The sequence below is a fragment of the Camelus bactrianus genome, chromosome 4 (genome assembly GCF_048773025.1).
Source record: "Camelus bactrianus isolate YW-2024 breed Bactrian camel chromosome 4, ASM4877302v1, whole genome shotgun sequence".
Lineage (NCBI taxonomy): Eukaryota > Metazoa > Chordata > Mammalia > Artiodactyla > Camelidae > Camelus > Camelus bactrianus.
In genome coordinates, this window is record NC_133542.1 from 100,643,400 (window position 1) to 101,666,161 (window position 1,022,762).

General features: G+C 35.3%; 1 long non-coding RNA gene and 1 other non-coding gene across 4 annotated transcripts; one reads left to right on the forward strand and one right to left on the reverse strand.

The window, feature by feature from the left end:
- Positions 1 to 309,074: 309,074 nt before the first annotated feature.
- Positions 309,075 to 850,632, forward strand: LOC141577564 (uncharacterized). 3 transcript variants are annotated; one of them, XR_012506821.1, is made up of 6 exons: positions 309,075 to 309,296; positions 416,276 to 416,365; positions 590,967 to 591,038; positions 654,727 to 654,852; positions 829,946 to 829,980; positions 845,175 to 850,632. It is a non-coding gene; the product is annotated as an uncharacterized LOC141577564 (long non-coding RNA). The 3 variants fall into 3 exon arrangements; XR_012506819.1 differs by lacking the exon at positions 590,967 to 591,038; XR_012506820.1 differs by lacking the exons at positions 590,967 to 591,038; positions 829,946 to 829,980.
- TRNAV-CAC (transfer RNA valine (anticodon CAC)) lies at positions 478,955 to 479,026 on the reverse strand. The gene has a single exon. It is a non-coding gene; the product is annotated as a tRNA-Val (tRNA).
- Positions 850,633 to 1,022,762: the final 172,130 nt, after the last annotated feature.

The window sequence follows — 1,022,762 nt, forward strand, 5'->3', positions numbered from 1 at the left end:
TCATAAGATATGAGCACCTACTATGAAAAAAAACAACAAACAAAATGTTGATGGGGCAACATTACAGGGAAAACCTGTAGAGGAGAGAGAAAGTGAGTATTCCTGGCAAGAATGGAAGAATATCATCTTTGGGGTGGCTGGAGCTCTGGAGAATGTTTCCCTGATTCCTGACAATACCCAAGGCAGACAACCAAACCTGAGCAGTGATGGCTGAGTGGGGAAGCAAGGAGACAACCTCCTACCTCACAAAAAAATTCCCAAAACTCAGAGTTCGGGATTGGTGAAAAAGTGGTGGAGAGTCACTTAAGTATGGGCATTATGTTTTATATAGTACAATACATTGCAAACACAGGAATACTGGCTCATGGGTGTGTGTGTGTGTGTGAAGTGAAATGGAGATTGTGAGAACATTGCTTGTCAGTTTCAACCATTAAGAAAATTTAATGATTATTATTGATACTGTCATGATTTCTTGTTCCTCTGGAATGGATCTTACTAAAGAGTCAAGGGTCAGCTCTTTTAATCCTCTGTATCTTCAGATTATAGATGCCAGTACTCCTTACATTTCTGTATGTCTTATATATTTATCATGAAATTTCCCCCCCATTTTTGTGTTCTTCCTAGACTATAGTTAGCAGTCCAGGTGCAGCCTGAGTTTTGCAAGAAAAATAGCACCTAGGTTAGGATGTAGAAAAAAATTTTTGAGAGACAGTAAAAAATGACTTCTATTCTTCATGCTTTGTGCTAAGTCGATGTCTTTGTATTCAGTGGTGATAAACTTACTTTTTTAGTGGTGCAGTTTCTGTCCAATTAAAATATGCTTATTGGCATGTGCTTGAGTTGTGTGTGAATACATACATGCATACACGGCTCCCATTTGTTCTCCTTACAGTGGATGAAACTGATAGGAGTACCCAAAGCAGATGAGAAACAGTCCGGCTGCAGTTCAGCCACAGAGAGCAAAGCCCTAATGTCGTTAAGCTGTTATTTATTGATCTGCTGTCAAGGGCAGCAAAGCAGGGTAATTTCACAGCTCAGAATAAAAATAAATAAATTTTAAAAGTCACTTTCCTGATAGATTGTGTGTATCCAGTGCATTCCATTTCCATATCTTTGCAGTTCTTGATTTCCTTATACGTCCAGAAATAATGAATCCATAAATAAGATGAATGTATGACAGTATCTTCTCTTTTTTTTTAATTGATGGTATTTTGTGTTTAATTCATCAGTCAAATGTATTAGGCTCAGGAAAGGAGGAAATCTGGGAAGCCAGTGCCACTTAAAAAGATGATAAATGCTTAATTTTATCTTTGGTATCAATCTGCTCCTTTTTTTGAGGAGGAAATTACTAACAGAAAAAATAACTATGATAGTGATTACAATTATCTGTTTAACCCCCATCTTTGTTTTATTTTCTTGTTTTATATGTTCTTTATTTTTATCTTTAAAAATAAAGGGAACAGCCAACATCCTATGAACTGACTCCCTATCAGTTTGGAAAGGGGGCGTTTTGAAGTACAGCAGTTGTGAATTACAATGTGAAATAGAGGAGTTGCATGTGAATTGTATGTGGTGGTTTTTCTTTGACTGGGGTTTTTCTCTTGTATTCCTTACTATAACTTTCTGTGCAAGTTTTAACTACAGTTTTCATTTAGGACATTGAGTCTTCTTCTAGCTTGCTATACGGTACTGCTAAACCGCACTGTTACTTCATTTCCCTGTGTGCTCAACCAGGTATTGAGAGTGCTAAAAAATGTAATAGATCAGCTTTACATTTTAAACAGTCCCTGAGTTTGCTACAAATGTGGCTTCCTCGTTTTCCTTAATTGTGGAATGATGCTATGCTTCAGTGCTCTTGTTGGCATGAGCAGTCTCTTAGATGGTGAATCCAGAACAAGCAACTCCAGGTGGGAGATCTCTGCCCCAGGGAAGAACCAAGGTGTGTTCCTTGGTACACTTCTGTACTCTGTTAGTGCTTGGTAATGATGGGTTTGCGGACTTTCTCCAAATTTTTCTGCTGATATGCAAGTGTCTCCTTCCCTGTAATCTGATTCTTACTGAGCCAGTGGATGACTTCATTACATTTGTCAAAAACCTTCTGTGTGTCCTCATCATTGACATTGCCTTTGATATTTTTACATTCAGCCACAGCTTTCACGTTGAAGATGTAGGATTTAAGACAATATTTAGAGGACACTTTGTCTCTCTGCTTCGTGTTTCTTAGCCTCCTGAATTGTGCCCTTGATGTCTTCCTTGCTCAAAGGACCCTTGTCATTGTTGGTGGCAGCCTAGTTCGCTTTTCCTGTGCTGTGGTCCCCATGCTGTGATCTGAGATATGCTGCAGAGAACAAGAGTGTGCCTGTGAATTGGAACTTGCCAAGCAGGGTGTCAGGGCACATCCACTTTATAATCCAGAATAAGTGCGCTGAGCTGGTTGTCTGAGCAAGTTGTGAAGGTCTGTGTCTGCTTTGTGAGCACGCTGATACCGTGGCTGATCATGGTGATTGTGATCCCACCAGGAGTCTCAATACCAATGGAAAAATGAGTGATTTCCAAGAGCAGCAAATCATCAACATGGTCACATTTGTCCCTAGATAAGATCACTGCCTGGGCAGGTGTGTCATGAGCAACAGCTCCATAGGCGCTGATGTGCTTGTCAGTTGTCTTCCTCTTAAGAAGTCTTGCAGAAGTTTCTGAGTACTAGATATGTGTGGATGATCACCCATCAGGTGAGGGCAAGCATCTGTGACTTGTCTAACCCGGCACAGTGACTGGCTTTCTCCGCAGAGTCTAGATAGAATGCCACAAAACAGGTCAGCGTTCCTTTTTCCAATTGGCACAACTAATGAATGCATGGAAGTCAACCCTTTCTGGGAGAGAATCAATGTCAAGTTTGACCTGATAGTTTTTTAAAGTACGTTGAGCATGTTTACAAGCAGCACAGAGACTATAGTTGGCTCTCTTGTTCTAACACATAGCCTTCTGACGCCTGGACTTGAGATCTGTAATCAGACTTTCTGTTTGTCAAAGTCTTCTTCAGTTAAACGTTTGTCTTCAGCTATAGCTTTGACCCAAAAGATTCCATTGTCAATAGTAAGGATTTACACATTTAAAGTATACCTTCTAAGAAAAGACTCAACATATTTATTTCACCACCAAGATCTTGTTCCCACAGAGCAGCTGTCAATGACTCTGATACTTCCAAGAGTATTGAGTTGAGTAGTAGGTTCAATATCTTTGGAAACCTGATGTTTACAGCCATTAATAAACTAATGCTGTGACAATGGTATTTGTAGACTGTCCTCCCATGGTAGGCTTCTTGATTTCTCCGTCTTTGCTAGAATTGTAGATGGTAGCTTCTCTGGTCAGAAGCCTGTGGGCCCTCCCTTGTATTCCATCTGGACCATAGGCTTTCCTGCATCAGTTACCACCAAGAGGGGCCAGTGGTTCTTATCAGACCGGACAGCAGCATTTTCAAAATCTGCATTCCAACTAATACAGTCTGATTCTTTGAAACACTCCACAGCTCAATTGTGCAATATAAACTAAGGTGACAGTTTCAGGGGATCCCCCTAGTATTGGCAATTATCTCCACTTCCCATGGTGGAAGATACCCACACAGGAATCGATGGTACCAGTGTCAGTGGCAACTGTGGGTACCACAGACGTGCTTTCAGAGTGTCGTGCAGGTCTAGCTCAGCTTACTGGAGAAAGTTACTGAAGCTGCTGCTATGTTCAAGGAGAGCTCTCTCCTTTTTAAAAAAGAAAATATAAATGCCATTTTCTTCTGAGAATGAGGATAATATTTATTGTAAAACAAACAGCCGCTCTATGACAAACTATTCAAATTAGCACTATCTATAAATGCTGAAGTGAGGTTTTTGGTGATAATCCTTCCAATTATTTCCATCTGCACTGCTCTGGAGACATCGCAGTATGAAGTGAGTGTAATGTCACATATATGGGAACACGATATGTTGCTTTTTTTTTAAATTTTTATACACAAAACATGTCACAGGGAGAGAAAAAGAGAATTTCCTTACTCAATTTAATTTCTTCATAGTACAGAATTGCATTTTTTTGTATATATATTTTTTTATTGAAGTATAGTCAGTTTACAGTGTTGTGTCAATTTCTGGTGTACAGCATAATGCTTCATTCATACATGAACACACATATATTCGTTTTCATATTTTTTTCACTGTAGGTTACATTCTATGTGTGCACTGTTTTATCTTGCTCTCACTGATTGACTTTTTTTATATTCTAATTTGGCTTAGTATAAACAATAAAGAAATGAAGTCGTTTCACAAGTATATCTGTTCACTTGTGTAATTATTTTCTTAATATTGCTTCTTCAAACTCTTATTGCTAAATCAAAGTATATTTCACATTTCTATACTGAATGCATTGAATTATTTAATACATATTGCCTTAATACTCCAAAGAACAAATCATAAAATATTTTTTTCTTCAGAATATCTCCAACACTAGATTTCAGTGGTTTATTTTAAACTTTACTAATCTGATAGCTGAAAAATTATACGTCATCATTTTAATTTGTCTTTATTTTAATACTAAAGATTTTGAACCATTTTTTAACATTACTTCAGTCATTTTAATGGCTCCTTTTGTGAAGCATATGTTTATGTACTTTGAATATTTTCTAATTGGATGATGAACTTGAATGTGTGTACGTTAAGGGCAGCAACACTTTTTGTTGCTTTTTTGGGGTTTTGTTTTCCACGCATCATTTTCTCCTAACGAACTCAGCTACCAATGTAGAATTAAAATACTCATTGTATATAAAATTCCACTATTTCAATCTTTATTTTTAGATTAACAGAAAGTCTCACTTTTTGCTCTTGCTATTTATATTTTTAAAAACGTTTGACTAGATAAGCTTATAGTCACTGTAGATGTTCTATCTGATCATGTGTAAGTATGCGTGTGTCTCTTTAAAAATTACAAGTAAACTGACACCCAAAGGAAAAATAAATAGAAAGCCTCATGCTATTTAATATCATCATAAGATTAATTTTTGTAGGAAAAGGACACATCCTGGCTTTCCTTTCCTCTTCAACTATCTCACTTGCTTCTCTTTAGGTATTTTTTGTAATCCTTCTGCTGTGATCTGCTGTGCCAAATGCTTTTAGTTTTATAGGATCCAGTTTAAACTTTACTTTTCATTAGTATATTTTCCCCCTTTATTTTCAAAAAAAACACTGCAACACTTTTAGCTGACCATTGGCTTTAACATTTTATTGCAAACTGATATAGTCAGTGTTAAATTGGTTCATGAGCATATTATCTCCCTAAAAGAAGTAATATTCCTGATGTCAGAGTTCAGACGTCAGCCTTAAGCATTCAAAATAACTAGAGTAATACTAGACAGAGAAGAAGTGGGCACCTAATTTAAGGCGTAAAAGTATACGTTCTTCATGGTTTCAATCACATCACCAACAAAACAGCTGTTGCATTATATGTTCCCTCCTAATTCTAACTCATTCTTCATCTTTCAAAGTATTAAATTAAAAAAAAAGTGATAAATATGGAGGAAATAGTTTTATGACTGGTTGAGAAATGACAATAGTCATTAATTGGATTTAACCAAGAAGGATTTCTACAAATTCAGCTTCATTATTTTCATTTTAGGCAGCAAAAATTTATCGAAGTATGCATAACACCACAAATTGTCATGTATCGTAGAAATAAATCCTTATTGTTTTATCTAAGATGACATAATATTGCAAAAGGGAAAAGCAATATGAGAACATCGGCTATCTTAAAATTAAAGTGAATTTACAATCAAATATACACCAGAAATTTGAAAATTTAATATTTTCTTATCATAAGGAAAGGATAATTGATAGTAATGTTAGGGCTAGTATCTTAATTTGTACATTATTGTAAGTAAATATATCATGTTTTCTTTATTGTCACATAAGAAACTCAATTTTATTAAAACTAAGTTAAAAGTAGAAAAATTAAAAAATATTGTTTACAAAGATTTGCACATTATTATTAAGTCTTAACTTCAATAAAAAATCTTGGATACATCTATTTGAACATACCATACAAATGTCAAAATATTGACTTGGAGACAAAATATATGAAAGGGTATTTGGGGCATTAATTTCTTTTAATTTTAATTGACTCATAGACTGAAAGTCAAAATATTTGTGTTCAGGATAAGAAAGATACTGCAGTTTTGTTCCAGTTTAGTTTATTTTGAGTAGAATCCTCCTGCTTATGAATGGGTTGTTTTCTAAAAGGTCTGTATAAATCAATTATTTGAAAAGTGGAATGTTTTTTCCATTGCTGTAATAAAATAAACAGTGATTTGGTTACTTATGTAAACAGCTCCACAAACTCAGGGTGCAAATGTAGTTCATTTTGCTTTGAAATATTTTTCCGTATTCATTAACAGAATAAAAATCTGCTCTATTAAATGGAGCACCTGTGTGGAAGATCCTTTAGAGAAGATGAGAAAACAGGACAGCAAACTGGGATGAAACATTGGCAAATCACATATCTGGGAAAGCTCTTTTATCTAGAATATGTAAAGAACACTCAAAACCTAAGTTTAAAAAAAATCCAGTTAGAAAAGCAGCTAAAGACATGTATAAACATCTCACCAAAAAGGAGATGTGAATGGCAGATAAACACATGAAAATATGCTTGGTACCATTTCCCATTAGTGATCTGCCAGTTCAAACCCCTATGAGATATCCCCACATCTTTATTCAAGTATTAATTTTTTAAAAAAATATGACAAAACCAAATGCTGATGAGAAAATGGATAAACTGGATCTTTCATACATTTCTTTATATATTTTTATTGAAATATAGTCAGTTTACAATGTTATGTCAATTTCTGGTGTACAGCACAGTACTTCAGTCATATAGGAACATACATATATTCGTTTTCATATTCTTTTTCACCATAAGTTACTACAAGATACTGAATATAGTTCCCTGTGCTCTACAGTATGAAGTTGTTATTTATCCAAACATTTCTGGTGATAATATAAAATGGTACAGGCACTCTGAAAAATAATTTGGCAGTTTCTAATAAAATTACGTGTAACTCAGCAGTCATATTCCTGGGCACTTAGCCAAGAGAAGTGAAAACATACATTTACATTAAAGCCACTACATGCATCTTCATACCAGATTTTTATAGTAGTTCCAAACTGGAAGCATTTGAATGTCCTTCAGTGGGTAAATGTTTAAATAACTGTGCTACATCCATGCCATGGAACCCTCCTCAATGACAGAAACAAACAGGATACATGTGGTAATTTAGATGAATTCCCAGGACATCATTATTGGTGGAAAACTTAATCTCTATAGGTTAGATACCATATGTTTTCATTTGTGTAACATAATAAAACATTCTGGAAACTATAGTGGTGGAGTCCTTTGTCTGGAAACAGGGACTAGGCATAGACTTGTAAATGTAAAGGTCTAGCATGAGGGAGTTTCCTTGTGGTTGTTGGAAGAGCTCATATATATGATGGAATTGGTAAGCACTATGAACACGTGAGCACACACGCAGAGTAATGCATGTAAAATAGTTTTAAAATCTGAATAAGGACTGTAGTCTACTCAACAGCATTATACAGAGGCCCATGTGCTGGTATTGGCATTGGTACCGTACTGCAGCTGGACGAGATGTCACCACAAGAATTTTGGGTGGAAGGTACACAGGACTTGATGTATAGTGTTCTCTACTTCTTGACATCTACAGTATTTCAAAGTAATAACTTAAAAAAAGGGAAGAGAGCGTTCATTATCTCACTTTGTGATTTCTACCATCCTCTGACTTCCCCAGGAACCCTTCCGGCTCATACATTTCAGGGAGAGCATCGACGCAGATGCCACACACAATGGAGAGAAGGCTTAGGTCTAGCTAATATGTTGCTGCCATGGCTTCTTACCAGTGTAAGGTGTCATTTTAAAACATTGATCTTAACATAGACTCAAGAGGCAGTTTTTTTCCTCCTCTGCTGATGGATAGCAGGTTCTCAGGTTTTCTTTAAAAAATTAACACTCTAATAAACTTAGCTAAAATATGTCCTCCTTAGGCCCCCAAATAATGTTGAGCTGCTTTATTTCTCATACATTGGCATTCTCAGGGTGTCTGGTATTCCAGAATGATGAAATCACGAACACGTTAGCTTCCTGTCTTTCAAAGACCCACAATTAGCATTTTATCAACCAACCTAGGGATCTCCTATGTTTAATATTTTTAAAATGTTCTTTATACACATCTACACAGAATGTCTATTATCACTGTCTTTCTAACAATGCGGCTATTCACGCATTCATCTAAGGAGACTTCAGTGTGACGTCATACAGTCTACCACCAGCCTTATGAGAGCAGGCTACTTTTCTCCTAAGACACACACAGATGGTGTTATTTTGGTTCTTTACTCTTCTAGAAAGATTACACTCATTAAATTATAGTGTGAATTTATAAAAATATGTCTGGGGGAGAAGAGAGATACAACCAAAACTTTAACAGTTTCTTCACTGACACGGTATGCTGCTATAATCAGGATCCCAGGTGAATTGACAAAAACCCATTAAACCTGGCTCCTTTGAGACTATTAAACAGGCACCAAAGGGAAAAAAATTAATTATGACTTGATTTTATCTCAGTGAAGAGGACTGAAGACAAAAAAAAAAAAGAACAAAACTTGCAGGAGACAGAGTTGAGTCTCAAGTTGAAGGTTTTATAATGGAGAAAGCATCCAATAATGTAAACTGTGAAAAGGATTGGACGACTGATAGAAGTTCAAAGAGATCTTGTCTGGCTCTTTCTATAATCAGAGTTTGATTCCTTTAGCTTCCCAATACCTCATGAAGATTTCTGTGCAAATTAGACTTTTGAGCTTTGTGATAAAATAACCCAGATGGAATATGACACAATTTGAGAAAAATTATCCCCAGGAATACTCAGACTGTGATCCCATATTATTAGCTAAACTTCTGACTGATGGCTAATCCACCTCCCCCCGTTACATGAAATCTGATGTTACCAATCACTGTCAGAAACATTCATCACTTAAAGGTTTTGGTTTTTTTTTTCTCCAAATAGTATACCTAAGTCATCTGTTATGGTTAGAGAGCCTTTCCATTTCTAAATGTTTATGTTTCTTGGAAAAATAAAGAGATCTTCACAGTTAGCCTAAATCTGTTAAAATATATATATCTTACTTTTTTTCAGTTTTCTATATATAGTGGGCTTCTTGACTAAATTGTAATGCCTACAATTAACTAAGCAATTTATGACAGCTCCGTGAATAAATGTTTAGTACACAATTATTATAATCTAAGCAAAAACAGTGGCAGAAAATTTCTTTATAATACAGAAAAGAAAATTGAAAAGCTACTCTTTTCCTAAGTATATAGAACTTGCAATATTACATTGTTTACTATATAAAATAGTGTTGCTTTAACGTTTTTATTTATATGAAAACTCAATTTTTATAATATGAATATATTTGTTACATATAAATTAATAGCTATTATTTATATTAAGATTTTGATGAATTGTTACAATGATCTTGGAAAAAATGTTCAATTGTTAACCATAAATTCTTGACACAGCAATAATCAATTTTAGCCATTTAAAACATACTCCCCTGGGTTCTCTCTCTGTCAAACACACACACACACACATTTAAAAATATATCATGGGCATCTTTTCTAGGTCAAAACTTATAAATGGTATAATCATTTTAATGATCATGTACTATTTTTTATATTACCATAACAGTGATGGAGATTTGAATTATGGTTTTCATTTCACTATTATAAATTGCTCTGAGATGAACATTCTAACATGGCTATTTTTGCATGTGTTCTACTATCACTTATGCACATAACTATTGTCTACATTTTGGTCCATGTCCTTGTGTAGTGACTGCCTAATTTCAGCAGTCTAGCTGGATTTCCACTCCTGCCAACAGAGAGCACCAAGCATGAACCTCAACAATGTGCAGGTGGGTTTAAAGTGGAAAGTCTAGGAAACTGTCCAAATAACCCTACGAACAGGCGATGATGATGTTGACTAAAGCAGTGACCGCTAAATGAGACAGGAGAGAAAAGTCAGAGAAGCATCGTGGACATGTGAAAGGTTCTCTAGCTTAAGATTTCCTTGAGAACAAGGACTTTGGTTCTCTATTCTCCATTCCCAGGGCTTATTGTAGTGACCGGCACATACCAAGAAATCAAAACATAAAAAAGCAAATAGGATAAAAAATTTTAAAAAGAGTATTTACAGCAGTGGAGGTCTAAATTGTGTGCATACTGAGTGAGAGCAAAAAAAAAAATGAAGTCTGTATTTATTTGAGTTTGTTGTGAAAATGGGAGGATCAATGCTCACACTGCTGTTTCCCTTTTGAATGCCATTTTTTTTTCATAACATGTATGCATGGAAACACCTTCTAAGAATCTTTCTCTGCTCTTCAAATCATTACCTTAGGGGACATAAATTTCTTCTCTTTCAAATGATCTTAAACATTTGCTGCTAATGTCTTCTCTGTGCTACAGAGCCAGCTTTTATCTCCTCTACTTGATGGTGATGTAACTGCCAAGTCCCTCACTGCTTCACACTTACATCTCCCCTGCTGCTTAGTGTAATACTGTGTATATTATAAATATAATGAAAGGAAAGTTTGTGTAACTGCATCCTATATATTAACAAAAGTTATTACTGATGTTGGTTATCTTGCACTAAATGAGCTGGTTTATTTACTCACTTTTTTCATTTTGTGAGTCAGGGAACTGTGTCTCCCACACACTCACCTGCTGTTTGATTTATGGCACACTGAGTCCCATGAAGACTTTCCACAATCTGTGCTCAGGCATCTCTGTAATTGACTCACCAATCAATCTTATTTAGAAGCTAGAGGAGTAATAATAAAGCGTGCAAGAGCCAAGACAGGGAATAAAAATGTATAAAAGAAAGACATTCTGTGTATTTTCAATATGTTTCTTATGCTAAACATTCATTTTTAAAATCGGGTAATAGCCATGGAGGTAAATAGGCTTTTAGTGTGAGATTTTATATTGCTCTCACTGGGCCCTGGACTGTGTTTACTGATTACTGTAGCTGTAGGTGGCCGAGGCTTCAAATACAAGTGTCCTTACTTTTGTGTCCCCTGTAGTCTGTGGCTTCCATATCATTTGTTCCTCAGATAGACTCTGCGTCTTGCAGTGTGTCTGGCTGTCAGCCACCGGAGCCCTGCTGGTGGGGGGTAAGGTGTGAAGGATGGGACTGATCCTGTAATCCTACGGTTGCATCTCAGTGTTTAGGGGCAGCCTGTGTACTTAGGCTGTGAACTTCACACGGGCTTCTTAGTTCTCCTTAGGTGAAACAGGAAGGCTGAGGGGGGGTGGGGGCTGAAGTTGGAGAAATGCCTTTCCTACTGGTGAGAAAAGGATGTGGTAAAGGCTTTTCACTTGTAGAGCAGGCCTTTGTAATAGAGAACACTCTGGGCATGTTTTAATGGTTACGTTTCCTCCGCCCCTGCCAGTGTCTTTAGTGAATTGTTCTTGGTTGTTTATCTTTAAAACCTGGTGGAGTCCCTGGATATAAAAGCCTGGAAAATGTGGAGGACCTCCTCAGGCTCCAGGAATTCCTCACTCTCAAGTCAGCGCACAGCAGCCTCCAGCAATGCATCAAGAAAATTTCCATATAAACATTCCTACAACTTCATAGGTGGGTCTTCTCCCCCCATGAACAGATCTCAGCTGTGACTCTAGATTTGCTCGTCTCTCCAGATTTAAGGGCAGCGATTTGCCCTGTGACCTCAGTCCAGGAAAAGTCATAGGTTTTCAGTGACTGTTTTTTTCCCCTCCTTTTCTTACTGTAGGAACAGGAGTAATGACTTCTAAGCTCTTTACATAAATGTTGGAGCTGAAACCAAAAGCTGTATTGAAATGATGCTTCCCCAAAGCTTATACATGGTTTGGAGATAGGCTGCCTGTGTTCACAAATTCAGTCTTTATCACATACTATGGGAACTTGGGGAAGTTATTTAACTTTCTGTGCCTCAATTTTTTTTTTTGATCTGTTCTTGAGGGTAATTATAAGACCTACCTCACTGAGTTTCTATGAGGATTTAGTGAAATAACACATAAGCAGTGCCTGGTGCATTGTGAGTGCCATGTGTGTATCATTTAATCCTGTGATAACCCCCTGAAATAAATATTCTGTTAAAGAGAGGAACACAGCTACAGATGGTTTAAATAACTTGACTAAGTGATCTTAAGTAGCCAGTCCAGATTTGTAAACTATACCTGTGATTTGGAGATAATATAGAAGAAAAATAATCCCCCATCCAAATTCCCATAACTGACCATACAATTTTTATAACTTAAACTACTGATCCTGGCCTGCAGAAATGGGTTAGTGCTATTTAGAAATTAATTTTATGTGTGTGGAGTCCTGAAATTATAGATGAATTAAATGGATGTGAAAGACCAGCCTAATCTGCCCAAGTTTCAAGTGTAGAAATAGACCTTCCTGTCAAACAAAATGAAACAAAATGACTCCTGCAGAGCCCCAATCCTTTTCCTTACCTGACTGAATATTTGTTTTTCACGGGGCCACTCATTAAATACTGAAATGATGTTTTGAAATAGCAAAATCATGCAGGGCTTATAGAAGGCCAAGCATTCTCAAGCCCTCCATGCATGCCCATTCAGTTCCCCAGGGAACCAAAATATTTACTGTTTTCCTCTGACTTTTCTCTTGCTTTGGAAGTTTCCTTCCCATTGTTTTATTCTTCTATTTGGCTGAGACCAGTACCTGTGCTTCAAATCAAGCAAGTGTCTTTTTTAAAACCTCAGCTTGTCCTGGCACTGGGAGTGTCAGTCAGCAGCATGATGAACAGGCTGTATGAATAATCAATATTTACAGCATGAGAAGCTTTCCATTCTTCCAATAATGACATATGCCATTGACACACTGATGTGTTAAAACGGGGCATGAGAGGATGGCCAAGTCCCAGGTCCCAGGTGAGTCCCTGGGATGTGCCCTGCCAACTGACTGTCATTGGCTTCATATGGGAAAGCATTCAGGAGTGAGCCATAGTAGAGTAAAAGTAGATTTATTCAGAGAAGCACACTCCATAGACAGAGGTCAGGCCTTCTCAGAAGGCCAGAGAGGCCATGAGGTGTGGGGTGGTGTTTAGTTTAAAGTACAAGTAGATACACACTCCATACACAGAGTGTGGTCTGTATCACTTAGAAAGAAGAGTGGCCATGAGACATGGGGGTTTTTAGTTTTTATGAGCTCAGTATCTTCATATGCTAACAAGTGGGAGAATTCCCAGCTACTTTGGGGAAGGGGCTAGGATTCCCAGGAACTGGGCCATCACCCACTTTTTGACCTTTTATGGTCAGCCATGGAGCTGCCATGGTGCCTGTGGGTGTGTTACTTAGCGTGCTAATATATTACATTGAGCATATAATGAAGCTCAAGGTCAACTGGAAGTCAGATCTCCTGTCACCCTGGGTTGCAAGGCTTACTGAGAGTTGACTTTTCCACCACCTTGGTGCTACTTGCTGTATCCTTCCTTTAATGGCTGTACCCTGCCCCCGTCCCTCCTGTCTCAGCGTGAGAGGCCTCTTCACCAAACTTGGCACTTGCTGGTAGATTTTAGAGGTTGTTCTGCTTTCCCTAATCTAACAGAAACTAAAAAGTGTGTTTTTTTCATTTTCAGGCAAACCATAAAACCCACAGTAAGAAGGAATAAAACTGCCAAACTCTTGTGAGAGGGATTCCCACCTGGTGAATCTTTAAAAGCCATAAATCCAGAATTACATTGCCTTTGCTGCAGTTCCAGGGGACTCACATCTTCCTCAGTCTGTTAATTATTGCATTAACCTTCTTAGATAAACTGCACCCCATTAGAATGTCCCTGACCTTTGGTAAAATCCCAACATACTAATAGGTCTTTCACTCCAATGGATATTCAGAGATCCCTAAGCATTCTGCAGTCCTCAGAATTTGGCCCCTAATCCATTATTGTTTCAATGTGTTTCATAATAACTTAAAGAAGACACAGTATTTAAACAGTTTTGTCTTCCTGCCTTTCTTTTTTTTTCCCCCTGCCTTTCTTTTCCCCTTCCAGAAAGCATTATTCCTATTCAAAAGAGAAAAAAAAAAAAAACTAGTTCACACATAGTATTGGCTGGGGGGCGGGGGGTGGGGTTGGAATGCAAGTGCTTTCAAAGTGTGTCTGCACCAAATAGGGTGTTTTGCCTGAGAGGGATGAGACTTTAATTTTGTTGGTGTGTTAAGTTAGGTACCATTCTTCTCCCAATTAATTTCAGTCAGGAATTTTATTAGCACTAATGTGCCCACATGACAGCACGTCTTCCTTACATATATATTTAAATTCATTAATTTGTATGGTGAAGCTTGGAACTCCCCCAATGGATAGTCTCTTAAATACTTACCTAGTTAGGATTAAAACTTGTCAAAATAAATGCAAATATTTGCTGTGGACAAAGGCGGGTGGGCACTCTGGTTGGTGCTTAAGGATGTTTCATTGAAGATGAGTGAACCCAGAATGTTATAAAGGGGGAGTCCTGGGAGAGAGCTGGATTCAGAATTAAGATTCTTTTTTTTTTAATTGAAGAATAATTAACTTACAGTATTCTATTAGTTTTGGGTGTACAGAATAGTTATTCAACATTTTTATACACTGTAAAATAATCACAACAATAAGTCTAGTCACCATATGTCACTATACTAAGTTATTATAGTATTATTGATGATATTCCCTATGCTGTACATTACACCCTATGACTTACTTATTTCATAAATGGACGTTTGTTCCTCTTAATCCCTTTACCTATTTTCCCCATCTCTCCAGCCCCCTCCTTCTACCAACCACCAGCTTGTTGTTTGTATCAATGGATCTGTGTTTCTTTTGTTATGTTTCTTCATTTGTTTTGTTTTTTTAGATTACACATTTAAGGGAAATAATATGGTATCTGTCTTTAACTTTCTACCTTATCTCACCTAACATAATATCCTCTAGGTCCATCCATGTTGTCACAAATGGCAAGATTTCATTCTTTATTATGGCTGAGTAATATTCCATAGTGTGTGTGTGTGTGTGTGTGTGTGTGTGTGTGTGTGTGTGTGTGTGTGTACGTACACACTTCTTCTTTACTCATTTATATACTGATGGACCCTTAGGTTCCTTCTGTATCTTTGTTAATATAAATAATGATACAATGAATACTGGGCACATCTAGCAAAGATAAACAAATGAAAATACATCAAACTAAAAAGATTTTGAACAGAAAAGGAAACTGTCAACAAAAAAGACAACCTACTGGGAGAAGATATTTGCAAAGGATACACCGGTATACCTCATTTTGTTGTATGTCACAGATGCTGTGTTGTTTTTAAAAATTGGAGTTTTGGGGCAACCTTGTGTGGAGCAAATCTACAGGCCACATTTTTCCAAAAGCATTTGCTAACCTCATGTCTCTGTTACGCTTTGGTAATTTTCACAATATTTCAAACTTCTCCATTCTTATATTTGTTTTGGTGGCCTGTAATCAGTGATCTTTGATGTTACTGCTATGATTCACTGCAAGTTCATGTGATGGTTAGCTTCTTTTAGCAATGCAATATTTTTAATTAAGGTATGTACATTATTTTCTTAGGCATGAAACTATACACTTAATAGACTACAGTATGTGTAAATGTAACTGGGAAACCAAATAATTCATGTGACTCAGTTTATTGCTGTATTTGCTTCATCACAGTGGTCTGGAACCAGACCCTCAGTATCTCCGAGATTGGCTTTTATCTGATAACAGGCTGATATCAAAAATAAATGAAGAACTCATACAGTTCAATGTCACAAACAACCAAACTACTCACTGAAAAGTGAGCAGGGAACCTGAACAGACATTTTTCCAAAGAAGATACACAAATGATTAACAGGTGCTTGAACAGGTGCTCAGCATCACTCATCATCAGGGAAATGCAAATCAAAACTATGATGAGATATCCCCGAGCACCAATCAGAACAGCTATTACCCAAAAGACAGGAAGTGACAAGTGCTGGTGCTGATGCAGAGAATAGGGAATCCTCATGCACTGCTGCTGGGAGGGTCAGCTGGTACAACTACTATGGAAAACAGAATGAGGGTTCTTCAAACAATTAAAACAGAACTACCATACTGTCTAGAAATTCCACATCTAGGTCTTTACCTGAAGAAAACAAACACCCTAATTTGAAAAGATATATGTACCCCAGTGTTCATTGCAGCATTAGGACCTAAGAGTCAAAGGATTTATTGTTGTTAACAACAACTAAAAAGATTACACCTGTTTCCAGAACCCTTCTTGAACTGGTTACCATGAATGTATATGTGTGTGTGTGTGTGTGTGTGTGTTTAAATTAAAAGAACAGCAGGGCCTTTTTAGTATCTCAACTGATGGTAATGATGGCTACAAATTTTTCTCAGTATTTAACAGTATTTATTTTGAGTTATCAATTCATTATTATTGACTTTTGAGCAATTGAAAGCACTGTTATATTTTTGAAAATATGTGAAGGTGGTTATTTCAGAAAATTATGCACTGTGGGATAATCAACCAGGAGAGAAGCCTGGAGCCATTGGAAATGGAGGTTTTAATAAAGAGGTGTTCTGAGTTTTATTCTTAAGGTTATAAAGCCAGTTCAAACCAGTTGTCCACTGGTGATATTTGAAAGTATAATCCAAAACACCATGAGAAGAAAACATGAGTTGAGTATTGTATACATGACATTTATCTTTGCTCTTGTGATTTCTAGCAACTTAGAAAATCCACTGGGTGTGTTTTCATGTGTAAGTTCACTGACGCTGCTGTCACCTAAGTAGTGACAAGTGGACAGTTCATTCTTTGCTCACTGGTGTCTGAAAGTGATTCCTTTTTCTAGAGGAGAATATAATTTGCAGGAAGACAGCTCAATCGTCTGCTGTCTTGGACTGTGCTGTCCAGGCATCAGTTTTCACATCACCCAGACTTGAATTTAAACCTCTGTCCTAGTCCAGCAACACTGGATGCGTTTCTCAACATTGTTGATATGCCTGCTTCTCTGTATACAAAGAACACAGTGGAATGAAAATTTGTAGAATGCAAGGGTGTCATGAGGACTGAAGAATGAGCAAACCGTGGGGCAGTGAGTGGAGTGCATCGCTGTTCACCTGCTTGCCTCTCTCCTGGTCAACGTTATTCCCAAGATTACTGTCCTGGCTACCTATTAGCTCCACGTGACAGGTGGTTGCAATTTTACACAGCGAAATAGGGCACCCAGATTTGTTTGTTTGTTTGTTTATGAAAAGAGATAAATCTTTTTATTCTAGAATTTTTCTGAAATTCTGCAAGAGTGTTATTAGCAACTCCACACAAAACTGTGGTAACTTACATATCATTTAAGTCCTACTTAATTTTCTACTGTATTATCTAGAAAATCTTGAACCTAGCTTTATTTGAGGCAGATGAGCTGGTTCAAACTGCGAAGTCATCAGATGGGGGGAGGGGGATGTTTTTCAAATTTAACAAAAAGCCATACAATTTGTATAGGAAGCCAGGGTTAAAAAATAGAAACAGTTGCAGTGTTTTCTATCCTTATCAGAATTAACTGGCGAATGCCTTTGAGCTATCATATATAATGAGGGGAATTTTTCATAAGAGCTATAGCTGTGAAGAAAATTACTTTAATAGGTTTTTGAATAATGGACTTTTGGTATGTTTGGCAGGATTATTTTACTAATTGAGCTTTCTTGTTTTTTGCTCACTGAGATTGATTCCTTAGATAGAGAAGCTTCAGTGATGGACACTCTTTTGCACATGTTACTTTTCTGTATTTACCCCACCAGCACTTATTAAATACTAGCTGAATACAAAGAAAACCTACTAGATATTAGTTGATAAAGTAGAAAGATAATAAGACAGGTGAGATAAAAATTAGCTGTATGACAGTGACAGTGCGTATGAAAGCGGCCAATTTTGGATGGAGTAGCTGTGCATTTAAACCTGCAAAAGCATATAATGGATTCAGGAGTATGAATATAATTCGATTTAGCTACATGTATTAAAAAACTGGGGCATAAATGAGGCAGGTTATTTTTGTCATACCTAAAATATTGTTGGTTAAGGGCTGCTTTGTCTCCCCAATATCATCAGGAAATAAGGCTTTTTAAAAAAATTTCTGTTCCTTGATCATGAATTATACATAGACTCAATTCTCAGAATGATTGTCTACAAAAGGTCACCAAATCAAGGCCCACAAGCCAGATCTACTCTCTGCCACATTTTGCGTGTAAAGTTGCTCTGGAGCCCAGCCACCCCTGTTTGTCATGTGCTGTCTAAGGCTGCTTTCACGACCCTGTGGCAGGATTGCATAGTTGTGTAGCCAGGACAGAGAATGTAGTCCTGCAAAGCTACATGTTTGCTTTCTGGCCCTTTATAAAAAAATAGTTTGCTGATTCATGATCTAAGACACTGCTTTCTATTAGAAGTCATACATTGTGAGTGATGTATGTAATTTATATTTTCTAGAAGCCACATTAAACAACTAAAACTAAACAAGCAAAAAAATTTTTAATGTATTTCATTTAATCCTTTATATCAAAAATTATCATTTCACTCTGTAATACATTTACAAAATAGTAAGCTATTTTTTTTAAGTCTTTGATGTTTGGAGTATATTTCACTTTGAACTGTTCACACTTCAAATCCTCCATGGCCACGTGTGTCAGATGGCTCTCAAACTGGACAGCAGAAGATGGTTATCCCAAAAGGAGTACACCCATATCCTTTGCTTTCTCCATAGAAAGAGGGAGGAAGGGAAGAAGTTTTGAGTGGAACAAACAAAGAAGGCAGACATAAAAGCAACAGCAAGATGGTATATGTAAGAATACACTCATATCAGTATTTATACTCAAGGTGCATAATTTAAAGATCTCAGTTAAAAGGCAGAGGTTGTCCAATGGATAAAAACCAAGAAAAAATATTCTGCCAAAAAGAAAACAATTTTAAACAGAAGACACAAGTGGGCTAAAAGTAAAAGAATAGAAAAAGACAAGCTATGCTAACCCTCCTGGGGCGGCTACACCGACACCAGGCAAAGCGGGTTTTATCACAGAAACGCTACCCAGTGTAAAGACGTTCATTCAATGGTGAGAAATGTGCCGCTTCACCATGAGAACATGGCGGTTATACATGCTTTGCTGTCTTCCAGCGGAAGTTTTACTTTACTGGCATGTAGAGAACATTCCGCCTGAACCGTATTATTTTCAGGTACACAAAACTAAATTTACCAAGACGGACCATTAAGCAAATTTAAATAAAGTTCCATGGGATCAAATCACAAAAAGTGTTTCAAGTTAAATTAAAATTAAAATTAAAATTTTAACAAAATTAAAAACTGGAAATGAATAACAGAAACAAATTTGAAAAATGATGAAATAGTTAGAAACTAAATGATAGACTTTTAAACTGATAGGTCAGCAAATCTATCAAAACAATGATTAGAAAAATATGTCTAACTCAGTGAAAATGCATATACTACACACCCAAAATTTGTGGGCTGTAGGTAAAGCATTATATTGAAGAAAATTTATAGCATTAGAAGCCTTTATTATAAAACACAAAGATCTCAGACTAATTTCCTTCCATTTAAAAGAAGTTAAAAAAGGATTTAATTAAGTCCTAAGTAAGCAGCAGAAAGTAAATAATAGAGGTTAGTATGGAAATAGAAAAACAGAAAAGTAAGTAAGTCAGTGAAACCAAAAGTGTGTCCTTACAGACAAGAATTTAAGCTGATAAGCCTCTAACCAGACTAGCCAGGAAAAATAAGAGAGGGGACACATATTACTAATGTAAGGAATGAAGGAAGTGAAAATTCTTCATCATCTACTAAGAATATATGAATGGAATATTGTCAATAACTTTATGCCAACAAATTTGACAGCCTGTATAAAGTAAACAAATTCTTCAAAAATGACAAATCCAGGCTTACTCAAGAATACGTCAGCTTAATAAGCCTCTCTATATTTGTAGTGGAAGAGATAGTCCAGGGGACTTCACTGGTGACATCTGTGACACTTTAAAGAATTTATATCAATTCTATATAAAGTCTTCCAGAAAAATGAAGAGAAGGAAGCACTTGCCAATGCCTTCTATGAAGTCAGTGTTACTCTAATAATTGACAAAAGGGACACTTTTTCACAATGGTGCTGGATCAATTTGACATACATGGATAGACAGACAGACAGATACATGCATACATACATATGTGCACCAGCTTTGATCTACACCAGTACCACATGCAAAACTTAATATTGGCCTAAATGAAAACCTAAAACTATAAAACTTCTAGATTATGTAGGGAAATATTTTTGTGGTATTAGTAAGACACAGATTCCTTTGATACCATACCATACCATGATCTCTCAAAGATGGATAAATTGCATTCATCCAAATTAATAATGCTTGCTCTTCAAAAGGCACTATTAGGAAAATGAAATAACAAGCCAGAGACTGGAAAAGATCACTTGTAAGTCACATGTCTGACAAAAAGGACTTATATTTGGGATGAATACAGAAGTCTCAAACTTAATAAGAAAGTACTTGAAAAATACAAGGAAAGATTTAAACATACACATTATAAAACAAGATATATGGATAATAAATAGCACATAGTAATATATGGAGGAGTATTAGTCCTTAGGGAAATGCAAATTAAAACTACAATAATATATCACATCTAACAGGTTGTCTGAAATTGAAAAAGATTAACTGTATGGAGTTCAGGAGCGTGTGGAGTAATCAGAACATAGCATGCTGGTGGAAATGTACATGGTACAGGATCTTGGAAAAGAGTTTGATTATTTCTATAGAAGTTATATATACCCCTTCCATACTAACCAACAAATCAACTCCTGTTTACCCAAAGGAAATGAAGGCATCATTTACATAAATATTTGTATGCAAAATTCATAGCATCTGTTTTTGCTAAAAACTGGATACAACAAATGTTTGTCAATAGCCCTGTTGATAAATTAATTGTGGTATGGCCATAATTGAAGTACTACTGGAGAGTAAAAAAGAAATAAACTATGGATATGTGCTAAAAAAGTGGATGAAGCTCAGAGTAACTTTATTAATTGTAAGAGGTTAGACCCCTCAAACTGTATTTGTATAAAATTTCACAAAATGAACTATGTTGACAGAAAGCTGATCAGCAGTTGCCTTGGGATGGGGGCATGAGGAAAGACAGAAGTGATTGCACAAAAAGAGTCATGAGAAAGACGTTAAAGGTGGTGAATATATTGCTTATCTTGATTGTGATGATGGCTTCTCGAGTGAGTGTGTGTGTTGTCCAATAAAACTACTGAGAAACTGCACAATAGCTTTGACCTCACCATTCTAAGTGAAATGCATTTGAATATAAAAGTGATACAGGACAAGTTAATGCCAGAATGCCAGATATCCAAAAGTATAAATTCAGGGACTGGCTGAAAAAATTATATTTTTGTTTGTGTGTGTGTGTTTTACAAATCATAGAAAATAGCTAGCTGGCTATATAGATGCCATGGACTGGACTGTCTTCTTTTCAAGTTAATTTGTTGAAGCCCTGACTGCCAATGTGACCTCTATCTGGAAATGGGGATCTTTAGGAGGTATTGAAGGGTAAATGAATCCATAAGAGTGAGACTTGAATCTGACAGGACTGTGACCTTATAAAAAAGGAAAGAAATCCTTATTTCCCTTTTTTTATCTTCTGTCTCTCTCTCTCTCTCTCTCTCTCTCTCTCTCTGTTAGGGGTAGGGGAAGGAGGTGTGTATCTGTGTCTTTCTGTCTTTCTCCAGCGTATGAAGACATGGGGAGAAGTTGGCCATTGGTAAGCCAGGAGAAGAGCTCTCACTAGGACTCAGCCATGTTGGCTCCCTGACCTTGATCTTGCAGACTTCAGAACTGTGAGAAAATACATTTCTGTCATTTAAGTCACCTAGTCTGTGTTTTTTTTTTAATGACAGTCCAATCTAATACTATATCTATATCTGTATCTATAAAGACCATGGTCTCTACAAGTCTGAAAATTAAATTTTAAGTTCTACAATGATTGTCAGATTTGAGTGAATGTCTACAACAGAGACACTTAGCTAACATTTATTTAATTTGGGCACAATTTTATATCAAAGAGTAGAACATAATTATCAGTTGGCTTTTACTAATTTATTATATATTATAAACCTGAAATTTATTCATCATCATCTATTTATGTACTTTATTAAATGTGGTTTTGAGCATCTGGTGAAATGCCGTGGCTGACTCACTTAGCTACCAAGGGTTTCAGATGTCTTCTTCCTTCTCACTTCCATGCAGAAGATGGAAAGATCGTATGCTTGCTTTCTTAATCCCAGAAGGATTATATGCTTGGTTTCCTCTCTTAAACCTCTGGGTTTCTGTGAAGCAGTTTTGTCTCATTCAACGTAAGTGACAGTTTTCAGGAGCTTCTGGAAGGTGTTTGCTTTTCCTGATAAAAAGGAAATGTTTGTCCCCAGATCTCCAAGTTTGTTTGGCTTTGAATACAAATACACTGTTTGCTGCCAGAGAGACTGTGTTGCAATAATGAAGGAAAGGAAATTTCATTAGAGTTATACCAGTCCTAATATCTCTGAGCACATGAATGGACTTCAATGTACACTTGCCTCTATGCATCTTCTTATATTAAAAAAAAAAAAGTCAGTGGAGAGGGGATAGCTCAGTGGTAGAGTGTGTGCTTAGCATGCACAAGGTCCTAGGTTCTTTCCCCACTACCTCCATTTAAATCAATCAGTCAACTTAATTGTCTCACCCCCACACAAAAGAGTCCAATATTTAAGCTATTGAAAGTTTTCTGTTTAATGAAGAATACTGCATAGATATTCTTAATGAATAAGCCCAGTGTATGTTAAAAAATAATTTTTGGCTTTAGGATTACAGAAATGGCAAGTGTTGCTTTTTGATTGGAACAGCTTAGAGTCTCATAAGGATGATAAACAAGTAAAGAAAGGCTTGGTGAGAGTTGCTTTTGGAAGAGGAAACCACAGTGCTGAGGGATAAATCAGAAGACCATATAAGGCTTTTTGCACAGCTATCATCTTGATTGTAGGACATTTTTGGAAACATTTCCAAAAACAAGAAGAGGTAGAAAAAGAAAGAAAACACGCTGAACCAGTTGCCCTGAATGGCATTAAGCTCTCAGAGTGTGTGGGGTGTGAAAATGAATCTGAATTAGGGAATTATTATTATTAGGGAATCAGTGAAATGGCTTCATGCAGGTTAGCAGGAAAACCTGGGTGGTATGCCAACATCGCTGAAAGCATTTAGATGAAGGAAAAGCCAAGCACTCCCTAGTGTTAGACACACCATGATCTGCTGTCAGACAAGGGTCTGAGCTGGAAGCAGTTGGGAACAGAGAGAGAACAAAGTCTTTTAACCGTGACTTCACGCAGGTGCTTTGATTTTGAAAAACCTTTGTCACTTTTGTCTCTAGAAAGGTGCTGAGATTTTAACTCCATGCAAAATGAGTAAAACAATACTTCACAGAGGAATGTGTACAGTATTTAGATGGGTTAATAGGTTGGCTCCGCACACGGATGACTCTCACAATACTTCTTTGGCTTAACGTGTATGCAGGGGTCTGGGATCAAGTTACAAAGCTGCGTTCTTTGTTTTCCGGTTGATGGAATGGTGACAGTTGCGGCTGGGAGGTGGAAAAAGGGACAGACCAATTATGAGAAAGTTATGAGACCTTGAGTTTATTAGCTAGAGACCTGAGTACAGCAGGTCATAAATTACCAGAGAATGTTCCCAGACCCCTTTGATTTTCTGTTACCAAGAATGTGCTGTAGTTGTCACGTGTACTGATGTGTATTTATTCATCTCACTTTAAGTGAAATTTTGGGCTGGGTACAATACTCTGTCCTGGTGTTTTCTTGGTGTTTTGTCCTGGTGTTTCTTTCCCTTAGAAAGTTCTTGGTCCAGTTTGGGAAAGGAGACAGTCAAACACAGGCTAACAAGTGTTGGGAGCTCATTTGCTCAGACGGCTGCTGTTGGAGCATTTGGTTCAAGAAAGGAATAGTGATCATAACTTTGTGGGAAGTAAAGGAGGGTCCGCAGAGGTGGTGCATGTAAGACAAATACTGTGATCAAAGTTTGAAATGATTTTATCTTCATGTGTAGCAAATGATAAGTTAATATGAGAATGTTAAGAAAAATACTTTTGCTATGTATGTAGGCCATTGGTGTTTTTTTCTGCACCATAAATAACTTTCTATTTATAAATAGCTCTGCTTGTTGAATTATTCCATCCTCCAAAGCTCACGTGCCACATGGTCAGCCCAGATACAATTTTATTTTACATTCTATTCTTATTTACACTTAATGTGTGATTTAAACATCATGCGTACATAACCAAATATCTCTCAGTTCCATAGAAAAAAGCAACTTTAAGAAATTAATATGTAGTTTTACTGTCTCCTTTGTGTATAGCTAAAATATTTATATGCTAAGCACACATGCTTATTAACAATATAGCAATCTCTGAATCCATATTTACTATTCCTGATAGCGCATTGCTTCCTAGATTGCTTGCATTTTGTTACTGGCCTGTTTTTCCTTTCCCCTGGTGAAAACATGTAAGCAAATTAGTTATTTACCTGTGGTACATTTGTATGCATATATCAAAGAAGAAAAATGAAACCTACACTTTGTAGAAATGAAATCATTCCAGTAGGTCGTGTATTACTTGTGAGTCTAGTCAGGTGTCCTCAGTCACAGCACTGCCTGACACCTCTTCCTACCATCACAGAGTGAGGTCTGTGACCGATGATGTATAACTCATAAGGAAAGGAGGCAGAATTGATGGGAATGGAAATTCAGATTGACCAAATTTTGATTCAGGCTCCTAAAAATTAGGCAGCCATGCTGATCAGTTCCCACTGTTACTAGCAAGGTTACAGACATAGCCGACTGTTGTTAAATTCATAAGAAATAAATTTAATATAACCACAGTCCAGCAATCACCAGTGAGGACCAAGTGTTCCCACAGGACACAGAAAATAAGCAATTGTTCAGATCCAATCTTTCAATTAAGGAGATGGGAGGAAATCTGTTGTGTTGAGCAATTCCAAACGAATTGAGAGAGTGCTTTAAAGTGAAATAAATTGGCTGAAATGCATGGACAGTTGCATCAAATTCAGTCTTAACTGCAATATTTGACTGGTAGGATGTCGCGGGATAGAGTTACAGATGGGGTGATGAGGTCTTCAGAGTCGTTACAGAACTGAGATAATTGAGGCCAGTTTCTTCATCTAAGACATGGAAATCACAAATCTTATTTGTAGATCAGTGAGGTTAAAATGAGGAAAAAATATATGAGAGATCTGAAACGTTACTAGAGTGCTAAATAAAAGGCAGTTTCTTCTCTCTCTCTTTTTTTTTTTTTTTTTTTTGCTCAGTTCCTTAGTAGTAATTGGGAACAAGTTACTCTTAAGAACTTTGCAGCAATTCACTAACTTTAGCCTGTTTAATAAGTAAGTATGAAATTGCAGAAATTAAATCCACATAAGTAACTGGAGGAGAAGTGTATGCTGGAATTTCCATCATTCAGAGTAATTTTGAGTTGATCATAACCAAAACCGAGTCTCTGGTATATTCAATGAAAAGTAAGCAACAGTTTCTTTTTTTTTTTTTTTTTTTGTATTTTTTTTATTGAAGCATAATCAGTTTACAATGTTGTGTCAGTTTCTGGTGTACAGCACAGTGCTTCAGTCATTCAGTCATACATGAACATACATATATTTGTTTTCATATTCTTTTTCACCATAAGTTATTACAAGGTATTGAATATAGTTCCCTGTGCTGTACAGTATGAACTTGTTGTTTATCTATTTTATATGTATTCATATCTGCAAATCTTGAATTCCCAACTTACCCTTCCAATAGTCCCTTCTTAAGTCTTGAAATAGGTAAGAAGATGAGAGTGGAAATTATGGTCCAGATAGTGATTATTGCTCATGCAAAAACATACATTTCCCTAAGTGGGGAAACAGAGAGTGTCTGAAGGGAGTAAAAAAAGCCTGTAGTAGAGTTCGATGAAATTAAAGAAATTAAGAGCTGAAGGATCCGTCATAAAGAAAATGTGTCAAACATGGTCATTGACAGCAAAAGACCTTACCCAAATCATGTAAATACTCAAGAAGATGAATGGAATAAGAGTTCCAGGATTTGCAACGGCAGAGAAGCAGAACATTTAGTTCAGTGTCATTCACCAAGACTGTATTAAATATTTATCAAATGGGAAATACTGCACTGGGCACGGAGTGATCATAAGACATTTTCAGTCCCTGCCCTATAGAAGCTAATATTTCAGTGAGGAATAAAGCAAGTCAGGAGATATTTCCAATGTCATTTCATTTTAAGTCTGCCAGGTAAAGCCCCAGACTTTAAGCTCCATGGAGCTAAACATTTTTGATGTTTTAATTTTGTATTGATCTGTTTTATCTTAACTGATGAATCTACAATACCTCAATTTATATGTTGGGTACATATTAGGTATTCAGTATTTATTGAATGAATGGATAATCAAATGAAAAAGGAAGTTCTGTTTAAAGGGAAAGAATTTTGATTTCCTATGGAATTACCCTTCAATATTTATATCATCAACCCTATAAGTGAAAATATAGGCACATACATCCTCACAATATATACATATATATATGTGAATTTTTTATACACGCTGCTATGCTGATCTATTTAAGAACATTAGAGAATGAACAAAATAGAGTTGAAAGTAAGATAAAAAATATACAGATATATAAGTTCTGATATTTTTCTTCCCGTTCACTTGTAACATTTTTGTGTGTGTCCCCTGGAGTGCATGAAATCAGTTTGTTTTACTTTGTTTTGTTTTGAAGAAACAAATATAGGAGTAAAAATGTTATCTGACATTTATATGACCCAGTGTAAATTTAGGGTGATCCACACTTTTTTTTATGTCTATAATCCTAAAAGTGAGGACTGGAGGAAGATGTGCTGTATAATTGGTAAAACGGAGTAAACAGTCTGGTACGTTTCACTTGGGAAAAATCAGTCATGGAAAGAACACATGAAATGACAGTTACAATGATATTGATTGGATCCTTGGGTGAGTTAATTCCCAATTTGTAGGTAAAACAAAGCCCTTTCTGAAAATAATAGAAAAAAATTGTCCTCGCAAAACATACTCAATTTTTTAACTTTAAATATACTTAAACAGTTTTCTCTTTTACTACAAATTTCTCAGAGCCCAATTAAATAACTGATACTGAAGACAAGACAGGAAACAACAACAGATGTATTTTAAAATTAGTGGAACTTTATGAGCAAATATAAAATTATTCCTGAATAAGTTACAACTGTGAAGTTTTCTGTTAAAAAAAAAATCTGGTTAACTTGTTTCTGGATCCTTTCCAAGGTGATATGATTGACAGAATGTGGCCAACATGCAGCAGAAAAATTAAAACGAGTTACCTAAACATAGGTAAAGGATGTAATAAAGTATACAGTTACTATATCTCTATAACAAAGGCCAGGAAACCCTGTCCTTTGAAGTCCCCAAAAAGAAAACTATGTAAAACTTGTAATGCTGTGCATAGCTTGAGTGTTTGTATGTAAAGCTCTCCTTACTATTCTGTTGGAATTGTTCGTCCCTGCTGGTCTCTGTCATCTGTTCTGGAGAACCCGTTGGCCTTTAGTTACGTGTGCTTGTTATCATAATACTTTTAGGAATGGTTTTAACCCAGCTCTGAAAATGAGCTGGCTGAAGGGATTGCAGACCTCAGAAGTTGACATTGGAGTCTTCCTGAAAGAGAGTTCTCAGAATGTCCAAGGACAAGTGCAGGGAATAAGACCAGCACATGGTGAGTGTTCCCTGCATGCAGGAGTCCAACATCAATTTCCCAGAATGGCTATCACCCCAGCCAGCCTACACTTAGGCCTGACTAAAATTTATCCTGATACATTATGATACTTCTGCACATGAGTGAAGTTGGCCTTGGGCATCTGCGGCAATAGGATAGGTAGAATTTCCCGGATGGATCAATAGACACAAAGGATGTTTATCTACCAGGTTGTGTTCACTTCCTTGCAGTTGTCTCAAGCCACACGTGGTAGTGCCAGCACAGTCAAGCTTCCACCACCTTTATCATGAATAATAAATAGTCTTTAGAGATAGTCTCATTAACATCATTTCATAAAACTCCCATCGTTGAGGTTTATAGGCTTCAGTTAGGTCATATGTACCTCTTTGAGCAACTACTATGGCCAAGGAGATACAATGCTCCGATTATCATGAAAAGATTTCCAAAGTTGAATGTGTAGAAGTCAGAAGTGCTGTTTGATTCAGGGAGGGCTATTTCTCATTGAAATATCATTGTCTGTCATCTGAAGTCAAAATATGTGATGGACAATTAAAGTTATCAGATATCCTGTACAAAGTAAAATACCAGGATGCTTCTCTCTTTGGGAAACTGTCTTCTGAATGGCATCTACTTTTATTGTAATAACACTCCTCGTGGGGAAGGAATCTTGATGTAGGCTGGTCTGTGCCCAGGTAAACATTATCTTATGGAAGAGTTTTTTCTAAATGTTCTTTTACAAAAATTGTGTTCTATCTAACAACTATTATAAAACATCCCTGTTTTTCAAATGCAATGGCTGTTTCATTTTATACAGTTAGCATTTTCATCATTATATAAAACTTAATACTTGATATACTTAAGAAATTGAGTTGAGACTCTACCATTAGACATAAAATTTATGAACATCTAATAAAGAATTTTTTCCTGCCCAAGCTATTTTTCCTCAAGGGCCATCCTTTTGAGCTAGGAATTAGCAAAGCCTTCATGCTTCATGGCAGTATATGTTTCTGAAATTCAGAAATCACAGCAGTTAAAGATGAAAAGACCTTAAAATGACCAGTAAGTCAAGCTCATGACCTCCTGTGACAGCAGGAGACAGACAGTGAAAGAGACAGAAAGTGAGAGTGTTCCTTATCTTTATTCTAAGAAAATGTCTATGCTATTAAAGTTCTAATGCAGCCTTGAAATATAGAATTATTTCCAGTTGCTGATAAAAGCCAACTTTTCAAACATTTTTAATTCAAAAATAGTTGCATTCCTACCATGGTAGATTTTAAAATTCATTTTATTTTATTTTTTATTTAAGTAGAGTTAATTTATAATGTTCTGTTAGTTTCAGTTGTTACAGCCATGTGATTTCAGTTATACATATATATATTCTTTTTCAGTTTCTTTTCCATTATACATTATTATAAGATATTGAATACAGTTCCCTGTGCTATACAGTTGATCCTCGTTGTTTATCTATTTTATATATAGTAGTGTGCATCTGTTAATCCCAAACTCCTAATTTATCCCTCCCTCCTACCCCTTTCCTCTTTGGTAAGCTTAATTTTGTTTTTGATGTCTGGGAGTCGATTTCTGTTTTGTGACTCAGTTCATTTGTGTCATTTTTGTTTAGATTCCACATATAAGTGATATTTTATGATATGTGTCTTTTTTTTCTGACTTCACTTACTATGATCATCTCTAGGTCCATCCATGTTGCTACAGATGGTGCTATTTCATTCTTTTTTATGGCTGTGTAGTAGTTTGTTGCATGGTGTTTTGATTTGTATCTTCTTTCAAATTCATTTTTTTTAAGGATGCAGTTTGAATTACCCAGGAGCCTTTACTTAATAGCAGAAATGGAGAGTACCTAATGGGATTTCAAGCAGTTTATTTAGAGAAATTGTAAAGTTCGTGACACATATTTGGGAAAAAAAAAAACCCTGCTTTTCTATGTGTAGAGCATCTTGATTGTTTTTACATTATTGGGAAAGCAGTTTAGTGAGAATTTTATTATTTCCCACTGGTACTAAGTACATTTAATGGAACATTATTATGATTACATTTTCTTTTTAATCTTTGTTTTCTCACCACAATGTGAAATTTTCATATCATCTAACTTTAAAACTGAAGAAAACAAAAATTAATACATAAGGATAAAATAATGTAAAGTTACGGAAATATGTATAGAAGGGTATAATTATAATGCATCCAAATCATTTGAAAACTTTCTCAAACTAAGATTGTGAGTGGGAACCCTGAGCAATAAATCAATATCATGTTCCATTGTGTCTTAAAGTATATATTCCTATAAAAAGTGGAACAAATTTTAAAAAACAACTAGTCTTTATAAGTAGTCATCAAGTGTTACCAAACCAGATTTTTTTCATTTGCCAGATAGGCCTCAGGTGGCATGCTGAGATACTGGGGTTTGCAGCAGAGAAAAGATTTATTCACAAGGCAGCCAAGCGAGGAAATATGAGAACAAGTTTCAAGTCTGCCTTCCTGAAGGCACATGGCTTGAGATATTTATGGGATGAAGGACGAGGGTGGTCTCAGGGGTGGGGAAAGACGTTTGTGGTGGGAAATGAAAGGTAATTGGGGTTCTGCACAGGTGTATCTGAGTTACGTGCTTCTTTGTGGGATGTATGTTTAAAAATGGAGGCACTTACCATGAGCTGATGGTGGAGTTTCTGACTCTCTGTCAAATTGTCATTCAGTGTACATGTTAAAAGGTCCAGTTTTAGGGTCCCTGGTCCCAACCAGTCTTAGCCAGCTTGAGCTAGAGCTAGACACAGCCAACTCCAAGTTCTTGGAAAACAACTCAAGCAAGTATCTTCCTATTTAGGCTCCATGACGCTTGGAGGATACGCAAATTGCAACAAAATAATTAAGGTGAGCTTGCTCAGTGGAAGCTGGCTACACACAGAAGGGGATTTTAGCAAGCTGTAAGGCAAGCTCAAGAATCTCTGTTCGCCACTGGTTTCTGTTAACCCTAAAGGGCCTGGTTTCATAAGAATCAAGAAGGGGTTAAAAAAAGCATTTTAATGATTAAATCTAGAAGCATTTTTTTGTGATCTTCATTGCAGTCAGAAATGCCTTTTTCTTTTAAGTCCTCACTACCTTATCACATTGGAGTTTTTCTAGGCAAAGTGAATAAAGAGAGAAAGCATTTCAATATTTTTTCAAATGTGATAATTTCCCACCCTTGCTTCAAAGCTGTTGATGGCTCCATTTTGCTTCAGTTGTGATTTTCAAAACCATTAGATATTTTACTCCATCTCTCCCTCTTATTTCATCCAGCTTAGTGTCTCAGTCAGCTGTCTAGTCATAGAGGGTTACTGAGGTTCCCAGAATTTACTCTACACTGTTTAACTTGGCACCTTTGCAAAACTGTTCCTTTTGACTTCCACAGCATGGCTCAATTCTGCTCCTAATTTTTGTAGACATAATTCCTATTTACTTCTCAAATTGCATCTTAGACATCGCCTTGTATGAGGGCCTTTGCAAATGACTCAGTATTGTTTTATTTTCTGCTTATATACATGTCCAGAGTGCGTGTATCATGGTGTTTACCATATGCTATTAAACATGACCGTAAACTTGCACTCTTCCTTATGTTATCTGACTGAGGACAGGCCTGTGTCTCATTTATTATTTTATTCCCAGAATCTAAACCCTGCTTAACACATGTTATGGGCTCAGTAACTGGATGCTTCCATACGTTTGTTGTGTTTCCCACACATTTGTGGAATAAGAGTGAGTTATTTGAAGACAATGCCAATTCTTCAAAAGGATCTCAAATAAATTACAGTTATTTCATCTATAATCATATACTAAATTTGTTTTCAATCTGCAAGTGATTTAAATCTTTTAAATTCATTATGAGCTACATAAAAATATTCATTTTCCCAGTAACTAGAGAAATATATAAAAAAGTTTTTAAAAATCTGAACCTCCCACTGACTTTCTGGAGTTCTTTCACACTGAAGTCTAAAAGATTTATTCAGAATAATGATCATACATCATCATAGTGTTTATTTGGAATGGATTGCACTATATATCTCAGCAAAAGTGCGTGTCTCAGCATAATGAAACTTTAAGTAATATTTAACACAGAGTAGGGTGGATTCAAGGGGTCAAGGAAAAGGTTTAAAAGATACGAAACTTTATGAAACAGATTATCATTTTTTCTCCTAAATTTCAAATTTCGGAACGTGACTCACATTACAAAAGTTGATGTGGTACGTTATAAAATAATAGTTTCTGCTTCTGTGGACTGACTAGCTCAGCAGGTGTCACTTGCACAATATTTCACATTATCCTGATGATCCCGTACGGGTTTTTTACACGTTGGCAATAATGTTTGTGATGGTTGTGCTCAACAACTTAGGTGATACGGTTGTGATGTGGCAGTGCTTTTATACCAGGTATTCCTCATCTTACCTGTCATGTCATTTTCAGCAAGAGGATTATATTGTCGTTTCCTCTTTGATGACACTATGGCTCACATGACTTAATTTGGCCAATAAAATCGTGAGCATGAGTAGTGGGCAACATGTCTTTTCTGAGCAGAAGCTTTCTGAGTTACCTCAGCTTGTCATCCTCATTTTTCCTCTGTACTAAGGTTAATAATGTCCCAGAGAAGGGCCACTACAGCGCTGTGAATTCTGGGGAGGTGGCATGAAACAGAGATGCAGTTGATCACTCGAGATGCCGCCTTCCTTCTAGCTGTGCAAACTTTAACTCATGACTTAACCTCTCTGAGCCCCAGTGTTCTTATCTGAAGACATGAGTGATGATATCTTCTCATGTCATTTTTATGCATAATTAAATGAATATGAAGAAACCAGTTAAATGCCTGAAAATATATGTATAAGCAATAAATGATGGAAATCCTAGTTCATAATCTTTGATATTTTGCTGGAAGAAAGTCCTTCTAGGCTCTCTTTTAGTATTAGAATATAAGCTTTTAATATTCAGAAAGCAATGGAAAATAACAAAGAACCCCCATATATGCATTTAACAAGAATCAATATTTGTTACTGATAAAAATATTGAAGATTATTGTAATAATGAGAATAATCACGTTTTTCTGCTCCACTTGTATCCAAAATAAATTGTAAAATCAGATCACCTCATCCCCAAATGTATTTCTAAAATTAAGGGCATCCCTGGTACATTGCAACTATCATAGCTAAACAAATTAGTGATTCCTTAATTTCAGTTAATATTTCATACTTTAAAAAATTTTACTAATTTTTTACATAATAGCTATACAGGTTTTTTTAGGACCAGGATTCAAATAAGGCCTTCATATGATCTTTTCTTATGTTTCTTAAGTCTATCTTTTAGTGCAACTTTTGGGGACATTTTTTACATGTAAAGATAAGTAGAAACAAACAAGATAATAATAGCATCTATTTACCTGGAATCTAGATTCAATTGCTAGTATTTTGCTATATTTAGTAAATCTTTTGATCTATTGAATCATCTGTCTAACTGTATTGCTAAACTATTTTAAAGTGAATTGCAGAGGTCCTAACCCTTAAACCTTAACGATTCATAACACATTTCAAAAAAAAAAGTTTATTAACCAATATATTTTATGTGGTAGACACCTAAAATCAATATTCCTAATATTCAATACCAAGTTCATTTTAATATTTCTAAGATGTTGTTCCTTAGCTGGGATGAAAAAGCAGAGAGTTATATGCTGGAGAGTAAGTGATTAAAAAAACAAGCTCATACAGGGGAGGGTATAGCTCAGTGGTAGAGCACATGCTTAACATGCATGAGGTCCTGGGTTCAATCCTCAGGTCCCCCTCTAAAAATAAATAAACCTAATTACTTCCCCACCCCCACAATAAAATAATTCAATAGTAAATAAAATATTAAAAAAAAAAACAAGCTTGTATATGTGTCTACCTTCAGCCTGGTTCCAGAGCACCCATGTGCATCTAGAGACATGGAAAAAGTGGCTTTCAAAAGACAATGTTAAAATGAAATGAATCCATGATGCTCCTGTTTAGGGAGTGTTCCTTCCTTCCTGGTGGATGGTAGCATAATGGGATTCCTTAGACACTGTTGGAAGTGGCAGTGCGTGGGGATGGCTGCTGGTGTATCACACGAATACTAGCACTATTGATAATGAATTATACTAATATTGTGGGTTATCACATAAGAAGAACTCTGATGATGCATTACAGCAATACATCATCAAAGCATTTGTGATCATTGTCTTTCTCACCAATCTAAGTCAAGTCAGAAATTCCATTAAAAGGGTAAAATGTTAAGTCCAGTATGCCTTTTAACCTGTTCATCCAGGTTAAAAAAAAATAGAGTCTTTGATTAAGGGCACAATGCTTGTAGTTTCTATCAAAAATGCAAATAACTACAAATCATCATTATTTTGTTTAGTGCTTAACATTTGCACCTCATAAACTCACTTTAAAAATCATAGTATATATGTCATGAAGTTTTGCTTTGTATTGACAGAACACAATTTTATATCCTCTGTATTTACAATAACTTTCATGCTTGATAGAATAGTCTGAATGAGGCTAACGATAGAGACAGTATTATGTAATTTAGGGACGTTGAATAAAATAAAGTCGAATTGTTTGTATTAATCATCTTACTTAAAAAAACCTAGAAACTACTATTATACAATGAGGAATTAGCACCTGAAATTTACTCCAGGAACCAGGAAAACATTGATACGGATGGTGATGTGATTAAGAGAACTGGAAAGTAATTCTGAATATTGGAGAGAAACAGGTTTCTTGGTGGGGTGGGCATTGTAAGAAGGGCAGGAGAAGAAATAAAGGAAAATTAGGGAGTATTAGAAACCTCTACCAGCAGGAAGTTCAGACTCTTAAAGGATGTGTAATTGTTTAATTTTAAAATAAATTATGTTTCTAGAAAAAAAAAGTTATAAATAAATCACAATTCAAATTTAATAATTTTATGTTACAGAGAAGTAGAACGTTTCAGACCAAAACATAATGTCATAAATCTTGATGCTCTTGCTAATAAATCTAAGTTGTGCTTCTATATATAAAAATTTTTCCAATAATGACAAAAATATACACACTAGAAAGCATATGTTTGGTAGCCAGTTCAATTATATCTGTTGCCTTCAATTGATTTAACTGATTTAAGTATTAATCTAAGTGTGTGTCAGATAAAGGCTTTATTATTTCATACTTTTACCTTTTTAAATTACAATCCCGTAAAACACAATATTATATAGTAATATATCATGTAATATCTTATAATAATTCAGTGAGTGGGTGTGACTACTTGAGCGTGTATTAAGTTAGGAGAATTGACAAACAAGAACTAACAAAAGTCATGGATCTTGCAATTAGCATACTTATAACACACTCAGTAAGCCAACTAACAGTAACACTGCTACTACTACCAATTATAAAAAGCTTTGCCTCATCAAGTGCAGCAGTGTTTGAAGCCTCCCTTTGTCTTCATATTGACTCCAGAAGGTGAGTGGCCCATGGATTAAGATCCTGGACTTTGGATTCCAATAAATCTGGATTTGAATCTCAGCTCTTTGATTTATCATATATGTGGATTTGTAATAGTTAAGTGTGTAGATCTCTTAATATCTCTTGTTTTCATCTGAAAAATGGAGACTAGAAAGAATATATATGTATATACATATATATATGTATCTAATAAAGAGTGTGTGGAACTAAGGAGATAATATGGCTTTTGTAGGCTTACTGCAGTATTTTAAAGGTTGGAAGTACTCAATATACCACTATTATCTGTTTCTTTTACATTTTCAAATTAGGAAAACTAAGGACAAATTTTAATCAAAGCACTTAGAAAGGAAAAATGAATTGCAAACTTGTTTCCTTGACTCTTTTTGATACACAATTCTTTGCCTCATAAAAACTTAAATCAATCAGTATTGGGGTTAGTAGCAATGGCTTAGTTTGTCCATTTGTTTACTTTTCTGAAAGGAATAAAGAGCTCTATGAGCTTGTTGGCTGTATTAATTAAGGAAAAGCTTCCTAGACAAGAGGAATTTTCTCTTTTCTAAGAATTGTGGTAGGATAATGTATTGAATTAGTGATTAAAGTTGGCTTTTTCTTTTTGAATATAAAAACCCTCCTTCATTGGTGGGGATGAAGAAGAAATGCCCACAATGATGTGTTTTCCCAGCTGGGCTGGAGCCCAAGGCTTGGAGTGAAGCCAGAGCGGTGAAGGGAAGCTCAGTATTTCTGTAGAGAAAGATGTATTCATTTCTGAATGGATTCGCACACAGCACACACACAGTGGCTTTCCTCTAAAAGATTTCTGAAGATGGGAGGGAGAGGTGGGAATAAACACTAAGAATTATGGCTCTTGGGTGCCTTCCAAAAACAAACAAGCACAAGAAAAGGGAAAGCAGGGCTTTGAGGCACCTACCATTCCATCCGTGTCTGTGTTAACATGAGCGTTGACCCCTGTGGACCCAGGCAGCAGAGGGTCCCACCCAGTTCCTCTGAACTGAATATATTTTTTTCATATATATACATACATATATATTTGTGTGTATATATATAATTGTGTGTATATATAATTCATATATACACATGTATTTGTATGTATGTGTATATATACAGATATATATATACATATACAGTTGCACCGAAGGAGGCACATGAACCCAAAAAACCACTGGATTCAAAGCAAGTTACATTTGAATGAGTAAACAAGTTTGTTTCTTATACATTGGGGAGGGTGGGTACCTTGGTGGTAGCACAAAAATCAATTGCCAGTTGGCTGATGTTGAATTCCCATAAGCCATGGCATGAGCTTGGACAAGTTGTGTAACCTTCCTTCACTTCAGCATCCTCAGCCATGGGATGGTATTTACAACACCTGTAATATAGATCTGATGGGATAATAAGTGAATATAAAAATATAAATTTAGTGCAGTCTAAGTTTAAAAAATATTTGCATAATTATGTGGTTGAAATAAAATAATTCTTACTGCTTGTAAGAGTAAAATTGCTATGGAATACCCAGTAATGATAAATTATTACAAGTAATAGTGAGTGTGAACTAGGACTCAGGGACACAAGGGGTGTTTCTCAGAATTACTTATGATAATTTGGAATAATTTAGTTTTTAGTCTAGTCACTGTGTACCTCTATATTTACAAAACTAAATACTGCTTGTATAACAATAAAAAAGAAGCTACAAACCAAGCTGGAATATTTGCATGATTTTTTTAGTAAAGATAAACAGTTATCTTCTCTATCTAGGATATAGCTTCTGTGGAAACAAAAGATGATAATTCAATTTAGACAAATGTAACCCTGTGTTTAGTCTGGGAATTTTTACTTACAGTGTAGAAGTATACAATCACTGTTGATAATTATTATAATAACAGTAGCCTGTTTAAACATTTTGATAATATATATGATCTCAGACTATGAAAGTTTTTGTGGTAGATTTCAAGATAAAATTTCTTTCTAAGAATGAACTTACACATATGTATGTAATTTCTTCACCTCTAAATTGATTTACCCTCAATAGCTCCCAAAATAACTGTCAAATAATTAAAAATAAAATATTAATAGAGAAATAATAAGCATGCTTATAAAAAACTTTGATTAGGTAATAAAAATTGCTTACTCTTATGTTTCTTTAAAAATGCCTGCCTTTGAATACTGTTGACAAGCCTTATATATCAAGTCTTTTGATATCTATACTTTCAATTACACAGATTTTTAAATATTTTAGGAGTGAATATTTATTCCAAAATACAATTCTTAAATTGAAAGACTATGCAAATTAAATTACACTTATAAAATTATGAGGTCATTTTTTTCTCTCTCCTGATATACTGAAGTGCAGTGTTACATTTTTTTCTTTTCCTCTCCAGATCATAAATAGTGTTTTAATTTCATTAGGAAGGGCATACGTTACATGTAGGGGAAGGCCATGTTTTATTCTTTTAGATTACAAAAAGGTCATGGAATATTTGGTTTTGAAAAGGACCTTTACAGTTATTTCATCCACCCTCTCCACTTTACAGAGAGAGGGACCACGTTCCCCAAAGTGACGTGCAGAACGTAAAACTAGCCTTTGGCAGAGCTTGAAATGGAACTCAGGCCTGTTTTGTTCTGTTTCCTTCTGGGTTGTGAAAAACATCGTATTCATTTTATAGGATGTACGCTTCTGACATTACTTACACAGTTGTCATGGAACACCTTTGGAACGGGAGTGTGTGTGGTCAACCGCGTTGGGCGGGGCGGTGGGGCATCTTCTTTAATGCGAGTGGGCTTTACTTGGGCCTCTGTGAAGGCGACAGCTAAAACTGATTGCGGGTTTCTTCACTGCCAGCCTGCTGTTTTCAGCCTCGGGCTAGAGACAGCGGAACGTGAAAGTAACAATACTTTGAAATCCATTAGCTTCTCATGAAATGAGTTCTCAGATAAGTCTTATAGAGAGTTAGAAACAGAAATGAATAAATAACTAGCTCTGCATTATAACAATGACGTTGTATGGCAGGTAGTAGGAAATGATAAACAGGAGCCTCAGTAAAATGCTCTTCAGTGAAGTAGGTCTCCGTCTGGCATTGAGCATGCCTCTATGTTACATTTGTAGCATGAACATTATATTTAAATGAAATATATCAACACAGCTCATAGTGTTAAATGTAACCCCAACACTGCAGTTGTGTAGTTATGTGAGAAATCAGATGTGACCTAAATTCCGGGAAATGGTCTGCTTTGGCACACATTCTGAGACGGCATGCTCTGCTTCTCAGACTTTGAGGCAAACGTTAATGAGATTAGACAGAAAAGCCTCATCAGTTTTTTCTCTGGGGCTTCATTTTGGTTTTGTGTTTTCTTAGCTTCTCATTCAATTGTCTCCAGTATCTGATCCTCCGAATCGTGTTACCATCCAGCTTCTAGGGTAGTTTTATTTAGTTTGTTTATTTCTAATTCTGCAGCCTGCAGAAGTCCTGATTTTATGTAATAGTCAAATAACATAATCGAAGTTTCCTTCTTAGGTGCCATAGGGAAATATAGTAATTGATCAGGTTCTTTTCCCACTAGGATTTCTGAAACTCCCTGGAGAGTACTTGAATGTTCCATAAAGACTTCTGTCTGCTTGAGACCTGTGCTTGCTTCTACTCTAGTTAAAAAGAGTGCTGATGAGTGACATGTGGTCCAGCTCACCTCACCCACTTAGGACGCGAAGAAATGTTAGCACGACCTGATGCTTGAACTTGTCTGGAGGATCTGCTTGCCAACCACATGAAGATTTGACAACCCTGATTTGTCCTGAGCTCTTTTTTCACAGACAGAATTAAGAGAACACCACAGAATGTGCCTGTAACTCTTCTCTTGACTCCTATTCCTATCTTGACCCCCAGGCTCTGAACTTCTCATTCTTGAAAACATGTCTGCAAGTTTTGAGCTACTGTAACATCACTGCCATGGCTACAGTTTTGCAGGCAGTGGAGTTTGGTTCAAATCAAATATTATTGTGATTCATATAACCATAGCATGAAAGTAGGCCAATTACAGAGTATTGAATTCTTAAATGATACAGAAAATGAAGTGATCAAAACATTGTCTGGGGTTATTGTTAAACCCGCTGAGTAGAAATGATGCTGCATATTATTGAGCTTCCACGGAAGAATGTATTGCTGCGGGGGCAGAAAGACAAAATGATAACGGGATTAGGGTACAGACAATGAAACACACTTGGTGATAATACATTTTTTCTCAAGTAGCTCTAAGGAGCTTCTCTTTCTTTTGTCTAATTAATAGTTGATTTTCTGGTCAAGTGCACTATTGATCAATTTGCACTGAAGCCATTTCTTCATCATTAGCTTTCCAGACTTTTTCTTTGCCTCGATTTTCCTCAGATACCGAACCTTACAAGATTATAGAAGACTTGCTGCTTAGCAACAGTCTCATTTCTATAACTGAAATGGTTGAGTGCACAACATCACCTTTCTTGGGGAAGAAGTCAGATGTTTCCCTGTTTCCAGTGTTTGTTCCATTTAGTTACTGATGTAAGATATTTAGTTATTTTTAATTGTATCTTTCCTACGTGAGTGTTTCCAGTTTTTGTAATTGTATATAGCTGTGTTGGGACAACGATAGTTTTTGTCCTTTACAGGTACACTCAGAAACTTATTCCTGGTTAAAAAAAAAAAAATACTAGCAAGAAAAAAGACAAAACCCTATTCATTTATTCTCAAAAACTCTTTTCAAACTTGAAAAGAGAAATTTGGGAACTTCTTATATAATAATGGCTATCTACTCTTCCATTCTGAACGATTAAGGAGTACAGACATTTATAGGTAAACAAGTTGCCTGTAGTAAATTCCTTTAACAAAAGAAAGTTACTTTTCATAAATTTTCTGTTTTCCACCCACACCTGGATGCCAATTATACCATTTATATCTGCTTGATATAAAGTATCCTGTGTGTTTTGTATATAATATTTAAACATAATTTACAGGTATGCAAAGACATGGCTATTGTGATGTTCTAAGACTACAGTGTAATTTTGTATAAAATCAAACACACCAGGAGTGGGATGTAGAAACAAGACCGAAAAAAGAATAGGGGGAAATAATATATATGGTTGAGTATAGCACAGGGAACCATGTTCCATTCCTTGTAGTAAGCTATAATGGAAAAGAATCTGAAAATATGTATGTATATGTATAACTGAATCAATTTGCTGTGCACCTGCAATTGACATTGTAAATCACCTGCAATTCAATACAGAAATTTAAAAAGTTAATAAGTATTAGAATTAGGGGCACAGATCCCTGTGCAGTTGAAACTCCTAGTTTCACTTTTGTGGGACCTTCATATCTGTGGTTCCACTTCCATAGATTCAACCAAGAGCAGAATGTATAGGGGAGTAGTACGTAGTTACTGAAAAAATATCAGCATGTAAGTGGACCCACACAGTTCAGACCTATATTGTTCGAGTCAACTGTACAGCCCTTTCAAGGAAATAAAACATATTCTAGATTAGAAAATATCGTACCTACCACTGGGGACAAACCAAAGTAGCCAGTGTGTTCTTTTTCCATGTTGCAAAATAAATGTCAAATAATTTAAGTGTGCAGAATTTGGAGTAAAAGCCCTCTACGCTTAGCCTACCATTGCAGACCTCAACACAGCTCACTGGAATGTAGAGAAACTTAGAAAATGTCATACTTATTTATTTAGAATTTTTTTAATAATTTAAGAGAGAAGTCAGTTGTGAAAACTTAGTAAGTATCCTTGGTGGGAGATTCTATATGCAAAAATCTAGAGTCCCATAATGAAATGTGTTTTTTAAATGTTCTTATCAGTCACTTTTACAGTTATTTCCTTGAGTATGTTTGCCTGCTACAGTCACCAGGTGGCAGAGGGTATACACAACTGTGCACTGAGATTGCTCTTGTCAGATGACTTCTTTGTATGTTGTGGGATGAAATTCCTGTGAATCAGTCCTCAGAGCTGCCTACCGAGCAGGGCATAACTTTTCTCATTATCATCTTATTTGTTAAATTTAGTGGCATTTTGGAAGAGAAAGGGAAATAAAATATATATTCCATGGTGGTACTCAACTAGAATTCCACATTCTTATTTTAGAGGCAAGGATTAGATCGATTTTGTAATCAACATTGAAGAGCATTTATATAGAGATCTGAAGTTTAGTCAGTTACTTTTTTTTTTTTTTAAATGCTCCTGTTACAAGGTGGCTGAGGAAATGTACTTTTGTACTGTTGTGCGTGGAAAGGAAATTGGTCTTGTCAGATGTCTTCCTTGTAAGTTGTGTTGAAGAAATTCATTTAAATGGTACCACAGAATTGACTGACCACAGAGCCAGCTATAACTGATAACTGAAGCCTCTAAATCTCACTCATTGCCAGTTTCTAAGATTTTGCACATTTGATGTGAAAAAATGTGCTCCTTAGGGATGCTGAAATGAAGTGGCTCAAACTGGGTGACTTAAGACAACAGAAATTTTTCTTTAGCAATTCTGGGGGCTAGAAGTCCAAAACCAAGGTGTCAGCCAGGTGGCCCTCTCTCTGAAGTCTTTATAGAAGGATGCTTTCTTGCCTCTTGCATCTTCTGGTGCTTCAAAGCTTTCCTTGGTTTGTAGCAGTGTACCTCCAGTCTCTGCCTTTATCTTCACATGATGTTCTCCTAGTGCTTCTCTGTCTGCTGAGAGCCTTGTGAACCCTTGTGAGTTTTGTGTAGAATCTCTGAGCATAGGATGTCTCAGATCATCAAACTAGTCATGCATGTTCACTGGATAGTCAACTCAAAAAATGGAAACTCTAGACCTAGCTTTCCTGATTTTCTCACCCCATTTCCTGATGAAGGATGTTTGTCTTTGCTTACTAATAAAATACTATTATAATTTTATTACAGTAGAATATTTATTAATCCACACATTTTTTGCTCAACATACTTCCATTGATGCTGGCTATTCATATGAATAGTACTCTCTCTTTTTTTTTTTTGCATTTAACTAAACTGAATATTCATGCATGAAGGACAAATGCACATAGATAATACAAGAAAAGGTATTCATGTCACAAGAACTGAATATTTCTGTATCCTGTTTAAAGAAGGAAATGCACAAATTATTGACTTAACTGTACATCGAACTAGTACCCTAAGAGATTGAGGCTAACTTATGCACTTATATTTCTAGGAATAAATGAATGGTTAAATAGATGGATTGATGGGTAGGTGAATGAATGGTTGGATAAATCACATATTTATAGATTTACTTAGTCGTTGCCAATCATGTATTTATATTCTAAATAGCATGTTGGAGGCTCACACTTTAACAGATTTCTGCAGGTGGCATTAACAGTCTGGTGCAAAGATTTTTATAAGAATATTAAAGTGAGTTTCTAGTTTTGCTGTATCTAGTAAAAGTATACATGCTTAAACATATGTCATCTATAAAACATTTATTTTGAGGTCAATAGTGCCATAATTCTCATTTACTTTCTCTTACTACCTGTGTGCTTCCTAAGGGTATACAAGGTTTATAGAAATACTCATAAAATGTATAAATTCTGGGAATGTAGTAATAATGCATTAATATGTCCAAGCACTCCTTGTACCGCCAGTGTGCTTTGGAGGATTTAGAACTCCTCTGGAAAATTTGTTTTGCTAAAAATACATAGCTTAAAAATTCAGGCCACTAATGTATTGAACTTTTCTTCATCACATTTTAAAAATAAATTCTCTACAGACATAGAGGTTATGAAAATCTCAAAGTAGAGCCATTGAAATGCTTTCAAAAGTCATCAGAATGTTTCTTCCTGCACATTCTTTACACTTATTTTGAATTGTGGATCAGAGTAACAGTCATTGAATAAAAATTGAATTCCCCTTGTGCACACAGGACCATTTCATTCAGGGCTGGAGAACTTGAAGTTTCCACCCAAGGAACTTACTCTCTAATGGAATGAGCAGAGCTGGCCTGCAAAATCTAGGAGACGAGAAGGCAGTTCTGTGATCAGACCTACAGAAGTATTCTTCAAGGACCAAAATACAGGAATCTAAGGAGTCTCAGGGAGGCGATGGGGCTTTTACTGACTCTTGAAAGTGAGAAAGCATTAGGCAGGGTGAAAAATAAAAAGTAAATCTCAAAAGCAAAAATAAATAATGAGAACATGTTGATCTGTATAGGATTAGAGTAACACGGAGATCTATTTCATCAAAGGGAATGACGTGGTTTGGAAGTTAATGAGAAATAAAGCGGGGCGGCTTTATGGAGGGTTCTGAAGGTGAGACAAGACGTTTTCGGACAATTAGGATATATTGGCTTATTGAATGACCTGACTTTAGCATATGTAATCTTCTAAGTATATATAATATATGAAAATTTTATATTATCATATCAATAATATTGTGTTGATATTCAATATTAATTAATATTGATTTATCATTATATCAATAATAATATCAATATGATATAAAGAATATAATAAATAAAGACTTTTTGTAAAAAACACAAGCTTATAGGTACAGAGAACAGATTGATGGTTGCCGGAGGTGGGGGTTGGGAGCAAGAGAAATTAATGGACTGTTTTTGTTTTTTGAATTTTAAGTAATTAAAAAAAAAATATATATATATATATGAAGCAGAACTTTATTTTCCTGTAACTATAAATTCAAACTTTAACAAAATTCTATTTCTCACCTATGGTTGAAATAATTTTAGACACGTTAATTTTTCCATTAGCTTTCTGCATTATTAACAGTCTTATTTTTGTGTGTATTATCATGGCCTCACCTTTGGGAATGCACTTTGGTGATTTGTGAAGGCATGTTAAGTGTGTGTGTGTGTGTGTTTGCACGTGTGTATGTACTGTTTTGAATGGTGTTTTTATGTCTGGACCATTGCTTAGTACACAGCATGTTCCTTAGTTCCTCCCAGCATGAAACACTTTATGTGGGATGTTTTACGATGGCTCTTGGCTGGTTGATTGTATAGCTGGGGAAGATGCCTGATCTCTTTCAGTGGAGGCCTAGCACAGGTCACTCTAACTATAGCCTGTAGCTCTTAGATGTTATTCCCAGGACCAATCTCTCTATCTTCTAAATTTCAAAAGATAAGCCAGACTCTTCTGTTGGTTCCATGATGTTACTCAATTTGCCTGGGAGTGGTTGGAGTAGACACCCTGCTCCATCAGTATTCTAGCTGAAAATTGGAGCTACAAAATTTCTGTGTATTTAAAATATGCAGATGACTTCTTAGATAGTCCCAGAATGGAGGTAAGATAACACTGCCATGACTGCCTTTCGTATCATCTGTGAAAACATTTTGCCTGTAGTGTTGGGATATATACCAATATCTTTTTTTTTTTCAAATCGAGGATTCAGACAAAATTCTAGTATTATGCATATTCTCTTTTATCTTAGAGTTACAACAGTAGGGAACATTCACGGACGTTAGAGCAGATTACAGGTAGAAAATTTGACTGGCCATGTTATATGTTATGAACTTGAAGAAAAAATAACATCTCTTAATCTGGAATAGTTCCATGGTCTTTCTTGATATTTCATAATCTTTATCTTTCTGGCAAACGGTGTATGTTTGTAGCGTGAGCCTAACTTTGGAGTTGCCTCAGATCTCCCCATGTTTAGACTCTGCTCACCCGTTCTTGGTGGATTGTCATAGAAACAGTGCTGTGTTCTGCTCAGCGCGTCATATAGGGAGGCACGTGATTGCCCTTATCACTTGTGACGTTCACTTTGCCTCCTGGTTGGGGATTTGATATTAGATTTCTCCATGGAAAAGTTCTTATTTTCAATTTTTAAATTAATAAGCACTGTGTGAGGATACTCTTTGAATACAAACTAGTATCTTTTTCTTCATCCACCTTTTACTCGCTCAACTTACATTTGTTGATTTTTATGGTCTAAGTTATTATTGTGTTTTGTAACTTCATCATTTATTATATGTTGACCAGTTGGCACCCTTCTGTGAGCCATAGGCTTCCATTCTTCCCTATGTATTTATTCACTGACAAAGTTCAGCTCATGAACTCTCCGTTGATTTGTTGGGATGGTCAGATTGTCACTGATCTGTCTAATGAGAGTAACTTCAAGCTGGCTCCTATGATTTTTTGACATCTCTCTATCAGTATTTGAGCACATTTTAAATTTCTGGCTCTCTGTATTACGTGTCCTTTTTATCCTTCCACTTCACCAGCCCCACAATCAATCATTTGTCCATGGAGGCCTGTTTCTTTTAATAGTAAACATTATTTGGGAATTAAATCTGAGCACTAGGTGTGCTCCGTGTCCCTGGGCATCACTGTTTCTAAGCCTGTTCAGTGGAACTGACAGAAAATAAATGTATATACGGACTGGCTTATGTATTTGTGCCTGTGTGTATGTATTTCTCAGTCACTCTATCCATCCATCCATCTCTCCATCCATCCGTGTATTTATCCATCTGCCTATCCATGCAGTCTGTCTCTTCAGAATACATACAACCTGTATTTAAATCAAACTCTTCTTAAAACTAACAATAGTACATATTAAGGACATAAAATTGATCCATTTAAATTAACAAGTATTAGTGCAATTAGGTAAGAAATCCTTACAGTCTGTTCTCATTACTCATTGTGGTGATGTTCTAGAAAGTCACTGTGAACACTGAATGGGTGGATACTGACACGTTGCACCATGGTGAGTTACCAGTTTAGGTTCCTAAAAGCTTCTGGTCACACCACGGTTATCAGCTGGTCAATACGTATGTTTAACATATGTTTCTGTTTCAAGACACTTGTTTTTAATACTTTGTTGACCTCATTAACATTGACTCACAGCCAACAACTCTTACAAATGTATTTTCTCCATAAAGCATACACAGCCTTCTTGCACTTGAGAACATTTTAGGAGTACACTTTGAAACAGATCATTTGAAACAGAAAGGTCACAAATAAAAGCACATTTCTTAAATGGCACTAAACAGACCATGAACAGGACACGTATTTATAGGCTAAGGCTGGAAACAAGAAGGAAGAGCACTGCATTATTAGATCTTACACAGAAACATGCATGAATGCACAACTCAAATTTTCTGCCACTCTATGCATGTCTGTGAATGACTAAGAAAGCTCTATGTGTGTGGATTCACAAAAGAACTGTAGCATGTAAGAGAATTCTCAAATATGGAATCTGCAAATAATGTGCATCAACCATACAGTTATCCATTGACCTGTGTGCTTTTCATTTGCCAGGTATAGTAATACTGTTCCAGAAAAGAAGCATAGGTAAAACAGAAGCGGTAACTTAGCGGGGCACGGAGGGCAACAGAATGAGTGCTGTGACCGATAGCTCTGTGTATCACCTTAGCTGGGCCATAGTGCCCAGAGGCTTGGTCAAACTTCTGTCTAGTTGTTGCCTCCAAAATGTGCATGGACTTCATCTAAGAGTGGAAGGCTTTGGGGGAGGGCATAGCTCAGTGGCAGAGCCCGTGACTAGCATGCACGAGGTCCTGGGTTCAATCCCCAGCACCTCCATTAAAAAAGATAATAAATAAGTAAATCTAATTACCTCCCCTCCTCCAAAGAGTTGAAGTCTTTAAGAAAAAAAAAAAAAACCTGAGGGACCTCCCCACCCACCCCCCTCAAATAACTTCTGCCTCCAGACTGCCTTCAGATCAGAGCTGCAACTCAGGTCAGTTTTTTCCTGGGTCTCCAGCTTCTAGGCCTGCCCTGCACATTTCAGTCTTGCCAGTGAGCCAATTGCTTAAAATAAGTCTCTATGTGTAGGCACACGTACATCCTACTGGGTCAGCTTCTGTGGAGAGCTCGGACTACTACAGTAGCCGATGTCAGTTATCATGTTATAACAACCTGTTTTATATGCAAAATATAGCAAGTGCTAACAAAGCAGTGGCCGTTGTCCTTGGTAAGCACTCAGTTGGAATAGACAGATTAAGTTACAGGTAATTCCTGGGTTAAAAGAAGAAAACTTAAGAATTTGATCTTTAATTTCAGATACGCGGACACATTGCACACTGCACTGAAGCCTCCTTGCCCAGAATGAGCTTTGCTTGGGTACTCTGACTCCATAACTTTGCTCTGATGCCCACGTCCTCACTGTGAGTAACCAAAACCTTTGTGCACCAAGGATTCATGGTCTGTAAATTCTACACTATCAATTACCTTCTATTGACTGTGCTTTCTTGGTGACGGGTTCCTAGAAGTTTATTTTCATTGAGGCCTGTGAGGCTCATTTTGTAAGGGAGGAGGAAATTATGACCTTTTGCTTAGAAAAAGCCAAGAAACATGACATGGTTAATCGCACCCAATTCTGTGCTATGACTTGCTCAGCCCCGGTGTGACTGTGAGGCATTTCCTCTGAGCGGACGAAGGACGTGGATCAGTGACACCGATTTGTGTTGCTGCTGCTTTGTTGAGGAGGGTGGTCTATTTTCAATAATTTATAGTCCTCGAATTGATATCTTCATGTCCAAAGTTGCCACCACTTACAAGGGAGCTCTGAAAAATCCATTGATCTACTTTACTGCTGAATATGACTTCCTGTCTGATTTATAGCAGAGCAGTGGATTGTGAGCGTTCACTTGTAAGTAGAGGTGATCACTTACATAAGCAGACTGCACCCTAGCTGTTAACCGTGATTGGCTTTGGAGTAGCAATGCTGGCATTTGAGCTCCTCTCAATCGTGTTTTAATTAGCTGTTTGGGAGCAAGGAATGGCACCACCCGTCACAATGCATAGCTAACAATGTGCACCTAGTAAACGCTAGTTAAATATTAAAAAGAATTAACTTATTGCCAAATGGTAAACTGCACTATAGAAGTTTGGATCTGAAAAGGATATAAGAAAGACTCGAGGAAATAATTGTAAATTTTGGCGTCTAAAATTTGATGCAAGTTAATGACTTGCATAGTATAAACCTACAGCTTCAGAAAAGATGTAATTTTGCAGAAAAGATATAACAAAAAAAATTCCCTAAGAATGTAAAAAAGTACAAAGTATTGAACCTGTCGAAATGGACAGAGAACTACCCGGGACCAGACATTAGGGGTTCTCGATTGAGCTTCGTTAGGCAAGGTAACTGATTTGGGAAGCCAAATATGAGGTGAGTTTGGACAGATTTATGCAGCAAGAAGAATTAAAGAGCACACCCACAGAGAAAAATGAGTCATCATAAGAAATTTTTTTGATGTATTGAAAGGAAAATGTATACCATTCATTAAAAAAGAAGAAACAATGTTAGAGAAAGATTTTAATAAAAAAGTCTTAGAAGCTGGCTTTAACATTCTTCTTTTCTCAGACTTATGAAATAATGAAAGGGAAAATGTGAGGCTTAATTAAACAATGTGCCCATGAGTCTACAGGCAAAGACAAGCCCACTTAGAGCTTAGCTTGTGGTTTTGTTTCTTGTGAGCACTTGAAATTCATCTCACTTCAGTCTAGTTTAGAGAACTCCAACCCGCCATGAGAAAATTGCTTTAAATCATATTCTTAATAAGCTAGACTGTGGTATCTCACTGCTTAAAACAGACTAATCTTAGAACTATCCCAGGGGGTGGGTGTTGGAAACCCACATTTTCTCTACTTCAATATTTTCCTTTACAATTTTTATCAAAATGTTGGCTCCCCTAGTTTATCTGATTGGGAGAGATGGCCAAAGTCCAACACAAATGAATAAACAAATTGTAATTGTGTCCCCCTTAAAGATGTGGGAGTCCTAACCTTTACTCCTGTGAATGTGACTTTATCAGAGATAAGATCTTTGCAGATGATCAAGTTCAGATAAGGTCATTAAGGGACCTCATAAAAATGGATATTAAGGGGTCATTTGGGCTCAGAGACAGACACCCATAGAGGAAGCGTGATGCAGTGATACAGAACGCCATCTACAAGCTGATGAACACCTGAGGCCATCAGAAGTGAGGGGAGACTCATGGAAAAGATTCCTTTGAAGGAGTCAACCTCAGTTTCAGAGTTCTAGTTCTCAGAGCTGTGAGATAGTAATTTCTGATGCTTAAATCACCTGGTTTGTGGCACTGTGTTATGTCAGTTCACACATGTCGATGTGCAGGTACAAATTGTTGTACAATAAAATATTTCTTATCAAATAGAAAAGGTTTAAAATTACATTTGCTGGGCTAACCTCAATTTCTGTCAACCTTCCATACGTATTAGCAAATGCTTATAAAAGGACTGTCAAGAATTCTAGAGAAAATATTTTCCTATTGAGGAGAAAAACTGGAAGATTCGGTTCAGTGCTATGTGGAAGTCTGGAGTCTATTTAAGTTTATGTAATCTGCTTATATCGTTTTATTTCTGAGCAAGTCTCCAGATAAAGACATTAAAGAAATAAAATAAAAGCATTATGCTAACATATCTTCATCTGTTGTTTGCACCGAATCCCTTCCTCAGCTTTTACATAATACAGCTCTGCATAGGAACCTCTGGTTTTCTCAGTTGTTATTTCAGGAACCATGGCCAGTTTGGCTTTGTATATAATGAGTCAAACTGTTGTTCATTATCTATTTATGACACACATTCTTCCCCCCCTGCAAACTAGAAATATCTTTTACATTTCTATTTGTTCTTTCATACTATTATTTAACATTTCATTTTTTGCAATTAAAATGGTTCTTCATTTTTGAAGTATTGTTTTCCCCTTATCAAAAAAATGCCACCCATCATCCTTCTGCAGCCAAAGCTTTAATGAATGTATTTCTGAAAGTATGTGGTACTTCCACTTGGTTAGTTTCTGCTTTGAATTTTTACCTCCTTAAGTTTTCATTTCATTCCCTCTGGAGGTTTGCATGAAGCCACTGACAAGTGTTTTGTATTTTGTGATTCGGTGCTTGGCAGCGACCATAAGAGTAAAAGATAAGCAGGTGGAGTGGGCTGAGTAATGGTTCCCAAAGTTATCCAGATGTTTATCCTTGGAACTTGTGAATGTCACCCTATGTGACCAAAGCAACTTGGCAGATACCAGTAAGATACAGATTTTGCAGTGGGGCGATTATCCTAGTTTAGGTAGGGGCCCCTAATGGGGTCACAGTGTCCTTATAAAGGAGACAGATGCAGATCTGACTACACAGCAGAGGAGACAGTGTTGTGACCATGCAGCTTCTGGCTCTGAGCCTGGAGCTGGGGACCACAGAATGCAAGGAATACAGCTCCCAAAGCTGGAGAAGGCAAAGCTTAGATTCTACTCCAGAGCTTCAGAGGGAGCTTGGCCCTGCCGACACTTTGGTTTAGGCCTAGTTAGCTTTGTATTCATTTGAACCACCAACTTGCGTGTTGTTTTAAACACCAAATTTGTGGTCATTTGTTACGCACCATAGGCAACTGAGAGAGCAAGGCTCCTCTTGGGAGGTGACCATTACTCCTATGAAGGAGATGGGGTCTCCCTGAACAGCAGACCATTCATGTACATCTGCTCTGGGTGGATCTGAGTTAGGAAGAGGGATGTGGAAGGAGCTGGGGCTGTGAGCTGAAGGTTAGGGATGAGGAAGGGAGAGCTGGGAGAGCAAGAATGGAATAGTGGGCATATGACAGCTGGGACCTTGTGATGGCAATCCCTCCCTTTCCTTCTGCACTCTGAATCTCCTGTGAAAACATTTTATTAGCTCCCAGGAGAGTTCTTTTTAAATCACAGATTTAAGTGGCCCAGGGATTATAAGTTTGATACTCAAGTGACAAAGTGCAACACAGAATAGAAGAGAAGTTTATTCTGTCCCCTTGGTCATGGAAATGAGCACAGTTTAAGTCCAATAAAAATCATAGTGAATAAAGTCCCCATCTGTCATCATAAGACATCTGCACTTTCGGTTCTTCAGAAGACTGATCGTTGCTGCTCAGTCCTGGTTATGAGTGGGTTCCATCCATGGCAATGGTGAAGCCCTGCCTCTAAGTGGATTCCCAGCCTGAGCACCTTTGATGGGACCTGGAGCCAAAGAATCTTGAAAGTCTGTTCCTGATCTCAAATGTGTCAGATTTAAAGACTGCAAATGATAAACGGATGAGATTTTTAAGGGAACTTGGAAGTCCTGTGTCACCAAGGCAGGATTAGAGTACAGCACGAGGACTCAGTCTGAAGTACTTAACTCCTCTTTCCAAACTCACAACTAAGGCTTAGGGTCCAATGGACCTGGAATTGCTGTCGAGCGTCTCAAGGTCTCCTTTCAAGTTGCTTAGTGGGGAGGGAGGGGCACACTGTGTTTTTCAATCAACTCCATTCACTCCTCAGATAATTGTCCATGCTGGAAATACTTCTATGAAGTTAAAACAATAAACTTACTTGGCTCCCCAGAGATTCTGATGAAGTATGGCCAGGTTGAGTTTAAGGAGCATGTGGCTCATTAAGCAGGAATTTTTTGCTCACGGAGGTGATTTCAGAAAAATAGGATGCTTGGCAGCCATCCAACTTTGTTGTCTTTCCTGCCTCATCAAACCCTTCCCAGCTGAAGTCATCAGTACAGGTGCTGTGTATCTATGTGGTGGCTATTGTAAGCAATCAGGCAGTGAACACAGGGTGGATATATCTTTTCCAATTAATATTTTTATTTTCTTCAGATAAATGCCCATGAGTGGCATTGCTGGATCATGTGGTAGCTCTATTTTTAACTTTTTGAGGAACTTTCATACTGTTTTTCACAGTGGCTGCACCAAATTACATTCACACCAGCAGTGCATGAGGGTTCCCTTTCCTTCACATCCTCACCCCATTTGTTATCTGTTGTCTTTTAGATGATAGCCATTCTGACAGGTGTGAGGTGATATCTCATTGTGAGTTTGATTTGAATTTCCCTGATACGTTGAACATCTTTTCATGTGCTTGTTGGTCTTCTGTAGGTGTAGTTTAGAAAAAAGTCTGTTCAGATCCTCTGCCCATTTTTTAATTGGGGTGTTTGGGTTTTTTTGATGTTGAGTTGCATATGTTATATGTATTTTGTATATTTACCCCTTGTTGGAAATATTGTTTGCAAATATCTTCTCTCATTCAGTAGGCGGCCTTTTCATCTTGTTGATAGTTGCTGTGCAAAACCGTGTTTGTTTGATGTAGTTTCATTTGTTTATTTTTGCTTTTGTTTCTCTTGCCAAGGGAAGATCTCAAACAAGAAGGGGCCTAAGAACGATGGCAGAGAGTACTGCCTCTTTTCTTCCAGAAGCTTTATGGTTTTGGATCTTAGAGTTAAGTCTTCAATCTATTTTGAATTTACTTCTGCCTATGGTGTGAGAAAGTAGCCGTGTTTGATTCCTTTGCATGTAGCTGCCTAGTTTTCCCAACACCATCAATTTAAGAGGCTTTTTTTCCCCCCATTGTATATTCTTGCCTCCTTTCTTGTAGGTTAGTTGACCTTGAAAGTGTGGGCTTATTTCTAGGTTCTCTGTTCTGTTCCATTGATCTGTGTGTCTGTTTTTGGAATAACTCTAGCTGAGGAGGCAAGAGACCTGTACTTAGAAAACTATAAGAAGCTGATGAAGGAAATTGAAGATGGCACAAACAAATGGAAAGATATATCATGATCATGGATTGGAAGAATGAATATTGTTAAAATGTCCATACGACCCAAGGCAATCTACAGATTCAGTGCAATCGTTACCAAATTGCCAATGCATTTTTTTTCACAGAACTAGAACAATTAATTCAGAGTGTGGGAGACATTTAAATGAGGTAAAATGAGGAAATAAAGCATCTGAATTATAGGTGTAGGAGGTATGGGCTCAAGAATAGCTCACCATCGTAGACAAAAAAGAACAGAACACGTGGAACAAGTATTGGGGTGCTCATTTTTTAATGATTGCTAACAATAGATTACATTTTATGCTAAGGGAACTGTTTAAAGGGAGAAGACTGCTTTAGGATGTAGGGGAGAGCAGGGACTATCAAAATAATATGTATTAAAATTTTTTTTATTATGAAACATTTTACATGTAAAAAAGTACAGAGAATGGTACAATAAATTCCCCTGTCTCTTTAACCTGGTTCAAAGTTTTCAACATCTGGCTAATCTCATTTCCTCTATACTTCCCATGCTTCCCCCTTCTCCTACTCTCAGCTGTTGTCTTTAAGAAAATACCAAAATCTTACCATTTTCCCTAAATACCCAAAGGAGTAAAATCTTGAGAAAGTAAGCAAAAAATGAGATTTAGAGCACACATAGGCTCTGTGCATGTGTAAGTGCCTGGTCAGAGTTTGAAACAGAACAGTGTTCATGGGGGAAGCTTAAAGACGATAGAACAATTTTGAAGCAGATACTTAGAGAATAAAGTAATCATAAGAGAAAAACTATACAACAGTCATTTAAAAGAACACTTCTATTACCTACATAAAAATAAAACTTTATCGTTATGAAAAATAAAAACAGCAAATACAAATAAAACTAGCTTTCATACATTCAGAAGTGAAAATAGTGTGTGTGTGTGTGTGTGTGTGTGTGTGAATAGACATCTGTCTATAGTGTAAACATAGATAAGAAGAGAATTGATGATTGTGTTTTCTAGAATTTTCCCTCACTTCTCTGAGAGTTTAATTATGTCAATGCATTTCCATAAATTTCAATTAACCTCTGTCCTAATTACCTTCTTACACATCTTATAAATTAAATTGACATTTGCCTGCCTTTCATAAAGATAATCACCCTTTTAAAAAATAATGATTAAGAAATGTCTTTAAAAAACATTTTTTAAAACATGAGGAATGACTCCTCGCCAAAGTAATGAGAATGATAGAGACAGAGATATATAGGATTCACTGAAATAATATTTCAAATCAAATGTGATGTTTGAAGAAGGTATATATAAGTAGATATTGGTATATTCAGGATATTTTATTGAGAGAATACACAAATGCTGATTCCTAAATCAACTATTATTCTAGTTTTACTTTTGTCAGTGCCTGTACTAGGTCTGCAAAGGAATTAAAAACTTGGATAACCAACCATTGACCCCTCAGTGCATCAATAAAATTTGTTTTATTTTCTGAGGGCCCTATGATTTTGCTAAATTGCTCAATTATATATATTATATAATTACACAATTTTGTTAAATTATATACATTACAGGTATTACTAAATTATATATGTGTGTGTGTGTATATATATATATATATATATATAATCACTGATTATGGTAATATTAACTGTAGAGAAATTTAGCTAAGAATGAATCAGAAATACAAATGGTTTTGAAATGAGCCACATGAAAAATAATTTCATCAAATCTGTGATCTGGAATAAGATTGAAGGAAAATACACACACTGACACTTTGATTAAATAGCAGGTGGAAGTTGGCTATCAATTTTTGAATGAAAACACTATAGTAAAGACAAGTGGGCTGCTGTAAGTTGGGGGTCACTTAGCGTACCTTGATGTTGTATCACTTTGTATATTGCCTCAAATAATGTGTGTGGGTGTGTGTGTGTAAATTTTCAGGATAAGCAGAAAGAAAATCACAGTTGTATTTTTAAAAGTTCTGTATTACTTTATAAAGTGTGTAGTGAAGTCATTTCAGTTGTTTCTAAGTTGAATGTTCTAGAAATCTTTGTAACAATAGTAAATTTCATTTTTCTACTGTATGTATAGAATGAAAATCTTAAAATATTTCCAATTTATATAATGAGAATATTTAAATAATATTGGAAGTCAGTAAAATCGAGGGACACATGTAATTAGTTAAAACCACTCTGTGACAACACATGTCACATAATCTGTAAAGAGGTAAATTTGTCTCCAATTTTCCCATTTTTCCTTACCCCACCTGGGACATGCAGACATAAGGATTTTGCCCTTTTTATCTCAAGGTATATTAAGAATCATAATGACTGTCATAAAGAATGTGTGTGAGAAGCCAGCAGGGAGGAAGCACATCCTCGTGATTAACAGCAATCAGACTTTGACAGGCCAAGGCTCAAGTTATGACCGGGTCACAGTTCAGGTTTTGTTTCAGTCAGCCCAGAGTGGAGACTGAGAATCTACCTTTGCGGCAATCTTCCGGGGGCTGTTGATGGTGTTGTTGGAGAGACAACTATGTGAGTGTCAAGACAATCAGGTTAAATGGATTTGAGTTTTGTCTTTCAGTAACAGAGGAACAGCCCCTGTCAGATAAAACCTACCAGTGATAACATTTGTACACTTTGGACAAAATATTAAAACAAAAAATAGAACAAACAACTGAGGGCATCATGGAGAAATTATAAGTGTGTAGACACAGGAGCAGGTGTATATGGGAAAGAAAGAAGTAGAAATTGGTGACTTGCCCATCTTTGGTGGGTGTTCCCACAAGGGTGAGCCCCAGTTAGTACTCTGGCTTCACCTGCGGAAAGCAGCAGTAGATGTGGATGTAAATAATACTTCCCCAGTGTTCTAGGGTGAATGGTCACCTCAAAACTAGGTATTCATATCATAATCCCTCAAACCTGTGACTATCACCCTATATGAGAAAAGTAAAAAGGGTCTTGGAAGATGTAATTAAGGATTTTGAGAATTGATCATCCTGTAAATCCAACACAAATGTCCCTGTAAGGGACATATAGACCAGAGACACACAAACACACAGAGAAGAAGGGATGTGAAGGAGAAGGCAGAGACAAGTGGTGTTACCATCAGCCAAGGAGTTCTTGGGCGTATGGGGAGCCGCCAGAAGCTAGAAGAGCCAGGGACTGGGTCACCACTCAGAGCCTCCTGGAAGGATCGCAGCCCTGATCGCACACACCTCTTCCCGTCCTGTCCTCTCCTGCTGCAATGTCCAGAGCTGTCTCCAGCCTTTCTCTGCTGATTTCTGAGTGAGCCACACTCGTAATAGAAGCCCCAGCCTTCCCTAAGTTTGATGTTTCAAAGTCATTAGGAAGCAGTGTTCTGGCAAAGTTTTCCCACAAAACCACTGCTGCCGCTTGCTTTTCTCTGTTCATCTGTTAGGTCGTCCAGTTGGTGGCGGCCTGAGGTTGGCTTCTGTGTATGGAGGAGAACGCGGAGGTTCACTGAGGCAGATGGTGCTACTGTGGTTACTCAAGAACCTTTACACTGTGAACGATTGCTGAATTCTTGATGAGTTGAGCATGTTTTTCTCCCTCACGAACTCACTTCTTTTGTGATCTAATACAGCTGGGGAATTTATAACCAGATGACCCATTGCTGAGCTCCTCCTTGCCGTTCACTGCCTGTATAGACATGTTAAGTGTTTCAGTGTCCTTGGGATTCAGTTCCTTTATCTTTAAAAAAAAAAACAAAGGTGAAAAGAAGAGTATTTTTCTCCACAGCATTTCTGAGGATTTTATGATAAAAAAGTGTAAATTTTAGAATGGTATATGCCAATATGCTAAATGGAATTATAGCGTAGTACATGCCAGTTATTCTAACATGGGCCAGAAAACACAGTAAGTGATCCTTCCCTTATCATTCTTATAGGCAATTTCTAAGAGGTCTGTACTTTGCACGTGTATTTCCTTGCCTATGTTTCGCAAGTTACCCCACACGGCAGCCTACTGTTTGTTCACACTCAGTCAAACCGATGGCCCACTTCATCTGTCTCTGATGCAAATATCAAGGGGGCGTGTTGTAAAGGATCATGCCTTTCCCCTCTGCCAGTGACTTCAGGAATGTGGCACACATGACCAAATGTTGCATTTTATATCAGTGAGCCGTTCTGGTCTCAAATATAGGAGTTTTTCCAAGGTCTTATAAATCATTCCTTAGTTTTATCCTATACTAGATTTACAGGGTGTTCATTGTAGTGAACCTTTAATGAAAGTCCACTTGTTATTTACACAAATTGTCCATTTCAATATCAGATTTGCCACTTACTATAAGCAGCTGGAAAGTTTAGTCTCTTTATCTATAAAATGAAGATAATCCTTCTTACCTCAAGTGGTTATGGTGAGATTTGGATAATTAATCGGATGTAATATCTGACATATGTTTGTTGTTCCAAAAATCATAGTTATTTTTAATCTGTGGTTATTTAACTTTTTATTTTTTTCAAGTAACAGGTTTTTTTCCTGCCTTGTGTTGTTTCAGGATTTTGCTTAAACACATGTTTATAGTTTAATGGATTTAAATCCTATCTTCTTTTAGTCTTTTCTTTTAGGCTAAAGAAATGGCCCTTTAAAGTGTGTCAGTCTTATGTGTCATAATAAATCATTAACAAATGAAGTATTGTCACAGTATAAAAGCAGCAGAGATAAAAATTACAGATAAATCAAGGGCAGAGATGGATGGACATTTAGATATATAAATAGCAGATAGATTGAAAAATAGAGTCTAGCCTGTAGATAGATGATATATATGTAAAAACTAATGAAAGGTTACATGGATAATTGATAGTAGATTGACTTACAGATGATAGGTAGAAAAGGTTGATAGTAGACAAGAGAACTAGACAGTAGACAGATTAAATACATGGTAGATAAGTTAGCTGGAAGATAGTGGAGAGGAGGGAATACTACAGTTTAGTTCAGATTTTCTAGTGATTTAAATATAGACAATATGAAATCATATAGGGTATACTTACATCATAATGTCCATGGGGTAATTAAAATCAAGTCTCTGAGATAGCTTGGTTTTATATTATTTTTATGTAATGATTGCATTAGTTGAAAAATGTGGACACTTACATTGGAATTTTTAACTGTCACTGCAATTAGGAGAAAGGCTACTGGGAAAAAAGGGCTTTCCCATCACAAATTTAGTGGCATTTCCTATTTTAGATAGATGAGGCATGTATAATTAAGTGATCATTAAATTCCAAGTTTAGGAAGCAGAAATATTCTCATTAAATTACTGTTAATGGCCTGTTATTTTTTTACCATGGAGCTTTGTTTGGAAACCATCACAGACATTTTTACAATCATCAGAGGACACTTAGAAGCAAGTGGCTAAGTAAGGACTGAGCACAGCACTGATGTTAAAATATTGCCATGGCTCTCCTTTTTGTGAGAATATAAAATATTGACTTAAAAAAAAAGAGAACTGTTAACTATTGATTTCTCTCCAAGGAGAAGTATTTATGTTCCTTGTTTCATCTGCAAAGACTTAAAAGTCTGAATTCTGCAATTTACAGCTTGAAAAGAAAACACACAAAAAAATCAACACCCAGTAATAAGTGCCACTTTTTATTCTTATCATTAAGTTGCCTCTTTCTTCAGGCTGGCAAGACCCTTCCATATCATGAGTCTGACTGAGCTGCTGACCCCGCTCCTCTTTGCCAATAATTATTTTATTTTATTTGGTAAATCTCTATGACAGTTTTATTGCAGGCTGAAAGCAGGATTGATCTTAGCCCCTGTTTGCTTAGACTATCTTTTCAAAGGATGCAGATATTCCTCATTAGTGCAAGCTTTGAAGAGAAATAGAATCAAGTACCATATTAGCCTAACCCCAAACTCTCTGTCTATCCTGGAGCAATTTCTACTCTTGTTATTTCAACATCAACTCTTCAGATTGAGGTGTCCATTAAAAATTAAAGGGACTGTCTTTTAGAGTAAAACTGTATTAAATATCTAAATTTTTTACTTGCCTAACCTCAAAATGATTTAATATTTTCCCATTCTGTTTCGAATTCCGTGTTTTAAAACCAGCCCATATGATATGGAATGCCATATCCTAGGACATTATAGCATTTGCAGGGAGGGCAATCTGCTAACTTCAGTGAGGCTAGCAAATCCGACAGCAGTCACGGTGTATCTGCACACTTACTACAATGTGACAGCAGGGTTCACATCTTTTAAAATACTTTTCATAGGAATTCCACAGAATGCATGCTTATCCTGTTGCAGGGGCTACATTAGAAATTAAAGATGCATGTGTCACTATCCTTGACTTCAAAGGCTGCTGAACGGGTATTCACTACTGTGATTAACACTTCAGTAGACGTATGAACAGTGTGCTACTGAGACATCTTTAAGCAAGTAACCTAGGTTGAGAAGGCAGTTAGCAGCTTTCTAAAGAGGATGGTGGACTGCAGCCAAACACTTGAGTGAGAGTCTGTGAGATGCAGACCAGTGTTGGGAGATAAGGGCTCAGGTCCCGGCCTGAGTGAGAGCCCGGGGCACCATGTTAGGTTTCAGTAAAAAACATACTGGAGTAATTCAGTCTAAGAATTACTTGTGCTTGAGCTAAGTAAGTAATAATGATGCTACAATGATGGGACGCTATTGAAGAAGCATAAAGAGAAATAACTGATAGAATTTTATGACTGGATGGAGGCGATTAGACAGAGGAAGCAGCCAATGGGAGCTCAGTTTCTAAGCAAGAACAACGTGATAGATGGGATATCATTCAAAGACACAGAAATCAATGAATGTGAGAAGTGGAAGGTAGCATGGTCAGTTTGGGAACACACAGAAGGAGTCATTTAATATACATCTTAGGTGAGAAGTTCAAGTGTGACACCCAGGCTAAAGATAAATGTAAGTCATTTATTTAAATATGGATGATAATTTAAGCAATGGGGTAGTGTATGAATAGAGGGACAGGAGGAAATATAAAGAGGGACATCTAGAAAACACAAAAATGCAAGGGTCAGGGGATGGGAAAGGATGGGTTTCATGAAGGATTCTGGAAACAAAAGCAAGAATAGGGCTACCAGACCAGATAGGAAATACAGGAGGAAATAGAGTTTCAGGAAGAAATGGATGGTCAGTCAGGATCCTGAAGTTGTTAAGAGATAGATGGAAACTTGATAATTTGAAGATACTTTAGTAAAGCAGTAATTTTAAAAGGTGTGGCGATGTGCAGGAAAACAGAAGGTGCAGTGCAGCCTCCCCGGTTTACACACAGTGCAGACGGGGCCGTTATTAACACCAAGTCCTGTAACTCAGAGGGACCTCTGAGGAAGTCATCACCTTAATGCAAGAGGAGCCCCCTGAGCATCCGTGACTTGGTCTCATTCTCCCTCCTCCAATCTTCACTGGGGACCTTAATGAGGGTGATTTGAAGGGGCTGCTTTAGGAGGAAATCCAGCTGCAGTGAGTTGAAAAGTGAGTACAGATAACCTCATCTTAATTAGCAGTTTCTAGAGAAGTCCATTCAATAAATAAAAGAAACAGTAATTACAAAAATATCAAATAAAGGAGGCAAATGGAAGCAGAGAGCACGCTGAGAACGCTTTCCTTCACCATTATTAGAAGATTGATATAACCAAGTCACCTCCATCATACATTCAGTAATGGTGGTAAGGTTTTCTTAATGTTTCCTTGAGGTTGGAGTATGGTAACCAGAGGGAAATTGATACATCAAAACAAAAGGACCTGGGCAAAAAGTATTCTTAGATTAATATCCTGATTCTGAATACTATCAACTTTCAGGAAAATAAGTTTAGTAAATGTCTTGTAGTATTCAGTCCAGTTTGACCTGCTGTCAGCCTGTTATTGTCATTCATATTGGGTTTGCATTACGGGAAACAGGGATAAAATTGCTAAGGTGTTTTGTTTATGTATATGCAAACAAATATGTGTTACACACACACACACACACACACATGCACAGATACTGGCATTGCTTCTTTATGAGAGAATTTACCAAAGCTCTGTCAAAATGTAACAACCTTTGAACAATTTAGATAAAAATGGCTTACCGATTCAGTCAAATCATCAGTCAATTTAATCAAAATGTTTTAAGTAATACCATTTGCAGACAGAAAAATAACCACTACAACTGGAGAGACTCCTATTTAGAAAATTTAATAGAATATCCTTGTTTTTCTTCCCTGGAGATCTCAGCCACATATGGTTTTCCAACTGTAAGCAATTTTTAAAGATCACTTCTTTATTATAAGTTTGTATGCTGAGAAACAAAATTATGCTTTTCATCATTATCCTAATCAGAGTTATTTTTCAGTTTTCCTAAAGGAGAGCTATTGTGGTATATAGAAAAGTTGAAAAGAGAGATACACTTATTTTAAAACTAGCTGAGAACAGCAAAGTGGTAACGAGAAAAGTAGTCAGGTCTCTCTCTTGATCCTTGTAATTCACCTCATTCTTGCTCTTCACTGACACCATGTGCATGTTCACGCACAAGGTCCCACCTGTTAAGTCTAAAGGAACGCGTGCCAGAGGAGCCTCACTGGCTGTGGCTGTGTTGCTGTGCTTCTGAGGCCGTGTGCTGCTCTACTTGGAAATACACTTGTTCACATTTATCTCACTTTGCATGTACTAATGTATTTCTCTCTAAGACTTAATAAGAATGATCAGAATCTCTGGAGACTAAGGAAGTCCCTCAGTCCTTTAATTCCCTTGTTGCAGAATTCTTGATTCTTCTCCTGAGATCCATTTTTAAAGGCATATGTTCCTTCATAGAAATCTAAAAGAACTTTGGACTCAGACTTACAAACTTACTGTGCCCCCAGTTAGAGGTCTTAAGACAAAAGCAGATATCGTAAGGAATACTGGGGAAAAAACACCCAGAAAATGACTTAAACTTGAATTTCAAGTCTTACACTTGAAATCTGAAAAATGTGCACACAGAATCCTTCAAGTTATATCCACATAATTGTGCAATGGAACACACACACACACTACACACACACACACACATATATAATATATATGAAGCTTTGTGCCTTCTTTTTCTTTTATAGTTATGTATAGATTAACTGAAATATACTGTCTTAAGAATGAGAGCAAGAATGAATTATTAGATCTACAATGATAATAAACAACTCTCTCTCAGAGATGTTAGTACCAGTTAAAACGTATGTAAAACATTTTATACAGTTCATTTCATTGTATACAATGTATACATTGTAAAGGCTACTATTCCTATTTTTATTATTATCAATATTGTGATTTCGTTGTCATATATAAATCAACATCATTCATTTATCAACAAAAGTTAACTGAAGGAAGCTAGATGTAAAGCACTTCTCATGTATTATAGTTTATTCTCCCAAAGGACTATAGCTTTTTGGTCTCTGTTGCATGGAGAAATTTGAAAAAAAGCATCCAGAACCCTTTTACTCACATTAATTTTATGGAAGATGTAAGCATATCCGAAGTACCCCTGTCCCATTGTGTGTCTGCTTACGATGGGAATGGAGAGCTGAACATTAGATAACGAAAAGAGATAATGGTGACAGATGTGAGTTTTTCTAGGGAGAGTCTGTTTCTTGCTAAGATAATGATTCTTTAGAAGGTAAAAGGAGGTAGGAAGGTATGCAGGCACCAATCCACTTATTTATGTAAGTATCCATCCATCCGTCCGTCCATCCATCGATCCATCCATCCATCTGTCCATCCATCCATTATACAATTTCTGGAGCATAAACTCATACAGAGCAGAAAAAAAAATGAATGTCTGATTTCATTTTATGCAAAGTCTAGAGAGTGGTCATTCAGGCAAAAACAAATAAATATGATATATGATAGATAACCTCGTATGGAAGTGTGAAATTCAAGTACATGGAATGAAAAACAGCTTAACGTTGGAAGTAAAGGGAAGCTTTTTAGAGAAAATGGCATCCAAGATGAGAATTAATGAACTACCAGGAGCGAAGCTGATGGCCCTATGTGAGGATAATGTGGCAGGCAAAATAAACAACATGTCCTGGTTTCAAGGCTGAAAAATAAAAGATCCTGGTACAGTAAGAGGTCATAGTTTTCTCTTAGTTTTCTTTGTTCTTAACCATTTTTGCTTTTTTTGTTTTTCCTCCAAAAGAGGTTTCAAACACTTCTGCGTTGCATGCCTAGCTCCCTTCTTCTCTGTATTCTGCATCAGTTTTACTTTTGAAAATAAATAAGTTTGTATAGTAAAGACTTGGCTCTAACCTCTTGTGGACCCAGAAAATCCATTGGTGAGTGGTGTAAGGCCTGATGTCGTAAGCTGCTCCAGGGTTGGAAAGGTGGGCTGCTGGAAGCAGAAATGTTCGCCATTAAAAATTAAGAGCATACAGAGCTTCATGGATTAGACAGGTCAATAGTCACACAAATTATTGAAACATATAAAAATATACACTTTTTAGATATTATAACAACTTTGTTGTATACGTAAAACTAATATCATATTTTAAAAAAACTATATTTCAAAACCAATGATAAAATATTTAAAATTATGACACTATTATCACAAAGGCCAATTATACAATGATTTAAAAGTGGCTGTGTAATATGCCAAATTACTATGTATATAACTTGGAAGAGTTGGTGTAGTTTTTAAACTACAACACAACAAGATTTGGAAGTGAAGTCTTTAAAAAATGAATGAATGTTGCTGTCCTTGTCACAGAATTTTGAATTTCCTGAGAAAACAACATATAAAAAAATCAAAGCAGATCATAATTAGCATTGAAATGCTAGTCTGTGTGCTGATTTACAGTAAAATTGAACAGAAGAAATTGTTTATTAGTAGATATTTCTGTTCCTTGTTACCATTATATTTTTAAAATGCTAATCAGTAAGATAAAACAGAACCATTGAGCTTATAAACTTCTTGTTTTAATAAAAACTTCCAGAAAAATATAAATTCCATTGAAATGTGTGAGACCAATCCACTTGGAAGTTAGGGCTAACAGGAAACGTGGGCTGTGCTCTTGGTACCATGTATGGTTGTACCTTTTTTTAACCTTTGGAAAGAAGCAATAATGTATAAATCATAACAATGTTTTAAAGGTTATAGTAAAAATCTTCAAATCTTAAAGGGATTGCATGGAATGAAATTACTTTCCTATCTTGAGAGTTTTAGACTTACAATAAGGTAAAGATAACAAAAAATTAAATCATGGAAGCTAAATGTAATTGATTTTTTATAAACATAGGTGAAATTTAAAAGAATAAGTACAGATTTTAATAAGAATCACTTTCATTAGAGAAATGTATTGATCTCAGTATTGAAAAATACCAGATGTGTACACTATTTGTCTTCATTAGCATGGTCAATCTTTAGATTGTTTTCATATTCAATATATTTAAACAATGTGCTGTCTTCTCATTTTGCCATCTTGTGAAGGTCTCATTGTCTAGTTAAAGTCTTGTGAGGTTTAGATAGACAACATTGGTAAGGCTTAGCATTTGGAAGAAATTCAGCTTAGTATAATTTTTAAAAATAAATCACAATCCCAAAGAAAAAGTTAAAAAAATGAACCTTAAGTCACTAAGTAAACATGAATATCATTGTTTTCTTTCTTCTGAAAAAATACACATATAATGTCAAAACATAAAGATGTAGGACTTTCAGTGAATGTGATGAATCATGCACATGCATAACGACGCTGTTTTGTTTATTTCATGGCAAGAAGTAAAGGTATTTCATGATCTGTATTCAAACTTCTATTATCATCTTTTTAGTAGATTTCTTACTGTTTTTATTTCTAAATGTATTCAGAAATGCCTTAACTTTATGTTTTTCTTCCAGTTTTATTGAGATATAATTGACCAACAGCACTATAGAAGTTTAAGGTGCACAACATATTGACTTACGTCATGAAATGATTACCACAATAAGTTTGGTAAATATCATCATCTCATATAAATACAAAAGAAAAGGAAACATAAGTCTTTGGGCTGAGAACTCGTGGGATTTACTCCCTTAGCCACTACTCCTAGCCACACCGCAGTAACATTGCTCATCATGTGGTACATTACATCCCCAGTGCTTATTTATCTTCTAGCTGGAAGTCTGTATCCCCTTTGACTCCACCTTCCCCCCTCCCTGCACCCCTCACCTCTGGTAATCTCAAATCTGGTGATCTCACTGGATGTGAGTCTTTTGGCTTGCTTGATTTGAGGTGTATTTGAGCTACAACACTGGTAGCTCCTGGTGTACAACATAGGGATTTGATATTTTAATACATTACAAGATGATTGCCACAATAAGTCTGGTTACCATTTGTCACCATACAAAGAAGATTTCTTAAACTGTACCTGCAAACTCTTATGATCTGCTATCAACATTATTATTACATTTTCACCAAGAGCAAAAACAAAAACCAAAAGCATATATCTAGATGGTTAAATAACACCTAAATATACATAACACTGTCTAAATACACCTACAAACTTACCCATCTATACACAACAGTGACAATATTAAGACACCTCATTGGACTCCGACTGCCAATATTGGAGTTTTGATTCTTTTACTTACTAGATTCTTGAGGCCCAAGACAAACTAGATAACTTGCTTCCTTTAATTTCTTCACATATTAAATGGCAAAATTATTAACATCAACTTCTCATTATTACTGTCAGAATTAAGAATGTTAATATATATGAGGTAATAAAGAGCTCAATAAATAATAACTTTTATAATTCATAAATATATAACTAGAAATAAACCTTTACTGCTGAATTTTAATTCAGTTAATATCCCCCCAAAAAAACCCTCATCTATGTACATAGCTGAAAATCTTGTTTCTTATCCTAAGTATTTTAAAGTTGCTAAAAGAAAGTGAGTTTGTGTTTCAACGCAATGTCCCATTGTCACTAAGACCCTTCCTATATATTCTTAGATGTTAATCCGTCCAGGGAACTCATAGTAGTGATTATAGGGAATTAGCTAATCATTAATTTTCATACCTCAGTTGTAATATAGCATTATTTCTGAAACTAACCTTCTGCCTATTATTGTCAATAAACTGTTACATTAAAATTATTCATTAAAAAATTCATTCCAACTGGAGCTCAAAATCTCTGATCTGGATCCCTCCTGAAAGCAGGAAACTGTCACTAAGAGTGAGATCCTTGAGGTCAAGCAGAGTGTCTGCATGGTGACCTTCCTACAGTTTACCTGACACACAAAAGTAGTCAATTAATGTTTGCTAAATGAATTAATGAATATTTAATTAAGGCACTGAATGCCTATTTGGTGCCTTACTAGAGTTTTTATATATGTTACAAATGAAAGGATTTTAGGCAAGCTTTCAAATGTTACTTGGATCTCTGTTATGAACCTTTATTCTAAGATGAGTGACTCTGCTTAACCATCTGAATGAATTGATCCAAATGTTTCCTTATGCTTCTCAAGAATCATATACATAATTAGAGTACAGATTTTACCCCAGTTGACATTGATTCTCCATATAACTCCTTCCAGTATCCTGTCACCTTCAGTAAGGGCATCATCACACAACACAGTTTCTGATTAACACTAGCTCTAGGATATAACTGTTCTCATATCATATCATATCATATCATATCATATCATATCATATCATCACTAGTCTGCAGGGTGCTGTATATATGTACGTGTGTACAATTGGTATGGTAAAATGCCAGGGAATCAGGTCTGTGATTATATAAACTTGTAAAATAATGGATTAAAAAACATTGCTAAATACACATACATACACATATATATTTGTTTGGAGTATGACATTTTACTAACTTAACATTACCTAAGAATTAATTTATTGTGAGTCTATTTTCCAAGCATATCAAGGTGTTCCTATTGTTAACATTTATTGGTTTCCTAGGAATCAATAAATTTGCTAAGTTTGAAACCCAAGGTGGGGTAAAAAAAACTAGAAGTTCCTTGTGAATCTTACTTTGGAGACATATATTTGATTTTATTATTACATGCAAGTAATACTTACCAGGACACATTGAAGACAAGACATAGATTTCTTTTTTTTCTCTAAAACCAGCTAACAGTGAAGATAGATTCCACATTTTTGTTATAGAAATTTGTTTTAATTTGAAAAGATCCCAGTATTTTTAGATGAGAATGGCCACAAATATTTAATACCTTTTCCTGGGATATTTGTCCAAAGGAATTTTATCAGGAGAGAAAAACAAAACCATATAACTGGAATCAGTAACCATACTCATTCATCTGGATCCCATTCTCTTTCATCAATCAGAGTTAGCCCACTCCTCTACCCAGTGTCACAAGGGCACCATCAATCAAAAAAGGATGTTTTATCGAGCAGGGAAGTATCACAAATGGCTACTCACCTGAGAAAACCCTTCACAATATTAGAGACATGGAAGTTCCTGTTGAAATTTTTTCTTACATCAGGGTTAAAAAACCAAGACTTCTGATATATCTAAAAAGAGTGAAAATGTTTTCTGTCACAAGATTTTGAGCCTTATTGACTGTTAGGCTTAAGACTTCAGGGTCATGCTTTGAGGCCCATTGAGGTCAACACCAAAGATGGTCAGCTGAACCAAGTTTTTGCAAATTTGGATTAATTTCTTTATTTTTCTGACATCCCTAACCCCTGATAAATTATGTAACTTCTATTATGAATTAGGTAATATGTGTTTTGTGCTCTCTTTGAGAGAACTTTCCGGAAACCAGTGTTACTCCTGAATATGAGTTACACAATGAACAATGAAGGAATAACCAGGAACCTTCCTAACACTGCCTGCTTCTTTGTACAAAGGTTAAAGTTGTGAGCTGACAGTTTTTTACTACACGTGTGGGTTTCATCTCCTTTGGTTCCACTGAGTCTTTGACAGTTTAGATGTTTTTCTAAGGAAAACGTCCAAATCAAACTTTGTCAAAGCAGATTTTGCCTTGTGTTGCTGTGTTGCTGAAGTTCCAGATCATTGTTTCTCATCCAGTGAAGCATCACATTAATAGATGATGCTGTTTTATTTTGTTTTCATATGGAGAGATCTTCAAATTTTGTGACATTCTGTTTCTGTGGGACTTTCAGTATCTATCACTTGCTTTCTTCCTTCATTTTGCCAGTGGTCCTCCACGAGATCGCTCCTCTTCCAAGTTATTTTCCTCTCATAAAACATCACCTTCCAAGATTACATCCTCTGGCCGCACTCACTTTGAAGTCCTTTCCTCTGAGGTTGCTTGGCTGACACTGATCTGATCTGTTGGATCTCAGACTCATTCTCGATATTTGATACACAGGTTGAGACTCTCTCTTTCTGAAGGTGACTGTTACATCTGCGTTTTTCTTTGGCTAGGATTCCACTGCCCTATCCTATTCTCTGCAGAGTCTCTCGGACTACTTGTTTGCTGTGAGCTCTGAACCCAGTTGTGCAAATTTCAGGTGTTTCCTTCACTTGTGTATACACTGAGATTCTCCAGTTATGTGTAGATTGAAGTTTAGTGTTTTCTCTCTCTTAATTATACTAGAGATACAATTATTCCAATCTCTTGTTGTATATCTTTGTTTTTGAAAATTTAGGCAGTCAGTATTATCTCATGAGAAACTGGGAATTGAAGGAATATATGAAATCATTATCCTTAGAGCCAAGAACTGTAGCCCAATTAATCAGCTTCATACATTACCATTTTCTTCTGTAATGCTCATCTCCTTTACTGCCAAAATGCATAAGTGTGAATGTAAAAATGGACACATGTATGATTCAGAACCTTTTGAAATTTATCTCCCCTGTGAAGTAAGACTATTTTTTGTATTTGTTGTATTGACTTGACTATGGCTCCAACTCTTTATCAGTGGTCCTCAAATTTAGTGATGTGTCAAATTTAACTCAGAGGATATTTTAAGGTACAGTTTCCAGGATTACAATCCTAGAGACCTAATTCCATAGGTCTTGATGGGACAATATCATTTATGTATTTGAAAATGACTGCAAACTCTTTTTGATATAAATATTTCACAGACCATACTTTGAGCACTGGAACAAGGAGGTAAATTTTGATGTATTTATCCAGTGGTGTGAACTATAGATGGATGGCTGGGGGAGGGTAGTATTCCAGACACTGGGAAAAGAACTGAGGTTAGAATGCGCTAGTACTTTGGAGGCTTAGTGATAAAGCCAGTGCAGATGGGGTTGAGTGAGTGAGGAAAAGGATATCAAGAAATGAAATCAGGAAGGTAGCTCAGTAGGTACAGGTTATATAGGGCCTTGGAGGCTGTGTAAATACACCTCTGATTTTATTCTGAATAAGGTGGAAAGCCATTTTCCTAGTCCACAAATACAGGGTGTCTCACTGTTTACGTAGATCTTATTTAGTTTGTTTCAGAAATATCTTGTAGTTTTCAATATAAAAATCTTGCACTTTTTTGTTACATTTATTCCCAGGTATTCCTTTTGCTGCTGTACAAATGGGTGGTCTTATTAGTTCATTTTTGAATTGTTTGTTACTAGTGTGAAGAAATATGATGATTTTGTATAGTTATCTTATATATTACCATGTTGCCAAACTCATTTGCTAGCTTTAATGGTTTGTTTTTAGTAGAGTCCTTATGATTTTGTGTGTGTGTGCATATATATATATATATATATATAATCACTTCATTTTCAAATAGAGATTGTTATAATTCTTACTTTTCCATATAAATAATTTTTATTTTTATTGCCTACCTGTCCTGGCTAGATCTTCCAATAGAATATTCAATAGTAAGGGCAAGAATGGGCATTCTTGTTTCATTCCTGACAGTAGAGGAAAACCATTGTCTTTCTCCATTAAGCATAATGTTAACTGAAGGTTTTTCATAGATGCATGTTATCCAGTTGAAAGCATTCCCTTAGAGTCTTGGTTCAGTGAGTATTTTTAATCAAGAAAGATATTGGATTTCATCAAATTATTTTCACTGTGTGGATTCAGATGACTGTCCAGTGGCCTGTCATTTCAGCCCGAAGTACTTCTTTAGTCTTCTTTTAGGGTAGTTCCACTAGTGACAAATCCTCTTGATTTTTATCTACCAGTGTCTTAATTTATCCATTCCTGAAAAAGAGATTAGCTGGATGTAGAATTCTTGATTGACAGTCTTTTCGTTCAGTGTTATAAAGATACATCTCACTGTCTTCTCACCTCCAAGGTTCATAATATTCCGACTGAGGATGAGTTACACACGGTGCATTGCTATTTTCTTGCTGCTTGTACATTTTTCTCTTTGTCTTTGATTTTTGTCAATTTGACTATGATGCGTGTAGAGGTGTAACTGAATTTAACCCTTTTGACGTTTGTTGAACTTTTTAAATGTGTCAACTGACATTTTCCATCAAATTTGGGAAGTTTTTGGCTGTTGTACCTTCAGATGTCTCCTGTGCCTCTCTTCTCTGGGCTCTGGCTATGCTCACGTTGATACCCATTGTGATGCACACACGTCTAAGAGGCTCTATGCATTCTTCTGCATTAGTGTTTCATGCTTCTGATTGGGTCATAGCTATTGAACTGTCTTCATGTTTGCTGACTTCTTCTGGTTTCTTCTTCATTGGGTTACTGCTTTTCCCACTGCAGGATTTTGTGTGGTTAATTTTTACATTTTCTGTCTCTATAATGGGATTGTTTGTTTTGTGAGACACTGTTGGCATATCTTCTTGAGACATCTTTTTTTTTTTTTTTTTTAGTTCTTTGGGCATGTATATAAACTTATTTAAAGTTTGTGTCTACTAAGTTAAAAATATGAGCCTCCTCAAGGATATGTTGTTTTTTTCCATCCTATATATGTGGCATACTTTCCAGTTTCTATTAATGTCTCATAATCTTTTTTGTTCAACACTGGATGTTTTAGCTAATGTATTCTAACAACTCTGGTGTCAGATTCCTCAAGTCTCCACCCAACCTCTAACGTTTGTTGTCACTGTATTATTTTAATCTATTTTTTTCCTCTCCATTGTTCCTGATTATTTGGTTATCAACTCTCCTGAATTGATTCTATAGATTCTATATTTCCTGTAATGTGGCCACTGAGTTCTTTATTAGCTAGTTGTTCTGCTGCTGCTACTGCTGTTGTTAAGTTCTTGTTTTTATTTTTAAGCCTGGCTTCCTGTGGGGCACATAAGTCAGTATAGTTTAGTGTTCAGCCAATGGTTAGTCAGACGATTTCTTTAATTACCTTGCCTATGATTTTTCTACCCTTTGCAAAGAGATTTGCATGAAAAGAACACCTTCTAACTTCAAAGAGATTACAAGTCAGCCTTAACTTTCACTGTCTCCCGTGCAATGTCTCAAGGTCAGCCTTCCCCTTTTTTGTATTTTTCCTGGGCATACACTGAAGCCTTGTGCATATACTGAAGTTTTAGACCCCCAGGTATATGTTGGACTTTTCCAATTTCTCTTATCTTGTTCTCCAGTACTTTTCCTTTTAAATTCCCAGCAAAAGTACCCCCACTGAATTCACAACTGTTGACAGCTGAGATGATCCCAGCAATTTTATTTTGTTTTAGTAATGTCTGAGAAGTTGGCTCACCCTACCTTGCTGATCTGAGGTCTGCATCCAAAGAAATGGATACTACACTCTGAAAATAGAGGTTTTCTAGGAATCTGAAAGCTTGGACAAAAAATGCTGACAAAATATTTCTAGGAATGGTGCTATTAATAGAACTCCAGAAGTTACTCCCATCTTCTTTGGCTAAAAGACTGATGGCTTTCCTCAGCTACCACACCACTGAGTGGCAGAGGGGGTGAAGTTATAATGTCACATACCCCACTGCCTTACCAAAATTAAGCATTTTGCCTTGCATAAATATTTTTTAGTTCATTCTGTGACATTGGTTCCTTTCCAGAGTTCTGAAAAGATTACTTTCAGGTATTTTGTTTATATTTGTGTTAATTTTGTGGGAGAACAAATTTATAAATATACCTCCTTGGTCATTCTGGATATCAGTTGCAGCCCTGCTCCTTTAAAGCCACAGACACTACTTCAGCTGGTTTCTTGCCTTTTATTAGGTATCTCTGTGTCCTAACAGGATCTAGGTGACACAGGCCAGGCTTTCATTTTGGTACACATGAAGCCCTCCTGCCTCAACTGAAATCAGGGTGATTATCATCCTGTCTCCTGTGGGCAGATCAACAAATTTCCTAAAAGGGATTTATTTTCTCAGTCACTCAAATCTCATCTTTTTGATACCAGTGTTGATCACAATGAACTTGTTTATGCTGTGGTAATGATCTGCAATTTAATATCATTGCACTTTATTTTTTAATTTACACTGTTAGGTCACTTGGGTTGATGTGGAGGTGTTCTGTCCCACAGAGACACTCAGGGACCCAGTGTAACAGAGACTCCCCCCATGAAGCCGCTGTGCCATCTGGGACTTGCAGCATCCTCATGTGCCGGGAGAAGTACACGGAGAGCTCATCACTTTCTCATGCTTCAGGCTAGAAGTGCTTCCTGCCAATTTCTCTCACAGCAGATTGGTTGGAATTAGTCACGTGGCTTTACTTAGCAACAAGGGGATTGAGGTTTGTCTTGCCTTCATTATGACTAGGAAAGAAAAAACCCTACAATCTAATACCCTACTCTTAAACTGGCTGCTGGTTAAATGTTGTAAGATCAGGTTTACACCACTTTCTGTTGGAGTCCTCTGTGGGTGGTCTAGCAGTTTACTTTTGAACTGGGGCATACTTGTTAGTCTACTAAAATATTATTTTATTGTTAGTCTACTGGTGCCTCAGCTGGAACTAAAGAAGGAAAATCTCATTTTACCCTTCTTGCCACACAGAATAGAATTTTTTTATAGTTATGATATTTTCTTAGATGCCTCTTCAAAAATGATCTCCACAAGTGCCAGGAAGAACAGGCACTCGACCCAGTCCTGGTCCTCGAATGAGAGCTGCTTTCTTTTCATCTTTTTTTTCCCAACTGGCTCAGAGAACAAGAAGTTGCACTGATTCAATCTGACAGTCTGTCCGGCAGTATCCACCTAAAAAGAAATGGTTTTCAAACATTATTAACAATAACTTCTGCATTGCTTCTCTAAAATTAATATCTGGCTTTAGATCAGCTGTGCTGCCCAACATAGAAAGTTTAATCCAGGAAGGCTGTCCTGGCTGAACAAGCCTGCTTAATAACACTGCACACGGAGTGTCTGCCACTCGCCTTTCAGAAATACCATAAACAGAGGGGCCTTGTGTTTCTTCTGCAGTCAGTCTTCTGCATCCACACGTTCTGTATCTGCCCATTCAGTCTACCACAATCCAAAGTTGGTTGAACTCCTGGATGTGGAAGCTGCAGATACAGAAGGGTGACTGTACTATGCCAGTAAATACAAAGGACTGGAACATTCACAGATTTTGTTATCCCTACTGGTCCTAGAACCAGCCAGATACAGAATGATTGTACATGCTAAGGACTGAGCTAAGACCTTAGAATATAGCAAGTGTGTGAAACATACATGCTTACTTTTCACATGCAATTTTTAATCTATTAAAATGAAGATTAGAAAATAATTATGGTCACCTCATTCACTCAGTGATGCAGTAAATGTGTATCTAATATATTGAATATTTGTTAGATGCTAGCTACTGAAATTTCAAAAGCAAATGGGGCAATGTCTGTCCTTCAGGTTTAAAAATTATGAAAATCCCACTGATTTATTCATTTCTACTCATCATAAAAATCATATCAGGATTTAAATATGTCACTTAAAATTTCCAACGTAAGTCTGTATTGATTCTGTTAAGGTCTAGTAATGGTGCTTCAACGTTAACTTCCCTAGTATAGCCTAGAGGGAACAGAGCTTCTGAAATGAAAGAGTAAGGAGATTGATAGACTTTTTTCCCAACCATCCAATCATTTAACTAGACGAAATTATAAAAATATCATGTTATGTTCCTAAAAGTTTTCCTAAATGCATATAGAAAATGGAGAAGCATTTGTTCAACAAAATTTACTAAGTCCTGTTGAGAACAGAGAGAGTCTGGCATTTCAGCTCTCACCCACTCTCTTCCTCACCTCCCAGTTTGGTCTTGTGGGTACTCTAGTTTGAATGGGTTATGGCCAAGAGTATCTGGTGGGACTTAACAAGTTGGATAAACAGAGTTTATCACGGCATTCCAGAGTGAGTTCCATACCCAGATACATCTTAGCCAAAATGTTGAAAGCAAAGATAAAGAAAATCTTCAAATTGGCAGGAGAAAACCAACATTTCCCTTACAAGGAACCCCAGTAAGATTAAGAACTGATTTATCACAGAAAAAAATGTAGCTATAAGGCAATAGGATCATGTATTCAAAGTATTAAAAGTTAAAAAATCATGGACGGAAAATACCAAGTGTTGGATGAAATATTCAGTATCAGTAGCTTTTAAACATTTCTGGTTTGAGTATAAATGATGAAACCACTCTGAAAAACTGTTTTTCAGTTTCTCACATATGTTAACATGTACTTACTCCAACCCCACGGTTCCCTCCTAAGTGTGTATCTAAGAAGTGTGCTGAAGTCCATAAAATATTTTGTATAAGAATGTTTGTAACAGTTTTATTCTTCATATCCAAACCAATAAAAATTCCACATTTTTTTCGGTGGGGGAATAAACAAGTTGTGATGTATCAATGTAATACCGCAGTGCATAGCAGTAACAATAAACAAGCTTCTGTTACGGGTGACAGTGCAGGTATGTCTCAAAACACATTGGGTGGAATAAGGTAGAAACAAAGAATGCAAACGGTGTGGCTTTGTTACCACACAGCTTGAGAACTGAGCAAGTTAGTTTATATTAAAATGAGCATGAATAGGGTTACCTCTGTCAGGAGGTGGTGCTGTGCAAAGACATGAGAAAGGTACTAACGATATGGGAATGATCAGTATATTGATTTGATTAGTGGTCGCCTAGCATATTAATATAAACAAAGTAGATTTTTAAAATTAATTGGAAGTAATAAAATATTTTTGAATACATATTCACATATCTTCAGTTGAAATACTGCAGTCTGAGATTCATTTCCTCACCCATTTATTCTCCCGTTATGCATTAAATATTTATTAAGGATTTTCTGTGTACCAAATAAACTTAATGGTGGGAATTTGAAGTCAGGTATTAACTCAGCCTTCAAGAATCTCCCAGTCTGATAAAGAAAATGAATGAAGAATTCATCGTATATGATTAAATCCTTTTTATATCAACAGTCATTTCACTGCATGTGGTATATTGTGTTTGAGATTTATGATTATTATGGCAATGCCACAGAAAAAGCAAGGAAGCGCACATAAAAGATTCCATCTTTAGTCTTACATTACTGTTATTACCACTACCTAAACCAGCCCCCCTGCAGAGCACAAATAAGAGGAAGTAATTTGGCCAGCAGACTCAAAATTAACCCCTTTTCATTCTAACTCCCGCCACCAGGAGAAAATGAGTTACTATGGAGTGGCAGTTAATGAAGTTCCTTTTTTAGACCCCTCATCCCCAAATCTTCATTGGAAATGCTAAAATGGCATGTAGGGAAAAAAAATCCCAAACTGAGTTAGAACCTGAAAAGTTAAGAGAAACTCTCAAAGGAAGTATCTAAAAATTTTACCTAATTTTGATACCTTAAGATTGACCTCCCTGGCCTCTCAAAGTATTCTTTCTTTTTAAAAAACAAAAAAAAAACAAAAAAACAAAACAAAAAAACAAAACAAAAAAAAAAAACACCCTTACTGTGGTACGATTCCTGTAGAGTAAACTGCACATATTTCAGATACACAATCTGATGAATTTTGATCAATGTCTACATCAATGAATCCACCACCACTGTCAAGATAACATTTCTATCACTCCCCAGGATGTGCAAAATTCAAATTCCCATTTTGTCCCTTTCCACCCCCGCTACCCACTGGAAACCGTAAGTTTGTTCTCTATGTCTGTGAGTCTGTTTCTGTTTTGTAGATAAGTTCATTAGTAAGTCAGAAAGAGAAAAAAAAAATATGATATCGCTTATATGCGGAATCTAAAAAAAAGGACACAAATGAACTTATCAACAAAACAGAAACAGATTCACAGATTTCTTTCTTGCCATCAGTATTGCTTCCTTCCATTCGGAAACATAAGGCTCACTTGAAATTGTCTTTTTTCTCTACCCTCTGCTAAAAGCATCCAGGTAGTCCCACCCCCTCTTCTTGAAGTGGATTCCTCCCACAGATTTTGCTTTTCTAGGTGTTTTCAGTTCCGGTGGAAGCTCTCTCATACTGAGTTACTGTGAAAGCTGACTCGGTACAAGGAAGGAGTGTTGACAGTTCCTTTCCAGCCAACCTATGATTAATGTGTAATATTTTCAATTCCTTTGTCAAAGAGTAGTTTTAATGCCTTATTGTTCTGAAATAGAATAAGAATATGTTGTTTATGCCAAATATAAGCTCTCTCTTCTTAATTACAGCATCAGTAACTTCCATGAAAAATAATTGAGCTAAGAGTTCTAGCAGAGTAAGGATTAGGCTTCATTTTGAAATTTCCTTGTTAAAAATCCAAAGTATTAAATTGCATGGCTGTAAATTCACAACTCAGATAAAAAAAAATCAAGTCATGCAAGGTGAATATTATTCTTATAAAAAAAAAAGTCACATAAATAGAGAAAAGCTGAATTAAGTGGAAAACTTGGCAAATATGTAAATATGCTAAGAAAAGCTATTTTCTTACCAAAGCCAGACTGATGCTCCCTGCTCTTAAAAAACAAATCCTATTACCACCTAAAAATCTCAAGCTTTATAAAAATGTATGGATAAATAATGATCTAGGCAAATCAATGCCCAAGTTGTAACATAAGCTGAATTTTATCTAGTGATAAAAATTGAAAAATTTAAAAACCAAACTGGGAAGAGTTTTTAGACACAGAGCCAAGTCTGTTTATTTTGACCATTGCCAGGTGTATTGAGAACACTAGATTCTGCACAAAACACTGCCATTGTCCCACCAGAAACATTAAGAGGTTCATGTGGCTAGGACTGGCAGGGAAACAAGCCAGTTAAAGGCATGCATGATTGATGGAGCTTAAGTACAGCACCTCACCAAGGAAGAATTCACCTCTCAAGTTGTTCTTTCAAGAGATGAAGTGATTAGTGCATTACCCTGGGGACAAGGATGAGGAAGTTGGTCACAACTCTAAGTAGCTAGATCCTGTCTTCAGTACTTTCTTGAGAGAATAAAACTGTCAACCTTTTACCTCTTTCTTAAAGAGAAAGCCCTCAGTTCTCACCTGTCACCCACATATGCAGGCTGGTCTACGGGCTTCGGTGGGAGGGTGGGGTCACTCTAATAGATGTGGGTACGTTCATAGGGGGATTTGCTTGAGGTAAGTGGGCTTTACATTTTCCCATTTGTTGCCTGCTTCTCTAAGAATGCAGGGAGTTGTCCCAATCATTTTTCATTGTCTTTTTTCTCAGTGCAAAAGAAAACACAGGTAATATCTCACTGGAGAGGAATTGATTCTAGACTTTTGAGCTGTTTCTTTCAAATTAATTACTTTTTTATCCTGGGGAAAGCTTCCATCATTTGGCAGCATGGATAAGACGCTAGGCTGTGCAATGGAAGTGCGGTCTCCAGGAATTCTCTCATCTTCTCCAATCTTGTCTAGCCAAAGTGCCTCCTTTTATTCGAGCAGGCTCAGAGAAAGGCTGGAAGTGCCCATTCAGCCTTTTTCAGAAAAACATACAACATAATATAACTCTTCTAAATATAAAAACAAAGTTCGTGTCCTTGACAATAACCTTCTCATTGCAGTTCAAATTAACATTCAAGCAAAAGCTTTCACTTATTCCCTTGCCTCAGGGGCCTTTCTTTTTCTCCCCTTCTTCAATTCTCTGCCAAAAAAATTCACATCTGAAGAAAACATAAATTTATATTGCAGCACGGAATCATTGCTGTAATGCAGACTGACATTTTGCCATGGTGTGCCAAGGTCCTTCTTATAATGTGTTAGTAAAACTGAACATCGGTTACTTTTCCCATGTTCAGTTTAGTAGAAATTATAACCTCTTTCACTTCCATTCACTGTAAGGATCACCTATACATCTTCAGCATCCCTCATCTGCTTGTTTATTCTTTCATTATGTTAGTATTTTTTCCTTAACAGTTTTAGATATTTTTGCCTTGAAAGCAGGGATTTCCTGATAAGGCTCGTATCCACCCCTGTTTATTTTCTCTAATACTTGATAACTAGATACTTTTTTAAAGTACTTTAAGCATGAATAGTAATCACTCTCACATAAGGATATGTGTTGATTTTCTAAATCTATTCTTATTTTTATCCTGTAACTGTTTCAAATAGAGAGATCATTTTGATGGGAGGTAGCCAAGGGTTTCATTGGCTTCTATATAGTGAATTTTGATGGGGTGGGACAGTATCATCAGTGACAGCTCCAAATTGATGTGCATAACTATCATACATTAAGTAGGGACAGTACCAGACTTATAGACTTGGTTAGATTATTCTTTATATTTCCTCATGGTTGGGGGGGTCATTATATAACAGCTAATTTCTGATGACACACCAAATGATACTCATATCTATAACTTAATCCATTGATCTCATCAAATCACTCATACCTTCCCCATTTTAACTGTCAAATCTAGTATGAATTGATGTGTATACTATTTTGCTTTTTTTTTTCTGGATGAGTAGAAAATCCAATAGTTCTAACTTTATAAATTCCAGCATTAAATAGTACAGTGAACCCTTAGGATCATTTATTTGGCATTGACCCTGTCAACCCACTTTCTATCCATAAGTAAATTTCCCCTTGCCATCTTTGTCCTGTTCATCCAGTAGGTAGTCAGTACTCCATCATTAGAATAAGCACTCTTTTAAAAAAAAACCCTTAGCTCTCTTCCTTCTAACCTTACATTTTCCTAATTTAGCAACATGTATCCCTTAGAAAACCACATCTTCAACCATGAAACTGAGCACTAATTTGGCAAATTCTGCCACTCCAACAATAGAGTCAGGGCCACAAACGTACATGAAATCAAATGGGCAAACAGAAGTGACTCTCCCAGTTCCCAAGAAGATTGTTTCGCATTGTTTGTTACATCTAAGTCTCACATCCACCTTTACTTTGAGCCGCTTGCAGCCTTACAGCTTTACTTACCGTCTAGAAGTCACCAGGCTTCGGTTCCCAGATCTTTCCGTCTGTAATCCCAAGCTGTCCAAGAGCATCTCCATGCTAGCTAAAATGTAAGCCCTTTCATCATTTGAGCACCTCCCAACTTTTACCATTTCTCTCCACCCCGTGCATTCAGAGGCCAGCAGTTTGTTGGCACCTTGAATTCAAAGACAAATGAAACACAATCATCGAGGGGCTGCTAGTGCAGAATCATACTGTGAGCTCGGCCACAGAAGAGGCCACAGACTACTTGTTGAAAGAATGCATGAGTGAATGACTCCACGATTAAAGAGAGCAGGCAAAGCGTTTTAATTTGCAAAGCTGTTGGAGAAGCATAGTTGTGCCACTTTAATATGAGTTATTAAGGGATAATCTGTTTACCCTTACAGATTTCTTATTAGCTTTTATTCATTTGAACAGATACAAGAAAGACTTCAAGTAGTAACGCAGCTAATGGAAAATTTTGGCATATTTTGGCTTAATGAGGAGCTACATAAAGAATAAAACCATCAGCAAAACCAAGAGCTATCTTATTTTTTATTACTGAAGTATTTAAGTCAGTCACAGTGCAAAGTGTTTTGGAAGTATTAAGACTTTCCTCCACTTTGAGTTGGTCATTTTCATTAAAATTAACCACCCCACCACCATTTTATTATTGAAATAGTTGATGCTTAGAGGCAGTGTGCAATTTACCCAGGATTATTCCATGGGTATAAATACATGCAGGGTCTTTGAGTCCAGAGTCCAGATTATTAATGGTCACCTTTTCCTTCCCCAGAATAAAATCTGAAATTGCCATTTCAATCACATGGAGACATAATTCCCACTTTTATGTCACGTAGAAAAGACCTACATTCAGATTAGATAGCAATGACCACTATCTAACAATTGCTTGTTTTTTTTAATGTCAGCAATTGCTATATTCTTAATATACCCAGTGAAAATTAACGTATTCAATACTACTTTATTCTAAATAATCTGCTGTCCTAAGACAAAAAGACTTGCATGTAAATATCCACGTTTAATGTTATCACCTCAGATAGGTTTCACTTTAATCTGTTTCATTTATCTGTTAAATACCTAGGGATCCATGTCTCAGTCAATACTCCAATCTATTCAAATTAAATTAACCTTCTTGAGGGAGATAGACTGATAAAAATGATTTCAGTAACTCAAGCAATTGGAGCTCATTTCCTTTTCCTAGTTTGAATCTTCTAAAATAAGTTTCTTTTAAATTCCTATACTGAATTAATGCTACCTGTTGATGCTGCTAAGAACTAAAATTAGAAAAACACATTAGCTATTTATGTAGTTACTTTTTTTCTTAACCTAGTGTTTATTCCTTAAAGAATGCTAGTGATTTGTTTATTTTCTTTTATCCTTTCTTGCTGTTTTAGTACAAATACTTTACGATTTTGTGAAACCATGTTTCTAAAGATATTATACATAAAATATTGCAAAGTAAATCTTTATTTTAAGTTTAGCAAATTTTGCTTGACATGTGGAGTTGTTTTGTGATGAACTCTTTTCAGAAGTGGAAAATATCTTGTAATAAAAATAATCATCACTAAATATAGGTGGTAAATTGAGACATACTGGTTTAGTCAAGACCATGTCAGATGGATTTTTGACTTGCCATGAATAATACATTTATTAGCCAATAGTTTCTGCCACATGTACTTAATACATAGGGCAGGTTCATATTGTTAGTGGAATCACCTTCAGATTTTACCATTTAATAAATGAAGATGATTTAATTGTTTAATGTCGAATGGCAAATAGTGACATATAATTTTTTTAAGAAGTATATATTTTTTAATTGTAAAAATACTAGATAAATAATATTGAAGACAAGCTTGTCATGATATAATTAAAGGGACATAATTTCTACCCAGTCATGTCTTGCTAGCAACTTTTATTCCCATGCATCTTATTTCTTTTTTTTTTTTAACACTGACAGTCAAGGAAAGGATTGTTAACTTGAAACAAAAGCACAGAAGCATGCAGAAATTGTACACATGCACAAATAAAATGTACCAAATGGATTGTGTATTGAGGCTTAAATTAATTATGTTAAAGATTAAATTACCTTTGTTTAATGTCTCAGATTTTTTTTATAGATATAGATAGATAATTTGTTTTCATTTAAACTTTCAGAGTTATGTTCATTTAATTCATTTCCCAAGAAAGGAATTCTCCAATGAACAATTCAAACTCTGACCATACTGACTTATATGTCCCAAACCCTGACATATTACAAAAAACACAAAAAACAAAAAAGTGTGCATGAACATCAGTGCAGACTGTTCTTTTCTTTCCTTCTAAAACTCTGAAGGTTACACTTTAAAGCAAACACAAATCTCTACCAAATCATAGTGGGATAGATTAAATTAGTAAGACTAACACTTTGTGTCTTAAAACATAGCAATATTTTTGAATCTAAGGATATGCATGACTATAAACACACATTATACTGATCATAAACACATAAAATTTAGAATGGTATGTGCTCTACTGAATTGATTGCCATGTCTCACTCGAATTTTGCAGTTGGTTGAAAAATTTTGTTTAAAAGAAACTAGTTCTGTAGCAGGAACTTTGTTTTTCAGGATGACTACATTTACCTTCCTTTACATGTTTTATGAGGTCTTTGTGAGCAAGATATGGGTTTCAGCATTTTTAGAGGCCAAAACTCTGGATGCTCAAATTTATGCATACATTATTTTTATTTCTGTATATTTTGGTGAATGGGTGACACAAACAATGGTAACTCTGTGCCCAACCTAAAAGAGAGTTGTGGATTTATCAGTCCATTTCATAGTTAATAGGGCTAATTTAAATCCTTAGTAATTCCTTTTTTTAATTATTTTTTTATTGAAGTTATTCAGTTTACAATGTTGTGTCAGTTTCTGGTGTACAGCATAGTGTTTCAGTCATACACATACATACATGTATTCCTTTTCATATTGTTTTTCATCATAGGTTACTACAAGATATTGAATATAGTTCGCTGTGCTATGCAGGATGAACTTGTTGTTTATCTACTTTATATATAATAGTTAATAAACTGGCTTTCTGTAAGGAATGCTAAGTAAGTGAGCAAAACCCATTTTAATTTAGAAATAAGAGTTACCATCTTGACTAATTATTTTTACCAATGAACAAATCATATGTATCCCTCACACCCATTCCCTACTTGTAAGACTAGTGCTAGTGATTTGCTTGGTAACATCTATGGAACCTCCCCCTTCCTTTTATCCCACTGTCACTGTCTTACCTTATGATGCCGTCGCAAATGTCCTTGTCCATGGTATTTTGTCCTGACTTCTTCCTCTAAATTAGAATCATCTGTCTTCTGTCCTCTATCCTACTTCTATTTCATTCCCCATTTCATTATTGCAACAATATTTTTAAGACCTCGTTCTTCATTCTTCTGGAGCAATAAAAAGGAACAAAATTTGCCTCAGCTGCTCATCAGTGTCTAGTTCCTGCCATCCGCCTACCTAACGTATACACAGGCCCTGCTCAATTATTTGATATTCCCCAAATATACCCCTAAATGTTTTATTGCCTTTTCATGGCCGGCCACTTTTCCAGAAAAGCCCTTCCCCTTCATGTACATAACGAACACTCTTTGAGACACCTCTTGCCTTACAGTTCTCTGGGAACTTTCTCTGGTTTCTGTTCCCCTCATGGGAAACTTCTTTGAGCACATCTCTGTTGAATTGATTATAATGTGGATCATTGGTGTCCTCACCACTGTACCTATAACAGAGTACATGGAACCCGGTGGGTCATAAGTGTTTAAAAAAATACTGGTAGAATTAAAAATTTTGTTAAAACTGTGTGTTTACATGGATATCTGCTTTATTAATATGAGTTCATTGAAGACTGGTACCAAATCTAATTCACTATTATCAAAAATAAATTTTAAAAGAAATGTCTCTTTTATTTTCTCCAATTAAAGCAATATATAGCTATTTGAATTAGAAGTAAAAATACTGCATTTTCCCATCCAGTTTTGCTCACCATCCCTATCTCTCACTCAGTCATCAGAAGTATTAAGAGTTAAGAGTTGGCACAGCATTCCAATGGCTTCTCTGCCTATTCAAACAAATATTTAAATGCACACACAAATAATAAGACATTTGTTTTATTTAAAAATAAATTTCATTATATATGTGTGGGTGCATATATACAGATGCATATATATGTATGTGTGATTCTGTATCTACATATTTTATTATTTTATTAAATAATACTGGACACATTTTTCCATTCTACTCTATACAGATCTACCTCATATTTTTAGGGGCTTCCCAGTATTAGATTATTTGAATATGCCATGTTGCACTTGTCCTGAGTGACAGTGGGGATCCAATAGCTTTTTCAATCATTTCTTTAAGATGGTTGAAGTCAGAAGTTTATTTGGAAGTTATTTTTAATAGCCCATTTCAATATTACATAATACCCCTTGGCTCCCAAAATGAAAAACTAAATTATTATTCTTTCTTATTTCCCATATTTTTTCTCCACCTTCTGTTTACTGTAGTTTGTAATATTTAATTTCATCTGCAGCCATAATCTCTCTGTTAATTTTTTTTATTATTTGATATTTAGCCAAAACTTCTTTATTACTTTCCTTTAAAAAAATAGACTTACAGGCTTAATTTCATCACTGAGTACATTAGACAAGAACCATCCCTGAGGATATTCAGTATAGTATATATTTGAAACACTCTCCCCATTATGACAACCTTCTCCAGGCTTGCTGACAATATCTATAGGTCACACTTTGACGCTGCAGAACTTACTGACATGGCTTAGTTGTACTGGGTCTTTGAATAATGCCTGAGTCTGAGGCCAGCCTCATGGGTAAGTTGTTTGACAAGCTGGATGACTGAAAAATCTTTTCTTTTTTTGAATGTGTCTTCATCAGAAGCACATATATTATGAAACAATTAAAAATTAAACTTCAAGTTCGCTCATTAGCAATGTTTTTCCTGGTCCTATGTTAGTGGGAAAAAAATCAGAAGAAAGAGATTTTCTCTTCAGTCAGTTAAGACTCGCACCTTGCTCCACTCAGACGCCCCCTGTGGGGTCTGAAGAAAGGCTGATGTGGCTTTAGGTACTTGGGGAACTGGATAAAATAAAAATTGAGTTTACTTAGTTGCAGTGATATATTTATGTGATTTAACGTCACATTTTGTATGTTGTTGGCAGCACAACAGTGTCAAAATCAGTTTCTAGAATAATCCCACCTCCCGTGCTGCTGACCAGACATCAAGTCATCAAAATACAGATGCGGTGATCACAGTACAACAGGAGTTTACTGTATGGCACCCTGCAACCGAATTCCGTAGGTAGGAAAAGGCAGCTTGAAAAGTATGCAGCAGAAGCTACACGATGTAAAACTCAAATGTTATGGGGAGGAGCTACAAATTTTACAAGAGGTTTTCCTGAAGTTGCCAAAAGTCCTAAAATATGCAGGATATTACTGATGAAATGTTGAAAAGATGAAATAAATTTTTCTAAATTATCAAAATTACAGAGTAAACTATACTAAAGGAAATAATTACCATTCCATCTTTTTGAGAAGGAAGAAAGAATGGCAATATAGTTAACCTATCTATCAAAGGCAATAAAAATGCTATCAGTAAGTGTAGGCGAAAACAGTATTCTCATACTGTAGTAAGGAACTAATGGAAATACAATTTTTCTTTTTGTATTTTGTGCTACTAGTGAATACAGCTGAATTTCAATTTCTAATTTTTTTTAATCTAAATATTTACTCTGAGACCTAATTTTCTTCATAATTTTGTATTCCTTTTCTTGGAGAGAGACATCAAATTGGATAAGCTTTAAGTCAGCCCCCATCTCTGTCTTTGTATCTTTCCTCCTGAGTTCAAATTTCCTGTTTTAATGTTTGATTTTTCATTATGAAGGTACACTTTTTCATTCATTTCAATGAAATGTCTCTTCTTTAAATCATCTCAACACTCTTTGATTTTAGTTTCATTTAATGGGCATTCTACTTTGGGAATTATTTTTATGGTCTTTGCCCTTCATATATTTTACTTTTTTCCTGAAGTGTCTTCATATATTTGTTTGTATTGTGTGAGTTTATTATGATATCTCTAGTTTTTTTCTCCATGTCCGATATTGAAATTTGAGCCTCTTCTAATGTGTTCCTGGGCAATATTGCCAAATCAGCAATTCCAGGAAACTAAAAAAATTGGAAAAACTTTACCAGCTCTCTTGCTTTAGCTTAGGCTTTGTTGTTGTTTTCTCTTCACCAGATGGTGAGCAATCTGGCTCCTAATTTGGGTGTATCAGTGAGAAATCTCAGGATTTGATTGTCTTACTTTGCTTTTAAAAAACTGCTTTGTGGTATACAGGAAGAAGTTGGAAATTTATCACGCCACAATTTCCCATATTTTTGTTTCTTCGTTTGGCTACAAATATTCCAGTTGTTTAAAATACATTGTTTAGTGTGTGTGTGTGTGTGTGTGTGTGTGTGTGTGTGTGTGTGTGTGTTTAGGTTATTAAGAAGTAGAAAGTATTTGATAAAACTTTGTTACATGAAAATTGTTTAGTTGTTTTTGTATGTTATCTTATTTTTCATGTGATCTTGTTCAACCATATAGGATATTTTTCACGTGTATGAATTTGTGTGTAGGAAAATCCAGAGAATAAACTTTTTAAGACTGTTTGATTAGCCAACTTGAGAACTTTTACAGCATGTTTAATGATTTTATTTCTCTCAACTAGAAAAGCACATTGAGCACATATTATGCATTTTGTCCTGATTTTGCCAACAGTTATACATGTGCTTTCTTCTCCGTGTCTTATTATGAGGCAGGAAGCCCCATAAAAATACTAACAGGACCCCTAGGCAGTGCCGGTGCTCTCCTCCCAGCACCATCCAGTTCCCTGACCCAGAGGCTCTATCTCACTTTTTGCCTCTAAAGCAGCTAACTTACACCTAAAATTCTATTGGTTCCCTGAGCTCATTTCTGATTGGTTATTTCCTTCACTCCTGATTGGCTATTACTCTCACTTCTGATTGGTTCACTTCCCTAACTTCTGGTTGGTCCATTTGTAGTACTTCATTTGCATGGAGCTCACTCCTGATTGGTTAGTTCTCTCACTCCTGATTGGTCTATTTCTACAAAGCTTGTTCCTGGTTGGTCAACTTCTATTATACTTTATTTGCATATGATGTTGCAAAGTGAAAAACTGGCAGCCAATAAAAGGCCTGTGTAAACCTGCAGATGGGATCCAGAGCTTGAAGTGTTAACTCCTCTGGGCCTGCTGGCATAATAAACCTGAGTTCTCCAACTGCGAGTGCTGCTTGGTCTCTCGCCCGGATTCAGGTTTCTGTCACAACTGATCTGTGATACTGAGCTGTAACACTCTGCAACTTATCCATAGGTTAGAAGAGTGATTTTTCCAAGTACATTCTGGTTAAGAAGATGATGAGGCTTTGGATTCATGTTAAATCCGTGTCAGTCATATGTGTGTGTGATTCAACTACTGCATTTCTGTAACTAATTTCACAAAAGTATTGAGCTACTGAACTGCTCATTTTTCATAAGTTAAACATGATCTAAACATTAGATTTGCAACAAGCATTCTCTTCTTTTCCATCTATGTACTTAGCTTACATGTCAGGTAGGTTTTATATGTTAAAAAAATCTTATTCTTGATTTTTTTCTTTCTTATAATTTTAACATACAGTTATTTTTACTCAGGTCCATGAACTCTTTTACATGACCTGAACTCAGTTTAAGAACAAGGAGAGTAATAAATGTTCATATTACATGTTTATTAATATTAAATTTTAATCAAACACACATGAAATAAACAAGGATATGCAACTGTCTCCCATTATGATCATATCTCCCCATGCCTTCCTAATTCAGATTGCAAATTCTTCCTGCTGTTCAGTAGGACTTTTTTCTAATATTTTCTGTGTGGAAAACTATATTTTCTTAGCTGATTATTATCAGAAAACTCATTTTACTTATAGTTTAGCTACTTGACTAGGATAATGTAAGACTCTTACAATTTCACTCGATAATAACTTTGATATTATTGGTCATGGCTGTTAAAATGTGTGGAAGCAGCTGAGTCCGTTCAGATATGCGTAGCTTGAGTTGGTCAAACAACCATTACAAGGATGTTTGGCGACTTCCTATTTCAACTCTGAGGTGTGTTAGATTTCACAGTAGATGTGATGACATATTGGTACATTTTTTGACCTAGGTTTATTTTGGTGGAATGCTTTCAGCATTCTGATTTTCTTAAACTCTTATCCTCCATGATTTTAGAACAATAAATTGCCTCAGTGGGTTTGATGAAAAAATTTCACTCTCTGCATTATTTGAAAGACTTAATGGTTCACAGAAAATCAGAGATACATTTTATGTTTCTGCATTTAAAATGTCCACTTCATTGGAAATGAAGCTGGAGATAAACCAAGATCTTATTATATTAGTGACAACAGTAACTGTGATAGTATAATTTAGATTCATTAATGCATTTAGTTATTCAAGGCATGTATTGAGAGCCTGCTATTTTGCCAGGCATGTGGAACCAAGCAATGAACCAGTGGATAATCATGCGTATCCTGCTACAATGGAGATAGTATTTTAGGGTGTGAATGCAAACGTGTGTGTGTGTATGTGTGTACGTGTGTGTGTATGTGTACTTGTGTGTGTGCACACGCTGTGTACATGAACTGTGCTAAGAAATGATAAATGCTGTAAGAAGAAAAATAAATCAGGGGAGTGAAGAGTGAGTATTTGCAGAGGGAAATTAATTTTTAAATAGGTTAAGAAGAGCTTACTGAAAAATTTGTGGTAGAATTTAAGTGAACAACATGAGTGAGTGAGCAATGAACGTCTATGGTAGAAATCCCAACTACAGGGAAGAGTCAGTTCAAAAACAATTATGTTGCAATATATTGGGGGACTGCCATAGAAGTCACTACAAATGTAACTGAGAAAGAGAGGGAGTAAATAGGTTGAATTCAAAGAGGTAGTGGGGGACTAGATTGCGTGGATCTTGTGAAAAACAGTGGCATACTATGGCTCATTGTTTAAAAGGATAATTTTGCTGCTATGGTAAAAATGACCTAATAAAGGACAGAATTAGGGAAATGAGTTAGAAGATTATAATAGTACAGCTAGAAGATTATAATAATGTCAAAATGATGATTAGATCATCTCTGTAGTGTTAGAGTTGTTGACAGGTCCTTGAATTCTGTATACTTTAACACTAGAGCTAAAATAATTTTTTGAGAGATTAGATACGAAATTCCTGAAAAAAAAGAGGGGTGAAAGATGAAATACAAGAATATTTTGACAAGAGTAACTGAGATCTGTAAGAACTTCAAGAGGGTAAGATTTTTAGGTCCCATTTGTTTATTTTTACTTTTATTCCATAACCTTAAATTTAAAAGCTATTACACAACAATGGAAACCCTTGATAAAATGGAAAGACAGCCTACTGAATGGGAAAAAGTATTTACAAATTATATGAATAGTAAGGGATTAATATTCAATATATATAAGCAGCTCATACAACTTAATGCCAAAAAACAAAGAAACAGATTAAAAATGGGCAGAAGTTAAAAATAGACATTTTTTCAAAAGATATACAGATGGCCAACTGGCAAATGAAAAAATACTCAACATTGCTAATCATCAGAGAAATGCAAATCAGAACCATGATGAGATATAACATCTGTCAAAATGACCATCATCAAAAAGTCTATAAATAACAAATACTGGTAAGGATGTGGAGAAAAGGGCACCCTAGTACACTGTTGGTGGGATTGTAAATTGGTGTAGTTACTGTGGAAAGCAGTATGGAGTTTCCTCAAAAAAGTGAAAATAGGACTGAACTATGACCCAGCAATTTCCACTCCTGCATATATATCCAAAGAAAACAAAAACATTCATTCAAAAGATACAATAGCTGAGATATGGGAGCAACCTAAGTGCTCATCAACAGAGGAATGAATTAAGATGTGGTGTATCTTTACAATGGAAAGTTACTCAGCCATAAAAACAGCATGCAATTTTGCCATTTGCAACAACATAGATGGACCTGGAGGGTATTATGTTTAGTGGAATAAGGCAGACAGAGAAAGACACACACTTGTCACACAAAACAACTTCCTAATATGTGCATCATCACTGGAAGTGTCAAAAATATTTTGAAAGTGACAGAAGCCAGACACAAAAGATCACATACCACATCTGGCCTTTGATCAACACAGGGGGTTAGAGACATTGATGCTCCAGGTAGTCAAAAATCTGTGTACAACATTACATTTGCCCTCTGTATTCATGGTTCCACATCCATGATTCAACCAACCATGGATTGTGTAGCACTGTAGTACATACTTATTGGAAAAGAATCTGCATTTAAATGGACTTTTGCAGTTCCAATCCAGGTTGTTCAAAGGTCCTAATGGACATGATTCTATTTTTTTTTTTTTGAAATTCTAGAAAAGACAAAACTATAGTGAAAGAAAGCAGATAAGTGGTTTAATGAAGCAAGGAGTTGGGGCAAGGGGATTAACTGCAGAAAGTCATGAGGGCACTATTTGGGGCAATGGGAATATACTCTGTCTTGATTGTGGTTGTGGCTACGTGACTGTATATATTCAAAAAGACACATCAGTGGATTTTTAATGTTTCTAAGCTATTTCTCATATGAATTACTGTTGGTCAAAAATGCATTGCACTGTATCTTTAAACTACATGAAATTCATTTTATGGAAATTAACCATTAATATAACTGAATAAAATTAAAATAAAAGGAAATAAAGAATGTAATGAATAAGCTTATGCCATAATTAGCAATTTGCATACAATGAATAAAATCCATTAAAAAACATAATTTAACAAAATTAGTCAGGGGAAATAGAAAAATCTAAATATTCTTATACCTATAGGTAAGCTGAATCCTAAATAAAACTTTCCAACAGAAAGAATGCCAATCTTAGGTACTTTACAAGTGAATTTGTACAAATTACTAAGGCAGAAATATTGCTAACCTTACACAAATTCAGAAGGAGTAAACAGAGAGGAACACTTGTCAACTCATTTTATGAGACTAGTATTGTCTTGATAGGAAGACTTCACAAAAAAACTACAAAAAATAAAAAATTTTAAGACAATTACTGAATAGACAATCCCATGAATTGGAGTCAAAAGTTCCAAATAAGTGATTAGCCATTCAAATCCAGTGACATATTAGAAAATATAACTCATCATGCATAACTAATATGATGTGTGAGGCTATTATGCAGTTATAAAATATACTGTATTTGAAAATCAATGAATTATTCAATGTAATTTACAATATAACAAAAGTGTTCTCAATGAATGCAGAAAAGGATTTAATAAAAGTCAGCACATGAATGATAAAAATTAAGTCTCAGCAAGTTCAGCACAGATGAGAACATTCTTAATCTGATGTCATATCTACAAAAAGCCTCCTCCTAAAAGATGATAGCTAACAGTAAAGTATTTTAGAATCACTATGAATGTGACAACAGTCTGCCACCTTTGTTTTCCCTTCTTGAATGCAGGTGTTTATGGTAATTGTCCTGTCCTTGCTGTACTGATGTGTATTGGGTGGGTATGGAAAAATAACTTATCTCTTTAGTCATATTTCTCCATATTTAGTAAGTCATACTTGGAACTTGTATATAGAGATCATAATTCTTGATTTTGAACCTGAAGCTCTCATCCCATGAAAACTTGATGGTTCCTTCTTTGTGTGGGGAGAGGGTATATATTTTGCATATGGAAAGACTGAAATTGAAAATTTACCATCAAGAATGACGTGTTCTATTGTGTCATTCACAATTGCTGACTTCCTCTTTCTCAGTAAGAGAATTATATGTTACCACTCATTGCCGTCTGACTTTTCTGCCTACATAACCTTGGGCTTGGCCACATGACTTCCTTTGCTTCTGTAACATGAGCAAAAGTGACATATGACACATTTAGGTAGAAAGTTTCAGGAGCTCTTTGTTACTGAGCTCAGCCCTGCTTTCTTCCCTTTTGTCGTGGTAATTGGTGTCTCCCATAAGGGCTGCTCTCCTTCTAGAAAGAAAAAACAAATAGAAGAACTGCCAGGGTAGCAGTTATAGTCGAACTACAAATCATCATCCAAATTAAGCAAGAAATAATCCCGCTTGTATCTAGCTGAGTTTTGGGGGTTATTTATTATGAAGCAAAGCTGACAAATACAGAATCTGTCTCACTCATCAAACAGTTAAAATTCCTCCATTGTAAATGGAGTCAGATATTCTGAAAAAAGAGTTGAAGGTCAGTAGAGAGAATTAAGCCTCAAGAATCCACATTCATATAATTCAACAAATATTCACTGTATTCTTGTTTTAAGGAAGCGTGCTGGGAGATACAGAGACCAATGAGGTCCATTTTCTATCTTCAAGGCATTGACACTCTTGTGTGGAGAAAATTCACAAATATAATTACTCTGAGATGTGATGTTGTAGTTTCTACAACTGAAGTATAATCATGGTTCCAAAGGAGTACTAAGAAGGGAGGAAGAGATTACCTCTGAATTTCCCATCAAGGGGGGATCCCATGAAGTAAAGAGGATTTATGAAAGCTGAGAAAGAAAGGAGAAGAGTGCCAAAAGGGTCGCACTTGCCTTTACTCTGTGGACCTAACTCTCTCTTGCCGCATATCTCAGTGTGAGTCTCACTTCCCTGGTGTGCTCTGCCTTCATAAGTAAATGTGATTAGTAGGAAAGAGAGCCTGCAATCTAAAGGCAGAGTTCAGATTTCAACCCAAGTCTTGTATTGCCATTGGAATATTATATTATGCATGCCTTAAAAATGCCAGAGCAATCCAAATCATATAAAATAAACTCTGGACTATTCATTCTTCCTAGAAATGTTTTTCTGATTTAGTATTCAGTGGGAAAAAGCAAACAAGCAGACAAACACTGAAACCTAATTCAGAGAAAAGGTCTTTTCTTCTCATGTTACAAAAGCTGGTTGACTTAAAGTTCCCCAGTTTTTCTTTCAAGAATTAATGAAACATGTGAATAGTTACATATTTGAATAATTCATTCCTATAATTCTGAACATATTCAGTACTGACAACACTGTGTCCATTTCAAACAATGATGAAATGTACAGCTCGCCTCTCAGCATCTTGGCTGAATGTGTGTATCAATTTTTGAAGTCACTGAATTTACAGCATGATTGCTTGTTTGGGTTAAACAAATCTCTGATATAAAATTATGTTTAGCATAATAACACCGTCTGCATTATTCTGATATGCCAGGGGCTTGACAAGTTAATTTATGGAATTGAAGATTTGAAGAGTTTATTACAAACAATCTTTTACAACCACATCTCATTAGAGGTTAGGAAATTGAGTATTGGGGAAATTAAATTACTTTTTCAGAGATGTAGAGGTAATTAGTATTATAGCCAGCTTTATATCTTCCAATATCATTGTCTTTTCACCATATGTCAAGTGTAGATGTGTAAGCTACTCAAATATTTTTCTGTTTTGCCATAAATCTAGCTGGTTACAGGGCAACTCTAGAAGATGGACCCTAACCAAGATGGCCTTGGGGAAGTTCAGTCTTTTTGTAGTGCTTCCAGTATCTTCAGGTCACGTCTGTCCCGTTTCATCTCTGCACTGGAGGTAATCACTTCAAAATACTTCTTTACCCCTTTTAAAAGGAAAAAGAATTCTCAGACGTCACCAGACCAATTCGGACTGAAATATTTTGTGACTATTTATAGAAAAGGAACACAATCACAGTTTGTACCTACTCAAGAATATGTGAATGATTTTATATGTGACTCATAGATGTAGAAAATGCTAACGTGAAATGACCTTGCTTTTGTTAGCTGAAAGACAAATTTGGACTTTCAAGGAGTACCCAAGGCTTGACCTATCAAGTGCATGGAAATGTGACAACACTATCCAGCCATCTTAATGACAAATCTATAGATTTGTAGTCATCACTATGCCCAATTTATGAATTAAGCTGTGGGGGTTTAAGTAATTTATACAAGATGACATAAATAATAAGGAATTACTTTTGACTTTTTCTTTCTTTCTTTCTTTCTTTCTTTCTTTCTTTCTTTCTTTCTTTCTTTCTTTCTTTCTTTTTATTTTTTTTTTACTTTTAGACAGTAAGTTTGCAACACCTTCTGTGTTCAGTGCTCTCCTGCATCCTCAAGTACATAAGACCAATTAAGTCACTGAAAATTATTAAGTGATATCAAGATGTCCTTTATTGCTAGTTGTCTAGTACGCTACTGCTAATATTTACTTTCATGAATTGTTTAATACCTACGACCACACGACTGTAAGTGTTCAGAATTTCTAATAGAGAAAAACAGGAACAAATTTTGGAGACATAATGGCTGTCCATTGCTTTATTTTCTTGGTATCTCTTCTCTTTTCTATATGGTTGTGATCCAATCCTTGACAATCATGTTGTTTAATGGTTTTTGGTAGTATGATACAAAATGCAGACTTACAGAGTAAAGAATCATTTGTTCATTCATTCCTTCTTTCACTCAGGCAGTGTCTCATGCAGCAGTGAGCAACAACAAAATGCTGAAACAGATGTGCCCTAAAAGAAACTATTATAAAAAAAAAAAAGTATTTTTTTTTACATCCATCAGCTAACTAATAATACATGGAAAACCAAGAAAGTGCATATGATCCTTTGTTAGTTCCTCCCTCAGGGTTTGTGAAACATGAGAACAAAAAAAATGGAAAGTATAACATCGCTTTCTGGTCCTCAATGAAGCATTTCAAGTATTTTTTTTCCCATCAAGTTATTGTTTCTACCACAAAGGAAAAATCTTATGTAAGTAGTATTCATTTACTATCTAAAAGTCAATACCATCCATGGAACTGGGATGAAAGGAACCCCTAGATTTGTTTCCAGACTGCACATCAATGGGCATAAAGATTGTGTGGAGAAAATTCACAAATATAATTACTCTGAGATGTGATGTTGTAGTTTCTACAACTGAAGTATAATCATGGTTCCAGAGGAGTACTAAGAAGGGAGGAAGAGATTACCTCTGAATTTCCCATCAAGGGGGGATCCCATGAAGTAAAGAGGATTTATGAAAGCTGAGAAAGAAAGGAGAAGAGTGCCAAAAGGGTCGCACTTGCCTTTACTCTGTGGACCTAACTCTCTCTTGCCGCATATCTCAGTGTGAGTCTCACTTCCCTGGTGTGCTCTGCCTTCGTAAGTAAGCTCCCCTTGCTGGTAGATGAAACTGTATCACGTGTAACTCATCTACCACAGGTTTGTATCCCCAAGCCCTTGATGGATTAAATGTTTATTGTCTAAAATTGAATGGGTCTGCTTTGAAAATTTAATCTAAATTATCTTCTAATTTGACTTTAGAAATACTGGGTTTTGTTATATTCTTCTTACGTTCAGGCTATGGCATACTTTGTTCCCAAAAGTATTTTTCAGAGATGCCAATAAGTACCATAGAATAGAATAGAATATATTAAACCTGGTCCTTTAAATTAGAATAATATCTTTCCCATTTTTATTATGTTAACCTTTTTAGAGTGATAAGGAAATGGATTTTGCTACAAAATCACACACATCTGTCAGAATTGGAGGTCAGATAATTCCAATAATCTTCACCCCAAACATGCTGTAGTAGATGGTGTATTATTTCACAAGTACTTGTTTCTCTTACTTGTGAAAATCTAGACATAAACCACTGATTTCTAAGGTCAGTGGCTTTATTTTTCAAATGAAACGATAATAAAATGCAGCTTTCATTTACACAGAGCTTTTCATCAATCAAACATTCACTGATGTGTTTGCTTTGAGATGAGTTTCACATTTACTCCAGTGCCCAAGGGTTAGTCATCAATCCATTTTTATTCATGCAAATTTAGGCTACCTCTCTTCCTGCTTTCTTGGCATGGATAGCAATCAGTACTGCCAACTCTTGATTGTCTATGTTAATGAAGTGTAATATCAATGCAGATAATCCAAAACAGTGTCCAAATATCATGTGGATGGCTGTGGAAGCTTGTTCCCACAATATTTCTTCCATGGATCCTACTTCACTCAGTTGAGGATGTAAATGAAGCTTCATTCCCTTAACACAGACCAACAGTGCATATTAGACTAGAAATGCTCTGTATGATTAAGACCTCCAGTATGAAATTAAAGTGTCTGCATATAAACTGGTTTAAAACATAAACCTTTAAAATGTGCCACTTCTATATGATAAACCTTGGCATGAAACATAAAATTTTTGAAACATGTATCAGGAAGCGAAGAGGAAATTATTTAGAGAGATGAAACTCTTGACTTTTTTAACTGATCTCTTTTATCCCTGGGACCTTCTGAGGCTAAAGGAAAACCATGTTCTAAGCATTTATTCACTGTGATCTGTCCTCCCCTAGCAACCCAGATTTCATTAAATAGCAGCATAACACACGTAATTCCCTGCTCCAGAAGTACTCTTTTTATTTTATTAAAACTGACATTCTCAACAGGTCTATGATTAGGAATGAATCCAAAAGTGATGCTTGAGTGACTGTCCATGATCATATTTCTACCATGTTTATTAGAGTGCTCACTTCACCCATTGGTTGCCTACACAAAAATAATTGGAATCCATCCCGCAGACATGAATGGACTCTTCGTGTCCTGTCACAATCAAAATTCTGAGTCTAATGGGCCTGAGACTTTGGCAAATTGATCAAGTTAATTCAGCACTGGGGTTAGGTAGGGAGCTGGTTGTCTTTCCCCAGTTAGCACGTACCTGATGAAACGCAGAGTCTACATAACAGTTTGAAATACATAAATAATTGTAGTGCTATACATTTAATTTTGTACTGAGAAGGGATGTAAAATATCAAGGTATTTAAAAATTAATTTTCTTTAAAATGATACTATATATAGTGGAATTAGTGTTTCTTGACATTTGATTAACCTTCTACAAATAACTCAGCATCATGAGCCTTTGATAATGTAAATGATTCAAAATTACACTACAATCTATTAATTAGGGCATAAATTAGTATCATTGTGATGGGTAGCTTAAAAATACCTATGCTTTTTGACCCATGTAATCTTTAGATAGTGATCTTTAGGGAAATAAAGTATATACAAAATGATTTACCTGTAAGAATGTTCAATACAGTTATGTTTAAAATAAAATTTTAGAGAAAAAAATGAACATTCAACCAAAAAAAGATGGGTTAAATAAATTACTGTTCAAGGGAGTATTTTTCAACAACAAAAAGAAAGAAATTATTTTTTGTTATGCATTTTGATATATGAAAATCTATTTTGATACTTAATATTTGATAGTGACTTTGCAAAAGTAATTTTGGAAATAGTTTACATATTATGGACTGACTCTATACAAAAATATAAACATGCACAGAAAATAGTCAGGAATGATAAATACTGTATTAGAATGAGTGATCATTTCTAGATGATATATTTCTTCTTAGTTATCCAATGTTTGAATAATACAGATTTATGATTTGTTCACGGTAGAATCATATCACATCTGCATTTAACTAAAACACATTTAATGTACTTAACTTATGCCCCCAAGATGGTCTGCTGTCCATTTTTGGAATGTGATTTTCACAGTGCGCATTTTATCAAAGTTCACTTGATAAATCTACCACCCTTGACACCCGTTTATCATTGCAATACTAATCATATGAAGTAACACATATTCTGAAACCTGGGGAGTGAGATGTAATTGTCCAGGTAAAGGACAGTAGAGATATTGTGATCTATAAGATATTATACATAGGGCCAATCAGGTGGTAAGGAGCTTGGCTCTCTCAGAATTAGAAGAAAATCATACAACGGTAGCTTAGAAAATGAGTCATGATGTGGGGGTGTGCTTACAAAGTGGCAGATCACACAGGACCACAGAGACAAGGTTAGTGAATTGGGATTTCACTCCAAAAGGAACCTCTAAAGGGTTTTTAAAACAGGAGTCCAAAAGCAAGTTGAATTAATTGAATATATATATTTTATATATTTTTATTGAAATATAGTCAGTTTACAATGTATCAATTTCTGGTGTACAGTATAATGCTTCAGTCATACATGAACACACATATATTCAATTTCATATTCTTTTTCATAAGTTGCTACAAGATATTGAATACAGTTGCCTGTGCTGTACAGTATAAACTTGTTGTTTATGTCTTTTATATATAGTAGTTAGTATCTATAAATCTTGAACTCTCAATTTATCCCTTCCCACCCCCTTCCCACCCCCATAACCATAAGTTTGTTTTCTATGTGAGTCTGTTTCTGTTTTGTAAATAAATTCACTCGTCTTTTTTCTTAGATTCCACATATGAATGATATTGTATGGTATTCTTTTTCTTTCTGGCTTACTTCACTTAGATTGACAAACTCAAAGTCCATCCATGTCACTGCAAATGGCATTATTTTATTATTTTTCATGGCTGAGTAGTATTCCATTATATAAATATACCACAGATTCTTTATTCAGTCATCTGTCAATGGACATTTAGGTTGTTTCCATGTCTTGGCTATTGTAAATAGTGCTGCCATAAACATTGACTATATTTTTATTCACTTCTCTATAGAGAAGGAATTAAGAAGTCAAGACATGATACACAGTAGGAGACATTTCTTGTGGTATGAACGGGAGATGGTGCTGAAGCAGAGAAATTGGTATTAGGGGCACTTTGGATAAATGACTAGATTTGAAGTATATATAGAAAGGAGAATAAAATTACAGGTATTTTTATTGTTATATTTTAATATCCAAAAGTTCAACTCATCAAGCCATATATTCAACCAAAAGCTTATTTCAAAAATATGCCACAAAACTGTGTCAGCCAGGATCCTTGAGTTGACAGTTTTGAGGAAGGATTGAAGACAGATTTTACTTAATAATTCATTTAGTAGGGGAGGGTACAGCTCAGTGATAGAGAACATGCCTAGCATGCATAAGGTCCTGGATTCATCCATCAAGAAAATAAGTAAACAAATAACCTAATTACCCCTCCCCCCACAATTCATTCACTAAATTTTACTAATACATTGGCATAGGGTCATAGATTTAAAAATGTAGTAAATGCAAAGCTTTATAGTCTTTTATTACAGTAATAAGTTGCATTTTTAAAATGCCTTATTCCTATCGATTATTATGTGAGATTGCTCATTTACTCTAGATGATTTCTGCTGTATAATGGAGGCACTGGTCTTCATTTAACTTTTCCACTTCAAAAGATAGATCGATGAGTGTTTTCAGGGTGATTGTCATTTAAGACTTGTCCTCCACCTCTGTGTGAATAAATTTAATTTAGTTCATTATATGGAATGTTGGGTAGCATTATTTTCTCAGTTCTGCTTGGATTATGACAGAGTAAATATAATATCTAAGCCACATGTATTATAAGGTAGACTTCAGCTTGTGGTTGTGTCCACTGGGATAGCCAGATGTATTTTCACGACTGATGTGATTGGAAGGTTGCCCAGCTGGTGTGGCCAGCTGGCTCTACAGATGACTGCCATTGCTCCGTCTCCTGATGCTCACACTCTTGGGTCCTCTCCTCCCCTTAAGGATGTGAAAGTTTGATGATTTACATCTAACTAGTAGAATACATTGGAGGTGACAGGATATACCTGGTTATGCCCACATGGTTACAGAGTTAAGACCATAGCATTCATCTTGTTGGAGTCTCTTATTCTCCTTTGGTTTCTTTGAGGAAGCAAGTGGCCATGTTGGGGAATCCAACATGGAAAGGAACTGTAGGTGGTCTCTAGTAGCTGAAAACATTATCCAGTTGAGAGTCAACCAAAAAAAAAAAAAAAAAAGAAAAGAAAAGGAAGGCCTTCAGTATTCACAAGAAAATAGATTTTGCCAACAACCTGAGTGAACTTGGAAGCAGATCTGTCCTGAGTTGAGTCTCAGATGAGACTCCACCCTGGCCAACACCTTGACTGCAGCTTTGTACAGGACTCAGCTGGGCTGAGCTCAGATTTATGAGAATCTGAAACTATGAGAAAATATATATGTTGTTTTCAGCAGTTAGGTTTGGGAGGATGCTTTTGCGAGGCAGTAGAAACTGATCGAGATGGCTTGTGAGTATCCTTAAGGACAACTACAATGAAGGGCATTTATCCTCCAGCACAGTGACTCTACCTTACAACAAGGTGCCATCAGGCTGCCAGTCTGGAGAACACACCAAATATGCTAACTTAGCGTTATCAGAGAAAACAGGCATTGATCTCACGCACGCTTGTCACATTTTCTACTGCAATGGTGAGCACTCTAACTTGCAGGCTGGCTTTTGATTAAGATGCTCCTTAAGTGAATAAATAAAAAGTCAACTCTTCTTATTTAGCATTATCCAAAATGAGTAGCAGCAGGGATTTCTTTATTTAAAGATGATTGACAGATCACTTAGATGTACTTAGGACAAACATCAGTTCTACATAAAATGTTGTGGTTTTTCTTTTATCATAATTATTAAAGAAAAAAACATAAGCAGAGGAAGATGAAAAATACCCCCTTTCTGCTAATATGTCAGGCTGTACTGAGAGGATGGGTAAATCTAGAATACAAAAGCAGTAAGGGGTCATTTGCCATGTGTTCACTGTAGCTTGTTAGTCTGCCTGTGTGTCTAAAAATGTCCTCACTCTTCCCTTGATTTATATATATTTTTCACTTAAGTTACTGGAAACTTTGATGATCAGGATGCTACCCATGCTTCTTGGGTTCACCATCTAGTCCCTCTTTTACTCACACTGAAATGAGGAGACCTGTGTCTGATCACTGGCACCTAAAATGGATGATAAGCATTGGATTGGCGTCATTATACAGTCAAGGTTAGGGAGCAAGCCTGTGCTGGCCTGCGCAGTACAGAAGGCGGCATCAGATTACAGGACACAGAGGGCAGGCAGAGGGCAAGTGGCATTTATAAAGCACCGGGAGAGAGCTGGGCTGTGTGAAGAGCTTAAGGATATATGATGCATGACACGGTGCACACACCTCTGTCCTTTTCAACATGCCCTTTCTGCTTCCTGGGCTCCTTTCTGCCCAGTATTCCACCTGATAAACAGCTGTAAAAATTAAATAAGTGTTTCCAGTTTTATTCAGATATGGTTAGTACGTGTTGTCCCATGTGTCTACAGAAATTTACCCTAAACTCATTCCAGTATTTGGAACAAAATTCTAATTTTCAATCTCCCTTCCATGTAGGGAAGAGGGAGCTTCATGCTTTCAAATCTCTGCTTTTAACAGAATACCTGGCACTCAGTAGAAATTGGTGGTTATTCACCCGCACTCTTTCTGCCGTGTTTCCCTTTGGCTGACTGGGGTGAGCCGGGCCACAGCAACCCTGGAAGTCACATGCTGAGTGGCACCCTGGCCAGCCTGGTTCCTGAATGACCACATGGAGTGGAACCTCCCCTCTGACAGGAACACCTGCTGTGGGCTGTTAGATATGAGGATTAAACTTCTACTGGGTTTGCACCACTATAAACCCTCGGTCAATCCATTATGGTAGCTGGATTTAAAATACTCAATCTAGTGTTTCACTAACTATTCACTTGTTACAAAGAATATCACTAAGCCGTTGGTGAGGTTTCCATCTGGGGAAGGATGATCTGAGATGGTCATAGCAATTCTTGGAGTTTTATCTTTTTTTTCAAAGAAATCACAGTAGATTGAAAAAAGTAGTAAGTAGAACTGAAAAGAATCTAGTTAAATAGTGGGAATTAGGCCAGAATGCCAAGGTTAAACACTCTTCTCTTCCATGTGAGATGGCAAAAAATTACAGTGAGAATTTTATTAGCAGTTTAACTAAGAATGAGAGCAATTTAATGGCCAGAAATCATGTTTTATATGTTTATTTTAAGACTACCCTTCACAATTCCATCTGTACACTTTATAACCTGGCCATAAAATTAGATTTAAAATTTGGTCATTCGAAAGAGAAATTCAGTTCTTTAGTCCATTGCTAAAATTAAAAGCTTGTTCTCAAATGCCCCTGCAGAATGCCCAGCCATACCATAGTCATGGAAATAGGAGACTTAGAGAAAAAGGTACTTTCAGAAAGCTATGTCCACAAAGAATGAACCAGAAAGTTTACTTTCACATTACTGGAGGAGAGTATGTTCTGAAGATAAATTAATAGGATATATATCAATAAAGCTGGACAGTCCAGACGTAATGAGTTTATTCCACGTGAAATGAAGGATGTGTGGGGGAGGTTGCTTCTATACATTAACCTTCCATCTTCACTTTTCATTAAATGCAAGATACAAAAGTAACACTAAGGAATATAGGTCTTCAAAATTAAATAAAATTGACTGTATTTACACATCATTTTAAAAAGTAGCTCAGTTAATTAGCCTGATACTTTTATAGTAATGTTTTCAGTAGTGTCACATTTCATATCAATCTTCAATTTGATAGTTACTTTAATGTCTTGAAAAAGAGAAATAAATTCAAGTTTTACTTTAATATCCTTAGAAAATGCAGTATATGCTACTATGCAGTGTTTTAGATAATCAGTCCAGTGAGTCTCTAATTTCTGAAATCTTCCTCTATTTTATTTTTCATTTCTCTCATCACTCACGTTACCCTTTTCCTATGTGATGCATCACCGAATCTTTATTCCAGAAACCTGTTGAAAATAAAAAGGGGGAGAGGATCATTCAAGGACAAACAAATAGAATCACAACTCTGATCTTTGGAAGATGACTTGAATACTATTTCTTCATTTAAAAATGAATAAGCAGCAATGAGACAAAATGAAGTCAATAAAAAAGACACTGCAGCACCGCTAATGGTGGAGTGGGGAAAACCACCAGAACCAGGAAAAATTAAAACAATACCTCTGCAGAAGAACTAAGATGGAAAATGAGAAGTTTTAGAAAAGATCTGCTTTGAATTCTCAACTTGTGCAAGGTGAGATTGCTTCTGTATCAATAAAACAGTATAACACAGGAAGAGAGCAAATAGAAATGTGAAGATATAGATCAGAGAAGCAGGTTACAAAAAGAGAAAGAACTTGCTTAATTAAGAACACAATGCAGGGAAGTGAAAATGCAATAATGTTTATAATTCTCATTGGAGGCCATAAAATCTTACATGAAAACTGGAGAATAGAAATTGTGGAAGGTAAACTTTATTAATTCCCTTAGAATGACTGCAGGAAGAAGAGAGACAGATTAAAAAAAGGGAAACTAATCAAAACTAAGGATGAGTAAGAAAAGATCCCAAGTACAAATAAGCTAGCCCAATAAATATGCAAATAGATAAAATAAAGAAGAGTGAAAAATAAAACAAAAATGTCTATTCTAAAATAATCTGAAGCTATAGGCCAAAACTACTCCTTCTTGGTAATATTAATAGAAATTAGTGGACTCTGGCAAGATGTTTGGATTTTAAAGATTTAGCAAATAAGCTTAAATAATCAGTCCAACAGGCAATGGTTTAATACACATAGTAATAGAAATAAAACAGAATGAATTTCCTTTTTTCTATGAAATATCAAATGCTAGCCATCAACAGCCATAAAAATTGCTTTTAATATTTGTCGACAAGATATGGATATTCAAACATAGATATCAAGTTCCTGCTTCTGCCCTATCCCTGTTCTCCAAAAGTCCTATCAAGTGTAGCAAATACTTCCTTGCCGTTGAACATGTCCTGCATTTTCCAGCCTCATTATCTTCAAATCTTTAAAATTTTCCTTTCTAAGCTGAATTACTCTTTGTACAAATATACGTATGGCTCATTCAGGCTAACCTTTCTGATCTCAGCTTAAATGCCACCTTTGGAGAAGTCTTTCGTAAGCCTCACTCTGAAGAGCGCCCCGTCCCCACCAACTCATCATTCATAAGGTGGCTTTGTCTTTCTTCCCAGGACTTATCAATAACTATTATTCTATTGAATGTAGTTTTAATTTCTCTGTTTCACAGATACAAGATTTCACTTCTCACAGTTCTACCATCAGCACACAAAAAACTGTCTGAGAAATAGGACGGCTCAAAAAATCTTGGCTGGATAAATAAATGAAGAGGAAATAGGTGGATGGGAGAATTTAAACACATACTGACCCAGAAGATTTCTGTTTTGCATAAAAAGTAAATAGATGACTTGAAGTTATGCCAGCATGCCAAATAAATACTACTAAAATAAAGACCCTCCTGGTTAAAAAAAAAATAGATAAAAGCATGAGTAAAAGTAATTCACAAATTTCAAATAAACTACTAAGCTAGCACTGGATTGAGGACTCTAAACAGGACTGAAATGAAGTAAAGTAGGAAAGCCAGGGGTTAGATATCTTCAAAGCAAGGTCAGACTCTGGAGACCTTGAGGTTGTACTGAAATATGTTAACTTTAACACATTTAAACATTTGTGTTCATGCAGACAACATTTTCTGAACAAAGACAAATAAGAGATTGATTTTTGAAAAAAACTCAAAATACATATTTGAAGCTTAAAAATGCAACTCTAACCTCAAATGAAAAAGCATAATGGGAATTAAGTATTAAAATTAGTGACAATTAAAGTATATATCAAAATGTTGGAGAAGTATAGTATTTAGAAGGAAAGATGTAGCTTTGTTTTTGAGAAACAAGAAATATTATAAAATATTCAGCTGGGTCTAAAATAAGATATTAATTAAAAGTGAGTCAAATAAAGTCAAAGACACTCAAAAGAAGAAAATATCAAAAATGGAGCCTGTGATTAATGAAGTGGGAAGGAAAGGAAGTGAACAAAGCCAAAAGTCGGTTCTCTGAAATGCACGGTAATGTGAATGTGCATTTCTTGAGACTCATGGAAATTAAAAGGGAAAACAAAGATAAACAATAATAAAGAAAGAAAGAAAAAATACATAGCTAATTTTAAAAAAGAATATTATGAAGAAATTTAGGGCAATAAATTTGAACTTTTCAAAAACAGAAGTACTTTGAAAAATACAAGTTTCTGAAATTGACTCAAGGAGATAGTGAAAACATGACAAGCTTTATAGCCATTAAAGAAACATTATGAGTGATTAAGAGTCTTTCTATAACAGATATACTAGGTTTAGCAGCTTCATAGGCAAATTCAATCAAATATTTGTAGGGCAGATATCTTTTACACAAAATTTTAACAATAAAAAAAAGAAAAAGTAATGGCTTTAAACTAAAAAATGGAGACCATTTATAATGAATCCACACATATATCACACTTCCTGTTTAAATAATAAAGCCTTTTCTTTCCCTATAGAGAAAACTCTTTACAAGATACCCGTGATCTACTATATCTATGCAGAATTGTCACTGGAAGAAAATAAAGGGTATAAAGTTTGAAAAGGAAAAACAAATGTACCAGGATTTTTAAATAATAGGGTTATGCATGTAGAAAGTCCAGAACAATTTAAGACAAATTTTTAGCTTGTTTTCTCTTTTCCAGTTTCCATATATTTCATTGTTTTTCTCTCATCAGGACTTCCAGTAAAATGTTGACTAGAAGTACCAGTAGTGGCTATTACTGTCTCATTGTTAATCTCATAAAGAAGGCTTTTAACATTGGGTCTTTAAGTAACTCTGCATCAGTTTTAAGATCTCTTTTATCAGATAATATCGTTTCTTTTTTTTTAGTATGGTACTTTTGTTTGTTTGTAATGAATGGGTATTGAATTTCACCAAGTAATTTTTTCTGCATCTTTTTCAAAAGCTTATCTGATTTTTAGCTTTATATTGTTAATATTATTCATTAAATGTCTTTGTTTTATAATTTAAAACTGTTTTTCATTACATAGTAATGTTGAACCTGTGGTTCAGTAATAACACTTTTAAATGTATCCTGGCACATGATTGTACACCTGTCCCTGGAGACATAAAGAGAAATCTTCACTGAAATATTGCCCTTTTTGCTGCCCCCCCAAAAAATTGGGAAACAATTCATTGTCTGTCAAAAGCACAGTGGGAAAACACAGTTTTGTTGCACAGGAAAGCACGAAAACGTATGAACTTCAGCTACATATGTAGAAATGGAGAAATTGCAAAAATATTAAGCAAAACAAGCAAGGCACTGAAGAATATATATATATTATATATATATTAGTATATATATTATATATTTATATACACATATATATATGCTATGATTCCATTTTTATAAATTTTACAGTAGTGATGTTAACTATGTAGGCAGTAAAATTATGAAGAGATTCAATAGAATTAGAAAAATATTTATGACAATTGTTACCTTTGGGAAGGTGGGCTAGGTTTGGGGGCAGTACTCAAAGAGATCATCACATGTACTGGCAGTATGCTGTTTCCTAAGCTGGGTATATGAGTGTTAATTTTATTATGTCTTTGAAACATTCCTACACATTACTTACTTTTCTAAATTAATTATATAAAGCATAATAAAATACTTTAAAGTAATAATTATATGAATGTATAGCTGATTCAAATATAGTGAAGTTTTACTTACATTAGAGATAGGGGACAGATAATGTAGAAAACTAGAATTTTAAATATATATACATCTTCTCTGAAAAAATTCACTGTTTTTTTCCTTTGACATTTTATAACAGATTTTTATTATATACTATTTGTTTTAACTTGCTTTTGCCAGTCTTGCTCATTAATCTGAGGCTCGTTGATGTAGAAGTTGCCTTATTATTCAGCAAAATGTATTATGCCTATTCTGTATCACTTGGCAAACAGGAAGTGCTTGATACATATTTGTGAATTAGCGAATGGGCTAATGCATGAAAAACAGTGAAATGCAAGTCGTGAGTTTAACAAGTATTATCAGCTTGCTCTCCCATTGAGCCTTACACCTCATCACTTAGGGATGCTTAATTTGTCTCTAACCAAGGACACATGCGATATAAACAAATCGTAAGATTTGTGGCTACCGCGTCCTGTAGCCACAAGATGAACAATAGGAAATATCAGAAATATTATAGGAATAAACTAGAAGGTATAAGCTTACTTATTTGGCTGACTTTTGCATATGCATTTCATCATTCTCTTTGAATGATAGCCTAATTTAAAGCAGACATTTCCTTTCTGCAATGTCTGCAAAAATGTCTCTCTGCCATAAAACATTAAAACATCCCACATTTTCCTGGGGGAAATATTATTTCTCAATTTGTTATTGCAGTAACGGAGACCATAGCTGTGAGTGATAATCTCAGAATGGGGAATAAAATTACTGAAACTTTTTTTTCCTGCAGTGATAAATGTCTCACCAGTAGAGTGGTTTTATCCCTTTTCAACAGAAGCCTCAATTCAATTCACAGCTTATCTTTGTCAGAAATATTCATAATGCCTCTGAGGATATACCATAATTTCAATTTAGAGCCTCAGTGAAAAACCCAGAGCTTTATTTAGTTCTTCCTATGCTTAAACAGCAAGGATACAATTTCAGAAACGTTATCTCCTAATGTGTCTTTTAGTTTTTGCATTGGGGTTCTTCATTCTCCTTCATTAATTCTGTGAAGAAGAACCTACTACTGGTATACCTTCCAGCCCTGCTCTTCACTTTGCAGCATATGCTGAGTTTAGGTACTACTGTGTTGAGCCACCCAGAATTTTAAAGCTGCTTGCAACCACCACGTTAACATCAGTATTGGCAAAAAATAGAAAGTAAAACTGCATTATACTGATTAACGTATATCCTGAACATACCAAAGAGTTGGTGCCTTGTTGATGCTTTTATATTTCAAGACACTGCCCACAACTTGCATGCTCTCTTCAGGAAAAGCTACCTGGATTATAAAATGTGGATAGACATAAAGCCACAGTTAGTAATATTAGAAATTGAGTGGTGACCCAGGAGGTAGATAATGTGTATCTGATGAACTGGCACTGCACACTCCCTCCTCCCCTTAGTCATCCCCTTGCTGGAGCTGACACAATGCACGCTTTTTTTTTTTAACTGAAGTAAAGTCAGTTTACACTGTTGTGTCAATTTCTGGTGTACAGCAGAATGTTTCAGCCATACATATACAAACATATATTCATTTATATATTCCTTTATATTATGGGTTACTACAAGATACTGAATGTAGTTCCCCATGCTATACAGTATAAATTTATTGTTTACTTATTTTATATATAGTAGTTAGTGTCTGCAAATCCCAAACTCCCAATTTATCCTACCACACCCACCTTTCTCCAATGGTAACCACAAGTTTGTTTTTTATGTCTGTGAGTCTGTTTTTGCTTTGTAAATAAGTTCATTTGTCTTTTTTTTTTTTTTAACTCCACATGTAAGTGATATCATACAGTTTTCTTCTTTCTCTCTCTGGCTTACATCAAGTATTTATTAAGGGGACAACCAGTGAGGACATGGTGGTATCTCTCTCTAAGCAACTCCTCAAAATAGGTCTGACTTTTTGTAGGGAGGACTTGAAGTAAAAGCTAAGAGAGCTCTTTTTATAAAAAGCACTTTAAGATTTCAGGTAGCAACAGAATCTGCCTGAGAGTCCAAGAGAAGAATGAAGGGAATTCAGTGACAGCTCAGCATTTTGAGGGGTTCTGAATTCTTGGCTCACTTAAGGAAACATTTCCCCTGATTGCCTTGGAGGTGTCTGATAACAAAGAAAGATCGGAGACGGTAAGAGGGCAGAGCACTCTGGGAGCTTCTGCGGCATCTCCATAGAGCCTCGCAGAAGAAATAGCTACGGGGGTAGAGGTAGTAGCTGTAGGTTAGAACCGAGGTCTTGCACAAATCGATAGGAGTTACTGATAACTTTGAGCACCGACAGTTGCATGAGCTTCTTTGCACCCACAGGTCGCTGTGGCCTAGGGAGGTGTGTGGCACTGTTTGTAACCATATTCACATTCAAATGTTATAAATTCAGGCTACAGTAATGTAAATTGTGGAATAATGGGTTAGAGTTCAGTTTTACTTCAGTTTATGTATATTGTTTCTTTGTAAGTGATGCAGATTGATGCGATTCAAATGTTGCTGGTTTTTGGAATTTAAGCAAATTTCCCTTGTTATACTCAACAGTTTCTTTGATTTTACACATTTTGAAAATTCTAGAGTATTTCAAACATAAAAAAGGACAGGAAACATTTTTTAAAAAATGTATGCATTCAGTGACACAATTTCGCAAATGTTTATATTTGTATGTTTACTTCACATCTAATTTTTTAAACAATAAAAAGTAGGGATTCATTTAAAACAAATGCAACCCTTTTCCCCATCATTTCTCTCCAGAGGTACCTACTATCTTAAAGTTAGCAAGTTTTTTTTTCTAGTGGAGGTGCTGGGGTTTGAACCCAGAAACTTGTGCATGTGAAGCATGCACTCTACCACTGAGCTATGCCCAACCCCCTAATAAGCTTCTTGGTGGTCTATTCTTTTTATGCGATCCGTATTTCAGAGAAACTGAAAACTTTTACTTTTCCTAAAACTTTCCCTTAACAGTCTCAAAGCTGAATTACCAACTCCTCAAATCCTTCATAACACTTTGCCAATTTTAGGACTTATCACATTGTTTTGCTCGTTATACTGTCATTCAGAATGATGCAGGAAAACAGATGTGGGGCATGAGAAGGGCTGTGTCGCAGGCTTCAGTTGAGCCCCTGGGACGTGCCCCGCCAAGTGTTGGTCCTTGGCTTCATGCAGGAAAGAATTTAAGAATGAGCCACAGTTGAGTAAAGGTAGATTTATTTAGAGAGATACATTAAAAGGGAAGATAAAGGCCACAAGTTGTGGGGATTTGGTGCTCAGATTAAAAGTAGGTACACACTGCATAAATGGAGAGATGGGGAGAGATGGCTGCAAGGCGCTCTATTGCCAGTTTTTATGGGCTTGGTGGCTTCATATGCTAATAAGTGGAAGGACCAGTCTAAGTAGCCTGGGGAAGGGGCTGGGATGCCCAGGAAGTTGGCCATTTCCCACTCTGACCTTCTGTGGCTAGCCTTGGGACCTTCATGGGCCTGTGGGCGTGTTATTCACCATGTTCATATATTACAATGGGCATATAATGAAGCGCAAGATCTGCTAGAAGTCAAATCTCCCACCATCCTGAGCCTCAAGGCCTCCTGAGGGTTGAATCTTTCACCATTTTGATGTTAATGGCTGTAGCATTCCTTGAATGGCTGTGCCCTGCCCCCTTCCTGTCTCAGGAACAGCGCATCTGTGCTTCTCTGTCAGCTTGAAGTCCTCGCTGGTGTGAGCTGTGTCCTGGTGCTACTCTGTTGTATAGTTATTGTTTATGCTGTATCCGTCTCTTTCATAAACCACTGATAACTAAGCAGATTAAATACCTATTATAAAGAGTTTAAAACTAGTTTTATAAGCTAGATTTAATTTATTCAATGGACTTAATAAATAAATTGCAATTAAAGTTTTAAATTTAATATTGTCACTCTTCTTAATTCTGAAAAAGTGCTAAAATGTAAATCATATTGTCTGCATAGCAAGTAAATACGGTGGATTGAAAAATTGTTCATAATCGTTCATCTTTACCAATATTTACACCATTGTTTTTTGCTTTATGGTGCAGAGAGCATTCTCTCCCATCCCTAGATTGTGGGTTTAGCTATGTTATGTGCTTTGGACAAAGATAGGTCTATGGAAATGACAATGAAACAGTTATGAATTAAGGCCATAAGGAGACTCAAATGGTTTTGTTTTGTGTGTGTATGCCTCTAACATTACCAGTGTCAACTGAAATAAACGTGCAGCCTAAAAAGTTGAGAGTTATGTTTTATTTGATGGGAGGCCTCAAGCCGGGATGACAGCTTCTCAGATGGCTCTGAGGGACCGCTCCCAAGAGGTAGGAGAGGATCTAGGATATATAGGGGTTTTACAACAAAGACCAGGTAGTTGGAACAATGAAAGAGTGCTTCTTATCTCAAGAAAACCAGGCATCTCAAGTTCAAGGATTTAGTGCTTTTCTATGTAAGGGAGGGAGCAAACATTTGGGCTCATTGAATTCACTCCTTTGACAAGCACCTAGCTATCTAGGGCCAGTATCCGGTCCTTTCTTATTCTGAGTCCCCTCAGGGTGCACCATTGTGAGTGGCTGCAGAGGCCAGGCTGCAGACTTGTCTTCACTGGGGGCTGGAGGCACCCACTGATGACTTGATGGTTTCAGCATTCTTTGTTTACTGATGTGGTTTGCAGTATCTTTTGTTCACACCAGACGATGACATCCCTTAGGTAATGGCTATATCTTCGTCCTCAGCCCCAGAAGGACACAACTAAAACAGACAAAAGCCATGTAGCACTGTGTGCTGGAGAAGGGAGATCTCAGCTGAGAGCAGAAAGTCACACTTTACCGCCATAGAAATTCTAATTGTAGTTCCTATCATGAAAATAATGTGACTCTGAAAACATGGGAGGATAAAATAATAAGTTCATTGCTAATGCCACATTGCATAATTTTATTATCTGTATCAATTTTGCTTGGTTAATTTAATTATCTGTAGATTCAAAGAAGTGCCAGCCATGTTGTATTTTCACAAACTTTTTGCATAGACTCCAAAAAGATGAGTGGTTAGCTTTAATGGCTCCAGCTTATAATTAAAATTAGCAACAACAATAATATAAAAAAAAAAAACCTCAAGATATTAGAAGAGGAAAGTATCAATTATTTACCATCAACTCACAGTTACAGGTTTATCCCATAACCAGCTGTATTCTGCTCAAATAATTCCGACATGCCTCTGGCTGTGAAAAACTAATTACACTCTTTTTTTACACTTAATAAGTCCCATAAATCATAATGTTTAATTTTGCAGCACAATATTTCATCTCATATAAGGTAAAACAAAAAATGTAGTTTTTCTGGGCAGGAAAATAACATAACAAAACCATTACTAGTAAAAGAAAAGCCATGAGTCTGTACATTCACATTATTAAATCATTTCATGTTTCTCGTCCTTTGAGGTTCATGTTTATAAACCTTGCATCTTTGTTTGCAGATCCACGTCTTCACTGAAACTCAAATGGAACCATAAGTCAAAACTAGAGGAAGGGCCATGCTTAGGACTGTTACACCCACTTCCAACCAAACAGTTCTGCTCCAGCTGGCCTCTGTTGGCTCATTTCTGCATTTCACAGTAAGACAACCTAAGGCCTTGGGATGTAATGAAGGGAGCAGCCAAGCTTTTAAAACCCTCTGTGAAGGAGGCCGACGATAAAGTTTCCTGCTCTTCTGGTTTCAGTTGCATTTGAGAGGTACACAATCATGTGATGATCGAGGAGTTTCAGAGTATTTCTAGTGGAAATCGAGGAATAGTTTTACTTTTTGTGCCATCTGTTGTTATCCATATTCACGACTTTGGAAGATATTTATAAGTAACCTAAATAAAAATGGTATTGCTGAAAGATACATGATTTGGGATCATAATGTCTCAGGGTTGGAGAACTCATAACAGATCGTATTGTAAGACTCTCCTTTCTTCCTCTGTTCCTGTGCTTAGCAAGCTGCTCAGCCTGAGACCAAATCGAGGCTAGCACCGTTCTGGTTACTTTTGATGGGAACACAACCATCCTGGTTATTTCTGAATTGCCTCTGGCTGCTCTCACGCTGTGGTGGCAGAGGGGAGTAGTTGCAGCAGAGGCTGAGTGTCTTGCAAACCCTGAAAGATTTCCTCTCTGGCCCTTTATAGAATGTGTTTACTGAATCCTGCTATATGTAATACTGTTACTATATCTGCTTACTGTACAGTGGAATTGTACTCAGTTGAATGCATAAAATGAGAAAACTGGACTTTTAGAGAACTTAAGGTGTTGCTTAAAATAATATAAACTAGAGGCAATTCTAGGATGCAAGTGATGTTATGTTGTTCTAAATTCAGTGTTTCTACTCTACTGCAAGGATATGAGACCTGTCAGTTAATCTGTACAAACTAGAGATTTAAAAATAGGGCACTTATTAAAAAATATTCATTAGCCACTTCATAAAATTGAGATTTCCATTTGCATATAGGCTATATATTTGCTATAATGAAATATAATTTAGTGACTAGATCAGTTTGGCCACATGCTAATCTCCATCATGTTCTTGTATGAAAACAGCAGCCAGAAGGTCTCACCCAGTACCCTAAAGTCAAACTGTCCTGACTACCATCTTCTTTTAACCACACTTATTATCAGGAGCCCGACAATCTACCATCACTCATGGATGCTGCCTGTAAAATGGGAAAATGACAGATTTCCCTCTGAGCTCTTATTTTTCTGCTGCTCCAGATTTATTCCCTGAAAAACCTGCTCTTTTTATATCAAAAAAATGCACAGTCCTTTTGCTTTAGAAGTTTATTTCAAATCATTTATACGATAAGTTATTCTTGCCCTGTTCATACAAATCTATTTTACTTTGTAATAGGGAACAAAAGCTGCAAATTACCTAAATGCTGATAGAGAAGATAATTAGATCTTGGTATGGCTAGCTATCAAAAATAATGTATTAGCTTTTTGTAAAGTGATACCTGTAACAATGAAAAGGACAAGATGTCCGAGTGTGAGTTGCTTCCTCTGCTCAAATGCCCTCTCTTCAATGGGACTGTCCATTTGTTTAGCTTAATTGTATTGCTGTAGGCCAAGTGCTTGAGACAGAAACCCAGGCTCCTTGCACTGCCTTATCCCTTATCTACTGCTGGTCAGGAAGTTTGGTACATGTTACCTTCAAAGTAACTCTCTAGCTCAATCCCTTCCGCCTCGTTCCAGCTGTCACAGCTCTAGGTCAGGCTCTTACTCTCCTTGCTGAACTTCTGAACTCCTACAGTAAACTCCTATCCTAGGAAGCAGAATTTCTTCAAGTATTGCAATAAGATCTCCCCACTGCCTTCAAGCATTATTTCTAAAGACACTTGATTGCGCCAGTCTTCTTTTTTAAAAGAACCAGAAAGGAGATGTCAGTTAACAAAATGAAGCTGGTGGAGCACGTGCCCCATTGCATCTGGACAGCCGCTCCCCAGCCTTGGCGAGCATTGCCATCTGAGGGTGTGTGTCCAGGCTCTGCCCTTACCACCACCCAAGGCCAGCTCTAATATCACTTCCCTTTCATAGCTACCTCTGCCCAACCCTTCCTCCACCTCCCACCCAAGTTCAAGTTCAGTGCTCTTCCGTCTGTGTCCAGACCAATCCATCTGTATTCTCATGATGTGCTTTATCACCATGTGTTTTAGTTAGTGTTTGACATGTCTGTCAGTCTTTCTTCCTAACATGTGATCTTTATGAGGTAGGGAATGTCATATTTGGTTTGCATAATTCAAAAGGCAGAGGTCCTACATATATGAGAAATGAATTGACATTTGAAGCATCAAAAAGTAAGAATGTAAATGAAATGCTTCATAGACTGGGAAAAGAGTGTGGTTAATTCAGTCTTAACATCAGAGACGATGGTGAATGTTTCACTAAAGGAATGATTTTCAAGTGAATCTTGAAGAGCAAGTACGGATTTCCAGGTAGAAGATGAAGTTGTAAAGGGCGAGTGAGAGGAGGAACTCTGTGCTCAGGAGACAAGCGTGCGCAGACTCATGGGTGTGGCCTGGGCTGGGGATGGAAGGCTTTCAGCAACCAACAGTGAATCCCACGGGATGAGGAGGGGTGGGCACTAGGGAAACAGGACTATAGACTGAGTTCAAAGTGACATGCACATTCCAGGTGGCATCTGGATGGGGGGTGGGAAGTCAGGGACATTTTTAAGTGAATATTTCTATGGTTTATTTTATATCTGTTACTTAGAAAAATAGAGTTCTTTCAGCTACGTGGAGAATGGCTTGGAAGACAGAAAGACTGGTTGGAGAAAGAGCCTGAGATGACTGCTCAAAATACACAAGGTACAAAGGATGAGGCAATGCGTTTGAGGAGTGAGAGGTGGGAGAACTGTAATGGTGAATGGTGGACGTGCAGAACTTACAGGGTGTGAATTCTGCCTTCTTGCCAAAGCGGGACCCTTTGGCCAGAAAGCTCACTGTCCACCCAGTGTGCTCCACAGTCTTCAGTGCCCTTCAGGGAAGAAGAGCTCTTTGACGAAACCCACCCTCTGTCTCTCAATCCACGTCAGAGATCCTCAGTCTTCATGTGCTCCTTGCCCTTCTGCATCACTCTAGTGGCACCTGTTCCCACAGAATGTCTGTTAGTGTTTGTTTTATACTAACTAGGCTGTGAGCATCTTGAGAAGGAGCCCATGAGCTGTCTTGTAGTATCACTTTTTAACCAAGCACAGTAGGCTGCAGGAGATCATTGAATTCATAAATAAAGAAGGACTGACCAAGTCATTGTACAAAATATGAAATGCCAGAATAATTAATATAACTGGACTTATTAACATCTTTTAAATCTTTCTAGCTTTGCCTGCTTTCCTACTGTTTTGCCTCAATAATTTGAGATAATGCTTTTTTTAATGACTAAGTGTACAAAATGGATTGTTAATTTTTATTTAATAAAACACATATTGTGTTCTAAGTGCTACATCATCAAAAGCTTGATATAGATTCAGTTATGAAAATTTAATTAAATTTTCTCTCATAAAAGCTGTCTAAAAATTACTCCATACAATGTAGCTGTGTTATGAGCGCTTACACTGAAATAGTGCTGAAGATCTCAGTCATTTGAAGTATAACAGAGAACAAAATGACAATTTTAAAAGATAATTTTTATGACTGAATTAAAATTATGAAAAAATTACATTTTGCAAACAATTAAATTCATCATAATCCACATATTTCAGCTTATGTTCTTTTATTCTTTAAAATGTAAAACTATGAAATAATATTTAATTCACTTTTTTTCTTATCTAAAAGTGGTTAACTTTGTGAATTTTACCTACTTAAAGAGAACCATTTGTGTCAATTGTGAATAAACCCTTGGCTTGCATTAACATCTATTCTCCACAAGTCTTTTGAAGTAAGAAAAGTGAAATGAGAAGCGTTTCTACTATGTCTCTGTTTCATACGTCTCAGTGCTACACAAATAAAGACCATTAGGGTCAGTTTAATAATCATCTATACTCTCCTGATAATTTAAAAAATACTTACTATGGGGTATTTATAACTAGAGTGAAGTATAGACAATGAAATGCAAGGTCACCCTCTATTTTGGAGGGAGGATAAATTGTTAGTGTTTTAGAAAGTGTGGCAGTATGCAACAAAATATTTAAAGACTTTTCCCCTGGTGGGGAGTTGAAATGAATAGGCAGAATTAAGAGGAATTTTAGGGCAATGAAAGTACTCTGTGTGATATTATATTGGTACATGCATGTTGTTACACATTTGTCCAAACCCACAGAATGTACACCACCTGGAGTGAACCCTACGGTAACCTATATGGACTTTGTGTGATTATGATGTATCATAGAGGCTTATCCTTGGTAAGCAATGTACCATTCCAGGGAGTAATGTGATTATGGGGAAGGCTTTGCATGAATTCGAAAATCCATACCTCCCTCTCCATTTGGTTATCAACCTCTAAAAAATCATCTTAAAAATTATTGCTGGAATTAGTTTCTATCATGCCAGAGCTTAGAACATGTGTTTGTCTTCCCAGAGTAGCATTAAAGTAACTGTAACTTAGAGCTATGTGGCAATACTGAAGAGAAAAAGAATGAAAACCAGGGAAAAAAATGTCTTCTGTGGAGGAGGCAATAGAAGTCTTGGAAAAAGAGGGAGTGTATGATACCATTTTAACATTTAAGCCAAAGCATCGAGTCAAACTGTACACAGAGGATTTCAGAGCAGATGAGGGCTGTTTTACTCAGTCTGTTCATCCCTTAGGAAATCTTGGTTTCAGAACAAGATAAAGACATGCAGGGGCCATTCATTTCCCACCACGTCCGACGCAGCAGCCCTAATCTCAGTCACTTCTCTTGTCTGGTTGATTGCCCTTAGCTGGTGTCCCTACTTTCCTGTAGAACCCTGCAGTCAGCTCATCACAGCTCCCATGTGATACTTTACAAACCAGATCATGGTGCGTCTTTGTCCATGGTCCATGAGTCCCTGTTCCTCTCAAACTAGAAGTGACATTCTCTGAGTGACCTCAGAGGCCCTAAGTGATGCTCATGGCCCCACCTTTCTGACCTCCTCTCCTCCTACTGTGTCATCCTTGCTTCAGCCTCCCAGCTACCAGCCTCCTATCATCCTTCAAACATGCTAGAGATGCTTCTAGTCTTGTTATTTGCATTAGCACATCTGTTGGCTCGTAATGCTTTTTCCATGGATGCCCACAGGTCTAACTCCCTGACAGCATTCAGTCTGCACAGATGTTATCTTCTGAATGAGGTCTAGTCACTGGATTACAGAGAGATCTTTAGCGTTCTCTAGGCTCCTCAGACCACATTACTCTGCTTTACCTCCTTTCCTTATTATTTCTTTATCTTAACTGTTAATATATTAAATAATGGATTTGTTTATGTTTATTATGTCTTGCCTTTCTCTCCATAGATTGTGACCTCTGTAGCAGTAAAAATAGCAGTTTGCTTTATTCACAAGTGACTATCCCCAAACCGAGAACATTCTTTAGTATTATAGTATGTGTTATAAAAAAAAAACAAAACTGTCAAGTCCACTAGTGGATAAAGAGTAACTTGCATCTTTAGATTTAAAAAAAGTCGTTGAGCAGAATGAATTAAAGAAAAAGGAAAAGAGATTCATGGATCCTAGTGAAATTAATCTAAGGATAAACAGGTCTAAAAAAGTTCTTGAAGTGAAAAGTTTTATATGCAAAATAAGATTAATTTTTGGCTCAGATTTCTCTTCAACAATATATATTTTTAAGAGAGAGATAATCTCTGGTCTCAAAGTTCTGGGTCAGAATGCTTTTGAATCTAGATTTCTATACTTGGCCAGCTGCAAATCACATATGGATGCAGGATAAATATATTTTTAAGTTTCTTAGGCCTAGGTAAGTTTTTCTTCCACAGATCATTTCTGAAATGAATATTACACAAATGTATACATTATCAAAAGGAAACTAGAATACAAGAATGATCAATAACTGTAGTTCAGAAATTAGTGAGTCACAAGTAAAAGGCTGTAGAAAGAAAATCAATGATGAGAGGGGGTCAATGGACCTTCACATCAACTGGTCCAAATGAACATGAGGAAGAGGATACGCTCAACAGATTTGATGACAAAGACTGAAAAACATGAGTATTATAATAAAATACATGTAAATTTCATCATTGAAAAATGGAAAGCCTTAAAAACAATCTCTGAGGAAGACAAACAACCCGTATAGAAAATGCTGAAGATACGGAGCAAAGTCAGGACACGATTTTGAGCTACTGCAGGTTGTTTGAGAAAAGCGTCACCACGTTTCTTCATCACGCTTGCACACCTCCTTTATGTTTCACAGACAGAGTTACGTGAAATTCTATACCACTTTTTATTAATGTAATGTTATGTAATGACATTACCCGGTTCAGGAGAAAGATGTATTTAAATGATCATAATATTGGGGATGCTATTTATATTGCTTTTATTTAATCAACATTTATATAAGCACACTAAATGTACTTACTGATATACCTGTCTAAAATATATTTTATATATTACATTCATATATTTCTATATAAAATATATATATAACATGATATATAGATATATAGATATATAAAATATCTGTCTGAAACTGATATATATTAATCTATAAATGTATAGATAAGTATCTATCTATATATAGATAAATAGATAGTTATATAAAAATACATCTGTCTGAAAACTGATGTATGTGTCTGAAACCTGCATGGTAGGTAGGGAGATACTGTTTTACATAGAGGTGATCCTTTCTTCTTCCTTTGCACTCATGTGAAGTCAGTATATTTGTTTAAAGACAATAATTCAAGATGGAAATATTTAAATGTATATTTAAAGGGAACGATTAGCACTAAAAAATAAAATAACATAAAACGGGAAAGGGTGGAGCAGGCGATGTAAACTCACTGCCAGGTCTGTTATAATCCAGGGTTAACAGAATGCATCTAACTTTTATAAATTGAGGACAAGGGTCACAGATATAAAAAGTAAAGTTATGATGATAATTAGCAGAAAACCTGAAAGTGGTTAACATGTTACATGAAATCTATGTACAGCATCTGAAAAATACATTCATATAAAATGTGTTTGTGTCTGGCTTCCAAGATTTCAGATGATTTCATTGATTTTTAAAATTTTAAATATTTCTATATTTTTGCAATTCATAGCCAGGAAAAATGACAAAATTATTCAGGTTGAATGTGTTTAGTCTTATGAAAAGCAATGCTTACAGTTCTCAAAACTTTATAATTTTGGATTTTCTAGGAAATAAGTACTAAATTTCATAATCTGCTGTCAGTTGTCTAGCTTAATCTGTTGTGGTGACATAAAAAGGATACAGAAATCATGTGCCGAGGGAAACACATATATCAACAATAATTATATTTCAATGTCTCAAGTGTGGAAAAATGGTACATATACATTTTATAGATACTGAAAAAGGAGAGAGAGAGAAATCTAATGCTGAAAAGCAATTATAATAACCAGGTGTAATCAGGAGAGGCCTCACGAAGAATGTAAGACTTCACTTGTGTTTTAAAGGAAGAAAGGAACTTCATTATCAGAAGACGAGAAGAATATTCAAAAGGCCTCACACGGTAACAGATATTTACAAGCATAATTCATAGCATGGGAGAAAAGTTAATTACCAGGTTACTATGGTAATGTTTCCTTATCTTGAAAATAAAGTATTATTCACTTGAATCCAGGTCTAATTACCTGCTGGGAAAGAAATCTAGGTAATAATCCCTGGCCAAAGAAAAAAAAAAAATCAGGGCCACAGTGAGTTACCACTGCATACCTAAATGAGTAGACCACTGGATAAAACAGTATGCATACTAGCCAAATTGAAAAAAAAATCTATCTTTACCAACTGTGGATGAAGAGAAAGTAGGCTACCTCATACACGGCTGGTGAAAGTACAAAATAATACAACCACTTGAGAAAACAGACTTTCAAAGTAAAGTTAGACCATTTTTTTAAACATTTTTCCCTAAAAATGTGAGCAATTCACTCTTCCCTAATAATCATGAATAGGGAAATGATGTATGTTCTATTCTTTATATTGTTCCTATATTTTCAATCATGCAGGCATCATTTATACTCTACACAGTCAAGTTTATATGTAAATGGCTGTACATTCCACAGCATATTTTGTTTAGAAATCACCTATGTGTAGTGATGGTCATTTGAAAACCTCAATAATCTGAAAACATTATTGCAATAATAAACTTTATCAAGAATCAAAACAAAATATCCCAGCATTTGGCCAAATGTGAATAATGAGCAACTTCGGATTTGAAAAAAAAAAACACAATTATTGAATGATCTAAGAATCAGTTAGCCTTTGAGCTAGTGAGTTAAGGATGACACAGCCAAGTGACTTCTTTAGTCCCAAAAGGATGGAAAGGGCTCTGCCCTCAATGTACCAGAAAACCCGTTCTAGAGAGACAAAAATTAACGTCCCACCCAGCTGTGCCAACATCTATTTGCCTGTTCTCTGGGGAAGAATAAATGTTAAATAAAAGATGGTGATTAATAGAAACATTGCTAAGAAAACTGTCTAAGATAAATAGCCACAGCATTAAGAGAAATCCTGTTTTGCTGAGACTTGTGGTAGTTTTACAGGTGGGTATGATTTACTGATTTAAACTTTCTCCACTGTGTAAAAAGTGATATGAATGTAACACATTTTCTTCCTGATTTTATGATATATAGCGAGCTAAAATTTTTGCTTAACCCAAACTCTATCTTAGTGACAAATTATGTAACAACAATAATACTTAGGAAAGTAACATGAATATTATGCACAAGTAAGATAAATCATGTGTTCTAAATAATAGATTTCTTACTGATAAATAAGCCAAAGTACTTAGCAGCAAAAATAATACATCAGAGATGATATTAATTCCAAATAATGGTGAATCTGCGTCAGGATTAATAGTTTCAATAAAGATAATCTAAATTTTTTTCAATCCATGTAATTATCTATGAACAATACACACGATTAACTGTATAAAATGAAGTGGAAAGGAGAAAAAGTTTTGCTTCCATATATTAGTGATTATGGATTTCATTCTTGAATTTGCGATTAATCCACAGAGTAATTTTTATCTCCTTTTCTCTACACCTGCAGGTTTCTGATAATCTTATATTGCTTGTCTGTAAAGTCAGTTATTATGAGCTAGTTTTTCATTATATATTGGAACTCAATGTAATATTTAATATATACTTAGCAAGATATAGTTTTAATAAAAACTAGTTTATCATTAAATCAAGTATTAAACTACATAAACAATCTGAAACCTGTCTTAATGCCAAGATTCTGTGCAGCTTACTGGCTTAAACTCTGTCTTGCAGTTTGAAATGCTGGAGAGATAAGAACAATTATTATCAGTTTTAAAAGCATGATCATGTCACTGTATCCAGCTTGGCCCATTTATAGTTTTTAATTCTTAAGAAACTCACTCTCCATGGGTAACACTCTATAAAGCCAATTCAAGGGCCTGAATTCATTCTTTTCACTTAAAATCACTACACATCTAGTTTACTGTTTTTCTGCAATAGAGGTAAGACTAATATAAAGCAAGCTCTGCAAATTTTTATTTTTCTATGACTTCCTGGGCCATTACCATGATCTATGTATAGATAGAATAATGGACCAGGCCTCTGATCCACGGCAAAGACCTCAGCACATTACATAATAAAAAGCAGTTCATAGCTTTCTTACAGCATATTTATTTTAAATTAATATTCATTAGCTTCTGAATCCTGAGCACCCAGAAAAAGCGAGTGCAAAACTCAGTTGCAAATAAATGCTGTTATGTCTTCATTAGCATATTCACATTTACTAACGCAAAAAAAAAAAAAAAAAAAAAAAGATGATGAGAAATATCCCAGGTTCTAACCATTCTCATTTGGATATTATGCAGATAAACAGCCTGAATTTTATCGTGAGAAATAAGTTAGTTTGTTTGTGCAATAAGATATAGTTTCTAACCATAAATAGGGAATAAAATGTACTAAAAAAGAAAATTCAAATGTGGAATCATTCTTATTTAGTCCAGCAAAACCTCATTGACCCATGCCTCCTGAGGGAACTCCTAGTCAATAATGGTGAAGACAAAAATTATGATATGGATGGTAAATGCATTAGTGAGACCCTAATACTCATCTTTTATTTGGGATATCTGAATAAATAAAATAAATTTAATTAACATATTAAACACTGTATATATGCATATATATGTGTATATATATGTGTATGTTTTATAGAGGGAATATACATTTTCTTAGCAAATTTTCCTACATGTCTACTAAAAATTCCTACATGAACACAGTTGTAAATTATGAGAAATTTTTAATGAATAAGAATTCATGAGATTCCCCCCCTATAAAATATCAAAGTAGAAAGATATTCAGTGCTTGAAGTAACAGTGTTCTAAAATCACTATGTATCTCAGTCGAGAAAGAGGGGAATTTTACAAAGTAAAATGTATGATTATAAGTAATTGTTTGGCCTTAAGAGTCTTGAGTAAAAATTTTGGTCTGCAAATAAACTTTCTTATTCTCGTCTCTCTCACATATAGGAATGATGGTATTAGCCTTCTGTTAGGATTGTGACATCTAAAAGATAACATGTGTTTAAGTGTTTAGCATATGTCTGGCAAATAGGAGACACCAGACAGTGCACAGGAAATATAACTACAATGCTAACAGAATAATAATGCTGAATGTAGGGAGTGGTAATAGCATACTCATAGTTGTGGTTTCTTAGATTTGCGATGTTGTCATAGTTTGACTCCTGTTTTAATGCTCAACCACTGACTTTTCTTTTTTTTTACATTTTTCTATTGAGTTATAGTCATTTTACAATGTTGTGTCAAATTCCAGTGTAGAGCACAGTTTTTCAGTTATACATGAACATACATATTTCATTGTCCCTTTTTTTTTTGCTGTGAGCTACCACAAGATCTTGTATGCATTTCCCTGTGCTATACAGTATAATCTTGTTTATCTATTCTGCATATACCTGTCAGTATCTATAAATTTTGAATTTGCAGTCTGTCTCTTTCCACCCTCTACTCCCTTGGCAACCACAAGTTTGTATTCTGTCTATGAGTCTGTTTCTGTTTTGTATTAATGTTCTTTTTTTTTTTAAGATTCCACATATAAGTGATCTCATGTGGTATTTTTCTTTCTCTTTCTGGCTTACTTCACTTAGAATGACATTCTCCAGGAACATCCATGTTGCTGCAAATGACATTATGTTTTCGGTTTCTATGGCTGAATAATATTCCATTGTATAAATATACCACTTTTTCTTTATCCAGTCATCTGTTGATGAGCATTTAGGCTGTTTCTGTGTCTTGGCTATTGTAAATGGTGCTGCTATGAACATTGGGGTGCAGGTGTCATCCTGAAGTAGGGTTCCTTCTGGATATATGCCCAGGAGCAGGATTCCTGGGTCATATGGTAAGTCTATTCCTAATCTTTTGAAGAATCTCTATATTGTTTTCCACAGTGGCTGCACCAAACTGCATTCCCACCATCAGTGAAGGAGGGTTCCCTTTTCTCCACAGCCTCTCCAGCATTTGTCATTTGTGGGTTTTTGAATGATGGTCATTCTGACAGGTGTGAGATGATACCTCATTGTAGTTTTGATTTGCATTTCTCTGATAATTAGTAATATTGAGCATTTTTTCATGTGCCTATTGGTCATTTGTATTTATTCCTTGGAGAATTGCTTGTTAAGGACTTTTGCCCATTTTTGGATTGAGTTGTTTGTTTTTTTCTTATTAAGTCATATGAGCTGCTTACGTAATCTGGAGATAAACCTTTGTCAGTTTCATCTTTTGCAAAAATTTTTTCCCATTCCCTAGGTTGTTGTTTTGTTTTGCTTATGGTTTCCTTTGCTGTGCAGAAGCTTGTAAGTTTCATTGGGTCCCATTTGTTTATTCTTGCTTTTGTTTCTATTGCTTGAGTTCTAGAAGAACATTTTTGAGATGTATGTGAGATAATGTTTTGTCTATTTTTTCTTCTAGGAGGTTTATTGTATCTTGTCTTATGTTTAAGTCTTTGATCAATTTTGAGTTTATTTTTGTGTGTGGTGTAAGGGAGTGTTCAGCTTCATGGATTTACATACTGCTGTCCAATTTTGCCAACACCATTTGCTGAAGAGACTGTCTTTATTCCATAGTATATTCTTGCCTCCTTTGTCAAAGTTTCATTGACCAAAAGTTTGTGGGTTCATTTCTGGGCTGCCTATTCTGTTCCATTGGTCCATATGTCTGTTTTTGTACCAATACCATGCTGTCTTGATGACTGTAGCTCTATAGTATTGTCTGAAGTCTGGGAGAGTTATTCCTCCAGGCTCTTTCTTTTTCTTCAGTAATGCTTTGGCAATTCTAGGTCTTTTGTAGTTCTATATAAATTTTATTATGATTTGTTCTAGTTCTGTGAAATATGTCCTGTGTAATTTGATATGGATTGTATTAAATCTGTAGATTGCCTTGGACAGTGTGACCATTTGGACAATATTGATTCTTCCAATCCAAGGGCATGGGATATCTTTCCATTATTTTAAGTCTTCTTTAATTTCCTTCATCAGTGTTTTATAGTTTTCCATGTATAAGTTTTTCACCTCCTTGGTTAGATTTATTCCTAGATATTTTATTACTTTGGGTCCTGTTTTAAAAGGGATTGTTTGTTTACTTTCTTTTCCTGTTGACTCATCATTAAGGTAAAGTAATGCAACTGATTTTTGTAAGTTAATTTTGTAACCTACTACCTTGCTGAATTCTTTAATTAGTTCTAGTAGTTTTTGTGTGGACCTTTAAGGGTTTTCTATCATGTCATCTGCATATAGTGAGACTTTTACCTCTTCTTCTCCAATTTGGATCCCTTTTATTTCTCTATCTTGCCTGACTGCTGTGGCTAGGACTTCCAAGGCTATGTTGAATAGGAGTGGTGATAGTGGGCAGCCTTGTCCTGTCCCAGATTTTAGTGGGACGCTTTTGAGTTTTTCACCATTGAGTACCATGCTGGCTGTAGGTTTGTCATATATAGCTTTTATTATGTTGAGGTATGTTCCCTCTATACCCACTTTGGCGAGAGTTTTTATCATAAATGGATGTTGAATTTTATCAAATGCTTTTTCTGCATCAATTGAGATGATCATGTGGTTTTTGTCCTTTCTCTTGTTGATGTGATGTATTACATTGATTGATTTGCGTATATTGAACCACCCTTGTGTCCCTGGGATGAATCGCACTTGATCATGATGTATGTATAATCTTTTTTATGTGCTGTTGGGTTATATTTGCTAATATTTTGGTGAGGATTTTTGCATCTATGTTCATCAGTGATACTGGTCTATAGTTCTCTTTTTTGGTAGTGTCTTTGCCTCATTTGGTATCCAAGCTTGTATTTTGAATGAAGAAAGAACAAAATACTTTTCTGACAAATCCCATTTTATAAATATCTTCCCTTTCTCATGGTTGAAATTTTTTAAAAGCCTTCCCACACCTATTAATTTACCATCTGTAGAAGGATGTGACACACGTAAACAGTGATGGCTCTGTCAAAATCTGCTTGTAGTTAAGGTTGAAAAGGCATTTGTAATGTACTTTAATTAACTAGTCATGGTTTGTGGTAAAATTTCCAAAAATAACAAAGACTGAATGGTCACATTTTTCACTCTAAGAGTGTATAAATTTAGCAAAATTCATCAAACAGCTGCTGCTTGTTTTCTGAATCTCATAAATCTTAATAAATATTCTATTAACATCAGCAGATTTCTAAATTGGACTTGGTACTTTGTTAACTAGTGAAACTTTTTTGAGATCTGTATTATTGGTATGAAGCATCACTTTGACCAACATGGTTGTATTTATTCTTCATAAATTTTCAAATCTCAATCACTGTGACAAAAGAGTACCCACCCACCCAAATTAGGTTAAAAATATATCCCCAATATTTCTAATCATCTATTATAAGCATCACACAGGGAAGTTATTTTTAAACATTAAAAGCAATTTTATGATTTTCTTGACACATTTGCTTTATTATTTTATAGCAAGCTCATTTCAAAAGATAAAAGCATCCAAATAATATTATTCTCAAGGTGAACAATGTGGCTGCAATAAGCCTCTATAATTAGTACCTTTGTCATTTATTCGATGGTCTATTAAATTTGAAAGCTAGTGTTATAATGGACTGAGATAATGACACAGCACATGCATAAATAAAACCTGAGATGAATAACTGATGAAATTACGGTAAATTGCTTTTGAGACAACAGTTGTTGGAGAATCTTTTTAGTGTATGCCTCTGCTAGCAGGATTTCAAAAGGAAGATGAATTAAGTCTGGTTGAGAGTCTTGTGCCTGTTAAGAAAACACTGTCAGATAAAAGGATTGCTTGATGGGAAATGGAGATCCAGAATGGTCAGCTCTAGTCTGTAGTGTGACATGGCAGCCACTTAGGCTCAGCAGATATCCCATCTTCTCCGTGATATGCCCTAGTCCCCCTCCCATTTAGAGTGAGACCATGTGACTAGTTTTGTCCATAGATGGAAGGCAGAAATCATAAGCATCTCTTCTGGTTTGAGATGCTTAAAAACAGTTAAGCATCCTCCTCCATTCTCTTCTCTTGCTGCAGTAAATGAGGAATCCTCAAGCTCAGATGATGACATGAAAAGATGAAAGGAGCCTGCATCCTGAAAGACTGGAGAGAGGAGAGTCCCTGTGGACTCACAGTGCAATCTGAGAACATATGGAGTTAATTCTTGTTGTTTTCAGTCACCCGTGTAGAGATTTTTATTTTGTGGCAATTAGTGTGCAAGTTTTCCTGAATACAGATAATTCAAATTAAGTAAAAATATAAATAACTAAAATGTAGGCCATCCTAGGAAAATTAAGGAAACTTTTATTACTGAGTCTACGCTCTTAAGGAGCTGAAACCAGTTAGAAGTAAAAATGATCATAATACGAGCATTTGGTGGCATTGGTTAGTTGAATGTGCTATTTGTGTTACAGCTAGCTCTGTTTGTTAAGATGTAAAAAATGGAAGATGCTCTCAACTCAGAGCCCTCACTGAAACATGGAAATACAGATTCTGAGGAATCTATTGAACTTTGAATGTTGTTTAAACATTCCTGGAGACAAAAGAACGGGACAGCATGTATGAGGTAGCATCTCATATCATCATAGACATAGCTTCAGCTTTGTCTGAACTGTAGGATTTTAATGACAAAAAAGTCCATTGTGTGGTTTGATCTGGTGTAACACAGATCTCATGTGCTAGCACTCAAATTAAAAGAAAAAAAAAATTGGAGTTCCATGTGAATAGATTCCCCAGAAGTTGTGCAATGTGATGACCTTGACCACTGATCCTCTCTTTTTAACCCTAACAAGCTCTTATGGGACAGTGCTATTGAAGGAAATCTATCCACTGGGGAAAAAAAAAAAGAAACACTAATGATTTAATTGGTCCAATTCTCTCATCCAAACAGTATGAGTGTCCTCTGAGTTCATCACCTTCTTTCTTATTATCTGTGTGAATACATCCCCACTGACAGCCTCAACCACTATGCTAATGACTTACAGCCTGCATTTCAGACTAGATCTGTCTGTAGAACATTAGACTCATTTTTCTGCCTGCCATCTGAGTATTTCCAGTAGGCTGAACTATTGGACAGAAAACCCAACTCAATTATACTTACAGCATCAGCATACAAGTCTCACATGTGGCGTGGTTTCTTAGCTTACATTGGGCTGTTGGCTATGGAATATTCCCAATAGAATTCTCAGGTGCCTCTTGGATATCTGGCCAGGATTTTCTGTTTTTGTCATTCTCTAATAGACATATTTTTTTTTCTATATCTGTTTCTAGGCTTCTAACAATCTTCAGCAAAGGATGTATGAATGAGATCAAATTCCAAGGATGACTTATCCAAAAAAGTATCACTGTAATAGTGATTAAAATTTCCATTTGACTTCTTAAAAAAGGCATAAGACTTTTGGTTTGGAGAGACAGGGTTTAAATTAACCATCAACTTAAACAGTATAATGCTTCTAAGTACGGCCACTGTCCCAGTAAAGTTCTGATTGCTTGTTTTTAAATTATGAAACAATAAGTTTATAATGGTATATAGAAATCTTATTTATTCTGTTAATCAATTGGTACACAATAAAGCTAGGGTTTTCATGAAACGGCTCTAAAGAAAGAAAAAAAAAATATTTTTCATATCAAAATTATCTTAAATTTGTTCATTTACCAAATACATTTCATCCTACACCCAACAACCCTGACGTCCATTGCCGTGTTTATCATGGAAGTTTTATGTTGCTGTTTCATATTATCAACCGCTATTGGGACTCTTGCTAAAATTTCTTCAAAATTATCTATAAAATCTTATGTCTACAAATCCTTTTGAAGTTTATAACACTGATATATTTGTCTTAGATTTTATTTGGCTGTTTACAGTATAGGTAATTATAGAACATATAAGAACTTTGTCTATTAAATTACAATATTCTAGCTTTAAAGTTACAATGGTTATTTATATTCCAGTTACATATATTCTGGAAAGCTTAATAATAAGCAGTTACGTAAATGTAACCCTCTTTAAGAAGTGAATGCATTAGTCTTTCTTCACTGTTTTATTTCCAACACCTCGAAAAGCATCTGTCATTTCATATAAGTGTTTAATAAATAAATTGTGAACACGTGAATGAAAAACAAATAACTTCTCCCTGTAATAAGTACAGCCCTTGTTTTAAAAGCAAATTATATTATACTTGACAAAGAAAAATATAACTCCTATAATTGTGAGAACTGGACTGTGCGTACCTTTCTGAAATAAAAATAGTTACCACTTACGTTGCTTTCTCTAAATCAAATGAAAACAAAAGTAACACTATTACAAATTCCATTCACTGTGTTAGAAATATTAGCTACTATAAACACAGGAAGGACCTCATCTGAGGGCGGCAATTCAGTCAGAGGGACAGGTTCATCTTGCAGGGTATTTATTTGGTTTTGGTATATTCAGGTCGCCCTTTGGTGACAGATATTTGAAAGTAGATTCTTACAGCAGTCTTTGTAACAGCCTCATTTACCAGAAGCTGGAAAGGGAATGTTCAAATTTCAGTCTCCCTGCAGCTGGGTTGTCCATAAGACATCACTGAGGCTAAATAAATGAAGATTTTCACGTGTTCCTTTTCTTGCTCCCCGGAATCTGAGAAAAATACATATAAAAATAAATGCACATGGCGCAGACATCACATGCTAATGATGATGGAGCAGAAAGGTAGAAGAAGTCTTATTTTTATGACTTCCTTCAGCCAGTACATCATCCTTAGGATTCCTGCCTTCAGCATTTTTATTGTATGACAAAGATAAAAACGTATCTATGTAATCAATTTTTGTCAGATTTTCTGTCATTTGCAGCTTAATGGAACTCTAAATATTTCATTTTTCTGCATGAAAGATAATATTTGTTTTTAGCATTTACTTTTATCAGAATATACTTACAATATATTCAATATAGCAAAATATGTATTGTATTGTGCAAAATTTCTTTGTGTCAGTCTTAAGAAATATCTGTTTACTCTCTAATCTGATGGTAGAAAGCCAAGTTAATAAAAGATTTGGACAAAGATAGCATTCTTAGCATAGGCGTCTTTCTGTATCTTTCAATTCCCCCCCTTTTTTTCAGTCTTACTGAGGTATAATTGGCAAATAAATTTTAATCTATTTGAGCTGTACAAGGGAGGTGATTTGGTACCCATTCTGAAAATATTTTCAAATCAGTAATACATTCATCACCTTTCATACTTACCTTTTTAAAATTTTTTGTGAAAAGTTAAGTTATACTCTCCTAGAAAATTTCAGTTATACAATATAATATTATCAACTGTCATCACCATGTGATACACTAGATCCTCAAACATTATTCATCTTATAAGTGAAAGTTTGTACACTTTTACCAATATCTCCCTATTTCTAACTCCTGGACTTTGGCAACCACCATTCAACTCTCTTCTGTTTCTGTAAGTTGATTTTGTTATTATGATTTTACATATAAGTGATACCATACAGTATTTATCTCTCTTTTTGGCTTCTTTTCACTCCATATAATGTACTCCAGTTTCATCCATGTTCTTGCGAATGACAGGAGTTCCATTTTTTAAGGTTGAGTAATATTCCAATGTGTATACATACTGCATTTTCTTCATATATTTCTGTAAGTGGATATTTATGCTGTTTCCATCCCTTGGTTATTGTGAATAATGCTACAATGGATGTATCAGCACAGATATCTCTTTAAGATAATGATTTTGTCTTCTTTAGATATATATCCAGAAGTAGGATTGCTAGATCATATGGTAGTTCTATTTTCAAATTTTTGAGGAACATCCATATTATTTTCCATAAAGATTGTACCATTTCATTTTACCATCAACAGTGCACAAGGGCTGCCTTCCCCCCACATCTTTTTCTGAGGTTGCTATCTATTGTCTTTTTGATAACAGATATTCTAACATGTGTGAGGTGATATTCTGATAGTTGTGAGGTTTTGAATTGCATTTCCTTAATGTAACATGGAACATGTTTTCAGTTACCTGTTAACCATTTGTGTGTTTTCTTTGAAAAAAATGTCTGTCTGGGTCTTCTACCTATATTTAAATTTAGTTCTTTGTTTTTGCTTTGAGTTATATGAATTACTTTTATATTTTTATATAAACTCTTTATCAGATATAAGATTTGCAAATGTTTTCTCTCATTCCATGGGTTACCTTTTCACTTTGTTTATGGATTCCTTTGCTGTGCAGAAGCTTTGTAGTTTTATGGAGTCCTATTTGCTTATTTTGCTTTTGTTGCCTTTGCTTTTAAGTCAAATCCAAAAAATGATTGTCAAGACCAAGAATTGACTGCTGTGTGTTCTTTTATGAGTTCTGTGGGTTCAGGCCTTACCCTTAAGTCTTTACTCCATTTTGAGTTGATTTCTGTATCTGGCATAAGATACAGGGATCCAGTTTCATTTTTCTGCATGTGGATATCCAGTCTTCCCAACACAATTTATTGACAAAACTATCCTGTCCCTGTTGCATACTTTTGACTACGTCATTGTAAACTATTTGACAATGCATGCATCAATTTATTTCTGGGCTCTATTTTGTTCCATTGATATTTGGGTCTATTTCTATGCCACTGCCTTACTGTTTTGATCACTATCACTTTAAAATATAGCTCAAAACCAGTAAATTTCTTATTCTCTTGTGTGGAACGTAATCCCCTCTTTCTTCATTTTCCGTGGTTCACTGTGTTGGTTTTTGCTTATTAGATAAATCAGCCTCCCTCTTCCACTCTTGACAAATTGGCCTCCTGTAGTAGGTAGACCTTGTCAGTCAGCCTGGCCTGAACTCCTTGGTCGCCTCTCACATCGTTGTGATTGTACAAGCCTCTGTCTTTGTCCTTAGTGGCTCCCAGAAGTTAAGAGTGTGCCATGACTCATCAGTGTCCCAAAGATGGTGATCATATTCAACCGATGTAGGATGATTAGAAGTGGGACCTCAGAGAGCAGTGGGACAAGTATGCCTTCAGTCCCCTTTCAGGAAGAATCAGAGAGATGGGCCTCTTTGCTCCCTCTGCATTTACCCAGGTGTATAGCCATAGGTGGTGCACTTATGCCCGTTAAAACACTGCTTCTTTGTTTGCTGTAGTCCTATGGTACTGGTGAATACAAGCCTCAGTGACAATCAGCTAGCTGATTTAGGGCCCATCCCTCAGGTGGTGGCATTAAAATCAGGACACTCAGTGTGTGGTCCAACCTTTTGCTGTTCAGGAAGAAGCTGGAAGTTGAGTGTTCTCTCCCAATTATATGCTTTTGGGCCAAGGGGTTTATGGCAAGTGTATCTCAGCCTTTATTACCTAGTTCAATGTGTGTCTTTTCTCAGTCACTCAGTGTATGAGTCACTTGGCTAATTCCTGGATTTCTCTCAGAGGGTATTGTTCAGTGTGTAGCTGTGTATTTTGTGGTGCCATCTTGGTCTGGAGTTTTCTCTTTCATTTTCTACTTTAAAAATAATATTCATAAAATAATTAACATCCTACACCATATAATATCACAGGAAAGGGGTCCAATCTTATTCTATACAACTTTGATGATTTTTAAAAGACATGGTGCACTTGGTGAAAAACAATGATATCACGTTATTCTGTACAGCCTACGAGCAGGCACCTCTTAGTGAGTAAATAGAAGTCTTGCTTATTCTCCTCCAGTTTGGGATAAATCCTAGCCTGGGATGCTGGAGCTGATAGAAAGGGGGTATCTATTTGTCCACCTGTCTCACTCAGAACCAGCATCTGCTTTATGAATAGAGAAAATGTATAGAGGGAAGCATGCCAGCCCTTCAAATCAGTTATCTCAAAAACATACAACTATGCTTTTTGATGTTTCAAAAAAATAATAAAATTTTGATTTTCAAAAGTTAGTAATTTCTCCAGGTAGCCACAGTCTGCCAAGATGAAAATGAAGAAAAACTGAGTTTTCCCTTTGTTTCAGATAACTCTTTATATCACGCAGATAAACTAGATTCTTTGAACAGTCCTCCACAAGGAAACATACATCCACATTAAATATATTCCTTCTTAATTCTTCAGAATTTAAAAACTAGACAGAAATCCTGAGCCTTGGACCCAATCATCAGCTACCAATAGTATAACAAGGAAAACTGTGTAGGAATGATCAAACGGAAAGCATTTATTAGACCAAAACAAACATCCTGCAGGCCTTAACTTTAGAAAAAATTCAGTTGAAGACAAATGAAAGCCCTTCTTATTCCACTCAAGAATCCCCAAGTTGTCACATTACAAAGATTTTTTCTTGAAGCCTACCGGCTAAGTTATCTATCCATCCATCTATGTACCCACTATCATTTAAAATAACTTATCCATTACTTGTGTACTGATTTGTCCATTCATTCTCCACTTTCCTAATGTTCGTTGAGTGTCTAATAAAGATTACACATATGACCATGTGTAAGAAATACACATATGAGTAGATCTGCTTAATCTCTGCCTCCTGATGTGTGTAGCCTGGAGGGAAAAGGGAACTTGTTCTGTTTTCTTTGTGGCATTGCCTTCTAGCAGCTGCCTTTTCAGACTTTGCTTTCCTCGTAATCTCCTCTTCATAGGGTTGGGTGAGTTGGCATCCCTACTGATTGATGCTCTGAATTTGCTACTGTGTTAGTCTGCTCGGCTTCCCTTGCTCCGAAGACCTTTGGGGTCTCTGTTAGGAGCTCTTCCTCCATCTTCCTTTGCATTGCCCATGCTCAGGCCTGTGTCTTTAACCCTCACCATTGTCCTAACCCCTGCGTTGGGGGTTCTCAATGCCATTGCCCCTGCCCAAAAGGGCCTAAGTTTAAGGAACTGTCTGTCTGTTTTGAGTAAACTGCTGCTTCAGCAAATGGTGTTTGGCAAATTGACTTTCTCAACCTTGGTTTTCAGGGAACTTATTTTTAGGGAATTGATTTAGAGCCCTAACAAATTCTTAGCATTCTGGTGCTGATGACAGTCAATGAGATTGAAAGCAATGCCATAGCTAAAGCCCTTTAGGGTTTTTTTGCCCTTGATAAGCCATTAGTAATATGAGCTCTGAACTCACACACAATTAGGCAGCGGATAAGACGGTCAGTGGGAAATGGGCCAGTAAAACTCCATTGTTTTCCTAGTATTCTCTTCTTTGTCATGAATTCATGGACTAAAATTTATCAACTCAGTAATCTTAAAAAGCAATCGGATCCCAAAAGGGTGTTCTTAGACAATATCCTTTCATATAAGAATATTTATTTTCTTTTTTAAAACCTTCTGCCTTGGATATATGTGGTTCTGTGAGGTTAACAAGAGGAAATGGATATATCAGGCTGTTAGATCTCACTAGTCTAACAACAGATTGCTCAAAAATTATCAGAAGATTTTCCAAACATGCTAGAAAACATGTGATAGATTTCACCCCAAAGGACAGATGATTGTTACATATGTCTTCACCCTACTTAGATAGTTATGGATAGTAATAATAATAATAATAAGATGATGATGATGATGATGATGACGACGACGATTGTGGTGGTGGTGGTGATGGTGTGAGGTGTTTGACAGATTTGTCAGGTATAGGATTTGATTCCAGTTTATGATGATGTCAAGGTCTACCACCACTAGCATTATACCTCTAGTCTCTTTAGATATAGGAATCAGTTTTTAATTCCTTTGTATAGGACATTATAATAATAGCCAATTACTTTACCAGCAAGAGTTTATTTGGTCCTAGTAGAGGAACTGCAATTTGAGAAATGCATGCTATTGAGGAACAAAGGCAAATCCAGAGAAGGAAGGAGGGGAATTTTGAGTTGTGAGGGGCTATGATAACCAACTAGTCCCCTGGAGGAAACTGCCAGAATCTAAAGTATGGAAGCTTCTCATTGGTTGAGCTACTGTAGCCTCTGATTGGCTGGGGTCTCTGATTGGCTGGGCTGTCACTGGGCAGAGAGAAGTTTTCTTCTTCCCGCTGGCCTGCTGGCCAGTAAAGTAGAGGTACGTTTCCATCAGAGATGTAGGTAATGTCTCTTCCTGTTTGGAATAGTGGAGGATCCATGACTGGGCATGAGGCCCCCTCCTACAGGCCTGCCCAACTCCAGTTTAGCTGAGGTTCCTTTAATTCCACAGAATAACATCCATATAGTTGTAGATTCAGTTTCTCTACCATTATTTCTAAGTAACAAAATAAGGATTTCTTAATATAGAAAAAAATGAAAACATGATGTGTTATTATAAAAGATGCACTTCTGTGTTTTCAAGCGAAGTAAGTAGAGGCTGACTTTTGAAAGGCCACAGCAATCCACTATCAAATATGGAATCTACTAACTTACACAAAGTCCAGACATGGCTCAGGAAAGGAGACAAAATTATACCCTTCTCTCTCCAGCACTCCCTGCAGACAGGTGGGGAGACTTCCTGGGAAATCGATCTGGATATCTGGCTGCTACATGTGTCCTGATGGAATATGTTTAGAATCAAGGTTCTCCACAGTCTATGTTTAGTTTCCAAAGGAGCCTATTTCCTCCAACTTCTAAACTTCCCTGCGCAAATTTAAGTCTACATTCTGCTTATCTGTTCCCGCTCGGTGCCCTTGGTTTAGAGTGGTAGTTGGTAAGACATTCACTGTTGTCAGAATGAAATTTCTTCAAGAATTGCAGATCCTGTGGTCCCACAGTCTCCAATAAGCCTATTTTTGGGTCAAAAGGGCAGGCTTGAAGTGCGCAGCAAAGGAAAGCACGAACACTTAAGATAACAGAATAAGATCCAGGTCCTCGAAGGTCTTGGCCTGGAAGCATCTCCTTATTAAATAATGGAGGCTGGGATAAGCATCGCCCACTTCACTTGTGATTCTATTTTCCCATGACATTCATTTCTCAACCCTTCTGGATACAAAACAATCCCTGGGGAAGCTACTAATAATATGTATTCAGAGGAAACAACCAGAAATTAGGTACTTGATAGAACTGTTGAGGAGTCTATGTTTATGTAAATCTACAGGTTAATTTGATGCTCGACAAATGTTGAAAGCTGAAGGTTTTTACATTCGGATCCCCTCGGCCCCAGTTAGATTCCAACTTTCCCCCGCCCAGATGTAGACCTCTTCTTTAATTCCAAATAAAGTTGTAAGTAACATTCAGTTGCTTCATCTTTGAAGATTTTGTAGACTGAATTTTCCTGAAAAATGTTATCACAGAAGGAAAATAAAACAAAACAAGAGAGACAGGGATCATAGTGACTTGTTACAAAGCACAGGTTTCGCTTCAGAGTACCTCTCCCTCTGTCTCAGGCCTCTGAGCCCTTTACAATTTCCCATTCTGTTTGAACTTTTATGTTCTGTTTATAAGAAGGCAAACCTCAAATAGCTGCTCAAATATTCTTTTATTGACCACAGGATCTGGTTCTCTGGACACCTGACTCGATACTGAATGCCTAAAGTGAGCCAGAGCATTATTCAGACCTGCCATCTTAGCCTTACTTTTTTGTTAAAGGGACAGGTTTTGTGTGTGTTTTATTTGGTTTTTGAGAGATGTGCAAAATGATACATTGAGATGGTCTCAGTCATGAAGGAGAGACACCTTCTCCCTTGAAATCATTAGTCCTTTAGAAACAGAACCTTATTTTAAACAAATTACCCAAAAATATGCCTCAAATCTGCTGTTGGAGTTATCATTTAATGTCACTTAAAAAGACCTATCAAATAAAATAAATTTAGAAAATATGTAAATAATAATAAGTCAAATTATGAATACTTATAAATTTAAAAATTATGTTTTAGAAAAACCTAGAAATAATAGAATAAGAGAATTTTTAGTTAACAACCCAACATCTTTATAATTCATAAGCATTTAGATAGAGAATTTTTATGGCAAAATCTCATTCAATACAATACAAAATTAAAACAAAAAAGTTTAATATGTTGAAAACATTGGATGATTAATAATGAAACTTTAGCTATAGACTGAAAAGAAGACCCCAACAAATGGAAATATATTATGTTCTTATATGGAAAATTACTAAATGTAAATTTCACTCAAATGTATCCACAAAATTGCAAAAATCCAAATCCAGTTTCAAACTTTCTAAATGATTGTAATATAATCTGGAAGAATTTTTAGAAGTGAAAATAGTGAGAAACATTAAAAAATGTAATAAAAAAAAGCCTTATCAAAATGTAAAATATAATATTATTTTAACTTAATAAGCATGGTTGTGATTCAGCAATAAGTTCAAGCACGATCAGTTACATATAAGAACTTTTTTGTCTGATAAACATTGCCTTCAAAACCAAAGGAAACATGCTAACTTTGATATCATAAGAGTTAAAGTCATCTTTACAGCTAGTACTACAACAAAATTAGAAGCAAAGGAAGAAAGTTAGATTGCATATATGAGATAAATTATTTGACAGCATCTACAGTGGACAAGAATTGATTAAAATCATTAAAAATATCAATTAAGATAAACATCCTGATACATGAGCAAAGGATATATGCAAGCAACTTATGAAAGTGTTCAAATTAGAAATTCAAAATAGGAATTAAAATTTTTAATCAACAATAAAAAAGACAAGATATAATACATGGTTTTAATGACCATGTGAAGAAAAAACTTACTCTCATAAGCATACTGTACATGAGCCAATCAGAAAATAAAAATCAAAGGAAACCAATTAAAAATCCAATTGGGCATTTATATCAAGTATTAAGTACTCTATATCCCTTGGTTACTATTATGTACTTTAGGACTCGATTAGTATCTTAGATATGGTATCTTTTTCATGGACATCACCATCTCTCTTGGAAGACTGATAAATATAACTATGCTTAATGAATAAATCAGCATGGGGGCAAAAGTTACAATTGATGATGTGAAATACACTATGGATATAATTTTGGCTCTCCTGATTCAATAAAAGGTATTTGGTGACTCTGAACTTATATTAATAATTCTTTGTAATGAATTTATGGTAGGTAACAGGTGTTATAAAATATAAACTCATTTCTATAAAGTATTTTTTGTTATCTCACACAGTATTCATTCCTATTAAATGATGTAATAAATAAATAACGTCCAATAGAATACTTTCCAATGCAGCTTTGGCAATTAGGCTGTTACAGCTCTACACTGAATTTTGGAAAAGCAGATAATATTATCGATGTTCTGTTGTTCCCCTTGTTATTCTTTGTTTACAGCAGAGGACAGTGAGTCTTTCTGAGTGTTAGTGTTCCCAAGTTTGCATGTACAGTTATGCACAAAGCCAGGATTGTAGCTGGTTGTCCTGAGTGCCAGTCCAGTCTGGTATTCAAGTAGCCTTTTCATTCCAATACCTGAAATGATCAAATAAAGTTAGAAATTTTTAATATGACTACAGATTTTAGCTGTACCTTAGTAAAATGGCATTGCTTAAACATACATTAGGCTCTTGAGCTAAAGGAAAACATAGTCTCTCAGTTATTTTATTCTACCTCTTAAAAAATAGCTCGGGACTTCTTTTCATGGCTTCTGTTTCACTCTGCTTTTGTTAGCATGTAGACTTTATTCAACCTTTATTCTCATCTATCTCTTTCTCAGTGAAATGATATAGCTTTCATCATTGTTATGTTTTTGAAGCTCCTCCCCCTCTAGATGTCTGTACTTTCATATAAATGGAAACTAGCTTTCAATAAAATAAATGTAAATAATACCACACACACAGAGGAATATTGATCTGTTAGTCATGAAAAACCAACTTGTCTAGCCGATGACATTTTCGTTATAAGGTCCTCAATAATGTCTAACAAACACACAGAAATAATATAAAATAAAGGACCATAAAAGTGTATTATTTAGTAGGTATTCACTCATTCAATATATGTATTGAATCCTTATACTTGTCAGGCACTCTGCTTGAGAATGAAGAGACACAAAGAAATATATCAGAACCCTGCATTAAGAAACTCACAGACACAAAGGCTCAGAGCTCTAATTCTGCTAAGCTGTATTAAAATAACCGAATAACATTTATTTCATATGAATCATAAAAGAAAATTAGAAACAACTAAATTTTAGTTTATTTTAAGTAATGATAGGAAAATGTTCATTGGAAAATGATTAATCTCAGTTTGGTATAAATTAATATGAGGGCAGCCTGGATTACAAAATGTTATTCAGATTATGCAGGGTAAATATGGTCTTGCATTTGCCAAAAGAAAATTATGTTAAGTATTTTTAGAAGATAACTAAATTTTGTTTAGATACTGAAAACCATTTTATTCTTACAGACTATTCCATGATCTTTTTGCAGATTGGTGGATAGGAACCAAGTACATAGAGCAACTGATTCAGAGTTTAAAATACAAATACTTTGGTTTTCTGAGTTACAGTTTAATTGCATTCCAAATATATGTTCAGAATACAGTAACATTCATCTAAAACATGTTAATACAAATTTTAAAAGTTAGGATTTATAAAATCAATAGCTATTAAATTTACCAAAGCATTAAACTACATTTTTCCTTAGTTAAGTTATACAGTTTTAGACCCTACTTTGCACTTTTAATTGATTGTCTGCAAGTTTACAAATGAAGCAGAATAAATATATGTGGGTACATCCTCTTTTTTCAGTGTTTCTAATTTGAATTTTCAAAACACAAGATAATATTAGTTTTATATCAGTAGGTATATCAGTAAGAAAATGAAATTTCCTTGTTATTGGAACCTAGAATAGTGCTTGTAAATTTGATTTTTGATAGACAGCAATGCAAAAAAGTACTGAAATATTTAGAATTTTTCAAAGAGAAAATTGTTGAACAAATAAGTGTTTCCTTAAATCAATTACTGATAATTATGTTTTGTTTTGTTTTAATTTTTTGGTGATCGCTGTGCAATGTAGAATTGCCTTCTTCTAAAAGCCAACATTTTATTTCCTGGTGCTTTATATAAATATTTCAAAAGATGATTTATTACCTAGTAAATTAATAGAGTTACTATCACTGTAACAGAGACTTCCTTAACATTATTTCATTATTTCCATAATAAAATAATGTTAATAACTTCATTTCATCAAGCATTATGTCATCATCTCATTATTCATGATTGTTTGCTTCCTTGTAATGGAAAATCAACTCAGACTGGCTTAAGCAATAATAGGAGAATATAGCCTTTGAAAACTTAAAATTTCATGTTGTTTTGTGAAGGAAAAACCGGGCTGGTCTAACAAGGTAACTCACAAGTCTAGGAATGTGAAGGAGAGGCTGGGCTGGTCTAACAAGATAACTCACAAATCTAAGTATTGGAATACTGATCTGAGTTCTGCTAGACTAACTTGTAAATCTAGGTTAATTAGTGTTGGTTTGCTGTTTATGTGTTTTTGCTAGCCAGCTGGGTTTTCAAAGATACATATCTGGCTTTGGAATGTTGGTTTGCTGCCTCCCCACCTCCACTTTTGTGATGATAATGATGCTAAAGCTGTTCCATGCCTATTAGCCGAATACCCCAAGCTTGTACTTTACCCTATAAAACCTCATGCGCACATCTTGGAGGTGCTCAGAGCTTTGGAGCAGAAGCCCCTCTGAGCCCACCAGCGTAATATGTCTGAGTACTCCAACCCTCCGAGTGGTGCTTGTTTCTTGACTGGCCTGTCATTTCATAACATTTTGACATTTTCATTTGGGTGAAAGCTGGAGCTCCAATAACACTATCAATTGAATGTCTCTCCATCTCTTGCTTCCTGATGCCTCTGAGTGGATTCATTGTCATGTAAGTCTCCCTACTCAGTAGCCCTCAGGTATATGAAACACATATTACTTTTATAGCTCACTGTTCCAAAGGAAATAAAGATTTTCTGTCTCAATGACTCCAACCAAATTCTTTTATTAAGTCTCTTTCATTTGACTTGGGTCAGGCAATTGTTCTTTAACCAACAAAAGAGAGCAGAGGCTCATAACATCTCTGAAAGTCTGTGATCAGCCAAGAAAGGTTTACTTCCCCACTTTTGCAGTTAATAGGGTAGAGTCAACCTCAGTCAAAATTCTTGAGTCACAAATGTGATTAGATTTTAATTTCAGCTGCATTTGGTTAATAGATGTTCATCATTAATATGCAGTACTAAGCTTATAGCATTGAGTATATGGAATACTTTGTAAGTACCAAAGGAATGAAGGTCTGGTAGTACCAGAAAAAAAAATTTAGATTACTAGTGATGCAGGAAAAACAGATGTGGGCCGTGAGAAGGGCCACATCCCAGGCTTCAGTTGAGCCCCTGGGACGTGCCCTGCCAAGTGTGGGTCCTTGGCTCTGCACAGGAAAGAATTCAAGAGCGAGCCACAGTTGAGTGAGGGTAGATTTATTCAGTGAGATACAGTGAAAGGGAAGAGAAAGGCCACGAGGTGTGGGGGTTGGGTGCCCAGATTAAAAGTAGGTACACACTCCATAGACAGAGTGCAGGGAGGTCTCGGAAAGGAGAGGGAGACAGGGAGAGGCAGCCTGAGGCACCCTGTTGCCAGTCTTTATGGGCTTGGTGGCTTCATATGCTAATAAGTGGAAGGACCAGTCTAAGTAGCCTGGGGAAGGGGCTGGGATTCCCAGGAAGTTGGCCATTTCCCACTCTGACCTTCTGTGGCTAGCCTTGGGACAGCCATGGGCCTGTGGGCATGTTATTCACCAGGCTTGTATTACAATGGGCGTATAATGAAGCGCAAGATCTGCTAGAAGTCAAGTCTCCCACCATCCTGAGCCTCAAGGCCTCCTGGGGGTTGAATCTTTCACCATTTTGATGTTAATGGCTGTAGCATTCCTTGAATGGCTGTGCCCTGCCCCCTTCCTGTCTCACTAGGAGAAGAATGAATGCCTCTGTGACAGGCCCAAAATGTCCACTATACCAATGATAAATAATTTCACCACACTTAACCATCTAAACTAATTTTATGAGTATCAAGACCTCGCAGGAATGGGGTAAGTGGTGTTTCAGCTTTTCTGACTTAATTCTGCCAACACATTTTCTGGATTTAGAGTCCTCTTTCCACCCCTACAATTTTTTATTCCTACTGTATAGCACAGATAACTATATTCAATACCTTGTAATAACATGTAATGAGAAAGACTATTAAAAGGAACACATATATATGTATGTATAACTTTACCACTACTCTGCACATGTCTACAGTCTTTAACTCAAGTGAGTTTTTCTGGTCATAATGTTTTGCATCCTCTCCCTAAGTCCTAAACTTTAAAACTGCTGAAATTATAAATGGAATCATCACTTATTAAATAGGTAAGATAGAAGCAGAGATGGGTGAGTGGAAACTTGGTCAGATTTTATTATCAGAGAGAGATTAAACAAAGATTATAGAGCAGGCTGTGGCCAGAGCACAACCTGAGATACTGAGTCTGGATGGGGTAAAAATGCGCCATCACTTGACAAATTTTCTCTCCCTCTTTTCTTGCTGTTTTCTTTACTCTCTTTATAAACTTTTCCATGATTCACCCATTATGTCCGCATATCACCTGAAACATATTTGGGGCTCACATCACAACCGCAATTCCAAGAATGGAAGATAAGCCTGCTGACTTATTTCTCTGTTCCCTTCTTTCTTCATGTGACCTGTACACTCTTTTCAAATTTATCTGTTAGTGAATTTTTAATTTCTTGATATTTTTATGCATTGGACAGCCGTTGACTTTTTCCTCCAAGAATCTTTTCCTGCCTCTTAAATACCACAAATAGGGTATCATTTGCTAACCTATATTTTAAACTGTGGCATTTTTTTAATATAGATATATGCTTAATAATTTAATAATTGCTTTAAATCAATGGTGTTAATGCTGATAATGGTAAACAAACTGATAAATTCATGTACTTTTAAGCAATACTAATAATATGGTAGTATTTACATCATATATGATTATATTATTTGGTAATTATTTAGTAATACATGTCATTTAAATCTATAATTTAAGTACTTTCACCTTTCAGGCACTGAATTAATTAACTTATACATTTGTTTGGATAATTTTCATAATTTACTCATGTAGTTTTCACCACAAAGTATATTTGATGGCAAATAATGTTTGGCAAATATTTCCTATATCACTGCCACTTTATAATAATAATAGTATTAGTAATAAAATATAAAACTAAGAATAATAAAAATGTTATCAACAGTTTTATGTTAAATATCTTGTCAAGAAGTTATAATAGACTGACTATTAAAATCCATTTTGAGATTGCTCTTGTCATAAAATTTCTCAAGCATCTACATTCTTCATTGTTACCATATTTAATTTATCAAAAGCAGTACTATCAGAATTCAAAGGCATCTATACACATATATGTGTATATGACTATGAATTGAGTGGATCTGTAAATCTCAGTACCTGTACCTTTCATTTAAAGATAATATGGAGACATTCAACCCCTTGTGTTCATCGTGACAATGAAGATAGGAGTGGATCTGGTCATCACTATGAGTTAGATACAGTTTATTTTTAGCACCCTCTGTTGATTGTGAATTTCAGTTTTGTGTCAAGTCACTTTTACGAATGTCTTTCAAATAAGTGGTACAGTGCCCATCGGTGTCTTTCCTTCAGAAATTAAATAATACCTTTTGTTCACTCTTTGAGTTACTTATTTCTCCCATATCAAGGTATAACAAGAAAAGAGAAATAAACTAGTCTTTGCAAAGAGATACCCATAGTTCAAATACTCTCTGGTTCTTTCTATGCTTTTTATCATCTAATTTTCCTCAGAAAATTGTCAGATAAAATTTCTTATCTCCTTCATTAGGAAGTCCAGGAAATGGTTCCATATCTGACTTTTTTTTTTAATTTTCAGATGATTACTTTTAATATTTCAAAAAGGGCCATTTGGCAGTAGCCAAGGTGGGTGTGGGTTGGAAATACTAGAGAAGTGTAGGGCTTCTAGGAAAACTATGCTTTAAAACTGTAATTAGTCAAGCACACGTGGAGGAGCACACCCACGTGCACCGTAAGGAAGCTTTCCAAGCAGTTGTAAACACAGAGCATGCTCCAGATATTCCTGGTAACTGCACTGCTTTCCCCACCTGAAAAACAAATACATTACTAGAAATAAAATAATAATGTAAATTAAAAAATTATGTAAAAATAATGTAAATAAAAATAAAAAATGAATATAAAATAAATAAAAATAATAATGTAAAAAATAAATATAAAATCAATAAAAATAATAATGTAAATAAAATAATTATGTAAATAAAAAATAATGTAAAAAAAAAAAGGTGTCTGAATAGTACTATGATACCTGTAGTAAAAGTTCAGTTACAGAGTAAAGTATAATAAGAACTGAAGTGTTTTAGTTGTAAAACTAAATTCTGACTTCAGATGCTCAAATATTTATCTAATGTAGATCTATAGAAAAGTATATCTTGTCCCTTTCCTTTTGTTAAAAAAACTATTTCAGGCATATGGGAGAAACTACTGATTCAGTTTCCAGAGTAACAAAGAAACTCAAGGGAGCTTGTATGACTTCTAAGATCATGTAGGATTTTAAGTTAAGCTATAACTTATAGAACATTTGCCTAAAATTTATTCTATAAAATAATATTCTATTTTTTTACTTATAATCTCCCTTCAATCTTCCAATAAAAAAGAACTTAACCAATCTCAGGTCCAACCTTATCAGAATTTCCCTGTGTATTTCTACTATTTAGGTTCAGTTTTCTCCATATGAAAAAATATATTTTACCAAAAGTGCAGTCATTATCTCATATGTGATTTTAAGAGTGAATATTAATTTTAAATACATTTAGAATTCCATCCAGTGTTATTTTGCCTGTTCTAGTTTAACACAAATACATCAATAAGACGTGATAATACTCGTATAAAAACAACCTTGACAATTTCCAACAAGTTGATTTCTTCCCAGACAGATAACATTTCACTTGAATATTCAGTTGATGGTTAGTGAGAGGGAACCACATTCCCATGTAGAAGTCAGCTGCTCAGGCTGCTCTTCCTCTCCATTTCCTGTCCCCATGCTGACAGCGTACCACGATTCTCTCGGGGCTCAGTGTGGCAATCTGTTGCCAATTGTTTCAGCAGCTCATTCCACAATGCCCTCTTGTTTTGAGGATTTCTCATTCTGTTTTGTCTCTCAATTCAAACCCATTAGCTTTATATCTTCCCAAATGTTTCAAAACCTTTAGTCAAGTTGGTGACATCTGTCTGCATCAGGGCTCTCCAGGGAAAACTTAAGGAAGCAATCCAAATGGCATCCTGGGAGTGTGGTAACTCCCATCCGTGTGCCTGTAGTCCCTCTATGTCTGGAGGTCTTTGGGAAGAGAGATGCTTTTACCTGAGGACACAGTAAGGGACCCACTGTAACTTTCAATTAGAATTTCCTGAAGGTCATTTTGGGCTCCTAATGCTAGCAGACTAGCAAACACAGAAAGCAGTGGCTACACCTTCAGGGCTCCCTGACCCTGGCCATCTTGGGAGGCAGGACTTCTTCTCCATAATGAGGTGAGGAAAGAATGTGTTCAGTGGCAATGGATCCAATGGAACATCTTTTTGTCCTCCCATTCCCCATATTTTAACTGTCAGTTGTGCACCATGGCTTGATAAGATCCAGGCAAAAAGGGGTTTAGACTACTTGGGAAGGGGGATCTCGGTTATGTCACCACAGAAATAACCTAGGGGGCAGAAGCAATCATTGAGTGTGAGGAAAATCTTGAATGGATGATAAATGAGTTACACGGTATCACCATCAACTGGAGCTCCAAGGTATATGGGTTGTGACATTAACTTTTATAATCTTCCCTATGATTATAACCAACTAGAACCACGTAGTAGCCGAGGCTAGAAGGGGTAAAATGAATATGGGGGTGGTCTGCATTCAAGTATTATGTGCGAATTTTACAACTAGCATAGGTCTTGGTATAGGGGACAGAGGAGGTTCACCGTGATATAACTCCCTTATTTTACAACCATGTGTAGATTGGGAGGGGAGAAAATGAATTTTCTGAGCCTTCAAATGCATTGAAAAATAAGTACAGATTTTAGAAAATCTGGATTTGTCAATGAAATAGTTCTAGTACTACAAAAATCAGGTGAAAAATAGTTTTTCTTAATAATACTCAATCACATGTTTGCAAAGGGCATTTATTTCTGTATCATTGAATAGAAGAAATAACTTTAATAAAGGGATGAAGATAATAGGCCATGAGAAATTATTTTCAGTGTAAGCATGATAAATTTCACAGAACAATATAACAGGCAGTAAAAAATGTAAAAATGTATTAAAGGTCATAAATGATGTATAGGAAATATATGGCTAGTTCTTTAAATGGAATAAAGCAAGTCTCTGTTTACCTAAATTGTTGAGATTATGTAACACATGAGAAAACTGAAGAGAAATTACAAATATTCCTCTTACTACCCCTGTGCCGGGAATAGAATGGGCTATCATAATCCTGTGTCCTTCGCAAGTTTTCAAGAGCTGGAGTCAGACAAAGAAAAACAGTCATTTAGTGGAAGTGATAGTCACAGCTTAAACATACTTCTCACATTTTCTCAATAACATAATCTGAACAGAGGGTCTGTGAAGGGCAGATGTGGAGCGCATACTGGTAGAGAGATTCTATTTTAATAATTTAAATTTAGCATTTCCCAAATTTTCCCCAGATTTAGTCTTTTGACGATCTGGTGTTGAAAAGGCTTTGTGATTGTTTGGTTGGTTTATTTTTCTTTGTTGTGCTATGCAAGTGTGTGCTTTGGATCTGTAAGCAGTGAGAAGTGTAGCAACGTAAAAGAAATGATTTTACACTTCTTGGCATAGGAATAGGACCCCAACTTAGGAAGGTTCAGGAGGCTGCTGCCCTTAGATGGCTGTCATTTTGCTAATGTCCATCTTTGTTGCTCAGATGGAATTCTGTACTCATGTTATCAGTAATGATTTCATTGGAAAGAATATGTCTCTTAGGGGCTGTATATAATGGAACAGTGGTTAAAACGCAAATTCTGCATTTCGTTATCATTCATCCAAGAACTTCAAGACAGGTTGTTGAAACAAGAAGATAAAAGATCCAGGAATGCTTTATAACAGAGGGCTACAATACATGATTGATTGGATTAATTAGGTGATTAATTGAGTGAATAATTAAGTAATTAATTAAGTGAATAATTTAGTAAGGTGTCATTCAAATAATTAGGTAAAAAAGAGAGATTCACTTCTCAAATCTAATTCAGTTTGGTCTGTCCCTCCAGAATAAGCTAAAGCATTTTTTCAAAAAAAAAAAAAAAAATCTATGTGGTTAAAATAGTTTCCTGAGACAGGTGTTTAAGAGCAGCTTCTTAGAGTGAGGATCATCATTACACAAAATTCTGAGAATATTAGAAATAAAAGCCTTTTATTAAAGTTCACTGACCTTCTTTATGAATATGACAGTTTCTTCTGTTGCTTCAAGGCATTCAACCTTGATTTTCCTCCAAGTAGCAGAGATTGACCATACCCTCCGTTCCTGTGAATAAGGCTTTGAATAATTCCAGTTTTTATAAATCTCCTTTTTATTAAAATATCAAGTCATACTTCCTGTTGAGATGAAAAATAAATGCATCCTCTACAAATGTTAGTAATTCACTGATGAAAACATCTGTAATAGTGGAAACTTTGGAGTTTTTCTCTTGAGTTATTGATAACATACACAACAATTTAAATCTCATCAAATATAGTGACAATAATCATATCAAGTTTCTCTTCTGGTTAAGATTTGGAAAGCCACACAGATGCTGCTCTCTCTTCTACTTCTTACCGGGAGACCCCCGCATCTTCATGGTGTGCAGACTTCTTTGTAGTAAACATTGACTACACATGCATTCTTGAAGGTATTTGACCCATGGTTGTCAATATCTTCAAAATATTGAGAAAGAAAACCCTAGAGTTCTATATCCAAATAAGACACCATTCAAATATGAAAACAAAGTAAAAGCATATACACTCAAAAATGAGTATTTTCCTCTAGAGTTCCTTCTCTGTAAGAAGTTCAAAAATGATTTTATATAAAAATGCAAAGGACTGAATAAGAAAAGCATTCTTGAAGAAAAATATAGAACAAAATCAGAATACTTATACTATATGATTTTAAAAATTATTGAAAGATGTAATAATTAATAGAGTGTGATAAGGTTTTAAGCATAGAAAACAGATCAGTGGATCAGAATAGGTTGCCCAGAAATAGATTCAAATATATGTTGTTTATTGATATTTGATCAAAGTGCAGGTCAATTCAGTAAAGAAAAAAGGAGAAAAGATTGGAATGCAGATTTAAAAAGCTGTATGAATAGTAAAAAGAGAAGCACATGAAAATATTGATGAAATTTATCATTAGGGAAATGCAATTGAAACGAAAATAAAATACTTTTCCACATATATACTAGAAAGACTAAAATGGGAAAAGACTGATAATGTCAAATGTTTTCTAATATGGGGAATACAGAAAACTTTCATTCATTGATGGTGGGTAGAAAAATGATACAACTATCGTGGAAAACAGTTTCTTAGAAAGTTAATATACACCATCCTGTTCCTCAGCGATTAAATACCTGACATTTATTCAAGATAAATGAAAACACATGCATACACACACTTGTCTTGTTCAAGAATGTTCTCAAATTTAGAAGAACAAATGTAGATAAACTATGTTTGAATGCAATGTATCGATAAAATGGAGAACCCTGGATCAAAAGCAACTCCAATCGATTTAAAAATCAATATGTGGAATCTAAAAAAAAAAAAAAAAGACACAAATGAACTTATTTACAAAACAGAAACAGACTCACAGACATAGAAAACAAACTTATGGTTACTGAGGTAAGGAAGGGGGTGAGAAGGGATACATTGGGAGATTGAGATTTGCAGATATTAACTACCATATATAAAATAAAGAACAATTCTCTACTGTGTAGCACAAGGAACTGTATTCAATATCTTGTAGTAACCTATAACAAAAAAGAATATGAAAATGAATATACATATGTGCATGTGTGACTGACACATTATGGTGTACACCGGAAGCCGACACAAAATTGTAAACTGAATATACTTCAATTTAAAAAAAAAAAAAAGGACTCAAATCCAAAAAAAAGTTGATATGTGGATCAAAGAAACTTAAACACAAAAGAGTACATACTGTAAGATTCCATGTGTTTTAATACCAGCCTAAGCTGAGATGACACAAATCGGAAAGCGGTGGTCTTTGGTTGAGTGGGTAGAAGTGACTGGAAATTGTCAGAAAGGGACTTTCTATGGTGATTATCTTGCTCTGTAGCCTGTTTTGGACATGATAAGTACAGTATTTAAATTTTTCAAGTCATACTGAACTGAGCATCTAAGTTAAGTACATTTCACTATATATAAAATATACCTAAGTAATAAAATGTTTAAAAATGAAAGAGTAAATGGTAAGTAAATCTTATTAAGAATGAGTAAAGTATATATTTTTAAGTACCAGTTCATATTATGGGGAAGATTATCATCAATATGATTAAAACATATCTTTCCAAATCTGATAATATATTGTCATTATGTAATTCACCTGAGCTGTTCAAGTAAAGCTCTATCAGTTACTGCAGTTTTATATTACATGCATACTTTGTGAAAACCAAAACCTAGTAGTTTCCTGTTTACATCTTGTTTATGTTTGATGTGGTATTTTTTTATTTTTATAAAAATAAATTCTGCCCCAGAAAGAATTTATGTCATCTAGCTGGACTTGCATTTTTTAAATGATTTAATGAGAAAAATACAGACGAATTAAATTAAAAAATCAATAGGAAATCCCACTCTCTGACAGAGGCTCCGCTGTGAACAAGCACCAAATTTTATTCTGTAGGTATTCAAGCGCTGTGTTATTTGTTACTATTATTACCACACAGGTCTTTTGTTTTTAGGACTAACTGGGATAATGAAACAGGCATGTCTCACAGCCTAGACCTTTAATTACACAGAGGAGCCTTGTAATTTCACTCTTCACCCTTCAGTGCTTTTCTTCAGAATATTGTCTTCAACCCTTCCCTCGAGATTGAAAAGCATTGCTTACCTGCTCCCTCAAAGGGTTCCCCGTGCTACAGCTGAGTCAGTGAAAATTACTTGGTTGAGCACTGTCTGATGGGCGCTTTATGTTCTCACTTCTGTCTGTCTGTCTGAGCTTCTCACACCTACCTGTCTTTAGTCTTGAAATCCTCACTGACATATGGCTTCTTGAAATTTAAGTGTAAAATCTGATTGCACAATTCTGCAAATTTTTAACCTTTACATATATTTCTCACAGTTTGGTCAGCATGGTACCTACATTCAGCAACTAATTGGGTAATTTTTATTCTGTTCATTTATGGGTGTTATAAAAATACATGCTGAACTTAGGTCATCTGATAGTTGTGTTTATGTAAAATACATTTTTTCTCCAAAAATTACATGTAGAAAATAGTGTTTAGCAAGATACTGTTTCATTTATTACATAGCCTATCAAATTCATAATTAGGATTGATATTTTCTGAATTTTATTTAAGCAATTATATGAAAAGTCTGCTCCATTAATTTCCTTATGTTAGAGGTAATACTGAGGTATCAATATTATCTATTCTTTATGATTTAATATTAAGTCAGTAATATTTCTAAATATTCTGCATCAGGTCACAAAGTATCAGGATACTCTTATTTGGAATTTTGCTATGTACAATATATGTTTAATTATATACTAGAAGTAGAATAAATAAATTTAAATGTGGTGTAGGTTGTAATTTGATACATCCCAAATACAGGAGAATGGGAGCGAATCTTTGCAGTTATCAACCAATCATCTAGGATTAAATTAAACAATGATTTAAGTGTAACGTGTCCCTTTTTAGTAACTCCTACGCTCCTGCAGGGATAAAAGGAAGGTCTCCACTAATTTAACCAAAGAATTCATATAGTCTTCAATGTAACCATAGGATAGACTATTAGAATTGAGTCAGTGAAAGTGTTTACTTCAGGGAAAATCAAAAAGAAAAATATCTCTCTTTTGACTGAAAGTGAATCTTCTATGTATATTAGGGTTTTTGTTTTGTTTTTTGATTTTTGTCTTTTTTTTTTTTTTTTTGAGGTGAAACAAATGACAACAAATGTAATGGCTTAAAACAATATACATACATTTTCTTATAGTTACCGTGGGTCAGAAATCTGGCCAGGACTTAGCTGGATCCTCTGCATAGGATCTCACAAAGCTATAAACAATGTGTTACCCAAGATTGAGCTCCCATCAGGGGCTTGACTGGAGAAGGATCTGCTTTTAACCACACTTAGGTTGTTGGAGAATCACTTTCCTTGCAGCTGTAGGACACGTGGCAGCTTGTAATCTTCAAAACTAACAATGGTGAGAGAGATTCTAGCAAGATGAATGCTACACTCTTAGGTAATCACATATGCATAAGTTAGGATATCCCATCACCTTTCCACTGGTTGGAAACCACTCACCAGTCCCATCTCTACTCAAAAGAGCTGGATTACACAGTACGTGAACACCAGGAGATGGGGAACACGGGAGCCACCCTAAGATCTATCTGCCACACTGTAACAGCTACATCTGTGTTGAAACGAGTGTGAGAAAACATCCTGATTTACTTCATTAGTGAGGTCCCCCATAATCAGAGAATTTTGTAAAGTCTTGATCACCTTTCAAAATTTAAAGTTTTTTGAGCCCTGAAACAGCCGAGTTCATTGTTACTGAGATTTCTCCATTTGCTGAACTTACCTAACAAGATTGGAGTCGGTGCTCTCCTGGCTTAGAAAGCAAACTTGCAACTAGAGCCAAAAAAGCCAGTCTTAAATGACCCTTCTAGAAATGACCAGGGTTAGTAAGCCAGTACAAAGGAAAATATATGGAAGAAGAGTAAGGGTAGATATAATTGATCCAGATAAAAGACAGTCACTCTAAGCACGTTTAAGGCAGCAAATCAAGCAGTTTAGCTTCAGCTTTTCTTAAGAAGAAAATAGGTACTGGAGGGGCGTCACAGTTCTGTTCCATCCTGGAATCCACAAATAACGGAGTGGCTTCAAAGCTGATGACTTCTCATTTGTTTCCCTCTGAGAACATCTATTCTAAAGAATCAGGTCCCAAGTATAATATGCAGCCAGAATTTAGAACACTTGTAATAGGAAGAGAGCCACAGAGTTATTAAAGAGATTTTTCTCTTTCTCACTTGCCTACATTAAAAAAAAAAGAAAAAACTTCACTTCACTGCCTGTGGGAATCAAGTAGATAAATGATAGAAGAAAACACCTTCTCTTTTTGACTTGCTTATTTTACAAAGGCCCCGTGTTCTAGAAGAAAAAACCCCGTGTAAGGAGCTGTAAAGGAAGCATCTTGGAAGCAATCTTTCCCTGGGCTAGTAGGCAAGCTTGTGTAAGGCGGATCAGGCTGTGGCTTGTGGCCTGGCCGCACTTCAATGTGGAAGCAGCTGGCATCAGCAATGTCTCGCAGCCCTGAAGCTTTGTTCTTGGCACTAGGATGAGAGAAGGGGGGAAGCTTTGACCACACCATAAAGGGACGCCATCAGTTTGTGATCACAATCTGAGGTCCGGAGTCTTCGCAGGAGTCAGCTTTGGTATTTAAAACCTCACATTCATTTACTGCTCTTTAATATGTTCATACATTTGTGCTTCTGTCATCTTGTATTTTAAAAATTTCTCAGCTTTAACTTTGAAGACTGAAAATATTGAAATAGCATACCAAGTGCCCAGAGTATCTTAGGCTTTTCAATAATGTCTAAGATGGTAAAAGGAGTTCTGAACAAAATTTGAGAAATGATGCCTTAAGGAACCAACTTAGATGATAGATATGTAAAATGTATAATTGATAGAATTTGTATAATAAGTCTAGATGATAGAAATTTGGAATTTATAGTGTATAATTTACATAAATCTATATAACATAATTTATAGGCATTTATTGTTGTTCAGTTAAGTACATTATAATTTCCTTTATATATATTTTGATCCATGAGTTATTTAGATTTTGTTCCAAATGAAATTTAATTAAATATTTTATTGATCTATAACTATGATTATCATAAAATGTATCACCTAAAGATACTTTTTAAAGTATGCTATAATATATATATTTCCCATGGGTATAGGATGTTAAACATAAAAACAGACCCTCTCAGTTCACACCAATATCTAAGCTCACTGTATATTTAATAAAGATTGCTGTCTTTAGGAAACCTTTTAAGTACAGTTATTTCATATTTTTTGAGACTTGCTTTATGTGTTCAATTTAAAAAAATGATTCACACATGCTTGAAAAGGGCATCTGTATGTGTCAGAGTTGGTGTCCTATACATGCCATTTAGACCAGATGTGTTATTTGTGCTTTGCAAATATTCTTACACCCAAAATGTTGTTTGTTTGGCTTTTTGTCTGCCTAACCTTCTTTTTTCCTGAGGAGTTTTGTATACAGTTCTGTCAGTTTGAACTTTCCATTTTATAAGCGTGATTTTTTTCTGTCTTTAAAATTTCTCTTAACAACGAGGTATAATCATATAATATTACTATCAGTATGCTAATTTGGGGGGATTTAATATTTGTGGTGCATATCCTTTTAGATTTTTTTCTTTCAACTTTCATGTATCCTTAATTTTGCCAAGATTTCTCTTCTGAGCTGCGGATGGGTATATGAAGCGTCCTACTTGATCTATACTTGACTGCTTAAAAGCACGTGTAACTTAGCATGTCACACACCAAGCACACGATCTTACCTCCAAAATCTTGCTGCTTCTTTTCAACGATAAGTTTAACTTTCCGGTTTCTCAGAAGACATCTATAATTTATTTCTCTCATAGTACACGTTCGATTTTCAGAAATACAGAGTTGCCTCTACCTTCAAAATAGATTCAACCACTTCTCATTATATTGCTACCCTACTTCAAACTACAATTTTCTTGCTTCTGAATTTTTTTACTTATTTATTAAGCACATCTTTCACTGAAGTCTAATAAATTTATGAAACACCTGCACAGATCTTGAGTCCATATATTTTCACCCAAAACAGCTAACCACATCACATATATTTCATTATCCATAGGGCTAGCTCTTGCCCTTTCTCAGGCACCAACCCCTCAAAATTAACCATTACTCAAAGTCTGTCACAATAGATTAATTTTACCTACTTATAAAATGCATAAAATTGAAATATATATTATATGCTTATTTATGTCTCTCTTCTGTTGTTCAGTGTAAGGTTTGGGAGATTCACATATTACTGTGTGAAGCATTTGTTTCTCTATTTCCATTGCTCCATAGGGTCCAGATGGATAGATTTACCACAATTCACTGATTTGTTTAACTGTTCCTGGACACTGGATTGTTTCCAGTGTTACCAAAATAGTTACGCAAGTTCATGTGCCTGACGCACAGTGAGGCCAAACAAAACCAAACATCAGAGTCTGGAGAGAAAGGTTTATTGCAGGGCCGAGCAAGAACATGTGGCTCATGCCTGAAAAAATTCCCAAATTCCCTGGAGGGTTTCAGCTGCGCATTTGTGAATGCCAGGTGAGGGAGGGGACTCCCAGGATGCGCGATCAGCTCACGCGCAATTCTCTGATTGGCTGATGGGGAGCAATCCTTAGGCGCCAGAAGGTCTGGGGGCCACGTGCTCATGATCATCAAGTAGTTAATTTCTTGCACTTGGTGGTGGTTTTTAAACCTGAAACTCAGGAACTATGCAGGGGATTCTATTATCCTTCAGGGAGGAGCTACAGCAGAGGGTATAGGGGAGGGGTCTGTTCTGGGAAGACCCCACAGCGTCCTACTCTGTTACACTGGTTTGCGTCAAATAAAACTGCTATGAGCATTACTAACCATGAACTTGGGGTACATTCCTATGAGTGGGATTGCTCACTGATGAAGTTAATTTGTATATTAGGATCCACAAAAAGGAGCCTGCCCCAGTGGCCCAGCCCTCAGCACCAATTTAAACCCAAGTCAGCCTGCACTTATGAGAAACACCTGCCAAGGAAACAACACACACCAATTACGGTCCTCCAACTCAGGTTTAGCTTATCTTCCTGTAGAAACTAGGACCTGCTAGTGTCGTAAATAGATCCCGATCTCCGTGCAGTCATGCCTGCTTCTGCATTGCCTCTTCTGCCGCTCTGTAAAACTCGCCCTTGCCCCAGACGGCTTGGGAAGAGTGCTTGCTATACTGCTTGTGGTCCCAATCCGTGGACTGTTTTCCCTTGACTGAAGGACCTCAAGATCATAACTACATTTCTGACATCAAGATGGGACACAAAGACAGCTTCCAGAGCTTCCGGGGAGGATTCCTCCCCACGGGTGGAGGGATCCACAGGCTCCTTTTGTTCCGATGCTTCTTGAGCTGCTATCTGGGATCTTGGGTAAGCGTCCCTCAGATGCCACTGGGCTTGTTTTGTGATACGAATTCTCCCAGTTTGCTTGTCGTGATTCTTCCAGGTAGAAAATTGGGCTGTGAGAGACTCCAGATTTTTCACAGTGAGACTTATGGGGCCACAGCGCTTGGTTTTGTGGCTGAATTTATCTTCAAGATAAATCCCTTTGGGAGATTCTGATAGGTCTCAGGAACCATACACAGGCAGCAGGGATGTCTGGTCGAATTGGGGAAGACTATTTCAAAGGTAAAATAACGGCTATCCCTCAATCTAAAGAAAAGACAGCAGCAGTTAGATGGCTTACAAAGCCTCAAGGTAAGTCTACAGCATAAACTCCTAGGGCACTTGGGGAAATAAAGACAAGAAATTCAGACTTTTTTTTTGACTAATGATATATCAAAATCTAAGTAGGCAGAAGATGGACTTTTAAAAGCCATGAAGTTTGCCACTATAAAGAAATCCCGTGAAAGGAATATAAATCTACTGCTGATGGGGATCTCAGAAGCCCAGGGCCACAAAATCGGTGGGCATGCCTCCAGCGTTTAAGAGCTATTAGCGTGCTCACCACCTAACTAAAACTGCTGAGCTAGGAAAACTTGGTCCCCGAACAGACTGGATTGACACTAGGTCACCAGATAACCTCAAGAAAATTTCTGTGCAATGAGGTGCACTGTGAAATACCACAAAACCCCTGACTCAGTAATGCATTCCTCCTGAGGATTCATTTGGCCTCAAGAGAACCAACACTTAGCTAAAGAATTGGGATTCTCAAGTTTCAAAGAATTAACTGCACCCCCCTCTTCCTGCTTATTTTATGTCTAAAAGAACTGTGGTCCTGGCAGCTGTAGGTAGCCACAAAAGTGACAAAAGCTTACTAAGGCAACCTAGAATCACAACAGCCATTATGGAGAATGTTTCAGTTATACAAGATTGTTCACTTAAGATGTGCCCTTGAAAGCAAGGGTTTCCATATCAGACAGAAGTGGGATACCTATTCTAACCAGCCTGCAGAAGGCTCTAAATGGCTTCAAGATTCTAAAATAGCTTCAATGAAAAATTCATGGCAAAAAACTAGTGAAAAATTAGACACAAGAGATACCTAAGACAAAGGACTGTAAGAATTACATGACTCCTACTACTCCCCTCTTGTGTGTGTGTGTGTGTGTGTGTGTGTGTGAGAATTCGGTTTTGGAGTACCTGTTGGTTGTCCATCCTTTCCCTCCCAGGAACACCTATTACCTTCTGTTGGTCTTACTTTGTGTCCTGAAAACTGAGCTTGGCCTTCTCCTTGCCTGTGTCATGCAGGCTCTTGTGTATGCGGGCAGCTCAACCGACAGGTTGAGGGCCCCAAAATACGACCAGACAGAAATGTGGGTTGCACTCCATTAGCAGACAGGGTTCTACCCACTGCTACCAGCTCTCAGGGAAATTGAGTCGTTCCTGCTTTTGACTCTCTTGAAAGCTGCTCTGGATGGTGAGAGTGCAGCATCTTTGGTGGTTGCTCGGTATTGCCAGAGATGTTTACTCTTTGTCCCTCTCAGAAATAGAGAAATGAATCCAAATGCTTTTTAGATTCACATGATTTAGGATAATTTTCAGGAAAAAAAAATTCTGGTTAGTTTGTTGGTGTCATCAAAACAAGCATGCCTTTAGAGTTATCAATATTAAATATAACACAGACATGAAATTTTATTCTACCTAGGTTGGCTAAAAGTCAAACAAGGGCATGTTATTCCTATTACAGAACTTGTCAGCAAGAAAGATTAATTAAAATTATTACTGTTTAATGTCTCTGGAAATTTTCATAAGTAATCTAAACATAATCATTCAAGTGAATTAAATAAGTCATAAAATAAAAATTAATAAATAAATTTTCCAACAATGATGCTTTAAGTAATCTATGTTTACTTAAACATAGTTTGCAAAATCTATTTGGTAACTTGCAAACTTAAACTTAGACTGAGAGAAATTAAATGTTTGACCTTCATCAAGTAGCTAGATCATTTCCAAATAAGAGAAAATACTGAAATGTTAATTACTAAATTACTAAATGTTAATTACTGAAATGTTAATTACTAAACATAGGTGTGTCCAGTTTTGGCTTCCTTTTATAGAGGGATTAAAGACATTTGGGTTTACTAAACATGTTTTGCACCACATTGAACAATTAACTCTGAGGAAGAAAATGCTTCTAGAAATAATAAGTTGTACTTAGAAATTGGCTGATTCACAAAATGCTAGTGTAACAGGCAGTCCATATAACTGCTTAGTTTTCATTAAGTGCTAAGGATTCTGTAGGTTAAGAATTCTAATCAAACTGTGCAATTAAAACTACTTAGAAATAATAAGAGTTAAAGGAAACAACTTTGTATGAAAAGGGGAATGATCACTTATGAGAAAGAAAATAAACACAGGACAAAACCTAAATGTATATTAAAAAGTTACACAATTTTTGTGGAAAAGAAATCTTGAAGAAGGAATTTTATTTGTGGTCAAGCTGGCTAAGATTATAATGGGTGTATTTCAGTTTTTTAAAAAATGAGTGCAAATATCGAAAGTACACTGATGTAAAAATAGGATTTGGTTTTTGCTGTGTTAAAAGGCCAAAATATTCCTGGAGTATTGGTCTGTTCTTGAGAGACTGTGAAAGGTTTATTTTACCTTTTTGGGGCAAACTACATGGAAAGAAAAGATTTTCGGCCTTAGCAAAATAATTTAGCATATTTCAACTTGTCTCTAACAGGTCTTTGATCACTGAAGAAAATCCAGTCTTCTCATTATTAAAAGATGTAACTATGTAACTTTGTTTGGCCTTTAAAATCTTATGTTTTTACTTCAGTTAAATAGGGAAAAAATAGATACCTGTAAAACACTGAGCCTTTTTTGAACACATGTACCACTGATAACACCTGTTTTGAAGAACAGGTGTTAATGAGTTCTTTGAAGAAAATCAGTGGCTGAGTCTATAGATGAAAATTAAATGTTAATAAGAATATAGGGAGTATAAAAATGAACTATAATGCACATAGATTTGAATCCAAAGCATACTGAAACTCTAATAGCCAAACTACATATGATCTCACTTAAGATGGCATTCCCCAGGGAATATAAATATATCTCAGTTACAAATATTGACTATAGGAGAAGGAATTCAAGTTGAATATAGTAAGAGAGAAGAGTGTCTGATGTGACTGAGGTCAAAGGGTCTGAGAAGAGTTTTGTTCTCAAGATGCATGGACTGTTCTCTCAGAATCCTGATCAATTAAAAAAAAAAAACTTCTAGAAAAGACAAAAATGTCACATTTCCCAATGGCAGACATATATGCATATGTACATATATTCATACAAAATATGAAAGAGATGAGAAAATATATGTTGTGAGAAAAATGAGAAGCACACACACACATGCACATGCAAACACACACAGGACTTGGATTCCAGAAGTATAATGGTAGAGTGAAAAAACTTAGAGAACTATGAAATCAGACACTTTCTGGATTGGACCAACTCTGAATTAGCAATTTACTGGAGGTAGAATCATCAGTTCCTGAAAATATTTTCCAATCGTTGATGAATTTCTTTGTCAAAAATTATTTGATCGCACATATGTAGGTCTAATTCTGAAATCTGTAATGTCTTATTGATATATTTATCTACCCTGACATGAATACTACACTCTTTTGACCTCAGTGGCTCTTTTGTAGTGTTGAAATTTAGTAGTATGCATCTTACCTCTTTTTTTTTCCTGAGTAATATATTTTCTTCCTGTTTTTTTTTTTTTTTTTCCCCTTCTGTTCATTCTTGCTGGAGATTGATTTTGTTAGTCTTTAGAAATCAACTTTAAATTTGTTAATTATTATTATTTGATTTTTTTCATAGATCTTTTTTTCATTTAATATAATGTCCTTTCTCATGCTTATTTTGGGTTTAATTTCCGTTTCATTTTCTAGCATCTTAACATCAAATATTAGGTCATTATTGCTGTATAGATTAGGATTGTATTTCATCTAGATTGAAACAGCTTTATACTTGCTCCCAAGAGCACCTGGATATCTGGCTTTGATTTGCTCAAGAATAGTTCTGTGAACTAACCAACCAACTAACTCATAGCGGATAATGTGTTGGGTAAAATCCAAAACGTTTCTGTGGACACCCAGGGTCAGTTTGGATGATGACTTTCACCTGGTCTAACTGGTTTGTCAGCCTGGCTTGGCTACATCAACAGAGAGGTATAAAAAGCATTTATTGCTCATTTTCTCTCTGGGAAAGTCTGCAATGAGCTCTTCCAAAACCAATATTCATCACAACGAATTTTGGCAGTTTAATCATGAGATAAAGAGTCCTTAATGAATAATAAGATTTTCAGGGTGCATATTCTATACATGTTGCTGTGTCTTATATGATCACTAGAGAGAGAGAGACATTCCCTCTTCTCAAAATTTTTATTTTCTTTATTTTGGTTCTCTTCATTTTTTTTGAGAAAGGATTTTTATAATGTCATGCATTGAAAAACAATCTGAGTTTGACCTTCCTAGAATTATTTGGAAATTTCTACTTTCCAATAGGTATCTTGCCTCAAAAAAATTTGCAGGATTTAAATATGCTAAGATTTAATCCTAAATATTTTTTAAAGAGTAAGAAATTCTATGAATAAATTTAATAATTGTCCCCTAAGTTCTGTTATAAACTAACCTTCTGTCTTATAAAATATGTCATTTCCAAAGCTGGCCTGGCATTCTTTCACATCAGAAAACTAATTTTATATTAATAGTAAAATAGATAAGAATCAGTTAGGTTGAAAAAAAATGTACAAATCAAAAATATTTTAACTATTCTTACCACAATAATGAGGTACTCTAAGCTTTCATTGAAGTATAATTTTCTTCTGTTCCTTTTGTAGACCGATGGGCTAAAAGAAGTTGATGAAGACAGGCTTCCACTATGCTTCAGCCTCAAACCTTTTGGATTTGCTGTACTCTCTTCCTGGGTCTCAAGACCAGGTAAGACAGTGAACAACCCTTTAATCTCAAAGAAGAAATAGGTGCTGTCTCTAGTGTCTACTTCAGGTTTTGTCCTTTGAAGTCTTAATAGGCAACTTCCAAGGGTCTGATCTTCAGATCAAAAGATTAAAGAAAAAAAATAAAATAAAACCAAAGAAGCTCCTTCACCCCTGATTTTGTAAAAATGTTATTTCCTGTTTGAAGCCAAAAATGTGTCTCTTTTTTTTAAATCTTTGTTTTTCTTCTGTTTGTACAGATTGATTTAAGAACTATTTACATGTGGCTTTCTGTTTTCTCATGGACAGGCTTTACATTAGGGATACAAAGTGTAAGCAAGATTGTTAATTGTACTCTTCAAGAGCACCAGGATTACAATTGAACGTTGGTTTCATGTCTTCATGGTTTGATACATTTATAGAATCTTGTGATTAGGTACAAGTAGACTTGAATCTAAAATTTATCTTGGATTTTTTTAACTTACTATCTGGTTAATGCTTAAAGTATTAACCGCTTACATATTGGAGCATCACTTTTCTCTATTTTCAAAGGAGGCAATAATACTTCCATTAAAAAGTTATACTAACAGTTTGATTATGCAATATAGTAAATTTTGAGACCTGTGGAAAGCATGGCACATAATACATGATCACTAAGAGGATATTTTAAATATATTATTCTTCATTATCCTTGTCTTCATCACCATCAGCATTAATTTCTCAGTTTTACAGTGCACAACCATTCACCTGCAATAGTTATGTTAGACTTAGGGCTTAGTACTAGATATGAGATAGATGTTGCTGCTCTTTTAATAGTTTGGTTACCTCAGCAGAAAGTAGTGTGTAGAAATACTGATTATTCATCTTTCCATCATTATAGGAAGATTGTCATCTGATTAGATCAATTTGAAAATTCTACAGAAAAATAAACTATTTTAGGTGAATAATACAAAAGTTATTATTATTTTTGGTTTTTATCTTTCTGTGTAAATTTGGTCTGTGGTAACTTTTAAGATTTGTATTTCTCTTCTGTTTTTGTTTTTGTTTTTGTTTTTTGCTTCTTACTTTAGAATATTTTCCTACTTGTTAACAGATTAAAGCTGAGGGATATGGAATAATAAATTAAATGTATACCAAAATCTCTGATCTGGAAAGTCTGACATTCACAAAGTCACTTCTGCTCTATTAGCACATATTAGCACATGCTTTTGTCTTCAGCACTTAAAATAAATAGCCCTGTCCTCTGGTAAATGACAATCCATTGATGGTAATTACAGCAGAATTCTGTGTACATATGGAGTGGTTCAGACTGCCTGCTGTTGAAGGACATGACTATTTCTTTTTCACTCTTGTACGTTTAAGGTTGTATCACATTCTTCATCACACTCGTGACAGCGCTCGTTGGACTTTCATTGTAAAGTCAGGTTCCCACCATTCCTGCCAGCTTTCCTTCCACCATGTTAATTAATACTTTTTTAAAAAATGGTACATTGCACATACATCTTGAAACTACTATGTTTTCATCGTGGCATACTTTATATACTTTGAACTGCTCAAATATTAACGGTATCAATTAATTGAATTTGGTGACTGACTATCATGATGCAGAACATCTCCACAACCTTAGAGTTTCCATGGACCCCTTACCACTCAAGCCAAACAAGAGCCATACTAAGACGAAATCCTAGGACTAATTCCAATTACCATATTTGAGTTTTGCCTCTTCTATAATTTCATGTAGATGGAATCAGAGTATATATTCTTTTTTTACTCCCAGCCTCATCTAGTCGTTAAAGCATTTGTGAGATTATTGATATTGTTATCTGTATCAGGAGTCCATTCTTCCTAGTTTTGGGTAGTACCCCCTGTGTTAATACACCATAATTTGTTTAGCCATTTTCTTTATGGTAGTGATCTCTATTGTTTCCACCCTTTGGCTCTTATGAATTAATCTATAATGAAACAAAGATCTTTTTGAAGACACTCTCTTCAAAACAGGTTTTCATTCTCTTGGATAAATATCTAAGAGTAGAGTTGTTTAGACATTAAAAAAAAAAAAAAAAAGGAAATAGTTCCAATATACGTGTAGCATTCTGTGTTCCCACCAGCCTTGTATGAGAGGGTCTGGTTGCTCCACATGCTGGAAGAGGGTAAGTGGCTGTTGTCAATTATTTTCATTTCTCTATTTTAGTGCATATCTAGAATATCATGTTGTGGCTTTGTTTGCCTTTTCATGATGACAATGAGGTTAAGTTTGGACTACTGAAGTTTAAATCTTCCACACACTGATGGATTTTTTTTCTACTGTTCTTTTTATTATTGACAGGTGTAGGTTAATGTCTTCAATTACAATTGGGACATTTATTTCCAGTTCCCTTTAGTTTTGTCAAATATTTTCTCCTAAATTTAGGAACTTGGTTAGAGGGAACATATGCATTTAGAATCATATTTTCTTGATTAACTGGCCATTCTTTTGTTAGAAAATGACCCTTTGATCTCTGGTAACACTCTTATTCTTGATTTTTTTTTTTTTTGTGTATAACATTAGTGAGTCACACTAGCTTTCTGCTGCTCAGTGTTTGTATGGTAATTTTTTTCCATTTTTTACTTTCAATTTATGTCTTTATGTTTAAGTTTGTGTCTGAAAAAGATGAACTATATATTTACATGTATTATGATGCTCTACCTTTTAATTGGGGTCTTTGATTCATATAATTATTAATTTGGATTTTAAGCCTTGGTGTTTGCTTTCTATACTTTCCATGTTTTCTTGTTTCTTCTATCCCTAATTTCCCATCTTATTTTTTGGTGAGTCACTTGTAGTTTCTCCTTTAATTTTCTCTACTAAATTTCTAACTCTTCTTCCTTGTCTTATTTTTTATTGGGGTTTTTGGGTATTACAAAATGAAACATTAAGTCAGCACAGTCTACATCCAAAGCTACTGTTTTAATTCACAAAATATTTAAGAACTTCATGATGATGTGTCTCTAAATTACAGATTTTGTGGCAATGTACGTAGCACCTTTCTGTGCTTTACGTTCTTATTTTTATATAATTTTGTTCCAGAAAAGCTATAAAAGTTCTTTATTATTCTTTGTACTTTGAACTGTGTATAGTCTCTAAGGAAACTCTTGTCATTCTTTGGATTTCAGTTCTCGCATGGGCTCAGAGATACCATTTTGTACATTATCTATTTTGATCTTACAGTTAGGTTGGAAGCAACATTCTCTTGTCACTTGCTACAAGTAGAATCTGTCAAAGATATAATTATCGACTGGCCTTTCTTAGAGGACATGTGTATTTTGCACCCATACTCTGGATGAAGCAGTGTGCAAAGGATAAAGATACAAAAGTAAGACAGAGCCTTGTCCTTTAAAAAAAAAAGTGTATATTCTCCTGTCAGGCTGGAGGTGCATACAAATAGTAGAAAGGAATTGAAATGGCAGTGACTCTCCTCAAGGCCACCTTGGCAATGTTGTATGTGTAGTACTTTTAGGAACAATATAGCTGTTAGATTTTTTTTCTACATATTGAACATTAATACTGCACTTGTGATAGTGCTTCCACTTAACATCTCTGCATGATCTTATATAATCTTTACTGCAGTCTTCTCCGGAAGAGAAGTGCTTCAGCATTTTCAGTTTAAGTTCATGTACATTCTCTCAATGGAGTCTCCAAAAAAATCTGTAGAAGTCAGACTCAAAAAGTAACTTGGTAAAATGAATAAAACTGAAGATTTTTAAGTAGCAGAGGATTGTGTCAGATTTGATAATGTTTTAAGATGGCAAAGGGTTATGTAAGTGAGAGGAAAACATTCTCTTTTCTACATTTTAAAATCTATCACATTCTTGGAAAGATGCTAGACCCTTAGGGGAGGAAGAAACTTTAGTCAATGAGTAGAATTCCTTCTTAAATATTAAAATATCTCCAAGTCTTCAAATTCAAACTATTAATTTTTTTGGATAACAGTGACTTAGATTTCTCCTTTAACTCTTCACACTAATAAGTGATATACATATATATTTCTCAAATATCTACATGAAATAAAATTGTTGGAAATAAGATTGTAATTTGACATTATACTAATTTATCAATAAATTGAAGGTAGAGCTAAAGCATGACTGTGGACTCAGCAGGTGAAGTGTTTTGCCATCCTAAATACTAGCCGTGCTCAAACAGTATACAAATTTACTTGGAAGAAAATGTGCATGAACGTGTGATATAATCCCATCATTGAATGCTAGTCATTAGCCCAGAGAGTTCTGCGGGCATTATATCCTGTTGAGATTGATGTTACTAAAATCTCTGAGGTGTTAAGTTGAAGAAGTCCTCATTGGATTACTGGCATCAGGATGCTTACATGTAAGAGAGGTTGAAATTATTTGGAAGCTTTACCAGATAGATACTTCTGTCTTTGGTCATGTCCCTAAAATAAAGAGACTTTTCCACCTGAGTATAAAAATTCGTGCCTTTGGGTTAGTTTGATGGCTGTCAATGTCATTACTTTGCTCATTATGTGTATTTCTGGTAAGTTATTGGATACTCATCGCTTCCATTTACTTACTGGGCCACATATTTCTCTGTAACACATCCTATTATAACTTTTATTAAAAGCAACAAAATAAAATGGACAATAGCAAATACATAAATAATCAAAACATAAAAACGGTTCAGTTCAACACTTTTTAAAATTATGTGCCTCATAGCTGTCCTGCTATAATAGTGTTGATCCTGAAGTTAGCATCTCAGTTGAATTCATCCTGTAGAGGGACTTTTGGGGTGTCATTTCTTGAATATCTGGAGGTGATATAACCAGAAATAGTAGACTAAGAAAGGATATCCAGACCAATGAAGTGGTCTGAGGCACTAGAGGGATATTTACAATCACGTTAACAGGATGCAGTTGTAAACGTTGATCTGTTTCTCAAGAGAGAATGGGTTAGATATAAAAAATGGGAGCAAAAGACAAATTAAGAATAAACCTTTAGGACTATCAAAAATTTTAAAAGATGGGTGGAAGAGAAATATGTAAGGACAGAGGATATGAGTGAATAGAGAGAAGAGATTCTCTGGATTTTAAAAAATATATTTCTTAACATTAATAAAATCTTATATTCTCATCTACTTTATAGCAGATAGAAGTTAATTCTTGGGTATTTTATATCTAATAATAGGTCAATTAAAGGATAGGAAGCAATACACCTCTTGCCCAACTGACAATAAAGGTATTTATCTCCATTAGCCTGAAAGCACTATGCAGTATTTACCAGAATTTGGTAACAGCCAATTAACAGAAGATTTAACCAGCTTTCAGTGGTCATGGGACAGGGTAGTGAGCATGGCAAGTTTTTGTATTCGCAGTCACATTCTCCTGTAGTCTTTTACTTACTAGCTGACCTTCCCTGCACTCCAAATGGAAATTGTATTTATCACATAAACACAACTGCCTAGTCAGACTGTCCCTTCTGCCCCTGCTCCCCCGCTGGGAAACAGAGGATTGGGTCAGATCCGAGAATTTCTTGGGTTGGTGAAAGAACCCTGCAAGCCAGGTAGGTGAGAGGAAAGCATATCCTGCTCTCTGATCAAAGCAGCAACTACACATTTTTTTCTCTGGGGAAGAAACTGAAAGTTTTAGGGAAGGAAGAAACATAAGGAAATAGACTAAGAATCTCACATACTCCTCAGAAGGAATGCTTGAATAATTAAAAGATGGAAATTGCTTCAAAATAGCCTGCAGGATTACAGCTATTTATCTGAAATCTACATTCTTAAAAGTTCCTCAAAGTGGAAAGTTGAGGACTATTGCCCACCCCTTTTCCCCTTGAACATTCAGTCATCCCACCCCTGGAACCCCTGCAGTTGCTATCAGTGTTTTATCAAAACTAGGAAAAGCCCAATTATTCTAGATTTTCTAGAGCAATGTCTCTAGGAATCAACTACATCCCCCCTCAAAATGCTGTTTGTATGTCTAAAGAGACAAAATTTGATTTCTATTCCTAGTTCACTTAAACAATGGACATAATGTTATCTGCCTTACCTGTGTTTTGCAGGGATTGGGTGAGTTACGATTAAGAAGATGCAAAAAGGGTGCTTTGTTAACATTAAGTGAAGTTAAAGTATGAGGCACTCATAATTACTGAGATTCATAACAATGTGAATCCTTTGTTTTCTGCACTTATAGGATTGAATTCAGAACCTGTAGGAGATACCACTGGCTGTCCACTAAAACTGTTCTCCCATTTTTGGGGGGGGCACACAGCTAGACATTTCCCTGGCTCTTTTGCTCTTAGGTATGGCCATCTGCTGGAATTTTAAATAATGGAACGAGAGTAGAAGAGCTGTGTGCCCGAGGGGTTGTCTCAAGGAAGCCTCACATATTTGGACTTTCACACTTTTTCTTCTCAGGTGGCTGCTTACAGAAAATGCCAAGGCTCTTGAGGAGGGTGTAGCCACAAAGTGAATGAAGTCTTGCTGACTGAATGAGAAAAGCTTGTCAGTGACAAACTGAATCTCTGCTCAGGTCTTAGGAAAGTGAAATTATAGATCTGTTTTTATCCAAAGCATAGCCATCCATCACTGATCAGGCTCTGTTATCTTAGAAATAGAGCCCTACCTTTGTAACCAGAGATTGGGGGCATTACCTTTGTACTCTTACAGATGTCAGAGAAATTATGATCAGAAGATGATTGCCTGAAATGTCACTAAAGGATAATTATCTGAGTTTCAAAATTGAACCATCCATGGCTAACTGTTGATACAACTCTACCTATGTAGGCAAATTTTGCAAATGTCTAAAAGAATAAGAAACAGCGGTCTGTGTATAGTTGTTGTATTGTTACAGTTCTTTGCTAAGAATATTAATTATCTCACTAAAGTATCTCTGTCCCCCAGCTAGGCTTAATAGTGTCATAACTGTTGGGGTTAAAATGAACAGATAACAGAGTAAAGGATGCCTTGAATGATAGCATACTTAGGTTTCTCTTCATTTTCAATTTTCTAACAGTGGTCATTCTTTCCCATTTTGTTTTAACTAGTTAAGAATGACATAATAGAACACTTTACCAAAACACATAAAAGTTGACTTAAGTGTAATATTTTATATTAGAAGTAGATGGAGAAACTCCTTGAAAATACCTAAACAGCATTGAAGATGTCAGAATGAACAACAGCTTGGACTTTGTGAATCGTGTGTATGTTACTGTAATATGTGAGAATCTGACAAATTTTCTGTGCTTCTCTCTGTGTCCCATTGTGTCTCTCTCTCTGGTCTCCCACTCACGTGTGCCGACACATCCATTGATGTCAGAAGAGCACTTTCCTACCCAATTTCTGGTTATCATTTTTTATATAAATGGGCATTTCCTTAACTGTACATAGACAGCATTTCTGATGATGAAGAATTAGTTGTATTGAATATTAAAAAAAAAATTCCTTTAGATCTCTTTAAATTCTTACTTCCCATGTTGGCTTGTAATGCTTTACAGTTAAAAAAAGAAATCCTCAGTATGACTGTCCTCAGATATAGGTCACAGAACATAGGAAAATGATACCCTGTCTCCATCACGTATTATTCCTCAGTAACTGCAAAGCACGCCAACATCAGTCTGCAGGATATTCACTCCTACTTCTCCCCACCCTTAGAAAACTCACCAGGACACAGCATTGTAAACTGACTATAACTCAATAAAAAAAAAAAAAAAAAGAAAGAAAGAAAACCCACCAGATTTCTAGATTCAGCAAATCTGAAATTTCTAACCCACACAACCTCCATAAAATGAAATTGTATTAATGATTTTACCATTCTTACATTTTATCTTATCTAATTGGGAAATTATTCAAAAATTGTAAAACTGATCCTCACTTATTCTTCTTGATAATGGGGATTTCTCTGTGACTGAATGCAGCTTCTAATGCACAGTGAGAACCTTTATTGTAATAAAACCAGAAAATGAAATGAACATAGATGGTAATCAGCAGAAAAAAAATCATTTCAAATGGGGCTAAAATAATGTTTTTCTTTAGGAAAATATTTAACGTTTCTCTGAATTTATATTACTTCCATTTCATTTCTCCTGAACAATTTGGTAAAACTTATAGTTGAAAATAACACAGTCTTCCCTGACATCAGGAACACACACGTCTTTAATAATACCTTCAATACTATTTCTCAAGGAAGCCCCTGAGCCACTGCTAAAGCTTTTGTTCATTTACCATCATTTTGAATATCTAAATTCTACTTCATAGAAGTCATGCACTTAAACATTCAAATTGATACATTTAAAAATTCACATTGCAGTATGTTTATTCAACAATGCGAGAATGAGATTTGATTAATAAACGTTTTGTCGTACCCATCACGGTGCAGACCTGTTCAGAACTACGTAGACATGCTCAGTGGGATGCTGTGTTCCACAGTAAGGGGGATGACACGCCCTACACAGCAAAGACAGACGTGAAAAAGAGTCTTGGGAGTGTGTATATGACATCCCTGTCTACAGATAGGCTAAACTGAGTAAATAGCTATGTTTTACCCCCAAATTGTCTCATCTGAAGTTTCCAAAATATTTGGCACATCTGGGCTAGTGATGAGATTTAGACCCAACATTTAACACATAAAGGGAACTTTAGAACATCATTCACATTCACATGCAAGACACCTGAATATTAAAATCTAGATCATCTTTCCTGTCTTCTCCTAATGTAGCAGAGAATCCTGCTTGGGCTCTGTCCCTTCAACTCTGCCCAAGTGCTGATATAAGAAAGAGCCCTCAGAGAAGCCTGTCTCTAAGTGTGGTACAAAAGTTCTTTAGAGAGTCTTTCATTATTTTTGCACAGCAGTTTATAGAGAGCAGAGAGACTGGAGATAAATCTTCCTGAATATAGTGTCAGGGAAAAAAAAAGTTAATATCTTCTGGTGAACAAATTTTTTTTTCTTTCCACTGAAAATTGAGAGTTATATAATTCATTACATTTATCTCTCAGTGTGTGATGCTTGAAAATTTCAGCCTGTGCCAAAAAAACTAAAGTTTTCCTTCCCTTTTTACTGTGTTCTCTTTGTCCCTACTTTTATCTGAATCTAAATTATTTCCTGGTCTTCTCTCATCATGACTTGATTAGAATCTTAGACTCTTCCAGAAATTCATATTTTAATAAGGATCATAGAAATAAATAATAACATGTGTTTATACATGTGAATGTACATACATATGTAGTTAAAAATATCTGATCAATATCCTACTTTTGCAAAGTAATTTACATATTCTCTCCTTATTTTAATTTAGACATTTTGAAATAAACTGGCATCTTTGGTTCGAAGATTTAACATCAGGTACGAAAGAAAATTCAGGGGAAGAAGGGTGGAACTAAAGTTTGAGTGCAGAAAAAAGAATAATGGAAAAGAGCCTTTAATAAGTTGATTTGTCCCTATCACACCTAATCCCTGGAAGGTAGGAAACACATCATATTCAGAATTTGGAAAGAACGCTGCTCTCTCTCAGTTCTGTGACATTAGAACCTTTGCAGCTACGTTGTGAGAAAATGCAAACTGCTCAGATTTTTGCCATCTTCCATAAAAGGTTAACTCTATCATTTTGAGAAGTGTTAACAAAATAATATCCATTTTGCTTACTTTCTGTTTTGGGGGAAAAGGTCAGCTTTCCTAAAAATACTATTTCTCATTTTGCACCCAATTTCCTTCTTTTTAATGATCCTATTAAAAACATTTCAATTTAATTAGGGGAAAAAAGATGATTAGAAATAGAAGTCTTAAATGAAGATTACAAATACCAACACACACACACACAGCATTTTGGACATAATCCTTTAATTTTAAAATGTGAGTACATTACAAAAATTTGCATTGATGTGGGAGTTGGGCAGTAAAACATGACATACTGTCGATGCATAATTAATATGAGGCAGTGAGAATTTTTACATCCCTTTCACAAATAAATGAGCTACAAAGGCAGAATTTAGACTGTTTGGACTAAGATAGGTTGTTCAAATTGTGGCTCACTATTTCAATACTTTACCACAGTACAGCTAAATGTACCTGAGAAACATTTCCACAGATCAGAAGATGAAGAGTAAAATAAGATTCCCATGTGTCATAAATTATACAAATACAAACAGATGACGTGTGCTCGGAAGATTATTTGTGTTGAATGGTTACGGGGATGTTGGAATCCTCTAAGTCATGTGCTTCTAAGGTCTTAGAAAGAAACTATATCCACTTTAGAGGTGAATTTTGTGTTTCAGTGTTTTTTTCACCTAATTATTGATAAGGGGGCTTCTGTTGATAAATACTTAAAGATATAGTAATGCTTTTGAAAATAATTTTTATTTTGTTTCTTACTTTCTGAAACCTTTGCATATTTTAAAGAGATCTTTATGTGTTTTTTTCTTTTTCACTTTTCAGTTGTGGACTAGACAAAGCTGAACCCCTCAGAGTCATATGAGTATGTCAGAATAGCCCTATTAGAGGGAAATTCCACTGCTCTTTCTACATTTTATAGAGTATGTAGATTCATACCCTTCAAGCACTGCACACTGAACTCAGAGGTCCTCGACTGATGTGGTGGAGGGGGACAGGGAAAAGGAACACCAGAATCAGTGTGGTACCTGTTCTTTAAGGTCTGTTTGCCAGGGCCCCAGATACACTAGTTCTGAGTTTCTGTATATGTCAGTCAATACTAAGGATGAGTTAAGATGGGAGAGCTTATTGTCATGGTCTGCAATAAGGATTGGCAAACCTTCTATCAAGGGCCACGTAGTAAATAATCTAGTTTGTGAAGGGAATGTGGTCTCTATGCAAATCCTCACCTCTGCTATTACAGCACAAACTCAGTCATAAACAGCACATAAAGGAATGGGCAGCGGGGCCGTGTTTGTTGGAATCATGGCCCATTTCTCCGCCCTGTCTCCAGCGGGCAGTATCTGATAGTGGTATGGGTTCCATCATGACGGGGCAGATTGACAAAGCCACAGTGAGATATTACCTCACACCTGCCAGAATGGCTGTTATCAAAAGAGGCTGCAAGTGACAAGTGTCGGCAAAGGACGTGCAGAAAAGCGAACCCTTTACACTCTTGGTGGGAACGTAACTTGGTGCAGCCGCCGTGGAATCCAGCATGGCTGCTCCCCAAAAAAACTAAAAGTAGAGCTGCCATATGATCCGGCAGGTCTATTCCTGGGCATATATCTGAAGAAAACAAACACAAGAATTTAAAAAGATACATGCACCCCATTATTCATAACACCATTATTTGCAGTAGCCAAGATAAGGAGGCAACCTAAGTGTCCATCAACAGATGACTGGATAAAGAAGGTGTGTGGGGGGGTGTGTACACAGATACACATATATACCATGGAATGTTACTCAGCTATAAAATGAATGAAATGTTGCCATTTGCAACACCATACATAGACCTGCATGGTATTATGCTCAGTGACATCTCAGAGAGAGACAAATACTGTTACCACTTACATGTGGAATCTAAAAAATAAAACAAATAGATTAATATAAAAAAATGGAAACTGATTCACAGATATAGGGAAAACACTAGTGGTTACCAGTGAGGAGAAGGTGTGGGGAGGGGCAAGACAGTTACACTAAAATAAGCCAGTTTTTAAAAACTGCTAAATATGAATATATATTTAATTAATTCCTCTATTTATCTGTTGGTGCTCATTTGGCAAACATAGTACCGGGTTTGTAATCATGAGTAAAAGAAGTACAGGCTTTTGCACTCATAGAGACAGGAATCTATTTGTAGAGAAAAATAAAACAAAATTACTTTTTTCTTTAGTATACTAGGCATATTGGTAAGTATTTACATGCATTTTAATTTATAATGATATGGTTTTTAATTTATGAAAATAATTGAACAACCAACTCATTGCAAGCACAGGATGAAGAGTGTGTACTTGCACAAGTATGAGTATGGGACTTCTGAAATGATTAAGGCAAGGATATAATATATAGGGTTTATGTGTAGTATTTCGAAGATTCTAATATGCATGCTGTTCTATGTGCTTTTTAATTTATAAGACAAGGCATTTGAATTATGACAAATAGAAAAGGCTGCTATCTATTTGTGTGTCTGTCAGATCATATTTCTTGCCATCTGGCTGAGTTGTGGCAGTAGAGAGCAGTATGATTTATGCTTTCTTATTTACTTTTCATAGTCTCAGGAGGCACATTTTCCAGTTTCCTTTCTGGGCCTTTATTCTGATGAATACTGAGTGTCATGTCTTCCACTACAAGTTTGATCCATACTCTCACGTCACCTATAGAACATAGGCTTTGAAAATTTGGTTTTTCATCTAGAAAGTGGAGTAAAAAGTCACTAATGACAAAAATTAGTACAAGGATTAATATACACCTTCAAATTGCTTGACATGGCAATTGACACATGGAATCTGCAAAATAGATTTGCCCTCGCTTTTCCTTGTTTACATGAGTGATTGTAGACCTGGACAAGTGATGATGATTTAATAATTAAATAGGATCACTTGTGGACATGCTGATAGCACCGTGCACCACTTCAGTGCTGACTAATGACGTTTACCTCGTTCACTCATTTGCAAAACCCTTCCTATTATTCTTTCTTTTTTATCTTCATTGTTCCTTTCTCAGTTAAGGTTCTCTTGTCTGAAACAACTATAACACTCTTATAACAGAGATTTCTGCCTCTATTTTTCCAATCTCCAACCTATAAATTATGCACTTACCTGTTTATCATTAATGTTATTTTAAATTTGGCAATGCTCAGTCCTGTTCTATAATGTACTCATGTAATTAACTCCTCTTCAGTGCTTAGCAAATTATTACTAGATTTGTAAAAAATGTATTTTCAGTCACAACTTTCCAGGTAATGCATTTATCAAGAGCAGTGTAGAGACTGACATTTTAAAATGTTCATTATATAACACTGTACCTATTAAATACATATTCATTTAATCAGTTATTAACTTTATACCAGTACTTGACTAAAAATACCACTTTGTGGAACTGACTTCAATGAAATATGAAAAATAAACATGCCCTATTAATAGCCCCATAGTCTTAACAGCAATACACAGATTAAAAACAATGGAAGAATTACAGTGAAATATTTTCTGGCAGCTGTACACTAACCACCTGAGTGACAGCTACCTATTTATTATGTTTAAGGCCTCTGCTTTGTGGCTGCCATGCAGAGGGTGGTACTGGCCGCATCTTTACCCAAAACAGCTTGGAGGTTGAGATAAGTGATGGAACAGATGCACTAAGAGGTTATGGAGAAATTTCTTTTTCTTTTTTCCTTTTTTTCTTTTTTTTGGATTTACAATGTTATGTTTGTTTCAAGTGTACAACAAAGTGACTCAGTTTTATATATATATGTGTGTGTGTGTGTGTGTGTGTGTGTATGTGTGTGTAAGTGTATTATTTTCCAGATCCTTTTTTACTAGTTTATTTGTTATTATTGCTAGGTAGGTTATTATAAGATATTGAATATTGTTCCATTTGCTGCCCAGTAGGTCTTTGTGGTTTATCTGTTTTATACATAGCAGTGTGTATTAGTTAACCCCTAACTCCTAATTAATCCCTCCCCGCAACCTTTCCCCTTTGACAGCCATGAGTGTGTTTTCTATGTTTGTGAGTCTGGTTTTGTTTTATAAATAAGTTAACTTGCATCATTCTTTTAGATTCCACATGGGATGATAGGATGTGATAGAGATTACTTACTCATGTATTGAGGTTTCTTCACCGAGTAGGGAAGGCACCCAAACTAGTGCAAAGAAGGGGCAGGTGGCTTGCGTGTGTGTGTGTTTGTGTCTGTGTACATATGTGACATGGAAGGTGGGGCCAAGGTCAAGTTTCCCATGCACACGTCAGGTTTGTCTGGTTTGAAATCTTCTTTTAGTTCAAGGGAGTGCACATTTGGAATTTCTCATCTGTTTCCCCAGGTGTGTGGCAAAGGAAGGATGGGTGGATTTCAAATGTGTCAGTTGTCAAACACTAAACACTGAGCAAGACTCTCTTGTGCTTGATGGTTAAACTTGAACTTGTTTGCATGTATTATGTGGCTCTCAGCCTGAGACCAGTGGTGGAAGTTAAGGTCCTTTTGAGTGCCTGGTGCAAGGGCTAAGCATTCTGCATTTTGTGATGTGAAATATGTGCCTTGGTCACTATCTCTGATGTGTTGAACAATGAAGGGGTTAAGGAGTGTCTTGTTGATACTTTGTATTGTTACTGCTTTAGAATGTGTTTGACCTTGATAGACATATATGACCTTGATACGTATATAGATATTTGGTTATTTGTAGGACAAGAAATTACCATAGTTCTTTACCCTAAAAGAGCAACTTGGATAAGAAATCATTTTCATTGGCTGACCCAGATAGCAGACCATTGGCAAAGGCCAGAGTCTGCAAAAATGTGCAAATGGGGCCCATTGTTAACCAGGGAATCTTCTAGAGCTAAGGTGACTGCCTGAAATCCAGCCAATTTTGCTGACTCTCGGGTCACTTGATCTATAAAAATAGGTTAGTTCAAAATAGATTAAAAGACCTAAATATAAGAACAGATACTACAAAACTCCTACAGGAAAACAGCATGACACTCTGCGACATAAATCACAATACTTTTGTTTTGGATTCATATCCCGGAGTACCAGAAACAAACAAGCGAGACCTAGGTAAACTTAAAAGCTTTTGCGTAACAGAGGAAATCATGAGCAAAACAAAAAGACAACCAACAAACTGGAAGAAAATATTTGCAAATGATGCTACCGACAAGGAATTAATTTCCATAATATGTAAACAGCACACAGAGCTTAATATCAAAAAACAGACAACTCAATCAAAAAACGGGCAGAAGACCTAAATAGACATTTCTCCAAATAAGACATCCAGATGCCAACAGGCACATAAAAAGATGCTCAATATTGCTAATTACTAGAGAAATGCAAATCAAAACTATAGTGGGGGATCACTTCACACAGGTCAGAATGGCCATTATTAAAATGCCTACAGATAATAAATGATGGAGAGTGTGTGTGGAGAAAAAGAAACCCTCTTACACCATTGGTGGGAATTTAGTTGGGGGCAGCCACTGGGAAGACAGTATGGAGTTAGCTTAAAAAAACTAAAAATAGAGTTACCGTATGATCCTGCAATCCCACTCCTGGGCATATAACTGAAGAAAACTTGAATTCAAAAAGATGTATGCACCCCAGGGTTCATAGCAGCACTGTCTATGATAGCCAAGACATGGACGCAACCAAATGCCCATCAGCAGGTGGATGAATAAAGAAGATGTTGATATATATATATTGATAAAAAATGGAATTTTACTCAGCCATAAAAAGAATAAAGTGATGGCATTTTACTCAGCAACATAGATGGGCCTAGAGATTATCATATTAAATGAAGTAAATCAGACAGGGAAAGACAAACATCATGTATCATTTATATGTGGAATCTTAAAAAAAAGATACAAATAAATTTATTTATGAAATAGAAACAGACTCACAGAAAAGAAACATGGTTACCAAAGTGGAAGGGGAGGGATAAGTATGCGTTTGGGATTCACGTGTGCACACTACTATATATAAAATAGGTACACAACAAGGACCTACAGTATAGAACAGGTAACTCTCTTCAATAGCTTATAATATCCTATAATGGAAAGTAATCTGAAAAATAATGTATACGTGTATAACTGAGACACTTTGCTGTATATCTCAAATGAACACAACATTATAAATTAACTATAATTAGAAATGGTTAAAATGTAAAAAACAAAAAAAAACCAAAACCAAAACCAAGAAGGTTGGTAGGGTGAGCAAATACAGCACAGAGCAGCGTAACTCCAAGTACATGGTTGCCAACGGGCAGCAGCAGAGCTAAAAGCACGTGCTACTCGACAGGCAGAGGCTTAACGGTACACGGCTACCCTCAGGCAGGTGCGCCTGCAGCAGTTTTTGTAGCTGTGTCCTTCATTCCAAGTGTGTCCCTGTGGGTTATGTCACTGGCTAATTTGACGCCCTTATATTTGATTCTAACCACCTGCCCAAATTGAAGTTTCTGTTCTTTAATTTTTGTTTCTTAAAGAGACTGATACATCAAATATTTCAATCTGAAAAAAAAAAGAAAACTGAAAATTTTTTGACAATCCTCTCATTAATGGTTGGGATTTATGTCTGCCTCTCTGGATTCTGGACCTCTGGACCTCAATAAAATATGGCAGAAGTGATTCTGTTCCAATTTCTGAGCATCTTGCATTTCCAGTGTACAGGTCTTTTAACTCTCGGAGTATTACTCGCAACTTTAAAAACTTACCTAAGTGCCCCCGTGGTGTCCTATCCATATTCCTGATAACATATTTATGGCCAAAATCAGTGTTTGCTGTTGCTTTAAGCCACCGAACGCTGGCTTTTTTTTTGTTAGGAAACAGTGAATAGCTGAAACAGAATTTGGTGATTAAAACTGGTATGCTACCATAACAAAATTCTAAACAGTGGCTTCAGGCCATTTGTTTTGTTTCTAGTTTGGGGTGATTAAAAATTAAACTGTGTTGACCGCAAGATGCCGCTCTGCTTGGCTGCTGCTGCGCTTCCGTGAGCCTAGCAGCTATGCGTCCTCATCTCTCCCGCTTCTGCCTCCGCTGCTTTATTCCCTGGATTTGAGACCTGTGGTCTCTTTGCTTGCGACTAGGTTCTCACCGTTCTTGAGCCCCTGAACAGCAAAGCTTGAGAAGGGGTTGTAGATAGCTGCCTTTAAATTGGGCTGTGGATGGGGAAGGGGGCTTGGCAGTAGGTGTGGTGGGGCGCCTACTGTCAAAGGTGAGCGGCGGTGGAGCCTCAGAGGGTGAGGAGGAAGAGTGGCTCTGTGGTGGCCCATGGGATGTGGATGTGTTTAAAATTTTTTTAAATAAAAATATAAAATAAAAAAAAAAGCGCTGTGTAGTAGGCAGAATTCTAAGATGCCTTCCATCACTCTAATCCCAGGGATTATGAAAATGATGACATAACATGGCCAAGATTATGTAAGATTACACGATGAGAGGAATTTGCAGATGTCATCAAGGTGACTCACCTGTGGACCTTGAATTAACTTGATCAGAGATTATCTGCTTGGGCCTAATGTAATCACATGATACTTTTCAAGCAGAGATTTTGCCATCTGTTTGCAGAAGACAAGTCAGAGACTTTCCAAGAAAAACTGATGCCCTGTTGAGGCTTGAAGTGGAAAGAATCACATGCAAAGACCAAAGAGTAGACACCAGGAGCTGAACAAATCCCTTGGATGACATCCTGCAAGGAAATTTGGTGGGGAGGTAGGGTGAGGTGGGGATTGGGGGGGGAGTCTCTGTCCTGTAGCTGCATAAGACTGAGATCTGTCAACAACCTGAATGAATCTGACGGTGTAGTCATTCCCAGATACTCCATAAAGTAACCTGGCCAAGACCTTGATTTCAGCCTTGTAAGCCATAGAGAGAGCCCAGTCATGCCTACCCATCCCCTGATCTTTAGAACTATGAGAGAATAATTGGAAGATATTTAAATCTGCTCAGCTTTGGGTCATTTGTTACACACTGATAGAAAACTAACACAAGCTGCATGTACATTCTTGGGCGTGCCTTTTTGTAAACATGTGTTTTCTTTTAGGTGAATACCTGTGACGGAATTGCTAGATTATTGGGCAGGACTTTGTTTAACTTTATCAGAGAACTCCTGTGTACGTGATTCCCAAAGGGGTTATATCATTTTATATTTCCACTTTAAATGTGAAAATAAGGGCTACAATTTTTTCGCAACGTTGATAAAACTTTAAATTTTACCTTTAAAGTTTCAGCCGTTGTGGCTGAGAAGCAAAATTTCCGTTTTCTGCCTTGAATTTGAATTTCCCCAATGACTAATGATGTTTAACATCTTTACATGCATTTACTGACTATTCATTCTATTGTAAATATATATTCAAAATAGTTTGTTTTCAGTTGAGTTGTATCTTTCTTATATTGATTTATTTGAGTTATTTATATCTTTATGTATATATATATATTTTTAAAAGTTCATGATCAGACATTGGACCAACATGCAGCTTACATTGTCATTTGCTTAATGATGCCTTTGAAGAACAAAAGTTTTACTTTTTTTTCCCTTAACACAGGCAATGGGGATTGAACCCAGAACTTCATGCACACCAAGCATGCACTCTACCACTGAGCTATACCCCTCACCCCAATTCTGTCCTGTGTACAGAATTGTGCCCTTCTATATCATGAATCTATTGCTTGAGAAGAATCTATAATAACCATTTTGTAGGTATGTTGTCAAACCACTTTTACTCGAAATGGCTCTGAATTTTACAAGGTCACTTTTTTGTTTTTAACAAAATCATGTTCATTGCATGAGATGTTATCATTTATAATCTTTAAGTGATCAGTATATTATATCAATTGGTTATTTTCCTGTTTCCAATTAAAGGTAACCTTTTCAAAATAGAAAATTATTACTGAAATAATATTCTCTGAATCTAATTAAACTCAAGTTAGCTTGCAAAAAAATTACAATTTTAAGATCACAGTAACATACCAATAAAGGGATACAATATAATTTAAGTTTTCTTAGTGATCAGACACCTTATTTTCATACAAAATGTTAAATAATGAAAGTTAAGAAATTTTCAGCTTTACTCTTAGCCTTCCCACTATAATTCACTTCGAACTATACTGGTTAAGCAATTTACACTCTCCACTCCCCCAGAAAATTTCTAACAATATAAAAGGGACTAAAGATGACTTGAGTCACTTACGTGATGTTAACATCCTACGTGTCAGGTTCGCGGGCATACATTCAGAACTACTGGTTTATAGATTTAAACTCAACTATCTCTCCTTAGAACATTTCAGTTTGCACTGGATAGTGTATACTACATTGCCTTGGCCATTTTGGATAGGAGAAGCCAGAGAACTATGCTTCAGGCTCATCCATCTTTGCCTAAAGTATCTTAAACACCCTACCATGTGTGCAGTTGTTTTTCCTGGGGTTAATCTATTGCCTTTTTAATTTCTTCTTCTTCTTCATTTTTTTTTTTTTGTCTTTCTCTCTTTTGCTGCCTTCTTTTGTTTTAACTGAGCTTTTTATATAATTGTTTTTTCTCTCCTCAATTAAGATATCAATTACACATTTAAATTAGTGCATTTTAGCTTGTCTAAATCTGTGTTCTAGTTCTTTGGAGCAGCCAAATCTAATTTGTGTGTGTGTGTGTGTGTGTGTGTGTGTGTGTGTGTGTGTGTGTGTGTTTATTGAGTCCATCTGCTTTGCCGCTTTAGGTTTCAAGCAGCCACAGCATGTCCCATCTTGATTAGCTTCTCTTGCCTCTTTAATTCTATCGTCCTTCACCTTTTGACCATAGAGCATAGAAAGTCTTGTAGTGTTTGCCTGTTTGATTGTCTGTTTGCTTGCTTGCTGTTTCCTTCAGGGTTTGAACTCTAGCTTTCATTTCTCTGCTTACCAGGAGCCTATCAGTTTGGAAATTTTCTGTGCAGTAAATTCACCTCTTTTTCAAGTTACTCTGTTTGTTTTAGATCTTTGGTGGTAGATAAACACTGTTGCTGATACCATGTTAGTAGTTAACAGATATCTCTGAGCAATCCTCACACCCAGGATCCTGGCCCAGTGGAACATGCGGCCACCCCATCCAAATACATGACCATTTATTGTATTTATAAGACAAACCATACATAGTTTAACATAACAGTCTTGGTGGAACTGATTTTAAAAGAAAGACAATTTTAAACAAAGTTATATTTAGAGTTTCTTCTAGCATTGGAGCAGCACCATGATGGTAGATAAACATAAATATCTTAGCAAATGGGTCCCAAAGAGCACTGGGAAGAAAATCATGATATAGCTTGAAAAAAATTTTGATAAGATGTGAATATTTAAGAAAAATAAGTGTAAGGAAAATACCAGTTTCAAAAATTCAAGGAATCACTGCCTTGCTTGTTTGTCAGCACAGTCATACCTTCCTCTATGTTGGGTGAGATCTTAGGCACGGGTATTTGGAGGGATATAAAGAAAACTGGAAGAAGAACATCACATGTTTATCTTTTTTTCCAAGGGGAGGAAGAAACTCCTTTATTTTAAAACCTTAGCATGAATGTCCAGTTCATTGTTTTGCTTTTTTGACTTCAGTAGATTCATGGATACTTTATGTATCTTCAGTGAATGGATTGGCGGTCCATATTATGTAGATCAAAGATAGTATTTATGCATGAAACTGAACATCGACCTTGCCTTGAGTAGTTTCATGGCCGTACTTCTTGGTCTTCAGAGGTTGCTTATGATAGCAAAGTGGAAATCCTAGTAACCTTGTGGATCTGATTGTTCTGGAAAAATGAACTGTACTATGATTCATCTCAACACAGGGTGTAAAGTAGAAGACCTTGATTGGTTGAAAATTCACACATACATATAACCCTAGAAGACTTCTGTAGGGGCAAAGGGTTTGAATACATTTTTTTGTTATTTCATTAAAAGTATTGACAAATAGCTCCTAATCCATGTTGACAAGTGTCTTCACATGGTGTTACAGTCTTTACTTCTCATATGACACAACTTCGTGGGATTTTGGCATATTTTATCCCCAGAGATCACTGGAAAAGTCAATGACCTGTCATTAATCAGAGCCAGTAGAGATATTTAATGAGTGCTCATGGACCAAAAGTGGACAGAGGAGACACAAATTCATAAGACTAGTGGCCTTATTGTTACTTTTAAATTAATAATAAGATATTATTTACTATATTTACTTTTAGTAACTTAGCAGATCCAGCTCAGAAAATCTGAGTTAGCTCATGAGAAGTAAAGTTGATAACTATCACTGGATTCTGAAGTCTGATTTATTTTAACAAGCCCTGTTTCTAGATTAAGAAGCTTCCATTGCTGTACAGATACTCTGTGGTAGAATGATGTTAATGACCCCAATGTTTCACTCCTCCCTATATAGATGCCCTTTGCTAGATGAGCTTAGAGAGTCCTGTTTCTCTAATATTGTATGCAATCATGGGGCTCTGCTCTAAGGGATGATTGTACATATGATACTGTAAGAAGCTACAAGAAGATTTTTCACATGTCCACTTGATGTTCTTGATATTTTCCATCTCTAATAGAAGATGATGTCATGTCCAAACTACCTCAATAGAAGAAGAGAAGAGCATGGCCCAATTAGCTCTCTTTCCCCAGATGACAGCCAAGCAAGCACTAGGATGTGAATGATTCCAAACATGGCCACAAAATTTACCCAACCAAACCTAGGGAAATTGTCTCCCTACAGCTTCATGAGCTAAACAAAACTGTATTGTTTCATGATTAGCAGTTTCTTAGGCAACATTATGTGCAGAGTGTAATCTGTGTGGGTTACCTTTCAATCACAAATTTGACCACTGTGTGAGTACGCTGTCTACATCTAAACTGTAAGGCGTTAAGAACTTGGGTACTGTAGTGCTTTATGGACTCCTCTGCTTTTAAGGTTTTCCCTAGAAAGCTTCATTTATATCTCACTTCTATGGCATACGTCTCTGCTTGAGGTATACTCATACTCCTCAGTTTGACAGCATTTTGTATATGTGTGTGTGTGAGAGAGAGATAGAGAATATGTGTAATTAATGAAGCTTGTAAACAATTAGGATAACATAAAAAAATTCTAGGGACAATAAACCTGTAGATTCATCTGTAGCCTCACTACCCAGAGAAAATTTACTGTTACTCTGTTGTTTTATCTTTCCTTATTTTATGAACACATGAAGCTAGATAAATTAATGGGAGGTTTTCTTTTATTAATCTTTGTTTAAAATGTTTAGTAATTCAAGAAATATATGTTGAGTAGCTACCACATATTAGGCATTGTTGGAGATATGCAATTCAAATGAAATTCTATATATGTATAGTTTTATAACCAGGGTTGTATTGTTTAACATGATTTCATAAACAATTTTCAAATACAAAAAAAATTTTATGCACTTATTATTTTTAAGTGTGCATCATTCATTTATACATGGATATACAGCATGCTTTATTTAACCAAGTATTACCTGCAGGTTATTTATTTACATAGTAACTAATTTGTATTGCATATAATATGTATAAATTAATGTATATAATATATAATGTTTATATATTATATTTAATTCATGTAAATTAAAAGCAAAACCATGCCTATATAGTAGGCTATTATTTACCATGATTTTATAGATCAGAAATATCTTGTTCCTGCTGCACCTGACCAGGCTGGTCACTGTCATTGTCACTTCTGGACCTGCATTGACACTGGGGCATGAGTTAATTCAGTGGGTTTACTCAAAGCAACCAAGATTGGTTGAAGCTGAAATAACTGGGAAGCATTCAGTGTAGTAGAGTCAAGAATGGTCTTCATGTCCAAAGGACTTCAAAGACCAGGTCTGAACATTAGAACACAAAGGGAGTAATGCTGGGGTTAAAATGAACAGCATCCTACTAAAGGTCCCATCTGGATATTTAGTGTCCTTCTCTATCTCTGTATTTATCAGAATCTTGTCTCAAATATGTATATGCTCACCAAGGGAACACCCATCCATGTGCTAAAGTTCCCCCTTCTCCCCATGAAATCTGCACAAAATTCAACTAGGCCATTTCTCATTTCTGTCTTGATGAGTGTCCAGTTGATTAGAGTTAAACTAAAGTTGTGATGACCGATTATAGCATTGGCAATGAAATAGGGACTCCTGGATATATTACTTGAAGTAAAAGAATTGATGTTTATTTTGGGGGTTTCCTGGCTAAGGAAAGCAGGTTCAAGGTAAATCAACCCTGAAAAAGCTACCGGCACTTAAGACTAGTTTTCCTACTTGGATGCAGAATATTTTGATTGACATAACAGTCAACTCAATCACAAAATAGCTGTCAGCTGTTTTATGTTCCTGTCCGTTCATGTAACTATTTCCCCGTGGCATTTATAGCAAATAGAGTTCTTGAGCATTAGGTTCTTATAATCACTGAGAAGATGGCAATTGGATTTTAGGAATCATTGGTTAACAAAAACTATTACAAACCATTTAGATATACTTTGCTATTTCTTTGTGTTAAAATTTCTCTTTTCCTCTGTACTTTATTTAAAAGGGATTGAAGGCAAACCTAATGGCATATTTCTGATAGTTTACCTCTATTGGCATTACGAATCCTGCTGTCAGTCTGACAGTAATTCTCCTTAGCCTGAATGATTCAAGGAATTGCTTGGAACTATAGTAAATTGCAGTAAGAATATAAACTATAACACTAGTCTGAAATATTTGTTTTTCTAGATGAGTAAGGGCATTTTAAAAGATGGAAATTAATGTGCTGAAGTCTGAGGCAAAATATAAGAGGTAAGGATAGCCCATTACATTTTGAGAAAGGACAAGGTCAGCTTTGTGAATTAACCAGATAGAGATTTATGATGAAACATTAAACTTGGCAGGCAAATAGACTACCTGGAATCTGTGATGGTCAAAAGCAGCACTACTGGGGACTGATTCAAGACTAAAGTTCTTAGTAACTGAATTATTGAATCTAAATCAATTCTGAAAATACCAAGGCATCATATTGTGAAATTACTTTTCTAAGATTATTGGAGTCAAGTTTCTTTCTGCTCTGTTAAAATTTAAACATAGCTTTCAGAAAAAGAAAATGAAGAATATATCCCAAGCTTAACCTCTTACCTAAGACCTGTCTGGAGATCATAATTTTAAATAGTTCAGGATTCTTGAAACTGAACACAAATAATTTTACATTATAATACTACAAAATATTACAGAGTAGTAAAAGACTAATACACTGTACTTGATTGTATTGAGGTGAAAATATTTGTGAATTAGACAACCACAAAATTATTACAACTATGAATAGTGGAGTATTCAATATTCAAATAGTAACTTAGAGGGTAGGAACATAAAGTGATTCATACGTGTGTTTCAAGTATGAAGACATAGAAAGTGAGCTGTCACTCTCAACTTCTGTACCAACTCCCTCCATGTGTAATGGGAGAGGAGGCAGGTAGTGAACTTCAAGCACCTTGGATCAGCAAGATGCCACAAATGCTACAATTTCACTCAAGTTAAATTTGTGACCTTGAGATTAATTTCCAAATGATAACAATTTAGTAATCTCAGAATTCACCTGACACCCTATTTATTATACCACTGAGATAGGTAATTTTAAATGTCAACTTGGCTGGGCTGAGGCATGCCCCAATAGCTGTTAGGACATTATTTCTGTGTATCTGTGAGGGTGTTTCCGGAAGAGATTAGGATCTAAATCTGTAGACTGAGTGAAAAAGATCATCCTCATGTATGTTGGTGAGTATCATTCAATTCACTGAGAGCCTGAATACAATAGGTGTGGGAAGAGTGAATTCACTCTCACTGGTTGAGCAGGGCCATCCATCTCCTCCTTCCCCCAGACATCAGCGCTCCTGGTGTTCAGGCCTTTGGACTTGGATTGGGGTTTGCACTGTTGGTTTCCCTGGTTCTCAGCTCTTCAGAATTAGACTGGAACTACACCAACAGCTTCCTGGGCTCTGCTTTGCAGACAGCAGATAACTGAACTTATTCTCCATAACTGTGTGAGCAGATCCCTTGTGATAAGTCTCTCTCGGTGTTTCTATATGTATGTATGGATATATATCTATATCTATATCTATATCTATCTATATCTATATCTATATCTATATATCTATCTCCAATTGGTTCTGTTCTCTGGAGAACCCTGACTAATATAACCACCATCATTTATGCATACTCTGATGCACAGTCATCTCTCTGAGTGATCATTTCTTCAGCCTCCTGTCTTCTCCTTCCATCATAGCCTCATACATGAAAACTTGACATTATCAGTAGCCCCCACCATTACCTAAACCCAACCAGTTATATGAACTTAGGATTTGCTGTCATTGGGCAAACATAATGAAATATTTAATTTGTTTATAATTACATTTTATTGACTACAAAGTACTCATGTGTTCAATATTTTTGGCTTCACAGTTGCTTCACTAAAATTAAAAGCTACCTTTCAAAGAGAGTACTACTTCTCTCAGCTCTCTTATATACTTAAGAACAATATTTATCAATTGTTTATCTTATGAGGCCCAGAGAAGCCTCCAGTTAACACTTGGATCCTAACTAATCTTACTTGCTAACCCTTTATAATATTTCTATTGGGAATTTTTTTTGAGCTGTTAGTAAGAACACTTGTTTCATTTATTAAAAACACATGATCTATCACACTAAATTGATGTGGACAGTTTGAATAAGTTGGATTTTACTTTAAATATAATGTGTAAATTTATTTGGATTTGAAGATTTATAAAAGATAAGGGTGCAAAGATATTTTACCTAGTTTTATGTTGGTGTATGTACAAATAACATTGTTTCATTTAGATAACGACTAGATCGCTTTTTTAAAATTGAAGTACAGCTGATTTTCAATGTTGTGTTAATTTCTGGTGTGTTGCCTGGTGATTCATGTATATATAAATATATTCCTTTATATATTCTTTTTTATTATAGGCCATTGTGAGATATTGAATATAGTTCCCTGTGCTATAACAGTAGGGCCTTTTTATTTATCTATTTTCTATGAGATTTTTACAGTTATTTCACTGAATTTTGTTAACTAAATATCAAAGATATTAACACATTTTTCATCCTTCATTGGTAAAATTTTTCAAATTTTGTTGAATTTTTTGCTTAAAATAATTTTGCCTGACTTAAAATTATTAACATATCATTTTAAGTGTTTAGGTCATTACATCTATTTATTTATAATTTTCCATTAATTTTAAGGCCTAACAGCCTTCCCTATACAAAAGTTAATTCTCTTTTCTATTTTTTACTCCTTGTATGCAATGATAACTATCGCCAATGAATTGTGTGCCTCCTTTTACATCATTTAAGAACTTCCTACATCAAGTAAACTACTTTAAACACAGTTTGCTTAATAAAATTGCTCTTATGTTAAATTTGACTGATCCTGGTATTCTTTCACTATACAGGTTAAATATAACACTAAAAATTAAATAAACATAATGTTAAAAATCCTTTCCAATTCAATGAAAGTGTTAACAGTAAGCATACTTCTGTATAAGAATCTTATATTTCTTACATTTTCTAATAGAAGTGACTAAATAGAATATTTCCACACAGAAAAATAAAAAGTAAAAAAGAATGACTTACTGTTAGAAAAATATGAAAGACTGGGACATTGTGCTGTACACCAGAGATTGACATGTTGCAATTGACTGTACTTCAATTTAAAAAAAAAGAAAATTATATAATTCATAGCAAATTAACAAATTATTAAGGACATTGGTTTCTTAACAAATTATTAAGGTCACTGGTTTCAACTGGGATATGTTTTACCTATGGATGAATACATATTTATGAAATATTACCTAAAACATGTAGTAAAACAGTGGAGAAAATCATTCGATTTCATTCTCTTAGTTAAAAATGATAAACTACATATTATGAACATAGAATAAAGAAACAGAAAATATCCAAATTCAAATACCAGGTTAAGCATGGTCTATAAATCCTAATATTTGCAATATTGTCTTATTTTGGCATATTTCTCTTTATAGCATGTCCTTGGTTTCCTTTACATTCTATGTTTATTTAAATAATAAATTTATGAGATTACAAAAAGCCATTTATTGAAGTTGACTGCTCTTATATGATGAAATAATAACATTCTGTCAAACAGTGTTACATATTTATAGCTGCACTGAAGAGACATTACCTGACTCTCATGAGTAATAGCTGGTTATTTTCTGTGAGCAGAAAAGAAAGAATTGCCTATTCAACGTGCATAAGAAAAAGACTATTTCCGATGTGTTTGTTTTGTAGGCTATGTTTCAATAAATTGATCAAAGTAGTATGCAATTGAAAGCCTCAAGTAGATCAGCAAATGAAAAAATGAGATTTCACATACATCATTTTTATTTAATTTTCTCTAGAAATCAGCTCCTATGTATTCAGGGATCACCATATAAATGATCCACTCCACTCTCCTCCTTCTCAGAAGATGGCGTTATTTGCTCTTTCAGTGGTAAAGAAAACATAATCAGAAGGGAACTTGACCAGGTTTCCTCTACTACATCCACCTACTGCCTTCACCTATGTCTTACCTACTGCCTTCTCTTTGGCTGTTATGGGTGAATACTCAGAGCCTCTAGCTAGGGACAGTCCCTAATCTTATTCAATAGAGTTCATGTTCCCTGACAACTCAAAAATATTGCTATAGCATTTCTCCTCTGTGTATTTCATATACCACTGATTTTTCCTTCTCCAATAAAATATTCTTCATAGTATATAATTCCATCTCATTAAAAAAAAAAGGAAAACCCTATCTTGATCCCTCATCTCGATAAAGCCACCACCACTTTTATCTTCTCAGCAAAACTCCTTAAAAGAGGTTATATTTGTTACGCACTGTCAAATACCTCTCCTTCTGCTCTCTCTCCACTCATTTTAGACTTTTGCCTTTACTGTTCTACTCAGAGTGCTCCTGCCAACTTACCAATGACTTCAGATTGAGAAATTCAGTGAGTTTTTCTTAACCTTCATATCATTTGACCTAAAAATAGCATTTTCAGGGCCAACCACTCTTTTCTCCCTTGACATACATGCTAAACCTATGTTTCTAGGTCGAGATTTTGTTCAATTTTTAACTAACGCTGTATCTTGCTTACTTTTCACTTTTGGAATGTCCCAGATTCTGTCTTTGGAGCGGTTCCTTATTTACAGCTGTGATTATGATGATGAATCTCGAACTTATTTATCCACTTAAATCTATCTAGACCCCTGATTCCAACTGTCCAGTCAACATTTTCCTTGCATAATTAACAGAAAGGTGAACTTTTAACTAGTTAAGAAATAAACTCTAGATGTTTTCCTCCAGACCCGCCTCTCTTACATGCTCCATCATTATGAAGTTACATAAGTTTTCTAGTTGTTCAAGCCAAAAACCTCGAGTCAACCTTGACATCTCCCTTTTAAAAAACTTATTTATTTATTTTAGGGGGCAGGTAATTAGGTTTATTTGTTTATTTTAAATGGAGGTACTGAGGATGGAACCCAGTACCTCATGCATGCTAAGCATGCACTCTACCACTGACCCTCCCCCCAAAATCTCCTTTTTAACATATCTCATATTGATCCCTCAGTGAACCTTGTTTTTTGTTACCTTCAAATTATATGCAAAATACAGCAGACTACTACCAAACTGAACCAAGCCATCTTTAATTGATGATTGTCATAGATTATGTCCTGGACCTACCTGCTTCTGTTTTACTTCTCTGTTAATGTAGACTTAAAACTACACCCCAAGAGATGGGGTACATTTTCACCATTTACATAATCATTAAAGAAAATGTAAATTGTATAATTCAGAGTCCAGCTAGGAGACAGAAACCACACAGTAAATTAAACAGAATAATTTAATACAAAGAATTTTTAACTATGTCAGAAAGACTAATGAAGTAGTGGTAAATAAGTAGTCCTGATAATTCTGTACAGGAATGACAGGTAGGAAAGATGTGCCACTATTTCTAGGTCTGAGATCAGTCACCCAGCGAAGATTGATCTCCTTGAAATGCAGACCTTGTTGGACGGGCCATGGCTCATTGGATAGTGAAGAATTGTTGAGGTTGGAATGCAAGTGAGGGAAGGAAAAAATATCAGTGTAAACTCAAATTCTTCAACATTTCCCTTGAAGATGGTCATTAAGTGTGCAGATCTCTGTTGTGATATATTCTGTCTTATACCAGCTAGTGATGAAATAACTGTTCAGCATTGTTTGATGATGTCAACTTGGTTCTTTGTTTAACTGTGTTAATTGACTTGACCATTATTTTATTCTTAATTTATGAATTATTTTATTATCATTTATTTATATTTATATTATTTATTTTTATTATTTATTACTATTTTGTTATTTTATAATTATTCTATGAATTAGCTCAGTTGACTAAGTATATAAATTATCAGTGTATTGTTTTGCAGACTCTGACTAAACTTTACCTGTTATTTCAACTGGTTTTCAAAAAGTTGGTGATAATTTGTTTATTCCCAGGGGAAAGAAATCAACAAGCAAATTATTTAATTGGTAAAAATCTAAGCAGAAGAAAAGAGCCATAAATTGATACAAATAAATATATGTGTATGATTCCCTGGAGTGTATACGCACTTGCATATACATGTGCATAGACATATATAAATATATATAGAAGATGTATGTATGTATAGAAATACGTTTATGTAGAAGAAGCCTCCTTTAATAATACTGATACCTTAAGACAGAATTTTTTAAAAATTGGTAATCAAACATGAAAAGAACAATTTAGAAATTTACATGTTAAATTTTACACTCAGTTCCTAACAACGAAAATACTATGTACAAATGTATAATACAAATAAGGAAACAAGTGTACAAAATAATACAGCATCTGAGTGTAGTGACAGACCAGAGTAGTATGGGGGAAGGATTCATTTTATTTGTGTGGTTGGGAAAGAAAGAAAGATGTTTTTTGTAGCGCTATCGGCAAAAATAATTGTAATAAACATGTGTTCAATTTTAAGTGCCAAATTCACTTTATAAATTGTGAAGGAACGCATTTATGAATAAGATACTACTGAAATTATCAACCATGAAAATAAGCCCTCCCAAAATAATCACTTTTGTGTATCTTTAAGGTGATTGTCAACATGCTACCTAATCCTTGAAACAAAAAGAAATCAGAAAAATGTATACATATATATATAATATACCTTTCTATTGTGTAGAATATACTAATAAATATTTTAGACAGTTTTATCAAATAATATGTATCTATGCATATTTTATAATGTGGATTTAAAATTCTAATACATTTTTACAAATATTTAAGATTTCAAAATTTTAAAGATTATTATTAGCATATTGAGAGCACAACCTGAAATCTAGTTCAAAAACAGCTGCAGTTATAAAAGATTATTAAATTTAATAAATAGATATAAAAACCAAAGAGTCCTACTCCAAAAATGTAACAGATAAACAATAAGTTTTTAAAATATTTTAAGATGGAATTCTAAAAGTATAATGAAGAACAAAAAAAAAGACATTCTAAGGTCTTGCATATTATGGCTTTGTAGGCCCCCCAAATTCTTGCTGAGTGATTGCATTTTCCTCCAATTTTGCTTGTAACTTAATGGAGTTGCCTCAAATTCTTACCCAATTTTGTCCCAACAAATGCTGTTCAATCTTATCTTTCAAAGAAGAGGTGAAGGTGGCATAGTTCAAATCCCAGATCCTTGGTTTTCTAGCTCTTGCTTGAGGGAAGTGCCTTCATATTACTGGAAACTCATTTGTCTCCCCTCATAAAAAGAGTATAGATAATAATGTACCCTTTGTAGAGCTTTATCAACGTAATATGTGTAGACCACTTGTTGCATGGCAGGCACTCAATTTGCCTACCATTAATTTTAAAGTTATTTTTGATATGTTAAATTTACACACATGTGTATCACATTATATTTCAGACATCAAATTCAACACGGCATTTATTCCTGTTCAGAAATCTGAGCTAATGAAAGGTGTTCCTTGTTGGAAGCTACCTTGCTATAAAAGAAAATGAAAAAGAGTTGAATTATGATGGTAAATACATTTCCCAGTGCTTCATCCATCAACAAAGTAATTAATAAATCCAAAATAGTATTTTAGTGCTTATTAAAAACAACCACTAAACCTTATCTAGGTTAGTGATGCTGTGGCAATAGAATATGGTGAGTTCTAGTCAGGAGTTACTGCTATTCTGGACAATATATTTCATATATTTCAAATTTACGGCAATGCTTTTGTGACATAAAATTTGTTTATATCAGTATGATAACATTAGCCAGATAAAATAATAAAGTTTAAATATTTCATACTTTTATCTCCTAGTAACGTACAAAGCAAAACATATATGCAGTAGTCAGTTGCTGATAATTAGAGAATGCTTAATAAGTACCAGGTCTTGCTCTAAATTCTTCACCTAGAATATCCTTTTGACGCAATGCCCTCTGTCTATTACCATGCCAATTTTATAGCTGATGGAGTAAAGTCAAAGAGAATTTATGAGGCCAAAGTTCACACAGCTAGGAAGCAGCATGTACGGTCTCACACCAGAGTCAACTCATAACCACCCACGTCTTTGCCTCTCACACAAGCAAAATGCTAACTCCTCCAAGGCTGACACAGTAGTTCTCATCCTCCTTCTCTTCCTTCTCCTTTTAATTTATTTTTGAATCCCTCAGGCTTTCAATTAAAGTAATGTCTACTTGGCTGGCATTCAAATATTCTTATTCAATTTAATTTGAACTATGAAAGGGCAGACATAGCTGTGGAATTAGGTGGTATCACTAATGAGTCTATTTGAGAAGCAATTTAACAACCCTTTTCTTTATCTAGTAGTATTTATGATAATGTGCTTCATTCTCTATATATTTAGGAGAGAGCACAGCCTAATAAACAGGAAAATGGAATGAGGGTCTTACAGACAACACTCCAGTACAACTTTACGACAAATCTGAGCAAATCATTTTGACTTGCCATTTCTCCAAACACTACATCAGAAAACCCCTTTATATTAATATATTGTTCCATATATATATATTTGGTGTAATTTAAATTATGTATCATATGTTTTATCATGTTTAAATTGGAGAAGACTTTCTGTAGTGTATAGTGTGTGGTCCTAATGTCATGAGTACTGGAATAAAATGTTGACTCTGCCAATTATTAGCTGTGTGATCTCGGGCTAGTCTCAGTCTCTCTCAGCCTCAGTTTCTGAGCTGTGAAATTCAGAAATTTTTGTTAAATTTCACAGAATTATTGCATATAATGCATAGGAAATTGCTTTGTAAGTGCATTAGACTATGTTAATATTTGTTACCGTGTTATCATTATTACATGCCCTGAAGCCCAGAGCTGAGGACCATCTAAGGAGTGAAAGTAATCTCACGAGTGCTATCTTATGTATGAAGTCACCTTGAATTACAAGTTATAGATCCCTGTCTTTTAGTGTATTCTTTTATACACACTAGAAAGATTGTATTTTTATTGCAATAGTAAAAAAGAACGTGTGTCAAAGTACAACGTTAATAACTGCTAGTTGCAAAAACTATTCAAGAAATTGCGTTTCTTTTTTTTTTTAAGTGATCTTCAGATTGTGTCCCAAAAGACTTATTTTTTTGAAATTGGGAGGAGCTCATGGGGATAGTTGTAAAATACATATCTACCCACCCAAATATAAATATACAACTTACTAACTTCTGAGTGAAAATTAATAAACATATGAAATCAACAGACAATTTATCATAAAACCAAAATACTGTATTTTTTGTGTATATGTACAAGTAGACTCTAACCATGAAACATAATATATTCTTGTTATGTTTATTAGAAATATACGTGTTGAAAGTCAAACATCAGCTTAAATATAAATTATCTATTCATTTGCTTTGGGAAACTTCCCATAGACTACAATTTTGCGATTCAGTATTTCTCCTCTGATTGTAGTTAAGTGCTAATGATAGGCTTCTGTCAGAAAACAAGTATTAGGTAGGAACCACAGCCCTGGAGAAAATGAGAGAATATTTCTGTGCAGTAGTGATAGAAATCTGTTCGGTAGAGATGCTCATTTGACAAGTCTGCAGAAGAAATTATTGCTTCAATATTTATATCTCTATTTTGCTGTGTCTACTTTAATGACTCATTTAACATGCTTGTAATTCCTGAGATAATATTAGAAATCTGTTTCATAATTATGCCTCAGTTCTTACATGGTATTTAAATTCTAGGCCATTTTATATTACTGATCTACTGAGGTTATAGTTTTGAAACTTAACTCCTCATTGACTAAAATGATCTAATGCTGAATGTATATTTATCATATTATAATAAGATATATTTTTTCATTTGGTCAGAGTATAGGATTGCCAGCAGATAATCTCTGTGTAATAGAAACAGAATGGTGATAACAAATACCAACAAATTTTAGAAACAGAGAATTGCCCCTGAAAGCAAGCTCTTGTCTGGAACACACCTTACTAGAGAACTCCATTTCAGAATTCTCTTCGGATGCATGTGTACTTTATTTGATCTAAGGTACCTAAAGTAACATTATCTCCTTGACCCAGAAAGCCAATTAAAAGACAGTGTTAGTTATAATTTCATATTTGCCCTTTGGAATAAGGAGCCAAAGCCTCCCAATTACTCTAAGTACCAGTTTGGCCAGCAGTGTTACACCAAAGGGGGAAAAAATACAATAATATAGTATTTCATGTCCTTCAGTATTGCTGCAAAATATTTAAAATATTCTAAATGTGTTATTTACAAGCTACTTTAAAAATTTACGGTTGTCCTCAATTTATGTTCAAATCATTTTTCAGAAGATTAACTTCATAGAATCCTCCAGGTGCTCCATTACCAGTTTAAAAATACTTACTCCAGAAGGGCTGCTTAAAACGATCCTCAAATTCCAGGCTCCAGTAGTAAATGAGTTTACCTCAGCCCACATTGAACCTTTTCACACAGCCTACTTTCTTATATTTACACATATTTCTGCTTCATCAGAAAAAAAAAAAACCCCTGCATTTACTTAAGCTGTAATGAATGCCAAGGTGTTATAGTACAGAAAGCCACAAAAGAGGCCCTGATTCCTTTGGGAGAAAAGAGTCAGAAGGAGATTGCCTTCAGTTGACCAAGGTATCTGTTAATAGTCTCGTAAAATAAAGTCTGCAGCATTTTTGTTTTTCTCAAGATTAGGGTCTTTTCGGTTTACATTTTGTAGGTGCTCAAGCTTCCTCAAATATCATTCGTGTTTTAAATTGTATTATTTCTACTTAGGAAAATATATTCTGGATGTAGAGATAAGGAGACAAAAAGTACCATGGGGTCTTTTCCATCTTGAATTACCATATTTGCTCTTTTTTCCCTTATTCTTTGTTTGCCTCCTTTCCTCCCTCTTTTCTTTCTTTTTTCTTCTTTCTTTCCTTCCTTCCTTCCTTCTTACCTTCCTTCCTTCATCTATGCATTATAATTTCATTTATTCTAAAATCAGTTCATCTATTCCATGTAACCTCAGAGATGTAGTCAAGCTAAAGTTTTCCTTGGAAATCAATTTGAAAGTTGCTTTGCAATCTTACAGCGTTAGTGTTCCAAAGGGGGGAAAATATAATTTTTTTAGGTGCAACAGAGACAGTTTAAGGACGAAATCACACTGGGCATTGCTGGAGAGGGAACCGTGCAAGGAACTTAAGAATATCTCTATTCAATCATTTCAAGTAAAAGTCCATTTTTTGCCCCTAATTGTATTGTTTACACAGGGTTTCATAGTTGCTCATCTAGTCTCAGGGTCATCTCTGTGAAGATGGAACAGGATGAGATCCAGTTCAGAGTTGGTATTTGGTGGGAAAATTTCACAACACATAAGGTGGGTTTACTTTCTGAAACATTGAGACCATGTGGAAAGAGCATACAGTGCAAGGATGGGGAGGTGAAAATTTACTGAAAAGTTAATGCTTTACTTGAGTTATAAATAGTCAAAAGTATAGAAGGATTGACCATGTTCCTATAAAATAGAAAACATAAAGAAACAATGTGAAGAAAAGCAGAAAAGCAAAACTTCTGAGATTATGAGGTGGTTTTGAGGAATTCCGTGATGGTGACATACAGACATACACAGATATGAAAATGGTGAGAAACGTGACTTAGGGAAAGGTGCTATTTAAGAGTTTATTTTAAAATTGTTTTGTTATTGCTATTATTCATTTTTGTAATGGCATTAGTAACCCCAAGAGGATTTTAAGCTGGGAGTGGGGAATGAATTTGAACTCTCACCCTTATTCATAAATGATCAAGAAGCATTGAAATGAAAGATTAAATGAATAAATGACATTTTAATGCTCTTGAAATTATGTGTCTGTAATTCATACACCTGGAAAATGTGGTTATTTGGCTGCTTAATCATCTAAGAGTGATTAAATCAGGGAAAACTGTTGGAAACAAAAAGTATTCATCATTTCAGTACGTTTATAGTTTTAGGAAGGATGCAAGACAATCTCTCTTGATTGAAAATTTGATTTGTTTAGTGAAATATATATATATTTATACATTCACATAATGTCTTGAGAATTATTTTTGCTATATTCTAGGTTCAAGATTATTAATTTTTCCAGTTTGCATGTATTTTTAATATAATAATGGAGTAAAACATGCATATAAAATGCAAAGAAAATAATTCTAAGTCCTAATGGATTTTCACACAATGAACACATACAGAAAGGAGAAGAATATTGCAACTAACCCAGAAGCCCGTTTTTGCCTCCTTCTAATCATTAACCCACAAGAAAGGGTACCCTCTATCTGGATTTCTGATAGCATAGATCTATTTGCCTGATTTGAAACTTAATTACTTAAAGCACACATAGACTCTTTTGTGACAGATTTCCAGTGTTTATGTCTGTGGCATTCATTCATGTTGTCATGAGTGACAACAGTTCATCTCATTTGTATTGTTAATACTATTCCACTGTGTGAGTGTATAGCTTGCTCATCTAGAATAATTTAGATGGATAATTTCATTCTCTCATTTGGGATTAATATTCATATATTGGTGTATGTCCATTCTCTTCCTATATTAATGAACAAATAAAAGGTCATTTGAACCTCACTGGAAATGGAGAGAATCGTCTTTGGGGATACATATTGTAACAAGCTTATTTCCATCTATGATGGATTGTTTTTGTGACATTTTCAAGACCAGAATTGCATTAGTAACACAGTATTTTACCAAGTATAAGAATATTATCCAGATTTCTTCTTAGCACAATATTTAAAGTACTTCTTTTCATGATGAGGATTTTAGAACTTCCCACAGTCTGACTTGTTTATTAGTATGAGGCCGGACAACATTTATTACTGTTGTCTAACATTATCTCTTGGTGCATTTAAATGTATTTTGAAAGAAATATGATGGCCAGCATCATTCTGATCTGGACCTTTGCTCCAAGTGTCTTAAATATGACTCATTTAAGTATAACATCTTTCTTGTATTGATAAAAACTACCCCAGGGTTTTGACATAGCTCTCTGTGCTTTTACAGTAATTAGTATATTGACAGTTATTTAGAAAGATCAATATTTCTTTGAGAGCCTCCAGCTGTGTCCATCCCATAATGTATTTAATAACATATGATATAATATTTAGCCTCAAGTATATTCTTTTACAAATTCCTTCATAAACACATGAGCAAACTAGATAGATATCAAAGTGAATAATGATTTCATTCCTCAGGCAGTCATCACTTACATACCAATGTTTCACGTGCTTGGATTATATGCTCAGAAATACCTTTAGAGATTTAAGGAAGAAATAAATTATTACAATCTTCCCAGGGGTCCCTTGATTCCCACTCTAATGTATTTTCTGTTGGGGCTCTCACTGATTGGTTGAATAAATCATTCATTTGTTATTTTACATTTATTCAAAAAATAATTTGTGATGTCATATTATGTGGTAGTGCTCTTTGTAGACACTAAAGTTACAAAGATCCTCAAAAGGAAGTATCCATTACTATAATTAATATTCATTGGAAGTTTAAAATAGTGTTAGGTTATGTGTGATGGTTAAACCAGAACACTAAAGACCTATAAATAATCAGAGATTTATTATGGAGGTTTCACTTTACCCAGTAGTGGAATCTGGTTAGAAAGGATACATCAGGCTATGGTCCCAAGGTACCAAGAACAGAATTTGGATGCAAACCGGAGAAGCAAGCACAAACTGGAAACTGCAAAACCACTCTGGAAAGCATAAGGACACACTGGAAATTTTGATGTAATGTCCCCTCTCCCAGGCCTCCCACTTTGTTGCCTACAGTGTTCTGCAGGAGAGGGATATATGTTGCTGACACTTGGCCCAGAAGTCAGAGAAGCTTACGCTGAAGACATTGTAGGAGTTCGAGGAACTGTGGACCCAGATGCTTTCCTGTGCCAACAAGCAGAGGGGGCCTATATGTTCACAATGGCCTGCGATAGTGCCTTTTACTCTGCATTTTCCTTCCCTCTGTAAAAAGGTGGCTGCAGCTACACTCACTCATTCTTCCAAATCTTCAGAATGAATCCTGTAGGCTATCAGCACATAAGAAGGGGCATCCTGGTCAGTTAGTTCCAGCTTAGCTGGGTTGACATAACGAAATACACTAGACGTGTGTTGTATTATGAGCTGTTATTATGAGGATAAACAAGTCATCTATGGCACCTGCTGTCATGGAATTCTGTATTATTGGACACCTTTTTCAAAGAAGGAAACCCTTAACTGTCTTCAAGTAGGCAATAATCTAAGAAGATGGCACTGATCTAACTGGTCTCTCCTATAACTAATGTCTTTAATTACAGACTGGCCATACCTCACTCTCTTCAGGTCTCAGCTCCTTGAATCTTCTGGATAAATTCTAAAGGAGTATAGTTCATAGATCTTATTTTTCCATCTATTGGATTATGGTTCCTTTATTTTGTTGATTTTCTTATTTGAATTGGCCCCCACTTGTATAATTCATTCATAAATTTTCTCATTTTCTGAAGGACTCTTTTTAAGTTTTTACCATTGCTTTAAATGCTGTAAACAAAAGTATCTTTACTTTCTATGCCAGCACGATGTGAGAAGTGAGAGATAAATATATATTTCAAGTCAGCCAAAGAAATATGATAAATCTTCAATATGTTGGTGTTGTTTATAAATATATTTCCCTCCAATAAAAGGTTAATCTCCAGTTGTTAAAATGGCAGATTGCTAGTTTTTCCAACAGTGTGGTTTTCAGGGATGAAAGCAGAATAAACACAGAGCTATAGGATAACACGTAAATGTCTATGTATGTTTATATACATATGTATGTCATATATTTTGTGAGTGGTGTAAGATGGGGGTCTAGTTTTATTCTTTTACGTATGACTTTCCATTTTTCAGCACTGTTTATTTAAAAGACAGTCTTTTTTTCTACATTGAGTATTCTTATCGCCCTTATCAAATACTGCTTGACTGTATACGCATGAGTTTGTTTTTGGACTCTTGATTCTGTTTCATTAGTCTACATGTCTCTTTTTATGCCAGTGCCATATTGTTTTGATTACTATTGCTTTGTAATATAGTTTGAAGTTGGAAAATATGAGCCTCCTACTTTGCTTTTCTTTCTTAGAATTGCTTTGGTTACTAAGGGTCTTTTTTTTTTATTTCAAATGAATTCTAGAATTGTTTTTCAATTAAAAAATGCCTTTGGATATCTTAATAGGGAGTACATTCAATCTATAGAAGGTTTTGGGTAGTATGAAGAACATTTTAACAATATTAATTCTTCTAATCTATAAACATCGGATATGTTTGTCTTCTTCAAGTTCTTCCATTGATGTCTTATAGTTTTCAGTACAGAGATCTCTTACCTCATTGATTAAATTTGTTCCTAAGTAAGTTATTGTTTTTGATGCTGTTCTAAATGGATTAGTTTTTGTTTTAAATTATTTTTCAGATACTTTGCTGTTAGTGGATAAAAATGCTACTGATTTTTGTTGATTGTGCAATCTGCAACTGTACCAATTTTTTTTATTACATATCATAGGCTTTTGGTATAATCTTTAGGGATTTTTATGTATACAATATGTCAGTTGCAAATAGGGAAAAAATTTATTTCCTTGTTTTCTGATTCTGGTGCCTTTTATATATTTTTCTTGCATAATTGTTCTGGCTAGGCTTCCAGCAATACATTGAAAAAGAGTGGTGGGAATGAACACCTTTGTCTTGTTCCTCATTTTAAGGCAAAGACTTTCAACCTTTCACCACTGAGTAGGATGTTATTTATGGGCTTGTCATATATGACCTGTGTTATATTGAGGTGCATTCCTTCTATACCCAATTTGTTGAAGTATTTTATTATCAAAGGATGTCAGTGTTTTTCAGATGCTTTTTCTGTGTCTATCCAAAGGGTCATATAAATTTTATTTCTTATTCTATTAATGTGACATATTAAATTTATCAGGTGGCTTATGTTAAGCCATTCTTGCATCCCAGGGACAAATCCAACTTGATCATAATGTAAGATCCTTTTTAATGTGCCATTGAATTCAGTTTGCTAGTATTTTGTTGAGAATTTTTGCATCTTGTTTCTTTCTTCTTTTTGGTAGTGTCTGACTTCATAAAATGAGTTTGGGAGTATTCCCTCCCCTTCATTTTTTTTTTTTTTTTTGGAAAACTTTGAGAAACATTGATGTGAAGCTTGTAGAATTGTTTAATTAAATTCACCAGTGAAACCATCTTATTTGGCAAGGAGCCTTTGATTACTGATTCAGTCTCCTTGATCCTTACTATTGATCTGTTCAGATTTTCTATTCATTATTCAGTCTTGGAGGTTTTATGTTTCTAAGAATTTATCCATTTTTCTGAATTGTCCAATGGTTGGCATGTAGTTGTTCATATTTGTCTCTCTGATGCTTTGTATTTATTTCTGTAATGTCCTTTATAATACCTCCTCTTCCATTTCTAATTTTTTTTTTAAATTTGGATCCTCTCTCTTTGCTTCTTTGGTAAGTCTAGCTAAAAGTCTGTCGGTTTTGTTTACCTTTCCAAAGAACCATGTCTTAATTTTGTTAACCTTTTCTGTTGTTTTCCTGTTATTTATTTTATAATATTTCTCCTCTCATCTTTATTATTTCCTTTCTTTTATGTTTGGGCTTAGTTTGTTCTTTTTCTAGTTCCATGAGGTGATAGAAAGAATGTTAGGGATTTTTTCTTTGATATATGCATTCATTGCTATAAACTTTTTGTTTAGAATTGCTTTCTCGGCATCCTGTAAGTTTTGGTATGTTCTGTTTTCACTTTTGTCTGTCTCAATATTATTTTTTTAATTTATTTTTTGCTATATTGATTGTTCAGGAGTATGTTGTTTAATTTCCATGTATCTGTGAATTTTCCAGATTTCCACCTATTATTGACTACTGGTTTCTTATCGTAACACAAAAAGATGCTTGGTATGATTTCAGTCTTCTTAAATTTGATAGTACTTGTCTTAATGGCTTAGCATATGATCTGTCCTGGAAAATGTTCTGTCTGTGTTTGAAAATAATATGTATTCTGCTATTGTTGGATGGAATGTTCAGCGTTTGTCTGTTAGGTCAATTTGATCTACAGTGTCATTCAAATCCACTGTTCCCTTATTCTTTGGATGACCAGCTTATTGTTGACAGTGGGATATTAACATCCCTAACTGTTATTGTATTGCTGTTTTTCATTTTAGTCCTGTTACTAGTTGCTTTATATACTTAGGTGCTCCAGTGTAGGGTCCATAAATACTTTTAATTGCTGTGTCTTCTTGCTGGACTTACCTCTTTCTCAATATATAATGACCTTTGTTTTTTTTTGACCGTGTTGAGCTTAATGTCCTTTTTGTCAGATATAAGCATAACTACCCCTGCTTTGTTTTGATTTTCTTTTGCTTGAAATGCCCTTTTCCATCCTTTCACTCTCAGTATATGTGGGTCATTAAAGCTAAAGTGAGTCTCTTGTTGGCAGGATATTGTTGAATATTGTTTTTTTCAATCCATTCAGCCATTCTGCTTTTAATTAGAGAACTGAGTCAATTTATGTTTAATTATTGATTTGTGAGTACTTTGTATTAACATTTTGTTACTTGTGTTCTATTTAGTAGACCATTTGTTACTTGCTTTTTATCTTGCTGTCTTTTTTGTGATCTGATGATTTTTATAGAGTTAGGCTTTAACTTCATCATCATAATTTTTTTTGTTTACCTATTATGAGCTTATCCTTTGTTTTCACCACAAGGCTTACACTAATATCTTACATCTATAGCATTTTGTTTTAAGCTAGTAACATTTTCATATCAATTGAATTAATATTCTCAGTGAGTGTGTCTTAGTATTATATGATTTAGATAGTCTTCTCCTTTATGCAGGTAAGTGAACAGAGCCTCAGAAGGTTAATTTTGTTCATATGCATACATATTGTTTAAATCTAAACTTAGTTTCATAACTATCAGTATAGACATCAGGGGCCCTTACTCTGGGCCCTTTGCTTCAGGCAGTGCCAGGTTTTTGAGTGGCTTCTAGTTTTCTGAGTGTCCTTTCAAGCCTGGAACTTGTACTTAGCTCTAGTAGCAGGTATTGCCTTCCACAGTTTTTTCTCAGAGCACTCCTTTGCTTTCTGGGACCAAACTGGAGATGGCAGTACAAATAGTCAAAGCTGGAAAAGTTTGAGTAACAAGATAATTCAGTGTTTGAATTATAAGCCGAAGTATAAAATAATACATGCAACTAGATAATCCTGTCTCTTGGAAGTAGAGCTTCATCTCCCCTCTACCCTTCAGGGTGTGTTGGACTTAGAGATTCACCTACAAATAACAGAATACGGGAAGGAAAAACTAGTAATTTTATAGTGGAAAACCTGGAAGACACTAACTTAACTATATGATTAAGGGTAACATAACTAGTGACAAATCATGTTGTTAGTTTGCTCCCCCTGATATGATAGGAAGAGGAAGAAACTTCATTTATGTGATTTTTTTTCCAAACACCTACCACCTTCCTCTAAACATGAGGGATTTTGAAAATGTAAGAAACTCAAGTTTAGGGACACGGTTTAAATACCTAACCAGTATTAATCAAAACTGTTAAAGTTATGGAAAACAAAGAAAGACAGAAATTTTCATAAACTGGAGAAGACTAGAGGAGACATGAAAACTAACTGCAAAATGGTCTCTTCTATGAGATCCTTTAAGATGAAAAAAGACATTAGTGTGAAACCTGGTAAAATCTGAGTAAAGTCTGGAGTTTAATTAATAATAATGCACTATTTCTTAGTTTTGACTAAGTTACCATAATAATGTAAAATGCTTAACACTAGAGGTTAATGCAAGTATTCTGTAAACCTAAATTTATTCTAAAATAAAAGTGCATTAACAATGCATTTAAAAGGCAACTGCTAAAGAAAAAGTCCTGTAACAGAAAAAAGAAAATAGGCAAAACCTTAAATAAATGAGGTGTGCACTTCTGTTAGTAATAATGAATTAATATTATAACATAAATTGTAGCTAATGTATCATACTAATATAAGATGTTTATGACAGAGGAACTTGACTGTGATGTATAAAAGAACTTTCTGTATTCCCTTTGAAATTTTTCCCGAGATCTGTTACTGTTCTAAAAGATAGTCTTTATTCAAAAAATACATAAAATCAAGATTATTAATAAAATTAAAATCTTTTACAGCTTAAAGTGCATATAAATAAACTTTCAGTGCCTGCTTCAGTGAACTTCAACTTGAAAGTGGATGTCTTCTTTTTACTTTGAAATTCTACTAAATCAAGTAAATAAAATAATTAGGAAATTTAATTACTTCAAGATAATCCTTTGAATTTCTTTTACTTATTTAAAATAAAATGTTTCCTTTTTCAACATTCAAATATGTCTGAAATACTAAAATAAGGTATAACTGACCTGTGTGTTGAATTCTGAATAAGTATATTAGGAGCTGACTATCACTGGAATTCTTTATTCGGCAAACGTTATTGGGTATGACTAGGTGGAAACCACCTAAGGAGGCTCTGGAGATACAGTGTGAGCTAGACAACGTCCCTGACTTCTTGTTGTTACATTCTTATATACTAATTTGCAATCTAAATCAGAAACATGAAACACTGAAACAAAAGACTATTTGAAGGTGACTATTAGTGAATTTACTGGATTATACAATATAATTCTCAGTTGTCAGTTTAAAATATGTTTACATATATATATATATATATATATATATATATATATATATATATATATATATATATATTTTCTTGTTAACTAAATTATAAGGCAGGGAGAAATGAATAACAGGTTAATGTAAAAATTCAGAGTTCTTTTGTTGTTGTTGTTGTCATTTGCTTGTTTTTATAAGGGAGGTATAATTGTCTGCACTGTTTAACCCATAGGCATAGTGGTACAGCAGTCACTGATTTTGAATCCATTTTTGAGTTTGCTTCTGTACTAGCAATAGATTCGTTTTGTCAGCTGAGGATTCTTTTATTTTTTTACCTCACTATCCTGTATGTGTTGAAAAAGCATCACATAAAATATATTCTTATTTGGAGAATTACAGTTTCAAAACTTCCCTCACAGAAATATATTGCAATTCACTCTCTGGTTAATTAAATGTTGGTTATGAAGAGTAGGTGCTTCTAATATTAAAGAGCTTGAATCTTGTCTGTTCCTTTTACACACATGCAGAGAAAGCATCCTAAATCTAAGTATGTCCAGCCTTAAAAGAGGCACAACAGTAGTATGTTCCTTGCAGTTAAATAGGATGGAATAACTGAGGGAATGTTCACAGGATTCTTACCATAATGTCTGGTGTGCTGTAAATTTCCACTTAAGGCATTTTAAGCCTTGACTTTTACCTCAAGTCATTAATAGTAGCCATTCCTTGGTTGTTCATTCTTCGTACTGACTTATGAATGGAACATCTTTTTTCCCATGAGGAACTAGCTGGAAGGTAATAATAATCTAACTGTTACTGTCAGAAGCCTAATTTGTAATATTGAACAGTTCCAGCAAAGTTCTGTTAACAGGATAAAAGAGGATGTCTTATTTAATTCATGAGTTTTACATGTCAGATCTTTGAGCACATGCGGAATGTCAATTGGATTTGCTAATATATATGTAAATTGTATCTAGATATAAAACCTCTTGGGTTTTTAGTTGTTGTAGCTGGTGATGATGTGGGTGATTAATATAACACAATTTATTTTATTTAAAAAAAAAGTATTTCCTTCTAGAAGATAAATCAACTTTAGGGAAACTATTGAATTTTCTATAAGAATGCAGTCCTGTTATTTTTCCTAAATATCCTGTATCAAGACTACATCTCCTCCAAAGTTATATTAAGCTTTTCAGCCCTGTGAAACACATAGGTTGAAATAAAACCTATTTGAATAAAACATGAATCAGGTAATTCATTTCTGAAGAGCAAGGAGAAGGTTGTAAAATCACTCTACCCTTGAAAACATTAGCCCAGCATTTTATTTAACAAAACAAAAATTAAGTACTAGTGGAGTTTGTCACCTCCTCCTGCACTATCTTTCTGTGAGAAATCTTTCACTTTAGTAATTTACTGTGATTTAAAAACAACAAGAACAAACAAAAATACCATTTAAAGGATTCCTTATTGAATCTGCAATTTAACTTGCAAATTAACCCTTGCAATTTAACCTGAAAATTAAAAAAATAGGCCTAAAATTATGTAAAGATAAAATAAGATAGGGACAGACCTTTCATAAAGTAGCAAACTCCTTTTCAAAACATTTATGACAACTTTTAAAATAAGGCACAAATTATAAAAAACAAATCACAAAGTACTAATGCTAATGACAGAAAATTGTTTGCTATCATCCTTTTCCACTTTTCTGCATAAAAGGGCTCACATGATACTTGAATTTTCAGGATATACTTCTTAGCTCACTGCAGAATCAGGAAATTTATAGAACTGTTTTTGTTGATCTTACTTGAAATGAAGAAGAGACAAAGACAGTAGAAATTAAGAAGGACTATTCCACTAACTGAAAAACACATTTAATTCAAGAAACTATAAACACTTGACTCCTATTAAACAAGAGATGCTCCTTGAGGGCTGGTAATAGATTCAGCAGTATATGAAATGCTCTTGGAAATGGTGGTATATAGTCAATGCACACATCTATGCATTGAGCTAATCCCTGATGGGAGCACAGCATTAGGATATCCCCCTAAGTATTTACATAGACAGAACTACAGTTCTGTAAAAATTAAGTAGTTACTGATTTATAAAACCCATAATTTACATGTATATTAAGTTCTGCTATGCTTATTGCCTCCCAAAATAGTGTTCTCAAGACTTTCTTTCTCACTTAAAAATATGCTGTGGATTAGCTTTGAAATAAAATTGAAACACATTCTAATTGCATGATTGCCCATTGTGCTGATAATGGTTAAATTGACTTACTTTTTTTCAAACACATGTAATAGAGGAAATATGTTTCTTTCTAAAATGGCACCCACTTATTTCCAAGTATAATTTTGGGGAGTGAAATCAGTATCTAGATAGGCAATTGTTAATTTTATTCATTATATCCTTAGGGTCACGTATACACAAGGCAGAACAGAACTAATTATGTCAAAGAAAGGCTTTTCCCAATGGACCTGAAACAGTGATGGAACATCTGATTTCTTTCCAAAATATCTAGTCCAAGAGGTTTAGTAGGAACTGTTTTGTTAGAAGATTTGAAGGAATGGCAGTGTTTAGACAGGGAGGACAAGTAACTTGGAACTAAATCTTGTATATTTTCATTTGAAGTCCACTTTCCTTGATAAGGTATAGAAATCTGATAAGATGCAAAAGTCCTGCTATTTACAGGTAGGAAAAATCTGAAGAAACTAACAGAACATGAAACCAGGTGCATAATTAAAAGTGAAGAGGGGAAAAAAGCACAATGCTTTAAAGAAAAAGCAAATTTAGCTTGTAACATGTAGAATAAATAAAGAGAATATAGACTCCTTCACTATAAAGCCAATTAATCTCAATATATCCAATTACAATGTCAGTTTCCGATCTTGAAGCAATAAAGTTGCACATGCATTTGATACAAAATCTAGAATCAAGCTCTAGTGTCCAAAATTAAAATATATGTAGTTTTGAGAACTACTTTTTTTGCCTCAGTTTCTCATGTACAAAATGAGAAGAAAAATATTATCTATTTACACATTGTTGAGACTGAGGTAAAATACTGAATGAAATGTATTATAATGTAACATAATAAAGTTTCTTGCACATAAGTTCAATGAATGCTGTTATCATGTGTAATTATTACCTTTGTGTAATTAAGTGCCAGTATATTTAATTAAATGCTACTAAATCAGTGCTTTTTAAATGAGCATAAATAGATTTCCCCATTGGTATTAATCTCTTTTACGTTTTTTCCATTAAAATTGACATATATTAGAAATATTACTTGGCAGATAACTGTATAGATAGGGAAATAATATACTTATGATGTGTATTTTTATGTGTATACTTTTTTGTGCTCCTCAATCTATGACCTAATTAAAGTTTTCATATTTATATTTACTAGATGGTTAATTTAATTTGTTGATTTATTTTAAAACTTCCTGTCTCCTGTAACAGTATATATGTGCCAAAATATTATGACTCCATGTCACCAAATGATGATTAACAGCTGAACTTCTCCATTAAGTATAAGTCAAACATGAAAACTACAGTTATGGATGAAAGATTAATTTCACACAATATCAAGAATAACTCCTCAAATTCTGTGTACACCTATGAGCCACAGAAGAAAATATGAAATCATAGAAGAAAGCACTAGCAGAAAGCAAAGAAGCAAGATGTTATGAACACTTCATTTTACTTGTATCTACTTCAGCACGCATATAGCCAATACAGACACAATGCTTAGTGTTAAAATAGGATCCTAATAATAAGTTGACTCAAATATATTTTGCAAGTGGGGGGAGCTTCATTAAATAAATATAATAAACTATGTTGACAGCAGGGGCTTCTCCATTTCTTAAAATGATCAGCTTAAAGAAAAAGAGAGAGAGACAGAAATCACCTGATATTCTCTATTGCCTGAGGCTGAAGGGAGTTTTGCAGCCTGTTTCAAGGTATATACCCATTTCTGACAAACCCAGTTTTTAATTTTTCTATGTAGGAAAATGCAAAAAAAAATGCAATATATCTTCAATATTGCATACTTGGTATTGCATTGAAATCAAAGATGTGTAACCCCAAACTTGAAACTTGAATAGAAATTAAATTTACAATAAAAATACAAGTCTTAATCATTACACTTCTATAACTATGACTCAAGTTCAATTCAATGAACATATGCTAAGAAATATTGCATGTGGTATTTTAGAAGCTAGAAATAAAAGTATGAATAAAGTATATCATCTATTCACAAGAATCTAGTGGAAGAGACTGGCATTCACATAAACAAAGTGCATGGTCCACACTCTGGACAGAGCAGTACTGAGAAGGAGCTTGTCATCCTGATCAAAGATGTCATCATGGAAGAGGTTAAGATTACATGGGGTCTGAATGTATGAGAAAGGTCAGAGTGGTCCTGATGATACACATTTGTAAGTCAAAACTCATCACATATATTTGTTATCAGCTCTATCATCGAACTTTTGTACAGACATGCCTCAATGTATTGCACTTGGCTTTACTGAACTTTGCAGGCACTGTGTTTTACAGAAATTGAATATTCTTGGCAACCTTACTTCATGCAAATCTTATCAGCGCCATTTTTTTCCAACAGCATTTGCTCACTTTATGTCTCCATGTCATATCTGGGTAATTCTTTCAATATTTCAAACATTTTCATTATCATTGTATTTACTATGGTGATCTGTGGTCTCTGGTGTTACTACTGTAACTGTGCTGGGGCGCCACGACCCACGCTCACAAAAGATGGTGAGCTTCTTACATGCTGTGTGCGTTCTGACTACTTCACCAATGCAGTTCTTGTTCCTCCATCTCTCGCCCTCTCCTTGGGGCTCCCTATTCCTTGAGACACATCAGTATTAAAATTAGGCCAGTTAATAACCCTGAAATTGCCTCTGAGTGTTCAAGTGAAAGGGAGAGTCACACATCTCTTACTTTAAATCGAAAGCAAGAAATGATTAAGCCTAGTGAGGGACAGGCAGAGATAGGCAGAAAGCTAGGCCTCTTGTGCCCAACAGCTAGCCAAGGCGTGCATGCAAAGGAAAAGTTCTAGAGCAAAATTAACAGTGCTCCTCCAGTGAACACAGGAATGATAAGAAAGTACAACAGTCTTATTGGTGATATGGAGAGAGTTTGAGTGGTCTCGTTAGAAGATCAAAACAGCCACAACATTCCTGAAGCCAGCGCCTAATCGAGAGCAAGGCCCCTAACTCTCTTCAGTTCTATGAGTGCCGAGAGAGGTGAGGAAGCTGCAGAGGAAAAGTTTGAAGCTAGCAGAGGTTGGTTCATGAGGTTTAAGGGAAGAAGCTTTCTCCAGAACAGCAGGGTGCAAGGTGAACCAGAAATGCTGATGTAGAAGCTGCAACAAATTACCCAGAAAACCTAGCTGAGATCATTAATGAATGTGGCTACACTAAACAGATTTTTCAATGTGCTCAAAATAGCCTTATATTGGAAGGAGATGCCATCTAAGACTTTCATGGCTAAAGAGAAGTCGGTGCCTAGCTTCAAAGCTTCAAATTGATAGACTGACTTTCTTGTTAGTAGAAACTGCATCTGGTGACTTTCAGTTGAAACCAGTGCTCATTTACCATTCTAAAAACCTAGGACCCTTAAGAATTATGCTAAATCTACTCTGCTTGTGCTCTAAAAATGGAACAACAAAACCTAGATGACAGCATATCTATTTACAGCATGGTTTACTGAATATTTTAAGCCCACTATTGAGACCTACTGTTCAGAAACAAAGATTCCTTTCAAAATCTTACTGCTCATTGACAATGTACCTGGTCGCCTAAGAGCTCTGATGGAGATGCACATAGAAATTAATGTTGTTTTCATGCCTGCTAACATTGCATCCCTTCTGCAGCCCATGGCTCAAGGAGTCATGTTGTCTTTCAAGTCTTATTATTAAAGATACACATTTCATAAGGCTACAGCTGCCATTGATAGTGATTCCTTGATGGGTCTGAGCAAATTCAATTGAAAACATTCTGGAAAGGGTTTGCCATCCAAATGCTATTAAGAACTCTCATGACTCATGGAAACAGATCAAAATATCAACATTAACAGGAATTTGGATGAAGTTTATTCCAACCATCATGGGTGACTTTGAGGGGTTCAAGGCTTCAGTGGAGGGAGTGACCCTAAGGTGGAGGAAGTAGCAAGAGAACTAGAATTAGAAGTGGGTTCTGAAGATGTGGCTGAATTGTAGCAATCTCACAATAAAAACTTAGGGAATAAGAAGTTGCTTCTTATGTGTGAGCAGAGAAGGTAGTTTCTTGAGATGGAACCTGTTCCTGGTGAAGATGCTGTGAAGACTGTTGAAATGCCAACAAAGGGTTTAGAATATTGCATGAACTTAGTTGATGAAGCAGCAGCAGGGTTTGAGAAGATTGACTCCAGTTTTGAAAGTAGTTCTACTGTGGTTAAAATGCTATCAAACAGCATTGCAGGCTACAGAGACGTTGAGGAAGGAACAGCTAGCTGATGTGACAAACTTCATTGTTGTTGAATTTTAAGAAACTTCCATAGCCACCTCAACTTTCAGCAGGCACCATCCTCATCAGTTAGCAGCCATAACCGGGGCAAGAAGCTCCACCTGCAAAAAGATTATGATTTTATGATGGCTCAGATGATGGATAGCATTTTTTTTTAGCAATAAAGTATATTAAGTTTTGTTCATTTTTAGACATAATGCTATTATGCAGTTAATAGACTACATTGTAAATAAACTTTTTATGCACTAGATTAAAAAAATTGTAACTCACTTTATTGCTGTATTTGCCTGCAGTGGTGTAGAACCAAACCTGCTGTATCTCCAAGTTATGCCTGTATATAAAGTTCTAATTTCATTGCACATTAATCCATTTTTTGAAAGATACCCATCTTCATTTTTTTTATGTGCTACCTATGGCCATATCACTCTACAACAGCATAGCTGATTAGTTGTTACAGACAGGAAAGGCCTTCAAAGCTCTACAGAAAGTCAGCTAACCTTGCTTTAAAGTCTGTGTTTATGAATTTTGACAACTACACTTTCTGTTTCATGTGGTAGAATATTTCTTCTTGTTTTGATTCATTTATGTTTCTTAATTATGATCTTTATTTACCACAACATTGATCTCTACCAAATGCTGTGTGAGTATTGCAACTGCAAAACAAATTACTTTCTGTTGAAATTAAGCACTTAACTGAATTTGAAATAGCCATTAATGTCAGACTTGTCTTTGACTGAAAGGAAAAAGAAAACCCTCCAAACCCTCTACTTACATCCATGTTTTGAATTTAAAAAAATAATGAAATTAACTGATACTCTTTGTGAGTTTCTAAGTACGACAATATAAAATTAGAAGTCATTGAATTTTTTGTGAATTCCTGTTTTTAATGAAACCAGATTAAATACGGGCAGAACTTCTTAGTATGTTTATGTTAAATCATGAAATACAGAAAGGGTATAATCAGATTAAAACTGTCATTTTTGGGATAAGTCCTGTCTGATAGAGTGATATAGTAATACATCATTGGATGTATGTATGTTTGTCATCGGTACAGCTATTTTTTCAAACATAAACAAACCCAGATAAGGTGAGAATTCATACAGAAAACTAGTGAACAAGATGAGTGCTGCTATCTCAGGAACTGTAAGTGTCTCAGAATCAAACTGAAAAATTCTTATTTTTTAAAGAAAAAAAGTAAGGAAGGGGAAGTTGACCAAATGAGAGGGAGTCAGCCAAATGAATAATCAGCATGGTTGACAGGAAATGTGTGTCACCATGGTCAGCTGATTCGGGGATAAGCTCATGAGAGGACATGTTGCTTAGGTCAGTGTTTGCTCAGGCTTGGGGGTTTGAGGGGTGACCTGAAGTTCAGAGACCTGTGGCTGTGAGGGAAACCTGACTTAACTTTGGTCAGTTGTGGACCCCTGGTCAATATTAAAATTGACTAACTGCTTTTTAAATAAGTACTAACAGTTGGTGATCAGATTGTGATTTAGGCTTTTCATCATGATGGGATACACTATCCAGGGGTTGATGATAAATTTTGACAGACATTTTGGAAATAGTATGTATTCATCATCAATTTTCTTTTGAAATAGATATTAATAAATGTTGGAGAGGAAAAAAATTAAAAATGTTCATACTCAGCATAGGCATGTAGGAAAGGCTAAAATATTCTACTGACACATTATGTACTAAGCTTTTCTATTTTATAAAGAAATCTCAAAAACTAGCCATTAGCTAAAGACCAATCCTGGCTATTAAGGCACTAGACCAGTGATAAAAAATGAAAATATAAGACAAGCACTTACATAATTTTAAATGTCATGTTTCTTTATTAACTGTAGAACTCAATATTGCAAATATATTAATTCTTTCTCATATTTGAGCTATTGATTCAGGCATTCCCAATCAAAAACTCTAAGTTATTTTTATAGATATTGACAAACTAATTCAAAATTATATGGAAAAGCAAAATACCAACTAGAAGAAGCAAGAAGTCCTGAATAGAAAGAATAAAGTTGGAGATTCATAGAAATTGATTTCAGTGTTATCTGAATGTTATATTAATCAAGATTATCATTTTGGCAAAAGGATGAAAAATTAATGGAACAGAATGGAAAGCTCAAAAGTAGATCAACACAAATATTGTCAACTAATTTTTGACAAAGGTTAAGATCAAGAAAGGACTGTCTTTTCAATAATGTTTTTTGGAATAACTAGATTCCATATGCAAAAGTTATCAACCACAACATACACCTCATACCTTATGATTTGTGTATGTATTTATTTTCATTATGATATATAAATCCAAGATTTAGAATTTTTTGCAAGTGTGTTTTTTGTGATCATCCTGGCCTTGAGATTTAAAACAAGTTTTATAAGTCAAGAAATAGAAAACAAAAGATAAAAGAACATACAAATAAAAATTTAAATATACTAACAACAGAATTACCTCTATTTTAAAGTGGCCATTTTTAAAAATAGTGCAATAAGTGTATGGGAATATTGTTAACACAATCCTAAGTATCAGAATAGCTTTCTTGTGTTCCTTTTCTAAGCAGCATGCTTGTGTATCAATAAAAAAGATTTGGACTTTATATTTGCATTAATTTCAAATGTTTCCGTATTGTATCTCAGACATTTTGGTTTTAGTATATTAGAGAAAAGTTTGGGAAGGTGAAACACATTAGATACATTAATTACTGGACTCATTTAGACATATTTCTGTAGAAAAATATGTGATGTTGTTGTGTACCATTTTCTAAGAGCAGTCACACCTGTTGTGTTTCAGAGCAGCTTCAACTACACAACTCCATTTACCTTTAACCACAATTTAAAAGAAGCCAGTAGGTACTGTGGCCCTACCTACCTCTCTCCTTTCAATGGAGGGAGTCTACTAGCAGCTGGAGAAAAAGCAAGTTAACACAGAAATGCAAGGCCGAGAGGTAAAGTGGGAAAATGTTGAGTCCTTAACTTTCTCTTCTTCTCTGTTGTTCAAGCAATTAAATGCTTTGTCTTCAACTCTCCAGCGCTGAATGCCAATCACTTTCCATAGACTGTAAATAATACTAATTTACAAATTCTAAATAATTACTAATTTTAAAGTTAGCCTCGTAGAAATTCAAGCCTTTCATTTATTCAAATTATGGAAGAATAAATAGTACACATAATAGTATGGGATCCCCAGTCCCACACCCCAATTATTTAGCAACCTAACATAATTTAGGGTGAGAAGAAGCCAGTGGAAGAGCACATAACACTAACCATTGGATTCCATTTTTCCTAGATCCATGTGAATGTTGCAAAAGATTACTGACAGAATATCAGATGAACTAGAGTGGAAGAGGTCAGGGTGTGTGTGTGTAGGGGAGGTCCCTGATTTTCAGTTTTGGTTGTTACTCTTCAGGTTAGGTTATACTGGAACAATAATATACATAAATCCTTGGTAGTTTCATCCCTCAGAGCATCACAGTGTTTGCTTATTTCTTATACAGGTCAGCATGTCCTAAGACTGGGACTGCTCCCCCATCTCTGACGTACACTGGCTGTAGCTGAACCTCATAAAACATGTAGTTGCAGGTCACCAGAGCGGGGGGAAGAGAAAGCCAAAGGGTCTTAAATATATTGCCTCAAAGGTGCCAAATTCCACTTCTGTTTGCTGACCATTGACTAGAAATAATCATACGGCTCTACTTAACTGCAAGCGAGTTAGGAAATTTGAAGGAATGGATGGATAGTCATGGACCATCGTTACATGTATGTATAATCAGTCCTTCCTATCAGAGGGTCCTGCAGTCATGGAGTCAACCAATCACAAGACAAAAATCTTCAAAGAAAAAAAATTTGCAGAAAGTTTCAAAAGGCAGAACTTGAATTTGTTGTGTGAAGGCAACTATTTACATAACATTTATATTGTATTAGGTATTCTGAGTAATCTAGAGATGGTTTAAAGTATATGAGAAGACATATGTAGGTTATCCACAAACACTGCCCCATTTTACATAAAAGACTTGCACATTCTTGGACTTTGGCCTCCCCTGGGGTCCTAGAACCCAACCCCCATGGATACCAAGGGACAGCTCTACCCAAAATCTAAACACATATTTTCAGAGTTATAAATGAAATATCTTTTGTATAATTTAGGGCTCAACTGATATTCTAGTAGCTAAAAAATATGAGTGCCTTGAGAATAATCTTTTTTATGTATTTCAAAGCTATTATGCAATTATGTAATTAGAATAATGAACTTAATTATATAATGAGTACACTAATTATATAATTAGCACAATATGAGAATTATGAATTAGATTAGTATATCAGTGTTCGTACTGTCCATACAAAAAATTTCTTATGCATGTTTCCCTTTCCCTGGAGTGTAAAATATTTCCAATTTTTTCCATGAGCATATAGAGTTACTCCTCTGTGACTCTCATAGATGTCATGTGAGTGTATCATTCCTTTTGAAATATCAAAGGGGAAATCAGAGAAGTTGATTATGACAAGAACCTGAGTAGTTAGAAGTTATTTGCAGTCATTGTATGCAGTAATTCTTGGTTATTAAATATAGACGTCATGTTAAGTATTCTGATAAATAGTTTATCCATTTCATATGCTCATTCATGATATAAAATTAATTTGAAAATATAAATACTTCAGGATTTGAAACTTAAATATTAAGTATAACATTACTTTTAGAAAGTCAAAAAACTGAAAAGATCAATGGTTCCTGAACATCCCGTCTTAAAAATCGCAGGAAGAAATATAAGTCAATTTTACAGAAATCTGATGACATTGCATCATGGTTAATAATATCAACACAACAAATAATTACTTCCAAATAAAATGACAGTGCGGGCTAATAGTAAGACTGTAAAATATAAGTCTGGCTAACTCATTACTTTTAGCTCTCATAATATGTCACTTATTTTGATGGGAAGTAACCATGTTAGAAGTGATTACTAATTAATAAAAAAGGTTAATCCATTAAATTTATTAGCCATTAATTAACTAAAATTTTGTCTTTTTTATTCTTTTTTCCTTTTCTGCAGAATGGATAAAATAAAATGACTTGTTATCTGTGGAATAATGTACAATGACTAAATAGAAAAAAACAGATTCTTGAGAAGACTAAAACAATGTTAGAGGCAATTGAGAGATTTGGGATGAGCACTGCTATTCTCGGTTTATAGGCTCTAAAGAAGTTTTTCAAACCTATTATTTTAACATTTATTTTAAATGTCACAATTATTTTAACACAGGAGGATGCAAAGAACTGTAGAGATGTGCTGTATAATATCATTTAAGGGGAACATGCAAATAATATGGCAGAAATAAGTGGTACTCCTCTTACTCTTGGACAGTGATGCTCATAAAAATATAGTGCTATCGTCTGCATTTTAAAATATTACACAACAACCCTCACTTCCGTTCCTACCTTTCTAAGTGAAACAGAATTATTGCTAGGCAGCTTCAAATTCAATCAGCCATCTTAATTTCCATGAAAGCTAATTTCACCATGGCAGTGTTATTTACTGGGACTGCCTACAGAAAGAAAAATTCACTGCATTCATCTGGGGGGAAAAAGCACAGTTGGTATTCAAAAATTATTAGCCATGCAGAAGTAAGTGATTTTTATATATAGAAAATGATATAGTGGATTAAATTTTAGTACCTGGTATCATTTTTGAATGAAGTACTAGCAAAAGACAAGCAATAAGATAAATCACTAAAGGTCTGAAGAAATACAGATATATACAAAACCCATTACCAATGACTTCAGGTTTTCAGCAACCTATACATTTATTGGAATGTAAATTAGTGTGTTAAAATGACTAATATTTATAATAATGTGATTCAGTTCAACTTGAAAAAAGCAGAGTTATTCTCTAGAGCTAATTCTGAACATACTCTAGGCCAGAAAACAGTTCTTATTAAATTAAATATATACATTTGAATATTCTTTTAAGATAATTTTTAAATGCTCTAATGGATTGTTTTGTCTGAATATCATTCCTTCCTTTTTTCCCTCCTTCCTGCTTCCTTTCCTCCCTCCCTCCTTCCCTTCTGTCCCATCCTTCCCTCCTTCCCTCTTTCCCCCCTTCCTCCCTTCCTTACCTTCTTTCCCTTCCCTCCTTTTCTTCCCTTCCTTCCTTTCCTCTTTTATCCAGTTGTGAATTCACTCTTCAGAAATATATTGTGCATCCATTATGTACCAAGGACTGCGTGAGGTCTTAGGAAGACTTAGATGAAAATATTAGCATCTCTAAGGAACTTACAAGGTAGTTGACTTCATGAATTGCCTTGTAATTCAATTTGATGAATTTTTCAAAGCAGATACATCCATGAAGCAGCACCCAGATCAAGAAACAGTACCAAAGACCCACAAACTCCTTTCTCTTTCTCATCAATATTCCAGTAGCTTCCAATTTAAGGCTGTTGGGAATAGCACTACTATGGGTTCACTGGTGCATTTTTTTTTGCACACATGTAGGCATTTCTGTTGATTATATACCTACCCAGAAATTACTGGTTCATAGGGACGTTTGTGATCAATGTTCATAGGTGCTATCAAATAACAGAATCAAGCAGGTACACTGTTTTACATTCCCACTAGCTGTGTATTAGTGATTCAGTTCAACACCTTGGCAATACATGGTGATTTCATTTTATTTATTTTTACTCCACTTTTAGTCAGGCTTCTGGAAGTATAATCACCATATGTAACATTCACTGAGTTTTGACAAATATATACAGTCATATAATCACCACCATAGTATAGATTTTATCCATCACGCCAACACGCTCCTTCAAGTCCCTGGAAGTTAATTCCATCTGCCTCTCCCAGCACTTTATAACTCATCTCCTTTCCATCCCTATTGTCTCCTTTTCCCAGAAAGTCAGATATATTCAATTCTACAGTATACAGCCTTTTGAGTGGAGTTCTATGCACATAGCACAGTGCTTCTGGGATTCATCCGGAATGTGTCAGTAGTACATTCCTATGCGTAATAACATATGCTGTTCCATTTTATGGATATACCATGATATGGTTATCCATTCTCCAAGTAAAGCAGATTTGGGCTGTTTATAGATTAGAGGCAATTATAAATTAAGCTCTATAAATATTCATATGCAGATTTGTGTGAATATATATTTTTTGTTCCCTTGGGTAACTATCTAGGAGTTGGATTGCCGAATCATAAAGCAGTGCATGGTTAACTTTATGAAAAAACTGTTTTCCAAAAAAGCTACTTTTTTTTTATTCACACCAGTGATAATTGACAGTTCATTGATCTGCATTTTTGCTAAAATATGACATTGCTAGTAATTTTAATATTATGTATTCTGATTAATACGTAGTTATGTCTTGTTTTAATTGGATTTCTCTAAAGACAGCGTTTTGTGCAACTTTTAATATGTTTATTTGCATCTATATATATTCTTTGGTGAAGTGTCTCTTCAGATCGTTTGTCCCATTTTTATTAGCTTATACTCATTGTTCCACTTTTTAAAAATATTCTAGATACAAATCAATTGTCAGATATGTGATTTACAAATACTTTTTTTTACCAGCTTCTGGCTTATCTTTTATTTTATTTAAAATTTTAAAGATGCCCAATTCATCTTCACAAAACCTAAGGTCACATATATTTTCTTTCAAGTGCTCTTCAAAATGTTTTAAATTTTGTATTTTACATGCAGGTTTCTGATTCATTTTGAGTTTGCTTCTGTGTAAAGTGTGAGGTATATGTTGTGGGTCATTATTTTGGCCTGTAGAAATCCAATTATTCCAGCACTGTCTGTTGAGAAGACAACTATTTCTTCAGTGCATTGTCTTTGCAATGTTATGGAAAGTCAACTGACATTTTTGTGTGGGCTTATTTCTTGTCTCTCCATTCTGCTCCATTGATGTAATTGTCTCCACTTTTGTGAATACCATACTTCCTTGATTACTGTAGTTTTATAGGCAAGTCTTGAAATTGAGTAGTGTGAGCCCTCAGACACTGTATTTTCTTCCTCAGAATTGTCTTGGCTATTCTATGTTTCTTTGCTTCTTCATGTAAGTTTTAAAATCAGATGATCAATTACAGAAAAAAACATTTGCTGTTATATTGATTCCATTTATGTTAAATCTGTAAATCAAAGAGCAGAATATTGACATCTTAATATTTAATCCATGAACATGGTTTACCTTTACATGTATTTATATCTTCTTTGACTTCTTTTATTAGTGTTTGTATTTATCAACATATAATTACTGCATATTTTTTCATTTATACAAAACATTTCATTTTAGGAGTGCTACTGTAAATGATAATTTTCTTTTTGAATTTTGAAATCCCACTTTTCATAGCTTTTTGTTAAAGTGTGTGATACTTGTAGTTTCTGGTCAATGCTTAGTGTGTCCCAGTATCTCCTCCCTCTTTTTCTGGGCTGCTTAAAGTGGTTTCTGTTGTTGTTGTTGTTGTTGTTGTTGTTGTTGTTGTTGTTTTTATGGATTGAGTATAGAACATCCTTTATTTTAAGGCTCATTTTGCCCATCACTTAAGATGTGACTTTTCTGTGGTTTCTATTTAATTCCCAGGTATTCTCAAGTTCTGTCCAGTCTTGATGGTCAGAACTTGGTCTGCTCTTATCCTTGAGTGAACTGTTAAGTACTAGTTTAAACATCTCCAAGATATTTCATTACCTGTTAGGCATTCTTTACCTAGTTTTGTAATACACATATAATACAAATGTACACATGATCTCCTTACTAAACTCTGGTTTCTGTCTCTTTACAATAGGAATGTTGTGGTCTGTGTGGGTGAGGGTCCCACCTTGCACCTTGATCCTGAAATTTCCTCCAAACACAGAACCCACCCTTGTTTCTTTCTCATCTCTCAGTCCTGCACTGCCTGCTGTCCAATATCTAAAAACAGATGGGTTTGATTTTTTCACATAGTTTGTCCAGTTTTCTAGTTGTTTATGGAAGTAAGATAAGTCTAATTCTATATTTTGATAGATCCTGGGGTAATAATCTTGATAATTATTTTTACAGTATCTTAAATATACATGCTGGGAGTTATATTGTATGAAGTTAATGATAGTTTTCTTCCTTTCAAATAATTTTATTTCCTTACAAGCCTTCTAGTTATCATTTTCACATCTTTTCCCTTCTAAGAAAACCAACATATAATATTAATAACCCACCATAAAGTCTATTATTTTTTCACATACTCACTTGCTATTAATTTTTCTGATTATCTTACCTGTGTGTTTACTTTCTCCAACCTAAAAACAGGTTCCCTTTTTTTTTTGAGTCAGAGGCATGCCAGGTCAAGCCATCTCTCAATGTTTCAAAGCATCAGTATCACTGTCTTACTTCTACTGTGATATACATTCCATTTTGGAAAGCATTATAACAAAAATTTAAAAATGTATGTTGTGTGTCAGCACCAATGAATTCTTCACAATTCTTTTGAGCACTGTATTAGGAAAAAAAAGATTTTGGAGGCAATGGAAACCAAGACAAAATGCCATGATGCTTTAGCATTATCTGTCATAACTGTGTCAGTAAGAGTGGTTATATATTTGCTGGTCCTACATTTCCAGTGGGTCTATCTCTAGAAAAGGATATACACTTTGGATAACTCATACATCTCTTGATTTCATGTTATTTCTTAGAACTTTTCAGCATAGTAGCCACCAGCCACATGTGGCTACTTCAGTTTAAATTTAAATGATTTAATGTTAAATAAAAATTTCACCTGCTGAGTTTCACCAACCACATTTCAAATCTTAATAGCCACATGTAACTAGAAGCTTCCTGATTGGTCAAAATAGATATGTAGGCTGTTTCTGTCCTGACAAAGAGTTTTATCACCAAGTAAAGCCTTAAAGAATTAATCTACATCTCAGTTTTATTGATCTGTAATTGGACCCTTAGTTAAAAATACAGTGTTGAGCCAGAAACTTCTTGAGGGTATGTAGTACATATCTGGTTCCCTGTTTACAAAGGTGTTTATTTCATTCTTCCTACCAAGTGACAGGATTTTTGATAGACTCCTCTACATTCATGCATATTGACTAAATATGAGAAAATTCATCAGATGTTCCTGAAAAGGAAATTGCTAGCAGTTTTCATGTTAAAGTGATAATAATACTCTCATTAGCTTAAATACTGTGCCCTGTGCCATCATCTACAGAAGAAGCTGCCTTTGTGTGTGGGTTTTGCTCTTCAAATGACATGATTGGGAAGTCCTTCCATTATACGTGAATATCACTCTGGACAATGAACTTCATTAAAGAGCTTCAGAGTATAATAAAAACCAATCTGACAAAGAAAGTTTTAAAAATGCTTTATGAATTTATAATATAGTCAATGAAAGAATATACAATATCACAGAAATGCAATTGGTTTAAGTTGAATTTTATCTGCATACGTTATTTAGAAAAATATTGTTAAATATTTAAATCTTAATGTATTCCTTTTTGACTTGATAAGTATTTCACGATTCCTTATTCTGGCTGCTGGAAAGTCTTTTGTGATGAGCCGGAAAATAGTATTGCATTTAAGTTCTCATAATTCTCTGTTTAGGTTGCTTCAACCTGATAGTATGTGAAAAATTCATTTTTAGCTTGCCAAGATTCAATTTAAATGAATTATCTTGAGGATTTTCAGTATCACTTTTTTACACTTTATGGATGGAAAAAAAAAAAAAAAGAGAGAAAGAGGGAAGGAAAAAAAAGTCCTGTGCCAGTAACACGTACTTTCCCAGTTAAGGATTCTTGTTCTGTTTTGCCTGACTTAATCACTCCAGAGCTTGTAATCAAATCAAATCATTTACTTCAAAATATGTATTGCACATTTGTTCTGCCATCTTTGTACTTACAGTTATCACATTGTCATATATTAATTTATTTTTTAAAATTTGTCAAAATGTGTTAATGATGTAGACACAGTATAATCCTTGCCTTCTCAACATGCCCTTTCATTGCAATCGAATAATGTATGTGTTGCATTGTAATATATAAAAATGGATAGGAGACATTGTTCATACATCTTTAAGAAAAAGTTAAAGTGTCTTAATTGAATAGAATCAGGTCATAAGTGAATTCTGTTTTCAAAATAGGAATAGTTTAAGAATAAGCTTCCAGTAAAAAAATGTGATACAACAGTTCAGTGCCTTCCACACCCACAGGTTGCTGCCTCCCAACAGAATCAGCTGGGTGGTAAATTACTACATGAAGGAGTAGGAATCACTTGAACCTTAAAATGCATCAGAATGGACTTCATTCATTGTTTCAGTCAATTCACAGACATTTTTTTGATATCTGGAAATGGCCAATCATTCTTTTCCTCCCCTAAAACAGACATGTATCATGCTTGTTGGCTATACACCTGAACTTCCCCTGCTCTGTTTTCTGTCTCACATAACATTCCCCTCCAGTCCCCAGTGATCCCTGGTGGCTGGATACATCTGGCCAATAGTAGGCATTTGTGGAAGATTAAAGGGCCAGAGGGGAGGAATAAGCCAAGTTCCTCTATTACCTGTCTCCACTCACTGTGACATATCAGGCCGTGGCCTCAGTCCTCATCGTGTGGCTCTGCTTTGTGTTCTAGCAGTTTCTGCTGTTCCTCCAGCATCTTCAAAGATGATAGGAGCTTCCTGCTGTTGCCAACCTCTGGGTTCCCTTTTAATTCCTTCTAGCACAGAAAACCTGTCGTTTGTATTAAATGCCCCGATAATGAAATACTTAGCATGGTTTCTGCCTTCTTTCCTGAATCATTTGTGATACATTTATACATATATATGAATATCTGTTAATATACAATTAATTTGAATATAGGTAATGAGATTCATTTCTGTCATCATTCACACAGCATTTGTAAAATAATGCTACCCAAATAAAGTTATTTTCATATCATTTAAGTCATATGTGAATATATAAAAGTCTCTGATCCCTTTATTCCTGTGTGATTAAATATAATATACCCCCTGAATATTCATGTTTTGGGTAGTATAATAGATATACAAATGAGTATATGTAATGTATGAATCAAAATTATATATTCTTTTTAACTTGAATCATGGTTTTTTGCAAATACTTCATAATATTTTTATTATGATATCATAATTGTCTGTTGTTTAATTTTATTTTTCATTGAAGTGTAGTTGATTTACAATGTTAGTTTCAGGCACACAGCAAAGTGATTCAGTTACACATATACATAATATTTTCTTTTCAAGTTCTTTTCCATTATATGTCATTACAAGAAATTGAATATAGTTCCCTGTGCTCTCCAGTAGGTCCTTGTTGTTTAAAGTGTACTATAATATCTCATCTAATTTGCATTGTTAGGTTATTTTATTTTGGTGAAAAACTAGACTAAGAAGAAGAAAGAGTAGTGATAAAAATCCAGGTTTACAAATTGAAAAATAATGATAGATGTGTTGCAATGGATGGATTTGATATCTAATTATAAACATGTTAAACATTATGCATTATATCTTGATTTAAAGAAATTTCTGAGTAAAAGGTGTGTTGTCTTTCATGAGAAATGTACGCGTTATAGGTATTATGTTCATTTAAGTAAGGTCATACTTTTGGCTGTCAGGTTTTCTTGTGCAATGATCTCTCTTTGCTGACCTTATAAAACCTGTGGAATATTAACAAGGCAGAGTGATTTTATTATGACTGGATAAAGACTTTGCATGCTTCTATTTGGGAAAATGAGTTGCATGCTACACTGTTTATTTTCCCTCTGAAACTGAAACGTCTGAGTGTCTTATTTCAGAGGTCTAGTTTAAATATGGGGAGGGTATAGCTCAAGTGGTAGAGCGCATGCTTCGCATGCGCAAGGTCCGGGGTTCAATCCCCAGCACCTCCTCTGAAAATAAGTAAGTAAACCAAATTACCTCCCCCATAAAAAAAAAATAATAAATAAAAAAATAATAAAAACAGAAGCCACATCTCAGGGGTGGTGGCTTTAAAAAAAAAATAGTCTAGTCAATATTCTGAAACACGTAAATATTGGGATGTTTTTGAGGGTACTAAGTATAAGTTTGCTTATAAAGACTGTATTGTGTAGATGTATATGTCAGATATTTGGAGCAACTTTTAAGATAAGCAAAGCCAGTTTCTTTAAAAGAAGTGCTTTCTTGAAATGCACGGCCCTCTGTATTATATTTGATCTAGTATTACAGTGTCAGGCTCAAGGGCACCGCTAAGAATTTTTCAGGCAAAAGCACATTTCTGTGCAAGGACGCCACATACGTAAATGCTCTTAGTAACGGTCAGGTAGATTTGGGAAGATTGCGTAACTATGTCATAGTCTTAGGGATTGACAATGAGTTAGTAAAAAAGTAGTATTTTCTACCTCAAACTGCGTATCAGTTAAACGTACATGCGGTTTTTATGTAAGCCATCTGTTAACTTAGGAAGAGACAACAGAAATGCCTGTTTGAGCCAGAAGCTTCTCATTCTTTTTGGTAGTGGCCAGTATGTAGTTTGGGCCTTTCCCATACATTCACCTTCCTTTGGGTCATTGGGATGCGCTATCCATCTGGAAAATCAACCTAAGTCCTCTTCTCAGAACATCCTTTTTCTGTAAAATTAGATGTCTACTGCAGTTTGTAAAATTAGAGCGCTGGAAACAAGCCTGAGTAGTCTTGATTTCTCCAGACCATGGTGATTGCTTCATAGATAGGCAGCCAAGAAGAAGAAATGAGACTTTTCTCCAAATTCGGTGTAAAGACTAATTCATTTAGCTTTTTCCCATTGAAGAAATGGAGGGATAGAGAAACTGCTGATATTTTAACACAGACAAATAACCTGAACCTAAACTGGTGCAGCTTTAGTGAGAGACCAGAAATGGAACAAACAAAGGGACGCGCGCATGCGCGCGCACGCGCACGCGCACACGCGCACACACACACACACACACACACACACACACACACACACACACACGGGGCTCTGATGCAATTATTTGGGTCATGAGTCATGGAAACCTAATGCCAGCACAACCTTGAATTTGTCAAGTTCAAAGAGCCAAGAAATATTGTTTCATTCAAGGTCATATAGATTAGGTTGTTTTTACCTTCTTTAAAGCAATGAAAGATTTTAACTGGTAAAATTTCCTTATAATTTTGCATTCTCTTTCCGCCTCCAAATATGAATTTTTATTCTAAGTCCATTTCTTTTAGTTATAGTGTACATTTTATAGAAGACCTTCATAAAAATAAATGTTTTTCAAATTATATATTCATTGTTTTCTATGATATGTTAAGGAAGTAACTTATTTTTATACATTGATTATAATTTGTCTTCTGAATTATAGATATCAATCAAAATGAGATATTTACTTTATATTTCATTAGTTCTCTGCAGGGATGATGATCACTTAAAATGGTTGTAACTAGATTGAAAGCCCAACGCCATAATCATTAAAAGATGAATCTTTGCCCTGGGAATTAAGCTCTGGTGTGTATACAGGACATTGACAAAATATACTTCACAACTAAAAATCTGTAAGAACTAAAGATAATAAAGACAATGTTTTTATATCAAGAGCAGTTTGAGCCTTGGTATATGGTGCAGGTTTTCAATACGTATTATTTTAAAAGTTGTGTTTAAAATGTAAATTGAAACCCAGAATCAAAGAAAAGTCAGGTTGACTGTAGAAGTCTTTCATTAGAAAAATTAAAATTCTGACGACAAAAATTAACAATTCTTGGGATAATTTATAATTGAAATAATGAGACCAAAAAATACTCAGATAACTTGTTCTAGAATCAAAAATGGGTCTGTAGCTGCTCCTATATACAAAGATGTAAATGCCTGAATGTAACTTCAAAATAATAGAAAAGGAGACAAGGTGAGAAAGGGGATGTAGGTAAAATATAGCAAATGGGTATTATTCTAATAGTGAGAGGCACAAAGTTAAATAATTAGAGATACGAGAGTTTGGCGTTCTCATTTGGTGAAGAATCTTCCATTTACAAGTTACAGACACCTCAAATCTGCGGAAGGAGTAAGGTCAGGGAGAGGGTTCTCTGTACACCAAACTGATTTTGATTAAAGTCTCAATAGTAAGGAGCTCAAATGATTCCACTGAGGCTCTTTCTCTGTCATTTGATGTTTCTGGACTGCTTTATTTTTGACTGTTTTATTCTCTCTTGTTCCTACTTGAGCATTCCCCCCCCCAAATTCAGGTAACATTGTAAGCAAATGTCCAACTTGATACAACGTCAGCCAGCATTTACAGCTGGGGGTGTGGGGAGAGAAGAGCTTCTCTTTCAAGAAATATATACTAATTCCAGTGAAAAATCAGAAGTTTGTGTCAGGTCCTGAGTCACGTGGCTCCCCCAGGACCAGTCGTTATATCAGACGTAGCAGGTAATATAAAGAGCCTGGCTGGAGTCAAGATTTGCTGATTCTCTGGTGGAGTGGGGTAGGGAGAGGGGGAACTGTGCTTAGTGGAAAAGGCAGAATCAATGGGAAAAGGGAAGACATTTTTCCCAAGAAAAAGCAAAGTGCTAGAAATAGTAAGAAGGGAGGCATACAGAGCAGAGAGGGAAAAAAATGTTCACAATTGGGCTCATGTTGGCCAAGATACTCTTAAGCTATGACAGGGTTTAGAAGAGAGAAAATGAGAACATGTGGAAATAAACCTTGAAAGAGTTCAACAAGGTGAAACTGTGAGGCTCAGCTGGGCTGTGCTGTGAAGTTTGCAAACACCCGAAGGAGTATTCTGCTGGAGAATTAGCCTTCCAGGGCAGGTGTGGCCTTCATCCCCCTCAACGTCTGTTCTCACACTCTGATGGGGGGGGAAGAAAAGGGTTTCAAGTTCACAAAATCCTAAAATGCCAGAAACAAAAACCTAGAAAGATTAAATAGAAACCAGAGATCTCTTTCGTAAAATGTCATTCTGTTTGAACTGAATTCACTGCTATTTCTAGAGGTAATATTACTTAGAGAAAGAGATGACATTTGAGTTAAAATTAAATATTTATGAGCAAGTTAATACTAAAGAAGCTGTAAGAGTAAAAAATTATTTTGGTAAATATGGGCATCTTACACAACTAATGGCTTTTGAAGAACAGGTGGAAAGAAGGAACACTGTGATGTGCAGGTGTGAACATGACGGGTTTCTCAATGAATTATAAAAGTAAGACAATTGGAAAATGGAAATTAAGATCAGAGAAGATGTCTAGTGAATTTTATTTTGCATTATATTTATTTTTTCCTAGGCTAAAACTCATCATATGCCAAGAACTGTTGTGTTTCCAGAATTTATTTCTGTTTTAATTCTACCCCCAAATTTTATGAACCTCTGGAAGTCTTCGTAAGCAATTCAAGATATTTATGATTGAAGGGCATAAAACTTAGAAGAAGAAAAGCAGTTGTTAAAAATCTATTTAATATTACTTCTGTATACTAAGCAAACTATAGTATGCCATTCAGGCTAGGAAACTTTCTGAGAGATGGCAGTTTTAATTTAAAAAGTCAGAAATATTTTTCTTTGTTAATGATATTAATTTACTACCATTGACACCGTGAGCCAGATATTGATTCTAAGACTCACCAAGTAAGCGTCCTGGGTCAGATCCCATGTTTGCCATTTTCATAATGAAGCCTAAGGGAAATTTGGGCACAATTTTATAAATACAGTACCTTCCCCCTCTTTCCAACAGTAGGAAGAACAGAGATCGCATGGAACATTGGGAAATGAATTTGTGATCTGATGTTCAGAATTCAAAATATCAGAATCAGGAAACTACACAAAACCATTAATGTGGTACTTTTTAATATAATAGAGCTTATCTGAATTTCTATATTTCTTCATTTCCTACTCAACAGTCCATATGTTCAGATCTCTCTTTTGTACTCATAAATCAACTGAAGTTAGCCACACAAAATCACCATTGATCTACATGTCAGTAATGACAACACTCTGTACTTCTTGTGATCAGAGTCTCAGGACTTGCAGGTGAGACAGAGCTCTCTGTCCTTGAAATTCTCTCATCTCTTGCCTTCTGTGTCTCCATTCTCTCCTAGCTTCCTCCCTTGTCTTTCCCATTTTTGCCAGCTTATCCTCATGGGCCCTCTCCTTTGGTATCTGTCTTCCTGAGGACTTTGTCCTAACCCCCTCAGCTTTACACACTCTGTATTTTTCTCTGAACAGCCTTACCCATTCTCAGCTTTGTGCCTTCCCTTCCTGAATCAATGGTACCTCAAATGCTAATTTCCTAAAATGGGAAGCTACATCTTCTATGCAAAGCTAACTTTTTTTTTCATGGTTTTTTACTATAGTAAATAAAATTACTGTTTACCAGTCTTTGATCTAAAATGGAAAAAAATTTAAAAAGTTAGAATTCATCCATGGGTTTCTCATCCCAGGCACTCATCCCATCCCCAGGTAATTTCAAGGTCCTGCTGTCATGAAACCACGTCAACAAAAACTGAGAATGGACAAGGACCCTGTGAATTCAGGAGAGGGCACCTTGTCCCCTATTTCTAAGGTTTGATGTTTAAAAATATTGCGGTTTATTATAAATGCCTGTATGTAATGTAGTAACACTACATATTTTGCATCTGTGTGCCAATTACATTTGTTATTTTAATCTTAATTTTTAGCTCATAATACATCAAGCTGTCTATAATAGTGTAACACATGGTGCTTAGGAACCCAGGGTCTCAAGTCAGACCACCTGAACTCAAAATCTTGTTTTCCTGACTCCTTAGTAGCCTGTGATAATTACACACTTCATCTTTCTGAGAATATTTCCTTATCTACAACATTGGATGCAGTCATAGTACTTATGGTTTATGTTGAAGAGCATACGAATTGCTACTTTAAAAGTTCGCACATTTGGTGAATATTACTTACATTATTCATTGTGTTGGTTATCATTACATTGTGCTGATAGACTTCTCATGTCATAAATTCAGTGATATAGAAAAAGAGTTTTTATCTTTTTTAAAGATAAATGCCTATATTTTGTCCAAAAATAGAACACTGTACTTTGACATATAATATATTCAATAACATCAGGGTTTTCTTAGTTTAAAATTTTCTTACTCATTAAACTTAGTCTGTTTAGAATTTATATTCCCTCTTTTTTCATCTTTAGGAGGTCTCTAAATTCCAGCTGCTGGGGTAGCATTATGGTATTATAGGCAAAGGACAGGAGGAGCTCATCCTCATATCTGACCATCCCTACAGGCTGGTCTTTGCACTTCTAACTGGTCTTTTAATTTATAGACTGTCATACCCCCTTGTATGTGCTTTCATTAAGATATTTTTTTATTTTTATAGAAGTAGAGTTGATGTATAAGTTACAGATATGCAATAGCAAGTAATTCACAATTTTTAAAGATTATATTCTTTTTATAGTTATTAGAAAATATTTGCTGTATCCCCCGTGTTGTACATTATATCCTTGTAGCTTATTTTATACCTAATAGTTTATACCTCTCAATCCCCTACCCCTGTATTGCCCTCCCATCTCCCTTTTCCCTACTGGCAGCCACTAGTTTGTTCTCCACATCACTGAGTTTGCTATGTTATTGTTGTTATAATCACTAGTTTGTTGTATTTTTGAGTTTCCACATATAAGTGGTATCATACAGTGTTTGTCTTTCTCTGACTTACTTCACTTAGCATAATGCCCTCCAAGTCCATCCATGTTGCTGCATGTGGCATAATAGCATTCTTTTTCACAGCTGAATAGTATTCCACTGTATCTGTGTCTATACACATGTAATATAATATATATGTATATACCACATCTTCTTTATCCATTCCTATGAGGATATTTTCTAATTCTCACTTTTTCATTTTATAAATTTACACCCTGGGAATATATAATGTTAGATCTAACCCTTTGGCCAATCTGGGGCTGTAGGAAAAATGATGGTGTTGTCTTTGGCCCTCTTTGCCTCTGACACTATCATTTTATCATTCTTTGTTCTGCGAACTGAAACCGCAGTGGCTCCAACAATTCCAGTAAGACTCCATCTCCCGTGTATCCATGTGGGGTTGAGATGTAGGTCTACTTGTGGATGCCACTTTTTTGAGAGTCTTACCACTATTCCCACAGAAGCTAATTCCCAGGGGGAGAGAAAATTCAACCCTCTCCTCAAAAATTCAGATACCATGAAATCTGCTAGTTCTCTGCTTTTGTTTTTTATCTTCCCAATGGCCCAAAGAAATATATGTGCTGTTCCTTAGCTGGAAGGAAGGCAATCAGGACAAATTACTTAACAATTTTCTCTTTAACATATTTACCTTATGTTGAGGGAATTATTTTTTAAAGTCTGATATTTGATGGTTATTTTTTATTCTGATTCTCCTCTGACTACTGACTTTTGGGACAAAAGCTTCATTCCAAGTGGCCCAGAGAGAAAAAAAATCACCAGATTAAAGGAGTGTAATGAGAGAAAAAAATGTATATATTGTTTATTATTTCATAATGCCATCACATTACACTCTTGCCACGTCAAATTATATCCTGTGTTACGTACTTTTTATCAATTTAGAATTTATTATTGTTTTTAAGGCCATTATCTGGTTACTACTCTTCTATAAAAAAAAAAACTAGTAAGCTATTTTAGACAACCCTTATTTTAAGGATAAATTTAATTTTTTTTGATTGAGATATAATTGACATATGACATCATATTAGTTTTAGGTGTACAATATGATGATTCAATATTTGTGTAGAGGGCTATATTCTTTTTTATTGAAATATAGTTCATTTACAATACTCTGTTAATTTCTAATGTGCAGCATAGTTATTCAGTTATATGTATTTCATATTCTTTTCCTTTATAGTTTATTCCAGGGTGTTGAATGTAGTCCCCTGTGCTATATATTAGGGACTTATTGTTTTCTATTTTATATATAGTAGTTAGTATCTGCAAATGCCAAACTTCCAATTTATCCTTCTCTATCCTCTTACCCATCTGGTAACCATAGTTTGTTTTCCATGTCTGCGTGTCTATCTCTGTTTTATAAATAAGTTCATTGGTGTCCTTTTTTTTTTTTCTTTTAAGATTCCACACATAAGTGGTAGCATATGGTATTTTTTTTTTCTCTTTCTGTCTTACTTCCCTTAGAATGACAATCTCCAGGTCCATCCCATGTTGCTGCAAATGGCATTATTTCATTCTTTTTTATGGCTGAGTAGTATTCCATCGTAGGTATACGTTACATTTTCTTTATCCAGTTATCTCTCAGTGGACACTAGGTTGCTTTCATGTCTTGGCTGTTATAAATAGTGCTGCTGTGAACATTGGGGTGCATGTATCTTTTTGAATTAGAATTTCCTCTAGATATATAGAGGGCTATGTTTTTAATTCAGGGTAAATCATATTGTAGCTGAAATCTATTTTCTTAAGGAATGGGGATAAATATATACAGCTGGTTTAAATTAAAATTCCATCTTATTCAAATTCTCTTTTTTAAAGTATTTTTTCCTTTTCCCCTAATATGCTTAATTATTAAACGAGACTTTGAACCTATATTTTTTTAAAAAGTTTAGAGATTGGAGGAATTTTGTTAGACTATTTGTCAACATTAAATTTGTACAGTCCCTCCCACCCCCGATAAACACATTTCTTCTTTCTAGCTAAGGTTTGACTTTTTGTTTGTCTTCACACAATAGTGATATTTTCCCATCCTTTTCTTTTGTTATTCAACACATATAAACTCAATAGATCTATATTGGAAACTGTATTTTCTTTCTACAGCTAGGGCAGCATAAAAGAAAGAAAATATTCAAAACATTCAAATAGAGTAAGTCCCATTTGCTCCCAATTGTAGTGTTTTTGACATTCTCCACAAACTGCTTTTCTTTCATAAGTGTCTCGGTGAGAATTTACTTCTGACTTAATATCTGAGTTGATTCTGCATATTCGCCCATGCTTTCTGTGTGATTAGTGATGTGCTACCATGGAGAGACTCCTGGGGTTTTGAAGGGAAAAAGCCTTTGGATAATGTGAAAATGACAAGGGACTTGGTTTGGAAGTTGGAGAAAGACTGCCATGGTTCATTACACCTCCCAGGATGTTCAGACTTGAGACTTCTTCCATTTCCCTGTCCTCAGATGCCATCTCACAATGTGAGGGCAACCTGTCTTCCCACTTTCAACTGGATTTGCTCTGAAATAAGTGGTGAGGACTAAGTACAGAGGTCAGTATGGTCTTGAATAAATGTCATTGTCATACAGGCATTTTAAGAGTCAGTGGATGTTGAATATTTATTTCAAGAGCTGCCAAAAAAAAAAATAGGACTTATTTCCACAGTTCTTCTAGATCTTCTCAGGGTCACTAAACTGAGGATGTAGAGGGATAACTCGGCATACTTGCTAATATTCCAGCAGCCAGGGCTTCTCCCCAAAAAGCAGCCAAGATTTTTCCTGAGAAGCATCAAGTTGCCTCTAATGCTGTCTCTACTCCTGACTTCCTTGTTGAACTATTTTTAAGGTCAAAATTTTGCATTTCTGAATTGCCAATGCCTGGAGAATGTTGTCACATAAAGAACAAAACCCTTACACTCATTAAAGGGAAAGCAGCTTGTCAGCTCAAACAGTAGGACCTAGGACAGAAAAACCTTTCCTTCCTATAAAAACTAAGTACATTCTCCTAGTTGGTTCTTTGGGTTGAACTCACAAATGCCCAAATGTTCAGTGACTGGAAAGTGTAATGTAGTCAAATAGGTCCTCCCAAGTCTGATTTTAATCATATATCCCAACTGAGAGTTGTCAAATCCACTGTATGCCTATTCATGGAACCTTTCAGTTTGATCTAAACATAATGAAACACCTTCCTCCTCTCTGATGTACAGGAGATACAGATGTAGACTAGGGTAGGGGAGCAAAACATCCTTCCCTCAGAATGTGTCTTGGGTGTGCAGATTATTTTGAGCTGAAAGCAATGAATGTCCAAAAGATTCTGAAGAAACTTCTACTTTTCCCCTAATTGCCTAAAAAAAAGTTCAGCTAGAGGGCCTGTTTCTGGAACAGAGCTATCACCAGAAAGACTTGCAAAAAATACGAGCTACATGTGCTGGGGGAGTGGTGTAGAGATCAGAGTCCACTCTGCACCCCACTGTCTGCAGGGCCCAGCACACCTTTGTTTACCAAACACTTGCTCTTCCACCTCCTTGCCAGTTGCCTTCCTCCCCTCTGAAGATGCAAACCGCTATCCCCAATATCCATCGTCTTTTGTCTTTAGCTGAAGATGGTATTTAAGATGAGAGTTTCAGCCATTTGGGCACATTTCTCAGTTCTCCTGGGTCTCTCACATATGCACACACTGTTACCATTTCATTTGCTTTTTTCTCCTCTTTCTGTCTCATATCATTTTAATTCTTAGACCAGCCAGAAGAGCCTGGAAAGGTAGAAGAAATTTTCTTTCTCCCTGACACTAACTTCACTCATCCTCTTTAATCTACAGAATTAACCAGAATGGAAGTGCTTTTTTCCAAAGTAGCATCTCTTTTATTTATACATATATATACATATACACACACACACATATATATAAATTCAAGCTTAATATGCATAATTGTGATTTACTTATAGATTTTATATTAAATAAATATTACTTGTATTGAAAGAGAGTTGTGATGATACATATATGTCTTTTTGTCTGTGTTTTCTGATTATCAGATAACAGTTATTTTACATTTTTATCCATATTGTTTTAACATATTTAACATCAAGTTTTTTTAAGTGTTAACCTCTTAAGTTATGGTGAAGTTTTTCAGTCCCAGGAAGAACAAGTTCCTATTACCATACTTTGTCAGAATTTTATCAGAGTACAGAAAGCTACGCTCAGTGGTGACTGCTGTCGACCACAGCCATAACTCCGTCAAAGCACACTTTCCCTGGCTTGCCCACCTCAGCCATTATTGTTTTCACATTTTAAAGATAGTGGGAGGAACCAGGCAAAATGCTGAGTTCAATAGTGACAGCAGTGGAGAGGGGCATGAAAAAGATGACGCAGAAACAAAACAGGAGTTATTTTCTGAACGTCTTAAAATGACATAGGTTTTTGGAAGACTGAGACTAGGTCCAAAGCTTAAAGGCATAACTTTGGCACTGTCTACTGACACTGAGGTCAACCTGATTAAACTCAGGGTCATGTAGGATATGTTACTCTAAAACGCACACATCAGAATCACTCAGTTGTTGTGAAGAGGCTTACTGACAACATGGAGAATCAATTACCCAGCTTTTAAAGCCAGGGATACAAACTGGACTTCAATGTATATGGCTTGTTAAGGCTTCTTCAAAGGACTGGTGATGTTTCTCAGTGGTTAACTCTACTCAGTGCAGCTTGAGAGTGTTAATTTCTTGAAGAGGAAATTAGGCACTATGATTAATTAAATAATCTCTTTTAAAGAGTAAATAGTTTATCTCAATTTATTTGGCAGGTAGACTTTAAAATAGGTTGGTGATATTTTAAAGGTTACTTTTAAACAAGTAATAGATTTTATTTAAAAATGTAGCTGAAAACAATTCAATTCTCTATCACAGCTAATTTTAGAGAAATTCTGTCTCAATACTTAGAGACAATAGCAACAATAGCCGTTAGTTCTTATGTAAAATGGTTTCTGTTAGTGCATTTACTCAATGTTAAGTAGCGTTTTAAAAATTTGATTTCCAAACAGAGCTAATTATGCAGAATAGATTTCACAATAGTTAAAGGTAATGAAAAGAAATAAGTGCCATTATGTCTTATTACTCCAATTTTCTAATTTCACGATTCCTCTCTCTTTCACAAAGTCATAACTGACTTAAGATGTCCTGCTAGTGTAGTATCAAGGTTAATTATGGATACTTGCAAATATGACAATATTCTATATAATTACTATTAGCACAGTGTATAATTATTTGATTCAGAAAGCAGGTATACCAAGTTCATGAGCATGTCTTTGACTATCATTTGTTGTCTCATTCTCTTTCTGTCCCTTCCTCACGCCCATCCCCACCCCATCCTCAGACGACTACTGATCCACCTTTAGTCACTGTATAAGGGTCTGTATTTCCATATAAATGGAATCATTGCATGTGCATGCTCTTTTTTTTTTTTTTTTTTACTGGTTTTGATCATTCAGCATAATTATTTTGATAGTCAGCTACATTGCTTCATGTATCACTAGCTCTGTCCTTAGTGCCGGGCGCTTGTCCATCACACGCACACACCACGGCGTGTTCACAAACAGCGCTTTCACCTGTCGACGGACATGTGGATTGATTCCAGTTTTTGGCTGTTACAAATAAAACTGCTGTGCACATTCACGTGTAAGCCTTTGAATGGACATTTACTTATATGCCTTCATTTCCCCTGGAAGAGGAATGGATTCATATATGGTAGGGACATGCTTAATGAAAAATAATTAAACTAACTCTTTTCCAAAGTCTTTGCACATTTTACATTCACAGCAGCAGCGTCGAATTCCCTGTTGTTCTACAGGCTCACTGATATTTGATATGGTCAATTTTTTGTTTGTTTTGTTTTTCGGAGTAGGTATACTGATATTTCATTGTGGTTTTAATTTGTATCCCTCTAATGACTAATAATATTAAGCATCTTGCCCTGTACTTACTTGTCATCCATATGTCTTTGCCTATTTTATTAAACTGTTATTATATTTGAGAGTTCTTTATATACCCTTGATATACAAGTATTTTGTCATGTGCCTGATTTGCAAATGTTTATACAGTCTGTGGCTTGACTTTTTAATTCTCCTACATTTTCTTTCAAAGAACAGAAGCTGTTAACTTTGATGAGCTTCAGTTTATCAATTGTGTTTTGATGTCAAATCTAAGAAATCTTTGCCTTAAATCCAAGTTCACAAAATTGTATCCTATGTTCCTTACAAACATTTTATGTTTTAGATTTTATATTTAGGTGTGTTATCTACTTTGAGTCATTTTGTGTGTATGATGTGATTTCTGGATTGAAGTTTATTTACTTATTTATTTATTTTTGCAACATTCGATTGTTCCAGTAGCATTTGTTGAAAAGGCTACCATCTTGCTACATAAATTTTGAAGATTTGTTATTGGACGCATAAAATGCTTTGGGTCAGTTTGTCTATTTGCTGAATGGACTCCCTAAGCATTATGAGATGACTCTCATCCCTGGTAATATTCTTTGATCTGAAATTTACTTTGATATTAATACAGCTGCTTAGCACTCTTGTGACTACTGTTGACATGGCATCTTTCCCATATTTTACATGTGACCTAATTTTGTTTTTCTACTTAAAGTGGCTCTCTTCTAGGCAGTATATAGTCAATTCTCGCTTTTTAAATCTAATCTGACAATCTCTGCCTTTTAATTGGGACACTTAAATCATTTACTTTTAATGTAGCTTTTGATATGGTTAGGTTTAATTCTATCAGTTTACCCTTTACTTTCTATCTTTCCTGTAAGTTCTTTGTCCCTTTTTTCATTTAGTTCTGATTTATTTTTTTGTTGAGTATTTTTGTGACTCGATTTTACCAGCTTTGTTGGCTTATTAGCTAATAAGCTTTTATTAAAATTTTGATAGTCGCTTTAGGGTTTACAGTATAAACTTTAACTTAGTGCCGCCTTAAGTGATAGTAAATCATTCAACATATAAAAACATGATAACGGTATATGTTTTTTTTCTTCTCATATTTTTGTGTTGTTGTCAACATACATGTCACTTCTACATATATAGTTTTTATTCTTCTTGAAATAATTATAGTTTAAATACATTTAAATAATAAAAAATGCAATTACATATTTACCTATATAGGTACTGTCCCGTGCTATTTGTTTTCTTATTCATAGCCGTACATTCATTTGGTATCATTTTTCTACGATATAAGGACTTTTTCAATATTTCTTGAAGTGGTAATGAATTCTTTCAATTTTTCTACACCTGAAATGGTCTTCATTTGGGCTTCATTCAAAAAATAAATTTTTATTATGTATAAAATACTAAATTGACAGTGTTCTTCTTGAACCACTTTAAAGACGTTGCCACATTTTCTTTACACTTTTATTGTTTCTAAGATACCTACTCTCATCTTTATCTTTGTTCTTCTGTACATACTGTGCATTTTTCTCTGGCTGACTTTCAGATTGTCTCTTCATCATGGGTTTCGAGCAATTTGATTTTGATGTCTCTTGGTGTAGTATCATTCATGTGTCTTATGGTTAAAGTTTTTTTCTCTCCCTCATATATAGTTTCTCAGAGACTCCAGTCACTTGTATATTTTGCAGCTTAAAGTTTGACTACAGTTAACTGAACCTTTCTTCTTTTTATTACCATGAGGGAAGAACCTTATTTTTTGTATTTCTTTTATTTTTGATAATTTTTCTTGCTAGGCACTCAAGATCCCTAATATTTTCCTCTGCAGTGTCTAATCTACTATTTCCTATCATTGTATTTTTCATCATAGACATTGCAGTTTTCATCTGTAGAACTTTGGTTTATGCCATATATATGAAAGATATATATATATATATATTTCCTCTACTTAATGTGTTTGATCTTTCTTCCTTCTAGTTTTTTGAAAAACTGGAATAAAGTTGTAGATTTGTTCTAATGACATCACAGTCCTGGTTTGATATTTCTAAAACCTGTGCTACAGCTGAGTTGATTTTGATGGATTGATTTTTCTCCTTGTTATGAGCTACACTTTTTATTTATTGCAAATCTGGTAATGTTTTATTGGATTTCAGACACTTTAAATTTTACCATTTTGAGTGTTAGAGATTTTTTTATACCCCTACATATTCTTGAGCTCTATTCTATAAGGCAGTTAAGTTACTTAGAAAAAGTTTAATCTTTTCAGGTCTTGTTTTTAAAATGTGTTAGTTATGAAAAAGGTTGTGCTTTTTCTAGAGCTAATAATTTCCCATTATTAAAACAAGACCATTTTGAGTCTTGTGGATTATGAATCTTGTGGACTATGGCCTCTAATCCTTGGTGGGTATTTGGTTTCCCAGTCACTGCTGGGTACCACACATGTATGTGTTGATCACCATTCTGTTGAATACTTGAGGGGTTTCTGCCACAGATTTTTCAAGTTATTACTCTGTGCACCTCTCTATTCTCCATTACTCTGCAATTTGATCTCTACTCAAATTTCTCACCAGATTATCAGTTACTTCTCTTTAACTCAGGGAGAACATCAGGCTCCATCAATCCCTGTGCCCCCAAAACACTTCACCACAGCATTAAAACTCTCCAGGCAGTAAGCCAGGGAAGTTGTTCAGCTCAACTTGTTCATTACTCATGTCTCTGGGGTCACTGGGCTTTGTTGCTTGATGTTCATTGCTTTACAAAACATTGTTTCATATATTCTGCTGGTCATTTTAGTTGTTTCAGCTGTGATGATAAATCTGGTCTCTGTTATTCCATCCTCATTAGAAGCAGACGTCTGACATCAATGAATTCCCATAATCTTTAAAAGTAAGACCTATGATCAAAATACAATTTATAGAGTGAACTAATATAAAGTTCTAGCCAGAACTTTATTTTTATATTCATGTACACATCTCTGATGATCAGTTTCATATCTCAACCTGACTAGGCTAAGGAATGCTCAGGTAACTAGTAAGCATTATTTCTGGTTATCTCTGTGTAGGTTTTCCTAGAAGGGTTTGAATCAGCCTGATTAAGAAGATTACCCACATTAATGAGGGTGGGCACCATCAAATCCCTTGATGATCTGAATAGAACAAAAAGGCAGAAGAAGAGGGCAGTTGTTCTCTGCTTGAGTTCTTCTCCTGCTCTCAGACATCTGTATTCTTAGTTCTTAGGGCTTTTAGACTCAGATTGGAACTTTCACCATCAGCTCCCCTGACTCTCAACCTTCAACTCGGACTGCATTAAGTCACCAGTTTTCCTGGTTCTCCAGCTTACAGACAGCAGATCAGGGGACTCCCTGGCTCCTGTAGTCACAGGAACCAATTTCTATAATAAATCTCCTCATGTATGTCTTTATGTGTGGATATCCTGCTGGTTCTCTTACTCTGGAGAACCCACAGTAATACAACATCTTGATCACACCTTGCTTTTGAAAGAATCAGAATTCAGGAGGAATCTTTAAAGGATTAAAGAATGGATCATGCTGAGGGATTCAGTGTGATAAAAATTACAGGTAAGTTATTGACCAGGAAGCTAAGGAGTGAAGAAACTGGGTGTGATATTAACTAAAATTAAAATACACTGGTGAAAAATCAAACAGGAAGACACACACACAGAAACTCAGAAAATTATTTCAGATTTTTGAATCTACTAAATCTATTGTCTTTGTTACAAATATTCATGAATACTCTGAAGGAAAGAGAGAGAAAGATACAAAGTCTTTTTCTAAATCTATGGAATTCTTTAGAGGAAAAAAATAGAGTCACTTTTGAAGATTGTAACAGTGTTTAATGGCACATAGTCTCAAGAATGATTTTGAGAGCTCTTCTGGGAGTGCCATTTTTAGTGGACACTCTTTTATGTGACATTTTGTGGCCTCAGGTCTACATAATGTACAAGACTGATGTTAACTAAAATGACCTAAGGAAATAACAGAAAACTTTAATACAATCCATACTAAATTTAAATGATTACTTCTAACCTATAGTCCTGACGTTGGGAGGGGATTTTAAAATAATTATTTGAATATTTATTGTTAAAACATTATTTATGTTGAAAGAAATTAATTTGTCATTGCCATGAATTCTCAAAGTATTCATATTTAAGAAATCAACATATGGTATATATAAAAGCAAACAACTACTTTAAAAAATAGAAACTCAATGTTTTATAGAAAAAAATATGTAAACCATTTAAATTTATTTGTGTGTTTCTCCAGGGATTTCAATATATATTTTAACTTACTGCAGTGACCTAAAATTCATATTGCAACTCATATATAGCGTAAAAGCCTTTCAAGTATACTTTCTATTTCTTCTCTCTCATATTCTTTACTATTTTTATCACACATTATACTGTCAAATATTATAATCTCCCCAGTATAGAGTCACCATTTTTACTGAGGTAGTCACTTATCTTTAGAATAATGAAAAGGCATTTTTTTTTAATCCTTATTTTCATCTTTCTTGCACTCTTTTATTTCCTCATGTAGTTTGAATTTCCATTTGTTTCTCTATTCCTTTTGCTGTAAGAATTCCTTTAACACTTATTTTAGTGCAAACCTGTTCACAGTGAACTCTTTCAGTATTTATTTCTCTGAAATGTCCCCATTGTATGGTTATTTTTGAGCTCTGTATTCAGTGGGTATAGAATTCCGGGGTGACTTGTTTCTTTCAGTCCTTTTAAGACTTTATATCACTGGCTCTGACTTGTACATTTGCTGACAGACAGGCCATTGTGACCTTTGTTTTTGCTTCCCTCTAGATAATGTTGCTTTTCTGCTGTGGCTGAATTCAAGATACTTTTTTTAATCTTTGGTTTTCAGCAACTTAACTATCATTATACTTGGTATATTTAATTATCATAGTAATCCTTCTTGGGGGCTCTCTGAGTTTACTGGACACATAGTTTATTTTCTTTCAATAATGTTCAAAATTCTCAGTCATCTCTTCAAATATTTTTTTTTCTATACTATTCTCTGTTTTCTCCTTCTGGATTTGAACAAAATCTATTTTATTCTTTTTTATATTATCACTCACTTCTTAAAATCTCTGGGCTTGCTTTTTTGTTTGCTTTGTGTTATTTTACTTTTATTCCCTTTATGCTTAGTTTCAGTAAATTGTGTTGACCTATTACAAAATTACTGATTTTTCCCTCAGCTCTGACTAGTTGCTCCGTCTTTGCTGTCACACTTCTATTTATTTCTAGTGTTTGCTTTAGATCTAGTTTTTGTTGTCATCTCTGCAGAAATTCCCTGTTGTTCCATGCATGGTGCCTAATTTTTTACTAGATCCTTTAAGATTTTAATCATTATTATTTTAAAGTAGTGTCATGAGATTTTTAACATCTGGGTTATCCCTGAGTCTAATTCTGTTGATTTCTTTATCTCTGGACAATTTTGTTTTATTTTCACTTGTCTATATAGGAGTCTTATAATTTCTAAAGAATGCAGAGCGTCAGCTGTAAAAAAAAAAAAAAAAAGTAGAGATAATTGATAATTATTTATGCCCAGTTCTCACTTTCATCATTATTATTGTTATGTTGTTGTTATCGTTGTCATGCTGCAAGTGTTGAGTGACATCATGTAATCATCCCGTCACATTCTTTTTTGTTTGTTTATTTTTACTGAAGAATCGTCAGTTTATGATGTTGTGTCAGTTTCTGGTGTACAGCATCATGTTTCAGTCGTGCATAAACATACATACATTACTGTTCATATTCTTTTTCATTATAGGTTACCTGGAGATATTAAATACAGTTCCCTGTGCTCTACAGAAGAAACTTGTTTTTCTAGTTTGTATGTAGTAAGTAGTATCTGCAAATCTCCAACTCCCAATTTATCCCTTCCTACCTCCTTCCCCCCCAGGTAACAATGTCTGTGAGCCTGTTTCTGTTTTGTAAATAAGTTCATTAGTGTCTTTTTTTCCCTTTTTTTTTTAAGATTCCACATGCAAGTGATAACATATGGTATTTTTTTTTTCTCTTTCTGGCTTACTTCACTAAGAATGACGATCTCCAGGTCCATTCTTGCTACTCCTGTAGCCATGGAACACCATTGCTTGTAAACTAGACATAAAATTCATGCTGGATACAGAAGGAATACTCCTGGCACTTGTGAGCCAGCCTCAGAGTCAAACTCAGATGCAGGGCATCCTCAGACCTTTCTAAGTCTCACTCCCACGGGAGCCAGACTCTACATTTTATTTACATTAGGTTATGCAAGAAATAATTTCTTGCCCCTTCCCCCTCCTCAGTGGTAACAGGTCTGTGCTCTGGAGCATGGCTGGTGTCCTGTCCCTCACGTGGGGCAGATGATTTTGCCTTTTTCATTAGGAGCCGTATACCTTTGCCTGAGACCTCTGGTTGGAGATTTCCCTACTCTCCACAGCAGTAGTCATCTCTTCATTCATTAGTTCAGGATCACTGGCCCCCAAATATCCCATCCCTCTGATGACACAGATGTATTTTTCTTCCTCACCTCCTCCCAGTAGCAGCAGTCTGCCTGGACTTGGGTTTCTGTAAATGGTGACATGTTTCTACTCCTGTGAAACAGTGGGCTTTTGCCTGAGTTCATGGTACCAGATACTTTTCTGTCCCTCCCTCAGCAACTTACAATTTCCGATTCCTGAGACAGGAGCCAATGTTCATGTGATTGCATAATTTGCTTCTTCATTTTCCTTATTTCAATAATGATGAGTTGAATTGGATCATTATTTTCAATTTAAGCCTCTTGCAACTATGACATTAAGTTATTTTTCTTATTCAGCTTGGCATTTCGGCACTTAAATCAAGTGTACATAGTCATATGTGAACAAAGTGTTTTGATTAAGAATAACAATGCAGGTGTATTAAAGATATTAACCTTCTTAGCGCCACATGGTGCTGATACAAAATGTAAAATCCTGTCTAGACTTAACAAAAATGGTTCTTCAAACTGTTGTCCCCATTCAACAGTACATCATTTTCAAAGCTTATTACCTCATGCCCAGTTTATTATAATAATTACATCCCTGATCTACCTTATTTCACATTCTCTTCCTTCAAAAACATGTCCTTAAAAATGACTTTGACTGGCTGGTCTCTTTTGAACAATGGTGGACTGTATTTTCCTCACAAACTCATCAGGGTCAATCCTGCCTTTGGATTTTTTCCAACCCTTTCAGATCCCAGTTGAGCTGAAAATTTTCTAATAAATTTGTCTTTTGCTATGGCAAGATCATCTATCATTTTCCTGTCCTTTTTGCTCCAGCTCATTTGTGAATTCTGATATTAAAACACTCATGTATAATTTTTTTCAATCTGAGTATAAAATATGTCCATCTGAGAATAGTACCCTGTCTTGGAAGCATGTTCTTCTTGGGGGAAAGAGGCTGCGAAGGGATTTACTTGGAGTTTGAGATTTGCAGATACTAACTACTATGTATAAAATAAAGAACAAGTTTTTACTGTGTAGCACGGGGAGCTATACTCAGTATCTTGGAACAACCTATAATGAAAAAGAAAATGAGAAGGAATATGTGTATGTATATGTGTGACTGAAACATTACGCTGTACACCGGAAATTGACACAGCATTGTAAACTGGCTATACTTCAATAAAAAAAGAAAAAGAAAGAAATACACTCTTCTAGAGATGCTTAAATATTTTACATAGCTTCTGTGTTCACTCCCAGCCTAGCATGAGGAGAATAACCTGTCATCAATATTATAACCCAATTTTCCTTCTTGTGTTGACAGTGGTAAATATTCACAAGAAATGACTGTATGCCAGACACTGAGTCATGTGATACACATCACACTGTAAGAACTTAATAACCAGGTACTATTATTATTCCTATTTTACACAGTAGATTATTGAGCCTTAGAGATGCAAAGTCATTTGTCCAAGTAGCATGGGGACAATTGGAATTCTGAAAGCCTCACTATGCTGGACATATGATGATAGGAAAGCAATTTCTTGCCACATGTACTTAACAAGCCATCAGAGGTGTTAGAAAGCCTCTGAGGTGCTGGGCTCAACTTGAGTGCAACTCTGAGCTTGTGCTTAATGTGGGATAAAATTTTCTGTATTATGTGCTTCACCTTATATGCTTTAATTAAAATGATATATTGAGATTTCACGTCAACCCAAACACTTCAGCAAATTGAATTTCTTTTCCGTGAATCTAAATTAGTGTTGAAGATTTAAGTGTTATACAGTAGCTCCAATGTTAGATTAACAAAAATAATTCTGTTAGTTATAATAACAAAAGGGGACACATATTTTCTTCTCCCTCTCTCCCTGCACACTCTTCCTCTCTTTCCCTTTCTCTCTTTTTATGATTTTATATTCCTCAGAATCCTATAAGTATGGCATATTTTTGGAGCTCAGAAAATGCATCAGTCCTGAGAATTAAACCAAATAACCAGAGAGACTGCCTTTCTTCAGACAAAATATTGTATTATTGCAGTCTGGGGTTAAAATAGCTAGTTACAAGTTATACTTACATGCAGGCACTTGAAGGAGAAAGGGTTCCACCGAGAACCTCTGCTGTGCAGTCAGGAAGCTCAGCCACCCGGACCCACGGGACCCCTGAGGCCACACCCACAGCCATCTGAAGAGACGCTGTGAACGTGCTAGCTTTGTGAAAAATGCCTCGGGTCCTTCAGTGTTTTCCTATTTTCCCCAGATATCCCCCCTCAAAAGGGAATTCTTGGTCAGAAAATTTCACTTGAGGAAAACAAATATCAAGATCTTCCTGTTAGTCTTTAAGAGCAAAGCTTTATTCCATGTTTAAATTATTTAGCTAATACTGTAGCTAACATTCCATACCCAACACACGTTGTGTGTGCGTGTGTTATCTTCTGAAGTTAAATCATATGATTTATGGAGAACCAGCTGCCTCCTGGGTAGTTTACAAAGAACTTGGAAAGAAATGGCCCTGAAATAAGCTTCTTGATCTTGCAAAATTCTGTCCTTAAATCGAGTTCCAGTAGCATCTCATTAAATGCAAATATGAACGGAGGTTAGATGATTTCTTTGAAGTACTTACTATGAGGTTAAAAAAAAAAAACCTGCTATAGGACAAGGAAACATTATTTGAATTACATCCTATTTATTTTTGTTTTCATTTCTTTAATGCTTGTGTGGACTCTAGGGTTGATGTTCTAAATGGTGCTTTTGCATGTTTCCATTAGTAGAAATAAGAATACTGGAATCATGATTAACTAAATTGGCTAGTTTTATCATTTTTTCTATCAAATCCGCTTGAAAAAAGGAACCGTTTGCAGCTTGCTTTCACTCTGCACTCGGAAGCCTGGGACGACCTTACCTGAAATCAGTGCTCTTGAAATTCCAAGTATATGCAAGCATGTAAAATACTATCACTGAACTGTATAAAATATATTCTATTTCTATGCTGGATTTGCATATTTTAAATTCTGGTAAAATATATGTAATACAAAATTTACTTTTTTAACCATTTTTTAGTGTATAGTTCTGCGGCATTAAGTATATTCACATTATTGTACAACCATCACCACCATCCATCTTCAAACATTCTTTATTCTCCAAATAAAACTCAGTTGCATATTAAACACTAACTCCACATTTTCCCTCGCCCCCACCTTCTGGTAACCACCATTTTGCTTTCTGTCTCTATGAATTTGACTACACTGAGTAACTCACGTCAGTTACTATCATGTCATATTTGTCCCATGACTGGCTTATTTCACTTAGCATGATGTCTTCAAGTTCCATTCAGGCTTTAGCAGGTGACACAATTTTCTTTCTTTTTAAGACTGGATAATATTCCATTGGATGTATAGACCACATTTTCTTTATTTATCTGGCAGTAGACATTTGAGTCACTGCTACCCTTTGACAAGGAACATGAGTACATAAAGATCTGTTGCACAAAAACCCCACATGTGGGCCACGCTATGGTTAGAATGGTCAGAAGGAATCTATTCCCCAGTTTCCTCAGTTGCATGGTGGACACAGAGTTTCTCACTCTCTCTTTCCATGATTTAGGTCACAGTTTTCATTTCTTGTGGTGACATGTGTGCCTTTTAAATACAAAGTGAATTATACAATGTTTTAAAAGTACATTAAAATAAAAAGAGCACAGTGTTAGTAAAATATTAGAAAGTAGATTATAGAGGAAAAAAGGAGGATTGAAACAAAAGTCAGTAATCAGTATAAGAGAATTTCAAAGGGAGGCAAGAAAGAACAATATTCAGATAGAATTAAAAAGCAGTTAGAGCAACATAGAGATAATGTCCATATGTAGTCATCTATCTGCCTATGAGCTGGTATTTACAGTCTATTATTATTCCAGTTTTCTGCAGCTTGAACGTTTTGTAATGCTATGAAATAAACTGAAACATGACTTTGACTTGGGTATATTGTCCTTGAGAGCAAGCTGAGTGGTACTGAGCATAACTGTAATTTAACACATGACACCTGAGTCAGTCTACTAAACAGAGAAGAAAAATATGCATAAACTTATTTTTGAGGCTTAATTACATCATCCACTTAAATTATCACATAAAACTAGCAATGCAGAAAAAGCGAAAAAAATTAAAACAATAACATTTACAATAGTATCAAAGTGTGTAGTGCTTAGAGATAAATCTGAAAGAGAGGAAAAACATCCATAGAGTAAAAACTACAAAATATTGCTGAGAGAAATGAAAACGACTTACGTACATGGAGTTCACAGGTCATAAAATTCAATATTAATATATCTCCTCTTCCCAAATCAATTTATAACAATCCTAATCAAAATCCTAGCTGCTTTTTGGTAGGGTTTCTATTTTTTTAAGAAATTGACAAGGTGATTCAAAAATTCACATGAGTATCCAAAGGACCTAGAATATGAAATCACTTCAAAAGAGATCATATTTAAAGAACTAACACTACCTGGTTTCAAGACTTATTATGGAGTTCTAGCCATCAAGATAGTGCAGTACTAGTGTAAAGACAGGAAACTGAGGAAAGAAGCAGCGTGGAGAAACCAGAAATAAATACAAGTACACTGATTTTCAGCAAAGGTTCTAAGGCAATTCATGGCACAAGGATATTTTGAACAAATGATGCTGAAACAATTAGATATCCATATGCAAATGAATGTGAGAGGATTGAAAAGGGGAACTAAGAAGACATTGGTGTGATGGATAAGCTCATCATCTCATTCACGGAGTGATTATTTAATGGGTTTATGCACATATTTAAATTTTTATCCTGTACACTTTATATATTGCAGTGTGTTAGTGTTATATGTTAATTATATATAAATAAAGCTATAAAATGTCCTCAAGATATACACTTAATATACATTTTAGTGCATATAAATGAAAAAGTACATAAAACACAATAAAGATATAATTTATAAAGTAAAAAACGTATAAATATAAGCGAAAGATGTTACTAGGATGTTTTTTCAGTGCGAGCTGGACTTATCTTACTATTGAGGGGCATTTGTATGTGTAGAAACAGTGAAAAAGATGAAGATTTTTGTCTGGTAGGGAAGAAATTATTTCTATCCAATAGAATAGATAACTTCCAAAGATGACAGCTTCTGGTCCTGTTGAACACTAACCACATTTGTAACTAACCCCAAAATCTTGTATTAACATTGGCTATAAACAGCTTCTTAAATGTTCACTGGGATGTTTTTTAACATGTTCCTGGAACACTCATCACTTAGTGAGTTTAATATTTTTGATATGTGCTTATTTTCATTAAAGTCATAATTTAACCTTTTAGGAAATAATACTTTAACCAATAGAATAACTACATAATACCTGCAATTTGGTCATTTTTAATGTTTCAACTGTAGCGTGACTCCTCACATACATTTAAATTCAGATTTTATGAAGGATACCTAGTATACAATGAATTACATTAATAATAAAGAAAACAATACTCTGGAAAAGTGTTAAAAACTGGACTGGATTTAGGACCTCATGCTGTATTCTTTTTGTGTAAAATATCTAAGCTTTCTTTGAACGTTATTTGAATCTGTAGCATACCAGATAGAATTTTATACTTTAGAAAAAAGTACATCATTAAAACGCACTGTAATAAAAAATATATATGGATTTATTTTTTGTCTCAATTTTGATCAGTATGAGGAATGATAATATTTTTATATTATTCTGTTTTACTCTCAAATCGCAATGCAGTAACATTTACTTTACACTTTTGGAAAACCTATTTCAAATGCCCAGCTTCCAGCAGGCTTTTTGTTACGAGTTCAACCGTAACATCTTGCCAAAAGCCACAGTCCTAACAGTTTATAAAGCATATTTTCTTTTCTTTAGGCAGATTATTTAAAGTGCAAGTAAACTCCACTTTCTCATGTTTTAAACAAGGACCTTTAGCTTTATAAATTTACTGCTAAAAGGCAGATGTTAAATTGAATTAAAATATTCTCACATAACACACGATAAAAAAAACTGTTTACTCCTTTATCCTAGCACTTAGAATTTTTATTCAAGGAATTTATTTATTCAGGCTAGTGTAGTCTAGTGGTTAAGAGTATAAACTATGAAATAAAACTGCATCTGTCAAATATACAACTATAACTACAAAAAAGTCTACAGTTTCCTCAATCTCTAATTTGTATAGTTTATAATAATGGTATCTACCAGATAAATGATGAAAATTAAAATGAATTGATGTAATATGTCTAGTTAGATAACTTGAAAACTATCACAATAAGTGTAAGCAAAATACTGGATTTTATATACTACATTATATGTTTATGTATGTGTATGCTATTTATATTTATAGATATATAAATATATGTAGCACATGCACATATGTATGCATGTAGAATACTGTTTGTGTATGTATTGTAACTCATGATGAAGGTGGTATCAAATTAAAGTGCCTATAGGACCCCCAGTACAAAGTTACAGAAACCCCTGGGGGTAAGCAAGCCTTCTAAGAAATTTTGAGATCTTGGGCTTTTGCTTTCCTGGTTGTTCACAGAACTAAGAACAGGATATTTATAAGATTTTCTCCAAATAAAGGGTTGAATACACACAAAGCTCACACCTTCAATGGAATACCTTTTCACAGGCAAGGGAAAGGAAAAATTGACCTAAATCATGGAAAGAAAGAGCAAGAAACTATGTCTCTGCCATGGAACTGAGGAAACAGGGGGAGAAATTACTCCTGGCCATTCTGGCCATAGGATGGCTCACATGCGGGATTTTTGTGCAACTTCATGCTACATGATCTGGAAAAACTCAAGCAATAAAATATACAGTTTAAGGTGTCTGAGTTTGGTAGTGCTTCCAGAAGAATATTAGAAACCAATCTTAAGTTCTCTGTGAAGTTCAACTTCCACCCAGAACTAAAAGAATTTCTATGAATAAAGTTTTAAAGACAGTAACAGTTCACAGGTAAAACAACACCACCAGCAATTCAAGATTCACAGGACTGAGGGGAGGGTATAGCTAAAATGGTAGAGTGCGTGCTTGGCATGCACAAGGTCCTGGGTTCAATCACCAATATTCACCAGTATCTCCATTAAAAAAATAATAATAAAGAAATAAATAGACCTAATGATCTCCCCCCAAAAATTAAAAAGAGAATCATAGGACAAACATTAACAAGAGATATCAGGAAGAGATTTAAAAAAGACTTCAAAAGGACAGATTTCCCAGACACTAAATAAGAAAAAAAAGTGTTTTACGTTCAAGAAATAAAAGAGAAACTTAAAAATATAAGCAGATTCAAGAGTCCATAAAGAATGACCAAGAAGATTTGAAAGTAAGAACTGATTAGAGATTCTTGGAATGAAAAATATAATTATTGTAATTAAAAGTACAATGTAGAATTCTACTTCCAAGTAGGATACAGTATATTGTAGCATTCCAACTGGAACAACTGAAAAAGTGAGCTAAATTTACAAAAATCATATAGTCCTTGGGGAGCTATGACAGCAAGAAATAAATTATTTTTAAATATCAGAGAAGAAAATCTCTTCTAAAATGATCTACAATTTCCATGTATTCCCCACCCCTGCCCCCCTTAGACATTTGCTAATTTCAGGCATCATCTGGATTTCATCTTGATTTAGGAAGAACCCTGGTGGGGTTAAGAGAAACTAGCAAATCTTCTTTTGCTTTCAAGGGACCAGAATATAAATTGTAAAAATATGGCAGTTAAGGAATAACTGACTTCCTCACTGGCCACTGGCTGAGTGAGAACTTTCATGGGAGTCGGGAAAGCTGGGTCAAATGTATAGAAAAGGCAGAATGAATCCTGAAGCTTAGATAAGCCAACAGCCACCCAGGGGAGGAGACCTGCTTCAAGCACATAGGTGGTTTTTCACTCCAGAAATCTGTCAGATTTTCAAACTGAGTGGTCAGGAGTCTGGAGAGTTGGACTGAACAATTGAATGGCAAAATGGTATTTCTCACATTTTTAGGGCTGAGGAGAGAGAAATCTGTAAATTTTTAATTAGGACCTAGGAAAATCACACACTAAAAAAGGGGTGAAGCATAAGTTCATTAGTTTTCCCAAAAGTGCCAACAAAGAGCATATCTCAATACTTGACTGTTTTGAGACTCCTCACTCTCTCCAAGCCACCTTGCTGGTTGATCAGGGATCGTCTATACACAGAGTCCAACATACAGCCTAGCGTGTCTCGACATAAAGAGGCAAGAACCTATTGCTGATAAGTCAGGTAAAATGCAAATAGCCGAAGCAGACCCACAGGTGACTCAGGTTATATGTAGCAGACAAGGATTTTAAAATAATTATAATCAATATGTTCATCAAAATATGTAAAAATGGACAAAAAATGAATACACTGATCAGTTCAAAAGAGAATTTAATTATACAAAAATAATCAAATAGATAATCTTGAAAAGAAGAGGTAAAGAGTAGTGTCTGACAAGGATGAATTAACTAGTATTAAGCTTGACCTCCTTCTCTGAACAACTAGAAAATTGGCAGAAACATGTATTTTCAAACACTGGGCAGATGGAAAGCCAAAGATCCCCTAACAACTGCCTGGAGGCGGTTTTCAGAATTCAGCTCAAGGAGGGAGAAACCGAGCAGAACAAGGCAATTTCACTGAGTTGAGGAAACAGAGTTTGCAGTTTGGAAAGCCTGAGCTAGCTGGATTTTCAGGAAAGAACACTGAAAGAAGAGAGGGGCATACAGAAAAAAAAATGTTCAGACGTATACATAGGTTCCCCTTGAGAAGCCTACTGAATACAAAGGCATAATGCCTCGGGAGAAACATCACGTAGCTCCTCAAAGGGTGCCTGGGGACCGGTAAACTGAACAATTTGGGAATTGTTTTCAGAGCTGAAAAACTTTTGAGTACTAATTAACACTTAAAATATGCTGGAACTAAGAACTACAAAATCCAAGAACATTTATTACGTAGGACAATTGTGCACATGCTTAATGAGCTGTAGATAATAAAATGGGTAAGGAAGTTTTAAAAAGGTACTTTAAAACAAAGTCCAGTTAAGCTCCCCATTAGAATATGTGGGCCCTATAAACAGGGACTTTGTCTTATTTTCTTGCTGAATCATCAAAAACTTCAATATTGCTTTGTACAAAGTAATCACTTAGAAATTATTTGTTAACGAAGCACAAATAATCGTGCTGTGTTATTTGATTCAGTATATGTATTCAGTGATGTTCGGTAACATGATGGATTTTCCTGGTCTCCATTACCAAATTCCTTAAGAGATTTTCAACTTTATTTTCAGAAAAATTAAGTGATTTACTCAGGTCACACAGATAGTAATTAAAAACCAAGTTTCAAATTCATGCCTCCTGAAATTTTACCCAGAAATGTTTCACCACATTACACTTTCATACAAGATTACAATCTATGTACATTTATCAATCAGCCCAATGCAAACAACTGGTTCACCTAGCAGACACACCCAGACCAAAATGGTATTTTTCAGCCTGTCAGTATATTAATTAAGGAACCCATGAAAACCTGTTCAAAATTAGGCATATGATTGCACGTGATGATGATTGGCTAACACTCTTGCATTTTCCATATATCCTATAGAAATAAACATTAATTTTCTTTTCAACTTGCCTGTATAAATGTGTGTTCCACTATTGAGTTAGCAAAACGTGCTTATGTTTTACTTGATAGGCAGTTACGCATTTTTATGTAGTAAATTATTGTTGACAGTTTCCTCTAATTAGGACATTAGCTGAATTTGTCCATTTGTTATTCATTAAGAAAGCACATGTGATAAACTTAATTTTAAAAATTAAAAAATATGTTCATTTTTTTCAGCAAATTATTACTGATTATTATTATTATTAATTCTATAGTCTGGTATACCTTGATAAATGGAATTGTCATTTTTCATAGCAAAATTAATTCAAATATTTAAAAATTTATATACCACTTATCAGAAAGAAAAAGCCAAATTACACTTTGATTAGCTGCATTTAAACGAATCATATAATCAAAGTTGAGAACCACCATACATATTGCTGCCAAATGACTTTAAGAAAGACACACACATAAGTAAACTAGGGAAAATGGCTCAATGCAGTTGACTTACCAGCTGTCTCTGACCATTGCAGATGGCTCTGTGTCCAAAGAGGCACTGTGTTCTTTCCACAATGATACCTTCTCCAGATAACTGCCCTAATGTATCTCAAGACATTCTTTTCTCTCTACTCTTTTTTTTCCCTATTTCTAAAAATATTGTACATATTTAAGATTTCTGTATTGCTCACATGGTTTATTGCAATGAACAGCAACATTATTTGTTTTGCCTTTAATGTTTGATTTAATAATTTACTATCTGTACAACTACTCGAGTTAACTTCTTAACGTTTATACTGTTGTTCCACTGTACACATATTTCAACAGTCTTCCATTTCCTGTAGATGGGAAGTCCAGACTTCTGGGTCACGCAAATCAGATGCGTCAAATGTCACTTCTTGCCTCCTCTCTCTGCTCTGTCTATTCTCCATTACATTTACTCTACCCTTCCACTACAGTTTTCCTGGATTCCTTAGAATAGATTATTTAATCCTGCAAGATGTAATTTTAGCTAAGCATGAAAACTAGTGACCTGAGGTGCTTGTCTGTATTTCTCTCTACTACCCTAAGATTTATTCAGGGTTAATGAGATATGTTGTTTATTTATGCCCAGAAATGCGTTTAATGAGCAGTCTACAGGAAGCACTCAGTGAAAGGCTTTTTTCAATTAAGTGATGTGTGAATATATATGCAATAAGTTGAGTATATGTGCATAACAGACGTGATCTAAACTTATTTTCATATAATTTTTAAAATAAAAAAGTGTACAGAGCAAAGTTTAAGCTGAATAAAATCACCAAAGTAAATCCTCTTATTTTAATCACTGTTTTAATGAATTACTTTATAAGACATTGAGCTGAAACAATATTAATTTTTCAAATCATCTTACCAATTTACAAGGTCACTAAGTATAGAAAGGTCTTGCAAATCATATTCTTAGGCAATACTGATTTTTCAAAATTTTCACCAAAACAATGCAGTATTAAATTCTTCACTCTACTGGCATCCTCAACATAGAACACTTTCCTCAGAGCATCATATATTCAGAACCAGTAAACCAATTATGCACATAATATGGATGGAAAAAAGCTCATTTTCTTGCATCTTAACAAGTGATTCAGCAAAGGATTGCTTATTCCAAGCAATTTCAAGGCTATAGCCAGCCCTAATATCCTTAAAATGAAGTAACTGGAAATTCAGCAACATTTAATTTGGTGATAAGATGATTTAACTTTGAATTCCCTGACTTCCGTGTCCTTAAAATTTCAAGTTTCAATAATCAATTAACAGCATTTGTTTTCTAATAGAGGATAATATTTTTTTAAAAAAAGGGAAAAGAAATATCGATACCAATTCAACAGGATAGAATTTCGATCATGAGTTTCTCGATTCGCACAAGTCCTCCGAAATGGAAATTCCCTGTCTTCCTACTTACAAAAGTATTACAAATGCTTAATTTAAATAACATACGTTTACATAGTTGCCCTTTAGAAATGTTCCACCTCATGTCAAATCTTGTCTAGGATTATATAAATGTATACATTTTAAATATAGATACTTCTGGGAGCCTCCTCTATAACTCTGCCCTATAGATTTTTAATATTTAATACATATTTTATTTTAGAAAAGTTTTACATTTACAGGAAATTTGCAGGGCTGGTTCAGCCAGTTCTCTTACCCTGACCCAGTCTGAGAACACACTGATGAGGGGGATGGCGGCCTCACCAAGCCTGGTGCTGGTTCTGCTCTTCAGAGTAGGGCTGCGGGTAGGAGAGGGAGTCGGAAGGCTGGGCTTGGTAATAGCAACAGGGGTGACAGATCCCCAAAGTAACAGAGGCTTAACTGCCAGGAGCCGTGGTCCCACATTTATCATCACAAACACAAGGTCACACGGGCTGCCATGGGGCTGCCCCTGCCGAGAGTTCTGGAGACGGTTGAGAGAACATGGTATTCTGTGTCCAGGGCAAAACACATGAAGCAAATGAAGATGCTGCTTAACATCTGCAAGGAGAAGGAAGCACAAATCTAGGAGCAAACACTTTAGAGCAGTGGCCCTAATAATAAGTCCCAATCCTGTTTTCACTCCCTTAGCTTGGGCCAATATGCAGATTTGGAGTTCATTGACTATGAAGTTAGCCAGCTACCAAGTGGAACAGCATCACCGCACTGCAGCAAGTGTATCTTATAAATACTACGCTGGCTCTGCCCCAAAGAAAGCTACAGTCATTTATTTGGCTGAATTTATTGTGAAGACAGGGAAACACCAGGACGTTAAGAGGCTGTTGCACAAGGGATCTGAGCTGTTATTGACAAGCAGAGACCTGAAGCATCTGCCTCTTAGAGGAGGAATATCTAGGGGCCAAATAATAAATGGAGCCCCAGATAAAGTCCACTGGTTCGATGACCTACCCACTTGGAATTTCCCTGGGCCCCAAATATATAATCCTCACGTTGGGTCCTTGGCATGTTGTCTAAGAGCTGTCCTAGTGAGGAAGGCCAAGCAGACGCCTTTGAATCTATTCCTCCCACCAGCCAAGATAGTAAATAAAAACAACATTGCATCGCAGAGTGGAAGGAAATGAAGATGGTGGGCATTAGGTACCACCTTTAAAGATCTGAATGGTGTGAAGATGGTTGTCCTTATCATATTTGCATTTATTGAATGAGTCTGGCTTCTGTAGAAACCAGAAGGATCCAGGAGGATGGCTTCTCAACCAACTGGCCATCCAAATCACAGCTACCCTACTTGGCACAGTACTGTTGCTCACACAGATTAATAGCACCTCTGGTATATGATATGTGCCATCGATATGATAAATGTACTGCTTTCTAATTAGGAGAGAGAATCAGACACAGTTTCCATTGTGTTGAATGGACAAAGATATTGACCCACAGTTTTGAAACGAGGGTTATGCTAAATCTCTTACCCTCTGTCATGCATAATATTCTCACAAATGATCTAAACCACTTACATATCCTAAGAAACATTAGAACATAACATTAAAGTAACATACCAATAACATCACGCTTATTGGCTAGGATTAAGCCAGAGGCGCCTTAGTGCGCTGGATGCCGAGATGCCAGATGATGGTATGAACCCTACAAAGTTTCAGGGACTTGCCACATCAGCAAAAATCTTTAGGGGGCAGGTGGTTAGAGGCATAAAAGAACAACCCCTCCAAAGTGGAAAAATAAACAACTGCATCCCTAAGTTTCTAAATGTTGAATGACACTTGATACATATTTTTTCACTAAAGACTTAGAAAAAAAATCCTTAGAAAAAAAATCCTTGTCCTTACAGTTATACCAAAGGCAGAATAAATCTAAATCTGATCTAAAAATGAATATATATGGAATCCACTAGTTCATTTACTTGCTCAATGAGATGTCCTGATTTGGATACCCAAATAACTAGATACTATAATTAACTCCTATAAAATGAACTTGATTTGATTAGGGACATTATTTTCCTGATTTTAAGTTTTATTCCAAAATTAAATTGACCTACTCTGATGTTTGTTGGCCTGATTGTCATAGAAACTCGTTTTGCAATTTATTTGAATCGCATTGTGTTTGGATATCATCATTTACTGCTTTTCAAATTAATTTAACCAATGGAACTGGTTTTCCAAGGGAAACATGTTCCGATCATTACAGAAAATTGATGAAAGCAGGTTTGCTCTTATTAAAGTAAGGGTAGAAATTAGTTTTCCCCTGGGGACTTGGGCATCCCTGGGCAATCCTAAAGCTCCTCAGGCACTGGTCAGGTTCAGTGACCCCATTTTTGTTTAAATGAAGAAACCTTCTTCATGAGAGCAACATAATGGATACTGGCAGGACTAGGCATGGAGGCTGGATTCTTGCCTTTTAATTCTAGTATTTACATTTTATTAGACTTGTCAGGTACTAAAGACTTCAAGGTGATGAAAGTTTGAGGGGACAAAAGTCAGTATTTCCAATAAATATTTCAAAATAATTCACTTAAAGTGTATTTATGGCTATAAGTGTCATCCCACACCTGTGATTCTGGTCCCTATAAATACTTTCTAATATAGCAGTCAACCCCATAAAAGTTGTTTCCATTAGTATTTATTTTACTGTGCTGCACTTAACCCTGTACTTTTCCATCATCATCTGTAGTATAAACTTAAACAACATGAAAACTATTACTTCATATTTTACCTAGCATAGAAATTGGGACTTACTTAGAGCACAAATAAGTATTTGTTTAATCCATTAATTAATTGTATAATTTGTCATTTCTTTTTATCTGGTATAAATTGAAGGGATATTGACAAGGAAAGCAATCATTATTTTTTAGTTTTTTGTTTAATTCAATATTTGAAAAATTTGAAAGAATTTTTATTTTATAGAGTCTCAATTTCATAGGGCAGTTAATCTGTCCCTCTATTCCAGCCATATCATGAGCCAAACTCTATTTTCAAACATAGTTTACGAGTACAAAGCCTTCCGTGTAAAATGCATTTTCTGAATAAATCTGAGCAGCAATGAGGCATAATTATTTTGTATTCACAATGGCTATTGGAAGCTGAACACAAAAGCAGTACATAAAAATATAGTGAATAAGCAGGTTCGATTAAATTTGTTGGCCTAAAGAAAAGATGTAATCTCATTACTGGTTATACACTAAGATGTGGGCATGTGTTTTGTATTTGAGTATGTGTAAATATTAGTTAATGTGTATGAGTAAGACTAGATTAAAATAGTGTTCAGGAGAATATTGAAACAGAAGTAAGAGGGATAAGTAAACTTCCATGTTGGTCAGCATTGATTATCACAGAAAGATGTGGCCAATATTGTCCTAATCATGTCCGGAATCAGAGTACACTCTTCTACAAGGTAGTTCTGTCTCTTGTTCTCCCACAACTTTCTTTGTTCACTATCAGTGAATGTGTGAATTACCTTTGTAATTATATAAGTACATTCAAAACTGAGTTCTTTAGTTAGTAGTTCTTGCCAATAAGTCAATTCTGTTTTTATTTACAGCTTTGTTTTTGGTTCTTTTTGGAAAAAAACCCTTTCACTGAAAATTCAAATGCATGAATAATTATAGCATGGATAAAAAATAGTTTTGTATACAATCATGACCTAACCTGTTTCTTGCATTTAGAACAATGGAGTCCCATGGTCTTAAAATGAATATTAGTTTGAGCTAAATAGCACTGTTTCTTTTTTCAAAATACCAGCATTCTTCCAATAAATTTCAATATGCATAGTGAAGTTAACCGTAATAAAGAACCACAGCCTGAAGGATTTAAAGATTATTTTCAAACAATTCTAGGCTATAAATCTGAGATCAAAGTGTAAGCAGGGTTGCTTTCTTGAATCTTCTGTCTTTGGTTTATCAGTGGCTGTCTTCTTTGTGTCTCCCCATGGTCTTTCCCCATTGAGCATGTCTGTGTCCTAATATATTTTCTAAGTTGAAGTATAGTTGATTTACAGTATTGTGCTAGTTTCTAGTGTACAGCATAGTAATTAATTTATACATTAATGTATATATTCCTTTCATATTCTTTTTCATTAAAGATCACTACAAGGTGTCGAATATCATTCCCTGTACTATAAAGTAGGACCTTGTTGTTTATCTATTTTATATATAGTAGTTGTGGTATACACACACATACAATGGAATACTACTCAGTCATAAAAAAGAATAAAATGATGCCATTTGCAGCAACAAAGATGGGCCCGAGGATTGTCATACTAAGTGAAGTCAAAAAGAGGAAGAAAAATACCATATAATATTACTTATATGTGAAATCTAAAAAAAAAAAAAAGACCCAAATGAACTTACAAAACAGAAACAGACTATCACAGACATAGAAAACAAATATGGTTACCCTGAGGAGAAAATGGGTGGGGAGGGATAAATCGGGAGTCCAAGATTTGTACATACCAATTTCTTCTTATAAGGACTCCACTCATATTGAATAAGGGTCTACTCTAAGAACTTCATTTTACCTTTTTAAAGACCTATCTCCAAACACAGACACATTCTAAGGTAGTGAAGGTTAGGAATTGAACATCTGAATTTCCAAGTTGGTTGGGGGCAGGGGAAGAGGGACAATTTCAGTTTATAACAAGAGATCAAATATCTTCAACACCCTGTCAAAGTCAGAAGATGGCAGAGCCACATTGAGCCACAAATCTTTGCAACAGTGCCTCTTGGTGATCACTAAAATATAGGTAGAGGCATTCAAATGAAGAGAAAAATAAGCTATCATTTATTTCCAAGCACACGCACTGGGGATATTTCTTCCAATTAATTAGTAACAGTTTGTGCCTTAGCGTATGCAGTTTCTATTTTTCCACACAGGGAAAAAAAATGCTAAAACAAAAGAAATTTTCTATGCATTCCAAAATAGGCCCCTGCTCCAGAAGACTTGCTATATTGAATTCTGGCTCTGATGTAGTAATTCAGGTAATTATGCAAATCTCAGTTTGTTGTTCTGCTAAAGCACTTTTTAAAAAATTTTACTATGACAAGTCCATTTGTTTGTTGGTTTTTTTTTTTTTTTTACTAAATTTTAAAACTTCATATCTAGATTGAAAACTGTAGCAGGATTTGTACACATTATAATCACATATGTATTTTTGTTTTGGTTTGTATTTTTTTCCAAATCTGTTGTCATATTGGGTGTTTTTCATTTTTGTTTTTGTTTTTACCCAGTTGTCTAATTTACCATCACCTGAGAACCACTGAGTATTTCAGGGATTTATATTTGAGTATTTTCAAGAACTGCAAAGACTGTGAGTTTTTACTTTACTTGTAAGATAACATGTTCACTTATTTCATGAATTGCTGACAAGAGACATGAAATTCCCGGGTGAGAGATAAAGAAAATTACTGCTCACTACACAGCAAGCAGCATTCACCTTGCGTTCACGTGGCTCTCCATGTGTCCTTAGTCCCATGGCAGACTCAAGTGGACATATGTGGGAACTGTGCACACAGTGGATTTGTGTCACAACTGAAGAACCTAGTGCAGCTTATGGACTTTGATAACAGGCTTTGATAAATCTGCCTGATCTTTCCCCTGGAGGGAAATACAAGAAAAACTCAGATCTGCCCTTTGGTCTGGAAAATAACACTATTTCTATCACTCAGGTTTTCACTATTCAATCGTTTCAAAAAATATATAATTTTTTAATATTTTTTTAATTTTTATTTTTTATTGAAGTGCAGTCAGTTACAATGTGTCAATTTCTGGTGTACAGCACAATGTCCCAGCCATGCATGTACATACATATATTCATTTTCATATTCTTTTTCATTAAAGTTTATTACAAGATACTGAACATAGTTCCCTGTGCTATACAAAAGTAACTTTTTTGAATCTATTTTTATATATAGTGTTTAACATTTGTAAATCTCATACTCTCAAATTTATCCCTTCGCACCCTATTTTCCCGGTATCCATAAGATTATTCACTATGTCTGCGAGTCTGTTTCTGTTTTGTAGATGAGTTCATAGTGCCCTTTTTTTTTAGATTCCACATATGAGTGATATCTTATAGTATTCATCTTTCTCTTTCTGTCTTACTTCACTTAGAATGATGATGTCTAGCTCCACCCATGTTGCTGCAAATGACATTATTTTGTTCTTTTTTATAGCAGAGTAGTTCTTGAAAAGATAGTGTTGAAGGAAAGTGATCAGTGCCTCTGCTTGCAAGATGTACATCAATGCAAGGAAACCATGGAGAACTGCGGCCCGATGTGGAGAAGCTTAAATTAATAAAAGCTATCTTGTAAATGCTCATCAACAGTCATACATTGGTATTTGTCCATTCTGAGTAAATTTGGTTCATAAATTAAATAACTTGTCCTTCATTTAATGCTTCATTTAGTCCAGTTCAGAATGATTTGAAAACAAGGTCATTTCGGAAGTATTCAACCAAAGAAGTAATATGTTACAACTCCAGTAATTGTTATAAAAAGGATATTTTATTCATGTACACTCCTATATACAAAGCAAGCAGGAGTTTCTCCATATTTCATTACTTGTGTGTGCAGTTGATGCATCATGTAATTCAACTCTTCATCTGAAAGGCAGTATTTGGATAAGGTCATATGTGAACCATTTCTGCCCAAATGGAGTTTTTACATTTAGTTAGAACAGGCTATCAAATCTCTATTTATTGATGATGTGCATCCTTATTTTGTCTATTTAGCAATTGGCTGTCATTTGTAAATAACCAAATATTTGGGAAAGAAAACTACTGTTTTCCCTCTTTCTGTATACACATACTCTTCTTTCATGTTGATTTCATAATGGGGTGCCTGTATGCCATGCAGTTAGATGCTTTCAACAGACTGGGTTTTTACTTAAAGCTTGTGAGGTCAGCAATGTAATTGCTGTAATTTCGTTGGCCAAAGGATCCAACTAATTGAACAATGATGAATGATGCAATATCCCATTATTGGATGAAATTACTTGAGGCTGGAAAAGTGTAGTTTTGGTTTCTGGTTTTCATTTGTTTGTTTGTTTTGGGAGGCCTTATAAAACTCTTTTATACCGATGGGAGAAAATTTGTTAGTATTCACTGCTGGTCTGTAGTAACGTGTGATTTTTTTCAAGTTCTGAAAAAAAAAAATCTAGCTGGTTGTAATTAATAGGTCTCAATTCTTTACCTGCCTCCAACTCAACCAGAAGGTAATATTATATGTTGACTGAGCCATATGTCAATGTGCTGCATGGGCAACTCTGTTTTTTTTTTTTTTTAATATAAAAGTAGCTGATTGTGCATGAAACTTTGTTCTGTAGGTAACTCTTTCAACAGTACTTCCAAATATTTCCTCCCATCCTTCTTACTTTATACAGCAATTTACAGATTGTGGAAGTTTTTTTATTATTACAAACCTATCCTCCTAAATATATTACACATTTGTATTATAGGTCATTTGGCTTTCATAAATTTAGATCCCATATAGAAGAAAATAAGTAGTTTTAAATTTCCCAATTTCTCTGAAAGTTCAGTTTATATTTTAAATGATTGTGACTCAACCCAATGCTATAACTTTGAGCTCAAATCTGCTGGGTTACCCAGAAGCAGAAATGTTACAATCTTTATGTGTTTTATCACATGGATTTTTATCACTTTAATATGATAATAGGCCATTCTCCACTCAACTGCTGCCAAAGCGTGACATTTTTACAGTCCCCATTACCTCTGCAGTACACTTAAATTTGATTTATAGGTACTGTTTTATGGCATGTTTGTCCTTAGGAGGCACTGAGCAATGAGATAAAGAATATTAATGTGATTGGCTTTCAGAATTAGTGAATATCTTGGTTGTCATAGTCTGGAGATGAAACACTGACAGCAACAGCCAAAATATCAAGTTGCAAAGCGAGAGAAAACCATCATTTTGCTTATTCAGAAATGTAAAAAATAGAGGCTAACACAGAAACAGCTGGGGAAAAATGAATGAATTATAAGCAGCATTTTTAAGGGAAAAAAGGAAGAATGTAAAGTGTAATTATATAAATGACAGAATTCATGTATTTATAATACATATGATATATATGTGTATGGGAAAAATCAAGAAATGAAAACCATATATGATTTGAAACTATGTAGGGTTTAAAATAATTTGGAGCGACAGTTGCCAGAGAAATGGAAGATGAGATGAGTCCACCGAGGGGGAAAAAGCCACTTTTTTAAGTCAGTGTTTTAGCCATCACACCCTCCTTCTTTCATGTTCCCCTGCTTTGTATTCATTTCCATGTCTGGTTGCTTATTGGGTTTTATCTTTACATTGCATGTTGGCAGACTTAAGGGTGAGCTGTGTATTACTGTCTGACACTTGAATGAAATGCTTGTGGTTTAGACTTTGATTTTTTCCACATGGATTCTGTACGTAAGCTGCATGTTTCCTGTAGTGAATTGTTAAAGGTTATTTTTCATTCATTCAACTTGACTGATAATCATTGGTTTCATCTTCCTAGTGAGTATGTTTAGGCATCTAATAGATACTTCTTATTTGTACTATGTCCATTTATTAAATTGTCCACTGTCCTTTAAAGGTGAATAACAATCCAATTATATTTATCAATTCACTGTAACAAGTAAATAGTGTTAAACACAATATTTTATAGAACTCAGTTCCTTCTATTCACAATTGTCAGTTCTTCCCAGAATTTATTTATTTTTATGTATTTCTTATTGAGCTGTATTTAGTTTACAATGGTATCTTAATTTCTGGTGTACAGCATAATGATTCAGTTGTACATATATATGTGTGTATATATATATATATATATATATTCATTTTCATATTCTTTTTCATTATAGGCTACTACAAAGTATTGAATATAATTCCCTGTGCTATACAATAGGACTTTGTCATTTATCTATTTTGTATGTAGTAGTTAGTATCTGCAAATCCCAAACTCCCAATTTAACCCACACCCCCACTTCCCCGCTGATAACCATAAATTTGTTTTCTGTGTATGAGTCTGTCTCTGTTTTATAAGTAAGTTCATTTGTGTCATTTTTTTAAGATTCCACATATAAGTAATACCACGTGGTATTTTTTTCTTTCTCTTTCTGGCTTACTTCACTCAGTATGACAACCTCCAAGTCCATCTATGTTGCTGCAAATGGCATCATTTTAGTCTTTTTTTGGTGGCTGAGTAGTATCCTTTATGTGTATGTGTGTGTATAAATATATACATACACCACAATTTCTTTATCCAACAGTTACTGGTGAACAATATTTAGAACTCCTGGGAGAATTGAGTCTTTGCATTCAGAGTGTGCATCTTGTTACATTCACCAAGGGTGAGTGACAAAGAAAAGTGAAATCATAACATGGGTTACAGTAAACTCATGAGCAGTTGATCATTGTTTTCCATTTTAGCAGTGATTTCAACATCAGTTTTTATATTGCTCTTAATCTATAATGAGAAGACATCACATATATCTGAATATCTTTTTGATAATTTAAATTATAATTTATAGAGAAGAGCCCCGTCCCTTGAAAAATACAGCATCTATTTAACAAGGTGATAGATATAGATATATGTAAATATATACCTATATTACTATATATAAATATATGTACAGAGTACAACAGGTCTGTGGCAACATGCTAATATTTCTATATATATAGATACAGACAGATCTGTATCTTTATCTGTAGCTATCTGTATCTATATATAAAAAGAGAGAGTCAAACAGATAGAAAAAGAGAGACAGACATCAATATACAGAGATAGGTAGATTTTGATCCATATGGATATAGTTATGTTTTAATTTTAATTATATTTTATCTCTGTGATGGCATAATTAGTTTTCCCAAATAAGACTAACACCATAAATATAAAAACATGTCTAATTTGCTTACTACTACATTTAAGTGCTTAGCACATTGCCTCGAATTTATGGACTGTCAACGAACGCCTGATACCTGAGTAAGTGAATGAATGAATGCACATATGTATGATCACTAGTATATGAAATAGCTTTAGAAAAAACAAATCAAAGACAGAGACAGAGAACATGGTTTACTACATCTTTCGGTGCCTCTAAATGGAAAGTCTCATTTAAAAAAATCTGTTTAAGAAATTAGAAATCCATCTATGTAAAGTTTTGTTTCTGGTAAACAGTGTGCATGGATGTGAATAACTGTATGTGTGTGTGTGTGTGTGTGTGTATTTGTGTGTGTATGTGTGTGTACCCATTGTGTAGCCCTGAAGAATAAATGTCTATTTAAACACAAGATATACATTATAGGTACACAATGTATGTGTGTGTGTGTGTGTCTTCATTTAACATTTTGGCTTAATTTCTGCACAACAAAACCAACCATGTCTTGCTCAAAGCAAATTTGAGATTCAAATAGAAAATTTCTACCAGCTTATCTTCTCTATCTGTGTGACCTCCCCTCCTCCGGCCCCAATTCAGGCTCCTTTTCTACCTTTATATCTAGATGCTTACATTTTCTATTTTTCTGTTTATATATGAGGTTATTGTCAGTGGCTTCAAGTCATTTTTTGAAATTGCATCTGGCATACATAAAAAGGGTTAAATATTCAAGCACAACAAATAAAAACTCTCTTGTTGCAGTTACATTTTACCTGCAGTATTATTGGAAATTACCAAGTGAAATACTATGAAATATACACTGTTAGATTGCTAGACCCTTCCTTCTACTCTGAATCTGTTTAACTCCTATTGCCAATAATTCATAACATAAAATAACTGGAAGTACTTTCATACCAACAATTTATATTGTTTTAATTTTAAAGTTTCCTGGAGTTCCTGTCTTTGATTAAAACATAACCTACCCCTCCCCTCTTTGAGTACCACTGAAATGCACTGTCTAGAAACTGTGAGGAGTAAGAGAACCCTTCATACTTAGTGTTTGCACAAGAGACTCTTGAGTTGTGCCTGTTTTCTTGTGATCTTATAGGTAAGTACTTTCATTGTCAAACGGGATTTGCATTGTCTAATAAATTATATGGTCACGTTATTTATAACAAGTACTAATTATTTTCTATCCCAATCTATTCCCCTTGCATTTTCTTGCTGTTACACTCACAGTTTACTTAATTCTTTGTTTTGGGGGGGAAGGTGTTTCTAGTCTTGATACACTGGTAAATCTTGGATAGTCAAGATTTATCATATTGGGAGTGTATCCTTATAAAATAAAAATTCTCACATGGTTTAAACTCCCAGCATCGTGACACCTAGTATGCTAAACACTAATTAGCAAAACACAACAAAATTCTTCTTTCAAGACTATTTTTTTTCTTAAGGACAAATAAGAACATTCATACTTGATTATGCAAGTAAACTTTTTCCTGGAACCATGGATCTATGTCTGCCTCAGGGACTCTGAGGTTAGAATGTAGCCATTGATAGCTCTGCCCTTTCCCGGGTCAGGGAAATGACTTTTTCTTATTATTAAAAAATAATGTTATAATTTGAACTAAAATGATTTAAAATAAATTACAGTTCCAATAAACTTTGGATTATAAAGAACTCAGAGGGGAATAAGGAGATATTTTATCTATAGTCACATGTTCTTGGTATGCCAACCAAATATCCCAGGTCCAGTGGTCAGTTTAATGCCAAGAACCGTAACAGTAGGTGGTAGATATTATGCATTGTCTGTGGAAACATCAATATAATACAGTGAGTAGTAGCCGTCACCTCCAGTAACACTTTCTTCTCAATTCCCTGCCTTATTTACCGTTATACTGTAACATCCTGAATTAACATGTAAGTTCTTTGAGGGAAACACTAAGTCCAGTATTCTTTCTATACTCTTTGTCTTGTACAAAGTAGATAATTAATGTGTTTAATTCATTGAACCCAGATTTCTTATATTCCACCCCCAGAACCCATTGTTCTCTTGTAAGGAGGGAAAACCAGTTACCCAAGTAATACCCAAGTGAGAATGTAGAGGGGTAGTGGAAAATGTATTAATAATTATTAAGAACAAATTGTAGCTATATCTTATAAGTGCTGTATTATTTTATTGAATAAATGATAATAAAATAAATGAGATTTAGAGTCTGATGACATGGAAATAATTCTAGTCAAATCATTTTAAATTTTTCTCTAGTTTTCTCATTGTAAAATTAGGGGCAGTAACAATACTCCCCCTGTGTAAATCTTTAAGTTATTATGAGAAATTGTTCTGTAATAATATTCTTGTTAAGTTGGATTTGACTTACAGTTTGCCTAACAACTTTATTTTCTCCTGGAACATTTGCGTTTTAAAAAGAAGTTACCTGTAGCAGGCATTGCTTAATTGAAAACCACAAATCACTAGACAATTAGTGAAAGACATACACCTTTGTATGTATTTTCATACGGCCAGTATTGTAGCAATGATACCACATCATTTGTCTTGTCACACTCCTGCTTAAAAGCTGCTTAAAAAATAATTATACTTTCCCTAGACGTAAGCCCTGTTATAACCTTAAGGTGCTCTAAGGCAGTGGGCCTCAAAGCGTCAGTTTACTGAGTCACCAAGAGAGAATGTTAAAACTCAAACTGCTGCCCTCATTCACCCTGCAGGGTCTGATTCCATAGCTCTGAATAGGGCCCAGATATTCTATCTCATTTCCAGCAGTTCTCAGGAGGCGCTGATACTCCTGGTCTGGGAATTACACTTTGAGAATCACTGATCTCAGGTAAATATAATCACCTTGATAAATTAAAGAGAGACAAGTATTAATTGCCAGTATTAACATTTTAATACAGTATTTTAAGAATTTTTAGTATATTACATCAGTGAACCTTCATAACATGTTTATGAAATATGCATGTAATGTTCCTACACTTAACTAACTGTCCTAATTTTACCTAGCTAGTAAATGCAAATGCTAATATTGGAACCTGGCCACTCTGGCTCCAGAATCTATTCAGAGCACAAGAACCCATGTGCTTTCTCACAACATTAAGCTGCTTTGCATGCTTCAGAAGGGTCTCTGTGAGTAAACTTCCCACTGAAGCTTTCAGCCATGTGCTATTTCTCTTCTCTCCAATATCTCTAGCTCAGCTTTGCCCCTGGTTTTCAAATTATCCCTAAGAATCGATCTCTTCTCATTCTTTGATTGACTCCACTACCTGCCTAGGGCAGTGGATTTTAAGTCACATATTAAACCTGACTGTGATCAGAAAATGATTAATTCCCAAGCATGCCTCTGGTCTTCATTTCTGTCACATTTTATTTCAGTGATTCCCAGTAATACTTCTGACCTCATATTCTGTTGTTCAACTCGATGTCCTTTTTGCTTGTGATTTCAGGACTTCTTCTCCAAGACACCATGCTGGTTGATGGTCTGTGTTTCCACTTAATCTAACTGATGAACTGCTGCTTTGCTCTATGCTGTAAATCCTGTGTCCTCCCCTCCATAAAGCCTGAGCCTTCTCTCTCAGGCAGTTATTTGCTGCTTCTCTATTCACGTTGCCGATTCTAGAAGCCAAGGACTAATGTCAGAGCAGTGTAGCAGAGAAGTTTCATAGAAGAGATTTGGTATCAAACTGGAAAGTATAAAAACAGACATGATAAAGGGTCTCCAGATTCCATGGCCTTCAACATTTGCTATGTTTCCTTTTATTAAAAATTCTCTTCTCCACTTGCTTTACTTTTGAAACTCCCCCTCACTGCATCCGAACTTTGATAAACCACAAATCTTGCCAAAATGAAATCAATAATTTTTTTCAAGTTCCTGAAGGGACTATTCTGTCACTTATCAGGATGGCATCAGGTGTCAGAGACACCAAGCAGGAGGCATAAAAAACTGGAATATAGGCCAAACGTCCAAACATTTCAACCACAAGTTTTCCAGCAGTGAAAAATGAAAACTGCCAACTGAGCTGTAAAACCGGAACAGGTACCCCTCCCTTCTCCCCATCCTATAAAAGTCCAACCTTGCTTCCTCTCAGCATTACTTTCTGAGGACATGTATGAGTTACTGGACACTCCTCTCTGCCCCCTTACATAAACACTCAGCACATACACACATAATCATTTAACTTTTAAAAAATGGTGAAGCTACTAATTAGATCATTTTCTTGAAATAAACTCATGCATCTTGTTTCTTGGGAAGAATTGAACATGTCTCAGTTAGCTTTCATCTCTTCCTTTCTGTCTCTTTTAGCAAAGAAACACTTTCCCATAACCAGCACTGATCCTTCCTGTCTTGCCCAGACATGCACAGATTCTTCATTGTCATTGGTTGGAAATTTATCACATGCTAATTTCTAAACCCATCACTGCACAGGCAAACACAAGGAGACGCAGAGGAGCACAGGGTTGTCCAAATAAAACTCGGAAGGAGGCAGCTTTAACAAGCAGGAGGAGGAATCAGACTTGCTGCAACAACACTCATCTGCACTTCCCAGTTCCCCCCAGGACAATCCCATCTCTCCCTGTCTTCAGTGACTGTGAATATCTACGCATTTGAATAATTTCAGAATCTACTTGTGAGGTGGTCATGATCCTCCTGAATTACACATTTCAGTTTCCAATTTGAACACATTATTTTATTGAAGTATAATTGATTTACAGTGCTGTTAGTTTCAGGTATACTGCAAAATGATTATATATATTATATTATTTTCCATTATAGGTTATTACAAGATATTGAATATAGTTCCCTGTGCTATACAGTAGGTCCTTATTGTTTATTGCTTTATGTATAGTAGTGTGTATCTGCTCATTTCAAACTCCTAATTTATCCCTTCCCCACCCTTCCCTGTTGGTAACCATGTTTGTCTTCTATGTCTGTGAGTCTGCTTCCATTTTGTAAGTATGTTTATTTGTATCATTTTTTAAATTCCACATGTAAATGATATTGTATGATGTGTGTCTTTCTCTGTTTGACTTACTTCACTTAAAATGATGACCACCAGGTCCATCCATGTTGTTGCAAATGGTGTTATTTCATTCTTTTTTGTGATTGAGTGGTATTCCATTGTGTACATGTACCAAATCTTTTTTATCCATTCATTTGTCAAGGGACATTTAGTTTGGTTCCATGTCTTGGCTGTTTTCTTTAACGGTTCTGAATCTGTGATTTATTAGATAGCATGGAAATAACAGGTTTAGGTTATTTTACAAAAAGAGCTCAAGCCGCTCTTACACAGCAACTGGGCTTTCTAGGGGCAGAAATTCTTCAGACCACTGCACCAGGACACAAAGGCTCTCAGCTACACAAAGTCAGTAAGGAAGGGCCCACAGACCAGTTTTTTGTAAGACAGAAAACAGAGAAATCTGCATACTCAGTAATGTGTCCACAGTGACTATAATGCACCCCTTAGGGGATAAGAATGTATTTATAGGAAGCAAACCAAAGCCATTAACATTCAGGTTTGTGTACCTTTTGGAATTAATTTGCTCCTGATAGATGCGCAGGAGTAGGTTTGCTGGATCGTATTGTAACTCTTCATAGGAACCCGTTCTTCATTGACAGTGCAGCCAAGGGCAGTGAATCAGGAAATATCAAACTTATCATGTCCAAAACTGAACTTAAACATTTCTCTTTCAAGAGTGTTCTTCCTTACAACTTATACTTGTTAAGGGAGTTATTCTAGGGGTCCAGCTAAACCTTGGGTGTCATCATAATTCCCTCTTCACTGTCCCTCAGCCTTCAATCTGCCATACTATCTGCATAGACAGTGGGTCCTTCACACATCTCCACTATCATGCTTCAGCCCTTGATCATTTCTGACCTGGCGTCTTACAGGAATCCTTTCATCAGTTTACCTGCTTACATATAAATATAACTTTACCTTTACCCTACTTCTCATTTACTGTAGTGAACGTCCACTCCCCCTCCCTCGGTCCCCTTTGGACATAGCCTGTGTTCCGGCCATATTTGTCTCTTTAGGATTCCCTGAGTGTCTTGTGCCCTTTGACAAATTATGCCCATTATGCATCATTCCCACTGCTTGGCCTGCTTTACAGTCACATTCTTTGCTGGCAAGACACTAATTACCCTTCAGGACTCGGCGTTAATGTCATCTTTCTCTGAAATCTTTCCTAGTACCCTTGGCAAGATGAGCGTTTTCTTTCCCTGTGTTCTGAGAGTGATCTGTACATACATCTACCATGGAACCTATCAGAACACATCACACTGGCTTGTTTAGGCCCCCTCTCCCTGTTTGACTGCTCTGCTATTCTCTGAGGTCTTGCCATGCATAAACTATACACTGTTTGACTTTTTCTCCTCAGGAATAAGCAGATAGCTTCAGATATAGTAAGCTCTAAATTAACGTCTAACATCTTTTCTCAATGCATGAACACAAGCATACTTTCTTGTTCCAAATATATTCCAGTGTAGCCAAACAGTGAAACTCTAGAAAATCTGCACACATTTTTTAAACTAAGAAAGTTTTCGTATGCTATGCTATGGTCCAATATTATTTCTCTGAAGGAATATTCCTCTTTATATGTACAATAAATGATCATCTTTCAGATGGAATTATATCAATCTACATTTGTCTACAATGACTTTTCACTTTTCAGACCTCTATATTAATCCATTTTCTGTAATAATATCCCAGATACAGTTTATAACCTTTTTGTCATACTAAAAGTTTCCATATTAAGTTGTGTTATTAAGGTTACATGGTAAGAAATAAAATTCCACTGGAGAAAAATTAGTTCTTAGAGTTTGATGCATAAAATTATAGAGCTATTTGCCGAGTTAGACTCCATCCCACTGGCAGCCAAAAATAGTTCAAAGGGCACACAGGAGGCAACTTCTATCCTACCACAAATGAAACTCTTTATGTACTTAGATGAGACCAGCTCTGCTGGCTGCAGCTTGCAACATCTACTGTGGACAATTTCTGCTGCTCCTGGATGGGCTGTTTTTTGATAGGCAGGACTACCTCCTATGGTCCTTCACCCTGCAGGTAGATAACATGACATCCACTAAGTATCATTCACCTCAGCCAGGAAGGTTCACCTTTACAGATGTTAAGGGGAAGACTTCTAATTTCCTTGCAGGGCACTGGTTTACCAGACTAGGTACCCTGCATTCCTAGGCACCATCACAAAGGTCAGCTGCCAATGCTGTCTTCCTTTAATGCACCTAGACTCCTGCTGAGGACCAAGAGGTCTACCAGGAACACCTGTGCGTGGGTCCCAATGCACCGTCCTGGGTATCCAAGTGTTCAGTGGGCACAGACACCAGTCTGTTGTAGGCTGCCAGCTTTCACTAGGCATTCCACTGCTGTGCAGGAGTTTTCTAGGTGCTAAGGAGATAATGTTCTCTGGAGTCTTCATTGTCCTGAAGTGGACCTGTGTTCCATAGTGAAGCAGTAAAAACCTAGCAGTGTTTATAGCCTCCTTTATGCCCCAGTGTCACACGGTTCTGTGAATAGTTGAGTAGCTTCTGCTCTTTGCTCACTGCTCCATCCTCCTGTTATCTGTACTCAGGCACACGTTCTTACAGGACTCAGTCAACAGACACATTTAATTCTTCAACTTCATGCCATAAAAAGAATCACTCCATCCTCTATCGATCAGGACAGCCGTTCCTGTACGCTGCGCTGTGACATATTCCTGACCAGATAAATGAGTTGGAATATGGCCTTCTATAGCCTCATCAAGGACTTTTATTTTAACACACACACACACACACACACACACACACACACACACACACACACACACACACATGCTTTTAGAAACCCTTGTGAAAAGCTGTAGGGGGATCAGAATGTCTGTTTCATCCATTGCATTGCATACTTTGTTCATCACAGAATGCTGTGTGTGTGTGTGTGTTTGTGTGTGTGTGTGTGTGTGTGTGTGTGTAGACCTAAGTGTATTGATAGAGTCAGTGTCTGTGGAAACACTGGACTAGGGCTTTTCTTTGGGGCCTTGCTTTCTGGACAATTTGCTCTGCTAAGATCAGTCCCTCATAGGACCACAGTTGATCTGTCCTGGAGAAAGACTTCTGAGACTTCCATCCACAAAGCTCTTCACCGGTTATTGCCTGGACATGGTTAAAACTTAAGAGCTTAAACACTGAGATTTTCTGTATGAAATTGTATGAATGTATATTCTCTCTATATACACACACACATACATGTACATGTATATATGTATTTGTGTGCATATGTGTATTAATATGTCCATATATATGTCCCTATGCATATCTTTATTTATATACACAAACACATATGCCTATACGTACACACATGCAGTGTATGTAAATATAAGCAAACGATATTTGCTCTTTGGGGAGCCACACAAAACAACAAAAGTAATTTCTTTTTTCCTGTAGTTCACCATTGCTTTAATCCTGCTGAGATGAAGGAAAGGGGGGAAAAAAAATCAAGATTCTAATAGGATTATTTTCCTGTTCAACTCATAGGATTAAGAGATGGCAACTTCAGTCCATTTAAGATCTCCGCCTTTGCTTTATTCTGCCTTTCCTCTGCCAAGCAGCTAACACATCTTTGGTTAGGCTGTGCTTCCCATCACGGAGGAAGAAGGATGGTAGCTTTGGTTCCATGCCAGCTTGGGAGGCTCAGAGTGCAGCCTTTCCACAGATGTCCATTTATAAAGTGCATCTGTCCCCACATCTCCACCTGCCAGCTGGCCTTGAGGATGCTCGCTGGCAGCATGCACAGCCTCTGGCTGCTGGCCAGTGGGCTGCAGCCCTAGTGCCCTGGCATCTCAGCTTTATGGCTCATATCCCTGAGGGACCCAGAAGAACTTGGGAATGTCACAGAAATATTGGCTCCAGGAAAGTCACTTCCCATTGCAGGAATATCAAGAAATATTTCAAGAGTGACATGAATGTTGCCACCGGCACTGGGGACAATTTTACAAAGAGTTATCCAGACCAGTTGTTGTTAGAAGGTCATTGTGCACGTATCACACTTTATCACAGACAGCATCCTGCCATGACTTTCAGGAAAACATCGAATGCAGATGCTAAACAAGGGAGGCAGGCCTGTAACAAGCTTCTGGTGCCTGTCTGACACAGACAGGTGGTGGTTCTCCAGCGAGATTTCGGGATGAGCACCACAGAATTGTTGGCTCAGCATTCTTAAGTGTGAGCCCTGCCTCATCTTCTGTTTTGCTGAAGAGCCAGAAACTGCTGAACTGGAATAAAGTCCAAGGTTACCTTGACCGTCGCATTGACGGAGGCATTCTATTAACCACCTCAGGCAGATGAATATTTATGTCACTACCCAGGTGGATTATATCCTCTTCCTTTACCCTCTCATTTACCAAGGTTACCTAGAGATGGTGTTCAAGAAACCTCACCTGTCTCTCGATCTCCTTGTCACAGGCAGGTTGGTGATTCAGTGAAGCCTGGTTGAATTTTATTCCCTTATTTGTTTGGGATATAGAATGAGCTAACTACTGCGTGCCAACTGGTGGCGGAAGGAGCTGAATGCAAGAAGCTAAATATCAGATCTCAAGATATGAGTCCCATTCCCCCTCTACATTTTCTGACCTGTTATCAAATATCACAGGAGCCTAATCTTGGTTTAGTATTAGCAACTGTGCTTTTTCACTTGAAGTGTTAATTAGCATGATATGCAAATAACAAACAGTTTAAGCAGGATCACGCTTTGGCACAGCAATATCTCTTCCTGACACAGACACAGATGTCCTCTAATCCTCTGTCTCCTTTCATTTGGCTCACATATGCCTTTCTTTTCTCAGACTTCCCTAGGGCCACAAGGTGGCTTCCTGTTTTTTTGTTTTTTTTCCCTCCCAGTTAGCAGGGACCCTTTATCTCAATGGACAAATTTATATTGCTATGTATTCCATTGCAGTTTAGTTTTCCCTTGCCACTGAGATGAGGAAAGACAGATGGACCTACTATTATCAGACAATGGCAATAACTAAGCATGTCTTTGGGCAATCTGCAGAGAGAGACCTGGGAACATTTGAAGGTTTAGACTATGGAAAATTGCATCAGAAAGAATTTAAAATAGTGCCTTAACTTTGAAAGAAAAGTTTTCTGCATTTCTTTAAATGGCAGGAACTTGGATTCATGCATCCATCTCTCTGGGCTTCTATGAAGATGACATGTGGAAATTCTTTATAGAGCATTTTTTTTTTGTTCAGCAAAATCTGCTGTATAAAACTGAGAGCTATCTTTTATTTTACATAAGAGGCCTCCAGAAGGAAACTGCCTAATCATATATTTAGTGTTTTCAGTGTAATGGGAAAGAGTATCTTCTAGTCCTAAACCTTTCTTTGTTATTCTAATATATATATGTACACACATAGATAATATATATTCTCTCTCATTAAACATCAGTCTGTACAAGATTGTGTTCCAGCTGCTTCTCCTACTCCTCTCACTCCTCCCTGAGAAGCACAATATAAATCCTAGAAATAATGCAAGAGTGAACCAAAGAAGAAAAGTGGTAAGAATTATGAAAACTGATTTCGGACACCAGGACTGGAGAAGTAACAGAGCAGCAGGGTGCCTTATAAACCCCTACCCAAAAGAAGACAGATACCCTGATCTGGTGTTTCCTGATTGCCAATATAGGAACAAAAGTCAACTCAGATTGGCTTATTTTTCCCCTTTTAGGAACAGGAGTCTCTCTGCCTATATTTATTTAGGCGAGCTGACACCACCTGAAAAGCGGATCAATAGGGAGACCTGCCTGAAAGAAATAATGAAGGAAGCTCTCCTTTCCTCACCAGGCTGGAGGATTCCCTTTTCTACTGCGAGACAAGGAGGCTGGCAGATGGAGAAAGCAGGAAGTACTCAGCCACAGTGGTAGTTGGGTTGGCCTGGATAACCTCTTTGTCGCCATGAGCCTGAGGCTTGTCTCTCATACATGGAGACAGCAGGAGTAAGAAGAACCAGCAAGATGGACTCACCAAAATGAGCATCCAAGCCTGGGCTGTCTCTTAGTCCCTGAGGTTATCATAAGATTACCTAATGCTACCAAGAAACACCTGGTGTCCCAGCCTGTGGGAACCCGTCTACCCCTGTAGGCAGCACCCGCAGAGATCAGTGGGAGCCCCAGCAGCATCAGGTACCAGGGACACCAAAATAATGCCTCAAAGACTGAAAATTAATCTCTCAGTGGAAGCACCACACACACAAGTATGCCTGTCTGATAAACTTAAGAAGGGTGGCCTTCCTCAAAGTGAAAAATTTAAACAGGAACTAGAGTCTTCTCTAACATAGTAGGGGAAAAAAAAGTCTAGTATGCATAGATAATTACTCATTTTGCCAAGAACCAAGAACATCACAACTGGCATGAAATAAGACACTCATGCAAGTGCTGAGATGAATCATATAATGGAATTATCTGACAAGAATTTTAAAGAAGCCCTCATAGAAATTTTTGAGCCATTGATTACAAACTGTCTTGAAACACATGAGAAAAAAATAGAACATCTGGACAAAGAAATACACAAAAGAAGCACATGGAAATTATGGAACTAAAAAAAATACACTAACACAAATTTAAAAAACAAAGAAACAAAAAACAGAGCTTCAGTGACCTGTGGATCAACAAAAGAGCTGACATTTATATTATTAAAGTCCCAGAGGAGAGAAGAAAGAGAATGAGGCTAAAAGAATATTGGAAGAAATAATGGCTTAAAACTTCTCAGATTTGGCAAAAGACAAAAGTCTACAGATTTAAGCTGTTGAATGAATCCTAAAGAGGATAAACCCAAAGAAATCCATGACAAGACACATCATAATTACAATTCTGAATACTAAAGACAAGGACAAATTCTTGAAAGCAGATAAAGAGAAACAATATGTCACTTATAGGCTGACACCAGTTCAGATCACTGTGGATTTCTCATCTGAAACCATGGAGTCCAAAAGGACGTTAGACAGTGTTCTTCAAGCTCTACAAGAAAGTGGAGCCTGTATCAACTAAAGCCGTGTTTGAAAAATGAAGAAGTAAAGACATTCTTAGCCAAAGGAAAGTAAAAAAGATCTATCACTAGCAGAACTATCCTTAAACATTGGCTGAAGAGAGTTCTTCAAGCAAACAGGAAATGATGAGAGAAAGGATCTTGTAACATCGGGCAGAAAAAATAAACATTGGAAGAGAGATATTTGCATATACAGTCAATGATTCTTTTTCCTCATAAATTTTAATAGATTTTATTTCATGATTAAAACAATAGCAGAAATATCATTTGATACTCAAAACAACAGTATTTAAAAGTGGGGAAGATACAGGGACCTAAATGGAAGTGTCATTTACACACTTCCCTTGAAATGGTAAATTGTTGACATCAGTAGACTGCATATAGTATATATGATGAGGTACCCTGGGAAAGTATACAAAACCATACACAGAGATACACTCAAAAATTCTATAAATAAATCATGATCACATACATGGCAGAGGAGAGTGCTGAAGTTAAAGAACAGGGAAAAGGTAACCAAGGAATGAAACAGAAGAAAAATAATGAAAGGGTGGACTTAAGCCCTAACATATTAATAATTGCCTTAAATGCAAATCATATAATGCATCAATAAAAAGACAGAGATTGGCAGAATGAATGAACACACACGAGCTCTAACTTAGTAGACTTAGCAAAATTTAGAACTGAGCCTTTTATGCACATCTGTTATTTCAGTCTTTAGCTTTTTCTGCCTTGTATCTACAATAGAAGCCCCCTAAACACTCCTCAAAGACTCATTCTACTGTCCTAGACCCTATAGTTATTGTGAATAAAAGAAACAATGAGTTATCTATATAAAATATCACGTGATCTGCAAACAGTGACAGTTTTACCACTTCTCTTCCAATTTGGATAACTTTTATTTATTTTTTGATTGTGCCTGGTTTAGTTGGTTTGGTTTTTTTCCTACTATGGTCGTGCCTAGGACCTCCAATACTATGTTGAAGGAAAGTGGTAAGAGTGGGAATCCTTGCCTCTGTCCTGAATTTAGCAGGGAGCCTTTCGGCTTTTCATCATTGAGTATTATGTTGGCTGTGGGTTTATTGTAAATGGCTTTTATTATGTTGAGATAGGTTCCCTCTGTGCTCACTTTGGTGAGAGTTGTTTTTTTTTTTTTTTTTCATAAATGGAAGTTGAATTTTATCACATTCTTTTTCTGTGTCTATTGATAAGATGGTTTTGTGGTTTTTGTCTTTCCTTTGCTGACGTGGTGTATCACATTGATTAATTTGCATATGTTGAACCATCCTTGCAACTCTAGAATGAAATCCGACTTATTCATGGTATGTGATCCTTTTTACGTATTATTGGCTTCGATCTGCTAATATTTTGTTGAGGATTTTTTTCATCTATGTTTATCAAAGATATTGGCCTTAATTTTTTTTTTTTTGTAGTGTCTTTCTCTGGTTTTGACATCAGGGTAATGGTGGCTTCACAGAATGAATTTGGGAGTGTTCCATCTTCTTCAGTCTTTTGGAAGAATTTGAGAAGAATAGATGTAAGCATAGGAAACTATGTTCAATATCTTTTAATAACCTGTAATAAAAATAATCTTATGTGCACATATACATATATCTGCAAAAAATTCTAGAGAGGAAATAGGAAGCCTGAGTTTGGGGTTGTAATCTACTAGATAAATGTCATTTCAACAGCATTGGTATCTAGACATAATGATTTCCCATAGCTAGGATGTTTGCCCCTGAAAAATAAATTCCTGTAATGTCTTTAAGGAATGAATATCAAGATATAAAGTGCCGCTTCCCTTTTAGAATTTGGCACAGTAGTGAAATAAACAGATCTCAACAGAGTATTTCTTATTGTTATGCATCTGAAGTAGAATCCAGGTCTATCGAAGACAAGCATAGCTTTCCACTTGTCCCTAAGGGAAATATGCTGAGTGGCAGAAATGGAAATGTGTTTATCCTGCTCTACTACAGGCTGCATCAGGCACATACGTTTGCATAAGTGGTAAATCAGTCCCTGCTTCTGCAGATTCAATGCACAACAGTGTCCACTGTGTTTAACATACAAAGAGATAAGGTTTAGAAGACAAAAATAAGGTGAGGAGAGAGACTAAAGGAAACTAATGGGCTTGCACAATTTTTCATACAAGTGATTTTACAATTTGAAATTTTGCATTCAGAAATAAAATAATAATAAAATAAAATAGCATGACCTTATTTGGAATTCCATATCCAAAAGCAAAATGGATGAGTATTTTTTTAAATTTATTATTAATCCAACTCAGCTTACTTGCCTAAAATGACACATCTTTACTTTTAAGTGTTTATTAAATTCTTTCTTCTTCCATTTTTAACCATTAAATTGAAAGGACACGTTGGAAACAAAATATTCTGTTGCACAGAGAAGTTGCTTATCATTTTTCATTAAGTTTCAATTGTTTTATTATCCTGCCATCACTTTTACCACTGGATGGAACAATATATTGAAAGCTCTTTTGGGGCAAAGGAAGCACGACTACTCAAATTGGATTTTAAGATGAGATAGTTTCAATTTACTCCAGATTTCCACTGAAAAGTGAATTGAGTTGCGTAAATGTGAACTTTTTAAGAAATTTTTCAAAGTGGACAATTATCACTTTTTCTGCCAGAGGCACATGGATTAGCAAGCTGTGGCCTTAGTTCACACCACATTCGGCCAAGGACCCAAATACATCTTAAATAACACACGTAACGAGCCCTCATATTGATTCCACAGGAACGGTGTGGTTGCAGTTCTAATTCTTTGCTCTGAACGTGACGTCCACCCTCCTTTTCACAGCATGCATAAATGTTGCTAATGTTTGAATAAAATAAAAATGAGGGAAAATCACTGCATTCACATATAATGATCCATCTCCGTCTGTAATTCTAGATTCACTTCCTGTGCTTTCAGCCTCACTTTATTTTGTTAGCAGATCGGTCAAGCCTAAGAAAAACTGAGCCATTTTCTTGAGTGAGGCTAAAGTTGTTACTGTTTTGTTTATGAACAAAAAATAATTTAAGAAAATTTGTAAACAAAAGAGTAAAATATTAACTTTGGGCAGTAGGATCAACATTCCTGTTTCCACATAGGACAGTCCAAGAATACTGGATTATACCAGTTTCTTTTCCATGTAGGACATGTCACAGTGTCACATTTCCTTAAATGTTTAAAGGAGAGGTGAATATAATCAACTTCTAGTTAAGATTTGTTGAGATCAGTATGGACTCTTCTCTTCTGCAAAATTTCTTAAGGAAACATCATTGTCAGCCACAGAAACCAGAAATAAACACTTTCACCACCCAATTTAGTCTTCCCTCTGTTAACAGTATGCATATTGACAGAACTGTTGCTGATGTATTTGAACAGACAGACAACTAAAGACTGTGGAAATGCAGGTATTACTTGGAAGACAATTAAATATTTCTCTTCTTTCAAGAAAGCAACAGCAGATTCCTTTCAAAAAGTAGTGTTTTTTGAACCTAGCATGAGTACTGAAACAATGGGTAAAAGAGAATGAACGTCATGTTTCTGTTAATAGAATAAAGACCTCATTAAGATTTGAGAAGGAATGGTCAGGCCACGGAGGTTCTGGAGTCCTTGCCACTCTGAAGTCCTGAATAATTTATGTGTAGGATGAAGATGTATGTGTAATATAAGTGGCTTGAACATCTGTGGAATAAACTCCTTACATGTACTTAAATTGTCTTTCATAATGTTAATTCTGTATCCAATCTGAAGCAACATATAAATCAGAGCTGGAGTTAGGGGAAGACAGAGAGAGGACAAGTTTATTCTATGCATTACTGGTTTTAAATACATGATAAAATTGCTGACATTAACAGGCCTGTTGATTTGATTTCTATAGCAGAAATTCTTGTGCTTTCATTGATTAAGTTTTATGTATTGATCTGGATGCTGGGTAATGGTGTTCATGTTCATTAAAGAAGGTTTCATTTAATTACTCCAGGAAAGCCTAAATTCTGTTCTCCAGGTTTATTACCATCCTCAATTACACGCTCTGCACAGCTGCCAGAGTGACCTTTATATAGCACAGAACTAATCATGTCACTCCCTAGCTAAAAATCTTTCCAGAGCTCCCCATAGCCTTCCAAATAAAGTGCAAATTCCATAGCTTGGCCACAAGATAGTTCACAATCTAACGCTTGATGGATGCTCTTTATTGGCTTCATGACCCCTAGGGGTGTGTTGGGAAATCTGCATGCTAACTCTGTCATTTGTACGCAGCATTCCTCAGTCTTTCCTGGACTGTTCCTATCCTTACACCATCTTCGTTTCTGCTCTGAAGTCTTGCCTTCACTCCCAGGCTCCTTCTGGTTCTGTTTTGGAATATTTGGAGCTTTCAGTGTCCTCTCCTGCATCTTGCACTGTTCTCTGTTTTGCTGTATATTTCTCTCTTGGCTTTTTTCATTGCTGGCTACACCTGTATACCTCCTCCGCCTGCTTCTTGCCTTCAGACCCCACCCCTGATATTCACATAAAGGAGCATTTTGATGCTGTCTCTTCAGCCTTATCTTTCTGCCTCCACTCCAAGTTTCAAACACGCAGTAGAGCTCGGTGCTCCTTGAATTTTGAATAGATCTCTTCACTTGTATTTTTCAACATGTGTTAATGCCAGTGTTTTGAAGACTTTTCCTCCCATCTTTGTGCAGCCTGTTTAATATCTACAATAACTTTCTTAAGCAGACACCCATTTTATCATTATTTCAAGAAATATTTATGAAGCATTTGTATGCCATACTCTTTGTTTGGGATACTGCAGCATAGACTATCTTCACTTCTCTGTGTCAGGACATGTAATACAATTGGGATAGAGATTTGGAATGAAGCTAATTATGTGTAGACCTCATGAAAAGTCTTTCCTGGTGATAGAAGCCAAGGTAGTAAAAACCTTGAAATGCTAGGTCATAATTTGCAAGCATGAATGGAAAAAAAAAAGCTATTTATTCATGTAAAAACTTGTAAATTGTGCTTATAAAAAGAAGGTTTTGTGACACATTTTAAAAATCAGAGGTTTCACACAAAAAAATTGATACCCTGAGTTCATCCCTTTAAGGTGTAGTCTTCCATCATATTAGACATGATAATGGAAGGGACATTATGCAAACAAGACAAAACAAAGCAAAATATATAATTTTCCTTCTATGTACCCTGTTTTCAGAAACCAAGTAGTTCATGTACGTCTGAAATTTTCCTTCAAACTCAATTTATTTCAGTTGAAGTATGTTTCTATGAAGAAATACATAGTTTTTGATAGTAACTGTGTTGCCTTAACTTACTGACAAATTAATGTGAATATATTTACAAACTGTTTTTCAGCATGAAAGCCATAAGGGAACAAGCCCATTTAAAATAATGGAGGCATGAAAAGATCGTTAGAGAGCTTCACTGTCCTGCATCATTCAGCAGGTGCAATCTCTCTGAGATTTCAGCTCAGATAGACGTTACATAGCAAAAGCCTGAGAGCACGGATGGTGTGCCAATATACAATCCTCAAGCAAAGACGGCGTCAAGGGCATAGCAATACCCAAGGAGGACTGAGTCAGCCAGACCTACGTTCAGACCTATTGCATACTTCTTACAACATCTGAGCATATTTGGTTAATTTGTTGCATTTCCAAACATAGATTAATGTAGCAAATAGTAACAACACTTAGCATTGTCAAGATCTATCTAACTGAAGCTCATAGTCTGGCAGGAAAAAAAATATGATTTAAATGACGGAGTATAGTTGTGATGACTATTATGGCAGAGGAATGTAGAATATTCCGATTGAGGATATGACAGGAACTAACAGAGGCAGTGCCCTGACTGCAAAATGTGTTTAATAGATGTATACACCCATTTCCGAGTGTCATATAAGGATTAAATGAAGTAATGTATGTAATGCACAGTATTTCAGCACCTTTCACTTGGTAGACACTTGACAAATTTCCAAATATAGAACAGATACATTATCAGGGATGTGAGAATCAGATTTAGGTAGCAAACTTGAAATCATCAGTTAATGACCAACACTTATGATATGAGGGTGGTTATCTCAATTTGGTAGAGATTTCTGCTGTTCAGTGAAGACTTCTGGTGCCATCACCACTTGCAGAGTTCCAACAGCCTTAACAAGGGAGACTTCTCATTACATGCCTTCATTGAGGCACTTGTCAAAGTTAGTATTCATAGAAAAATCACTTAAATGATTAATAGGAGAATGTAGGATCAATGAGGGAAAAGTTGAGAGGACAGAATATAAAGAATGACTGTAGTTTACAGTAGCTTAGATTTTGTTGTAATATATAAAGCAACTTCAAAATCTCAGTGACTTAAAATAAGAAAGATTTCATTAAGCTACATATCTATTAAGATTTGGCCATGGCTCTGCTCTGTATCTTCAACCTGGGGCCTAAACCGAAGGTAGAAAACATAAACTGTTGAGAGTTAGACCCAGAGATGAGACATAGCCTCTCCCTTCATATTTCATACCTAAGGCAATTCATATGGTCAAGTCTTTTGTCCTTTCACATAGAATATAAGATTCTCTCCAAGGGAGAGGAAAAGAATAAGTATAAACGAGAATATTCTCTACCGTGAAATGATGAAATAGAATTTTCAGGAAACAAACTAACCAAATCCAAATTTTTTTCATGAAGTTCAGAATGTGCCTTAATATTATTTCTTCATAATTCTGTTGATTAGTATTTCTTTATGATTTTAAAGGCGTTCAGAAAAAAAAATAAAACAAATCTCATGCTGTTCTGGACCCACAGAGTGCAAACATTGCATATGACACCAGAATTGTTGCTTAATGTTTGGTGTATTGGGGAGATTACTAATTGTCACTGGGCATAATGGATACACATGACCTTGAGAAAATATTGTGAGTTTATTTGCAGAAGGTATAAGAAATATTTTCCCATTGATTTCCTATTATTATCTCTTCAAATCAGTAAGGATAAATTATAATCTTATAAATAAACTGAGATTTAAGAACTAGTATATAACACTGTCTTATTGAATTCATTTGAGACTATCTACTATAAGACTGTGGGATAAATATATTTAACTGAAATTTAAATTATTTAAAAAAGATAATATAAAGAGACATAATAAAGATACAATAAAAGTATTAACTAGAAAAGGTGTATTTCAAGAGATGTCAATCAAAGTACCATTCCATATTAAATAAAATAAAACTTTCAATACATTTAGTAATGCTGTGTTTTCAAAGGATCAGGAAGCTTAAGCTAATTAATAAAACCTAATAATAAATTATTTCTAATTCTGCAGTATATGTAATTACCCACTTACTGAAATAGGAATTTCTGCACATTCCTTCACTTCCTCATTTTCATCATTTCCCATGTCTGTTTTTTCTCTCCTGGCTGAGTCCACCTCAGGAGGATGTGTCAGGTGTTCAGAGAGCCAAGGGATGAACATTATTCAGTACTCTAGGATACGTATTTTGTGTGAACTTAATTTTGTCTAAGATGATTTTAAGTCTTTGAAAATTTACTCAGCCATGTGTATCTGAGTTCTGTATCTCAATCCCAATTCTGTACTTGAATGAATCTCTAAAAATCCCTGAGCCTCAATTTGCTAGTTTAAAAAATGATTAAGATAATTAAAGCTAGGACAAATGTTAACAGGATGTTTTGAGAGTTACTCTAGAAGTATTATTCAGTAAGTGCCTGGCAAGTGATAGGTCTTTGTGAAGGAAAAGGTTAGCAGAAGACCTTCAATCCATTCTCTTCTTTGAGAGACTCTTTCTAGGAAGGACAGGGAAAGGATCCTGTCCAGTGTTCTATAAATATGCTGATGACAGATCCCTGGCAAACCCTTCTCATCTATGGAATGCCTTAGCAGCAGTTACCTAGTTTGCCTAGATTGCTTGGAGTAAATAAACCTGAATCTATGGCTTTGTGGCCCATGACTCCCTGCAAAATGTTAAGTAAGTTACAGAACTCCATATGAAATAATACTCTTTTGATAAGCTATAACAACATATTTTTACTGAACATAGGCCCACTGCTCCCCTTTCTTTAAATCAATAAGGGAAGAGGCAATGTTGATCGAAAGGAAAGTTGCTTTTAATTAGAATGCCAGCAATCTGGGGAGATGGTGGACTCAGTGTCTCCCAAAAACCATCTCTAAGATTTTGCTCAGCCCCAAAAGTTTAAAAGGAAAATGGGGAGTAATTTCAGTTAATCATTTAGATGGTGAGTGGGAGGGGTCAGGGTGATCACCATCCCCTACTGAAGGCAAGCTTGTCAATTCCTTGTGAGTTTTTCCTTAGATGCTGTCCTATTCAAACAGTTCCTGAGGTTAACAAGGGGGAAGCTAGGGAAGAGATGTGGTCATCTATTAATTACTTATTCTCCATTTCTTCTTCTTTGATCTAGGAAAGAACCAACATGTTAGACAAGGTATCAAAAGAAAGGCATGAGGGTGACTGGTTTAAGGTTAGTGGCAAGAAGAAGTAGCCTCCTGCAGAGAGATCTTTCCTGACAAAAAACTGCTTACACTATGTCAGCTAGAAATTTCATATTTTAGTCTGAGCCAGAGTACACTGTAAGCTGCAAGGAAGCTATAGGGAGACATATTGGGGATCCTAGACTATGTTGTGTTTTGTATGCACCTATAAAATACTTGTCTTTAACTGTATTAGCAAAGCTTGATCTTAGTTTTATATCTGATTCTTGTGAGGCTTATTTCACAATCTGTTTCTCTGTGTTATATCAATATTTACAAAATACTAATTATTCTACTCCACAACTGCTGTGGCCATTAAGTAAAAAAGTGTTGAATTTTGTGCTCTAAAATATAGGAGTTATGTGAATTGTTCTAATTTCTTTCTCAATTCAATTTTCTACATAATTTTAGGACAGAAAAGATAAATGTTGGAAAAGCCATTCAGGGGACGATGAGCCAGCAATATATAGCAGAAAGTCTTTATCTTCAGTCAATAAATAAGGAAAAACAAAGAGCAGAAATGTTCAGATTTTTACATCGGGCAAAAGATATATTGAGACAGGAAAGAATGGGACAGGGAACAGCCATTCAAAAAGTGCCACAGCAGTTAACACAGGTGGTGGAAAATTCAACTCCCAACAGGCCTTGAGGCCCAAGGTGGTGGGAGATGTGATTTCCAGTAGACCCTGAGCTTCCTTATTTGCTTATTGTAATATATTAACATGGTAAATGGCTCTCCCACAGGCACCAGGACAGTTCTGAGACTCACAATAAGAGGTCAAAAAGTTGGTGGTGGCCCAGTTACTGGGAATCCCTGCCTCTCCCTCAAAGTACTTGGAATAATCCTCCCAGTGGTTAGCCTATGAAGTTACACGGTCCATGAACACTAACTGCCCCCGCCTCTCATGGCTTCTTTTCCTTCTTAGCTAGATGGCCCGCACTCTGTCCACGGAGTGTGCATCTACTTTCACTTTAAACTGAGCACCTTACCCTCATATCTCATGGCCTTTCTCTTGCCTTCTGAAACAGCCTGCGCTCTGTCTATGTCGTCTGTATCTCTCTGAATAAATCTACTTTTACTCACTATGGCTCACTCTTGAATTCCTTCCTGCGTGAAGCCAAGGACCCACACTTGGCGGGGTATGTCCCAGGGGTTCAGCTGAGACCTGGGACACAGCCATCCTCTCGCCCCACATACTTTTCTCCTGTATCAATATCACATAAGATTTTGTCATTTCATTTGTTTCTGTTCCTTTAAATATGTTTATAAATTAAAAGAGGGGAGAAAATGTTCTAAATTAAAATTAACCACTTTATGAATAATGGATGTTTTTGCAGAATCAAAGTTATAAAAATAAACATCTTTATTCATATTTACTGACAGGGTTTCTATAAGATACTCATAAAGCATATGCTGTTGATATACAAAATATTACCTGAGAAGAACAATATTTAAATTTCTACTTTGCCAATAGAATAAATTATTAACTATTCAAACTGTTTATTTCAGGGAGCTTACTACTATTATTAAAAATCCAACTCCTATCATTTCTTGGCCTTTTGGCTAAGATCAAGTGTAAAAATCACACTCCTGTTAATGTTAATATTTTTGATTTATCCAAAACATATGTTAGCTGAACTATGAATGAAAAGATACTTAAGCAATTGCACATTCAGTAAAATAAGTAGTAAAATTGGTTGTTTTTATATCAAGCTAAGATCCAATCAACCAAAAAAACAGCTTAGCCTGCCATTCTATAATAGTATAAAACAATACACAATATGTCTTATTATATGATTAAGTTTTGTAATAACTTGAGAAGTTGCATATGTTACATTTTAAGGATACAAACTTGTACCTAGAAATACTACAAACTAGATGCATGGAAAAATAATGAAATACAAGAAAATGTTTAAAATGCTTCTTTAGTTTATTATTTTCTGTAATTAAAAAAAAAATATGACTTAAAAAGATTAAAACCATCGCGGTTCAGGGGAATAGCTCTGTGGTAAAAGGCATGCTTAGCACGCACAAGGTCCTGGGTTCAATCCCCAGTCACTCCATTAAAAAAATTAAAAAGAAATAAAAAATAAATTTTAAAAGATTAAAACCATCTACATTGAATACGTGCTAGCACGTACAAAGAGTTAACAAGCATATGCTAATACGTAACAGGTGAAGTATGCAAGGTCGTTATGCCAGCAGTTTTAGAATATCCAGGGTTTGTTATCTGGCATGTTATTTGCTGATCCCTGACATCTCCTGCTGCTCATTTCTTGCCCATATTATAAAAAAAATTCCCAGGGGCATATATTTAAATGGAGGAAGCACTGACTTTTGCCTTCAAAGTAGGATCAAGGAGTTAATGGTAAAGAAAGCTGGACAGGCTCACAAAACATCTTAGATTAATAGCAGTTTTCATTTAACCCAAATATGGTTTTCCTACAAACCCAAATCTTGACCTAAGGCAATTTGATGTGCCAACCACCTGTTAAACATAAACTGAGACATATTAAAAATTTTAAGAGTTTGAGAAAAAATTGATTGAAAGAGGGCACTGCCAGTAGGAAGTGGTTAGAAGGTCGGTATGTTTAGGAGTCCAGGAGACACTTTTACAGAGAAAAGACTGAAGCAAAGGAATGTATTGATTGGCAAAGTTCCAAGCCTACTTGTCTGCTGTTGGTTGACGTTAGGTTTTGATTTGGTTCCCTTGAAGCATTTACATGCTTAGATGTTGGTTTGCTTGCCTAGGCTGCCAGGGCATTAGACCCATCTCAGTCTAATGGCCTCCTTGTTTAATGAATTTAACACACTTCATGCCAGATTCTCGTTCCAAACGCCCTAAGTGTTCTCATGAAGACAGCTTTCTTCCTAAAGTGGCAAATGCTTTGCGAAGTACAGAGGGAAAACTTTAAAAGTATCTTTTGTATTGTTCTCTGTTTCATTCCTTAGAACTGGAGCTGCTCTTGTAACATGTTTGTCTCCCCAGACTTCTCTCAGATGCTTTCTCCTCCCTCATGTTTACAATCTCTCACCCTTTATACATGCAGAGTAGTAACCTCCTCTCTCCCTCCTTGTCTTTCTGAAAAAAGGTTTGGTTTACTGTTCTGCCCAGAAGACTTTCTTACCATGCAGACAGGAGTGGAATAAGTTACATAGAACAAGGGTGAACTAGGGGTTAGCATCCTTATAATTTAATTACAAATATGAAATGTATAATAATTTGTTTTTTGCTAAGGGAAAAAAATCACAGAAATCATTCCCAAACCTAACTCAGTATGATTTTACCTTGACTTTTGTAATTGATCCTGCCTATTCACTTTGGTTTAGTAGAAACCTGAATTTAAGACCACTTTAATAAGGTAATAAGACATTTATTATTTCTCTTATTAAAACTCTTATTTTGTCACTGCTTTGAATTCATTATATTCAGTTTTATCTTTTATAAACTTTCAAAACTAGTTTACATGAAGTTGGAATAAAGATAAAGCAAATTAATAAAAGCACAAAGGAAAAAAGATAATAAATTAAGGAGTTTTTAAATATATGGAATAAATAATATCTGACGTTAAAGTATGTACAATACACTCCAAATGATTCAAAATTCAAATATCAATCACAAAATACTTAGAAGAGCAGCCCTTTGTGTTAGAACCACAGCCCTCTAAAGAATCTCTTGAAAGCTCTAATATTCTCCTTAGAAAAAGCATAATGAAATTTACACATCATTCTTAAAAAAACCCCACAAATATCCAGCTATAGCTTCAATTGTGGCTCATAGATTAGCAATTAAGATCCTCAGAAGTGAATGAAGATGTAGGTAAATATCTGATATTGGGGTGGCAAGGGACAATAATATTGAAATGTGTCTCATTAAAAAGCACAGATTTGGCTACATCTAGCTCTGTGTATCATTTACATGCATCCATATGCACAGTAAGATTAGAAGAGCTGCAAGATTCAGCGTAGTGAACAAAACAATAAATAAATAAATCAGGGGCAATTTGGCCCTCTCCAATACAAACACTGTGAATTTACCAGGCACAGGGGTTGTGTCACCTTCTTTTTAATATTTCAGAAATTCCAGCTTGTTCTTTTTACTACTTACTTCAAGTAGACTTTAAAGGACACTTGTCATTAAATAATATCTAATATTAAGAAAAAGCAAATGTCTTTGGTTGGCAGTACACAGTAGTCATAGAATCTGTGTTGTTTGAAATTTCCACTCAATTTTCTGTGGAATAAAGCATTGATATTACATATATTCTCTATGTGACAAAACAAGGAGAAACTGTTTCATTTCCCATTTATCAAATAAGGAGAATAAATAATGTCGCTATGTTGACTCTTAATCCTCTCCCCCACATCATTTTTTACAGTAGATGGGATATCATAACGTTTCTACTCTCCCATGAAACTAATACATTGAAAATAAAGTATGACATTTCATCCAGAGCTACCACTTTTCAGTGTACTTAATAGAGTCTAGTATATTTGTATAAAAAACCATAATGTATAAAAAATAACCAAGCTAGAAGAACAGCTTTCTCTTCTATTTACTTTATTGCTTGAATTCAATGATCTCGTTTGTCTTCATCTACTTTAGAGAATACACTTAGCAAATACAGGGGCAATTTAGCATTTTCCCAGTTCACATCTAGTGCAATATTTAAGAAGATTTCATCTAATTGAACACATGTTGGAACAAATTTAATAAAAGTGTCTTTGTGAATACTTCGATGGCTAGATGGGAGATGAGCTAGACAGGCAGTGAAGTGAGCGTCATTCTGGTTGGGCTCTCCAGACTGAGAAGTCATTTTCAAGATGTTTTGACTGCTGAGGATGTCGGCCATAATCCGTCTTAGTGATCGAAGGAGGCTGCAAATGGGTGAGGTAGTGTTCAAGCTCCCTGAAAGATGACTAGTCATAATAGGAAGTAATGGGTCTCCCTGCATTGCCTGGAGAGAGTTTGGAGACTATTTAGGTTCACCGATGGCAAATTCCTACTTTATTTGAGGACTGAGGTCACTGTAGTTATGAAATGCAGTCATCACCCTCCAGATCTGTGTCTCTCTACCTTACACACCTTAGCTTTGGGGAAGAACACATATTCTGTAGAAGCCCACTAAATACAAACTGTCTTGATTCTTAGTAAAAATACAAAAATGATAGGCCTATATATGCACGCTTTCCCATATATCTTTTAACACCAAAGTTGTGTTACTCCTTTAGTGCTTTATTCAAGTTTCTTGTTTAATCAGATCATTCCCTGGAAGCAATAAAAAGCAGTATGTCCACCTTTGAAGGTGTAACAGGGCAAAAATAATGGAGTCTGTCTGCTTCATTAATATGGAAATGGCATAGGCCATTCAGAATATAAATAAGTATGTGAAACACTTAATTTTATTAATTTCAAGCATTTAAACCCCTACATCTGGACTTGAGTGAAAATGTTTCATGGAACAGACAGCAATGATTTTAGAATATTACAAAATTTTGTGTGTGTGTTTTGTAGAGAAGTGATTCTTATAAATTTCAGTGTGTTCTCTCAAACATTTTAAACTTTTTGTCTGCAAACATTTTAAATTAACTTACAGAGAAAGAAGTAACATTCAGAATTAATTCAGTAAGTGCACCTTGCGTGAGTACTTGGTGTAAGATACTGTACTGAGAATTGCGGATACATGGTAATATCTGATCCTGGACAAGAAGCAGGTCAGAGCATGGCCATGGAGTGATTCTCAGCTCTCAGCTTCAGTTTGAGAAGTGATGAATACATATTAATAATCTTATACTATAGAAAACTTTTGGGGTTAGTCACCAGAACCCTCTAGGTAGTTTCCATTCACTTACGCACTTAGGAAAATACTTGAGACAGACAGGGTGGGATACGGTGGTGGGTGGCAGGTGGAGGAGAAAGTGCTAAGTGGTTCTTTATTTTTTCCTCTGCTTCTTTTTCCTCTGAACTGTCTCAATAATCACAGACTCAAGTCATTCTATCTACTGTACCCTTGTCTATAAAAGGACAGAGGGAGCTTTTCTAAAGGAAAGATAACGCAGAAGCACACATTAATAAAATCTCTTCCGAAAATGATGGGGATCTTCATCAATCTACCTTGGCCTGAGAGATTGTATGTTAAAGAAACTCAGTAGTAAACATTTAAGTTTGAAAAATTCAGTGTCATTGTTTCCATTTTGTAGTGTCAAAGCCAGTTCAATAATAGTATGTATAAGTCTTACAAGTAAAACTTGCCTAAGGTCCTACTCTCTACAAACTGGAAGGTAATTAGCACATTTTCTCTACTGCTGAACAGCTGTGACAAGTCACTAGAATTCCTTCTCACAAGAGAATGACTTAACAATGATCTCCTTTAATTTGATGCTATTAAATGCAGACATTCCTCAAAATTTGTAACACTTAGTTTCCTAAACGAATGCAAGATATTTTTTCTCTATATATTTATAATTCTTTGGACATTTCCCATTTTTTCTTTCTGTTGGAGGAGGTGGCAGAGATTGAATTGAGGAAAGAGGACTTCTTTTCTTTGTCTTACTGTATTTATATTTTGGGAGAAGGAGAGGGGGACACTGTGTCTCCAACTGTACGTTATATAGAAATTACAAGCTGTGAAACTTGACATAATTCAGCTGAAAGCTCTAGCCAAGCAATCTCATCTGTAAAATGGGCTAGAAAACCAAAACTCACAGAGTTAATTGATATCAGTGATTGTGAAAGAACTTTGCAAACTACAGTGTTACTCAAAATGAGACTTTTCTTTCCTCCCTATTGCGTTATTGATCTCAGAGGAAAAAAAGTAGTTAAGAACTGTGAGCCTGTTGTCTAATCAGGTACATGCCTTTGAACAATAAATGCAGGAAACAATTGGTAGTGTAGCAAGGTATACCAGAAGGAACTGAATTCTGATGTCCTTGAGACCTGATTTCAAATTGTCTTTTGACTGTTGACTAGTTATGTGTCTCTGACAATTTATCTCATACACTTGAACTCTACTAACTCTAAAAGTTCATTCACTTGTAAAACTAGGATAATAATAAACTCCACTAAGTTTCTGAGATGGTTAGGTAATGAATAGAGTACCCCATTGTATATACTCAGTTGTTTGGGTTCGCAGTATGAGCACGATATTTTGATATTTTAAACAATGAGTATGAAAGTGTGGTCAGATGAAGAATTTAAATCTAGTACAATGGTTTGACAACCAATTTTGCTTTTTTAATCTTGCCTTCAAATTAATCAAACAAAAAATGGCATCAGCCACTTTAAACAGCAGGCCTATTACAGGAAATGCTTATTAATGGAATTCGAATTTCTCAGAAAAAATCTATATGTGTATTTCAAAAGAAATCATACTCCTTCAAGCTTATACTTTAACTTTCCTTTTTTTCCATTTGAAGGTTCAGCAACATATCAATTCAAGTTGAATATGAATGTTGACAACTGCATTTTTACAAATACAATATTTCTACCCAAGAAGAAAGGAGAGAGGAATTAGTTTTAGAATTTCATTATTGCTGTGGGACACAGAAAGACATTTCTGTGGCTGTGGGATTCCATGATGAGTCATTGCAGGAGCTGGTTGAAAAATAATACGTGAACATCCTAAGCAGGAGGAGTGGTTTTAGGGAAGAAAATATCAAAGAATGACGTAAATATTTCACTTCAGGGCTTCTTTTTTTACCACTTCTAAGATCTGAGCACACAAAAAGTAAAGAAATTCATGATAAAAAAAAATCAAAGCAAAGAGTTCTTTTTTAATGTTAACACTTTATGCAGTATTTACTAGAAAAATGAACATTTTTATAAAAATCAATTAATCCTTAAGATCAGTTATTTTGGAGTGAGCTCTCTGCTATTACAATTAAACAAAAGCTGTATTTCTTTCCTCTTTCCTCAGACAATAAAGTAAATGCACAGTTTGGGCAATATTAACATTGCTTATGGAAAATTGCATATGATTAACTAGTAAAATGGGTTTGTAAAAAGGACCATGTGGAAAATCAAATTATTTGCATTTTCCAAGGGAATGTTTACTCATTTTGAATTTTAAAAAAGATTTCTTGAAGCTCTATTCTGAGAAACTCTGTTCTCTTTCTTGCTCACTCTGTACTCTGTGCCCATGTTGAAAACACAGCTTTCTTGATATTCTGGTCTACTTTCCGTCCATAATTCTGCACCTTTCTTCTTCTTCCCCTGTATCTGTAATTATGTGTCATGGTCTCTTTCTCTAGTAGATCGTTGACTACTGTATTTCTGAAGTATAAATATATCCAATGATTATAATATCATTCTCTTTTCGTCTGTCTTAATTATAGAAGTACTATGTTTCTCAATTATACAAATTATTATAATTTTACACTTCTACTTTCAATTCAGAAAAATTTCAAGAATTTTACAAGAATATATCCATTACTTTGCCTTATATTTAGCAAAACCATTATTTCTATAAAGTCAGTATTTTGGTAATCTTGGTGGTTTAGTAGTTTTGTAGTCGATTTTTCAGGAAAAGAGCTACATTTTTAAAAGTTTGAGTTATCTTGTTCCTTAGTCATTCAGTTCATTATTTTGTTTTCTTATCATGAAATCCTTCCTTCTATTCTCTTCTACTGTCTGCCTTCTAATATAAATTACATGCTTAGATGATTAATTTTCAGGCTTTTTAAAACTACATATGATTCTGTAAATGCCCTAAATACTATGTCTCCCAAGTTTTGGTATAAACATACCAACTGTTACCTTGATCTTCTGGTTTAATATATTTTAATGTGATTGTCCTGCAAGCAGATCTGTAGGGTGGACATGGGGAATCCATGTGCTTCAACAGCCACTAAGCTATTATGACGGATAGTGAAGATTAAGAAATAATGCTAAAAACTATTGCCAAATACTTTTAGTTAGTGCTTATACTAATTTATACTCCCTCAAGCAGCACATAAAAGTTATGGTTGCCTCATTTATGATTTTCTATCTTTTTATTACTCTCAAGAGCATGCACTAGTATCAGGTTGTGGTTTTAATTTGCACGTCTCTAAAGATGAATGAAACTGACAATGTTTCATATGTTTATTGGACATTTGGAAATCTTTTATTAAGCATCTGTTCAAGTATTTCATTTTTTTTTCCTGTTGGATTATCTCTTTGTTTTTGTTGATTTGTACTTCTTGATATAGTCTGGATGAGCCCCTTGAAGGATATTTGTATTATGAATATTTTCAGAAGATGGCTTTCCTGTGCTCTTATGGTATCTTTTCTTAGATGTGAGTTAATTAACTTTAATAAGTTTATTTTAAATTAAGAAAAATAAATAATGCTAGATATTAGGAAACATTAGCTAAAAGTTTACCATTTGTCAGTAATTAACATTGTGACCATTCCCTAAGTGATTTTAACATTGCTGAGATTTAGTGTCTTCACCTGCAAAACGAGGTCTTTGGGTTGGGAGTCTCAGTCTTATCAAGTCTAAAGTGTAAGCGTCTGTCCCAACATAAGACAGAAAATTCAATATGGGATAACTCAAGGAAGGGTCATTTTTGAAAGCTATGTAGGAAGGTGTAAGTATAGGGGAATGATAAATTGGTACTAGTTGATCTGTTGCCTCATCTGGGCTTAAAGGGGGCAAATAATCAGCCACTCTGAACAGAGCAACGCTATTTGGTAACGTTAGGGCTATTTTGCTGCCAAGAAGGTAAAAATAATAAGAAATCTAGAGATCATCTCCTGTGATATAAACCAAATAGAAAAATTCTGGGGCAAAGAGTGCTGAAGAATGCAGAGTGCATCTGAGGGACACACCATGGTTTTGCTGTGGGGCTGATCTGTGTACTAATATTTTATTTACATATTTTCCATGCAAATATTGAAAACTCTGTGTCTATAGTTCTGTCTTTTTTAATTCTGTCTTTAACTTGGCATTAATTTCACAATATCTTATAGGGCTTTCTAAAGGTATCTGCCATGCAGATGGTATATTTTCAGAAATGACATTGATCTTTCTGTCCATAGTAATTGTTCGGTGTAACTGCTCTCCTTTTCTGAAATATGATCTTTATAGAAATGGCAAATTAGTCAATAAAAATATTGTTATTAATAAACAGTAGGTTTTACATTCAGGTAAAGGACGAGTTAAAATTGTGAACCTAGTTCTCCAATTGAAACAATTATAGTATTCCAGAGAAACAGTTAAACATATTTTAGGTCAAGGTTTGTTATTATATTCACTGCTATTTTTAAACCATTGGAAGTTCCAGGAGCTTAAATATTCATTATGCTTTGTAGTTTGCTCAGTTCATTGGTGTCAAGGTACTAAAAAGAAAACCTTTATTAATAGTTAAAATTCTCTAAGGTTCTATTTTTGTGTCTGAAAATTGGGAAATGGGAATCCAGGAACAAAACTAATTGATTTGAGAGACTACAGTCAGGGTAACAATCTATAGGAGAAAGCTCTCAAGAATTGACTTATCACCTGTTGGCTACCACATAAAATCTTAAGTATTTTATATTTGAAAAGAAGATCCCTAATAGGAATACACGGTATTTTCTGAAAGCCCATCTTGAATATTCTGACTCTAATGTAGAACGTTTAGGAAGCTGAAAGAAAGGAGTGGAGTCGGCTTTTTCCAGACAACCATAAGTTATCAGAAAGCTGGGTGCTTTTCAGGGAAAACAGAAAAAGAAAGTATAGAGTCTTTTTGGGTGGTAAATTATCGCTTTATATAAAAATTACTAAATGTGGAACTTTCCTTCAGAAATATTTTCTCCTTTAAAATGTAAATTTTTTCTAAGTCATGAACTTTTTGTTTCTTAATCCTTACTTCATATCTGAGATTAGTAGTATGACTGAACATAATTCACCTTTATATTTTTTGTAAATCAGGCAAAGCTTATTTGATATGCAGTATTTAACTTTTGATAAATTTTATGTATAGATATTTTACTTATACTGTCCAATAATGGTATCATATCTAAAAAATCATATGTAATTCTGTGCTCCTGTAACCAATCCTTATTTGGCAAAACATATATACATACATATACACACACACACACATATATATAATGAACATATGTTTTATGTGTGTATAAAACATACATAAACAAGTGGCAGGTAGAAACTAACAACGCACTAAGTATCATTAGGCTGTTTGCTAACCCTGATAACATACAGCAATCCCAGAAAATCTAAGAGAATTAGAAACTAAGATTTTTCTACAATAAAGTTGGAATGTGGGACCTTTATTTGGTTACTTTTTTAATGATCCCCAAATGCTACACAATGATAAATGTGTACTTGGGAAAAAAAACTCTGTCCGAAATACTTTTGTGGTACAGTATACGGAGATACTGGGAGTCATGTTTAAAAGATTATGCAAAGACAAATAATTGAATCACACCTACAACTTAAGGAAAGAGCAGTAAGAATTCTAAGAGTGATGTTCCTCCACTATACACGTGTGCATTTGCTTATAATTTTAAGATTGTACTTTCATTACTGCATTGAGGGTGATCAGTTAACATGCCTTTTCTAGTAGGTTGAATATAAATCTATAAATCTATGCTCAAGGGCTTTCCATTTTATTTTATTTTTGTATTTTTTGCTGAAAACATTCACTTATTAAATGTTAATATATGTGACACGTACATAATTTTGGTAAGCTCATTTTTACTTTTCTTCATTTTTTAAGTGTTCAAACCTAATAGGACACTCCAATATTATCTAACTCTGCTTACTCATATAAGTATTTAACATTTTTGATTATTGCTGCAATTTCAATCTTGAATTTTCAATTATGAATTCTCAAATCCTCATAATTCCACATGCAAATCAAGCAACTGGAGTCAAATATAATAATTATTCTCTAATATTGGCTATTAACTTGAGATGCATTAGCTAAACTGAAGTTTATAAAGATGCACATGTCATTTATTATCAAGTAAAGTTTAATTATTTAATTATTAACTCTTTCACAAAATTACTTTGTCTGTTTTGCATATCCTCAACAGTTACATTTTGCTTGCACACTGTTGAAAAGCAATTCTTAATGGAGTGCTATACCCTTGTATCAACTTTTCTTCAGGACTTTCTTTTCAAAGACGTGTGTGTGTGGGTTTGTGTGTGTGTGTGTGTGGTGCACGCCTGCTGTATTGATCTCCTGCAATTATATTGGTTTAAAAGATAAAGGGAATTTTCTATTAGAGGTGAAGATGCATCTATTAATCTTAAAGTTATCCTATCTCTGCACATCCTTTTCAATAAACCATTAACCCTTAAGAGAAAAGATGATAAAATATTAGGTACATATTCAACATGAAATGGTTAGGATCATCTTCTGCCTGACCTGCCTGAGTGAGTATCTTCTGCCTGTCTCCTTTATACCTGGCTTTGTAATATCTCCCCTAGTAGGAGTGAAAAGAGATATGGTATTTTCAGGTATGCAGGTTATGAACAGGTAAGAACATTTTGCTTTGCATCTTCTGTTTGCTAGAACATAAGAATAAAGTTTCTGTAGAATCTTGGATGTAAGAAATGTGTGCACTTGGAACCAATGAGTGAGGAAAGAAAAGGCAGACCTAATGAATATTCCTAATTGGTTTTCATTGTCACTCCCCCCAACATGCAGAATAATAGCTTATGGAGGTAAGGTCTGAGTGCCAAGGATGTTTTAGTTTAAATGGTCACACTGATGCAAGATGAGGAGGTATGCAAAGAAATAATGTTACCCTCTAGAACAAGTACACCTATACGTGCACCTGCTTTGAATCTGTAATAAGACACCCCAAGGAGGTTAGAGTCTCAGTCTGTGTAAAAGTCAGTGACCAGGAGCGGGCAGAGGGGAAGGGTGCTTCCGGGTTCACAGAAGCACTTAAGATTGCACATCAGTTCAAGTCAAGATTAAAATAGGAAAAAGGAAGTTTTTTAAACCCTGTGTTATTTCCCATCTCTGCTTCCTTGGGCTCCTCTGCTTGCTGTCACTAGACCCAGGGAGACTGCTGCACCTTCAGCCTGTGATTTGACCAAAGGTTCATAACCAGGTTTCAGTTACTGAAGAAGAATATCAAACAAATAATCTGAAGTTATTTTCATTTTTAGAAAAAAAAACTTTCTACATATTTTAAAATTATGATTTCTGTTTGCTATTCTCTTTCCCAAACAAGCAGTGACCTTTGTCCCAGAGAGAGCTGTTAAACACATGTTTTTATTTGCAGCTGATACAGAGGCCAGTTTGCTGTATCTCACACTTGCCAGGAACACCGTCTGACCTCAGCCTTTGCACCTGCTGCTCACTGTCTCTGGAATGATCTTTCTCAAGATATTTGCTTCGTTCATTGCCTTATATAAAACCCTCCATGTTTTGTATTCAGCAAAGTCTAAATGTGTTGTTTTATTTATTTCTGTCTCCCTTTAACAGATTATAAATTTCAGGAAATCAAGATTTTTTGTATTTTTATGTTCAAGACTTTGTCCAGAACAAGTTTTGACACATATTGGTAGATAATAATTAAACAATGGTTAATAAATAAATAATGAATGAATAATTTGCATTAAAATTCAATATCCCAATCTTTGATTATAGCAATATGTCTTGTCATCCTTTTTCTCTTTCCATTCTCATTGCTCTTTGATTTTGTAGAGATTTCAGACTCCCAACAACAAATTTTCACTAGGGCTCAAATATGCCTTGCTATTGTTAAAACTATCTGCTTGACCATTTAGACCATTTTTTTCCATTATATCCTCATTTCCTTCCTATCTATGCCCATTTTCTGTGCCAACTCTGCAAATTCCAACCCTATAAATGAGCTTAGAATTAGATGGGTAAGTGCCCTTGGACCAAAATCCACATTATACATGTAGACAAATCATGATCAAGGAAAAGGAATAAGAAAGAAAGGGGAAGGCTGACTATTGGCAGGAACCCTACCCTGCCCCCCCCCACATACCCATGTAGAATTCTCTTTAGAAAGGTGAGAGTGGGGTGTGGAAATGGTGTTTGCTAGGAACATGGTAGAATGTCTAAAGTGCATGAAATTATCTGTATCCCCACCCTATCCATTCTAATGTGCTCTTGGGGATGGGTACAGAGTGATCTATTTAGTCCCTCACCATTAACTGTCCAGGGCTCTGTTCCTGATTGTCTCCTGAGTAGCTGATTAAAACAAGCATTGGCATTTGAGGCTTAATAAGATCTTGGTAATGGTTAAATTTTCCTCATGCCGAAGATATTTCAGAGCACTACCTGAGGGAGGGTCAACAGAAAAAATGAGGAACTTCCCGGCTGTGAACAACTTGCACCTTTCTAGTTAAAAGAAATTGTAGGGAAAAAAATGACAGTTTTACAGACCACTACCCCCCCAAAAATCCTAAATTATACATTTCTATCTAAAAGTACATGGACTATATAAATGTAAAAGACTTTCTTGCTATTCTCCCCCCACCCCCCACATTCCTTCTCATCCTGTGGAACTCAGTCACAAATAATTGAATTAATTAGAATTCTTGGTGAATGACATTTTCATATCATTTATCTTATTTTATTTAAATAATAATACAATTCTATTTGAGATGTATTCCTTCAATGCTTATGATGTATGAGGCACAATTCTAAGTGTTTCACAAATACTGTATCATTAAGTCTTTAAAATAATACAGAAGGAAGATACTCCTATACTTACATTTTTAGAATGGAATCCACTTTAGCGAGATGAATGAACTGCAGGAGGATGTCTAGCTAATTAGCATAAGCACCAGGGCTTGAACCCAGGGAATGAGGATCCTGAGCATAATTTTTAAAGTACATTGCTTCTGAAGGATGGTATTTTAAATGGCCATATTTTCTAAAAACTAAACTTATGCATGCCTTTATTTTTACTCCATCATCTTCTCTCTTCTCAACAGTAACCATTATGCAGAATTTCGTTTTTTATTTTTAAACTCTTTTTAAAACAGATGTATATTCACACTTGGATCTCAGATTTCCAGGGTCTGAACATTACGTCCGACATAATCTTTTCATTGTCTAAGCTACTTAATTTGCAGTACTTTGCTAAGGAAGCCTAGTAAATGAATACTGAGATATGGCAATAGTGAATATCTGTTGCTTTTGTTTCTATGTCTTTATCTGCTTATCTCTATCTATCTATGTATATTTCTATCTACCCATCTGTCATTTATCTATCCTATTTATTTGACAAATTATAATGCCCTGGTTACTCTGTTGTTAATTTTATAATGCCAAGTGAATCTAATGAACCATTGTGTTCTACTGTCAATGTCACAGATTTTTTAAATTATAGCTTATTAATTGTTTTTCTTAAACAAATTATTTGTTTTGGAATTAAACTGAACATATGCTTTAGAAAGTTATATAATTCTACTGTTGTTAATTTTTATTCTTTATAAATAAGCTCAATTTTTTCCCCTCTTCTCATAAATCAAAGCTGTTCTGTTGTTTGGAAGCATTTTCCTTCATATGATCAGTGATTTTAAAAAGCAATTTCTATCATTTGAACTGGTGGATGTGTAGTAAACTGTCCTTTAATAGTTATAGTATTTACAAATTAAGCAGAAGCTTTTGTCATTTGGGAATGGTGAAGATGACTGTAACTGGCATGATGATCTTTGACTATTAGTAATATTTGAGAGAGGGAAAGGCAGGAAAAAGGAAGGTCCATCCAGGACGATTGATACTAACTCCTCCAATTAACTTTTTCTTCTCCAAAGCCTGTCCACTGTGTTTGCATTCTTTCAGTCAACCAGGAAGTATGGTTTGTTATACAGAAGCCAAAAAGGGGTGTGAACATAATGGATAGCGCCCTAATTTCTGGATCAAATGGGCTACTATCAAGTCCTGGTTCCAGTGCTCATTTCTTTTGAGGCCTAGAGCAAGTTATTAACATTTCTATACCTCATTTTCTTCAAATTTAGGATGTGGGGTGATGATTAAACTACTGCTTACTTCATACATTGATTGTGGCAAATCTACATCTTAGTGTTTAGCACTTAGAAAAGTGCCTGGAACCAAGTACCTACCATATAAATACTATGGAATTTCAGAAATGTTCTGGAGTTTGGAACATAGAATTGGTTCCTGACTCTTTATAATTCCACTGTCTTTTCCCCCAAATCACCTCTGGGACTCTAACACATCTATGGGAAGCCCAGCCTCACTGCTGAGGATTTTGGAGCATCCTTCATTCCTGGAACCGTAGATTTGGACTAAATCTGTCACCGGTGGTTTCCTGGCATGCTTATTAAAATAGGTACCTATATTCACTGCCTCTATGTATTTATCAATATGGACTAAAATGTATTTTCCATGCCCATTCTTCCTCTATATTAATGTCATCAAAGTATCAAAGTTTTCTCTTAGTGCTTGACATTGTTGGTCATCCGCCCTCAGTACACAGTCTGCCAATGGCTTCTATAATGCTATTTTACCATGGGTGGTGGCCTTACCTGGATGCTAATGTGTATTTTGTCAACCACAACTTAAATATTGGTATGTCTATGGATTCTATCTTAGTCCAAGTTTCATATTAATCCATATACTTCCTTTGGGTTATTTAATGGCCTTAGCTGTTAATGATTTCTATCTGCTTCCTAATTCATATCTCTCTCATGAGCACTAACCTAGAATCTAGTTGCTAAATAGATGTAGTTATAATCCACAGACTCCTTAAATTGAACTGTTCAGAGCAGAACTCATAGAATTTCCCCACAGACCTAAACTTTTTCATGTCATTCTATTTCAGAAAACTGTAAAAAATACCAATCTAGTTGAAAAGGGTAGACTCCAAGAAATGAAACTTGATTCTTCACATCATACTCATTTCTGCTACACACCTAATTTTTCATATGGCAAGGAAATAATTTTGAGTTCTATTTATAAAATAAATTCCCTACAAATATTCTTTTATTTTTCCATGTACAAGTAACAGTGAGGAAGTCAGGATCCTATGTATTTCCCTAACTGCTTAGATTTATAGCTAAATTTAAAGACCCACACAAACAATAACAACAACAAATGTGAAAGAAAATGTAGTTGCCTCTAACTTTTTGTGTAAATCAGTTTAATGTAATTAATCAGCTTTACTTCTGGATACTAGTACATGATATTTCAGATTTTTGTCATCATGTCTGTAATGAAATTATAAAGTTAATCTACATTTGAAGACTAAAAGGAGGAAAGTAAGTACTTCAAAACAAAAATTTGCTGCTAAAAATATTAATTTCTTGTTAATTTAAAAAGAGCTTTTAAAGAAACTATTAATACACGTTTTAAGAACTACGTGTTGTAGCACACAACTACACATGTGTCTGCCAGTGTTTAAAATGCTTCTTAGTGTTATAGATTATATTAAATCTCCTTTAATATTTGGATTATATCATTATGTCTTAAGGGATTTTCAGTGACCATTTCTCACTAATTTACTCTTTAAATATCCAAACTAAATGAATTTCTAGGCATATTTTTTATTATTCATGAAAGTTGTAGATGGAGTCTAAATATCTGCATAAACAAGTTAAAAGGTTTTTTGTTTTTTAGGAAAAAAATCCACTGTTATTATTCTCTGGATGTTACAACTATAGTGCTTGTATTGTAATTGACATACTTCTTGAAGAAGCAATACGTAAAAATTTACATACAGAGTAACAGTATTTTTGGTTTGTAATTCTAGGCATTATTTTTTTAGACTTATCCATGTTTACTGCTGGTCATGGAAAAAAAAGTCATGAACCATAAATAACAGAACAGCATTTAGACTCTGAAATTAGTTCTTTAGTTCCACCAAGTCAAAGGCTTGCCTGATGACATTTTATCTGTTTTTCCCTCCACCTTGTGCATTTCAGTCTGCTCCAAATTGGTATTGTTACTCTGTTATCTGATGTATAGGATATGCATTTACCGTAATCTTGGGGACATGCATACAGCCTCTCTCCTGTGTTGGATTTGGGTTTCTGTGTCTCATACTTGTCAATCTTGGTTTGCTTTCTTGTTTTGATGGAGACTAATTTCCAGTTACTTCTTAAGAGAGGCTACATGCAGGCAGTTTTTCAGAACTTGAATATTTGATGATGTATTTAACTTATCCTGACACTTGTTTGGATGTTTGGTATAAAATTCTAGGTTATAAAATATGCTTCTGCAGAACTTTCAAGCCATTGTTCCAATGATTCCTTGCTTCCAGTGTTATTACTAATAATCCCAAAGTTAAAATAATTTACAACTCCTTATACATACACTCTTTTTTTTTATTTTCCCAATATCTGTCTTTTAATTTGTGCATTTTTTATCATTTATATTTAATTTAATTATTGATATATTAATACTTAAGTCTGCCATTTTACTTTTTATATTCTTTTTTCTTTTTACTTTATGGTTTATCTCTTTACATCTATTTTCCCTGAGGAGGACCTACAAAATTCTATGATCTTCTCTTTTTTTTTTTTTCCTCTAGTGTTCTGGATTCACAAGATGTTCTATTTAATCAGTGTTCTAGGCACAGGGCACAAGGTGGGTCCTTTCTTTCTGCTACCTTTTTACTTTTAATATTGGAAAGTTGTCTTGAATTATTTCATTGATAATTTTCTTTATTCTTTTTCCCCCTACTATTATTTCTGGAATTACAGAGGTTTCGGGAAAATAATTTCTGGAAATAGGATTTATTTGATTTATTCTCTAAGCTGCCTTTTTTTTTTTTTTTTTTTTTTTTTTTTTTTTTTTTTTGCTTAACTGGGTGTTTAAATCAGTTAAAACAGATCAGTTAAATAGATCCATTACTTTTCAGTTTTCAAAAGGATACTGTTGTCCTGTTTTTCTCCTTTTCTCATAGTGCTCTCATTTCAGAAAGCTTTATATCTTTTTCTTTTGGTAGACATATTGTTACTTTTCTTGTCAAGTGTAGCTCTATGTATATTCACTTCAGCAGTTTATGAGACAAGAAATATATTTTAAAACTTTAAAAAATAGAACTGCTGGGCTTGTTTTTTTAGATATTTCTTCACATTATATTTTTCGGTTTGATATTTGGCACTCAATTTTATTTACCACACAGGAAACCATTTGTGTTAAAGAAAGGATTGTTTTTAATATAAATTTCCAGTATTTCATGAAACATTGTCCATTTTCCAATATTTCATGACTACATATTCAGCCAATAATTAAAGTGATGAAGTACAAGTTAGTTTTCCTTTATAGTTCTTAATGATACATTATTTTTCCACTTAGATTATTTTTCTAAAATTTTTATCATCAAAAGCGTAGGAACCATATGATGTAGTTATTTTGGGTAACAAAATCTTTTATCTGGATGGAAAAGCTATAGAATAAAAGAATAAGATAAACAAGAATATCTTCACTGTAGAAATTTTCAAGACAGAAAGGCAGAGAGTTGATCACATGGGGAAAAAAAGATCTAGAGAGATAATATGACTTGTCAGAACTCACTTAGCTGGGTGGTTGCAAGCTCCTGTAATAAAACCCATGTAACCCTAGTGCCACATCATCATAGTTACGTATTTTTTTTTCTGAGCTTTATACCCCTTACATTCAAGAAGAATTAGATCTGTAGTACATTCTTTTGTCTTATTAGAGGTGCTTTTATTTTAACTTGGTAATTTTTAGCCCATTGTAGCTTACTAATCAAAAAAAAAAAAAAGAAATAAAAAGAGCTAATAGGATTAAAGTCAATGTTATTGATCTTCAGGATTTCTGCATCATGGCTTAATATAAATGCAACTAACATAACACAACTTGAGGGAGGGGCAAAGTAATGTTTCCATGAAAGAAAAATATCATAATTGGTATTTATTAATTGAAATCAAAGTTATGTGATAGATAAAGAAAACATGTTCAAATGATTAAGGATTATTTTTTAATGAAAAGATCCAGTATTCCTCAGGTATAGCATGAATTGTGAATCAAAGGATCATATCTAGTTAAACAACCACATTATGGCTATTTATGTTGAAAATGGAAAAAAAAATCTCATTTTCACATTGTTAATTACTTTGAAAACATATTTTAATATCCTTTTCCTCATACAGACAAAATTAATCTGTAAGTAAAGTACAGTAGTGTAATTATCCCTGTTGACAGTGGGTAGGGATCTAAGATTTAGGAAAGTGAAGTAATTTGAGCATTAACATAACTCTAATCACCAGGGCCTGGACTAAATAATAAATAATATGATTTAAGTTTCCTGCTCTTTATAACAATCCCTTTTGAGTAATATTTGTATAAATTATATAAAAAATAAAAATAGCGTGTGCATGTGATGGGATAAAAATGTTATTTTTAACTATAAGTGAGGATGCTCTTCCCTCCTTATATCCTAAACCAAATTTTATATGGGATTAACAGGACTAGACACTGTCCACTTTAAAAAGCAATGTCTTGTTTAAAAGGTTATATTTTTCTGGTTTCAGTAGGTCATATTCCAAACATGACAATTGAATCAATCCACTCTCATGATTCTCCTGTCTTTTGTTTAACGCATATTTGTGAAAAGTTCTCCTGCTGTTGACTAATGAACCTGAATCTAACGTGAGGCCATGGTATCTTTTGTGTATTCCAGGCCTCAGATGAAAATCTTCTAGACTTGCAATATATTGTTTCTAAAAATAAACTAGAGAATATAATTTTTATTTAAAAAATACAATGTAAAGATGCAAGTATATGAAATGTCCTTGCTGAAAAATTTGCTTTATTGAATCATAATACATAGGCAAGCCTTTTACATTTCTGAAGTCTGTTTTATGAAGGCACCATTTATTGGTGACTTAGAGAGCTGTAATTAGATGATAACTATGTCTCCCTGTGGACCTGAATGATTGTTGACTGTTAAGAGTCTAAACTTGCCATCCGCAGGGACTTCCTATTTTATCTCTAACTGAGGGAGAGGTAGGCAAGAGACTGTGTACATTTCAAAGTTGTTCTTGGCTGCCTGGATGATAACTCGTCTTGATTTTGACTTACAGAAAACTGCTTCTTTTTCCAAGCATTCTTCCATTTTGTGTATTTATGAAAAGGTAGAAAATATGAAAACATAAATTCAAAACCTGGCTTTTCTCCTGACCTATCTGAACCATCAGTTGCTTTGCCTGTACATGAAGGTCATATTCTTTACTTATAATACATTTTTGAAATCATCATCAGGTCCAAATATTTAATACAAGCATGCTTTGCAAGCCTTAAAATACTCTGAAACACAAAACAATAATAGTCATAATGATGTAGTTTTAAAAATGTGCCAATGATTTTCTTCAGGACTTAAAAAAAATCCCACAGGCCTAAGGAAAACCAGTCTTCAAAATAAGTATAATAGTAGACTTTCAGGCATAACAGAAACAGAAGCCCCAGAATTTGGCCTAAAGTAAACGACTGCTGATTATAGAGTACTGGGAAATGCATCTTCATGAAATCCCAACCAATGTGCAACTTGTTACTAAATCTCCTTATGTAAGCTGCCTTCATGATTGTTTCATAAACTTGTTCTCTTAAGATTGTGTTGTTCGAAGTTTGGAGATATATTTAACACTATGCTTTGGTTCCTAGAGAGACAAATTATGAGAAAAATGAAAGAAAAGTCACAAAAATACACCAAAAATGCCAGTTGACAAAGGTTATCTACTGTGGCTTCTCACTGTAGTTTATGAAAACTCCTCTGAGCCTCTTCTGCAATAACCAACTTCTGTCCACTTCAGTGACTGATCATTAGGGAATGGCAGAGATGCTGTCACATGGTGCAAGCTAGGAATAATATGTTTGGTGCCAAGGTGATCCATGATGGTGGGTTTTGTTACCTGCCTATCCAATTGTACACTAGATGGACAAGTGCAGCAGTTACAAACATAGAAGGGCAAGGTGACATTTCCGAGGATCTTTGTCTGCATCTGAATCATGGCAAAAGTAAAGCCATCCAGTCTTCCATGGTCTAACGTAGGTACTGACACAGAGTGAAAGGAATTTATAATGATGACAATCTAGAATAATGGAGGGAGAGAGTCTGGTATCAACTGAGACACCAAGACCAGATACAGGGGTAGGGACCCTGATTTATCCACATATTCTTTCTTTTCTAAGTTTACCCAGAAAAAGAGAGCAATGTGGGTCCTGGAAGAGTTGTTCCCAGATGGATGACTTTATTATATGCAGCAAGTGGACCCTAAATCAGCCATTGGTAGAATACTGTTCAAGCTGTATTTGTTACTGAGTCCAAGCTCATACTGCTTGGGCAGGACTGGCCAATAAATTGAGAGATGAGTAGTTGGGGTAATAAATAGTGACTTTATCTGGAAAGTCAGTAGCCTGAGAAGATGGTGGGCTAGTGTCCCAAAGAAGCATCTTACCCAAGTTATCCCAGTTAGAATTTGGGCTTCCTTCATATCAAAAGGGGAGACAGTGTGGCTGTTTGTTACAAACTTCTTGGTGTCAGAATCCTTTGTTATTTCAGCTGTCCATGCGGGTCAGATCATGATGTTCCTATAAACCTCCAATAAGACAAATATTATTCTCTGATCTGCAACTTTTTATCTCTGTATGAATAGAAAAGTGCTGTATCTTTAAGGTGAGAACCTTGAGAATGGGCTATCCTGTATATTTCAGACAATGGGCAACATTCCTAACCTGTAGCAGAAACAACAGAAATTAAAGATTAAAATAAAAGAAACAGACCCAATATGGAATCAGATTTGTTCTTCCCTGTTCCATATTTTTCCACACAGATCCCACCTAAGGACAGAAGCGTTTCTCCCAGCTGTCCAAAAGTTACGTTTTATGTTTCACAACTGGGTCCTTGTGCTAAAATTGCCCTGCACAGCCTCAGTTAAAATAAATCCTCTCCCCAGAAACAGCCCACACTCAACAACCAGTCATCTGTTTTACTCCCTCATAGGTCCTATTGCCCAGAGCATTCTAATTTCCTTTAGGCAAATCACTGTCTCAGAGACCGTTTCCCAGGAGTACAAACTATGGCAAACTGCTTTCCAAAAAAAAAGCTTGTGGAGCATATTTGGCATGAATACATCTCAAAGTTAGAAATAAATCTCTCTTTCCCCTGCACACATACCAAAAATGATATTCACCATCCTTAGAATTAGACTCCAAAAATCTCTAAACAGTGAAAGTCTCCCTGAATAGTTATAACCTCATTCTATAACTAAGGGCTTGGTTAGGCCTTACCGTTTGCTATATCTGCATCCTTATATGTACTTTTATCTGTCTTCTTGTTTAGTCAATTTATACTTGTCTATTAAGTATCAGCTACACTTTCATCTCTTTAAAGTCTATACTTTTTATTGACTTAGATATCTTGTGTGTACTGAAAAATATTCTGAATACTTCTGTAAAAGCATGTTAAACATCATGGTGCTAACAGATACAGTTGCTACCCTAGTGTGATGTACATTCCTTAAGGCCAGGCACCAAATCAGAGAGAGAGAGAAATAATTATATGGTTGTGGGCTCTGGAATTTAAATGTCTTTCGCTGTTGTGAGGAAAAGAGATTTATTGGCATAAATCTAAATTCATGTGAAATAAATCTATACCTCCAAGACCTAGCTCAGTGCTTCCCAAACAAGTGATTATTTGTTGAACAAATAAATAGTGAATGACTAAGTGAATGGTTGACTGACTGAAGAAAGGGCAGACTAAATTCAAATAAAACAATAAAGAAATAATAGTTTCCCTTATGGTTATATTTCCATAAGACTAATGTGTTTATAAAACTATTGTATTTAATGTTTACATTAGATTTTTTTGGTTAGTAATTATTGCCATTTACTAGCTGAGAAAAATGCGTTTCTTGGATTTGAGTAATTTTCCACAGTTACAACTCTTAAATGGTACTTAAAACCATAATAAAATTATCTGTCAATTCTAGTTATTTTATAGATAGACAGACATACAGAAAGATAGGTAAATGTGTGTGCATTTTTTTAAAAGAATAGTGAGTTTGAGGTGCAAAACAAGGTATGAATGTTGATTGTTGCAGAGGAAATAGAAAGAATGACATGACTCCAAGTCATATTTTGAAGGAAAACTCAGTCAGCTAGATGTATTGGCTAGTTAGCTATTGGGAGAAAAAGCTATGGATTAATCAATGCCAATAACAGGTTTTTAGCCTTGGTGAATTGGAGAATGGTGATTCAGTTACCAGAACTATGAGAATCAAAGTTTGGAGTTAGTCAGAGGGGAAATTAAAAATTACTTGTAGAATGCCGACTTTAAGGTCATTTCAGGGCTTCCCAATGGAAATTCAAGAAAGGAGTTCTGGGGAGATGAGATGAGGAATCACATTAATACTATTAATATATTTACATTAGAAGTTTAAAAATGTGTGTTTTGGAAGCTTTATTGACCATAAAATGTGTGAGGCTTTATGTTCGCTTCAAATCAAAGACAGTCAATGTGATGAAAAGAAAGCAGGCTGGAGCCCAGATTGTGACTGTGGGCTCTTTCATTTTAAATTATAATAGATAATACACATGCGGTACATCTATACTGACTTCAAAAACTCGTAACAAACAGCCAGCTTCTTCTGTATAGCACAGGGAACTATATTCAATATCTTGTAGTAACATATAATGAAAAAGAATATGAAAACAAATATATATGTATGTATATGTATGACTGAAACATTATGCAGTACACCAGAAATTGACACAACATTGTAAACTGATTATACTACAATTTTTAACAACTACAAAAAACCTCATAATGTAGTGAAATTGGGTGTAAATTTTTTGTAATTTAACAAAAGAGTAAAATAAGTTGTTTTGTCATCTATTACCTTCCGGCATTTTCTAGAATCATGCTTCATGTGACCTGGATCAAAATCATTATTGCGTTGGAATTGCAACAAATAAAGCATAACCAACATTTCAAAGAAGAAAAATATACTATGTACAAAATAAATAAGGAAAACTTGCATTTTCCTTATCCCTTTTGGCTTCCTCATAAATCTGGAATTTTATGTTCCATTTTAATAGTATTTTAATAGTAATAAGACATAGATTCAGGATATTCTGCTTTCCTTTTTGAAAAGATTCCCTTGTTAAAATTTATATCAGCCTTGGGGTTTACTGTAATAGTATATGGTGCAGTGCTCTTTTTATAATTCATTTCATTCACATGACACATATACCCTCGACACATAGAATGTACATAGGCATAGGATAAAACATATCAGTTCTTCAGTGTTTATAACCACATGATGGGTTTTCAGAAAGAGAAAAAATAACCTTCTTTCCTACAAAAATGATGACTTAAAAAAAGTTGTGAGAGCTATTTTTTCAGTAACAGCAGGTTCCAGGGGTGAGCAACAGCAGAATCCAGTGATGACAGTGAGCTGATGGTAGTCATACCCGTGGCCACCATAGGGCAACCCTCCACTCTGACTGAGCTTTACCAGTCAAGCTATGGTGCCTTATACAAATCACACCTAAATCTTTTGATTACATTTTAATTGGCTACATTTTTAGTCAATACATCACTTTCTCTCTATGTTCCTCCAGACAGGAAGATTTATAGTTTGAGATGGTATTGTTTAACGATGAAGAACACGGTTGTTGGTTCCAACCAGATCTGGGTCTTCCACTTACCAGCTTCAAAACCTTGGACTTCTATTACCTTTATCAGCCAGAATTTTCAATTAATAAAATAGTAACTATAAATTAGCTGCCTTACAGAGTTGTGGTGATTAAAAGTCACTGTTCCTATAAGCATCTAATTCATGGCTGGGCCCATAGCAGGGGACCAACAAATGTTAATTATTTTTTACTAATGCAATTATAATTACTATTAGAAAGGGTATTTTATTCAAGCAAAAATTATATTGAAAACTTCTGGTGGAATAAAAATGGAAATCCAAAAGTTTTCAAAAATGTAGGCTTTCCTGATCTCTGAAAAATTAAAGCATTTAATAGACCTAAAATGATGTATATTGCCAGTTTGAAAAAAGTTATATGGCTAACAGAGTACATTAAAATAGTAAAAATATAATTTCTAAGGAATACAAATCATAGTTAAACACTCAAAAATAATACATTTCTTTAAGATTAAAAACAAATCTAACTTTATTTACAGTGGTTCATAGCTTTGCATTGTTCATTATAATTTACTGTAGAAATGAATATTAATTGAAAATTCCTATTGAAAATATTTAACATGTCTCTGGAATAAGCACTTATTACAGTAAATTTTATTTATATAGCTTTGAATTATTTTTACATTTATTTTGTTGACATAAAATATAATTATCTTATTTAGATAGCACTTCGGGACTTTTTAAAAATCTGAACATCAAATATTCTTTGAAAACATTTTTTTTCCTAAATAAAAAAAAATGCCTCTAAAATTTGTGTGTATGTGACATAGGATTCTAAAAGGCAAACATAATTTTGAGAGTTATTTATGGCATAAAAACATACAAATATCTTCTTATTTTTATTTCTTAACCATCTTAGAAAAAAACAGAGTACTTGTAAAGATGTTACAGGTATTGACCATAACAGAAGTAGTAGATTGTACATTTAAGGGAGAACAAGACATACTAAGATTTTGCTAAGGGGAATTCTAGCACATCTGCCCAATTCTAAGCTGCAAATACTAAGCCCTAGATTTTGTGACCTCACATTTGAAAACATATAAAAGTTACCCAATTTTCAGAGACTTCACTTCCACAGATGTCCTTTCATCTTCTACAAGGAGTACCGTGTCAGGAGGATAGTTCTTTTACTCTGTGGTATGTGGTGGTGGTTTTCATTTTTTGTTTCCCCTTATGTCATGATACTTTGTCAGGTGCCAGAAGTTGCACATTGATTTCCACCAGTCATATTTCCCGTGGTTCCTTCTCCCTTTGCCAAAAGTTTTCAATTGCTAGTTCTGAATATTGTCACTGTGGCTTTGGGGGCATCAGTTGTTTCAGGCAGTCTTAGAACCTTCAGATACACACCTAGACTCATTAACAGCAAATCTTTGATTTTTTTCTATTTCCCTTAGTTACGGCATCTAATTGTTCAACAACGTTGGCAGGGTATTTATCTTGTCTCCGAAGCTCCTCCTGCTTGGCCAAATACTCGAATTCCAGTAATTGGTCCTGATCAATTGTGCACATCTGCTAAGGAGAACATTCTTACACAGGGTAGCAAGCTGGAGCTCTTGCTAGAACCCTGGAGGTCGTACAGTGGACTTCTCCTCCATCTCCAACTCCTCCTCCAGGTTCTCTGCCTCTTGTAGCAGGTTGTTCTCGGAAGAGTCATCTTAGCTGTTGCCTTAAATGAGCTCGCTCCTTGCAGAGTAGCTGCACCTGGGCAGGGCCTGGCCCCGCCCCCACCCCTCCCCTACCCCGCCCCCACCCCTCCCCTACCCCGCCCCTCCCCTAACTGCCCGAGGCGTTTCCCAGCTCTCCCTGCGCCGCCCCGCCTCCTGGCTGTTAGCTCCACTCCGAGCGCCTCAGGAGGCCGCTTGGCTTGGCGTCCCGCCTTGGCTAGTCTGCTTCAAATAGACCACAGACAAGCTATTTGGTTCCAAGAAACCAATTAAAAATAAGTGTTTTGTTTTGTTTTGTTTATCCTTGCCACGTTTGGGAAGAAACACCCTTGACCTGAATTGTAAGAGCGGAATGAGGAACTGGGAGCCCTGAGGCCTGGATGCTGGGTCACGAGCTCAGGTAAGACTCCCCGTAATGAAACAGAAGTTCCTTACGTGATCAGACTGAGGACGCCAACCTTCTATTTTTTTTTTTTTTTTATTATTATTGGTTCATATGACTGAGTATTTTTCTACATCAAATGTTTAAAGTTTATATATAGATAAAAGTTTATATGTATACATATATATTTTTTATACATGTGTATGTTTGTACATTTTATGTTTTAAAAATACCTTGTACACCTTGGGCAAAATCATGGGTTTCTGAAAACACTGCTATATTGTAGAGTACAACAAACGGCAATTCCTGTGTTAAATTAAAATCGGTTGCTTTTCATGGCTTGTTATGGTAATGTGGATTCCAGTGTGAAAAAGTCTGAAGACATCACATATCCAAAACTAAGATAATGCTGAGTGGCAGTTCGGTTAGTCTTTCTCATGCAGGAAAAGAAGAAAAGGTGTATTGTTTTAGGCAGAAGTAATTAAGCCTCACTTAGCTTTTCTGTTCAATGTCTGAAAGCGCATGAGTGATATTAGAGGGACAAAAAAAGACTGGTGCTAGGTAGAGACTAAGGCATCTCCAATTTTGTGATTGCTGTAGATGGAAAAATATGTAGCTTGAGCCTCAAATTCTGAAGACTGTTTATATATGTGTGTGTATATATATATCTGTGTGTGTGTATATGTGTGTGTGTGTATATATATGTGTGTGTGTATATATATATGTATTGAACTTACTATTGGAATGAAAGACACCTCAGTGACTCAAGTCTGGGAAGATTTCATACCAAACACTTTGATGCTGGGATAGGTTTAAGTCTGGTCCACAGCCAAACACCAATGTTCTTATTCTGCGTATTTTCAAAATCAGCTCACTTTCTTCCCTTCACTTTTCTCTCTTTCTGTCTGTTGTGCTTTATTAGTATATGTCTGTTTTCATATTAGATGATGGTTTATAGACAATAGCTGCCATCTGGCAGATGATAAATTCCTTTGAGGAATGTTATAGTTAAATTTTTAAGGTTTTTAATGTAAAATTCTATTTAAATGATTATAGACAATTATGTTAAGGATAGTAAATCTTGAGAATAAAGTGTTTTTTCCTAGTTAACACCAAGTAAGATCCAAAAAAAAAAAATCAATAACATGGAATGTATTAAGTGCTTAAGAAAGTTTTTCTATTAAAAAGAAAGCAACCTTAAGTTGTAATCTATACTGGGATTCAGGTTCATGTTGTGCAGTTCTACATTTATTGGTTTTTCATTGCTGGGTGACAAATTACTAAAAGCTTAGTGGCTTAAAACAACACACATTTATTGTATCATATTTCTGTGTGTTAGGAATCTTAAGCACAGGTTAGTTAAGGGACCAGTTTCTTAAAACACCGCAGCCAACATCGCAGGTGCAGGTCCTCTTCCAAGCTCATTAGCATCATTTAAAAATAAACGAGACTTAAAGAAACTATTCAAAGAGAGTATTGTAGTGGGCAGAATACACCAATCTCAGGATCTAACATTGTCTCAGAATAAAACGGGAGAAGGCTTTTTTATAGAGATGGGAGGACAGAGCTGGAAGGAGCTGTGTGGGAGAAAGAAATAGGTGGTGACGTTAGCCTGGGACTTTAACAGATGGCATTGCTTTCGGTGGTTGGCTCATTCCTGAGATGAACTGCTAAGGGGCACAGGCAGTGTTCTGCACCTTAGTGCTTGCCTAGTCTTGGGGGCAAGACAATCTCAGGATTGCTGGAAAGTGTGGACAGACTAAAAGATGGCAAATAAGAACTAAAGAAGGTAGAAAAAGGATAAGACTATTTGTAATGAAAGTGGGATGTGGAAGCTAATAATATTTCATGAGCTTTTTAGAAGTTCCTGCGAAATAGTGATGTGAACTAAGGAAATTATTTAGGGATTTAGGGCCAAACCTAAACATGTAGGTATGAAAAATATACGCTCATGAATAAAGTGCTGTGACTGACATAATTTCACCAGAGGATGGAAATTGGAGATATTAAGAAAACATGAAAAGCTTTGAGGGTTCAGACATTAACTAACGCTGAATTCTAGACTTTGTCATTTGAGCTTTATAACACACCAATCATTATAATGATTTGAACTCTGAAGTATCTTCTCTAAGAATGCAATGATTCATTTGAAATTGTTCTCTTTAAAATTTGTACAGTGATAAGCTGTTCACTGACTATGTAAATTCTCTATGGTATAATCTAACTTTCTTCATCTCTTTCCCCCAAATACCTGGATATGGGCTGATTTTAGGAAAGAATTATGAAGCAGTACAATATTGTCTTCGAATCACTCACTAGCTGATTGTCTTTCTTGCTTTTTCAGCAAAACTTGGTAAAAGGTCATTGATTTTAAAAAAAACTTAAGGTGGCATGTTATCTATAGTCTCAGTACACACATAAATGGTACCATCTTCTTATTTTACAATATGGCATTTAATGAACATGCACAATCTAATTTTTTCACACATTTAAGTTGACAGCACATCCTGCATACATTGTGTTAGACGATGTTAGTACACTGTTTATTCAAGACAGTGGAGCAAAAATAACTCTTATCTTTATGTTGTAAGCCAAAATGGAAAATTATAGTTTCCAGAATTTAAGAGGCATTTCTCAGTGGAAAGGAAAATTAGGTTTTTTTTTTTTTTTTTTTGGTATTGTCAGTTTTTTCAGATAAAAGAATTCATTGAAATTGTCGGCAATCATCTGAGTCATGTATTTTCATAAGCATGTGAACATTAAAGTTTTAATGTACATCTGGAAACCGGAGGGATTGTCTTGGTAAGTGGTGTGATCTGGAGGGATTTACTTCTGAACGAAATGGTGGGAAGGAGACAGTCCTATTCCAATTTGCTTCACGTCGTCATTTTCCTTAGGCTAGCATGTTGAAGTCTGAAAAGTAAAGAAGCATTTCTCAGCATGCATAAACACAGAAGATATTGTACGAATTCCTTTGGAATACTAATTCAAATTGCAATCTTTTAGAATGAAGAAAATGGATATAACTTTTTGTTGGGAAAACAAGAAACATAATCTTTAGAGTTCATCACAAACAGGATGAATACATTCTTCCTTGCTGTCCAAGCATATGGAATTCTAATTTTGTTCAAAACTAATGTAGCAATCTCTGGGAAAGACAGCTTTTTTCTTAATACTCCTGAAGGTTGGGGATCATTATTTAACCTACCTATGGCCAATGAAACATACAGGGAAATCCAGTGGGAAAGTTCAGGGATAGCCTTTGGCAAATTCTAACAGAGACAGATGCTAGAGAATTCTTTACTGGCCCCATTCCTTTTCCTTTCTTTCCACCTTGTAACTGATCAATTGTCGGAATTAAAACAGCTATATTGTGATCCTGAGTTGAAAATCTTATTAATTAAAAAATCAACAGCTATTATGGTCCAGATGGAATCTGGAAAATGCTTAGTTTCTTGGTAATATTAATAAGTGATTAACTCTCAACCTTCAGACCCCTTAGTAAATATCATCCATACCGATAATAGCTCTTTTCAGTTGGCTGCTGTTGCTTCCAGCTGAATGTGTGTCACTGATGCAGCAGTTCGAGGGGAACTGGGAAGGAATCCTAACCAACTGGCTGACACAGAGATAAAAGGGCTTTAGCCCATGGACAGGTCAGTACTGAACAGCAATTAGATGTTGAGAAAGAAGGCAGAAGCCTGTGTCCACAAAGGAGTGAGTCAAAATGAGAAGTGTGTTCAGGAGATTTTGTGTATCAGGTACAGGAGTTCCAACCTCGAGTAAAATGGACGTTTATAAGAAACTATCCAATTCTTCAAACATTATTGTTGTCTTTACAGTAGCTGAGAAATTATTTAAAAAATCACATAAATTTCACGTGTGAGCATATATAATCCTGATTTCCTATAACTGAAACTAACTTGGCTGGTGGAATAATTTTGGTAATTCATGGTAAACTCAGGCACATCTCGCTTATAATCACTCTCTCTTGGGTCCCTGGTAAAGGAATCAGCATTCGCATCTTTCAGGGTGACATGTGCATTGCCAGAAGGCCTGCAGCGCAGCGTGGTGTGAGGGCTGATCTGCATGCCTGTCTGCGGCTCTGTTCTTCCCTTGCTAGACCTGCTCAGATCTAAGTCATCCTGAAATGCATGGGCAGGTCTTCCTCTGTCCCTGTGGCATTAGCTGCTTGTAACACTCATTTCTGGGCAACATCTAGTGGTTCAGAAACCTGTAAATTTTCCTCTTGTGAATGTTGAAGGGTCTTTTTTTCAGTTTTTTTCCATCTCTTTATATACCCCTTTTAGTGTTCACAGTTTTCCCTACACTTCTTAAGCAAATGGTTCTAACAGTTGAAATGTAGCTTTTAAGATCTTGTTCCAGCAATTTTCAGGAAGTTTATTGTAGGGTTCAAAAATAAATAATTTATTTTTTTTTATTTTCCTTGCCTTAAACCTAGTGCTTATATAATTACTGCTTTTTAAATTTTGTTGACAGAGAGGGATAACCTACATTGAAAAAAACACATAGCTTAATATTTACCAGGCACTTCACTCTTCACGGACTACCTCATTGCCCGAATGAGGAACGAAGTTCTTGAACTTGGGCAAAGGGAAGAAAATAAAAATGGCTTTAGTATATATCAAAATAAAAATGTGTAATCATATTCATAAAAATAATCCACTTTACTGAATCTGTCAACTTAAGGACATATGTCCCCAAACCTTCTGCCTGTGCTTTTATCAATATAGTATGGGCTGAATTCTGTTCCCCACACATTCATACATGGAAATCCTAACCCTCAGTGTTGCAGTATTTAGAGATGGGGCTTTGGGGAGGCAGTTTAGTTGAGATGAGATCATGAGAGTGGGGCTCTTATGGTGGAATTAGTGCTCTTAGAGGAGACACCAGAGACCAGCTATCCTTCTTCCCTCCCTCTCTCAACCTTCTTCCCTCTCTAAACCTCGCTTTTTCACTCTCTCTGTCATATAAGGGCACAGGAAGGAAGTGGGTATCTGCAAGCTAGAAATCTCCCCAGAAACCAACCTTGCGGCATCCTGATCTCAGGCTTGCAGTGACCGGAGATTTGAGAATGTGAGTGTCCATTTTTGCAGCTGCACAGCCTGTAGTGGTGTGTCCTGGCAGCCCAGGCTCAGTGAGACAGAAGACCCCCCCCTGCCCCGTGAATGGCGCCCCCTTGTGCCCAGTCAGGCCCTCAGTCACAGGAGCAGGCCTCGCTCTTTTGCACGCCAGTTTCACCTCTGCTGGATCATTCTAATCAGAATACAGATTTAAAAGAGCATTCATTTATATCAAACCACTCTTTGGCTTCTGCCCGATTTCTTGACTCTTATTTGCTATATTTGAAAGCCAAGCTCACTGGAAGACGTCTGTATTTGCTCATTCTACCTTCCATTTTCTCCCCAGCCCACTCTAGTCAAGAGTTTGTCTCTATCACTGTTCTGAACAGCTCATGGCAAGTCAGTGGTAACCCACAGATGGCAAGGTCTGATGTTGCTCCACTCCTCAGCAGTGTCTGGAGACAACTGATCACTCCCTGTGTTAAAACAAAGAAACAATTAAAAAAAAAGTTTCTTACCTCAGTTACCAGGATGTCATATGCTCATGTTTTTTCCTTAACTTTTGACCATTCCTCCTCAGTCTCTTTTGCTGGATTCTGTTTTTGTTCTTTCCTTCAAAATGGTGCAATGCCCCAGACTTCTGCAAATGAAGTATTTTCTCCTCTTAAGTCCAGATCTTCACTGGGTGATCTCTCATAGCTCCACCACTTTAAATATTTCTCCCCTGAGCTAATCATTCATATATCAAGCCATTTATTGCACATCATGACTTGGATCTATAATAAGCAGTCAAAAGTTACCATGCATAAAATTCAACTCTTGTTTCTCCCTACAAAGACCTCTTAGTAAGTGGAGCCACAAGTTTTTCTAGAAAAAATTGCATGATGCTATTTTAAACTCCTTTCTTACTCTCTCTCATAAACTATATCCAATCTGTCATCATATCAGGTCTGCAGTACATTTACAACATATCTGAAACCAACCACGTCTTACATCTTCTTTCAGTACCATCCCATCCTAAACCAACATGTTTGCTTTCCTAGAATGAATCAATAACCTTCTAATTGATCTTCTTGCCACCACTTTTAGCTTTCTTTGATCTTTTCTCTACAGGCTGTAGAGATCCACTTAAAATCAGTCTGATGCAGAGTCGACCAAAATGTTTTTGTCATGCTAGAAATAATATCCTTATCAAGACCTATGAGTCCCAACATGACCCAATCCATGGGTAATGTGTCTCATTTCATCTTCCATAATTATTTCTTGCTTTATGGTATCCAAAACACTGCACTCCCTATTAATTATTGAATGAGTTAAGCTCCTATCCCTGTAACATCCTGTTCCCATCAAACTAGAAACTAACTCATTCCTGACTTCGTTTGTATCACTGCTTGAAAGTCTCCTCAAAAAGGACTTTTCTCTCATCATTTTATCTCAAGCAGCACTTCCTAGACTTTTCAATTCTCTTATCTTTTAAACTCTTCATGTAACTATATGTGGTAGAGTTATATAAAGAATATATATATAATATGTATATAAAATATTCTCTTTGTCCCCTACTTCTCCATTTTTAAGTAAGATACATGAGGACATGAATGTCACCAGTTATTTTACTGGAAAACAATGGCTACACACATTGTACGTCTTGATTAATATTGCCAAATTCCTCTATGTATAGGTTGGAACCATTTTATTTGCACTATAAATGCAAGACTGAGCTGTGCAGCCTCCCCTCCTTGATGTTATGGATCACTCTTTGCTAAACTGATAAATGAAAAAAGATCTCTCCTGTGAGTTACATTAAACATTTTCATAGGTTTAGATGTGTTTCTATTTCCTTTCTTTGTCCAAGTTTCTATTTTATTATTGGCCTTTTCCTGTTTGAATGAAAGTCTTTAACTTTTTTAAAAAGCTGTAAATATTTTATTCTTGATGCTTAAAAATTAAATTTTTGGATCAACTACTTAAAGGTGTAATGTATAAAATAAAATTAAATATTGAAAGTGTGTAGGTTAGTGAGTTTTGATGAAAGTATACATCTGAGTAACCAAGTCTGTAATCAAAGTATGAAACATTTTTACTTCCTCAAAATATAGTTGCTTTAGACCGGTCAGTGTGCTGTAACAAAAATACCATCAACTGGGTAGGTTCAAAAATAAATATCAAGTTCTCACAGTTCTGGAGGCTGGGAAATCTGAGATCAAGATGGGCAGTGTGACTGGGGTCTGGTGAGGACCCTCTTCCTGGTTGCAGACAGCTGTCCTCTCACTGTGTTTCATACAGTAAAGAGAGGGCACCTGTCCCCTCCTCTTCTTTTAAGGGCATTAATCCCATAACGGACTCCAGGCTCATGACCTCATGGAAACCAAACCACCTCCCAAAGGCCCACCTCCAAACATCATGTTTGGGGTTCATGTTTCAACATAGGAATTTTGTGGGGACACAAACACTCAGTCCATAACAGTACACTTATGCTACAATCCCAAGAGTGGTCACAGAAGCTTTATTTGTAATATCTAAAAACTAGGGTAAAATACAACTCGAATGTTTAGTATACAAATTGTCAATGAATCCATATATTGATTTTTCCCTTAGCTGTTCTTCTCATTTTCCTGCTTATTTGCAAGTTTCTTAATTTTCATTGTGTATGGACCTTGGGTCAAAAATAGTAGATATTGAAACAGTTGATCAGAGTTTATGGTCCAACATTTTGAGCAAATCAGTGTTTAATATTTTCTGATGGATATGTGTGTGGACTGGGAAGTCTGCTCTGATTTAAGGCAGTTTTTAGGTCCTAGATGACTAGGGTTGTGTGGATAGTTAGATCTTTCTCTGGTCTCCCTTCTTTGTAGATGCAGAAGGTGCCATAGATATGTGGAGGGTTTATCACTCTGAGACAGGACTTTTTTTTTTATATATAAGCCTGTGTCCTCCATTGTCTCATTTTTCTTGCTGGTGGCTTGAATAGATAAAGGTGAGCATGGGGTTCTCAGCATAAAGTTCCATGACTCACCACGTGGAGAAGAGCCAGTCAGTAGCAGGAGCTGGTAGATGACTGAGAGAAAACTCCTCATCTATTTACTCTCCTCTATTTTTGGCTTCACTTGTTCCATGTCCTAGCCTTTTCTAATACACTTGAAACATATGATGTTGGAAGTTGTTTTAATGTTTCTAATATGAAAGGAGAACAAAGAGAACGTGTTTCTCTATTTGCAAATTGATATAGCATGCTTTAGTGTTAGGTATTTATGTTATATGTGGAGACTTTTACATAGAAATTTTTAATTTTATGAAACACTTTACTAGAAAAAAATTGAAACTAACAATATTCTGATATAAGTAGCATATTGTGTAGTCTCCATGTGTTCATGATTTTCACATCTTTCTGTAATTGATTCATTGTTTCATACTGTTCTGGTTGAAAAAAACTGCTTGCTATGATTTCTATTCTCTTAAATATGTTGAGACGTTTTTTGTGATCTTACATATGATCCCTTCCTGGAGAACATTCCATGTGGACTTGAAAAGAACGTGTTTTCTGCTGTTTTTCAGTAGAAAGTCTCATTGATACCCACTAAGTCCAATTGCTTTACTGCGTCATTTGAGGCCACTTTAATCACAAAAGTAAAACCGGCTAGGGGGAGATGGAAGAGCAGTCCAGAGGAAGTTGTTGCCTCTGAGATGCACAGCTAAGTGTCTTGTGACAAGCAGGAGGACACTTTTGCAGGAGGCTCAGCTGTCTGCCAGAAGATCTGTGCACACAGTGGTGGAGATCAAAGATGAGCTTTCATCCGTTAGGCGTTTCTGCATCTGTTAACAGATATAACAAGATCAGCATTCAGAGAGTACTATCTCTTGCTTTTTGTCTGCCTTCCCAATCTGAAACTAGTTATTTTGACCAGTTATAGTTACTTGGGATAGGACAGGGAAGGGAGTTCTGGGAAATGTAGCTCTCATTCAGTTGATAGTAGAATAATTCAGTCTAGAGATTGCTTGTTGTTACATAACACATCATTCAGAATCAGTTTTCTTATTAAACTATGTGCAGATGAATCCTTGTATCAATACTTAATAAATCAAATAAAATCAGCATCTCCAAAGACATCATAGCTGCTAGACCATCCATTAAAATAAAAAGAAATGCTAAGAGGGAAGAGAGACCTTTTGGAAAGTAAAAATATATTAGCCAAATTACATATAACAATAATTGCAGTGCTGAAAAATAAAATGAAAGAAATCTTCCTGAAAGCAACACCCAAAACCAGAAGATCAACAATTAGATGAAAGGGTTCAAATAATTTGAGAACAAATTCTTTGTTAATCATAATTTCAACAAGAAAGAAAAAATCAGATAGTAGGAAAGAAAGAAATGAATAATAGAAAACATTATCTAGAATGTGAGAAGTTCTTAAGAAGTTTTGATTTCTGTCTCAGTAAAAGAGTAACATAGTAATGAGATTTTTCATAAATGTTAGGAATACAGGAAAAATATTCTAAAATTTTGCATACAGTTAAAATAAATTGTATACAGTGGAAGAGAATTAACATTCACATCTGTCCTCTAAATAACAATGTTTGTGGATTCTGCCTTTTAAATTCTAAGGGAAAATGAATTTTACTCTAGAAATCCTATTCCAAGCCCCCAATTTTATGACATTTCAAGGTAAAATAGGGATAGTTTCCAACACCTGAGCTCAAAAAGTACCTCCACTCGACTGTTTCTTAGTAGCTGACGTGAGATTGGATTAAGCAAAGTGAGGAGAAAGATAAGAAAGTGCATAGCTATAAGTTCCGTGAAAAACTAGACCCAACATGGGAGAAAGGTGGAGGAAGTCCTAAATTTACTGCTTTCCAGACTACAATGACAAAGGTTGCCAACAGAGAAATATCCAGATTTAGAAGAAAAATAAGTGCTATATATTAAATGTGTTTGGTCTTGGGAGGTATATATGTGAATCTGTTAATATTATTTAATAAATAAATAAGCAGATATTATCCCCCTTGACTGAGCAGTAAAGGATTTAAGTAGGCAGATTAAGCATGATAATGATTAGATTGGAAGTCGCTTGTAACATTGTCCACCCCACGTTTCTTTCCAGTAACTGCAGCCTTCTCTCACCCACTGAAAGTTCCATACCATCAGCATTTTCAAATGACATTTCACCCATGTTAAAAAAATATCTTATTTAATCCTATGTTAATACCCTACTCATGCCCTTAAGCTTTCTCTGTATTTTCTCTGTCTCTCTGTCTGTGTCTCTTTGTCTCTGTATCTCTTCTCACTTTCAGGATTATGTATTGAAATCAGAATGTCTTCCTTCACGTAATTAATGTGCTACTTGGATGTGACTTGAAATCACCCAGCTTTGTTATGTCACCGGTGACTCCCTTGTTGCCACTTACAATAGAAATATTTCAATCTTGATCTTTCTGTAACATTATAAACTCTTGACTACTCCTTTCCTCAAATGATTCTTTTCCTTGATTTCCATAACAACAACAACAACAAAAAGCCCTGATTTTCCTGGATGTTCAGATTACCAGGGTAGGCCGTGTAGTAAATACTTGGGAGAGGAGGCTCTGAGGCCAAACCAGGTTGGGTCCTGTCTCCATCATTTGCAGCCTGGTGCTGTGTGACTTTAGGGAATTCACTTAATTTCTTTGTTCTTCAATTGCCTCAACAATGTAATGGAGATAATAGTTGTTCCAACCTAGTAGAGAAAGGTTCAACTGATTAATACATGCAAGCTATTTGATCATTTGCACTCAAATAAATGTTAAGGCTTCATTCCTCTGTGTGTGTGGCCTCTGGAGTCTCTGGTTAGTGCCAGCTAGAACAGGTACTTTTCAGCTTGTGGAATGTTAAGTCTAGGAAAGAAAGAATATAGCACCTTACAGTTATCAACTTTTGGATGATTTATTCTCTGATATTCTAAATAGGCCTGATATGATCTGACTCCAGTTCACTGTATCCCAAACATCAAATGTCCTTAGTTTCATATGATTAGGTAAGTATGTAGGTAGACAGATCACATTGTTTTTCCCATTCTTAATGTGAAACACTTCTTCAGAGTAGGGCTGTAAATGCCTACATATTTATAATCACATTTGCTTAATATTTAGATCATTTTTCTGGGATAGAATGAACTGAGGAAGCCATTATACAGAGTCAGGTAATTGAAATTCATATAGCTTTAATTAAAAATTTCTGAGTCAATTTCTAATTCTATTTTGATGTTAGAACTTTGACTGGTTATAGGTGTTCAACCTCAGTAGTCTTATTAGTCTGACTGTAGCTTCCTGATGATGTCTCTGAGATTTCCTTTCTTGCAAACCTGCTCATATCTTTAATAGCAGTTTCCTTTTTCCCTGTGGTGTCTTTTCTCTTGTCAGTCCATTCACTCTGTTAGTTACCATGTTCTCTTCTAAAGGAACTTCAGTTATTAGCTGGCACTTGGACTGCTGATGGCCTTCCCAATTTGCTGCCCAGTTAAAGACTCAGTTCTTCAAACTCATTACAGTATTTCCATGTCCTACAGTTAGTTTCACAAATTGGATAAGCAGAAGATGAGTATGTGGATTTCAAGGTGCAGCCTTAAAAGAAGTGCCGTGTTCTGATTTCTCCCTCCTGCAATCTGGGACTTGGTGTGATGTATCTCTAGTGCTCTCTTGAAGCACGAGAAAGAGAGCCATGATTTATTGAGATGATCATGTGACTTTTATCCTAGTTATATAGCATGTTAGATTAGTTGATATTTGATATGGAGTCAACATTTCATTTCTCTGATAAGTGCCACTTTCTTGTATGTATGTGTGTGTGTATATATATCCATATCCTGTTTTATATGTCATTGGATTTGGTTTGGTGACATTTTATTGAGGTTTTTTTGTGTCTGTATTAATAACAGAATTTAGTCTGTAGTTTTCTTGTGATGTGTTTTTCTGGTTTTAGTACCAGAGTAATACTAGCCTCACAGAATTAGTTGGAAAATGATATTTCCTCTTCTTTTATTTATTTATTTATTTATTTTTGGTAAGAGTGTGTGAAGAACTACTGTTTTGTTTGTTTGTTTTCCTTTAAATGCTTGATAGAATTTACCATTGAAGCCATCTGGACCTGGGCTTTTCTGTGGGAAATATTTTTACTACTAATTCAATTTCTATGTTTGTTATAAGTCTATTCAGATTTTCTATTTCTTCTTGAATCAATTTTGGTAGAGTGTATTTTTCTAGGAACTTATCTATTTCATCAAAGCTATGTAATTTTTTGGCCTACAGTTATTCAAAGTAGTAGTATGTAATCATTTTTGTTTCTCTAAGGTCGAAAATAATGTCTGCTGTTACCAACTTCTGAATTCCTTGAGATGTTTCTTTTTTCTTAATATAAACATTTTGAGCTACAAAGTACTGCCTTACTTGCACCCAGTAAGATTGTATCTACTATGTTTTCATTTTTGTTCTCCTGAATGTATTTTTCATTTCCTTTGTGATTTTGTTTTAACCCGTTGTTTATTTAGAAGTGTGTGTTGTTTCATTCCCACCTATTTGTGTATTCCAAAATTTCTTCATTGATTTCTGATTTCACTTAATAATGTTCAGAAGACAAACTTGCAGGATCATATAACTTTCACATTAATTGAAGATTGTTCTGTGGCCTACTAGATGGTCTGTTATATAGAATGTTCCCTGTGAGGAGGATATGTAGTCTGCTGTTGTGAGGTAGAGGCTCTGTGGATGCTTGTTAGTTCTGGCTGTTCTGTGATGTTTTTAAAGTCTTCTATTTTCTATTTGATCCTTTGACTGATGGTTCTATCCATTATTTAAAGAGGAGTGTTGAAGTCTCTGACTTTATGATTGAATTGAATTATTTCTCCCTTGAGTGCTGTCAGTTTTTGCTTTGTGCCTTCTGAGGCTCTGTTGTTGGGAAACCATGTGTTTATTGAGTTGTGTCTTTCTTGGAGATTGACTGTTTTATCATTTGAAAACACTCTCTAACCTGTAATAGCATTTTTAGTTTTAAAGTCTGTTTTATCCGATACGAGTATATCCCCTTGAGCTTTCATATGTTTGCTGTTTGTATGCTATCTCCTTTCTCACTCTTTTACTTTCAACCAATTTATAACATTGCATTTAAAGTGTGTCTCCAATAGACACATGGAGATAAGTCTTGTCTTTAATCCTCTCTGACAAATTCTACATTTTGTTTGCATTGTTCAAACCATTCGCATTTAATAATCCTATTGATGTTAGATTTATGGCTGCCATGTTAATTTTGCTTTCCACATGTCTCATGTTTATCCCATCTCTGATCTTTCTTTACTCATTTCTTTTCCATTATATGAATGTTTTCTAATGTAGCATTTAACTTTGTGAAGGATTTTTTCACTATATTTTTTAAGCTTTTTTCTTTGTGGTTCCTCTATGGCTTACCATATATATCTTATTGTTTAGTGTATGTCAAATTTATACTAACTTAATTTCAGTGTGGTGTAGAAAAGTTATTCTTACACAACTCTTTTACCTCTTCACCCTTTTTATTCTATTATATTATTATACCTATATCTGCTACAAATGCAAATATACATTTTTATAATATCACTTTATATAATATTATCTTTTTAAAAAGTTGAGAAAATCAAGGAGAGCAAGTGCATAACTTTATTTGCTAAATACATAATTTTCTTTATTCTTGTTGATTCATGCCATCTTGTGTCATTTTCTTACTCCAAGATGACTATGCCTCCACTGTATTATTTGTGATATATTTTTTTATCAAATATATTACATTTTTGTATATGTTATAGGTTCAACAATACAATTATCTCTTTCTATTTATTTTATTTTATACAGTTACTTTTTAAATCACTCCAGAGAGGAAATAAGAAAAAGTATGCATTTATATTTCCTTTTATGATGACATAATTACTGTTTCTGATTATCTTTTTTTAACTATTGTTGCAAATTATTGCCTAAGGTCATGTATTTTTACCCTAAAGAATATCTTTTAATATTTTTAACAGGTGGGTGTGCTGGCAACAAATTGTATCAGTTTTTGTTTATGTGGGATTGTTTTTACTTCATCCTCATTTTTGAAAGGTAGTTTAACTGATTATGTTTTATAAATAACAAGCTTAAAAAATAGAATTTTTAATATGTTGCCTCATTCTCTTCTCACTTTCATTGTTTCTGAGGGGAAGTCAGCTGTTACTCTTACTGAGGTTTTCTTGTGCAAGGAGAACTGTTTTCCTCTTGCTGCTTTCATGATTTTCACTTTTGCTTTGATTTTCAGCATTTTTACTATAGTGTGGCTAGATATGGATCTCTTTACATTTGTTCTACTTGTGGTTAGTTGAATATCTTTGATACATAGATTAATATTTTTCATCAAATTTTTGAAGTTTTCATTCATTATTTCTACAAGCATTTCTTCTGCTCCTTTCTCTCCTCTCATTTTGGTATTTCCATTACGCATACTTTGGTGTATTTAATGTCACATTTTTCTGGGGCACTGTTCATTTTTTCTTTTTTTGTGTGTGTCTGTGTTCTTTAGAATGTGTCCATTCATCTGTCTTCAAGTTTGTTGATTTCTTGGGGGGGAGGGGCAGGGTAAATTCACTGTTGATCTCCTCTAGTAGACTTTTCATCTCATTTAGTATATTTTTCTAGTTTAATTTTTATTTTTAAATGATATTTGACTTTTTATTGATATTGTCTATTTTATGAGATGGTCATCATACTTTATTTACTTAAGCATGGTTTTCTGTAGTTGTTTGAACATATTTATAATTGATTATTTAAAGTATTTTTCTATTAATTATAACATCAGGGCCTTTTCATAGGCAGCTTCTACTCTTGTTTTTTTCTCCTGTATATGGATTATAATTTCCTGTTCCTTTGCACATTCTGTTTTTTTTTTTTTTTTTTTTTGCTGAAAATTAAACATTTAAGATAATATATTGTAGCAATTTTGGATACTGAAACACACACCCCAGTGTTTTTATTGTTTGGTTGGTTGGTTGGTTAGTTTAGTGACTTGGCTGGACATGTTTAAGTGAGTTCTGTTTCCTCTGCATTTTGAAGCCTTTGTTGTCTGTCTTCAGAGGATATAGCCATGGCTTGCACACAGTCACCCAAGGATTGCATTGACCTTATCAGGGCTCACATTACTGTCTTTTTTTCTCAATCTCTATTAAACACTTTGCTGCTGTTGACATTGTACTAAGCTGTTTGTCTCCACTGACTTTCAGCTCATCACTGTGTTTTTCTTTAGTAATCTTGTCCTATTAAATCCAAAATCTTTGCAGGGGCTAGTTTTTGAGTCCATCCTTTGTGGTTTGTTATAATTTTCAGAATGGCTCTTCTTTCTCTTTTTCTCCAAATTTTATTGAGATATTATTGACATATAACTTATGTAAGCTTAAGAGGTATAAACATAATAATCTTATATACATATTTATAGTACTGTGAAATGATTACCATAATAAGATTGGTTAACATCCTTCACCTCACATAATTGCCTTTTTTGTGGTAAAACATTTAAAATCTACTCTCTTAACAATGTTTAGATATATAATACTGTACTATTTGTTATAGTCATAATGCTGTGCATTCGATATCCAGAATGTATTCATCTTATAGTTGGAAGAATACATTTGTATCTTTCAACCAACATCTCCCCATTTCTCCTACCCCCAGCATCTAGGAACAACCATTCTACTCTGTTTCTGTGAGTTCAGATTTTTCAGATTCCAGAAGAAATGATAACAATAGTATTTGTCTTTCTTTGTCTGATTAATTTCACTTAGCTTAGTGCCCTCAGTGCCCACCCATGTTGCCACAGAAGACAGGATTTCTTTCTTTTTTATGGCTGAATAATGTTTGTGTGTGTGTGTGTGTGTCTGTCTGTCTGTCTGTCTGTGTGTGTATTACCATTCCTGAGTACCTTTCTTGAATTATTTTCTCCTGAATGTTTTTGTCTGGTTATTCTCTGGTAAACTGCCTTAATTTAGCCCTTTGCTCTTGTTTGACTAACAGCATCCTCTTAATTACTTGTTACCAACATCTCCATTATTTTGGAGAGCACTCTTAGGTTTCAACTTCCTCTCACTCTTTTCTCCATAAAGTCATTTCCTTTGTGGACAGCACTGGATCTCTCTGTTTTGGTTTTGGTGAAGGTTCTGTTTTGCTGTGTTTTTTCACTTTGTTCCCTTTGTGTCTGAGCCAAATGCTTGAGTCCCTGCTCTGAAGTTGAGTATGGCATTGGAGGCTTACTTCTGTCAGATGGACACCTCTAATTGATGAGCAGGGTGCTAATGGGGGTAGTAGCCTCTGGTCTTCTTAGACTGTTTCTCCAAGTGTGAGATCTCTGCCCTATGAGTGAATAGAGCTCATCAATCAAGGCCCCAGACGTCTTGCTGTGCCTGAGGTAAAGCTTCAAACTATGAATGAGTGGCAGGTAGAAGGTGGGAGTTCTAGCGACTCAGTTATAATTACCTGGAATATAGCTTCTGCAACTCAAGATGAAGAATAATGAGATATGGTAGTAGTTTGTTTCTCCCAAAAAGATACCATAATCCTTGAGTGGACCTGAGGAGACTCTAAGCACATCTTCTTGCCAACATGTGCTTTGAATGGAGCTTCTGTTCCACTGGTTGGTGGGGGAAGGGGAGTGGGACCAGCTCATAGCTCAAGTGCCACCGATGCTCACTATTCTCACTGAGACTTCCTAGGCTGTCTTGAATAAATGTTTATTCATTTACTCTATGTCTTTAGGATGCTTTCCAGAGCCTTTTAAATTTTTTTCAAATAATGTTCACAGGTTATATCTATTTCACTGGGATTTGGATTTATGGTCTTCCTCATTCTGAAGTGGTATTTCCATAGATTAATATCTCTACCATCTGGTATTGTATTTGGTTGCTCCCTTATGATATTTTCATTTCCATAATAGGTTATGCATTTTTGAGGAAATAGCCAGTCTCAAATGACATGAAATATCTCATATAAAAGCTTTATATAATAAATATCTATGGAGAGAATGAATTCTAAGCAAGTCACTGATTTCTTTGGAAATTAATACAGAATAAAATGCTAGATGGTGTGAATATTTATGTGCATAAAACAAAGAGAAATTAGTATTACTTCAGCCATGTCACAGATCAGCTTTGCGTAAGCAAGTACTGGACACTCTAGTATCTCATGGGTACAGTCACTTGTTCTCCAAGAGGAAATGTGTTCAAGGAATGTTAATTTTCTTCTTATTTTTAGATTGCCTCAGATTCATGAATCAAAGCTAGGATATTAAAAAATAGAATATTGGTATTCTTTTCTGTCTCTCAAAAATAATTTCAATTTCATCTAGGATTTTCTCTTATTTAATTTGTAAATCTAGAGCTTCACCATTATTGTAAGTTTAGTCTAGTGATAAGAAATGAGTTACTGGCTGTGATCTACTATGCGTATTCTGTTTTGAACCAAATATCTCACTTTTTATAACAACCACATTTGAAATTATTACTAATTTTTGGAAAAGTTATGGGCCTGAGAAATTGACATTATTAATGATAGCTGGAAATTCTGAAAAAACAAAAAGAAGTTAGAATAAAACCACGAAAACACTGTACTTAAACTGAAGTGGCAAGGAATACCAATCAAAATTTTTCAGTGCACCTAGATGTTCAACAATGATAAAATTATTAAATTGTGGTCTAAGTGTACAATAGAACACTATGAGTTATTAGAATGAACAAAATAACAGCAACATGCAATAACCTTGGATGACTCTCACAGAAATTTGAGGAAAGGAGCCAAAAGTAAAAATTAATACAGTATGATGTTATTGATGAAACGTTCAACAGAAGGGAAAACTAAGGAACGTGATCTAGAAAAACATTCAGAAGCCATTTAAGTAAAAAAAACTAAGGGGAAGGTTATGAAATAAAGTGGAATAATGCTCAGTCTACAGAGTATTAGAGGACTATTTTATTACTAAATTTTTACTTTCAGTGTTTTAAATTATTCTTTGGCTTTATACAGTCTTTCTCTAGATACCACATTTTTCCTGAATATATAAAACATCTGGAAAGCAGGGGAGACATCCCTGACCTTGAAATCTTCTGCAAGAATGCATCCCTGTGAAATTGATGTCTAATGACATTTTGACACATTAACAGACATTTTTGGAAGCAAACAAGGAGAGTGCGAAATCACACTGCTCTCCTCCTTGATCTGCACTGTGTGAAATCCTCATTTTATGGCCCCTCATGTATTTGAAAGTGCAATTTTGTTTTTGTGAGTACAGTATTGTCACCATAGTTTTACACCTTTAAGTTAGAAGGTCTGTCCTCAAATGTGTTTTGTTTCCTCAGCAAGGCATCTGTTTTTATGAAATAGTACCACATTAGTAAAGCATACATACAATGAGGGCTTAATTAGGCTGTTTATTTTGTGACCATGTTCCTAAAGTGTTCTTGAGAGGATAGATCAACCTATTAAAAATCTAAGCTTTAAAAACAAAGCAGAGCTATTAGGCATCATGTTTTCTTCATTAAGTCAGGAATTGTGATTGTTCGTTCTGTGTGTGTGTGTGTTTAAATTTAATAGCACAGTGCCTTGATAACTGCAGGGACTTAAGACATGCTGTTTGAATTTAAAATTAAGTATGTATCTTTAGAGACAAAGTGAACAAAAATGCAGAGGGACATTGATGAAGACATCTTAACCTTCCACTCACAATAGTTTTTTTATCTTCTCAACATAGAGATAAGACATTTTGTTGTAGGCCACCATTGCCTAGATCAGTGCTGCCCAATACAAATATAACCTACACTTATAATTTTAAAAGTTTTAGTAGCTACATTAGAAATGTTAAAAATAAAGAGGCTCAATTAATTTTAGTAATAAATTTTATTTAGCCCAATATATTAAAATATTTTCACTTTTAATCAATAAAAAAGCTATTAATGAGTGATTTTACAATTATATTCTATACTAAATCTTTGTAATTAATGTGTGCTCTATACTTATATCCCATCTTAATTTGGACACAAAACATTGAACAGAAATATTATTTATATTTTATAAAATTTACATTTGATAAAATAGATTCAGATACTCGTTTCAGACATATATTTTTCAATAACTACATTAAGTAAATAAAATCATTCATCTTTGACATTTGTTACATTTTATAAAAAGGTAGTTTATCATTTTTAGAAAAACAGACTGATCCTTGAAGCAAAATCATACCAGTTACAAAACTATATGTGGATTGTCAATTCCCTGTTATTTTAACTCAATATTGTATTATTGAATAAAAAAGAGTATCGTATGAGTTGAAAAAAATCTAAATTTATTAATGTAGAATGTATAAAGCATTCTTCATTATTTTTACACTTATAGACAATTTTTATAATTATTTATTACAGTGAACGTTTTTGCAGTTTGGTTTTCTGAATATTGTATAAGATCTTTTGTTGATAATATGGAGTTTTAACGTGAACATAAATCTCTGTATTTTTCTAGCTTGATCACAAACAACATTTCCTTGGAGATTCAAATTTAGGTTGTTTATAAGCAGCGTGATGATAGTGAGAAATATAAACTGCCTTACCATTAGCTTATTTTCTTTCATTTTTTAGCATTTCACAAGCATATTTTGATTTCAAGAAAATCTTAAATTGGATTTAACACAGTACAAGAAACTTTTATAAAATTCTTCCACAGCTTATTTTAAAATTGAATATTTTAAAATATTTTAAAGAGAAAGAGAACAAACATTAATGATGTAAAATCTCAAGAGAAAAATTTTATATATATATATAGGCTGTAACTATGTAGAAAGCAGTCAGATTTAAGCACATCTATTTCAGTGGGATGGTGTTGAGTTTGAGGTGTGTTGAGGAGTGAGAGGATGAGAAATAATGGAGGTAGCAGTAGGTAATGTCTAATAGATTTTAAGGGAAGATTGAAAAAATGAGTTTGATAAAGAAAACTGGTGCACAGAAAGTTGTATTTTTCTTTTCTTTAAAATTTTTTGTTGTTATGAAATTTTGGTTTCTTGTTAAAAAATAAATTTGCACTGATATTATTTCTCTAAGCCTTTTTTGAAACTTTTTATAGCAATAAATAAAGGAAGAAATAAAAATGGAAGGAAGGATGGAGTGGAATAATTTTTATCTTTTCATAAACAGGAAAGGAGCTGTCATCCAAAATCATAATGTAATTTGTATGTGCCATGTACTGGAGTAGATGTATTAAAATAAAGGAGATACTGAGATGGGACACATAACTCCTCAGATATCAAACAGTAAAGTCAATCATTATACAATAAATGTCAATAAAAAGAAATGTATATATATATATCCAAAAATTATTGATTAAAACACATCAAGGAGCATGGACTAGACCCAATGCAGAGACTTAGTTCTATGTGAACACATGATAGGGAAGGGGAGGTAATACCATGTTTAATGGTCTCTGACTCCGACTTCCAGACTTTCTCAAAGTGAAGAAAGGAGAGAGAGGGCAACAATGACCATATGACAAAATCAAGTGTTTGTGGGTATGAGAAGCTTTGCCAGAGCCACAGTGAATATTTGAATACTAAAAATTGAGTAAAGATGTGCTCCTAGAGCTAAAGGAAATAATACCTGGTGAAAAGTTTTGGGGTACAACAAATGTGAATTGAAACTGTGATTTATCCTCCCTCTCTTCATCGTAATACTTTTGAGGAAAATTGCTCTCATTCAAAAAATGGTTAATAATGACAAAAGAACTTTCATGAAATGTATACAATGATGTTAAAGGGAAAAAAAGGCAAGAACAAACAATTGCAAATGGAAGATGAAAATCATTTTTCACATTATGATTTTCAGTGAAGTAGGAGCAGAGTTCAGAGACAACGTCTCTAAAATTTTGAAGAAATTCTAGGCTTAATTTTTTTTTTCAAAGAAGGGTAACATGACCTCAAAATGAGATTCTGAGAAAACAGAAGAAGTAGAGGTGAAAATATAAATGTATAGAAAATTTAAATGTTAAGAAGAGTTAAATGGTAAATTAGAAGCAATAAAGCAAATATGACTGTAAATATAGTCAGGAGTATTATGGAAAACACAGGAAATTTTAAGACTTTAAATGTGGGAGGAGCATTCTTTACAATAATTGTGAGGTAGAAAATAAATGTAGAAAACTACAAATATAAAATTAATACAAAACTGATATTCTGAAGAAGAAAGAAAAAACTGAAAATACGTATATTTAAAGATAAACAAGAAGGAAATTACTGGGAATGATGGAGTAAGGACCACTAAAACTTCTTAATAAACAAAAAGCAATAAAAATACTGGTAAAAATTGTCATAATCAACTTTTTCAAAACTTGGAAAGTTAACCAAAATGTGCAACAATCCTGGGTACATTTATTCAAAAAAAAAAAAAAGGTTAAATTTAGGTAGGAATAGTAAGCTTGGTAACTTTGTAACTTTTGTGATAGTGACATTGTAACTCTTCCATTTTAATCCCTGTCTCCTCAGCTCTGGGATAGATTTGAAAACCAACAGCCTGAAATCGTTATGAAAACCTGCAGTTTAGAAACCACTGTGGGGAACAAACAGAACTGGAGCTCCTCCAGAGCCCAGTATACAGAACCTGGTCATTATTGGGCCTTTGTAACAATTTCCTGGAAAACCCTATCACCAGGCCTTTCCTTATATGACCTTATTTAGAGACGTTCCAGAGCTAACAAATTTAGCCTTTTCTCTGGGTGTATTTTTCAAAAACAATCATCAGTAACTGGTTGACAAGTGATAACAGTTGAGGAAAACATAAGGCTGCTGGTTACTTAGGAGAAACATACAAATGCACACACACACACACACACACAAACAAAAACTATGGAAGACTATATCCAAAGGAGACTTTGAAAAGTTTCAACATACTCCTAGGAATTTAGAAGACCATGTGCATGTGTAGAAGTGTGCATTTCCAGAGATACATGTATGCTGAGCAAAGAGCTGAGTAGACCCTTAGCTCTCCTTTCTGGCTGACCTTGAGTCTCTGTGCAAGCAGAAAGTAAAATCTAGCCAGAGCCATAAACTGCCTGTCTGAACACTGAAGGTATGTCCTAAAACTCACAAAGTCCCCTGGAAAATGAGAGAAGGCTGATTTGTTTGACCCATTTAGGTAATCTGAGTCCAGTCATTAGCTGACGACTAAGCTAACTCAGCTAAAACTTCAGTAGCTACAGCTGACAAAGAATATGGACTTTACAGGATCAATTCAGAAAAGCATCCAAATAAGTAAACAACAGTGACAGCAAACCCTAGGTAGAGGGGAGAGTCTTAGTTTCAGAGCTGTCACATGTTATTTAAAATTTTAATATTTCAACAAAAGAAAAACATACATTACATGTAAAGAAACAAACTATGGCATATATAACAGGAATAAACAAGTCAATCCGAACTGTCCTGGAGGCAGGCCAGATATTGGACTTAATAAACAAAAATTTAATTCAGCTATTTTAAATACACTCAAAGAACTAAAGGAAACAACTTCAGAAGAATGGGAAAATATATGGATAATATCTCAATAATTAAAGTTATCAATAGATATACAGAAATTATAAAGTAGAGCCAAGTAGAAATTATGGAGTTGGAAGGTACAAAAACTAACATTAAAAATTCACTGGGGACTCAACAGCAAATTCGAGCCAATGGAAGGAAGACTAGCTGACCTTGAAGATGGGTCAGTTGATAATACCCAGTCTCAGGACCTGAAAGATAAATGATGGAAAAAAAGGACAGCGCTTCAGACACCTGTGGGACCATAGTGAATATACATACATATGCACAAGGGAGCCTCAGAAGGAGAAGAGAGGGAGAAAGGGGCAGAAAGAATTTTTGAAGAAATAAAGCTAAAAAATGCTAAATTTGATTGAAGGTAAAAAGGTAGGAAAATACAAAACATGCAAACATTTTAGAAAAGAGCTGGAGTAATAATACTAGTATTAATCAAAAGAGATTTTAAGGCAAATTTGATACTGCATGCTTGGAGGACATTTTTAAATGATAAAAGTGTCAGTCAAGAATATATAACATTTACAAACTATATAAGTCATAGTACCACAATATGTGAAGCAGAATTACAGAACTGGAGAAATAAATAGAAAATTCAAGAGAATTTAGTACTCCACATTTGATAACAAATAGAATAAATAGGCAGATTAATGGCAAACTAGAAGACTTGAACAACACACCACTATAATATAGTTATACCTAATATATGTATATAGAACATTCTGCACAATGTCAGCAGGGTACACATTCTTGTCAAATGTGCATGCATGGGACTTCCTTCAGGATAGACTATATGTTAGGTCCTAAAACATGTCACAAATATAAAAAGATGGAAATCATTCAGGGTATGTGCTCATATTGCAGTGTAAGGAAGTAAGAAAATAACAGAAGGAAATTTGAGAAATACACAATTATGTGGACATTAGATACAACAATCATAAAAACATGGGTCAAAAAAAATCACAAAAAAATTAGAAAATACTTTGAGGTGAATGAAAAAAATAACCCAAAACATATCAAACCATATTGAATGCACCTAACACAGCACTAGTAAGGAAATTTATGTGTAACAGGCTATATTAAAGAAAATAAATATGTCAATAATCTAAAGTCCATGTTAAGAAACTAGAAAAATAAAGGCAAAATGCAACCAAACTAAATAGAAGAAAGGAAATAATAAAGATCAAAACAAAAGAAGTAATAAAATAGAGAGTAGAAATACAATAAAGATAACAAAAAGCCAAATTTATGTCAAAAATTAAAGTTAACTGATTAATAAACACTTCTGTGTTTAAATAAATGGGATAGTTTGCAGATGTAAGTACAAATATATTTGGTGGTTGAGGGAGTTTGTATCTCACAACTCCAGACATCTGTATATAATACATTGTTAAGTAATGCAGTGCCAGTAAGAGAGACACAGAGATGGGGATCCGGATGAGACATGGAGATTTGGAGAGAATGGCTAAGCGTAACAGCCACTGCATTTTGTAATTCAGGGACCACACAAATGTGGGAGAATTTATGGACAGGTAGGTTAACGATCATGAATATTTAGCTTCCACTCATCTGTTCTGTTGTGGGATTGCATCCATCAGTACAAAACTGCCCTAGTATGAGCACGGAAAAATAAGGTATTTGTTGGGTTTTTTCCCCTTAAATTTCATTTCCTTTAAAAATTTACTTATTTACTAATTTTTGGTCAGACGAAATGACACGAAAGTAATGGTATAGTGTTGAGAAACTGAGACTCAAGGATGTTACGTTGTAGGAGTATATAGCAAGTAAGTGGTAGGTCTGTAATGTGAACGTAGAGCTAGTCTGACAAAAAGGAAAGCTGTATAATTGCCTCATCACTACCTCTCCTACAGGAAAGCTAACCTGGGTTAACCTGGCAGCTGCTGCTCAGACTTCCTCATCATGTTTCCTTCTCTGTTTCAGAACATAGGCAGCTAGTTGTTTTGACAGGATCTCTCACCCTGTCTGTAGAAACGGTGCCACTGCAGTGATTCACCTATGCTTGTCCAAGGCCACTTGAGAGCCACGATGTAGAACTATAATGCATAAAAGTAATTTTTTGAGCAGCAAAGCAAGGACATATGAATCAATACACCGCATAGGAGTGTCAAAAGGTCAGGGGTAGCGGATGTGCACAACAGACTTACCTTAAAACTAACTTTGGAGTTCTCAAGTGTAATGTAGCAGACACAGTGTGTGTCATTTTAAATGAACAACACAAGGAAAACAAACCCTACACCAAAACAGATACATCTTCCAATACAGCAGTTATAAATAACTTTGTATTTTTCATTATTTTCTGTAATAATATTACAGCATTAAAATAATAAGCAATATTAGAAGCTTTGATTCTTGAACAGTCATTTTTATAATGCATATATGAAATACTTAGCTTTTTCAGTTTTGTATTTAAATAATCAGCTAGTAATGGAGATTCTCAGTACACTGTCTTCACATAGTGATAGGTACAATGTAAGTATTAAATCAGCTCTTCAAAGCTTTGCTGAACAAAAAAAAAAGACTAAAGAGTACAGCTTGGCCGTGCAGTTATTTTTGGGTGGTTTGTTTATGTTCCAGCAGAAGAAAATAACAAATCTTTTAGCAGATGTCTGGACCAATTACTATTTTTATCCTCCTGTTTGAACCACAGCCTAGGGCATCTTTTGATTCTAATATTTTGGTACTATTTTTTAAAAACCTGACATGAATATTCACTTTAGATAATTAGAAGTAGACATGGTGAGTTTGGTGCAAAATTTCCTGTGCTCTGTATATATGATCACTTCATATGCTATCTTTCATTTTTCCCAGGATTCAAATTAAATATAGGATAATAGGACTGTGGCAAACTGGAATGGATGAGTAGAATCTAAACAAAAAATAGAGTAAAGGCAATAAAGCATTAGATGCAGGGTGTGTACTCCAAATATTCTAGTGACCTCAGTATGGTAATATGCAAATTTTATATTATAAATACTGTCAAATCTCAGTGTATCATATTTGGAGGGATGGTGCTGTGATGAAATTTTCTCTAGTCATCAGCTGTTATTGGTATCATTAAAATAGCAATGTAGCGCTAATACTTTTCCAGGTTTGTTGAGATATAATCACATATAATATTTGTAAGTTTGTTATGTACAACATGTTGATTTGATATTGTGAAATGATTACCAGAGTAGCATTAGCTAACTTTCCCATCACCTCGTATAGTTAACCATTTCTTTTTTCTTGGTGATAACATTTAAGGTCTCTTTTAGAAACTCTCAAATATATAATATAGTATTGTAAGTTACAAACACTAATATGCATGTTAGATCCCCAGACTTATTTGTCTTATAATTTGCAGTTTGTACCACTTGACAAACATCTCATTTCTCTTACCTCCGAAACCGTGGTGACCTCCATTCTACTTTCTGATTCTATCGAGATTGGCTTTTTTATTTTTTTAAAGTTCTATGTAGAAGAACATACAGTATTTGTCCTTCTCTGTCTGACTTAGAGCATAATGTGCATATTGTCACAAACGGTGAGATTTCCTTATTTTCATGGCTAATACTCCATTGTGTGTGTGTGTGTGTGTGTGTGTGTGTGTGTATATATATATCTGACATCATTTTACTCACTCATTTGTAGATGAACATATAAATTATTTTCATATCTTGGCTGTTATAAATAATGTTTCAGTGAACATGGGAATGCAATGTCTCTTTGATAAATGGAATGTCTTTTGATAAATACCGAGAAGAAGGACTGCTGAATTATATTATAGTTCTATTTTTTTAATTTTTTTTTATGTTTTTGAGTATCTCTCAATACTCTTTTCCATAGGAGTTGAAACAATTTCACATTCCCACCAACAGTGCACAAGGGCTTCCTTATCACCACATTATTACCAACACTTGTCTATTTTTTTTTTTTGATAGGGATTTTAACTGGGGTAAGGTAGTATCTCATTGTTTTTTATTGGCATTTCCCTGATGATTAGTGATGTTGAGTATCTCTTTACGTGAATATCAGCCATTTGTATACCTTTAGGAAAATGTCTATTCAGTTTCTCTACCCATTTTTAAAAATGATTGTTTATTTGCTATTGATTTGTGTGAGTTCCTTATGTATTTTGGATATTAACCCTTTGTCAGATAGGTGATTTGCCGATATTATCTTCTTTTCTGTAGGTTGCCTTTTCATTTTGTGGATTGCTTTCAATGCTTGTACTTTTGTTGTTTTATCCAAAAAACTGCTGCTAAGATCAATGTCAAGGAGCTTTTGCTGTGTTTTTTAATGGGGGTTTTACAATTTCAGTTCTTGTGTTGAAGTCTTTAATCCATTTCAAATTAATTTTTGTGAGTGACATGACATGGAGTCTAATTTCATTTTACTGCTATCATTATCCAGTTTTCCTAACACTGGTTATTGAAGATATTATCATTTCCCCATCGAGAATGCTTGACTTCCTTGTCTATTGCTTGTTGACTCTGTATGCAGGAGTTTCATTCTGGGCTCTTTCCTGCTCCATTGGTCAGTGTGTGTACTTCTATGCCAGTGCCATACAGCTTTCATTACTGTAGCTTTGCAATATGATTTGAAATCAGGAAGTAAGCTGCCTACAGCTTTATTCTTCTTTCTCAGGATTACTTTGGCTATCCAGGGTGTTGTTTTATTTTTCCATACACATTTTAGATTTTGTTTTCAATTCCTATGAACAATGCCATAGGAATTTTGATAGGAGTCACTTTGAATCTGTAGATGGCTTTGGGTAATTTGAACATTTTAATAATGTTAATTATTCTAATCTATGTGTTGGAACTATCTTTCCATTTATTTGTGTCTTCTTCAATTTCTTCCATCTCTCTTAAAGTTTTCACCTCCTTAGTCAAATTTATCAGTATTTTATTTTTTATGCTATTGTGAATGGGATATTTTTCTTTCTTTTTCAAATACTTATTTGTTGTACAGTGAACTGTTACTGCTCTCCATGTGTTCATTTTATATGCTGCAACTATACTGAATTCATTGATTAGTTTGCAACAGTTTTTTGGTGGATCTCTAGGATTATATGTGTATATATATATATATGACCATATCATCTGCAAACAATAAGAGTTTTACTTATTTTCTTCTGATTTGGGTGGCTTTCATTTTCTTTTCCTTGTCTGATTTCTCTGACTAGGACTTGCAGTACTGTGTTGAATACTAGTGGTAATAATCAGCATCCTTGCCTTATTCCTGATCTTAGGGAAAACTTTCAACTTTTCACCCTCACATATGATGTTAGCTATGGGCTTGTCATATATGGCCTTTATTATATTGAGGTACATTTCTTCTATATTCAATTTGTTGAGAGTTTTTAGTTGTGAAAAGATGCTGAATTTTCTCGTGTGTTTTCTTAATTAAGAGGATGACATACAATTTTTATCTTTCATTCTCTTATTATGGTGTATCACATTTATCAGTTTGCTTATGTTGAGCCATCCTTGTATCCCAGGGGTAAATTCCACTTCATCTTGATGTATGATCTTTTTAATGTGTTGTTAACTTTGTTTTGCCAATAATTTTGATGACTTTTTCATCTATATTCATCTGTAATACTGGCCTGTAGTTTCTTTTCTCATACAGTCCTTATCTGGCTTTCGTACCAGGATAATACTGGTATTGTAAAACTGGTTTAGGGATTTTCATTTCTCGTCACTTCTCTGAAAGACTTTGAGAATGGTTGATATTAATTCCTTAAGTGTTTGGTTGAATTCACCAGGGAAATGATCTGGTCCTTGGCTTTTCTTTGTTGGGAGATTTTGGATGACTGATTGAGTCACCTTAGTCATTATTGGTCTGTTCAGATTTTTTATTTCTTCCTCATTCAGTTTTTGTAGATTGTATGTTCCAGCTATGTAACCATTTATTCTAGGTTATCTAATTTGTTGGACTATAATTACTCATAATAATCTCTTTGTATTTTGTGGTATCAGTTGTAATGTTTCCTCTTCATTTCTCATTTTATTTGAATTTTCTATTTTTTCTTAGTCTAGCTAAAAGTTTATCAATTTTGTTTTTCAAAAGCAACCTTTAGTTTTATTGATCTTTTACATACATTTATTTGATCTCTACTGCATTTACTTCTGCTCTTACTTTTTTTTGTCATTTCCTTCTTTTTGCTAGATTTGGGGTTAGTTTATTCTTTTTCTGGTTCAGGTGCAATGCTAGGTAGTTTGAGATCTTTTTTGTTTCTTAATGTAGTCAGTTAGTGCTATAATTTTTCCACTTAAAACTGATCTTACTTTATCCCACAGTATTTGTTATGTTGTGTTAACATTTTCATTTGTTTCAACATATTTTTTGATTTCTTTTTTGACATATTGATTGTGAGGAATGCTTTCTTTAATTTTCACATATTTGGGATTTTTCAGCTTTTCTCTTGTTATTAATATTTAGTTTCACACCATTGTGATTAGAAGAGATATTTGGTATTATTTCAATTTTCTTGAACTTTCTATTTTTTTTATTAATGATCTATCTTAGAGAAGATCGTGTATATTTAAGAAGAATGTCCTGTTGCTATTGGATAGACTGTTCTGTTTACACGTGGTAGATCTATTATGGTCTAAAATGCAGTTCAAGTTCAACATTTCTTTACTGATTATCTGTCTAGATGATCTATCACTTAATCATGCACTATTGCAGTCCCCAACTATTATTGTATTGTTGTTTATTTCTCCTTTCAGATCTGTTAGTATTTTCTTAGTGTATTTGAGTACTACATGTTATATAGATATATATTTATGATTATTATAACTTCTTGGTGAATTGGCTACTTTGTCCTTATAAAATAATCTTCTTGGTCTCTTGTTATCATTTTTGACTTAAAGACTTTTGTTTGATATAGGTTTATCTACTACTGTTCTGTCTTGGTTTCCACTTGCATAGAGTATCAGTTTCCATGTCTTAATTTTGAGCCTATTATGTGTCCTTAAATCTGATGTGAGTTTCTTTTTAGGTAGCATATAGTTGTGTCTTATTTTGTTGTAATCCATCTATCTACTCTGTGCCTTTTGATTGGAGAATCAAATCTGTTTCTATTTAGAGTAACCTCTGATAGATATGGGTTTACTAATGCCTATATAATTAATTGTTTTCTGGCTATTTTCAATTTCCCTTGTTTATGTCTTCCTTTTTGCTGCCTTTCTGTGTGAATTAATAGTTTTTCACAGTGGTATGCTTTGATTCCTTTCTCTTTATCTTTTGTGAATCTAGTATAAGTTTTTGCTTTGTGGTTATTGTGGCTCTTACATAAAATATTCTATGGATATAACAGTCTATTTTATGTTGATAAAAACTTAACTTTGACCGCATGCAAAAATTCTACCCCTTTGCTCCCTCTTTTATGTTTTTGATGTCACAATTTACCTATTTTTTATTGTGTGTTCATTAATAAATTATTGTTAGCTATAGTTATTTTCAATATGCCTGTCCCTTATCCTGAACACTAGAGCTTATACTAGAGTTAAGTCATCAACACAGCACACTATATCACAGTATTAGTGTATTCTTAATTTGACTACATGCTTACCTTTACCAGCATGGTATATATTTTCATATTTCATGTTACTAATTAGTGTTCTCTCATTATTGTAAATTGGGTCTAGTAGTGATGAAGTCCATCAGCAATTGTTAGCGGAAGCCTATCTCAACTTCATTTCTGAAGGATACCTTTGCATGTTGTAGTATTCTTTATTGGAAGTTTTCCTCTTTAAGTACCTTGAATATAATGACCTACTCTCTTCCGGCCTGCCTGGTTTGTATTGAGAAATCTATTGATAGCCTATGATGGTTCCTCTGTAAGTTCTAAACTTCTTTCTTTTACTGCTTCTAAGATTTGTGTTTGTTTTAAACAGTTTTATTATAATGTGACTTGGAGAACATCTATTTAAATAAGACCTATGAGCTTCTTGATCTTAGATATTCAAATATCTCCCATATTTGAGAAATTCTCAGCCATTATTTGTTTTTTCCCATTTTTCATTGAAGTATATTCAATTTACAACATTGTGTCAACTTCTGGTATACAGCTTAATGTTTCAGTCAGACACATACATACATATATTCTTTTTCATACTCTTTTTTATTATAAGTTATTGATTACCAGATACTGAATATAGCTCCCTCTGCTGTACAGTATAAACATGTTGCTTATCTATCAGCCATTATTTCTTTAAATAAACTTTCTGCCACCTTCTCCTTGTATTCTCCTCCTGAAACTCCAGTCATTCAAAAGTGTTTTGTTTGTTTGGGGGATGGTATTCCATAGATCACATAGACTCTCTTTATTCTCTTTTATTCTGTTTTCTTTGTTCTTTGGATAATTTCAAGGTGCCTGTCTTCTAAGTCATACATTCTTTCTTCTTTTTCATTGATTCTGTTGCTTAGTTGCATTTTTCTTTTCATTTGTTGTGTTGTTAAGCTCTAGAATTTCTGGGTTTTTAACTATTATTTCTGTATCATTGTTAAACTTCTCAATTTGTTGTATATTGTTTTTCTGATTTCACTGAATAGGTTTTCTTGTTGAATTTTTTTGTCTTGTAGCTAATTGAGTTTCCTTAAAACAACTTTTGTGAATTCCTTATCAGGTAAATTACAGATCTTCATGTCTTTGGATTTGGTTGCCAGAAATTATTACTTTGAGGGTGTCATGTGACCTTGATTTTCCATGTTACTTTAAGGTTTGCATTGCGCTCTGTGCATTGAAAGTAGCAGCCACCTCCTCCAGAGTGCAGTAACTGCCCTGGGGAGAGAAGATGCCTTCCATCAGCCCTGCTGTAGATCCTGAGGCTGTCACCTATGGTGCGTCTGCTCCACACTCTTATTCCCGCTTGTGGCAGAGACCTTAAGTGTGTCAGCTTTCTCAAAACCCACTTTCACTGCTGCTGCGTGGAAAGCACCCAGGGACTTCTTGATAGAATCTGCAGTGCATCCATTTAATGCCTTCTGAGACTTTTCTCTGTCACTCTCCCAGCCTCTTCCTGCTCCCCTTGTGTAAGTAATGTTTCAGTATTTTGGATGGTATGAGAAAGACATGAGCCCCTTTGGCAGCATTCCACACAGATGGGAAAGTCTGGTGATCACTCACATTCTCACTTTTCTTCAAAGGAGAAATCACAGGCCGAGGAAATCTCTCTAGGCCCCAAGCTTTGGCATCGTGGGTTATGGGTGATGCAGATAAAATCACATCTCTCTTACCTTCTCTAATAAACTTTTTTTTTTTTTTTGCTATGTTGGAACTTCTTTGCTAGAAATTGGGACTTGTATAAAGGCTCTCTCATTTATGGGTGATTGTCTAAGACAGTTTTTGCCAGGGACTCTCAGACTAAAGCTGAGAGGAACTGGAGTCAATTCCTGGTCCCTGCAGAGTCCACTACCAGGACTGAAGTTTATGTGCCTATTACCCATTACACAGATGGGCAGGACTCCTCCCAGGTACCTTGGCATATTGGTGCTGGATCCCACAGCTCTCACACAGGTTTTGACAATGGATGGATGCCAAGTATTTGTAGATGAGGTGGGGGACATGAACAAGGTACATCCTATTCAGTCATGATGCTGATGTCACACCTCACCATTAAATTTTTTTAAGTAATAATTATCATGCACTGAATGTTTGTTCCCCCCAAATTCACATGTTGAAACCCTTAATCCCATAGTGATAGTATTAGAAGTGGGACTTTTGAGAGATAATTAGGTTTAGATGAGGTCATACTGCTGGGGCCTTCATGATGGAATTAGTTTTCTATTAGAAGAGGAAGACAGACCAGAGCTCTCTCTTTCTGCCGTGTGAGGATACACTGAGAAGGTGTCCACCTACAAGCCAGAATGAGGGTCCTCACAAGGAACCTCAACTGCTGAAGCCTTAACCTTGTATTTCCCAAGCTCCAGAGCTATGAAAAGCAAAGTCCTCTTGCTTCAGTTATTCAGTCTATGATTCGTTCTTATAGCAGCCTGAGCAAACTAAGATGATAGTTGTTTTTTATAAATAAGCTCTAAAGTATTATAGCTTTAGTCCTCTCTTGTAAGTCAGTAAATCTGAGGATGATCCAGTTTGTACAAGAACAGGAAGCTACAGTTAACTGACAATGTGCTGCTAGAATCTCTGGCCCTTGGGAATATTAGGCAATATCCCAACATACTGGGTGAGATTCAGAATTTAAAAGGAAGAATTCTTTTAAAATTTTCACTAAAAGGTACGTACTTTCCTATTCACTGAAGAGGGAAGAAGAAGTTTTCCTACATAACAGATGATAGATCACTATAGGGGAACAACAGAATGATTCTGATTCTGTTTCATATTCATGTATCTCCATAAATCACATGTGCATTTACTGTTTTTTGTATTCAGGTTTTGTATTTAATATTTATTCCTATTAACTTTTTAAATTATTTTATTTTTGAAAGAACACAACATGGGATCTATCTGCTTAAAACTTTTAATGTAAAATATATTATTTTTGACTTATAGGAACAATGTACTACAGCATATCTGTGGAGTTATTCATCTTACACAACTGAAACTTTGTTCCCAGTGATTAGTAACTTATTGTTGCATAACCTCTTCAGCCCCTTGCAGCCATCATTCCACTCTTTGAGTCTATGAACTTGACTGTTTCAGATCCTTTATATAAGTGGAATCATGTAGTATTTGTCTTTCTGTGACTGTCTTTGTCTTTCTGTCACTAGCTTACTTCACTGGCGTAATGTCCTCATGATTCATGCATGCTGTGATGTATTACAGAATGTCCTTTTTTTTTAAAGCTGAATAATATTTCATTATGTGCATATACCACATTTTCTTTATTCATTCATCTGTCAGTGGACTTTTAGGTTGCTTCCACAACTTGACTATTGTGAATAGTGCTGCAGAGAACATTGGCATGCTGATAACTCTTCAAGATCATGATTTAAATTCCTTTAGGTTAATACACAGAAGTGGGATTGCTGGATCATGTGGTAGTTCTGTCTTTAATTTTTTGAGGACCTCCCATACTATTTTCCATGGAGGATGCACCATTTTGTATTCCCATAAATAGTATGTAACGGTTCCAGTTTCTCGATATTCTTGCCAACGCTTGTTATCTTTTGATATTTTAAAAATAGCCATATTGGCAGATAGGAGATGATATCTTATTGTGGCTTTGATTCACATTCCTCTGATAATTAGTGCCATCAACCATTTTTTTCATATGTCTCAGCCATGTGTATGTCTTCTTTGAAGATATGTCCTTTGGCCCATTTTTAATTGTGCTATTGAGTTTTTTGCATTTGTTAGTTTTGTATTTACTAAATAGACATACCTTTTGTATTTCAGAGACAAACCTGTTATCAGATACATGGTTTACAAACAAATATTTTTTCCCTATGTTGTCTTTTCACTCTGTTAGTAGTTTCCTTTGCTGTGCAGGAGCCTATTTCATTTTGCTAAACTTGAGAATTTTTTTCTGTTTTAGAAACCCAGTTCTGTTTTACAGTTCATCTTTTTATTTTTCATTTGTGACTCACAAATATTTTTAGAATGAATTTTCTGCTGAATTAGTTGTTCCAGTGTTGAAAAGAGTAAGATGAAGAATGTATTTTTATTTAAAATTTCTTTAAAATTATTCTTCCCTGCAAGAAAGCAGATGTTTCTCACAGTGTTTGTTCCCGCCTCCCATTCTGTTCACTGGGCTATTACCAGGGTCAAGTTCTAGCATAACCTAGCTGTGGATATGCTGGAACTGTTAACAGAGGAAGGGAACTCTACTCCAGAGAAGCTGCCGTATGTTGGCAGCATGTACTTAAAGGAACAGCGAGGTACATGCAGGACAGGATTCTGAAGTTGCTTAATCAAAGGAGCCCAAACATAGGTTGGGGAGATAATTCTCTGAATACAGGATTTAACAGTCTAGCAGTACTTATGATACGAAATTGCTACTTGGGTAGCTCCTAGAAGATGGAAAAAGTGAGGGCACATTCTGAGTCAGGTTGAAAGACCAAGTTTACTGTGGCAGATGGTAGATGAAGGAGTGAAAAATGTTGGAGAAGTGGCCATTCTGGAGCATACCAACTGCGTAAGGCTAGAAGACACACTAGATTGCATAGAGGATTCTTCATTCACAAAGGAGACAAAGTGGGTTTTGGTATAAAATTTAATGGTGGTTTTCTTCTCTGTGGCAAGACTTTGGGTAGATGAGGCCATTACAAAATAAGGCTCACTGAGAGCAATGGCAATAATAAAACATAAAACCTTAAAAGCATAGAGGCCTTGCTATTAACCCAAGAAGTCACATGGATGCAATTATCATAAATGTTACAGAGTGACAGACAAGGGATCAAGAACTGCAGATTGTTAAGGACATGGTTAAACAAATTCTGCAAATCCCTAGAACCAAAAATGCAGTCATCTCCAAAGGGAACAACTCAACTTTTTCATCAGAATAAATCAAGAATGTATAACCAGGAGGCTTAGAGAAGTCACACCAATAAAAAATGGTGATCCGTAGCCTAGGATCTAGTCCTGAACTTGTCTTCAATCCTAGAACCTCTTTGTCCAGAGGAAGCTGAGTCCTAGGTGGAAGGACTTTATGACATCACAGCAAGTAGACACTGTAATTATACCTCAGTCCATCTCCAAGAGATCTGAAGCTGTATACTTGTACATGGGTGATACAAAGTTCTCAAACTTGTTGACATTGTGAAACATGGGATCTGAGTTGACACCTGTATTCATTGCCCCTATCAAAGTTGTTGTAAATTAGAGCCAGGTAATATGTGGAGTCCTAGATAAAGTGTGATTTACAGTGGTCTGTTGGGTGTTGAGTTCCTCTGAGTGATTATTTACCCATTTCTGAAAGTATAATTGTGATGTCTGTGCTCAGTTGTTGTCAGCCCATCCACTGGGTCCTTGGCCTGCAGGGAAAGGCTTATTATAGAGGAGAGAACATGTGAAAGCCCCTGAAACTGCCCTCTCTGGTCACTACAGTGAATGAAAAGTAGTATTTTCACTTCAGGGGTGGGTGTGAGACTCACTTTTAGAGATCTCAGTGATGCTTGGTGGTTGCCCTCATCATGGCTTCATTTTATTAACTGCTTTGGTCCCTTCAAAATCAGATGAACGCTGGACTATGACAGCAGTTACTCCAAACTCAGCCAGATAACCCCCTCACACACACCTCCCCTGCAGTGGAAGTCACTCTGGTAGATGCATATCTTCATTAGAATAGACTTAAAATGCCTCAGGAGACATGATTTGTGGCCATTAATTTGGCAAATGCATTCCTTTCCATTCAGATCAGAAAAAGGATGAGGAACTTGGCAGTCACATTGAGTGGACAAAATAGGCCTTTGCAGTTTGGCCCCAGAGGTGTGTTAATTATCCAGCTATGATGCCATAAGGGAACTGGACTGTCTGATCACTGCATGGAACTTGATTTTGACCAACTGCCTTGGTTATGTTGTGCTTATTAGGTTAGACGAACAAGAAGTGGCTAGTACTCTGGAGGACTGGGTAAGACATATATATTTCAGAAATGGAAGATAAAACTCAACAAAGATTCAGTAAGCTGCACATGAGTAAAATTTTTAAGGGTCCTATGCTCAGAGATATGCTAGGACATCCCTTCTGAAGTGTAAGTTAATTTATTGCAGCTTGAATTTCCTGTCATGCAGGGAGAAGCAAAATACCAAATAAGGCTTTTTTGATTGTGGAGGCAACACATCCCACACACTGAAGTCTACTTTAACTCATACTGGGCATTATGAAAGAGAACCACCCGAGTGGGGCTCACAGCATGAAGAGCTCTACAGCACATCCAGGGTGACGCTGTAGATGCCACTGCTGCTTGGCCCGTGCAATGAGCTATCAGTGGCTAGATAAAATGTGACCCTTGTGGCAAGTCACAGCCACAGAACCACAGTACCGTCCCCTGAGATTCCATTACAAAACTATGCTTTTGTTAGCCAAAAGATATTCATTTTAAAAAGTATCCATGGTTTGCTACTGAGCCCTAATAGAAACCCTAGGGCACCAAATAACCATGCAGCCAAGTCTGCCTAAATGAGCCAGTTCTGTCAGAAATATCAAATCAGTGTTAAGGTGGAGTCAGGGGCAATTCATTGGACTGTTAACTTTTTAACGGTGGTACTGGGGATTGAACCCAGGACCTTATGCGTGCTAAGTGTGTGCTCTACCACTGAGCTATACTCGCCCCCCACAATTCACTTTAAGTTAGAAGTGGTACATCCAAGATTGAGCATAAGTCTGACTGCGGTTTTCCTTCACGTAAGCTCTGTGAGCAAGTAATCCAAGTTCCTGTGTTATACATACTCTTTGAACCTTAATTCATTCCACTAACCACATGGTGGATTCCTTTCGATCAGCTAATAGAGATGAATAAATCCTAAAATTGGTGGATGAATGGATTTAGTCGTTAATTTCACACATCACACCACCCAAACCACCAGCCTGATGGCCTGTACCTGGAATGGCCTGTGAAAGTACCGATGAAATTCTAGCCCAGAAGTGGCATGCTACAAGGATGGCACACCGTCCTCTGGGATTTGATATGAGTGTTGAATCCCGGGCCCTCAATAGAAAGATGTGTGACCTCGGGAGCCAAAGGGAAGGAGCAGTGGAAGAAGTCACCACTTGCTTTCCCATCATTCCCAGTGACCTGCTCAGGTATTTTGTGTTTCCCATGCCCATGAATCTGGCTTCTGAAGGGCTGGATTTTCTGGTCCACCATAGCAGGCACACTTTCTCCAGGGAAACAAAAAGAGTCCCATTGAACTATTAAATACGACTGCTTCCTGAGTCCTTCAGCCTCCTTGCATCCAGGGTACCGCAGGGAAGCAGAGAATTCAGTATCCCCGCCGGCAGCACTGACCCAGATGGTCAGGATGGGGTGGGGCTGCTATTACACAGTGGGAGCAGGGGGAGGATGTGTGGCATCCAGGTGACCTGCTTAGTATTTCACTGCCTCATTTTCAGTGTGAAGAGACAAGTGCAGCATCCCTGGCCTTTAAAATGCACGATGACCAGAAGCGCAGGCTCCTCATTCTGGAGAGTCTAAGCTGTGCCACTTTTGGGGCTACAAGTACCAGCAAAAGTATTAGCTCCTGACAAGAAGAATCTAGAATGGATAATAGAATAATAAAAGGAAGTTGACCCTGAAGACTAGTTTCAACAATGGGAGCTGTGGCTTTTCTGACCAACCTCTTCTAAGTTTCCCCCAGGAAGCAAGGCTCTAGGCCCTGTTCTCTGAAAGCATGAAAAAATAAATGTGATCAAGGGAAATGGAGGTGGCCTTCCTAGAACTCCTCAGGGGTTTGGCTTAGGGCTTGTCAGGCCTGCATCCCATGTTGGCTACTCTTTCCACCCAACCCCACTTCCCTCCTCTCCTTCCAAGGCGTTAATCCCCAGTGAGCACTGTGCATGCCAAGCTTCTCAGTGTCTACTCACAGAGAACTAACTTGTAACACAGTCATGTAAGTGTTCGTCTGGAATAAGGGCTGTTCCCGTCACACCTGGAATACTGTGCTTGATTTTAGGCCACCTGTAGCTCATTTAAATGTAGTTATTCAATTAAGTAAAATTAAAGAAAAAGCAAGTTCCCCAGTCACATGTGCCACATCTGAAGTGTTCACCAATCGCATAGGACTAGTAACTCTCACAACAGAAAGAGCGTGTGTAGAACGTTTCCATCATCACAGACGTGGAATCTGTTGTGTCGGACGGTGCTGCTATAGTTGGTATAACACTCAGACCCCAACTGAGGCAGGTATCAGCCCACAACAAGATGGCTAAAAGAGCAGATTGTATTCAACCAGAAGAAGATAAGCTTTGGGAGAGGTGGTAACAAAGTACTGTAGGAGGTGAGTTTTCAAGGCATTAATTATTATCATAGATTTTCTTACTGAATTCCTGTGTGTATGTCCATTGTTAAAAATGGTGACTATCCTCCATCCTTCTGAATGCAGGTTCAGGTTAAAGGAGACATGACTCCTATGAGTTGTAACTTACATAGCTTTGGGTATTTCTAATATGAAACTGACAATACTGTAGATAGTTAATAATTTGGAGAAGTATAATATCCTGCCAAAATACATACCATGCATTATCTTCTATGTTTCATTAAATAAGAAATGTGATTTTTGAGGGATTCAGTAAACTGCCAATTACTGATAATCCTATGGACCAAAAATACAGAAGGAATTAGCCAATGAATTATGTCAAAATTACTTATGTAGTTGTGAATTTTTATAAAATACAAACCCTTATAATTTACTGAAGTGTACATCAAAGTGAATTTCCATTTAGTGTGCCTAACTGGAAATTTCATAGGGGTGGCCTCTTTAAAATAGGCTAGAAATACCGGAAGAAATTTCTTTGATATTTTATTGCTACAAATATGTAGAATAGTCTATTTTTCACAGGTGGGGAACTTAAATGGGGAAAGCCAGGTGAAACAAACACATGTAAGCATGTTACAACTGTATTTTTTTTCTAAGAATTATCACTACAAAGGGATGTTGGGTTTTGAATAACACATTTCTCACCTACAAAAGGGTAAAATTTACTTAAACAAAAACCAAACAAATCCATCAAATGAAAAGTCAAATTAATAGGCATGGCACTGTTAAATATTGCTTTAGAGTTCCACAGAGTATTGAAATCTATTGATTATATTTCACAGTATTTACAGCACAGTAAAGTTTTCAGAGCTTTTCATAGTACTGTATACAAATAAGCTCTATGCCGTTGATCGCTTTTCATAAGCAAATAATCTTCTAATGAAAAATTAGGGCTCAAACTGACTTACTAAATAGTCCAAGTATTTCAAGATACCGTTAATATCTAAAATATAACAAGAATCTGCAAGCGTATTACTATCTCCTGTTGAAGCCTGATAAACGATGACCTAATTAGGGTCAGGAATATTTTGGAAGCAGTTGTACATTTACAGAATGCAAAACAATAGCATTTGGTGTTTCAAAATTACTGCAAGAAGTGCTTTGCAAATTGGTTTACCCTCTGACATAATTGTGGGTCAATAAGAAACAGAAAAGCAAAATCTGCATAAATTAATTGAAGGTAATTAATAATGCTCTTGAAATTTGCAAAGTACTTTTGACTTCTACATGAAAATATAAATAAATCATCAAAGGGTAACACCATTATCTTAATATTAAAGCAGTAAATGACTAAAGCCCTGAGGAACTTACAGCCATGTCAGAATTTAAATTCATGTCAATTTTGATTTTATGTCATATGATACAGTGATACATACTCCATATTTAGTTGTTTTGGGAGATAAAATAATTAAAAAGAATTCCATCTGATATTATAATCTAATAGGAAAAATAAGCATTTTTTCCCCTCTCTATGCTTTGCCAGAAGCTATAGAAAGACATGTAAGGACAAAAATCATTTTGACTGTGTATAGTGACATTTGAGGAAGTCTTCAACACATATTTTAAACTGTTATGTAGAACATAAGTACACATGGTCCTCTGAGGGGGGAACAAACAACAAATAATTGATCTGTGAAAAAGGAGTTTGAGAAAGGGCTGAAAGGTTGTAAAGATATAAAAATACTCATATAATTTAATAGGAATTCATTATTTGACTTAAGAAAAAGCTTTTAACTTAAAATAATGCTGTACTCATGGTATTTTATTTCCACTTTAAAAGTGATGGACTGTCACACAGAAAGTGTCAGAGCTAGCCAATCCTACCATAGCGTGTATCATTTGTGTTAAGGAACATGCCTTTATGTTAGATTACATATTAGCTTAATATACTTAATAGATTATGTATTTTAGCCCCTTGAAAAATAATTCAGCAGGGTAGTGATGACAATTACAATAGAAGATTAATAATAAAACTACTATTTCATGATGGTGGCAGTTAAGATACAGCCCTAATCTCTGTGAGGAACCCACTTCTATCTCTAAGGTAGAAATATATTTTTGCAGTGGAGCATGTTAAAAGATTAAGTAGGTGAATGCCAAAACTATTTAAAAATGACTTGCATTGATTTGGCTTCTCAGATAGAAGAGTAATCCTCTTTTAACAGAGTTTTAACATTAATATACCCTAACTTGCACCAAGAATTACAATGCCTTAAAAATTAAATCTACTTTAAATACAATAGATGCATTTCATTCTAGCAGTGAATAGCCCAGTGGTTCTGAGGGATTCAAGGTTTGCCCTTCCCTTATCATAAATGGGCGTAGTGGAGAGATTACCTGCGAATGAAATAGGAGGGAAAGGGGGTAAAAGGCAATTGCTGTTCTCCAGTATTGGAACAGACAGTTGCAATTACCTTTCTAATGAGTCTGGAGAGAGCCTGGGAGGAGATAAGGAGCTGTGCACTATGTATGTGGGTACAGCGTTCTCACAGACAGTCATGCTTAGCCCGAGTTCATTGCTGCTTTCATTATCAAGAGGACTTTCTCTTTCCATTTGCATCAAAATGCTCTCTCCACTCCAGTCACCTGTCCTTATTCAGCTCGGATTTAATTTTAATGCTTATTTGCCATGGTGTCAAGGAGCTGTACACATGAAGCTGTGTTATTTTCCTTGCTTCCCAATAATTTAACATCAGAAGTAATTTTAAAGTGGGAAGAAAAGTGCATTTTCAGTACGATTACATTTTCACATGATGCGCTTAGTTACTCAGGACTCTCTTATTCACATTTTCCACGTGTATATAGGAATAGCTGTACTGAATTTGCCATAGAGGAGACAAACCTCTGAGATAAATTTTGTTCCATATTCTTCTATGAAAAGTACTTGTGGAAATGCAGTAATAGGTTATCTGTGTTATAAGATGTTTTTCAATTAGCACAGACATAGAATTTTGCTTACTGGTTTTATCATCTGCCAGGTTTGGATTTAAGAAAATTTGAGCCAACTTAATCTCTCTAAGAAGAAATCACAAAAAGAGGATACTTTTCATGTCTTTACGTACTGGGGAGATTTCAGCTGAAGATTTACAGTATTACAGTTTCCTTCTATTGGAAATAGTTTCTAAACTCCAAAAAGAGGCAGTAGAACAGAAATTTTAAAAAAGTCAAACAAACCAATCCACTAACATTATATGTATCTCATAGTGCTATAGTATGTCCTAGTCTTATATGTTTAATGTGGTTTTTGGTGCTTCTTATTGTATGTTGTGCTTTTAGAATCATTCATGATATTTACATTAAGCTTTAAGGAAATAAAAATGAATAGATTTTATTATAATGGGCAGGGGATAGCTTAAGTTGTTGACTGCATGCTTAGCATGCCTGAGGTCCTGGGTTCAATCCCCAGTGCCTCCTCTAAAAATAAGAAAGAAATAAACCTAATTACCTATCCCCCAACAAAGAAACAAAAAAATAAAAAAAAAACCTTGATACTGATTCCCATATGCATCCAGTCCTGAGTATCAAAGTATGACTCTGCAAAACATACTACATACTTCCTTTAATCCCTAATTAATAATATATGGAGCATCAGCAAAACACTTTTATTAATATTTGGACTCAGATTTAATTATGTAAATTTTAAAACATCATAAAAACACATGTTTAGTCAAGGAATTTACTTGACCTCTATAATGAAAACGTTGAATCTGTTAATCGCAAAGGTAGATACCAGCCTTAAATCAGAGTCACATAAAGGATTATCTCAGAAATCTCAGCACAGATTAATGCAAAGGTCATTGATAGGCAGATAATTTCTAAATACAGAAATAATTTTAAAGTGCATATCTGATTAAAGAGGTCAGTTAATTAAACTGTGATTCAGGCACATAATAGATCATAATGCAGATATTAAAATACTAATGACAATTTTAAAATACTTTAGTTTTTAAAAAATTAATTTTGTATCTATATTTTTATGTAAACTTTTAAATAGGGACTTGATAAGGAGGCATAATTTTGAGCAGGCTACAGAAACCTTATATTCCAGGTGATGCACAGTTTACCAACACTTTTTTTTGTGAATAAACACACACAAATACACACCCCCCACAACTATGCACAAGTAAACATTTGAAATGAAATGCATTGTTTTTTAAGTATTAGAATGAATATCTCTATGTTGTAGGAGTAATTTTTTAAAATTGATTCTTTACTTTTTTCTCTATCTTGTGCCTTTTACCAATGAATATATATTCATTTTGTTTTAAAGAGTAGAAAAAATGAGTTAGTGTATCTCTGAGTTATTTTTTTTTTACTAAAAATGTTTTGCTTCCATGATAAGCACTTAGAGTCTTACCTTACAAATTAATTTTTAATGAGGGCATTCTTCTGTGCTATTTTAACCATTCCCAGTGCTGATATGATGATAGAAAATAGAGCAGTGGCCCTCATTTCCTATATCTGATTAAATTGTATACCACACTTAGGCTCTGTGTCATGTGTACTTATATCCTTAGGTTATTTCTGATTGCATAAGATTGGTACTAATTTAATGTGTATGTGGATCATGATGCCAATAAAATAAAAACTGAAGTGCTATCGTATGAGTTTTAATAGAATCAACTTTGGAAAGTTACTATTTTATAAACATTACACCCTGTTTTACTTAGAGTGAACGTGTATTGTGAGTAAATATTTATTGAACTATACACCAGGCTGGGTCCTCAGAGCTAGGTACTTAAACATGAATGAGATGTACAACCTCCTAGCAGAGCTAGTTACATCAAGGAGAATCTGATAGATCAGCACATGAATTCCACTTGATAGGACATTATTATATTAATGCACAATTATAGAGGGTATGTGAGATGCAGTAACAAATAGAAAAATAGATGATTTATTCTGAGGAAGGGGATGGTAGCAGCTAAATCTGTAAGGAAATGTCATCAAAATTTCAGTTATCAAAGGTCATTTGGGCAGGTAGGGTAAACCAACATACAATGTAATAAATCATTTAAGAAATGTAAGGATATCAATGTAAAATATTAGGTATATTCCCTATCACTAAACAATTTATGCGTCTATGTTTACATGTATGTGTTCATAAATGTGTGTGTGTGCATCTGTGTTTGAAATTCTATTTATGGACTGTCTCTGCACCTGGAACTGTCAAAAGAAACACTTTATTCACATATAACAGAACTTTTCTTGCATAAATTTATACATATATTTTGGTCTAAATTGTTATAAGTGATTATAACTTGCAAAGTGAACCCATTCCTGCATTTTTACAATTTCCTTTTCATTGGAAAGAAATGATGTAATTATCCTGCAAATGTGTAAAATTATGACAAGTAAGAGAAAGCAATTTTCATAGGTAAAATTATACTCTCAATTATATGTTAGTGGTTATGCAAAGAACCCTTTGTTAATAACATTCATTTCACAAGAGAGAGTCTCTGGGTTTGTATTATCCTTGTTTGGTGCCAAAGTGAACATGTTAAAATTAGTAACGCTGATGCGTTTGTCATTGAAATAACAGAAGCACAGGACTGCAACTAGAATTTTGTTTTATTTTTTCATTTACTGATAAGAAAATGAAACAGACAATGAAAACTGAAATTAGATTATTTCTAAAAAGAAAGTAACTAGGTGCAAACTGATGCATTCTAGTACTAATTTAAAGAAGATAAAAACAATAAAATACAATGATACTTTAAAAAGCCCTATGTTTTTTAAGTAACTCCTCATTTTACCGTTTCCCTGGGCTCTGACAACCACCATTCCTCTCTCGGATGTATGATTTTGACTGTTTTAGATACCTCGTGAAAATGGAGCCATGCAGGATGTGTCTTTCTGTCACTGGCAAGTTTCATTTAGCCTGGTTTCTCAGATGTCATTCACATTGTGTCATATTGTAGAATTCCTTCCTTTTTTTAAGTCTGAGAGGTGCTGCATTGTGTGTGTGTGTGTGTGTGTGTGTGTGTGTGTGTGACATTTTCTTTATCCATTCACCTGTTGATGGACATTTAGGCTGCTTCCACATCCTTGGCTATTGTGAATAGTGCTATAATGAACATGGCAATGCTGACATCTCTTTGAGACCCCTGTCTCAATTCTTTGGGATAAATAACCATAAGTGAGAATGCTGGATCATATGATAGTCCTATTTTTTAATTATTTTAGGAACCTCAGTACTGTTTTCATAGCAGCTGCAACATTTTGCTTAAGATGAATAAGCCCTAGGGCTCTGCTGTGCAGCATTAAACCTGTAGCCAACGGTCATGCATTGTGCACTTTAAACTTTGTCAGGAGAGTTGATCTTTGGTGAAAGGGTAAATATTCAAACCAAAAAAAAAATTATGAAAAACTATAAGTGAGCGATTTGAGAAAAGAAAAGCTACCTGCCATAATCTCAGTAGCCATTAGTTTGAAGGATTAAATTATTATGGTAAAAATCGGAATTGTAATTACTCTTAATGAGCTAATTTACTAATAGTTATTTCCTGCATAAGAATATTTGTTCTCTTTCTGTATCTAAGCAGAGTTAATGAGAACAGTTTCAAAAAAAGTCAACATCTAATAATTTGTTGTATTTTTTAATGGAATAAAGGGACTCTTTTTGTTACATTTTTATTAAAGTGTGCTTACAGTGTCCCCAAATAAGTCTGTAAGTTACCCAGGACAATGATGACTTTTGCAAAGTAAATATATGCATATAACCCAGTACCAGCAGCATTCTAGAACATGCATTTATATCCCACCCCCTGCTTCTCCCCACCTCCACCCCACCATAACCACTATCTTAAGTGCCAACAGCTTGAACTCGTTTTGTCTATTTAAAAAGAAATATAGTTTTAGAAATAGAAAAGTTGGACAAGAATACACTTGGTAGAATTAAGGGATACAGAATCAATTTAGCATTCATCAAGTGCTGTACATTTGGTAAATGTAAAATTATATCTATTACACTTTTGTGTAGATTCTACTCCAAGAAGATAATTCCTTAATTCCCCTATGACAATTCTGCTTCAATTTAAAATGCATAAAACACGTAACACAAACCCCATAGGCAGAGGACAGAAATTGGTTCCCATTCATGCATTAATTTATTCATTAATCAAAACTTAGCAGGAGGCTAATTATATACAAGGGTGTGTGAATTATGAAAACACGACTAACATTCATTTCCTGCCCTCAAGAGGCTCAGAGAGGAGAGGTCCAGAATGACAGGTAAATAAATGTTTGTAATTTAAGGAACTGAATGCCATAATAGTCTAGGGATATGCAACGGATGTCAGAGCAAAAGAGATAGGTTAGCAGCAAAAGGGAACAATGAAAACCTTTATTATTTTTAAAGATATAATCATTAGGCTAACTTTTAAAATGAAATTATATTATAAGGGATATTATGTATTAAAGTATGTTGTAGATTATTAACTTACATGAGTTTTGAGCTTTAATTTTAAATAAATGCCATATACTTGCATATTATAAAAATCATAATGTGCAAAATCACCTTTGTCTTTACCAATTTATATTTTGATATTTAATATTGATGGTATTTGAAAGCCCCTTATTTTTTTTTCAGCTACACAAAACGGAACTGTAAAATTTAGGGTCAGATAGATTAGTTGGTCCACAGAGGGAAGAAAATAAAGGAATATTTTCCCATACACATTATTTTGATATTAACTACTAAGGAAGAATGAAAAGCATTTTACAGTGGGTGTTTCCAGTTGAGTAACCCTGCTAGATAATTAAATGAAGCAAAACATGTAAGATACTCTTTATGAATTTAAAAAGCATTATATTTATTTTATTCCTTTAATCTTTTAATTATTAGTAGTTATTCTGTAAATATAAGATTACCTAAAAAACAAAAGAAATAGCTGGGGACAAACCAAAGATTATGTCTTGTATGTTAAAGATAGCTGCATGCCCATGTTTATTGCAGCATTATTTACAGTAACCGACAAGTGAAAGCAACCTAAATGTTCAGCAGTGGAGGAATGGGTATAGTAACTGTGAAATATATGTATACGTGTGTGTGTGTGTGTGTGTGTGTGTGTGTGTGTGTGTGTGTGTGTGTGTGTATATATATAATTCAGCCATAAAAAGAAGGAAATCTTGCCATTTGTGACATGAATAGACTTTGAGGGCATTACTCTTAGTAAAATAAATCAGATAGAGACAGGAAATTATCGTATAATTTTCTTTATGTGTGGAATCTTAAAAAAAATCTTAAAAAAAAAAAGCAAACCCATAGATAAGCTGAACAGCTTGGTGGTTCCTAGAGATAGGGGTAGCGGGTAGGCACAATGGGTGAAGACAGTCAAAACTTACAAACTTCCAGTTATAAAGTAACTAAGTTCCATGTATGTAATTTACAGCTTGGCAATTATAGTTAATAATACTCTGTTGTATATTTGAAAGTTACTGAAAAAATAGGTCTTTAAAGTTCTCATCATGAGAAAAAATTGTTAGAAGTACATGTGCTGATGGATATTAACTGGAATTATTGTGATCATTTTGCAGTATATATAAATATCAAATCATTATGTTGTACACCTAAAACTAATATAATGGTGTATGTCAATTATGTCCCAATTTTTAAAATATCACATCCTAAAGAGTTTTTGAAAAGTAAATGAAAAGTTGAATGAAAAGGATAATGAGTTTTTCTGAGTCTAAAGCCACATAGCTCTAGCTGAAAAAGGACAAAAACATATATTAAGATGGAGTTCTATATGGAAAGATTAAATTATTCTTCCCTGAAATAAGAAAAGAAAAGTTAAACAAACCAAAATGATGGAATTCAAAATGGATGGAATCTGTGACATCAGCCGGAAAGGCTCTTACCATGAAATAGGGAGAAGACAACTGATGAACGATGTTTCTGTGTTATTTGTGAACTAACATAAGTCACCTTCTATGTTAGTTTCAGTTAAATGTAAATTTTAATAGAACCTAGTGCAGGGCTCAGCACACACAATAGTTTCTAGATAAACATGATTGTCTGAGGGACCTTGGGATAATATGACAACAATTCATCTTAGGAGCATAAGCACAAAAGTGTAGTAAGATTTTCAGCTGACAGTTGTGTGGGCTGCCATCCACTACTATATACCAATGGAGTGGGATGGAAAGAATCAAATCATCAGATACTAAAATCCTAAAGAAGCAGAAAGCAGGGAATGTTACAAAATGAAGAGTACAAGGGGATGTACACAGATACTGATTTTCATGTAATACTTAATCCCTTTTATCCACGGGATGAATGTCCTTATTAAATATTTTATGTTTCAGTAAACATGGAAATCACTGGGAAGAATGTTTCAATAGTTCATATATTGACATTTTAAAAAATGTATGTTAAGAAAAAAGTCATGCCATGTGTTTTTACTAATTAATAATCTATATTCTTGAATCAAAAATCAAGTACCCCTAATGTGATAACACAGGTACAAAGTGAGACCTGAAATTCAGACAATAAAGTACTATTGTGTGACAAATAAATACTCGATTCAAGCTTTGGTTTCTTAGAAGATACACATCATCAATGCACATGAATAAAAAGAAGTAATGGCCTTAGAACTATCAATAATTTTACTTACTAGTAATTATCATCTTTATTAATAGTTAATTATTAGTAAAATACTTGTCTACTTTTCTCTGTATTTACCTGTCTACCCATGTCTTCTGCTATAAATCTGTTTATTTTCAGTGAATACCTTGTCTGATCTCCTTTTTAGGCAGGCTCAACCCTACTTTCCTTATTAGGTCAGGTCAGTGGGTGGTAGGTTGAGGGAATCATCCATTATGAATTAAAGAGTAATTATTTCCCTATTTCTCTTATCAGTGAGAGTTGTTAATATTTCACTAATAGCTTCTGTAGGATATTCTATTGCAAATATATTGATCATATTGAGGCTTGTTTTCTGTGTCTTCATGGCATCTTCTGATGAAAAATTCTGAGTTTGAGCAGAGTCTTATTTTTCCTGTTATGGTATCAAACAATAATCATTAATGAGGCTGCAAAGAGCTTTATTTGGAGGTCTTCAGAATTATCATTTGGAGACACAGTTTCAGGTAAAACTGGAAGAGAAAGAGTTAGGAGCTTATAAATGGAAAAGCCACAAGGTCATAGACTGACAAAAAGTAAATATTTGTTCTTAAGGGATAAGCTGTCATGAAAATAAAGGGCCAAAAGTTACAGTTCCATCCAGGCTGAGATGCATGATTGCATGAGTCAAACTTCCTCAGTGGCCTCCCAGCTCCATTCTGGAGACTTCTCTTAGCCATACCAACTCCATTTTTATTTTCCTTCCACAATGGTACTGCCTTATTTCACCTGTATGAGAAAATTAAGAGCATGATGCTGGTCTTCTAAAGTTTTCTTTTAGAAACTTTACTGATTATGTTATGAATATGGAATCGTGGTGCATGGAATAAAATAGAGGTCAAAATTTATGTTTTCCATTTAGAAAATAAGTTTATCACTGGTACTGCAGTGCCATTATTTTTGTCTTGAATGCAGTGAATTTTCTATGTTCTTCGTTTGGTCTGTTGTTTAGTTTTACAAAAATATCACATTGCCTTAATTATGGTAATTTTATGAAAAATCTTGACATATGGTAACCTAAATTTTTTGGATTCTACATTTTCAATATTGCTTTAGCTGTTTTTGTACCATTTTGTTTCCATATGAATTTTAGAATCAGCTTCACAGTTTCTACAAGATACCCACTGATACTTCGACTAAGATTGCATTAAATCTGTAGATTGATTTGGGGAAGACTGTTTAATTAAACTTTTAGTATTTTGTTACTTATGGCCTTATACACGGTATTTTTTTTAAATGAAGTAAATTGATAGACTAATATTGGTGATAATAATGATTTTGGGAGAGTAAAATGTAAATCAGAAGCTCTCAGTACTGAGTAAGAGGTATAAATATGAAAAGAAGTAAGTAAAACTACAAACAGCAATAAAAAAAAATGGAAATCTGGATTGCTTCTGAATTTGCCATACTCAAGGGAGCTAACACTTTCTGTGTGCAAACATACCGTATGTTTAAAATACTAACACACACACATACACACACACACACATCCCTTTGCTTTTCTTGTCCAGTTCTTTTCCATCTGGCATTTCCATTCTAATGTATTACTTACTAAATATTATTATAATATAAAAAGAAGTACTTTACATAATTAAGAATTATTTGGTACTATGAGGCATTAATTCAAATATTCATATTTCTGTTCTACATATAATATGTATTATATATATGTATTTTTAACAAGCTATACTTTTTGAAGTGTTATAAATCTGAATGGTCCAGGAGGCTCATTTTCTTTCTTGGAATGGCTTACAGAAAGCTAATTGAGGTGGGTTAAACCAGTCTACTGAGAGGCAGCAAAGCTTTAGAATGATATCCACATTCCTGAGTTGCAAGGTGGATTCCTGGATCCCCCATATGTAAATCTTGGCTTTCAGTATGTAGACTTCCTGTTTAGTTCCTGGTACTGAAAGCCCTTGATACATTTGCTGATTCCTGTAGAACCTTGGTGCTTCTTAGCTCCCTCACAGGCTGACCTCTACATTTGTAATGCGGTGTTTGGGGGAGGTTTGTTGTCCTTGGCTGTTTTTCAGTCTTGTGTCAAGCATGCCACGGAGGGAGGGCCCTGCCTCCTACAACCTGGGCTGTATGTAGGGAAGATCCATCAATATTTACATTTGCAATGCAAACATGCATTTATGTATATCTTTTTCAGGTGACGTTTTAAAACTAAGGCTATTTTTTAAAACTTGTACGAAAATTGAGAGTTAAAAGTTAAGGTATCAGGGGCAGATTATCAACTGGTCATCCCTTCTCTCTGTTGTCTCTAATATCTGCAACCAATGTAATCACTCCAGGCTCAGTCAGTACTTTAAAAGACAAGCATGATCACGTGCTTTATTTCACATACAGAAATATTTCAGTAACAACAGATTCTTTAGAGAAAATGGACACCATGCAATAAAGCAGAATAAGCAGGGACTTTGTAATCAGACCTGACATCTCAACCTGATTGGAAGGTTAGAACCTGTTTAGAAGCCAAGTGTCCTAGATCAAGTCAGGTAGCTGTAGAGAGTATCAGTTTCTTCATCTGTAAATCGAGAAAATAATGCACATCACATAAATTAGAGTAAGAAATATAAAATGCCAGGCATAGCTGTTTGGAATACATAAAGCAGTCATCAGTAAATTATATTCCTTACTTTTTCTGAATAAATATAGGTCCCCCCAGAGGAATATCAATGTAAAAAAATATAAAAATGTCCACCTAGAGTATCTTTGATATACTAATGGATTACATTCTGACCATTTTCAGCTTAATTTACTTAGATAACATCTTTCAATACTCACATTCAAAGAAAATAACAAAACTACACAAAATGATTTACAGGCCCTTTGTTGTTTAATCTTCTTGGAAACTCATCTTTTTATTGCTTATTGATACACAATAGGAAAGCAGTAATTTTTAAAGAAATCCCAACATAAATAGAGAAGAGAGCACATATGGAAGATGGAAATATGACTCTATTTACTTACAAATTTATTTGGAAAATATTTATATTATTCTGCTCTTCCACAGGAAATGGCATCAATCAGACACTAAAAATAGCTTGGGCTATTGAGTGAGCAATGTATCCCTTATTCGATTTATTAACGAGGTGGTCCACTGTTTCTTTAGAACACAGAGATCAGCTACTCCAGTCCTTCCTCCAGCAGGTTAAATGACCAAGTCTTAGCTCTACCCATGACAGCTACTGTGGTCGGCAGAATAACAGCCCCACCAAAGATGCGCATCTCCTGTTCTGTGAAGCCTGCAAATAGAGTATATTATATTTTTTTTAAAAGGTGAATTAACATTGTGGATGAAATTTAAGTTGCTAGTAAGCTAATCTTGAAATTGGAAGGTTATCCTGAATTACCCAGGTGAGCCCAGTCTGATCATATGAGTCCTTAAAAATGGGAGAAAAGATAGAAGTGTAGGTCAGAGACATGTGACCAGAGAAGAACTCAACCCTGACTCTGAGGATTGCTTTCGTTGAAGATGGAGGACAGGAGCCCGAGTCAAGGGATGTGAGTGGGTCTATAAACTGAGAATGGCCCTCAGGTGACAGCCAGCAAGGAAGTGGACATCTTAGTCCTAAAGTGTCAAGGGACTGAATGCAGCTAACAGCCCAAATATGTAAGGAAACAAATTCTGAAACAGGAAACAGGACTGTAAGAAAAGAGCCTGGCAAATCCTCACCTATACTAATCACAACACGTTAGGAGTCCTAACCTCCAGAAGAGTCTGCACAGGGAAGTTTGGACCTACTTGGAGACTGGTCATCAAACAAAGTAGTACCTTTCATCCAGAGGACTCTAGAATAAGGCCCTGGTTGTTTACTAAAACAATGCTAGCTGGGATTAATCTGCCCTCTACCAACATTTCCCTGTCAAGTGGCCCAACTCTTTAGATCATGTCTTGATCCCTTGATTACCTTGCACTTGTCCCCAGCCCCTTGAATAGCTATAAATAGGTAGTACAGAGACCGTGGTCGTAACAGGTTAGCTTAGTTCATAATATATAGTCTTCTAAGGGACCAAGGACACATGAAAAGTGTTTCTAGTAGCCAGAAAAACAAACAGAAATCAATTTTTCTTCGGTCTTTCAAAGTCCTCCTTTACTCCTTTAGATGATGTTAATAGCTCTGCTCGTAATAGCCGGGACAGGATATTTTTGCTCCTTTTCTGTTTGCTTAGTATTTTCTATCTATTTAGCCAGTTCTCTAGGGACTAAATTGACTTCTTTCAAATCCCAGTGGTAAAACATCCTGGGGACAAATTCTCATCTTTCTCCTTATCTTCCCTTCTCTTGCCTGCGAATGCATTGTCTGTTATGACTCATGGGTCTTAAAGAAAATAAGACAATGTTGTCACCAATCTGTATTTACTTCAAAGTGTTTGACTGTCAATTCCACATCATGGGACCTTATACCTAACCCCCAAATAAACTTCACTAATGATTCAGAGGCTACAAGCAGGAAACAGACAGCAGGAAGCATCCCTTTCTGGAGATGCCAAATCTGAAGACGCAGCTCCCTAATTGCCCCTTTATCCTGCACTGGGGCTTTTAGTTTAGGTCTAACTGTGGAAAGAACATTTTACTGTGCTTGCAGAACAATTTTCTTAAAGCAAGTTTTGTTTGTTTTGTTTTATAACTGAAGGAGCTTCTTAGTTACATATTAGTTGCCATGGAGATGGGAAAGTTTTTTATGAATAATTTCCATTCTCCGTTCAGCTATGCCACGTAAATCCGTAAATTCCAAGTTCTTTGTCAAAAGTCACTCACGATAAACCAGCATAGTCTATTCCATTTTTCCCTAAAGACTGCTCGTGTCTTTCAGAGAGTGAATCCCATTGGCATGTTTTTGAGGAAGTAAGTTTCCGAGAAAGTCTGGTGGAGTGCAAGCGTTTCCTCCTGCTGCTCCACTGGAACAGCAGGAGTCCCAGTTCAGCTGTCAGCTTGTTTCTTCCCAGTGTGACAGAGAGGTTAAATGGCTTACCCAATGTCTTATAAATAATAAATGCAGGATGACCTGGGTAATCTTAATTTAGTGCCGGTTCTCTTATCTACTATTTTATGTAGCTTCTGCTCACATTCTACAGCCAGTTACTTAAAGGAAAATCAAGAATGCCAGGATGTTGAAGGCAGAGGATAGGAGGTGGGGGAAGACATGTGAAGCAAAGCTGCATGACAAACCATGGCGAACTCACCTGGTTATTGCCTGAACACAGAAGATTTTAGGAAAGAGGCAAACTGTACAATGAGTTTGAATACATAGGGGAGGGCAAGATAATGAGAGACCATGTATGATGTGCTAATACATTTGGACTTCATTCTGCAAGCAACTTGGAGTCATGGGGACTAAGGAGTTAAATCTTTGAATCTGCATTTAGAACAATAACGCTGATGGCACTATAATATATTAATGGAGAGAAAGGAAAAAACAGACAGGGAAATCAAGGAAGAGGGTATTTAAAGAAATATAAAAAAAAGGAATCTGATGCCATCAGTAAGGGCTAGTGATTTCAGCTTGTCGTTAGGAAATAATAGAATCAATAGTGCATGTGTGAGGAATGCATGTTGAGTTTGAAGGGACTGTGGAGCAAAGATGATCGATAGTTCCTAGGGTGTGTAAGTATGATACACAGAGAATGGGTTCGAGCGATGGAGATGTTTAACATACCTGAAGGAACAAGTGTTAGTTGAGGTCATGGAAGTGGAAAATAAATTTGTGAGATTATTAGAAAATAAGAGAAAGCCCAAGGCCAGAATGATGAAAGAAACATTCATTTAAGTGTCAGGCAATAGAACAAGAACCATGAAAAAAAAGTCAGAAGAGAAGAAGTAATATAAAACATGTCCAGAAATGTCAAAAAACTTAAAATTGTCCTTAAGCATCATTAGGGTAGAAATACTGGAAGAACAGTGACATGCTTTACCCTGGAAATAGAATGAATGAATAAACAGAGGTGGGTTATAAACATAGAGCAAGTTGTTATGACCTTGTTCACATTTGTTAAGGAGCACACACTGCCTGATGGTGAGCCAGGATTCAATGACTGGACATAAGAGAAACTGAAATAGAGAAGTTGATTACACTCAGGTCCTGGAGGAAGTACAGAACCTGCCTCAGGGCACCACATGGAGCAGTTAAGACAAGGTGGGAAGAGAGAGACAAAGACAGAGACAGGACCTGGGGCACAGGCATTTGTTTGTGTCCATGGCTGGAGTACTTCGGGGTTCCTGGGCTAAGATTGGATTGGTCAATTCAGACCAAAAACAGCAGGGTTTTGCTAAGTTCCACAGGGGTCTTTTCAAAGTGGCACACAAGGGGAAGGCACTGGGAGGTGGTGGCTGTTGATAACAAGGGCTGTTGGGGGAGTCACATCAGGAACTTCCATTTGCTTGTGACTATGGGCTGTTATCTAGAGAATATGCTTGCATAAGGGGACTAGTGTCAGTGTCAGGTTCTTGTGGGCCACTGGGCCAAACAAAATGAATGCCAAGGCAGCAGTACCATTGATGGCTTAGTTAAACTCTGAGCACAAGTCGTAGATAAATTTCAGGGCTGGCTATGCAATTTATAGGACTCAGTCCAAAATAAAAGTATGGAGCCCCTTTTATTTTAAAATCCAAAAAAAAAAAAAAATATATATTGTTAGTGGTACTAAAAATAAAGCTTTTTTTTCTTTCTTCCATGGCCTCTCTTTGGAACTGTCATGATGCTTTTTACTTGTTATTTAAGGCCATTCTAAGTCATAAGAAATAGCATTTTAAATGATTAGTGTGATTTTACTGTTCATCTTTTTATTGCACAATTCTAGTTTTAAATGCAAATATAAGAGCATTTCACTTTAGTGTGGAATAGCCAAATTACAGGATTTCTGTTTGTTGTTCATACATGCACACGTATTTTTTGTTTTTCCTCGTTGGAACCATGGAAATGTTCCACAAAGCTAACTCAACTGTTTCTACTTTACTTCTGGACTCTGGTGCATGCTGCCATCACTCTATATTCAGTATGCTGATGAGTAAGAAAGGATGCAAAGGAAAAGGACCCACCAGTCACTTTTCTGTAGCTGACACCCATTCTGCAGGTATCTCTTCTGCTCATGCTCTTGCTTCAGTGTCCCAGCAGACTTCATTTACGAAGCATAGTTCAGAGACTAGATGGTTAGGAATTTAAAGGTGGTGAAAGTTGAGCATTGAGTCAAATATGGGACCTCATGAGTGCAGGCTTGTGCCACTGACTAGGTACATATTTGCGAAGCTGTCCCTGATAAGGTTGGAGGGACCACGGAAAGCTGGATGATAGGACTTTTCTGAAATTAAACTGGGCAGGTTAATTTTTCATTTGCTCAAAGATGTTTATATGCAACCATAGTAGATTCTGTATCTTCAGTACATTTTTTTGATTATTCCCGATCTTTGTTCAGCTTCATCTAGATCTCTAAATTATGTTTTGATTCCAATTTGTCTTTTTTTCCCCCCAATTTGGGCCACTGATTACAGACAGTATATAAATACAATATGAATGATATATTCCTGCTTTTAGATTAATTTGAATTTCCAAATGCTTTCAATCTGGCTGAAGGAAAGAGAGCAAATGCTGATTCTAAGCTGAGTATACCATCTGGATGTTTAAAAGAATCAGCTTTTACTAGTAAATGAATAAATAGTTAACTATGATCTTACTTTATGAACAAACCTAGTGATGGAGATTCTGTGAGGTAGGTTTTATAATCAATTTCTTGGTTGTAGCAGTACTTTTGAACTTCAGTGCCTATTTTACTAAATAGAGACAGTTGTTTGAAAGCTATGCGACTAATGTAAGATTCATGAATTTACGCTGAAACTTGCAAGATCATATTTATCTATTTTTTATATTTATAGGAAACCTTTATATGTGCTGAGTATAGAAAATAGGGAAAAATGAGGCTTGTCCATTTCAAATGGTTGCATTTTACTTATTTCTCTTGTAGTTAGACTAAATTATGATCTAGAAACTTTGGTTGAACTGACTCATATATTTACAACAAAAAGTAACGTTAATGGAAATTCTTCATAGTGAGACACAATGCAAAAGATATTTTTCTTTATTTCTTCCTTTATCTCACTTAGATGTGTTTGGAAACTCAGATGTGTATGATAGAGTGAGGAATTTATCCTGTAATTTTCTCCTAAATTTTTTATGGTACTCAAGTTATTTATAAGATTTCTAAGAACTGAACATTTTTAAGATCTCAAACAATAATTGTGGAAACCAAGGTACCAGGCTTTTTCAACTTAGGGGTTGCTCTTTATCTGATATCAATGAAGAACACAAATCCACCAATTACATTGTGTTTAGTTTGTTGATTAATAGTGCTTACTAATAATATTCTCCTTTAATCTATGTACTTTCTATAATTAAAAAAAGTAGAATTAGAATTAGTATTTTCAAGGAAAGTGTATCCCAGTTTGAATATTTATTTATATATTCTACCTTGCTAACGAAAATATTGTTATTCTATAATGTTATATAAAACCAAAGGAATTATTCTTTTATTGAATATTTTGCTGATGAAGCTTATGATAAGCACTTTACATATATTATCCTGAAAAATATTCTTCATAGGTGCAAAGTAAGAAGTAAAGGGAATGGAAGAGTTAGGTCTTGGTTTCGTTCTGTTATGTAATGTATTAACTTGCATTTCTTTCTGATATATGATTTACTAGCATGAAAACATATTAACTCATAATTTTACTGTTTTGTGAACTCATCAAAGTTGGTATACACTTTATACTGTTTATGAAAATATTTTAGCTATCCAAGTCAGAAAGCATGCTGTTTGTGTCTTATTTTTCTATTTTACACTTTACTTACTCCCAGTTTGTGATCACTTATCTTCTGATGCATGTATTTTAACTGTAACTTCTATATCTACATTATGTGAAACAAACTGAAAATCATTTCCACAAGCTTGTCACTTACAAATTCTTACTCATTTTGAAGCAATTGGAAATGTTCAGTCTTGGTAATGCTTTAAACAGTTAAGATCTGACTTCTTTTAACATCATGAGAGATTATTTTTTCTTTTCCTCCTATTTCTGCATAGCATTCCCCACCTAGCAGCATTACAAGCACCAGTTTGTTCTGTAGATGCAAGAGCACAGCCAGAAGTAGGAGCGTATTCATGACAAGGATATCAAGCAACTTCTTACATGAATCTGACTTTTAATCTATTCTGAATTCCACCATTGATTTAAGCTATACACCATTACTCCCAGTTGAGTTGATATTATTAAAAGAGGCACTTTCAAGTCTACAAGCATGTGTTGTTACAGCATTTCTAGAATTTAAGAAGACTGTAAATATGAAGTGAAGGTGGGGGCTGGATTTCAGGATGACTCAAATAAATCCATCACAGTGTGGCTTTATAGTGAATAAATATATCTCTGTGTGTATGGACCTCCATTTCTGCAGTATGCCCATGAGCCATCAGCACATGCATCTCAGTGCTCTTCAAGCAGTCCGTTTGCTGAGTTTTGGAAAACAGCCAATGTATTTTTTCCCCTGTAAGTTAATGAGACAATCATAAAATCATAGAATCATAAAGAACTTTAAAAATGAGCTTAAAAACCTAGTTTTGCAGAATAGGACACCAAGGTAATGGAATGGATTTTTTAAGTAAAATTTATATGTATATATACACATACAAAACAAATGTTTTTCTTAAACTGAGTTTGTAAACCTTATTTTAGTCACACCCACAGTGATATTTGAACTTTCAAAAAATAGAATTCTTGTTTTCAGCCACAGAAGAAGAAATAGCGCTGACACACAATTCTGTACAATTTCCTTTAACTTTATAACATGATATAATCACATATGCACATAGATGGAGAGAGTATTGGTGCATAAAACAATCCAGTAAGGTTTAGAGCTCTTTACAGTCATTGTGTAAAGACATGGAAATCCACATCAGTGGGAAAACCTAGCCTTTCAGTTAAATGCGAAATAACATACAAAGTTTCATGAAAGTCATCTCAGTACGGCTTTTTTTCTATACAATCCCCAGTGAGACTTTAAGTTTAGCTGGCAACATCTACTATTTTATTTTACTTCTGGTTTGGTCAGATCATAGAATTGCCAGATTCGAATCAAGTGGCAACCTCTGTAACTAAGAAATGCTCATTAATTTTGCATGAACATAAAAATGGTTCATAGCTTTAATGTTGTCTTTGATCTAAGCAATTTTTTTAATGTTCTAATAAAAACCCCCCAAAAAAGAATGAGCTTGGAAATGGTGTGCTGAAAGGAATATGCATCATATATATTATTGCATTTATAAAATATTAAGTTGTATGAAACTGTTATGTGTCTTTTTATTTTGCATCATATAAGGTGAAATAAGCAAAATATGTATCCTGACTTCAGTAAAAGTATTTTTAGACATAAGAGAAATAGCAACCATTCTAGATTACAAAGTGGTATTTATATAAAATGAAGATAAAATATATTTGGAAACATTAGTTTAACTAAAACCAATATAAAAATATATAAAAGTACATTATGAATCTGGTGTTAAAAGATTTTTGAGCAACCAGTGATTAAATTATCACTTCACTAGATTTGGAGGGAAAAAAGTACTATTCTGATTTAAGAAGCCACTTCTAAATAAACTATGATGTATATAAATTAAATAAATTACTGTTTAGAGATAAGCCTGAGATTCTGTAGAGCATTTTACAGCTGAAATGATTGGTTAAGTATTTTGTACTTTATGTACTAGCAAACTATCGAATTAGAAGAAGTAAAATAGGCTATCATTTTCAATTTTTTTTTCATATTTATGTAATATAATGTGACTTGGCTTTGTGATTTAAAAATATGTTAAATCTGGATGTCTAATGCATCTGTTAGGAGTTAAAAGACAAATAGTTGAGGGTAGGAGAGTCTGAGTTCCTGTGAATCCCATCACATACAGGAGAGATTTTAATGGAAGCATCAGCCTTTCAAAATAAGATAGATTTTTAACTGAAACAGGAACATAAACAAAAGGATATGTAAATATAGTAAATTATATTTTCAAGAGAGTGGAATTATGTATTGTCTATATTATTATGTCTCGTTATCTAGGAAAATAGAATGAAGAGCATGATATATGAAGCAGAAAGACCTAGAGTGAAAGCTTTATGGCCACCAAAGCTCATACATGAGGCGTAATGCTGTGGACTAAAGAGACAATAGAAAATGTAATGGGAACGTTGGTTCTCATTTGCAGTAGGAAGGCATTATGGATGAGGTATGATACTTGAGGTGGCCCTGAGAGGAGGAGCAAAAGCAAGGAATAGAAGTGCATTTTGTGTGATGAAGATAATGCTAAACAGTGGAATGCAATGGGGTGAAAATGTGTCCATGTAGTACTGTTATCAAGGAGAGAAGGGGCATTGTATATACAGTTGAGAGGACTGACAGGAGAGTAGGAACATTTTAAGATTAGTGTGCTGCTTGTAAAAGTATTGTAGGGTGTAGAGTGTAGACAGAAATGAGAGAGAATAATTAGTATTTTTGTTTTTTCCATACAAACATAAACAATAAAGCTAAAGATGGCGATCTTGATGGAGGAATGGATTGAGATAAAGAGGAAGCTTCAATGAATAGATCTAGTTGAGAAAACATTCAAGGGAAGGAGTGACTAATAAAGAAAGATTAGGTGATGAAGCAAAGGAAAACTTAAATCATCTTACATCCCTAGATGAGGAGATTGGACATCTGACTACAATGGCAGAGACTGGCTTTCTGCTCAAAGCTCTTATTTGATGTCTCACCCAGCTGTAGATACAGTGCACTTAAAAGGTTTTTGCTAAACTGTATAATACAAAATTTTCAGAAAGACTTACTTTTCTTTCCAAATTATTTTAGTAGGGAGAATTCTAAATTGTTCTAGAAGGAGTTATATTTGTTCTATCATTTCAAAACATAATTTGAGTTCAAAGATCAGACCATAGCAATACTTTTGAAACATTCAAAAGAGTGATTTGTCATAGAGTCAACTGAAATGAAATGAATAAACAGTTTAGCAAATAACCATAAGCTGCATATTTGATTCTGTCTCTGGAAAAAGATGTAAAACTTTTGTTTATTTTTCTAATTCTTAATATTACATAAAATATGTGTCTATATGAAATATTGCATGTCATGGATACAGATTATATACCTCATCTCTTACTTCCTTCTGATTGTGTTGGGTTTTTTCTTTTTTTAAGGTTTTTAAAAACATACATTGTTGATTTGAGATATTTCCTCATTTATGATCTAAGCATTTAATGCTGTATATTTCTCTATCATGACCACTTCAGCTGCATGCCACAAATGTGATATGTTATGTCTTCATTTACATTCAATTCTGTGGATTTATAAAATTACCTTCAAAAATTCTTTTTTTTTTTTTGATCCATTGATTGTTTAGAGGTATGTTGCTTAATTTGCAAGTGTTTGAAAAATTTCCTGTTGTCTCTCTGATTGATTTCACTTTGGTTGATTTACATGACTTAAGATTTTGATTTTTAAAAATTTGTCAAGATTTATGAACCAGAATATGGTCTATTTTGGTGAGTGTCCCATAGCCCCTTAAAAAAAAATATGTATAATTGTTAGCCAGTAGATTACAGAAATGTTATTTAAAGTCCATTGCTTGATGATGTGGTTCTATATAATTGCTAATTTTTTATGTGCCTAGTAGTTCTGTCAATTATTGTGAGTATATTATTTAATACACTCTTCCAATCTCTGTCTTTTAGTTGGTGTATTTAAAACATTCACATTTAAGTAATTATTGATAGGCTTATGTCCCATATTATATTTTCTGTTTTGCCTGTTTCTTATTTTTCATTCTTTTGTTTCCCTTTTCTTGCTTTCATGGTGGTGGCTCTAGGGATATAATACACATACCTAACATCCCAACCTACTTTTCTTGATATTTGCCAACTTTTAGTAAGTTTAAGAATCTTATTTCCACTTTATTTATCCTCTTAATTTCTAATTTTTCTTTCTTTATCCCTGTTTCTTAAGTACAGTTGTCTCAGTATATCCTCTGAATCCATTGAACATCACAGTATATATCATTATAATTTGCTTCAACCATCAAGTATGATTTGAAAAGCTCATGAAGGGAATATTATGTTCACCATTGTATTTACCTTTTCTTTTGTTCTTATTTCTTTGCTTTCATCCCAAGCCACCTTCTCTTATCATTACTTTTCTGACCGGACAGTTACTTTTATCCATTCTTTAAAGGTAGGTCTGCTAGTGACACATTATTTTAGTTTTTGTTCTTCTGAGATTGAATTTGTCTTTTATTCCTAAAGGACATTTTCACCAAATACATAATTTCTAGATGGCTGTTCTTTTTTGTTTGGCTGTTGAAACTATTGTCCCACCTCCTACAAGCCACCATGGTTTGAGATTAGAAATCTGTTATCCAAATTGATGTGTTCCTATAGGTAATACGTTATTTCTTTCTGACAGCTTTTAACATTATTTTCTCTGACTTTAGCCAGAAATTTAATTATGATGTGTATTGGTGTGAATTATCTTTGGCTTTATCATATTTGAGATTCTCTCAACTTCCTAAACCTATGGCTTTTAATGTTCATCAAATTTGAAAAGTTTTCAGAAATTATTTCTTCAAATATTTTCTTAGTCTCACATTCTTTTCTCCTGGGACCCCAGGCATAAATGTTAGTCATTACATTCTGCAAGACCCTGAGGTCCTGTTGATTTTTTCAGTCTTTTTCTTTCTGTTGTTCAAATTAAGTAATTGATGTTAATTTTGTGATGATCTGTCATAAAGTTCACTGAATTTTCTATCATCCCCACTCTACAACTGAACCTATCTAACTATTTTTATTTTGATGGTTGTTATTATTCTGTCCTTTTTTGATTCTATAATACCCATTTGATTCCGTATTTAAACATTTTTTTTTTGTTGTTGAGTCTATTTTTTTTTTTCATTTGTTTTGGAAGAATGTATAATTGATTGCTGAAACAATCTTGTAATAGTCCCTTTAAAGTCCTAGACAATTCCAATATCAGGGTCATCTTAGTTCTAGCATTAGTTGATTGTATTTTCTTATTCATGTGGTGATTTTCCTGATTCTTGATATTATGATTGATTTTCAGGTTTCCTAGACATTTTGTCTATTATGTTAAGAGATTCTTGGTTCTATTTAATCTTTTATGTTAGTAGGCAATTGGCTTGTTTAAGTTTAACATGTCAGTTTTAACCTAGTTTGGGGGTTGTAGTTCCAGTGACAGTTTAGTTTACTGAATCCCTGTAAGACTCTTAGCACTGGTTTCACTTGAGCTCATGTAAGATTTCTGCTAGTGCAGCTTGTGAGAAAGAAGGCACTTTCCTGATCCATGGTGTCCTGAGGTTGAGTGGGGTAGGGGCTATAGGTGCGAGAACTACATGACAGAGAGTGTCTCCCCTTAGCTTTGCTCTGGGCATCCAGTACCAGTGGCCTCCCCATTCTGTCTTTACCAGTAGGACTGATACTGGGTAGAGGGAAAAAAAACAAGGGTTGGGTGAAACTCTGTTACTGGATGGGATAAAGGAGATGCTGGGAAGAATTACCTTCTGCCATTGAACAGGTAGTACCTGGCCTGCATCATTATTTTCTCCTGAATAGAGGGCTGGAATTACTGTGTCTGGGTGGCCATTACTCTTGTGTAGAGGATTCAAAGACACTGGTTTGAGTTGCCTTCTGCCACTGGGTGGAAGGCCAGAAGATAGTTGCCATCTCTAGTGCTGTTAAGAAGAGCTTGTCTTCTGCCTATGAATATAAGATATGGGTTGGTTAACAGCCCAGTTCCATTCTTGCTGCTGTTGCAAGCACACCTTGGGGCATGGATTGGACCTTGTTCTTCAGACAGAATCAGGACACTGCTGGCACTAGATATAGGTCTTCCCATTAGACATTCTTCAATTCCTCTTTCCTGTTCTTTTGGCCAGAGAGAACAGGCTTTCCCTCTTACTTCCTCTGTTCCTTTGTTTCTATGTTCCTTCATTCCTTTATTCATTTCCTCTGTTCCTCCCTTCCTTTCTTTCTTCTTTCATCTTTCTTGTTCCTTTCTTCTATCCCTTTCTTTTCCACCTCTCTGTCACATATTTTTTTTTTTTTTGGCCTATGTCTATTGACTCTATATAGTTGCACATCTCTGGCACTCAGGTTGAGTTATATATGAGATAAAAAACAAAAAAGCAAACACACAAAGAAAAACCCCACAGAACTCATCATAGTGTCATTCTTCAAGTCCTAAAATTTCCTGCATATTCCATTGTCTTCCTTCCAACTTTCACATTATTTCCACCTTTCCACATCCTATGATTTCTGAATTGTTCCCAGAGTATTAACTTGTATTAACAGTGGAAGAACAAGGGGAAGTGAGTCTACACCATCTTGTCTCAGAACTGAAAGTGCATCTTATCTTTTATATTTAAAGAAATCAGTATGTATTCTTGATTGTAAAGTTACAAACAATTCTGCATCCACCCCAAATAAATGCTATCAATGTATTACAATTGATCCAGTTATTAATTATTAAAAAATAAAACACTGGTGATAAATGTTAAGCCCTTTATATTACCTTTATCTTCAAAGATAAAAATAAAGATATCTTCATTCCTTTTACCTCCCTAGAGGCAATCGCTGTGATGAGTTAGGTACAGAGTTAGCGATTTCATATTTCTATTACAAAAACATGGATTCACATGCATTGTTATTGTTTGAAGTTTTAAAAAGATGAATCAATGGTATCCTACTATGTGTAATATCAGCCTTACATCTTCTCTCTCTCTCTTCCAAAATACTACCCATGAAATCACAAGAACTAAGGAAATCTGTATCCTCTCAAATAGTGTTAGAGCCTAAAATGGGGCAGGTTGTAATAGCCTTAGACCAAAGCTGTCTGAGGGGTGCTTGATGTCTGCTTTACTGGCAGTTGCTGTGCTTGTTAGTCTTCCATTTTCATACATCTTTAGGCAAATACTAGTCTCCATGCTCAGATATGTCTCCAGCTCCATTTATGTCCCCAAACTCCAAGAGACAAGACACTCTGTTCCCCACACTATTTCACTTTACTCTGACCCTTCCTCTGAATACAAAATGTTAGCCCTGTAGATTCCACCAAGAAAATACGTTCAACGTGAATCCTCCCACTTGACCCTCTTTGAATCTTCCACCTCTCCATGGTTTTCTTTTATGGATTGTAATGGAGTGAGTTGCTAATAGCTGGTGGTAATTAGAGTTGGTTCCATTTTAGTAAAAGGAGAGAGAAAAACCCTACCTTAATATTTGGAGTCTATCTGTGTAATGTAAATGCACGTGTGTAAGGGTAACTTTTGTAGTTCCAGTTTACAGCTTTAAAGATTTGCATTAAAAAAAAATCTGTCTGCAGGCACTTCTCTGGTTTAATAGGGTGGTAAGAAGCACGAAGTTCAAATTTTGAAACTCTGAGGTTCTAATGAAGACTTTAACTTTAAAATGACTTGCATTAAAATTAGAGCCATCACGTCTTAGAATTCCACTGGGAGATCTTGTCTCATTTTGAATGTCATGATGACTAAAATTCCTCACCTACCTCATGATCCCCACCCTCCACAAAGATTTTAAAATGAAATTTCCTGTGAATTCTTCAGCTCTTCTGACTTGTAATAGGGGAGATATATTTAGTCATCACCTTATAATTCGAGTGAAATAGCAAACTCATTCCAGGTGAAGAATACATCCTTTGTTCTTTCAGGAAAATGTCCCTTGGCAGCTGTCTGTTGGCACTAAAAAGGTCAACAGGCTTAGAGTCTTGATTGCCAAGAGAAAGGAGTTCCCTAGCAAGATACAGTGTCTCTATACAGAAATCAGTGCCTTTTTCCTACAGTTAGTTCTTTAAGTTCTACATATTTAGAAGTTTAAACAGCTTTCTTAGCCAGAGTGCTCTTACTATTTGAGGTTATTTCTGGTATAAACTCCAAAAGGCTGTGCTCGTGGAAGGGGTGATGTTTTAAAATGAGTTGCTCTGACTTCCTTTTATAGGCTTTGTCTTATATTTTGAAGATTTGTGTTCATGCTCTTCCTAGTAAACTGTAAAATGTGTCATAAAATTGTCCCCACTCTGCCACTGGAAAGGGGTATTTATGCAGCACATTTATGCACAATTTACAGCACTGTGCACTTCTAAGTCTGGCAAGCACATCAAAGGAAATACAAGTGTTAATGTGACATTTTGACTTTGTGAGTTAGAAGGTCACTTGGGTAATTAGTGCTAGATAAACCCAGAGGACATGCTGTGACAGTGTGATCATTCTAGCAATATTCACTGTGACTAACAAGCACAAAGCTGAAGAAACTTAGTTCTTTTTAAAAATTTTTTGAAACTTATTTCTAAATTATGAAAGTGTTAGCTATTTTAAAATACCTTCAGCTTCCTTAAACTTCAGCAGTCTTTAAGAGAAGGGGCTTTACCTACTTTGATAAATAATACAATTTACAAAGAGGATTATGTGCACTGAGACATGATTTGAAGGTAGTTTCAAATATTAATGGTGTGGTTGACACTTAAACCCTCCAAAATAGAGATTTTAATAATGATTTTTAGTTTAAAATCATTTTTCCTCAGCAGTTCTGGGTTTTTTGGTTTGGTTTTGGTTTTTGCCTTGTTTTTAATTCTTTTGGCTTTATGAAAAGTCTGAGAAGAATTAGTGTGCTTTGCAGAAGTAGAATAATTGATCCTAAAATTCATATGAAATTACAAGGGACACTGGATAGCTAAAACAATCTTGAAGAACAAGCAAAATTGGAGGACTCACACTTCTTGATTTGAAAATCATGACAAACATATAGGAATCAAAATAATACATTACTGGCACAAGAATAGACATACAGACCAAAGAAATGTAATTGACAGTTCAGAAATAGGGGGAAAAGAGTCCCTTCAATAAGTGGTACTGGGGAGACTGGATATCCACGTGTAAGAGAATGAAGTTGAATTTCTATCTCACATCAAATATGAAAATTAATCCAAAATACATCAAAGACCTAAGTATTAAAGCTAAAACTCTAAAATACTTTTTTAAAAAATCAGTAAATTGTCATGACCTTGAATTTGATAGTGGATCATTGATTGACCCCCAAAGTGCACAGAACAAAAGAAAAAAAAATAGACAAATTGGACTTCATCAAATTTTAAAACCTTTGTATTTCAAAGGACATTGTTAAAAAGTAAAACTGCGACCTCAGAATAAGAGAGAATATTTGTGAAATGTATAAAAGTCTAGACTATATAAAGAACTGTTACAACTTGAAAACAACAACAAAACTAAAGAATTAAATGGGCGAGGGGCTTACATAGATGTTTCTCCAAAGGGGGGAAATATATATATATATATATATATATATATATATATATATAGCCAGCAAGCATATGAAAAAAATTCTCAATGCCTTTAGTCATGAGTGAATTGCAAATCAACACCACAATGCGATAATACTTTATACCCACTAGGATGGCTGTAATCAAAAACAGTAAAAATAACAGGCATTGATGAGTATGTGCAAAAGTTATAACCCTTATATTTTGTTGGGAGGTATATAAAATGGTGCAGTTGCTGTAGGAAAGTGTCAACTTCTCAAAGAGATAAATGTAGAATTATCACATTTTCCTGCATTTGAACTCCTAGGTATATACCTCCAAAAAATTTAAAACATATTAAAACAAAACCTTGAACACAGATATTCATGGCAGCTCTATTCAAGGTAAATGCCCATCAGCTGAGGAACTTATAAACAAAAGTGGTAATATTGGTAGAGTGGAATATTATTCAGTGGTTAAAAAGAATGAAGTACTGGTACATGTTTAAACATGCATGAACCTTAAAGACATTGTGCTAAGTGAAAGGAGCCAGACACAAAAGAGCACTTATTGTCTGATCCAAATTATATGAAATATCAAGAATAGACAAATACATAGAGGTAGAAAGCAGATTAGTGATTCCCATGGGATGGAGAGAGGAGAGAACAAGGAGTGACTTCTTAATGGGTCTGGGTTACCTTTTAATGTGATGAAATACTCTAGAACTAGAGAGTGGTGATAATTGCACCGCATTGTGATGTACAAAAAACTACTGGATTGTGGAACTTTCAAATGATTAAAATGGTGAATTTTAAGTTAATTGAATTTTACCTCACCTAACAGGATGTGTGTTTGTGTGTGTGTGTGTGTGTGTGTGATTATCTAAGCTAAGTTTTATCTTGTGATTATTTTACCTTTTGTTAAACTTACTCTTGATCACTTAGAGAACCCTGTCCACAAACTGTGCTGATCCAGTCTTTCTCCACAGTGGGGCTGGTGAGGAAACAAACAGCACCGCCCCAGCAGAGTGAAGCATGGCAATTAAGAGCATGGAACGTGAATCAACACCGCTTCCGCCTTCAGCTTCCTGCCTGTGCTGGGAGTGCTGTTCCAACCATGACCTAGTTGCTCAATGTTAGGCTAGATAGGGATCTCTGATTGCCTTAGACAACTGAACCATTCAATGAGTCTGTATTTTGTAAGATTGTGGTAAGGTATTCAACTTTCTGATACAAACAAAATCTTAGAATTATTCTTGGCCTATAGTAAGTCTGTAGAATTAACTCCTGGTTTTAGTGTCTTGAAGACAGCCCATCATAATTTAACTAGTACTGCATTAGAAACATATAAAATTTATATGAATGCCTAGTGAGCTGTTCTAAAGTCCCTTAGGTTTACACACTAAAGTTTCTTCAGTGCTGCTCTAATTAATGCTCCTTTAATTCTATTAGTAATTATTACACTTTTTACTTTTTGCTTTCGCACTAAAAGCATCAAGTGATGTGAATATATCTATGTTCAAGCAATCATGGCCCAAGATGCTGAAGCATGTTTGTTTCTCCTTACCCCTTTTCCTCCTAAATCAGCCTGTGCACACACAGCCTGTGCATGTAGGGAAGCCTACATGCATGTACAGAATTACACGCACACACTCCAGCAGGCAGAGCCCTCCCTCCCTGATTGTACTTTCTGGGGCAGGGCATCGGTAGGGCTTTCTTTATTCTTATTCTCAGCCCAGACCATGAGATTTCTGTGTTCATTCATCTTTACTTATTCTATAATGCAATCTTTTAAAATTTGGGAGATGTGCCATTTTCTCTTCCACTGTCTATAGCTTTAAAATATAAGTACATGTGATTCTGAAAGAAGAGACCATTGGGAAGACAGATTCACTGGAAGACATGAGGCCTGATGTCACCCTCTCTTGTGGAATGTGACAAGACTAGTATTAGTAGCTATTCATTAATATCCCTAATTCTCCTTTAGTCGAGGTTCTCTGTTTTGTCCTTTCTGCTAGACTGTGTTAAGCAGGCCACACTGTTGCTGTCATCCAGTGGTTCTCCTGGTTATCTGATCCTATGATTATTTTATTCTGTGATCTTTGCCTTTATAGAACACTAAGGGTACACGTGCTTACAGAATTTTAGGCTGAGTTTACATATGCACAGTGGCCAACATCATATCATCATCTAGGCTTTTTCATCTACTAAAATGAAACATCTACTTCTGTTACCAAGTCCAGGCTTGTGCTGCTCGCTGCTCGCTGCACGACAGACCTGCCATTGAGAGACCAGCTGTTGAGGGAAGGCATAGAGAGTCTATTCAGAAAGCCAGCAGGCTGAGAAAATGGTGGACTAGTGTCCCAAAGAGCCATCTTCCCCAGGTTAGAATTCAGGCCTTTTTAATCCTAAGAAGTGGTTCCAGCCAGACCCCAGAGGGAATGTGTTGATGTCTTTCTGCAGCCTCTCACAGGTGGGCTAGTCAGGATGTTTCCTGTGAGCTAAACTAAAGTGTTTTAGCTTAATGCTCATTACCTGCGAGGCAGGGTTCTGAGACATAGATCACTATGTATAATTTAAGCTTATAGACAACATCCCTTTAATGATTAACTAGTAATAAAATACAAATTTTCTTCCCTATTACACTTCTGGCTTTATCTACTGATATTTTACCTGAATTAAGAACACATCAAAAATGATATTCTTTTTTCATAACGTTTTTCCCCCAAATCATCCCTATCAAAAGATCCTCTGCAACTTCTATATTATGAAAATATGTGACAGTCTGTGGAACTCACCAGCCATCTCTATTACAGGTGTCTGTATGTCCTTATCTCAACATACCTGACAGTCAGGTAATACTTGGCAGGTAGTCTGCCTAGAAATGTGAAAAGTTCAGCTGAATATTTGTTTGTTTATTATCCAAATGAATTGATATTTATTTGAATTTCAAGCAAAAGGGGAAATCCTTTCCAATAGTTCAGAATATAAACAACCACATATTATAATTTCAGTTATTGTGACTTGAATAGAGAATGTGTGATTTATTTCCCACCACAAATATTTACCAGTGAAATAAGAAAAATAAGTATACTGAGCCTACATCAACATTTTCTTTAAAAAAAAAAGTGGTAAAGGATTGATAATGTGCTTTATATACTTCAGTCCCAGCACCAGTGAAATTATTCTCTTAGACAACTTTCTTGCCAATTCACAGTCACTCTGAGCCAATTCTGAAAATTAGAGGATCTTATTCTTCATACTTAGGAAGAGAAAAGCAGTTAAGCTCTTACTTTGGTGCTTAAATTTCTTTTTTCCTCTACTTTTACTTTTATTTTTCTAATTTTATGAAATATAGTTTAATTAGAGGAGTAATATATGAATGGATTTTTACATATATAATATGCATATGTGTCTGTGTAATGCATATCTGCATGTGTAGATATAAATATGTATGTATGTATTCATATGTGTGAATACACACTCACATGTTAGAGCTAAATCATGGGTTCTTTTTGTCATTATATTTTCTCCATGGCATAGAACATTACAAAAAAAATGTTTTTCAATAAAAAAACTACCACAGCAGGGATCATGGTATTAATGACTATGAAAACATTTAGGACAAAGTGTACTGTCAAATTAGCATGGGTATATTGCACTCTGTGATTTGTGAGCTCTATATCAATTGCACATTTCTTTTTGAAAAATTGTTTTTAAGGATGATGAAATTGGTTTCCAGGTGCTATCAACATGAGTTTGTTTCTTGTTGACAATAAGTCAATAACTCCATCTGACATGACTCTTACAGTAGGAAGCATCCTCACAGTAATGCACTTTCTCAGTGACAGATGGATAGTTGTGTCTTGAATTCTTTGAAAGTGCTACTCGGATTAGATGTTGTTCTGGTGAGCATTATTTCCAATGGCCACTCATGTGATGAAGAAAAGCAGTTGTCATTTGGAAAGGGACAAAAGGAAGAAGTAAGGTCCCTGACATGCACTCCAAGGTGGAGCAGGAAGAGAACCTGATAGACTTCATTGTAATCAGAGGAGAAAATTCAGATGACAGCTCAGAACTTGGATGATTTTATTAACAAATGATAATTAGCAACTAAGAAAGGACATTACATGCATGGTCTCTTAGGTCTCTTAACCCTTTTGAGTTGGATTATATTTTGAATACCTAACCTATGAAGTTTTACCTCAGATTATAAATGAAGAAACAAGATAAATTAAGATCTCACACCCTGAAAAATGGCAGAATGAGCAATTAAATGTTATGTCTGACAACAAAAACTTTGGCTTTCTAATATGCTGGCAACTTCCATAGTTAAGATAAATTGCTTGCTAATATAGTATTAAAAAACAAGTGATTTATTCTGCACAATTAATAATTTGGTATCCACATGGAAACATTCTGGAAGATATGCTTTTTTACATGTTTGAGGTTTAAGTTATTAACACTTTAGCAGAAATAATTTTATTCATCTTTGTAAGGCATGAGGCTTTAATTATTTGACTCAAATTTCACAGAATAAAGTATATTCTTGTTTACTCCACTTTGTGTCAGGGGCTGCTCTGAACAATGTGAATATTCTCTAATAAATTCTATTTTCATGACTTCATTTCATTTATTTTCTTTCTTAGCTTCTGACAATTCAACTCTAATATATCTACAGTATATTTCTGGAAATTTTGTGTAGCTAAAGAATAGAGTCTCTTATGGAAATGTCTAGGGGAGCATATCTGGGGACCAGGAGTCATAGATGTGGTTTTAGTTTATTTGTCATCTTTAGAGCTTAATTTCTTGGTAAATATCCTAAATAGGTTTGACTATTTGTGCATTCCAAGCTTTCATCCTAGTGTAAAGGCTTTAGAGGAATTCAGTAGTGGCAAAGTCTGGGCTCATTTGGAAAATCTATTTTATTGACTTTGACCACACAGATAGCATGGCTGTTTGCAACTAGTCAACCCAAGGACAGTTCTTAGTATTAGCCATAAACATCCATAAAAATGTGTGTAATCTAAGCACTGCCCACATTAAAATCTCCTCTATCTTAGTATCTTTATCAAACAGCATTCTATAATCTTTTATGAAACCTACATTCTATAATGATCAGAGCTAGCAATTAAAATGGCTCTTGTGTGATGTTACACGTTCTTAATCATTCCGTATTATTTTACAGTAAGGATGAATTTCCTCGGGTCCTGGAGTCTGCACATTAATTGTGTACCTGTCATCATTATGCTAACTTATCATTGGGTATAAAATCCGAACCCTGTTGTTAATGTTAATATCGTTCTTCTGCTGGCTTTCTGAATAATCCAGATGCCTTCTGATTTAGAAGTGGACATCTCTTTTTTTATTTCTCATTGTGCATCCTAGTAAATTCTAACCACTAATGTCAAGTAAAAGCAGACAAGATGCTTGGCAAAAATCATCTTTGCTCTAGTATTCCACACTCAAGCAGTAAAAGCTATTCCCTGAGTATGAGTGGGACCTGCGAACAATGCTCACTGTGGGTCCCCAAAGAGATAGTAGTGACAGGAGTGAACACACAAGGGAACTTTAACAAACAGTATGGTCAAATGGGGACTATGGAAACAGACATTCAAGGTGCATGTTTTATAATACTGCTTCTCAGACTTCAGTGTACATACAACTTGCCCTAGACTTTTTTTTTTAAATGGGAGTTCTGATTATGTAGATCTGGGTTGGGACTCTTGGATGGCACATTTCTAACAATTTTCCGGGTGATACTGATGCTGCTTGTCCAAGGACCACAATATATTGAAATGTCCTTCCCATGAGAATGAGGAAATCACACTAAAATTTTCCTTATTGCTTTTTCAATCATATTAGAGAGAAATTTATTTTTGTTACATAAAGTGTCTGTCATTTTAAATCTCAGGACTGTTTTTTTTTTTTTTTTTTTTTTTTTTTGCCTATGTAACTTCCTGTCTCCTTGATCATTTTCGAATCATGCAGAGTTAATGCAAATTTCTGTAGGCTTCCCATGGACTTGAAAATATTTGAGGACAGTGAGTTTGCCCTTAATCTTAGTCTTCTCATATCTTGCTATAATGCCTGAGAGTTGCTCCAGAAATTTTGGTTGAATAAAGGTGAATAAAGCAATAGGTGAATGATAAGTAAAAATATATATATATATGTATATATATGTATGTATACATATATATATAGTCTTCTTGTTCTGATATCATTTAATACTGGTTCTTAAAATTAGTACATTTTAAAAATAGCTTTGTAAAGAAGTGGGGACATTCATTATAGAACAAGAAGATAGTATCATGTAATAAGAAAGGCAGTGTGGCCGTTAATTGAGAGCACAGATTCTGGAGTCAGATTATCTTGGTTTCAATCCTGAGTCCTATCGTTGCTGGCAGCATGACCTTAAGTTAGAAATATATAATCTGCTGATATCTCAAATTCTTCATGTATACTGTTAGGATAAAAAAAGCCACTCACACAATTAAACAATTCACACAAAATTCTTGGGAGTGGTCAATAGCGCACAATACATAGGTAATTTTTTTTATAGCTAGAATATGAATGCTTACACTTTTCAAAGATTTTAATTATGTTCAAAGATAAGGAAGTTCAGATTATTAGGTAACTTAAAAACCAATTAATAATTTTCACCAATCCTATAGAATCATTATTTCTGTTTATAAAACTAAAGATTATTTTGAGAGGCATTTCCATTGACAAAATTATGCTAGGACTTTATTATATAAAATAATAAGGGGGCAAACCACAAAATGGGCATCAGAATTTAGCACAAGTTAAAGACAGATATTTTTAGAAAGCATTCCAAATTTCAGTTACATATCTTAAACCTTAACTTTTGCATGCACATTTAATTGATTCAGTTAAGACACTTAGGTGCATTTGAATTTACATTAGACTATGAATATGACCTTCCTTTATAAACTAATTGCCCAGCATCACTACGATATATTTTTAAGACAGTTCCCTGGTGCTGTAATATAGACTTTCTCTTTCTTGTTGAGCCATTATTATAATTCCACATTAAAGAAGTTTTCCAGTTGATAACTTATTCTCAGTTTAATTTTAGCAAAAGTGTTCTTATGTGTGAGTTATGAAAGAATTATCTAAAACTTGCACACTTTTAAAGAAACTAGTCTGGCTTGCAGCTCCTTTTAAAAAGTGATGAGGAAAGGCAATGCCATATATAGATAAGTTTGAAGTAGAAATATGTTTTTTGCATAAATGAAAATTCTCAGAAGTAAGAGAGTGAAGCAAATGGTCATGATGATTAAAGGGCCTAACTGTTATGAAGATCATCTAATTCTGAGCATTGATCATGCTAGCTTTGTATCTTTGGGCAATTTTTATAATCTCTCTGCACCATTTATTTCTTTGTTTGTTTAATTAACATGGCAATGAATTAATTATTCTAGGAGTGCTCACAGGTCTTTTCCTGTAATAATGTTCACAAGTTAACTTCACCCTATACCTACTCTTCCCAATGAATTCTGTCAGAGAATTATCTGGTTCTCTCTCTAAAAAAAATTCCCAGCCTGAGAGGGCAGGGTATAGCTCGGTGCTTAGAGTGTGTGCTTAGCATGCATGAGGTTCTGGGTTCAATCCCCAGTACCTCCACTAAAAATAAAAATTAAAAAAAATAAGTAAACCTAATTACTCTCCCCCCACCCAAAATCTCAGTCTGACTCCTTTTCTTTTTCACTGTTAAGACTGTAGTTCATTTTCACCTTAAGTTATTGCAGTGAGACTCCCAGTCTTCCTCCACCTACCCTTACCCCAGAACAATTATTACCCCACAAAATACAACCATTTTTTATAAAGGTGAAGGAGATTCTGTCACTGCCCTGCATAAAACATCCAGTAACTTACCAACACATTTAGAAGATAATCTTATTTCTTATCGTGACTCAGTGTAATATCTCTTCTTGTCCACTTGTGCATTATTTCCTTTTTTTGTCTAACATTCCACTACTCAGCATTTAGTCCCAGCCACTATGGACTTGACATTGCTAAACCTTTCCTTCTCAGAGGCCTTGGTATGATGTTTGTTTGCATTGAGTACTGTTTCCTGGATCGTTACAAGGTTAGAAGTGCCTTGTCACTAAAGGTCTCAAATAAAATGGCACCTGCTTAATGAGGCCTTTCTTAACCATCAAAAGTAAATTAGTGAGAGTTTCAGCCTCAGTTCCAAAGTGTAGAGTTTGAAAGTTGGCATTCCCATCCTTACAACAATAAAAAGAAGACTTTTGGGGGCCCATTAAGGAACTGAATTTGCAGGGCAAAATATGTGCTACAAAATGTGGAGAAACAAGTAAATCCAGAGAGTCAGAGCTGAGACCTGCTTACAGAGCAGAAACTGCTGGAAAAATAAAGTGGTTGGAAAACTTAAATAATAAATGTTGACCATTGAGTGAGAAACTCCTGGGATCTCTAATTATAATTGTTGCACTTAGAGAAGAGATCAAAGGGATTCATAAGCTGCTCCATTAAAATGAGAAGGCAGGAAAACTCTCAGAATGAGTAAAAAATAGTTACAAATATGATTGTTGTTAATTCAACTGTATTATTAATTTTAATGTAAAGTGTCTAAATATGCCAATTAAAAGATGGACATTATGAGAATGAATCTGTTTGAAAAAGCAGCCAGATCCAATTAGATATTATCTAACCAGAAACTCATTATAAATACAAAGATTCTGAGAAATCACAAATAAAAGTGGGGGGAGTTACACCATGCTAAAACTTTCTAAACAAAACTAAAAGAGCTATCATAATTTCAGACAATTCAGTCTTCAGTAACAGGGTAAATGATCAGAGATAAATAAGAGAGTGACATTGTGATAAAGGGGTCAATTCTCCAAAAAGACATCACAATCTTAAATACATATATGCTTAAAAATAGAGCATGTAAAAAGCTGAAGCAAAAACTGTTGTAAAGAAATAGACAAATCTGCAATTGTAGTTGAAGAGTGCAGATCCATCCCTGATATCTGTAACTGGTAGGTCAAGCAGGCAGAAAAAATCAGTCAGTGTATAGTTGACCTAAACAGCAGTATCAATCAATGAGATCTTTTTGACATTTATAAAGTGCTATGTTATAGAGAAGAATACACATTCTTCTCAAGCTCTATTTGGAACATTCATTCATCAAGACAGACCATATATTGGGTCATAAAATACACCTTAATAAATTTAAAATGATGGAAATCAGAGAGCATATGTTCAGACAACAATGGGATTAACCTAAGAATCAATAACAGAACTATCACTGGAAAAACCCAAAACTTTTGGAAATTATACAGCACACTTATAAAAGACACATAGGTCAATGTAGTCTCAAGTGAAGTTAAAAAAAACATTTCAAACTAAATGGAAATAGAACTTAAAATTTGTGAGATGCAGTGAAAACAGTTCTGAGGTAGGAATTTATAACATTAAACACATGTATTGGAAAATAAAGAAGAATTTGAAATCATTAATCTAAGCCAGTTGCCTAATTCCCTCTGTCTTCCCAGAGCCCAGAAAATAGTCTGTCACACTAGCTTGCTCCTGAAGTCATCACACTGGCAGCAAGATACTGTTTTAATTCCCTGTAATAACCCTGAGGCGGACAACACTGTGTCTCGAAGAAAACATACTTTCTAGGGAAGCATTATTGGTTTGCCTCAAAGTGTAAATGAAGGGCATTATACCTGCATATCTGAGAGTGAAGCCATCCAATGAAAGGTATGATTTTATTCGACCGTTTTCCGTATTCACTCTTTGAATAATGCTGAGTCAGGACTGTATTGTAAACTACACAATTGGGTCTGTTTGACATTATTTTAATTACTTAGTTTTTATTTATAAATAACTTTCTTCCTTACTTTCACTGGAGCTTTATTATTATTATTATTTCTATTTTCTCCCTGTCCCAGTCTCAATTTGCATTTAGAATGCTTGTTGCATAAATACACAGACAGATTGAAATTTTGCAAGACACATTAAGCGCTGCAGTAGGTTGAAGAAATGAGGCCTTTAGGGAAAAAAGCAGAAGCTCCTCCCTAAAAAAAGCTCTCGCTATGATCCTTTTGTGAAATCCATCTATTGTATGTGAGGGGCACAAAAAGATGCTAACTGATCAACAACGTTCTTTTGAATGTTCTCCCAGATTTTCAATTTTGGCGCACGACGTAGTGATTTTTAGGATTGACGTATGTCAAGATACAGGCTCCCACCTTTGGCTGAGTAAGCATTAATTTTAAAGAGACAAAGTGAAAAAATGATGTGTACTACCCTAGGTTTTTTTTTTCTTTTTTTTCATATTCCATAACCTTCCTCAAATAAGTTCTATAGCTCAAAGAAAGAAATGCAATTCTTTATAGTGTTGTCATAAAAACGTTATTCTAAGTTTCAAGCTTTCACGACTTCTGATCCACAGTATTAGTTTTGAAGAAACTAAAAAAAGGACTCCACCAATAGCTACACGAGAGAAGTTGACAGTATCTGTCTTTTTTTCAGAAATTTTGTTTATAATTTCAAGGGTGATGCATGCTTACTTAAAAGAGTTCAGCTGTGTAAATTAAAAAGTTAAATTTCTCCTCGCTCAGCTCTGTGCAGTTTTACCTCCCCCTTCAAAGACATCCTAACACCCACCAGTTTGGTTTGTATAATTGATGATTTTTTACTATGCCTCCTTATTTATGTATGTATAGTAAATATATGTGATTTCATGCATTCTATGTTTATTCAATTATTTTAAATAGCTGTAAGTTATTCAATGCAAAAGAAGTAATTTAATGTATTTCACCGTTGCTATAAGCCACTGTGATAAATGTATAAGCTTACACACACACAAGTACATACATGTAATGGTAATGTAATTGCTGTACCAAATTGTGTATGAGTTTATTTATATTAATAGTGACCGAAATTGCTTTAAATGTATACATTGAGGAAAAAACTAATGTCTTTAAAATCATATTGTCTCAACCAGATAATGTTTGTTTCTTTATATTCTTTCATGTCCTACAGAAATTTTTGTTCCTTTTCTTATAAATATCTTGCATATGTATTTTTAGCTTAATAAAAAACATTTTAAAATTATATTGCTATGGGTAGTTTTTCATGGTATGTTCAATTTTGCTGTGAATATTTCACTTTATCACAAATGCAGTTAATAGCTGGTATACCTTAAATATTGCCCATCTCATTTTAGCCAGAAGGAGATTTTTCTTTCTAGTTTTTTTAAACATATCTTTTGATAATGTTAATTAGTGTTACTATATCATTATCCAGCCATCTACCACTAACCTATACATTTCTTCATTATAAAAGTTAGTACCTTGGGGACACCATAGAATTAGGACTTAACTTTTACCCAGAGTTATTTGAATACATATCTTTTTAAAATCTATTTACAGCAGGACTCAGCAATTATACCTAATGATAAGTTAGCATAATGATGACAGATGCACAATTAATATGAATATGCAAACTTCTCCACCACAGGAAATTGATCCCTCTCTCCAAAGTAACATAGAATGATTGAGCATGTGAAGTCATGCAGTAAGATGTTTTAATTATTAGAGCTGATCATTATAGAATGTAGGTGGATATGTGATGAAATGTACTGATAAGATGGAGGGAATTTTCGTGTTGGCAGTGCATGGAATACACAAAGTCCTCCATGAGCACAGGCCCATTGTCACACTGCATTTGCTGTGAAGTGAGTACCTTGATCAGAACCAGTGCTGTGTGGAGTAACATAATGCTGGATAAGTTATTTTGTAAGTTCAGTAGTTTTGACAGATGTGGTCTGTTCAGGGAAGGCAAATCTGTGTCCAGAGTAAGTACATATTCTGATAAGAACAAAGCATAATATTGCCCTACTGTGATGGAAGTGTCCAGTATTATCAATCTGCCACCAGGTAGTGGGCTGATTACCCTGGGGAATGGTGCCATATTGGGGACTCATGGTAGGATTCTGCTGCTGGCAGATGGGACAACAAGCAGTGGTCATAGCTATGTCGATCTTGGTGGCTGGAATCCCATGTTGCTGAGTCCATCCATTGATTGTATCCATACCTGCCATCATGATTTCTTTTATTCATGAGCACATTAGGCATGCAGAGGTGACTGGGTAAAGAGGCTGACTGAGATCCACAGAATGGGTCATCTTGTCTACTTGATTATTAAAATCCATATACTTCTTCCCTAAATTTCCATACTGCTGAATTCCAATCATGTTCCTTCCAAGTCTCTAACCATCCAGCCAAATCTTTGGCCACAGCCCATTAATTGGCATATTAATTGCATGTCTGGTCATTTCTTCTTACAAGCAAAATGAACAGCCAGGTGTACTGATGGACGCTCTCTTTACTGGAAGGATTTCCTCTACCACTGTCCTTCAGGGATGTCCTGGAAAGCAACAGGGGTGTTGCAGCTGTCCCCTTTCAAGTGGTGGCTGATTATCTTACAGAACCATCTTTAAACCACGTATATACTGCTTCCATTTGCTGATGAAATGCTTCTGTGCACACCTAAATTTATGGCTTGTTAGGGTGAATAATGGCCAGTTTATGATGGGAAGCTCAGATTGCCTGGTAAGTAGGTGATCCATGGTTAAGTGTCAGTCTCTACTGAGGCCAGTAGCAGCCAAGAATTGTTCCTCAAGGAGCTCTGGGTCTGTACACTGGCTCAGATCTGACATTTGATTAGGGTGCTGTCCCTCTCTTGTTTGTTATGATTCAAGTTAGACTTTTGCTCACTGTCCATAGGACTTTTATGCTTATATGTATGAAGTAAGAACTGAATATGCTTCCTCTGTTTCAGTTGTAGGAACAGCATGATCAATTAGCCACCACCATAGGTCTGTGTGAGTCAGATGATGCTAATTGCTACTTTGGCTCTGTAGTCCATTATGGTAAACACACCCACCTCGCCTTTGGTGACTGGGTCCTGCCACTTGGCCCCTGTCACCCCAGAATCCAATTACTCCTGTTGCATTTGGGTTTCTCAGTTCACTGGCTGCTGTTCCCATTCTAAGGTCTGGCCTACAGAGAAAAGCAATTATAGAACTCTTCACGGATTATGTGGCTCCCCTCACAAGTATATTTGTTTTGGTATTGATGAGATATGTCTTCTGATCCTCCTAGTGAGAGTGAACAAGTCTTAAATGACAAATACCTTCTAACATTCCAGTCTCCTTAAGCCTTTATATCCCTTCCTATACATTGAACCAAAACAGGTCTGACATTTTTCAGTCACTTTTGGTCTATGTTTTAACCAACCAAACACATTGTTAGAGCCCTAACTCCCAGAGTTACAACATTAAATGCAGAATCTCTGCTTAGTGAGTCCAGATCTGTCTACCTATGTCCATCATTTGTCTATATTATATAAGGAGTATATATAAGGAATTGGCTCATGTATTGTAGACTTTGAGAAGTTGCACAATGTGACATCTAAAAGCTCGAGGCCCAGGAAAGCTAGTCATGTACTTCAAGTTCAAGCCCAAAGGCCCAAGAACCTGGGGAGCTTAAGGTATAAATCTCAGTCCAAATTCAGGAGAAGACCAATGCCCAGCTCATCCAGTGAGACAGAGTGAATTCTTCTTTCCTCTGCCTTTTTATTCAGTTCAGTCCTCAACAGACTGGATGGTGTCCACATACATCAGGCAATCTTTATTAAGTCTGCAAACTCAAATGCCAGTTGCAATCAGAAACCTGCAGGCACACCCAGAAATAATGTTTAGTCAAATACCTAACTGGGAATTCAGTGGCCTGGTCAAGTGGACAAATAAAATTAGCCATCATATCCTTCTAAGAATTCAAACTAATTTTTTAGCCCAATAATTTCAGCTCTCTGATGGTCTCAAAAAAAATGTGGATTTGTAGTTCATCTTTTTTGTTGTTGTTATTTCAGGAGCAGTGCATGTTCTAGATTTTTACAGAATAGGTAGATGAAGAAATCCTGGATTTGTGTTTTTAAAATGTGTATGATAACACAACATGCCCTTGTATACAATCATCTAATGAATCCTAGTTGTGCTTAATACAAAGTTCAATTTATTACCATGATCTTGAATAATTTTTTAACCTGCCTTCTCCTAGGTCTTTTTTTTTTACCATTCTTTTTTCACTTTTCCTCAGCTCTAACACACTGTACTATCTGCAGTCTACCATCAGTTTTCTAAATATGCTAATACGTGTGTCACCTGGTGGCTTTTGTCTATATGGTTCTCTCTCAAATTCTTCCTCTCAGATTTTAAAATGTTTTATTAATTTCCAGTACTTCAGGTGAGTTCCTGGTTTAAATATCATCCTAAAAGATGTAAGAGACTTGGTGTCCATGCCATTTTGTTTCCTTTGGAGGACAGTTTCTAACACCAAACTTACAAAGAAGAACTCATACCAGTCCTTCTCAAACTCTTCCAGAAGTTTGAAAGGAGGGAATACTCCCAAACTCATTCTATGAAGCCACCATCACCCTGATACCGAAACCAGGCAAAGACACCACCAAAAAAGAGAATTACAGACCAATATCACTGATGAACAAAGATGCAAAAATCCTTACCAAAATATTAGCAAATAGAATCCAACAGCACATAAAAAAGATGATACATCATGATCAAGTGGGGTTCATCCCATGGACACAAGGGTGGCTCAGCATATGCAAATCGATCAGTGTAATAATACTTGTATTTCTTTTGATTGTGGATACTTCAAGTCTTTGTTTTTGCAAGGGGAGCATCTTGGGAATTGATATCAAATCCATTTTCCTCTACACAAAGATTTCAAGTTCCTGAAGAGTTTTCTGTGCATAAAAGTACATTTACAAATACTTATTTTTCACTTTGGTTAGCAGGGACCTTGTTGTTTTAGCAGTTCTAATTGTATACTCATGAGTTTCATCGGAGTCAAGCCTGGTCTTGAAGAAAATAACTTTGCTACAGGGTGATTCAGCATAAAGATTAACTTAAAGTACCAAACAACATGGGGTGTAGCTTTTGTTTTCTTTTACCCTGCACGTAGTATTTTGTTTCCCACGTACTTAGAGCTGTTAATTATCCCATGTCTTACTTCACTGTGTCTGCTGTGTGTGTTTATACTGCATGGATTCTCTCAGGAAAACAGGAACAGGCCAGGTGTGAATGTTAATATAATACGTACACCATACGAGAAATGGTTAGGTATACTACAATGTAGATTACATGGAAAGTTACTTCCATGCTAATATCATATATTCACCAAATTCATCTTTTAAGACAAGCCCAATGAATTATTTTTACATTTATTTAAGCCACATTCTCCAGTGGTGTATTGATTTTAATGACATTTAAACGAGGTAGAATTTCTGTAACAGTGTTATCTGTTGTATTGTTTGATATTGGTTACTTTGCACTAGGTGATTCCTAAGGATTCAGGAGGAATGTAGATTGACAGGATTTTTAAAACCCTTTGCTCTTATTTAAACTGCTTTATCATAATCTAAAACATTTCCAACCAGCGGCTAAAAGAGTGCATATCTTTTATACAGACCGTATCCAAAATTATGTTTCAAGTCGTGATACTGATCGTAAATTCCACATCCTGCAGTTTGACCCAAAAAGACTTGAAGACTTTGACTGAAACCTTATTTTCCTTTCTAAATACTTTTTTCTTGTTATTCATTTCATATAATACTACTTTATTTTCCCAGCCTTCTCCACTCTTCAAAAAGCAAGAATTTGTGTATTCATTCAGAATTTTTTCTCCCTTGTGAATCACCCTTCATTTTTATATTGAATCCTAGTGGTTCTGATCCCATATCAACATTACTGATATGCACCTGTGTCTCTCCAGCTCCACTACTGGAGAATATAAGGTGCTCATCTAGACTTATATTAGTCTCCTCAATGGCTTCACTTCCTCAAAGTTATTTTACTTTCAGTATATTTAAAAATTCTCCCTGATAAGTCTGAACTGTTTGAAAATGTCCCTCAAGTTTTCCTTTAGTCTGCAAAGTAAATATAAACATCCTCAGCTTTGCTTTCAGTGCCCATATCTATCATAATGTACATTAAGAGATTTATCTCACTGGTATGTTTTATGCTTCTTCTCTTAAAAACTCTTAAAATTCAACCATCTTGATCATAAAGGGGGAGATTATGATTCAAAAATGTAGTCTAGTATTAGTGAATTGCAACTCAGTCCTTTGAAAAGTCCCAGTTTGTATAACTAGTGTCTACTTAATTTTTCTTATAAAATGATAACTGAACTGTTAGATGCTTTCCACACTGTAATGATGTGTGAGGTTACACTGACAATTAAGATTCACGGAGCCCATGGTGCACAAACTCTATTCTAATGTGCAAAGTACTTTCCATCACTATATCATTCAATTCTAACAGGAATTCTGTAGAGTTAGGGACTATTACTTTTTCCACTTTACAGATGAAATCACAGTTTGCAGAGTTTATTTCAACTCTTATTTAGCTAATATGAAGCTTTAAATTCAGGTCTTCCTTACCCTAAAGCAAATAAAATAATGGTAGTGAATACTTGCTATGTACTAGAGAACTCGCTCAGAAGTCTTCAGAATGTCGTTTTAGCTAAACTTGACAATGAGACTGTGCAAGTTGGGAGATGTAAAGGACTTGCTGAAGGTTATACAGGAATAAGGTGTCAGAGGTGAAACTCAAGCACGGGTCTTGGGAGTCCCAAGACCATAGACTATTTCCACTCCACTCTATAGTAATGGCTATATTCAGACAGGTCTAGGCCTTTTCTTCTTTACCTTTTCCCACTAGCTTGGAAGAATTCACAAGTGTACAACTTCTTTAAGTGGTACACTGAAGGTAGCTCAAAAGGCTCTAATGATGAAAAGCTGGGAAAAAATTATGTGGGAGAAAAGCGTTGACTTCCTTTTCTCCTAACTATTGCACCTGAAGTTTGTTTATAAACCTCAGTTTTTCCTGAATTTCAAAATTTTACTGTCTGATATAATTCACTTGAAATCTTTGCCTATTCTCTCAGTGACACATATTTTCATAAGAAAGTGACAATTCCACAACAGGGAAAAATTTGAAAAACACTCAGGGAGAAGCCGTTATCAGATTTGGAGAAGAATTGTATTTAAACTAGGGTTCTTACACCGAGCCTCCCAAGATGAATTAAGTTGATTTCTCAGTTGGCACATGCGTGCATTTAACCAACGTTGGATTTTCAAGAGCAGATGCCAATTGGTTGACATCCTATGAGCACCTTAAAGAAGGGTGTGGAGATGATTAAGGTAGTTCTGAGAAGAATTCATCCTTAAGGCTGTAGAAGAATGGACTTTAAATTGTGAATTCTCAGATAAATAGCTTACTTTTTAATACATGACCCAGGTACATTTTGAGGTTAGCCTTTAACTCAAAATAATTCCTTTGATGTTCATCTAAGTTGTATCTGTCAATCATTTCTTTATTTTTATTGCTGAGTGGTGTTACCTGGTAAGGATGTAGCACAGTTTGCAACCTTTCGCCCACTGGAGGATTTCAGGGTTATTTCTGGTTTGAGGCTATTACAACATATGAACATTTGTGTACAGCCTTTCTCTTGTGCACAGGTTTTCATTTCTCTCTCATAAATGCTCGAGTGTGTTTCATTGTGTGTAGTTCCTATTGATTTTTTCCAGGCTTACTAACCTTTTCTCCTGCAGTATGCAATCTTCTGTTAATCCCATTCAGTGTATTTTTCATTTTAGACATTTTTTTCCATCTCTAAATGATTGATTTGGGTCTTTTTCAAATATCTTTCCTGTTCCTGCTTAATAGTCTCAATATTTTCCCTACCCTTCCTCTGTAAGATGCACAATAATAATAACTATTTTAATATCTTTATCAGAAAATTCTATCATCTCTTTTTTCTTGCTCTGTTTCTGTTGATTGATTTGTTCTGCGTCATACATCTGGTAATTTTTCTTTTCATTGAGTGACAAAATTGTGAATTTGATCTTGCTGGGTGCTAGATATTTTTATATTCCTGTAAATATACTTGAGATTTGTTCTCTGGTGCAGTTAAACATCTTGGTGACAGCTTGAAAAGTAGGAGAACAGGTAAGTTGAAAGACGGATCTAGACATAGGAAATGAAGGAACTGGCTTATTCAATCATGGGGGCTGGTTAAGGGGTTTGTACAAGGCCATTTCTGTATCTAACATGGGAGCTCAACGTCCACAGGTAGGCAGTCTGATGAGGGGCTTAGGAGCAGCCTGAACCCCATGAACGGGAACCTCACAAGGACTAATTAAAATTCTTGTCCTTTTTTCTTGCCTCTGACTTAGTTGAGAAAGATATCCTGCATAGGTCAGCACCCTCCATGCAAATCAACACCCCTGGCCCAGGAGTCAGAGAAACTGAATGAAGGTCCAGAGAGAAGAGTGGGCAACCACAGGCCCAGAGCTGCTCTGGGTCAAGGAAGTGAGTCAGCAGAAGCACAGCAAAACATGTGTCTGTGACAGAATGGCTGCTCCCTCCTTGAACCTGCCATCTCTCACAGGAGAATTGCCCTGGGAGCTTACCCCAACAGGAAACATACTAGAAAGGACACCCTGAGAAATTCTGTTAGAATTTCCAGAACATCCCTGAGTCAAGTCTCATTTTGTTTCACTCCTGAAGCAATTTCTCTCTGAGTACTCTTCCCAATGTTCCATGAATTCCAAGGTTTTTGACTCTTGGTGGGAGGAGCACAAATTATTCTTAAACCTGTAGAGCCCCAGGGGTAGGTCCCTGTCTTCCTTTCTGATGATGTTGGGTAGTTGCCTCACTCAAGTACCACTTACTACTCTACTGATGACTCAAGGGCTCCCTCTGCAGATATCTGGGGCTTCACTCCCTACCCTCTCTTTTCCTCCACAGTTCTATCCTCTCTAGTAGCCTGCCTGGACAATTTTAGCTCCTTGGGCTCTCTGAAATCGTAACTCAAGTCTTAGCAACTCAGCCAGATTCCACCTGGCTTTCCCATTCCCGTGCTTGTTCCTAGAAAGTCTCTGCTCAGTGAGTGGTGGTGACTAGGCTCACCTCATTTGCTTCCCATCTGTCAGGAGTGTTGACCTGGTTGGCTGATATCCAAACATGTTTGTTTCATGTATTTTGTCAACTTGTGTTAGTTGTTTTTGAGAAGAGGGAATCAGGTTCTTATTACTCCAGCTGGGCTGGAAGGAGTATTCTCTCTTAGATTTTAATATTATTCTAATTCACTCTTTCTGGAGGGCATAATCTTCTGGAAACTTTTTTAGGCAAGAGACTATTTTATGCATGCTGTCCTCTCCTATTGATGGATCCTGAACTCTAAACTTTGTTTCCAGAGCCCAGTAAAATTTCAGAAAATACCACTGTACTTTTCAGAGGTTTTTTTGTCATTGTTGTTGTGGGTTTTTTTCCCCTCTCACCCTGCACTGCTATAGAATTGATCTTTCCTGAGGAGAATTATGATGAAGTTTGTTGCTGAAATCTCCAGTGTTATCTCTTCTCCGTGAAGTCATCAGAGTCACAGCTGGTTTCCCATCCAATTACAGTCACCTCTTTCTTTGCAGAACATTTCAGCTTCTTGTCTTTTCCCTTCATCTGCACATGGCCCGGGAGAAGAAGGACTTGTTAATCATAAATCACCTCTCTGAAGTGTTATCTCTATATAGTTATTGTCCTTTTGTCTTTGTTGGCCCATCAGTTTTTGAAAAAATTTAAAATATTTTAAATACAAACTGAAGTGTTCTTAATAGTAGCTCTTTTCTACCACAACTACTCCATTTACCCAAAAGTAGAAGCCAACTGTTATTTTTTAAATTATATTTTTATAAATGTGTATGTGTGAACATTTTTGGTTATACTTATGTTTTGATAGTTATTCTGTTACAACGTAGTATTAACCAACATAAAAAATTGCTGCTACTGGGTCATCTATGCATATCTTGTAGTGCCTTCATAATAAAAATTCTTAAATAAACTTTTAAACTTTATATCTAATCAGTTTATAGCATATTTTTAAAAAATAGTGTTACTCTCCTTTCTTAGTATATGGTAATTAAGACACTTACTAAGAAACTACCAAGTTCTAGATGCTTAACTTTTGGCCATGTTATGGAACATAAAGCATAACTTTGGGCTATATTATAGAACAAATTAGCCAATGATATCTCTCACTCTGATATGAAATGGACATTATTTTCAAATTTGAAAGGAACTAGAAAAATACTCTTCTGATCCTGAACTGTATAGACCATATGCAAAAAGATATGAGATGGTTTAGGCTGAAAACATACATTTTGATACCCCAATTTAGATGAGTATTGCAAATTCAGTATATAAGGAATTTACTCTTTAAGAGGTAAAGTTGGATAATAGATGAACAAATGCACCAGAAGCATGAGGAGGTAGGAAAATTGGATTTCTGTCTCTAGTATTCATTATTGTGTGGTAGGGAGGTCCTTTAGCTCCTTTGAGCATTTGTAATAACCATAAGATGATTCTGCTCCAAGCCTTGTCTGACTCACAAGCTGTTGTGACAAGTAAATGGGATAGAGTATATGAAATCAAAATATAAACATGAAACTCTGAAAATATATGTGATTATACTTATTCAGGAAACTGAGTTTTCCAGGCTTACTCTTCATTTTGTTACAGAAATGACAGGCCAGCCAAGAAACAAGCACCACTCGGAGGGTTGGAGTGCTCAGATTTATTATGCTGGTGGGTTCAGAGGGGCTTCTGCTCTGATCTGATCATCTCCAAGACGTGTGTATGAGGTTTTATAGGGTTAATTACAAGCTTGGGGTATTTGGCCAATAGGCATGGAACAGCTTTAGCAGCATCATTAATACAAAAGTAGAGGCAGGGAGGCAGCAAAGCAACATTTCAAGGCCAGATATGTCTCTGAAAATCCAGCTGGCTAGCAAAAAAATCATGAACAGGGAATCAGCAAACCAAAACTAATTAACTTAGACTTACGAGTTAGCCCAGCAGAACTGAGATCAGTAATCCGACACTTGTTACACTTAGATTTGTGAGTTAGCCTGTTAGCCCAGCCCAGCTTTTCCTTCACAATTTAAGTATAGTGCTTTCTAAACTTTCCATTAAGATAAGAGTTCTGGGAGTAGACTGCTCTGTTGCTTAATATTTTTGTTGGGGAAAGGACTGATAGAAATCAGCTTTTTTCCAGACTGAGTAGTTGAGAAAAATTAAGCATTCATATTTCTACATGAAAATTAGCAAGGTTCTTTGTTCATGTTAAACCTCCAATTGTGCTAATACCACAGTTCTTGAAGTGTGCATGTAACCAGCTTTGCTTTAGAGCCATTCAGAGTGAGAGACTGACCATGAGGAAGGCCTGGGCACACACCTGTATTTTGAGTAGTCATCAGGAGGGAAAAGTGTACATTGGTGCTTTTCTCCAAGACAAAGTTTTCAGTTGGCTAATGATGGATAGGAGAAAACCCCCAAACCCTCAAAACTCTATTTCCTTAGTTTGTCATGGATTTGTGTGGCATATAGCCTGAAAGATCCTGATATAGAATGAATGTACTTTTTCCCTGCTGGATACTATGACTTGAAGCTCATAAGGTAGGCATAATAACATGATTGCTTCTCAATAGCCTTGATCCCATTTGATAAAAGACAAATCTTGAGGTTCCCATATTTCTAATAATGGAGCTGACTCTGCACCAGAGATTCAGAAATCCCAAATCTCAGACAAGGAGGGAAAAGCTCTCTGGCAGACTCACCTGGTAGATCAGGGCTCAGAGCAAAGGGATGTATGAAAGCAACAGAGTTTACCCAGGTTACGTCAGTTCAACAACTTAGATAAATATCGTAACATGAAAGAACTAAAACTCTCGCTGAGACCACATTTTTAAAAGATACTGATTTTCTTCTTTAGCATCCTGTTTTCCTGCTCTGTCTACCTACATTGTGGACCAGCTGTATCTATGGATAGTATATAAAGCTGATTAAGAGTTGAAGTTCTTGTGCCAACAAATGTGGTCCATAACTAGGCTCCACCAACTATTAGGGTAGATATCTTAAACTAAGTTAAACTGGCTCAGTTTCTGTATGTGCTAAAGGGTGGAAAATAATGATGTATCCCTCACAGAGTTAGTTATCATTGAGACTATGTTTCTAAAGTGCTTTACTGTGTGGCGTGGCCTGAGGCACCTCACTGATGGATGTTGTTAATGATTATATGTCTTATATGTGATAATATTAATCATTAAAAAGACACATGATCTATTATTGGCTCACCATTGAGTGACACTAACAAATACATTTAGCTTATTTGCAGGTTGATGAGGGATTATAATGAATTGGACAGGATGTGCAGGGCAAAAGCTTTTTACCATTTTGTGTCTCATTCAGAGAGACTCCAGATATTCTGTTGAAAAGAAGACCCCATTGCATGAGGAATCTCCCAAATTGTCATGGTGATGCACACAGTCGCCAAAATGTGAGGAAAATTAACCGATGATCTCAGCATTTGAAAAGCTAAGGTACTAGCTTCAAATGAAAGGTTTTGAGTTAAAATGCCTTAAGTGGACGATGCTCATTGTTCATATCCATCTTGCTTTTTACCTCTCTGTTAAATTTCCCCAAATAACATGTAGTATTCTCAGAGCAAACTAAATGGACCTCTGTATAATTGAACCCCATACTCAGGTTAAACTCTAAGGGGGAAAAAACAGTCATACTTTAATACTAATACTTTTATTCTCTGCCTCTTGTTTGAAAAATGAAATGACAGCCCAAGAAATTTATAAGAAGTTTCCTTTGTATAAACATGAGATGGCCCTTACTCAAATCCATTCTTACTTTAAGAATGGCAAAGAGAAACTTCATTTGTCAAGGTTACTGACTGGAAGGAAAATACAGATTCTAGAATGAAGATGAGTTTAAATTCTACATCTGTTAAATACTAGCTAAATGATCACAGTGTTAAATATTTACCAAATTATACATGTGCCCAGTTTCCTTATCTCAAAAGATAAAAGATACCTTTATCTTATAGGTATGTTGAATGGAATAAATAAAATAGCATTAATGGTCATTAAAATGCAAGTTGTATAAACAGACTTCTTGGAGTGTTTATTATGTTCCTGGCACTATGTTTATTCATTGAATCTATTACTTTATTTATCTATGAATGACTTAAACGGTGCCTGGAAATAAGGACTGTAGTAAATTTGTGTTACCCTCTGTGTAGTCATAAATTATTTCATATATACATGGCTCTATGACAGGGAACTGTAATGCAGTATGATTATCTGCTTTTTCTTTTCTCCACTCTTAGACGATGAGCACTCAAAGTAGGAAAGAGATTGTTTGATTTTTGAATTTTCAAGGGACATTTTGGCAGAATTATGTTATGTCCTCAATAATGTTTGTTGAATGAATGAATACAAATCAGCAAACTGTGTATTGATAAACTGCACGCAGTAGATTTAGTAAAAAAAAAAAAAATAGGTGTGTTAAAATTCAAGGAGCACTATAAGGAAACAGTGACATTGATTTAAACAGTCACATTAAATGCCACACAATTGGCAGAGAAAAATTATGAATTCACAGAAGGAAAGCATGATCATGAGTCACAATGAAATCTGAGAAAAGCTCTCCAACTAGGACTTGGAGATATGAAATAGAGAAGAAGACTATTGCAAGACAGGAGAAGGCATGGGTCAAGGCACAAAGGACTGACTGACTGTGACATATTCACAGCATCGGAACAGACAGCTGTGTGTTCCTAAATATCTGTGTAGATGAGAATGGGGAGACGGGGTTGAATGGAAACATTGATCTGGTTTCACCTTATTAATAGGCATCTGTTGAGGTTTAAGCAAGAGTTTTCTACAAAAATTGCATTCACGTAACTATTCAGTTACGTGTAAGACAGAGAGGGAAGTAATACAGGAACCTATGACTCTACAATCCCATTACAATTCTGTATTTATGATAAAAAAAATCTAGGCTTAGGTGATAATATTGAGAACACAAAGGAAAGCACAGCTGTAGGAGGTAATGAAATGAGGACACAGGAAGAGGTATTAAGTTCAAAAAGCTACAAATACACTTCTGACTAGAATCCATTAGTAAATCCTCTAATAATTTTGATGATTTATTTGATTGCCTAAAGTTTCCCAAGTGTTTCTGTCAAATACAATTATAGGCGGATAATAATAGTTGTTCTATGAACAAAAGACACATATATGGTCAATTAGTTTAAAAAGCTGAAAGTTTGAAAAATAAAACTAATTTCTTAAACCCAGTGATTACTATAATGTGTAAGATATTAATATAGCAATTGGAATTCTGTAACACAGTGTTAACAATTTAGTCACCAAAGGAAAATGAATATCTGGTACTGATACCCGCTTCTCCATATCAATAGATGAATAACTTCTAGCTGTTATACCTTTAAAAATCTTTAATATGTTCCATCTCTGTTACCCTTGCTTGTACTATTCCAATCACTCTTTGTGAATAATTGTCATACTTCACATTGCAACTTGTTTTGCAGTTGTGCTTTATTATTCCTGCTAATATTATCCATAGATATCCCCCTTTATTACTTTCTACATGCATAACTATATGTTTTCCATCATTCATTTGAAAATATTAATTGGCTTTATCATGATTGTATGCCTGACAAAATTGTGAAAATAAATTCACTATGTTTATTGAATGTATATTTTGGGGGGAGCACCAAGAACAGCTGTTCACTTACAAGTAAGATGGTTTCAGACAGTGATAGTGATACTGGCAAACGCTATGGTGAAATTAAACCTGGGTGATGGGATAAAGATTTTGGTAAATGTGATGAATACAAGGCTATTGTCACAAGAATGTCAAAGAAGGCTTCCACAAGAAGGTGATTTTTGACCTGAAACCCACATAATGAAGGAGAATTTTTCAAACGTGTTGGTGAAGAATGTTCTAGTAGAAAAATAGATATTAGAAAGGCCCTGAGACAGAATGAAGTTGGCATATTCGAAGAGCAGAGAGAGAAGTGAGGGGTCCAGAGGACGGTGGGAGGTGTGGAGATTGAGGACGTCAGGCAGTGGCAGAGCCTTCATGCTTCCATTCTTTAAAGACCAAGTATGTAGTTCAGATCTTGTTATAAATGTAGCAGTAAGTAAGCCTTTGCATTGTGTATTTCTAAGCTATGGTAATATATGTTTGACTTATGCTTTATAAGAATTACCTAGGTGTATGGGAAAAGAACCAAATGGGATTTGGAGAACACATAGGAAGGATGTGGTATAAATAAATTGACGTGATTCTTTAAGATTTTATAGTCATTTCCTAAATTAACTCAGCAAGCATTTAGAGAACATTTACCATTAATAGAGAGATGAAAGGTTGGCACTCCTACCCTCAGGACAGTCAGAGACTGATGGCGGAGCACGCCCTTGAGACCTGCATAGACCTCCATGTGACAGCAGTCAGGCAGTGAAGCATTGCTTTTCAGAGGACAAAGTGTTTGAGCTCAGTTGTGAAGTTTTGCATAAGTAGAACTACAGTAAAGACTTATCAGGAAGGGCATTGGAAAAATCATATGGATGTGAAAAAGAAAAGTACATTCAAAGAACCACACATCCATGTATTTACAGTGATGTACAGCTAAGGGCCCCAGAGGTCAATTACCCACGGTCCAGTTCTGCGTACTCCAGTCCCTTGCTGTGTAGACTCTGGTCACGTACTAAACTGATGCACTTTGGTTTTGATGTGAAATTAAGGTAGTGTATTCACTAAGTGATAAACTCCTTTTGAGGGTGATATCTTGGTAAAATCCTTAGTACACTCTCTGACAGAGAGGAGGCAATCAGTAAGTGGTAGGTATTTATTATTATGGCTGGTGCAGTGAGGTGTGTCTGTGGCAGAAGATGGTTTGAAGAAGTTGAGGGGGTCAAACTGATGCCAGGAAGTTTTGCAGGTGATGGCTATGTTTATTTGTACATAGTGATGGCATTATAATATGCATATGTCTGAATACGTCAAATTGTATACATTAAACATGTACAATATTTTGGATATCAATTATGCCTCAGTAAAGCTACATAAAGCTTGAAGTATAATAAATAAGGTTGATAATATAAGTATATAGCAAACTGTAAGCAGTAATAATGAAAAATTAAATCTTTAAGAGATGAAAGGAAAAACCAGGGAGCGTCAAAGTAGGAATGGTTGTATTTGCTATGTTAGTAAGTATCGACTTCATCATGAAAAAAACTGGCTGTTAGATGCAATTTCTGTGCAAGGCTTATATAATCAGACCGATGTCTCAGAAAAATCATGTGAATCACTTTGTGGGGAATGAGTTGCAGGGCAGGTCAACGCTGATCAAGCTGCCTGGTTGGAAATCTGCTCTATCTCAGGTGTGAAAGGCTGAGAGTCTGCACCAAGTCACGGACTATGGGGGCAAGAAGGGGATTTGCAGAGAAATATTTAGGAGGCATACTTTACAGTCCTTGGAGTTTGACTGAATTGCTGGAGTATGTGAGAAACTAGGAAAAATAGGTATTTTTCAGTATAATAATTTCTATCATTTTCTTCTTCAGAAATGACTGTGTGGCAGCTTGTTTTCATGCCCAGCAGCCAGGTCTCATGATTATTTTCTCAGGCAAGTTTTATCACCATGTTATGCTTGAGAGCATAGAGGCTACGTACGGTTAATAACTGTACGTGAACACAGAATTGGAAACTGCTAGAACCTGAGTTTGATGCAGGATTTCTCAGATTTCAGAGCTCATCCTGTTTCCACTAAATGAGTCTGTCTAAGTGGGGGCTAATGAAACGGGTGAACAGAGGTACATTTCATCAGGTTTGGAAAGCATCAAGGAGGTGCACATTTTGGCAGGAAATATGGTAGGTTAAATTTTGGCCATATTCATTGCAGTTGCTATTGGGACATGAAAATGAAGAACTGGAATGTGTGTTCTAAGTATGAGATGACTGAAATTCCACGTGGTTAAATAATAGGTCAAAATTCAGAAAAATAGATGAGCAAGGATTTCATTTTGATCTGACTCTAGGTCCAAGTTCGTTGCCTGGTTCTTTTCCCCACCCGTCAGCTTGACCCTGAATCTCCCTGGGGGGCAGTGCTTGTCTTCACCCCTTGATTCAGCCAGATAATTACTTTTTCTATTATCTCAGCAATTTGTACAAGCTGCCACTAAAGCTTTTATCTCATGTTTCAACTATTTGTTTAGTTTTTTTTTCCCCTAAATAGTTTGTAAATGTCTAGAAGTTAGGGGCAATCATATTTATTTTAAGAAACACGCTGCAGTCTCCCTGTATCACTTTATGGAATAAATTGACTGATGAAAGAGTTAAAAATAGCATGATGAGTAACTAGGAAATTTTATATTTTATAAAATCCTTTCTAAAATGGCCCCATTATGTCTTCCCCTTCAAAGGACATGTTGAAGTATCTGAATTCACAGCTCTGCCCTCATGTATGTAAGCTTTGCCCTGTAGAAGGAAAATATCTGATGCCTTTAGAAGGCTGTGAAGTTCAGCCTCTGCCATTCAGCATCACAGCAGGAATATCATAGCCCATCACTTCTAAAAGTTAATGTACCATCCTTCACAAGATCCTCTCTAGACTAATATTGCCAAAGGTTAAATGACATTAATACAGAAGTTCATGGCTGCATAATGTAGTTTGTAATCCTGAGGACATACTTTAACAGCAATAACCATTCTTCTCATATTTTCATTGTCTTCTAGGTATAAAAATTGCTCTTGTGGAAAATTGTCATTTCCCAGAGATACAGTTGTTGGTGATGGGGCTACATGGGGCACAGAACAGCTGAAACTTGTGTAAGGAACAAAACAATAGACAAAGAAAGCAGCTGCAATCGAAGAACAGCTAAATGTTAACAGTTGGCTTTCTTATGCCCTGTTTCCTCTGCAAATAGAGAATGCAGAGATCTATGTATCATTTTCTGTGTGTTCCTATGAGTGCATCCTGTGTTTGAGTGTGCTTATGTTTGTGTATGATGTCTTGCTGTTTGTCTGGTTATTATCTTCCATTTTAGTGATGTTAGCAGATATTAAGTATCTCCTAAAGGATGTCAAGTGACTCTATGACTTTGTTGATACTTAACATTTTAGAGAGAGATATATGAGGTGCCCGAAACTCGGCATTTCATGACTGGGACATTTGTTTAAGTTCCCATGTACTTGCCTACCATAAGGAGTGAGACTAGACATCTGATGTCTTCAAGCAGACTCTATAGCACTGCTTGTAAATCCCAGACTGCAATCAGGATTAAGGGATTCTTTGGGATCCATTCCTCTGGGTGTCGCTTGGTCTTATAGTAGGGAGGGTATTTTATTGCTAAATACCCATTTTACCAATCAAACAGTAGATGAGAAAACAGAACCCTTTTGCTTAAAAACAAATAATTTCACTCTTCCTCACAACAGCATTAGATTTCAGAATAGTGGCCCTAGTTAGGGTCCTTAATAACACCATTTCACACTTTAAAAGATGAACAATATATGCCAAGTTGCACTTAGAACATGTCTCTCCCAAATCTCTCTGTTTATGTCCATTTGTATAATTCAGGAATCATGACTGCCAATTCACATCATCTTCAGTGGTTATAAATTATTAGAAACAAGTGAAAAACAAATATAATTCAAGGAAGTTTTTTAAAAAATAAAGTATCAAGCTGCTTAAATATTTTAGAAACATTCTAACTATTTTCTCATGACAAACTTTCCTCATGTATTTATTCAAATGAAATCACATAGAATTCTATTATGTCAAGAGGACTTAAAGGGAATTCTTAGAATCATGTTACTTTAGAGTTACCAGGTCAAATGACTTTTAGAAACTCTACATTAAATAAAATTATAGAGATAACCTTTGATGGTTTAACAGCATGTTCATGATCCTTTGCTGTCCTTCCCTTTAAGGGGTAGAGCCCATCAGTATGGGCTGGACTTAGTGACTGGCTTCTAATGAAGAGGATATAGAAAGAATGTGCAAATTCCTAGACTAGGTTGTAAAAGGCATCATGGCTTCCTTCTTGCTTCCCTCTCTCAGATTGCATGCTTTGGGGGAATCCAACTACCATGTCATGAGGACACTTAAGCATCTCTGTGGAGAGGTCCATATGACTGGTCCCTGAGTTCTGCTGTCTGTAATCTGCACTGATTTGTTGGGGAAGTGAGCAAGCCACCTTGAATCGGATCCTCCAGCTTCGGTCAAGCCTTCAGTCAACATGCTGCCTACAACCTCACAACACTCTGAGCCAGAACCAGCCAGTTACACTGCTCCCAGCTTCCTGATCCAGAGAACCTGTGGGAGATCTTACATGTTTACTGTTTTTTTGATGCTACATTTTGAGGACATTTGCTATGCAGCACTAGATAACAAATGCAGATTCATTTACTCCAGGACTTCTCAGAGCTTTAATAGGTTGATATGATTTAATTCTAAAGAAAAGACCTATGATACATCATGTAGTGCAAATATATTTAATCATAGTACTGATTTTGCAAGTGCATTTCTTGGATTATACTTTTGCAGAACAAGCATATACATAGAAAAGTATATGTAAAAAAACAAACAAACAAACAAACAAAAGTAGTGATTTTGGCAGCTAAAGTGTACCAGTAATTTTCTACATGTAATGTTATTTAATTCTCATCGAAATGTTATAATGTATTATTTATACCATTTAGCATTTAATAGTGATAAAGATAAAAGAGAAAATAATTTTCTCCTTGATAATCCATTGTTATTTTTCATGCATTAGGGTATAAACCAGAAGTTTAGCTAATTTAATGACACAGGGGACAGAAGAGGTGGATTTTTAAATGATTACCTTTAGACATCGATTTTTAAAGTTAAATAGAGGTGGCTGGAATTGTTGATAGGAACCCTCTTTCTAAGCACTTAATTTCTATAATAGCACTATATGAACTGAAAATCAGAAAGACTACTTTCAATGAACATTTCATTTCAATAGACATAAATATTAAATTTTTAAATAATTTCAGATTTTGCAATGGCAAGAGCTCACTAATTTGAATCACAAGTCATAGTTTTAAATTACTATTTTTATTTAAATTACTAATTTTAAATTACTAAATGACCATCCAACATTTACTAGCTACATCAGATGTTTCCATTGGCAGGTAAAAGGAATCCTGGTGACATATTAAGAATGCCTATTTAAAAAGAAATCTGGAGGTAAGCTGTTACAAGGAAAGTTGACACAATAACTCAGTAATACAAGGATTTTATCAATTTCTGTGTAATTCTCTTGACCTGTCTTTTATTTGCTACTTGGGTACAGTTACTCCCAGCATCATGTCCTAATGTAAACACGTACAAAGCCTGGAAGGTTGTCTTTAACTTTGTTGTTTATAAGGGCAGGATAAACATTCCCGAGAGTCTCCCTTCTATCTCATTAGTTTAGCTTATGTCGTCTCAGTGCTGCCTGATCAGAGGAACAGAATTACCAAGATTGTTCTAGAGTAATGAACATTTAAGCCCTTAGTCTCTGGAGGGATCCATGAAAGATTTATCTTCCAATAACTGGACAAAGTTAGAGTTGTATATTTTAAGCAAGAACTTTGGCAACAGGAACTTACAGGATAGGCAACCAATGTCTGCTGAAACAGTGATGCAACATTGATCATTACACAATTTAAATATTCTCTTTTCTTCAATCCCCTTACATGGTAAATGAGAATAATGCCTGCATTAAAAGACTATTATTATTATTACATAGGTTAATTTTTTTTAATATGGGTAATATATTTTTTAATATGCCTCCAAAGGACTTATAAGTGTAGAAAGAACTGACATATATGTAGGCATGAATAAATAAATTTGGATTTTTTTATTAATAGAGTCTGGCTTTCCCTTCAGTCATCCTAAATTGGTAAAAAATGGGCTCTATTGGAGATATTAGGGCATTACAAGCTATACAGTAATTTTCTGACTGTATTTCTTCAATTTGCATTTTCTTCAATTTGCGTAATATCCTCCAGGTCCTCAAAATATACCTGAAATCAGGGACATTTATCTACTTGCCAAATCCTACCCATGTCCTTTACTTCCATTTGTAACAACTGTGATGTGGAAGCACAGGTTGCTGCCTTGCTGCAGAAGTTCGCTGAAGCACAGTTTGATTATTCTCTATGAGGACAAGTGGTTGGAAAGTAGTCTGGCACTGCTGTACACTCAGGAGGACCCTCGGTGAATGCTCCCTCGTGTACACAAACTGCACAAAGATCAGTGCCAACATCAGAAAGTGGCTGCTGTTGCTATTAGAAACATAATTGCAAATTCCTGCCTGGAATAATAGAATTGCTGTTGTAAATCTAGTACATTTTATGAGAAGTCATACATTGAATATATTTCATTTAGGGAAGAAAAAAAAAAAGTCCATGACCTTGATAGTATCAGATCTTAAGGGATTTTGTGAAGGATTTCTGGAGTCACAGGGAGAGATCATTAGAATGTCATTCTGTCATGTATTTGATTTGATGTCTTCCCAACTGAGAAAGCGAGATTGCTTTCAATCTCGTTGGTTCTGTTTTGCTTTCAATACTCTTACTTAGTAATACCTAGAGGTATTATTTAAATTCAGGAATTTAAGGACATAAGTATAATTGGTTTAGGGGAATTAAACTGGTATGAACTAAATATGACTTGGGAAGCCAATTTAAGAGCATATAAGTATGTAGCCAATTAAACATAATTGGAAACCACTGAGTATTTAAGCTGGTTTACTCTACCCGTCCTTCTTTTAATACCATTTTCTTCAAATCCAGAGGCATGAGTGAGTATAAGATTATAGGTTCGAAGTGTGTAGGACTTTAATTCTACAAATGTTTTGTGACGTGAAAAGGCCTCTGTCATTAAGGACATTTGGCCAGAACTGCGTACTGTAAACTCCAGGGAAATGCACAACACTCGTTCATTAGAAGGTCTGTTTAAGCTTATTCAAAATAGACATGTTCAATATTAACAGTATTGCTCAAACTTGCCTGACAAATTAATACTTTTCATTCATATCACCTTTAACTCCCTGAAAGAGCCATTTATACGCCCACTCTCTGTAACGAAGCCATCAGATCTGTTTTGTTAAAATTACCGATGACCTTCAAGTTATTAGACCTAATGGGTAGTTCCACAATATAATCTTAAATGACATCTAAGCCGTATTTGATACACTCATCACCCCTTCCTCTATGGGAGGGGAGGGTGCTTCTCGTGGCCTCTGGGACCCACCCTTCTGATTTTCTTCTGACCTAGTTGGTAGCTCCTTCTCAGTCTCCTTTGCAGGTTCTAGATTTCCCAGACCCCATAAAGTTGGAGTGCCCCAGGGCTCAGTAAATGTTCCTTTTCTCTTATTTAGTTATGATCATTAAAAGTTCCATCTATATATTGATTGTTCATAGGTTTTTATATTATCTCCAGCCCAAAATCAAGCCAGCTTTGTTGAACCATAGTCTCCCCTTGTTTGTCTGTTTAGTGTCTCTAATGTAGCACGTCTAGATGAACCCCAAATATTGTCCCCATAAAGCTGCTCCACCTAAGAATTCCTTCCTTAGTTGTTGGCAACTTCATCAAACCCTTAACGTCTCTCTGTCTCCCCGACCCCTTCACTCCTAAGCAAGCCCTATTTGCTGTCTTGGTCCAAGCTACTGTTATCTCTTACTTCTTGGCTAGTTTAGTACCTTGCTAATGGTTCTCAGCATATCAGCTCACTCTAGGTCAGATCCTTGCTTCCTGCAATAGTTCCCCTTTTTACTCAGGTTGCAGGCCTGCATATAGGACTGGCTGTATATGGTCTGGCCTCTTCCCACCTTTATGAATTCACACCTTACATTTCTCCCTTTTATGTGCTCTACCCAGCCACACTGGCTTCCTGACTGTTCTCTGAACAATACATGCACACTCTACCTTAGGGTCTTTGCACTGGCCAAGTTTTCTGCCTACGAAAGTTCTTCCATCTTTTAATTTCTTCCTCTCAAGACTTTGCTAAAATTTCACTGTCTCATTGTACTCTGCCTTCACCACTCTATTTTAAATTATAATCTGTATCTTTACAAACAGTGCTTTCACTTCCAAAATGCTGCTTTGTTTTTCCTTGTTTCTATAACACATCCTTTCTTAATATGCTGTGTATTTTATTCATTTTTTCTTCTGAGCCCCATCAGAATCTAAGTTTCATGAAGGCAGAAAACTTGGGTTCCCTGATACTGTTTCATATGCTTATAAACATTTCCCAGTGTGCGAGAGGTAGTCAATACATTTTTGCTGAATAAAATAATCAGAATTTATTCATTTATTTAATCACTTAATGAAACTTTCTGAGAAAAATAAACATTCTTTTTACAAAATAATGATAATATATATAACATAGTCTATGATAACACTTCTCATACCATAAATGAAATTGATTAAACTTCCATTGTTATTAACACTGTGATTTTTTCCCAATAGAGTAAGACACAGCAGAGATATGTTATATATAATTATTATAAACTTTAATCTTAGATAATATGAATGAAGACTTTAAAATTTACAAGATGTTTATTAAAATATGTGAGTAAATAGAGGAACTCAGTAAATATTCTAGAATATTATTACATTTTTTCCAGTTTTACTGATACATAATTGACATGTAACATTGTATAAGTTTAAAGTGTACAGCATAATGATATATGTATATATGTGGGTGAAATGATGACCACAGTAAGATTAAGATTAACATCTGTCACCTCACATCGTTAGAAATTTTTTTCTTGTGATAAGAACATTTAAGATTCATTCTCTTATCAACTTGCAAATATATAATACCGATTGTTATCTATAGTCACCATGATGTACATTACATCCCCAGAATTTATCTTGTAACTGGAAGTTTATACTTTTTAACCACCTCCACTCATTTGCCTCAGCCCACACCCCCTGCCTCTGGAAACCACCAATCTGTTCCCTGTTACTTTGAGTTCATTTTTTAATATTCCATGTATATGTGAGGTCATAACAATATTTATTTTTCTCTGACTTAGCATAATACTCCCAAGGTGTATTCATGGTGTCACAGGTGGCAGGATTTCCTGAAAAAATGGCTGGAGAATGTGCATTATATATGTGTGTATTAATATATATGTTCATCCATCTGTGGACACTTAGGTTGTCTTTATGTCTTGGCTGTTGTAAATGATGCTGCAGTGAACATGGGGGTGCAGATACCTCTTTGAGATAGAGATGTTATTTATTTCAGATAGCTGCCCAGAAGTGAAATTGCTGGATCATATGGTAGTTTTATTTTTAATTTTTGGAGGAAACTCGATACTGTTTTCCATAGTGGCTGTAAAAGTTAACATTCTCACCAATAGTGAACAAGGGTTCCCTTTACTCAGCATCTTTGCTGACAGTTGTTACTTATGATCTTTTTGATGATAGCCATTCTGACAGGTGTGATACAATATTTCATTGTGATTTTGATTCACATTTCCCCAGTGATTAGTGATGTTGAGCACCTTTTCATGTACCTGTTGGCCATTTGTATGTCTTCTTTGGAAAAATACCTTTTCTGATCTCTTGCACATTTTTAATTGTATTAGTTGGGTTTCTTTGCTGTTGAGTTGTATGAGTTGTTTATTTTGGATATTAACTACCTATCAGATATGTGGCTTGCAAGTGTTTTCTCCAATTCCATAGGCTGCTTTTTCATTTTGTTGATTGTTTCTTTTGCTGTGCCGAAGCTTATTTGTTTGCTGTAGTGCCGCTTACTTATTTTTTATTTTGTTGCTTATGCTTTAGGTACCATAACCTAAAAGTCATTACCAAGGTCACCATTAAGCAACTTTTCTTCTAGGAGTTTTATGGTTTCAGGTCTTATATTTAAATCTGTAACCCATTTATGGGTAATTTTTGTGAGTGCTATGTTAGAGGTCTAGTTTCATTCTTTTTCATGTGAATATCCAATTTTCTCACCCCTATTTATGAAAGAAACTATCATTTCTTCATAGTGTGTTCTTGGCTCCCTTGTTATATGTTAGTTGACCATGTATGCATGGGTGTATTTCTCTATCCTTTATTCTATTCCATTGATCTATATGTCTATTTTTATGCCAGTACCATACTTTTTTGATTACTGTAACTTTGTACTGTAGTGCTTAATGATAACATTAATGCAAAATATAACTAACTTCATATACATTAATGAATCCATGTGAATGAAAACAGTAATTTATTTTTACATGCATTTTTTAACTTTTTTTATTGAGTTAAAATAATTTTACAATGTTGTGTCAAATTCCAGTGTAGAGCACAATTTTTCAGTTACACATGAGCATATATATATTCATTGTCACATTTTTTCTCTGTGAAAACAGTAACATATTTTAGAAGAAGACCATCAGCAAAAGAATTGCCTCACAAGGAAATCATAAGAGAAAAAGTTTTTTGTTTGTGTGTAATCTGGTTCTGAGGAAGTCCTTGGGGCCTCACTTTCCTCATCTTTAAAGGGAGAATAGAAACACATCAGTGGTTTAAATGCTATCTAGCAAAGTCTTACTGATGACTTAGAAGCATCTTAGAGCCCCAAGAGCAGTGAAGTGATCAGTAGCACAAATAGGAGAGGGCTGGCTTCCTCTTCCATAACTTCACCCAGAGATGTTCTGCTTCTTTTTTGATTACAAGTTAGATTCAGTGTGAAATTTTGTTTTAAGGAGGCTTCTACTGCTAAATTCTAAGGTTTGGACACCACTGGATTTTTAACACTTAAAATACCTTGTGACTCAGATATTTTTCAGTAATTTAATTTACTGAGAGTCCTCAGTGAACAGTAAATTAGGCTCAATGAAGTAGAAAGAAATAAAGACATAGGAGTGGATTTCTTCAAAGAACTTATAACCTTTTCATGACATTAAAAGTAGAGGGTATTTACTTATATTTTCATTGAAGGGTATAGAGAGAAGCAATCATCATTTATTGCCTGAAAGAAAAGCTGTATTGTGTTAGCAATCAGTCTTTTCCTAAGAAGAGAGGAAAAGCAAAGAGCTAATCTTATACAGAGTTTAAAGAAGCGGGACTCTGAAGGATTGGCCGACTTTGAGAAGTGGCAATGTTTAGGGATTGGTTGAACTTCAGCCATGCAAGTGTGTTATTAAGTGATCTTTCTGATTGGCTGATGTTTACAAGTCTAGAGGGTGGGAAAAGGCTGTTGCTGCTTGACGGGTTCTATGAAGTATGCTGCTGAAGGAAGGTGTCATGGATCAAATATGATGGCCTTAAAACTGACTCAGATGGCTAAAAGTGATCAGTCTTTTCTTACTGCTTATGCTATGCTTACTTACTGCTATGGCCAAAAGTGATCAGTCTTTTCCTAGAAAGACAAGAACTTATTATTCTCAAGAGAAATAGAAAACATGTATTTCCCTCTCCATTCAGCAGTGTACCCAAGTCATGTTTCCTCACACTTTCTCTTTTTATTAAAACCCAAGACTAAAAAGCTAGTAGAATTCTAGACAAAAGAGAAGTACATTTAATGTATGAATTGAGAAAAGGAGTTAGTATGGTGCTGGTCAGCAGATTATTTTTCTTTCTCAGATATGGGGGCTATGAATGGAGCAGTCCAAGGAAAAAAGAGGTCATGCCAATAAGAATGATCACATTTTTCTAAAAGTAATCAATTTTAAAACATGATATAGCTTTGGTGCTTGTCATAATATAAAGCTTTGGTTGTGAGTGTCAGAAATGTTCAAAGAAAGAAAAATAACATGGAAAGGATAATAAAACTGAGATTTTATTCTGGATATTATAGCAGTTTTAACAATGGCCCAACTATGTTGGGGAAATAAATTAAGAATTACATTGCCTCACCATAACCTCAAAATGGCTTTAGGGCATAGATAAAAATGTAAACGTGCATAGCATTCATTAGTAATTCATTAGGGAGTGGAGATATCTTTAGAGAAATTAATGATATTGAATTCCATCATGTGGGTCTAGTTAACCAAATGTTACTGATGTCACTTTTGATTCCTTCACAGAGGATTCCAGAGTCTTGATTTATTGAATAACACATTCCTATTACAATTTGTTTGTCTAGCAAAGTAGATAATTCCCTTCAAGACCAGTTCACAAGAAATAACTTTTAGGCTATGTTTGTTTTGTTTTGTTTTGTGTTAGTGTTTTTGAAACCATTCCTTGCTATTTGTATGATATAGGACTGTTTATTATTTTGGTAAATCAAAAGGTCTGCCAGAATGCACACACAGACACACACACATACATAAAAATATATATGTGTCTCTCTCTATATATATATGCACACATATATGTTTTCTCTATATATATATATGTGAAGAAAATTTGCTTAGAAAAGATAGGTTTTCTGGAGTTATGTATTTATTTTACAGGTTTTACCAGTTTGGGACACCTCAAATATTACACCAAACCTATCTATATATGTTCTTCTAGTTTTCTAATAAATTTTAACTTTTTTTATTACATGATATTATGCACCTTTCATATATAAAAGGTTCTATAATAATTATTTTATTGTCTCCATTATAATTATAAAATAAGATTAGACTTGTTTTCTTATTATAAAAATATGATAATTATAAATCAATAAAGTGAGCAAATACATATTTATATTAAAGGGAACCACTGAAGCAGGGTACTTAATCATATGAGCTCTGCAGTCAGGCTACTTGGCTTAAAATCTCAGCTTCACACTCATTTGCTGTAATGTATTGAACAAGTCACTTTGTATTTCTAAACGTTTGTTTCCTCAATTATACAATAAAGATGATGCATGTTAAATGGGAAGATTAATGTAAAACTCTTACAAACCAGTTGAACATAGCAAGCAATCGATAAATCATGTCTGGTTTAAAAAAAAACTATAAAGATACAATTGAGTTTACTCACAATTTAATTAAACAAAAATTAAAATAATAATGAATTGTAGTTTTCCACCTATCCACTGGGCAGCAACCTAGAAGACTGAGAAGTGTGCTGGGAGGAAACCATCGTACATTGTTGGTGAGAGTATGAGGGGGCGGGTATAGCTCAAGTGGCTCAAGTGGTAGAGCACCTGCTTGGCATGCACGAGGTCCTGGGTTCAATCCCCAAAACCTCCTCCAAGGATAAATAAATAAACAAAGCTAATTACCTACTCCCACCAAAAAAAAAAAAAAAAAAAAAGAAAGAAAAAAGTATAAATTGGTTGAATGCAATATAATTCATTCTGCACAAACAGCAGAAAATAATTTATTGAGAGTTTACTGGATATCTCACTAAATTGCTGAAAATGTTGAGAGTAGTTTAAAGGCAACTCAAAATCAGAACCATGAGCAGAACATGCCATGGATTTACCCTAACAAGGACATCACTGCTCAGATCTCTGAGCACTGGATTCAGCTGTCTCCACATTAGGGACACTAGACATTTCATCTCTGTTCGAATTGTGACAGCACTGCCAACCAAACTGGATGGGCATAATGTTGTCCTGTAGCCTGCCTGTTGCTATGACTCCCATTTTTTCAGTATTCTCTGCCTTTTTGCTTTCCTCATTCCTACTTGAAAGCCCAGGATAGATCACAAAGCCTCATTCTAGTCTCATGGGAAGCTCAAAAGTGAACATTGATTTCCTTGAATGGGAGTTTCATTAAGTTGCACCAAACATGGACTATCATCCTCCTCGCCTCGGCAAATTTGCTTATCTTTAAGCAACAGAGAGCAGACTGGCCAAGAAGAAAGGAGAAGCCTAGGGCTTTAGTGGTATCATAGGGCTAGAACACAACCTTGAAGTTCAGGGCTTCAGAGAAAAGCTAAAGCTGAGGGGTCCAGGTTCGGAAGAAGAGAAAAGAGAACAACAAAGAAGGTAGCTCAATATTCTATACCTCTTATCTCTCAAGGCATTTTCTTTTTCTTTTCTTTTTTTTTTCTCTTTTTATTTGCAGGGACCAAGAGACAGGAAGGCAAACATAAACATGAAGCTAAGAGTCCTGAAAACTAAGCAGAATCTTTTTTGTCTTACAGTATTTGAGTTTTAAAAGATAGAATACAGGGCATGCCTTGATGGGTAACTAGTAAATATTCCAGGTTTGTTGTTGAGTTCCCTAAAAAGCTATGTAATTCAAAAACAAAAAAAACAAAGAACAAAACATTCAGACCTATAAAGTCTGAATCCCAGACTCGAGTACACATATTACAATTGTCAGATGAAAATGAAGTCCTTTCTAGAGGAAGATAAAAGCTACATGTCTAATTTTTTTTTTCTTATACAGTGACTACCATTACATCTAAAACTACCAGACACATCTAAATACAGTACTAAATTATTTAAAACCAACACAAAAAATTCAACATACCATCCACATATGATTAAGACTTTGGAGTTAAAAAAGTTAAGACAGCTGTAACTAATTATACCTAACAAGATGAAACTTTTGTAGGAGAATTCAAGCAGAGGAAATAATAATTTGGATAATCAAAAAATAAGAAAATAAAATAGAGTAATTACTAACTCAGTAAATGGTTTTAACAGCAGAGTGAATGAGCGAAAAGAATCAGTAAATTATAATAAAAGGTCAGTACAATCTGAAGGGAAAATGAATGGATTGAAAAAAGAGCATAAGAAACATTTGAGACCCAAATGAAAGTGTCAGTTATCCTAACTGAAGTATTGGGAGAGAAGACAGAGTGGAGTGAGTCAGGGCAAAGGGAAGAAAGTTATCCAGGATTCACTAGTACCTACAACCCCAAATAGGATGAATACCAAGAAAACCATGCCTAGGAAAATCATTTTAAATTACTAAAAAAATCAGAAGATAACATCTGGAAAGCAGCCAGAGAAAAAATAACTTTACCTTCAAATGGACAATAGGTTTAACAGATATACTTTCACAAGAAACACCTGAAGTTATTATATCCTTGTTATATTTCATTTAGAATCAGCTTATTAGGTATGAATTACCATATTCCTGAAGGTTTATTTATTTAAGGCAATACCATATGTATTTAAGGTAACATTTCTTTTAGCAGTGTCTTGGTCTTGAGGTGCAATCCATTAATCCCTCTTCAGAAATAAATATGTTGTTAGCCCAGCTGATGCAGCTACTGCCTGCATCCAGCACTCAGCTGTCCTCCCTTATGATCACAAAGGTGATGACCCCATCCCTGATTGGTCTTCACCCAGTGATTGCTCAGCGCATGAGTGGAAATACCCTGCTTTCTCATCCCATCTTGGTGCAGCTCTGCTGGGTCATCTCCTCTCAGTACTGCCTGCAGAGATGGCAGAATGGTTCTGCTGAAATTGCCTTGAAGCTTGACTTCTTCCTCTGACTGATTTGCCCCTCTTCTTCCTCATCCACAGCCACTGACCCCAGGAGACCTTCTTAACAAACTTCCTCCTCTCTGCTTTCTGCTTCAGAGTCTACTGCTCAAAGAAACCATCCTGGGACAGGTAAGTTCCATGTTTTTTTTCTTTCCTCTAATTGGGGCAGAACTTTATTCGGTTCATTTGAAATAAAGTTTGCATTATGTTTCCTCTCTCCAGCTATTTATGATATTTGTGTAGAAACTGGAATAACATTTCTATAGCAAGGTGATAATGTTAAGTCAAAAAGGAATAAAAGAAAGTATTAGAGGAACAAAGATAAAAGCTGCAAATTGGAATCTGCTCACCTGTCTCAGACTGGTGCAGGTGCACGTCATTTGGTGAAAGAGGAAATGGAGTTGATGTTAGAGTATCTGCATGAACGCTTTCAGGAGCTTTGACTGTCACTGAGGAATGCTGTATTTGAACTTTTGAAAGTTCAGAAATAACAGGAGTAAAACCAGTGAATCACCAAGAAGTAGCAATTAATAAGGTCTATTGTGCAAAAAGATGGTTTGTGAACCAGGCGTGCTCGAAACAACATGCAGTGAGGCTCAGAGGTATATGATTATAAAGCAGCTTATGAGGAGGCATGACTGTTCTTTCACAGTGATTGGTTATAATATTAGGACTTTCTTAAATGATATGAAATTGGTTAGTAGTTATATCACTTCTAGAAAACAGTTTTAAGTTTTGCTTATGATTTCTAAATGCACAAACAGAAAGTGACCCAGGTCAAGTTAATCTTGCAAAAGAAGCTAAATTAAGCTTTGCTTCTATGACTAAAGTGGTTTTATCTGCTCCAGGAATTTTTTTTTTTAAGACTGGTCTCCATTTGTTTTTGATTTTAACATGCTACTGATGTCACAGGCATTGAGCAAGTTAAGAAACACCTCTAAGTATTTTAGAATGTATTTACCTTTAATAGTGGTGCTGGCATGATTTTTTCTTCTTTAGTTAGCATTTGAGAAATACAATGTTAAATATTTTTTCAATGAATTATGTATTACTTGACTTTTAAGTCTTTTTTTGAGATATAATCCACATACCGTACAATTCATACATTTGAAGCTTGAAATTCAATTTTTTTTAGTATATTCATAGGTATGTGCAACTACCTACATACAGTCAATTAGAAAACATTTTCATCTCCTCAAAAAGAAATGCCGTACCTTGTGACTAGCCTTTTATCCCTTCAACTTCTACATCCATCCCTAAACAATTACCTGTCTTTCAATATCTATACATTTTTCTGTTTTAGTCATTTTATGTGAATGCAATCATATAAAAGGTGGTATTTTTTGACTTAACTACTTTAACTTACCACATGTTCTCAAGATACATCTTGAATGTATCAGTACTTCACTGCTTTAATGTCTGAATATTCTGTTGTATGGGCATGCCATAAGTTGTTGATTCATTCTGCCATTGATGGATATATGAACTGTTTCCACTTTTTTGGTTATATGTAGAATACTATTATAAATATTCATGTACAAGTTTTTGTGTGGACAAAAGTATTCATTTCTCTTGGGTATATACATAGAAGTAGAATTAGTGGGTCATATGGAAACTCCACCTTTAATCATTAAAAAAACTACTAGAGAATTTTTCAAAGTGGCTGGAATATTGTACATTCCCACCAGCAGCAAATCAATATTCCAGTTTCTCTGTTTTCTCACCAGTGCTTATTGTTATTTTCCTATAAGACTCTAACCATCCTAATGGGTAGAAAGTAGTATCTCATTGTGTTCTGAGTTTGTACTTCCATGATGACTGAGGATGTCAGACATCTTTTCATGTGCTTACTGGCCATTTGTATTCTTCATGGAAGAAATATCTACTCATATCTTTTGCTCTTCTTTCAATTGGGTTGTTTGTGTTTTTATTATTGATTTGTAAAAGTTCTTTATATATTCTAAATACAAGTCCCTTATCAGATGTATGACTTGCAAATATGTTTCCTATTCTGTTTTTACTTTTCACTTTCTTGATTGTATCTTTGAAGCAGTTACTTTTTAATATTGATCCAATTTTTTGTTGTTACTGTCCATGTTTTTGTGTCATTTCTAAGAATCCTTTGCCAAATCTAAGGTAAAAGAGATTTGCCATTATGTTTTCTTTTAAGGGTTTTATAGCTTTAGCTTCTATGTTTAAGTCTGTGGTCAATTTTGACTTAATTTTTACCCCAGGTGTAAGGTAAGGGAACGATTTGATTTTTTGCAAGCAGCTATTTATCTGTCCCAACATCAGTTTTTGAAAAGAATCTTCTTTTCTCTTTGGATGGTCTTGGCATGTTGTAGAAAATTATTTGGCCATATGTTTGTTAGTGTTTTGGATTTTCAGTTCTATTTCATTGATTTTTATCTATGTTTCTATGACAGCACACTTTTTTGATTACCATTGCTTTGTAGTAAGCTTTGAAATGAGGAAGTGTGAAGTCATACACTGTGTTTTGTTTTTCAAGATTGTTTTGGATATTCTGGGTCCCTTATAATTTGACATGAATTTTAGAATCAGCTCATCCACTTCTATGATAAAGTCAGCTGACATTGTAATGAGGAATGTGTTAAACCTGTAGCTAAGTTTGGGAAGAATTGCCATTTTAACAAGGTTAAGTGTTTCAATCATGAGCACAGATTGGTTTCCCAGTTATTTATATGTGGCTTAATTTCTGTCAATATTTTGGACTTTTTCAAATTATAAAAGTTTTTACTTCCTTTGTTAAATGTGTACCTAGTGGGGTTTTTTTTTTTATGTTACTGTGAAAGGGATGTTTTTCTTAATTCCATTTTAAGAATATTCAATGCAAGTCTGTAGAAAGATTATACAAATGTATAGAAAAATTATGCGAGATGATTATTTTTGCCTGATTAAATATTTTGTATGAGGCAGACAGACAAAGTCATCAGTATTTTGGGTAATGTATACCTTTTCTTGAGAAAAAGAATGAAACCAGAGTGGACAAAATAAGACTTTAAAGCTGGACGAGATATTGGTTAAAAATATCTTTACAGAGAAATATGAATTTAATGATTAGAAGATGCTTTGTGAAATGCATTAAATATATTTTCTACTTATTTCTTTGCTCATTCATGCAAAGTATTTAAATATTGACTAGATGGCATAATTGTAATGGTCACCGGGAATACAGTTGTGAGCCAGTTTCCTGCCCTCATGTCCACACGTGTTTAATTTTCTTTATCATTTACTAGATTATAAACTGTGTGAGGTCAGTGATTGTCTTGTTCACTCTTGCATAATAAGCACAACTAAGAATGAATGCTGATGCATAGGAGCAGCATGTAACCGTGATAAGGAGCTTTGGGGAAGAATTTACCTTGAATCTGAAAACTTAAGAATAAGTGTGGTAGGCAAGATAATGGGTCCCTAAAGATGTCTCACCCTAATCCTGGGACTCTATGTTTGTGTCATCTTACATGGAAAAGGGAGTTTTCAGATACGATTAAGCAATTTGAAACTGAAAGTTTAGCCTGGACTATTGGGTGGGCCTAGCTCATTACAAAGGCTCTAAGAAGTAAAAGAGGGAAGCAGGTGATTCAGTGTCAGAATGAAGTGATGTGAAAAAGGCTGGAGCAGCCATTTCTGCTTTGATGATAGTGTGACAAGCTCAGGACTGCAGGCAGTCCCAGGAAGCTCCAAGGAGGCAGGGAAATGGATTCTGTCCTGCAGCCTTCAACAGCGGTGTAGCCCTGCCGACAGCATGAGTGTAACCCTACTAGACCCTTTTCAGACTTCTGCCATGCAGAGCCATAAATCAAAAAGTTTGTATCATTTAAACCACTAGGTTATAGACAATTTTTTTTTGCAGTAGAAATAGAAAAGCAATACAATAACTAAGGGACAAGAAGGTCTTGCACTGGTAGGGAAGTTGTCATATATCAAAGAATACAGAGAAAGAACATGCCATATTCCAGTTATAAAAGTAGTGAAAGACAGTTGGAGCATGTAATTTAAGTCAGGACAAGAAGTAAATTGAAAGCAGAAACTAGATTACAAAGAATATTGCAAATCTTGTAAGGAACTAAACATTTATTTAATGACAAGGAGAGCTTTTGAAAGCATTTAAAACAGGAGATAACTTGATCTGATTTTTGTTTGAGGAAGGTCATTCTGAATCCATTGTGGCTTCATAGTAGGCAGACTTAACATTGAACTGTTATCATTCAGTCCACAAGTGTTAATGACCAAAACTAGGATAGTTGCTCTTGTCATAAAGAGGATGAGAAAGATTAATGCAATAAGTGGGAGTTAGAATTAACTAAATGGTGATAGACAGAGAAGTCAATGTTGATATCATGATTTCCTCCTTGGGTAAATGGGTGGGCAGTAGAATTGTTGAATGGTGTATTAATGCTGAATGAGTAGGTTTAGGAGAACAGAAGTTCAGTGATGGAAATATCAATTAATAGATTATTCCCAGTTGAAAAATCAGTTGGCTTTATGGTTCTTAATAACAGATGAAGATTCAGGGTTGAATACATATAAGGTAATTGAAGTGGTGAAGAAAATGTTTGTATACTTTTCCCAAAAGACAGCAAAAAAGAGATGGATCTAGGACATTACGCTGGGAATGCTAACATTTAAGAGTTTTTTTTTTTTAAACATGAAACTTTAACCTGATTGTGTTACTTTTGCTCTGCTGCATTGCAGGCTGCAGAGTTGGAGAATGGAATATAAACCATGCTTCCATATTAATAGGTCAAATTGTTTACATACTTTGAAACTGTTTCCCTATTTTCCATTGGGTATAATAGTTTCAAATTTGAAGCTTGTGTAAGGAAAAAATAGGATATAGTATTGTAATGCCTAGCAAAATGACCGAGTTATAAAATGAATGAGAGATATAGTGACCATTTTGTTATGGTCACTAAACAGTGGCTGTTATTTGATCACTTATTAATAATTTCTAATATGATTTAATATATTTCATTGATACATTAAATGCAATTTTCTTGTTCTTAGATAATGAAATGGCAAAATCCTATGTAAAAAAAGTTTGACTCAATGGTTCCATAACACCTAATCTACAAACTATGGAAAAAGTATTCTATAAAAATAGAAACATGAGCAATAAATAACTCAACATCTATCCATTGTTAGAATAAATTAATATTTTATATTGGTTTTGGCTCAGGACATGTTCAAATGAATGCAATACTTGAGATTAAACAAAGCATTTTGAAATTTGTTATTAAAAACACTGTAATTGATGCAGGAGCTACAGAAAGCAAGCCTAACACGGCAGGATTCTTCCTCTGCTACTTGTGTTGGTGTGTGCTTGTTAAACGTGTAATTATCACACCTTCTCTAAAGGGTATTGGAGGTTACAAAGTGTAAATATATTAGCGTTTCTTCTCCCCAAATATCAAAGTTTCAAAACTCTCGTATAACCATTTACAAATGATTGTAGTCCAGGAGTCTGGTAACTCCCCGTTCCCTGAGTTACTGTTAAAATTTTTGTTAGACTGCAGTTCATAATTGAACTACTATGTATCCTTGTTTGTTTTCAGTTAAATTGTAAGACCTTTGGCTGTATCAGTTATGCTTTATAATTGTGTTATCTTTTAGAGTAGTAAGAACAATGCTAGGTACATAATTGATAGGTTTTGATTGATGAAGAAGTAAGCATAATCTCAGTTATTTTATTTGACCACTTATATAGATATATTGACCTATTTTTTCCTTTTCTCATTTGATATATTCAGTTTTGCAGTAGTTGTATGAAGCAGAGATTATAACAGCATTTAAAATCACCAGGAGTGTTTCACAAGAAAAGTAGCAAAAAAAAAACAAAACAAAACAAAAACAAAACCCTGTAAAAAACAGCATTGGAGTAAATGCATTAATAACCAAGCAAATTAAAGTCTATAAGAACTGATGAGTTGTATGGAACTAAAATTTATAGTGAATATACATATGCACACACACACATACACACACACACATCCTTCCACGCATGCTCTTAAACCTTCACACACACTTGAACACACATACATGTATTTTTTTTATCCTACTTGGCATCCAAGTGGAGACAAAGAATTGAAACGTTGATCAGCATTTATACATATATATATGTATATATATACATTTTTTCTTAAATTGGTTGCTATACAAGTTGGCAATTAACATTTGTTCCCATAGACTCTTTCAAACTATAGAATATCTTCAGATCTAGAATTGTTAGTTAAGAAATAATTTTTATGAGGCCCAGAAAAATATTCCTTGCAGTAAATTCAGGAGTATAAATAGTGCTTTCTATTACTGTAATTTTTTTAATTAAAAATGCATACTGTATTCATCAGCCCAGGCTGCTATAACAAAATACTGCAGACCAGCTGTAAAATATGTCCAAAAGAAAAGGAAATACCAACACCTGGATGCAAAAACAGTCTACAAATATGCAAAGTAAATGAGCAATTCATAAAATAAATTGACAGAATAATATGTTGGGTAATAAAATACCAATACTTCTTGAGAACCAAAATATTTCTCAGGAAAATTTAAAAAGAAAAAGAAATCCTTAATTTTTCCCCCTAATGTGTGGAAATTAACAATTTAGCATGCTTTTAGCCCAGTGTGTCTCTGTTAGTAGTCAATTTTTCACTGAACATTTAAAAAAAAATCAAAGGAATTTCCAAGAGCTATTATGACTTCCGCTTAAAGATTAAAGTTGCTGTTTTCTATAAGGCTGGTTGTTGTCTGTAACTTCGTCATCTCATATTGAAATGAAGACATTTAATTCTTGTCTTCATGTTTGCAATGTGGTGTGTAAGGTATTAGAGCATACTATTATTAAATTGTAGTTTGCCCATCCACACTATTCTTGTCTCTTCACTTTTGCTGTCATTTCTTACCTTCCATCTTGGATTTATATGTATTTGTATTTTTCTCAAGATGAAAGGAAGTTTTCCTCAGCAGGTGTGCAGTATTATTTTTGTCATGTCACCAGTGTATTATAAAAATTGCTCACTTAATGAGGATTGACAGCACATACAGAGAATATGTTCTAGAAAATCAATTTCAAGGATCACTTTTCATTTATTATCTGATTGTAAAACAGTATAATGGTATTACGCATCCTGTCAGAATTCTGGTAAGCAATTCAAATATCTCAGTACAACTTTAAGCCTGTTCTTTACTCCTTAGTATGATGTTAAAAAGTAAAAATCGGCTGCTGTGAAAAGTGTCCAGTGTTCAAGCTTAAAGGTGAACTAGCATATTGCCAAGTGTATGGTATTCTTATGCCAGAAGTACCTGAAAGTATGTGCATTTCCAATACTATCACCTTTTAAAACCCCACACTTGGATAGATTTAAATTAACCACACTCTTGAATTGGGGCGCTGAATGAAAGGTGTGTCTCTGAATGAAAATACTTAAGTTTAAAACTAATCTTAACCTGGGCCAATGATGGGCAGTTTTCTGACTGCCTTCTCTCTGACTTGAGAGAAAAACTAGGACAATGGAATCCCTTGGTAGTGAAGCTTTCTCACGTAAGTTTTTACACTTTGTGGGATGTAGTTTTCTATAAACCTTTCTTATCCTTCAGTCTGTTCACACTAATAGTGTTTTTAAACTATATCTTTTAAAGACCACTCACATTTGTGGTTTTTAAAATTCTGCACTCTTTGCAAGAAGTGCCAGTATTTCAGGGTGTTGGATTAAAGAGCGATATTCTGTTGAAGGGGCTTCGAAAAATGTTATCATTAAATGATGTTAAACAATTTGAATCAAACTTCATAACCAAAATCTGAATTATGCTACTAGATGGAGTTTTGGGTTTTGGGTTGGAGTGTTTGATACATGCTATAGAATTTCAGAGAAAATTACTTTATATGCTTACTGTAAATATCTGCAGGTGTTCACCTGCATACTTCAGTGGCTTTCTCTGAGTTATTATTAGGATCTGTAATAAAATTTAATTTTAACTTGTACTTAAAAAAGTGTCCTATACTAGGGATTAGAATAACACTTGCAAATCAGTGCATTACATTAATCTCAGAAAGGTAACATTAAACAAGATTTGTGAAACAGTGCAGGAACCTGTCGAGTTTACAGAGAGGCAAGCTAAAGCTTATACTCTGGGATGACACTTGCCTTTAATTCATGGTTGTTTGAGTGACCACTGACCTCAGGATTGAAAAAGCAGTTTCATCTGGTCAGTCACAGTTATCAGCAGCTAACACATGGGCCGTATATGTGCTAGTTTTTTTTTTTAACTTTTTTTTGATTTATAATAATTTTACTATGTTGTGTCAAATTCCAGTGTAGAGCACAATTTTTCAGTTATACATGAACATATATGTTTTGTCATATTTTTTTCTTTGTGAGCTACTATAAGAACTTGTATATATTTCCCTGTGCTATACAGTATAATCTTGTTTATCTATTCTACATTTTGAAATCCCTATATATCCCTTCCCACCTCTCGCCCCCTTTGCCAGCCACAAATTTGTATTCTATGTCTATGAGTCTGTTTCTGTTTTGTATTTACGTTTTGTTGTTTGATTTAGAGTCTACAAATGAGAGATCTCATATGGTATTTTTCTTTCTCTCTCTGTCTTAGTTCACTTAGAATGACATTCTCCAGGAGCATCCATGTTGATGCAAATGGCGTTATGTTGTTGGTTTTTATGGCTGAATAGTATTCCATTGTATATACATACCACTTCTTTATCCAGTCATCTGTTGATGGATGTTTAGGCTGTTTCCATGTCTTGTCTATTGTAAATAGTGCTGCTATGAACATTTGGGGTGCAGGTGACATTTTGAAGTAGGGTTCCTTCTGGATATTTGCCCAGGAGTGGGATTCCTGGGTCATAGGTTAAGTCTATTCCTAGTCTTTTGAGGAATATCCATACTGTTTTCCACAGTGGCTGCACCAAACTGCATTCCCACCAGCAGTGTAGGAGGGTTCCCCTTTCTTCACAGCCTCTCCAGCATTTGTCATTTGTGGATTTTTGAATGATGGCCATTTTGACTGGTATGAGGTGATACCTCATTGTAGTTTTGGGTTTTTTTAATAATTATTTTATTTATTTATTTTTAACATTTTTAATTGATTTATAATCATTTTACAATGTTGTGTCAAATTCCAGTGTAGAGCACAATTTTTCAGTTATACACCTCATTGTAGTTTTGATTTGCATTTCTCTGATAATTAGTGATACTGAGCATTTTTTCATGCGCCTATTAATCATTTGTATGTCTTCCTTGGAGAATTGCTTGTTTAGGTCTTTTGCCCATTTTTGGATTGGGTTGCTTGTTTTTTTCTTATTAAGTCATATGAACTGCTTATATATTCTGGAGATCAAGCCTTTGTCAGTTTCATTTGCAAAAATTTTCTCCCATTCTGTAGGCTGTCTTTTTGTTTTACTTATGGTTTCCTTTGCTGTGCAGAAGCTTGTAAGTTTCATCAGGTCCCATTTGTTTATTCTTGCTTTTATTTCTATTGCTTGAGTAGACTGTTCTAGAACATTTTTGAGATGAATGTCAGATAATATTTTGCCTATATTTTCTTCTAGGGGGTTTATTGTTCTTGTCTTATGTTTAAGTCTTTGACCCATTTTGAGTTTATTTTTGTGTGTGGTGTAAGGGAGTGTTCATATGTGTGCAATTGACAGGAACCAGTAACTCATACTAGTTCCCTTTTCCCCTAGAAATTGATTAAACCACACTCTATAGCATAGAACTTCAGGAAAGTAGATGTCAGTAGAACTCTTAACATATCTAGGATTCTTACTGGATGGTCATATATCTGTGTGATTATGCAAAAAAAAAAGTCAATACTGGCTAAGATGACAGGCAAGAATACCTCCATGTATTAACAAACTCTCCTTAAATAGCAGAACATAAACAGGAAAGTGTAAGTGGAATTTAAGTTTAAAAGATGCTTTGTATAAGTCAGTCTAGTCCTGAAAATTTCATAGACCTATAAATCTTCAAAATTTTTGTGTTGAACTTAATCACTAATTTAAGGAGGCTTCTTAAATAATTGACTAAAGTAGGTGGAAACAGTCCCTTCCCCAAAGAGTGGATAGGCAATGGGATCCATTGAAATGGAAACTTACTTGGAAATCAACATCCTAGTGAAATGAGAAACAAATTCATACATGTTCTCCATTTTAATAAAACCCTTATTTTTATACTTATTTCATACAGTTAATGCTTAAGTAGCAATTCTAGGATTGTTTGTAGGGCAGGTTAACAATTCAGGTGTCTATTGTGTTTTCTTCACAGTTAGAAAACAGAGTCTGGAAAGAAAGTTAAAAGCTAGCTAATCTGTTTCCTATCAAGAGAGGGCAAAAGGGATTATAACAACCTGTGGCAAGTGCCTACCAGTTCATCTCTGCTTGAAGTGACCTATCTTATGAATTTGCTGAGTTCCTCTCTCTCAGAGAGAAGGTTACTGATAACTTGAAGAATGTCGAGTTTGTACCATGCCTAGAGTAGACTGAAGTAACATATCAGTTGATACATTGTAATGCAAATGAAAGACACATGAATTCTGGGCCAACATTTATCTGGGCATTCCTCCTCTAGTCAGTTCTTAATTGTTCTGTTTTCTATAATCTGAGGTACAGATTCAGTTCAATCTATTATCTTTGGCCAAGAATTTGTCAAAAAGCCAAAATGTCACATTAAATATCACTCAACCTTTAAAAGAACAAAATGAAAAATTGTAAGTATGTATTTTAAAACCATGGAAATCTTCCTATACTTTTCTTAGTCTACTTTCCTGTCTTGTTTTGGGAAAGATATTCCAAAATATTGATTTAGCAAAATAAAAAAAATACTTATTTATTGATGCATAATTAGTATCTTCAGGAAAATAATATAGTGGATCATGTAACTTGGGACATTTATATTCAAACCATGAATTTCTGGGCATTTCTCATGTATAGTTTCAAGAAGAACATCAATTCCTGAAATTTATTTCCTTCCTGTAAATTGCCTCCTTAGGATGCAAGCAAATGAAAACGCTGCTTCATTTTGAAGAGAGTGACTTTAAAATGCTCTAGGTAGGATGCAAATAAGGATTTATTTAGAATGAATATCAAGAATATACATATTAAAAGTACATAATTTTTTACAACTTTGACTTTAAAAACCGCATGAAAAAATAGACATCAGAGCTGAAACTTCAGATGAAAATAATTACTGTTGAAGCATCTCAATTTCAATGTATGTATGAATAGCATGGTTAAAAGATTTGAAGTTATGACTAAAGTATACAAAAGCAACCACTGCCAATATGATTGTATGCATCATATTTTAATAACAGAATGAATAAATATCCATTTCAAAACTGGTTTAAAGTTCTCTGGCGGACATCCCTTAAAAAAGCGTTTCTCAAAATTTCAACCAAAATTCTTTTGAAAACAAATGAAAACATATCAGGAGTGAATGTCAAATTATTGCTGGAATTAGATAGAAATTTTCATTAATTAGAAGATGTGGTGTCTACATAGTGTCTACCAAGTTATTCCACTTACAAAAATGCACATCTGAAATAAGTAGAAAGAAATAAGATTCTAGTTTATTGTCAATTATTTGGTCAATTCTATGCAAAATTTTTGAGAAGCTAGATTAATGGACAATTTTATAAGAAATTAATTATATGAAATGATTTCATGGTGCTAGAGGGATAATTAGATAAATAATTTTCAAAAAACTAAAAATGCAGCAAAGGCAACCCAACTAATACCATTAAATCCATTAAATTTTTAGAGCAGCATTAATAAATCTCCATTTCAGACTTTGGTTCAAAATGCTCTGGATAACAGCTCAACGTTCCCCAGATTTGCATAGTTTTGAATAGGAGAGATTATATTAAAACTTCTAAGAAGCATTGAATTCTAGTATTTTGGAAAGTTTTGTAGGTAAACATTGTAATTAAATTTTTCTAAATTTTTTTTTGAAATCAGAAAACAATAGTGCCTTCATAAACTTAACACAATGAGAGAATACTAACACCAATTTCATATTAATACTTATGTAAAAATTATTGCTAAAAATTCAGATTTAATATAAGAATGTAAACATGATTCAGTATTAGTAAATATATTAATACAGTTCTTCATACTAATAGGTCAGCAAAAATTTCATATAATGATTTCCTTGAAAATTTATTTGATAAAGTTCAAAAATCATTTAAAAGCCTTTAATTAAATAAAAATAATGGATCTATAAACATAATGTTAATTCATAATCCAGAATCATGCATAGTACAGTAACATAGGAATTACCATTAAACTCAGGAAGACTAATGAGGGTATGTGTTACTAATAGTCCTTGAGTATTCTACATAGAAGTCCAATCAATGCAATTAGAGGAAAGACAGAATATAGAGATTTTTCAATTGATACACAAAAATTAACTTTAAATATACTGACAATGAGTTAGAATAAAGAAATGAAAGAATAGACTCTTCGTAGCAGAAGATACAAATGGAAGCACTTTTTAAAATGTTTACACTGGGTATGTATGACCCAAGTTTAAAATTAAACACTTCTTATAAAAAAAATACAGTAGGTAAAGGGAATTAAGAGGCACAAACTTACAGTGATAAAACAAGTAAGTCGTGGGGATGTAATACAAAGAATAGAGAATATAGTCAGTAATAGTGTAATAACTTCAAATGCTGACAGGTAGTAACTTGACTTATCATGATCACATCAGTGTACATAGACATTGAATCACTGTGTTGTACACCAGAAACTAATAAAAATATATGTCAATTATCCATCAGTAATTTTAAAAAGACAATAGCTTTGGAAGTGAAAAACGTATGATGGCGACAAAATTTAAATACACATTAAATATTTCAGCAAGAAATCTGAAAGACTTCGATAGTTAACAATTTGTAAATCTATAGAAACTTTATTAAAAAAGCATAATAATGGACCTCCCTAAATAAATGGAATGGCATAACAAGTGTCTGGGAAAAGCACTCCTTATGGTAAAGATACTCATTCTCTCTAAATCAATCTGTAAACAAAATAAAAATTATAAAATCTTAAAACAAAAAAAAAAGTGAAACCTGGAAACCTGACTGTAAAATTTATCCCCCCTATCAAATACACACACATGATATAAAAGTAAGTCACTAAATAGAAAATTATTCATCTACTAACCGACAACTAGAACAACAGGGAAAAAAACTTTCTATAAAGAGAATTGATGAAGAGGGCTCATTATGTAATTCAATTTTACTACTAAACTAGTACAAATCTATTTAAAGTATAAACTCAAGGTTAAGTTTGCACCTAAGAGGATGTGGCACACTTCTGATTTGTGTACCTACTTTTATGTCATGTTGGGATGCCCTTGAGTTTACCTGTGTCTGCCAGCCTTGTCCAGGCTTCCTGCATCCAGGTTCTGAAGGGGTCCAGTTGTGGGGTGAGCTGGGAAACACCTGTCAGGAGGATGGATGGGTGTCTGAATGGCCCTTACCTAACTCCAGAATCTCTAGGACCTGTTTGGATCTCTGTTTCCTTTACAGGAATAGTGAAGCCCTAGCCATGTGAGCCTGGGTCAGGCAAGAGCTGCCAAGGCACCTGACAATGACTGGGGCAGCCAACTTTGCATCTTTCAGAGCCAGTGAGCAGGCCTAGAACCACAGACAGATCCAACTTAGTTGTGGCCACTCTGAAAGAATCACTTGGATCCAGCAGATACAAAAGGCTGTCCCCACAGAGGGGTATAAAATTCTATCCACCTATCCCCCTAAAGCATGCTTTTATTCCTATTTCCATGCAGGTCCTTAATGGGCCCTGGATGCAAAGCCCAGACACCCTGAGCTGGTCTGGCTTAGGAAAACAATATGGGAACTTCCTTGAATCCAGACAACCTGGCAGACTAACCCAGTCGAGCCTGGGGATGGATGGGGGTTCCAAGTCCATCAGTCCCAGCTCTGGCTGGTTGCTGCCGCTACTCCTAAATGGTTCCTTGCTAGGGTTCCTCCAGGGGTGTCCAGCTTGGTCTGCTTTGAAATGAGATGTTTCTGAAGGAATTCCTAGATCCAAAAGGCACTGAGGAAGACCCCACAGACCCTAGGTACAGACCCATTATTCTAAACTACCAGGACCCTCCCAGGCACTCTTCATGCCTGTTGATTTCTAGGGCTGGGTATAGTCAGTCTTGATTCTGGAAATGACACTAGTGTGGATCTTCATCTCTGGCTCTGGGATTTAAGACCTTTTCATTGCTGATACAGGTGGAAATCGACAACAGAGAGTTGCTGTTGGAGGTCAAGCAGGTAGTTAACTAGGTGACAGTGGCATTGGAATTGGTGTCAGAGATAGGTTCTGCCTCTGGGAGTCTATACTTAACATGATGTATAAAATATATATTCCACTGTAATTACTGGTGAAAAACAGTGATGTGCTAAAGTTCAAAGTATTAATTCTAAGACTTGACATTTAGTTAATGGAGACAGAATCATCATAAGACATTATTGAATCTAATTCATTTAAGATATTATATCTTTTCAGATAAATAATGGTGAAATTAAATTTGCTATTAAAATGTAGCTTGTTTTTAATATCAAATATAAAAGGTAATACAGGCTTATTATAGAGAAACTACAATACAAGGTTATGGTAGTGAGAGCAATTACCTTTCCTAATCCTTGGAGAGAAATTCATTTTTTGAGATTGTTTCTTATCTTAGTGTCTATTATTTATTTTGGATGATTTGGTATATATAAAATTGTTTCATTAGCCTGCAGCTTTTTAAAAATATCTATTTTAAAATAATATTAATTTTAAAAATACATGTTAATTTAAAAATTAAAAAAATAGAACATTAATAAAAAATAAAATCATGCACATATAAATTACTTAGGGTTTGTTTTTCCACATAAATTTTTAGATAGATAAGATGATTCAATGTGTAGTAACTTTTAAGCACAATGAACACAAATATATTTTCAGGTACTAGTAAGAAGGAAATAGGGACATACTTCTAACAGTGTTAAATATGTGTCTGGTGATTTACAAGTCTGCTAATTGTGTCAAAAACATACATAATTTAAGACTAGGTCATCAGAAATCCAGACCAATGAAAACAACTTTGTTGAAGTTTTATCTTGTTCTCTTCAGCAATGATGTTTTTGTAAAGGAGTACAAGTTACAGTGGTCTAGCCCCTAAACAGGGGATTCTAAAAGAAAGACACCCATTACCATGTGAAGCAGTCACCAAGTACGTTAGAGATTTCATTTACACCACACAACAAGGATATGTGTATTGGATCACACTTCTTGGGAAGGGAAAAGAAACAGAAGCAGATGAGAAAGAACAGACAGGGTCAAACATTCTTCTGGAAAAGCCTCTTGTGTTAGCAAAAACATCACCGCACATACTAGATCTAACCTTTACTCACAGGGATGTGACAATTTCTCCTACTTTCAGAAACACTTCTTGTGTAATTGGCATCCCTTTGCATGCATTTTATAATTAAACAGAACACACTTGAGAAGACCTTTTTAGTGTCTTCCTTTCTGGTTCCATAGGACACTTGGTTCTAGCTCTGCAAGAGATGTGAAATTGGCATTATTCCTCCAACAGTGAGTGAGCGTTTTACCAATAAAAAACCTGACTGTTCTGTTTCCAGATGTTATATATAATGTGATATATATGGAAAACTATATCCAAACTATATTATATATATGTATATAAAATCATATAGTATATAGTTTGATCATATATATATATCTCACATATATAGTTTGATCATATTTATATCATATATATTGTTTTACTAAACAACTGGGGAAGGCATGTGTACACTATTTTAGAATTCTGCATCTCAGACATACTGTACACACACATACCCCCCACACACTTGCATATCACTTCTATTTTTGTTGTATTTGTAATTTTCTAACATATATTTTATTCCCTGATTTATTATCTCTTAGAATTTATGGTCCATGAGGCAGAAATGTTCTGTTTGGTTGCTTCCTGCTGTATCCTCTGTTGCTTGGTTATGGCTGGCTCATAGGATGTATACAGTGAATATTGATTGAGTTAACAAATGAGGGACATATAATTCCCAGTTTATGAATGAGGAAACTGAAGCTGTTTAGTAACTTTTTCAGTGTCACAGAAGTAAGAGTAGAGCTAGACATTGAATCCAAGTCAATCTGAAGTTTCTGATTTACCCTTTAAACCAAGATTAGTGCCTGCAAATGTGAAATTTCCCTGGATTTCAACTCCCCATGGGCCTGAATTGAGTCTACAAATAGGAAGTGGGTATATGCACGAGCCACATCCAACAAAACATGAGTATTTCCTGCCGGTTCTACAGTGTCATTCATTGGTAATACAGTTTACTATTCAGTGTTTCAGAGGACCACTGCTCCCAAATTCCTCCAAAATCTTCTTTATATTTATCCATTTGAGATCATTAACAAGTCCTGTTTCTTACATCTATATCCATTAACAGGAAATGAAATATACATTGATACTAACTAACTGTGCCATCTTGTCAAAACTCTTTCATCGCTGTTCTTTTTTATTGTACAATTACCATATACTTAAGATGTTGAAGAGACACAGAACAGATTCAAAGTATGTATGCAGAAGCAATTCAAAACTGTAAAACATTGTGAAGGGACTATATTGATAACACAGTTACCTCACCAGTTAGCTATTCACTTTATGACTATTACGAGACTACAAATGTGCAGAGAATAGGTGTCAATCACTTTATAGATCCATTGCCTTTACAAAATAAGTCATACAGAGTCTCAGACACATGGTGGATTTCCATAAATGCTGAAAGAACATAAAACACACCCTGAGTATTCAGTGAGAACTCAACATTATTGCAAAATTCACGTGAATTATCCATCTAACAGTGAGATCAGAATCATCACTGTCACAAGAAAGGATCCCTTTGGGATACAAGCCTTTTCACCTCCATTTCCCGCATCCTTAGGTGTCTCTTCAAAGCAAAAACTCAGTGCACCATATTGGGAAATGGAAAACGGAGGCCTCTTAGAAGTAATAGCAAAATAGCATGGTACTTTCTTTTAAGTAATATATTTCAAATGCTCACTTCACTTAAAGTGGTAAGATACACCTTGATCTAATTATGGGTTTTTGTAAGCACATTGTTATGTCGAAAGAAGAGAGGAAAATTAAAAGCAAATATATCCTAGAAACATTAGAAACTTTTAAAACATATTGTAGACATCTAAGTCAAAGATCTGCAATTAAGACAAATGAGTCCCTGTTTGGGCCACCTGCCTTTTATGGGGAATCAGCAGACACTCTGAGCCTCTGATGGAGATGCTCGTGATTATAAAGTGGGATTTGAGTATATGGAGGTACCATATGAAATGACGTGCATTGATTCTTCACAACCTCAGAGACTCTGCCTGCTTTCCTGCCTTCACTTTATAATGGGGTTATTAAAGCCATAGTTTTTTTTAAAGGAAATACATAGCTAGCTGAACAGTTCCTGTTTATAGCAAATTTATTTTAAAATAACAGGGATAGAATGTTCTTCAAAATGGTTTTTTGTGTTAGCTCAGTATTCCAAAGAAAGCTTAAATTATTTGAGATAAAAAAAAAAACTTCTAATGTGACTATTAGTAAGCTGGCTTTAATTAAGGTAGTTATTAACTCCATTGTAATTACTGTCTTGCTATTGTAACACATTAACTATTGCTAAAACCAGATAGCCAACGAAGAGAGGAGGAGGCTGATGACAGCTAGAATCTCTATTAAATCCCCCATTGTACACTGTTGTTCCTTTAATATTTCATAGGCCTATATGTAGCTGTTAAATTATTCAAGCCACCTCCTCTTCTTGAACATCATATCTTTTTTAATGTGGGTTTTGTCAAAGGGCCTGAAATGTGGCTGTCTACAGGAAACCTGATGCCGCATTAGGATGCACGAGCTGAGCTCAGGAAGAACTGACGGCCTTTTTCAGAGCATGAAACTGGCATTCTCTTTGCGTACCTTTGCTAAGGAAGAGGAAACCAGCATGGGGAAAGAGATCATGTCCGATAAAGTATTGCTTTTCTCACAGTAAATTAGTAAAGCCTTTGCCGATAAAATCCATACAGATATTTGTGTCTTCAGTATTTCCTCCAAAATCTTTCATTTATTTTAGTCTAAATTATTAAATAGAAAGATATGTCTCCTGTGGCTGTGTATGTGTCTCCAGCAGTTTTGGAGGGTTACTCAGGGCTCATAAACAAACAACATTGAACTATGTTGCCTGCTGTAATTCTATATATTTAACTAGAACTTAACTAAAATCAACTGGAAATTTGAATCCTGAGGGTAATCAAAGAAAGTGTATTAAAGAAGATGTGATCTGAACTCAAATAGAGTAAGTTCTTAATAAGAGTGTGCTGCACGCTCAAATAGATATTATGGTGATTTATTTGTCAAAACTGTATTAAGAAAGAGGGCTGTATAAAATAGTGACTTTACAGATGAAGAAACTGAGTAAATCCTTGTTTAACAGGCACACACCACTATATATCAAATAATCACATATACCTAATTTATCTGTCCCTGCCGCTTTCCCCTTTGGTAACCGTAAGTTTCTTTTTTATGTCTGTGAGTTTCTGTTTTAAAATAAGTTCATTTGTATTATTTTTTAGATTCCGCATATAAGTGATACCACATGATATTTGTCTTTCTCTGTCTGACTTACTTAATATGGTAATCTCTGGGTTCATCCATGTTGCTGCAAATGGCATTATTTCATTCTTTTGTGGCAGAGTAATATTCCATTATATACATACACTGTACATTATACATATAATGCACATGTATATATGTATAAACCTCATCTTTATCCATTCATCTGTTGATGAGCACTTAGGTTGCTTCCATGTCTTGGCTGTTGTAAATAGTGCTGCTATGAACATTGGGGTGCATGCATTTTCAAATTAGAGTTTTTGTATTTTCTGGATATAGGCTCTGGAGTGGGTTACTGGATCATGTGGCAATTCTATTTTTAGTTTTTTAAGAAACATCCATCTTTTTCTCCACAGTGGCTGCACCAGTTTACATTCCCACCAACAGTGTAAAAGGTTTTCCTTTTCTCTACATTCTCTCCAGAATTTGTTATTTGTAGAATTTTGGATGACTAGTGTGAGGTGATACCTTACTGTAATTTGGGTTTGCATTTGTCTAATAATTAGTGATGTTGAGCATCTTTTCATGTGCCTTTTGGCCACTGAATGTCTTCTTTGGAGAAATGTCTATTTGGGTCTTCTGTCTATTTTTTTGATTGCGGTGTTTGTTTGATACTGAGTTATAAAAGCTGTATTTATATTTAGGAAACTAAGCCCTTGTCAGTTGCATCATTCGCAAATATTTTCACCCAGTCTTTAGACTATCTTTTCATTTTATTTACGGTTTCCTTTGCTGTGCAAAAGCTTTTAAGTTTAATTAGGTGTCATTTGTTTATTTTTGCTTTTATTTCTTCTGTCTTAGGAGACTGAATTAAGAAAATATTGCTAAAATTTTTGTTAGAGAGTATTTTGCCTATGTTCTCTTCTAGGAGTTTTACAGTGTCATGTTTTAAACTGTTTTGAGTTTATTTTTGCTGATGGTATAAGAGAGTGTTCTAACTTTATTGATTTACATAAAGCTGCCCAGCTTTGTCAACACTACTTGCTGAAAAGAGTGTCTTTTCTCCATTGTATATTCTTGCCTCCTTTGACAAAGATTAATTGACTGTAAGTGTATGGGTTTATTTCTGGCCTCTGTATTCTGTTTCTTTGATCTATACATCTGATTTTATGCCAATACCATGTTATTTTGATTATGGTAGCTCTGTAGTATTGTCAGAAGTCTGGGAGGGTTATGCCTCCTGCTTTGTTCCTTTTCCTTGAAATTGATTTGGCAATTCTGGGTCTTCTGTGGTTCCATATAAATTTTAGGACTATTTGTTTTAGTTCTGTGGAAAATGTCATGGGTAATTTGATTGGGATCACATTAAATATATAAATTACTTTGGGCATGGCCATTTCAACAATATTGATTCTTCTAATCTAAGAGTGCAGGGTATCTTTGCAGTTCTTTGCAACATGTATAATGTCTTTACCAGTGTTTCATATTCTTAGTGTGTAGGGCTTTCACCTCCTTGTTTAGATTTATTCCAAGATATTTTATTTTTGACATGATTTTAAATGAAATTATTTCTTTTTGCTTTCCCTTTCTGATATTGTATTGTTAGTGTAAAGAAATGCCACTGATTTATGTTAATTCATTTATTAGTTTTAATAGTTTTTGTGTGGAGTCTTTGTAATTTTCTCTATGGAGTATCATGTCATCTGTATATAATAACAAATTTACCTACTCCCATCCAATCTGGATATGTATTATTTCTTTTTTGTCTGACTGCTGTAGCTAGAACTTCTAATACTATGTTGAAGTCATGAGAGTGGGCATCCTTCTCCTGTTCCAGACTTCAGTGGGTGAGGCTTTCAGCCTTTCAACATTAAATATTCTGTTGACTCTGTGTTTGTCATAAATGGCTTATGTTCCCTCTATACCCACTTTTGTGAGAGTTTTTATTGTGGATGGATGTTGAATTTTATCAAACGTTTTTTTCTGTGGCTATTGAGATGATCACATGGCTTTTGTTGATGTAGTGTATCACATTGATTGGTTTACATATATTGAACCATTCTTAAAACCAACTTGATCATGATATATAATTCTTTTCATGGGTTGCTGGATTTGGCTTGCTAATATTTTGTGGAGGATTTTTGCATCTATATTCACTATCAACTTGAATTTTTTTTTTTTTTTCTGTAGTGACTTTGGTTTTGTTTTCACAATGATGCTGGCTTCATGGAATGTCTTTGGGAGTTTTTTCTCTCCTTCAGTCTTTTGGAAGATTTTGGGAAGGACTGTTATAAGTTGTTCTCGGTATGTTTGGTGGAATTCCCTGGGGAAGCCATCCAGACCTTGACTACTGCTTGCAAGGAGTTTGTTTTGTTGTTGTTTTTGTTTTTATTACAGATTCTATTTCATTTCTAGTGATCAGTCAGTTCAAATGCTCTTTCTTCTGGACTCAGTCTTTGCAGGCTATATCTAAAACTTTGGCCATTTCTTCTAGTTTTTGCAATTTGTTGGCATATAACTGTTGATAGCATTTTCTTATGATATTTTGCATTTCTGCAGTATCAGTTGTTACTTCTCTTTAATTTCTTGTTTATTCGAATCCCCTCTCTATTCTTTTTGGTGAGCCTGGCCAGAGGTATGTAGATTTTATCTCTTAAAAAAAAAAAAAAAAAGCTCTTGAATTTATTGATTTTTTTCTGTTGTTTTTTTAATCTCTATTTCTTACCTGATCATTATTATTTCCTTCCTTCTGCTAGCCTTCAGTTTTGTTTGTTCTTCTTTTTCTAATTCTTTCATGCAGTAGGTAAGGTTGTTTGAGATTTTTCTTGTTTTTTGAGGCAGGCCTGTATTGTATGAGCTTCCGTCTTAAGACTGCTCTTGCTGAGTCTCATGGATTTTCTGTGGCTGTGTTTTCATTGTCATATATCTCAGATAATTTTCTGATTTCTTTTTGATTACATAATTGTAACAAATACACCATTTTAGAGAGAAATATTGATAATGTGGAAGGATATACATGCCTGGGGCTAAGAGGTATATGAGAAACCTGTACTTTCTTCTCAATTTTTCTGTAAATCTAAAACTGCTCTAAAAAATAGTCAATAATTTTTTCAGTTAAAAAGTCAGTGTTTTCTATTTATCTTTGAAGAAATAACTATGGACTTGAGGTCAGAACTCTTTGACTTATGTTCTGACATTGTACCTTATAAAAGTTACTTTCTTAGTTATTCTAATACAAGTGTTCTGAGAATTCATGCACTCAGCCAGTTACTTATCCATATATTCAGTCATTGACAGTGACTTTCACTTATTAACAGCTATGATGCTATGATGCTATTTTCTGGGAATACAAAAATCAATTAGACATCACAGTTTAAGAAGAACAGATTCATATGCCAACATGCTTCTTGTTGTCATCACCAGTGTGGGACAGTAAGTCCCACTGTAGGGATCAGGTGAGACAATAATTAGGAAATCACTTTCTAAACTATAAAGAGTCTTTGCATTTAATGTGTATGAATTATGAAATGATGCATTTATACAATTTGAGTTCCATCAACCTTGCTTTGAATAAAAATGCAAGTAAAAATAACAAGTTCCAAGCACAGAGAAACTATGTTTAAGGTATATAATCAATGAAAGTTTGATTGTATACCTTAAACATAGTTTATATAATATTTACAACTAGTAATATGAATAAAAGCCTTAACAAAGAAACATATAAATAAAAGATATATGCCTATGTATATATGATAAGATTTAGAGATAAATAAGGAACACATAAGAAACAAAACTTATATATATATGTATATATACACATACACACATATAGAATTAAAGCACCAATTCTTAAAAAATATAAATACTTCTAAGGCACTTTTATAAAAAATAAACAACTTACATTTTAAAATACTATTCACAATTTTATTTTCATTGTTTTCATTCATTCAGCATATATTTTGAGGGTCAATTATGAGCCACCTTTTAGGCTTTGGACATAGACATTTGAACAAATATTGGCAAGATGTCTGTTGTCATGAAAATTGCATTATGTCCATTCTGTTGGTGGTAAATAGGCAGTAATCAAATGGCAAGTCAATAAGGAGACCTTCAGATTGTAATATGTGCTGTTGGGTGAAATGAACCTGTATGCTGTTGGGAAGGGGATTACTGGAGGCACGTACATGGGAAAATTATCTCACATAATGTGATCAAGAGAAGCTTCACTGATTGCTTTGTAGGCATAACTGAAGGGACTGAAGGAGCACATTATGTGGCCACCTGGGCAAGTACTGTTCCAGACCGAGGAACCAATAAATGCAAAAGCCCTGCTGCTGGAGCCTACTTTCCTGAGCAAGGCAGTAGGAACAGTGTAACTGAAGCTGATAAGGGAAGTGGAGACCTTGTTAAACTCGGCAAGTTTCCATTTGGAATTTATAAACATGGAATGCCCCTTATTCCCAGGAGACTTTAGAACAGTGAAGTGCTAATTATTATTTAGTAAACAGTTCCCTGGGAGGGGGAGAAGTGAAGGGGTTCTAATTGATACCATCTGCCAGTTCCTACATTGTAAATATGATTACTATGGTGATTTTAAGCTGTCTGTATGATGGCACTGACTGTCGAGTTGGGAAGAGACATACCTAGTCAGCTCTAAAAAGCCAGTATGAGCCAGCTCCAACACACCATTACTTTTATGTCCCTGTATCTGTAATAAACATCTATAAATGCAGAGGAATATATTGCCCAATTCTGTGTACAAAATTAAGTAATTACTGACATTTTGAATAAATGAACTGTTGGATAAATCCTGTAATTGTTAGTGACAAACGGCTGAGATTGTAAATACTTATTAAGTGTAGGGCACTGAATCAGGAAGAAAGATGCGGTATTCAGGATGCATCTTTAGTCTTGTCACTTTTGTGGGAACTGACAAGGAAAGATATTAGGACTCTAAAGTCATTATCTTCACTGAATGACATCAAGTATACTTCACTTTAATGGTCACAATATGACATGGATCAACTTTAATGAGTAAATTTTATAGCAAAAACTGGCTGAAGACGTGAATAGTAATTCAGTTGATGAATAGATGTAAATGATTGTGACAGCAGTGGTGATTTTTCTAGCCTCAATCACTCATTTTGCTTGAACTCATCAAATGTGTCTAGTTGTAAGGAAAAGTAACAAAAATATGACAAAACATAAGAAATGCTTCATGGCCAAAAATACCTAAAGAGGCAAAATATTTTGAAGGAAGAAAAGGGACTTTTTGTTTCCATTTAGCTTGAGAATCTGCTTCAGGAAGGGAATATTCTAAAATAATGTCAGTGGAATAGGGTATTTTAAAATATTTTCAGGTTTGGAAATTTTAAAACAGAATTGCCAGATGCTCTTTATCCTCATATTTACATACATATATATATATTCATGATCAAATATATATGTGTATTATATATGTATTATGTTATCTATAAATACACTGATACATACTTAGACATGGATATGTGATTTTATGTGTATACATAAACACATCTATATAAATTTCTGCCTATATATCTATTTATATTAAACAAATAAGTTCACAATTATACTTCCAATTCCAATTGAACATGATAAGGCTTATTCTAACCTTCTGCCTTTCCATGTGTATAATTCCCTTCTCCAATGGTGAGAATCCTTGCTCTCATTATCCAAAATATACTTAGTTCTGGAATACAGAGTATTTCTGAACTGTTCCATAGGACTGAATATATAGTTGAAACGATATGTTTAAAATTTACCTAGATAATTTCTCTCTTTCTACAGTTAGTTGCATTTGTTTTTTTCATTTGTATTCAATTCTGTTGGATCCATACTGTCCTTATTAATTGTTCTTCTCTTTTGGTTAAATAGGAGATTACCATGATTCTGAAAGTCAGAAGTATACAAAAAGTTACATTCCAGGCATAATCCTTCCATCCCATTCCTCCCCCCACCCATCCTTTCAATGCCATGTCTTTTCACTTCTTACATGTACTAACTTCATTATGTTTTTATTCACTGTTTCTGTGTTTCTGGCACAAATGAACAAATACTATTTATTTTTTTTAAATTTGCTTTTGTACTTTGGGAAAAATAGCAAATCATATATATACTTTAATTTTTATGTACTAAGACCACATAGTGACAATTGTCAGTATCCAAATATGAATTATATGTTAGCAACAGTATTGTTTCAATGTTAATTGTTTCTTATGGAACTTTGTGGTTATATAAAAGAAAATACTCATTTTTAATTGGAAATATACACTCGATGGTCAGATAGTAAATGGGCATATGCCTATAGTTTACTTCATTCAGAAAATAACATATCAGTATAATTTATACATTTGGACAAAAATAAAAAGAGAAACTACAAAAACAGTAATTGAGGGAGTTTGATATTTGCAGATACTAACTACTATATATATAATAGATAAACAACTAATTTACTCTATATAGCACAGGGAACTATATTCAATATTTTGTAGTAACCTATAATAAAAAAATATGAAAATGGATATATGTTATTTCCTTCTCCATCTTAACAGTATGTGTGTTCAGGTATGACTGAAGCACTATGCTATAAACCAGAAATTGACTCAACATTGTCAACTGACTGTACTTCAAAAAAAAAAAAACCTCAGCCACCATTCTCCCTCCTAAGAGGGATAATTTAGTGTACTCTTCTGTAGGCTGAATAATCTAGTTCTCATATGATATCATTTCCACATCTTTCACCACCTTGGTCACGCACATGTAGATTTACTCACAGTTATTTAAAAAAAAAAAAAAACAACTCTTAAAGCATGGTTCTTATACCCTGACCAAGTATAATATATCAGGAATATCAGTTCAGAGTATAAATCATTTTAGCTCAACATTAATAAATCTATAACTATAATGTATAATATAAAAAAGCTAAATAAAATGGATCACATGATTATTTCAATAGATTCAAACATATGTTTGATAATTTTACCCTTTTAATAAATATATTAAAATAAATATTAAATAGCTCATGGTGAAAAAGAATATGAAAATGAATATGTATATATTCATGTATGAAACATTATGGTGTACACCAGAAATTGACACAACATTGTAAACTGATTATACTATAATAAAAAAAAATTAAAGAAAAAAGTAATTTAAAAAATAATCATTGAAAATGACAAGGATGACTCACAAACAGAGGAATTTATAACAGAAGTTTACTCTGCACAATTCTAGCCAGAAAGCACATTTAAAAAAAAAAAAAAGATTAAACTCTCCAAGCTTTACCTCTGTAGAGACAGAGAAATCTAACATGGCCAAATCCCATGCTAAAAAGAGACACTACTAAGTAGATTTACAAAATCTAAATAAAAATAATACTGTTGTAGAAATCAGGGTTTTTTTTTTTTAATTTTACTCAAGAGAAAGCACCAAGCTCAGATAATTTTGCAGGAGAATTTTTAAAGATAAGATCATCATAAAGCTCTTAAACTATTTCAGAGCATAGAAATGGAATGAAAATTTTCACATTTGTTTTATGAAGTTAGTGCATATTGATCCTAAATATGAAAAGATTATGCCATAAAAGGAAAATACAAGCCCAAGCTCACATGAATATTGATGCAAAATCTCATGAAAATATTTAAAAACAGACCAAGAAGATACTAAAAAGTTTGCATACCATGACTAAGTGAGATTAATTCCAGGAAAGCAAGTGTGCCTCAATATAAGAAAGTATTCTTATAATCCATCCCACTATTAAAGATAAGGAAAAATATCAAAAATATCTTCAGTTACCTTTCAGGTGCTTAACGTCCAATGTCCAGAAATGTTGGAAGAAACTTTGAAGAAATAAGAAATTGATAGAATTTCTTTAACATATGCATAATACTTACATGCAGGCATACACTCATAGCAGCTTATGGGCCAGCATGTTTCTTAACTAGGAGCCACTAGAGGTTTTCCACTCAAGTCAGACACAAACCAGGATTTCAACTGTCCCCAATTCTGCATAGCATTGTGTTGTGGAAATTGACCAGTATTATTAGATAACAGAACACATCCCATCCAGTATCACCAAACCTTCACTATCTCCCTAACGCTTAAAAATGCATTGTCACTGTGCTTCTGGCAATTTCCATGGTCTGCTTTTGATCTGCTTGGATTTCCAGCCAAATTTTAAATTACTTTCTTTCACCTTCCCCAAACAGTGAGTGATATGTTAACATCTTGAACATTTTGACCATCTCTCTACATTGGTTCATACTGTTTTCTGTATGAAAATACTTCTTCAGTTTTAGTGTTTATTTGATGAAACCCTTCCAGTATGGCAAGGTCCAATTTTCTACATCAGAGAGGAGGGGCTTTTTTAAAATACCCTAGTTTCTGTCTTTATTCTTTATATGCTTGTTTTCTGTAGTACTGTTCATTTCATGTTTCTGTTTTCTTTTACTCACTAGATTTAAAGTTCTTCTCTGGGAGAGTGACACCAATCGATACTCTGAGCAGACATCTTTGACTTTATATGTATAGTAATTGGGAGTTTCACAGTTGTAGGTAAACCTCACAAAATGTTGGGTAATTCCAAGTAACTTGTATTACTCTTGTGTGTTGAGACAACATCATTTTTCACTGGAACCACTGCCCACTGATTACATTATGTCTTCAGCAACAGTAGAGAGCACACTGAATCATTGCTTTCATTCTTGGGAAAACTGGTTTCTCAATAATCACCAGTCATATTTTGAGTATAGAAATATATTAATAAATATGGTATTTATTAAAATATTTTAGTATAGTATTAAACATAGTTATTCATTTAAAACAGACTTTTAACCTCAGAAATATTAATCTGAGAAAAGAAGGCAGCCACAAAAGAGTACATATTACATGATAAAATTTTTTTGAAATTCTAGAGGAGACATTAATTTATCATAGCATAAACCAGATCAGTGGTAGGCTAGAGTTGATTGATTACAAAGGGGCTAAGGAGATAGTCTAAAGAGAGTTTGGAGTTGTAGTAAACAGATGAATACATTTGTTATAACTTACTGCCTTGAGTATGTAAAATGGGTACACTTTATTATATGTAAGTTATACTTGAAAAAAGTTTGTTTAAAAATATATCAAAGCAAATTACCTTGTTTTCATTCTTGAAGACAAGGAGTTGCTATGATGAAATAATTAGTAAGTAATAGTTACCTTTAAAGTAGGTCTTTTAAAGGAAACATTCTATATCTAACCTCAAATTACATGAAAAATGTGTAAAATAGTTTATGTCTTAATTCAGAAAGAGACAGATATTTAAATATAGTAAATTAACATGAGAAATGTGTGAAATTGGTATAAAAATAAACTTTATTTCAAAAATATCTTAGAAATACAGTTATAAAATTAACATTGTTGTGTTATTCTTGGATATATTTAATTTAATACCATATCATCTGTGGGATATTTATAGCCTATGTTAATATTGCTTCAGAATGTCATCCTATACATTACTTTGTTGGCAGGCAATAGAAGCTGGGTGTCCTTAGAACAGTGCAATTATCAGTTCTAACTTCACAGATTTATAGTCTATAAAATATTTAAGAGATGCATCAAATTATTCAATAATAAAACCCAGTAGGTAGTAAACTTTTATGTGATTATATCAGATACTGGCTGGAATCTTAACGTGGGATAATCTTACCTATCTGGAAACATAAAAATAACCCTTCCATCGTACTTTCTAGAATGCATTAGATTTCTAAGAATGGGATATTTCACATAAGAAAAAAAATTTGCAAGTGAGTCAAATGAGACTGATATTATATTTACTAGATATCAAGTTAAGGTGTTATTAGCAAATCTACAGCCATCTAAACTATTTTATGATTTGGTAAAATAACTAACAGGTGGTTCTACTGCTGTGCAAATCAGGGATATGAAAAAAGATGAATAAACTGAACACAAATCCTTTTTATTATCACAAAAAACATTTAGCTAAATTGGGATAGATCCAATTTTAGCATTAGTTGAAGAGCATCAGAACCAAAACAAAACAACAGCAAAATTCATATTGTATCCAATATGGCAACTGGTATTAAGAGCCTAACTTAAAAGATAATTTATGAAGATGAGAAAGAAAAACTACCAGTCCATCATACCTGCAGTGAAAGCAGGGGAAGTATTATTTATACATGAATATGTTACATGTGAACATCTTTAATGTGAGATACATCTGAATAGAAGATCTGAAATATTAAAAAATGGGTATTTCAGATATATACAGAGAAAAAAAATTGAGGACCTCTCTTCCTGGCCATGGTGAACTAGGTTGTATCAAATTAATTATTTTACAAGTATAAATAGAAAAGATGGACATATGGTTAAGAAATAAAAATGTTTCATGATACACCAAATTTTAAGGGAGAAGGAGGTGCCTGAAGGTAACATAGATGACTTTAGCATTTGACACCACATCTTCCCTATAAAACAATGTCCACTTTTACAGTCCTGTTATGAGACCTTGAACAGGTGATTCTGCACTTCTGTACAGGTGAGGAAACAAATGCTGAAGTACATAACGTGTCAAATAGCTGTTAAATTATGGTGCATTTTTTGCAAGGGCCTGGAAGAGGAATGTTGTACAAGTAACTGTGAAATAGACCATTTCTTAGAATAATTGAAACCCAGCTTAGAATCATTTCAATCCTTGATTGATTTAAGGTGATTTTCACCTAGTCTAATTTCATAACTATATTTTTCATAAATATAAAAGAGTATCCTTCCATGACCTAAAATGCTGTAAAAAATCTTCATATACTATATTCAACAAGCAGTCAAAAAATCATGAGAACCCAAGAGGACTTAAATAGAAATCAAGAAAATTATAGTAATTAGAGACTCAAAGGAAATAAAGCTAATGGAGTTGGGGGATGCATGTTTTAAAATAATGTGATCAAGGAAATAAAATCGATGGAGTATTTCAGGAGTGAAATGGAAAGTATAAAGATAAATCAAATGGAAACTTGAGACCTAAAAAGTAACTTTATGTAAAATGTATTTAATAGATTTTTGGCACAGCTAGAGAGACAATTATCCTTCTGAAAAATATGTTGGAGGAAAATATTAATGTTCAAGCAAATAGAGACAAAAATATGGAAATACAGACAATAATGTAAGAGGGAAAAGTTAATGTGTTTCATTCTTTTCCTTCAGATCTTCTAGAGAAGTTAAGAAAAGCCAGCCAAATCTGTAATCCTGACAATTACTTTTGGCCTTAAATCTGTAAATGCCAGAACTTCTACATCACATATATTTGCTGTTCCACTTGGCATTCATCACTGCACCCCAAGGTGAATGTCTTAATGATAGTCTTGTGACAGGATGCCAGGTGGTGTTGTCACCCTGACTTCAACCAGCAAGGTGGCTTTTGTTACCACTTGATTATCACAACTCCAGAATCAAATATCCAGGTCCTTTTTCAAAGGCAAATTCCAGAGCTGGCTGCTCCAGTCTTGATTCCTTCCAAACCAGACACACAGACAGTGACTTGCATGAGGTAGATTACTGATGACACACAAAGGTGAAAATGAGAGAGGGAAGAAAGCAAAATGAATAGAATTTAGAACTTCTGAGTATATGTGTCACAGCTCAGAACAGTCCTTCAGGAAGACAAGAAAACTGGGGCATTTACCTGATAGCTTCTGTTCCCCATGGGCTGAAATTTGTCCCAGCAGCGTGAATTGCCGTCCTTCTGGGGTTATGTCTGCACAAAGCTGTGCAGGGTCCCTCAGTGGCACAGAAAGCCCTCTGGTAGAGAAGAAATGCAGATTTTAGATGCTCAAGCTAAGGAGCCTTTTGCAAGGCAGAGACTCTTCACAGACACAGGCAAACTCAGCTGGCCTGAGAGGAAATAGGGTAGGCATATACTGTTCAACAGCTTAAATGTCCATCAATAAAAAAGTGAGAAATAAATTATGAAACATTTGTATAGTGGAAAACTCTACAGAAGTGAAAATTATCTATGCTACCTGCAAAAAATATCGATGAATCTCACAAATGTATTATTAAGCAATAGAAGCTAAACGTCAAATAGTATACATGCTTCTTTTTAATTTATATGAAGTTCAGAAATGGGCAAAACAAATCCTGGCATTGAAAGTCCAGAGAGTGGTTAAATTTTGAGGGGAAAAAAAAAGACTGGTAATGATAAGGCGTGGATACAAGAGGGGCTCTCTGTTTTTACTGGTGACATTATAATTCTTTAACTGGGTAATTGATTTATGTATGTGTTCACTTTCGGGTAACTTACTAAGCTGCACACTTAGAACTTTTGTAGTGTTCTGTATGTAGGTTATGCTTCAACAAAAATTTTCATACATATATGTGTCCAGCTTTTAAATTTGTCCTTAATCTCTTTCAGCCTAATATCTAGCTTGTCAGAATAGAGATGTCACCCTTTTTGAAGTTCACGAACAGCCTAAAAATTGCTAAATTCAGTATAGATTCCTCCATATCTCTCCCACTGAATTATCAAATGCATTTTGTTGCTTATAATTTCTCCTCTCCTGATGTCTATCATGTTTTACTGATTTACTTCTGATCACATCTTTATTACTGATTAAATGTCTATTTTTAAAACCTTCTACAAAAAAAAAAAGAATATATGCAAGCCTTCCACAGAACCCTTCCTCCATTTCTCCACAGAGAGTATTCCTTATTCTCTCCTGTTATTGTAAGATTAGTTATTTGGATACTTTCTGAGTAATGAAAAATAATAGGTTAATTCTTAATGGAATGAAGCTGCATGTATCTAGTATATAAGCTGCATGCATAATTACAGAAATACATAAGTACATACTTAAACTCGACCCTTGAACAATATGGGTTTTAACTGGCTGGGTTGACTTACAAATGGTTTATTTGTTTGTTTTTCAATAGTAAATAATATAGCACTACACAATCTGCAGTTGGTTGAATCCTTGGGTATATAACTGGATACGAAGTAACCTCGAATGTGGAGGGTCCAGTATAATTTATACACAAATTTTAAGCTGTGCTTAGGGTTGGAGCATCTAACCCCTGCATTGTTGAAGGGTCAACTGTATGATGACTGTTCTATAAGGCGATACTGACTATTTCCCAATCTCTGATCAGATATTGCCAAGAAGAGTTGTTCAAGTTCAAATACCTCCTTAGATGTTAATGAAAGACTTTATTTCATTAGGCAATCATATAAGGCAGTACTCATGAAATTACTGAATTATCAAATAAAACTTTCATTTTTAAATATATTTTTATTGAAGTATAGTCAATTTACAATGTTGTGTCAATTTCTGGTGTACAGTACTTCAGTCATATGGGAACATACATATATTCGTTTTCATATTCTTTTTCACCATAGGTTACTACTAGTTACTGAATATAGTTCCCTGCGCTATACAGTATAAACTTGTTTATCTATTTCATGTGGATTAGTTTCTGCAAAACTTTCATTTTGAAGTGAATGGTCTGTATATAGTCAATAATTCCTACACTGTTACATATTACTACTTTATTATGTTGCAATGAAAATTCTGCATTTTTTTATACTTCGAACTACTACCTTAGTTTAGATCTAGATAATTATATTTATGGAGACAAACTTTGTATAGTTTTAAGAGTGTTAAGTGAAATTTAACAGAAATATAAGAGAAATGGATGAAGGGAGTCAAAAGGTAAAGAGAAAAAATGTTGATATATTTTACACATTTACATAATCATCAGCTTTAATAATAACATTTATAATATATAATTACATTTGCAACATATATAAATCTTATTAAATTACTCAATGCAATACAGATTTAAAAACAGAAACATGATGTAGATGTAACATAGCCAGTTATATATAAAGATATCTGTAGGTACATATAGAAAAAGTAATGTCAGTGTTCCACACCTGCTAGTCAGCTAAAAAGCAGAGCAAAACTATTACAATGAATTATTAATTTTCACCTTTCTCTGTGAAAATATTGACAATACCTGAAGTTGTCATCAGTGTGGAAGTGGTGCCCTTTCTTGTGCTATTAGTAGGCGTATAGGAGGTTTAAGCTGTTCTATGGATATTTTTCAATCTATCTGATTGTAAGTGCATTTTCTTTTCTTACTAAGCTGAGTGGCTTCTAGGTGTCCATTACTAGTTTCCAGAGCTCATACTTAGCAGATGTCATGCATGTGAAAAAGAGAAATATCCATAATCCTCTTCTGGCTTAACAAAGAAAATTTGCAACTAAGGATAAGTTCAGTAAACAGAGATGCCAATTTAAATATTATTACCATGGCAACACATTAGTGGGAATTACAGACTTTTGGAGATTAAAGGTTATTTTGATAGAACATAATCATTTCTTCAGGCTGATGTCTTATAATACTCCCTGTTCATCATTTTTTTTTTCTAAGAACAATTTTATTCTGAAGAACAGTATCTACTTTTCAGCACTATCATGAAATAGAGAATTTTTTCAACTTCTTCTCTTGCTAATACTTCTCAACCATATAGTAGAAGGCCTTGCAATTTTAAGACTAAGTATTGAAAAAGGATCACTTAGAGAAAGAACTAGACTTACGAAGCCCTGAATTTCTATACAGAAAGTAAAGTGCAAAAAGAACATTTGAACAAATAGAATGTGGATCATGTACACTGTCCTGCTGTGATGTGCACATAAGTACAGACATTGATAGAGATTCAGGCTTAGGGATAGATGCTGACATAGACACATGTCTATCACACACACACACACACACATTAGTTCATTGTAACATGTGAATTTAGATGAGCCACATCTAAATGTCCATCAATAGAGGGTTGCTTACATAAATTATGGTTTGTCACTGTGCAGTCAAAACAACAAAGCCTTTTTCATATGCATGATGCATTTTGGAAAAAATGAAAATACATTGCAGAACACCAAGAACATTTTGTTTCATTCAACCTATTACACCTCTAACAATACCGATCATCTTATCTCTGTATTGTCAACCTAACATTTCAGTCATATCTCAACACACTTGTTTCCTCCAGTACAAAAATTCTCACATCTGCTAGAATTCTGGCTTACAGACATACTTCAACAATTCTTAACTGTTTGGTCTTCTTGCTTTCAAATTTGCTAGCTATCAGCATCATGACATAGTATGTATGATTTAGGACATGAGAAGAGAAAGCCTGTAAGACTGTACGCTATATATTTATCTCATAATCTTCTTGCTTTGACTAAGGAAAAGATTGTTATACTACATACACTATCTGTCTATCTATCAAAATTTAAACCTGAAAGAAAAGAAAAAAATGGGGAACTGGATCCCTTAAATAAAATAAGAAGCACTATTGTAGATGGAAAGACAATTATCTTTCCAGAACAGGCAAAACTGGTGTGCTAGTTAGAAACCATTGGTTGAAAAGACTTTAAAGTGTAGGTCTATAGTGTTATAATATATGTCTGTTCATGTATAACTGAAAAATTGCAGTTTACACTGGAATTTGACACAACATTGTAAAATGACTATAACTCAATAAAAATGTTTAAAAAATATAGTGTTATAATAGATACATTTCATATACAGCTTTTCTTTTCAAACTACTTATGATACATATATATATACACACACAGTACCAACTTATATGTGATAGTTTATCTCTGTTACTGCACATGTATTTTATGTGTGTAATATAAATATTTAGTATCAAATTTAAAAGAATCCAAAAGTATTTGAACTCTACTTAGTGAATTAAACATTCCAACATTTTCTAAAGTTTTAATTTTCTTCATGAGGCAAATAGTTTTAAATTATGCATTATTTTGAATAAGTGATAATGGCATTATTCAATGTTCTACTTAGGCATTTAATTACAAAAAAATTTGCAAACACTCCTGCCTGGCTCATTAAGGATCCTGGCTCTTCCACTTCAGCTATTTACTCACCAGCTCAAATTGATTCCCATGAGATTTGGCTGAGCTGCCCTTGGGAAATATGCACATTCCTAGTTGACTTAGCTGTCATGGCAGATTCATATCAAACAAAAAAATGACCATTAGCTATAAATATTGGAGGCTGGGCAGGTTGAAGTTGAGCTTAGCGATGATAAACCACTTACATAGTTCTACTGCCTTAGATTTATCTATATTCTTAATAGTCATATTGTCAACTGGATTTTAAAGGGAAGAATGAATGAAATATTCTTTTGACTATGTTTTCCATTATTATTCATGAAACAGAAGATGTAATGAAAGGTGAAGAGAAATGTTTTATGTCTCAAGTGTTAAATCTTACTGGAGTTTATAAAACAGTGTAGTATATCCAATTGAGATTTCATGTTTGCATTTGTAAGGACACAATTTTTACAACATTTTCCAAAGACATGTTGTAGGAATTAAGGGAACAAAGCAAGCCAACATTGTCTTTTTAAATGAGGAATGTATACAAGTAGATTAACATTAAATATTGTTAAGTTCAGAATGGACCAGAAGAGGTATTCGGTTAATGTCAGTTGATTAATTAAAAGGTTATAGTCTACTGTTGTAATTCTCACCTGATACAGTATAAAATATGTTACCAGGAAAACTGTTAAAATAGAAAACAAGCTGGAAATTTTTTGAACAGCTAATAACTTTAGCCATTTTGAAAGCTGATGGTTAAAAAAAGTATGCACCAGTTACTATGTGAATTTTTTAAAAACGATGTTGATGTTAATCAGATGGTTTCTGTTTCTAATAAAGTGAACAAAACGTAAACTACATTGAAATTTTGTGGAGCACTAGTGTATAATCTTAACAAGAATACCTTGAATCCAGTATGTACACATGATAAGGAAAGTAAGAGGCTAGAGCAGAATTGTTTTCTAAAACCAGAAGGTCAAAAATGTGACTGCTTATGGTGTGGGTTGGCAAAAGGTAGTGTGAATTTGAAAGAATCAGTATTTGAAAATGTTGAAAGCAAGAGTTTTGGCTGAGAAAAAATACTGAAAGGTGGAATTTATTCTGTTTCATTGGGTCTTAATTTTATCCCACATCTGAGCATTCGCAATGACTTTGAAGTCTTCTAAATCTCTTCACACAGGACTGGGTCCTGTCCTCTGTATTTAGCTTTTGCTGGGAGAAGGGCATGGTGTGTGGCTGAAGGTGGGGAGGAAGACATCAAGCTAAGATATACATGATGACTTGGTTCAAATTTGGAACAAAGAGGAGTGTAAGAGTGCACAGTGTTGGTGTTGGTGAAGCATGGGGTGAAATGAAAAACTAGCAACCAATATGATAGCTGTTGCCAGAAGATCAGCCCCCATCCCTGATGAGCCAAATAACCCAGAGACAAGGTCTTGGAGCTTAGAAGAAAAGAGGCGGCTTTATTGCTTTGCCGGGAAAAGGGGACTCGAAGAAGGCTAGTGCCTTCAAAACTTTGGGCCCAACTTGGGGATGGGGTGGGGTGGTTATATAGCCAGAGCTCAAACAATAAAGCATGGATAACAATCAATAGAAGTATTTTCTCATCAGAAGACTCAGCGTGGCTTCATGGTGTCTCCAGGTGACCAAGGCTATAGAGGCTAGTTGATGTCCCTCTTTCGATCTCTTTATCTTTTAAGTGCCCAGTTGTGGTCATCTTGGTAATTTAGGCTATTTTGTAAGGTTACAGTCCCGTGACCTTCTCCGCAGAGAACGACTCAGAGACTGAGCATGATTGTTACTTTTGATTACTGGAATAAAGCAGAAACAGTAAAATCAATAGCTTTAGATTTAACGATGGGCAGGGAGCTGTGAGTGGTAACCGGTTGGTCAGGTTTGTTGACCGTTCTAAGGGCAAGCATAAGAATAAGCAATCTGTAAGCCTAAGGGAGGCCATTTTATTAATTCTCCTTCATAGCCATGCTGAAAAAGATTAAATGGGGGAAAACTAACAAATGTTTATTTGGGGAGTAAAGAAATTTTCATCTTCAAATTTCAATTTACATAAGCAAGGCTTATGGAAATACTAACTTTATAGTTTGAGAATTGAATGACTTTCATTAAATTAAAAGCATAAATCTAAAATAACATGACATATCCAAATGTGGTTTTCAGAGATTGAAAAGTTAAATCAAATGCCAATCAGAATTGTTTAAACTTATTTTATTATTGAAGTATAGTCAGTTTACAATGTTGTGTTAATTTCTGGTGCACAGCATGATGTTCCACTCATACGTATACATACATATGTTCCTTTTCATATTTTTCTTCATTATAGGTTACTACAAGCTATTGAATACAGTTCCCTGTGCTATACAGAAGAAACTTGTTGTTTATCTATTTCATATATAGCAGTATCTGCAAATCTTAACTCCCAATTTACTCCTTCCCTCTTCTTTCCCCTCCTCCATAATCATGTTTGTTTTCTGTGTCTTTGAGTCTGTTTCTGTTTTGTAAATAAGTTCATCTGTGCTGTTTTGTTTTGTTTTGTTTTTTGTTTTTTTTTTGGAGATTCCACATGTGAGTTGATACCATATGGTATTTTTTTCTTCTCTTTCTGACTTACTTCACTTAGAATGGTGAACCCAGGTCCTTGCATGTTGCTGCAAATGGCATTATTTTATTCTTTTTTATGGCAGAGTATTATTCCATTGTATCTTTATCCAATCAACTGCCAGTGGACATTAGGCTGTTTCCATGTCTTGACTACTATAAATAGTACTGCTGTGAACATTGGGGTACATGTGTCTTTTGGAGTTAGAGTTCCCTCTGGATATATGCCCAGAAGTGGGATTGCTGGATCATATGGTAGGTTTATTTTTAGTTTTCTGAGAAATCTCCATACTGTTTTCCATGGTGGCTGCATTAAGTTGCATTCCCACCAACAGTGTAGGAGAGTTCCCTTTTGTCCACACCCTCTCCAGCATTTATCATTTCCAGTCAGAATTTGAACCAGGCCTTTCATAATCCTTGGAATACTATATATTTCACTAATTTGTCAATAAAAATGAATTCCATATCACCCAATGACTAGAAGCCATCACTGTAAACTGAAATTTCCTCTTAATGATACTGTATGGATTTTGTTTTTTAACATTATAGTTTACTTTCCTTTGATGAGAAAAATGAAAAATTGAAAAAAAAAAAGCATTAACATGTCCAAAATTGATTCCCTGCACACTAGCCTCCAAAGGGGAAGGAGAGTATTTGAAGAGCAAGATCATTTGAGAACTAAACCTTGGCTTCATGGAAATGGGCTAGAGATGAGTGCTTGAAAGAATAATCTTTGGTGAATGCTGAACTGGTGAATCAGAGATGATCATCACTAGTTTGACAAGTCGTAGGGCTAGTATTGGAAAGCTTGGACCCCAGCCCAAGCTAGGAGAGAGACTGATGTTCCACTAAACATTAATGCTGAAGAGGAGATGCAAGGGTGTAGGACAAGACTGGGACCACCTTACAGCAGAACCATAGAAGTAGTCTTGGAAGCCAGCTTGCAATCACACTGGGGAAAGGAATGATGTTTCCCAAATCATTTATCTTGTTAACCCCACAGCCCAGGGTTAAGGGCTCAACTCACAGCATCTGACATTTAGTTCTACTCAGTATTAACATCATGCTACCCCTTCCACAAAGTGTAATGGCAATAATTCATCACCTCCTGTTCCCACCTCTGCAAAGTTCTCTTAATAAACAATGTTTTCAATCTTTTACTTCTTACTTTTCAGGGTTTTCTAACCCTTAAGTCTTCAAATTCCTAGACTCTATGAACGTATTTTCATAGTAGCTTTGAAACTAGTCATTCTTCTCCTGAGCTCATCTATTTATTTTACAACCCTGTCAAAAGGCTAAAAATCACCCATGCACATTAAAACTTCATCCTGACTACTTTGCCAGAAGATGCCAAATCTACAGTCTTGAGGCTTACTTCCTAAGTTGTCACAGGCAATGATTTTTCCAAATATTTGCAACTCAAAGACATGTATCATCAACATTATAGCCTCTAAACTCAAGTTTCTTGTTGCCCAATAATCCCAAATCCCTACACTTGATTTTTTGTTACACCAGAATTCCAATTACTTTACCAATTTCTATATTATTTAAGGTATATAATGTTAGCTGCTGCAACAAACACTCAAATTGCAGTGGCAAAACCCAACAAAGCATCATTCTTTAGTCCTTTTACTGACCATCCAAAATGGGACAGCATATATGTTGTAGGTGTTAAGGGCATCTCCTGCAAACATTAATTCAGGGCCCCATGTTCTCTCAAACTTCGACCTGCAATTTCAAGTTTAACCGAGAATTATACAGTCAGTAAATAAGCCATGAGACAATGGAAAAGATGTCTGTCTTTGGTCATTTTAACCTGGAAATGATACTTCATTTCTATTCTTACTGCATGGCAACATTTTGTCACATAGATCAATACAGAAGCAAAGAAGCTGGGAGAAATGGTCTAGCTAGTGATCAAGATGAAAAGGAAGCAGGGCTGAAAATATCTTTCCTTCCTGAGTTTACTAAAGTAGTTGGGTTGCTAGCAATTAGATGCCATAAAGCATTGCAAACTAGACTTCAGAGAGTTGTCAGCTTCTGCTTAGTGGCAGTCTCCCTTTGGAGATACCTGATTGGCCATGTATGGAGTTTTACTGTGTGACAGGGATGATCGTAGGCAGACACCGCATATAACATCGTTCAGAGATAGAGGCCCTTCACCTACTTGGAGGGAGACCAAGAGAGACTGAGGCACAGACACTGAAGCTTCCTTTACCAGCTTCCCAGTGACTCAAGCCCCAGAAGCCATCTGACTACAACCAGTTAAGAGACCTCAAACAAAATAGCCAACTTAGCTAAGTCAAGTCGATATACAAAACCATAAGGATAATAAAAGATTTGTTGTTTCAATACACAGCTTTGGTGGTGGTTTGCAGCAGTAAATAACCAAAACAGTAAGATGTAAAATTAAAATGTTACTATATAAAATAAGAAGTCTTACTATTTTGAGGCTAATGGAATCACCAAGCTTACTCTAGCTGCAAAACTAGCTGGCCAGAAATTCAGGAATCTGGATGCCAATCACAAATAGAATTGTACATGAATATTCACTGTCACAAAATCTTACTCCTCTTAATATAGAAACAAATGAAAGCAGCAGGGAATATTGAAATAGGTGATGTGCAGTCTCTCAAAGCAGCATGGAAGCTGTTTTGCTATAGTCACACATCCCAAGACTAGGACATTATCTTCCAACTCAGAGTCCAGTCATTGTCTATTATATCTTACTAATGTTTGAACTCCCAACATTTCTTAGCACATTGCTTTATTTACTTCAAAAGAAGAGTGATAAATTTTGATCCTTAAGGAATAATAACTTAATTAAAGTCACCCACATTGATTAATGTTGTTTGAATATATATTTCCAATGGGATCAGATTTGGGAATGGAGATTAATTTCACTTGGACTAAGCAAGAACCTTCTCAGTGTAGTTTCTCATTACTGTTTTCTGATACATATTTATTTAAATTGCTGGTAACTAATGGATCTGTGACAAAAGCAAAATTAAGCCACATCCTATATCCTCATTAAAAAACATAAAGAACATAAAAAACAACCAGCTTAGTCTTGATTACTGCATGCTCTCTACCCATCCCAGAATTCTTTGATTCTGTGATTTATAGTATAGTTGTTAGATCTTTGGAGTTCATCCAGCTAAGTGTGAGGCATTTGTTTTGAACTGAAGCACCTCTGGTTCTTCAAAACCTGATCTTTTCTTTTCATACCTATTAGTGCAGAAAGCTAGTCTCTAACAATTATTAGATGCAATTATCCCTTCCCCAGCAAAAAAGGGTGCTGTTCTGAGACAAACATCAAAAGGATAAGGCCAAGGTGTCCATCTATTCAACTTCATGCTTTATTATTGACATAATTTGCTTTATACTGCTGACCTCTAAGGTCCTCCACTTTGTTTAAAGATCAGATTAAATTAATTTGCACTTGATTTCTTATTTTCTCTTTGTACAAATTATGTTAGTAGGCATTCTTCTGACATTAAACCAGGGAACTAACACAACTGATGCTTCACCAACATCTATGAAGGATTTTACCCACTCAGAACATACCAACCCCTGTACTACTGTCACTTAACCATTCCTATGAAAGTTGTATCGATGGCTTATTTTGTGGTAGACATCAGAAAGATAGACTTTTCCTTTAGTGCCCACATCTAACACATCGTCACAAAAGCAAGATGTAGTTGCAAATTTTGAAACTTTCTGACTTCCATCTTAAAAAGTTTCACTAGACCATAGAATTAAACAATTTTAATTTGTTAGTATCTTTTAAGTTACTGCACACCATCTATTTGAGAACTGTTTAATAGCTGGATTTAAATTGATGTTTATTCCTTCTGATTAATTTTTCCAGTGTATATATGTGGAAATTTTCTAAAAAGATAAATCTATAAATATTATTTAATATTTAAATACTAATCTTATATAACAGAAATTTTGTGAAATGACAGAACAGATGGTTTTTAAAATTATATTTTATGTTCTTGTGTGTTGAAATGAACCCCTCTCCTGTTCAACAGCTCTAGATTATCTAATCACTTTTATTTTTTCATTAAGAACAAATATATTTCCAAATAATGAAATATGATATTCTTTCATATATTGCCAGTATCATGTGTACTTTATCAGTTCTCCTGTTAAATTATTACTTCTTGTGTTTTTCTTTAAGATATATGGGAGAATTTACCAGATATTTTAGTCAATTTTAATGATCACTTTTTTTTCATTTTCCAGTGATTTTTTTTATAATTTACCATTTTTAAGTTTTTATCTTTTATTTTTATATACCTTTAGATGCACTTTTTGTACAAAAGTATCTCTTCCTTTCTTATTAAGAGAACATAGATGTCAATACATTTTCCTTTCAATGACGCTTTTGGTCATTTGGATTTAAGGATTTGGATTGTACTGTATTCTCTGATTACTGGGGAGCTGGCTCTTATGTAGTAGACCATTTTCAAATTCCTTTCTGCACTAATTGGTATGTTACTGCATTTAATTCAGAAATAAAACCTTCTGATGCTACGGAACAAGAGAGTGATGGTGAGCAGTTTGGGATATGGAGTTGGTTACACCAGGTTCTCTGTTTCTGCCTCTAGCTAGCTCGAAGGCTTACTCAAGTTAATATAAAAAATGGAAAAGTGATATGTATTTTGTCACTTGCTGTAACAATTTAAGGACATATGTAAAATATACCTGTGTGCCTGGCAAAGAATTAATATCAAGTAATGGGAGTTCTCATTCTTTTTGAAATCACTGGTAAGGCTACAAAGATGATATACATGGAGAGCAATGTTATTAAGAAGAGTATTCTCCGTTACCTTAATTTATCCAACTTCACAAACTGTTAAGCTTCTCATAAATGGAATAATTTAAGTAAATATTATATTTTTACTTTCTGTGATTGATATAAACTGATAATAGGACTAATTACCTTTGTATCTAATAACGTGTGTACCTAATTTGGGTTTTGTGGGAGATTTTGTTGACTTCATTTTTTTAAAGCAGTTTTAGATTCACAGCAAAATAGAGGTGAAGGTCCCGGGATTTCCCGTTCCGCACTTCCACTGTCTTCCCCACTGTTAACATCCCCCACCAGAGTGGTACATTTGCTACAGTCGATGAACCAACATTGTCAAATCCTAGTCACCCAAAGCATATAGCTTACATTAGCATTCATTATTGATGTTGTACATTGTCTAAGTTTGGGAAAATGTATAATGACATGTATCCATCATTCTAATACCTTACAGGGACTATTTGCACTCTGTGACTACTTCTAGTAGTCTCACTGCTCTAGAAAGCTTGTGTGATCTGCCTGTTCACCCTCCTCTTGTCCCTCTAGCCACTGATGACCACTGATCTTTTCACTGTCACCATAGTGACATGACCTTTCCCAGAATGTATACCCGTCCTACCTGGAATCACACGGTAGCAGCCTTTTCAGATTGGCTTCTTCACTTGGTATTATTCATTGAAGATGTCCCTGTTCTTTTCATGGGTTGATGGTTCTTTGTATTTTTAGAGATGAATAATATTTCATTCTCTGGATGTACCAGTTTATTTATTCATTGATCTACTGAAGGACATCTTGGTTGCTTTCATGTTTTGACAGTTATAAATAAAGTTACTGTAAAGACCCATGTGTAGGTTTTTTGTGTGTAAGTTTTTGATTCCTTTGGATAAATAGGTGTACAATTGCTGGATAGTTTGTTAAGAGTATGTTCAGGGATTTTTTTTTTTTTGAGTTTTCTTTTTTAGCTTTTAATTTTTTATTGAAGTACAGTCAGTTATCATGTGTCAATTTCTAGCACAATGTCCCAGTCATGCATATGCATACATATATTCATTTTTATATTCTTTTTCATTAAAGGTTATAACAAGATATTGAGCATAGTTCCCTGTGCTATACAGAAGAAAATTTTAAAAATCAATTTTTATATATAGTGGCTAATATTTGCAAATCTCAAACTCCCAAATTTATCCCTTCCCACCCCATTTCCACGTTAACCATAAGATTATTTACTATGGCTGTGAGTCTCTTTCTGTTTTTCTGTTTTGTAGATGAGTTCATTAGTGTCTTTTTTTTTTTTTTTAGATTCAACATATGAGTGATATCTGGCTTATTTCACTTAGAATGATGATCTCTAGGTCCATCCATGTTGCTGCAAAAGGCATTATTTTATTCTTTTTTGGCAGAGTATTATTCCATTTGTGTGTGTGCGTGTGCATGTGTGTGTATACCACAATTTCTTTATCCAGTCATCAGCTGATGGATATTTAGTTTGCTTCCATGTCTTGGCTATTGTTATATAGTGTTTCTATGAACATTGGGTTGCATGTATCTTTTTGAATTAGAGTTCCCTCTGGATATATGCACAGAAGTGGGATTGCTGGATCATATTGTAACTCTATTTTTAGTTTTTTTGAGGAATCTCCATACTGTTTTCCATAGTGGCTGCATCAAACTATATTCCTACCAGCAGTGTAGGAGGATTCCCTTTTGTCCACATCCTCTCCAGCAATTATTATTTGTGGATTTTTGAATGATTGGCATTCTGCATGGTGTGAGGTGATACCTCATTGCAGTTTTGATTTGCATTTCTCTGATAATTAGCGATATTTTGCTTGTTTTCATGTGCCTATTGGCCATTTGTATGTCTTCATTAGAGAATTGCTTGTTTAGATCTTTTGCCCATTTTTTGATAGGGTTATTTGTTTTTTGTTATTACGTTATATGAACTGTTTAATATTCTAGAAATTAAGCCCTTGTCAGTCATGTCAGTTGCAAATATTTTCTCCCATTCCGTAGGTTGTCATTTTGTTTTACTTATGGTTTCTTTTGCTGTGCAAAAGCTTATAAGTTTAATTAGGTCCCATTTGTTTATTTTTGCTTTTATTTCTATTGCCTGAGTAGATTGCCCTAGGAGAACATTGTTAAGATTTTTGTCAGAAAATGTTTTGCCTATGTTTTCTTCTAGGAGGTTTATTGTGTTTTCTCTTATATTTAAGTCATTAAGCCATTTTGAGTTTATTTTTGTGTATGGTGTAAGGGAGTGTTCTTACTTCAGAGATTTACATGGTGCAAACCAGTTTTCCCAGCACCATTTGCTGAAGAGACAGACTTAAGAGTATGTTCAGTTTTTAAGAACCTGTCAGACTCTTTCAGAGAGGCTGTACCATTTTGAATTCCCATTGGCAACTTATAAGAGTTCATGCTGCTCCAAATCCTCCCCAGAATTTGGTATGTCGGTGTTCCAGATTTTTGCCATTTTAATAGATATATGTGTCATATTTCATTGATTTAATTTGCATTTCCTGATAATATATGCTTAGGCATATTCTTTAATATACATATTTGCCAACTTGCATTTATCTTCTTAGTAAGGTGTCTGGTAAGGTATTTGGCATATTTTTATTCAAGTTGTTTGTTTATTTAGTTGAGAGATATAGAGTGATGATTTGATATGCATATATATTGTGAAATAATTATAACAGTAATGTTAAGGTTAGTTAACCCATTCATCACCTCCCATAACTACATTTTTTTGGTATGATGAGAATGTTTTAATCCATTCTCTTAGTTACTTTACAGGTGATAATACTCATTACTACAGTTTACCATGCTGAATACCTCCAGAACTTATCTTAAAACTGGATGTTCATACCTGAATGAAATCATTTCCTTAATTTTCGAGGGCATTTTGTCTTTTATACCTTGTTATATGTTTCCTAAATTAGTATTTTTGTGAATTAAATAAAAAAAAAAGAAATGAGGGAAAATGGCTGCTTTAATTCCCTGAGAAATTCCCTTGTAAGCATGATCTCTTTTTTCTCTTAGGTATTTCCAAAAAAAAAAAAAAAAAAAAAAAAAACAGAGAGAAAATATATTCTAGTCTCCTAGTGTGATAAATTACATATTATTTCTAGTATATTTAAATCTTGAGCATATTTAGTTTTTTATTTTGACATCTACATTTTATTCTTATGCATAAAAGGAGTTTTCTGTTTAGTATCCACTCTTAATTTCTTGATTGATTGTCTATTAATTAAATCTTTCTATTATCTATAGGTTAATTTTCCTAAGTCATAATGTTTTGTATTATTGCAGTTTTTCCCTTTCTTCTAATTTTTACCTTTGATAAAACTGTAAGCCAGATATTTACATATCAGTGATATCTATATTTTGTGCATTATTAATAATTCATTATTACCTTTATGGTTAGTTGTACTAAACTTTTTATACTGATACTCATCTAATTTCATTGAATTTTTTTTTCCCCATAGTTTCATCTGAGATCGTTCTGGGTGTTCTATTAATTGTGCATAATATTTCCTGTCCTCTTACTCTGCTCCCAGGCAGAAGTGGTTGAATATTTGTTTCTGACGCTGCTGGGGAGGATGTAGTTGAGGTTAGATGTTTCACAAATATGTTTTCTGAATTCTTTAAGCACTTTTTAAATATGCAAAGCCTACATATTTATTCTTGTTGCTCCCCTTTTAGATGAATTCATTTTAGAATTTAGTTTATTATTTTAAATTTTTCTGAATATTTCATAGGTTTTCAGTGTTTCACTTAAGGGGTTTAGGCATATTTTCAGAAACCTTCACAACTGTCTGATTCATCGAGAGTCCTCAGTTTCATTGTGACAGTGCTCTTATTGCTTTTAGCAAAAGCAATGGAAAAGAGCTGAAATGCCTCCTGACCATTCTCTAAACTGATATATCTAAAAGCCACACCAATGAACACCTTTCCTAGAGAAATCAAGTTTCTTATAAGAGACATCTGGCACTGACGTATTATTCAATAAAACTAAGTACTTCCCAAGGCAACCTGTCCAGAGCATTCCTCAAAAGGAGTATGTTACAACTGCTGAGAGAGCCCTTCTCAAAGTGAGCAAATCCACAAAACAGAATAGCAGTAGGATCGTGTCTCTTGGCAACTTGTTTTCATGTTAAGATTAAATGTAAAACATTATTTTCAAAAATTACAAGTATATATTTATGTGTTTGAGTGCATATGGTATTATAAATTAGTTCCAGTTTCCTGTGACTAATTTAGGAATGTAAACATCTTCCTTGTATTTATTTTTTTAACATTTTTCCCTAATACAATATATTTGTTTCATATGCTCATCCATTTTTCTGTCAAAAATTAAGAATGTAATTTACAGTAAGTAAATAGCTTTCTAGTAAATGTTTAAAATTATTATGTTTTGGAAGAATGAAAGCTGGTTTTCTTCTTACCATGTTTTAAAAATAATACAGTGTCCAGTATTTGTAGTCCACTTTACAAATTAAGAAGAAAATGCCACCCTAAATACAAAACAGTGTTTTGAATTTAATTAAGGATATGAATATGCACATATATAATATAGACAGAGAATGGAGACAGAAAGGAAGAAAAAATTGCTTAACCGAAACCTGATGCATGGTATTTGATTGCTAATTTTTTTTTTGTAATTGAGTTGCAAGTGTACTAAACTATGAAATTATTTCTCAATACTATGATTGATAAAGTGAAATATTTCCTAGAATATTAATGACAAACTGTGTTTTCTCCCAAGAATCTATAATTACATACTACAGGAATTTGAATGTTTAATAGAAATTAAAGTGCTTCTCATCTTTAACATGCAATTAGTAGCATTTGATTTTTGTGAATGCCTGCTTCTTATATAAAATATAATATATTGAGAACTCAAGAACCCATACAGTTCGTTCGTTCGTTATTTCTTTCTTTCTTTCTTTCTTTCACTTTTTTCTTTCACTTTCTTTTTTTCTTTCTTTCTTTTTCTTTCTTTCTCTTTCTTTTTCTTTCTTTCTTTCTTTCTTTCTTTCTTTCTTTCTTTCTTTCTTTCTTTCTTTCTTTCTTTCTTTCTTTCTTTCTTTCTTTCTTTCTTTCCTTCCTTCCTTCCTTCCTTCCTTCCTTCCTTCCTTCCTTCCTTCCTTCCTTCCTTCTTTCCTTCCTTCTTTCTTTCCTTCTTTCTTTCCTTCCTTCTTTCTTTCCTTCTTTCCTTCCTTCCTTCCTTCCTTTCTCCCTCCTTCCTTTCTTTTCTTTCTTTTGTTTTCTTTCTTTTCTTTCTTTTCCTACCTGGTTACATGGAGATTCCTCTTGTAGCTTCACTTGTATAAGATCTTCTGCCAGATTGCAGTAGGTGTTCTGTTACAATTGTTCCACATGTAGATGCATTTTTAATATATTTGTGGAAGAGGTTGAGCTCTGATTCCTTCTGTGTAAAGAACTGAGGTGAGAGAAAGCTGTAAAGAATCAGCTTTTGGGGGATTGCTGAGGAAGCATTTTGAATGGCTGTGTAACAAAAGCCATTGCTCCAACAGTGTCTTCTGTCTCCCAGACCAACAAGACCCTTGTCTGTACAACCAGAGGAAGGAGAAGGAACCTTTAGTATCATAAGTTATCAATATAATGGAAAGACAAAGAACTGAATTTCTCTTGTCTCTCCACTTGCTGTAAGTTAGGAGAATGTCTTTCTTTCTCTCCAAACCATCTGAAATGGACCTATTCCAAGGAAAATTTTGGTGCAGCTGGGGGAGGGGTAACCTCAGGAGAGGAGAGGCTGACCTCTGCTCAGGCAGTGGGGGTGAGCAGGCTGGAGCCAGGACAGGCATATAAAGGTCTTGATATTTCTTCCCTATTGTCTTTCAAGTTAACCTGTTCTTTCTTCCTAACTCCATCCACATTGGCATTTACATTGGGATCGTCACTTCTGACTTAACAGAAACCATGTGAATAGGACCCGGATTAAAGCACTGGAGGAAACGTACTTGTGTATTACAGCTGAAGTGCACCAGACCATCTCATTGTGTAAAACAGATACAAATTAACAGCGCTGCTGAAGTTGACACTTCTTCTCTCTGCTCATCTAATTGTTTCATTTTCTGTCTTCAGAAACATATTGTCTGGAACACATACATCTAGAGTCAATGCTCAGTATTATTTGAACAGAAATATCAAGTGAGAATTTCACTACCGAGAGGATTTGTCACCCAGTCGATTTGGGATTCTCACTAATCTAGGACCTTAACTGTGACCAACTATGATATTTCCTAGTAAAACACTGCTAAGAAGCATATTTTGAAACAATAATGTCCTAGCTTTCAGACCCTTTGACATTAAAGGGAGAAAAAAGGTATCTTTTTTATCCTATTTTTCTATTCCATTTTTTTTTCCTGAGTGCACACTGTATAGTCTTTCTCACTTCTAAGGTATTGAATGAATGGAAAAAATGTTTTCCTCTAATGATGAGTTGAAATAAATTAATTTTGCACTTTTAATATGTCAATCTTGATCTTTTACTTTTGAGAGTCCTTTTCTTTCCCTCTCAATTTCAGGAACATATATCTTGATATCTGTAGTCATTGGTAAATATGCACAACAGAAGAAATAGTTTCCTTTGAATTCTGTCTCACACATCTTGGCTACAGTGAGAGAGCTTAGCTCTTCCCAGCAGTTTGACTTTTCCATTGTCCCTATTGCAATCAATATGAGAAATGGCATGATTCTTGCAGTGTTTGCCCTTATTTTTGTGGTGTTTTTCAATAATATTTTATGTAATGAAACCTGAGGGAAAACTCTGCATTTTTTCTGTTTTATGTAACACTGAGTGTGCTTTAAAACCTCAGTAGATAATTTTTATTAACTCCTGTAAGATGGAGTCCCTCATGTGGAAATAAGCAGCTAATCAGGGTTGTACATGGTGTATGTTACCACCAAAGTTGTGAAGTTGCATCTGTTTTAAATTAACGATTATGATGCATTAGACTTCTAAGTTTAAAAATGGACTTAAACCAAAAAATAGATTGAGAGATAGAAAGTAATGGAGAAACAGAAAGAGCTGTAACCTAGAGTGTCTAATAAGTTGTGTTTATATTTCAGAAGGAACATTCAGGTTAAGACCTAGATACAAACACACCTTTCATGAGACTATCTTTCCTCCAACTTTACACAATAACAGGATCGCTGGATGGGAACCTCCTCAGCTCTGTCCTCCATCTGTAACCGTGTCTGCACTTCTACTTACTATTTTCTCTCTCCCCTCATTTATGGTGGAGTGGAGGTTCTCACACCTGCCCAAAGCGGCTTCGTCCACGTGTGTTGTCTGCTCAACCTCTAGGCGAGATTCTTCTCTGGAGCCTCAGCTTCCCTCCTGTGTAGTACTCATCTTTCTCTCTCTAAAATAAATCTCTCATGTGGTCATTTAAACATAGTCAGCCCTCTCTCAACCTTGAAGGACTTCTTTAAACACCCTCCTGTTCACAGCTGCTGCACTGGCTAGCACCTCTTCCTCACAGCCAGCATGCTTTCATACTGACGGTATTTGCTGTTGCTAAGTCTTCACCTCTCACTTTCCTCTGCAGCTGTTAGAAGTGGATCGGTGGTACTTAACTCAAATTGCTCTAAGACCGTCAGTGCCCTCTTGACTAGTACATCCAAGAAACTTTTCTCACTAGTTCTCTGATCTGATCTGTCTAGCTTCAAATACCGATTACCATTTCTTCATCAAAAATGTCCTTCTCACTGGTAGAACTGATCCTGTAATTCTGGCTGTCAGTTTGTGGTTTTGGTTTCTTCTCTTTCAGTGAACTTTTACAGACTCCATTTCCCAAATATCTGTGTTAAGTGTCCATCTTCAGTGTCCTTTGCAAGGTTTAGTTTCATCTTACGTGATCTGGGTGCAGTCAGTCCTTGTCATGGTGGCTGCAGTAATTATCTGTACTCTGATGACTTCAGATCAGACTGTAAGCATCAGCTAGATGTTCAGACACACAACTTTAGCAGCTCGCTGCCAGGTGCAGGTGTGGGTTATACAAACTGTGAATCATGATTACAAAAATGAAGTTTCCCTTTGCAAAGGTGCTCCTATCATTAAGTACCATCTTTCTGTCACTTCCATTCACACCAGGTTTTTCCCTCACCACTCATACCAGCAAGTCACAAAGCCCCACTTTCTCATCTCCCATATATTTTTTTCTGAAAACATAGGATACTCATTTAGGTCCCTGCATTAATTCAACAACATTCTAAATAATCCCACCATCTCTGGTTTTTCTTCCCTCTAATGCACACTTCACACTGAGATCAGAATCATCTTTGTAAATGCAAATGTAACCATGTCACTCTGCTCCAGGAGACTTTTGAAATGACTCCCCACTGTGCTAAGGTAAAAAGCACAAATTCTGATGATCGTTTGTAAGGTTTTCTGTACACATATCTTTTCAGTTTACCTCTCATCACTATCTCCTTTACAAATGGAATCATACTAAATGTTCTTTAGATCTCTAAATGCATCCCACTTTCTTTCAAGTCTGTCCCATTACTTGTAAGTTACTCTTGTTGAAAAAGCCATGTCCCTTCCTTTTACAGGGTCTACCCGCCATGCGTTATCCTAGTTCTCTGTTGACCCTCCACCTCAGCGTGCAGTGCACCATAATGTGATTACTGCTTCATCTGTTAACTCTAAAATATTCTATTAACTTCATGATTTCAGGGCCATGATTTTCTTGTTGTTTATTTCTTCCCCCCAAACTATTGTGGTGTCTGGCAACAGTAACTGCTAAGTAAATACTTTTTGAATAAGAGAAAGAAAAATACTTGATCTTTGCAGCAGAGGTTGGGTAATTGAAAGTTACATTTGTTTTTCTCTTTTAGATTGTTCAGGGTGTGATGGAATGAGTTCTGTGTGTTGGGAAATGAGTCTGTATGGCATCTGCTCTTTGGAGTACCACCGCATTCTGTTGTTATCTCTCCTGGGAACCAAATAAGACCACTTGATTGTCGCTCTTCTTTTTAGGTCAAGTGTGGTGTGGTCTCTGAGCTCTAGCTAAAAGGTTTTCCTCTTTCCTGTGGGTAGTATGAATGGTCAATATCTCAGTCTGAAATGAAGAGTATTTTTGTGTAACTGTTGTCAGGTTAAAAAAAGCTCTTTGTTCCAAGTTTCTCCTAGAAAATTTTACTAACTTTCTTTTTGATGGTAAATTAAGGAAAAACCTGCAGATAAACACCTGAAAAATATAAATAAATGTGTGTGTGTGTGTGTGTGTGTGTGTCTTTAATTAAATGCCTTTAATTTCCAACCTGAGGGGAGAATAAAACATGTTAGCAATCAGCCCCTGAGCTAGCCTCCAGCCCTGGTCCCTAACAATAATGTCTGATGTCACCTTGTTCCAAATAACAGCTGAGATGTTTTCTGTGCCCTCATCATTGAGTAAACTGTGCCAAATCCAAAATGTTCAGAGGTTCCCACCTCAACCAAAAGAAAGAGTGAGATGGAATAAGGAAGAGTGAAAACTTGATTAATCTCATTCTCTTGCTATATCACTGTTTGTTTTCTTCAGTAGAAGTTTTTTTAAAAAATAAAAATTTATTCTGACCCAGAAACAAGAGAGAGACCCAGTTTCATCATACTCCAAAGTGGGAGTGCAAATCTCTTCTTTTGCCAGAAAGTCTTTTAGATATGTTATTTTTATTCCATGATAATATTCACAGATATTTTATTAAAGAATGAGGGTAAGAGACATTCCTCATTTTTTGCTCTCACTCCCAAAAAATAGAATATCTGTCCTCCCACCCAGTTTTAACCATGGAAAGCCCAGAATATGGCAAATGCAGTAATTTAATAATGCAAAAGGTTAGCTCTTTGATAATACTAAATTCCAGTCACAGTGTTGGATCTTTGTGTTACTGATATAAACAGACTCTTCTGTTTGCCATTATGGGGTTTCTAGCACAGAGGGAGATTTTAGTGGAAGAAAGCAAATTGCAGAATTACAGCTTTAAAAATGTCAAGAAATAATATAGTAATGATTATAGGTGACTTGTTGAACTCTAATGAGGCATATTATTGGGGAGGTAAAAAGCTGTGCTATCAGCTTTCAGTTTCAAATTGTGGGAAGAAGTTGATGTTTTATAAAAGTACTAAATATTTGGTTGCATTATCACTTTGAATTCACAGCCAGAGAAATATGCTTAAAGAGGATAAGTGGTGTGTTCAGTATCTTGCAGAATGGCAAAGCAGAATTCTAGCCTAGGAAGACTTAACATAGATCATCTATTCATCTAAACCACTTTAAATACTTAATCATCTTAAATTACTCAATTAATGTTCATCAGATAGCTTTTTTGGTAACAGTTTGGAAGAATTTTACCTCAAGTTCTGAACTTTCTTTACTCTTTCATCATTAAATGTCTTTAACATAGCAAAAACATGACTGTATTGTATTTGTCTGCTAACAGAGATGACTTCATCTAAATTGTGAGTTACCAGACAGAATTACATGTAATTTATTTTGACAAGGCAACCTCACATGGCATCCGATATAAAAAGGCTTCTCAATAAATGCCTGGTGGAGTGGATCAGAGACTCATTCCCCATTCCCTTGCTTGACACCCTGCAATAAAATCCTAACCTTCCTGCAGAAGGAAAAAAAAAAAAAAAAGAACTCTAATGATTGCTCAAAATGCAGTTTGTGCTTCTTAATCAGCCCTAGACATATAAGAGCCAGGACCTCCTTGTGAGGATGGGTGGTGTCAAAGGGGAATGGGAGGAATGAGATGAAGATAACATCATGAAACAGTTTCATTCCTTTACTTCCTTTGAGCCCATAATGTGTTTTTAAGCTTCTTACACAGTTTACATGTCACATCCTTTTTCTTCTGTTGTCCCCAAGTTAGACAAAAGCATGACCCACAGAGGGACCACAGTAGTCTTCCTGGTAAAACATGAAATAGTCTATTTTTAAGCTGTTTATTATTACTTAATAATAGGAGTGCTGTATTTAATAACTTACCTAACAGGATGTAAGTTAACCAAGCAGAAAAGTTTTCCTAGTCCAGCCACAATGACCAAAGTATAAGAAGGTGGTTTGGAACTAAGCAAATAGCTCATCAACTCAATTGTATGTAATTTTTAAACAAAATATTCTGTTATTTTCCTCACCATTACGTTAGCCTGTACATTTCTGGAGACAGAACAGTATTAGTGTGATCTCATTAAATATCTGGAGCAATTCATCATGTTGTCTTTGGAAAATTTGGAGCTTTACTCTATCCATGGCACCCTAGAAACATTATGAATATATTCTCTTTTTACACATCTCCTGTCATAAACCATTTTTTATTGATCAACCAGGTTATGGTTTTAAATTAATATAAACATTAAAAAGTTGATTGATTTTAAATACAAATATTAAAAATGCATCACATTTCTTATTTCTCCCTTCATAATATAAATCAGATCTTTGTAGGACAGAATATTGAGTTGCCAGTGTTAATTTTATTATACCGTTTACCCCCATTTGGCATTATTTTCTCTTTATAATTATTTTAGAAGTTTCATTTTGTGAATATCTACATTTTGGCACATAACCTTCACATCTGGTATAAAATCCATTCAATATTTTAATAGGTAAGAAAACCCAAAGTGTTTGTGATTAAAGAATTATATTCTGGTCTGTTGGTGATTCCCAGTACATCATTCATGCTTAACCTTTGTTTGGAAGAGAACAGTATTTGTTTATTAATGAATCAATTAATTTAAGATGATTATTTTCAAATTCAATCATGTTCTTTTTGTAGGGAATCAATGGTACATCGGGGACTGGGGATTCCTTTTGTATCTATGCAGAACCTGCATTTCCTCCAAATGTGCACTTGTGAGAATTTTCGACTGATGCAAATACTGGGGTTTAGCAATTAGTAGAGCTGGTTCAATTATTCAATTAACTATGCTTCTGAAGGTTTCTAATGCACTGTTCTGGAGATTTGAGACCATCAGTCTGAAAAAGAACCACCTTTTTTAACTAGAACTCAGCAGAGAATCCATACTATTAGAAATTAAAAAACAACCATAAAGAGCGAGAGAATGACATATAGTTGACATTGTAAAAGACACATAACTGAAGAGTTATAGAAAATGAAACATAAATATGTATGGTGCTAATTTGACCTGTCATCACAGGAAAGAAATTGAAGCACGTATGAAGTAGTCACTAACAATGACTTTAGCGAAGCATCCTTACTAAGATGGGAATACCCATTAACATAGTAAGTAAAAGGAAACACAGAAAGAAACATCGTGTGGGATAAAAGACTAATGAAAACTGAGAAATGCATTAATGGCTGTCAAGTAACTCAGTAGTTGAAAGACTCATATTCCAAATTTAATCCTAGAGCCATAATTCAAAATGTTGCTAAGTAAACATATAAATCATTTTTAAGGAAAATAGGATTAAATATATGACTGAAAGTTTTAATTTCAGTTTTAATTGCAAAAGTAATTGAAAGCCCAAAGTAATATGTACAATTTCCAGTTAAAATAGTCAAATAACAACAGTATTGTTTTACAGTAATGCAATTAAATGCATACAAATAATTAAAAACCCAGCAAAATCTTCAACAACCAAAGATGACAGAGGCACAATCTTAAATAATAATTTTCTAAAACTAGAAGAAAAGGAAATCTGCTGCTTGAGTCAGCTTCTAATCCTGTCCCCAACATCCTCCATGTGTCCCCTGAAATGGATATATTCCTTAAGTGGCAAAATCCTGAAAATTAATGGGTATATATTTCTATTTGTAGAGAAACAGAATGAGAGATAAGAAAGTAGCACAGTATGAAAATAATAAAAATCCAAAGAGTAGCTTCTCTCATCTAGTTTAGAATCTATTCATGTTAATGCCATTTGGACCAATTAAAAGTGCAAGGAAAACTGACAAGAAATTCACACTATTCATAGCAATAAAGAAAACCTAGGCAGTATGACCCAATGGGAGAAAATGGGAGAATGTCTTAAAGGAAGTAGGAATTTAGGGGAAAAAAAGGACATCGAAATCTCCCTCCTCCTTCAATGATAAACAAAGTCAGAAACTCAAAACTCCAGTTATTAATTTCATATTCTTGATTTGAGTTTGAGTGAGAATGACTGCTGATGTACAAAAGTTATTTAAAGTTCAGGAAACAGTTGCTGAAGCTGACATGTTCCCGGTCTTCAAAGTATATGGGCTTCCCTAGAAGAATAAAAAGTACTTCTTTTAGGGTGAGTAAACCTTAGATTCCCATTTAATAAAATCTGAGCTTAAAGAATACATAGCAAGTCTACCAACCAAGATTGATCATTGCTTTAGCTGAGTTTGCCTTTCCTTCAGACGACCTAGCAATAAATATGGTATATACTCTTCAACGTTTAAGCAGCAGTTCTGTGAAGATAACTAGCTCTCACAGTAGCGGGAAAGTCACCCAAAGTCAAAGAAAGTCACCCCAAATGAGGTAATACTTGACAGAATTCCCTTCTTGAGCAAAATGGAGGCAGAAAAATAAAAAAGAAATACAGCAACATTGAAAGATATATTCTGTGTAATAAAGGAAAGAATATAAGAAAGGGAAACCTACGTACCAACAGTGAAAATTAACTGTTGAATTAAATTATCACAATAGGAAATGTACATATGGCTACCCCCAGGCTGTTGCTGAAAATAATAAGAACATGAATGTATTGAGCATGTGTGTATAATCAGTGTGTAGCAATCAGTGTTTACTACCAATCATACATACACTCTAGGACACATATTCAGTGGCTAAAAACAGTAATCTTGTATTTCTTATCTGTTTTTAGATCATGTGCAGTGTCTGCTGATATAAACTGACATTGGTTAGATCATTCTAGGTTAAGTTCAGATCCGCTCCCCAATGTCTTTTCTACTTCCTGACCTAGCAGGTGAGCCAGGGCCTGCTTGTTTCATGGCAGTGGCAGGAACAAAAGAGAGCAAGCCCAAGTGTGCAAGCAGATCTCTAACCCTTCCCTGGCATCACACCTATTAAGAGACCATTTGAAGAATCAAGTCACATGATCAAAAATATCAAGATGTTTGGAGGTGTGTGTCTATGAGATACACAGCAAAGTCATATAAGACAAAGGGCTTGGGTGGGAGGAAGGAATTGTGGATAATAATGTATCAAAGTAACAAAGATGTTAAATCAAGATTATGAGAGCTCAGGTAATTGACATAGGCAAAAACAAATCATTACACAACTAAAATATCCTTCTGGAATAGCATGAAATCAAATGGAAGACTGAAAACTAAATTGTACATGCAAACATATTTTAAGATACAGTGGAATCCAAGTAAAAGGACAGTTGAAATCATTGGGCAAGATTCTATGGAGAACGAAGATTATCCAGTAGCTATAAACAGTGTTGATAAAGAGGTAAATTAATATATAGTATTGAGAATGTAACCAAAATTTATAATGGAAGGAAAAAAATCCATTTAATTAGTTAGTAAGAGAATAACAAATCCTGCAGATTTTAAAGCACCATTGTACAGAAGAAATTGATAATGAATAATAATTAATGATGAATAACAAGTTATCATTTAGTTATGAAACTTCAAAGGTAAAGACATACTTGTGTAGAGGAATTTTTTTTAAATCTTTACATTGGTAACAAAGAAAGAGGGTTGCTTCAGATAGCTCAATAATGACATGAAATTCCAGAATTTAAAGAAATAACACTTTTAATTGATGTCTCATTTTAGTGTTTATACTTTCTCACTGTGTAGTTGTATATTTTCTATTAAAATTAAACAGGATTGTTTTTAGATGATAATGAAAGAGCATTTTTATTCTAATTTTTTTCTAAATTATAGTACAAAATGTGACAATGAATGTATATATGTTCATGTATAACTGAAAAATTGTGCTCTACACTGGAATTTGACACAACATTGTAAAATGACTATTACTCAATAAAAAAAAGTTTAAAAAAATTATAGTACATTCCCAGAATATATACTTGTTTGTTTGTTTTTAATTTTTTATTGAAGTGTAGTTGATTTACAATGTTAGTTTCAGGTGTACAGCAAAGTGATTCAGTTATACATATACATACATATATAGATTTTTTTCTTTTCAGATTATTTTCCATTATATGTTATTATAACAAATTGAATAGAGCTCTCTATGTTATGATCTATGTCCTAAACAAGGACTTTTATTTCTGATTATGGTAAGATGATTGGTATCAGATCAACCACTTTGATGAAGTCAAAATTACAGTCTGTGGTTTCCAATTCTGAGTAGGTTGTAGAAAGACACAAGGGACCTTCACTCCTAAACTAACAACAAGCACAAACTGGATAAGCCACAAAACAGTAATTTTAAAACCTGTACCCATCCGAGAGCTGAAATCACAAAGAAACCTAAGTCAGCAAAATCCTTGAGGTACGAAGCCAGGAAATGACGAGGAAAACCAGTAACAAAGAAATAGATCAGGTCACTGAAACTCTATGATACATAGTATTTTCATCTGTTAAATGAAAGATTGAACTTTATTAGGGCTCTAAAACCTCAAAAATATATTTCAAAATTGTTTTCATAGTTAGCAAATGGACAATGTTTTCCTCATTTATCAAGTCATATAGGCATGCACTCTAATGTGTTTTTCTTTATGTGCTGAAATACACAAACTCTTATGAAAGAAAGAGTTCACATAACTTCATATTTTGACAGATGTGTGTGTTATATTTCATTGCTGTCATCTTAAAAGTGTAATTTTTCAGAACAGGAAATGATTGAATAAAGACTTTGCAGAAACGACCACGTTAAGATGTAAAAATTTCACTTCAATAATCTAAACAAACAGAAACTTAGGAGGCTAACTAAAATTTAATAAAGTGTATTTCTGGTTGAAGCATCATCAGTCTTGTCAAGTGAAATGGAATTAATTAAGTGAATCCAGTCTTCCAGTTCTGTAACTTAAAGTGAATTACTACATTAAAGTTGCTTAAGTTAATAATTTGCTTCATGTTTTGCTCAGAATAGAATATAACTTATCTCATATGGTTCTACCATATCTCATGAAATTAGGGAAACATTAGGTGCTTAATGAAATACCTACCTTTGTCAAGTTTAAAGATCATTAACTTTTGGGTGAAACTACAATTTTAATGGCATAGACATTAGCTCATCTGTCATACACTTGACATTTGAACATGTTCATTACACTGAAATATCATTACGCATAAAACAGCAGGGTTTTTTTTAAAGGCTTGTTCACCAAGTTTCAGTTAAAATGCTTTTTTTTTGTTTTAGATAGCTTTGATATGTATATACCTATATCTATATCTATATCTATATATATCTATATATATGTAAAACTTGCTTATTTCCCATCCAATGATTGTGTTCCAAGCATCTTAACAATAAATATTTATTTTTCTTTATGTGAACTAATTGAGATTTATACAATCAGGTTCACCAGTTAGTTCCTTCATCAAGTATTGTTATTGAAAGCTTACGGAATGATCTCAGAAACCTTGTTATAAAAGAATATGAATTAATGAAGGCCAATTTAATTATTTCTGCCCCACATGTTTTAAAATGACATTATGGAGTCAACAATGAATAGTTTAATTTTCTGACTGATAAAATGTATTTTATACTATTTTTTCTCTTTGTTACTTTAAGTCATAGGCAATTACCATTGTTATAATTCAAAACTGCTGAATATCAACATTTTTTTATGGTTCAGCCTGATATCTTTTACTATGTCAATTCTTATACTGTAAAACATAAACAGTGTATATGATATGCATAAAAATGGGAAGGTAATAGTATGAGCATTAGCAATGACTGTATCATATCGTAAAATGAAGGCTAACTTAAAAAATTCCTTTCTGTAATACCCATGTTTCTAAAATGAATGCATATTACTTTTGTAATCAGAATATCTTCACTTTTTACTTATAAAACATACTCCTCAATATGAAGCAAATAATGAAAAATATCATGTATAGATGCTCCTTTTATCCAGTGCATCATTGAACTCATAATCATTCCAGAACTTAATGTGAGTTTGAACATACATTATTTAGCATTTTGTGTGTATAAAAGTTCCACATCATGTTCCCAAACCACACTTAGCAGTCTGTGAGCTGTTTACCTTTACCATTGTGGTGAAGGCTGCTGTTCATCACAAAACCATATTTCTTCTTCCTGACCGTGGGCAGAGACTACAGTTCCTAGTCTCAGAATCAGATGATTATAAATCTGTGAAGGATGATAAAGCCATATGAAGAAAGAAGCCTCGGTAAATACATTACTATATAGAGAAGGGCCACCTGCCAATGAGAAACACCTAACTTAGTTAAATAATCGAAAAAACAAACTGTCATTGTTATTACAGCCTAGCCTACCCTTTCTAATACAATCGTTTATCTAATGTGTACCGAGGAAGGAAAAGATCTCTTCAGGAAAAAAATATCAGTTATGAAGTGATAAAAAATGCAAGATGTTTTTTTAAATATTGGAAAAGTTAATATAACAAATTATAAAACCGTAAGTGAAATGTCTTTTGAGTTAGTAACTGTGCTAATTATGGACACAACTAACTCCTCTTGTTACCACTATGATACCTCACGTGACATCAGGATGCTTTCCTTTAGCATTTTTAGCAGTAGTGAAGCTCTAATGTTAAAAAAAAAAAAAGACTTCTTTTTCTTTTGAAATTTCTAAGATGCCTTGCATAGTTTCTGAAGATAACTGGACTGTCATTCTTTATTCCTATATACACATTCTTTATTCCTATATACACAATGTGACTTTTTATTTTCCTGGCTAGTTTTCAGAATTTGTTAATTTTTTTTTTTAATAATTTCAATTTAGGTTGTGCCTTGGTGCAGTTTTCTTTATTCTGCTTAGTTTTGTTGAGCTTCTTGGACATACAGATTACTATTTTAATGAATGTCAATTATTTTTTATAATTTTTTTTAACATATTGTATCCTTGGACATTTGAAATTCTCTGTTGATGTGGGTCTGGAATTTTTTCTCTCCCTCTACGCAGTACTTGAAGGGCAGTTTAGATACTGCATTCTTTAAAAGCTTTTTATACTTTGTAAGGATGGGTTGATACTAGTTTGACTCTTAGAGCTCCTTTATCCCTACAACCAGGGCTTGACTTTGCTTGGTTCTCTGTTGGATGCCTCAACTGTGCAACAAGGTCGCTTGACTCTGCTGATTGGAACCCAACATCTGTCTGGTTTGCATGAGCTTTAGAAATTATTTAGATATACAAATCTCAAGAAACTTTTTTTTTGGCCTGGTCAAGTGGAGTTAAATACTATCTGTGTGCCCCTTAAGATGTATCCAAATACTTGAGGGACCCCTGTGCATATTTCTGGAGTGTTAGTTACATAGATTTTTTTCCATTACTTTGCTCCTAAAATTCCATCTAGTTTGATCTCTCCAAACTTCAGTATCTGTCTCCTCAGTTCAGCAAGGCTGCTATGTTGTTCTGCTTGGGTATCTACTGCCTGTGTCATAATCAAACAAGGCAGCTTTTTTTTTGGTGGGGGAGGGTATAGCTCAGTAGTCGAATGTGTGCTTAGCATGCATGAGGTCCTGGGTTCAGTCCCCAGTATCTCCATTAAATAAATAAATAAATAAACTTAAATACCTCCCCCAAAAAAACAAAATTTGTTTTAAAATTAATAAATAAATAAATATATGAAATTTAAAAGGCAGGTCTTACATTTTTAGGCAGAAAACCAGAGAATTGTAGTCTCATCTTTATTATTTCCTCTCTCTCAAAGATCATAATACTGCCATGCCTGTCGTCAAATATCTGAAAAACAGTTCTTACATATTTTGTCACATTACTAACTGTTCATGTTAGGAGGACAAGTCAGGTACCTGATACTCTGTCATGTTTTAAGTTTTCTGTAACTGTTAGCGGATAGAGCGACCCCTAATTGGAAAGCGCGCCAAATGTTTGGGCAAGATCCTCTCCTTAAATGTGTGGGTCCTTGCCCCCTAGCTGAGAAAGAATTCTCAGTGGAGGCAGAGAGACAAAGTGAAAAAAGGAGCTGCTTTACTGCTCAGAGAGAGGAAGTTTTAAAAAAAGCTAAAAGAAAACACTCAAGAGGGAAGTGTTCAGCCAGGGAGCAGATTAGGACGGCTCCAGCCCCTGTCAGGCTGGGGTGTCCCTTAATTGGACGCCTCTGCCATCCTTACCTTCATTCCAGTGGTGCCAGTCTTCTGTTACTGGCTCTTTCCTCCCATGAAATTCAGCCCTGAAACAGAAACTTCGGGTGGAGAAAGGGAACAAAGAAAGAGATACTGGGGCGTGTCCGTGGGAATCAGTGCTGCACATGTGGGACACAAAATGTCTCGTATGGCTGTGTCCTTGGAACCAAGGAGCCAGCTGAGGGATGAGAGAGACAATCTGTTTTTTAGCAGCCTGGCATTTCCCTTCCCTCATTAACCAGCCAGGGTCAGTAAGCCTTCCTCATCACTCCTCTCACAATAAGGTTTTTTTTTTTTTTTTTTTCTTTTTTCCCAACGTGAAGTCCATTAGCCTCAAGATGCATTTATAAATTTGGATGAAATAATGGGTACATTTAAACTTGCATTTTTCTAGGAAGAAAGTCTGTAGCTTTCATCTTTCTCAGAGATCCCAGCCTGTATGAGTGTGCAGTAGTGGTTTTGCGATCTCTGCCCTATTCTGGGTTGGTGAATATACAAAATGCTAAAAAGGGGGATTAATTGACTGAAAGTACTGTTGAGTGATAGTGAATAGATGCTCCAGTGGCACTTAGCAGGTGAATTGCAAACCTTTACAGCATAAGCCTATAAGCTAATGGAATGTAGTGGTGTGTGTAAGTGGGGTGTATAATAGAATGACTTGTTCATAGTTCTGAAAAGAAAGTAAATGTTCGGTAAGTAATTAACAAACATATATTGAACTTTGTACAGAAGATGCTGGTGGAAGTAGTGGGAACAAACACAAATGTTGAAAATTGGTGGCACTTCCTCTCCAGTGATCACAGACCACATTTGATTGATGTTGTTTGCCCTGTTTTAATTATCTTTGGCTATATGTAGAAATATCAGTATGACATATAATTTGCTCTTCTTTCATATGTTCTACTTTATGTATATAGCCCACAGATCCTAGAAACATTTACTGTAAATACAATTGTTAGAGTTTTGATGAAAATAATTTTAGTTGAGTCACATTAGGGACACCTCTTTCCTAAGATAAGCTTAAAGCTGATGGTAACTTAAGATTTTACCATTTATTTATGTATTTACTGATAAATGAATGGAGAATATGATTAGTATTAGCAAAAAATATTTAAAATCAGATTTTATAGATATTTAGCAATATAAATACTTTTTAAGTCTCAAATTTTAAAGAGTAGCTTTTTTATCTCAGCTTTGTTAGAGATAAATATTTAGAGAATAGAGTTTATGCTTGTATGATTTAAATATTTATTAGTTTGAGGATTGATAAACCTACGGATATTATCTGCTCTTATATTGTGTTGTTTTTTTTTCTGACATCACCAATCTTTAAGCCATGTCCATTGGGAATGTAAATTAACAGTATTTTGAAGTCAGTAGGCAAAAATGATAAACATGAGAATTTGGGGGGGTGGAGGTAATTAGGTTTCTTCATTAATTTATTTTTTAATGCAGGTACTGGGGATTGAACCCAGGACCTCATGCATGTGAGGCATGCACTTCACCACTGAGCTATACCCTCCCCCTAACAGACAAAAATGAAATCTGACTCTTCAAACTCATCTGTTTTAGATCTAGATTTTTTAATTTATATTTTATAGAAATTGGAGGACAGTTGTTCCTAGTGAATTTAAGGAAATGGCTCCATTTACTGCAAAATTTTGCTGTGTTCAGAATGAAGAAATTTAGGAGAAAGTTTTAAACTCCCAATTTTTAAATATAAAAGGTTATAATTTCAATTTCCAGTGTTCTTAAATAAAATGTTAGTATACTTTAGCTTACACCTACCTCCTCCACCTTATGTTCATTCTACCTGTATGAATATGTACCTTCTCGATATTTTAATTGAGTTGCTTATGAGGCATTTGGCTTTGCAGATATGTAGATCAATTACAGCATCTTACTAGCTTTAGGGGGCCCAGCACCATAGAAATCCCATTCATTTAAAGAAATATAGCATTAGCAATAAAAGTTATATATGAAGGATATTGAAATCACAAATTTCATAGCTCTCTACAATAAGGGCTGACTCTAATCATTCCCATATCTGTAAGCTCTGCTGAAACAGCAAAACAGCAGGATTTTGGAACTGGCTGTGAAATTAGATTTTTTCCAACATGAGTAATGAGAGCTGTTGTAAGTCTGATCTGTAAAGGAAAAGAAAATCCAAAACTGTGTTATGGTATATTTCTATCTCCCCTGAATATTTCCTCTGATCATAATATGCAAACAGTTGTGTACAGACTGAAGTTGAAATTTTGGGAATTTAGATATTTTTAGTAAGATTTGAGTTCTAAAATTCCTTTCCTCTGACAACACTTTATGAAATATATGCCTAATAAAAAATGTGTAGATGAGTCTTAGATAAAAACTAAAAACTTCCCCTGTGTTCTCAAAACACTTTACATTTCCCCCAAAGAATTACTATTTTGTTATTGATAGAATGAACTATTATGGAGCTTTCTAGACTTTGCATTTTCTGATTAGCCACAATAATTTAAAAGCATTCTCCTCACTGTGTGTCTTTTGTTGTATCAGTGTTCAATATTAGTACAAGCTCATCACTTACATATGTAAATTAGAGTTGAGCTCCTGACGTTAGACAAAAATTGAGTTCAAAATTTGACTTTGTGTCACATAGTTTGTTACTGGGCAGGTTATATAAAGTCCAAAAGCCACTGCATTTTCTTCTTTAAAACAGAGATAATTATACTTCCTTGCTGTTAGGATTGTTATGAAGATTAAATAAAATGGTTTAGGTGTGCTCGTTAGAAGAGTACTAGGTATGGGCTTTGTAGTTACTCATTGTTTCTGCATTTCTTTTTATCCCTTTTGGTGGACTAACCAGGACCCCTGGGCTCTGGCTGCTCAGAGGATGAGAGCAGATATTCTTAGGCACATCTGGACGTGGTTCACACTAAATAAACAATCCTGGAGCATCTGAAGAGTGACATCAACCTCACAATAGAACTTGTATCTTAGAAATAATCCAAAGAACCAAATGGGTAAGAGCTCCTAGGACAGGTTTTTTAATTATATTTATCTCAAAACAATTGGCATAGACTTTCTCAACTTGTCACTAAAATAAATATAGAGCCATATGTAAGAGTGTGAAATCAGAGAAAAACAGAGGAATGCTAACAGAAATCTCAGAATCTGGATAAAATATTCTCTAGCTATAAAACTGATAGAATGTCTTTACAAAGAGCAACCGTTGTACAGGCATTACCAGAACAGAGTGGGACAGTTGACAGAGAAGGACAAGAAAGTCGCTTGGCTCCCACCCCAAAGTCCTCTTTCTTTGTTTCAGAAATGCAGTGAGTAGCAGGTGCTCTTACCATGGGGCTGCTTGATTTGGTGGAGGAGCAAACTGCTGCCCATCACTTCTCATCCTATTATTTCCTTTCCTTCTAGATCTATTCTGTTACTGAGACCACCAGAAATGAACCAAGGGAAACCATTTAGTGTGCAGATTTAACATGCAGAATATAGTCAAGGAAAAAAAAAATCAGAAGTGATCCACATCTTGTTAGAGTCTAGACTCTAGAGATATATTTTCAAGTTAGAGTATAAGAAAGTTTCCCTGCCACCAGACAGAGAGGGGAAAAGAGAGAGAAGTTGAGTGAGAGGGGTTAACAGTAGGGAGAGAAAAAGAAGGCCTCTCCTAGGCATCCTTGCAATACTAAATACTGGACAAAATAGAGAAAGTTATATTTAGTTTTGAGGATAATAACGATAATTTGGCAATGAGATCAGCTGTCTTACATGTTTGAAAACAATGGAAATATTTTCTACTTTAAATTGGAAAAAATTAACTTTATTATAATAAAGCTTTCAGGGGACTGTATTTTGTGAATTTATGCAAAATATCAAATCACAGTTGCCATATAAATTTGGTTTACTCTCTGTTTTGTCATGTTAATGTATTTCTTACCAATTTTCAGGCGACAGACTCTGTAATATGATTACTTATCTTGATTTTTCAGTGATATTGGCAATATTAACTCCTGATTATAAATCTGAAGAGAGCAAGGGTTCACAGGTCACACAAGTATGAATCCACCTTGAACCACTATGCCTGGGTGTTCATTCCTTGTGCTGACATCTGATACCATTTATTGTCTGTGTGATGGGATTAGTGGTTAGAGGTGTTAGCTCTGAAGTCAGATTACTTGGATTCAGATTCAATATTCATATTCACCAGTTGCAGGGTATCACAAAAGTTGTATATTTTTTCTGAACTTTGCTTCCCTTTTCTGAAAGAGAGAAAAATACTGCTGACATCATTGAAATAATAGAGTAAAGTGCTAGGAATACTGTCCAGAACATAGTGAGGATTCAGTTAACTAGATATTGTATATGTGTTTATAAATGTAGTATCTTTGTATGTAATTAACTATTAATGTAATGGTCAGGAGAGAGTAAATGTTCAGTGAATGATAGTATTTATCATTACTGCCTCCTTTGATACCAAAGAAGGCTATATTTCTTCATATTTTTGTGTGTATATGACAAAGTTGCAGTGACATGATAAAAGACTTGAAAGCAAGTATCTTTTTTTTTTGTCCTCAGCACTTAAATTGTAGGTAATTATTAAATCATGTGATGTGCTAGATTCATATTGTGCCATTATCATAGGTGACTGAGCACATCTCTTCTCATCCTCAGCTTCTTGTTCAGTGACATCATCTTGTTGGCTTGAAATTAGCCATGGCAGGGCTAGTTACATCATAGAAATTGACAGAATCCCACAAATTAGGGTCTCCTCCTATGCCTGAGAGGAGTTTGTGAACCATTTATTAACACATCTCTGATTAATATCCATAATGATGTGAAACCAAGGCTCCATACCCATCTTGGTGACTCTTGGCCAAGTTCACGTATGAGGGTAATCTGTATTTTTTTAATCTTATTTTGTTTTGTAGCGAGTACCTCAGCCACTTTTGTATCAGTGTGGAGCCATGGTTGGTACTGACCTAATTCAGAAAAACTCCAACTGATTCCCACAGGAGATGCTGTAATTATGCATTAAACACTATGTTGCATCAATCTAGGGCACTGAGATTAAGCACATCAATAATCCTTTTCACATGGATATATATATATTTATATTTTAAGACATTTTTATTGAGTTATAATCATTTTACAATGTATCAAGTTCCAGTGTAGAGCACAATTTTTCAGTTATACATGAACACACATATATTCATTGTCACATTTTTTTCTGTGAGCTACCACAAGATCTTGTATATATTTCCCTGTGCTATACAGTATAATCTTGTTTATATTTATATTTTTTTATCTATCTCCTCACACATAATAAAATGTATGAGGTTATTGATTTCTACTTGCACACTTATGAAACTCCCGCTAATCAATACTGGGTTGAGATCACCTACTCTTACTGTGAGCGTACGAGCATGTTCTTAATCATTTTGGAGCTGAAAACTGAAATACCTACAACAGCATTTCCCCCACTACTTTGTTTACAAAGAGTCATGTAGGATGCCTGTAACAGTTCAGAGTCCGCTTTTATTCTAGATCTGTTGAGTGAGCATCTCTCAAAGGTGAGCTGGGATCTACATTTTCAGTCAAGAGTCTCGATGGTTTTTCTGACCTGGCAATTTTGGGAACCCATAGCTGATAGAGACTAAGTAGGTGGCTTAAGTGGGTGAAGCAGGGTGAGGGAGGCATGTGAGGGTCTGAGAGGATGCCTTGGCTGCAGGGTGTCGTGCCAGCTACCTTCACATTTTCAAGATAAGCTAGAAATATGTAGTTACATAAAATACTCTGATTCTTAAATATTGACAAATTACTCATTGTCTTTGTATTGTTACCATCCAGGCCGACTTAAACCTTTTAACATACTAGTGGTTTAAAAAACATATTTACCATCCCTCAAGATACTGAGAAAAGGTAGCAGTGCCTGAGAAAAGTCAACTGTGGTCCCACCTCCTCTCTGTCTTTTTTCATCTGCCAATCCCCTCCACCTGCTCTCCACTGTTTCCTGTTCATAGTAAAGGAACATTCTGCAGTACCAGGAAAGGACACTTGTATCTTTCTCCTATCCCTGCTCAAGTGTTAGTTGCTGAATTCTCCTGAAAGTTTTAAAGAAATATTTAGGCATTCTCTATAGAGAAATGGTTTTCTTATATAGGTTTTTAAATAGTGATTCTACTATTTGGGTATAAAAAGTGACTTGGGTATAAATAGGATCATTTCATGTAAAAGGGTGGAGTCAATGGGAAGCAGTTAAGACATTGACTTCTTGGTGATAGAAGAAAGAGTCTTAATATCTACCTACCTTTTTATCTATTGCTTCTTCTTTTTTTCCTTACATTCCTCCCCAAAAATGCAGTGTAATAATCAGATGCAGAAATTACCTGTAGTTTATAAGCTCCAAGAGACAGAGAACATGTCAGTCTTTGTTTTCATCATACCCCTAGTGTCCAACATAGTGCTAAGAATGTAAGATTCCCTCCATAAACACGTGTGAAGTGGGAGAAGGAATAAATGAACCAAGTGGTGAAGCCCTTCTCACACTTGCTCCTGTTAATCAGGCTGTTGTCATATCAGTTTGATTAAGCACATATAGACCGACTTCTCTGATAGGTTCTGCTGTGCTCTATAGAGTTACTACAGACTGGCCTTATGCTCGAGTTATTACAGACCATGTGCAAATTCATATGATGGTTCTTGGAAAAAACACATGTACACACGTTTACTGAAATGGAACTCATCCTTTGCATCATGGTTAGTGTGGCTTGTCTGACAGTCAGGGAAGCTACTTGGCTCATAGGGAACTACTGCTCTGTTGGGAGTTTTAAAAAAAATTATCAACTCTTTCTTTGTATAATCACTGGAAAGAGAGATAGAGTGAGTATTGGGGAATTTAAGGAATATATATTATATGAGGAAAGAGTAGAAAGTGCCCTGTTTAGGTAGGTTTAAGGATGTCTTCTGGGTGCAAACCCCAGTCCTGCTTCTTGGTAAGAGACTGAAACTGGCATGTTAAAGTGGCCGTATATTTGTATTGCTTTTACTCAGCAATCTGATTTTACTAAAAAACATACCTATTTTTGTATCTAAAATTAAAATATATAATATATTTTTAAAATTTTATGGCCCAGTTCCCAGATTGAGTCATACATTTTTGTAATAAACTATTATTTTTAAGGTGTAGAGTTGTTTCCATTTTCCCTTTATAGCTGTGTAAACTCACTATTACTAGAGTTTTCTATGGTTCTGAAGTATTTCAAAAGCCATCGTATATGATAAATGACTCGTTTCATCCAGCAAGATATGGGATAGAAAATATTAGCCTTGCCATACTGGAGATTAGTTTAATATTTTAGGCTATTTCCACATGATCTCATTTCAGTGATATTATGTATACAAAATTACTTTTCAAGTATTCTGATATTTTCATTGGTTCCTACTGTATCACTATAATAATGACGACACTGTCTAAATCATAGATATTAAATGTCTCAAGAGTGTTTACTCTCAAGAAAGTAACAGAAGGCCATGCGTTTGAACTGCAAAATTGTGGAACACCATATAAAGTGAATGTATTAGATTTGCTAAGGGAAGCATTAAAAGGCAATGGATATAAATTGAAAAACATGACTATTTCACTCTACTGAAACCAACACATAAATAGATATGTTTTTCAAATAAAACTATAAATGACATTGTAATAGAACTTACAAAGGAGCCCTGAAACATATGCACATATCAAAATGAGCTTAAGCAGCAGCATTAATATGGGAAAGAAAGGGAAGCAGAGGCAAAGGGAACAATGTTTGTGAAATACAGCTGGTTAAGGACTGCAGCAGAACATTCAGGTTATCAGGCTATCTGGGTTGTCTTTGTCTTTTGCTCCCTCTTTGAATCATTCTTTCATATTCTAAATCCATATGATTCGTAGGAACAATTGAGCCCATTGGGAGTTTCCCTAGCTTAGTAGAATGTTATGTTGGTGCCTCTAAAACTATTGCTTGAATGTCTTATTGTCTTCAACTGAGATTGTAAAAATATCTAAGTTACAACAAATAGTAAAAATAGCAAAACAGCAAAGCTGCTTTTCTTAAAAGTGGAAAATGTGATTTTGCTTTGTTTTTGTAAATGTGTAGTAACTAAAACTTGAAGACATATCCTGATAGATTTCTTCCATCTTTGTTCTTTATGGTTTGGCTTTTCTTCTCACTGTTACTCAGTGTTGCAGCAGTTGACAGTGGGCTTGAGTACTGCCTGGTTTTCAAATCCTGCCACTTACCAGTCGTGTGATTTTGGCTTAGTCACTTAACTTTTTTGAAGCTCTATTTTCTCAGATATTAAAGGAATTTAATAGTGTATCCCTAATAGGACTGGTATAAAAAGTAGTTTTTTGAAATGGATCAAATACTTAAATAGTAAGACTTGAAACCATAGAACCCCTAGAAGATAACATAGGGAAATGTTCCTTAACACTGGTCTTGGCAGTCAGTGTTTGTGGATATGATACCACAAGCACAGGCAATAAAAATAAAAATTAATAAATGTGAGTACAAACTAAAAATCTTCTGTACGGCCAAAGAAGCAATCAACAAAATGAAACAGTAACCTAAGGAGTAGGAGAAAACCCTTGCAAATCAATGTGTGCAGTGTATGTTGATAAAATTTAACACCCATTCATCATAAAAATTCTTACCAAAGTGAGTATAGAGGGAACGCATCAACATAAAGTTATTTATGAAAAACCCACAGCCAACATCACAATCAACAGTGAAAAGCTGACAGCCTGCCTGCTAAAACCTGGAACAGGACAAGGATGCCCACTCTCACTGCTTCTATTCAAGTGGTGGAAGCCCCAGCCACAGCAATCAGAGAAGAAAAAGGAATAAAATGTATCCAAATTGGGAGGAAAGAGGTAAAACCATCACTATCTATAGATGACATGATACTATATATAGAAAACCCTGGAGATTCCACACAAAAACTACTAGAAGTGATAAATGAATACAGAAAGGTAGTAGAATACAAAATTAACCTACAGAGATCTGTTATATGTCCTTACACACACAATGAGATGTCAGAAAAAGAAAGCAAAAAAAAAAATTTCCTTTAAAAACTCATCAAAAAAAATAAAATACTTAGGAATAAACCTGACCAAGGCAGTGAAAGACCTATGTGCTGAGAACTGTAAAACACTGATAATGGAAATTAAAGATGATTCAGAGAAATAGATATCTTCTGCTCTTGGAATGAAAGAATTAATATTGCTCAAATGACCATACTGCCCAAGGCAATCTACAGATTTAATGCAATCCCTTTCAAATTACCCAGTACATTTTTCACAGAACTAAAATAAATAATCCTAAAGTGTATATGGAAGCACAAAAACAAAACAAAACAAAAAAACAACAGAATTGCCAAAGTAGACCTGAGGAAAAAGAGCAAAACTGGAGGCTTAACCCTGTCTGACTTCATATAATACTACAAAGCTACAATAATCAAAACAGCATGGTATTGGCACAAAAACAGACATGTAGATCAATGGAACAAAAAAGGGAGCCCAGATATTTATTTATTTATTTATTTATTTATTTATTTATTTATTTATTTATTTATTTATTTACACACACACACACACGTACACACACAGACACACACACACACACACACATACACATATATTTGCATCACTTTACTGTATACCAGAAACCAATATAACTTTGTAAATCAACTATACTTCAATAAAAAAAGAAAATGTGGATATTCTAGCTACTGTTACTATGACGAGTGGTAAACTGTCCTTTATCTCTGACTCAGGATATTTGTGCCATCTGCCAACACCAATAAAATTGTAGCAGGCTATCATAGTATCTTGAAATTGAGGTAAAATCTCAAATATTTACTTAACAACTGTTAGTAAATGTATTTATCCATTATAAGTTATATGTGTTATAGCCCTTTCATGTTTTCTGTGTAGGGAACACATTAAGTTCAATTTTATTCAAATTTATAACATTTACTATGTTTGGGGGACTACTGGGCAGGCATCAAAACTCAATGCATTTGTTCAAGGAAAGGGTTAATCATTTAATAACAATGTGACTATAAGTCTGAAAGCAAACTCATTCAGTTCTCAAAGATGTATGGCTATAGGTGCTTTTGGTGACCTATATGGTGGAAAGGAACGTGTTAGTAATAACCTTTAACTATAAGGAATTCTTTTAGATTAATTAAATAAACATGGACATTTCTTGTCTACATAGTTTGCTCACAGTGCCCCTGGTACTTCAGCTGCCTTCCCTACCTTTACAATTTCCATCCATCTTTCTTGGTCTATCCTCTGTAAATGATTCCCAGATTATTCAATCACATGAAATCTCACATCCCTTTGTTTAAGTTGCTCTTGTCTGTAGCTCAATTACATCACTTACTAACACTGGCCTTGTTTTACATGCTTTTCTTGTCTCAGTAGATTGAGTTCTGGACAATGCAGTTATGTCTGATTGATCTTTGGATCACCCACTGCGCCAGGCACCGTGTGTGTAATTGGAGGTCAATAAATATCAATGTAATTAAATGGAATGAGGCGTTATACTGTACTGCTAACTGATTCTCATTTCTTTTGCCACTTTCTTCCTGATCTCTTCCCCTTTACTTGTTTTCAATTCCATTGGTCCTTAAGTGTGTTAAAGCCAGCAAATTCTTTCCAGAAATTATTTCTTACAGGCATCTAGACATCTGAGGGTGCCACATTTGTTGTATTTGAGAAAAACAAAAAAGGGGAAATACAACTTAGTAGCATTTTAATATCTGTGAGAACAATGACGTCCAACAGCTTTTCAACCAGTTTGAATGTGCACATGGTAAAAAGAGTGAAAGCCAGATCTTCTCACTGCCCACAGATGGAAACACTAGCTGTTGAGAACTGCTGGGAGTTGACAGTTACATCTCTTTAGGAAAGTGGGAAAGAAAAATGAAAATAGAAAACCTTATCAATTGAAATTGCTTCAGATCAGCATTCAGTGTGAAGATTTATTATAAAATGTGATTATTTGAGTGACAAGAATAATTGATTTTTTTTAGTGCCACCAAAGCTATGCCAGAAAAGCCTTTATTAGAAATGAAATATTTTGACGTAGGAATTCCACTTGTGTCCATTTCTGTTCAATACATATGTTGATTAACCTGAACTTGCCTGTTTACTTATAACTGAGAGGCTGAAATTTCAATATTTGGACTGATTAGAATGGCAGCTGTCACATCAAGTGTAATTTTAGATTACAGTTTTAGAAAGCAGTTACTGAAGATTGTTGAGGATAGAGCACACATGATTTATAAATTAGGTTAGTAACCATCATTTCTTTCATTTCTATTTATAGAATCAACCAAACATCCCTAATACAACTTTAAGAAAACTTTGTGCTATTTTGACATCCATTAGATGAGGAAGAGTAGGCAAAAACAAAATCAAACAGCTAGAGATGACTGTTTCCAGGGAAAGAGATGTACCCATACCTAGTCCTCTGGGCCTGCCATCAAGGAAAGCTGCCTTAGTTCACATTCTTAGTAAATCTACTTGTGCTGTAACTGAGCAGCATTTCAGGTAATTCTGTTACATTGTGCACTTTTAGATGTGCTGAGTGCCACTGTCTTATATAAGGAAAGTTGTAGCGGAGAACAGCTTTCTCTAATTTGTGAACTCTCAAATGAGAAGAGGCAACATCAAAGTTTTGGATGATTTTTAATAAAATGCTATGAAATACCTTTTAAAATCTAAGAACAATATAAGCTAATGAAATAGCCATTAGTTGTATAGTGATCATTAATATTAAATTAAATGGATTTATCTCATTTTAGAACATCTTAAAGACACTGATTTTGTGGGTTGTTTGTACAGAAGATACTTTGCATTCTTTTCTAGCATTTAAATTAATGGACTTTCTCTTTTAGAGCAGTTTTAGGTTTACAGAAAAGTAAGTGGAAATAACAGAGACTTCCCATATACCTCCCCAACCCAACCTCAGTCAGTTTCCACTCTTATGACCATCTTGATTCATTTCAGCCTGTTTCATTTGTTACAAGATAGGATGCGCTTTGATTTTTAACTAGTAGAATTTGAGGAGGTCCTAACACTATATCCAGTGGTAGACATGATTGTAAAATACTGCAAATAAGTAGGGTGGTTATTGACATTATGTAGAAAATAATTTCTAGTAACCACATTTTTCTGCTTCTTCCATTTGTTTTGTTTTTAATCATAAAAGAGGATCTTTTACTCCTTTGAATTCCATTTTAATTTCTCTTATACACTTTAGCTGACATTATGAGCCTCTGTCTCCATTCCCCATGCCCTCGTACCTCACTGAGGAAGAACGTTGTTAGCAAAACACAGGGAAAAAAATTAGAAAACAACAATTATGAAAAGATCTAAGGCTAAATACTGACCAAGCCAAACTGTCACGGGCAGTGAGAAGCAGGAAATTTGTATAAAAATAAGGCCTGCTTAGAAATACTACCCACATTTTATGTTATGTATATTTTGAACAAGTGCATATTGAAAAGAGTTTCTGCAAATTAGTTATAAAAGCCTTCATAGAAGAAACATAGTTCACATCTTACAGATGAGGAAATTAGTGTAAGACAAATCCTAATCTGACCAGAAAGGATGCAATTCCTTATTCACTCCTAGCTGGAGGCCGTACTATTTCTAGAACAGTAGAACTGGAAGCTTATAAAATAAGCTTTTACCACCTATTATCTGTAGATTTATATGTAAAATTGTGCATGCCGACTATTTAGTAAGCACATATAGCTACTATTCTATCATGTTTATTTGAACTTTCTCAATAAATCATTTGAATTATCATCATAAATTTCTAAAATAAAGAATTACCATGGGTAGGTATAGTCATAAGTGGATATCGATGCAGGTAGAATCCTGTTGAACCTTGCAGATTTGATTCTGTCTCCCTGGGAGGCACACTATGTTAAATTCTGCTTCAAAATCTTATCCTTATTTGGGTATAATAGAAATTACATGTGTACCACAAGATCACATTTCCCTTCTTTGAATTTTTTAGTCTGATAATTGAAGAGCACTGTAATGTTCTAAACAACAATAATTTCTCAACAAACAGCTAATTCTTATGACTCCCAATATCCTAATGTTGCTGTAAGCTGACGTCTTCGTTTATTTGTAAATGTTACTAATGCCCATTAGAAGTTTTGAATTAAGATTGTCTCAGAGACTGTAATGACTTTTTTTTCATTGAACTCAATTTATATTGGCTTTACCCTTCTAAAAATCCCCTTTCCGAGTTCATACAATACAATTGGTTGCAAATAATGAACTAACGGCATTATTCAGCATGTAAATATGGTTAGTAATTGGATCTTTTTATTGTATTGTGTTCCAAGAATTGCAATTACCCTGTACTCATAACAGGATTTTTTGTTCCTTGTTTAATTTCCTAACAATATCTATTAGACCTAAAATTGAATTTAAAATTCCAATTAATTTGGAGACTGGATGGCAGTCATTTTTGATGGCAAAATTTACTTTGTAAGTCTTCCTCGCTCCATTTCCTTTACTTATTCTTATATTGATGTACATCTTTAAGAACACATGAATTTCACTTATGCCATTTCCCTCACTCACCTTTATTTGTGCCTATGGTAAACTGCTGGGAAGACCTTTCCCAATTCTGTGCAAGTTCGGATTCCTGAAATACGTTACATAAAGCTATTTTAAAAAAAACTTTTATGAGTATTTTTCAGCAAGCTGTAGACTAACAGTATCAGTGAAGAGGACTCAAGTCTCAGGAAGTCCATGGCTAACTTACTAGCAGTGACTTACTTCTTACACGAAAGAAAAGAACATTGTTAAATCAGATCCCAAGCCAATAAACTAGTTAGTGAACTTTCGACTCTGGTTACTAATAAATGAGTAATATGTTAATTCTAAATGAGACAGGTAGAAACTAGATAACACATTACCATTTGCATTGCAATGCTTGTACTGCTTGTTACACGTGCGATCATATACCTCTGTCCATTTATGCCCTCATCCATTTTTTATAAAAAGACAGAAAAGAAAACAACAATAACACTGGTGTGTGCCTCCCCTGTGTGAGTTATAGGAAGAAAAATAAGATTCTCTTGAGAAACCTAAAACACTATAGAGCATAAGATGATCATTGACTTTTCAATCAATTGATCAGATTGCTCGCAAATGAGTGCAATTGACAAAAATGAGGTATCTGTGACGTTAAACTGACTGTCAGATGACTACATGTTACTCAGGCGTAAGTCATCAGGGCTTATGTTAATCCTTCTACAGACACCAATTTTTCAAAGTTCTAATCACTGACAGAGCCTACTAGAGAACTACTAAGTCTAGCATTCTCGCAGTATGAAAACAGAGAAACCACATTCTTCTTATATGCTGACAGTAATTTCCTTCATGCTCTTCCTGTTTGGCATAGGACATAGTTTACTCTAGGCAACCAGGGTGGACATCTGTGGGTACAGGGAACAATTCCTTTTGCTAATGAGCACTGATGCCTTCATGACAAACAGATGATGTCTGCTGATGGTTTGTCCCCTCCAACTGCCTTGGCTGTTCAATTCTCCCAGATTTCTGTACAAATATACTCCATTTTAACACACTTCATCACAAATTTCTCATATTTTCAGAAAAGCCTCACCTAAAACTGCTTTTCCCCATTACTTCCAAAAGCCTTTGGCATTTAAATATTTCTTTTGACAGAGGTGTAATTAGGATGGAGGGGGTGTGTGATTGTGTGGTGTTTGCTACATAGACTGATATAGTTAATACATTCAGCCCCACTTTCCCTCTAAGATTACATTAAATATTGCTATCCTTTTGGCTTATTTCGGTGTAAATATAACCAAAAAATGAAAATGACAATCATTTGTACCTTTCACAAGAACCTTCTGGAGTCTCAAGAATAGTTCACACATACATGCTGAAGAATAATGAATCAGAGGTTATTAAAAAGGGGGAAAATCTTTTTCTGGATTTCAAATGTTTTCTTTGAAACCTGTTATGGAATACCCATCCATTGTATACTGGCAAATGCTAATTTACTGAACTGTCTTAGAAACCAGGCCCTTTCTGCTTCTTTCTTACATTAAAAAAGAGTAAATAATAGCCAGTAAGCTGACATTTTTCATGGTTACTAGAAAACATGACATTCTCCTTTGTTTTAACTTTTAAGTTGCTTCAAAGTACAATATTTGCTTCCTGTCAAGCTGAATATGTCTAATACATTTGCTGTATCACTGCTGCTGATGCACAGTACCTTGAATCTCCCTGAAACAAAAGGTTATGTTGATGTCAATCATTCATTTTTCCTGTCTGACACAAGATAAAATCAGATTTACTAATAACAGATGCACAACTCCTTGGCAAGCTGTCATGGAACCAGAAAAACAAATGAAAGGCAAAAATATGTCAGTGAAATCAAGTGGAGGTTAAATGAGTTGCCCCGTGCAGTGTCTGGTACCCCAATTACTGATGTGAGCCCTATAAAGATTCCTGACATTATGAGAGATGTTGCAGTTGGCCAATGTTCTACTGTGGCTGGCTTTGTTGACCAGAAGAATCATTCAGTTTTGAAGTTCTATATACACATTGAAAATTAACCTTAGACATTTTCAGGGAAAAAGCAAGGGGAAAAAACAATATGAGGTCTGCATTTTTTTCTTAGAAAATTTTATTTTTTGGTAAAAGATGTTAACTTTTATCTTTGTTAAGCTTCATTATACTTTCAGCATACGGGTTTGCTTATTTTTGGCATAGGCTAGTGCATTCTACTGTTTGTCACTGAATATATAAACTTTCAGTTTCCCTGCCATATTTATTATTGCCTCTAATAGATGGGGTGAATCTAGCCTTCCAAATGTCTGTAATTTCTGCAGTGCTTCCAACTCATGATGCAGAAGCCTCAGTTCAAAAAGACGGATGGATGGATGGATAGATAGATAGATGACTAAACTAGAGTCATCTTCTCTATTTCCATATTTTCCCTATCTTAGCCTTGCTGTTGTATTTTTCTTCACTCATGAAAATTTCTTCAAGAGTTTATTTTCCCTTTCACTTCAGTACAGTAGTCTCATTCTAAAATCTAAATTGAGCTGAAAATTCTGCTGCAGATCTAAGCAAATAATCCTCCTTTCTTTAGTGCATAGAATTTATTGCCAAATCTAAACAACTAAACTTTCCTTCATCTTGAGCTTCTAGCTTATGGTAAACTGTATTCATGTGGTAATAATCAGAAGAACTTACTATATTCCAACTGAAAATTAATTTTAAATAAGAAAAGGGAACAAAAACATTCTGATGGACTCCAGTGGCTGCTCCAAGTTAATCTTATTAGAGTAAAAATTTAACCCATTTCAATTATGGTAGATAAGCTATCAAAACAATGTGAGATATCTATTTAAAGCTCAGATAAAGTATTATGTAGGTATTTGGATATGCATTTCTGGCATTTAGGGGAGAAAACTGGGCTGAAAATGTAAATTGAGTAGTTCCCATCTTCTGTGAGGTAATTTAAAGACAGGCAATTGGAGGATGTAATGAAAGAGTGAGTATAGACTGAAAGGGTGTCTAAGACATGATCTTCAGAAAGCCTCATGAATCAGCATTTATTATGGCTTTTTCAGTAGATGAGTAATTGGTCAATTGCCTAATCACTTTGTATCAAAAATTAAATACTAAAAGAATATGTTTTAGACTAGCTAATTTACTCAGTAATCTTTTTTTTTTTTTTTTTTTTTTTTTACCAATTGGCAAATGGTTCAGAAGGGACTACAAAGGTGATTACAGGTATGAGAAAAAAACTTGTGGAAGAGATAAATGGACTTCGTTCATGTGACTCCTTTTGTCAGGTCCACCAATCATCTTTAACTTTGCATTTACCATTTCATACAACTGATTAGTCCCTCTTCCTCAATGTATTCTCTTTATTTGATGTCCAAGATACCAAAATCTTATGGTTATACTGCTACCAAACTGGCCCCTTTCCTTTCCTTTTCTTACTCTTCTCTTTTCTCCATTCTCCTAACCTTGTAGAATCCAAAACTCAATCTTTGGATCTCTGCGTATACTCAGTCAACTCCATTGGTCATCTCTGCTAGTCTCTTGACTGTAAATACCTCAGATAAGCTTAAAAATACAGAAATTATATCTTAAGCCCAGATTTCTCTTTTAGATAAACAATAGACTTGGATATCTAAATGCTCACTCACATCTTTACTTGAATTCAAATAGATATCTCAAACTTAACATCTAGACCTTCCTCGAACACTTGATTCAAGGGAAAACTTTTCCCCTTTCTTAGTTAATGGTAATTTTATTCTTCTGCTTGTTCAAAACAAATATATTTTAATCATGCTTGATGCTTTATTATTCTCTCATATTCCACATTTTTTCTGTAAGAAAATTCCCTGGGTTCTCCCCCGTCTGAATAAAGCCTGACTCATCACCTTCACTGCTACAAGCCTGGTCCAACTGCAAACATTTCCAACATAGTTTTAGCACTGCTTTCCTAACTAGACTCACAGATGACAAACTTCAAACTCTCTCTCCCTTCCCACTCTCTCTAAGAAAACCTTGTGTATCCTCAACCCAGCAGCTAGAGAAATCCTTTCAAAATAAAACTTACTTCTGTACACAAATGTTACTTCTTAAGTGAGAATAAGCATTTATAAGGAAATTCAAAGAATTCCCCCCAACATTTTTTACTATTCTTACCCCAATGTAGTTTTTCTCTAGTGCTTATGTTCTAGTATAATATATAATATACCTATATGTTGTTAGTACTATTTAGTTGTGTCTCTACTCAATAGAACTTAAGCTCCAGATAGACAGATGTTATAATAATTTATTCATTGTTGTATAATAAATGCATACTTACTCAATCTTTGTTGAATGAATAGATGAATCAATCACTCAGTCCATGTCTTGAAGGATGTGCAGTGTCTTTTTGGGAGCCATTCACCTGCTAACGGTTAGTCTGACATTTTGCCAACTTGATCTGCAACAACCATCTTCATGAAAGCACGGTCTCTATCAATTAGGCAAAAATGTTAGGTGACAACATGAAAGTGATGGTCCAACTAGTTCTCAGGAAATTACAGCAGGGGTTCAGGAAATGCCAACTTTGGTAACAATCGGTTGCAAGGAATGTTGAGAAAAGCCTCTGGTTGAAATTAGACAGATCAATATATAAAGTTTCAAAGTTATTTTCAAGTGAACGTTTCTCCAAATGGCTGAGCGGCTACGTTGAATGAGCTAGGCATTTACAGTAGTTACGCTGCATGCCTCCTGGTAGCGACATAATAGGGCAAACTTCGCAATTCTCTGATGATTCTATGCAATAATATAATCAATCAAAAGTGTTTGTTCCTACATTCCTTGTAATATGTACATAGTTTAGCATTGTTATTCAGTAACTAGGAAAAATGAACTTGTGTAGAAGCATGAATTCATTCAGTTTAAGAAACTTTCAGGGTTTTATACATGCAAAATGGTTATCTAGTGCACTTCACAACAGCATTAAAGTTTTATAAAATATAAATTATTTGAAGTTTTATGATATAGCATAGAGCTTTATCATTTAAAATTCCAATTAGATATATAATATTTTTTTGTTAATCACAAGGTTTCATTATGAAACAATTCTTTAAAAATGACTAATTAATATTGCTGCTTTGTGTTTATACCATCCTTTTCTGGTAACAGTAAAAGACTATTCCATCAAAGACTGAAAAAATATACATGGATACATTTTTATTTAACTACATTTAGTATGGCAAGTAAAATGAAATTTTATTTCAATACATAAAACTTAGATATTTCTTCTCTGTATAAATTTTGTGAATGTTTTTAGAACCCACCCAGATAATCCAGGATAATCTTCCCATAACAAATTCCTTAAATTAATCACATCTGCAAACTTCCTTTTCCCATACAAGGTAACATTAACAGGCTCCAGGATCTAGCCATCTTTGGGACAAACATCCCAAAAGAAAAACTTGATAACCTCAACAAAACATACTTGTAATTATGTTCTTATTTAACCTTGCCTATAGCAGAGATGATGATTACTTTAATTTGATAGAATATTTTTAATCTTGTGTTATTTGTGAAAATACCTCAACTAAAATTTATAACTTTATTACTGACTTTGCCTCAAATGGAACATAAAACTCTTCAAGATTAATTTAAATATATATTTCATTTCAAAAAGTATGATTTATTACGTTGTATAAAATACTCAAAAATAGCTGGGCATAAATCAATACACAATGTCTCATACTAATATAAGTTGCTATGAGATTTAATTTGGCCACAATCTCCAGAACTCTCAATAATAAATTTCTTTTTTTTTTTCTGCTTAGTACAAAGATTGGATATTACGTGCACACATATTTTTAGCCCATATCTTCATCTTTTAGAAAGTCTGGTTTGCTTTGGGAGAAAAAAAAATACCCAATTTTAAAACCATCTGGTATTTTGATTTTTGTTGTAAATTTAAGATTTTAATTCCTTACCTCTGCCTGCAGTTAAACAAATAACAGAAAGCACAGGTTTTCAATTGAGCTTCAGCCTTTGTATTGTTCTTTTCAATCAAAAAAACAAAAGAAAGACAGAAAGAATAAGAAAAGGAAACCATCTGCCTTTGCCAGCTGCTGGGATGCAGAGAAGATAATGGGATTCCTACATATGATATCTTTTTGTTTTTCTGGTTGAAGTTGTGACATTTTCAACTGTTCTCTTCAGGATACATCTGCTTCTCTAAGAGAACTGAAGCACATAGATGGTAAAAGGGTTGTCAACCTTGTATTAACACACACCTTTGAAAGCCTTCCATGGACATGCATAGCTGTATTTAAAAGTCTTTACACTATTTTATACTTTACATTTTAAATGCTATAGAAAAGAAATAGAAAATTACATAAAAGTGATTCATTTTATTTTAATGTCGCTGCCATAAGCCATGCTCATTTAGTAAGCAAACATTTGTAAATACATTTACAGAACAATTTTCTTCATACCATAATTTTAGGGGGAGGATCTCAGAACCCTCAGAAGTTGTCCCAAAACATGTTGACGTTTTCTGTATTTTTAAAATTTCTTTTTCATTTTTTATGGATGGAGATAATTGTTATTCTGAAATTGTTCAAAACCATAAAATAAAGTTTTGTTTGAAGGTGTGGCACTCTGATTACATAATTTTGAACCCTGATTGTTAAAATGGTACCACCCATAAATCAAATTTGCATATATTTTTTCATCTTTAGCATAGAAGTTTCCTATTATTTCACAATAGAGTCATGAAAAAAATTACCTTGAGGCAGAACTTCCTTGTTCTTTTAAAGTTGCTTCTGGAGAGTTTTTCTCATTGTTCTGTGTACTGCTAATAGTTTCAAAAGATCTTACTTCCTTTTGGATGGCAACTTTTTGTTACAAGGAAGAAAAGGAAATGGAAGTTCTTGGTCCTGATGGTTCTGGGTCCTTCTAGAGATGGATTACTCTTAGAAGTGTCTTTGAACATGAGAAGTGATGGCTAATTCTGTGGCATCAAGGATATTAGGACATAAAACCCTCTGAACCCAACCAAACACTGAGGGCATCCACTTGAATAATGCTGCTGAATGACTCTCTTCCTCATTCCATAATTGTAATCTGAGTAAGAGACTGGGCCATTACCATTGAGCACTGGAACAAAATTTAGGGAAAAATTTCCTTTGTGTAAGTGACTCCCAGGTTCCCTTCCATTGCAGAAATTAGAATATACAGGAAGAGCACAGCAGTGCTTTGCCCCAGAGTCGTCAGGTATAAGAAACAGAACATCAGCATGGAGGAACTTTCTCTGAAATGAAGAAAGAGTTAAAAATCAGCAAAGCTCTCAAACATTACAGGTAAATAGAAACACCACCACCAAAGAATAAGGGGAAATCATTACCTTTTCAGAAACATATGCATTGTGAAAAAGAAAGAAAGAAAAAAATTTCTATTTAGAATTACAGATTCATATGTTCAATTTAATCAAGAGTACATTAGACTTACAGAAGTAGAGACATGATGGCAAATATCAAGATAATTTGTATGAAGAGAAAAATACTACTGAACTCAAGATTCTCCTGGAGGCAATAAAAACATTCCAGATACTTAGTGAAGAGGAAGCCTGATTTGGGAACTAGACATAGGAGCAAAAGGATAAAACAATCCCCATCAAAGTGTGCAAAGAGAAAAGATAGACATATATAGTAAGAGGATAAAGATATATGGTCAGAACGTATATAAAGAAAGATTTAATTAACATAATTTTTAAAAAAATAATATTCAGGTCTTCCCAGTAGCTCTTGTTATTTCCTTCAAAAACTACAGAACAATCAAACAAGTAAATTTGAATTAACTCAGTATAACTTAATGTCATATGAGGCTCAAATATAAAAATACTTGAAAGTAAATAAAATAACACCAAATCCTAGCAGTCCAAGCCTCTGTGGTAAGCAGAGGCACACTGAGAAACACTGCAAGGAACAGAGAATTGGAAATCTAGGAATATATTGTAAGATTAGAAGAAAAAATGCACTCCTGTGTGTTTCTCCTTTATTCACACATTCATAATACTACAGATGCCAAAATGTGTGGGTTTTTTCCAAACAGTTTTGTGCAAGTCCAGCAAGGTATCCTACTCTCAACTCAATTCTGACAATATCTACCTGGAAATAATGTCAGCTGCTGCAGGTTAAGTGCTCAGTATCACAAGAATGCCCACCTCCCATACACACACACAACTCAGAGGTCAATCATAAATCCAGTTGCCTCCTAAATTGCTGGCTGACCAGCTATACATGGGGTTCTCATGACCCCTTCCTTGGTTTCTTATTTGCCAGATAGGCTCCTAGAACTCAGGGAAACACTTAAGTTTACCAGTTTATTATGAAAGGGTATATTTGAAGGTATGAACTGGACACACAGATGTAAGAGGTGCATAGGTGTGAGGATGTCAGGTGTGAAGGAAGGGGTGCAGAGCCTCCGTGCCTTCGCCAGATATAACACCGTTTCAGTACCTCCATGTGTTCAGCAGCCCAGAAGCCTTCTGAAGTCTGCACTTCTGCAATTTTATGGAAACATCATCATGTAGGTGTAATTGATCATCAACTCAGTCTTCCGTCTCTCTCCCCTTTCCAGAGGTGGTGGGATGGGTAGAAAGTCCCACACTACTAAGAATGGCTGGTCTTTCTGGTGACCAGCCCCCATCATGAGGCTATATTGGAGTGCTCACCCATATAGAAAGCTCACCTCATTAGATCAGAAGACACACCCAGGAAATCCCAATGGATGTTGAAGCTCTGTGCCAAGAACTGGGGGCACAGACCAATACTTATATCTGTTATTTCACAGAACCTCACTGAAGAGATTGTGGGGGTGGGGAGTGTTAACCTAAGTATCTTTGAAATAAATGAAAACTGTAAATCTAAATAAGCTGTACCAGTGCCCTTTCCTGTATTTTGTAAAGCTTTTTCTCATGAAGGTATGAGCTAAAAATTCTGAAATTATTGTATATGTATAGTGGGATGGAACTATTACAAAAATTGCTCGCAGATGGCAGAAGCCAGGTTTCTCACCATTGGATCAGGAAGTAAGTGGTAAACAAGATGGAAAGCCTAGAATAAACCAAATCACATTGGAAGATGTAGATATAGTATGAACTCATGTTTAGTGTAATACAGTAATTTCATTGTTATAGTAAATTATATAATGTAATTTTATATGGTGAAATTTAAAAATAATATGCAACTTTAAAACCAGAAGATATAATCTCCTACTTCCTATAACTTTTATTCTAGTCAGAGGAGACCACAAGTCATTGGATTAGATTTTTCCTTAATGAGCCTTCAGGTAGATAAGATTATTGTTAAGCTCATGTAACCAATGACACAAAACATACCTTGATATATTCAATGATTTCTCTAGATCCTTACAAGTGTATCTTTTCTCTTCACACAAGAGAGTGATTTAAAATAAAGAAATCTTTAGCAGCAATCTAGTTAAACTTACCCAGATGAACAAATGAAAGTCCAAAGGAACTACAGTATGACTTGTCCTTGGATGAACTGATCAGTGTGCTTAGTCATCCAGACTTTATTTCCTCATCTGTAAACTGGGAATAATATTAACCCTTAGCATTTATGGAAGCTGTGAGGATTACTTAGGTGGCATAATTAAAGTGTCAAGAACATTACCTGCTACAAGTTAATGCCAAATAATCTGTTTATTGTCTTTCTTCTTCCATTCCCAAAGCCCTTAATGTAACAGGCTGAAAATAATACTTCTTCAATGACCAATATAGTGTATCTTCACAGAGAGATTACAACCACTGAATCTCCAATGAAAAATTTTAAAAAGAAAATAACAAAAAAGATTGTATTTCATTATCATTGCAATAATGTTTGCAAAAATAATACTATGGTTATATAATACGTGGAATGTAATAATGAACACAATGTCTTTTATCCATGGCAGTAGAGATGGTTATTTTCTTCCTGAATGTGAGCACTAAGTCTGGTTCCTAGACTCGAGCTCACCCATCATGTTTTATCTTAGCAATTGATACTTGGAAATTTTTAGACTGTTTTGAAAAGTACTAGAAGACAGTATGCAGTGGAGTCAAGATTAGAAGTTGTCTGTCAGTATAAGTAGATGTCAGTTCAGTGGATAAAATGGAACATAGTCCCCTAAACTTGAGAGCAATAATCCAGAATTTTGTGGAGTCTGGAGAGATTTACCCAGACCATTATGCCTTTAAATACTCTAAGAGCAGAAGATTGCCATTTTATTTTTTGAATCTTTCAGTTGTCATGACTTTCTTTGCTGTTAGCTTTTACTGGGGCTTATAAGAGGGTGAGTATTAACTGCTGACTGGGTTGCTGCTTTCTATTGACTGTTTCAATCTGTGACTCTTCCCTGTGTTGAACCAACAAGGAATGCAGCATTACAATTCCATGTTTACCAAAATTGCTTCTCAGCAGTTTAAGACCCTGGTTTGAAAAAGTCTGGTAAGAAAACTGACCTTCTTAAGTCTGGCACTGTCCAAAGACTATCACAGGCAGCTCTTTAACAGGGAAGAGGAATAAGATTGATTCTTCTATTAAAGAAAAAGGATCTCTGTTATCTTAAATCCAATATATTGTACATTGATGATATAGCAGATTTCATTTCTACTAATTTTAAATTCATCAAAAAAGAAGAAAGCTAAATTCTTTCCAAAGTAAATGAAACTGAGTCCTCTTTAAAAGTATCATAGAAAAGTTTAGGTTGTTTTAATATAGCACAATGGAACATCAGATTCAGTAGTCCTGCCACAGGGAAAAAGTGTAAAAGAACTACTTATTGAATTAAAATGCTTTTGGTCCATGGCCTCACAGAACTCAGGAATTAGCTTGGACTTGTATGACATTTTATGGTATATAAAAGAATAGTCGGAATATGTACATTTGATTTTCATATTTGCAATCGAGATTTTTTTTTTTACTTTTATCAAGTTTTAGTTCCTTCATGTGTAAAATTGAGATAGCAACATCTACTTCATCATTTTGACTTAGAGACTGAATGTGACATTGAATATTTGAGTAAACTAGTTTACAGAAAGCACTAAATATGTATTTGTGGAATCTGAATCTGAAAACAGTGGTGAACTTTTCATGGCTCTTTGTGGATATCTAATATTAAGCAGATTCATAAGTCCATATGCTATGATCCTTTTATTTCATGTTCAGTAAAACTGTTGATTCCTTGCACATTGATAATTGCATGCAGTGAATGTGGTATGTTGACAACTTGCTCTCCAAGCATAGTCTCTCCTCTCACATACAGTATTTATTAACTTATGAGATTGATGATTAGATATCTTATCAATAGTTATATAAAATACTCTTTAATTAAATTATAGCTCTGCAGTTTAGGAAAATGTATATTATTCTAGAATCCAAGCTCCCGTATTTATATTTTAGGTAATACCTTATACAAATCATGAACCTCTCTAAGGTTCAGTATCCTCACCAATCAATTGGAAATAACATCTAACTTAGTACCTTCACAGGTCTGTTGATAGGATACAATGTTATGTTGTATATCAAAGGAAATGGTGAATTATAAAAGAATACACAAATACTTGGGTTATCATGATATAAAATTTAAAACTCTGTCTCAATGTAGATTTTTGTTTAAACTTTGTAAGATGGTAATTTGGGGCTTGGATTTATGTATAGAATTCCTAGTGAAGGCTTCCAACAGTGTGTCTTGACAAAATTAAAAATTGACATTTAAAATGGTCCAAGAAAAGTGCTAGCCATTTAATCGTCACCAGAACACATTAGGGAAATAAAAATTTCAGCTTCTATGAGAATGGTATTTATAAGACAGAGCAGCTCACACTTGCCAACAGGATCAGTGATGTTGAGGAATTACATGTGTTCCTGCTGCAGAAGAGTATTGCAGATCTGCTACCATGTAAGGTGATGTTGGCAGTTCAGGGAAGTAAAAGATTAAAATTTGCACTGGATTATAAAGCAGCCAAGGAGTGGCCCCCAAATTAGCCTGGGGCAAGAAAAAGGCAAATAGGGTCATTGATGGGAAAGAAGAAAGAGGATGGTAGTTAAAAGGAGTTGTTGAATCCAATAAGAATCATTATTAAAGTTGCCCCTTGAACACTGAGTTTGAACTGGTGGGTTCACTTACACATGGATATTTTTTTCAGTAGTAAATGCTACAGTACTACAAGGGCTGTGGTTAGTTGAATCTGTGGATAAAGAGATCACACCTCAGATTTGGAGGGTGGACTATAAGTTATATGTGGATTAACCCCTGACGTTGTTCAAGGGTCAACTGTGTTATCATCATTATAATCATTACTTTAATAAGGAAGAGATTGAGCATGTGCCTGGATAGAAGGGAGAAAAGGTACAGATAAGGATACCCATGAGGAATCAGGAGGCCAGTTACAAAAATAATTGAAAAAGGCAAATGCTGGGTTTCCAGAACTTGACCACCTGGAAGTGGTGATGTAGAAACAGAAACCTTGAGAGTCACACACCCAGTACAAAATCTGATTTATGAGAAAGGAGGTGGGATGGAAGGTATCACTGATCCTTGTGGGCCACAGGGAAATAATAGCCCCATGGGAAAGCCTGGTTCCTGTTCTGTCAGGAAGGAGCATCATGCATCATCTGGTGGGTCAGAAGAGGTGGGCACATCCCTAGACAGTGAACTTGGATTTCCAGAAGACACAGTTCAGAAATACAAGAAGAGAATGGGTTAGCTAGCAGAGTGGGACCAAGATATAACTGCATGTTTCTGTTTGGATGATGCCACAGAAGCTCACAGAAGGAAGAGCATGTGAAGATCTCAGGAGAAGACAGCCCAATATGGTGGTCATCTGCTTGTTCCTCTGTTTTCTAATCTTAGGAATCCTTTTTAGATATAAATTACTTTTGATTTATTTATATATCTATATCTTTATATTGTGCTAGAAACTAGATGCATTTTATATTAGTGTCTTGTCATTTGAGTTTAATCTAGCATTTGTACTCTATGAATTCTCTTTTAAATATTTAATGTTAGATATGTCTATTTAGTTCATTTTCCTCCTTCATTTGTTCTTTGTTCATATCTGACAGTTATATTTGTAACATTTTTGTTTTCTTGATGATATTATTTTTTATCACTGATAATGTTTTTTTAATCATATTTTAGAATCTTTGAAGTTTGCCCACTTATTTTCCTTTCCTCAAGGGCAAATCATTATTGAATGAGTTGTGTGTTTGTTATGATGTTTTGTTTCCTTGTTTTAGAAAATTCTAGCTACTACCTGTCACTCACTACAGAAAGACATGGGCCATCAAAAAGTCCACATGAAGGAATAAGGATAAATATAATGAAATCACAATAGAAACAGAACAGTAAAAGTACATGATATCAGTGTGTTTGTTTTGTATTGCTTTGTAACAAATTACCATAAAATTAGCAGCTTGAAACAGCACACATTTGTTGGCTTGCATTTCTCTAATTCATAAGTCCACTTGAAGTGGCTGAGTTCTCTGGTCAGGGGACCACAGGTCCAAAGCCAAGATGGTAGCTGGGTGGAATTCTTATCTGGAGGCTCTGTGGAAAAGTTTGTTTCCAAGCTCTTTATTGGCAGATTTGTGCTCTTTGGGGCTGTAGGACCAAGATCTATTTCCTGGCTGACTGTCAGCCAAGCGCTGCTCGTAGACTCCAAAGACTACCTGAATTCTTTGCTGTATGTTCTCTCTATCTTCAAGTCAACAAAGGCACATTTCAATGGTTTGTGGCATTGAGTAAGGCACACCTAGATAATTTTCCTATTTTAAGGTCAACTGAATTGCAGCCTTAATTACATCTGTAAAAATGCCTTTACATCAATACCTAGGTTTGTATTTGATTGAAGAACTGGTAGAATTTGTGTAAGCAATTTTGGGGACCATCCTATCTGCCATAATTAAATAAAAAGATAAAAATCTTCAACTGTACTTGTGATACATACCCACTTCTGTTCCCCCACCAAAACCACAGAGCCAGCCTGCAAGCAATGACAACTTGGCTGTAGGAAAATTCTCAGGAAACTATCAACCCAAATTCTACAGTGAGTTTAATTATTACTTAAATTTCAGGGCATATAAAGATATTTCCAATCCTATAATAATTAATGGAAGGCTTAGACTTAAGATAAAACTGAATTTCCTGTGGAAACTTTGCATTCCCTAATTAACCTCAAATGTATGCATCCACATTATGGATACATAGCAAAATTAAATACAGTGTTCTTATGTTTAAAAAGAAGAAACAAGATAAAAATGCAAAATGGAACACACATTCACTTTTTTTGCATCCTGAAACTCCAACATGATAATGGGGTGGCATTTTTTTTTTTTAATGCATTACACCACTAAGACTTTGAGAACAAGAAAATTGATGACAGTGGCATTATGGAAACTACAAAGCAGATGGACTAAGAGGATTCATAAACAAAATCTGTATCTGGCAGAGGGGAAAACAAAGAAGGAGCTTAATTTGTATCTCAGAATGCTTGTAAATAGTAAGAACCTGGCATCTGAGGTTGAGGATAGGAAGTATAGAGCTAGAAAACAGAAAGGGCATTTAATTCTTGTTCAGAATAGGTTAAACCTATAACAGGTCAGGCTCCCTAGTAAATAAAAATTGACAATAATGTGTCTGTGTTGGTTCATCAGTTGTACCAAATATGGCACACTGATGAGGGATGTTGAGGATAGGGGAGTAAATATGTGGGTGTGGGGAGGGCTATGCGGGAACTCTGTATTTTCTGCTCAATTCTACTGTGAACCTGAAACTGCTCTAAAAGAATAAAGTCTACTAATGAAAAAAAAAGAACCTGAGATAAAAATTTAGGTGCTGTTGATCTGTTGAGGAATTACAGCAGAATAGCAAAAGGAAAAGACTAGGACAAAATTGTGTTCTCAGGTAAAGTTTAACACAGACTGCTTCAGAGTTATTCTCCATTGAGGCAAGGGTGCCCACCTTTCATGCCTCTAAACAGTACCTGACACAGATCCAAAGTTAATCAAATAGAGACTTCACTCTTAATGAAATTCAAATCATTATTGGGCAGACAAGAGCAGAGGAGTGTTCCAGAAAGAAACAACAACATGTGCAAAACAGCAAAGGTTAAAACGCCCGTAGTGAATTTGGGAGAGTGTAGAAATTGCCTCAAAGATGTTACAAAGGAATATGAGATACAAATTATATTTCTAGTTGCATAACATTCACTTTTAATTGCTTTGAGAATTGCTATGTACTTAAATAATATTTAAATGTAAAACAATCCAGAAATTTATTTAACACTTCCACTTGGCAAATATTTTTTCTTTAAAGTCTTATTTTCAAAGAAGTTATAGAAGTCTCATGAATGAAAAACATACTTTTTTGTCTATGCTGCAGTTTTTAATAATGCTTAACTTGAAAAGAGCAGAAAAAAATATACTTAAAAATATAGATATCTAAAGGTTAGCTAAAGGCCATGCTGACATATAGACTGTTCTTATTCTGCCATTTTGACTCCACACTTTGGATTATACTATCTTGGGGAGATACTTCTCTCTTTCATTGCTGATTTTTGTAGAAATCAAGTGAACTTTAGCAACATCACTGTATACCAGTTCCTGAACCCATTTTTGTTTTAACATTTATTATTGATTTATAATCATTTTACAATGTTGTGTCAAAGTCCAGTGTAGAGCACAATTTTCCAGTTATACATGAACGTATATATATTCATTGTCACATTTTTTTCTCTGTGAGCTACCATAAAATCTTGTATATATTTCCCTGTGCTGTACAGTATAATCTTGTTTATCTATTCTACAATTTTGAAATCCCAGTCTATCTCTTCCCATCTCCTGCCCCCTTGGCAACCACAAGTTTGTATTCTATGTCTGTGAGTCTATTTCTGTTTTGTATTTATGCTTTGGTTATTTTTTTGTTTTTTTAGATTCCACATATGAGCGATCTCATATGGTATTTTTCTTTCTCTTTCTGGCTTACTTCTGTAACTTAGCATGACATTCTCCAGGAGCATCCATGTTGCTGCAAATGGCATTATGTTTTTGGTTTTTATGGCTGAGTAGTATTCCATTGTATAAATATACCATATCTTTATCCAGTCATCCATTGATGGACATTTAGGCTGTTTCCATGTCTTGGCTATTGTAAATAATGCTGCTATGAACATTGGGGTGCAGGTGTCATCTTGAAGCAGGGTTCCCTGAACCCATTTTTAACTCATCTGATTATCACATTAATGGTTTTAGTTGCCAAATAGTGTTTTCCCAAAATTTCTTCAGTGTAAGTACACGTGTATGTCTTTGTGCTAACTTTGAACAAAATATAAAAAGAGCTTCCCATGTTCAATAAACTCAGAAAATTTTACTGTGTGATTAACATCAAATTACAAAACTGAATTCTAGATCAGCAAGTTAAAATAAAAGCATGTTTAAGGAATTTCCTTTCCCTTTGCATTCTATACTTTTATATTTCTTGGATACATTTAGAACTTTATTAGCCTGTTTTCAGGAAGTCCAAGCATTTATAATAATGGAGAATTGAGTTCAGTTTAAAACATAAACACTGTTGAGTATCTTGTTCATAATTACATGCATAGTAGTGACCATATTGGTGTGTATGGAATATTTGATTTATTGATCAACACATTGCAATTTATTAATATTTTGTATATGCTGGTACAATCATTCCAATTAAAATGAGAATATGAATTAAAAATTCCTTATAATTTATGTAGTGAGTATCAAATTATTTTCTGTAGAACTTTGGCATATTTTAGAGGTATAGCAAATATCTGAAGGCTGATAATGAAAAAGCACTCAAAATATTACTTAAAGAAAGTGACTACATGAGGTAAAATGGAAGAGCTGCAGAAGTCTATCAAGCCCTGGGCCACAAATTCTGTACTAACCATCTCTAGGGAGTGAACTGTGTGTCCCCCTCCTGCCCAAATTCATACATTGAAGCCCTAGTTTTCAATATGATGACACTTGCAAAAGGGGTCTTTGAAGATAATTAGGTTTAGGTGAGATGATAGGATGGCATTCTCATGGTGGAATTAGTGCCCTTTTAAAGATATCAGATATCAGAGCATTTGCCATCTTTTTCTCTTTCCTCATAACATGAGGACACCGTGAAAAGGCAGCAATCTACAAACCCAGGAAGAAAACCCTTACCAGAAGCCAACCGTGGTGGCATCTTGATCCTGGGCTTATGGCTTATTGAACTGTGAGAAAAATGCATTTATGCTATTGAAGCTGCCGAGTCAGAGCTCCTTTGATAGGGCAGCCTGAGCAGACAAAGACAACCATGTTTAATGAGGTTCCTGAAGTTAGAGCCTGAGCTGACATAGTATCCATCCAATGGTGAGTTGGTTCAAATATCAAGATAACGTATCTTTTCTGTTCAACTATGTGAATCTTGAGGTTCTCTACTTCATATTTTTCATAAGGCAGTTGCAAATATGGAACATAAAATTGTTTTCTTAATAAAACACTTGCTACATAAACAGGAAACAAAAGAGATGTGTTTAGTCCATTAAAAAAAAATACACTACCCTACAGATTGACATATTAAAGTAGAATGTGTTCCTGACAGTATTAATGTAAAGTAAGAAAAAAAATGTGTAAAGGTGTTGTATAAATGAATTCAAATAATCAGAGATATAATCTTTATATGTTCAGGATTCAGTTATTTGAAATGCTACACCTAGAGAATATAGAATTTTACTTTTGACAGCAAATGGTCCTGAGCTGATAAAAATACATCTGTTAAAGAAACTCCACTTGTTAAATATCTCTCCAATATAATTTAATTTGGCAAATTTCTTGAAATTGCTTATGTCTTTAACAAGCTGGCAATGCAAGCTGACACTGTTACTATATCACAACTTTAGATAAAATTCAGATTTAGTTTTATGCCTGAGATAGTGCATGAAAAATAACTTGTATTGAATCATTAAAAACTCTGATTTTTAAAATGACATGTTCAAACATTTCTTAATATTATACGTTGATTGATCCTGTTCTGCCATGTGCTTGCAGACAGTCCACAGTGTTTACATAAGCTCTTAAAGCCTCAGTTTCCTCACTTATAAAACAGGACGCTAATGTGGGCTTTAATTTTCAAGTTTGTGGGTGAGCGTATGTTTGTGTGTGTGTGTGAACACCTCCTAGATCAAGACATAAAATGATCCCGACAACTGCAAGGACTTTGATGTGCCTTTTCCCTCCACCCAGAAGTACTCACTACTTTATCTCCTATCAGTATCCATTACTTTTTGCCCTTTTTTGAACCTCATATAGATGGAATTATATTTGCATTCCTTCATTTATCATTACACGTATAAGATCATCTGTGTTGTATAAAACCATGGTTTTCCTTTATTATAGTTGAGTAATATTTCATTGTACAGATATACATCAGTTTTTTTTTTTCTATTTTCATATTGACAGAATTTTAAATTTTTTCTGTTTTGGCAATTCTCAATGAAACTCTTAGGAACCCTCTCATACATGTCTGTGGGTGGACATTGTCATTCATTCCTCTTGGGTATATGTTTAGGAGGGCAGTTGCTACACCTTGTGTAGGTGTATGTTTTATTTGAGTGGTTGAATGGTTGAATCAATTTGTATTTCCACATCATGCAACAAATCGCATCTCAGGCTAAGTCTGACCCAGAGTGAGATTTTCACATATATTGAATTAGTGTCAATTTTTTTTAAATCTCATGTTCTCCAATGAATTAGAAAATTCAACACATTCATCTAGGTAGAAGGAGGGACTAGCCATGTAAATAAAGAATTTTTGTTCTGGATAACTAGCCTATAGGTTCTACCTTCACACATTGATATGTGGGGTCTCTGATTTAATATTGTCCTTTCAGATTATCATGGGATGCTAGATCATGCCTTTAAAAATCTAAACTTTAGGTTTTATGAAGAAAATATCAGAAAACACATATTACTCAGTTTTCCCAGCAATAGTCCTATTTACAAAGGACTTCTACTTTGTTCAAACTCTAAAGAATATTTTGTTTTAACTGAGGTCAAATCTGTTATGTTGACAAATGATGATGTTAATTTCATCCTGCCTTCCAGTGATCCTTTGTCATGAGTGGGAGGGGAAGCCACATATACAAATGCTCCCTTTTATCTGAGCTTGTTAGTTCTATTCTGGAATTAACATCCGTAACTGAGACTAGTCAGTGCAGGGTGTTCAGTTCAAGAAATGCTGAAGGTCATCTAATTCACAGTCTCCCCAATCACCGGGTTTCTCGAAGGAAGAACAACATTTTTCTATTGTAGATTTCTGTCTCAGAATATAGTAAAATAGTGACTTTTTCTTATGCCGTAGAATGCTGTCTGCTATTTTGTTCGGTGTAAAAATTAGCCAGAAAAACAAATGCTTCATCATTATGTTGTTCCAAAACTTTTTAAAATCTGTTTCTTCAAAGTTTGTATTACTTGAGTTTTCAAAGTTATTATAATATTTATCGTATTAAAAATAATACATAGTCATTACGTACCCCTGGACACAGTAATTTTATGCTCTTCTACCTATGTAAATATGGTAATTTTTCACTGCACTAGAAATTCATCTAGAGGCTTAAGCACACAGTTTACAGTAAAAGGTAGGTGTACTTAAAAAAAAAATCAGTTCTAAGTAGATTCACAAGACAAGGCTTCCAACATCGGGAATCAACAATATGCTTGGAAATAGAACTTGATGATAAAGGATTAATGTCATCACAAGACACATTTTTAAGCAAGCCCTTTAAGGATAGTTTGAAGTCTTCAAGTTTGGAATGTTTCTTAGAAGAGCAAAGGTGAATACCTATGGAGACTTAAAGAAAAGCAGTTTTCTTGATAAGTGATAGTGTTAAATACATCATGTTACGATATATACAGGATTAAGATGTATCATGATGGGCAGTATCTAAACAGATGTAACAAGTGCTTTGTAAACCCAGTGTTTCCATCTCTTTGACACTTAATACATGGGTAAGATTGAGTGAAAACCCAATTGCAGATGGGCAGATGGACCCATTCATTTCTGCCCCAAGTTTCTTCATTGGCTTCTGCCTGCCTGTTCTGGATGCATTTTCCTGTTCTGTTTTTGAGGAGATTCCTTTTCCTCTGAGATAAATAAAAACATGGAAAACAATCCACAGTCTTAATTTATAATACAAGCAAAAAAAGAGAAAACTTTCAAAACACACACACAAGGATTTTGTTTGAGAAACAGGATTTGCTTAAAGCTTTTACTTAAAGCAAAGCTTATAAGAGGAATTGTTGGTTATATTCAAACCTTACAAGAAACCTATTAATATTATTAGATACTCATGCTTTTAGATTTTCTTTGGGAATTCTGCTGTGTTGTTCAGCTACATTCCCTCTCTTCTTTCTCCCTTGAGAAATGAAATTTGATGGCCTTGCTTTTTCTTCTCCTTCATTTTTTATCCCCATGTAACCCTAAATTCTTATTAAAGTAAATACATATACACACATATCTGTATATGTATTTCTCTAGCAACTCATAATTCATGCCATCATCACAGCATCATTTATTCCAAGAAATGTTCTTTTTGTTTTTCTAAAAAATTTTTTTCTGTGAGATTGTCTACCAGATATTGAAATACTTTTTCTTATGCTGCTAGAATCGTATTTCTTATTAGATAGTAAAACTTAAAATTAAGATAATGTTTGAGTTCAGAAAAATTTTAAAAGATTAAAATGAAGAGAAAACATACATGACTGAGAATTTCCATGCCAATTGCCAATTATTTATAGGAAAAATGGAATGACCTACATCTCCAATCAGATAGATGTGGATTATCCTGTTTTTCCAATAAAGTAGTGGCACAGAAGCCTCGGTCATGTGTTCAGTTTTAACTCTCTTCACCATTTCTTTGTATTTGCTATATCGTGTAAGTAATGCATGTATGTTCTTACCTGTGGACAAATGGCAAAACGAAGAGGATATCATTTTGTAGTTTCTGTTGCAATATGGTGTTTTCTATTCTTAAAGTCTCCCCACAAGCTATTTGTGAGAAGGCAGCAGTGTGAACAGACAATTCTCAGACCATCAGTTAGTCTGCACTAAAAGGTACATGTGAAACGAGTTCAGCTATTAACTTTGTCACAACATGACACAGACAAGTTTTAAATGGATCAGGAAAACATGTCTGGAATATTTTAAATGCTATTCAGGCACTCTACCTAACTCTCCTGGCACATGTCTTCCGAGATAATAAATGTTAGTGAGTTACGGTGATCAGTGGACTTTTAGAAATGTAGAGCATGCTTACAGTTAACCATACACTGTGTGAGTTAGTTTCTGTTTTTAGGATGGCCTCTTCATTTTAGTTTCATAGTGACATCATGAGCAATGACCCTTTTAAGAAGTGAATTAAAAGAGCATTAAAGGTAGGAAGCTGTTTAACTTGGAATTTCTATCTAAGCAAATAATGATTTGCCTGGTGAAATGGTTTCAAGTCATGGTAGCAGCAAAGCTAACAGGAGCTTCAGGGACCTCTAACAATCTGAATTTTTGTCTGTAGGTATATGAAACCATGAGACAGTCACATTTAAGTAGTCTTGTCTCCTTAGGCTAATCTAGGCTTTGACAGATTCTTGAACTCGACTTGTTTTTGGCGACCTTGACGGTTTTGAGTAGAGCACTGGTCATCAGATATTTTGCAGAATGTCCTTTCACAGGGACATATTTAATGCTTTTCTGATGATTATTATTTAGAAATTGTCTGGTTCCAAACAGAGGATTTATCTTTTCTCTATTATTCATCTGTTTATGCAATCATTTATTACCAAAGTAGAAATAATGAAAATTTATTTTATATTTTGAGTTCTAGTTAGATAAAGCTATATTTTATCACTACAGTTGTTTTAGTTTGGGCCATTGAGTGTTCTTTCAATTTGTTCCCAAGTTCCTTTGCTATACCTCAATCATTGGGGACATTTTTTCATTGTTGATTTTTAATCTTTATTAATTTACTATTTTATTGATAATGACTTACTTTATATGTAGCAACATCATGTTATCCTGTGCTTAAAGCTCCCTAAATCATGTTTCAAAAAAGGCAACCTACTTTGATCTATGTATTAGAAACCCTAGTTAGTTTTTGTAAAAATTCATTCTAATAAGAAGACAACATGATACCAAATTTTTAAATATATAATATGGTATTATTAACAATAGGGACAATGTTGCACAGTAGATATGCATAATGTATTCACTTTGTATAATTAAGGCTTCATGCCCATTAGTTAGTAACTCACCATTTCCTCCAGCCTCAGCCCCTGGCAAACACCACTACTTCTGATTTTATGAGTTCGGCTATTTCAGATACCTCATGTAAGTAGAATCATGCATTGTTTATCCTACCTTGACTGGCTTATTTCACTGAGCATAATATATTCAAGATCCATCCATGTTGTTGCATATTGCAGGATTCCTTCTTTTTTGAGGTTGAATAATACTCAGTTGCATGTCTATAAAATATTTTCTTTAATATTTGTCTGCCAATAAGACTTAGATTGTTTTCATATCTTGGTTATCGTGAAAAGTGTTGCAGTGAACTTTGGAGTACTGATATCTCTTCAAGATTCTGATTTCAAGCCTTTTGCATCAGTAACCAGAAGTGAGATTCTTTTGTATTTGGATGTCCATTTTCTTCAGCATCATTTGTTGAGGAGACTATTCTCTCTGCATTGTTTGTTACTGACAGCCTCATCAAAGATCAGTTATCCAGAAATGGGTAGATTTATTTCTGGGTGGCTGTCTACTGGTAGATCTGTCTGCCTTTATGTCAGTATCATTTGTTTTAATTTCTGTAGCTTTGTAACATATTTTGAATTTAGGCAGTAAGATACTTCCCGCTTTTATCCTCTTCTTGAAGTTTGTTTTAGCTGTTTATGGTTTTTTGTAGTTCCGTATGATTTTTTGTATTTTTTTTAATTCTGCAGAAGGCTGAGGTTGTTCATTATTGGAAAATTTTTTTGTTTTTGTTTTTGTTTTAAGAATTTCCTTATTTTCTGGCAGTTCAAAATGTTTCAGGCCTATTTGTATAATTCCTGTCCCCCATTGGAACTGGCCATTGCTCCATGAAATAATGGTTTATTTTGTAGGATTATGATACTAGAAACCAAGATCTCAGTGCTGGATGTGCTAACTTCTCCTGGGATGATTTTGCCTCCAGGTCTTCTCAATGACAGAGGATGGAAATATATTTGAGTATACTAACCTGTATATATACTTACATTTGTATTTATTTCTGTGTGTTAATTTTAAGCTAAACATGAGCTCACACTGATTTCTTCAACTCTGATCGATTACCACATGAATCATTCTATCTTCTCCTTGTTCTTCTGTAATCTTCCATGCCACTGGTAAGACATTTAGCTTAGATCATTCATTTCTTTGGTTCTTTGATTTTTCAATTCCAGAGTGTATTTGAATTTTTATTCTGTATCCACAGGTGGGAAAAAAGCATACTAGGGTATAATGCTTATATACTGTTATATTTCTTTTAGTTTTATAGATTCCACTCATTTAAAAAGTTACTTATGTCGGTACCTTTTCCCCTACTTTCTACAGTGACGTTCTGTCATAGATTCATAATATAGATTGTCTTGTCACATTATACATTCCATTTTAGGGTTTTTCCAGGTTTAATTTGCATACATTAAGGTTCCCTTTCTGTTCTTGTGGTGTATTCTATAGGTTTAGACAAACCTGTTGTGACATATATCCATCTTTACAATGTCATACAGTTTTTTCACTGCCGTAAAAATCCTCTGTGCTCCACCTGTTCACCCCTCCCACATCCCCAAACTCTGGCAACCACTGTTTTTGGGTTTGTTTTTTTTTTTATTTTCTTAGTTTTGGTTTTTCTAGGATGTTATATAGTTGGAGTCACATAGTATGTACCCTTTTCATATTGGCTTCTTTCGCTTAGGAATATGCATTTAAAGTTCCTCCGTGCCTTTCTATGGATTGATAGCTCATTTCTTTTCAACACTGAGTAATATACCATTGTCTGGATATACTATAGTTTATGTATCCAGTCTCCTACTGGAGGACAGCTTGGATGCTTCCAAGTTTTGATAATTATGAATAAAGCTGCTATCAACATCTTTGTGCAGGTTTCATGTGGGCATAACTTTCAGTTCCTTTGGGTAAATACCAGAGTGTGATTCCTACATTGTATGATAAGAGATGTTGAGTTTTTAAGAAACTTCCAACTGCCTCCCAAAGTGACTGTATGTTTTTCATTCCCACCAGCAATGAATGAGAGTTCCTCTTGCTCCACATCCATGATGGCACTTGGCGTTAGTAGTGTTCTAGGTTTTGGCCAGTGCAGTATGTATGTAGCAATATCTCATTGATGTTTAATATTCATTTCCTTGATGATGGATAATATGGATTTTCTTTTTGTATGTTTATTTGCCACCTGGAAGTCTTTGATGAGGTATATATTAGGATCCATGGCATATTTTTTAATCAGTTCATTTCCTTGCTGAGTTTAACAGTTCTTTGTATATCTTGATAACTGTCTTTTATCAGATGTGTCTTGAAAATATTCTTCCTAGTCTTTGGCTTATCCTCTTATTCCCTTGACATTGTATTTTTTTAATCTGTGCATTCAGTGCTATAAATTTCTTTCTAAACAGTTTTCTCTGTATCCCATACATTTTCATAAGTTGTATTTCCATTTCTATTTCGTTCAAAATATTTTTAAATTTATCTTGGGATTTCTACTTTGGCCCATCTGTTATTTACAAGTGTGTTATTTAATCTCCACATTTTGGAGGTATTTTCCAGTCATCTTTCTGTGACTGATTTCTGTTTCATTCCATTGTGGTATAAGCACAGGTTTTGCATGATTTCTCTAATTTTAAATGTGTTAACTTGTGTGTTATGACCCAGACTCTGGTCTGTCTTGGTGAATGTGCCACGTGAGCTTGAGAAATACATGGCTTCTGCTTTGTTGGGTGAAGTAGTCTATAGGTATTAATTATAAACAGTTGACTGATGGTGTTAAGTTCCACTGTGTCCTTACTGATTTTCTGCCTGTTGGGCCTGACCTTTTCTGATAGAAAGGTGATGCACTATTGACAGTGGGTTAATCTATTGCTCTTTGCAATTCTATTAGTTTTTGCATCACATAGTTTTATACTCTGTTATTAAATACATTCACATTAAAATTGTCATTTTGTCTTGAAAATTGGCCCCTTTATCAGATTGTAATGCTCTTATTTAACACTGTTAAATTTTCTTGCTTTAAAGTTGGCTCTGAGTAAAATGAACATAGCTCTTTCCACTTTCTTTTGAATGATATTATCACCATATATTTTTCTTGATCCATTTACTTTTAATCTATGTGTGGCTTCATATTTAAAGTGGGTTTTTGTAAACAACATAATGTTGGGTCTTTTTCTTTATTGAATCCAATATTCTCTTTTAATTGGTAATTTTAAACTACTTATATTCAAAAATTATTGATATTGTTGGTTTAATAGCTGTAATTTTTTTACTGTTTTCTATCTTTTGCCTGTCTCCTTTGTTCCTATGTTTGTCTTCCATGCTTTGCTTTTTGTGGTTTTAATTGAACATTTTATGTGATTCTATTTTCTCTCTTTTTTAAGGTATATTAGTTCTCTTACTTTAGGGAAAAAAAAACTAGGGGGTAGGATATAGCTCAGTGGTGGAGTGCATGCCTAGCATTCTCAAGGTCCTGGGTTCAACCCCTAATACCTCTATTAAGAAAATAAGTAAACATAAGACAAGATACAATAAACCTCCTAGAAGAAAATAAAAGCAAAACATTATCTCATATACATCTCAAAAATTTTCTCCTAGAACAGTCTACCCAAGCAATAGAAATAAAAGCAAGAATAAACAAATGGGACACAATTAAACTTACAAGCTTCTGCATAGCAAAGGAAACCATATGCAAAACAAAACAACAACCTACAGAATGGGAGAAAATTTTTGCAGATGAACCGGCAAAGGCTTTATCTCCAAAATAGATAATCATCTCACATGACTTAATAAGAAATAGACAAACAACCCAATCCAAAAATGGGCAGAAGACCTAAACAAGCAATTCTCCAAGGAAGAAATACAAATGGCCAATAGGCACATGAAAAAATGCTCAATATCACTAATCATCAGAGAAATGCAAATCAAAACTACAATGAGGTATCCCCTCACACCAGTCGGAGTGGCCATCATTCAAAAGTCCACAAATGACAAATGCTGGAGAGACTGGAGAAAGGGGAACCCTCCTATACTGCTGGTGGGAATGCAGTTTGGTGCAGCCACTGTGGAAAACAGTATGGAAATTCCTCAAAAGACTAGGAATAGACTTACCGTATGACCCAGGAATCCCACTCCTGGGCATATATCCAGAAGGAACCCTACTTAAAAATGACACCTGCACCCCAATGTTCATAGCAGCACTATTTACAAAATCCAAGTCATGGAAACAGCCTAAATGTCCATCAACAGATGACTGGATAGAGAAAAGATGGTATATTTATACAACAGAATACTATTCAGCCATAAAAAGTGACAACATAACACCATTTTCAGCAACATGAATGTCCCTGTAGAATGTCATTCTAAGTGAAGTAAGCCAGAAAGAGAAAGAAAAATACCACATAAGATTGCTCATATGTGGAATCTAAAAAGAAGAACATAAATAGAAAACAGAAACAGACTCATAGACATAGGATATAAACTTGTGTTTGCCAAAGATGGTGGGACAGGAAGGGACAGACTGGGAGTTAGACATTTGTACGTACTGACAGGCATAGGTAGAATAGATAAACAAGATTATACTGTATAGCACAGGGAAATATATACAAGATCTTGTGGTAGCTCACAGTGAAAAAAATGTGACAATGAATATATGTATGTTCATGTATAACTGGAAATTTGTGCTCTACACTGGAAATTGACACAACATTATAAAATGAATATAACTCAATAAAAAATGTTAAAAAAAAGGAAAAGAAGTAAATAAATAAACCTAATTTCCTCCCAACAGAAAAAAAAAAAAAGAAAAAAGAACTTTTCTTAGTAGTTGCCCTAGACTTTTCAATATACATTTAGTTAATCCAGGTCCACTTTCAGATAACAGTGTACCATTTCACAGGTAGCTGAGAACCTTTAAAGAACAAAATAATCCCAATTCCTCCCTCCCACCTTTTGTATTATCACTGGCATTTGTTTTACTTAAAATATCCATACATAGACATATGTATGTATGTGTTTACAACTATATACACATATATTTTATGTATATATGTTATATATATATTATATAGGCATACACATTCAGATAAATCATTGGTATTAATAGATTGAATAAACTGTTGTCTATTAGATCAATTATGAATGAGAAAAATGAAAGTTTTGGTTTAATCTTCACTTATTTCTTCTTCAGTGCTCTTCCTTTCTTTATGTACGTCTACTGGCAGTAAATTCTCTTGTTTCTTATTTTCCTTTACTTCTCCTTCACTTTTGAAGGATAATTTTCCAGGCTAAAGAATTCTCTTTTTTATTTTTTTCTCTCAACTCTTTAAAAATGTTAATTCACTCTTTTCTTACTTGCACACTTTCCTATGAGAAGTCAGGTGTATTTCTTATCATTGTTTTTCTGCAGGTAAGATGTGTTTTCCCCTCTGGCTTCTTTCAAGGTACTTTCCTATGAGTGATTTTTCTATTATTTGAAAATGGTACTCCTAGGAATAGTTTTTTTTTTTTTGTTTTTTGTTTTTGATATTTTTCCTACTTGGTGTTCCCTGTGCTTCCTGATCTGATATTAATTGGGGAAATTCTCAATCATTATTGCTTCCAATATTTCTTCTGTTTCTTTCTGTTTTCTTCTCCTGATATTTCCATTACATGTATATTGTATCTCTCGTAGTTGCCCCACAGTCCTTGGTTACTGTTCTGTTCTGTGTTGTTGTTTTTTCAGTCTTTGTACTCTTTGTTTTTCAGATTTGGAGATGTATATTAATATATTCTCTACCTACGGGGTCCTTTCCTCAGCCATGTCCAGTCTACTAATAAGCTTACCAAAGGCACTATTCATTTACATTTCAGTGATTTTTATCTTGAGTGTTTCTTTCTTAGCATTTATATCTCTTTGCTTACAGTAATTCTCTGTTCTTGAATGCTGTTGACTTTATCCATTGCAGTTCTTAGAATATTAATCATAGTTATTTTAAATTCCCAGTCTGATGATTCCAGCATTTCTAGCATATCTGGTTCTGATGCTTGCTTGTTCCCTTCATGTTATGCTTTTGCCTTTCTGCATGCCTTGGGATTGTGTTGTTGTTGTTGGTAATGGACATGATGTACAGGGTAAAAGGAAAAGCTGTGAATAGGACTTTATTAACATAATGGTCAGGAATGTGGGCACAGGAAGTGCTATATAATCCTATGATTAGGTCTCAGTCTTGCAGTGAGCTTATGTTTCTGGACTCTGAACTTCACAAGAGTTTATCAGCATTTTTCTCCTCGCTTAGGTGGGACGGGATGGCTAGAGTGGGCTGGGGGTTCTGTTTGCCTTCTCCCAGATCAGTTAGATTCTGATAATACCTCAGCAGGTCAGGCTTTGGCAGACTTGTTAAGAACAGAGTAGGCTTCGTATTTCAACATGGTTCATTTTCCCTTTTCCCTGCTGGAAGCACAAGGGACTTCTCTAATATTTATTGTGAGAACTTGGTAGAGTTCCTGGAGATAAATCTCACAAAATTATGGGAGGCCACCTGTGGCTGGGTCCCCCTGCAGTTCTTAACTCTCAGAGGTTTTCACATTGAGCTCCCAGAAATTCATCAACCATGGTTCAGATTTCCTGACTCCAGCGCTGGATTCTGTGGCAGTTTCTGCTTCTGAGTCTCTTTCTGGGGTAAACAGTGCCTCCTTGAGTTTGCCTGTGTGTCTGTCCTATCTTGGGGGCAGTGGTGTGCCCTGTGCCCTTGCTCTTTTGGGATCCAAAAAGAGGTGTTGATTTTTCAGTTTTATCAGCTTTATACTTGCTTAAAGTACATAGTGGCAAATTCGAAGCTCCCTACATACAGAACCGGAAACTGGAAGTCTATTTTTCTTTGATTGCAGAACAATATTCCATTGTAAGTAGGCACACTAGTTTGCTTATGTATTCATCTGTTGAAGGATATCTTGGTTATTTCTAGTTTTTGGTGATGATGAATCAAGCTTCTATTTATATTACATGCAGGTTTCAGCACATACATACATTTTTAAATCAGTTGCACACCTACATAGGCGTGTAATTGTTGGGTTACATGGTAAGACTATTAAGAAACATGGTAAAACCGTGTTCAGTTTTGTAAGAAGCTTCCAAACCATCTTCCGAAGAACTATACCATCGTGCATGCCAGCAGCATAAATGAGAGTTCTTTGTGTTCTATATCCACTCTGGGAATGGCTTATTATCAGTTTTTTTAATTTAGTCATTCTAATAGGTATGTAGTGGTACTTCATTGTCTATGCTTTTATAATCACCTTTTAATGCATTAAAATATAAAACAAATTTACTTCCTGAAATGATTCTGGATGTTTTCCCTTTGTACTCCAATGACAAATTTTGGAGCAAAGTGATTGGAACAAAAACGAATAAAATTACTTGTCCTTATTTTAGACTGTCTCAGGACTGGACGTACATTTCTGTTTCTGTGCTCAGTAACCCTGAGAAAGCATATTAGGTCTTTTTCCAGGACATACTTATTCCCAAAGTTTAGACTATGAATTAACTATACTAGCTATTTTTTGAAAATGAACTTATTACTCATCAAAACTCACTACTAGACCCTCACCTTTTTGTTCCCTTCGGTACAAGGCGTTATGTGATCAATTCTGCACAATCTCAACCTAATCTCCTTCCTACAGCACCCATCATAAACTGAATCAGCTCAGCTCCTAAAAATCCTATAAACAACCTCTCCTGTCTTCCCCCTTCTTAGACACTATGAAAACTCTATCAAGATGTGTTATTTCTGACAGTGGTAGCAAAAATGGCACTGTCTTTGATATTTCAGCATGTTTTTCTGGTGATCTTTTGGAGAGTCATTAGTGATCAGTGATATGCTCCACTGGGGATGAAATATTTCTGGCCTTTCAGGATCCAAACGATCATATCAAGTCTACCCCTTTGTTGGCTGGTATTAAAGTATGAGGGCTACTTTTTTTTAAGAGTCTCAAATGACTTTATTACAAAAAGTAAGCCACTTACTGATTATTCACTTTCTCAAAAAACACAAATGTGAGAATGCAACAAACGCACCAAGGATTCATTAGTCCTTGCAAGATAGGAAGAAACCCTGGACAGAGAACATGCAATTTTTTTTCCCTTTACCTAAACTTACATTTCCTCATGTATTCCAGGCTCCCATGTTTTGACACCCTTTACAGGGTAAAGGAAACTGAAGCTACAAGAGTCCTGTATAAGAGGGTCACAAGCATCTTAAAGCTACTTGATGCTAATGGCGTGTACTCTCTAGTTTGCAACTCTGAGAAATAATATTAAATAACCATTGCCAAATATTTACTTCTGGCCAAACTTTATTGTCATTCTTTGACATTGCATCTTTGGTACTGATTCTATTTTTTCATTGTGGCTTTTGCTCATCCCCAAGCACAAACCCTAAAATCCATATGCAGTCTCCATGTTCAAGTATAAAGGTTTTAGGACACCCCCAAGTTGATGTAGTGTTTCTTAATGTATCTGTAGTGTCTACCGGGTGTCATCCCCTTGGGCAGGCTAGCCAGTTCGCAGCACATTGGGGGTGCAGGGCACATGGTCAACTTTCCTACTGCCACAATTGCTCCCTGTTCTATCTGGACACCCCCCCGACACACACACACAGAATCAATGTTGAGTCTTGAAATCAGTGATGACCTTGGCCCGTCTTCATTCTGAAACTGTGTTCTTATGTAACCAGCGTTAGTTCTGTGAGCTTCCAAAATGTCAGGCACAGTCTTAGGAAGCATTATTGGATGGAGCAGAAGGGTCCTGGCTTTTGGACTCTGATGGGGCGCTGGCACAGCTTCTTTTTTCTGGGCCACCAGGAACTCATGGATTGCTCATTCTATCTGTGACCTGAAGATGTGGTTTAGTTTGGGTTCCACCTGAAAAATAATTCTGTCCACTTCAGTTTCCAACATCCCTGACTGAACCACACTCTGCCTCACACCATTTCACAGTTTGGCTTTTGTTCATCATGGGATTCCCTTCCTGCTTGTCCAGATGTGTTGACACAAATTTATCCACTTTCTACCTCAAGTTTTGGTAAGCTGGTTTGGTGTCCACATCGGCCAGGTGGTCTCAGGGGAAGCTGTCAAACAGGCCTCAGTTCTTGAGATGCTCTGGATGAAAGCAATGAGCTGTGGGCTGCCAGAAGGCAGCGAGGCCAGATTCATGGAGCCCCTGCTCCCTCTGGCCTTGGCACACCCACCACCCCTGACATTGTCTGCCATGGCTGTACCCCTGGTGCACAAAGGAGACTGAATAGGGCTTCCTCTCAGGGTCAGCATGCCTGGGTTAGATGGAGGCAGAGGAGGAGGAGGAAGAAGGGACAGCAGCAGAGGCAGGTTCCTAGGCAGCAGTGGAGGTGGTGGTCATGAGGGTCACTTTTGAGTTAATTCCTTTCCAACTTTTGATCTCACTGGAATTTAATATCTATTAAATATCTAGGGAAGATATATACATATATATATATGGGGGTGTATATACACATATATATGTACACATTTGTAGAGATTTTCTAAGACTGTTCTAACCATTCCTCTGAGTGCTGAAAATTTACCTGTAATAAACTTATAGCAACTCTTGGTTTGAATCTATTATTGTCCTTTTAGTAAGTTGATCTGTTCTACTGTGAATTGTTTTTTGGTGTCAGCTTATTGCCTGAGACGTGAGTTTCTTATAAATTATGGCCCTCTGAAACTCATCGCTATATGTACGCAATGCTGTTTACCACATTACAATATTTTCTCTATGAGGATAAGTGTATGAAATAGCTCTCTGCCTTATTTCCAGAATAAATCTCAGTTCTCAGGAGTGATTGCTTTTACTTTTAATGTATGGATGCAGAATTGGAAGTTGAAAGCTTTTTTCTTTTTTATGCTAGTAGGCTAATTAATATGTCTTCCACCAATAGTCAGTAAAAAGGATTTCACACCCTGAATTTTTTGCTATAATCATACTCTTGATTTTGCCTTACTTTTTGGCCTGTTTTATATTCTGTCTTGTAATCTATGGGTTATTTGACAATATTGCATGTATCTGTTGCACTTAGCTGCCTCGTAGTTCTCCAAGATATGACTCTATGCACCCCCAGTAATGGCTGACTGTTTGCCTCCTTCTTCCTGCTGCCATGAAAAATACTGTACCATGAATGGGTTTATGCATTCTTGCTTCTGGAACAATGAAAAACTTATTTGTGCTGTGTACCCAAGTGTGGGATTGTTGGTTTGTAGCACATTAATATACTTCAGTTGATTAACTAAGTGGTGTTGGCTTCTTTTCCAGAGTAGCTGCCACCCACAGGGTGTGTGGGTGTCTATCCATCACCATCAGTGGTTGCTGCTGTGTATCTTCTAAGTTGTAATGATCTAGTGGGTGTTGCCTGACGGTTAATTTTTCTTTCAGTTTCCATTTCTCTCATTAATAAAGAATTTTGATCATCTCTTTTTTAAGTTTTTGGGATTCCTTCTTCATAAGCTAATTATTCATCTCTCTTTTGAGGCTGCTATCTTATTGGTGATTTGTGTAAGTTGCTTGCACACTGCAGATAGTAATGAGTCCCTTGGTGGCTTTATACCCTGTAAATACTTTCTCCATTTCTGTAATCTCCTTAATTTTACCCATGGTGTTCCTCACTATAGATGTGGCCAAAGTTATTTCTCATTCTTGGTTATTGCTATAAGTTCCTATATTGCTTACTATTAAACTTTTTAATTTTACTTTTCACTTACAGTTCATGTTATTATAGTCCACATTTGCATATGAGATCCTGTTTCATACTATTTTCCTATAATGATTCAATATCCCATTATTATCTACTAAAGAACCCATCATTTTCCTGTTAATTTATAATGTCAAGTTCATTTTTTTATTAAATTTTCATGCACATGTAAATCTGCTTCTAAAGCTTTTACCCTGTTCCATATGTCTGTTTTCCTGTGCTTGTCCAATTTCAGCATTATTTCTGTTCCTACGGCTTTACATCGTATCTTGATACCCGTGAGCAAGCCAACTACTATCCTACTACCTACTTTCATTTTATATTCTATTTTTAAGGTTGACTTAGTTATTTGTCTTCCTTTCTGTCTTGATAAAAACATGCTAGCTATATTTTGCTAATGCTAAGGTTTATTTTAATTACTAATATGAGTATCTATCTTAGTATATTTTTTCAATATTGCCATGATTTATGCTTGTCAGTGTGAATATATAAATATGTATTTATATACACACCTATCTAGTTCTACATATTTTATATGTATATATGTATACATATATACATATACATATATCCATTGCTAATTTATAACATTACAGAATGGATGCCATCACTCTGTAATGGGAAACAGTGACGTATTGAATGTCCCAATGTACCTTTGTTTTCAGTCCTTATTTTTAATACTTTACCTTAGCCTGTCTTTTGCTCATCCTTTGTATGCTGATATCAGCACTGCATACAAAGGTGGTCCTGGTGGTCAACTACTGTGAGAAAGGTGATGATTGTCTCAGGGCCCTGAATAGAAGGCAATAATAAGATCTAAAAAGTGTTTTTCAAAGGCTCACTGCTTCCCTTTGGCTACTGTCTTCCCCAGGCTAAAGCTACTAACTCACCTCATGGACTGTAAGCCTGTAGAGCTCACAAAGAAGCTTCTCACAGCTTGCCCCCCATTTTATTGAGATATGATTGACATATAGCAGCATGTCAGTTTAAATTACAAACCATGTTAATTCAATACACATGTAGTGCAGTATGATTACTACTGTGGCATTACCTAACACGCCCATCACATAACATAATTAACATTTCTTTTTTTGTGTGAAGAACATTTAAGATCTACTCTCTTAGTAGTTTCCAAGTATACAGTACCATTCTTTAATTATGGCCACAGTGCCATGAATGAGGTCTCCAGAACTGTCTCACCTTCTAACTGGAAGTTTGTTCCTCCTGACCAACGTCTCCCCAGTGCCTTAACCTCCAAGCTCCTAGCAATCACCACTCCAAACACCGTAAGTTCAGCTCATTTATGAGTTATTTGTTCTTTTCTATATGAGTTTCACTTAGCTTGATGACCTCAAGGTCCATCTGTGTAGTCACCAATGGCAGAATTTCCTTCCTTCTCAATGGCTGAATAATACTCCATCGTATGCGTATCCCACCTCCTCTTTACCCATTTATCTGTTGGACACTTAGGTGTTTCCATATCCTGACTGATGCAGCAGTCTCACTTCTACTTATATGTCAAGAAAGGCACAATCACAGTATCAAAAAGATGTCTGAACTCCCATGTTTATTGTAGTATTACTTACAGTACTTAAATCTTCTGTTAAATATTTGTTTATGTTTGTGGTTTGTTTGTCTTTTTGTTTTGGTTTGCTTCATTCATTGTTGTGGTTTGGTTAGTTCCTAGAATCGTTGTATAAGCCTTAATTCTATAGTTTTCCCATGAATGGATTATTAAGGGCACCCTCCCTGTCTCATAGTGTCTTCCCAGGCTCCCCCTTTATCTAAGAAAAATCAATTCAGTTCTTTGATATTGAGCATAAGCCATTTCATCAAGCTTCAGATCATTTATCTGAACAATTTATTTTTTTATTCTCTGCCTTCATAGGTGGGCCATTCATATTTTCTCCCAAATGACTTCTTTATGCTTCCAGTTTCTTAAAGAGAAGCACGTGATTTTTAACTGTTTATTTTGCTCAAATGTCCCATGCTCAAATCCCATCTCCTTGTCTCATGTAGTCAAACTTCCAAGTTGCCAGAGAAATTTCAGTGGTGACAAAAAGATGATAATGGAGCCTAAATAGTAAAACTATGGCTTCCAAGAGGTAAATCGAATTTAATTTTCTTCCATCTATAAAGCAACATATTTCATGTCAGGAAAAGCTGTAAGAAGTCAGAGGATCACTTGTGTTTGTATTGTGCCCAGTGATAGCAGTGAAACCACAAACCTAGATGGATTGCTCATTGTCTTCTCATTTTTCTCATCCAAGATTGAAGGCTAAAAAGATGTCTTTAATTCTGAACAGATAAAATTTCCCAGAGACACTTGCATTATCAGGAAAAGAACAGAAAAATTTACTGAAACATAGATCGTCTTTTCTTTGCATGAATGTCTATTTAGCTGACATTCTGACAGATACTTAATTTTCATCTGCAGATGGCAAATGAGTATGTTTCTCAGAGGTTTTCAGAAGGAAGTTAAAATAATGTGAACTCCATGTGATGGGCATGTGAAAGGACTGCTTTCTATCCCATCATAAAATCAGACAACTTTGTATGTACAATCACATAGGTTTACAGAGCTTTACTTCCAAGTGGATTTTTCTTATACAAATTAAATGAGCTCTCACCTAGACAACCTAGAATTTTTTAGTTAAATATTAAAAACTGAAAATAAATATTAATTCATTCTAGTAAAAATATGAGTTATCTGGATCTAAAGGCTAGAAATATCCCAAGAATTATAACTGATCCCACATAATATACATATATTCTATCTTACATCTATGCCAAAATGGGCTAAATAATTTATGAAACAGGTAAATATTTGTTGATGTTTTGTGGTTTTAAAATATCATATAGCATTTATCTTAAACACTTATTGTACATTTATTCTTTCCCTGTATATTTCCCATGAATTCTAGATATTGGTATTTTATCGATTTAATTTCTTTATGTCAAAGTGATTTATTTAGTATCATTTGAGATTTGTTGTTAAGGTAAGGCTGTCAACTTCTCTGTGCAGGAGAATCCACTGTGACTCACCTGTGATGAGTCGGTCAGTCAGACACTGTTAACAGCAAGAGCATAGCTTAGGCAGAGGTTCAGATAGTGGCAGCTCCAAAGACTGAATGAGAGTCCCCACTGGGACTTGAATGGAGATGCTCGAGTGTACACTAGACCTCAGCCTGGAGTGAGGGCTGCGGGACTGTGGGGCCAGCGGACCTCATGTCTAACTCTCAATTTAAAGCTGGCTTCTACAGATTAATAGGGCAAAGGGAATATTTAAGTTAGCTGAGACATATAGAAATATTAGTCTATAAATCAGTACATGGTAAAAGTTATATAGGTAGCCTGGAAAAAATCATAATGGGGGTTTTATCAGTGCTTGACATAAAAAAGTTCAATAGAAGACGTGCATTTTGAAGGATTGGTAGGATTTTGGCAGGTGGGGCTGGACAGGAGATAATGTGGTGGCTGTTTTTATGCCTCCCTCTCATCCATTCAGTACCAGATGATTAGTCTATTGTCTTCAATCTCCCTTGTTAATAAATGGATTGGAAAAGAGAGTTAGTCTCAGTTATGGCCAGATTCAAGGAAAGGGAAATCTACTGATGGGGTGGAGTCGAGCTGTTTTTGAGTATGATTACTTCCTTCTAATAAAAAATGATAGGAGGAGCTGTTTCATCCCATTACTTTGAACAACTCCATGTCTGGGTGTGTTGCCCAGAACTACTGAAGCGCTCTCTCTACCATCCTAAAGACAAGGCCATTGCCAAGGTATGCTGAGTGAAGGTGTAGACTTCACTGCATAACCAATTTAAATGATTCTGGAGCTCAGGCCATCTTTGGAATTATTATACATGTAACTTTATAAAGAAAAATGTGATATGAATTGTTAAATTCAGGTTATCAGTAGAATATCAATTCTGTCATAAGGTAGAAATATCTGTTACTTGGAGATGCTGAAATGCAGAACGTAAGCCAGGGTTAATACCAGAAATTTGAGTTCTGTAGTCTTACAGGTAAGTCTAGGGATCAAAATATCTTTAAGGTAGTATTTAAAGTGAACATGCAATTAAAAAAAAGAAGCAATAGATAATGCCTATATTTATTTAACAAGAAGCAAAAAAGCATTCCCACAAAAAGGAATTTACAAGTGGTCAGAAGAGACCTAGAACTTTCCAGTGTTGCAAAAAAACAAGGAAGTAAAGTATTAATAGAGGTATGGGACTGCCAGAAATATCCAAAGAGTGAGATGGACAAAATAGTGATAAATATGTTTTTCCAAGGGCTATTAGGGACCTTTAAAATAACTTCAAATTTCTCATCCATTATATCCTCATAGAGCAATGCAAGAAGGGAAACATACTAGGAGACACATAAAAAACATATGATTACCTAGGAATTTTTTCTCAGTCTTCTAGGGAAATCATGGCCACTTGAATTCTAAATCAGTAAGAACTTTTCTCAGTGTCGTGTCTTAAATAGTACCATCACCTGTTATATGTTTCTTCTCAGGCTGGGAGACTATAGAAATCATGGTTGACCCGTTTGAAGGACGTTTCACCATTTCCCACTCAAAATTACTTTCTGAATTTAGGTTTCCCTTCTGTTGTAACAGACATTAGGTAAGGACTTGCACTGATGCGAGCAGCAGTGTGTGTTTTACCTTAACAGATGGTTGCTGTTGAGGCAGATTGAAATCAGCAATGTGCACTTGTTTTAGCATGTTATTTTCATTTTAATTGTACACCAGAAACCTGATAAACAAAAATCCCCTCAGGCTAAACCTCTATGTGTGTGTATGTGTGTGTGTGTGTGTGTGTGTGTGTGTGTGTGCACGCCTTAAGATTTTCTGGTGCCACAAACTCTGGAGACCAATACCAAATATGAATGATGATAATGTAACGGTATGAACTCTACACAAGGTGTGTCTGACACCAAGAATAACTTTTGATTAAGAGGAAATGCAAAGCAGGAAAGAAGTGCAGGGAAGACACAAGACATAGCTTTCGTAAGAGTCCTCCAGCTTATTTTGTACGTGGGAAAATCAGACACACACATGCATGGGTGAAATAGATAGAAGAAGGAGATGAAGAAGAAATGATGGTGTTAGGTCTCTAGCTGTTGAGGACTTCCTTTGTTGCCTAGCCCTCCATGCATTTATGTGAATGTTTAGACTGTTAGTAGCATAGAGTCCTTCAGCTAAATGAGATGATAGAGACAAACTGAGTTAAAGCTCTGTCTACTGCCCCAGTCCTTTGCTCAGTAGAGTGTAGAACAGGGCCAGGAACCCAAAGGGGAATGTGTAAGAAACACGTGTCCTTTCTAGTACAATCCATGATCTACTCTTCTAAGTCTATATTTGAAAATATGAATAAATCAACTTGCTAAGAATGGGAAAGGATATAAGGAATCTTCCTAATACTTATCTGAGATATTATTTAAATAGGAATCAGTGTTACAGAACTGGAAAAACTCAAGAGATGTTTTTCCTAATTTTATGACTGGGCAAACAAGAATGGGAAGTTCATGGACTGGATTTCTAGTCTGACCTTGGTTTAGTCCCAGCTCTATTACATGTGTACTTGGGAAAATTAGTTAAATCCTTCACATTTTTGTTTCTTCAGCTGTAAATTTGTAGTGAAAATAACATGCCTTGCAGGGTTATTGGAATCAGAACAAAGCAAAACATGCAAAGAACCTAGTTTAGCACTGACCATTGAATAGTTCCTCTATAAATATTAGTTCTTTTTTCTTTCTTAACTATCTGCAAATATTTAGTACTTAACTTGATTCCATATTCTTGTCTATAAATTTTCAGATTGCTTTTAAATAAAAATAACATGTACCAGTGTCTTGATGTCAGAGGCCCTTCTAATTCAGGAATAATAATCATAGAGTTACCATACTTGGTTAATAAATGTTTTCATACAAAAATAGATGAAAACCGAATTTCTTTTGTATAGCACAGGGAACTATATTCATCTTGCAAGAACCTTCAATGAAAAAGAATATGAAAATGAGTATATGTATGTGTATATATATATATACGACTGGGACATTGTGCTGTACACCAAAAACTGACACATTGTAACTGACTATATGCCAATATAAATGAATGAATGATTGAATGAATGAATGAGTAAATGACAATAAAAACAAATGAAATCAAGAGACCCCATTCAAATAGGTCACACTTCCCTATTCCTTTATCTCTGCTACAGAGGCAGGCATTACCAGCATTATACTGTGCCCTCTTCTGATCTCTGAGATGGTTTTTAAAAGATGCCTTCATCCATGGAGAACACAAAAAGTAGACAGCTTCCAACTTAATACCAGTCCTCTCCAAGCATGCCCTAGTGACTGGGAGAGGGGATAAAAGGAAGTCTGAGCAATTCCTCACCCTCCTTTTTTTTTCTTTCAGATTTTCTTGGCTTACAAATTGAAGATCCCTTGATATCCAATTTGAACATATTTCAATATAATTTGTGGCTTGACAAATAAAGTTCTTCCTAATCAAGTGGTCTCAATTTCACCATTTACCTTTTCTCTTTTTCTCTTTAGATGGATAGATGGATGGATTGAATGGATAGATTGATAGATAGACATATAGATGGCAAACAAGCTAGTTGCCAGACAGACATAGCTGTAGATTTTTTTGGGGAAAAAAGATAATCCTAGATTGTTTATTCTGTCCACTCTATATTAAAGGGAAGAATTATTACATGGTCTTTTCAAGGGAGTCTCTGACTCTGTGTCTATTTTAGATTGCTTTGTAAATATAAAAGATCTCAAAGCATACATTTCAGTAAGTTCTTTGAGGACCAAGACATATTTATATCCTATTTTGCATTTTCTGTTCCTAGTACAGAGACTGACACATAATTAAAATTCAATCATAAGTAACAGGTTTGTGTAAATCATTATACTGTGGCCTCATTGGAAGTAACTTGAAATATACTTTTAAAAGATAAATTTTACTTTTATTGTAGCCCCAAATAAAGGCATGCCTCTGCTTAAGAAATTTGAGGAAATAAATCCCTTTTCTGGGTCATGCAGCAAACCAGCTGTATTTTGTACTGATAGTATTAGAGACAAGTCTTACAGGTTTAATTTTTTAAAAGAGCAATACAGTTTCAATTTTGTTCCTGAGACATTTATCAAATAATAACGACTCAGCTACTTCAAGTGTCCCCAAAACTATTTTTCATTAATTTTATAGAGACCTTTAAGCGGGGGTCACAAATGCAAATACTTCCAGATGCCAAGCACATAATAAAAGGAATGAAATAATTGGATTTAAGGCAATTGGGAGCAGGTAGAGCTTTGAGGGGCTGGAGTCCATATGCTTATTATAGACATTTTAAAAATTTATAACACTATACGCATAAAAAGGTCAGTAGAAGAAATTTTTCAGGCAATCTGCTTGCCAGTTTTCAAACTCTCTTAAGAAATTGTGTTCCACATGGCAGACATTTATCTCATATTCAGTAATCCCATCCTCTTTACTTTAGTTTGTGTTTCTTCAGTTACATTAAAATTAATTTAATATTTTATAAAGTTAATCTTAAGAGTTTTGTTTCATTTTCCTAACTGCTTTCTATCTAAATGGATTTTTTAACAATTGTTTTTATACATAGGTATCTAAAAAAGATACTTTCTAAAGATTAGTTATGAAAATTTTCCCAGTGAGAGATTTAAGACAACTCTTTTCTACTTATTTCTCCATAGTTTTCTGTATTGATTAAATTTTACAGTATATGCTTTTATTTATTTACACGACACATGCTTATTATTTACTATTTGTTAATGTGATGATCACTATGGATAGAGTAGTGAACATAGCATGAAAAAATTTCTGTCTCTATGAAGCTTGTAAGCTGGTAGTAGGAGACATAAGAAAAAGTATGAAGGAGAAAATACACTGTCATCTAGTGTTTTGAAGAAAAATGTATTAGGACAGATAAAGGGAGTATGAGAATTTGAGGGAACAAACTTTTAATTAGGTTGTATATTAGCCAAAGTCTGGTCAAGAGACATAATGATATCAGTTATTATAATACAGAGATAATTAACTATAAAGAATTGTTAATGGGCTGTTAAAGATCTTTAAAGGTAAAAATTATACACTAAGGCATTACAACAGTAACAAGTGCAGAAATTAGCTATTCCCTTAGGACTGCAGGGACAAAGAGAAGAGATGGGAATTATTAAAATTTAGAATGTTTTTAGAAGGGGAACCAGAAAACTGGAACTTGGTCCTAAGAGAAGGAGAAGCTGCCCCCTTCGTACTGATGTCTTTGAGATTGGAGGAGGCTCCCAGGGGCCTGGCAGTGTGTGTTGGTCCAGTTCTGTGAATCCTGGAAAAATTGCAAGTGGACAAACGTTCACATTGGACACCAGGAAGCTTTGCTGCAGTGACTCTGATGGAACAGGAATCATAAGGAGAAACTGGGAGCTAAAACATAACAGGCAGCAAACAGGAAAAGTCTGTCCCACGACCCCTACCCCCAACGTCACTATTCCTCTCCTGCCCCCTACTGGTAGAGGCTATAAAACGTTAGCTGGCCATGAAGCATGTTTTTGCAGAGTTGTCTTCTCTACGCACAGAGCACAATGAAAAAAATGTGGGTTTGAACTTAAGAAATGATAGACTGGGATTTCAAAATTGTAGAAGAGACTACACTGCATAGCACAGGGAAATATACACAAAATGTTATGATAACTCACAGAGAAAAAAATGTGACAATGAGTGTGTATATGTCCATGAATAACTGAAAAATTGTGCTGAACACTGGAATTTGACACAACATTGTAAAATGATTATAAATCAATAAAAAACGTTAAAAAAAGAAACAATACCTTGATTCTCCCCCATTGTTAAAATTTTAGTTTTTTAAGTTTTTATGGATTAGTTCATGTAGGTTCCCTTATAATCTATTAATACGCAGTTTGAGAGGAAAGGGAAGGTGGACTCAAGGGGGTCAGTCTGTAGATTCTGCCACATCCTTCTCTGAATACAATACACTGATATATTAAATATATTATATTCATATATATGATATTATATTAACAACATCCTTCTTATATCAGTTTGCTGTACCCTGGGCAGTTGCAGGGAAGATATTCAAAGAATATATAATGATATATTGATATGCTTAACTTTTTTGATTTTCCATTATAAAGGGTCTTCTTGAAACTCTCTTTTAGTTAGGAGGCCTCATGACAGACAGCATATAATGTCATTCCAAACTGGTGAATTAAGTCTCTGAAATGCTGTGTCCTGACTTTCCAGTGGTCTGGCATCATGGCATCATGGCATGATTCAGGCATCATGGCAACAGTCAGAGTACCATTGGATTTGCCTTTTGAAATAAATCAGTTGATGTGTAGAAAACCCCAACATTACTTAGAATCTGAAGTGGTTCTGTCAGTTTACCTCACTCCTTTCTGTTTAGGCTTTACAGTATTTGGCAACTGTACTTCATAGATTTTTGCATTTGTCTAGTATCAGTAAAAATTATGTATTTTTCCTTCTAATTTTGGGTGTGTGTGTATGTTCAGGGAGTTCAATAAAATAATTTATTCAACCAATTTTTAGCTGACTTTTTCTTTCTAAGTTATACAAGGAAAAATGTTTCCCTCAGTTAAAGCATTCCAACTTTAAAAGATGTGATTCTTCCCAGTGTGGAAACAGTGTTTAGAGAAATAATATCCTTTTTATGCCTGACACTTCCAATATAAATCTTAACCCCCCAAATCTTGGATATTTAGACAGTGTGATAGTCATTGGAAAGAAGGAAAGATGGGAGTGAAGGAAATGAGAAAAGCAAAGAGGGAAAGAAGGAAAGAGAAAGAAAAGGATAGAGGGAGGGAGGTAGAGAGGACAGAAGGAGAGTATAGTCCTCTTAGGATGGTGTAGAAATGGTTTTATTAATCTTGAAATCACTAGAACATACCAGCTGTGATGCTTAAGATATCTAAAGTATGTAAAATGAGATAATATGCTCTTTTTTTAAATTAATAGTCAGTTACAATGTGTGAATTTCTGGTGTAGAGCATATCGTCCGTGTCATGCATATGTATACATATTTGTTTTCATATTATTTTTCATTAAAGGTTCTTACGAGATATTGAACACAGTTCCCTGTGCTATATAGAAGAAATTTGTTTTGTATCTATGTTTATATATAGTGGTTTTCATTTGCAAATCTCAAACTCCCAAATTTATCCCTTCCCACCCCCTTTCCCAGGATAACCATAAAATTGTTTACTATGTCTGTGAGTCAGCTTCTGTTTTGTAAATGAGTTCATTAGTGTACTTTTTTCTTTTTTTTTTTTCGGATTCCATATATGAGTGGTATCATATTGTATTTTTCTTCCTTTTTCTGGCTTCACTTAAAATGACAATCTCCTGGTCCATCCATATTGCTACAAATTATTCTTCTTTATGGCTGAGTAGTATTCCATTGTATAAATATAACATAACTTGTTTATCCAGTCACCTGTTGATGGATATTTAAGTCATTTCCATGTCTTGGCTATCATAAATATTGCTGCTGTGAACACTGGGGTGCATGTATCTTTTCAAATTAGAGTTTCCTCTGGGTATACACCCAGGAGTGGGATTGCTAGATCATATAGTAAGTCTATTTTTAGTTTTTTTGAGGAATCTCCACACTGTTTTCCATAATGGCTGCACCAAACTACATTCCCACCAGCAGTGTAGGAGGGTTCCCTTTCCTCCACACCCTTTCCAGCATTTATCATTTGTGAACTTTTCGATGATAGCCATTCTGACTGATGTGAAGTGATAACTCATTTTAATATGCTCTGTAATTTATTTTTTCTTTCTTGAAGTAGCCATGAAATACTCGATTTTACTTCATCTATTTAAATAAATATATAACTTTAAGCATAGCATAAATACAACTAATTATATTTAATTTAGTTTATCTGTCCTTCCTGTTTCACTTCTCACTTCACTTGGTTCAGAGGGAAGATTGGTCATCTTTATCTCATGCCTACCTAAGTATGTTCTTAGTCATAGACTATGAATATGAAGATTTCGGTTGAAAAAATTTCACAATTAGAAACCTGAGGTTTTAAAAAAAAATTTTGTACCTCCATAATGCTACTCTTATCAAAATAAAATAAATAAAATATATAATTTAAATTCTAAAATAAATGTTATAGCAAATAGATATGTAACTTAAGTCTGTTAGCGCTATTTTTTTTTTAATGTCTAAGGAGGGCGTTTTTCCACAGTAAGAAATAGTTTCTATTACTTTTGTTTTAATTAATATGCCAATTATTGTAGTTAAAATTTTTAAATTAGTTTTTGAAACTCTAAGATTTTTTAAATTTGATAATTATCTATAAATAAAATTAGTCATTTACTTGGTTTCAGTTTATATTCAGCTAACTCATACATTTGCAAGGTTAAAAATCTGTTTAAACATTTACCTCTATTTACATACTTAATTAAATAGATTCCCTTAGACATTAAGCTACAGTCAAAAATTTATCTGATTATCTTAATCACTTTGAACATCTAAAAAGGCAAATATATGAATTTTATGAGCAAAATATTCCTGGGAACTTAGGCAATGCTTTTAAGTGTAAATGCTCCTAAGTGTAATAAGCCAGTATTATAAATTTCATAACAGATTAATTTAACCATTCAAGTAAAATTTAAACAAGTATATGTACACAGTGCAATGACTCCAAAAATCCATTACTATACTTATTTTACTAGCATAAAGTAAATAAAATTTCCAGTAATACACTCATGTCTTCTTCCCAGGGTCACAAATGCATTACCTTAATGAAAGGAAACCTAGTGGCCATCTCGTACTTGCTGTGACAGCTTTGGTCGTGTGCTGCAGCTAACAGCCTTGGGTTATCTTCTGGATTTCAGTGTAGCTTCCGAGAAGATTCACCTAGACTTGATTTTATTATTTTTCACATAGTGCAACTTTCCAAGGAGTGAGTTTTCTTTCAGACTGTATAATCTCATATTTCCTTATTGTATCTTAAATTTTCCCCTTGTCTCTTGCTAAATGTGTGTGTGTTTGTGTGTGTGTGTGTGTATGTGAAAGAGAGATAGAAGTTCACTGTGTGTGTCTATAGAGTGGGTACTTGAACCAACATTTATCTAGTCTAATTCAGAATTATACAAGTGGAAAAAAGTTCATCAAGTAAAATTTAAACCTTAAAGATGTCAGTTTTCTAATGTGGAACCAGTAATTGGAGAAACGTATTTCCATGGGTTTAACAAATTCAGTGTAAGTCTTTACACATCCTCAATATTTTTGTTGACTGATTTCACCTACCTAGACTTCTGCTACCCCATCTAGATGTGAGAACTAATCACTTACTGTCGAGTAAGTATGATGAGTTAACTTGCTGACTACAATGACATAAGCACATATCTTGGATATGCTCATATTCAGCAATGTCTGTAAACACTTGAAATGCATTTTTATATGCCTACTCTTTCATGTATTTTTGAATATCATCATAGATTCATGGTTTTTCAAAGAACTATTATTTTCTTATTTAATTCTTAGCTTGTTTAGGGAAGCTCCTTTATGCTGACTCCTTTTCACCCCTGAAAATGGTCTTAACTGTCTGGCAACAACTCAGTTTTCTTGTCCTCTCTATTTTCCCTGGCTCAAGACACACACAGCTCCTAAGAACCCTGTCTTGCTTTAGTGAGAATAAGGTTAGCACTGGGGCATTGTAGATGAATACAAGATTGCAGCAGTGGGTAACTCTACTTATTGGGACACTTTAGTGTGAGAACTAGAAAATATTATTTATAAAGTAAAGAGTTTTCATTGATTATTTCAAATCTATTTCTTACAGACAGTGTTTACTTGAATGTGAAATGTTTTCAACTTCCTGTCTTTCTTTTCCTACCTTCCTTCTTCTCTATTATATAGCCCCTCATCAACTTTATTATGTGAAATATGTGTGTAAATTATAGTATTGTATACTTGCTTCATGTAGGATATATACCTACTTAAGTCTCAGAATGAACGTCAGGGATTTGATTTCCCTCTTCTGCTTTTCTGTGATGTTAGCATATTTCATTGTCCATCATTCTGTGGTCACTCATTGACACTTCCTGAGCTCTGTAGGAAAGACACATAGTGTAAATTTCAACTCGCCACATGTAGTTTCCATCATGTAATAACCAATGCATTCTAATTAATTTCTTAGCTTATGATTGTGGTTTTAGAGGTTTGAGGGGATTCAATACTCAGTTCTCATTAAGCCTTTTAATTTGTCATCATTATTCATCAGTTGTGGTGCCATTTGCCATGTAGTGTGTGTCTTCATCTGGGTTTCTGCTGGGATAGGTTGATTGGCTGCAACATGTTATTTTTTGGCTGCTAGAAATTGATTTTCTGAATGAACATTCATGGATACAAAGAATTATAAAGACTTTTCACTAAACTGTGCTGAAATCATGTAGTTCTGTGGACAGATTGCCTAGTATATTTATCACAGAGAATATATTTAGGTGAATAAAATAGGCTGTTTACCTAAAATTCTTCAATTATTTCAGTTGCCTTAATCCAATCTTCCTTTTTTTTATCCAATTAACAACAAATTAATAACAAAAACTACAGATAGTAAAGTCTCAAAATACAATTAAAACATTTATAGATCTCAGGTCCTAGAAAATCAGAAGAGCTAGGGTTAGGGTTAGGGAGAGGAAGGCATGCAAAAATATGATTAGTAGAGTATTGGCATTACCAAAATAGAAGAAAAAATCGAGGAAGACCTTTCATTGGTTACAAAATATGAAATATAAGGAAACGTTTTTATCTCTTAGATTGAGACCTGAGACTGTATGCTCAGGGCTGCCAGTTAGTCACCTCTAATTATTCTCAAGTGAACGGGAATGATGGCAGACTTCCTTTGTTCCCCTTCTTAACATTGCGTAGGCTGGAAAGCAGTGGCCAAATAAACATAATCACAGTGATCATACAAGATTAAAATAAAATTACAAGAAAATATGGAACACAAACTTTTTTTTTTTTGGCTTGCCTAATTTTATGTTTTTTAAAACAAAAATGCTATAGTAGTATTTTCAACTAATTTTAAGTGATATTTTTCAAGGCTTAAGAAGGTGAGACATCTGAAGGATCACATTTAGTTATCTCAAGTCAACCTAGAAAAGAAATAAATGTAATATATAGTATGACCAGTTTCTCCTTTTTCTTGTATTCATTATAAATAGAACTAATTTTTGTTAGAGGAAGAGTTTAAGAGCAAATATTTACTACAGCTGTAGAAATGTCAACTTGAGAAATTTGACAGTGATGAAATATAAGTAGAGGGAATTGAAAAAGATATAAGAGATATTATGTAAAAATAATGAGAAAGGGGGAGGGTATAGCTCAGTGGTAGAGTGGGTGCCTAGCAAGCACAAGGTCCTGGGCTCAAACCTCAGTACCTGTATTAAAATAAGTCAATAAATAAACCTAATTACCTCCCCCTAAACAATAGTAATAAGAAGAAGTAGAAAAAAGAGGAGAAGGAGGAGTCGGAGGAGGAAGAAGAGGAAGAAGAAGAAAGTATCAGAAAAAAGTTATGGAAAAAAATAAGTATTTTCTGTTAAAATTTGAAAGAGAATATTCTAAGGTGTAACTCAGAATGTCTGCATTTGCAAATAAAGAGTACATTAAAATCATCATTATAATCAACATCTATTTAACACGTAAGTGTCAGAAACGTCTCTTGTCCTTTACACTGTCTCCTTTAGTCTCCAGATAATCCCATGAGTTTTTTTGATGAGGACATTTTTTCCTATGATTGCAGATAAAGAAACTAAACGTTAGAAAGGTTGACTACTAACCTTAGAGTCTATGAAAAAATTGAAATTTAAAATCATATCTGTTTAGGTTGAAGACTGAGTAGGGGTGGGAGAATCAACCGAAATGGCAACAGATGAGGCTCCGGAATGTCGCTCCTCCCAGGAGAGCGCCACAAGTACAGCTGCACTTGGAGCAATTCCCTCAGGGAAATCCAGAGACTAGATGGCCAACTGCTGCATACTGGGTAAATTAAAAAAAAAAAACACATTAAAATGGTAGGAAAGGCTGAGATACTCTCACCTTAAACCCCACCCCACAGCAGTGCCCTACAATAAAAAGAGAACCCCCAGTTTCCCACTTTTTCCCTGAAGAGCAAGGGGTTTAGACTCCAATCTGGTGCTCCAGCTATTAAGACTCCCACCCGAGTGATGACCCGCCAAAAGATACAGCTCTGAAAGCCTCCAGCTGTACAAACAAGTAATTCCTGATGGCCCAAGAGCATGCACCATGGCTGTTCCCCACAAGAGCTCACCGCAGAGGGAATAGGCAAAAATGCCCATCTCCCATTCTCTCCTTGCAAGTGTCCTAGCTGCGTATGCTCAAAGCTGCTGCCGGAAGGTCCAGCTTCTAATTTTAGCACATAGCTTGGAGCTGCCTGTGATACTTCCCAGAGACCAAGAAAGCTGGTGGGTACTCCCGCTGCCTTCTCCTTCGGATCCATTCTAGCAAGTCACCAGTATCTCCCTGGAGAGAGCTTTTCATCTGTCTGGCACCCCAGCTTTTGCCGTGGCCCATGAGGGCCAGTATGGAAAACAGTGTGGAGGTCCCTCAAGAAATAAAATAATAATAATAATAATAATAATAATAATAATAATAATAATAATAATAATAATAATAATTATAATAATAATAATAATAATAATAATAAAAAAAACAACTGTATGATCCAACAATCCCTCTTCTGGGTACACATCCAAAGGAAACAAAGTCATTCCCTTGAAGAGATATATGTTTTCCCATATTAACTGCCGCATTATTCACTACGGCTGAGATATGGAAACAACCTAAGTATCTGTCAGTGGATGAATGGATAAACAAAATGAGATACACACACACACACACACACAGACACACACACACAAACACACACACACACAATGGACTACTATTCAGCCTTGAGAAAGAGGGAAATCCTACCACTTGAGACAACACAGTTGAACCTGGAGGACATTATGCCAAATAAAATAAGCCAGTCAAAGACAAACACTTCATGTTATCGCTTATATGTGGAATCATTTTTTACAAGTCAGACTCGTGGAAACAAAGAGTGGAAAAGCTGTTTCCAGGGACTGGGAATTGGGGAAGTAGCAACAGAGTGGTAAAAGGGTACAAACTGTCAGTTAGAAGATGAGTAAGGTTTTAGGATCCAACATATAACCTGAAGACTATAGTTCATAACAGTTGAAATTTGCTAAGAAAGTAGAACTTCTGTGTTTTCACTAAAGGGGGAAAAAAGGTAGATATGTGATGTGATTAATGTGTCACTTAATTAACTGGGTGGAACCTTTTCACAGAATATGTGTATATCAAATTATCATGTTGTATGCCTATAATATCTTACCGTTTTATTAATTAAACTGAATCAAGCTGAAAAAAGTCATGTCTTCTTAATCCTGGGGGCTTTAGCCTTCACTATACCAATTTCCACGACTAATTTTTATGCAGTTCTTATCATTGTTCTGGCATAATTTTTACATATAGTTTTTATGGGAAAATTCTATAAAATTGTAAGGGAGAAAAGTGTCCTTCCATGAAATGTGGTCCTTCACCTAATATCTGACTTGTTCTTAGTCAAGCCACACCTTATCCTATCATACATATTCTTAATTCTTCTTGAAATTTCCAGTTCTAAGACTCTTGTACTTTCCCAGCTTGCTTTATTGATGAATAAATACTAAGTTTATGTAAGAATACTATGACTGTGTTTGAGCACTTGAAAAAGATATCGACTTGAAGCTTTGATATTAACAAAGTAATATGATCATATTTCTTCCAGTCAATGGGAAATGTGATTGAGGAAACATGCAAGAGATAGAGGAAAAATCATGACTTCTAACATTCGGCACAAGGACCTACCTCTGCACTAACCTTGGCTCAGGGGGCCAATACCCAGGACTCTGCCTTTCAAATCCAGAAATTTTGGACTAGATTCTATAATTCTGATCCTACTACTCATTCTCCAGATGTCTCATTTCTAGCTCTGTGCACATCGATGTTGTGCTTCATTGGTAACCATGTAATCGCCAGTCTCTTTACTTCCTTCCTTCCTTGGAATGTTTTATATGTTATATTTTCCTGATTATCTTCAACTTTTGACTCAAGGCAGGTATCAACACCTGTGATCCCAAGACTTAGTAAAAGCCCTTTTTGTTTGTGCACACACAATTTATCAATACCAATCGGCATCTTATTTTATTGGAATTGTTAGTTTAATTTTGATTTGACTCTCCTGTCAGAATGAACTCTTTGAAAGCATATGGCCTCTTAAAATCACTTCTGTTGTTTTTCTGCCTTGTTTGGGTCTCGGGTCTAAATAAGACTCCCATAAATATGAATTGAATTGTTACTAAGCAACAATATTTGATAAATCATAATTTTAGAAATGTTCCTTGAGTAAGTATATAGTAATTACATTCAAGCCACCATTGTAGATGTGGAATCCTTAGTTTCAACCTGTAAGCAGTCTTTAAGGAACTCAAAACACATTCTCTATCCTGAAGGAATTTATGGCACAAGAAGAAAAGATATAAATTCAAATAATTCTAAGGGGAAAAAAAGAGAGAGAGAGAAGATGCCAGTGTTTAAATATGAGCCAGCCTATAAAAAACATGCAGAATTTGAAGGTGGAACTTGGGATAAGGTGGCTATAAAAGCAAAATAGGGATTGACAAGGGCAGATGTATGGAGGTATAAATAGGTAAAGGTCAAAAGCAGAACAATGTGACTGACGGTTTTGCCAAAGTTGGTCTACAACTAGGAGAGTTACGGAAGTTTTATCGTGACAGGGAACTAAAAGTCTCCCTGCTGCAGGCAGGTAGGTTTTGAAAGCAGAAGTGATGAAATTAAAGAGGTGTTATAAAACAAGTAATGTTCAGAACCAGTTGAAAGAAAAAGAGGCAGGCAGCTAGAATAATTTAGTTGCAAAGTGTGAACAAATAAATTCTTTGCAAGGGAAGCAGCAGTGGAAACGGAACCAGAGGGATAAAGCAAACCATTATCAGTTCCTTCTTAGATGTGGTAATTCACAGTGAACCTATAGAAATTCTCAGTTTTAACTGGGTTGAACTAAAATAAAAACAATTCATCTCCCTTCTGAAGGAAACATATTTCCAAGTCAGATGTTATATTTATTTTAAAACATTTTTATTGACTTTATTAATTTTTTTTGGAGCTGTTTAAAGTTCACAGAAAATTTGAGGGGATATAGAGGTTTCCCATATAACCCCAGCCCCCACACATTCAGAACTTCCTCAGTTATCAAGATTCCCTACCAGAGTGGAACATTTATTGCAACTGATAACCCTTCATGGACACATCTTAATCACCCAAAGTCCATCATGTACATTATGGTTCACTCTTGAGGTTGTACATTTTATGAGTTTTAACAGATGTATGATGACATCAGTTGGTATCATACCAAGTATTTTTATCACTCTAAAACTTATGTGCTCTATTCATCTTTTGCCCCATCCCTCTGCCTGGAAACCACAGACCTTTTTACTATTTCTATCATTTTTCCTTTTCTAGAATGACATATAATTGGTGTCACAGTGTGTAGCATTTTCAAACAGCCTCCTTTCACTTAGTAATATGCTTTTAATTTTCCTCCATGTCTTTTCATGGCTTGATAGCTCAATTATTTTTAGCCCTGAATACTTTTTCATTGTCTGAATGGACCACAGTTTATTTTCCATTCACCTACTGGAGGACATCTTGGTTGTTTCCAACTGTTGGTAATTATAAAAGAGCCACTGTAAACATCCATGCATAGGTTTTTGTGTGGATGCAAGTTTTCAACTACTTGGGTAAATACTACAGTGTCTGATTGCTGGATCCTGTGGTATGAAGATGCAGATTTGCAAGAAACCACCAAACTGCCCCTCAAATGACTGCATCACTTTGAATTTCCATAGAAATGAGTGCTTGCAGCAATTGGCGGTGTCACTGTTCTGGATGTTGGCCATTCTAATAGGTGGGTAATTGCACCTCACTGATGTTTCACTTTGCACTTCCCTAATGATATATGATGTGGGTCATCGTTTCATATGCTTATTTGCCATCGGTTGATCTTCTTTAGTGAGGTGTCTCTTAAGGTCTTTGACCCATTGTTTCCTTGTTGTTGAGTTTTAAGAGTTCTGTACTTTGGATAACTGTCCTTTATTATATGTTTCTTTTGCAATTATTTTATCCCAGTCTATGGCTTATTTACTCTCTGCTGTTTTACATAGGGCAGAGTTTTTAATTTTAACATTCAGCTTATCAATTATTTCTCTTGTGGACTGTGCTTTTTTATTGAAGTATAGTTGATGTACATTGTTCCATTAGTTTCTGGTGTACAGCAAAGTGATTCAGTTATATACATACATTTATACATATATATATACACACACACATATATCTATATATGTTTTTTCAGATTCTCTTCCATGATAATTTATTACAAGATATGAAATGTCATTCCCTGTGCTCTACAGTAGGACCTTGTTGTTTATCTGTTTTATATATAGTAATTTGTATCTGCTAATCCCCAACTCCTGATTATCTCTCCCTTCCCCCCCTTAGTAATCATAAGTTTGTTTTCTGTGTCTGTCTGTTTCTGTTTTGTAAATAGGTTAATTTGTAGCATTTCTTTTAGAATCCACATACAATTGATATCATATGATATTTGTCTCTCTCTGCTGACTTACTTCACTTAGTATGATAATCTCTAGGTCCAACCATGTTGCTACAAATGGCATTATTTCATTATTTTTATGACTGAGTAGTATTGCATCCCATATGTATACCACATGTCCTTTATTCATTCCTCTGTTGATGGACACTTAGGTTGCTTCCATGTCTTGGCTATTGTAAATAGTGCTGCTGTGAGCATTTGAGTGCATGTATTTTTCTAATTAAAGTTTTCTCCAGATATATGCCCAGGAGTGAAATTACTGGTTCATATGGTAACTTATTTCAGTTTTTTAAGGAACTATGTTCTCCATAGTGTCTGCACCAATGTACATTCCCACCAGCAGTGTAGGAGGGTACCTTTTTCTTCACGTCCTCTCCAGCATTTATTGTTTGTAGACATTTTGATGATGGCCATTCTGACCAGTGTGAGGTGATACCTTATTGTAGTTTTGATTTACATTTCTCTAATAATTAGTGATGTTGGGCATCTTTTCATGTGCAAATTGGCCTTCTGGATGTCCTCTTTGGAGAAATGTCTACTTTGGTCTTCTGCTCATTTTTTTTTTTTTATTGGGTGGTTTCTTTTTTTTTTTTTTTCTTTTTTTTGATATTGAGCTGTATGAACTGCTTGTATATTTTGGAAATTAATATTTGTGCAAACATTTTAATCATATGCAAACATTTTATTCCATTCTGCAAGTTTCCTTTTTTGTTTTGTTTATGTTTCCCTTTACTGTACAAAAGCTTTTAAGTTCGATTAGGTTCCATTTGTTTATTTTTGCTTTTATTTCTATTCCCTTGGGAGAATGCCCTAAGAAAACATTGCTATAATTTATATCAAAGGATACTTGCCTGTGTTTTCTTCTAGTTTTATGGTGTCATGTCATATATTTAAGTCTTTAAGTGATTTTATTTTTGTGTATGGTGTGGGGCAGTGCTCTTACTTTATTGATTTATATGCGGCTATCTTGATTTATATGCGGCTATCCGTGCTTTCCCAGCACCACTTGCCGAAAAGACTGTCTTTCCTCCATTGTATATTCTAGCCTCCTTTGCCAAAGATTAATTGACCGTAGGTGTATGAGTCTATTTCTGGGCTCTAATCAGTTCCATTGATCCATTTCTGTTTTTGTGCCAATATGTGGATTATGCTTTTAATGCTGTATCTAAAAACGTTGCCACACCCAAGTTTGTCTAGGTTTTCTTCTATATAACCTTATAAAAAGTTTATGCTTTTAATTTTTCAGTTATATCTGTGATCCATTTATATTTATTTCTGTGAAGGTGGTAAGGTCAGTGTCCAGATAATTTTTCTTTGCAAGTTGATGTCCAACTGAGTAACAGGTGTATTCTTATCTAAACTTCAGTAGGCTAATTATATATCAGTTTTTATTCTTACATAATCTCAACTAGTTTTCTCAAGGAAAATATCTTTATAATGCCAAAATCTCAGTTTTAATGAATAAACATTCATAGAAGATCAGTCATTCCTAAACATCCCTAGATGGGCAAATGGATAAAGAACATGTATCTACATATAATGGAATATTATTCAGCCTTAGCAAAGGATGAAACCCTGCCATATCTGACAAACTAGATGAACCTGGACAATGTTATGCTAAGTAAAATAAACCACAGAAAGACAAATGTGCATGATCCCATTTAAAAAGATACCTAAAATAAGCAAACTCATAGAAAGACAGTAGAGTGGCAGTTGCTAGTGGCCACAGGGAAAGGGAAATGGAGAGCTTGGAGTTCAACAGGTTTATGATATGTTATGCAAATGAGTAAGCTCTAGATATCTTCTGTACAGTATTGTGCCTGTGGTTAATACTGTGCTGTGTATATAAATATTTAATAGAGTAGGTCTCACATTCAGTGTTCATATCAAACACACAGAAATCATCTAAAGCCAGCCATGATTATAAATGTTTCAAAAGAGTATGATAAAATTACATGTTTATTTTAAAGAATGTACTTTTGTAAATTTGATCATGAGTAAGAACATACAAGTAAGTGTTCCTCTAGAAGGTTGGCATGCTATTTTAGCAATCCAAGTAAAAGATGAAGGAATGAAATCAAAATTATGCCTTACTCTGAAATAATAACCAAAATTTGGGTGACAGATATCATGGTATTCATTGAATGCTAGTATTATTGTCCTTAACAGTAAACTTTTAAATTATAAAATATTAGCCATAGTTACAGTTTGAATTTTTAATTATTTTAAATTAAAATATTTTAGTTTGATCAGTACAGTAAACATTAAAATGATTTACTAGAATTTATAAAGTAAGACATTAGGATCTGACTATTTCTCTGCTACACAAATTAATTGGCATGCAGGGAAACTGGAAAGTATTCAGGAAAGAGCTCAGTGGTAATTAATGACTGAAAATGAACATATATTGGGGAAAGCTGAAGGATGTAAAACTGTCTTAACTAAAGTAGAAAACTAGACAATGACTAAATAGTAATCAATAAGAATGTAAAAATGCAAAATGATGATTAGGAAAATTAAATCTCTAACAAGAAAGTTATTTATAGGTTTGCTTCAGGTTTTTAAGAAAGAATTTTTCCTTAAGAGAACTTTGAAATATTGAATAAGCTTGTTTAAAGTAGGAAGTTACTGCAGTGCTTTTTTAGAGAATTATAATAAAAAATGGAATACATTCTTATTTTCCTGGGGGCAGTTTATAGATGCAGGGGACAGAATGAGTGCCATCTCCAGGGCTCTTTCCATTCCTGAATTTCTGTGGTGTTCAGTTTATTCAACTATGGTGAGGCTGGAAAGTTCATTTCACTTCTGTATCATCAACTGGGGAAATAACTGTATTAACTGATAGATTTTTGTTGTGGTTGTTTCCCAAGTGATTCTCCAATTTCATCCAATATTGCTCTCTGAACCACTGCAAGAATCTGGCAGATATAAGGCCAATTGATTACTTTATATGTTGACTTTAATATGCCTAAGAAATACTTAATTTTAGGAAGAAAAGTCAAAGTACACTTCAGCCTGCTTCTTTTAATTATCTTATTAATGTATGTTTTAACATAACAGTATTATAATTGCTTATTTAAATGAAAATTTTTGTATTTGAAATTTTACATATTTGCACTATAAAAACTTCTAAATATCATTTGACTGTTAAATAATATTTGTTTTATGAAGCATAGCATGTTTTAAGCCAATTCCCTTATATAGAATATTCAAAAATTTTTACATGAACCCTTTTACAATGCATTTTTTATACATTAAACATTTTTCTGCCTTGTTCCACTATTTTGAATTATGTTCCTATACAGAATCTATAAGAGATTTTTTGGGGTCAAAACTTCTTAAATCTTTCCAATTCTTAGGGAATATTCACAAAATGCTTTCTAGAAATTTGGGCCAATTGCCTAACAATATAATTACATTTCCAATGTGTATAATTTCATTCAAATGTATAGAGTATCTCATTAAAATATTATGGCTTTTTTCTTTATGAACAAAAATTGCTAATTTGAAAAGAAAATTATTATATTGTTACGTTTTAGAACACTAGTGAAAGACAACTTGTTGACAATTAACTATTTTTTAAAGAGTACGATCACCATTGCAGAACACCATAATTTCAAAACTAATTGGTAAATTAAGTATTTGACTATATATACGTTAGTGCAAGATGGTATCTGGAAGTAACCAAGTGAGTTTCCAAAAGCTGTAAGAAGGGCTTCCTCTAAACAGTTGTCTTAGATATATATCAAGATTGTAATGTAATGTTATAATGTAATGACATGAAGTAATGTGACAGTTACCATAGGCATATTGAAAAGATAAGCACTTCAATGCAAAAGGAAGGAAAGACCTAAATAAAACACAACAAAGCAAAGATGGTCTTTGTTTGAAATATAAGAGAATGGACCATCCATTTGAGGCTGCCATTCTTCCATACTTTTCAGATACATGTGAACATCTCTGCATGTTCACAGGTTTTCTTTCAAGTGTTTAATTTCCACTAGTTGTCCTTCTTTCCTAGCTTCCTTTACCTTTTAAGAAAAATTTCAAAATGGAAGTTATTCTCAAAATTCTGATATGAAAATGTAGAAGCGTGTTAACCTTCAAATTGAGAGGCAGAACTCCCATTTGAACTAGATCGAGTGAAAATGGAGAATGTTCTGAAGCAAATAGCCAAACGACAGAAGAGATAAGAGTAGAGATAGGCTTAGTGATAGATCAGCCTTTGAGAGTTACAGCATTAAAATCATCTCTTTTCTCTCTTATGGATACATATTTCCAGGTGTTTTTTTCCTTTTCTTTTTTTCTTTTTTTTCTGGTTATCCTTAACATCTTGTTTTATTGGTTCTGAACATTAAATGATAACTCATGTTTCTTGAAAAGCTAGCTCTTTTTCTTAACTCTTATATTAAGAATATAACCATAATTATATTTTAATAACACCAAAATTACTTATTTAAATGTGTCCCCTTGGTCACTTCAAGACTTTTGTATTTTCATCAGTAGATCTTTAATAGCTGGAACAGTGTGATACACAGTAGGTGCTTAATAAATATTTTCAAATGATTGAACAAATTTAAAAACCACTTCTCCAAATGATGCAACCTTAAAAAAAAAATCAGGCATCTTTAGATTTTCCTTCACTCCTGATAGAAAACTCAAATCTAACAGATCATATTGCATCCAAATTGTTCAGGTTTCTTTCATCTATTCCTTTTCTTCTCTGCTTCTTCTCATTAATTCATATAAATGGTGACTTATGTGGAGTTGTGCAAAATGCTTCACTTTTCTCTCTGCAGACTCTGAAGTACTCTAGGCTGTCCTGTATATCACCGTGAGAGCAAACTGTGAGAAGTCAGTCTAGTCAGATCACTCCTCTAGGTGGGCTTCCGATTGCTTACCAAATTTAAGGCAGTGTCTCCCCTCCCATAACATGCCCTCAATTACCTTCTTAGCCTAATATCTCATACAGGGAGACATAACCCAGGTGCTCAGGCAAACAAGAATGTACAGCATTTCTCATGGAGCAGCCACATCTCCCTGCCTCTGTGGAGCCTCCCAAGCTGTTCTCTCTGTTTGGAATACTTCTTCCCTGGAAAATGTGTCTGAATGTAAGTGACACCAACCCAAAGAAGCCTTTTTAATAATCCCAATGAAATGTGCTTTTATTCCTTTCCTGTATTTTCCAGAAAACCTTCCGTCTTCATTAAGGTACTATTCTTTAATGATTGAGGTAGCTGAATCTGAAACCAGCTGCCTGGGTTTCATTCATGCCACCTTTAGTTAGTAGCTATGACACATTGGGAAAGTTATTAAGAAGTTTATTTTTCATTATGTTCGTTAGTAAGTGATTGATATGAATAGTATCTACCTCATTACATTGTTGCAAAAATCAAATGAGTTAATACAAGCCAAATACTTAGACTAACACATTGCATTTTTGTAATACATAATGTTTTAAAATATTTTTATGTTATCCTTTCATAAACCTCAAAACTTTTCTTACATCATTTGATTTATCAGCCACCCAATTTCTCCTGTGTTCCATAATACACACATATGCCTGCACACAATACATATGCCTGCAAACACTATTAAATTAGTGAATTAAAATGTGGATATTGTCTTTTTTCTGTTGGTCTTTAATACTTAATATGACTTGCTTTTATACATAATATTTGATTAGTATATTTGAAGAATTATCTTGCATATGCAATGTCTCTTTAAGGAATTTTTAAAAATTCCTTGAGACAAATGACAAAACACAACCATACCAAATTTATGGGGTGTAGCAAAAGCAATTTTTAGACAGAAGTTCATAGCAATACAGGCCCTCCTCAAAAAAAAAAATCTAAAACTCTTTTTCACTAAAATAAGAAAAAAGAAAAAATGTTTCTTTATGGTATCATTTAAAATAAAAAGGGTCTTCAAATAAGTTAAGTCTGAAACCTTCTTCATTCACTTAAAAAACATCTAAGGACTCGTTCTATGCCAGAATTTCTTTCTAAGCCTGGGGAATACATTACATGAAAAGTGTGTTACGTCAAATAGTGGACGCCAAAAATATCCATTCTTTAATGTCTGGAATTTGTGAGCATGTTACTTTATATGGTTTGCATATGTGATTAAATTAAAGATCTTATGGTGAGGCGAATGTTCTGAATTATCTGGACGGACACAATGTGATTAAAAGGATGCTCATAAGAGCAGAAGGAGGGTGAAAGTCAGAAGGCAAGATGTGATGCTAGGAGTTAGAGGCTGGAGTGATGGAAGGAGTTGTAAGCCAGTGACTGCAGGCAGCCCCTAGAAGCTGCAAGAGGCAAAGACACAGTCTTCCCTGGGAATGGATTCTTCCTCCAGAAGGAATGCAGGCCTCTGACCCGTTGATTGGAGCCCTCTAAAACTCATTTTGGATGTCTAGAGATGTATAATTTTTGTGTTGTTTTAAATCCACTAAGTTTGTTTTAAGTTATTACACAATAGGAAACTAATAAAATAGTTACAGTAATGCTAACATTAAATTTTGCATGCATGAATCCATGCCCTTTTATAATGCCATTCCACATAATTAATAGGCTTGACTACGGAGTTTACTTTGGACAATGATACATTAACAAACATATTAGAACCAGAAGCTTGTATATGATATATTAAGACTTGTACCCCTTGCTGCTGGATAACTTTCTGCCACCCTGTGGAAAGTGCCAAGCTAGCCCCCTTAAGGATAAAAGGATACAAAAGGAGAGAGGTGTCAGCTATCCCAGATGTCCCAGCCCTGCCAGCCATAACAGTGATGCCCCAAATTCATGAAAAAGCTCAGAAATCACAAAAGCCCTGAGATGGGATCTTGTGCAGTTTGAACTATTTGGATGGAACTGAATAAGGAAAGAATAAGCAGCAAATGAGGTCACATGAATAGCAGGGCAAGAGAAGTCATGGTGTGTACTTGGATTATGCTTTAAAAGATAAAATAGCCCCCAAAAAAAGGACAGAAGATCTAAACAAGCAATTATCTGATGAAGACATACAAATGGTCAAAAGGCACATGAAAAAATGCTCAACATCGCTAATTATCAGAAAAATGCAAATCAAAACTACAATGAGGTTATCACCTCACACCAGTCAGAATGGCCATTATTTAAAAGTCCACAAATGATAAATGCTGGAGGAGAGGCTGTGGAGAAAAGTGAACCCTCCTGCACCCTTGGTGGGAGTGTAGTTTGATGCAGCCATTATGGAAAACAGTATGGAGATTCCTTAAAAAACTGACAATAGACTTACCCTATGATCCAGCAATCCCACTCCTGGGTGTGTATCTAGAAGGAACTCTAACTTGAAAAGATACATGCACCCCAGTGTTCATTAGCAGCACTATTTGCAATAGCCAAGACATGGAAGCAAACTAAATGTCCATCAACAGATGAGTGGATAAAGATGTGGTGCGTGTATGTGTGTGTGTGTGTGTGTTCATCATGGAATAGTGCTCACCTATAAGAAAAGAATGAAATAATGCCACTTGCTACAGCATGGGTGGACTTGGGGATTGTCATTCTAAGAGAAGTAAGCCAGAAAAAAAAAAAACATGTACCATATGATATTACTTATATATGGAATTTAAAAGCAAGGCAAATTAACTTATTTACAAAACTGAAACAGACTCACAAACAGAGAAAACAAATTTATGTAAACCGGGAGGAAGGAGGTAGGAAGGGATAAATTGGGAGCTTGGGGTTTGTGGATACTAACTACTATGTATAAAATACATAAACAAAGAGGCCCTACTCTGTAGCACAGGGAACTATATTCAGTATCTCATAATAGCCTATGATGAAAAAGAATATGAAAAGGAACATATGCATGTATGTATAACTGAAACACTATGCTGCTCACCAGAAATTAACACACTGTAAACTGACTATATTTCACTTAAAATTTTTTTAATATAATTGAAGCCACTAAGGGGGATCATCTGAATTACATTTTAAGATAATTACTCTTGTGCTAAAGAGAGAATAGACTTTAGCTGGACAAGGATAAAAATAAGAAGTTGAATTAGGAAACACTGCCCTGATTCAGGTGAAAGATAGCGGCTATTTGAAACATGATGAAAACAGTAAAGGCCGTGCACATGTGTGAGGTTCAAGGATGTTTTGAAAGTTGAAGTGGCAGCATTTGTTAATGGATTGCACATGAGTTGAAGAGAATATGGTTTGGCTTATTTGCTGATGTACAGTAACTTGGGGAAACAGCAGATGGTTTGGGGAGCAGGTAAATTGGATCTCAGTTTTGAATATGTGATGTCAGAAATGCTCATCAGACATCTCAGAGGAGCTGCCACTGTTTTATCAGCAAAGCCAGAGTTCAAGGAAGAGACATGTCTAGGTTGGAAATGAGCTTTTCTAGGAAGGAAGTGAAGATAAGAAAGAGGAAAACCCTGCAGCTGAATCCTGGGGCTTCCCAAAGCCCAGACCAGGGGAGGAGGAGAAGGAACTAGTACTTTTGGAATAGGCTGTAACCAGATTTTATCTACCACTATGTTCTATGTGATTTCCACAAAAGAAATCTCATTTGATTTCCTATTTTACACATGGGAATAACCAAGGTGTGGGGAAGTTAAACAACTTGCGCAGCATCCTAAGTGGGGCAAATAGGATGAATTCCCTCATTTGTTAAATTCCTAAGTCTCAAGTTTTAAACACATATCCAGTGATATGTAAAGAATTGAGGCATGTAGCTGTCATTTCCTGTTCTGGTATAGAATTAGTCACCACAAATTACTGAAGTTTCAGCTGTCATACGCAGTATTATTTGAGATTAGAAATCTCTGGTTTCTCCCTATTTTACTAACCACCAAACCGCTCACAGCTGGGATATGACCCATTGTTACTTATTCACTGCTATATAAGATAGTTTATCCAGAGCAATAAAAGAAGTGAATAAGGCTGTTGGAAGAGAACAGGCGCATTCCCGCAATTCAGGTGGGTTATTGCCACATCACTTCTCCCCTGTTGGTTATAGCCTCTCAATTGTCGAGCATTAGCGTACACTTTAAACGTCCTTTATATTTGGAGGGACTGGAGAACATTTCATTAAAATTATCATAAAACCAACAAGTAATGTTAGCTGTAAGTAATTTCACTGTGTAAGCCAGTAGGATATAAACATCTCCTCCTCTAATATAAAAAGGTGAATAGGATGCATGGGGAGTCTTATTGAATCCAGAAGCTCAGTTTTATTCTCTGTCTTTTTTTTTTTTTTCCCAATTCAGCAGTTAGAGAGTGAGAGAGAACGCAGACACAGAGAGGCGTTGCTTCTAAAGCAGCCTTTATTACCTTTGGTTTACCTTAATTTAAGCTCCATGGCAAGCAGAATTTATGATGAAGGGAATGCTTATATTGTCAGAAAACTTTGAAAACATTTAAAAGTCATCAGTGTACCAACATCATCTAAAGTCAGGGACCCAAAGTGGCTCAGTGTGGGGCTATTTCTACGGCTGATGTCTGGGGCTTCTATCAGATAATTCCAGTATCCCCAGTTGTGTTCCATTAGCATTTTGTGTGTCTGTCCATCTTATTTCTTATCAACTTCCTACTCAGAGCACAGATCACAAAGTAGAAGCATCATAACCTGAGGGCTTGTTAGAAATGAGAATCTCAGTCCCCACCCCAAAGTTACTGAATCAGAATTGATTATTAGCAAGATCCCAAGTTAATGCTTATGCACATTAAAGTTTGAGAAATATTTCTTTTCACATTTCACAGTAGCTTTTTTTTTTTTTTTAAAGATCTGTCTGTCTCTCTTTTGGTAAAAAAAACAAAGAATGTCTCCTGAACTGAGACTGAGTCTTAGAGGACATTATTTCCTCAGCTTTTAGCACAAAGTCAAGTACATAAGTATCACTATAAATGCCTTAAACTAGAAATACACTTATAAAAGCATTCTTGCTACTACAAAGAAAGCAGAAACGAAATGTAAACATATAAAGAAAAGAGAATAAAAAGATTAACACAAAACAGGAATAAAGAATTATGTGGAAAAATATGATAGAAACAAATCCATTAAGAGGCTTCATTTTCAGATGGAATCAATTTCAAATGATTCATTTCCTTTTGTATTGTAGCAACCTCGTACCAGCAATACTTAGTATTGCGTGGATAACATAAAATTCTGTAGCCTGTTACACCACAAATTTCAGTGTCAAAAAGGTGTCCTACTCTATTACAAATAGCACAAACCATTACCATGGAAACATTAGTCATCTGTTTACAGAAGTGATTTTAAAACAACTTCGTGCAAGTCGCTTAAAAATCCTGAATGTGAGTTCAGCTGCCTTGAAAATCCTGAGTGAGGCGTCCTGGGATGTGGCTGGGTGTCTGCATTGATATCTTACTCAGAAGATTCTGATTCATGTGAACTCATGAAATAGCACTTGGCTGAACATGTAGTTGTTATTTGTTATGGGTTGAATTGTGTTTCCCGCACCCCCAAATATGTTTAATTCCCAGGACCTGAGAATGTGACTTCAATTAGAAGTAGGGCAGTTATGGATGTAATTAGTTAAAATGAGGTAATATTGGAGTAGGGTGAGCCCTTAAACCAGTACACCTGATTCTTGTAAGAGGCACGGGAGGGACCTGGGGAGAATGCCAGGTGAAGGCAAGAGGCAGAGATTGAAGTGCTGTGCTCAGAAGCCAACAAACGCCACGGCTTGCTGGCTTCCTCCAGAAGCTCGGAGAGAGGCTTGCAGCAGGTTCTCCCTCAGAGCCCTCAAAAGGAACCACGCCGGGAGTTTGGATTTCAAAACTCCAGAACGGTGAGAAGGTACGTTTTCTGTACTTTTTCCCTGGGTTTGTAGTAATTTTTAACCCCAGCCCTAAAAACCGTACAGTATTCATTTATGTCTTGAATCAGCTGGAGTGCCACCCTTGTTTTCGCTGTCCCAGAGAACAGGAGTTCTCAAACGTCAGGGAGTGCACCGTGATTTCGTGGACTTGTTTGAGTTTCCTGAAGCCTGTATCAACAGAATCTCTTATGGCTTGTTGCGGGGCGTCGGCTCCCTTCCTTTAAAGCTCGCTTGCAGATGGCTTTTGAAGGCTGGAGTTTGTTACACTTAGTATATTTCAATGATGTTTAATGGGTGATTCAAACCATAGTGTACTATTAAATTGCATCTCTAATTTTAAACGTCACAGAAATGAAGGAAACGAGAAAAGGTTTTGTATCCAGATTTTCCTAATTTCAGAGTCTGTACTTTCTTCACTGTGGCAGAACTTTACATTGAAGGCTATTTGGCAGAGAAGCGGTGCGGAGTGGGGGAAGGGGGTGGTCATCCGGGGAAGTGTTAGTTTCCCAGGTTTGTAAATGGGGAATCTGAATTACATAGACACTTTTCTTGTGGAGAGAATGTATGTTTGTTGTTAAAGTTTTGGAAAGTGGCTGCAAGAGACGGTAAGCAGAGGAGAACAGGTGAAGTAAATGGCATCTTTTGTGAAGCCTTGCTGCGTTTGGCGGGTACATGCAGCAGGGGAAGGGGACAAGGCTTTTCTCTCCTGTGCACAGAATCCAGCAGCACCGTGTCAAGTTGTACAGTGTGGTGGCATTTGAAAGTGTCTGGAGGCGGCGTCCTCAGCAATACTATCAAGGACCTAAAAGAAATAAACACCAGCCCAATTTTCATCATTAAGATCTGAGCTCAAATATGCCTTCATCAGAGAGGACTTTATTGTTTGCTCTTTTGGAACTTGCAACCCTTGCCCAGTTAGCCTGGCAGAGTATTCCAATTAAATTTCTTCACAGCTCTTATCTCTCTCTGAAATTAAAATCTGTGTTCATTTGTTGGCTTTTATTGTAGAGTTTTCTTTTACTTAGGTAGAAGTTCTTTGAGGACTGGATTGATCACAGCTGAATCTTCAGGCTAGAAAGATAATCGGAGTATTCAAGGGCTCATAAGTATTTGTGGAATAATTGAAGAAATAATCGGGAGCTGGATCGAAAGAGGATAAATGGGGCGGTAGTGTCAAATAAGTCAGTGGGTAGACTAGCTTGGGAATTTTTGTGGGACACCCATTTTGATGCTATTAGAAATCATTAAGAGTATTTGGGGTTGACAGAATGTTTTGTGTCCCGGTAATCATGCTGATAATGTCTCATACATACAATTGAATTCGAATGTATGTCACAAAAGTATGTACTTAAATGTATAAATCTATATTATTTGAATTTCTCTCTCATAGACACACATGCATAATTTAATTTAATGAAAGCTAAGAAAAAATAAGGAATATTAATCCCCGAAGTAATTGATATCATATGTGGAAAAGCACTTCAAACTACTAGAACCAGCGCTAATTTATTTTTTCCCTAATTTCCCTACACTTTATTTTTTTTATTGAAGTATAGTCAGTTTACAATGTTGTGTCAATCTCTGGTGTACAGCACAGTGCTTCAGTCATATAGGAGCGTACATATATTTGTTTTCATATTCTTTTTCACCATAGGTTACTATAAGATATTGAATATAGTTCCCTTGGCTATATAATACAAACTTCTTGTTTATCCACTTTATGTGTATTAGTTAGTATCTATAAAGCTAGAACTCCCAATTTATCCTTTCCCACTCCCTTCCCCCAGTAACTATAAGTTTGTTTTCTGTCTGTGAGTCTGTTTCTGTTTTGTTAAATAAGTTCATTTGTCCTTTTTTAAAGAGTCTCATGCTCTACCAACTGAGCTAGCTGGGCTGCATATGTTTTTTTTTTTTTAGATTCCACGTATAACTGATATATTGTATTTATTTTTCCCTTTTTGTGACTTACTTCACTTAGAATGACATACTCCAGGTTCATCCATGTCACTGCAAATAGCATTATTGTATTAATTGTTTATGGCTAAGTAGTATTCCATTGTATAAATATACCACAACTTCTTTATCCAGTCATCTGTTGATGGACATTTAGATTGTTTCCATGTCTTCGCTATTGTTAATACTGCTGCTATGAACATTGGGGTGCAGGTGTCTTTTTGAATTAAGGTTCCCTCTGGATATATGCCCAGAAGCAGGATTTATTTTAAGAAACTTTAGTATTCAACCCACTACACATTGAGGATACACTAATATATGAGATAAACAGTCACTGCTTTCATGAGATCCTGTTTGGAAATTCAAACTTGGAAAAAGTCTGCGATATGCAATAGTTCAGTGCTATGATGGAGGAAATAGAATACGCTGTAGAAAGTGCACAGATATGTAACTAAACATGATACAGAAGGAATGGGAGGAACAAAACCTTCCAAAAATGGTGATTTTTTTATACTGTGACACAAGATGAGTAAAAACTGTATAAGTGAATGGTGTGTGAGTTTGCATGAGCGCATTTTATGGTTACATCAAGGGTGGGGATGGGGCAGAGCTGGAGCTAATAATATGAGATGTTCCATCTCATTCATGATTAGTAAAATAATAAAGATTATAGTAAAAATAGTATTTTTCTTCCATTTAGTTGGGCAAAGATTCAAGAGTTTGACAATATCAAGTATGGCAGGAAATGTGAATCAAGAGTATTTGTTTATAGATTGCTGGTAGGGATGTAAATTGTGCAGCCATTACAGAAGATGGAAATTACTTTGTAATTTAACATACTCAGACACTGTAACCCAGTAATTCTAATTTTAGTTACATACACTCCACTAAAAATACAAAAATTCTTGTATATATGCCCTGGTAGACAAATACAGGTATTTTTATAGCAGTATTTTTCATATGTAAAAAACAATAAGAGTGTGCCTTAAAAAAGAGGATTATTATTCATGTAATTGTGTAGAACTGAGTCCAGTGAAAGAGGAAAGTTATGCAGGGACTTGTAATCATGATAAGTAGATTGTGTTAGCTGCACTGATCTCCTTCACTGAAACAGAAGCAGTAGGAGTGGAGCTGAGGGGAAAGCCAGGGGGTGTAGTTAACAGGTACCACTGATAGGATTTGTTGACCAGTTGTCCAAAGTGAGAAGGGACGATTCTGAAGGCTTTAACGGGCCAACTTAGATCATGGTAGTGCCAATTATTAAGATATTAAATATAGGAAAGGACATCAATTAAGGGGAAGAAAGATACTGATTAAAAACTAAAAGTTAGCTACTCTGAAGTATTGCACAGTCATTTGCAGAGGACTGGGTGTTGAGTTCTCTCTTTGGATATCTTACAGTTACTTATATTGGAAAAAATATACTGGAATGTTTGGGTGTTTTGTTTCTACATTCTGCTTGAAAAACAAGAGACATAGACATTTATCATATTATCTCTTGCATCACCACACAATATTTTTTAAGCATAAACATAGATTGTCTATCCATTTATTTCAAAATAAGAATAGGAGGTTTTCTGTTGTTTGTGCCATCGTATGTCCATAGATCATTTTTAAAGCTCTCTTATCATTCCTGACACTTCAAAGAGGATATTATCCCAGGCTGCCACTTAGTTTCATCTGCATGTGGTTTGTTTTTCTCTTGTTGATCCTTGAAGACTTTCATTTGTCTTTCCCATATGGCAAAAATGGGTACATATTTTGTGAGCATCTGTACCACAACATTTAATATCCTCACATTCTGAAGAAAGTATGTTCAGGATGACACATGTTTTCACAACCAGTGCAGTTAAAATGTGTAATGTCACACTGCCTGAACAGAATGAGCATCTATTGTCAGTTTTGCTGAACATTAAGAATGTTATCTGATGTTCTGTTACTTTGAACAAAACTGAATATTGATTTAACCATTCAAAGTGTATCTTTTTTTTGATTGCTATGTTTTTTTCTATTTGATTCAAATGTTCATCAGTAAAAAATAGAACCAAGATGAAAGTTAATATACAAAGTGATAGAATATTGCAGATGACAGCATGAACTCCATGTTTACATGCCTTGTTCATTCTAGATGTGACTAAATTCTTGGATGTTGCAACTTAGAGATTTTTTAATCTTAGAAACAGAAATTCAATCCCTTGATGCTTCTTTTGTGTAAAAAATTTTTAACACTCCTTTTGTAGTTGTCTTCAGAGACAGATTACAGGCCACATATGGAAATAACTATCATTGCTTCAAATTTTTAAACCACAACTGTATTGATTGTCAGACTCATTATGCAGACACTTTGCCTCTGAAAAAGACTTGAGCTGCTTCCAAAATTTAAATCCACTATTAAAGGGCAAACATATTCTCACCACTGAGAGGATATAAATAGACATGCCACAAGAGACAGCACTCAGTTAGATGCGTAACTTCCTCAATACTTTTTACAAAAATCTGTTGCATCACTTTAAATTTGTATTTTCTATACCAAGCTGAATATGATACACGTGAAGTTTTCCCCAGGAAGTTTTCTAAATAGTGCAGAGATTCCTAAACACTGCTGCTAAATTCTCTATTTTATCCTCTAAGGGTCAGCACACTTTTTCTATAAAGAGCCAGAAAGTAAATACTTAGCTTCTTCAGGCCATATTGTTTCTATAGCAACTACTGAACTCTCTGTGGTACCCAGAAAACACGTCTAGACAATGAGTAAACAAACAGGTATGACTATGTCCCAATAAAACTTTATTTACAAAAACAGGCAGCATGGTCCCTGGACCATAGTTTGCCAACCTACATTCTAATCAATCTAATTTTTCTGATAAGTAGACAACACAAGGTTTTGTTTAAGAAATAATCAATAGGTGATAGAAAGAAATGCAATAAGCATTGTGTGGTATGTGTGAAAAGCAGACTATCAGTGATGGAATTAAGAAAACATCCTCTGTGTATTGAAAAGATCTATTTGTTCATCTCACCAATATTCACTAAGTGAATTATAAAAATCAAACTTTTTGTTAGGACAGGAGAAACAGTGCTGTAAAAATAGATAACGTCTCATCCTAAGGAAATCTGCATTGGATGCTTTGCAGAACATACCTGTGTGTTTTGGAATTGCAGCCTCTGCTGTAAGAGGTAAAAGAGCTGAATAAAAATCGCTTAGATTTTTTTAATTTCTTTTTTATTCCACTTCAGATCTCCAAGTCTTTCCATGTCCTAAGTAGCAGACTTGGCTATCTACGGCAGGAATAAATAAGATAGAGATGAGAGAACAAAATACTGCTGTATGCATAATGGAGTTGCAGCATGGAGAGCTTATAGAAGTTGATCAAAGTTGTGTCTCAAGGGATGATGGAAATGGTGGAAATTCACATTATAGCATCGTTTCCCAATCTATTTCACTACATTTTTTCTAGAAGAAGTTAGAAATAATATGAGTGAAATTAATAATTTGGGAGCATCTATTATTTACTTAAGGCACCCTAAGGTGCTCCATATAGGTTATTGCCTCAATCCTAGTTACCAACAATCTTAGGAGTTTAAAATTATTATCCACATTTGCCACATACTAAAACTAAAATGTTAAAAAAAAAAAATGCTGAAGCCAAATCAAATCAAATTAGAATTCAGTTCTTCCTACCTCAAAAAAAAAAAAAAAAAAAGAAAAGAAAAATACTATGCTGCTTACTATATAACTCAGTTGTGCACAAGAAAGAAATAAGCACATTGAAATTATTATAAGTACTATTATAAATAGCAAACTTTCTCACTTTGTAAAATCTTGAGTTACGATAAACAGTGAACATCATGCTTCTTTTCTCAGGTTTTGAATTTGTTTTCAAGAAAGTGACTCTATAGGTGTGACTTATCATTCTTTGCAAAGAGTTTTAATAACTGCTAAATCACAACAGTAGAATATAAAGTTAATATAAGATGTTATCCATACAAACTAGTGTTTACAATCTGTTTTTCACATCAAATAATTCAGATACTTTCGCTGACACTCCAGAGATGACAGTCCACCTACTACCAGAGCAAAACCCAGCTGTAAGGATTTGTGGAGAAATTTTGTATTAATCTCTGACACGGCACCTCTAATGCATTTTGTAGAGAAATTTGACTTCATGGAATTTTCACCTAATTGCAAACTAATAAGTGTGGAAAAACATAATTCCATTCTACCCATCATGCCCGCCTCATAGAATACTGATTAGAATTCAGAGGGAAAATGCTTGTACCATACTCAAAACAGTACCAAATATTTAATGTCCTCAAATACTAGCTTCAGCTGAGGGAAACATTGTAAGCTACTGCTAAGTTAAGTGCATGTTTTTGCTATTTGCAAGAAAATTAGAAGGAACTAATAGTCTTCATGTATCCTTCACCTTAAAAATGTAATAGTTTGATAATTCTTTGTAGTGAAAATTCTATTGTACCTACATAAACTGCCATGTTTAATGTTTCTTATCGCTTTCAGCTCTAGCCCCATAGTCATATAGCACAAGATTATTTTGATCAAATGACATCACTTTTTATATTTTAGTTAGCTAAGGCATTATTATTATTTAGATAGTTGTCTTATTAAAATATTATTTGCCTAGAGCAAATGTGTTATTTAAATTATTTTAGTATAAATTACATAAACAGAAATCTCCTTGAATTATGCTCTTCACAGCTCTGATATGTACAAGATGTTCATGTTTTAAAAGTACCTTTATTTGGAGTCAAGAATGGTACATCAGAGGGAAGGTATAGCTCAAGTGGTAGAATGCATTATTCTTAGCAAACGTAAGGTCCTGAGTTCAATCCCCAGTACCTCCTCTAAAAATAAATAAGTAAACCCAATTACCTTCCCTGTCAAAAAAAAAAAAATTAAAAATTAAAAAAAAATAGTACGTTATTCTGATATCCTTATCTTCTTAATGCTTAGGATAACTTATACACACACACTATTTTCATCTGTTTTAATGTGCGACCCACTTAGGAACTTAATTCTTTTTGTTGAGTTTTCCAACACAAGCGTGAGCCTCAGGTTTGCATGAGAATATTATAACTGAACTAGTATTTCAAGATCCTTTTCCGAGAATAATGACTATCTTTCTTTCTTTTTTGGTGAATAATGAAGCATAATTTTTTTCAAATTCTTTTCCATTTTATGTTACAAGAAATTGAATACACTTCACTGTGCTATACAGTAGGTCCTTGTTGTTTATTTTATATATAATAATGTGTCTCTAGTAATCCTCAACCCCTAATAATGACCATTTTTCCATTCCAAAGTATTTTGCAATATATAACCCAGAGGAAAGAGTTTATCTTCAGTGCTTCTATCAGTTTTAACTGTGACTATGAATGACAGTGATATATTTTCAAGGTTTGGCAAACACCACAATCTGCCTTTATGTAAGAGATCTGTTACTTAGCTATTCTCTTTGACTGTTTGGTTCCCAGGGAACTGGTTCAAAAAAATGTTTAACCATCTATATATGTATAAAGGTGATAATGTAACCAAAGATTTATTCCCCTTATAGGAAGATTTCCACTGTAGAAACATCTCATCGTCTTTTAGGCTAGATAATCTAAGGATGACTGAAGGTCTGATTGGTCATGGCTTGGTGAAGGGTAATTATACACCATTTAATAAGATCATCCTGCAATGGTGCATTTGATAACAGAATTTTTTTATTTCTTTTTTGAAAGATGGAAGAGATTACTGTATCTTTATTTTAGAGAAGTAGATTTTTAATCCCCTTTGTTGAAGAGTTCATTCATTTTCTTACTTGCTCTATTTTTCTTTCCTTCCTAATTCATATAACGTAAGAAAACCTCAGACTTGCATTGCAAATAGGATAGATATGATTTGCCAAGGTAAGTCAGGATCAACCTGCCTTCTATCTTTCTGTTCTGTGGCTCCCCTCAAAGTGGAAAGTAACCTTTAAAATTACCAGGTACCTACATTACTCCCAAATGGCTCTTATTTTATTCTTACAAGGCTCCAAGAATTATGGGTTTATAACACTACCCTCTGCTCCCCCAAAATCCCCAGTTGTTTCCTGAGCTGCATATTTTCCCTGAAAAAATGTATAGATTAACATCTGCTACACATTAATATGTGTATTTCTGTATTTGTAAGTAATATACTCCATCCAAAGTATGGCACGAGGTGTCCATCTGTCATACACTCCCCTTTTCGAAGCAAGTCTGAGGCATTTCCGTATTGTATAAACTAGTTATCTAGAAAATTGCTATTATTTCAGAAAAGTGCCATTTTTTCAAATAACATATGGATTATGTGCTCTTAAGGGTACTTTGAAAATGACTGGTTTTCCAAAGAGAGTCTTAAAAGCATTTATGGAAGGCCAAAAAAGAAAAAAAGTACTTTCAGTAAGAGGGGAAAACACTTTGATTCTGTTAAATAGATCACCGAAATCATTCTCTTGAGAAGTCTTATTTTTGGATTTTTTTTTTCATTTCCATTCCCTTAAATTGTCCTTCCTAAGATTATTATATAAAATGTAATTTTGATTACATTAATGAACTAGTCTATGGGAAATAAAAGTAATTTAAAGAAAGGAGACCAACTGGAAAACTACCTATTAGCAGGTTTGCGAGTAGCAGGCTAGCTCTAGACTTTGCATTTATGATTAAATCATCATTGCAGTTTACTCACTAGAAGCATCTGGAAGATGAAGGCATAGCCTCAAAGCTGACTGTTGGTCTTCACAAAATATATTCTGCAATTTATGGAAATACTAACACATTTTGTTTAGCCTTCTGTTAAAATCCTGGGGATGTGAAAATAGGCTATCAGATCAACAATTTCAATTTTTCATAGATAATCAGTGGAATTCAGAAGTCCTTGGAGTCACTATGAGAGTTTTGTCTATCAGAGACCACTTCAGTATCAATCCTTTAGTCTGTATATTTTTTGAACAAAGCATATAAAATATCTTTGGAACATGATTGCAATGTAGTGTCACTTACATGGAGATTAAAACAGAAGTTTTAACATAACAGAAAATGCCCCATGTGTATTATTTTTCTAGCTATGATGTTCTTCCAGCCTTTCTTATCTACAGGACACAGTCATAGTTCAACTGTCATCTTTTCTATAAAACTTCTCTTCATTGGCAGCTTTCTTTGAGCCCGCTTGATACCCAACGTGGCAACTGAAATATTCACTTTTGGACATTTCTCTTATTCTGGTATCTGCAACCTACAAAAGTATTTTGTGTGATTCTCAGAAGAAGGAACTATACTTGATTTGTCTTCTTATATCCAGTGTAGCTAATATGTTATTTTTTAAGTTGAGGTACAGGTGTTGTAAAATATTGTTCAAGTTATAGGTGTACAAACAGTGATTCAAAATCTTTGACAGTTATGCTCCATTTATAATTATTATAGAATAGTGACTGTATTCCCTTGAACAATATCTTTGTAGCTAATTTTATACACAGTAATTTGTATTCAACTCTTAATCCATTACCCCATATTGCTCCCCACTTCCATCTCCCCTGTAACCACAAGTTTGTTCTCTATTATCTGTGAATCTGTTTCTTTTTTGTTATATTCAATAGTTTATTTTATTTTTGACATTCCAAATCTAAGTGATATCATGCAGTATTTGTTACTCTGACTTATTTCACTTACTGTAATATACTCCATGTCCATCCATGTTGTAGCAAATGTCAGAGTTTTATTCTTTATGACTGAGTAGTATTCCATTGTGTGTGTGTATGTGTGTATATAAATACACACCATAATTTCTCTATCAGTTCATCTGTTGGTGGAAACTTAGTTTGCTTCCATATCTTGGCAACTGTAAATAATGCAGCTGTGAACATTGGAGTGCACGTAGCTTTCTGAATTAGTGACTTCATTACTTCTGGATATATACCCAGGAGTGGAATTGCTGCCATGTGGTAGCTCTATGTTTAATTCTTTGAGAAAACTCCATACTGTTTTCCATAGCGGCTGCACCCACTTTCATTACCACCAACAATGTATGAGAGTTCCTTTTTCTTCACACATTCACCAACATTTGTTATTTCTGTTCTTCTTGACGATGGCCATCCTGACAGGTGTGAGATGGTGTCTCATTGTGTTCTTGATTTATATTTCCCTGATGATTAGCAGTGTTGAACATCTCTTCATGTGCCTGTTGGCCATCTGTATGACTTCTTCGGAAAAATGTCTTTTCAGGGGTTCTGCCCATTTTTTAATCAGTTTGCTTGCTTTTGAGGTTGTTTTATGTGTTTTTTATGTATTGGATTTTAACCCCTTATTGGTCATATAATTTGCAAGTATTTTCTTCCGTTCTGTAGGTTGTCTTTTCATCTTGTTGATGGTTAATTTTATCTTGCATTTGGTTTTAAGTTTAATTACATCTGATTTGTTGATTTTTGCTTTTATTTCATTTGCTTTAGGAAACAGGTTTTTAAAAATACTGCTACAATTTATGTCAAAGGTTGTTCTGCCTGTTTTTCTTGAGGAGTTTTATGGTTTCTGTTCTTAAATTTAGGTCCTTATTCCATTTTTGTTGATTTTTGTATATGATGTTGGTGAATGTTCTAATTTCATTCTTTCACATGTAGGTATCTGGTTTTCCCATCACCACTTGTTCAAGAGATTTTCTTTTCTCCGTTATGTATTCTGCCTCCTTTATCATAGACTAATTGACCTTAAGAGTGTAGGTTTTTTTCTGGGCTCTCTTCTGCTCCATTGATCTGTTTGTTTGTTTGTTTGTTTGTTAGTACCATGTTGTTTTGACTGCTATAGCTTTGTCATATCTTCTGAAGTCAGGAAGCATGAGTCTTACAGTTCTGTTCTTCTTTCTCAAGATTGTTTTGGCTATTTGGGATCTTTTTTGTTTATATAAAACTTTTAAAAATCATTTGTTAGAGTTATGTGAGAAATGCTGCTGATATTTTAATAGGGATTGCTTAGACTCTGTAAATTGCCTTGGTACTATGGCCATTTTAACAATATTGATTCCTCTAATCCGAGATCATATATCCTTCCATCTATTTGTGCCTTCCACTGCTTTGTCTTCCAGCTCACTGATCTGTTCATTCTTCTGTATCATTTAGTCTACTATTGGTTCCTTCTAGTGTATTTTTCATTTCAATTATTTCATTCTTCATGTCTGGTGGTTCTTTATATTTTCTAACTCTGTTAAAATCATCCAACTTCTCTTTCTGTGCATCCATTCCTCTCCTGAGTTCTTTGATCATCTTTACGATCACTATGCTGAATTCTTTCTCAGGCAGATTGCTTATCAACCTCAGTCTTCCTACTCTGCCATCTGGACTGAGCTCCAGTAGATTCTCCCCTGTTTCCTTCCCTGTTTCCTTCCTCCCTTCAAGCCTCATTCCTTGCCTCCCTTCCTCCCTAATGAAGTATAGGAAATTGACAATGTTCTGTTAATTTTTTGTGCGTAGCACAATGTTTGAGCTATAAAAACATATATATATATACACATTCCTTTTCATATTCTTTTTCATTGTATGTTACTGCAAGATATTGAATGTAGTTACCAGTATTATACAGTAGGACCTTGTTTATCTATTTTGTATATAGTAGTCAGTATCTGCAAATCCTGAATTCCCAATGTTTTCCTCTCCACCCCCTTTCTCCACTGGTAAGCATACATTTATTTTCTATGTCTGTGAATCTGCCTTTGCTTTTTAAATAAGTTTATTTGTGACTTTTTTTTTTTCTTTTAGACTCCACATATAACTGATAACATGGTATTCTTCTTTCTCTTTCTGGCTTACTTTACTTTGTATGACAATCTTTGGGACCATCTATGTTGCTACAAATCGCATTATTTTATTCTTTTTTGTGGCTGAGTAGTATTCCATTGTATAAATATACCACATCTTCTTTATCCAGTCATCTGTTGATGAACATACGTTGTTTCCATGTCTTTGTTATTGTAAATAATGTTGCTATGAACATTGTCTCCCATGTACTTTAAATCATCTCTAGATTACTTATAATATGTAATATTATAATACTACAATGTCAACAATGTAATGCTATGTAAATAGATGCCAGCTTATAGCAAATTCAAGTTTTGCATTTTGGAATTTTCTGGAATTTTTTCCTGCATATTTTTGATCTGGTTGGTTGAATCTGTGAATGCAGAACCTGTGGGTGTGGAGCCCATGGATATGGAGGCCCACTGTGCTGGATATTATTTGATTATTTGATTTTTTCTCAGTGCATAGCTTTTTTCCCCTTCCTTTTTTAATGTAACCCACATGGTACAATTCTGTATAGAGACTTGTATATATTTGTATTTGTACATGTATGAGTGTATGAGAATAACAGATGTGTGCTTATGAAAATTAGAAAGGTAATTTATTTTCATTCATGATTAAGGAAAATGTTGGAAAAGAAACACCTGTTAGGTAGTGGCCCAGTAGAGTTAAAATATCAGAGGCTAACTAAATGTTTGTGATATATAAATTTATATAGCTGAATTTTGCCTGCTTTGCCTCAGGATCAGTGTAATAGTTGTGGCCTACATTGGCATTTTCCATTTAAGTTAGAACAGTAAAATCTTGCAGATATCTGTGTGCACTGAGAATGCAAATACAGATTAGTCGTTATATGCTAATTCCTCAGAAAATCCTATACAACATACATGTGTTCTGGACAATGATAAAAAAGGCTAAAAAATCTTAAAGAAGTGTGAAACAAATATGAAAAAAAAAAAAAAACTAAGAAAATACCAAACACAAAATAAGACATGGTTTATATATAAGGGGATGGAGAAATACAATATTATGATACAGTTATAAGAAGGCCTGTTTCACTTCCTTGCAAATCCTGCCATTTATGGCTTCACTGTGGAAGACTTGTAGGATCCAGTATAGTCAAATAGTCATGGTGGTGTGAAGAGAGCCTGTCTAACATCCAGAATCTCTGTGTTAAATCCTAATTTTGTGCATCTTTGTGTGGGAACGTTACCTGTCGGATTGAGCAGAGCAGTGAGAGGAAGAGACAGAAGGTGCATTTCTGATCTTCTGTGACCTTTGAATCCCCCAAAGGCCTCTTTGCTGTTCTAGCCTGGCCTTCAAGGGTACTTAATATATCGGTGCTGCCCAGGTTTTGGGAGAAGCTAGGATCAAGAACTCCAGAGTTTCTCTTGTGCTTCTCAGTGAGGATAAGGGACTGTCAGAATGAGCAACATTTAAAGAGCACAGGTGTGTTCAGCCGAAGAGCAAGGATCACATATATTTCACTTGCATTGCTACTGAGAAACTATGACCCTATGAACTGCACCATTCTTTGCATTCCTCACATCTGTATTTAACAAATGAATATGATAATACTGTTTATTCTCAAAAATTCCATTTCTGAATAAATCTGTATAAGTATACACATTTATAAATAATGAGTATGTATAGGTCATACATGCAGTAACCAATTTTAAAATCAATTTAATGGAATTTTAATGTTTTTGATAAAGTATGTACACATTCTAACTGAAGCATATTGTTGCTTTTTTATTATGTTAGAATAACTTTAAAAATGTTAATAGACTATATCTTTGAAAACAATTTTCATGGTTAAGATTTTAAATAACTCTTTAGTTTAATTCACAGAGGCTCTTATCAAGAGAATAACCCTTGTAGATTGATCTCCTGATAGTTTAAAAGTAAATTTTTCTGTTATGCTTTGCAGTGTCTGCTTAGCTAAAAAAGATTCTGAAAATTTTTTTTTAACTTTTCCAAAAATTTAGACATGGGTGCAAATGGATTACTTGAATGATCTGTCATCTGTGCCAGCTTTAAGAAAAGAAATTATTTTTAAAGAAGAAAACCTTGTAGGTTTAATTTTTAACATAAGAACTGAGAAGACTAGCATGAAGCAAAGATTCATAAAGAAGACAATTTTTCATTTTGCACACTGTAATCAAATTTCCAATTTTTACTGTATTTTATGTATATTACTTATTGTTGCCTTATTTTTTCCTTGCTGAACTGAATCAATAAATTATTAGGATAGTGTACTATATCAAAATATTAATACTTTATAGTTAGTGAAGTTAAATTTCTTGGACAATCTACCAGTGAATCCTTTTAGGAAGTGATGAAACTCCACGGTGTAGAATAGCTTTGGAGCAGGAAATAGCTGGGTTTCTCTCTTGGCTCAGCCATTCTAAATGAATATTAGATGAGTTAAAGTTGGCCTTTCAGTCAAGGCTAGGAGAATACTTAAGTAACCATCTTTCCTTTCCCTTCAAGGTCCACACCCAAATCCCTATCCTCGGCACATTGCACCTTAGATGCTAGGAGAGGCAAAGCGAAAAAAAAATAGTTGAAAAACAAAGAAATAATATTTCCTCTAAATATTTAGAGGAAAGCACTGTTAAATGCCATTCATATTTGTGTAAGATGGTAAGCCTCTCAAAATAACCAAGCAGAGGCTGCCAGTGTTCAAAATATAATTCACTGTAACCAACACATTTATTAATGTGTACTGATAGTAGTGAATATTGTTTGAAAATTCTCATGTTCATTAACAACTAACAATTATCGTTTAATTTTTTAAATATAGCTATTAAAATCCATGAGTAAACAACTGTAAGTTTGGATTTCCACAAATAATAATTTCATACTTCTTATGTTTACATGAGGAAATCTGTGTGTGCCAACACAATGTCTGGTGTTTTATTTAAAATAGCAGTAACACTTTCCATTATATAGAGCTTAATAGAAGCATTTAAGGTACATTTTCTCCTTTCAAAATTCTGCAACAGGCAGATGCTGTCCTTCTAATAAAAAAGAAAGTGTTATAGTGTTTAAGTGACTTGAAAAATATTACATAATTAATGTGGAAATTGGACTTGGAAAATGAGAGGGGTTTTGAGTCCAATCTGATCCTTTTTTAGGACAGTTATTCACAATATTTTAAATTTTTCTCTGTATTTTTAAATTTTGACTGTATTATATAAACATAGTAAATTAGTCACTGAAGTAATTTCAGACTGTTGCTTTTAAGTGTAAAGCTATTGATTCATACACTTGTTTAATTCAGAGACTTAATTCTTGCTGCCTTTCAACTACCTTCATCTTAAGCATAATTACATTCAAACACAGTGAAGAGATAAAAATTAAAATCAAATTAAATATGAAACAGTGATATAAGTTATCAGATTGGCTAATATTTTGCTAAAGCCACTGCCTTTCTTTAATTAATACCCAAGTTCTGTACTTATTACTAAATAGTTAAATCAGCTCTCCAAGCCTAAAAGAAGGTCTTCATCCTACTTCTTTGGCTGATGATATTCCTAGAAACTTTCAGATTTCTACAACTTATAAGTTAATGACAAAGTATATTTCCCATCTTTCATAGTGCTAGAAAGTTCTGAGGGAGGTATACTGGTCAGCAGGAGGTAACATAGGCCTTAGCGTTGGCACAAGTACTAAAAAGGTGAGTTAAAATAACCTCAAAGCCTCAGTTTCTTCATGTAAAAAGAAAGCTGTAATGCATCACGCATAATGGTGGCTGTGAGGATTAAGTGAGATTGACACAGTAAAAATCACGGCATGTGTTAGAGAAGTTTCACTGAACTTCCCCATTTCACACACTGAAAACTGGGATTTTCCAATAGTCAGAAATAAAAATATTTTTATTCCTCTGCTCTGCTTAAGCCAAAAATTACTCATCTGAAAAACCAGAGATCAAGTTACATGAACTTTAGATAAAGTGCTGCTCAGGCTGAACACTAAACCTTGATCTGTGATCTTCAGGATTAATCTCGAGAGGTTCCTTTGCCCTGTCAAGGTAGAAAAGACTCAGACTCATTTTCAAAAATAATAATAATAATAATGGTCTTTAAAATGTACATATACATTTCAAAAGCATAGTCCCTTGGCTTTCATCCAAAACCTGGATTTTTCAAAAGGTCTCTTTGAAAGCATTGATAATGGTGATTCTGTCCTATTAATAAAAGCATTGTAATGCTGTTAGGAGCCAGGATAGCTTAGTCATTTGACATACCTCTTTGGACGTGGTTGCCAAATTCAGGGACGCCCAGTGAGGCACAAGTCGGTCTCTTGGAACTTAATGCAAAAGGGTTACTTAGTGGTAGTTGTGCTTTTAAAAAGGCTAATCCTTGCTGGAACTGGCACAACATATGTACCCCTGTTTCTGAGTTCTAGGGAAAAGCAATTTCTCTTTGTTAATAGTAAAATCAACTGTGATGGTAATTTACAAATCTAAAGGAGTGATGCGTATTTTTTCTCTAAGAGATTGTGAATTACTGTGAATGGGTGGAGAGAGGGCTATCTGAAATTGGATGGAGGTGTGTAACATCAAAAGTGCATAGGTGTCACACATAACAGATAAAGTTAATTTTAAAAGTGGACAGATATCCTAAATGAGTAGAGTTTGTGTATTCCCACCCAGCTTGTGTCAGTTGAGCACAGGACACTGTGTCCCTTTTGGGTTTCTTGGGACAAAATTGAACATAAACACACTTGAAATTTGACTTGTACTCAAAATGTTTCCTAATATATCAGAAGAAATCAAGATTTTTCTTGTCCTGCAAGTTCTATTCCAACAAAAAGAAAGGAAAATGCATTCATGGTGGAATTTATTAAAACACTGAAAATTTTTATCCAGCTGGAGTTTGTGTAGAAAAAATGCTTGCATTTTGAGGTTGTGGATTAAAAAATTATAAGAAGAATTCTTTAAAGAACGTAAACTTGGAATTACAAGTCTGTGTGATTGTGTAACTCTTCTATTAAATCAGTGGCTATTACACAATAACGGCCCTCGTGAGGATTTGGTTAATGAAATATTAAACGTAGGGCATTAATGCTCAGCTTGGTCCAGCCAGTTGTGTGAAATGATGCATAAGACTATTAAGGCACAGCAAAGGTTTACGTTTCTAATGGCTTTGATTTCTAAGGTGGGTAGAATGGATTACAGAGTCATCCTAAAAGTTTCATATTCTTTGATAGGCTGAGAAGCTATCTGTTGTCAGAGATAGGAGCTTCTGTGTTTTTAATTCAAAACTGTCCCAAACTTAATCAGAATTATTGACCGTCTATGTCAATTTGAGTTAAGAACAATCTTCCCTCTTTTTTCTGGGAAGTTAATTTTTATGAACTCGTGACTTTCTGCATTGTGGTTTATTTGTGAAGGTTACTAAGACTCCAGACCAAAACATTGTTGCATATCACATCCTACAAAACAGACCGTATTTTCATTTGGCTGCAGAAAGATTCTGCAGATTGTTTTGTCTGTGTATGTCTACCGTGCAGTTGTTAAAATACACATTTGCTTTTAACCCACCACTTAAGATAAAGAACTGGAGCTGCAGAATCCCTGAGAGTGCATAATTTTAAACAAGAAAGCCTTTATTCCTTCCTGAAGCAAAATAGCCAATTACAATTATCTTTTTATAATTGTGACTGTAAATATTAAGGATGGCGTATTAGAGACACTGTTGGAGATTTATCTGTGTTTGCTTCTGCTCTGGGACTAGCTGAATCATACGGACAATTTTACCATCAAAGAGGGAAAACGGGCAGGTATTTAAATGGAAGATAGTTGTGCATGATGTCGAGATCAAAGAATTCTGTTTTCTCCACATTAGCTGGCTTCTGTGATGTCTGTGGGAATGAGCTTGAACGTGTGATGAAAATATTGGGCTTTAGGTGCTGGAAGGGACATGCCTATCTGTGTCCGGCTTGCCTGGCATCTCATCACCTCACATTACTTAAATCTGAGGTCATGGCTTTTTATCTTTCTCTCTTGTAAGTAGTGGGAAAGCCTCATATACAAATGAGCTCAGTCAAGATTTGAAGTGAAGCTTCGTGTGTCAGTTAACAAGGCACTGAAAGTTGAGTTAATCCTCTAGTTCAGCCAACTATCTGACCACACATTCTTTGTTAGTGTTCCCTACGTTACAATTCTGCACCTGCGCTAAGATCTCTAATCTCCCCACCAAGGGAATGGCTTGTGTCATACAGAGAAAGGCAACCTCAAACTTCACGGATTTTTCTGCAAGTTGGATAAGATTCTTTCATCATGTGAGAGTGGAGTATCTTCTAAGGAAACATGGTGTCTTGTTTCAAGGAAGGATTAATAAATTGATGAAATATTCCAAATGTGAGGAGGTTCTTTTTGTAATAGGATAATAGATACTGTTAAGCACTTATTTAAATCTCAGATGAAAGTTCTGAAGTTCTGGAGAATTCTAACAGGGGGGAGAATTTAAACTGCAATGCTTGAGTTCAAAACCATGAATTTAGATAACAATACCCAATTGTTAGATGACAAAAACAAACTAATGCAAATGACTATTAGTCCAACCATCATAAAATTGCCAGAGAAATTTCTGAAACATGTTGAATATTGGGCATATAAATACAGAGAATTAAGAATCTAGTGTTTATGTAGTAGTCCTGGTAAAGGTAAGTTTTGAACACATGAAAATTGCTTGATAGCTTAAAAATAGCTACATATTTTCTCTCTGATCTTTTCATAGTGTGAAATATAATGGAAGTGTAACATTCAGTTTTATATAAGATCATGAAAATGCAAACATATTTTAACTAATGTGACTTTGTAAAAGATTTACCACTTTTAAATCTGAGGCAATGCTGCATGTAGAAGAAGTTATTCTATATAAACTATCTCAAAATGTTTATGGCATCTCACAGGTAAGTTTTACTGTAATTATAATGCCCTTTAATTATAAGTCCCAAATGATTTTAGAACTTTAGGCTAAAACTGCGTAGAGACAGTAAGTGAGTCATTTTAGTTGCCTGAAGTCTTCAGTTACCTATACAATTTCTATGGAGATTATAATTAGGAAGAAAATTTAAAAATAACCAAATCTAATTTCATAGGTACATATTTATGTAATGAACAGTATCTTTTCACAACTTACTACCCTTATTACATTTAGGCTCCACATTCAATAATAAAACTGTTGAGTTGGCTTTTATGTGAAAACCATGTTTAGTGTTTCCCAGACGGCCACAAAATAGCTCCAAGGATTATTCACTCCCTTATAAAAGGAGAATCAGTAGAAATAAGCATGCGTGAGTGTTCTTCAGATATTAATTAACTAATGCTTTTGTAAAAATTACCCTGTTTACCAAGCTCACAGAGCTGCCAGTTTTAAAAACAAGCCAAATCTCTCCAAGCTGAGTTGTGTACAAATGAAATGTTATTGATGTTAGTAGGTTTCAGAAGAATGCTTCTGTCTACATGTTTCATTAGAGATAGAAGCAGACTCATGGTATTGTGTAATTTACTAATTTTCAATAAGTCAGTATTTAAAAAGTTGTATTCCTAGATTAGGCTATCCTCGTCATTTTGGGCAGTTAACACATACTTCGCTGTGTAAGTGAAAGAGCCTAGAGTTTTGTCAGTGTCTATTCACTGTCCATAATGGGTTATTGCCTAAGGATAATCTTTACTTAATCCTTGTGAAATAGTCACATGTCATATATCAAAAAGAGGATTCCATTTTCCTCCATCCTGACACTGACTGCTGCAATAAATTATTTAGAGCCACCCAGTCTTATCAAAAATGGGCTTCTCTTTTTCCCCTGGCTAGTCGGAAGCTCTCTTCTAAAAGCTACAGGATAGAGGAAAGAAGAAGTAAAAGAACAAAAATTTCAGTGAAGGATTTTACTTCCTCCTGACCATTGTTAATGCAAGAAATAGAATTCATGAGTGGATCATTCCCAGTGAAAGCCAACCTCAGTGTCAGAAACAGACTCCTTCAGAATATTTAACTGAACTGAGTCAGGATTTTCAGGACCTTTTTAGTCCATAGCTGATGGCACAGTGAAAAGATCAAAGATTATTGAAATGAGTGTAATTATGTAGAATTAAAAGAAACTTGCAAAGACAATACTATTGTGGCTGTTTAATATTTTTGATAATATATTTGACATTTTAATTTAAGAAATGAGCAAAAATACTTTCTTTCTGAAATATGGACCAAATTATTTGGGCTAAAATCTACATGCTACAGCTTAAAGCTGACCAAAAGGCAGCTGTAAAAAATTAGAACTGATTTTAATTTTCATCTTAACCTAATTCCTCAGTCTGACATGGAACATGTCACATATCACATATCATGGCCCTAAATAGATAAATGTTTATGAAGATTCATATTTAAAAAGTGATAGTTCTGTAATTCATGCCTTATTTTAAAACTGTCTACCTTGTAAAAAAAAAAAACTCTTTGGCCACTTTTTAAAAAAAATCAGGACCTTCATATATGCGTTCTCAAATGTTATCTAAGTATAATTTAATTTGAAATGAACACTGTCATATATAATGTGAATGATTCATGCTGCCTTATTTTTTCATTTTTTTTATAGTTACGACATGAATAAACCAGACTATGCATCATGCCCTGTCAGGGAACATAAAAAAAGTACAAAGTCCAGAAGTGTCTATGGATTTTTCTCTAAGCACATACTGTTCCATTCAGTTTTCTATACAATTTCACCTTTGCATAGGTCAGTCCCGTGGAACTCAATCATGAATCATACCCTCTGTATCTCACTAAACAAAATTACCTAACTTACATAAATTTTCTGATTTTTATCTCTTCACCCCCCAAAAAAGGGAGAATAATAATACACACCTCCTAGGAAATTTTGAGTTTTAAACTAAACATCACAGTTGTGAATGTTAGCACATTTATAAGGTTTGGAGGAAATGCTTGAAGTCTAGCTGCCGGGGTTTAATTGGCATTGAATTACATATGACTTGGACTTGATTACATGCTTTCCCTGCTTTAATTTTATCATCTCTAAAATGATGATACGATGATACCTACCCGTGAAGTGTTCAGAGGATTAATGGAGACGGTGCTTGAAAAGCACTTAGAAGATCATAGAACGCAGAGCTGAGACCTGAGATTCAGGCAGCACCTTCCCTTCCAGGCATTTTGGTTGTTTATTGCCAGTATCTTTTCTGATTGTTTGATGGCCATATGCTTATGTGTGTGTTGGAAAAAAAAAATCTTAATGTAAGAGCTGACAGAATTTCCTTTAATAAGAGGTGATTTTTACAGAAGTTTTGTGTCACTGTTGTCATGACATTTAGAGCATGGAAAATATAAGAAGTGAAGAAAATGTAAATTTCTCAACAGAATAAAAAAATCTTTTTGCCAATTAAAAGTTCATGGAGAAAAACTGACCCAACCAGAAACTCTGACCCAATAATCCAGATAAAGTGACAAGAATAGACATAGGTTTTAGAGAAAATGGCCTAAGGAAAGTGGTGGGTACTGACCCTCAAAGGAAAAATGACCACTGGGAATTTCTGAGAGCAAGATATTGCCTTGGTCATCTCAACATGTCTCTAATATTCAAATTATATGTTAGATTGTTCTGTATGTTATCCTACATATTATAAAATTGGCATATGTTATTCTACAATCATGTATCAGTGCCTTCACAAAAAAATGTGACTACATACAAAATTGGTACATGTGGTCTTTTTCTTAGAAAAAAATTACAGAAAAGGGGCTCTTGCTCCATACCTAAAAAGCCCAGGGTAGAGAGAAAAAGATGAGAGAGAAATCACTCAAGAAAAAGTAAGTACGTAGCTGAGGTGAGTAGGGGAAGTGTATAAGCCCCAAGAATTTCCAGTGAGTGGGAGGAAGTCTGAGTGTTAACAATACCTGGCATCTGGGTTTAAGCCATTTTTAAATAGTATGGGTGAGGGAACTCCAGAAGGCTGGAGGATCTGTGGAACTGGCAGCTAAAATTTTGGTCGTGTAAATACTATTCAATGTCTTTATATTTTTTAACTAACAAACATTTATATATATATACATATATAATTCAAATATATATATATATATTTGAAAATGCACAGGCTTTAACATCATGATTTTTTTTTTTAACTAATACTATAGGAAGAGTAAAGTAACTTATGGAATCTGTCACACAGTTATTAACAGTTACATTTTTAAAGACTAAATTCAAGGCTAATTCTTATGATATAATTTTATGCTGCTACATTAATGTCAAAAGCACTGTATATTCAAAGTGCCAAACATAGTTAGAAGCACCTCTCTGTGCTTGAATCAGGGACATGGGCCACAAAGAAGTTTGACCCTGGAGCTGAGACATGAAGGATGCATTTATTTTTTCCGACTTCATAAGACAAGGGTGAATACATTCATAAACAGTGGAACAGTGCACGCAAAACATAGAATAATGGAAGATCATGATATAACCATGCATTATTACCTATTAATATTGTAGTGTGAATGAATTCACTTTCCCCCTCCCAGCTGATTTTTCATCGGGCAGCATTACGACACTAATCTGTAAAATAAAGAAAACATAAAAGGAAGAAAAGGGACATATTTCTCCCTTTTCCACCTGTGATTTGGGCTATCCTTGCTTGCAAAGTAGAAAGATGCGCTTTAGATGTGATTGGCACATAATGGTACCACAGACACTTAACTCTTAGCTTTCAGAAATGCATTTTACTTTTAAATTTCTGAAGTATTTTCTTGTGAACTGAATGGATAAGAAAAAATAAGAGTTTCAACAGCTGTTAGAACACTTCAGCAACATATCCACAATCAACTGACTTTTCTTCCCTACTCTAAGTAGAGGCAATGCTACCTTCCTATTTCATATAATTGAACCTAGGTGCCTCTTAAATTTGTAAAGGCGATAAGAGAAAAGATATAGACAACTGATTAACAGCATATAAGGCTTTTGGATCAGGGTGGCTCTTGGTAATTCCATTTTCTGCTGAAGGCATCGCATGGCAGACTAACTGTTGGCTAGAAAGGTTGTGCTCATGCTCGGTATGCTCCACTTAGCAACCCCTGGGGAAGAATGCCATTTTGCCAGCCACCACGCTGCCTTATACTGATTTGAAAAAAAAAAGTACAATTGATTTGTACAAGTTCTGTAGTGTCTTTCCTTTTTATACTCTCCACCTCTCTAGACTCTCAATGTGTGTTTTATGCCTTATTCTTGAATTAAGTCACTATCCTGTGGACTCCCAGATAAGCTCAGTCTCACTGCGTGATGCCTAGTTGTCTGAAGGCGGTCTCAGCAGTGGAGAGGAGAGAACAGGTTGTATTTAACTGTAGTCAGTTGCTTCCAGGGGAAAGACATCTGAACTCTTAGGGCCAAAACATTAATCTGGACCTTCCTCCTACAAAGGTAGTGTTGGACCGTTAAAAAAAAAAAAAAAAACAGGATGAGCTACATAAGCCGTTATCCCTTGAGAGGGGAGAAAGCTGAATCAACTCATTGTTGAATGAAGAGAGTGTGCCCTCGGTTTTCATGTTATCTGAGAAAACCCTCTGAGAGTTGAACGTGTGTCAAGTATAGCAAATATTAATTACAATGACACATAGCAACATTCATTTTGTTACACAATCCATACTTACTAAAGAATATCAATTCTGTATAATTTCTAGCATTGGGATAGCAATGTAGCACTTTTCATCTTCATATTTTTAAGTCAGAGGAGAGAGTTTAGAAATTTAATATATAGAGATTTCTGAGAGACAATAATGCAAGCTCTCTTCCTCAGAGAAAAGCACGTAGCACCAACTCTCAGAAGAGAAAATGATCATTCTGTCCTTTCCTAGACAGTGATAAAAACCTGGGTACATGGTGAGTCATTGATCAGGAAGCTGGTGTTCCTCACAGCCTGCAGCTAGACAGCTTCCTGTTCTGCTCTGACACGTAGTTTACAAAGCCACACTTCCAGAAGGTTCCATCACCACTTGCCAGAAATAATGAGCTGGGAAAATTCAGTGTTGTCATTCATTCTTCAGTTCATTGAACAAATATATATGGTGCTCAGTTCCTAGAGTGAAGAAATAAAAGTATCCTGCCTTGGAGAATCTCAGCCTCCTTTGGAATAAAACAGATACAAAATAAATCCCTTACATTGATACATGTCATATGAAGCATGGATGCGATGAAGGAGACAGGGCTTACAGGAGGGGTCTGCTAATCAGGGGTCCAGGCAGGAGACAGGAACAACTCCAGTTATTTTAACAAGGTATTTTAGTAAGAACAGTTGTTAACATTGTGAGAGAACTTTTAGGACAAACAGAGCAACATTAAAGCATTACGGTGGTAGTGAGTATAATTAACACCCCTTAGGCTGAACTAACAGGGAAGATGTTGAAATTAAGATAAAAGTTTAAAAGCCCAGTTGGGGAAAGGGCTTTACGGAGCTGAAACTCTGACTTGGCAGGTGGGGTTCTGCACACATGATAAAGACATCCCAGGACCTCAGAGGAAGGACTGTGTGGAGCAGGGACTCAGACCTTGGAGGCTGCCAGGGGATGGTTTTGATATTTCTAAGGGGTCACAATGAGGGTGGTTCTGGGAGTGTTGAAAAACCTAGACACTGAGATTAATTGCTATTGTCAAGAGAATTGCTGCCGCCCAGAGCAAATGCACTGCCATGGTGATGCTGACAGGAACCGAAAACAAGCCTGAAGCTGGAAGCACAACAAAAAGATCTAAAACCTTTCTCCCTCCTCTGACTTTCTGTCTCCTTCCCATGCCTCCAGTGGCAGAAGCGGACAGGGATCCGGCTAGCAGTGCTGACACGTGGTTGACAGAGTCCTTGCAGAGCATAGGAGAGTGAGTGTAACCCGAGAAACAATAGTCTGTCCACTGGTGCAGCAGGGAGATGCAGGAAAGTGAAGGGCAGGAAGATAAGCCATCACTTGACGAGAGAGGGAACCCGGAGCTGACGATGAGACAGTGAGCAGTTTCCGAGGGTCAGGTGCAAAATCTGGCGTGAACCAGGATAGCGAATCAGGAAGAATGGCCTGAGTCAGCCGGCCCTGCCCAGGGATGGGAAGGACCCAGGCACCTGGGGGAAAGCCCTGAATGGACCAAACAGTAATCCAGGGAGAGAACAGGCAGAAAATGCAGAACACTTCAGAGGTACTAGAAGGTGCATATCAAGGGAAAGCAACCTCCACGAAGGGCTGTCCCCTCAGCTCCTTTTTGGAAGCACTCAGGGGAGATGTGCAATCCAATGGTCCATTTTTCATGACTGCTCAGTAGGCTTCTACAGATGTTACAGGTCAGATTTGGGGAGGGGAGGGGAACTTACTGAAGTACAGTTGATTTACAATGTCGTATTAGTTTCAGGTATGCAGCAAAGTAATTCAGATATACATGTGTATATATGTACACACATATTTTCTCAGAAGAAGGTACAGGTGAAGGAGGATACCATTGCTGAGGTCAACATGTGAGACAGGACTCGGGGAAAGGAGATGCAGCAGAAGAAATCAGAGGCCACAGTAGGGGTCCTGGGGGTTTCATTTGTTCCCAAAGGGAACAGAATGTCTACAGGCATTTTTAGTTGAGGAAACTGGATGTGGGAGGATGAGGAGGGGCAGTGTGCTCCTGGTACCTGCTGAAAGGCCAGAGGTGCTGCCAGTAGGTCTACACTGCAAGAGACAGCCCCTCACCACAGAGAGCTTCCCAGTGCAGGATGCTCAAAGTTGAAAGTCTTTGCCCTTCAGCCATGAGGAGCCTGAAGGCTCTAAGCAGAGCAGTGAAATGGTTACAGGTGTGCTCTTAGGGCCCCTGACTATTTTGGAGAAGTTAGAAAGCTGTTTTTTTGTGGGGTTTTTTTTTTTCCAATGAGAATGTGGCTGAGAGCTAGCAGCTGGAGTCCAGAAGCTCAAGGCCTGGGCTGGTGACAGTTGTCCCCGGAGGGAGCATGGAGCTGTGGCAAATTCTGAACCAGGTGTCAGAGATCCTGGCTTACCCTTAGCTCCCCCATCCATAAGTTGGGTGACCTTGGGCAGGCATGAGAACTCCCTGAGACTCTCTTTTCTCGTCTATAAAATGGGGCACAAGAACTTGACTTAATCCTGTGTTGCTGTGTTGATCAACTACAACACTGTTTATGAAGGAGTTCTGTAAAGTGAAAAGAGATGTAAATGAAAAGCATTGTACTATAAAGACATACTTTGTTATACTAGAGATTCCAGTGTATAAAGGGCATCTTTTTAATAATTACGCAGTTGTTTCTTGCTCATTATACTCAAGTAGAAAGTATAGTTGAGCCAAAAGATATAAATAAATTTCATAAATCAATCACCGATCATTTTACTATTCAGAAATAACACTATTAATATTGAGGTGTATATCTTCAGCTTTCCACACCTGCATGTGTATGTGTGTGTGTGTGTGTGTGTGTGTGTCATTTTTTCAGCAAAAAAATGGATTCATGCTTTTTTTTTTAAATGGGTTCATGCTTTACCCACCAATATTACAAACAGCTTCTCATAGCAATAAAATATTTCTGTGATACTATTTTTTAAAGACTGACCTGCAGATATTGTGCAGATTCAAATCTAAACAACCTTTTCCTACTCTTAACATTAGACACCATCACAACGTGATGTGTCTGGCTGTGATGATGACATGACTCAGGTGAATTACGCCCCCATGCTACCACCCACGGGCACTGTGAAGCATGCATGGGCTAGGATGCTCTATGCTGCTGCTTACATTGATAAACTTTGAGAGCTCATTCATTTCCAGTTAGTCTCTTAAAAGGAATCAGTGAGGTTCTCCTTAAATAACTGGCAAGTAACAAGAGTGTGCGTGGCAATCAAGAGCCTCACGACTGCACTGTTCTGTCATCTCTTAACCTACCTGATCAAACAAAATACGCTCTCTCTCCAGGATGTGCATGTCATTAACCACCAACTGCAATGCTGTTGAAAATGACCATGAAGCATAGTACCCCTATGCTAATAGGATCTGAAAGTTTTATTTCATTACATGCCTTCTGTCAAACTGAATTAACATCCTATCACAATTAGCTGTTGTTTACCCTAATAAGAAAGGGTATGTTAGAGTTAGATCTCTGTCTTGTATTTATAAAAAACAGATATAATTTGAAATAGATTAACTACTGTAAAATGACAAAAATGACTACAGCAGAAGGTTCTCAGGGTAATTTCTTCTAATCACATTTTTTTCTCTTTGTGTGTGTATGTGTGTTTGTAATATATATACCTCCTTATTTTTTTATATCACGTCCTTATCAGATGTGAGATAAATAGATACAGCGTTTCTCTATCTTGATCTATGCACATACGCATACACACATGCATTTATACACTTCCTTACTGCATCTGAATAGAGATATGTGTGTCCACACACATACGAACATATATATATAATTTATACCTTTCATGATTCAAGAAAGAATTAAGCCATATTGGAGGCTTCATAAAATATACATATGGCATAGCCAAACTTCAAATTAGATATTTTAAGTTTTTCTTCTTATCTTCAAGAATTCATATTTTAAAACTGATGTACCATATTCATAAAGTGTACTTGAGACATAGCTTTGTCATCTTTGAAAACCATTCCAGGTGTGAGTTTTCCTTGTGATTTAATTGACTACCCAGTCTTGGGAAGCACAACTTGATTATTATGTTTTATGATATTTTTAAATATTTTTATTGATTTATAATCATTTTACAGTGTGTCAAATTACAGTGTAGAGCACAATTTTTCAGTTATACATGAACATATATATATTCATTGTGAAATTTTTTTCTCTGTGAGCTACCATAAGATCTTGTGTATATTTCCCTGTTCTATACAGTATAATCTTGTTTATCTATTCTACAATTTTGAAATCCCAGTCTATCCCTTCCTATCCTCCGCCCCCTTGGCAACCACAAGTTTGTATTCTACATCCATCAGTCTATTTCTGTTTTGTATTTATGCTTTGTTTGTTTGTTTAGATTCCATATATGAGCGATCTCATATGGTATTTTTCTTTCTCTTTCTGGCTTACTTCACTTAGAATGACACTCTCCAGGAGCGTCCATGTTGCTGCAAATGGCATTATGTTGTCAGTTTTTATGGCTGAGCAGTATTCCATTGTATAAATATACCACAACTTCTTTACCCAGTAATCTGTTTATGGACATTTAGGCTGTTTCCATGTCTTGGCTATTGTAAATAATGCTGCTATGAACATTGGGGTGCAGGTGTCATCTTGAAGTAGGGTGCCTTCTGGATTATGTTTTTATGATTTTTATATTTTACTTCTTTGAAGTTTTGAGCTTGTGTATTGTTTAATTATGTTTTGTTCTATTCATTCTGATGATCAGAGAGTTCCTTATTGCATGTGGTAGTATGTATAATTAACTGAAAAACCTACATGTTTGGTAGGCTATATTTTATAACATATTTTTTCACGTATGTTACATTGTATCTTTGTCACGTCTCTTACCAAAAACTTGTTTTTTGCTTGTTAAAGCCCTACCACTGGACTGCGCTATGGTACAAGCTAAGCACAGAGAAAAAATAAATGTAGTGATTGGATAGAGAATGGGGAGAGTGTTGAAGGTGGTAATGACCGATCATTGCATCTCTTTCTGTCTAAGATGAACAGCCTTCAGGAAGTGTATTGCATCAGTGAATCAAAAAAGACATAGGTGACAGCCAGCACATACTAATTTGCTATTCACTGACTAGGACATGTCCGCATTCACATGGTATTCAACTGTTCTGCGATTCATGAAATGCTGGCCATTATTTTATTTATGTCATCTGTTACCCGAGCAATATGACAGAATTCATACCTTTAAATAGACGATGTTTCTAAACTGTCTTGGGATCAATCTTGGTTTCTCCTGCTGCAATTGCAACTGTATCTTTAACCTGGTTTTTTACCTACTTCTGAAATTGAGACAGGATATGTCTCCACTAATCCTTTAATTCCCTGGAAAAAAAAAAGATGCTAATTTTTCAAGATTGCCTGTAGATAGAAGTTCCATCTCACTTTGGATAAATAAAAGATTATGTATAGATTATTTATTATACCAATTATCCCAGTATGTATAGCTCATGATTATACTACAGTGAATGGAAAATTAATCTATAGCAATGGAACCAAATAGACAAGAGGCTGCAATATGAAGCATTGCCTCCTAAAAAAGGAAAAAAGTAAAACATGCAATGGCAGCTGTAAGGAACACTAAGAGAAAGTGGTATTCCGAATGAAAAGAGAATTATGCCCCGCCTTCCCTGCTTGCTTGCTTGTTTTGTTCTTTACTGACAACTGGAATACTCAAGGAATATGTTTCACAAAAAATAAGGCTTGCTGTATTAAGGAACTTCTTTTTCTCTTCTATCCAAAATCCTATTTTTCCCCATTATTTTTTCCAGTGATGAATACTCAGTATTCTATGGAACTCTTTTATGCATAAAGTATTGTACTAAGTTTTTCTGCCTTCTGTGGGTATCGTATAAATACAATAACCTTAACTACCTCCCATATACTTTCTGTTAAATATTTGTCTATATAAAAATAGATCACTTTATTTAAACACTATTGTTATAAGGGTTATTATTTATAGTTACACATAGTTATATTTCGTACAATTGTACTTACAAAGTGATTATACATACAAAATCATAGTTCACTAAATCCTTATAATAATCAATATATCTTTGTCTCATTTAAAGATAAGAAAATTGAAGTTCAGAGGAAGTGCCTTGCCCAAAATAATACAACACATAAGACATGAAGATGTGATTCAGACACAAACCTCCACAGCTTCGCTTTCCATGTTTTTAACTGTCATTCATGTTGGACTCTTTAAAGTGACCTTCAAAGTGAATAGTGTTTTTTTTTCTCCAGCCTAATTCTGAATACACTGAGATACAAAACAAGGAATAGATGATGATGGTTAGCTTATTATCTTTACCAGAGAAAAAGGCAAGGTTGGAAGATGCAGTGTATCGTAAGTCACTGTACCCGCTAAGTGAAGCCCAACATGAGGTTAACTGAAATGCCCAGCCTGGGCAGTGCAGGACCAAGGCAGCGCTCTCCCACACTCCACTGGTAAAGCAGAGCGCCCCCTGGAGGAGCAGGAGAGACACCAGTCCATGCTAAGGTGAATAAGGATTTCTCTGAGATAAGCTCCTTCTCAGGAGCAGAGCATGTTGGAAAAAGCCCTAGGGGTGCATAGAAAAAACCTGTCTTGATTGAAATCAGCCATGAGGAAAAGCTGGACTATCTAACACTCTACAAAGGTAATTTGTCATTGAAGAAATCTACTTCTTATCAAGGAAATATTTGTTCCTAAAAACTCTGTAAGAGGATATCTTATATGAAAGGAATATAAACTCTACAGAGTTAAGCCTTCTTAAATGATGGTCCCCATGCACATTGATGGGAAAAAATATTTTTTTTTATTCACAGAAACTATTCAAAATAAGAGCAATAAAAAGAAAATGAACCAAATTACTTGCTTAGAGAACTGTGACATTTTTATCAGCCAGGTATTACATTTTTATATTTGTTTAGATAAAATGAAATTACTTTCCTTTTAAAAGTCATAAAAACCTTAAAACTAATGAACCTCTGCCACCTTTCTCAGAGGCAGTGTAAATTTCTGACTTACTATAGTCTTAAAAGTTATATCAACATAAATGTATATGAATATTAAGAAATACAAATGAATCTATGAATCTATAATGAAGTTCATTGGTTTCACCACTGCTATTAATATTATTTTCCTTCATTCAACCCCAACAATTTGACTATTTCCAAATAATTGTTTGGATATTTGTCATGTTTAACATGTTCTTGTAAACTTTTTTTGAAGTTTCTCTTTGATAAGATCTTCAACTTTGGTTCTACTTTTCAACAAAAATTTAAAAAAGATCAAATATAAAATCAAAAATATTATACAGCACAATATCATAACCCAAAAATTATACTTAGGTCTCTTCAAAATAATCCTTGGGTGCCATCAAAACTTAAAATACTTTTTTTCTGGAAAGCAATTTGCATTCTTTCATTCATTTCTATATATTTAGAAGGAAATAAGTTTTTTCTGTAAGTTATGTAGTATTGAATATATATCAATAATTTTAAATTAATGTAATCTTTGCTACAGATTTTTGTTCATATTCTTACTCATCAGGTAAATTACCTGGAGATTGACCCAGACACAAATGATTTTCACAAGAGGTGGAGTTGAAGGTCCATCACACAGGTCAATAAGATACAACTCATGAAGGGATGGGGGCCAGGGCCGAGCTCTGCTTCCTACTACCTGCTGCTGGGGCTTCCCCACCACACAGGAACACCTGCAGAAAGACAATGACATAATTTTGCCCCCTTTTCCTAGATACTCAGATTGTTATCCTGCTAATAGTCACTAGATTTGTATTCTAACTTATTTGTATTGAAGGTTAATTCAACTCATCCCAAGGTCCGCGCTTGTATAATTAGCATTGTCCTTCCCATAGAGATAATAAAACACTTCTGAACACAAAGGTGAAGTCAGTTGCCCCATGAACATGCAATCATTCTCTTGTGACTAATTTAATGAACATCAGTTGACTTTATTTAGCCAGTATGTGCATCATACTTTAATTGGAACAAGAAATCTTCATTTCACTTATATTTAATAGTGTGTTCAATAATAGTTTTACTCAACTTCTTTATAGCTACCGTCCTCAGTGCCAAAACTCAGTGAAGACTCAGCAAGATATGAAATATTATACTTTCATTAGATTTGACAATAGGCTCTTTATTTCTGACAAGTCACTAGTTCCGTGTACAGAGAAGAGCACTGACATGGCTTATTTCTTTCTTCCCACCTACTGGCAATGATTCTAGTACATAGTAAGCAAAAGCAATTAATTATTTATTAATAAACAATTAGAAATTTTGACTTCATAAATGTCATCTTCAAAGTAATCATACAGTGGGCTTCCATGTTTAGTACCAAAATGGCCAATTGATTTCAATTAAAATGATACAATATCAAAGTTTGTGAGAGACAGACACAGATTCTTGGTGGATAATTGGAGGAAGAGTCATTAAGTCAGTTACTTTAGTGAAGAATGAAAGTTAAGTGTTCTTAGAAATTTTAGGAACATTTAATATAGCTAACATTGATTAACACATTTTAACTACCTTTTTCATGTAAACAGTTTCATCTCATCAGCAAATGTAAGAACTATGCTGAATGGATGTCCCAAATTGATACAGGATGGAACAACCTTATAAACGTAAATAATATGAATTCTCCTATAAATTATGGCATTCTTTATATTTACTTATCTATATCTGTCTTTATTTATAATAGTCTTAAATAAAATGTTATTAACATTTTTATAATTAAGCCACAATTTTTGAAACTTATTTAAATCAGAGGGTAAAGAATGTATAAAAAAACAGAACATGAAAGCTTTCCCTGGATTCATGTTTCTTTTCCCTTAGTAGCAGTTTTTTCCATGTATATTTACCACCTATTTATGTGACTCTAAATATTAAATGGATGTTGTTTTCTGGTGATTAAAATTTAGATAAATTGCATTATATAATAATTGAAAATTTTAATATTTAAGTACACATAAAGGATGTCTACCATTTCTTAATTTTCATTCTTTATTTGTACTTAAATAATAAATTTTATCTCTTATACATAAAAATAGTAGAAAGCACTTAATCTACTTACAGTCACTTTAATACTAACATATTTGAGATGGGAGTGCATGTAGCTCAATGGAAGAGTATGTGCTTAGCATGCACAAGGTCCTGGGTTCTAATCCCCAGTACCTCCATTAAAAAAAATAATGAGTTCATGTTTAACATGTTATTGTGTGCTTTATACATATTTTTTCTGTTTTATATTTTTCCTCATGTCTCTTCTTTAGTTACAGTCTGTTTTTCATCAACCAATATTTGTCTTCACCAACTCAACATATCCAGTCTATTATTACTATTTTTGCAATACTTACCTTCCAAATTACAACATGCATGTTTAAGTTAGCTAAAATTAGTAAATATCAGAAAACAATAAAAGAACCTAGAACACATTGATTTCACTTTCAACTTCTCAAATTGTATGATACTAGTAATATATTGGTATACAGATAAATACATGTGACTGTATCTGTCTGTATATTTGAGACCACTAAACATCATTATATGTATACAGTTAATTTTTAAAGAAATACACACACACACATACCCCACAAATTCCTTCATCCCCTCTATAATTTTCTATTGGAGAGTTTTTCTTTTTGACTGAAGTACATTCTTAGATTTTTTTATTGTGCATCAGTTGATGGTATCTGATTGATTTTTGTTCATCTGATTCTTAATTCTTCATTCATAAGATATACTTTTTGCTGAGTTTCAACTTACTAGACTTTTTTTTTTTTTTGTCTCTGTTTACTAAAGTTTTTGGTATAGGGGACCACATTTCATTCTCTGGTTTTATGTAGTCAATATAATTCAGAGTCACCACTTTACATGAAGTGCCTGTAGTACCATTTACCCTGGAGAAGCTGAACTCCTGCCCTCAGACTTTCTTTGCATCTCAAGCTCAGTAAGCCTGCAGCTGCAACCTGGCTCATTTTTGCATGTTTTTACTCTATTTCTGGCACAGAGAGATTTTTTTTTTAATTTGGTGTCTGAGTCTGGCAGTGCCTGTTAGGTTTCCTTCTTTAATATTTTATCATGCATTACTACATGTTTAGAACAGAGAGGGCGATCAAAGCATGAATTCCATGCTCCAACGTGACCTGAATGCCAGTGGCATTGATTTTTACAAACCTGTGGCCCTGCTCCACAGACGATTAGACCTACCAGTCCTTCAAGCAGGTCATATTGACCACAACCATGAGGGCACAATTATGAATTACAGAGTGTGCAGAGAAAAATAGCAGAAACATAATGCCTCTATCAGTGAAAATATTTTTATGTGGTATTGAGTTTGATTTTCCCAAGGTATTCAGCTTAATTGCCAGATGCAACTCAGCTTTGCTATTTTACCTATAGACTTAGCTGCTGCTTTTATTTTTCATAAACTCACATCTGTGCTGATGTTTCAAAGTGTCTCTCTCTGACTTCTCCCACTGCTACAACAGTTCTTCACATTACCATTTTTCTAAGTAAAAACATCTCAGATTCTTTATTTTTTATCCTGGACACACTGCCTCTATTTAATAATTGAAAGCAAGGAGCAAAGCCTTAGATCTATCAAAATGGTTAGTTTTTTCTTTTTTTTACTGTTTTTGTTAGATTTTAAAATTTTTCTTTATGTATTATATTTTTTCCTTGCAGTATTTATCAGATTCACATTGATGAACATTGATTAAAGCAGAGCCACTTAGATTAAACAGAGTAATAGAATTTCAGTATTGGCTTTTTCCTTTAAGATAATTTTGGTCAATGACTCCCCTAAGTTTGGGGGAAATGAGTATTTTAACTCCTTACAATTTATACTGGGTTATCATTGAATAAACTTTCCCTTACCAATAGCTGCACTAGACAATGTATGTATATTTTTTTGTATAAATGCATTAACTGAGTGCTATTATTTTGTAATGTAATCATGATGCTGAATTGTCCATTTAATAAGGCTTGGAATTTAATGTACTCTTGAACACTGTTTATCACGGCCTTGTGATGGGCCCCAGGAGAATTACTTAAATATACATTTTGGCTGCATTTTTAAAGCCATGACTAAAGAGGTAAGGTACCAGAAATCAAAGTATTAAGCCCTAAGGGAAAATTAAACTGCAGGAGATTTCATATCAAGCTGATCAAATAGATTTGAAGAATCTCCTCCAATGTTAAACCTGTTTTTGTAAGAGATCACTGAAATAAGATAATAAATTTTATAAGTTATATGATAAAATGTATTTGGCCAGACCCTGTCCATGGGAATTTTTTAAATGCTGTTCACTTAATCTGGTAAACTGTGAAATTCAGAGTTAAACTTGGGGGATAGAGGACAGTTTATTTGAGCAGCTTTCCCAAATGTGAACCAGAAATAAATAATGAATAATAAAATCAGATTAAAGAAAATGTAAGACTACATAACAAATCAACTAGCAAAAAATTCAGGATAAGTTTTTTTTTCTACATATAAATACATGCCTTATCCTAGTCATGTGATAGAAGTGGGTACAAAATTGTGAGCATCACTAAGATAAACATGTTATCTGTTACTTTATTTACAGAGCCTCTAGGTTTAAAAAAAAAGTATTCAGGTGAGGTAAATACAGGTCTCCATTCTGCTGATTCCTGAGAAAGATTTTTCCATAAATACTCTTAATGATGAAATGCTTTCATCACTTTGAGATGAAGTGATAACAAATTTTTTTAAAAATTGTCCCTTATCAAATTTTTTTCTGTAAATGACCAAAATAAATATTTACATTTTCTTCTGGTTGTTAGTAAATAACCTAAGACTATCAGGATAAATGATTACAAACTTTTATTTCCAATGAAATATACTGAAGCATTGCTTTTGGATGAATAAGATAGCAGAGGAAATAATTATGGAATATCTGAGGTTCTATTGATTCTGCTCTTCCCTTTAGTGAGTTTTTTTTTTTTCTCAAAGTGAAGGATTAAGTACCTAGAGATCCACCATAAGTCTTCTTGGAAAGGTGTTGAGGAATTATCTGTAAACATGGCCAAAATTCGCTTTATGAATGTAATCTAGGTATGTTCTAATAAATATAGTTTTACAAGGACATAAATACTATGATGCAAATAATTTTAGCCTAAATAATTTTTGATTTTGATGATACTAACCAACTGACAGTTACATTGTAAGCTGATGGTAAATGTTCTAAGTCCATTAATTTTCCTTACGTAATAGAATGATTTTACCAGATGTATTCATTTTCTATTGCTTTTATAGTATACTGTCAACAAACACATTACCTTTAAAAAAAAATACCCATTTTTTTTATCTTGGATTTAACATGTGTTGTTTTACTTTTGTGTGTGTGTGTGAAGTATAGTCAGTTTATAATGTGTCAATTTCTAGTGTACAGCATAATGTTTCAGTCATAATTTACATACACATATTCCTTTTCATATTCTTTTTCATTATCATCTTACAATTCTGTGTTATCACAAGTTCAGGCGGAGAGTGACTCAGCTTCTGCTCAAGACCTCAGTAGGCTGGAATCAAGGTGTTGACTGGACTTGATTCTTACTTTATTCTTAGCATTGTTTTATATTATGTTCATTGATGAGCTCTAGCAGTTTCCTGGTAGTGTCTTTAGGATTTTCTGTGTGCAGTATCATGTTGTCTACAGTGACCATTTTACTTCTTTTCCAGTTTGGATCCCTTTTACTTCTTTTTCTTCCCTGATGGCTGTGAACAGGACTTCCAGAGCTATGTTGAATGAAAGTGAGTGTGTGCATCCCTTTCTTGTTCCTAATCTGAGAGGAAATTTTAGCCTAAATAATTTTAGCCTAAATAATTTTTGATTTTGATGATACTAACCAACTGACAGTTACATTGTAAGCTGATGGTAAATTTTCTAAGTCCATTAATTTTCCTTACATAATAGAATGATTTTACCAGATGTATTCATTTTCTATTGTAAGAATCAAGTAAGAATCAAGTTTCTGCTTGTCACTGTCAAGTACAATGTTAGCTGTCAGTTTGCTTTTATGGACTTTATTATGTTGAGGTATGTTCCTTCTATGCCCACTTTCTGGAGAATTTTTATCATAAATGGATGTTGAATTTTATCAGAAGCTTTTTCTGCATCTTTTGGGATGATCATGTGTTTTTTATTCTTCATTGTGTTAACGTGGTTTATCACATTCATTGATTTACGGATAGTGAAATATCCTGACATTCCTGGGGTAAATCCCACTTGATCATGTTGTATGATCCTTTTAATGTAATTCTGGAGTCATTTTTGCTGGTATTTTGTTGAGGATTTTTGCATCTATGTTAGGTAGTGCTGTTGGCCTGCAGCTGTCTTTTTGTGTGATACCTTTGTCTGGTTCTACTATTAGGGTGATGATGGCTTCATAGAATGCATTTGAAAGTGTTTCTCCCTCTGCAGGTTTTTGGACCACTTTTGAGTAAGGGCTGTGTCTCTTTTGTGTAAGCTCAACAACGTAGAGCTGTGCTTGTGACTAAATATAAAGACAAATGTACACTGAAGGCAAAATGCCAAGGAGAAAATGATAAAGTTTCAATTAAAGTGAAATAAATACATTTGAAATAAAAGTAAAATGAGAGGAAAGTGCAGCTTTATCATAATATGATTTAGTGAAAATCTTGAATGAACAGTCTATGTGGCTCTCATCTCTGCTGTTTTCCACATTGAATTATCAGTGCCATCTTGGTTTTGTCCTTGAAACAATAAAAAGACAGGACTGCAGCTTTTCAAAAGTAGCCTCAGGAAACTCAATTATTGAAGCAAGCATTTTTTGATATTTATATTGCAGTACCCTTTAAAATCGTTAAACTTAGCACCTTACTCATCTTCCATTTGTGATTATTCATATAGCTTGCTGTTATATCAACATTGCCTTATTTCTGGTAATTTTTATGAAGATTTGACTAGTAAAATTCAAGAACAGAAGCTATAAAGAAGAGCACTTAAATAACCTTCTAGTTTATGTTGGGTTCAAAATAGTGCAGTCTTTTCATGGCTTGAATATATTGAAATTCTTTTTTTTTAATAATAGTAAATTCAAGTTACTGTCTTTTCAGCCATGATGCTATTTACACTACATTTTTGTAGATTTTAGAATTTTAACTCTTTTCTAATACAATATTTAGAAATATCTTCTATATATAAATTGTTATTTTAAACATTTCAGCTTTATAAAGAATTAGTTTGCTGTGATCACTTTGACCTTCAATAGAGGGCTCAAGACATACCACCATTTACACTATCACCAAGAAAAAAATAAATTCTTAGATGTGAAGACAACAAAATATGGACAGGATCTATATGAGGAAAGCTATAAAACTCTGATGAAAGAAATCAAAGAAAATCAAAATAAATGGAAAGGAATCCATGGTCATGGACATTAGGGTTCAATATTGTTAAGATGTCAGTTCTTCCCAACTTTATCTAGGTCACACTCAATTCCACACAAAATCCTGATGGTTCACTTTTTGGAGAGGAACAAACTTTTCTAAACGTAAAGCTATAGAAACATTCAAAAATACCAGTGGTTGCCAGGATTTTGTTTTGGGGAGCTGAACAGGTGGAGCTCAGGGCATGTTAGGATTGTGAAACGGGTCTATATTATAATGTAGTGGTGGGATATGGCATTACACTGTTGAAAACCATTGAACTATACCATATGAGGAGTGAACCCTGATGGGAACTAGACTTCAGTTAATAATAATGCATCAGAATCAGTTCATCAATTATAATCCATGTAACATTAATAGTAGGGAAAATGTGTGTGTGGGAATGTGGCTATATGGAAACTCTTTCTGAGCAATTTTTCTGATTCAAAAAGCTCTAGGAATCTGTTGAAGAATACCTCTTTATTGAAATGAATACACAAGCAATGAATGGGAGAAAATATTCATAATATATGTGACTAGTTCAATGTGTATTATATACACAACTCTTAAAAAGGGATATTAATGAGACAAATTACACAAAGGTGGGCAAAATGATTGAATAGACATTTCACACAGGAGAATACACAAATAGCTAATAATTTCATGAATACTTATTATCATCACTCATCAAGGAAATTAAAACTAAAATTATAATGAGATACTAATACACACCTAATAGAGTGGTTAAAATAAAAAAGAGTGATGATACCAAGTATTGACAAAGACACAGAAATCTAAATACTGTATCAGGAATTTGTTTGACAATTTCAGTAGGAATTCAGAATACACCTATCCTGTGAACCAGCCATTTTATTTTTTAATATTGCCCAAGAGATATGAACATGTATGTATATAAAAAGACATACATGAACACTCATAGATGCTTTATTCATAATAACCACGTACTGGAAACAACTGAAAGGTCTGTCAACCACAATATGGATTAAAATAGTGTAATTTATTCATACAGTAGACTATTACTCAGTAATAAAAAACATCCTATAGGTACAAACAACATGGATGATCCTCTAAAACATAGTTTTAAGCAAGAGAAACTAGACAAAAATAGTACACATTTTTTATGTCATTTAAATCAGGCTCCTGAACAGGAAAAATTATCTACAGGGAAAGATAAAATAACAGTGGTTGACTCACAGACTTGGCAGTGGAGGATAGGAAGGAAGGGTCTGGGGCGTGTCATAAGGAATATTTCTTGGTTGATGGAAATACTCTGTCTTGACAGAAGTGTGGGTATATTTTGTGTGTGTGTTTTAGACTTGCAGGCAGTATCTGTACACTTCACTACATGTACTTTTTCCATCAGTGGAGAATAATTTTTAAAAGTGCAAGGGAGGAATTAAAATGTGTAAGAGTGGCAATAATGTGTAATTTTCTATACTAATCAGAGCTGAGGATTATAGAGCTTGGCTCCCCATAGAGTTCTGGTTACTCAGAAATTATATAAACGGGATCCAACTCCGAGCCCACACCTAGGAATATAGATCCAGGCAGGACGCATTCTCAGCAGTTTGCCGCTTACTAATTGTGGGATCTTGGGGAATTAACGTAATGTATCTAATCACCAATTTCCATGTTTATAAAATAGAAATAATGCCAGGAATTTGAGCATTTATTGAGATTATATAGCTAGTGTGCTTAGCTCGGCTTTGTACATAGTAAATGCTCAGGAGAGGCGTCAAGCGCTGTTACTACTGCCGTGCAGGCGGGGTATCGAGGTTCCCTAGTTACAAAGGTGATGTTAGCGTGCCTCTCATGCACTCATTTGCAACTACAATTGTCATATACAGTATGAATGCAATAAAAATTGTAGACTATTTTGTCCTGTAAGTATTCCTATTATGTGACAGCATCATTAAAATTGAAAAGAGAGGGGGAAAAGTTGTTTTCCTGTACAACTATTCAAAAACCTGCTGTCACAACAATGATAAAGTAGAACTTATTAAAAAGCCTCCGTTACTGAGACAACGTGAGGAAAACAACGTGAAGATATTCATTATTGGAGTCATAAAATTGCAAAATTAAGAATGTATTTGTAACTTTGGCAAATGAGGTGTTTACAAGTTTGTCATTAGAAATGACGCTTTAATGAATGGGTAAAATTGCTGGCAATTATCACATTAGCCTTTTGACTAAATGATTATATGAGATTTCCTGTAAGATGATTTAAACATAGCCTCACTGACCCTATGTTTCTGTTCTAATTTTGGTGTTTCCTTAGAATTCATCTTTAAAATTAGTTTAAGGGTTAACTTCAGTTTTTCTTAGAATTTACTCAAAGTATATAAATAGACAGAAAAAGTTTTCTGCTAAGTGTCAGGTGTGTAAATGCTCACATTCAGCCTAAAAGAGGTTTAACTCTAACACGGTTCCAAATTTCATAATCAGGAGAGAGTGGTGATGTTTCTTGTCTTCAGATTTTTTTTTTATGGCTGAAGAAAGTTTAAGAGGTCAGTTATGATTTCTTTGTGAAGTAGACACACACACACACACACACACATTCTGATGGCAATTCCATTTCCCAGATATGGCAGATATTTGAAAGATATATTTGTTTAGAAATCACAATCCAGGTATCACCCCCACAAACACTGTCTCATTCTACCAAAAACTTTGTTGCATGTGTGCTCCAGTGATGGTCTCCACTTTACCTAAATTAAGTTTTCTTTCCATGCCATCCAATCCATTCTTGAGCTAACTTAAATTCTCCTTCCATGAATTCTTATGTTCTCTCATCCTTCACCAAAAAAAAAAAATGTATATATATATATATATATATTTCTTATCTCTGTCTTCCCATTTTCAGTTACTTCGTGTCTTTCCTGTTTCACTTGTTTTATACCTCATGTGTCACTTTTCAAGTACGACCTTACACTATGACTGTTTCTGTATATATTTTCATTTGTTTTTTGTTGTTGTTTAGGGTTTTTATCTATTTTTATATATAGTGGCTAACATTTGCAAATCTCAAACTCCCAAATTTATCCCTTTCCATCCCCTTTCCCTGGTAACCATAAGATTGTTTACTATGTCTGCAAGTCTGTTTCATTTGTAGGTAAGTTCATTAATGTCCTCCTTTTTCCTTTTTCTTTTCTTTTTTTTTTTTTAAGATTCCACATATGAGTGATATATGGTATTTTTTCTTTCTCTTTCTGACTTACTTCACTTAGAATGACAATCTCCAGGTCCATCTGTATTGCTGCAAATGGCACTTTTTATTATTTTTTATGGCTGAGTAGTATTCCATTGTATAAATATAACACATCTTCTTTATCCAGGCATCTGTCTGTGGACATATAGGTTGCTTCCATGTCTTGGCTATTGTAAATAATGGTGTATGAACATGTATCTTTTTGAATTAGAATTCACTCTGCATATGTGCCCAGGAGTGGGATTGCTGGATCATATGATAGGTTTCCTATATGTTTTTAAGAGGTAGGTTCTCAGTACATCTCTATTGGTTAAATTGTAGACTCATACACATAAAACTGCAGCTATTTCTACTTCAATATAAAGTACCACTCTGCTTCATCACTTGAAACCCATTTTAATTCATCCTTCATATATTTCTTTTATGTTCCCTACTTAAGCCATTTTTAAACTAAACGATATTAAAACAAAATACCATGTATATTTTATTCACAGAAAGTCCATTTATTATATAAGTGGAAATAACTACAGAAAGAAAACAAACTTTGAAATGTCAAAAGTTTAATGTTCTTTTTTCCTTGACCTAGAGGTCTCAACCCTGTTCTCCAAGTGGGAAAGCATTTTACAAAGTTAATTTATACCAAGAACTAGAGGTCATTTTCAAGGAACCCCAGAGAATTAGTACCAAATAAGTTATATGGATTTCTGTGATTGCCAACAAGAAAAGTCAATTTCCAGTGCTAATATCTCAGAATTTAATTTGATCACTCTTGTTAGTATAGTTGGAAGTAATATTCCTTGGAGGCAAGCAGCTTAATCTGTGAAGAATGAAGAGAAATTTAAATCCACATAAATGTGCTTAACAATATTCTACAAGAATGCCATACCTTGTATTTTTTCCTGAGGTTACAGATAGTCATGAAAACATGAATCAGATATCTATGCCTCCAAACTCAAGAAATAATAAAGAGAAGGGGTGGAGAGTTAGGGTCTTGCTGGGTGATCCAACATTACAGGAGTGCTTGAATTGGTTCATATACTCAGATGATGGACATATGATGTAAGAGAAGGAATAAAGCAATTGGAGGAAGAAAAAAGAAATTTACCTATGAACAGGTGATGTGTAGTAAATTGTTCATCCCCTCTAAGTCTTGATTTCCTTATCTGTAAAATGGGAGCATCCATGGTTTTACTCACTGTAGATGTAGGGGATGATTTAGCCACTGCCTACTGCCTCAAAAACTGGAAATGAGTCAGAAGAATGTCTAACTTTGGGTAAATATCTAACTTCTGGCTAGCTTTATTCAAATTTTCAGAGATCAAAGTGATGAGAGACTGAAATGTGTATCAGACTCCATTGCTCTTAACTGTCAATGTCATGTATCAAGTAATTATTGCTTGAGCTCACCTGCTATTTGCTCCTTGATAAATAATTCCCAGCTCAGTCCATCATGCAGGGAAGGGAAAGTTAGGTATCAGTATGAGGAGAACAGATTGCTGGGGTTTGAGTCATTTCTCTACCGGTGACTGTCTAGCGATCATGAGACTTTTCTCTATTTCAGTAGCTAATGCTGTATATTTAAAGCATGTAGAATAGGACCTGATAAGTAGCCATTAATATACTTAATATAAAAATAGTCACCAGTTTATTGGTTCACTGGGAAGCCCTTCTGTTCTGAGCTGGCCTGGCTGATCGGCACAGTCAGCTGGTGAGTGGCAGGGGCTCGGTTGTCGAGGACGTCCCCAGTTACACTGAGTTTGGTTGGTCCCTGGGGCCCGAGGTGGTGAGGCTTGTTTCCGTTCCGTGTGTTCTCATCCTCCAGCAGGCTAGCTCAGGCTTCTTCATAGGATGGTAGAAAGATTCCCAGTACATGAAGGAATCAGCGTGAAAGTGCTTCAAGATTCTGCTTGCATCATGCTTGTTACTTTCGCTGTTGGCCTAAGTGAATCTTAATAGCCCTGATCCAAGTGAGTGGCAAAAGGGTCTACTTGAAAGAAGGCGAAGCATTGTGTCTGATTTTACAACCTACCACACTCTATATGCACTCATACTTCCATGCACACATATAGATCTCATATATACATATGTCACACTCACTCAGCATATTTAAATTAATGAATATGTGTTCATTCATTCCTTCATTCATTCATATATATGCATATATAATGTACATATTTACTTATTCATAAATATGCATGAGTTATAAGTAAAATATAAACAGGTGCCCTTCCAGGACAATAGAAAAAGCAGTTGATCTTTATAGACATATCAGAAATCAAATATATGTACGTATAAATGGAGAAAAATAAATCAATGTATGGTGTGCTACTGCATAACTTATATTAACAAGTCACATCGCTGTTTGCCATTGGTGAGATTTAAGAGCTCCATGATATGGTAGTGTTTTTTATTCAGTTGTGTAATAAATTGTCACCAATGTAATGTGTAGCCAGACTGCTCTGTGTATACAGAGTCCTACTCTTGGCATTGAAGATTGAAAAAAACAAAAAAAAATTTAAGGTTAAGTAATTTAAAAATCTAGCTGACGTAAACCTGCAGATACATATTTGAAATTAGCCTAAGCAAATTCTAAATAAGTTGGTGCAATTATTGGCATTGATCTTGAGTGGAAATGAATGAGTAAAATTAGCTGGAGGGACTCAGGGAAGAAGCTATCTGGGGGACCTGTGTGATAAGTTTCTATGTCAAGAAGAGTGCATAGCTGAGTGGAAGAACTGAGTGGGGAAGTAGTGAGAGGTAAGTTTGGTGAAGAAAACAGGAAGCACATAGAAAAAGAGCACCTGCAACATTGAGTAAGGGAGTTTTCGTTTAATGTCATAAGCAAAGGGGAGTTACTGAGTATTCTTAGTAAAGACAGAGTCCAGTATGATGTTCACATTGTGCGGGTGACTTCTCTAATTAGCAAGCCTCTTAAACAGTTCAGGAATATAAACTTGAACATTTAATTCACCTTATTTTAGTAGGTTTAAATGAACCTACTTTAATAATTTTAAACTGGTACAAACATATCACCAGATATTTAAATATAAATGTCTAGTTTCCTTTCTCAGTAATACATGCTCTAAGTAACTTAAGAAATAATTTAGACATGATTGCTAAAAAAAAAAAGTACTTCACCAAAGATAAAATAGATAAAAATTATCATTGAAGTAATGAAAATTGGACATTGATCTTACTTTTCTTTAGTTTATCCATAACCTCTTTAGACGTGTAGAATTAGAATTAAGTTTCAGTGCCTCTTTAAGAATTGTCTCTTAGTAACACAAGGTCAAGTGTAACTTTTCCTATTGTGTTGGAGTTCCTGTGCCTTGGGGCTGGCGGTGAGCAAGAAGACCAGCTAGGTGCGAGATCATAAACAGAACATGGTAAGGTTCTGCAAAACTAGTTATTTGTCCAACTCTTACCTAAATGAAGGAAGAAGAGAGTGATAGTAAAAAGAACTACAGATTGGGAATTTATTTGGGGAGATAATTGCTCATTCTCCTTCCTGCCAGCAAGACATGTGAAGGGATGATCAGAGACCCACTTTAAGATGTTAGGGCTTTTTTCACTTTTGTTTGTTTGTTTTTAATTTTAAGGATATGAGAAGCATTTTCTGATTTCAAGCCAAAAAAAAAGACTAAGTTTTGTTGTGGGCACAAAAGCAGCAGGCTGGTATTGTGGGTTGGTAGAAAAATTTCCAGAGGCCTAGGAGAGTTGAGGGAAGTTTAACAGGGACACTGCTGTAGGCAACAGCTGGCCACACAGGCAAGAGGGTGCAGAGGCCAAGAGCGGGGTCTTTTTTGGGGGGAGGAGCTGTGCACATGAGGAGGAGGAGGCTGCGTGATCAGTTCTTGAACAGGGATGTGATTGGTTGTAAGAAGGCAGGGACTTCTCTGAACTATAGGATTTATGACATTGATAAAGGCAGGATGTGAGGCCTGTCTGCCTGGGGTATTGAGACTGGTTATCTCCTGGGGTAATGGGTTTTGTTAGGGTAAACACACATCAAGAGATTTTTTTTTAAATTCTGCAGAAATGCAAGTAAGTGGAGTGGTGCTGCCTTGGGGAGTCGGGGTTAAGATGTCAGTGTCTCCAGGCACACAGAGAACCCAAGAGTGGGGGTTTCATGACTCCAGAAAGTGCCACCTGGCTCTACGGGTTTGAATGGCCTGTGGCAGCAGAGGGAAGCAAACTGCTTGGACAGTGGACAGACCTTAAATGCCATAAAGCAGTTTGCTATGGGCCAGAATTGGGCCTTGTGGAAGGGAGTGTGGGCCAAGAGAGAGGGCTGTGTGGAGAGACAGCTGGAAGTTAGATGCTGACAGAGCAAGTCTTAAAAGCCTAATTGAAAGAAACCTCATCTTCATCAGGGAAATACCAGAAAAGTGGTCTCTAATGATGGTTATGTGGAAAGAAACCTGAAACTACCCTTTGGTAAACACAACTACTATGATTTCGGCATTCGACACACACGTTGTCCAGATGTTAAACTGCAGTTATCCTGGCCGCAGAACATGTGTATTTTCTAGAACCTGTTACCCTTCCTCTAAGTCTGGGAATAGATTCAAACATCAAGTAGCTTATAGAAGAAAGAGGTAAAGCCAGCAGGAGAGAGAAGCAGAACTTGAATTACATGAAGGCTTATTTGCTAGTTCAGGTCAAAGCTGCCTAGAAGGGGAATAGCTTTGATTCAAATGAGAGAATAAAGTTTTGTCATTAGACCATGCAGGATTTGTAAATACTACAATGTGATTATAAAAGCTTTGGGGTTTACTCAATGTTTTATACAAGGATGGGGAAGAACAACATAGCAGTTTGAAGGTGTAAGATGACAGCGGGTGAAACTGCTTTTTGTGTGAACTCACTAAGTCTGGCTCCTTTAACAAACCACACCCTAGTTCATTTAATAGTAGGTGTGTAAATTTTAATCTTCTCAAGATACAGAAACTATGTTGATGGCCTGGGGTGAAATATGTTGATAGGATATAATGACCTAAGCCATTAAAAAAAAAAACTGACAAATAGTAAAATGTAGTGATATCAGAGCTGAAATATCATTTCAATGGGGGGGGGATCCGTTAGGCTTTGAATTCTGCCGAGAAGTAGATTAAGACAACTGTGAGATTTATTATTTTAAATGCAAGCTGTCTCTTTTTTTGTCAAGGAAGATTGTCTTTAGATATGATCCCAACATGTTTAGAAATACGAACTCTAGCAAAGTTCAGCCAAGTCATACTTAATGGACAATTACTATTATCAGGAAAGCCAGCCCCCTGTGCCAAATATAGCTTAAAACTTGGAACACGTTTTTTTGAAACACTGGGACAGGTATTCCTGTTCTAAACATAGATCAGAAGTCAACAGTTCTAACAATGTTTTAAAATGTTTAAATTTGTAGGAAGAAAGTTCTTTGCCTCCTTTGATATTCAGACTCAGGCAGAACCTGAACTTCATTGCGACAAGTTGCAGAACATGTGAAGTTTAACTAAAAATGTGTGGTAATAGACAGGTGTACATGCACTCATTTCCTTCCTTATCTTTCTAAACAAAGGCTAATAGCCAGCCTAGAGGTCAACGTTATCAAAGCACTTACACCACCACTTTATTTACTTAAAGTTTCCCTCTAGGTTTTTTTCATTAACCAAAGATTGACATCTTTGGCTTTAAGTTACAGCCATGATTTTTAATCAAGTCCAAATTAAATCTACCCAGGATACACAATTTTATTTCACAAATGATCTGTTTTTCTGCAGCAATATTAAACCAGTCAGCGGCTGACACAGAGTTGGAAGATATTTGTTTTTTCACCATAATCAAGGTATTCTCAGGCTAGTGTAACAGGAGGGGGGAAATCATGAAGACTAAGGGAGTGTAAAGGCACTGATATAATGAAGACCTGTTGAATAGTAGCTGTGCGGGTAAGAAATGAGCACTGTGGTGGATGACAGTAGATGGATTAGAGCTACAGCCATTTTAAGAAATGTTTTAACAGGAGTGTTATGGTAGATGAACTGGAAGATGAGTGGTTACGTGACTGGGTTCTGGTCACATGGTGTTCTGAACAACTTAGGGCTTTTTGGATCCCACAGATGTCTTGGTCAAATGGGTGTTCTGGCCACGTTAGGGAAGTGAACATACATTGGGGCTGGTTATATGAAAGTATGCTTTGCACCATGAGACTTGTAGACTGAAATAAAATGCACAGCCTAGATGTGGAGAGTTACATTTTATTCAGCGGACATTTCAGAAGACTTGAACCCCTTTGAGACAGCCTTCCAGATTGCTCTGAGGGACTGCTCTGAAGAGGTAGGGGAGGAGCCAGGATATATAGAAGTTTTACAAGAAAGCCAGGTAGTTGGCACATTAAAGATTACCGTTAAAGTAAACCAGACATCTCAAGTTAAAGAATTTAGTGCTTTTCTATGTATAGGAAAGTGTGCAGAAGTCTGGGCTCACTGAAATAATTCCTTTGACAAGCACCTGGCTATGCAAAGCCAGTATATCCTGTCCTTTCTTATTCTGAGTCCCCTCAGAGTACACTAATGTGGGTGCTGCACAGGCTGGGTTACGGGCTTGTCTGCACCCTGAGTTGACTGTGGGGAGTGGTGGCAGCGGCTGATGACTTCGTGGCTTCAACATTCTTTGTTTATTTATGTGGCTTGCAGTATTTTTCATTCACAGACTGAATGTTCCCTATGACCCAAATCAAGATAATAGTTGTTTCCCTCAGTCTTATCTTCACCTTTCATAATTTATCCTGGTTACCTTATGTAGTAGCACAAAGTTTGGAGGTACCATCACCTGTGGTAACATGGAAAATGAAATCTGTATCTAAGAAATGAGTTGAATTTGCTAAGTTTTGTTCTCCCAGTTGAGGCTTCAGACATCATGGAGCAGAGAGGAACCACCTCAATTATGGCCGATCTGAATTTCCCACTCACAGAATTCATAAACTTAATGAAGTCAGTGTTGTAGGATGGAGGTTGAACTGTTAGTAGCATAGCAACTGATAACGAAAGCACTGGGAGGTTACCATTGATTTTTTTCAACATTTTTAATGACTCAACCACAAAGGAAGTTGGACTTGAAAGAAATACAGTTGAACTCCAGGAATACACAGATGAAGAACAGAGAGGGGCAGTGCGAGCTGACTTCCAGTGTGTGCAGTGCTGTCGCGTGGACGACAGCTTACACTTGTACTAGGGAACGCCTGCGAGCAGGACTAACACCTCACACTGCTAGGTCAAGGAAGCAGATTCGACACCTAGTAAGAGGAAGTATATTTCTATAATCAGAGCAATAAAACTATGGACTGGTTTTTGAGGTAGAGAACTTCTATACTTTTCTTCGAGGAAAGCCTGGATATGTCCGTGGTGGTAATTTTCTAGGGAAGATTCTTGTTTTAGGTAGAACAGTGATTGAAGTAGTTCTAAGATATTCCAACCATAAGGTTGTATAGCAGTGTATAATATACCCCATATCTTAATACTAGTCTATTTCAAAATTTAGGTTTGTGGGAATGAAGACAAAGGAAATTGTTATATACAGGTTTTCAGTGATTTGCAGTTTTGAGCCTGACAAATACCTAGTACTACACAATTTTCAATAACAAATATTAAAAAACAGTATTGAATTGATTAATGAAACATCTGCTTTACCTATGTGTGAAGGCATAGTTGCTACATAGGGTAATAGGAAGTGATCAAAAGAAAAATTGTATGATAATTATCATCATCATCGTCACATCATTATTTCTATTATTATCTTTGAAGTAGTGATTATCTACTGATTATTTATTCTTTTTGCTTTTTAATTAAAGTGTAGTCAGTTACAATCTGTCAATTTCTGGTGTACAGCATAATGTCCCAGTCATGCATATATACACATATATTTGTTTTCTTACTCTTTTTCATTAAGGGTTATTCCAAGATACTGAGTATAGTACCCTGTGCTATACAGAAGAAATTTGGTTTTTATCTATTTTTATATATAGTGGCTAACATTTACAAATTTCAAACTCCCAGATTTATCCCTCCCCACCCCCATTCCCCGGATAACCATAAGATTGTTTACTATATCTGTTTCTTTTGTAGATAAGTTCATTAGTGTCCTCTTTTTTTCTTTTTTCTTTTTTTTTTTTTTTTAGATTCTACATATGAGTGATATCATATGGTATTTTTCTCTTTCTGGCTTACTTCACTTAGAATGACAATATCCAGGTCCATCCATGTTGCTGAAAATGGCATTATTTTATTCTTTTTTGTGGCTAAGTAGTATTCCATTGTATAAATATACCACAACTTCCTTATCCAGTCATCTGTCAGTGGACATTTGGTTGCTTTCATGTCTTGACTATTGTAGATAGTGCTGCTATGAACATTGAGGTGCATGTACATTTTCAAATTAAAGTTCCCTCCAGTTTGGTCATTTATTCTTGCATCACAATTCTAAGCATATAGTCTCCTGTATCTCATTGTATCTTCCACTGATTTTACAAAGAAGAAAACTAAGGTCTAGAGAAAAATATGACATACTTAAGGCTACCCAGTTAAATGGATTAATTGGGAATTGAACCTAGCTTTTCTATAGTGAGTGAGGTCAGGTTATTACATTATACAGTCTCGTGATGTAGATTATATCTGTACTTCTCATAGTGGAGGATTTAGTCATAAAAAGGAGATGGACGTTTTATCTAATAGAAGGTCTCCAAATAGCTTCCCTACTCCAGTTCACATTTTCTGAAATCCCAGTTAGGTACTTCCATTTAGTTCTTGATTCAATAGAGTATGCAAGTATTCTTCACTTCACAAATGACATTGAGAGGGATTAACTAATATGTTCTGCTAATAGATTAAATGTAAACCTGACAGAATTTAGGGAGCAGGGAATGGGTGGGTACTGTGGAGTTGTCAAAAAGGATGAGAAGTCATGAAATTGGAGGAAGGAGAGGCTGCCAAGGACAGACGTTACTCATTTAATATCATATTCCACATAAAGGACATGCAGTACATATTTCAGGGAGGAGAGGTATATAGTATTGGACATTTTCATTTTGAAAACATTCATCTTTGGGACTAGCAAGTTGTCAACACATGTTGTACACAGTAGGTAAGTCAGTTTGCATCCCAGTGGAAGTTGGAAAGTGTTGAAAAATCAAGGAGACAAATATAGCCAACACTGAGTTAGATAAATATTTTTGAACTTGTAGAGAGTCTAGGTAAGTAATGAGAAGTTTTCTAAATTTCAGTTGTGAACTGATCGTCTTCCTCACACTCTTTCAGTGAGGACTGAGGAGAATGTGCAGACATTTAGGTAGGAGGTAACAAAGTCAGATGGGGATGCTGGAGGTGGACAAGGAAATAAATCATCTGTAATATTTTGCCTTTGCTTGAGAGTTTTCTGAAATGTATTATACTGTCCACAACAAAATTCGCCTAGTGGGAAAGAAATGAGAGTAAATCATACACTTTTGTTAGTCTGGTGTGACCCTACTAATACCAGAAATTTTCTGTTTGGATGCTAAATGACAGTTTGTATAAAGGCTAAGATGCATGAGGTTCAAGCTGTTAGATTTAGTTGGAAATGATATGTGGAGGGAAGGTGTTTATGGGATTTGCCTAGTACATTGAGTTCAAATTCAGCTTTCTATTTGAGGTTCAAATATTATAACTTATATTTATATTTTGGATACTTTTCATAATCTAGGCAAAGAATCCCTCACATGCAAATTAAATTTATTATGAAATACATAATAGTTAACAAATTTAAAGAACTAAGTGATGAAAATATCTCTACTTAAGAAAGGAACTGAGACTGAAAAGCATTTTTAAAAAACTAAACATAAAAAAGTTCTGAACCAAGAGAATTCAGTTGCGAGAGTGCTCCATTTTCAGGTAAAATGCAACCTCACATTAAGCCTGATACTGTGTGCTTTGAAATTTCCATGAACGATGATTCAAAATCTGCAAGCTGTGTATTTAGACAAAATTAATATTTCCCAAACTGACAGTGGCTATAATGGAAATAATAAATGCACCATTTCCAAATGTGCTGGCACTGTATCAGCGGGAGATGAGGCCGAATAAAACTGCTTCTTGTCACATCCTTGATGAAGAAAAATGCTCACAACTTCAAAACAGTCTTTTTATTCTGTTTTTTGTAAATATGCCCCAAATGTATCTAATTTTTTTTCAGATGTAGAGAAATATGGAATAAAAAAAAAAAAAAAAAAAAAAAAAAACCTTGAATGGGGATTAGATTTCTTAGACCATGATGGAGAAATAGGTACTAATAAATTAGCATCAAGTAATTCTTTTTTGTATGTTAAGTTTTAGAATAAAAATTGTTCCTAGGCCAAGTACTTCAGGGGACTTTAGGTCAATTTAGCTCTGAAGAGAGTTTTCTAAAACTATATGTCCCACACAGATTTCAATAGGCTTGAAAAGAGTGGCAATTAAAATTTTTCCCCTACATTTATTTTTCATCTCCTTCAAGCATATAAATGTACTACATAAAAATCACATTTTGTAAAAAGCTAAACAGAGTAAACAAACCTCACACATTACATTAGTGCTTATATAATTTATCTTGAAACATTTATTCCTTTAAGTTTTTAAGGCAATGTTCAAATTAGTATTGCTTTGATTTTTACCTAGAGGCAAAGTAACTATTTACATTATAATAATTTTATATACACATGTTATACAAGGTATAGATTAATTCTTGAGTTGTGTATGTGTGTAGAATATTCAAATCCAGGATGAAACCTTGGAGATCACTCTGGTGCTCTTGTATTTCTATATTTCAACTAAGTACGTTGAAAAGGTTGCCCACTTGTCTTCATAATAGCACTTACATTATTTCCTTGTCTCATGGTCATCTGGCTTCTTTCCCTAGAAATCTATTGAATAGGTTATATACATTAATTTCTCATTGACTAGATCGGATTGCCTAATTTCAGTTCTCATCTCTTGTGGAATCATCCATCAAGTGCCCTTGTGAAACTGGACTCCAGGAACCTCCACACCACTGCACAGTTCTGTTTCCCTTCCTGTCTCTTTCTTCCCTGGTTTGCTTCTCCATACTCCTTCAGTGATGCTATTTCCACTATTTAAATTTTAGCCACTTTTCTTTTAACTTACACATATTTTGGGGAGTGTCAGGCTCTTTCATGGTTTCAGGAAACATTTATGTGCCTCTGATCCTCACATAGCCGCTCCCATCACCCTGCTATGTCCTTATCTAAGTGTCCATTGCCCCCGATCTACTTGGACACCAGCTGGACCTCTAAACATCTCTGGCCATTCAGCCTACACCACAGAAAGTATAGGAAAATTGGAGTTGGAAAAGACAGTGTTTTTAAATGACACTGGTTAAATATTTTGGTATTGACAATTTTATATAAGCACATGATCACATGTACAAGTGTGCCATAGTCCGCGTCTAGAAAGAGTCCTATGGGAACAAGAATCCAGAAACATAAGTTTAATTCACTTCAGTATGTATCTGCCTCTCCCTCTTCTCTTCTAATCTGTGCTCCACCCGTCATCCACGACATCCTGCGTAGGTAAACTTCTCTTTATTCCCACAATTCAAATAACAATGAAGCACAGCAGACAGAGCCTTTAAAACTATATTTCAATTATTTTTTTTTCAAATTTTGTCACAATCCAGACAAGAATCCCCCACTAAATTGTGAAAATTAAGGAGATTGTTCATGACCAGCTACAGCTTAGCCTCAGGGTAGGGCCGGAGTTGCTCACACTGCTTTGTGACAGCTGATTGTGTTGACTCTATTTCTAGCTTCAGGTTCAGTGGCCGCATGAGGGTATCAGCAAACATTACAAATCAAGACGTAATTTTGGAGATCTGGCTGTGAAATACATATACCAGTATAGTGCTGTATAGTCTCATTTGAGAACACATGTGAATTATGAAATTATCATCATGCAGAGGGCAACACCAGCCACATGTTGCTTAAGCAGAGAACAAGTTTCTTACAACATGTTGATACACATTTCCAGAGCCCATCTTGAGGTACTGTTCGATATAGCATTCCTTTGGTACGTGTGGGTTGTGTGTTGCCTTTGTTCATTTCCTTTTTCAGTTTTCTGGATATTGGCTCTTTTGTCAGTTAGGGTGTCTCCTTTTTGTCTAAAGGTGATTATCAAACAGTTCATATTTATGTATTTCCAAAGGAAAGGGGAAACTCTTTATGGTGATTATTTCTTGGGATTCACTCAAGTTTGAATTCATTTAGTTCAAGTGAATGAATTGCTCTGGCCATGAGGGTGGGATTTTACTGATTAAATGATGTTTGTGTCCTATTGCCTGCCTTTCGGTGTAGTAGAAATCAGTTTCCATCAAAAGACAGACCTTTTAGAAAGAGGCAGTTTCCAAATGAATAAACTCAACTACATTGAATGTAATAATTATATTCATGTAGTTTCTACTCTGGTGAGGGTTTCAAGTGATAAAAAAAAAAGTAACAAAACTAGAAACAAAGAAACATTAAGCAAAGCATTAAACAAAGTGATGTTACAGGGGTGGCAATTAAGATGAGAACCAGAGGGAAAAATGAAACAGTACTGACCATCTCAACACCAAGAACATTCTAGGAGACTTCATATAATGTATTGTATAGTAGCTCTGTTAAGCTAACTACAAGTGTGTATTCTAGGATTATATTGTTATCTGTGCTTCACTTCTGCAATATTATTAGGACTTTATTGGGTGTACTTTTAACATCTCCATCATATTTAGTGTGAAATAATTTTGCTTGCCAATATTAGAAGTCAAGTGGACACTGTTACTCAGAAGGAAAACTCGGGAAAAGTATATAATGTCCTTTGAATTATCTTAAATTGTATAGTCCTTGACCCAGATTTGAACTTAAAGGAAATTGCTGAGACACTCAGTTTCAACAATCTGCATTAGAATGAGGTGCAGAATGAAGGAAAGAGTCAGGTTCAAGACACATTGAAAAATCATTCCAAATTGTAATATCATTGTGAGTTACAGATGTGATAAAATTCATTTGTGCAACTTTTAAAATGTCACAGAGAGCTCTATAGCTTTTTGGACTGTCAGGTCAGTAAAAATTTCTAAAAAAAAATGGCCTCACAATCCCACATTTGTATTGTATGCTGCACATCATTTGAAGATGGATCTATTTAAATGTAAATGTACAGTCACAAAGCAGTGAAACCAAATTATATGTAAACAAAGGTAGTTGAAGAAATTGAGTAGTTAGGCATTCTCAATCAAATTTAAAGGCAGATTTGTTTCCTTTCAAAAACACGGCTTAGCAAAGTTTAAACACGTCTTTTCCAGATTTGTTATTGCGTTACGCCATGTAATATGCTGATAGAAATATAGCAATATTTTGAACAAGTTCCCACACTTTTGTCAAGTTTATATTCCAGATTCATTCTCTAACAGTACAAAGAATTTATTCATGTAATTTTTAAATAATAGTGAAAAAGAAGGAATTCTGGGAACTAAAAGGGATGCCAAGTGACATGTATAGATATGTAATTTTCAGAGAAGTGCATTATTTTGCCCAATGGTATATAGTACATTAAATGAGACAAAAAATTCTGTCACTGAAAAAAAAAAAGGCAAGACCATATTTAGAATTATGAGGAGATAAGGATATGGTATAAAATGGAGCTGTAATATTGCAAATGATTGAGGTAAATATGATCTGAAGCATATTAAATGAATACGAATTACAGTTACTTTCTTTGAGCCAACAATGGTAGGGAAGATATTTGATAAAATCATGATAGCCTTAAAAAAATATTGACTGGTTAGGTAGAGCCTAGTTGTCTGTGAGTTGTCTCTGAATTCAAGTATACTACGTAAATATTTATGGAATAATTGAATGAAAAGTTAATAAGTGATGACAACTAATATTTATTATGAAATATGTGCAACAGGGAAATTCACAGGAAATCTTAAAATGAATAACTTAGATGTGGGGCTATTCAGGTGAATTATCTCCTTGAATGAGTTTGGCAGCTGCTGTCTTTCAGTTAATCTGTCCATTTCATGTAAGCTGTAAAACATACTGGCACGAAGTACATCCTCATACTCTCGATATACTTTTAACGCCTAGGGAAACTGTTGCAATGTCCCATCATTTTTTGTGAATACTTGTAATTTGTGTCTTCTATCTTACTTTCTTGACCTTTTCCAAATACTAGTTTTTCATTTCCTTCATTTTCTTTATTGTGGTTCTGTTTTCAATTTCATTTATTTTTAATCTTGTCTTATTTCTATCTTTCTACTAGATGTGGATTTAATTTAGTTTTTGTTTTGTTTATCTTTTTGTTTGTTTAGGCAGAAACTTATTCATTTGAGACTTACTGTCTAAGTGTTTAATAGGATAATTTCCTTCTAATAACTATTTAAGCCCCATGCCATAAATATTGATATGCTGTATTATCATTCTGTTTAGTCAGATATAATTTCTCATATAACGTGATTTCTCTTCATGATTGCTTCTTTGATTAATATCTTGTTCACAGTATGTTGTTTAATTTCCAAATATACAGGGATTTTCAGATATCTTTCTGTTACAGATATTTCCAATTTAATGTCATATAGTCAAATGATATGTGTTATTTCAGTCTTTTAAATTTATTGAAACTGATACCATGGCCCAGAATATGGTCTCTCTTTCCACAGTTCTGTGAGCATTTGAAAATAATATATATCCTGTTATTGTTTGTAAAGTGTTGTAAAATATCAGGTCAAGATTATTAATAATTTGAAGTCTTCTATACTCATTTCCATTCTCTGTTACTGAAATAGGCTTGTTAAAATATAACTCTGTAAGTGCTGATTTTCCCATTTCTTATTTACATATCAGTTTTTGCATCAATTGTTTTGAATCTCAGTTAATTTCACACTTACATAGAATTTTTATGAACAGCAAATACTTGGGGGAAAAAAGGAAATAGGAAAAGAAACCATACAGATCAATATTCCTTAGGAACTCAGGCAAAATAGCTTAAACAAAATTTTAGCAAATTGAATCCAACAGTATAGAAAAAGCCTACTACTCTATGAAATAGTTGGATTTATCTCAGAGATGTAAGGTTAACCTATAAAAATTAATGTTATTAACTGTATTCTTCATTCTATAAAAACAAAATCATTGTATTATTATCTCAATATGTAAAGAAAAAGTCTTGACAAAATTCAGTCTCCTTACTTCATTGAACACTTGCAGCAAACTAGGAATAAAGAGATAGCCTAACCAGATAAAGGACAGCTGCAAAATACCTACTACTAAAATTATGGTGGGATAATGGTGGGATACTGAACATTTTAAGCACAATCTCAAAAAAGCAAGGATTTCCACTATCAACACTTTCTTTCAGCATTGTACCAGACATCCTAGACCTCAGTCAGGCAAAGACATAATTTAAAAGGCATAGATATTGGAAATAAAGAAGTGTTTATTTGCAAGATAGCAGTTTTTCCTATATACATAATCCTAAGGAATGTGAAAAAGCTACTCCAAGCAATAAATTGGTTTAGCAAGGTTTCAAGATACAGGCAAATTAAGAATTTAATTGTCCTTTTAAAGAAAAATTGGGGATTGAAATTTAAAAAACCAGTACCATATATAATATCATCAAATATATGAAATATTTAGGAAAATATTTAACAGCGGATGTGCAAGATCTGTACACTGAAAACTGTAATACAATACTGAGACACATTTAAAACACTTAAAGAGATATTTTTATGAACCAGAAGATTTAATGTTGTTCAGATGTCAATCCTCCACAAGTTAAACTATGGACTCAATACAACCCTCACCAAATCCTAGCTGGCATTTTCGTTAAAATTAACAAGACAATTCTGAAATTTATATAGAAATGAAAAAAGGCTAGACAATTCTGAAAAGCAGACAAACTTGAAGATATCTATTCAGCTTCAAGATTTAAATAAATCTACTTTAATCAAGACACTGTGGTGTGGGTAAAAGGATGGAAAAAACAGGGTCTAGAAATAGCCCCCCACATGTTGATTCAGTCGATTTTTTAACAAAGATGTGAAGGAAATTCAATAGAGAAATGTTACTATTTTTAGATATGGTGCTGGAAAAGTTGAACATTGTTACATAAAAAATGAAACTTTTGCCCCATAAACCAATAGTAACTAGAAATGCATCATAGTCCTAAATGTAAGAGCTAAAACTATAAAACTGGTTGTATATGTCATAGGAAAAAATATTTGTGCCACTTGTTAGGAAAGTTTCTTCAGATGGGATACAAAAAACACCATGATCCATAAAAGAAAAAAAAATGACAGTTTTTGTTCTCTAAAAGACACTGGTAACCACAGACTATAAGAAATGTTCAAAGTACATTAATGTAATAAAAGACTTGCTTCCTGTATATTTAAAGAACAGTTACAACTCAATAATAAAACAGCCCAATAAAATGGGCAAATGGTTTATGGATGAATTACATAAATATTATGGAATATAAGAGAAGTCAGATACAAAAGAAAACTGTAATTCTAAAGAAGACATAAATAAAATGGCAGAAAGCAGATCAGTGATTGTCAAAGCTTTGGGGCGAGAGAGGGGAGTGACTAAAAAAGCAACGTGAGGATAATTTAGATGAAAATGTTCTGTATCATGATCACATGGTATTGATCATGTGGTAGTTACTCAAATTTGTTAAAAGTTAACATAGTGTATGCTTAACATTTATTCTGAAAATTCATGAGAAAGAATGGGCTTGGTCAATCCAATATAGATAGTAGACTCAGATTATGTAAAAATGTGTGAGTTTGAAGTCAGCTCTTTGGTGGTGTTGGGATAGGAATGTAGGGGACCCTTGCCTCTACAAAGCTGTAGGAACATTTTTATGACTACTAGATTTATACATTTGCACAATTACTGGGTCACCAATGCTGGGAATTAAGGGTAAGGAACCAGAACACTCCAGTAACAACCACAAACCCCTGAACCCATAGATATATGTGACAGGTTTTGTTGACTACCTTTAAAAAAGAGCCATGATTTAGTTTAGATAGTCACCTCTCTGAGAATTTGACCCTTTCCCAGCTTTGAGAAAATCCTGATTAGTCTAAGGTCCCATAATAATTCTATTTCTTCTGTCGATTTCTAGTTTAGTCTTGCCACGTAACCCAGCTATGTCTAATAAGACTTAAAGGAGATTCACCTTAGAGTAGAGAAAGTCTGAAAAATAGAGCCTTATTCTTCCACAGAAGAAATATACTTTTGATCTCTCTGACCATTGCTATGTTGGACTTGATGCTTGGAAATGTTTTAGCCAGCTTGCAAAGAGCAGTAGGGCCACTATAAGGATGATAAGTTGAAAAAAGCAGGAGGGTGAGTTGCTGATAACCTCACTGAATCACTCAATTAATCATTCTCAAAGCTAAAATACCTTGGGTTTAATGTTACATGAGACAAGAAATTTATTTACTATTTAAGCCTTTTTAAAATGGGTTACCTGATACTGGTTGAATAAAGCATGCTACCTGATACAGCACCAAAAATAACAATGAGATACTAACTACATATTAATTTTCATATAGCATTTGCATATGATAAAAATTTCACATGCAATATTTAACTTTAACCTCAGAATAAGCCTGAGGATTGCTGTTATAAAAATTAAAGATGTTAATTAGGAATTTAAAGATGGTATCATCTTGCTTAGGGCTCTGAGCAAGGAAAGGAATCATGGTTTGATGGTCCAGTCTAGTGGATTTATTTTCCCCACTCCTGTGTTGTACTAATTTAGGTTACTCAATCACTGACTTTTCTAAAGCAGTCCTTCTGATTTGTTGCATATGATTAACATGGATCTTATTATGTCTAATTTTGGGTTTGCTATATTTGCTTTCTAGACTGTATAATAAGACTTTGTGTAAAAGTAACCCGTAAAACATACAAAAATGAACAGTATTTTCCACCTTGAATATTTTATTTAATTTATCATACTTGGTGCTAAACTGGGTCTTACTGTTTGCACAAACTAAACCCATCCACAGTGGATAAAAATTTTCTATCAGTTATATAATTTTTAAGAAATGTTCAATGGACTCTAGGCAATTTTAGCAGAAGAATTTAAAAGTTTTCAGCCAAATTCAATATTGTTTTGCTATCTACTTACAGATGAATAAACTGAAGTGGAGAAAATTAATAGTGTTTTAATTTTCCACACATTTAATAGAAAGTTGTGTCACAGGTCTTGGGTTGTAAACAGGCTTTACTTTGACTAATCAGATTGGCCATGTGAAAAATGTCTACTCATTCTATGTAGCCAATTTTAACAGTTCATTTCTTCCATTTCCCAGCATTGGTTTGTACCCTGTAAAATTTAATAAAGAAAGCAAAGATATTTTTCACCAGGAATGTCAGTATATCTGAAACCAGAGTGACCAGTCCAGGAGCACTTGAAGCTATTTTGTGTGTCTTAGGTGGCTCCTATTGTGCTTTGAGACCCAGCTCCATTTCTACCACATTCATGATACCACCCCTAAATGTAAATTTGACACTGGAGTCTTTCTTCATTGTCACATGAAGGGAAACAAGTGCATTGAATCTTGGGATTACTAGCCCAGAGCCTTTTACTGGGAAACAGTAGCAACAAATCCCAACCAAGAATGATTTTTGAACTTCATACGTGGTAATATTAAGAGGTACCATAGATAGAACATGTTATTTAATGATTCCAATTATTGTCTGCATCATCCAATGAAAACATTTTCAGAATCTTATGACAGTTGAATTAACAGGGATTTGGAATGCATCTAGTTCCACTCTCTTATTTGCATATAAGAAATGAAAAACAATAGACATGTCTTGCTTATGGACTTCTACATTGTGTTTTGACATAAGGTTCCTATATTAGCATAGTGGAATAAATACAGATTTAGAAGTCAAGATAACATGGTATGGGAACCTTCACCCTATTATTTAGCCAGTGAAACATGCATGGAATCTTTTATTCCCCTAAGACTTTTTCCTCATTTATGAAATTGAAATAATAATGACAACCCCCACATACTTTGTCAGTATTAAATGAGTTATTTGAAGAAGCTTAAAATTCCTGGAAAACAGTAAAATAATAGATAATAAATGGTTGCTGATGGCTTGTTTTTGAATTGGCGTGTGTATGTGTGTGTGAAAGAGAGGGACAGAGGCAGAGACAGAGCCAGAAAACAAGAGGTGGATAGCCCCATTTAGATAATTATGTCTTGTGGACATCGCTGTGCAACTTTTACCGTATGAAACATCTGGTAAGCATTCTCTTTTGTTGGTGCCCATGTGTGTGTTGGAATACCTGAGATTCTGATATAATTGGCTTTTCAGCTCTGATAGTATACCTGCCAAGAAATGGAGAAAGATCAGTATTAAAATAATCTATTTTAGTACTATTTGAGTCCAAGAATTCTGCTGGTCCTCTGTAAGGTACATTCTGTTTCGCTTCCAAAGTTGGTTGAGTGCCATCAGCATCATCTCAAAAAAGAAAAAACAAAAAACAAGTAATACTGATTTCCTGGATCTTGTCAAGAGATGATTACTTCATTGGTCTAAGAAAATTAAGAGCTCATTTTTGGTTAGATTCCAAATAAATACTGGTTTTTCTGATAAATGTTTCCAATAATTTGGGATTTAAAAAAAAAATCCCGAGAACATGGAAAAATGCTAGAGTTACACTAGATCAGTGTTATAAATATATCTCTGTCATTTGAACATTCTTAGTACCAAAGAAAGGGGTCCCCATGGAGAAACAATCTTCAAACTCTTTCTTTCCATGACTACGTTCTTAGAAACATACCTTTCCCCAGCCGTGCTGACTATAATTTTTCATGTGTGCCAAAAATCAGGCTTTTGATGTCTGTAGCCCCTGGTCCTCATGATAAAACTATCAACATGCATGTCAATTAATGCCAGTTGGAATGTGGACACCTATTCACTAGGAACTGGACTGAATCCACCGGCTAATTTCACATAGGCCATTGAACAGTAATGACTTCCCATCAGTTACAACCAGAGCTGCTTTCAAACCAGTGACCCAGAAATGAAAGGCTGTGTATCCCATTATCATTTCCCTGGAAAACATTGTTCCCTTGAGTTCACTTTCTCCTAAACAGTTCTAAAAGGATTTATTGACTTTAACAGGTGTATTAATGAGGCAGAGAGATCAGATTGTCATTAAAGATTGTTTTTAAAACTTTTAGAATGCAATAGCCTAAATTTCTTTGGGTGATGATAGAAATAATAAAAAGTAAATTCTCCTCTGATATACAAGAGACAGCAATAGAGTCGACCTTAATTCTCAAATACTAACACAAAAGTGTTAGGGTGTCTACTAACACTTTGAATGAAATATCCATTTCAAATTAGAAAACATGATATAAAATGAGAACAATCATAAGGAGGTAATTAACAGCTACTTCTGATGATTTTATGTGTGTGTTTATGTATATATACATACACATGTATGCATAAATGACTTCATTTTAAAAATTTTTTTCTTGTGATGAGAACTTTTAAGATCTAAATGTGTGCATTTTATTTTATTACACCTCCTATGACCTCATAGAGGAGAAATGAATTTATAGTGAATTCTAGTCTACTTATGAACAAAAAAAATTCTTAAGTTACAGAGTATATTTGGAATTATTATTACACTATTCCTGATTTCATAAGATCTACTGATCAGTTATATCTGGATTTATCCTAAAATTTACTTGAAAGCTGTACCAATTGTAAGCCAACATGGCAATAGTGGGTATCTCTATACCTCAACAGCATATGATCTGAGGCTCTCTACTCATTAATTCTATGGCTAAAATTAATTGAGTCTGTTTTCCTAATAAGTTAATATTGGAATCATTTAAATGTCAGAGTGATGAGATACTTGCCATGATATACTGGGAAGATCCTCAGCTTTGCAGTCAGGGAGACATGGATTAGAAGTCTGGCTCCTCCTTTCACTAGCTGTATAATCTGAAAAAAACCTTACTTAGTTTGTCTGTATTTCAGTTTTCCTATCTGGGAAAAAGGGTAATATCTTTCTTTTCCAATTTTATAAGGATTAAAAATAATATTTGTGATTATGGATAACTGTAAGTATTCAGTAAGTCATAACTAATATTACAAAGTGGAAGAACATCTCAGAGAAAGGAAATCAAACTTTGTGATACCTGCCCTGAAACATTGGTTGGAATAATGTTTCCTTAACTCTCAGTAGGATGTGTTTAGCTTCAGTAACAGAGTAATTACCCAAATAGTTGTATTAATGGGATCAGTTTCACCTAGGAGGTAAACCCATTGGCTCAACAATGTCAAGAAATAGAGCTTCTTAGTTGCATCTCCAGTTCCTCAGCTTGGTCACCTTGGTAAAGTATGTGCTGAAGCCCCAAGCTTCACACCCTTAGTCTTGAACATCCCAGCAGAAAAGAAGAGGGCTGTAGCAAAAACTTTAACGATGTAAAATTGTGGTTATGCTAAAGAGGGAGGAGGGACCATGGCTGTTGAATAGGCAACAACGGTGTTGTTCCCTTTTCTCCTGTGATACCATGTATCTCTCTTCCAATACTTCTCAGAGTTTACAGTTCTGGATAGATTTGCATGGTTGTCCATGCAAATTAATGTGTATTTTCTCCTCTGGATGCTTAGCTTCTACAGAATTAATTGTTCTCTATTGAATCCCCATTGCCCGAATGGCTGCCAGAGGTCAACAAATAATGGCTGAATGAAACTTCTGTCAAAATGCTGAAGCTTGTATTTTATTGATTTCTCACAGCTTAAGTGATACCAGTTTGTGACAGATTACTATTTTGTATGTGTGCAAATATATGAGTTATCTTCCCATTTTGTGTAATTTCCTTCCTTGACTATGTCCCATACTCATTTCTTTTTTTTTTTAATTGAAGTATAGTTGATTCACAATGTTGTGTTAGTTTCTGGTGTACACCACAGTGATTAGGCTTATATGTCTTTGTGTGTGTGTGTATGTATTTTTCATATTTTTTCATTATAGATTATTACAAAGTATTGAATATAGTTCCCTGTGCTATACAGTAGGACCTTGTTGTTTATCTGTTTCATATGTAGTAGTTTGTGTGTGTTAATCCCAAACTCCTAATTTATCCCTCTCCCAACCCTTTCCCCTTTGGTAGCCATGTTTGTTTTCTATATCTGTGAGTCTGTTATGTTTTATAAATAAGTTCATTTGTATCATTTTTTTTAGATGCCACATATAAATGATATCATATAATATTGTCTTTGAATTACTTCACTTAGTATGATAATCTCTGGGTCCATCCATGTTGCTGCAAATGGCATTATTTCATTCTTTTTATGACTGAGTAGTATTTCATTGTATGTATATGTATGTGTCTGTCTGTCTGTCTATCTATAGATATATACCACATATTCTTTATCCTTTAATCTATTGATGGACACTTAGTTTCCTTCTGTATCTTGACTATTTTAGACACAGGAATTCCTACTTACCAAAAAAAAAAAAAAATTCACCTGGCTTCAGGAAGATGATTCATTAGGAAGGAACATTCCTTTCTTAATCCTGTAAGGGGTCACAATGACCCATTACTCACCTCGCTGAAGTATGTAAATTGTCACTATGTTACTTGGATGTATAATCATTTGTCTCAAAAGCTCAATACGACTGTGCTTTGACATTTATTAGGCTGAATACTCCTCAGAGCTTTCTGAAAGACTATCTTTATGGTCATAATCCTCAGGTTGGCTCGAGTAACTCTAGTTAATGTATAATGCAGATGCACAATGCACACTAAAGGGGAGGGAGTGGTGACTCAAACAGCAGAGAAAATTTTCTGTTACATTTTTCTTGTCATGCCTTACAGATATTTTCATTTCATCAGTGCATATAGAATATTATACAGTAGTAAAGGAGGTAATTACTTCTGACAGGAGGTTTCAATAAGACTTCACAGTGGAAATGACCTTATATTGATCTTAAAGGATGCAGTGGACCTTCCCAGGTAATAAAACCTAGGAGAAAAATGATTGAAAAGGGCTTTCCTATTGGAGGAAACTCTCTTAAAAATGTTAGAAGTCTGGTTTGTTTTCACCTCCTGTTCTGTCCCTATCATGCACCAAGAAGTTTCAACATTTTTGGAAGTTTGTGTTTAAGGAAGAAGCTGTTAGAGTCCAGCTACTCCAATCTAATCACAAATGACAAAGGCAACCTGCAGAATAAGCTGCTCAGCATTAGTCCTTGGATTCCCTGAGGTTTCCTCCAGGCAGCAATGTTGCTAAATGGAACAGGTGGTTCATCATAATATATGCATCTACACAACCTATTCCCTGCATGGACTTAAATATATGCAGTAGGAGAAGCCATTACCTATGGGAGCCTCAAAATATTGTGAGGTGGACGATTCAAATTAACCTCTTCCTACAAAACTAACATTCTTTATTTTTTTATAGCACTTATTTGAGACTTAGTTTTCTTTCAAAGTTCTGTGCAGATCTTTCTCCAAGTAGTGGATGATGGATCATATTTAGCTTTGATACTTTTTATGGTTTACGTAATTTCTTTATGATTTTTTCCCCCACACCCTAAGGAGATGATCCTGTAGAGCAGGAGGGCTGTAGCCAGCTCAACTGGAGGAGGGAGGAGTACATGCGTGCAGTCTTCATTGATTACTTATGCCTTCTTAGTTAAAACTTCCCACCCTTGGTGATCCTCATGTTTACGGTGATCAAGAATGAAGATAATTTGTCTCTTCTTGTTCCTTTTTTTTGGTCCCATTTATTTTTCCACAAATTCTTTATAATCACTTCTCCTGACTTTTTAACTGAAATCCTGACTATGCTTCAACTGCATGTCTTCCTGTAGTCTATGAGACCCTGTAGAGACTGAATATCCTTGAATCTCCCTTTGATCAATGCTGCCTTTTCACTAATGTGTTTAAAAAATGCTAGGTAAAGTATCATAGTTGAATCTGAATTCATACACTAGGCAGTAAGAGTCTAAATCAAATTCTGAGAAGGAAAGTGACAGAAATAATATATACATAAAATATATATATATCATTTCTGCAAAATTTGATTTAAAGCCTTTATTGCCTGGTACATAAAATCAGATTCAACTGGGGTACTTTACTTAGTGTTTTAAACACACCAGTGAAAAGGCAGGATTGATATATATATATATATATATAAAATATATATATACATTTAATATTTACTATATAGTTAACTAATTCCTTTAGAAATGTTACTGGGAGAAGTGGGAAAAAGTCACTTTGTTTCTTCGTTCCCTGAGGAAAATGAATTTTTAATGAGGCAGAGAGAGCGTGATATAAACAGAAGATTTTATATAGTACAGCCCTGAGAATTAGTGGGAGGCCAACCCAAGAGAGGAAAACATGGTGCCACTCCTTTATTTTTTTTCAGTTTTTTCATATCCTGGCTTAGGGGGCGTTTTTATGATTGACTGATTGACATCTCGGGTTCCTTGTGCTCAGGCGCTCCCATCCCTTTTACACATGTTCCTACGCATGATGCACACAGAGAAACCTATGAGAGGGGACTTACACTGCAACGTTAATTACATTATGATAAGCATTAGATCAAGTTAAGCGGGTCCTTCTCTCTGCTGTGCAGCTGCAGTGTGCGATTCTAGCCTGCTTCTTTGCTGGCTTTCATTTAAAGAAAGCAGACATTTTTGGAGCCCCTTATGAGAACAGGCGTACTGTTACTCTGCGTTGCCCCCTCCCCTTCCTCTCCCCTTGCCCAGTGTTCATTTCTATCTAACTGCCTAACAAAAACAGGACGGATTGTACATTGAATTTAGTAGAGGCAAAGAGCGGAGAGGGTGTAGCTCAGTGGCAGGGTGCCTGCCTAGCAAATGCAAGGTGCTGGGTTCAATCCCCAGTAACTCTATTAAATAACCAAACAAACAAACCTAATTACCTCCCCCCCAAAAAAAATACAGTGCTATATGCCAATCATATCTCAATAAAACTAGAAGGAATTTTTTTTTTTAAATAGAGACAAAGAGACAGGAGGTTATTGAAATATATCACCATGGGATGATAAGCACAATTAAGGATTAATCAAAACAACATAGAAAATAAATATATAAAGAATATGAAACTATCGTATTAGGCCATAAAGAGAAAAGAAAAACACATGCAACTAAAAAATACAGTGAATGAATGAATGAGTGAATGAATAAACAGCTTCTCTTTAACAGATGCATTTGTTCCTTGGGAATTTAACCTTAAATGACAAGGAGCTTCCTTCACAGTTTGTCTCCAGAGGACATCTGGGAATCAGAAGGTCCACTAACTCAAGCAGTTACTCCCCATTGCCTCCACCCCCTGCCCCTGGGCAACCAATAATCTGCCTTCTGTCGCTATGGTTTTGCCTCTTCTGTTTATTTCATATGAATGGAATCATATAATATGTAGACTTTTGTGTCTGGCTTTCTCCCCCACTTTTTGAACATTTTTATTTTGCACTAGTCCCCACAAATTCTATGGCCAGATTCGCATTGAGATAAGAAAGATAAAAACTGACTCACAATGGATATGCCATTAATAAGGCATATTATTATTGATATCAAGGAGGAATTAGGTCACTGGACAGCACCCCTTCGATAGAAGAGAAAAAGAAAATCTCTGAAATTACCGTTAGAATGCTGTATGGGGCACTCAAGGGGGATCCACAGAAGATGCCCTTTGTAGACCAAAGTAAATCTTCAGCTGGAGAGGATAAGTAACTAAACGTATGTGCATAAAGATGGGGGAAAATATAAGGCAAGATGAGCTGAGTTTGGATGGACTCAAAGGAACAATAATAGGGCAGGAGATTAGAAATCTGAGAAAATCTCAGGCTATTGATTGGGCTAACAGGCTTTGGAAGACAAGAGTGTCTAATATTCAGTTTTATTTTATATTGACTTATTGCATTATTTCCAATCTTGCTTCACCTGGCTGTACATACTAATATTTTGAGAGAAGAAAAGAAAAAGTCTGCTAGTCACATAGAAGCTGAGATAAGAGCAGGATCAAGTTTTCAGAGGAAGCAGTGAGTTGCAACAAGAAATAAACAAATACCCCACCAGAAATTTAAAGAAATCTTGACAGAAGCGTTGTTCTTTCATTAGGATCTATTCATATTTTAAATATCAGGGGATGATGTAGGTGTATATAGACTTCTCTTCAGTCTCTATTTTTAACTCTAAATTTTTGTTTTCACATGAATGGTTTTTGTGATGAGGGTAGACGCTTGCTTGTTTGTTTCATAGGGGAGAAAAACTTTGACCTTCTCTTCTAGATTTTTTGGCGAACTTAATAATTAAATTAATGGATTAATGGAAGACAGATTAATGGGAGAAAAACAAATTTAATTATGTGTGTATAGGATCCCCAGAGACATGAGAGGCCCCCTGACAGGCAGGCAACCGGGGTTTATATGCCATTCTGAGCTAAGGGGCAGGGGTAAGTATCTGGGGCTTAAAAGGGGAGGGAGACAGTTTACAGGAGGATACTGCCTGATAGACATGTGTTTTCAGTGCCACGTGGAGAAGTCCTATGCTAGAAAAATTATAGTTGATTATAGCTCTCTTCTTCCTGTAGGCTCCCTATCTAAACTATTTTAGACAGTTAAGGGGGACTCTTTAGTCTTTTGGACCTTAATTATCTTCAGCTTAAAGTAATCTGCATGTCAGAGTGACATATTTTGGGCAAACTGCCCTGAACCCCTTCGATTTTATGCTTATTTAAATTTAAACCAGAGTAGTATACAATATATACTAATTTATGTCCTTTTCTTGTAGGATACTAGTTATCATATTAATAACTTATTATTTTTACTAGCATATTATTGTATTCCTTTATAGTGGTATTTAGGTGTAAATGTTATAGGTTGATAATATTAACAAGAATGAATATTAATTGGAGATTATTCTATGGCTGGCTCTGTAAATTCTTTCCATGAATTCTTTCAGCAAATCCTCAGAGTATATGGAATACTGAGAGTAATGGTTAAAATGTGGAATTTGGAGTTAGACTATCTGATTTTGAATCCCGGCTCTGACATTTCCCCACTGTGGAACCTGGACCAAATTACTTAATGTGTCTTTGTCTTAGCTCATTCATTTGTAAAATGAGAATTTTTAGAATTGTTGTCTTACAGTAAGTTAATCCTTTTCAGTTGAGGACAGTGCAAGGCACATGGTAAAATTTGTATAATTAGTTCTTCATATTAGCCTCATTCAGCAATGAAAGCAGGCAAGCCTAGAGAAGCAAATTACACAAGTGATGCCTTCCCATTACATGCTCTTCTGGCTTTAAATTTATAAGTTACTTGCTCTGTTGAATTAGTGATTCAGTAAAATTTGTTCTGATGGCTGGGCAAAAGAAAAAAAAAGTTTCAGATTATTGAATCAGATTTCTTTTTCTTTTTTCTTCACGTCACCTGTACTCATTTAGTGAATACTAACTTGAAGCTTGAAAACAGCTTTGAATTAAATGAACTTCAAAGGAATTATCTTTGCAAACATTCTCAGCATTGAAATCTTACTACAGTAATGATGCTTTATCAGTTGCTTTCAGGAATCTAGTGGGCTTGTAAAAGATATATTCCTTTTACTGTAGGAATCAAGTGTTCAGAAAAACTGATGTCATTTAATAAAAATTCTGAATTTAAAACTTTTGGATTAGAACTCTACCCCAACAACTGGGAGGTTGTTGATCTTAAGCAATGATAGTTTCTCAGATTCAGTGTATTTTCAGTAGTGAAATGAATGTTTTAATTTATCTACTGAAAATTTGTATAAGAGTAATAAGGAACTGATGAGAAAATGGTTTATACACCACAAAGGATGAAATTAAATTTGCTTTGGAATTACTAATCATTGTAGACTGACAGATCCCGGAATCATTTTAGCCAAATCCTGCCAATTTACCTGTCAGAGAGAGTAAATGAGGATTAGTATTTAGTAGGTAATTGGCCAAATATTTGCAGTTAATTGATAGTCAATATAATGTTCTCTTCATGGACACTTTACTGAAGTTTAATATATTTTATATATTACTGTAGTTTTATGTTTTGTTTTATTCATTTCAAGGATACTTATCCTTGAAATAACTCAGCACTGTGCTTTCATAGTATTTTCTAACAATAAAAAAATCCTGTTATATCACTTACTAATGCAATTAACATGTCAGACAACATTAAAATGATTTTGTCAGTTCTGATCATACAGTATTTTGTTACTTTACCATCGCTACATGTAACTTTCCTGTCAATCCTTTATTTCTCCATCTAGAAATTTAAGATTTTAAAAATTTACTATTAATTCATCCAAATGGTTCTCCAAATTATAGAGAGTTATATTATTCTGTTGTGCTAAGAGAGAAAATTCTGGAATCAGTAGTATCTGGTGACAATCAAATTCTTAATTTATTAAGTCCTTCCTATCTGTGAAGTGCTGTGCCAAGCATGAACTATGTGGAAATTACAGGGTAAAGGAAATTGCTCTTTGGTTGTGCTTCTTCCCTGTTTTTGAAGTGTAGCTGGTGTGCAGTGCTAAATACCCTCACCAGTACCCTGGTTCTTACCAGAAATGTGTTTGCGTTTATTGTGGTAGTGATTAGTTTTGGCAAAGAAAACTCAACTTTATGACAAAACTTTTAAAGAGCTGCCTCCATGAGCATCCCATCAATTACAAGGAGCTGTGAGCTGTTCCACGTGCTTAAGACAGAAGACTCAAGTCACATACTAAGGGACAAATCGCACAGGGAGCCACAACTTGGGAAGCCATCAGTAACCAGTGTTGTTTCTTAAAATGTACCTGCTCCACTGCTTTCTTTCTTCAGACCCCACATTTTGTGCTTCTTTGGGAACAAGGTGGAAGGGGGGGGACATGGTAGCTTTATACAGCCAGAAGTTTAAGTGCCTATAGACTTAAGACCAACTAATAGAGAAGATTTTTTTTGCTTAGTGTTCATTTTGGTCCAATCAGATCTAACACCAGAATACAGTTAATAAAAAACAAGAACAAAAGCAAAAATAATAAAAACATGGCTTCATGGCCCATTTCCTGGATGGGGTGTAATTCTCAGAGACATCCTTGGGATGAGAAAAAGACTCATTTTCTAATACAAGTGACTAATGCAAACTCCAAAAAAGGCCACCAGGAAAAAAAAATCTAGATTTTTGATTTCCAAAAGAAGGCCACTTCACATTGCCATACTAGTGTCTCATAACTGGAAATTAAGTGTAGGATATTCTTGAGATTTTAAGAACTGGGTTAGATAACTTTAAAGTGGGTTCTACTCAACAGAAAACTAGCTCTGTCTGGACAGACTGTATGACATAATAACTTTGGTTTTGCAAAGGAAGATGAGCATGTTCTGAAATGACTCTTGACAAGAAAGCTGCTTGGGCATAGAGCAGCTCTGAGCTGACTCCCATAGTCTTATCTTCTGGGAGCAGATACTTCCAGAGAAAGCAGCTGAGGCATTTGGGCTTCTCTCACTATTTCATGTAGGGAGAGGAATATATATCTGGATCCTGTGTTATTTAAGACAGGGTCAGGGAAGTGCTTATGGTCCCAGTATTGTTGAATGCAAGAACAAAGAACTATGTGTGCTTAATTTAAGAGAAATATTGTAGCTCTGTTGGTCCTCCATATCCACGGGTTCTTCATCCACAGATTCAACCAACCACTAATTGAAATTTTTTTTTTAAATTCCAGAAAGTTCAAAAAGTAAAACTTGAATTGGCCATATGCTGGCAACTATTTACATCACACTTACTTTGTACATTTGACACTTGCACTAAAAGGGAGTCAGGGGCACTGACCCCATGATGTTGAAAAGCCAAGTAAAACTTTGCAGTCAGCCCTCCGTACCCATAGTTCCACATCCGGATATTCATCCAACTGCCAGTCGTGTTGTACTGTAGTATGTATTTAGGGACAACATGCCTCCTATAAGTGCACTCACGCAGTTCAAAACTGTGTTGTTCGAGGGCTACCTGGATCAGGTATTACTGGGAATATGGAGGTGATTTAAAGCATATGGGAGAATGCATGTAGGTTGTGTGAAAATACTGCATCATTTCATATAAGGGACTTGAGCATCCTCAGATTTCAAGAGAGAACCGATCTCTCTTGAAGGCAGAAAGATGACTGTCCTCCAAGGCATTGGAAACAGGAAGGAATATATTGAGATAGGATTGCTGGTGGATTTCTTTTGTCATCATTCAAATCATAGTATTTGGAAAAATACTCCCCTGCCTAGTCCATGGCTGCCTCTATAAGCAATGTTTTTGTCTAAAAAATGGCCCCTAAATGGTGCTTTTATTTTGTACTTAGTTGTGGGACTTACTACATGTTTCTCTGTTTAGGACTCCCTAAGTAAAATTAATGAACCGCATGGTGTTTGAATGAGTACTTTTAAATAATTGACTCCCTAAATTTTACAGCAAGATTGAAAAATGTACACGCTAACACCTACAATATATGGTGTCACTTTGTACGAATGCCCTTACGTCTAAGAGGTATTCAAAATCTAGAAATGAAAGTACTGCTTTTATGTGAAAACACGGAAAGATTAGTAGAGGAGAAGAGTATCTTCCTCTACTACTTTGTTTTTCTCACAAAGAATCTGCATCTGAAACAGGAGAACCGTTCTGATGTTCACAGAATTACCTTCTTAAGCCTATGTCCTGCCCTTGTCTTTCTGCTTTGAAAACTTCTCTGCATCTGTTAGACTAAGTTAACCAATGTTATCTTATTTTCTTCATCTTTAACCCCCAAAACTGAATTTTCTTCACTTCAACATGAAGGTCTAAGATGAAATCATCAATAGAGAATTCCTTGATAAAAATAGAAATAGAATATATATGTATATATATTTAATGTAATGGTTACATACATACATATATTCATCTTTCTACACACATGTGTTTCTAATAATGTTGGTACATCTGTTAATCCTTGTAAAAAATCTACCACCTCTGTATTTTAACATTTTAAAAATGACACTGTGTACCATTCTTTCCAATTGATCAAGATTAATGTGCACAAAAGAAATGACGTCACAGAGTAAAGAGATTTTTTAAAAACAAATTTAATTTTATCAATTTCTATTTCTATAGCATTTTCTTCATTTAACTTGATTTTTCAAAGTCAGTAAGAAAAATTTCCTGGCACCTACTGGTAACAGTGCGGTTACTAGCTAGAGTAGGTTTTACTTCATCGGTTTCTTCACTGTATTCCAATAGTTTGGCTCCATGACACCCAGAATGTCGCAAAACCACATACAGAGTATATAAAAGCTTCCATCTTCTCAGCAACAGGACATCTTTTGCTGTTGAACACAGTACCACCACTGTGGTGTCCAAATATCCCCAAACTGTTTATGATTCTCAGTTTCTAAAGAATTATTTACAGGAATTCAGCATAAGCTGAGTGTATTAATCAAGGTAACTAATTTGTTTAATACCTGAATCTCTAAATTTCAGCAGTTTAATAGAGTAGATGTTCACTTTCTGTTTATATGAAGTTGAATACTGGTGATCCTTATCTATAAGTGGCTTTCTACAGGGACATTCAGGGATCTGGACTTTCTCCCATTAACACAGAATGCCTATTTCTAGGGCATCAGATTTCTCTGCATGTACCAGGTACATTGGAAATGGGAAACCATGGTGAACGTTATCCACTCCTTAATCACTGTGATCTGGAACTGATACACATCTCCTCTGTTCACAATGCACTAGTAAGGGCTATTTGTGTGATATTACCTGGATGCAGAAAGAGGCGCAACAGAGACCAGCATGTCACTGCTGAGGATATCTCTCGACTCTGTGGTAGGAACTCACAAAATTCTGATGGGCATCTGGTCATCTCTCATATGAATGGCTGTATACCTGCCATCAGTCATCTCAACGACTCAGCACACACTTAAGTACGCTTGTGCTAAGCAATTATGCTTTAGTCCTCCATTGACAGGTGAAGAAAACATACATTCAAAGGCTGTTCAAGTCTTTTATCTTGTGAGGAACATGCACACAGTACAGAATTTGGGCTCTCAAAATTCATAGAACAAAAGCACATTTTTAATTGAAGTATAGTTGATTTATAGTTTCAGGTGTACAGCAAAGTGATTCAGTTACTTATTTTTTCAGATTCGTTTCCATTATAGGTTATTACAAGATAGCGAATATATTTCCCTGTGCTATACAGTAAATCTTTGTTATCTATTTTATATATAGTAATGTGTATCTGTTAATCCCATACTTCTAATTTATCCCCGATTTCCCCTTTGGTAACCTTTGTTTTCTATGACTGTGAGTCTATTTCTGTATTATAAATAAATTAATTCCAGTTATCTTTTAGATGCCACATGTAAGTGATATCATAAAATACTTGTTTTTCTCTGTCAGACTTATTTCACTCAGTATGATAATCTCTAGGTCCATCCATGTATTTCACTCTTTTTATGGCTAAGTAATATTCTACTATATATATATATATATATATATATATATGTGTGTGTGTGTGTGTGTGTGTGTGTGTGTGTGTATAAATATCTTTTTTGTCAATTCACATGGTGATGGACACTTACGTTGACAAAAGCACCTCCTAAAAATGTATTTTACCAGCTTGATTTGCTTAGATTATACACCAAAAATAGTGACTTTTGGAGAAATGATACTTGGAAATTCAGGTTTCAGAAGTAGAGTCCCTCTAACAGTTAGTAGGGATTCAGCAAAGTCACTGAGACAGCTTCTTCATTTGTAAACTGTGCAAAAAAAAGATAGTATACTTTGCAGAATTTTGTGAGGAACTGCCCATGCCAATAAATTGCATGCCTTCATATGCTTTTGTTCATATATTTCTTACTCCAGTAAGTACTCCATTTTCCTGTCCCATGCACAACCAAACATTTCAAAAAAAATTCTACTTCCTCATTTGATCCACTTACTTCATGTGTCACATTTGGGCTTTTAATCCAGCCACCCGACTCTTAACGCCCTTGTAATCCACTTCTTGGCAAACCCAGTGGTCCATTCTCTGTCTTCATCCTCTGTGACTTCTGAGCAGCCCTTGACATAGTTTTCTGCTCCCTTCTTGACTGAAGCCTTTCTCAGAGATCTCTGAAAGTGTCTCTGAAGGAGGCTTTCACTGTCCTAATGGGAATTTACAGTTTCCTTTCTTGGGTTCTGTTTTGTTGCCTATTTCTAAATGTTGGAATATCCTAGAGAGCAGTCCCTGTTGATCTTGTCCATTCACCTTTTCCCTGAAGTGATATAACTTAATTGCAAAATTTACAGAAACCAATTTATAGCATCCAAATGTATGCCTCCTCTCAGTCGCCACTCCTGAGTGTGAGGATTATGTGTCTAGCTAATTACTCCACATCTCCCTGAGACGCATGATTGATAACTTCAGTTTCACATGGCCAAAACACAGGAATTGATTTCCCACTCCAAATCTTTGTCAATACCCACATAGACTTTTAGACTACAAATCAAAGACTCAACATTTACTCATCTCTTTCAAAATCTATATCCAGTCTTTCAATAAGGTCTTCTTTGTGCTAGCTCCAAAACGTACCCAGAACTGGATAATTTTCCCCCATGTACCTCCACTGCTGTAATCCTGTTCAACGGTGCTCTGTATTCAATAGAACAGCCATCTATGTATTAATCTTTTAAAATTTTAATCAGAGATATAATGTCCTTTCTTAAAATCTCCCACATCATTTTATTGCACTTAAAATAAAAGTGCATAAACATAAAATGCTTAAAATAAAATAAAAGTGCATTAAAAAGTGCAAAAAATTGAAACAAACAAAAAAAACCTTAAAGTCTCTGGGAATCAGTTTTCTAAAATGATTAGTAACCTCCGTGAATCACTAAGGATTTTTCTAGTCCAAATGTTCTGTCACTTTATGTATTTCACTTTTCTAGGAAGTCTGGAACATAATGTATAAAATTTAAAGACTTAAACTAAGATAAACACATTTTTGACCTTAGGAGCCCAGTTTATAATGAGGCAGCATAAGATTAGGGGCACTGCACTGAGGAGTAGGTGCTCGGTGATATTGGGAATCAAACAATGCAATTTTTGTTGTAATAATTTCAGAATCTTTCCCAAGGATATCAACTATGGATATTCTCAACATTTTAGAAAATATAAATATTTTTTACTGAACTGAGATAATAAGACCATAAATCCTGACTAAATTATTATCTTTTTTATTTCATAAATCACAGATGTTACTTTATTTACTAAAAATATACTTTTTTTTACAAGTGGTTTTGGAAAAAAATAAGTCAATATCCACTCCTTCTGTCTTAGGAGTGGTATGCAGCTACATTGGACATTATTTGAAAAATTCTGAGTCCCATTCAAATTTGTCCCATTCTCCAATGGTTCCTGAAATAGGTCACAGTGTGAGTCTCAGAAATTGTTTGTTTTACTTTTAGATAGAGATCATGTTTTAGATTTCAGTTAATGGCAGAGATTAATTACAAGACTCTTTCTTATATAGTTTTTAGATATAAATGAGAAAAATAGGTTTTTATTTTATTTTTACATTATTTTGATTATTTTAAAAATAGGTGACCTGAAACCTACTATTTATCCATGTTGAGTGTACAGTTCAGTGGCCTTAAGAGCAGTCACAATGTTGAGTAATTATCACCACTACCTAGTTCCAGAGCTTTTTCTTTCACCCTCAAGGAAACCTAGTATCCACCAAGCAGCACTCTCCCCTTGGCCCCTGGCAGCCAAAGATCTGTTCTGTCTTTCTGCATTTGTCTGTTCTAGATAGTTCGTATAAATGGAATTAAACAATATGTGGCCTTTTGTGTCTGGCTTCTTTAACTTAATATAATGTTTTCAAAGTTAGTAAACGTTGTAGCATATATCAGTACTTCTTTCCTTTTTATGACTGAATAATATTCTGTTACATAGCTATAGCATATTTTGTTTCTCTGTGCATTTCACCCTTTGATTATTGTAAACCATGCTGCTATGAATATTCATCTACAAGTATTTGTTTGGGTGTCCATTTTCAGTCCTTTGGAGTATATACTGCTAGGTAAAATGGTAATTTGATATTTGACTTACTGGCAATTGCCAAACTGTTTGCCAAATTGATGGTCCCATTTTAATTTTATGAGGTTTCCAATTTCTCCACATTCTCATCAACAGTTGTTTGTAATCTGTTTTTTGGTTATGCCCTCCTGGCGGATGTGCAGTGATAGCTCTTTGTGGTTTGGATTTACGTTTGCCTAATGACTAATGACTTTGATCATCATTTCACGTGCTTATCAGACATTTTTCTATCTATTTTGAGATACGTCTGTTCAGATCCTGTGCCAGTTTTTTAATTGAATTGCTTGTCTTTTCATTGTGAAGTTGTAAGTGTTCTTTATATTTCATGGATATTAGATAGTTATAAGATGCATTATTTGAAAATAGTTTCTTCCATCCTGTGGGTTTTCTTTTCACTCTGTTGATAGTATTTGATGCCCAAACTTTGAATGACAAAAGTTTTTAGTTTGGAGAAAGTCTAACATTTGTAGTTTTCTTTGTTGCTTGTGTTTTTCATATCATAATTAAGAAACAATTACCAAATTCAAAACCATGTACTTTTACTCATACTTTCTTCAAAAAGTTTTATAGCTTTTGCTCTTACATTTAGGTCTTTGATCTATGTTGAATTTATCTTTGTTGTGTGATATGTTAGGGGTCAACTTGTAAACAAGGCATGTGTGTGTGCGTGTTCATGTGGGTGCACGTGCTAAGTTGATCCAGCACCACTTGTTGAAAAAGTTTTTCTTTCCCTGTTGAAATTTCTTGGCTTCTTTGTCAAAAATCAACTGACCTTAAATATGAGTATGTGTTCCTGGATGGTTGATTCTCTTTGATCTGTATGTCTATCTTAGGCTAATACTACATTTTTATTACTGTCACTTTGTAGTTAAGTTTTGAGATCACGTTTGAGAAATGTGCATCCTTCTATTTTGTCCTTCATTTTTAGGATTATTCTGGATTCAGGGTTCCTTATTTTCCCTCTAAATTTCAGAATTGGCTTTTCTATTTCTGGAAAAAAAAAAAAAACCACCACTGGGATTTGGTACAAAATGCTCTGAATTCGTAGATCAATTTGGGTAGTATTGCCATCTTAAAAATATTTAGTCTTCCAATTCGTAAACACAGAATGACAGAATGTCTTTGTATTTATTTGTTCTTATGAGGTTGATTCTGATCTTTGTTGTCAGGTTTTTCAGTGTTTCTGGGGCAGGGCAAGCCATTAGAGACCCCTCCTCTACCATTTTTGCCTACATCACTGCTGTCACTGGTTCTTGATCTGAAATGTAAAACCAGTTGAAAATCAAATATTTTGCTATATACACATACACACACACACACACACACACACACCCCGATACATAAATACATACATACATATACATATACATATACATATACATATACATATACATATACATACACATATATACATGCTGCTTTCTTACCTGGAACAAAAAGTGTTGCATATGAAGTTGTACCGCAATACGTGTTTTAAAATATTACCTTAAATTTACTGTGTATCAGGAGATTATTGTATCTCTACTGTGTACCTGTTGCTATACTCAGTGTGGAATTGAATATATCAGAAGTCACTTTACCTGACCTTAGAGTCCTCAGTGTAGGCAGGAGAGGCAGACCAGTAAGCAGACAACTGCTTAGATGATAAAAGTTAGGGATTGATGCTTATGTATTTATTCTTTATTTCATTTATTCATTCAGTGGGAAACAAATGCCAGCTTCCTGTCCAGTTAATCACCTCTGGTTTTCTCTGAAGAATTGTACACAAAGTAAGCAAGAAGCATGGATAAAAGGGCCACATGCATAACTGCAAACATTTCATACCTCAAAAGCAGAGATTTATAGCTTGGAACTAAAGATCTAGAAGCCACATTTCACTCTTCTATTTCTTTATAAGTCAAAATAAAAAACATAATTTCTGTCTGTAGATCCACAGAAAAGAAAGCCCACAAACTCATCTTAGGGTTCAGGTGAGCACCTGAAAACACCGTATTAGGGTCACCATTATTAGGATGCCTCTGGACAAGGTATTCAGCCAGACACCTAAAAGACAGGACTAGGGGGAAAAAAAGCAGAGATGGCTATAAAATCCTTTAGGTAATTTGGAAATACAACATAATTCAAGCCAATGTTGCACTATCTCTAGTAGTCCTTAGAACCAAGAGAGCATATCTTTGAAATCCACTGATCTAGAGAAGGGATAACTATCTTATTGCACATTTTGTGGCAACATTTACTATATCTCTTAGAAAGTAGTATCACCTCAACACACACACACACACACACACACACACACACACACACACACACATTCCTGATGAAATAGTAGGAAAGTATTATTTCAGAAGAGTGGAACATGATTTTGATGAAGCCTAAGACATCACTCCTGTGTTTTTATAAGGATAGTTTACTTGGCACTCACCTGGATCCATCACAGATGAGATTTGCCTTTACTGTGAAGAGGATCATTAAAGATTACGAACTGAAACATGAAGGCAATAAAAACTAAAGTAACTGTGAAAGTGTGAGTCAAGTTCTCACTAGACCTGCTGCAGTGACGTTAGCAACAGTATGCTGTGAGGCACGAGAAGAGCATCACTGTGCTCTGAGATGTGCAAGTGTCTGGGCACATAAATACCTAGAGTTAAGAACGGATTCTGTTGATACTAAATATCCAGAGCAGGTAACATATAAAGGTGGGAAGCTGACTGATTGCTGCCAGGGTTTGGTAGAAGAGTGAAATGGCAGGTGACTGTCTAATGGGTACAGGGATTTCTTTTCAGGTGCTGAAAATGTTTTGGAATTAGACAGAAGGGGTTGTGACAGTATTATGAATGTACCAGTGAATTGCACAACTTAAATGGCTTAATTTTATGTTATGTAAATTTCACCTCAATGAAAATAATTAAGAATAAACCTTTTTTTTGAAAAGCTAGGTTGCAGCAGAGGCTGCTTTTAGTTTATATAAAAAATATATATATTATTTTTGATGTCCTCTTAAGTCACAGACACATATGTGTGTGCCTCTAAAACCTTGTAGTCAGCCTATTAATCTTGTGATGGCTATATTTTATTCCTCATTAATTCTAATCACCCAGTAAATTTCAAGCCCTGTTGAGCCTGACAATATACCAGTGGTAGGATGTTTATTCTTAAATTTAACATCCCCTAAGTCTGAATTAGTTTCCCTCAATGTAGGTCAATGTGGGTAGTGAACTTGAGGTGAGAGAGGAGGACCATCCTGCATGGCCTTTCTATCCTCAGGCTCCGTCTTCCTTGTCTTTGCCTACACCGACCCCACACCTGTCTGGTGATCTTATAATGACAATATGATGTTGCAGCATATGATGCAGAAAGGGGTTAAAACAAAGCAAATACTATCCTCAAAGTATCTTTTTCTCATAATTGAGCTTATAACAATCCACAGGAAAGAGATAACCTTTAATCTAGCACAGTTTTTTACCTCGTATGTGTAAAATTCATACAAAAGTGTCTTCCAGATGTTAAGAACATTTATTAGCTGAAACAAAGCCACAGATTTTGTTCTCTCTTAAGAATTTACCAATGGAGGAGGAGATCAAGATGGTAGAGTAAGAGGATGTGAAGCTCACTTCCCCTACCATGAACCCATCCAAAATACATCTACATTTGAAATACTTCTTACTGACACTAACTGAAAACTGACAGAAGAACTCATGTACAACCAAGACTGTAAGAAATACACACATGTAATCAGGTAGGGAAGGTAGAAAAACAATCCGGTTAGGACCTGTGTCCCTGGGAGGGGGCTCAGAGGGAAAGGGAGATTGCTTTGGCAGACACCTGTCCTGGAGAAGGAGTAAGCTGAGCCACAGATCGGGCATCCCACTCATGGGAAAGAAAAATCTCAAGTAACCTAACCTACCAACAAAAAGAGTTAGAAAAAGAGAACATGCAAAGCTTGAAGTCAGCAGAAGGAAGGAACTAATAAAGATCAGAGGAGAAATAAAGAGAATAGAGATAAAAATAGAAAAGAACAGTGAAACCAAGAGCTGGTTTGGGGGAAAAAATAAACAAAATTGATTAAAAAAAAAAAACTATTAGCCAGATTTACCAAGAAGAAAAGGACAGGAATCAAATAAAATAAGAAATGAAAGAGGAGAAATAACAGTCAATGTCACAGAGGTATAAAAAATTATGAGATTATGAACAGTTGAATGCTAAGAAATTGCACAACCTAGAATAAGTAGACAAATCTCTAGAAATATAAAACCTGCCAAAACTGAGTCAAGAAGAAAAATATCAGTTGAACAGACCAATCACTAGTGGTGAAATTGAATTTGTAAAAACAAACAAACAAACAAAAAATAATTCCCTGCAACCAAATTCCAAGACCAGACAGCATCCCAGGGGAATTCTACTAAACATGTAGGGAACTAATAGCTGTACTGCTCAAACTGTTGCAGAAATTTAAGAGGATGGAAAACCCCCAAATTTATTCTATGTGGCCACTGTCACCCTTGTACCAAAATCAAGGCACTACCAAGAAAGAAAATTCTAGGCCAGGATTTTTGATGAATATAGATGCAAATATGCTCCACCGAATAGCAAGCCAAATCCAACAATATGTAAAAAGTGTCAGAAACCATGACCCATTTGGGTTTATTCCAGGCTCACAAGGATGTTCAACTTATGTAAATCAATCCACGTGATATACCACATTAACGGAAGAAAGGGTAAACATCACCAGAACATCTCCACCAGAGCACAGACACACACAAAAAAACCATTTGACTGAATTCAACATCCATTCATGGTAAAAAAAAAAAAAAAAAAAAAAAAACCTTGTCACAATTTGGGTACAGAGGGAACACATCTAAACATAATAAAGGCCATTTCTGACAAACTCAAAGCTAACATCACACTCAACAGTGAAAACCTGAAAGCCTTCCCTGTAAAGGCATGAGCACAAGGATGCCTCCTCTCACCACTTGACTTGAACACAGAGCTGAAAGTCCTGGCCACAGCCATCAATGAAAAGAAACAAAAGCAACCAAACTGGAAGGGAAGAGGAAAAACTATTTGCAGATGACATGACACTTTGTACAGAAAACTCTAAAGCCTCCACCAAAAAACCATTAGATCTAATAAATGAATTCAGCAAAGTTGCAGGGTAAAAAGTTAATATACAGAAATCTGTTTCATTTCTATACACTAATAGTTTAAGACCAGAAAGAGAAAAAAAGCAATCCTGTTTAAAATTGCATCCAATAGAATAAAATACCTATGAGTAAATTTAACCAAGAAAGTGAAAGACGTACCCTCTGACAACTGAAAATTAAAGCACTGAAGATAATTGATGGTGATATGAAGAAATGGTAACATATCCTATGCCCTTGAATTAGAAGAATTAATGTTGTTAAAATGACCATACTGCCCAAAGCAATCTACAGATTTAATGCAATCCCTATAAATATACCGAGGACATTTTTCACGGAACTATAACTAATAATCCTAAAATGTATCTGGAAACACAAAAGATCGCAGAAATAAACCCATGCAACTATATTCAATTAAGCTGTGATAAAGGAGACAAGAATATACAATGGAGAGAAGACAGTCTCTTCAGTAAGTGGTTCTGGGAAAACTGGACAGCTATGTGTCAAATAATAAAACTAGAATATTACATCACATCGTATACAAAAAGTAAACTCAAAATGGATTAAAGACCTAAATATAAGGCTGGAAACCATAGAACTCCTAGTAGAAAACATAGGCAGAACACTGACAGAAACTGTAGCAATATATTTTTTCAGATCTGTCTCCTAAGGCAAGAGAAATAAAAGTAAAAATAAACAACAGGAACTTAAATAAATTTTAAATCTTTTGAACACCTGTGGAAACCAAAACTGTCAACAAAACTGAAAGACAACCTACTGAATGGGAGAAAATATTTGCAAACAATATGATCTATACGGGATTAATATCTAAAATATATCCACAGCTCATACTAAATGTTGAAAAGCAATCAACCCTATCAAAAAGTGAACAGAAGACCTGAATAGGCACTTTCCCAAAGAAGACATAAAGATGGCTGAAAGATATATGGGAAGATGGGCAACACTGCTCATTGTTAGAGAAATGCAAATCAAAACAAGTAGATATCACTTCACACCTGTCAGCACGGCTATCATCAAAAATCTACAAATAACATGTTAGTGGAGAACAGGGAACCCTGCACACTGGTGGGGGGAATGTCAATTGCCACTATGAAAACAATATGGAGCTGCCTCAAAAAACTAAAAATAGAAGTACCATATGATCCAGCAAGTCCACTCTTGGGTATATATCTGGAAAAAAATAAAAACACTAATTGAAAAAGATACATGCACCCAGTGTTCTTAGCAGCCCTGTTATCAATAGCCAAGTTGTGGAAGCAACACAAATGCTCATTAACAGGTGAACAGATAAAGAAATGGAAGATATAGATGTGTATATATACAATGAAATATTTATTAGTCATTAAAAAGAATGAAATTCTGCCATTTGCAGCAATGTGGATGGGCCTAGAGGATATTATGCTTAGTGAATAAGTCAGAGAAAGACAAATACTGCATAATACCACTTACATGTGGAATCTAAAAAAAAAAAAAAAATGAAGAAATGTATATGCAAACAGGAACAGACTCACAGATACAGAAAACAAAGTTATGGTTACCAAAGAGGAGAGGGAAGGGAAGAGGGCTAATTAGTGGTATGGGACTAAGAGAGACACACTACTATGGATAAAATGAATAAGCAACAAGGATGTACTATATAACACGTTACTATGTATAGCCATTTTCTTATAATAACTTTTATTGAAGTATAATCTGTATAAATACTGAATCAATATACTATCTACCTGGAATTAATATAATACTGTAAATCAACTCTCCTTCAAGAAGAAAGAACATATGAATGAATACATGTGGAAATTAAATGAATGAGTGAATCAATGCAATGATAAATTTCATAGAATGATAGAGCTGAGACTTGAGAAAACTATTATAACCAAAACAAATCCTCAAATCTTCTAAGACATTTAGCTCTTTGGTGGTAAAATGGATAAATCAAAACCATCCTATTCTTATTTGGGTAGAGCTGGTCACTTATCTGAATAATAATTTATTACAGCTTTGTAGGGATGAATGGTCTGCAATGTAACCTACTAACTTAGACATCTTTGGAGTCTATAACAACTTCTGTGATGGTCGTTACCTATATTGTAAAGATGAAGAAAGTGGAGCCAATTAGTCGGCTGTGTCCATGCTTGATTTTTTGAGCATTAACAAATGAATGAAGCTCAGAGAAACTAAGTTACTTGCCCTACATTATAGAAATATTAAAAGGTATAAATTTGAATTCAGGTTTTCTGCCTCCAGCTTGTGTTTGTTTTGTAACACCATCAACACAATTCTTACATTCTCAGATTCTTTCAGGTGAACATTTTATGGCAGTGGTAAGGTTTCTGTTGAATATTTTCTGTTTAATCTCATCACTTTAATATAAGACCTAAATCTGACTTTACCTTTGGCAGCACTGAATAATTAATTAAAAGTTAGAATTCAGCTAGAACTTTTTTGGTTAATTACTTTTAATATGTGAATTTATTAGAAGATGAATAATGCTTGTCTGTACCAAGATAAGTAGCTAGCAGTAACTCTTTGCCAGTAAGTTATGATATATTTTAATGATAAGGAACGTGAGGAGTATTTAACCCCCATTTTACAAATGAGGAAGCTGAGACTCCTGGCTTTGTTATGATGGCTACATAATTTGTACAAAAGCGCTTATCACATGATCTGGCACATGATGGAGCTTGGCTACTATTAATAACATGTACTTTAAGTGGATGTTCTCATGATAGAATTCATGATAGAGCAGAATTTGTATCTATTTTAATCAACATTCTTAGGCTATTGTTCACCAAAGGCAAAGGCCAAAATTCTTAATTTTCATGTTTCCAACCTTGAAAATGTAGTTGGTTTATAAAAAATCTATACTCAGATTATTAAATTCACTAATAAATATATGAAAGAGAAGTAGGAAAAAACAAAATTAGAACAGAGTAAGTTATACTAACCAATGCATTTTATTTCGTTTCAGACTGAAAAATGTGTTGCATTTTTAAAACAGTGTTACATAAGTTTCTTAGAAAAATGAGAACAAATATTTTCAACAGCAACAAAATTGAAATTTTTGCAATTTGGAAATAACAATACAAAACTCTCCCCAAATCTACCATTTAAGCTAAGAAAGACTATAAAATAATTTAAAACTGAAAACAAGTAATGCCAAAAAAGAACATGTGTTCTACAATTTTTCATGAATTTCTACTTGAAATTCTCACATTACATGAGTCTTATGGGTAAGATTATTCGTAAGATACATCATACGCTGCTTTGTAGACAGAATTTGGTTTTTAATTTTTGTAATAGGTGTCGACTGAAATAAACGCACAGCCTAAAAGTTAAGAGTTACATTTTATTTGGCGGGAGGACTTGAGCCGGGGTGACAGCCTCTCAGATTGCTCTGAGGAACTGCTCCAAAGAGGTGGGGGAGGAGCCAGGATATATAGGAGCTTTACAACAAAGACCAGGTAGTAGGAACAATAAAAGATTGTTTGTTATCTAAAGACAACCAGACATCTCAAGTTAAAGAATTAAGTGATTTTCTATGTATGAGAGGAAGCAAACATTTGGGCTCACTGAACTCATTCCTTTGACAAGCACATGACTAGGGCCAGTATCCTGCCCTTTCTTATTCTGAGTCTGCTCAGAGTGCACCATTGTGAGTGGATGCAGGCCTGTCCTCACTGGGGGGTGGCAGCAGCCGCTGATGACTTGATTTCAGCATTCTTTGTTTACTGATATGGTTGCAGTATCTTCATTCACATCGCAATATTTTCGTTCACATAGGTAAGAAAAGTAAGACCTAGCCTGTTCTCCTCCATCCCCAGTTCCCCTCAGGGTGTACCAGAGATGGAAGCTGCAGTGGCTGATGGCTTGATGGAGGGCAACATTCTTTGTTTACTGGAAAGGCAGGTAACAATTTTTTGTCTGCAGAGATAAAACATATTTAGAATTTGGTCCTAGTGATGCAGGAAAAACAGATGTGGGGCATGAGAAGGGCTGTGTCCCAGGCTTCGGTTGAGCCCCTGGGACGTGCCCCACCGAGTGTGGGTCCTTGGCTTCGCACAGGAGAGAATTCAAGTTGAGTAAAGGTAGATTTATTCAGAGGGATACATTGAAAGGCAAGAGAAAGGCCACGAGTTGTGGGGGTTGGGTGCTCAGATTAAAAGCAGGTACACACTCCATAGACAGAGTGCAGGCTGTCTCTGAATGGAGAGAGAGAGGCAGCAGCTACAAGGCTCCATGTTGCCATTTTTTTATGGGCTTTGGTAGCTTCATATGCTAATAATTGGAAGGACTGGTCTAAGTAGCCTGGGGAAGGGGCTGCAATTCCCAGGAAATTGGCCATTTCCCATTCTTTGACCATTTGTGGCTAGCCTTGGGACTGCCATGGGCCTGTGGGCATGTTATTCACCATGTTAATATATTACAATGAGCATATAATGAAGCTGAGGATCTGCTAGAAGTCAAATCTCCCACCATCTTGGGCCTCAGGGCCTCCTGAGGGTTGAATCTTCACCATTTTGATGTTAATGGCTGTACATTCCTTGAATGGCTGTGCCCTGCCCCCTTCCTGTCTCACTGGTAGCTTGCAAGACATTCTATTCTTTTTTTTCCCCCTCAGTCAGATAAATATAACCCAATTCACATCCTCAGAAACACATTACAGTTTATTCATTACCTTCTCTCAGTCTCTTCTGTGAATATTAGTAAAGTTCAGTTTCCAGTTACCTAATCACCATCGCCATACCTGGTCCAAACAACAGATACTTTGCTAATGTACTTTTCAAACAGCTTCTTCATAAGATGTAATTATAATTTGCCATTTCATTTTTGTTACTTATCATGTGAAGTCTGAGGAAAATAAGCAAAAAAAAGTCCATTTTTTTGAAAAACATTAATCTTGCAAACATTTAATGTGATAAAAAAGAGACTAAACAAAATGTATTTTCTTTCACTAATAGAAATGTGAAATATCACTATGTTTTTATATCATGATTGACCCAAACAGTGTTATTTTGATCAGAGACAAGGATTTGATCTTGGGTTTCTTATCTCATTTACAGTGTTATATTCAGACCCTAACAAAGTGTCTAAAATAAACTCTTTAGGGCCAAATGCCCAGCAAAACCTGCTACTTGATTACAGTGTTATTTCTATTTATGTTATTTTCAAGGACTAGATAGGAGAGGACATAGATATATAGAACTTGACTCAAAATTTCACTGCCTTACAAGCACAAACAGATGACCCCTTCTGAACTGAATTGCTTGAGCCTTAAGAATAAGAAGGCAATGAAGCCCCTTGTCCTGTAGGCTGTAACTCATCATTCACCCTTAAGACACTTAGGAACACATTTAGTTTAATAGATTCTAAATATTTAATGCCCATCAATTGTGGTGCTCTTGGCAGCAAGGTTTATAAATTTTCCTCAAAAGTTTTAGAGTTAATATGCTTCACTAAGAAGCTAAATTGTTATCAAATAGCAAAATAATAGGGCCCACTAATTAGAAACTCATTTTGCAGCTAAACTGGTCCTTTTAGAGATTACAATGTAATTTTCCCATTAAAGGCTCTTTGATATGCTTGAAAGAGGGTTTATTTGAAGTTTCCTTTCTGCTAAGGATGGAGAACTCTGCTCTTTGCAGTATTGTCTTTGTTACAGGGTTTTTGAAATGTAAAAGTAATTGCTTAAGCATTGATGGTATGCATTGTTTGCATATGAATCACTGTACTTCAATTATTCCTATTTCAGGAGCAAAGAACCAATTAACCACCAATGCTGTTGTCTTCTAACTTAGTAAAGAAAAATTTCAGAAGGTTGCAATCCAAGCAAGAAGTACTGCTCCAATTGGAGCATCAGAGTCCCAGTTAAGAAAGAAAAAAAAAAGAAAAGGAAAGAAAGACAGACAGACACATGCAGACAAGAACATTCTGAAGCCCCCTTTTTAAAATTCCTGGCCTATGTTGACAAAAAATTAATCAATCAAAGTAAGAAAGAAATGGAAAATTTTATTTGGGCCAAATGGACTATTGTTACCCAGAAACAGCATATCAGAAAACTCCAAGATCTGTTCTGCCAGTTAGAAGTCAAAGCATAGTTACATAGGTTGTTGAGACAGAGGGCTATACATTAAATGATGTGTTACTGACAGTTTACACAATCTGGCACAAAGCAGTGTGTCATGGATCACTGGGGTCCCTTACAAGATTAAGAAGGAATCTTATCTCTTAAGTAGATGTCTTACTGGTGATGGGAAAATGCTCCTCTTTATGTTTGAGCAGGTATTTTGCCCACGAGGAAGTTGTTCAGCGCGTCATGTAGGTACACAGTGCACAGCAGAGGGGAGGGAGGAGTCCAAGGTGCAGATAACATTTTTTATGTTTGAATTTTTCCTGTCTTGCCATAAAATGTGAATGTATTTTATACCTGGTATGTAAAAATATTGAGGATGAATTATTGATTGAAAGAATAAGAAAAGTCAGGTCATATAGTCTCTAATTTTCATAGGTCCATGAAACAATCATGAAATAGAAGAATTGTTAGGGAAATTATAATGTTTAATCCAATCAGAGATGAAGAGCATTTTATTTAAATGTTGAGGGACATGTAATGCCTGCTGGTTCATCCAGTTGTGTAATGAACTGGGAATTAATACCTGCTTTTGTGAACAAAGATTGCAGGTTAAGATCTCAGAAGTGATTTCTGCCTGCCCAAGGTGATGCACTGACATACTGCAATATGCCACTTCCTTATGAAAGACACGAAGGTGAATAAGTTCCTGTGAGTAAAACTGGCCCAGATTTCACAAGCAGCCACAGAATGTTGAGAGTTGCAGTTGTTTACAGGCCAAAAGTAACATACCAAGAAGTCACATACCAAGAAAAGTCTCTTGTTTAATAGACATTACCAGTTGGATAGAAAATTTGGACAAATGCTAGAGAGGTATTTTACTATCATTTATTATGCTAATGGTAGCTATCAATGAAAACTCAACTCATAATCAAATTAACAGAGTATAATTAGAAGCTAATAGGTCATCTTTGGCTAGATCAAAGTTCTCAGTATACATTAGAAACACCTGGGGAGATTAAAAATACAAAATTTCCATTTCTGATAATTTTGAGTTAACCAGTGCTGAGCTAATCCTCTTGGCAAAAACAATTAGAAAGTCTAAATATAAAAAAAAATGTCTGGAAGTGCTTCCGTGTTAGCAGAAGCAGGCCAAACGTGGAAGGGAGCCTAGGAAAGCATAATGTTTAGGCTACCTTTCCCATTCTCGGTGTTCTGTTGTGTTCAGTGCTGCTAAAGTCTAGCCACACAGGGAGGAGCTGCTTTCCTAGTCACTACTGTTACTGAACCAAACTTGGATCCGCTCACCTACAGCATTGCAAAGCCAGTTTACTGACATCAGGTTGTGGTGAAGGAAAAGTACAGCTTTTATTTGCAGGGTGCCCAGCAAGGAGTATGAGCAGCTCATGCTCAAGAGACCCAAACTCCCAGATGGCTTTCAGAGAGGTGCTTTTAAAGGTAGCATTTGGGGATTAGGGGCTGCAGGGTGCATGGCTTTCTTCTGATTGGTTGACGGTGAGGGAAGACAGTGATGTTTCAGGACTCTCAATCATTAATCTTCTGCTTCCAACCAGCCTAGGGTCTAGTGTTTGTGCTCAGCACATAATCACCATTCTCCACTGTGTGTGTGTGTGTATGTTGGGGGTGGCAGTGTCTTTGTAGGGGGAGGATCTGAATTCCTGAAAAACAACTCAAAGACACCTGTCAGACTGTTCTGTGCATCCCTTGAGGAGGAACTAGGACTCTGTTTTATTGCTGAATTCTTATTATTTTTTTTTCTTGTTTGCTTTTCCTTTGTTTCTGCATTCCCTCACTTCCCTAATTAGTAACTGCCCAAGTCTGCTCTTTGGAACTCAGGAAAGTTCTAGAAGACTAAAGCCTTTTATTAGAAAAAAGAAATGGAGGGCGCATAGGAACTTTGGTACTTGGGAGGGCCCTGCAGGGTCCTGCTTTTTGTCACAATGTCTACTATTTACCGTAGTGGATGAGACTGCAGTTTATCCTGCTTGTCCCCTTAGCAAAAGCTTGTTGCATGAGATGCATTAAATACAAAGTTGTATATCTGCATCTATTTATCTATGCACATATATTGTAGGTGGGTTTTAAACTGAAGTAGCTAAGAATTCTAAGGATGAGTTAATTAAAAAACAAACAAACATGAATCTCTATTCTTCTTTGACACTCAGGTAAGACCTGCCTCCCACAGAAACAGTCTTCCTTGATAAAATTCAATCTTGAAGCATTGCCTAACATTAACATGACATATTTTAGATGCCAGTATAGTGCAGAGCAAGAAATGGAAGTAAACAGCACCTCAATTCACTTGAGTATTTCCTATTTCCTTGTTGACTTTAACTAATTAATCAATGGGAGAAAGGCTGCTATAAAATTAATTCAGGCATATAAATACATTGTCTCATTATTCTCCCCAGACTCCAGTAGGAGGCAGACAAACCTTTAACTCAGCCGGAGCACTCTGCTGTAAGGAAAAGCCCACAAAGTGAACATTTGATCCTAGATTCACCGTGTCTGGGATCCAGAGCCCTTTGGCAGGCTGTTTTTGTGCAGCAACTCCTTCCTCTAGGGGGGGAGGCTTTTAATTTCATATTTAGAAACTACCAAAGAGAAGCCATTGAAGAGCATTTTCCTGCCCCTAATTAACACTCTGAGCATTCCCTCTGACTTCCTAGCAGTTTTCCAGCCTGGGAGAAAAAAAAAAGTAAGCGAGAGAAAAACCGTGGCAGAGTGACATGCTGGGGTTCCGCCTGATTTTTGCCTCTTGGCAGGAAATCCCACAGCTGCTCTGCCCTCACTCTCTTCACTCTCAGAGCTGTAGAAATGTGCAGCATGATTGTCTTTTTGGTGACCTCTGCAGGTTTCCTGGACTCGGTAGTCAGGCATCATAATTTCTTCTCCATAAAACATACATAATAAACCTCATTACATACAGGAAAAAAAACGTGGATTTAAAAATATACATAGTGCTTTTCTTCAAGTTTACTTATTGAAGTAACAGATGTCTCAATTTTTTTGTAATTTCTATTATATCCTTAGTACATTTTTAAATACTTTTTTTTCCCTTGGAATCCTATATAATCCTCTTAATGTGGCCCACCTTATTTAACATGATGTCTTGGTGTAGTATAATACAGGTTCATTTGTATGTGACAGTGATTCAAAATAATACTAATTTCACAAGGAGAGAAGATTTTTATTTCTTTTCTCTCAAACTCTACCCATGGGTCATTTGAAGAAAGAAAATGAATCTGGAAAGGTGTCTGGAAACTTTCCATTGGTACCTTTTGGTACAATGGTTCAAGTACCAGCATCAAAACTTGTAAAATGAGTGTCTGTGGCTTGGAGGAGCCTCCTGAGGATGGTGGTCAGGCATTCTTTTAAGAAAGGTCACCTCATTAATGTTCTTGACGGTACAGGTGGCAGGGCATAGGGAAGCTGAGTCAAGTGATTTCAAATAATCAGAGTGAGTAAGTGGCAGTTTCAGAATATCTCGGCTAGCTTTGCATGTTTTTGTTGCCACGAGTGATATAACATTTTTATCTAATCTAAAATATTTTAAATCAGTACAATTTTTAAAAAGTCAGATTAGGAAGTATTCTAATTCAGTTGCCAGCATTTCTTACTTGTTAGTGCCACTTAATGGCATCTTCCAAACAGTTTAGTCTTAGGTTCAATAACATGTAGCACGTCTCCTGATCTTGGAGCTCATTTGAAATTGGGATACAATCTTTGCTCTCCCCCTCCCCGATCTCAGTACACCAGCCCTCTCTGCCCTGCTGTCTACTCTGGAAGGCTCCTTTGCCCTCTGGCTTCCTGTTGTGTTTGACCAGTGGGACGCACACTCAGAAGGTCTTCGAGTGGGAGGTGAGGAGAACTGGAGAAGGTAATTCCCGCATCTCCTTTTAAACGTGGCTGCAGACCTGGCAAAGCGTGCATTTCTTTCTGGCCCTAAGGTTTATCTAGTGGTCCGTGGCCCTAGTTTTTACCAGACTCCGTTAAATCGGGATCCCACCTCCCTTGTCCCTTCGAGATTACATGTAATATATTTCCTTGTATCTCTGTGAGATCGCCTACCCCTTTGCCACTGTTGTTCATTTCCTAGGAGTTGCACTATCTGTATTAATCTCTTAACTCTGCTCAAACCTTTGTAAACAGTGCCTTCACTTAACTGTTTTCAATTAATCCATTTTAAGTGTATCCTCTCTTTCCTGGTACAACCCCTGCCGATACACAGCCCAGCTCTTTCATTTTTTTTTTTTTTAAATGTCAGCTGGAATGAATCCATTCATGTTAAATTTAGTTTGTGTGTGTGTGTGTGTGTGTGTGTGTGTGTGTGTGTGTGTGTGTATTTGTGTGTAAATACTCAGAAACCAGACTGGCTGGTAATTTTCATTTGGTACGTACTTTGTAATGTTTAGGTATGAGGGTTATGCTGCAGTTAAATAGTTGGACGTGTTCTTCCTTTTTCTGTGCTATGGAACAATTTAGTTATCATGTGATAACATTATTAGTATGTGTTGTGTTATGTTCAATTTCAAAAATAATGACTTGTGGAAACATGGGGTCCTGGAGTACTGACCAACTGACCCTTAATATTCTGCTTAGTTTAACTAGACTTAGATAGGATCCTTCTGACTCTAGCCACCTGACCTCACTTTTCTTAGACCACTTACTTTAGGAAGTTTGTAACTGCAAGTTCATACCCTGCTCCTTGAGCTATAATTCATTTAAAAGTCTGTTGCCAGTTTTAAAACCCAGGATTGTGATTCTCAAGGGCCAGGACCCATCCCAGTGAAACATCATCAACAAGGATGAAAGCAGCCTGTCTCACAGTCCCTGTGGAAGAGTAAGGGCCTGATTCCAAGTTACAAAACTGCCTCCAATCACAAAGATCAGGGAATATTTACTTTTCCTGCTAAGATGCAGCTGACACACAGAGGCAGCCTAAAATCCTCTCCACTTCATCTCTTAACAGCAGAACTGAGTCTGGAACCCATTCTCTTCCTCATTTGAACAGCCTTGGATTAGGTCACTCTAGATGGTTCAACTATAGCCAGTGCAGTTTTCACGTTGACAGAATCTTTTTCAAATTTCTATTTTTATACCACTGTTAGGTTATACTTTTTCAAGAATCTCTCCGTAGATGTATCAGAGTTCTCATGTACTTTTATTTTTCATTGAAAAATTTCTATTTCTAATGAATTCTAATCTTTGTAACTTTTTAAATTTTTTTTTGTTCTGTATGTCATCAAATTGAATATCGCCTTTATTATTTTCATTCTTTGCTTTTGTGAGTAATGGTGAGTTTTAAGGTGGTTAATTTCCTCTCTGTACACTTGTCATATCTCATAGATTTTATTATTTGGCAATTGAATTTTGATTACTTCTTTTATCAAGGTATTGCTTAGTTAATTGAGTAAACTGCCACATTGTTAGATTTTTTCATTTCTACCTTTGCAATTTCTTTATAGTTTTTAATGTGGTATAATTAGAGAGTAATTCTATACAATTTCTATATTTCAGTTTTAAAATTTCTAAGACTTTCTATGAGGTACATAAGAGTTCAGCGTTGGCTTTGATTTTGGGAGGACTCTTAATGAGTAATGTTTGTTTTTCACCAATAAAAAAGCAAAGGGCAACCATCATTTGATAAGTTTGCCATGAAGCCAGTTTCCATCTGCCCATTTGTATGGGTGCCAAAGCACAAAAAAATTAATTTTTGAAAGGATTTCATAAAGGACAATCTGGAATTACAATGATCACTTTGAGGAACTTTTGACATAAATAAAATTTTTCACTTTGGAGACAATTTAGCACAAAAAGGAAGAGAGAGTCTAGATTCTTCGTCCGAAAGATAGAACATTTATGAAAGTTCACTTTATTTAAATGATTTATAAAAGCTCGTGTACGTGTGTCTCAGAAGACTTTTCTGCATCTAATATTTCTTTCCTTCATGCAGAAGGCCGATACATAGCTTTTGACAATAATAATTTCCCACATCGATTAAACTGGCTTCTTCAAATTCTCCTTTTTATTTTATTTTTTTCTCTTTTACTTTATCCCCTCTATTGGGAACTTTTGGAAATGAATTGATGAAGAAAATTATTATTATATTTTCACTATAAAAATATCTAGTCTAATACACAGCAATTGCCATCTATAAAAAGAAACTAAAGAAAAATTACTAAACTGAATTTATTTTGCTTAAGATATATGAGCTTATATATACAAAAAAGAAAAATAAAACCTGCAACTTGGGAAAGTAATTGAGTAATGGCCTTGCTCAACATAAAAGGGAAAAGATGACCTTTAGTTCCACGAAATGAAGAAGAAAGCATAAATATGATTTAAGAAGTCTTTAAAATTCAGTTTTATAAACACATAAGCTTATAAATTGTATTAAAATAAGAACACGTAGTAGTCCTATTAAGTGTGTGAATAACACAAGTTAACTAATGCATATGTCTTCTTCCAAGTATTACTTTGTAAATTAATGCCAAGAAAATACTCTATGCAAGATTATTTCTAAGCATCTCATGATTTAAACTTTTAGAAATAAACATTGGTTTATGAGTCAAAGAAGCTATCACTGTTCCCACAAAAGTTTCAGATTTCAAATATATAAATGGCACTTAAGTTAGTTTGTAATTATTAGGTTATCTCAAAACGTTAAAACCCATAAATTCTAATAATTCTAGGAATGATGAGGGATTAATATATTGACTTTAATTACAATTTCCAAGTTCCAAAGTAAATTTTAGACCTTAGGCTAATATTAAAATGTGTTAATAAATAATCTTTTTTTCCTGAGTAATTTCAAAGCAAGCAAAAATAGAAGCTTTGATCATTAAACATAATTTTAATTTACCTTTTTTTTTTTCCATATAGAATGTGAAAATGCTTCTGTATACTGTTATGTTTTGGTGCCTTTTTTTTTTGACAGTAGAATTTCTGAAGGTTATATAAAAATATCTGCTCATAAAGATGAAGAGTTTATGGATCTGTGATTAGTTTTCACTGTGTCTGTGTTTGTAGGAAGCAAAAGTTAGTTACTTGGGTTAAGATGAAAGTTAACATAAATGAGTGGGTTAAGATGAAAGTTAACATAACATAACATTATCTATAATAATAATTATATGAATGTGAACTTTGCTGGAATGACCCAGTTAACACAAATTGTATTCTATCTCCTTATAAAAAGAAAGATTAAAAATTATTCATATGAGGAATGAAGCTTGTATGAAATTCTCCAAAATTTAATCAACTCATAATTGTGAGAATTATTTGTTTTCCAAACCTATAAAGTTCCATTGTCATAACTTATATGCATAAGTAGCCTGCTCATGTTAGGATTTATGCTGAAACCCAAAGACTAGGTACTATTTGCCAATTAATACTTGTTTACAGATTTTAGGACACCTGTCAGTCCAGTATAATTCATGATATATCAATTTATAATATATGCCATATCATTTGATTGATTTATATTATTAATCAAAAGCCTTGGAGATTTTTTACAATTTTCTTTGTGTATTTTTTCATTCAGGAATAATCATTTACATTCTTATAAATTAATTGAATGTCATTCCTAAAATGAGGATTCTACCTTCAGTTTCGTAAAATTTGAAGATTCTTTTGATGGTGGGCACAACATACTGACACTCAAGATAGATGAAAGGCTGAGTGAGAGAAGGCCTTCACTGAGGGCCTTACAAAGGTCGACCTGGGGATAAGATAACAGCAAGTTGGAATTCAGGGGACAGCTTATATTGGCCAAGTAGGGTGACATTAGCTAGATTTCATGAGTTCCCTGGGGATTGGCTCATTAAATAATTTGGATGGCTCTCGGGCAAATTGACTATCATTCATTTTATGGTATCTAATCCAAGGAAGGTATACTGTGGCCTGAAGTTTGAGACCCAGTAAGGTGAATCATTGGGGAATGTGAACTTAATTAGCTGTTCAGAAAGGGAAACTGAGCCAGGACCTCAAAACTGGGCCATAGCAGTGTTAAATAAACTCTCTTATACCTGCTTCCAGTGTGATCAAATCAGCCAACATAATTAATTGGCCCAAACTGTTCAGTTTTCCCCATAACAGAAATTTGGCTGCAATCTTAAATCAGTATTTGTTGGACAATTTTGGTCAAAATTCCTGAAACTGTCTCTAGTACATGTCCTGTCTGCTGACCTCATAATTCTGGCAAATATCTATGAAAGTGGGACATAGGTGTTTGAACACCAGCAAATGGAATTTGTACAGTTGTGCCATTTAAATGAACAGGTACACATTCTTATTATTGTTTGTCCGTTTTCTGGATGGCTAGCAGCTTTGCTCAACAAAAAGATGACTATCTAAACATAACTTAAAAAAACACAAACTCACAATTTTAATACTGTGTGTCCAATTTGGGTTATCTAACTTAAATATCCAATACCAATGGGGAGACCTAGCAGGACCCTGCAGGGCACACACCCCCTCCCCCCCAAACCTCTGCCTCTTGTTTTTAGAAAAGATGAAATTTCCCAGGCCTCTCTGAGTCATAAAAGAGCAGGCTCAAGCAGTTGATGATTAGGACAATAAAGTCACAGATTCATTATCAGATGCACATTCCTGAGATGTTTTACAGACACTATACTTGCTACCAGAGGGAAAAAGGTAAACTGTGTGATGACCAGATCTCTTCCTTAGCCTCCTTTTCAGTAATCTCTTGAATTTCTCTGTTAGAAATTCAAGGCTGTTGCCTCCAGGATCATACCCCTGTCCCTCCCTTGAATAGAAACCAATTACTCCTATCTAAGTCACAGGAGAAAGCTGCAAAGAGAAAAAAACAGAAACTGCTGAGAACCAACTAGGCCCAATATGGCAGAGGATTTGACTTCCAGTAGACCTTGAGCCTCATTATAATTCATTAGCATACTAAATGACACACCCACCAGCACCAGGACAGTTGACAGTTGCCATGACAACAGCCAGAATATCCTGCATAAGGACTGGAAAAAGTGATTGACTCCAACACACCTGGAAGGAGGACATGAGGGGAGAAGTCTCCAGGAAAAGCCCCCGTGCCCCTCCCTGGAGATGTAGCTCTCTCATCCTGTTAGCTACCTGGGCTAACAGTTCTCCACTGGAGCAATTCTCTTCTCTTTTCCCCCACTCAAACACTTTCTTTCCCTTTTCTCTTTTGAGCAATAAAGGTGTCTTTCACTTTGTCTTTCTGCTTCTGCTGAGAATTCCTCCTCAACTGGTGGGCAAGGACCCACACTTTTGGTGGGCTCTCTAATTTGGGAATCTCTCTATCTGCTAACAAAGGCATTCACTGTATGATTTTACATTTTATAAAAAGCTTTGCAAGACACTGGGAAAGTAGTCCTCCTTGGATTTTTCAGTGTTCCTGCAGGGTTCTGGCCTCCTGAACAATGGAAATTGACATGCTAAAAATAGACACTGTGTCCTTTTGTCCTCTGGAAGCATTTGCTCTTTCACGTTTTCAGTGCACTTTGCACAGAGGTGTGGGTTTGCATTTCACAGGGGCTGGATCCCTGGGCTGTTCCTTTACATTCACATTCAAAATGGTTGTAAACTAGGGACCTTCTTCTTCTTGCCTTGGAGATTTGTTTTCATTAAGGAGGTACAGTTTCTCTGTCTCTCAAGTGGGAGAGGAGTGTAACTGTATATCAGTCACTTTGTAAACTCATAATTTCAGATTCCTCTCCTGTAGTATAAGAAAACCACTGTTTGTATGGGTGGCTAACCATCGGCCTCTCATTGCATCTTTCTGAGAGTGGGGTATGGAAAACTGATGTGGTCATTGCTGTAATTAATAATAGTCTGATTCTAATCTGGAACCCTTATGTTTGCTTTCAGAATAACATAAATAACTATCAGTGTCAATGCTTTATCCGATGCTGCTCACCATCTACAAACATCTTTGTCCTTATCATCCATCATCAGCAATGAAAACTGAGAACAAAGACACTTCAAAGCTTTCACAATCATCTAATGTATTATTATAAAGTCTTAAGTCACTGAAGCCAGATTTATTACTAACAAGTACAAAAAGTTTTTCTCAAGGATAAAGTATGGACTCCTTGTGTGACCTTTACCTAAAAATTGGAAGTAACTGATTTAAGACTCCTTTTTTTATCTTACTGGAAAGAGCCTCATCAGATCCTGTTAACACAAACTCTGCACTAAAAATCTGAGGAACTGACACTTAAGTTCATGTCTCTTGCTAAAAAGTATTGACTCCTGGGCCCATGAATCTTGGTTAAAAAGATATTATGTTTGTACTTCCAGAACTTCAGTGCTGGCAAGAGAACCTGATAACAAAGAATCTTGAATCAAGTAGCATAATGTTAAATATTCTAGGACCAGCACCATGCAAATGTCAGAAGCCAATGATTGCCACACCTTAAACAAATAAAAAACCATTCTCTCTTTTTTTCCATAATTCTGTTTTCCCTCTCTATTAATTTCAAATTCATTTTATCTTGAGTTGTTTACATGTTGCAACATTCAGACAAAAGGGTATGACTTAATGGCCTTTTGTGAGTTTCACTCCTTCCATATTAGCAAATTCACCTTCAAACTAGAAAGTCTCTTTCATACTGTTTTTGGGATCACATAAATATGTTAAGAAGTAACACTTTATTTTTTGTTTCTCCACATTTTTCTAATATATTTTTTGCATGAGAACTTTAATTTCTATATTAGCTTCCTAAGAGCTATATATTAAATAGATCACAAGGGATTTCCATCCTCTCCATTTCTTTGGGCAGACAATATGTGTCTTGAACAGGAGATATGAAAAGAACAGAAAATTATGATTTTAAAGAGTTTTGGTTATCTCAGTAACAGTGTATTAACTTGAAAACATGTGTAAGTTTAATCTTACTGCAGAGTGATTTAACAGGGGCATTATACCGATTAATATTTGCAGCAGAGAGAGTTTTATTTTTTTAATTTTTTTTATTGTAGTATAGTCAGTTTACAGTGTTGTGACAATTTCCAGTGTACAGCATAATGCTTCAGTCATACATGAACATATATATTTTCATTTTCATATTTTTCAACATAAGTTACTATAATATATTGAATATCTTTCCCTGTGCTATACAGTAGGAACTTGTTGTTTATCTATTTTATGTGTATTAGTACCTGCAAATCTCGAACTCCCAATTTTTCCCTTCCCACCCCATTACCCCTCTGGTAACCATAAGTTTGTTTTCTATGTCTGTGAGTCTGTTTCTGTTTTGTGAATAAGTTTGTCTTTTTTTTTTTCCTTTAAAGATCCCATGTGTAAGTGATATCATATGGTATTTTTCTTTCTCTTTCTGGCTTGTTTGTCTTAGAATGACAATCTCCAGGTCCATCCATGTTGCTGCAAATGGCATTATTTTATCATTTTTTATGGCTGAGTAGTATTCCATTGTATAAATATACCACAACTTCTTTATCCAGTCATCTGTCGAGGACATTTAGGTTGTTCAGAGATAGTTTTAAAAAATGCAATGTTCCCTGAAGACAGAAAGTCTGTGCCAATGCATGAAACTCCAAAGAGATCTGTATATAAGCTGTGTTGCAACACATTCCTTTATTTCATTTTCATCAATGGAAAATTAGAAAACATTGACAGAAAATGATTAATTCTTCCAGTTTGTGCATTTGTTTGTTTGTTTTAGAGTTAGAATTTAAAGAAAATGCTGTTACTCTCAATCAATTTCTTAGTAGAGGATCAGAATTCATTAATAGTATAACTAATTAAGGTATCTAATTATTTTAACTGGTGGGTCCATGTTAATTTTGGAGCATAAAAATCATTATCAAAGTTCTATTGACATAAACTCTGACATTCTTTGTTAAATTTTGCCCTTATTTTAAATGGTAATTCCACATGGATGCAGATTTTTTAGACTGTGAATATATACAGCATTTATTCTACTCTTTTTAGAAAGTGTTATTTTTTATATCATGAAAATCTGAAACAGTATGAACATGGTCAGTCTGATTTGATGATTCTTACATAAATAGGCCTCTACAATGTATATCAATTTTATTAAGAATAAATGTAAGCAGAATAATCAATAGTGTCTGTTAATTTATTATTCAAATAGCATTTATTAGATGCTTGTTACATATTAGATACAAAGAGTATTTTAAAATGAATAGTATTTGATTACTACCAATTATCTCATTCACAGAAGTGTCCAGTGAGGTTATAAAATAGGAAAATGGGTCAAGGATCAAATGATTAGTTTCTAAACTTTTACCTTTGGTTTATATTGATATATCTCAGCTATCTGTAACAAACCAGTTACATATTGGATGTTTTCCTTAGAATCTGTGAGTAATATTGTTACTTTGGTTGAGAACTGACCTGTAAACTCCTTTATAGAGTTATAAATATTTTGTTATTTTGCAGGATGGACCTCCCCCCAACCCCAATCTGCATTCAGATGTTGAAGCTGATGACACATCACACACCAGGAGAATCTGACAGAAGGTCCTCATACCAGGGACACCTGGGGAAATCAGTTTGTGCAAACAGGTAAGAGGTGGCTTGGGCAAAGCAGAGGGGATGGGTTTATAGCTATTAAAAGGTGTAACCAGGGGAATGTTCTGACACCCAGTCAGGAGGTGTGTGAGATTTAAATTTCCCACCTGCTCCAAAGGAGAAGGTGTGTGCTGGCTCTTGCATCAGCTTGTCCAGAGTGGGACCAAAGGGAAAAAAGACTAAGAGTTAAAAAGAAGTCAACAAACATCATAAATGTGGTCATCTGTAAAATGTATGTGATGAATCGTCTTTAGGCTAAATGATTTTTAGCCTATTTTTGGAAAGTACTATAGCATCTCAAAAAGAATGTAAGCTTTAGGATAAAGCAGAACTAGGATTTGATTTCATTCTCTGCTTTAAAGTATCATGTGGTTTTCACTAAGTCATTTTACACTTGTTGGATTCAGAATTTTTTTTGTTTGTTTTGTTTTGAAACTGAGTTAATTCTTAATCTGTATTGTGGCTTTAACCCTCATGGTAAAGACAAGGTAATACACATCAAGCAGTTTGACAAATATTTTACTTTGTGTTTTATTTTCTTGAAATAATATGAGTAACTACGATTCTTGATACGTGTTTCCAAAGAAGACCCTTTGTAGGAATTCAGTGAAGCTCAGTATTTCATGAGTTATACTATGTGGGTTTCCCGCTCTATACGTTAATGGGACTTCCAGAATGAAACCAATCTGTTTGGGTAGATGGTGCAGGAAGTTAACTTTGTCTTATTAGATATGTCTAGGTAGGGATAAAGAGAAAGGCTGGAAAATGCGAGGGCTGCAGAGGAAAATGTTAATACTGAATTCTTAGACCCTAGAACTTCCGCAAATAGGTTTTGAGAATAACCAGGAAATATTAGATTTTAGATGTTGCAGGATCAAATCTTTTTAATTATTAGTATAGGAATGTATCTTGAGTAAAGAGTTTTAATATATGAGTTTTTAATGAAATTTTTTTAAGGAGACATTTAATGTGCTTTTTGGTAAAAGTATATTACTTTCTCTTTATAAATTACAAAATGTTTTTAGCAGACACAATTGTCATTGTGAATATATTCAAGTAAAATGATACTAGAAAAATGAGGATTTTTCATTCCAAAATTTATTTAAATATTTTTCTCTTTTGTGCATTGTTCTAAAGGTTATACCTAAAGTCATTTCAAAGACTTCTTTCTAATATCTGCCATGCACTAGGATATAAATAGTATTCAACAAAGCAGCACAGTTAAAACACAAATATTTAATATCAGGGAAACCAAAGTACAAAATACATGTTGTATTTCAGCACATATTCAGGGAACATCTTGTATTCAGATAATAAATTTCACATTTAAAATTATTTACTATGGAAATTAGAGGTATAGAGTAAATAGCTTTCTTCCCTTTAAGTAGTGGTTTAAGCATTTCTTGAAAATGTTATAGGCTTTTAAAAATTTAATGACTTTTTCCATTTTATATTAAAAATGAACTTCAATATTGCAAAGATGTTAGTGAGTCAAATATGCATGTAAATTATATAAAATTGGACAGCTAGTCTGTGTAAAGAAGTTAATGATTGCTAATATTTGAGCTATAAAGACTTTAAATGATCAGCACAGTTGCTGTATAATTAACTGAAATTACTTTAATAAAACCAGTAATTGATTTTGAAACTAGAGCAGTATATTTAAAAATCTACATGGTATTCAGTGTATGTACTATTATTATATTAAAATCAAGACTTTGTTGAAGAGGTCTTGATAGGGAAAAATCATGAAAAAAATATATGTATGTGACAAATAAAATACTCTTAATGGTCTACATATAAGGACAATTTGATATTCTCTCAGGATAGGAAACTCTTATTTTAAGATGTTGCCAATAGATGCAACTGGTGTTCCAGGTTCTTATCCCATCCCAGAAAGAATTCAGAGACAAGACTTAGAGGTTAAAAAAGGTAAAGTGAGGATTTATTAAAGGATGGATAGTACACTCTCAGGGGAGAGCGGGCAGGCTCAGGTGAGCGGCTGCCCTGAGTTTCTTTAGCAAGTTAGTTACATAGGGTGTAAAAATGAATGGGCGGAATATTCATAGGGGAGGAACGGGTTTGAGGGTAGTATTCCCTGATTATCATCCCAACTCCACCTTCCCATAGGGAGGAGGGATTTTTGTCCTTATTTAGTCTGGATTGAAAGTGTCATGGCAACAGTGCATGATGGGTACTTCTGATCTGCAAGGCTAATTTTATTGAAATGAGGGCATAATGAGCAAAAGGTTACATTAGGACACTAGAAATTCTTGCCTTTTCTCACCTTTGTTCTTCTCCAGGCCACTTGTCATCCCAAAAGGCATGATCCCTTACCAGCCCCAAGGTTCCTGCATTTCTTCCTCTGCCCAAGGACCCCTGCTGCTCACATGATGTGTGGTTTCCTGCATTTGGCCTGTGCCCCTCCTTTCTGCCCAATTCCTGCCATTTGGTCTGTGTCCCCCATTCTCTACTCATATCTAGCTATCTGCCTGCTCTAACAAAACTAATCATTGTGCATTTCCTTTCTGAGAAACTAAAATACCAAAGAGAAATGTAAATACTTTTTCTTGCAAGATTTAGTCAATGCAAGTGTCTTATTACCTATATTTACTTAGGCTTTGATTATGCAACACTCCTCACCTGTGTTCAGCTTAGGATAGCATCTAAGCCTTTCTCCATGCCAGCCCTTTGTATCTGGCATCCCGGCTTGGGCTCAGGGAGGCAGGGAGGACACAGTAGCCAAGAGCATAGTTCTTACTGCAGGAAAGAGCAGACAGCTAAACTGATCACCCAAGGATCCTTCACCCCAACCCAGGCTCACACACTGTGTAAAACAAATTTCTGTATAAAATTATTTTAGGTGGGAAAAAAATATCTGGAAGAATTTTATTTCAAACTATTAAACTTAACTGTCTTGGGAAGTGAGGAGCTTGAAGGGGACTATTGATGAATTTTACTTTCTCCTTTATATAGGTTTTATGTTAAAAATTACAATGATTATAATATGTATTATTTTCATCCTTCAAAAACAAAGAATAGAAACATAGTTTTGAAAGGTCAGAATAATCCCAGTAGAATTGTATACAGGATGCCATCATCTCTCACATAGAATTTCTGCACCACCTACATTACAGTTCCTGGGCGTTGATATGATGACAAGGCTGAGTACAAAGAAGTCTATGAAAGAGGCTGTTCTTGAAAAACTCACAGTATAAATTAGAGAATATACAAATATGATATTTTTCTTATACCTCCAAGTAATGAGATTGAGTATTCCAATTAAAACTCAAAGAAATATGAAGAGAAATTAAGATAGAAGAGGACAGAGTAAGAATGTGATAGAAGAATTATGACCCTGTGGATACAGACCACGTGAAGTGGCAGAATTACTGGGGGCTCGTAAAGAAGTTATTAGGTCAGAATGAACCAGAGGAGTAAAATGCATCTAGGAAAATGTAGACTCAGAGAAAGCAATAACAATTCAGGTCTATTTTATTTAAAAGAAACAGAATTCAAGGTTTTCGTAAATGTTGTCTTCTTTGGTTCTAAGAAAGAAATCGCATCTGTGGGTTTTGCATGTATATATTTGTACAGATTAAATATGTATCTATATCTCTTTCACTGTATAATGTTTATCATAATCAAATAGAATAGTGAATGTATAAATATATTAATGTGAAAACAACCAAGAATTTTATATTTATAAACAACATAAAGTTGTGTAATCCTGATTTATGGTCTCTCGTATTATGGTAAGTTCTTGAATTATGCAAGGATACTTTAGCACACTGAACTATGTAAGTATAATAAAAGAGTAAAATTTTAAAAGAAGCATGGATAAAGAAATCTGTCAGTTAATCATTTATAGAGAATAAAAGTTGCTATGTCTCTATAAGTAACTCACTGTAAAAACTTCTAACCAGGCCAGTTTTGAGTTTAAGACATTGAGGAGAAAATTGAGCTGTTCAAAAAAGTTAAAATAATTTACTCAACTTTGTATGATAGACAAATAGAATCTGTCTCTTGGTTAAGTTTCAAATAGAAAGAACTCATACCGATCTTTCTCAAACTCTACCAAAAGACTGAAGAAGAGGGAACTCTCCCAAACTCATTCTCTGAAGCCACCATTACTTGACACCAAATCCAAAGATACTGCCAAAAAAGAAAATTACAGGCCAATATCGTGATGAACATAGATGCAAAACTTCTCAACAAAATATTAGTAAACAAATTCCAACAACACGTGTAAAAGATCATACACGATGATCAAGTTGGATTCATCCCAGGGACACAAGGATGTTTCAACATATGCAAATCAATCAATGTGATACATCATATCCACCAAAGAAAGGACAAAATTCACATGATCAAATAAGTATGTATACTGGAAGCTGTCATTAAGATGAGAATATTGAAAAAATATTCCATTTGCTGTTAGCTGAAGATATGTTGATGTTCATATAGCCATTGTTAAAAATGTATAGCTTAGAAAATACACAGCATGTGGGTACTCACTAAGAAGACATAAACTAGTTAGAAATTAAAACATGCACAGTATTTAGCAAACACCATGTGTAGCGAGTATTAAGCATGATTTTCCCACTAAAACTTTAATATGGTTATTTTTAGGAATGCATCGGCTTTCGTAGTATCTGCATTCTGGTGGCAGTAGCAATTTATCCTGCTTGTGTCAGTTCTCTTGCTTTAGTAAAATGTACATTTACTGATTCTATTAATGTTTAATTATTACAAATGTTATGTTTTATCTCTTAATAACTAAATAGATCACTCAATCAACTATATTTATTTAGAACCTACCGTGCACAAATACTCTACGCTTTACATAGCAATGAATGAAATATAGATGGTACCTGCTCCTGCTGGCTTCCTATTTTAACTAAAACAGCTCCATTTAAAGTGGCGTGCAATTGTATAATGTCAGGTTCATTGATTCTATGTTAGAATTTCACCATTTACACAAATTTGCAGCGTTGTAGAACATATAAAAATTGGAAGTGATGATAAAATTATTTAAAGTCTTAGATAATGATAATGTGGAGTGCCTCTGAGGTGTGCTGTATTACAACATACTGATCTCTGGGGTTCACAGATAAAGTTGTTCTATGGTCATATACGACTTCCAGCAAGCCAGCTTTAACTGATAAGATACCTTTTATATTTTTCCTAAACAGTAGGCAAAGGAGAGCAAGCATTTATTAATATCCTCTTTTTTCCTGGGTGAGATGATATAAAAGAATACTGAGTGCTTGCTAGGAGAGACAGCTGTGAGAAAGAGGAAGTATTAAGTTGGGCAGAGTTTGATGAAAATAGTAATTTAAATTCATTGAGCATTACAGAGTGCCAAGAAACAGTGTAAGAAACCTTTAATCTCTATCTGCATCTCTATGACTTGGGTATTATTAAAATCTCTTTTTACAGATACGGACACTGAGGCACAGAGCAATTAACTTGTCCAAAATCACACAGACATGAATTCAGAGCCAGGATTTAAACATCAGCAATATGGCCATCAAGTTTTCTTTTCATATAGTCTTACTATGGCCCTCAGATGGGAAACTGTTTCTTGGATCCCAGAAAGACGGCCAGAGAGAACATCCTTAGGGTATTTGCTTGCAGGCAAACAGTCAATAAATAGTAAATGATGCATCACATCATAGAAGGACTAGATTTGCTGACCTCTAAAATTCCTTCCAATTGCAGCATTAGATGATTCCATAAAGGTTGAGTTCATGAATTTCACGTGAATGCTCAGCCCAGACCCAAGACACATTGAAAAGTTGCAGTGTGGAAAGAGACCAGTAGTGCCTGCTCTACAGAGAACAAAACAGGTTTGAGGGAGTCCATTTCCAGCAGAAGAGTCCAAGGGCTGAGAAGCACACCCGCAGACACTTAGCTGTCAGTGGAACCCACGTAATAGATTACCTTCTACTGCTTGGTCTCTGTTCTCCGAATCCAGTTTTCCTGACCTGCTATCCTCATGAGTGGCCATGGCAACTTTTCTTTTCATCTAATCAATTTAATATATTTTGCATGCTTTAGGTGACAAAGTCCCAGAGGAGCTGTTTGCATGATGTTGTGACCGATTGCTAAATCTAGGACAGGGATTAATTTGGTAACTTTGTATTGGAAACCCATATTTAGGTAACAGGATGACATATAAATACTTCTAAGAGAATAGTTGTGTCATTGTGTATATATGCACACATATACATGTCTATAATATACACATATGTAAGTTATGTTTTCTTTAGTCGACATTTCTGAGGATTTATGCCTGGGCTGACAGCTTCTCGGAGCTTTCTGAGGGACTGCTCCAAAGTGGCAAGGGAGAAGCCAAGATATACGAGTTTTTGCAACAAAGACCAGGTAGTTGGAACATCGAAAGATGACTGTTAATTAACAAAAACCAGGTATCTCAAGTTAAGGAATTTAGTGCTTTTCTATGTACAGGAAGGTGCAAAGCTCTGGGCTCACTGAAAGCATTCCTTTCATGTGCACCTTAGCCATCTAGGGCCAGCATCCTGCTCTTTCCCATCCTGAGTTCCCTTGGGGGCACCGTTGCGGGTGGCGGCAGAGGCTGGGCTGCCCACCTGTCTGCATCCTCAGTTCCTTCTGCTCACTGGGAGGGCGGGGGGAGGGCATGGAAGTAGCAGCTGATGACTTGATGGCCACAGCATTCTTTGTTTACTGATATGACTGGCAAAATTTTTTGTTCACACTGGTGACTTCATCTTAGTATCACATTTCAGGACCTTCAAAAACATTTGCAACTATTAAAAGGAATAGTATCAAAGCAGACAAATACCCACAAGCCTTCCTGTTCAGCAGGTACTGATTAGCATCCAGTTGGGATGATTGGAAAAAAAAAAGCTAGCTTATATATGTTATCTCCAAAACTCACTGTGAACATGCCTCTCTTGCCTGCATCACATTACTCTACCCATCTCTGTTTTTAATCTGCTCATCTTGAACTGCTGTTGTGCAAATTTAAGCACCCTGCATCTTCCAGCAGGCTACCCTTGCAAAAACTGGCTGGATTTGGCCATAGAAGTTGCCTAGAAATACACAGGTGAAGATGCCCCTGGGAGGCAGTCCTCAAACAATGGGTAACAGGGGCTTTGCATAAGAATTTCAGCATCTCTAATTTTAAATGGACCATTCTGGGAGGTGTTCTGACTCTTCAAATGTCCAGAGGGAATTTAGAGTTAAAGCCTATAGCAATGACCTTGATAATGCACCCTTGTATGAGCTTTTACTCCTTCCTTCTTTCGCATGTCATGTTTTCTCACAACTGTACCTGAGTACTTGTTTCTGGGTCCATTTTAAGGGATTCCAAGCTAAGATACTCACTCTAGTTGTTCAATACAATAAAAACTAATCATTAAGTGGCAGTTTTAAGAATCAGTCCAGAGACTATGTCTCAAAATCTTTGCAAATAAGTTCATCTCATCCCTGCTATGTAATTCACAATTTCGTGAGTTCAACTTGCATGCGTACTGAAACAGAATTACAGCTGTTAGAAAAGGCTTGGCACTCCCTGCAAAATTAGGAGCCAAACATTTAGATTCTTCAAAAAAAAAAAAATTGGTGGTATCACCTGCACCATGTGACTCTGTTTTCAATCAATTAATAAGGAATCTCTACTTCAGGTCATTAGCAAACATGTCAGTTTCAAAATTTTGTCATAATTTAACCCTAAAAAATTTGACTAAGGCAATTGATGTAAGGAATATTAGTGCTGAAAGACATGTTAATCATTCGCAGTCCTACGTATCTGAATTTTATGTCAGATCCATTATTTATCATGAATTCATTCTCCATTTACCTTGGGAATGGAAAACCAGAAAGTTCATGCCTCAGATACATTTTTGTACAACTTAGAAATAGCTTCCATAAACCATGAGTTGACATGACTAACTTTATCTTTGTGATTCATACAAAAAATTAGAAAATAAATAAGTCTTCATCTTTTGTAAAATGGTTATGAAAGATTATCCTTCATATTATCCAATAGTCCTTATAAAAACTTCTCCCAGATAAATTAGCTAAGAATTGAGTGTGAATAAATATTTGAAGAACTATCTTCATAAAATAATATGCAACTTTCCATTCATGAATGAAATTTTAGTAGACTTTCTTTCTCTTTTTATATTTCCAGTTAGGCAGCCAGAAGTAAATTTTATTCTTAGTGGTAATTTTTTCAGTATTAAGTGTTCAGTGTAAGTGCTTTCTACTCACAGTGCAGAAGTATTTTCTTTACTTTAATGATGTATTTTTAATGTCACATTAAACAATTATTGGAATAATAGCTAGTTGGGATCAGGACAAAAATGTGTTCAGTTTTATTCCTCCATCACATCAGCAAAACATAAGATTTGAAGAGTGTTTCTTTGCTTCCTTCCCTCACATTTATATTTAGAAAACACAATTCTCCAAGGATATAATGAATTTGGACTTCCCCAGTTGAAATTTCATTTTTTATAAAAATCAACGAGTATGTTCCCTCCCTCCTCCCCATTTTTGCACATTATTGTAATTTCACATCTAAATTTTAGATAGTCTCTTAAAAGCCCTTCGTTTAAATCCATTGATAAAGTGATAGAGATTTACTGTTACCATTTTCTTTTTCTGCTACCCATTTAGTAATTTCTCCTATTCATCTTCTATTTTATTAGATTGTTAGGGAAAATATAAAATCTAAAACAACATGGTCTGTCATACTTTCTTTTATCTACTGACCCTAGGTTCAGGTTCCTTGCATGCTTAGGGAATACAGAACGGCTGCCCATAGTGATAGAATCCATGATAACGATACTGAATGTTGCTTTTGATGTGCATTTGGGAGGAAGCTTGTAATTTTTAATGAAAATATCAATCCTACATTGGCAAGACTGAAAAGCAAAAAACTCTAAGAAAGGAACAGTAATATCTTTGCTCATCTACAGAGTATGATCTCCAGGCAGGCAAATGCTATTCTTTTACTTTTATCCTATTTTCACTCTTGGTGTTATAATGGATATAATATAGGAGTCAATGGACTTCCCTTTTCTTTGTAGGAGAAAATTTTTATTACTGATTTAATCGTGCCAAAATGCACTCATGTCATAAGCTCAGTTTTTTGTTTTTTTTAAATGGGTGTTTGTTCTTTTGAAAGGAGATACACTGGAGGAGGAAAAAAAACCTTTTTTAAATGTTTCTCACACTGCTTGAGTCAGGAAGTAAAACAAGACTACAATAATAGTTGGAAAAGAGTATTTTGGTTGTTTACCTTAGCTCTTCCATAGAAATTCCATTTCTCCTCTAAATCCTGGAGTCATTACAGAATTCCTCATCTACTGCAGATCATCCGATGGCTTTCTTATCTCCTTCTCTAACCTGCCAGAGGTGTATCTTTATCAGTTGTAGAGGCAAAAATTTAAAACCATGCTGTTGTCACAACTTACACCTGAGTACAATCGCTGCTCTTACCTGTACTGCTACTGAATGTCTTAGACCCATTTCTGAGACTACTGACACTGCCACCAAGTAGTCCACAGGCATTACAGAGAAATAGCTTGTATTGTTCTTACTAACTCTTATTTCATCCCTCTTTCTAAATACATCCCTAAGGATGAGGTCAGAGGTCTAAGGGAAATTGATAACCCTTTGCTCTGTCAGAATCATACTTCATTTCTAACATGTTGTTGAACCAAAATCTGTATGTGATTCCCCTTCCTCCATTAAATCTCCTTAAGATGCTTCTCTATTCATTGTGAAAATAAAATTACTTGTTAAATGTAGAAACTAAGTTCTCTGTGCTTGATCTTCTGATCGTCTATCTAGATTAAAAATTTTGCATTGTTCAGTGAACAAAACTTTGGCTCAAAAAGAGACTGCTTTCTCTTCTTTAATATCTTGTGACATGGAAGATTGGAATTTAAGCTCATAGTTCTTGACCTGAGGTGATCATAAAACTGAATCAAAGTTCCAGTAGAAAGAAGTCACTGAAGAGCTTTAAAGTCTTTGTTCTGCTCTCTCCGATTCTTACTCAGATTCCCCACAGGTGCTTTTCTACAGGGTTTTCTCTACGAAATTGTGAATTTAATGAGAATTTTCATGACAGATTCTTATTCACCACTGAATTTCCAAAAGCCTAGGACAGTGCTTGATCCATCTACATATGAAATAAATATGAGTTGAATAAATGTATAGCAGTGTTATAATGGGACCTCTGCTTTGTACTCATAATTACCAATAGCAAGATTTCTCAACCATGTCACAATTGTTTTGTGTTGTGAGGGGATGCTCTGTGCTTTGCAGAATATATAGTAGCCTTCCTGAACTCTACCTAAATGATAAACATCTCCCAGGAGATAAAGTCACCCTAAGTTGAGAAACACTAATCTGTACATAGAGTTACATCAATGTCTCTACTTATCTACCATGTGCCTAGTCCATTTACACAGCCAAGAGTTTACAACTGTAATGACTTTTACTGCTGTTAGTGTTATCTTTCTCTTGATAAAAGATTTATTGTCTTTCAGAAATTTTTGTTCGTTCTACTTGAAGACCTTTTGGAGATGTTTGAAAACAAGTTGCATAGTGTTTCTTTGTAACAATCCATTTCATAAATTGCTGTATTTCAGGAACAACTCTCTTTGGAAAAAACAAAATTAGAATTATTCTCTTACTAAAAAAAACATTAACAGCAATTATAAAATAGTAATGTGAGTGAGAGCGAATATCATGTAGGGGATTATTGAGTATACTCAATAATCAGATTATGTCCCTGTTAATCTTTAGACTAAATATTTAGTCTATATTGGACTCTCCCTCTGTCATTCTCTAAATAAAGACTGTTTATTTCAATTAACAATACAAAAATCTTCCTTACAAACTTACAGTTTTTAAGGGGCATGATTTTCTGTTTTGTATAACTTCAAAGAATTGAGAACCAGATTATTGTTTTTGCTTCTTCACTGGTTTAAAATTTTGTCAATTGTTAAATTCCTAGGGCAGCTGATCTACTATCAGTGACATACAGCGATTAAATAATTTGCAGGCTACCTTCTATTTTGAACACTTAAATTACATGAGCTGTAGAGTTCCACTTCTGGAATTGGGCATGAAGATCTCTGTGGACCACTCTCCAGCAAAACAAGTATAATGAGTGAGAAGTATTTTAAAAAGTAAAAAATTATTTGGAAATTGTCCCCAGGACATACAGCAAATGAAGAAGCGTTTACTCAGGAAAATCTACTATACCTCAGTATGAATTGCAAGAGACAGTAGCGTTTGAATTGCAAATTTCTCTCTCTCTCCCCCCAGCTCTCCCCATCTTGCACACAGTGAGACAGAAAATCCAATCCAGACAGGAGCAGCCAAGAACACAGAGCTCCCTCTCCTCATAGTCAAGGGCTACAGTATCTCCCCAGGAGGGGCAGTCTGCCCGCACTTCTCATCTCTCCAGAGGAGGCTAAATTCCAGATGAGTATATCTGAGAGTTGGGGGACTCTGTCTTGCAACCAGCCTCCAATTACAGGACAGTATTTATCTCAAGTGCATCATGCTGAGAATACTAGGGCCGATCACCCTTGCCACAGCTTGTTTATATGGAGGGAATTGGGTGTTGAGATCACGTGGCAAAAACAGTTTTTTTCTGTAGTTTTTTTTTTTTAATTTTCTTCACCTTATTAAAAATGAGATTGGTCCTAAAACATTATGTTCAAATACTTCTCCTGCAAATCACTCCTTTAATTTCACTTTATTTTTTGAGTTGATCTCAAGCTCTTCACTTATACTTGTATTTGCATTCAGACAGACCATGCATGCTAACGCAGAGATGGACAGCTGCATTCACAGTACCACAGCACAGTGCAGATCTGGTTGGTTTCTGCTAAAATAGCTTAATGTGTATAATCAATTCCACATATAGTTTCCTTTGCAATGACATCTGATTTAGATTCAAATGTAGATTTAAATGTGTTTTTTCTAATGTTATTTAAAAGACTGAAAAGTGACCATAAATAGATCATAAATTACAAATAACATTTTTTTGCAAGTAGAGAAAGCTGATGACTCCATGCCTGCAAAACAGTTGAGAAAGCAGGAAAATAATAAAGAATCTATTGATGGACTCTAAATTTTTCATGCAAGGAAACATCACTCTAGAGCACAATGAAAGGAAATTCAAAATTATCTTTTTTGTGTCCATAGGTCTTTTTTTTTTCTTTTTAAGTAAAAAGCAGAATGTATTCCTCAACAATTGAAAATTAGGAGATAGCTAAACAGATATATATTTATTTTAAGGTGAAAGTCTATCACAATATTAGAACATGGAGATAAAATAGTTTTAATGAATCTGAAAAGCATTTTCAGTGTGAAAATTGTACAGCATCAGAAATTTGCTGAATATTAGGAAAGCAGTGTTTAGAAGGGATGGATTTCCAGTATAATCATCATTAAAGGAAACTAGCATTTTTAACCTATATCTGCCCCAATTTTGTTTTCTTTTTAATATAATTGCATTTCTTGTCTCTCCCAGTTGCTTTTCACTTTCTTCCTCCACCTATTTTATTTCCATATACACATTGAAGGACCTGCATTTTTTATTTCCTTCTTGGCTTAGTGATTTTAACAACACATATAAAGGTTGTGTGTTCATTTTGTGAATTTTACCTGTATAGAGTAGCTGCTTAATATCTCTGGGGTGGCAGAGAGAAGGCCAAGTGAGGGAAAGGGGAGGGAAGGAGAAAGAGAGAGGTTTGTTTGACTAGAGCTCAGTGATTATATCATGGTGCTAAATCCTTATTTCAATACAGCTTTCTGTAATTGGAGTCAAAAATTCATCTGCTCTCAGCATCTTTACCAGTAAGCATTTGTGGGTATTGTTTCCAGGATAACAATGTTCTTTACAATGCTGGGTCCATATAAGGCAGAGTTATGGGAGAATGTCTTCAGTGAAGGAGGCATTCTGCACATATAAAGAGGAAGGCTTCAACTGGAGAGCACTTCCAAAAATATATGTCGTGGATCAGCATCCTGTTTATTTTCTTTCCGACTAGCTTGCCCCCCTTCCCATGATCCACAAAACACGGACAAAATTCCTTTTGATATGGTGTTCCCTGGGAAGTTGTTTCCGCTGATTTTCATGAATGCTTGGGGACATGAACACTGAACATTTTTATTAAGTTCAGAAGTTTACTTGTTGTTATTATTGATACAGATATTTAAAATGTTATTTTGAGAAGATCCAATTCAGCAAATGGTACAGAAACATATAAAATAGATTCCATGGGCCGATTAGCCTTTAATGAATCCCAGCTAAGCTGAATAAGTTGTAACAACATTTCCCTGTAGCCATATTTCGAAGGGTGGGGAGAAGGAGCAGTGATCAACACAAAACAACACAACAGATTCAGAGTCACAGTAACTGCCTTAGGAATATTTCTCCTGGAAAAAATACTCCTGGCCACTGCTAATTGCAACATTCCTTTTGATCTCTTTTCAATAGTAGTGTGATCAGGTTCACGAAGTCTTGATTTTAAGTACAGTGTTGCACACCTCACTTGCAATTTATCATTCTCAGTATTTGCTATCATTTGTCTAATTTGGTCTCATCCAAATAATAATCCTGCTCATTCAGAGAATTCAAAGCAAATTATTCTCATTTGGATAAATTTCTCTTATTTAATTAAGAGATCATGTTTTTTTATTTTGAATTTTCATGTGGACTAAAAATTAAAATGAGCAATAATGAAAACACTGACGTTATAAACTCAATTCTGTACATAGTGAAAACACAGTCTGAGGTCACACAAGGTGTATAACAGGATGCAAAAAAGTGCAAGTATTAGGGTCAGACTTACCTGAAGTTTAAATGTCCATTTTTTATCTATATGGAGAACTGGAAAAAGTTACTTAACATCTTCCATATGTGAGATTCTTAATTTAAATTGTGCTGAAAATATTTACCCTACTGGCTTGTTGTGAGGATTTGTTTATTCAATACATATTTATTAAGAGTCTATTATATGCCTAGTACAGGTCTAGCTAGTGGGCATATAAAAGCAAATACACATAAGTTCTCAAAGAGCTTACAGTCTAGATCAGCGAGAAACACAAATGCAAACAAATCCATAGACTAACATGAGAAGAGCAGCTGTGCTTGAAATACACACGGGGTTCAGTAGATTGATGAAGGAGGGTTCATTAGGTCTAAAAGAGCTCTCAGAATAAATGACGTATCTTCCAGCACACAAAGATTAAACGGGCCACAATTAGAAACCTGCTGAATCTGAGTTGTACTTGAAAATGGCAGTTAGCGTTCATAGCGCACAACTTCAAAGCGTGGCCAGGAGATGGAGTTGGGATAACTTACAGATTTTAGTGTCAGCAGTCAGCCCCCAGCATGGGATGGGGTGGTGCATGCAGCAAAGAGGACTTGATGCCAAGACTTGTGTGAGAACGGTCAGGGACAAAGAGAACTTCAGAGACTTCCCATATCCCAAAGCAAAGGTGGTGAGAAAGGAGGAGTATGCAAGTGAAGGGTTGATGAGTAAGAACAAATACTAAGGTTCACAGCATGGACCCCCACCCCCAACCCTGTGCCATGCACATGCCCTTGAAATACTACTAAAGTGGAAAGAGGGTAAGCATGTGGAGGGGCAGCAACCATGTACTTACGGAAAATTATTTCCACCATAAACCTCCCATAAGCAGGTGGGTGTCAGTCATGCCTCTGATAAAGATCCCAGATCCTTTTTTTTTAATAAATGGAAACTTTGGACCGTCCTACAGTGAAATGTCATTATATTTCATATCATGCCCCTTTCAATTAAACAGGCCTTTTGGATTATCCCAGATCGGTTGGGAAGAGTGCAGACAGACCGCCAGGACTTTTTCATTTAGCATTTTTATGTATTATGCTAACAAGTCTGAATCATTTCCCCTGCTAAGAGAAGTAAACATCTCGTTTTTCAAATAACCTAGCAAAAGGATTTTTATGTAGATGAGTAATTATCTTTCCAAAGCCTGCGAGCAGAGTAAGAGAGGTCAATGAGAAAACCTGCTGTAATTTAGATTCCCACCTTGCTTTTCAGAAGCCACATGTGTAACTGATGATTCCTGTGGGAAAGGACAGAAAGACCGAGTCCATAACTCAGCGTCCGGAGCCCAGACTTTGGAAATGAATGTTTAATTTGTTTCAGGCTTAAAAATAGTTTTGAAATTTTGGATAAACTATCAAGCAAAAATTTTATAACATTTACCTTTTACTCTAATGTTAAACAAATAGATCTAAAGCAGTTTTAAGAAGTTTAAAGTCGCAGAATTACCTAGCAAATCTAAGTCATGTATGTAGATTCTAATAAAAATAAGATTGAAGAGTTACAGATTAATTAAAGGGCAGATATAGGTATGCATGTATATATTTATATGTTACACATACACTTTTTTTTACCCCAAAACAAGGCTGGGTTCACAGATATTCTGTGCTGGTGCAGGCAGTTCAGTCACCTCTTCGCAGTGGACTGGTCGGTCATTGGCTCACATAAAACTGTAACACTTGAGCAAAAACTGGACACAGTTTTCCTCATTTAATCTCCAAATGTTTGTGTGTGTTGTCACTGCACTGGTGTGATATTAGCTCTTTTAGGCAGAAATGTAGGTGAGTTACACAGTGGCTGTTTCCCTTCAGATAATGTGTTTTGGGGGGTATTTTTGTTTTCCTACTTTGATGGCTTATACATAGCATTTGGAATGAAGTGTTTTAGGAGCCATCTATCTGCGGTTTGATTTTCTTTTGTTTTTATTGTTAGGAGGTTTTAATGAAGCCCTCATACTTCATCCTTCCCCCACAAAACAACTTAGCTAAAAATGGGACCTTTTGTTGATAACTCCATGCAGACCTTAGCTACATAATTCTTTTGTTGGATTACTTTGGACAAAATTAATGTTGTTATTTAACTTCATGCTGTAATTATGGTTATTTAAAAAATTTCTGCTTTTCTCTGACTGACAGCACCAAAAGAGATGTAAAAATCATCAACCTGTGACTCCTTTATTGAGTTTTAGAAGCAATAAAGGCTTTAAATCTGGGAAGTAGTGGTAAAAGCTGCAATGATTCTGCTTTTATGAAGAAATTCTTCCCTTAGCCCTGCTAGTATAATAGAAAATAAATGACCTTCCTTCCTTCCTTCCTTCCTTTCTATTTTTCTTTTTCTTTTTTTTTTTTTTTCTTTTTGTGAGTCTCTTCTCTTTAAAATCTTCTTTGAGGAATTCAGCCTCTATCATTAGTTTCTGGCTCTTAAATTACTTTGAGATACTCAAAAGATTTCCAGCATCAGCGTCGACAAAACTGAAGTATTTTGAAGTTGGACCCTAGACATGACATGTGAAGGCTAAGAACACTACTGAAGGGGAAAAGAATGAATGAAAATAAAGTTAATTTGTTTGCTTCATTTATATTTATATTTATATTTAAAATTAAACATTAGGGTCCCTTTTTCTTACACTTGGTGTAATGTTATATAGTTAAATTTGGCACTCAGTATAGGACTGCTAAAGACATGTGTCATCTGAAATCTCTGTCCTCTGAAAAGCTATGGTTTCTTTTCCAATAATGAAGCTTAGATTTTATCTATGTGAGAATAATCTTTTGATTTTAATGAATATTCTTTATGATAAAAGCATTTGATAAATGATAAATTAGCTAAAAACAATGTAAGTTGTAATTTCAGTTGCTATCCTATTTTCATGCCAGTTTTATTCCCAATTAATTTGGACAGATAATTTTTTTCCCTTAAGAAATATAGAACATTAGGCTTCATTTTTCTTAGAAGACCCGTGCTCCTTGGCCCACCAGCTTTGACTGCTCAGTGCTCTGTTCATCCTATTTGACCTAAAACATCATCTTTAGCATAAATTATAATTATTGGTAGTTGAAGGTGGGTAGCCAGGGAAAAAATTCTAGGTCCCAGGCCCACAATCAGCTTAGTCATAGTCACCAGGGATGGATGAGTGAGCAGAAATTCCTGCCCAAGGAGGCCAGTGCATCTCTTCTTTCTGCTGGAACCTCCAGGTCTCAGAGCAAGGACGGTGGCTCTGTGGGACTGATAGTGCTGGAGCTATAAAAGGATATTTTCAGGCCTCCTTGGTTACAAAACACTCTTGAGCCTTGAATGAAATTATTTTTAGCTTGGCATAATCGTCCCAAAAGAACATTGTGAATGTGGAGAGATGGTTTTGAAATGTCCTTAGTTTTGAGGACTCGTATACTTCTCAGCAAGTCTCACAGGATGCCCCAGTTATCTGAGGAACTCCATCGCTTTGCCCCATTGAAACCTCACTTCCTTTCAGAAGCGGTCATTTGGATTTGTTCCTCTCCCGTGAGGACAGTCCTGGCTGATGTCTAGCTGCATGGGACTCTTGATTGTTATTTCATATGGAGATTTCAGTGCAAAGAGATCAGGCTGGTAAGAGAAAATGAGAAGATATATTTGTTCAGTGAGACATTAGATGCCTTTCTTACTATTTGTGTAACTGTCTAGTGTGCCTCTTATTTCTGTCCATAGAATAAACCAAACACCATACTTGCACCAGTAAGAGTTGCACACAATGAGAAAATAAGCCATCTTATGCCTCTATTGGTAATTGACTTCTCCACCATCCTCTTGTAGAACAACAAAAATTGCTGCTGCCAGCCTACCTTTTCACAGGTAGAGGGCTCCCTCCTGTGGGCAAGTAGCTGAAGCAGTATCCATGGCAACAGACAACTCCAAGCCCTGACATCAAACACTGGCTGAGAAACTCTCAAAATCGTGTTAGAAAAAAATAGAAAATGGAAGAAAATCTAGGAAAGAGAAAAGTGAACCTGGAAAAGAATGGTGATAAGGATTCAAAAAATCAATAGAATAACTGCTAGAAGCAAGGAGGAAACAGATAGGACCAGATACATGTATTGATGTACGTACATCATTTGTTGATCAATTAATAATTGATTACATACATCAACTAGATAATGGAAAAGGAATGGAAGGGGAGGAGAAGGGAAGAGTGCGGTGACATGTTAGAATAATATATCATAAAATCTATAACCATGACACACTCAGTCATCCAAACACATGATGAAAAGGATTTTTAAAAAAGTGATGGTTAGTGCAGTGAATACATTAAATATTTAAATAACTGCCAGCATTTGTATAGTGCTCTCCAGGTTATGGACCACTGTCTCCTGCTAACCACTCATATTCCTCACGTAAACTCAGAAATATTCTCACATTTAACATTGGTGTTACAGTCATTGCACATATTTACTGACAAGACTGAGGCACTGAGAATAATTGCAGCTTCTATTTTAAAATGTCATAACAAGTGATAATTATTATGATCTTATCAGGAACTGTGTTCCAGATTTACTAGATTATCTATTTAAATCCTTTGGAAAAGCTAATAAAATATAGCAAATGGAAAGAGTCATAATGGAGGAGGATGTGCGGCATGTGTGATATCCAGCAAGGAGGTCTGTGACAAGGAGAGATTAGATGTGTAGCGGGAAAATTAAGGTAGAGAAAAAACAAGGGCTTAAAACAAGGAGGGCATTATCAGCCATTGTAAATTCTTCCCTTCGCTCTAAGCAACTGTAAAATCTTTGAAGGGTTATGTGAAGAGTAGTGACATGACATGACGCACATGTGAAAAAGAATCTTTCCTCTGCTACATGAAACATAGATCATAGGTGTCAAGTCTAGACACCTGGGTACCACGTGGAAGGAAGGATACTGAAAAATCCTGGTGAATGGTAACGGCACCTCGGGCAGGAGCACCTGTGGTGTAGCAGAGAGGGGATCATTTTTTAGATGTGTTTTGAAGGTACAGACAGCAGGATTTGTTAATGGATTAGATGTAGAATATGAGAAGAGGAGAGAGGAAAAGGATTACTTAAAAATGGTGAGCTTGAAGCCCTTAAAATGGAGTTTCCACTTACTGAGACAGGGAAACAATGCAGGCAGTGGTTTTTAGGAAATCAATAGTTCCTCTTTTCTTTTGGCATATTAACTAGTTCTTTATTACACATCTGTCTTAGTGTGGGATACCCAAAAATCAGAGCCTGCAGCAGACTTTTGCCTGTGAACATGTTTTTAGGGAGTATGATGATTGAGAAGCAAATATGAGGGGAAGAGAAAGACAGGAACGAACAAGAGCAAGTATCAGGCACACAGCTGAGTTGGCTGCTTACTGGATGGAGCACAAAAAATAGCTCAGTTGCACAGGATTTCCAACAGGTCATATAAAGTAAAGCACCAGAGACAGGAAGTCCAGGAGGAGGAAAGGAAAGGGGATTTATCAATCAGCTCCCCAGTTCTCAACAGATTCACCTTGAGAACAGTAACTGTTCCACATGTTCACATTTGGAGTTTGTGCACACTGAGACCACGTTGGCTTATGCCTCAGTGGTAGTGTGGAGGTCCTTTAGATACACAAACTTGGGGAGACAGGGCTAGATATATAAATTCAAGTCAGAGTTCATAAATGAAAAAGATGATAAATTTGACTACATATACTCAGTCATTTCTGTGGCTAACACAAAGGCAGAAAACCAAGAAAAGAGGTTGAGAAAAATATTTGCAGCACTAAATACAAAGTTTTAATTACCTTCACCTATAAAGAGGTCATGTGAATTAATTAAAAATTGAAAATTCCCCTCAATAGAAAAAGAAGAAAATAAAAAGTAAACACAAATTGAAAAATTAGTATATGAAAAAAATTCTATTTTTACCCACCTGGGCGTGTATCATGTCATCAGCCTCAGCATTAGAACCAGATGTCATGGATTACTTAAATGTTAGATTTTGGATGAAGGAAATTATATGCTTTCATATTTTAAGTAGTTGATAATATATCACATAAAAATGAATTATGATAAATTACTGGGCATGTGGGAAGTTATTTTCTTTAAAATATCAAATAAAAAAACTTCATAGTTCTTTAATGTATTTTTAAATAATTGCATGTGTAGCCTTAATAATAGGGTATGTGTGTTTTGTTTTTCGTCACTGAATTCTCAGAAAGGCTTTTTAATTGTGACCTTCAGAGATTTGACTTTGAAAGACTGCTGGATAAGGCATTTTACATTGCCAATTCATTTTTCTCTTTGTTTCAAACTAAAATATATGTAACTTGGTCAAAACCCCATTTTAAAATTGTGAACATAGTGCAATTAACTCAGTTTAGTTCAGTATTTATGGAGCACATGATGTTTTTGCTTTAAAATATTTTAGAAAGCATTGCTGCCAAAAAATCTATTTTAACTTTGGCCTTTGCTACCAGCCCGGACACGAGCTAGTAAACCACTTCACTTTCTGTACTTCAGTTTCCTCACCCAAAAACTGGAAATAATAACACTACCTAACTCAGGACTTGGCATTTGGCACAGAATAAATACTATGAACTCTTATATCTTCAGAATATTTAATAATGTGCATACTCTAAGCCTAGCCCATAAAAGATGCTCATAAAAAGTAACTTACTCTGGTTTTCTGACTTGGAAATGGACCAAGTTGTAATTATAACTATTTCATTGGCACACAAAGTAGAGCTACCTGCAATTTCTGCCCTTGGAGTAGTTTCAACATCTCAAATTTCTAAAACCCTATATCCATCCAGAAACAGAATTGATAAGGGTGATATCACACAGTGTCTGTGTTAAAACATACTCTAATATTTAACAGGCATTTCTTATAGTGAAGTAAACTTCTTCCTTTCCTTCTCCCTCCAAGATGTATTCTTCTCATATTGGAAAGAATACTGTCTCTTATAATATATTTCCTAAAATTCGGCCATTGGCTTCAGGTAGACCAGTCCTGGCCCACTCATTTTATTTAGGCAATGCAGAAGTAGAAAACAGTTGAGCACTTGATTCTGCAGGGCTGTGTACTCATTATAAATACTGACCCAGCAAGGGCTTGCCAGGACAAGTTCAGTGTATCAGATGATTCATCTTTGGACATTTTTTGGTTTTTGCTGCTTTGAGTTTCTTCAGGAGAAAGAGCTCTTCTCAAAGTAAAAGAGAGTCAAAGTGTCAGAAAATATGAGGGGATTAGTTTGAGTGCATCGTGGTATGTGATTTAAATATTCTTACTTTTCTCCTGATTTTCAGAGCCCAATTAAATAGAAATAATTTAAAAAATGGAGGGAGGATATCCTTGTACTGTGATATGCCAGTGGGAGGACATGGAAACCAAGAATTAGATGAGGATATAGGATTGTATGTGGGTTGCGTGTGCAGGAAGAAGCCGACTATATTCGTATGGTCAGTATAAGGCACTGGAGATGATTTTAGATCTTGAACCATGCAGCCTGTTTTGCACTAATGAGAAATGTCAAAGCACCAATTTGAGAGAGTCTTCCATACTGGGAATAGGAAAAATAGCACAGAAGGGCACCTTGCAGGGATTTGTAAGGATTATTGTATAGAAATCTAGCAGAGAGATTGAGGTGGGAGGACTCCCCTTTCTATGACTTTCTAAAAGATTCAAGAAGGATTTCAGAGAAAATGTTCTTTTTTTTTTTAACTGAAGTACAGTCAGTTACAAAGAGAGTGGGAAGGGATAAATTTGGGTGTTTTAGATTTGCAAATGTTAGCCGCTATATATAAAAATAGATTAAAAAACAATTTTTTCTATATAGCACAGGGAGCTATATTCAATATCTTAGTATAGCCTTTAATGAAAAATAATGTGAGAATGAATGTGTTCTTATCACTTTGTGAGTAGGGCCAGTAAAGTACCATTTCTTACTGTTGCTACGTCTCTACTGAAATTGAAGTTTGGAGCTCCCCAGTAAGTGTGAATTATTTTAAAAAATTATGAATTCTCTCATCTTTAGGCATTTTACCTATTTTTATTTTTAAGTAGTAAGGTAGTATTCTTTCTGAATTATTAGACAGGAAAATAAAGCTGACTCTGGGGATGGAAAAAATGAGGGGTCTTCCTCTTGTGGGTGTATCAACCAAGAATCATTATTTTGGTCAAAAAAAAATGTTACCAGACAAATTTTTAAATTTTGCTAAAAACAGTTCACCCTTTCCTTGGGTGGTAGAGGAGGGGAGAAAAATGTTGCATTGGAAATTCAAAGAGTTTAGAACTTAAATACCAGCTGGTTGTGGTCATCCTTTCCTCTTCAAATCCTTCTCTTGTGAGTTAGAATGGTTAGCCAAGTGAATGGGTACCAAGGTTTGGGTTCCTGATCAACTGTAATGAGTCAAAAAGTAACGACCAGGTGCATAGACACATGCATACAACATGATGTCCAGTAACTCATTATTCAAAGACATTTACTCAAAGGCTGCAGGGCCCCTTTATCTCAGAAGAGCCCTTTAAGAAGTTCTCCTGCTTTCTCTTTCATGGTGAGAGAGAAGTTGTTGTCCAAACCACATGCATTTCAAAATACAATCACTTTCTGAAATATTCATTGTTTAGTATCAGAAAGATCAGCTTTTATGAGTGGTCACATTTAGAAGAGTATTTAATACATCATTATCCAATCCTGTTTCTATGTTGGTGCCAAGAAGTGTATGATCTTGGGTTTCAGACAGATGCACAAAGTGACTTCAGTGGAAGGATGAATAGCATTTCTTTACATAGTACACTGAAAGGAGTTTTACATCTTAGGGACTTAAAGGGAAGGATAGATGTGTGAAATAGGAGGAATCCTGTGTGGCAGCCAGGGTTCTCTAGAGAAACAGAAGTGTGTGAGATAAATATAAAAATAAATATTACGGAAATATTAAGGAGTTGGCTCATGTGATTATAAGGTCTAGTGGGTCCAAAATCTGCAGGGTAGGCTGACAGTCTGGAGACCCAGGAAGAAGCTGCAGTTTCAGTCCAGAGGCCATCTGCTGGCTGAATTCCCCCTTCCTCAGGGATGTCAGTCTTTTTCTTAAGGTTCTTAAGGTCCACCCACATGATGGGAGGTTGACCTGATTTACTCAGAATCTGCTGATTTAAATGCTAATCTCATCTAAAACACACGTCCACAGCAGCATCCACACATGTTTGACCATGTGTCTGAGACCGTGGTGTAGCCAAGTTAGCACGTTAAATTAACTATCACCAGTGGCCTTTGTATGGAACATAAAGAGTTCTGTTAATTAAGCTCACTCAGTGGACAGCAAGAAACATACTGACCATAGTTTTTTTTAACGGTATTTCTCTCCTGGGATGCAGAAATTTCAGAACCAATTCTTTTATGAAGATAATCCTGGAGGGTCAAGAATTGTGACTCAGCAATATTTTTGGTCTAGCTGTGTCATCATTAAGTCAAAAGTGGATATTTGGCCAATCCTGAATTCATCAAATTTAATAAAATGCTGATTAGACACAAAAGTCAAAATATTGTGATTAGAGCATTGGAGAAATCCATGTTGTAGTCTTTGGTGTTTATTTAAGCATTATAAACTATTTTAACATTCAGTTTCCCTACTAATTCTGTTGTTTCCTAGTCTTGGAGGTATATAGCAGGTTTCCTCACAGAATATTCCATTAACCTCTACATTGAAAAGGTGTTAATAAGAATCAAGTGGAAAGAGGTTCTGTAGTCAAATAAGTTTGGGAAACACTGACTAAACACTATAACTCCTTTATTGCCTTATTCCTCTATGCAGTGTTAATGTGCATTGAGATTTTTCAAAGTTTTAATAAAAGGGAGTTACAGTAGATGACATCCCATGCTGGTTTGAGTGCTAAACTTTATTGTGAAATACATCAGTGATTAGTGTAGCAAGAATATATTGTGAAAAATTCTTTCTACTTTAAAACTGCAGTCATCTTATTAAAAATTGCTTTGTGTATTCACAAGCATTTGCATATCCAAATATATTTTACAGTCATTTTTTGTTTCCTTCAGGAATGGCTGTTTATGTTTTGATTGAGATTGCATGAAATTAATACAGAAATTCAACCTTTGAAGGCCAGAATTTGCACATTTTTGTGTCTAATTTACTTATTTATGTGTTAAAGTTTGTATCTATATATATATATATATTAATATGCATAGGTGTGTGTGCGTGCGTGTTTGTGTTTGTGTCTACATGGTAGCTGGAATCAAAAGGCCATCTCCTGCTGAATTTCCTCTTACCCTGGCCTTCAAATGAATAGAAATAAATGAAATATATAATTTATACATGCTACCTGTAACTAGCTTTTTAATTTTTTCATTCTCCATTTGCTTGTGACCAGTATATAGAAGTACACTTGACTTTAGGTGTTGATTTTTTATCTTGCCACTTTGCTTAATTCCTTGTTAGTTTACTACCAGAATACTACTACTACTAATTAATACTACGAGAATTCAGATACTTTTTGTAGATCCCTTAGGATTTTATGCTAGACAATCAGATTGCCTTTGATTAGAAACAGTTTTACTTTCTCATTTTCTCCATACACACACACACACACACACACACACACACAAGCACACACTAATACACACATGGGTAGATAGATGGATAGATAGATAAACTGATGGATGGATGAATAGATAGATTTTTATGAATTATATAAATGATAGCCTTCCCTCTTGGCCTAGGTGAACCTTCCCTACTATTCGAGGACCTGAAGTGCTCAATTGGGTCTTTCTTGTTCAACCTGCTGAACCCTTATTTTCTGAGTGAGCACTTTATGAAAGCCTGAGGGAAAGTGATGATGGGTGAATGCAAACCCTTTTCAGCTTCAGATTCCTCTAGAATCTACACACTCATCCTAGTCTACTCTCAAATTTATACAATTGTGAAAACATTCAGCTGCTTTCTCCCAGTTCCTAAGGGTGTCAACTTCCTCCTTTCCACTCTTTTGCCAAGAAAAAAAGCAACCATGGTTCTCTTTTCTACTACAAGAGGGTCATGCCTGGATTTTTAATTCATTTCAGTTTGCTTAGATTTTCAGAGCTCTTATAGATTTAAATAAGTCTATAATTTTAGGGGTTATCTGCCTGGTTCTTCTTACTAGGGTGTAAGAAAAATTCTTTTGCAACTTAATACATTCAAAGCAGAATTAAAAACATCCTTATTTGCAGGTATCAGTTTGGTCTGTCAAAGATTTTTATAGGCAGGTTATGTTTGTACAATAAGCTCTTTGAGTCTCCTTAATTTTTACCAGTGATTTCCTTTCTTGGTGCAATTATATATCATGATAAAATATATTTATATTATTATAAAGTAATAAATATTTCAGTGATAAGTGGGATGATATGTTTGATATTAAATTGTATTTGTTATTCCTCATTAATCTGATGTGCTTCCAAAAGTATCATCTTATTGATAAAAGAATAGCTATATCAGCACAACTTAATAGAGGATTTAGAGATAGTACCATCATCTACCAGAATTTAATACATTACAAATTTGTTCATTTAGGTTTTTAAGAAACTGTGTAGTGTTTAATTATTATGCTGCCCCCCCAAAAAAAACCCAAAACAAAAAACTGGAACCCTGAATGTGGGAGCCAAGCATAGAAGAAAAAGGACAAAGGAAGAGAAAACACTGTAAAAATTGACTAAATGGGGTAAGATGATAATTATGTCTTTGCTTGAAATCTCATGAGTTTGTTCATGTACTAAAATTATCCTAACTACATGAGAATAAGAGCTCTGGAACTGAAAATAAAGGTGTGAGGGTGAAAGGAAGGGCAGACACCAGGGAAAGTCAATTTCACAGGTGCCAAAATGGGATCTACATGTGTTAGAAGAAAGCTTAGAAAACAGAACAAATATTTGGCAAATCCAGATTCTCGACAGGATTCTGTGGTCTCAGACTTTATTCTGTTTCCATTACCCTGTTCTGTTTGGCGCTAATTGTGGAGTGGCTCCTGTAGATCTGTACCTGCCTGGGACAGTGACCGGGATCACCCGGAAGTTCTGAGGTGTGAAGATCGCCTCTCGTAAAGCTGCTTCTTTTCAGCTTCTTGGTGATCACCTCCTTATCCAAGAATTACATCCTCCCAGACTGAGGTCGTTAAGCTCTCATTTCTAAGTATACTTGGCTGGAGAAAAAGGAAGGGAATTTAATCACACTTAAATTCCTGCCAGGTGGTAGCTCAAAAATTCAAAAAGGAGTGTGTGTGTGTGTGTGTGTGTGTGTGTGTGTGTGTGTGTGTGTGTGTGTGTGTGTGATGGGAGGTGATAGTCTTTCCACAGTTAGGAATATTAAAAAAAACAACAACAGTTTTTTCTTTGGCAGAACAAGGGGCCACAAAGGAATCTCGGTATAAATTCCCAGGGGGAACAGTCGAGATTAAAAGAGAATGAGGCAGAAAGAAGGAGATAAACTTTTAAAGAAATGAACAGTTCTCGTCTGTTCAGGCAAAGAGTACGTTAGAACAGGCTACTGTCGGATGGGCAGAAGCGAATGTGTAGCGCTATTAATCACAAAGCAAGACAGCTCTGATCTGGAAACGTTTAATACTATTTAATCTGTGTCAAGCAGTTGCCTACTTGTATACTCTCCTCCAACAGAACATATTTTATTTCACCAAAAAATACTGTATTGCCGTAGATTTACTACTGATGAGGGGCGTGTGCGATTAGAAGCCTTCATTTGTGAAGTCCCAAGTCTGCTCCCCAAAACTCTAGGGCTTCCACTAAAGGTGAACATAGCATAGACTTAATTTCATCTCCTTGTCGTTTCTGTTTGGTTTTATGTTTGTTGTTGTCACTCACTCAGAAAAGAAGATGAAAAAGATCGCAGATGGAGGCTAGTGCTCATTCATCCTGACTTAAGATTCTGCTTCTCAGGACAGTTGAGGTCAACTCAATGTGCTTACATACGTTTGTGCTGAGTGTCCCGGAAATGTAAGCTACTCTTTGGCTATTGCACTTTCAACGCAATGCCTTCTTGACTTAAGTCAGTACTAAAAGACTCTAGTAGAAAAAATAATTTCAATTAAAGTAACAAAAGAATTATTAAGACAGCATTTAGGTACTCATTGTGTTGATTTAAACCATATTATTTTGTTTTGAAATTTTAGCCCAAACAGGAGGCATTGTAATGAATAAATTTACATTTAGAATTCATACAAAAGATATAACTGGCAGTACTTGCCCACAGTGACACATTGTATGTGGAGACAAATCTTCCAGCAAAACAACTCTTTTGCAAGAGAAAGAAAACAATAGTCAAGCCAGGAAAACATTCAGAGTTAATGGTATAGAAATGCAGTGAGTGTTTAAGGCAGCAGCAGTTTACAAGGTCGATGACTGGGCTTCATTCATAAGCATGTAGCAGAATCAGGCTGAAGAGATGGAGCCCCATCTGCAGGGTGTCTGTGTCTGTGTAGTGATGTTCTATTATGTGCTGATACATAAAAACTATAAATAGAAAGTTCTGCAATTAAGTTCCCCTTTTACACATTTTAACTATGTGAAAATCTTAAAAACCTCAGTTAATTGGTAAAAGAAAAAGCATGTCTATTCACTTCTATGGTCTTTTCTGAGAGCAATATCAACATTTTTACCATGATTTCTACCAAAGGTTAGTCTATGAAGTTAAGAAGAAAAAGAAAGGGAAGGGAAATGGAAAAAAAGTCAGATACTTCAAAGCACTTAGTGTCAACAAGGGCAGAGTGTCTTCTATTTGGAGGAAAAAAATCAGCTGCAATTTTTAGTTTATTTAGATGGCAAAATGATGTTGACTTTTGGTTTTAAAAAATAAAATTTTTCCACCAATTTATATCATTTGTATTAAAGTGGATTAAAAAATCTATTTTCTCAGTGCATGAAGAATTTATCTTCACACTGTAACTATCAGAAATTCAATAATCAAAAATATATTTTGTGTAAAAGAGAGCTCCAATTTCATACAGAGGTAATCTTTAGTGATTGTAATTTATTTTCCTATGGGAAGCAAAAGAAAATGGCTAAGACATTATAGAAAATTTTACAATGAAAAAGTTTTCTTTTATCTTCTGTAATTATAAATATTACTGTGTGACCGTGGACAATTTACTTAAGCTCTCTGGGTCTCAGATTCCTCAAATGCAAAAAGGAGATTATGATTACACTTACTCTAATCTCATAGAATTTCTATGAGAATTACGTGAGTCCACACATGGAAAGTACTTAGAACTGCACCTAACATAGAGTAAGTGTTAAGTGAGTATCAGATATTACAATATATTCAGTATTCTTTGTTGCCTAGACATTAGCCAAAATCTTCCCTGAATGGCACCCCAGGATGGAACTAGGCAGACATTTGTTACTCCCCAAAAAACCATTTATTCTATTTAAATATTTTTCTCTAAATATAATGTTCTTACTGTAAGATGAAGTACCATGGGCACCTGAAGTTAAGAATTTGTAGAGCAGCTTTGACAGTGGTCTTAGAATCTACCCAGTTAGATTTCTGCTATGATCTTGGCTTTCCTTATTACTTGGGTTAAGGGAATGAGGACCATTTATGGTGCTTCCTGGGGTTTTGGTCTTTTAAAAGAAAATACTATCTTCTCAAAATTAGGCTTTCTTTCCCCAGATCTTGACATCATCCAGTCTCTCATGAATTTGCTTATTTAACCAAATCTATTTCTTCTGTCTAATCTTGATGCCTTCGCTTTGCTCTTAGACAACAGATTCTTCCCATGATCAGTGCTTTCCACGTAAAAGGCACACTTATTCCTATTTAAGGATGAGAAAAATGTGACTTGGGAGAGGTCAAGTGTACTTGTAAGTTTGTTTCAACATTGCTAAGGCTGTCAGTATATGACTATGAAAGGCACTGCTATTCTAACTCCATTGTAAATGGAAAAGTAAAGGAATAGAGTTAGCTTTTTTTCCAGGTATGTTATGTCCCAAATCCCTCATTCCTTAAAGCCTTTGTAGAGAATCCCACCCATTTTTACCTACACAATTATACTGAAACTCACATTCATAAATATAACATTTTATCCTCTTTCTGTATGATGGGAAGGGTAACTGATTCAAATTGTTCAGGGGATCAAGACTTGAAAATCAATTGGGGATGCATATATTCAAATGGTAGTTCATATTTTAATAAAATTGTAGAACTCTTTTAGGACAGCCAGCCATAATTTTCAGTTTGTCCTAGACAGATAAAGAGTATGTGGAAAGGAGAGAAATACTTTCTATCAATCATTACCCTTGAATAAAACAGAAAAGTATACATCCTAATTTCTATATTCTGTAAGAAGTTACAGTAACCCTAAAAATTAAGAATTAGGAGGAAACCATACATCATAAGAGTTGAACTGTTTCATCCTAGAAATAGTTACAAACACTTCTGAAAAGAAGGAACTCTGGTAATAAATAAGCATTTTCATAGAATCTCTTCTCAATCTGTATTGTACATAGAATTTTTTCTTAGAGGTTTCTAAAATCACAAGTACTTGGACCATACTCCAAGTCTACTAAATTAGAACTCTCATTTTGAAATAATTACTGTGTGCAGACAGCCTTTTGAATAGCTGCTATAGACTATGACTTCCTGATGTTTTTAGAAATACAAAAAAAATTTTTGATGCATTTATTTTACAATTTGAAGAATAGGATTATAAAATAAATGAAAACAATTACAAAAGCTTTGTCATGATATATTATTACCATATTACAAAAAAGCGGTATATTTTTAAAGTAAATGTTGGGGAGGTTGGGATGAATGAAATCAAGTGAACCTCAAAACTTATGGACTGGACTGCTTTAAGTATTTCATTCAAAAATTTGAATAAATATCGAGGAATGAACAGTAATATATATCTGAGTCAAAAGTGATATTTGGATTTTTAAAAAATATTCCATTTTACTTGGCAAAGCTTTCATTTGCTCTAATTTCAAATATCATAGATTTTTACATTATGCATTAATTGGGCAGTTTCAAGATTGATTTCTATAACACTAGTTAATTTCCAGGACCCTGGCTTAAGTGACTAGGTCATAGTCTTATGACAAGAGAAAATTTTGCATTTCTAAAATCTCATTTGTTTGGACTTGTCTCTAATGTTTCATTTACATTTTGTATGAGGCTTGGCTAAAGCCTCACTGAACTTTGCTAGTGAATTTCTGATGCCATTATTGAATATTTCATGAAAAGAATATTGTGACACAAAATCTCCCTTAGATAATAACCAGACTTACCAATTTTAGAAGCAAACATTTATGTGATAAACATGATACATTCATTGTCATTATTGATCAAAGCAAGTCAAAGGAAGCTGGTAAAACTTGGTCACAAGTTTTCATTCCTATGAAATTCTTCTGACTTTTTTTGTATAGTTAAATATAACCTACACATAGGAATGTTCATAAAACAAACAGCAAAATTGTTCCACAAAACAAGGACTCAGGCAACTGCCACCTGGGACAATAAGTGAAACATTTGTCAGTATCTTATTTTGTACAATTGCCCCAGCCTAGTAATAAAACTCCTCTTTAAAGGTAATCACTATTCTGTCATTAAGTAACCACTTCTTTGTTTATAAATATATATATATATATGTGTGTATATATATATATATTTTTTAATAATCTATAGATATTTTGATAAACAATATGGTTTACTTTTGGCTTATTGACCTAAAACAAATAGACTACTAGACATTTCTCCAGCAATTATGTATTCTCATAGGTTACAAAAATACCTCTGAGTAATCTCTTTTTCAGCATTCTGAATGTTTGCAATAATAGCAGAAACCGGAAGGGTTCTGTTTTTGTTTAGGGGCCTTCATTTGCTGGAGTTGAAGATTAAAAATCATGGTGGTCTTCTTGGAAGTACTCATCTGTAGTGTGACAGGTCTGGTTTGCCAGGTGAACTAAATCTGGAATGGACATAATTTCTCATGCCATCCTTGTCCACTTTACTAGAAGGGGAAGGTCCCAGGTTAGCCCATTAATAAATGTAGAGTTAAAAGCTACCCAGGTGAAATCAACATCTGGAGGAAAACCAAAATTTCCTTTAAAAATTATCTGAAATCATTTGTAACCGTCATGAGCAGGCTCATTTGGCTTTGTGTGGAAACCTAAATTTTGTTCCAATCAACAGGTTTTGGACGATCCCTGGGAATTGCTTGATGAAGTTGCCTAGTGATTTTCCAATCCTGGTTTTATGATAAGTTACCAGGTTGATCTCCTGGTTGTAATTCTAGAGAAAGTTCAGGATTTTCCCAGTTCGTGGTTTTTGTCTGATGATGAGCATGACCTTCACCAGCAGGCGTGTGAACTACCTGATAAAAGTCAGGGAAACCAAGTTGATAAGTTTGAATGGTTTTATTAAATTCCACTTTAAGTCTGTGAGGATCTTCAGCTGCTCTGGGAAAATCTTTGACTATGGCTTACAATTCAGCTTTAGTTCAGAGAATGTAAGAAATTAAAGGTTTAACCTTTGCATTGTCAGAGGACTTACTTGTAAGGAGATAGGCTCTGGTAAGTTGAGAAGAGAAGAGTGTGGTGAGACTTCCAGAGACAAAGGGAAGTTTGGTAAGAGAAATAGTATGGGGTGATTGAGGGCATAGAGAAGGCAGAGGCAGCCTAGAAGGGAAGGGGGATGATGGTGCTGGAGGAGGAGTCTGGCTATGAGGAAGAGAGACAGGGTGGAGCCAGAGCCAGAGCCTGAGATAAGCCAAGGAAGAAAGTCTAAGGCTTCAGAAGCCATTTTATCTTTCTTTAACCATTTGTTTCCCTCAGTTAATCTTAAATGATTATTTTGCATAGAGGCAATTTAGACTCCTGATAATACTGGGAAACCTCAAAATATCAATCAAAATAAGCATTGCACAGTGTTCTGTAAGTTTTTGAGTTATTGTAGTCCAATTCAATTTTAAAGAATCTAACTTCAGAGATTTAAAAATTTCCCCATAATAGCCATTGATATTCTAAATTGCCTTTGGTCACATCAGTCCATTTAGTTAAAAGTGCACATGAGGAAGGAACATAAAATCAGCTAAAGTACCAGTAGGTGGGGCACCCTCAAAATAGTGCAATAACTGGGATCCCATTTCTTAGAGGTTTATCACTACAGAGTAAAAAAGAGTGCAAACAGCTCAGTTCAAACTGCAAGCTAGTAACAGCTAATGCTATGGAAATAGCTCGATCCTGGAGAAATTAAGCCAAAGGCTTTTCAGCCAAATTCAATAGAACAGCCCCTACTTCAAAGGAATGAGCCAATGACTGAAAAACTGGCAGTTTCAGTGAAGTAGTCCCTGTTCCTGGAGGAATGGGCCAGCAGCTTGTCAGCCAGTTGCAGTTGAAACAGTCTAATCTTGAAATCAGACCAAAGTGCCTAAGGAGTACTTGCACACAGAACAAGGCTTTAACCAGAAAGGAACCTTAGGGTAGATTCTGAGTAAAGCCTAGAGATGTTCGGCTGCAAAGAGGGACGTGTTCAGATCCAGGAGAAACACATACCTTCAAACTCCAGCGTCCGTGGGAAAAGCGGAGGGTGTATTTTGCGGATACTGCACCTATTTGTTCACCAGCCCTGGAACATTTCAAGGTCATTTATGGTCCCCATATGGGCCACCAAAGCATTGTCCTAAAACAAATAGACTGCCAGGTATTTCTCTAGTAAAGATGGGTTTATTTGGTGTCAGCTGAGGGGGGCAGACATGGGGTTCTAGAAGGTCAGAGGCCCAAATGAAAAAATACACAAGGAGTTGCCATACCGCTGGACAGACTGCAGCAGGAGACACCATGGGGTTAACAGCATTTTATTCCATTGCCACAGGGCGGTGCACGCACCTGTGATGTGCCTGTCTTGCTCGTTTCTGTTCTCTGCCAGCACGTGTGCAATGTGAATTCCTTTGTTCGTAGGCTTACAGGATGTCTCTAGCAAATGTGTCCTTCTATGTTCTTTGTTCTGAATCTTATATAATTGATGCATGCATACAGTCATCATTTACTGAATACTACAAACATGCTCTGATCATGGCCTTGGGTCCACGGCCTTAACTCATCTCAAGGCCAGCTCACATTTGGTATCAGCAAAGAGTTAGGATTTAGGGTCTACATCCATGACAAGGCATGTGCAAGTCCCCACATAGCAAGGGAAGGAGAACGCTTTTATAGAGGAGAAAAGGAAGTTGGGAGGGCGATGATAATGAGCCCATGGCTTTTCATTTGCTGAGTCCTGTGAGGAAGGAAGAGGAGCCTTTCTTCTTTCTGTTGTGCTCTGCTGTGGTCATGAGGTGTGAGCGCTCCCCTTTTTGGTCTCCTGACTCTGTTTATTTGAGATTTCTGTTTATTACTTTTCAGCAGACTGTATTTGTATTAGACATAAAGAGAATTGCAATATTGTGTGTATTACTTTGTTATAAGCTTCTGTCATTCAAAATTATGTTTTCAAGACTCAGCCACATTTTTGCATGTAATTGTAGTTCATTAATTTTCATTGCCTGTATTCCTTTAATGAATATAAAGCATTTTACAGTTTGTCATGCCAATAAGCAGTGGGGTTTACACAGATATTTACTTCACGAATAATGCTTCTAAGAATACATGTCTTCTGATTCATACACAGATGCATTTCTCTAGGGAATATACCTAGGCATATAACTGCTAGATCATGGTATATGCTTACTGTATGGCAATACAGTTTTGATTCTAACAACTGAAGTTAGTGCAAACCTTATTTGCTAAGGGCGTGGAACTCAATTAGAGTGTCAGCCACATGTTCAGGGTTCCCAAGGCTTCCCACATTCCTGACCAACTGGCTACAATTCCAGAAGAGTTTCCATAACCTCACTGAGGTTTGAAAATTTGCTAAACAACACACAGAACTCAGGGAAGTGGTATACTTAGAGTTGCAGCTTGTAGTAATGGATACAAATCAGAATCAAATGAAAAGATATATAGGACAAGACATGGGGTTTCTCAAATACAGAGCTGCTGTGCCTTCTCCCCATAGAATCAGATTGCATCACCCTCCCAGCACACAGATGGGTTCACCAAATAGGAAGTTCCACTAAACCTCAGTGTTCAGAGATTTTGTCTTGGGCTTTACACGGACATCATTGATTAAATCATTGGCCACATGACTGAACTCATTCTCCTCCCCTCCTCCTCTTGCTGAAGGTTGGTCTGGCTCAAAGCCTCAACCCTCTAAATATATAGTTGGTTTTTCTGGTCACTAGCCCCATCCTGAATTGTCTGATTATCATAAGCTCAGATATGGTCCAAGGGAATTCATGAATAATAGAGTCACTCCTATCATTTGGAAATTTTCCAGGATTTTAGAAGCTATGCCAGGAACTCAGAACAAGGACTAATTTTTTTCATTATTTAACATTTATTTTGTAAATAATATCAAATTGTTATTGAAATTAATTAACCAAAGCACCCTGTCATGAGGTTTTTATGAGTCCCTATCCCTTCATATACCAAAACTTGTTCTTTTCTTTTCTTTAATTTTCTTAAAATTGCACCTCTTTATTCCTAGAGATATCAATTGTGGTTTTATTTTGTTGTTATTGTTCTTGCCTTATTTATTGCACATAATTTTACTTCTGTTCACACAGCTGGAGACTGTATTTGCTTTTTAACTCTTGCATACATCTCACTGTGGGTCATACTGACCTTGTTAACTAAAACTTCTGGTTCTCATCAGAAATTCCCCTCCCTCTATTTATGCCAGTGACATTTTACACCAGGCTTAGGGAAGCTGAGTCTTTTCTCTCTTGATCTCCTATCTTTTCTTTACCTCCCTTGTGCTCTCTTCAGTGTTTATTTGTTTGTTCTCAATCCTCAGAATTTTACCTCTTTTTTATGCTGGTTGATTACATTATGTTCTCTTTCTTTTTTTCCTTAATTTGTTTCTTTATTGAAGTAGAGTTGATTTACAGTGTTGTGTTAGTTTCAGGTGTACAGCATAGTGATTCAGTATTTTTGCAGATTACATTCCATTATAGGTTAACACAAGATAGTGTGCATGGTTCCCTGTGCTATACAGCAAATCCTTGTTGCTTATCTATTTTATATATACTAGTTTGTTAATCCCACACACCAGTTTGTCCCTTCTTCCTTCCCTTTCACCGTTGGTAACCACAAGTGTGTTTTCTCTTTGTGAGTCTGCTTCTGTCTTGTATATAGGTTAATTTGTATTTTTTTTTTTAGACTCTGCATATAAGTGATATATAGTATTTGTCTTTCTCTGACTTATTTCACTAAGCATAATATTCTCTAGGTCCATCTATGTTGCTGCAAATGGCAGTATTTCATTCTTTTTTATGGCTGAGTAACATTTCATCATATGTGTGTGTGTGTGTGTGTGTGTGTGTGTGTGTATCTTCTTTATCCATTTGCCCCTTGATGGACATTTAGGTTGCTTCCATGTCTTAGCTATTGTAAATAGTGCTGCAATGAACATTGGGGTGCGTATATCTTTTCAGATTAGTGTTTTTTATTTTTCCAGATACATACCCAGGAATGAGATTGCTGGATCATACGGTTGTTCTATTTTTAGTTTTTTTAAGGCACCCCCATAGTGTTTTCTATAGTGGCTGCACCAATTAACATTCCTACCAACAGTTTACAAAGGGTTACCTTTTCTCCACATCCTCTGCAATATTTTTTAATTATAGACTTTTTGATGATAGCCATTTGAAGAGGTGTGAGGTGACACTTCACTGTGGTTTTAATTTGTATTTCTCTAATTATTAGCGGTGCTAAACATCTTTTCATATAGGTTTTAGCCATCTCTATATCTTTTTGGAAAACTGTATATTCAAGTCTTCTGCCAATTTTTTGATTGGATTGTTTGTTTTTATGGTATTTAGTTATATGAGCTGTTTGTATATTTTGGATATTAATCCTGTGTTGATTACATCATTTGCAAATATATTCTCCCATTCTGTATGTTTTATTTGTTTTATAGATGGTTTCCTTTGCTGTGCAAAAAGCTTTTAAGTTTAATTAGGTTTGCTTATTTTTATTTTTTTTTTAGTCTGGGGGACTGATCCAAGAAAATATGATTGCTACAATTTATGTGAAAGAGTGCTTTGCTTAAGTCCTCTTGTAGGAGTTATGATTTTATACCTTACATTTAGGTCTTTAAACCACTTTTAATTTATTTATATTTATGGTGTGAGGGAAGTTTCAAGTTTCATTGTTTGACATGTGACTGTCCAGTTTTCCCAGCACCACTTGTTAACTGTATTTTCATCCTTGTATATTCTTGTGTCTTTTTGTTGTAGATTAATTGTAGATGCATGGGTTGATTTCTGGGCTCCCTATTCTGTTCCATTGATCTGTGTGTCTGTTTCTTTGCCAATACTATGCTGTTTCAATTGCCGTGGTTTTGTAGTATAGTCTGAAGTCTGGGAGGGTTATAACCCCAGCTTTGTTCTTTTTTTGTTTTTACAAAATTGCTTTGACAATGCAGGGTCTTTGGTGGTTCCATATAAATTTTAGCATAATTCCCTATAGTTTTGTGAAAAATGCCCTAGGTATTTTTTATAGGGATTGCATTAAATCTGTAGGTTCCTTTGGGTAGTATGTCCATTTTAATAACATTAATTCTTTTAATTCAAGAGCATGGATTATCTTTCCATTGCTTTTAATCATCTTCAGTTTCCTTCATCAATATTTTATGGTTTTCAGCATATAGTTCTTTCACCCCCTTTGTTGAGTTTATTCCTAGGTATGTAAGTTTTTTGATCTAAATTTAAATGTGATTTTTTTCTTTCTGTTTCTGATATTTCACTCTTAGTGTATATAAACATAACAGATATATATATATTATATTGTATCCTGCTGAATTCATTTATTCTACTAGTTTGGGGGTAGATGCTTTGGGGTTCTCTATATAAAGAATCATGTTATCTACAAATATTGACAGTTTTATACCTTCCCTTTGAATTTGGATACTCTTTATTTCTTTTTCTTGTCGAATTCCTGTGGCTGGGACGTCCGATACTATGTTACATAGAAGCGTTGCAGGCCGTCATCCTTGTCTTGTTGCTGAGTTCAGCAGGAAGGCTTGCAGCTTCTCATTGCTGAGTGTTACATGGGTTGTGGGTTTGTGTTAAGTGACCTCTACATGTTGAGCTATGTTCTCTCTATACCCACTTTGATGAAATGTTTTTGTCATGAATAAATGTTAACTTTTGTCAAATACTTTTTTAGCTTCTACTGACATGATCATGTGATCATGTGGTTTTTGTCTTTCTTTTTATTAATGTGGTGTATCGCATTGATTTGTATATGTTGAACCCTTCTTGGGACCCTGGAATAAATCCAACTTGATCATGGTGTATGATCCTTTTTATGTATTGTTGGATTCAGTTTGCTAATGTTTTGTTGAGGATGTTTGTATCTATAGTCATCAGATACTAGTCTGTATTTTCTCTCTTCTTTTGTGCTGTCTTTGTTTGATTTTCCAATTGGGATAATGGTGGCCTTATAAAATTAATTTGGGAGTGTTCCCTCCTCTTCAATTTCTTGGAATAGTTTGAGAAAAATTGATGTAGTTTTTTATACATTTGGTAGAATGCCCCATTGAAGCTGTCCAGCTCTGGCCTTCTGTCTGCAGAGGGTTTTTCTGTTACAGGTACTATTTCATTTATGATGGTTCACCTGTTCAGTTTGTTTGTTTCTTCTTGACTCAGTCCTGGCAGACTGTATTTTTCTAGAAATATGTCCATTTCTTCTACATTCTCCAATTTTTTGGCATAAAACTGTTAATAGTATTATCTTAAGATTTTTTATATCTCTTTCATATTGGTTGTTATTTCTCCTCTTTCATTTTTTATTTTATTTGCATCCTCTCTCTTTTATTCTTGGTGAGCCTGGCTAAATGTTTATCAGTTTTGTTTAAACTTTCCAAAAACACCAGCTATTGGTTTCATAGAGCTTTTCTATTTTTTTAATCTCTGTTTTATCTATATTCTCCCTGTTCTTCATTATCTCCTTCTGCTGACTTTAGGTTTTGTTTGTTCTTCTTTTTCTAATTCTTTCAGCTGTTTGCTTAGGTTGTTTACTTGAGATTTTTCTTATTTCTTGAGGAAGACTTCTCTAAACTTGCTGCTTAGAACTGCTTTTGCTGCTTCCCATAGATTTTTTAAGTCGCTGTTTTTATTTTCAGTTTGTCTTGAGATATTTTCTAATTTCTTTTTTGATTTCATCATTGACCCATTGTTTTTTTTAGTAGCGTGTTTAGTCTCCAAGTGTTTATTTTTTCCCATTTTTCATTTCTGTGGTTGATTTCTAGTTTCATACCATGATGGTCAGAAAAGATGCCTCAAATAGTTTCCATCCTCTTAGATTTGTTGAGGCTTGCTTTGTGACTTAGTATGTCACACTGATGGGGAGTGTGGTTGATGCTGGAACTGCAGAAGTCTGCATGAGACACAGCTTCCCATCTGCTCCATGACTGTTGCTTCCCTGTCAGTGAGGGTCTACCCCCCAGTTACTGGAGTGTAATTCCTCTATGTTGGACTTGAGTAGACTCTATTTTCTTTAAGTGTGTGTTTTTTCTTCTCCTCACACTTTGACCCAAAGGAAGGCAGTGCTGAAGTAAGTGAGACTTGTGTGCTCACAGAAGTCTAGAGCCCCGCCTGTGAAGGCAGCTGTAGCTCCACTCAGACACAGCCCAAGTTCACATCCTTTCCCCTGCTGTGGTCATCCCAGATCCAGTGCAAGGTTGTGGCACGGAGTGGGCAGAGTCAGAGTGTTCACTCTGCTGGGAGTATGGTTCATGGCTTGTTGGTCATGGGAGCTCCATTGGCTGTGTTACCATCAGAGGTCCTTGCTGCCTTTGTGGTGTTTTTTGAGTTATTGCCAGCAATGGCCACTGTGACCCCACCAAAGCCATACCTCAGGCCCCTTAGCCACCCCTGCTTTCCTAGAGTGAGTCTTTTTCCAGGATCCAGCTGCCCTAGATTTTACACCAAACTCTGACATGGAATGAGTGGGGCCAAGGTGTTTCCCCAGCTTGAATTAAGGAATGTGGTGAGGCAGCTGCCTCTCATGCAAAATCTTCTCCATCCTGTCTGTTGGCTCACCAGCACCCACGTACTTCTTGTGGGTGGAGCCTAGGCTTCTTCAGCACTTCTATCTGTCCCAGTGATTCTCCCAGCAACCTAGGGGGCTTGTCTCCTCTGAGTAGGACCCCAGGACTGGGACACCCAGTCTGTGGCTTGACCTATTCATTCCCCAGGGTGAGTGTCTGCTCATGCAGTATTCTTTCTTAGACCCCTCACAGTGGCACAGATCCTGAATGAAAACCTGATGGGCTTTTTCTTTTGCTTTTTTTCCCATTCTACCCAGTTAGATGGGAATCTTTCCTACAGCTTTGATTGTATAGGAGTTCTGCTAGTTTCCAGTTAGTTTTCTGTGAGAATTGTTCGACATGTAAATGTATTTTTGATATGTTTGTTGGGGAGGTGAACTCTACATCCTCTTACTCTGTCATCTTGATCTCCCTCTTGCTTTCCTTTTACTAATGAAATTGTATACCTTTACATATATTTAATGTCTCTTTGGTTATTTTCTTTCATCTTCTGTAGAACATTGCTCAAGTCTTTGGCCATAATTCTTCCAGGGTTCATATCTTTTTAAAAATTGATTCATAAGCTTTATCTATGGATTATATATTATATGATTTGTATATGCTGGCCATAAATTCTTTGTAAGTTTTATGTGTTCCAAATGTATTTGCCAATACTGAAGATGAATTTACCACTATCTTTAGTTGAACAGAAGTTCTAATTTCAATATAGTCAAATTTATTTATTTTTTATTTTGTGCTTTTTGTGGATTTTTTAAAGATAAATGTTCCTATACTTCATAAAGTTAATCTCTTATATTTTTATCTAGAAACTTTTTGTTTTACCTTTTATATTAGAATAGCAATTTGTATAGAAATAATTTATCCGTTATAGACATGGTCAAGATATTTTGGATGTGGAAAAAAAGTTACCAGTTCAATCATGAAAAGACTCTGCTCTTCATGTTTATGCAGTATCAAGCATTATGATAGGTCAAGTATCATGCATGGATGACAAAGTGGATTTGTTTCTGGAAACTATTTTCTGTTCCACTGATTAATTTATTGACAATTTGGCCAATGTATTATGTCTTTTTTATTTTATTTTATTTTTTTTTACATTTTGTACATTGTCTTTGGCTCTTTTGACATCTTACATTTCAATATAAATTTTAGAATTAGCATATGTATATTTTCACATACAGCATTTTGAGATCTTAATTGAGGGGGGAAATTGACAACTTTACATTAAGTCTTCTGAATATGAAAATGGGGTATCTTTCTGTTCTTGAAATAATCTTCACTACCTCATTCCTCATTGAAAATTTGAGGTATTTAAAGGATTTAAATTTTTTCAAGCTTTTGTCAATGTTTTCAGCAGGAGGATTATGCTGAATTATCTAAACTTGTATTATATGTAACAAGAGTTACAATCTGGTGTTATAAAATTGTTCAGATTTTACATATACTTTATACATTTTCCACTCCATTTTTAAAATTTCATGTTGTTAAATAAAAACAAATCTGGACTTAGATGAGGAGAGAATTTGCTTAAGTGTAAGACTATTACAATAGGGAGAATGCTCTATCAGAAATATGCAAGTGTCTCAAAATCAAACCAGAAAGGCTTTTTTTTTGAATAGGTATGAAGAGGTAGGCAGTACTTCAGCAGAAACTTTAAGGAGAGTTGTATAAGCAAGGGAAAATGATCAGCAGGACCTGAGAGGGAAAGTGTCTCCCTCTGGTTAGTCACCCAGTTTAAGTTGATAAGGGGGCATATTCTGTTTTCAGTGCTTGTCCAGGGCTTGCAGGGAAAGCAGGCTTCACTGAACTGTTGTCCAGTGAAAAGGCCTGACTTAGGTTTAGTGAAGACAGAACAGAAGATAAGAAATAGGCCATTGTGAACACCTGATTGGTGTCTTTTTAACCCTTCTTAAAAACATTTTATAGCCATTCTGCTTTTATGGCATACTAACTTACTTCCTATTATGCATTTGTAAGAACGTTCTCACTAAGGCAGTTGCGAAAATATCCTGGTAGTACTGAAAGGTAGGAGTAGACAGAGTCTTCTCTATTGCAAAGGGCTTTCTGTTTTGCTGGGAGAATACATCTGAATATATCCAGGGTGGAAAATGGGGAAAGAGACTTATCCAGAAGTTCTATAAATGGCCCCAGGGAACACCTGCACAAGGTGTATTTATTATTACTTAGAAATAATTATGTCTTAGCTGCTCACATGTTTAAGCCATCATTCTATCAGTAGACATGTAAGCTACAAAGTCATGAAGGAAGGAAAAACAATTGAGTTCAATGCTCTTTGGTAACAAAGAATTCCCATTAAGTGGAGTATCAACAAAAAATGGGCTTTCCATGTGTGATGAGAAGGTTATTTAGACATTTCTTCCCATTGCTATTTCCAAGTACTTTCTTAAATTTAATTCAATCCATATGCTATAAATTACCATAGTTCCATATATGTTGGTTGTCTTATCTTCATCTTTCTATAACAAAATAATAGATTAGTCTTCAAATAAACATTATTTAAAATAGCTAAAGTGAAATAGATTTTAACATATTTTTATGAATTGGGATTCTGATGAATTGTGATATTAAAAAATAATTCTCTGGCAATATTAAATGACTATGTCTTCCTAGTTAATTACCAACTTGCTAGATGTAGAAATTTAGTGAAAAGAAACAACAAATAGGTCCATGTTTATGGATTGAGAAACTGTATGGTTGGCGGTGTTAACCAGCCAGGAGAGAACACTGATGAATCATTGTTTTGGAAAGGCTAATAGGATGTTGCAAGTATAGATTTAGAACTCAAAGGAGTATAAATGAAGTTAAATAATGGATGAGATGAAGTTGGCCAGGGAGCATAAGTAGTAAAAAGTATACAAACGTAAGAAGAAAAAGAGACTATATCTCTGGGAAACACTCAAATGTCAGGACGCTGAAGATCTTGAAAGAAACTGAACCAAAGTCCAAGTCAGGGGGAAAACCAGGAATACTTTTTTGATTATAATAGACCCAAAGAAGATGAGAGTATCAGTGATTAAAAAAAAAAAAAAAAAGGAAAGACAAGTAAAATAAGGATCATTATTGTTAAGTTCCATAATGTCCAGATTCTAAAAGAAAGAAGGATTCTATTTTCCATTTGTGGCCATAATATTATAAAGATTATCTGTAATTTTAAAGTATTTTTCACTCACTTTTGTTAGCATCCTGATTGTATATGAGGAGATGAACATAAAAGTGCTTAAAGAAAATAAATCTAAAAACAGATGAGTTAATTTTTATTGAATGATTGCATATTAACTTAGTTTTAGGTCATTTTGAGTATCTGAGTCAATCTAAAACATAAAAGTACTTTGAGAATTGAGTAGGTCATTTAGTAATGTTTCATCGGTCTTGCATGAGATTGTATATATTCAAGGATTGTCCTGGATGGCATATATCTGTCTCTGTACCAAGTTGCATAAAATGTAGCAATACTAATACTTTTTCTGTGAATTTTGTGAATCACATATTTTTTCTTACTGAAGTAATGAAAGACAAAAGCATTCAAATAAAATCCATTCTCCAATTAAAATGAGATAATAAATATGAACTTCACATCCTATTATGGGTAGTAAAATGGGGGGAAAAATTTAAGGCTAGGTCTTCACTTTTTCAATTGTCAGTATTCTTTTGACTATAATTAAAATATTTCTGATCAGAATCAGGAATATGGGAAGGAAAGGGCTAAATAAAATAAGTTGTAGGTAAATAATGAGCTATGCCCATTGAGGTTATGTTTTTCAGAGTTGCTTTTCAAAGAGAAATCCATATTTTTCTTGGAGTTACCGGTAGCTAAGTGCACTGCCTTTGGATAAAGAGACACCCCGTGTGTATAGCACAGTCGTTAAGGTTTCATCTCTAACTTCAGATGTCTGTAATACAGATCAAGGAAGCATCACATGTGAGGTCACAGGGTGTTATGACAACACCTAGCCCAAAATAGATCTTAGTCAGAAATCTTGTCATCAATTTTGTGTGGTATTTCTAATGAAGACAGAGCACTTACTGATTCACTTGTGAGGCTTCTTAAACACTCATTCTCTGATAGGAGGCTCTGGCAGACAGTGGAGCAGGATTGAAACCCCTTCATTTCTGCTACAATATATTATTCAAACATGTCAAATCTGTTTTGCTATTCCTAGACCTTAAATGATTCAGAATGAACTGCTTCCATATATATACAGATTCACACCTGAGTAATTTTTTTAAATGAGGTGCTGTGACACTGCCCATAAGGAAAGGAATTGTCTTCATGCAGTGTTTTTCTTCTTCCCTTCCTACCTTTTCTTGTTCATATTATCATTGTTCTATGGGTGCATATTTTCACTTCCATCCTGCAATTTGAAATAAAATGAAATGGCTTAATAAATAATGAAAATAGTATTAGCTGATTTTTTTTTATCTCAAAAGAGATTTGTTCAATGTAACAGTATGAACTCATAAGAGATTGTAGGGTTATTATTAAAAGGGAGAGAAATCTGCTATTGCTATGTTTGTTTGCCCTCAGGGACCGCTCTGGTGATCCTGCTCACTTCTTGTAAGGCGTTGGACCCTTGTGATATATAGGATTAACTCACTTGCTTTAAGTGTATGCCAGAAGTATCCCTCAGCCCCAGCATCTTCATGAAGAGGATGCCAACTACATTCGTAACTACTGTCTCCATTGTCCACTTATTGTAGTCATTTTATAAATACTACATTTCCCAGCTCAGATATTTTACAACATCCCTGTAATAAATATCTAAGCCAATCTAAAACATGAAAGTCCACTGATAGTTGAGTAGATCATTTAGTAATGTTTCCTCTGTCTTCCATGAGGTTGTGTGTATTTCAAAGATTGTCCTGGATTACATCCATCTGTTGGTGCACGAAACTGTATAAAATGTAGCAACAATAAAGCCTTTTCTAAGATTTTTATAAATCACTTTTATTTGTAATAAACAGAAGTCTTAAGAATTTTTTGAATTGTGACGCAAGTCTCACATGTTTCCTGAAGCTGTTATTACTTGAGTTTTCACATGTAGGTCAGTGATTCATCTAAGCAAAATATTTTTGTGTTGCAGGAGATGCAGGTTGGGATACAGCTTTTTTTTTCACTCAATTATCTAATTGTTTCTTTTCAGTTGCTTGAAAGATAATTCTTTCCTTAAGTGATCTTGGTGGCCTTGTTAGAAAATTTATTAACCATGTATGTTAGATCTACTTGCGAACTTTCTATTCTGTTCTAGATGTCTATCTCTGTATCACTACCATATTGCCTTAATTTTTGTTGCCTAATAGTTTTGAAATCAGATACTTTAAGTCCCCTTAATACATTGTTTTTAAAATACTGTGTTGGTTATTCTAAGTCCCTTGCCTTTCTGTATGCATTGTAAAATTATCTTGTTTTCTGGGATTTTAATTGGCTTTGCCTTTAATGAATAAATCAATAAAGGGGACAATTAACATCTTAATGTTAGGACTTCATATCCATGACAGTAGTATATATCTGCACATATCTTGGTATCTTTACAAATGTTTCCCTCTAATCCTTTGAAGTTTTTGGAACAGAATTCTCGCACATTTTTCTTTGAGTTTACCCTTAAATATTTTATAAAGCTATTGTGAAAGGTATTCTTTAAATGTCATTTTCCAATTTACACTTGATTTCAGTATAATGAAATTTTATTTTACCACTTTGAGAAACTCAATATCTGTAGTAGGGTTTTTATATAGATACTTAAGATTTTCTACATAAGCAGCCATTTCATCTTCAAATAAGGCATTTGTTTCTTCATTTCTAATATTTTACTATTTATTCTTTTATCATGCTTTATTGCACTGGGTAGGTCTGAAGATACAGTACAAATCAAGTGTGAGCAAATAACCTATTCTCTATGTATAATTATTTGTTAATCCATTATTTCTGATGCTTTTAAAAAAAATCTGCATTAAAGCAACATAGCTTCCCTATTAATCCCACTTCACTCTTTTCCCTCTTTAATTATTTCACCTAATAGTCACTGACTGCCTGTTATGCCTTGAGTGTCTCCAGTGTGAACAGTGTTGCTAATTAACAGTGAAAAAATACCATATTCCTCACTCTAGATCTGTTCATTGTAGGTGCCTATATCTAGGGTTTACCATGATGTGTTTTCTGCCTGTTGGCTTATATGATTTTTCCCAAGTGTGTGTGAGTCCTTGAGCAGGTATTGTATATATCTGAGCATCATCCATGCTTTCACAAGAGAGCTTTTGGGAAATGTTGAATAAAGGTGGATTTTTTAAAAAATTAAATTTTTTTTCTTTTTAAAAAAAGAAAATCACAAAAATTGTAAATACATAAAATTTCCAAGTCATGCGATAAAGGAATATCTATTTATCTCTTTGGAAATACTTTTATAACAGACCAGTTGTTTGGCCTTTTTTTTTTTTTTTTTTTTCTAATATAAGGATATGCAATTGATAGTTAAATGAAAACATTAGAAACTCTTGCTTTACTTCTCCTTATTTCAGTTGCTTTTGGTAAAGTCAAACTTTTTGGCTTTTTGTTTTTACCAAATGCTAAATTGTGTCCTTCTCTTTCACTGTTGCTCTGTAGTCCCTGTAACTCTTAGTACTTGGAAGTGATCATGTTTATTCTCAGCCATTTGTCCCACCTTCTGTCATTGTTAATTTGAAAGCAACTTCTTTTGATCTGAGAAAACTGAAATTCTCACCAGTATTTTGTAACATCATAGGCCCTTTTGTTTTTTCCTTCTTGTAATTCACATATGCCGATCTCCAGTTTTATTTTTCACAGTTAATTGTATCTCAGCAGTTTTCTAAGAGCTGGATCCAACTGAATCATATGTTATCAATCATATGGAATTAGGATACTCTAAAATAATAGTGTATTATTAATCATTATAAATAATTGCCTCACATAATCTGTTCTCCAGTCTCAAAGTGAATCTATCTGCAGAGGGTCACTGTTTCAAAAATAAAATCAGTAGATGAAGTCACAATAAAACATGTTACATACAGTCTGGAGCTGGCTTGTGAAGCAACTAATGGACTGTCTTTCACTCGGTGTCAGGATCAGTTTGAGAATTCACAAGTGATCTTATGATTCTGCATAGAAGTTGATGTTCATATTTATTATCAAAAATATATATATTTAAAGAAAATTCTAGGCAAGTGGCAATATTACTATTTATATTTTCCTCTGATTTATCTTTTTTAGAACATTAAGAGAATTTAGGAAACAGATCTTGAATCATTGCTTTGCATTAAACTCCTCTAGGTTTTTCTTCTATCAAAATATACATGTCCAGGTCCTTTCTAGCCCTAATGTAACAACAACAACAAATTGCTTGCTCAGTTATATATATACACACACACATATATACATATACATACACACACACATATTATATATAATTCTATGTGAGATTTTAAATATTTATCCTCCCAGTATCATGAAATGTCTGTCTCTTTGTAATAGGCTCACTTACACACATTTTCCTAAGTATGACTTATTTTCATTTATTTAAGAAATATTGATGTGATCAAAATCTATCTTTTAGTTACAGCTTCCATATTAACTTAATTTCTGGCAATTAATTTACTTTTGATAGTGACTCCTAACAATTTCTTAATATTCTGGGCTCAGAACATCTGACCATGTTACTGTCTACCCCTTCTCATTGCTTAAGTCAATAAATTCACTAAATTCTGTCAATTATTTTGTCACAATGCATCCTAAATATTTCTCAGTTCTTTCTTTCATATATTTATGCCAACTTGGGCTCTGATAACCACAGATAGTGTGTCCTAACTCCTCATCTCTAATTTCTCCCCAAGATAATTTTCACCATATTCCCACAGAGATGAATCTTTAAAATAAAATTTTATTTTCATGATGCTATTTACTCTCTATATGTAAAAGCTTCAGTGGCTCCCAACTGTTCACTCATGACAGAGCACATTTCTTAATCTTCATGACCTAAGCTTTACCTAATTTTCAAGTTTGTTCTCTGCTTTTTTGCAGTCTTAACTTCCTAGTCCAGCTGCTTTAATCTACCTGCTTGCTCCTCCTTAATTTCCTTCATCAGGTATTTCCTCCAGACCTCTATTCATTTTTCTCTCTTTCCACCTCCCACATTTCCTTTATTTCCCTATTCATTGCTGTCACAATTAACAATTATTGTGTGCAATTCACAATTGCCCAAATTAAGAACTGTGATGTCTTTCTTGAAAAGAAACATTTTTGAGAAATTTACATTTCTTTATACTATTGTTTTGGAATTCAATAAATCTCTTTGCTTCTGTCAAAGCAGGCTGGCTGGAAATTCAATTTTAGTCTTTAAAGGAGTGATAGGGGGTGCTGTAAAGGTTCACTCTCCATAATGTCTGACAAAATGCTATTTATACTGATTCCCCAAAATAGGAAAAGACATTCTGTAGCCATCCTTTCATAGCATCCATTGATATCTTCTTGACTGAATGCACATGGCCCTTGAACTCAATAATGCCGATCTTGAGTGCCATTCCCAGTGAGTGAAAATTAAAAGGGAGGCCAGATGCAACTTACAAGGCTAAGGACCCATCATAGTCTAATATTCCACCCCCAAAATTCTAGCCATTTTGACCCCCAGAAATTCTAACTTTTCATTTTCAACTCAGTGAGATCCTTGGTTTCTCATTGGATTTCCCCTCCTTCTGCTGTGGTCTGAAAACTGTCTTCAACCAGTAAGCTCTGGCAATCACAGGATTCACCATCTCCCAACTGTATTTTGGTTTTATTATGATTGTTATGAAAATTCTGAGATATCCAAAAAGCATTGTTTCACATGTATGTTTTATATATTAGTTAGGGACACTTTTCAATAGAATGTAGTAAACTATCTACCAATGGCTTATTTCAATAAAGCAGAATCCAGACAGATCTCTTCTCTATGTGAGTTTCTCTCACTTCAAAGAAGAAATTCTTACTATGTCTTTTAAGAATTCCTGTTTTAAAGTAAAGAAATGTCTCATTGTTAGACTTCCTATTATGTTTTAATTATCAAATCTGGGACACATGCCCTTTCCTGGAGTTCAGGAGGAGGATGCTAGAAATTTACCTGTCCTCACCTTAAACAAATACAATAAACACAGGTTATTTTAGCCAAGATAAAATGGGAAAATGGCAACTATAGCACTTAATGATTAAACTAATTTGTCCAGAATTGTTCTTAATTGTGTGAGTAGAAAGTATTTTCATATTGACTCTTCTTTTACAAACAACAATAATATATATATATATATATATTTTTTTTCCAAAAATGTAAAAATAAGTGAGGGTTAATTGTAGCTTTGTTTGAAAATGCAGTCCTGAGAACCTTGTTAAACCCCACAGCATAAAGCTGATTAGAGTGTAAAATGGAAATATATGCAATAAGTTACTACATAAGCCTTTCAAAACATAAAAGGAATATTCTTTGACTTCTTAGCTAATATTTCTAACTTGTCAGTAATTACCACAAAATTCTCAAGTATTTATTTAAACTTCTGAGTTATCTATGTAGTTATTTTATATACAGTTTGTCATAAAAACTATATTTGCAGTGAATAAATGAATGGCTAGGTATGGTCCTCTAGTTTTCAACATCTCTTTGACTTGCTAACACAAAATCAAAATATTTGTCACTATAATAGTTTACATTGGTCAACAATTCTGTGTTAAGGTAAATATAGATTCTTTAAGAAACATGGAAACAAAAATATTTTAGGAATAAAATTTGCTTACTTTAAGCAGACTAACCACGGCTTTCTCCTATTTGACTTGAAACCTAAACATATTAAAAAATACACATACACAGAAACTATATACAACATAATTTTTTGTAAATTTGACATAGAAGATCTCAGAAATGAAAAAGAATTTAAGTATTGTTGGTGATTGTTTTTCACATTGGTTTTATGTGATGTTTGCTGCTTCAAGGAGATAATAATGTTTTATTTCATATCCCCAGAATAGTAAATAAGATAATGATATATGCCACAAAATGATTTTTGTGAATGAAACGATTTAAATTAGGGAGTACAGGAAATATAATATTCAACATGAAAGCAAAAACAGAAAAACAGATAGGATTTATGACTAGCTGTTCTGTATATAAGAATAAATTGATCTGTTCAAACTGTACAGGATATTTTTCATATAAATGATATCAGCATGAATAAGTAATGGTTTTCTTAGTAACTTATGCTTTGTATTGCAAATAGCCTGTATTTATAGTGATTGTGTATCAAGGGGAATGAAACAGTACATGCACTGTTGGCAAATGTGTGCAATTTATTAGTTTGGGTATGAATTCAATTTATTTGTCATATTGACTCACCAGAATATGCTTGGTTTATGCAAAGGCTTTATTAATCTGGAGGAGAAGCAGAGGAGCTATGTTCTTCAGAATTTAAGTTTAGAATTAAATCCTTCTTATGTTCTGATCATTTGTATCCAATAATGAAACATAAAACATTCATTCTTTTTGAATTGTTTTAACTTACTGTTTATTTTTTTATTTTTTTTTACTGGAGGCACTGGGGAATGAATCCAGGACCTCATGAATGCTCAGCACATGCTCTGCCACTGAGCTATGTCCCACCCCCCCCAAAACTTTTATTGTTATATCAAGTTTCCCTCACCATGAAAACCAGAAATAACCTAATATAAAATAATCAGAATTTATTTTGTGAGGGATGGTGGTAGACTCATATGTGTAACTTATATAACATTTGCTAATCAATAAAAATTTCTTTTAAAATGTGCTTCTTTTCCTCTTTTCTTTCTTCTAGTATATGTAGCTTTATTCACTATTATTTTTAAGTAATTTTAAAATGTAATCCCTTGTAAGAATGGGCCATATCAAGAGGTGCCTCAGAAGAATTCAAATCCCACTCCTATTCAATTGAAAGAATACTTTGAAGCCTTTTAAATATTTTATACAGAGTAGATTACAAATGAAGCAGATCAAAAATCACTTAAATTACAACTCTGAACATTATCTTTTAATTAATGTTCTAGAAATTAGTTTATAAAGAATATTTTTTTGAAAAATAATCTCTTAAAACCTATCAGTAGAGTGTGGGAGGATTGGAATATGAAGACTAATATATTCCATATAATTAAAAATAAGCTTTTAATTCAATTATAGATATTAATTGTAGATAACAAACCTTCATTTGAATTTCAAATATTATCTGAAAATTTTGCTTCTGGTTTCACTGAGTGGCTCCTATCAGAACAACCTTTCCAAAGATAGCAACTGAAAATTTGGTGACGGGGGACCTCCTTGAAAGCATCAAGAGAGTCAAAAGAGAAAAAAGAAAAAAACTAGAAGGGAGTTAATTTCTGAAAGAAGAGAATGGCACTGGGTACTGGGAAAACTTATTTTTCATTTTTTTATGCCTGTTACCTGGGAGCAGGCCCAAGTCTGCACCATTCGGGGCACTCTGGTGGCCAGTCCATAGTCACACTGGCATGAAGAACCAGGGGAGGAAGTTTTAGAGCAACTACAGCGATAAGAAAATTAAGGGGAAATCTCAGAAACATGAATGCCAGAGAGCGAGAGCAACACGTCCTGTTCACAGTCGCTGCCTGGATGTCCGACTTAGCGCTGGACCACGTGTAAGTGAAATTAACATCACAGCCCAGAAAAACAGAACTCAGTTGAAACTGGAGCTGCCACCCATCACAGAGGAGAATAGCTTTGTAGTCTGAAATCAGCCTGCTTTAAAAATGAATATTCTTGGAAAGACTGTGATATAGTCTAAATTGTCTCCAGTGTATCATTTCTAATATCCAAGCTACTATTCAAAACTACTCAAAATATAGGGGAAAAAATCTGGGACCGTGGCCCATTCTCAAGATAAAAGACAGTAGAGACCAACTTTTCAGTCACCTAGACGTTAGAATAAGTTGACAAGGATTTTCAAGCAGCTGCTATAACTATGCTCAGTGTTGTAAAGGGAAATATGCTTGTAACATGAATATATAGGAAATCTCATCAGAGCAACAAAAAATTATTAAAAATAGAAATTCTAGAACTGAAAAATACAGTATCTGAGATATCAGTTAATTCAGAAAACACGAAAATCCCATTAGAGCACATGAGGCATAATTTTCCTTTTAGTAACTTTACAGTTGTTCATATGGTCCAAGTTAGAGCTTATTAACTTGATGAGCTTATTCTAAAGCTGCTTTATGGAAATAATAATGCAACTGGCATAAAAAATGAAATTAAATCTGTACCCAATCCCCCTTCCTCATTTAGGACAATGAAGAAAGACAAACTCCTTTCATATATCTGCTTATCAATTATCTGTTCAAGTTACATTCATGTGGCAAAAAGTGTAGTCAATTTATTAAGTCATCTTTGCAGTAGGAAAGAAATTGGAGCAGATTCCCTCGCCAAGTATTTCTCCCTCTTGGTATATGTAGGCAGCTGTTTAGCTGTGTTTCTGCTCCAGGGCATGGTGGGGCTCCCCACGTCTTCTCATTGTATGACATAGCCTAAACAAAATTCCAAAAAATGTTTAAAATTTCAAGTAAAATAAAATGTGAGACTGTATGATTGAGGGAGAATATAGCAGATATTTGAACTGAGAGAGAAGAGTAGAGAGAACTCCCAGGATTTGGAGAGGAAAGTGCACCACCAAATACATGAACAAAGATCATCAGCTCAGTGATGATATGAATATCCATACACTTAGGGAAACAGGAAACTTGCAGTTATCCTCTAGGTCTGTAGGTTACATATATTTGGTAGCACATTGAAATGGGTTGCTGATTACCATAACTGCTTATGAGCTTCAAGTTTATTGTGGTGGTGAGATTGACTTTGTAAAATGGAAGGTTTGCTATGTTGTTATTTCTTTGTGCTGGACTTGAAAACCTGTGTCAAAAGGCAAATGGAACACTCAGCTAGGCAAACTGGCCTTTGTCTTCAAAATATCTCCAACAACTGCCAAACAAAAGCTAGGGCTGTGTTGGGTAGTATGTTGCTTGGAAAGGTCACAGAAACCTCCCAGATAAGAAGTTTATAAGCCGTGGCTGCATCACAGAAGAGGTGTCTCTTTTAAAGAACATCTCCCCTAGATCACAAGCTAATGCAGGGCTTCCCCACATGAAAGGAGAGAAACATGATGTATGGAGGTCTAGGAAATTTCTTCTGCACATTTCAGATGTGTTTCCCCAGGGCTATTAAGCCCTTCTCACATATTTGACCACAACATCCTTTCTCTCCACTGAGAAATGATTACCTATATCACCTGCTTATACTTTCTGTGTATTTCTTTAATTATTTTTACAGTCCCTTTCACAAAACTAGTGTAGAAGCAACTCATGGGAATAGAATCTTTAATGATTTTCATACCCAGTTAGTTGTAAACATATTTTGTTCAAAGCAGGTTAATAATGTTACGTATATTTTTATGAAGTTTAATATATAAAATTAAATATATAATTGTATAAAATATATAAAATCTAATTATATAAATAATTAGGTTACATTATATTTTACAAATAAATGTATTTATATAAATATATAACAATATAATAATGTGGTATATCTTGAACTTTCCACCATGCTTTGTATATAACATTTGTTTTCACTTTATGTACCACCTGGGCTTACTAATTTGCACGTGAGGCAATGTGAGGTTAAGTCACTTATGCAAAGTCTCAGAGCTTCTCTAGTACAGGATCGAATGGGTAATACATATAAAGGGATTAACACTGTGCTTGATACATAGCAGTTACAAACTACAACGTAGTTCATTACTATGACTTATCATCGTGATGATGGTGATGATGGTGGTGGTGATTTAAACTGAAGCATTTGCAGTGGGACTGAAGTGCGAATTGTACATCAGGCTGCAACTTAGAGGGTTTTGTTGAAAAACTTTGAAAAGCCTGGCACTCTCTTAAATTTTTGAAATAACAGAGGATGTACCTTCACTGTTTGCAGTACTTTGTAAGAAAATCTGGAAATGCCTTGCCCCTCCCTTGAAATGCAAAAATAAGCAGATGGGAGACAGTTGGATCATGTGTTCTGTTCTGGGCTTTGCTTTTATCTTGGGAAAATCCCAGAACTTTGTTGGCTCTGGGTTTCTTCATCTGTAGAATGAGAGAACTAGGTCTCTAGATAATGTCCTGTTTCTTTGGCTTTTAATTTTTTTTTAATTTCCAAGATTGTTTTGAATACCAGTATTCCTGGGATAGAAAGAACACTAAGCCACCTCTTGCCCATGGCTGGTGGAATGTCAGAAAATATCAGACCTTTGGGAACCTAGGCCATGGATGACCTGGAAGGGAAGCGTTGACAGGAGGAGGAAGTGCAGTGGGGGAAAGACAATCCCCAAGAAGCACTTGCTTCAGAGACTTTCCAATGCTGTGATGCTTCAGGGATCCTGGGTATAGAGCAGAATTGCTCCATCCTCGGAGGCCATGTTAGTGAATTGTACAGGGGAATGTTTGCATGTAACTCTGTGACTACACAGGTCACGTGCCCGTGAAGTCAGCCTTTCTGGAAGAGAGCACAGGACATTGCCATCTAACCTTCTCACTTTGCTGATGAAAAAGTGAGATCCAAAGAGAACTGCTTTACTAATGATGATGCTGATAGCACAGCTCACGGAAAGATCTAGAACCCAGAAATATAGGGACCTTTATATAACTTGACTTCAAGTTATGTAATTTTTAGGCAGTGGATCGTAAAGCTATGGCTTGGGAGAAAGGCCAGGAACACTGTAAAACATCCCACAAGGCATCCCAAATCAAAATGGAACCTTAGTTGAGCCAAGAGCAGTGACTTGCTCTGCAAACTTGTCGTCTTCACAAATGTCCTATTCCACTCATTTCCAAATGTATTATGCCTCTATGACATGACTTCATGGAAGAGGGTCAGTGGATTTTTTTTCTCTCTCTCTATGGGGTCAAATAGGAAATATTTTCAGCTCTGGGAGCCATGTGTTCTCTGTTGCAAATACTCAGCTCTGCTGTTGTAGCATGAAAGCAGCAGTAAACAATTTGTACATGAACAGGAATGGCTGTGTTCCAATAAAACTTTACTGAAATAGGCAGCAGAGCAGATTTGGCCCACAGGCAGTAGTTTGTCATTACAAATAGATTCTCTAAAAGTTACATAAAATCAATAACCTAATATAAATCATAAACTCATAATCAGCTTATAGAAGTACAGGCATAACCAATTTGATTGCAGTTAGCAGATACTGTGTTTTGTTACAAATTGAAAGTTTGTTGCTATCCTGCATTGAGCAAGTTTTCCCAACAGTATTAGCTCACTTTATTATGTTTTAGTCATTCTCACAATATTTTAAACTTTCTCACTATTATATTTGTTATAGTGATCACTGACTTTTTTTAAACTTTTTTTATTGAGTTATTGTCATTTTAGAATCTTGTGTCAAATTCCAGTGTACAGCACAATTTTTCAGTTGTACATGAACATACGTATATTCATTGTCACATTTTTTTCGCTGTGAGCTACCACAAGTTCTTGTATATATTTCCCTGTGCTATACAGTATAATCTTGTTTATCTATTCTACATATGCCTGTCAGTATCTATAAATTTTGAAATCCCAGTCTGTCCCTTCCCACACCCTGCCCTTGACAACCACAAGTTTGTATTCTATGTCTATGAGTCTGTTTCTGTTTTGTACTTACATTCTTTTTTTTTTTTTTTTAGATTCCACATATGAACAATCTCATATGGTGTTTTTCTTTCTCTTTCTGGCTTACTTCACTTAGAATGACATTGTCCAGGAACATCCATGTTGCTACAAATGGCATTATGTTGTTGGTTTTTATGGCTGAATAGTATTCCATTGTATAAATATACCACCTCTTTATCCAGTCACCTGTTGATGGACATTTAGGCTGTTTCCATGTCTTGGCTATTGTAAATAGTGCTGCTATGAACATTGGGGTGCAGGTGTCATTTTGAAGTAGGGTTCCTTCTGGATAGATGCCCAGGAGTGGGATTCCTGGGTCATGCAATAAGTCTTTTCCTAGTCTTTTGAGGAATCTCCATACTGTTTTCCACAGTGGCTGCACCAAACTGCATTCCCACCAGCAGTGTAGGAGGTTTCCCCTTTCTCCACAGCCTCTCCAGAATTTGTCATTTGTGGACTTTTGAATGATGGTGATCAGTGACTTTTGATGTTACTATTGTAGCTGTTTTAGGGCACCACTAACTGCACCCTATAAGATAATGAACATAATTGATAAATTTTTTGTGTGTACTGACTGATCCACTGATGGTAGTTCCCTTGCTTCTCCCCCTCTCTTTGGGTCTCCCTATCCCCTGGAACAAAACAGTAGTGACATTAGACCTAGTGACAACTCCACAATGGCTACTAAGTATTCAAGTGAAAGAAAGAGTCACGTATCTCTCACTTCAAGTCAAAAGCAAGAAAAGATTAAGATTACTGAGAAAGGCATGTCAAAAACCAGCATAGGATGAAAGCTAAGCCTCTTGCCCCAAACAGCCAAATTGTGAATGCAAAAGAAAAGTTCTTGAAAGAAATTAAAAGTGCCACTCTGATGAACACAGGAATGATAAGAAAGTGAAACAGTCTTATTGCTGATATGGAGAAAATTTTAGTGGTCTGGATAGAAGTTCAAAATAGCTACAATGTTCTCTTAAACCAAAGCCTAATCTAGAGCCAGACCCTCACTCCCTTCAATTCTCTGAAGGCTCAGAGAGGTAAGGAAGATGTGGAAGGAAAGTTTGAAGCTAACAGAGGTTTGGTTCATGAGGTTTAAGGAAAGAAACCATCTCCATGACATAAAAAGGCAAGATTAAACAGCAATTCTGATGTAGAAGCTGCAGCAAGGTATCCAGAAGATCTGGCTCAGATCATTAATGAAGGTGGCTCCGCTTAACAGCAGATTTTCACTGTAGGCAAAATAGATTGGAAGAAGATGTGATCTAGGACTCTCAGAGCTAAAGAGGAGAAGCCAACAACTGGCTTTAATGTTCAAAGGGACAGGCTGACTCTCCTTGTTAGGGGCTAATGCAGTGACTTGAAGTTGAAGCCAGTGCTCATTTACCATCCTGAAAACACCAGGGCTCTTAAGGATTATGCTAATTCTACTCTGCCTGTGCTCTACAAATGGAACAATAAAGCCTGGAAGACAGTACATCTGTTTACAACATGATTTTTTGGATATTTTAAGTCCACTGTTGAGAGCTATTGCTCAGGGGGAAAAAAAAATAATTCCTTTTGAAGTATTACTGCTCATTGACAGTGCACTTGGTCACCCAGGGGCTCTGATGGAGATGGACAGTGAGATGTATGTTCTCATATCTGCTAACACAAAGTCCATTCTGCAGCCTGTGGATTAAAGAGTGATTTTTGACTTTCTAGTCTTATTATCTAAGAAACACATTTTGTAATGCTGTAACTGCCATAAATAGTGATTCCTCTGATGGACCTGGACTGAGGCAGTTGAAAAGTCTCTGGAAAGAATTCACCATTTTAGATGTCATTAAGAACATCTGTGAGTCATGGACGAGGTCAAATAATCAATGTTAACAAGAGTTAAGAAGAAGTCGATCCTAGCCCACCTGGATGGCCTTGAGGGATCTAAGACTTCAGTGGAGGAAGTCACTGCAGATGTGGATGAAATAGCCAGAGAACTAGAATTAGAAGTAGAGTCTGAAGATGGGACTGAATTGCTGCAGTCTCATGATAAAACTTTTAACAAAGGAGGAGTTGCTTCTTATGGATGAGCCAGGAAGGTGATTTCTTGAGTTGGAAACTACTCCTGGTGAAGACGTTGTGCAAATTGTTGAAACAACAAGAAAGGATTTAGAACATCACAGAAGCTTGGTTGATAGAGCAGTAGCAGAGTTTGAGAGGACTGACTCCAAGTTTAAAATAATTTCTGTTGTGGGAAAAATGCTAGCAAACTGCATTGCAGGCTACATTGAAATCCTCATGGAAGGAAGAGTCAAGTCAGTGAAGCAAACTTCATTGTTGTCTATTTTAAGAAATGGCCGGTCACCCCAGCTGTCAGTAACCACCACCCTGATCAGTCAGAAGCCATCAACATTAAGGCAAGACCCTCTACTCGCTGAAGGATCAGATGGTGCTTAGCATTGGTTAGCAATACAGTACTTTTAATTAAGGTATGTACATTGTTTTTTAGACTTAATGCTATTGCACACTTAGCAGACTACAGTATGTTGTAAACATACTTTATATATGCACTGGGAAAGCAAAAATTTTGTGACTTTGCGATATTCACTTTCTCATTGTGATCTGGAACTGAATGCACCATATCTCTGTGGTGTGTCTGTAATCTTGAAGAAGTGTCACCTACTTAGTGTATTTTACTACTCATTCATTTATATACACATACAAACATATACCAAATATATTTTCTTTAACAGCTCTCATGTTACACATGGGAAATATTTTTTAAAATCATACAACCTATTGTTTCAATGTGTTTAACATCAAATGGCTATGTTGTTTGTATAAACAAACCGGGAAATAATGCAATGCAGTGTGTTCTAGTGGAAGGGAATGCCTACCTGATATCACGTGAAAGATTGGATAAGGCTTAGCAGTTGAGCTATAGTCTGACGTTCGAATAGAAATTTCTCCTAATAACTAAGCATGAAGGTGTTTTTCAGGGATAGATATCATCATCTGTAAATGAAGAAACCTTTGTTACCATAAATCATGTCATTTTCCAAGCTGATTTGTCAAACCAAGTTGTGTCATTTTCCTTGGACCTACTGGTTAAATTTCATCTTTCTTCTCAGTTTTTGCCAAACTTGAGTCTCATCTTAAGTTTCCCATGACATTCATCTATTCATCATTTCAGAATTAATTGGAACCAAGTGTAGTAGGAAATCCCCTCTTAATGGCAATCTAAGTTTAGAAATACTCTTGGACTAAGCCTTTTGGGTGAGATAAGAATCATTGATACTGATGCCAGGGCCAGAAAGCTCTTTTCTGCTTCTACCTTACCTACTTACAATGTATGTAAACATCAGTCTGCGTAGCACTGGGTAGCTGAACCTGCTCTTCCCGCATGATCCCAGCAATCTTCATTGCACTGTACTTTGTCTTATTTCCTATGTTTCATCTTAGGTGATTTCTTTGGATGGGTAAGAGAAAATAGGTTTCATATCATATGTTACACCTGACTGGTAGCAGCCATATGGTTTACTGCCTTAAAATTCCTCTAAGCTTTAGGCTCAGAGATAAAGGGTGATTTGTTAGTAACATTTACAGCAGATACAGGAAGGAAGAAGTGGCAGCAGAGGTGTCACACATTTGCAAGCTGTCGTTTCCATGCAGCCTGGTTCTGCATGGGTTGTATTTTCTATTTTATATTTTTACCCTCTCTTTGATAACAAGCAACCAACCATGGCACAGAAATTCTATGTTTTCATGTGGCTGCATAATTTGGGTGCTCAAAAAATAAGATACTTGCTGATAACACACAGTTCTACAAATTCAAACATAGAGTTCCAGGATATTTGTGTTTATGTTAATTATGTATTGGCTTATATGCTAATCTATTTAAAGTCATAGTAAGTGAATACTTCTATATTTGTTGCTCTTCATAAAATCTCTAGCAAATTAGTTTTGGAATATTGTTTAAAAAGAAGGTTCCAAATCAGGGAGAAAAAAAAAAAAAAACCTGGCATTTGGAGTCAATATCTTGACACCTGCTAAAGGAATGCCTGTAGGCAGCCGCTCTCTCCGAGGTGGTAAGTGGAGATAACCTATGCCATGTGGGTGTCCCAACGGGAAGATTGAATGGAGGCATAGGCTGTCCCTCTCCTTTAGGTAGGGATGCTATCTTAGGTTAAATTTTTTTATGTTCTATTTTATTGGACCTTTGAATGTCCCCAGTAGTTCATTTTGAAGTTATCTGGCTGCCCCAAGATTTACAGTGCAGAATGAAGCAAAGTCAGCAAATTCATCTAAGTAAATCATGTTCAATCTTATTTCAGCTGCTAAAAGAGGAAAATGAGGATCTATGAAAACTTACGCCATAGTCGTAAATCATTCAATGAGGAAGATTTTAGCTTTCAATAAAGGGCTCATTTTAAGTGTGGGCATTCAAGAGAAAGGCAAAAATGCATAGAGCAAGAAAATACGAGAAACAAATTGGAATTTTTTCAGGGTTTACCATAATGCTGAAGTGTTTCAAGGACAGTGAGAATGAGTCGTCATTAATCTTCATTATACTAACACGTAAATAAGTTAAACCTGTGATGTTTTTCTGTATGTCTGCCCTAAGTTCTCAGGGTAGAGTGTCATATATCTTTTATCATTTTTAAGCCTATATGATAATGTTAGTGTTTTTTCCTTTCAAGGCATAATTATAACATTTTAGAATCTTAGAGAAATAATTTTAGACAATTTATAGTCTCTCTAAATACGTGCACAATGTTAAATATATTTTATCATCATGAATATAATGAGCTTATTTTGGGACGCATAGTTTAAGTCCTTAAAACTGCTCTAGGGTGGCATTATTTTCTGTTATTGGGTCACAGTATTTGAGGAACATCTATAGAAAAGACAGTTTTCTTTTTTGTTTTGATATGAGCAGTGTTAGTATAGAACTTTCTTACTGATCTATCAAGTAACTTAAACAATCAAAAACTCTGTTTAAGGCAGATTTAAGGCAGAAATTTATGGCAGAAACAGGTGTTTTTTTTTGTTTGTTTGTTTTGTTTTTTGTTTTTTTTTTTTGGTGGTGGTGGTGTTTAACGCATTAACACAGAACACAGTATGTGGTTGCCTGACATAAAACATATACCAATAGAGTTTTTTGAAAATGCATCCCATGTAAACACTTACCTCTTATTTTAAAGATAAAGGATTTCAGGCCCAGAGAAATTAAGTTACCCTAAGTAACCCTACACAACGATTCTGAATTAGTTTGAAGAAAAAAAATTAAGATTTGTTTTACTGATTCTTACCTCTATAGTATATTTGACTTAGAAAAATAAATTATTTGAATTAAATATTTCTAGTTAATATATCTTTATAGGACATTTTGGCTTTTTTTTCCCTTCTAATAGACATAAGCTGTATACCAGATATTATGGCTGTGATCATGAGATAATGTTATTTTCTAAATCTCATAACATTTTTCAGTAATCGACCTGTAACTGGGAAAACTGATTAACTGTGTAGACTTGCCTGAAGAAAGATATTTGAGATATTCTATTGATACATACAAATATAACAGAGCCTTAATCTAAAAAATGCAATTTTCCCAGGAGTTTAAGTCTATGATTCAGTGTATGACAAGCTGTGCATGTCCTTTTGATTCCCCTCTCTTATCTATCTGTTAATGATACTGCCTAAGATGTCCTTTTGTAAAAACACCTATTTTCCTCTTAAGTGAGCTAATCTTGAGCAAATCTATTAGGTATATTTTCAGTGATTTTTCTTTCTTACTGGTGATTTTGCTGCTAAATTAACCCACTCAATAGATTGCACTATTCCATTCAAATTATTATTCATAGCTTTTAAAATTTATCCCTTGGCCTCTGCAGTTTTTCATTTTCCTTTCCCACATGGGGTAGGTACTGGTCTATAATTGCATTAGCAACCTGGGTGCTCAAGTAATTCTATTAACTGATAATAGTTTAGGAATTTCTGTGATTTTTAAAGCATTTATTTCTATATACTGAATAGCACTCATATTTAAAAACATTAAAAGACCTGTCTCATCTTCACTTTACAAGAGCAAGACTAAAAATACAAGTGTGGCTGCTATGAATATTTGGTCCTACTGACAGAAAATTTGAGTACTAAATGATGTGTTATATGGCAGGTCATTCATTTTAGTGGAGTGAAGACATTGTATGTTATCAGAGAATTGTCAAATGATTAATATTACAGATTTGACATTGCATCACCGCAACTCTGAGAAAGAGTGTTAGATTGACTACCTGGGAGGGAATTTGCATATGTAATTTCTCTAGAGATAGTGTGATGGGAAGAGCTAAAAGGGAGTATATTAAATACTATGTTTGTTGTTCATCACATACATTCACCTTGACCAAAAGAGTCCTCCATGGCTCAGCCAGAGTGATAAAGCATGGCTTTAGAGTAATGATGACCTAGATTGTAAACTGGGTTCATCAACAGGTTGAATAAATAACTGTGGACACCTGTTTTATTTCATGAGACTCAGTTTAATTGTATGTTAGATTGGGATAAATTTTCCAGTTTATAGAATTGTTGCCAGAATTGAGATACTCCACATATATAGGATTTAATTTCTGACAAGTGACTTTACTTTTTGTTTTTAACCTGGAGAAGTTTCACATAAAGGACAACTGAACTTTGATAAAGGAGTGACTGTAAGACACAAAGGTAGTCTATATGTTAGCCTAGTACTTAGGGAGAGTACCAGAGAAAGGAAGGACAAACTCCAAAGGATCCTGTCTCAAGACGATGGTTCCAGTCTCCCTGCAGAAGGTATAGCTCACCCCCTTAGATAGCACGGACATTTGCTGGTTTGCCCCAGTTAGAGCTGGCTTGCTGTCACAAGTAAGCAGAAAGCAGCCATCTGAAAGTCACATAGGATACAAGAACGGTGGCTTGGGTGTTCAGAGAGTGAAGGCTCAGAAGGAACCATCCACATGGGCCGGCAGAGAAAGGACTTTAGGATGCTGGTCTCCAAGTCAAGAGAGCTATGGGAAGGTGACTGTGAGGCCAGGCAGAGGTCTAGGCATGAAACAGGGGTCAGTGTTCTGTTAGATGCCTCACACCACCCCGCAGACCCAGTGTCCAGCAGGAGCCCTTCCTCCTGCCATGTCCCTGCAGTGTGCCATCTTGAGAAAGCTGACCACCATGCTCACTGTGAAACAGAGATGCTTAAAGGACTGCAGTCCATTAAGGCAGAGCATATATGGAAGGTGAGCCTGGAGCTAAGAGGCAGGACACTGATAACCCTGACCCTAGGAAGTTAGAGCTCATGTTGTCCCTTTGGATAGAGGAGTGCTTTTAGAATGGATTATTCAACCCTGTACCACTGAAATTGTATCAGCTTTAAAGTCAAATCATAATTTGTATCAGTGGTTTCAATATCTCCTAAGTGTTTAAGATTCTTGAGGGTACTAATTGTCCCCTTTCTACTGCTTCTCCCCACTTAGTCTCTCCTCCTTTCTCAGAGTCATCCTCTTTTACCTTCTCTTTAGAGTACTTCCTAAGCTGTTTAAGATGCCAGAGGCATTTACACTTTTAGGTGATTTTCTTAGAAATTCCCCCAAGATAATGAAAGCTGAACTGTGCCCCTTGAGGCTTCTAAGAGTGTGTATACAAATTTACATGCACAGGCTGAGAGAATATTGTAGAACTTGAGGAAAGTATCCCATTTGGTAAATTAAAATAAATGAGCATTGAAAATAGCTACTATAACTCAATAAAAATAAAATTAAAGACAAAAATAAAAATAGCTACTAAAGGAACAAATAGTTTATTTCTTATGCAGCAAATAAAAATGTAATTATTTAGAAGTGTGTTTACGGAGTTTCTGGTGATACTCATTTTCAGCTGATCATCTCGTTCTGGTAACTCAGCTGTAACTCTGGCTATCACACGCGGAGGGAGACAAGGAGACAAAAACACATTCAGAGGACATTGACCAGAATGATGAGTGGGTCATGAAACTGTTCAGAAATTTACTTTTTGGAAATACATGCCAAAATATTGACTGATACAATGATATTATGTCTGGAATTTGCTTCATAAAAAAATCAAAGTTGTTTGGAGTTGGTGGCCATGATATTGATGAAACAACTTAGTTCATGCTTTATTAATTCTTGAAGCTAGCTGCTTGGGCGTCAATCCGTTATTCTCTTTTCTTTTCCATGTGTTTGAATAGTACTGTAATTAATAAAATTGAGAAGATAAAAGATATAATTCAAGAAGAGAATAAAGAATTGGGAAGATCAGCATAGAAAAGAGGTGATTCTCAGCTAATGTTGACCGATCTACAGAGGGATATCTTTAAATTATTTGGATAGTTGTCATGGACCAAATATTAAATAAAACAAATTAAAATAAATAATTAGATTAGACTTTGAAGGTCACAAGGTAATGTCTAAGATAAATGAAACTAAGTTGTAAGGAAGTAGATTTCAGTTTAATATCGGCTGTATCTTTACACTTATTTATTTGTTAGTCAGTTATTGGGTTGGAAGAGTTTTACTCTGAGAAATATAGTGTCAGATTTATTTGTGAATCAGAGGTGATAGAAAATGTATTCATAATAAATTTAGGATTTGACAAAATTTTTGAAAAACAGATAAATATTCATGATACCAACAAGTTTAGGTTTTATTTCCTTTGCAGTGTGATCTCAAGAGGTTTAAGTCAGGGAGAGATGGGATCAGAATCACATTTTATTTCCTTCTGTTTAGACGTTAAAGAGAAGTTTGGGGGAGCTATGAGGCTGGAGAGCAATCAACTTTTTAAGATACTATTTCACTTGACCAAGTCAAATGCGATGTGTCCCTAACTGCAGCGGGAACAGATAGGCTGGGGAGAGGGTATAAATACGAACATGCTGACAAAGCCACAAACTAGGCACTTAGTTACTGAATGAATTGAAAAAGTAAAGTCATCGGAATTTCTGTTTTCAATGATTGCATAGATGTTGTCATGATTTACCAAGACAGGAACCAAAGAATGAAAACAGATTTTTAAAAAGAATAAAAGGTTACTTTGGGATATACTCACTTTAAGACACCTTTGAGACTAACTGAACAAAAACAGACAGACACGTAAGCCTTAGAAGGAGATTTCCTGGAGTCACGGTATAGTGCTTAGGACAGAAAGGGTAAGTTAGCTTTTAATCTTCATTCTTTCATCCATTCATTCATTTTTCCTTCCAGAAACATGACTCCATGTTTGAGTATCCACTGGGGCCATATGCATGCAGAGATGCAGAAATATACAGGTTACAGTAGTTAAACCAAGGAAGTGCATTGCTAATCCCCATCAGAAGGGGACTCCCCAAAGTCCTGCCTGGTCTTAGTCTGGAATTTTCCCCATCTAGAATCTGCTTCTGGTGTAGAAATTTAGCAAGGACAGTCACAAGTGGGATTTCTGTCACCTCTTGTAAACACATCCCTTCAGGTTTTAAAAACCCTAACAAGCTTGGAGTTTGTACTGTTTTCTAAAGTTGGAGATAATGGTTACATCTCACAGTATTTTACACCTGAGATGTGTGGTCTGGCCCCTGTCAATGATGCATTTGTGGAAGGATCAAAGCAGTGAGGATGGGCCCTGAAGCTAGAGGTAGAAAAAGATTTACAGTGCTCAGGCTAAATGTGACACTTGCCCACTGTTGAAATGCTGATGCTAACACCTTTTTTTTTTTTTTTTTTTGCTACACCCACCTCAGTAGTTATAAACCTAGAAATCTTAGGGAGAATAAAAGAAAATACTGTATTAGACCTAGATGCTAAAAGAACATGTGGCACTTTATATTTTCCTCAACTATCTCATTGAAAGAGAAATTAATAATACATTTTGGGGCACTTCAAATATTTCCCCCTCGGGGTAGGGTTTAACAAGATGGGAGAACTCCATGTACCTGAAATCCAGAAGCAAGGCTGTCTGCAAAAAGATAGACTTCAGTGGGTGGACCAGTGGCCTCAATCTTTATTTAAAGAAGATGGGGCAGAAAGGAGGCACCTACATAAATCAGGAAACCATTCTAAGCTACAAAAGTTTTGTTCAAATATGAAATATTTATTTTCTTTGGAATTTACCCATGTTATTAAATGATCCCTGGGATGCTAGACTTTCTATTAAGAATTTCACATATTCTTGTTGGAAAATTTAAGTAGCTGCCAAGTAGTGACATATGTAATATATGATAGTTGAGAAAATATGTTCTTAATAGTGTAATTGAAAGAATCTCTGTATCATATTACTTTTCTTTCAAGTCATAAAAAAGCATTTTAAAATTCAAATGGAAGGAACTTAGGCTTTAATTCAAAGTTATATTACAAAGGTTTCTGCTAAAAAATAAAATAACATTTCCACCCATAATCCCATAGCAATGTCCCTTTAAATTTGATCATTTGTTTGTAACATCAAGCTTCCTGATTTATGGGAAAATTGGAAAAGGAAAGAAAGTGGAGGGCAGGAGGGTGGGAGACAGATAACAAAGACTTCAATCCTGGGGTGTTTTTTGTTCTTCTGGCTTAAGGATTTGACAGGGCAGTGGGATAGAAAGGATCATTTCACTTGGTTCCCTGTATCTGCACGTGCACCATTTATATGCCTTATATTACCTAGTAATGGACTGGAAAAATGAGACGTGAAAGCAGAAGAAAAAAATGTTCTCTTTTAATCAGACTTTACCTTTAGAGGCAGGAAGACAGAGTTTGTTTTTTCTTTTGCTTACTCTTGAAGAGACTCCTTATTTGGAATCTTGCTATCATTGGATGAAATATGCTGAAATGAAAACATGACGACAAAGCAGATGAGCAGATTATGTGAATGGGAGACCAGGTGGGCACTGAAATGCTTTTAAATTTCCTTGGCTGTATCAAAATTTTTTTTGAGATTTAAATATACTTCAGGTTGACAGGATCATAAGACTCTGAGGAGAACCCAGTAAATGATGTAGCAAACTTGAAACAATTAAGAGTCTGTCTTTCTTGCCAATGAAGCATGTGATATATCAATATATTTTGTCTTCAACTAACTGTTGTTACTCCAGTTATCTCATGTAATCGAAAAGACACCTCCTAATTTATAACCACTGTAGGGGTGAAAAATGCCAGCTTTCCCTATCTCTTCTCACCTAAGAACAGGTACATGGCCTAGTTGTGGCCAATGAAATATAAAGAGAAATAAATCACTTGGGATTGGGAAAGACAGATCTTCGGCTACTGTCTCCAACTTCCTATTTGTTCCTGATTTGTTCCATCGCCCTGGTGACATAATAGGATATTTACAGAGATACTGCCATCAGACTGAATGTGATTTAGCAAAAGGATCAGAGAATATTGGGCCCATCCTGGTCTTCTCAAGCCATTGAACAAAACTTTGGACCACCTGCCTGCCAGTGTTCTGAGTCATAAAAGTCCTTACGGTTTGATTCAATTTTAGTGTGATTTTCGATTACTAGCTACTGAAAAGCACCCAATATGACTCAAGTGGTAAATGAATTACTCAGAGAACCTATCGTGTATCTTCTTGTTGTAGCTAATCTTGTACTTAGGAGTTTGAGGTTGGAATCCAAATGTAATCATCTTAGTCCTTTTGGTGAATTAGACCTCATCTGTTTTCAAACTCAGGTTTTTACTATTTCATTCTTTTTTCAGAAAGATAGCCTTTTAAAAATTATTTTGTCAGAAAATTCAACATGCATGTGGAAACAGCCTTGTCATGGGTACATGAAAAGATTTTTTTTTTTAATCTGAATACCTTTTCTTTATGCGCTTCATCTCTATTGTGCTGACTTTTAAAAGCAAAGTGTATTTCCTTAACTTCTATTGGTCCTCTGGTACTTTTCCTTGGGAAAAAAGAAATGAGACCAATTGTTAATCTGCATTACAAAAAAAATGCTGGAGGGTAGACAGTAAATTCTGCTTATGCTTTAAAGATCTGAGTCAGTACCCATGTATGCATCTGTTCACAGTGTAATGAAAGAGAAGCTACTTAAGAAGAAAGAAAAAAAATTACTCAAAAATCCCCTGCACCACTGAGAATTTCTGAGCATATTAGCTGCTCCTTTTCACCCCTAGTTACTTGTGAAGTCATAAGAAACTTAAAAAGAGATTTGATTTTTCTCATATTAACAAGTCCTCTCATGCTGTTTCATGGGTTAAATAGATCTGGACTAGAGGGTAACATGTGTTAGAATGATGGTCTAAAACACACACCTAGTTTTATATATACATATGCACATATATATTTATATATATATTCACATATAAACACAAATTAATGGATAATTTTTTTATTAATTTTAATCAAGTTTTAAACATAATTTGGAGTAGATCCTATGTGCTGCATTAGCTTATTTAATCCTTGTAACTACAATGTGCAGTATCATAATTACCACTTTAGAGATGAAGGGACTGAAGTTTAGAGAGAAATTCTCCCAAGCTAGCAAGTAGTGGGAACACAGTTTGATTCCACTGAGTCTGGCTTGCTAACTCACCCTCTTAATTATTGCGTTTATAGAGGTGGAAAACTTTTCCCTTCTTCTTTTCTAGGTTCTTTGGCTGGTCCTATAATTACATTGACATAAGATAGATTAAAGGGAGAAAAACAAATTTTGTACATTCGAGAGCCCCAAAGATGTGAGACCCAAAGACTTTCAGGCAGGTGAGGCTGATAGTCCATCCTGAGCTGAGCAGAAGTGGGTAGGGATTTGGGGCTTCACCGGGGAAGAAGATAACTTACAGGAGAAAGAGAAGAACAGATGTTTGGTAAACAAATATTTGTCATGCCATGCAGATAAGTCTTTCTGACAGAAAAAATTATCTTTGGTATTAGCTCTGTTCCTGGTCCAGGCCTTCTGTCGAAATTCTTTAGGCAGTTAAGAGGAAGGTAGACAGCCTTCTTGAGTTCATTGCACTTTGATTATCTTCAGCTCATAATAACTCACCTGCAAAAGTTGCATTTTGGGGGCAGCACAGTCTACTCCCCCACGTTATACACACTGACATGTATATACAACGTGGGGTGTTTATAATGGGTTATGACATTGAAATGCCAGAAATGGCATTGCAGTTCCCATTAACACTCCAGAACTGGAAAATAACTACCCCAAGGTAATCAGCGGTGTGGCAGCTAATTAAGTGTCTCCCTTTGATCACCTGGAACCATGTGTTCAACAAGCACAAGGCTTTGGGTGACTAACTACTGTCACAGTACAGCCCAGAAAGGTCAAATAATTCTGCAAGCACAGGGAAGGATAGTTGCTTCTGACAATATTTGCTATTTTAAAACCAAAAGAATGACAAGCTCAAATCTTCAGATTCTTGCTCCAAGGCATGGGCTGAATTCGGGGCCTTTTTGTGACTGCAATGAAAAAAATCACTTCTCTCTTCAGCCACAGAGCTGAGATCACCAAAATAATCTTAGACATTAATTCTGTAATTTTCTCTATTATAAATCTGTTGAATTCAGAACCTTTTCTGTTTTCCTTTGTAAGTTCAAGCACTGCTCTAGAACTAATATATACCCAATAATCGGGAACAATTAGAGGGTAGTATATGGGAGAATAAGACTAGCTGGAGAACCTAGATCCCTCAAATCCTTGTAAAACATCCTTTTATGGAAAGAATCCATGTTTCTCATGCAAGAGAAAACAGTCCCTGTATTGTTGAGAGACTACTGGCCATAATCATGAATATATACAGAGATTGAAACACTGAATTAGAATAGTGAAGCTAAAAGTTAGTCCCAGGAGGATTTACAGGAATTTGCTAATATGCATAGTCAAAGCCTAAAAACTTTGTAAGATTGGATTTTGAGAACACTTAGCCAAGGAGGGGGCTGGGGAACATAAGTTTGGATCAGGCTGGACTCATCAAAATAGTTACTCTCAAAAGAGATCCTACGTTACTGAGCTAGCCTAAGTAGACAGCTGCTGCCTGGTTTAGTCAGAGCAAACCTGAATCCAATTTGCTCGCTGACACTGAAAGACTAAAAGCCCCTGTCCATATCTAGAAGAAATACTGTCACAGACTTTGAGATATTGGAAAGCAGGACTGGACCTTTTATGTGCATCTGTTCACTCATGATTATCACACTGAGCACAGTGGACTGAAAGGTAACTAGATCACGTGGCAAGTCATGGTCTGTGTGTACATCTGACAGGAAGCCAGGGGGCTCCTAGGAATGAACCCAGTTGCTGTGGGGTCTCAAAGAGGAAACTGTGTACATGCTGTACAACCACAGATAGATACTATCTTTCATAGCTCTCTACAAAGAGATCTGGATTAATATTCACAACAACTTTATACTGGATCGTAAGAAAGAGGTGAAAATTTTGGAAAGCATTGGGTATAAAATGTTGATTACTACTGTAACCTGCTGGAAAGAGTGGGGGCTCTTAGGGTTCATGGGATAGAAGAGGCCTGATTTTGACCTCAAACCCATCCTGTTATTTTGTTTTTATTTTCACATATACTGAGAGTAAGAATCTGAATAGATATTCTTGGAAAATGAAAGCATCCTCCACTGACTATATTGTAAGGGTCATTGCTGAAGGAATGGTCAAGAGAAAGCTGTTGGAGGCTCTTCTTCTTCCAAAAGTAATGATATCCTTGAGAAACCCAAAGATAACTAGTCACCATCAAAGACCTAAAAATTAGAAACAGTTGAAAACCAGGGGTGGGAATTTCCATGCCATTCTCCTTCAAATGTTTCATTTGACCTGTGAAATTTCCTGATAATTCTCAGAAATTTATGAGATTATTGAAGCTTAATTAAAAAAAACAAAACAAACAAACAAACAAACAAAAAAAAAACCCCTCCAATGGTGTACACTGTCCTTAATGTTGAAACCTTACTGGGTTAAAGTAATGCATCTCTTGGCTCTTGTTATCAGCTATTGAAGTAGTTTTCTTTTTTTTTTTTCCCAGTAAAATCAATAGTACCTTTTTACTATTTGTATTAGTTCTCTACCGCTGTAATGGATTGCTGCAAAGTTAGTGGCTTAAAACATCAAAAATATATTTTCTTCTAGTCTTTTAGTGCCTGAAAGCAACAAAAATATGTTATCTGAAGTCTACAATGTGTAAGCAGGACTGTGTTCCTTTCTGGGGAGAATCTGTTTCCTTGCCTTTGCACCTTCCAGAGATGGCTTGAGTTCCTTGGCTAATGCCACAAATTTGCTCCACCTCTGTTTCTCTCATCATACTTCCCTGTCTGAGCTTGACTTTCCTGTGTCTTTCTTATAGGGACCCTTGTGATTCCATTCGGCCCAACTGGATAATTTCCCATCTAAAATTCATTGATTTAATCACCCATGCAAAGACTTTTGGCCATGTACAGAAATACATTCCCAGGTGCTGGGGACTGGGATGTGGACATACTAGGGGCCATTACTCAGCCTACCACACTCTTGTATTCTTGCTTTGTGTCACAATTTAACTCATGCTAATAGTTAACTCACTGTCACAGTGACTGTTGTATGACAAGGAGAGTATTTTGATGTTAATGTCTGGAGAGTAAGTTTGTGCTGTTTATAGATGTTTAAACAATCGTATCATAGAATGTTAGTACAACAAAATAGATTTTATCTATACTTCAGGAAATCTTCTGGGATTTGTATAGCCTGGAGGCCTATCAGGATATTACCTCTAAAGTAAGTTAAATATGGCTCATTTTTGTCCTGCTACCATTAGGAAGGACAAACAACATTTGGATGGCTACCCTACAAAGAACTTTGGAAACATTTAGGTGTCTTTCTGTGGCCCATTTATCAGGTGAAATAAATTGTGAAATTTGTGTGAATCCCAGAGCAAGACAGAGCAATACCAGCCTATATTGCTGGTGGGTCTTTCAACTAATTTGAAGATGCAGTACTTCCCAAGGTGCCTATTACAGATGGATGGAGCCTTTGACAAGCATTATGCTCATAATTGGAGAGTAGGATCCTGAGGTGAGGGAGAAAAATCATGATCCTTTTGGTAGTCAACTTCAGAAAAGCAACTCTTGGCATGCTACCAGGCTCTGATAAAAATGTAGTAAATGACCATGTGACAAGACACTGCCAATACCATTTGCATAAGAGTGCTGTCACGGAGGATGTGCTATATTCTGTAAACCATTTGTCTATGTAGTGCTGTTTCTCTTAGAGCTACAATACCTAAGCCCAGGAATCAAGAAGCAAATATGGGAGTGGTGACTCAATAAAGTATATTATTTGATCATCTCAAAAATAAATCTCATTTTTGCCATTCTAGGTTCATCTTCTATCAGGGCATACATAAATGGTTACTTAGCTTTGGAAGTTGATAAGGTCTTACTAACTTTCAGGCATTTTATGCCACTATCTCTATAGACAAAAAATAATTCAGATCATTGGCAAGTAGGTTTTCTGTTAGACAAAGGAAGTGAAGAATGTAAGATCTTTGTTTGGGGCATTATTTAAATGAATATAGCAATTGTACATTTTAAAAGAAGACTATTAAATTGTTCCCTAGGAAGGATCACCAGAAAATCAGATTTGTTAAAATTAAGATTTTGACCAAGTATTCCAATTAGCTAAGTTGGTTAAGTGAAAAAAGGGGAAAATAGGAGCAGAAACACCATAAATGTAAGTTACAGATTTAGACAATTACAGAAGCAAATATTACGAAGTTTGCTTATTAGGTTACACTAAAAAAATCATATTTTCCTCTTCTTTATTCATACTATTTAAAGGGTGCACTGATTATGATCATACTTGGCATACATTATAAGATACCTAGAAAGAAAAAAGCCAGGATGAAGAGAAAATACAAGTCATTCAGAGATCATGAAGCTGCTGCAGTTAATGGGTTAGAATTGCCTCTCTTTTGAGGAGACAGATGTTATGTAGTAAATATATATTATGCATTTATTATATGTCTGATATATATGATAGTAAAGAATACTGTGTGAATATATTGAACTTTTAGTATGAAATAAAGTGATGTGTTTCTAATGAGAAACCAAGGAATGCAATGGATGAGTAAGTGTTCTTTTTGAAAGCACACATTTTATCCCATGCCCCTTCCATCACAATGCCTCTTAGTAAACTGCCCTCCCCATTCTATGTGGGGCTCCTCATCACTCTTCCAGGCCCCATGACTCAAGTTAATCAAATTAGACTCTTTCTCTTGCAAAAGTTTATCTTTATGAGAAATATACAATGCTATAAAATATTTGAAAGCCATTCCAAAGACTAGCTAAGGAGACAGAATGAAGAAAGTAGTTGTGAATACTTTTACAAAAATCATCAGTCTCCTCAGTTTTCTGCCTCTTCTAAGATTTTAATTATAATTTGCTCAGCTACTTATCTGCCTTCAAATAAATTTATGTTGAATTTAGCCAGAAATATTTTTCTGTTGTTGAAAAGAAAAAATAGCTCTAGCTTATACATGCATTACAACTTCCCAGATTATAAAAATAAATGACTTATTCATGAAATAAAGTTTATAAAACATCTCAATTTGGATGAATTTGAGATTTTTTCCTTTTGGACAAAGCAATTCTAACTAAATTGAGCTATGAGTGTAGTCGTTTTCTTTTCCTTTCTGACTAATTAAACATAACATGGAACCAAGCATTTTTTTAAGCATTTTTATAATTTATGCATTTTTTTCTGTAGCTTTCCTTCTTCCATTAAAGTTCCAAATGGCCATTCATCATTTAAGGCCAAACTGACTTCTCTTTTTTCTAAGCAGAATTCATTATTCCCTTGCTTGTATTCTTATATGCAGAATATGCATGTAAGATTTTATTAGAATTGTATATGTGCACATTTGTCTTGCTTACTGGACTTAGAGTCCCCAAGGACTTTATGAGAATATATATATATATATATATATATATATATATATATATATACACACACATTTTTAAATTTCTAGTTCTTAACATATGTGTCACACAGAGGAAATTGTCAATAACTGTGTATTTAGCCAAATATTGAGAATTGACCTATTTCTCATCAAAATGGGAAGCCAGAATTATTTTCTAAATATGTAGCTGTACAGAGGTTTATAAAAATTGCATAGCAACCAAAGAAGGCAGAAAAGGAGGAAAAAGAATGATTTAACCTCTATTCATCAATATTTTTCATCTCCTAGCAAGAAAGAAAAATGGAGAAAAAAGATAAATTTGCCTATGTAATTTATTCATAGTAGATAAGAAAGAGCTAAAGATGAATTACTTTTCATCTCCAATTGCTAGATTTCAAAGCAAGTTGGCGTATTTAAATATATGTTCATTTTTCTCTTGCTGTATACCGTAGGGGGAGCATTTTCAAAATCAGAGACGAGAAGGCTACATGGAGACAAAATTTCTTTTATTGTTCTTTGATTTGCTGTTTGCAGGAAGCTAGATTTTTTTTCCAACCAGTTGTTTGTGAAGGCAGAAGAGTTAGCACAATCAGAAGAATAGAAGAAAGATGCAGACATTGGAGTCATGACCTTGTGACAAGGAGGTCAAGAGGGCCATTTCAGAGCAGTGGTCTCCAGCATTAGGAATCAGTACATTCTAGGGGCTTTGGGAGGTCATCCATTGAAATGAAGAAAGAATATACAGTGGTAATTTCTGTATACTATATCTACAAGTATTAAAGAAGTTAAGTTCCATTTATAGTTAATGGAACAGTTGACTCTGTGGCTTTGTCGGGTGGCCCTGTGTCAAATATGTCAACACATGGGAGGCAGTCTGAGTAAAGAAAGAGAAATCAACAACTCAGGGCTCAGAGGCTCATAGTCTTTAGTTCTTTCAGTTTATCAGGACACTGCAATTTATATATCCTACGTTAAGAAGACTTACAGTTAATGTTACTTAATTTCAACTATATTTACCCTCAGAAAAATGGTTTTAAATTATTCATTGAAAGACCTATAGAATAGATAGAAAACTAAACTAATACAGATATAAACAAATAATAATACAAGAGTGGAACTGACAGGTTTACTTATGTCTCCAACTATGCTATCATGAGTATAATGAACTAAAATATTTGTCAATTATGATCCAATCCGATATGAGAAGTTGGGCTAAAAAAGATTTAGCAAAAATTAGTGGAGTGTTACACACATATACACATGCACAGATGATACTCATATATGCAGTTATTTTACTGATAGAAAAGTACTTTCCAAAAACTGGAAATCATTGGCTTGGAGGACTGAGGAGACTGAGACCAGTTATGGAGGAAGAAGTGGCCAAAGAAGATAGACTGGTGCAGACAGATGTAGCTTTTAGAGAAAAAATTAGACCAAGAGGAAGAAATGAAACATGATAAGAGAGAGAAGTGGAAAACAGAGTTAATGGTGCCCCAAGATCAGAAGAAACCACGGAATCAAGAATTGGAGCTGAGCAATGTGTTTTGTATTTAATGTTGCAGATAGCAGACCTTGCAATAGGACTGTACATTGCAGAGTGTGTCTGTTATCTCCTGAAAAACATATAAGAAAACCAAAATTATGCAAAATTTGAAAACACTGAGGTCCAACATTAGGCCTAAGATTTTTATTTATTTATTCATAGCTAATGTATTTTTAACAGAAGCCTGGTGAGAAAAGATTCAGGGTATGTAATCAGAATCAAATCAGTCCTTTTATCCGTGTTCTTATTGGAAGAGTGTGCTTTACTTATTTAGTAGATATGCATGTACGACCATCCAATAATACGATTTGATTGATTTCAGGTGTATTATTTGATCAGTTTCAATGTATCAGATCTGAATTTCTAATGAAAAGAACCCTATTTTGAGGAAGACTAATTGAATCATTTGCATGTAGGAGACTGGGTGGAACGTTGTGAACTACAGTAAATGGCATCTTATGTGGTGCCCCACGACAAAGACCATCTTTTCTCATTTCTTTATTTTGAGCAAGAAATATTGAATGATTACCAGGAATTCCATTACTTAGTTGGTTCCAGAATAAGGGTATGTCTTAGAAGTGTTTAGAGGAATGGAATGGCCCTGTTAGAGCCTGTTACATTCTTTAACTGTAAGTGACATTGTTTTTCACGTTTTAATGTCTAAAATCAAGCTGCATCTTACTATTTGGCATACTGTAGTCACTGTTGGTCTGGTGACACTGGGATGCAGTTGCTTGCTGTGCGTGCATAAGCCTGGATACTGTTCCTCATCATCCAAGCAGACAAATGCAACCACTCCATTTTTCAGTCCAAAAAGAAAAAAAAAAGTTGTGGAAGCTATGGGAGTTTTGCTTGCTCTTTGATAACCTATTGGCATCTCTTAGTGAAGAAAACAAAGCAACATCAACATATAAATAATTTCCAGCAACTTAGGAGAAAATAACAAAGACAAGAGTCAGCCTTCTTTGAAAAAGCTGCATTACCAATTCTCTTGGTGTCCAAGGAGACAATACTATGAAGAAAATATAGACTTTTTTACGTCAAGTCACAGAATAGTTCAGAAAACTTGGATTGGGAATAAGTTTTAGGAATCATCTGATCAATTATTTTTTCTTTTATTCTTACATATACCTCACCAAGATGTATATTTGATAAATACCTTTATTAGACTATGTATAAAAAGTTTTTCTAATAATTATAAAATGAAATTTCCAAGTGGTAAGAATGTGTTGAGTCAGTCAGTTTGGTGATGATGACTCTTACAATTGATGGCATCTTAGATAAGATGATACACAAAATTCTACTTCTTTGCATTAGGTATGATGCAGAGACATCTCTTATAAGTACATCAGCTGTTTTATAATATAGCAGTATCTAAATGACATCTTGAGAATCTTCCTTGAATTCTCATTCACACTGCCTTGCTCAACAGGATTTTCAATCTCCATCCTCTTGTGTGCTTGACTCCTGGCCCAACTGCTTTACATTCCTCCTTTTCATTGTAGTTTTCTCTGTTTTGATGCAGGAGCTCTCAGTATAAATGTGAGGTACCATATAAACATGATTGGGCAAGTGCAACAGAAAGGTTGAATTCCAGTAGAAGGAAGAATCACATGCATTCAAGTAGTAAATTTTAAATATAAGATCTGAAAAAAATTAAATTTTCCAGAAAAATATGTGTGGAGCTACTAAAAATATATATTAAAAGTGTCTAACAACATGAGCAAAAACTTCTACAGGTGGTATCTTCCAACATACCTTTCATTAGGGGTTGGTATTATAATTTATTTAATTTCTCTCCATTGTCTAAGAACCTATATTATCTACCAATAGGATACACTAAGCTTTTGCACATCTTACCAAAATTTCCATTTCAGTATGCCCTATGGTAATATAATAATTCTTATAAAATTGGAAAGAATTTATGCTCAATGTACCCAAAGTCATTTCACAACATCAACTAAAAGTAAAATATGAGCAGAATATCTCAGGCTTCTGTTCTCTCTTGAGGATAACACCTCTAGTAATTTCCATATGTCACCTAGTTAATATGACAACAAAGAAAGTTGAGGATCTCAGGCACAATAAGAGAAGTGAAAGATTTTGATTGACTGGTACATTATAACTCTTATTACATACTGTGGACCCAGGATGTTATAATAATTAGCCTGTCAAGTCAATTGTTACTATTCATTAAAAAGGAATATATGAGAGCAATTAATCTCACAACTTTAGCTTCATTAGAACATTTTATTTTTGCAGCTGGGTGAAGTTCAGTGTCTCCCTCTGAAGGATGTATTAGTTTTTAATAGAAGGTTTCACCTTCATTGTTTTGATTGCATATTTGAATAGCAAAATGTAAGCTTATGTAATAACTGGGTGAAATTCTGAGTTATTTTTAATTTGCCTTTTGAAATTCATGACAGATACAAGAGATTTGCCCTGCTTCCTTTTCTTCACCTTTGCATTATGAGGCTGTGGACTCAGAAATTCACACTTCTTGAAAGTGAATCTATCCTCTGTGAATCATGTCTCTGAAAGTGCTGACCCCCACAAAAATAGACAAGGCTCAAGGACTTTGCTACAAGAACAAAACACATTAGGAAAAAAATGTGAAATCAGAATAGTTTTTCTTACATAGTAAAGGTTAGATGAACGATAATACAAAATTGCCTGTTGGTAATCAGTTTTCAACTTAGACTCTGGACTGATTGCTCATAGTGATTGAAAACTGGCAGTTGAAAGTTACAGCATAGATCACAGGGAAGGGGCTGGTTCTGCCCTCTGCATTCTAATGAAATAAAGACAAGAAATAATAAAAGTTGAAAATCAGCATCTCACTTTATTCACCAACAAGTAACCCCATATGCTGGAAAATGTAAGGCCGAAATCTGTATGACAACAGACATTAGAGGGGAACTTTGAACCATACACGAGCAATATAGGAATGAACTCTGAATGGTGGGCTGCTTCTTCAGTCCTTTCATCCTTACTCAAAATCCACATGCACAACTCTGTATTTGAAATGTCATGATCTCCCTTGAGAATATTTTAAAAATCTCACTGTTAGCAGAGTCTTACTTATAATAACGTGATGATATTACTGCTGCTGCTATGGGAGCCAACATGGTGTAATGCAAAAAAAAATTTACTTAGATTAACCTATCTATGTTTGGTTCATATTCTCACTTCTTTTTGCATTGGTAGACCTTGGGCAAACTACATGCCCTCTGAGCTTTATTTACCATAGGTATTGGTTTGTTAGGACTTTGTAAGCAATCTGGCTTGAACAATCCTTTTTTCCACTGTAGGGACTGGAGGTCCAAGATTAAGGTGTTACCAGGTTTGGTTTCTTCTGAGGCCTCTCTCCTTGGCTTGCAGATAGCCGTTTTCTTATTCTGTATTCTCTCTTCATGTGCATCCTGATGTTCAAGTTTCCTCTGATTATAAAGACAACAGTCAGATTGGATTAGGGCTCCTCCTAATAGCCTCATTTTAAGTTAATCACTTCTTTAAAGGCCCCATCTTTAAGTATACTTACATTCAGAAGTATTGTGGACTAGAGCTTCAACATAGGTGTTTTAGGGGGCACATTTCCACCCATAATAACCATATCTACATAATTGCAATAATAATAATCAAACTCAGAGTTTTCCTGTGCATTAAATAAACTAAAACATATAATATAACAACTAAAATATCTCTTACACATGGTAGACATTCAACAAAACTTACTGTATGCCCTTCCTCTTAAGCTATAGATCATCTAAGTCTTGAATATCTCAGGTTAAGTCTTGTTCTTTAGTAAGAATGTGGTCCAACAATCAGAATCTAGCAATTGAAGGTGGTGGTTAAAAAATGCAATTGAGCTAGTTCCCTAGGGATATACGGTGTACCCTAAAATTTGTGAACCTCTGGAGCGGATCCAGCAGGAAAAAAAGGGGGCATTTGGGGAGGCAGAAGATGAAAGGAATCAGAAGAATTTATTAGGTCAGAGGAAGACATACTAGTCCTTCAAAGAAGTTCATCAAGGGATAAAGGGCAACTGCATCAGATAAGGTAGACTTAGTTGCTGGGACAACCCAGGAACACCGTAACCAGCGTGCTGGACCAGCAGGTTGTCAGGGACAGTCAGTCACAAGAGTAGGACAATCCGGGATTCAAGAACAGAATTCCTGGTACTTAGATCTGCTTATTCAGGTAAAATGACCCAGATAAAATATAAGTGCACAGAAGTGATGGTTGTAATGGGGTAAATAAATTTGTAAGCGAGTTAATGAATTAAAAAAGGCAATCACCACTGTGCTGATCTTTTCAGATGCATCTGCTCACTCATTGACAGCACAATTTAAGGTGTGGACTACAAGTTCCACCTTACAGATGAGAAAACATTAGTTTAGAAACCCAAGCTTCATGACGCCAGAATCCATAACTAGCTTGCTCATTAAGTCTGTTCCAGAACCCAGCAAAAGGCATGACACATGGTGGCTCCTTGGTGAATAATTATTCATTGACTGAATCAACAGACTGTCAATGAACTTATACTTGAATGACTAAACTAGAAATTAAACCAAAGTCATGGTTCAAGTCAACACAGCAGAAACAAAGTAAAATAAAGGAGAATGGCTAATTAGACGTGTATGAGAAATAAAAATAAAAACACCAATAGCAATATTAAGCATGCTGTCTCCCACATTTTCAGTTCTGTTACTGGAAAATCACAGCAATGTATGCAGAGAGCCAAAGAGTTTATCTTGAGCCATCTCTTATTAATTGATAGTACTTGATTAATCCTCTCTGAGAATTGATTGTTCATCCAACTGTCAATCAATTTATTTCACCATCCAGTCCGTATTTTTCCCTTTTTGCTCTAACAGATGTTTTTATGTCTGTCATACAGCCTGCTGAGGTCAAAGTCTAATAATAGTTGGCAGCACAACAAAGTGGAGTGATACTGAGCATTGGAGTCCGTGTTTTAGTACCTACCAGCTCTGTTACCTTGGGCAAATGATTTAATGGCTCTGAGCTTCAGTTTGCTTTCTGTCTGCAAAGGGACTTTGTGTAACTTGAAGTGAAGATGCAACTAGACAACTCATGTAACGTGCCACCACCACAAAGTAGGTGGCTGGCTAATGCGGTAACCCAACAAGCAAGTGCAATGAGTCTCTTGCCAGAATTAATTTTTATATGGTGTTGTTGCTGGAAGATGGGCCCCCATCCCTGATGAGCCAAAGAATTCAGAGACTGGGTCTTGGAGGTTAGAAGAAGAGAGGCAGCTTTATTCCTTTGCTGGGCAAAGGGGACTGCTGGCAGACTAGTGCCTTCACAACTGGGAACCTGTCTTAGGGTTGGGGCTTAGTGATTATATAGTGAACAAACTGGAGAGTAAAAGGGGATATCGATCAACAAGAGTCTCTGGTGAAGCTTCCTCCTGAATCTTGGCGGGTCTGTCCAGCATCATGGGACCATGCAGTGGTATGGAGGGTCATCAGCCCGTGACCTTCTTTATCTGATCAGACTCGTTAGGTGCCAGGAGGGACTTCGGTGGGTCTGGTCATTCTCCTGAGGTTGTCGTCCGGTGACTCCATTCCTAGGGGAATGACTCAGAATCCAAACATGATTGTAAATGTCAATTGCCAGAGTAAGGTGAAACGGACAGAGACATTACTAGCTCTGACTCTAACCCTAATTGTAACAGTGGGCCTGGGGCTGGGGGCAGTGTCTGGTCAGTCAGATGTGCTGACCGTTGTAGAAGCAAATGGCAAGTATAAGGCCAGGAATTAGTTAGCCTAAGTGCAGCCATTTTGTTATTTCTCTTTTAGTATTGTCATTTTCTCCCATGAAGTGCATCCCTTAACATCAACTTTACAGAATTAAATTTAAAATAGTTGTTTCTTCAATTGTCCTACTGAATTTGACACTGTGGTTCACCCTTCATTTCTGAAAACCCATTGTCCCTGGGCTTTCACATGGGATTCTTACAGTTTTTTGATGTATCAAGTGTTTATTTTTCCTTTACCAAAGATATGCACGTATGTATCCATAGTATCATGAACTTTAGTTGAGTTTTCTGGCTGTTTAAAAATAATACATTCCATGTTTTGGTACTTTTCTTACAGTATGAGTTATGTATCCCTAAGGAAAGTGGCAGAAAACTTAGTCTTGGCTTTCCTTGAAGCTAAAAGGGGGTAGGCTTGGAAATTGGACTCTGCCAATCAAGTGCATCAGTGTGAGACTTTAACTAGGAAGGATGAGGATACAGATGGGAGCATCTAGCTCCCAAGCACAAGACGAGGGTCTCCTCATCCACGGCAGGTGCCAGTAATGCCAGTTGCAGTATCAGGTTTTTTCTGTTTCATTCCCATGATGTAGTCAGGAACCTTTTGGCTGCATAGTCTCTCAGCTTGAGTCTTTAAAAAATCTTCATTTTCTTTGAGCTACCTCTTGCCTTTAATTTCTTTTCTGCTTAAGCTAGCTACAGTGCTTTCTATTAGCAACAAACATTAGTGACTGACACAGAGTCCATCAAAGGTTACCCAAGAGCTATGCTTTTTCTTCTATGCTCCAGTCCTAAGTCAAACCTTTTCACAATTTCAGCTGAAACCTGGAAGTTAATAACCACCAACTATTTATTTCTGTCTTTGACATCAGACATTTGAGTGCCACATTTTTTTTCACTCATTTACTAAACATCTCCACATGGTTATGTACCAAACGTACTCAAACTAAATATATTCAAAACTGTACTATGCAACACCCAAAGTCAGATGTATTTTATTGACCAAGTCAGCAAGTTTTTTGTTCTATTGGTTCTTGTATGAGCTTCTAGATGTGACTGAGTTTACTATGAATCTTCTATAACTGTCCTGTCTAGTAGAAAGTTTTGCAATGATGGAAATGTTCTAGGTCTTTGCTACCTAAAATAGTAACCACTAACCACGTGTAGCTACTGAGCATTAGAAATACAGCTGGTGCAACTGAGGAACTGAATTTTAATTGTGTTAAATTTTATTAATTTTAAATTTAAGTTTAAATAGCCATACGTGGCCAGTACCTGCCATATTAACAATGTGGTGATCTGTGTTATATCCTTCAGTGTTGGATTAATTTGCAGATAGCACAAATTGCATTTTTATCTAGATCCACTGAGAAATTTTTACAATAGGCTTGAGGCTTTTCCTTTTGAAATAACTTTTATTAAATTCTTCAGGCCATCATTTTACACTGAAAATTCTCTGGGTTTTAACCATTAACCAGTTATAGAACCACCTAAGTGTAGTGTGTGGAATGATTATCCCGACCTACTGATGTGCAGCACGTAAAATGGAATCAGCCAATATATGTAACTATACGGTCATTAAAATGTAAAGCCTGATGTACTAGTAAACAATGTATAGTCTCTGTCTAATCATTGTAAGCCTATGTCTTTGCATTTCTAATTTATAGGTATTTGCTGTTAATGACTTCTGTTCTCAGGACCATTATTCTCTCGTTTTATAGTTTTCAGAGCTAATTCATTTTAAAATCATGTTGAGGTTATTCTGTGAGTCTGATGTATCCCAATGGCTCTAAAATGTTGGTGCCTTTCCTAGTTTTCTCAGGAGGTTTGGAGATTCAGTTGGTGGGGTCTAATTCTTTGGGAAGATTTTCTTGTGCACTGTTCCCCTCCATCTTTGTACTGAATCTTCTCCTCTCCGTAGGTTTTGTGAGCATTCTCAGCGGGCTCCTAGTCCAAACTCAGGTGTCCTCTCAGTGGCTCATTGTCTGGCTCACAGTCTTATTGTTGCTACTCTAGGTCTAGTTATTGGACCAGAGACCAGAGGCTGACTTGACTCAAGCTCCTTCTGCAGCGACTTCTGCAACCACAAGAACACTGATCGCTATCAGCTCCAGCCCTGGGCAGCACATTTTGCACTTATTTTCAGCCTCCTTGGGTCAAGCAGTCTGGAGTCACACGTCTTCCACTCTTAAGTTTTTCAACCACTGCTACCCAAGTGCCCCGCCGCTCCATCTTTAGTTTACTTATGTGCATTTATAGTCCATGGGAAACTTTATTTTTGTTGGAGCTGTGTTTTACTTTATAGTATCACACTTTATCTGAATATTTTTTACTTGAATTATCATCATTTCATTGTATGGAGGGAGAATTTCCTAGTATTAAGTTCACATTCCTCACCTTGATGCAAAGCCCTTAATGAGTTTTCCAAAACTTTTCAGACTCGCGGGCATAGTTTTTCTCTTTGAGCTGCATCCTTTTTCAGATCAGCAGAAGTTCTCCTGAGTAGCTTGACTGTGGTTTCTCAGCAAAAGTTGGAGCCTTCTGGTCTACACGGCAGACGTGATGACTTGAACTGTTCTTGTATCAATATCTGTCATAAGCACCATGAACTTGGCATACATTGTTGGCGAGTTCTCTTCTGTCAAGTCACATTGGGCATGAAGAAGATATGAATCAACCCTGCCTTTTTAAATCAATTTTAAAATAATGATAGACCTACGGGTTGTATAGAAATGTATGGAGTTGTCTGCCTTCTTTGTAAACATAATACAGAACTAGAATTTCTTGGGTTTTTTTTTTTTTGTTTTGTTTTTTTGCTGCTATCTTCCACATTCTCTTCTAAATATTTGACATACATTTGTACACAAATATAGCTGGGTTCTTAACATACTTGCTTTTAACTTCAAACTGACTCCTTGGAAGTTTCCTCTAAGGGATCAAATTGGATTTTTTGGTGATGCAAAACTAAAATTAGCAGGAGTTCTGAAACAGTTACCATATAATGATGTTGTTGCTATACTTAGATAAGTGAAATTAAACTTTATTTTCATACACACACCTAAGCACACACATACGTACACATACCCACAAATTCTTTGGAATTTTCATAGGCCAAAAGTATATTACAGCAGAGAGTTTCTCAAAATAGGAATTACAATTGACCCTTGACCCACTGTGCAGGACCACTTACACATGGGTTTTTTTCAGTAGTAAATACTGCAGTATTGCATGATTCATGTTTGGATGAGTCTGTAGTTGGTTGAATATCAGGATATGGAGCCGCCGTACATGGAGGGCTGAATATAAATTATATGTAAATTTTTGACTGTGCGATGTGTCAGTGCCCCTATCCTCCTATTGTTCAAAGGCTGATTGTACTGTCTTACAGAGGATTTGAGGAATGAGAACACCATCTCCCTTCTGTGAGCTATTGAATATATAAAAAAAACAAACCCAAGATCCTTTGCATTCTTTTTATCCTGGCCATGGCTCACTCCCTTAATATTGTTTGTCCTGTTTCTATATTTTTTCTCTGTCATTACTGTCTCTAACCTCTTTCCCAGTATTCATTGTCAAGTCAATTACTCTGCTTTTCTCTCTTCATAGTATAATTCCCCTCTTCCCCAACATTTGCTTGCTGCATACCTAAAATATCATTTATTTATTCAGTTCATTAGAGAATACAGCATCAGTCCTGTCAATTAGTAAGTACTGTGAGTGTCACTAAGTCCCATATTAGTCCAGGGAAAAATCATTGGGGATATGACCTGGGTATCAGCAGTAGCTCTCATGCGCAAACTTCAAAAAGAGAATGAAAAAATAATCTTCCTATTCAAGAATTTTAACATCCAAAATAATGAAATCTGTCTCCTCTCAGAATGTATATGCCTTCTAAATTCCTTTTGAGTTGAGAGGTTTTGCTTAATTATCAACTTTAGCCAGTTATGGAAAGTTTGGTAGTTGTTATGGCCAATTTTGTTTCAAAGGGTGTTTGTCTCTTCCTTCACTACATTTTCTGCCAATCTTGTGTAATAAAAAAATGGAAAAGAAGCTAAAAAGAAAGATAAACTTACACTGTAATTTGAGACAACATTGTAAAATGATTATAAATGAATTTAAAAAGTGTTAAGAAAAGAAGAAAGATAAACTAGAAGGAAAGGCAGTTGATTATTTTTAAAATGAAGAAAGGTTAGAATAACTGGCTTTGCTCACAATTCTACTCCTCTGCATAAAAATCTAATTAAATGCTTTGTTTCTAAATTGTGGCTAATAATAAGTGCTGTTTTACATTGTTCTTAGACTTACAAACTTTTAGAAGCTGTTTTAAAATTATAGCAAAACCTTAAAGTGGTACACAATTACTCAAAAATATATTTGAAAATGTGCTTCAAAAGTTGCTTTACAAAAATCCTCTTAAAGATAAATATGAAGCATCTCCTAAACTTCTAATGCACATGAAATATTTCCCTTTTTCTTTTTCTTTTTTGTTCCTGCAATCTTTATTTTCTATGGTATCAGCAAAGAAAATATTTGCAATAAGGCCTTGTCCCTGTAAAGAAAGAAACTGCCAATGTTTATTACAATTAATAAACACTGCTCTTCTTGTATGTAATGCTTAAGTTACCACATGATGTTAATGCACAGAGAAAATACAACTGTGGTTGTATTTATTTGTTTAATTGTTTATTTATTTATTTCTCTTCTGATCAGCTGCTTCTCTTTCTTCTGAACTCGTGTGAATTTTTGGTCTCAGAACTGTGCAAAGGAAATCTTCCTGCTGTAAGTGTATTTATAAGGAAAGGTTTTTTTTTTTTAATTTTTAAAAATAATACTGCCTTGGAAAAAATATGTAGGTGTACTTACAGATTTTTGCAGTGGCCTTGGAGTTTATATAACACAGACACACACATACATGATTAAAAACCTCATAAGATTGACCCCGTTCTCTGGGAACATGAAAAGATGTGTAAGATAGTCTAGATGCATTTTAGTAGGACATAGTTGTTGCAAAAGTGAACATCTCAGCGACGTCCTCTGCTGAGATGGAAAATACCAGAGGCCAGCATACCTCATATCAATATACACTGATAACATTTTGTACTTTAAAGACACCCTAAAAAGAACACAAGGAGGTGGAAAATAGGCCCTCAGGTCAATGTTCTTATACCTGTGCTTTCATCAGCACCCCAAACTAGCCACAGTCTGCAGTGCGTGGACACTCTAGCCAGTATTTAATTACCTATTCTCTTTGACTTGTATCCTAAGCCAAAATGGATAGCTGAATGATGAAGGACCCAGTTTTTCTGAGACTCTTCTAACATTTGCTATTTATAAGCACAGCCCTGTCAGCTGCCTTCAGCTGATCGCTGTGGTAAAAGGGGTGTGTTACCTAATGACCACATGTAAGGAATGAAAAAGGGCAGGGAATGCTGTTCAGAAGGTATATAAGATGTATCTTCCCTCTCCAAGGCCTGTGCTTCCCACCTGCTGTGAGCTAATAAGTTTTTTTTTTTGAAATATCTTTACCACAGTATTCCTTCTCCTCTCTGCAACTGGGGTAACTCAGAGCTTCAGGGGTTTTAAAACCTTTTTCTTCCTCTTCTTTCTTCTCTCCTCTTCCTGCATCTCCTTCTCTTTCTCCTTCTTCTTTTAAATTGCTATGCATTGATCCAGGAAGTCATTCTAGAATTCCAAGCCTGATCAACTCTAATGGACTTTAAAAAATTACTTTATACAATGCCATACTACCCATTTTTTTAAAAAAAGAAAACTTATATACAATTGTTCCAAGTTTGTTCTCAAGAAATTAATTAAAATAGTCAAAGAATGTCTTTCATTTCAAAGAGCAGAATGATTAATGTGCTCCCAAATGTGAGGGGAAAGAAAATAGGCAGAAAGCATGCATGAAACATAGAAGAGAACATGAACATTATATGAGTTCATATAATCTTGGGAAGTGTCAGGGGATTCGGCTTTTTATTTGTGGTAAGTTATGTCCAGCAATAGGACAAGCTGGAGACCTGCTGTTATCCGAGGAATGCATTTAAACCTGACTGACCCGAGATTCAGCTGGACACGGGCAACATCCCTCCCATTGTGGGTGAGATGATTGGAGATTGCCCAACATCCAAAAAGCAACAGCTGAAATTTAGAGTGATCCCTGGTGCCCAGGTGTAACTGAGATTCAGGAGCAATATTCTGAAACTTTAGGAGGTAAAATAGGTCAGGTGACAGGAAGGATATTGTGGCAGTGGGTAAACCACTCAAATAGTAGCTCAGAAAGGGATCGCCAGAGAGGTTTAGTCCTGACTACAGATTTGGACACTGTGGAACTTGGGGCTCAAAGTTCACAGTATATTAGCACCACACTTTCTGGAGAATCTGCATGATTGAGGACTCATCAGTAAAAGAGAAATTCACTTTGGACTGATGGTTGAAATCCAATGCTAAGTACTAGGTGTAAGGATGCAGCCAAGGGTAAGGAATAAAAAAAGAAATTTTGAATCTGGGGACCAGCATAAAACCCAGCAGATCCCTGCACCATTGCACCACTCCCACCCCAAGTCAGCATAGTTTAATGTTCCTCTCAACTTTTGAGGAGGCTGACGTTGCCTTCATTTTTTGCTTTTGTGAATCCTGTTTGGCCTGGGAATCAGTGATACTGAGTCTGCAGGATAGGAGTTCAGTAGGATTGAGTGTGAGGAACTGGGAATGGCAGAGTCAGGTGCTGAGAGGGTTTCTTCAATGGGAGGACGTTCCCGGGGCTCCTTCGGCCTCTATGGGGCTCTTCCTGCTGACCATGCACGTACATAACTCGTGCACTTGTTGTACGGGTACAAATTACAAGTTCCATTAAATGGCAATTAGTTTTTTTGGTGCAATATTACATGAATATTTTAGTTGTGTATTTTTTGAACTTTTGCACTTTTACTGTCTTTATTTTGCTATTTTGTAATTGACACTCTCTTCTGTTTTCAGCTATTTTATGGTGATTTTATAGGCCCTTGAAATCTCAGGGGAGTCAACACTGTGCTGATGATGTCTAATGATGAAATAACCCAGAGTAAATGATTGAGAATCCACAGCACATTATCCTTGTGCACATTATATCTCCCCCTTCCCCTTTTCTACACCCATCCTGTGATAGGAAGCCCATGTGTGTTCAGCTGCATTTTCTGTAGCTGATAAAATTTCTCACAGGTTATGGAAATAAATGGCCTACTTATCTAATTTTTTAAAAAATGTTTGCTTTGTGTTCTCACATTTTTTGTGCCTGCACATTTTAAGGGGAAATTGGTAGGGGATTACCATGAGTTGCTGACCCAGTGCTTCATTAAAAATAATTTTTTTCACTCATTCATCATTGCTACAAAGGCAGTCCAATAAGCCTAATAGTGCTTGAGAAGCTCCCAGTCTATAGGTTTTTTCCGATTTGTATAGCACAGATTTTTTTATTCCTTCCTGCCTTAGTTGCAAAAATCTTAGTAACAGATCTCAGGTACAGATTTGAGAGAGCTAGAGAAATTATATATATGAATAAATGCTAAAACCTGTGGTTAATAGCATAGTGTTAAACTTTCCTATCATTGGGTGATAAAACAATTACAAATCTAGTGACTCAGTTAGTAGTTTAAATCATCGCTGTGTGCATGATCAATCACGATATCTAGTTTTACTTTGAAAAGACTGAAAGACAGGAGTCAAGTATATAATTGTCAGAGCCTTTGTTGTCTGTTCACCAAAGCTCACCTCCCAATGTGATTAGATTTAAATTTACAGTTATAACAAACCGTGCTGAGTAGTCTGAAAGCAAAACAAGCGGGTTTATTTGATTTTTTTCTGTTATTTTTCTAACTTTTATTTATTTATTTGGCATAATTTATCTATTAAAATAATTTATCGTATTTAACAGATTTCCTCTGGTGCCTGAACTTGCCTGCTGTTAATGGCACTGATCCAGAAAGATGAAAAATGCAGACAGATCTCTAAATCTCTGAAACTACAAGCTTGTATGTATTGTTTTGGGGTCTAGCAAAAAAAAAAAAAAAAAAAGAGAGAGAGACTAGAATCCTTGCCTTCTCACCATCGATAGAAAACTGAAACCACAGGCATGGAGAAGAAAATCCCAAAGTCAACAGACTTCTAAACGTGTCTTATTTATAACAATACATCCACATTAGGCAAAGCCTACCCAATTTTTTGTGACTTAATTGCTTCTCTTTGCATTTATAGCACCAATCTACTTTCTGTCTTTCCACATGCACTTTCAAGGAAAGGAAATAGAAAATTAAGCACATCATTCAGTAGGATTTCATTGTGCACTGAGAGTAAAAAAGCAGACATATATAAATGGAAACGCATTTGAAAACCTTCCCCACTGAAATCTGGCAGGAGGTAAAGCACTTCATTAGGATTTGTAACCTCGGTGGCGGACTGCTTCACACGAAGCGCTACATTTGCAAATAAGGCACAAAATTGACTGTCAAGGAGATGTAAGACCAGCGCAGATTGCAATCCATTTTACACAAAGTACTCTATGGGAATACTGTACCTCTGTGACTGCAGGATTTAGGTTTCATAAACCGTGGGTAGAGAATCACCACTGAATCTTCATTTGGTTCTGAAATGAAGCCTCTTTGTGATGACACTAAAGGGCACAGCTACATCTGAGAAGTCAGTGGGCATTTTATTGATATGCTCAGAGAATAACACACAAAAATTCATCCATCTTCCCTAAATTTTAAATAGGGACAGTGACATACCTAATGGTATAATGATCATAATTATATGTCAATTGGCAAAATGTGTGGTCAAAGTTGCTTTTTAGGATTCAGGGTCAGACACAAAGGGAAGCCTTTGATCTTCTGCTCGTATCAACTTCCATTATTGACAAGCTCATTAGCAGGTAATAAGCATGTCTACTTGCTGAGCTACACACGCTTGTAAGCATCTTTAAAACAGATCCTGCTCTTCAGTAGTTAACTGTCTCTTTACCATCCCCTCCCTCCCAGCCACTGTTCATCCTCCCCGCGAGATTTTTTTCCTGGGTAAATGTCAAAACCATCAGGACGACCCTGTTTTATATTTATAAACACTACATATGCCATTTAATATTCTCAATATAAAAAAAAACTATGAATTTAATTCCTTGCAGTGCCCAGGGTGAAATAAAGATCAGCTCCATAGGACCTTAGTTTCCCCCTCCTTCTATGAACTGTATATGACGTGGTTTTTTTTTTTTTGGTTTTGGGGGGAGGTTTTTTGCCTTAAATTTAAGAAACCAAGATACAGTTACCATGCTGACACGTATTTTGGATCATATACCATGGCATGAGATTCTTAGTACTTCTAATTTTCCTTTTTTTGATGGATTTTGTCTCAATTTTCACCTTTTAGTTATGTTAATTTAGTTTAGTTAAGACTTAAAATGACTTTTTTTTTTTTTAAGGGAAAGCTATATTTCTTTGTTGTGTAGAATTAAAGAGCTTCAAAGTTCAAACGGCTTGGATGTTACTTGAGATGATGATACAGCACCATTGTTATTTCTAGATAGTTTCAGCTTGGGCCTAGTTTTGAGTTGTCCTGTGATTTCAAAACTTCCTTGCCGGTAAGAATCACCTTAGATACTTGCCAGAGATACAGATCCTACAATATCAGAATATGTAGCAGAGAAGTTTGCTAATCTTAGATCTAACCCATAGGGGCAAATGTTGAATGGTGCTTAAAAAGAAACAATGAGATGTGCTAGGAAAGAAGAAACTGATGTGAAAGTATCAGGAATTGAGGAAGAAATGAAAGTTACCAAAGAAGCAGCTGGAAGCTGCTGCTTTGAGCAGAGTCAATGGTCTGTATTCCTAGGAGTTTTCATTAGAAGAAGAAGCTGCCAGACTTTCAAATCCTCCACTGACCAGGGTACCACTAGAAGCAGATGCAGTGCCAATCTGGGAAAACAGTATCATTTAAAAGTCCTTTTTTCTTTCTGTGTCATTGTAAACCACTCCTAAAATTTAATGTGAGAATGACTGAAAGGACAGGGCTTTGAAGAAAACAGCCATAACCTGACCAGCACATCGGGAATGTCACAGGCCAAATATTTAGCAAGTACATAACTCACTCTGGGAGCTTCAACCAACATAACGGTCTTAAAAAACACCTAAGAGGTATGACTATCAGTGACACTCATCGAATCCAATTTGCTTTTTCCCTTTTATGGTTTCATAAACTATACACTCCCTCTTTTATTTTATCACATCTGTCTACTCAATGTTTCTCCATCTCTCACATGTTAAAACATTCTCTTTAACTATTTTTGTCTTTCTCCTGAGTCTTTAAAATTGATAACAGGATAGTCTTTCTTTTCACATTGTCCCATTTCTGAGTCAATAAACCACTGTTGTTATAGCTGATACACGTTGGAGGACTTCATCCTTTTTATAATATTCACTGGTGCCTGTGAATGGATGAAGTCGTACTTGGTAAGGTTCTCAGGGGAGAGGGAGAGAATAGAGAAGAGTGCTGAGCCCAGGAGAGGCAGGGAAGAGCAAGGGGCAGTTCCTGTTTTGCTTAGTGTCTTGTAGGTTAGGCAGAGAAATAAATAAGCAATTACTATAGTATCTGAATAGTACTATTGATGGGATAATATAGGGAGTTACAGAGCTGTAAAAGAGACCAAAAAAAAAAAAAAAAACTCATTTATGGAAAGTGCTTTGTTGGTTATATATTGCTACATAGCAAAATATCCCAAATCATAGTAGATGAAACAACAGAGCTTCCAAAATGTACACAGTGTGTAGCTGGATCCTCTGAGTCAGAATTTCTCCCATGGTTGTAAGAGGTGTAAGCAAAGGTTATAATCTTCCCAAGGTTCAGCTGGGGGAGGATTCACATCCAAGCTCAATCACAGGGTCATTGGCAGGAATCCACTCTTTGCATGCTGTTGGTCTGAGAGCCTCAGGCCCTTGTGGCTGATGGCTGGAGGCTTGCCTGAGTCCCTTCCCACCTGGGTCTGTCTCCACAGGTCAAGTTATAACATGTTGACTGCATTCCATCAAAGTCAACAAGTAAGAGAGCAGGAGAGGACCAGTGAGACGGAAGCCAGAGTCTTTTGTAACCTAATCTTGGAAGTGACATCCATTCTCTCTTGCCCTATTCTAATGTTTAGAAAGTGAGTCACACTCTCTTCTAAACTCACACAGAAGGGGAGGGACTATGCAAGGTCATACATACCAGAAAGCAGGAGACACAAGGGGCCATTTTTGAGGCTGCCTACCACAGTTGAGGATGATAGATTTCTAAGAACAACAAAACAATAAAAGCTGTAAGTTTTGATGTAGAATCAGGTCTAATGATACCTGCTAAATATCAGTTGTAATGATAGGAGCTGGGGGGGTACTCATGATACAGTAGCAACACGAGCAATAACAGAGACAGCGGGTCCCACGGTGATGATAGTAGTAATCAAAGAGAAAGGGAAAAATACTATTTCAATAGTATAATATCTACTGTTTCCATATTCTAGATACAGCAACTGGGCTCATGTCAGAGATAGATGACTTTGATATTTTGGAAGAAAATGATTGATATTTTTTGTTATGAGATGTGAAGGCTTGGGGGAGCATGATCTGAAAGTTGTTTTACACACTGAACGCCAAAACTCATTAGTATATTATGAAATCAATTAAGTGGATTGAGACTAGGATGTGGAAGAGAGGCTGAAAAAGTTATTTGTTTAGCATTAAAAAAAAAAAAAAAGGATGTGAAATCTTACCTAGAAAAGGAAAATCATAAGGGAGAAATCTTGCAAGGAAAATTGACCTAAGGCCGGGAAGAAGCTTAGAATTTGGTTCTGATATTTTTTTCACTATTTAAAATTTCTCCAAATTCCCCATGTATTTCATCCAAATATTCTGTACGCAGTGGCTTGTGTGAGTGGTACATAGAGAACATGAAGGAAGATGTGTGTGGGATGAGTAATACAGAGAGACATCAGCATCATGGAAGCCAAGAGCAAAGAATAAGAAGTGGGCAGGAAAGCAGGCTGCTGGGGGAACAGCTCAGATTTAGACTTGAGACCCAGTCAGGCTGCCTTCAGCATCCAAAGGATGAGACAGAAATTCACATCCAGTGTTATCTTGGTGCCTTCCATCACTTTACTCAGTGCCATGCTGCTTGGGTTGGGAGTAGGAGACTAGATCCTGTGTTTGAAAATGGGACTTAAAACGCAGGATGAAAGTTAAAGTTAGTGTAATTGGACACAAAAGCTTAGTACATGGAGGGGAGGATGAGGCAGCTCTCATGTGACTGGCTTTGGAAGCGAGGCTGCCAGTACTGGCAGCGCTCACCACCATCCTCCTTTGACGTGGAAGAATTATGCCCCTTAGTAACATCTCCTTAGTGCTTCATCACAGTCTTACATATATGTGTCAGATAGTGCTTGGAGCTCTTCGCCTTCTGCTCACTATCCATGCCACTTTAAAAACAAACATCCCAAACCCTACAAAACTGCAGGTTTTACCAACCTTGTTGATTACCATTCCCAGCTCTGTCCCCTCTATTTTATGGAGATATTTTCAATCTTAAACACTTTCAGTCATTACTTTTTTTTTTCTTACCATAACTACTTCAGTATCCATTATTAATGTTTAAGGAAATTCAAATTACATGTTCTCTTGAAAATCATGTACAATTCTTTTTAAAATGCCCTTTATATACTTAAATTATTCTATGGATATTTTTAGGAATAGCTTTACTTAAATTTTCAGAAGAGGTGGTTTATAACTACAGTATAGTTAATTCTTCTTTACATATTCATTTTTTGTGATTCATTGTATAATACGTGTTCTTTTATACATTTGAATTTTGAGATGTTTGGTATAAAAATGATTCCTAAAAAGAATAGGAACTTGAGGGATATTAGCTCCCACCTCTTGGCTGAAGCAATAATTGGTGAAATGAACTCAGGCACAGTTAGTGATTTCAAGACGCTGAAGAAAACTAATAGAGGACAGTGTATAATGATATCAGAATTGGCTGTGTTTCTGGGTCTTTTTTCCTGCCGAGGGAAGGTTTTAGTCGCTCTGTACAACAGGGACATAAAATAGTCTCATATACAAATGAAAGTTCTAATAATGTGTTTTTGGATTAACAGTTAAGCAAGCATAAACATTTATCAAACTGAAGAAAAGGAGACCAACAAACAATGAAAAATAATACTAATTTCAATGCCAGGTTAGAAACAATGAATAGACAATGAATATGGAAAGACTTGCACTTTCCTATAAAGGAAAGAATAAGAGAAACAATGTACTTAATTTACTAGTGAGGGAATTATGCAAATATGCACTCAATTGTCTTTGTAAGACTTACAATTAGATACAGGTTATAAAATACCGTCAACAATCCCACTAGGCTGGCATCTGGGAACTGAGACCCATAGTTATAACACAGTTGTATTAGTTTTCTATTGCCATGTAACAAATTATCACATCTGTAAGTGTTTCATACAACTTCCATTTATTATCTCACAGTTGCAGCAGGTCAGAAGTTCAGGTCCTGGTGAGCTAAAGCTTTTGCTCAGATTTCACTAGGCTGAAGTCAAGGTGGTAGCTCAGGTTCCATTCCTTTTTGGAGGTTAGGCTTCTCTTCCAAACTCACGTGGTTATTGGTAGAATTCAGTTCCTTGCACCTTTAGGTCTGATGTTCCCTTTTTCTTTGAAGCTGTCAGCTAGGTACCAGTCCAGCTCATAGAGCCATCCATCCCTCAGAACCCAGCCACACAGTCCTCTCCATAGGCAGTTCACGACATTGTTATTTCCTTTCTTTTAGACCAGTAAAAGAGTTCTTCTTTTAAAAACTCATCTGATTAGGTCAACTCCACAAGGACCACCTCCTTCAAAGTCAACTAATTACAGACCTTAATTCCATGTGAAAATCCCTTTACTTTGCCAAGTAACCAAATCATGAGAGCAGTAGTTCAGCAGGTCCACAGATTCTGTCTACACTCAGGAAGGGGGTAAAACTATATATATAGTGTGTATCTATCTATCTGTCTATCTGTCTATCTGTCTATCTATCTCAGGTGACAGGAATCTTGAGAGCTATGTAGAATTTTGTCTACCACAGTCTGCTCCCCTGGCCCTCAAGGATTCACTTACTTCCCAAATGCAAAATATATCCACTGTCTATCAAAATTCCTGACTCTCATTCTATCATGCCATTGGCTTAAAATCCAAAATCTTGTCATCTAAATCTAATTCTCATAATTTCAACTCAAAGTCCAAAATCTAAGCTAAATGTCATGAAAGTCCAATCTCATCACCATCTAAATCTAAATCAGAAGGAGTTGTAGCTCCTGGGTGTAATCTTTCAGTGTGCTAGCTCCTTGGGCACAATTTTTCTCCATCTGTTTTCTTCAACCTGGTCCCATTCATAAGCCTCTTAAAAAATGGAGATTTGCTTCATCTCCCATCTTTCCCCCCCAGCTTTACTGAGGTGAAATTGGAAATAAATTGTATGTATTTAAAGTGTACACTATGTTGATTTAATATACATGTATGTTGTGAAACAATTACCACAATCAAGTTAACACATCTGTCACCTCACATAGTTACTTGTGTGTGTGTGTGTGTGTGTGTGTGTGTTTGAGTGATGAGAAGACTGAAGATGTACTCTCTTAGCAAATTTCAAGTGTATAATACAGTATTATTAACTGTGGTCTCCATGCTATACATTAGATACCTAGAACATATTTATTTTATAACTGACTGGTTGTACCCTTGACCAGTATCTTCCCTTTCCACCCCCACAACCCCTAGATTCCAGTAACCACTATTCTACTCTCTATTTCAATGAGTTTGACCTTTTTATTTTTTTTCAAACTCCACATATGAGTAGGATCAAACAGTATTTATCTTTCCCTTTTTGGCTTATTTCAATTAGCATAATATCTTCCCATTTTATCCATGTTTTCACAAATGGCAGGATTTCCCTCTTTTTTATGGCTGGATGATATTCCATTGTGTGTGTGTTTGTGTGTGTGTGTGTGTGTGTGTATGTATATATAGTGATTTCAAAATACTGAGGAAAACTAATAGAGGACAATTGTATAATAAAATCAGAAATGGCTGTTTCTAGATCTTTTTCCTGGTGAGAGAATGTAGTTAGCTGCTCTATACAACAAGGAAGATATATATAGATAGATAGATATCTCATAATTACTTTCTCCATTCATTGCTTCAAGGCCAGCATAAGAGCACTTCTCTGAAATCTCTCCCTGTTAAAGGGCACTCCTGACTAGGTCAGGCCTGCCTAGGATAATATCACTTTTATTAAATTAGAGTCACCTAGTTAGGGATCTTAACTACATCTAAAGAATTTATTTATCCATGTAACGTAATCATGCAAGTGATAATTCTTTTTATTCACAGGTTGAGCTCACACTTAAAGGGATGAATGATATATGTATGTGTGTATCAGGAGATGGAAATCTTAGAGGTCATTTTAGAATTTTGCCTCCTACAATAGGCTATAAAAATTAAGGCCATTTACCTATAGTTATGTTAAACTTGAAGTCTGTAGGCAGGGAACAAAATGACATGTCTTATTTTAGGTGGTTCAAATGTAATTCCAAATATTGTCAATAATGACTCACTCCCCAGGGCAGGTTTCCAGAGCCCATGTCTGCCTTGTGTGGGCCTTCCCCTGTGGCGGAGAACATGTGATTGAGGGCAACAAGATTATCTTCCCCAGCATTTTAAACTTTGAACAAAGAGAGACCAAAAGTCCTGGAGCATTCTAGGCAGCCTTCTAGAGCAAAAGTGGACGGAGTAAGGATCACAGGTCAACCCAGCCTGCTGCTGGTTTTTGTGTGATCAGCAGGCAAGGATGGTTTTTGCATGTGTTTTTAAACCGTTGTGGGGAAAAGTCAAAAGAAGAATGCTATTTCCTGGCATGTGAAAATTCTATGGCATTCACATTCCAGAGTATATAAATAAAGTTTTATTTGAGCACACCATGCTCATTCATCTCTGCACTGCATACAGCTGCTTTCACACTGCAGTGGTAGTTCTGAGTCATGTAACAGGGGCTGAGTAGCCCAGAAAGCTGAATTGTTTTCTATCTGGCTCTTTGTGGAAAAAAAAAGGAAAAAAAAAAATGTTTACCTAGAGGTGAGAACCATGATTATTTAAATCTGTCCTGTTTCAATCCCTTTTTAAGTCTTGTTGGCCCAAATGTTCCTTTGATGACATAAACTATTTCAATGTCTTGCCATTAAGCCTCCTCTTTTGTTCAAGCTAAGAGAATCAGCTTTCATCACTTGCAACCAAAAGAACATTAACTAATATAATCATCTAATGATTTAGTCCAAGAAACCCATTAGCTTTGCATAATTATAGAGCTGGCTTGATCATTTCAAGTAAGTTTACTGGTGAATTAGTGAAAACAAACAAGCGAAATACTCATTTAAAGAATAGCCAACACAGTGACAAAATTTTTGCTTCAATTTGTCTTAAAAGGGCAGCTCAAATTGTTAACGGAATTTCCATATAATGAATGGGTTGCTGTGAGGTCTGAAATTATTGTTGCTATTCTGAAAAAAAATCAGTGACTTCTGGGGGATCGGGATTGGAATGGAAAACCTATGGCTCCGATGTGAATTCTGTCAGGACCACTCAGGGGGATAGGTGGATACAATATGTGATGTCCATGCTTCTCTTTAAACTGTGCTAGAGGGGAAAGCTACTTTATCAGCCTTGCTTGATTTGGGGCAAGAACCTTAGTGCCTCTTCAGGCCACCCTACTGAAATTCTTTTTTACCTTTTTTTCCCCCTACGTGATTTTTCCACAACCAACCAATGGCCAGTAGTCTCTTCTCAGCCTATACATAACTGCTTTCTTGGGTCCCAACCTCTTTTCCCTCCCTGCCTACCTTATGTTCTCAAAAGGAGACCATGGTGTTTCTCACTTAATTTCTAACAAGTCACATCAGTGGTGCATTTGCTAGCTCCAGGGATGGGCTCCCTCATTCTCACAACTGGTTTTCCAATTCCCTGCCCAGGGTCAATCATGTCTTCTACTTCTTCACTTTGGCTGCTTCTAAAGGCAGAATAAAGGACAAACAAAACATGCAGTTCCCAAAGGTACCAGTGGATACAGAGTGCAAAAGCACAACTCAATCCTTCATGGGATCCTAAATGTGATTAAATTAAAAAAATAAATAAAAAGGAAGAATTACCGTAAGTCTCAGAGAATGTCATATGTGTTTTTGGATGGATTTCTCTCATTATCTTATGATGGACCTGAGACCCCCCAGAATATAAACTGAATTGTTTTCATAGATAGTGCAGTTGTTTAATGTAGGCTGTTGCTTCCACTTCTCCCCACAAGTGGATCCAACCCTCCTAGGCTGTGGCAAAACAGAGAAAATGATGAAAAGTAGCAAGTTGTCTTTTTCCAAGAATCCTTCCGAGATCAAGAATGCCATTGTCAGGCTTTTTCCAGTTTATGATGCTGGGTTTCCTTTTAAGAAGTGATGCTAAACAAATTAATAGGTGAAATGTTGCTGTGTGAACACAAAACTAAATACTTTGTTAACCTGACCATGAGAAGTGATAGATTGCAATATATAAGAATTCTGACATATAATAATTTGGATTTATATTTATAGAGAGAAATTTAAATTCTACCTTTGTAAATTTTTTTTTATTTGTCTTACCCAGTCTAAGTCCACAGCTAGACTTCCCCTTGGGATGGTTTAAGCTTGTTTAAGTGATATTAGGTCTTTCTTCCTTCCTAATTTTCCTTAACTTCTTTTCATATAAAAGCTAAGTCTTTCCTTCTCATTTTCTCTCGTTAGTGGCAGTTGGTATTAAAGTTTTTGTTTGGCTACAGACATAATTGAATTAGATTAATTTGTACATGTCAATTTGTCTAAAAAAATATGAGGTCAATTTTTAAATTTTTCATTGTTACTCTCAGTCTCGGGGCTTTTATTTTATTGAGTGGGGTATGAATTGTGCAGGTTGCAAATGGAGGGTCCCCCAGAGGCCTCCTTCTCAACTCCTTCCCCAAAAGGACTGCACCCCTTCTGAAGGGAATTCTGACCAGAGCCCTATCAAACATTATTAGGAATCTTGCTATACCAGAAGAATCAAATTAATAACCAGCCTTTCCCAGCTTCATGTGGAGAGCTGGCCTGGTCCTCAGGTTATCACCTTGTTTATTACTTCACTAAAATAACTAATAATGATTTCTGTTTCCTAATCACCCTGCCCCTCCCCCCAAATTTTGTCTTCACTTCTCCAACCTCTATTCTGTATGTAAGGAAGATATCCCACTTCTTTTATCCAAAGGCAAAATGTTTACTTTGTCTTTGTCTCTATCCAATCTCATTTTCTAGTAGCTTATTCCATTTGTTAAAATCACCTACTGTTGGCCTCAAATCCAGCCTCTTTACTAACTCCATTGCATCAGTCCAAGAATTGCAATATATCTTTAACCTGGATCCTAGAACATCTTATTTTTCCAACATATATGCTGCTTTTCAAGTTCAAAACACTTTTAGTCAATACCATATAGTCAACTGAATCAAAAGCATCATTGATGATAAGGGACACCAATATGTGTGTTCCACTATGAAGTTAAAAAACATAATAATAAATTATGACATGCCAATGATTGTTAAGGCACATTCTCATTTTAGAGATGTTAAATTATTTAAAATGTGCATTTTAAAATTGATGAATTATACATATGCACAACACGAAGGTGTACCCAAGATACAGAAATGACTAGCATGATGTGAGAGCTCCTGGAAAACTCATGGGCCTCTACCTGACAGGCTAAAAGCTTGCTCACCAAATGAAGAAAATTGAGAAATGATGTTGCAGTCAGTTTCTGATTGTGTGTTTGCCTTATATATGAGTTTTACTGAGCAGTTTTGATCAGTTGCTCCAGACTATACAGAACAATTTGATCTGTGCTTATTATTTATAATAATCATGAGCCACATTTGTAAAGCATTCTATTCTGTGCAGAGAATGATCCTTTTTTATATGTAAGCAAGTTGTGATATTCACTTAACCAAAAATAATGAGTAAAGTAAATATGTTACAAATAATTTTAAAAAGCATTCCAGTTGCATGCATAAATAACAGTCAAGACTTTGACTTATATTTATTACACAAGGATAATAAAGGGACAGATGTGTTGGAGTTGGCTGATTCTAAGGTTTGTGACTGTAGAGCTGATGACTTAGATTTTGGTTTGGGAAAGATGGGATTTATTCCATATGCTGGAAGTTGTCAGCTTATACTGTGCCCTGTGCTGACACTGACTCTAGCTTCAGTTGGAGAGAAAATATTCATGTAGATTTAATGATTAATTGCACTTCATGAGTTAAAAAAATTTAGAAATTCCTATTGCTTTTGCCTTTCCCCCCACCATCATGGACACGTGCACAAAAATCAACTGCACCTTTATATTGCTCAATTCCATTGAAATTGGATTGGTCACAGGCCAGTTGTGCTTCTATTAATCCCTTTTCTGATACCAATAAGTACATGAATCCTTTTTGATTACTGCTATTTGTGACGATCCTAGGCTAAAGCAGAAAATTTACCGAGAAGGAAGGAATGGTTACCCATGAGTAAAGTCCGGAAATCAGAGGAGGAGATTAGCAATGGCTGAGATAACCCCTTGTAGAGCCTCCTTCATTTTCTTGGCCCCAAAGTGAAACTAAGAAGAGTTTTGGAAATGGTTTAGAGCAAGAAATTATTATGGAACAGGAACAAGCCAAATATTATGGGGTTTTGTTACATTTGAGCAAGTCAGGAAAAGCATGGGCCAATTTAAAATTTAAATTTGAGTATAGAGTATCTCAAACTAAAGGTAACATTTCTTCTATACTTACTTTTCATAGTGTGTATATTTCTCACTGATACCAATGGCAGGTGCATGTATTCAAGAGGAGGATCTGTTTTTCTATATTTCCATATAAGTGTATGGTTGAACAAGGTTCAGTTTTAATTCCACTGAGAACAATCAATCAGATATTAGCAAAAGTGAATGTCTATGATGAAACTACTGCTGTAATTGATTAGCTTGAAGACTGGTTACTAGAGAAATTCACGAAGTCAGAATAACTTATCAAATCATGACTTGTAAAACTGAAGGACCTTTTAAAATAGCACGTGGCTTTTTCCTACAACACAGAATGTTGCATTTACTATGACTTAACTTTTAAAATATGGAATGGCTTTTACATAATATTATTATTAAAATAAAAATCTACTTTAACTTTCTGGCACTAGACAAGTTGATGGATATCATCTCTGACCTTTTATGATAAATTCTATTTGCTGCTTTTACTTTTTCTTGCTACCGATATATTTAGGGCAGCATCTGTGGGCCTCTTCTTGAGACTGCATTAACTCAGAGAAAACACAAAGAATTGATTATCAGCTAGAAATCTATTCTCAGGGCTGAATTAAAGAGCAACCAACAGTCCTTTAGGAAACATGATATATATCAACTCTTCTTTCTTTTCTTGCTCAGCTGAGTTTTCTTGTAAGGGGATAGCAGGTATCTACAAATAACCACAGGACACTTATTTGCTCTTAATGTAAATATTTTCACTTTGATGTAAAGGTGATGACCACTTTCAAGTCCCCAAATGAAGCTACCTAAATAGAAAAATTATGTTGATGCAAAAAACTACCTATCTTGCTTCTGGGCGATGGTGTCTGCTGGGCATTTCTAAGACCTGAACTGTACACATACCCTAAAGGAAACCACTTCTATTGCAGATGATCAGGTCTAGAAGGAAATCCACTGTTCTTTCCCTGATACTTCTGTTCGCTTTACTGAAATCATCCCTTAAAAGTTTGTAGTTCTCTGTTTATAGTCATTTGCACAGTATTTTTATAATAAGCCACCTGAATACTCTTTTTAAAAAGAACGTTTCAATAACAAAACGAAATGTTGTCCCTTAACCCAGGACTTTTAAAATCTTTCTATTGATGTACCTCTGTAAGCAAAGGAAGTGCCTACTCGGACCATGTAAAGGTGTAGTTTAAAGCTTCTGCTTCAATAAAGAACTTTGAACACTATGTTTTATTTTAGAAAATGCAAATGAATTTTGCATCGTCATGCCATATTAGATATCATTAAGATGAACAAGATGAACTGTTTCAGTTATTTTATCTTCTCAAGGAGAATGGGACAGTGTACACGTTTATTGTTTTGGTATCCAGTCCTCCTAGGATGCCACCAAGAACACATGTTAGGACTACAATCTGAGACTCACTGTCTTAGGCACTGTGGGCAGAAAGAAAAAAATAATTGTGTTGAAAATGACTAGACCCAAAATAGGCTTCAAGCCTCATGATTTTGCTTACTGTTTGCAAGTGATAGTTTGATAGGCAGAAATGAATGGAGTCACGTATGGTATATTTTTAATAATAATATGGCATTTTAAAAAACGGGGAAACATCTGGAAACACACTGCATTCCTGCCTACATTACATGATAAAGACAGAAGGTGATGTAAACAGTATTTACAACCTTTACAAAAATTTGTGTGACATATCACCAAATTTATTTTGATTCTTACTGGAAAAGCAGTTCAAGTAGGTTTCCCTTAACCATGAGTCATAAGTATTATTATTGTACATGAGACATGCACAGTGTGGAACACTGCACAGCTGATGGCCTTATTATGCCATTAGCAAAAAATACTGAGATGAGAGCATCACTCACTCTCTGTCCAAAGAGATCTGACTCATCAAGCATCCATTTTAGCTCCTGTTGGTGTGTTAGGAAAGTTCACTAATTCTTTCATGTCTCTATACTGTCTATCATTTTCTGGAGGGTAGAAGTGGGCAGATATAGAAAATATTGAAAGGAATTCACATCAATTCAAAAATTAATGTATTGAACTTCAACGTGGGGCAGTATAGTAGGCTAGACATTTTGAATAGTCTTTCTAGTGCAAAACACCCAGATGTTAGGTAAATGAAAACAACCTTTTAAATGCATTGCTGAAATGTAGTCTCAGTAATTTTTCCCTCTTTATCATTTCCACTTGAAGTCAAATTATTCATATAATTGTTTTGACTATACCACAAGTCACTGAGTCTCTTTGTATTTTTTTAACCTTCTTACTCTCTGTTCTTCAGACTGGAGGACTTTATACTGGTATGTCTTCAAGTTCACTAAAAGTTTCTTTTGCCATCTTCATTGCTGTTAGGTCTAGTAAATGAAATTTTCAGTTCAGTTCTAGATTTTTGTTTTGTTTCATTTTAATTTCTCCATTTGAATTCCACTATGCTTACTAATTATGATCAACTTTTCTCCTACATTTCTGAAGACATTTATCAGGTGATTCAAATTCAGTGCCTCCTAATTTACAGATCTGAGGAAACTCTTCATCTTTTCTATAAACTGCTGCTATACGGTATCCATTTCAAGGTGCCTGGATTAAGTCTTCTTGCTTTGAGGTGTGTCAAGATGTATTCTCGCTGGTCATTAAATTGCCAGGAGATCCTTTTGCTCCTCTCAGATGGATCTGATTCTTTGTTAGAGCAAGTGCGCAGTGATTTGAGTCTTAGTCCTAGGAAGTGATCCTCACTCTAGGGTGTACTCCGCACGATTAGGCATGCCTTGATTTGAGGGCTTAATCTGAATGTCCTGGGTGATCAGCGAGGATTCCACTTCTACAGGGCCAGAATTCCAATTCCGTTCCTCAGTGATGCATAACCTCTGGCATCATCAGTAAGTTTCTGTGGGTCTCCTGGAGTCTTTGCTGGCATTAGAGAAACACAGCCTTCACTGAGGTAATTGTGGTAAATTTCCATGCAAATCCTGTCTGCTGCTACCACACACTGTTTTACCTTTCCCTGGAATCCTATCATATTAGTAGGATGGGGCTCTAATTTCTGCCTACTTAGCTCAGTCAGTTTACTCCTTAACTCATCTCAGAAAAGCAGCTCATGCAGGAGGTTAACAGGATGCATGTGAGGCTCACCTCTTGTGTTCTTCCTTTTGCAAGAACCATAGTCCTGTGCTGCCTGCTGTTCATTGCCTAAAGGCAGTTGCCTCAAATATGTTGTCTAGCATTATAGTTGTTTGTTTGGTTTTTTGGAAAAACAAACCTGGTACCAGTTACTATGTCATAACTGAAGGAGAAGACTTCTGGAGATTTTTCTAGCTAAGATTACATAGTGATGTTAGAGAATAACACCTTGTATGCCTTTGCTCTATAAAACTGTCTTGGCATCAGAATTCTCCAGCAAATATCCTCCATCCATAATAGCTTACATTTTTTGACTAAACTGGCTAGACATTACTCCTGTTTTTCTATATTGTTTCAACAATATATTATTTAAATATTTATGAAAAGAATAGAAGCTAAAGAATAGAATCACAGTTTAAATGTTTATATTTGGAGACATAATGTTGTCTCAATTTGATTCATTACAAAAATAGAATAAAATTTTTTCTATAAGAAAAAATAAAATGTTTTTTGCTGCTTTTAGTCACAGTCCATCAAGACGTCTTTACTGCTTCATGCAGTGGAAAATGTTAATAGTTGGAATAGGTCATTTCATTTTCTTTGAAATGACCCATGAACCCAAATTGGATCTAAATGATTCCTCACTTGAAAATAATCAATCCAAGGTGATCTTTAGAAGATCATTTTTAAGGGGCCTCTAGATTACTTATTTTGAAGAGTTGCTTTGATTTTTTTGTGTGACTAGTTACATCACTTTAGATAAAATAAATCCATGTAAGATACAAATACAGACACTTTGCCAACATTCACCAACATTCATAGGTTTTTTTAACGACTGCTTTTCATGATAAAACAAAACTACTTGAAGCTGGTTATATCACTTTGTATTTAATATTAACTCTGACTTGGCAATTATTACAAGTAGGCTATTTTATGTCTTCAAAACTGAAGTGCTCTAAGTCAAATTCAGGTAAGATGCTGGTTATTGGGAACATATGACACCTCTTTAAACTGATTTTATGCTAGTTTATGAAAACAAACTTGTATAATCAAGATGTAGGTGTATCAGAGTTCAGAGAGGTGGCCAATAGAAGGTAACATAAGTTATTGCAAGAAATTGGCTTGAGAATTTGTGAGGGCTGGCTAGGTAAGCCTGAAATCCATAGGGGCAGATCCCAGGACTGGCAGGCTAGATCTTTCGAATGTGGGCTGAAACTGTATTCCACAGGTGGAATTTATTCTTTGGGGGGAAGCATCAGCTCTGCTTTTAAGGCCTTCCAGCTGATGGGATGACCATCAAGATTAACTAGGATAATCTTCCTTATTTAAGTCAGCTGATTATGGACTTGAATTTCATCTATAAAATACCTCTATAGCAATAGCTAGAAAAAAATTCGATTGAGTAACTGGGGGCTGCATGTCATGGTCTGAATGTATTTCCCTTAAATGCATATATTGAAGGAGTGTTAGCCCCCAAGGCAAGGGTGGTATTAGGAGGTGGGGGGCCTTTAGGAGATGATTACATCATGAGGGTGGTACCCTGACCAGTGGGATTACTGTGCCTGTGAGAGAAGCGTGGTAAACCTCCCTGGCCTGCTTCCACCATGTGAGCGTAAAAAAAGAAGTCTGCATCCCAGAAGATGACTTTTACCTGACCATGTGTATCCTGATCTCATCCTCCAGAACTGTGAGAAATAAATTTTTGTTGTTTATCAGCTACCCATTCTGAGGCATTTTGTTGTAGCAGCCCAAACAGCCTAAGGCAGTAGCCTCGATCGTCCCTGGGAGTCCATCCTGCCTTTGATGGCAGCCTGACCTATGAATTTCAGCCTTGCCACGGCATCCCCACAGTTGTGTGTGCCAATATTTATGGGAAATATTTTAACATGTATCACCGTTGGTTCTGTTTCTCTAGTTGAGTCCTGACTGATCAGATTTCAGTACCTGGAGATTAATGCTGCTATAACAAATGCCTGAAAATGTGTAAGTGGTTTTGCAATGGAGCAATTGGCAGAGGCTGAAGGATTTTTGAGAAGTGTAGTAGAAAAAGCCTAGGTTGCCTTAAGCAAACTGTTAAATACAAATGATAAAGATTCTGCTGGATTCAGAAGGAAATGAGGAACATGTTACTGAAGCTGGAGGAAAGGGTATCCTTGCTGTATAGTGATAGATGGCTTAGTTGAATTGTGTCTTGTAGTTGTGAGGGGATCAAAACTTGAAAGCAATAAACTTGGTTATTTAGCTCAGGAGATTTCTGAGTAAAGTGTTCAAAGTGTGGCCTGGAGTGGTCTTGCTTCTTACAGTAAAATGCAAGAGGAAAGAAAAAAATCAAGGGAAGGAATGTTAAGCCGAAAGGAATCAGACCTTGATAATTAGGGAAGCTTTCAGTCTATGTAGGTTGCAAAAGGTAATGTAATTAGGAGATTTGCTGACAGAAAATACCGTCTTAAAAGAAAGCCACAGGTGTAGTTTTTATTAGTGCTTTGGAAGAATCAAATAATCAGGGCCACAGGAGCTTTTTGAAGAGACTGAGCATAACTGTTGGGTCCCCTCCAGCATCTCAGCAAAGCCCAGGGTTAGGGATGGGATTACCCAAAAAAGGTCTGTAGAGAGTCTCTTGTTAAGTGAACTGAATCCCAGGATATCCGCCATGTTCTTCAGAATGTAATACCAGAAGAAACTAAAGGAGGAAGAGAGATGGCAGCATGGTAATGGAGGCAGGGAAGAGAACATGATGTGAATAGAGAGGTCACATTGAAGTGGGATCACAGAGAATGTGGGAAGTCTCTAGAATATGAAAAAGACAAGGAAACAAATTCTTCTTTAGAGCATCTTGAAGGAGCCAGTTGACACCTCCATCTTAGCCCTTTAGTCATGTTGGATTCATGTTCTCCAGAGCTCTTAGATAATGTGTTGCAAGTCACCAAGTTTATTGTAATTTATTATAGCAGCAACAGGAAACTGACATATCAGAAATCTTTCATTAGTCATTTTCTTTGAGGTTTTTCCCTGCTGTGTCTATTGAGAGGATCATATAATTTGTTCTATTGACGTGCTATGTTACATTAATTTTTCAGATGTTAAACCAACCTGTATTCCAAGAATAAATAATATTTGTATAATTATTTTTTATAAGTTGCTAGATTCACTTTGCTAGTACTTTGTTAAGGATTTGTGACCATATTCATAAGATAATGGTTTGTAGTTTTCATTTCTTGTGATACCTTTTTATGGTTTTGGTATCAGGGTAACACCTAAAGATTGAGTTGGGAATTGTTGCCTCCTCTTCTATTTTTTGGAAGAATTTGTTAATAATTGGTATAAATTATTCTTTCATGTTTGGTAGATTACAGCAGTGAAGCCTTCTGCATTTGGGCTTTTCTTTGTGGGTAGTTTTATTAGTAGTAGTAGTAATAATAATAATAATAATAATAATAATAATTAAATATCTTCACTTGTTATATGCTTTTTTAGTTTATGGCTTTTGGAAAAATTTCTGGTGGTTGATGTCTTTGTTAAAAACATGATCCACTCCATATAAATTACCTGATTTATTGGTATACAATTGTTTATAATATCTCCTCCTAATCTTTTATTTCTATATGTTCGGAGGTAATGTTCTCTCATTACTAATTATAGTCGTTTGAGTCTTCTCTTTTCTTCTTGATCAATCTACCTGAAAGGTTTTCAATTTTTTTAATCTTTTCAAAAAATAAGATTTTGGTCTCTGATTTTTCTTTATTGTTCTTCTATTCTCTTCTTAATACTTTTGCCCATCTTCATTATTTCCTTCCTTATGCTTTACATTTAGGTTTCTTATTTTCCCAATGTCCTTAACTGGAAGATTAGATTATTAATTAAATTTTTTAAACTCAATAACATAAAAAGAATTTGATTAAGAAATGAGCAGAGGAGATATACAAATGACGAGCAGCTACGTGAAATGGTGATCAAACCAGTGTTCATTAGGGGGAAGCAAATCAATACTAACTCAAAGATACCTGCAACCTAATGTTTATTGAAATATTTGTTTCCATGTTTAATTGGATTGCTTAATTTTTTATGTGTATGTCTATTTTTTATACTTGTAGATAGGTGTAATGTACCCCTCGACTTGTACTTTCAATGTTAAAAATTTTAGACCCTTAAATTTTGTTATTTTTCTGAAATGTAAAAATTTTGAGTATACTACAGTTATATGCCTAATTTTCCAAAACAAAATATTCTTATGAGATTTGATATTGATTATAGCCACATATACAGTTAAAAAATGCCTTCAAATCATCTTTTCATGGTGGTTAAATACAAGGTTAAGTATGAGAGACATGGGTCCCATGGGTTGTTTATTTTTTGATACTGAGTTGTATGAGCTGTTTATATATTTGTATATTACCCTCGTATAGGTCATATTGTTTGTAAACATTTTCTCCTATACAGTAGGTTGTCTTCTTTTTGAGGATGGTTTCCTTTGCTAGGAAGAGCTTTTAATTATATCCCATTTGTTTATTTTTGCTTTTGTTTGTTTCGCCTTAGAACACACCCCAAAAGTTATTGCTACAACTTATGTCAAAGAATATTTTAAGTTTTTCTTGGAGATTTAAGTTTTCCAGTCTTATATTTAGGTCTCTCATCCATTTTAAGTTTATTTTTGTAAACAGTGTGAGAAAATATTCTAATTTAATTTTTTTAATTTAATTCTTTGTTTTTCCAGCATCACATTACTGTCTTTTCCTCTTTGTACATTCTTGCCTCCTTTGTCATAGATTAATTGACCATAATTGTCTTACTGACTCCTAATTTCATGCCATTGTGATCTGAGATCATACTTTGTTTTTAATGTTATTGACATTTGTTTTATGACCAAAGATGTGGTCAATCCTGGAGAATGCTCTCTGTGCACTTGAGAAGAATATACATTTTGTAGTTGTTCACTAGACTGTTCTGTAGTTAGATGCCTGTCAGGTCTGTTTGGTTTATAGTGTTGCTTAAATCGTATATTTCATATGTTGATATTTTTGCCTAGTTGTTCTATTCATCTTTGAATGTAGAACACTGAAGTGTGCAACTATTATTTTTGAGTTTTCAATTTCTCCCTTGATTTCTATCAATTTTATTCATGAAAATTGATGCTGTATTGTATTATAGGGTAGTCATATATATGTATATGTATATATAGAGAGAGACAGAGACAATTATTACCTTTTTTTGGTGGATTTCCTCTATTTACCCTTTTATCATTATAAAATGCCTCTTTTAATCTCTAGTATCATACTTTGTTTTAACATCTGTTTGCATCACATTTGTGTAGCCACTTCACATTTCTTGTGATTGCTATTTTTACAATATATCTTTATCCATTCTTTTATTTTCAATAGAAAGCATACAGTAGGATTTTTTTATTTTATCTGATCTTGTGATCCCTGTCTTTTGACTAGATTTTCATCCATTTATAGTTAGTAACATTGATACCACTAATTTTATGTATTCTATTTTACTTTTTATTTTCTATGTGTCACATTTTTGTTTTGTTCCTCTATCCTTCTCTTACTGCTTTATTTACACTGTGAATATTTTTCCATAAAATATTTTACCTTAATAATAATAATTTTTTCACCATTTTTAGTCATTTTTAGTGGCTGATTTAGGGCTTACCATATATATTTTAATTCATATCTATATTTGGTATCAGATTTATATTAGCTTAATTTCAGTGCAATAAAAAATGTAATTCTGTTACTTTATCCTTCTTTTATGGTGTTTTGTTATATATATTATATCTGTTAATATTACAAGCCCAACAATACATTCTTATAATTATTACCATACCATTTGTAGTCATTTCTTTAACTTTGCTCCCATCTACATCCTTTGTGGTGTCATTGGTAAATATATTAAAATACATTACAGTTCTGTATGTTACAGATCCAATGATACATGATATACATATTTTTACACAGTTGATTTTTAACTTAGGTAAAGAGTTTGCATTTATGCTGTATTTTATAATTATGTAATTAATTTCACTAGTGCTCTTCATATATTTGTGTGGATTCAAATTAATGTCTTGAGTTACTTGCTCTTAGCCTGAAGGACTTTTTTTTAATATTGCTTGTAAATTAGATATACTAGCCAATTCTCTGTTTTTGTTTACTTGGATATATGTTAATTTGGCCTTCACCTTTGAAAAGATGTTTTTGCTAGCTGACAGTTTTTTCTTTGACCTTTTTGAATAGGTTATCCTACATCCTCTGATCTACGTTGTTTCTGAGAAATGAGCTGTTATTTTTATTTACAGTTCCCCTTGTTAGTGATAAGACTTTCATCACTAGCTGCTTTCAAGAATTTCTCCTTGTCTTTGACTTTCAGTGTATTTATTATGAGATGTCTGTGGATCTCTGCATTTATCCTACTTAGAGTTCATTAAGCTTTTTGGATGTGTAGATTGTTCAATGTATTTTGAAAAGTTTTCAGCTTTATTTATTCAAATATTTTTTGTGCTCCCATCTTTCTCTACTGTTCTCTGGTACTCCTACTGTGTATATGTTGGTGCATTTAATAGTGCCCTATATTTCTCTAAATCTGTGTTGATTTTTCTTCATTATGTTTTCTCTCTGTTCTTCAAATTACATAACACCTATGGATCTATCTTCAAGTTCATTAAGTCATTCTTCCACAAGGTGTTAGGTGTTTCATCTGACCCCATGAAGGCTCTTCCCAAGTGCCTTCTGGCAGTTCTTTCTTGGAAATTACTCAGCCCAGAGTTTATCCAGTAACCTCAGCAAGTCTAAGAATCTCCTCCCAGTTGCCTTTCACCTCAACCTCCAGTGTTTTCTGCGTATCCTTACTCTTGAACTACTCCAGGTCCTGTTGGCTATTAAGTTGGTTGCTTTGGGGAAGAGATTAGTATCTGTTTTATATCCTGTTTCTCACCCCAGGTGAAATCTCAGAGCCAAAGCCAGGGATCTGGAAACAATGGTGCACTTTTCTCTGAGTAATAATGCCTCTTTAAATTTTAATCTTTCAGTGGGGAGAGGAGTCTGGACAATAGCTTAAGGTCTTCTTGGTGCTTTTGTATGTTTTTGTTTGTTAATTTTGGAGGGGGGTTGTTTGTTTTTTGCTATGGAACCAGCCTTATAATCCAGGGCAAAGCTACTTAGGGGTCCAGCTTTCTCATGGTGCTATGAGTAAGGTAGAGTTTCTATTTTGTAAGTGGAAGCTTGACAGAAGGAGAGAGCTCCATGTTTCAACTACACAAAACCAGAGCTGACCTCACCAATAGGTAACAGAGCAGAATGAGAAATTTTGATGTCTCAGTCTTCCCAGGAATAAAGTGCTTCATTGGGAGCTGGCAGGGGAGGAAGCCCTGTGTTCCTGGATATACTGGTCTGGAGTCTGGAGCTTTCATTTCATCTTGCTGAGCTGGGAGGTGGCAGGAGGGAGCAGTCTTGGTTTAATACTATAGATTCTTAAATTTTTTGCTGAATTTTTATAAACTTTCTTGAATAGATGTTTCTTCATTTTTCTCTTTTCTTTAGAATCATTTCTAGAGACTTTGAGTCACTTTTCTTAAAAAATATTGTCACTTCACTGGGAAGCTGGTGTACAGCTGGTGTACTATCGTGTTGTAAATTGATCTAGGTATAAATATTTGAACCTCATTTCTGAGATCATAGCACTCTAAAAACACAGGACAAGCATGCTTACATGAGTATCTGCATCTGTTCATGAAAAGGCTTGAAACTTCATATTATTATTGGAGGGGAAACATTGCACATTTTTTGACCCAGGGATCATTTTCCAGCCAGGAGACACATTTCTCCATTATTTTTTTGTCTGTGGTTTTATTTCCTTATTGACATTTACATTTCTATTAAGCACTTACTAAGACAAATACTTGTATTAAAAGAAAATGAGAGAGTATGGAAATGACTCTAATCAAATTGATGGAGGTTTTCCTCTTTCCAATTATAAACCACTTCAACTTTGTACCATTTTTTAAAATAAAGTAGGAAATAAGTCATTCCATTTACCCTCCTTAATTTTTTGAGAAATAATTCCATAATGAAAAAGAAATTTAATGTATCAGGTTCACTAGGTCAAGAATGAGTCCAGTCTATATTTTAAAGATGTGGAAGAGGTCTGTATTACAGATAGGCTGAAAACATCAGAATTCATGTAAACTACTTTTTTCCCCCTTCCTCTGAGCTCCAGCTCCAATGTACCCACTAACAAAATCATAATCTTCAGGGAAAAATATATTTTATAATGACAGCCAGTTTTCAGTTTGAATACTAAATGCAAGACAACTCAAAATTGGTCTCACTTTCCAAGACTTCCAAATGCAAAGTGTTTTAAAATAACAAACACGAAGTAAATATTGTAAGGGTCCAGAGTAATTGTCTTTGTTTTGTTGTTATTTTTTTTTTTTTTTTGCTTTTAAAAAAATCACGTTATACAATTCCAAATACTTTTTCCGAAACAGCAAGTATTTTATACTTCCTCCAATAAAGACTTAATCTGAGTCTTTGGTTGAAAACAAGTTTAATCAATATGTTTGAGAAAAGCCATTGGACTGAGCCACCAAAATAGAGAAATTGCAAACGCTTTGCTTTTTCATACAATAATTGAGAAGCATGGAGCTTTTCTTTTTCTTTTACTTGCTTTTGTACTTAAAACTGTCAGTTGATAGGTGTAAAATGGTCAAAACATCATGCAACTTTGGATAAAAAGGAACAGAGTCACAAAAGTGGGAGAAGTAAAAGCAGCATTTTTTCTTCATCAAATTGTGGATAATGCCGTATCATGATTATGCTTTTCTTTTTGAAAGAATTCTAAACTTAGAGAAATTTTGTCAGAATAATAATTCCCAGATACCCTTTATCCAGGTTTATCAGCTTTTAATATTTTGCTTGATTCTCTCCCCGTTCCCCACCTTCCAGTCCCCACCACCTCGTGTTTGAGTGTACATTGTACGTGTTACCTCTTTTTCACACACAATGCATGAGAATGGCAATCCCAGGAATCAGGATATTCTCGTCTGCAGCCTCACTACAACTACTGAATTCAACAAGTTAACATTGATAAGATTCTCTCAACTATCGTTCATATTCCAATTTAGTCAATTGTTCCAATAATGTCCTTTATTCTTCCTCCATTCCAGAATTATTTAGCCTTTCTTTTCCTCTCATGGTATTGTTGTATTGCCACATTATTTTTTTAAGGTTTGGTTATGAGAAGTCCAATCTAAGCATTTGAAGATTTAGTAATTACCAAGTCTGAATAAATAGATTCTAATTAACATCACTTAGCCAAGCATATGTTGACTAAACTATCCTTGGTCATGCCTTGCCTTAACTGAATGTGTTTTTTTCCATCACAAACCCTGGAGATACTAAGGAAATTTAGACAACAAAAAAATGAAAGCCTCTACTCAAATTAGGTTTATCCCTATTATGTAAATGTTGGAATGAATACAATTCATACTGTATAAAGTTACTGAAGCTACAATGAGAGAATATACAAAAAGATTATAAAGACAAAACTTTTCTACAAGCAATATTACCATTACTTACATAAGCTAATTTTACCCCCAAACACTTTTTTGCGATAGCAGAATCAAAATTTCTCTGTGGGTTTCTCCTAGAAGAAATAAAAGCAAGAATAAACAAATGGGACCTAATGAAACTTACAAGCTTCTGCACAGATAAGGAAACCAGAAGTAAAACAAGAAGAAAACCTACAGAATGGGAGAAAATTTTTGCAAGTGAAACCGACAAAGGCTTGATCTCCAGAATATATAAGCAGCTCTTATGACTCAATAAGAAAAAAATAAACAACCCAATCCAAAAATGGGCAGAAGACCTAAACAAGGAATTCTCCAAGGAAGATATACAAATGATCAAAAGGCACATGAAAAAATGCTAAATATCACTAATTACCAGAGAAATGCAAATCAAAACTACAATGAGGTATCACCTCACACCAGTCAGAATGGCCGTCATTCAAAAGTCCACAAATGACAAATGCTGGAGAGGCTGTGGAGAAAGGGGAACCCTCCTACACTGCTGGTGGGAATGCAGTTTGGTGCAGCCACTATGGAAAACAGTGTGGAGATTCCTCAAAAGACTAGGAATAAACTTACCGTATGACCCAGGAATCCCACTCCTGGGCTTGTATCCAGAAGGAACCCTACTTCAGGATGACACCTGCACCCCAATGTTCATAGCAGCACTATTTACAATAGCCAAAACATGGAAACAGCCTAAATGTCCATCAACAGGTGACTGGATAAAGAAGAAGTGGTATATTTATACAATGGAATACTACTCAGCCATAAAAACCAACAACATAATGCCATTTGCAGCAACATGGATGCTCCTGGAGAATGTCATCCTAAGTGAAGTAAGCCAGAAAAAGAAAAAAACTACCATATGAGATTGCTCATATGTGGAATCTAAAAAACAAAAACAAAAACAAACAAACAAAAACAAAGCATAAATACAGGACAGAAATAGACACACAGACAGAGAATACAGACTTCTGGTTACAAGTGGGGTGGAGGGTGGGAAGGGATAGACTGGGATTTCAAAATTGTAGAATAGATAAACAAGATTACACTGTATATCGCAGGGAAAGATACACAAAATGTTATGACAACTCACAGAAAAAAAAAATGTGACAGTGAGTGTTTATATGTCCATGAATGACTGAAAAATTGTGCTGAACACTGGAATTTGACACAACATTTTAAAATGATTATAAATCAATAAAAAATGTTAAAAAAAAAAGGACAATGTACTTAAGGAAAAATTAAATTAAAATTTAAAAATTAAAAATTAAAAAAAAAAATTTCTCTGTGGGAGAAATTCATTTCCAACTTCCCAAGACCAGATTCTGAGGCAACAGTCTTTTGCAGAGGAAAAAGGCTTTACTGAAGGGCAGACAAGCCAAGGAACAGGAGGCAAAGCTCCTATCTGCTGTTGAGTAGGATATTAATCGTGGAAGCAAGGAGTTAAGCAAGGGAATGGCAGGGGGAGGTGCTCAGCAATGATCAGAAATGTGTAAGTTTTGAGAATTCCCTGCTCAGGCGCCTTTGGTCTTCATGTCTCTTCAAGGGTCCTGTGCAAATTGGGAGCAGGGGTCCATATGTAACAAGGTGTGGAAATTCAGACTGTGATATCAAAGGGTTGCCCATTGGACAAGCAAATTTATTCCATGCAGACTCAAATCAGATATATTGATTCCAACCTGTTTCAGTCAAATTTGTCATGTAACAAGCAGAGATTTCAAAAAGCTGCTTTCTTACCTGACATTCTGTAAGACAAGCTCAAGGGTTTGTGTTAGTTACCACTTCCTTTAACCCCAGGGGGGCACAGTTTCAATGCACCATTGTAAAGCAAGTAGATGTTTTTTAACATGGATTTTATTTTATATATGAAAGGTAGACACCTGCTTTTATAAACAACCTATATGAGATTAAAAAACATTGTTGCTTAAAAATATTGTTTAGTACTTAGTATCACATAGTATTTCATCTCTCTAGTGTGTAATTCACTGTTTTATACTTTGACTTATCCCTAATAGGTTTAATTTTAATTAGCCTAAGTTGATTTTACTTTTTATTCCTTTTTCTCCAGTGTTCCCCTTATGACTATCCTTATTTTGTTTCTTCAACATGCTCTGCTTAATCTAATATCTACAGTTTATCACAAGCCACTCTTATCTATCCCACCCTTCCACTCATCTTGGGAAGTGGAAAATTGTTTCTAAGTTTAAATTTAGACATTCCTTCTAGAAAGCATATCCCAATATATCCAGTTGGGCATAATCTTTCCCCCAATTCTTTTACAATAACTGCATTTGTAAGGTAGCTTTGATCTACCTTGCAGTAAATTTGTTGCTATCAACATAGTTCTGAAATTGCACATATTTAAGAATATATGAATGATTTGTGAGTTTGTTTTTCCCCTCTGGGTTTGTTTCTTAAGAGGAGGGACTTTATCTTCCATGATATGGCTCAAAATGTTATACACAGTAGGCACTAAATAAATATATATTTGTTGAATTTTATTCCATGGGGTTTTACAAGCACAGGAAGAGGAGACTGCAATGTTTGCCTCCCTGGAGAGTTTCGGCTTTACTTATGGACATATTAGGCAGTGATGTGTTTTTAGGAATATTGAAATGGGCGTTTTTGTTTGCTAGTCTGCCGTGCAAGACTTTTGTCCTCAGCTTTTAGTTGGCTGCCTTCTCCTTGTTCTTCACATTGTCTTCTTACAAGTGTCAGTTGAAAAAAGAAAATTTCACAATGTGAGAGTTGTGAGTTAAGGTGGGGCAAGGTGAGGACTGTACTCCAGGAGACAGCATCTCACCCAAGAGGCAGGAGGGAAGATCAGTATTACGTATGGTTTTAATGAAGTGGGAGATGGACAGTCAAGCACACATTTTGGCAGAGGGCTGCTGCTAGTCACGAGAAGGTTGCTGCTACTCACGAGGAGCAGATGCCTCCATTAATGATTTTAGTGTTTTTCTGTATATGAGGAGATGCAAGAATTGGGGCTCATAAAATTTTCTCCTGAAAATACCTGAGGGCCAATTCTGTGAGTTTTCCCAGAGCACAGGGTGCCTCATTCAAGATCTTCACCCTGAACACCCTTCAGGATGTGTTGAATGTCAGCGACCACAGTGGCAAGTGACTTAATCCTTATAGAGGCAGATGGCAAGAGCCAGTTTTTAGCTGATACAGGTCACCAGTGATAGTAGATTTGGGCCCACCCTAATGATCTCATGTAAAGATCATCACCAAATATAATCATAGTGAGGTACAGGGGGTTGGAACTTAAACATACACATTTAAGAGGTGAGGGAAAGAGTTTAGCCAGTAATAGTGCTGATACAAAAAAAATCTGTTACGTGCACATGCATGACTGTAGATATTTTTATGAAGATGGATATTTATATTACAGTTAGCGGTTAAAAGCCACTGGAACGATCAGTACACTGACTTTATACATACATGACTGTTAAGAGATGCTACTATATTTGATAATATGTACAAGGAAAAGGGAAAAGTAGATGTAAGAAAAAAACTAAACAAGAACACTAAATTCCTGGAAGAAAAGTGTTTGATGCAATGTGCAAAATATCAAAGAACATAAAAATCAGAGATAAGAGCACTTAAAATAACTTAATGCTCACATTTTCATAGTGATGACCCAGGCTCAGTTGTTACACCCTCCCATGTTCTTATATATTCTAATTGTTATAAAGCAAAAATAGACTTGCCCAAAATTATGACACATTTTGCGATATGTTAATAGGAAACTGAGTCTTGAAACTCCCTGGGCGAAACACTAGCATTGTTTCTGCCAGGATGAAACCTGTTTTCTCTTGAGGGGTAATGTCAATGATGGCCAAGCTCAAAAAAATTTCTAAAAAATAAGACTCAGGCCACTTAATCCTATGTATGTATAATTCCAAGTGAAGCACAAAATTCTGGATTTTACATTGGAATAAACAGCATCTTTTATTTAGGAACAGATTACACTGTTGATAAATATTTCAAGCCAGTCTGACCCCAGCTTCCTCCCTCCCGAGGCTTGTCTTTAGCACCAATTTGTTGCTCATTAGCACCTCTGTCAAAGGGTAAATACAGGAAATAAAAGAAGATGAAACAATCAATTCAGTCCTTGTTATGGACTCATAAAAATATTTAATGAAAGACAATGATGAATTTTACAGGATGGATAAAAGTAAATGGTGGTTTTCCAAAAATCACTACCTTTAAAATTGTAATGAGTGGCTTATTTTTTTTTTAAGTATTACAAGAAAAAGTTATGAGGGGAAAAAAAGGTTAGATCCCACTATGTTCATCACACAAGCAATAGTGTTAATGACACTTTTGAAGATACATAAAGTCATATATTATTATTGAGATTACTACTTATAAAATGCAGTGGCAATTACAAATTAATTAATGGGACCTCTTTCTAAAGTGATAGAAATAATATAAAGCTGTCTGTTACCTTATTTTCAAAATTTTAAGGAATTTTGGCCGTGTCAAAACCCACAGAAGTATCCCTCTATAAATTGTGTCCACCAATACAAATATTTTATTAGCCAAGGACCTTTCTTTGGAGAATTGCATACTTCTGAAATGAATTACTATGTGAATTTCTATGATAGCAATCAGTTGTTTTTCCAAACTTGCCTTCTCTGAAAGTATTTTTGTCATTTTTTTCCTCAAGATGACAAATTGACTTACAAAACAGACTCATGGAGACTCCTATCCACAGTGAATTAAAGAGAAATCAAATTCTGTTGTAAAGTCCTTTTGAAATAAAGAGTAAACTTTAAAACATACATTTGAAAGTTGAAATGAAGCACTGCTCAGCGTATTTTGACAAGTATTTTGGAAGCTAAGGCACATTACTAAAAGAAAAAAAGAAAAGAAAAGCTTATTATAAATTGATGAAGGCTACTTTGAAGATAAAACTTTGTCGATACTACTGAGATGATGATCCAACTTTTAATGGTTCTTTGCTCTCCTTGCACCCATAGGCAGTTAATCCTACCACTAACCTCTACTGCTAAAAGCAGTTTTGTTTGAATAGTAGTAGTAACTGTGAAGAGTTCTATAGTGCTGTCATGTTCTAGAAATTGTTCTAAGGGTGGTACTTGTATAAACTTGTCACTCTTCTCAACAAGGAGGGTGCCATTATTTTAAACATGAGGAGACAAAGGCAGAGAGCTAAGTAACATGCCTAATAGTGCCATGAGAGAGGCTGAAGGTCCCCACCCTTGTTTTGTGGTAAGATACACAAAACAAAAACTTCACCATCTTAACCATTTTAAAGTATGCAGTTCAGTAGTATTAGGTACATTCTCATTGTTGACATCCAATCTTCAGAAGTCTTGCCATCTTAAAAAAACTAAAGCTCTATTCCCATTAAATAACTCCTTGTTCCTTCCTCCCCACAGTCCCTGGCAATAATGATTCCACTTGCTGTCTCTATGAATTTGACTGCTCTGGGTACATAAGTAGAATTTGTCTTCTTGTGACTGGCTAATCCAATTAGAATTAAGTCTTCCAGGTTCATCCATATCATAATGCACATCAGAATTTATGTCCTTTCTAAGGCTGAATGATGTTCCGTTGTATTTGTATGCCACTTTTTATTTATCTTCTCATCCATAAGTGAATACTTGGTTTGCCACCACCTTTGGGCACTTGTGAATAATGCTGCTGTGATCATAGGTGTAGGGGGCTCTTCAAGACTCAGCTTTCAATTCGTTTAGGTATATAGGTGATGCAGGGAAATGAGGCTTGTGGGGATGGCCACATCCCAGGTGCCAGGCGAGACTGTCTCAGGAGGACAGAGAGGCCAGGAGGCACAGGGGTGGTTAAGGTAAAAGTAGATACACACTCCAGAGCCAGAGTGCTGGTTGTCTCAGAAGGCAGGAGAGAGCAACCATGAGATGCAGGGTGGTTAGTTTTTATGGGTTTAGTAATTCCATATGCAGACAAGTGGGGGGATTATTCCAATTACTTTGGGGAAGGAGCAAGGAGTCCCAGGAATTGGGCCACTGCCCACTGTTTGACTTTTATGATCAGAGCCTCATAACTGTCATGGCACTTGTGGGGGTGCCGTTTACCATGCTAATGTATTACAGTGAGTATATAATGAAGTGCAAGGTCTACTGGAAGTTAAGTCTCTTGCCATCTTGGGCCTCAAGGTCTACTGCAAGTTGAATCTACTGCCATCTTGGTACCACTTGTTGTGTTGTTTTTTTAATGGTTCTGCCCTGCCCCCTTCCCTCCTGTCTCATATGTACCCAGATGTGGAATTGCTTAATCATATGGGAATGCTATCACTAATTTTTTGAGTAACCACCATACTGCTTTCCACAGCAGCCATATCATTTTACATCGCCATCAACAGTGCATAGGAGTTCTAATTTCTCCATATCCTCACCAATACTTCATATTTTCTACTGGTGGAATCTGACTGCAGTTGTGACTTGCATTTTCCTGACAAGTGATGTTGAGCATTTTATGTGCTTGTTGGCCATTTGTATATGTTTTTGGAGAAATGTCTATTCAAGCACTTTGCCTAATTTTTTATCAGGCTGTTTGGTTATTGTTGAGTTGTTGCAATTCTTTATATATTCTGGATATTAGTCCCTTATCAGACATGTGAACTGCAAATATTTTCTCTCATTCTGTATTTTGCCTTTTCACTCTGTTACTTATGTCCTTTGTTATACAGGAGTTTTCAAGTTTGATATAGTCCATTGTATCTATTTTTCTTTTGTGGCCTGTGTCTCCCCACTCATTCATGTGTATCTTTGGCCACTAAATCACCTTCTATTTATTACTGATAAAATTTTAAATACCCAAATACTGTGCATCGTGTAACTGCATTATGCATCAACCGTATCTCCCCAGTCGGCAGAAAACCTGCTCAACCATAAAGAGCAACATCCTCCTAGCATCAACAAGGCAAGTCCTTAAAAGATAACATTCCTTCTTGATCTTGTAAAGGGCCATTATGTTATTTAAATCTGGTTTGTGTAAACTGTTAATAATACATCTTTTAATGTATAGTCTTCTGTCTCAAAAAACATACATAACTGAGCCTTGACTTCTAACAGGCAGCAGTTCTCAGAGCTTTCTGAGATGGTCTCTCTGGGTTAGAATACTCAAATTTGGCTTGAATGAAAATCTCCACATCTTTCTTAGATCAACTGATTAAGTTTTTGTGGGCACACTGTACCCACTGCAGCTTCATCTGTAATCAGCATTGAAAAAAATTATTGAATGTATTACCTGCAAAACCTAATACTTACAAAAAGTATATAAAGATGCAACTAGATTCTTTAATTTCTATCTACAGCAAATATTAAGTTAAAACAATCATTTAATTCAAAAAAGAATTTTCATTAAAAAATATTATTTTATTTTATATTATTTTTATTACAAGATACTGAATATAATTCCCTGTGCCATACAGAAGACATTTTTTTAATCTATTTTATATACAGTAGTTAATATTTGCAAATCTCAAACTCCTGAACTTACTTCTTCCCTCCCCATTTACCCCTGGTAACCATTACACTGTTTACTATGTCTGTGAGTCTGTTTTGTGGATGAGTTCTTTAATGTCTTTCTTTTTTCTTTTTTTAGTTTCCACATATAAGTGATATCATACAGTATTTTTCTTTCTCTTTCTGGCTTATTTCACTTACAGTGACAACTTCCAGATCTATCCATGTTGCTGCAAATTGCATCATTTTATTCTTTTTAATGGCGGAGTAGTATTCCATTGTATATAAAACACAGCATCGTTATACCTTATGTTCCTTAACTCATGTCCCATCTCTCCAATATTGAAAGCCAGCAGTATAGCTTCTTGCTTCAATAGTTGTACTGTCTTCTGTACCAGCTCTCCTTCTGCCTGCCTGTTTTTAGGACTGTAGAGGTACAAAATTTGCCACCTCAGAATGTCTCTTCTGCACTCAGATTATTTTGAGCAGAAAATAATAAAGGCCTAAAAGACTCAGAAAACGCCTGCAACGTTTCCCCTTGCTGCCTAAAAGATTTTAGATAGAGGGCCTGTTCCTGGATAAAGCTACCACCCAAGATACCTACAAAGAAGATGGGGCAGACTTGGCAGAACCTGGGGAGAAACTCGACAGAACAAGGGAGTCCATTCTGTGTCCCATTATCTCTACAAGGCCCAGCAAGCCTTTGTTTGCCAAACATTTGCTTTTCCACCTCCACATTAATTGCCTTCCTCCCCTTCAAAATCTCAAACCTCCAACATCCTCTTTTATCTTTAGCTAACGATGATATTTAAGGTGAGGGTTTCAGTCATTTTGACAAGTTACTCAGTTTTTCCGGGTTTATCTCATATAGTTTTATTATTAAATTGCTTGATTTTTCCCTGTTAATCTGTCTTACATCAATTTAATTCTTTTCAGTTTAATTTAGACCTAGCAAGAAGAACTTAGAGGGGTAGAAGAAAATTTTTCTCCTCCCTAAGAGAACCCTTGTGATTTTTTTGAACTCACATGGCTAATACAGGAAAGTCTCCCCATTTCAAGATCCTAGTCACATCTTCAAAATATATTCTGCCAAATAATGTAATATTCACTGGTTCTGATGATTAGGACATAGGTATCTTGTGAGGGGGGCATTGTTGAGCCTACCACATTCTGAGTCCATCACACTGTGCTGTAAATACCTGTCAATCTTCCCCGTTGTTTTTCATTAATGTATTTCCTGCAGTTAGCATACTATCAAATACTTAAGAAGTACTTGAAGTGCTTTGACATTTTGAAGCTATGTGTGTATTCCTTCTGTTGTAAGGCATTTTCTCATATCCTTGGCACAATCCAAATTGCTAAAGACAAAAAAAGCAATGAAAATATCACTTTCATAATAATACTTCTACTCTAAATATTCAAGCCTCAATGACTTCTATAAGAATTTGCTTCATTTGCTTATTTGTTAAGAAGTATATAAAGTAAAATCAATGTGTTAGAGTCAAATCAGTAATAAAATAACAGGATCAACATCAATGTTGTATCTCAATCCCATTGTTGGTTTTTCAAATGCTAGTTTTCCAACATTTTAACTGCCTGATCACAATAAACTTGAAAGATATAAAAATGTTTCAAAGTTGAAGAAATTGAGAGAGAAGATTACTCATTTATTTTGGAGATTCTACAACTAGAGTTAAATTTTTATCTATATTGATGGCCAGTGAAGGGCACTCTTTAAATCTGTCACAGTGACAACATAATGAAGAAGACACATTCCCACTGGGATTAGCTGTGATGCATTCCATAATTCATTCTAAAAGAAGTGACTAAAATTCTCTTCGAAGATGGTTACTTCTCTTACATAATTTTTAATCTTATGATTTTGGGTCTGAAAACATCATTTATGAATTCCTTTATTGCTAGTGTCAGAAATGGTACAATAACATCACAATAATAATATTGAAATAGTATAATATCACAATAATAATAGAACCATTTAATCTGGGGAGAATTTACACTGTTTAGAACATCTGTATTCACCTTCATTGAAGTCTTATGTGGTAAATTCTATTATAATTCCCATTTGATTGAGGAGAATATAAAGGCTAATAAGTTACTTATCTAAATTACCATCAACTATCTTGTTAGAGGTGAAGATTTATTTTAAACACAGGCAGTACTACAAAGCCAAATACTTAAACTGTACACAATATTGCCTGAAATTATTTTCTTTTTCTAGGTTATGAAAATGTTTTGTTTTTTATTTATCAGACCATATTTTTGTCTGTATATTAAGTAAAGGCAATATTTATAGACAGTATGTCAATTTAATTCACAGGCATTTAGTGATAAAATTTTATTCCCTGGAAAATTATTTTAGCCCATTGAATACATAAAATTTACTTAGCATGTATATGATATAATTAGATATCATTTAATTCAATTTATAAGAAAATCTAATATCCTTTCAACTAGGAAATCCTTCTAACAGTTGCCTTCAAACAGATGCCATGGTGCTAATATAAAAACAGTAATGCTTTAATAGTTTTGTTTTGACTCATAAATATTATATCAGTAAACTCTAACATGATGAGCTAACATGAAGTAATTTTTAATAGTCTTGATAATCCTCACAGTAGTCTGAGTTTACAGAGTAAAATGGTCCTAGTGAGTGATCTTGAGACTCTTTTGGTTCCAGAGGCCAGTAAGTACATAATTCTATTCTGTTATTATGGAATAGTCTACAAATGTACCACATGCTAGGCCATAAAGCAAATATTCATAAATTTAATAGTAGTAAAAACATAGAATACCTGTTCTTTGACAGAAAAGGAGTTAGTAGAAATCAACAGAACTACACTTGAGAAATGCACAAATGCTTGAAAACAAAAATATTATAAACAAAATTTATTGTTTAGAAATTTAAACAAGTCCAAAGCCATGAGTCAAAAATGTACAAGGGAAATTAGAAAATAAGATTTGGAAGATAATAAAACTGTAACAGATTTTATGTGATGCAGCTTAACTGATGCTTAGAGGGAATTTATAGGTTGGAAAGCCTTTGTGAGAAAAGAAGTAAAATCTCAAATATAAGAATTTACATTTAGGATCTAGAAGAATAGGGGCCATCAAATTGAAGGAAGCAGAAAGGGAATGATAAAGATTTGAGTGGGAATTTCTGTAACAGAAAATAGAAAAATGGTAGAAAAAATCAATGAGACTGACCACACAGTTCTAAGTATTATAAGTAATACACATATGATAAGAAAACAATAAGCAAAATATTTTGCCAAAAATTTCAGTAACTTAGATGAAATGGCCAAATCCCAAGATGTTTCATATTATCAAAACTAACTAGCCCAACCAATTAAGCAAGAAAAATTAGTTTATCAAATTGTATAGAAAGAAGTAAACTTGTCAGAATGAACAGATAACAAAATATTATATAGAGAAAATTCTAATGAATACACACATACACATACCTAAACAAACAAGTATTAGAATAAATAAACAGGAGAACAAGGTCACAGGATTTAAGATCAATATACAAAATTGTTTCTATATATGAGCAGTGACAATCCCAAACTGAAATCAAGGATACAATTCTATTTAAAAATGATAAATTTGTTTTTAAATCATTTTATTTTCTAATGAAAACACCTGAACTCTGAAAATGATAAAACTTTGCTAAAAGAAATTGAAATTCTAAGTCGTTGTCATCTCATTGAGGTTTTTTGTTTGATTTTTGTTGTTTTTTAAGCTTTATTGACATATAATTGACAAACTGTAGAATATTAAAATATACATCAATATTTTGATATACATTATGAAAGGCTTTTTCTATCTAGTTAATCCAACCATCACATATATACATAAGTGTGTGTATGTGTATATATATTTTGTGTTTGTGTATATATAAAATTTGGGGGAGTGAGAACATGTAAGCTCTACTCTCCTAGCAAATTTTAATTATAAAATACAGTGTTATCTACCATAGTCACCATGTTATACATTAGATCCTCAGTTCTTAATTCATCTTATAGCTGAAAGTTTGTGCCCTTTAGGTGACTCTCCCTATTTTCCCCACCTCCAACACCTGACAACAACTTTTCTACAGTTTATATGAATTACATTATTTTTGTTCAGATTCCATGTATAAGTCATATCATATAGTATTTACCTTTCACTGTCTGACTTATTTCACTTAGCATAATACCCTCAGGCTCCATCCATGCTGTTGCAGATGGTAAGATTTCCTTTTTCTGTTGGCTGCATAACATTCCTGTGTGTGTGTGCATGTGTGTATGTGTGTGTATAAAATATATACCATGTCATCTTTATCCTTGTATTCATTCTCATTTAGGTTATACACATACCTTGGCTATTGTAAATAGAGCCACAGTAAACATGTGAGTGCAGATACCTTTTTTGAAGTTTGCATGAAGATTGACATACATTTTATCATACACAATATTTACACTTTTAAGTGGATTGTACAAATGTAAGGTTTTAATTACAACAGAAAAAAATCACATAGGAATCTCTTTTAAAAATACTGTCTACTAGTCAGGTAGTATCTATAGTTTATCACAAAACCCAACCCAGCAAAGCTGGGTTACAGTGTGGGGTTTAAAAGAAAGATAGACTGCAGACAGAAAGACGAGCACAGTAAACAGGATGTGAAACAGTAAGGTATGGTGGTGACAGTGGGAAGTAAAAGTCATAGAGAATATGAGAATAATTGGGAAGGAAGAAAGGCAGATATCTTTCTGATACCCTGTTTTTATTTCCTTTGGCTATATATCCAGAAATGTGATTTCTGGATCATATGATAGTAACTTTTTGAAGAATCTCATTATATAGGGGCTGAACCAGTTTACATTTCCACCAGCAGTGCAGTGCACAGAGGTTTCCTTTTTTCCACATCTTTGCCAACACTTGTTATCTCTTGTCTTCTTGATGATAGGTATTCTACTGGGTATGTAGTGATATCTCATTGAAATTTTGATTTGCATTTCTCTGATGATTAGTGATATTGGGCATCTTTTCATATAATTCTTGGCCATTTGTATGTCTTCTTGGTAAAAATGTATATTCAGGTTCTCTGCCTTAAAATTAGATTATTTTTGTTGAGTTATAGTTTTAATTGGGATATGAATCTTTTAAACAGTATAAAGTTGGCAAATATTTTCCTTCCATTCTGTAGGTTGCCTATGTGTTTGTTTCATTTAATGAAAGCTTTTAAGTTTGATCTAATGTCACTTGTAGATCTTTGCTTTTCTTGCTTGTGCTTTTGGTGTCTTATGAAAAAACTCACTTCAAACACTGATGTTAAGGAGCTTCTTCCCTATATTTTCTTCTAAGAATTTTACACTTTTACATCTTCCATTTGAGTCTTTAATATTTTTCAAGTTATTTTTGTCAGTGGTGTTAGATAGTAGACCAATTTCATTCTCTTGCATGTGACTTTTGCATCACCATTTATGAAGAGACTATCCTTTCTCTGTTGTATTTTCTTGACTCTTTGGTTAAAAATTAATTGACCAGATATGCATAGATTTATTTCTGGACACTCTGTTCTGCTCCAATGATCATTGTGTGTGTTTTGTGCTAGTACCATCCTGTTTTAATTACTATAGCTTTGTTATATAATTGGAAATCAGGAAGTGTGATGACTCCGGCTTTGTTATTCTTCCTCAGGATTATTTGGCAACATTTTGGTGCCATACAAAACTTAGAATTGTTTTTCTATTTCTGTTAAAAAATACCATTGAAATTTGATAGGGATAGCATTGTATCTGTAGATAGATAGCTTCTGGTAATATGGACATTTTAACAACAACATTAATTCTTTGATTTCTTGAGCATGGCATATATATCTATTTATTTGTATCTTCCATAATTTATTTAATCAAATGTCTTAGGGTTTTTTGTGTACAGATCTTTCCTCCCTCCTTCACTAAATTCATTCCTAATATTTTACTTTTTTGATGCAACTACATATGGGAGTATTATTTAATTTTGTGATAGTTCCTTGTTAGTGTATAAAAATGCAACTGATTTTTGTAGATTGATTTTTGTGTCTTGCAACATTGCTGATTTTATTTATTCATTCTAACAGTTTTGAGTGGAGTCTTTAGGGTTTTCTATATATATTATCATGCCATTTGCAAATAGAGCTTTGCATCTTCCTTTATGATTTGCATGCCTTTTTTCTTGCATAACTGTCAGCTAGCAATTCCAGTATTATGTTGAATAAAATTGGTGAGAATAGGCATCCTTGTCCTGTTCCTGATTTTAGATGAAATGTTTTCAGTTTATCACCTTTCAGTATAATGTTAGCTGTGGGCTTGTTATATCTGGTGTTTATTATGTTCCTTCTATACCTAATATTTTAGGAGTTATTATCATGAATGGATATTGAATTTTGTCAAGTGCTTGTTCTGCATCATTTGAGATAATCATACTGCTTTTTCATTCATTTTGTTGATGTGGTGTATCACATTGACTGACTTCAGAATGTTGATACATCCCTTTGTCACTGGTATTAATCGTACTTAATCATGGTATATGTTTCTTTTAATATATTGTTCAATTTGCTTTGCCAATACTTTGAGGACTTTTGCATCTGTATTCATCAAATATGTTGGGCTGTAATTTTCATGCAGTGACATTGTCTGATTTTGGAATCAGGTATGTTGGCCTTGTAGAGTGAGTTTGGAATTATTCTTAACTAATTTTGGAAGAGCTTTGTGAAGTATTAGGATTAATTGTTCTTTAAATTTTTTCTAGAATTCATCATTGAAGCCATCTGTAGACTTTTGTTTGGTGGGGGGTTGATTACTTATTCAGTCTCCCTACTATTAGTATGTATGTTCACATTTTCTGTTTCATGATTTATTCTTTGTAGATTGTGAGTTTCTAGAAATTTATCCATTTCTACTAGATTGTACAATTTGTTGGTGTATAATTTTTTAATGTAGTATCTTAAGATCCTTTTTTTTTTGGTGTGGTATCTGTTGTAATGTCTTCTCTGTCAATTATAATTTTGAGAACCTATTTTTAAAGTTATATTTTGTTTATCTTCTTAAAAAAATACCTCTCATTGATTTTTTCTATTGTCTTTTTAGTCTCTATTTCTCCTCTTTTTATTTCCTTTCTTCTCCTCATTTTGGGCTTAATCTGTTATTCTTTTTATAGTTCCTTGAAGTGTGAAATTAGGTTGCTTAGATCTTTCTATTTTTCCTGTAGGCATTTATCACTGTATGACAAACTACCTTTGCTGAATCCCATAAATTTTGGTATATTATATGTCCATTTTCAAAGCTTTCTATTTTGTTCCATTGGTAAATTTATCTGTTTTTACCAATAACATATGTTTTAATTATTATGGCTTTGTAGTATACTGTTGACTGTTAAACAACATGAGTTTGAACTGTATAGGCCCACCTATATGTGGATTTTTTCCAATAAATATGTATTACAGTATTACATGATCCACAGTTGGTTGACATTGCAGATGTAGAGCCATGGGTACAGAGGGCCAATTATATAGTTGTATGTGGTTTTTTGACTGCCCGGTGGAGTTGTTGTCACTAACCCCCATGTTGTTCAAAGGTCAGCTGTAGTTCGAAATTAGGAAGTGTGATCTCTCTGGCTTTGTTCATCTTCCTCTAGATTGCTTTGGCTCTTCAGAGTCTTTTGTGGTCCTATACAAGTTTTAGATTGTTTTTCTATTTCTGTGAGAAATGCTGTTGGAATTTTTATAGAGATTGTATTAAATCTATAGATGGTTTTGGGTAGTTTGGACATTTTAACAATACTAATTCTTCAGAACCTTGAACAGGGTTAACTTTCCATTTGTTGGTGTCTTCTTCAATTTCTTTCATTATAGTCTTGTAGTTTTCATTGTATGCATCTTTTACTTCCTTGGTTAAATTTATTCCTAAGTATTTTGTGCTTTGATGTTATTGTGAATGTGATAGTTCTATTTTCTTCCAGTGTTTCATTTTAGTGTATAGAAATGCCACTGATTTCTGATGTTGATTTTATATCCTGCAATATTATTGAATTCATTGATTAATTCCAGCAGGGTTTTTTTTGGTTGAGTCTTCAGGATTTTCTATATATAAGATCATATCATTTGAAAATAATGGCAGTTTTACTTCTTTCTGATTTGGATCCTGTATTACAAACTTCAAAGTTGCTAAGAAACTATGTCTTAATTTTTCCTACCACAAAAAAGAAATGATGATTATGTGACAGAGGTGTTAGCTTAAAGTATAGTGGTAATTGTATTGCAGTATATAAATGTATTAATCAGCATGCTGTACACCTTAAGCTTACACATTGTTATTACACTTCATTTTAAAAAAACAGAAATCAATAGAACCAGTCCAGTATAGGTCTACACTTGCATAGTCAATTAATTTTTATTGTTTGAGGCTGTTTCTAAGAAATTCAGTAGGCAAAAACTTTTTTTAACAAATTATATTGGAATAGCTGGATAATTTATAGTGAACAAACATACCACAAACCATATTTCACAAGGTACATGAATACTAACTTATTTTAGACATTAATCATAATTTTAAATGTAAGATCTATAAAACTTCTGAAATAAAACATAGGAAAGTTATTTGTGACTAGATAGGAAACATACAACAATGATATGATGATAAATTGAAATCTTTTTTTAATTAAAATATATTGACATACATTACTAGTTTTAGATGTACAACATAATGAATTGATATATGCATTTACTGAGAAATGATCACCACAGTAAGTCTAGTTAAAACCCATCACCACGCATAGTTACAAATTTTTGTCCTGGTGGTAGAACTTTTAAGATCTACACTCTTAGCAAAATTCAAATGTACATAATGTTATTATTAACTACAGGCACCATTCTGTACATTATATCTCCAGGATTTAAGTTTATAACTGGAAATTTGTGCCTTGTGACCTTCATTCATTTTTCTCCCCCTTCTGTCTATTCTCTGTATCTGTAAGTTAATTGTGTGTGTGTTTTAGATTTCACTTATAAGTGAGATTATACAGTATTTGTATTTCTCTTGTTGTCTTATCTCATTTAGCATAATGCATTCCCCATCCATCTATGTTGTTGCAAATGGCAGAATTTTCTTCTTTGAATAAAATTAAATGAATATAGAATGAAATAAATAATATTTCATTGTGTTTGTGTATGTAGGTGTATATATTATATATATTATATTATATATATATTACACATATATATTATATATATACAGATGTAAATAAATATATACATATATATACACACTATATTTTTTTGTCCATTCATTTATCCATGGACACAGATTGTTTTCATGTGTTGGCTATTGCAAATAATGCTGCAGTGAACACTGGGGTGCAGATATCTCTTTGAGTTAGAGTTTCTGTTTCCTTTGGATAAAATCTCAGAAGTAGAATTGTTGTAACATATGGTAATTCTATTTTTAATCTATTTTGTAAAGATCCTCCATGTGATTTTTCCTTAGTGTTTGCACCAATTTACATTCCCATTGGCAGTGTACAAGAATTCCCTTTTCATAAGAAACAACCAAAGAACCCAATTCAAAAATGGTCAAAAGAACTAAACAAGCAATTCTCCAAGGAAGACATACAAATGATCAATAGGCACATGAAAAAATGCTCAGTATCACTAATTATCAGAGAAGTGCAAATCAAAACTACAATGAGATATCATTTCACACCAGTCAGAATGGCCATCATTCAAAAATCCACAAATGACAAATGCTGGAGAGGCTGAGGAGAAAGGGAAACCCTCCTACACTGTTGGGGGGAATGCAGTTTGGTGCAGCCACCGTGGAAAACAGTATGGAGATTCCTCAAAAGACTATGAATAGACTTACTGTATGACCTAGGAATCCCGCTCCTGGGCATATATCCAGAAGGAACCCTGCTTCAGGATGACACCTGCACCGCAATGTTCATAGCAGAACTATTTACAATAGCCAAGGCATAGAGACAGCCTGAATGTCCATCAACAGATGACTGGATAAAGAAGAAGTGGTATATTTACACAATGGAATACTACTCAGCCATAAAAACCAACAACATAATGCCATTTGCAGCAACATGGATGCTCCTAGAGAATGTCATTCTAAGTGAAGTAAGCCAGAAAGAGAAAGAAAAATGCCATATGAGATCACTCATATGAGGAATCTAAAAAAAAAAAAAAAAAATGAATACAAAATAGAAACAGACTCATAGACATACAATACAAACTTGTGGTTGCCAAGGGGGTGGGAAGAGGGAAGGGACAGACTGGGATTTTAAAATGCACAATAGATAAACAAGATTATACTGTATAGCACAGGGAAATATATACAAATCTTGTGGTAGCTCATAGTGGAAAATAAATGTGACAATGAATATATATATATGTTCATGTATAGCTGAAAAATCGTGCTCTACACTGGAATTTGGCACAACATTGTAAAATGATTATAAATCAATAAAAAATGTTAAAAAAAGAAAAAAAAAAGAATTCCCTTTCTCCACATCCTTACCAACACTTTCTGTTATCTTTTTGATAACAGCCATTAGTTGGGAGGTGATAGTCCATTGTGGTTTTGGTTTGCATTTCCCTGATGGTTAGTAATGGTGAGAACCTTTTAATATACCTGTTGGCCATTATATGTCTTTTAAATTATAATCTCAAAAGAAACAATTAAGAAAATGCAATCTACAAAGTATTTGTATCATGTATTAATAATAACACTTCTAACTCCATAATAAATGACAAATAATCCATTAAAATAAGACAAATACTTAGAACAAAAATATACTAATTAAGTTATTTAAATGGCCAATAAGCATATGAAAAGTTGCATAACATCATTAATCATTAGGGTGGTCAAATTTAAGCCACAAGGTGTCACTTCACATACATTTAAAATACTGAACCATACCATGTATAAGGATGTGTAGCAACTGGATCTCTCATGAATTGCTAGTGGAATTGTTTAACATCGGGACCACTTAGGAAAGGCACTTGGCAACTTCTTAAAAACTGAAGCATATACTATATAAAATATGTGGAGAAATAGTAAAGTGAGAATAAAGAATGGTTTCTTTTCATCAGAAGTGAGGAAGTTCTTATAAAGTCAGTCATCTGAGAATTTTCTTTCTCTGAAGACTAAATTCTTCATTATAAAATGTTTTTTTAATACTGAGCAAATATTTATTAAATGTGTAATGTAGGAGACACTACTCCACTCATAATCTCATTTAATTCTTGTACTCTCTCTAAGAATTAGTTATTATATCACTCTTTAAAGCAAATGGAAAGCTGATTTCAGGGTCAAATAAGAGGGTCAAAAAAATAGTCCAGAGTTGGCAAGTGGTTGATTACAAGACCAGTCATGATTCTACCACCTCCTAGGCCATGTGCAATTCAATGTTGTAAAAGAATGTGGTCTTCCATTTTGACCCACAGAAGCTCTCTATGTTTCATGTCAGCTAGCTGATTCTTGCTTATAAGAGGAAAGGAACCAGAATCAAACTTTTATGAAGTGACTTGGAGATGTGAATTTAAAGTCTGTTACACATTTTTTCAATGCTTTAACAATGAGGAAGGTTTATATCATATTATTTGTGAGTCATAATACAGGATTTTTTCCACAATGAACCAACCTAGAGTTTCCTTCCAAATTCCAGCTCAAATATTACTGACTTCTCTTTAACCATTAGCATAAAAAGTAGAGGATAAATCATACTAAATTATTGAGTACCTACTGTGAATTCCTCACCAGAATATAGCCTAATCATCACTCTAGCTTTTATTCATTCTGTATAGCACTCTGCACTCTTAGGTATGCCTAATATATGTTAAAGAATAAAAATAATAAATACGGAAGAAGAGCAATTCATGCTTTGTTGTATCTTCTCTCTGAAGTGTTTATTAATAAACCATTAAAAGCAAGGTACAGGGCACAGTTCATTTTAATGCTCTTATAAATAAGGATTTTCTCTTTAATTTTTTAAAACAACATTTTAACTTTCAGATACCAGTGTCTTACCAATATGAAAAATAACCCAAATAGAAGAGCAGATGCATTAAATAAATGTAATGTTTTTAAAATTCTGAGTCTGTTTACATAGTGCTTTCCATTTTTTCTAAGTTCTGATGAAAATTTAAATTTTATAGGTTTTTAAGGTGTTTTTATTGTTTTTGTTATATTTATTATTATTATTATCATTATTGATTACCCCTACGTCAGAGTGTGGAGTCTTAAAAAGGGGAGATTCATCCTTATCTAAAATTTTTCTTACCAAAAGAAGCTCAGCAATAGTATAGAAAATTCAAAACAATACACAGTTAAAAATGGAATGCTTCATTTGTAGATCAACCATTTCCATAAATATGCATGTAGTATTAAACATAATGATGATCTCTTCTTTGACTATTTAGGCAAGAACCTGTAATGAAAGGTCTTGCTGTAGCCCACACAACCAAGCAGTACCATGAAGAAGCCTCTTGGAATGTAATACATTCCTCTAAGTTCCATTTAGTTTTCCTAGAATGTTTAGACATGTGTGGTTGAAGAAATCCAAGTCAGACAAAATAATAGAAAACAAACAACCAAGAATAACAGAGTTACTGATGTTAAGTAAATGCTAGCATCCACTGAAATAAGTCAAAATATATGGGATTCAAATTCTGGCTTTGTCACTCACTAGCTGCTGGTCGCTGGGTAGTTACGTTAACCTCTCTGAACTGCTCTTTCACCATCCAAAACAGACGAGCAATTTGAAACCGATGACAAGGGCTGTTTAGAGAATTAAATAAGGTGATATTTTAAAACATCTATGAAAGCATCAGAATATCATAAGGCAAAAGGCATTTAATGTGAAATTGAATTAAGTATTTAATTCAGTGTTTCTGTCATTCATTTTCTGTTTACTTATGTGAACTGCTCTGCTGTAACAGGATCTGGTTTTTCTTTGCATAAGAATTCTTTCATCTACGTGTCTACACATGTCCCGTTCACTACCCTTTGAGTAACTTCTCCTCCTTTCTTTACCTATTTCAATCTCAACCTGTTGGCAAAAGTGTACCTCAGTATATACTCCTGCACAAAGCCATCGAAGTCCATGGAAACCCATAGTGGTGTATCTGTTTTTTAAATTAATAGCACTTACTTGAGCCCCTTCATTTAACTCTTACAAGATATAGCCATGCCTTTTTCTTCTAAATAGTTAACCCTTACAGACATGACTCCAGTTAGACCTAAAATAATAATTTATAATATGAAACGTGTTATTGGCCAACTCTAGTATATCATCTTCTCATATGATTTTGTCCCATGATCACTAATGAATAGGTAGTGGACCACATGGCACTAGGCTCTGACACAAGCAATGAGGAAGGACTGAGGTAGAAGATAGTTCCAAGTGAGCCAATCAGGAATCCGTACATTCAAGTGGACCAAATAAAGTAATCTTGAGAGGAAAAGAATGAAATGACATACAAAAATAACAAAAGAAAAAAATTAAAACTGCCATCAAGAGGAAGAATGGGGAAAGGGAGGGATTACTGTTTTGGGGAAGTGTTCTGTGCAGTCCTTATTCATACATTCAATATACTCTCCCATACGCTTTCAACATACCCCTCCAATATTGCTCACTTAGTTTAATTGCCCAGAGCCAAATAACACATATCTAAGACACTTATGAAATGCATTCTTTAAGTAAACTAAGTGTGTAAATGCATATCTCAGACAGCATTCATTATTTTGTCAAAGAGTATCAAGGAAGAAAAGTAGTATCTGAGGTATGGCTGTCAATCATCATTTGTTCATTTATTCTTCCTTAAAAAAATAGGTACATGCCCAAGTATGTTCCCAGCCTCCTTTGTCATCAGGTGTGACAAAAAGGTTAAGTGATAAAGGTTTGGGAGGTGGAATATGAACAGAAGCACTGAGTACCATTTCTCTGTCAGCACTTTAAACAGTGAACACCCTTTTCCTGCTCATCCCACTCCCAGAAGCTGATACATAGAGATGCCCAGGATAAAGCTTCAGTCATGCAGACAAGTATGATTCCTCAGGGGTTGACAGAGAAGTCAGATGGAAGGAACCCAAAGCCTAAATGATGTGAGGGATGGAGCCATCCAGACTCGGAAGGCTCACTTCGCTCTTTTAGATCTTACTGTCTTGTTCACAGGCAGCCAAGTTGTCCTCTACTAATACAAAAATCATGGTGTTACTGCCATGGAAATATGACGGTTTTCATAAATTCACAGCATTCCTTCTAAATAGTCTATCATAGTAGGAGGCAACATGCAAGATGTAGAGGGATTGATGCTGGAGACATGTGCCATGATGGAACAGAGCCCCAATAGTTCAGGGGCTGCCAAGTATCAGAAATTCCTCTTCCCCAATTTCCTGCATATGTTACAAGTTCTGTTATGCCAGCCTTGCCCAGACGTTCTGATTGCTTCCTCTCCCCAGCTATGAGTTTATGAACAATTTCATAGACATTAACCCATTTGTTCCTCATATTAATCTCTTAAGTTGCTCTGAATACAGGATATGTTGGCTCTTCTCTATTCTTCCTTCCTCTGATCCATTCTTGACCTCTCTTTGTGTTCTGGAAGCCAAAGGGAAGCAATAGCAAGAGTTTGGTTCAGGGAAAAAAGGTAGCAGTCAGGATACTTTTTTTTTCCAAGACCATTCCTGCTTAGCCATTGTTATCTCTTTGATGCATCGTTCCTTAAAATCAGCTTCTGCTTCATGACCCAAATTTATCATTCCATTTTCACTGGTCTCTAACTATATCATTTGTCTCCCTTGTCCCTTCAGTCATAGTGATGGTAACAGCTTTGCTCTGTGGTTGTTTTTTTGTGCCTCACAATCTCATTTTTGTGTTTTTCTTTTAACCCTAAATATACCTCTGCAAATAGCCCCTTTGCTAATGTCACTTTAGCTGAATCTTCTGTTTCTAGCTGCTATAATATATTGCCCCCATTTTACAGATGAGAAAACATAAGCGCAGAAAGACCCACATCCCAAGTTTACTTAATAAATGATGTCATAAGGTTTAGAAACCAGGCAGTGTGAGGTAGTGTGTGTGTGTGAACCTGAATGCTAGGCAACAGTGCATGTATCAGTGCATGGAGATGGCATAAATTGCTCAGAAAGACCTTAGAAATGAAATAAATATATGACATTCTGAGAGTTAAACTTTAAATCATCACCAAGTGAGTCAGAAAAAGAGTTTGGAACATTTTAAATGACCAGATACAATGTTCTGATTTTAACTGGAAACTAATGTAAACAATCTTTTAAAAATACCAAATAAAAAAAAAAATCTAAAGTAGGATTGTGTACTCTACCTAGGAGAAAAGAAAAGGAAGTTAAATAAAGGAAATGATGACAGTGTCCACTCCTGCTTGTTCAGAGTATTTTAAAATGTAGCCCCATTGTTAAGGTCATTCCAAATGTGTAGGTCAAAAGAGGCTACCCTTATTCTGGTGCCACTAGACGTTTAATACACCGCATAAAACCTTTTATCCTTATTATATGCTCATCCAACAGCTTTATGGTTCTGATTTGTGTTTGTTATCCTGTGTATAGGAGAGGAATGTACTAGTTTGTGCATACTAAATGCATGCTATTCCTGTAGATGTATTTGCAGTTTAAAACGCACATAGTATTCTGAATGATACGTCAGTCCTCTGAGTTGGTTAACGGTTATTTGGCCCTGCAGGGTGGAGCTGCTTTCAAGGAACTAAGGGAATTTTATTTTTAAACCTGTAAGACAGAATGACAAGTATTTCATTTGAGAGAACAAATCTGTTTTTCAGTTTGAATGGAAGGAGTAATAGAAAGGCAGTGTTCTCAACAATTAGCTAAGAATCACATAAAAAGAAGAAATACTTCTTAGGAAATATCAGTTATCAGCACCATCTCAAAAAAGCACTTGCGTTGCAACTATCTGTTTACCAGTGTCTTCTAGTCACTTAAGTTAACAAACAGTTCTCAAAGGATTCAGACTTTATAGCCTACCATAGAATTTGTCATAAAAAATATACACAAACAAACATGAGTATTGAAACCAGCTTGACAGTAATATTTCTCAGGGTGAAATCGTAAATAGTCATTCTGTTCTATAACCAAGTCTCTTGTGAGTTTTATTTTATCAAATCATCCCTGAGGGAGCTGACTTGATCCACGTTTTTCCTAGTCCTGAAAAGCTGAAACCCAGATCTTCTTGGACCCAATAAGGCATAGATTCCCAGAGAGAATCAATGCAGCTACTTCAGCTCACATGACTCTGATGCCAGGGACTTGCAAGTAGTTCTTAAGAGCCCAGACTTTGTAAATCAGACCAACCTGGGTTTGACTTTGAGTCTTGTCACTTCCGCCCTGTGTGATACTGGGGATGTCTTAGTATGTAAAAGGGGGATGCTAATGTCTGTACATAAGGGTTTTGTTAAAGGTGAGACAAAATGGTAGGAACCTGCCTTGTGAACCACACATAGGAGCTATTATTATTATGGCCACTAGAACTCTGATAAACACAATTTAAGCCTGTCTTTGATTCTCAGAAGTTACCTCAGAATCTTGTAGAGTCTTGAGTTACCACTGCAGATACTAATCATTATTTTACTACAGATGAGTAGATGAACTGCATGGAGAGCTACATTCATAAATACTAGGAAAAGCAGCTTTTACAAGATAGATTTCTATGCCTTTATGAAATCTAGACTGGTGAGATAATTGTTACTAATATATTTTAATCACCAGATAATGGACAGATACTCAAATTAAATGCATAGTTCAAAAATATTTCAATTTGAAAGTAGGTCTAAGATCTGAGTCAGGAAAATTTCTTAAAATGATAGCAGACATATTTGAGCTATTTTGATTGCAAAGAGTTAGATTTTAGTAGGAGATTTGTAAGAAGTCATTTTCTTATTGAAAGAATATGTTGTTGTTATTAGATACTAAATTACATCTAGATATGGGTGCAGAGATGAATATGAGAAAAACTATCTATTTTTAAGGAGCTTACATTGAAGTACATTTAATCTGTAATATTGGTTATTTCCTTGAATTACTATGGATAAGTTATGCATAATTACTCATATAAAATTAAATGGGAAAAGCCGATTTTAAACAAGTAGAGATTTAATTACAAGGGCAGTGATATATTTATTTATCAATGTACTTATGTTTCTATTCTAACCTATTATAATAATGCAAGAAAATCACATAAATAACTCTGCTAAAATGATTTACTAGAGGTGGATGTGAATTGCACAGGCAGTGTGCTCGTGATAAGTGAGGGAAGGAGGGCAAAAAAGATTGCATGCGAGGTAAAACGCTCGGCCTAGAGAACGCATGGCCTATTTGAAGGATTGAAAGATATATTGGACACAAAATAACAGTGTGTAACCTGAATCTGGGGACATGGGTGGGGTTGATCATAGGTACTATAATGAAGAATAGGCTCAATGAGACAAGACTTGCTATGGGAAGGCAAGGTCATGGTCTAGGCAGGCTTCTGTTGATGGCCTGATGCAATGTGTTAAAGAACTTATATGAATGAATTTGAGAATACAGAAAGGGGACAGATTTGAGGAATAAAATATCTTTCGTTGGAAACCGTGTTTATTAATGCTTCTGACTTACAGATGAGATTATTTTTAACATTTTTTATTGATTTATAATCATTTTACAATGTTGTGTCAAATTCCAGTGTTCAGCACAATTTTTCAGTTATTCATGGACATATACACACTGTCACATTTTTTTCTCTGTGAGTTATCATAACATTTTTTGTATCTTTCCCTGTGATATACAGTGTAATCTTGTTTATCTATTCTACAATTTTGAAATCTCAGTCTATCCCTTCCCACCCTCCACCCCCCTGGTAACCACAAGTCTGTTTTCTCTGTCTGTGAGTCTATTTCTGTCCTTTATTTATGCTTTGTTTTTGTTTGTTTGTTTGTTTTTGTTTTTGTTTTTTAGATTCCACATATGAGTGATCTCATATGGTATTTTTCTTTCTTTTTCTGGCTTACTTCACTTAGAATGACATTCTCCAGGAGCATCCATGTTGCTGCAAATCGCATTATGTTGTTGGTTTTTATGGCTGAGTAGTATTCCATTGTATAAATATACCACTTCTTCTTTATCCAGTCACCTGTTGATGGACATTTAGGCTGTTTCCATGTTTTGGCTATTGTAAATAGTGCTACTATGAACATTGGGGTGCAGGTGTCATCCTGAAGTAGATTTCCTTCTGGATACAAGCCCAGGAGTGGGATTCCTGGGTCATATGGTAAGTCTATTCCTAGTCTTTTGAGGAATCTCCACACTGTTTTCCATAGTGGCTGCACCAAACTGCATTCCCACCAGCAGTGTAGGAGGGTTCCCCTTTCTCCAAAGCCTCTCCAGCATTTGTCATTTGTGGATTTTTGAATGACGGCCATTCTGACTGGTGTGAGGTGATACCTCATTGTAGTTTTGATTTGCATTTCTCTGATAATTAGTGATATTGAGCCCAGCTATCACTCACGTAAATTGTAAAAACAAAAATCAAAGACATTTATTTTTTGATCTCTTGGGAAACACCAAGTCTTTAGAGCACATGGTTGAGTTGGTATATTTGAAAATACTACAAAAAAAAAAAAAGAAAGAAAAGAGAATCCTGAAAATGTAGGAAAGAGTGTCACCAAAAATCATCCTTTGCAGGAACCAGAGGAAGAGCACATAGAAGCATTTGGCGTCTTTAGTAGAATTTAAGAAGACAGTGGCTCTATGTAACAGGCTAGGAATCATTCTAAGAGGACAGTCATGGGAGAAACTGGAGGATGTATGAAGACATCAGTTGCATGTCCCTCTATGACTAAAGTTGACAGTGGGAAAAAATGAAAATGGGAATTGATGGTGCCAAACACTGAATTGGAAATATGTCTCAGTGACTTACAGATTTGATGAAAAATCTATATTTGTTTATTAAATTATAAGTATGACTGGAAGTGCAATAAACCATAGTGCCCCTATATTCTTGCAAAGAGAGAAATCCCAGTATGACCTTCAAAACCAGCCTCCGACTAAAGTAGAGCTTTATTCTGGTAATCAGCACCATCTTACTTTTCCTATTGTAAGAAAGACAAAAGTCTCTTCAGTTATCCAATATTTTAACAGTCCATATAAATGACTTGATTATATGTCTTATAAATGCTAACATATGTCTTGAACTGGACTTAATTTTCAAACCTACCAGACAGGCTATCACTGATTTTGAATGTTTGCAAATGCTAGTAATCGACATTTTATAGAACTTACCAAGTCTTTTACTACAAGGGAGGAAAACCGGTCCAGAGTAGTTCTCTAAAAATGAGTGCTCTGGTTCACTCACTCACAGTAAACCCTAAATGGCCACAGTCCAAACATCATCTGAGAAAAGTTAAGTTTGCCTGTAATGACACAGCTACATCGAACTATATGAATCTACCTTTAAAGTGATTGACCACTAAGGAGATCAATGAGTTTAGTCAATAACTAAGTGTTTAAATCACATACCCACAGATACAATATACATTGATTTGGGTATACACATGGTAACTAAATGTGTTTAGAGAAAATTCTCAGAAATGATCACAAGATTATCTGAACTGAAAATCCCCAGCAGTCCCTGAATTATTAGAAATCACAAGAAAATGTGTTTAAGATCTTTTTAAAGTAATTCATAGTATCTTTGAAGTAAAAATCTGCTATTGAATTTCAGATGAATAATCATCTATGGCCTCAACTCACATGGTGTTCAGCAGAGTGCCATGACAGCCATAAAGTCTCCTAATTAGTTACATGTGAGACCAGTCTCTCCATTTTCTTACTTCAGGACCTGAATGCTCCAAACTGCTTGGGACATAGATGACCTGAAATAGAGAGAGACAAAGAGAGACAGACAGAATATAGCAACAAGAGCACATCGTCTAACATACGTAGTGAAGAAGAGCGTATGAAGGACATTTCAAATCCCCCATGCCACCATTTCTCCACCACCATACCTTCTTCCTTTGAGCAACTAACTTTGATCAATTTTGACTTTCAGGTCCTATGATGCTTCCTTCCATGTTGCTAAATATTTTGAAATCTTAGACATTAACTGTTTTCTTCCTAATTCAAAAGAAGTTAACTTTTACTGCTTTGTTCTTCAGTCATCTCTCTTTCATCACGATTCTAATAGTTATTCTTTTGAGCCATTCTTTGGACTATAATTTTCATGTGAGACGATATTCTTAAAGTATCCACTTTTCACAGGGACAAGGCAGCATCCTTGAGCTGACTGTCTACTCCTTCACCTAAACCGTGGGAACAAAAACAAGTCCCCAGCGATTTATTCCATGAGTAAAATGGAGGCAGGGATTTCCAGAAAATTCCCAGTTAAGATGTAAGTGACCAGGATGAGAGGGCCCTCCAAACCTCTGAGAATTCTGCCAGTAGCTGTGGTGGTGCGGCAGGTTCCACGAGGGGACTGGCAGGGCTCAAGTATTCCTAGAGAGCCCAGCATGGCTAGGACTCCCATCCCCTCAGGGTGGGAGCCCCCCAACCCATCCCCAAGAGAAGCTGATGTAATCATCTCTGAGGCCAGCAAGTAGCAAAGGAGTTTCTGAAAATGGCTAAAGGGAAGAAGTGTGATAAGGTGCAGAAAAACACGTGAGAACGTTGTGTTAAAGAAACTGCATGTCATGTGAGCAACAGAAGATGTTCTTGATCTGTTTAAACTTCTCCCCTTCTCCTCCAGAGGGTCCGGGAAAGTCCCAAACATGTCAATTGAATTATTTAAATATGAATACAGATTTAAAACACATCCATAATCACAGAAGGATATTTTTTAAAGATTAAAAATAAATTTGGAGAGTTTCAGCAAGAAGAAAAAAAAAAAATCACCAGTAAAGGGCCAAACCAAAGCAGAGAAAAATAACATACCAAGTTTAATTTAAATATGTATGCATTGAAACTGTGAAAGGATAACAGGAAACTAACACAAAGGAATTCAGAGAAGAACTCAGACACCCAGAATGTCCATTTTTTAACATACTCTTTGTTTATGTGACAAAGGTATTTTCAGTAAACAGTAATAAAAATAATGCTCAGAAAAGAAATTCAAGCAGAAGTTTTTGAAGTTCACATGATCATGCTAGTAAAAAATAAAAATATAAAATATTAAAAGTAATGAATTAGTTCTAAAATACAGTAATGGTTTTATCTTAATTAAAAAGTAAAAAACATATATTTTGATCTGTCACAATATAGTGACATAATTCCTGTTTTCAGGACTTCTGTAAATTTTTCAATGATCTTCACATATTCATGTTTATTAGAAAATATAGTTTACATGTTATTGCATCTTCACTCATAGTTTATCAAAGAACAATTTGAAATAATTTTTACTATTGAATTTTTGATGTAAAGCAACAGATATGCAAGTAAATAGGAAAATAATATATAAATGAGTTTGGTAGAAATCGTTTAAATTTCCATTTCATAATAAATTCTAGAAATTGCTAGCAATAGTCCTGTCTTGGTCACACTTGCTGTCTTTGCTTCTTCTGGATTTATTCTCTTGGTTTTTATATATCCTCATAGTCCAACATATTCTATTGTAATATCTCAAAGATTAAAAAAAAATTTTTTGAAACTGTTCTTTCTCTGGGAAAAAAAGGCCAGAGGGAATGACTAAATGATAGTAAATGTTGAGATCACTTGATTTGTTGCTTTAAAATGAATATCTAGTTCTGGAAGTTTACGACAAGCTTCTTTCCTAGATTCTCTGGTATCCTTATTGGAAATTTGACTCTTCCTTTGTATATGTAAATGTCACTTTCTCTGTGATGTGGTTATTGTTATTGAAAAATTAATGGTCTTCTACACAATTTCTGCTTTTCAGTCTTCAAGGAGCAACTTTAAAACTTGACATTTTACTTTAAAAGACTCATTTGACTCCTTGCAAATGTTATGAAACTCTATCCCAGGAGAAAATAGTAACTCAGAAAAGCAAAATGACATATAGCAAATAGAAAAATCGGAGCAGATTCTTTCATATCCATATATTCTTCTGGGTAACGCAGGACTTCAGAGGTTGAGATGAACTTCCCCAGACTTCTCTTTACTGCATTCACAGCTTGACAGTGAGCAACACATCAGCTTTTATGGGGAAGTCTTTTTCCTTTGACACCAGTCGTCCACAACACGCTCACACTGCAGAACAGAACTAGAGTATTTCATGTTGTGCATCTTTGGCTTCACGATCGCTGCACTCATTGCTCACCTCGGTTTGTTGTTTACAGAAAAGGATATGTGGTACCACCGAGATTAGAGACACAGACTGAATCAGAGGACAGTGGAATGATTTTGAAATATTACAGGGTTACTCTCGAAAGGATCGCATGTAGCTGAGCCTGCACATTTCCAGGCTAGCTGTATAACAGAGTAACTTCCAAGTATAAAACATTTACTAAAGATGAGTAATATATTTGCTGCTGTGAAGCATATTTTTCTGTGTGCAGTGAAAACAATACGGTAATTGTTTAGAAAGTTAGAAAAAGAAAAGATATGGGATAATTAAACTCTTGCTAGCAATACTGAAATTGCTGGCACCTCATGATAATAAAAGGTAGACTAAGTGTTAGTAAAGTAAATGTTGTTGTTGATTTAAAATCCTCAAAAGAGCATCCCTTTATTGCCTACACCCAGATTTGACTACTTCTACCACACTGCCCTTGGAATTTGAACGAGTGGAATAGATTCTAGGACATAAAAGAACATAGAGAAATTTTAAACTTCACTTGGTACATTTGTTGATTGTACTGATGTCAGCATTTTTATTTTAAAAGTGTTTTTATGAGGGAGAATAAAGCAATTATCTTAATTATGTTATGAATAATTAGATTCAATGTAAAAGAGATGCAAATATAAAATCAAGTAGATTAAGTGAAAATACCATAATGTTAGAATTAAACTGAAAACATTATGAAATATTGATCTCTGTGTACTAAACATATATACTCTTACAGGAATGTCTGCTCAGTGACAGTAAACACTGCTAGCCATACCATACTTAAGTCTTTATGAGAGTTGTCCTCTAAATGGAAGCTGGACTTCTTAGAAATTCCTGATTTGATTCCAGATCCTGATACAAGCCTGAACAGCAGAAAGAGGGAAGCATTAAAAAGTAATATCATGAAAAAAGTCACAGATATCAGCTTGAATTCATGCCTACTAACCAAAATTATGACAGTGTCAACAGTAGAAAAGAAATAATATTTCAATAATTTCAACCCATGTAATCAATGAAAATAAAGGAGTACGAAGTATATTTATCTAAGTAAGCAAGCCAGAAGAAAATTCTTTGTAAGCATTGGGGGGCTCAATTGAACCCATTACTTTTTGAAATTTGAAAGACAAACACATACTGAGCTTTTTCTGACAGAAGAAAGTGATCCAAGTTTACTCTAAAATAATCAATTCAAATAGAACGTTACTTTTTTTGCCACCAGTTGGTTGGACTTATTTAGGCAAAGGTTACCAGGTGGTGTTAAGAGCATTAGACAGACGGTTAAAGGAAAGAGACGTTCACATGATACCAAAATAATGCTATATAAATTGTAGAAATTCTTTTCAGTCATAAATTACAAAATAAAACTAATGAAGGGATTAGAATGTCATAATTACAATACAATGACCTGTCTCAGCATCATTAACAAATGGTCAGCCAAACAACCATGTCTCATGCCATGATGCAGTTTGAACTATAAAACAGCCCTAATTGCACACTAAGACTTATAAGACATTTGAGCCATATTTAATATATGGACACGTCAAACTTTTACAACAATTTCTAGTATACATGAGAAGAAGGAAATACAGATAAAGCTGTATCCCACCATAATATTTTCTTCTGTAACATTCATCACACTTTAAAGTTATCTCTCTCCAGTTTTCCCCAGTAGATGACCCAATTCATAAAAAGCAGTTATGTGTTTGTTTTATTCAGTTTCTGACCTCCAGAAATCACAAGTCTAGCCTATAGTAAATTCTCAACACTTAGCGATGACGTGGATAAAATCCTTAACCTATATACATGCTTTTCATGTTTGAGAGAGAAATGTGCAAAACAAGTATTCCCATATAGGAAATTCTTCATAGGAGTAATCCTTTACAAGGGATGGACGGATGATACCAAGTTCAAGTGCAAAAAGCATAATCTTATTTTGAATATTGTAACCTCTGCTTATTTTGTCTGCAAGCAAATCCCTAATCATTACTCACTGGCAAACAGATAATAATGATACTTTATTTCACAAGATTTTGGGAACATCACAGGCCAAATACAATGTCTGGCTTATCTGTCAGGCACATTCTAACTCTTATTCACTCAACCATACCTGCAAAGCTCTAGAATTTTGAAGCAAGTTCTCTCAGAATTTACAACCATTCTAAACAAAAATGTGGATTATCCACAAGCTATCTCCATCTGTGGATGATCTCAATTTAATCTACTATTACAACCAGTGATAGATTTTATCTTTGGCCAACATTCTAGTTAAAATTATCATCAAGTTGTGATGATAAGAGTAAGTCACTTAGAAAAGTATAGCCTAACCATAATCAGAAAACTATGCACACAAATTTAAATATTTATAGTTAGAATTTAAAAGATACAAACTAAGCATTCATTTCAGCAAAATATAAAAATTAACAAATAAATGGAAAGAAAGATAGGAGCAGATGAGAAAAAAATGATGAAAGTGTTAAAATAAAGAACTAACTTTTGGAAGCAAAAACCTAAGTTCTGTGGAAAAGAGAATCAACAAAACACAAGCGCATCACTCATTAGCCAATCAAGGAAGAGCAGAGCTGGCAACATTTGCAAATCATATAATTCATCTATGTAGAAAAATAGAATCAAGAAAAGCACTTATAACTAACAATATAGTTTACACATGTTGAAAAATCACTTGATATTTTTAATATCTGTAATAAACAGCTGGAAATTTGCATTTAACAGAACCTGAGGGATGTCTGCAAGTTGGTGGAATAAGATGTCTCCTGGCCTTAAACCCCTACAAAAGCAATGGCTTGGCAGTCATTCATGGACAAAGACTCCAGGGTACTTCACAAATGAGAGATAAAGACTTAACCAGACAAAAAATTGAGAGATTTCCTGGCCAGTAAACCTGCCTTATAAGAAGTGCTAAAAGGAGTTCTTCAAGTTGAAACAAAAAGACAGTATACAGAAGCACGAAAGCTTATCAAAAGTATAAATCCACTGCTTTTGTAAATACAGTATGAAGATAGAATATTATCATTCATAATAGTGGCATAAAATCACTTTTAACACTAGCATATAAGTTAAAAGACAGAAGCAGTAAGAATACCTATAAGCACAGAATTTGTTGATGGAAGCACAGTATAGAAGTAAAATCTGTCATCAGTTACATAAAATACGTATAAGGAGGTGCAAAGTTTAGAGTCTGTGTATTACAAAAGTTATCAGTTTAAAAGAGGTTGCAATAACTATGAAGTGTTCAATGTAAATCCCTGGTAACTACAAAAACAAATAAAGTAAACACATACACAAAAAAAGAGAGAAATCAAAACTCATACCTACAAAATAAATCAAACCACAAACAGCAGTTAGAGAACTACAAAACAAAAACGTAACAATGAACATAATGGCAATAGTAAGTCCTTACCTATCAAAAATTAATTTAAATGTAAACGGACTTGAGAAGGGAGAAATAGGAATATGGTGATACTACCAAGAGTTTTTTTTATCATGAGTTGATATTGAATTTTATCACATGCTTTTTCTGCATTGTTTTATGCAATCATGTGAGTTTTGCTCTTCAGCATGCTAAAGATATATATATTGGATTCCATTTTTTGATTTTAAAATATCAAATGAAACTTACTTCCCTGGAATTCATCCCCACTTGGCCGTAGTGTATAATTATTTTTATGTATTGCTGAATTCTATTTGATAATATTTTATTAAGAAATGTTGCTTCTATACTCATTAGGGGCATTGGTCTATAATTTTATTTTTTTGCAAGTGCTTGAGTTTTTGTACAGGGAAATAATTAATTTTGGACAATAAATTGGGAGTTGTTCCTGTATCTCATTTTTCAGAAGAGATTGTGTAGAAGTGGTGTTAATTCTTCTGTATGTTTGGCAGAATTCTTCAGCAAAACCATGTGGACCTTCAGATTTCTTCATTGGGCATTTTAAAAGCATGCATTCAATGCCCTTATTTGTTATAAGTTATAAAACAATTCAAATTATCTATTTTGTACTCCATGAGTTGTGGTAGTTGGTGTTTTTTGAGGAATAGGTCTATTTCATGTAAATTTTCAAATTGATGCATTTAGAGTTGTTCATAACATTCTCTTTTTACTCTTCAGATGCCTACAAAATGCAGGGTAATAGCTCATGTTTCATTCCTAACATTGATATTTGTGTCATTTTTTTTCTTTTTGTTAGTCTTGCCAGAGCTTTGTCAATTGTATTGATATTGTTCAAAGAGCGTTTTGTTGCTGTTGTTGCAATAGTTTTCTCTGTTGCTTTTTTTTGTTTTTGATGTTGCTGACTTCTGCTCTTACCTCCATTATTTCCTTTCCTCTACTGTGTGGAAGTCCTTTTGCTCTTCATTTCCTAAATTCTCAATGTGGAAGCTATTCTGTTGAATTCTTTCGTATTTGTACTGATTCTCCGTCTAGTTGGTCTGTCAGTTGCTGAGAGAGATGTGTTATACAGTCTCCAGCTGTAATGGTGGGTTGGTTTATTTCTCAGTTATTCATTTATTTGTTGGCACTTCCAAGTTGTCAGCTTCCTCAGGTCCAAGTCTAAGTTATATGTGGCAAAAACAGAACCTAAGGAACTCATTATTATTTTATTTCCTGGAACCTGTTGACCCAAGCCAATCTTCTTTTCTCCACCTTTCAGAGACTTCTTACGTTTGTCTTATATATTATGTCCATAATAGGAAAAAATATGTCTATGTCATCTTCCTGGAAGTGGTAGTCCATCATTTTATTTTTACTTTCCAGCTCTGATGTACAACAATCCCATTAAAAAAAAAAAGAATAACAACCAAAAAACACTTCCCTGTCATTTTAAAGTAGCACTTCTCAACTTGGGGACAAGTTAGAATTACGTGAAAATCTTAAAGCTTTGGTAATATCTTGATAATACCTCTAAATATTCTGCTTATAGTTTTGAGTCATTGGCTGAATATTGGGATGTATAAAAGTTCTCCCTATAACTCAAATGGGAAAGAAAGGTGAAGGGTCATTATTTTAAATAATTTGTGAAGCATAGAAATGTTAATAACCTGACATGATCCAACCAGCTGAATCTCTCTCTTCCATAAGATTCTAGGTCAGGAGCTTGAACCCCCAGAATATCACTGCTCAGTGGCCTGAGCCACTGAGAGATGGGTACATGTTGGTATTACTGTATATCATTTTCCCTCTTAATTAAAAAATGTATATATTTTTATAAAAATCCGTACTAGAAACATCAGTAAGATGGTAGAATGAGAAACTACTGACTTTCCCTGCTCCATGGACACACCAGATATACAGCTACTTGTAGATCACTACCTCTGTGAGAAAGCCAGAAACTAGTTTTGTGAATCCTAAACAGAGGGAAACAGAAAATACACACATCAAAATGGGCAGGAAAACTTAGACACTCTCAGGCCATAAATGCCACCCCAGGACAGTGCCTGACAGTCAGGAGGGCATCTCTAACCCTCAGCATCTCTGACACATCTAGCCCCTGACTTTGAAGACTGCCACCCAAGGGACCAGCTCCTGAATGCCTCGTCCTGAAGACCCAGTGGAGCTTGGCATTTATGAATCCCTAAGGACCACGGAAAACAAATAGGCTCTTTTCGAACAGTGATTTTTTTTCAAAGAATTCACATAATTTCCAACAGTTTTATGAAAAGATGTTCAACATCATTAATCACCAGGGAAACATAAATCAAAAGCAAAATGGGGACTCTCCTCATACCTGTTAAGATGGCTATTATCAACAGGTAAGAGATAATAAATGTTGATAAGGGCATGGATCAAAAGGAATCCTGATGTACTATTATTAGGAATGTAAGTTGGTACAACCATTATGGAAAAGAGTATGGAGGTTTCTCAAGAAACTGAAAATAGAATTACCATATGATCCAGCAGTTTCATTTCTGGGTGTTTATCCAAAGGAAGTGAAAATGCTGACTTGAAGATATATCTGTACCTCCACGTTCTTTGCAGCCTTATTCACAGTAGCCAAGATATAGTAACATCCTAATGTCCTTTGATGAATGAATGGGTAAACAAAATGGTATATATATTGGAATATTATTCAACTTTTAAAAAGATGCAAATCCTGCCATTTCCGGCAACGTGGATGAATGGGAGGATATTAAGCTAAGTGAAATAAGCTAGACACAGAAAGATAAATTTGCATAATCATGCAGATGTGTGGAATATTAAAAAATTAAGTACAGTAAAGTCAAAATCACAGTAACAGAGCAGAATATTGATTACCAGAAGCTTGAGTATAGAATTAAGAAGAGATTTTAAAAAATAGTAAGAAAGAAAGAAAGAAAGTAGAATGGTGTTTGCCAGGGCTGGGAGGAGGAAGTCATGGGAATTTATTTATTGTTTTGGAGTTACTGTTTTGCAAGATGAATATAGTTCTGAAGAAGGATGATGGTGATCCTGGTTAATAGTTGCACAACAATGCAGATATCCTCAATACCATTGAACTCTACACTTAAAAATGGTTCACATAGTAAGTTGTATTTTTTATGTATTATAGCACAATAATACATATATATACACATATTTCTTTATTATTATTTGATACTTAGTTCGGTAACTACGATTCTCTTAACATGTATCATAATTGCATTTAATTGGGGGAGTTAAATCAATAAATTTCTGACAATATGGGCTATTTAAAAACATAAAATATCAATCAAATGAAAACTTCTGTGTTTCAGTCATCTCTCTCTTTCACGTATCTGCTCAGTGGCTAAATACTCACTGCTCCTGACACTCCCATGCCTTTGGTTACCCAAAGGTCTTTTGAAGTTAAAATTTTAGCAGCGAGACTTTGATCCTATAATCAGGGGGGAAATGTCATATAAATGTAATGCTCCTGGGCGCTGAGCTTTGGCATGTATAATGTAAATCAGCGGGTAATCTTTTCTTCTGAATTATGTTTTGCTGATATTTGTGCAGAAAGAGGCAACACAGTGAATACCTTCCTCTTTACAGTGAATGCCTAGTCTATGCCTTTGTATAAGCTGTCCATATGGCTAAACTAAGTTTTTTCTCTTCCTTTCCAACTGGAGAACAATTAGTAACATTGATTATTCAGATCCTTATCAGTTAAGCTAAAGCTAATAATGTAACGGATAAACTTTGAAAGCAGTGCTTTACAAAGAAATTGAAGTTTATTTCTCCCCCAGTGAAATTTCAGTTTTTGACTCTGAATAAGGCAGTCATTCAGGCATGTAACCTGACAAGATTTGCCACTTTCAATGGGGTTTCACTGCACCAGTTGAAAGGAGAGGAAAAGTGGAGTATTATGCCAGAAATTTTGTTTAACGAGCTGAATTTAGGAGAGTGTACATTTCCCAAGCACATCCAATTGCTTCAAAAGCCTAATTACATGTCCACACCTAAATAAAAGAAATGCATTAATTTGCAGCTAGTCAGTCTGTACCTTCCCTTGTCCTGTTACATATATTGTCCGATTTATATTTACAACAATCCAATCAAATTAAATTTTATGGATGAGAAAACTGAGGCTTTAAGAGATTAAGCAGGTACTCTAATGTCATCAAACAAGTAAATGGTAGTTAGAAATGGGAGCCCCAAATTTTCTAACTCTAAAACTCATACCATTGCGGATGCAAAATTAAATTCCATTTACTAAGCACTTAACCCCTAGAAAAATGAGGAGAGCTGAAAGAAGCTGTGTTCCTTTGTGTGTGTGTGTGATAGGGGAGCAGGGGCGGGGGGCAAGAATTCATGTCATATTTTAAGGCCTTTTAGTTTAATCAGTCTGCTCAGGATTAAACATTGAGCTGAGCTTAAATGACAATAAGAGATTGAAGGGAAGGAGAACAAATAAAATATATGTCAGTAAAGAACTTCATTTCCATAATACTCTCGGTGGAAAATGAGGCCAAGCCAAGACCTTACTGCTTTCACAGGAAAGGAAAGAAGTTATGTAGTCTGAACATTAGCCGTCTTTTTAGAATTCTCATTGGCAAGGAAGGTCCTTAACATTGTACCTACTCCGTAACTTGCACGATGTCTTGATTAATGTGCGTATTGAAATTGTTAGAAGTGAAACATCATAAAAATACCTTATAAAAGAATCCTTCTTCATGCATGTATAAATAGTTTGAGATCAGTGGTAGAAAGAAGGCTAGGTAACATTTTAGCAAAGACAACCATAACCTAATTCTCAACTAGTATTATGGCGAGCACAAATTCAAATGCCTCCTTGTGGCTCCTAGATTGAAGAAGACTAAAATTTTAAATATTTATTTAAAAGGGAAAAATGAATATGTGTCTGCCATTTCATTTCCTTTGATTCTTGTTATTCATGAAGATGTTTTTACTCTCATATGAAATAAGTTTTTAAAAAGATATGGAAAGAATGCATGTTACCGCAGAGACAAACTTGGCCATTATTCTCACTGTTCTCTTATCACTAATCTCTTCAGTAAATAATGTTTCAAGGCACATTTTGACCCACTTGTCTTAAGTCAAGGCCATGTCAAAGTTTTTAAAACTGATTATATTAAAAATAATTAAGTGCTCTAAATTTCTAAACTGGCTTTGAAAGTGCTAATGTTTCAATGATCTATTTTGGAACTGGGGCTCTAATATACTTATAGATTTGTTAACCAGATATTTACTTAACTTCCCTGACTCCCAGGATGTTTGATTATTTTTAATAGTCTAATTGATAAATACAATTGAAAGGTTGACCAATTGCGTTAATCTAACAATTAAACTGGCTGGGGTATATATATATATAATTTTTCCAAAAATATTAAATGAGTATTATGTACTCTCATATATATGTTGCTAGGATTCATTTCAGACAGCAGTCATTTTAAACACAAGGAGCAGCACATTATTTCTCTATTATTTATTATGGTATTGTGAAATAATAGTAACTGTTAATTGAAATTATAATTGAATGCAAATATATGGAAATCTTACCAGAATTTAGAAAAAATGTTTCCAAAATAAAATATGCAATATGTATAGCATATTGACAATGAAAAAACTTAAAATTATCTAAGATAATTTTGATATTAATAATGATAAACCTATTAAAATTAGCAGAGATTTTCCCAAAGAGAATAAATGGGTACCAGCATTTCATCACTGATAGAAATTTAATGGTCTGGACACCAAATATCAAATCTCATGCCCTTTGCATCAAGAAAAAAAGTGAACCCCTGGGACATGGTGAAAACAGAATATTGCTTCATAATTAGTATCAAAAACCCCAAGCAATTGTTTAGGGTAATATAGTTGCTATCTCAATTGTACCAATAAAGGATCACTACATTAATCTTTTTCACTTTTTGCATAAATAATAAATTTTAGAATCAGTTTTCTTGGAATATTCATTGTCATATTTCTAAGTTGCTTAACTTTCTAGGATTATGTGGCTAATAACTTCAATTTTAACTAATTTTGAATGACTCAGAAAATTTCTTAGATACTATGAACGTTGTCTAGCTTTGGTCTTAAAACCAAGAGCAAAGTGAAAATAGACAAATTTTTTAAAGTAACATAAAACCAACAAAAACAAAGGAATACATGAAGGTGCCTACTATAGCAAAGACATAATTGTTGTGAGTCGAATTTCTCTCCAGCTTCAAAAATACGAGTTATATGCTGCAGTGGGTAATTGATACCATTTTAAGACTAAAGAAGCATGAAGCACATTTGCAACCAATAAAGTAAATATTTTTTAAAAAACACAGTAACATAATATTTGAAAATAACTGAATGACTGAATCACCAATCATAACCGCAAGGAGTAACATGATTATTAATACGGCTTCATGGTGAAAGTGGCAACTGCTGCATCAGGAAGAATGACAAACGGCGCATCAGCCGTTTACTCTAAGCAGGTTGGTTAATTTATAGAAACACCAAGTGATAACTGAACCACCTGTAGATGGGGAAGTTTTTTTTTTTTTAAGTGCATTCTGACAACACTAACTGGATGTGAAACAAAATGACCGCCCACCACTCTGTCCTATCACCTCATCTGTGCCATGTATTCATCTGTCCTTGTTACTTCCTTGACTTTATCAGCATGCAGCTTACAGTGAAAACAATAGTGAGGACCCCTTAAAGGTGGGAAAAAGAGTTATTTAAATTTTGTCCTTTACTCATTGTTACATTTTCTAAAAGATTCGTATGTTCTCATTGAAATCAGGAAAATAAAAACTTCACATCTTATTTCTAAAACCGTAAGAGGAAAAAAGTCCCTTGAGTACTAAAAGAACTTGTAGCAGAGTGGACTGTGATGTAGTTTTGCCTTCCTGGGCCTTTTCCCAAGATGGGAATCTTAACCACACATGACCACTCTGAAGCCGAAATAATAAAAATGTAGTTAATCTTTGCTTCCTATACTACTCTCTGTAGAGCAGCGATACATATGTGAAAAGCAAATAAAAGGGATAAATAAACAAAGGTTCTGGTTTGAGCAGACATGTGTCAGAAAGATGTTAGAGGGTTTTGTTTCTACCATAAGAAATCTCTCTGATTAATAAGATTGGTACAACAGCAACTGAAACACATTTCAGTGTTTAGAAGGTAAATAAGAGGTGAGGCTCCAAGTTACCCTTTTCAGTTATAAGAACAAGTTTGGCCATGTTAGCTGTTAATATCAAATAGAATTAATTATCGAGGAGAGAGTTCTGGAAGCCCAGTTATTTCGTGCTTTAAGTACCAACATTTGTGATCCCTAATCAGACCCTTTTAGTCATTGAAAATAATTATTTCCCTCTTAGACTACTTATTATTTAAACTTTTTCTCATTCCAATATGCAAAATTTCTCCTATAGAACTTATAAAGATATAAAATATATGGAATTATATTGGAGTCCCGTTACTAATTTTAGTCAGATAGTATCTACATGTATATAAGAGGTATTTGAAATGCAATCTGTTTCTTTTTAAAATTTATTTATGTCATGAAAATATATTGACAATATTTTAATATTAAGGAAACATCAACATAAAATTTTATTAGTTTTAGATATGTCATAATGACTTGATATGTGTAAACACTGCAAAATGATTACCAGAATAAGTTAACATCCATTACCACACAGTTATAATTCTTTTTTCTTATGATGAGAATGTTTAGATCTACTCTCTGAGGAACTTTCATATTTACAATATGTTATTAACTATAACCACTGTGCTGTAGATTACATCCCTAGGACTTATTTATCTTATAAGGAAGTGTATAACTTTTGGCCACCTTCCTCCATTCCTGGCCCCTGTTTCTGGCAACCACAGTGTGTTATCTGCATCTTTGAGTTTGGCTTTTTTTAAAAGAGTCGGTATATGAGTTAGATCATACAGTATTTGTGTTTCTCTGTCTGCCTTATTTCACAAAGCATAGCATCCTCAAGACTGACCCATGTCCTTGCAAATGACAGAATTTTCTTCTTTTTATAGCTGATTAATATCCCATTGTATATGTACGACACTTTTCTTCATTCTCTGCTGATGGACACTTAGATTTCTATGTTTTGGCTGTTCTAAATAATGCCACAGTGAACAAAGAGATGCAAGACACTGCTTCAACATAGTGATTTTGTTTCCTTCAGATAAATACTTGGAAATGGAATTGCTGGATCATATGATAGTTATACTTTTAATTTTTTGAGGGCCTTCCATACTGTTTTCCATAGTAGGCACAAGCAATTCACATTCCCACCAACAGTGCGTGAGGTTTCTCTTTCCTTCATCTCCTGCCCAATACATGTTATTTCTTGTCTTCTGAATGATAGCCATTCTAACAGGTGTGAGGTGATATCTATTGTGGTTTTGATTTGTGTTTCCCTGATCATTAGTGATGTTTAGCACCTTTTCATGACCACATCAGATAAATGATTTGTAACTGTTGTCTCCCATTCTTTAGGTTTCATTTTCATTTTCTTGAGGTTTGCTTCACCGGACAGAAACTTTTCATTTGATATAGTTCTGCTTGTTTATTTTTGTTTTTACTGTCTTTGATTTTGGTCAAATCCAAAAACAAACAAACAATAAATGAGTGCCTGTATCTCCCTGATTGATTTGAGAATGTTGAACCACTTTGCATCCCTGAAATAAATCCCACTTCATTATGGTGTATGATTTTTTAAATGCAGTTTTGAATTCAACTTGCTAATATTTTGTGAAAGATCTTTGCATCTGTTCTTCAGGGATATTGGTCTGTAATTCCCTTTCTTGTGGCACACTTGTCTGGTTTTGGTATCAGATATTTGTGACCTTCTAAAATGTGTCCTGAAGTGTTACCTCTCCTTTTATTTGTTGGAGGAATTTGAGAAGAATTGGTATTAGTTCTTCTTTAAATGTTTGGCAGAATTCACCAGTAAAGCCATCTGGTCCTGGACTTTCAGTCTCCTTACTAGTCATAGATCTTTTCAGATAGTTTTGTATTTCTTTATGATTCAGTTTTGATAAGTTGTTTTTTTCTGGCAAATGATCCACTTCTTCTAATTGTCCAATATGGTGTATATTTTTTATAGTATTTTATGATGCCTTGTATATCTGGGGTATTGGCTTTAATATCTTCTCTTTCATTTCTAATCTTATTTATTTGATTTCTCTCTCTTTTCTTGATGATCTAAAGTTTTGTTTATTTTGTTTATCTTGTCAAAACACCAGCTCTTACTTTCATTGGTGGTGGTGGTTTGTTTGTTTGTTTGACCATATTTCTATCCATATTTTACTTATTTCTGCTCTGATCTTTATTTCCTTCCATCTACAGGTTTTGAACTTAATTTTTTTTTCCAGTTCCTTAAGGTTTAAAGTTAGGTTGCCTGAGATATTTCTTTTTCTTAATGTTGGCTTTTATGGCTGTGGACTTCCTTCTTAAAACTACTTTGGCTGCATCCCATAACTTTTGATATTGTGTGTTTCCATTTTCATTTGTCTCGATAATTTTTTATTACTCTTTTGAGTTCTCATTCGACAATTGGTCGTTCAGTAGCATGTTGTAGAATTGTCACGTATTTGTGAACTTTCCACTTTCCTTCTTGTACTTGGTTTCTAGTTTCTCACCATTGTGGTTGGGAAAGAGGATTGATATGATTTCGGCTTAAGTTTATTAAGATCTCCTTTGTGGCTTAACATATGATCTATCCTAGAGAATGTTATCTATGCTTGAGAAGAATGTATATTCTGCTGTTTTACGATGGAATTTTCTATAAATAACTGTTAATTTCATATGTTCTAACATGTAATTTAAGACAATGTTTCCTTATTGATTTCTGTCTGAATGATCTATCTATTGATGAAACTATGGTATTGCATTCCCCCACCATTATCACATTGATGTCTATTTTTCCCCTTTGGTCTGTTAATAACACCTTTATATATTTAGGTGATCCTTTGTTGGGTGCATAAACATGTGCAATGTACAGTCTCTTGTTGGATAGACTCCTTTATCCTTATTTACAGACATAATTTTGTTTCTTGTTACAGTCTTGGGCTTAAACCCTACTTTTTTCCTGCATAGCTATCCGGATTCATTTTGGCTTCTATTTACATGCAATGTCTGTTTCTACCCCCTCTCTGTCACTCTGTGTGCATCCTTAGAGCTGAAGTGAGTCTCTTGCTGGCAGCATATACTTAGATCTTGAATGTTTAAAAAATTTATTGAGCCATTCTCTATCTTTTGATTGGAGAACTTAATTCATTTAAATTTGAAGTAATCATTGGTAGGTAGGGACTTTCTGCCATTTTAAAAACATTGTTTTCTGGCTATTTTTCTCATTCTTTTGTTTCCTTCTTATTCCTGTTCTCTTTCACTGTGATTTGGTAACTTTTAATGTAGTATCTTTAGATTCCTTTCTCTTTATCATTAATATATCTACTATATGTTTTTGCTTTATGATTTCATGAGGCTTGCATAAAACAGAGCTATAACAGTCTGTTTTAAGCTGTTAAAAACTTAAGTGTGTATGCATTCTAAAGCTCTATAATTTTAGTCCCTCCTCATGTTTTATGTTTTTGATGTCACAATTTACATCTTTTTATTTTGTGTATTCATTAAAAAGTTTTTGTATTATAGTCATTTTACTACTTTTGTCTTTTAACTTTTATACTAGACTTATAAATGAGTCATCCATCACCATTATAATAGTAGATTATTCTGAGTTTAACAGTACACTTGACTTTTGAACAACACAAGGGCTGGGGGCTTTACCCTCCTTGCAGTCTAAAATCTGTATAAAATTTTATAGTTAGACCTCCATGTGTGCAGTTTGGTGTACATGGATTCGGCCAACCACAGATCATGCAGTACTGTAGCACATATTTATTTTAAAAATGAATGTATAAGTCAGTGTACAGAGTTCAAACCCATGTTCATAGGTCAACTGTATATTTACATTTTCTAGGGTTATTTATACTGTTTTGCTGTTACTAATTAGCACCCTTTCTTTTCAATGAAAAGAAGTCCCTTTAACATTTTTTTTGTATGGCTGATCTAATGATGAATTACTTTAGCTTTTACTTGTCTGGAAAACTCTGATCTCTCCTTCAATGCTGAAGGACAGCTTTGGTGGGTAAAGTACTCTTACTTGGCAGGGTTTGGGCTTCCTTCCTCCCTCCCTCCCTTCCTTCCTTCCCCCACCTCACCCCAGGACTTTGAATATACTATGCCACTTCTTTCTGTCCTGCTAGAAAAATCTGCAGTTAGCCATCTGGGGGTTTACATGTATATAACAATTAGTTTTTGTCTTTCTGCTTTTAAGATTCTCTCCTTGTCTTTAACTTTTGACACTTTAATGATCATGTGTTTTACTGTGAGTCTCATTGGTTTTACCTTCTTTGAAATCTAGGGGCTTCCTGGTTTTGGAATTCTGTTTCTTTTCCCAGGTTCAGAAAGTTTTCAGACATTATTTCTTTTAATAAGTTCTCTACCTCTTTCTCCCTCTCTTCGTCTTCCGGAATTCCCATAATGGGAATATCTTCCATATGTTTATGTCCCATAAGTCCTTTAAGCTGTCTTTACCTTCTTTTAATCTTTTTTTTTTTTCTTTTTGCTCTTCTGTATGAATTCCACTGTCCTATCTTTGAACTTTGGATCCTTTCTTCTACTTCACCTCGTCTTCTGTTGAACTCTTATTGAATTTTTCAGTTTTGTTACTCAATTTTTGATCTTTTTGATTTTTGTTTGGTACATTCTTATATTTTCTGTCCCTTTGTTGAAATTCTTACTTTGTTCGTACATTGTTCTCAGGAGAATGTAAGAATTTGTGGGCATTTTTATGACCATATTTTGAACATTTTTTCAGGTAAATCACTTATCCCCATTTCCTTAAGGTCTTTTTCTGTGATTTTATTTTATTTTTTAGTTGGAAACATATTCCTCTCTTCCTTCATTTACTTTGATCCTTGCTGTGTTTGTTTTCTATTGATAAAACCACCACTTCTAGGCTTGAAGGAGTGGTCTTGGATAGGAGATGAAACTTGCCATCCAGCCCTGCCCTAGCTCTTGCTCGTCTCTCAAACTTTTGTGAATGTCCAAGCAGCCTTCTCTGTCCTTAGTGGTACCCAGTAGTTGAGGATGTGCCAAGACCACTCAGTGTGCCACACGGGAGGATCTCTGTCAGCCCCTAGATGGAGGCTGATTGGAAGCTGGACCCTCAGGTAGCAGCTTTAAAGTGTGTAAATATACCTCTTTCTGGGTGTTTCTGTCTGATCCCTCTGTACTTAGCCAGTTAAGAACTATTTCTGGATGAGGGATTAGCTCAGTGGCAGAGCACATGCTTAGCATGCAAGAGGTCTTGGGTTCAATCCCCAGTACCTCCATTAACAAAAAAATAAAAAATAAAAGGAGGAGGGGAGAAGAACTGTTTTGTTGCCTCTGTCCTCTTAATCCTGTGAACACAAGCCCTTCTAGCAATGGAGCCAGGCTGTCAAGGGATGTGTCCTTGGTATGGGATGCGTGTACAAGCATCTTTCTTGTACCAGTGACCGGGTGCAGGGCAGAGAAAGAGCACAAAGGCAGCACCCACTGGCCTGCCTGGTGTTTGGAGAGAATGCAGTTGGATCTTAGCTGTGTGTTAAATTGGAAGTCTGACCCTCAGTGTACAGTTTTTAAGTTAAGCAAATAGGTCTCTTTCATGGAACTACTGGGCAGGTTTGTCTGCTGCCTCTGTACTGGGCTTGTGGGGATAGCCCCAGTGAGTCCTCACATGCCCCTTGAGACTTTCTCAGTCTGCTATACCCTTGTGAGTCTCATGGAGGCAATTCCCACTGGCCTTCAGAGCTAGATGTTTTGGGGACCCATCTGTCAGGTGAAAGTCTTAAAAGTTGGGATGTCAGATGTGGAGTCCAAACCTTCTGCTCCTCAGGGAGAATCTGGAGTTGTGAGTTCCCTCCTGATGGTGTCTTACCATGCCGGGGGTGTAGTGACGACAAGATTGTGTCTCACCCTCTACTACACTTTACGATGTGGCGATTTTCTTATCGTTCCGTTGTGCAGGCATCACTGAGCTACTTTCTGAGTTCTTTTTCAGAGGGAATTGTTCCATGTGCAGCCATAGATTCATTGTGCCCATGGGAGCAGGGGAGCTTGGGAGACTTCTATGTCACCATCTTCTATTCCTTTTTATTTGATGACTTATGTCAAGAACTGCCTATAATTGTAGCACATGTGTAAGTTTTAGACTATCTTATGACAGAATTCAGAAATGCTGAGTAATCCCTCTTGTTTTTATCTGGTATCTCTTCCTGGAATGTTCCATAAACAAATAAAAATAGAAACATACATACACACAGTGGGAAGAGTTGGAACAGAAAGACTGATTCATACGTCTGTACTTGCGTATAGACGTAATTGCCTCTGACTTGATGGGAAGGAACATGGAGCCTTCATTGAGTTAATTGAACCCTAGCTTTTGGGCTCCCATCTCTCAGAAGATACTGTTTTCAAAGCCAATATGCTATTGTACTTTGGGGAAGTAATGACTTTTCTTCATATAAGTTTTTCTCTTTTTTCTTTTGCTTTTCTACTTTTGGGAAAAGTGAAGTGGTGAGTTGGATTTTAAAGATTTAGTATGTAAGGGAGCAGTGGTAGTTTAATCATTCTGTGTAGAAAATCAATCTCAATATTGGTAGGCTCCAACCTTGCTAACCCTATTGGTTTTGTGCTTACTCTGATTTCCTCCGACAATGTCATCATTATGTGATTGTATGGAAAACACCAAACGTTTAAAGTTATATGTGCTCCATAAAAGCACCTCAGTTTTTATTTCTAAGATGAAAAGTTCAAACCATCCAACTTTTCATCCCAGCTATTATTCTGTCTGTTTCTGTAATGAGTCATTGAAAGAAATAAAACTGTGCCAACTGAATGAAGTGCAAACCCAGGGTACCTCAAGGACCCTGTGAGGCTGGAACCGTGACTATTGGGAAAGGTGAGTGTGGGGTTCATCCAGAAGGTACTGCTGCCATGTTGGGTGCTCCGTCCTCATCTGGTGGTGACATTGATGCATGACATTTCATTTAGGTTCAAATGTTATATTTACACTTGATTCCTTGTTTGGTCCTATGAAGAGGTGAAATTATAAAAAATAAAGTATGAAGAATTTTTTTTTCTAAAATGATTATTGAAATCAGTAATGATTCCCTCAGCCTCTATAGAAGGCACGTGAAATCAGTTTAAAATGTGCTGCTGAAAAAATTCCTCTTTTAAAAATCATCCTTCTCCTGAGGAAGATGTTAAATAATTTTCTTGACATGTCACATCTTCTCTTTTCATTCTGTCTGATATCGGATTCTTCATACTCATCCCCTCCGAGGTCTACTCAACTCTTCATATTTCTCACTCATTTTTTCCTTTTTTCATGAGTTTAGGAATTAGGTTCCTATTAAGAATTGACTCAAACTTATAATTCTTTTCTTTCATATCTTTGTATTCTTTACTCCTGCCCATTTTATTTGACATCTTTTTGATGACATTTCCACACTCAAGAGAAATCCCCAGTTTGTCTATGTCACGGTGAACCACCATCTATTTTCTATGGTAGTTTTGCTTATTCTGAAGTGATCTCATTCTTATTGCCTTGACACTGCTTTATTTAAACTTGTTCAGAATCATAGGTTCTTGTTTTTACCCCCCTTTTCCGATTTTTTTTGACTGCTCCCTAATTGTTCTCTGGACTGCTATTTCCTGGGACTGTTTCTCTTTATTTTTCTCTTTCCCATTGAGATGACGTCTGTTTACAAGTAGGTGAAAGCATAAGCTTTAGTAAGAGTTGTAGTTTCAAATCTGGTACAATTGGATGTCAGCTTCCACCAAACTCTATTTTGGGAAACTAATATAATAGAATATAGGGTCAGTTCTAGAACATGGTCAGTTACTGGTCAAGTATTGTGACTAAGTTTGTTAGATCTTCAAAATCAGAGTAAAGTATCTGAAAAGAACACTCAGTTACAGGATATTCCTGAATCTCTTGCTCCATTCTTTAAGTCATCAGTATCCCCTCATCACTTTTATTCCTCAATATGGAAATACCCACTGACAGAGAAAAACAGCTGTTAGATATGCAGCAGTTCAGTGTTGAAAGAAAGCATGCTCAGTGTCATCTTTATACAGACTCCAGAATACTTGTGGTGGCTGCATGGATCATGTTAGGAGGGAGTCTGAAGTCAGAGTTAGTATCAGCCCAAAAGACTACTGAGATTAATCAGTGATACCAGTGGTACTTGCCTCAGTCCTGGGGACTGAGACTGATACTGAGACTGTCTTCATCATCCTTCATCCAAGAAGAAAACAACTGAGGTCTTTGTTAGGGGAAACTGTGAATAATGGCACATATGAATGAAATTGTCAATGATGTGGAAAATTACTTGGAAAGAGAGTTTTGAAGGCAGATAGCAGGGAACTAGTAATGAGTCTGTTGCCATAGGGAAAACCTAAAAAGAAAGCATAAATTAAAATGATCAGTGGAGATGAAGAGGGAATGATGGTTCAGAGAGTTTACTCACTATTAGAATGGGTTTGAATTAATCCTAGATTAGATGTGGAGGATGAAGAAGAAAGGAGTTAAGGAAGACACTTAGATTTATTGCTAAAATGATAGTGTGGGCTGTTATATCACTGGGAATATATATGAAAACAAAGGGCCTTTAGAGATAAGGCAGATACTCTGTTCTGAATATCCCTACTCCACATTTTGGTTGCTGTTCATTATACTTTATTATTTTTACTACTTTTTAATGACACCAATACACACAGACACTTTGTTAAAAAAATAAAATTAAATAATGGCTAAAGTCCCTTTAATCATTTGTTGTATATATATATTTTTATTGAAGTATAGTCAGTTTGCAGTGTGTCAATTTCTGGTGTACAGCTTAATGCTTCAGTCATACATGAACATACATATATTCATTTTCATATTCTTTTTAACCATAAGTTACTAAAAGATATTGAATACAGTTTCCTGTGCTATACAGTATGAACTTGTTGTCAATTTTATATGTAGTAGTTAGTATCTGCAAATCTCAATCTCCCAGTTTATCCCTTCCCACTCCCTGGTAACCATAAATTTGTTTTCTATGTCTGTGACTCTATTTTGTAGGTAATTTTTTCTTTCGTTTTTTTTTCTTTTTGATTCCCCATAGAACTGATATCATATGGTATTTTTCTTTCTCTTTCTGGCTTACTTACCTTAGAATGACAATCTCCAGGTCCAACCACATTGCTACAAATGGCATTATTCTGTTCTTTTTTATGGCTGAGTAGTATTCCATTGTATAAATATACCACAACTTCTTTATCCAGTCATTTGTTGATGGACATTTAGGTTGTTTCCATGTATTGGCTATTGTATTATAGTGCTGCTATGAACATTGGAGTACATGTATCTTTTTGAATTAAGATTCCCTCCAGATATATGCCCAGGAGTGGGATTGCTGGATCATATGGTAAGTCTATTTTTAGTTCTTTGAGGAATCTCCATACTGTTTTCCATAATGGTTGCACCAAGCTACATTCCCACCAACAGTGTAGGAGGATTCTCTTTTCTCCATAGCCTCTCCAACATTAATTCTTTGTGGACTTTTGAATGATGGCCATTCTGAGTGGTGTGAGGTGATACCTCATTGTAGTTTTGATTTTCATTTCTCTGATAGTGATAATGAACACATTTACATGTGCCTATTGGCCATTAGTATGTCTTCATTGGAGAATTGTTGGTTTAGGTATTCTGCCCATTGTTGGATTGGGTTGGTTGTTTTTTTCTTTTTAAGTTATATGAGCTGTTTATATATTCTGGAGATTAAGCCCTTGTCAGTCTCATGTTTTAAAAATATTTTCTCCCATTCTGCAGGTTGTCTTTTTGTTTTGTTTATGGTTTCCTTTCCTGTGCAAAAGCTTATAAGTTTAATTAGGTCTTATGTATATTTTTAATTTTTTTGCATTATTATTGAGTTATTTTACAAAGTTTTGTCAAATTCCAGTGTAGAGCACAATTTTTCAGTTATAATGAACATACATATATTCATTGTCACATTTTTTTCACTGTGAGCTATATAAAAAATATACATACATATATATATATATATATATATATTTCCCTGTACTATACAGTATAATCTTGTTTATCTACTTGTTTATTTTTGCTTTTATTTCTATTGCCTGGGTAGATAGCCCCAAGACAACATTGCTGAGATTTATGTTGGGTAATGTTTTGCCTGTTTTCTTCTAAGAGGTTTATAGTGTCTTGTCTTATGTTTCAGTCTTTAAGCCATTTTGAATTTATTTTTATGTATAGTGTGAGCATTCTAACTTCACTGATTTACATGCTGCTGTCCAGTTTTCCCAATGCCATTTGCTAAAGAGACTTGGACTTTCCTCCATTTTATGTTCTTGCCTCCTTTGTCAAAGATTAACTAACCAAAAGTCTGTGGGTTTATTTCTGGACTCTATTCTGCTCCATGGATCCACATGTCAGTTTTTGTACCAATAGCAAGCTGTTTTGATTACTGTAGCTCTGTAGTATTGTCTGAAGTCTGGGAGGGTTATTCCTCCAGCTTCATTCTTTTTCTTCAGTAATGCTTTGGCAATTCTCGGTCTTCTGTGATTCCATATAAACTTTAGGATTATTTGTTCTAATTCTGTGAAAAACATCCTGGTTAATTTGATAGAGATTACGTTAAATCTGTAGATTGCTTTGGGTAGTATGGTCATTTTAATAATATTAATTCTTCCAATCCAAGAACATGGGTTATCTTTCCATTTCTTTATGTCATCTTTAATTTCCTTAGTCAGTGCTTTGTAGTTCTCTGCATATAAGTCTTTCACTTCCTTGGTTAGATTTATTCCTAAGTATTTTATTTTTTTGGATGCAATTTTAAAAGGTATGTTTTTCTTTGCTTTTCTTTCCTGATATTTCATTGTTTGTGTAAAGAAATGCCACTGTCATTAATCATCATTCTTAAATCGAGTCCTTTTCTCTCATCCCCAGAGATAATTATAGTTATAAACTACTCATCTTTCATGTATTCACATATACTAGGGTTTCTTAATTCCATCACTATTGATATCTGTTGTTGGAGGCTGTACTGTGCATTGTAAGATATTTATCAGCATGCTTTGCCTCTGCTGCCTAGGTATCAGTTCTGAACCCCCAGAGAGACAGTCAAAGATGATGTGTGTCCAAATGTCCCCAAGGGGCAAAAGTACCCCCAGTTGAGGAGAATTACACATATGAATATACACATTTGAATCCATAGAAAAGGGATCTTAAGGGAATTTCAGTTAAACACAAACATGAAAGATATTTTATAAAAGCTCACTCAACTCCAGCCCAATTCCCTTTTAATATTCCTTACTGCATGTTAGTGCATGGAAACCTAAAACCCGTATTTCCAAGACTCATTACAGTTCAGATTCTGCAAGTTATCTACATTAAACCAAGCCAAGGCAGCAACATTTGATAGTAAAGGCAAAGAAAATATCAAGCAGATATGTAACTCCTCTGGCAAGCATGATTATAATGATATTTGGGGTGTGTGTGTGTGTGTTTATGAGTGTGAGCTGCATCAGAAATCCAAAGTCAGGAGCTTAGTCTCCTGGCTATGGAGAGACATGGGGCAAAGATCTTTTGGCCCAGTTCATGGCAGACATAGCATGGCTCTGGAGTCAGCAATAATGATGGTCGTTTCTTAATTCTGTAGCATCCCAAACATCACAGAGTCAGTGACTGACTTAGTGGTCTAGTTCAGCAGTGTTGTTCAGGGAATTTTTCAAGAGATGCTTATCTGGCCTCTTCAGTGATTTTGTGAGAAGCATAATAATGAATGATAAATAACAAATCCTCCTCTCGTCACACTATCCAAGGGGCAACAGCTAAATCCAGACTCATTCTCTGCTGCCTTCTGAAACTTTAAGAAAAAACAAAAGACATTAGTTGTACACTATGATTACAAAGAGAACAGGAGTGGGGACTACAGTGAGTAAAAGATGTTAACAAATTTTTAATGAAGGGATGTGGATGAAGCATTAGCAGATTCAGAAGGTTGTTGTCAGTTCCTGGCAGAAGACATTGCCAAAGGAAAGCCCAGTGATTCATCCTGCAGAGCCCTGAGTAGACCTGGGAATCAGAGGCACTGATATTATTGGGTGAGATGATGAGTGGGAGTGAGGCCTGTGTATTACATGTAGGGCTAAGATCAGGGAAATCGGTAAAAAGCACAATATGGAACAGGTACCTGCCCCAGGTAACTTTATTATTTCATGCATCCTAGTGACTGCTTGTCCCCAACACTGCAAAATGGTACTAGAGAAGCATCAGACTCAGGGACATGTGTCACTGTAGACTGACAGAGAGCTGCCTTCCAAAAACCAGAAGTGTTAAGGGAAATCCAGCACATGGAGTGGTGGGACTTCCTGTCCTCTGATAGATAATTAAACTTCTTAGAATGCTGATAGCCAGATCTACACACTCCAGGTATGAGCTGAGCAAATCCTCCTACAGAGACACTGAATAAACCAACAGAACAGATTTTTAGATACTGATACTTTGGAGTCTGACTGCTAAATGTATGGTTGCCCAGCCTGTCCATCTGGTATTTCTATTAGGAAAATCAGTAGTTGACAGTTTTCTCCCTCCACCCAACATAGATCATCTATCAGTATTTGAGTGTCCCGAACTTAAACATGAATGATAACATAAAATATCAGATATGAGTGTGTGTGTGTGTGTATGAGTGTTGTAGTGAAGGAGGGCAGATTTGAGACTATCCAACAACATGAAAGAGAGTAAAAAATAATTAGAGGAAAAAGGAACTCCAAGAGAAAAGAGAGTGTGTGTATATACGTATGTCTGTCTGTCTATGGAGACAGAGGAATGTTATCAGTGTGTATAAACATATGATATTTAAATAAATAACACACACACACACACATGCACAGAAGCTCTCCAAATGAGCCAGCCCAAGTTCTCCCCTTTTAGAACTTGCCTGCCTGCTTTTATGACCCATGGGCTAGCTTTGCCCCTTTAACAACCTCACATAACAGGATGTGTGACCCACAGCAAATCTTTGAAACTCCATGGACCTCAGTTGTTTCATTAGTAAAAAGGAAGAGCTTGCACTTGATCTCTGAAGATCTTTCAAGCACTAACATTAAATTTTTTCTCTCTCTTTTGATCTCTTTTTCCTATTAATATATTTACTTGCAGGGGCACATAAACAGTAATTTTGCAAAACACTTCCTTTTTGTTTCCAAAAGACATTAATTAAACCCACATAAAGCAGCAGGTGTACAGTCATTTCTGTGCCTTTTAGTCTTCACTTGTTGAGAAAGCAAGCCTTTAGGTGAGCAATGATGCCCCCATTGGTGGGGCAGGGGTGGGGGTTTGCAGTGACTTGGCATCCTCTGGCACATTTTTGCCTTAGACTAAGTTAAGGTGCCAAGCCTAAAACAATATTCCTTTGCAAGATTTAGCATGGAAGGAATTATTGAAACCACAGGGTATAAATTAATGATTAGCTTGAGGTGCTATTAGCATATCAGGAGAAAGGACTAAATGAGCTATGATCTGAATTAAAATATGTCATCCTGGAAATTGCAAGTGATAGGATGGAGAAACAGTACTGGGTAATAGGGGAGAAGGAATGAGCTATTAGACTGAGAAGCAAGGAGACAAGCATTTAAATTAAGAGGACAGGACAATGAGACAGCGTGCGTTAACGTGCACACTCCCAGACTGAAAGACACTGTGGTTAGTCTTTGTAGACAGGAAGCGATCCATCAGCTGGGCTAGAATGCAGCTCTAAGGGGACCAGGCAAGGAAAAGGATGCAAAGTACTTTTCTGCTTGGATAAAGCAAGCAGACATAAATTCATCCCAAGCACTTCTCCCTTAAGCGACATCATTAAGTGCTGTCATGAGCAAAAGGCTCACTAATCAGAAAGTTACTGAGGGGGAAAAAAAAAAAAACAGTGTGAGGAGCTATAAAAAGCCTGATGAGTCAATGTTTGAGAAAAAATACAATGAAAAGTGAGTCATTTTGCACTGTTTTGGCAAAGGTGGGCATCAAAATACAATATTTATATTTGTAATTATATTTAAGAGGTAAGGGAGAGAGAGAGACAGGCTGAGAGAACAAGAGAGAGGAAACTAATAAAATCACATCCCCATTGGAATGAGCCGTCTGTTATAAATCTCTCCACGCTTGTGCTTACTGACAGATCACCTCATCAAGAGCTGGTTTCTTTATTTGGGAAAGTCAGGTGTGAGTTTGCCATGTAGCATTGTTACTTTCAGCATGGTGTGCAAGCTTTGCTTCTAGAGTGTCGGTCCACCCAGTGTGTCTGGCTCGAGGAAATCTGAGTAGGGCAGAGAGAGAAATATCATGAGCCTGTAGCAGCTGCACTACAAACAGGCCAGCAGAAGTGATTATAAGGTTGTTTTTTTAATATTTTGTTTGATTGAGAATAATTAATGAAACTAGGTAAGACATTAGATTAGCCCCTTTGAACACCAGGAAGCATTTTTGCCCTGCTGTCAGACACAAAGCTATAGGCATGGATAAGGAACCATTATTTAAGAACCCATAAATTTCCAGGTTCAAAGTTCAGTGACTGATTTTGGCAAGCCCTATTTAATAAACACCAACCCTAAACCCAAAAAATCAGATTTGTAATCTCAGCATCTCTGTTTCCAGATAGTTGTTTTTTTTAACTGAAGTTTATTTTTGCTGTGTGCTTAAAAGTTGAGAATAACAGTTTTATGTATAGCTTTTCATTGTAAGCAAAAAGGAATGAAAGCCTTCATAAAATTATCATGTTATGATTTTTTAAAGCAAGTTCTCATCTTGTCAATAGCATTTCCAAACCTTTTTTTTTTCTTTAATTACCAGTTTCTTTTTTTTAAGTTTTATTTCTGGGGACTAGTGCTACATAGGTGAGGGGGATGCATTCTATTTCCTCACATGATAACAGTCTACTACGAAAGTCAGCATTTTACAGTGAATTAGCTGAGTGAGAAAATGCTGCAGTATCAATTTATATTACAAACCATGAGGAGGCTAAGGTGGCATTATCAGCTTTCTTACATGATAGAACAGTTCTTCACATAGAAGATGTTTGAGCTGGAATCAGAATGAGAAAGGTTTGCCAATTTGTTATCATCTGGGGCTGACATTAGCAGCTATATGGGCTTGTTAGTGGATAAGGGAACTGTTAATTTTTCTATATGGCTGGGGTTTAAGGAGTGAAGAAATGGGTCAGTGAGTGGTAGGTAAGGGTTTAACCAATATTATAATAGTTGAACAACATCAAGATAAAATACTATTACCTGCCCTGCTGAATTCACCATCAGATTAATACTATGAGTTGGAGCTTTATTGTATCATAAGACTTTGTGACTTGCTTGTTCTGCCTGATTTGATCTTGGTGATCAGTAATAATATACACTGCTGTCAAGCAAGTCAAATTTGTCATCACAGACTAGTTTCATCTATTGATTTGCTTTTTACCAATTCAGCTAGTTCCACTGAATGATGCAGAAAGGGCAACAGAAGTAGATACTATTTCGTATTCAACAGAGATGTCTAGAAATGGTGTCAGTTTATAATTGGGCAAATCATAGTTCTTTCCTCCTTCCTGTTTTTAGAATTAACAAGTTTCTCAGCCTTTCAAATGCCTTCTTCATTAATTGGTGAAAATAATGATTCAGACAGATGGCTTCTTTGAGGGAAGTAGTTACTATTATATCCCTTGGGGAAGAGCCATCTGCTCCGATGTGGGTGGGGGGCTTCCAGATGTTGCCATTTCCCTATCACCTGTGGGGTCTTTGTAACCCACTATTTCAACTATGATACAGGACTCTTTAAGGAGTAACAGTGTTTACATGATCATTTCCATTAACACATGTAAAATATCTAGGTATAGCCAAGTGTATTGGATTGAGGCCAGAGCCCTTTCTCACATCTCTTCTGTCCCTTCTCCAGCTTCATATTTTAATTCAAAGTTTAAATCTTCCATTATTAAAACTATTGTAAAGGGGGGAAATCCTAATTAGAATGGGCAAAGTATCTTGATTGGGCAGATACTTTTCCAAAGAAGATATGCAAGTGGCCAATAACCACATGAAAAGTTACTCAGCATCACTAATAATTAGGGGCATGCAAATCAAAACCACAGTGAGATACTGTCTCACACCCATAAGGATGGCTAGTGTTAAAACAAATGAACAGAAAATAACAATTGTGGGATATTGGCAAGAAACACGCAGAAAATAACGAGTGTTAGATATTGGCAAAATTATATATCCAAAAGAAATAAAAGCAGGGTCTGCGATATCTGTACACACATGTTCATAGCAGCATTGTTCACATTAGCTAAAAGGTAGAAGCAACTCAAGTGTCCCTATATGGGTGAACAGATAAACAAAATGTGGTATACATTCAATTAAATATTTAGCTTTAAAAAGGAAGGTAGTTCTGACACATGCTGTACCATGAATGAATTTTGAAAACATGCTAAGGGAGATAAGCCAATAATCAAAAGAAAAATATTGTACTATTCTAGGCACCTAGATTAATCAAATTAATAGAAAATATAATGATGGTTGCCAGAGGCTGGGAGCAGGGAAGGCTGGGAGTTATTGTTTATTGGATAGAGTTACAATTTGGGAAAATCAACAGTCCTGGAGATAGATGGTGGCAACATTTGCATGATAATGAATGTATTTAGTGCCACTGAAGTGTACCCTTAAATATTTTAAATCGCAACTTTCATGTCATGTATATTTTGACATGATCACAATAACACTGTGGAATTAGTTTGTTTTTTTCTGTTTCAAAACTAGCAGCATGTGTTCTAACTTAGAGGTTGTGCTTCACTCTTCCTTCCCAGCTTGGGGAAATTGCAGAGAAAGCCCATAGCATCTCCTCTATTTTCTTAACCTTTCATCTTTTCTCTTTCTAAGAAATTGATAACTATGTTATTCTCCAATACAAGCAACATATCTAATTCTTATACCCGTAGACTAAATTTTCCCTCCTGGATCAAGGATGGCAACATGTTATAATAGCTGAACAAGAAAACAAGACATGAGAGCAGGCTACAAAGGAAGGACACTAATGGGGTCACAATGAACCTGAGATAACAAAAGTAAGCAAAGTTCAGGGAACATAAAATTGCAGTTTAGAGTATAGTGAGAGGTCTGTGTGGATACTCAAAAGCCAGAAATCTGCACAGCCTCAGGATCAAGATGAATGGCCCAGGCAAAGCAGTCGCTGGTCAAATTCCAAAGAACTCATAGAAAATTTGCACTGTGCTAACCCTGGAAAATGAGGGACACTGTGATAGGCTTTTCCACATAACGTAAAAGATCTCATCTGTTCTGTATTCTTACGCACCATCACCAGTGGCAACCTACACTAAAGAAGGCTAATAGAATGATAGTAAAATCTCTGGCAAAGTTACTTTTTCCCTATAGTATCATGCCAGAATGAATAACTAATAATGAGAAGTAACATTTACATAGCACTTGTCATGCTTCATATAACTAAACAGTGGTGGTTATACATGGTCTGCACCAGGGTTGTAATCCTGTACTGGAAGGAAGGATCATGCCAATAACCTTGCTTTGTCTGGTACTGACAAGAGAGTACTTCTGATAATAACATCAAGAAAATCAAGTGCTTTAAGATACATGTATTCAGATATCTAAAAAGTAGCAGGTAAAAATAATAAAAATCTAGAAAGAGGGTCAATTTTTAACTATTGAGTTTACAAAAAAAAAGCTACAGACATTGATACAGAATTCTTTATAAAAGGAATAATCCAAGTTAAGGAAAAAAGCAATGCAAACAATGCAACACACATGGCTTACAATAGTTAAAAAAAAAGGGAATAAACTAAAATGCTCCAATGAGGAGAGGTAATTATCATTTTAAGTATATTGTACCAACATGAAAAAGCCATAAACAGTAATGTGCGAAAATGGAAAATAAAAATGATACACTAAGATCACAACCATGTTAAAATATATAACCATAAAACTTAAAATGATCACACATACCTTTTGGTAAATTAAAATGGATGTGATTTTTCTCTTCTTTTAAACTTTATGTAATGATACAATGATAAGAAATGTATGGCTTTAAAGAGACATGAGATTAATGGCTCTTATTTGTAGTGTTTACATGACTTCAGTAATATCTTGAGAAATCTACAAGGTAAGTATTATTGCCACTAAAAAAGGAGGAGGAGAATTAGCGGTAGTATTGATAATGGTGGTGGTGGTGGTAGTGGTAGTAATGGTAGTAGTGGTAGTAGTAGTTGTAGAGGTAGTAATGGTAGTGATAGTGGTAGTGGAAGTAATGGTAGTAGTGATGGTAGTAGTACTGGTAGTGATAGTAGTGATGGTAATAGTGATAGCAGTGGTAGTAATGGTAGTAATAGTAGTAGTGGTAGTGGTAGTATTAGTACTGGTAGTGGTGACAGTAGTCATGGTAGCCATGATAGTTGTGGTAGTAGTAGTACTGGCCATGGTGGTAGTCGTAACTTATGGTTAAACTGGTCACACAGTTACCAGGTAGAATATTCAGGACTTGACAGATGATTGGTCTGCCTCTGAAACTTACGGTCTTTAACGTATGCTCTCTCTGTGTTTGACCCCATGCTGACTCCGTGTAATTGTTGTGGAAAAAAGTGTTACAACTCAGTTGTGACAGCAACCTGGATCCAGGCGAGAGACCAAGTAGCACTTAGAGAGTTGGAGAACTCAGGTTTATTACGCCAGGGGGCCAGAGGAGTTAACACTTCAAGCTCTGGACCCAATCTGTAGGTTTACACAAGCCTTTTATAGGCTGCCAGTCTTACACTTTGCAACATCATATGCAAATAAAGTACAACAGAAGTCGACCAACCAGGAACAAGCTTTGTAGAAATAGACCAATCAGGAGTGAGCTCCATGCAAATAAAGTACTACAAATGGACCAATCAGAAGTTAGGGAGGTGGACCAATCAGAAGTGAGAAAAATAACCAATCAGAAGCGAGAGTAATAACCAATCAGGAGTGAAGGAAATAGCCAATCAGAAGTGAGCTCAGGGCACCAATAGAATTCTAGGTGTAAGTTAGCCGCTTTAGAGGCAAAAAGTGAGATAGAGCCTCTGGGCAAGGGAACCAGTCGTTGCTGGGAGGAGAGCAGCAGCCCTGCCTAGGGGGTCCTGCCGCTCTTTTTATGGGGCTTCCCACCTCATTCCCCTCTTTTAATGCTCTCTTTAACATCTGTAGGGAGCATCAACCTTAGAGTGGTGTCCCTTATTCATCATTGGTTCTTCCTGGTCCAGGGGCCTGTACTGAGTAATTACTAGCTATAGTCTCAGTGACTCTATTCGTGAGCTAATGAAATGGGTAATGAGATTAAGGATGCAGGGACCAAACAGCAGTGCTTGAAGGATCACAAGGAGGGGGCCTGCTAGGGGGAGGAGCCAGGAGGCCCAACTCCAGAGGTTATTCCATTGTGCCCAGGAGTTTGCTAATTCCTGGTTTTTGCGTTCAGCTTGATCTCATAATTTTTGGACCATATTTCTGACAATTCCTGATTGATTTACATAGAAACAGCATTCTTCATTTAGGAAGAGACAGAGTCCCCCCTTTTCGGCGGTGAGCAAGTCTAAATGCCTCCTGTTCTGTATGACTACTGCTGCTAGGAACCCCACCTTCCATTTCTGAGGAAGAATGATAAGTAGACATATCCTTGAATGAAAAACCCTCAAACCTTCCCATTTTTTTCCTCACCCACTCTCCTTGTAGGCCTCATTTTCTTTCTCATGGAAACATGTGTATTTCCTGATAGAATTAAAGAGCAGCCTCCAAATCTAGTCTTTTTCTGTCAGTGAAATTTTAAAAGTTCGATGGAGAAAGTGTATTCCCTCAGACTCTGCCTTTTCTTCTCAAATGATTAAAAAATTTTTTGATTTTGAAATGTTAGACTTACAAGCGGCAGAGATTCCTGTATCTATCCCATCAGCTTCTGCAAAGGTAAGTATCTGACATAGCATGGTAAAATTGTCAATACTAGCAAACCAACATTGTTATAATATTATTTATTAAACTGCAGACCATATTCAGATTTCACCAGTATTTCCACTAATGTCCTCTTTTTGTTTCAGGATCCAGTTCTGGATCTGACATTGCACTTTTCTTTCCCTAAGTCTCTTTCAACTTGCAACAGTTCTTTAGTCTTTCCTTATTTTTTTTTTTTATGATCTTGACACTTCTGAATAGTATAATTGATTAATTATATTCCAGAATGTCCTTCAATTTGAATTTTTCTGATGTTTCCTCATGATTGGTCTAAGGTTAAGAATATGTCCTTCTTCAACACTTGGTATCAAAAACAATGTCAATATATTTTACCGCTGATGCTAACTGTGATTACTTGGTTAAATAGTGTTTGCTGTGTTACTATCTTTCCATTTATAGTTAATAAATATCTTGGGGTAGATATTTTGAAAGTATGATAATATCTTGTTTCTTCTGAAAGTTTCACCTGCTACTCAGTAACCTCTGGTGGGCTTTGTCTAGAACAATAATGTCTGTGGTGTTTTCTTACTGCTGGTTTTCTACTGAAGTGTAATTGGAATCTGTAGCAAGTAAAGAGCACATACATGGCACAAGAAACAAGTTTTTTCCTTCCTCAGATCATCAATATAACCTGGAGGATGTGAAAATATATCTCTTAATATTGTCTTTTCCCTTAATCAGTACTGGATTCCATGGAAAATTCTACTTACCTTCAGTTAATAATGGTGTGTCATTGTTCTCAGTCACCTAATTTACTTTGGAACTAGAGTAGAAAGAGTGAAAAATAAGATTCCACTGTACCGTATGATGATATGAGTCTACTTCCTGCATAAATTCCAATGATAGGGGAAAACGTTGGCAGTATTCCTTTCAATATGAAAGATGTCAACAACCAAAGAAACCTCATTGACTTTATTAGGTATCCCCTAGTTTGTGCCTTTAATGAAACAGATTTGATGACATGTAAGAAAATATCTCTTCAGGTTCCATTTGTTTCAGTATCGTCTAGCCCTTCTGAGCCTAAGTTGTTTTTCAAAGGAATCATATAATAGACTGACATATCATATTTCCATAACACTAAAGGAAAAGTTTCCCTCAAGGAAAACGTGGAAAATTAAGTGACTCAAAGTTCTCCCATCTTCCCATTCCATTCAGACAAGGGACTCAGAGAAGTGACTTAAGAAGCAGGCTTGGTTGTGCCTGTATGTGTATATGTGTCCAAGGACAAGTCTTCCTTTGATTTCAGTTTCTCTGAAACTAAAGACAGACAAGTACTAAGATCTCACATTTCATGGAAAATTTAAAATACTATTTACTCAAACTGAATAGGCAGAGCGTAAATTAGACAGTTAAGTAACAGCATGGTTTTCCTGAATATACTTTTATGTATTTTATTTATGAATAATGCTACTTGTTATTCCACTTGCCTCCTTGTTGCAAATTAACTCTGACAAGTAAGACATAGGTTAAAAACATTAATCCTTATTGTGTATATATGAATAGGTTTATTTCTATCATTTGTATATTACTTGAAATATGCAGTATTTTATAGATTATATCGACATGAAAAGAAACACGTTCATTATTTTCTCTTATATATAGAGTATTCATAATGAATGTTTTTCAACTTTAATCGCTAGAAGTTAAGGGTTTTGTTTTTTTATTATTTTTTTACAGTTTTTAAAAGTTGAATGAAAGAGTGTTTAAATTCTACAGTGCTTTAAAATTTTCAAGAGTTTCACACACATGATTTCATATAATCCCATAATAATCCCTATTTTTTTATACTCTTACTCCTATGTTGCCCCTTCCCCATTCCCTCTCCCCACTGGTAACCACTACTTTGTTTTCTATATCTGTGAATCGGCTTCTTTTTTTGTTTTGTTTTGTTTTACTCACCAAAATAAAATTAAAACTTTTTCGATTCCACATGTAAGTGATATCATACAGTATTTGTCTTTCTCTGACATGTTTCATTTAGCATAAGGCGCTCTAAACCTCTAATTTTGCAGATGGCAAAATTTCATTCTTTTTATGGCTGAGTAGTAATCCACTGTGTGTGTATCACACCTTCTTTAACCATTTATCTGTTGATGGACACTTAGGTTGCTTTCATACCTTGGCAATTGTAAATAACATGGCTGTGAACATTGGGGTGCATGTATCTTTTTGAATTTGTGTTTTTTTCAGATATATATCCAGGAGTGGGATTGCTGGATCATATGGTAAGTCTATTTTTAGTGTTTTGAGAAATCTCCATACTGATTTCCACAGTGGCTGCACCACACTACATTCCCACCAACGGTGTACAAGGGTTCCCTTTTCTTCATGTCCTCGCCAACATTTGTTATTTGTGTTCTTTCTGATGATAGACATTCAGACAGTGTGAATTGGTATCTCATTGTGGTTTTGATTTGCATTTCCATGATCATTAGCAATGTTGAGTATCTTTTCGTGTGTCTGTTGGCCATCTGCCTTTCCTCTTTGGAAAAATGGCTATTCGATTCTTCTGCTAATTTACATGTTTGTCAGTTTACCTATACCAGTACAATCTTAGGCAAAACTGAATGGCAAGTAAATTTAGTCTTTGCTTTCACTGATTTTCCTTCTTTACTAAATTCCGCATACAAAAGTGTGAATCCGTTGAAAATAGGATCTTTGTCTTAGCCATTTCTGTATTTTCATTGCTTTAATAGTACTCTCACATTATAGACATTCAGAGTACATTTTGCTGAATTCAATGGAATTGATTGAAATGGAAGGGAATTCAAGATTATCTCTGGTTGAGAATGAGAGATCTGAATATGGAGATAGAGACTCTGAAGGTTAAATTACAGCTCTGTCACTCAGAAACTATGACATAGAGACATTTAGTTTCTTGGCTGATTTTTTAAAATTTCCTTATAGAGTTGCTGTGCAGATTAACTGATGAATGGCATCCTGAATTTCCACTCCTATGATAGAACACATCTCCATAATATGAAGAGATGCCACTAGTGAGCCAAAAAATTAAAGAATTCCTGGGATATAGAAGGCAAATGAGATTAGATCAAAAGCAGAGTAAAAGAATCAGAGCCCCCATACATACAACACAAGGTGGAGCACATGTCAGCAAGAGGAAAAGAAATTTTCAGACATACCAAGTTCTAAGTAAAAAATATCCTTTTTCCTAAAAGCTCCATCTAATTTACTATCCCATGAACATTGTCTTTCTAAAGCGAGCCTCAGTTCTGACCAGAAGAAGGGCCCATGTGTAGGTATTAGGATTTGAGGGAAAAGTAAGCATAGCTGGGCTTTCTAAATAATGAAAAAGAGAACAAAAAGGTTCTACACATGAAATGATTTTACCTTCTTATTTTGGAGATTGGTGGGTGCCTAGTTTTTCTGCTACATAACATGCTAGAGCAGAACCTGTCAGTCGACATGTATGGAAAACTTAACACAAACCAGTTTAATAAGGTCTGCTGTTTATGCTCGTCCAGGGGAGGGAAATATTGGGGAAACAGGCCTACATACCTGCAGAGAAAACACCTACCAGGTATCTATTAAGCAGCCTGATTTCCCACTTAAAAACACAACAAGCCATCCCAACCACCTGCAATTTAGGGATAGAAAAAAAAACTATTTGGATAAAAGAGCTAAATATGCAAATAGAGAAACAGACCCAGGGGACATAAAATAAAAATTTAAAAAAAACTCTAGTCATATTCTTAGAAAGACGTGAATAGTCATTATCTCTAGGAAATAAGTAGTAAAGAAGCACAACAAAAATGTATTGAGAATGTAAAATAAAATTACAAAATACAACTTTATTAGGATAGGTAAACAATAGGATGGATGCAGGTATCTACCTATTTAGTAATCACAGATTTTTTTTGGGGGGGAGGAGGAAAACCTGAGTCCAAGATAATAAGACAATGGAAAATAGGAAAACATTAAGAGACGTGGAGTATTAATCCACATACTGGGAGGGCTGAAAGGAGAGAATGAAGCATTTATTAACAATGTGATGAGGGGCGGGTATAACTCAAGTGGTAGAGCACAATTTAGTTTACAAAAGTTCCTGGGTTCAATCCCAGAACCTCCTCTAAAAATGAATAAACAAATCTAACTACGTCCCCCACCAGTAAAAATAAATCAATAAAAATATATAAAAGAAATTTTAAAAAATTTTAAAACATTATGCTAGAGGAGAATTATTCTGATCTAAAACATCTTAGTAATTTTAGGCTTTCAAAATGAAAACGAGTTCGCTTCATTATAAACAGAAGGAATGTTAAATAATAGGTACCTATATATTTCACAACTCCATTAATGATGATATTACCTTCAGGAAGATGAAATTGGTTACCTACAAATGAATGCAAGCCATTGGCATAACTTCTATCAGTAATACATGACGATACAAAATAATGTTAAATTTCCATTAAAATTCTGAGAAAATTAATTCATTCTGAGAATTCTGTATCTAGCCAAACCAACAATCAGAAATTGTATATATACAGGCACACATGTGTGCTCAGATAAGTGAATCCATACGTATTGTCTGTATTTGAAAAAATTGCAGAAGATCATACGGTGAACAACTGGAAAAGCAAAAGAAAGAAAAAGGCTGACCTGAAATATTACAGGAAAAAATTAGAGTTAAGTCTGGCTCATGAGACAGCAATAAATCATGGAAGGGATTACAGGAAATTTCATTTCACCTTAAAGATTAGAAAATTATCCTTCAAACAGCATATGTTTACTTACTTTTCTAAAGATAAAAGCACACTGCTTATTCTGCATTTCTATTTACATGATGCGTTAAAACTGTCTTATAAACTCGATGTCTGTATGAAACATTGCCAGCAATCTGGATTATGTATAAATTCTGTAACTGTTTCAAATTTACTTGTTAATTCTGCCTGTTTAGTTACTTCAGAACAATTAAGTTTGCAACAGTGAAACCCTACCCTCCATAAGCATTCTCCCCAACACCCCCTAAAATGTGACATTGTTCTTTCTGGAGAACAGCTCTGTCAGCATTTTCACAGAGTAAGTGTTTTTCAGTCAAATCAGATGAGATCAAAGAAGTGGTTTCTTTTGAATTCAGTGAAAAGAAAAAAAATTTATAATTACAGTCAATAAAGTACCTGTTATTATGAAAAGTAAAAGCTAAAGCCATCCATGCTCCATATAAAAAGAAAAATATAAAATAATCAAAGTGAATACAAATTCCTTGTCGTAAAAAGCAGCACCCCAAATTTCATGGGAATAATTTAGGTCAAAAGTGAAAAGGAACATATGTAACATATATATGTCAGGTTTCAATTTAGGATTATATATATATAAACATTAATTTACAATTTCATAAATCTTGATTTTTTTTTGGATTCCAGCAACTATTATAGAGAAGATATTTCAAAGGAGACACCATATTGACTCCTAAATCTTCATTAGCACATTTCAATTGTCATACTTAACCTTTTAATTCTTCTCATTGGTGTCCCAAATACTATACTGGGTGATAGTTATAAATGTTGTATTATCTTTCTCATTGCTATAAAAATTATACAAAATTCATGGTTTAAAAGAATGCAAATTTATTATCCTACAGTTCTGTACATGAGAAGTTCTACACGGGTGTCAGTGGGCTAAAATCAGTGTGGGAGACAAAATTTAAAAAAAAAATTAAAAATTAAAAAAAAATCAGTGTGGGAGGAAGGCTGTGTTTCTTCCTGGTGGCACTAGCAAAGAATCCATTTTCTTCTCTTTCTTAGCTTCCAGTGGCCACATACATTCCCTGGCTCTGTGCCCATTTCCTTCCTGGCCTTGCATCTCTCTACCATTCTTTTGACATCGACTGTCTCTCTGAGCCTGACCTCAGCCAGGAAAGTTTCTTTTATGGGCTGATATGATTAGATTGGACCTCTTTAGATAATCTAATCTAGGATAATCTCCCATCTCAAGATCCTTAACCTTAATTATATCTGCAGAATCCATTTATCCATGTGAGATAACATGATTACACATTCCAGTGATAAGGATGTGGACTTATGTAGGGGGTCATTATTCTGTTTACATTACATGTTTATATTCCCATATAAAAAGTATATTCAACCCATCACAACAGTATAAAAAGTCTCAAGACTTTAAGTCTCATCTAAATCTCATTAGCCTAAAAGCCTAAAATCTCATCGTCTAAATCATCTAAATGAGACATGGGAGCTTCCCTGGTAACAATCCCTGCTGGGCATCCTGTCCATCTATGGACTCATGGAACTTGAGAAGCAAGTTACCTGTTCCTAAAGCACTATGGTGAGACAGGTACATGATAACAGTTCCCAGAATTCAGGCTCAAGATAGTCAAAGATGGAAGGAGGACGAGTTACTGGTCCCAGGCAAATTCAAAGTCTAGGCAGGGAAGCTCTGTTTTAAGTGCTGGGAGTAACCCTAAGGGGCTCAGTTATCTGGGCTCGTAGCTCCGCCCTGGTCGGCAGCCTCCATTTTTAATAAATGGTGGTGCATGCTTTGCAGCTAGATAGTTGTAGCGGCCTGTTTCCTGCCTGTAGAAATGGGTGGTTCCGCCAGCCTTCGTTAATTTTTTACTCTCCCTACCCCTTTCATTCCCAGCTAGCAGTGTTTCTGTTGGCTGGAATTCTGGAGACTCTTGGGGCTCTCCCATCTATGTCATGGTGTCCCCTCCATTGGACAAGATCTTTCCTAGAGTACCCAGTTTCTGTGTTTGGTTTTTGTTGGGATGGCTGAGAGCTCATGCCGTATGGTTTCCCAAGATGCCAGTTAGATTAAAGTGACCTGTTAGAACTTAATCTCCTCCAAGAGCCATATGTGCAAAGGAACATTATGCTCTTTTGATTCTTCTGAGGTATTAGCAAGGAGTGTAGCCTCATACTTGACTTTTCCTCTAGATCATGATTTCCAGGTGGTGAACCTCTCCATTATAGTGATTTTTTCCCCCACAATCTGAATAGGCTGACAACTTGCAAAATCATGCAGTAATGGGGTGTTTTTTGCTTTTTTTTTTTTAAACTCACTTTTGTGTTATTTTAACAGTTCTGCAGTCAATCTCCTTCCTCTAACATTTTACTATAAGTAGCAAGAAGAAACCAGGCTGCACCTTCAACACTCTGCTTAGACGTCTCCCCAGGAAATGTACAGCTTTGTCCTTCACCAGTTCTGCTGTCCACGTAACTGAAGGACACGGTTCTGCTGCGCATTCCACCGCTATGCAGCAACGATGTTATTTCCTCTCGTTTCCAATAACGTGTTCTTCATTTCCTTCTCAGCTTTTACCAGCTGTTCTTTTAAAGTCCATATTTTCCTAACAGTCTGTTCACAGTGATATTAGATTCTGTGAGATGATTTATGTTTTCTCAGTCCTGCTCCACGCTTCTTTCTGAGTCCTTATGAAGAATAGTTCCCATCAATATTTCGACTAACAGTTTCCCCAAAGACATCTAGTTGTTTCTTTTTTTTTTTAATCATGATCTACAAAATTCTTCCAGTCTCTGCCTGTTGCCCAATTCCAAAGCCATTTATACATTTTTAGATATTTGTTATAGCAGCACGTCACCCCTGATACCAAATATAGATTAGTTTACTATTGGTGCTGTAACAAATAGTCCAAAGAAGTATTTTAAACAATGCAAATATATAATCTTATAGATCTGTAAGTTTGAATTGAAGAAAAAAAAAAGCCTTATTGGGCTAAAATTAAGATACCAATAGTCTGTCTTTGTATTTTGGGGGTTTTTTTGTGTGTGTTTTGTTGTCGTCATTTTGTGTGGAGTCTCTAGGGCAGAATGTTTCCTTGCCTTTCCCAGCTTTTAATGGTAACCATATTTCTTGGCTTTTGCCCCTGTTCCTTTACTTTCAATCCAGTGATACTGCATCACTTTGACCATTCTCACAACTCCTTTTCTGATGACAGTTAGGAAAGGCTTTCTGCATTTAAGGATGTCTATGATTAGACTGGGCTCCCTGGGTATCCAGCACGGTCTCCCCATTTCAAGATCCTTAACATTAATCACACTGGCAAAGTCCCTTTTGTCATGTAAGATAACGTACTCATTGGCTGTGGAGATTATGATGCAGACAACTTTGGGAGCCATTTTTCTTCCTACTTGGCCTCATCCAAACAGACTCAGCCACTGTCCAGTGTATCCCCTTTCCTTTTCCCTTCTTTGAGTACTTTCTGTCCCACATCTGTGTGTTTTTAACCTTTTGAATGAGTGTGACCATTTGCCTCATCATTTGATCAGTGTTGCTTGCTCAAGGAGCCCTTGGTGTCTGACAGTCGATGTGGACTCAGATTATTGTAGGCCTCCTTGAAGCTTGGGTTCCCCAGAAAACAGAGTGTGAGGTGGAGCATATATTTTAGGGACTTGGTAAGAGAGGACTTTGGAGATCATCATCACTGTAGAAGAGGAAGGACAAAGCAGCAGGGTTGGGCAGAGGGAAAGCTCTGGATGCAAGGTTGTCTCAAAGAACACCTCAGGTGACCAGACATTAAGGAAGGAATTTCTGAGGCCAGATGGACCCCTTAGATTAGTCCGTGTTACAGTGAGGGAACCAGGTCTTTATGCTATGGAAGCTACCAGCCAACGAACGTAGGCTGCCCACAGAGAGAGAAGTAAGGCAGTCCCTCCAACCCAGGACAGCTTCCAGGGAGGGCTGGCAGTTGAGAGCCATCAGCCAGCAACAGCCACAGCAGATGGGAAAGCAGCTCTTCAGTCTTGAAGGGGCATCTGGAAAGCGCATCACAGCATCCGCTACTCCTGCAGGTTCTGATTTCTTAACTTAGATCTGATCTTTGCTAAAATATGTGTGTTATCTGTTTCTCTGTTGATGGTGTCTGCCCAAGGCACACATTCTGCCATCACCCAAAACTGGCATAAAAACTGAACATTTGCCTGTTTGTTTATATATACCTTTTCCAACTCCATTCAGTTCCTCCTGCTGCTAAATCATTCCTTTCTCATTAGAGGCCCCAGTGTACTAGAATAAATTGGGTGGAACTAAAGAATGTAATATCTCTTTTGCACGGCTGGTTGTTTTCCACAATAATTTAACTTCCAGTTTAGTCTGTAGAATTGGATAGTGTGAAGGTGTAAAATACTGGCTTCTCTTTTACCTAAGTTACCTGCAGATGAGAACTAGAAATGAGAATTCCTGCTCCCTCCTTCAGTATTCTGTGCAGTGTGACACGGGTGGACTTGGAGACAGAGCTGTGATAAACTTCAAGACCCACCACTTACTGGCTTTGTGACCTATGGCAAACAAAAACAAAAACAAAAACAAAAACAAAAACAAAAACCTTCACTACATTGATCTTTGGTTTCCTCATTTGCAAATTTTAAATAATATTATCCACATCAGAGTGTTGCCTATGTGCTGAACATACTGATATAAAACCTCTAGCATGGTAGGTGGTGTAAATTATTGTTCAGAATGCATTTTCTTCTTCTTTTAGCTCATTTTTAGATCTTTAATAAAATAACCTTTCATCTCTTCCCCTCACCTGCAACTTTCCACAGGCCACCATCCTCATTATGTACTTAGTATATTGTATGTCTATTATCACAAGCCTGGAAATATAGTATTTAGATAAATTGAATTCATGACATGCTGTTGTTTTATGAAGATGTAAACTCTTTTAGGCAAACTGAAATGTAGAATAAGCTTTATTCACACCTTTATAAGTGTAAATATACTTTCATTTTTAGGAACATAAATAAATTTTGTATGTAACCTGATTAGAACTTAAATTTAAGTTGGGAACACAGAAGCAATTATTTTTGGTATATCTATTTGTGGAATAGAGAGATATATAAACTTATTTGTTAATTTCAAATTTCAAAGTGTACCTGTTCTAAAGCTATGCCTATAATAATTAAATTTTTTTCTAGGATAAGTATGTCTCTGGAGCATTTTGAAAAACATATTTTCATAAACAGATGAACGCCAAAATACGTTTCCCAAGAAAATGTGCATAGAGAGAATTTGGAAGACCATTTTTAGGGCACGTGAAACAAGGGAAGTAGAAACATAAATTATCACACTGCAGCTATCAAAATTTTACATACCCGTCCATAGTATAAATACGGTTTAACAACTTTGGGCACGCACACTCTTGTGTGCCAAAGGGAATAAAATGTTCATGAGACAACATCTTATACTATATATCTACTTTTAGTTCTGCACTCTGATTTTTACTGTTTTGTTCTATCCTATCCTATTTTATTTAAAAAATTGTTGCCTCACCCCTAACTTGCTCTCATGACCCACTATTCCATCATAATCCGTAAGTAGGTCAAGTCACAGTTTGAAAAATACTGCTGTAAGGCTCCTAGGATTCCATATTAAAAAGTAATGCTTGGAGGTTTAGGTAAAAATACATCCAGAAGTTTGTGTGAAAGAAAGAATTAGATAGATCTTGGTTGCGTTCAGTTTATAATTCCTAAAAAACATGGGGGAAAAGTAGAAACCATCACCATTAAACAGAAGTCAATCAGACAGTCCATTGACATGTCTGTCTGTCTATCTATATGGAGAGAATTATATTTACCAAGTTTGAGAAAATTCTGAAAGCATTTTAGGATATGGTGTATTAAAAAAAACCCAAGGGATACATATTTCTGAAGTAGAAGGTCATCTGAGTTCAGTTGCTGAGCTATTCTGTTAGCATATATTTACTTTGAGGGCTTAAATTATCTTCTCAGGCTTAGAAAGAATTAAAAGACATGTATGAAATAAAACCAATTTATTTGTACCAGTAGTTTCTTAATTTTATGTTTCAAAACACAGCAGTTTCATTCCCTTGCTTCATAACAGAAGGAATGAAAGGTGTGTAAGAGGCAGAGTCAGCATTCCTCTTGCTGCCGGGCATCAGGACATCGGTGTGTCACAGAACTGCTGATGGCATTTCTAGCTCACACCTGAAAGAGGTTGCAGATATGGGTCCTTGGGAAGTGACTTTATATAACCCAGTGCAGGGACACTGCTAGTGTCATAATTAAATCTCAAGCCATAAGATTAAAAACAAGGCTAATACCACTCACCTTTCATGTGTCTTCCTCTCCGTTAGACTCCAGGTGTAAGCAGCACGTTAACTAAGGCTCAACTGTGTTACTTCTGTGTTCTAACACCGTGTTCTATTTTAAGCAGAAATGTACAATGTATTTTTTTCTAAATTAATATGCACACTTAGAAAGGGCTAGCACATCAATGGATATATAATTCAGATCAATAATTACATAAATATTCCAAATGGAGAGAGTTTTATCATTTCTGGAATGACCATTTAAAATGCTCAGTAATTAATGACTATTTGTAGGTGCAAGTTCCAAGCAGAGCCGTCACTCAGAGTTACCCATTTCTCTCAGAGCATCCACTTGTGTTTTGCCCCCTGTAAACTGTTACTAGAAAAGTTACTTAATAGATTATATTTACCTCAGTTGTGAGGGATTGATGCCATGTTAATGTTTGCTCCACCTTTTAGAGGTTTATAGATTTAAAAAAAAGTATATCCGAATACAGCAACTTTAAATATGCATACTTTGTCTCTATTATTACTGTGGCATGTTCACTCACTATGAGTTTGCAATCCTACCTCTTGCAATATATCATGGTCCATTCTAAGTAGTAGTAGTTCTTCTTCTTCCTCTCCTTCCTCCCCTTCCTCTCCCTTCTCTTCTTCTTCATCATCATCATCATCAAGCATCTGCATAACAGCCCTAGAAGGTCAGCACTGTGATTATTAGTCACCTGTCCGATGTCATATGGCAATTAAACAGCCAAGCCTGATGCAGCGTGTGGCAGTTTTTACCAGCAGGCAGTCTTAGACATAAATCGGCATCAGTTTTAGCAGCTGAACATTCCTAGCTCTGACATGTCAGTCTGTGGAATTCATCCTTTCTCAGAAACACAGACACCAATGAAAAAATAATTATAACTTTTTTTGTATGTTGTGGCTTAGACAATCAAAACCACTGTTGGTTAAGGATATCAGTGGCCCAGTTTTTATCAAAGGTGAGTCTTTCAGGGCTTGAGATAACTCTTTAGGAGTATCTGAGTCCATGCAAGTAATGAAGATAAATATTTGTAGTGAGTGACCCATTTGCTGAATAACAAGATATGAGTGTGGACATATCCAGATTTTACCACATACAGGCTGGGAATGTGGCGCATTTGATCATGCCCTGTCCTGGCCACAGCTGGTGGAATTATAGCAAGTTATTTTTTCCCCTCTTCACTATTCATCTACTACTCCAAACACTCCACTTTTCTAATTTTTCTAAGGAAAATAATGTGGCTGAAGTTATTCTGCAGGATCCTTGTGAAGCCGTTCACAACTCCATGAATTCTCTTCCAAGAGGTAACAAAATTCCCAAGGAATGTGGTTCATCTGGTTGCTAGGAACAGTCATCATTCTCATGGTACATGCAACAAAACGTATGGCAGAAAATACTTTAAACCAGGAACTCCAAAAATAAGAGCCTGGTCAAATAAAAGCCTGAAACGTGTTGCATGCTAAAACTCCTTTTGAGTAATAATAATATTCAAAGATTCTAAAAACTCCTGCAATCAATATAACTAATTAATTCAGCAAATCTGGAAATATTTGATTATAAAATCTCCCTCTATGTTTGGTAATAGCTCAATTAATATCGTATACATATTACTTAAAACTAGAAATGTAATCATTAATGTTTGAAGCATCTGTGATTTTTAGTAAGTTTAACATCCTTGTTAAGTAAAGATTTTCTCACAGTTACTTGATAGTGATGATTAAACAGGAGCACCTCTGCAAAGTGCTTGACAGGAAGTCCTTCATGCCAAAGCAGGTGGCCTACAGATACTATTTTGGACCGGAAGTCAGATGGCTTGATGTCATCATCTTCTCTAATTACTAGGTGTACTAACTTAGGGTTTGGAATATAGCATCATTAAGGGTAAGTTTCCTTTTCTGAAACTGTGGTTATTAACAGCACCTATCTCAGACAATTATCGTGAATATCTAATGATATTATTCATGGAAAGCACTGAGAAGTTTGCCAGCACAAAGTACATGTTCAATTAATGTTAGCTATCCTAATTGTTCTTTCCTTGCCCCTACCTCTTTCCTCCTCCTTCCAGGGCGGTTCCAGCGGTGCAGTATGCAGATGTGTACCCCAAAGAAGGAGAATAACATTTAATCTTACCTGCTTTCTTTCACATTTTACATCCAATTCTGTCAGCTCCCCTTTCAGAATACGTCCAGAACCTGAGCATCCTGGTTCAGTAGGGTTATTGCGATGACCTTGTGACTGTTGTCCACGCCCCCGCCCCTGTCCCACTGCCATGGGCGCGCGAAGCCAGCAGCTGGGAGGTCTTCACACCCGTTCATCGGGGGCCTCGCTTACTCAGCTTTTACTTCCCTCCCCACTGCCACTGAGGCTCATTATCCTATGAACACGACAAGAATATAATACTTGGCACAGGATTTACATTTGCTGTTACTTCTGCCTGCAAATTTCTTTACTCAGGGTTCACAAACTCTGTTTTCATGTCAATGCTAAATACAGTTTTATCAGAAGAGTCTTCCCCAAGAAGACAATCAAAATATAGTATCATTCTCTCTTCTCATTACCTACCTTGTTTTTCTTCTTCAAACTTACCACATCTGATCATTTCAGTTTCATCTCCCTAAAATGTAAGTTCCATGAAGAGAGTCGGTTATCTCTTTTTTTCTCCCATGGATGCATTCTTAGAACCTGTAAAAGTATTTGACACACATTGCTGCTTCATCAATATTTGATGAATGGATTACTTTGTTGAATAATAAATGCTTAGGTCTCACCAGTTTTTATCAATGGAAGAAGTTAGTGTGATATTTCTTGAAGCTTTTAACTACCTTGCAACAAAAGAGCACAGATGGGGAGAAAAACTTAGTAAATGCACTGTTACAGGCACAGAAGAAGTCACGAGATCTACTGAAGATAACACAGACGGAAAGGAAGAATGAATGTTCTTTTATTCAGATTAGCCTATTTTTGTTTTATGAATGTGAACTTTTCTTGAATTTTTGACAATATAAGCTAGATACTTTTTTCCATTTTCTATTTTCTTGGAAGTTGGTTTCTTTGTTTATTTGACTGTTTTCTCTAGTTTCCCTGTCTTCATTGTCCTCACATGTCTACTGAGAATTCATTGTCCATTCATATAAAGCATAGGGATCAGTAATAATGAGTGGTAATAAATGATCAATATTCAAAACTAATGAGTTTCCTTATAGAGATCACTGTTCTGTAGCAGGAAATGCAGGTGTGAATGGAAAAGCCCTCACTGTGATAAAAGGGTAAGGTTTTCCTCAGTCTGTGAGCTGTATACACCATGTGGGAAAGACTAAAGTGACCCCAAATACTGTCTTGGGTATCTTGGTAGCCCTACCATACTTTCTAGGGAAGTACATACACTGATTCTACATTTTGCTTGGAGAGCTGGTCTTTCTAACTATATTGAACCTACGAACAAACCACAGATACTGCTGTTTTGGTATGGATGGGAGAGGACTGGCCAGTGACTTATCCTTTAGGACACGATAGAGCAGATTCCAGCCAATGGCTTGTAGGAGTTGCCCAGGGCAACTGTGACTCATTTCTTCCGTAGTTCTGCTGTGTCTGCTTGCTAATTCCTCTGGCTGTATTTAGTTGTGTTGTTGATTTGAACAAAAGAGCTCCTTAATTTCCATAATCCTTCAATGTAACTGGTTGACTTTTCTAGTTATTTGAGAAGCTATATATTTATTTAAATTTCATCTTTGTAGTGTATCTTCTCATGACAATTCACGCATTGCATTGCACTCAATCCTTTCAATCACTTATGTCAAATACGTGTTGGGTTTTGAATGGTTTCTTTGCATGTACATGAATACAAGTAAAGGGTTCATGGGCCAGGTTGGCCCAGGGGAGAAGACAGAAGAGATAACAGATAACGTAGTGGACTGAGTGCCATCGAAGCGGTAAACTTGAGATAACATATGTCACAAACACAAGGAGTTTGGGACTGTTTATAGAAGAGCTGATACTTACGCTGGGTACTGACGAATAGGACTTAAACAGGCAAAGCAGGCTAGGGGAACAAAGCCCAGAAATGGAAGCTTCAGAAAGAATATTCTAGGTGGAGAAGCTATAACTGGATATGATATAACATAATACAATATAATAAGAAGTAACCTATAAACAATTTTCACCTTCAACACTTCATTGCTACAACTAGAATAAAATATTTATTGGCAGAAGGAAACGGAGGTTTATAAACTGGTCTCCAGACATGTCTTTCTTTCTTTCTCAATATTGTTTTTCATAATACAATATCTTTTTTAAAGAAGCCAAGTTGTTAAGTCAGAGCGATGCTGTGATGTATCTAAAACATCGCAATGTCAGTGTCCAGATAAGCACAGAGCCCCTGTGCTTTTGAAAGTCATTCAGCCTTATGATGAAAACTCACAATTAATTTTTTGTACTTATGTTTTTCATTTTATGACACTCAAGATATTTCCTTTTCCTTTGTTGAAACACTATACACACTGCAAACCATAAACATACTGGTTTTCCAGTGTGCAATTAAAACTGCTCAAACTCTAGGAACCAGGAGCAATATTTGACCTTGTGTGGGCTATAGTTATAATATTAACCAACCAAATTACAATAAAACAAATAAGAGGTTAATGAAATTGCTTTGCTTCTTTTAAATTCACAACAAAACATAGTGCTAATTAAAATGTTTATTTCTACTTTTTTCTGTCTTTCCCATTCTGTTTCCATTTTGCCCTACATTTACATAGTCCTTTTAAAGATTGATCCAAAAATTTTCAATTCCTTTGGATTATTTACTTCCTTGTGTGTGTGTGTGTGTGTGTGTTTATTCTGATAGAAAACTATCATGTTCTCTAGTTTTTCACCAATGTATATTTAACACTAATAACATTACTAGGACCTTGCATGCCAAGATTAGGTCTGAATAATCTTTCTTAAGTATCATTTTTAAATAGTTTTGACATAGGTTGCACACATTTAAAGCATATAATTTTATACGTTTTGATACATGCATGTGTCCAAGATGCTGTTGCCAAAATCTTTATAAACGTATTTATCATTATTAAAAATGTGTACATGTTCCTTTGTAATCTCTCTCTCTCCCTCCCCTTTATGACCAATTAACTTCCTTCCCCATCCCCAGAGAAACCATAGATGAGTTGTCTACAATCTTTCCATAGATTCATTTGCATTTTCTAACTCTACTACTTTATATAAATGAAATCATAAATTGTACACTTAATCCACTTAACCATAATTATTTTAAAATTCACCCATGTAGGGATAATTACCAATAGTTTCTTCATTCTTGTTGTTAAATAGTATTCAACTTTATAGATATAACATATTTGTTTACAAGTTTATTCATTGATTAATATTTGGGTTGCATTCAACATCCAGCCATTACAATGAAAGTTCTTATGAGCACTTACGTACAGGTCTTAATATATGCATGTGTGTGCTCCCATTTATCTTGAGTAAGTCTTAGGAGTGGGAAGTCTAGATCATGCAGAAGGTGTCCAGTTAACTTTAAAAGAAACGGCCACATCTTTTCCAAAGTGACTGTATAATTTTACATTCCTGCCATCAGTGTATGAGAAGTACAGTTCCACCTTATCCTTGCCAAAATTTTAATAGTCAATCTCTTTAATTCTTGCCATTCTAATATATGTGAAATGGAATCTCATTGTGGTTACACTTTTCATTTTCTAATGATTATTCATGTTTAGTATCTTTTCATATGTTTAATGACTCATCATCTTTGGTAAAGGATTTTTTCATAAATTTTGCCCATTTGTTTTAAACTGGGTAATTTTGAGAGTTCTAGGTACAAGTCCTTTATCAGAAATATGGTTTATATATATTTTCTTCCAGTCTGTAACTGGTTTGTTGATTCTTTTTACATTGACTTTCAAAGGAAAGAAGCTTTTAATTTTAATGAAGTCCAATATATTGGTTTGTTCTTTTATGGGCTTTGTTTTTGGTATCAAATCTTAAAATGCGCTTGTATAAACACAAGGTCATATGCATTTTTCCTATGCATTTTAATTGAATTTTATCAGTGTAAGTGTTACATTTGAGTTAATTGTTGTACATTGTATGAATCTAAGGGGTTTATTTTGTTTGTTTTGCATAAGGTTATCAATTGTTCCACCTACTGAAGTGCTATTTTCCCCTTTTTGTTAAAAATGAGTTGCCCATGTTCTTTTTCATTACGCTGATCTATTGTTTTTGGTCCGCATGTCAATTATACACAGCCTTGATTACTGCACCATTATAATAATTATTGAAATCAGGTAGTTTTGTTCATCTTTGACAAAATGTTTTGGCTATTCTAGGTTCTTTACATCTCTAAGTATATGACTGGGAAAGAGAAGCAAGATGGTGGAGTAGAAGGACGCTTGTAGCTCACCGTCTCCCACATAGGCACCAAAACTCACATCTATGGACCCACTCAGCCACCCAGAGCACCTGCTGAACTCTGACAGAACATCGCCGCCTTCAAAAGACAAAGGTGCCAAAAATCTGGTAGGAGAAAAGGAAAAAAGAAAGAAGAAAAAGCAAAACAGTGCGGGACCAATCCCACAGGGAGGGAGTGGCAAAGGAGGACTGGTGCTCATTTGCTGGGTCCCCCCCTCCAACGGAGAGGCCAGTGGGACAGAAGGGGAGCCTCCGAGGTTTAGATCTGCCCTGAGCACCCCTTGACCGACAGAACTGAGTTAAATGGGCACAAACAGTCCCCGTGACACCCAGCCTGAGACGCAAGCCAGCAGCTGGGGCTGGGACAGGCCTCCTGAGTCGGGCGGAGGACTGGGGCGGCTGCACTGAGGCAGCCCCAGGGGACTGCAGGGGGTTGCGCACCATGGCTGGGAAGGTGGACAGAGCAGAACAACCTCAGTCCCCTATAAATTGTGAAAAAAGCAAAGCAACACAGCTGGTGTGCCCTGGGGGGAGGGGCGCCGTAGCCTTTGTCTCCTCAGACCTGCACTGCCATTACTGATGCTTCTCGTGAGAAGAGAGGCGGGGCGCAGCCACAGCCACCATCTCCTCCTGTGCGCAGCGCCCGGGTTGGGGAGGGGCCGAGACCTGACTCCACACCCTGGGGCTCCACAACCTCATAGGCAGGACTGAGACTTGTCTACAGCCCGAAGCAGATAGGATCTTTCTGCCCTGGCACCTCAGAGTACTCGTGCCACCAAGACAAATAAGGAGCTGAGATTTGGCGTGGAGCAGGGGCAGCCATTCTGCGGTCTTCCCCAAGCCCACTTTCAGAGCGCCGACCCGAGGTGGAGTGGGCAGCTGCACAGAGCAGCGGAGCGACCGGTGCTGGGAGAGGGCGGGCTGCTACCACTGTTCCTGGCAGGAATGCAGCACCTGACCATAGAGCCGGGAGGGGGCACGATCCACCCACCTCCCTCGCCCTACAGCAGCAGCTGAGTGCAGCATCTGGAAGGGGAGTGATCCGCCTGCCCACTGAGTAAAAGCTCAGCACCTGACCCAGTGTTGGGAGGGGGCGCATTCCGCTAGCCGACAGCCACTGGGAGCAGCACAGACGAGGGCACCAACAGAGGGCCTCTGGAAACAACAAGCTGAGTTCACAAAACAGGGTGAAGACACAAAGACCTCTCGATAAAATCATTAAGAGCACACCATCTCCAGGAGAACTAGATAACTGATACTCCTTAAGCCACTGTGCCAAAGAGATATGAGCAATATGAAGAAGCAGAGGAACCACTCCCAATTAAAAGATCAAGAGAAATCCCCTGAAAGCACAATCAAGGAAATAATACACACTGATGGCCTACTAGATCAAGATTTCAAAGAAGGAGTGAAAGTACTGAAGGAACTAAAAGAAATAGTGTTTAGAGATATAAAATATGTCAAAAATGAAATAGAAGGTATAAAGAAGAACCAAGTAGAATTAGTAAACTCATTTGCTGAGATGAGAGCTGACCTAAAGACTGTACAAAGCAGGCTAGATAATGCAGAGGAACGAATAAGTGACCTAGAAGACAGGGCAACAGAAAGCACCCAATCAGAAGAGCTGAGAGAAAAACAAATAAAAAACAACAAAAACAATATTAGGGACCTATGGGATAATATAAAGCATGCCAATCTACGCATATTATGGGTTCCAGAAGGGGAAGAAAAAACAAAGGGGATTGAAAATGTATTTGAAGAAATCATGACTGAAAAATTCCCAAACCTAAAGGAATCAGATATCCAAGTAAGGAGGCTCAGAGGGTCCCAAACAGGAAAAATCCAGACAGACCCACACTAAGACATATCATAGTCAAGATGGCCAGAGTCAAGGATAAAGAAATGATTCTAAAGGCAGCAAGAGAAAAGCAAAGAGTGAGTTACAAGAGAACCCCCATAAGGCTCTCAGCTGATTTCTCTACACGAACACTACAGGCCAGAAGGGAGTGGGCAAGATATATGCAAAGTCCTGAATGAAAAAAGGATGCAGCCAACGATACGCTATCCAGCAAGGTTATCCTTTAGAATAGAGGGAGAGATAAAGAACTTGATAGACAAGCAAAATCTAAAAGAGTTTAGCAACACTAATCCATGCTAAAAGAAATATTCACAGGTCTACTCTAAATAGAAAAGAAGCAGGATGCTACAAAAATGAGAAACTCATAACTGGAGAGGAGATAACTGCCATGAATTACAAAAAGAATAAACACAAATTTGTAAAAGAAGACATCTAAATAATTAAGAGTGGGAGAGGGAAGCAAGGAAAGCCACTGTGGAAAACAGCATGGATAGTCCTCAAAAGACTAGGAATAGACTTACCATGTGACCCAGGAATCCTGCTTCTGGGCATCTATCCAGAAGGAACCCTACTTCAAAATGACACCTGCACCCCAATATTCATAGCAGCACTATTTACAATAGACAAGACATGGAAGCAGACTAGATGTCCATCAACAGATGACTGACCAAAGAAGCTGTGGTATATTTATACAATGGAACACTATTCAGCCACAAAAACCAACAACATAACGCCATTTGCAGCAACATGGATGTCCCTGGAGAATGTCATTCTAAGTGAAGTAAGCCAGAAAGAGAAAGAAAAATACCATATGAGATCACTTATCTAAATCTAAACAAACAAACATAAATACAAAACAGAAACAAACTCATAGACATAGAATACAAACTTGTGGTTGCCAAGGGGGCAGGGGGTGGGAAGGGACAGACTGGGATTTTAAAATGCAGAATAGATAAACAAGACTATATTGTATAGCACAGGGAAATATAAACAAGATCTTGTGGTAGCTCATAGCGAAAAAAAATGTGACAATGAACATATACATGTTCACGTATGAGTGAAAAATTGTTCTCTACAGTAGAATTTGACACATTGTAAAATAACAAAAATGTAAAAAAATATGATTAATTTTTAAATTAATAATGAGTGAAGATGAACTATGCATAATATTCATCTAATTACCTAGGAACATTCTAAGTAAAAAATAAAATGTAAACATAGGGGATCATCTAACTTATGCCTTTTCTTTGACTTGATTAAAATATTTCAAATTAGTTACAGCTGGTAAGTTGATACAGTAAACATTAAATTGGCTCCTTGTATCTAAAATGTACATGTACTTTAATTAATCTAATCTAAAATGAAGATTTTCCCTTCTAGAGAGTTGTAACATCTCAGACCTTGGAAGAATGATCTAGTTCAACTGTCTCCTGGGGCTCACAGAAGGCAAGAGTTTGTAGAAGATTAAAACACTACCATTTATAATAGGCGAAGTTAAGATTCATAGCAGGTGGGCCCTGGCCAGTATGTTCTACATTATACTCATCTCTGTCTTCAAACTTCACTTAGTAATACTGGCTGGACTCCTGGGAGCGGTCCTCTCAGAGCTACTGAGACTCTGTTTGCTGGGCTATCATCGTCAGTAAACAAACTCACAGGTAGGTAGGTAGACAGATCAATCTTCATTTCTAAGGAAATAAACAAGCTATCACTACTGGTATAGTTTACTTTATGCAGTGTAAATATATCCATATCTTTGCTGTTACTATATAATGGAAAGCCAGTGTGCTTTATCTTCTTTGATAATGTGCATATTTCTTTATCATCCACATCATCTTAATGAACTTAATTTTACCTTAAAATTCTGATAGATTTTTCTCAATGTCCCTTGCTAGACTCTGTCCAAGTCTGTGAATGTTCCCAAATGATTTTAGTAAGGATATCTTAATTTCCCTATCTAAAAATGACAGCTTTAGATATGAAGGTACATATGAGGACCCCCCCAGCTGTTAAACTGTAGTATCTGTTGGATATTTGAAAGCAATGGATGTGTAGGGTCAGTCAGCATGTTAACAAATAGATATACTGAAGACACAGAAACTCTGGCTCAGAAATAATTCAGGAATGGCTGTGCAAATGGAAGAGTGGCTGTTATCAAGATGAGTGAGACTAGCACTTACCCCTGAAGTACCTGTAATTCCTGTTTCAAGTTCTACATGCCAGAGAATAATAGAGATATTGCTATTGAGACTTTTCTGCATTAGAAACAAAATTCCCAACCTAGGATGCAAGCAATCAACCACAGAAAGGACTGATTAAAGTACACTTGCTCTGAGATTAAGACCTCATTCTCATTCACCAGTGGTTTGTTAACGAACTGTAGACTCCATTTTTCATTCATTTGTATTTATTAATCTTCATAGAAGGCCGTTGCTTCTTTAAAGAATATTTCAAGTGTCCTATGAAAATGATACTTTAAAAAGTAAGCATCCACTTTATACTATCTGACTATGCTACTAACATTGGCAGGAGAAGGTTAATGACATTCACTTCAACCTCCAAGCATCCTTAATCATTAACTCAGTAGTGATAGACATTGTCTCTGGTCCAAAGCTACTCTCCTGTTATCTATGAGCGTTCCTCCTAAAGCCCTTCAAATGACCTTCAGGAGTCCTGTTACAGCACTTCCCAATTTATTCTCTAATTTATGATATCTAGGGGGCATTTGTCACATTCCTGAGAAATTTGGTAGCAAGAAGTATATTGTTCTGAGTAGGAAGCTCAGTAAGACTAAAATGGTAACAGAATAGCAATGCTTCCGTCTCTAGATGGTCATGTTTCTATTAACATGAGGAAGAGTTCACTGTTTGCAAAACATTGTGATAAAATTCTATGTTTTCATTGATGTCACATAAGAAGTTAATAAAAATAATATATATGATAGATTTAATTGCTGAACAATGGCTTTCCAACTTGTAAGTGGATAATAGCTCAAAATGTAAAAAAAAAAAAATTTATATTTCTGAGCAACTTTTTTTTTAACTGTCTTTATAATTAATTAGGCTATTTTAAAAAGTTCTCAATTCCTCAGACGAATAAGCCAGGGCAATAACATAGCTTTCTTCAAAATTTTAGAATTCTTTACATATTGAAGCACAAAATGGATTGCCCATATTGCAGCAATTCTTAAAATATGTTTTTCACGCTTATGCTGTTACAACTTTGTGACTAGCATCAAGGAGACTTTTAAAGACACAGGTAAACCTAAATCATCCAGAGACCTCAGACTTATGAGTCGCCCGCAAAACATATTCACACTTAGAATAAAGCCTTGCTATCTGAAGCAAATAAAGGTGTAATTGTGTTGTCTTCTGATTTTTTTCCCAAAATTATATTGTAAAGAGAATAATTCTGAAAATTTTCACTTCCCACAAGTATGCTGTTGATTGGACTCTGTAACTATCTTTATATGAGTAAATATTTGAAGCATGTAATTAAATCTTTCATAAGAAAATGTATAGTCATTTTATTCTTAAAATTCCAGTATTTAAGAGTAAAATATTGTAGTGTTACTTTAACTCGACATGGCCTTATTAGCTTTTTAAGTTTCTGGGAAGAAAAACAATTCCATTGAAACTTCAGGGAGGAAAGTAGGTGGGCAGAGATAATGACAGCTGGAATGTCTCCAGAACACTGGGGCTAACATCCTGATTATTAAAGCAGCATCTTTCACAGCCACAAATTATTTCAGATGAACCTAATCTATCAGTTCCTACTTCCCTGAAAGGCCTCTTCTAATTCCTGCTGGAGCAATGGCCACCTGGAGAGAAAGGTGATACATTTTCTTTTCGGTACACTTCAGATTCGAAAATCTCCATGAAGCTGTTTCTCTGAATGCTTCGGCATTCTAAAATCGTTGCCAATATGAGAATATTCGATCCTGGTTTCCGAGGACTGCCCAGGACCGTTACCCACACCCAGAAGGTAACGGTCCTAGGCTGCGCATTCATTTAGCTTTCGTTTATTGAATTGTGCCTTTACTATGTCAAAGCTGCTATTAGTGTAGGCATTAAAACGTGGGAACCCGGAAGACAGAATGAAGGAACTACTGAAACAAGAGGCATAAAAGCATCTGTAGACCCCTCCCCAGCATGTTATAAAGCGATCACTAAGAATTTAGGGGGATGAAGCCTATGAATTGAACTGTGACATGGGAATCTTAGTTTTCAGGACGTTATGCTAGTATACGGTTCTTTCAGAGAGACAGAATACAGACATTAAGGATCACTGAAGTTGTTGGAATATTACTAAGTTTCATAGAGAAGTTTAGGTAAAAATATGAGAATATGTCATCAGGTTATTTGCCTAATTTGTAAACATTTAGAGTTGAGTGATCAGAATGATTACATGTAACAATTAGGAGGACTTGGTAAAAGGGGTCAACGACTTCACATTGACAATATGAATGAATGAGTGAATCATGTCTAGATATACCTGATCTACCTGTAAAGGAATAATATCCCCCCAAATATCTACTCCTCTCAGATTCCTGCCTGGAAGATGACAGATTTAACAGAGTTTCCAAAAATCACTTCATCCTCAAAAGCAAGAAAGAAAGGGTGCGCTTTCCAATTTACACTTGTCTTACTAAATTGTTTTTTTCTTGTTAGTTCTGAATACATCAGATGGATTCTGTCCTCAGACAAGTCAGTCAGCCACAAGGGACACCCCTTCACTTTTACCTATGTGTGAAGGAGAAATGTAAAGGAGCTGATATAAAATTATAACAAATATGTACATCCAAGCAACCATACAGTTGCAAATGATTATAGGACTTCACCAGGAAAGACTGATTGGCAGTAGTATAGACTGTTCAAATTTCAAAGCATGTATCTTTATTTCATGAAACCAGAAAGCTGCTGGTGCCATGTAGCTTACCAAGAACATTTGACATCAAACAGACCTGGGATTAAATACAAGAGTTCTATCACTTGTGTAAAAAAAAACAAAAACAAAAACAAAAAAAAAACTTCCTATGCCAGAAAAGTTTTTATTAACTTTCTCTGGTATTTCATTTCATTTCATTTCATTATTTTATTTTATTTATTCTATTTTAACCTAAATAATACAGGATGAGTTTTGTAATGAGAAACAGGGAAAATATCAAAACTTGGGGTTGTTAGGAAAATTGTACAATATAATGAAATAATACAGCAGAATTAAATAGAATAGATAAATATTCAGACATGAATTCCTACATCATTATGAACTTTGCCTCACCAGTACCAGCTTTAGTAATATCAAGAATTCAAAAATATGTATTTCTAGAAATTAATGTACTAATATACAATTAAAAACTGGAGGCTGGAGTCCCTCCCGCCCAATAGCTTATCTGGGAAGTCAATCTAAGGAATACAATGAGGAAAAAGAATGTAGGATCTACTTTTTATTAAAGATTGCCAGGTTATAGATTAACCTTTTATAATTAACTGACTATACCTCTTTGTGTCCTTGAGTTCCATTTTCAACAAAGATTAGAAAAGGAACCATCAAAAGCGACATATTAATCAAAAAAATTAAAGGGTTGTAGTGTTCCTTTTTTCTACTTTTCTCAAGCAGAATTTCACAAGAGATCATGTAGGTGATAACCGGGTTGTCTTTGAATTAACTGCCATAGTGGTTCAGTATACTATTATTTCCAAGTGATGAATTTAGTATCCAGGACTGGAATAAGACCAAAGGGTAATCATCATAAAAGCACGAGGTTTCCTTTTCTTATAACATTTACCATACTTTAAGTACTTGTGCAGTGGTCTTTTTTTTCTGGGTAGTTTTAAAATATTTTTGAGGTTAGGAACCAGAGTTTTCTATTCACACTACTTATTTTTGTGCCTAGTACAATGACATGTAGAAAACACAAGAACAATACATTAAATTGAATTGAAAGGTTAAAAATGAATGTAAGAGGACATAGAGGAGGCTGACTGTCTCCCTCACAGCAAAGTAGCTGAATTCGGATCCATTTGGCTTATGGTTGTAGAATTGGGGGGCTTGTCTGAAGTACAAGCTAATAAATTACCCTAAAATATGCTACACGGTCACCGTGCTACACAAGTAATACAGTGTAGCCTCATGGCCTTGTCTAATAAAGAAGCTTCTAGAGTTCTTACTGCTTGAAATGGGTGAAAATGAGAAAACTATTTCTCCATCTGACATGGCTTTGGAACAAAAACTAAAATGACAAAATATTGTAATAACAGCTATGCTTCAGCATTTCCAACTTGGATAGAAACACAGAGTGAAGATACTTTGCAGTCTTTGCCTTAGATGTATTTGAGATACAACAGATTTTAGTGTTTGGTTAAAAAACCCAAGTTTTTATGATTATCAACATGGAATATCGTAATATTTTACGGGCACTCAACAGTATAAAGGAAAAAGGTGAGAAAACCGCATGGCCACCTAATGATGACTAAGTACCTCATTCTATGAGTAGAATTCTTTTTTATTTCCTCCAGTTTTATTGAGATATAATGGACATTCAAAACTGTGTAAGTTTGTGGTATAGAGCATAGTGGCGTCACATATGTATTGTGAAAGGATTACCACAATAAGTGTAGTTGACATCCATCACCTCATATAGTTACAAAAAAGGGCCTTTTTTCCTCTGAAGAGAACTTTTAGGATCTACTTTCTTACCCACTTTTGAATGTAGCACAGAGCAGTGTTAACCATCATCATGTCATACATTACATCCCCTAGTACTTAGTTCCCTTATAACAGGAAGTTTGTGCCTTTGACCACCTTCACCCAATTCCCTGACTCCTCATCCATTGATCAACTCAGGAAATGAAATCTGAACTTTTTTTCTATGAGTTAGATTTCTTTAGATTCCACATCTAAGTGAGATCATACCGTATTTGCCTTCCTTACATAATGCCCTCAAGGTCCACCCATGTTGTCACAAGTAACATGATTTCCCTGTTTTTTTATGGCTTAATGGTAATCAATTTTGTGTATATATAGATAGACACACACACACACACACACACACAATTTTCTATATATACAATTTTCTTCTCCTTCCATCTGTCCGTAGACACTTAGGGTGCTTCCATGTCTTGGCTATTGTGATCAATGCTGCAATGAGCATGGAAATGCAGATGTCTCTATGACATACTGATTTCAATTTCTTTGGCCATATATCCAGAAGTGGAATTGCTGGATCATATGGTAGTTCCATTTTTAATTTCTTGAGGAACCTCCATACTGTTTTCCATAATGGTTGTACCAACTAACTTTCTCACCAACAGTGCCCAAGAATTCCCTTTTGTCTACATCCTCACCAGCATTTGTAGTCTCTTGTGTCTTACTGACAGCCATTCTAACAGGCATGAACTAATGTCTCATTATGTTTTTCATTTGTATGTTACTAATGATCAGTGATGTTGAGTACCTTTTTCATGTTCCTGTTGGCCATTTTTATGTCTTCTTTGGAAAAATATCTATTTAAGTCCTTTGCTCATTTTTTGATTATTATTTTTTTGCCATTCATTTTTATGAGTCTTATAATATAGTCTGGATATCAATCCACTACCAGGTATGATTTGTACATATTTTCTCTGATTTCATAAGCTCCTTTTCCATTGTGTTGTTTCTTTTCTTTTGCTGGGCAGAATCATTTTAGTTTGATATATCCCCATTTGTTGATTTTAGATTTTGCTGCTTGGGTTTTAGGAGTTATATTAAAAAATTGTTGCCAAGAAATCTGTCAAGGAACTTTTCCTCTATATTTTCTTCTAGGAGTCTTATGGTTTCGGTCTTACATTTAAATCTTTAATCCATTTTGAGTTAATTTTTATGAGTGAGGAAAGATAGCAGTCTAGTTTCATTTTTTACAAGTGAATATCCAGGTTTACCAGCACAATTTATAGAGGACATTGTCATTTCTCATTGGTATTCTTGGCTCCCTTGTCAAATGTTAGTTGACTGTAAGTGCATGGGTTTATTTCTGGGCTCTTGATTCTGCTTCATTGAGGTAGGTGTCTTTATTTTTATGCAACACTATATTGTTTAGATTGTTACAACATTGTAATATAATTTGAAATCAGGAAGTCTAATACTGCTTGATTCTTCTTTTTCAGGGTTACTTTGGCTATTTGAAGTGTTTTATGATTTCATGTGACTTTTAGGATTGTTTTATTTCTACTTGTGTAAAAAAAATGCCACTGGAATTTTGATACAGATTATAGCAAATTTATGGTTGGCTTTAGGTGATACAGGCCCTTTAACAATATTAACTCTCCCAATCTATGACTACACGATATCTTTCCATTTTTGTGTTCTTCAGTGTCTTTTATCAACGTCATAGTTTTCAGTGTAGAGGTCTTTCATTTCCTTGGTTGAATTTACTTCTAACTATTCTCTTGATGCTGTTGTAAATGAGGTACTTTTCTTTACTTCTTGTAGAGATAATTTGTGTTTGTGTATAGAAATGCTATTGATTTTTGTATGTTGCTTTTATGTGCTGCAACTGTACTAAATTTGTTTAATAGTTCCAGCAGTTTCTTTTTTTAATTTGTGGTGGAGCCTTTAGAAGTGTCCATATATAAAATCATGTCATCTGCAGATAGAGACATTTTTACTTCCTTGTCTCAAATTCTAAAGTCTTCTATTTCCTTTTTCTTGCCTGATTTTTCTATGACTTCCATACTGAATTGAATCAGAGTGGTAAGAGTAGACACTTTTAACACCAGAAATTGACACAACATTGTAATCTGACTATAACTGACTAAAAAAAAAAAAAAAAAAAAGAGTAGACACATTTATCTTGTTCTTGATCTTAAAGACTTTCAAACTTTTCCCACTGAGTAGGATGTTAGCTGTGGGCTTGAATTTTATGGCCATTTTTATGTTGAGGTACCTTTCTTCTGTATCTAATTGGTTGAGAGTTTTTATTATGAATGGGTATTGAATTTTATGAAATATTTTGTATACATTGAGATGAACATATGAATGTTATATTTCTTTCTGTCAGTATGTTGTATCACATTCATTGACTTGCTTCTGTTGAATCATCCTTGCATCCCAAGATTGAATCCCACTTGAATGATTCCTTTCCTGTGTATGATTCCTTTCATGTGCTGCTGAATTCAGTATGCTAATATTCTGTAGAAAAGTTTGCATCTATCTTTATTAAGAATATTGGCCTTAGTTTTCTTTTCTTGTGATGTCTTATTTGGCATTTGTATCAGGGTATTTCACATTATTATTATAGTTTACATATTTTTACATTATGTATACAATAATACATTATTGCAGTTATAATTATTGCAATATGCTTGTTTTTTTCAACTCTTAACCCAGAGTTATGTGTATTATGCATCACCATTACTGTATTAGAAACCTTAATTTATTTCATTACCAGTGAGTTTTATTCTATCTACATAGGTTTTTATAATGTTAACTGACCTCCTCTTAGCTCCACTTGAATAACTCCCTTTAGCATTTTCTGCAAGACAGATCTAGTGTTGATAGCCTCACTCAGCTTTTGTTTGTTCGGGAAAGTCTTATCTTTCCTTCATTTCTGAAGAACAGCTTGGCTGGGTATAGTATTTCTGGTTGACATTTTTGTTTCTTTCAGTAATTTGAATATACCATTCATTTCTTTCCTGGACTAGTTCATTGCCCAAGCAAGGCTGCAGGCTAGCCTCCACAGTTGCCTGGATCCTCTGGTCAGCTTTCCTAAATGGTCAAGACTGGGTACTGTCCTCACCAGAAGAGGAAGCTATGAATTAGCTTCCCTGTCCTAGCAGGGCTACAGAATGTGCCCCAGGGTGGCCAGCATGGCTCATGGCTTAGGGTCCTGATTCACACAAGACTGTGCACTGAATCCTCTGGCCAGAAAGGGACCCCTGGTTTTGATGTGTCTTCTGGTCAAATGCCACTGTAAGTGGGGCTATAGGCTGGTCTGTGCACCTGCCAACATGCTCTGGTTAGGTTCATTGATTGGGTGGCTGAAGGCCGCACTCAGGAGTGGGCAGGGATACAGATGAGCTTCCCTACATGGCCAGAGTGGTTAGCACTCTGGGGACTTGCAGACACCTAAAAGTTCTCTTCACAGAAAAAAAAAAAAAGCCCTTTTTTGTAACTATATGGGGTGATGGATCTACATCGGGCAGATTCCTTGATGCAGGAGGTTTTTCCCTTCACCCCCGTGTTTTTAGATTTTCACAATGGTGTCTTGCAGATGAATAGTTGTTAGTAGGCCTTCTTGTGAGGGGGAGCGCAGTTGGGAATGGCTTGCTACCATTTTAGTGATGTCACGCCACAGTGTTAAAGTTTATTTTAATAAGTGAATTTTTTTAAATGCATCTTACAGTTAACTGTTGAAGGATGGGATTCAGAATTTTTATTTATGTATATTTTGAATATTATATTGTAGGCAGATGCTGAAGTAAGGATACATAGGTACCTGTGTATGGGCAATTGTCTGTGTATGTTTGTGTACCTGTCTGTAACAGCCACATGGATGAAATCTTAATCTAAAATTTCCATTCCAGTCCTTCATTTTCCTTATGATGTTTATCTGTTTAAGATATTAGGCCATTTATTCTAGAATTTCTCAGAGTCTGGATTTTGCTCATTGTATAGTCATGGTGCATGGCAGCAATTTAGTCCCTCCTCTGTAATTACTGCAAATTGGCCTCTGGATGCCAAGGCACTATCGGAATCAGGCACAGTCCCTTTGGCAATGGTATAGATTCACGTGTGTTCCTGCCTTAGGAGGAGGCATATGTTTAGGTTTTCAGTCTCTTTTGATGTTAAAATACATAGGGGTTCAATGCCTAGACCCACTAACTCAGGGAGTTTTCAAGATGGCTCTAGTTTCATCCTGTTATTTTGTAATGATTCACTATAATGCTTTGAATACAGTGATATTCTTCCTCAATTATAATTTGAGTATCCACCAGATGGAAAAAAGCCACATAAAAATGTTTGATTTTTACATCCTGTGTACCTGCTGTATGTAAAAATTAATTTCTGCCATCCTCAAAAGATGACCAATTATGATTTTTAAGTACAGTTACAAAGAGATGTAAACACTTTATGGGGTGCCATCCATGGCCATTCTTCTCATTCATGAAGTGTAACATGTCCCCTCTTTGGACAGTGGTAGGTTTCCCAAATCGCTTCCTGTGTCCTTTTGGTTCTTTGGACATGGTGTTAATATTTGTTGATAGGTAACTTACAACTTGGTATGACAAGTTGATCTGGGCTCATCTTACACAAGGAATCAGCCCATTCTGTATGAGCCCTGGATTCCTTCAAAGAGGAATGGTAATTGAAGAAAACCATATGGATGCTCATTGCTACTAAGTTTAAAGATAGTTTATAGAATATATATCTATAGAGAATATATATGTATACACAGTCATCAGAAAATGTGATATGTATCGCCTATATGTGGAGGAGAGGAAAAGGCAGGGAGAAGCGGACCATAAAAAGGTGTATACATGTAGGTGAAAGGAACAGGAAACTTTATGAGAGCCTACTCAAACCATGTTATGGAGTCCAAATTCATCGTGCTTGCCATACAACAGGATGATAAATCAAGAAATGAGGTACTGGCATGAGGAACAGCATGGATATTCATAGAGCCAGAAGACTGAGAAGACGGGGAACTAATGACCATCTTCCTCAAGCGAGAATTCAGGTTCTTTTATATTAAGAAGGGGACAGGGTGCAGTTGGTTGTTGCAAACTTCTTGGTGTCAGAATCCTTTGTTCTCGCAACTGTTCGCTTAGGTCAGAGCACGATGTTCCTGTAAACCCCCGACAAGACAAATGTTACTCTCTGTTCTGCAACATTTATGTTTACATGAATGGGAAAGTGGTTACAACTGTAAAGGTCAGAGCCTTGAGAACGGGCTAACGTGCATTTCAGGCTGTGGGCAACATTCGTTTACAAAACATGCAGAGCCAGCGTGACTGAGAACAGGAAACAGCACAGTGTTAGAGCTGCAGGCGCAGATTTAAGATGGACTGAGGTCTGTCATTCCTTGTTAAAGCTGCTAATACTCCTGGTTCTAATGTGTAAGTAGTTCTAGGGGGCTTTCATTTAATCTAGTCTATATTATATTTGCATTGTCTCTGTAGATACCTTCTTTCTTCCTCATGAAGATCTTGGTTCTAAAGAACACAGAAGGTGGTACGATTACACTAGTCCATGGTTACTCAGTTTGCTATATAGCATAGCACACACAAACAGAACCAGAATAACACAATGGGAATAGTGTCCAAATCAATTATGGTGACTGAAAAGAGTTTAATTATTTTTTTTTTTTTTTGCATACAATTTCTCCACACCCTCTCCAAACTTTCATGTTTACACTAGTCTACAATGGCAGATAACACAGCCGTTACATGCTATAAGTTTTAGATCTCAATTTAGTTTCATAGGTAAGTATGTGTATCACTGCTATCAGCAGTCCTTAAGTCACTATATTTCTAGTCTTTGATTGCCTGAACCATTTTCACAGGGAGACAACTGAGTAAAGTCTCATGGGAACAATCTTATTAATATTGATAAATTAATAACAATTGATAGTCTGTAGAAATAAAGCTCAGTTTTGCTGAGCAGGAAATCCTTGGCTCACATTTTCTATTCTTGGGTACCTGAAATGTTACCTCATTTTACTGTAGCTGAAGGTGGAGCAGTTAAGCAGCTCCTGATAATCTATTTGCTTTCTTACATAAATCTCATACTCTTTGGCATGAATGGCTAAATTTTTTACTTAAGTTCAACCATTTTACTAGAACGTGTTGTCATTCTGGATTAAAAGTGTCAGGTATTTTGTTTTCTGTTTTTAAAAGGACATTGGGAAATTTCTTACTGTAGTTCTTTGAATTACGGTGTTCACATTATTATTAATGTATTCCATCTCCTGGATCAGATGTTCATCTTCAGGTATTAGTTTTATCCATACATTTTCTTTACTTGGCCAGCCCTCAATAACTGCTACTTTCCCCAATGTTTTCTGTCTTTTTTAATGTATAAAATTTCCTCAGTTTGTATCATCAGCTGCTATTATGGTATTATTTGCATATTTATTTGTTGCTGTACAACTTCTAAAATATTAAGATTTTTTAAAAAATGTATAATTCTTAACTTCTGTCATCCCATTTTTGCATTTTTATTTATGATGCTATTTCATGCCTTGCATAAGTATCTAATATACTGAGCTTACTTTGAAATGTACCTTCTTGTTTTCTGGCATGCATACTGTTTCTGAAAGAAAACTCTGCTTTTTAGTCCATTTTTTAAAATTTTCTTCTAACTTATATGGGTATCTGGCCTTAATAGTTTCTGTGTTGCCTATTTTTACATGAATGGAATTTCCTTTTACAAGAAAGTACATTTTATAGTAGCCTGTGCAACTTTAGAAGGATCCCATTTCTGTTGTTTTTGTGCTTTGTGTAAAAATATGGCATCTACCTTGATTTTGGAGATTGACTGGCTTTCTTTTCCCTTCCACTTTCATCTAGAATTTTCCTCTGTATTGTCTCTGTCCTAGACAATTTGGGTTCCATTCCCCGAAATGCCGCCTCAGAGTGGAGCTCTCCCTGAAGAGACATCCTCGTGGGTAACTAGGGAAATTTCAAATGGACTTGGCTTTTCCAGCCTGATGAAGACATCCAGTGCACTGAGAAACGCAGTCGGGAAAGCCGCCACCGCCTTCTTTTTCTATGTAGGAACCATAAGGAAAGCCGAAAGTGTTTTACACTGAGTATGATGTTTTCTGTTGATTTTTAGGGTGCTTTATTTACATAGTGAACTAGATCAGAGTTGCACAGGATTTCAGGAGTTGTTCTAGACCATTGTTTTCATGGCCCTACACTTCTTTGGCATAAGTTTGTATGGAATCAATGTATCTTCTTTGCCCAGGTGACCATTCAGATGTTTCCGATTTGGAATCAGCAAAACGGAATTTATATTGTTTATATTTTTTGAGATTAATTTTTGAGACAGGTATTATCAACTCTTTCAATTCCAAATAGGCTTAAGTGTGAATGGACAGCTGGACAGGGAAGATACAGAGAAACCATACGAAATTATTCCAAGGACAGGGAAGGCCTGATTCCCCCATCTTTGACTGAGTTGAGCCATCTAGATACACTGTGGTTTGGTTCCACACAAAACCTAGGTCGACTGGCTCGTTACCTGTGAATAATGTATTGCGGTTCAGGTAGGGACTAAGTTACAGTGTTTGGGCAGAATGAATGTTTTAACCATTGTCATTCTTTGATGCCATGAGGACATGAAATTTGCATCTATGTTTTTGTCCTTTTCAATGGATTATCTAGATGTGCAAGATTTCAGTGTGCATGTGTTCCACTCTCCTGTGTATACAGATTCCTTCCTAATTTTTTACTTTGCCTGTAATTGTACATAGGATGGCTTTTTTTTTCATTCTGTATTTCTTGTTTATTTCTTTCCTTCTGTCTCTTTCTCGCTTTCTTCTTTCTGTCACTGTTGATTGTTGTTGATGTTCATCTGCAGTGTTAAAAATGCAATTGATGTTTGTGTATTTATTGTGCAACTATTCAGCATTCATTTGTAATGTTATCTACAGTTTTGTTGGAAAATTATGGAAAAGTGAATTTCTAAATATGGCACTATTGTAACCACACCAAGTCGTCATCTGCATCAAATAAAATGGCTCATGATTATAATCTTTCCAAAGTGTCTCTCCAGTTTTTGTGGGGAGGAGTGGGAACTTGTTGGGGCTTGGGCATTACGTGCACTTGTTTATTAAATCATTCCACTTCTGACACAGTATTGACATAGGATTTTAAAAAGGAATTTATTTTCTATTCAGTTGAGTCATACAATAAGCTTTACCTCCATAAAAATTATTGCATCTTGCTGTCATATGTTCATGGGGAGTAATGTTGATGTTAGTGGAACTGCAATGGCTTTCATTAATTCCTTGACAGAGATTTGATTATATATATATGTGTGAAAACAAAATAAATTTTCATGAAAGATTCTTCTGTACCATAACTTTGCAGCATTTGCCGAGCAGAGCAAATAATATTATTTGATTAGTAATAGGTTCACATACAAGCAAACATACTTTGAATTCTGTCAATAGACACCATTTTCATGTCTCAGATGGAAAGTGGATTCCTCTTATTTCTTGCCTGAAGTCTGTGCAGGGAAATTCCTGTCTACTGTTGGGGCACAGAAGGGCAGACCAAGTTGCCTTCTTTTTATGTTTAGAGATTATTAGTAAATCTGAGATTGTTTTATGTTGAGAAGAATGTTTCATGACTTTGTGAGTGGAGTACAGTCTTTATTCAGTCTACAGGTGGCAAATTCTGTGTGTTTCTTTGAAAATGTCTCTATTTTGCCTTTATTCTAAAATTAATTTTCCAAAGAAGATAAAGGCAAACAATGCAATCCAGAAATGGGCAGAAGACCTAAGCAAGCTCTTCTCCAACGATGACATACACATGGCCGATAGGGCCATGAAGAACTGCTCAATATAACTAATTGTCAGACAAATGAAAATCAAAACTACAATGAGATGTCACCTCATGCTCCTCAGAATGGCCGTCAATCAGACGTCCACAAAGGATCAGTGCTGGAGAGGGTGTGAAGGAAAGGGAACCCTCCTGCACTCTTAGTTGGAATGTATTTAGGTGCACCCGTTATGGAAAACAGCAGGGCAGTTCCTCAGAAGTCTAATCGTGGACTTACTGACACTGTGATCCAGCAGTCCCACTCCTGGTCATGTATCCAGATGGAACTTTAATTCAAAAAGACACATGCACCCCAGTGTTCACAGTGGCACTGTTTCCAGGAGACAAGACATGGAAATAACTTCACCCACGAATTGACAGAGGACTGTTTAAAGAAGCTATGGTACATTTAGAGAACAGAATACAACGCAGCCATAAAAAATAATGAAATAATGCCATTTGCTTGCAGCGACATGGATGGACCTGGAGAATGTCATTTAAGGAAAATAAGGCAGAACGGGAAGGAAAATACCATATGAAATTACTTATATGTGGAACAAAAAAAGAAAAACAAGACACCAAGTTGTTTCCAAACCAGAAAGAGACTCATAGACACAGGAAACAAACTTATGGTTACTCGACCCAGGGTAGGGTGGGCAGGGGTTAGGAAGGGATAGATTGGCAGTTTGAGATTTGCGGATAGATACCAACTCATGTCATTGTAAAGGAGATAAACAGCAAGTTTAGACTGTATAACATAGGTAAGTCTATATCCAATTGCTAGAAGTAAATTATGATGAAAAAAATATGAAAATGAATATGTATGCTTTGAGATGCCTGAAGCTGTGTGTTGCTGACCAGAAATTGTCACAAGTTTGTAAACTGAGTATATTTAATGAAAATATAGAAAATTAAATAAATGAATAAAGGAATTTATTTTCCTAAGTATATATAGAATATATATATCATATATACATATATCCTATATATGTCACATATATAGCTATGATACGGTTCAAGGTATCTTAGCTAGTGGGTTTTTTTTTCTTTTTTTTCTAATACATCTTATTTGTGGATTTGGGGCTTGTTCTTGCAGTTATTGTTCGATAGTTTAGCAGGACCCAAAAAAGACATGGATGCAAAGACAGAATCTTAAAAGCCACTGGGGAGCATTTAGATGGAGAAGGGAAGTACAGGGGGCATGTGAAGAGGTTTTGTGCCAGACTTGAAATAATTAAACTTATGCTAGGGACAACCCTTAATAGTCAAGAAGGAAGAAGTCAAGTCAGCATCAGTCATACCTCTGCTTCCATGTGCTGATGATAACAAGGGTCTGTTGACTCTGTGGCCTACCATTTCTGATAAATGGAACAAATCCAAAGGATGAGTGTATCCAGTTCAAAGAAACCTGTTGAGGAAATGAGAGTCCTAAATCAGAGAGTTTGGGAAATTTCAGTAGCATAGGTAGCAAATGACACAGAAATGTATGCAGGCATCTAAGGATATTAGCACTAAATTTGATTTTTTTTTTTTGGAGGAACCTGGAACCCAGCATACTGGCTGAATTGAAGAGATAAAGGTGAGTATGGAGGTAAGTCAGGTAGCTAGAGAGAGGCTGTAGGGTAGTGGTAGAGCATAGAGCTAGCAGGCAGGAGGTTGTAGGTTCGATTCCAGGCGGAGAGAGTAGGAGAGAGTAGGAGAGAGAGAGTAGGAGAGAGTAGGAGAGAGAGAGTAGGAGAGAGTAGGAGAGAGAGAGTAGGAGAGAGTAGGAGAGAGAGAGTAGGAGAGAGTAGGAGAGAGAGAGTAGGAGAGAGTAGGAGAGAGAGAGTAGGAGAGAGTAGGAGAGAGAGAGTAGGAGAGAGTAGGAGAGAGTAGGAGAGAGTAGGAGAGAGTAGGAGAGAGTAGGAGAGAGTAGGAGAGAGTAGGAGAGAGTAGGAGAGAGTAGGAGAGAGTAGGAGAGAGTAGGAGAGAGTAGGAGAGAGTAGGAGAGAGTAGGAGAGAGTAGGAGAGAGTAGGAGAGAGTAGGAGAGAGTAGGAGAGAGTAGGAGAGAGTAGGAGAGAGTAGGAGAGAGTAGGAGAGAGTAGGAGAGAGTAGGAGAGAGTAGGAGAGAGTAGGAGAGAGTAGGAGAGAGTAGGAGAGAGTAGGAGAGAGTAGGAGAGAGTAGGAGAGAGTAGGAGAGAGTAGGAGAGAGTAGGAGAGAGTAGGAGAGAGTAGGAGAGAGTAGGAGAGAGTAGGAGAGAGTAGGAGAGAGTAGGAGAGAGTAGGAGAGAGTAGGAGAGAGTAGGAGAGAGTAGGAGAGAGTAGGAGAGAGTAGGAGAGAGTAGGAGAGAGTAGGAGAGAGTAGGAGAGAGTAGGAGAGAGTAGGAGAGAGTAGGAGAGAGTAGGAGAGAGTAGGAGAGAGTAGGAGAGAGTAGGAGAGAGTAGGAGAGAGTAGGAGAGAGTAGGAGAGAGTAGGAGAGAGTAGGAGAGAGTAGGAGAGAGTAGGAGAGAGTAGGAGAGAGTAGGAGAGAGTAGGAGAGAGTAGGAGAGAGTAGGAGAGAGTAGGAGAGAGTAGGAGAGAGTAGGAGAGAGTAGGAGAGAGTAGGAGAGAGTAGGAGAGAGTAGGAGAGAGTAGGAGAGAGTAGGAGAGAGTAGGAGAGAGTAGGAGAGAGTAGGAGAGAGTAGGAGAGAGTAGGAGAGAGTAGGAGAGAGTAGGAGAGAGTAGGAGAGAGTAGGAGAGAGTAGGAGAGAGTAGGAGAGAGTAGGAGAGAGTAGGAGAGAGTAGGAGAGAGTAGGAGAGAGTAGGAGAGAGTAGGAGAGAGTAGGAGAGAGTAGGAGAGAGTAGGAGAGAGTAGGAGAGAGTAGGAGAGAGTAGGAGAGAGTAGGAGAGAGTAGGAGAGAGTAGGAGAGAGTAGGAGAGAGTAGGAGAGAGTAGGAGAGAGTAGGAGAGAGTAGGAGAGAGTAGGAGAGAGTAGGAGAGAGTAGGAGAGAGTAGGAGAGAGTAGGAGAGAGTAGGAGAGAGTAGGAGAGAGTAGGAGAGAGTAGGAGAGAGTAGGAGAGAGTAGGAGAGAGTAGGAGAGAGTAGGAGAGAGTAGGAGAGAGTAGGAGAGAGTAGGAGAGAGTAGGAGAGAGTAGGAGAGAGTAGGAGAGAGTAGGAGAGAGTAGGAGAGAGTAGGAGAGAGTAGGAGAGAGTAGGAGAGAGTAGGAGAGAGTAGGAGAGAGTAGGAGAGAGTAGGAGAGAGTAGGAGAGAGTAGGAGAGAGTAGGAGAGAGTAGGAGAGAGTAGGAGAGAGTAGGAGAGAGTAGGAGAGAGTAGGAGAGAGTAGGAGAGAGTAGGAGAGAGTAGGAGAGAGTAGGAGAGAGTAGGAGAGAGTAGGAGAGAGTAGGAGAGAGTAGGAGAGAGTAGGAGAGAGTAGGAGAGAGTAGGAGAGAGTAGGAGAGAGTAGGAGAGAGTAGGAGAGAGTAGGAGAGAGTAGGAGAGAGTAGGAGAGAGTAGGAGAGAGTAGGAGAGAGTAGGAGAGAGTAGGAGAGAGTAGGAGAGAGTAGGAGAGAGTAGGAGAGAGTAGGAGAGAGTAGGAGAGAGTAGGAGAGAGTAGGAGAGAGTAGGAGAGAGTAGGAGAGAGTAGGAGAGAGTAGGAGAGAGTAGGAGAGAGAGTGTTCTTTCTTTCTTTCTCTCTCTTTCTTTCTTTCTCTCTCTTTCTTTCTTTCTCTCTCTTTCTTTCTTTCTCTCTCTTTCTTTCTCTCTCTTTCTTTCTTTCTTTCTTTCTCTTTCTTTCTTTCTGTCTTTCTGTCTTTTCTTTCTTTCTTTCTTTCTGTTTCTTTCTTTCTTTTTCTTTCTCTTTTTTCTTTCTTTTTTTCTTTCTTTCTTTCCTTTCTCTCTCTCTTTCTCTCTTCTCTCCTCTCCTTCCTGTCCTTATTTTCACTTCTTTAGTGGATTCTTTTTTGCCCCATCCTTTGTCTAATATCTACCAGCCCAGCAGCCATGCCTGTTTTCATGCCTCTTATAAATTACTAGATGGTGTCTGAGCTGGAACTATAGTCATCAGTGGATGCCTTTTGCAATTGAGTGGCCTTAAAATCATTTCAAGGCACCTTGCAACCCTCATTTATGCCACGTTATGTGCTTCCTGGGAGGGACACATGTGACCACACTGGGAATCTCACTAGCTCCTCGTTTCCACCTCTGTACAGAACCTTCTGACAACAGAAATAGGAAAGTGGTGTCGAGGAGTTATGTATTGTCTCATAGGGTAGTGGGTTTTCAGTGACTGCTCCTCATACTCTTGGGTAAAGTCTATATTTAAATACTAAACTGCCACTTAGGAAACATGGTTCTATCTGATACACGGATGAACCATGTATTTCAGATATCAAATAGAATGTCTACGATTACGACTCACTTCAGAGATCAAACCTACAGCTCCCTTTGGTTACCAAGTTCAGAGAAATAAAGAAAAAGAAACAGTATCCACCTTGTATGGAGGTATCAGAATGTGATGTGTGATAGCAACCATGATATCTGAGCTGACTGGGACCGGTCATGAAAGGAACCAAATGGCAAATATGCCTGACGTCTTTTTACTTAAAATACAGGTAAAAATCATTTCCTGTTGGAGAGACCACAGAGGTATAAAGAGATAGTGAGGTCACTAGCTAAGGCAAGGCTTGACCTACATATTTGAAAGGTATTTATTTGTTTGTTTTCTCTTTAAGCGAGTCCTTTTTGGGAGATGGCGTAACATTTTCCTTCTCATGTAGTAATGACTTTCTTAATGTGAAAATCTACAAATTCTGTTACATTCCTTTCCCTTGGGTGAAAATTTGTCAGCAGAACGGTTGGCACGACTAATGTGTTGATTCTGCCTTTTCTCACACAGTAGCAACAAGCATCACTGACACATGGAGGAGTTAGGAAGAAGGGGCCACCCACATATCTTACGTGAGGCAGTGGATTCACCAATGAACATGATGGCATTGTCCAGTGCAAAGAATATGAACTTGCAATCAAAAGGCGGGGTTTAAATTATACTTCTAACAATCACTAGTTTAGTAACATTTGTCCAGATACTTAAACCCTTCTCCACACCTGGTAAAGTGGTAGGGCTAAACATAATCAGGTTTTTTCCCCTTTTTTGTTTTCAACTCTTAAAGTAGAAATTACACAGCTTTTCCTAAAATTAAACATGAAAAGCCAAAATTCCTTCAAATGAGCTATAGCACTGAAATGTAACACATTATTCCACAACATCATCACACACCCTTATAAGAGTAAAAACCAACAAATGTTTAGTAAGTACCTAATCTGTACCAAGAACTAGGTACACTTTTATTTTCATTTTTATCAACTTTATCTGACAATCAAGTTAGAGAATGATCAATATCCACGTCTCAAGTATAAGAAACCTAAAGAAAACAGCATTTAAATAATTTTCTCAGTCATATAAATATTTAAGAAGAACATAGTAGTTTACACTTTTGAGTATTTCAGTGTACCAACCACTGAATTTCCACAATCTATTGCAAAGAACCAGCCTAGCCTTGGTGAATTGTCAGTTTTACATTTCCATATTCCTCTGGTCTCTTCACCTCTCCTCTGCCTATACCTTTGTATAATTTGTGACTTGAATTCCTTTGATCTCCATGAGGAGATCAAATTCAAGTCATTCCCATCAAGATAACTACAATAGACAACAAAGTTCAGGATTAAGCATTTAGCCAATCAAGTTATTTTCGCTTCAGCAGAATAAAGCATGTTGCTCAGCCTCCTGCATGTTACGGCCATTTCATAATGATTCTTGCCTGTTTGCAGACATAAGTACAGTAGGATGCAGTTAAAGTCCTCATTGATACACTTCATTATTCTTTGACTACACTGAAACCTAAAGTCAGTCCTAGTATGAACCATTTAAGTCTGTGTCTATAATACATAATTAAGAGTGCTTAGAAGACGGAACACTTCCAAAGTTACCCAGACTACTCATCAGAAATAAACCTAGTTCTTTAAAAAAGCAGCCAACCCTACATTTCTATAATTGGAAGATTTGTCTTTTTTATTTTTAATAAATTATCTAGATAACTGCTTCAACATTATTTTTTCTTTCTTCATAAAGATGCAAACTAAATGAAAGTCTGACTCACCACTCCCATTTGTGGTTATCCTGCATATTTCTAGACATTCTTCCTAATTCTCACCTTAAAAGACTACGCATTTGTTACTATAATTTTGAAAGCTATATTGTGTAATTATGACATTGCATTGGACAGAAAATATATCTAGTTGGATTCACATAATATTCTTTACATTGAGAAAAAATATATCTAGATTTTTGAGGTTTTAAGGTTTTTCATCATTTCCTATAGTTTTCAATAGTGCTTTATTTTATTCTTCACTATATTTCCCCTTATTTTCCATGATTCTGACCTCAGAGACCAAGAATGATGGTATATTATATTATAAATACAAGACTATCACAAAAGACTTTGTTGGAACTTGGTTTGGATCAAGGCTAAGCAGCCCAAAACAGAATTCATGATGTTACAGATTTGTCCAATCACATTATTTCACATTTTCAATAATTACAATTTGAGGCTACAATAAAGGAAAATATCTCTGCAAATATAAATATGCTTAAATATTTATATTCATTTACTCAGTGATGAATTCTTGACCATTAACAGCCTGCCATCTCCATCAAAACAGGGACATAGGAGAACCCAGCCTCTATCCCCCTACAAAACTCAAGAATACCCAGCAAAGCTATCCATTATTGCCTAACAAACAACAGCCAAGGGAGTTCACCACCACTAAATGTACCTTATAAGAAATTCTGAAAGGAGTGTGTCAAGGGGAAATGACCGCAGAATATAATAAGTACATGAAAACATATGAAAAGACCCCATACACTGGTAAAGGTAAGCATACAGTCAGATTCACAATACACTAATACTGTGATGCAGGCTTGTGTTAACTACCTCAGTACAAATGTTACAGAAATGTATAACATATAACTATAGCTACAGTAATTTGTTACGGGCTACACAATATTAAAAGATGTGAATTCTGACACCAAAAATATAAAAGGGAGGAAGTAAAAGAGGAGATTCACAAAAGATGAAGAGGAGGCAATCAAAGCAAATCATAACAAAAAAAAATCAATCCACAAAGGAAGGCATCAAGAGAAAAAGGAAGGAACAAAGGAACTCTAAAGCCAGGACACAGGTCATAATATGGCAGTCATAAGTCCTTACCAACTAGTAATTACTCCAAGGGTATGCAGATTGAATTATCTAATCAAAAGATATACAGTGGTTAGATACATTAAAAAAAAATGAACCAACTATATACTGTCTACAACAGATTCACTTAAGCTTTAAGGATACATGTTGGTGCAAAGTAAAGAGATGGAACAAAGATACACCGTGAAAGTAGGAACCAAACTTCTATCAAGAAAAAATTGGACTGTAAACCTAAAAAATGTAACAGGAGACAAAGAAAGCTATTATAAAATGATGTGAAGGTCAATCTATCAAGAAGAACAATACTCATAAACATATATGCACCCAATATTGGAGCACCTAAGTATGTTAGGCAAATACTAACATCTAAAGGGAGAAGCAGACAATAAAACAGTAGTAGGAAACTTCAATACCCTACTTTCAACAGTGAAGAGATCATCCAAACAAGAAATCAACACACTTTAGATCAAACGGACCTAACACAAAAACAGAGCATTCCATTCGACAGCAACAGAATACACATTCTTTCAAGTGCACACAAAATATTCTCCAGGATAGATCATATAACAGGTCACAAAACAGGGCTTCACAAAATCATAAAACATATCATCTCCAATCGCGATGGTATGAAACTAGAAATCATTTACAGAAAGAAAGCTGGAAAACTCACAAATATGTGAAAATCAACCAACATGCTCTTGAATAAGCAGTGAATCAAAAGTGAGATAAAGATACGAAATAAAAATGGAAGCACAATGTATCCAAATCGATGGAGTGATGCAAAAATAGTTCTAAGGGAAAAGTTTGTAGTGATAATTACATGAGGAAAAAAAGAAAGATCTTAAAAACAACCTAACTATACCTCAAAGACCTAGGAAAAAATGAACAAACTAATCCCATAGCTAGTAGAAGGAAGGAAATAAAAAAGATTAGAACAGAAATAGAGACCAAAAAAATGGAAATAGTCAATAAAACTCAGAATTTTGAAAAGATTAAATTAACAACCCTTTAACTAAACTAAGAAAAAAGGAAAAGATGCAAAAACTTGAAATCAGAAATAAAAGAGAAAACATTATAACTGATACCACAGAAATATACAGGCTACAATGAACTACTCTATGCCACTAAATTGGATAACTTAGAAAAATTGACAAATCCCTAGAAACATAGAACTTATTAAGACTGAACCATGAAAAAAAAAAAACAGAAAATCTGAATAGATCAATAGTGAATAAAGAGATTGAAACTGTCATCAAAAACCTCCCAACCAGAAAAGCTCAGGACCGGATGGTTTCACTGGTGAATTCTAAGAAACTTTAAGAGGAATTAATGCTAGCCCTTAAAAAATTGGGAGGTGGGAATATGGCAAAGCTCTTTGTATGAGGCCAGCATTACCCTAATACCAAAGCCAAATAAGGAACCTGCAAGAGAACTACCGATCAGTATCCGTGATGCCTGATAAACATAGATGGAAAAATCTCAACAAACTATTAGATATCAAATTTAACATCACATTAACAGTATAATATACCATAATCTAGTGATGATACTTATGGTTTTAGTTAGTGAGTAGTCACTGCTGTACAATTTTAAAAGTCAGAGGAGATGAATAAATCAAGCCACTTTTGAAATCTTCACAACACAAGGTGTATTTTACCTACATTTAAAATTAACTTAAAATACCTTGTGGGTCCTTTTGCTATGGTATTTGTGCTTAGACATTTTCAACCTATTCAGATCTCTTCATTCTGTATGTCTGACCCATTTTACTAGGAAAGCTAGCAAAAAAAAAAAAAAGGATAAATGAGTATTAAAATGTTTTCTACCTAGGTTATTTTTAAAGTCAAGCACTTTATGTGAGGGTGGGAAAATCTCATCTAGCTTGAATGTTCCAGGAAATGAATGTTCACTTTAATATGACTATCTGGGGAAGAACATACATTTGTTAACTAAGTTATGCAAAAAAAAAAACACTTTAAAAATAAATGCAGAAAATCTTTCTAAAATATAAGAGTCACCAGTACTTGTCTGCATTTTGGAATGTATTCATATTTGAAATGTATTTTCATACTACCTGCATAACTCTGTGTGGTGACTGCCTTTAGAAGCATCATTCTCCCCGCTAGCTCTCATTCCAGAGAAAGTCAGTTTCAGGCAGTGTAATAGACAAGAGTGAAGGAGCGAAAATTCCCGGTTGTTCCCTAGGGGATGCCTAACATACCTTAAATTCCCTATAGTAGTGTGCTGTTGCATGACTTCCCTATTTTTTCCAAAGTGAAAGAATATTTTTATTGTATATAAATTTTATAATCAATCAAATACCATATAATGTTCACATATTTCTTTTATTTTAAATATTCTATATCAGATAAAAATTTATAACATTTGCATGAATTTTCCATAATTTCTTAGATCCTAATTGTACTTCTTTAGTTGATGATAACACATTAATTTTATCTAAATATTAAATCTAGAAATAATCCTAAATATTATTTCTATGATCTATTTTTAGATGAGGGCTAGGAATCAGGCAGTGTGTCTCCTGAGTATAAGATCAGTACACTTTTCATAAAGCTTTACTGCATCTACTACCTTAACTGATTCAGAAATAATAACCTACTAAGAATATTTGAGGCAAGGAATAAAAGTGTCTTTGGTAAGTTTTGTTGTTTATGTACACAGCATGAAATTAGAAAAATAAAGAAGAGTATAAAGACACAACATACACAGAAATTTCTCAAGGGCCCACCCTCCAGAGATAACCACTCACAGCCTCTTGGGAGTATTTCTTTCCATTGTTTTTTTTTCTGCATGTATATATATATCTATACCTTTATAATGAAGATCATGTTGCAGGTAAAACTGATTTTACTCATATTATATTCACTATAGATCAGAATTTCACTCAGTTTTGTATCATGTTTATTGCTTTATGATATGAGCATTTCTTGAAGATGACTGCATTCATAGCTATGTAATATTCTACATACAGATGTATCATAATTCACTTAAATAGTTCTATAATAACAAACATTTATGTTTCAAATTTTTCTATTAAATTTAATGACAGAATAGAACAAAACATAGTATAGCATTTTTATTAGCTTTTATTTGTAATGATACATTTTAATAGAGATTTGAATTAAAATTTATTTTAGAAGCATTAAAAGCTTCCCATAGATTGTAAAGGAGTTGCCATTAAGAAGGTGTAATTGATTGTTTCATATCGAAAATTAAATATATATCTTGTCTCAGAAGATAAATTATATACATGATTTTCTTTCGGGGAGTTTAGATAAAAGGAAGGAAAATTTAACAAGCTCATATATAATTGATTAGCCTGCCATAGTGAATTTATCTGTGTGACTCTATACAAGTTATTTAACCTGTCAACGCTTCCCTTTCTTCATCACTTAATGGAGCTAATAATAGCACACATTCATAGAGCTGTGTATGGCACAAAGTGAGTGATAGCTAGAAAGACAGATAGATAGATAGACAGAGAAAAAGAAAGACATTTAGTTATTGCTATCAAAGTTGCTTGAGGTATTGTTGTACATTATGTTTTGACGAGAGAAAAATACCATGTCACATATTGTCTTCACCAATTGTAAGAATTATAGAGAACAAGTTAAACAAGAATAATATTTTTAAAGCCATGAAAAGTAATTTTAAAGGACAGTTCTTCCTAAGAACTTTTGCTTTGTTTGAGGCCTACGATCCCCAGGATTGTAAGAGAAGTGAATGGTTCCCTCTTAGCAAATACACAGCATTTATGGTTTCTACTCAAGGGCTTCCCCAGTTGTCTTCTTTCTGCTGATGTCTAATAAAATTGACGGAACAAATCTCTCTCTAATGCTGAGCCTGAGATAAATGCTTTATAGCTCTCAGTTTGAACAGCAGATAGAATACATGCTCTGGCATTTCCTTTATTAGCACAATAATAAGATATAAATGCCTTTTGCACTGAGGGCCTTCCTTGAGGGAACAAAAGAATGGTCAAGGAAATGGAATCTTCCTTCCTTTTCGGACTCTGTGATTTTTAACTATAGCAGTCCTCCCTTATCCGTGGTTTCACTTTCTGTGATTTCAATTACCTGTGGCCAACCGCAGTCCAAAAACAGTACATGGAAAATTCTAGAATTCAACAATGCCTAAGTTTTACATTGGGCGCCATTCTGAGTAGCGTGGTGAAGTCTCACGCGGTACTGCTCTGCCCCTTTCAGAACACGAACCGTCCCTTTGCTCAGCATATCCCACTCATTATTCGCTTAGCGTAGCCCTCTCTGTCATCAGATCGACTGTGAAGGTATTAAAGTGCTTGTGTTCAAAGAACCCTCAGTTTACTTAACGAAGGCCCCAAAGTGCAAGGGTAGTGGTGTTGGCAATTTAGATACTCTCTTACTGTCTGATTTATAAATTAAACTTCATCACAGGTATGTAAGTATAGGAGAAAACCTAGTACACGTACGGATCGATACCATCTACACTTTCAAGCATTCACGGGGATCCTGAGCATGCCCCCTGCAGATAAGGGGGAGCTACTACTTATATAATAAGCCTGACTACACAAAAGCACACTTTGTTCCAAGATACTGTTACCTCAACACACCCAAAAGCCTGGTTCTTACAGTAATAAAATGTTGCAGCTGCCAGTATTTTCACTTGCCAATTATTTGCTTAGAAAAAGCATCTTACTCTGTCCACCATCAAGATACACTACACTTACTGTGAAGACCTCCTAAGGCAAAACTGGGAAAACACAGAAGAAAAGAGTAAATGAGAATGATGCTTTCGGGTTCTAGATAGAAAGCTCTCTTAATTTGAAGGCCAAAGCATTGGATTCTGCCACCATACTGCTAGCTACAGGATCTGTGACAAGCTACTGGAGTTTCATCTGGTATGTATGCAGGCATACCTCATTTACTGTGCTTTGCAGATACTGCATTTTGTACAAATCGAAGGTTTCTGGCAACCCTACGTGAAGCAAGTCTAATGGCACCATTTTTCCAACAGCATTTGCTCACTTCATCTCTCTGTGTCACATTTTGCTAACTTGTGTGGCATTTCAAACGTCTCCAATATTATTATACTTGTTATGTTGCTCTGTAATCGGTGATTTTTTCCTGTTACTGTTGCAAAAATGTTACAACTTACCGAAGGCTCGGATTTTGCTTAGATTTTTTTTTAGTAATAAAGCACTTTTTAATTAAGATATGCACATTACCTTTTAGACATAATGCTACAGCACACTTAGTAGACTACAGCATGATGTGCACGTAACTTTTACATGTACTAGGAAGCCAAAAATTCCATGTGACTCGCTTTAGTGTGATATTCACTGTATTGCAGTGGTCCTGAACTGAACTTGCAGCATCTCCAAAATATGCCTGTAATCCCAGTAATATGAAAGAGGCCACCGTGACAGAAGTGGAAGCAAAAGAGTTGTGAAAAGTGTATCTTTCAGAAATTATCCTGGTGGATTAACACTGAACATGGTAACCACAATCATGACACACACTGCGAAAGTTGACACTGGTGACCACCTAAACTTATCTCCCTCTCTTGACTTCTTTGATGGTCCTTCCCCATCTGTCTAATGTGCTTTGTGTACTTCTTTTGTTCATCTCCCCCCACGTTTTAGTAAGGGAACTTATAAGTTATCTCATTCAACCTCCTCCTCATCAGAGCTCGACCCATCAAGGTGATCACCAAGCGAAATGAACATAACAGCTCTGAAGGAAACACCAAAAAGGCTATTTTAATATGCTAAGGCATGTGTCTAGAAGAGTAATGACAAGAAAATCAGAAACATAGATTTGAGTTCCAGACCACTTTTAGAAACAATTAAATTATATAAGGAGATTTGGAGTTAAGACATAGAGACACAGATGGCAAATTCTGACAATATTCTTCTGAGGACGAGCTACTGTCATGAGAGAAAAGTGATATTCAATAATTTAATCAACATGGAAATGATTACTTGCTTGGCAATTCAAATTATTAAATATAAGGATTTATTTGTTTTATTTATGTCATTTTAGTATATTGATCATCACCGCAGATACGCTTGGTAATTACATTAAATCTTCCAAAGAAAGCTTGTGATTTATTTTGCAGTGTCAAAAATATATTCAATTTAGGGTTTTAAATATATGACCTAATTAGATTACTGAACAGTTGCCTAAGACTGTCAATAGCTTACGCTTACATAACCAGACTACCAAAACAACAAATCAGTTGTGGTTATCTCAATGAATACATTAGTAAAAAATTAATGGTTATACTTATGTAACAACTACCTATTAAAGAACCCACAGGGGGGAAAAAGAATTCTCAGAGAACAAATAGTTGAATTATATTAAACTATAATATTTCAATTTCAATATGCCCCACTGATGAAATCAGAAGAAAAAAAAGAAAGCATTTGTTCATAGAAAATTTACCTATAATATTACCAAATTACTACCAGATAATGCCAAATTTTCATTTGGCTCTTTCTAATACAGAGTCATTCATGGCACACCTATGGGGCCCATGGAAGTTAAACAGAATATCAAAATTTCAGATAATCAGGTTTAACAGAAAACACTAAAATACAAAAGCATTCACTATGTAAAAAAGGCCATCTAAAAAGAGCCTGTAAATGTAGGACTCATTATTTGAGTGGAAATCAGTTTACTGTCATCTCCACTTCCATGTTGGTTGCAAGATCAATACATAATCCTGAATTTTGGAAAGATTTATTAATATATTTGGCTGAACATGACAAAGAACAGTTGGAGAAAGAGATTAAAACGAGTGATTTACTATAATTCCAGATGTAAAATCTCTAGAATTTCAACAATGAGAACAACTAGATAAGTTGTGACTAACAGTATTTTGTTGTCATTGTCTGATCATTATTCTGAGAGTTAAGTAAGTACAGTTGAGCCTTGAACAACATGGGTTTGAACTGAGGGGGTCCACTTATACTTAAATTTTTTTCAGTAAATGTGATCTATAGTATTACAAGGCCTGTGGCTGGTTAAATCCATAGATGTAGAACCACAGATATCAAGGGCCAACAGGAAAGTTGTACACATATATGCAGAGTTTTGTTTGAGCAGAAGCTCAGTGCCTCAAACCACTAGCATTGTTCAAAGGTTGACTGTGTATTCCAAACTGCTCTTTGCAGCACACTTACTGGAAACATTATTCTGTTGTTCCTTAAAAAAAAAAAAAAGACCGAAAATATTTTGGAATTATCCATGCTATGCAAACTAGCAATGTATATTAACATACTGAAGACTGACTTGTTCTACAGTGTGGAAATTTCAAACTGGTAACTCAAACATTGTCTAATGTGATGATTAATTTCATGTTTCAGCTGACAGGGTGCCCAGGACTTGGGCCAAAGGTTAATCTGGATGTGTATGTACCGGTGTTCTGGATGACATGATGACATTAACATCTGAATAGGTAGACCGAGTAAAGCTGATTTCCCTCAGAACAGTGAGTGGCTCCCATGCAGCTGGTGGAAGGCCTGCGAGAAACAACAAAGCTGACCCGCCAGTAAGTGTGAGGAAACTCCTCCTGCCCGACCACCTTGAGTAAAGGCGCCAGTGTTTTCTGCCTTCAGATTTGCCCTGAAACATCAGGTCCTCCTGGGTCTTGAGGCCACCAGGCTTCCAAATGGAACAACACTACAACTCTCCTGGGTCTGCAGCCTGCCAACTGCAGCTCTGGGGACTTATACATCTCCCTAATCACCAATTCCATATAATAAATCTTTCTCTCTAGAGTGAGAGACAAAGAGAGAGAGAGATCCTATTGGTTGCATTTCTGTGGAAATCCTGACTAATAATCCTCGTAATAAAAAAATAATTTGACACACAGTTTTCCTTTTCCTTTGGGAGAACACTAATAACATCCTGCAGAGGAAAAGCATTTAAAAATATAGTGATGGGAAAAACAAGTTAAACAACATTCAACAATTTGCTAAAGATATTAATTTTTTAAAGTATGATTTTTTAAAATTTTTCTTAACTGACAAAGCTTTCTAAGGAGTTTGAAAACTACATTTCAGCCTTTTATGATATGCTTACACATACCCAAAATGCATAGAAAAAAATCAAACTGTATTTTAATAAATATCAGCCTGTAGTGTTCTTTTAAAATTCTGATACTTAGGCTTGAAGTAGAAATGTTTTATAAATGATACTGATGAAAATTTTTTTATCAATCAGATTAAGGGACAGAATTAAAACAAAAGCAAACATAAGAAAACTAAGTATATATGAACTAACAAAGGCAGATTATGACACTGATGATCTTGCAAGTAATCATCTCATTTTATGAGAGGCAATGCACATGCACCAAATATATCTCAGACTTGTGTGAGTTTTTATTTATATCTTTAATTTAGCTTATACATTCTGTACAAGTGCTGTGGGAAAGAAATAAAACTAAAAATTAAAACCTGACATACTAGTATAATAAAGTAGACAGTATACTTGTTGACTGATCCTATTAATGTTGCATATATATAAATGTATTTGTCAATGAAGAGCTCGAACTTTAATTTTTTATTCTAAAATTCTAAATCATGCAGGAAAAATTTACAGAAAGTGAAACATGAGGGAAAGAGCTAGCATTGTTTGAAATATGTAAAATTGTCAGACTATAAGGTATAAAAGGACTAGTTCAATGAATACAATGGTGAACTAAACTGTCTGAATAGTGAGGAGAGGTCAAGATGGCAGAGTAGGAGGATACAGAGCTCAACTCTACCTATGAACACACTAAAAATACATCCATATGTGGAGCAATCCTCACTAGAAACAAACTGGACACTGGCAGAAAGACTCATCTACAGCCAAGGCTGTAATAAATATGCACACAAGATCAAGTAGGAAGGGAAGAGAAGTCAGGTCAGGACCTGTGCCTCTAGGAGGGGACATAGAAGAGGAGAGGGATTACATGGGTTTGGTGTTCCTCCCTGGGGAGTGAGCAGTTTGAACCCCTTATTGGGAACCCCAGCACTGTGGTTCAACACCGGGAGGATGGGTCCCCTTAGCTGGTTTGAAAATCAGTGGGACTGACAGTGGGGCTGTAAGAAACCTAGACTTCACTCATGAGGAGTGCACACATGCTTGCTTACTCCTGAAAAAAGGTGGAGAAAGAAGATTGACACTGCCTGGGATTCTGGCCAATTTCCCATGAACACAGCAGCCTGAGCCAAGCACCCACTCTTACCCGTCTTGCTCAGCAGGGCAGCTCTATGCTAGGTCAAAGAATGCCATGACCAAGGAGAGTGCACAGTTGTGGGGATCAGAGCAGGATCAGATGTGGCAAAGCATCTGAAGAGAGCAAGAGCAGCCATCACTGGTGCTCACAGAGGTGGCAGAGCAGAAGCAGTCCAGAACTCTGACTGCTGTCCCAGGACCACCCCAGCCAGCACCCCAGCCCACACAGGAGGCCTGCTTCAGCTCCTCTTGCTCCAGCACTATTCCCATCTGGGGTGAACACACACTTAGAGGGAACTGAACCAGCTCAGACCCAAACTTCAGGGCTTCTGCTCCAGCAACTTGGGACACACTCCCACCTCTGATAGGGTGGTATCGGCCACTGAGCAGGGAAAAGGCACTGGCTCACACCTGACTCAGCCTCTAGCCAATCCATCTCCAGCCCCAACTCCAACCAAGCTGATAGCTGCCAGCACACCCTGAGAAAAGATGTGACTCATGCTCGTGTCAGATCCAGCTCTCTCACCAAGGCCACTGGGCACATGCACACTGTATAGGGATGTTTCCACACAAACATAACTCTTCAAAACTAGCATACATAACTGTTTCAACTAATTTCATAGAGAGAGAGAAAGTTAAGCAAAATGAGAAGACAGAGGCTTTTTTTCAAATGAAAGAAAAAAAAAAAACTCTGAAAAAATTCTAATGAAACAGAGACAATTTACCAGATAAAGAAGTTCAAAGCTTAGTAATAAGAATAATAAGAATGCTAAATTAACTACGGAAAAGAATAATGAACAGAGTGAAATTTTTAGCAAGAAACTAAAAAATCTAAGAAGAACCAAGCAGAACTGGTGATTGCAATAACTGAAATGAAAAACACACTAGAAAAAATTAATAACAGACTAGGTGATACAGAAGAATCCATAAGTGATCAGAAAGAAAAATGGAAACCAGCCAATCAGAAAAACAAAAAGAAAAACAAATTTTAAAAAATGAGAACAGTTTAAGAGACTCTAGGATAATATCAAGTGTACTAACATTCACATTATAGGGGTTGCAGAAGGAGAAGAGGGAGAGAAAATGGTTGAACATGTATTTGATAAAATTATAGCTGAAAACCTCCTGAACCTGAAGAAGGGAACAGATATCCAGGTACAGAAAGCACAAGAGAGTTCTAGAGAAGCCAATCAAAGAGACCCACACCAAGACATATCATAATCAAAAATGGCAAAATTAGAAAGAGAATTCTAAATGCAGCAAGAAAAAAAACAAAGAATCATATACAAGGCAACCTCCTCAGAGTTATCAGCTCATTTTTCTGCCAAAACTTTGCAGACCATAAGAAAGTGGCATGCTATTTAAAAGTCCTAAAAGGGAACAACCTACAAACTCAGGAGGATTATCATTCAGAATTGAAGCAGAGAAAAAGAACTTCTCAGACAAGCAAAAAAAAAAAAAAAAAAAGAGTTCATCATTTCTAAACTCACTCTAAAAGAAAAATTGAAAGGTCTTGGCTAAGTGGAAAACAAATACCTATAACAAGAAGAAAGAAGCTATTGGAAAGGAAAAACCCCACTAGTAAAGGCAAATATATAGTAAAAGCTGTGGATCAGCTACTTAAATAAGCTAGTATTATGCCTGAGAGACAAAAATTGTAAAATCTACTATAACTACAATAAACAGTTAAGGGATAGACAAAGATGTAAAATAAGACACTATAAATACATAACATAGATTAAGAAAATATCGATCTTTTAGAATGTGTTTGAGCCTCAATGACTACCAGTTTAAAACAAGTAAATATAGTCATAAGTCAAATTATGAACATCATGCTAACTACAAATGAAAAATCTACACAAAAGCTAGGGACAGAAACACAAGATACCACTAAAGGAAATCATAAAACCGTAAGAGAAGAAACTAAAAGAAAAAAGAACAAAGAACTATAAAAACAAAAATAAAATAAAACAAAACAGAAGTAACAAAATTGCCAGTAAGCACATACGTATTTATAATTACTTTAAATGTTAATTGACTAAGTCTTCCAGTCAAAAGACATAGGGTGGCTGATTGGATTAAAAAAAATACCCATCTATGGGCTGTTTACAAGAGACTTACCTCAGAACTATAGACGCACACACAGACTGAAAGTGAGGAGATGGAAAAACGATATTTCATGCAAATAGAAACAACAAGAAAGTGAGGGTAGTGATAATCATATCAGACAAAATAGGCTTTAAATTAAAGTTCTATAACAAAAGACAAAGACAGGCATTATATAATGATAAAGTGATCAGTACAAGAATAGGATACAACATTAGTTAATACATTTGTAACTCATACACGAGTTTTATATATTTATTTAAATATATAAATCAAACATTAACAGACATAAAGGGAGAAATTGACAACAATATAAAATGATAGAAGGGGATTTTAACACCCCACTTACATCAATGGGCACATCATCCAGAAAGAAAATGAATATCTTTACTCTTAACAGTAATCTTAAATCACACATTAGACCAGTTCTCCTTAATAGATACCTACAGGACATTCCACTCTAAAGCAGCAGCAGGTACATTCTTTTCAAGTGTACATGAAAAATTCTCCAGGACAGATCACATGCTAGGCCATACAACAAGCCTCAACAAATTTAAGAGGATAAAAATTATATCAAGCATTTTTATCTGATCACAACGGTATGAAACTAGAAATCAATTACAGTTAGAAAAATGGGGGAAAAAAACCACATGCTATTGAAAAAACAAAGGGTCAATGGAGAAATCAAAAAGGAAACCAGAAAATACCTTGAGACAAGTGAAAATTAAAACACAGCTCTTAAAAATCTGTAAGACATAGCAAAAGTAGTTCTAAGAGAGAAGTTTATAGTAATGCACAACTAAGTCAGAAAATCAGAGAAAGCTCAAACAATCTATTATCTAAAGGATTAAGGAAAGGAATAAACAAAGCCCAAAGTCAGCAGAAGGAAGGAAATAATAAAGATCAGAGAAGAAATAAATAAAATGCAGGCCAAAAAAAGAAAAAATAGAAAAGATCTGTAAAACCAAGAGCTGGTTTTTTAAAAGGATTAACCAAATTGACAAGCCTTTAGCTAGGCACATCATGAAAAAAGAGAGAGGACCCAAATAAAATAAGAAAAGAAGAGAAATTACAACCAATAACACAGACATATAAAAAACCATAAAAGAATACTATAAACAGGTACACTAACATATTTGACCACCTAGAATAAATGGATAAATTCCTAGAAACCTACAATCTTGTGCTTGCTTTGGCAACACATATAGTAAAACAGAAACCTACAATCTTCCGTGACTGACTCAGGAAGAAGGATAGAATCAGGAAGGATATATAATTGGAATAGACTGATCCCTAGTAGTGACACTGAATCTGTACTAAAACAATTTTTAAAAAATTCCCAGCAAACAAAAATCCAGGATCAGAAGGCGTCACAGAGAAATTCTCTGAAACATAAAATAACTTATATCTATCTTTCTTAATCTATTCTAAAAAACTGAAGAGGACAGAATACTCCCAAATTCTTTCTACAAAGTCATCATTACCCTGACACCAAAACCAGACAAAGGTGCTACAAAAGAAAGAAAATACAGGCCAATATCCTTGATGAATATAGATGCAAAAATCCTCAACAAAATATTGGTGAACTGAATCCAATAATGTATAAAAAGGATCATACACTATGATCACGTTTGATTTATTCTAGGGTCACAAAGATGATTCAACATATGCAAATCAGTCAATGAGATACAATCACTTAATGAAAAGAAAGACAAAAACCATACAATCATCTCAATAGATGCAATAAAAGCATTTGACACAATTCCATGTTTATTCACAATAAAAATTCTCATCAAAGTGTGTATAGAGGGAATATAGCTTAACATAATTAAGGGCATTTATGATAAACCAACAGCTATCATACTTAACAGTGAAAAGCTAACCATTTTTTCTCTAAAATCAGGAACAAGACAAGGATGCCCAATCTTATCTCTGCTATTTAATATAGTACTGGAAGTTCCAGTCACAGCTATCAGACAAGGAAAACAAAAGGCAGACAAGGAAAACAAATAAAATGCAAGCAAGTTTGAAGTGAAGAGGTAAAGCTGTCACTGTTTATGGATGAGATGCTAACTATATATTAAAAAAAAAAACCCTAAAGTTTCAATCAAAACTATTACAATTAATAAATTAATTCAGTAAAGTTGCAGGATAGAATATTAATATGTAGAATTCTGTTGCTTTTCTACACACTAATAATGAACTATCAGAAACAGAATGCAAGAGAACAATCCTGTTTAAAGTTGCATCTAAAAGAAGAAAATACCTAGGAACAAACTTAACCAAGGGGGTGAGAGACCTGTCCTCACAAATCTATAAAACACTGATAAAGGAAATTGAAGATGATACAAACAAATGGAAAGATACCCTGTGTTCATGGATTGGTAGAATTAATATTTTTAAATGACCCTACTACCCAAAGCAATGTATAGATTTAATTCAATCCTCATTATAAGAATATTCATGACATTTTTCACAAAACTAGAACAAATAATCCTAAATTTTATATGAACCCACACACAAAAAATATTGAATAGCTAAAGCAATCTGAAGGGAAAAAAAAAAAAAAAGCTGGAGGTGTCACACTCCCTGACTTCATACTATACTACAAATCTACAGTTACCAAAACAGTAAGGTACTGGCCTAAAGACAGAAACAGATCAATGAGCAAATGTAGCTCGACACATTCCATTTAAAAGGCATTTGAGAATATGAAAATAATTGAGAGTGATAAAAACAGAAAGGATTGTTTTTCTTGGTGGGGTTTGGGGATGGCTTTGAATTAACTGGAAGTGAACTAGTGTGATATTTCTGGGTAACAGATATATTCTATGTGTTTATTAGCATGGTGGTCTCAAGGGATCAATTGTTAGAACACGTCAAGTTGAATGCTTAAGTGTGCATTTTATCACATGTAAATAATTTCTCAATAAAAAATAAGGTTAATAGGTAAAAAGCTCTCCTAGGATACCATTCGTAACAATGCTTGGAAAAGACGGAGACTATCGGTAGATGACGCATCAAGGCAGCAGTGGCAGCCATGTGCTCCATCAAGAAGGAATGTTGTATCACTAATACTGTTTAGAATTATTGGAGTATGGTCATTTAAAAAAAGGCAAATTGACTACTAGTTAATTCTATTGTCGTTGTATCTATACAGACAATGCCCCCTTTTATTTCCTGTACCTGGGTTCAAGTACAATACAGATTGGAACTTGCCAACTATTTAGTGCATAAGACTCAAGCTTGAGTGAAAATGGTTACAGTAGAGCAGAAGCTAAGTCAAAATGTACAAGACCAGAAGAGAGATGCCCAAAAAACCAACAGAGTCTAAAAATCCAAACTGGTGTTTACTGAAAAAGTCTATCAAGTTCTATCATTGCTTGAGTGGCAGAAACACCGGCCAACCAGTGGTAGTAACTGAGTCAAGCAAGTAAGAAAACAGAAATGTTTGGATCACCATTTACCATAAATACCAGATACACTCCAAGAAGACGGATTATCAAACATTTCCAGAAATTTTTCCTTTATACCCAAACCTGTTTTAAGTCCAATAGACTTTGGTTACATTTTATTCTCCCCATCAAAAGCATACCAACATTAATTACAGCTCCTAGGAGTGGTCTTGAATTATGGCTGCTCTAAGTGGAAAGGGAAATTACTGAAGTACAGACTTGGTTCCGCTACTTAGAGAGCTTTCTGGATTTCCTTTCTTCTTATACGTACTTATTAAGTCCCTTTCATCTTTGGTTTCCTGACTGATTTCTCTTTCCTTGCAACTTGAAAGGGCCTAAGAAAAATCTAATTACTAGATTTTGGAAGATGGGAATTGACATATAGCATAGGAGAGCAGGAGACAGTTCAGGAATATGCTTTTCTTATTGTCGCAAGTTTACATCTATTTTGCCAAGTCTGAGAAAATACAGACCTGTCCAAAACACTTCTCCATAAGCCCCATTTTCTTTCAGGGAAGTTCTTTTCCTAGCAGCTCTTCTTGTGCTCTTAGGTATTTTTAACCAGAACATAAGCTGCTTGTTGGAATGGGATCAATTTTACTTCTCTTTTGCTTATCCTTCCACAAGCTTCGCATCTTAATGAAAATTTGGAAAAAAAAAAAAAAGGAAAAAAAACTGTAAAAGACTGTGGAAAGAGAAGATAGGAGAATGGAGGCTAACAGAGCCCAGATTCATTGTTCTCCTCAGGAGAAATAAAGCAGTTGAGTTTTCAAAAAGGGGAAATGAAACACCCCGGGAATTCTGAACCTAATCAATGCCTATTACTACATTTTTTTCTAAAAACAGAATACAGGTTCCACAACAGGGGACAAAAAAAAAAAATTTACTCCAAATATTTATTATTTTCCTAAACACGCAAAAAATTACAGATTCATTCCACCATCTTATTCTAAACAAATCTTATTTTTTCCTGCTGTTAAAGACTGAATAATTATCAATAATGTTGTATCATTTTATGGAAGCTTTTGTAATAAATTACCACAAATATAAATTTATTCTCTCATGTTATGGAGGCCAGATGTCTAAATTCAATTTCACTGGACCAAAGTCAAGATTTGACCAACTCATACTCCCTCTGGAAGCTCTAGGGGAGAATGCCTTCCTCACCTCTTCCAGCTTTCCTTGGTCACGATGACTTCTGTCTGTGTCAAATCACTGTGTCCCCTCTTATAAAGATACTTGTGATTGCAATTAGGGTCCATCTGGATAAATTAATCTTCCCATCTCAAGATCCTTCACTCAATTGCATCTTTTACCATATAAGTTAAATATTCATGGGTTACAGAAATTAGGACATGAACATCCCTTGGGGAGTTATTATTCAGCCTAGCACAACCTCTTTTTTAATGTTCACATTGATAAAAACAAGTTGTAGTAAAGGAGACAAATGGATTCAGGTACAATGAATGATATTTTAGCTCCAAAATTGAACTAATCAAATACCTAAAAAGAAAATAGTACATCTTGTTTTCACTTGAATGAATTATTTTAAGGAATAAAAGTGATTAAAAACTTTCCCCCACTTTGTTCAATGATAAATGTAGAATTTTAGCTAATTAATAACATCACATGCAAAATCTTCACTCTGAAAATGTGTTAATAATTTCAAATTGAGAATTAGAAGTTTATCAGGAAAATTCTGTTACATATAATTTTGTTTTAACAATTCAGCCCAACAATCTGTAAATAATTAAAATTACATCAATCCAGTCTTCAGCTAAAAATATAGCAACACTGCTTTTTTTTTTTTTTTTTTTTAGTAAAAGCTTTAGTATAAAAATTAATCAGTGTGGATTAGACTGAGAATATACTGCAACCTTGAATCTGGATGGAGCATCATACCTAAATACCGGCAATATCCCCAATCCATTTAAAGGAGATTTTCAAGTAGCCCGTAGGCTATAATGTTCACCTCAGGGGAAATACTTTTTCCTATTTTTTAATTTTAGATTTTTATAAAGTAAAAGAGTCAGAAATATTATGTACCATTTTAGAATATAATGTGGGGTTTTACATCTTAAAACTCACTAAGGTTTCTTTGTATCATATTTTATAGGCCTGTTGGAGTCATCATTTTCCATTTCTAGTGAATACTAAGGGAAGGTAATGGATGAGGGTTATAGCCTGCCTATGTAATCACTATATTTTATAGTTACATGGTAAAGGAAAAGCTGCTAGAAATTAGCTACTTTGGATAGGTTTTATTTAAAAGCTCACTTTGTTAGCAATTTTTTTCTGTATCATATATTTAGAATTGGATAAAATCCATACTCTTAGACCCTTATGAGGTTTAGAACCAGAAACTAGATTTTTTTTCCTTTAAAAAACACATTTCTCAAAGGCAGTTTTATTTTAAAATTAGGTATAAAGTTTCTAGTATCAGCTTTTTCACTGTTGAAAATGGCAACAAATTAGATTTAAATGTATATTATATGTTAAGAATTTTTAAAGAGACACACATGTAAATCAATTATCTTACTGGAAGTTATAGCATAGTTAGCTTAAAAGAATGGATGTATATTCATAATATCCAAGTCTAACTGATACCATTTCCTTTTAAACAGAACTTGAGCAACTTCTATATCCAAAAGCTAGACACTTTTCTTTACCTTTTTTTTTTTCAACAAATACTGATTGGTTGCTGCTGGAAATACAAAACTCTGCATGACCACTGCCTTCAAAAAGTTGATGGAATACAGAGAAGGTAAACACAAAGCATCAGCAGGTAGCTACAATACAAAGTAACTGTGATGATTCTGAATGGAGATCGTTCTTTCAGAGTTAGAAGAATGTAGGAATTTTTTTGGTCAAGGAAAAGCCAAGGTTTACCGTATTTTGGGCTCTTATATCTCCTTGTGATTATTTTTAGCATTTTTTACAACTCTCCCTTTCTGCAGCTCCCTCCTTTCTGCTCCACAAATCACAGCCTCTTCAGCCATTCTCTCTCTCTTCACTTCAGTGAGACCACGATGCTTTGCTTGATTTGCTCTTCCCTTAACCAGGCAGAACGGTGGGTGATCAGAAGGTCTCACTCCCAATTGTAAACTGTAGCCATTTAGGAGATAAACAGAGTAATTAATGAACCTTGTTGTTTTGGCTAATGAGATTTCACTTAGAGATTTTCAACTGTTAGCTGCCTATGAGAGCATATGGTACAAGAGAGATGAATTAAAGAAGAAATTGATTGGTCTTTAAGAAGACTAAAGCAAACATAAAGAAAAAGAATAGATCACAGTAAAAGGGATCAGAAAGGATAGCCATGAGGCGGTGAAACAGAGGTAGAGGGCATGGGTTACACAATTAATTAGAGGAGTTAAGGAAAATCTATCTGAGAAGGTGAGAACTGAGCAAAGCTTGAAGATAGAGATTCAGCCAAGAACATATCTGGGGAAAAGGGACTACAGACACGAGCCTGAAGCAACGTCACTGGGGCAAGAGTGTACTTGGAGTGTTAGAGAATCCTCCACCATCAGAGTTAAGTGAACATGGTAAAGGGTGGAAGATGATGCCTAGAGGTAATGAGAGAAGGCCATGCAATTCCTTCTTGATGATGTAAGGATTCTGGCTTTACTGTGAATGAAATGGAGAGCCGCTGAATATGGTGTTTTGATCAGATTTGAGTGGCATGGTCTAAATTATGTCTTAAAATATTTTCTCTAGCTGCTCCTATGTAACGATAGCAGAGAATAGAATTTCAAAGTAAATAGAGGGCGAAGGTTAAGAACAAGAAAACTACCTATGAGGTTTTTGTAATAGTTTAGAAGAAAGTTGATGGTAGCTCTGATCTGGCAGCAGTAAATAGTGAAAATTCAGGTTGGCAACATATTTTTAAAATAAAGAAACCATAATTTCCTGAAGGCATGGATGATGAGTGTGAGAGAGAGAAGAATGAAGGTCAAGTCCAGGTGATGCAGCCTGACAACCAGAAGGATGGAATTGTCTTTAACTGAGATGGAGAAGGTGGTGGATGGAGCATGTTGAGGTTAGCAGGGTAATGTCAATAGGAGGAGTGCAGATTTGAAAATATCAATTTTGAGATGACTATTAGAATTTCAAGTGAGTATTTTAATATATGATGATCCATAACAGTGATTGATTATCTACTGCAGCACCTAATCACTAGATTGCGTGTTGCTTATAAAGGGACCAGGGCATGTTTATTTTTAATTTTCCATGGCACCTAGCACAGGGAAGAATGTATTACCAAATCCAATGCCTCCTATTCTAATTATTCACTGCATTCCTAGGGTAGTCTAGCAAATGACTGTAGTTTTAAACAAGTTACAAGGATTTTTTTAAGTGCCTATAATATACATTGTTAAAAAAATAGAAAAAACATCCTGAAAGCACACAACACATAAGAAAATATACAGCAGGCGTGTCTATGAATAAGTGGCTATATTCACTGTATTTTACTGAATTAGGGCATCTGTGTAACAATACAAAAACACAACTCTTTTGAAGCTTTCTGCTTTCTGAAGTTTCTTCTCTATCCTTTGTTGTTTTAAATATAGCTCTGTAACCATGTCACAGAATATTTTCTCTTGAATTTCTCAGAATCTATAGGCTATATATTACTGAAACATATTCACATGGGGACTAAGGAAGGAGATAAAGCATATTTCTATGTAAATTACATTAGTAGTTTTGTTTCCCTTCATGTGGCTCATGGTGTGGACACTGTAATCCTGAATATGGAAATGGAGTGTTCAGACCATTCATGAACAAGGAACCAGTGGGAACTGCAGTGTGGAATAAATGTTAACATTTTAAAATATGAGCCTTTATGTGTTTATCAAAATCCTCCCTAGTAATTTTTTCTCACTAGGATTCTTTCTCACTCACAGAGAAATTCTATCACAATATATATTATTCTCTTCTGATTACACTGTCTCTTGGCTTGAAATTTTAAAAGTCCTGAGGCAAAAATGACAACTATTTTTAAATCAATCTGATCAAGTGTTGATTAAAAATATTGTTTTGTCACAGTAATAAAACTATAATTTGCTCTTAATAATGCAGATTTAAAATCAATTATCTATAATGATGCCTATATCAAATAATGGTATATGTGTTTTTGAAGGGAGATTTCATATATATATATATATAGCTATCAGAATTTCACACTTAGACTTTTCTATTTAATAGCTCTTTTCTATACAACTCACATTATAGGAACCAACTTGAGTGACATCTTCTATGGTTCTACATTAGAAGATAAGTCTTGTCAATGCCTGTCTATGTTTTTTACTGAATAAGATTCAATAATTTCAGTCATTTATTCCTAATTTATAACAATACTTAGCCTAACTTATGGGATCACTTTAGTTTAACTATGAAATATTGATAAGAGAATATTCGGGGAGAAAAGGGACCACATCAACAAAGAACTTTCCTAAGTTATATTACTTTTTTATATACAGTCAAAAATAGATATTTGTAAAAAAAAAAAAAAAAAGGAATTCACATTCATACTATGTAGTGATTAAAAACTTATGATTTGGGAATTTCAAAATAAGTGAAAAGAAACGCAAGACAAAAGATCTGAAGTGACATCTCACCAAAGGAGATGTACAGATGATGATTAAGTATATGCAAAGGTGCTTGAAATCAGACGTCATTAAAGGATTTCAAATTAAATCGAGATACTACTACGCATCTGTTAGACTGGCTAAAATCCAAAATACTGACAACACCAAAACCAAATGAGATGAGGAGTAAGACTGAGTCTTATTCATGTTGACAGGAATACAAAATAGTACATCCACTTTGGAAGACACCACGATTTGACCCAGCAGCAATCATGCTCATAGGCATTTGCCAAAAGGAGTTGAAAATTATGAACATGTAAAATCCTGCATGTGGATATTTGGAGGAGCTTTATTTATAATTACCAAAACTTAGAAGCAACCAATGATGTCCCGCAATAAGTTACCGGACATACAAACTGTGGCTCATCCAGAGAGTGTAATAATATTCAGCAATAAAAAGAAATGAGCTAGCAAGTCACAGAAGACAATGGAGGAATCTTACATGTATATTAATAAGTGAAAGAAGCAAGTCTGAAAAGGCTGCATACCATATGATTCCAATTATATGACAGCTGAAAAAGGCAGGACTAGAGAGACAGGAAAAAGATCAGCAGTGGCCAGGGGTTGGAGCACAGAATTTTAAAGCAGTGAAACTATTCTGTATGATAATATAATTGTGGATACATTACACTATACATTTGTCAAACCTCAAAGAAATGTAATACACCAAGAATGACCCCTGATAAAAACTGTGGACTTCAGTTAATAATAATCTATCAATATTGGTTTATTAATTTTAATAAATGTACTAAACCAGTGAAAGATGTTAATAATAGACAAAGACACGGTGGATGAAACATGGGAGTGGGCTGAGGGGCAGGGATGAGGACCCGTACTTTGTGCAAACTTAATGCTGCTCTAAGAAGTGAGTCGATTAATTAAAAACTAAATGAAAACAAATTTTATGATACAATCATCCTGTTTTTATTGAGAAAAAAAGTATACTTTGTACATAAGAAAATGAAAATTCTACAAGAAATGTCAGCAAATGTATTTTCTCTGAGCTGTAGGCTTTTGGGTGACATTAGTACTTATTTATTTGTACTTATTTATATTTTACTTTATACCATATTAATTTTATAACTGAAAATAAAAATGAGGAAATTACATGTAGCCAAATTAATTCATGTTTTCACGCATATCTACATACCTAATATTCTGAAACAAAACGAAAGTATATGCTAATTCCTAAAATAAATTGTTTTCTGTGTCACAATTAAGTGTCAGTCACTGCACCAACATATACATATAAACAGTAATAAGAGCTCACAAGACCAAACTCACACTCTCCCTGTGAAACAAGACCTCTGAACTCACTTAACACAATATCACAGAAGACTGTTGGGGGCAGGGTTAGATGCAGCGTAGCACTGATGAGACAGGGTTATTTAATTCTGGTCAGTGACACGGAGGAGGCTTTTGACATGTGACTTTGTGCAAGAGTGCTTCACAGCATTCTAGCTGAAGGACCTACAGAGACCGTGGGAAATAAGTACTATCTATGGGAACGTTGAGATGTTTAATGTGATTAGACTTCAACCTCAGAGTAATTTTTTAAATGCAGATTCCTGGGGCCATTCAAGAACAAATAAATCGAATTTCATAGATAGGTTTTGGGAATCTGCATTCTAATGAAATCTGCAGTAATTCACTCAGTATACAAGTATCATGGAACCATCAAAGTTTTAATCAAAAAGCACCAGAATCCTGTCCTTATACATGTTAAAGGTGGCTCTCCGACCTTGGTAGCCTAGTAATCAAACCAAAACCTAAGCCAGAATTACTGTCTCCAATCCAAGAAAATGAGACTTAAGAACAGCTGATCACAAACAGCCAACTAAGCTTTCTCAAGTAAGGCAAGTGCTTAAGCGATAGCCGATAAAATAACATCCTTGCTTTACTTCCAAGTCTGCTCTACAAAAAACCTTCTCCCCTAGCTCTTATTGGTGGAACATTTTTAATAAACTCTTGAAAGTTTTAATGTGCCTCAGTTTATCTTTTAACTAAATATGTATGTATGTATGTGTGCATATGTCTATGTGTAGTGTGTATGTATGACATTTAAATAAATGTCAGGTGAATTCAAAAACAATATGACAAGGAAAGATTGGAGTTTGGAATTCCAGTTAAGTATCTTCAAAATAGTCTGGGTAAGCATTAATGAGAATCAGCATTGGACTGGCAAACACACTCACCACATCACAATTTCTGAGAGCTAAGCTAAATCCTGTTCTGATGAGGTAACATTTGAGTCCAATAAAATACAAGCATATATTGTGTAATAAAATATCAGCATTTCTTTTTGATTTTTCTCAAATGTAAAACCAAGGATGCACTGCTTACATTAAGAACAGTGGGGGGAAAAGTGGGTTAATAAATAAAGAAGGATGGAAGGGAGCAAAGAAGAGAGGAAGGAAAGGAAAGACAGAAAAACAGAAAAAGGAAGGAAGGAAGCAAAGAATAAGTAAATCAATAAAAAAGCAACATGATAGAGAAGAAAACAAGCTGGATTAAGCTGTATTCATTGAAAGTAAGGGTGTTTCCCCAAAATATAGGACTTCAGTTGATAGTATTTGAGCTCAAAGCACTGTCTACATATCCAGGCCACTTAGAACTCGGCAAGTGGTATATTGTCTTTCCTTATATTTGCCTATTCTCTCTCTCTCTCACACACACATACACACACACACACACTCACACACACACACACACACACACACACACACCCCAGCTCTCTTTCTCTCACTTCCTCTCTCCCCTCGTTCCCAAAAGCACACCAAGTCCCATCTTGGAGCAGGTCCAATATATTGACTCAAAACTCTTCCCCTTTTTCTCTCCTGTCTCCACCCCTCCCTGCACACACAATAGTGTTCCATCCAAACAGAAATAGGGAGGAAAAAGATTGATGTGGAAGCAATGGAGTCATAGTAGAGGTAAAAGGAAGCCATGAGTAATTTAACAGACTTTGGCAAGGAGATGGGGAAACACTGTTAATAAAATATATATCAGCAGATGCAGCTTAGCACTGCATGTATAATGAGCAGGGAGACACACTGAGCCTTTAAGTACTCTCTGAAGTGCTTTCAAGAGCTTGGGAAAACTTGTATTTTATGCAAATCAAAGCTGTCGATTTAAAATGCATCACCCTCTTAATTTTCACAAATATTAAAGCAAAAGTCATAGTGAAGAAAGCACATTGTCTCTAGGGGAAAAGGGGAGGAACAGTAATAATAGCATCCTAGTTTATTTTAGGTACAAATGACTTTATAAGGTTCTTCATGTTGGTTTTTTAGAAAAGGGGTGGCCATAAGTATAATGCATATAAAGGTGAAAATCAGTCTGAAGGAACTGAATAGCTTGCCTATTTCTCTAAAGAGAATTAAGCTGCATTTATTTAGTGGGTAAACATGGATACTTTTTTGCAGGTGACTGCTTCTTTCCAAATGTACAAGGCTTCCCAGGGGCCTTTATGTGAGAACAGAGAAATCCGCTTTAAAATTCCCTTACAAAAGTTTGAAAAGGAGTATCTGACAACACATATAGCAAATAAATGTACATGTATATCTAGTGCTATTCATGCTAAAAAGCAACAGATTATTTAATGACAACACTGTACAGGTTCTCACTAGTTTAATGAGTCTAACTCACTGAGTCATGCATGCATGTACTCATCTATCCATTTATCCATTTATTCATTCATCCATCCATTCATCTATCCATCAATCTATTCAACATTTGTTAAATTCCTGTTATTTCCAGGTCCTACAGAAATGCATCTCAATGCCAAAGACAGAAATGATTAAACTATTTCAGCAGATACTATACAGCGCCATTTTGAAATGCAATATTATCCTCAATCAGTAATACATATATATTTATATATATTTTTATTAGCAAAATGTATATCAAGTCCATCCACTTATTTCCATTCCTACTATGACTACTCTAGGTAAAATTACCAACAGCTGTTTCCTATAATAGCCTGACAACTTGTCTATGAATCATTTTCAGGCTTCTCCCTCCACATCCATCCAGTCACTACATTTTTAAACTAACTCTCTGCAAAGCAGCCAGAGCAATAAACATAAGATCTAATTCTGATCATGTCACTTCTCGATGTAAAGCCATTCACTTTCTTCCTATTGTATGTTTTTTGTACTTAAAACACCCATGATACAATCTTCTCGTGTCAAACTCTCATGATTAGGAACTTACAAACTTTATGAAGGTAACAACTTCTACTTGCTTGGTCATCTCAACTAGGTCCTTGATTAGTGTTACATTTATTTTAAATAATTAGTCCATATGTTTTGACTGAATGAATGGAATATGTAAGAGCAATATTATTATTTTCAATTCAAGATGCTAAAAACGTATGCCTGCAGAAAGATAATGGCAGAGTGAGGATTAAAAATCCAAAGTTTATGGGTTGACTAACAGGGTGGGTTGAAAAGGAAAGAAGACATAAAGGATATGATAAGATGGTAGCACCATTCAGTCAATGTGGAAGATTAGAAGAAAAAAATGGGCGGAAGTAAAATTAAAAGTTCAGGTTTATATGTTTGTAAGATATTTAAGTGAAGATGTCAAGTAGTTTCTTGAATGCACAAACAAAGCTGGTAAGAGAGATCTCCACCATATATATATAAAACACAAAGATCCATACTAATGTTATTTGACATCATCAAAGTATAGGAGGGAGTTTGCCTAGGAATAAAATACAGAAAAAGAAGGAAGGAGACCTAAACCCAAAACTACACTACTACACCATATAGACGTTAGTGAGAAATGGAGGAGTTATAGTGAAGTTTTAGTACAAGTGTTCAGAAAAATAAGAAGGAAATCTAACAGAAAGAAGTAGTAGGAGGAGAGTTTAGAGAATAGTCAATTATGTCCAGTGTTGATGAATATCACTCAGATAACACAACATGTCTCTTATTGATCTGACAGAATGAAGTTATCAATGGTCTTAACCTGAACAGCTTCATTAGTTAGAAGGAGGAAAACATCCTTGTTTAAATGAAAGATATAATGGCTTGTGACTTGGAGTGGTGTGAATGAAGCAGAGAGATTACTGATGCCATAGAGTTGAAGTAACCAAAGAATGAAGCCCTTTGGTAATAAAGATTAGATGTAAGTGCATTAGCTAGAATATACCAGATGCTCAATGTATGATAGCTCTCAATCTTGTTATCAGAATGGATAAATATTATTGCAGTAAGTGTTAAATGTGTATTGCTTTTGGTAAAATGAAATACTCTTTTCATTATGTTTTTGCTTACCCAAATCATAACAAAATACATGTGACCACTGAATCTCAGATCATGATAGTTGAAAAATAAAATACCATTTCACTGACACTCTCCCATCATTTCTAACCAGAGTCTGTTCTGCTACATGTTTTTCCTAAATTGTTCTAGAAATCACAGACAGATGCTTCATGACATGTCCAAGGACTAACTAATTGTCTTGGATATCAGATGGTGTCTATTTTTCTTCTCTGCTGTTTCAGAGGTGTCTCTAATCAACACTACATCCAAAATAGTGAACCGTGTGGCCAAGTTGCCACCTACTGAGAGCACCACTAACACCCCAGAAGCAATGACCAGAGATTGTTAATCTCTGGTCCCAGTGCCTAACACTGAACACAATCAGGGGGGCACAGCTGGTATATCTAACATTGCCAACTACCACTGTAATCACTGCATCCATCATTGCTCATCTCGATACCATACTTGCCAGTGCCTTTTCCAATAACCCCAGTAATATTCCCAATGTGCCTTGCACTCAGTGTCTGAGGATTGTTGTAGAGAAGCATTTATCTAGCTTCTATTTGTCCTTTCATTAACAACTTCTTGCTCTAGTATTCAATTTTGAGTTCAGTGACACTGGCGCTAGTGATGCTGACAATGTCCCATTCTCACAAGTATCAATCTTTTCCAAGTGCTCACTTTCTATCACTTACTTTTACTCACTCTTTTTTTTTTTTTTTTTTTTTGGTTGGGGGGCACTGGAGATGATCACTTTGTGATACAAATGAGTCTGTTTCTAGACTAAACCATTCTTATCAGGATTTTCCTAGCATGGGCACAAAATGGGGCCTTGACATACTAATTTATTTTGCAAAACCATCTGGTGGCAAGGCTAGACTTCTCACATATAATTTAAGGGAAAGGGGGAGGGATCACATATCCTTTCTGTATACAAATATAAAATATCACTACATTAAGTTATACAGGCTACCCAGAGTCTAAGTCTATTTCTAAAATAACCCATGAAATCCTAATAAAGCTTCCCCCAAGTCCAACGTCAGAAAAGCAGTATGAAATTCAGGTATGCCCTGGCTCACATTTCCTAATTTACTCAATTTTTAAGGTGTTTCCTCTGTTTTGGTCCTTCTTTGAAGTCATGCTGGAGTGTTAGCACAGGCCTAGTAATCATAGATAGTCAAGTACTTACTTTCCAAAGAGATTGTTTTGACATGTCAGTTGGCAAAGATCCCACATAACGGTGATGACCAGGATAATGGTGCTGCACCTAGCACATATTAGGAGCCACATGTTTAGGAATTGGTATGTGAATGAATGATAATCATTTACATTTGTGTGGAGTACTACAAAGGGTTCTATTATATATTAACTGGTTTGATTCATAAAACAATCCTGTGAAATGAGTAGGAATTATCAATCCCATTTAATGATGAAGCCTAGAGTGGTTTAAGAATTTTCTCAATGACCCACAACTAACAAAATGATTAAACTTGACACTTTCTGGCCCTTTCTCTTTGCCTTTCTATTATCTAATTCTTTCCTAAAGCAGTTTTTACCTTTTTATTATTTAAATGTATATTTTTTAAGATAACTTTTGTAGCTTTCCCATTGGACTTCGGTGACCCATCCCCATCAATTCTGACTTAAAGCTCTCCTCGCTTGACTACCCAGACTCTTCTCAAGATGTACTTGCCCTTCAGAAACTGGTCAAGTAAAGTGAATCTGGATTTCTTTCCCAAGAGGATTTTTTCAGTGTTTTGACTGACAAGTATCAACTTTGCTACTTTGACAAGTACCACTCTTGACAAATCAGTTCTTCTTAAACTGTTGTTTACTGTCAACAGGTTGTTTCAATAGGTAGTTGTTATTGCACTAAAAAAGAACAGAGGGGAAAAGCTCAGTGCATGTAAGACTATTAGGAAACAGTGGTTAAATCTATTTTTTCATGCACAGAAAACCAAAGATCCCTGGAGCATATAATATACTTGGTGAATATGTCACTTAGACATAAACTTCTAAAAAAATCTTCACCACAATCACAGGAAGAAGCATGGTAGTTTTCTTAAAACACCAGTCAGTAAGAATGAAAATGTATTTGGTGCTTCAAGTCAAAGACAGGATATACCAAAAAATGCAAGGAATATATTATCCTCACTAAAGGACCTTGTTAAAATGCAGAATCTCAGGTATCACAATTAAATCTCTCCCATTAGAATCTGTATTTTAACAAGACTCCCCATGCAATTTTGCACAACAATGTGAGAAATAAGAATCTGGATTCCAGATTCTGGGAAGAAACCTCAGAAATCATCAGTAGGTAATCCATTCTTTGTAACACAAGGTTTTAAAATCAATTATTCATTTTATTAATTTATCCTTTCAAATATATTTCAGTTCTTATTTATGCTGATTACAAACGTTTATAGTCATATTCTTACTGAAGTTTCAAAAAATGGGGTACATAGAACTTGAAGAAAAAAATAAATAAATGTTTCAAAAGAGAAAATACAGCAAGCTATGAAAGTTATAAAACTGCACTAGAGAAGTGATTCTGAAATTTGATCATATCTACTAGCCACCCAGAGAGCTTATTAAAGCACAGATTTACATGCTTCAGCCCCATCCCCCACACTCCCAGACCTTGTGATTCAGCACATCTAGGTTACTGTCTAAGAATTTGCATTTCTATCAAGCTTATCAGTAATGCAGCTGCTGCCAATCCAATGACAATGCTTTGCATATAAGGGATAAGGATTATAACAGTCATTGTTACTAAAGTAAACCTTGAGTGGATGGGAAGCTAAGAAAGTAACTAGGTGAATAGTGTAGTAATGAGAAGCAGAGAGATTTAACAAACCTGAGGACTCTGAGGTAAAAGAGGCAAGGGAAAGAAAAAGTAAGAAGAAACCACTAAAGAGAGAAGTAGGGAGGAGTAAGAAAGCCTGATGTAAGAAAGTAAAATGAGGCAATTGCACGTGGAATATAGAGACCTAAAGAAAGTGATTTAACAAGTTGCAGCAGACAGGAACTCAACCATGAAGGGTCTTGTAATCTATTGGGCTGAATTTGGTCTTTAGTATAAGGGCCTGTGTGAAACTCTAACGTGTTCTAAGCATAACAATTAAAGAATCAAGTTTGTAGGTTTTAGTCTTTAGACTCTCCTGGTGGAGAATGCATTGACCGGAGCCAAATATGCATATGAGATGACCTATAAAGGGAACATGGCTGTCTCCTGGGAAGAGGTAAGAGTCCTCTAGTTTAAAGTGGGTGGCCCTGATGAGAAACCGCTGAAACTCAGTTGCAAAGCGTTGTGTAGTTTCAGTTTACCCTTATCACACACCCCTCCCAGGTACATGGCAGTCCTGAAGACAGTGGTCTGAATCTCTGGTGTGGGTTCTTGGTTCTGGGGGAAGCAAAGTAGACCTTATGCCACAGTAATTGTGTTTGTCTGCTCTGATCTGCCTGGGGACTCCCTGAAAGATTGACGACAAGGAGCTTGACTTTGTTTTGCCTAAAAGGGAACTCTTTTAGGGTGGAAAAGTAACTTTAGGGAGGAAGTTCTTCAAAACAATTCAAAGGCAAGCCTCTGCCACCTGGGGAAAGAGATAAAAGTTGGAACAAATAATAGGAAGGCTGAAAGCCTTGGGGGAAATACTGAGGAGTAAAATACTTTGCAGAATAAGAGCTCTGCAAAGTTCCTGGATATACCAGGAAATTTGGGGAGCCACACACATTCAAAGAGTAGAATGTATGTTCGACAAAGACGTGAAAGATTGTAATGTTTCAACTGAAATTTAGTTTTAGCACAAGCAGGAAGTAAAAAGGCTGAGGCAGAGTTACAAATGACCTGGCTTAGCATTGGAGCAGTGTCCCCAAATAGAGCCAGTTAGCAAAGACACATTTTTGTTTCTTGGGTCCAGAAGCTTAAGAAAATCTGTTAAACATGCACTAAAACTGTGACCACTAGCTAAGTTGACCATAACTTCTGCAATCACACAACAAGTAATATGGTTGATACAAAAGTAGTTTAGAAAACAAAAACAACTCAGGACAAATAATAGCACCTGGGTGTAGGGAGAGTCTGATTTCCATAGATACCACATCATACTATCAAAAATATCCAATTTCAACAAAAAATTATGAACTATTCAAGAAACAAGAAAATACGGTCTTTTCAAAGGGACAAAGAGGAATAAAGATGTAAAGGAGTAGATTTTTTCTCTGTTTTTGAAGTGAGGTTGGTATCAATACAAAATACATTATTGTAAATTTATGAGGTGAATTGTAGCCTGCAAGATAATCAAGAAGAAAATAAATTTTAAATGTACAGAAAAGAAAATGATAAGGGAATTAAAAGTGTACACTATCAAAAATCAATTGAACACAGAGTCAGTAGTGAAAGAATTGAGGAACTAAAAAGATATGCAACATACAAAAACAAATAGTAAAATGGCAGAAGTAAATTATTTCTTATTTGTAATTACTTTAAATATAAATGTACTAAAATCTCTCATTAAAATACACAGCTTGGCAGAATAGAAAAATTATAGGATCCATATACACATGTTTGTCAAGAGACTCATGTTTTACTCAGAGACACAAACACTCTGGCAGTGAAGGATGAAAAAGGTATTCCATGAAAATAGTAACCAAAAGAAAGCTTAGATGACTATATTAATATCAAGTCTATGAGAAATTAGGTTGATTATTGCTCAAAGTCAAAGAAGCACATTGTAATTGCAAAAAAGTCAATCCATTCCAAATATATAACAACTATGAATGTATACCAGCCTAACACACAATCCATTTTGCCTAAGCAAAAATGGACAGAATTGAAGGAAGAAACAGACAGTTCAACAATAATGGTTGGAGACTTCAATAGCCCGTTTTCAATAACTGACAGAACAACTAGAGGGAAGAATAATAAGGAAATGAAGATTTGCACAACACTATAAACCAATTAGAACTAACAGATACAGAACACTCCACCCAAACACAGAAGAATACATGTTCTCATCAAGTGCATGTGGAGCTTTCCCCAGGATGGACCATATGTTAAGACATGTAAGTCTCAATAAAATTAAATAGATAAAAATCATACAAAGTATCTTTTCTGACTAGAGTGAAATGAAACTAGAAACACTGGAAATTTCCAAAATGCAGAAATTAAGCATCACTCTTAAATAATAAATGGGTCACAGAAGAAATTACAAGAGATATTAGAAAATATTTTGAAATGAATGAACAGTAATAAATAATATACCAAAATGTACAGGTTAGCATGAAAACCATTCTCAGAGGGAAATTTATAGTTACATATGCCTACATTAAAAAAAGAAGTCAAATCAATAACATACATTGCATATTAACGAGCTAGAAAATGAAGAGCAAACTATACCCAAAGCTAGAGGAAGAAAGAACATTTGACTCCCGAACAACATGAGAGTTAGGGCACTCACTCGGTGCAGTCCAAATTCTGCATATAACTGTACAGTCAGCCCTTCACATCTGCAGATTTAACCAACCATGCATCATGTAATACTGCAGTATGTATTTAGAGAAAGAAACCCACATATCAGTGGGCCGATGCAGTTCAAACTAGTGTTCAAGAATCCACTGTAAATTATCAAGATTAGAGTGGAACCAAATGAAACAGAGAATATAAATACAATAGAGAATGTCAATAAAACCAAAAGTTGATTCTTTGAAAGAGGTGAATGTATGGACAATTCTTCATCTACATTGACTAAGAAAAAAGGAGAGAAGACTCAAATTACTAAAATTATAAATAAATATATGTATACTGCTACCAAATATGCACACACAAAAGAATTAAGGGAATATTTTGAACAATTATACATCAACAAAATTGATAACCTAGAGAAATGAACAAATTCTGAGAAACATACAAAGTACCTAAGCTTTGACTCAAAAAGAAATTAAAATATATGAAGAGACTTAAAACAAGTAAAGAGAATAGATCCATAATAAAAACACTTCCAACAAGAAAATTCCAGGACCAAATGGCTTAACTGGTAAATTCTATAAAACATTTGAAGAAAATTAAACCAGTTTTTCCCAAACCCTTTTTTAAAAGTAGAAAATGGCACCCTTTCTAACTCATTCTATAATGCTAGAAATACCCTGATACCATAGCCAGACAATGATATCACAGGAAAACTATAGATCCACTACCTTATGTGTATAGATGCAAAAATTCTCAACAAAATACTACTAAAACAAATCTAGCAACATATAACAATATTTATAAATCATAATGAAATGAAATTTATACAAAAATGCAAGAATGGTTCAACATATGAAAATCAAGGGCACATACCACATGTATAGAAAAATAGCTAATTATTAATATTAATTATTAATCAGCTAATAATAGCTGATTATTTCAAGTGGTACAGAAAGTATCTGACAAAATTTAAAACTGTTTCCTGATTTAAAAATAAATATTTTAGAAATACAGGGGAATCATGTCATCTTGATTAAGGGCTTAAAAATATGCACAGCTAACATCATCCTCAATGGTTAAAGACTGGAGGCTTTCAGCCTAAAATAACTAGTAAGACATGACGCCTTTTGCCACTGCTATTACACATTTGAAGTCTCAGCCAGAGGAATTACACAAAATAAGATATAAAAGTCAATACAAATTGGTAGGGAAAAAGTAAAACTTTGTCTATTCTTAGATGGTAGGTAGTACAATCTTATATAGATCTTATATAAATATTTCTTGGCCTTTTGGCTAAGATCAAGTGTAGAAAATCCTAAAGAATGCACACACATAAAAAGAATAGACCTAATAAAGATTTCTTCAAATTTGCAAGATATAGTAAAAATACACAAAAAGCAGTTATGTTTCTCTACATTAACAATAAACAATTTGAAGAGGATATTAAGTGGACAGATCCAACAGATGGAAAATCAGTAAGAACACAGTAGAACTCAATAACATCATCAATCTGCTAGATTTAATTGACACCTATGGACGGCTTCTTCGACAATAGCAGAATATACATTCTCCTCAAACTCATTTGGAACATTCACCAATATAGGCCACATTCTGAGCCATAAAATAGTACCACATTCTGAGCCATAAAATAATGAGTAATTAACAAATTACTCATTCTGTTGGGGGAAGCTGATAATGGTAGAGGCTACACATTTGTGTGGCAAGGACATTTATAGGAAATCTCTGTACCTTTTCCTCAATTTTTTTGTGGACCTAAAACTGCTCTAAAAATTTAAGGCTTCATAAAATAAAAATTGACTAAGGAAATTAAGAAATAATTCCATTTACAATAGCATCAAAAATAAAAGCACTTAGAAATATGTTCAGCTAAGGAAGTGTAGGACTTTTATGCTGAAAACTACAAACCATTGCAGAAAGAAATTAAAGAAGGTCTAAGTAAATGGTAAGACATCACGTGTTCATGCATTGGATGGCTTAAAATTGTTAAGACCTCAATACTCCCCCAAAGCATTGTAAAGATTCAATGCAACTCTTATCAAAACCCCAATGACCTATTTTGGTATTTAACTATTTTAAAACTTACTACAAAGTTATCATGATCAAAACTGTGTGGTGCTGTCCTAAGTATGAACAAAGAGACTAGCGGAATGAAATTGAGATTCCAGAAATAAACTATACATCTATGGTCTACTGATTTTCAACAAAAGTACCAAGGCTGTTCAATAGGGAAAGAATGTCATCTTCAACAAATAATGTTTGGACAAATAGATATCCACATGCAAAAGGATAAATTTGGACCCTCAGCTCACACTATTTACAAAAATGAACTCAAAATAAATCAAATATCTAAATATAATAACTAAACTTATGAAACTCTTCGGTGAAAACATATGGACATTTTTTATAGTCTTTCATTTGATAGTGGTTTACTAGATATGACAGCAAATGCATGAGCAACAAATATAAAACAAAATGGACTTCATCAAAATTAAAATTTTGTATCTCAAAGGACACTATAAAAAGGGTTTAAAAAAAAAAAAACTACCCATAGAATGGGAGAACATATTTTCAAATCATGTATCTCAAAAAAGCCTAACCTCTAAAATATATTAAAAACTCTTAGAGCTCAATAAAATGTTATATTTGAAATTTTAAGACTGAGACTTTTATAAAACAAAGTACACATGACAAGTAACTATTTGGACATGAAGATTTGCAGCTGAGGTGGCAGATCTGGGCAAGAAATGTGGTTTAGGGAATTACAAATGGTAAATGAAGACATAAGAGTGAATGAGATCATTGAGGAATTACAGAGCCCTAAGAACTTCATCATTCAAGTATTAGAGAATACACGACAGAATTATTTGTGCAGACATACCTACTGCAAAGGAAAACGAGGAGCTTAATTTAAGCTTGACTTCAAGGAGAGACAGTAATTTGATGAAAGAAAATAGTCAAAAGTATTGACCGCTGATTAGATCTCAGGTACGGCCTAAGAAGTGCATCATGCCTTCTGGATTTAGCAATACGGAGTCACTGTTGATCTACTTTTGAAAGAGAGCAGGGATTGGAAATCTGACTTAAACGATACCCTGAGTTTAGAGCAAAATATGGAGATAGCTGTAATGCACAACTCAACTGGGAACTTCCATTAAGATAGGTGAGATTACAACTGCAACTGTGGTAAACAAATTTGAACATTCTTAGGGATTCTCTGCTTGTTTTTGAATGGAGACAATTAAATATATTAAAAGTAATTAATCAGCTGATCATTGAAAAAAATTGTCATGAAGTTAATGCCTCTTAGATGTTGGCAAGTGAAGACAGAGGGATTGTATGAAACACACTAAAAGGGCTATAGACCAGTATCTCAATAGTCTTATGAACTTACTATTTCAGGAACACAAAGCTATTCTTCTGGGAATACAAAATGTACTATTTCATAATTATATAAAAGCTAGCAGAGGTCTCATACTATATATTGAATTAGAATGACCTCATTTCGCTGATGGAAAAATTATAAATCTGTTAACTCTCCACTTTCTTTTCCTCCCTAGAATGAATCATTGGTATTAGTAAATCTATCAGCATCTACTTACATTCACTTTTCAGAAATCAGTAACTATGTTCATTGCCTTTTTACTGAAATCACTCTGTGCTCAGAGACATCATCTAAAATCCTTTTTCTGAAACCTAAACTGTAGCAATGCTTCTGAAGTATATTCCTGCTGATGTGTTTCATGAATATTTTGATTTTATGGTGCTAAACTTGGAATTTTTATATTAAACATGATCATCTATGTATTCCAGGTATTATGAATGAGAAGGAAAAATAACAAAGCATAACAAAAAGGAAGTAACTGCACTGCTTAAGATATAGTTTGGGTACATAATTAAAAATAAAAACACAACCATGAGGTTAATTTGACGCATAATGTGATACCATCTGCGAGAAAGACAGCAAAGGATGATTAGCATGCATTCTTCACTGCCACGAGGGCTCTGTTTCCTAGTGCGCTCTGATACATTTGGCTTTGTAAAATGTTTAAAACACTTTATAAATGCTTAAACATTAGATCCACTGAATTAAATTCCATGTTAGATGTCATTTTTATTACTAGTTGAAGTTAAAGAATAAATAGTTTTCAAACCACCAAAATATATTAAATTAGTTTATATGTTTTTCAAGATTAAGTATTCTGAAGAAGAAATAAACTGTGTACTCCAAGACAATTTAACCTTCTTTAGGTGCCAGGACAGAGCTGTAAAATGCAGTGGTTCACAGCATAGTCACACAGACCCGAGCTCAGGGTCATGGCTCTACACACTAAATGGTTGACATTGGGGAAGTAATATCACCACTTAAATCCCTTTCCTCATCTATAAAATGGGTCAGTAATAATAGTACCTACTTTACTCGTTTCCTTGAGAATGATAGAGATAAATATTTAGCATGGTGCATAGAAAATTAAAAGTTGTACTTTGTTATTTTTTATCAGAATACTCAGTGTTTGCCTATAATTAGGTTCTTCTGTTATTTTAAAGACAACAGCACATAAACTGGTAGGAAAAAATCGAGAAAGAAAATTATCGGTGGTAATCACCACAGAATAAGTCCCATATGCAGAAAGATGGAAAGTAAAAATGACCCATTCAGCTATTCCTTCTAACACACCCAACAGTAAGGATGATAATTACACTGGCTTTCTTCAGACCTCCTTGCCTTCATTTGCTGTCAGCCAAACTATAGATATTTACGTAACTAACCAGAAACTCAGAATGCAGTATGTTCCCTTCTCCCTTCTCTGCCTATTATTTGTATTATTTTAAATAAATACTTCAGAGTAATATACCTTTTCCTAAAAGTTAAATATCTCTACTGCAACTCTCTTGCCTAAAATTTGTCAAATTTTTCCCCGTTGTGTGTATGATGCATAAGAACCTAGCAGGTGTGGGTATAGCTCAGTGGTAGAGAGTGTGCATAACATGCACAGGGTTCTGGGTTCAATCCCCAGTACCTCTATCAAAAAAAAAGAAAAAACTTAGCAGGACAAGATCAAGTTTGGGGACCTGTGTCTCTGTAAAACCTCCCACATCCCACTGCATCCCACTTATCCTTAAATCCAGCCAGGCTAAATTCTTATTTAACACAGTGTTTTACCCTTTCTCTCTCTCTGTTTTTACAAATGTCACAGGGATTGGTGTACAAATGTATTAAAAAAATTTTTAATGAATTTTGAAGTGACAGCAGAAGACTATTATAAAAAGGCAAATATAAACAACAGTGATAGAAATGGCACTGTAAAGGAAAGAATAAGTTTGAGATACCGCTAAATAATTGTGTGAGATGTGAGGGAGAAAGGATAGTAATAACTCAAATATTCAAGCTTGAATTACTGAAATAACCAGGATAAAATAAAATTATTTACTATGACATAGTGAGCTCATCATGACAGGCTTGTCTATAGATTCATTTCTGCTCACTGCCCAGCATGAACTTACTGGCTCAGTCACAGCGAACCATTTGCAGGTTCCAGAATACGCCATCATATCAGCTACATGTAGCTTAAAAGATTCCTCAAAACACTCCTAAAAGGCCCTTTCTCATTCTCATGCATGACTTTTACATCCAACAATGTTTATTACACATCCGATATGTTCTAGGTCCCTTGCTAGATATTGTGGGATAAAATACAACATGATAACAGACCAAATCTTTGCTTCAATTAACTATTCCAGATTGTATGATTACAAATGTATGTGTTGAGGCAAATGCTATGATAAAGCGACATGAAGCATTGGGAGCTTTGAAGAGAGAAACTACTTCCCTCAACGAGAAATGACTAAGAAAAGATCTGCAGGATGAACATAAGTTCACTAGAAGATGTGGCACAACGGCAGGTATCTCCTGTTCAGAAGGAAAAACATATAAAATGACCCTATGGAGGTGAGTTAAAGGCAATCTTGGGCTATGGAAGGAGGGCCAACATGGCTAAAGAAGAGAGAATAATGAGGCAAAAGGAAGAACTTATGATAGGACAAGCCTGTGGAGACCAGATCAGGAAGAGCACTGAAGGCCAGCTAGAGAATTTTGTTCTTTTCCCAAAAATAAGTTGGGAATAGCTGAAAATCAATTAGTGCAATACAAGAGAATAAAAGACAGAAACCACATGATCATCTTAAAAGACTCTATGAAAGCATTTGACAAATGACTACCATACATAGTTAATGTTGAAAGATGGAATGGTCCTCCTATCTTAAGATCAGGAACAAATCAAGGATGTCCACTATCACCAATGCTCTTCAACTTTATCCTGGAGGTCCTGGCAATTTAATAAAGTAAGAAAATGAATTAAAATGCATTGTGTTTATAAAAGAAGAAGTAAACTTTTATTGACAGTATGATTTTGTATATAAAAATGTTTACAGAATTTACATGGCCACAGTGTCTCAGAGCACAATATCAATTTTAAAAATGTGGTTCTGTATATGAACAATGAACAAAACACAACTGAAATGATTTCCATAACAATAGTATTAAAAGAATGAAGCATCTAGGAATAAATTTAACAAAGAAGTTTAAGAGTTAAATATAAATGTCTATAAAGCATTGCTGAAAGAAATTATGAAATGCTAAATAAACAAAGAAATACATTCATGGATTGGAGGATGCAATATTCGAGGTGAGATACTGACTCCACAAATTTATCTATTGATTCAGCACAATTCCTTCCAAAATCCCAAAGCTGCCCTGAAATTCATACAAAATTCCAAAGGATCCCAAATAGCAAACACAATCTAGATAAAGAATAAATCTGGAAAATTATACTATCCAATTTCAAAAATGTATACATTGCAATAATCAAGTATAATGCTGGCACTAGTATAAATGCATATTAATGCTACAGAATTGGATTCCAGAAATAAACAAATCTATGGTCAATTTACTTTGCCAAAGGTGCCAAGGCAATTTATAGGGAAGGATTGTATCTTCAACAAATGTTTCTGAAACAGTTGGATATCCATATGCAACAAGATTAATTTAGAACCCTACCTCACACCATGCCCCAAAATGAACTCAAAATGGATACTGTACAGAAAAAAATTAACACAGCCGACCGGAGGCTGCTATCATTAGAAAGGCATGCATGCAAGATGGACCCTTGACTGGTGTCTGGGAAGGGATTTCAGGATGATTCTCACCATTCCCGAAATGATAAGTGTGTCTTAACATGCCTACATGATTTACACAAATGTTATAGCTTATGTGGAATACTTGCATTCCTTCTGGCAGTCTGGAGTTTGGTACATGTTAAGCAGAAGTTGCCTACATGACTAACCCCCAGTAAAAAACCATGGTCAATTAATCTCTAATGAGCTCCCCTAATAAACAATGTCTTGCATGTCTTGTGGCAATTAGGTACTGGAGGAATTGACTGCCTAGAGAAATGGACCAATTCCTTAGAAGACACAAGCTGCCAAAACACACAGGAGAAGAAATAAATGATCTGAATAGGGCTATATCTATTAAAGAAATACAACCAATAATTATCTCCTCTCTTTGTGTGTGTACTTGAAGATTTAATTTCATTTATAATATAACTAGCTTATCACAGTCACATTCAAGACACTCCACATAGACCATAAGCACTTTAAAACATCACACTTAGATTTCTTTCCTCTTGAACTTTGTCCTGTATGGTCAATGATTTTAGGTTTACATATGTTAGTAATCACACACTACATTATTACTTTTATTGAAACTATTCTTTTAAAAATTTACTTAAGAATGTAGAGCTCAACTCTACCTGCTTTAGGATCTCTCGACTCTAATACCTTTACCCTCAATCTACTTCATTTCCTGGGTCCCGCATCCTTGTACCAGACCATGGCACCTCTCAGTAGGCACTCAGTGGGGTAACAGTAGGCTCAAATGATTTGTATCCCTTTTCTGAGCGATCATTGTCCTCCACTGTCTGATGTACAATGTTTTCTGAACTGTAGTTGTATATATTTTGTCCTGTTTATTTCTCCCCCACTCCTTGTCTTTTTCTTGACTTGGAAGGATAAATTTAGTCCCTGTTACTTTTTCATGTGTGCCAGAAACAGAAGTCCACCAAATGTCAAGCTTTTGAAATTTCCATATTGAAAGATTTTAGTTGATAGTCTGTTAGTCTCTATTAGTCTCTTTTTCTTTCTTTTCCTATTTATTTTGTATTATTTGACTATTGTAATGGCTGAATTTTATGTCCACAATTACCTTATTCAGTCAAACACTGATTTTTTTTTTTAGTGTTGCTCTAATGAAGTTCTGTCCAATGGAAATAAAATGGATCCTGATAGACAATTTTTAATACTCTGATATTTACACTAAAAATAATAAAAAGAAAGATGTGAAATTAATTTTAAAAATATATTTTATGTAACTCAGTCAAGATATCTTTTCAAATCATTTAAACACTTTTCAATCACTTCAATTCACATAAAATCATTAATAAGATTTTCATAATTTTCATTCTAAGTCATTGAAATGTGGTGTCAATTTTACCCCTATGGCACATCTCTACTTGAACGCTGAAATGTAATTGCAAATGCACAGTTTGTATTTCTATTTCATAACATTTTCAGTTGAAATGTAGCTGAACAGAACCAAGCTTTTCTAAATATATGTAAAGATTCTTGAATAACTGAACTGAATACAAAAAGTATTTTCCTTTAATACCCACATCCATATACATAAAACTAGTTTATCTAATTTTATAAGAATTGACTTGACTTTGTAGAAGAGCACAGGAGCTTGAAAATATGACTGTACAAGCTAAATAAATTCATTAATTTTCATGTCAACTCAGTATTGCTATCATATTTAAAGAAGTATTGGCATATATTAAAAAACTCTGAATCTATCATGACCAAAAATTCTTCATTTTGTAGATTTTGCACCATATGCACATGTGTGGTTAACACTGTAAATTGCAACTAAAATCATCAGTATGTTGATTCATATTAGAAAATTATGATTCATTCTCATTTTGAAAAGTTTAAATACCAACATACATTCCATATCTGTCTATTAAATAAGCTTCTTTCTTTCCTTGAGCTTCAAATTGAGCTTATTTATATGCAGTGTGATATTCTGTGAGAAAACATAAATCACACTGCCATTTTTTTGTCTTTGATTATTAAATTTTTGGCAGACATTCCTTGGTTTCAAGAAAATCTGCAATTGGAATTAACAGTACAATAAATCTTTAAAAAAAAAAGAAAGAAAAACTCTTCCCTGTTGAGCCAGAGTGAATTGGCATGAACACAAGATAATTCAACTCATTGTCTTCTATTTCTTCTGCAAACTCCATAAAGAGTTAATGATTCATAGCACCTGTCATGTAGACTGAACAATTTTCACAACAGTATCCATGACAATTTTAGTAGCCTGCTTCAGAAACCAAGCAGGACTATTTTCATTATGTATGAAACAGTGGAATAAATAAGAAAAACATGTAAGCCCCTTTTATTAACATTCTAATAATTGTTTCTAATTTTTGACCTAATATGGCTGTAGCACCATTTGTCAAGATAAAACTAACCCTCTCATATCTAGCTCAAATTCTATTTAACAGAAGTGAAAATGTAAAAGCTAATTTAATTCTTTAGACTGTAAAATGACAAAAAAATCCTTCGGTGTTGGAAGTCCTTTGATGAAAAATTTCCTCAGAAAGATGGTTCACAGTGTCTATTATATTAACTAGTTCATCTAAAGCTACAGGAAGTGTCTACTTTTTCATTTTGAATCTTTTCACCTTTAGGTCTTTTCACAAAGGACTCGTATTCTATGCATAACTGTTTGGTGGCAAAGATCAATCAGTTTTTTGTAAAGTTTCTCTTTAGTATTTTCTCATAATTTTCTAGCAAAATCTAAATAACTGAAATAATAACTCATTTTATTTTTCCTGTAAGAATATTAGACATTTTATGCCTCACTGGAAGGGGGATCTCAGCAGACACGGAATCTGCAGGCCCCTTGATCTTGGACTTCCCAGCTTTCAGAAATGTGAGAAATAAAGTTTGTCATTTAAGTCACCTGGTCTAAGGTATCGTGTCATAGTGGTCCAAACAGACTTCGACTATTTCAATTTATTTCACTTCTAGGAACACCATAATCAACTAGCCAACATCATAGGTCTGTGCGAGTTAGACTGTTCCAATTGTTGCCTTGACTCTGTTGTCTGTTGTGGAAACCATACCCACCTTGCTCTTGGCAGTTGAGTATAGCCACTTGGCCCCTGCCACCCTGAGCTCTAATTACTCTCATTGTATTTAGATTTTCCAGTTCAGTGACTGTGGTTCCCACTATGAGGTCTAGCCTACAGAAAAGAACAATCACAGAGTTCTTCAAGGATGCTGGAGCTCCATTCACAAACTTATTTTTTGCAGTAGTGGTTAAAAGGATGTCTTCTGGACCCTTTCAATATGGAAAACCCACTCTGACATTCCAGCCTCCAAAGCACTCGAACCATTGTTTCTACATCTAACCAAGGCAAAGCCAGTATTTCCAGTTACCACACTGTGGGCCACCTTTTGCTCCGTGTTTCAGTTAACCAACTAATCAAACTGTTAAAGCCCTTCCGAAGTCCCCAAGCTATGACAGTGGATCCAGCATTTCTGCTAACTGAGCCCATATCAACAACTTTGACCTAATGCAACTTTATGTTCCTTCCAACATTATCCCATGCTCTTAAGATCTATCTTCACACATATTCCCTACATTTCTGTTTGGATAAATTAGAAAATTCAAGTAGTTCTTTTGGAATGTAACAGGCTTCCTCATGAATCACACTTTGTACCTCACCTTTAGGGATCTGCTGTGACTTGAACCTGGTTATAATTCTAGAAGCAAAGAATGGTGGTATGTGTGGGCCCTGAGGAGAATCAGCATTGTGTTCATGGCAACCATCTTGGGGGAGGCCATTACAGTGTTCTCAGGCAATGTGAATTAAACCCTTTAGATGGAGGTGGAGAGGATGAAAGTGGGGAAGCCACAGCCCCCGGGAATGAGGAGTGTACACGTGCTTGGGGTGGGAAGACCTCTTCCACCGGCAAAGCTGACTCATCAGACGTTGGGGGCTCAACATCTCCAGCCTCACCAGCATTTTCCCACGTGAACTTATTTCACTTACAAGATCCCATTCTTTCCCAATAGAGGCCCTCACTTTAACAGTAGATGCCATGGGAGACTTAGAGTTTCAACTTGCATTGTAATTCAGCTAGCCACGGAATAAGATTCTGCATATGATTTTCAGCACTGTCAGCCCTGGGGCTACCGGAGATACAGGGCCCCCTTCAGGATACAGTGGAAAACTCTGAGGTTATTCATGTCATTCCTGAGCTGGGAATTTGAATCACTGAGCACATCCTTGTACTACCATGTCCAGAGACATTAGGAACAATGAGCCAATCTCATTATATTTGTTAGTTTTCCAAAAATGTATGAAAGACATATACAGTCACCCAGCTCCATAATTCTGTGAATTGGTTGATGAGGAATATACAGTTGTGATATTTTATGTATCTCTATTGCCAGATAACACCATGAGCTATCACTGTTCTTGCCTCTGCTGGAAATAGAGTCATTATCATCTTTAATCAAATTAGAGATTCAATACCAGAAACTCCAGAACCAATTCAGAAAGCTCATCATTATTCTGTTCCTCTACAAACCCTCTCAATACCAAAATCTCTGCTAGCCAGGGTATCTCTCTACCTATCTATTGAATAAGGAATTGACTCATGTGATTATACAAGCTGCAAAGTACAGAGATCTGCCACCTGAAGGACTGAGAACCAGAACAGCCTGCTTTTTCTTCCAGATTTTTTTCTCCCATCTGTTTTTGTTTCTGGAAATATATTAATAGTCATATAAGTTCCCCCTGTGTCTTTTTATTCCCTCTGGATGCTTTTAAGTTCTGTTCATTTATTATGATTTCTATTTGATTATAACTAGATTTTTTAAAATGTAACTTACTTTGTGCCTAGTGATCTATTGGTTGATGCCATATTGGTGGATGCACTGGAAACCTCTCTGCCATCATATTATCAAATATTTTATATATCCCATTTTCATTTTCTATTCTCCTTGGAGTTTAATGATAAGTGTATTAAATCACTTTGTATTCTCCAAAATACTTCTGATGTTTTGTTCTTTTAAAAACCAATTTCTCTTCTTGTACTTCAATTTTATCATTTTCTATTGACCTGCATTTAGTTTTCTATTAGGCCTATTATTTTCACTATTGTATTATCATGTTGAGCAATTTCTTTAGGATATTTGTCTTCATATATATGTCTACTTGAATACAATCTCCTTAATCCACATTGCTGATGCAGTGCACTAGATTTCTTAACATTTTACCCTGGGTGTTTTTAAGTCTATGACTGATAATGCTGACATCTAGAATTGCTTTGTGTTTACTTCTACTGACTATTTCCTTTCTCAGAGGCTTCACAAGTTCTTGATTTTTCATGGGTTTTTATTTTGCGCCATGCATTTCTATAAAAGCCCAATAGAGTCTGAATTGAGTTATATTTATCTCCAGAAATAGGTACACTCCTGTTCCTGTCACTGCCTCATTAGAGAGCCTGGAATCCCTGGAGAGTTTCTCTCACTTTTTCTTCCCTGTTTCTGATTTTATGGTACAACCCCCAGCACTCTGTAGAGGCTGGTGGGAAATAGCTTTAAAGTAGCACAGTTTTGTTCTGTGTCTGGGGATCCTCTGACCCTAATCTGTCATATCAGCTAACACATGAAAAATAAAAGCTTTTTTGAAAATTAGGCTGATTTTCCTTCTCCTGATTTATTGCAAATATCCTATCTTCTCTGTTTCAGTCACAGATGAGAACATCCAGGGATCCTTTCGTTCTTCACGCTCTGGACTTCATTTAGTTCAACTTTTATTTACTTATATCCTCTATGATGGGGAGAAAATAATAACAATTTGAGTATGTGGTTGATCTGGCTTGCTTTTGTTGTTAGGATAAGAGCAACATTCTTGCACAACTTTCTACTTTGAACCAGAAGCATACACATTTCCTATTTAATTTCGATTCTCATTTCCAAACTTGTATTTTGAAAAGTTCCGTATTATTATGTTTAAAATATCCCTACTCATTTTCAGTCTTGTGTTGCTCATTCATTGTGCTATTCTGTTGATCCTAATATGTTGAAATCTTGAGAGTCGAAATTGTGGATTGTTCCTACAGAGATAATTTAGTTTGCTCTCCAAAAGGGGCTGGAGGGCACTATTTACCCCTTTTAATATTTTGGCTAAATTTCAGAATTTTATGTTCCTTCTCCTACCTTACAGTTGATACAAAGCTCAGTCTTTTAATTCTCGGCTGGACACTGGTGTTTCTACCTAGGACAACCCAAGTTTTCTTTCTGTTTATGCCTCACATGTTCGTTCTGAAGTAGCCGTTTTCTCTTTATTATGCTTTTACTTTTTTGTCTCTTAGAAAAGTCCTCTAGCCACTTGAACATCCATATATGTAATTCGAATAAATTTTGTGACAATTTAGTCAGAAGCTTGTTATTTTATAGCACCTGTAATAAAATGTTTAGTCATTGCTGATTCATAGAATTTGTCACTGAGTTTCTTGACACACAGAATCACATTCAGAACACATTCAAAAAGTGCTAATTGAATTGAAGAGTTAACATAAGCATTAAGTAGCATATGTGCCTAAGGGAAAAATATGAATGACTAGATCTATTATAATCACTTGCACAGAAATGTCATTAGATAAATTAGATTTCAATAAAACTTCATTTCTAGGTGTATTTTGATTCATGATATATAGCAGGGAAGCAAAAAGGAAATAATGAACAAGTCGTTTGAATAAATTGGATGGAACTTGGTAGAAAAAGCAGGATTAATAGTAAAGATTCCTGGACCAATGAATGCATTATCAAATCTGTGAGAAGGGCTATGCTTTCCAAGATAGAGTAGTGATTTCAGGTCCTTAAAAAATGTTAAATACTGAGGCCAAAATACCAAAAGAGAGGGGTGCAAGGAAGGTCAGGCCAGGAGGGTGTCACAGAAGACAAAGAAAAAGGCATTTACTTACAGCCACCATGCTTGTAACTTTGAAACATCATGACACTTATTCGAGCTGTTCTTCCCTTTATAAGTTCAACTGTTCTTTTAAGTGAGTTCATTATCTTTAACAAACTATTTTGATATAATGATGCCATCTGCCCCATTTTAGCCTTCTCTCAAATCACAGCAAAGCAATCAGAGTTAATAGAACTTTAAATTATGAATGACCAAGTTCATCCACAATTTGGAAGAGTTATTCCATTCCATTTGGGATGGAAATGTAGATTGTTGATCAACAATGTCATTCTTAAACTGTTAAACTGAGCTGTTTAGTAACATTATTACATTCTATAGGGAAAATGATTTTAACATTTTGAACAAAAGTGTAGCTTCTTGCTTTATATCCATGAGTAAAACCTCAGAAATGGAAAGATTTGCATTATAAGCACAAGAAGAGCAAATACAACAATCCCCTTTGCAAAAAAGCTCTTTCTTTGGCTCTTAGGGAGAATCTGGCTTTATTTCTGGAGGCTTGAAAGCATTCTTAAAACAGTATTCATCCCCAGTCATAGTAAACTTCCCTCCTTGCCCATTAGGACTTTCTCGGAGAATAATCTGAGATGAAAATATAGGGCACACCTTGTTTTCATTATCTTCTCTCCTATCTGTGCCTCACTTCTGAAATGCTATGGAAGCCTTAACGTCTTCCCTCCTACCTATCAGGAACCTGCCACGGGGAACAGAACTTGAAAGACTGAGGAGGCAGCCCTTGTAGATGTGAATACACAACAAAAGGCTTGTCTCTTTCCAGAACGCAAAAAGAGCTGACCCATTTGGGGTTTTCAGCTCGAATATATTGGCTCCCAAACTAATAGTTCAATTCAGTAGATCAGTCTTAATGCAGATATGGTAAAGAGTTTGGTCCTTTATAATAGGTGATTAACTGCCACGGCCGTTTGGATCTCAGACAGCAATAAGTACTCAGTGACTGAGCTGGAAATGTCTCATCTAAAAGAAAAATCAAGCCATTCATTAATTTATGCCCTTTTAAACCCACAAATGTTTTGTAATTTCTAGATTTTAGGGAAGTTTTAAAAGTCTGGTCTAAAATGCCACAGGTGCATTAGCAGCAACATTTAAAGCCGTTAGAGGCTTCCAGCAGATTGTATTATTTATCATGTGCGGGCTCTAGAGGCTAAGAGCAGCTGAAAGGATGGCAGTGCCAACAGCTGAGAATGAAGATTCTCTAAATAAAGGGCCAGTTGCCATTTAGCCTGATGTGCAAAGAACTGAAAATGTAGTGGGACTCCTGTGAAAACAGAAATGAGTCCTTCTATCCTTGTGTAACTGAAAGTAGAAATGTTTGTACATTATTTCATCAAAGGGTATAATTAAAAATGTATGCTTTCCTCTCCTCAGGAATAAAAAAAAAACTGATGAATAAGGAACTGAAGAAATATGAAAGCACATTTTAGATTACAGAGCATTCTGCAAAAAGTAGGTTTTTATTATCATTATTAATAACATCATATAAAATAAATGACATTCATATTTATTGAGTGCCAATGAATTCCATAAATTTTTAGCAAGTTTCTAGACATTTATTTTCAAAGATGGAAAACTGTTTTTAGTTTCTGTAAACCCTTACTTCACTCTGAGGTATGAAGCAGTGTGTTGAGTATTATGGCACAAAGGCGCGTGAAAGAAATAACGAAAATATGGTTCCCAGTTAGCACAATGCTGTTTGTCTAGACACACATGTAAAAGTTGGGAAATATGAGTTGTTGACCTGCACTGACACTTCTCCACCAATATGATTACATTTGGTGAACCAAAGGAATAAAATGAATTAAAACCATGAAAAGGTTTATTTTCCATCTCTCCTTTTCCATCTCTGGAGGATGGCCCTGACACACTTGTTCTCTGTGAATTTACATTTTCCAGTGTAACTTTAATAACAAATGTCTAGATTTACGATTAGGGTATAGATAAGACCCACATGTTTGAATGCCCCACCTTTTCAGGTTAACGGAAAGTGTAATCTAGCTCCACTACCTTTGGGAATTCTTATGGTCTTGAAAGTGGGTGTGCAATTGGGTGTGTGCTGGTGGGTGGGTGTCTGGAGAAGAAAGGTGGGTATTCCAGCTGGGCAGGAAGACAGGGAAGGGGGTCAGGGTGGCTGGCAGGAGCAATCCTACTTATTCCAGAATATCTTTGAGAGTAGTCCTCAGATGAATGCCACGTGAGCTTCGAACACGCCACAGCTGCTGTCTTCTGAGGGCTCCAGTGTGGCCGCTCTGCGAAGCGAGTCTGGAAGGACAACTTTCTTCCTGCTCCTCCCCAGTTTTCAGGGGATTCTTTAAGGGAGAACCAACACACCACCCAGTGTAGCATCAAGTCAAGGGAGTTCCACGGCCAATAGGATCTGAGTTCTGTGTATGGTTACGGGCTTTGATTCCCACTGCAGCGCTGGAATGATGAAGAACTGGGGAATTTTCCAGCAAGATATTAGCATTTACGATTCACTAACTTAACGCAGGTTTCTAGGTTAGAGGATGCTTCTATTTTTTTTTTCAATCTTTTTTTTTTAATTTTAATTACTCTTGTCACTTTCTTGAAATATTTACTTATACATACTTGATATTCCATTCCTTACAGGGGATCACCAAAATGGGAGTAATATTATCTTTAAATAGAGGGAGTGATCAAAGGCAATAAAGACAAACTGCACTCTCTCAGAAGGATATGACTGCTCATGTGCCTGGGGCTAAATCCCACATTCCTGTGCTTTGTCTCCTACCTAGTTGCTCCGCAGACTCCTGCCTCAGCCATAAATTTTCTTCAAGGAGCAGAAATTAATACTTTGTTTGCTCAGTAATAAGAACTCCATGAGACATTGGCCGAGGCCACATTCAGATTCACTCACACAACCTCTACTAGGACATTTGATCAAATTTCACCCATCTTTGTAAATCCTGGATTACTGGTCTCTTTTTAGTTTTAAGTTTGGGGGGGTTGTTTGTTTTTTTCTTTTGTTTGTTTGTTTGTTTCTGGCTGTGTCCTGGGGTTTCCTGGAAGGATGCCTTCAGAGATGAAAATGCACAGTACATTTCAAAGTACAGACTGAATGTCCAGGGAAACCAGGTCTGCCCCAGAGACCTGGTTTCCCCCAAATTACAAAAGTTTGTCTGATTATATGAATGTAACAACACTCCAAGCAGAGGCAAGGAAGTAATTCTGGAAACTATTACTTAACTGTTCATCAAAAGCACAGGGTTTCCTAAAGGAACACAGTCTAAATTTCTCAGATTAAACCCAGTCAGCCGAAAGACATAGGCTGGACCACCAAGCATTGGTCCCTGGTGGAACCGCAGTCATGTAACTGTGCTGTGGGGTGTGAGGAATAAGATAAGGAATATTGCCAATAGGATGGCTATTGTTGGGGATGTTGTTCGTTGATTAAAGTTGGATATTCTTCCTGAGGACAACAGGGAAAAACTCTTCCTAGTCTTATTATGAGCCATAGTGTGACTCCTTAGAAATAAACTGTTAATTTCTATCACATGAATTAGTAAGTAACATGAAAGACCATTTTGCTCTGTTTGTAGTAACTCCCACTAGGAGGCAAATTCACTGCTCACTCTCACAGGATATACTTGGTATTTCATAACGGGAATTTGTGTACTGATTCTATTCTTGTATCCATTTGTTTTCACTTTGTGTCTTCATTCTTAATTTTTTAAAATGTTGTCTTATTTCTTGTAAGCCAGAGTAAAGACATTTTGAGAAAAAGGAAAGTTAGAAATAAATATATCCACTTACATTCCAAAATAAACAAGTAACAGTATAGTATGAAGAAAGCTATACAAAGTCCTAAGCAAGATAAAACAGGACAATGACCCACAGAGGACACGGCCAAATAGAGAGGAAATAAAATGTGTGCCTGGTCTAAAGGTTTATTTATGTAGCACTTTATAAGCAATAATCTTTTGGCTCTAATAAAGAATATAATAGCAGTGTAATCTAGATGGAAAAGTAAGACATATGCACATTAAGAGCACACCACCCAATAAAGGATTAAAGCCATAAGGTTTTAACTAGGCTAATATAAGTTACTCTGGAAAAGTAAATTTATATCATAGATTTTTCAAAAGAAATGAAAAGACAGTATCTGATTTCCTCTTTATTTGATAATGGTTTGTCCTATTTATTGGTCATACACAATATACCAAGTATTTTGGAGGTCACCCTGGGGCAATGATGAGCCGAATACACATGACCCTTGTCCTCATGGAGTTTGAAGCACAGAGAGACAGAGAGTGAGACAGAAAGATCAGATAATCACACAGATTCATCAGTGTGCCTTAACTCTGCAAGGGGTGGCTTCTAAGTCCTGGTTACTAAGTGTAAATTCTGGGGATGCAGTAATGAACAAGAGACACGATATCCTGTTCTCAAGGGGCTCACATTGTAATGGGACAGGTAGGAAATACACACATTTGATAGGGAATAAATAAGTACAATAAAGAAACTGAATCAAAATTAGAGGAAAGAGAAGACAGGGGAGGACATTCTATCTTAGATATGATCATGAAAGAATATCTATTTCCTCTACTAGTTTAGAAATTTCTTGATCTTAGCCTATTTACTGACTTCCTTTAGCACACTGTATCATGAATGAATGAATCCTACTGCTGAACTGAGGCAAGATGGGTGTGAGAAATGGACTGGAATTGCTGATTTTCATTTAAATTTTTAGAAAGTATAATTTGAGTCATCTTCATAAAAATAGCATTTATAGATATGTCGGTAGAGATAATTATAAATATTTTAAGGATTTAAAACAAAATGCTGATAGAGATTATTCTTACAAAATTTTGAATCCAATATAGTTACAAACATGGAGTCTCGCACATAGAAGATAGAGAACAAAATGTATTGAATAAACTAAGAACTAAGAATTGGCACTTTCATAATACTGCAATTTTTAAATTGTTTTAATAGACCTCACCTCTGGAGAACTGGATTATTCATAATATTTGCCTTTACCATTATCATCATTGATCTGAGAACAGCCCTCTTTTAGTCAGTTTTATAATTTGCCTAGCTAGCTATAGTTAACAAAATCACATGTACAATTTCAAACTAACTTTTTGAGAAACACTTATTATTTCTAATAGCAGACATAATAATAGACTTCAATGCACCAACTGAATAAAGCTGCCCAGCTAGGAAATGCCACAGCCTGGTCCATTTCTAACACCTGTGTTCCTTCTACAACATTACAATGCCTTTCATAGTCCATTCCCAGGTTTTAGAGAGATGCTGGGAGGTGACTGATGTGTACTGAATATTGTGAGCAATGCAACTGTAATCCATGTTTAGATAGGTTGCCAGAAGAGATTATAAAACCAGAAAGTAAAAATGGTGACAGGCTGAAGAAAACAAAGTAAAATACAGACATGTAAGGGGAGAAAGTGTATAGAGCTGGAAAGAGAGTTTTGGAGAGAATGGGCAGATGGGAGATGGGGACGCTGGTGGGTAACTGGAGGATGGCAGTGAAGCTCTCTCAGAAACAGCATCTGAAAGCCTGGAGCAGACAGCTTCCGCCAGCCCAGGGGGCAGAGGTGGCCTCTGGGAGAAGGTCAGGATTCAGCTAAGGCAAAGAGCTGGAAAGTACAGGAGAGCAAATGATGAGCACAGGCAAGACTGTCAACCGCAGAATTTCTTTAAGACTTGTGAGGCTGGCAAACATCTCAACAGTTCAGGAATTCCATGGTACTTCAAAAGAAAGTTGGCTTTAAGTGGATGCTACCAAGCTAAATCGTTTTCATGCAAGATGAAATGAAGTCAATAAATTCAAGGAGATAGCTCTAAGGATAAAAAACTTTGAAATAATCTTGGTATCCATAACATAGGTACCCAGCAGAAGAGCAAGTGAAATGGAACTGACCTGTTTCTTACCTGGAGAAAAATCACAGCTGGTTATGGACCTAAATGAAAGTAGGCATCAAATGAATCCAAAATATCCCTTTCTGGCTGTCCATACTGATCTTTTGAATGAAAATATTTCCTGAATAGGAATGCTAATGTTGGAGTTCTATCTCTACTTCAACTTCATTGCTTTCCTAAGCTTTCCTGTGTGGTACAGAAACACTGTAGTCAGAGAATATGTTTTCTTTTTTCAAATCTTTATATCTCTTTTACATATAATGCCTTCAGGAAGAGAAAAAAATGGGAAATTTTCATTCACTGGACAATCTCTAGAAGTCCATGGCATAGACATTATTTCATTCATATATTAAAAAATTCATACTTTAGTCTTCTCGATTATAAAACATAAACAATAAACTATATTGAATCCATAATGTTACTGTGGTGATCACATAAAATAACATGTGTAAAATAATTAAATAAATGTCTGATGCCAGAACTTAACCATGTACATTTTTAATGAAATTCATTTAATATTATATTATATTAATATAATAATATAATATTATAGCACAGACTCTGGAAACTGGTGGCCCAGGTTCAAATCCTTGCTCTGTCATTTACTGGCTGCATGGTACCTGGCACATTACTAAGCCTCTGTGACTCAATTCTCTCATCCATAAAGTGGAAATAAAATTAGAGCCTATTTTCTAAGACTGTTGAGACTATTAAATCTGTTATCATACATAGAGAACTTAAACCAGTATTTAGTACAAATTAAGTGCCCAATAAATGTCAACTCTTATTATTAGCCGTCTGAAAGATAATGCTGATTGCAGACAGAAGCATTGATTTTTTCTTTTTTTTATTAACAGACTTTTTTTTAGAGAAGTTTCAGGTTCACAGCAGAACTGAGCAGAAAATACAGAGAGTTCACACATAGTCCTCCCCACTCACACATATATACTCCCCTACCCTCAACATCCCCCATCAGTGTGGCGTAATTGGTACAACTGATGAACCAACATGGAACATTGTTATCAACCAGTGTCCATAGTTTACATTAGGGTTCAGTCTTGATGTCGTATATTCTATGGGTTTTGACAAATGCATAATGACATGTAGTCACCACTGTTGTATCATACAGAACTATTTCATTGCCCTTAAAACCTCTTGAGAAGCACTGATTCTTAATTTCTTGTTTGCTATAAAATGCCCTCTGCTAAGCTGACAAACTCTAGGAATCCTTTCCCAGGAAACAGGAAAATAATAGAAATTATATTTATAAGTAGATTCACACAAAAACTGTCATGTAATTTAAGCAGTCATGAGCCCTTTGGAACCCATCTGTGGCCTGCAGGTTGGGAACCCCAGCATAAGACTTGGCATAAACTATTCCATAAATGCAGGAATAAAAAGAGCAAGTATGTTTTACTTATACTATATATCATAGAATATGGAAATATTTTACTTGCTTTTTAAGACATATATTTGGGGTGCAAAAATAAATATATGATCATCTGGAAAGGTTTGCAATTGATATTACTTACAAAAAAAATCTCTCAGAAGTTCTCAGTTGCTATGTTTGTTGAACTTAGTTTTGCTGAGGAAAAGAACAGAATGGCTCAGCATGACAAAAATAATACACAAACTCTATTCCTCAAAACATTCAGTACCTGCCAAAGAAAGCAACATGCATACTGGGAGTTTGCCAGCATTACATTGTTTATAATGGTGCACAATTCTCTATAAGGGTCCCCTAATATTTAGGGAGGAGAATTTAAACATCAATATTACATTGAAGAACACTTTTTATCTCCTTTCCAGAGAAATAAGGATTAAATTTATTTTCAATGTTATCATGTGAACAAGTAACAGTCATTTATTTCATTATTTAAAACCTCAATACATTATGATTTGGTTATAGTTCAAAATACACATTATAATTTGCACCTTAAATTGAACTCTGTTTTTGAAAACGGTGTGAATTCTGGAGAAGACAATGAAATTTCCAGTTAGTTTTTAATGCTGACACTTACTTACATAAGTTACACAGTAAATAGAAAACATAGTTCTCTTTTGACAAGTGAGAAACCAAAATATTTGCTCTATGAAAACCTTCCTAGCGAGTGAGAATCATCTCTGAAATCAAGGGGGATGCTGACTCTGGATCTGTTGAAGGTCACATCTTGACACATTCGGGCTTGAAATTAACTTGTAATTAAAACTAAATTGTGAGGGCAGTTGAAATGGTTCTAGACTCATGAAAAAGGGATGTTTGTTTTCCTGTGTTATCAATCTCTCATTTCTGGTTCCCTCATCCTCCATGTGGAAGCCCTTCTGTATCTGAGACATAATTCAATCCCCTGCTCCCAGCAGCACTGCTCCCAGTCCTGTGTTGGCCAGGAATTCCCATCTTCCCTGAGATTATTCTGTACTTGGCAAAATACTCAACTATCTTTGGTACTTAATCTAATTCTTATTAAATTACTAATAGGTGACAGCATTATTAATTACTACTCTCACAAACCTACTAAAAAGTAAATAATTTTGTGTATATATTGACGTATAGTTAAGATAGTACTAAATTACCTTGCAGAGTTATTTTTGTAAATTAGTTACTATACTTACAACACTTAGAACAAAGAAGAGATTCTCAGTAAGTATTAGCCACTATCATTATTGTATATAATGGATGCTATGGAAGAAAGTCATGGAGGCCATGGTTTAAAAGCTCCCTCTAATCAGGGTAGAACAAGTTATATTTCAAACTGATGATAGCCTCAGTATCTCATCCATTGATCCTTATTATATTCATTCGTACCACCTTGGTTATATATGACCATAAGCAATGAAACTTAATCAAGTGCTAATCATCTAATATGACCTATGTTTAGAAAAGTAATGATAGAGAGAAAATTTTTGATTGAAAAATACTTGGCATTTTAACAGTCTGTGTTGTGTGAAAGTAAAATGAACTGCTGATGATGCAGGAGGGCCCTATCTGTACATATAGGCAAGCAGAAGTTAGATAATAGGTTGTAAATGACAGTAGACTACCTCTAAACTTTTCTCCTGCTGTATGTCTAACATGCACTTATATCTGAAACATATATCATCAATTGGATCAATAGATACTTATCGGGGGTCTCCTGCATGCCAGGCACCGGGCAGGACAATGGGGGTTGAAATGATGAGCCAAACTGGTTGGTTCCATGTCTCATATGGCACTAAGTTATAAAATCATAACTTAATTTGTTAAGTGTATACATTTATTAAATTATTATAATGCTGCAATGCACTAAACCAGGTTTAGAAGATGGCATTCCAGGAAGGCAGTCTACAAGCTGGATAGCATTAGCCTTTGAAAGACAAAATTGGAATTGGAGACAGTCTTGTTTCACAGGAAACTGTGCAAAGCCCTGGAGTAAAAAGAAACCAGGGTTTCCTAAGAATTGGTAGTGAGGTGGGGGGTCTCTAGCAAAGGTAGAACTGAGAAGGTTGGGGAAAAAAGAGACTGAAAGAGGCAGGCGCTGTGATCTGATCATAGAGAACTGTACAGCCATGTGATCAACTTCATGTGTCACAGAACTAAGCCATGGAAGACCATCACAAGAGAATAATGTAGTAAGATGTGCATTTCTGACATAGTCTTTATATAGGAAGATCTCATGGATTTAAATGTTTTAATGTATAGAAAACATCTATGATTCCTATCAACCTGCAGTATGTCAAAGTGGAAACAGGATTAAGTAAAAGTTAGATCACGTATCAAAAGGATTCAAGCTTTTCTGATTGGAGAATGCACCTTAGTTTTAGAATAGGTCTCTTAGCTAATAAAATATTAAATTATTCCTATTAGGCCAACTTAGATGTACAGAAACCAAAAGAATTGTATCGTAACTTGGAAGGCAACAAAACATTTGGAGGGGCTGAAAAGAGGGCCAAGTCAAAGAAAAAAGTATACATTGAAAATATAGTTCAAAAATTACAATGGTGGTGGGGATGCCTCATGTAAGTCTCTAATAAATTCTTCTGACACTTCAATAAAGAAAGACCACACCCTTTCTCCATAGCACCTCTCTGCTCCTTTCTCACACACACACACAAGCAGATACATTCTGATAAATTTATCCCAAGAAACTAAAGTCAAAGCCTGTAAGAGTCATTATCTTAAGGTGACTTCTTGCATAATGACCATAAGGAAAACCCACAGGATAACAATAAAAGAGCTTTAGAGCAAATGAGGTACATTAGCTGAATTCTCAAAATTGTTGATAAAACATGACATTTTCAAGTTAGAAACCAATTGGTGATACAAACCATGTTCTAAGACATGACCTTGCCTTTGTCTCCTTTTTTTGAAGTTTAATATATTTGTTTCCAATTACATGTGGATGAAAAATGTAACCAAGCTTCCAAAAATTGACTTTTGGCCTTTATCTATTTATTTTTGGTTTCTATACCCAAAATGCTCAATAAATTAGAAATAAAATAATCCAATTACCATTTCTTGGATTTTGCAATATTAAATTCCTTTTAATTCAAGATTTCAAAGGACATTTAAAACATTAATTAAGCTTCAGATCATTCAGTATCTCTACAACACACATTTCACAGAGAGTTTAGCCATATTACTGAGATGTTAAAAGAGTTTTGGAAGGAGTCTGTAAATTGCAAAAGTAGAAAAAAATTCTAATTTGTGTATATACTAACTGCTCACACTCTGAAAAGTAGCCATACAAGCCAAAAACGATTTGCTTTTTTTTCATTTCTTTGTGGCATAACTTGAGGTACTATTTTATGCCTGGGAGAGAACTTGGGGAATAGGGTTAATATCACATCTACTGACCATAAACACAATAAAATAACTACTTTATAAATAAATATTAAAATCATTTCTACATATTGACTACTGAAGATATTACAGAAAAATCACAGTATTTTTTTTTTTTTTTTGGTTCTAATAGGAAGAGAATGATATTGGTTTCCCTTAGCATGTTCCAAATTGGTAAAATACAGTACACAGTGTTTGGTTTGTTGAACATTTGCCAAAGATAATTGTAAGAGAGGAATTTCATAGAATTCCACACTTTGAAAAAGCATATGTCCTACACCTGTATCAGTTAAAAATGATGTAGATCTCTTTTAAATCTGAAAATAGGGTATCATTGTAAACTGATTACAGTTGTTTAGAGACAATTTTAAATCTTCTAAAAGAAAATAAGTAATTGAACTAATGGGCAAATCAGCAAAGGAAAATGCAAATGGCCAATAAGCACATGAAAAAATGATAATTCAAAGTAAGACAGTAGTGAGATTCATTTTGTCTATTAAGTTAATGAAATAAATATCTATGTATCATTGTGTATATATAGAATATAACTTTTATCAAAAAATATACATCTTAACACTCATAATGTCCAGTGTTTTTGAATATCTGAGTATGTATGTGCGACAATTTATATATTCCTGGTGGGACTATAAATTGGTACAAAGACTTGAGAGCAATTTTGCAAGGTACTTCCAAAAAACATTAGAAATATGCCCAAGTTTTTACCCAGAATTTCTATGTCTTGAAGTGTATCCTAGTAAGTAATATGGGTTTATGTAAAGAAAATTCTGAATGCTTATTACACCTCTGCTTGTCATATTAAAAATAGAAACCTAATTAAATATCCAACAATAATTTATTTAGAAGTTATGAAGTTTCCACATATTTTCCTTTTACATAAACATTTTAAAGGACATTGTGGAAGTCTATTTAATGATATGGTAAAATGCTCACAATGTAATATTTTTAAAAGCATATTACAAAACAGTATTTATTACATTCACGAAAAGAAAGAAAAATGTGTACTAGATATTAAGAGCAGCTAACCCTATGTGAGAATTTATCATACTTTTTGTATCTTTGGGGAGTTTGTTTGTTTTCTTAATTCTCTACAATGTTCTTATGTGACTTTTTAAAAGTTTTTAATAAGCCATATTTATTATTTTTCTTTAATATTATTTTTCAGAATTGAAGCACATTCTCAGGAAACCCTGAACTTTGTTCATTTCACATTTTTTCAACTTTATCTCTTGAAATTATTATATGTACTCATCTTTCTGTGTGTGTGTAGCTCTATGCAATTTTATCACATTGGATTTTGCATAATTACAACCACTAATAAGATACGTAACTGTACCACCACCACAATTCACGATACTCTTTTACAACCACACAACCCCCCTGTCCCCATCACTTGGCAATTACTCATCAGTATCCATTTATACACTTACACTATTTGACAAATACAGTATATATACCTTTGAGACTAACATTTTTCACTCAATTTCTTCAATGTTCATCCAAGTCGTTGCATGTTATCAACAGTTCATACTCTTGTATTGCTGAGTAGTGTTTGTGGATACACCACAGTTTTTTTCGCCACTGAAGGACAGATGAATAACTACCAGTTTAATGCTATTACAAATAAAACGGCTCTGAATATGTGTTTAAGTTTCTGGATGATACTAAGGTTTCACTTCTCTGGGGTAAATGTCTCACAATTGCTAGATTTTATGCCACACTATTAGCTCTGGTGCTTATATTGTTGAACATCCCTCCTCATCCCCTGGCAAAGTATGACCATTAAAGTTTCTCCAACTTTAAAAAAAAGAACAAAGTTGGAGGACTTAAAAATATCTGATTTCAAAACTCACTTTAAAATTACAGTAGTCAAGACATTATGGAATAGCATAAGGACAGGCATAAAGATCAATGGAAAAAAAAACCTGATAGTTCAGAAATTAAACCTTACATTTTTGGTCATTTGGTTTTCAACAAAAATACCAAGGTATTTCATAGGTAAAGGATAGTCCTTTCGCTAAATAGTTCCAAGACAACCGAACAGCCAAATTAAAACAAGAATAACAGGCTCTTTATTCATACCACACACAAAATGTACCCAAAATAGGTCATAAACATAAATGTAAGAACTAAAACTATAAAACTTCTGAACAACAACTAAAAGTGAAAGTCTTCATTACCTTGAGTTAGGCAAAGAATTCTCTTACAGAACTACTAAAGCATTACTCATTTTAAAAATGGAAATTTGGACTTTCCTAGAATTATAAACCTTTTATTTCAAAATACACCATTTAACCTAAAACTACAGTCCACAGGCTAGATGATCACGTTTGCAAATAATATATCAAAATATTTAAAGAATAAGACAAACAACTCAAAAAAGAAAATGGACAAAAGACATGAATAGGCATTTCACCAAAGAACACATATAAATAGCCGATAAGCATATGAAGAAAAGTGCTCTATATTATTTTTCAGTAGGGAAATACAAATTAAACCACAATGTGATAATAGAATGTTTGTAATCAAAAGACCATCCATACCAAGTACTGGCAAGAATGTGAAGAAATCGGAGACTTTTTACATTGCAGGGAGGAAAATAAGACTGTTTAGTTATTTTGGAAAACGTTTTGTCTGTTACTCAAAAAGTTAAACATAAAGCTACCATATGATCCAGCAATTCCACTCCTAGGATTCTATCCAAGAGAAGTGAAAACATCTGTCCACACAAGACTTGTATGTAAATATTCTCAGCAGCATCATTCATGATAGCCCAAATTTGGAAAAAATCCAAATGTCTATCAGTTGATGAATGCAAAAACCAACTGTTGTATGATATACGACAGGATACTCTTCAGCAATAAAAAGGATGAAGCACTGAGTAATATATGCTAAATATGTATGAGCATCAAAAATATGCTAGATGCAAAATATTTTATATTGTATGATTCCAATTATATAGAACATGAGAAAAGGCAGATTGTTTATATTATATTATTTACAAAGACTGGAAAGCAGATCAGAACAGCCTGAGGCTAGGGGAGAATTAGGAGCTAATTACAAATGTGCTCAAGAGAATTTTTTTCAAAGTGATGGACATACTCAAAAGCTGGATTGTGGTGATGATGGTACAATTTTACTAAAATTATCAAATTGGACAGATACACTGGTTGAATCTTATGCTATGTAAACTATACCTCTTTAGAGATATCATTTTTAATTTTTAAAAGTGTTTTGTGTTATTTCATGTCAGGAAATATCATCGGGAGGAAGAAAGCACTGAAATGGTCGAATATGAGGCTGGAGGGACAGGTCAGAGATAGATTTTTAATGCCGAGGTACTATCTTTTAAAAATTCTGAATGCTATAGGAGATACTTAAAAATTAAAGGGTAATAAATAGCATGATCAGGTTTGTGTTGTAGGAAGCTCTTTCAGTGATATGGAGAATGAACAAGGCTTGGCCTATGAAACGCAGTGAGGAAAGTGTAGCGACATCAAAGTTAGAAATAATGAGAATCTGACATAAGGGGGAAATGTGGGCACATTCGCAAGAAAGCATAAGCAACAGGCCTGGGTGAGTAACTCAATATCAAAGAATGGAGACCAGCATCGAGGAACATTACCACTCGCTTAGGAAACTAAGTGGGTGGTCGTAATATTAGGTAACACCGGGTATAGAGGTATCACTTGGATAGAGATATTTAAAGGAAAAGGAGCTACCTGAACACCCTCTAAATGGAAACTTTTTCTAGGTAGTTATATCAATGAGTTGGTACTCACCACATATTTGAAGAAAGAGGTTAATGTGTTATCAACTTATGCGTGGGAGCAGATTCTCTAAGGAGATCCAGGAAAATGAATAGAATAGGGACAGAAGGCCAAGGAAAGAGCCCTCAGCTACACAGAAGACCGAACAGAAATGGCTAGAAAGGAGGACAGCAGTGCCTGGAAATGAACCGCTTTGTGGGCTACAGGTTTTTAGTAACGTATCGGAGAAGGGCCTTCTGGATTTGGGCAAGTAGTCATTTCTGAAGCAGTTTGCTTTGAAGGAATTTTTGAGATCTTCAAAGGTCTTTATTGCTTACTTATCATCTTATTTATAAAATAAAATGAAATTTGAGGCCCGGAGATCTTAACAGGGACCCATAAGTCTAGTTTTGTTGCTACTTAGCTAAGATCACTCTCTGCTTCATTTTTTTTCTCACAAAATCAAATGTATCTCCTATTTAAATAAAACGTCATTTATTTTTATTTACCCATGTTATACACTCCATGGGAAAAAAGAAAAACAATAAAAAGTTCAGATGAAACAAAGGATTTCTTGACACAACCCTATTCCCTCCCCTAGGATAAACACTACTGGAACACTATTATGCATCTGGTATGTTTATAAGCATATATAGTATAAATATATAAATAACATGTGAGTTTTCTTCTGTAAAGATGGTATCACAAATTAAGTATCACTCTACAATTGGCTTTTTTGTTTTTTTGGCTGATGGGTAGTCATTAAAATTTTTCCCATGTCCATACACTGAGAACTTCCCTATTTTTTTCACTGCTACATATAATCACACTATTGAAAAAAATAACTGTGAATTAACTTAAAAAATGTTGTATGCCTCCCTCAACTCCATTCTAGCCTCCTATTTTGCAATTCTTGTTTCATTTGTTTTGAGAAGTAAAATTTATTTACTGCTGAGATCACTTGTGAATATCTCTGAGGTCCCAGTCTCTTCCACAGAGGTACCCACTCTCCAAATTTGCTATTCAATTGTCAATGCAGGTTTTTGTCCTTCTATTATATGTGTAAATATTTAAATAAATACACATCTATAAAATTATTCTTCCTGTTTACACACTTGATATGTCTCATACAGTAGGTTCATTCTGAAACGGTTTTTTGTTATTGTGAAGATTTTGCCTTTAGAATTTATTCATGTTACTGCTGAAGCTCCTGTTCCTGCATTTTAGCAAGAACATTTCAAAGTACAGATACGGCATCCTTTATTTTTCATTGGTACATATTTATGTTGATTTCAGGATTCCATGACAACAAAAATGCTGTTATAAATTTTGTAACATTTTCTTTAAGAATGTCTATGATTTTTATATGGTAAAAAAGTGGAATTTCTGAGTCAAACACTGCATTGTTTGTCATTTGCTTTGCAACAAACCATAATATTTGGGTTGTTTTGTTTTCTTAGTGTAGAGTTCATAAAGCCTGTGTCAGATATTTGCTTTGCAAACATTTTATCCCAGTCGGTGGCTTGTCTTTTCATTCTCTTACCAGTGTCTTTTGAAGATGCCAGTTTTTAATTTTAGTGATGTTCCACTTATTTTTCTTCTTCTTTCATGGATGATGTTTCTGAAATTATATATAAAAACTCATTACTAAATCCAAGATCACTGAGATTTTGTCCTAAGTAATCTAGAAGTTTAGTTTGACAGTTTTACACTTGACATTTAGGTCTATCAATGATTTTGAGTTAATTTTTTAAAAACTTGTCATGTATCTAGATTCACCTCCACACATGTGGAGGTCCAATTGTTTCAACACCACCTGTTGGAAAGACTCATCTTTTTCCCTGCCGCCTTTGCTCCTTTGTCAGGAAGTAGTTGACTATCTGTGTTGGTCTGTTTCTGGACTCTCTGTGCTGTTCCATTTATTTGTCTGTTCTTTCACAAATACCACATTGTCTTGATAAATGTAGTTTTATAGTATGTCTTTCTGGAAAGTTTTTTTTCCTTTTTTAGTTTTTTTTTGGGGGGTAGGGATTAGGTTTATTTATTTATTTTTAGAGGAGGGACTGGGGACTGAACCCAGGACCTCCTGTTTGCTAAGCATGCACTCTACCACTTGAGCTATACCCTCCCACCCTTACAGTATGTCTTGAAATCAGGTAGTTATCAGTCTTCTTTTTTCCCTTAAGTATTGTGTTAGCTATTGTGGGTCTTTTGCCTTTCCATGTGAACTTCAGAATTAGTGTTTCCATATCCCCCCAAATTTAGTTCAAACTGCACTGAATCTATAAATCAAGTTGGGAAGAACTGGCATCTTAACAACAGTGAATCTTCTGATTGTGAACATGGAATATTTCCCCAATTTATTTAGCTCTCCCCTCACCACAGCTGTGTAGTATTTCTCATATAGATCTTATACATATTTTGTTAGATTTATAGTTAAGTATTTCTTTTGTTCTCTTGGGTGCTAATGTAAATGATGCTGTGCTTTTAATTTACAGTCCTAATTGTTTATTGCTGGTACAGAGGAAATCAATTGACTTTAAAATCACCCTGTATCCTGTAAATTTACTCTGATCACTTATTAGTTCCAGAAGACTTTTTGTTGTTCTAGATTCTTTGGGAAAATCATGTCACCTGCTAACAAACAGTTTCTTTTTTTTCCCTTTCCCATGGTATACCTTTATTTCCTATTTTAGTCATTATATTAACTAGGATTTCCAGTATGCTGTTGTTGAAAAGGAGTGGTGAGAGGGTACATTTTTTTCCTTGTTTCCAATCTAGGAAGAAAGCATTTCATTTCTCACCATTCAGTATTCTCTACAGGTTTTTCAAAGACAGTCTTAATCAAGTTGAGAAAGTTCCCCTGTATTCTTCGTTTGCAGGAAGTTTTACTGTAAATGGGTATTAGATTTTGTCAAATGCTCTTTATGTGTCTATTGGTATCATTTGACTTCTTCAGCCTACTGATGAAAAGGATGACATCAACTGATTCTTTTGGGGGGGGAGGCAATTAGGTTTACATATTTATTTATTTTCTTTAGAGGAGGTACTGGGGATTGAAGTCAGGACTTTGTGCATGCTAAATATGCACTCTATCAGTTGAGTTATACCCTCCCAACTACATCAATTGATTTTTGAATGTTGAACCAGACTGGGAATTTATATCCTACTGACGGTGATTATATAAATGCTTTTATACATTACTGGATTTGATTTTATAAATATTCTGTTGAGGATTTTCATCTATTATGATGAATATTAGACTATAGTTTCCCTTCTTGTAATGTCTTTGTTCAGATTTTGTATTAGCATAACACTGGCCTCACAGAATGAATTAGAAAATATTCTCTCTGCTTTTATTTTCTGGAAGAGTTTATAGTGAATTGGTGTCATATATTCCTTAAATGGTTCATGAGTGAAACCATCTTGGCCTGGTGCTTTCTGCTTCAGAAGGTTATTAGTTATTGAATCACTATGCTGTATGCCTGAAACTAATACAATATTGTAAATCAACTATACTTCAATTTTAAACGTTAAAAATTTTTCAATTAATTTCTGTAATAGATAATGACCTATTCAGACTGTTTTTTCATGTGTGAGATTGGGCAGATGTGTCTTTCAAGAAATTGGTCTATTTCATCTAAGTTATCAAATTCATGGGCAGAGATTTTATAATGTTATTTATTGTTATTTAATGTTTAAATAATCAGTAATGATGGGTTCTCATTTATTATTTTAGTAATTTATTCTGTTTTTTCCCTTAGTTGATTTTATTTTTAAAACAATCTATTTACCATTGTGTACTTACTTCAAAGTTCTATATAGCTTTATCTGCAAATTTTCAATATAGAATATCAGCTCTAAATACACTGGTATTTGCATGTAACATTAACTCTAAGGGGTTTTCCTTCACTTTAAATTGTGAGGCAAAACATGTATGTACAATATATAAGTGTAAAGCCAAATTAATTATCAAAATGGGCAAGATATACAACACAACTTAAAATTCATATAATTTATAGTCTGTGATTTATCTCATCAATAGTTGAAGGATTTGAGGGTTATTTCAAGTTTGGTCTATTGGGAATAATGCTATTCTAAACATCCTCATACATGCCTCTTGATGTACATGTAGACATTTTTCTGCCTTGTGTACACGTTTAGGAATCTTCTTTTGATAATTTTTGTATATATTGTAATGTAGGAGTCAAATTTCTACTATTACTATATGGACATCCAATTAACCCAGTATCCACTGAAAATATTATTGTCCTAATTTCTGAAGTATCACCTTTGTCATAAATCAAATGCTTGTATATATTTGACCGGTGTTCTGGGCATTCTATTCCTTTTTGTTGTTGTTGTTCTCTTTGTCTATCATTACACCAATATCATATTTTCTTAATTACTGTATCTTTAAATACACAATTCTATTTGATAGTGTAGATATTTCCATCTTGTTCTTTTTTAATAGTGTCTGGGATATTTTTGTTCCTCTAGATTTACATGTAAAATGTGGGATTTGCTTTTTAAATTCCACTAAAAAAAATCCTGTTATTATTTTTATTGAAATTACTTTGAATCTCTAAAGCAATATGGGCAAACTGACCTTATCACAGTACTGCATCTTACATGAATGTGGCTTATCCCTTCAGTTTATTTAAGTCATCTCTAACTTCCTCCAATTGTGTCTTATATGGCACAGACTTCTGGAACATTGTTTTTTTACATCTATTCCTTTTTTTTTTTTAATGTTTTAAAGCTTTTTTAAATTGTATTTTTTTAAATAAATTGTAACAGTTTGCTGTTGATATTTAAAAATACAGCCAGATTTGTCTGTTTCTTCCAAATGTTTAACTTACTGGTACTTTTTATATTTACTTCTGATTTTTCTTGCCTTCAAGTTCTGCAGTGATAGTCTTTTTTTCCTTCTTAAAAGTTTGCACAGAGGCTTATCAATTTTATTAGCCTTTTCAAGGCAAAGCTTCTACCTCAGTAATCCTCTATGTTGTGTATGTTCTCTATTTTATTAACTTTTACAGTTAAGTCTTCATGATTTCATTCACTTTTTTGAGTTCTATTTTTTCCTTTTTAAATAACTTTTTGGGCTGGGTGTCTACATTATTAACTTTCAGGTCATTCTTTAAACACATATATGTGTATCATTTCTCCCAAGCAGAAAGTTAGCTTTACTTTACAAGCTGTGATATGTCACAATTTAGTAATAATTCAGTCCCAAATACTCTAAAATTTACAATGTGAACTCCTATTGACCCATAAGTTACTTAAAATTATGCTTTCTAACATTTAAACATACAGGCATTTTCTACTTATCTTCCTGGAATTTAGCCTCCAGCTTATTTTTACACTGTAGTTGGAGAACATACTCATATGATTCCAACCTCTGAAACATCTTCAGATTTACTTTATGCCCCAGCATATTGTTCATGTTTGGAAATTTTCTAGGTGCACTTGAAAATGTGAAAAGGAACTCAGAGATTTAGGCACAGTGTTCTTTATCTGCCATAAAGCTTAATTTAGGTAACCATAATGTTCCTTGTGTTTAAAAATATTCTATAGAAAAAAAGCAAATTAAAGCAAAACCAAACACTGTGACTCTCCAACTATATTTAACCTCTAGCTAGCCTCTGCCTAGAATGCCTTCTTCTACCCACATTTATTGACATTCTCCTAATTTTTACAGGCCTAACTCATACACCATCTACTCTAGAAGGCTTTTTTGTTTGTTTACCCAAAGGATTTTTTTCATTTTCTAAAATCTGTAGTGTTTAATTGCTATCATTATCTAATATTGCAAACATCTCTGTATATTTTATCCACCTATCAGGTTATTGATTTCTGGAAATCTGGAGTGAGTGGAATTTATGTTTAAGTCCCAGAAATCTTTATCTTGAGTTTGCCTCAGAAAGCTTTCTATGGTTGAGGGAATGAATAAAATAACAAAGGCTCAAGGACTAAAATGAAGATCCGTGATACTACTTGTAAGTTTTAGCTTATTTTTATAGTCTATTCTTTTTCTTTTTACTTCTTTTCTTTTTTTATTGAAGCATAGTCAGTTTACAATATTGTGTCAATTTCTGGTGTGCAGCATAATGTTTTAGTCATACATATACATACATTTATTTGTTTTCTTATTCTTTTTCATCACAGGTTACAAGATACTGAATATAGTTCCCTGCACTATACAGCAGAAACTTACTGTTTTTCTATTTTATATACACTAGTTAGTACCTGTAAATCTCAAATTTCTGATTTATCCCCTCCCATGCCCTTCCACCCCTGGTAATGTTTGCAAGTCTGTTTCTGTTTTGTAAATAAGTTCCTTGGTCTTTTTTTTTTTTTTTTTTAGATTCCACATATAAATGATATCATATGGTATTTTTCTTTCTCTTTCTGGCTTACTTCACTTAGAATGACAATAGGTGAAGGACACACACAGACTGAAAGTGAGAGGATAGATAAACATATTCCATGCAAATAGAAATGACAAGAAAGCAGGAGTAGCAATACTCAGACAAGATAGAATTTAAGACAAAGGCCATAAAGAAAGATAAAGAAGGACACTATATAACGATCAAAGGAGCAATACAAGATGAGGATATTACACTCTTTAACACATATGTACCCAATACAGGTGCATCTAAATATATAAAACAAATACTAACAGACATAAAGGGAGAAATTGATGGGAATACAATAATCGTGAGACTTTAACACCCCACTAAGATCACTGGACAGGTCTTCCAGACAGAAAATCATTAAGGCAATGGAGATACTAAATGACACTATAAGAACAGTTGGACTTGACTGATATTTTTAGGACATTACATCCCCCAAACAGAATATGCATTCTTTTCAAGTGCTCATGGAACATTCTCTAGGATAGACCATGTATTCAGGCACAGAAGAAGCCTCAACAAATTTAAGAGGATAGAAATTACTTCAAGCATCTTTCCTGACCACAATGGCATGAAGTAGAAACCAACCACAGAAAAACAAATGAGAAAAAAAAAATGACTGCATGGAGACTAAACAACATACTACTTCTTATCTTGAACAATTTTTTATCTTTATCATTTAGGAACTAGACTTACTCTTTAAATTTCTCTCCTGCCTCAATAAAACCATGTGTGTATAACTCAAAACCTGAAGCTACAAGTTTCTTTCAAAACCATTCTGTGTATAACAAAGAATTGCCAGCAAAATGAACTGAAGAATACTGAAAAGGTCACACAGCTTTAGCATATAAACATCATGAAGGAAAGCTCTCAATACTCTAGTATTTTATTACTTAATTTAAAGATCTAGTGAAAAATGAACAAATGAATATATTACCATGATGAAGTTTGTGAATGCAATAGAGATCTGTGGAGCAGAGGGAGATAGCTTAATAATGGGAATTCACACCTGAGATTTTGATTTAAGAACTATTTTAGATGAAAAGCCTCACTATCTACAATTAGATAAAACCAGTGCTTGAAAAATAGAACATATTAGTAAAAATGCTAACATTGAAATCTGCCCTTTTCAAGTTTTTTGAATCACTGAGAAATACTAAATGAAAATTGTTCTGCATGTAAGTAAAGTGCACATTAACTCAATAATTCATTTCATAATTAACTTACTGAAGTAGTTAGGAACAAAGTTCTTATTTCATTCCATTATTCTTTCACATCTCCTAGAATTTCAATAGGTACAGTAAAATGTTGAATTCCACACAACTTTCTGGCTAGAAGTGTTATAAACTGTGTTCAGGACGCCAATTATGCATTGGAATTTTTATAGCACTACACACCATATTCTGTCATTAACTCTGTGTGGTATAAAAGTACAACCTACGGTGCTTTTTAACTGTGAAAAGTGTAGAAGAGCAAAGTTGTAGCCAACCCAGATTTAACCTTGCCTCACCAAAGCACAACTCCATTGGAGTTGAACAAAGGAAAATTTTAGTCAAGGTTGAGATGTTAACATTTCAGTGTCCCAAGTCTGAGAATTTAAATGAGAAAACCTGCAGAATAAAGTTGATCAAACAAAAGATAACAATGAGAAATGAATAGCTTAAGAAAGATAGCAGTAGATGGGGACAGACTGTTACTCCAGGACACAATGTATCAAATGCATATAAATAGGCACTGCTTCTCCAAAAACCCAAATTAACAAGTGGAGAAGAGGAAAATGTCATATAAGTTAACCAACTGCATCAATTGTTGAAAAGAGTAAAAGTAAAGCTCAGTATATGTGTGTGTGTTGTGCAAATCAAAAATGACCTGTTTTCCTTAAAGTAAGTAATAACATTAGTTATTATGTGTACTGACCAGTGATGAGCAAATGTTTCACTCATTTACTCAACCAGAAAATATTAAAATTTAATACTTATTATGTATCTGATATTGCCCTTGTTTCTGTAACTGGATATTAAAAAAGTTTAAAATATAGGCTGTCTTTTAGTATTGTGAAAAACAGGTATTTTAACAGAGAACTATAATACTATAATGTGGACACTTTAAATTCTTTTTTAAAAAAAATGGTTCTGGATCTACATGCTTAACTATGTGTAAATTATTTTTTGTTTGTTTAATTGCACAATGATGGTGTCTTCTGGGTTATCAAGTACAGAATCTACAAGAAAGAATTATATAAAAATAATCAGTATACTTTTTCAAAATATTTGCTTCCAATCTATGACTGACATTCTCCTATCACTATCTTTGTGAACAATATCACATGAGAAAATTATTTTTTAACCACATGCTTCAAAAATATTTTCTCAATAATTATATTCACCTCATTGCTTTGTCTAAGGGAAAACTATGGGCTCAGTTAGAGTCTCGACCATCCAAATTACCGTCTCAGCTGGAGTTTTCTCCTTATCAGAGTTTTTTTCTTCATATTAATGACTTTCACCTTTGCTTTAGGATATCTTCAAATCTGTTAAAACTCATCTCATTTTGTGAAACAAGATAGGCAACTATTTAGAAAATTAAAAAGTAACTGAAAGGTGTGAAAGGGGTGGTGTGAGAGCCTGGAACCCCATGATGCCCCTTCCCTCCCAGCTGACAAGGATCTGGAAATACTATAATGTATTTAGGTAAGTGAGTAATTGGGCAAGAGCTTTAAAAGGTAAGAGTAGAAATGGAAGATGTTCTCAGAATCACTGTTATGAATGCTAAGAAAATTATGTAAAAGCAATAGTCTGCCTTTAGGTGAAAGGTAAAAGATGATGTGATACTAATTAATGCACATGTGGGGACATTTCAAATTGAACAGTGCAGCAGAGATACCCTACAGTTTCAGGGCCATATCCAAAAATGAAAAAAAAGTGGAATATTTGATGTTTTTCATAATTTATTTTAATAAATCAAGATTATGTTTAATTTATAAAAATGCATTCTATGATTTATAACATCATTACTAATAATAAAGTTTTAAAATTTTATTATTTCACCCCACACCAAATAAATATTCCATTTGTATTGTGTGTTGGATTATTCCATTATGGAAACCCTACTTATTTAAGTTTGTCATAAGTTTTTAGCTAATTAAAACAAGGCAGCTATAGTTGTCATCACTAGTCAACAGAGTGGCAATTGAATGCTTTAATGATGGTTAAATGACTTCTGTCATATCTGAACCAAGTTTGTGATAGTTAACAGCTAATTAAAACAATGCAGCTATAATTGTCATTACTAATCAACAAAGTAGAAACCAAATGCTTTAATGATGGTTAAGTGATTTCTGTCTTATATGAGAACCTAGCCAAAATCTGTTTGCTGCAAATTTGAATAAGATATAGTATTTATTATCCTTCCTCCCATACTTGAATTTGTATATAATGAGCAATGTGAGTAAAAACTCCATCATTCAAAATTCATATAATCAGAAAACTCAAACCCTTTAAAAGATTGACAGATACAATTGATTCAGGTGTAGATCCATAAGATAATGTTAAGGCCATATTATTGATTTCTTAGAAAATTTGCACACTAATCTAAAGATAGACATATGCTGACTCACACCCAGAGTGATGACCAATGTTCACATCAGTACACTTGCTCTCAAAGATCCTTCTGAATCATCACAGCAGTCTAGAATTATTTTAGGATGCTGCAGTGCAGAAGGATGAATATAAGTCTTCAGTTGATTGTTTGAGTTGAGACCACACCACTGGCTCTATATCCTGGTATAATTGTTCATCCTTCTAAATCTCAGTTTTACATTTATAAAACCAGAATAACAAATTAGAGACAATTAACATAAAATATTTGGCACAGAACACTCTATTATTAATAAATTTTACTTTTATATTTAATATTGTATTGTATACTAATTTTAATGGATAAACAAAATTCAGTTAAACATATTCAAAATATGCTAAAACATGTTCAAATATATTAAAAAATGTATTATTTAATATAAGATAGCTAAAGGAACAGATAAACTATTTTCTTAAGTCCTGAGCTTTGGAAATTTATTTCTTGCTCAGAAAAATTCAGAGTATTCATGACCGGTAGGTGACTCTCTTCCTCGGAAATACCCATGGACTCAGCATCCCTACATTTTATGGCTTTGCCAGTCTCTAAGATTGTTGGAAGTAAAAAAAGAGTGTGAAGGCCTGAAAGCAGACAACTTCATTTCACTTTCCATTGAGTAAAATATGGTTATATGACCCTACCTAACTGCAAGAAAATCTGAAAAAACTGGGAAAATTTACCTGGCCCAGGAAGAAGTAGAAAATGACTTAGCAAAAAGCTACCATATGCTACTAAATTACTGAATATCTAATAGATACATTTTAGGCATTTGCTAACAATGAAGTTGTGAAGATCAGTGAAATTGTCCTATGCTAAAGTTGGTTGGAAAAGAATGACATACAAAGAGACAGGTACCTACTGGTGTATAAATTTAGTTACACAGCACACAGAAAGGACTCACTAAATCCAAGTAGAGATTTTTACACTATGAATGAAGCAATCATTATAACTGATTTTTAAAGCTTAAAAATGATTTACAAATAGCCAAATATAAAGAGAAGAAGAAGATATTTTGGGAATACATCAGGTTCAAAACCATTGGGTACTTTTGAGTACAACTTTTGGCATAAACTAATTTCCAAATTTGAAAGAAGTAAAGGACAAGGAATAGATCATGATGGCTCATTCTTGCTATGATAATGGGATTTTACTTTATACTATGAGTAATGAAGCTCAATGAATTTCAAGAAGAAAGGGACATGATCAAGAGTCTCAGAAACACATTTCAGCAGTCATCAGAGGAAATTTAGAGCAGTTGGACAAATTAAAAGTCACACAAGTGGTTGACTTGTCAGGGAATAGGGCCTAAATTATGTGACTGACAGTAGAAGTAAAATCAAAAGGAGGGTTCAAGATACAGTAAAGTGTTAAAATTAACAGTTTTAGTGTTAAAAGGGGGATTATTGAGGAAATTTCCCAGAGAACTTTCAGTTGATCAAATTGGTTAACTTATGAAAAAAGCACCTTCCTTAACTAGTGTGGACAAAGGAAAATTACTATTTATCTTTTCAAATAACTCATACTTTATGTTATTGACTCTTCCTTTGATTCATTATGAAACTTATGTTGCTTTTACAAGCTATTTGTTAAGTCTTAGACTTAGAGTTAACATGTTTCCCTGAAAATATAAAGGTAATTTTTAGTTCTATTTTTTATTCTTTGCTAGAAGTACATTTTTCAGATAAGTCAGATTTAATACTGAAATAACTGTCTCTTTTGTAGTATCAAAACATAAACATAAAATTTTCTTTAAAAATATTACTTTTATTGTAGGATTTTAAGCATCTAGTTTTTTTTTATCACTACATAATTCCCTATTTTACTGAATTTGCTATATGGTAACAACATGAATAAATATATAGTTTGTTTTTAAGAGTTCAGTCTGGAATTGCATTTCCTTTTTTGAATTTTTTGTTGTTATGCTGATACTTTAAAATACTAGTTCACACTATTCTTTTGTACCAAGAAATCAGAAGCCAAGGAACAAGCTTAAACAAGCTGAGGAATTGGTTTCAGATAAGACATTTTCTATAAACATCACATGTTTATATTTACCTAAACTACTAATGGTCTAATTTTATAACATGTGAGCAAAAACTTAATAAATAGACCTGAATGATAATATTTTAAAATCTAGAATATTGAGTCATACCCATCCACCAACACATCACCTCTGAATGAGAAGGAAACTGGATTTTCCCCAACAACAGCATGCCTCAGTCCTTGGGTGACTGCTGTAGGGTTTTTCAATTGATTCCTGGTTACATATGATTGAGAAATGCTAGCTACTATGATCGCTTCATATTAGCAATATAGCTCATTCTTCCAGAATCTCTAAGGAGTCACTTAGTTTTGTTTTACCATAAATTTCTAAACATAAATGACTATATACTTGGTTTAATGCAAAACACATAAAGAATACTCTGGGAAACACTGACATAGCAAGCTACAAATGTTTAGTTTAATTTATACAAGGAACTTGTTCTGACTCTTCTTTTGTCCTCTCTAATTCTACTCTGACATTTCAATGTCTGAACTCACTACAACTTTATCCTTTTTTCTCAACTTTTCTATTCTTTTTCCAACACACATCTGATTTAATAGCTTACAGTTAGGGTAAAGTAGGAAACACTTTCCTGTGCATTAAGTTTTCTATATTTATTTATTCATTTAGTCAGAAAAAGGGAAAAGGACAGAAGGAGGAGGAAGACAAGGAGGAGAAGGAAGAGGAGAAAAGGAAAGGGAGAGAAGTGGAGAGAGTAGGAAAGAGAAAAAAGAGGAGGAGGAGGAGGAAGAAAAGGAAGAATTTGAAAGTATTCAAAGAAACAGGCACTATCAAAAGTGAGGAAAAGCAAATCCCTAATTTTGAGAATAATGTGATCACAAGGAGACATAAAAATACGTGCTAGCTATAATAGATATGAAGAGAGACATCAGGTTATGGTAAAGCCAGGGGGAGGACCTGAAAGACTGATGGTTTCTCATGTGATAAAAGAAAAATATTATGGAAGGATGTAAAATTATTGCAGATGCTATGTCAATAAACAAATGCTACAGGACTTAGCAGTTTGATTCTCAGAAGGTCACTAAATACTTTCGTAAGAACAGTTCCAGTAACAAAATACCCACAATACAAATGCAGAAATATAATTATATAAAAAGAAGTATGTAACACGATAAAGTAGGACCTATCCAAGGAATACAAAGTTGGTTTAACAGCCAGAAGTCAGTAAATGTAATGCATAACAGCAGTAGATTAAAGGATAAAAAACCATAATCATGTCAATAGATAAAGAAAAGATGTTTTAGATAATTCAAGACTACTTTATGATTTAAAACAAAAAAAATATCAAAAAATGAGAATAAAAGAGAATCTCTTCAACCTTATAAAGGGCATCTATGAAAACTCACTTAGCTGTAAAAGACTATATATTTAACCTTAAAGTAAGAGCAAGACAAGGATGTCTGCTACTGCTGGTTCTACACAACATTTTACTGGAGGTTCTAGTCAAAGCAGTTGGCAAGAAAATTAAAAGGCATCTAGATTGGAAATAAAGGGGTATAATTTTCTCTAATGGTAAATTACATTATCTTGCACATAGAAAATCCTAAGAAATGTGCACACACAACTATTAGAATAAACAAGTTCAACAAGTTAGCAGGACACAAAGTCAATATGTCAGATCCTTGTATCTAGAATGTATAAAGGGCTTTCAAAGCTCAACAATTAAAAACAATCCAATTAGAAAATGGACAGAGACATGAAGAGAAAGTCCACTGAAGAATGTATGTAGATGGCAAAAAGGCACCTGAAAAGATATTCTATATTATTAGCCTTCAGAGGATACTATTCAGCCATAAAGAAGGAAATACTCCCCTTTGCTATAACATGGATGAACTTTGAGGGCATTATGCTAAGTTAAATAAGTCAGAGAAAGACAAATACTACATGTTGTCACATATGGAAAATCTAAAAAAAGAAACAAACTCATAGAACAAAAGATCCTATTTGTGGTTACCAAAGGCAGGGGATAGAGTGTGAGGGAATTGGATGAAGGTAGTCAAAAGGTAAAAACTTCTAATTATAAGATAAATAAATACTAGGGATACAATGTACAACATGATGACTATAGTTAACACTGAGCTCATTTTGTATTTGTATGTTGCCAAGAGACTAAATCCTAAAAGTACTTATCACATGATGAAAAATTATAACCAACATATATATAAGTAAATAAATGCACCTTCCTCTATAGAACATCTTTCTGCCCATCAACAGAGTCAAATACAACTTGCCTTGGTAGCAGTACAGATTAACGAAGAGCAAGGACCTGTAGTGAGCCAGGCCTGGGTACCAGCCCTAGCTCCATCTCTGATTATTTGGATAAGATAATCACCCTGAGTTGCAAATTCTTCATCTATAATGATGGAGATAATGACTGCTTTTCATTCTTAGGGTTATTGAAAAGACTAAACTAAGGTAAATTATATAAATTGCTGAGAAAAATGCCTGACAAACAGCACTTATTGATCATAACTATTTTTTATCACAGATAAAGCTCTGGCAAATGCATACATTGAACCCTTGTAGACCCACATTTAGGTTTATGACAATAAAGCCATATGTCATACTGGAGAGTACTGAAAATCTGGTTTCAGGTAAAAGGGCATACATCTAATTCACTCAAGAACATCGCTGCATTTTTTTAAATGAAAGGTGCAGAATGCACCCTTGTTTTTGTTATCTGATGTCTAATAACTACTCTTTACAGACCTGACTCAAATCGTTTTTAGCATGCAGATTAAATAACACACTCTTTGCCTAGTGTTTCAAAATACCATGTACTCTTTACAACCTGTTATCTGATCAAAGCTACTATAGATGACTCCATTCCAGGTCTACGACTCCTCTCATTAAAAAGGTACTTTCCACTATTTCTCACAGTGGAAAGCAGGATGACGGCAAAGACTAACAGCTTTCATATCATGGGCTTTTTGGTTTTGTTTTGGCAAATTTCTCTTCTTGCCTTCCAGATAGCCCAGTAACTGTTGGAACATGCAGTTTTCACATGGTTTTTCCCCCAACCAATGCTAAAAAAGCTTTTACATCTCTTTTACCAAACAGAAGCAGTCAGGATGCCTAACAAATAAATCCATTCTGTATAGGTCTCTTCACCACCTTGATATGTCAACAGAATTGGAGCAGATCAAGTGAACCACAAAAAGTTGTGAATTCTTTGCCTGATCCAGCTATACCCCAGATGTTCCCAGTGATCACCCCTAGGCTCAGTCCTCCTTAGCTGTGGAGTGGGTGATAGTCTGCAGACCTCCCTGCTATCAGGGACACCTGGTAATCTTCTAGTCCATAACTGCCTGGTAGAAGTTTCTGATAATTTTAGGTAAACAAAGCCAAGGCATTATATTTTATTATCCAGTCTCAATATCAATCTTTCATATAATACCATAGCCCCTACCTTTCAGACTGTATCAAGAGGGTTCCTAGATTTACTAATAGCCCCTGGCCTCAATACTCACCCACCCCTACCTGTCCACCAATAAGGAAGGAACTCGGAGCCCTCATTCTAACTCAGGTTTCTCTGCTTTATATTGTCAGAAATATTTTTAGATTTCAGATACATGTTTTAGGATAAGACTTGTATTTCTGCTTGGTTATTGTACACATTTATTTATATCACTGATACCAATTACCCCAGAAAGCTTCACTCCTAGATTCATAGTAAATGACATTCAATTCCTTTTAGTACTTAATTAATTTTGTCAATATTAGATACAGAGTTTATCTTTACATTACTTATTTTTTTTTCTTATTGATATGCTGCAACTATTCGGAATGCTGTTCAATATCTGAAAAAAATAGTTCTTCTGTAAGAACTTACAACTCTGGAAGTTATTAATATTCAGAGACATGATGTTTCTTTCTCTTTGGTTTTTGGGATATTTTCAAGAGTGATAATTCTTCATAAGGGGACTATTATGCTTTTTCATATTGTGAAACTTTTAAGATTCTCAGCATCTTAAAAAGACACTGCAGTGAATAAATAGACATTTAAACAAAAGAATGTTTATTGCACTGTCATGTGGCCACTGGATACTCATTAAATATTAGCTCATGTTCAAAAAATTAAGTAGGATGTAATTACTCACTGCATAAGATACTGCAGAGAAGTTTGGCCATGCTTGAAACTAAAAGAGGAAATTTCAAAAATGAAGAATAAAGGCCTTCCTCATAACATTTAAACTGGTATCCTGTGATACCAAAAAACACCATAGAGTGTAATTATGATTGTGGCACAATATCAAAATATTTTATATAGTAAATGGATGACAAATAGAGGACTTGTTCCAAACTAGAAATTATTTATAATATTCTTATGACTCAATTTTATAATAATTATTTGGGGTAGGGGTAAGATTACCAATAATTACTGATCTGTATAGATTCTGCAAAATTATGTTAGCAAATTTTTACTGTAGTTGAATCTTAGTTCCAGAGAGACAGTTAAAGTGACTTGTTTCTGTCATGATTTATCTCAGAGACTGATCATTGAAACTTACTAATCATTGGGACGACGGTCATGCCCTCATTTTTTCCAAGAAATATGGTAACTACCACAATATACACTGATTACATATAAAGTACAATTATATCTATCTATATACTATTGATACTTACATAACTATTAGTCTAATGTAATGTATACACTTGGAGTACTAGGAATTTTTTGACATCTGTTATTCCATTTGGTATTTACAAGGAAAGGAGTACCTGGAAATGACTCTAAGAATTAAGAGAGGCAGCCACAGCTCTGCAAACATTGCACATTTTTGTGATGAATGGATATTTTCTCCCTGTTGGTTATGAGGTTCTATATTTGCTACTTACATCACACTTGTTAGCTGTGTTGTATGAACCATCTATATCCTTCCTAATTTTAGTGGTGTGTGTTACAGTACTGTTGATGGTACTCTGGACACATCTTCTTGATCTACTATTGGTTTATGTTCACTTTTCAAGCCTTATTGTCCAGATAGCCTCCCAGTTTTCTCTACTGCTTGCAACTGAGATGATTTCTCCTGATTTCCAATATGAACCTGTCTGTTTCAGCCTTTGGAATATTGTAGACAGGAGAGTTGGATTAAAATGAATTAAAATATGTGTTTGATTATCTGCTTCTACTGCTAACTGCAATGAAAATCCCATTATCATTAATGGATGGACATCTGGTTGGCCCACAATAGTTATGTATTAACAAATTAAATTGTTCCCTATGATAACCATGATTACAGAGCTGATTGTAAGCAAGTTTGGGAGATCCTTGCTCTTCCAATCACATGATGGGCAAAAGTAATTCAAGAAATGCAGCACAGGGGAACTTTTTCTAAGGGCAGTAGATAATTTAAAGGAAAAGAATGATACAGTCAAATCCTTAAAATTGTTTTTATTTCATTTCTTGAAACAAGGGACACTACATTCCTTTAAAAAAAAATCTGTTATTTTCAGCAACATCAGTGATAGGGCAGCTGATAATTAACACAAAAGTTTATTTTATAGGTTGCCAAACTGCAGTGACAATTTAATTCATTGACTCTCCAGGTCCCTTATGTGAAAGTCAGCAGGTGGATTGTATGAGTAAGGGCTCTGCAGAGTGAAACACAGGTATATGGGGAATTTCAAAACTCACAGTTCCCTTCAAATCTCAGCCCTCCCTGAGCTTCCCCTGCCAACTGAAGTGGCCTCTTCTTCATCTATTTGCTGTTTCTTTTTTCCTTCTCTTTAATGTTCACAGCACACTCAAGTGAAGTACTTACCTTTTAAGATAAAGCCAATTCATTCATACTCAACTGCCCAATAACAGAATCATAATAAATGAATATTCTACCTTGTGCCACAGATAAATTATAAAGTAAAGCCTGGGAAGAGAGGCTTAAATTTTTTTTTAAAAAAACACAACTTTGAAAATCATATCAACATAACAAGCATAAACCCGTGGAAGGTATGTGGCTGTGGATTTGAGAGTGATTTTTTTAAAAACAAAAACCTAATATTAGGTCAGGCTGAATATGTCAATCATCAACATATCAATGTTCATTCACATATTCTGGATATAATGTGCTACCTCAAGCAGCTAAGGTCAGTTTTAATCACATAGTTATTTTTAAAAAAAAAAAAACTATAATGGCTGGTGGGTCTTCTTTTTGAAACTAAGATGTCAAAATTTTCATACAAATGCTTTAAATATTTCAAGAGATGGAAATTCAGGCATGTCTCTGACTACAAACCACAAGACAGCTGAGATTATCTGTCCTTCAACAAGTCTTTGAAACACAGAGGGGAGAGGTACATTAGTATTTCTGGAAAGTTCCTCTGAGGCCGTTCACTTTAGGGCAAGTCATGCTGTTGTCAGGAGACACTGCAAGTGAAGTCAGGGTGGGCGTATAATAGGTGGACCTAAACAAGTAATGCTCCTTAAGTTACAGAAATAAGAGCAAGGCCGGCTTGGCTGACACAACAGGGTGCAGGGACAAGCACATTGCACAGCGTGATATGAGTCTTGAGAAATAACCTCTTTACTGAGTATTATTTGTTCAAGGGACACCCAAGACTAACTATGTATGTATCTCATTGATGTTCTGTATTCCAATTCCCAGACCTGAGTCAATTCTATAGTGATTATATATACATACACATGTATATAAATCTATAGCCCCCTTGAACAAAGCAGAAGTTTGATATACTTAAGGAAAAACACATATCATCCATATTATGTGTATTTTTATCCTAGTCTTTACCAAAGATATTTGCAGCCATCTTTTAAGGTACTTACACATTAGATTATCAGATGCTTGCCAAAGTAAACATTATGACCTGGGCACCTACATTCCCTATTATTCACTGGTGTGTAATAAAATTTAAGTAGATCAGGTGATCAACAGAAACTTGACATGAATCTACTTCACCATGCCTGTAGTGGAACATCCAAAATATCAACCATTTATTGATATTTGCAGTATATACTATAATAGCAATCATTAGCAGCTGAGAACATCATCACATTGGCTTCTAATACTTGGAACAGTGGTTTACTATGGTAGGAAAGGCCATGTAGAAATCTTTGGCTCTCCTCTTCCCTAACCCTTCCCTAGTACATCAAAAGCTAACCCATAACTAGGAGAGAATTTAAGAAATTAATGCCATGACCAAAGACTTGAAATGTACATGGAAAAGTGCTGTAATGTTATCTACCATTTCCCATTCTACCCACCATCTTATTGGAGACTGAAAACATCGTATGTAGCTATTGATCTGGGGAATGTTTTTCACCTATTCCAACAGAAAACACCAGAGGCTGTTTCATTTAATTGAGCAGATGATGTGAAAAGATATTTACCATCTTGCTTCTAGGCTATGTCGGTTCTCTATCTTTGTGCCATACTGTAGACTAAGGGGCCCTGACTGTCTTACTATCCAAGGAACATTATGCTAGTCTTCTAGATTGATGACCTCATGCTAAGAAGTCTGAAGGCTAAATACTCTAGATGTCTTGATCAGACATATGTCTACTGAAGATGGGGAGACACAGCTTTCAAAACCAATGAGGCATTTGGGTAACAAAAGACATAATGAGAAGAATATATTATAGGTCTTAGAACAAAACAAGAATTCATGAGTCCAAACAGATATAAGTGGTTGAGAAGGGAAACTTCTTTCTTACCACAGATTCCAAAGTAAAGCAAAAAGGGAAATGATGGAATTAGAATACCACCATTTGGCACCCATCTTATTATTTCAGGGAAGAATAACTATAAACTAAAATTAGTAGGCAAAAATATGATGAGAAGCAAAATGTTTATAAAATATCTCCATCAGACACTTAAGGATTACCATGGGAAATACAGTAGAGAAACCTGGCCAACAACATTACAATGTAGTGATCAAAATATGATCACAATTAATGGGAAAAGTTGACATCAAGTGCCTCCTATAATGATTTCTACTAAAATGCACACCTAGATTCTAATCATGATAAAAATTGGGCAAACACAGATTAAGGAATAGTTTAGAAAATGAATAGCCAGAACTCTTCAAAAATGTTAGTATCATAGAAAACAAAGAATTTAAAGAACTAAGTTCATCATGTAACCCTGGATTGGATCCCGGAAAAGAATTTTTTATGTGTGTGAAAATAAACAATTAATGAGACAATAGGAAAAATTTGCATAAATTCTGAAGTTTTAATAATAATCATTAGCATTAATTCCCCAATTTTGATAATCTTACTTTGTTTATGTAAGTAAATATCCTTATTTTTAGGCAATATACTCTGAAGTATGTAGGGTTAAATTTACTTCTAATTTACTTTTTTTTTCTGCTATATATAAGTAAACATAAATTTATGTCAAATTTGTATATCTGCAAATTTACTTCAAACTTTTGAAAGAAAAATATATAGACAATATGTACTCCTATGGTTTCAGTATGTGTGTGTGTGTGTGTTTAAATATGTTTCCAGAGAGAAACAAAGAAAGGAAGGGAAGAATAAAAATTGTATGTAAAATATATTAACGTTTAGGGAATTTGGGTAAAAGTTTAAGAGAATTTATTGTACTATTGTGGGCAACTTTATAATTCTCAAATAATCTCATAATAAAAAGTAAAAAAAAACAAAAAACAAAAACAACCAGGTGGACTGCAATCTCATGAAACATTAAGAAATCCAATGCTTCATTCTAAAGAGTTCACTCTTAAAAGACAATTTACTGAACATTATCACTAACAAAGAAGCACGTTTTTTCTGATTGCTTGAAATTAAGGATACCAACTGATACAGCAATCTAGAGAAAACAACTAAAGACCAGATGTGACTATAAAAAGAAGCAACAAAGAAAACCAGTCAGCAAAACAGTGGTCTCCTGTACATGCCTTTAGAGAACGTCTACAAATACCATCGGCTGTATACCAGTATAATCTCAAATTATTACCCTTCATGGAACTCTGAAATCTTATTCATTTGGATTTATTATACAACTAATATATGCCAATCACTGTATTAAGTCTTAACATACCCATGAACAAAGGAGAATACTTCTTGCTATAAATACATAGTCTCATGGGGAACACTAACAATAAATAAATAATTATAGAAATGATTATTTAATATTGCTGAATGAATGAATACTATGAATACTATGAAGTAGATGAAAAGACACAGGATAGTGAGAGGGTTTAGTAGAGGAATCTGTTATCTCAGGAGACAGAAGATTTTAGTGAGAAAGTGACTTCAATTTGAGACTTGATAAATAAAGCTAGTCTTTTTGCAGACTCTATTCTGATGCATTATTCTATTTGATTACCCTTTCACCAACACCACATTCACTTGATTACTAGAGCTTTAAAATAATTCTTAAAATCAAGTAATATAAATCCCTCAACTTTTGTTCTTTTAGAATGCCTTAGTGATTTCCAGATTTTGCATTTCTGCATAAATTTTAGAATCAGATTTTCAATTCTTACCACATCTTTGAAACAGACTAGCAGACATAGTAAACAATTTTGTGGTTACTGGGGGAAAGGGGGTGGGAAGGGATAAATCTGGGAGTTTGAGATTTGCAAAGGTTAACCACTATATATAAAAATAGATAAAAAAACAAATTTCTTCTGTATAGCACAGAAAACTGTATTTAATATCTTGTAATAACCTTTAATGGAAAAGAATATGAAAATGAATATATGTATTATATATATGCAGGACTGCGACATTAGCTGTACACCAGAAGTTGACACATTGTAACTGACTATACTTCAATTAAAAAAAAACTTTAGAATTTGGTTTGGGATTGCATTTGGATCACTTTGCAGAGTGGAAATTCTACAAATATTGAGCTTTCAAAAAAGAAAGATGGTATATCTAGCAATCTGTTTGTGTATTCTTTAATTTCTCTCAGCAATATTTTGTTTTCATTGTAAAGCTAGTATATATTTTGTTAAATCTATCCCCCACAGATCATATTGTGAGACTACTATTGATGACTGTTTATTAATTTTCATTTTCCAATGATCAGTTATTATTATTTAAAAACACAATTAATTAGACTTCCACTTCTGCTTAAGATGTAGAAAATTTCAGAAACATATCAGTTCCACCATAATGATGAGATCAAGTCCTGGAGTATACAAAATCGTAATTTTTTTAGGTTATCAAAGAATTGACATTGCAAAGTACCTGGCAAACTGAAATCCAAAGGGTTCAAATTCTCTCCAAAGAGAGACAGGAATATAAATTATTTCACTTACTGCAAAACAGTAGGTAAACTAGGTCATCGCCACAAAAGTAGATAAGAAGAAAACAGCTGAAATTAAAATGAATTCTTCAACTCCAAATGGGCTACTATGCCAATTTAGAATCCCAGGGAGCCCAGATACAATGAGAGTTTGCACCATTTATCAAATCTCACATTTCTGGGCATAAATACTATTTACTCTAGTCTCTGGTGTTTTGTGAAAAATTTCTGACTTTCAATAAAAATTATAAAGTGCAGAAACCATCAGGTAAACATCATACATTACCAAAAGATAAACAAGTCATCAGAAAAAATTCAGATGTGGCAGAGATACTGGAATTATCAGATGAGGACTTTAAAATGATCAGATAGGGATGTTGTATGGTTATAATATTAAATATAGGTAACATGATGAACAGATGGACAATCTCAACAGAGAAATGAACTATAAAAAGAGCCTAAAAGAAATAATAGGAAAAAAAAATGAGATAAGGCTTTTAAAAGACATCAAAACAAACTCAGCCAGGGAAAGGATCAGATAAACAGAAGGCACTCCAATAGAAATTCACCAAATAATATTGGAAATAGTGAAAAAACTGAGTAAATATCTGACATCTATGGGACAATATGAAACAATATGCCTGCAAGCTGAATTTCTGATGAAGAGGAAAAAGAATGGATAAGAAGTATGCTTAAATTGGTAATGGCAATAATTTTTCTTAAAAATGACTGACCAACACAAATCCACATATCCTAGAAGTTCACAGAGAACCCCACACAAAACAAATAAAAAGAAAAACCCCAAGCAGAATAAAACAAAGTAAAACAAAACATAGGTACATGTTAGTCAATGTGCTAAAAATCAAAAATTAAACAAGAATCCTGGAGGCAACTAGTGAAACAAGAAACATAACATACAGGTAAATACTAATAATAAGTACATCTTACTTTCTTTGAAAAAGAATGGGAGTCAGAGTCAACTGAATGGCATATTTTGAAGTGTTGAAAGACAAGGTACACTTGGTCAAAGCATCCTTTAAAAATAAAGGTGAGGTCCTTTCTGTCTTCTGTTTAGGATGTTAGAAAGCTGGAAAGAGCATTACTCCCACGTATCTAACAGCAACAACACAGAAACTTAATGCATTATCTGCAAAGTCACAGCTTTTCTTGAGCCCATCAGAGTTGCGGTTGCAGTACAGCCAACTACCCCAAAATCTAAGGGAGACAAGTACAGCCAAGGAGAGGTGAGACCTACGTGGTTGTGTCTCTGGGGCAGATGACAGAGTGCATACAAACTTCTAAGAATTCAAGTAAATGTTTACTAAATTGCTAAAGGCTGAGTATGAGCTAATAAGGAAAGAGAACCCCTAGGACCCACAGACACAAGGGATATTCTCAGTCATTTGCAGAATCTTCTTCACAGACCTCACCCAACACTCAAAAGGAAGATCAGAGCCAGGATGAGAGATCCGAGAAAGCCCCCCTCGTGGGGCAGGATTCTGGGCCAGGAACAGCAACTACAGCTGGAAAGACACAACACCTCACCTGAATCTGTCTCTCCATCTCTCCAGAAAATAAAAGGCTTAAGGTCCTGGGGGGAATATATAAAGTAAAATGAAATAAAATAAAATTACCTCTATTTCCCCAGAGGTACAGATGAAGACCCATAAAAACTGGGAACAACCAGTATGTCCCTCAACTGGGTAATGGATAAACTGCAGTACAGGCGTATAATGGCATATTCCTCTGCATTAAAGAGGAACCAAGAATTGATATGGTAACAATGTTAATAAATCTGAAATGCATTATGCTAAGTGACACAAGCCAGACTTAAAAAGCCACATACTGCATGATTCAATGTATTCGACATTCTTAAAAAGGCAAAGCAATAGAACAGAAAAAGTGGTTACCAGTGACTGTGGGGGGCAGGACAGGTGACCACAATTGGGCACAGGGTAATTTTGCAGGGTGATGAAATGGTTCTGTATCTTGAATGTGGTGGTGGTGGTTATAGAACTGTAAGCATTTGTCAAAAATACAGAACTACGTAATGAATAGGGTGAATTTTGTTTATACAAATTATGCTATATTGTAAGAGCAGAAAAAAGAAAGTATTAAATGGTAAAGGTAAAATGAATACTTTTTAGATAGGAGAAAAGTAAAATAATTCATCTTGTCAATCTGCACTAAAAGAAATGATAAAACAAATTCTGTAGGTTAAAGGGATATATAACTTTTTATTTGTCTATTTTGTTTTGTTTTTTTGTGTGTATTGATGAGGAATCCTTTAACTTGGCTAAATTCACTTAACTAATTCTAGCAATTTTATTTTTGTAGAATGCTGAAAATTTCTTATATGAACAAGCCCATCAAAAGTAAATATGAACAGAGCCTTTTAATTCTCTTAGGGATATTAAATTAACACCTGGAATGAGTGCTAGCATCCACTAGGCTTTAAAAATCATTTTGAGAATTAAGAGAAATAAAAGTTATTATTCTGAAGTGAACAGCGTCACACTTCTCAAGTTGTAGTACCATTTTGTAAATCAAATTAGCATTATCTAAGTGAAGTAAGCCAAAAATAGAAAGAAAATTACCATATGATATCACCTATATGTGTAATCTTAAAAAGAAGACAAATGAACTTATTTACAAAAGAGAAACAGACTCACAGACATAGAAAACAAACTTATGGTTACCAGAGGGAGAAATGGGGTGGGAAGGGATAAACTGGGAGTTCGAGATTTGCAGATACTAATACATATAAAATAATAACAGCTTTCTCCTGTATAGCCCAGGGAACTATATTCAATACCTTGTAAGAACTTATGGTGAAAAAGAATATGGAAATGAATATATGTATATTCACGTATGACTGAAGCACTGTGCTGTACACCAGAAACTGACACAACATTGTAAACTGACTATACTTCAATTTAAAAAAATACAGCTGCATTTAACTGAGCTCTGTTGCTGTGAATACAGCTCACACACAGGTGTGGATGAACAATTTATACATTTTTAAGTATTCACTAAGTACTATCTTATATACACATATACACTAAACTTAAAAAAAATTTTCAAATTTAAAAAGATGATCCCCAGATATACTTCACTTTTGGTGATCTTTTGGAAGAGGTCATCTAAAGAGAAGAACGTATGGTTCTGACTCATGAATCATGTGATGAACCCAGCCTAGACTCTGTTGGACACCAAGTCTCCTCTACTCCTCTTCAGACATCAGATAGGTCTTGGGTACATGTTAGGAAAGTACTAAACATACTGACAGACACACTAACTGAACAAAGAAAGGATGTCACTGATTAGGCCAAGTGACTTTTTCATTTTGATTTCTGTCTTTTAACCAAAGCCATGGTACTCCCCATTCAGTTAATATTTGTATATATTAGGAATTCTAAGGATCAACCTCAGCCCTTTTCCAAGTCCCTGTCTCTCACATAAAGTCTATGGTTGTTACTTACACTTTAAAATAATATGTTGTGTAATTAAGGACAATTTCACAATTTTCATTCTCAACAGCTTGATTCCAAAGCTAGTTACCCACTTTCAATGGGTAACCTCAGCTTTTTACCTCTTGTTGCTCACAGGATAAAAAATGTTAGATTCAGTTTATAATGGGATAGAATTATCTGAAAGGAAAAATGGTGATGTTAAAAGCGGGTCTGGGATGGGAAACTTGGGGGCCTCCCACCAACACACACAGAGTTCTCTCACCAAGGCCACCAAGAATCCCAAGCATGGTCCCAGGCAACTTCTTCATCCTGCCCTCACTCTGCTCATGTTCTGGCTTTCACGACTGAGCACTGATAAAGACCCCATATGACACAAGTTACCTGGAACGTGAAACTTTATAAATGAAACCTCCACTCTAATATCAGTAATTCATTAATAAACAGGAGAAAAATGTAAGGGGGAGGGAGGGAGAGATGACAAAGTAGAATTAATTCTCTGGAGTCATTAGGATGAATCAATGGTAGTGTAGCTCCAATAACAGCCCCCTAGAACCCTCGGGTCCTAAATGTTCTTCCTGCCCCCATGCCTTCAGAGAAACACTCTTGAGAAGAAATCTAAGCTCTGTTGCTGTTAATCTTGCTATAAATTTTCCGATACAATTTTCATCTGGTTGACAATGTCTGAATAGTCTCAATGTCTCCTTAGTGTCTTACTATTAATGCTCCCAGAAAACATGCAAAGATCTCATAGGATAAGTTTTCATGGTTTTTTTTTTAAGAATAAGTTTGTTTTCATTATTTCATAATCCACATACAAATTTAAGCTTAATTTTCCATAAAGTTGTTCATTATACTGGGGCATCTGTTGTCAGGTAAGAAATAGTCCATCTTGAGGAAATGTTCTAACTGATTAGGGCCCCTTATTATCTTTCTACTAAAGCATTATAATTAAAATAATAAAAAACAAAGCTAGCTTTTATGCAACTATTGCATCTCTCCTCAGAGGGCACTTAAAGTAACAGGCTGAGCTGCTTCCTCAGCCCTCTTCTCACACACTGGACTGGTCCGGAAACTCCAAGGCTCCCAGGGAACACAGTAACTTCATAAGGAGTCAAATGTGTTGTTACATTAGCAGTCCTATCCAACTTTCCATCTTTCTCTTCACCCTCAAATAGAAGATCTGAGAATTGGATCTGGACAATTGTCCACTCCACATCTCCTCTGTCCACCATCTTTGCTCTAGAGCAGGGTGGCAAGTTCTGCGGTCTATAGGCCAAATCCAGCCATCACCTTGTTTCACCGAAAAAAAAAAAAATCTGAACATGATCTCTCCCGTTCACATATGTACTGTCTGCGGCTGCTTTCTCAATAAAAGGAGAGAGTTGAATGGCTGTGACAGTGACCACGTGGTCTGCAAACCTGAAATACTTACTATCTGGCCCTTTAAAGAAAAGGTCTATGATCCCTGGCCTAGAGGCTTTCTGAAGAATTTTACATCTTTTTCCTCATCATATTGATTTCCAGACAACATGGTACTTCTCACTGTCCAGGCTGACAAAGCTTTCTCCGCTCACAGATTGCTCCAGAGATCCAGCCAACTTGTGTTTTTTGACCTCTGGAATCTAACCAGTTGCCATGAGCAGGAACTACTCACATTCTAATATGTCAGTCTTATTAAAGGAATCTCAAGTAATAACATCAATCAGTCTACTATGTATCCTCAAATCCTTTAGATCTCTGGTTTTCTCATATTTCGTATCGCTTAGAAATACCAAGATGTCATGTCCTCGTTCAGATTTCTCTGACATACTTTAAACATTATGCTTCTAAAAACAGGTTTACTGAGAGAAAATTCACAGGCCAAAAAAATTTACTCATTTAAACTAACAATTCAATAATGTTTAGCACATTCCCAGATCTGTGAATCATTGCAATCTAATTTTACAACATTCTCACCATCCCCGAAAAGAAACGCTACACCCATTAGCAGTTGCTCCCAAACACCTCACACCACCTTAAGCCCTAGGCAAACACCAATCTACTCTCTGTCTCTAATGATGGCCTATTCTGGAGCTTTCATATTACGGTAATCACACAATTGAGGCCTTTCGTGACTACATTTGTTCACTTAACATAATATTTTTGTCATTCATCCATGTTGTTGCATGCACTGTACTTCTTTCCTTTTTATGGATGGCTGAGAAAATGTTTCACTGTAGGGATTTCTACATTTTTAAATCCATCCTTCAGTTAGTGGGCATTTGGGTTGTTTCCCCTTATAAATAAGGATGCAATGAACATCCATGTACAAACTTTGATGTGCACATAAATTTTCAGTTTTCTTGTGACTATACCCTGAAGGAGAATTGCTAGGTCATCCAGTAATATTATAATTAACATTTGGAGGAACAGCCAAACTGGTTTCCAAGGCCACTACACCGTTTTACATTCCCATTAGCAACGCAGGAAAGTTCCAGGTTCTCCACATCCTTGCCAACACTCACTGTCTTTCCCACTTCAGCCTTTTACTGATGTAAAGCGGCACTCCGTTGTGCTTTGGATTTTTATTTCTAATGATTAATGGTGCTGAGTATGTTCATTCTGTGCTTACTGAGCATTTGTATTTCTTCTCTAGAGAAGTATCTATTGAGGTCATTTGCCTATTTTTAGTTGGGTTACCTTATTATGGGGTTATAAGGGTTTTTTTCTTATGATATAAATCCATCACCAGATATATGATTTACAAATATTTTCTTTCATTTCGTTAATTGTCTTTCCACTTTCTTGATGGTATCGTCCTCTGAGGGTACAAAGCTTTAAATTTTTAAAATTTTTTTTTTATTGAGTTATAGTCATTTTACAATGTTGTGTCAATTTCCAGTGCAGAGCACAATATTTCAGTTAGACATGAACATATATATATTCATTGTCATATTTTTTTGCTGTGAGCTACCACAAGATCTTGTATATATTTCCCTGTGCTATACAGTATAGTCTTGTTTATCTGTTTTACATAAGCCTGTCAGTATCTACAAATTTCAAACTCCCAGTCTGTCCCTTCCCACCCCCTCTCCCTTGGCAACCACAAGTTTGTATTCTATGTCTATGAGTCTGTTTCTGTTTTGTATTTATGTTCTTTTTTTTTTTTTTTTTTTTAGATTCCACATATGAGCATTCTCATGTGGTATTTTTCTTTCCCTTCCTGGCTTATGACATTCTCCAGGAACATCCATGTTGCTGCTGATGGTGTTATGTTGTCATTTTTATGGCTGAATAGTATTCCATTGTATAAATATAACACTTCTTTATCCAGTCATCTGTTGATGGACATTTAGGCTTTCTCCATGTCTTGGCTATTGTAAATAGTGCTGCTATGAACACTGGGGTGCAGGTATCTTTTTGAAGTACAGTTCCATCTGGATATATGCCCAGGAGCAGGATTCCTGGGTCATATGGTAAGTCTATTCCTAGGGTTTTGAGGAATCTCCATACTGTTTTCCATAGTGGCTGCACCAAACTGCATTCCCACTGGCAGTGTAGGAGGGTTCCCTCTTCTCCACAGCCCCTCCAGCATTTGTCATTTGTAGATTTTTGAAAGATGGCCATTCTGACTGGTGTGAGGTGATACCTCATTGTAGTTTTGATTTTCATTTCTCTGATAATTAGTGATACTGAACATTTTTTCATGTGCCTATTGATCATTTGTATGTCTTCCTTGGAGAATTGCTTGTTTAGGTCTTCTGCCCATTTTTGGATTGGGTTGTTTGTTTTTTCCTTATTAAGTTGTATGAGCTGCTTATGTATTCTGGAGATCAAGCTTTTGTCAATTTCATCTTTTGCAAAACTTTTCTCCCATTCTGTAGGTTGTCTTTTTGTTTTACTTATGGTTTCTTTTGCTGTGTAAAAGCTTGTAAGTTTCATTAGGTCCCATCTGTTTATTCTTGCTTTTATTTCTATTACTTGGGTAGACTGCACTAGGAGAACATTTTTGAGATGTATGTGAGATAATGTTTAGACTATATTTTCTTCTAGGAGGCTTATTATATCTTGTCTTATGTTTAAATCTTTAAATTTTGATGTCAATTTATCTATTTTTCTTTGGTTGCTCATGCTTTTGATATCATGTCTAAGTAATCACTGCCTCACCCAAGGTGGTGAAGATTCACTTCTATATTCTCTTTTAAAAGTTTAATATTTTTTATTGAAGTATAGTCCATTTACAATGCTATGTTAATTTCTGGTGTACAGCATAGTGATTCAGTTACACATCTACATACTCTTTTTAGATTATTACAAGGTATCCAATATATCCCTGTGCTGAGTTTATTTTCAACCCATATTTAGGTATTTGATCTATTCTGAGGTAACTTTTGTGTACAGTGTGAGTTAAAGTTCCAACTTGATTCTTTTATATATGGATATCTATTTGTGCCAGCACCAATTGTGGAAAAGACTACTCCTTCTCAATCAAATTATCTTGGTACTCTTTTTCATAATACATTGACTTGAAATGTAAAGGTTATTTCTGGACACTAAATTCTACTTCATTTGTCCATAGTATGTCTGGGGTATAAATTCTCCAACTTTGTTCTTTTTCAAGATGGTTTGGCTATTCCACATTCTGTGTATTTCCATATGAACTTTTGAATCAGCTTGTCAATTTCTGCAAAAGAACCAGCTTGGATTTGATAGCTGAACATTCCTTTATATGTTCTCTATGAAACTTGAGATAACCTGCTGACATCATAAATATCATAGACTAGATAACCGATGGGGATTAGCTCCAGTAAGTAGAAAATATTGTTTGGGGAAAGAAATTTGGGAAGGGAAACACAGAAGCTTCTGAGCACTAGAGAGAGATTACTGCCACCCAAACTTCCAGGGAATATAACTCTGGCATCACTCCATTATTCTAGGAAAATCTCATTTCAACCTAATCAATTTCTTATGAGGAGTTCCTCTATTCTCTCCCCAGCATCTCACATCGTTAATCCACTGCATTGCAGTACAACCAATGTCATCGGATACCAAGTGTAGTGACACTTATTACTCAAAACACATCGTTAACACAACGTATTCAATGCTGACAACCAACTTCACAGGCAAATAATATTTGTTGTATTGTACAGATGTAGACTTAAAGGGTGAGTGGATAACTGCTTTGTATGTTTAGGTAGAAAATGCTAGAGATGGGATTTGGACTAAATCCATGTCATGTTTAAACTTTTATTAATCAGTATTTAAAATTCCTTCCCATAAAGTATCCAATTAATAAATGTCCTTGGAATCAGTTAATTATTGAAAACCATATCAAACTTCAGCAGGGCCAACCATTTGTACCACCTTCCTAAGCACTTTGAGTGAGCATGAAACAGACTGTAAATCCTCGACTTTCCTGTAGAGACTCAAAGAAGCCCACCTACCACTTTAGAGAAGGCTACCTCCCATTTCACAAGAGCACCTGGCAGGCTTTGCTACAGTGAAATTACAGGATGTCTCAGTTGTGCTTCAAAATAATCTACAGAGAGTGAAATGAAGAAAGGATGTAGATAAAAAAAAAGTATGTTGAAAATTGTGGAGGACAGTGATTGATATACCAGGTCCATCATCCTATTCTACCTGCTTTTGAAAACCACGACCATGTCCACAATAAAAGTTTGTTTTCTTTAAGAAGCAGTTTTGTAAGTTTTTATCCCAACTGTATTTGGTTCATAATGTCTCTTTAACAGAATCAGTACCCCTCAGGAAAAAATAAGATAAAACAGGATAAAATAATACATGAAGCAAGGTAAATACCTAAATAAACAATAACTACATAAAGCAACAAAATTATTTCTTTGAGAACATTTTAAAATTGATGGTCCTAGCATTCCGGTCATGTGAAAGGCTCCAGTTTTCTCCGTTCTCCCTGTGTCTAGGTCACGGCTGCCCCTGGGCTACCTGACCAGTACAAAACTGCCTCAGTCATGCCTGAGATTTGGATTTATTTGCCTCTGCTGTTCTCCCAAGATACTCAACAACCTCTGACTGATATAATTACTTTATTGGTCAGACAGAACTTGTGTGGCTCAAGCTTCAATTTTTTTCCTGACACTTCCTTCACCCATGCTCTGACAAAGTCCTTTACTTCCTCTTAACTACAAAATTGGCCTTAGAGTATTTCTTGTAGACTTTCAACTGCAGGGAACATATTGGATCCAGAACCCCAAGTCCTATGCTCTGAAATCTATTATCTTTTTTTTTTGAAGCATAGTCAGTTTACAATGTTGTGTCAATTTCTTGTGTACAGCGTAATAATTCAGTCATAAATATACATACATATATTCATTGTCATATTCTTTTTCAGTATAGGTTACTACAAGATATTGAATAGAGTTCTCTGTGCTATACAGTATAAACATGTTGTTTATCTATTTTATATACAATAGTTAGTATCTGCAAATCTCTAACTCCCAATGTATATGGTATTTAATGTTTATCTCTTCCCTTCCCCCAGATGTCTGCCAGAGAAACTGGAAGAGTGAGGGTTGGACCTCTATTCTTAGGATGCTTTTAGAGCCCCTTTTTAGTGTTGCCCTTTCTTTGACTAAATATTGACTATAGCTCAATGTTCTCTGTGTTACAAATGTGGATTAGGTACTGGTGGGCTCCTTGAAGGACTTCATCAGAGACAACCCCCACTCCTACCTGTGGTAGGAAGGGAGATCTAGTCCCAGTTTAATTACTTTCCACTCTTTGCACAGCTTGAGCCTCTGTTAGCAGAACTATTCACACAGAAAGCAACCTTCTTGAGTGGGGTCCCTACAGGGCAGCTCAAGCCCACCTCCTTTCAAGTGTCTGAGAGACCCACAAAACCCCACACATCCCTGCTACACCATGAGGGTGGGAGGCTGACTGCTACCTGGCTGCTCTCTTTCCTCCCCCAGCCCTTTCTCCACACTGTCCTCCTTTTCCAATTACCTTACTGATCTACTCAAAAAGGCACCAATATCGTATCAGCAAATCATTTCATAAGAACACTTCCAAAAGGGAAATGAAATCCCAGAATCTTCTTCTCTCCCAGACATCCCTTGTCTCACAAATTATTCTCTTTGAACCACATTCACTCAGATTGTGGATTAGGGACATGCACCTCTTACTTGGCAGGAAAGGGCTGCATAAGCTGTGTCATTCTCTTCTAGGCTTTTGCATAGGACTTCAGAGTTCTTTGAAATACCTACCCTTCCTGTAGTGGTGTTACATAAATGGAACAGAGGAAAGGGGTGGACAGCTTGAGTAGTAGAACTCATTGAACCATGACTGACGAAGTCTTAGGAAGATCTTGGACCCCAATTATTCTGTACTTCCTTTAGGATATAAGGAGGTTGAAAGGTTTGAAAAGTTTTTGTCATCAGTTTAAGGTTCCCCGAATCAATTCCAGGTCATAGGGAAGTTTCATGGAATATTCTGTGATAATAATATTCTCTCCAATAAAACCCAGATTCAACCTTTTCAGATACTGCACTTCCTTGTGATGCTGTGGACACTTAGCCTTGTTATCTCTGGCTTTTAATTGACCTAGGTGCAGTTCACTGGAGTCATCTTTAATCATGTGTTTTCTGGACCTGCCACCTGTCTAGTTGAACCTAGTAAGTGGATGGAGAAAACTTAGATATTTACCTGCAAGAACATACTCCTCTAATAGTTTTTTAAATGAGATTTGAGTGATTATTAGTTCATCATCTTCTAACCATCTTGTTTGCCTTGTATTTCATCAAAGTTTGACAGCAGAAAGGTCACCAAATTCAGACATCTGTGCCTTTTGAAACTCATAAGATATCTTAAAACATCAGTTCCAGTAGCTTAACTAGTGGTTTTGTATTCTGAGTTATTCTGGGTTCCCCAAGTACTGCTTTGGGACTATTTTCTTGGTGGAGAAGATATCTTCCAAGTTGCGTGATTCTAGTATTAAAGGATGCTTCCCTCTCCTTTTCCTAAGCACCATTTCTCAATCATCAACATTTTCTGAAAGATCTCTGTGTCTGCTGTGTCTGGGATGTTTGCTTCAAGGGCCAAATATACACACAACAGACGAAGCAAAAGGCCTCGCTTTGCCTCACTGTTTAACAAGACCCACTACACAGGGCTCCAGGGATTCCTGATTCCCTTTATATTCCATGTGGTCTCAAATATATCCTCCATATTGCTGGTCTTTCTCAAATGAGTCATTATTTTGCCTTTGTATGATTATTCAGAAATAGTAGAATCCAAGAACCTACAAATTTACTTTTACTCTTCCAAACCTGGATTCCTAACCTGTATATAAAATATTACAGGACAGCTGGAAGCCTTAAAGGGGAAATGGAGAGACAGACTTTCCAATACAGTTAAAGAGCACCATTCTTGCCACTCATTGGTCATTCCATTTTTGTCATCCTTCCCATTTCAAGATATTTTCTTCCCATTGAACTCACAAGCACCCCATATAAGCCCAACTTAGATATTAAGCCTCATAGAGAGTAATTTTCACAAGTAGAAAACTCAAAATAAAAGAGGAAGAGATTTCATAGCTGCAGATTCAATAGTGATACTCATGGTTTTATGAACATTTGAAAATAGTAATGTTACTTCCTTAGTCCAAAATTCTATCTCAATAAAAACCTTAGGATAATTTTCAGTTACCAGATTTAGTCCCTGACTGATAATTTTCTTTCTTTCTAATGCAATCTTGACAGGTGGCATTTGGAGTCTCATTCATGGTTGATGCATGAAAATATTCATACCACAGGTTTATTCCTTTTACTGATTCTCTGACATGTCCTGCAAGACCATACTGGTGGCCCCACCTATTTGCCCCTGTGACACAGCTCATTCTAGATCAGCCTTTTTCCTTTCTGGCACATTCCATGTAAAGGACCCCAACTATTTGCCCCTATGACACAGCTCATTCAGAATCAGACTTTTTCCTTTCTGGCACATTCCACATAAAGGACCAGAAGTTGACTTTAATGCTGTAGTATTCCTTAGTCACCAATATGTCTATTTCTCTCCACAGGCATTCTGGAGTCTTTATTAAATTCTCCTACATGTACCACCTGCCATTACTTAATTTTCATCATTAAAAGAATACAAGCTGGGGATGAATGAAAAACATAAACTTATTTTTAAAAACACACAGAAAAAGATTAATCAGAGAAAAAGAAAGTAGGAGAAAGAGAAAGAGCTAAGAGAAAGATAAAGGACAAATAGAGACATTCAGTTACAATGATGAAAAAAACTGCAGAGCTGGAGCAGTAAATAACCAGTCTGATCTAGGAAGAGACCCACTCTCCCTTTTGATGCTCTGGAGAAAGTGGTGCTGGGACATCCATCACGGTGCGTTCGGCCCAGGAGCCTCATGTTGGTGACAGTACACCTGCAACTTGACTTAAGTTTCATCCCTCTCTCTTTCTCTCGATAGCCACATTTCTGTGCACACTGGGAGCGAAGGTGAAGATTACCAGCTCAATATTCCCAGAATAAACTACAATCCACTTACTATGAGAAAGTACTGCCCTTTCACACGGACTTGAAGTATAATGACCGGTTTCTACTTGCCTAATTGGCTCAATGTCAACACAGTATTTATTGTACTTTTTTCTAGCACATCATTTTAGGAATCATGTGTACTAAATATGGCACAGCGCAATTTTCTTCATATTTCACTTCTTACAGGAGAACTTAATTTTCAATGGAAAGGGTCTTATTCTCGGAAAGAGTTTATGAGTTTCATATTTCACTCACTCATGAGGAACTCCTCTGCATCTCCCCAGGATCTCTGCTCTCTTTATGGAGTAGAATAAAAAATGACTACAGCTACATCTGCTGAGCCCATGCTGAGTCACATGTACTCTAAGCAGTTTATAAGCATCATCTCATTCAACCTTCAAAGTAACCTTATGAAGGAGATAGGTCATTCCACTTCAGAGATTGTGAAACCAAAGCCCTGAGGTTAAAAAAAAAGTTACAAAGCTATAACTTTTCAGAGTTTCCTGTTTTTTTCTTAATTCTCCATTTTTTTAAATTCATAAACTTACTCCTAAAAGCCATTTCCCTAAATTTGTCTTTCCTTTCTTTAGAAGATGTCAAAAATTTCACCTAACCTTACACATATTCCCCAAATATCTGGTCTAACTCATATTAGGCTACTTTTGTTCTTCTGTGAGCTAAGAAATTCTAAAGTGTAGTAAAGTGCCTATGCACATTTATCATGTCCACATCTTGAGGATTTCACTTGAAATCTTGTTCCCTAAATGGATGTCCCCATCTTCAAAACTCAAAATCACTAATGGCCACAACACACAGCACCAAGTATTGGTACAGACAACAGATAGGGCCATCTATTTCCATCATTGTGGAAATAAGAGCAGGTCAGAGCACAGAGGAGACCTCCCTTCCAGTACAGGGTCACCTCTGGTCGCCCAACCCACAGAGGGACTGGAATCTGTTTCCCAGTCCCTTTCTTTCTGTTCTCTCCCCACATCAAACCCTGAAATTCCTGATTAATCCCAATAATAACTCTACCAGACACACTTTGATCATAATTATACAGTCACTCGGAGTTATCATGCAACTACCATAAACTGAAGAAGGACAGTTATCACAAATATGGAAAAATGTAAGAGCAAGAGCGAAAAACATAAAGAATACACAAATGATTAATACTGAGAACAGTTCTTGTTCTAAACAGAAAAAGAAAAACAGCAGAACCGTGATCTAATTTCTGAACTACATTCTTCCCTGTTCCTTCCAGGAAGAAACATGTCAGGGTGTAAAACAGCTCAGTTGCATCAGAGACAAGCACCTTCTGTTTACCATCAGAAAATATATTCCTGTGGACACCTCCTACCCACCCACCAATAAGGCTTCTACACATCTCAGATCTTTCTGCAACATCTTGCCATTTCTTAGTAGGTATGTTTTCTCTTAGAGGAGGCCTATTATGAAAATCCATTACTATAAGTCTGTTAATATTTTATAACACAATGGAAAAGTTTGTGCTCATCATTCAAAATAATATGACACTATAGAGTGGGATGGAAAAAATAGTCACACATCAACTCTCCTTTCTGTGTTCCCCTTTCTCTGGCTTGTATTATAAGTAAAAGTTGTCTGCCAGGGCCAAGACATACAGCTCTAGCAGGAGGCTAAACTGCATTCCTCCGTCTTTTTAACAAATGAGTCTGCGTATCTGTATGATGAGGTGTAGATGGGTTTCCCGGTATCCATACTTAACAAGTATTTGTCTTCTTTCCACGATGTCCCTCAAATGTACAGAATTCAAAATTGTTATTAATATTTGCTTATAAAGACTGAAGTTTGAAAGCTCAGAAATGTATTGTTCTCTCCAGTAAAACTTAAACATCTTTTTTGCTCTGGAATAAGGCTTATTAATAAAATACCTCTTAATGCTCAAATATCCTATTCACAATGCAGAGCTTAAGACCAGAAGAGGGGTCCAATACTCATATGTAGAAAACAATAGAACAAAACATCTACAGAGGACAGTGGAGAGGTTATCTGTACATCAGAGAAAAATTCTTGCACACAGGTCTCTAGAGAACACTCCCTGCTGAGGCTGAAAAGCAGTTACTAAGCTTCCCACACTCCTAACCCACGGAGCTTTCTTTCAGAATAATTCCTGGTGACTCTTAGACAATGGAAAATCTAAGTGGGAAGCCAGGATATTCAAACACACTATTTTCAAAATCAACATAATTAGAAAACAATGGAGAGATTAACAGAGAGAAGTAAACAAGTTAGCGCTGCTGTTCTCAGGAGCTGTTGCCACCATAGCCTCGTCCCGGGATCTCTTGCTTTGCAGAATAGACTCCACTGATTATTGCTACTGGAATATAACCCATTAATAGTTCATAAGTATTTTGTATCATTTTGAAAAGCCACTTCCTCTTTTCTGGAATTTCATGCCAGGTTACCAGATCTAATATTTCTGGGCCTCGTGGAGAACAGAGTCACTGCCGCTGACTAAAATCCATGAAGAAGGCAGGTCTCTGCACGTCATGATGCTAAAGCACATTCAGGTTGATCGGAGGGTTTAGGACTCCTAGCTGCCTTACCCATGAGGCTTCTCCAGAGAGAAAATATATGTGGCTATGTGTGCTATGTTGGGGAAGCAGGGCAGGGTGGTGGGGGTAGGGATAGTGGAGGGAGAAAGAGGGGGAGAGAGGGAGAGGGAGGGAGGGAGATTATGTTGGTTGAGTGTCAACTCAAGCCCTCTCTGCTCAGCCTATGCACACTTAAATAAGTATAGTGTCATCTTCTTCAACTATTTGCTAGCATCACAACATCTTGCTCTTTATTTTCTAGCTTCTTTGGATGGAAACATATCATCGATTTTGAAAGCTGTCTTCTTTTCCAATATACAGATTTTAAGCCATGCATTTCTCTTGCTTAGCAGTATCCCACAAATGTCATGTTTTTAAAACTCATCATTAATTTGAAATATATTCTAAACCTCCTTGTCACTTCATTGACATAGTGGTTATTTCGGATATGTTGTCTCCTTTCCAAACATTTGGGTATTTTTCAGAATACCTGACTGTTACTAATTTTTAAATTCATTTCATTGTGGTCAGAAAGCATACTCCGTGATTTCAGTCCTTTGCCATTTTATGGCTCAGCATAGTGTCTATCTTAATATTCCATTTGCATTTGAAAAGAGTATGATTCTAACTTTTTGGGTTTAGAGCCCCACAATGTCTAACAGATCATGTTGGTTGACAGTGTTACTCAAACCTTTCATGCTCTTACTACTATTTTTGCTATTCTTTCAATTACTGGGTAGGAATGTTAAAATCTCCAAATATAATTGTAGTTATATCTGTTCCTTCTTTTATACTTGCATGATATTCCTCATTTTTACTTAATATTTCCCTGTAACTTTTTAACATAGTTAAAATGTTTGTTTTAAAGGCCCTTGTATGTTGGATCCAATAATTGATTATACCTGGGGAGCCTTCTAATAACTGGATTTTCTGTTGATCTGGGGGGTCATACTTTTCTGTTTATCTACACTGTTTAGATTAGTGTAGATATTATTGTAAAATTCTAGAGATAGAAGTGTAACATTTTGTTTTGCCATTTATTACAAGACAAACCATGTCCCACTGAGGTTGTTCCTTCCATCAAGTTGAGTGACATTTGGACCAGTTTTAAATTAGGCTGAATTCACCTGTGATTAGCTCAAGCCAAAATCTCCTGTGACTGTGATTTTCATTGATCTTGTCATTATTTGAACTTGGAGGGGATGGGGCTGACAATTTGTATAATTTGAGATCATGCTTAGATTTAACTCAGGCACAGCCCTGTAATCTAAGTACTATGAGAAATCTCAAGAACACATTATTTCTTTCATTCTCCAGTCTCTTCACTGCTGCTCCCTGTACAAAAGTCAGAAGTGAAGGTTCCCTGAGAATTATTAAGCCCAGTGAGTTACTTTTACATTTGGGGATCTTCAGAATTTCAACATTATGCATCTATATCACAAGTCATTCAATACTCAGCTTATACTGTCTTGTCCCTCTCAGTTCTGTCCTTCTGTGGCAAGCCCATGTCTCCCTCTGCTCATTTCTAGAAACTGCACTGCAACTCTGCTGCCCTATGAAGGGTTCTGCTTTTCTCCAGAATTCAGTTCATCAAGGCTTCCTTGGCATCACTGTTCTTCATTAGCCCTATAGAAAAATCATCATTTTTTTTTCCAGTTTTTTTTCTTGCTTTTACCAAGGGAATGAGAATATTGTGAATTTTTTAACACACTAAACTAAAACAGAAGTTCTCTGTCCACATACTTTCAAAATTTATTTTAAGCATTTCTCACTGTTTCATAGTCATTCCATCAATTTTAGCTTCCTCATTGATTTTAGCATCAGAGCTTTCTGATGCTCAAAAATACCTGCCATGGAATGAATATAGAATTATAATAAACAGATTTGATGACAATGTTTCAAGCTCTACAAAAAACTTCACATTTTTATCATCATTAATGTAAAACATTATTTGATATATTCTAATCGGTCTCGAGCATATCTCCAATTCCCTGGGTTTCCTCGAATTAATAAGGTCCTCAACCTCTATTCACATGAACTTAGAAATTCTAGAATTTAATAGACACTCTTAATTAAATCTTGATAGATTTCTTTTTTTGGATTTTCTTTCTGGATTGCAGTTATTCAGAAAATAGCCTCTCTTCTATGGTTCGAGTATTCTATACACAGAACAAAGATATTAGTCTGAATAAGGCTATCTGATGGTAAAAAATTTCCTGGTGTGAGAGTATTTGTGCAGTAAGGGTATTCATGGAGTTCCCTGTCCACTGAAGACAGCAACCCAGTCCGTAAGGTCATGTTTGACCTTTCTAAATCTTCCACAGACGCCATCTTGCTGCCCTCAACCTTACTCCATGAATATTCTCTCTGGTCAATTCTTACTGGTGGCATCCATGCTCAGGCTCAGCTTACATACGCTAACGGTGGGATGAGCATGTGCCTGATATGCATGGCTGAATGGAAAACGCAAACAATGAGAAGAATGAGGTAGAAAAGTCGCAGAGAGATAGACAGCCTCAAGTTAAATCTTAATAACGGTCATGTTAAGAGCCTTTCACCACTAAACAACCACTAAATGCCACAGGCACTCGGTGGGTATTTACACACCACAGGCTTTTTCTCCTGATTTGCATTTTTCCTGCTCTGAACATTTCATTTAATAACCTAAGAACATTCCTTGTGTTTTTTATCAGAAGAGTATTTTTTTTTAAATAATTTCAACTGGGATGTTGACTACCTCCAAATTTAAAGAGTGCCTTTAACTCACTCCCCATGCCCCTTGTCCCAGTCCTGTGGCCTGGCATGCATCTCATCATGTTTAGCACCTGTTGGCAGAGACACCTCTACTCACACTATGCGCTTCTCCAAGATATCAATAGTCCTTCTTATAACTAGATTGCTAAGTACAAACTCGTCACGGTGAGTTTGGAGATTTCCTGATCATCAGTGTTCCTCCAGAGTCCTGTTGAAGAGGAACTATTGTTCACTTATTACTAAGCACTCAGACAGATTGGGGATGACACCTGTGAGCTCCCTAGCTGCCTCAAACTCCCTGCATTCCTATTTCAGAAGTGAGCCTTCTTGGACAATCCCACATGTTACACCAAACACATGGGCAGCAAAATAAAGAGAAAAAGAACCAGTGGTCATGAGCAGAAAGAGAAGAAAAAACAGGGGCAGTGGGAAGTACCTAGAGACATGTCAGGACTAGGTGTAGTGGATTTCTAAGAGCGTCTCTATCCATATTCATGTATTCAAAGATGGACAGTCTGAAAACATGACTATCCGTTCTTGGCTACATTCTCTCACACCAACTGAGATATTCCACGGAGTAGCTCTAGACAATTAGATTTAAAAAACACTCCAAACACACCAACAGCAACTTCCAGAGAATAAGCACACAAGAAACAGTTTAATAGAAATAAACAGAGGTAGAATGAGACTGGAGAATAATTTCATAGCCTTAGAGTCAACAGTGTTATTTTTGACATTTTAAAAATTTTGCCACAGTAATTTCTGTTACCCCAAATCTTTTACTCTTATGAGATACATTAAGAATATTCACAACAGTGAGGTTTGTGACCTTGACCTGTGACGTCCCTATTTGCAGTCACCCTAGATGACACATGCCTTGTAACAGACTTCCAGTGTTGAAGAGCAGATTTTATTACTATTGACCTCTGCCTTGTTCTTTGTTGTTTTCATCTAAGTTGTTTAAAAAATGTGCAGCAAATGTGGCCCCTAGCAATACATAATCTTTTCTTTCAATACTGTGGCCAGTGGGCCTCCATAATTGAGGACTGGATGGCTAACCACATTCAAACCAAGCTGTGATGGGTAAGCTCTCCTCTAGTATGGCCCTAAAGGGAATTACGTAAGCTATGTTAGAAATCTGAATGCCAATTAAAGGCATTTTCCCCAGTTAATTTCCTCAGAGACACCCCATGGCAAGATTGCAGGAGTCTGACTTCATGCAGTTTGCCTTTTTGTTTTGTTTTTAGGTGTGGGAATCAGCCTAATCTCTAATACCTTGAATTCCATCCATAAGTTATCCTTTTTTTTCAAATATTTATCCTTGACTCAATTAATATTCCAAAAATTCACCTGTCTGTAGAATCGGCCACCAAATCAGTAGTAATGAAAAAATAAAGAGGGAGACAGAGAGTGAGAGCTAGAGACAGACAGGCAGACAGCCACAGAGAATGCACAGCCCAGAGCAGGAATGGCCACCTGGCACAAGAGAAACACGCTTTTTGCTGATTCAGAGTCTTGCTGTGGTGACCAGCTAACACGTGATTCCATGCATGAATGATCCTTTCTCGCCCTTCCCTGCGGTGACTTTCAAGAGAAAGGTTTCAGTTCGTGCTATCCAATGTGACCACACAGCTTATCCAGCCAAGATTTCCCTTTACTGCATAGACTTCCAAAACACCCACTTTTTCTTCTCCATGTTGATTTAACTTCTACATGACATATTCACATAATCCTTTGTATTGAATATGTGTTCTTTTCACCTTGCATGGTTTAATAGTTCACATTCAACTTGAAGACTTAGGCTTAACACTCACTGGACTCAATAGTCTTTGGAGATATTTTTGAGCCCCAACTATGGCTACTCCAAGAGTAGTCCTCTGGTCTCCCCCTAACATCCCTACTCCCTTAGTGGTGACAGAAAATACTGCTACATATTCTGAGCTCACTTTGTGCCAGAAACCTTTCTCAGCTGATATACAATGTGTCCCCTAAGCCCCTCAACATGATATGTGAGAGCTATGATTCACTCCTTTTTATGGATGTTGAAACTGAGATGCAGGAGTTAACTGCTCCGAGATTTTTGAAGATGAACTAAGTGTAAGAGTCGTGATTTGAAGCCTGCTTTGTCAGACTTCAAAACTGAGGATCTTAAGCATGACACACTCCTGATAGGCCCAGAGCAGGTTGCCAATTAATGTCTGTTGCTTGAATGAATTGCTCCATCAATCAATCAAACAATGATTCTCCCAGAAATAGTGACCTGAGCATCCTCTCCAGTCACATCAATGGCTCCACAACAAAGAAGTTTCTCTTTACCACCTTGGCCATGTGAAAATTTCACAGCGGGAAGCTGTATGCAAATAGGATTTCCCCCCTAGAAAGCAGGTTGCACAAACTACTCCAAATGGGCCATCACACACTGGGAAATACTTCCAATTTTGAAAAGCTCTTACTTCATTACTAATGGCCTGTCCTCATCCCCTGGTGTGTCCTGCAACTGCTCCCCTTGTCAATCAGTCCTGGAATACTGGCCACAGAGCTGGCTCTTTTGCTGAAGCAGCCTGGTTATCAATAAGCTTGTTAGTATACATTCTGGGCTGTCAATCACAGATGTTTCAACTGGAGACTGGGTGTTTCCTTCATACTATACCAAGCAGTGCATGATAAATGCATAAGTTTGTATATATTTTCATTTCAAGTGTCAATTCAAGCCAGGTGACCTACTGGCTAATACAAAAACCTCAGTGATTCTCACCAAAGCTCTCCCTCACATTATCATCAATATGTCTCTTCATTTTGGAGTTTGCCTTTTCTGTTAGGCAGGTTCATATGTGCTAGATTGTTAGTTACTCCCTGCTCAGCCTAGGCAGTTCAAATTTCTCTGGATAATCTAGGATTCTCAGTGGCATCTCCCGGTTACCAAGCTCAGCCACGTTCCCTGGCTGTCCTGAATAAAAAGTCCACAACTCTCCCTGTATCCTTCCCATGTCTCTACCCTAGTCATTGTGCCTACTACTCTCCAGTGGCTCTCCAGAAGCCTTTTGGTGCTTTCTCCTCACCACAATGTAATTTTTCATTTATTCTACAAATGTTAAGTATTTACTTTGTGCCAAGTATTCTTTTTATTGAGGTATAGTCAATTTATAATTTTGTGTCAATTTGTGGTGTACAGCACAATTCTTCAGTCATACATGAATATACATATATTCATTTTCATATTCTTTTTCACCATGAGCTACTTCAAGATATTAAATATATTTCCATGTGCTATACAGTATAAACTTGTTTATCTGTTTTATATATACCAGTCAGTATCTGCAAATCTCAAACTCCCAGTTTATCTTTAGTTGTGGAGAAGGCAGCCTTGGACAAAAGAGAAGCATATCAGTATCCTCATAGGGGCTGATGTTTCAAGGAGTAAGAGGAGACTTGGGATAATAAGATAATAAAGTAAAATATCCATCCTAGTAGACGGTGATAAGTGATATGGAAAAATAAAACAGACAAGGGGGACAGAAGTGCATGGGTGCAGGAATACATTGTAATTTTAAATAGTGTGGCTGGGGAAGACCTTATTATTAAAAAGCAAACATTTTAAGAAATTACTGATGGAGAAATGAGAGTGAGTCATGAGGGTACCTATGGAAAAGCAGATTCCAGGCAGAGAGGAAGAGATTCTTTTGCCTCATACCTTTAACTCGATACCTATGCTTTTTATAAGTTTAAGTAAATTTGTTTTTGAAGTACACGATGGAATATGTTAAATTTTTATAACATATAATGAGAGATAACTATTACTGGAATAACAATAACTTTACTTATCTGAGGATTTTATCTATTCCACTTTGAAAAATACGGTATAACAAAATGTATTCTACTCACATTTAAACAATGACTTTCACATTCTACACTGTTGACATTTGCAGGGCTTGTGGGGTGGAAGTGGGGCCCGTACACTAGTAAGAGGCTTAGCAGCATCCCTGACCTCCCCTCCTAGATGCCAGTAGCGTTCATGTCCACATTTATGACACGAAAAATATCTCCAGACACTGACAAACGTTCCCAGGGGAGCGAGGACTGCCCTCCCCATCAGGAATAACTGGGTTAAATGAGCAAGAATCAGTAGCCCTACCACTGCTGTTGTTCAGAATTCAGTGTATTCCAATAGGATACAAGCTTCACCCTTAGAGGGGAAAAAACATGTATAAACAGGCACAGTCAGTAAGCTGCATGGTTTAGAGTGGCTTGAAAAGTCATCAAAGTAGGCTTCCCCCAAATCATTGCTTACACGTTATCCCCTCATCACTAAGAGGATTCTACCCCCCAGGCAGTGCAACAGTGTAAGCTCTGAGATAAGTGAGGTGGGGTGGGGGTGGCGCCTTTATGGTTAAAGGTACAAAAAGGGCTGGTGTGAATGCAAGCAAGTTCTAAGGGAGTTTTGTTAAAAAACAGTGTAATGAAAGTGGAGAATTTGGAAAGGTATTCCCTCAGAACTGTCCATGTGGCAGATCCCACGTTTATCCTCTGATCTATTTTCCTATAGAATTGTTTTCCTCGACAGGTGCTTCTTCAGTCATTTCAAAACTCTTCTTCCTACCAGTGTCGTCCAGGCAAGCTAACCCTTGACTCAAACCAGACCGTGAGAGCTTTTTATGGATTGGATCCATTACCTCCCACAGAGTTCTTACAAAGTTTCCTGGGACTCATTGTCTTCGATGGCATGCCAGCCTCAGAAAGCACTTGAAGTAGGATTTCTCAAAAGTATTCCTTCCAAGCTTTGGAGTTCTTTTAAAACTATTGTCTCTGCTGCCTGTATCAAACATTTCTCAAATCTCTGATTTTTCTCAAATTCATAAAGACTCACAGCTTTGTTTTCCTTCCATCAGATCTTAGAATTCAACTTTAGGCATCTATTTCAATTCAGTATCCTCAGTTCCCTGGAGCTTCACATAAAAGATAGGCATCAGCTCCCCCACAAAAAGGGCACCCAGCATACAGCAGAAGAGACCCATCTACCCCATGGGTAGAACATACTGGTGCTGGAGGATAGGTTGCATGAGGCACCAAAGCCCAGGCACCAGAGGAGCTGTGTCCACAGCCACACTCCACACCCTAATTTCCAGTCCCACGGGATTTTGCTTCCTCACCAATAGGATCTAACCCAACTGTGACCAACCTTGGGAATTTCCTACTTCATTTGTATTCAACAGAGAAAAATGTTACACATATTAAGACAAGAAAATCAGAAATAGGGCATAGAGGGGACAGGGTGAGAGAGGGAGGGAAGAGAGAAAAAGTGAACACCCTGAACCTCAGAGGAAGAGCGGTCAAGCACGTGAACCAAAGGCCTCCATTTACAGTTCCATGTATTCTAGTCAGTGTTTCCACATGACACCCCACTGGGCGCTGTCTAAAATGTAACTTGTTCCAGGAATTCCTGTCTCTGCTTCAAACCAACAGAAGCATCTATGAAAGAAGGGCTGAAGTCAGTTTCTTCACAGCCCATCCCCCTTGGCCAAGTCCCCCATAGATCTCTCTGCTTCCTGCCTGAAAAGGTCCCACTGCAGCACCTTCCTCTCTCACTGTCTCCTTCTCCCACTAGTTTTCTTCTAACATTTTTCATTATCTGTATCTAAATGCCAAGTCTCCACAATCTTCAAATTACTCAATTCACAGACTTTAGAGATATGGAAAAGTCCATTTTATCTTTCCAGTGACCGTGTTTGTGACATTTGTATGGGAACATGCCTCATCCTTATGGGCCTCAGCCAGGACCCATATTCTGAGCCAGGTGTCACTGCCCATCTCACTCTCTGCTTCCTTTCATCCCGGATCAGAGGACTGTAGCCCTACATATTAGAGTCTGCTCTGGGAAATGGAACGATTTTCTGTCTCTGGTACTGACTCAGAGCTCCTACCCTAGATCATGCTCATTTTGATGATATGCTTTCTGCCTGTCTCCGGAAAACCCAGTACCCTGTCAAAACTGCTGACCGAACAGACCATCCCTTTAACTAAATCCTCTTATTTAGCTCCACCCTCAGACACTAGAATGCAGATTTTTACATGCATCATCATTCAACATATTATTCTCTTATTTACTTCTTGGATCATCCGTTAAGCTACAGGACTTACCAGTTTCTCTCTATAGGCATGCACACTGCCTTGATAGTCGTGGCATTATTCAATCTTCAAAGCCTAAAAAGTTGGCCTAAATGGCTAAAACTCTGCCTCACCTTCATTTACACTCACTGGGCTTGTTCTGTGACTTGCAAATTACCTGTCATGAGTCTCTCTCCATCCCATACACATTGCTCTTCATTTCTTCCCCTAAAGAACAAATTCTAAACATTCTGTGAGGAACCACAGTAGATTCAAAAATGTTTTCAACTCAGAAAATGGGCCTTTCTTACACTCAAAATCTGTACTCTGTTCTTCGGTGAGGTCTGCGGGAACACCATGTATGTGACGCCTGGGACACGGACATCAAGCATAAACATCCTCCACCATCAGCAGATGGAAGTGCTTTGCAGTGTTCTGATTATCTGCGTACAAAACTGGCTCCTAACCCTCACCATACAGGCATGGGAATTCAAATAAGCAGCCTCTCTTTGTGACATTTGTGTATGTTACCCAGTTGCTGTCTACGGATTTCTAGGTTTTCAGAATCTATTCACATTTCCCTACTTCTGAGGTCAAAGATGGTTGGTATTTGTAGACAATGGGTCTCTTCACCTTCACTGCCTTTCCTGCTAAATATATCCTTCCCACAGCAGTAGAAGTGAACTAAATAATGGATGGGGCCATATGACTGAGTGTAAAAGACTGGTTTGGGGAAACAAATCTAGGAAGGAAGAGAAGGAAGCTCTAGAAAACCTGTCAGTCCGTTGTGAACCAGAGCCATGGAAAAACAGCACTCACTCTGGCCTCTCTTCAGATGTCTCCTCCCTGCTTGCTTTATGTCCTGGCCACACACAATGCCACTACTGATGGCTACTTTTACACTTGCAGCCAATAGTTACATTTCATCAAACACATTTACAGTGGCATTTACAAAACAAGTAAAGCAAAATACAGAGCTTGCAAAATTAAAAGAACAGAGATTTTAGAGCCTAGACAGAGAATGGTTGTTCCTGACATTGGAGAACCTCCCGTAATGCCCTAGACAGCAACTGTGGACCACATTATGGACCCTCAAGGACAGCTTTCCATTGACCCCTGAAAGGCAATGTCATTTATGAAAGTGCTTTTCTTCCGGCTCTCTCTGATACTGACATGGATTGGGGGGCAAGGGATGGACAGGAAACTAACCTCTGTCACTTTCTCCCTCCTCCCGGGAAAATTCAGTCTTCCACTACTGCTTCTCTCTATACAAGCCCTGAGTATGCTCAGCATCCTTCCAGCATCCTGTTATACCTTCACTTTGCAAGCCTCTTTCAAGAATCCCACAGAGGGAAGATTCTGAATATTTCATAGCATAGGGGAGAATTTAGGCTGAACTCTACTCAGACATATTCATTACTTAAGGGTAATCTGGTATGTGCCCAAACCATAATCACTGGTGGAGAGCTTCTGTATGCTTTCCTTGTGTCCCTTACTGAACAATATATATTCAGAATTGGTTATGGGTCCTAAGCAAGTGGCCTGTATTCATATGGCCTCTTGTTCACCAGATTATGCCAATATAAATGGAGAAGCTCCATTTTTTTTACATCACTGTCTGGGAAAATCTTAGGCTGTAAGAGATGACCAGTTATATAAATTATAGAACAATTGTAAAGTAGAATAACATGGAGTCATTTCTGGAATTTTATTTTTCCTATGTTTTTATTTTTATGAAGATACAATTGAGATAACATTGTCTAAGTTGAAGGTGTACAATGTGTTGATTTAACACATTTATGTATTACAAGATGATACTAATATAGAATCAGCTAACACCTCCATCATATATAATTATTATTTCCTTTTTGTGGTGGCAACATTTAATCTAATCTAATCTAATCTAATCTAGATATTAAATGTTGCCACCACAAAGAAAGAAATAATAATTACATGATGTGATGGAGGTGTTAGCTGATGCTACAGTAGTATCATCCTGTAATAAATATTAATTCAAATGTTAAATCAACACATTGTACACCTTAAACTTAGACAATGTTACGTCAATTGTATCTTCATAAAAACATAAGAAAAATAAAATTTAAAAATGACTCCATGTTTCCATGTCTTGGCTATTGTAAATAGTGCTGCTATGAACACAGGTGTCATCCTGAAGTAGGGTTCCTTCTGGATAGATGCCCAGGAGTGGGATTCCTGGGTCATATGGTAAGTCTATTCCTAGTCTCTTGAGGAATCTCCATACTGTTTTCCACAGTGGCTGCACCAATCTGCATTCCCACCAGCAGTGTAGGAGGGTTCCCTTTTCTCCACAGCCTCTCCAGCATTTGTCACTTGTGGATTTTTGAATGATGGCCATTCTGACTGGTTTGCGATGATACCTCATTGTAGTTTTGATTTGCATTTCTCTGATGATTAGTGATACTGAGCATTTTATGTCCATAATCAGATTACTGGATAAAGAAGATGTGGTATATTTATACAATTGAATACTACTCAGCCATAAAAACTGACAACATAACGCCATTTGCAGCCACATGGATGCTCCTGGAGAATGTCATTCTAAGTGAAGTAAGACAGAAAGAGAAAGAAAAATACCATATGAGATCACTCACATGTGGAATCTAAAAAAATATATATATATATAAATACAGAACAGAAATAGACTCATAGATATAGAATACAAACTTGTGGTTGCCAAGGGGGCAGAGGGTGGGAAGGGATAGATGGGATTTCAAAATTGTAGAGCAGATAAAAAAGATTATACTGTATAGCAAAGGGAAATATACACAAGATCTTATGGTAGCTCACAGAGGAAAAAAATGTGACAATGAATATATATATGTTCACGTATAACTAAAAAACTGTGGTCTACACTGGAATTTGACACAACATTGTAAAATGATTGTGAATCAATAACAAATGTTAAAAAAAATTACTCCATGTTACTCTATTTTACAATAGAAAACCCTAAAGTCTCCGCACAAAAACTACTAGAGCTGATACAAGAATTCAGCAAGGTAGCAGGATACAAGATTAACACAAAGAAATCAATTGAATTTTTTATACTAACAATGAAATATAACAAAAGGAATGTAAAGAAACAATCCCATTTAAAATTGCATCCAACTGATGAAAATATTTAGGAATAAATCTGATGAAGGAAGTGAAAGAATTATATGCAGAGAACTACAAAACATTGACTAAGGAAATTAAAGATGACATAAATAAATGGGAAGATACCCCATGTTCTTGGATTGCAAGAAATAATAATGTTATAATGGCCATACTACCCAAAGCAATGTACAAATTTTATACAAACACTATCAAATTACCCAGGACATTTTTCACAGAACTAGAAAAAATAATCCTAAAATTTAGATGGAATCAAAAAAGAACCAGAATTGCCAAAGCAATACGGAAGAAAAAGAATTAAGCTGGAGGAATAACCCTCCCAGATTTCAGACAATACTACAGAGCTACTGTAATCAAAACTGCATGATACTGGTACAAAAACAGACATATTATCAATGGAACATAAGAGAGAGCACAAATAAATCCACAAACTTTTGGTCAATTAATCTTTGACAAAGGAGACGAGTACATACAATGGAGCAGACAGTCTCTTCAGCAAATTGTGTTGGGATAACTGGACAGCTGCATGTAAATCACTGAAGTTAGAATACTCCCTCACCCCATACACAAAAATAAACTCAAAATGCCTCAGAGACTTAAGCATAAGACAAGACACTATAAACCTCTTAGAAGAAAATATAGGCAAAACATTATCCAACATAAATCTCAGCAATGTTCTCCTAGGGCAGTCTACCCAGACAATAGAAATAAAAGCAAAAATAAACAAATGGGGCCTAACTAAACTTGTAAGCTTTTGCACAGCGAAGGAAACCATAAGCAAAAAGACAACTTATGGAATGGGAGAAAATATTTGCAAAAGATGAGACTGAAAAGGGTTTAATTTCCAGAATATATAAACAGCTCATACAACTTAATAATAAAAAAAACCAAACAACCCAATTCAAAAATGGGCAGAAGTCCTAAACAAGCAATTCTCCAATGAAGACATACTAATAGCCAATAGGCATGTGAAAAAATGCTCAATATCGCTAATAATCAGAGAAATGCAAATCAAAACTACAATGAAGTATCACCTCTCACCAGTCTGAATGGCCATCACTCAAAAGTTCACAAACAATAAATGCTGGAGAAGGTGTGGAGAAAAGGGAACCCTCCTACACTGTTGGTGGGAATATAATTTGGTGCAGCCATTATGGAAAACAGTATGGCTATTCCTCAAAAGACTAAAAATAGACTTGTCATATGATCCAGCAATCCCACTCTTGGGCATATATCCAAAGGGAAACTAAATTCAAAAAGATACATGCACCCCAATATTCATAGTGGCCCTATTTACAATAGCCAAGACATACATGGAAGCAACCTAAATGTCCATTGACAGATGACTGGATAAAGAAGCTGTGGTGTATTTATACAATGGAATACTACTCAGCCATAAAAAAGAATAGAATAATGCCATTTGCAGCAATGCAGTTGGATCTGGAGATTGTCATTCTAAGGTAAGTAAGCCAAAAAGAGAAAGAAAAATACTGTATCATATCACTTATATGTGGCATCTAACAAAGAGACAAATGAACATTATTGAAACAGAAAAAACAGTCATAGACATAGAAAACAAACTTTTGATTACCAGGGGGAAAGGGAGTGGGAAGGGATAAATTGGGACTTTGAGATTTGCAGGTACTAATATATATAAAATAGATAAACAACAAGTTCATACTGTATGGCACAGGGAACTGTATTCAATATCTTGTAGTAACTTACAGTGAAAAAGAATATGGAAATGAATGTATGTATGTTCATGTATGGCTGAAGCATTATGCTGTACACCAGAAACTGACACAACATTGCAAGCTGACTATACTTCAATTAAAAAAAAATACATATTTTAAAAATCTAGTCTATTAGCAACTTCAAAGTATGTAATACCATATCATTGGTTGTAATCACAATGCCATGTATTAGATCTCCAGAACTTATTCATCTTCTAGTTTGTATCCTTTAACCAACATCTCTCTTATTGTCCCACCATCCAGCCCCTTCATATTCACCATCCTACTCTCTATTTCTACAACTTTGGCTTTCTTAGATTCCACATATAATTGATACCATACAATGTTAGTCTTCCTCTATCTGACTCACTTTGTTTAGCATAATGCCCTCAAGATCCATCCATGTTTTCCCAAATGGCAGGATTTCCTTCTTTCTCAATATAGAATATTCCATTCTATATATCACATCTTTACCAATTCAACTGTTGAGAGTTTGTCATATCTTAACTACTGTGAATAATGCTGCAATGAACATAAAAGTGCAGGTATCTTTTTGAGATCCTCTTTTCATGTCCTTTGGATGTGTCCCCAGAAGTGGGATTGATAGATTATATGGTAGTTCTATTTTTAAATTTTTTGAGGAACCTCCATCTGTTTTCCACAGTGGCTGTACCAGTTTATATTTCCACCAGCAGTGCACAAAGGTTCCCTGTTCTCCACATCCTAACCAACATTGATCTTCTCTCTTGTCTTATTTATCAGAGTCATTCTAACAGGTGTGAGGTGATACTGTGATTTTGATTTGCATTTTCTTGATGATTAGTGATGCTGAGCATCCTTTTCATTTAACTATTAGCCATTTGTATGTGTTCTTTGGAAAAATGTCTGTTCAGTTCCTCTGTCCATTTTTAAACAGATTGATTAAAAATCAATAGATTGCCTTTTCAGTTTAATTGTTGTTTTTTCCTCTGTGTAAGCTTTTTAGTTTGATTTAGTCCCAACGGTTCATATTTGCTTTTGATGCATGTGCTTTTGGTGTCATATCCAAAAATACTGTTGCCAAGACTAATGTCAAAGGTGTTTTTCTACATTTTTTTTTCTGGGAGTCTTATGGGTTCAGTTCCAAAGTTTAAATTAAGTTTTAATCCACTTTGAGCTAATTTTAATGAGTACTGTAAGATAGGAATCTAATTTCATTTTTCTGCGTGTGGTCATTTAGTTATCCCATAATTTCTTAAAGAGACCATCCTTTCCCCACTGAGTATTCTTGCTTCCCTTGTTAAATATTAGTTGACCATATATACAAGAGTTTATCTGGGCTCTCTATTTGGTTCCATTGGTCTGTGTATCTATGCTTATAACTCATTTTCTTTAAAAAAAAAGACTACATAATATCTATATGTACAATTATATCAAGTATTTTATCAAGTCAAAAAGCAAGGTGCAGGAAATGTCTGTTTAAATGTGTGTGTGTCTGTCTGCATGTTTGTATGTGTGTATATACACTTAAAGAGAAAACAGATTACAGATTAAAAGAGGATGAGCTGGGAAAGTTAGTAGACACAAGAATATAAAGACTCTTGTATGCTCCCATAAGGAGATTGTACTTGATTTTACAGGTATACTATAGGGGACCAGAACTGAACAGCAGTGGGAAGAAAACAATTTCATTGCTGTCTTCTCAGCATTCAATTATTTTTCAATGCATGTACACTTGTGCAAACAATAAAGAAATTAACTTCAAAAGTACTATATGACAATTGGGTTTACATCCTGGTTTCTAAAAGTACTGATTTTTACAAACTCATCTGTAGTAACAGCTTTTAGAATTAACAGCCATCTATTATATATGTAAGTAATTAAACTGAGAATAGTACCTTTAATTTGGGCATAATATGCCCATTGTTTATTGATCTGGGTCATATGTACAAAATAATCTCTTTATAATTGACTATAAGAAAAAAATGTATATATTAACATATCCTTTAATTCTTATCTTCTGTATTATGTTTATTTTTAGAGTCAGGAATGGTTTCAAAGCCATCCAGACAACTACCTTAATTTTAGGTTTTTCAAATTACTTTAAAGTCAGGCATAGATGAAACATTCTTATTATCCTTTTAACCACACATAGATAATGGTCACTTCTGAATGCCTACCCAAACTCTTACTATAATTTAAGGTTTTTCCTATTCTGTCTCCTGAAGAAGGAAAAAAAACTAATCATCACCTTTAGAAATAGCTGCAGAGGGTTAACACCATTCTCATCTCTAAACTGATCCATACAAACTCATTTTCTCTTTCCTCATAATAATCTAGCTATTAGCCCTTTAAGTACTTTGGCCATGCTTTCTGATGTATTCAAATCTTTCATAAAAATCAATTATCAAAATTGCAAAGCTAGGTTGATTGTTGCACTCATATAAGACTCAAATCCAATTCTGTTGATGAAACAAATGTCAAGGTGATTTTAAATTATTTCATGTTGGAGCCATATTATATAATCCCAACTCTGTGATGGGATCAATCAATATTTCTTTATCCAATCAACATGTACTCAAAGTCTACTGTGTGCCAAACAACATAAATATAAAGTTCTATTAAAGAGTTTAAGAGACACTGAAGTAGAGATATACACAGCATGAGAAGCACTTCTGTACAGGAGTACACATGAGGCCATAAGAAGTAAAAGGACAAAACATCTCATTTTCTCATCAGGTGGAGAGAGAGAGGTGGAAGAGGGTTCCAGAGGAAACACCACTTTGGTTTGATAGTTTGAAAGACAAAGAAAATGTCAGCTAGGTGATAAGAAAGAAAGGCATTCAAAAGTAAGGGCTTGTCAAATTTTAAAAGACAAATTTAAGTAGCCACAAATAAAGGCAGTATGTATGGGGCTAGATCAATGCTGGAACATTATGGCTGGAAAGGAAGCAAGAGACTAGACTGCAATGAATTGCTGAATGAAATCAGCAGGCATAGATCTATGACGTCCAATAGATTTAAAAATTATGTGTGCAGCAGACTCAACAGGATTAGCTAATTGTTTTTGACTGAGGTGGAAAAAATACACATAAACATAAAGAAAAGTTAAATAACTGGTGTGGTTTTTAAACTACTTTATTAAGGTGTGATTGACATACAGAAAGCAGTACATATTTAATGTACACAACTTGATGAGTTTGGAGCTAAATATGAACCTGTGAAACCAACAACACAGTCTATGTCATAAACATATCGACCATCTCTGTTCATAACAGCACTATTTATGTAGCCAGGACATGGAAACAACCCAAATGTCCATCAACAGATGATGGGATAAAGAAGATGTTGTACATATATACAATGGAACACTACTCAGCCATAAAAAAGAATAAAATAATGTCATTTGCAGCAATATGGATGGACCTGAACATTCTTATTCTAAATGAAGTGGGCTGGAAAGAGAAAGAAAAATGCCATCTGATATCATTTATATGAGGAATTTAAAAAACAATTACTTAAAGACACAAATGAACTAATTAATATTTTAATTTCTTGAATATATGTAAGCACATTTGACTGTCTTTATGTATTGGATTACCACATTCTGTTGATTTTTATTTTGTAGTTGGCTTTATTCCTTTGATAACTATGTAAGTTTAAAAAGCTAAAGATCTAATCTGTTCTTAGAAACAATAATTAGTACATATAAGTAATGTAAAAAAAGTGTAGTATACTGTATATATGTATTTACATGCGATATAATGTGTATGTGCAGTCGAAGTATTAAAAAAAAAAAAAAGGAAAGAAAAATCCCTTCCCCTCAACCCATTCATGATAGAGGATATTTTGCTGGAGGGCTAGAATGTTCTTTTGTGGGTGGAAAGTTTGAGGGTTACTCCTACTTTTCTTTATCTTGAATCCAAGCATGCCAATAGCTATTATCACATAACTTGTAATAACCAGGGGACCACATATAAAAAGGAAGAATGTTTGGGTGAAGGCATAAAGACTTTGGACAAATTTGATTCTGGAATCCAGCATTTAATGTTAGGACTCTTCTTATAGGAAAAAATAAATATTTGTTGTCTGTGGACCCAACCTCATATCATGTACCCAAGTGATCAAATAAACTTTGGAAAGAATAAAAAAAGAATACAACATAAGACTTACCATCTTAGCAAAATTTTAATTGTACAATACAGTATTGTTAACTCTAGGCACTATGCCATACAGTAGACCTCTAGCATTTATTCTTCTGATATAACTGAAACTTTACACATTTTGACTAATACTTTCCCATATCCTCCTCCTCAATTCCTGAAAACCACAAATCTACTTTGTTTCCATGAGTTTGACTGTTTTAGATTCCTCATGTAAGTGACACCATTGGTGCAACTGCTGTGGAAATATCCAAGGCATGGATAAAGAAAATGTGGTATATACATAAAATGGAATACTGTTCAGCCGTAAAAAGAGGGAAATCTTGTAATCTGTACCTGGATGGACCTGGATAACATTATGCTAAGTGAAATAAGCCAGACACTGAAGGGTTAAGTTTCTACAGTTTTAAAACTGGTAATATCAGAGCTGAAATCTGAATGTCTATCTAATTAAGAGTATGCTTTATGGCTTACAACATGCTGCCTCTGATCCTAACTGCATATGGATCCTCCCCACTTTATTATAACCTTACTTTAAGATTTCTATTTCCTTAAGACCATTTTAAACTCACCTTGTCTTTGCTGTACCATTTCCAGTTATTTCTGTTACCTACAGAATAAAGTGCACCACAGAATGAATTCATAGCCTGCTATCCATGACTCTCCATAATCTATCCAAAAAGTCGTACTACTAATATTTTACTTCACTGTTCATATAATCAAATTTGTCTTTGTAGCTTACCTGCTCCAAAAGTTCCTTCCCATCTCCATGCCCTTTTATTAATGCTGTCCTTTCTACTCTGAATGTCCTGACTTTTATCAATGCCTATTAGAAATCCTTCCCAGTTACCAAGGAATTCAACTCTAAAGCACCCATTTTTATTAAATCTTTCTGATTAAATTTATTTAAAGTGACCTATTCCATGCCTTTGTGTGTGTGTACATACACATTATATATTAATGAAAATACACTGTGTTTTTAAATGAATAAACTATGTTTTTAATTACATCAAATTATTTTCTATTGTCCAGGACTTTCTAAATTCCATTGCTTTTTATTTATTTTTTTTCAATTTTAGGAAACTATACTACAATAAGCCCATCTTTTTTTTTTTTTTTTACATTGGTAATAGAACAGAAAATTTGTTCTGAAAGAACACATTCCCTAAACAACCAGCTATTAGAAAGTGATTCAGAAATGACAGAGTAACGACTATTTTTGCATTTTTGGAAGATTCAAACAGAACTGTTTCTTAATGCTCCAAAAATGGGTAATGGTAAATTTAAAAACTATGTATTTGCAGATATGTATTAGAAATTGACCACTAACACGTTAGTAGATAAATTGAAAATATCTTTAAAAATGCAGCCTTTTTGTTAATGATTTAACAACTACTAGTTGCTAAGGTTTGTACCATCCATATGGAAAACTGTAATTTAATATGAATGATGAATTATTGAGGAAGTTCCTTATATTCATTGATAAAGAGTAGCTTTCCACATGTGAGAATGTAACCATAGTAGATATAATTGGATGCTTATCCTCAAGGGTTTATGAAATCTTCTGTGCTGTCTAAATCCTAAAATTTTCTGTATCTCTCCAATGTGACCTGGATAAATACTGATTTGCCTAAGCCTGTGTTTCAGTTCCTTTCCCAGTGACTGAATCACAGAAAACCACGGGACCTTCCAGAGGGCTTCCAAGATAGGTTCCTTCATGCTATAAACACACTAAAAAACTGCTTTTCCATTCTTGTCTCTGCACTTTGGTGTAGAAGGATATGATATTTAAGGTTCCATTTCATGATGAGGAATATTCTCATGCAATACACTAAGTATAGCTGAGGAAATACACTGATGACAGCAGAGGAAAATATGGAGGGACAACTCTGCAACTTGATGACTTGTTCCAGCACTTAATTGCCTAATTTTTGATCCATCGATCTTTGAGACTTTTCATTTAAGTCATTTCCATTTGGGCTTTCTGTGTCTTACAGCAAAAGTTTCCCTCTTGACAACAGAATCTGCTTTTAACATGTGTGCAGTGCAGGACATTTGATTCTACACACTTCTGCTTCCTCCAAATGAAAAAGAAAAACAAAAGACAGGGAGAAAGATGGGGAGAGGAGAGAGAGTGAAATAACAGAGTGGGGAGTTCTGCCTGTTATTTCCCAGTTATGGCCTGGAATGAGTCTGAAATGAGAGATATGAATCCATTTTTCTTTCCATTAGGTCTCAGTGTCTTTGTGTCAGTTTTCCTGTTGGCAGCCAGCTCCTCTGAATGTGATTTTAATCTCTGGGGCTTATTTTTTCATACTGCAGGGCCCTTAAGTATAAGTCAACCACTTCATTTGGTGTTTCTGAAATAAAACAGTTTTCTCCAATACTGGAGAAAAACTTGGCTTCCCTGGACTTACTGAAATACACACTCTCCCCTTCCACCTAGGGAAGCACTCTGACTGGTCTGAGTCTGATACAACTGTGTGTTGGCTTATCTACAAGGCTTCACACAGTGTTCAGAGGATTGCTGATGGCAGAGAGTCATCGTCGTTACAAAATTCTTCCAGCACAAATATATGACCAGCACTGTGCTAACTGCTTTACTTAGATCATCCCATTTAAGTTTCACAGCCATCCTAGGGGGTGTAGTTAGTAACCCAGCCTTATAAACGGAGTGACCAGCTAAACTGAAGAGTCTGAATTTCTGAGAGACTAGCCAATGTGTTGAGGTTTGCATAGATACTAAGTAGTTAGCTATAAGCAAGGATACAACTTACATTTCTCAATAGTTAGGGATAAAAGTTGAAGTAAGAAAGCAAACCATTGACTGGCTTTCAGATAGGATTGTTTTCTGCAGTTCAACTTTGCTTTCATTCAGCTGATTTTATGTCATCCTAAAACCAGAGAGGCAAAAGGAGAAACATACTCTGATGTTGGGCTATTGTTATCATGGCCTTAAACCTAATATTTCACTGGCTGTTAGACAATAATATGCTTAACCTGTCATTATTATAAATATCAAATTATTAAGGCAAAAATGTAGATATGCAAAAATAGGCACTGGAAAGACAAATAGCAAATTTTGTGTGCCTGTGTCGGTATATATGCCCACTTATTTATGTGCTGACTGTATTAATATTTACAATATTTTTAGATGATTACTACAGATCCCCAATATTTTCCACTACAAAACAAAATTTTACATGAAAAAGGACATTTTGCTTCCCTAGGCTGTACCTACAAAAAACCCACATATTGGCTGCTTTTGCCAGATTTTTTTGGGTGTCTCAAATGGCACAATCAATCAAATTGACTATACAATGATCCATCCAGAACAGCCATTAAGAAACAACCTTGAGATGAAATGCTTTGACCTTTATGAAACTTTAAAGATTGGCTTCCCTAAGGAACAATTTCTGACCCTACATTTTACCTTTGAAAGTTGACCCCCCGAGGTGCTCTATCAACGTAAAATTTCATTGAGGAATTCACTGTCCTAAGAGTTGGATGCAACACCATTTATCATTTTCTTTCAGTGGAAAATCGCCTCACTCCAAACATCCTCGAAATCTATGAGAATTAATTCCACTATAATTCCATTTACAAAAAAAAAAAAAAAATTGGGTAAAAGATATGCATTTAGAGTTTTTAAAACAAAGAACAACATGGCAGCTCTCTCTTAGCTAATATCATTCATAAGCATAACTCTTATTTCAGGCAAAAACAAACTGCATTAGACTTGAAGAATAACATTAGAACACAAACAAATGCTTAATACCCATGCACAATTGGAGCAAACTGGTTACTCAGTTTTCTTTGGAAACTGTAATAAACACATGATGTTGCTATATAAAAGAGATCATTCTCCATGGCCCTGTAAGAATATCACCAGAGGACTGAAGTTGCAAAGAGCAGACATTGATTCTGAATAGGCCCAAGAGAAATCAGTTGTAAAGGACTCTGGTGGATTACAGAATTCAGAGAAAATCTACAAAATCAACCTGTGTCAGGATCCAAAAAGTGCTAGTCTCCATCAGTCTGCTGCCCAGGAGCAATCTCAAGGTGCTGCCCCTGCCGACACCATGTCCATCACTGGTCATTTCTGGAACCAGTGTAGACACTATGTACTCTCAGTACTTTTAAAGGCACATGTAGACTCTCCACTCAGCTACAACCATAGACAAAATCACAATCTGAGTCTGACCTTTGTTTCACCCCCTCAAGAAGTAAAATACAGGACATATGAATCCCATTCACCATGTCTGGATCATGTACCAGGTGCTAGATCAAAGAGGGAGAGGAAAGGGAATATATAAGACATAAACTTGGATCCTACGGTGGAAGGGGCTACTAAGATTACTTGGGTTCATTAAAGCCAAAACTGAGGTAAAGATATACCCCATATTGTTATTTACAAACTAAGTTAAAGTAAATGGAATGGTACAAGTCAACAACAGACATTTTTCACAAGGGCCCAGAGTAAAGATTCCATTTGAGCTGGTAGAAGGATAAAAAGATATATTAGATGGTATTAGGTATTAACTTTGAAGAAGTTTAATTCAAACATTAAATAAAAAATAATACCAGTCAAATATTTTCAGGAAATAGAGAACACTCTTCAATCTATTCTGCGAGGCAAGTATAAGCCTCTCACCAAAACATTATGAATGTACTAAAAGAAAAATTAGAGGCTAATATTCCTTGAGGGTATAATCATAAAAAACATTAATAAAATATTAATAAATTTAACCAAACAATATAAAATTATGTTACATCATGACCAGTTGGATCTCCTCTCCAGAATACAAGGTTAGTTTAGCATTTGAAAAGCAAGCAAAGGAATTCATGGCATTAACAGAGTAAAGGGATATAAACCATTTGCTCACCTCAACAGATACATAAAAAGCATTTGACAGATTCAATGCGCATTGATGGTTTTAAAGAAAATATTCTCAGAAAACTAAGATATAAGAGAATCTCCCCAGTCTGGTAAATATCAGTAACAAAACAGCAACAAGTAATATATACTTACTGGTGAAACACTGAACACTTTCCCAAAGATCAAAATCAAGCCAAGGCTATCAGTTACTTACCCCTATTTAACACTGGACTACAAGATAATTAACTGAAAGGCATAGAGATTAAAAGGAAAAGTCAAACTATGCCTATGTGCAAATGACGTTGTGTAAAAGAAAAGGCTATTCAAACTAAAAAATATATGCTAGAAATAATTAGGTCAATATGCAAAAACTCAATTGTTTTTCTATATATTAGATGAGACAAGTAGAAATGAAATAGAGCAATATCACTTATAAAATTATCAAATAACATCAAATATCTAAGAATAAATCTAACAAAAATTATTGCAAAATACCAAAATACAAACCTTGATATGAGACCTTAAAGAAGACTTAAGAAAAAGATAAGACATGTTAATGTGTTGGAAGACTAATATTAAGATATCCATTCTCCCCAGATTGACCTATACTAGATTCAATGTAGTTTTGCTCAAAATCACAGCAGAATATAGTATGGAAATCAACACGCTGATTTTGTATTACAGGCATACAAAAATTAAAGTTGCCTAAGTCGTCTTGATAAACAGGAGCAATGTTAGAGAACTTGAACTGCCTGATTTCGAGACATACTGTAAAGCTACAGTCATCAAGACACAGCCATATGGGTCTAAAAACTGAATAATTCAACAGATGAGTGGTCACATATAGATTCACACGTACATGTGTAATTTTCAACTAAGGTGGCAAGTTAATTCAGTGGGTAAAGTATTTTCGTATTACAAAATATTGAAATTTAAATGAGAAGGAAAAAGAACCTCAGCCAGTCACTCCATATAAACGTTAAGGGCACATCACAGAACTAAACATTAAATCTTGAACCATAACATTCCTGGAAGATGACATAGGGCAATGAATTTACAATACTGAAGTCAAATCATCCTCAGAGAGTTAAGAATTTATGAGCATCATTAGAGACTTGAAAGATATGTACTTGTGGGATATACAGAAAATGAATAATATTTACCTATTATGTCAACAAATATTGTTAAGAATCTAGTTATGTACTAAGTGTCTAGAATGGAGCACTGAAGACTGCAGACGAGATCACTGCTCTCACTGCACTGGAAGAAAGGAAGAAAGAAGGAAGGGAGGGAGGAGGAATAAAATAAGAAAGAAATTGGCAAGTATTACAGATAAAGAGACATCAGTTATAACTGTTTAATTTTTTAAAACTCTCCCTGGAATTAGTACAGGAGCTGGAATGAAAAAAAAAAAAAGTAGATAATGATAGGAGAGTGACATCACTCAAATGGCAGTGTACAACACCCTGTCTGTCCTCCCAAGAGAGCAACAATTAGGCAGCTATCCACAAACAAAAATAGCTCTGGGAGAGCTCTGGAATACCTGAGAAATTTCGGCAACACAGTGGAACTAAAAAACCTGAGAATAACTGCATAACACGCAAGACAGCTTCGTTGTGCCTGCCTCGCTCCATCCCCCAAGCCGGCACTGCTGTGCGGAGGGAACGCCCCAGCGAGGAAGAGCGCCCCTCACTAGGAAAGGAAGAGCGAGGTGAGCAAGCAGCCTCCTCCGCCTTCTGGGGCATCGTAAGAAAGTCCTACTTCAGTTTCACTTCACCCGGAGAGGCAAAGCTGAGGGGGCTAGAAGAAAGGAAGAGAAGCAGGGGCTACCCATGGTGGCCCCATGGCAGGAGCAGCTACAGTTCACAGTGACCTGTTCTGCCGACAAACACAGCAGCTTTCACCACCGAATAAACCAAAGGCCAGCACAGTGTCTCTGGATCCTGCACATTTTACCAGCTTTCGCCCCGCAGATATTTGTGTTCACTGCCAGCGTGCCTGCAGTGTGCTCCAGCCCTTGCTGCCTGCCCTGCCCCTGCCACTAAGTATGTGTAAGTCTGTAACCAGCCCCTGCTACTACACAGGGACCTGCAGCTGGCTTCCACAGCAGGGCACGTGCACAGCGGTGGCTCCGGCCACCACCGTTCTGTGCCCTGGTCCCTAGCCACTGGACCTGGAAGTGCCGCTGTGGAAACCAACAGCCCTTGCAGTCAGTATGGATGCCCAGATGCTCTCCAAGACCCACACAGTTGTCAGTGCCATGGAGCCCAGTGACCTGAGCCAGAAGACGTAATGCTTCCCTGGACCCGATGTCACCATAGGCCAATACACTTGTACCCTACATGACTAGACAGGATGATGAAACATTAGGTCAATATTCCTTATGAATTGAGATGTAAAAATTCTCAAGAAAATATTAGCAAATCAAATTCAACAGCATATTAAAAGAATCATAATCATGGCCAAACTGGATTTATTCCTAGGAAGTAAGACTGGTTTAACATATGTAAATCAATAAATGAGATATGCCACATTAACATAATGAAAAATGAACTCACATGATAAACTCAAAACCAGAAAAAGCTTATGACAAAATTCAACACCTTTTCATGATGAAAATTCTCAAAAAATTAGGTATAAAAAGAATGAACATCAACATAATAGCAGCTGTGTATGAAAAGTGCATAGATAGGAAGGAAGAAAGGAAGGGAGGGAGGAAGCAGGCAGGGAGGGAGGGAAGGAAGAAAAAAGAAAAGCCATCCCCAATGGAAGGAAGAAGTAAAATCGCCATTTTTCAGACTATATGATCTTAATACGTAATAACACTTAAGAGACTGCACCACAATTACTGTTAGAATTAATCAACAAGTTTAGTAAAGTTGCTGGATACAAAGTCAACATTCATATTAGTTGTGTTTCTGTACAATAACAATGAAATATCTGGAAAAAATTTGAAACAATCTCATTCACAATGGCAGTGAAAAGAATTAAATTCTTAGGAATAAATCTAACCAAGGAGATGAAAGATCTGTATGCTGAAAAGTACAAGACTCTGATAAAAAAAAAAATTGAAGAGGCCACAAACAAATTGAAAGTTTTCCATGTTCATGAGTCAGAAGCATTAATATTGTTAAAATGTCTGTACTAATCAAAGTGATCTATAAATTCAATACAATTCCTATCAAAATTCCAGTTACAGAAAAAGAAAAAAAAATCCTAAAATTGGCATTGAAATGCAAAGACCATGAACAATCAAAGTCATCCTGAGAGAAAAGAACAAGGCTGGAGGTATCATTTGAAATTAAACTACAAAGTTATAGTAATCTAAACAGGATGGCCAGCACAGGGAAATAGATACAAGATCTTGCCATAGCTCACAGAGAGAAGGTGACAATGAATATATGTATGTTCATATATAACTGAATAATTGTGCGCTACACTGGAATTTGACACAACATTGTAAAATGACTATAACTCAATAAATAATAGGATGGCACTGGCATACAAAGAGGCACAGGCACACAGAAGATAATAAAAATAAATTGGCATATGTGTTCAACTAATATTTGAACAGGGAGGCAAAATACTCAATGAAGAAAGGACAGTCTCTTCAGTAAATGGTGCTCAGAAAACTGAATGGCCACATGCAGAAAAATGAAATTAGACCCCTATCACACAACACACAAAAATTAACTCAATGTGGATTAAAGACTTAAACACTGTAACTAAAACCATAAAACTCCCAGAAGAAAACAGAGGACAACACTACCTGACACTGATCTTGGCAACAATTTTTCTGGATATGACACCAAAGGTACAGGCAACAAAAGCAAAAATCGACCAGTGGACCTACGTCAAACTAAACGTCTTTTACTCCACAAAGGAAACAAACAACAAAGTGAAAAGCCAACCTCCAAGATGGGAGAAAATATCTGCAAAACATATCTAATAGAGGACTAATATTCAAAATATTTTTTAATTCAAACAACTCAATAATAAAAAATCCAATTAAAGAATTGGCAGAGGAACTGAATAGACATCTTTCCAAGAAAGACATATAAATGGCCAACAGCATATGAAAAAGTATTCAAAAAAAAAAAAGAAAAAGTATTCAACATCATTAATCATAAAAAAAAAAAAAACACAATGAGATATCACCTATTAGAATAGCAAAGATCAAAAAGAGACAAGTGTTAGTAAGGACATGGAGAAAAAGCAATCCCTGGGCATTGTTGGTGGGAATGTAAATCGGTACAGCAACTATGGAAAACAGTATGGAAATTCCTTAATAATTAAAACAAAACTACCATACGATCCAGCAAGCCCACTTCTTTGTATACAAAGGAAATGAAAATGGGATATTGAAAAGGTATCTGCAATCCCATGTTCACTGCAACATTATGCACAATAGCCAGGATATGGAATCAAACTATGTGATTATCAATGGGTATATGGACAAAGATGTGGTGTGTGTGTGTGTATTCCACATAATGGAATATTATTAATCTGTAAACAAGGAGGAAATTCTGCTATTATTTTTAAAAATTTTATAGTGTTAATGAGTTGAAACACCAAAAATTTTATTTCCTACATGTTAGCATATTTTGACACGATGATGTAGTACATTTGAATGACTACAGAATTTGGAATTCAACTCCTAGTTCCCTGACTAATTATACATTGTTGAGTAGCTCACTTAACCTCCCCAAATCTGTTTATAAGAAAGGATATAAAAAAACATATTTCTTATTGCAAAGGATTATTTTGGAGATTAAGATAATGAACCAAAAAAATCGTATTAACTGCAATATAATTCAATAGAATTAACGGGCATGGAGGAGAGATTTGGAAGCCCTGTGACAGGTATCAGATTCCACAGCATAAATGTGCTCCTCATCGCTTTTGTGTCTTTTACCTGAGCTTTCACAGCATTTGAAAAACTTCAGGAACATCAAGAGCTCTGTGTGCACTTTGGTACAAGCTATACTTTACAAAGGACACAATTTATGGGCTAATCTAAAAAAAAAAAAAGGCAAGAGAAGACCGAACTATGAAAGGCCAAGATTATCCTAGCTTTTCTGTTCACACTCGTTCATACATTTTACCCATAGTTAGTCAATGTCCGTTTTATGTCAGTCACTAATCTAGCTGCTCCTGTTTAAGAATTGAATTGTTAAAGGAAAGAATAAAATCAGTTTTCAGAGAGGAAAAAAAGATACATGTAGATACATAACACACATTAACACGTATATGTGCAACGTGTATATAAATTAGGTGTATATAATGTGTGTATATAAACGTGTGTATGTTCATATTTCTGAAAGTTTAGGAAATTCTGAGTTTTATAAAGAAAACATGGTAGAAAAGAGGATAGGGAATGATATGTGTTGAGGAGAAATCTGGCTCTTTTCAACAAGGGGGCCAGGAAAACAGTCTTTGTGGAAGCGAGACTTACGCTCACACGTAAGCGAGGCGAGAAACCTTGGGACTAACAGGTAGAAGAGCTTTCCAGTCGGAGGACCGGGAGAGCGAGGGAACTGTCCCTGGGATACAGTGGAACCGTTTGAGGAATGGTCAGAAAAGAGACTTAAAAAAGTCCAACAGGCAAGAAGGGTCCAGACTGTGAAGGCTTCACCTATGCCTGGAAGCTAACAGAAGATTTTAAGAAGTTTCATTGTTCAAAGATAGCTCTGCAAGATTTATGGAGAAACCAATTCCTATGAAATGTTTCAAGCTAACGCTGCACAAGCCTTGAAAGAGAAAGTTGGCTGTGGCATTGAGGCATCAAATGGAGTGGCAGAGGGAGAGATGAGGAGTGTTCACAGTCAGGATTCATTCTGAGTGTAGATACTGCAAGCTTGGATGTGGGTGGTGAAAGAGAGAGATTAAGGGTAGCTTCCAGATTGTTGTATTTTAATTTTTTTTGAGCTGTCTTATAGATTTTGCACATTTTAAAAATTCCTTTTTGGCTTTTTTTGGGGGGGAGGAGGAGGTAATTAGGCTTATTGATTTCTGATGGCGGTGTTGGGGATTGAACCCAGGACTTTGTGCACGCTGAGCAGGGCTCTGTCACTGAACTCCACCCTCCCCCTTTCAGTGGGTTGTATTTTAATGAGATAGGCAAAAGAGAGACAAGGGAGATAGGACCATCGTGTAACCCAAGAGTCAGAGGGTATGTGTCTTCTACCCTGTTTGTATTTTATTCTAAATTTTTTAGCTTATCCCAAAGTTTTCTTTTGGTTCTCACGGTGTATTTTATATTAATTTAATAAACCAAATGCTTAAAGCATTTTAAGTTGGCCTTTGAGCATTTCACTTCTATGACCTCTGGGAGAGCTTGCCTAGTGGTGTCCTTGGAAGCTACCATTGCCTCCAGGTAATTTCCCATATGATAGAGGAACAGAGAAATGAGCCAAGAGCTAGAGGGACTTGGGGATTTTAAAGAGGATGTTTGAGAGGAGAATATAAAAATATTATTTACTATTGGCAATGACTCATTAATAGGTGAAATTATGGTACAAGTTAGAGAGGAACTTATGTTCACATCAGAACCTTACAGAGATAATTATAGTAGCTTTGTTCATAATAGCCCCAAACTAGAACCAACCTAAATGTCTATTAAAGAGTGAATAGTTAAACTATGTTATATATATATATATATATACCTTAGAATATTTATCAACCAAAAAAGGGAACAGGTTATTGATACATCCAACAACCTGTATCAAAAGAAATATGCTTAATGAGAAAAAGTCAATTCCAGAAGGTAACTTATTGTATGATTCCACTGATACAACATTCTGGAAATGACAAACTGGTAACTGGGAGGACAGATTAGTGGTTTTCATGGGTTAAGGAAGAAGGAAATGAGGCAGCTGTTTCCATAAAAGGTTAGCATGAGGGATGATGGAACCATTCTGTGCCTTCACTGTGGTTGTCTCCACATGCATCTACACACGTCATGTGAGTGCACAGAACTACATATACGTGACCCTTGAACAATGTGGGTTTAAACAGCACAAGTCCATTTATTCTTGAATTTTTTTGTAATAGTAAGCACTACAGTACCGTACCATCTGAGGTTGGTTGAACCTGTGAATGAGGAACTAAGGATTCTGAGGGCCAACTATAAGTTATACTTTGATTTTTGATGAAGCAGAGGGTTCCTTCCTCTAACCCCTATGCTGTTCAATGGTCAACTATACACATATACACACAATGAGTTCATGAAAGAATTTATAAAATCTGAATAAGATCAGTGATTGTAACAATCTCAATTTCTTGGTTGCAATATTATAATACAGTTTTACAAGGTATTGCCATTAAAGTGAATGAAGGATATACAGGATCTTTCTGCATTATCCCTTACAACCTCTTGTGAATGTACATTTATCTTAAAATTTTATTTTTTAAATATTTCATTTATAAGTTTATGTTTAAAGTCTTATAATTTAAATATAAATTTGTAATTATACATAAACCAAGAGCAAATGGAACAGGTAAGTATAGTCCAATGTCTATTTGAAAATATTTAATCAGTAAATGAAAACTTTCCCACAAAGAAAGCTCAAAACTTGGATGACTTCAGAGAATTTTCCCAGCCACTTATGAAGGTAGAACAACAATCTGTAATCTTCTCCTCCAGAGAAAAAAAAGGAAACCTCTGATCACACATATGCTGAAGAATCTATGGTGAAGTATACTGATGATTGCAATTTAACTCAAAATGCCTGATATAAAAGACAAACAGAAAGATTAATGCAGAGACAAGATAGATATGGTAAAGAAAATATAGTAAAAACTAACTGAAAAAAACTAGATTATGTGTACACATTATTTCACTGTACACTCCTTTCAAACTCTCTCTGTGCTTGAATATTTTCTTTAAAAAATGTTGATAAATGGAAAGGAAAAAAAATCAGAGGCCATGAATAGAGACACCATCTAGTCATAATTTTGCCACAAAGGGGTCTTGAGCAGGCAAGGGAGGGTAGTTTCAGAAACTGGCTTTAGATGACAATATAGACAGTTTATATACGATGCTAGGTGTGAAAACAGGGCATCAAAAAGTAGTCAATACAATTCAAAACATTAGAAAACAATGAAAAATTATAATTATCTGATTATTTTTAAAGTTTTTTTTTTTTTTTTGCAAGGGACGTAATTAGGTTTATTTGTTAATTTGCTTGTTTAATGGAGGTACTGGGGATTGAACCCAGGACCTCGTGCATGCTAAGCACACACTCTACCCCTGAGCTATACCCTCCCTCCAATTATCTTATTAAATGCAGAAAAATCATTTGATAAATGTGAACAATCCTTCATTGTTAAAACACTTAGCAAAGTAGGAATAAGGGAACTACATCAACTACCTCAATTCTAACAAATAGATTTACAGAACATTGACTGCTAACAACTTACTTAATGATGAAACATTGAATATTCTTCCCTGAGGTTGGGAGTAAGATAAAGATGATCCAGTATCATTTTTTTTCTATTGATCATTGGACCAGAAGACTTAGCTAGTACATTAGTGTATATATATACTTTTTTCTTTAACAATGATTCAGGCACTTCTTATTCAATAAAAAAAAAATACTTCTGTTTAGCTTACAATAAATGTTATTATACACAAATATATTAATTTAAGCTGTGTACTTTACAAAACTAAATAAAAATATACTTAATATATTATATATTAATTATGTTATTATTAATTAATATTACTTGCATATTATTAATTATATATGATAATTTACATTAAGCCAGTGTAAAAGTATAAAAATGCAAATTATTTTTTCAATCTTTATCCACATTTACAATATGGTGAAGATCTGATGATCCTTTACTAGATACTCAGATCAGGATATATATCATTAAATTGGTAAGCAATTGAAATCACAGACAAGCGAGCACCAAGTAAATGCTATAAATAGCTAACAATTTTCCTCATCATTAGAAAGCTGACAGACATCCCCTGAATTCTTCTCTTTCCTGGCAAACCAAAAGGTAAAAGCAAATCAGACAAGTCAGCTTGACTTCCATGAAGCCTCACAGATTAAGATCAAGTCAGCTCAGACTCCAGTCCTTATTCAGGATGATAATATCTAACCTTCCCATAAATACAAGCTGTGGAAATTTGACATATTGCAACTATAAAAGAGTCTCCTGGAACCCGGCCAAGTATGCTACAGCCTGGAATTGAATGCTCGTTATAAATGTCTGGACAATTTAAAGGACTCATTGTCAGCAGGAGATCCTAGCTGCTGCTGATTAGTGGTTCAGATCTCCGGTACTGCAAGTGAACATCACATAAGGACGTGCTAGAGACCAACAGAAAAGCTTTATGGAATTACTGACATTCAGGGCTAAAAAGGATCCTAGAAGTCAGTCCATTTTTCTTTTTATTGAACAGATGAAGTCCAAGATGGGGCACATTTCTTGCTCAGAGTCAGAAACAAAGGGATAAGTGAGGCAAAATCAAGTTTTCTCAAGCCCAGTTCAAATTTCTGCCCTCAAAAGCACAGTACCAACAACTATCTTGCAGAAATCCATGCATAGGTGTCTATCAATATATCAGAAAGTATTCTGGCATGTGCAAGTGGTAGTTACTGTGTCTTCATTCATGAGTTTTCTGTTTCATAAAATATTGAAGAGGGACCAGGTGCTGAATTCAGATAAAGATTTGAGCAACATACTGTGGCAGAATCACATCATCACAGACCATCCAGTCTGGAAGGGTAAAGAGGAGAACTTGTGCTGTCTTGAATGAGTAACTGACTGATGACACAGAATGGCAACTGTCACCAGAATGCAGCAAAGAACAGTGTTTGGCCTCCAATGGAAACATATGGGGCATAGTCACATCATAGCTGCCACTTCAGCTTGAAGGAAATTAGAACTCATTCAATGAATGATTGATAAATTGGCTGAAATTTATTTTTGGAATGTCCAGAATCTAAAAAGCCTCATATTAAGCCATTGCAGGCAATGTATTTTTTTTCTTTCCCCACCTCTTTCATTATGTTTATAGACTGAAGTGAGCAGGGACATGTTAAGACTTTCACGGGCCCAATGTACTTCTGCCTTCATAGGCCCCTTTCTCCATAAAAATATTAAAATTACATTTGTCAAGTGCATTGGTATAAAATACACTTTCATTACATACTAAAACATTTTATTTCACCTAAAATATTTTTCCTAATGAAATTTTTAAAAATTAGAACCTTTTAATGAGCCCCTAAAATGATTTTGAATGTGAGGCACTGCGTCTACTGTGTTTAACAGGTAACTTGGCCCTTAGATATCAGACACCTTTCCTCAGAAGTTACAGAAATCCCTTGCATTTCACAAATCACCAAAGTCAGAAATGCCAGCACTTGCTTAAATGTCTTCAATTTGTCATCAGTAGGAACAGGTGACTCATTTTAAAGGCCATTTTTCATCCCAAAGTGGATTCTTAATCACTTTACTGTATTCAGAGCTTAGAAATGACTGAAGAAAACAGAGGGGTTAGGTCTGTAGTTAGATGTCTTTCCACAGAAAGTCACACTCACGTGCATTAGCTCTTGGCATAATGGTTTCCCTCTTTTTCTCAGTAAAGTCCCACCTTATTTTGAGCATGAGAAAACAGTTGAAACCACCAAAGTTAGATTTAAGCAGTAACAAAATCCACATTTCTCTGAAATAAACATGCTAATATATGTTTTAAACATTATCTTGCCTCTAATGGCGACATTTTATTTTATTCCTTGGTACTCATGGAAGCAGGAAAGAAAAATACTCTTCATGTGAGGGTTTGGAAAGAGAGTTAAACTGGTTTTGTGTCCCTAGAGCTTCCATCAGCCACGTACTTTGAGCAATTCTTTGGTCATGTCAAGATTAACTGCAATAGAAATTAGATCTTAGTAGACTAAAGGAGAAACATGGAAGATACAGAAGAGTGATATGATGTCCTTGTTGTCTGTAATTGTTGGTGCTTGATATTAATAACTGAGGCTCACATTTGACTGTCCTTTATGATTGGATTATTGCATTCTGTTGATTCTTATTTTGTAGCTGGCTTTATTCCTTTGATAACTATGTAAGTTTAAAAAAACTAAAGGTCTAATCTGTTCTTAGAAACAATAATCAGTACATATATGTAAACTTTTTAAAAGTACAGTATACTGTATATATGGATTTACATGCAATATAATGTGTATGTGCAATCGAACTGTAATAATTCTACCTAATAAAACTGAAAAAGGAAAAAATATAAAGACAGGAAACATTAAAAAATAATAACTGAGGGTCTTATTGTGTTCATTTACGTGAATTTTTCAGTTTCACTTATCTCTAAAAATAATAAATATCAAAAATCACTCCTTGAATATGTTCAGATACTAACAGGTATGCATGTGAAATACAGAAAAATTTGCCTAAGTTGTTTTTCTTCTGTCATTAGATTTCCCTGTGTCTGAGGATGGTCACACAACTAAAATATAATATGGCAGTAACTGTTTGCTTTTATTTTTCTATTATTATTTTCTAGATTACAATACTTTTATAGTCCTTGATAGCATTTTCAGTTGTACAGGGTGACATGATGTTGCATAAAATAATCTCTGGAGGTGTTCTGGCTTTTACTCTTATTATAGTGGCTTCAAATTTCCCCAGTGGTGGGTCTCATAAAAAATTTAACTGGAATCAGGTGCAGTAATAAGTTGAACTTCTGGCTGAATGACACACAGTGATTCAATACAGAATCAAATCATACTCAATTCATTAAACCAGAGAATGCTTTTTCATCTCTCAAAGTCCATAATATAAATCCAGAGGGCAGACACTCTAAACTCAGCTGTTTCTTTGACCTTATCTTGTTTGTCTGTTTTAAGACTCAGTCTGATTGGTTTATATGTGATGATGTCCCATTTTGGCAATAGACTAATGGAAAACAGGTCAGCAAGTGAAGAATAAAATTCAAGTAGGGAATTTTGGAATAAAGTAAGTAAAAATTCCATCTCTCTCTGATGAAACACCATTTAACACAATTCAAAAACTTCTATTTTGGTTTGTTTTCCCATCCCTTGGGTGTAATATTTCCAATATCATTACAATATAGCTCTTATTAAGAAGACAGGCTTTGCTTCCCATTACTTCATCCATGACAAATATTTTTGTATACAATTTTGAAATTCCAATACTGTGAAAGGTACAATTCCATGCCATGCTTGCAACATGAGGTAGCTTTTCACCATCATCACCATGTATCATGCAAGCAGCGTAATTGAATAGCTTTGGCCTTTAAGTTACAGTGTGTGTGTATAAAATGTATGCTATTATGAGGAAAAGAGAAATGATAATTATTTAAAATAAAAGATGACAGAAAAATATTAGTCCTGCCACCATGTCAGGTTAAATTTGTATGTCCGATCTTCTTATGGAGAGGGAAAATGTGAATTCTTATTCAGTGCTAAATATTCCTCACTTGTTCTAGGGGTGCTTTCCCTCTGACTTAGTCCACAGTAAACTTGGTTTTCATCAACAGATACCTATTCTATCCCTAAAGTTTTTTTTTATTTTTGTTTGTTCTAATTTTCCAATTTGTGCCCCTAAAAAGAAATGGGGAGGGGGTTCATCCTCAGAATCTGGACTCTGAAAGCAACAGGAAAGTACGTACACTCTCATGGGAACAGCAAAATGCCTATTGGATTTCTTTTCCATTGCTCATCTCCTCAGAGAATAGCTACAGTCATTTCTTAGATTGCCTTTCTCTGGGTTTGAAGTCAATTACCAGTGTTAAGCTGAGGAACTCCTTGAATATTATCCTCCAGAGTAATGGTGGGCTTGAATAGCTGACATTCCCCCAAAAAAGACTGTTTGCATTGTTTTTTGGAGCATATATCCTTAAATTTCTATTTAGTTTTGATACTCTGCTTCTGATTAGAATTAGGATGGACTATTTCTGTGTCTCAAATTTTCACACTAGCCACATTAGACCCAATTGGATAATCCTAGATATTGCAGCCATATGGTCCAGTTTACTGCCATGAGTCAACACTGCTGTCACTACCCAGTCAGTAAGTATATAGGCTCTGCTTGTGTATTCAACCTGACAATGAGCACAGTTCCATCTTAATGGTTGAACACGAACACCTCGGTGATAAGAGCTAGGCAGATGCCTAACCACCCACTCTTCTTCCATCACTGCCACTGCGGAATATCCAAAAGACTGAAGTTGAGGCTTTCAAATGATAGAGAAAGAGACAGGAAAATAAGAGAAAGAATTTTTTTTTTAAAAAAGCTATACTGTCTTCTCTCTCTCTGGAAAGACAGGGAATATACTTTAGAAAGGGATACTGAAGGATATAAATATTCCTATATTAGGTGAGCATATGTATACACAAGGCCAAAACTAAGAGCAGGTCTCAGGAATGAAATGAGAATTTGATGTATTTTAAGTGCCTTAATACAAAAAAGTATTCATTACAGAAAATGGAGAAAAAAAGTAGTATTAAACAGTGGAAGAAGAGGACTATTAGACTGCACAGAACAGGATAATTTCAAAAATTATAAAAAGAGGACACAGACAAGGATGTACCCCAAAGTCTAAGATGATTAACTTGAATATCAAAATTGGAATTTTTTTGTATATTATATATAAAATATATATATTATATGTAATATATGTATCATATATATTTTTATTGAAGTATAGTGAGTTTACAATGTTGTGCCAATTTCTGGTATACAGCATAATGTTTCAGTCATGACATAGAAGCAAACTAAATGTCCATCGACAGATGACCGGATAAAGAAGTTGTGGTATATTTATACAATGAAATACTACTCAGCCAGAAAAAAATAATAAAATAATGCCATTTGCAGCAACATAGATGGACCTGGAGAATGTCATTCTAACTGAAGTAAGACAGAAAGAGAAAGAAAAGTACCGTATGATACCACTTATATATGGAATAAAAAAAAAGATAAATGAACTTATTTACAAAACAGAAAGACTCATAGACCAAACTGGAATTTAATATCAGCCTAAGTTTAGTATTTAGTAACTAATATTAGTATTTGTGTTCACATACTGTGTATGTATATGCATGATATGTTTTATGTTTAAACTTAAAGAAACTCTAGAAATGTCACATGTCTTATTCATTGAAATATTTTATTAAACAGTTTGTTGTATTTTTAGATTTCTGAGATAAATATCCAATTTTGGAGCTCTCTGATCTGGACAGTCCTCGACTGACACTTTGGTCAAAATTCTGGTACTCTGAGTTCATATCACTCAAAAAGCGCCCCTTCAAAACAATATCTCTTACTACAGCTATGTCCTTCCTTGAATTTTTAAAGGGATTAGGAAATTTATTGCCCCTGTGGTACCCCTCCCACGTTGGATAGACTCTCATTGATATCTACATTTCACTAAAATTCAAGGACTAGGCAAAACTATCAGAGAGCAACTTCTGAGAATAAGGGGCAAATTCAGGACATTCTCCCAGAACAACAACAACAACAAAATAGGACTCAATGTTTCCATCATTATTTTGAATTAGCTGCAAGCTACCAAAATACATCTAAAACTCAGAAGACTAGCAAAGATTCTTAAAGAATCTTTATATTGTGCAAAGAGGAGAAAGATATAGAAGATTAAGATGCTTAGGTGTATCCATTACAAAGGCCGGATCACCATAAAGTGTTGTATTTATAGCCTAGAGTGTATCCATGAGGTATTTGTGGGCATACAGAGAACATGCCATGAATAATTAGAGACTGTCTGGGGTTCTTGTTGAGTTCAGCTGGATTTGTCTTGTGAATCCTGATCAGCTTCCCTCCTGGGGCATCAGGCTGTTACACACTTCACTGGGCAGCTGGATACCTTAGCATCTCCGCCTTGTTACACTGAGTAATCATAGAAATATAAAGAGGAACAGAATCGTATTCCTCTAACCTATTCTTGTGCATAGTGCAAAAAATTATTTTAAATAATATTGGAAAATGGTGATCCAGTTTTACCTTAATCACTTTTGTGACGGGGAGCTCACATCTGAGGCAACATAGTCCATCACTGGGGATTCCTGATTTTCTTGATGTTAGATGGAATCATGTTTCCGTATTAATTCCATATATTCGAACTTCAGGAACTAGACATGATAATCATTCAGATGTCTAAAGGCAGCTATCGGTTTCCTTTCCACGTCATCTCTCTCTTTGCTTTTCCAATTCTTTCAGCAATTGTACATGTGGTAGTTTCTGGTGTCCCTTTACTATATTTCCTCCTCTAGATAAGCTCTCATTAGTAACTTGGTTACAAATCAAAAACTCCTGCAAGTCTAGAAACATCTCACAACCTAGTAGTGGGCAGATAATTTCTGCACTACCCAAAAATGAATATATATATTCTTTTATATGTATATGTAAGTTTAGGTACATGCAAACAAGGAAGTGAATTTTCATTTTGTCTCTGCTATTCACAATGCATTTGACTTTAGGAAAACTCCATATTATCCCAAGGATGCTAGGGAATTATTAAATTTATGATAAGTTATTATATTAAAGCTCTTTGACACTCAGGAATAAATCATGTCAAACAGTTACAAAGTAATGGTGGTAAGGTAACGATTTCTATTCAGCTTTTGAAAGAAGAATTTAAAACAGTGTCAGCAAGTTGATATCACTGCTCCTTTCAAGTACTGAGAAATTGTTGCCAAAATTTTAGGAGCTCTGCTTTATAAATTTCTTGTCTAGGAGCCTAGCATATATGGAGATTCTGAATGATGCTTTCATTGATTGCCGTTTTAAATGTTAATTTCACTGGCTTTTCATTTCACATTTCTAACTCTATTCACCAATGTGTGGCAAGTAATAACACTGAACTCATCTACAACTTATTGTTAACTTCATTAAAATTCCATGAAATGACAGTATAGTTAAGCCACGGAGACAACTTAGTTTGCTGGAGTTTCACATGTTCTTATCAGGTGAACTCCCTCTGTGGAAATTCGTTGCACTAGACACTTAACACAGTGAGTAAATATAATGCAGACTTCTGCTGCTTCAACTAATATCTGTGTTGTTGAGCAATATCTGAGGACAATCTCATATGAGCTCTAATCTCATTGAATTAAGATAAAATTAGGAAAAGCCAACTAAGATTAATACAAGCCACTCCTACTCCACCAATCACACATCCTTCACAGTGCGGTGATAGTGACATTTCTGAATTACACACTTAGTTATAGAAGTCCTTTGTGCAATCCTCTAAAGAAAATGTTTAAAGTCGTATCTGGGTATTTCACCTTCAGAGATGAAAGAGGAGACCAGATGACAGCCTGCGTGCTGAAAATTTCAGCAAAATTACTGTTTCCCCCGGCAAAAGACAAAAGATAAGTGAAAGTCGAACTGAACTTTTTTCACTTTGAACGATTTAATTACAGTAAAATCTGTTCTGCACAAGAATGTTTGCAACTTTGATATTAACGGCTATCCCAGCAAGATAGAACAGATGAGTCCACTGGAACTGACACGTACTTTTCTGAATCTTCAGAAAAAAAACAAAAGCTAATGAGAATTTAGCACTGGCCTTTTCAATACAATGGTCTCAAAGGACACACACACAAAAAGAACTGAAGCATGGATCTGGCTTGTTTGAAGAAGAGCAGGAAAATTAGACACTATTAAACATACACTGTGCACATTTTGTATGTTTGGAATCTTTGAAATAATTCCCATTTTCAAGTGGCAACAAAAGTTGGGACACAAAAAATATAAGACAAGGGACATGGGAGTCACTAAAAGAATACCCAGGATCTTCCACATCAATCTAGGGCATAAATAGATCATTGTATTTTTCTACTTTTGAGTCCAGCTTTAGGCACAGGGTTGGAAGACTCAGGGGGACAGGCAAATTGTGCCACTACACACAACTGCAGAAGTTTTGCTTACGCACCTAACATTAAGCAAACTCAATTTCAACGTTTGATTCTTTTAGATGTCTTCATATGTATCCACAATAAATGTTTATGAATACTTCCCGTGCAGCACATGTCCATATCCTAATTCCTAGAACCTGTAAATGTGCTACCTTTCACAGCAAAAGGGTTTTCACCAGTGTAATTAAGTTAAGAAACTTGAGGGGATTATCCTGGTTCCTATAAGTAAGAGAAAGGGAGGAGGGTAAGATACACATGAAGATGCTACAATCTTAGCTTTGAAAATGGAGGAAGGGATTAGCTGCTAAGGAATTCAGGCAGTCTTTTGAAGTTGGAAAAAGCAAAAGTAGAGGATCTTTCTATAGCCACCAGAAAAAAAAAAAAAATATACATACAGCCCTGCAGACATTTTAATTGCAACTCAGTGAAACCCATTTCAGACTTCCGACCTACAGAATTGTAAGATAATAAATCTGTGTTATTTTAAGTCATTAAGCCTATGATAATTTGTTACCCTGGCAAAATAAAACATAATGCTATAACATGACAAGCAAAATAAAATCCAAACTTTCTACCAAAATCTTCAAGTCTCTCCAGACCCCCAACAAACCAATTTCTTTATTCATATTTTCCAATACCCTCCTAGAAGCTCTTACTCTCTAATAATATTAACCTACTTGTACTTCCTAGGTTTTATTTTGTTAATTAAACTTTATATTTTGAATTGCGTCCTAACTGCTTCAAGTTATACCATTGCTTTAACCTACCTTTCTAGAGCAAATAAATACAAACATTATATTTTATAAAAACAATAAAGTTTAGAAATGCTTGTTAGTGACCCCAACTTATCTAAGAGAAGTGAGGTCACAAAGCAAATCATTGCCACCAAAATTGGAGAGACCAATAGATGAATACAAAAATGGTAACTTACCAGAGCAGAGTTCCACAAGTTGAAATCTGTGCAGGAATCCGTGCCAGGCAGGAAAACCAGAGCTAAAACTGATTAACTACAGGAGGCTCAGTGTAGACAGTTCTGAGAGTGAAAAACTCCAGAGACTCATTCATGGGGAGGACCACACTTTTGTGGGTTTTACTTTCTAAACTTGTATCAGTTTCTCACAAAGAACACTGGAGAAAAGTCCCCAGCTGGTTACCGCAAGAGGGGAAAAGCAACCAGTTTGAAATACACCAGATCATTCTATTCTTAACAAGGTCTGCCCTCAGGAAAAACCATTTAAACAGCGCCCAACCTTCAGGTGTTTCATCAGAGCCTCATTGACTTAGGGGACTGGAAATACCCAACCACACCTGACTCTCATCTTCCACGTGGATAAAGGGAAATAGCCGACTCCAGACCCAGCTAGCCTTCCACTTGGGAGAAGGAAAATACTCAGTATCAATCCACTCTGGCCATCCTGTCCCACCTAAGGTGCTGGTGGGGGAACTGAGAAAAGCACTAGTGAAGTTTATAGTCCAAGGGAAAGTGTCCTGAAAGACTGAGACCTACTCATAGGACTGTAGGATGCCTCACGTCCCCAAACATCTTACCATTGTTAGGCAGTTAGATAGAAATGAGCACCAGGGAAGGGGAGAGAAGGGGGAGGGAGCAACCCAAAAATTAACAGCACTCCTGCGCTCAGGACAAGGGGCCCCAAACTTACTTTCTCTAAATGAAGGCCAGCAAAGAAGCCGACTAGATTGGAACGCTGAGGCTGCCCAGTAGAGAGAAGGACCCGGCTTAATTTGACCCAATGCTCACTATGATGTAATTAATACCGCAGTTTGAGCCCCATCCCAGCCCGTAGGTTTCTCCGTGTGCATCATGGGTAAGAACATGCGCAGAAGAGACGGGCGTGCCTGAGCACAAGGCACGTGAGCTGTCAATCAGCCTGAGCCCTCAAAGAACCTGAGCAGTGACTCAACCAATCACGAAAATGCCCCCTAAGCCAGGATATAAAACAGGAAAAACAAAGCAGCGGCACCACTTTTCCTCTTGGAGTGGCCTGCCCCCAGGTCTCGGGGGTGGACTACGTTTTACTATCTTTTTACTTCACTAATAAAATCTTCTGTTTTATATCACACTTTCTGTCTCCTGTGAGAAATTCTTTTTTTTTCAGGTGACTGAGAACCAAGGTAACTTTGATTCCCCCCCTGCAGTTAACACCACCACGTCATTACAGCCTTTTTACAACAATTCCCTTTCCTTGGTGTATCATGTTCCACTACCAGAAAAATGACAGGATATCAAGACACACTAAAAACACAGTTTGAGGAGACAAAACAAACCTCATAAAATTAAGTTAGGACAGGGCTGTTGAAATTATCTGACTGGGGATAATCACTGAGAATGATCACCTAGAGCTCTAAGGTCGGTAAAATAGACAGCATGCCAAAGCATATGGGCAATGTAAGCAGACAAATGGAAATTCTAAGAAAGAAAAAGAAATGCTCGAGGTCAGACATACTGTTAAAGAAAGGAAGAATGCCTTAATTGGGCTTGTTATGTGGGACACAGCTGACGAAAGAATTGCTGAGTTTGACAGGATTTCAGTAGAAATCTGCAAAATTAAAAGTAAACAGAAAAAAGAATAAGTCTAAAATAAAAAACCACAAGAACCGGGGGACAACTACAAAATATTTTAATATATGCATAATGGGAAGAACAGAAGGAGAAAAAGGAAAGAATAGAAGCAATATTTGAAACAATAATTACTGAGAATTTCCCCCAAATTAATGTCAGGCAGGAAACCACAAATCCAGGAAACTCAGAGAACTCCAAGCAGGACAAATGCACCTACTCATATTAATTTCATACCACAGAAAATCAAAGATGAAGGGGGAAAAAAAAAAACGTGAAAGAAGGCCGAATTTAAAAAGTACATTACCTTGAAGAGGAACAAAGATAAAAAGGACATCAGTTTCTCAGAAAACACAAAAGCAGGAAAAAGGTGGAGTGAAATAGTTAGTGTTGAGAGAGAAAATCACCAGCATAGAATTCTGTACCCTGAAAAATTATCTTTCAAAACTGAAGGGGAAATAAAGAATTTCTCAGACTAACAAAAATTAAGGGAATTTGTTGCCAGTTTACCTGCTGGACAAACAATATTAAAAGAAGTTTTTCAGAGACAAGGAAAACGGTATAGGTCAGAAATCCAGTTCAAATAAAGGAAGAGCATCAGAAAAGGTTAAGTGAAGGAAAAATAAAATTTTTATTTTTCTTGTTCTTAATTGCTCTAACAGGTAACAATTTGTTTAAAGTAATAATAGCCAATTTTGTAAATTTAGGCACACAGATTATGTACATGTGTTATTCCATTTATACTTAAGTATTTCATTTTATTTTGAGCAAGTACAATTTTTTTTCTTTTTTGTTTCTACCTGTTTACTTTGATTTTTGCAAGATGATATTACAATCATACTCAACTCATTAATTAATTGTAGAATTTTTATAAGTTCTTTGAGGTTTTCTATGTAGGCAGTCATTTCATCTACAAATAGGTCAGCTTTATTTATTCATTTCTGATCAGTGTTTCTGTTATTCCCTTTCCTTACCTTACTGTACTGACAACAACTTGCAGCAATTGTTGGATAAGTGTAGTACGAGTGGACGTTTTTGCTTTATTCTGGATCTTAGGTGAAAAGCATTCAGTCATTCATGATTGAGAGTTTTGTTAGTTGCTGGTTTTTGGTAGATGTTCTTCAAGTAGAGGAAGTCCCTTCCTCCACCCCATTCCTAATTGGCTGAGAGTGTTTATCATGAATAGTTGTTGTATGTTGTCAAATGTTATTTCTGAATTAGTTGGTAAGATCATGTGACTTTTCTTCTTTATCCTGTTGGCATAGTGAATTGCATTCACTGATTCTTGATTGTTGAAACAGACTTGCATACCTAGAACAAATTCCAGTTGATCAGAGTCAGTGATTATTTTTATTCATTGCCCGATTAGATTTGCTAATATTTTGTGGGGATTTTTTGCATCTAAGTTTACCACATGTAGGATTCATCGCTGACCTTTCTTTTCTCTCAGTGCTGGAAGAACGGTCTCCACAGTCAGATGAGAAATCTGAGTCAGTTAACTTGAATAATCATCCTACCTATACATCTATTTAGGCACTAAGGAGACGAGATGGAAACACCACCCGAAATTGAGATTTGGAGGCTGATAGTGCCACAATGCACCAAGAAGTTAAGAAAAGGTTTATTCCTCTCATAATGAGATTTTCTGGAAACACCGTAGCAGGTTCCCAAGCAAATCCAAGTATCACTTGCGATAGCAACAAAAGCAGACTGGCTTGGATTTTGTTGTGGTTAGGGACATCAACCTTGGTGCCAGGTCCTGCGTGTAGGGCTGGAATTGACAATTAGCCCCTTGTAGATAGCACCCCAACCCCCACACACATACATCACAGTTAAGGGAAAGCAGAATGCCAACTAGCCCCATCTTTCACTGCATCGTTTCTCCTTACTGACGGCAGCAAAAGACGCAGAGTGAGCTCCTCACTGGACCTCACTCTCACGCTGGGAACTGGGAGGAGACGTGGGAGACAGAACACTAGCAATACCTCACACCCTGGATTGCCTTTTTTCAGGCAGTTTCCTCTGTCAGAAATCTCTCTCCCTTTATATTCTCCTGCTCCACTTTACTTATTCCCACCAGTAAGTCTTTGTGGAATTTGCAAGTTGAGAAAATTATTCTCTCATAGCATTTGTAGCTTAGGATTTTTTTTTTCTCTTTGTGTTTGTTCTTCCATAGACTATAAAGTCCTCAAGAGCAACTTCTCCAGCATAGCTCATACTAAGTCCTCATACTGAACTGAACTGAGTGGTTTTCTTAGGTTTTAAACATTATATAAAGTTTGCTATTTCCTTCTATGGTTTGTAGTAAAATAGTCATAGGTTTATGTAAATTAGAAAAACTAAGATGTGGGGTAAAAATAGGCAGTCGTAATATAACCATTTCTCATTAACGACTTTATCCCTGAAGGTGAACCAGTTATCAGCATGTAAGAAGATTCTTGCTTGTCCCTTTTTCAGAAGAGCAAATGCAGGACGGTATAGCCTGCAGCAGATTATGAACATTATTTTAGTGCAGACTTGAGAGGAAATGAAGGAAGTGATGGGAATAAAAATCAAAGGAGGTGTATTTTTGGTAGTTGTCTCTAGGGATGGAGAATTAAGCATATTTTATTATAAATATTTTATAAAGCATCATTTTTTAGTTAAATTGTTCTTCCGTGACTCCTGAAATCCACTCCTCTGCAACTATTTTTATTCCTAACCCCAAAAAGTCTTGCGTGACTTAAAGAATTTGGTGTCAACATATCGACAGAGTCAGATCTTTACAATTCTTTTACACTGAGGGATTCATGCTGCTGCCAGCTGCTTGGATCTGAGATTCAAAGGCAGAAATATAAAACTCTGCTGCATTTGACTGGATTACAAAATAAGCAGCGAAGTTAACCTGGATGTCAGAAAGAAACTTTCAATTGCTGGAGGGAAAAAAAGGCATTCCTTCAGGGGTTGCTCTGGGAACTTAGTCTGGGATCAGCCGAGCATCAGCAACAGAAAGCACTTGTGCTTGGCAGTTCCAGGGAAATTATAGGGAAAGTCTCAAATCCTGACTCCGCTGCTTACTAGTGTGGAGTCGATCATGATATTTAAATTCTCAGCCTCAATATCCTCCTTTATGAATAACAATAACATGAACTTACCAGGGTTATTCAGAAGCTAAAGTGAAACAATGTGAGCAAGATACTTTGTCCCAAAATTGGCACATAAGAAAATCCCAAGAACATTAGTTAGTATCCTTTTCATAAAACTTTCCCAAAGACCATACAGAGGGGAGCATTGAATTCCTCATCAGAACATAGAAGCAACACGAAAGATAAGAACAATGGGAAATCCCAAGTCTAGGTGGAAACCCATCTCTTTAAGAAATAAGCCAAATAATTTACAGAAGACTAAAAACCTTCAGTTTTGTGAATCTTATGCTGAGATCATAATGAGACAATGGCAAAGCAGAAACCCCTGATAGTGATCATTCGTATAATGAAGGTGATCACCAGCATGGCAAAGGATATTTTCAATGAGAATACTGGAGCTTGGAAAATGGAGACATGGGAAGTTGCATGATTACTTTATAGCATCCTTTGAACTTCCCAGAGGCACAGAGCTGAAATCACAGCCAACTAGAGCAGCAACAACCGCCCAGTGCTGTTGTGGGAAAGCCTGTTACATGCTCTCTCTTTGCTCCTATTACAACCACAGATGCTTCCACATCTGTGACATCAAAATACATCTCCGATGTGACTACTACACTATTCTAAGCACCATGACCTCTCCTGGACCTGAATGATTGCCTTCTAACTGGTTTGCCAGCTCTGAAGTTTGCCCAGTACTTCACAAAGCAGCAAAAGTGGTGCTTCATGAGTCAGCTCCTGACATCCCCCTGCTCAAAATCGGAAAGCTTCCCATCATGTAAAATAAAACACAACTCGTTCCCACAGCCTATGGAGACTCACATAAACCAGCAGCTTCCTGCATCTCTAAACCCTTATCCTCAGACCTGTCTGCTTCCCTCATCAGGTGCTAACCACACTGTCTTCCTGACATCCCCCAGACATAGCAGTCCCACCTCGTGGCTCTAGCAGCTTGGCTGCCCACAGCACTACTGGTCTGGGGCTTCTCTCCCTCCATTTGTGTCTCTGGTCACACATCTGCTAGCCACTTCATGTAAAATGGCCACGTTTTACCCCTGCCACATCCAACCACTTTGACAGCTACAGTTTTCTTCAAAGCATCTATAGCTACATACTATTTATGTCGGACATCCATTCATATCTTTGCATTTCATTGTCTGTCTCTTCTGCTAGACTGTACTGGCTGTGCAGGTAAGACTGCTTCTCCTGTTGACCGCTACAAACACAGAGCCTACAAGTGTGACTGAACTATAGAATGATGAAGTTGTCAATGGCCACCTCTCCACCTCTTGGTTTGATGTAGTTTGGTTTCTTGGCTCCCCTTTCTGGAAACAGCCATGATATTAGCTTAGCTGCTGGGAAGAGCTTGATTTTAGACCCACATATATCTCTCTGACAGTTCTGAATAGGCCACTTTCAAAGTGTGTGAACTTGGGCAAAATTTACTGAGCTCTGGATCTCTTACAAGTAAATTAAGGAAAATAATTCTTACCTCAAAGACTTGTTGCAAACATTACAGTAACTTCCTTTTAAACTGTCCAGCCCAGTTCTTGGCTTATGGTATTTATTCAGTAAAACTGCACTGCCTTGCTCACTAGCTTCCCCATCACCTTTATACTGAACTATATCTGCTCTGATCTCTTAGCTGGTCCCCGCCCTTCCTGCCTCCCGAGATACTCTTCACCATGTGAGGACACCTGCCTCCTACCTCACACTCATGTTATAAACTCCGTGTTTCATTCTTGAATCTTCTGGCCAGACCCAATGGGATATGTATATGCATGTAGTGAGTTTCAGGGGCTACCACACACACAGGACTGGGAGGGTACTTTGCTGCTTAGCAGAGCTCCTGTGCCTGCAGCTAATATCTACAGGACATGACTTAAATGTTCTTTAATCAAGTTATTTGTGTTCATTTATGCATTATGAACATATACTACTTAGCAATATACATTTTTATTTTGTGGTTTTGCTTTGTATGAAAATATATTTATGTATATAATAAACATTTTTTTATTATCTCACCTCTTTCTCTGAAATAGTGTATTTCTACATCTATTTGAGAACACAGTGAACACCCTGTCTACAAAGCATGATGGTTTTGTTTGGTTAATTAGAATATTTGTAGTTTCTTATCTTCTCTGTTGTTTGCTGCCTCAGATAAAGAAGGAAAAACTAAAAAATATTTCATTTCTTAAACTCAGCAGCTTGCAGTGCCATTGGTAACAATTAAATACATCTAATAGTAAATCCCAATAGTAAATTTGAAACTAGAGTCTCCAGAAACCATTCTTTTAAATTTAACATGCCAACTATTTAAATTTCACAAGTAAATCAAGTATACTTGATATAATTTTTATATTTTGAGTCTAACAAAATGACTAGATCTACAAAGGAATTAAGATATGTTACCCTTTTCTTTTCCACTCAGTTCTGTGAAAATGTAATTTCTCCACAAATTCAGAATTTCCACCTGTGCTGGAGATTAAACCCTGAAGTGAGCCCTGTGTTTGGAGAGACTCATCAGCAACTTGCTGTGTTGGTGGGTGTCGGCGCTGGATTTCAGGGGACACCACACACCCAGGATTGGGAGGGAGCTTCACCTTCTTGCCGCGTGCTTACACCTGCAGCTAGTATCTACAGGGCTTGACTTCAGCATCATTTAATGAAGTTATTTGCATTCATTTATGCATTACGAACAAATACTGCTTTGTAATGTAAACTTTTTGTTTTGCGCGTTTGCTTTACTTGTGTGAGAGGTCTAGTCTCTAGAAATTATGAAGAAATAGGTGCTAAATTTACTTTATTGGTGCTTCTCTTAAGAGCAATTATATGGCAAGTTAAAGTTGTATCAATATAGATGAATATACTAAATGCATATTTGAAACTTGTCTTCACTGTACTACACACAGAGGGAGAAATACAATGTCATATGCATTAAACTTATATAATGTTAAAAACAAATGTTACACCAATAAAAATAAATTTTAAAAACCTGAGGTACTTAAGTGATGAGCAAAGGTAGAATAATATTTTTTTTAAAAACAGAGTGACTGGACAACTTGGGAGAAGTCTTGTAAAGTTTAACCTGAGATACATACTGAGATATACAGCATAAAGATTTTTTCAGACAGGAAGCTATCAGCTAGGACACTGAGGTGACAAAGGAACTAACAAAGATGAAGAAACTAGAAGAAAGCCCAGGTGGCCAGAACACATGTGGAAGAGAGAGTAGAAACAAATGTGAAAGGTGTGAACTGGCCAGATTATCTACACTCTGATAGACCACGGTAAGGAATTGGTATTTGTAATTGGGTGACAGCATCTCAAGCAAGTAGAACAAAGTTTTGTTTTCTTTTTTTTTTTTTAAGGCAAATAATACTATCCAATTCATAATCTAAAAAGATTCCTCTGATGCCATATTTAAAACAAAGGGTTCAATTGAGGGCAAGATTTAAGATGAAACTGGCTGGGACCAAAGATACAATTTAAGTAGTTTGGATTCAAATAATCATAGCATAGATAGAGGAAAAGAGAATAAGCATGAATACATTTGAAAAACAGAAACACTAGGAGTTGCAGATGCATTGACTAGGGAGACGGAGGAAGACAGTAAGTTTCCAGCGTGAGCATCGTGGTGGGTGGTTTTAACAGTTACTGAAAGCAGGAAATCTCAGAAGAGGATCGGGTTTGTTGGATAAAATCAAGAGTTCCTTTCAGAAATACTGTTTGATGTATCTATGAAGCATCCATTTGGAAATGTCAAGTAGTCCAGTAACTATATGAGTCTAAAGGTCAAGAGAGAACTGTACAGCTACAAAGATATTATGAGTTATACCACGAACAGAAGTTGATGCAACCTCAGTTCTGCCCACTCCTGGCAGAGAAGCCTTCAAAAGTCAAATCTGAAATGTATGAATTTTCCATGTGTTGATTGAACAAAAGTCAGAAGGCATTGTGAGCACCCCTGCCCAAGATAATCACAATAGATTTCCCTCAGGTGTTATGCCCTCAATATGTTCTCAAGTTAGGAGTCTGTTCTAATATCTTAATGCTTTCTAAACTAACAGTTGCATTCACAGAATGAAATAACTAATAGCAAATTCAAAGACGGTAACAACTCTGGTCAACATCTCTATTTATTAGCTACATTGACTTTAGAGTAATGTAAAGTCACACGCAACGCTAAACTTAATGTAAGCCTAATTCTTAGGTCAGTATCTACCGTAATTTGTCACCAGCTAAGAGAGTGATACTACATGTTTACAGGAAAGACGTCCCTTACCTTTAGCCTGTCTTGCCAAATGACTAAGAGTGAGACCCTATTTCACATAAAATAGTTACAATACATTTGAAACATCTGAGTTAGTAGTATCACTGGTTTGATTATTCTCACATTAGCTATATTCTACCTTCAGAAACTTGTACAGTGACTGCCACATAGTAGCACATCATTGCTGAATGACTGCATCGGCGCCCTAAAATCATGCATAGAAAAAGTCAGGAGAACCTGAAATCAACAAGTTAACCAGCAACTTTGTATAGCTATACATTTGCTTCTACGTTTTCTTCTTTTTTTTTTCTTCTTGTTCTCTCTTGATTTGAATAAAAACTACTACCCTCATAGATCTTTGCTTGTGTTTTTGCAAAAGCACACTTACTGGTTTCTACAGAAATATAAAAATTAGCCTCCATGTGTTTGTGTTTTCTTTCCCAGTTTTCTTTTTTGTAACTGATTTCTAATTTCATACTATTGTGGTTGGAAAAGATGCTTGATAATGATTTCAATTTTCTGAAATGTTTTGAGGTTTGTTTTGCTGCCTAACGTGTGATTTATCCTGGAGAATGTTCTCCATGCACTTGAAAAGAATGTTTATTCTGCTGTTTTGGAGTGGAATGTTCTGTATGTATGCTAAGTGAAACTAGCCAGACAAAGACAAATACCAAATAATTTCACTTACATGTGGGATCTAAAAAAAATAAATGAACAAATAAAACAAAACGGAAACAGACTCACAGATATAGAGAATTGGTAGTTACCAGAGAGGAGGGAGGTAGGGGAATGGATAAAATAGCTGGAGGGGGTTAAAATGTAAACTTTTCAGTCATAAAATAAATGTCATGGGTCATGGGGATATAATATATAGATAGCATAAGGAATATAGTCAACAGTATTTTCATAACTTTATATGGTAAAAGATGGTTACTATAGTTATAGTGGTGATAAAGTTGTAATGTATATAAATGTTGTATCACTGTGATGTACACCTGAAATGAATATAATGTATATAATACTGTATGTCAATGATACTTAAAAAAAAGGAAAAATAAATAATAGAAAAATTACCATGTGTCAGACATTGCTCTGATGACTTTAATTGTACTGTATAATTTCTTCTACAGTCCTTGGAGGTAGTTGTCATGATTATCTGCATCTTACCCAGCACAAGTCACATAGGTAACAAATCTGTAGAGCTAGGATGACAATATCTCCTATTTCTTCTTTTCTTAGGTCTCTACAGGGTTTTTGTTCTTAACTTTTAAGCTTCATTTCTTAGGGGTCACCCCAGCATCTCCATAGCTTAATGGTCAGCCAGTGAGTTTGGCAGACTCTGTGCTCAAAAATCTTGAACTTCCTCTTTCTGATGATCAGTCTGCATGTGGACTGGTGAGGGCATTCAAAGACCAGCCAATTCCCAAATCTCCCTTTATATTCACTAGCCACTTAGCTGACTCAAACGCATAGTTTCCAAGACAGTAAGGGAGGCAGAGATCGTTCATCTGACTAGTCCAAGTCTCTTATTCCCAGAATCTCCTGATAAAGTTCCAGCTGCTCCACCGTTCACCCCAACCAGGATCACAACCTCAGGCTATCAGAAATGTTGTCCTCCGTGTTTCCTACTGCATTCACCACGTTCATCTGCAAAGTCTTGTGTTTTCACGTTATACACAAAACGGAGCCCACATCCTCTGGCAGCACAGCTGTGCGTTTATGCAGACAGCTTCCAGCTGATAAATGAACACTTCTCACCAGCCAACAGTGGGAGTAAGTGAGGAATGGAGCAACAAAAGGCAAAAAGACTAAAGATTTCCATTTTTCTTAACTGAAACTATAGCGGTTTTTCAAGAACTAATGATTCTCAGTTTCTCTTTTGCCTTTGATCATTTTCTCAGAGTCAAGATATTTTTTTCAGAATTCTGTATGTTGGGTGTGTGTGTGTGTGTGTGTGTGTGTACAGAATCACCAACCTACTCTCTGCATAGTTGGAAGTCCTACTTTGGTACTTACTGTTTTTTAAATATGCCTGAAAGATCCACGTAGTATCTTTACATAAAGCACTCTGCATTTCCTCTCAAAGTAAAAGTACTGTACTAGCATATTTTAAAAAAATTCTCATTTCAAATGAGTAAAAATTCTCCCAAGGGAAATACACTGCATGTTTTGATCTATTTAGCAAAAAACAAAACAGATTTTTCATATTTGGACCATATTTTTAGTCATCTTTCTAGTCAGTGCTATTAAACACAGCTACTAAATTATTATCTATTCTGACAGTTTTTCCATAGTTGTACAATGTTATTCACTCTCTCAGACAATAAGAGTTAAATACAATAAATTTATTCTTATGAAAAAGGTTATAATTTGACAATTTTGAATTACATTCAACATCATTCATTCTAATTCCACTAATTCTATATTTGTGACCAAGTTAAGGCTATCTAGCTATAAATATACATTATCAGCTTAATAAAGAGTATTTTTAATCAGAAGGGAAATGTTTTACTCCATAAAAGAACAAATTAGTTGAGTCTCATGAATACCTTAGAAGCAGTTAATGACATATACTTCATATGTTGATTATAATCTTTAGTGATCCATTAAAGCAGTTGGTTTTTAGGCATCTTAATGGGCCCCAGTTTGTTACCCCAACATATTACTTTTTTGGAACGGAATACAATAAGCTATTTTATTACAGACTATACTTACACAAAAAAAGAATTACTAGATTTATTGTTAATATTTACAAAATGTATATAATAAAATACAATCACTGAGTCATCAAAACACTATGTCAATTCTAAGCAGACTGGTGTTCAAAACAGACTATCTAGCCACTGAGGGCGGGTTTGGTGGGCAATCTCCATGTTCCCGGGATCTCTAGATATGCGTCTCATAATTCACCATATCTAATGTGTAACAGTGCCAGCACCTAGAAAGCATTCAATAATTACTAAATGGATGAATACAACTCTCTAAACTTTTCTTATCCATCTTCAAAATGGATATAATGTCAACTTGAATACTTAGTGCAGTTACTCTTGAGTATTTTGGTATTGAAAGTAAGAAATTTAATGAGTCATATGCACACTGTCAGTTGGCCCTGGACTAGGTATAAATTCTCATTAAATCTTCATAATAATCTTATGAAACACATATCATTTACCTCTTTTATATTGTAAGTTTAAATATTCACCTTTGACACAGAGCTAACGTATCCCAAAGCCAAATATTTTAATCTGTTTGCTAGATTCCAATACCTGTCAACTTTGTGCGATGTTCATTTCTACTCCTGGAAAACAGCATGACAAATCACTTAGAAATGTCAAGTGCTTATTTATTTTTTATTTAATATAATTTACTATATCTTGACAAGAATCATGAAATCCAAAGAAATCCAAGATTTACCCATAATGAGTCTGCTGTACTATCATAATTTCCTACTTTGATAATTTTCACTAGCTTGACAAAGCACCTGGACTCATGAATAAAGTATTTATATATGTTAAGATGTTTTGTGAAATATGAATTGGGTAATATTATTAGATGAATTCATAAATGCCTTTGTAACCATACATAGTGTTGAATAAGACATTGATTTCAACCTTGGGATAAATCTCCAGTGGACCATTATAAAATTGTGGCTTGTCCTCATCTATCATTTTTAAAAGGATACTTATCATATTTTCAGGAGACAACAATGTAGGTAGAAAGCAAACAATATAGGGACAAAACCAAGATTTGATATGACAGTGAGGAACTAAATTTCTAGATTAACATGAAGACAACAAAATGTACACTTATGCTTCTTAGCTCAAAATAACCAACATAAGTTTATGGAGGAAGGAAAAATACTTGACATGAGTTAATGTGAAAACTATCTGTGACTGCAAGTTTCCTAATGAGCTAGAAGTGAGAGATGGTTGCTTATAATAGCTAGCCAGTCTTAGTTTAAATATAGGAATAATCTCCCTAATGTGGAACAAGGCAACCAACTTTACTCTGCACTACACAAACCAACCCTAATATTATGTCCAACTCAACATCATTTAAATATATTGATAAGCCAGAGTAAATTAAAAGAAAGAAGAAAAAATGAGACATGAAGTAGGTAAGAGACTTGAAAACATCTCAAATAGGCGTTAAGTGTAGAAACTTCTGAACAGATTAGAAAAGAGTTAGATAAAAGAGGAGGCATGCAAGTTATTTTTCAAATATCCAAAGGATTTTCTCATGAAAGATAGATTAGTCTTCCTCTATTGTGGCTCCAAAAAGCAGAACTATAAACAGAAGTGGAAATATGAGAAGCAGATTTTGAATTAAGCTTAGAAGAGTAAGAGGCAAGTTAGAGCTGGGAAAGAACAGAATATGTTGCCTGTAGAGACAGGGACCTCTGTCCCATCGCAGCAGAAAGAACGTGTGTGGAAGGTAAAGGGGAGCTGGAATTACTAAACATATTTTACTGAACTTTTTAAAATGGTAAAATGCAATAATGGCATTGATAATGAATTACCCCTTACTGTACTTAGGATTGCTCTGGTCTTCTGTTGTTTGAAATCCATGCACACGACTTCCATAAACATGCAATCAGAGGTAAGTGACTAGCATGCTTGAGTCTCTCCCATGTCACGGAAACCCTCTCTCCTAGATCTTGTATCTGCCTCTTGTTTTCACTCTGTCATTTTCCTCCTCTTCTGCATCAAGCTTCTTGAAAATAGTTCACTCTCACTGACTCTAGACATCTTCCATTCACTCCTCAATCCCTGAACTCTGTTTCTGTCTCCATCAATATATTGAAGCTACTCAAACAAAAATCACCCTTGTTTCCACATGAATGCATTTCAGTTTTTGTCTCACTGAACCAATCTATTGACTTGGGAACTGCTAAGTGCTCATTCCTAAAATCGCTTATTCTCTTGGATTCTCTGAGACGAGAGATAACCTTTGCCATCCAAACTCCCGCTGGCTGAAATTAAGAACCAAGGAGATTCAGATGATGAAGAATACATTTTTCTTTTTCTGATTTTGTCTATACTCCTCTGACTCATTCTTCATTTTTTCATGCTTTCATCCACCTCTCTTTCAATTTTCCAGGGTTTCCTCTTACTCTACTCTTATTTTCAAGACTTCAGCTATTTTTATGATGTCAAATATCACCTGCATAATAACAAACCCCCAAACTCTATTCCTAGTATTGGCCTTTCCACTGAGCTTCTGTCTTATGTGTATGACTCACTACTACTTGTCCCGTGGGACATCCCCAGAAGTTTCACTCACCATGTCCAAAATTGAACACATTCACCTCTCTTCTCCAAATCTACTCCTGGGTTTTCTTCTTAGTCATGGGTCTCATCATCAATCTCGCCACCCAAACCATACAACTGATTACCATTGCAGGCTCCTCGCTTTCCCTCACATCTAACAAATACTGAAATTTGCTCAATATAAGCAAGTTCTAGTTAAGCCTCACATTGTGATTAGAGGGAGCCTGTTTCTCACT